The 1153433-nt window shown below is 40.5% G+C and overlaps 2 protein-coding genes and 3 pseudogenes across 3 annotated transcripts; 4 read left to right on the forward strand and 1 right to left on the reverse strand.

Moving 5' to 3' along the window:
* Positions 1-44554: 44554 nt before the first annotated feature.
* Positions 44555-548279, forward strand: KCNN2 (potassium calcium-activated channel subfamily N member 2). Its single transcript, XM_070796821.1, has 11 exons — positions 44555-44672; positions 190064-190149; positions 372494-372698; positions 373533-374821; positions 375416-375511; positions 417598-418016; positions 505873-506014; positions 529093-529203; positions 537639-537766; positions 543989-544058; positions 547678-548279. Exons 3-11 carry the CDS (start codon positions 372677-372679, stop codon positions 547963-547965), a joined length of 2565 nt encoding a protein of 854 aa, XP_070652922.1. The 5' UTR covers positions 44555-44672; positions 190064-190149; positions 372494-372676; the 3' UTR covers positions 547966-548279.
* Positions 44559-98118, forward strand: LOC139185182 (E3 ubiquitin-protein ligase RNF138 pseudogene; annotated as a pseudogene).
* Positions 548280-759994: 211715 nt separating the features above from the next.
* On the forward strand, positions 759995-760654 carry LOC109564442 (small ribosomal subunit protein uS17m pseudogene; annotated as a pseudogene).
* A 270201-nt stretch (positions 760655-1030855) lies between these two features.
* Positions 1030856-1031526, forward strand: LOC109564163 (GTP-binding nuclear protein Ran pseudogene; annotated as a pseudogene).
* A 67526-nt stretch (positions 1031527-1099052) lies between these two features.
* Positions 1099053-1142410, reverse strand: TRIM36 (tripartite motif containing 36). 2 transcript variants are annotated; one of them, XM_070796822.1, is made up of 10 exons: positions 1142103-1142410; positions 1128744-1128978; positions 1120825-1121150; positions 1117836-1117982; positions 1113678-1113773; positions 1110258-1110511; positions 1109902-1110026; positions 1106108-1106398; positions 1102718-1103015; positions 1099053-1101127 (listed from the first exon to the last, which is right to left on the reverse strand). In XM_070796822.1, exons 1-10 carry the CDS (start codon positions 1142163-1142165, stop codon positions 1100773-1100775), a joined length of 2190 nt encoding a protein of 729 aa, XP_070652923.1. In that variant the 5' UTR covers positions 1142166-1142410; the 3' UTR covers positions 1099053-1100772. The 2 variants fall into 2 exon arrangements, with proteins under 2 accessions (XP_070652923.1, XP_019823582.1); XM_019968023.2 differs by lacking the exon at positions 1142103-1142410 and adding an exon at positions 1131041-1131304.
* Between the last annotated feature and the right edge of the window lie 11023 nt (positions 1142411-1153433).

Raw genomic sequence — 1153433 nt, forward strand, 5'->3', positions numbered from 1 at the left:
GAAATTTAGGATAGAAAATTAGTATGAAAGCCCCTGAAGAATCAGGGGCTGCAGGGCAGGTCTTTATAACAAACTGTCCATAGGGAAGAATAAAATGCTGTTTCCCAATTTCATCCCAAGGAAACCTTCATAGGAAAACATCAATGTAGCCTTGTGACCAGAATGACTGGTTTGAGACTTGGGAGCAGGATATTTCATTGTCCCTTGTCACATACACAGAAGAGGATAAGTGTCGTTGCACAGGGGGGTGAAGACCTGCATCTAGTCTCAGCTTTACTTCTAATTTAACTTACAGCCTTGGGGAAAACATCTTACTGCTCTGATTTTCGTTTTCCTAAGATGAAGTTACTGGACTAGAAACTTTCTAAGTCCCTTTCAAACCTACTTTCTGAGAGGCTAGGATAGTGATGTAACTATGTGATCAAATTTCCTAGAGAGCTTCCCCAGAAAACTGGCACATTAAGAAAACAGCTTTAGAAGAAGTATACAGAATTCAGATTCTGTAATAGATGAATTTTAGCATTTTGTCATTCCCATGCCCATTTTCCTCTCTGTTCTGGTTGTGAATATAAAAGTTATTTTATATTCAGTCATTTGTTGTCTGTCCCCCCGTTATTTGTTCATACTTTCCTCTTCTCTTCATATATTGAATTTGAAGCAGCTTCAGTATTTGTAGTCAGGAGTACAGACTCCAGGACTTGAGGACTTCCAAGCAGTGAGGGAATGTTCCTACTTCTAGCAGGCATGGATAACTTCTGCCTCCCTTACATCCGGTGCATGTTGCTCTCAGAAGGTCTTGGGAAGATCCCTTACCGTTCTCTGAATCAATATGACCTATATAAATGCTAACTTCCTAGAAATGATTTTATGCCCAAATTGTGTTTCTGACTCTGGTATTTTGAGTTCAGTAAGAATAGTCCAAAACATCAATTCTGCATTAGACATGTTTTCATTTACACTCTCTGGCATGGGTCCCTGGCCAAAATGGCAGTAATGTCCTTACTCACAGCTTTGGGCTCCCTGGGACCATAGCAGGCTGCAAGCTGTTGGTGTTTCTATGCTTGTTCATCAGCCTTGTCACATGGCTAGGCATTGACAGGAATCCTCTTTTTCATAGGAAGCAGTAATTCCAGAAGGGAGAGAGAGAATTTCTACCTGCTAGCCATTTTTGGGGTTTTTAGATGACAGTTTATAGAGTAGGATGCAAGTCATGTTCTTTATGAAGCTCCTAACCACTGAGACTTCAGCTGACAAATTAACTAGGGGATTTTCTCAGTCATTAACTGCTTGACTGGTTGTCTGAGAGTACTAACTGTCTCAGACTGATTCTTGGTGACAGTCTAGTTAAGCTGCGACTCATCATGTCTCTAATGTCTTCACTCTAGTATAAAATGCTCAATAAAGTCTGTACAAATAAAATGGCTTTGGATGAAGAAATAGTATTTCAGCAGTCAACTTAAAATCTACTTTTACGTGTAACACATGGCATGATATTAAATACAAAAGAGAAGGAAATACTAATATATTAATAAAATAAAATAGATCTGTTCCCATAAGGACAAACTTAAAACTTGGAATGATAAAATCCTTAAAAGTTTGAAATCTGATATCTAATCATAGTGATGAGAAAAAGAAGACAAAATTTTGATCTCAGAGCTAGAGGATGAGAGATGTGGTAGCTTGAAGCAGGACTTTGGTCCTTGTCTTCTTTGAAGAAAGAATTCAACAAAAAGACAGAGATTGTGAAGCAGATAAATTATATGGGCATATGCTTATGCTGATATTTGGTCTGATTCAGGGAGCTCCTTGATATATATGTGCATCTTCCAGCCAAGATGGATTCCAGGACAAGTTTCTGGGAGGTTAGCAGAACATATTACGGGTGGGTGTCCCCTCCGTCTGTTGACCCCTGAGGACCTTCTCTGCTCATGAATGGGCTGGGAAATCCCCTTGAGCACAAAAATGAGGAAAGCTCTACCTTTGTTGTTTTTCAGTTGCTCAGTCATATCCCACTCTTTGCAACTCCATGGACTGCAGCACGCCAGGCTTCCCTGTCCTTCACTATCCCCCAGAGTTTGTTCAAACTCATGTCTATTGAGTTGATGGAGCCATCCAACCATCTCATCCTCTGTCGCCACCTTCTCCTCCTACCCTCAACCTTTCCCATACATAAGGGCTTTTTCAGTGAGTCAGCTCTTCTCATCAGGTGGCCAAACTATTGGAGCTCTAGTTTTAGCATCAGTCTTTCCAGTGAGTATTCAGGATTGATTTCCTTTAGAATTGACTGGTTTGATCTTCTTGCTGTCCAAGGTACTCTCAAGAGTCTTTTCTAGCACCACAGTTTGAAGGTGTCAACTCTTTAGTGCTCAGCCTTCTTTATGGTCCAACTCTCATACCCATTCTTGACTACTGGAAAAACCATAGCTTTGACTGGAAAGACCTTTGTCAGCAAAGTAACGTCTCTGCTTTTTAATAATGCTGTCTAGGTTTGTCATAGGTTTTTTTCCAAGGAGCAAGCGTCTTTTAATTTCATGGCTGCAGTCACCATCTGCAGTGATTTTGGACTCCAGGAAAATAAATTCTGTCATTGTTTCCATTGTTTCCCCATCTATTTGCCATGAAGTGACGGGACCAGATGCCATGATTGTAGTTTTTTGAATGTTGAGTTTTTAACCAGCTTTTTCACTCTCCTCTTTCACCCTCATAAAAAGGCTCTTTAGTTCCTCTTCACTTTCTTCCATAAGAGTGGTGTCATCTGCATATGTGAGGTTATTGATATTTCTCCCAGCATTCTTGATTCCAGCTTGTGCTTCATCTAGCCTGGTATTTCACATGATGTATTCTGCATAGAAGGGTGACAGTATACAACCTTGACGTACTCCTTTCCCAATTCTGAACCAGTCTATTGTTCCATGTTCGGTTCTAACTGTTGCTTCTTGACTTGCACACAGGTTTCGCAGGAGGTAGGCAAGGTGGTCTGGTATTCCCATCTCTTTATGAAGATTCCGCAGTTTATTGTGATACACACAGTCAAAGGCTTTAGCATAGTCAATGAAGCAGAAGTAGATGTTTTTCTGGAATTACCTTGCTTTTTCTATGATTCAGTGGATGTTGGCAATTTGATCTCTGGTTCCTCTGCCTTTTTAAAATTCAGCTTGAATTATTGTTTTTTTTTTAATATACCAACTTCTAGTATAACAATTATAGTTGAAGTATTGTTTTTAAATATTATCTGAAGACAATACAACCCTTAGGCTCTACATCTGAACGGCATTCTCACATCACCTCCCCTCCCCATTATGTACTTCCCTTCCTTGGTCATGGAAGAGACATAATTTTGAGAAGTCACAAAATTTAAGCATTTATTTCTTCTATAAGATGCTTCCTAATATGCTTTAAAAAAAAAAAGAGCCCAGTTCCTCAGAAAGATCAGTTGGAATTTTAAAGATTCAGAGAGATTAAATGACATTCTCAAAGTCAAATCACTTAGAAAGCAGTAGAATTTAGATTTGAAAGAAGATCTGTTTGACTCATAACTACTGTTGTGAATTTACAGAACAATGTTAATTTTCTCTGAAGTCTAATGACATATGTTAATGTTATACATTATTGAGCATTTACTTTGTACCAGTACTCGTATTAAGTATTTCATGTACATTATTCTGCATAATTCTCATGGCAACTGCCTGTAGTAATATAAAGACTTCATTTAATAGGTTAAGTGACTTTTCTAGGGTCACATGGGCAGGAAATGATAATGCTTTAGAGCAGTGCCATGGAGTCATGTACCAAAGCTGCTGAATTTTAGGCCAATTTTCTGGGATAAATTTCATGCACAAAACTAGACATTCTCGTACATGATCCTCACTACTGTCATCAAGACTAAGAAACAAAGGACAATGGCAGGTGCGTGCACGGTGTTCTTTAAAAAAATGTGTACTTCCTGTTTTAGTTGTTTTTTTAAAAAGGTCCTATGTGTGTGTGTGTGTGTGTGTGTGTGTGTGTGTGTGTGTGTGCTAGGTCATATCCAACTCTTTGTGACACCAGGAACTGTAACCTGCCAGACTCCTCTGTCCATGGGGTTCCCCAGGCAAGAATACGGGAGTGGGTTTCCATTTCCTACTCCACAGGATCTTCCCAACCCGACCCAGGGATCAAACCCACGTCTCTTGTGACTCCTGCACTAGCAGGGGGATTTTTTACCACTTGAGCCACCTGGGAGCCTGAAAGGGCCCTAGTTGTATTCAGAGTTTCAGTTTATTGAGTGACTGGATAGATCTGGCTTGCCGTGGGCTAAAAACAAGACTACAGTAGCCAAATGTGGATTCTTCCAATTTAGTCATCTGCTAATTGATATTTTCTTACCAGCCAGAATCTGGCTAGGAGTTTCCATCTATATTTAAATAATACTTGCTGATCTGATACTTTCTGTAGATCCTGCTATCTTATGATTATAAAGAAGTATTTGTACATTTTTAAATGATGAATTTCGGGTCGCAGGGCAATAATAGCTGCTTACGGGGAGCTGAATTTCATTGGTTTAAAGAAATAGATGGAGGCAGAGAAAACTGTGACAATTACAATCTAGACCTTTGTGAAATCAAATGTATATTGAACATGTTAACTGTGGGTTTCTTTGGAAAGCAATTTGCAACTAGAATTGAAATCCCAGCTGTCACATGCACTTCTTCATGTGGAAAAATGCTTTGCACTACTCTTGATCTTGCTCCAAAAGTTATTTTTTAAACTGGCAACTGAATAGTAGAAAAACTTTGGGTCCAATTGGGCTGATCTTAAATTATAGATGGACTTAACTAAGCATGGCTCATCTATATTATACTTGCTTTTAGTGAATTGCTGAACACTAGGAAGCCTACCAATGTGCTTAATCAGATAATGATCCCCACAGGAAAAGGTGCTGGAGTTCCACAGCACAGTAAAATCTCACACAGAACTGTGTAGGACTCAGCTGCACACAGCTACCACCCACACAGCTCATTCCAGCTTTCATTGCCTCACAATCCATTTATGGGCAAGCCATTCCTGTGGCTCCTGGGAGACTGGCAAACAATCACTGAATCTCACAGCTGGAGATGCTCCTGGAACCTATCTAGGTTAACATCTGGGTTTGAATCTTTGCTCTACCATTTATCAGTTCTCTGACCATGGCCAGGTAATTTACCTCTCTAACCTTATTTGTTCCCCCAATGAAAGGGGATATGAATATTTATGGGATTATTATACAGATATAGCACAGTACTACTAGCACTGTAGCTACTTGCTACAGGACAAGTAGCAATTATAGCAATAGCAATAATTGGTAGCTATTATTACTATTCATAGGTAGAATTCCTCTTTACTCTAATCCAGAGAGTTTCTATATTGTTCCAATACGAAATATCTTTTGAGATGGAAATTCCATTCATCTCCAGATAGTTCATTTCCATTTTAACTTATGTTTGCATTTGTTTTATTATGCTACATTAAAGATGTAAGGCAAATTATCATTACTTTTGAGCAAATCTCAAAGGCTAATTACTTATTATAGTAAAAATGTTAAATTCTACTCTGGAAAATTTTCTTAAGCAGTTTTTAAATGCCCGCAAACAATTATTTAAGAGTTTGACCTACAACAGCTCTGAAGATCTGGAATGGCACACGTGGCCTGTGACATGAGGAATGTTAGAAATAAACATTGTTGATGAAAGCCTGACTCTGCACCAGTCTGTGTGCTCAGTAATGTGGATATAAAAGTAAACTGAACACAGTTCTTGACTGCTGTTGGGCTAGCTGGAAGTCCCCTCTATTTCTACCTATATATCCAGGCTACCAAGGCCTAGGAGAAACTGGACTTTCCCTTTTACTCCACTCTCTTACCCCACCATCTCCCATCCCTTTTTGCATCCCAGAGAACTTGAAGGTAGGGATAGAACACATCCATGAAACTGGCTGACCAATGCTTATGGGTCTAAAATACTTCATTTAATTTCTAGTGGTGAATTTCTAAACTCTCAGATGACCAGACAAGCAACCATTATTTGACACTGATCCTAAGAAGTCCCATTCCCATATACAAGGCCCATAGATCTGGTTAGAACTGGACATTGAACAACAGACTGGTTCCAAACAGGAAAAGGAGTATGTCAAGGCTGTATATTGTCACCCTGCTTATTTAACTTATATGCAGAGTGCATCATGAGAAACACTGGGCTGGAAGAATCATGAGCTGGAATTAAGATTGCAGGGAGAAATATCAATAACCTCAGATATGCAGATGACACCACCCTTATGGCAGAAAGTGAAGAGGAACTAAAAAGCCTCTTGATGAAAGTGAAAGAGGAGAGTGAAAAAGTTGGCTTAAAGCTCAACATTCAGAAAACGAAGATCATGGTCTCTGGTCCCATCACTTCATGGGAAATAGATGGGGAAACAGTGGAAACAGTGTCAGACTTTATTTTTTGGGCTCCAAAATCACTGCAGATGGTGACTGTAGCCATGAAATTAAAAGATGATTACTCCTTGGAAGGAAAGTTATGACCAACCTAGATAGCATATTCAAAAGCAGAGACATTACTTTGCCAACGAAGGTCCGTCTAGTCAAGGCTATGATTTTTCCAGTGGTCATGTATGGATGTGAGAGTTGGAGTGTGAAGAAAGCTGAGCGCTGAAGAATTGATGCTTTTGAAGTGTGGTGTTGGAGAAGACTCTTGAGAGTCCCTTGGACTGTAAGGAGATCCAACCAGTCCATTCTAAGGGAGATCAGTCCTGGGTGTTCTTTGGAAGGACTGGTGTTAAAGCTGAAACTCTAATACTTTGGCCACCTCATGCAAAGAGTTGACTCATTGGAAAAGACCATGATGCTGGAAGGGAATGGAGGCAGGAGAAGAGTACAACAGAGGATGAGATGGCTGGATGGCATCATCGACTCGATGGACATGAGTTTGGGTAAACTCTGGGAGTTGGTGATAATCAGGGAGGCCTGGCGTGCTGTGATTCATGGGTCGCAAAGAGCCTGACACGACTGAGCGACTGAACTGCACTGAATAGATCTGGTGCCACAAAGACTGCCTGTCCCTAGGTACTAATGAAGGTCAAGATTAAGCTGAATAAAATAGACAAAGTATTTAGGACCTCTTTGTGTTGAAAGTCAATTATTAATCATCATTTTCTGAAATTGTTATGGTAATAAAGACTGACCTTTTAGTAAAAATCCTTTAAAATTGTATTATTATGATTATTTCTAGTTATAAATTCTTATGTTTCCATCATAAAGACTAAATAAAGGAGACTTCTCTTGCCAGTGCTAGACATTAAAGGACTGGGAGTCCTTTGCTTTGAGCCCAGAATAGGCTTTTAAAAATTACTGTTATTCCTTTTTGTGTATGAACTGTGGTTTTCTATTCTGTCTTAAATAGTATATGTGAGTAAAGATCTATTTGTAACAGTTAACTCAGAGTTCTCTGCCTGGACAATCAGAAACTTTCCAGTGGGCAGAGTTCCACACTCTGTAGATCCCCACAGAGATCTTGTGTTCTCAAACAAAAACAAAATGCCCCAAATCCATACAACATTTGCGCTATATTATAAAACCTTAAACTGGCAAATTGGAAAGGAGAACAGCAAGGTTTAGAAATATGCCAACTCGGTGGCCTTCAAATTTTACCTCAGTTCAGTTCAGTCCAGTCAGTCATGTCCAACTTTTTGTGACCCCATGGACTGCAGCATGCCAGGCTACAACAAGTTGTTCATCACCAATTCCCAGAACTTGCTCAAACTCATGTCCACCGAGTCGCTGATGCCATCCAATCATCTCATACCCTGTCATCCCCATCTCCTTCCGCCTTCAATCTTTCCCAGCATCAGGGTCTTTTCCAATGAGTCAGTTCTGCACATCAGGTGGCCAAAGTATTGAGCTTCAGCTTCAGCATCAGTCCTTCCAATGAATATTCAGGACTGATTTCCTTTAGGATGGACTGGTTGGATCTCCTTACAGTCCAAGGGACTCTCAAGAGTCTTCTCCAACACCACAGTTCAAAGGCATCAGTTCTTCTGCACTCAGTTTTCTTTATGGTCCAAATCTCACATCCATACATAACTACTGGAAAAACCATAGCTTTGACTAGATGGACTTTTGTTGGCAAAGTAACATCTCTGCTTTTTTAATATGCTGTCTAGGTTGGTCATAGCTTTTCTTCCATAGAAATTGTCTTTTAATTTCATGGCTGAAGTCACCATCCCCACCAGTTTTACCTCATGCTTGGGTAAAAGGTCAATTCAAATGGTAACATTTACCAAATATCCCCTAAAAGAATTTTGAAAGACATTCACCTTTTTAATTTTTAAACATTATAAGGAATTTACCATTTTGTTTTAAGCATTCCAAAAAATTTATGATCTCTGTGTTCACTGACAGTGTTCTGAGTAGTATACAGATATTGGAAGTCTAAGAAACACAATCCTCATGCCTGGCTGCCCTAAAATAGTACATATCAGAATGGTATTATTTAAATAAATCAACCTTTTGATAATATATAATGAAATGTGTCAATATGTAAAAGGTCTGGATAATTCATGAACCAGTATTTTCCCAATGAATGTAGCATAATTTTGCTAACTCATGCCTGGGTAAAAGATCAATTCAAATGGTAAAATTTACCAAAGGATTTTAATGTAACAAGTACAAAAAGCTCATTGATGTGGGTTCAGATTCCACATTGTAGCCATCTTTTAAGCAATTATCATTTGTTCAATTTTAACGTAGTATCAAAGAAGAAGATCCACAGTTGTCCGAAAAAGTATTAATTAAAATACTTCTTCCTTTCCCAACTATGTACCTGAGGGAGACCAGGTTTTCTTCATCTACTTCTATCAAAGTAGAATATTAAAATAGAATGAAGGCAGAATCACACATGGCATCTATATGTCTCCTAGGTCAGACATACATAAATTTGCAAAATTGTAAAGCAGTGCTACTCTTCCCACTAAACATTTTGGTTTGAGAAAATATAGTTTTTTTCATAAATATATGTTATTTATGCTAACATGGATTTATTGTTATTATTTTGAATGAATTAATAGGTACATTTTTTTAAATTTTAGTTTTAATAAAAATATCAATAAACAGAACTCATCTAAACAGAAGCTCTTTGGAGTCCTCAGTAATCTTTAAGAATGTGGAAAGATCTTGAGAATGACCTGGTGTTTCAGTGGGCAGTGCTTTCACTGCTGTGGGTCTGGGGTTTGATCTGTCGTCGGGGAACCTGAGCTCCTGCAAGCCACACTGCGGGGTCATTTTTTTTTTTTTTTTTAAATACGGGAAAATCTTGAAACCAAAATGTTTGAGAATACCTTTGTTATTCTCCCTTTATGCGGTGGTTCTCAATCATGGCTGCACAACTGAGTCGACTGGGGACCTTTAAACAATTCTCACCTTTAGGTCCCAGCCTCAGAAATTCTGATTAAGTGATGTGCCTTGTAGCCTGGATGAAACGATTTTAAAATCTGTTCTGGTGGATCTAATGTGTAGCCAAGTTGAAAACCACTGCCGGAGACTACATGCCGCGTGGTCACCTGAGGCGTAAACGCCAACGCGCTCACTAAAACACATTTTCCATCTCTATTCCCAGAGGATAAAGACGGAATGCAGCCCTTTGTGGTATCCCTTGGAAATTCTTGTTCTCTGTTGCTCCTGGAAAGCTGTGTTTTAGAAGTTGTCTACTTCTGTTCTCCATCAGCCGTTGTCATATTTCCTTAAACCATTCTGGTTCCCATTTGTTTGGCCTTGTTCATTCACTTCCACATGTATGTATTTAATAGACACTTTAAAATAGGCTCTTTTTTGGTCTGGGTTTTAACTGACAAAAGATAAGATAGTTACAGTGATTGGAAATAACTCGGTTATGCTAAGAAATATTAATAAATGGGGTTTCGATTTAAGCCCAGGAAGAATGATAAGTTAAGAGCGTAAGAATGAGTGACCAAGTTCTGTGCAGTGGCAGATAATTCTTTATTTACAGTTGTTATTTATCACATGGGGTTTTGCCCAGACTTTTAACAGTTGTCTAAATTTTTTTTCCCCCCTGGAATGTTCTTTGGACACACTGACTTCTGTTTATTCACAATAGCAGCAGTGTGCTGTCACTTCTGATAGTTGGCATCTAACCAGGGCAAGAGTGATGCTATTTTGTACACGAGTCTTGTTTCACTATGAACAGCAGAGTTCTCTCCTGCCTTCAAAACTCCAGGCCAAGTTCCCTGAGAATATTTCTTATGGTACAGTCCTTTGCGATGCCTTGTACTGACCACCAAGTGTCCCTCTTGCTCTTTTTGCTATTGAAAAAAAAAAAAAAGTATTTACTGACAAAAGGACATTTATTCTTTGTCCTAATCCTGATTCATAGATTCTAGTTCAAATTATGAGTGGTTGCATCTTAACCAGCTTCCTTGTTTGATGCCACTTTAGCAACTTAAGGTTGGTAGTCTGGGTCCTGCTGTTTGGGTTAATGGCATGAAGAGAAAATAACAACATCTTGCAGAAATCACTCTGACAACACTCTGTGCAGATGACCATTCAATCACTTGAAGATTCCTGTTGATAGAGGTGAAATCCTGGTTATTTATAAGAGCAGAACCATTTAATTTCAAAGGATAAAACATGATTGTAAACTCAGTTTTCTTACTTGTGTAAGGCCAGTTACCAAGCAAAATATAGAATACTCTACTAGAAAAATGAATGGAATGTGATACAGAGACAAACTTTCCTGGAGACAAACTTTCCCAGAATCTGAGTGACAAAATCCTACAGTGTGTGGCATTATCAGTTCAGTTGCTCAGTTGTGTCCAACTCTTTGTGACCCCACAGACTGCAGCACGACAGGCTTCCTTTCCTGTCCATCACCAACTCCCAGAGCTAGCACAAACCCATGTCCATTGAGTCAGTGATGCCATCCAACCATCTCATCCTCTGTCGTCCCCTTCTCCTCCTGCCCTCAATCTTTCCCAACATCAGGGTCTTTTCCAGTGAGTCAGCTCTTCACATCAAGTGGCCAAAATAATGGAGCTTCAGCTTTAGCATCAGTCTTTCCAGTGAATATTCAGGACTGATTTCCTTTAAGATGGACTGGTTTGATCTTCTTGCAGCCCAAGGGACTCTGAAGAGTCTTTTCCGACACCATGGTTCAAAAGCATCAGTTCTTCAGTGCTCAGCTTTCTTTATGGTCCAACTCTCACATCCATACGTGACTACTGGAAAAACCACAGCTTTGATTAGACAGACCTTTGTAAGCAAAGTAATGTCTCTGCTTTTTAATATGCTGTCTAGATTAATCATAGCTTTTCTTCCAAGGAGTTCAGTTCAGTCGGTCAGTCATGTCCGACTCTTTGCAACTCCATGAACCACAGCATGCCAGGCCTCCCTGTCCATCACAAACTCCCAGAGTCTACCCAAACCCATGTCCATTGAGTCGGTGATGCCATCCAACCATCTCATCTTCTGTTGTCCCCTTCTCCTCCTGCCCTCAATCTTTCGCAGCATCAGGGTCTTTTCAAATGAGTCAGCTCTTCCCATCAGGAGGCCAAAGTATTGGAGTTTCAGCTTCAACATCAGTCCTTCCAATGAATACCCAGAATTGATCTCCTTTAGGATGGACTGGTTGGATCTCCTTGCAGTCCAAGGGACTCTCAAGAGTCTTCTCCAACACCACAGTTCAAAAGCATCAATTCTTCAGCACTCAACTTCTTCACAGTCCAACTCTCACATCCATACATGACCACTGGAAAAACCATAGCCTTGACTAGATGGACCTTTGTTGGCAAAGTAATGTCTCTGCTTTTGAATATGCTATCTAGGTTGGTCATAACTTTCCTTCCAAGGAGTAAATGTCTTTTAGTTTCATGGCTGCAATCACCATCTGTGGTGATTTTGGAGCCCAAGAAAATAAAGTCTTTCACTGTTTCCATTGTTTCCCCACCTACTTGCCATGAAGTGGTAGGACCCAATGCCATGATCTTCATTTTTTGAATATCAAGTTTTAAGCCAGCTTTTTCACTCTCCTCCTTCACCTTCATCAAGAGGCTGTTCAGTTCCTCCTTGATTAATGCCATAGGGTGGTGTCATCTACATATCTGATGGTATTGATATTTCTCCCAGGAATCTTGATTCCAGCTTGTGCTTCATCCAGCCTGCATCATGTACTCTGCTAAATAAGCAAGGTGGCAGTACACAGCCATGACATACTCCTTTCCTTATTTTATACCAGTCTGTTGTTCCATGTCTGGTTCTAACTTTTGTTTCCTGACCTGCATACAGATCTTCTCAGGAGGCAGGTAAGGTGGTCTGGTATTCCCATCTTGTTAAGAATTTTCCACAGTTTGTTGTGACCCACACTGTCAAAGGCTTTAGCGTAGTCAATGAAGCAGAAGTAGATGTTTTTCGTAGAACTCCTTTTCTTTTTCTGTGATCCAATGGATGCTGGCAATTTGATCTCTGGTTCCTCTGCCTTTTCTAAATCCAGCTTGAACATCTGGAAGTTCTCGGTTCACATACTATTGAAGCCTAGATGAAACCATCTCATCCTCTATCTTCCCCTTCTCCTCCTACCTTCAATCTTTCCCAGCATCAAGGTCTTTTCCAATGTCTATTCTTCCCAGTTAGGTGGCCAAAGTATTGGAGCTTCAGCTTCAGCATCAGTCCTTCCAATGATTATTCAGGACTGATTTTGTTCTCTAAAGTTTTATCTTATAAATGTTGTAGAAGGGAGAAGCCAATAAAATAGAATGTTGTAAAACAGATTTTCACAGTTGATGTCCGTGTTGATACCAACTTGATGTCCATCTGGGCCCATAGGTGAGAATATACTTTTGATAAATATGTATACCAGTTTTTCTAGAGTGTACATCCCAAATTTCATGGTCCGTAGAAATAAAGTGACATTCTGAGCCCCTATCAATGAGTTAATACCATTTCAATTTTTCTCATTTATCGTCTGATGCTCTGAAGCTCTTTAAGCGGGGCCAAAAGTCCCAGGACTAAATGCAACCTGATTTAATATGATCCAGGGCTGTGATTGAGACATTAGTTTCTGTACTTGCTTACTGTACCCTCTGGCACCTTCAAAGTTCCTCTTTGTTGGGGCAAGCTGAGGTCAGTTGAAACAAAATGCTGGAATAAAAATGGGAAACTACACTCACTGACACCCTCTCCTCTCAAATCTTACTCAGTAGGCATTGATTTTTATTATTACATACACAGCTCTTTCATGCTACACTAAAGGGAGGACGAGCTTGACGTAAGATGCTTAGAGTATAATGTTGTTGTGATGGAAGCCATGCTGCATCATGAAATGAACATGGACTTGGAATTCCAGCAGTTCTAGGAGTTGATTGACCTCTGGGCCTGTGTTGTGTGTGTTAGTTGCTCAGTCCTATCTGACTCTGAAACCCCTTGACTGTAGCCCACCAGGCTCCTCTGTCCATGAAATTCTCCAGGCAAGAATACAGGACTGGGTTGCTGTTTCCTTTTCCAGGGGATCTTTCTGAGATGTGGATTGAACCTAGGTCTCCTGCATTGCAGGCAGATTCTTTACCATCTGAGCTACAGGTAAGTCCTGACTTCTGATCCAGGCACATATTAACTACATGATCTTAAGCAGGTATCCAAACCATGCCAAGACTTTATCTAGTTTTTAAATTAACAAAAAATGATAGCACTAATTCTCCAGAGTAATAACTTCCAGGGTTATAATTAAAAGTAGTGTGTGTATTTTTTTTAAAGGAGCATTCAATAAAATATGTAAACAAGTGGATGATAATACTCTTTTGTTGTCCTTCTGAATTTTCTGTATTATATCTCTGCCAAATAAAAAGGAAAAGGAAAAAATTTACATTGTCCTATGGTTTTCGAACAGGCAGAGGAACCAGAGATCAAATTGCCAACATCTGCTGAATCATGGAAAAAGCAAGAGAGTTCCAGAAAAACATCTATTTCTGCTTTATTGACTATGCCACAGCCTTTGACTGTGTAGATCACAATAAACTGTGGAAAATTCTGAAAGAGATGGGAGCACCAGACCACCTCACCTGCCTCTTGAGAAACCTATATGCAGGTCAGGAAGCAACAGTTAGAACTGGACATGGGACAACAGACTGGTTCCAAATAGGAAAAGGAGTCCATCAAGGCTGTATATTGTCACCCTGCTTATTTAACTTCTATGCAGAGTACATCATGAGAAACACTGGGCTGGAAGAATCACAAGCTGGAGTCAAGATCGCTGGGAGAAATATCAATAACCTCAGATATGCAGATGACACCACCCTTATGGCAGAAAGTGAAGAGGAACTAAAAAGCCTCTTGATGAAAGTGAAAGAGGAGAGTGAAAAAGTTGGCTTAAAGCTCAACATTCAGAAAATGAAGATCATGGCATCCGGTCCCATCACTTCATGGGAAATAGATGGGAAAACAGTGTAAACAGTGTCAGACTTTATTTTTTGGGGCTCCAAAATCACTGCAGATGGTGACTGCAGCCATGAAATTAAAAGACGCTTACTCCTTGGAAGGAAAGTTATGATCAACCTAGATAGCATATTGAAAAGCAGAGACATTACTTTGCCAACAAAGGTCCATCTAGTCAAGGCTATGGTTTTTCCAGTGGTCATGTATGGATATGAGATTTGGACTGTGAAGAAAGCTGAGCACTGAAGAATTGATGCTTTTGAAGTGTGGTGTTGGAGAAGACTCTTGAGAGTCCCTTGGACTGCAAGGAGATCCAACCAGTCCACCCTAAAGGAGATCAGTTCTGGGTGTTCATTGGAAGGACTGATGCTAAAGCTGAAACTCCAGTACTTTGGCCACTTCATGTGAAGAGTTGACTCACTGGAAAAGACTCTGATGCTGGGAGGGATTGGGGGCAGGAGGAGAAGGGGACAACAGAGGATGAGATGGCTGGATGGTATCACCGACTCGATTCACCTGAGTTTGAGTGAACTCCGGGAGTTTGTGATGGACAGGGAGGCCTGGCGTGCTGCAATTCATGGGTCGCAAAGAGTCGGACACAACTCAGCGACTGAACTGAACTGAACTGATGGAGTATAGAGTAGCCTTCAGAATCAGCAGGAAAGTTGCAAATGCAGTATTTGGTTGCAATCTCAAAAACCACAGACTAATTTTGGTTCATTTCCAAGCAAATCATTCAACATTACAGTAATCCAAGTCTATGTCCCAACCACTGATGCTGAGAAAGCAAAACCATCTCAAAGAAAAAGAAATGCAAGAGCAAAAAGTGGTTGTCTGAGGAGGCTTTACAAATAGCTGAGGAAAGCAGAGAAGTAAAAGGCAAAAGGAGAAAGGGGAAAATATACTCAACTGAATGCAGAGATCCAGAGAAGAGCAACGAGAGATAAGAAGCACTACTTAAATGAACAATGCAAAGAAATAGACAAAAACAATAGAATGGGAAAGACTAGAGATCACTTCAAGAAAATTGGAGATATCAGGGGTATATTTCATGCAAGGATGGGCACTACAAAGGACAGAAATGGTAAAGACCTAACAGAAACAGAAGAGATTTTTTAAAAAGGTGGCGAGAATGCACAGAGTTCTACAAGAAAGGTCTTAATGACTCAGCTAACCACAATGGTGTGGTCACTCACCTAGAGCTAGACATCCTGGAGTGTGAGGTCAAGTGGGCCTTAAGATGCATTACTGTGAACAAAGCTAGTGGAGGTGATGGAATTCAAGCTGAGCTGTTTCAAATCCTAAAAGATGATGCTGTTAAAATGTGGCATTCAATATTGTCAGCACATTCGGAAAACTCAGCAGTGGCCACAGGACTGGAAAAGGTCAATTTTCATTACATCCCAAGGAAGAGCAATGCCAAAGAATGTTCAAACTACCATACAATTGTGCTCATTTCACCTGCTAGCAAAGTTACACTAAAAATTCTTCAAGCTGGGCCTCAGTAGTACATAAACTGAGAACTTCCAGATATACAAGCTGGATTTAAAAAATGGCAGAAGAACCCAGGGAGTTCCAGAAAAAACATCTATTTCTTCCTCATTGACTAATCTAAAGCCTTTGATTGTGTGGATCACAACAAACTATGGAAAATTCTTAAAGAGATGGGAATACCAGACCACCTTACCTGCCTCCTTTTTGACCTGTGTACAGGTCAAAAAACAACAGTTAGAATTGGACATGGAACAACAGACTGGTTCAAAAGTGGAAAAGGAGCACAACAAAGCTGTTTATTGTTACCCTGATTATTTTACTTACATTCAGAGTAAATCACGTGAAATGCCAGGCTGGATGAATCACACGCTGGAATTAAGATTTATGGGAGAAATACCAACAGCCACAAATATGTAGATGATATCACTCTAATGGCAGAAAGTGAAGAGTAACTAAAGAGCCTCTTGATGAGGCTGAAAGAGGAGAGTGAAAAAGCTGCCTTAAAACTCAACATCCAAATAACCAAGATCATGACATCTGGTCCCATCACTCCATGACAAATAAAAGGGGGAAAAGTGGAAACAGTGACATATTTCCTTTTCTTAGGCTCCAAAGTCACTGTGGATAGTGACTGCAGCCATGAAATTAAAAGACTCTTGCTCCTTGGAAGGAAAGCTATGATAAGCTGAGATAAAGTATTAAAAAACAGAGACATCTCTTTTCAGAGAAAGGTTTGTATAGGCAAAGCTATGGTTTTTCCAGTAGTCATGTATGCAAGTGAGAGTTGGACCATAAAGAAGACTGAGTGCTGAAGAATTGATGGTTTTGAACTATGCTGCTGGAAAAGACTCTTGAGAGTCTCTTGGACTACAAGGAGATCAAACCCATCAACTGTAAAAGAAAACAACCCTGGATATTCATTGGACTGATGGTGAAGCTCTAATACTTTTGCCACCTGATGGGAAGCACTGACTCGTTAGAAAAGACCCTGATATGGGGAAAGATAGAGGCAAAAGTAGAAGAGGGAGGCAGAGCATGAGATGATTAGATAGCTCACCTACTCAATGGACATAAATCTGAGCAAGTTCCAGCGGACAGTGAAGGACAGGGGAGCCTGGCACGCTGCAGTCCATAAGGTCACAAAGAGTCGGACACAACTTTGGGACTGAACAACGATGAGGTAACTAAACTCTATCCGTTAGTAAAATAAAGGAAGGTGGATATCCTGAAATAGCAATTGTTAGTTGATGTGTTTGTGTCTTTTTTCTGTTGTAACAAATAACTGTTTTTAGTGACTTAAAACAGCACAGTTTTTTAGGAACTCAAACAGGATTTAATTAAAATGGCTCATGAACAGATCCTCAGAGTCACATTCCTGGATGACATTTCTCATATGTCCAAGTATTATAACCTCCTGGAATAGAGGACTAGGGGAGCAAGGATCAGGGTAACCCATAGCAAGCAGTGAAATCATAGTTACTTGGGTCCTCACTGTAGAATGGAATAGAGTGGAAAGTTAAATGTTGTCATCATAGCAATGAAGTGATTATAAAGATGATGGAATCATCAGCCTTCTTAATATGGTTCTGGTGAGCATACATAGGGAAACTTAAAGGCCACGGGCTTCCAGTGAACACACTTGGAAAACTGGAAGATCTCAATGATAGCTTTGAAAGAATGCTTTGTCTCCTAAAGTTTCAGGGTTCATCCTGTAATAGGACAATGGATAGGACTATGGATCAACCCCAGGACAGATTATAGGGTTGCAGATGGAAGTCTTGGTCAGCCTCTTACACTAAGATAAAGACACTACTAGGGAAGAAGTGGGACCCTGAGAAGTAGGATAAAGACCTTTGGACTGACCCTGGCCAGATGCAAATGTCTTGAACTTCTCCTAAATTCCCTCTGACTACTGAGGGATTTCTATAAAAGCTTTTCAGTGACTACGCTTCAGTAGCCTCCCAAACTGATGTCAGTGCTCTTCAGCTGCAGTCCCTATGACCTCTTACTATATTCAGGGCAGTTACACTTTTTAGAAGGGCTGGACGGATTCAATAGAAGGGTTCCTTAGAGTTGAGATGGTCTGTAGACCAAAAATTCATTAAGACCTCAGCAGTCCATATGAACAGGAGCCTGGGGAGCATGTGGCAGTGGATTCTAGGGTGCTGGAACAAGGGATTTGAGCAAGGGTGGGGGAGATGAGACATACAGCTCAGATGGCCAAATGCATTGCTATGGGCTTACCATCAAAGAGCTAGGATCTGAATGTGCTGGTTCAAGAAGTGGAACCCTGAGAGACTTACCCTCTGCAGGCCTACCAAATCTAAGCATAATCTCAGTAACGCCCTAGATTTTAAAAAGATGAAAAACTGAAATTTCCCTGAAACACTGGAGAGGTATGAGTCTAAAGATTTGGAGAAATTGGAATGTTGGAATGCTCTATTATTTGCAACCCGCTAAGCCAGTCTTGACTGTACTCCCTGGTAAAACCTGAAGGACATTCTCTTCAGCAGATTAATTGAATGTGTCTTTGACAATAAAAGGACATTTTTAGTTTTTAAACATAAAAGTTTATAACTGTAAAAATTCCTTCCTGAGTCCTCTTGTAAAATCTTCAAATAGTGTTTGTTAGAACATTTCTCAAAGCAAGCTGTGAAAATAATATTACAATGCATGGGAATTATTTAGAATAACAGATAAGACAAGATTTAGAATTGATGTTCATAAGTTATGATACAAGCCAGCAGCCTTATATAAAAATAAGATGTCATTATTGTAATGTTATCCTCAAAAATAGATCCTTGGTAATGTCTTTTGACAGGATAAACTTCAACAGTTCAGATTCCAAAAGCCATATATATTTAGATTTGGTCACTATAAATGAAAAGATTACTGTGAAAGCTCTGCTCTTTTCTTTTTACTTAATATAAGACTGTTGAACAGTTGTATATCAATTTGCTTTCCAAAAGTAATTTTAATATATATTATTCATATGTTATATCACACCTTTGTTTGCACATGAATAAGCATATCGTTATAATTTAATGAATATTCATAATGGAAATCCTTATGCATCCATCACTCAGGTCAAGAAATAGTACACTGCCAGCATCCTAAGGCTCCTTGTTGGCACCTAATTGATTACAGTCATAACCCTTTCCTCAAAGTTAACCACTGTCCTAAATTTACCTTCTATTATTTCAAGGTTTGCTAGTTATGAAGGCAGTTTTTTTGTTGTTCAGTCACTCATCTGTGTCTGACTCTTTGTGACCTCAGGGACTGCAGCACACCAGGCTTCCCTGTCTGCTATGTCCCTGATTATACTCAAACTCATGTCCGTTGAGCCAATGATGCCATCCAACCATCTCATCTTCTATCGCCCCCTTCTCTACCTGCCCTCAATCTTTGCCAGCATCAAGGTCTTTTCCAATGAGTCTGCTTTTCCCAGCAGGTGGCCAGAGTATTGGAGCTTCAGCTTCAAAATCAGTCCTTCCAATGAATATTCAGGGTTGATTTCCTTTAGGATTGACTGGTTTGCTCTGCTTGCTATCCAAGGGACTCTCAAGAGTCTTCTCCAGAACCACAGTTCAAAAGCATCCTTTCTAAAACTGATGCAATTTTAGGCAGTCTAATTTAATTTTGTCTGATTTTGCACTTTTTTCTCTACAATTGACATTTTAAAAATATCAGGCTAAGAAATATTGCAAGTGTAGGAACTTAATGAAAGGGATATGTCCCACAATTAAATAAATTTAAATAGGGACTTTAATTTTGTTAAGTACAATGTACATAACAAGTACTTAAATATTTTGGCTAAGCAGGAGAGTATTTTTAATTTTAGAAATGCATACTAAGATATTTGCAGGTGTAGTATCAAGATGTCATTAATTTACTATGAAATATTAGATAAAATGAGTATAAATATATACTTACAGACTTTATATCATATATATATTTATTTATCTTTTATTTTCACAAAGCACAGTAGGGGAATAAAAGGTTTTAGAGTAAATTTTTGTCATCTTTGCCAACAGCTATTTTCTGCCTAAAACAGAGCCTCTGTTTTGCTACTGCATCCTCATGGGCACTGAGGGAAGGGCTGTGGGGCATCAAATGAGTCTGTGACCTCAGACATCAGTTGTGAATTGGCATTATCTGAAGGCAATGGCATCCCAACTCCAGTACTCTTGCCTGGAAACTCCCATGGGCAGAGGAGCCTGGTGGGTTGCAGTCCATGGGGTCGCTAAGAGTCAGACACGACTGAGCAACTTCACTCTTACTTTTCACTCTCATGCATTGGAGAAGGAAATGGCAACCCACTCCAGTGTTCTTGCCTGGAGAATCCCAGGGACGGGGGAGCCTGGTGGGCTGCCGTCTATGGGGTCGCACAGAGTCGGACATGACTGAAGCAACTTAGCAGCAGCAGTAGCGATCCATTGAACCATAACATTGGACATGCACAGCACAGTCTATTATAAAGTGAAAGTTGAATAGAGGGATCAGGTCTGAGCAGATCCAGGAGACAGAAGTAAAGGGCATGATCGAGTGGCTCAGACCCCCAGGGTGCCTGTCCCTCTCACTTGGCTCCCTTGCCCTCTGTCCACACCTGTGCCTTCCTGATGGGTTCCCTCTGGCTGGTGAAAGGAAGAAGGACAAGCATGAGCCTGGTTACAGGTTTATCCTCCATATGCCAGGGCAAAACAGCCACTAGACTACTCTCTCACTGAGGGTGGGGTGCAGTGGTGGAGGGAAATTCTCCCAGTGGGTAGAATTTAGGGTGGTGCATCTGTTAGCCACTTGGCATTCAAGGAGAGATGATCTAAGGTGCAAATATACATTTACTCACAGACAGGAGCAAACACATTGGCATGTTACTCATGGATAGCAACAAACTGGCCTACTGTCAAGAAAGATTTCTGGAGAAAAGAGATACAGATGCTCTTCTCAAAGTGGTACAGGATATGAAGTTACTCATGTCAGGTAGATGTGTACCTGGTTGCCAGTGTACCTGGCAACCACTTAGGAAGAGACCCTCAATAATCAGGTGGACAAGACAGGTCTTTGTCTAGATGTCAGCCTCTTTTCTCAGCCACCTTGGAACCTACCTAATTAGATCTACATACCATGTGATCATAGCACAATTGAGGCTATGACTAAGAATTGAGGCTGTGATAGTTTTTCCCTTATCTGGTTACTGCTGTGCTGAATGTCTGGTCTTCTCAGACCAAACATTGATGCTGATCCTCTGTGGTACCATTTACCCAGAGGCAAGCTGACTACCTAGTTCAGATTAATTCTGCTCCACTACTCCCATCATGTAGAGTACAGCACTTTCTCCTTATAAGGAAGGTGCATATTTCACAAGGAATTTGTCTTCTCTACCTGTAAGTTTCTGATGGCATTACCATTTGCAGAATAACAGAATGCATGCTTTATTCATGGCCATGGTGTCCCATGCAACATCATCTTTGACCAGGGAGTACATTTTATGGTAAAGGAAGTAAGCCTGTTCTTGTGAAATGCATTGGATTTACCCTACCACCTGGTAGTACCTGGCTTAATAGAATGGTGAAGAGCCTGATAAAAATTAATTTTGGGTGCCAGCTGAAATAGAGTACCTTGGACAATTGAGGAGTTGTCCTGTAGGATGAGATTCTTGCCTTAAACTAAAAAGCCAGTATATGGTGCTTTCTCCATAGTCAGAATGCATCGAGGCAAAGGAAGAAGCGGAAGTGGCCCCTCTCACTATTACCACCTGTAATTCACTTGATTTTTTTTGGGGGGGGGTTTAATCCCCATAAATAGTGAATTTGGAGGTCCAGTGCCCAAGGGGAGGAATGCTTTCATAAGGAAACATAGTCATAGTTCTGATGAGCTGAAAAATGAGACTACCCCATGACCATATTGGGTTTTTAATGCTGATGAAACAACAGAGAAATGAGTCACTGTGTGGGTTGGGGTAACTGATTGTAGTTTCAAGGATAAACTGTACCTCTGCTACAGAGTATGGACAAAGACGATTGTGTCTGGAACCTAACAGAATGACTAGAGTGTCTCTTAATATTCCATGGCCCAGTAGTAGAAGGCAGTGGAAAATCAGGGCAGTCTGATGAATGATAGTCATTGAGTATACTTCTTTCCTTAAAAAACTGCATTCAGATGAGGTCCTAATAGAAGTTAAGTAAAGCATGGCATGGATGATTAAAAAAAATAAAAGGCAATCATAATTACCAATCTAGGTGTTGACTCCTGCCACAAAGGTAGGGGCTATAATTATTTATTTTCCCTTCCCCTCACCCTCTTGTCTTATATAAAGAACACTAGTAATACTAATATTTTAGATCTCAGATGGAAGTGTGACTAAATTAGCATCACTTTGTGATAATATGGGAACTAAATGAAATGTGTATTCCTTGTGTTAAGGAACACAGACTTTTCACCTATTTGAAGAATAAGAACTGACCAAGAGGGGTGAAGGGCTAGGCTCTGCAATCTGCTTATCATTTGCCAGTTCAGAACTGTCCTTCCCCACCCTTCTCTGTGCCACAGGAAGCTGATCTATAAGAATTACACAAACAAAAGACTGCTTAACCTCTAGCTTCCAATTGAGTTTGACCAGTGGGAAACCAGTAAGTGAACTGAGAACTTCCAGATGTTCAAGCTGGATTTAGAAAGGGCAGAGGGACCAGAGATCAAATTGCCAACATCTGTTGGATCACAGAGAAAGCAAGGGAATCCCAGAAAAATGTCTACTTTGGATTCATTGACTATGACTTTGACTGTGTGGATCACAGCAGACTGTGGAAAATTCTTAAAGATATGGGAATACCAGACCACCTTACCTGTCTCCTGAGAAACCTGCATACAGTCAATGCTAAAGTAAATCAATCTTGAATATTCATTGGAAGAACTGATGCTGAAGCCCCAATACTTTGGCCACCTGATGCAAAGAACTGACTCATTGGAAAAGACCCTGCTGCTGGGAAAGATTAAAAGCAAAAGGAGAAGGAGGAGGCAGAGGATGAGATGGTTGTTAGATAGCATCACTAATTCACTGGATATGAATCTGTAGAAACTCTGGGAGACAGTGAAGAACAGAGAAGCCTGGCATGCTGTAGTCCACAGAATCACGAATAGATGGATGTAACTTAGCGACTGAACAACAGCAAGGCAATGGAGAATCCCAGTTGGAGGTTGGAGGAGAAGAGGAAAGTAAGTTCATGATACTTATTCCTCCAGGCGTTTCCACGCAGGAGGGAGCTATCTTGTTCCCTTTACTACTTTTCTCAATAGTCAGTCTGCCCGCCTGCCTCTTTGTGAGTGCTAGTAATCTCTTTCTCTACTAGGGATCTAGACTTGGCTGCAGTGTCATTGGACACATCATGTCATAATCCAGAGTTTTCATGCTTTCCCTACACCCTGCCCTTGCCTTTGTCAATGGCCATTTTATAAATCCTCCTCACATCACCCTAGTTTAGTGCCATCAACTTCTTGCTGGCTTCTTGCAATGTGTGATATCGCAGCATGTTTGTATACTGATGAGTATGATCTGGTAGAGAAGGAAAACTTGATGATGAAGAAGAGAAAAAAGCTGCTGGCAAGAGAGAAGATTGCAGATAAGCATGGAAAAGAAGCAGCGACAAGTTTGGCCTTACTAAGGAGCAGGGAAAATTTATCCATTGTAACGGGGTAAGAGTGGGTTTCCCAGGTGGCTCAGTGGTAAGGAATCTGCCTGCCAATACAAGAGGTGCAAGAGATGGGAGTTCAATCCCTGTGTCAGGAAGATCCCCTGGAGTAGGAAATGGCAACCCACTCCAGTATTCTTGGCTGGAAAATTTCATGGACAGAGGAACCTGGTGGGCTACAGTTCATGGGGTCGCAAAGTGTTGGACATAACTGAATGACAAAGCACACACACAGAAGGATGGAGGACAACATTTGTGAGTAGAAGGGTAGGTAAGTTGATGGATTTATTGTTCGTCAGGGTACAGAAGCTGTCTTTTGGTTATTTCTAATCTCTCAGTGAATTCATAAATCTTAAGTTCATTCACAAAGACTTCTTACACAGGACAAAAAGCAAACATTAACCATAAAGGAAAAGTAATAACTTGAACATCATTAAAATTAGACTGGGAGAAAACTCTTAAATATATATATATAAACTTTAAAGGATATATATCTAGAATATATGAAATAAGAAAAAGACAAATGACTCATTGAAAAATGGACAGAATTCTTGAACTGGTACTTGACAGAAAATGATATTTAAATGGGTAAATACACATGGGAAAGTGCTCAATATTATTATTCTTCAAAGAAGTGCCAATTAAAATCACAGTGAAATACTACACTCAAATAATGATGGCTAAAATTTAAAAATGATAGTTAATAAGTGTCAGTGGAGAGTTGAGCTCAACCTGGTAGAGTTTAGCCAGTTGAGTATTACAGAAGGATAGAGACAGGTGAATTCAGGATACGGACCAGAAAATGACTGTAGCAACAGCATGGAGTCTAGGCAAGTGAGGTGGGTCGTGAGTGCACGAGGGGGGTGATGGAGCATGAACAGGTCAGCGGTGGGACTTCCTGCACCTAAAGAATGTTTGGAGTCTTAACACACTGCTTGTACTCCGTATTAAGAAATCTTCATCTCCTCATCTTGTCTCCATGAACTGCACCTCAGGGAGACGATGTCTTTAGTCCAGTGTTTCCAGGATGTGTAGGAGGAGATATCCACAAAATGTTTTCTTGCTCTTGAGGATACTTCTGTTCCTGTTGAGTAGATACCTACCTTTGTGATAGGTAGTCAGATAGTCAGTGTAAACTCAACACTAATCTTCTTGTGCAATCACATATCTATGTAAGCTAAAGATACTCACTTTGCAGGAAAGCCGGTGCACAGGAGCTTCACTTCATGATGAGAGTGTGACAAGCTAACGGGAGGTGACTCTTGGAATGGTGAAATTGCCTTCAGTACTCATTCTTTATAACATAAACATTCACCTGATGTTAAAAAGTGAATGAATAATTTATATAATAAAGAAAGAGCTACTTTAATTATTGTTCTGGTTGTTAGACAAGCTGCCAGACTAACATATTGGCTTTTAAATTATTTCACCCATTCAGCCAGGAAAATGGTTTTACGTGGCTTTTTTTTTTTTTTTTTTTTCTTGAATACAATAAAGAATGAAAGATAGCCAGCCTGGCTCATGAATACATAATGAACAGTGACTAGTAGAGATGGGTCTGGTACCACCTCAAAGAGTAAATCAGCTATAAACTATTCCAAGCTAATTTTCTGCTCAGTAAGGAGCCACGGTTGTGAGTCTGAGGCCACATAGAAAGACACTCTTTCTTTGGGAAAGTTTGTGCCCTGGCAACCCAAAGGGCAGGTGCAAATGGTGCTGTCTCATCGGGTGTCACCTGTGGGGGGCAGGTGCCCTGGGTGCAGTGTTTTGATTATTTTCTGATTTCTTGAGTTACTGTGCTCTCTCACTCTAAAAAATTGTGTGTGTGTGTGTCTGCATGTTTAGCAGTGCTGCAGAAGTTCATTTTCTGTATTTGTTTTGTTGTTTAGTTACTAAGTTGTGTCCAACTCTTTGTGACCCCACGGACTGTAGCCAGCCAGGCTCCTCTGTCTGTGGGATTCTCCAGGCAAGAACACTGGAGTGGGTTGCCATTTCCTTCTCCAGGGGATCTTCCTGACCCAGGGATGGAACCTGCATCTCCTGCATTAGCAGACAGATTGTTTACCACTGAGCCACGAGGGAAGTTCATCATCTCTTATGAATACAGTTTAAAAGAAGAAAAAAGAAAAAAATATTTTTCTCCTTGTGATAAGTACTCCTAGGATTAACTCTCAACGTCTTCCCTACATACCATATGGCAGTGTTAACTGTAGTCATCATGTTGAGTGATGACTCAACATTACCTCCCTAATAATTATTAATCTTATAACTGGAAGTTTGTACCATTTCACCACCTTCCTCTAACCTTTCTCCCCATACTCTCATTTTCTATGAGTTTTTTTTTTTTTTTTTTGCAGACTCTACATATAAGTGAGGTCATACAATATTTGTCTGTCTCTGTTGGACTTATTTCACTTAACATGATGCCTTTAAATTCCATATGTGCTGTCACAAATGGTAGGATTTCCTCATTTTTTATGGCTGAGTAATACTTCACTTTATGTATATATCACAACTTCTTCATCCATTCATCCATCCATGGACACTTAGCGGTGTTTCCATTTGTTGAATATGGTAAATAATGCTGCTAAGAATATGGGGATGTAGATATCTTTTCAAATTAGTGGGGTTTTTTTTTCCCCTTTGGATACATTCCCAGAAGTGTAAGTATTTACTAAGTCATATGATAGTTCTATTTTTACTTTTTTGAGAAATATCCATACTGTTTTCTATAGTGGATCCACCAATTTACATTCCCAATTAAAGTACACAAGGGTTCCCTTTTCTATACATCCTTCCTAGGGTTTGTTATTTCTTGTCTTTTTAATGATGGCCATTCCAACACATGGAAGGTGATATGTCATTGTGGTTTTATACATTGTAAGGTTCATGTTCTGTGCTGTGCTTAGTCGCTCAGCCATGTCTGACTCTTTGCAACCTCATGGACTGTAGCCCACCAGGCTCCTCTGTCTATGGGGATTCTTCAGGCAAGAATACTGGAGTGGGTAGCCTTTCCCTTCTCCAGGGGATCTTCCCAACCCAGGGATCGAACTCAAGTCTCCCACATTGCAGGCAGATTCCTCACCGTCTGAGTCACTCATCATATGTTATGCAGCAATACAAAATTAATACAAAGATATTTTCAACCATATATGTTTTCAGAGAGCATTCTACCCCATACCATATCTTTAAGGAAGCACTAAAGAAAGTAATCCCTTTGAGTCAAAACAGAAATCTCCAGATAGAAGAGAGTAAACAGAGGGTCAACAGGGATGAGCACCAAACCTCTCATTGCAGGTGGTGTAGATGAAGGTTAATATAGTGTTACTGAGTTAAGCTGCTCCATACAAATCTAAATGATCTCAGCAAAGTCCAGAGAATGAAAGGGGTTGGTGGTGGAGAGTCAGTCTGTCTTCTTAAAGGCTCACTTGTTCAAGAGAGTAGGGATAGGAGAGCAGAGGAAAAATCACCCAGGACTTTAGCTGAGGAGGTAGAATGAAGACACAGTTCACTCAGCCAGCAAAAGTGAGGAAAGGAGAAAAGAAGCTTTGTTGGCAAGGTAATGTCTCTGCTTTTGAATATGCTATCTAGGTTGGTCATAACTTTCCTTCCAAGGAGTAAGCGTCTTTTAATTTCATGGCTGCAGTCACCATCTTCAGTGATTTTGGAGCCCAAAAAAATAAAGTCTGACACTGTTTACCCTGTTTCCCCATCTATTTCGAATGAAGTGATGGGACCGGATGCCATGATCTTTGTTTTCTGAATGTTGAGTTTTAAGCCAACTTTTTCACTCTCCTCTTTCACTTTCATCAAGAGGCTCTTTAGTTCCTCTTCACTTTCTGCCATAAGGGTGGTGTCATCTGTATATCTGAGGTTATTGATATTTCTCCCAGCAATCTTGATTCCAGCTTGTGCTTCTTCCAGCCCAGCGTTTCTCATGATGTACTCTGCATATAAGTTAAATAAGCAGGATGACAATATACAGCCTTGACGTACTCCTTCTCCTATTTGGAACCAGTCTGTTGTTCCATGTCCAGTTCTAACTGTTGCTTCCTGACCTGCATACAGATTTCTCAAGAGGCAGGTCAGGTGGTCTGGTATACCCATCTCTTTCAGAATTCTCCACAGTTTATTTTGATCCACACAGTCAAAGGCTTTGGCATAGTCAATAAAGCAGAAATAGATGCTTTTCTGGAACTCTCTTGCTTTTTCCATGATCCAGTGGATATTGGCAATTTGATCTCTGGTTCCTCTGCCTTTTCTAAAACCATCTTGAACATCAGGAAGTTCACGGTTCACATATTGCTGAAGCCTGGCTTGGAGAATTTTGAGCATTACTGTACTAGCATGTGAGATGAGTGCAATTGTGCGGTAGTTTAGAAGGCAATGGCACCCCACTCCAGTACTCTTGCCTGGCAAATCCCATGGACGGAGGAGCCTGGTAGGCTGCAGTCCATGGGGTCGCTAAGAGTCGGACACGACTGAGCGACTTCACTTCCACTTTTCACTTTCATGCATTGGAGAAGGAAATGGCAACCCACTCCAGTGTTTTGCCTGGAGAATCCCAGGGATGGGGGAGCCTGGTGGGCTCCCATCTATGGGGTCGCGCAGAGTCGGACACGACTGAAGTGACTTAGCATATTGAGCATTCTTTGGCATTGCCTTTCTTTGGGATCGGAATGAAAACTGACCTTTTCCATTCCTGTGGCCACTGTTGAGTTTTCCAAATTTGCTGGCATATTCAGTGCAGCACTTTCACAGCATCATCTTTCAGGATTTGAATTAGCTCCACTGGAATTCCATCACCTCCACTAGCTTTGTTCATAGTGATGCTTTCAAGGCCCATTTGACTTCACATTCCAAGATGTCTGGCTCTAGGTCAGTGATCACACCATCATGATTATCTGGGACATGAAGATCTTTCTTGTACAGTTCTTCTGTGTATTCTTGCCACCTCTTCTTGATATCTTCTGCTTCTGTTAGGTCCATACCATTTCTGTCCTTTATTGAGCCCATCTTTGCATGAAATATTCCCTTGGTATCTCTAATTTTATTGACGAGATCTCTAGTCTTTCCCATTCTATTGTTTAAAGCTTACTAAATAGTAAAAATAAGATGGAGGAAAGAAATCCATGTATATATTGGCCGTTGTAATAAATGAGAAGTATTGAATCCCCCATCGAAAGACAGTCAGATTAGGTTAAAAATCCAGTACTTCTTTCATTTGTAATACATTTAAAACAAAATGATAAAGAAGTGTAAGATTAAACAAAGATATATAAAACAAATGCATACCCAAAGAAAACTGAAACAAACCTGATGTCATAAAAGAACCTTCAAACCCAAAGGCATTTAGTGAGACCAAGAGGGATGTTCAGTTCAGTTCAGTCGCTCACTCGTGTCTGACTCTTTGCCACCCCACGAATCGCAGCACGCCAGGCCTCCCTGTCCATCACCAACTCCCAGAGTTCACTCAAACTCATGTCCATCAAGTCGGCGATGCCATCCAGCCATCTCATCCTCTGTCATTCCCTTCTCCTCCTCTGTTGTTCCCTTCTCCTCCTGCCCCCAATCCCTCCCAGCATCAGGGTCTTTTCCATTGAGAGGGATGTTATGTGGTGATAAACATTACAGTCCACAAAGAATATAAAATGACCACAAACCTGAATCATCAAATAAGAACTGTTAAGTGTATAAAGCAAAAAATTCTTCAAAATACAAAGATGTGAAGATGGAAACAAAATGATATCTCTTAATATGTGTCCCTTTGAATTTAATGAATCAAAGAGGGGAAGAATTTAAATTTTACAAAAAAGATGTATATCTACATGTTCATAATTATTGAAGAGATAAGAATATAGGATAGATGCGGGACTTTGTACAGCAAAATAAAATATACTTTAATTTTCACACTCATGTTTCATGCTGACTTTTTTAGACTAATTGTGTACTTGGACAAATAAAGCTTAACAAATTTTAAAATTTAGAAATTTTACAGACTATTATTTAAACATAATTCAGTAAAACCAACCATCAGATTTTTAACTATGTGAAAAGTAAAATTCACTGTTAAAATGTCTGTATCAAAGAGGAAATCAAAGCTGAAGTCAAATATTATGTATAAATTAAAAAAAAAAATTCAACTAAGACTAGTAAAACATAACTAAAGCTACACACAGAGGAAATTTTATGGCCTTAAAACATTTATATTAACTGGAAAAGAGAGACTGAAAATAAACTAATAGATTATCTAATGATTAAACATCTTTCCACTTCTGGGATAGCACAACTTCATCATAATGTATTTTTATGTTGTTTCTTTGGTTAATTAATATTTTGTTTAGAATGCTTATCAAATCAGATCAGTTGCTCAGTCGCGTCTGACTCTGCGACCCCATGAATCGCAGCACGCCAGGCCTCCCTGTCCATCACCAATTCCCGGAGTTCACCCAGACTCACGTCCATCGAGTCAGTAGTGTAACACGCAGGACGAATTCGACAGTGGTGACTTCTCCCTTCCATACCCCAGGCATCTGCTGGTGTTTCCTGACCTTGCTTGCCCTGGGTGGATTCCTTTGAGCCTATTTTGTAGCAAAGCAGTAATATAATTTCTTACAAACACCTGAAACTAACACATGCCAGTTGTATTTCCTTGAATAATAACATAATCATGATATATCTGTGTTGATTAAACCCTAGGCCTCAGAGCAGAATTATACTTTCCCAAATTTTCTCAGGTTTCTAAGCTGATTTTCTTGGGAGTTGACATTTGGAAAAAGGTTCACATCGTCCTGGAAATGCTGCAGAATAATGCTCTGTGGACACACAGCCTTTGTGTTTACCACGCGGCACATTCTGTCCCTTCTACGGGTCTGGCCTTCCTCCTGTGATCATTATTCCTCTGTCATTGGGCTTCTTTTCTCTAGTGAGAGATTGCCCATAAGGAAACTGTTTATTCAAGCTTGTTCCTCCCCCTTCCCTCTCAAGTTTTGCCAAATAGTATTTATTTAATTTTTTTCTTGATTTTTTGGACCAAGTTTCAATATTTCTGTTTTTTTTTTTTTTTTTGAGGGGGGAGGCTTGAATTATAATGTTAATAGGTATTCCATTCCAGCTTGATGGTTACCTTTTAAAGAAATATTTATTTTTAGTTGTGCTGTGTCTTCACTGCCGCGTGGGCTTTTTCCCAGCTGTAGTGAGGGCCGGGGGGGCTCCCCTCTAGCTGCAGTGTGCAGGCTTCTCACTGCTGCGGCCCTCTCGCTGTGGAGCGCAGGCTCCAGGGCACTTGGGTTCAGCAGTTCTGGTAAGTGGGCTCAGTACTGGCTCCCGGCGTCCCGCACAGGCTCACAAGCTGTGCTGCACGGGCTCTTGAATCTGGGATCGAACCCACCTGTCCTGCACTGTCAGGACGACTCATTACCACTGAGCTACCTGGGAAATCTGATGGCTGCTTTCCTGTCATCATTTTAAAAGCCATTATTTTCTTAGGTCTTGCATTGCTTTTGCCGGGAAATCAACTCCTCTTAGTGTTGATTTCTCTGGGTGGACAGTACTTGCCCTGGCTTAGACAGAGTGGAGGTTACAGCACAGCTGTAGCTGATTAAAAGAATTACTGTTGACCTTGGGTCAGGTCCCAGAAAAATGAAAAGGATCCCATATATCTTTCAGCTTTACCTCATTGTACGGAGCAAATTGTAGGAGCCCAGAAATTTGGATTCACTATTACACAAAAAATTCAGAGAGTGTTATTATTTAAGGAAATACAACTAGCAAATGTTAGCTTCAGATGTTTATAAGAAATTATATTAGTTTTGCTATAATATAGGTACTAATTGTTGGAGAAGGCAATGGCAACCCACTCTGGTACTCTTGCCTGGAAAATCCCTACGGAGGAGCCTGGTAGGCTGCAGTCCATGTGGTCGCTAAGGGTCGGACACGACTAAGCGACTTCACTTTCACTTTTCACTTCCATGCATTGGAGAAGGAAATGGCAACCCACTCCAGTGTTCTTGCCTGGAGAATCCCAGGGACGGGGGAACCTGGTGGGCTGCCGTCTATGGGGTTGCACAGAGTCGGACACGACTGAAGCTACTTAGCAGCAGCAGCAACAGCAGGTACTAATTACATATGTTAGAGAAGGGTTTTTATTCTTTTTTATTTTAAAATTCTGTGTTCTTTACTTCTTTAGTCAGAGTACATAAAAAAAGAACTTGAATAAATTCTCTATCAAAATTAAAGAAAATATATGGCAAATTTTCTTAAATTTTCATGTAAATTTCTTGGAAAATGAAGATTCAAAGTCTACTTGTCTTAATATGATACTGTATCATAATAGATCTAGGAATGGCTCCAAAAATTGAATTCAGTTATCAAAATACAAGTTGACCAACAAGCTAATAAAACTTAACCTTGTCAAAGCAATTTCTCTAAGTATAAATTAAATATCTACTGACTAACTACTTTAATCAGTTATCAAAGACTACATTTTAGAGGAAAATTCATAGAATTATAAATTAATAACATTTCCTGTGTCAGTAGAGCATAGCTTGTGTTAGTCTTACTGTAACCATCAGATCAGATCAGATCAGTAGCTCAGTCGTGTCCGACTCTTTGCGACCCCATGAATCACAGCACGCCAGGCCTCCCTGTCCATCACCAACTCCCGGAGTTCACTGAGACTCACGTCCATCGAGTCAGCGATGCCATCCAGCCATCTGATCCTCTGTCGTACCCTTCTCCTCCTGCCCCCAGTCCCTTCCAGCATCAGAGTCTTTTCCAATGAGTCAACTCTTCCCATCAGGTGGCCAAAGTACTGGAGTTTCAGCTTTAGCATCATTCCTTCCAAAGAAATCCCAGGGCTGATCTCCTTCAGAATGGACTGGTTGGATATCCTTGCGGTCCAAGGGACTCTCAAGAGTCTTCCATTGCTGTCTAGAAAGTATACATTTTTATATGTGTTACGATTTGATATTCTGCAAAATGTCGTTTACTCTATACTACATTTTTCATGTTTACTAGGAACAAGTATTTATCTAGTTTGGAAAGGGTGAAAAATGTAGTTTTATTTCACCATCTATCCATTTTTGAAGAGAATAAATTTTGTGTGTGTGTGGTAAGTTTAGTATTTATTTGCAGGATTGGCTAAGTATCTAAAATGAAAAAATTGGTATGATGAGTGTTTTCTCTTTTTAAGATATGTATGATTTTGAGGTACAAAAGTAGCAGTAATATTACTACTTATATGACTGAGGAAACAGAATCAAGTTGTTGTCCTAAGATAATGAAATGGAGTGTAATAGCAATAATTTGTTATGGTCCAGCACACACTTACTCATTTTTTAAAATTTAATTTTATATTTTAACTTTACAATATTGTATTGGTTTTGCCATATATCAACATGAATCTGCCACAGGTATACATGTGTCCCCCATCCTGAACCCTCCTCCCTCCCCATACCATCCCTCTGGGTCATCCCAGTGAACCAGCCCCAAGCATCCAGTATCGTGCATCAAACCTGGACTGGCGACTCATTTCATATATGATATTTTACATGTTTCAATGCCATTCTCCCAAATCTTCCCACCCTCTCCCTCTCCCACAGAGTCTAAAAGACTGTTCTATACAACAGTGTCACTTTTGCTGTCTCGTATACAGGGTTGTCATTACCATCTTTCTAAATTCCATATATATGTGTTAGTATACTGTATTGGTGTTTTTCTTTCTGGCTTACTTCACTCTGTATAATAGGCTCCAGTTTCATCCACCTCATTAGAACTGATTCAAATGTATTCTTTTTAATGGCTGAGTAATACTCAATTGTGTATATGTACCACAGCTTTCTTATCCATTCATCTGCTGATGGACATCTAGGTTGCTTCCATGTCCTGGCTATTATAAACAGTGCTGCGATGAACATTGGGGTACACGTGTCTCTTTCCCTTCTGGTTTCCTCAGTGTGTATGCCCAGCAATGGGATTGCTGGGTCATAAGGCAGTTCTATTTCCAGTTTTTTAAGGAATCTCCACACTGTTCTCCATAGTGGCTGTACTAGTTTGCATTCCCACCAACAGTGTAAGAGGGTTCCCTTTTCTCCACACCCTCTCCAGCATTTATTGCTTGTAGACTTTTGGATCACAGCCGTTCTGACTGGCGTGAAATGGTACCTCATAGTGGTTTTGATTTGCATTTCTGTGATAATGAGTGATGTTGAGCATCTTTTTATGTGTTTGTTAGCCATCTGTATGTCTTCTTTGGAGAAATGTCTATTTAGGTCTTTGGCCCATTTTTTGATTGGGTCATTTATTTTTCTGGAGTTGAGCTGTAGGAGTTGCTTGTATATTTTTGAGATTAGTTGTTTGTCAGTTGCTTCATTTGCTATTATTTTCTCCCATTCTGAAGGCTGTATTTTCACCTTGCTTATAGTTTCCTTTGTTGTGCAGAAGCTTTTAAGTTTAATTAGGTCCCGTTTGTTTATTTTTGCTTTTATTTCCAGTATTCTGGGAGGTGGGTCATAGAGGATCCTGCTGTGATGTATGTCGGAGAGTGTTTTGCTTATGTTCTCCTCTAGGAGTTTTATAGTTTCTGGTCTTACGTTTAGATCTTTAATCCATTTTGAGTTTATTTTTGTGTATGGTGTTAGAAAGTATTCTAGTTTCATTCTTTTACAAGTGGTTGACCAGTTTTCCCAGCACCACTTGTTAAACAGATTATCTTTAATCTGTTGTATATTCTTGCCTCCTTTGTCAAAGATAAGGTGTCCATAGGCATGTGGATTTATCTCTGGGCTTTCTATTTTGTTTCATTGATCTATATTTCTGTCTTTGTGCCAGTACCATACTATCTTGATGACTGTGGCTTTGTAGTAGAGCCTGAAGTCAGGCAGGTTGATTCCTCCAGTTTCATTCTTCTTTCTCAAGATTGCTTTGGCTATTCGAGGTTTTTTGTATTTCCATACAAATTAAACTAGGTGTTGTGAACCCACTTTACCTGCATTAGGTACATGGGGGGACATGGCAATTAACAAGAGAACCCCTACCCTCGTGAAGTCTGTAGCTTATCAGGGAAGGTGAATAATGAACAAGTATTAACTGTTGCACTTCGTACAGGTATATCTTCTAGAGCTGGTATTAAAGTTTCCAAACAATTCAGATTCTACAGAATCATTTAATAAACCAGCATTTACTGGGATAAGCTAAGTTATGATGAGTTAACAATAACAAGAACAACAAATGTTCCTCAGTGACTTGAAACAGCAAATTTGTATTTCTCACTTAAGCTACCCACAGTTGGTTGGCAAAAGGCGTCAGTTCATTTTAGTTTGATGGAGGCAAAACCATCTTGCTGCTGCTGCTGCTAAGTCACTTCAGTCGTGTCTGACTCTGTGTGACCCCATAGATGGCAGCCCACCAGGCTCCCTCGTCCCTGGGATTCTCCGGGCAAGAACACTGGAGTGGGTTGCCATTTCCTTCTCCAATGCATGAAAGTGAAAAAAAGTGAAGTCGCTCAGTCATGTCCAACTCTTAGCGACCCCATGGACTGCAGCCTACCAGGCTCCTCTGTCCATGGGATTTTCCAGGCAAGAGTACTGGAGTGGGGCGAGGTTATTTAGGGTGCAATTTAGTAGAGTGAGAGAGAGGTAGAAATTTCTTGTCCTGGCAATTAAATGCTTCTGCCCCAAAGGGACATATTTTCACTCACATTTCACATAGCCACATAATTTCATGGGATGGACTGCATTCAGTGGACCCTTAACAAGTGAGATAATCTCAAATTCTCAATCAATCATGGCATTAAGATCAAAGTCCAGGATCTATGAATGATACAAAGTGTTCTTCCTATCAAAGGATAACGTGTAGTGGTTGTCAGATTCAGCTGTGATTACTATTGATTCTAAGAATTCTGAAATAAAAACACAAGTTACCTCACCTGGCCTCATGCAATATATATGGTGGGATGAAAAAGGATAACAGTAATAAACAACCCCATAGCCTCAACTAGATGGACCTTTGTAGGCAAAGTAATGTCTCTGCTTTTTAATATGCTGTCTGGGTTGGTCATAACTTTTCTTCCAAGGAGTAAGCATCTTTTAATTTGTGATGAGAAAAAATGAAAGATACACAATAGTGTTTCTTTGTACCTTTTCTGAAATCCACTGGCATATATGGTCAGGGCCACATACTCTAGGAGTGAGGACTGCTCATTAGTAAGGCCCTGAAAATACTTTTAGGAAGACATCCCTTGCTCATTGTTGTCTATGGCCCTTAGCTCTGTCCTAAAAGTGACATTTTCTTGAGCGTCTTTATAGGTTACCATTTGGATTGGGAAGTTGTGGTTCATGAATTAGGTTTTTTGAGGTGAAATTAAAATAATGTTTAATGAGACCAAATTTACTTGGCTGGGAATTGGCAGTACTTGAATCACTAACTAGTTTACTCAGTTAATTTGAATTTGTCCTTCCAACCAAATGTGGATATAACACTGGTATCATTCATTTGTTCAACAAACATTTACTGAGAGCTTACATTATATTGGTTGCCATTCTAAGATATATTAGTGATCAAAATAGGCAAAGATTGCTATCCTTGTACAACCTGTATCCTATGTACAAGAGAAGCATTCCTCACTCAATCTAAAGGTAACGTTTCCTCTCTCAGTTCAGTTGCTCAGTCGTATCTGACTCCTTGCAAGCCCATGGAATGCAGAACACCAGGCTTCCCTGTCCATCACCAATTTCTGGAGGTTGCTCAAACTCATGTCCATCGAAATCGGTGATGCCATCTAACCATCTCATCCTCTGTCATCCCCTTCTCCTCCTGCCTTCAAACTTTCCCAGCATCACGGTCTTTTCAAATGAGTCAGTTCTTTGCATCAGGTAGCCCAAGTATTGTGGTTTCAGCTTTAGCATCAGTCCTTCCAATGAATATTCAGGACTGATTTCCTTTAGGATGGACTCGTTGGATCTTCCTGCAGTCCAACGGGCTCTCAAGTCTTCTCCAACACCACAGTTCAAAAGCATCAATTCTTTGGTGCTCAGCTTTCTTTATAGTGCAACTCTCACATTCATACATGGCTACTGGAAAAACCATAGCCTCGATTAGATGGACCTTTGTAGGCAAAGTAATGTCTCTGCTTTTTAATATGCTGTATAGGTTGGTCATAACTTTTCTTCCAAGGAGCAAGCATCTTTTAATTTCATGGCTGCAGTCACCATCTGCAGTGATTTTGGAGTCCCCAAAAATAAAGTCTCTCATTGTTTCCATTATTTCCTCATCTATTTGCCATGAAGTGATGGGACTGGATGCCATGATCTTAGTTTTCTGAATGCTGAGTTTTAAGCCGACTTTTTCACTCTCCTCTTTCACTTTCATCAAGAGGTTCTTTAGTTCTTCTTCGCTTTCTGCCATAAGGGTGGTGTCATCTGCATATCTGAGGTTACTGATATTTCTCCTGGCAATCTTGAATCCAGCTTGTGGTTTATTCAGCCCCAGATTTTGCATGATGTATTCTGCATATAAGTTAAATAACCAGGGTGACAATATATACCCTTAATGTACTCCTTTCCTGATTTTGAACCAGTTTGTTGTTCCATGTCCAGTTCTAACTGCTGCTTCTTGACCTCCATACGGATTTCTCAGGAGGCAGGTAAGGTGGCCAAGTATCCCCATCTCTTTCAGAATTTTCCACAGTTTGTTGTGATCTACACAGTCGAAGACTTTTGCATAGTCAATAAAGCAGAAGTAGATGTTTTTCTGGAACTCTCTTGCTCTCTCAATGATCCAGTAGATGCTGGCAATTTGATCTCTGGTTCCTCTGCCTTTTGTAAATCCAGCTTGAACATCTGGAAGTTCATAGTTCACATACTGTTGAAGCCTGGTTTGGAGAATTTTGAGCATTACTTTGCTAGCATGTGAGATGAGTGCAATTGTGCGGCAGTTTGAACATTCTTTGGCATTGCCTTTCTTTGAGATTGGAATGAAAACTGACCTTTTCCAATCCTGTGGCCACTGCTGAGTTTTCCAATTTGCTGGCATATTGAGTGTAGTACTTTCACAGCATCATCTTTTAGGATTTAAATAGCTCAACTGGTATTCCGTCACCTCCACTAGCTTTGTTCATAGTGATGCTTCCTAAGGCCCACTTGACTTCACATTCCAGGATGTCTGGCTCTAGGTCAGTGATCACACCATCATGATTATCTGAGTCGTGAAGATATTTTTTGTATAGTTCTTCTGTGTATTCCTGCTACCTCTTCTTAATATCTTCTGCTTCTGTTAGGTCCATACCATTTCTGTCCTTTATCCAGCCCATCTTTGCATGAAATGTTCCCTTGGTATCTCTAACTTTCTTAAAGAGATCTCTAGTCTTTCCCAGTCTATCATTTTCCTCTATTTCTTTGCATTGATCACTGAGGAAGGCTGTCTTATCTCTCCTTGCTATTCTTTGGAACTCTGCACTCAGATGCCTATGTCTTTCCTTTTCTCCTTTGCATTTAGCTTCTCTTCTTTTCTCAGCTATTTGTAAGGCCTCCTCAGACTACCATTTTGCCTTTTTGCATTTCTTTTTCTTAGGGATGATCTTGATCACTGCCTCCTGTACAATGTCACAAACCTCCGTCCATAGTTCTTCAGGCACTCTGTCTATCAGATCTAATCCTTTGAATCTATTTGTCACTTCCACTGTTTAATTGTAAAGAACTTAGGTCATACCTGAATGGTCTAGTGGTTTTCCCTACTTTCTTCAGTTTAAGTCTGAATTTGGCAATAAGGATTACATGATCTGAGCCATAGTCAGCTCCCAGTCTTGTGTTTGCTGACTGTATACAGCTTCTCCATCTTTGGCTGCAAATAATATAATCAATCTGATTTCGGTATTGACCATCTGGTGATGACCATGTGTAGAGTCATCTCTTGAGCTGTCGGAAGAGGGTGTTTGCTATGACCAGTGCATTGTCTTGGCAAAACTCTGTTAGCCTTTGATGTGCTTCATTTTGTACTCCAAGGCCAAAATGCCTGTTACCCTAGGTATCTCTTGACTTCTTACTTTTGCCTTCCAGTCCCTTATGATGAATAGTACATCTTTTTTGGGTATTAGTTCTAGAAGGTCTTGTAAGTCTTGATAGAACCATTCAACTTCAGCTTCTTCAACATTACTGGTTGGGGCATAGATTTGGATTACCATGATATGGAATGGTTTGCTTTGGAAATAAACAGAGATCATTCTGTCATTTTTAGATTGTGCTCAAGTACTGTATTTCAGACTCTTCTGTTGACTATGATGGCTACTCCATTTCTTCTAAGGGGTTTTTGCCCACTGTAGTAGACGTAATGGTCATCTCAGTTAAATTCACCCATTCCAGTCCATTTTAGTTCACTGACTCAACTCTCATAGTTTTCCCTTTTTCTTCTTTCTGGCTATCCCAAAATTCTTGAGTAAGTTAGCTGATCAAGAGGGTAAATTAATACTTTGGCTAGTTGACCCATGTTCAAACATTGTGCCTAAATATGAATAACAACTTTTTTATAACTTAAAAACATTTAGTCCTTTTTAGATATTCACTACATATGAAGAATACCAGGGATGGCAGAGCCTGGTGGGCTGCGTATGGGGTTGCACAGAGTCGGACACGACTGAAGCGACTTAGCAACAACAACAACAACAACTTATTAATGAGTGCATGCTAAGTCACTTTAGTCATGTCTGACTCTTTGTGACCCCATGAACTGTAGCCCACCGGGTTCCTCTGTCTATGAAATTTTTCAGGCAAAAATGTTGGAGTCAGTTACCATTCACTTCTCTAGGGGATCTTCCTCGTCCAGGGATTGAACCCAGGTCTCCTGCATTGTAGGCAGACTCTTAACCATCTGAGCCACCAGGGAAGCCATGTACAGGGAGGGCTCAGGGTAGGTGTGGATAATTCATGTAAAACAGTTTGCATAGGTTTTCTGGAAAGAAAATTTCCCACCTGATAGTTCCACTTGCCTTTCTGACAAACAGTATTTCTGTCCTGGTAAGCACCGCTTTCCTCTGGGTGTCCTGTTCTCAGTTGATATCACACACGTCAGATCTGTAAGTATACTGGAAACCATATGGTCCAAATGTCTTATTCTGCAGACGTGACATTTGAGGGCTGGAAATTTAAAGAAGCTTGGTTTACATCTTCAGAGTGTCTGACTGCCTTTGTCAGATGTAAGATTACTTGTAACAGATTTTGACTGAAAAGCAGATGAAAAAAAAATAAAATCATTTCTTGACTTCCCTTCCCCCTACCTCAGTGCATGATGTTCCAACACTGAGTCTTCCAATTGATGTTTACTTGTGGTATTTCTCTCCATGGAAGATGTAGCGCTTAAACCCGTCAGAAAGGGCTTTGTTGAAAGCAATAGTAAAGACCAACACAGCAGTGACTTAAAACAGACACTGATTTCTCTCTCCTATAAAAGACATGCAGAGATAGGCTGCTCAGGGGTGGTGAGCCAGCAATCTGTATGTTTCAGGTCCTTCTTGCTCAGCTCTCCACCATCCCTGGAGCGTGGCCCTTGTCCTCCTATCCAGGTTGGCTTGTCTGTCCATCATATCTGTATTCTAGACAGCAGGATTTTGGAAAGAGAAGAAAGAGGTAAAATATGAATGTTACTGAGTCAGTGTCAGTCAGGTGTGATCAGAAAAGCAGGACTAGTAAGAGTGAAGTAGAATAAGGGATTTATTTGAGGGACTTGACCTGCCAAACTGTGGGTATGGGTTAAACTGTTTCTGTTCTGCTGTGCTGGTTTTGCGTATGGGTGCTGAGCCTGAGGAGAGCAGGGCAGGCCATCTGAAAGATGGACGTGTTCATGGTCAGTTTTATGTGTCACCTTGGTAAGGCTGCCACCCTCTGTCATTCAGCCAGGTGCTGTGTAGGGATTTTGTATTTGTGACTGGTCTATAATCAGTTTAAGTAAGGAAGATTATCCTTGGTAATCTGGGTAGGACTGATTCAATCCGTCAAAAGGCAGAACAGAGGCTGCCCAGAAGAAGAAATTCCACCTCCCAACTGCAGCTTCCCTTCATGTCTGGGAGGTCCAGCCTGCCCTTCCTGATGGCCTACCTAACAGACAGCTGGCTTTCAGTGGAAGACAGTTCCTCGTAATGACTCTCTTAATTTGTATCTCCTGCTGGTTCTGTGTCTCTGGCAAAACCCTGATGGCACAGACTTGGGGAGAGAGAAACAAGGATGCCCTGGAACCCACGCAGAGGAAGTAGAAGCTGCATTCATCTTTAACTGCCTCCAAGCCTCCAGCTGCAAGGAGGCTGGTGGAAAGCTGGCTTTGTCATGCAGCTAACCCACCTTGTCCAGGAGCTAGAGAAGCAGCAGGATCCAGCAGGGAGGGGACTGCGGCAGGCCCAGCTGCTCTGTCATGCTGACAGGACAGGACGAGCCAGCAGATCTGTGACAGGGTGCGCCAGCTGCAAGGGCCCCCGACTTTCCTGTGACCTTCCTAGTGTAGCCATGGCTGCCGCTGCACTTCTGCCTTCCTGACCTTGTGGGAATGTCTCCTGTGCCCATCCTAGTCCAGGACCAAACTAGAGGAGGGGAGCTTGGGAAACACTGCTCCAGTTGAGCTAGGCTGACACAGTACAAAACCACCACCACCAAGGTATCTCTGGGGAGGTTTTTTGGAAGCTCCCAGATGCCGATTTATTTTATAGCTCCTTGGCCTGATCGAGCAGAGCATATTTGGCTGTATGTCTCAAAATGACAGGTTCTCTTCTTTTGAAAGGGAGGACGAACTTGGGGTTGCTAACTAATCCTTTCAGTCAGAGGACTACTCTTTACAGGACGCAGTTCCTATCTTCTGAAGCCTAATTTTTAGGAGGGGAAATAACATATTGGACAAACCTGTGTGTTAAGCTTCGTAAACAGAATACTTCCCCTTCATCAGTTCAGTTCAGTCGCTCAGTCGTGTCCGACTCTTTGTGACCCCATGGACTGCACTCCAGGCTTCCCTGTCCATCACCACCTCCCGGAGATTGCTCACGTGTCCATAGGGTCGGTGATGCCATCCAACTATCTCATCCTTGGTCGTCCCCTTCTCCTTTTGCCGTCAGTCTTTCCTAGCATCAGGGTCTTTAACACTGAGTCAGTTCTTTACATCAAGTGGCCAAAGTATTGGAGCTTCAGCATCAGTCATTCCAATGAATATTCAGGACTTCTCCTTCATGGTCCCTTGGAAACCTTCATGGGGTGTTTTTATGTTAAAAAAAAAAAAGAACAAAAAACCGTTCATATATAAAGTATGATTCCCAGGACAGCAGTGAAGCACTATCAGTGGGTGATTCTGTACCCTAGGTATCAGAGGATATATTCTATAGATTAGCAGCAGCACTTCTTAAAAGCCTTGAGGGGATGCTTTCTTCTCAGGAAGAAGAAAATGCAGGGTCAGCGACCAGGGACTTCAGTAAATGGAATGCCTTTGGGGCTCTGCTTTAGTACAATGCAAAGGAAATCATGGATTTACATAGACAAAATGCCTCTTTGTGTGTACAAATTCAACCAAATCAACTCCAGTACATATATTATGTAAGACATATATTATGTCTATGGAGCTTTATCACAGGCCAGGCTCTGGTCTAAGCAAGGCACTGGTCTAAGCAATGTAAGTAGATTAGCACATGAAAACTCACTAGAACCTCAGAGTATTTACTATCACTATTATTCATATTTTACAGATAAGGAAGTGCAGCACACAAAATAAATTCAACAAGAGGTTGAACTCAAGACTGATATTCTGGAGCCCTTCTCTTACATTTCCCAGATTCACTCCTGGGTCCTGACTCATCTCAGAAATAATACATCCAGTACCCTCTCTGTTCTAAGTAAGGCAGGAAAGTGAATACAGGAAAAAGTGTTTCAGCAAAAACAAACACTTAAAGCAAGAGTTTCCCCTCAGCCTACAGGTAACTGCAAAATTAATTATATGCCCTATTTTAGGATTGTTCTGATTAAATACAGTGAAATAAATAGTAACCTCTTACTATTTGGGGATGAGTTTTAAAGGAAAAACCCTGAAAGTGAAAGGGAAGAAGAGGTGAGGCTGGATGGGCTTAGCACCTCCAGTCAGACCTGGAGGAGTGCCCTGTGATGGGGTCCACGCTCCCCCCACACCTAGTGGACCAACAGAGCCCTTCTAGTTAAGGTCTGTGAGGGCACATGTTTAATGCTCCTCTGAAGCACCTAGGAGTCCTCAGGGGAGTTGCACAGCCCCGGGGGCTCAAGAACTGTTTTGGGAAGGAGTACTGGAAAGAAGGGGCTTGGAAGGCAGCTATCAGTTTAGGGCCTTCCAGACTGGTGCACTGTGCTCCATGCTATGATAAGGTGGGACTCAGATGTTGTTTTCTCCTGGGTCAGTATCCACTGGGGCCAAGAACCCATATATGACACCGTAACTGGCCTGTTTTTTAATAGGGGGAGGGGTGTCACTGTGGGCTTTGACCCAGAAACCAGCCAGAGGTGTGTATTATGCTGACAGCCAGCTCTGAGACCCCTGGTAAGAAGGCAATCAGATAGCAAAGGATATGATTCTTCATTGTCCTTGAAGTCACTTCGAACCTGTGATGACCATGTGACTGATTAAAAACCCAGACAGGTTGAGTGTTGCAGAAAATATGAAATGAGCCTGAAGCCTGTAAATCCACGGAGGAATTTTTTTTTTTTCCTAGGCAGCTGATAACAAAAGGTCTCCAGCATGATAAACTGCCTGCCTGCAATTCAACTGTATCAAAATCCTCTTGGCTCTCTTAAAAATAAATAAAATTGGAAATGGAAACGTGTGAAGACATACTGAACAGTAGCAATCAAGATTTCGAAGGCTAGAGACATTATGCCATTCACAGAATTCAGGAAAACAGCCTGTCTGTGGAAGGCTCTCCCAGCTCCAAAGGCTGAGCGCGGCTGGGTGAGTTCCCCGCCGCCGCTGGAAGCGAGCTATAAATAGAGCGGGGCGGGAAGCGCCCTGCTCAGGGGGCGGGCGGGAGATCCCCGGCTCTCCGCTCCCCACCCTCCGCCTGCGGCGCGCGCTCCCGGCCGGGGAAGCCTGCGCGGCGGGCCTGCCGCCTTAACCCTCGCCACTCCGGGTAGCTCCGGGAAGCAGCTATTGGCGGGGAGGGCGTGATGGCGAACCGGCTGGGAAGGGAAACGGAGACACGCTTCTCACCTGGGCCTGGCAACCCTCCACCGGGGATCTCTCCACCCCCTTCTCTTTCCCTTCGAGCTTTGGTTAACCCTTGAAATCCGGCCTTGAAATACACAAGAGGGGGTTTGTTCCCCGACTTGAAGTCGAGCGGCTGAAATCCAGATCTTTTAAAACCATCCCAAATTTGGTTTGAGGAATCATGTTGGCTGTCCTATTTCAGCGTGGCGTACCCTCCCCCGTGCTGCTCTGGACAGTTCCTTTTCCTCGGGAGGGAACTGTCAAGCGAGGTGTGTGTGTGTGCGCGCGCGTGTGTTGTTTTCGGCGCATGCACACCCCTCGGTAGCCTCAAGGTCGGCAATACCCTGAGCATTCCCGGCCCCCCGCCGTCCGGGCTCGGCCCTGCCAGGCAGGGACGGAGAGAGAGGGAGTCCCCCGTCCCGGCAGGGCGTTCTGCGAGCGGTTTCAGCGTCCAGCAAGGTCGGTGCTGAAGCAGGGCCGGGCGCGGGGAAGCTGGGCTCCGGAGGGTGGACCCCAAACAGCCGCCACTGGGCGGCAGGGACCCGGCCGGGCCGCTCGGCGCGCCAGGACTCCCCCGGGGGTGCTCGGAGACCCCGGAGAGGAGGAGCGGGGAGGGGCGCGGGGCTCTCCCAGGCGGCGAGCTGTCCCGGAGTTTGAGGACCGGAGAGGCAGCTGGTTTCTGCCCAGGACTCCTGATTTCTTCTCAGATGGAAACAGTTTCTCCAGGTGAACCTGCTGGAATTCTCAATGGAGTCTCACTCGGGTTTAGCCTCCTGGTACATTTAACCGAGGCCGCATTTATCCCCGTGAGAAGAGGAAGGTGCCAAATGGAGCGGGGCTGTCGGTTGCAGAACACGGTAAGCTGGAGACCAAGGTGGCCTTGCCAGGGGCTGGGGTGGGGTGGTGGGGCACAGATTTAATGGGACCCTCCTCTCCCAGCCAAGATGGTGAAAGGAAGTTTGCCTTGGTCTTCTACTCCCGTTCACCCTCCCAGGCCTTCTCTGCTTTATCTTTTCCCTGCCTCCACTCATAAGTTAAAAAGAAACATTCCCCTGGGTGGGTGGGTGGTGGAGAGACTCCCTTATGTTCTTATTTTCGGCATGTTCAGGTTCTAGGCTAGTCGCAGATGCCACAGTGCGACCTGAAATTTCCCATCGCCCTTCCTTCTCTTCCACCTCTCCTCCCTTCTCCCTTGACTGAGTTCCCTGCTCCCCTCTCTCCTGATGCAGCCTACTTTTCTTTCTTTATCATCCTCCTTTCTAAGTTTCCTTTTCTCTCTTCAAAAATTTGAACCATAAGGCAGGGAGGGAGGCGGGAATGTTGTGACTGTAATGTACTGCTGGAGTGATAGGGTGATGGGTTGATGGTTTATGAAGCATTTATTCATCAAGCATTGTTGAGCACGCACTCTGCGCACTTCTTCCTGTATTCAATGACCAGACCATTTTCTCAAAAATAAACTGCCCCCCAGCTTTTTCCTGAGAACCTCTCTGCTTTCCTCTAGGCTGCAGGAGTGGACATCTGCAGGACATGAGGAAGAAGAGGGAGTGTCTTAGATCCAGGCTAGTTGGGTGCTTCTATGCTCTCACTCCTTGGAGGCCTGATAATCACACATTAATCATGTTAACCATTTATCAAGCACTCACTGTGTTTGTGGTATTGTTCTAAGAACTTTACAAGTATTCACTCATTTAAATCTCGTAACAACCCCATGAAATAATGACTACTATTATTTTTTACACGTGACATAGGAACGGAAGATTTAAAGAATTTGTTCATGATCACACAACTATTAAGTGGGAGAGCTGCGATTGGAACACAGAACATCAGACTCTGGATCACAACTCTTAATCTATTATATATCTGTGTCCTTAGATATTTGCCCATCTATCTGAGATGGATGAGTGAACAAGGCAACCAAAATCCTTTGGAGTCTGTATTTTAGTTAAGGGAAACAGACAATATATTCAGCAGATAGACTGGATAACTTCAGGCAGTGGTAGATGCCACAAAGGAAAGAGAACAGAATTTGTACTAGGGAGTGGCGACCTTCACGTCAAGAATAGAGAGGGACATTCTCTTTGCGGTGGGAACTTTCAGGCTGAGACCTTAAAGCACTGAGGAAAGGAAGTACAAATAGCTAGTGAATGTGTACTAGTTATTAACTTTAGTAATTACGGGAATGCAAATCAAAGTCATGGGATACTCAACCCATTTGGTTGGCCTTGAATTAAGAAGTTTGAAAATATCAAGTGATTTAAGAGGATGTAGATCCACAGGACCTTCCAACATTGCTGATGGGAATTTAAACTGGCACAATGACTTTGGGAAATGTTTGGCATTGTGCCCTAATTTGAACATTTGTACACCTGTGATCCAATTGTTCAACTCACTCCTAGATTTATATATATTAAAAACTCTTGGATTTGTTCAACAGGAGACATGTATATGAACATTCATAACAGTCTGGTTTTAATGAAAGTCTGGAGAGAACTCCGATGCCCATCACCAAGGAATAGATAAACATTGTAATATTTTCACTAAGAGGAATATTATACAGCAGTCAAAATGGATTAACTGGGTGACACATAACAATATGATTGCATACAAGCTATATAATATTAAGTGAAAATTGGCTGAAAGATTACATACAGCAAGACAATCTCATAATGTTGAAAATTAACAAAAAACCCTACCACTTAGGACTATATGTAGATGCATATACAAAAATAGGAAATTTATGAAAATACGAAAGCAAGACAATAAGACTCTGAGATTTGTACTTGTGGTTACCTTAGATGGGGAGAAGCCAGGTGACCATGTGGTTCCTTAGGGGTGAGTCAGTGGCAGGGTCTCACCTAGGTTTTGACTGGTAGGGCCAGGTCTGCTTGTTACATTGTTAAAAATAACTTGTATATAATGAAAGGTGACAGGCCACGCATGCAACTAACGAAAGTAAATGATGAATTAAACATTAAGACTAACCGTGTTCTGTGTTGGAAAGGTAGGAAAGAACAGAAGTAGACACCTCAGTCTGGCAAAGGGAGGCTGATGTTCTCAGGATGAGGAGGGTAGCCAGAGTCAGGGTTGGCCAGCAGATCAGACAGGTGGTCTGGAACCAGATCTTGCAGAGCCTTGTAGGTCAAGCTAAAGACTGAAGGGTTTTAAGGAGAGAGTGAAATAACATTGGATTTAAGGTTTTCAAAGGCTCCTCTGTGGCTGTGTGGAGAATAGACGATGGGAAGGGCACTTCAGAGGCCACTGTAGTAAGAAAGGAGAGGAGATGGCGTGGGTGCAACTGTGCTTCTGCATGTTACTTACTGCATCGGGCACTAGCCTGGAGGTCAGGTGGAGGTCAAAATCTAGTTCTTGCTCCCTCGTCAGGAAATGTCCTTGTCACAGGGCTTTGAAGGCCTGGAGGAAGAGCACCGTTTTGAGATTGGCGGTCAGGGCTCTGTGGGTCAGCAGCAGCCCAGGGGGAATCAGTGCCATGAGCATGGACTTGAAGAGAAGTCGATGGATTCGGGACACATGTTGAAGGTAGAATGGACGGGGCCTATTGATGGATTAGAGATGGGTGTTAGGGAAAGAGAGGAGTCAAAAGTGACACCTGCATTTTTTTTTTTTTTTATTTGACTGTGAGGATATTGATGCTGTTTACAGCGAATGGAAAAAATCGTATTTTAAGTATATTAATTTTGAAATTCTGTTAGACAGTCAGGTGTACATGTCAGGTAGGGAGTTGGTTTGAGTGTGAACCTTGAAGGACAATCTGCAGCAAGAGACTTAAGTGTGGAAAGTATAAGCCTGTAGATGGTATAGTCCAAATTCCTTCACTTAAGTTGTCACTGTCAGATTGTGAATTCCCTGGGGCCAGAGGAATTTTGTCTTTTTAATCCTCAGAGGAGGGTAAAGTAGAATAGGTTATCCATAAATATTGGTTGAATAGATACCAGAAGGATGCATCAACAGTGCAGAGGTGGAGAAATCGAGGGACCATGGAGGAAATGTCCTGGATGACCCTACCAGTGTCCAAAAGTTGAGGCTGTGTCCTTTCCAGTTCCTCCTGAGGCTGAAGCAAGTCTAATGGAGATGCCAACCCTTTAGGAAGATGTGACCTAGAGTCTTGGAGCCACTGTTCCATGTGGTACCCAGAGCTATTCAGAGCAGCCCCAGATGGCACAGACTAGAGAGTAAAGGAAAAGGCTGGCCGGGAGAGCCCTGAGGGTCAGGGAGGCCAATGCAGAAGCACGGAGCTGGCACAGGTACTCAGCCAGGAATGCAGCGGAGCTTGTTGGCGCAGGGACAGGTGAAATCAGAAAGAGGAGAGAGGACCCAGAGGCTGAACCAAAGGAAAGGCAAGGGAGTTGTTACCAATGGAGCCACAGATTTGGTGTCAAGTCCAGTGTATATTATAGGCATATTGATAATCACCAGCTACCTACCTTGGGGCTGGCCACAATCTTCTTCTTTGCCCCAGGTCCACAAGACCCCAAGCTGTGCTGTCCTTTGAGGCCTGCCCATCTCAGATACCCCATCCCATCGTCCTGCGGAGCCTCCTGAGCAGCACTGCCCCCCACAGTACCCTCCAAATCCAGGCTTGAGCTGACCTCCCTGACTACACTTGTGCCGACAAGGTTCTCCCATGCCACCGTTCCATCACTGCTGCCATCTAGTTCCCCAGCCACCACCCTTGCACATTGCAGTTCGTGTCTCTTTACTTATCCGTCTCCTTCCTTTTGGCGATGCCCTTGTGTCTATTCACTGGTGTATCTCTGGTCCAAGCAGAGACTGGCTTAAGGGACATTGCACAGGGATTGTCAAAAGAAGGAGGGAGGAGGAAAATTTCCCCTTTTTGTTTGGCTTTAAGATGATCAGGATGAGACCATCCCCTTCTCACTAAAGATAAACACACAAAGTCCTCTCTTTCCTTGGACAGCTGGATACAGTATTGCTTAAGAATGTAAACTTTGGAATAAAATCAACTGGAATTCATTTCAGGCTCTAACGCAAATAGCTAGGGGGGTCAGTTCTCAAAGACTCAGTTTTTTTCATCTGTCAAATGCAGAAAATAACAAAACCTCCCTTATGTTGTCATTGTGAGTTTTAAAGAAGGCAATGATGTGAAGCTTCTAAGCACAGTGCCCGGCATAAAATAGGGTCGCTGTAAAGTCTAGGTATTGGGCTTCCCTGATAGCTCCATTGGTAAAGAATCTGCCTGCAATGCTGCTGCTGCTGCTGCTGCTGCTGCTGCTAAGTCGCTTCAGTCGTGTCCGACTCTGTGCGACCCCAGAGACGGCAGCCCACCAGGCTCCGCCGTCCCTGGGATTCTCCAGGCAAGGACACTGGAGTGGGTTGCCATTTCCTTCTCCAATGCCTGAAAGTGAAAGGTGAAAGTGAAGTTGCTCAGTCGTGTCCGACCCTCAGCGACCCCATGGACTGCAGCCCACCAGGCTCCTCTGTCCATGGGATTTTCCAGGCAAGAGTACTGGAGTGGGGTGCCGTTGCCTTCTCCCATCTGCAATACTGGAGACCCCAGTTCAGTTCCTGGGTTGGAAAGATCCACTGCAGAAGAGATAGGCTACCAACTCCAGTATTCTTGGGCTTCTCTGGTGGCTCAGCTGGTAAAGAGAATTCCATGGGGTCACAAAGAATCGGATATGACTGGGTGATTTTCACAGTTTAGATATTCTTTTTTTCTAAGACGTTTAATTGTCAATGCCTTCTTTATTGACCAACTTCAAGGAAATGCTTCTAATTCTGAGAATCAAGGCTCCTTATCCAGAGGCGCCTGTGCTCTGGCAGTGAGGTAGTAGGCATTTTTGCCAAAGGAAATATTTCCTGGGCATGTAGGCATTTGCTGTCTCATTCCTCACATTATGCCATGTAGTATTCCACTGTACATAATTCTTGGCGAGCCAGGAGTCTGAATAACAGTGAGGATTCAGAATTTATTCATTCAGCATTTCATAAACTGTGATTGAATGTCTTACTATGTAAATGGAGATGCAGTGATGACTAAGACACAGCCCCTGCTTTCAAGGAAATCAGTCTAGTTAGGAAGGCAGACAAATAAACCAACAATGACAATTCACATATTCACAGGATTACTTCTGGTCCAGACCTCCACACCCCCACTTCTGCCCAGCCCTGGCAAGATTGGTGTGAACATAGTAATGTTACCGATCTGGGTCCTTGGACTCTCTAGTCAATAGAAATTGAGAAGAGGCCAGATGAGAATTTCAAGCAAGGCTTTATTGTGGTTCATGCTGCAGCACAAGGGAATGAAAACAAGTAACAGGTGCCCTTGCTGGCTCCCCAGGAGGATGGGCTGGTTCCTTAAGCGGGGTGAGGGAGGGCGGCAGGTCCATGGCTTGGGCTGGTCGGGTGACTTACGTGGCCTGCCCACACCCTTGGTGGTGCTTTGTGCAGGCATCATGCCCAGTGTGCTGTTTTTGTTCCTCCCGCCTCAGAAATAGCAGTTGGTTTGTGGCGTTTGTACCTTACTGTTTATGATTTTCTCTGACTGCACAAGCCAGTTATTTTTAGTCCCTTAGAGTTTCTTTGTATTCTGCTGCGGGAGAAGCCCTTTGTCCAGGTGCAAGCAGGTAAAGTGTCCCAGGTCCCAGGCTGTCTTAGTAATAGTCATGGTATTTGTAGATATATTTACAATGTACAAACACGTTCAGGCTTCCCTGATAACCCAGTTGGTATAGATTCCATCTGCAATGCAGGAGACCCCAGTTCAATTCCTGGGTCTGGAAGATCAACTGGAGAAGGGATAGGCTATGACTCTAGTATTCTTGGGCTTCTCTGGTGGCTCAGCTGGTAAAGAATCTGCCTGCAATGAGGGAGACCTGGGTTTGATCCCAGGGTTGAGAAGATCCCCTGGAGAAGGGAAAGGCTACCCAATCCAGTATTCTGGCCTGGAGAATTCCATGGACTGAATAGTCCCTGGGGTCACAAAGAGTCAGACACGACTGAGTGACTTTCACTTTCACAAATCAGGTTCACTTTGAATTCTCTCTTTTGATTTTCGTAACAACTCTATAAGGTAGGTAGTGATCACTACTCATTTTATGAATGCAACCTAAGACTCCAGTGAACAGTTGTGTTTACATTAAGTCAGGCTGTCTTGGGCCATAATCTGTCCTTCCAGCCTCTCCCATTGTCCCCGTGCAGAGGTCTGTCAAGTTCACCACCCTTGTGGACCGGGCTTTAGTCATGATTCTGAGTTTTTCTCCTTGGGTTTGATGGGCAGGTTTAGCTTCCCTGTTGGGACCTGTGTTCTCTACAGACTTACACTGATGACTGATCCCACTCAGTTAGCCTTGTGCCACCCTTCTGATCTCTAGGACTCCATTGTGGTACTGGCCACTGGCCAAGAGACAAAGCCCAGGGAAGGGTTGTAACAGCATTGCTGAGAAAGCGACAGGCACTGTGTTCACTGTGAACTGTGCTTTTGCAGTGGGGAAGTGGAGGAAGCGATAGAAGGATCTCTTCGTTTCCCAGTTCTACAGTGCTGTGATTCAGTCAGTTGTGTTCCTGGATGTTTCTCCTAAAAAGGGAAAGAATATAGGAGTCACTTGAACCTCTTTAAAGATGGAATGACGTATTTACACTTTCTCAGAGATGTTTCACTGCAGTGAAGTCATTTATGAAATTCATAGGAGTCTTCCGATACAGGTTACATCATTGATTGAAATCTGCTTATGGTTATTTACACAAATAATTTTATGTGTTTAAATTTACTTTGGGAAAGTAAAATCTCACAGACTGGTCCTGTGACTATAACACGGAAGAGTGAGTTTGTTGCTGAGAAAATGTGTTTTTCAAATCTATTGTGTTTTTCATCTTTGTGAAAGGTGTTATTCGGTGTTTTTGCTGCCCACAGAATGTGTGGGTGGGGCATCTCAGACACCTCCTGCCAGGCCTGCAGTGCAGCAAGAGGGTGGTTTTGCCTGTAGCAGTTCAGAAATACTGAAGGAACAATTTCCTCCCCAGATCTCTAACCAGGATAACTTGGATTAGATTATTTTGTGGGGGGAGGGGGATTGGTTAACTGCTCATTTCTTTTTTTAATTTAAATATGACGTTTGTAAAACACAATATAAATAAAAGCCATACTTTATCAAAGGTGAGTTTTCAAAAGGGATTTTAAAATTGCATTTGCTTCAGTGTATTGAGGATCAAGCTATATGTTAATTGACTGGTAAAGAAATACTACTAAAATTTTTGTTCTGTATTCAGGGAGACTGGTCTGAATTGTAAAAGGTCTGAACCGCAGTGTGAGTGCTTTATGAAATATCTTTGTTATACTTTCAGTTCATGCAGTAGTAGTACCAGCAGAGCGAATTGGATGAGAGTTTCCTCATGTACAGGTAAAATTCATAGACACTTGTTAAAATCAGTTGAATATAAACAGGTTAGTCCTTCAACAAATCTCCTTTTGTTTCAAAGTGGTTAACATTTTAGGGTGTTAATTTGCCCAGCAGAACTTGCATTGTTCCTAAATAACTTTAGTTCAAGATAATTCAACAGAACCTACTTTCTAAACTACTGAAACCTAAATGATTTTTACTGTAAATTCAAATTGAAAACCAAGCATCCAGTCCCAGATAAGGTTGGTTTTCTGCTTAACTTTAAGGGAAAGATTTTTTTTCCTTTCGGGTTGGAGAAAAAATTATCACCTGACTTGTAACCGACAGTTTTGATGTGTTCTAAAAGAGAAGAGCTTTGCCAACTTCAAACATCTGTGCTCAGCACACCCCTCATTCCAGACCCCAGCCTCTATTGTTAATATAAACAATTTTTATACAGCCCCTCAGATAAATGGCTGGCAAACACTATGTCCAAAATGTGATTATCATGTATATGTCTGAAGATACTGGCTGCCCTTGGTCAAGGCATCTCTGGCAAATTAGCATTGAATCTTTCTGGTTTGTGTTTTATAATTCTACTGAAAAATAGAAACTGATCTTCCCTCATGTGGAATGGTAGAGATAGATGGAAATAAAAGCAGGACAAGCCAGACCAGTGTTTCTCAAATTCCTGTTTTTCAAAACACAGATTTCTAGGCCCTAATCTCAGATACTGTTGGAATTTTTCAAGATCCCATTTCTAACAAGGAGAAGGCAGTGGCACCCCACTCCAGAACTCTTGCCTGGAAAATCCCATGGACGGAGGAGCCTGATAGGCTGTAGTCCATGGGGTAGAGAAGAGTCGGACATGACTGAGCGACTTCACTTTCACTTTTCACTTTCATGCATTGGAGAAGGAAATGGCAACCCACTCCAGTGTTCTTGCCTGGAGAACCCCAGGGACAACGGAGCCTGGTGGGCTGCCATCTATGGAGTTGCACGGAGTTGGACACGACTGAAGCGACTTAGCAGCAGCAGCATTTTCTAACAAGCTCTCAGATGATGCAAATGCTTGCAGGTTCATGGACCACAGTTCAGGCAGCACTGGCCTACGTCATTAATTTCAAGGAAGCATAGGTGTTAACACTGAGAATGCACTTCAGAAACAAAACTCATAAGAACATGACTCTTCTTGCAGAGGGAGGGAAGGCAATGCTAATGTGACCAGCTATCCAGCTGGGCCCCAACTGTCTTGGGTTTAAAACTGAAAGTCTTAAACTTTCAGGCCAGCTAGAAGATTGGTCATCTTCCAAGGCAGACTGGGCTGGTGTATCAAGGTAGCTTTGTGGTACTTTGAAGTGATGGGTGTTTGGCTTAAATTTTAAACCCAGGAAAAGCCAAAGCATGCTGTGAATTGACACATAATCACATGCAACTAAGAATTGCCAGTCTGCATCTTCAGCTTTTCTAAATCTTTTAAAAGTTGTAGTGGATTGGGTGTTTCTAAACTTGTGTGCACATTGGAATCACGTGGGGAACTTAAAAAAAAAAAAGAACGGGATACCCGTGTTCTACCCTCTCCTGTATTGTGAATTAATTGGTTTAAGATGTGAACTGGGTGCTTCTAGGTTTGAAAGGTCCCCAGGTGATCCAAATCCATAGGCCAGTGGGGGCATCACTGTGGTAGAGTCTCCGAGATGGCTGCCAGGGACACACCCTCCTTTCTTCTCTCTTCCTGGTTGCCAGGGGGTATGTCAGTTTTCTGTCTTTTGACTTGCTTTGAACAATGAAATTTACTGACAGTGAAATCTGGGGCTTGTAGCCTGGTGGCACTGGGTTCCTCTCTCTTGGAAGGCAGCCTCCTTGTGAGAGGTCTGACTGTCCTGAATTTGCTGTGAGGAAGCCCCAGCTTGCCTTGGGGAGAGCAAGTCACTGCGTGAAGGAGCTGGGCACACGTATGTGAGAGGAGCTTTCTTGGGCCTTCCAGTCTGGTCCAGCTAACAGCTAAATTTGGCGAAGTGAGTGACCCCAGTTGATGTCACCAGGATTTTGGAACCGTGCCGGCAAGCCCCCCTCATCTTTGCCTTAAGTCATTTCATTTTGAGTGATTGGTTTTGGAATAATATATAGCTGAAACACAAGTGTATTTCTTGTACTTATTGGTAATAATAATGCAAAGGAGGATTTTTGGAAGGTTCTGTGTGAATGAGGGATGACTTATTTGTCATCCCGATCAAAGTACGATGCAAACTGAAACCATATTGCTGAATATTTGAAGGGGAAATAAAAATTACTATGTTAATAAAATTATTCATGATAGTGACAAAGATTTCACGGTTGTTATCGTAGTAGCTTCAAGCGCGCCTTCTCTTAGGTTTTCTGAAAAGCAGAGCCCAAGGCAGTGCTTAGAGTGCTATCAGTTCTTCTGGGCTGTGCAACCCAGAGAATGAGGGTGATGAGGCACAAGAGTGTGTGATGTGATTCTGTGTAATGCTATGTATCGCCACACTGGCTGTGGTCTAAAAGCAGGGAGCTGTGCTAGGACACACTGTGTCACTCTGCGCTGGCTCAGTGTTTGGGTTCCCCTGGAAGCACTGCAGAAAGGAACAAAACCTTCGTGTAGTGCACAAAAGAGAAAAAGAGGAACTTAGCTTCCCGGGTCCTTCTAATTTCATTTCTCACTGATGAAATTTCACTCCCCAGGAAGTTAATTCTCTGTACTCCTGCCTCTCTGTGGCTGCTCAGGAATCTGGGCACCATGTCATAATCTTTTTCTGTATTTTTCGTTTGTTTGCTTGTTTTTACTAAAACATACTCTGAGGTATCTGACTTTGATACTGTTTTTGTAAATTACAAAATATAATTTGTTTTGGCAAATTATGGGCTTCTCTTGTGGCTCAGTGGTAAAGAATCTGCCTGCAATACAGGAGACCCCGGTTCAATTCCTGGGTCAGGAAGATCCACTGGAGAAGGGATAGGCTACCCTCTCCGGTATTCTTGGGCTTCCCTTGTGGCTCAGCTGGTAAAGAATCCGCCTGCAATGCAGGAGACCTGGGTTCAATCCCTGGGTTGGGAAGATCCCCTGGAGAAGGGAAAGGCTACCCACTCCAGTATTCTGGCCTAGAGAATTCCATGGACTATATAGTCCATGGGGTCGCAAAGAGTCAGACAGGACTGAGCGACTTTCACTTCACTTCACACTTGGAAATTACATTCTGAGGCTGAAATGATCCATTAATGTAGATCGTCATCCTGCTTTTCGCCATGTGCTCAGTATCAATTCCAATATAAATACCATATTAGTCTTGACTGCTCTTCCCTTTCAATAATCTTACTGAACACCACCATATCCCTGGACGTTGGCAAACGTCAACTCCAAGAAGTTTGTATTTATTTTACTGTTAGGCAGAGCCCAGTCTTTCCTCATATAGAGTGGAGTGTGTGTGCTTTCTAACCTTGAGAGAAGCAGGACGCCAATGAGCTGTCACTTCTGGACACCTGTCCTTTTTGATGAGCTGTTAACTCTTTTTCTAGTCAAGTCTTTTTTGCAACAGGAAAAGAGATGAGGAGCAAAACCATGCCATGTTTAGTTATTTCATGAGGCTAGTAGCTCCTGAACATCAAGGGCTTTATGTAACTGATAGCACTGTCTTTTGCAACCCAGTCCCACTCTAGTTGAAGGAGCCATTGTGTAGGAGAATCAAAAGCCTGTTGAACAGATTGAAGGATTTATTGTCAGTGTTGATTGGGGTGGGGGGCTTGTTTTCACTAGTTTCTCATCAGTTTGCTGCTGATTTTGTTCCTTTCAATTGTCTTTATGTATGTAAGTAGTGAAGATCATCTAACTCCAAAAAGGTAGGCAAACGAATCTTGTCTATAATTAAAGTCTGTGAAGTTAATCTGGCCATTGCCTTTCCTGTGGACAGGTAATCTCCCCTCCTATTTCCCATGACTGAGGTAACTGACTAGATCTGGTTATCAATTTTTCTTTTTTACTTGGGGCACAGAGGTGGACTTCCTCTCATTTTTATAGAAATATTTCTAAGTACTGAGCATGGGAAGACTCGTGTGCCATCAATCACGTTATAGACATTGTAGAACATCCCATGCCTTTGTTCCCTCCCCCTGTTGCAAAGTCCTGAGCCTATGGTATCATTGTTTTCCAGTGACAATTCCTAGGTTCACCTTATTCACAAGTGAAGGAGATTTGGCATGCATTTAATGTCCAGATAGCCTATGCTTCCTATAAGGATGGATTTTCCAAATGTTCCCCTCAGCAAGTGGTAGCTCTTTGGACTTAATTTTTTCTCCTGAATGGAAGGTAAACTCTATCTGTGGACACACAGAGGTGTTGTTTTACTTAAGACTCTTAAGTGAGTGAAAGCTGTCAGTTCAAACTGGCTCAAATGAAAAATAATTCCTTGGCTCACATAAGACAAAGGTTGTGGATAGGACCAACCTTATCCAGGAATTAAGCAACGGTATTATAAAGAGCTCTCCTTTTTTTGCTTTTTCTAATTTTATCACTAACTCTTGATTCTTTGTGTGGGTGTACCACGGCATGGTGGCTTCATGCCATACCAACAGATCTAAGCTTTACCTCTAAAGTTTAGTTTTATTTAACACAAATTTTAAGATTGAGTTTAAAAGGATGCTGCTGCTGCTGCTGCTGCTAAATTGCTTCAGTCGTGTCGACTCTGTGTGACCCCATAGACGGCAGCCCACCAGCCTCCCCTGTCCCTAGGATTCTCCAGGCAAGAACACTGGAGTGGGTTGCCATTTCCTTCTCCAATGCATGAAAGTGAAAAGTGAAAGTGAAGTCATGTTCAAATTTGGGAGGAATTTGAGAATGTAAGAGAAGTGATTTCCCAGGGAAATTCAAGATGCTGTACTGCAAAAAATGAAAAGTATGCCATTCTAGTAAAAAGGAAAAAAACAAAACAAAACAAAAACCACAGTCACTTCTTTAGGAACGGGACCCACTACCTCCTAGATGCGAGACTTTAGCTTTGAGAACTCATTTGCCACATTTTGTCAGTTATCTGAAAATGGACCCAAGTTTCAGGAATAGACTCATATTAACTGAGCCCAGAGAGACTGTATTCTCCTGTAAGCTTACTGAACCCTCTTGACAGTCTTTATTCTAATAGGGTATAAATGATCAGATTTCTGCTTAATAAATTGTGAACAGTTTGGTTTTGATTACCCATCATAGTGCTCAGTTTACAGTATTTTTAGATTCACTTTAATTATAAAATTTTGGTTAGAAAGTAATAATGTAGAAAATTGGGAATGAATGGAAATATATAATTCATTTAGTTAAAATCAGCTGTAATTTGACTACTTTTTCTAGGTGTGGGTGTCTATATCCTATTCCTCCCACACAGGAGTCTGAGTATATTGTATGTAACAGTTGATTCTTGCTTTATTTACTGCTGTTTAATTTGAAAGCATCTTTCCATATCATTTCTCTTCACTTTGTAATTGTTGTTCAGTCATTAGGTTGTGTCCTGACTCTTGTGACCCCATGCACTGACATGATATTAATGGCTGTTCTCAAAATTTTCATTCACTTATTTTATAGACAGAATTTTATTCTCACAGATCCTTAATTGTATATTGTGTGTAGTTTTTACAAATGTAAAAGAATGAGATGTGTTTTACTTTAAATGGATAGAATCACATTTATTTTACAAACAAAAGGTAACTTCTAGGAGGGAGATTTTTAGATACATTCTTAATTAGGAGATATTATAACCAAGTCATAGAGAACATGGTTGGATGGTTAATTGTCACAATATTGTTAAATACATTTGGCCTCCTGTTATTGAAATTGTTTATAAGTTTAATTAAAAAAACTTTTACATGAAATATTCTCATGAATGTATTTTGTATAACAAATGTACTTAGCCTCAGGGACAATCATCCTTGAAAGATAGCTATAAATTACATCTCTGAACATTACTTGCAAGATTTTATCCCTTTTAGAAGGCAGACTTGTGCAGAACCTCAACTTTAGCTTTTAAGATAGAGAGGAAATATGGATTTAACAGAAAATTTATGATCACAGAAAAATGTTATGACTACCTGTGGTCTGCAGTCATAGCCAACTCTACTGATTCACTGTTCCAGGTCAGCCTAGCCCTGCGGGCACCCTGGGCCACAGATTTGCAACCAGAACTGACCAAGCGTTTATTTACCCTGTTTCCATGGGTGAAAGCTCAGGGTGCTGTCACTTCTGCTGTTTCACATTCCAGTCCCCTCCCTCCCCCGCCCCCATAAAGGATAGACTGACAAGAGAGACTTCAGAGACTCTGCCTTGCTCTGGGATGCTGGAGGGGCTGGTGACAATCCAGAGGAGCGGAGAGGAAGTTAATATATTATGAAATGGATGTTGACCAAAGAGAGATCGGAGAGGAGGAGCCTGTGGATAAACTGCTTGCCTTTTTTAAATTTAAATAGGAAGGAAACCCAACTTTATTCTTATGTATATTAGAGTTCACAAAAAAGTAGCTAGCAAATGGCTTAACTTAGAAGCTTTTGTATTAATGTCACAAAGGAAAAGAAAAGGGGAGAAGTTTCTTTAGGATGAAGAAATTGATTTCTAAGGGAATAAACAGGAGATAGAATAGCTTGTGATAACCACTGCTTATGGTTATCATCAGTGGTATTTTCCATCTTTTTTCAAGGCTATAAAGACGCTTTCAGACCAGACAGTCCTCCTCTTACCTGCAGACCATTCTAAGGTGTCTGTCCTCACGTGGAGGTAGGTGGAGGCCTGCACAGCCTGCATGTCCATAGTGGAGCCATTGCGGGCTCCTGTACTTACTCCCTCATGTTTTCTCTCCTTTTCCTGCCTAACTCTCCCTTCCTCAGGATTACAGCCTCCACCCCCACCAGGAAAATGTGCATGCAGTCTGTTGTCTCTGATCTTTCTATGATAAATACATAAAACGTAATTTCCTTCTCGAAGTACTTTTGCAAATACTTTCTCTCCAGTTTTTAAATACTGTTGAAGATGAAAACCTTCAACTATAGATTTCCAAGACTTTTAAACCATTTAGTAGGATTCATGGTAATATTTTTTTCTTTCCTTTTTTTTGGCTCATAGGATTCTAAGGCTAGCCTTATTTTCCTTTTCTTTAAGTTCTTTTGGGTCTCCACAATGACCATTTATATCACAAGCCATAAAAATTTTCAGTTATAGGATGAAAATCTCAAAATCACTGCACATTGTTTTGGATCACAAAGCCTAATTCCCTATTCCTGCCTCTAGAGGTCGTAAATTGGCTTTTGGGTTAGCCCTGAGAGACACTGGCTTCTCAGGTACACACCATCATGGATCCAACCCATCACATTGTCACTCCCTCGTCAGTTAATCTCAGCTAAAGGTCAGAGATACAGCAGAGAGAGTGCAGGTGATCATGGATGTGCCACAAAGATATCAGTAAGAGAACGTTTTATAGAGTTATAACTAGATTTATTGAAGGTTAGGTCACTTCAGTCGTGTTCGACTCTGTGCGACCCCATAGACAGCAGCCCATCAGGCTCCCCCGTCCCCGGGATTCTCCAGGCAAGAACACTGGAGTGGGTTGCCATTTCCTTCTCCAATGGATTTATTTCAAGATTTATTGAAAGCTTGATTTATTGAGAGTATGAATGCATCCTACTTTACCCAGTTATTTATTTCTGAGTGAATTCTGGAGAGGCACCTCAAACATTTTACCCAGATACCTTTTATTTTCACTGTTGCTGATAATTTGGGGGGGACAACCATCAAACTAGGCTCCTCTTCCTTAATAGTCTGCATATTTACTTTTTATCTCTGCTCTCCTCTGATAATGTAGGCTATCATTAATCATCTCAACCTTGTTGTTGCTGTTCAGTCGCTCAGTCATGTCTGACTCTTTGCAACCCTATGGACTGCAGCACACCAGGCTTTCCTGTCCTTCACCATCTCCTGGAGCTTGTTCAGACTCATGTCCATTGAGTCAATGATGGTATCCAACCGTCTCATCCTTGTCGTCCCCTTCTTCTGCCCTCAATCTTTCCCAGCATCAGGGTCTTTTCCATTGAGTGGGCTCTTCACATTAGGTGGCCAGAGTATTGGAGCTTCATTATTAGTCCCTCCAAGGAATATTCAGGATTGATTTCCTTTAGGATTGACTGGTTTGATCTCCTTGCAGTCCAAGGGACTCTCAAGAGTCTTCTCCAACATCGCAATTCCAAAGCATCAATTTTTTGGCACTCAGCTTTCTTTATGGTTCAACTCTCACATCTATACATGACTACTGGATTCTCAACCTTAGACTCTACCTATTATCCCCTGACTAGTCTTCCTACCAATCTTACCAACTTTCCATATCTGGGCATCATGACATCATGACCTCTTTTGGAATGGAATCTGTTCATGCACTCTCTGTTTCAACCTTTCAGATGTTCCCTTGGCTTCTGTCCTAACTCACCAGCAGGGCATATGAGGCTCTCATGCGTTCGTTTCTGCTACTGTCTAGACTTCTCTTTCACTGCTCAACTAGAAAGATTTTCATGTTTCTGCTGCGCTTCATTACTTATTATTTACCCAATGAGCTCTGCTTTTACCTATACTATTCTTTCTCTCCTGTTTTCCTCTTTTCGATAATGCCCACACTTCCTTCAAGAGCTAGTCTCAGCATCTTCTCAGAGGAGTTTTTCTGGGCTTCTTAAAGGGGCCAGTTAGCACATAAGTGAGAGTTAGCTTTGTGAATTGCCATATACCAGGAACCAGCCCTTGCTTCAGCACGTCCTGAAACTGGTATTTTGCCAGTGTCTTCAGCAATGGACAGTATCCTGAGAACTGGTGCTGACTAATCAAACTCATGGAGACAAAGCTGTGAGCTCTGGTGGTGATTCGTTCGTTTTATTTGTCAGCTATAACTACAGCCGAGTGTGATGCTACACGCATGTGATCCTGAGTGAGATAGACTGGGGTTCATGGTTACTAGTGTGTGACATTGGGCAGGGCACCAGACCTCTTTAAATGTTAGTGTATTTGCATGTAGGATTGAGGAAATTATACTTTTTATTTCTGAGAAGTGTGAAGAATTAACGCCCTTTTCTAGATTCTAGTCATTCATGCAGAAGTTAATGAGATTTTCCAAGTTCAAAGACTCTGTCAAGGGTAGACCCAGGTTTGGAACTCAACTGCTGCTGCTGCTGCTGCTGCTGCTGCTAAGTTGCTTCAGTCGTGTCCGACTCTGTGCGACCCCATAAACAGCAGTCCACCAGGCTCCCCCGTCCCTGGGATTCTCCAGGCAAGAACACTGGAGTGGATTGCCATTTCCTTCTCCAATGCATGAAAGTGAAAAGTGAAAGTGAAGTTGCTCAATGGTATCTGACTCTTAGCGACCCGATGGACTGCAGCCTACCAGGCTCCTGTGTCCATGGGATTTGCCAGGCAAGAGTGCTGGAGTGGGGTGCCATTGCCTTCTCAGTGGAACTCAGTTAGTACGACTCAAATCCATGTGCATCACCACCTGTCCTAAATAGTTTTCTTAACTACTTCTTTTAACATTAACTTCGTGTAAAGTAATGATTTCTTTTTTGAAATCATCGATTTCGATTCACTAGCCAGATACATGTCTTATAGCATGTGTGTATTATACATATTATGTATGGAGAGAGTTACATGGAAACATACATTATCATATGTAAAGTAGATAGCCAATGGGACTTTGCTGTATGACTCAGGGAACTTAAACCAGGGCTCTGTAACAACCTAGAGGGGTGGGATGGGGAGAGAGGTGGGAGGGAGGTTCAAGAGGGAGGGCACATAGGTATACCTATGGCTGATTTCATGTTGATGTTTGGCAGAAACCAACACAATAGTGTAAAGCAATTATCCTTATTTAAAAATAAATAAATTTTAAAAATTGGAAAAGATAATTGGTTACAAACAATAATATCTACTCTAACTTGTTTAATCAGGAATAATTTTTATTAAAGCATGTCAGGTAGCTCCCAGTGTTTCTAAAAGGCCAGGAGAATCAGTCTGGGGGATATTAATGCAGGGTTATTGGTACTAAGAAGCACACAGACAAGAGACATACCCCAAACCACCAAGAGATACTATTTGGCAGAAGCATCATTGTTCCATTACAACTGCCCCAGAAGTATCTTCACCACCCTCAATCTTGTCAGGAAATCTGAACTCCCACTCTGAGCTGAAAAAGCAAAATAACATTGTTCATTCCCACAGTGAAATTTTATGAAGTTTGTCTGAAAAAACTTAGGTCACATGCTTGCATCACGATTGCAGGAGATTGCAAGAAACGATTGTTGGTTCTCTGACCTCTAGGAGACTGAAATAGGGGTTAAGTCAAAATGCACTGTCTGCCACAGTAAAAAAAAAGAAAAAAGAAAAAGTTCATTGATTTAGCACCTAAAATTTTTATAGACAGAGTATATGTATTGCATTTGCAAAAAAAAAAAAATGTTTCCATGGTGTTGGGTATGCAGAGCTCCGAGTAGGTGGTGATGCTGACGTCACTGCTGCTCTTCTGTTGGCGTCCCAGCCTCTTTGAGAGGCACCAGCACACCAGTGGCCCAGGTTCTCCTTAGTATATTCACACCCATAAGTGCTAGCCTGTGAGATGGGATGATGTCTTCATGAAGCACGTGGACTTTGGAGCCCAAGTGCATGGGTTCCAGCCCTGAGTCTCTCATTGCCTGGCTCCTGGAACTTGAACCGTTAACTTCTCAGTTTACTCATCTGTGTCGTGGAGGTATTGATACATTAGGTAGCAGCAAAGACAAATAAGTTGGTATTTCCAAAGTATTTAAAACAGTGCTTAAAAATCAGAGGTATATAAGCATTTTTAGATAAATTACATGCTGCTAATAATGTTTATTTTCAGATCATTAGAGCAATTTGAATCCTCTACCTGTGATCTTATATGCAGATGATGCATGGTGACCATTGCTCAGTCACAGTAATTTTTCTCTGGTCACTCATGAGAAGGAGGCAACTTTTGTTATAGTTTATATGCATTGGCCCTCCGATATACAATTTTACAAATAGGAAATCAAAATGACCTTACTGGAATATTCTCATCAGTTGTGTCCCAGAGGTTTAGTCTGAGAAGTACATCATTCTCTCTGCTGAAGACCTGATTCAACATGGATTCAAAAGAGCCTTACCATTTCCAGTCCCACAAAGCTGATAACACTCAAATCTAAAGCTTCTGCCCATCGCCACTGTCTCTCCTGTAGAAAATAGACATGTGTCAGCTGAACAGCCAGAGAAGGCAATGGCACCCTACTCCAGTACTCTTGCCTGGAAAATCCCATGGACGGAGGAGCCTGGTGGGCTGCAGTCCATGGGGTCGCGAAGAGTTGGATACAACTGAAGTGACTTAGCAGCAGCAGCAGCTGAGCAGCATGTGTAAGACTCTTCACTCCTTGTATTTGCCTTTGAGATCCCTTGAGCTCGGGTCTTTTCAGCATTGTGTTCCTATTTTCTGGCACAGTGCCTGAGGACCCACGGTAGATGTTCAATAACTTTTTATAACTAGGATCTTGATAACTAGTACCAGGATCTTTATAACTAGTATATACAGATAAAGCTATTTCAGGATAAAAGGAAAACATTATTGAGTATTCACTTCAGTGATGGAAAATAAGCTACAATTAATACTTGCCTCAGTAAACAGTCACTAAATCAGATGAATTAGTTATTCCCTTTATACAGTATAATGTAGGATTTCATTTGAACACATTCTGGTGGTAGGAGGGAATTGTTTTTCTTTCAAGTTTCTCAGGATGGCGTTTTAAGGATAATACCATCAACTTTCAGAATTTTGCCTAGATTGTATTAGGATTTCTACTTACCGTCCATATATTGTTCTTTGAGGAAAAACTATGTATTTAAAAAAATTTCTTTAGTGATTTTTCCTCAGTTTTCTGTGGGGATCTAAGGAAGGAATTTTTATTGAGCTTTAATTGGCAAAGAACATTATGTTGGTTTCAGGTGTACATCATAATGATTTGATATTTGTTTACATATAGCGAAATGGTTGCCGTGGTAAGTCTAATTAACATGGGTCACCTCATAGTGATGATTTTTTTCTTGTGATAAATAAAAACTTTCACTCTCTTATCAACTTCCAAGTATCCAGCATTACTAACTTTAGTCACCCTGCTGTACATTGTATCCCATGACTTATTTATTTTTTAACGGGAAGTTTGTGCCTCACACGCCCTTCATCTGTTTCACCCAGCACACCTCCTGCCTCTGAAGCCACCAATCTGTTCTTGCTCCTGTGAATTTGGTGTTTGTTTTTAACTTTTTTTTAGATTTTATCTAAGTGAGATCATATCCTGTTTGTCTTTCTCTGACCTACTTCACTGGGCGTAATGCCCTGAAAGTCCATTAGTGTTGTCACAAATGGCAAGATTTCTTTCTTTCTTGTGGCTGAATAATATTCCACTGTACGTTTTCCCTATCCATTCATCCATTGATGGACACTTAAGTTGTGCTTTTTTCTAACCTATTGTACACAATGCTGCAGCGAGCATGGGGCTGCCCGTATCTTTTCGCAGTAGTGTCGTCATTACCTCCTGATAAACATCCAGAAGTAGAATTGCTGTATCATATAGCAGTTATGTTTTTAACTTTTGGGGGAACATCTACACTATTTTCCATAGAGGTTGCATCAACTTAGTTTTCCACCAACAGTACACAGGATTCCCTTTTCTCCATATCCTCACCAGTATTACTGTTTGTTGTCTTTTTGATATTAGCCATTCTGGCAGGTGTGAGGTGATATGTTATTGTGATTTTGATTTGCATTTCCCTGATGATTAATGATGTTGAGCATCTTTTCATGTACCTGTTGGCTGTCTTTATGTCTTCCTTGGAAAATGTAGGAACTTTAAACTGATTAGCAAAGCTAGGTAAAACTGACGTGCTCTGGGCTTCTGAGTGATGGGACCTGTCTTGAGACCACACATTTCTTTCTGTATTATCTTAAATTTCATCAACAGAGTTAATCTCTCATGAATTTTAAAGGCTGTGGTATATGAGAGAGAGAGAAGGAAAGGGAGGATCTTTAAGGTAGCCTATTAAAAATGAAAACTTCCACAAGGAGACAAATAAGTTATACTTAAAATAGTGGCAAAAATCTCTATGGTTTAGACAGTTAAAATAGAGAGGAAAACATCAAGAAGAACATTTGAAAGTATAAATAGATCAGGGGCCAGAAGTGGACTTTGCTTGTTCTAAATTAGTTGAGAACCAGCCTTTGTGGGTTTTTAAAGAAAAATACTGGGGGCAATGACACTGGCCCATGTCCTCAGCCCCTCTCCATGCAGCTCTAGTCCTGTGCTCTAGTCCAGCAAACTTCCTTTGAAGTATTCTCGAAGTGAGAGACTGGTTCTATGTAAGATGAAATTGACTCAGAAGTTTTTTCAACTGCCCAGAGAAATTAATACCTTCAGAAGGAGCTTGAGGACACTGTCAGAATTAAAAAGAACTTGGTGACAATTTGACAATGAAAAGTCACTTTTGAAACTTCAGAAGAGCCAGACTCTATGAAGATTTAAAGTGATCCATTGGAGGTTGTTTAAAATGCAAAATTCACTTTAATTTTGAAAATGAATTGAAGTTCTTCAACTGTGTTCCTTGTAAAAGTCACTGGTTTGCATCCTACTGAACCCCAAGATACAACAAGGCCAATTTATTTCTTCTCTGCCTTCCTTCCTGTCTCTATTATATCTAAACCCTTAGCACAGTATCTAGTACATAGTTAACTGGTATGAAATATACATTAAATAAGTACTGTAACAATGCTCAGTTTAATTGCCAAACACAGATTGGAGATTGGAAAAAGTAGTATATATTACATAGTCATGTACTTCAGAGATATAAAAATTCTAAATAGCTGTGATTACTCATGAATTTCTTAAAGATGTCATTGAGGGACTTGCCTGAAGGCATGCGCTAGAGGGTTGGATTTTGGAAGGCCAAGGATAATATGAGATACAGGAGCAAGCCATCCATGAGGAATTTTGTACATTTGCATTTCCACATATAATTTTAGATGGAGTCCTAAACGTCAAGCTAGGCTGACAATTTGCAAAAAAAAAAAAAAAAAAATCTCCAAATTTCTCTTTGATCTACAGGCTCACAAATTTCATTTAACATTTTACTGTAAAATGTGCTGGTTGAGTAAAATTCAAGGGTAATTTCACTTATTTACTTGGCAATATGAATTTGGGAGTAAAAATAAGGTCACATTATATATAAAGTTGCTTAGTCATGTCCGACTCTTTGTGACCCCATGGACCCCATAGAGAGTCCATGGAATTCTCCAGGCCAGAATACTGGAGTGGGTAGCCTTTCCCTTCTCCCGGGGATCTTCCCAACCCAGGGATCGAACCCAGGTCTCCCACATTGCAGGTGGATTCTTTACCAGCTGAGCCACAAGGGAAGGCCATGGTCACATTAACAGGCACACATCTCTATTTCTCTTTATGGTAGGTTGTATGAATGGCCCCAAATCCTTTTTCACTCATACACATAGAACGTGATGTTAGCAGTCCTGTTATCAACAGGTAGAGTCCTTGTCCTTAACCCCTTCAGTCTGGGTTGGCCGTGTGACTGACTTTAGCCAGTGGGGCATTAGCACATGTGCCTCAAGAAGAGTCTTGGAACCTGCTTGCCTATCGGGCTTGTGCTTTGCGGTGCAGGGCTCTGCACGTGAAGACACCTGGACCACCCAGTGGGTGAGGACAAGACACAGAGACCACCCAGTGGGTGAAGACAGGACACAGAGCACAGCTGGCGGCAGAAGTAGAGCCGCCTAGCTCCCGATGCGTGCACGATTGGGCCCATGTGAGACACGCAGCAGGAGCATCCTGCCATGCTCGGCCTATCTCATGAGCTTGGCAAATAGCTGTTTTCAGCGACTCGGGTGGGAATGATTTGTTATGCAGCGATAGGTAACTACTACACTCTGGTCCTGCTGTGCGGGCATTCCACCCTTTCTTAAATTCCTCCTCGCACATTCTAGGGGTCCCTGGTGGATGCTGCTAATGTTCTTTGAAGTATAATACTCTTGACCACCATGCCTCATCTGTGCTCCTCCTCTCTGACTCATGGTTCCTTTGGTGCTGGTGTCTCTGGTGTGGTGGGCAGTGCCCAGAGGGGCAGCGCTTCTGCTGGTGCCACTGCTGGCATCTCCCATAGAGGTCCACACTGTAATGTGAGTCCAGCTCATTTTGGGACCTCTGGTGTTTCATAATTAGAGCAAAGGTGGAGGGATAATTGGATAAAAATCAGGGAAGATAGCATTTGAGAGCTGGCGGCACCTTAGAGATTGTTCCATCTTCTCATTTTACAAAAGAGGATCCTTGTACAGAGAGCTTTGTCACTGGCCCAAGGTCCCGTGATATGTGAGTGCCAGATCTGGGACTGGAACAGAAGTCTTCTCATTCCAGATCTGGGGATTATTTCCATTCCATTCTCATCAGGTTTGCTTTTCTCACATCATTTAAGATTTTTAAAAAGTGGAATGTAGGTCTGGAGAAATCTTAACCAAGATGATAAATAAAATATCTGGGGTATGCTGAATTATCCCTAGGAAATAATTTGATTGTAGTGTGAGACCGGTGCCCATTTTCCCTTTAAAATTTGCATTATCCTGTTTAAGTGACTGCTGCCTTTGACAAGTGCTTTGGAGATGGAGCTGCAACTTAGGCATTCCTGGTGATGTTTGGAAGCCTAAACGTCTTCCCCAGTCAGCCAGGGTGGCAGGCAGTTGGGTGGGAGTGGGCTCTGTGGGAACGTACACCTCTACGTGCGGGGTCTGCCTTAGTTTAGACGCTGATGGCACCATGGAGCACACTTGGTCCACATGGGGGACCCCAGAACTGCCCCCCGCACCCCACATTACTCAGACCTCACGTTAGGGTGAGGCTTGGTTCAGCAGGGAGAGGTCTGGGGTGCTGACAGCCACAGTTGCCGGACTTGATCCTGTGCTGTGGGGGTCCTGCTGTGCCTTAGCGGTAACAGGGTGTGTAGGATGCAAGACACTGTATGTGCGAGGGTGTTCACATCCCAGGATCAGCCCCGCTCTGGACTCCGAGGCCCCGCAGCTCTTCTCTGTTCAGGTGACAGGTGGCCCCTTTGGAGCATCCTTTTCCCGTTGATCTTCACTAAGATCACTGAGATTGGCTGTTGTGTGGAAAGCTCAGGACGGAGAAGCGGGGAGCCCTAACCGTGGAGGAGAAGCAGGGGGCCTTAACCGTGGAGGAGAAGCAGGGGGCCGTAACTGTGGAGGAGAAGCAGCGGGCCGTAACCGTGGAGGAGAAGCAGGGGGCAGTAACTGTGGAGGAGAAGTGGGGGGCTGTGACCATGGAGGAGAAGTGGGGGGCCGTAACCATGGCGGGAGGACACACGTGTGTTCTCTGGAAGGCCTCAGGCCCGCCTGGCACCGGGGCAGGCGGGCCGTCATGTCGAGGCATCATCCATAAAGCGCTGCCAGACATAAAGCAGGGGGTGTGAAATGGGGAAACTCGACTCTCCTCCAACCAGCGGGAGGCCTCCCTGTGGCTGAGGATCAGAGCGGGGCTGGCGGAGGCCTGCTGCCCTCCCCACTAGCCACTCTGTGATCAGACGTGGAGATCAGGAGAGACATCATTTGCTGAGGCAGATGTATTTGTCTTCGATGTATTTTTAAAACATTCCCGAGCCTTTCTTTCTGGGCATGTTCTTTCATCTCTGATGTTGGTTTAATAATGCTGCTTCCAGTAAGGAAAAGAAATATGAGGAAAATGATCTGTACACTTACATTGCAGATCTGGAGACCATTCATTGTGTGGCTGTAGCACAAGGAAAATGAGGGCAGTCTAGTCATAACATTTCAATTTCAAGCTTCTGGTGGGTATTAAAAAGTGATTAAAAGGAATTTTAAAAAATAATGGAAAATACCTTAAGGGTCTTGCTTTAAATTGGAAATCCAAATTGAGAATCACATCGATGATTTAAGGTAAATTAAAATATGGAACACATGGGCCCCACAAAGCAGTAAATTGAGAATGGGGGCTGACTCACCTCTGTCCTAGTGACATGTGAGCTAGGAGAGCTTTTCTTTCTTGGCTTGATATTCCTTTGCATACATGAATTAACATGTATTTGGTCTTTATTCAGTTCCTAATTGGGGTTATGATTGAGCTAGTCATTAGGAAGACAGGAGACAGGATCTTAGGGGGTTGGGCATATTTGAGGCTGGGAATAGTAAGAAAGCAGGAGAAGGCAATGGCACCCCACTCCAGTACTCTTGCCTGGAAAATCCTATGGACAGAGGAGCCTGGTAGGCTGCAGTCCATGTGGTCTCTAAGAGTCGGACATGACTGAGCGACTTCACTTTCACTTTTCACTTTCATGCATTGGAGAAGGAAATGGCAACCCAGTGTTCCTGCTTGGAGAATCCCAGGGACGGGGGAGCCTGGTGGGCTGCCATCTCTGGGGTTGCACAGAGTCGGACACGACTGAAGTGACTTAGCAGCAGCAGCAGCAGGAGTGTCTAGGAAGAAAGGACAATCCATCCGGGCTCCTTTCCCCATGCCCCTCACCCTGATAAGGACACATGATGAGCCGGGCATCAGACGATTATGCAGCTTTCTCTGACAAGCAAATAGAAAGAGATCAGTTCCCATGGGGATGAGACTTTATGAAAGAAAAGGTACTTGAGCCTCACAGGCTGCTCAAAGATGAAGATGAATATATCTTTTCTAGAAGAGTGTTTGGAGGCCTAGAGGAATCTTCAGAAAGTGGCTTGCTTTCTGTTGTAGCTGAGGCGTCGACAAGAAAATGTGGAGTCTAGCTCTATTGCCAGGGGTTTGGGACTTCAAATCAGAAATTTGGACTTGATGCCTCATTCTCTATCATCACTGTGAGCAGGGAAACTGCTCATATCACATGCAGAGGAGGTATTTGTCAGAATTATTAGCAAGAAAATATATGATTTTTTTGGCATATGTCTATCAGTCTTATGGTCTGGCATCAGAAATTTACATGAAAGTTCCCATTTGCATTGTGAGGTTTGGATTAGGACTTGATTTTTATAGCCTGAGTATAATCACACACTACAGATGGTGACTGCAGCCATAAAATTAAAAGACGCTTACTCCTTGGAAGGAAAGTTATGACCAACCTAGATAGCATATTCAAAAGCAGAGACATTACTTTGCCAACAAAGGTTCGTCTAGTCAAGGCTATGGTTTTTCCTGTGGTCATGTATGGATGTGAGAGTTGGACTGTGAAGAAGGCTGAGCGCCGAAGAATTGATGCTTTTGAACTGTGGTGTTGGAGAAGACTCTTGAGAGTCCCTTGGACTGCAAGGAGATCCAACCAGTCCATTCTGAAGGAGATCAGCCCTGGGATTTCTTTGGAAGGATGATGCTAAAGCTGAAAGTCCAGTACTTTGGCCACCTCATGCGAAGAGTTGACTCACTGGAAAAGACTCTGATGCTGGGAGGGATTGGGGGCAGGAGGAGAAGGGGACGGCAGAGGATGAGATGGCTGGATGCATCACTGACTCGATGGACGTGAGTCTGAGTGAACTCCGGGAGTTGGTGATGGACAGGGGGGCCTGGCGTGCTGCTATTCATGGGGTCGAAAAGAGTTGGACACGACTGAGCAACTGACCTGATCTGATCTGATAATCACACTTCCGTAAGTACTCCTGGCTTCAAATATAACCAAACACCTAACTGCCTGTGTAAAAAACTTTGCAGAGGCACCCACTCACTAAGTTTCTGGGTGAGGTCAAGGACTCTCTCTGGTAAGTTGCTTATTTCTACTTTATGATTAAGAGAAAAAGTGTATTTAAGAATTTTTTGCATTTCCACCCAGCAGAATTTTAAATGTATTCTCATAAAAACTTCAAATCCAAAATTAGTCATTCAGAAATGTAATGGAGATGCAGTAAATATAATATAGCACCATTAGCCATGATAAAATAAAAATCAATTATAATCAGAACCAAGTTAAGCTTTTTCTAAATTAAGCAGCATGACAGAGTGGAAATTAGCAGGAGCAGGACTAGTCACACAGTAATGTTCTGATTTTGCTACCAAAGGAGTCCAAGCCACATAAAGAGTTGAGAGATGTTGTTTTCTGTTTTCAGAAAGAATTTGTGCAATATCTTATATATATTTTGATAGAATATACTAGTGAAGCCTTTTGGGCCTGTGGGTATGTTTGTGAAAAGATTTTTATTTACACAATCAATTTCTTTAGACAGGGGACTATTTAGATCATAATTTCTTTTGAGTCTTCCATGGTATTTGTTTATTATTTTAATAAATTTGTCAGTATAAAATTATTTATAATATAATCCCTTATTGATTTTTTGTATGATTCTGTAGGAGCTCAAGTGCTGTTTTGTCTTTTATTTTTGATTATTGAGAGGATTTTTTTTGAAAATTAACTCTTTATTTGATTTTTTCATTTTTTTAATATGTTTCTCATTTCTTAATTATATCTCCTTTCTACTTACTTTGTGTTCAGTTAGCCATTTGAATTTTTGAGAGAGAAGCTTACATAATTAACTTTAGACACTTTTTTTCCTTTATTGAGTAAGGGTTTGGAGCTGTAAGTTTCTCTCTAAGCAATGCTTTAATTGAATCTCATAAGTTTTGAAATTTGTTTTTATTTTCATTTAGTTCAGATATTTTCTAATTTTCTTTATTTCCTTGTTGACCTATTTTTAAAAGTGGGTTTTAAAAATTCATAGACTATTTTAGACTAATTTTAGGTTTACAGAAAATTGAGCAGAAATTATAGATCATTCCCATATACCCCCTTTCTCTCTTGTTCACAGTTCCCCCAGTTATTAACATGAGTGTGGGATCTGTGTTATAATTGCTGAACCAATACTGATACAGTATTATTAAAGTACATAGTTTACATTACGGTTCCCTCTTTGATTTCTACAGTTCTGTGGGTTTTGATAAATGAGTAATGTCCTGTATCCATCATAACAATATCACACACAATAGTTTCACAGCCCTAAAAATCCCTTGTGATCCACCGATTCATACCTTTCTCTCCACTGCAGTCCCTGGCAACCCTTTACATTTTTGTGTCTATAGTTTTGCTTTTCCCAGAATGTTGCAATCATAGAGTCTGTAGCACTTTTTCAGACTGACTTCTTTATCTTAGTAATATGCATTTAAGATTCCTTTGTTTTTTCATGGTTTGATAATTCATGTCCTTTTATTGATGACTGATACTCCATCGTGTGGATCTACCAATCTGTCTGTCCTCTCACCTTTTGAAGGATATCGTGGCTGCTTCCTGTTTTTGACAATTGTGAATAAAGCTGCTACACACACTTCATATTCAGGCTATGTGTGCATATGTTTTCAGATCAGTTTTGTAAACAGGTTCATGACGGATGAATCAAGTAATAAGACTATGCTTCGTTTTGGGGAATACACACACACATTAAAACTGTCTTTCAAAGTGGTTCTCATTTTGCATCCTCACCAGCAATGAATGAGAATTATTTTTGCTCCACATTCTTGTTTTGTCAATTTTTCATTTTAGCCATTCTTAGAGGTATGTAGTGGCATCTCATTGTTGCTTTGATTTGCAAGAATGTGGCCTACTGGAGAAGGGAATGGCAAACCACTTCAGTATTCTTGCCTTGAGAACCCCATGAACAGTATGAAAAGGCAAAATGATAGGATACTGAAAGAGGAACTCCCAAGGTCAGTAGGTGCCCAGTATGCCTGGAGATCAGTAGAGAAATAACTCCAGAAAGAATAAAGGGATGGAGCCAAAGCAAAAACAATACCCAGTTGTGGATGTGACTGGTGCTAGAAGCAAGGTCCGATGCTGTAAAGAGCAATATTGCACAGGAACTTGGAACGTCAGGTCCATGAATCAAGGCAAATTGGAAGTGGTCAAACGAGATGGCAAGAGTGAATGTCGACATTCTAGGAATCAGCGAACTAAAATGGACTGGAATGGGTGAATTTAACTCAGATGACCATTATATGTACTACTGCGGGTAGGAATCCCTCAGAAGAAATGGAGTAGCCATCATGGTCAGCAAAAGAGTTCGAAATGAAGTACTTGGATGCAGTCTCAAAAATGACAGAATTCTCTGTTCGCTTCCAAGGCAAACCATTCAATATCACAGTAATCCAAGTCTATGCCCCAACCAGTAATGCTGAAGAAGCTGAAGTTGAATGGTACTATGAAGACCTACAAGACCTTTTAGAACTAACACCCAAAAAAGATGTCTTTTTCATTGTAGGGGAATGGAATGCAAAAGTAGGAAGTCAAGAAACACCTGGAGTAACAGGCAAATTTGGCCTTGGAATACAGAATGAAGCAGGGCAAAGACTAATAGGGTTTTGCCAAGAAAATGCACTGGTCATAGCAAACACCCTCTTCCAACAACTCAAGAGAAGACTCTACACATGGACATCACCAGATGGTCAACACCGAAATCAGATTGATTATATTCTTTGCAGTCAAAGATGTAGAAGCTCTACACAGTCAACAAAAACAAGACAAGGAGCTGACTGTGGCTCAGCTCATAAGCTCCTTATTGCCAAATTCAGACTTAAATTGAAGAAAGTAGGGAAAACCACTAGACCATTCAGGTATGACCTAAATCCAATCCCTTATGATTATACAGTGGAAGTGAGAAATAGATTTAAGGGACTAGATCTGATAGATAGAGTGCCTGATGAACTATGGAATGAGGTTCGTGACATTGTACAGGAGACAGGGATCAAGACCATCCCCATAGAAAAGAAATGAAAAAAAGCAAGATGGCTGCCTGGGGAGGCCTTACAAATAGCTGTGAAAAGAAGAGAATCGAAAAGCAAAGGAGAAAAGGAAAGATATAAGCATCTGAATGCAGAGTTCCAAAGAATAGCAAGGAGAGATAAGAAAGCCTTCCTCAGTGATCAGTGCAAAGAAATAGAGGAAAACAACGGAATGGGAAAGACTAGAGATCTCTTCAAGAAAATTAGAGATACCAAGGGAATATTTCATGCAAAGATGGGCTCAATAAAGGACAGAAATGGTATGGACCTAACAGAAGCAGACGGTATTAAGAAGAGGTGGCAAGAATACACAGAAGAACCATACAAAAAAGATCTTCACGACCCAGATAATCATGATGGTGTGATCACTGATCTAGAGCCAGACATCCTGGAATGTGAAGTCAAATGGGCCTTAGAAAGCATCACTACGAACAAAGCTAGTGGAGGTGATAGGATTCCACTATTTGAGGATATTCCAATATTTGAGCTATTTCAAATCCTGAAAGATGATGCTGTGAAAGTGCTGCACTCAATATGCCAGCAAATTTGGAAAACTCAGCAGTGGCCACAGGACTGGAAAAGGTCAGTTTTCATTCCAATCCCAAAGAAAGGCAATGCCAAAGAATGCTCAAATGACCGCACAATTGCACTCATCTCACATGCTAGTAAAGTAATGCTCAAAATTTTCCAAGCCAGGCTTCAGCAATATGTGAACTGTGAACTTCCAGATGTTCAAGTTGGTTTTAGAAAAGGCAGAGGAACCAGAGACCAAATTGCGAACATCCGCTGGATCATCAAAAAAGCAAGAGAGTTCCAGAAAAACATCTATTTCTGCTTTATTGACTATTCCCAAGCCTTTGTGTGGATCACAATAAACTGTGAAAAATTCTGAAAGAGATGGGTATACCAGACCACCTGACCTACCTCTTGAGAAATCTGTATGCAGGTCAGGAAGCAACAGTTAGAACTGGACATGGAACAGACTGGTTCCAAATAGGAGAAGGAGTACGTCAAGGCTGTATATTGTCATCCTGCTTATTTAACTTATATGCAGAGTACATCATGAGAAATGCTGGGCTGGAAGAAGCACAAGCTGGAATCAAGATTGCCAGGAGAAATATCAATATCCTCAGATATGCAGATGACACCACCCTTATGGCAGAAAGTGAAGAGGAACTAAAAAGCCTCTTGATGAATGTGAAGGAGGAGAGTGAAAGAGTTGGCTTAAAACTCAACATTCAGAAGACGAAGATCATGGCATCTGGTCCCATCACTTCATGGCAAATAGATGGGGACACAGTGTAAACAGTGTCAGACTTTATTTTTGGGGGGCTCCAAAATCACTGCAGATGGTGACTGTGGCCATGAAATTAAAAGACACTTACTCCTTGGAAGAAAAGTTATGACCAACCTAGATAGCATATTGAAAAGCAGAGACATTACTTTGCTAACAAAGGTCCGTCTAGTCAAGGATATGTTTTTTCCAGTGGTCATGTATGGATGTGAGAGTTGGACTTTGAAGAGAACTGAGAGCCAAAGAATTGATGCTTTTGAAGTGTGGTGTTGGAGAAGACTCTTGAGAGTCCCTTGGACTGCAAGGAGATCCAACCAGTCCATTCTGAAGGAGATCAGCCCTGGGATTTCTTTGGAAGGAATGATGCTAAAGCTGAAAGTCCAGTACTTTGGCCACCTCATGCGAAGAGTTGACTCATTGGAAAAGACTCTGATGCTGGGAGGGATTGGGGGCAGGAGGAGAAGGGGCCGACAGAGGATGAGACAGCTGGATGGCATCACTGACTTGATGGACGTGAGTCTGAGTGAACTCCGGGAGTTGGTGATGGACAGGGAGGCCTGGCGTGCTGTGATTCATGGGGTCGCAAAGAGTCGAACATGACTGAGCGACTGAACTGAACTGACCTAGTGACATGGCACCCCACTCCAGTACTCTTGCCTGGAAAATCCCATGGATGGAGGAGCCTGGTAGGCTGCAGTCCATGGGGTTGCTTAGAGTCGGACACAACTGAGCAACTTCATTTTCATGTATTGGAGAAGGAAATAGCAGCCCGCTCCAGTGTTCTTGCCTGGAGAATCCCACGGATGGGGAGCCTGGTGGGCCGCTGTCTATGGGGTTGCACAGAGTCAGACGTGACTGAAGTGACTTAGCAGCAGCAGCAGCAGCATCAAATTGTTCTGGCATCATTTGTTGAAAATACTATGCTTTTCTATTGAATTGCCTTTGCACATTTGTCAACCATCAGTTGACTTTGTGTGGATATATTTCTGGGCTTTCTATTCTATTCCATGATAAATGTGTCTGTTTTTCTCCAATATCACGCTGTCTTGATTAATGTAGTTTATAGTAAGTCCTAAAGTCACCTGTATCTGTTCTTCAACTTTGTTCTTTCTCTTCAGTATTGTTTTGGCTGTTATGGGTCTTTTTCCTTTTCACATAAACCTTACAATCAGTTTATTGATTTCTACCAAATAAATTGCTGAGATTTTGATTGGGATTGTGTTGAATCTATAGGTCAAGTTGGGAGGAGCTGACATGTTAACAATAACAAATCTTCAGATCCATCCATATGAAATCTCTCTCCATTTATATACATCTTTTAAAATTGCTTTTCATTGGCATTCTAAAGTTTTCTTTATAGAGATCATGCACATATTTTACTAGACTAATGTATTTCATTTTGGGGCATTCTTGTTATAAGTGGTATTATGTTTTTAATTTCAAATCCCAATTGCTTATTGCTGGGATATATAGAAAAGCAATCCACTCTTTTATATTAACCTTGTATCTTCAATTTTATTGTAATCCTAGATTTAAAAAACTGATTTCTGGTTAAATTCTGTTGTATAAGAGAATGCAGTCTATAAAATTCAATCCTTTTAAATTTCAGATATGTTTTATAACCCAGCATGTGATCAAACTTTGTAAATGTTCCAAGTGCACTTGAAAATAATTTTATTTTGCAGTTATTGAGTAGATTGTTCTATAAATGTCAAGTTAGTTGGTTGATAGTGTTTTTTTTTTTTAATCTTCTGCATCTTACTGAACTTTATCTTTAATTCCACTAGTTGCTGAAAAAGTATTGAAACCTCTCACAATAATTATTAATACTAGCTTGTGCTTACTTGGGCATAATATGTGTTAAACCACTGTCTTAGATAATTGAGTATTTGAAGAACTTGTTTGACAGAACTTCTGGAAGTTTTCAGTCCTCTACTTCCATATTTGAAGTACAAATAAGGGATATAATATGTTTCTTTAATTTTTTCTTAATGCTCTTGTTTTTTCAGTTCAGTTCAGTCACTCAGTCATGTCTGACTCTCTGTGACCCTATGAACCGCAGCATGCCAGGCCTCCCTGTCCATCACCAACTCACGGAGTCCACCCAAACTCATGTCCACTGAGTCAGTGATGCCATCCAGCCATCTCATCCTCTGTCGTCCCCTTCTCCTCCTGTCCTCAATCTTTCCCAGCATCATGGTCTTTTCAAATGAGTCAGCTCTTCGCATCAGGTGGCTAAAGTATTGGAGTTTCAGCTTCAACATCAGTCTTTCCAATGGATACCCAGGACTGATCTCCTTTAGGATGGACTGGTTGGATCATCTTGCAGTCCAAGGGACTCTCAAGAGTCTTCTCCAACACCACAGTTCAAAAGCATTAAAATCTTAATTAATTAATTAAAATCTTAAAGGTAAAGTGGTACAAAACCTGAATTTTTGGTTCTCTAAGAGGACACAGTTTTCTTAAAACATTGAACTGCTTTTGGTAACTGTTTCTTTAAGTGATCTGTATTTGCATTGATCTTTTATGATGCATTAAAATTTTTTGATATTTTTTACAAACTTCCCAAAGATCAAGTTCTAAGTAGGGTTCATCTGACCTCTAGCTAACTTTTGGGTTTGCCAGAGGGTCCCTGGAACACCTCAAATTATTTGTTTTCTCTCCATCTCAGAGGAATATTAGACTATTTGGGCTTACTGGGTGTGTTTGAATTGCATGGGCTGCTGCTGCTGCTAAGTCGCTTCAGTCGTGTCCAACTCTGTGCGACAACTATGTGCCGTCCCCATAGATGGCAGCCCACCAGGCGCCCCGTCCCTGGGATTCTCCAGGCGAGAACACTGGAGTGGGTTGCCATTTCCTTCTCCAGTGCATGAAAGTGAAAAGTGAAAGTGAAATTGCTCAGTCGTGTCCGACTCTTAGCGACCCCATGGACTGCAGCCCACCAGGCTCCTCCATCCATGGGATTTTCCAGGCAACAGTGCTGGAGTGGGGTGCCATTGCCTTCTCTGAATTGCACGGGAGGCACTGTCAAATGAGTGGTGATAAAGCATCCTTCAGTTTTATAGTTTTATATTGTTTTATAGTATTTTCTTTTTGAGATTGGAGATTGAATATTTATTCTCATGGTTGGGTCTCAGGAAAAACTGAAGGGCTTGAATCAGTATTTTGGAATGTAAACTGTGCTGACTATCCTGTCTTGTCACTTCAGGTATCTTTTCATGTATTTAGAAAAAAGGCAATTTTATAGATTTTCAATGATCTAAAATCTGAGAGGTGTGGTATATCTTGTAGTGCTATATAAATTGACAGGTAAAGATTCAGGAAAATCTTAACAGTTTTACAGTGGTTGATAAGCCTTAAGAGAGAGAGAAAAATATCAGGATACTTTGATTCTCTTAAGTTTTCTTCTAAGGCATACTCAGATATCACAACAATGAGCTAAAATTCCCAGGAAAAAAATGCATTGGTACCTGTATAACCTAAGGAGGAGAACTGGTTCTATTGTTTTGCAGAGAACCGGCATGGTTAACTATCTAAAATTGGAAGGCTGGATAAAATCTTCACAGCTTCATGTATCCTACAGGAAAGACTGCGTCTGTAACCATTACTGTACAAGTTGCCTCCTCTTATTCAATTTCTTGAGTAAAGAAAGGCTATAATTTATCATATTCTTTTTCAGCTTTCTCTCAGAAGGAATTCTTCCCTTAGTCAGACTGGAACTAGCATTGTGATACTTTAGATCTCAAATCTTATGATCAGTTGAGAACTAGCCGATAATCTTCATAGTCCAGTGCTGTGACAAAATCCAAATTAAGTCTGACAATAGTATGTCTTTACAGTTCTGAATTTTGAGGGGATACAAACAAATTTAATAAGGACATTTGAATAGAGCTTTATGGATTTCAAAAAATTTTCACATTATTTTAGTCCTCTTATTACCTACTGCGAGAAAGAGAGTGTAGAAGTTCATGATACTTATGGTGTTCTCTGCTCAGCACTTTTTCCAGTTTCCTATCTTCTAATACCAATAACCATCTTCCAGCTTCCTTAGGGAAATGCCTGCTCTGCTAACATGGTTCCAAGTAAGGCTATTAATCATAGTGCTGTCTGTAGCTGCTCCGTAGCTGCAGTGTTTGGTCAGTCAGGATTACCACTTGCACCTTCCTATTCATAGTGACTGAGAAATTGTATGTGGTTTCTAGGGCCTTATGTGAGCTCTCCCTGCACTTTGCTGCTGAAATGAATATAGAGAAAATGTCTTCTTGCTTTTTGGGCTCTTGTTACTAGATCAATATGAATTTGGAGATGCTTTGAAAATCCAAGTTGTCTAGAATAGGAGAGAATTGGAGTTAACTTTGAGATGAGAACAGATGAAATAAAAAGATAGTTACTCAATGGATTGAACCCTGGGTCCAGCCACATTTGACCATGTTTCATGAGCTAATAAATGCCTTTTTTCTTAAGGTAGTTTAAGATGATTTTCCCCTTACTTAGTTCATTCAGGCTTCTGTAACAAAGTAGGTTGCTTGTAAACAACAGAAATCTATTTCTCAGAGTTCTGGAGACTGGAAATCAGGATGTTGGCATGGTTGAGTTCTGGTGACAGCCCACTTCCAGGCTGTAGACTGTTGTCTTCTCCTGTACCCTCATACAGCAGAAATAAGCAGCAAGCACTGACAACTCTTATAAGGGCACTGATGTGACACATGAGGGATTCACCCTTAAGTCCTCCTCTAGACCAAAGGGTCACTGCCTAATGCCATCACAGTGGGGAATAGGGTTTCAACATATAAATCTGTGGGCAGGGGATACAGCCATTCAGTTCATGACAATAGATTATTTCATTTGCAACCTAAAGCATCTTCCCTATTGCAGTTACTTTTGCCGCATTTCACAGATGGAAAACAGGCTCTGTGAGGTTAAGTGACCCATATATATATATATAGTTTCTCCACTATGTATAGTGGGAAAACTTGATAAAGCTTATTCTCATTTCAGCTACTCATTCTGTCTACTGATTACCACGCTGCTTAATAATAAATATCTCGTGGTTGTTTTTTTGTTTGTGTATGTGTGCATGGCTGATCCTTCTTTTCCCTAAAGAAGGTTTGCTGATCTGACTATATAAGCTCTTCTGCTCAAGGGATGATGTCTGTGTGACCGCATGGCTCTACTGACACTCTCTGCCTGTCCTGTCCGCTCACGACCAGGTTTCTATGCTCCTGGTCTTCCTCTCAGAAGAGATTATCTAACAAACCACATATACCAGGCTTGAGTCATTTGAAATCTGATTCTGATCCGATGCATCTGTGCTGACCACTTGATCTCAGAATGGGTCTCCACTGTTGCAGAATCTTTCTGAAGGCATCCTGGAGTGGGTTGGTGAAGGTAGAAGGAAAGATCCTCCTTGTTTGTTTCAACCTGTGTCGACTGGCCTGCCTGTCCCTAAACAGTCCCCAGCCATCCCTGTGAGCCCTAATGGCAGAAAAATGGGCTGAGACTTGAGGGAAAATACTTCTACATTTTGTGAGCAATAAGAAAAGGAAAGGAACAAGTAATGTGATTCTTTAAAGGTTAGATACAGTAATACTTCCCAATTCAGCTTGCTGGAGAAAAAGCTGCTCCATAAATGAATTTTAAAGAAACACTTTAAACACCCAAAACTTTAGAGAAAACTATTTTGAACATTATAAGGTTGAAATTTTTCTAACATTTGTTGCATACATACACTCCTGCTTGGCTTTTTGAATCACATTTCTCCTAATAGGAACTATTTCCTTAGACACTTAGAGGTTTTGTTGTTTCTGGATGACCTCTCAGTGGAGTACTCATTGCTTTTTAATAATTCCATTCTGTTTTTTAAATGTATTTTCCTATATATTGTAATTTTATCTACTAATTGCTCCTTTTTATGGTTGGTAATATGTTCTTTACTGTTGCTTTGAATCTTCTTTTATATATAGTCTGCATGACACATGCCTCCTACTCTCTCTTCTGGAGTAGGGGGTGAAGGATTTGTGGCTGTTTTTTTCCCTCTCTTAACATGTAGATAACTCTTCCATTTACATCTATTGTTTTCAGGCAGGCTTGGACACAAAGCATCAGTGGGTCTCTGGGAGAGAAGGAGCAGGACTTGGCTAGAGACCTAGTTGTCACTGGCACTTTGCTGACCACTTGTGAGATATCAGCACTATGCCTTATCTAACGGAAACCTCACAACGAGGCTTAGAGCGAGATTCCTGGGCACTGTACTAAATGCTTTATACATATTATCTCCCTTAGCACTCAAAAGATCTCTATGTATCTCATAAGAGGAAGGCAACTTGGAGGTAAAACAGAGCACAAACTTCGATCTAGGTACACTGGATCCAGGGGCAGATTTGGCAACATGATAGAATTACAGATTCTCTCCTAAAAGGTTTTATTTAACATGTTCTATTTCCCTGGGTCACAAAGCATGTGGCAAAACAGATACAGTTCTGATTCTTTCCAGACGTCATGTCGTTAACTACCATCCACGTGGCCTTAATTCCTTATTTGCATCTTCTTTATTTCTCTGCTTAGTCCAGCAGACTTCCTCTAGGGCTTGGTTTGCTTAACTCCTGTCTTTTCTTCTCCGGGATTAATTCTTCTCCCTATATATTCTACTCATCTGTACACTTATGTCCCCACTATTTCCTGGGCTTGTATTTCCTTCATGGCTTTAAATTTGGGCCCTGTATTATACCTCCAGTATCTTTTCCACATAGTGCTTAAAACAGGTGATTTAAATCTGCAGTTATGTGAGTGAGTCTGTCTTTTATTAAGCACATCAACACTACATATATTTGAAAATGGGCTGTATTAGTATGTTTCTGGACTAAGGGGGCTCTCATTGCTCAGTCGTGTCCGACTCTTTGTGACCCTCTGTACTGTAGGCTGCCAGGTTCCTCTGTCCGTGGGATTTTCCCAGCAAGGACACTTGCCATTTGTGGGTTGCCATTTCCTTCTCCAGGGAATCTTCTCTACTCAGGCATCAAACCAATGTCTCCTGCATTGGCAGGCAGATTCTTTTACCACTATGCCACCTTGGAAGCCCTAGTATGTATCTGGTCTATGGGAAACCCACATGTGGACTTTCAGACCCCCTTGCCATAACTTGACAGTCTCCTGGGTCTGAGTCCACAGGTTGAGATCACTGCCTTGGAATAGCATTATTTAATGACAGAGAGCCAACTCAGCAGTCTAACAGACTGTGCAGCTCCCAAGGTTTCATGATCTTGGTCATGAATCTCAACCATCACGCAACAAGACTGCCTTTTCTTAAGCCTCATTGTCCCATTTAGATGAGGTCAGGCATTTAAAGTACTTAACACAGTATCAAGGCAGCATCCTGCTCCTGTCCATGGTCTGGATGTTAAAAGACATAAAACAGAGTGATAAACCAACTTTGACCAGGGCAAACTGGGCCCTGGGCTGATTTGGTAACACAGTCTGGAGTTACAAGTTGTGTTACACACTGAAATCAAAATAAGGGCTTGCACTGTCCAGCTGATAAAGAAGTTTGTAACCAAGTTGGCTTCCCTGGTGGTTCAGAGTGGTGAAGAATCTGCCTGCAATGCAGGAGACCTGGCTTTCATCCCTGGGTTGGAAAGATCCCCTGGAGAACGGAATGGCTACCCACTCCAGTCTTCTCACCTGGTAAATCCCATGGGCAGAGGAGCCTGGTGGGTGACAGTCCATGGGGTCACAAAGATTCGGAACCAACTGAGTGACCAACACTTTCACCCTTTCTGTTTAATGACAGCCCATACCTCACAGGGTCATCTGTGGGGTATCATTCCCCTGCCACCTCTCTGTCGCTGGATATTGCTCAGAATTCAGACTTGAGCCTTTCCCCTTTTCTCCATGTGAGCTGTACCACAGAACCTCAGGACAGCCTCTCTCTGCCTCCTGACACTGCCAGGCTCTGCCCTTTCCCATAGGCCTTCTCCGCTCCGTCCTTCCACAGCCCCTCCTGACTGGTTCTCCTGAGGGCTGAGGCTTCTGTTACAGATGCCAGGAAGCAGGGTCTTCCCTGGTGGTCAAGTGACTTAAGACACGATGCTCCCAGTGCAGGGAGCCTGGGTTTGATCCCTGGTCAGTAAACGAGAATCCCACAGGACTCAACTGAAGATCCACACGCTGCAACTAAGACCTGGCACAGCCAGATCAAGAAATATAAAGCAAAATACCAGGAAGCACTCGCAGGTATTTTCTTTTGGGACTCTGTACAAATCTATAGGAGGAGAAGGAGAATATGATGGGGGCATGTGCTCAATGCGTACGGAAACAGGGAAGAAATGGCAGGGAGGGAAATTCTCCCATAATGTATGCATAGAGGGGTTATTGAGCCTCTCTATTGGACTAACATGTATCAGCTCTAATGAAAGTTGATGGGGGCGGAATCCACAGCCCTGAAGGTTTCATTCTTCTTCAGCAGGAAGTCCCCAGAGACTCAGCCACAGAAAATCTAAGGGTCCACCAAGCTGAAGGAAAACCAGCTCAAAGACAGAACTTCATTTTTAATCCTTTAGAGGGTAACCCCAAGTAATAGCAGCTGAGCCAAGAATACTTTCTCTACCAGATCCCATGTAATCATTTCATAATCCTATTGAAGCAGGTTCTGCTGTTACTTCCATTTTATAGGTGAGGAAACTGACTCAGAGAGACCAAGTGACTGCAAATAACTGGCCCAGAATTACCCAGCTAGTAAGTAGATGAGCATCGATTTTGAAAACAGGTCTGTCTGATTCTGTGCTCTGGCTCTTAAATCTCTTGCTTCACAGGGATCCTGAATGTATTCCTTCTAAAGGGTGGTGGTGGTGGTTTAGTCACTAAGTTGTGCCCGACTCTTGCGACCCCCTGCCAGGCTCCTCTGTCCATGGGATTCTCCAGGCAAGAATACTGGAGTGGGTTGCCATTTCCTTCTCCAATTCTAAAGGGTAGATGCAGTTTAATGCTTAGACTTGGTAAGAAATTCCTTTTGCAATAAACTGTTAAGAAAACTCCCCCCCCCACCCCCAGTTGACACTGCCAGTTAAATATTGGTGTATCTTAGTTTTCACATGGCAGGAAGTAGCTGTGGTTGGGCAGGTGGTCCCCACAGAGTCCAATCAATTTCAGTGTGTTCAGATTACAAACTGACCTGTAAATGAGTTCTAGCATCTCAAGGGAAAAGCAAAGAGTGTTACATTATCTGTGAAAATTCATTAGCAATGCTGGAAAACTGTGTCCTGTAGTTGGTGAGTCGCAAGTCACTATATATCTTTAACATTCATCCAGGCCTCATAAACAAAGCAGGTAAAGTTCCCATCCATTTCAAGTATTGGAATACTAATTCTTTAATTAGAACCTCTGTTCTGCCTTAAACTCTGGGTCTGGCCACTAGCTCACCCAGATCTATCAAGTGAGTCACCTTCGTCAGTTGCCACCACCTCCCTGGGGGTGGTGGTTCAGTCACTCAGTCATATTAGACTCTTGACAACCCATGGCCTGTGATTTTATGCTAATTGGTCTCTAGTGCCCTAGGCTTCCTCCAACTTCCTATATTGGTTTCTTTTTTGCCACTGTAACACAGTACCGTAAGCTTCAGTTCAGTTCAGTTGCTCAGTCGTGTCCGACTCTGCAACCCCATGAATTGCAGCATGCCAGGCCTCCCTGTCCATCACCAACTCCCTGAGTTTACCCAAACTCTTGTCCATTGAGTCCATGATGCCATCCAGCCATCTCATCCTCTGTCGTCCCCTTCTCCTCCTGCCCCCAATCCCTCCCAGCATCAGAGTCTTTTCCAATGAGTCAACTCTTCGCATGAGGTGGCCAAAGTATTGGAGTTTCAGCTTTAACATCCGTCCTTGAACATCCAGGGCTGATCTCCTTCAGAATGGACTGGTTGGATCTCCTGGCAGTCCAAGGGACTCTCAAGAGTCTTCTCCAACACCACAGTTCAAAAGCATCAATTCTTTGGCATTCAGCTTAGGGGCTTAAAATAACACAAGTTTATTATGTTACAGTTCAGAAGTCGAAAATAAATCTTACAGAGATACAAGCAAATCAATGGCAGCCTAGCTGCCTAATTTATGTTAGGAAGCCTAACTAATGGCAGCCTGATTTCTTCTGGATGATCTAGAGAATCCATTTCCTTGCCTTTTCCAGTTTCTAGATGCTGTCTTCATTCCTTGGCTGTTCAGCTTTTCTTCCTCTGTTTCATTTCTGGGCCTTTCCTGACTTTGCTGCCTCCCTCTTTTAAGGACCCTTGTGATTTACATTGGCCCCACTTTGGATAATTTCACCATCTCAAGGTCTTTAATCATAACTTCAAGGCTCCTTTTTACCATGTAAGATAATATCCATAGGTTCCAGGGATTAGCAAGTGTCCACATAGTTTTGGAGGCCATTGCTCAGTCTCGCATACCTCCTCCTTATGGAGGGCTTCTCAAGGAAGAAGAAAGGTTCTGTGGTATCATGAACCTAACGTGAAGCATGAAGCAGGAATTTGATTCCAATCTTGAATCGGACATTACATCCATTGTTGGATCATACACAAAGCCTTTTATGTCCCAGATAACATTCTGTAATTGAAATCTTCCACCAGTTCACTAATAGCTCTCCTAGCTAGAAAATTCCACAACTAGACAAATTCATTTCTATTAAAATATAAATGACTTGAAGAAATTTTACTGTGGATTAGACTTTTCTTCAAAGGACTGAATTTACTCTAAAAATAATAGTTCATCTGTGATGACCTAGAGGGGTGAGATGGGGGTGATTGTGCAGTAAAATTGAATGTACCTATAAATTTTGAACTGAGTATTTATATGTGTAAGTTTTGTGGATACAATTGGCAGTTTTTGTAATTTATACTGGGATCTATTTTGTAAATGTCATGAAAAAGAATTGTAGAATTTTAGAATTGAAAGAATTTTAGGGAAACTTTGGTTTAATATCCATTCATCCCACAAATATATATTAAGACTTTGACATGACAGGATTACAGTGGAAACGGTGCAGGTTGCTCCCACATGTCTCTAGGTATCACCGCTCATATGACCGTTTATGGAAAGGCACCGCCTGTGGTCTGCAAAGCACAAGTGAAAACATACTTGTTTACAACACCCTGGTTCCTTGAGATAAAATAGTGAAAAAGACAAAACATTCCTAGACCTCTGAGACTTCTCAGTCTGGAGAGGACAATCCACATACGAAGAGGCAAATACACAGTCGATAAAGGCAACATGACAGGTTTCTGTGGGAGAATGTAGGAGAGTCTGGAGCATGCAGGAAGTTTCCTAGGAAAATATTTCATCTACCCTGAGCCCTGAATGAAAATGACAGGCTAAAGAAAGCAAAGGCATGGAGAAGGAAATGGCAACCCACTCCAGTACTCTTGCCTAGAAAATTCCCTGGATGGAGGAGCCTGGAGGGCTACAGTCCATGGAGTCGCAAAAAAAAAAAAAAAAAGAAAGCAAAGGCAGAGGAAGAGATGAATGAAGATTGTTCAGGCCAACTTAATTGCAAGCTCTTAAGGTGAAGACAGAAGATGATGCTTGAGGAGTAGAAATAGTTCTGCAGAAATAGTTCTGCTGCAGAAAAAAAGAAATGGCCAGAAAAACTAGAGGCTGCAAAAGGTTAAGAAACTTGTGTTTTATCACCTACCCTATCTCCTCTGGTTCATTAAGGGGCACCTTAAGTTACAATAGATTTATTCATCACAAGTACTGTTGTGTACCCTGGGAAGTGTTCTGCTGGCGGCTACACTACAGTGCAGTCTCAGATTATCATTGCTCTAGACCAGAGCTTGTTGGTTGCAGAGGACAGCAGCTGTGTCCTCGTTGTCTTTGCACACCCGTGAAATCCACTGATTGCCTGCAGTTCATCTTCAGAGATATTCTGGTTATTGAAGTCTCTGTCAATATATATAACTGAAATTTAGATAATTATTACAGAAAGATGTTTGATCTGGATATGATATCCCTGCTTATACAAAAGCTAAAGGCAAAACAGAGAAGCTAAGAGCAAAAGCATACCATTTTCTCTGACAGGGTCCTGTTTGCTTCTGTTCTGGTATGCTTCCTGTTAGCAATCGATACAAATTGTCTATAAGGCAAACAATATTGCATTGATAAAATGACATAAGTCCATCATGAGTCTTAAAAAAAATCAAGATAAATTATGTTCCCATTTATAACAATTTATAACAATGTCATACTGCTTTCATCTAATCAAATTATTTTCTAATTTTATTTTAAAATATCAAATATATTTCACATTAATTTGGCTGTCCAAATACCAGGGTAATTTGTTGCTAATGGGTTATCATCATTGCTCTCTTTTTTGTGTTATGTTTGTGAAATTTTCAGGAAATAAAGATAGTCCTGAAGGAAGTTCATGAATGTCTAAGTAAATCTCAGTTCTCAACTGGTTTTGCTTGGTAGTGTATTTTTAGTTCCTTTGCCTGAGTTGGATAAAAATTTTAAAATCTTCTTTTAGCTATGTTTTTTTTGTTGTTGTTATGGTTATTCTCAGAGATTTTATATATATATTTTAGTCAAATATAATTTTTTATTTTTCCAAAGTTGTTATTGTGCTTATGGTGTGATTGTTCAACCAGTGATTTTCTTTTGAACTTAACCTGCTGCTGAAATATATTATTAGGTCTAATCTTTTTTTCTAACACTTTAATATGAAAAGTTTCAAACATACTGAAAAATTGGAAGCATTTTTTAGTGAACATCCTTGTACCTAGTCTCTAGTTTCTAGTGCCAATAGTTTACTATGACTGCTAATCCTTTTCATTTGATTTTTTAAAAACAACTTTTTTGGATTATCTAGATAAATAATAAGTAATAATTATTACTGCAAATAAGTTATTTGCAAATAATTTCCTCCTAGTTATCAATATAATACCTCTTCTTTCTTGGCTTAATTCAATAAATGCTTTATAATTAATAGCTATTGTTGATATAGATATATATGTTGTTGATGTATATATATAACTAGCTATTGATGATATATATGTATATTAATAGCTATTTTGACTTGATCTCATGAATGAGAAGAATATGTTCAGAAATCTGTTGTTCAGTGTGATATTGCTGGTAATTTGGCTTAGATGTTCTTTTTCAAACTCCATTGATTTTTTTTGATTAATTTGTTAAGTAATTGATTGATCCATTACTTTTTGAAATATTTATCAGAATCCTGTTTTGTCCCAGGCACTGTGCTTGGCACCAAATGTACTTATAGGGATTAAAAAAAAAAAAAAAAAACTCCAAAGATCCTGGATCCTGCCTTCTTGGGGATTAAAGTCTAGTGGGGTTTGTATGATAAGCTGTGATAATAAATGTCCTACTAATAAAACACTTTGTAATTAATTGAGTAAAACCTAATTGGTCTTAGTGTTTTATTCCTTCACATATGGATAAGTTAGATTTTTTTAATTACTTTTGTTTCTGTTTGAGTTTGCCAAATTCTCATACACTGATTATATTTACTTTATAATTTGTCTTTTTCTGTGATCTGGTAATTCACATGACGGGACATGAGAATTGTTGCTAAGTCATGTCAGACTTTTTTGCAACCCCATAGACTATAGCCTGCCAGGCTCCTCTGTCCATGGGATTTCCCAGGCAAGAATACTGGAGTGGGTTGCCGTTTCCTTCTCCAGGGGATATTCCCAACTCAGGGATTGAAAGCAGGTGGGTTCTTTACCGCTGAGTCACCAGAGAAGTCCTAACGTGAGAATTATCTTTTCCTTAATGATTGGAAAGAATCTGTCCAGGCAAACTTTTATGGTAATTCTTTTTTATTCAACTTGTTTTCCCATAAATGCACCGATTTCACTTTTATTTTTGGATCCCTTCATTGGCTATTCAGGGTTTTTTGTGTTTCTGTTTTAAAAGTGGTTTTTTTTTTTTTTTTTTTACTTTTGTTTGAAAAAAGCCATTGAAATCATGTTAGGAATTGCTTTGAATCTACAGGTGGCTTTGGTAATATTACCATTTTAACCAATATTAATTCTTCCAATCCATGAATGTGAGGTACTTTTATATTTGTTTCTTTGAATTCTTTCAGTATTATCTTGAAATTTTCCAAGTAGAGATCTTACACCTCTTTAGTTAGATTTATTCTTAAAGTATTTTGTTGTTTTTCATGCTATTGTAAATGAGTTCAATTTTTGATTTTTCAGAAAATATATTTAAAAAAATTTTTCAGACTTGGATAGAAAGTGTGTTAATTTTGCATATTATTTTTGTATTCTGCAAGTCTCCTGAACTCATTGATTAGATCTAATGAATTTTGTTGTTGTTGAATCTTTAAGCTTTTTTTATATACAAAATCATGTTGTGCAAATAGAGACAATTTTACTACTTTTCCAATTTTGTTGCCTTTTATTACTTTTTCTTGCCTGATTATTCTAGCTCGGACTTCTAGTACTATATTCAACAGGAGTGGTGAGCACCTTGTCTTGTTTTTCATCTTAGAGGAAAAGCCTTCAGCTTCACCATTGAACATAACATTAGCTGTGGGTTTGTCATAGATGGCCTTTACTATGTTGAGATATATTCATTCTATTCCTAGTATAAGAGTTTTTATTAATAATGGATGTTGAATTTTGTCAAATATTTTTTCTGTGTCCATCGAGATGATCATACTGTTCTTTTCTTTCATTTTGTTAATGTGATTTATCACAGTGATTGTATTATATGTGTTGGATTTTTGGTCATAGTAAACGATGCTTTTAGTATACTGCTGAATTCAGTTTGCTAGTATTTTATTGAGAATTTCCATGTCTATATTCATCAGGGATATTTGTCTGTAGTTTTCTATTGTGTCCTTTTCTGACCTCATAAAATGTGTTTGGGAGTGTTCCCTCCTCTTTGACTTTTTTGCAAAGAGTTTGAGAAGGATTGATGTTAATTCTTTAAATGTTTGGTAAAATTCACCAGTGAAGCCATGTGGTCCTGGGCTTTTCTTTGTTGGAGGTTTTTGACTACTGATTCAGTCTCTACTAGTAATGATCTATTTGAATTTTCTATTTGTTCTTGATTCAGTCTTGGTAGGCTATATGTTTCTAAGAATTTTTCCATTTCACATTGAATTGCATAGAAAATTTTCTTAAAATACTTATTTTTAAGTCCCTTTTATTGGTTCTGTCTCCTTTTTCATTTCTAGTATTGGTAAAATTGAAGTTCTGCCTGCTTCTGTACTAGAAAAATGCTATATCTTTTGAGGGGACTGGTGATATGTTTTAAATAGTCTGCCAAAAATATACATAATATGATTCCCCTTATATAAACAAAAGTTATGTTATTTTTTTTCTGAAACTATACATGTTAAGCTGTTGACAGTGGCTGAGTTTGTAGGGAAAGAGTAGTGACTTTTAATTTTAACTTTTCAGTGCTTTTATTTATTTATTTATTTTTTTACTATATGCATTAGTTTCTAGTTTATAAAAAGTGAGTTGATTGAATAACAGGATAGATTGTTAATGATCATAGGTCATGGTACTTTATTTGTACTTTTCTGTATTTTAATAATTTAAACAAATTTTATTTTAAATTTTAACAATTTTTAAATCCAGAAGGAAAAGAGTATAATAAATTAGGACAGTGGCTAGCAGAAATATCTAAATTCATGCGTATATCCTTTGTATCCTTTTTGGGATAATATCAATCCTGTGGGTCCAGGAGAAAAGTGGATTTACAAGTATGGTTGCCAATGAATTCTTCTCCAGATCAAGAAGAAACTGTTACAGAGGTTTGCAGTCTCAAGGAATCATTTCATTACTTTTGTTGTTCTGTCTCCTAAAAATGTAGGGATGAATTCTTAGGGATGAGCAGTTTAGAACACCAGAAATCAAATGTAGACTTAATCTTCAGAATGAAAGAAAGTAATTTTTTTCTTGAGTCAACTGAAGCTTTCTCTAGAAGACAGAAAAATAACAGTCTTGGGAAAGCAATTGTATTTACTTTGTAGTAAATTATAAGCAGGCGATTAAAGGTCAAGGCACAGTTTCTCAATCTCTACAATGCTAGAAGTAAAACATGCAAATTTCTGAGGGCAGTACCATGAAACTCTTTACCAAGTACCAAGAATCATTGGTACTTGGAAACTCAGTGCCAAGAGTCATTTTTGGCTTTGTTTGCTGTGTGTGCCTGTGCCCTTCCTTCTGAAGGGTGTCCTCTGGCAAGGGAAACACGTAAATATTGTGGCAGTGCAGCTCAGTAACGTGTGGGAGATGAAGGAGTTGTGACCATCTTTTAGGACCATGGTCTGTAAACCTTAGTATGTATCAAAATACCAGAAAGCCTGTCAGAGCACATTCCTGAACCTCGTCCCCACAGGTTCCGCACAGGTTCTGACTGAGTAGCTCTGGGTGGGGCCTTGCGAGTTCTTCAGTGATGTTGCTTTTGGGGGTCTGGAGACCACACTTGAGGAATTAGGCCTTCATAAAGGGCCTAAGCCAGCAGCTGGAGACCTTGATTAATAGATTATGGTTTGGCCCTCTGGTATGTGATTACAAACCTCTAAGACTCAAAAAAGTGATTCTCAAACTTTAGTGGCAATAAGAATAAGAATCACCCGAGGATTTGTTGAGTTTTAGGTTCCTAGGGTCTGTCTCCATGGCACGGGGAGGAGTTGCATTCACAGTTAGTATCATAGATGTTTTGACGCAATGGTCCAGGGACCATGGTTTAAAAACTACATTACTGACATATTTAGAGGTTGCTGTTTCTTAACTTCTTCCTCTAAAATGATTAAGCCCTAATGTCAGTAGCACTTAGCTGAAGACCAGTGATGCTGATATATGAATCAAGAGTAGCAATTTTATTAAGAAAAGGAAGATTTGAAGTGAGTGCTCCTCTCTGCTAGCCTCACCTGGTAAAGCCGAGCTCTTTACTTTCTACATTCCTGTCCCAGAACATCACTGTACAGCTGGTAGCCTTGCTAGAATTAAAACCACAGTGTTGTAGAAAGCATCGAGTTTATGTGGCTGATCTTGCAAGACCAAATTTGTAGAGAAAATACAACTTGGAAGGTATGGACAGGTAGGAAAAAAAAAAAACGGAGAAAAATAAATCACCATTTCTTTGTATCTATGTAAACGTAGATGTAGGGAATCAACATAAAAATCAATCCATTTCCAAGGACTACAAAGACAAGGTTGAGACTTTCTTTTATTTTATCAAGTAAATATTTCAAAAGTTTGAGTTTAAAATCTTCACTTAGTTCCTTTCAGTACAGTAAACCCTTAAAACCATGATGTTTTAGGCCTTTACTTTAAAACATCTGTGGTCTGATGGTCAAGATTCAAAATTGGAGCTAAGTCATCACAAAATAACCAATGGTAAGAAAGTTACGTTGAATCAGTGATAATTTTGCCACAATATAATCATTTCTAAGCTTAATAGCATAACTGTTGAGTACAGGAGTAACCTTCTATTTGTGTCACTGAGTATTTAGTTATTCTATTCATGGAGTAACTTGCCACAAACTTCCTGAGACAAGGTAGGGATATTGGAAATTGCTTTAATGGCAGTTCTTGTTTCTGAAGTAGTTGTTTGATCATTCATCCTCCTGGAAAATACTGGGTTTCAGGTGTTGGTTCGAAAACGGAACATAAATTGTACCAAGATTCTAGGCATTTGACAGCGTATCAGTCGTATATATCTGGCTTCTGGGATGATTTATACAGTTTTCTGGTATATGTTTTAATTGAAGAAAAATATAATACTGCACAAAAGTGTTTTTATGTATGTAGAATCAGTGTCACCACCTCTCATATCAAGAAAAGGAATACTAACACCTCCATGGGCCTCCTCTTTGTTCCCTCCAGTCAGCAACCTCCATAAAAGGACTCACTATTCTAAGAACTTCTATCAATATGGATTGGTTTGTCTGTTTTAGAACTTAATATAAATGGAACGTTAGAAAATGGACTCTACTATTTTTGCCCTTTTTAGCTCAAGATTATGTCTGTGAGATTTATAGATGTTTCATGTTGCAGTGCTTTGATCTCTTTCATTGCCATGTGATATTCCATTGCTTGAATTGTTGTTTTTTTTTTTTTTTTTACAATTTATCCATTCTACAGTTCTCAGTTCAGTTCGGTCGCTCAGTCGTGTCCGACTCTTTGCGACCCCATGAACTGCAGCACGCCAGGCCTCCAGTTCTCAGTTTTTTAAATTAGAAAGAATGCTGAAATAAGGATTCTTTTACAAGTATTCTGTTGTACATGTACATTCATTGGTGTAGAGTATATCTCTGGGAATGGAATTGCTAGCACATAGGATTTACATATGTACAGTTTTGGTCTATACTGAGTTGCCAAAAAGTTTTCCCAAGTGATAATATGAATTTCAAAATTATTGTAATTTAAAATCATAACAGCAATATATGAGAGCTGTTGGTACTCCACATCTTCACAAACACTTGGTATTGTTCTGTTTTATTTTAAACTGTTTTCGCAAGTGCATAACAGATTTTATTGTTAGTTTATTTTAAATTTCCTGGATGACTAATGAAATTAAGTATCTTTATATTTGTTTATTGGTCATTTGAATATTTTTTGGGGGTGAAATTCCTGTTCTGTACTTAAACTCTTTTAAAAATGCCTGCTTTCTTTGACTGATTTATACAATATCTTTATATATTCTATAAGTCTTTATTCAGATATCTGTATTGAAAGCATCTTCTACTTTGTGGTATATCTTCTTATTCTCTTAACAGTAACTTTTTATGTACAGGTGTTTTATATTTTAATGGAATCCAACTTATCAACCTTTTTGTTTGTGCTTGATGCTACTTCTCTCTTGTTTAAGAATCTTTCACAGGTCACGAAGCAACAGTTAGAACTGGACATGGAACAACATAGGAACTGGACATAGGAAAAGGAGTACGTCAAGGCTGTATATTGTCACCCTGCTTATTTAACTTATATGCAGAGTACATCATGAGAAATGCTGGGCTGGAGGAAGCACAAGCTGGAGTTAAGATTGCCGGGAGAAATATCAATAACCTCAGATATGCAGATGACACCACCCTTATGGCAGAAAGTGAAGAAGAACTAAAGAGCCTATTGTTGAAAGTGAAAGAGGAGAGTGAAAAAGTTGGCTTAAAACTCAACATTCACAAAACTATGATCATAGCATTCAGTTCCATCACTTCATGGGAAATAGATGGGGAAACAGTGACAGACTTTATTATTTTGGGCTCCAAAATCACTGCTAATGGTGACTGTGATGAAATTAAAAGACACTGACTCCTTGGAAAGAATGTTATGACCAACCTAGACAGCATATTAAAAAGCAGAGACATTGCATTGCCAACAAAGGTCCATCTAGTCAAGGCTATGGTTTTTCCAGTAGTCATGTATGGATGTGAGAGTTGTACTGTGAAAAAAGCTGAGCACCAAAGAATTGATGCATTTGAACTGTGGTGTTGCAGAAGACTCTTGAGAGTCCCTTGGACTGCAAGGAGATCCAACCAGTCCATCCTAAAGGAGACCAGTCCTGTGTGTTCATTGAAAGGACTGATGCTGAAGCTGAAACGCCACTACTTTGGCCACGTGATGCGAAGAGCTGACTCACTGGGAAAACCCTGATGCTGGGAAAGCTTGAAGGTGGGCGAGGGAGGGGAAGACAGAGGATCAGAGGTTAGGATACCATCACAGACTCAATGGACATGAGTTTGAGTAGACTGCAGGAGGTGGTGATGGACAGGGAGGCCTGGCGTGCTGCAGTCCATGGGGTTGCAAAGAGTCAGACACTGCTGAGTGACTGAACTGAACTGATGTCCTGACAGAGCAGAGGAGTAGAGAATCCAGGCAGTTGGGGCAAAAACTCGCCACCAAGGATCTGCCAGCTTCTGCCATGACCTCTCGAGGCTCCCAGATGGCTCAGTGCTGAAGAACCTGCCTCCAAGCGGGAGACGCAACTGTGATCCCTGGGTCAGGAAGATCCCCTGGAGAAGGAAGTGACAACCCATTCAAGCATTCTTGCCTGGAAAATCCCTTGGACAGAGGAGCCTGGCATTCTATATTCCTTGGGGTGGCAAAGATTTGGATACAACTGAGTGACTAACTAGAAACTACAAAGCATATTCTGTCAAGGGGTGGGATTTCTACCAGTACTGCAGCTCTTGAACTTGGAGGGACACAAGGAAGCAGACAGTACTGGACAAGATATAAAAGACACAGATCTTAGAAATAACAATTGTCCACAAGTTGTTAGCACTAGGGCAGAAATTTCAAACAGAAGGATTAGGATAAGAGTCATAGATAGCAGGATTCATGCAGGGGGTCAGAACCCTGGTCACCCACTATTTTGGCCACTGCCCCTGTGGTTTCCTTCATCCCCATACCCCACCATGGGTGAGGAGCTCTCTGTGGCCTCATCCTATATCAAGGATGTTTTCTTCTGCCCCGTCTGTCAGGAGGTGTTCACAACTCCCATGTATACTGTGACCTGTCTGCACGTTTTCTGTAGAAAATGTTTCCTGACTGCAATGAGAGAAAGTGGAATATACTGTCCCTTCTGTCGTGGAAATGTAACTAGGAGAGAGAGAGAGTGTCCTGAATGGGCCTTAGACCTTGAAAATATCATGAGGAAATTTTCTGGTAGCTGCAGATGCTGTGCAAAACAGATTCAATTCTATTGCATGAGACATCATTACAAATCTCATAAGAAGTATTGAGATGAATATGGTGTTTCTTCTGTCATTCCAAACTTTCAGATCTCTCAAAATTCAGTATGGAACAGTAATAAGACTGAAACATCCACACCTGACAACACAGAATCTTACCAAGAGAACACAAGCTCTTCTGGGCATCCCACTTTAAAGTGTCCTTTGTGTCAAGAATCAAATATGATGAGAGAGCATTTCCTGGATCACTGTGACAGTGATCACCTTTCAGAATGCTTCCTGGGATGTGTCCTATTTGTGTATCTCTTCCTTGGGTAGATCTAGCCAGATTACTCGAAATTTTGTTAGTCATCAAAATCAAAAGACATCAGTTTGATTACGGAGAATTTGTGAATCTTCAGCTAGATGAGGAAACTAGCTATCAAAATGCTGTTGAAGAATCTTTTAAAATAAACATCTGAAGGCTGTAGATGTCTGCATCTTTGTACCTGAAAGTGCCATCTTTAGGGAGAAAACTTTATGAAGTCATTGTTTCAATAAGTTGATGTATATATTAATAAAATTGAAAGTGAAAGTGGCTCACTCGTGTTCGAGTCTTTGTGACCCCATGGACTATACAGTCCATGGAATTCTCTAGGCCACAATACTAGAGTGGGTAGCCATTCCTTTCTCCAGGGGATCTTACCAACCCAGGGATTGAACCCAGGTCTCCAGCATTGCAGGTGTATTCTTTACCAGCTGAGCCACAAGGGAAGCCCAAGAATACAGGAGTGGGCAGACTATTACTTCTCCAGCAGATCTTCCCAAACCAGGAATTGAACTGGGGTCTCCTGCATTGCAGGCAGATTCTTTACCAACTGAGCTATGAGGGAAGCCTATAGTTCAGTCTATTGTTTTAGTATTTTTAATTGAAAAATAAAGGTGGGTCATCTAAAAACAAATTCTTTTGATAAGTTAAAAGTTAAAACTTACAATATTATCTTGTAATGCTGAAAAGAGAATCCCTTTTGTTTTTATCTTACATTCAGTTCAGTTGTTCAGTCATGTATGACTCTTTGTGACCCCATGGACTGCAGCACACCAGGCCTCCCTGTCCATCACCAACTCCCGGAGTCTACCCAAACTCATGTCCATCAAATCGGTGATGCCATCCAACCATCTGATCCTCTGTCGTCCCCTTCTTCTCCTGCCTTCAATCTTTCCCAGCATCAGGGCTTTTCAAATGAGTCCACTGTTCGCATCAGGAGGCCAAAGTATTGGAGTTTCAGTTTCAGCATCAGTCAATCCAATGAACACTCAGGACTGATCACCTTTAGGATGGACTGGTTGGATCTCCTTGCAGTCCAAGGGACTCTCAAGCGTCTTCTACAACACCACAATTCAAAAGCATCAATTCTTTATAGTCCAACTCTCACCCAGAAAAAAAGCATAGCCTTGACTAGATGGATCTTTGTTGGCAAAGTAATGTCTCTGCTTTTTAATATGCTGTCTAGGTTGGTCATAACCTTCCTTCCAAGAGTAAGCATCTTTTAATTTCATGGCTGCAATCACCATCTGCAGTGAATTTGGAGCCCAAATGAACAAAGTCTGCCACTGTTTCCCCATCTATTTGTCATGAAGTGATGGGACCAGATGCTATGATCTTAGTTTTCTGAATGTTGAGCTTTAAGCCAACTTTTTCACTCTCCACTTTCACTTTCATCAAGAGGCTCTTTAGTTCTTCTTCACTTTCTGCCATAAGGGTGGTGTCATCTGCATATCTGAGGTTATTGATATTTCTCCCGGCAATCTTGATTCCAGCTTGAGCTTCATCCAGCCCAACATTCCTCATGATGTACTCTGTATATAAGTTAAATCAGCAGGGTGACAATATACAGCCTTGACATGCTCCTTTTCCTATTTGGAACCAGTCTGTTGTTCCATGTCCAGTTCTAACTTTTGCTTCCTGACCTGCATATAGGTTTCTCAGGAGGCAGGTCAGGTAGTCTGGTATTCCCATCTCTTTCAGAATTTTCCACAGTTTATTGTGATCCACACAGTCAAAGGCTTTGGCATAGTCAATAAAGCAGAAATAGATGTTTTTCTGGAACTCTCTTGCTTTTTCAATGATCCAGCAGATGTTGGCAATTTGATCTCTGGTTTCTCTGCCTTTTCTAAAACCAGTCTGAACATCTGGAAGTTCATAGGTCACGTATTGTTGAAGCCTTGCTTATAGAATTTTAAGCATTACGTTAGTAGCATGTGAGATGAGTGCAATTGTGTGGTAGTTTGAGCATTCTTTGGCATTGCCTTTCTTAAGGATTGGAATGAAAACTGACCTTTTCCAGTCCTGTGACCACTGCTAAATTTTCCAAATTTGCTGGCATATAGAGTGCAGAACTTTCACAGCATCATCTTTTAGGATTTGAAATAGCTCAAGTGGAGTTCCATCACCTCCACTAGCTTTGTTCGTAGTGATGCTTCCTAAGGCCCACTTGACTTCACATTCCAGGATGTCTGGTTCTAGGTGAGTGATCACACCATCGTGATTATCTGGGTCATGAAGATCTTTTTTGTACAGTTCTTCTGTGTATTCTTGCCACTGCTTTTGTTAGGTCCATACCATTTCTGTCCTTTTTTGAGCCTGTCGTTGCATGACATGTTCCCTTGGTATCTCTAATTTTCTTGAAGAGATCTCTAGTCTTTCCCATCCTATTGTTTTCCTCTATTTCTTAGCATTGATTGCTAAGGAAGGCTTTCTTATCTCTCCTTGCTATTCTTTGAAACTCTTTATTCAAATGGGTATATCTTTCCGTTTCTCCTTTGCTTTTTGCTTCTCTTCTATTGACAGCTATTTGTAAGACCTTCTCAGACAGCCATTTTGCTTTTTTGCATTTCTTCTTGGGGATGGTTTTTATCCCTGTCTCCTGTACAATGTCAAGAATCTCCACTCATAGTTCATCAGGCACTCTTGCCTATCATATCTAGTCCCTTAAATCTATTTCTTAATTCCACTGTATAATCATAAGGGATTTGATTTAGGTCATACCTGAGTGGTCTAGTGGTTTTCCCCATTTTCTTCAATTTAAGTCTGAATTTGGCAATAAGGATTTCATGATCTGAGCCACAGTCAGCTCCCCGTCTTGTTTTTGCTGACTGTATAGAGCTTCTCCATCTTTGGCTACAAAGAATATAATCAATATGATTTTGGTGTTGGCCATCTGGTGATGTCCATGTGTAGAGTCTTCTCTTGTGTTTTTGGAAGAGAGGATTTTCTATGACCGGTGTGTTCTCTTGGCAAAACTCTATTAGCCTTTGCCCTGCTTCACTCTACTCCAAGGCCAAATTTGCCTGTTACTCCAGGTGTTTCTTGACTTTGTACTTTTTCATTCCAGTCCCCTATAATAAAAAAGGCATCTTTTTTGGGTATTAGTTTTAAAGGGTCTTATAGGTCTTCATTGGAGAAGGCAATGGCACCCCACTCCAGTACTCTTGCCTGGAAAATCCCATGGACAGAGGAGCCTGGTAGGCTGCAGTCCACGGGGTCGCTAAGAGTCGGACACGACTGAGCGACTTCCCTTTCACTTTTCACTTTCATTCATTGGAGAAGGAAATGGCAACCCACTGCAGTGTTCTTGCCTGGAGAATCCCAGGGACAGGGGAGCCTGGTGGGCTGTCATCTCTGGGGTCGCACAGAGTCGGACATGACTGAAGCGACTTAGCAGCAACAAAGGTCTTCATAGAACCGTTCAAGTTCAGCTTCTTCAGCATTATTGGTCAGGGCATAGACTTGCATTACCGTAATACTGAATGGTTTGCCTTGGAAATGAACAAAGATCATTCTGTCATTTTTGAGATTGCATCCAAGTGCTGCATTTTGGACTCTTTTGTTGACTATGATGCTACTCCATTTCTTCTAAGGGATTCCTGCCCACGGTAGTAGATATAATGGTCATCTGAGTTAAATTCACCCATTCCAGTCCATCTTAGTTGCTGATTCCTAGAATGTCGACGTTCGCTCTTGCCATCTCCTGTTTGACCACATTCAGTTTGCGTTGATTCATGGACCTAACATTCTAGGTTCCTATGCAATATTGCTCTTTACAGCATTGGACTTTACTTCCATCACCAGTCACATCCGCATCTCGGTGTTGTTTCTGCCTTGGCTCCCTCCCTTCATTCTTTCTGGAGTGATTTCTCCACTGATCTCAAATAGCATATTGGGCACCTACAGTCCTGGGGAGTTCCTCTTTCAGTATCCTATCATTTTGCCTTTTCATACTGTTCATGGGGTTCTCAAGGCAAGAATACTGAAGTGGTTTGCCATTCCCTTCTCCAGTGGACCACATTCTGTCAATAACTTTAGTACTTTCTTTCAAAATGTAGTACTTCCAGTATGTCACGTTAAACCATTCTGAGATTTGAGAATGTCTTTAAAGGAAAATTGTAGAGGTCATTTTGATGAAATTGTGTTTTAAAGTTTGTGGATTAGTTAAATATCATTTATTGTCTTATGTGCCTTTCATGTAAGTTTTTTTTAATTTATTTATTTTGATTGGAGGCTAATTACTTTACAATATTGTATTGGTTTTGCCATACATCAACATGAATCCGCCACGGGTGTATACGTGTTCCCAATCCTGAACCCCCCTCCCACCTCCCTCCCCATATCATCCCTCTGGGTCATCCCAGTGCACCAGCCCCAAGAATCCTGTATCCTGCATCGAACCTGGACTAGTGATTTGTTTCTTATATGATATTATACATGTTACAATGCCATTATCCCAAATCATCCCACCCTCTCTCTCATGTAAGTTTTTTGTAAGGAAAATATTGACTTTCTTTGCTGTTATCTGGGAGCTCCTCAGTATGGAAATCTTTGTTTAAAACCTCCCATCCTTTGATCAGTTGTTTAGGAATAGGGATTGGCTTTACAGGTACACAGTTCAAATTAATGAGACAGTCCTTGTTTTTAATATGCAGATGGCTGAATTGGGGTAAGGGAAGAAACTGTGTTGATAATTTATACCTAAATTTCATAGTACCACTTAACAGGCCTCAGCAGTTACAATTTATGTTGTTAAACAGAGTCTTATTTCAGATGCATTGCTTTATTTTTCAATTAAGCATGGTTTTTTCCTTAAAAAAAAAATCATAGATCTTATGCCTAAATTACAAGGTCAAGACAAGCTTAGCTGAATTCTGGAGTGCCTGAGATTCCCAAGTCCTTCAATTTCCCTTGCCCTTGGACAGCATTGAGTCTAGAAACTGGAATGAAATTAAATCCACAGTTATGAGGAGAAGGAGCTTTAGAAACACCCTGATCTGTTGTCTGGTAACTCCTCTGAGGCCTCAGGGAAATTGCAAGGGAAGCAGCCTCCCTTTTAGCTTCCCTTTTTCTCTCTTTGACATACTGTCTCCAGGGCCTAAATATATTTCCCCCAGCTCCCAAGGGCTTTTCTATTTTAAGCCTTCTTTCAAATAGTGGAATAAAAGGCCTTGTGCCTTAGTCTTGGAATTTCAAATATTCTGGGAGAGGTAGAAGGGTTCCATAGGAAAGTAATATCCTGAATCTATATCTTTCTGAAATTGTATCTCCAGAGGGCTACTTATCCTTCAATAAAAGGTCACCTGTTCATCACCCACTGAAGAGTTATTTGTGGGGCATCTATTGGTGCTATGAACTGTGTTACTTCTAGAATGAGACTGAGAAAAATGCACATTATTCCCGCCTTTAAGATTGTTTAGTCTAGTGAAGCGTCAGACTTATCAGTGGACACATATCATGGACACATAGCAAACTTAGGTCTCTAATTTGGGCACAGAGCAGGAGACACATATCCTGATTATGGGTCATAGCAGAGGAATGGGCTTGGTCACAAAGATTGTTTTATGCCCTGTTGAGGATTTTATTGTTCCTAAAACATTTTCAGGATGGAAGAGACATTTTAGTTTTAGAAGATCACTTTGCCTACAGAGTCCAGAATGGACTGAAGAGGAGGCAAGTGTGAATTCAGGGAGAGCAGTAGGATGGATATTGCAGAAACAGATAACGTAGGCTGGACTAGAGTGGAGCCACTGGAAATACAGAAAACAAGTGTGAAAGATATTTTAGGACATGTAGATCAGCAGACCCTAATGCGACAGTGCTTTGTGGTTTGCACAGCAGGGTGGATGGTAGTTCTCGTCCCTGAGGCAGACATCCCTGGAGGATGCCATGCGTTTTAGCAGAGGAGGACATAGGAAAAGTTCATGAGTTAAAGTTTAAATTGGTGGATTTTGAGAGGCATTTGAAATGTCCAAAAGGAAATATCAGGTTGCAGTTGCTAGATGAGTCCAGCATTCAGAGTAAAGGCTGTAGGTCCTCTTGATAACACTTGACAATTCCTGGGCATGAATGATATCACCCAGAGATGAGCATAGAATGAGAAATACAGAGCAATAGATGAACACAATGCCACGTACATCTAAAAAAAGCTTCTGGGCCACATGGGCTTTGGCAAAAACACATTGATCTAATTTGATCTTTTTTCCCACCAATTCTTTACAGTGACTTTGGGCCTGTACCATTTCTCTGTAAATATGTAAACTGAAGAAAGCAGTTAATCTCAAAGGACTATACATTTAAATAGTATTTTTTAATATATATATTACAAACCTAGAAACTGAAAATGCAAATGAGTATGTGGATGGAGAAAGGGAAAGTATCTATATTAAAAGTTTTTCCAGAACTGAATTAAAATAATTTATGAAAAGATGAGTAATACCAGTTTTGTGCCTCAGAGTGAGGGCATATTGCTTTGCAGTGTGTACATGGTGATGGCACCTCACTCCATACTTAGTGCAGAGAAAATAATTCCTCTTATTGGATAATTTCTTTAATACCTGAAAATTTGAAAGGCAGAATTTAATTAATCAACATCTAAATTGCTTGATATTTTGATTTCAAATTCTGAGACAGGGAATGCACTCCTAAGGAAGCAGAGGGAATCAGGACTTAATGAAGTCTCAGTGAACAGGCAGGAACCTTATGGACCCATTGAAGATAGTCTCCTTGGAGGATTTTGTAAAAGTTTAAAAAAGTTTTTCTCTGCTTTGAAGGTATCTGATAGGACCATTTTATGACCATTACTTGGAATATTCTCAATATCTAATCAATTTGAAGTTCTTTCTCATGTCTAGTCCATTTCTTTCTTGCTTCCCTTTAAGGCATTTCTTCTTATTCAAAATGACCAGCAGCTGCCTAGAATCTTTCATTTAATAATTCTTCATATAAGTAAGGAGATTAATGAAGTCAGCTCTCAGTCTCATCATCTGAGTTAAAATCACCAATTGAACAAGTGGTGTGTCATTGCACACTTAATGTGGTGTGCGAGGTGGGAGTGTGCTCAGTCGTGTCTGGCTCTTTGTGACCCCATGGACTGTAGTCCACCAGGTTCCTCTGTCCATGGGATTCTCTAGTCAAGAATACTGGAATGGGTTGCCATTTCTTCTTGCAAGGGATCTTCCCGACCAACCCACAGATCAAACCCATGTCTCCTATAGTGGCAGGTGGATTCTTTACCACTCAAACCACCTGGTTTGATGAGAAAAAAGTAAAGATGCCTAGACAACCAATGTTGACACCAGGGGAAACAACTTCAGCCATCCAACCCTTTTCTCAAAAGTCCCTTTTCTAAGCCCTCAGTATATATTTTTTTGTCTTCTGGTTTTTCTATTGATTTGGAGGGATTAGAAATAGAAATGAAGAAGGATGGTTCTGTCTGTATATGAAAAGTTAAATGGATGCAGACCCTTCCTGTTATGCTTGATCACATTGGTGGAATTCATTTGCTCCCTTAACAGATGCTTATTCAGCCCCTAGATTGTGCCAGGCACTGTTAAAAGTTCTAAGGCTATAACTGAGAAAGTAAAACAAACAATTGAAATGTATTTTTCCTCATGGACCACGAATATGATGGAATGATTGTAGGGGTGAGTCTAAAAATTGGAAACTGGATTCTTCCTTGGTAATTACACCTACAGTTGACCCATCACTGTTATCGGTTTTATAATCAGTTGTTCAAACAAAATTAATTGAGTCTACTCATGCTAGGTGTAGGGTTCGCGTGGAACTTGTAATTTGCTAAGAAGAGGAAGTCCAAACATAGATCACTGCATGACAACCTAAGGCAATCAAGAGATTTTTGCAAGGCAGCACAAGATTAACAGCTGACTGCATGGCTCAGATTCTCAGGAGTATTTGCTAAATTATGTCATGAAATATTTTTTTCTTTCACAATGTTGGTTGGTGGAATAGACATAATGTAAAAATAATTTGATGTCTGCTTTCATTGCTATCAACTAATAGGATCTCTGTGGCAACATGACATGAAGTTCTAATTCTCCTTCCTTTTGGGAATCTCTTTGCTCTGAATCCATTTAGTTGTATGTCAAGCTTTCATTAAATTCACTGAACCTAGTGATTATTCCATATGGTTGTTTGTTAAATGTATGCTTCCAGCTGCAGAATTTGGATAATAATCTAGATGTTCAAGGATACTTCACACATTTGTAATTTATGCAAATAATCCTTTTCTTTGTTAACTTGTCCTTGAAACAAACCAACCATTTGTCACCTGTGTGATGCTTGTGTTATTCCTCAGACTCTGGCTGACATTGGGCAAATTATGAAGACAACAGATTAACTTTCTTTGCTGTGGGTTAGCTACTGGGAATCTTGCATGAAGACATCTGAATATATGAGGCTGATGATAAAGCCTTTGTGAAAAACATGCCTAATGACTTGGGTAACTTCCATCATCCTTTATGGAAGATGACATTGATGCTGATGTTACCTTGGAAACGTTAGATTCTCTTTATAACTGTTCTTGACAGCCAGACTTCAAAAATGTTGCCTTGTTTGAATCATGGTATGCTATCATTTGGGAATGTTGGTACATTGTGGAGAAGAAAAAAAGGCATTATTAAAAGTGAAGATAATAGTAGACAGCTTTCAGGTGGGGTGCCACCAACTGATGAACCCACCCTGTCTTTTGTGTTTGATCCTATATTTTTGAGGAATGGGCCATACAACTTTCTACTAATGTAAGCCCCTGCGCTCATGGCAATATCTCTTGGATCAAGTAGTAGAGAAACGTGTGCTCATTGCAGTCTTGGTCCTTTGGAACTGGATAGAGGCTGTAACAACAAAACGTACTATATTCTGCCATGGGAATGAGGGAATTGAGAATGTAGACCTGTGGAGAATGAGAAAAATGAAGCAGAAGGCAGAGAATAGAGGAGATAGGGGATAGGGGACAGTCTTATCCATCCCACTTCCTTCCAGTTGATGTGACTATGAAACGATCATCAGGAGCCAAGATAGGAAGTCAGTCTTCCCACAAATCAGGAAATCAGTGGCTTCATTGCTAGAGAAAGGGAGAATGAATATTAAGGCAATGAAGTGATGGATTTCCTCTATAGTCAGAGACATGAAAGGAGAATTTTTGAACAATTGGAAGTTTCCTTTAAAAATTTTTTTTTCTTGTAGGCTATTTGCTCTACAGTATTGTGCCATGCCTCAACATGAATCACTCACAGGTGTACACGTGTTCCCTTCCTCCAGAACCTCCCCTCCCACCTCCCACCCCATCCTCGTCCCACACCTCTAGGTTGTCACAGAACACTGGGTTGAGCTCCCTGTGTCACACAGCAGATTCCTCCTTGCTCTTTTACGGGTGGTAAAGTCCACGTCTCCATGCTACTGTCAGTGTATCCGCCCTCTGCCTCCCACACTGTGCCCACAAGCCTGATTTTTATGTCTGTGTCTCCATGGCTGCCCTGCAAATAGGTTTATTAGTACCAGCTTTCTTATCTGATGAAAGTGACCCACACATTATAAGAGGAATCATCGTAAAATTTTTATTTTTTAAAGAATTGTTAAATGTGAAGAATAAGGCAAATCATTATTTTCTTTATCACTGTTAATTTCATGATCATTTGACCAGGATCAGGTTGAAATTTGGTTCATATGGTGTGTGAAGAAAAGGCTCACTGAGAAATGATACCAGAAGAGAGTTGGTATTTACCTGCTTGAGTAAATACTTTAGGAGGCAGTTTAGCAATATGTTACTTCATACAAATATAACTAATACATATAAATGTGTCTTTCTGCTACATTTTGAAACTTAAAATGATATTTAGTAAATCAAACTCACTGGCATTCTCCTCCTCCCCAGCTATTTGAATTTGGTAAATTTCTACATGGACTTCATCCATTTTTCACCCTCTGGCAAGTAGTAGTGAAACTGAGTCCCTGTTAAAAACAGAGTTCCTCTGCTGAGTTTAAGGCTAACATCTCTGTCCAAAACATTCTTCCTTTTCTTGACCTATACCTATTCCCATCAAGATTGAGGAGTATCAGGGGAAAAGGGGGGTTTGAAACCTTATAGGTCTCTCCTGAGTACAAAAGCCCCACTCGACTTAAAAAGATGCCCAATGTGAGCGTTGTGGTTTAAGTTTTACTTGAGGCAAAATGAGGACTGCAGCCTGGGGCACAGCAGTTCAGATTGCTCTGAGAAACTGCTCCAAAGAGGCTAAGGGGTTTTGGTGAGTTCATGCAGTCACGCACTTATCTTACAAAAGGCTTTCTGCTAGTCACAAGGAGCTGATGTCACCATGAAGGCGTTTAGTGCTCTTCTAGATGGAGGAGGTGCAAGGATTGGGCTCATAAAATCAGTTCTTGAAAACCTCTAATTAGCTAAAGACCTGCTTTGCCAGTTTTCTTGGAGCATAAAGTGCCTCATTCTCCGCCCCCCCCCCCACCCCCGTGAACTCCTTTCAGGGCACGTTGCAGGTCAGCAGCTGCAGCAGCCCAGGCTTCATCCCCACGGAGGCAGATGGCAAATGCCCTTGGCAAGAGCCAGTTTGTCACCAACACCCCCCGTTTCTTGTTTGTAGAAATGAAAGACCTTAGTCTCCTGGGCCTTCCCTGAGTTCATGTGCTGGATACACAGTGAAGCCAAGCAAACCAGAACATCGGAGTCTTGAGTACAGAAAGATTTATTGCAAAGGGCAAGCAAGGAGAATGGGCAGCTTGTGCTCAGAAGACCCCAAATGTCCAATGGCTTTTAGATAAGGATTAAAGTCTAAATTAGTGGGGAGGGTGGAAGGGTGTGTGATGTTTCCGGACTCTCAGCCTTCGGGTTCTGACTAGTCTGGGTTCTGTGTGCTTGTGGTCAATATGTCATTCCCATCCTCCACCTGCTTGGGGGATTTTGGTTTCTGCAGAAACAACTCAAAAGTATACAGCAGATTGTTGGGTACTGTCCTTTAGAAGGAACTAGAAGCCCTGGGACTCTATCATCCTGATAATTAACTGCTTGAGTCTGCTCTTTGGACCTCTGGGAAGGCTGTGGTGGCTGAAGGTTTATTTATTTATTTATTTGCCTCCTACAAATAAGAAGCTGGGTGCACACAGGAACTTTGGTTCTGGGGAGGGCCCCACAGGGTTCTGTTTTGTTTCAGTAGGTGACTTTGGTTTTGAACAACTGTCGATTTACTTGTGCTGCTTAAAGAATTTTTCTTGGATTTTAGAGATGAGGATATGTCTTCATCTTTTGCTTTCCTGGATAGTTACTCGCCAGTTGGTTTGATTCATCATAAAATCGCCATCTGCTTTCGTGAGTATGAGGCCCTGTAAGGAGAGGGGCAGACATCTCTTGTTTAATAACAGTCTCTTATTACCTTCTCTGCTTCTAAGAGGGCTAGGAGGGCTCCGTGACCTTCACAGTGGTAGACATTCAGCCTGAGAAACAATGGGGGTATAAAGCATGAGCACATACCGCTAAGAGGGGCATTTAATTTCTGGCTTGATTTGTATAGGAGAGGTTGGGACATGACTTAGGCATGTTAGAAAAGCTTGCTTAAAAGTAGCTGTAGAGCTGCATGCCTAGGACCCAACTTTCTAACCTGGTCACTCTCTAACCTGGTCACTTTCACACCTGTACTGGCTATGACCACTCTGACAGTTTCAAGAACCGTTTGAACAAGGCTTATGTAGGGCATCCTGAATCTTAGCCCTTCTCCTACCTAACCCATTCTGACAGCTTTCGCAACCCTCTGAATGCCTCAGGCTTTCTTCTTCTTGTAGTAAATATGGTGAGTGTCCCAACCATCTGACACTTGGAAGTAGCCCGTGCCAGTGCTCACGGCACTGTTTCTTCCATAGCAGCAACATGCTCTTAGGGGACAACAACCTGTCTGTGAGATGACTGGACACCTCTGAAGCATCTGTTAGCCTGTGTGGATCCAGGCATCCAGAAAAGAGACAGCCCCTGGGGGCTGGAGGAAAGGAGTGGGAACATTGAGAGATGTCACTGTGAAGAGGAAGGGAAGCTTTCTGCATTGGAAGAACCACAGGAACCAAAACTGCAAATAGAAACATTGTCAGCATTCACTGAGGCCTCATGCTGTTGCAAGTCACTCTGCCCCATGTTTTTCACCTGTTACATCATTTCACCTCTGTAGATGGTGCTGTCACACTGCTACCATTCTCAGTGCTGAGGAAAGAAGCTAGGGGGTGGGGGAGTGAAGGGACCTGCCTGAAGTCACAAACTAGTCAGTGGCAGAGGCTGGAGCAGATCAGATATGACTGCCATGAGGAGGAGAGGCTGGCCCTGCACTGTGACACACAGAGCTGCCCAACACTCCTAGCCAAGCTGGCACAGTCGTACAGCTGTGGAGCTAGAGAGCTGTCAAAGGCAGGGCTTGCTTCGTAGAGTTTCCCCAGCCTGGTAAAAAGGCAAACCATTAACTCATGATTTCCAGGAGCCTGGACGCTGTGGGGAGATCCTTGGAGTTCATCCCCCATCCGCCATCTTCCCCAGTCATTCACAGCACATTAACATACCAACAGTAACACTCAAATAGACACGTACATTCTTAAGTTGCTGGAAATGCAGATATGTGAAGCAAAGTCATCCATCCATACCTACTGTATGACCTTGGTCTGTTAAGCGAAATCCAGACCAGCTTTTCCAGGCTCTGGATAATGGTGTCCTTCTCACTTTCCCACGGGAACATCTGGCTTCCTATCCCTCACGCCCTCTCTATTTCCACTCTGTGCCTCGGGCATTCTAATCTCCCCCCTTCCTCCTCTATGACTGGTCATGTCTCCCCTCTGCTCAGGGCTCAATTTAATATATGCATATTCTAAAAAGCTCTTGGTATGGATTGAGGTACCTTTTCCTCTCCAATTTTTCTGAACAATATACATTTGCTCCAGTTTTTGAAAATAGCAGAAATCGTCCTTGAAATCTATTATAAAGCTCCAAAAAGACTTCAACATGAAGCAAAATGATAGGTGGCCATGCTGATGGAGAGGTGGAGCTGTTTAGTATAGGGTTTGAGGACAGTTGAGCTGCTGCAGATAATTGTCATAATTTCCATTTCCATTGGAAAATGGAAAGTCCCCAAAAGCAAAAACATGTACACAGTGGCAAAGCTGTTTGTTTATTCAAGAAAGAGTATATAAGGACTCCATGCCAGTAAAGGTCAAAAGTAGCTATTTTAAAATGAACTTCATTTAGGGTAGCACTGTGGTCTTTGATCATCATTTAGTCAGGAAATTGTAGAGTTTTAAAATACCCAAATATTATGGAAATGAACCTGTGTTCTGAGGTTTCATTAAATTATGTTTAAGTTCATTTTTCATGTGGAAAACACGCTTCAGGCTTCAATATGATGAATTGTTTCCTCCCGTTGACAGTGGTGGAGGAAGGTAATTTAGTGTGCCTGCTGCAGTCCTCATGGTTTCCTCCCCTTTTATTCTGGGCTGTTGTGATTAATAGGATTACATTGGAGTGATCACAGTTGCCTGTTTGTTTATCCCATCACTGAGGTCAGTGCTGAGGCTCTTATTTCAGGGTTCTTTAGGTTGTGAGATCTAGTTTTCATGTTCATAATGTCATAAACTTTTGCTGTATCATCACCACTGTGCAATGTTGAACTGAGCTAAGTGAACTCTCAGAGTCATATCCATGTTATAGGAATTTGATCATTTATCTGGAAAGTATTGACTGAGCACTGCTGGTGAGTGATACCTTACACTGTGCTGAGGAAATCAAGGCTACTTCACAGGGTCTAGCTGAGAATGCAGTTCATGGGGTGACAAAGAGTCAGACAAGACTGAGAGACTGAACAACCACCACCACCACCTTATACTTTGGGAACCTGATTAGTGGTATAGAGTGAGTGCTGGGGTGAAGAGGTGGAGGGGAAATGGCAAGTGAGTGGCTTTGGTTTCATCAGTAGTGAAGTAAAACAGACTAAGTGATAATTATTTTCCATGTTTAGATTGTGAAACATCTTGCCATTTGGTGGAGTGTCAAGAAATACATATGAATTAAATTTAGTTTGACATCAACTAGGAGATATAAGTTACAGGTGTATGTACAGTGTCATTCTGGATGTGTGATAGTTAAAAGTATGAGTTGCTGCATCTGGGGCAATACTGTCCTTACATTTGAGCAAGTGGGGTCCTTGTCCCAGGCCCCTGTGCCCTGACTGTACTGTCCTTGAAATGTTCTGACCTCCCCTTAAATGTTTGTGCTGGGGGCTTTGAGTGCTGCCCAGCCAGAGTACCCTGAGCCTGGTTTGGCACGTCAGTGAGCCCCAGTCTCACTTTCTCTCAGATGGAGTGCTTGCAGCTCTCTACCTTATGTGATGGGTTGACCAGATATCCGGAGGCACTGTGGCACTTACACCTGTGGAATCATCTCAGGACCTTGTGGTAGCAGGGCTCATATGAATGTGCCCTGATCCGGAAGGGTAGCCTGGGGGGATGATTATTCCTGCTGGCCAGTGCAGTGTAGTATATTTTTGTTATCTCACACAAGATTGGGGTGTCTGAATGGAGCTCACATAGAGATCATTTTGAAGAGCTTTCATGCATGTTGGACATAGAACAAGTTTAGGCCTTGGGAGTACCTTCAGGCCACCTGTATCTCTTGAGCTTGAGTCATGTATCTAGACCCATGTGTTGGCTCTTGCTTGTCCATGTCATGGCTAAAGGATCACTTCCAGTCTCCAGCACCCGAGTATGCAGGTTTGGAGGCAGATATTCTTTATCCCTGACCCCTTCCTTCTGGCACCCAGAAAAGTTGTTACACCCCTCCATAGGCTCCCTACTACATAGTGGTTTGCCCTAGAGGGAAGTTGTGCCTTTATCTGCTTGGGCATTTTGAGGCTGTTGCTCTGTGGTGCCAGTGAACCCTTCCATATGGTATCCGCTCCTGTCTCTGATCAAGATGCTGATGTCATGCTCTCCCAGGTTGCTGGACAAGGGAGAGGCCTTCCTTACCCTAAGGCAGGTACTTCTGTTGTCTTCCCCACTTGTGACAGTGTGTAAAAGACAGAGGTGAGATCAGTACACTCTAGGAAAGCTCTGGTGATGTTTTAAAGCGTTCAGAGTAGAAATAGGATTGGAGGATGCATTGTTCTATATTTATATCATACAGTTATGTACAGTAAATTTAATATGTGCTGTGTTATGCTTAGTCACTCAGTTGTGTCTGACTGTTTGCAACCCCATGGACTGTAGCCCACCAGGCTCCTCTGTCCATGGGAATTCTCCAGGCAAGAATACTGGAATGGGTTGCCATGCCCTCCTCCAGGAGATCTTACCTATGCAGTGATCAAACCCAGGTCTCCTGCATTGCAGGTGGATTCTTTACCATCTGAGCCATGAGGGAAGCCCATGAATACTGGAGTGGTAGCCTATCCCTTCTCCAGGGGAACTTCCTGACCCAGGAATTGAACTGGGGTCTCCTATATTGCAGGCAGATTCTTTACCAGCTGAGCTACCTGGGAGGCCCCAGATTACATGATCAGAAAACAAATTATCATTTGCATTTCTCTGCATCTTTTATGTAAGACTTCTTTTTGTGGACACTAGAAGTGAAGCACAATAAAAATTTCTGTGAGAGTCATCAGGAGCCAGTATTCGTGGGCAGCACAATGGATGATATAGTGTCAGGAGTAATGAAGTAACCAGCATTAAATAAGTGGAAGAAAGAAACTTCAGAGGCAAGAAGCCCTGAATTTTAAAAAATATAAAAGGTTCTGAAGAGCCATGGCACTGTGAGTAATAATAGCATGCTACCTTTTTCTCCCAGTGGGTGATAAGAAATTAGCCAGGAATGATGCATGTGACAATAAAGAACATGTGTTGGTGATTCCTCCTGGTGACTCATATGGTAAAGATTCTGCTTGCAATGTGGGAGACCCGGGTTCAGTCTCTTGGTCGGGAAGATCTCCTGGAGAAGGAAATGGCAACCCATTCCAGTATTTTTGCCTGGAAAATCTCATGGATGGAGGAGCCTGGCAGGTTACAGTCCATGCGGTCTCAAAGAGTTGGACATGACTGAGTGACAGACACACACATTACTGATTCCTGGACCCAAACAGGAAAAGTTAGTACATGGGCACTAAGAAAATAAGCTAATATGCATCTCTACTCCACCCATTATCTATCTCTTCATCAAAAAAATCATTATGACTGAGCCCATAAGTTCTGTTTTACACCTTAGAAATAAATTTGCCAGTGTTAACCATTTTAGAGAAGGATACCACAAAGTTATTTGCCAAGAGCCTCTCATGCCCTAGGGATGGCCCTCTTGGGCAGGGTAATTTATTGGTGGTACACAGGAAATAAGCTCTCTGCACTGCCCATTGGAGGATTTGTGTTGAGCTTATGGGATTCCCTGGTGGCTCAGATGGTAAAGCGTCTGACTGCAGTGCAGGAGACCCGGGTTCAATCCCTGGATCAGGAAGATCCCCTGGAGAAGGAGATGGCAGCCCACTCCAGTATTCTTCCCTGGAGAATCCCATGCATGGAGGAGCCTGGCCTACAGTCCATGGGGTCTCAAAGAGTTGGACACGACAGAGCAACTTTACTTTCAGACTCAAAGCTGGAATTTACCCTCCCCAATAAAAAGAGAAATAAGAAGCATCCTACTTCTCAACAATCAACCCTGAATATTCATCGGAAGGACTGATGCTGAAGCTGAAGCTCCCCTACTTCAGCCACCTGATGTGAAGAGCCAACTCATTGGAAAAGACCCTGATGCTGGGGCAGATTGACGACAGAAGGAGAAGGGGGTGACAGAGGATGAGATGGTTGGATGGCCTCACTGACTCAATGAACATGAGTTTGAGCAAACTCTGGAAGGATAGGGAAGCCTGGCATGCTGCAGTCCACAGGGTCTCAAAAAGTCGGGCATAACTGAACGATTGAACAACAAAAACTTCTCAGCAAGGAGAGGGAAAAAAAGTCAGGGCAGTGAGGGGGCATAGAAGAGAAGCCTGATGGGCACAGATATTGAAAGAGAAGTGGAAGCAGCTATTTAAGAATGTTAGATAAAATTAAGCTCTTAAATGGAAGGTAAAATTCCTGTATTTTAAAAATACAGGTGTATATGGAAACACAGCTTTTTCTGCAACTAGTAATAAGAACTTTTGAGGAGATGTGTCCATCCATTGCAGAGTAGACTTATGGAACAGAGAACAACATGAGAGAGATGGCTTAAAATCGACAATGCAATACAAAGATAAATTTAGATTCTAAGTGAACCAGGCAGCACTCTTTTTAATTGAGGCCATGTTTTCTTTTGTTTAGAGATCTGTTATATCTCTAATTCATTGTAATTTTCCAAATAATTCTTGAAAGATTTTTTAATCACATTTGCAAGCTCTTGTTATTCTCTTGTTCATTGTTCCTCTGCGCTTGGAGGTCTGCATATACTCAAAGGAAGCAGATGCATTCTTCGCATAGCTTCACCTATACTGAGTTGCAGTACTTAAGGAGTTAAGGTCTTTTCGTCAAATCAGAATTTCCCTCATGTTGTTTTAGGCCTTGTTCTTTTTTAGTCTTTGGTTTCTGAACACTCAGGGATTCCTGCCACTCTGCTGTGTTTCTTCTAGTGTATGCACGCCTACTTCCGGTTCATGATAAATACCTGTAAAACGTTACCCTGGTTCCTTATTTTCTACTTGTTTTTACTAATCAGAATTTTTGACCACACCAGGTCTTGTCAGTCACAAAGCTGGTCGTTCAAGTCGTCAAATCCTTATCTGCATTCTTTCTTTCCCAAGTTTTTGCAATGAAAGTGTTCTTTTATACTGAAAAGTCTGTATCATGGTAGTTAAGATGTCATAAACACTTTGTGAATATTGTAGTTTGTGAACAACATGCTGTAGGTACATATTCCTTCATTTCCTGTTAGTTTGATCTGCTAAGATGCTTACTGTAAAAAAGGACAAGAGGACACATGGGTCATAGCAAACATCCTCTTCCAACAACACAAGAGAAGACTCTACATGTGGACATTACCAGAAAGTCAATACTGAAATCACATTGATTTTATTCTTTGCAGCCAAAGATGGAGAAGCTCTATACAGTCAGCAAAACAAGACTGGGAGCTGACTGTGGCTCAGATCATGAACTCCTTATTGCTAAAGTCAGACTTAAACTGAAGAAAGAAGGGGAAACCACTAGACCATTCAGGTATGACCTAAACCAGTCCATCCTAAAGGCAATCAATCCTGGGTGTTCATTGGAAGGACTGATGTTGAAGCTAAAATTCCAATACTTTGGCCATCTGATGCAAAGAGCTGACTCATTTGAAAAGACGCTGATGCTGGGAAAGATTGAGGGCAAAAAGAGAAGGGGATGACAGAGGATGAGATGGTTGGGTGACATCACCAACTCAATGGACATGAGTTTGTGTAAACTCCAGGATTGGTGATGGGCAGGGAGGCCTGGTGTGCTGCGGTTCATGGGGTTGCAAAGAGTCAGACAGGACTGAGTGACTGAACTTAACTGAACTGAAAGGCAAAGGAGAAAAGGAAAGATATACCCATTTGAATGCAGAGTTCCAAAGAATAGCAAGGAGAGATAAGAAAGTCTTCCTCAGTGATCAATGCAAAGAAATAGAAGAAAACAATAGAATGGGAAAGACTAGAGATCTCTTCAAGAAAATTAGAGATGCCAAGGGAACTTTTCATGCAAAGATGGGCTCGCTCAATAAATGACAAAAACGGTATGGCCCTAACAGAAGCAGAGGATATTAAGAAGAGGTGGCAAGAATACACTAAAGAACTATACAAAAAAGATCTTCAGGACCCAGATAACCATGATGGTGTGATCCCTAGACTAGAGCCAGACATGCTGGAGTGTGAAGTCAAGTGGGCCTTAGGAAGCATCACTATGAACAAAGCTAGTGGAGGTGATGGAATTCCAGTTGAGCTATTTCAAATCCTAAAAGATGATGTTGTGAAATTGCTGTACTCATTATGCCAATAAATTTGGAAAACTCAGCAGTGAGCCAGGACTGGAAAAGATCAGTTTTCATTCCAGTCCCAAAGAAAGGCAAAGTCAAAGAATGTTCAAACTACCACACAGTTGCACTCATCTCACACACTAGTAAAGTAATGCTCAAAATTCTACAAGCCAGGTTTCAACAATACATGATCCGTGAACTTCCAGATGTTCAAGCTGGATTTACAAAAGGCAGAGGAACCAGAGATCAAACTGCCAACATCCGCTGGATCATAGAAAAAGCAAGAGAATACCATAAAAACATCTATTTCTGCTTTATTGACTATGCCAAAGCCTTTGACTTGTATGGATCACAGCAAACTGTGGAAAATTCTGAAACTGATAGAAATACCAGGCCACCTCACCTGCCTCCTGAGAAATCAGTCTGCAGGTCAGGAAGCAACAGTTAGAACTGGGCATGGAACAACAGATTGGTTTCAGATCAGGAATACATCAAGGCTGTTGTATCTTGTCACCCTGCTTATTTAACTTATATGCAGAGTACATCATGAGGAATGCTGGGCTGGATGAAGCACAAGCTGGAATCAAGATTTCTAGGAGAACTATCAAACACCTCAGATATTCAGATGACACCACCCTTATGGAAGAAAGTAAAGAAGAACTAAAGAGCCTCTTGTTGAAAGTGAAAGAGGATAGTGAAAAAGTACACTTAAAACTCAACATCAGAAAACCAAGATCATGGCATCCGGCCCCATCACTTCATGGCAAATAGATGGAGAAACAGTGGAAACAATGACAGGCTTTATTATTTTGGGCTCCAAGATCACCGCAGATGGTGACTGCAGCCATGAAATTAAAAGATGCTTGCTCCTTGGAAGAAAAGTTATGACCCACCTAGACAGCATATTAAAAAGCAGAGACATTGCTTTGCCAACAAAGGTCCATCTAGTCAAAGCTATGGTTTTTCCAGTAGTCATGTATGGATGTGAGAGTTGGACTATAAGGAAAGTTGAATGCCAAAGAATTGATGCTTTTGAACGATGGTGTTGGAGAAGACTCTTGAGAGTCTCTTAGACTGCAAGGGTATCAAACCAGTCAATGCTAAAGGAAATCAATCCTGAATATTCATTGGACGAAATGATGCTGAGGCTGAAACTCCAATACTTTGGCCATCTGATACAAAGAACTGCCTCACTGGAAAAGATGGTGATGCTGGGAAGGATCAAAGGCAGGAGGAGAAGGGGATGACAGAGGATGATGAGATGGTTGGATGGCATCGCCAACTCAGTGGACATGAGTTTGTGTAAACTCTGAGAGTTAGTAATGCACAGGGAAGCCTGGGGTGCTGCAGGTCCAAATCCAAAGATTTGGACAAGACTGAGCAACAGAATTCACCTGAGGCAAGATGGTAAGTAAATGGAAATTACCAAAGGGATAACTTCATATAGTTGTTTGATGTTCAAATAAAAGAAAAAGATAATAACCTTCAAATGACTCTTCATAAAAGAAGTTTTGCTCCAAGATCATAAGTAATTATTGAACAGTGACAACTTTTTTTTTCAGAAACACTGGACAGAGAAACCACACAAGTTTAAATTTCTGTCAGTTTAAACCAGGTTTATAGTTTTAGCTCAACAAATATAATCTCTATCATCAGATCAGATCAGTCGCTCAGTTGTGTCCGACTCTTTGTGACCCCATGAATCTCAGCACTCCAGGCCTCCCTGTCCATCACCAACTCCCAGAGTTCATTCAGACTCACGTCCATCGAGTCAGTGATGCCATCCAGCCATCTCATCCTCTGCCGTCCCCTTCTCCTCTTGCCCCCAATCCCTCCCAGCATCAGAGTCTTTTCCAATGAGTCAACTCTTTGCATGGGGTGGCCAAAGTACTGGAATTTCAGCTTTAGCATCATTCCTTCCAAAGAAATCCCAGGGCTGATCTCCTTCAGAATGGACTGGTTGGATCTCCTTGCAGTCCAAGGGACTCTCAAGAGTCTTCTCCAACACCACCGTTCAAAAGCATCAATTCTTCGGCGCTCAGCCTTCTTCACAGTCCAACTCTCACATCCATACATGACCACAGGAAAAACCATAGCCTTGACTAGACGAACCTTTGTTGGCAAAGTAATGTCTCTGCTTTTGAATATGCTATCTAGGTTGGTCATAACTTTCCTTCCAAGGAGTAAGCGTCTTTTAATTTCATGGCTGCAGTCACCATCTGCAGTGATTTTGGAGCCCAGAAAAATAAAGTCTGACACTGTTTCCACTGTTTCCCCATTTATTTCCCATAAAGTGATGGGACCAGGTGCCATGATCTTCATTTTCTGAATGTTGAGCTTTAAGCCAACTTTTTCACTCTCCACTTTCACCTTCATCAAGAGGCTTTTTAGTTCCTCTTCACTTTCTGCCATAAGGGTGGTGTCATCTGCATATCTGAGGTTATTGATACTTCTTCTGGCAATCTTGATTCCAGCTTGTGTTTCTTCCAGTCCAGGGTTTCTCATGATGTACTCTGCATATAAGTTAAATAAACAGGGTGACAATATACAGCCTTGACGTACTCCTTTTCCTATTTGGAACCAGTCTGTTGTTCCATGTCCAGTTCTAACTTTTGCTTCCTGACCTGCATACAAATTTCTCAAGAGGCAGATCATAGTCACAATTAAAATACCTGCAATAGATACACAAAAGCTAGAGAGAAAGGAAGTTAAATGTAGCATAGTAAAGGAAACCATCCACAAAATGTCAAAACCAACTCCTAAATGGGAGAAAAGATTTGCAAATTATATGTCTGACAAGGAGTTAATATTCAAAATATATAAAGAGTTCTTGCATCTCAATATCAAAAAGGTCAGCTCAACTGCAAAATGGGCAGAACATCTGACATTTTCCAAGGAAGATATACAGATCAGAAAACGGCCACATGGAAAGAGGCTGAACATGACCAATCATCAGGGAAATGCAAAGCAGGGCCACAGTGATATATCATCTCACACCCGTCAGAATGAAATAGATGTTTTCCCGGATGTGGAGAAATGGAAACTGCAGTACACTGGTGGTGTGAATGTAAATTGGTAAAATTACCGTGGAAAACAGTGTTGGAGGTTCCTTAAAATCTTAAAAACAGAACTATCATATGATCCAGCAATTTGGAACCTGGGTTTCTGTCTGACGAAAATGAAAATATCCATTCATAAAAGTTCACACACACCAGTGTTCACTGTAGGATTATATATAATAGCAAAATATGGTAGCAATGGAAGTGTCCATAAACAAATGAATGGATAAAGGAGAAGCTTAACACAGAGAGAGAGAGAGAATGGAATACTACTCAGCCTTAAAAAAGAATGACCTTTTGCCATTTGTGACAACATGGATAGCCCTGGAGGGTATTGTCTTTAGTAAAATAAGCAAATGACAAGTACTGCATGTTTTCACTTGCATGTGGAATCTTAAAAGTAACATGAGTGAGTATAGCATAATAGAAACAAACTCATGTAAAAACCAAACCAGTGGTCTCCACTGGAGAGGTGTTGGGGGCGGGGAAACTTAGAAGAAGAGGATTAAGAGGTACAAACCACTCATATAACATAGACACAAGGATGTAATGTACAGAGCATGGAATACCGCCAGTATTTTATAATAATTTTAAGTTGATTATAACCTATGAAGAATATAAAGTCCCTGTTGTACACCTGAAACTAATACAGCCTTACAAATCAAAGCACATGTGTCTGCTCAGTTATGTCTGACTCTTTGCGACCCCATGGACTATAGCCCACCAGATTCCTCTGTCTGTGGAGGAAAGAACAGTGGAATGGGTTGGCGTTTCCTTCTCTAAATCGAACCAGAGTGTCCTGAAAGACTCCTTTATTGGCAGGCCTATTCTGTGACCACTGTGCCACTGGGAAACTGTAAATCAACTGTATGTCAGTTTGAAAAACACACACCATCATCTTCCCCCTGGAATTTACTGTGAATAGTGAAGTAAGGGACTTGATAGGTGCCATTCCTTTCTCCAGAGGATCTTCCTGACCCAGGCATTGAACCTGGATCTCCAGCATTGCAGGAAGATTCTTTAATGTCTGAGCTACCATGGAAGCCCTTGGAGTATATAGATTATTGCACACATAAACTATAAGATCCCAAATGCCACGTGGCATGGCCAAAAAAAATTTTTTTTATCTTTTATAAAAATTTTATATAAAAATTTATATCTTCAAAGAAATCCCTTGTTCCACCCACAGTTACCTCTGGGACTCATCTCCTACTGTTCTCCACCTTGCTCTCTGTGTCCCAGTCGCAGTGGCCTCCTCTCTGATCCTCAGCAAGCACTTGGGGACTCTGTAATCACCGTCTCCCATGTTCTGGATGTCTTTCTCAGAGTTTGACTCCTTACTTCCTTTCAATCTCTCCAGTGCAAAGTGGCTTTTCTTTTCTGATTGCCAAAAATGGCACACACCTCCAACACACACACACAATATCTATTTGTTTTCCTCTGCTTCATTTTTCTCTTCGGCATTACCACATGTATTATCGTATTTTACTTACATATCGTGTTTTTTTATCTTTCCCCTTCACGAGCTTTCAGCTTTGGAGGAGGAAGTTTTTTCTGTTCTGATTACAGCTGTATCCCCAGTACTGGAGTAGTGCCTGGGACATAGTGAGCCCGCAGTAGCTATTTGCTGAATGAATGAAGGAGACTGCAACTGAAAGGGCACTTGGGTACCTAGAATCTTGCTCTAATTTATTTATACTGGAGAAGTAGTGTCTTAACAGAATATGTTAACCTCAGGAATTAAAAAAAAAAATTTATTTTTTTGGCCATGCCACATGGCATTTGGGAACTTAGTTCCCCAACCAAGGATCGAAGCCCTGCTCCCTGAATTGGAAGCATGGAGTTGCCAGGGAATTCTACTTTCATCATAGATACTAGGCAGACAACAAACAGCTGTTAGCTACTCTTTAAAAGTCCTGCTAAGTGATCTGGCCTCTTTCTTGGGAGGATAGGACCTCTTTCCTCTGTGTTGTCTCTGAATCTTAGCTGCAGTTGAGATCAATACTTCCATTTCTATATCCTGTTACATTAGGATTAATGTATTTAAAAATTTGTTCTAATGAACATTGCTAGTGTAAAACTGAGTGAAACAGTGAAAATGGAATTGTAGGTGTGTTGCTTTCCAAGTATATTTTGATATAAATAGCAAAGATGTTCATTTCTCTTCCCTATATCTTCTACTCTACAGCTTCCCAGAAAGGGAAGGACTCACTTCTTTGATGGTTTCTCTGTTTCTCTGTATTTGCAGTATAGTTACCTGCAGAGTCTTGAAGTCAACCCAGACTCTGCATGGGCTCATCTTAAGAGCGGTTTGCCTTTGTGGAGCAATTACCATGTGCTCGCTCTGGTTTTAAATCCTTTGTGTGTAATGAAAAGAAATCATATATGAATCCTGTGAGTTTGGAAATGTTATCACTTCACTCTTTAAAAAGGATTCTGAGGTTCAGAGGGCTTAAATCACTTGTTGAAGTCATAGATCCATCCAGAAGAGCCAGGGCAGACTCCAAACAGCAGTGGAAAAGGTACAATATTATGAGCCAGGGTGTCTGGTTCAAATCCTACGTCTGCATCTGTGGACATGAAGAGAGATTTATAACTTCCCCAGACTTGAGAGGTGGGCTCAATTCAGTTCAGCTGCTCAGTCATGTCCAACTCTTTGCCACCCCATGGACGGCAGCATTCCAGGCCTCCCTGTCCATCAACAACTCCCGGAGCTTACTCAAACTCATGTCCATTGAGTCGGTGATGCCATCCAACCATCTCATCCTCTGTCATCCCCTTCTCCTCCTGCTTTCAATCTTTCCCAGCATCAAGGTCTTTTCAAATGAGTCAGTTCTTCACATCAGGTGGCCAAAGTATTGGAGTTTCAGCTTCAACATCAGTCCTTCCAAAGAATATTCAGGACTGATTTCCTTTAGAATGGACTGGTTGGATCTCCTTGCAGTCCAAGGGACTCTCAAGAGTCTTCTCCAACACCACAGTTCAAAGCATCAATTCTTCGGTGCTCAGCTTTCATTATAGCCCAACTCTCACATCCATACATGACTACTGGAAAAACCATAGCTTTGACTAGACAGACTTTTGTTGGCAAAATTTCTGCTTTTTGATATGTTGTCTAGATTGGTCATGACTTTCCTTCCAAAGAGTAAGCATCTTTTAATTTCATGGCTGCAATCACCATCTGCAGTGATTTTGGAGCCCCCCCAAAATGAAGTCAGCCACTGTTTCCTCATCTATTTGCCATGAAGTGGTGGGACCAGATGCCATGATCTTCGTTTTCTAAATGTTGAGCTTTAAGCCAGGTTTTTCACTCTCCTCTTTGACTTTCATCAAGAGGCTCTTTAGTTCTTCTTCACTTTCTGCCATAAGAGTGGTGTCATCTGCATATCTGAGATTATTGATATTTCTCCTGGCAATATTGATTCCAGCTTGTGCTTCATCCAGCTCAGCATTTCTCATGATGTACTCTGCATAGAAGTTAAATAAGCAGGGTGACGATATACAGCCTTGACGTACTCCTTTTCCTATTTGGAACCAGTCTGTTGTTCCATGTCCAGTTCTAACTGTTGCTTGCTGACCTGCATACAGGTTTCTCAAGAGGCAGGTGAGGTGGTCTGGTGCTCCCATCCCTTTCAGAATTTTCCACAGTTTATTGTGATCCACACAGTCAAAGGCTTTGGCATAGGCAATAAAGCAGGAATAGATGCTTTTCTGGGACTCTCTTGCTTTTTTCATGATCCAGCGGATGTTGGCAATTTGATCTCTGGTTCCTCTGCCTTTTCTAAAACCAGCTTAAACATTTGGAAGTTCAAGTAACAATTCAAGTGTATTTAAACCCAGTTAAAATTGTCTGTTGGATATGTAGACTGAGTAATTCAGATATAGTTTTGTTATTTTTCTAATTAAAATTCAGAACTTGTACTGCTAGAGCTCTCAACACAGAAAATGAAAAATGATTGTATCAGTTTCCTAGAGCTGCTGTAACAAAGTACCCAAATTGAGTGGCTTAGAGCAACAGCTTATTGTCTCTTCATTTTGCGGATAGAAGTCTAAACTCAAGGTACTGGCAGGGCCATTGTCCGTCTGACACCTTGTGATGAAATCCTTTCTTGTCTCTGCCGGCTGCTGGTGGCCCCAGGCGTTCCTTGGCTTGTACCCGCATCACTCCTGCCGTCTGTCTCCACATGACCTTTTCCCATGGGTCTCGTCACACCAGCCTCCCCTGTGTGTGTTGGTCTTGGTGTACAGATTTCTCCAAACTTTATAAGGACACCAGTCATATTTGATTAGGGCCTACTCTAATTACTTAATTTAACTTCACATCCTGAAGCACTGGGGATTACAGTTTCAACATTTCATTTGGAGAGACACAATTTAACCCATAGCAGTGATTCTATTGATTCATGTTCTCTTTGGGACTCATGTCAAGTTTAAGCCTCTGTGCTTTGTCTAAAATCTGCCTGCTTTCCCTCAAAGGGATACTTAACATTAAATCTGCCTGGATTCCTTACTAAGGTTATTTTCTGTCTAATACTTAAAAATAGAAAATCAAATGAAAAAAACCTCAAAGACAATTCTAGTAAATCTAAGTTTTATTTGAACTTTCTTATGTTAATTAATTCCCCCAAGTTTACTCCAGATACAGAGTAATACTTAATTTCCCTCCCTTGTAAAGTAATACTCCAGTTTTCTAGTTAAATAAAAAGTATCTTTGATTGTGCTGTCTTGCTGGTATTAGACAGGGTCTAAAACATCTGAAAATAGCTGGCACATTCAAAGCCAAATAATTCAAGGGGGATTTAAAGACAGGAAAACGTGCAAAGGTGTGAGTTTGGTGTCCTGGCTTAACAGTAGCAGATCAGTGCTAGTACTAGATGTGAAGGAAGGAGATGAAGGAGCCATTAATAGAAAGAGTAGCAATACCCTTTGACTGTGGGACATGGAAGGGAACAAGGAAAATGGGTGACTTGGCCTTGGTCTCCTTGTTCCTTCCTAACCTCTGCTGTGGCTCTGCATTAGCCAACCTCAGTTGGAATCCAGAGTAAAAGAGCCCTTTGAACTAGTCCATACATGTCAGGTCAGCACAGAGATTGGAGAAAGATGGAGAGCAGATAAGGATGCACTAAAAGGTGTCCAGCACATCTAGACCCTTCTGCCTGTCAGCATCCACTCTAGTGCCTTCCTCTGACCGAAACCTAACAAACGTGATGCAAGAAATCCCCTCAGTTCTCTTACTCAGGGATGATGCCAGTGGTCAGAGTCCCACCTGAAACATTAGGTGCCACTGATGCTCTTCATGGAAAATAGCAAGAAGAGAAAGGGAAAGAGGGCTAGAGATACAATTTAATAACATAAAATGTAGCTGCTAAAGTCCCTGAGCCTGGTAGCTGGTTATACAAAGTTCTTTCTTCTTAATCATAGCTGTCTTTTCCTCCCATCCATTTCATGTTTCTCCTACTCCGCTACAAACACAGCTGGATGATATCTTTATCTAATTGGTGGCCCAGTTCTTTATTCTTGTAGTATCTGAGTCTTCCATGGTCTTATTTATATTAGATGGTTCTGGTTTCTCACTGACCACTACATACTCGATAAGGAGAAACTCAGATATGAGCCAGTGAATCCCATCGTGCGGTAGTCCTCCACTGTGTGATAGTAACCCACTAGTCATGGCCAGTGTGGACACCTGCTTCTCAGACTGTTGTCTTGGTAGCATGAGGGACCCAAGATGAAGGGGACATTCTGTTTCCATTTTGTTTTATATAAGTTGGTTCCTGGTAGAATCACTGCTTCTGTGGACCCTAGGACTTCCAAATGCATCAGGTGCAAACTTGTTCAATTAGGTAAAAAGATGTAGTGGCGAGAGGAGTCATTACCACCTCCACTCTTGTTCTCAGCCCATTCATTCTGGCAGCGGGTGGTGGGGAGACAGCACTAAGTATGAGCTGTTGATTTATGCCATATACATCATACTGATAAATCACATGGGGCACCCCTCTGGCCTCCTTGTCTAGTATACCAGCTTCTGCCATCATTTAAGAATGCAAGGCTGTTGCTACTTACAATTGTTATTTTTCTGATATAAAGTTTACTAAACATGTACTTTAAATCTGTTTTACATGCTATGTTTTTTCTTTTGTTTTACAGTTATATGAGTCACTCTAATTTATGTTTGTTGTTCATGCTTAATTGGTGTAAATGTCCTCAAATCTACAGTCTCTTCAAGAATAGAGTGGTATATACTCCTTAAATTTCTTTCCTGGTTACTTAGGTGTTAGCAGAACTTAAGCAGGATGAGCAATGTGGGCTCATGCAATTGTTAAATTCACTCAGGAAACAGGACCATGGGAGGAAATGAAGGCTGTGGTTCTGCCTGTCAGAGCTCCTTGGACAGGATCCAGGTTTCTCTTCCTTGTCTACCAAAATTTAAGGCTACTGCTTGCTTCTGGTGGACTGCCATCCTCTAATTCTGATTCCTTGGCTGTGTGCACACTGTTCTGCCATCTCAGCTTTGTAGATTTGCTGCTGCTTCTGACTTGCAGAGTTGGATGTAGATTTTGTCTGTTTCTGGGCCTGTGGTCCACCTGGACCCTCTCATCTAGCTTTGCTTCCCTTCATCTCTACCCGCTATGTAAGAAAGCAATGTACTTTGCAGAATTTGTCTTTCACAGTCCAGAACTAGCACAGTCCCTGCAGGCATATTAACCAGCGTCTACTTGGTTATATAGTTATAACCAAGTATAAATGCAGAGAACCTCGATTCCCTGCATGCGAAAGACAGACACTGTGTATTCATAGAGGCACAGGTTTTCATATAAGTTCATGTACAGCAGTCATTCAGAAAAGCTCAGTGCTTTGATACAACTACTCTAGTCACCTTGAATAGATCAGAGAGTTTGACCTCAGTTTGGAAGAAGCTTCAGACTCTGGCAAGTGAGTGACTAATTTTCTAGGTCAAAAATAATACTGTGAATATCCAGAAATAAATGGAAAAACCTATATGGTTTCCCAAGCAGTATTCTTACAATGACATATTTATATTCTGCCCAATGTACTTAATTTTTCACCTTATAAAAATAAGGAACTAGGTATGGATAATATACCTCTGTAATTCTTAATGTCTAGCATCTTGATTTTTAGAGAAGCATATTATCCATTTCATTATTATTTTGAATTGTCTTATAGAGCCTGGCATTGAAATAGCAAAAAGTAAAAGTCACTCATTCCTGTCCAACTCTCTGTGACCCCATGGACTATACAGTCCATGGAATTCTCCAGGTTAGAATACTGGAGTGGGTAGCCTATCTCTTCTCCAGGGGATCTTCCCGACCCAGGAATTGAACCAGGGTCTCCTGCATTACAGGCAGATTCTTTACCAACTGAGCTAGCAGGGAAATAGCTAAAGGACCAGAAATAAAGCATAATGATTAATAGCAAAGCATCCCATGCAGCGCCATAAAAATTAGTCTTAGATAAGGTCTTGTTTAGCTTCCCTGGTGGCTCAGACGGTAAAACGTCTGCCTGCAATGCAGGAGACCCAGGTTTCAATTCCTGGGTCGGGCAATCCACTCCAGCATTCTTGCCTGGAAAATCCCATGGATGGAGAAGCCTGATAGGCTGCAGTCCATAGGGTCGCAAAGAGTTGGACACGACTGAGCGATTTCACTTTCACTTTCAAGGTCTTGTTTAATATCTTAATTTATAATTTATTAAGCAAGATAAATGGCTTGCTAGAGAAATTCGCATGAGTTGGCATATTTTGCATCACAAACTAGTCTAAGCATTGACCATAACTGTAGAAGATCATACTTGGTTCACTCGTGATCAGACTATTCTAAAAGATGCATGAGCACTGATGATCTATTGAAAGGGACCTTTTATATACCCTGATCCAAGTGAGAAAGCAAGATTCTTTTATTCATAATCCCTTGATGCTCAGTACTGATTAGGATATTTCAAAACTAAAAAACAAAACAAAACATTTCTTTGTGGTTTTACTGTCTGCCTAAATTTAAGAAGCATAGCTGATGAACTTCTATCTCATTTAGGCATTATTTGGAGTCTGATTATTATCTCAGCCTTTTATTTATAATCTAACTGATTCTAGTTATACATTTTTATTTCTGGAACAGATTTCTCTATCATGATTTTAGAGCCACTAGAGGTATAACATAACCTTGAGAATAGACCAATACAGCCCAAGGTATTTTATTTTTATGATTCTTTTTGTACCAAGTAATTTATCTGCCATTTTACTTTTCACCTATCTTCTTGAACATTATGATCACAATAGGAACAGGAATTTTACTTTGCACAGGTACTAGGTTTGATTTGCTATTTTGGTCAAAATGATAAAATTAGATGAACTGCCTTGTAATTGTTAGTGTTCCTTGTAATTACTTGTTTGTGGAATGAAACATTGGGGGAACTCAATGCCTTATGTTGTCTGGCCTACTAAAAATCCCTCTAACCCCAGAGAAGTGCAGGAAAGCAAGTGCACTGTTTGCTCACTTCTCTGTGAGCCTTTGTCACTGAGATACGAGTCTGTAGCTTCCAAAGGGGCCATGGGAGGCTTCATCCTTTTGGTAACCTCACTGGTGTCGCTTTATGATCTCTGAAATCTGCCGCTGTACTGTGCTTAGTCACTCAGTCGTGTCCGACTCTTTGCAACCCCATGGACTGTACAGGTTAGCTATAGAAATTTGGATCTTTATATGGAGAATCATATTATAAGTGAATGAGTGAAGATCTTACCAGTTATAGAAAAAACAAGCATTTAACACTATTACCATATTTCTTCAGGTTATCAATGCCTATTCCCATCATATGTGTCTTTACTCTATGAGGTACTTGTTGGTATCTTGCTGATGGTTAAAAATACATACTGATTCTATTTTTTAAATCATTTCTTAAGGAGGTAACCAATATATTTCCAGTTTGTTATTACATAGAAGCAGTTTATCTAATTTTCTCACTTTGACTCCATTTAAGAACTATATCTCCCTAACTATACAACCTTCTTGCCCCTGCCCTGTATTGGACGGACATAATCCATGAGGAGGTCTTTGCTCATATTCCATATGGCAGGGGAGCCACCTGTATGTTGCTCATGTATTGCTAAATTCCTCTTGAGATACTCTGTTACCAGCGTCTCTTCCCACACAGTACTGGGAGAGGCTTCCTCTTTTCTACTCTTTCTCCAAGCCAGTTACTCTACCCTGGGATGAAAGTTTTATACCATCTAATACAGCAGGAATTTCATATCCAATGAGTTTGCATAGGATATTAAATTTACATAAAAAGCAATGCTTGGTACTTTTAACTTTGGTCCTTAACATTTATTGGGAAATTTTTATATCTAGAGACCTATTTTTTTCTCTCTTAAGTACAAAAGATGGCTCTTATAAGGGAAAGCTTGTCTTTTCAGGTGTTTTTTTCTGAAATGGGCTTCAGGAGCCTATTTTGCAACACTTTTCCTTTGCACTCCAGCCATGGAGACCTGGGTCGGGAAGATACTCTGGAGGAGGAAATGACAACCCACTCCAGTTTTCTTGCTGGGAGAACCCCGTGGGCAGAGGAGCCTGGCGGGTTACAGTCCATGGGATCCCAAAGAGTTGGACACAACTGAGCATCTGAGCATATGGTAATCCTAATCTTCCTCAAAGCAATGTATGTCTCTTGCTGAATAGAGGGAAAGCCAAAAACAAGGAAATGTGAAAAACTAAAGTATTCATACACTTCAATATTTCACTACCCTGGAATAGTGTGGAAAGCATGAAATCTAAGGACTTTTGATTAAAGATAGGCAATGAACATATTTGAACTTCCCAAGTGGATCCATGGTAAAGAATCCACCTGCAAGTGCAGGAGACTCAGGAGACATGGGTTTGATCTTTGGGTCGGGAAGATCCTCTGGAGGAGGTCATGACAACCCACTCCAGTATTCTTGCCTGGAAAATGCCATAGACAGGAGCCTGGTTGGCTACAGTCCATGGGGTTGCAGAGTCGAGCATCAGTTAGTGGCTAAGCATGTGATGAACACATTTATCTGCCACACATGAATACACTTCCCAAATTATTTCCTAAAACCCCAGCAACAATTTACATATATATATACATGAATTTTTAAAGGTGTAAGATAGATGGAGAAGAGAGACAACAGCATCATGAATATTTTAGAAATAATACAAAGACTCAGTAGATCTGAGAGAGCCGAGTCTTGAGTTAGTCATGGAGAAACATTTAAAATACCTCAGTTTGCACAGCAAACCTCCAATGCTCACAAATTGGTAGTCCCAAATAGCTGAGAAGGTGAGGGTGAAGCTGGGGGTGAAGCTCAAGAGGATTGACTGAAAGACCCTTAAAGAAACAGTTTCCTCTTTCTGTTCAGCGCTTGCCCCTATTCCAACCCAACAGTAAACTGAAGGTTTTTCTTTGTAGATAATAAAGCATATTTTTCTCAGTAGGTAATAAGCTGAATTGGACACATGTAAGAAAAGAGAACCACATTGAAACAGGGGTATTAAATGAAAGGTTACACCTGAACATTAAGACCTTCCTACCCCTGCCCTCTTTTCCCACTGTGCTTCCAAAATGGGAGTGATTGGAAGATGAATTTGTGGGATTTCAAACAAGTCTAAGAGAAAATATTTAAAGATACTGATAATGGGATTTCTTAAATGAAAAAGACTAGCCACATTCCCCCATGGAAAGACTGTAATCAAGTAGCCCACAGAATTTACAGTCAGTGTTTTAGATATGAACGATTAGGCAACAGTGAACAATATTTGATGAAGTGTCTAACATAGAGGAGATTAAAGCAAACAAAACAGACTTATGAAAATGAAACCTTTAAAAATTAATCATTAATATTCTCAGAAATGGAGAAGGCGATGGCACCCCACTCCAGTACTCTTGCCTGGAAAATCCCATGGATAGAGGAGCCTGGTGGGCTGCAATCCATGGGGTCGCTAGGAGTCAGACACGACTGAGCAACTTCACTTTCACTTTTCACTTTCATGCATTGGAAAAGGAAATGGCAACCCACTCCAGTGTTCTTGCCTGGAGAATCCCAGGGATGGGGGAGCCTGGTGGGCTGCTGTCTATGGGGTCGCACAGAGTCGGACACGACCGAAGTGACTTAGCAGCAGCATTCTCAGAAAAATGTCTGTGAAATAAGAACAAGATGCGTTTTAAAGGAATATTCAGAGAAAGACTCTTGAAAATTAGTATATACACATGGCAAACTGAAAAAAGAAGTAAGTTTGGAAATTCAGTAGTAAAGATATAGTATCTGAATAATAAAACTTCCAGAAAGAGAGAACAGAGAACATGGAAGGAAGGAAAACATTTGAGAATTTATTTGAGAAAAATCCCTCAAATTGAAGAAATGATTTTCTAAATTGAAAGGGCCAATAGAGTTCCCAGAACAATGGATGATAATAAACTCAAACTAAGATGAAATGTTAGAAACAGAACTCTAGACAAGCAGGAGATCCTAGAAGCATCAGTAACAGTCGGGTGGTGACTGTACCATGCAAAGGATCAGAAATCAGAACATCCTCAGAGTTCCTCACAGCAGCACCAAAAGTAGCAAAGTGGCAGAGTCAAGTCTTCCAAATTTTGAGGATAAACAATATCCAATCTAAAATTGTATGCTTAGCAGAATCATCAATTATGTATGAAGGAAGCCTAAAATATCTTCAGACATGCAAAATCTCAAAAGCATAACTCCTAAAAACTCTTTCTTGGGAAGCTACAAGAGGGATAGCTTCGCTAAAATAAGAGAATGCATGAAGAAAGAGGAATTAATGGGATTCAGAAATAAGTACTCCACCTCAAGGAAGAGATTGTGAAAAGAATGCACAGGATGAGGACTGTGTGCTAGCACAAAGGGCAAGCATCTCAGGGTGAAACAAGTTGGAGAGGTCTGGGAGAAATGTCGCCAATAAAGAAAACATTTTAAAAAAATGCCTAGTATGTTTAAATACATTGAAAGATGTAGCAAATTGGAGAAGAGATTGGAAACACATTAACATTAAGCACACTGGGAACTAGAACAGTTACTAAATCTGAAGAAAACAAGTTGTGCAAGAAAAGAAATCAAATTACTACTTAGCTACAAATATGAAATAGACATAATAATGTCAATCCTGAATGCAGTATATTGTTATTAGGAGGGGATGGAAGGGGAGGGCAGAATGGAATGGATGGACATATAGAAATGATGAGAGTGCTTCAGTCTCATCTTTCATTGTGGAAAGCCAATAGATCATCTGTCCTTCTTGCCCACCCCTTGTCCCCGCCCTAATCTAGTGTACACTGTAAATAGGAATATTTAGTAATGTGGAGGTAAATACCAAAAGAAACAGCTCAAAAGACTTACAGGAAGTTAACTGTGAGGACCTGGAAATGGTAAAAAGTAGACCTGTGAAGACTAATGGTTTTCATAATAAGCCCTTTTATGTTCTTGTTAGTTGCTCAGTCATGTCCGACTCTTTGCAAGCCCATGGGCTGTAGCTTGCAGGGCTCTCTGTCCATGGAATTCTCCAGGCAAGACTACTGGAAGGGTTGCCATTTCCTTCTCCAGGGGAATCTTCCTGACCCAGGGATCAAACCCAGGTCTCCTGCATTGTAGGCAGATTCTTTACCATCTGAGCCATGAGAGAAGCCCAAATAAACTGTCTATCATCGATTAAGACAAACTTGAATAGAAACAGAAAGAAATGGTGTGAAATTAGAAGTAAAACTATTTTCCAATCACAAATCTTTCTGTCTCTATCTTGTTCTCTCTCTCTCTCTCTCTTTTTTTTTTAACTGTTTGACTTAACCCCTCAGAACCTGTCTTTTCTTCACAAGGAAAGTCATGACTGAATGAGATAATTCATATAAAGCACTTAATTATAGTAAGTGCTAGCCTTAGGTAAGCTTCAACAAATGGCAGGCCTTAACTCCTCTTTATGTGTTTCCAAGTCTCTGTAGAGAAGGGTTAGGGTTACCAAGATTCAAAAACTGTTTCAGTCACACAGCTAAAACAATAAGTCACATTTGCCTGAGAGTCTCAGCTCTGAGCCCACATTTCACCACGGCCTTGTCTGTTGATGCCACCTATCTACTGTACCAACTAGCTTTCCTTGTAGATGGAAACTGCTTTTTCATCTTTATTCCAAACAGTGCCAGATTCATAATAGACACTTAGCATTTGAATTAATGTTATTAGACTGTTACATTAACATGTCTAAATTTACATAATTGAAATAAAAATATTTTCAAAGTATACTACAATACAGTTTATTTTTAAAATCAAGTAACAGTCAACCTGATCCAAGCTTGTTAATCATTGTTTTTGTTCAGTTGCTCGGTCATGTCTGACTCTTTGCAACCCCATGGACTGCAGCACACCAGACTTCCCTGTTCTTCTCTATTTCCCAGAGGTTGCTCAAACTCATGTCCATCAAATTGGTGATGCCTTCCAACCATCTCATCCTCTGTCATCCCCTTCTTCTCCTGCCTTCAATCTTCCCCAGCATCAAGGTCTTTCTTTTCCAATGAGTCAGTTCTTCGCATCAAGTGGCCAAAGTATTGGAGCTTCAACTTCAGCATCAGTCCTTCCAATGAATATTCAAGACTGATTTCCTTTAGAATTGACTGGTTGGATCTCCTTGCAGACCAAGGGACTCTCAAAAGTCTTCTCCAATACCACAGTTCAAAAGCATCAGTTCTTCCAGGCTCAGCCTTCTTTATGGTCCAACTCTTACATCCATACATGACTATTGGAAAAACCATAGCTTTGACTATATGGACCTTTGTTGGTAAAGTAATGTCTCTGCTTTTTAATATACTGTCTAGGTTGGTTATAGCTTTTCTTCTAAGGAGAAAGCATCTTTTAATTTCATGGATGTGGTCACCATCTGCAGTGATTTTTGGAGCCCAAGAAAACAAACTCCGTCACTGTTTCCATTGTTTCCCCATTTATTTGCCATGAAGTGATGGGACTGGATGCCATAATCTTAGTTTTTTAAGTGTTGAGTTTTAAGCCAGCTTTTTTCACTCTCCTCTTTCACCTTCATCAAGCGGATCTTTGGTTCTTCTTCACTTTCTGCCATAAGGGTGGTGTCATCTGCATATCTGAGGTTATTGATATTTTCCTGGCAATCTTGATTCCAGCTTGTGCTTCATCCATTCCAGCATTTCACATGGCTTACTGTGCATATAAGTTAAATAAGCAGGGTGACAATATACAGCCTTGACATACTCCTTTCCCAATTTGGAACCAGTCTGTTGTTCCACATCCAGTTCTAACTGTTGCTTCCTGACCTGCATACAGATTGCTCAAGAGGCAGGTCAGGTGGTCTGGTGTTCCCATCTCTTTCAGAATTTCCCACAGTTTGTTGTGATTCACACAGTCAAAGGCTTTATTATAGTTAGTGAAGCAGAGTTTTTGTTAATATATGTCAGAAATATCTATTTTTAAAATTCTGTGGCAATTCTTCTTCAGGTTGAGTTCCATAATGTCCATGGCCTTATTGCCCTATTTCTTCTCTGGATACAAGGGGTCCTTCATACACACACCACAGAGAGGACTGGAGAGTAGACACTGGATACACAATTTTGTATTGATTTGAAATAAAGCCATTGCAAGATATTTTCCTGAATGAGAAAGTCATCAAAAAGGACCTAAGAGTAGATGAAATAAATCCTTTGCATAATATCATGAAGTCTAAATAAAATATGATGGTTTGGTTTGTAAATATAAATAATATAACATAGGACAAGATGGTAATAATCCTTATCTAATTCTCAGAGAAAAACAGCTTGCTAAGTACTGTTAAATTCTCATCACCTCATTAACTGTAGAAATCTAGAAGGTATCATAAAAGACAAGGATGATAAGCAGCTGGTGAATCATTTGTGAGGAAAGATTAAGATAATTAAACAAGAAAAAGTTGGATAAATAGTAATGAAGAAATGTAACAATATTGCATATCTGGAAAATGAGCGTATTAGAAAAAATTGAGAAACAGTAGGATGAACAATTATAATGACAACTCATTCAAGTTTGTTATTTTTAAGTCAATTGGTATAGTGTGTTTGTGGCAGTGTTATTTTAAATGGAACTATGTTAAATATAATCTTCCGAAGAACAGAATTCCAGGAAAATAAATCAATTTATTATTTCTGTCTTCGTCATTTGCTATAGATGGTCAAGATTTGCAATAACCCTCCTGGTTTACTTTTGTTAATTTTTTCACCTTGTTAATATTTAGCTAAATTTATTTCAAAATATTTCTTTTCTTAGGCATGTGGAAAAAATTTCAGACCAGTTATTTAAACTTTGCAGCTTATTGTTAGGAAACAGATTGACATTGAATCCAACATACATTTTGTTAAGGTTTTTTCCTTTAAAAGAAAAAGAAAGATTGTTAACATACTCTGTTTCTCCAGCGAATATTTTATATTTATTGTCTTGAGTGAGTTTTCTTACCTATGCAAATTATGACAAAGAATCTGAGTAGTGGAGGGCAGGACCTGCCTACTATAAATGAAATATATTTTTCATTATATCTTCAGTATCTAGCACAGTTCTTGGTACCTCTAGGTATTCAATAAATATTTTTGAGTAAATGAATATGTGTATGTCTATAATGGACATTCTATCTGTACATTTTTATTGAGTCAGAAAATAAAGTTTCCTTAAGGTTGTGTATATGGGTTTCCCAGGTAACACCAGTGGTAAAGTACCCGCCTGCCAATGCAGGAGACTTAAGAGTTGTAGGTTTGATCCCTGGGTTGGGAGGATCCCCTGGAGGAGGAAATGGCAACCCACTCCAGTATTCTTGCCTGGAGAATCCCATGGACAGAGCAGCTTGGTGGTCTAGGTCCATGGAGTTGCACAGAGTTGGACGTGACTGAAATGACTTGGCACTGCACAAGGTTATATATGCCTCTCTTCTAATTGGGTGGAGGTCATAGGTTTAGTAGCCAAATGTGGAGTCCAAATTTTTGTTTCCCCTTGGAGTTAGAAGTTGGGACATATATTTTTAGATGAATAGCCAATAATGCTATTATTATCTTGATCTATTCCTCCATTCTGCATCCATGTAGAGCAGTGGTTCTCTCAACCTGAAATAAGAGACTTAAGAAATACAGTGAAGAGAGTAGAGGAATTAGGCAAATGAGGCTAAAGCAGGAAGAGAAACACAGGTCAGAAGCTATCAGTTTTCAGTTTTATTTCTACATTTTCCTTTCTGAACTTTGATTTATTGGAAAGGTTTTTATTTGATTTCTGGACACACTTTGTCACAGTTTTACTACCATGAGGGAGAGTTCTCAAAGCAAAGGAAATAAATACTGTAGGTTCCATATAAGTTCTGCTTGCTCCCAAATCTATTCTGTGTGCTTAGTTCAAGTAATTGGGCTGCTGTTGAAACCTACAATATCCTATGGTAGACACAGCATATTTAATAACTGGTCCTTTTACATAGCAGTCTCCTTATTCACCACTTCATAACTTGGAATTTTCTCTTTTATCTGGCTGCAGTACATCTTAAAGTAACTTTTTGGAGGACATGTATATGGTGTTTCTTCTGCATCCTTTGCTTATCTGAGAATTTTGTGTTGTTTTCACATATTAATAAATGATTTGGTAGATAGGAAATTTTGGGTAAAACTATTTTCACTGAGGACTCTCTAAATTTTCCAGCATCTTCTGGCACTACTTGTTGCAAAGAAGTCTGAGACTTGCCTGGCTTCCTCTCCAAATCCCACTCATAAAATCTGCAAAACAGTGAAAATCACAAGCATGCAAACCCCACAGGAAAGTAAAGTGAAAGTGAAGTTGCTCAGTCATGTCCAACTCTTTGTGACCCCATGGGCTGTAGCCTACCAGGCTCCTCTGTCCATTGGATTTTCCAGGCAATAGTCCTGGAGTGGATTGCCATTTCCTTCTCCAGGAAAGTAAAACCAGGAAATTGCCATTTCCTTCTAAGGAAAGTAAAACCTACCCACAATTCATTTGTCATTCTGGGGGGACCACACACCTCGAGAGCTTATTGGTAGAGATTAAATAGGTATTATAGCAATAACATAATAAATCCTTTTAATATATACCCTAAATTAATGTATAATAAATATTATAGAGTTTAAATAGCACAGTATTTATGTTTCATGAACTTCCTTATGCTTATACAGTCATATCTACACATTACACATATATATATTTGTACATTTATTTTTTAAATCAGAAGTCATTCTACATATTGATCAACTAGTTGCTTTTTAAATCTAGTAATATGTCATTTACTTCATTTTAGATCAGTTCATTTAGCTGTTCATGTAGAATATCCAAAATTAAATGAAAACACTCCTGTCTTCCAACTATATATCTAGATGAGACCAGATTTTCTTTCACAAGCTACAATCAAAGCAACACTATTTCAACAGAATAAATAGGTAAACATGAAGAAAAATACTTGTTTTCTATTAAGCCAGACACTGAGATTTGCAAAACATATAAAACAATTCTACTTTCCTTGCTAAATAATTTTTGTTTTATGAAGCAATTATTTTACATATAAATGTTGTCATCTCATAAAATAGTTTTCTTACTGTTATTTTAAAATTAATGCATATTTAAATGATTTCTCTGTTTTAATTTCCTACACAGTATTAATGGTAGATATAACCCATCTGGAAAAGACTTTCTTGAGACCTTCAAAATTTGTTTAAATTGCAAAGAGATTCTGAGACTAAAATTTGTAGGTTTGTTGGCATATACGATGAGATTTGTTTTCAACTATCAGTTCAGTTCAGTTGCTCAGTCATGTCTGACTCTTTGTGACTCCACAGACCACAGAACATCAGGCCTCCCTGTCCATCATCAACGACCGGAGTGCACCCATTGAGTCGGTGATGCCGTCCAACCATCTCATCCACTGTCGAACCCTTCCCCTCCCGCCTCCAATCTTTCCCAGCATCAGGGTCTTTTCCAATGACTCAGCTCTTTGCATCAGGTGGCCAAAGTATTGGAGTTTCAGCTTCAGCATCAGTCTTTCCAATGAACACTCAGAACTGATCTCTTTTAGGATGGACTTTTTGGATCTCCTTGCAGTCCAAGGGACTCTCAAGAGTCTTCTCCAACACCACAGTTCAAAAGCATCAATTCTTCAGTGCTCAGCTTTCTTCACAGTCCAACTGTCATATCCATATATGACCACTGGAAAAACCATAGTCTTGACTAGACGGACCTTTGTTGGCAAAGTAATGTCTCTTTGAATATGCTGTCTAGGTTGGTCATAACTTTCCTTCCAAGGAGCAAGCGTCTTTTAATTTCATTGCTGCAGTCCCCATTTGCAGTGATATTGCAGCCCAAAAAATAAAGTCAGTCAATGTTTCCACTGTTTCCCCATCAATTTCCAATGAAGTGATGGGACCAGATGCCATGATCTTCGTTTTCTGAATGTTGAGCTGTAAGCCATCTTTTCCCATTCTCCTCTTTCACTTTGTTCAAGAGACTCTTTAGTTCTTCTTTGCTTTCTGCAATAAGGGTGGTGTCATCTACATATCTGAAGTTATTGATATTTCTCCTGGCAATCTTGATTCCAACTTGTGCTTCATCCAGCCCAGTGTTTCTCATGATGTACTCTGCATACAAGTTAAATAAGCAGGGTGACAATATACAGCCTTGATGTACTCCATTTCCTATTGGGAACCAGTCTGTTGTTCCATGTCCAGTTCTAACTGTTGCTTCCTGACCTGCATACAGGTTTCTCAAGAGGCAGGTCAGGTGGTCTGATATTCCCATCTCTTTCAGAATTTTCCACAGTTTGTTGTGATGCACACAGTCAAAGGTTTTTACATAGTCAATAAAGCAGAAATAGATGTTTTTCTGGAATTCTCTTGCTTTTTCAGTGATCCAGCGGATGTTGGCAATTTGACCTCTGGTTCCTTTGCCTTTTCTAAAACCAGCTTGAACGTCTGGAAGTTCATGGGTCATGTACTGTTGAAGCCTTGCTTGAAGAATTTTGAGCATTACTTTACTAGCTTGTGAGATGAGTGCAATTGTGTGGTAGTTTGAGCATTCTTTGGGATTGCCTTTCTTTGGGGTTGGAATGAAAACTGACTTTCTCCAGTCCTGTGGCCACTGCTGAGTTTTCCAAATTGGCTGACATATTCAGTACAGCACTTTCACAGCATCATCTTTCAGGATTTGAAATAGCTCAACTGGAATTCCATCACCTCCACTAGCTTTGTTCATAGTGATACTTCCTAAGGTCCACTTGACTTCACATTCCAGGATGTCTGGCTCTAGGTGAGTGATCACACCATTGTCATTATCTGGGTCGTGAAGATCTTTTTGTACAGTTCTTCTGTGTATTCTTGCCACCTCTTCTTAAGATCTTCTGCTTCTGTCAGGTCCATATCATTTCTGTCCTTTATCGAGCCCATCTTTGCATTAAACGTTTCCTTGGTATCTCTAACTTTCTTGATGAGATCTCTAGTCTTTCCCATTCTATTTTTTTCCTCTTTTTCTTTGCATTGATTGCTGAGGAAGGCTCTCTTATCTCTCCTTGCTATTCTTTGGAACTCTGCATTCAAATGGGTATATCTTTCCTTTTCTCTTTTGCTTTTCGCTTCTCTTCTTTTCACAGCTATTTGTAAGGCCTCCTCAGACAGACGTTTTGCTTTTTGCCTTTCTTTTTCTTGGGAATAGTCTTGATCCCTTTCTCCTGTAGCGTGTCACGAACCTCTGTCCATAGTTCATCAGGGACTCTTTTTATCGGATGTAGTCCCTTAAACCTATTTCTTAATTCCACTGTATAGTCACAAGGGATTTGATTTAGGTCATACCTGAATGGTCTAGTAGTTTTCCCCACTTTCTTCAATTTAAGTCTGAATTTGGCAATAAGAAGTTCATGATCTGGCCCCAGTCAGCTCCCGGGCTTGTTGTTGCTGACTGTATAGAGCTTCTCCTTCTCTGGCTGCAAAGAATATCATCAATCTGATTTCATTGTTGACCATCTGGTGATGTCCATGTGTAGAGTCTTCTCTTGTGTTGTTGGAAGAGGGTGTTTGCTATGATCAGTGTGTTCTCTTGGCAAAACTCTATTAGCCTTTGCCCTGCTTCATTCTGTACTCCAAGGCCAAATCTGTTATTCCAGGTGATGTAGCCACTAAATAAACCTTTGGTTGAGGCTACACCTGGAATGCCTGTGCTGATGTCATCAACCTCTAGCTGCTTGCTAAGTGATGTGTGTGCTTGCCTTACACCCTCTGTGGATCTTACTGAGTGAGGGGCTTTGATGCATTGCTTCCACACCCTATATTCAACGTGTGCTTTCTCAGCTATCTGCCTCAGAAATACTTCAGTATAAAAATAGTGTCTAGAAATGGAATGATTAACCTCTAAAAGATTCTGAGACTCAGGTATTTGTTACCATCTATATACATGTACTAGGGCCCCCCAGGTGGCACTAGTGGTAAAGAACCTGCCTGCCAGTGCAGGTTAGACATAAGAGACATGGGTTTGATCACTGGGTCGGCAAGATCCCCTGGAGTAGGAAATGGCAACACATTCCAGTATTCTTGCCTGGAGAATTCCATGGACAGAGGAACCTGGCAGGCTGCAGTCCATGGGGTTGCACAAACTTGGAGATAATTGAAGCAAGTAGCACATTTTTGGTTTTGTTTCTCAGTAGCCATTGATAAGTACATACACATATAAATGTACTTAGCATTTTACTATCTAAATTTTAGATAGAAATGTCTGCCTTACTGGTGAGCATATCTGCAGGGCAGCAGTGGAGATGCAGACATAGAGAACAGACGTGAGGACACAGTGATGGAAGGAGAGGGCGGGAGGAGCTGAGACAGTAGCATGAAGCACACACATAATCACATGTAAAACTGACCCAAGTGGGAATTTGCTGTGTGACACAGGGAGCTCAGTCTCATGCTCTGTGACAGCCTAGAGGGGTGGAAGATGGAAAGGGGGTCAGGAGGGAGGGGACAGATGTATCCCTACAGCTGATTCATACTGATGTATGGCAGATGCCAACACAACATTATAAAGCAATTATCATCCAGTTTAAAAAATTAAAAAAAATTTCTACCTTGATTAAAATGTAACTTTCTAATTTGCTAATAAGCAAATTGACTCGAGGAAGCACAGAATTATGCAGATAACTCAAATTCCCTAAACTGATGTTAGTTATGAGCATTTTAGAATTATTATTTTTTTTAATTTTTATTTTTTTTTTAATTTTATTTTTAAACTTTACATAATTGTATTAGTTTTGCCAAATATCAAAATGAATCTGCCACAGGTATACATGTGATTTTAGAATTAGAATTTAGCTTTTTGTATACACTCATGAGTGGCTATTACATTGCTGACAAAAGTCCGTATAGTCAAAACTATGGTTTTTCCAGTGGTCATGTATAGATGGAGAGTTGGACCATAAAGAAGACTGAGCCAGGAAGAACTGATGTTTTTAAACTCTGGTGTTGGAGAAGACTCTTGAGAGTCCCTTGGACTGCAAAGAGATCAAACCAGTCATAGTTTGAACAAGCTCCAGGAGTTGGTGATGGACAGGGAAGCCTGGCATGCTGCAGTCCATGGGGTTTCAAAGAGTTGGACACGACTGAGTGACTGAACAACAACAAATTGAGAAATTAAAAAAAGGCTGTTTTTTATTGATTCCTATGTATTATTCTGTTGCAAAAAGTTGCTGTCATCCTCATTATTTTTTAAAACCAAATAACAGTGAAAAATTTTACAGTATAAAATATAAGTTCTATTTGAGTTAAGAAAAAAATGACATTTTTTACTCTTTCTGGTAACAGAAATCACAAAGCTTAATGGACCGTAGAATTAATCCCACCACTCATTTTTTTTTTTTTTTAAATTTTGGACACTGAGTTAAAGGAAGATGAAATGGCAACAAGTAAGGGACAAAACTCAGGTATCATTCACTCCCCTTCTTTAATCCAATTACAATCTGCTAGGCTGGCTCCTCTTCCTCTAGCTGTATAATGAGCAGTGTCAGGAAAATCAGCTGTAGATTTAGAGTTGCTTATCTGTTCTTGCTCTCCATAGTAGTTTCAGATAAAACGAAGAACATGTGAAAGAGAGAGATGTTGGGGACAAAAACTAAAAGTCAGTTCAATGGCCAGCCCAGTCAAGTTAAGCATATGATGATATATGGGCACTGAAATAAAATGCCTAATGGTATTTTAAAATTTCTCAACTGCTGGTGAAGTTGTCCTAGAGTCACAGTGTCAGCAGCTGACACAGATGAGTTTGAGATAAGGAGGAGAGATGTTTTCCAATGCCTTATCCAGGTGTTTCACACTAGGATTGGTGGGACTGCCTAGAAAAATAAAACTCCTGCCTGGGACTACAGGGAACATACTTTCTCTTTATCATCTTTCTCAATTAAAATAGGAAATGGCAGTCCTAATGTTTGTGTTCATACTTGTCAATGCTGTACCTTCATAGATGCAAGTGAGGAAATTAAACCGTTCTTGTTCTCAGAGTGATAAGATAGTGGTAGAGAAAATGTTTATACTCATGTGGAGCTAATCCCTATCTTTCAGTGTATGCATTTCCTTTTTGAATATAAAAAAGGCATTAAAACCAGAAAAATCAAAGCTTAGAAGTTATGGATGAGAATAAATGCTTTGGAATAGTAGTGAATGTATCTCAATTGTAGTTCTGACTGCCATTTTGTTTCTGCTGTATTAATTGGGATACAAATTGCTATGGGAAAAATGTCACCTATTTTTTAAAATGATACTTTTGGATGCAAAAGGTATTAATAAGGTCATGAAAAATATTTGGATAACAAATTTTCAGTTCAATAAAATAAATATCGTGCTTAGTCAGTCATGTCGACTCTTTGGGACCCCATGGACTGTAGCTCACCAACCTCCTCTGTCCATGGGGAGCTGGAGTAGGTTGCCATGTCCTCCTCCAGGGGATCTTCCCAACCCATGGATCGAACCCAGGTCTCCTGCATTGCAGGCAGATTCTTTACCATCTGAGCTACCAGGGAAGCCCAGAAAATAAATATTTAAAAGTTACTTATTTTATCTACATTTCACACTGTTCTTGAAAATAATACTTTGGTAGTTACCCCTTAGAATAAGTGAACTGCTAATTTACAGTGAATTGTATTATGTCTTATAGGAAAGATTATGAAAATATTTAGAAAAATACCTGGGCATTATTCTTCTGAGAGATAAGCATAATCAGTCCAATTTGCAAATACAACATATTTAGGACAAATTAGTGGCCTAAGAATCAGCACTAGTCAGAAAATTTGTATTTAATGAGTGTCATTAGGACCAGGATGAAACAAAAATTAGTGTAAGGAGTCCTTGTGTGATGAGGCATTAAAAACTAATGTATCCTTTAACTGCATTAAGAATTTATTCACACCTTAGTCACAAACAGTTTAGATTTATCTTCCATTTTAACATTAAAAATGTGTGCTACAGTCATTCCCGTCAAGAAGTTATTGATAAAGTAGACTGACTGCATCCTTTCACGTGGGTGCTGATATGGACAGTCATGGCCATTGGAAACTAAACATATTTTGGGTAGTCTGTTGAGATGGCATATGAATGGAATGAGATCAAGAAGCAGCAGCCTTGGAAATTTCTTGAATTCAATTTATTCAAAGACAATATTATTGCTTCTAAGAGAAATCAAGCACAAAAAATCTTCAAGAAAGGTCAGAATGTCTACATTAAAACCTAGATTCTGTAACTGGAATTAAGTTCCTGAAATTGTAGGTACATATTTGAGTTATACATATTTAAATTTAGTGATACAAAGATTCTATAAACTACAGAATAATGTAGACTCAGGGACTTTTATTAAGCACAGACATATACAGCTGGTTTTACAACTGCAAGTAAGACATCTGATGAAACCATTATATACCAATAATTATTTCAGCCTTTTTTAATATTAATAATAGCACTTTATTGCTCACTGTATGCTATAAACTATGTTAAGTGCTTTATATAGAATAATCAGCTTAATGTTCCTAATGATCCCATGAGGGATGGCCTATTATTCCATCATACAGATGAGAAAACTGAGACATAGAAAGTTTACCATGCTTAGAATTAACAAGTTAGTGGTAAAAGTCAGAAGTACAACAAGGCTGTATATTGTCACCCTGCTTATTTAACTTATATGCAGAGTACATCATGAGAAACACTGGGCTGGATGAAGCACAAACTGGAATCAAGATTACTGAGAGAAATATCTATAACTTCAGATATGCAGATGACACCACCCTTATGGCGGAAAGTGAAGAAGAACTAAAGAGCCTCTTGATGAAAGTGAAAGAGGAGAGTGAAAAAGTTGGCTTAAAGCTCAACATTCAGAAAACTAAGATCATGGCATCTGGTCCCATCACTTCATGGCAAATAGATGGGGAAACAGTGGAAACAGTGGCTGACTTCATTTTTTGGGGCTCCAAAATCACTGCAGATGGTGATTGCAGACATGAAATTAAAAGATGCTTGCTCCTTGGAAGAAAAGTTATGACCAGTCAGCAAAGGTCCATCTAGTCAGGGCTATGGTTTTTCCAGTAATCCTGTATGGATGTGAGAGTTGGACTGTAAAGAAAGCTGAGTGCGGAAGACTTGATGCTTTTGAACTGTGGTGTTGGAGAAGACTCTCGAGAATCCCTTGGAGTGCAAGGAAACCCAACCAGTCAATCCTAAAGGAAATCAGTCCTGAACATTCATTGGAAGGACTAATGCTGAAACTCCAGTACTTTGGCCACCTGATGTGAAAAACGGACTCATTAGAAAAGACCCTGATGCTGGGAAAGATTGAAGGTTGGAGGAGAAGGGGATGACAGAGGATGAGATGGTTGGATGGCATCACTGACTCAATGGACTTGAGTTTGAGTAAACTCCGGAAGTTGGCAATGTACAGGAAGCCTGGCGTGCTGCAGTCCATGGGGTCACAAAGAGTCAGACATGACTGAATGACTGAACTGAACTGAACTGAAACCCAGGTTGTCTGGCTTTAGGCTTGTGTTTTTAATCGCTGTTCTGTACTTGCTCTGATTCTTGGCAGTGTGGTTTTTATTTTTTTTCTTATCATTTTTCTACTTGATAAGAATAAACAGTCTGTATGTTATCTTAACTGTTCCCTCAACTAAAAAAAATTGTAATATCCAGCTTAATTTTTAAAAAACTTTTTTCTTATCCAACATAATTCTATGATTCAAACACTCTTGCAGATACCCTTAATTCCCTTTTCTCTTTGTTTTTGCACCTGGCAAACCCTTATGTCTCATGATCTCAAATATCGGCACATCTTGAAGATATTGTGCATTTGGCTCCAGGCCACCTCAATAAGCAAACAATACAGTAAGACCAGTGACATGAATGTTTTGGTTTCTCAAGGCTTGTAAAATAGACTGCACTCTAAGTGTGCAATAGCATTAAGTCTAAGAAACAGTGTACATTCCTTAATTAAAAACATTGTTAAGTGTGCTAACCATCATCTGAGAACGTTCAGGGTATTGTAGTAGTGATTTATCACAAACCACCATAACAAATATAATAATGAAAAAGTATGAAACATTGGGAAAATTACCAAACTGTGACACAGAGACATAAATAAGCATACACTGTTTCAGAAACAGTGCCAAGGTGTTTGTTCAATGCAGGGTTGCCACAAACCTTCAATTTGTAGAAAGAAAAAAAAAAAGTTTTACCTGTGAAGCACAGTAAATGATGTACTCTGGTGTTTACTTTCTTGATGTTTAACCGTAGCAGCTGAAAAACCACTGGAGACAGAATAAAGCAGGTGGTTCTACAATGTACCAGACATCACCAACTTTGGGTTAGTCCTAACATGCTGCCTGGTAATATTTCTCTGACCAATTCACTCTTTCCATGGCTTTTCCAAACCACTGTATAACCCTTTCCCGCTTGCCAGTTAACTAATGATTATTATTCATTTTGTTATATTTTGAACCCATTTTCTTGAGCTGGACGCATCTCACTTTAAAAAAATAGAGGTATAATTGGAGTGTAATAAACTGTGCATACTGAAACTGTACAAGTTGACCAGTTCTAAGTTATGTGTTTACCTGAGAAACCACCACCAAAATTAAGACAGTGAACATTTAATCCCAGGCGTTTCATCATGCTCATTGTAGTCCAGCTCATACTCCACCCCAATTCCCAGGCAACCAGTGACATTCTTTATGTCACTGTGGATTGGTTGGCATGTTACAGAATCATGTTACAGAACCTTTCATAAATGGGACTGTTATACGAATAAATTTGTGTTTTCAGGTTCTCTTTTGCCTGAGTTCTTTCATTTAGCATAATGGCTTTCATTTATATTGTTGCAAATATCAGTTATTTATAAGTTCTTATTACTGAATATTATGCCATTATATAGCTATGTCCTGGCTAATGTTTACATATTCTTGGACTTTTGGGTTTCCAATTTGGGAATCTGTGTTTATTATCTAACCTGAATAGTACAGTAAAGTACACATGTAGTCACCCCATATATATGAGTCTTATTACAAGTCCTCTCTTCAGCTTGAATGGTCTGTTTCTCTTTCTATGTGCCACCATCAAGTTTTACTTTCAGTTCAATTCAGTCACTCAGTCGTATCTGACTCTTTGTGACCCCATGGACCGCAGCACACCAGGCTTCCCTGTTCATCACCAACTCTTAGAGCCTGCTCAAACTCACATCCATTGAGCCAGTGATGCCATCCAACCATCTCATCCTCTGTTGTCCCCTTCTCCTCCTGCCTTTAATCTTTCCCAGCATCAGGGTCTTTTCCAATGAGTCAGCTGTTCACTTCAGGTGGCCAAAGTATTGGAGTTTCAGCTTCAGTATCGGTCCTTCCAATGAGTATTCAGGACTGATTTCCTTTAGGATTGACTGGTTGGATTTCCTTGCAGCCCAAGGGACTCTCAAGAGTCTTCTCCAACACCACAGTTCAAAAGCATGAATTCTTTGGCACTCAGCTTTCTTGATAGTCCAACCCTCACATTCCATGCATGAGTACTGGAAAAACCATAGCTTTGCCTAGATGGACCTTTGTCGGGAAATGTCTCTGCTTTTTAATACACTGTATAGGTTGGTCATAGATTTTCTTCCAAGGAGCAAGCATCTTTTAATTTCATGGCCATAGTCCCCATCTGCAATGACTTTGAAGCCCCAAAATATAAAATCTCTCACTATTTAGATTCTTATAAGAGGACAAGCCCTCCATCCTTAATCATCTAGTTCAAAATGGTCTGGTCTGTTTTGTCTAAAAGACAATTTTTTAGTCTCTCAGAATATAAATTTCTAATTGATTTGATAGTTTCTTCTCATCACCTAGCCAGCACCATCCTTGACAAATCAAAAGCCTATTTCTCAGGCAATATTCTTCATGAAAAATTGGCATTGGTTATACCAGCTTGCTACCATAAACTTTATTGAGAGCAACCCAAAATGTTTGTTTTTCCTTCATATTTTCTTTGTGTTTTATTCAGTGGATAGGAAGGTTTTATTGTCAGAGCTCTCTTTTCTCAGCTTCAGCGGATGACACAGTGATGTTACGTCATTTGATCAGAGTGTATAACACAAAGCAGTTCCTCTTCTCACACTTGGTAAAATCATATCAAATGTTAATGATTAGGGTAAGGTTATACTAGTGCATATAATAGATGGCCAGTAGACCCAAGAATTCTGGCCTTACACCCCTACTCAGTCTCCTCAGTCACAGTAAAACTCCCAAGGGGGATAATATCCATCCATACATGCATACAAGGGACAGTGTCAAATGGGAACTTTCTCATTGGAACCCAGGTCACTTGACCAGAAAATCCAGAGGTTTTGTATGGGGAATCTTGACCTTTCTCAAACAAAATATGAGTCAAAGTGAGAAAGTAGTACAAGGTATATGAAAAATAATGCTGAATCTCTCATATGGGAAAAGATGTTCTGACTTGCAGGATGAAAGCAGAGACAAATGGGAGGAATGAGTCAACGTACTCAGAAGATTAGATTGTGGCAAGACGCTTGCTCCTTGGAAGAAAAACTATGACCAACCTAGACAGCATATTAAAAAGCAGAGACATTACTTTGCTGACAAAGCTCTGTCTAGTCAAAGCTGTGGTTTTTCTAGTAGGGATTTGAGGGTTGGACCATAAAGAAAGCCGAGTGCTGAAGAATTGATGCTTTTGAACTGTGGTATTGGAGAAGACTCTTAAGAGTCCCTTGGACTGCAAGGAGATCCAACCATTCAATTCTAAGGGAAATCAGTCCTGAATATTCATTGGAAGGACTGATGCTGAAGCTGAAGCTCCAACACTTTGGCCTCCTGATGTGAAAAGCTGACTCATTGGAAAAGACCCTGATGCTGGGAAAGATTGAAGGCGGGAGGAGAAGGGGACGACTGAGAATGAGATGGTTGGATGGCATCACCGACTCAATGGACATGAGTTTGAACAAGCTCTAGGAGTTGATGATGGACAGGGAGGCCTGACATGCTGCAGTCAATGGGGTTGCAAAAAGTTGGACACGACTGAGCGACTGAACTGAACGGTAGCTTGAGAACAAGATAGGAAGAATACCAAAGAGCTGTTATCACACGCTTCATCTCCTAGTGCACTTCAACCTCTCCTGCTTGCCATATGGCCCAGTAAGGGTCTTGGAATCTGACCAATCAGTTTCATGTTTACCTCTCCTGGTGAGAAGTGAGATCAAAAGAGATATTGAACAGGGACATAGGTGTTCTCCTTTCCTCTATTCTGGGGACACTTGGGCTAAGTTATAAGAGCTTAGTATGGATCCCAGGTTACTGATGTTCTAATAGAATCCACTACTTAATATGTCAAAGATGATAAGGACTGATGACATCTTTTCAAGTAAGTTTTGATTCATGTTAAATAGCAGTACAGTTTAAACCCCTTTCATATTAGCCTTCACCTTATTAACTTGAATTATTTTCTAGACTAGTTATAGGCACATGTTCCTGGTATTTTGGATAAAAAGGTGATTCTTCTTCTTTCCCACTGAGTATGTTATGTTGTCAGGTACCAGAAGCAACCTAAATAGAAAATTGATTATATCATTTAATAATTGTCAAAGCTTTGGCTTGAAATCAGCTATTCTAATCCCAAAGCATTATATTTTTGGCAGTTATTCTTTATCACTTAATTAACTTCCATGCAACACTCTGACAGAGCAGGTCAAGTCATTCAATTACCTGGCAATATATTTTATAACTAATCGATCTTGAAGGATTCCCAAAGAAACTACTTTGCATTAAATGAGATCCATATGGGCTTTATTGAAAATTTATTAAGTCAGTAGTAGGATAATGTTAAAAACCATATAGAAATTTTGCCATGGTCACATAATTTTGGCTGCGCTCTTTAGGGGTAGAGCAGTGAGCCTTCTTCGTTTGTGTATTGGAAAGAACAGAATTTTTCCAAAGCCCAAATTCAGCCTACCTATAGATGCCTGTGTGACACACCTCCTTATGAAATGAGAGTGGGAACATTTTTATGTCCATGTCTGGACACACTACCTGGAGTAACAGGCAAACTTGGCCTTGGAGTACAGAATGAAGCAGGGCAAAGGCTAATAGAGTTTTGCCAAGAGTACACACTGATCATAGCAAATATCCTCTTCCAACAATACAAGAGAAGACTCTACACATGGACATTACCAGGTGGTCAATACTGAAATCAGATTGATTATATTGTTTGCTGCCAAAGATGGAGAAGCTCTATACAGTCAGCAAAAACAAGACTGGGAGCTGACTGTGGCTCAGATCATGACCTCATTAGTGCCAAATTCAGACTTAAATTGAACAAAGTAGGGAAAACCACTAGACCATTCGGGTATGACTGAAATCAAATCCCTTATGACTCTACAGTGGAAGTGACAAATAGATTCAAGGGATTATATCTGATATAGTGCCTGAAGAACTATGGATGGAGGTTCATGACATTGTACAGGAGGCAGTGATCAAGACCATCTCCAAGAAAAACGCAAAAAGGCAAAATGGTTGTCTGAGGAGGCCTTAAGAATGGCTATGAAAAGAAAAGTGAAAGGCAAAGGACAAAAGGAAAGATATACCCATCTAAATGCAGAGTTCTAAAGAATAGCAAGGAGAGATTAGAAAGCCTTCCTCAGTGATCAATGCAAAGAAATAGAGGAAAACAATAAGATGGGAAAGACTAGACATCTCTTTAAGAAAATTAGAGATACCAGAGGAACTTTTCATGCAAAGATAGGCATAATAAAGGACAGACATGGTATGGACCTAACAAAAAGCAGAAGATAAGAAGAAGAGGTGTAAGGAATACACAGAAGAACTGTACAAAAAGATCTTCATGACCCAGATAATCACGATGGTGTGATCAGTCACCTAGAGCCAGACAACATGGAATGCAAAGTAAACTGGCCCTTAGGAAGCATCACTACAAACAGAGCTAGTGGACATGATGGATTCCAGTTGAGCTATTTCATATCTTAAATGATGATGCTGTGAAAATGCTGCACTCAATATGCCAGTAAATTTGGAAAACTCAGCAGTGGCCATAGGACTGGAAAAGGTCAGTTTTCATTCCAACCCCAAAGAAAGACAATGCCAAAGAATGCTCAAACTACCACACAATTGCACTCATCTCACACGCTAGTAAAGTAATGCTCAAAATTCTCCAAGCCAGGCTTCTACAGTACATGAACTGAACTTCCAGATGTTTAAGCTGGTTTTAGAAAAGGCAGAGGAACTAGAGATCAAATTGCCAACATCCACTGGATCATTGAAAAAGCAAGAGAGTTCCAGAAAAACATCTACTTCTGTTTTATTGACTATGCCAAAGCCTTTAACTGTGTGGGTCACTACAAACTGTGGAAAATTCTGAAAGAGATGGGAATACCAGACCACCTGACCTGCCTCCTGAGTAATCTGTATGTAGGTCAAGAATAACAGTTAGAACTGGACATGGAACAACAGACTGGTTCCAAATAGGAAAAGGAGTACATCAAGGCCGTATGGTGTCTTCCTGTTTATTTAACTTACATGCAGAGTATATCATGTGAAATGCCGAGGTTGATGAATCTCAAGCTGGAATCAAGATTGCCAAGGGAAATATCAATAACCTCAGATATGCAAATGACACCAACCTTATGGCAGGAAGGAAGAGGAACTGAAGAGCCTTTTGATGAAGGTGAAAGAAGGGAGTGAAAAAGTTGACTTAAAACTCAACATTCAAATAATAAAGATCATGGCATCCAGTCCTATCACTTCATGCAAAATAAATGGGAAAAATCGAAGCAGTGACTGACTTTATTTTCTTTGGCTACAAAATCACTGTAGATGGTATCTATAGCCATGAAATTAAAAGACTCTTACTTATTGGAAGAAAAGCTAAGACAACCTAGACATCATATTAAACAGCAGAAACATCACTTTGCCAACAAAGGTTCGTCTCTTCAAAGCTATGGTTTTTCCAGTAGTCATGTATGGATGTCAGTTGGACCATAAAGAAGGTTGAGTGTGGAATAATTGATGCTTTCAAACTGTGGAGTTGGAGAAGACTCTTAAGAATCCCTTGGACAGTAAGGAGATCCAACCAGTCCATACTAAAGGAAATCAGTCCTGAATTTTCGTTGGAAGGACTGATGCTGAAGCTAAAGCTCCAGTACTTTGGCCACCTGATGCAAAGAGCCGACTCATTTGAAAAGACCTTGATGCTGGGAAAGATTGATGGTGGGAAGTAAAGGGAGGACAGAGAATGGGATGGTTTGATGGCATCATAGACTCAATGGACATGAGTTTGAGCAAACCTCCAGACATAGTGAAGGACAAGGAAGCCTGGCATGCTGCAGTCCATGGGGTTGCAGAGTTGGACATGACTGAGCTAGTGAACAACAGCGCCTCTAGAATCCAGAGCCTTTCTCTTCTCTCATGCCTCTGGATGTTCATGTTCTTTGTCCCTTCTTACTGGTGCCTGCTGTCCCTTACTGGTGTCCCACCCCCTGGTGCCTAAACCTAATTATGAATCCAGTACCTTGGGGTCTGCTCACGGACTTTGCAGTCTTTGACCTATGAAAAAACATTTTATGGCTGTTTCACCATGTCTTTATGACTTTGAATCATGTAACTTGAAACTGGGGAGGGGAGAAAACATCAGTATAATTGGCTAAATTCATTGGGTTCTTAGCATTGTTACCTTTTGTGTGTCAAAGCAGTGAAGATAAAATGCATGGAATCTGTTCTGGGTCTTGGGAATTAGGAAAGTTTGTTGATCTTATGATGCCATCCCATGCCAGGCCTGACTAAGGAAACGTCATAACAAAGACTGGTGGATAGGCACTTGGTGATGACCATGATGACTGCTCCAGTGGTATTCAACTCTGCAAAACTCTGCCTTTTCATCCCATATAATGCTTCACACTTTAAAGTACCAGCACCATTCATTAATTCAGCAAATATTTATTACATGCTCATTAAGAGCAAGGCATCATACTTAATAAATTAACAAAGGAGGTAGAAAAGATATTTCTGTTTCCAAGCAGCTTATCATTTAAAAAAATTTTTAAGACATAATTTTATCTATTAAGCCACTGTCTTCAGTTATTCCAACCTTCTTACCACTCACCGACATAGTTTAATTCTGAATTCTCCCAGTAACCAATATGCATCAAAATCAGTAAATTGAATACATTTTTATAGAGCAAAGAATAGCCTTGAGCTCCCTCACCTCTTTTTTTTATCTGTCTTTGGGATATTCAGTTTTTAACACTACAAAGACTGACTCTGGTCTTCTGGAGATTAAGAGAAATATAGTGAGTGAGAAAGTTATACTTCATCACAGAAACCTTCAGCTGGGAAAAATGGCAAGAGACGACTGATACGTAGTTCCAGTTTACATTGTATGTTATACATGGTGTGTGTGTGAGTAAAAAAACACTCCACTTAATTAGTTCACTTCAGCATATATTAAGATTTTTCTCTGTTAGTACATGAAGATTTGGTTTTCATGGTTGTTTCAATGACTTTTCCAGTTTATGATATCATCTCTTTAAATATTCTCTTATTATCACTTAAGTCATTGCCAGTTTTTCACATTGTAATCCCCACTGCAATTAACAAGTTATGCATTCTCTTGCTGAACATGTGCAAGACAACTAGCGTCTATCGGTAGAATCAGAAGATTCAGGTCCTATGTATACATACTAGTGTATTTTTTATGAAGTTCAAATTTTGCACGGACTTTTCTCTGAAATTGTAGCACACTGATGTTCAGGGATTGATATTCAACATGCTACAAATCTGAAAGAGGCACTTCGAAGAATTCCGATAGAAACACTGTCTCCTTCGCAAAAGAGAGATTTTTAATTTATTTTCTTTGCATTACACTTTACCTCATATGATTGATGGATGTTCATAATGTGTAGAATATTTTTTGTATAAAATATTTTATTAAATTACTCATTTTCTGTCAGTGACCATGCCTAAAAGTACCAAATCAAAAAATGTCATGTTACTGGCAATAAGGTGGTGAATTTAGTAAGAATGTAGTTATGAAATAAGGTCTTTTTTGGTAAGTCTTCTGAAATGTCTCCATGACAGAGTATTATAAGAAAGGAGCATTTATTTTGATCAGTAGATTTCACAAACAAGTTCTAAATGGGTACATTTCCCGAAAATTGCCTTTTTAGTCAAATATTTCTTACAGTGTCAATGTGATTTCTTAATCTCATCATGGGGCTTAAATTAAGGACAGTTGAAATAGAAGTGCTAAAGAGAAAATTAATGTAGAAAACCCAAGGGCAACTGGAAAATTTTATGCCCCTAGTATAGCCCGTCAGAGAAGGTGGTGGCACCCCACTCCAGTACTCTTGCCTGGAAAATCCCATGGATGGAGGAGCCTGGTGGGCTGCAGTCCATGGTATCGCTGAGGGTCGGACATGACTGAGTGACTTCACTTTCATGCATTGGAAAAGGAAATGGCAGCCCACTCCAGTGTTCTTGCCTGGAGAATCCCAGGGACGGGGGAGCCTGGTGGGCTGCCATCTATGGGTCGCACAGAGTTGGACACGACTGAAGTGACTTAGCAGCAGCAGCAGTATAGCCTGTTGGTGACTGTCTGGGCTTCACAGGTATAGGGATTCTACTGGGAGCTTAGTCCTATCTTAGAACACAACACAGAAGATGTTTCCAAGGATTGCCTCGACGATGTCTGCTTTCTAGCCAAGCAGTGACACAAAAAGACCCGCCATGGATGTGTAATGGCTGCCTGTAGACTTTAGAATAGTCTAGGTGGGATCACTTAGAGTAGGTGATAGGAACTGACCTGTCCTTAGTCTCATTTTAACTTTGTAAAGTATATGTTTTGTAGTATTGCGTATTTTTTAACTGACCTTTGACTAAAGTGGAAGATCTGTGCCACAAGGCTGGAGGAATTTACTCTGTACTGCATGTGTTGTATATTTCAAAGATTTCAGCTACCATCAGACAACTCAGTGTCTGAGCAAGCACGGACAATGCTGTGCTTGCTCAGATGCAGTGGAAAGCCTCTGTCTGGCCTGCTCTTGTAGATGAATTCGTCTATTTCCCTTCACCATGAAACAGCATTTCATGAAATCAAATTCCTGATTAGTTCCAAAAGGCCTACTTCCTCCAGTCTTGGATTAATTTTAAATATTCCATTCTTGGGATAATTTTGGTTGCCCTGAAAACTGCCAAACATCAACCAAATGAACTGGATTTTGTGTCCAGGGCAAGGCAGCTAGTAGGAAGTTATCATGTGAGCCCTCAGTATATGAAATCAAAGCCTTCTCAATGGGCTGTATAAGTTTTGCTGTTTCTTCACTTCAGGAAATAATTAAAATTCTCAGCTTCCTCTAACATTGTTTTTCTTTTGATATCTAATACTATTTATTGCTGGGGACTTTGCATTTTTTTCTCACCATGTAGTATCAGCTTGGGCATGTTTGGAGAGAGGTAGTTTATAAGCTGTGGTTTTAGAAGTATTTTTCTAAAACAGCTAAGATGATTAATGATGCCATTTTAACAACTGTTCTCTCTTTAGGTTAGGATTATGGAAAATTGTTACTTTAATATTCTTCTGGCACATAAAGAAAATGTTATATCCTGTCCCTTATATGTATCATGACGTTTAATCTCCCTAAGGACTGGAGATCGGTTTCTGCCAGTAATTGTACTTATACAGATTTTGAGTCTCTGCCACATTATTTTGCTCGACATAGAGATTTTTGTTTCCTTTCTTGAAAATAATGTGCTTATGAATCTCTGAATATTTACATATAAAGTCAGTTGTATGCATCAGAGGTGAATAAGATCCATAATTGGGTATGATGGAATGTGCATAGCTTTTGAAAGGGTCTACAAAGCTTTTGATTTTGTTAATGTGTCCAAAGGGAAGAGGATTCTTTTTGCTGTGAAAATCCTAGTTAAAAAATATGTAGTTCTGTAAATGAAATAATTACTCAGTTCCATTAATGAATATTGAAAGGAGATATAATGTGCAGGTATATTCATGGACGTATATTTTCCAGGGGAAAAATAAATAATTTTTGTCCCAAAATACATGTGGTAAATGACCAAAGATTAAAATAAATCTATGAAATATTTTATTTTTTGAGAATTAACATAGCCCATAAACCTAATAGCCGTTTTACTTTAGTTGAATTGCTGTATGATTTATCATTTGGCCAAAGTTATTATGAGACATGAAAAGAATTTGCTATTCTTAATGTTCTACTTCCATTCTGAAATGAATCATAAGTTGTATTATCTGAAAACAGAGTTTCAAAGGTAATTGCTATACTTTTATTTCTTAGGTTAATATATTCTCATGCATAATTTTTGGAGAGAATTACATTTCATCTGTCATTGTCTTCCCCTTTGTTTTTACCTGATAATTCCTCAGCTCATTTTCCTACTGTAGACCCATGTTTCTTAAGGTTAGCACTACTAACATTCTGAGCCGGGTAATTCTTTGTTGTTGGACACGTCTGGTGCGATGTAGACTCTTTAGCATCATCCCTGGCCTCTGATCACAAGACGTCAACAGCCCCTTCCCCCTGGTTGTTGTAACCAAACATGTCGTCAGGTGTCCCCTGGATTGTCAAATTGCCTCTTAGTGAGAACTGCAGACAAGGCAATATACCATGTCTATTTATTTCAGTCCCTTAACTACTGTTTCACTTGGAAATAATTCATTTATTCATGTCAAGGAAAATTGTGAACATAAGCCTGCTATTCCCAGGGCTTGAAAATCTTTGATAAGGTTGAACAAGTAAGCTAGTTTATACAACATTTTACTCACGGCTAAAGAAGGCATCATGTGAGTGACTGAAGAGAATGGAATTTCTTATGGTGATACGTATAATAAGGCAGTGCTGTTATTATTACTTTTAGTCATTAGTCATGACTTTCATTTAAATATAAAGTTAACATTTTAAACATTTCTTTCACTTAACATGTGAATTAATGTGGGAATCAGTAAGATGTTAAACTATTCCTGGATATTCATGGACAATTTCATCAAAAAAATCTTAGACCCAGAACTGATTAATGTTGTCTGAGGAAGTAAAGAATAACTTTTGGGGATCTATTTTCCATCAAATAGAAATAACTTGCATTTTTACAAGGTAAAAGTCTACAGATTAACATAGAACTTTGCTGACTTGTGGACTTTTAATCAGATTTCTTAATAGTGTCTGAACTCATATTCAGTAGCGATATTTACCCCTTTAAAGGTCAATCCTTCCAGATCCAGAACGTCTCTCTCCCCTGTGGGCAATCTCTTCTCCATTTTTCTTCTTCCTTCAAAATTAAGGCCTTTCAAAAAATAGATTTGAGGTCTTTGTAAAGCAGCATACCCTCTGTAGGATCCTACCATTTTAGATAAGCCCCTGTCTTAAACTTAGATGCCTTTGCAGTTTTAATGCATGGCATTGTGTCTCATTCAGCCCTAAAATACAATAAACCTAACCATAAATGTCAACCCTTTTGCAGCCTTTCTATTCACTACCCATCCCCCTCCACAAAGGAAGAAAATGAAGAGAATAGTCATACCAAAATCAATCAGTAAAGTGTTCTTTACGCTTCTGTCTGGCAACCTTTAAATAAGAAATACACAGACTTCTAGATGTGTGTGTGTGTGTGTGTGTGTGTGTGTGTATTATGACTTCTACAGAGGCTCATATTTTTCCATAAGTTAAAAATTATAATAAATAGGTGGAAAGTGGTCAAATGATAATTCCATAAACTATTTTCTGTCTGACAATTGCCTTTCACTTTGGTCTGATTTGCTTCATCTAATAGTAGAATGTGTCTGTCTGAAGATAAATGAATTAACACATAGGACAAGCTATGTAATCATGTTACATTTCAGGAGAAACTGTATGTGGTCAAACATGTTGAAGACAGTTTCTATGGAAGTAAAATAAGTTTCAATGCCTTTAGAAAATTATCAGAAAGTATTGGTGAAAAATTCCAGATACAATCACTTTTTCCCTCCAAAGCCTAATCCAAAGTATATTTCCATGCAAAAAGAGACTATTAAATGCTTAAACTTTTCACTTCAATTAATTTATTGTTTTAGGAGGCTCCTCTTGGTTTTATAGAACACTATTCTTTTGAAAAATTTAAGTGCTTCCTTTTAACGATTCCAAGAAAACAACAGTTAATTTCCCATTGCATTTTATTTCACTCTAAAAGTTAGGCTAGTCATGGAGTTAGGGTTTCATTTGTCATTTTGTTAAGGTCACATCATGTGGCTGTATTAAATTTAGGTTGTACTTTGATGTTCTGTACTGATGTATTTTCAGAGTTAAGACCAGAAGTGCTTGGCAAATGAACTGTCTTTCCTGCTTGTTTCTTTTCTATGATCTTTCATCTACTCTAATTCTGGTGGTAGTTTAAGAGGGACTATGAAAGTGGATTAGCCCTTGGAGACTGAATGCAAAAACAATAGCATCTGTAGGTTTGTTGAGATTCCTCCAAGGCAATTCATCTGAAAGAACATAGATATAAGGGACTGTTTTAGTTATCCATTGCTATGTAACAAATTACCCCCCAAATTTAGCAAGTTAAACAGTAAACATTTATTATCTCAGAGTTTCCGAGGGTCAGAAATCTGGCCAGGGCTGAACCAGATGGTTCTGGCTCCAGTTCTCTCACATTTTAGGGAAACTGTTGGCTAGGGCTGCGGTTCTCATCACTCAACTGGAGCTGGCGAGCCTGTGTGCACAACCATGCCAGTGGCTGTCGGCATGCCTCAGTTCCTTGCTGCCTGTTGGCCTGAGGCTTTGGTTTCACATGTGCATTGCCACAAGGCTGGTCACAGCCTGAAACTTGGTTTTCCCAAAGAGACATGAGAGAGAGGGAGGTGGAAAAAGAGACAGTGCCCAAGACAGAGACCAGTCTTAATAAGAATTTGTCTATTTCCTCTAGTTATCCATTTCATTGGCATATAGTTGCTAATAGTAATCTCTTATAATCATGTGTATTATTTATGTTGTGTTGATTGTAACTTCTCTATTTTCACTTCTGATTTTATTCATTTGGACCCTCTGTCTTTGTTTTTCTTAATGAGTCTGACTAAAGCTTTATCTACTTTATTTATCTGAGAAGTTAAATAAAACAATGAAAATTGTTGCGTGGGACCAGATTGTGGTAGTAATGACCCAAGTGAGATGTCTGCTTCGAGGAGAGTCCAGGACTCCCCGAAGTGTCTAGCAGCAGCGTTTCTGACTGCAGAGTGAGACACAGGCATCCTCTGCCTGCCCAGGAGATCCCCCAAGTCCAGGCTGCTGTGAAGTCACTGTTTATGCCTTTGGTCTCAGTGCACATGAGCTTTTGTTGACTCCTTTTAAGAATGAACAGGGGCCTCCTCCGCTCCCCCCAACTTCCCCAAGTCCATGGAGATCCTGAAATTAAGCCTCACTGGCAGTCAAATCCAAATACTCCAGGGGCTCCTCCTGATGCCAGAGCCCTAGGCTGGGGAGCCTGGTATGGGACTCACATGCTCACTCTGCTGGGACAGTCTCTGAATTGAATTCTTCTCCAGTTTGTGCGTCACCCACTTGAAGGGTAGGGGATTTGACTAAATCACAAGAGTACCCCCATCCTACTGTCTCGTGGTTTCTTCTTTATGTCTTTAGATATACAAAATATTTTCGGTCGATCCCAGTCTTTATTGATCATTGGTTGTTCAGCAGTAGGTTCTGATTTTGGAGTGTATGACAGGAGGTAAACACAAGATTCTTCTACTCTACCATCTTGAAAGTCAGCATCTAGACTTGGCTTGTCTCTGTGATAGTGATAGGTATACTGCTTCTTTAAAAAAAAAATACCACAGGAATGAGAAGAATTTTATGAAGCAGCCTTTTTAGGTGGTTTGATGAGGTTCAGTTCAGTTCAGTCACTCAGTCGTGTCCAACTCTTTGTGACCCCATGAACTGAAGCACACCCAGCCTCCCTGTCCATCACCAACTCCCAGAGTCCGCCCAAACCCATGTCCATTGTGTCAGGGATGCCATCTAACCAACTCATCCTCTATCGTCCCCTTCTGCTCCTGCCCTCAATCTTTCCCAGCATCAGGGTCTTTTCCAATGAGTCAGCTCTTTGCATCATGTGGCCAAAGTATTGGAATTTCAGCTACAACATCAGTCCTTCCAATGAACACACAGGAGTGATCTCCTTTAGGATGGACTGGTTAGATCTCCTTGCAGTCCAAGGGACTCTCAAGAGTCTTCTCCAACACCACAGTTCAAAAGCATCAATTCTTTGGTGCTCAGCTTTCTTTATAGTCCAACTCTCACATCCATACATGACCACTGGAAAAACCATAGCCTTGACTAGATGGACCTTTGTTGGCAAAATAATGTCTCTGCTTTTGAATATGCTGTCTAGGTTGGTCATAACTTTCCTTCCAAGGAGCAAGCATCTTTTAATTTCATGGCTGCAATCATCATGTGCTGATTTGCTGTGATTTTGAAGCCCCCCAAAATAAAGTCAACCACTGTTTCCACTGTTTCCCCATCTATTTGCCATGAAGTGATGGGACTGGATGCCATGATCTTAATTTTCTGAATGTTGAGCTTTAAGCCAACTTTTTCACTCCCTTCTTTCACTTTCATCAAGAGGCTGTTTAGTTCTTCTTCATTTTCTGCCATAAGGGTGGTGTCATCTGCATATCTGAGGTTATTGATATTTCTCCCAGCAATCTTGATTCTAGCTTGTGCTTCTTCAGCCCAGCATTTCTCATGATGTACTCTGCATATAAGTTAATTAAGCAGGGTGACAATACACAGCCTTGATGTACTCCTTTTCCTATTTGGAACCAGTCTGTTGTTCCATGTCCAGTTCTAACTGTTGCTTCCTGACCTGCATACAGGCTTCTCAAGAGGCAGGTCAGGTGGTCTGGTATTCCCATCTCTTTCAGAATTGTCCACAGTTTATTGTGATCCACACAGTCAAAGGCTTTGGCATAGTCAATAAAGCAGAAATAGATGTTTTTCTGGAACCCTCTTGCTTTTTCAATGATCCAGCGGATGTTGGCAATTTGATCTCTGGTTCCTCTGCCTTTTCTAAAACCAGCTTGAACATCTGGAAGTTCATGGTTCACATATTGTTGAAGCCTTGCTTGGAGAATTGTAAGCATTACTTTACTAGCGTGTGAGATGAGTGCAATTGTGCGGTAGTTTGAGCATTCTTTGGCATTGCCTTTCTTTGGGATTGGAATTCATACTGACCTTATCCAGTAGTGTGGCTGCTGCTGAGTTTTCCAAATTTACTGATATATTGAGTGCAGCACCTTCACAGCATTGTCTTTTAGGATTTGAAATAGTTCAGCTGGAATTCCATCACCTCCACTAGCTTTGTTCGTAATGATGCTTCCTAAGACAGACTTGACTTCACATTCCAGGATGTCTGGCTCTAGGTGAGTGATCAAACCGTCATAATTGTCTGGGTTTTTTGTACAGTTCTTCTGTGTATTCTTGCCACCTCTTCTTAATATCTTCTGCTTCTGTTAGGTCCATACCATTTCTGTCCTTTATCGAGCCCATCTTTGCATGAAATGTTCCCTTGGTATCTCTAATTTTCTTGAAGAGATCTCTGGTCTTTCCCATTATATTGTTTTCATCTATTTCTTTGCATTGATCACTGAGGAGGGCTTTCTTATCTCTCCTTTAGATCTTAGACATGATCTGCTAGCTTTTAGCCTAGTGTTTCTTCCACTAGTTCACATTGTTCACTTCCTCATCTCTGCCCTTATATCTATAGCATTCTGAGTACTTAGATGTTTTAGTTTGTTCTATGGATGGTGAAATGTGAAAAGCTTGTGTTTACTGCAAAGAACTTAGGGTACAATGCCTAACTGATAAATGCTATAAATGATCAGGACTGCCCAAGAGCATTTGGAAGTGCTTTGATTGGTGAGGAATTCAAAAGGGATGACTTAACTGGTAAAACCCCAAAGCGTTACCAGCTTGGTAACAATGTTGATAAACTCCTCACAGTACTGGGCAATTAAAGCAAGTGAGCCAGATCAAAATATAAAGATATCTATAGAAATAAAAGTTTCTGAAACTGAGTTTTTGATTTCATATTCTACAATCATGAAGAAACTATATGCCATGATTTCAGAATTATTGAGAAAAGTTTATAATTTTGAGTATGAGTTACCCTTTACAATATATTTTTTTAAGATTTATTTATGGCTGCACAGGATCTTCATTGCTATGCATGGACCATCTCCAGTTGCAGCAATTGAGGGCTACTCTCTAGTCGAAGTATGTGGGTTTCTCATTGCAGTGGTTTCTCTTGCAGAGCATAGGCTCTAGATACGTGGGCTTCTGTAGTTGAGTTTGTCAGCTCAGTAGTTGCTGCTCATGGGCTCTAGAGCACTGGCTCAGTAGTTGTGGTACATGGGCTTAGTTGCACCGCAGCATGTGGAATCTTCCTGGACCAAGGATCAAACCTGTGTCTCGTGCATTGACACTTCTTTATCAGTGAGCCACAAGGGAAGCCCTCTTTAGAATAATATTATACTATGGCCCTGTGCTCTGATATTTTTATCAAATTTACCTTGGCCACAAGGATAAGAATGTATGCTTGTATTTAAGAATATGTGCTGATGTTTTGAAAATTAGTCAGAATAACTAGCTAGTGAAGCTCTAGTGATTCCGTTTTGTTTAAAGATTGAGATAAATAATGGAAAATGTTTGCCATTTTCCTGTCTCCATTACCACTCAGGTGTTAGAAATCTGATCCCTTTCTCCTTACCGTACTAACCATAATTTCTGGGGTTTCAGATTATCCTTAAAATGATTCTTTTTGGAACTGATTTTGTAATAAGAGTAATTTTATTGAATATAAGGAGTTTTTTGTTTTTATTTTTGTAATATATGTCTGTGCATTATTTAATAGTCATTTTATCTCACTCATTTATAACAGAAAATTTTAACTATAAGGAATAATAAATCTAGTCTAGTGAGACCATTTCTGGTACTTAAATGCTGCAGTATAAGCCTTTATTTCACCTTTTAGAAAGGTTGTTGGTGGATGACGAATAAGTATGGCTCTTAGTTCTCATGAGCATCTTGTACTTCTTCTAGGTGATTCAGGATGCTAGAGTTAAAAATAGTAAAAAGGAAAGAGGGGAAAACATGAAAGAGTGGAGAATGCACAGGACTAGGAGTAAGTAGAATGAAGTTCAAGGCCTGCTCTGACATTATCTGCATGTGTGTGTCCTAGTGCAAGCTTTTTAACCTTTCTTGGTCTAAATCTCCTCTTCCAAAAATGTAAAGAATACTTTTTAGATGTAAGACTCTCTCCATCCTTATATGTGAGTATTATTTTAGACCATCTGGCAATGTTATAAAATAAGACAGTGATTGATTCAGCAGGGAAATGGGACTTGCATTTTATCCATCAGCAAAAGTTGGATGATTACTCAAAATTCAAGGAATTTGGCTAATGACAAGGAGGGAGCCAAAGCCAAAGAATCATGCTAAGAGGTGCTCATCAGCTGATTTGGGTAAAATATTTGGTGTGACCTGGTTGAAGAGAGTTGTGTTGGGAGCAGGCTGAAATATAATGGTGACTACATTAAGGAGACAGTTGAATATTTCTTTGTAGTAATAGTTGAGATGAACTCTGTAGCTGAGGCCAAAGCCTTTAGAGCAGAATGAGAGCAGCTTGATTTATATTGTTCATTTCTCTATATTTTTCATGTTACTGATTATTTAATTTCTAGCACATTTAAATGTCAGTTTCCTTCCTCTTTCTTTGACTAAGGAATTGTGGAATATCTGCAATCTTAGACGCCATCTGTTAGTGGGAAATTATAATTTAGTCCTATGACCAAATACACTAAATCAGTACATGTTTATAAGTGGTTTTTTGCCTCACAACTTGGTGTCATCAGATAGTCCTGGAAACTTGGCTACAATATGGCAACCCCCAATAATCCCAGATGAAAAAGTGCTGGATTGTATTTGATAGTATTTACAAAAGTGTATTCTCAAATTAACCCATCAGAGATTAGAATAAAGACTGAGAAAAGGGTGAAAACAGCCACTGAGAGAGGAAAATGAAGTGCAGTTTTGTGATCATATGAAAGACTGAGCTGATAAAAGAAATTTCATTCATACTGGATAAAGTATAATTAATCAGTCAATAATCTAAGTTTAAAAGCAAAGAAGGGAAGATCCCAGATACAAAAATTAATGCATAGCCAGGGAGATGCTTGTGTGCTAAAGTTGAAAGTCAACAAAACATAATCAATATCAGCCTAAAGACCTACTATAAAACTTAATTTTGAAAGCATAAGTGAAAGGCATAATTTATTTAGAAATTATAAATATTCACTTGAGAAGAAATAAACTATCAAGCACTAAAGATTTGGAACCAGTTGCCTTCCCTCCTCCCCCATTAAGACACCAGGCTCAGATGGTGTTACAGGATGTATTAATAATCCTTCAAGGCTTATAATTTTTATTTAAGGGCAAATTATTTTTATTTCATACAGGCTGTCACAGAAAAAGAAGCTAAACCACCTACCCAGTTATTAAGCTCTTAAAACAGTAATAACAAACTTGATAGAAAAGGGTAATAAAATCACGAGTCTCCATATGAATGTTGATACAGAAGTTCATGTGATACACCCATCATTAAAAACTGTTTAAAATTAGATACAGTATCATTGATTGGGGTTTGTCTCAGGAAGGCAGAAATGTTTAACATTAGAAAAATCTAATATGGTGAGTTGTTAATATTCATGTTTATTAATTTGGTACTGTATGACTTTGAGAAGGCAATGGCACCCCACTCCAGTACTCTTGCCTGGAAAATCCCATGGATGGAGGAGCCTGGTAGGCTGCGGTCCATGGGGTCCCTAAGAGTCAGGCACGACTGAGCGACTTTACTTTCACTTTTCACTTTCATGCATTGGAGAAGGAAATGGCAGCCCACTCCAGTGTTCTTGCCTGGAGAATCCCACGGACGGCGGAGCCTGGTGGGTTGCCGTCTATGGGGTCGCACACAGTCAGACACGACTGACGCGACTTAGCAGCAGCAGCAGCAGTACAACTTATGAGGCATTCTCAGTGAGAGTGTGTGTGCTATTAGTCGTCTTTAGTAAACAACTACATCGCATCTCCTAACTGCTTCATTCCAAGCCTCACTTTGTTTTAACGCAATAAAAGCCAAATGGACAAATCTATAAGAGTAGTCTCACTCTAGGTGAGGGTTGGAGAAAAATGAGTTTAATTTTTTTATATACAAGAGAGAGACAGCCACCTCCTTCCCTCATGAAAGAGAAGACATACTTCTTGATTTATTTGAAATGGGATAGAAAGGATCCTGGATTCTCAGTCTAACATTTAGAAATGTATATACATCTTTCCAAGGGCCTGATAAATGGCTGCTGCCTGGGCTTTAAGAGCTAGAGATGTGTTCAAAGTCTGCATTTATATTATTTTGCAATGTCAATACCTAGGGAAGTAAGGCTTCAGTCTTCCTGGCACCTTAGGCATTTAAGCTAGAGACCTAGTCCAGCCTGTAACCATTTGGCCCTCTTGATCCTTTTAGAGCAGAGCAATTAACTAGGCAAATGGCCACAGAGCTATTTCTTGCAGCATGTTTCCACAGACAGTGAAGGTGAACACTATCTTTATACCATATATGTTCCTGTGTCTCAGAATGCTAGGGCGTTAATAATAAGCCAGTGTAAAAGTTTTATTCTAAGTCTTCATACAAAAGATAAGAATGATTAAAATATACAAAGATTAGAAAGTACAATCCTGGTGTCAACTGCAGTCTAAACAGAGTGTACACAGAGCATTCAAGGTGCCACACAAGTAAGTTTTTAATACTGATAAAAATACAGCAAGTTTATTGAATGTATATATAAAATATATTGATCTATATATAAAACATGACAGAATCCCTATTCTCTAATAGATTGAAACTGAATTCATACAATAAAATTTTATTCATTATTATAAAAAAATTGTAACTAGGAGTTAACCTTATGAAACTATAGGAGTTCATCAAGTGAAAAAATGAAATATTTAATTGGAAAAAAGAAGACGATGAAGAGGGGGTATGGATATAACCTGCTCATGAAAGTCAGACTCAGCATTGTGAAATCTCTGTTCTCCCAAATCCATGAGCTCACTTCATTTATAACTCAAATCCTCAAGGAGTTTTTGAGAAATCAGAAAACCTGATTCCAAAAGTCATATGAAAAAGTGAAGGTCTAAGGAAGTAAGGAAAATTTTGAAGAATAAAGAGAAATTTACTCTATTAAAAGAGAAATTTACTCTACAAATGTGTGTGATTTTATTCTTAAATATTTCTTAAATAACTTTATTGAGATATAATTCACATGCTATACGATTCACCCATTTAAAGTGTAAAATTTAGTGTTTTTTAGTGTATCCACAGCATTGTGCATCCTTCACACAGTATTTGAACCCCCTCTAAAAGAAGCCCATATCCATTAGCAATCATTCCACCTTCCTACCCTTTTCCCACTACTCCTGCTCGAGGCAACCACCAGTGTAGTTTCAGTCTCCATGGATTTGTCTGTTGTGGGTATTCCATCTAAATGGAATCAGACAACGTGAGACCTTTCATAACTGGCTTGTTTCATTTAGCATGTTTTCAAGTTTCATCTATGTTGTAGCTGGTGTCAGTATTGTATTCCTTTTTATGGCTGAATAATGTTTCATGATATGAATATAGCTCATTTTATTTATCCATTCATCTGTTGATGATCACGTTTTGGTTTGTGTGAATGATACTGCTATGAATATTCATGTACAAGTTTTGTATAAACATATGTTTTCATTTCTCTTGAGTTGATACCTGGGAGTGGAATGAGCATTCTGTTAACCACTTGAAGAACTGCTAAATCGTTTACCAACCTGACTGCATCATTTTACAGACGAGGATGCCAACATGTGAACTGTCTTTCCATTTATTTAGAAATTGTTCAATTTCTTTTAATAATACTTTATAGTTTTAATGTATGTTTGCAATTCTTTTGTAGAATGCACATCTGAGTATTTTTTTCTCTTTGCCATTATCAATGAAATTTTCTTTATTTTTGTGTTACTGCTGGTGTGTAAAAATTCAATGGGTTTTTGTAATTTATTTACCCTAGGGTTTGCTGAATTTCTTAGTTTTAATAATATTTCCGTTAATTCCTGAGGATTTTCTATGTATAAGATCATTTCATCTATGAATAGAGGTAGTTCATCTATCCCTTTCAGTCTACATCTTTTGTATCTTTTTTGCTGGTTATTTACTTTAATTAAAACCTCTAGTACAATGTAGAACAGAAGTGATGAAAACAAACACCCTTATCTTGTTCTTGATCTTAAGGGGAAGAAAAGATTCATTTTTTTCACCATTAAATATGATATTGTTGTCATTCAGTCGCTCAGATGTGTCCGACTCTTTGCAACCCCATGGACTGCAGCACACCAGGCTTCCCTGTCCATCACCAACTCCTGGAGCTTGCTCAAACTCATGTCCATCAATCGAGTCAGTGATGCCATCCAACCATCTCATCCTCTGTCATTCCCTTCTCCTCCTGCCTTCATTCTTGCTCCTGCCTTTAGTCTTGTCCAGCATCAGGGTCTTTTCTAATAAGTCAGTTCTTCTCATCAGGCGGTCAAAGTATTGGAGCTTCAGCTTCAGATCAGTCCTTCCAGTGAATATTCAGGACGGATTTCCTTTAGAATATACTGGTTTGATCTTGCAATCCAGGGGAATCTCCAGGGTCTTCTCCAGCACCAAATATGAAATTACCTGAAGGTTTTTTGTAGATACCTTATATCAGGTTAAGTAGATACTTAGCTACTCTTAGTTGGCTGGACACTTCTATTATAAGTAGTATTGGATTTTTCAAAGTACTTTTTATGTCTCTGTTGTGATGATTATACAATTTTCCCCGATCTTCTATTAATATGGTGAATATATTAACTGATTTTCAGATGTTAAACCAGTCTTCCTGGCATAATTCCCCCTCAGTATCTAACATTTTTTATATGTTGTGGAATTCACTTCAATTTTGTTTAGGATCTTTTTTCTGTATTCATGAGTGGCATTATTTTACAGTTTTCATTTCTTGTCATGTCTTTTGTAGCAGGGCAGTTGTTCAGTCACTAAGTGCTGTCCAACTCTTTGTGACACCATGGACTGCAGCACGCCAGGCTCCTCTGTCCTTCACTGTCTCCCAGAGTTCGCCCAAATCCATGTCCATTGAGTCAGTGATGTTATCCAGCAGGGCAGTACTAGTATCATAAAATGAGCTGGGCAACGTCCCTTCCTCTTCTACTTTTTGCATGAGTTTGTAAAGGATTGGTATTCATTCTTTTTTGAAAACTGAGTGGAATTCACCAGTGGGCCAGCTGGGGCCTGGACTTTGTGGGAAGTTTGTAAATGATTGATTCAATCTTTGTATTCATGATTTGCCTACTAAGATTTTCTGTTTATTCTTGAGTCAATTTTGGTAGTTTTGTGTCTTTCTAGGAATTTGTCAGTTTCATCTAAGTTATCTAACTTGTTGGCATACAGTTGTCACGGCACCCTCTTCTAATCCTTTCTATTGCCCCTCTTTAACCAGCAGGATATTAGTGTGTTTAACTTCCAGATATTTGTCAATTTCCCAAATTTCCCTCAGTTATTGATTTCTAATTTAATTCGTTTGTGGTCTGAAAACATACATTCTGTTATTTCAGTTGTTTTAAATGTGTTTTGATTTGTTTTGTGGCTTAGCACTTTGTCTACTCTGGAGAATGTTGTGTGTGCTTGAGAAGAAGGTATATTCTGTTCAGTGGAGTTTTTCTAGAGAGATTTGTTTTGGTTGGTTTGTAGAATTATTCAGGTCTTCTGTTTCCTGTTAATCTTCTGCCAGTTTGTTCTACATATTATTGGGCTATTAAAGTCTCCAGCTATCATTGTTGAATTGCTTATCTTCCCCTACAGTTCTGTTGGTTTTGCTTCTTTTCACCTTGCGTCTCAGTGTGGAATTTCCATCCCATGAGCGAGTGGAGGCAGAGGTGATCAGGGCCCAGTGTTCTCAGATTATAGCATTGCAGGTAAGTTTCCTGCACTGTACGTTGTAACTGGGTCAGGGAATACAGACCCAGTCCTTTTGGACTTGCCTGGAGTAGCACTTTTGCAACATGGGGCTTGCAGGAAGGGGAGATGAGAAATGCAGAAGCCTCCTTTTCCCGTAGTGAAACTATGATTTCAAAGTGGGAGTTGGAGGAAGAGAGGGCTCCTGCCTTGGCTGCACAAGCCTGGGGTAGAGTTTCCCAGGAGCTGGGGAAATGGGTGGAATGGACTGGGTTATGGGTCAGATGCCACAGACTCTCACTCTTCCTACTGAGACTTAGTAGATTTTCTTGAATGAATATTCATCCATTTGTTACATGCATTTAGGGAAATTTCCAGAGAATATGAATGATTAATAATTTTTTTTAAAAATTTGCACCTGTTAAATTGTTTTTCTTGGGAGACAGTCTTCCAGTCCTCACTCCTTCCTTCCCACAGTCCACTCCCCTCTTTTTGAAGATTCTGAAATATAATGAGACACATATATATATAGCTTCCTTATATTTCCTCCCCCACTTTTGGTTTATTTAACTAATTATTTTATAAGAATCATTTCATCATTAAGAACATGAAATTGTAGAGGGTTTATTCAATAAACTGTTTCTTATCTATGGAATCTGTATATCTGCCATTTGTTAGCTGATTCATGAACACAGATGGCTTCATTGAATTTGAATCCAGTAAAAATCACTGAATCTGTTCTGGTTCCAAGAAAACTTAGATGTGCTATAGTCAGTGAGTGAGCTTCCTCACATGGCACTGTGGGGACAGAATCTTAGAAGTTTATTCAGGCAGATCATCATGTCCTTAGGTTTGCTTGTGCAGTGACTTCTTGTTCTTTAGTCGCTCAGTCGTGCCTGACTCTTTGCAACCCCATGGTCTGTAGCCCACCAGGCTCCTCTGTCACTGACTTGTTACCTGGCATTAAATTTCAGGCCAAACCTGACATTGGTCTCTGCTTCTTACCTGGATTTAAGACTGGAGCTAAGGTATTACCCCTACTGTAAGCACAATATACAGCTTTATAATTGTAATAGCTTACTGATTATATTTCCTCCTAGTAGCCATGGCCCTTGTAGTCCTGGTATAATTCATTTTAAGGTAGAAATCATTGCATGACAAAATTGGTTTCATTGGACACAGGCTTTCTCCATATTGTGAGAGTCAAGCAACAACCTAGATAATTGAGCTTCAGAGAAAGAGTATTCTTAAATATTTTATAAGCCCCCAAATTAAAACAATTTTCTAGATCTTTCCCATCAAGTCCAATCATTTTATAATATAGTACTTTACCCATGTTCGTATAATGGCAGCAGATACGGTAGGAAGCTTAGAAACTTACCGAGTGAAAGAGCATGAGTGGAGCTCCCTTTCCTTCTTATTCTGAGAGTTGTAGCAGCTCTTGTCATTGTGCGTTCCCAGTGTTTTATGATACTCAGTTTCCATCCCCAAAATTTGAAGAATCCTTATTTTATATATCTTGTCTGATATTAAAATCATAAATATCAGATATTATGTATCAAATGAGGAAGAGATATTTATTACCTCCAACTGGGTTCAAACTCTGGAAGCATCCTTGTTTAACAGAGGAATTCCAACTTAATAGCGAAGGAAAGCCATTCTATTTTTGTCCCACCATGCAAGGATGTTTTTCTGGGTGGAAGATACTCTGGACAGTGAAGGAAGGAGAGAGGAGACTTTTAAGTTTTTTGGCCCCTTTGGATTTAATGACTACTGTGAATTTGAGTAAATTCTGGGGAATAGTGGAAGAGCCTGGCATGCTACAGTCCATGGGGTCACAACGAATTGGACACGACTTGACGACTGAACAACAGCAACAAATCTATTTTAGTACTAAGATCTCTTTTGTTTAATATTGGGAGAAAATTCTTACAATGTGATGAAACTTACTGCCTAAAGCCTTGAGCCTTCTGTGTTAGGACACGAGTTTCTAACATCCTAAAGTTCCTCTTCCCCTAAATTTCTCGTTTTGCAAGTTAAAGCCCAGAAAAATGGAATTATCTTGTCCAAATTAGACAGGTTTCTTGTCACCAAGCCTAGTAATTTTCTGTGCTCGTGGTGCTGCCTCTAATAGAGGTATCTTCTGAGGGTGTCAGGACAGTTCTTAGTGTCCAGCACTTCTTTTTCTCCCCCTGGGTTTCCTAGACAACTTTGCCAAGGGAGTAGAAGTGAGAATGAAGTCGGCAGTTCTTCACGTTCTGTCTTCCTTGTCACAGTGTACATTTTTTGAAATGTCAGTGTCATCTGATACTGGAGCCTCCAAAACCCTGAGTGGCTTCATGGAACACATTGTGGGTTTGCCAGTTTTAGACAGGAAGAAGGAGAAAGACGTATACTTTGTTGTGTTAATCCCCTGAGATTTTGAGGTCAATATGTTACCATAGCGTAACCTGCTATTTCCTTATTAGTGTAAACTCCAAAACTTTGTGGGCATCGCCTCAAGCCAGTGATATGAAACGAGTCGCCAGTTCAGGTTCGATGCATGATACTGGATGCTTGGGGCTGGTGCACTGGGACGACCCAGAGGGATAGCGTGGGGAGGGAGGAGGGAGGAGGGTTCAGGATGGGGAACACGTGTATGCCTGTGGCGGATTCATTTCGATGTATGGCAGAACCAATACAATATTGTTAAGTTTAAAGAAAAAAAAAAGACTCTGTTTGAAAGCATTGTACTGAGTTCTTTGAGAATGAGGACTGAGAAGAATATAGCCTCTGGCCAGCTGGCTGAGGAATAGTGGAACCAAGTAAGCCAAAATGAAGGCAAAAGAAGGGAAGGATTCTACAGTTTCTGTCAAAGAATTCAGTAGGCCACGCCTGTCTTTTGGTGAAACACTGTGTATAGGTAAAACTGACTGAGTTTTGGTTGTTGTGTGTGTAACACAAAGAGCCCATAGGACATGCACTTACATTTAAGGTTCTTCTCTTTTAAAAAAATATGTATGTATTTTTAAACATATTTGAGAATAGTCTGGTTAAAATCACACAATGTGGGAAATACTGGCTAAATGACTTTGCAGAGGCTCCTCATGACACTGAAGTATTTGCCAGTTACCTGATTTCTTTCTACACTGCACAGTCCTTATTATGTTACATTAACTTCATTTTGTGTTTTTTGGATCATTCCCATGCTGCTTAGAGTGCACGGGGTTGTGGCCTAATTGCCTAATTATTATGCAGTATTAAATAATCTATAAAAATGAGTAGAATGTGAATTAAAAGGAATGAGCCTTGGTCACTGTAGGTGGTATAGGAGAACAAAATGGTATTATCATCACAAATGTAAATGGAACATTAAGCATAATGTATCACTAGACTAAAGATCTTTCGGAAGATTTTTTGGGAAAGAAATCCCCCCGAAACACACTTATGGTGACTTATTTAAATCTTAATGAAATGAAGAATAAATATAATTCACTTAAGGACAGTCTCTATTTTAAAAATAGTATTTGTTTCTCAATATTTTACTTCTAATTTAAAATGTCCAGACCCAAACTGCTCTAAGAGTATATAGTATTAGAAACCACACTGATACTTATAGCTTTAAAAAAAAAAAAAATTACCTGTCAGTCCTTTCCAAAGACATCTCCTTCCTATTATAGTTAGATAGGGGAGGGTGTGAAAAAGGTAGATTTATCGTTTTATTTTTCAAAATTACAATTGTTAATGTGCTGCTTCTGCTGCTAAGTTACTTCAGTCGTGTCCGACTCTGTGCGACCCCATAGACGGCAGCCCACCAGGCTCCCCCGTCCCTGAGATTCTCCAGGCAAGAACACTGAGGTGGGTTGCCATTTCCTTCTCCAATGCATGAAAGTGAAAAGTGAAAGTGAAGTCATTCAGTCGTGTCAGACCCTCAGAGACCCCATGGACTGCAGCCCACCAGGCTCCTCCATCCATGGGATTCTCCAGGCAAGAGTACTGGAGTGGGGTGCCATTGCCTTCTCCGGGTTAATGTGCTAAATTTTCAATTTCCCACTGTGACTGTTCTTTAGTTTCATTCAAGGAAAGACCTCAAACTCAAAGTTCATAGAAATTGCTAATTAGTTGGATTTGTTTTCTCCTCCTATTGTCTTGTTTTTACTTTTACAAAGTAGACAACCCTGAAAGACTACTTAAATTCAATCTAAAACAAGAAAAAACTTGATGTATTTGCTAATCAGCCAAACCAAGATACATTTCTGTGACTTCATGTATGGGCTTCAAATCCATGCACCCCCATATCTACAGCTCTTAAGACTTTGTCCTGTCTTCTAGTATTAGTTCTAATCTCCATCCCTTCACTGAATATTTCCATTTGAATTTTTAAGATATACCTTATTTCAATGTGTCTAAAGCCAATTTTAGATTTTTTCCTTCAGAAGTAGATCTTAAATTCATCATTTCTGTCTGCAACACCAAATTTCTTCTCTAGCACAGGCCTGGATCCTTCAAATCACCTTTCTACCTCTCTTTCCTTTACTTCCTTTCCACCCCACGTTTTCTTCAAGACCACGTCGTCCTGTGAATTTCTCTCAAGTAGCTTCCTCTTTCTCTTGCATCCCTCACCGTCCTCGCCCTTCCCGACTCTCACAGCACTGCCTCGGGGGCTCCGTTGCTGGTCCCCTGCCTCCCCTCCTGAGCCCAGTCTGTTCTCCACATGAGCAGAGCAGCCCTCCCCCTCATTCTTCATCCCGGTTTCCACCAGTGCAACACTATTGTGCATCTCTTTTGCCCATAGAGTAGAGTGAGGTCACAGACTCAAGAATTTATATAGGTCTGGTGTCTGTCACCTTCTGTCATTTCTTAACCGAGAGTCTCCATTCCAGCCAAGCCAAATCTGTTGACTAGCCAGCAAAAATCTTAGTTCCTCTTTCTGATTTTGAATCGTTCGGTCCGTATTTCTCACTTAGAATGTCACACCGATGCCCATCCAGATCCAGTATGTATTTATCACGTCCCTATTTTTAGACTTTTTACTTTACTGGTCACATAGTTAGTGGACATCTACAGTGGATCCTATAGCTAGCTGTTCTTCATGGGGGCTGAGGCAAGGTACAGCTGTCTTTGTACCTTGCTGTCTTGGGACTGGTCCCTGCTTTGTCCTGTGACAGAGAAAACACTGGACTATGAGGAGACCTCTCATAACAACTGCTCTCTGAACTTACAGAGAACGTCTTGTTCTTCACTTTCTTACCACCTCAGGGTGTCAGTAGATAAAATTGCTATCCAGGGCATTTTTTGTTGGTGAATAAACTGCCTTGGACAAGGTCTTTCTTTCCTAGGACTTGGCCTCCTCATGTGTAAAAGGAAGAACTGAAAATCATGTATCACTTGATGCAATTCCATGATTCTGGCCATTGCACATGACCAGAATTTTTGGTTTTCTATGACCATGAATTGTCAGCCAACTTTCTATATCCATACCTAATTTATTGTGTTATCTTTGTGGAATGATCTATGGATTCTCAGTTGATGTATGTTACTTGATTTTCAACATCTTAAGCCTTTTAATTTAGATGGTATTTGGAAACATTATTGTCTGCCCTCCTACCCTCAACCTTTTTAAAATCATTGTAGGAGTTTTTCCTTGTCCTTGAAAGAAAGGCAAACAGGAACACTCCTAATACACTGTCTCTCTCTTAGGATGACTTTCAGAAGATTAAGTCTTCCTATATTTATCTCTTGAGGACAGTCTAGGAAAGAAAACATTAGACTCTTTCTTAAGTGATATTCATCTCTCCAGTGTTACTCAACACACTGGTTACCCAGCCCTGTTTACATGCTGAGAGTCATGTTAGAGCAAAATGAAGATGTCTTATCTCAAGGAATCAAAGTGATATCAAATTCAGTTGTTTAATTAAAAGCCCCGTCTCAGTCAGAAGTATTTTCAAGATGTATGAAACCAAGAAGGGGCAGTGCATGTCAGAACTAAATTCCATGATGGGGACTTAGGTAGTGGGCTGGGACTGGCACTGCCTTCCAGATCTGTTATACCACTTACGGAGTCTGCACAGATCAACAGTACTGACACCACATCACGCACTCAGAGGTAGAAACAAAGGTGAGAGGAATTCACATGTTGTTGACAGGATGAAACGCACACTCCTCTCCATCTGTGACAGAAAGTCAGACACAGATACAGATCATTGCTGCTACAGATTCAAAGTTTCTTACTTCATCTGGGTCCTCAAATCTTACAGAAAATATACATAGGTCAACCGTCTCCCAGTTGTTGGGATAAACAATCTCTTTCTTAAATCTTTCTGTCTGCACTCTCAGTAGAAGATTTTACCTTTAACTTCATAGAAAGTAAAGGAGATGAAATGTAATTCCTTAAAATTCCAACTTTTCATCCATTCAGTGCTAACTTCTTTCAATATACAAGGACGATGTCAAAGGTCAGATCTACTATATGGTTCCAGTGTGTATTGATCAACCTGTCCATCTTTCTAGAACAGTAGATCTCAACCCTGGCTAACCCATAGGAATGACCTGGCATCTTTTACAAAACTGATGCTCAGGTTCTGACTCTGGCCAATGAAATCTGAGTCTCTCTGAGAGTGAAACTCACTTATCAATAGTTTCTAAAAGTTCCCTGAATGAGTCCACGAGCAGCCAGGCTTACAAACAGGTCCTTAGCTTAAAACCTCTTCAATAGCAAGCATCTTTTGTGTTGAAACAGATCCATTTAACTCTATACAGAGCACGTCTCCATCTAGTAATAAGCGTGGTGTAATGTTTTTTTCACATGCATACCGTATTACTATAACTGACTTGAGTGAATTTTACTATTCATATAACCAAAGTGGGGAAAAAAAAACTGTATAATGCTACAGTAATTTTGAAATTTAAACTCTCAAGAAGGTTCTAAATACCCATCAAACAAAAATGTAGTTACTAGTGGTGAGAAGCACAGGGAATAGATAGTTTATACCTTGATGCCTAGAACTGATATGTGCACTATTTCTCAAGCACATACTTGACCTCAGGAATTTTAACCATTTCTCACTAAGAAAACTAACCTCAGTGCTTTGTTCACTGAATATAACGGCCCTTTGCTTTGAAAAAACTGTTATTTTAAGGTGTTATAGTGATTGGCCCACTGAAGGATGACTTTATTGAGAATGCTATTTCCCATATAGATAGGAAAAAAATCCATGAAATTTATTTTTTTCCTTCCCACTTGTCTATATGCCTGGACATTGAACAGGGTTGATTTCTCCTCTATATTGGTAACCATGTTTGTACTTGGTTTCATGAACTACTCAGCATTTTAATTCAATTAAGTATTGAATTTTTTATTAAAATTCTTCAAATATAAAATACTTTCTACTTGTATTAAATTTATTTTCCTACTAAATATATTCTCTACTTGTTAAGTATATATTAAACACATACCATACTTAATATGATAACTATATCAACTATAATGCTGACAGAGAAAAAAATTCAGTCAAACCATTTCTTTAAAACTTTGTCAACTCTTTTTCCATTGATATGTTAATTTTGCTTGAGTCTGCATATACAGTAGAATATTATTCAGCCATGAAAGGAAATGAAATACTGATACCTGCTGTAAAATTGCTAAATTTTGGTAACATTGTACTAAATATATGAAACCAGCTACAAAAGACTGTATAAGGCATTCAGTTCAGTTCAGTCACTCAGTTGTGTCCAACTCTTTGCGACCCCATGGACTGCAGCATGCCAGGGCTCCCTGTCCATCACCAACTCCTGCAGTTTACTCAAACTCATGTCCATTGAGTCGGTGATGCCATCCAGCCATCTCATCCTCTGTTGTCCCTTTATCCTCCCACCTTCAATCTTTTACAGCATCAGGGTCTTTTCCAAGGAGTCAGTTTTTTGCATCAAGTGGCCAAAGTACTGGAGTTTCAGCTTCAGCATCAGTCCTTCCAAAGAATATTCAGGGCTGATTTCCTTTAGGATGGACGGGTTGGGTCTCCTTGCAGTCCAAGGGACTCTCAAGAGTCTTCTCCAACACCACAGTTCAAAAGCACTAATTCTTCAGCACTCAGCTTTCTTTATCGTTCAACTCTCACATCCATACATGACTACCGGAAAAACCAAACCTTTGACTAGACAGACCTTTGTTGGCAAAGTAATATCTTTGCTTTTTAACATGCTGTCTAGGTTGGACATAACTTTCCTTCCAAGGAGTAAGCGTCTTTTAATTTCATGGCTGCGATCACCATCTGCAGTGACTTTGGAGCCCCCAAAATTAAAGTCTGTCACTGTTTCCATTGCTTCCCCATCTATTTGCCATAAAGTGATGGGACCAGATGCCATGATGTTAGTTTTCTGAATATTGTGTTTTAAGCCAACTTTTCATGGTCCTCTTTAACTTTCTGCTTTCTACCATAAGGGTGGTGTCATCTGCATATCTGAGGTTATTGATATTTCTCCAAGCAATCTTGATTCTAGCTTGTGCTTCATCCAACCCAGTGTTTTTCATGATGTACTCTGCATATAAGTTAAATAAGCAGGGTGACAATATGCAGCCTTGACGTACTTACTCCTTTCCTGATTTGGAACCAGTCTGTTGTTCCATGTCCAGATCTGTTACTTCTTGACCTGCATACAGATTTCTCAGGAGGCATGTCAGGTGGTCTGGTATTCCCATCTCTTTAAGAATTTTCCACAGTTTATTGTGAACAACCTTGGGAGTATACTAAAAACCATTGAATTGTGACTTTAAGTGGGTAAATTGCATTAAATGTGAATGATATCTCAATAAAGCTGCTATAAAAATTTACTAACAGGAAATATAAATCACCTTTCACCTTCAGACTATGTGAATTTTAAGTGTCAAGGATAAATAGACTCCTATGAACATTCAGAGTCAAGGCATATTGCCCTCATGAACTCTTTTTGCAGAATGTACTAGACAATGACCTTCAGGAGGCCAGAGTAGAAAAATATCAGTGTAAGGACAGGTGATAAGTATTAAGTATGTATTCACCTGTAGTAGTAAGACTAAATGGTTGTTACAAATAGAATGATCAGATGTCCAGTTTGCCAGTATAGACCAGTTTATACCTCTGTCTTGGCCCAATTAACTTGATCCCCTTCACTCTTAAAACTTTTTTTATAACTTTGAAAACATGTTTGTTTTATTACTTACTTATTTTATTGCATATTTGTTTGGCCATGCTAAGTCTTAGTTGTGGCATATAGGGCCTTTTAGTTGTGGCATATGAACTCCTAATTGAGGCATGTGAGATCTAGTTACCTGACCAGGGATTGAACCCAGGTCCCTGCATTGGGAACTCAGAGTCTTAGCCACTGGACTACCAGAGAAGTCCCTCAAAACCTTTTGACTTTGTAAATTACATGAATGTTCTCAAGTTATGGGATTATAGTAGCTTTTTTAAAGTCTTGTGCTCTAACAATGTAGATCATATAATTTACTAATGATGGGAGAGAAGTGGGTAAGTATGAAAAAGTAGCATAAGCCTAATAATTGCCTTTGAAGCATTCCTGAGAGTAAAGAGATATTCCTTTGAATTAGATGCTAAGGGAGAGGAAGAGGGAGAGGAAGTTATTAACAAATTTTAGACTAGGAAATAAATAGAAATAGAAACTTTGAGTGTTTGGTTCTTCTGGTTCTCAAGGCAATTAGAAATTCCCATGTCTCTTCCACCTCACCTCACTTTCCAGTATGTTTCATCCCACATCACTGTTGATAAAACTCGGGTTTTACTACTTCAGTGGTCCTTTCCCACCCATTCATATTTCTTGATGGTGGAAGATGCATTGTGGGGTTTGTTGTAGGTTTTGTCCATTCCGTTAGTTTTTGTTTCATTTATTCTATTGGATTTTTCTTTAGGGGTAATTCAGGAAAATTTAAAATCTGTTATGCAACCCCTATCTTCTTCCCAGAGTGCTCCTGAAAGCACATCGTCCTCTTTTATTGTTTCTTCTTTTTATTTTTATTTTTCTGTGTGTCATGTCCTCCAATAAATTGCCAAAAAGAACTTAGGAGAAGTTTGTTTCGGTTTTGTGCTTTAAAATTTGAATTCCTGAAATGTCTTTATCCTTGCGTTTAGATGACAGTTTGTCTAAGGAGAGAATTCTGGTGAAAAATCCGTTTCCTCCAAGATGTTGGAAGCACGTCTTCATTTCCTTTTAGCTCCCAGCATTGTTGGTGGCTCAGTGGTAAAGGCTCCCCCTGCCAAGCAGGAGACGCAGCTCCATTCCTCTGTTGGGAAGCTCCCCTGGAGGAGAAAACTGCAACCCACTCCAGTATTCTTGCCTAGGAAATCCCGTGGACACAGAAGCCTGGCATACTGTAGTCCGTGGGGTTGCAAAAGAGCTGGACAGGATTTAGTGACTAAACAACAAGATTAAACTGTTGTTGAGAAGTCTGTTATGATCTTCCATCAACCTTGGTCATCTGTCATCACTGATGGTCTTGATGTTCACTAGGAGTGTCAAGGATTTCCCTTATCTGAAATATTGTTGTGCTGTGTCTCAGCATAAGACTTTCTTCATTCATCTTGCAGGGATTTGATAGGTCTTCTACCTCATTCTGGGAAATTTCCAAGTATTATTTCCTTTGAATTTTCCTCCTCTCAATTATCTGTTTTTTCTCCTCAGACACCTAGTCAGATAATGAACCTTTCTAAATTCATCTTCTAATTCTGATTCTCCCCCTAAATTTTTCATAATTATTTTGTGTGTTTTTTTTGTCCTATAAAAGTTATCTTATTTTCCAATAACTTCTTTTGATTTTTAAATTTTTATTAAAGTATGGCTGGTATTCTTTTAATATTTAAATGTTTTTCCATCATATATTTAGTTTCTAGGAACTATTATTTTCATACCCATGTCTTTTTTTCTTAATAGCATTCTATTTTATCTTAATGGCTGTGCTAAAATTAAATATCAATACAAAATAGAGATGGGAATTGAGTATTCCCTGACCAGATGATACTATTTAAGTCATGTAAGCAAAACTAAATCTAGCTTGTTTCACCAACATAAGTGAAACTTAGGCTATTTCTTGTAAATGCCTTTGATAGTCATAAAAGAAACAAGTCACCTTCCTAAAGTTGGCATAGGATAATGACTTTTCACCAAATTCCCTGCTGTCTGGAGATACCCACTGTAATACCCAACGTCCTCATTTTCACATTATAAGTAATTCTGTGGCATCATCCCCCTGAGCTTTATATCAGTTTTTAATTTGAAAGTTCTGAGTCCATGAGCTGTTCTTACATGCACAATGAACACTTTACATGCTATTCATTGTTTTGGAGGCTTGCCTTTTGCTAATTCTGGGTCTTTGATAGGTATATTTCTTTTCTTGCCAAGGATACTAATTAAGAGTAGTTTTGGAGTCTCCTCTGGTAGCTTTGGGTTTTTTGTTTCTTTGAAATGTTGTTTCTACCATGCTTTTTAACTTTTGTCTGTCTTGGTGTTGTTGGTGTGAGACACTTTATTTCACTGTCTCTGGGCCTTTGATGTTTGTTCTTATTTGAGCACAAGGTACTAGGAATCCCACTGGAGGTTTGGTTGGTTGCTCAGCCACATAGCAGCATATCAATGTGCAATCATACCCCCTATGTTTCATGAGTCAGGACGTTTCTCTACCGAGTTCTTTGCTCTCCTCCCAGGGAACTAAGACTGCCGTCAACGTTTCTCAGAGCCAAGGAGGAAAGGAGGGTGAGACTCTTCCCAGGTACATGGACACTTGTACTTAATCCCCCTGTTTTCAGCATGACAGCCTCTCTTTGTGAACATCACTGCTGTTGCTGAGGTCAGAGTTTCTCTGGGTCAGTCGTTCCAGACTTCAGTCTTAGGACAGAACAGGAGAGGTGAAATAGTGCCCTAACTGCTTCTTGAACAAACACCATCTATCTTTGAGATCCTTTGTTCCTCCCTTTCCTCAGTCCTTTAGTGTTCTTGCAGTGTGTGGCTTGGCTTCTTTTTATCTTCCACCACTGTGAACATTTTTGGGGCTTCCCCGGTAGCTCAGTTGGTAAAGAATCTGCCTGCAATGTACGAGACCCCTGTTCGATTCCTGGGTCAGGAAGATCCCCTGGATAAGGGCGTGGCAACCCACTCCAGTATCTTTGCCTGGAGAATCCCATGGACAGAGGAGCCTGGGGACTACAGTCCATGGGGTGGTAAAAAGTGATACAGGACTGAGTGATTTCCCTTCTTCACACTGTCCACATTCAGCTTGCAGCTTTCTCTAACCAGTCCACTCTTAAGGTTCTGCTTTCTGGCTTGCTAATAGTTCTTGACATTTCTCACTTGCTTCATGTTTTCATGAACACTCTGACTTTGTAGAATCTGGGCTTTTTAATTTGCTGTCTTTTTAGTTGGACATTGGGAGATGTTGGAAAGGGATATTTGCCATGTGTACGATGACCCTCTGTGATAGATTTTATTATTTCTATGATATACATAGAATAAAAAAAGGTACAGTAACTTGCTTAATATAGTATAAATAGTAACCTGTGCTATATGGATTGAACCTAGACTTGAAAGCTCTTATTCTCTGCAGGAACTGATTCACAAAAATTAGTTCAAAGTGGTAACTTTAAATAAGACAGCAAATCCCAACAATACTAACAGTTACTGAATATTTCCATGCAGCACCTCGTTTCCTCACACTCTTGTGAGTGAGGTCTATTTCTATCCCCAATTTACAGATGGGAAAACTGAGTTATCAAAAGGCCACCAGGAAAGTAAGAGAAAACCCTAAGTGGTGTCAGTACCCTCAATCAAGAGTCTACGAACATTTCTTATAAAGGCATAGTAAATATTTTAAATTTTGTTTACCGTATGGGCTCTATTGCAATTACTCAGCTCTGCTATTGTCACAAGAAAACAGCTCTAGGAAAGTGTGTAAGGAATAAGCGTGGTTGTGTTCCAGTAAAGCTGTTTACATAAATAGGTGGTGGCCTGAATTTGGCCTGTGGGCAGGAGTTTGTTCATCCTTGCCTTATATCAGCCGTCACCATCCTTTTTGGCAGCAGGTTTCCAGTTTCATGGAAGACAATTTTTCCATGGATCTGGTAGTGGGGGGTGGTTTCGGGATGATTCAAACACATTACATGTATTGTGCACTTTATTTCTACTACTATTACATCAGCTCCACTTCAGATTATCAGGCATTAGATCCTGGAAGTTGGGGATCCCTGACTTAGATAATTTTTAAAAAGTAGAAATAATGAACACATTGTAATGAAACTAAGTTCTGCTGCAGCCAGAGAGATTATTACACTCTTGCTATTAGGCAGAGAGTCAAAAAATGCATGGTCATTTCAAAGCCTCAATTGAGTTGCTCAGATACTAGACCTTGATTAGAAGGAAATAGAGGGTGACAGAAGTAAGGGCCAAGACTAGTAGCAAAGGTGCTTGAGGAAGAGATGAGGGATTCCCCACAGGTGGTGCAGTGGTAAAGAGTCCACCAGCAGTGCAGTAACTGTGGAGACACGAGTTCAATCCCTGAGTTGGGAAGGTGCCCTGGAGAAGGAAATGGCAACCCACTCCAGTATTCTTGCCTGGAGAATTCCATGGACAGAGGAGCCTGGCGGGCTACAGTCCTTGGTGTTGCAAAGAGTCGGACATGATTGAGTGACTAAGCGACAACAGCATCCACAACCTGGGCAGGGTCTTTCAGTGCTCGTTGCTCTGTTGCCTCAGATGCTTACTTTCAAGGATGAATCATAAAAATGGACTAATGGCACCAAAATTACCAGTTGTCATTTGCATGAGGTGAAGCTCCACCTGAGAGCTTTGCAGTCCTCTGCTGCTGCTGCTAAGTCGCCCCAGTAGTGTCTGACTCTGTGCGACCCCAGAGATGGCAGCCCACCAGGTTCCCCCATCCCTGGGATTCTCCAGGCAAGAACACTGGAGTGGGTTGCCATTTCCTTCTCCAATGCATGAAAGTGAAAAGTGAAAGTGAAGTTGCTCAGTCGTGCCCGATTCTTAGCGACCCCATGGACTGCATCCTACGAGGCTCCTCCGTCCATGGGGTTTTCCAGGCAAGAGTACTGGAGTGGGGTTCCATCGCCTTCTCCTGCAGTCCTCTAACACCTCAAAAACAAACACAGAAACACACACACAAAGTTTATCTGGAAAAATTAAGAGCAACCTCAGTGGTAATCAAAAGAAAATAGTAAAATCATCAGTGACTTTTAGGCTATAGCCTTGTTATTTTGGTAACAAGAAACAGGTGGCATCATCATTTCTGAACGACTGATATCAGACATCATGGCACCTCTTTTTCATTTGAAACCAAGATCAGAGGGAAGTCTTATTTATTGCGTCCATATAATCCAGAGCCTGAGGAGGAAGAGAAATGTCCTTGTTTGGTGACAGGACAGTTTTGCTTTGCCAAGAGTGTAACTTGGATAGAGTTAATGAAATATTTCAGTTTTTCTAAAGAACTAGGTTCACAGGTTGTGTTGTATAGGAAACCAGCAAGCCAACAATCATTTAAGAGTTTATTTCTCCTGGAGTAGAGACTTGTCAGCTGTAACCAGGATCCCAGCCTCAGGATAGAAATTCTAGTCACTTTTTATCTTCTCTGCCACAATGAATAAGAATAAAATAAAACACTGGTGAAAGAAATCAAAGAGGAGACTAATAGATGGAGAAATATACCATGTTCATGGATTGGAAGAATCAATATAGTGAAAATGAGTATACTACCCAAAGCAATTTATAGATTCAATGCAATCCCTATCAAGCTACCAATGGTATTCTTCACAGAGCTAGAACAAATAATTTCACAATTTGTATGGAAATACAAAAAACCTCGAATAGCCAAAGCTATCTTGAGAAAGAAGAATGGAACTGGAGGAATCAACCTACTTGACTTCAGGCTCTACTACAAAGCCACAGTTATCAAGACAGTATGGTACTGGCACAAAGACAGAAATATAGATCAATGGAACAAAATAGAAAGCCCAGAGATAAATCCATGCACGTATGGACACCTTATCTTTGACAAAGGAGGCAAGAATATACAATGGATGTATACCTGTGGCGGATTCATTTTGATATTTGGCAAAACTAATACAATTATGTAAAGTTTAAAAATAAAATAAAAAAAAATAAAGACAATCTCTTTACCAAGTGGTGCTGGGAAATCTGGTCAACCACTTGTAAAAGAATGAAACTAGAACACTTTCTAACACCATACACAAAAATAAACTCAAAATGGATTAAAGATCTAAACATAAGACCAGAAACTATAAAACTCCTAGAGGAGAACATAGGCAAAACACTCTCCGACATACATCACAGCAGGATCCTCTATGACCCACTTCCCAGAATATTGGAAATAAAAGCAAAAATAAACAAATGGAACATGATTAAACTTAAAAGCTTCTGCACAGCAAAGGAAACTATTAGCAAGGTGAAAAGGCAGCCTTCAGAATGGGAGAAAATAATAGCAAATGAAGCAACTGACAAACAACTAATCTCAAAAATATACAAGCAACTCCTACAGCTCAACTCCAGAAAAATAAATGACCCAATCAAAAAATGGGCCAAAGAACTAAATAGACATTTCTCCAAAGAAGACATACAGATGGCTAACAAACACATGAAAAGATGCTCAACATCACTCATTATCAGAGAAATGCAAATCAAAACCACTATGAGGTACCATTTCACACCAGTCAGAATGGCTGTAATCCAAAAGTCTACAAATAATAAATGCTGGAGAGGGTGTGGAGAAAAGGGAACCCTCTTACACTGTTGGTGGGAATGCAAACTAGTACAGCCACTATGGAGAACAGTGTGGAGATTCCTTAAAAAACTGGAAATAGAACTGCCTTATGATCCAGCAATCCCACTGCTGGGCATACACACTGAGGAAACCAGAAGGGAAAGAGACACGTGTACCCCAATGTTCATTGCAGCACTGTTTATAATAGCCAGGACATGGAAGCAACCTAGATGTCCATCAGCAGATGAATCGATAAGAAAGCGGTGGTACATATACACAATGGAGCCATTAAAAAGAATACATTTGAATCGGTTCTAATGAGGTGGATGAAACTGGAGCCTATTATACAGAGTGAAGTAAGCCAGAAAGAAAAACACCAATACAGTATACTAACGCATATATATGGAATTTAGAAAGATGGTAACAATAACCCTGTGTACGAGACAGCACAAGAGACACTGATGTATAGAACAGTCTATGGACTCTGTGGGAGAGGGAGAGGGTGGGGAGATTTGGGAGAACGGCATTGAAACATGTATAATATCATGTATGAAACGAGTTGCCAGTCCAGGTTCGATGCACGATACTGGATGCTTGGGGCTAGTGCACTGGGACGGCCCAGAGGGATGGTATGGGGAGGGAGGAGGGAGGAGGGTTCAGGATGGGGAACACATGTATACCTGTGGCGGATTCATTTTGATATTTGGCAAAACTAATACAATTTGTAAAGTTTAAAAATAAAATAAAATTTTAAAAAATTTCTAATGTGTGATTTTTTAAGTGGAAAATACACTTTATATTCAGCTGTGAAAGAGAAATCGGTAGCTAGATAAAGAATAGCAAAGGAGAGTTACTTTAGTTTCTTCATTGTGAAACATATTCCTTACGTTCTGTAACACAAAACACTTTCAGCATGATTGTGGACTGAGACTAAGATGGGAAGGGATCATGCTGTCCCCAGACTTTGAAAAATAGTCAGGTGCTGTCATTACGTTCGTATCAACAAATCAGATTAGAACCCCAGACAGGAAACTGTTACGAGACCTCCTTTTACATTCCTTCCTTGAGCCATTCTCTCTGCCTATGAAAACGTCCACCTGTGTTTCTGCACAGTTAGTTCCTGGGGGTTGGGGGACACACACACCCCCTGCCCCCCACCCCCCAGCCCTACCCTGCCTCCAAGGAGAGAAAGGCGTTAAGGACGTTTTCTCATCACCAACTAAAAGTCACCCATGGCCTTCACATATTTGAAAACTAGCTCTGTAAGCAATTTTAGAAGCTTTCTTGCCCCTTTATGTTAGAAAAGGGATGCAAATTTGCCCTGAAATAATTTTGTTTGGGCTGAAAATTTTCAGGAGTTTTTAATGCCTAGAATTAGACTAAGAAATAAACAAGCTTCAGGGCTCCATCATGTAGAATTGGAAGCATGTTTATTAACTAGGCTGCTATGCAAACTATAATTGGGCAAATGTAGCTTTTGGTTCTTTTTAATTTTAATATAGAACTTAGTTATTTTATTGAAAGGAATGTTAAGTTAGGTCTAATGGATTCACTTCAACTGGGATTCTCCTTTCTGTCTGTGGTTTTCAAACATTCTTGATTTAGTGACTCGTTTGTCTCAGCCAGTAACTTCCCCTTTCTCTCTTCAGCCTACTATTGCTACACCAAGAAAAGAAAATAGTTTAAAATTTCAACAGTGTGAGAAAAAATGAAAAACAGTAACTTATTTCCTTAGTTTTGGTCAGAGAAAAGAGATTGCACCTATATATAGGGAATGCTTGACTATTAGCACATGACTCTATAATCCGTGACAGTGCTCAACTGATTAGACTCAGTTGTAATCATTTTGGGAAGATTTAATTTGGCAGATCTCAAAGTGTCCCTAAAGCCAATATGATGTATTAACTTCTTGCTACTGCTGCTAAGTCACTTCAGTCGTGTCCGACTCTGTGTGACCCCATAGATGGCAGCCCACCAGACTCCTCCACCCATGGGATTTTCCAGACAAGAGTACTGGAGTGGGGTGCCATTGCCTTCTCCGATTAACTTCTTAGGACAGGGTATCTAAGAAGAATCAGAATGACTTGAGGTTCTAATGAAAAAGATAAATTCCTTAGCATCACTCCAGATTTTTTAATTAAAATCATTAAGATGTTATCAATAGATGCAGGATGAACTTAGATAATATCCAACATCAACTCATAGTAAATTTCTTATTAAACTCAGAAAAGAGGAAAACTGCCTCAATTTAATAAAGACTATCCAGAACCACTTACAACACCTAAATTAATGAGCAAGGTTGTAGAATACAAGGTTGATATACAAAAGTAAATTGCTTTTCTGTATACCTGCAGTGAACAAGTAGAACTTGAAATTAAAAGCTAAATACCATATACCTTAGCTCCCCCCAATATTAAATACTTAGAAATAAGTATTTAGAAATTATTATATTTTATACTTTATTATATTATAATATAATACATTATATTATATGTATATAATTAGAAATAATACAATAAAATATGTGCAATATCTGTATGAGGAAAACTAAAAAACTCTGATGAAAGAAATCAAAGAATAAATTTAGAAAGAATCAATGCTTATTGATGGGAAAACTCAGTATTGTGAAGATGTCAGTTCTTCCTAACTTGATTTTTGGATTCAATGTAATTCTAATAAAAATCACAGCAAGTTATTTTGTGGATATTGACAAACTGACTCTAAAGCTTATACAGAAAGGTAAAAGACCCAGAATAATCAACACAATATTGAAGGAAAAGATCAAAGTTGGAGGACTGACATTATCTGGCTTCAAGAATTTCCTATAAGCTACAGTGATTGAGAAAGTGTGATATTGGTGAAAGAATTGACAGATAGATCAACTGAACATAATAGACAGCCCAGAAATAGCCCCCACTGTAAATTCAGTCAACTGATCTTTTACAAAAGAGCAAAGGTAATATAATGGAGAAACGACAGTCTTTCAACAAAAGGTCCTAGAACAACTGGACATCCACAGGCAAAAAATAAATCTAGACATGTCCTTACATCCCTCACAAAATTAATTCAAAATGGATCATAGACCTAAATGTAAAATGCAAAACTATAAATATCCTAGAGATAACATATGAAAATCTAGATGACTTTAAGTTTTAGATATAATATCAAAGGACAATTCATAAAGAATTAATAAGTTGGATGTCATTGAAATTAAATTTTTTTCCTGCTCTGTGAAAGACCTATGAAGAGAATGAAAAGATAAGCCACAAACGAGGAGAAAATATCTGAAAAAGACATGTCTGATAAGCAAATATTATCCAAAATATCTCAGCTCAGTCACTCAGTCATTTCTGATGCTCTGTGACCCCCTCGACTGTAGCTGCCAGGCTCCTCTGTCCATGGAATTTTCCTGGCAATAATACTGGAGTGGGCTTCCATTTCCTACTTCAAGGGGGTCTTCCCAACCCAGGTTTCAAACACACATCTCTTGGATCTCCTTCATTGGCAGGTGGATTTTTTTACCATTGTTCCACCTGGGAAGCCACCCGTAACATACAAAGTATATTAAAACTGAGCAATAAGATCCAACAATCTGATTTTTTAAAAGGCCAAAGACTTTAATAGATACCTTACCAAAGAAGGAACAGATGTCAACTAAGCATGTGAAAAAAATATTCAACATCATATGTCATCAGAGAAATGCATATTAAAACAATGAAATACATTTCACATCTGTTAAATGGTCAAAATCCAGAACCTAAAGCTGGACACCTAAATCTGAAGAGGACATAGAGCACCCAGAATTCTCATGCACTGCTGGTGGGAATGCAAAACAGTGCAGCAACTTTGGAAGACAGTTTGTTGGTTTCTTACAGAAAACTAAATATACTCTTGCCATGTGATTCAGCAATTACACTCCTTGGTATTTACCAAAGGAGTTGAAAACACATCCACACAAAATCCTGCACACAGGTGTTCAAAGCAGTTTTACAATTGCTGAAACTTTGAAGCAACCTAGAGGTCCTTCCAAAATGAATGGATAAATACATTGTGGTTCTTACAATAGAATATTATTCAGTGCTGCAAATAAATGAACTATCAAGCCATGAAAAGAAATGGAGGAACCCTAAAGGTATATTACTAAGTGAAATAAATAAGTCTGAAAAGGCTGCATAATGTAGGATTCCAGCTATATGACATTCTGGAAAAGGCAAAACTATGGAGACAGTAAAAAGATCAGTGATTTTTAGGGCAGTGAAACTACTCTGCATAATCCTGTGATGATGCATGTGTATCACTATACATTTGTCCACTACTCCAGTGAGTATATTGATATTGACAGAGACTATGCATGTGTTGCAGTGGGGAGTCTATGGAAAATATCTGTACCTTCCACTCAATTTTCCTGTGAACCTAAAATTCTAAATTGTGTCTTTTAAAAAAACAATCAGGGAACAAAATCATTGGGTTTGCATCAACTATAAACTGTTTCAGGGTCAGCAAACATTTTTTGTAAAGGGTAAAGTATGGTCTTTAGTGTACATACCTTTTTTTTTTTTTTTTTTTGACAATTCCTCAAAAATGTGAAAACAATTGCCAGCTGGTGATCCTTAAAAATGAAGTGGCAGTTTGGATTAGGCCACAGCTTGCCAATCTCTGAACTGTGTAATTAGAAACATTGGTCTTTCAGAAAAAGTTCCGAATGCTAACTTTGCAAATAGATAAAATATTTTTGAGTACCTCCTGGTCTAACAAATAATAGATTAGAAATCTGTATTCTGATTAAAATGGTGTTGTTGAGTGATGTATTATCCACCTTATTCAATCTAACAATATTGGACAAAATATTTTAAACATATACTTGAAGTATATGGAGCTTCCCTGGTGGCTCAGTTGGTAAAGATTCCACCTGCAATGCGGGAGACCTGGGTTCAACCCCTGGGATGGGAGGATCCCCTGGAGAAGGGAAAGGCTACCCGCTCTAGTATTCGGATGTAGTACTTAGATGCTCCATCACTATGACAATGAGCAAAAGGAGAGAGGAGTCTTACCCAAGAAGAGGAAAACAAAACTTCATGAAAGGTGGCTGATAAACTCAGTCAGCAGGTGAACTGTCATTCAGTGAAATACATATATTAAGGCCATCTTCCAAAACAGATTAAAAAAAAACAAGTATCTTTGAAATCTTAAAAGGGATACAGGAATTCATATGTGCTTGCATGCTAAGTCTCTTCAGTCGTGCCTGACTCTGTGCAGTCCCTTTCCATGGGATTCTCCAGGCAAGGATACTGGAGTGGGTGGCCATGCCCTTCTCCAGGAGATCTTCCAGACTCGGGGATTGAACTTGTATCTCTTATATCTCATGTGTTGGCAGACAGGTTCTTTACCACTTGTGCCAACTGGGAGGCCTGATAGAGGAATAAGTTATATTATAAAATAAGAAAAGGTAATTATGAATTACAGACAGATGTGACCAAGAATAGGGAAAGCAAAACAGAACAAATGAGAGATTCTGGAATTGAAAATTACTGTCATGTTTTAATTAATAGATGAGCATAATCAAAGAGATAATCAGTTGAAGACCAGAGCAAAACTCTGAAAGTTTGAGAAAAAAATTAAAATGAAATTAAAGACCTAAATCATAAAATAGATTGAGAAATCTAGCATATACCTAATATATGTTCCAAAAATAAGAAACGTGGCAATGAGAAAAAGGCTAGATTTTAAGAAATGAGACAGTGTCTTCTGAGTCAAAGAAAGACTTAGATCCTTAGATAGTGACCTAAGTGGTAAATATTAGAAATAAAAGTTCAGTCAGTCCTAAATACAGTATAGCAACACCGCCACCCTGTATGACACTTTTGGATGAAATAGAAAACAGTTCCTTCTGTCCATACTGTCCATTAATTTCATGATTGGATGAGGAGCCCATGGCCTAGGTTTTGCCTCTAGTTGCTTCCCTACCCATATTCCTTTGAAAAGGGCAAGAACACCCTGTTCAAAGACCCTGTTCTCCAACACCACAGTTTAAAAGCATCAATTCTTCAGCACTCAGCTTTCTTTATAGTTCAACTCTCACATCCATACGTGACTACTGGAAAAACCATAGCCTTGACTGTCAGATGGACCTTTGTTGGCAAAGTAATGTCTCTGCTTTTTAATATGCTGTCTAGATTGGTCATAGCTTTTCTTCCAAGGAGTAAGTGTCTTTTAACTTCATGGCTGCAGTCACCAACTGCAGTGATTCTGGAGCTCCCCAAAATAATTCTGTCACTGTTTCCATTGTTTCCCCATCTATTTGCCATGAAGTGATGGGACCAGATGCCATGATCTTAGTTTTCTGAATGTTGAGCTTTAAGCCAACTTTTTCACTCTCCTCTTTGACTTTCATCAAGAGGCTCTTTAGTTCTTCTTCGTTTTCTACCATAAGCGTGGTGTCATCTGCATATCTGAGGTTATTGATATTTCTCTCGGCAGCCTTGATTCCAGCTTGTGCTTCATCCAGCCCTGCATTTTGTGTGATGTATTCTGCATATGTTAAATAAGCAGGGTGACAATATGCAGCCTTGACGAACTCCTTTCCCGATTTAGAACCAGTCTGTTGTTCCATGTCCAAATCTAACTGTTGCTTCTTGACCTGCATACAGATTTCTCAGGAGCAGGTCAGGTGGTCTGGTATTCCCATCTCTTTCAGATTTTTCCACAGTTTGTTGTGATCCACACAGTCAAAGTCTTTGGTATAGTCAATAAAGCAGAAGTAGATGTTTTTCTGGAACTTTCTTGCTTTTTCTATGACCCAACAGATATTGCCAATTTGACCTCTTGTTCTTCTGCCTTTTCTAAACCCAGCTTGAACATCTGGAATTTTACAGTTCACTTACTGTTGAAGTCTGACTAGGAGGATTTTGAGCATTACTTTGCTGGCATGTGAGATGAATGCGATTGTGTGGTAGTTTTTTTTTTTTTTTCCCTTATGTGTATGATAATATGTGCTTGAAGTCAGTGGAATAAAACTCTTTAAATGCTGAGGGAAAAGGATTCACATCCTGAGGCATGGTATAGCACTAAAATTGTCATTCAGAAGTAAGGATGAAATAGTTTTAGTGTTAGTTGCTCAGTTGTGTCTGACTCTTTGTGACCCCGTGGCCTTTAGCCTGCCAGGCTCCTCTGCCCGTAAGATTTCCCTGGCAAGAATACTGGAGTGGGTTGCCATTTTCTCCTCCAGGGGATCTTCCTGACCCAGCAGTTGAACCCGGGTATCCTACATATAAAGGCTGACTCTTTACCATCTGAGCCACCATGGAAGCCCATAAATAGTGTTGGACAACATCTAATAGAATTTATCTCTTACAGATTCTTGCTGAGAGAACTACAAAAGGATGGACTCCAGCAAAAGAATAAGTGAATCTAAGGAATGGAGTGGGATATAAGCAACGACAGTGAGTAAAACATGTATATTTAGTTCTAATGTAACACAGTGATTTTATTGAGAAAAAGAAATGTTAAACTTAGCTGAGTTTACTTCAGTTATACCCTCCTCTCTGCCTGTGTTTCAACTATTTTCAGTATAGTGACTTGGTGTTTATAGACCATTATGTGTCTATTTCTCCTGCTAGCTAACTACCACTACACTAAGAAAAGGAAAACAGTTGCTATTTAAATAATATAAGAGAATGAAAGCCAGAAAGTATTTGTCTTTATAAGCCTTGGGTAGGCTCACCTAGTGCTTAGATAAGTGCCTCTCATGTAAAAGGTGATCAATTTATTTATTGAGTGAATAATATATTCTCTTTTCCAGCCCATGCTAAGATTAGTGATCAGAGGTTCATGTCCTTGGTTTGTTTTTCTCAGAAGACAGTGATAAAAATGAAGCTATAATTAAAACATGTTACAAAGTCTACATTTTCAAGAACTTTTGGCAAAGAATAATTTTGGGGGAGACAGTTTTCTGAGAGTTCTCTTTTAGGTCTTAAATAAATCTTCGGTTTAAAAAAATCTTGACTTTTATCTGAGCAACAATGAAAATCTGGTTCTTGATTGGAAAGGAGGTAGGTATTTTAAAGATAAATTCTTAAAGTATTCTTTCAGGATACGTCGCCCAGTTATTTTTCCATAAAAAAGGCAGACAAGGTCCTCACCATCATTCCAGAAGCACTTTCTGTCCAGGCTGTGCGCTGCCCTAGTATTTCTTTAGGGAAATCTCTGAAATGGCCTGGCAGCTCCAACCTGGTGGTGAGATCATTATCTTGGCAGAGTGATGGTCATTTCCTTACACTTTTGCTCCATACCCAGCTTGCCAATCAGTAGTTGGGTATATTTAAGGTACCAGCACTAACAGCCAAGGTCCCTTACTTAATTTTATGATTACCTTAGAAAGGGCTTTTGTCCATACACTCATGTTTGCCGAGAATGTGTGACATATTGTTAAAAGCCAGACTTTTCATGAGACAGGTTGGTCTAGTCCCCAAATCTGTAATATTTGGTATTTATTGGTGAGCCAGCTATGGAAAAGTCTAGGTCTTGTAAATGTTGTATTGTTTCATCATCTGGGGTTTTTGAATCTTAAAACTTGTGATGTGGCTGCCGGCTAAAACTGAGCTGCTGATCTGGCATCAGGTTATAAGCCAGGCCTCATCCAAATTGAAGTCTTTTCTGTTTTCACACCTACCATCTTTCAGACTACTAATAGCTAGTTAGTATCCATTGATTTTTCACAGAAATAAAACAGAAACCTGTTGTTGTTCAGTCGCTATGCTGTGTCTGACTTTTTACGACCCCATAGACTGCAACCTGCCAGGCTTCCCTGTCCCTCGCCATCTCGTAGAGTTTGCCCAAGTTCATATCCTTTGAACATACACCTGTTAAATATCTAATCAGTTTTTGCTCTCTTTTTGCTACCTATTTAAAAGAAAATATATAATTAGATCAAGAGTTAAAGAAATATAAAAACAATTATACTTCAATTGATAGCATCCATTTGACATTAACATTTTCCTAGTTTAGGATAGAAAAATAACTCTTATTTACTGTGATGAAAAGATTTCCAAAGACATATAGTAAAGAGTTTGATGCTTTGGGGCTTCAGAAAAACTTTAGAGAAAAATTTTATGGAAATGCTTTTGTTTACTTTTTCAAACTCATTTCTTTGAAATTATGAGAGAGAGGGGACCATGTCCATTTTCCTTTAACTATATTTTACAGTGTTTCAATTAAGTACATAATATACAGTATTTTTCACATGTAATGAAATCAGTGGTTATTTTAACAGTAAGACAGAAGGCTCACTGAGCATTTGAAAACAGCCATGGTAAGTAGGGAAGTATATTATTCCGAGTCTATTTAGGTGATTGAAGTAATTTTAAGAGGAGAATTTAATATAAAACATGGTCATCCAGGAATTGGACATCTGGCAAAAGGAACACTAAGATTTCACAGACTGTCCCTAGAGCTGAGAAAGTTAAGGGAACAGCTTAGAATTATCAAAAATTAGAATTTTGGCTGAGGGACACAGAGCTTAGGCTCAGACTTCTGAGAGGGTGGGGCCGAGCTGTGTTAGAGCCTTGGGAAAGGCACCGAGATGCTGCACAAGTGTGGGAGCGCGACCTTTATGGAGGGGGTACCAGCTGGCTGCATCTGGGGCCAGCGAGAAACCACAGTGGGGTGGGTCCTGCCAATGCTACTGGAATCAGTTATACTACTGGAATAATCAGCCAAGGGTGCCTCTTTGTTGGATGGTAATAACTTCTATACAGAGTACATCATGAGAAACGCTGGGCTGGAAAAAGCACAAGCTGGAATCAAGATTGCTGGGAGAAATATCAATAACCTCAGATATGCAGATGACACCACCCTTATGGCAGAAAGTGAAGAGGAACTAAAAAGCCTCTTGAGGAAAGTGAAAGAGGAGAGTGAAAAAGTTGGCTTAAAGCTCAACATTCAGAGAACAGAGATCATGGCATCTGTCCCATCACTTCATGGGAAATAGATGGGGAAACAGTAGAAACAGTGTCAGACTTTATTTTTCTGGGCTCCAAAATCACTGCAGATGGTGACTGCAGCCATGAAATGAAAAGACGCTTACTCCTTGGAAGAAAAGTTATGACCAACCTAGATGGCATATTCAAAAGCAGAGACATTACCTTGCCAACAAAGGTCCGTCTAGTCAAGGCTATGGTTTTTCCTGTGGTCATGTACGGATGTGAGAGTTGGACTGTGAAGAAAGCTGAGCACCAAAGCATTGATGCTTTTGAACTGTGGTGTTGGAGAAGACTCTTGAGAGTCCCTTGGACTGCAAGGAGATCCAACCAGTCCATTCTGAAGGAGATCAGCCCTGGGATTTCTTTGGAAGGAATGATGCTAAAGCTGAAACTCCAGTACTTTGGCCACCTCATGCGAAGAGTTGACTCATTGGAAAAGACTCTGATGCTGGGAGGGATTGGGGGCAGGAGAAGAAGGGGACGACAGAGGATGAGATGGCTGGATGGCATCACCGACTGGATGGACGTGAGTCTGAGTGAACTCCGGGAGTTGGTGATGGACAGGGAGGCCTGGCGTGCTGTGATTCATGGGGTCGCAAAGAGTCAGACACGACTGAGCGACTGAACTGAACTGAACTGAATGAGAGTAAAAGGAATCAAAACAGTAACAGGAAATAACCTAGAAGGACAGTGTTCATCCTTTATCCTTCTTTTATCCTGTGTACTCTTTCTCTAGTGCCCCCTATTGTCAGAACCTAACACTGATCCCACTAGCCAAAGAGAAATGGTTTGCACCACCTCCCCGCTCCTCCCAGAAGCACAAAAAGTGAAGAATACAAGAGTGGACCTGCCAGAGTAAGTCTGGTTAACATCCATCACCATATGCTTACAATTTTTTTCTTGTGATGAGAACTTTTAGGATCTGTTCTCTTAATAACTTTAAAATATACAATATAGTATTGTTAATTATTAAAAAAAAAAAAAAAAAGAGTGGACCTGAAGCTAAGAGGTAACAGTTTAATAATGAGCAGCAAGGTGAAAAGACAGCCTTCAGAATGGGAGAAAATAATAGCAAATGAAGCAACTGACAAACAACTAATCTCAAAAATATACAAGCAACTCCTACAGCTCAACCCCAGAAAAATAAATGACCCAATCAAAAAATGGGCCAAAGAACTAAATAGACATTTCTCCAAAGAAGACATACAGATGGCTAACAAACACATGAAAAGATGCTCAACATCACTCATTATCAGAGAAATGCAAATCAAAACCACTATGAGGTACCATTTCACACCAGTCAGAATGGCTGCGATCCAAAAGTCTACAAATAATAAGTGCTGGAGAGGGTGTGGAGAAAAGGGAACCCTCTTACACTGTTGGTGGGAATGCAAACTAGTACAGCCACTATGGAGAACAGTGTGGAGATTCCTTAAAAAACTGGAAATAGAACTGCCTTATGATCCAGCAATCCCACTGCTGGGCATACACACTGAGGAAACCAGAAGGGAAAGAGACACGTGTACCCCAATGTTCATCGCAGCACTGTTTATAATAGCCAGGACATGGAAGCAAGCTAGATGTCCATCAGCAGATGAATGGATAAGAAAGCAGTGGTACATATACACAATGGAGTATTACTCAGCCATTAAAAAGAATACATTTGAATCAGTTCTAATGAGGTGGATGAAACTGGAGCCTATTATACAGAGTGAAGTAAGCCAGAAGGAAAAACATAAATACAGTATACTAACGCATATATATGGAATTTAGAAAGATGGTAACAATAACCTGGTGTACGAGACAGCAAAAGAGACACTGATGTATAGAACAGTCTTATGGACTCTGTGGGAGAGGGAGAGGGTGGGAAGATTTGGGAGAGTGACATTGAAACATGTAGAATATCATGTAAGAAACGAGTTGCCAGTCCAGGTTCGATGCGCGATACTGGATGCTTGGGGCTGGTGCACTGGGACGACCCAGAGGGATGGTGTGGGGAGGGAGGAGGGAGGAGGGTTCAGGATGGGGAACACATGTATGCCTGTGGCGGATTCATTTTGATATTTGACAAAACTATTACAATTATGTAAAGTTTAAAAATAAAATAAAATAAAAAAAAAATAATGAGCATAGGAGAAAACAAAATAAAATAAAACTGACCTGTCTTTCTTATCATCTATGATTATTTCATAAAAAATAATACTTTTGACCTTTGTATTTTAGGTAAAAGTAATCATTTTTTTTCCAGAAAATATTTTTCTTGCTCAATTAATTAAGTGGAGTCTGAAAAGAAATTAGTTGGATAAAGATGGTTGGCTCAACATATGCTTGTGCTTTCCGAAATTTCTTAAAATAGCTGAAGAGGTGTTTTTAAAAATCTTAATTATGTTATAAAATAATAATAATTCATGACAGAAAGAAAGAGGGGGAAAAAAGAATTCTGATGGAAAGGCACATCCCAAAAGAAAGCTGGAGAATGTCACTGCAGATGTGGGAGTGGTTCCCAGGGAGCTGGAACCTAAAAGTCAATAAATATGAGAAGCAGATCAGGCTTCTGAATATTGGGATGAATAATAGGGTAATTTCTTTCTGAGGAGGAAAACCAATCAGCCTCCCCACCCCTTTATCTGCAAAGGGGCTAGCAGGGACAGTATCAGTTTGCTGTCAACATAAAGGGATTGGTGTAGGCTATGGGCCACAGAGGAAGTCCCTCATGTGGTTAATGACCCCTGGAAGGAGCACTGGGTCAGAGAGTAGAAGAATAGCTACAAAGTCCCCTACAAAACATGCCCTGTTCTTTTCCTACAAACACCTGAGGAAACTATACAAGAAAGGAACAGATCAAACAGTGACTCTGAAATACAAAGATGAAGAGACAATAAAGAATTGCACGAGAAGGTCTGTCACTATGAAAGGAAGTCACCAAAGTCACAAAGAAGATGACTACTCCTGAAAATTTAGTTATTTGAGTAGACTAAGAAAAATAATAAAGGAACTATAATTGTTATTGAAGAGATGATATCTATTTTTTTAAAGGCTGTTATCAGAAGAAAAACAAATGCCTTGGTAATTATAAATCATTGATAATTTTAAAATAATCTCAATTGTTTTATAAAACTGTAATTCAGGATAATGCATATGGGGGAAAAAGGAAGCAGATGAATTTAATTCATACAGAACAACATGAATCAGCAACAGTATTTATACCAATGTAAGTATTTTGGTAGAAATCTTAAGGTCTCATTAGTTATCTTCAAGGCTGAATAGACACAGCTAAAGAACGAGTTAACGTTGAGGTGCATGTATCATTACATAAAGTAGAATTTTCTTCTATTCTGAAGAAATATACCCAGGGCTGGGATTATAAGATCATACGGTAACTCTATTTTTATTTTTTTTTTACCCCTCAGTTTAAGGAACCGTCATTACTGTTCTCCATAGTGGCTGTACTAATTTACATTCCCACCAACAATGTAGGAGGGTTCCCTTTTCTCTACACCCCTCTCCAGCGTTTATCATTTATAGACTTTTGGATGATAACCATTCTGAGCACTGTTGGGTGATACCTCATGGTGGTTTCGATTTACACTTCTCTGATAATGAGCAGTGCTGAGTTACTTCTCATGTGCCTGTTTGCCATCTGTATATCTTCTTTGTAGACATGTTTATTCAGATGTTCCCATTTTTGATTGAGTTGTTTGTTTTTTTGATATTGAGTTGTGTGAGCTGTTTGTTTATTTTGGATATTGACCCCTTGTCAGTTGCATCTTTTGCAAATATTTTCTCCTGTTCCATAGGTCATCTTTCCATTTTGTTGATGGTTTCCTTTGATGTGTGAAAGCTTTTACATTTGATTAGGTCCCATTTGTTTATTTTTTATCTTGGGAGATAGAGCTAAGAAGATTTTGCTGTGATATGTCCAAAAATGTTTTGCCTATGTTCTCTTCTTGGAATTTTATGATGTCATGTCTTATATTTAGATATTTAAATCATTTAGAGTTTATTTTCATGTATGATGTGAGGGAGTTTTCCAGTTTCATTGATTTACATGTAGTTGTCCAGCTTTCCAAACACCACTTGTTGAAGAGAATGTCTTTTCTCTGTTGTACAGGTTTGCCTCCTTTATCGTAGATTAACTGAATGTAGATATGTGGGTTTATTTCTGGGCTATCTGTTCTGTTCCATTGATTTATATGTCTGCTTTTGTGTCAATACTATGCTGTTTTAATTACTGTATCTTTGTAGTGTTGTCTGAAGTCTGGAATGGTTATGCTTCCAGCTGGGTGCTTTACCAATTCTGGGTCTTTTGTGGTTTCATATACATTTTAGGATAATTTGTTCTAGTTCTATGATAAATGTCATGGGTATTTTGATAATGATTACATTAAATCTGTGTATTGCTTTGGTAGTATGGCCATTTTAACCATATTAATTCTTCTAGTCCAAGAGCATGAGATAGCATTCCATTTCTTTGAATCATCTTCAAAATTATTTATCAATGTTTAATAGTTCCTAGTATGTAAGTCTTTCACCTCTTTGGTCAGGTTTTTTTCTAGATATTTTATTTTTTGATGTGATTTTATAAGTTTTTTTTTTTTGCATTCTCTTTCTGATATTTCATTGAAATCTGTTGCATTTTATTACAGTAAAGAAATGCAGCAGATTTCTGTATGGTAAGTTTATATCCTGCTACCTTACTGAATTCATTTATCAGTTTTAGTAGTTTTGCCCAATGTTCATAGCAAGACCATTTACAGTAGCCAAGACATGAAAGCAACCTAAGTGCCCATCAGCAGCTGAATGAATAAAGAAGATGTAGTATATACACACACACATTGGCTATTACTCAGCCACAAAAAGAATGAAATAATTCATATATAGCAACATGGATGGATCTAGAGATTATAATACTAATTAAGTCAGACCGAGAAAAACAAATATCATATGATATCACTTTTATGTGGAATCAAAAAAATGTGATATAAATGAACTCATTTACAAAACAGATTTACAGACTTAGAAAACAAAATTATGGCTATGATAGGGGAAAAGGGAAGGAGGAATAAATTAGGAGTTTGGGATTAACACATACACCCTACTATATAGAAAATAGATAAACAATGAGGACCTGCTGTGTACCACAAGGAACAATATCTTACAGTAACCTATGATAGAATATAATCTGAAAAAGAACATGTATATCATATATATGACATATATATCATAAAGAATCACTTTTTTATACACCTGAAACTAATATAACATTGTAAATCAATTATACTTCAATAAAAAAAGACATAACACAGCAACATGAATCAACAATAATATCTATGCCAATATAAATTCCTTGGTAGAAATTTAAAGATTAGTTGGTTTAAAGGCAGAATAGACACAGCTAAAGAACGAGTTAAGTCAAGGTTTTTCTCCATGGAGGAAAAACAGATTAAAAATGACAGAAAGTTGTTATGTGGAAAATGGGTTCAAAATGCATAATATTTTTGTCTTCCAAACATTTCAAGCATATAAAAAAGAGAATGCAGGGACATCCTTAGTGGTCAAGTGGTTAAGATTAGGTGCTTCCAGTGCAGAGGGCATGAGTTCGTTTCCTGGTCAGGGAACTAAGATCCCACATGCCATGTGGCCAAAGAAAATAAAATTTAAAAAATAAGAGAGGTGGAATGTAAGAAACAACCAAATTATTTATAAAGCATTTTCAGTGTATACTACTATACTAATTTAAAAGGGCCCACCAAGCTACAGTGGATTAAATAATGAAAGACACATAATTTGCCTATTGTGTTCACAGTCACATCCCTAGAAGACTGAACAAGTGTTTGGCACATAATAGATACTCAAAAAAGATTTATCAAATGAATGAAGGAGTCTAAATGTAAAATGGTAAATTTTGAGAACACCAAGATTAAAGAAAAAAAAAAAAAGATTCCAAGTGTCTACAAATAAAAAATTGTGATTTAGATTTGCATTATATGTGATGAGAAATACCAAGTGGGGCAAAATTTCACATTCTGAGGGAAATTAATTTTGAAAATAAAATCTTATAGCCAGCCACATTAACATTTAAGTGTGAGTATAAAATAAGACATTTACAAGGATGCAAAGACTCAGAAACATACTAATCTGTAGATCCTCTGTAAAGTCAGCATTTAAGCTTGTGCTCTAGCAAAAGAAAAATGAATTGAAAGAGGACATAGACTGTGGAACAAATGAACCAGGAAAGCTTGTAGCAAAGTTTATGTAATTATGCTTCATTGAAAAAATAATAGCCTGGCACTAAAATTCCCAAAGATTTTAACAGAAGAGTCAGTTGGTCAGGAGCTGGGGGAAAGTTGAGTGGGGATTACCAGACAGGAGGAAGAAAAAATCTTTCCTGCTCTGTTCAGTAGGTAAATAGAGTAATGCATTAAATTTTTTTTCTTTTTTTCTTTAATTTTATTTTATTTTTAAACTTTAGATAATTGTATTAGTTTTGCCAATATAAAAATGAATCCTGTTTTAACATAATGGAAACCATAGGTTAAATGTTCTTAAAACTCAGAGTATAGAAGAATGTTTTAGAGTGTTTCATTTAAAAAAATGTTTGGTCAAATTATATTAGCATTCTTAATGTTGATTGTACAGTAGCTAAGTAGTATCTAAATCTTTGTGACCCAATGAACTACAGCAACACTGTCAAATTCTCTGTAGTAAAATTTGCCAATTTATACTGTGTCAACAGTACTTAAAAGTACTTTTTCCTGTATCTTCACAACACTTGATATAATCAAATGACTTTTTCCTCAATCTGATCATATTTTTAAGCTTAGTCTTTATTCAAGCAGTGTATCATGGTTATCCCTTGAGACCTATAAAAGAGAGCTCTAATTTGTTCTTTAGAAAGCTATGGTACATATACACAATGGAGTATTACTCAGCCATTAAAAAGAATACATTTGAATCAGTTCTAATGAGGTGGATGAAACTGGACCCTATTATACAGAGTGAAGTAAGCCAGAAGGAAAAACACCAATACAGTATACTAACGCATATATATGGAATTTAGAAAGATGATAACAATAACCCTGTGTACAAGACAGCAAAAGTGACGCTGATGTGTGGAACAGTCTTATGGACTCTGTGGGAGAGGGAGAGGGTGGGAAGATTTGGGAGAATGGCATTGAAACATGTAAAATATCATGTATGAAACGAGATGCCAGTCCAGGTTCAATGCACGATACTGGATGCTTGGGGCTAGTGCTCTGGGACGACCCAGAGGGATGGTATGGGGAGGGAGAAGGGAGGAGGGTTCAGGATGGGGAGCACATGTATACCTGTGATGGATTCATTTTGATATTTGGCAAAACTAATACAATTATGTAAAGTTTAAAAATAAAATAAAATTTAAAAAAATAGCTGTATAATGTTTCATAGTGGCTGGTACTTCTTAAGATCATGCCTGTTTTGCTCTTGTTGCTGTTGTTAATAATAAATATTCTTCATCAACTATTCTTGTGTAGGCAAAGACTGCAAGGTCAAATGTGAGAATCTAATTTTAGCAGATGCTATTAAATTTCTTTGACTTTAAACTTTTACTGACCACTCAGTCCAAAACACTTTAAATTCACTCAAAATTCTTATTACTCTGAAAAGTTTCATTCACTTATTTGTTTATCTGATATTTTACTCTGTTTACCTCGAGAATATAAGCCCTTTTAGACAGGGACATTGTCTAACTTGGCTGTATGCCCAGTGTTTATAGCAGTCAAGAAGTTACTGATGAATGAATGCAAGTGTGAGGGATAAACCCACAGTGTCTTGCTACTTCCTCACTTTTGTTCTTGCTATTCCCTCTACTGAAAATATTGTTACCTGTCAAATTATACTTGCTCTTCAAGACCTAGTTCCACTGCTTCTTGATTCATGAAGGATCCTTTGAGTACCTTCCCTTGGAAGTGACCTTGTCTTTGCTCCTGCCTCTTCAGTAGCCTGTACTACAGTCCACACTCAGTGCATCTTGCTTTGATCATAACAGCATCCTTTGTTGTTTACACAGCTGTCTTCTCAGTGGATCAGAGACTGCTGAGAACAGAGGCCATGTCCATTTATCTTTCTGTTCTCCAGCACTCTGATCATTGTACCTTGAACTTGACAGAATTCTTATTTTAATGACAGTATTATCATATGTACCTTAATACTCTGATATGCTTAGTAGAAGAATGTTCAAATTTGAAACCAAAAATAAAGAGTTCTTTCATTCTAAGTTGCATAATACTCTTTTTATTCTTTTTTAATTGGAGGAGAACTGATTTACAATGTTGTGTTAGTTTTTCTACTGTACAACAATGTGTATCAGCAATCCGTATACATATATCCCCTTCCTCTTGAGCCTCCCACCCACTCCTCACCCTCATCTAGCCCTTTACCTCATCACAGAACCCCAAGTTGACTCCCTGTCTCATACAGCAGGTTCCCACTAGCTATCTATTTTATGCATGGTAGTGTGTATATGCCAATGCTGTGCTCTCAATTCTTCCCACCTTGTCCTTACCCCACTGTGTCCAGAAGTCTCTTCTCTATAGACATAGAGACATCTCTATTCATGCTCTGCAAATACATTCATCAGTACCATTTATCTAGATCCCCTATACATGGTTAATATAAAATATTTGTTTTCATTTTATAACTATTTTACTCTATATGATAGGCTTTAGGTTCATCTACATCACTACAAATGACCCAATTTGTTCCTTCTTTATGGCTTAATAATATTCCATTGTAATATGTACCACTGCTTCTTTATCCATTCATCTGTCAGTGGACATCTAGATTATTTCCATACCCTGGCAATTGTAAATAGTGCTGCAATGAACGTTGGGGTACATGTGTATTTTTGAATTATAATTTTCTCAGGGAATATGCCAAGTAGTGGGATTGCTGGATAATATGGTAGTCCTAGTTTCTTAAGGAATCATCATATTGTTCTCCATAATGGCTGTGTCAATTTACATTCCCATCAACAGTGCAAGAGAGTTCCCTTTTCTCTATATCCTCTCCAGCATTTACTGTTTGTAGATTCTTGATGATGGCCATTCTGACTGTTGTAACGTGTACCTCATTGTAGTTTTGATTTGTATTTCTCTAATAATGAGCAATATTGAGCATACTCATATCAGATAAAATAGACTTTAAAACAAAGGCTGTGAAAAGAGACAAAGAAGGACACTACATAATGATCAAAGGATCAATCCAAGAAGAAGATATAACAATTATAAATATATATGCACCCAACATAGGAGCCGCACAATATGTAAGACAAATGCTAACAAGTATGAAAGGGGAAATTAACAATAACACAATAATACCCCACTTAAATACCCCACTCACATCTATGGATAGATCAACTAAACAAAAATTAACAAGGAAACACAAACTTTAAATGATACAATAGACCAGTTAGACCTAATTGATATCTATAAGACATTTCACCCCAAAACAATGAATTTCACCTTTTTCTCAAGCACACACAGAAACTTCTCCAGGATAGATCACATCCTGGGCCAGAAATCTACCCTTGGTAAATTCAAAAAAATTGAAATCATTCCAAGCATCTTTTCTGACCACAATGCAGTAAGATTAGATCTCAATTACAGGAGAAAAACTACTAAAAATTCCAACATATGGAGGCGGAACAACACGCTGCTGAATAACCAACAAATCACAGAAGAAATAAAAAAAGAAATCAAAATAAGCATAGAAATGAATGAAAATGAAAACACAACAACCCAAAGCCTGTGGGACACTGTAAAAGTAGTGCTAAGGGGAAAGTTCATAGCAATACAGGCATACCTCAAGAAACAAGAAAAAAGTCAAATAAATAACCTAACTCTACACCTAGAGAAACTAGAAAAGGAAGAAATGAAGAACCCTAGGGTTAGTAGAAGGAAAGAAATCTTAAAAATTAGGACAGAAATAAATGCAAAAGAAACAAAAGAGACCATAGCAAAAATCAACAAAGCCAAAAGCTGGTTCTTTAAAAGGATAAATAAAATTGACAAACCATTAGCCAAGCTTATCAAGAAACAAAGGGAGAAAAATCAAATCAATAAAATTAGAAATGAAAATGGAGAGATCACAACAGACAACACAGAAATACAAAGGATCATAAGAGACTACTATCAGCAATTACATGCCAATAAAATGGACAACGTGGAAGAAATGGACAAATTCTTAGAAAAGTATAACTTTCCAAAACTGAACCAGGAAGAAATAAAAAATCTTAACACACCCATCACAGCACGGAAATTGAAACTGTAATCAAAAATCTTCCAGCAAACAAAAGCCCAGGTCCAGACGGCTTCACAACTGAATTCTACCAAAAATTTAGAGAAGAGCTAACACTTTTCCTACTCAAACTCTTCCAGAAAAATTGCAGAGGAAGATAAACTTCCAAACTCTTTCTATGAGGCCACCATAACTGTAATACAAAAACCTGACAAAGATGCCACAAAAAAAAGAAAACTACAGGTCAATATCACTGATGAACATAGATGCAAAAATCCTTAACAAAATTCTAGCAATCAGAATCCAACAACACATTAAAAAGATCATACACCATGACCAAGTGGGCTTTATCCCAGGGATGCAAGGATTCTTCAATATTCACAAATCAATCAATGTAATACACCATTAACAAATTGAAAATAAAAGCCATATTATCTCAAGAGATGCAGAGAAAGCCTTTGACAAAATCCAACATCCACTTATGAAATTTACCTCATAAATTTACCTCAACATAATAAAAGCTATATATGACAAGCACACAGCAAACATTATCCTCAATGGTGAAAAGTTGAAAGCATTTCCCCTAAAGTCAGGAACAAGACAAGGGTGCCCACTTTCACCATTACTATTCAACATAGTTTTGAAAGTTTTGACTGCAGCAATCAGAGCAGAAAAAGAAATAAAAGGAATCCAAATTGGAAAAGAAAAAGTAAAACTCTCACTGTTTGCAGATGACATGATCCTCTACATAGAAAACCCTAAAGACTCCACCAGAAAATTACTAGAACTAATCAATGAATATAGTAAAGTTGCAGGATATAAAATCAACACACAGAAATCCCTTGCCTTCCTATATACTCATAATGAGAAAATAGAAAGAGAAATTAAGGAAGCAATTCCATTCACCATTGCAATGAAAAGAATAAAATACTTAGGAATATATCTATCTAAAGAAACTAAGACATGGAACAACAGACTGTTTCCAAATAGGAATAGGAGTTCGTCAAGGCTGTATATTGTCACCCTGTTTATTTAACTAATATGCAGAGTACATCATGAGAAATGCTGGACTGGAAGAAACACAAACTGGAATCAAGATTGCCGGGAGAAATATCAATAACCTCAGACATGCAGATGAAACCACCCTTATGGCAGAAAGTGAAGAGGAACTCAAAAGCCTCCTGATGAAAGTGAAAGTGGAGAGTGAAAAAGTTGGCTTGAAGCTCAACATTCAGAAAACGAAGATCATGGCATCTGGTCCCACCACTTCATGGGAAATAGATGGGGAAACAGTGGAAACAGTGTCAGACTTTATTTTTCTGGGCTCCAAAATCACTACAGATGGTGACTGCAGCCATGAAAAAAAAGACGCTTACTCCTTGGAAGAAAAGTTATGACCAACCTAGATAGCATATTCAAAAGCAGAGACATTACTTGGCCAACAAAGGTCCGTCTAGTCAAGGCTATGGTTTTTCCTGTGGTCATGTATGGATGTGAGTGAGAGTTGGACTGTGAAGAAGGCTGAGTGCCCAAGAATTGATGCTTTTGAACTGTGGTGTTGGAGAAGACTCTTGAGAGTCCCTTGGACTGCAAGGAGATCCAACCAGTCCATTCTGAAGGAGATCAGCCCTGGGATTTCTTTGGAAGGAATGATGCTGAAGCTGAAACTCCAGTACTTTGGCCACCTCATGCGAAGTGTTGACTCGTTGGAAAGACTCTGATGCTGGGAGGGATTGGGGGCAGGAGGAGAAGGAGACGACAGAGGATGAGATGGCTGGATGGCATCACTGACTCGATGGACATGAGTTTGAGTGAACTCCGGGAGTTGGTGATGGACAGGGAGGCCTGGTGTGCTGCGATCATGGGGTCGCAGAGTCGGACACGACTGAGCGACTGATCTGATCTGATCTGAAAGAAACTAAAGACCTATATATAGAAAACTATAAAACACTGGTGAAAGAAATCAAAGAGGACTTTAATGGAGAAATATACCATGTTCATGGATCAGAAGAATCAATATAGTGAAAATGAGTATACTACCCAAAGCAATTTATAGATTCAATGCAATGCCTATCAAGCTACCAAAGGTATTCTTCACAGAGCTAGAACAAATAATTTCACAATTTGTATGGAAATACAGCAACCTCGAATAGCCAAAGCAATCTTGAGAAAGAAGAATGGAACTGGAGGAATCAACCTGCCTGACTTCAGGCTCTACTACAAAGCCACAGTCATCAAGACAGTATGATACTGGCACAAAGACAGAAATATAGATCAATGGAACAAAATAGAAAGCCCAGAGATAAATCCACACACCTATGGACACCTCATCTTTGACAAAGGAGGCAAGAATATACAGTGGAGAAAAGACAATCTCTTTAACAAGTGGTGCTGGGAAAACTGGTCAACCACTTGTAAAAGAATGAAACTAGAACACTGTCTAACACCACACACAAAAATAAACTCAAAATGGACTAAAGATCTAAACGTAAGACCAGAAACTATAAAACTCCTAGAGGAGAACATAGGCAAAAAACTCCTGACATACATCACAGCAGGATCCTCTATGACCCACTTCCCAGAATATTGGAAGTAAAAGCAAAAATAAACAAATGGGACATGATTAAACTTAAAACCTTCTGCACAACAAAGGAAACTATAAGCAAGGTGAAAAGACAGCCTTCAGAATGGGAGAAAATAATAGCAAATGAAGCAACTGACAAACAACTAATCTCAAAAATATACAAGCAATTCCTGCAGCTCAATTCCAGAAAAATAAACGACCCAATCAAAAAATGGGCCAAAGAACTAAATAGACATTTCTCCAAAGAAGACATACAGATGGCTAACAAACACATGAAAAGATGCTCAACATCACTCATTATCAGAGAAATGCAAATCAAAACCACTATGAGGTACCATTTCACACCAGTCAGAATGGCTTCGATCCAAAAGTCTACAAGCAATAAATGCTGGAGAGGGTGTGGAGAAAAGGGAACCCTCTTACACTGTTGGTGGGAATGCAAACTAGTACAGCCACTATGGAGAACAGTGTGGAGATTCCTTAAAAAACTGGAAATAGAACTGCCTTATGATCCAGCAATCCCACTGCTGGGCATACACACTGAGGAAACCAGAAGGGAAAGAGACACGTGTACCCCAATGTTCATTGCAGCACTGTTTATAACAGCCAGGACATGGAAGCAACCTAGATGTCCATCAGCAGATGAATGGATAAGAAAGCAGTGGTACATATACACAATGGAGTATTACTCAGCCATTAAAAAGAATACATTTGAATCAGTTCTAATGAGGTGGATGAAACTGGAGCCTATTATACAGAGTGAAGTAAGCCAGAAAGAAAAACACCAATACAGTATTCTAACACATATATATGGAATTTAGAAAGATGGTAATGATAACCCTGTATGCGAGACAGCAAAAGAGACACAGATGTATAGAATAGTCTTTTGGGCTCTGTGGGAGAGGGAAAGGGTGGGATGATTTGGGAGAATGGCATTGAAACATGTATAATATCATATATGAAACGCATCATCAGTCCAGGTTCAATGCATGATACTGGTTGCTTGGGGCTGGTGCACTGGGATGACGTGTACACCCATGGTGGCTTCATGTTGATGTATGGCAAAACCAGTACAATATTGTAAATTAATTAACCTCCAATTAAAATAAATAAATTTATATTAAAAGTAATTTCATGTGTTTTTTGGCCATTTGTATATTCATTTTGAATTAACCTCCACCTACCTCTTTCCTTTTTGTAAATGAGGATTATAATTCCTAACTTGCAAGGTTACAGTGAAACCTTTTACATGTACAACAAAACATGTATGTGTGAGGTTTGCAAGCAGACATATATGAAGCATAATTCTTGGAACATAGCAGACAGGTATTTGGTGATTCATTCATTTCCTCAGTAAACACCAAGTGCTTGCTCTGTGACAGACACTTATGACAGTGATTATGATAAAAAAAAATCCCAAACCTTAGAGTTTTCATTGATAGATGTTTGTAGTTTGGGGAAGGATAAAAAACAAGGAAATACATTTTCATTTAAGTGATTAAGAGGTTTAAATCTCAGGTATACACTATACTGGAACAAGAGAATCCCAGTCTTGGGATGTTTGTTTAATGAATCTGAGATCAAATTCTACTTCATTAAAAAATTATTAAACATAGAGACTCCTCTCAATGTAAGTCCAGATAAATTGAAGAACTTATTAATTACTTTTGAATCTCTTAGGTGAAACAAACATAATCTATTTATATAAACTTTATTAGCATATGGAGTACAACCCCACTCCAGTACTCTTGCCTGGAAAATCCCATGGATGGAGGAGCCTGGTAGGCTACAGTCCATGGGGTCGCTAAGAGTCGGACAGGACTGAGCAACTTCACTTTCACTTCTCACTTTCATGCATTGGAGAAGGAAATGGCAACCGGCTCCAGTGTTCTCGCCTGGAGAGTCCCAGGGATGGGGGAGCCTGGTGGGCTGCCGTCTCTGGGGTCGCACAGAGTCGGACACGACTGATGCGACTTAGCAGCAGCAGCAGCAGGAGCAAGACTAAATTTAGTGACTGTATTTCAAATTTTTAAAATGTCAACCAAATTCATTTAAAAAGCAACCTAAAATGTATAGCCTTTAACTGTCTATCTGAGTCTTCAAAATAATATCATGGTGGTGTATTATTCTGCGTTTTAGGTGGAATAGCTTCTTTTTACAAAACATAGATCAAATAGCAGTATAATGTCTGAAATTTAAATTTTGGTAATTTACTTTGTCACTCCATTTCTGATATGTAAAATAGCTTTCTTCTCAGCTACTTACTTGACAAGTGTATTTTCATGAGTTTCCTGCTGTCTCTTCTTCATTATTTAATTTGGGACTCAGAAATTTTAAAACATTGTCAATTATATACAAGAATAAAAGTAACTTTGGGGCTTATATAATTTAAGCTTTATATTGTGGCTTTCTTTTTTCACATATAAAATCTGTCATTTTAATTTTCTCTTAACACATATCATGACTTTTTACTTTCGAAAGTAAAAGACAACAGCAGCAATAAGTCATTATAGCTTAATCATAATAAATATTTCATGATATACTGCCTAAGGCCCCTAATATTAAAAATAATTAGAATAAATTCCTGAAGATAGCAATTAAAGTAGCTCAAGGAGAAGTTAATTTGATTTCCTTAATTATTTCAATTATTACAATGATATTTAACTAGTTTCACTAAATAATAGAAAAGGTAAATCTCTAAAAATACATGGTTGCCTAGAAGTTAAAAAATAAAAAAAGATTCACTGATCCCTTTTCAGTACTTTAGATAAAGCTATTTTATTTTATATCACTCAGTGTTTGTTTTCACAATGATTCATTCAATAATGATTTCTTCTTAGAATTTTTATTCCTGGGAAATATGAACTATTAGTTTGTTTTCTTCTCCCATCTACTAAGATTTCTCCCATCACTTTTTGCATTTCCTTTTAAGCTTTTATTGGTTAGGAACTTTCTGCTGAACTTAAGTTGTATTCAAACTTAGCAATTATACTCTCACTGGTATAGTTGCCACCTCATTTTTCATGTGTTTCACATGCAAATCCATGAAACTCTTTCAAATGTTATAAATTTATAAAAGGCTTTCCCTTAAAAAATCTATTCTATTTGTGATTCTTTGACATAGTAGTTGAAGAAATGGAAGCAACAGTTAAATCTCTCTGTGTGCACATACACACACAACACACACACAGTTTGTTTTTTTTTTTAAACAAAGCAAAGATAACCTAAGTTTACTTAATGGACTGATGTTGAAACTGAAACTTCAATACTTTGGCCACCTGATGCCAAGAGCTGACTCATTTGAAAAGACCCTGATGCTGGGAAAGATTGAGGGCAGGAGGAGAAGGAGACGACAGAAGATGAGATGGTTGGATGGCATCACCAACTCAATGGACATGGGTTTGGGTGGGCTCTGGGAGTTTGTGATGGACAGGGAAGCCTGGCGTGCTGCAGTTCATGGGGTCACAAAGAGCTGGACATGACTGAGGGACTGAACTGAACAGGAAAAAAAAAAAAATTATTATTGTGGTGCCACTGAGAAAAATTAAAGCAACTGGATCTTTGAAAACATTTGGAAGTCTGGGGAAGATAAGACAGAGAAATAAGTCCCTATTTTAAAGCCAGAGACAAAGGCAAAGCATAGAGTTTGACAGAGGATTGAGTCCAGAGAATGAACTTGAACCTGCACAGAGTACATCCTCACAGATGGAGAACACCTCAAAGATTTTTTTCTTTTTGTTTGCATTGAATGCCAGGTATTTTAGATAGATATACCAAATTGCTGTAACAGACTTAAAAAAGTGAAAAATGTTTCAAACACAATAGAAGTTAAAACAGTTGTGATGTGAGAGTTGGACCATGAAGAAGGCTGAGCGCCAAAAAATTGATGCTTTCGAATTGTGATGCTGGAGAAGACTCTTGAGAGTCCCTTGGACAGCAAGGCTATCAAGCCAGTCAATCCTAAAGGAAATCAACCTTGAATATTCCATTGGAAGGACTGATGCTGAAGCTGAAACTCCAGTACTTTGACCACCTGATGCAAAGACTGACTCATTGGAAAAAAGCCTGATGCTGGGAAAGATTGAAGGTGGGAGGAGAAGGGGACGACAGAGGATGAGATGGTTGGATGGCATCATGGACTCAATGCACATGATTTTGAGGACCGGGAAGCCTGGCATGCTGCAGTCCTTGGAGTCGCAAAATAGTCAGACAGGACCAAGTAACTGAAAAACAACAGCAAGAGATTGCATTTGTTTTGAGATGAATTGGAAATTAATTTTGTCCTTTAAATGTATTTACAAGCAGAATTGTGAAAGGTAAATTTAAATACTCCATGGAGTCTCAGAGAGTTGGACATGACTGAGGGAGTGAACTGAACTGAAATTTAAACACTAAAGTAGGATTCATTTCCCAGAATTATTGACAAAAGTAGACCCAAGGAGTAGTGGTGTCTTTATTTTAAAGTTGCCTGGGGAAACTGGTTTATTCTTTGATTTTCAGTCTCATTACATGCGTGATAGTGGATGACATTATGACCAACTCTGCTAAAGTAGTGACACCCAGAGTCACATCTATTAGTTATCTGCTTCTAGTATTTTTCTAATCCAAGTGTAAACTAAGTTTGCCAGTTATGGTTTAAAACTGTGACAGTCAAATAAAGAGAAATTTTAGGTTGATTTGGTTGGTTAAATTTTGTGTAAATAGGAAAAGTGAATCCTCCAGTTTCCTGGTCATCACTGGATGACTTAATCACTTATCCTCTTTTCTAATTTTTACCTTCCCACAAAATTCCTTGGGTTTTTTGTTTGTTTGTTTAAACCTTTTACTTGTCATTAGACTGTTACTGGTACACAGATCTGTAAGATAATTGGATCTGAGATTACTAGCATCTGAATTGGCAAAAATATTTTCAAATGAATGGAATTCAATAAAAAACATAATTCTGGTCCACTAATTTCATTCTTTTTTTTCTTTTAAAGCATATACTGATAGCCTGAATTTAAGTAATGTTGCAAAAATTGTGAGAGTCCCAGTAACTTTATATTCCACTGAGAATCTGTGATTTGGCCACGCATCTTATTGTTTTGAATTAGAATAGAACATGGCACATTGGAATAAATTTTTAAGGTAAGAAGCTTCATGGAATAGAGAATTGATGGTATTGTCTGAATTGAAAGTAGAATCAGAACACATGCCATCAATCCTATTTAGTCTGCCAGGTATTACATTAAATTTAATACTAAATTAGTGTTATAAAAATTAAAGGTCCATCCTAAATCATTCAGTATTTCCTTCTCTTCCTTTATACATTATTAAAAATTTCATTAAAAAAAAAAACTAGACAGTCACTGGTAGACATCAATAATCTTTGTAGATTTGCATATTGCCTTCCAATCTGTCCCCATGTATTCCAGCCTTGTAATTTCCTGTTTATAGCAGGTCTTGTTACATATTCATGAGGATGCATTGCTATAGTCTCAATAAGGAATATATCACAATAAATCAGTCTTAACTAAAAGTTTTTCTTCACAGTTTCTTTGTTATCTTTAGATGATCTTGTTTGTTGGAATGTTTAAGAAAGAATTCCCTTTGGATTATATTCTCTAGCTTGAAAACTTCTAGTCTTTAATCCTGTCATGCCACATAGTTTTATCTTAAAGGCCAATTCTAATAAATTGATAATGAAGACTCAGAACGTGTTGAGTAGGAATCTGAGTTTTCATAAGGTCTCAGCAGGTGATTGATTGGCAGTGATGTTCATGGAGGCAGTAGGGTGCTTTTGAAGGAAAGAATATTTATTACTGATTTTCAGGAATATTATATTCTATTTAGTATTTTTACCAAATACAAAAATAATTTAGTTTCTTGCCTTTTGAAACAGATTTTTACTGTTTAAATTAGTCCTTTTTTAAGGGGATAGGCAATTTTCAATTCTCTGTTTCTGGGTTAGAGTACCTCTTCATGTACCTCAACATACATATTCCAGATGTCATGTCTGAGGACGAGTTTCTGCCTTAGCTCATGAAAAATAAGTTTCATAGATTTTTAAAAATTGGGTCACAGTCTTCTCTTATCATTATTTGCATGTTTTTTCCTCAGCTCATATTCTATGTGATGGTGAAAAGGTTTGGAGTCAGCCTAGTTTGAATACTTTTTGGGAAACCACTTCCTTTTTTCTGAATTAATCAATGCAGAATTTATTTCTTCATTCTGATAGCTTAATGAATACAAGAATTCCCTTTTTTCTTATAGTTCAGAAATTTATCAATAGGTATATTTTAATCAGTCATACTTAGAACACGAAGACACTTCAATTTGCTCAGAAAATGTTGACTGTGCTTTTCTCTGATTGCTGGTGTTCTGATTCTTCTGTTCTTTCCCTTAAGAGAACTACTTGTTTGCTGACTTTGTTCTGTTTTCCATCCTCTACATCAGTCATCTCCTTTTGCATTTAATTTTGTCCCATTCTTCTGAAATGGCCCTTGAGTTTTTAATACACTTACCTGATACACATCTTTTTAGAATTGACCCTTCCTGCTACAACACAAATTTTAAATTGTGTATAGCATTATTTTTTAGCAATTCTTCCTTATCTCATTCATTTGATGTTTTGCCTCAATATTTATAACAACCTCCTTTTATTTAATAGCAGTCATGTCTCTTAAACTTTGTTGACTATGTCAAACATCTCCTGGAAGTTTTTTTCTGATTTCTACTCAGAAGAAAACTGAGTGTCAGCAGTGTCATTTTTCAGAAGTGTCATTTATCTTATTTGACAATATTTTTCATAGGCCATGTGAAATTTGGAAAAAAATAACGTTTTTCTTGCTCTCTCCTCAAATATAACATTAGAACTTTCAGTAAACAGAAACAGAAGATTGACTTGGTTTTTCATTTCATCCACAGGTGTGATGTAGAGTTTCTCTTCTCAGATAAACAAATTGGGCTGTTGTTGTTTAGTTGCTAAGTCATGTCTGACTCTCTGTAATTCCATAAACTGTAGCACTCCAGGCTTCTGTCTTTCACTATCTCCTGGAGGTTGGTCAAACTCATGCCCATTGAGTTGATGATGCTATTCAACTATCTCATCCTGGGTTGGCCCCTTTTCCTCCTGCCCTCAATCTTTCCCAACATCAGGGTCTTTTCCAATGAGTCAGTCTTTGCATCATGTAGCCAAAGTATTGGAGCTTCAGCTTTAGCATCAGTCCTTCCAATGAATATTCAGGATTGATTTCCTTTTGGATTGACTGGTTTGATCTCCTAGCTGTCCAAAGGACACTGAAGAGTCTTCACCAGCACTACAATTGAAAAGGATCATTTCTTTGGTGCTCAGCCTTCTTTATAGTCCACCTCTTACATCCGTATGTGACTACTGGAAAAGCCATAGCTTTGACTATATGTTCCTTTGTAGGCAAAGTGATGTCTCTGCTTTTTAATGTGCTGTCTAGGTTTGTCATAACTTTTCTTCCAAGGAGCAAGTGTCTTTTAATTTTATGGCTGCAGTTAATGTCTGTGGGGATTTTGGAGCCTAAGAAAATGAAATCGGTCACTATTTTCACCTTTTCCCTTCTATTTGCCATGGAGTGATAGGAGCAGGTTCTGTGATCATAGTTTTTTTTTTTTTTTTTTTTGATCATAGTTTTTTGAATGTAGAGTTTTAAGCCAGCTTTTTCACTCTCCTCTTTCACCCTCGTGAAGAGGCTCTTTAGTTCCTCTTTGCTTTCTGCCATTTAGGGTGGTACTATCTGCATGTCTGAATTTATTGTTCTCCCAGCAATCTTGATTCCTGCTTGTGATTCATCCAGCCCAGCATTTTGCATGATGTACTCTGAGGCAGACAAAGTAGTGTCCACTTAAATTCCAAGTTTCTGTCAGATTTTGATAAAGTATACTCTGTTTTGCTCAGGTGCCTCTTTTTTCTTCCCCCCAAGGCCTTGTTATCTCTATGATGTTGAACTACTGTAGCATATCAAAAAATACAATTCCTAGAAGAATTAGAGTGTTTCTTTATTCATAGATTCTTCACCCAATAAAATATCATTTGGAGAAATACTGATCCAAAAGCACACCATGCTACTTACATTACAGTTGTCAGGGATGTGCAGTCTCAGTTGTGTGTGTGTGTGTAAGAGGGAAGTGAGGAAGAGTAGCCAAGGAAACATTCTACTTACCTGGAAAGGTGGGAGCTAGCAACTGGAGCAGGATGGCTACCAGCCTAGTGAGCAATGGGCCTTTCTGGAACTAATGAGCAAAAATGCATCAGCCTCTTCAACTTTTTTTTTTTTTAATAATAATCTTTATATCATGAAGCAAGCTCAGAACATTTCATGAGCTAAAGGCTTGAAAGGATTTTCTAAGTCTAGATTTTCACTCAATAAATGAAGCATATTTATGTCTCTCATGGGGGGCAATGAAAAAACTGCTTCAAGTTACATAATCAACTTCTATATAAATATGAATATTTCTGAACACCTTATATTCTCCTCTCCCATATGAGAGCAAAGGAGGATCCCAGGACATCATTTCAAAGTGACCATTCTTCACCTTTTCCTCCCCCAAGGAAATTGGGCTCTGTCTTCCATCAACACATGATTAACCTAACTACCATTCCAAACAAAATAGCACAGTTACTTCCTGAGCATGTTTATAAAATATGCAAATCCAACTTGTCCTTTGCTTCATTATTGCATCCATTATTTAGTTTCATTATAAAACATTTGAGGTTAAGAAAGGATAATTAACGCAATTAAGTTCCCATGGTTTAAAAATTACCTAATTTTAGTAAATGTTTTAATGGAATTCTAGCACAAAAATGAAGATGAAATTCATTACCTTCATTATAACAGCACCAAATAGAACAAAATAATCACTCTGAAACTCAAAATATGCTATAAATGGATATTTATTATTTAATAGAAAGCCACTAAACTATACCTATAGATTACCAATATATGAATATTTTTCTTTTTCTATGTTGCTGGATGAATAGTTTAAGGAAAGCGGAAGAAATGAGACTTAGCTATTTATTTTTAAAGGACTTACATCTGTTTTATCATATTATAGCATACTTAAAACATCACTGAATATGCATCTCAACAACTTTCCTTTTGGTCTACTTTGAGATTAAAATATTTAATCAACTTTTTTTTTGAAACATGTTAAATATTAGACCCTGTATTAATGATTTTTTAATTTCCTAATGCTCATGTCAGAGAGGAAGAAATTTTCCTGTATGTTTTTTCTGGCTGGTCTAAAAATTAAATTGACATGAGATAGATTAACAAGAGAAAAATCAAACAAAATTTTAATAGCATATATACATGGGAGAGACTCAGGGAAACTAAGTAAGTTGCCAAAACGGCTGAAGACCTTACCTTAAATATCATCTTTGGCTAAAGACAAAAGAAGATGTTGCAGATAGTGGTTTGGGACTTCAGAGGGGAAGAAGGCAATTCAAATAAAAATAGAAAAGTAAATAAATGTTTACTGGGCCACACAGAGACAACAGGACACAAAGTAGACTCTGATCTCTAGTCCCTGTGGAGTTTCCTCTACAATTTTAGTGCATACTCTAGGCAGATACCTCTTGTGATAGCTCTCTTCCAGAAACAGGCCTGGAATCTAAATTTTTTTAGCAGCTAAAGGAGAAGTAAAATGAAAAACTTTCTAAGTCTTCTGTTTCTTAAAAATTATCAGCTTGAATTAATCCTCATGCCAAAGAGACACAATTTGGGGTGGAAAATTTTGCTCCCTTGCACTCACAAGAACCAGTGGTGAAACGGGTATAAAAACTAGTTGATCAGCATGCTCTAGGTAACCTGCCTGGTCAGAGAGTAAAACTAGGCAGAGTGGAAGTACAGGATGCTAGTGTTTGGGATATGAAAAGAGAAGTAATCAACTAAACAGAAAATTAGCAAGGAAACACAAACTTTAAATGATACATTGGACCAGTTAGACCTAATTGATATCTATAGGACATGTCACCCTAAAACAATTTCACCTTTTTCTCAAGTGCACACGGAATCTTCTCTAGGATAAATCACATCCTGGGCCATAAATCTATCCTTGGTAAATTAAAAAAAAATGAAATCACCTCAAGCATCTTTTCTGATCACAATGCGGTAAGATTAGATGTCAACTACAGGAAAAAAGCTACTAAAAATAAAAACATATGGAGGCTAAAGAACACACTTCTGAATAACCAACAAGTCACAGAAGAAATCAAAATAAGAAATAAAAATATACATAGAAATAAATGAAAATGAAAACCAACAACCCAAAGCCTATCAAATTCAGTAAAAGCAGTGCTAAGGGGAAGGTTCATAGCAATATAAGCTTACATCAAGAAACAGGAGAGAAATCAAATAAATAACCTAACTCTACACCTAAAGCAACTAGACAAAGAAGAAATGAACCACCCCAGGATTAGTAGAAGGAAATAAATCATAAAAACTAGGGCAGAAATAAGAGCAAAAGAAACAAAGGAGACCATAGCCAAAATCAACAAAGCTAAAAGATGGTTCTTTGTGAAGGTAAATAAAATAGATAAATCATTAGCCAGACTCATCAAGAAAAAAAGGGAGAAGAATCAAATCAACAAAATTAGAAATGAAAATGGAGAAATCACAACAAACAACACAAAAATACAAAGGATCATGAGACTACTATCAGCAACTATATGCCAATAAAATGGACAACTGGAAGAAATGGACAAATTCTTAGAAAAGTACAACTTTCCAAAACTGAACCAGGAAGAAATAGAAAATCTTAACAGACCCATATCAAGCACGGAAAATGAAACTGTAATCAGAAATCTTCCAGCAAACAAAAGCCCAGGACCAGATGGCTTCACAGCTGAATGCTACCAAAAATCTAGAGAAAAGCTAAAACCTATCCTATTCAAACTCTTCCAGAAAATTGCAGAGGAATGTAAACTTCCAAACTCATTCTATGAGCCCACCATCACCCTAATACCAAAAGCAGACAAAGATGCCACAAAAAAAAAAAAAAGAAAAAGAAAAAGAAAAAGAAAAATACAGGCCAATATTACTGATGGATATAGATGCAAAAATCCTTAACAAAATTCTAGTAAACAGGATCCAACAACATATTAAAAAGATCATACATCATGACCAAGTGGGCTTTATCCCAGGGAAACAAGGATTCTTCAATATTTACAAATTAATCAATGTGATACACCACATTAACAAACTGAAAGATAAAAACCATATGATTATCTCAACAGATTCAGAGAAAGCCTTTGACAAAATCCAACATCCATTTATGATTAAAAAAAACCCTCCAGAAAGCAGGCATAGAAATAACCTACCTCAACATAATAAAAGCCATATATGATAAACCCTGGTATCTTCCCTGGTGGCTCAGATGGTAAAGTGTCTGCCTGCAATGTGGGAGACCCCGCTTCGATCCCTGGGTTGGGAAGATCCCCTGGGGAAGGTAATGGCAACCCACTCCAGTACTCTTGCCAGGAAAATTCCATGGACCGAGGAGCATGGTAGGCTACAGTCCATGGGGTCTCAAAGAGTTGGACACGACTGAGCAACTTCACTTTCACTTTCATGATAAACCCACAGCAAACATTATCCTCAATGGTGAAAAATTGAAAGCATTTCCCCTAAAGTCACAAAAAAGACAAGGATGCCCACTCTCACCACTACTGTTCAACATAGTTTTGGAAGTTTTAGCTACAGAAATCAAAGAATAAAAAGAAATAAAAGGAATCAAGATTGGAAAAGAAGAATTAAAACTCTCACTGTTTGTAGGTGGCATGATCCTCTACATAGAAAACCCTAAAGACTCCACCAGAAAATTACTAGAGCTAATCAGTGAATATAGTAAAGTTGCAGGATATAAAATTAACACACAGAAATCCCTTGCATTCCTATACACTAACAATGAGAAAACACAAATAGAAATTAAGGAAACAATTCCATTCACCATTGCAACGAAAAGAATAAAATATTTAGGAATATATCTACCTAAAGAAACAAAAGACTTATATATAGAAAACTATAAAACACTGATGAAAGAAATAAAAGATGACACAAATAGATGGAAAATATACCATGTTCATGGATCGGGAGAATCAATATAGTGAAAATGAGTATACTACCCAAAGCAATCTATAGATTCAATGCAATCCCTATCAAGCTACCAAAGGTATTCTTCAGAGAATTAGAACAAATAATTTCACAATTATTATGGAAATACAAAAAAAAAAACCTCGAATAGCCAAAGCGATCTTGAGAAAGAAGAATGGAACTGGAGGAATCAACCTGCGTGACTTCAGGCTCTACTACAAATCAACAGTCATCAAGACAGTATGATACTGGCACAAAGACAGAAACATAGATAAGTGGAACAAAATAGAAAGCCCAGAGATAAATCCACACACCTATGGACACCTTATCTTTGAAAAGGGAGGCAAGAATATACAATGGAGAAAAGACAATCTCTTTAACAAGTGGTGCTGGGAAAACTGGTCATCCACTTGTAAAAGAATGAAACTATAACACTGTCTAACACCATACACAAAAATAAACTCAAAATGGATTACAGATCTAAACATAAGACCAGAAACTATAAAACTCCTAGAGAAGAACATAGGCAAAACACTCTCTGACATAAATCACAGCAGGATCCTATATGACCCACCTCCCAGAATACTGGAAATAAAAGCAAAAATAAACAAATGGGACCTAATTAAACTTAAAAGCTTTTGCACAATGAAGGAAACTATAAGCAAGGTGAAAGACAGCCTTCAGAACGGGAGAAAATAATAGCAAATGAAGCAACTGGCAAAGAATTAATCTCAAAAATACAGAAGCAACTCCTGCAGGTCAATTCCAGAAAAATAAATGACCTAACCCAGCAATTCCACTGCTGGGCATACACACCAAGGAAACCAGAATTGAAAGAGACATGTGTACCCCAATGTTCATGACAGCACTGTTTACAATAGCCAGGACATGGAAGCAACCTAGATGTCCATCAGCAGATGAATGGATAAAAAAGCTGTGTTACATATACACAATGGAATATTACTCAGCTATTAAAAAGAATGCATTTGAATCAGTTCTAATGAGGTGGATGAAACTGGAGCCTATTATACAGAGTGAAGTAAGTCAGAAATAAAAACACCAATGCAGTATATTAATGCATATATATGGATTTTAGAAAGATGGTAATGATGACACTATATGTGAGACAGCAAAAGAGACACAGATGTAAAGATCAGACTTTTGGACTCTGTGGGAGAAGACGAGAGTGGGATGATTTGAGAGAATAGTATTGAAACATGTATATTACCATATGTGAAATAGATCGCCAGTCCAGGTTTGATGCATGAAACAGGGTGCTCAGGGCTGGTGCACTGGGATGACCCTGAGGAATGAGATGGGGAGGGAGGTGGGAGGAGGTTCCAGATGTGGAACACATATACACCCATGGCTGATTCATGTGAATATATGGCAAAAACTACCACAATATTATAAAGTAATTAGCCTCCAATTAAAAATTTTAAAAAATAAAAGTAAAAGTAAATAAAAAGAGAAGTAGAATGCATTCAAAGTCTGTTTTATGTATTCTGGTGTCACTTTATCCTTCTTTGGTGAGCATTTGTATATAGGTCAACATTCATAATTTAATGGATTTCATATATGTATGTGTGTGTGCATATATATTTTCCCCCCCTTAAGGCATGAAAGTCCATTATTACTCTTAAATTGGCTATCATTTACCATTTGTACTCTGTTAGCCAGCTAGAGGAGAAGGCGATGGCACCCCACTCCAGTACTCTTGCCTGGAAAATCCCATGGACAGAGGAGCCTGGTAGGCTGCAGTCCATGGGGTTGTAAAGAGTAGGACACGACTGAGTGACTTCCCTTTCACTTTTTACTTTCATGCATTGGAGAAGGAAATGGCAACCCACTCCAGTGTTCTTGCCTGGAGAATCCCAGGGACCGGGGAGGCTGGTGGGCTGCCATCTATGGGGTCACACAAGAGTCGGACACGACTGAAGTGACTTAGCAGCAGCAGTAGCAGCAGCCAGCTAGAATAGTTCTTTTTCTGTCTTTCCAAAAGCTACTGATATTTTCAGATAATTGCTTATTTTCCCTTCAATATTTAAACCAAGAGTAGCCAAATTTGTGTTTCTAGTAGTCATGTAGGGGTGTGAGAGTTGGATCATAAAGAAGGCTGAGTGGTGAAAAGTTGATTCTTTCAAACTACAGTGCTGGAGAAGACTCTTGAGAGTCCCTTGGACTGCAAGGAGATCCAACCAGTCTATCCTAAAGGAAACCAAGCCTGAATATTCATTGGAAGGACTGATGCTGAAGCTGAAGCTCTAATACTTTGACCACCTGATACAAAGCCTGTTCATTGGAAAAGACCCTGATGCTGGGAAAGATTGAGGACAGGAGAAGGGGGAGAAAGAGGATGAGATGGTTAGATGCCATCACCAACTCAATGGACATGAGTTTGAATAAACTCTGGGAGATAGTGAGGGACAGGGAAGCCTGGAGTTCTGCAGTCCATGGGGTCACAAAGAGTCAGACACAACTTAGCAACTGAACAACAACAAGCCAAGACTGTGTTGGGTGTGCTTATGGAGAGGTGAGGAAACAAGTTTTGCTTCTTTTTTTGTCATAAAATCCATTGGAGTATTTTTAACATTATTATTTTTTTCTTTTAGATTGAAGGCCCAGAGTTATATTAATCATTCTTGGTTCAAATCACATACTCAGTATTGGTCCACATATATCTATGGCAAGGGTCAGATGATTTGAAAGTATAGCATTGAAACATGTATATTACCATGTGTGAAATGAATCGCCAGTCCAGGTTTGATGCATGAGGCAAGGTGCTCAGGTCTGGTGCACTAGGATGACCCTGAGGGATGGGATGGGAAGGGAGGTGGGAGGGGGGTTCAGGATGGGGAACACATGTACACCCATGGCTGATTCATGTCAATGTATGGCAAAATCCACTACAGTATCGTAAAGTAATTAGCCTCCAATTAAAATAAATAAATTTAAAAATTAAGAATTAAAAAAAATCACAATGCTGAATATTCAAAAATAATAATAATGATAAGCAAATATGAACACAAACCTAAAGCCAAAGCTAACACCTTGGAAATAATGACTGGCATCTAACCACATGCTTCCCTCATAGTGCAGTTTGTAGACCCCAGTTCGATTCCTGGGTTGGGGAGATCTGCTGGAGAAGGGATAGGCTACCCACTCCAGTATTCTTGGGCTTCCCTTGTGGCTCAGGTGGTAAAGAATCCACCTGCAATGCAGGAGACCTGGGTTCGATCCCTGGGTTGGGAAGATCCCCTGGAGAACAGAAAGGCTACCCACTCCAGTATTCTGGCCTGGAGAATATCATGGACTGTATAGTCCATGGGGTTGCAAAGAATCAGACACAACTGATTTTCCCTTCATCTAACCATATAACTTTGGTTCCATTGTCTTTCTTAATCTAGGCTAAATATTATCCTTCCTTCTTATGTGTGAAATCTGTGTCTGTTACTTCCATGTATACTACACATATTCATTTACACACATTTATGCACACACTTATTGTTTAAACCTATAAAAAAGAATATCATACAATACGTAGTCTTTTGGAATTAATTTTTTAATATTAAATTGCCAAGATTCATCTATACTTTATATGCCACTACACTTTGTTCTTTTTAACTTTTGTGAAATATACCACCTCACAGTCGTGAGCTCTCCCATGGTAGATCACTATTCACAATAGGTTCTTCCAGTAGTGAACAGCGCTACTAAACTACCCTTGACTGGAAATTCTGTTGGTGCATGTGTATATGTTTCTCTTCAGCATATATTCGTGAAATTGGAATGTCTGAATCACAGAAGTTTTGTGGTTCATCCCTAGGATATAATATCAGACTCATTTTCAGTGTGCTTGCAGCATTTCCCATTTACATTTTAAATTTTTATTGGTACCTTGGATATATACAAACATTGATGCATCTTTTGATAAATATTGAACCAGTAAATATTCATTCAGCAACACCAGGTGGTTAGTGGGCAGGACTTCACCCTAGAGGCAAACCAATAGACCATCATCACAAACTCTCTTCTCAAAAATTTCTTTCTGTCTCTCTTGTGTGCACACACGCAAAGAAATAGCCCTGGTTTTGCTCTCTGAAGCTCCTAGAACATCTGTAAATTGAGGAAGTTGGGCTACATTAGCACCTTTCAAACTATGTCCTGTGACAACTTTGCTTTGTATGTCTATGAATGTGTGGATGTTGGAGATATTTTGGTAGATGAAGGTGGAGTAGAGGAAAGGAAGATGAGACAAGGCTAGAAATCTAGGAGATCTACCAATGCTACAAACAAAGAAGCTTCGCTTTCATCTCTACCTTTTTTGTATTCCATGTGATAAAGTTTTCCTGTTGATAAGTCAAATCAAAAGTTAGAAACTTGCTGGAACAGGTGATCTCTTAAGTCCCTTTCTGCCCTATTGTCCTGTGATTATACACTGTATCATTTAGGGCAATTCATGCTAGCTAATACAACTGATAAAGCCCGGAATCTCAGTGGCTTCGGAGAAGGCAATGGCACCCCACTCCAGTACTCTTGCCTGGAAAATCCCAAGGACAGAGGAGCCTGGTAGGATGCAGTCCATGGGGGTCACTACGAGTCAGACACGACTGAGCGACTTCACTGTCACTTTTCACTTTCATGCATTGGAGAAGGAAATGGCAACCCACTCCAGTGTTCTTGCCTGGAGAATCCCAGGGACGGGGGAGCCTGGTGGGCTGCCATCTCTGGGGTCGCACAGAGTCAGACATGACTGAAGCGACTTAGCTGAAGCAGCAGCTCAGTGGCTTAGCCAGCAGATATATTTTTAACTCACACAAAGCTTGCTACGATTGACAGAGGCTGTCCTCCATCAGGTAACTCAGAGATATGGCTGTCTCAGTCTTATGATGCTGTGTTCTCACCTGTGGCCTCTTAGGTTGTAGCAGCATAAGGAAGAAGAGAACGGGGTGAGCACACCCAGCTTTAACTGACTCAGCTCAGAAGTGACAGTTGAGTTCACAGCCCCATTGGCTAACCCAGCTCACCACAAGGATGGCTGGAACATGTCTGGGAACACATGGAACATTTGGTCCACAGTTGACTCTAGCTCATGTACCAAGTACAAGAAGCATAATTCAGAAGTAAGATAGCAGGTTATCAGAATCAAGGTGACATACAATTAAATAGTGGAGATTTTCTCAGAAAGATTCCTTGTGATCCTCAAGTTAATCCTTTCAAAAAATTTCCAGTGTAATCTTTTGTGTTCTGGAAAATATCCAGTGTTCCTGTTAGGATCCATACTTTTCTTGCTTTTAGGGTTGAAATGTAAAATATAAAAATTGGGTTACTGGTCTTTATTGTACTAAAATTTAATTTTAAAAAAAATCTGGGTTCTATCACATGGAGTATGTGCAGTAGTAGGTCAGACTGAGCTATCTATTTCCTTCTATGCAGATCAAAATGCAAGGCACTTCCCTCATAAAATGTGTGCCTGTTTTTTTTTTTTTTTTTATGTTGCTCTGAGATGAAGGAGAACACAGAGTACAAACGGTCTTTCTGACTATCTTCATGTGACTTAATTTTATTTTTGAGCTTGTCGATATCTCCTTTAACAGCTCATTCTGCATCTCATCTCCCAGTGGTACAGCATGCTCAATATGATTCACTTTCTAAAACAATAGATTTAACTTGGACATTGCTAGTGATCAGGAGAAGTCCAGGTATTGAGTCAGAAGCAATTAAATCATTTCGGGAAGGGACCACTGCTGAGTTAGTGTGTTCTGTAGAAGTTGATTCTGGTGACTCAAAGCAACAATAAGAGCACGGTGGAAAGAAGCCCATGCCTGATGTGGGGGTGTAGCTGGCAGGAGGGTTGGGAAGATAGTTCACTCAGGGAAGCAAAGATAAAATTATAAACAGAATGATGTAGGAAACGCCTGGCATTAGGGAACATACTTAAGCTGCCTGATAAAAAGACACTGAAAACTATGAGAAGGAAGAGGGGAAAGTTAACTAGTATGAGGAAGAGAGGCCAGAGAGGAAAGGCTTATTGAAATATTTAGAGAAATATCTTTAGGAGCTTAAACAATTAGTTCTGCAATGAAAATGACCATTTTATTTCCTGACTTTGTTTTAAAATGCTTTAAAATCTAACTGGGGCAAAGCAGGTTTGGGGACAAAGAAAATGGGCTAGAACCTTGGTTTTTTTTTGTTTTTTTTTTTTGTTTTTTTTTTCCCTATTGGTTGAAGGAACACTCAACAAAGGAGCAAATAAAGCTTCTTGTTTGGGTTCGATTATTCTACTGCTTCCAGAGGTTACTCAGATCCAAGTAGGAGAGGTGATTCTTTGCAGTGTAAGCTAATAAAGCAACTCCCCAGTGGTTTTCTGGTAGGACTTTGCTCTTCCCAACCAAGCATTTTACCACTTTTCTTGAGGAAGCTTTCTGAAATCGTCACTTAATGTCCCAGGTGTGAAAGCCTTTGAATCATCAACTGTAAACACCAAACCAGCAATGGCCATAGGAGATTTCAAAGGATAATTAGAAATCTAAACTTTTTGGAGCCTTAGACTGAGATAATTTCATAGCTGAATTCTGACTGAACATTTTTCAAATGTAATGCCTGTAATTACTTAAATAATTAAAGTGAAAAATGGAAGCTTCCTAATTCATTTTAAGAAAGCAGAAAAACTCTAAACCAAACCTTACAGAGATCTCTAAGAACTAAAGATGATTTCATTTATAAAAAATGTTGGGAATATTTATATAATATGTCAATTTATCTAATCCAGGCATATATTAAAAGAATAATAATCTGTGAGTAAGTAAAACTAACTTTTAGGTATGCAAGATAGTTCAACACAAGTAAATTAAATACAAAATGTGTTATATCAATACTTTTAAAATTAAAATTAATTATATTGTAATATACCACATTAAATATTATATATATATGTTATGTAGATATTGTGTGTTAGTCGCTCAGTCATGTCTGACTCTTTGCAACCCCACAGACTGTAGTACATCAGACTTCCCTGTCCTTCTATCTCCTGGAGTTTACTCAAACTTGTGTCCATTGAATTTATGATGCCATCCAACCATCTCATCCTATGTTGCCCCCTTCCCCTCCTTCCTTCAATCTTTCCCAGCATCTGGGTCATTTCTAAAGGGTTGGTCTTTGTATCAAGTGGCCCATGCATTACAGCTTCAACTTCAGCATCAGTCCTTCTAATGAATATTCAGGTTTGGTTTTCTTTAGGATGGACTGGTTGGATCTCCTTGCAGTGCAAGGGACTCTCAAGAGTCTTCTCCAACATCACAATTCAAAAGCATCAATTCTTCCCCACTCGGCCTTCCTAATGGTCCAACTCTCACATTCCTGCATGACTACTGGAAAAATCATAGCTTTGACCATATGGACTTTGTAGGCAAAGTGATGTTTCTGTTTTTTAATACTCTGTCTAGGTTTGTCATAACTTTTCTTCCAAAGAGCAAATGTCTTTTAATTTCATTGCTGCAGTCACTGTCCATAGTGATTTTGGAGCCCAAGAAAATAAAATCTGTCACTGTTTCCACATTTTCCCCATCTGTTTGCCATGAAGTAATGTGACTGGATGCCATGATCTTGGTTTTTAATGTTGAGTTTGAAGCCAGCTTTTTCACTCTCTTCTTTCAACCTCATCAAGAGGCTCTTTAGTTCCTCTTCACTTTCTGCCATAAGAATGGTGTCATCTGCATATCTGAGGTTATTGATATTTCTCCCAGCATTCTTGATTCCAGCTTGTAATTCATCCAGCCTGGCATTTCACATGATGTGCTCTTCATGTAAGTTAAATAATCAGGGTGACAATATACAGCCTTGATGTACTCCTTCCCCAATTTTTGACCAGTTCATTGTTCCATAAATGGTTCTAACTGTTGCTTCTTGACATACATACAGGTTTCTCAGGAGACAGGTAAGGTGATTTGGTGTTCTCATCTCCTGAAGAACTTTCTACAGTTTGTTGTGATCCACAAGGTCAAAGGCTTTAGTGTAGTCAATGAAGCAGAAATAGATGTTTTTCTGGAATTCTCTTGCTTTTTCTATGATCCAGTGATTTTGGCAATTTGACCTCTGGTTTTTCTGCCTTTTCTAAACCCAGCTTATACATCTGAAAGTTCTCAGTTCACGTACTGCTTAGCCTAGCTTGAAGGATTTTGAGCATAACCCTGCTATGATGTGAAATGAGCACAATTGTACACTAGCTTGAGCATTCTTTGGCTTAGCCCTTGTTTTGGAGTGGAATGAAAACTGACCTTTTCTAGTCATGTGTTCACTGCTGTTTTCCAAATTTGCTGACATATTGAGTGCAGCATTTCAACAGCATCGTCTTTTAGGATTTGAAATGGCCCAGGTGGAATTCTATTACCTCCACTACCTTTGTTCATAGTGATGCTTCCTAAGGGCCACTTGACTTCACACTCCAGGATGTCTGGCTCTAGTTGAGTGACCACACCATGGCAGTTATCTAGGTCATTAAGACCTTTCTTGTAGAATTCTTCTGTGTATTCTTGCCACCTCTTCTTAATCTCTTCTGCTTCTGTTAGGTCCTTTCCTTTTCTGTTCTTTATTGTGCCTATCTTCACATAAAATGCTCCCTTGGTGTCTCCCATTTTCTTGAAGAGATCTCTAGTCATTCCCATTCTGTTGTTTTCCTCTATTTCTTTGCATTGTTCACTTAAGAAGACTTTCTTATCTCTCCTTGCTATTCTCTGGAATTCTGCATCCAGTTGGGTATATCCTTCCTTTCTCCTTTGCCTTTCACTTCTTTTCTTTCCTCAGGTACATGTAAAGCCTCTTCTGGCAACCACTTTGCCTTCTTGCATTTCTTTGGGATGGTTTTGGTCACCACCTCCTGTAAATGTTACAAACCTCCATCCATAGTTCTTCAGATACTTTCCCTACCAGATCTAATCCCTTGAATCTATTTGTCACCTCCACTGTATAATCATAAGGGATTTGATTTAGGTCATACTTGCATGGCCTAGTAATTTTCCCTACTTTCTTCAATTTGAGTCTGAAGTTTGCAATAAGGAGCTGATGATCTGAGCCACAGTCAGCTCCAGGTTTTTGCTGACTGTATAGAGCTTTCTGCATCTTTGGCTGCAAATAATATTATCAGTCTGATTTCAGTACTGACCATGTGGTGATGTCCATGTGTAGAGCTTGTTGGAAGAGGGTTTTTGCTATGACCGGTGTGTTTTCTTGACAAAACTCTGCTAGCCTTTGCCCTGCTTCATTTTGTACTCCAAGGCCAAACTTCCCTGTTTGGTATCTCTTGATTTCCTACTTTTTCATTCTAATCCCCTTTGATGAAAAGGACATTTCTTTTTGTTGTTGTTGTTAGTTCTAGAAGATCTTGTAGGTCTTCATAGAACTGTTCAACTCCAGCTTCTTGGGGATTAGTGGTTGGGGCATAGACTTGGATTACTGTTATATTGAATGGTTTGCCTTGGAAATGAACAGAGATTATTCTGCCATTTTTGAGATTTCACTCAAGTACTGCATTTCAGACTCTTTTGTTGACTCTGAAGGCTGCTCTGTTTCTTCTAAGGGATTCTTGCCCACAGTCATAGATACAATGGTTTTCTGAATTAAATTCACCCATTCCTGTTGATTCCTAAAATACAGCTGTTCATTCTTGCCATCTCCTGCTTCACCACATCCAATTTACCTTGATTCATGGACCTAATATTCCAGGTTCCTATGCAATACTGTTCTTTACAGCCTCGGACTTCATTTTCACCACCACACACATCTGGAATGAAGCATTGTTTGTGCTTTGGCCTAGCCTCTTCATTCTCTCTGGAGCTATTTCTTTGCTCTTCCCCTGTAGCATACTGGACACCTACTGACCTGGGGGGCTCATCTTCTGGTGTTATTATCTTTTGTCTTTTCATACTGCTCATGGGGTTCTCAAGGCAAGAATACTGGAGTGGTTTGCTATTCCTTTCTCCAATACACATTTCTTAGAACATAGTATATTTCATCAGAGAAGGCAATGGCACCCCACTCCAGTACTGTTGCCTGGAAAATCCCATGGATGGAGGAGCCTGGTGGGCTGCCATCTATGAGGTCGCACAGAGTTGGACACGACTAAAGTGACTTAGCAGCAGCAGTATATTTCATACTGAAAAAAAAAAAAACACCTAAATCTAATTTTTTTTAAATCGTAGCTTGGACAAAAGGTATCGTAAATTCTTACAGATAACAAGAAAGGAAACAAAAAGCTACAGTGACATATAGTGTCAACCACATACCAACAATTCGGTGGCTACTTAGGTTATGTGTGTTAGTCACTCAGTTATGTCCGACTCTTTGTGACCTCATGGACTATAGCATGCCAGGTTCCTCTGTCCATATAATTCTCTAAGCAAGTATGGTGGAGTGGGTTGCTGTTCCCTTCTCCAGGGAATCTTCCTGATGTAGGATCAAACCCAGGTCTCCTGCATTATAGGCAGACTCTTTACCCTCTGAACCACCAAGGATCAAAGGAAGTTTCACTTTGGGCAGGAGATGCTGCTACTGCTGCTAAGTCACTTCAGTCGTGTCCGACTCTGTGCAACCCCATAGACGGCAGCCCACCAGGCTCCACCATCCCTGGGATTCTCCAGGCAAGAACAATGGAGTGGGTTGCCATTTCCTTCTCCATTGAATGAAAGTGAAAAGTGAAAGTGAAGTCACTCAGTCGTGTCCAACTCTGCTACCCCATGGACTGCAGCCTACCAGGCTCCTCCGTCCATGGGATTTTCCAGGCAAAAGTACTAGAGTGGGGTGCCATCACCTTCTCCGTTGGGCAGGAAATGAGCAGGCTTCTATCTAGAGTCCTTTATTAGTATAAAAGCACTCTTAAATCCCTGTCTTCAATCACTGCAGAGTGTAAGTACAGGATCCCAAAAGGAAGGACTCACCAAAAATAGATACAGGATGAATATAGTTAATGTTGAATTTCAGTGACAGCTGGCAAACCTAGCCTCAGTTGTTGGTCCAGTAATATACAAGCGTATATGAGGATGCTCCTGAGTAGTGTGGTTATGCAAGTCAAGAATGAAAAGGCAGCCTCTAAAGATGTTTCATTCATATCGACTTAGCCCTGTTCCTAAATTCCGGAACTTCCTGAAAATCTGAATGGGAAGTTAAAGAGACTGCACCATTTTTCTTTTGCAGCAAGTAGTGAACAGAATCCAGACAGAACCATCAGTAGAAAAATTGGACCTGATAGCTAGAAAGATTGTTTGCTTGTTTCTTTAAATATGCACACGCACGCATACACACACACAAAGAGAGATAGAAAAGTAAGTGTGTGGATTTTTCCAGGCACTAGCCCAGACATATTTCTTTGCTGAAGTTTGGGGCAACAGCAACAGTTTCTTGGTTTTATATTTATGTCTTTGATTAACTGTGCTACCTACAGCTTTGCTCAATGAGTCTAGTAGCACAGGTTATGGGCCCCTAAAGTCATAAATTCAAATTCATTTTCTTAGTGAGATTGCTTATCACTTGAAATGGTGCTTTCATTTTGGAACTCCTAAAACTGCTTGATTGTTCTATAACTCAATGGTAAGCATGCAGGTGAAAGCCTTAAATAAAATAAAGCCAAAAAATGTTAATGGCTGTCAAATTACTCAGCATAAAACCCAAGAATTGATGGGTTTACAATGCATTAGCTGTTTCAAAAGAATTGTCTTAAAGTGCTCAGCCAGTTGCAAACAAATTCATCAAGCAAAGCAGGTACTGATAAAATATTTAAATCCTTGAAATAATAAAGGCTGATTAAGGTGTCAAAGTTAATGAAAATAATTATCCCAATGGAAAATCTGGATCATTTTCTTCCTTAATCAAAAACTCTGAACCTGCAGTCAGAGGGTGCACTCGGTATGCAGGTGGGGGAGGTGGAGAGGAATTTGGACGTCTGGTCAGACTTAAAGTGGCCAGAATGTTAGCAGGATTATTGATGGATGTGATATCTCTGTAGACTCATAATAAAACACCTTGTATTTGTTTAGCATTTCATACTTCACCAAGTGCTTTCACCTATATTATTTCACTTAATCTTCTCGAGGCTGTTGTTACTAGCATGAAGTTCAGAGAGGAAAGATGAATTGCCTAAGTTTACATGGAAACCATACCAAAAGTTAATTTTCTAATTTCTTTCACAGCAGGCTTTCATCCACAGTGAAGCTGTCTTTTTGGTTAAGGCTGCTTGCCTGTTTGCTCTAGTGCAATTTATATGACTGTAAAATAACAATATAAGCAATTTTCTTGAGAAATTTCAATATTCTTTCTCAAGAAAATGAAAGAGACAAACACACAGAACTGCATGAGGTGATCTAGTTCAAGCCATTCGTTTTACAGATGGGGAAAGCAGGGTCCATGATGGTTAAACAACTCTGCCAAGGCCATTGAGTGAGTTGGAGACGAGTTGAAAAGCTGGGAATGAGCCAGCATGCCTCACACACGAAGCCAAGAAGTGCTTTCTTGAGCTGCCCACATCTTGTTCTTTCCCTCCCTTGCTCATGCCACCTCCACTAAAACTTATGGAGAATTTGCTCTGAAGGGCCAGTAGTTACTGTAGCCTCACAGCCCTTGGGGATTTAAGATATACAAATAGGTTTCCTAAAATAGAAATAACTTCTTGCTGCATCAGGATAGTCTTCAGGCTTCAGGGTAGCGTCATGATTTTGATTTCTGGTTTCCTCTAATCTGTTGGTTGAATTGTCCCTAATTTGAATTCCTGCCTTTATAAGTGCGAATACCTTCTCTATAAAGTTGTTTCAGTAAATTCTCAAATATTTTGAGGTAAAAAAGTGTGTCTAATACTAAAAAGACCAAGAAACACTGTCTTTTAAAATTTTGCACTCATAAAAAGCACCTACTAAATGTAATTTGGGGTGATTATATATCCTGTTTGATAAAAATTATTGTGATTGCTTCAGGCAGCAAGAGTGGTCTAAACTTTAATGTAGAGATAAATTGTGGTCTTGAGATTTTTAGAAGAGAAACAATGTCAGGGTCATTTTTCATGTCTATGAACTTCTACCTATTGTAATGATATATTTTGGCCTCTGAACTGAATTGTTTATAGAGGAGAATAAATCATTGAAAATACAGAAAGGCTGTACAGTGATCAATAATTGTGCCAAGTTAAGTCAACATTATCATCACATAAAACAAAAAACTCTAACACTGTGTTTCATATGACTGACTCTTATATTAGTTTAAGGCTGATTAAACAGGAAAGCATTTGTGATTGTCATGCGCCCAAAATAATTTCCAAAGCCAGTTGGTTTTAAACTTTCAAATGAAGAACCCAATGTTACTCTTACTTCATTTATAAGCCTCAATGAATAATGCTTTTATCAGCTAATATAATTTAATAGGAATTTCTAAAATATAAATTGATGAATTACTGGAATCCTTTTAATTGATACAGAAGAAAATAATACTTTTGTTAGAATATTCTTGCTCTAATCTGCCTCATCATTCCAAGAATGAAAATCAAACAAAACTTAGGTTACCTGGAAATGTTAAGATTACATCATTTTCTAGAGAGTAGGATCAGTGATACCAAAGGAGTGAGGAAGAGCTGGTGCCCCTGCCCTGCCTGCCAGGGACCGTGCCCTCCACCTGCCTGATTCTCTTGTGCTTCAGTTGAGTGATGAATCTCCATCACTGTCGACCCATAAAAATTCCAGTTAGACTAAAAGATCCCAACAAGGCAGTATAAAGTTTAATTATTTAGATTTAAGCATGCTTAAGATTTAGATTTAATTATTTAGATTTATTGCGTGCTTAGTTGCTCGGAGTCTTTTTGACCACATGGACTGTAGCCCACCAAGAATACTGAAGTGGGTTGCCATTTTCCACTCCAGGGATCTTCCTAACCTAGGGATCAAAGCCACATCTCCTGTATCTCCTGCATTGCAGGCGGATTCTTTACCTGCCAACCCACTGGGGAAGCCTGGCTTTTATTGACAAGTATCAAGAAGCTAGCAAAATGCTGAAAATAGGGCCCACATTTTCTTCTTGAGTAACTTCTGAACACTTTTAAATAAAAGGACCAGAATTGAAAGCAGATTTCAGATTCTCTTTCAAGTGATGGATTGAGTAATTTGATCAACAGCAGAAAGTCATTAACTCATCTGATCTTTTTCAGTATACTGAACTTGCTAAGAACGTGCTCACACAGGCCTTACCACAGTGGGATCTGGCAGACTATCTTGAGTTCTTTGAGGAGTGTGGAGGTAGTTCTTCTCCACTGTCCTCAAGCAGGAATGTCTGGAGCAATGCCTCCAGGTGTGGTGCAGGTATATAGGAAGGACAGTGACTTGATGGGCGTGGGACTAGGTGTAGACCATCTCAGGTCATGTGTGATCTGTGCCCACCCCAGATTTTGTAAGGGACTGATAACCTAAGCTTGATCAAAACACAGTGTGTTGGTTTGGAAATGAAGGACAGAAAGAAAAAGAGTGCCAGTGTAGTTTTTGTCATATAGAGATCCTCTAATTTCAGAACAAAGTGCCATAATAATACAGCAAACTGCTCAAAGAGTATTCACTATGCCCAGAAGTGCAGAACCATGGTAATGACTGTGCAAATAGGAAATGTACAAAAGGACCTTAATGATCAATGAGAAAAATTTGGATTGTCCTGTGAACTTTAAAAAAAATTGTGTCAAAACATTTAAAAATATTTTATGGTTGGATATAAAGACAGAGAAAAAAATTCTAAAATAGCAAAACTAGTGTCTGTTTTCAGTTCAATTCAGTCACTCAGTCGTGTCTGACTCTTTACAACCCCATGAATCGCAGCACACCAGGCCTCCCTGTCCATCACCAACTCCTGGAATTCACTCAAACTCATGTCCATTAAGTCGGTGATGCCATCCAGCCATCTCATCCTCTGTCGTCCCCTTCTCCTCTTGCCCACAATCCCTCCCAGCATCAGAGTCTTTTCCAATGAGTCAGCTCTTCACATGAGGTGGCCAAAGTATTGGAGTTTCAGCTTTAGCATAAGTCCTTCCAAAGAACACCCAGGACTGATCTCCCTTAGAATGGACTGGTTGGATCTCCTTGCAGTCCAAGGGACTCTCAAGAGTCTTCTCCAACACCACAGTTCAAAAGCATCAATTCTTCAGCGCTCAGCTTTCTTCACAGTCCAACTCTCATTTCCATACATAACCACTGGAAAAACCATAGCTTTGACTAGACGGACCTTTGTTCGCAAAGTAATGTCTCTGCTTTTGAATATGCTATCTAGGTTGGTCATAACTTTCCTTTCAAGGAGTAAGTGTCTTTTAATTTCATGGCTGCAATCACCATCTGCAGTGATTTTGGAGCCCCGAAAAATAAAGTCAGCCACTGTTTCCACTGTTTCCTCATCTATTTCCCATGAAGTGAAGGGAAAAGATGCTATGATCTTAGTTTTCTGAATGTTGAATTTTAGGCCAACTTTTTTACTCTCCTCTTTTACTTTCATCAAGAGGCTCTTTGGTGCTTCTTCACTTTCTGCCATAAGGGTGGTGTCATCTGCATACCTGAGGTTATTGATATTTCTCCCGGCAATCTTGATTCCAGCTTGTGTTTCTTCCAGCCCAGCATTTCTCATGATGTACGCTGCATATAAGTTAATTAAGCAGGGTGACAATATACAGCCTTGACGTACTCCTTTTCCTATTTGGAACCAGTCTGTTGTTCCATGTCCAGTTCTAACTGTTGCTTCCTGACCTGCATACAGGCTTCTCAAGAGGCAGGTCAGGTCCACCATAATGTTCATAAAATATATTGGGATTGAGGATTACCTGTTTTATTGACTATGCCAAAGCCTTTGACTGTGTGGATCACAATAAACTGTGGAAGATTCTGAAAGAGATGGGAATACCAGACCACCTGATCTGCCTCTTGAGAAATTTGTATGCAGGTCAGGAAGCAACAGTTAGAACTGGACAAGGAACAACAGACTGGTTCCAAATAGAAAAAGGAATACGTCAAGGCTGTATATTGTCACCCTGTTTATTTAATGTCTATGCAGAGTATATCATGAGAAACACTGGACTGGAAGAAACACAAGCTGGAATCAAGATTGCCGGGAGAAATATCAATAACCTCAGATACGCAGATGACACCACCCTTACGGCAGAAAATGAAGAGGAACTAAAAAGCCTCTTGATGAAGGTGAAAGAGGAGAGTGAAAAAGTTGGCTTAAAGCTCAACATTCAGAAAATGAAGATCATGGCACCCGGTCCCATCACTTCATGGGAAATAGATGGGGAAACAGTGGAAACAGTGTCAGACTTTATTTTGGGGGGCTCCAAAATCACTACAGATGGTGACTGCAGCCATGAAATTAAAAGACGCTTACTCCATGGAAGGAAAGTTATCACCAACCTAGATAGCATATTCAAAAGCAGAGACATTACTTTGCCAACAAAGGTCCATCTAGTCAAGGCTATGGTTTTTCTTGTGGTCATGTATGGATGTGAGAGTTGGACTGTGAAGAAGGCTGAGCATCGAAGAATTGATGCTTTTGAACTGTGGTGTTGGAGAAGACCCTTGAGAGTCCCTTGGACTGCAAGGAGATCCAACCAGTCCATTCTAAAGGAGATCAGCCCTGGGGTTTCTTTGGAAGGAATGATGCTGAAACTGAAACTCCAGTACTTTGGCCACCTCATTCGAAGAGTTGACTCATTGGAAAAGACTCTGATGCTGGGAGGGATTGGGGGCAAGAGGAGAAGGGGACGACAGAGGATGAGATGGCTGGATGGCATCACTGACTCAATGGACATGAATCTGAGTGAACTCCGGGAGTTGGTGATGGACAGGGAGGCCTGGTGTGCTGCGATTCATGGGGTCGCAAAGAGTTGGACACGACTGAGTGATTGATCTGATCTGATCTGATCTGTTGTAGCAAAGAATAACCCTTGAGTCAGGGAACACTTTGGGGCACACCTGCTTGAGTAGCTGACAGACCTGTCCATATCTGTGTTGCAGAAGAAATTGGGATAAATCAACTGGAGATTGTCCCAGGACAATCAAGGAAGAAAGAGAGAAGTCATGAGGAAAGTTACAGACCTTAAACATTGCTTGAGAGGGTAGTGTTTAAGCATAGCTGAGATGATCCTTGGGAATATCCTAAATTAAGTGTGTAGAGATCTGTTGTGAAGGGGGATATAAAAGAAAGATCCTGAAATGGCAATTGGGGGCAGGGGCAATTCTGGCATTGTAACCCAATTGTCCACATCTGTTGGTGTGGATTTCTTGTGTAAGAGCCAGAGAGAAAGTGTAGTCTTAAAAGAATACACTTGAGATATCTTGGAGAGTATCTTTGGAGAGCCTCTAAGGGTCTTCTGACCCCTAAAAGGGATTTTTTCAACTGGAGAAATTTTTAGTTTCTTGTTGAGGTGTCAAGAGGCTGTCTTGGGCCATAAAGAAAGAGACAATTCTAGAAAAAGTAGCAAGAATGCGTAGGAAACTTTCTGAACAGTATATGAGAGACTGTCTCTCAGCTGCTTCTGGAGAGCCATATTTCTGTTACCTCCCCAGAGGGATACAGACTAAGCAGTAACAAGTATCTTTGAACTTCACCAAGTAGTTCATGTATTGATCATCTGTGATATTCACAAACATTGCCAGTTTTATGTACACTCTTTCAGTTCCTATATGCAGCATTTACTGCAGGTCTGTATCTGTGGACACTCCTATTATACCAGTTCTGCCTTATGAATTGGACCAAAAGGGTGTATGTTGTTATTTGGTTACTTTTGTGACCCATGGACTGTAGCCGACCAGGATCCTCTGTCCATGGGATTTTCCAGGCAAGAATACTGGAGTGGTTACCATTTCCTTCCCCAGGGGATCTTCCCAATCCAGGAATCAAACCAGGGTCTCCCTGCATTGGCAGGTAGATTCTTAACCACTGGACTACCTGGGAAGCCCGAAGAGAGTGAATAGAAGTTCCTTACTATCTACAGGGTGAGGGAAGGAAGCTGGCAATTTTCTTTGTTCATGCTACATCCTTTGCCTCCTAAAAGAGAGCTTTACAACTCTGGTGAGTTTAAGCGGCTCCAAACTGCATCCCCTAGGCCTTCTATGGCAGTGAATCCCTTTATAAATCTTTATCTGAGATGGGTTTCTTCCCCTCAACCAAGAAGAGACGCTGGCTAGGTTGGACTGCTGCTGTGAGGCTCCAGTGGGCCAATGGTAACGTGCTGGGCTCTGTCACTTCCTTCTGAGGTAGCAGGGGCTGGGAAAGTCAGGGAGAGAGGAGGAGATGAAGCCAGCTGCATTTCCTGAAATCCTATGTAACATTCAAGATGTCAGGATTCAAAAGAGAACAAGATGCTGGTGCTAGGAGCCAATGTGACTTCATTCAGTGCCTCTGTGCAAGCCATTCCCAGGAAGGTTTGGGATGGAGAGTTTCACTGGGTCATTACCTAGTGACAGGAAGGCAGCTCAAGAGTGGAAAATTCCAACACAAACACGCACTCAGGCAGGTTCTCTATGGCAACATATTTTAATATTACCACCTCACCCTCCTCTCCATCTAACTCCCAGGTCAAGCTTTGGTTCTGAAGAGGAGGAAAAACTTCCTTCTACCCTGTTAGGTTCTGTAATTAGGCCTAAGAATTAAACTGATATAAGACAGATCAACAGAAAAAAGAACATACAATTTTATTTCATGTTTTTACTTGTACATGGAGGTCTTAGAGGCAAATGAAGAGCCAAAGAAACTGTTAGGACCATAAATTTATATACCTTTTTTATATGAAGAATGATAAATTATGGGGATGCAACAAGACATAGGCTAGGGGCAGTAAACTGTGGGACAGTGATTAGGAAATATACAACAGAAACCAACAGAAGATAACTTTCCCTGGTGGCCCAGTGGTAAAGAATCTGCTGCCAAGCAGATGTAGGCTCAATTCCTGGGTCTGGAAGAGCCCCTGGAGAAGGAAATAGCAACCCACTCTAGTATCCTTGCTGGAAAATCCCATGGATAGAGGAGCCAGACAGGTTATAGTCCGTGGAGTTGCAAGACAGACAGATACGACTTGGCAACTAAACAACAGCAGATATGGCTTATTTTAGAGGGTTTGTAAAGGTCCGTTTTGCCACTGACTTCCAGGCTCTGGTGATAAGAATGTGCTTTTCTTCCTTAAACAAGGAGGTCACCTTTCTCATGGGAAATTTGGTGACCTGCCTTCAGGTGGGAAGAGGGAAGTCAGAGAGTTCTTCTTGCATCTGCTCTTTCCCATGTGCTTTCAGCTCAAGAACAATCAGTTTGCCAAGGGGATATATTCTGAGGTAGCATGTTCTGAATTTCTTCAGTTCCAAATGCCACTGTGGGGCAGCCATGGTTCATCTCTCCAGTGCTGCCAAAGGGTCACTCCACCTGCCATAAACAGATCGGGTCCAGAACCTCAAACAGTGACCCTTTTCTCAGTCAGATTTGATGCTGGAACAGCTGTAAGCTTGGACACGTAGCGCTAATCTGGATACTACAGAAAGCATGACAAGTGTATTGAAGTTCAGGTGAGTCAAGAGACTGTGATCCATTGGGGAGATGTGCCCACTGAGACATTGCAATGATACCCACTTCATAGTAAATGGTAAATGATGTCTTTTACCATTTCATTTTGACATTTACCATGTCAAAATGGTAAAATGATGTCTTTTATGAATCTTTCTGAAAATATCTGGCTTCTAGCCCCACTGTAGACCTGCAAAATCAGAAGCTCATGACAAAGGCCCCACAGACTCCATTTTTAACAGAAGATGGGTGAGACTTTGGTATATTTGTCTCAGTGTGTGTTGTTTGGCCAGCACTTAGGGACCCCTTCTAGAATTTTGTTAGGCATTTGGTACCCAATCTGGCATATAAATGGTAGCTACTGATGCTACCGTTGTTGTTCTTATCATTATTCAGTTAAGTAAAGAAAAGTAATATTCTAACCCTAAGAATTATCCAAAAAATAATGGGCTCTTTGAAAGTACTGCTGTCATTGTCATGGAAATTGAGATAAAATGGTTCTATAGCTTGCTGGTTGAGAGCACAGTCTCTGGAGCCAAAGTGCATAGGTTTGAATGCTAATTTTCCTACTCACTATTTCCTTAACCTTGGACAAGCGACAGTGATAGAGTGTCCTCATTACCTCAGTCAGAGATAATAGGTAGTACCTATATGCATAATATAGTTGAAACAATGGCCATCTATCACATTTAAAATTTTTTAAAATGTATTTAAGCAATATTTTACTATCACTGAAATTAGAGTAATCTAGTCAAGGCTATGGTTTTTCCAGTGGTCATGTATGGATGTGAGAGTTGGACTGTGAAGAAAGCTGAGCGCTGAAGAATCGATGCTTTTGAACTGTGGTGTTGGAGAAGACTCTTGAGAGTCCCTTGGACTGCAAGGAGATCCAACCAGTCCATTCTAAAGGAGATCAGTCCTGGGTGTTCATTGGAAGGATTGATGCTAAAGCTGAAACTCCAATACTTTGGCCACCTCATGCGAAGAGCTGACTCATTGGAAAAGACTCTGATGCTGGGAGGGATTGTGGGCAGGAGGAGAAGGGGATGACAGAGGATGAGATGGCTGGATGGCATCACCGACTGGATGAACATGAGTTTGAGTAAACTCCGGGAGTTGGTGATGGACAGGGAGGCCTGGCGTGCTGTGATTCATGGGGTTGCAAAGAGTCGGACATGACTGAGAGACTGAACTGAACTGAAAAAGGCTGCATATTATCACCCTTCTTATTTAACTTGTATGCAGAGTACATCATGCAAAATGCCAGGCTGAATGAAGCACAGGCTGGAATCAAGATTGCCAGGAGAAATAGCAATAACCTCAGATATGCAGATGACACCACCCTTATAGCAGAAAGTGAAGAAGAACTAAAGAGCCTCTTGATGGAAGTGAAAGAGGAGAGTTAAAAAGTTGGCTTGAAACTCAACATTCAGAAAACTAAGATCATGGCATCTGGTCCCATCACTTCATGGCAAACAGATAGGGAAGCAATGGAAACTGTGAGACACTTTATTTTGGGGGCTCCAAAATCACTGCAGATGGTGACTGCAGCCATCACATTAAAAGATGCTCCTTGGAAGAAAAGCTATGACCAACCTAGACAGCATATTAAAAAACAGAGACGTTACTTTGCCGTCAAAGGTCCCTCTAGTCAAAGCTATGGTTTTTCCAGTAGTCATAGATGTGAGATTTGGACTATAACGAAGGCTGAGCACCAAAGAAATGGTGCTTTTGAACTGTGGTGTTGGAGAAGACTTGAGAGTCCCTTGGACTGCAAGGAGATCCAACCAGTCCATCCTAAAGGAAATCAATCCTGAATATTCATTGGAAGGAGTGATGCTGAAGCTGAAACTCCAATATTTTGGCCACCTGATGCAAAGACTGGCTCCTTGGGAAAGACCCTGATGTTGGGAAAGATTGAAGGCAGGAAGAGAAGGGGACGGCAGAGAATGAAATGGTTGAATGGTACATGAGTTTGAGCAAGCTCTGCGAGTTGGTGATGAACAGGGAATCCTGCCATGCTGCAGTCCACAGGGTTGCAAAGAGTCAGACACAACTGAGCGACCAAACTGAACTGATGTAATCAATGGCATGTCTTAATATCCATGGCATTAATCTTTCTTAGTGGCACACAACATAATGATTATTTTTAAAATAAATATTTTTTTGTTTTTCAGTCAATAAATCATGTCCAATTCTTTGTAACCCCATGGAATGTAGCACACTGGGCTCCTCTCTCCTCCACTGTATCCTAGATTTTGCTCAAATTTATGAGCAAAATTTACATTGAGACAGTGATGCTATCTAACCATCTCATCCTCTGTCTCCCTCCTCCTCCTTTTGACTTCAGTCTTTCGTAGCATCAGGGTCTTTTTCAATGAGTTGACTCTTCAAATCAAGTGGCCAAAGTACTGGAGCTTTAGTTTCAACATCAATCATTCAATAAATATTAAAGGTTGATTTCCTTTAGAATTTGCAGGTTTGATCTCTTTGCAGTCCAAAGGACTCTCAAGAGTCTTTCCCAGCACCACAAATCAAAGCCATCAGTTCTTCAGCACTCAGCCTTCTTTATGGTCCAACTCTCATCCATACATGATTACTGGGAAAATATAGCTTTGACTATACAGACCTCTGTCAGCAAAGTGATGTCTCAGTTTTTCAATACATTGTCTAGGTTTGTCACAGCTTTCCTTCCAAGGAGCAAGCATCATTTTTTTCATGGCTGCAGGTAAAGTCCACAGTGATTTTGGAGCCCAGGAAAATAAAATCCGTCATTGCTTCTACTTTCCCCCCATCTATTTGCTATGAAGTGATGGGACTAGATGTCATGATCTTAGCTTTTTTTTTTTTTTTAAATGTTGTTTCAAGCCAACTTTCACTCTCCTCTTTCAACCTCATCAAGAGGCTCTTTAGTTCCTCTACACTTTCTGCCATTAATTCTTGCCTGGAGAACTCAATAGACAATTAACAGTAGCTTAGATGTAATCAATTACAGTAAATTTCTTAATCCATGAAAACTGCTAGCAAGATTGTCTGGCACATAACCAGTATTCAAAAGGGTATCTATTAATGATTTAAGTGGGATTTTTCAGGAGAGGAGTTGTTTTCAGTAGGTACCTGGATTTGGTAGTATTTACTTCTTTCAAATTTAATTGGTAGCCCTGGTTTACTTCTCTCAGCATAATTATTTTCAGAATTCAATATTAATTGTCTTTATGTTTTTCCACTTGAGACTCTGGACTTCCTCTTCCCATTTGCTTTCCATCTTGATTTAGAGCAAGACTCCAGGTGCTTCATCAGTTAGATTACTGCTGTAGAAGTTTTGCCATGCTTTCTTCATTATTTGGGTTGGGTTGTAGTTGTTTTACTTGAGGCTGTTAGTCTTAGACCTTATTGTATAATAACATTCTTTGTTTTGCCCAGGTTGTTACATGGATGGAAGAGGGAAATGAATATTACAGGCTCTAAATAATTCAGATACACATGATTTCAGCTTGTGAGTGGAGTAATCCTCATAATGATATTAAAAAATTCACATCCTCAGCAGAATGCTGACCAAGGGTAGTTCACCATGAAATGGTACTCCACAGTACTTCTTCTAATTTATCTCACTTAGAACTGGCAAGGTTAATACAAGGGTTAATTATTTTTGGAATATTACACTTAATATAAATGGTTACTTGACCAATTTCCAAAAGAATACATAAGGTGGATGATGATAAAAGGTAAGGCACCTAGGGATCAAAGCGCTCAGAGTCTACCCCAAAGGAAGCAGAGGGAATAGATTTTTCTCGGCACTTTTGTGAAAAACTATACTGCTTATGCAATCCATTAGGCTTTATTTCCTGGCAGCTAAGAGCTAAAGCTGAAACTCCAGTACTTTGGCCACCTCATGTGAAGAGTTGACTCATTGGAAAAGACTCTGATGCTGGGAGGGATTGGGGGCAAGAGGAGAAGGGGACGACAGAGGATGAGATGACTGGATGGCATCACTGACTCGATGGACATGAGTCTGGGTGAACTGCAGGAGTTGGTGGTGGACAGGGAGGCCTGGTGTGCTGCGATTCATGGGGTCGCAAAGAGTCGGACACGACTGAGCGACTGATCTGATCTGAAAACAAAAAATAAGTGTACACAATTTTGTAGCCTCTTTTACCAAATGGAAAATGGTATGGAATTTATTTACAGAAAAAAAAAGCATCATCCTTGAAATTAAAGTCAAGCAAGTATTTATCAGGTTGATTTCTGATCATGCAGAGATATACTGTACACTACCAAAAGAAAATATTTTCAATAATTTTGCTGGCCCCGTGATAATGAATATATTATTAACAAATACACTTAAATTGTTCCTATTAACCTGTAAGTTACCAAGGGTACTTTGAAAAGACTCACAGCATGTTCTGCCCATTTAAATGAATAATTCAAACTGGAATACATTTGGGATTAAAAAGAATGTCTTCAATGATTACACCATGAAAACAGATGAAAACCAGGACGGTCCTGGCAAAAGCTGAAATGTTTGGTCACCTCAGTAGAGGGTTTCTATATGATCCCTTTCAGATCTCAATTGGAAGGAAATTTTTAAGAGTAGAAGACAATAGACACAAAGTTATGTAAAATAAAGCATGAATAAAAGTGGGTTGTTGTTGTTTTGTTGCTTTGTAAAATAAAGCATAGAAAAAAAAACACATCTTCTATGCTGAGTTGTATCCAACTAATTGTGACCCCATGTGCTGTAGAATGCCAGGCTCCTTAGTCCTCCATTCTCTCCTGGAGTTTACTCAAATTCATGTCTGTTGAGTCAGTGATACTACCTAACCATCTCATCCTTTGTGTCCCCATTCTCCTTTTGCCTTCAGTCTTTCCCAGCATCAGGGTCTTTTCCAATGAGTCAGCTCTTCACATCAGGTGGCCAGAGTGTTGGAGCTTTAGCTTCAGCAACAGTACTTCCAATGAATATTAAAGGTTGATTTCTTCTAGGGTTGACTGATTTGATCTCCTTGTTGCCCAAGGGAGTCTCAAGCATCTTCTCTCACACCACAGTTCAAAAGCATCAGTTCTTCAGTGTTCTGCCTTCTTCATGGTCCAACTCTCACATCCATACTTGACTACTGGAAAAACCATAGCTTTGACTATATGGATTTTTGTCACCAAAGTGCTGTCTCTGTTTTTTAATATGTTGTCTATGTTTGTCATAGCTTTTCTTCCAAGGAGCAAGCATCTTTTAATTTCATGGCTGCAGTTACTGTCTATAGTGATTATGAAAGTAAAAGTGACAGTCACTCAGTCATGTCCAACTCTTTGCAGCCCCATGGATTATAGCTCTCCAGGCTCCTCTGTCCATGGAATTCTCCAGGCAAGAATACTGGGGTGGGTAGCTGTTCCCTTCTTCAAAGGATCTTCCCAACCCAGAGATTGAACACAGGCCTCCTGCATTGCAGGCAGATTCTTTACTATCTGAGCCATCAGGGAAGCCCAAGAATACTGGAGTGGGTAGCTTATCCCTTCTCCAAGGGAACTTGCCGACCCAGGAAACAAACCAGGCTCTCCTGCATTGCAGGCAGATTCTTTACCAGCTGAGCTATCAGGGAAGCCCGTGATTTTTTAGCCCAAGAAAATAAAATCTGTCACTGTTTCTACTTTTACCCATCTATTTGCCATGAAGTGATGGGGAGTGGGGGGTACCATGAGCTCACTTTTGTTAATGTTGAGTTTCAAGCCAAATTTTTCACTCTCCTCTTTCACACTCATCAAAGGGATTTTAGTTCCTCTTTGCTTTCTGACATTAGAGTGGTATCATCTGCATACTGATATTGTTGATATTTCTCCCAACAATCTTGATTCCAGCTTGTGATTCATCCAGCCTGGCATTTTGCATGATGTATTCTGCATAGAAGTTAAATAAGCAGATTGACAATATACAGCCTTGTTGTACTCCTTTCCTAATTTTGAACCAGCCAGTTGTTCCATGTCCAGTTCTAACTGTTGCTTCTTGACCCACATACAAGTTTCTCAGGAGACAGGTAAGGTGGTCTAGTATTCCCATCTCTAAAAATTTTCCACAATTTGTTGTGATCCACACAGTCAAAGGCTATAGTATAGTCAATGAAGCAGAAGTAAATGTTTTGGGGAACTCCCTTGCTTTCTCCATGATCCAATAACTGTTCACAATTTGATCTGTGGTTCCTCTGCCTTTTCTAAACCCAGCTTGTACATCTGAAAGTTCTTGATTTACATATTGCTGAAGCCTACCTTGAAGGATTTTGAGTATAATCTCACTAGCATGTGAAATAATGCATGGTAGTTTGAACATTTTTTTTTGCATTTCCCTTCTTTGTTATTGGAATGAAAACTGACTTTTTCCAGTCCTGTGGCCACAGCTGACTTTTCCAAATTTGCTGGCATATTGAGTGCAGCACTTTCACAGCATCAACTTTTAGGATTTGAAATAGCTCAGCTGGAATTGTGTCACCTCCACCAGCTTTGTTTGTAGTGATGCTTCCTAAGGCCCACTTGACTTCACCCTGCAGGATTTTTGACTCTAGGTGAGTGGCCACGCTATCATGGTTATCTGAGTCATTAAGACCTTTCTGTAGAGTTCTTCTATGTCTTCTTGCCACCTCTTCTTAATCTCTTCTCAGTTAGGTCCATACCATTTCTATCCTTCTTCATTCCCATCCTTACATGAAATGTAGCCTTGGTATCTTTAATTTTCTTGAAAGTATATCTAATTTTCTTTCTAATTTGCCATTCTATTGTTTTCCTCTATTTCTTTGCATTATTCACTTAAGAACGCTTTCTTATCTCTCCTGCTATTCTCTGGAACTCTGTATTCAATTGTGTATATCTTTCCCTTTCTCCCTTGCCTTTCACTTCTTTTCTTTCCACAGCTATTTGTAAAGCCTCCTCACACAACCACTTTGCCTTCTTGCATTTCTTTTTCTTTGGGATGGTTTTGGTCATCACCTCCCATAAATGTTACAGACCTCCATCCGTAGTCCTTTACACACTCTACCAGATCCAATCCATTTACTGTATCTCTCACCTGCACTGTATAACCGTGAGTGATTTAATTTAGGTCATACCTGAATGGCCACATGGTTTTTCCCTACTTTCTTCAATTTGAGCCTGAATTTTGCAGTAAGGAGGTCATGATCTGAACCATAGTCAGACCCAGGTCTTGTTTTTGCGGACTGAATAGAGCTTCTCTCTCTTTAGCTGCAAAGAACATAATTGATCAGATTTTGGTATTGACTATCTGGTGATGTCCATGTGTAGAGTCGTCTCTCGTGTTGTTGGCAAAGGGTGTTTGCTGTGACCAGCATATTCTCTTGACAAAACTGTTAACCTTCTCCCTGCTTCTTTTTATATTCCAATGCCAAACTTGCCTGTTATTCTGAGTATCTTTTGACTTTCTACTTTTGCATTCCAATCCCCTATGATGAAAAGGACATCATTTTGGCATATTTTAGAAGAAAGTATAGACAATCAAATCAAATTAGCTGGGCATTTTGTGAGTCCTGCTGATAATTGCTAGTTTATGAAACCTAGTTTTTTTTGTTTTTTTTTTTTTAAGTCTGAAGCTTTAAGTGCTATGGACCACATTTGTGGAGGACACAGACAGGGTATCCTTCAAATTCTTAGTAGAGTCCTTAATGGAATTTTTCACCAACAATATTGTAATAGATTCACATTTATAGCAATCATTTGAGCTATTGAAATAAGCATAAATTGGAGTTAGATTGAATGAATAATAAGCTAAACAGGTAAGGACTTTTAAAACATTTTCTAGCTTCCACAAAAGTGAATGGGAGGCATTTTTTCTCAGCAAGAGGTATGCAAAGCTGTTTCTCTGCAAAAATGTAGTGGATCGGACTTCAGAGAGAAGAATTGCAGGTAAGATTGAAAATGCTGAATTTTTTACCCCACTTGATGTGACCCAAGAGTGGCTTAGTATCTTGGTGACTTAGGTTACATGAAGATTTTCCTTATGTGAGCTCTTCTGATAACGTGTATAGACCTGCCTAGATTCCCTGGTTCCTTGTACTTTTCATCATGCTATATACACAAAATTAAGGATGTACGTTTCTAGTAAGATCCTGATAATAGTCTAGGAGAATTGGAAGCAATCTTTTAATGACAGTGTGAATCCATATCTTCGTTTTCATTTGTCTTGTAAAGAGGTTGGAAATACCAACACTAGTGTGAGCATTTCAGGTGAACCTTTAGTTAAAGGAATAGTACATTTATATTATGAATGAGGCCCACTATTGTTTTAATAAATGCCCCTCCCCAAAGGCAGCATGGTTCTCTGTCATCTTAGCATGTTTGGATTTAGGATTGGGGAACTGGCCAGAGCCGCTTCATCACAACTTCATCACGAACCCAGTCTTGCTGGGTTTCTAAGCCCACACACATAGGGTCTCTGGAGGATGAAGTGTCTTCTTTTCTTTAGGAGCAAAGAGAGAGCTCGCTTAGTACTGCGCTCATTTTCAAAGGTTCTCTGAAACCAGAGGTTTAGAAATGAAAGCCTGCTGTGTCTGCTTTGATGTGTCCAGAACAAAATTAGAGACATTTCCGGTACTTGGATGGAAATGTCAGCTGATCATATGAAAAAGTAAAGTGCACAGGGCATACCTCAGCAAGTCTGACAAAAATGGCATCCAGGAGATGCTGGTGGTTGGATCCTGTAAACGACATAATGGAGTCTATGGCCCCTGAAGGAATGCAGGCGGAAGTTTGAAAAGAGCAAGCGGGATTTAGAGGAAGCTAGGCCACGGTCTATTCTGGGTCACACTTACAGCCATGTGGGCGTGACTGAGTTGCTCCTACTGCCTGTGTCTAGCCTGGGGCTAATTGAAAGGTGCTGAATACTTCTCTCCAGCTGTCCAGAGACCATTCCTTGCCCACCCACAGGACTGAGTATATTATAATTCTTTGACCACACACACACACTCAAAAGCAGGTTAACTCTGGCTTTAAGGGTTTAAAGACATATCCTGGCACCAGATGGTGCTGAAAATGCTACTGTTACTTGATCAGCAGGCCTCATTAGCACCAATATTTAAAAATAGAGTGATTTCAAACAAAAATATATAGACTTTTAAATTATCTGAATAATTGAAAGCTCCTGTAATACCAGTACCACATTGCATCCTGGTAATGGTCAACTAGACTCCCTGGAGAAGTACGACAGGTGACCTCTGGAGGCCTTGGTTCAATGCTGAACTGTACTGCCAGGTGCCTTTACAACTTGCCTGCTTTTCCCATTTTTATTGCTGCTGAGCTTTTTGAAATATTTGTTTTTTAGCATTGTAACCCTGATTGAGACTGATGGGAAGTCACCATGGCTTAATGGAAGGCTCAAAGGCTTAAGAATCTTTCTGTGATATTTACTGGGCTTCCCTGATGGCTCAGTCTTTCCCCTGGCTTGTTAAAAACTGTATTCATCCCCCAGATGAGAAGAATCCCTGCTTCTCTTTGGTGGGTAGCACTTGGTGAATAGTCTTTCTGTCCACCGCCAGTGGTCAGTGTAAAATCCTTGTAATTTTTGCTCAACAGTATAGGTTCCCTCTACTAGATGTTTTTCCTAATTCCCTAAATGGGGAGTGTCTGGAATTAATAATTAGAAGGGAGACAAAGCTGCCTTGCTGCTGCTGCTGCTGCTGCTAAGTTGCTTCAGTCATGTCTGACTCTGTGCGACCCCATAGATGGCAGCCCACCAGGCTCCCCCGTCCCTGGGATTCTCCAGGCAAGAACACTGGAGTGGGTTGCCATTTCCTTCTCCAGTGCATGAAAGTGAAAAGTGAAAGTGAAGTTGTGCAGTCGTGTTTGACTCTTCGCAACCCCATGGACTGCAGCCTACCAGGCTCCTCCATCCATGGGATTTTCCAGGCAAGAGTACTGGAGTGGGGTGCCATTGCCTTCTCCGATGGCTGCTTTACAGAATGTGTATCCACTGGGAGGAGCAGGGCACGTGGTAAAGCTCACAGTGACTAGAACTAGCTTCCTACCTGGGCAGAGCTGAAGCAGGGAAAAGCAGGGCCGCAGGTGCACTGAGATTTTATCTGGATTGCGCATGTGAAACTAACAGAAAAAAATACTGACAATGCAGCTTTTTTCAGTTGTGGGAAAGGTTGTTAGAAATGATACTTTAAGAAGGAAGAAGAGATCTCTATTTTCAATCTAGTCTCTTTCATTACAGATATTTCCTCTCTATCCTGTTTGTACCACGGGCTTTTACAGGTTATGAATCTTTTATAATTATTTTTCAGAAAGAGTTTCATGATTTTATTAGATTGTTGGATGCTTATTAAATCTTTATTGAGTCCTTACTATGCAATTAATCCATGAGTCTTGGCACTCCACTTTAAGGACCTTTATTTCATAAACAAAGGCATAGATCTGCACTTCATCAATTTTGTCATTGAGGAAGGCTTAGCAGGAGAAACTTGATGGCACACAGAGTTTTTGCTTAATTATAAAGTTTGCAGACCTTTTTATTCAGAGATTCACTGACTAAAAAAAAAATCCAATGAAAATATTTGTGAAAAAAATGAAACCCTGAGAATATATTACAGTATTTTGCTTTAGACTCTTCAGAAGAAACTCCCTTTTACTGAAAAGCAATAGTAAAAGATAGCAAATATAAAAATATACCCACTATTTCTTTCCATTTTTTGTGAAATAAACAAATGTATTATAAAAGACCTTTAAATGCTTCTACATGAAGGACAAAAGATCTTCCAAAGGAAAAAAGATCTTCCAAAGTGCAATGTCTGAATCCTGTGTATGCGCAGATTAGAAACATTTATTTTACTGATCTTGAGATTGTGGTGAGCAGATATCAGCATCTCTGAAATGACAAAGTCTTCATTTCTTTAAAATTGATATTTAGCCAGATATATCTAAATACACCCTAGTAGAGGTCATCTAATTTCTACAGAAGGGGCTTTCTCAACATCTCTTTGAGAGAGCAGGGTTGTTGAGCTAAAGCAGCCCCTACTCTGTAGGATGGGGCTCACAAAGAAGTTATCACAGTAAATGTTTCAAGAAAAAAATAAGCAATCATAATAGGTATTAGGTCCTATGAGCTTATTGTGTGTGTGTGTGTGTTTTCCTGTATTTTAATATAGTGCTTGGATTAAGCCTTTTCTTTTTCGTATCTGTGCTTCAAAACAATTATTTTCTGGCCTCATTTGCCAGTGTCCATCCTTATATCCCTTAATCCCCTAAAACTGTCTTAAAAAATGCCTATTTTCATGAAATATAATCATTTACTTGGAGGAAGAAAGTGATTGGCAGTGTTTTCAGTTAACTCTAGAAGATACGCAACATGTGATGTAGCTCAGATGGTAAAGAATCTGCCTGCAACACAATTGACCCTGGTTCGATCCTTAGGTTGGGAAGATTCTCTGGAGAAGAGAATGGCAAGCCATTCCAGTATCTTGCTTAGGACAAGATGCTGCCTAGGTCTTCCTATGGACAGAGGACGCTGGCAGGCTACAATCCGTGGAGTCACCAAGAGTCAGACACAACTAGCAACTAACACTACTACTCCTCAAAAATCCAAAGATAATTTTGGCGAATGTTCTGATTTTGCTACCCAGACACTATCTATAGGCTTGACTTTACCAAAAATAAATATTCAGTAATCTGATGAATGTATGAAGTTGAATTTACTCATTCTGGTAAATCAATAAGAATTCATTGATGTGTCCCTCATGTAAATGGTTTGTTTCCATAGCATTGCTTGGCAAGTTAGAGAGCTCTAAAGTAGGAAAACCATTTGCTTCACGTCTGCCTTGTCCTTTTTATTTGGTTGGGAGTGAGGTGGTGGTAGAGTTGAAGGGGAGGAGATGGGAAGGGCTGGCTGGAGAGATGCCACATGCAGTGTGGTGTTTAAAGATCTCTGTCCTCTACAGACAGGTTTTAAAAAGGAGGTAGGAACCCAGATGAACAGGGGAACTGCTAAAGTTTCCTGACAGTGACTGGAAGGTCTGATACGTGGCTCTCTAGCATATGTCATAGACCTGCACTATTCTAGGGCTGCCCTAATGGCTCAGATGGTGAAGAATCTGCTTTTAGTCCTGGAGAACCCAGTTTGATCCCTGGGTTGGGAAGATCCCCTGGAGAAGGGAATGGCTACCCACTCCAGTATTCTGGTCTGGAGACTCCTATGGGCAGAAGAACCTTGTAGGCTATGGTCCATGATGTCCCAAACAGTTGGACATGACTGAGCGACTAACACTTCACATTTCTCTTATGCTATTTTCAAGATCACTTCCATGGGTATCTGCATTCATTAAAAACCAAAACTAAATGGCCCAAATTGAGAAATATCTTTAGCAAATTCCAAACCCTGCTTTTTTTCCCCCACTCTAATTAGGTCTCACATTAGCACATCCATTGTTTCCTTAGTGTAATTCCCCAGTTGAAAAAGGAGGCTTTGATATTCAAATGAGTTATAAAATACAAAAGTACTTTAATTCACTAATCACCAATAGCAAGATCAAAGTAAATTCTGTTTTAAAATTTAAAAATCTAAATAGTTCCTTTTTCTCTCTAAAGAATACCTAGTCCTAGATTGAACCATGGCTGACCCTTGTGGGCTTACTGCTGTTTAATGAATTCATTGGTTAATTCAAACATAGAAGCTCTGGGAGTAGATGGAAAGGAGAAAGTAAAGATAAGAAATTGGATGCAAAAAAAAAAAAAAAAGAAGAAGAAATTGGATGCAGCAGAGAGAGCTCCTGAATGATGGGGTGACTTTAATGAGAAGTTTATTACAGTGAAAGTGAAGTCTTGCTCTTAGCTTCAATAAATCTGTGACAGAAGTACAGGATCGTCTCTGTGTTAATGAAGAGTTCACTAGGTATTCACAGGGTCCTGTGGCTTCTGGAAAGGCTAATGTGATTGTGGCGCCTAAGAGGAGAGCTTTGTCTAGGCTGAGGGAGGGACCAGTCTGCCTAACTCAGACACTCCTGAATCATGCCTGGGTTAGGAACCCTGACTGAGAAAGGCTGACCAGGGCTGGTAGGGGATCCCATTGTATCCATAAACAAGAACTGGATGTTTGTCTTGGCAATAAGCTGATTCAGGTATATGGAAGGCTTCCCCATCTCTTAATATTGGCTCTACTTCCAGAAGGTCTTAGGACTTCCCTGGTCACTCAGACGGTAAAGCATCTGCCTGCAATGTAGGACACACGGGTTTGATTCCCTGGGTTGGGAAGATCCACTGGAGAGGGAAATGGCAACCCACACCAATATGCTTGCCTGGAATATTCCATGGACAGAGGAGCCAAGAGTTGGATACGACTGAGCAACTTCACTTCACTTCAGTTCCAGAAGGTCTCAGCATTTCTTCACTTCTCTCTGCCTTACTATTACTCTTTACTTTCGCAAAACACAGTCTCTTTACAATAGCCCAAATGCCTTTTTAAGATAATTACATTTTTAAAATTGAGGTCTGGTCAGTTTACAATGTTGTCTTAGGTTCAAGGGTACAGTAAAGTGATTAAGTTTAGAAAGATAGGTAGATCTTTTCCAGATTCTTTTCCATTATAGGCTGTTACAAGACTTGAGCAGGCCCTTGTTGTTTACCTGTTTGATATGTAGTGGTGTGTATATGTTAATCCCAAACTCCTAGCTTTTTAAAGTATCCTTTGAAACAGGTGGTGCAGGTCATGCCACTGTCCTGATTCCAGTCCTCCAGGTGTGTTCCATGGCACTTAGGTTAGAATCCAAACACCATCCCATGCCTCCAGCATGCTCTGTGACCCGGCTTCTGCCCATTCTTCTGTATCCACCTCTGCCACTCTTTCTATGGCTTATGATCTAACCACATCACATCTCCATTCCCTGAACTCCCTGGAGCACATTCCTATCTTAGAGCCCTTGAAGTAGCTGTCCCTTCTGTGTGGAGCCAGTTGGTCCCAATTTTCTTAAGATTGGAGCCTTTAAAAAAAAAAAGTAATTTGTCAGTTTAAATGTCACTTCCTCAAAGAGCTACTCCTGAATCACCCAGTTTAAGCACCCCTGTTATCTTTATCAATTCCGCATATAAGATTTTTTTGCGACTGACCACACTTAATTTCCTTATTTATATTTTTTCACACTCTCTCTCCTCTAGATTAGAATATAATATGAAAATAGAGATCCTATCTAGTTGGTTGACTCCTTGAACCCTGGCATCTAAAAAATATATGAAAAAATTTAAAACACAAGGTGGTCCTAGGAATGGAACAACTCTACTTATTTCATAGTCAGTAAATATCATGCAAAGGCTAGATGACTACTTGATGGAAATGATGTACAGGGTTTCCATTTAATTGTTCAGTTAATATTTATGATCATCTGGTATATATGAGTCACTATGAAAGGCACACGTCTGTACAAAGAGGAGAATATCAGTGACTCCCTGTCCCTGCCCTTCAGGTGTTTACACTCCAGAGAGGAGGAAGATACAGGATGGAGACCTTATGGGTGCAAAGCAGTGTAGTGTTAGAGCCATACACAGGGGGCCATGCCAACTACAATTGGACTGAAAGAGAGAGGGTAGAGGGAAACTCTAGAAAGAGAAAGAGGCATTTCCCCAGTATATTAGGTGTTAAGAAAGTGTACTAAGTAAGATGGCAATGTACAGAGAGCATGGTGTGTTCTGAAAATGTAAAGAGCCTTGTTATTGGTGTTCAGTCACTAAGTTGTGTCAACTCTTTGCAACCCCGTGGACTGCAGCACACCAGACTCCTCTGTCCTTCACTGTCTCCTGGAGTTTGTTTAAATTCACATACATTGAGTCAGTGATCCCATCTAATCCTCTTTCACCCCCTTTGCCTTTTTCTTTCAGTCTTTCTCAGAATCAGGGTCTTTTCCATTGACCTGGTCTTCACATTGGGTGGTCAAAGTATTGGAGCTTTGGCATCAATCCTTCCAATGAATAGTCTGGGTTGATTTCTTTTAGGGTTGACTGGTTTGATCTCCCTGCTGTTCAGGGGACTGTCATGAGTCTTCTCCAGCACCAGAATTTGAAAGCATCAATTCTTTGGTGCTCAGCCTTCTTTCTGGTCCAACTGGAAAAACCATAGCTTTGACCATATGGACTTCTGTCGGCAAAATGATGTCTCTGCTTTTTAGTATGCTGACTAAGTCTGTCATAGCTTCCTTCCAAGGAGCAAGCATCTTTTAATTTCATGATGCAGTCACCATAAAGAGTCTATTGTGGCCTTTAATGAAGGATATGCAGAGGTGGAGGAAGTGAGAAACACACCGTGAGAGACATGGGAGTGAGAGGCAAGTAGGAGCCAGATGAAGAAAGGCCTTGTAAGGTTTCTGGAAAGAAATGGATTTTGTCTTGTGGACAGGGAGGAGCCGCTGTACAATGATCAGATTTTCATTCTGGAAAGGTGACTGCAGCAGTAAGGGAATAGTTGCAGAAGGCTGTGATCAGCAGCAGTTTGGAGTTCTTTTAACAGTCAGATCAGAGATGGCAGAGGCTTAAATGGAAGCATTTGGAGGCAATGGGTGTACATAGCAAACATTTAGCAGGTAGTAAATCCAGGGCTTAGGTTGACCTCCAACTCTGTGATTCAGAAGTTGTTAGGAAAATAAAATCCAGATATCATCCTTGTTTTCTCTTTTCCCCTCCAAGCCCTCATCCAATTCTTCAGCAAGTCTTTTCAGTTCTACCTCAGAAGTCACCCTAAGTCTCTCCCTTTATGCTCTGTCCACGCCCACCACCTTCCTCCAACATGCCTTCTGTCTAACCTCTAGTAGCTCCCAGTTGTCATCACCTTTCCATTCTAGTCCCCCAGTAATCCACTGTCTCCACAGCAGTGGAGGGACCCTTCTGAAAAGTACATCAGACTGTATCACTCCCCTACTAACAACCCCAACTCACATTTAGTGTTAAATCTTAAAGCCCTTCCCTGGTCTAAAATGCAGTCATTGCTTCCCACTCTACCCTAATGTTGAAATTATCCTACAAATCAGCCTCCTAAGCTTTTCCCATTTCCTTTGTCTGCATTCTTCTTTCTCCAGATCTTTCCATGATTTCGCCTCCTCTTGTCAATCAGGTCAACTCAAATCTTGCTACTCATGAGTATCTGTAATTCTGGTGTGTATAAGTTTATATGTGAAGATACTGTCATCTCTCATTGTCGTGTAAGAACTTTAAAAGCAAGAATTTTGAGTATCTTATCCAGTATTCAATACAGGGCCTGCAACACAGTAGAATGTGGATAAATATTTCTGAGAATGAGTGAATAAATGAAAGAGAAGAACTCTCTCCTGATACCTTTAGCTCCCTTTTTCCTGAGAGGTAAATCGCTCTTAGGGGAATCCCTTTCTCTTCTCTGTCTGGTTTGTCTTCCTCTCCTCTTAAAGCTGAATGTTCCAGGAGATGCAGGTAGCTTTTGTTTACAAATGGAAAACTGGCAGTCTTCCCGCATTTCTGTGTTTAGAGAGTTTGCATGGAGAAAGGCAAGCCACAAATATGCTCTAAGCCTCACCAGATGAGACTGGGGAGATGGAGGGGGAAAAGAGGGAGACTGTTTTCCCTCAAGACCATGTGGCTTAAGGCTACAACCATGAAAGCACCCTGCAATGTTGATTTTCCCAGAATGGTCTTGCTGCTGCTGCTGCTGCTGCTGCTGCTAAGTCGCTCAGTCGTGTCCCTGGGATTCTCCAGGCAAGAACACTGGAGTGGGTTGCCATTTCCTTCTCCAATGCATGCAAGTGAAAAGTGAAAGGGAAGTCGCTCAGTCGTGTCCGACTCTTAGCGACCCCATGGACTGCATCCCACCAGACTTCTCCATCCATGGGATTTTCCAGGCAAGAGTACTGGAGTGGGGTGCCATTGCCTTCTCCAATGGTCTTGCTAACTGTGATTTATTTTTAAATAATTCCAGAGGGATGGTACGGGGAGGGAGGAGGGTTCAGGATGAGGAACACGTGTATACCTGTGGCAGATTCATGTTGATATATGGCAAAACCAATACAATATTGTAAAGTTAAAAAATAAAATAAATAATAAAAAATAAAAAACAGAAAAAATTAAACAAAATTAAAAAAAATAAATAATTCAGTATAGACATGTGGCCAATGTAGTGTGTATAAATTAATAGCACAATCTCAGTGTTTTGTTAACAATGGAAGTGCTCCATTCAACGAGCCAACTCTCCAAAGACCTCTAGAAAAATGATTCCAACATCATGATTCAAACCTATATATCTGATGATTCATGGATTTGTTGTTGTTCAGTCACTCAGTCATGTCTGACTCTTTGTGACCCTATGGACTGCAGCACATCAGGCTTCCCCATCCTTCACCATCTCCCAGAGCTTGCTCAAACTCATGTCCATTGCATCAATGATGCCATCCAATCATCTCATCCTCTGTCGTCCCTTTCTCCTCCTGCCTTCAATCTTTCCCAGCATCAGGGTCTTGTCTTTTCTTTTTTTTTTTTTAATTTACTTTATTTTTTAACTTTACAATATCATATTGGTTTTGCCATAAATCAACATGAATCTGCCACAGGTATACACGTGTTCCCCATCCTGAATCCTCCTCCCTCCTCCCTCCCCGTACCATCCCTCTGGGTCGTCCCAGTGTACCAGCCCCAAGCATTCAGTATCGTGCATCAAACCTGGACTGGTGACTCGTTTCATATATGATATTGTACGTGTTTCAATGCCATTCTCCCAAATGATACCACCCTCTCCATCTCCCACAGAATCCAAAAGACTGTTTTATATACCAGTGTCTCTTTTGCTGTCTCAAGTAGAGGAAACCACTAGACCATTCAGGTATGACCTAAATCAAATCCCTTATGATTATACAGTGGAAGTGAGAAATAGATTTAAGGGCCTAGATCTGATAGATAGAGTGCCTGATGAACTATGGAATGAGGTTCATGACATTGTACAGGAGACAGGGCTCAAGACCATCCCCATGGAAAAGAAATGCAAAAAAACCCAAAATGGCTGTCTGGGGAGGCCTTACAAATAGCTGTGAAAGAAGAGAAGCAAAAGCAAAGGAGAAAAGGAAAGATATAAGCATCTGAATACAGAGTTCCAAAAATAGCAAGAAGAGATAAGAAAGCCTTCCTCAGTGATCAATGCAAAGAAATAGAGGAAAACAACAGAATGGGAAAGACTAGAGATCTCTTCAAGAAAATTAGAGATACCAAGGGGACATTTCATGCAAAGATGGGCTCGATAAAGGACAGAAATGCTTTGGACCTAACAGAAGCAGAAGATATTAAGAAGAGGTGGCAAGAATACACAGAAGAACTATACAAAAAAGATCTTCACGACCCAGATAATCATGATGGTGTGATCACTGACCTAGAGCCAGACATCCTGGAATGTGAAGTCAAGTGGGCCTTAGAAAGCATCAGTATGAACAAAGCTAGTGGAGGTGATGGAATTCCAGTTGAGCTATTTCAAATCCTGAAAGATGATGCTGTGAAAGTGCTGCACTCAATATGTCAGCAAATTTGGAAAATTCAGCAGTGACCACAGGAGTGGAAAAGGTCCGTTTTCATTCCAATCCCAAAGAAAGGCAATGCCAAAGAATGCTCAAACTACGACACAATTGCACTCATCTCACATGCTAGTAAAGTAATGCTCAAAATTCTCCAAGCCAGGCTTCAGCAATACGTGAACCGTGAAGTTCCTGATGTTCAAGCTAGTTTTAGAAAAGGCAGAGGAACCAGAGATCAAATTGCCAATATCTGCTGGATCATGGAGAAAGCAAGAGAGTTCCAGAAAAACATCTATTTCTGCTTTATTGACTATGCCAAAGCCCTTGACTGTGTGGATCACAAGAAACTGTGGAAAATTCTGAAAGAGATGGGAATACCAGACCACCTGACCTGCCTCTTGAGAAATCTGTATGCAGGTCAGGAAGCAACAGTTAGAACTGGACATGGAACAACAGACTGGTTCCAAATAGGAAAACGAGTACATTATGCTGTATATTATCACCCTGCTTATTTAACTTCTATGCAGAGTACATCATGAGAAATGCTAGACTGGAAGAAACACAAGCTGGAATCAAGATTGCCAGGAGAAATATCAATAACCTCAGATACAGATGACACCACCCTTATGGCAGAAAGTGAGAGGAACTAAAAAGCCTCTTGATGAAAGTGAAAGTGGAGAGTGAAAAAGTTGGCTTAAAGCTCAACATTCAGAAAACTAAGATCATGGCATCTGGTCCCATCACTTCATGGGAAATAGATGGGGAAACAGTGGAAACTGTCAGACTTTATTTTTTGGGGCTCCAAAATCACTGCAGATGATGACTGAAGCCATGAAATTAAAAGACACTTACTCCTTGGAAGGAAAGTTATGACCAACCTAGATAGCATATTCAAAAGCAGAGACATTACTTTGCTAACAAAGGTCCGTCTAGTCAAGGCTATGGTTTTTCCTGCGGTCATGTATGGATGTGGGACTTGGACTCTGAAGAAGGCTGAGCACCAAAGAATTGGTGCTTTTGAACTGTGGTGTTGGAGAAGACCCTTGAGAGTCCCTTGGACTGCAAGGAGATCCAACCAGTCCATTCTGAAGGAGATCAGCCCTGGGATTTCTTTGGAAGAAATGATGCTAAAGCTGAAACTCCAGTACTTTGGCCACCTCATGCAAAGAGTTGACTCATTGGAAAAGACTCTGATGCTGGGAGGGATTGGGGGCAGGAGGAGAAGGGGATGACAGAGGATGAGATGGCTGGATGGCATCACCAACTGGATGGACGTGAGTCTGAGTGAACTCCGGGAGTTGGTGATGGACAGGGAGGCCTGGCATGCTGGGATTCATAGGGTCTCAAAAATCGGACACGACTGAGCAACTGAACTGAAGTGAAATGATACAGGATTATTGTTACCATCTTTCTAAATTCCATATAAATGCGTTAGTATACTGTATTGGTGTTTTTCTTTCTGGCTTACTTCACTCTGTATAATAGGCTCCAGTTTCATCCACCTCATTAGAACTGATTCAAATATATTCTTTTTAATGGCTGAGTAATACTCCATTGTGTATATGTACCACTGCTTTCTTATCCATTCATCTGCTGATGGACATCTAGGTTGCTTCCTTGTCCTGGCTATTATAAACAGTGCTGTGATGAACATTGGGCTACACGTGTCTCTTTCGATTCTTTTTTCCTTGGTGTATATGCGCAGCAATGGGATTGCTGGGTCCTAAGCAGTTCTATTTCCAGTTTTTTAAGGAATCTCCACACTGTTCTCCATAGTGGCTGTACTAGTTTGCATTCTCACCAACAGTGTAAGAGGGTTCCCTTTTCTCCACACCCTCTCCGGCATTTATTGCTTGTAGACTTTTGGATCACAGCCATTCTGACTGGTGTGAAATGGTACCTCATAGTGGTTTTGATTTGCATTTCTCTGATAATGAGTGATGTTGAACATCTTTTCATGTGTTTGTTAGCCATCTGTATGTCTTCTTTGGAGAAATGTCTATTTAGTTCTTTGGCCCATTTTTTGATTGGGTCATTTATTTTTCTGGAATTGAGCTGCAGGAATTGCTTGTATATTTTTGAGATTAGTTGTTTGTCAGTTGCTTCATTTGCTATTATTTTCTCCCATTCTGAAGGCTGTCTTTTCACCTTGCTTATAGTTTCCTTTGTTGTGCAGAAGCTTTTAAGTTTAATTAGGTCCCATTTGTTTATTTCTTGCTTTTATATCCAATATTCTGGGAAGTGGGTCATAGAGGATCCTGCTGTGATGTATGTCCAGCACCACTTGTTAAAGAGATTGTCTTTTCGCCATTGTATATTCTTGACTCCTTTGTCAAAGATAAGGTATCCATCCATGCCTGGATTTATCTCTGGGCTTTCTGTTTTGTTCCATTGATCTATATTTCTGTCTTTGTGCCAGTAACGTACTGTCTTGATGACTGTGGCTTTGTAGTAGAGCCTGAAATCAGGCAGGTTGATTCCTCCAGTTCCATTCTTCTTTCTCAAGATTGCTTTGGCTATTCAAGGTTTTTTGTATTTCCATGCAAATTGTGAAATTATTTGTTCTAGCTCTGTGAAGAATACCATTGTTAGCTTGATAGGGATTGCATTTAATCTATAAATTGCTTTGAGTAGTATACTCGTTTTCACTATATTGATTCTTCCAATCCATGAACATGGTATATTTCTCCATCTATTAGTGTCCTCTTTGATTTCTTTCACCAGTGTTTTATAGTTTTCTATATTATATATAGGTCTTTAGTTTCTTTAGGTAGATATATTCCTAAGTATTTTTTTTTCTTTTCATTGCAATGGTGAATGGAATTGTTTCCTTAATTTCTCTTTCTATTTTCTCATTATTAGTGCATAGGAATGCAAGGGATTTCTGTGTGTTGATTTTATACAGGGTCTTTTCTAATGAGTTGGTTCTTTGCATCAGGTGGACAAAGTATTGGAGCTTCAGGATCAGTCCTTCCAGTAAATATTCAGAATTGATTCCCTTTTGGATTGACTAGTTTGATCTCCTTGCATTCCAAGGGATTCTCAAGTCTTCTCCACACCACAGTTCAAAATCATCACTTCTTCAGCACTCAGCCTTCTTTATGGTCCAACTATCACATCCATACATGACTACTGGAAAAACCATAGCTTTGACTATATGGACATTTGTTGGCGAAGTAATGTCTCTGCTCTTTAATACACTGTCTAGATTTGTCATAGCTTTTCTTCCAAGAAAAACCATCTTTTACTTTCATGGCTGCAGTCACCACGGATCACAACAGTGATAATAGAAATGCCTTTTTCTGGTAAAATGAGTAGTGTTCAGAATTTCCAGTTGGCTAGGATGACCCAGGTGTCCCTGCCTTTTCATGATGAGAGCAAAGACCTGAGACACCTGCCCTACCTGGGCGTTGCCTCCAGTGACCCCAGCAGCTCAACAGAGCGTGCCTGGCGCAGACCTCAGTGCATCCAGTCCTGCCATTCACCGTCCCTTAGTGCCTGTCCTGAGCATGTGATTCAGGGAGAAGGGCTGACTTCACAGTCATATTTTTGTGTGCTGTCCTCAGAGGGAAGCTTCCTCACATAAAGTTTTCATTACTAATGAGCCACCCAAAAAGCAGAGCCCAAATATCTCTGAACTTATGGGAGCAGGATGCGTAACGTGTTTGGACATGTTTCCCAAGAAATGTTTGTACTCTCTGGAAATCATTTCTAATGCCTTTTACTGCTGCTCATGACATTGTCGTGGGAGCAGGCAGATAACTCCACTTGTCAGAAACTGTCTACATTTACTAAAGAATCTGTTCCTTGTGAATGGTGGATTGACTTAGGTTACTTTGTAGATGTGCCTGGGTCTCTCACATCACCCAGAGGCTGGTAGTCCACAGGCCTGTATGAGCAGGTGGCTGCCATTCAGGAGAGAGCCTGAGAGAACCAGGCACATGGTGCCTACCACCTTGCGTGGTCCCTAGTGAAGTGCACATCTGCAAACCTAGCCTGGGAAAACTCGGGGAGGCTGGTTCAAAACCAGCACAGCACTGTGTACTACTCTGTTAGACATTTTAAATCCTCATAGTGACATGGCTTTTATTACAAGAAATCTCAGTATGAGGCTGTAGAAATATACACACCAAACTTAAGCAGCTTCATGTCTCAATCTGTAATTTCCTAGTGTCGGCAACTTGCTAATGCTGATCTCTGCTTTCCAGTTTGACTTCATTACTATGCCCTTCTAGTTTTCCTGAACCTGCCTTTTGTCATTGCACCTTTTTTTGTTGTTGTTGTTAAATCTGTATAGTAAAGCCACCTCCTTCTATTAATGGCTCAGCTAGTCTTCTTCATAGTTGATCCTGAAAAAGTACAAACTTTTAATATTCCCAGATTGTAGAAAGGGAGAATTAAATCTAAAGACGAGACACTTAGCAAATTCATGTTTTGGTTCATTAAAACAAATTGCAGTTAAAATACAAAAATGTCACATGATTTCTCAAGTTTATATAAGCCTTACCAACATTTTTTAAGAATCATTTTATTTTTATTTTTTTAATTTTATTTTATTTTTAAACTTTACAATATTGTATTAGTTTCGCCAAATATCAAAATGAATCCACCACAGGTATACCCGCGTTCCCCATCCTGAACCCTCCTCCCTCCTCCCTCCCCTACCCTCCCTCTGGGTCGTCCCAGTGCACCAGCCCCAAGCATCCAGTACCGTGCATCGAACCTGGACTGGCGACTCGTTTCATACATGATATTATACATGTTTCAATGCTATTCTCCCAAATCTCCCCACCCTCTCCCTCTCCCACAGAGTCCATAAGACTGATCTATACATCGGTGTCTCTTTTGCTGTCTTGTACACAGGGTTATTGTTATCATCTTTCTAAATTCCATATATATGCGTTAGTATACTGTATTGGTGTTTTTCTTTCTGACTTACTTCACTCTGTATAATAGGTTCCAGTTTCATCCATCTCATTAGAACTGATTCAAATGTATTCTTTTTAATGGCTGAGTAATACTCCATTGTGTATATGTACCACTGCTTTCTTATCCATTCATCTACTGATAGGCATCTAGGTTGCTTCCATGTCCTGGCTATTATAAACAGTGCTGCGATGAACATTGGGGTACACGTGTCTCTTTCCCTTCTGGTTTCCTCAGTGTGTATGCCCAGCAGTGGGATTGCTGGATCATAAGGCAGTTCTATTTCCAGTTTTTTAAGGAATCTCCACACTGTTCTCCATAGTGGCTGTACTAGATTGCATTCCCACCAACAGTGTAAGAGAGTTCCCTTTTCTCCACACCCTCTCCAGCATTTATTGCTTGTAGACTTTTGGATCGCAGCCATTCTGACTGGCGTGAAATGGTACCTCATAGTGGTTTTGATTTGCATTTCTCTGATAATGAGTGATGCTGAACATCTTTTCATGTGTTTGTTAGCCATCTGTATGTCTTCTTTGGAGAAATGTCTATTTAGGTCTTTGGCCCATTTTTTGATTGGGTCGTTTATTTTTCTGGAGTTGAGCTGTAGGAGTTGCTTGTATATTTTTGAGATTAGTTGTTTGTCAGTTGCTTCATTTGCTATTATTTTCTCCCATTCTGAAGGCTGTCTTTTCACCTTGCTAATAGTTTCCTTTGCTGTGCAGAAGCTTTTAAGTTTAATTAGGTCCCATTTGTTTATTTTTGCTTTTATTTCCAATATTCTGGGAGGTGGGTCATAGAGGATCCTGCTGTGATGTATGTCGGAGAGCGTTTTGCCTTTGTTCTCCTCTAGGAGTTTTATAGTTTCTGATCTTACGTTTAGATCTTTAATCCATTTTGAGTTTATTTTTGTGTATGGTGTTAGAAAGTGTTCTAGTTTCATTCTTTTACAAGTGGTTGACCAGTTTTCCCAGCACCACTTGTTAAAGAGATTGTCTTTTCGCCATTGTATATTCTTGCCTCCTTTGTCAAAGATAAGGTGTCCATATGTGTGTGGATTTATCTCTGGGCTTTCTATTTTGTTCCATTGATCTATATTTCTGTTTGTGCCAGTACCATATTGTCTAGAAGAGTGCATAAGAACATGGGTTGCTGAACCAGAATGTCTAGGAGTGAATCCTGACTCTGAAACCGACTAGCTGAATGATCTTGGGAAATTTATTTTGCTGTGCTGCAGTTTCCTTACCTCTATAATTGCAAAAATAGTTGCAACTTCTTAATGAGGTTGATTTAATTAAATTTGGTAAGGCCTGAGAAGTGCTTGCTTCAAATACTGGCCTAAACATGTGTTTTTAAAAATCAACTATTGTCTGTATTATCAGGGCCATCATTAATGATAACTTTGATAGACAGGAAGCTTATTGTAATGGGAAGGTTGAAAGGATCCTATTTGTAGCATATCTATCCCCCAGCTCGGTGACCTTGTAAAATGATTTTACCTTTCTAGGCTCAGTCCTCTTATTTATAAAGATAGGGATTTGCCCAGATAATTTCCGATTTTCCCTATATCACTAAATTTTATGATTCTACAATAATATCCTCCATCCTGGAGTTTAAAGAAAATGCTTTGAAAGAGAGTCTCAAAAAGAAGTCGTAAAAGTAATAAAAGTATAAATGGAAAGGAGAGATTGTGTTTAAATGTCTTTTTACTTGGAGTCAGAAAAATTGGGTCCAGGCCTGGCCACTTAGTTTTCTTTCTAATCCACCTTACCTCTAGCTTTTTGTTGTTCTTTTTGATCTTGTCTGGCACTTGATAAGCATGTTGGTAGAAAGATGGAAAAAAAAAAAAAGCTTTGACTGAGGATCACCAGCTTGTAGGTAGGTTTGCTGTGTGTGTGGGATGGGGTGTGTGTAGGCAGGCATGGTGTCTCAAGAAACCAGAGAATCAATGTCCAGAGAAAGTACATGAAGCCCTGCACCCCATGGGATTGGGAATGAGAAAGCTGTTATTTATTTTCTTGCTGATTTAAAAATAGGTGGCACAGTGATAGAGAATCCACCTGGCAATGCAGGAGACACGGGTTTGATCCCTGGGTCAGGAAGATTCCCTTGAGTACAACTTGGCAACCCACTCCAGTAGTCTTTGCCTGGAAAATTTCATGGACAGAGGAGCCTGGTTGGCTGCTTTCCACTGGGTTGCAGAGTCAGGCGTGACTGAGCACACATGTACGCACACACAACACATGGCAGACAAAGTTATTTCTATATAAGAAAGAACTCTCATTCACACTATGATGAATACGTGGATTGAGTTGCCAACTTCAACCGAGTTCTTGTCTTGAACCCTTTCCTGCTCAGCTCTTCCTCAGTGGCCAGCACTGTCTAAAGCCAGGCTTCTTCCTGTCCCAACAACACAACTCTAATTATTTCTCATTCTTGTAATCCAGTTAAAACATGGACAACATATCAGAACAGATGTTTTTCCAAAGAAGACACGGCCAACGGGTGCAAAAAAGATGTTCAACATCATTATTCATCAGGGAAATGCACATCAGAACCACAGGATATTACCACAGACCTGTTTGAGTGACTGGTCACTCAAAAAGACAAGAACTAGAGAATGTTGGAGAGGATGTGTACACAGGCAACACTTGTGTACTGCTGGTGGCAATGTAAATTGGTGCAACCTCTATAGAGAGTAGTACAGAGATTCCTCAAGAAAATTAAAATACAACTACCATAGATCCAGCAATTCCACTTCTGGGTATTTATCCAAAGAAAATGAAAACACTAATTTATAGAGATATCGGCACCCAGATGTTCATTGTAGTGTTATTTACAATAGCCAACACATGGAAACAATCCAAGTGTCTACTGATGCATGAACGGATAAAGAAATTGTGTGTGTGTGTGTGTATATGCAATGGAATATTATTCAACTATAAATAATAATGAAATATTGCCTTTTGTGACAACATGGCTGGACCTCGAAGGCATTATACTAAGTGAAGTAGACAAAGATAGACACTCTGTGATCTCTCTTATGAGTAGAATCTAAACAACAACAACAACAAAACAAGCTCATAGATGCAGAGAACATATTGATGGTTATAGGAGGTGGGGATGGGTGGAGGAAATGGGTGAATTATTTTTATTATTTTTAGCTTAAATAAATTTAATTTAATGTTTTACAATTTTTGCTTATAAAATACAGAATATTCCATTTTTGGAATCCTCCCTTTTCTGCAAATTGATTCTATTGGCTAAAATACTAAATGATCAAATAATAAAATGGTCAGTTTGATCAGCACCTTGCAGACTGTGCGTTTTCCCCTTTGTCTCACAGAGGAGTTGAAAACTCTGGGGAGATTCTTCTCAGGACAGGGCTTGTCCACACTGTGCATGAGGTGCCTGACCTCCAGGCGGGGGTCTCAGCCACCCCTTCACATTCATTCTGAGCTGGACCCAAAGGCAAGCAGGACTCTCTGAGCGTCTACTCTCTCAGGGTCGTGGTGAGAATATTCCCCACCCCACAGTGGTGTCGTGCAGTTTAACAAAAGTGAGACCAGGTCTGAAGATGAGTTATAGACAAAAAAAAAAAAAAAAAAAAGTCCTTCCAATTAGGTATTTCATGCTCCCAGCTCAACAGGCCTTAATGACTGACCCTACCTTTAGAGTTGGAAGCAATCCATCTTTCCCCCAAGAGTTTGAAGTTTCCCGTCTTTTCATCATTTCTATGTCTCTGTGTGTTTTCTTCTTACTTGAGACATACTTAATTTCTTATTCTGTGACCTTTTCTCTATATAAATTGGAATGCGTGCTTTTTATTAGCATCTTTCATGATCCATAATCCCTATTCTTTCCTTTTCAAAGCACTTAGTTTGTACACATATAAAACATGTGATAAATGGTAGAAATCAACTGATTTCTTTATGTAAAGCTAAATTTCATAAAATATAAATTTAAACATTGTGGTGCCTTTGTCAGAAACTGTGAACTATTGAATAACAGCAACACCTTTTTGTTGCTGTTTTAATGAGGAAGTTTATGCGAGCTTTTGGACAAGAAAACACCCCTCCAATTAGGTGATTATTTTAAGCTCCCTCCTAAATATGCCTTATTGATCAACTCTACCTTGATACTTGGAAAGAATTCATCTTTTCCCCCAAGAAAAGATATTAATGTTGAAAGAAAGCAGAGCATAAGCTTCTTCCTTATCAACAGCACAAGGGAAGCCCATCTCTTGTTGTCAATTTATCTGTGTCCATCATGGTCCCAGTCCTCTTGGAAAATATGGGGGGAAATGGCCCAGATGATTATTTTGGAATATTTACAATTTTAAGAGTGAGTTAGCCCCATAAGCAAAGAGTAAAGAGCCCTGTAGGTCTGGAATTGAGAGCTAAGCTACATGTTGCTGGTAGCATTACTTGTACATGAGTCCTCCTGCACAAATAGCACCCCTTAACAGCAGCATTCCACCCAGAGGACCCCATATGCCTCTCTGCTCCTTAGGTGGTAGACTTTGCCCCATAGACCCAGGAACTGGCCTGCAGAGGATGAAAGGGGCAAGTACCCTAAGGGATGTAAGTGTGTCCAATAGATTCCAGCTATTCCTTGGAAACCTAACTCAACACTTCAGTACTTCAATGAGAATGTATCTCCTAATTGTATTCACCGTCTGATTTTTCTCTGTACAGAGAGAAGGTGAGACTAAGCAACTTTTAACTAGAGCTTGTAGAGAGCTTTCGAGGGACCAAGAAATCTCTTAGCCATCTTTTCCTTTAGCTTTCACATTATCCCTGTGAAGGAGGTTCTGTTTTTATAATGAGATTCAGAGTAAATAACTTCTCCGTGTTCCCAAACTAGTCAGTCATCAAGCCATCTGTAAAATATATCAGAAAATAAACCTCTTACTCATTAAATTTTAAAATTGCCATACTGTGGAAGATTATATGATTAATCAGTGTTACACATATCATATTAGGGTTTTCCAGAGAAACAGAACCAATAGGCTGTGCTCGTGTATGCAATACATATACGTGTGTGTGTGTGTGTGTGTGTGTGTGTGTGTGAAGAGAGATGATTTATTATAAGGGATTGGCTTTCACCATTATGGAGGCTGAGAATTTCCAAGACATGCAGTTGACAATGGTAGAGTGCAAAGCAGACATGTCATTCTAGTTTGTGTCTGAAAGCCTGAGAATCAGGAGAGCTGATTGTAGACATCCTGTTCCAAAAGCCAGCAGGCTTGAGACACAAGAAGAGCCCATGTTTCAGTGTAAATCTGAAAACCAGAGCCCCAGCTCCAAGCAGTCAAGCAGGAGGAGTTCTGTCTTACTCAGTACTTTTATTCTGTGCATGCTTTAAATAGACTGGATGATCTCACTCACACTAGGGAGAATGACCGACTTTACTCAGCCTACCAATTCAATGTTCATTTCATCCTCAGAATGCCCAGAATAATATACGACCAAATGTCTGGACACTCCATGGCCAGTCAAGCTGACGTGTCACAGTAACCATCACATCCATGGTATATGGTTCTTTGGCAGTCAGCATTGGTGTTTGTTGACTACCTACCCTGTGCTCAGCTCCCTGCCAGGCAATGGAAAAGACTGAAGCAGAGAAAATCAGATCATGTCTGCCCTGGAGGGACTGGACCAGACAGGGCTAATCTCAACATCAATGTTCTTCAGGCCTCTAGAGCTGTGCTGTCCCTTAGAATTAGCGGGTGAGCCACAAACATGAACCACGAGTGTAATTTTAGATTTTCTAGCAGCCATACATTTAAAATATAAACTTTAAAAATATGTTTTCTTTTACCCAGGATTCTAAAATGTATTATAATTTGCAATCACATAAAAATTATTAATGAAATATTTTACACTCTATTTTTTGAATCTGGTCTCTGAACAGTGTGTACTTTGCCACTACATCACATCTCAGTTCCAGCAAGCCAGAATCTAAGTGCTCTGTAGCCACGCATGACGAGGAGCTGCTGAATAGGCAGTGAATCCAGAGTTTGCTAGTTATGCTCTATCTCGTCTGTCTTAATCACATTGTGTTATGGTCTGAGACTGAAGTAACTGAGAGTTTGGGGAAAGAACCTGTTTGGCGGATTTGATGTAACACAAGTAGAATTTCTCAGGACAAGCTGCCTGGGAAAATCAGACGTGGATTGTCTGCAGTTACTCTAAATCTACAGACTATCAGAAGTACTGTTACAAGGTTATCTACTTTTTATGAACCAGCGTAGGCTGGTTGTTGGGCAACCCTGCTCCTAGATATTACTTTCTGTTCTGCATTATTCATATCACTTCACTCCCAAGTCACATTTACTATCCCATGCCACATGAGGACCTCCTTGCATGAGAATATTCTACTATCGTAAGATTTTGCTGATTCTCATCAAATGTATATCATGTGCATCCCACTCACTCATACTTCTAACCAGCATCCCCCTTTTAAATAAAAGTTTTGTCATCTCCCCTGAGGACACGTCATCCATCCCCACACCATACCCCTAAGGTAATATGAGAATTCCATTTCTGGTCCCTCTCCTTGTCCCATTTGGGTAACTGATATTTAGATGCTACATGAGTCCTCCTCCCTCTTTCTTTCTTAATGTGGCTTTCCCAGGCAGACCTTCATGTGAAGACATCTTTGAGTCTCTTTTCCAGCCCACTCCTCCATTCTTTACAGTCTGAGTCTTCTCTCCAGCTCACAGAACTGTCCTTGGTGATGGCATTATTATGTGTCAGTTTGAGGGCAGATGATGTCACTGATATATCAAGGAAAAAAATTCATCTCAACTCTCAAGGAACAAGAACCCTCTAAAAGGAATGCCTGATCTTGAATTTTGAGACAGAATAGACTTAGAACCCAGTGCTCATTGTTCTATAGTGGTGATTTTCCTAGAATATAATATTGGTTAATACAGCATAGAATAACTTTGGTTTTTTAAATCCCCATTTGTACTTTGGCCACCTCATGCAAAGAGTTGACTCATTGGAAAAGATTCTGATGCTGGGAGGGATTGGGGGCAGGAGGAGAAGGGGACAACAGAGGATGAGATGGCTGGATGGCATCACTGACTCGATGGACGTGAGTCTGAGTGAACTCCGGGAGTTGGTGATGGGCAGGGAGGCCTGGCGTGCTGTGATTCATGGGGTCACAAAGAGTCGGACACAACTGAGCGACTGAACTGAACTGAACTGATCTGTCCTCTTAGATAAAAATTATTTCATTTTCTCTGAGAAAACAATTTTCCCCCAAGTAGTGATTAAACTGTTTTACCCTTGAAGAGGAAAAAATAATTTCATATTCTGTTAATATTTATATTAATGTCAGACTTTGTTATGTAAATTGTAGCTAATTCAGGCACTTGGGTCTGGATGCAGAGTTTGGAGTCAAGTTGCAGTGATTTTTGTCTTGATGTGGGAAACGAGTGTTTCTTTTTCTCTCTTGAGAAGCTTGTATGACCAGTGTTTCTTTGTGGGAGGATGTCAAGTCTTCTGCAGGGTCTCGCTCCCACACTGTGCTGAACACTTTAAATGCCATTTCCTATGATCCCACACTTAACACTTCCTACTCCATGTTTCCCAGATCGTCTCATGTGCTCCCTAAGCTGCACAGTGTGCATTCACAGCCATCAAACCCATAACCCTTGGCAAACCATCTAAACCAAATTAGAGGAAAATGCAGAAAACTGATGAATAGAAAACAATGTCCAGTCCAGTGAACCGATTCAGTTATCATGTATTTGCTTACCTTCACTGGGCTTCCCTTGTGGCTCAGCTGGTAAAGAATCCGCCTGCAATGCGGGAGACCTGGGTTCGATCCCTGGTTTGGGAAGATCCCCTGGAGAAGGGAAAGTCTACCCACCCCAGTATTCTGGTCTATACTTTAGACTCACATGGGTTGGCATGAAACCATCTTTGTGCAAAGACCAGCCTGACTCCTTTTACTTTTCTGCAGGAGAGGTCAGGGTTTGTGTAGGTGATACTTAAGCCAAAAGAGCAGAGGCAGTGGGTCATGATCAGAGGTGCCACCTGGGGAGCTGGGGACTTAGCAGACCAGAACCACCCTGTAGAACCTAGCCTGAGTTTTGAAGTCCCAGGTCTCAGGGGTCATTTCTCTACCAGACAGAATCAGTTGATCTGGTCCCTGAGAAGCAGTTCCTGCTGGTGGTGCTGCCAAGCTAGACTACACTGGTTTATTTTAGTTTTAGTTTTAGAGCTCCTGGTGGGAATTTCAACTCAAGAATGTGAATGCTGCACACAAGGGCAGTTCCCACTGTCTGGGCAGCAAATGCAAAGTAGGAAGGAGAGGCAAGTTGTCCTCTCTGTCTCTCAGCCATCTGTGGGGTTCTCTGTGGACCCCAAGAGACTGAAGGGACCCTACAATTGACAAGGCCTGCCCTCAAGCGATAAACCCATCTGTAAAGCCTTGAAAACTTTACAGGCTTCTCCTACAAGTTCTTTTTATAAGATACACCAGCACATACAGAATATTCTCTTCTCCTTTAGGTCTGTTCTTATCATTCAGGTTTCTCCAAGAAAGTGGAAAGTCATATTCTATAGATACCCAAACTGAATCTCAAATGCTCAGTTTTCTGTTCATCTATGTTAATTATTTTGTATTGTCTGTGACTATGCAACCTGAAGTTATGGCCTACACTTAACCACACTAGCTTCGCTAAAGGCATTTGGCATGATGTAAGTTTCAATTAATTTTCATAGGCTCCTTTCCTAACCTCCAAACCAACTCTGTCAGCTACACACATGTACTTTCCTGAGGGGACCACACACATACTGGTTTCTCTCAAGTTCTTTGCTGAGACTTTTTCACTTCCTACTTGATGGATGAAGTCAGCTTTCCCCTGCTGTTTCTTAATTTTTTTATGGGGGGTCACAGAACCACTCTAGATCTGCTGAATACTGTAGACCCACTCCTCATGTAACTGCATATGCAAACTAATTCATACTTGCAGGTTATTTTATGACTCCCTGACCTCTGCATGAACCCCAGGGCTAGGATCCAGTGACTGTGAGAAAACCTCACCTCCTAGTGAAAGTGAAAATCTGCCCATCAGATGGCAAAATATGAAGAGAGAATTTTCATGGTGGAAAATAATTTGATTGCTTCAGGTGGCAGTGAAAGTAATAATTCTTATTATTTAATCAGTCTGGATTCAGAATTCAGAGGAATATCCAAATATTAATTACCTAAAAAAATAGTAGAATTGAGGGTTAGTCTTAGACTTTTCCATAATAGCACATACAGAAGTTATTATTATTTTTTGGTTAATTTTGATTCATATTCCCCCCTGGGTAACTAACTATAAGTTGTTCATAAGAAACATGTTAATCTATCAGGAATTAAATGGCTCTTCCTTGTTCTTCATATTTTGAGAGCTTTTGCTGTATTAAAAGTGATCTAGATAGTTTTACCTTGCAACTTATTTTTTAATTCTGTTGAGACATAAAACAATTTATAGTAATTGTTGGTTATATGAAGGGTCATAATAAGCAATCGTATGAGTTCTTATTCAAATTGCAAGCTGCTTGTATTGTCTCATAACTTCAAACAAATCAGCCTGTGCAGAGCCATTTGCTCTAGCTATATAATATGTTGAAAATATGAATAATAACCCTTACATTTACATCAAATTTTGGCCTTTGAGACAAGAATATAATAACATATTATAAAATAGATTTAGCTGGCATCTTATCATAATTCTCGGGTCTTATTAATACATTTGAAACCACTAATACAAAAACTGCTTATGTGTTTGACGCTGAAGCATAGTGGGAGTCATTAAGTTACATTCACAAATGTTGTATATGTGTCATGTTTTACTCCCATTATTTAAGGTTGACAATTTATGTTTGCTAGATCTGATAAGCCTGTACTCAGAGCACTTTGTAACAGGTTTACTATTAAATAAATTTCATAGACAGTATAAAAACTTAAAATGCAGAAAAATACAAAGTAGGAAATTAAAAGTACCAATATTCCTATCCCCAGGGTCTCTGTATAATGAGAGGGATTTCTCTCCATAGGGAAGTTTAACCTCTATCATGATAGCAGGAGTTTTTAGTTTTCAGTTATCTATCATGTCTTATGCTTTCTCCTTTTCATTTCAATATGACCATCCTTTCTAATTCCTAATTTTTAATAAATGCTGGAGAGGGTGTGGAGAAAAGGGAACCCTCTTAGACTGTTGGTGGGAATGCAAACTAGCACAGCCACTGTGGAGAACAGTGTGGAGATTCCTTAAAAAACTGGAAATAGAACTGCCATACGACCCAGCAATCCCACTGCTGGGCATACACACTGAGGAAACCAGAACTGAAAGAGACACATGTACCCCAATGTTCATCGCAGCACTGTTTACAATAGCCAGGACATGGAAGCAACCTAGATGTCCATCAGCAGATGAATGGATAAGAAAGCAGTGGTACATATACACAATGGAGTATTACTCAGCCATTAAAAAGAATACATTTGAATCAGTTCTAATGAAGTGGATGAAACTACAGAGTAAAGTAAGCCAGAAAGAAAAACACCAATACAGTATACTAACGCATATATATGGAATTTAGAAAGATGGTAACAATAACCCTGTATACGAGACAACAAAAGAGACACTGATGTATAGAACAGTCTTGTGGACTCTGTGGGAGAGGGAGAGGGTGGGATGATTTGGGAGAATGGCATTGAAACATGTATAATATCATATATGAAACAAGTCGCCAGTCCAGGTTCGATGCACGATACTGGATGCTTGGGGCTGGTGCACTGGGATGACCCAGAGGGATGGTACAGGGAGGGAGGAGGGAGGAGGGTTCAGGATGGGGAACACATGTATACCTGTGGTGTATTCATGTTGATCTATGGCAAAACCAATACAATGTTGTAAAGTTTAAAAATAAAATAAAACTAAAAAAAAGAAAAATTAAAAAAAAATAAAAATAAAAAATATGGACTACTTTCTGTAAGGTATATATGATGTGTAAAACCATTTTTATTTAAACTCAAATGTAGAATATTGGATAGGAGTTTGGACTTTGAGTCACCACTTTTTCCAGAATTGGCCATGTCACTTTCATTCTGTGTGAAGTTGTGTATCTCCCTTTTTTTCATCTTTATCTCCTATAAAATGGGGAAAATTGTCATACCACTGTCATAAGAAAGAACAGTTATCTAAATGGGGAATGTATGAATAAATATATGTGAAGTTCTTAGTGCAATATCTGGTATTTAATAAATAACTATTATGCCAGCTCTTACTGGGAATGCTGGTGGTGCTTTTGAATAAAAACCATTTCTTTTTTCTGATCGTAAGTTTTTTTATAATGCTTATTCATAAACAGTATTTACATGTGCTAATTAGGAAGAGAAAATACCTTCTCTTAAATAGTAGTTTCCTCCTATTCTTTCAGTAAGTTCAGTCACTCAGTCATGTCCAACTCTTTGTGACCCCACGGACTGCAGCACACCAGGCTTCCCTGTCCATCATCAACTCCTGGAGCTTGCTCAAACTCATGTCCGTTACGTTGGTGATGCCATCCAACCATCTCATTCTCTGTCATCCCCTTCTCCTCCTGCCTTCAATCTTTCCCAGGATCGCTGTCTTTTCCAATGAGTCAGTTCTTCGCATCAGGTGGCCAAAATATTGGAGCTTTAGCTTCAGTATCAGTCCTTCCAAAGAATACTCAGGACTGATTTCCTTTAGGATTGACTGGTTTGATCTCCTTGCAATCCAAGAGACTCTCAAGAGTCTTCTCCAAAACCATAGTTAAAAAGCATCAATTCTTCAGTGCTTAGCTTTCTTTATAGTCCAATTCTCACATGCATACATGATTACTGGAAAAACCATGTCAGTAAAGTCACATCTCTGCTTTTTGCTATACTGTTTAGGTTGGTCATAGCTTTTCTTCAAAGGAGCAAGCGTCTTTTAATTTCATGGCTGCAGTCACCATCTGCAATGGAGCAGAGAAAATTGGAGCTCTGCTCTTGGAGCCCAAGAAAATAAAAGTCTCTCATCTAAAGTTTCCCCATCTATTTGCCATAAAGTGATGGGACCAGATGCCATGATCTTGGTTTATTCAGTGTTGAGCTTTAAGCCAACTTTTTCACTCTTCTCTTGCACTTTCATTAAGAGGCTCTTTAGTTCTTTACTTTCTGTCAAAAGGGTGGTATCATCTGCGTATCTGAGGTTATTGATATTTCTCCCAGCAGTCTTGATTCCAGCTTGTGCTTCATCTAGCCTGGCATTTTGTGTGATGTACTCTGCATATAAGTTAAATAAGCAGGATTACAATACACAGCCTTGACATACCCCTTTCCCATTCTTTATCTACCATCAATAGTTGACAGTGTTAAACTTTTCTATAGTTATAAATATATAGAGAGAGATACATGTGAAAGTGAAATTCACTGAGTTGTGTCTGACTCTTTGTGACCCCATGGACTATACTGTCCATGGAATTCTCCAGGCCAGAATACTAAAGTGGATAGCCTTTCCCTTCTCCAGGGGATCTTCCTGACCCAGGGGTCAAACCCAGGTCTTTTGCATTGCAGGCAGAATTTTTTACCAGCTGAGCTGTCAGGGAAGCCCAAGAATACTGGAGTGGGTAGCCTATCTCTTCTTCAGCAGGTCTTCCCACTCCAGGAATCAAACTGGGATTTACTGCATTGCAGGCAGATTTTTTTACCAACTGAGCTATCAGAGAATTTGTATATATGCAAATCCAGAAAATTTGTATAGATAATTTTAAAGAAATTATACTAAATGTTATGTTTTATAGAATCATGGATTTTTCACTTGATAAATGCCAGAAACATTTCTATGTCAATGTGAGTAAACATTCTCTTTATAAAGGTTTTATACATTTTTTCCTATAATTTAAAAATTCATTTGTATCCTAAAGTTTTATTCCTGCTATGAAGGAAAGCTATTAATTTTTGTATTTTTATCTTATAACAGGTTCCCTTACTGAATTTTCCTGTTTGTTTTCTTAGTTTTATTCAGTTTATTCTTTAGAATTTCTAGGTAGACATCAAATCAAGAGCAAAAAATTTAATTGTGTCTTATTCTAATACTTTTCATCCCTTTTTCTTTACTGCATTGGCCAAAATTGCCATTATATGTTGAATAACTATAAATGGTATCTTCCTTATTTAACTCTTGCCTTTGCTAGGAATGCTCTTTTCATTTAAATGAAAAATTTGTTTGCTGAAACCTTAGAATCATTCTTGGATAATTTGCATTCAATCTGTTAACAAATTCAGTTGGAAATACCCTCAAAATATATGCTCCAGTTCCTTTTATGTATATCCACTACTACTTCGTAGGTCAAGTCACCATGATGTTTTACCTGGCACTGCAGTACTTGCTAAGAGTTCTGTATGTATCCACCTTTTCTTCTTTGTAATCTGTTTGTTCCTAAACAGAATGATCTTTTTCAAATGTAAAGCTAGTCTTGTCAATGCCATGGTTAAGTTTCCAGGCATTGTAATCATATTTAGAATAAATTCCAAATTTTTGCAAAATTTCCACACGACTTATCCTTGACAACCTCTCCAGGCTTATTTCCTAAAACTCTTAGTTGTTCCCATTCTGTTCTCAATCTTGCTAAACTGGTCTTCCTGTTGTTCCTCAAACACATCAACAAGGCTTCTGCCTCCAATCCCTTGAATTTCCCTCTTTCTGGAATATTCTATACCGTGATATTCCTGTACCTCATTCCTCACTTTGTATATATAGACCCATGCTCCTTCAGTTCAGTTCAGCCACTCAGTCATGTCCTACTCTTTGTGACCCCATGGACTGCAGCCCGCCAGGCCTCCCTGTCTGTCACCAACTCCCAGTGTTTACTCAAAATCACATCCATCATGTCGGTGATGTCATCCAACCATCTCATCCTCTGTCATCCCCTTCTCCTTCCGCCTTCAATCTTTCCCAGCATCAGGGTCTTCCACGGAGTCAGTTCTTTGCATCAGGTGGCCAAAGTATTGGAGTTTCAGCTTCAACATCAGTCCTTCCAATGATTATTCAGGACTGATTTCCTTTAGGATGGATTGGTTGCACCTGCTTGTAGTCCAAGGGACTCTCAAGAGTCTTCTCCAACACCACAGTTCAAGAGCATCAATTCTTTGGCACTAAGCTTTCTTTATAGTCAAGTTCTCACATCCATACATGACTACTGGAAAAACCATAGCTTTGACTAGATGGACTATTGTTGGTAAAGTAATGTCTCTGCTTTTTAATATGCTGTCTAGATTGGTCATAGCTTTTCTTCCAAGGAGTAAGCATCTTTCAATTTCATGGCTTCAGTTATCATCTGCAGTGATTTTGGAGCCCCCAAAAATAAAGTCTCTCACTGTTTCCTTTGTTTCTCCATCTATTTGCCATGAAGTGATGGGACCAGATGCCATGATCTTAGTTTTCTGAATGTTGAGCTTTAAGCCAACTTTTTCACTCTCCTCTTTCACTTTCATCAAGACACTCTTTAGTTCTTCTTCACTTTCTGCCATAAGGGTAGTGTCATCTGCATATCTGAGGTTATTGATATTTCTCCCAGCAATCTTGATTCCAGCTTATGCTTCCTCCAGCCCAGCGTTTCTCATGATGTACTCTGCATATGAGTTAAATAAGCAGGGTGACAATATACAGCCTTGACGTACTCCTTTCCCGATTTGGACCTAGTCTGTTGTTCCATGTCTAGTTCTAACTGTTGTTTCTTGACCTACATACAGATTTCTCAAGAGGCAGGTCAGGTGGTCTGGTATTCCCATCTCTTTCAGAATTTTCCACAGATTGTTGTGATCGCCACAGCCCATGCTCCTTAGAGCAATATTTTCTAGCCACCTTACCTGGAGGTTCATCTCATTCACTATAGTCTTTGTCCTTTTGCTCAGGTTTTGTCTTCCTAACAATTAAAAACCCTTGACATTATATTATACAGTAATTTGTTTGTTTATTATTGTTTCTTTGTTAGGATATAAACTCTTTGGAAGTCTGTCTTCATGTTGTTTATTGCTTTGTCTTCCCTGGTTATGACAGTGCCTAGGGCATAGTAGGAACTCCATGCACGCTATTTTTAGGATGAATCAATCAATGGGTACAGTACTTTTCAAGTGCAGTCATGGAAAGTCACATTTACCTTGGCATTTTAAAGACTCTTAGAAGTCTGGCAATTCTGTTTAACCTTGTTTAAGGCCTTCCTGTTTCACATAATTGTTTAAACGTGATAAACTTTTTCCCCAATATATCACTAGTAAAAGCTTATACAATATTGCTCTGTTGAACCTGAATTGGGAACCCGGCTTTGTTGTTCTCACTCTTTCTCTGTTTTTTATGCTATCCTTATCAGATTTTGAGGTAAGAGTCCTTCCAGCTTTAAAATTAAGTGGAAATTTTAAGCTTATCCGTATGATCTGAAACAGTTTTAAAGTTAAAATAAGGTCATTAATTATTTCCTTGAAATCTTGAGAGAAACTTAAAATATCTAGATCTAGTGTCAATGGTCAAAGTTATAATTTGACAGTCTTCTGTGTTTTTCTAAGATCCGGAAGATTTTATACCTTTTCATAAATTATTAAATTTAATTTTTTCTGGGAATTAAATCACTTAATATGGTTTATGTATGGTATAATATTTATATAATATTCTCATATTTTAAAGTCTTTGTGTATATGCTTTTATGGTTCTTTTATCATTCCTAATGTTTATGTGTCTGTGTTTTTCATTATTTGGTTACATTTTGGTCTCTTGGTAAATATGCCAGAGTTTATATGTTATATCTGTCTCTATTACTTGGTTTTATTTATTAATACAGCTATTTGGTGGTAGGGAGACTTGGTTCTAATACGTTTTTAACTCCTTTCATGTGGTTTAATAAATTCCTCCATGAGGGAAATTTGTTTTCACTTTAGTTGAATTATAGCAAAAAAAAAAAAGTCTCTAGGAGTCTACACTTCAGAATATATTGAGATTCTCACATAATAGAGCAAGCTCATTTTTGGTAAATTTTCATTTTATGAATGTTTTGGAACATGTATAGGACACAGGTTTTATTTATATTTATAGTCAAGCCAGATAACTGCATTATCAACGTTCTCTTTAATTTTTGATGGTACTTTAAATTATTAAAACAATCATATTGATTGTCCTTTATTTCTACTAATTTTTGATTTACACATTCTTGTGCTGTATTAACTGAAGTATGAAACTTTATGGCCATTAAATCAACTTTGTGAGATATTTGCTTCTATGGTCATGACTAAAGCTGGCCTGGACTTGTGTCCTTTTTCTACTACTTTTGTTGAGTTTTAAAGTTATGTTAGTCTCATAAAAGAAGGAGCCCAGAAGAGATGTATCTTCTTTTTCCTATTCTCTAGAAGACTTTGTGTAAGATATCTTTTCAATATCTTTGATAGAACTTGCTGGAAAATCCATCTAAACCCATAGTTTTTTTGTGGGAAAGTTTTACTGGACTTTATAAATGAATTCAGTTCAACTTCTAATTATGTTTTGTTAAAGAAATATTTATGCTTACTTCATACTTCCAACATTGTTATTGAGAGGTCAAAATCAGTCTGTGTTGTTCCTACCTATTTAGTCTTTGCATTTAAGATTTTCTTGATGTCTTTGTTTTCTGCAGCTTCACTCTGATGTACATAGGTCTGGATTTGCTTTTACTTATCCTATGAATTTTTCTTAAGGCTTATTGAATAAGAATTGTTTTCTTTCATCAATCTGAATTAAAATATCCGTTCATTTTAAACACTGCTTCTTTCCTATTCTTCTGGAAATCAAATTAATGTATGTTACACTATGTCTTTTAATGTCTCTTACCTTGTCCAATGTATGTTTCATGTTTTTATCTCCCCACATTTCATTCCAGCTGTTTTCTTTTAATCTATCTTCTAGTTTTTTAATTTTCTCTTTAGTAGTGTTAAACTCACCTATCAAGTCCTTAATTGTATTATTGCATTGTTCATTTCTACAACTTCCAGTTAATTTTCAAGTCTTTAGTGTCAGATTTTACTTTTTTCCAATTGCTTATTATAATACTTAAATTCAGCTTCTATCTCATTGATCATAGTAACTACATTACTTTATATGTAAAGTATATTACATAATTCATAAACACAGATTTTATTTCGGTTGTCTATGGTTTGTGTTGATTTTAACTATTGTTGCCTTTTTTCTGTATTATATAGTCTTTTATTATTTGCTAAAAATTTTATTTGAAAATTTATTTTTGAGGAATAATTTGAGACTTATATATCTTCTAACAGAGAAGAATATGCTTTTTTAGTGACCGGTACTTAAGAGTGAAAGTGGTCTTAGATCAAGGCTTAGGGATTTTCTAAGTTACCTAGTTGGCCTGTCAGAACGTCCTAACGTAAGAGTGCAGCCCCCAAGTTTCCCCACCACCAATAGAGTATATGCTGCGTTAAGTTTCTACCTTTAGTGAGTGAAAGTCGCTCAGTCGTGTCCGACTCTTTGCAACCCCATGGACTGTATAGTCCATGGAATTCTCCAGGTCAGAATACTGGAGTGGGTAGCCTTTCCTTTCTCCAGGGGATCTTCCCAACCCAGGGACCAAACCTAGGTCTTCCACATTGCAGGCAGATTCTTTATCAGCTGAGCCTCAAGGGAAACCCAAGACTACTGGAGTGGGAGCCTATTCCTTCTCCTGTGGATCTTTCTGACCCAAGAATCGAACCAATGGTTCCTGCATTGCAGGCAGATTCCTTACCAACTGGTCTATGCGGGAAGCAAATAAATTTTCTACCTTTGGTGGGCACTAAATTCAGATTCATTCTTCCAGCTCCTGAAATTTACATAAAATATCTACTTGCCTTTCAGTGCTTACCCCCCGCAAATAGACAAATTAGTATAAAAGCATCAGCCAGGGAAGAGGGAATACTCTTCAGGGTATTGAATCCTGGTGTCTTCAGCACCTAAATCTTGCCGCTTCTCAATTTCAGGAACTCCCCCTCTCAGGTGCTTCTCCTACATAGGCAGTGTGCCTGAAAAGAAGGTCCCTAATGGATCTCTTTTTATTTTATCTTCTCAACAAGAAATTCCATGATGCCTTGTTGGGTGTTTGATGTTATTGCTGCTACTGCTAAGTCACTTCAGTAGAGCCTGACTCTGTGCGACCCCGTAGACGGCAGCCCACCAGGCTCCCGTCCCTGGGATTCTCCAGGCAAGAACACTGGAGTGGGTTGCCATTTCCTTCTCCAATGCATGAAAGTTAAAAGTGAAAGTGAAGTTGCTCAGTCGTGTCCGACTCTTCGAAACCCCATGGATTGCAGCGCACCAGGCTCCTCCATCCATGGGATTTTCCAGGCAAGAGTACTGGAGTGGGTTTCCATTGCCTTCTCTGGTTTGATGTTATTGGGTTGGCCCAAAAGTCTGTTTGGGTTTCCTGTAAGATGTTACAGAAAAAAACCCAAACTGAAATTAAGATATTTTCTGGCTTTTTCACCAAATATTTTGGTGGTCTTCATGGGGTGATGCCAGTGGCCTAGTCTGTCATAAGCACAAGTGGAAACCTCTGTGTATGTTTATGTGTATGAGTTTGTGTGACTGTCATAATTAGCTTTCTTTTTTTTTTGTTTTACTATTTTTTATTATACTTTATGCCAGCAGGTTGAACAATACGCTGAACACGGAATTTTTATTTTTTTTAATTTTATTTTTATTATAATTTTTTTTTTTTACTTTACAATATTGTATTGGTTTTGCCATACATCAACATGCATCTGCCACAGGTGTACACGTGTTCCCCATCCTGAACTCCCTCCCACCTCCCTCCCCATACCATCCCTCTGGGTCATCCCAGTGCACCAGCCCCAAGCTTCCTGTATCCTGCATCGAACCTGGACTGGCGATTCATTTCTTATGATATTATACATGTTTTAATGCCATTCTCCCAAATCACCCCCCCTCACAGAGTCCAAAAGACTGTTCTATACACCTGTGTCTCTTTTGCTGTCTCACATACAGGGTTGTCATTACCATCTTTCTAAATTCCATATATATGTGTTGGTATACTGTATTGGTGTTTTTCTTTCTTTTAAAAACTCATTTCTAGTACCAGTCTATTTCAGTTCAAGCTCTTTCTTCTGGTGGCAACTTGTTATTCTCCTTTTAAATGATGAGTTTCTGTCATGTTTAATGATTTTTCGTTGACTGCTCATGTTGAAAGCAGATCTAGACAGTTGAGTATTAGTGACTGATAAAGTCTCCATTTGCAGTCCTGTTGCCTTCATCACTTGAAATATGCTCAGGTATATTGGATGAAAATAGACAGTTAGGCATGCCCCGTCATAAGCGAGTGATCCACTCTCTTATGGATCCACTACATGGATTTATAGATGAACTTCACCACCACACTTTGGGCAGTTAATGCCAGCAAAAGGCAAAGAAGTGGACATTTTCCATGTTCAGTACAAACTAGGCATTATAAAAAGAGATAGTCTGGTATTCCCCTCTATATCACTTTCAAACTTATAATTTCCACAGGCCTTTGAAGACAGTTAACAGCATGGGCTGGAGAAGGCAGTGGCACCCCACTCCAGTACTCTTGCCTGGAGAATCCCATGGACAGAGGAGCCTGGTAGGCTGCAGTCCATGGGGTCGCGAAGAGTCGGACACGACTGAGCGACTTCACTTTCACTTTTCACTTTCATGCACTGGAGAAGGAAATGGCAACCCACTCCAGTGTTCTTGCCTGGAGAATCCCAGGGATGGCAGAGCCTGGTGGGCTGCTCTCTACGGGGTCGCACAGAGTGGGACACGACTGAAGTGACTTAGCAGGAGCAGCAGCAGCAGCATGGGCACTGAAGCCACATAACCTGAGCTCTCACTTATTAGTTGTGTAATTTGGGTCAAGTAATATAGTCCCTCTATACTTCATGTTTCTAATCTCAAGATAATAATAGTACCTTCTTGGATTACTAAAGGAAGTACAATTAGAGCGATGCATGGCATTTAAGTAGTAAATGCTCAATAAATGTTGACTGTCCTCATGTCCCATGTGAGCTTTAAACACATAGGTTTAAAATTCCTTTTCTTTTTTTTTCCCATTGCTAGATATCATGATTTATGTGAGATTGTTCTGAATATTTAATACAAAATTTTCCCATGCAACTATTTTGCTGATAGTTATTTAAAATCCTTTTATTTTATCAATGTTTGATAAAAGAACAAAATATTGAACTTCCTCAGGCTATTAGAATAACCTGAGCACCACAATTCTACATCTTTCTAGATAACAGAAAATTTTCTGGTTTTAATTTATAATTTTATGTCAAATTATTATACCCTAAATTATTTTCTTCAAATTTCTTTATCGTTGGCTTTTGTTAATCAGGTTACATTTAGTCAGTTAGATAATTGGCACTTGGAAGTTTTGCTGTTCAAAAGAAATGATCTCCTTTTGGCATCTAAAACAAAGGATATAATTTGTAGTAAGCAGGCTATCCTTGTCTTCTGGTGGTGGAGTCTGCTCAACTTTAAATGACTTATTCAGTTAGAAGCTAATTAATGTGTTAAAAACTCTAGTTGAAAAGGTTGGCAACATCTATAATCAGATGAGTAATTTACTAGAGATAGAAATTATAAGACATGATCTGATGGAAATGCTAGAAATTACGTGCGGGCATAATCAAGGTTAAATGAGATCCTAATGGTAGGGAGTCTGATCCAATAGGATGAGTATCTTTATAAGACACCAGAAGGTGGTGTCTTCTGTCCACGCACGTGCACAGTGAAGGCCCAGGAGAGGACATGGTGAGGAGGCAGCTGTCTGCAGGCTAGGCAGAGAGCCCTCACCAGGACCTGAGGTGGTAGCATCTTCATCTAGGACTTTTAGCCTCCAGAATTGTGAGACAATAAATTTCTGTTGTTTAAGGTATCCAAGATATATTATTGTTGTTGTTGTTATGGAAGCCTGAGCAGACTCAAATAGTTGGGTAGAATTTATAGAGAATTCCAATTAGAGAAAATCTGAGCAAATACATGGAAGAAAGAATAAGGTTTATCAGGGTATGTGCAAGTGAATTAGTAGTGCTGGAACATTAAAACAAGACTGTGATGAGTGAAGAAGAATGGCAATAATGAGTAAATAATGATAAATAAATTGAGTCATTTCATGGAAGCCCTTAAATTCCATACTGAGGAACTTGGATTTTGTCCTAAAAAAGCAGATGAGAATTAAGTAATAAATTCACAAGATGACATTTATGGGTTTTTTTTTTTATATGTGTTATTACTTTATTTCACAGAAAGTAGCAACTTTCTGTGAATGAGAAGGATTATTTTTATTTTCACATTATAGACAACAAAATTATCATTTTTAATCAACAATTGTAGGCCATGTGAATGATGAATTTTTGTGGACATAAACTGAGGGAGAGGAGATCATTAGGAAGCTATTCTAGTCTTCAAGATAACAGACAACAAAGGCTTAAACCACTATACTGGAGGTAAAGATGGAAAGAGCTGACATGGATCTAAATACCCCTGTAGGTAAAAATAACATCTCATTGTTGTCTTTGAGGTAAAAATTAAGAGAACAAGAGATGTAAGGGATTCTTTGCAGGCAGAAACAAATCCCAATTTTTAAATACATGATGCATACACAATTTGGGAGATTATTTTAATGGAAAATAATACATAATTATAAAATACCTGCCCCCCTGGTTTGGCTCCATGATAAATTCACCTCCACAGGTAGATTTATGCTTAAATGTCTGGATAGATCTTGTGCCGTCAGTTCTGCTCACATTCATATGGAAAGGGCACAGATGGGGAAGGGGGGGCAGTGAATGGGTTTGGTTTTGGTCATCCCCATATAGGCATCAGAGAAGCAGTTAGAAATGTTTGAAAGGATGCTGGACATAATAGTCTGAAGTTTTTGAAATCTGAATTTGCAGAATAAGTATATTAATTTAGGAGTCATCAGAGATTAAGCAGAAGTCAAAACTAAGTAAAACAATTGGATCATCCAAAGAAGGCATTCAAGTATGAAATTTTGAGGAACACTTTAACAGATGCAGAGACTCAATGAGAGAACAATAACATTTTAGTTCAGTGGTCTAGGTATTAAATAACAGCAGTGCTGAAGGGAATTGAAGTGTGTTATTTCAGAAATTTTAGTTGGCCAGGAAGACTAGAACAATTTGACAACAGAGGGATGAATGAAAAGCACGAACGAGGATGATAATGAGTTATAGTGCTCGGGCCAGTTGAGTAGATGAAATTGGCATACTGATGTGGGAAGTCAGAACAGTTTTTGAAAAAATGGCTAATTTGAAGTGACTTCAGAATATCATAATAGAAATGTCTATTAGCAGTTGGAAATGCATCCAGCAATTGCTGACTTTGAGCTCGATATTATCTTTGTCTTTATTTTCCAATGTAAAGGGGAAAGTTCCAAAATGTAATATCACTTGTCTAGTGCCTGGTACTCCTATAGAAGGTGAGTTCAGAATCATCAGCCAGTCAGTGGTATTCTAAGCTCTAGGAGTGGAGAAAATTACTGCAAGAATATTCAAAGGATGCCCACAGACAGAATCCTAGAGAATACCAAGAGCCAAGAGAACAGAGGATAAAAGCCAACCAAAAAGCTTTTGCTCTCTATTTCTCTCTTCCCTCACTCCCTGGCAAGCACCAAGTTGCTTTCTTCCTCTGTGGATTTATATATTCTGGATATTTTATGCAAATTATATAATATGTGACCTTTTGTGTTTGGCTTCTTTTACTTGGCATAACATTTTTGAAGTTTAGCCAAGTTTGTACCTTGTATCAGTATTTCATTTTTGTGGCTGAATAATATTCTGTTCTGTGTCTGTGCCACAATTTATTTATGTATTCACCCACTGATGAACATATGGGTTGTTTCCACCTTTTAGCTATTAAAATAGGACAACTGTGAACATGCATTAATTTGAATACCTGTTTTTGATTATTTTGCGTATATACCTAGAATTGTTGGTGCAAGTAAAATTCTTTAACTTTCTGAAGATTCCTGAACTGTTTTCCACAGGGAGTTAACCATTTTATATTTCTACCAGTAATGTGTAAATTTTCTAATTTCTTCATATCCTTGCCAACACTTATATCTATTTGCTTGTTTATTTGATAACCGCTCTTGTGAGTATGGGCTTCCCTCGTGGCTCAGACGGTGAAGAATCAGCCTGCGATGAGGGATACCTGGGTTTGATCCTTGGGTTGGGAAAATCCCCTGGAGGAGGGCATGGAACCCACTCCAGTATTCTTACCTGGAGAATCCCATGGACAGAGGAGTCTGGCGGGCTGCGGTCCATGGCGTCGCAGAGTCAGACATGACTGAATGATTAACACTTTCACTTGTGGGTTAAGGCAGTACCTCATGATTCTGATTTGCATTTCTGTGATGATTAATGATGTTGAACATCTTTTTGTGTGCTTGTCAGACATTTGTATATCTCCTTTGGAGAAACTTCATTCAGTTCAAGTCTCTGGTCATTTTTTAATTGGCTTGTTTTTATTTTGTTATTGAATTGTACATGTATTTTTGTGTTTTAAAGAATAAATCCTTGTCAGATATGTGATTTGCAAGTATTTTCACCCCAATCTGTAGGTTGTTTTTCACTCTTTTGGTACTGTTCTTTGCATGAAAAATTAGATTGATGTAGTCCAATTTATTTACTTTTTTTTCTTTTGTTGTTTGAGCATTCGGTGTCAATTTAAGAATCCTTTGCTAAACCAAGGTCATAAAGACTTACTCCTAGGGACTTCCCTGGAAGTTCAGTGGTTAAGATTCCCTGCTTCCAATGCAAGGGGTGTGAGTTCAGTCCCTGTCAGGGAGCTAAGATTCCATAGCAAAGCCAAAAATAATTTTTTCTACAACTTTAGTTCTTAATTTAGATCACTGATCCATTTTTAGTTAATTTGTATATATAATATGGGGTAAGGGTCCAACTTCTTTCTTTTATATGTGGGTATACAGTTAGTACCCTCATACCATTTGTTCAAAAGACTGTCTCTATCCCATTTAAGTGATCTTGGTACCCTTGTTGAAAATCACCTGGTCATAGAGTTAAAAATCTTTTTCTGGGCCCAATTCTGTTTCATTGCTGTGTATATATTTATCCTTTCTCCAGCACCACGCTGTTGGTATTACTTTAGTTTTGTAATTAGTTTTGAAATCTGGAGTGAATCCTCCAAATTTGTTCTTTTTCAAGATTATTTTGACAGTTTAACCAGTTTCAAGATTGTTTAACTTGAAATTTCATATGAATTTAAGAATTTGCTTTTCTATTTCTGTGAAAAAGGCTAATAGAGTTTTGATAGGATTGCTTTGAATTTGTAGATCATTTCGCCATTTTAACAATATTAAGTCTTCAAATTCATGAACTTAGGTTATCTTTCCATTTCCTTAGATTTAAAAAAAATTATTTTCGTCAGCTATTACAGTTTTCAGCATAAAAGTCTTTCATGTCTTTGGCCAAGTTTATTCATAGGTATTTTATTCTTTTGGATACTACTGTAAATAGAATTATTTTCTTAATATCCTTTTTCATTCATTGCTGGTATGTAAAAGACAACTAATATTGTGCATGATCTTGTATCCTGCAACCTTTTGAATTTACTTATTATTCATAAAGAATATTGGCTTATCATTTTCCTATCTTGTGATATATTTTTCTGGCTTTGGTTTCATGGTAATACAGGCCTCATAGAATGAATTATGATGTTTTCCTTCCTGCTGTATTATTTTGGAATAGTTTGAAAAAGATTGATATTAATTCTTCTCTATATGTTTGGTAGAAATCACCAGTGAAGCTTGATACTGGACTTTACTCTATTGGAAGGTTGATTACTGATTAAAAAAAAAAAAAAAAAAAACCTCTTGTTCTAGGTATATGCAGATTTATTGTTCTTCCCAATTCAGTTTTGGTAATTTATGTATTTCTAGTTTTTATTTCTCTAAGTAATCTAACTTTTGTGTATAGTTGTTTATGATATTCTTTTATAATCCTATTTATTTATTTTTTAATTTTAAATTTATTTTTTAATTGAAGGGTAATTGCTTTACAGAATTGTGCTGGTTTCTGCCAAACATCAGGTCAGTAGTAATATCCCCACTTTCATTTCTGATTTTCTTTTTGTGAATCTCTCTTCTCTTCTCTTAGTAAGTCTAGCTAATAGTTTATCAATTGTTTATGTTTTTGAAGAATCAACTTTTGGTTTCATTGATTCTATTATTTTGTTATTCTTTATTTCATTTATCTCTACTCTTATCATTTACTTACTTCTGCTAGCTTTGCCTTTAGCTTGCCCTTGTTTTTCTAGTTCTTTAAGATATAAAATTTGATTATTGATTTGGGAATGTTTATTTTTGTTAATGTAAACATCTACAGCTATAAACTTGCTTGTGAGCATTGCTTTTGCAGTGTTCCATAAATTTTGCTAATGTCGTTTTTGTTTTCCTTTGTTTCTGATTTCTCTTGTGATTAGTTCTTTGAGCTGTTGATTATTTGAGTGTGATTTTTAGTTTTACATACTTATGAATTTTCCAGTTTCCTTCCTGTTATTGACGTCATTCCATTTCCATTGGAAAAGATAATTTTGATAATTGCAATCTTTTAAATTTATTGAGATCTGTTTTATGGCCTAACATATGCTCTATCCTTGTGAATGTTTCATGTACACTTGAGAAGAATGTGCATTATGCTATGACTATGATTTTGTGCATCAAGTACGATATATTGGATTATAATGAAAAACACTGTTCAGTTATTAAAATATATGGGCTTCCCTCATAGCTCAGTTGGTAAAGAATCTGCTTGCAATGCATGAGACCTGGATTTGATCTCTGGGTTGGGAAGATCCCCTGGAGAAGGGAAAGGCTACCCACTCCAGTATGAAAAACACTGTACAGTTATTAAAACATCTTCAAATGTTATGATATAATAATAAATGAGACTTTAATTAAAACCTTGAATAAGGTACCATACTCGATGAACATGAGTTTGAGTGAACTCCGGGAGTTGGTGATGGACAGGGAGGCCTGGCATGCTGTGATTCATGGGGTCGCAAAGAGTCGGACACGACTCAGCAACTAAACTGAACTGAACTGAATCTCAAAATTGTAATACATATGAACAGTATTTTAAGATACCTATATAATCTAATATGATATAAAAATATGTATCATTTCTTTTGGTGACAAAGTCATAGGTACTTAGTATTAATGGAATTAGTAATTAAAGGAAATAATACATTTCAGTTAAAGGTTAGTGAAAATAAAGATGCCACATTTTTCTGAAACTCATAGACATACTGAATTCTATCCCCACACCCTCTGTAGGCCTAAAAACCCTAAGTGAAGAACTTCATCTAATGGGTTTTTCTTTAATTTCAAAACACTGCTCTAAGCCATTGGTAAGTACTTTTTGGAGGTTAAAGGAAGGAGAATGGGCAACTCTACCTAGCCCTACCACAAGTCATCTCCATCCTAGAGAAGAGACTTACTTTTCCCTTCTGGTGACATCTCAGTCCCAAAGTAGAATCAAATCTCAGTGTCCTGATGGAAGGAAGAGGCTGAAGCTCTTGCTTCAGCTACCAGCATCATTGCCTACCCTCATAAAGTAGCTTTGGGGACAAATTCTTAGGCATTTACTATGATTAGAAAAAAGTCTCATTTCTGAGGCTTAATTAGTATTAGCAGCACCAAAAAGTCTCTGTAGAAATGGCCTTGGGTAAGAGCAAATTAGTGTTTTTAATTATTATCATTAAAAATGAATATTTACAGGAAATTGGGCTGAAGGCCATCTGGCCCAAGCACATTCCTAAGGGAGGCCATGAATCACTAAAGGGGTGAAAGGGAGAGCATGGTACAGAGGGGATGGAACTATTTATAGCTTCTCAAGGCTTCAGTTGAAGTCACCAGATAGAAAGGGCATTTAAAAGTTAAAGCAAGCATCAGAGACTCAGTATGAAGAATGTGAGTATTTTTTAAAGAAACATGTCCACACCTTAATATTAAAATGTGGTTATATATATATATTTCTTTCTTCACTCCCATGTATTTAATCTTTATTATTTCTTTTAATTGAGAGATGTAAAGTAAGCCCTTTAGACTTTATTTACATTGGCCTTGGCAGGTCATTTTATTTCAGTGGCTCTCTGTGAATAATATGCCATCCTTAGTTATTTCCTTGGTGTTATGTGAATGAAAGAGTTGGTACTGATGAAGTTGTGCAATATTTGGATTCTTTTTAAGCATAAATAATTAATTATTTCAATAATATAAAATCATATCTTAAATATAGGATTGAGTTGTAAGGTGTTAACTTTAGGTCATTTCTTTTATCTGCCTTTCTTGTGCTGTGCTAAGTCACTTCAGTTGTGTCTGACTCTCTGCAACCCTATGGACTGGAGCCCACCAGGCTTTTCTGTCTATGGGATTCTCCAGGCAGGAATGCGGAGTGGATTGCCATTTCCTATTCCAATCTTTGTTTCTTAATTACTATAAAATATTATTTGCTTATAAAAAACAAGTCAGAGAAAGAATGATTAGATTTTATTCTTTGCTATTCTTAACGCTTTGACAAAATAATACTGTAAGATCTAATGATAGCGAGATTTTGGGAAAGAGGACTCTCTCCTCTTTTGCCCCTGGGGAAATAAATTACTGCAACACTTTTGGGAAGTAAGTTGCAATTTATCTCAAGAAAATTAAAATAGTAATATCATTAGACTTAATAATTCCACATCTAAGAATTTATCCTGGGGAAAAATCATAAATACAAAAAAATCTTTCTGTGAAGATATATTCATCACAGCTTTATTTATAAAATTAAAAATTAAGACATTCTAAATATGACATAATTGAGGTTGGGTTATATAAGGGATATAATATTTGGCCATTAAAAATAGTATACATTAAGTGTTTGTAACAGCATGGAAAATGTTCAAGCATTTGTGCGGTATATACCAAGTGAGGTGTGTTAGTGCAGTGATAAAAGCACAAGCCCAGGCTTTATAATTGTGCAGCTTATTCCTACAATTATATATTAAGTAAATAAAGCAAAAAGAAAAATTATGATATAGAATATCATCATAAATATGCTATTAGAAATCATCCTGAATAGAAACCAAGGATCAGATTAAAGAAACCAAAATGTATCCAGAAGTTGATCTTGAAAAATCTTTCTGTGCGAATATATTCACCACAGCACTATTTATGAAATTAAAAATTAAGACAGTCTAAATATGACATAATAGATAGTGGGTTATATAAGGGATTATATAAAATCTTGGGTAAATTATTTTGTTCTCCTTCAAATTTTCTGTTTTCTAAAATTTTATAATTAGAAGGTAAATTAATATATCAGCTAAAAAAATACTTATAATCTAAAATTAACATGTAAGCTAAAAGGAATGATAGTAATACAGCTTTCTTGTAACATGTGTGATACCTCTATTTTGCAGACCCACTTCAGATGTACAGTGTTTTTCATGGGGAATTTCTGTGCTGGCTGGTTCAGTTCAGTTCAGTTCAGTCACTCAGTCGTGTCCCACTCTTCACGACCCCGTGAATCACAGCACGCCAGGCCTCCCTGTCCATCACCAACTCCTGGAGTTCACTCAGACTCACGTCCATTGAGTCAGTGATGCCATCCAGCCATCTCATCCTTTGTCGTCCCCTTCTCCTCCTGCCCCCAATCCCTCCCAGCATCAGAGTCTTTTCCAATGAGTCAACTCTTCGCATGAGGTGGCCAAAGTACTGGAGTTTCAGCTTTAGCATCATTCCTTCCAAAGAAATCCCAGGGCTGATCTCCTTTAGAATGGACTGTTTGGATCTCCTTGCAGTCCAAGGGACTCTCAAGAGTCTTCTCCAACACCACAGTTCAAAAGCATCAATTCTTAGGCACTCAGCTTTCTTCACAGTCCAACTTTCACATCCATACATGACCACTGGAAAAACCATAGCCTTGACTGGCTGGACCTTTGTTGGCAAAGTAATGTCTCTGCTTTTGAATATGCTATCTAGATTGGTCATAACTTTTCTTCCAAGGAGTAAGCGTCTTTTAATTTAATGGCTGCAGTCACCATCTGCAGTGATTTTGGAGCCCAAAAAAATATATAGCAAATCCACATTTGATCAATATCAGTATAAATTACAGTGGTTTCAGTTGAAAGTATCATAAACATCCAATCGAACCTGAACAACCAGAGGGAATTTATTAGGAATTAATCCAAAAGGTGAAGGTTAATTTCATGACTTAACAATGTCACCAAGAAGTTCCTCCCTCCCATTCTTTTTTGTCTTGTTTTCTTACTCTTTCATCCTCTGTATGAGGATGGTTTTATCCTCAGACTGCCTCCTCTATGTTTGCCAGCAGCAACAAAGGCTGTTGCTCTCCTCATTGACACAAATGTCCTGATTGGACCAACTTAGATCATGTGGTCATTCCTGAACCAGTCTCTTGGGCTGGAAGCATGTAATATACTCATTAGCACAGTATTGAGTTACATGCTTATTCCTGAATCACTACGGAGCCAAAGGAGACAGATTTATCCTGATTGTTTCAGAATGCAATCAAAATTTATTGAATAAGTCCCCATTTTCCAATGTTTAAATTTTTTTTTTAGAAAAGGTGAAAAACTTAAACACAGACTTTGTATCTCCAGGCCTACTCAGTCATCTACTGCCCCTTAGTCATTACTGTATACACAGGGACATGTTGGAAAGTCACCTCTACCATGAGGCTTTCCCCTTCTTGGGTTACACTCTAGAAAGCCTGGAGGTCATTGATCCAAATGTGGGATATTGTTGTCCACACCATACCCTTTACCTGGCCCTCTTACTCTCTTCATACTCAACATTTCATCCCTTCTTACAGCACCACTAGCTCTTTCTAAAAGTTTCTATGGGATAAATTTTATGACCACTTTCTTGGGCTTTGGCCCTTGGTTTCCAAGTGAAGTTTTGAAAATTCTCCAACTTTTTCACTCTCTTGAATTTAAAAGTGACTTTTAGGCCTGTTGTCTCTACTACAGGTATTTGAAAGTCTAATTTGGATTTCAAAAGACTGGAAATCAACTCTTTGTTCTCAATGAGTTCTTTTCTGTTTTTTCTTCCCTTGGAGCCATAGCTTTCAGTCTCCAAGTCTATTTTTAATTGCAGAAGGGCTTTAAGGTAAAATACAGGTTTAAAGCAGTTACATTAAGGAATATTTCTAAACATTGTCTTGCTGACATAATAAATGCCAAGAATCATGCAGACATTAAACACTATAGGGATTCAAAGGAAAGAGAAAATTAAGTTCTAGCAAGGGAAATCAGATATCATGAAAGCAGTAAGACTTGAGCTAATTCTTGAAGAATGAGTAGAAGTTTGATAAGAAATAAGAAATGAAGTTCTTTTTGGTGGCTTACCTTTGCTCTACTGGATTATATGATCAAGAGTGTCTATAAGGAGCTTCTCCTTTAGCAAAGATCAGGTAGGAATTGATCTATGTATTTGTAGGGATAATTATCAATTACATTTGTCATTTCCCTCAAGAGGGTACTTGTTTTGGTCTATTTAGGCTGCCGTAAAAAAAATACACTGGGTAACTTATAAACAGCAGAATGTTCTCCCAGTTCTGGAGGTTAGGAAGTCCAGGATCGAGGTGCCAGCATATTTGCTGTCTGGTGAGGGGTTGCCTCCTAGTTTGTAGAAGGTGTCTTCTTATTGTGTCCTCACATGGCAGAAAGTGTGAGAGAGCTCTCTGGGGTCTCTTTTATAGGGGCACTAATCCCAATCTTGAGGGCTTGACTTTCAGATTCTCATAACCCAGTCACCTCCCAAAGACCCCCACATCCAAATGGTATCACACTGAGGGTTAGATTTCAACATACCAATTTTGAAGGGACACAAACTTTCAATCTATAGCAGCACTTCACATCATTATCATCACCTTCAGAAAGCATAAAGCACATATTTGCCTTTCTAACTCTCTTAAATTGTTTGCCTCCTTTTGTTATCCAGTACTGTTTGTGTGACCGAACTGGGATACACCAGTGCCTCTCAAAGTGAGGTCACAAGTGTCAACTAAAAACACATTGTTCAGTCGCTAAGTCATGTCTGACTCTTTGCAACCCCATGGATTACAGTATGCCAGGCGTAGAGGGCTGCTAATAAGAATTGATGATTTTGAACTGTGGTGTTGGAGAAGACTCTTGAGAGTCCCTTGGACTGCAATGAGATCCAACCAGTCAATCCTAAAGAAAATCAGTCCTGAATATTCATTGGAAGCACTGATGCTGAAGCTGAAACTCCAATACTTTGGCCACCTCATGCAAAGAGCTGACTCATTTGAAAAGACCCTGATGCTGGGGAAGATTGAAGGCTGGAGGAGAAGGGGATGACAGAGGATGAGGTGATTGGATGGCATCACCAACGATGGACATGAGTTTGAGTAAGCTCCGGGAGTTGGTGATGGACAGGGAGGCCTGGAGTGCTGCAGTCCATGGGGTCACAAAGAATAGGACATGACTGAGCGACTGAACTGAATAAGAAAAGGGCTTATTTTGGGCCTTATGAATTACGATTCTGGAGATAAAGATTTCAGGTAAAACCAAAAGAGTGTTCCAGGGATGAGAAAGAGGGGTTTATAAAGGCAGAAGACATGCAGATGTACTCTGACACAAGAAAGGAAATATTTGTCTTTAGGGGATGGCTGTCATGAGTTGTTATAAAGGTCTGATAAGCATTTTGAATTTCTGGGTCACGGGGCGTATGTTCTGGATGCCTATGTTAATACAATAAGCCATCAAGAGTTAGAGTCCACCTAGCATACATCTCACTTCCTCCATGGCCTCTGACCTCATTTTAGAGGGTGTTCTTAGCTATACTCACTCCATTTCAATTCTTTTTTAATTTTTCCTTTAGATGATAATGTTAAAATAACTGAAAGCTACTTTTTCTCTCTTTAGTGATGAGTCACAATGGAAAAACCTTTAAAAAAGTAAAATTTTAGTTTCTCAGACTAGTGTTTGGGTCTGTTTTTATTAATTTACTCTATTTCCAAACTGGGATGTATGGACTGCTTTGGAGAATTCCCGCATTACTAGGAAATCAGTTTTTCCCTGAGGACCTTCTACCTAGAACTGTACTAATTCCTAGAGTTGAAACAGTAGCTTTTCTGCAATTATTAGCCCTATAAGCTTGGACATTTAACCTCTCTCTGTTTCCTCTTCTGTAAAATGGGAATGATAAACCTTATCTTACTGTTTTCTGAGAGGATTAAATGAGAAAATTATGTCAAACCTGGTAGCTACTTTCACTATGATTAGAATTATTAGATAACATAAGCAAAAAGTCCTTATTGTCATTTCCCTCATCCTCTGTCTGCTGAGGGCGTGTTTGGGGGCCCTTTTCTCCATTTAAAAAGAGCTCTTTTGTAACCTATTTCTGTTCTACCACTAGTGCCATGAAAGACCCTCTGGCATACATAGGCTTGCCCTTCTCCTAATCTTCTTCATGGTCTCCCGTTCTGAGAGCTCTTTCCGGCTCCTGACTCATGCTTTCCTCATAGCCTCCTCCTAAGGCCTCTGCAGGGAGATCCAAGGGGAAGGCCAGTGCAGGAGCCGCGCTGACACAACTTGACCTTGGCTGCAGTCAGCACTGCCCAGCCTGACGGGACTCTTGAGTCCTCTTTAGCTTCTTGACTGAGAAGTTGTTCTGTAGAATCCTACAGAAGAGGGTAAAACTGATCTACTTCATGGGGGACAGATTCCAGCCCACAGGGTAAGGGTAAGGCAGTTCTTATGCTGAGGTGAAACCAAATGTATTTGACCAAGGCAGTTTCACAGAGAAGGCTTGTTATGTAATTAGTAAGTGTAAAACAGTTTGCACATATTATCTAGAATATTCCCTTCAGAAGATTCTCATGAGGCATGTATTACTATTTGAGATCTGAAAATACTGATACTCAGTGTTAGGTAGCAACTGCCTCCCCCCTACCCCCACCCCAAATTAAAGTCTACATCTGTAAAGTTTCATAGCTTTCCCCTTCCTAAGAATTGGAGAGCATTGATTGAAAGTGCTCTTAGCTGGGAGACGGTGTCTCTCACCGTCATTCCTTTATGTGCTATTGAACTTGTTATCATGCTTGAACTTGCATAGTCAGTAACAGTTCATTTGTAAGCAACACGTCTCCCGCTTAAAGGTAAATTCCTTATGGATTGAGATTTTGTCTATATTTCTTTACATACATAGACAGTGAACATTTAATTTCACAAATGTTTATTTCAAACCTACTACATTTAAATCACCATATTAGATATGTAAGGATATATAGATCATGTCCCTATATAGACAGCAAACATTTGCTTATTTCAAAAATATTTATTTAGAATCTACTACATTCAAAATACCATGTTAGGAGATGCTACTGTAGACACAATATAAAAACATGAAGTCCCTAATCACAAGGAGATTTTTCATCTAACAGTAGAGGAACTAACACAATTGGAATAATAGCTGCAGTGGAAGAAACAGAAGAAGATAATAGGTCTTAACTGCTGGAAGTAATTAGAAAAATGAGAACAGGTAGTTGGCAAAGGAAAGGAAGACAAAGCACATGGCAGGATGCAAATAGAATTTTATTGTATTTCATTTGTTTGATATGACATTGTTCTGAGAGAAAAGGCAGTCAGAAGAGTTTTCTAGGTCTGTGATTTTACCTTGGATCTGAGAGTTCTGAGACCAGTAGACTGGAAGCAGAGCAGTTTGGAGGGTTTGATACGTCCTGGTATAAAAACATTACAGACATTATACAACCAAGCCTGGGTTTGAAACACAGTATGTCTGAGGCAGCTCAAAAATACAACTGCCGTAAGATGGTTAAATGAGCTACTGAAGCTCATGTCACTCTGCTTTTCAGGGGCTACATTACTCAGACTCAGAAGGTGAGTGATGACACAAACAAGCCACTACAGACTTTCAAATGGAATAGAGAAGACTTGTGAATGGAAGGGACCAGAAGAGGCCCCATAGACTGTGACATCAGGCAGATAGAGCAAGCTTAGCAAAGCACAGAGGCAGTAAAATCGGATATGTGCCAATGTGCTTGCCAAAAAGTCAATTCACTTTGGCATACTGGTCATTGGGCAAGTTGATTTTTGGCAAATTGACTTGCTTCTGGAAATCCTGGAACATATATAACAAGGAAAAGAGATGAATAAAACAGTATCTATTGCTCTCATACTAGATGTTAGACACTGTGCTCAGTGCTTTGCATATTTCACCCTTAGAGCAAGGTGTATATTAATTATGCTAATTTTTCAGAACAAAAAACTGAACATCATACAACGTAGAGGGTAAAATTTCCCCTCAGGATCTCCCAGTCATTTAGTTTAAGTGCTTATTCACTTTGTCATGTCCAACTCTTTGTGATCCCCTGCCAGGCTCCTCTATCCATGTAATTTTCCAGGCAATAATTCTGGATGAAGTTGCCACTTCCTACTCCAGGGACTAGCTGAAGAGTGCTTTTTGAACACAGATTTTTTTGGTTTTAACATCATGTAGTTTCTGCTTCAACACACAACCCAAGTTAGTGTTAAAGTGTTTATGAAGGGAAATTGGTGGAAATAGCTCTATAGTCAGAGGCCAGAGCTCAACTATTAAACCTGAGATCTGGAACCATGGATTCATTGGAAGAAAGAGAGTGACAGTACCTTATTTGTGCTTGAAGAAAATTGATCTTATAATCAATGTATGCGGAGAAGGCAATGGCACCCCACTCCAGTACTCTTGCCTGGAAAGTGCTATGGACGGAGGAGCCTGGTAGGCTGCAGTCATGGGGTCGCACAGAGTCGGACACGACTGAAGCCACTTAGCAGCAGCAGCAGCAGCAATCAATGTATGCAGTGTCAGAGAGACACTTAAAAGCCTGTGGCAGTAGATCCTATAAGAAATAAGAACCTAACTAGGATAACAATGAAAATTGGTAAAATAAAACAGATTTGAGAGAGGTGGAATGGCAAGTCAGTAAAAATTAGGGATTTAGAGTAGGACACTAGAAAAAGAGAAGATTGTGACAAAAATATTGTTATTGAGTGAAGTTTGGAAGCCATTTTAAAGAGGAAACTCAGGAGGAAGGGTGATGTATTATATTTTTGATATTGAGAATTTGAGGTATCGGTTGTGTACAAAGGCAGAGAGTTCCTTCTGATAGATAGAAATTTGTAAAATCTGGAAATCTGTGACTTCCCCTTAGAAAAAGTTTTGGCTGAGATATGATTTATTTATTTATTTATTTTTTTTTTTTTAAATTTTATTTTATTTTTAAACTTTACATAATTGTATTAGTTTTGACAAATATCAAAATGAATCCACCACAGGTATACATGTGTTCCCCATTAAAAGCCATTTATGTTAAAAAGAAAGTAATGAGAAACAGTACCAAATATTGTTATAGATTTTATTTGAATCAAATTACTTAGAAAGCAAGGTATAGTTAGAAGAGTCAGGCTGAGGATGAAGCCTCTAAGTACATTCAGTCAATGAGGAAGAAACCCAGAGGGAGTCATGAAGGAGGAGAAGCAAAGGAGAACACTGGTGTTCAGAGGACAATGGCAACAGAGAAGGAAGGGGTCTATCAGTAGAGCCAATAGTTCAGAGGGCTCAAGAAAACTAAGACCGAACACCATTTAATATTTCAATAACGGAAAAGTCACTGGTGGCATTTAAAAAATAATATGATGTAGAATGATGGGCAGGAACACTATAATCAGATGTTAGAGAGTGCGTAGATGATTGGCTGAGGGGAAGGAGGGTCAACCAGAGGAGACAAGAAGGTGAAAATAAGAGAGAATAGAACTCTCGAGTCAAAGAGTTTATCTACAGACCAGAATCATATGGAAAGGAAAAACTGAAGATAAAAGGCAGAGAAAGGAGGCTTGATGGTGCAAGTTCCTGAAGGGTGTGGAAGGTGATAGGGTTGATGGTACAAATGGGAAACGTGATCTTGTACATGAGACAAAAGTCTGCCATTTGAGAAAATAATAATTGTACGATGGATTGCAGTATTAAGAAAGCTTTTGAGATGGGAAATAAGGGCACCTAATGTCTTGGACAGTTTGACCATAAACAGAGCCATGGACAAAGGCTGTGTTCAGGTATATTATTTGAAATATGATGCCAGGAATAAAGATTGAGAGGAAATAAGATAGGAAGGAGAGGAAGCAGATACAAAGATAATTAAGTTGGCCACCATTGCTCAATCCTGTGGGACCTTCAGAGGAGATTTGTGCAGTGATCAAAGAAATATGCCCATTGGTAAATATACATATTTAATCTTAGAGCCTAATCTTGGCTTCTCTCATGATTGAAACCCAATCAGTACACATGAGCAGGAGCAGTAGCTAATGTGAGAATAGGTTGGTGAGCAGTAGCTTGGTGAGATGGAATGGCCTAGGGGTAGCCACCATCCTTTCTCTCGTGGCTGTTTCATTCATGAGTCCATTGAAACGTTGCTGAAAACATGCTGGTTGGCATATACAAGGAGTGGTCTCTGGCAGACATTAAAATAGAAGGCAAAAATCCATTCTTCTCCCATAGATCCATCCATGTACTCGTTCTCCAAAATGTTTTATTTCCAATTCTCCAATAGTATCTATTCCAGGCCCCTGAGCGACCAGCCAAGCCATTCACCATTGCCCAGGAGGCCATGCATATCCACACTTAAGCTACATTTTTCACAAACGAAATGAAAACCACATGAACTAATCAAAGCTCTGCCTGCCGAAATGAATTTCCCTTCATGACTATCCTTTAGCGCTACCCCCAAAGAGGATCTAGACAACAGCAGTCTGTTTTCAGCTACTGCTAGTGTATTGAGCCAACCCATCTGTGAAGAAGGCTTGGGACTTTCCTCTTCCATCAGTTAGTTGGAAGGAACTTCTCATGGGGCCATAGGTGTGAGTTGCTGGGGAGAAGTTGATGTGAAAGAGCAGGTGCCGTCTGGGCCATCTCATCATGTAACATGCCATTTTGAAGGCCTTCTGGACCTGTTGGCTCTAACCTTGAATATACCATTTCTACCAGTTTTTCCAGGAGTCATGTACGAATGTGAGAGCTGGACTATAAAGAAAGCTGAGCACAGAAGAATGGATGTTTTTGAACTGTGGTGTTGGATAAGATTCTTGAGGGTCCCTTGGACTGCAAGGAGATCCAACCAGTCCATCCTAAAGGAAATCAGTCTTGAATATTCATTGGAAGGACTGATGATAAAGCTGAAACTCCAATACTTTGGCCACCTTATGCAAAGAACTGACTCATTTGAAAATTTCCCTGATGCTGGGAAAGATTGAAGGCAGGAGGAGAAGGGGATGACAGAGAATGAGATGGCTGGATGGCATTACAGATGCAATGGATGTGAGTTTGAGTACACTCCAGGGGTTGGTGATGAACAGGGAAGCCTGGCATGCTGAAGTCCATAGGGTCACAAAGAGTCAGACATGACTGAGCGACTGAACTGACCATACAGTAGATTGTTACTGAGCATGCCCACACTTAGGATTTTGGTAGATTTTATAAAACCACCTTCTGATGGGAACTTTGGTCAACATGGTCAGTCCGTGGCTCATAATCAAATATTTCATCTCAACCAGGGATAAAGATCTATGGTACCTTCAAAATCCAATGAGACCAACCAAGTCGTAGGCCTGTTTTTCAGTATGAGGGTTTTGTCTTTTACCTTAGAGACGATGTCTTAGCATGTCAAAGACCATTTGACTCTTGAAGCGTCAAAGAAGCAGATCTGAGTTTTTGTGAGATTGTATCTGTCAGGGTGTAATCATAAGCTAGAAACACAAAGTTTGATATCAAGAAACTAATTTACCATAGTACCAACGGAGAGGATCCCCTCCCCATGGCTGAAGTTCAGATTATGGAACACATGTGGTTGCAAACCACCAGATAACAGAAAATTCTCTGGTTTTCCTGGGCAGATAAGAAATACCTCCACGGGACGCTGGCAGATTAACAGCAGTGGCATCACCTACAGGTGATGAGCCTGTATCACCACAGGAAGAAGCATCAAAACAGCACACCTGGACCAAAATGGCGGGAAGAAGCACAAGCTGGAATCAAGACTGTCGGGAGAAATGCCAATAACCTCAGATATGCAGATGACACCACCCTTAGGGCAGAAAGTGAAGAAGAACTAAAGAGCCTCTTGATGAAAATGAAAGAGGAGAGTGAAAAAGTTGGCTTAAAGCTCAACATTCAGAAAACGAAGATCATGGCATCAGGTCCCATCACTTCATGGGAAATAGATGAGGAAACAGTGGAAACAGTAAGAGACTTTATTTTCTTGAGCTCCAAAATCAATGCAGATGGTGATTGCAGCCATGAAATTAAAAGACGCTTACTTCTTGGAAGGAAAATTGTGACCAACCTAGACAGCACATTAAAAAGCAGAGACATTACTTTGCCATCTAGGTCAACTGAACTGAACCAAAATGAGAAGCCCCTTTCTCTACAGAGTCTCTCCAGTGTCCTCTATTGACAAAGATTAATATTAAACTCGCTGAAAAGGGAGAGATACATCAGTTCAGTTCAGTTGCTCAGTCACACCCAACTCTTTGTGACCCCATGAATTGCAGCACGCCAGGCCTCCCTGTCTATCACCAACTCCTGGAGTTCACTCAAACTCGTGTCCATCGAGTCGGTGATGCCATCCAGCCATCTCATCCTCTGTCATCCCTTTTCCCTCCTGCCCCCAATCCCTCCCAGCATCAGAGTCTTTTCCATTGAGTCAACTCTTCACATGAGGTAGCCAAAGTACTGGAGTTTCAGCTTTAGCATCATTCCCTCCAAAGAACACCCAGGGCTGATCTCCTTTAGAATGGACTGGTTGGATCTTCTTGCAGTCCAAGAGACTCTCAAGAGTCTTCTCCAACACCACAGTTCAAAAGCATCAATTCTTAGGCACTCAGCTTTCTTCACAGTCCAACTCTCACATCCATACATGACCCCTGGAAAAACCATAGCCTTGACTAAACAGACCTTTGTTGACAAAGTAATGTCTCTGCTTTTGAATATGCTATCTAGATTGGTCATAACTTTTCTTCCAAGGAGTAAGGGTCTTTTAATTTCATGGCTGCAGTCACCATCTGCAGTGATTTTGGAGCCCCCAAAAATAAAGTCTAATACTGTTTCCACACTTTCCCCATCTATTTGCCATGAAGTGATGGGACCAGATGCCATGATCTTAGTTTTCTGTATGTTGATCTTTAAGCCAACTTTTTCACTCTCATCTTTCACTTTCATCAAGAGGCTTTTTAGTTCCTCTTCACTTTCTGCCATAAGGGTGGTATCATCTGCATATCTGAAGTTATTGATATTTCTCCCGGCAATCTTGATTCCAGCTTGTGCTTCTTCCAGCCCAGTGTTTCTCATGATGTACTCTGCATAGAAGTTAAATAAACAGGGTGACAATATACAGCCTTGACGTACTCCTTTTCCTATTTGGAACCAGTCTGTTGTTCCATGTTCAGTTCTAACCTTTGCTTCCTGACCTGCATATAGGTTTCTCAAGAGGCAGGTCAGGTGGTCTGGTATTCCCATCTCTTTCAGAATTTTCCACAGTTTATTGTGATACACACAGTTAAAGGCTTTGGCATAGTCCATAAAGCAGAAATAGATGTTTTTCTGGAACTCTCTTGCTTTTTCCATGATCCAGTGGATGTTGGCAATTTGATCTCTGGTTCCTCTGCCTTTTCTAAAACCAGCTTGAACATCAGGAAGTTCATGGTTCATGTATTGCTGAAGCCTAGCTTGGAGAATTTTGAGCATTACTTTACTAGCATGTGAGATGAGTGCAATTGTGCAGTAGTTTGAGCATTCTTTGGCATTGCCTTTCTTTGGGATTGGAATGAAAACGGACCTTTTCCAGTCCTGTGGCCACTACTGAATTTTCCAAATTTGCTGGTATTGAATGCAGCACTTTCACAGCATCATCTTTGAGGATTTGAAATAGCTCAACTGGAATTCCATCACCTCCACTAGCTTTGTTCATACTGATGCTTTCTAAGGCCCACTTGACTTCACATTCCAGGATGTCTGGCTCTAGGTCAGTGATCATACCATCGTGATTATCTTGGTCAGGAAGATATTTTTTGTACAGTTCTTCTGTGTATTCTTGCCACCTCTTCTTAATATCTTCTGCTTCTGTTAGGTCCATATAATTTCTGTCCTTTATCGAGCCCATCTTTGCATGAAATATTCCCTTGGTATCTAATTTTCTTGAAGAGATCTCTAGTCTTCCCCATTCTGTTGTTTTCCTCTATTTATTTGCATTGATCGCTGAGGAAGGCTTTCTTATCTCTTCTTGCTATTCTTTGGGACTCTGCATCAGTGTTCCTAAATTCCCAAGTATTTCCACAGAAGATGTTCATGCATTTGGATCTGAGGTAATCAATTTGTAACTGTCAGAGGGATTCACTCCCCACCCCACACCCCACCCAGGATGTGGCATGCATGTTTCTATAGGATAACTGTTGTTTCCTGGTCAGGTCTAATGACGATTTGTCATCAGTATGGTGAAACAGCATGATCTTCTGTGATACACAGCTTGTATTGTGTCAAAGAATTGTCAAAGCCCTGGAGGTAGACCATGAATGTGAACTGGTATCTTTGCTACATAAAAGCAAACTGCTTCTGGTGTCCTTCCTGATGGGGTTAAGAAAGGATGTGTTAACTATGTATTCTTTACCTATGAAGACTATGTGGCTGCATGCCCAGTGCCAGAGTCTGCATTGATCCTCCCAGTAAGATACCGCATTCAGCACAGCAGCTGTGATGAGGGCTACAGTTCATTTGACTGTATGAGTGCCCACTGTCATGCCTCATACTCTTTACTGGTTTTGCAGAAGACAAGCAGATAAATTGAGTAGGAATGTATGGAGATCATTTTTACCCTTTAATTTTTTCACACTTATCTCTGCAATTCCTCCTGGAATATAGTATTGTTTCTAATTTACTATTATTATGAAGTGTAGCTTTTGAGGCTTATATTTGACTGTTTCTACAGAAATGATTCATATTTCACTGGTTAGAGAACCATTACGGGAATTCTCCTAGCTACTAATCATTGGTAGCTCAATTTATATATTTAGGGCCCAGGAAAATAACCACAGAGTTGGTCTGAGAGCCTAGTGAAGGTTACTTGGGGGCAAAAATACATTTATCACCTGCCTTCTGCTTTAATAAAGCTGCAAGTCCCCACTTTAATAAAGGAACTGTGATGATGTTTTGGTTACCCTAGTGTCAGGGGTAGACTGTGCCCAGTGATCCTGGAAAAGTCTAGATACTATCTTTTCTTCAGCACAGTTACCAGTAAATGGCTGTAGATCCATTAGGAGAAGATAGTGGGAATATTTGTTGTACGAGTTCCTGGTGGCCTTACAGGATTATCTCATCAGTCACTGGGTTGTGGGTCTCCTAACTGACTTAGGTCTGGAGACTAAAGAAGGAATCACAGTTTGTTCCACTGCAGCTACTGACATCAGCGTTCTGCTTGCTGATTTCTGATTTTAAAAAAGGAAGTAGCATTAATCACTATTATGTACATATTGCTCCCAGCTGCTCTAGGTCCTATGAGTCTGATAAGCACTCTGGTCTTATTGCCCATTTTGACAATTACATCAACTTTGCCTCTGATGTTTAATGCAACCTACCTTGTTTCTACCCTTCTAGACCCCTGTCATCCTCACTGATATTATGGAACCCAGTCCTGTGGTAGAATCTCTTATTGTAAACTCTGATCTATAGGGGACGGCCATCACTGTGGGTTTTGAAGATCTCAGTGTTTCCTCACTAGCGCATTTTTTTTTTTTTTAATTGCCTTAATGAAAGTACTGTTTTCTGCGCTCTTCTGGAGAAATAGTCAAGGGATGAGTTCTCTAATTCTATATAATCCATTCTAACATTCCTACCTCCTCAAGCATCTAACTTTCATACTCTACCAAGATGGTTTCAACATCTCCACATAGTTCACTGGAGGCATCATTGAGGCCCGTCTTCAAGGACTGATCCCAGTAGCATATTAGGAGCGGACCCCTGAGGTCTGCAAGCATATCAGCCGTCAGCATTATTCCTCCTCACACCCCCTATTCAGCTTTATTCCTCCTCCATACCATAGTCCAAAGTCCTCATGCCCCATCCCTGCTCATCCTTGCTCATCCTTGCTCATCCCTCCTGGGACATATTGGCTAATTCCTTTATTTCCTCCTGGAGAAGGAACTGTGTTTCCTACATTAGACTCAGTTAAGCATTTCTCCTTTGTGTGTGTGTGTGTGTGTGTGTTAGTTGCTCAATCATTTCCGACTTTTTGTGATCCCATGAAATTGTAGTCCGCCAGGCTCTGTCCATGGGATTTCCCAAGCAAGAATACTGGAGTGGGTTGCTATTTCCTTCTTTAGGCCTTTCTCCTACTCCATCCTAATCTGTAACATCTGAGAATAATTCTGATGCCACTGTATACTAGGTATCACTGTGACCCTGCATACAGGTCCTTACTGCTGTTTGGCTGTTAAGGGATCAAATTCCAAAATCTCATAACATTTTTCTCCAGCCAGTCCTGGTACCAACCATTTTATCTTTGTCCCCCTGAGAGTTCAGCTAAAGATGAAGGACTGAATACAGGTAGGTTATTTGCAAGTGGTCCTAGAATTAGGGCCTTGGGAAGGGAGGCAGAGAGGGAGAGAAAGAACATACAATATCACATTATCAAGTTGGCCACATTGCAGACGACTGATCCTTGAACCTGAATTGGTCAGGAATAACCTCATGTCCAGAGATGGCAGTGGCACCCCACTCCAGCACTCTTGCCTGGAAAATCCCATGGACGGAGGAGCCTAGTAGGCTACAGTCCATGGGGTCACACAGAGTCGGACACGACTGAGCAACTTCACTTTCACTTTTCACTTTCATGCATTGGAGAAGGAAATAGCAACCCACTCTAGTTTTCTTGCCTGGAGAATCCTAGGGATGGGGGAGCCTGGTGGGCTGCCTCTCTGGGGTCGCATAGAGTCGGACACGACTGAAGTGACTTAGCAGCAGCAGCAGCAGCAGCAGCAACCTCACGTCCATGAACTCTGCCCCAAATGACAGGTTACATATATGTAACAGGTGTATTCCCACAAACATCCTACAAACCAATACCAGAGACCTCCCAAAATAGGAAGTGAGACCACTCTGTTTGGACTGAAGCATTGTCATGGCATGCATGAAGGTGGTCAAAGCCAACATGGATCAGGTGGCAATGCTGATGGCTCTAGTAAGAGCTGCGGCTGAAAGGGTGTGAAATAATGCATGAGTTACTCAAATCATCAAGGGAGAACACTTTGTAATCACTCACACCAGGATGGATGGGTGAATTATTGTTATGGATGGAGGGACTAAGTAAAATATAAAAAAACCTCTATTTCTCTGCTTAACCTCTTGACATTCAGAACCAAAAATTAATGCTACATTATCTCTTTAGGAATTTTCCACAGTTTATTGTGATCCACACAGTCAAAGGCCTTGGCATAGTCAATAAAGCAGAAATAGATGTTTTTTTGGAACTCTCTTGCTTTTTCAATGATCCAGCAGATGTTGGCAATTTGATCTCTGGTTCCTCTGCCTTTCCTAAAACCAGCTTGAACATCTGGAAGTTCACGGTTCATGTACTGCTGAAGCCTGGCTTGGAGAATTTTGAGCATTACTTTACTAGCATGTGAGATGAGTGCAATTGTGCAGTAGTTTGAGCATTCTTTGGCATTGCCTTTCTTTGGGATTGGATTGAAAACTGACCTTCCAGTCCTGTGGCTGCTGCTGAGTTTTCCAAATTTGCTGGCATATTGAGTGCAACACTTTCACAGCATCATCTTTCAGGATTTGAAATAGCTCAACTGGATTTCCATCACCTCCACTAGCTTTGTTCCTAGTGATGCTTCCTAAGGCCCACTTAACTTCACATTCCAGGATGTCTGGTTCTAGGTGAGTGATCACACCATCGTGATTATCACAATAAACTGTGGAAAATTCTGAAAGAGATGGGAATACCAGACCACCTGACCTACCTCTTGAGAAATCTGTATGCAGGTCAGGAAGCAACAGTTAGAACTGGACATGGAACAACAGACTGGTTTCAAATAGGAAAAGGAGTATGTCAAGGCTGTATATTGTCACCCTGCTTATTTAACTTATATGCAGAGTATATCATGAGAAATGCTGGGCTGGAGGAAGCACAAGCTGGAATCAAGATTGCCAGGAGAAATATCAATAACCTCAGATATGCAGATGATACCACCCTTATGGCAGAAAGTGAAGAAGAACTAAAGAGCCTCTTGATGAAAGTGAAAGAGGAGAGTGAAAAAGTTGGCTAAAGCTCAACGTTCAGAAAACTAAGATCATGGTATCTGGTCCCATCACTTCATGGCATATAGATGGGGAAACAGTGGAAACAGTGTCAGACTTTATTTTTGGGGGCTCCAAAATCACTGTAGATGGTGACTGCAGCCATGATATTAAAAGACACTTACTCTTTGGAAGAAAAGTTGTGACCAACCTAGACAGCATATTGAAAAGCAGAGACATTACTTTGCCAACAAAGGTCCATCTAGTCAATGCTATGTTTTTTCCAGTGGCCATATATGGATGTGAGAGTTGGACTATAAAGGAAGCTGAGTGCCGAAGAATTGATGCTTTTGAACTGTGGTGTTGGAGAAGACTCTTGAGAGTCCCTTGGACTGCAAGGAGATCCAACCAGTCCATTCTAAAGGAGATCATCCCTGGGATTTCTTTGGAAGGAATGATGCTGAAGCTGAAACTCCAGTACTTTGGCCACCTCATGCGAAGAGTTGACTCATTGGAAAAGACTCTGATGCTGGGAGGGATTGGGGGCAGGAGGAAAGGGGATGACAGAGGATGAGATGACTGGATGGCATCACCAAGTCGATGGACATGAGTTTGAGTGAACTTTGGGAGATGGTGATGGACAGGGAGGCCTGGCATGGTGTGATTCATGGGGTCACAAAGAGTCGGACATGACTGAGTGACTGAACTGAACTGAACTTAACTGAGAGTTAGCCCTGAAGCAACTGAAAATTAATCTTTTTGTTTGATTTATTTTCTTACTGTTAGTAAACAGTCACAAATATATTTAACTTAGGCCATGTCAGTAGTTCTACTCGTTCACTTGTGTCCATTTAAGAAGCTGCATTTTACCTTTAAAATGTTTTATGTGGGCCAACAGTGTTTCCTGAGGCAGACAAAATTAGGGCAGTGTGTTTCAGAGGAAAATAGCAATTCACAGTTAAAATTAGGGTCCATAATATAACATAACCAGATATAACCAAGTCCCACTTTCGGCCCAGGAATTCGTAGGAAGCTGTGTAATAACACAGCATCAGGTTTTTAGATTGGCTTTCCTCCTGAGTTACATGCAATCTTATAAGAGACAAACATGCAGACTGCAGCCTTGTGCTGTAAGTCCAGTCTTCATCGTGTATAAGTTGAAGCTTCTTTATGTACTTCCCCCCAATATCAGGAAAGGGAGAGAAGCAATTTCTTGGACTGCCCCCCTTTGTTGAAGGACATGGCATGTAACTCCACAGGCCAGTGGATGTAACGAAGAGGAAGGTAAATTAGTTCATTCAAGTTTTTGTCACAGAGACTCCCTGGGGATTTGTGATACAAACCAGGCTACATGCCGAAAGGGACAAAGGGAGGCTGGGAAGAACTAGCCGTCAAGTACAGCCAAGCACTAACTTCACAGATGAGTGTAGACAGGGAAGAACTACAAGAGGAGTGCGGAGGGACTGCTGGTCCAAGGAATGCAAAGAGGCATGAACAGATTCCGGTGTGGCCTCGGGAGTGGCTTCACAAATAGGCTAGAGTCCAAAGGAGGGATAACTTGGGTTTGGAAAGGTGACTGTGGAGGTGGAATGGCAAGCCGTGTGGAGAGAACCACTCTGCTATTCTTCAGGCATCAACCCAAATAAAGCTTCTTTCATGAAGCTTTTCTTCTCTTAAGGTGCAGAACCACCTCATCATCAGGCTTTTTATATCTCTCCTCTAGCCTTGATAGCACACCGTTGTAGATTACTGAGATCATTTTGCTGCATGCATGCCACAGTTCCCTTACCAGAGAGGGGACATCTCACAGCTGGAGTCATGTCTGACTCTTTCATGGAAGCCCAGTATCCAGGACTCCAGAAAGAGTCAGTTTGCAAGAAAATCGGGGCGTGAATGAGAGAGGCAGTGAGGAGCACGGCTCGTAGATTTTGTTCTGGTCTTATTTTGAATTTCTATTCTAACTACCAGGTAAGATTTCCCTCACCAGGCAAGTCCTCTTTTCTGCCCTTTGGCCACATGCTGTCCTGTGCTTATGTACTAACACAAGATTGGAAGAGAAGCGGGAGGACCATCACACACAGACCACAGCGCTCCAGCGACAGCACTCCACATGATAAACAGAAGGACCCCTACAGCCCAAGGCCACCCTTCTCAAAGGTCTTTACAGAAGAGCAGTTCAGCAGTGCAGAAGTGATAGGGTTAATTTTCTTTTTTCTATTAGAAACACGTTTTAAAACCTATTAAATGAGGGCCAGAAAAAACATGAAATGTTACTTTACTAATAAACATAAAAAATTAGGAGTTTGGGATTAAAATAAACACACTACTGTAGGTGGTGCTAGTGGTAAAGAACCCACCTGCCAATACAGGAGACGTAAAGAGACCTGGGTTTGATCCCTGGGTCACGAAGATCCCCTGGGGGAGGGCATGGCAACCCACTCCAGCATTCTTGCCAGGAGAATCCCATGGACAGAGGAGCCTGCTGGGCTACGGTCTGTAGGGTTGCAAAGAGTCAGACACAATGGAAATGACTTGGCACACACTTATATAAAATAATCAATAAGGACCTACTGTGTAGCATAAGGAACTATATTCTGTATCTCGTAAGAACCTATAATGGAAAATAATCTAAAAATGAGTTTATATATCACTGTTTTCCACTTCAAACTAACACAACATTGTAAGTCAACTATATTTCAATAATTAAAAAAAAAACTAAACCTAGTTCAGCTCAATATTTTTAGGATACGTCATTTCCTTAGATACTCCATTTCCAGGGGGACTATACAGAATCTGCACTAAAATATTTTAAAGGTTAAATTTTTTGAATGAATGTTTACTAAATATATTCAGAGAAAACTGCAAAATTATGAACAGAGAGCTAGAACATAGCAACTGTGACCGTATTAGACATGGACATTTCATAAATTGTAAGTTCCTAAAGGGTTGGCACTACATCTGAAAGTAGGCAGATAAAACTGCGGCTCCTGTTGAATAAGCACCATTGGAAGTGGAGGGCTTAAGGACATATGTGAAGCCAGATTCTGTTTCATCAGCTATGACCCATGTCTAATTAATGCTCTGTTTTTAGAGCAAAACTCATTTTCCTTTCCCTGAAGGCAAATATGTGCCAGAAAATTAGATGCAGCGCTATCTGAGGTCCAATACACTGTAATATTTGAGCTGCCCATCAGTCACAGTGTCTTCCTTTGAAACCACTTGACAGTTTCCTGTCTCATACCAGCCTGGAAACAGGGAAGCTTTCTGGATGGAGAATCTGCTTTTCTGTACATCTGAGCAATGACCAGTTGCACGGCCCTCATATTAACATTAAGCCTAACATTAAGCCTAAGTGGACTTTATATTTAAAGTGACACTGTGTCTCTGCATGGCATGCTTTTTTTTTTTTTTTTTAGGTATTGGTAAATTTCCTCCTCAAAAGATAACAGCACTGACTAGAAATGACTTAGCCTAGATATATTTGTGGTTATTGAAATAAGAGGTAAAAATATAAATAAAATGGCCTTTGGTTTACCATCTCATTTGTGGTTGATGAAGATACTCTTTAGATTCCGGAAATTAAAGTGACTCTATTTGCAGCAACTGATTTATAAAATCAGAATCTTGACAGTTTAATAGCCGTGACCATGAATGTGGAATCTCTCCAGTTAGAAGCTGCTTTTGGCCAGCACCCCTTGGCAGAGTCTTCTTCATTTAGAGTTGAATGAAAATTAAAATTTTCCTTTCAAAAATTTTCACCAATTTTGGCAGGCTCCCTCTCTCCTGGAAAATCATTCTCAGGTCATCTCTGTCCACATTGTGCCTTGCATCAGTGAGTACGTTTTTCTCTTACTTTGTTTTGTTTTAGAATGATTTAAAGAGTCAGACATGCCGAATACCTAGCACAGGACCAGATATTTACTCGGTGCTCAGTTTCTTACTGCTATAACTAAGGAAGTCTTCCTGCGTGGATTAGGAATGGACCTTTGGTTCCATTTTCAATGAAATACACTTGACTTGAGCTTCCAAATTCTTGCTGTGCCACTTATTATGTTGATACATTGAACCAGTCAGTTACAGTTTCCTTCAGCCTCAGTTCCTCAGCTCTAAGTGGGCAAACGCACATTGTTTCACAGGGTGCTGTTAGGTTTGCATATGTGCTCAATGGCTAAGTCTTGTCTGACTCTTTGTGACCCCATGGAGTGCAGCCTGCAGGCTCCTCTGTCCATAGGATTTCCTAGGCAAGAATACTAGATGGAGTAGGTTGCCATTTCCTCTAGGGGATCTTCCAGACCCAGGGATCAAACCAGGGTCTCCTGCATTGACAGTCAGATACTTTAATGCTGAGCCATCTGGGAAGCTGTGAGGTTTAACAAGATGCTAAATGCAATAAAGATAACGCTTTGGATTCTGTGAAGTACAGTACACGCTATAGCTATTAGCATTGAAAAGAAGAGAAATCCAGATCTCATGATGAATTCTTTCCCTTTGTTATCTACTCCCATTTTATCAGTAAATAATGGCCCCCCTTCCTAGAGACTGATAGCATGAATGAAAAGAAAGATCTTAGGAGCCAACCCACTGTGGAAATGGCGTCCCTTGCTTTCTCAGACCCCTGAGAAGTAGCACCACTGACATGCTGATCCTCAGGAGGGGGGCTCCCCAGTCCTCTCCTGCTTCTTGGCCCAAGTTTCTGGCACCATCCCTCCTCTTCCTGCTGCTGGCTCTTTGAACAGGCTGTCCAGGCATTTTAAGTTTGGCAACCAGTGCAATGAATTGCTTCTTCTTAAAATAACTCAAATCACTTGATTTGGCTTGCCACTAAGCCTTTTTCCCCTGGATTCATTCTGTAGAAACAGAAGGGGAAAATGTAAATGTCCACATAGACCAGGCCCACTTCCATCTTCTGTTCTGTACAAACCCCCATATAGTCAGGAACCCAAGTGTTGACCTTTTCTAGAACAGCTGACCCTGACCCAAATTCTTAGCTTAGTGCCTAAGACCTTCTAAGGATTGAATGGAACCCCTGGAAAATTTATATTTGCTGAGGTATGTAAGCTATCCTCATGTAAATTCCTGTAGGGGTTAAGCCCTAATGATTGAGGAAGGTATAAAATGGAAAAATTAGATATAACTGGAGAGGATTGCACTTGACATAATTCCCTAGCAACCTCCCAGTTTTCAAGGCAATGTTTATTTTATACGTAGTACATTTCAAAGTAATGCTTTTAATGTTATTGCTATGTAACAGGCTAATTTTCTCAGTAGCATATGTAGCTCAAAGAAGATCTGTAAGACTGAAAAACACAAGTTATTGCAAAGTGCAAGGTTAATTGTATTTTGAGCTAGAAATGTTTACTTTTTCTGATTTGTTCTACTGCTATCATATTTATGAGCCACCCTACCTCTCTGAAACCTTGTTTTGATCTCTATAGAAAAGAAGATATTAGCCTGAGTTGTTTTTATATGTTCCTTTTGTTTTTATCCATATGGCTTCCATCTACATTGCTCCTGTATAGTTGGCTTCATTATTCAAACATTTATTCTGAAATACAGTAGGATTTTCACTTTCCTTCTGCTGGGGCACTGAATGTTCTCAAGTCCTTCAAATTAAAGCAGACCTCCTCATTCAAAAGGGACCTTCCCAAGGCCTTTGAGAATCCTCAGTGGATTCATTTCAAGGAACATTTCATTTCTTCTCTCCACCTAACAGTCATCTAGCACTGAAAACTTTAACTGAACTCTTCAGACCCTTAACATTTCTAGATACGTGAGCTTAAGTCATTTGTAGGTATATAGCTTTAAAGACGAAAATAAGTCCAAACCTTTATTACGTTATAATCATTTGCTAGTAAACTAAATCAGCAAAACTGCCTCAGTGATGATAAAATTTGCAGACACGTGGCCATGGCTGAAGAGGAAGATGAAATGTGTTACGCAGAGTGGAAGGTGGCCAGCAGCTCTGGACGGTGACCCTGAGTACTGGGGGGATTTGCTAGGTATCAAAGAAGAGAGTCTGCCCTCGGACTCCTTAGATTCCAAGATCACTTCTTCCCTGGATGTGCACAGTGGCAAAGGCATCTTCCTTTATTATATGTCCATTTCCTTTCTTCCACTCTGAAGACATGTTTTTGTAGCTAAGCGGATCTCTCCTACTAAATTCACAGCATAAAACACTTCTGAAAACTCTTACTAAATTTTACCTGTGAAAAAGGTCAGCCCAGTAGTCTTACTGGTTGCTTCATAGAAATACTTGTACAAAGGCTTTTGGCTTATTTCAATGTTCCTGTTCAGTTAAAAGTTTGTTTTTCTTTTTAAATGTAACCAGATAATGACTTATACCATTTTAGTAAACACTTTATATCTCATTTACACCAAGTGTAGCTCTAGCTGAAATGGTTCCATGGACCACTTTTTTTGTTTCTACAGTATTTATATAGTTGTTCCTGTTCTGTATCTGAGCTACCTTCTGATACTTTTTTTTTTTTTTTTAGGGCAATGTTACATTGATAGATAAACTGAGCAGAAAGTAAAGAGTTCTTACGTGCTTCCCCTTGCCTGCACACAATTCTCCTTTGAACATCTTGCATTTGTGTAGTATGTTTATTATAACTGATGAACTGTTATTAATAAAGTATCAACTGAAGTCCATAGTTTATACTAGGGTTTATGTTTTGTGTAGTTCAGTCCTATGGCTTTTGACAAGTGTGCAGTATCATACATGCAACACTATGATATCAGTAACAGTATCATACGGAATATCTTCTCTGTTCTCAAAATGCCCTGTACACCTATTTGTCCCTTTCTTTCACCTCTCCCTCACCCACAGTGATTCCTGGCAACCTCTCGTCATTTTGCCGTCTTTATAGTGTTGCCTTTGCTAATACTGTTCACTGTTCAAAACTGTTATGTTTTCTGGCTAAGAACCATGCCTTGGACTTATATTACTCTTTTCATTTTCATCACTGAACTAATGGAAGATTTTCTTTTTAAGAAGGATATAGATTTACACCAAAAGTTATTGCCAAGATAGCAAACACATAGAATAAAACAACCAGCCTGAGTTATTGGTTTTAGAGACCACCTTTTGGAGACCACCTATGATGTCGAAAACTCAGCTTCTCTGTATACCATTGCCAAATCGAATCTCAGAGACAGAGTTTTGGGTGAGGTGAAAAAAAGGACTGTTTTATTACTTTGCCAGGCAAAAGGGGGCACAGTAAGCTAGTGCCCTCAAAACTGTATACTAACTTGGTGAAGATAGAGGTTTTTACAGTAATGGTTCAAAGAGGACATGATCGGCTCATGGACATTCCTCTGATGTGTTGGTGGTGAGGTAAGGAGTCTGCAATCATCAACCTTCAGGTCCAGCTGGTCTGGGGTCTGCATGCTCGTGGGCAGCAGACCACTGTTAATCATTACCTTCTTCCACCTGGAGGGAGTTTCAGTATCTGCAGAATGGCTCAAAGATATTGTTGAGTATATCTGTTGATGGGGATCCAAGAGCCTGCCCCAAGGCTGCTCTTGACTGTTTCTCCTTGGTCTCACATTTCCTCCCTTCCCTGATTAAGAACTGTTTGAATCTGCCCATTGGAACTCAGGGAAGGTCCTGGAGGCTGAATGAAGGCTGTTTCCTGTGGTCAAAGAAGTGGGCAATGCAAAAAGGTTTTGTGTGATACCAGGACAAAGGAGCTGCCTGGTATCATCGAGGCCTAGTAAGCTTGCTCAGGGCCTCTCTTGCATATTAGCGCTGGAAGCTGAAGAGTCAAATGTATCCCTTAACAACATGATAAATTGCTGCGCACATGGGCTCTTGGGAGGCCTCATGATCCTGAGGGTAAATCCACATGCACCAAAGGTAAACTGAAGCCCCAGGCTAGACCGAGTCCCGGAGGCTGCTTTCCCTAGCAAGATCACACAAGTCTCAATGCTGTTCTGCACCCCCAAGGCTAAGCTTGATTCCTAAATCAGTTAATTAAAAGTGTCAGTGACTCCAACTAGACCTCTTACAACAGGAACAGGTAGAGATTAGAATCCTCTCAACAAAGTTTCATTGCCCTCAACTCAACTCTCTTTGCCTCCAGAAGATACAAACACCTGCTTTTCTGTCTCCTTGAATGTTGTGTGGTGGTTTACATTTCTCATAAATGACTGTACCTGGTGAGTCCCGCTAATTCAAGCCACACTCTCACCAGTCACAGGACCCTAATAATTCAAGTTCTTTAGGTATCTGATAGAATACAGTGCCAGCATTTATTTTACAGAGCTATCAAAAGACAAGATTAATGCATTTCATGGTACACAGCGAAAATAAACAGCTTTATACAAAGCCACCCATAAAAAGCAGAAACATTTTTTTTTACATATTTCTCACTTCTATGTCTTAAAAAAATGGAACTGTTTTCATTATTTGTCATTCATCTTCATATCTTATTGCTCCTTTTGGCCTTAAAAATGAAGTTTTTTTGCTAGATTTTCACCTTTTATGAAATAAGAAACACTGATTTAACACAGATTCCAATAGTTGTCAGCTCCCATTACTGTGAATTCACAGATCCATTCGCATTTATTTATCTTATTGGGTTCTTGCTCCTTTTGGCCTTAAAAATGAAGTTTTTTGCTAGATTTTCACCTTTTATGAAATAAGAAACACTGATTTAACACAGATTCCAATAGTTGTCAGCTCTCATTTCTGTGAATTCACAGATCCATTCACATTTATTTATCTTATTGGGTTTGTGCTAATCAAATACTTTAATTGTTGGAATAATGTGATTCTTGAAATAAACTAACCTTGTTAAGACATTTAATAAGGTGATATCTAGAAAGATATAATAGAAATATATGAAGAACTCTTACAAGTTCTCTGGATACTTGATAATAGAAATATATGAAGAACTCTTACAAGTTCTTTGGATACTTGATAGAAGGGCTTTCTTCTGGAGTAATTTTATGGGAACATTCCAATCCTAGAAGTGAGGGTTAAGACTCACAGATACATAGAGAAGAGAAGTTGACAGGAGCTAGGTGATATTCTGAGAGTGGGATTTGGAGGAAGATAAGAGAAGCATTCAGCCTTGGCCTTATGTTTACCAAGGACCTCAGATTGAGAGGCTGTCACCACGTAAGTTGATGCAGATGGGAGCAAGGAACACTGACATCACTGAAATGTGTTCATCACGTCCCTTACAGCTCATCCTCTTTGGAACTGTTTTCAGCTTTTCTTTATCAGGAGCCCCCAAAATGGAAGTGGCTTAGATCTTCTAACTCAGAGGAAGTGTGATATGGTGGGCTTCCCTGGTGGGTCAGACAGCAAAGAATCCACCTGCAGTGCAGAAGACCTGGCTTCAATCCTGGGTCGGGAAGATCCCCAGGAGGAAGGCATGGCAACCCACTCCAGTATTCTTTCCTGGAGAATCCCATGGACAGAGGAGCCTGGCAGACTGCAGTCCATGGGGTCGCAAAGAGTCAGACACAACCGAGCAACTAAGCACAGCACAGTTATATGGTGCCTTACAGAATTTATAGGTCTGGATTATGATAAATTCCTCTTTAGCACTAAACTTTTTTCCCCATGTACAGAGTCCCAATCATGTAAGACAGAAGCAAAACTGCTGTCTTAAAAATCAGAAGTCACTTGAGGCTCCTCCTGGCCCTTAAGGTGGCACCGAAGATACTCTCGAGGAAACTTAAAACTTCAGAAAACAAGACTCGGAAACTACTAGATTGGCCTAACCGCCCTGACATACAGATGTCAAAATCTAGGCTCAGAGAGATGAGGTATCCTGTTGAAGATTGCCCATCTGGAGGGAATAGGTCTCCAGATTCACAATGAAACATGTTTTCCTCAGTAGGAATTGCTGAAGAGTAGTTTCCTTTTGCAGAGAAGGCAATGGCACCCCACTCCAGTACTCTTGCCTGGAAAACCCCATGGATGGAGGAGCCTGGTGGGCTGCAGTCCATGGGGTCGCTAAGAGTCAGACACGACTGATTGACTTCACTTTCACTTTTCACTTTCATGCATTGGGGAAGGCAATGGCAACCCACTCCAGGGTTCTTGCATGGAGAGTCCCAGGGACGGGGAAGCCTGGTGGGCTGCCGTCTATGGGGTCGCACAGAGTTGGACATGACTGAAGTGACTTAGCATAGCATAGTTTCCTTTTGATCCTATGTTATTCTGAGTTAAGAAGGCCAGGATTCTCAGGAATGATGGTGCATGGTAAGCTATTAACCTGGCCCCAGAGATGAATCCTTGTAGGAGGCATACACAACCAGTCATATTAAAACACTTGTGTAGAAATATTTAATACATAGTACTGTGTAGCTCAACCATTTAAGACATGCTCCGGTGAAGTCATTATAACATTAAGAGTGCTATATGGAATTTATAAATATGCTTATAGTCACACAGGTCTTTAGTAATCACACCTAAGTTCATATACATACATGCACAAAAAGAAGGCAGGGAAGAGAGTAGTACAGTGTGCCCTCTGAATCATTGCATTCACTTAGTAAATATTTACGCAATAAATTCCAGATTCAGCACTCACGCAAGAGCACGTGGAGACCAGCGAATGCCCTTCAGAACGGCCTTTTCAGAAGAGTGGCCTCCTTGCAGCTTCTTCCCAGATCCATTTTTTCCCCTCCCCCACTTGCTGTGTTCTCTCATCTCTCTTCCTTGTGGACCTCTATCGACCCTTTGCTGCTACCATAACTTTCTGCTTTTGAGACAGAGCCCCTTGAGATTTTGTAGAAATAAAAAAGAAAATAGAGGCTTGTCTGGACTGCAGAAATTTAGAATTATTGATCTCGCTTTTTTTTTTTTTTTTCAACAGCCAGCTTTGTATTGTCTCAACTCCAGCTTAAAGAAATACACTTTTCACAAAGCTGATATCACCTGACCTTCAGGCTCTTATGAGAGGATCATTTCTCAATTCACTCTCAACTAAACAGTCCCCTCTGAAGGTAATTTGAACTTTAAAAACCCCAACCCCTTAATCAAAAGATCCCAGTTGGTTCATACCAGTTTTATTAATCATTGTTAAAAGCTTGCAATATTAGCAAAAATCATCTCTTCTCCATAGACTGGAATTGTTAGGCTCAACCCTATGCCTTGAAATTAACCTTTTTCTGACGTTGATTCCTGTTGGGTTTTACTTTCATATCTGATACCCATCCTCCTCTCCTGGTTTTGGGTTTAGCTATTCTATGGTGGTGTTGACCATCATCCTGAGGAGTCCTGCCCTTCTGTGAGGTGTGAGCAAGTTTTCGAGGGAGGAAGAATTTGAAAGATTATCTAATTGCTAATGCCATTTTTCAAGTGAGAATTAGGGGCTTGGAGAAATAAAGTGCCTTATACAGTCAGGAGGTTGGTGGTGGTATCAGTAAAGTGGTATTGAAATAATGAGAGAGGCAACAAGAAGCAGATCTACTAGCAGACAGCTGAGGTGAAGATGTGAGAGTTGGACCGTAAAGAGAGCTGAGTGCTGAAGAATTGATACTTTTGAACTGTGGTGTTGGAGAAGACTCTTGAGAGTCCCTTGGACTGCAAGGAGATCCAACTAGTCCATCCTAAAGGAAATCAGTGCTGAATATTCATTGCAAGCACTGACGCTGAAGCTCCAATACTTTGGGCACCTGATGCAAAGAACTGACTCACTGGAAAAAACCCTGATGCTGGGAAAGATTGAAAGGCTGGAGGAGAAGGGGACAACAGAGGATGAGACGGTTTGCATGGTACCACCGACTCGATGCACATGAGTTTGAGCAAGCTCCGGGAGTTGGTGATGGACAGGGAAGCCTGGCGAGCTGCAGTCCATGGGGTCATAAAGAGTTGGACACAACTGAGCAACTGAACTGAACTGAGGTGACAATTCAAAACAAAGGAGAAATACCCGTAGAAATGCAAGTGACTTACACATTAGCCATTATACTCAATTTCACAATAATCATATGTTGAGCAAAACGGACATGACGTGTTGCCAGGGAACTGCCCATCTCGGGCAGCGTGCCTGCCGATCTTCACAGCAGCGTGAGTGTGACCATGAAACAGGTTGTAAGACACTGAGGAAAACAGAAAAGGGACCAAATAGGGCCAGATCTAACAGGCAGGCCAAAGCCACAGACCACAAGAAACCTGGTTATTTGTTCCCTGTATCAGAACTAGGAAAAATTGGAAAAGCTTGAAGGCAAAACGAGGAAGGGGCAGCAGAGGATGGGAAGGTTAGATAGCATCACTGACTCAATGGACTTGAATTTGAGCAAATTCCGAGAGATAGTGGAGGCCAGAGGAGCCTAGCGTGCCATATCCAAGGGGTTGACTTAGTGACTGAACAACAATGAATCGGAACAAGAAATCGATGTTACCTCCTAAGCTTTTATTTCCATTTCTGCACTGATGCATCAGCACTGCAGTGGTTGCTGCTCCGCACCTGACAGAATCCTGCTCCTCACCTGCTTGCTCTTCAATTGCATTGACTACATTTCTACTCTTTGGAAATGCTTCTTAGTTTAGATTCCTTTTTGCTTAGGCAAGATAAGGCTGTGTTTTGAGGAAAATGCAATACGGTTTTAAGACAGGTTCTCTAAATGTCCTATCTGCAGAGGTTGCCTAGAATTCATTTTAGAATATTGAAGTCAGGGGCTTCCCTGGCGACTCGGACGGTACAGAATATTTGAAGTCCATTGCCAGGTTCTTGTCATCACTCATTTTTTGTTTGATGTCCTCAGGTAACATCTTTGCTTTCCTAGTATTAAATAAAATCTGAAGGATGGCCCCTTATGTAGCTATCTGTAAAGGATGTATTTTGTTTAATGAGTATAATCCTAGATCTGAAAGAGTCGAGCCTTGAAACAATACATAAACTGTAGCAGTAGTTCATGATATTATCATACAATGTATATAATTATATACTTATAATAATAATTGTAATTTAATTACTATATTATATAAGAATCTATGATTATATGTGATAATTATTTTTATTGAAGTACACTTGATTTGAAATGTTAACTTCTGTACAGTAAAATGATTCAGTTTTATATATATATATATATATATATATATATATATATATATATAAAATACACTTTTTACATTCTTTTTCATTACAGTTTGTCATTAAGCATGGAATATAGTTCCCTGTGCTGTACAATGGAACCTTGTTGTTCATTCCTTCTATATCCTGTAGATTACCCCTACTAACCCCAGCTTCCCACTCCACCCCTCCCTCAAACCCCTTCCCTTGGCAACCACAGGTCTATTCTCTATGTTTATGAGACCGTTTCTCTTTTGTAGATAGGTTTATTTGCTATGTTATCATATGTTAGATTCCATGTATCAGTGATAGCATATGGTATTTGTCTTTCTGACTTACTTCACTTAGTATGATAATCTCTAGTTGCATCCATGTTGCTAAAAATAAATAGTTATTTTTAATGGCTGAGTAATATTCCTCTGTATATGGACCACAGCTTCTTTATCCATTCATCTGTCAGTACACATTTAGGCTCTTCCCGTGTTTTACCTGTTGTGAATAGTGTTGCTATGAACACTGGGGTGCATGTATCTTTTTAAATTATAGTTTTGCCTGGATGTACACCCAGGAATAGGATTGCTGGATCATATGGTAATTCTATTTTTAGTTTTCTGAAGAACCTCCATACTGTTTTCCATAGTGGCTACACCAACTTAAATTTCTACCAACAGAATAGGAGGGCTCCCTTTTTTTCACACTCTCTCCATTATTTGCTATTTGTAGACTGTTTAATGATGGTCATCCTGGCCAGTGTGAGGTGGTTCCTTATTGTAGTTCTCATTTGCATTTCTGTAATAATTAGCAACATTGAGCATTTTTTCATGTGCTTAGTAATAGGCCTTCTTTATGTCTCCTTTGGAGAAATGTCTACTTTCGTCTTCTGCACATTTTTGGATTGGGTTGTTTGTGTTTTTGTTATTGACTTGTATAAGCTGTTTGTATATTTTGGAAATTAAGCCTTTATTGGTCACATCATTTGCAAATATTTTCACCCAGTCCATAGGCTGTCTTTTCATTTTGTCTATTGTTTCCTATGCTGGGCAAAAGCTTGTAAGTTTGATTAGGTCCCATTTTTTTATTTTTGTTTTCATTTCTATTGCCTTGGGGACTGAGTTAAGAAAACACTGGTGCAATTTATGTCAGAGAATGTTTTGCCTGTTATCTCTTCCAGGAAGTTTATGATGTCAGATGATAATTCTTATAACTATATGTACATTGGGTATACTATATTACTAGTCACTATTGATAGCAAAGACAAGCACAGTAAAGGACAGAAATGGTATGGACCTAACAAAAGCAGAAGATATTAAGGAGAGGTGGCAAGAATATACAGAACTATTTAAAAAAAAGACCTTTATGACCCAGATAACCACGATGGTGTGATCACTCACCTAGAGCCAGACATCCTGAAATGTGAATTCAAGTGGGCCTTAGGAAGCATCACTACGAACAAAGCTAGTGGAGGTGATGGAATTCCATTTGAGCTATCTCAAATCCTGAAAGATGATGCTGTGAAAGTGCTGCATTCAATATGCCAGCAAATTTGGAAAACTCAGCAGTGGCCACAGGACTGGAAAAGGTCAGTTTTCAATCCAGTCCCAAAGAAAGGCAATGCTAAAGAATGTTCAAACTACTTCACAATTGCACTCATCTCACATGCTAGTAAAGTAATCCTCAAAATTCTCCAAGCCAGGCTTCAACAGTACGTGAACCTTGAATTTTCAGACATTCAAGCTGGATTTAAAAAAAGCACAAATTGCCAACATCCCTGGATCATCAAAAAAGCAAGAGAATTCCAGAAAAACATTTATTTCTGCTTTATTGACTATGCCAAGGCCTTTGACTGTGTGGATCACAACAAACTGTGGAAAATTCTTCAAGAGATGGGTATACAAGACCACTAACCTGCCTCCTGAGAAATCAGTATGCAGGTCAGGAAGCAACAGTTAGAACTGGACATGAAACAACAGACTGGTTCCAAATCGGAAAAGGAGTACGTCAAGGCTATATATTATCACCCTGCTTATTTAACTTAAATGCAGAGTACATCATGAGGAACGCTGGGCTGGAGGAAGCACAAGCTGGAATCAAGATTGCCAGGAGAAATATCAATAACCTCAGATATGCAGATGACACCACCTTTATGGCAGAAACTGAAGAAGAACTAAAGAGCCTCTTGAGGAAAGTGAAAGAGGAGAGTGAAAAAGTTGGCTTAAAACTCAACATTCAGAAAACTAAGATCATGGTATCCGGTCCCATCCCTTCATGGCAAATAGATGGGGAAACAATGGAAACAGTTGAGAGACTATTTTGGGGGGCTCCAAAATCACTGCAGATGGTGACTGCAACCATGAAATTAAAAGACGCTTGCTCCTTGGAAGGAAAGTTATGACCAACCTAGATAGCATATTAAAAAGCAGAGACATTACTTTACCAACAAAGGTCCATCTAGTCAAAGCTATGGTTTTTCCAGTAGTCATGTATGAAATGTGTGAGTTGGACCGCAAAAAGAGCTGAACACCAAAGCACTGATGCTTTTAAACTGTGGTGTTGGAGAAGACTCTTGAGAGTCCCTTAAACTGCAAGGAGATCCAACCAGTCAATCTTAAAGGAAATCAGTCCTGAATATTCATTGGAAGGACTGATGCTGAAACTGAAATTCCAATACTTTGGCCACCTGATACGAAGAGCTGACTCATTGGAAAAGACCCTGATGCTGGAAAAGATTGAGGGCAGGAGGAGAAGGGCGTGACAGAGGATGAGATGGTTGGATGGCATCACCAATGCAATGCACATGAGTTTGAGTAGGCTCTGGGAGCTGATGATAGACAGGGAAGCCTGGAGTGCTACAGTCCATGGGGTCACAAACAGTCGGACGTGACTGAGTGAACGAACTGAACTGAGCTGAGAGTTACATTATTTATGTAACATAATTTTATTCAATGTTCTCTGGTTAAATTTAGACACTGTGGTTAAATCATAGTTACACTTTTAAATACTCTTCTTCCATAAATCCTTTCCCATATCCTCTCCACTGTGGTCCTTTTGTATTGCCTATATAAGCCTGTGATGTTTCAGTATTTTAGTTGTGTAATGTTTAACCATTCTTGTTGAACAATTTAAGTATTAGAACTGAAAGAGACATGGAGAAGCAGGATTTAAATGTGGGTAAGCTGAGGTGCAAAGATATTGTGTCAGTCACACTATCCTACATTTTTATCATTCTAGTCTTCATTCCTTTGTACCCTACCATGTGCAAACCTTGAGAATGTATTCGTAAATCCCAACTCCTCTCATGGTTGACTTGCCAAAAATAGTGAATACAAGATTCCCACTTTATGCCTTGTCTTAGAAGAGTGGGGAAGGAGACATATCAAGGGTGGAGAGGAACAGACCAGGCCCCCTACTTCCAGTCCTGGCTGTTAGTCACTAACTGGGCCAGATCTACTGGGGATAGAGAAACTTGGAATTGGATGAATTCTTTCTCACTGTCTATTTAAATTTGACTCATTTTTTTTAACCCTAACATTCAGTAGTACTCAGAAAATATATGGGATCTAACTCAGAGAACCTCCAGATTTAAGAAAGGACAGGGGTGATTTTAAAGGAGTGGTAAGATAATAAAGCTCTTACCTGATTTCACCCTATGAAGTTAACCCATTAAATACATCAGTTACATGATTCCCCTTAAATCATTTCTCCTTTGGGGATTACTTATTCCCGTCTGGGGGCCTAGGGGAAACGGGGATCTGTGTCTCTATTTGTGTTAAAACCTTCATCCAAGAAGACAGTGGAGTTTCACTGTTGGCCATTTTCTCCGTAATCCCAGTGACCTTCAAGGAGCTAAACAGGCTGATAAGAAAATGCGAGATCTTTAAACTCTGTGTCAAGGGAAACGTTGGATTCTTTCCTTTGACTAATGACCAGGAAAAAGATGGAAGGTTTCTCTAAGCTTATTATATGTATCACAGTTATCACACAGAAACATTAGAGAGTGAGATAGAAGATGGGGTGGTGCAAAGGGTCTTTGGTTTGAATTTATTTTTGAAAAAGTGGAAAAATGATGGCATTTTGGTATGATACTGGAACATTGAGTAAGGCATTATGAAGCACATAGGATTTGATTTAGGAGCAAGAAATTACTCTGTTATACTACATTTTGTTTAACCTCAGTGCAACTTATATCAAACTTTTTCCTGACTGTATAAATAATTTATTTACCATTAACAAGAAATATAATAACCATAGCAGAGTAGATATTTTTCCTATGAAACAATGACTTTCTACTCAGCAGCTCATCTCAGCTTTAAATATATTTATAGGTCCAAAAAGATACCTCTTTATCTCTCTGAAATTCAGGCTATATTCTAAATGTCTGTATGTGAGGGAGTTCATCCCAACTGTGAATTTCCACTGTGTTGAGGCAAGTAGCCAAATGGTGGTAGAGGGGCAACAAAGACTGGATCTGAACTGCATGGAAATCCACCTGCACAGGATCTTCTTACTCACCCTCAGGGCTCTCAGGGAAATACCTTGTCCCTCTTAGGAAGGCTCCCTGCCGAGGAGTTCAGGGTGCAGACAGCAGTGGAGAAGGCCCAGGGCCCCATCCCACTGAGGAGCACATGGGAGGAGCCTGAGTGGACGAGGCCAGTGGATTTCTCTGCCTTCCCACCCAGAATGTAATCTTGCTGGTGAAGGTCACCCTTCACGTACTGTAGTTTCCCCATTTTTGTGAAAGTAATGGAGAAGAATGTCCTTCTGTCTTTGTTTCCTTAGCTGAAGGCTTCTTCTCGCACTTCCTTTAGGTGTCAAATATCCTCTATTGTGGGAAGCATCGCATGAGTTCCCTGCAGCTCAGACAGTAAAGAATCTGCCTGCAATGCAGGAGACCTGGATTCGATCCCCAGGTTGGGAAGATCCCCTGGAGAAGGGAATGGCAATCCACTCCAGTATTCTTGCCTGGAGAATCCCATGAACAGAGAAGCCTGGTGGGCTGCAGTCCATGGGGTCACAAAGAGTCAGACCTGACTGAGGAACTAACACTACTGCTATGGCAAGCATTGAAATGCAGTGTTTTCATAGGTTCACTGGAGGGGACACCCACTTCATAGGGTCACCCATATTGCACAAGTCCCTAATGGGGTGGCATAGTCTCCAGCTGAACCTTTAAGAATCCTCTCCCAGCCCCTGCCCCAGTTGCTGCATCTCTGTTTCTCCATGTCTTTGCACAGAGCATTCCTTTCAATGCACCTTGAGCCTAGCAACCGTCTTTGTATTGAGCTGCTTGCTGGGAAACTCTTGCTTTTCCAAACCATGGAACTGCGGTTTGCCCTCATCGATGCCCTGTTTCCTTATTTTATATTGAGGGGTGTTTCAAGCTTTTTCTCACCTTCATCTACTCCAGATGAGGAGTCTTGTGTTCATATGTGTTCCCTAACTGCAAGACCCCTGAGCTCTGCCAAGATCTCTGTTATGCTACTCTTCTCTCATGGCAGCGTGGGCAGGCCTATCTGTTTCTACAGGAACTTTGGTACAAGTTGGGGGATGAATGAAATAAAAGTGTCTTCTTCTGGAAAACAGCTACTCTGAGTAGCTCTCTTGGCAACCCCTCACTTGATTTGGTGGCAGGGAATTAAAAGCACAGGGCAGGAAGGGTAAATGCCACAATGTTCTCACCTGTGAAAGATTCTTCCTGAGGTTTCCTTTCTACAATAGATCTCTTGCCTTCTGTTATATAAGCTCTTATGTGTGATTGTCACTGGAAATTTTATAGAGATTTGTAGAGATGTATCTAACTTCTCTCTTCAGAATGTGGTAGAATTTATTGCCCCTGTTTCCATTTAAAGCTAGATGCTTTAAATGAAATTCTAGACAACTGAAGTCCCATTTGATATCCTGTTACAATAAAACCCACAATTAAGCTGAAAATACATAAAGACCTAACAGTTTGAATTTCCAATCTCTTGGCTGTATTTCACATTTTTTTGTGTGCAGAACCCACTGTAGTATGAGTTACTTACCCAGAGAATGATAGAATGTTGGTGCTTGAAGGAACTTTGACATTTTCTTAGTTCATTCGCTCCACTTAGCAGTTCACATAACTGAAAAAGAGAGATGTTAACTAGGTTAATTAAAGACCAAGGAGTATGTTTAATATGTTAAAAAGACTTTTACAACTCTTAGAATTTTTAAAATCACCGTTCAGCTGAACACTAAGACTTTGCTTAGTAGAGTCTCCAAGCTCCACTTGGAGGCTGCATTTTCAGAACTTGCTGGAGACTTACATCTCATGTAGTCATATCTGTTTATTTTGCGAGTCAGGATGCTAAATAGTTACAGTTCAAGAGTTATAAACCAGGTCTGTCTAGGGACAGTCGTCTTGTCATTGAACTTGGGATTTCATGTGTGCCTCTGTCCGTGTGCGTGCATGCTCACACACACACACACACACACACTCAAATTTGGTTCTAGGACAGCAGAGTAGCAGAATGTTTTGTGGATGCTTGAGGCCACAATTAAACAGATGAGAGTCTGTGAGAGTGAGGGAAACAGGTTTGAGGAGCATCTTGATGATTTCGTGCAATCTTGCCTCTGTTACTTCCTTAAGAGATTGAGTATGCTTGACATTTTGATGGTAATGTGTTTAAATCCAATTTTAAAAAATAAAATTACTATTCTGTTAAGTGAGTCCTTGCTCAGACTGGACTGGACAATGAGGAGCCCAGCTTACATTAAAATTACCTAATTATTAAGCCTTAAGCCACCATCAACAATAAATCTAATCTCATTAGGAAGCTACAAAGTGTAGTGGTTAAGAGCATAGACTCTAAACTCACATTTTCTAAGTTTAAACCTGGATTTGCTACTAACCAGCTATAAAATTTTTGCAGAGTTGTTGATGTCTGTGTGCCACTGTTTCCTTACGTACCACCTAGAGTTGATAGGAGTACTGTTCTCATTTTGGTGCTATCATAAGCACCAAATGCTGCATATTCCTTGAGTTGACATTAAAGTCCAACCACTTAAGCTTGTCATTAAAGACAGTAAAACGTAAAGTTAACTTGGTAAGCAAAATATTTACTTTGTCATTGACAGTATAAATTGCATTGACTTAATTAAGTTAATGTCACACTCTGTATACTTTTGATTTGTTTTCTGTCTGGATAACATGAGAGAAAACATGTTGAACACGGGGAGTAAATGCATGATATTAACATAGTGAGGGTTTCATCAGTTAATCCGTGAGATCGAAAGCATGTTTCATTCTATAAAGCTGTATAAAATATAAACAACCATTATTGTTATAAACTGTTAATTAACAGGTGTTCAATGAGTATGAACTAAAAGGCAGGGCCCGAAGATGACTGCTGTTTGATCATCTTTTGTCAACTTCATTAAAGAATAGTTTCGTTATGAAAAATTTTTCACATGCTGTACCGAGGCCTGTGAAATCTGAAGTAAGCATTGAGTAGTTGGCAAAATATAATGGCTCCCTAAAGATGTTCCTGTCCTAATTCTTATGAAAGTAAAAAAGGGTCTTTGCAGATGTGATTAAAGTTAAGCACCTTACAATATAGAGGTTGATCTGGATTATCAGGTAGGCCTAACCTAAGCACATGAGTACTTACAAGGAGAAATCTTCTTTGCCTGTGGTTAGAGTCAGATGCAGATGTCAGTATGGAGGAAGGCTCAGGAAGATGCAATACTGCTGGCTTTGAAGATGGAGAAAGAGGGCCAAAGCCAAGGGAGACAGTGGCCTCCATGGCCTCTGGGAGCTGGAAAAGGAAAAGTACAGATCTGCCTCTAAAGCTGTCACAAAAGGACACAGCCCACGATTTTATGTCAGACTGCTCACCTATCCAAATGTACAGTAAGATAATAGACTTTTTAAAGCCACTAAGCACATGATAGTTTGTTGCAGCAGCAATAGAAACTGATACAGATGTTGATACCTGGAAGCAGGAGGTGCTGTATCAGATACGTGAAATGTGGAGGTGGCTTGGAATTGGGCTTTGGGAAAAGGCTGGAAGGGTTTAGAAGAGCATGATTGGAAGAGCCTGGATTGTCTTGAATAGGCTGTTGGTGGGAATTTGGATGTTGATGACTCAGTGAGGACTCAGAAGTGAGGATAATGGTAAAGGATACATAAACTGCCTTAAAGAACACTTAACTGTTGTGAAAATACTGTCTCTGGAAGGGAAGGTAACTATTGGTGAGAGCTCAGAACGAAATGAACTTTTCTTAGGAACTGAAACATAGGACATCCTTGATATATGGTGGCAGAGACCTTAGTAGAATTGGGTCCTGTAGGTATGTGGAAAGCAGTTTTTGTAAATGATGAACTTGGCTATTTACCTGAGGAAGTTTTCAAATAAAATTTTGAAGGTGTAGCCTTTTTTTTTTCTTGCTACTTACAGTAAAATGAAAGAAGAGAGATAAATTGAGGGGATTATAGAACCAAGGTGTGATGATCTACCTATACAGTTTTCAAAAGTACTAAAAATAAGAGATTTAATGTCAGGAAAGCATACTCTGAAGGAGTAGTGAAAGGTAGTGCTATACAACCTTTGCTAATGCCTGAGAAAATACTGAGATTAAGAGATACACTCCAGGAGCCTCTAGAAAGCTTAAGGCACCGACCCCAGCCATCTCAGCAAGAGCCAAGAACATACATGGATTACCTAGGAAAGACCTGCAGACAAGCCTCACTGCAGAGTGGAACACTGACATACAGGTTCCTTGGGCTGGACTCCACAGTGCCCCGAAGGAGGGGGATGGAAGGGCCCCTGTGGGTGTGGGTCTGGGTCTGGGTGTTTCTCCCCCTGGACTTGCCAGCCCAGCTGGTTCTTCGTATCCAAAAAAAGGGAGATTTTTCCAGGAGCGCTTCTGGTTCTTGGAATCCACATGAGACTTCGGGCAGTACTACATACACTAAACATGATCTGATACTTTCAGTGAGGTCTGTCATGGCAGCCTGAGGTCAAGCATGTGTTTTATTTTGTCTTTATTTATAAGAGAGGGTACAGAAAATGCATGCATTCTCATAACAGTGAAATCAATCAAGGTTATAAGTTAATTCGATTCCAGTGTTGCTACCAAGTGAATTATAGAGAAAAAAAAAAACAAAACACCTTTCAGCTTTCAAAATTGGTGAGATTTTGGCATTGCAAAGCAAGAGAGAGCAACTGTGTGTGTGTGTGTGTGTGTGTGTGTGTAAGAAAGAGTGCTAGAGTGGGAGAAGAATACAGAGAGATAGAAAAACGCAGAAATAGATATTCAGCCATACTGAGAAATCAAAGGGAGTGTTTTGGGATGAAGTATTAATTCTGTCTAGGAGAGTCTGAACGGGACCCAAAATAGTGGCTAGAGTTTTACAGAGAGGCCATGGGAGGTAAGGAACCATTCTTGGTTCTTAAATTCTAAAAAATTCTAAAAAAGCCAACATGGGCAAGGTAGGCAAAGACGAACTGAGAGATGCATCCTGAGGGCAGCGAGAAGGATGCTTGACTGGACCTTATGCACTTAGCAGACAGTGGCAGAGACGGAGCTCCTATTGGACTGGGAAGGCAAGAGTGTGGGCTTTATTCTGTACCAGCATAATCTTCCAGAAGCTTCCAGAAAGGGAGTACCATGGCCAGTTCTTCCTTCAGCCCTATGTTAAAGGGTGGGTGCCTCGAGAAAACTGTGCTCCTCCACAATTTTTCTGAAAGCCAAGGAGAAACCAAACCTTGCTACACCGTGCCTGGAATTCCCCGATGCCCTCTGGCCCCAGTTTGGCTCTCTTCCTACATCTGATTGCCTTCACAGCCATCTGGCCACACTAGGCATCCCGATAAAGAAATTTTGAGGATGAGATTTCATTTTTAAATAAATTACATTTTTTAATGCATGGTGTCCTCCGAGTCGTTGAGCCTGTTCTTGCCTTCCTGTTTGGCAAGTTTCCTCCTGACTGTTGCAGTCATTTCTTCCCAGGACACACCAGATTCTGTTTCGTTAGCAACAGTGGACTCTGACTTGCAACAGAGAGAAGATGCTGTATACAAGCTGAGGGAACATACTGCAGAAGTGGAATATTCTCCCTCCTCCCACCCAATACTGAGGAATTACTGAGGAATTAAAGAGGACAAAATACTGAGGAATTAAAGAGGGCAAGAGCAAGTTACACACACACACAAATATAAGTGAGAGGCGAGGTGGGATGTAAGCAGGAAAGAAATGCAAACATTGTGTTCTGCTAGCAATGAAATGTCATGTTTGCCCTGAGATCAAATGAAAACAATTCTTGATTTTGATACTCTGAAAGGATGCTCTGAAAGATATTAACGAGCCCAGCCTTCACCCTACAATCACTGAAACACAGTCTTGGTGGGTATTAAAGCGTCACTGGTTTTAATTCTCTCATCTGCCTCCCTTGAAATAGATGTTTGAAAGTTGGCCTTATTTCAGCTTGTCGTATGCAGGAGCAGAGTCCCACAGCTCCCAGATCCAAGTTGTCCCTCTGAATGTCCTTCACTTTACGGTAGGATTCAAGCAAGCGTTTCTGGCGCAGTGCTTTTGATCTATTAACACAGCTACCATAATTACATCACTTCAAAGCACAGGCAAAAGTCACAAATCTATCTTGAAAAGAATAATTATCTTAAATTGATTTTAACTATGGTGTAAGAGCTGAGGATTATCTGTCCAACACAAATAAATGAAATTGTGTAGGGCGCAGATGCTTGGAATTAGAAAAATTACTAAAATTTACATCAAGATAAATTTGTAGAATCAAAGGAGTGATTTTCTTGTATTGGCAGTGAGTCGGTCATCATTGTCATTTACAGTGTCTCCATCCATGCTTTTCTTTCTGTGCTGTGACTTCTCTTGGGCCAAAGGTGAGGCTGAACCTGGGCAAAGATGTCTTCATTATTCACTTTCCTTTTTTCTTTCTTTTTAATTTTATTTTTAAACTTTACATAATTGTATTAGTTTTGCCAAATATCAAAATGAATCCGCCACAGGTATACATGTGTTCCAAAGGAGAGTTCAGCTGGTTTAATTTCATAAATCTAAGTGGTATATGAAAATATAATAAGGGCATCACAAGCAGTTGGTTCTCTTGCAATTTTAATTACCTTCTAGAAATACTGTCGGAGAAGGCAATGGCAACCCACTCCAGTACTCTTGCCTGGAAAATCCCATGGACGGAGGAGCCTGGTAGGCTGCAGTCCATGGGGTCGCTAGGAGTTGGACACGACTGAGTGACTTCACTTTCACTTTTCACTTTCATGCATTGGAGAAGGAAATGGCAGCCCACTCCAGTGTTCTTGCCTGGAGAATCCCAGGGACAGGGAAGCCTGGTGGGCTGCCATCTATGGGGTCGCACAGAGTCAGACACGACTGAAGTGACTTAGCAGCAGCAGCAGAAATACTGTAACCCGAATCAGCCAATCTCTTTGCTTGCCATCTGACTCTACTTTCAGCAGGAAATCGATGCATTTTACTTACTAAAGAGGCACGTGGCCTTCTATAAAGATGTGGATCCTTAAGCCTTTGAGCATTTAATTATTATTGTGTGTTTCATTGAGCTTCATCCTGATTACTTTGGGAGCTCTTGGAACCTTTTATTCTATATTGCTGTCAATGTATTAGTCAATTTGTGGTTGGCTTTTATTTATTTGTTGGTGAGTCTCCAGTCTAACCACAATTTTAGTTGTGTTATACGCTCTTACTAAAATGCATAGCTCCATGATGTGCCAACTGTGGTTGCATCATTCTACCCTAGGTAATGTTGGGTTGATCCTTTAATGGGTCAGTCATACTTAGTATGACAAGTTAGTTGTCATACTTCAGGGTCTGAGACAAATTCTCTAGCAACACAGTATCATGGGTTAAGGAACCACCCTTACTGAGAGCAGGAGAAACTCATGAAGCCATGAAGCAGCAAGAAAAGGGAAGGTAACCCAGCCCCACCACCCTGCCGCCTTCCCACCATCTCAGGATGCCTTCTGGGGACACTTTATGTCCCTGTTCTTGCCCATCTCCCATTCTCTTTTGCAGTTCAAGTATGAATGCAGCTTTGTTACTAGGGGCTACACAGAGGTCTCAATGCCATGTCTGAGGGACAGTTGTTTACAAGGGTGGTGCTCTAGGGAACTGGCTATTCAGTGCCTGGTCACCATGGGACACGCCTTGTAGCCCCCTTCTTCAAGAAAGAAGTCAGTGTTACTGTGGGAAATTGAGCTTTGGAGCCAACCCTCCTATAGGAAGAACCCTAACCACCCCCCGCCCCCAGCTCATTTAGCTAGATCTTTGTCAACAGTGCCAGGTAGACACCAGGGATCACTTTTGGGTGCTTCAGACCATTGCACCTCACACTGCCAGCCCTAGGATAGCACTTGCCACAAGACATTGTCCTTTCAGCTGGCCAAAAGAGATATATGTCTGTCTCATAAATTCCTTAATTGTATTCCTACAACCCTATCCTCAGTGCATGCCTGCCCTCATCATTCCATTAGAATGTTCCAATAGCCTCATAGCCAACTTTTGTATTTGTATTATCTTTCCTGTATTCCCAGCCAACAGTTCTTTCTTTCTATAGCCTAAATAGGCCTTCTGACTTTCCTCTCCGTGTATAGTAGTAGGGTCCATCCATCCCTGAATGTCCTTTATTGACTGTGCCAAAGCCTTTGACTGTGTGGACCACAACAAACTGTGGACAATTCTTCAAGAGATGGGAATACCAGACCACCTGACCTGCCTCCTGAAAAATCTGTATGCAGGTCAAGAAGCAACACTTAGAACTGGACACAGAACAACATACTGGTTCCAAACCTGGAAAGGAGTACATCAAGCTGTAAATTGTCACCCTGTTTATTCAGCTTATATGCAGAGTACATCATGTGAAATGCCAGGCCGGATGAAGCACAAGCTGGAATCAAGATTGCCAGGAGAAATATCAATAACCTCAGATATGCAGATGACACCCCCTTATGGCAGAAAGCAAAGAACTAAATAGCCTCTTGATGGAAGTGAAAGGAGAGAGTGAAAACACTGGCTTAAAATTCAACATTCAGAAAACTAAGATCATGGTATCTGGTCCCATCACTTCATGGTAAATAGATGGGGAAACAATGGAAACAGTGATAGACTTTATTTTCTCTGGGCTCCAAAATCACTGCAGGTGGTGACTGCAGCCATGAAATAAAAGATGCTTGCTCCTTAGAAGAAATGACAGCATACTATAAAGCAGAGACATTGCCAACAAAGATCTGTCTAGTCAAAGCTATAGTTTTTCCAGTAGTCATGTGTAAAATGTGAGAGTTGGACTATAAAGAAAGCTGAGCACTGAAGAATTGATGCTTTTGAATTGTGGTGTTGGAGAAGACTCTTGAGAGTCCCTTGGACTGCAAGGAGATCCATCCAGTCCATCCCAAAGGAAATCAGTCCTGAATATTCATTGGAAGGACTGATGCTGAAGCTGAAGCTCCAACACTTTGGCCACCTGATGCAAAGAATTGACTCCTTGGAAAAGACCCTGATGCTGGGAAAGATTGAAGGCGGGAGGATAAGGAGACGATGGAGGATGAGATGATTGGATGGCCTCACTGACTTGATGGACATGAGTTTGAGTGTGCTCCTGGAGTTGGTGATGGCATGCTGCAGTCCATAGGGTCACAAAGTTGAACATGACTGAGTGACTGAACTGAATGAACTGATGCAAGATGCCCAGTCCCCTGTGAAGTCTAGCTCACTCAAAAATCTGAAATTCCCAGAAACTTCTCTGTGAAGCATGGTGGGCGCTGCTGCTGCTCTGTCCTCCTCACTGTCTCTGCAGAGAGCAGCCCTGAAGCTGCTGTGAGAACCACCTTCTGCAGGGGTTTGCAGCAGTGAAGGGAAAACAGACTCTATTCTGTGGCCCCTGCTCTCCTGGATGGAGCCCAAGGCTCCACTGTGTTAGGGGAACATGTTGAAATAGGCTGTGTGGGTACTAGGTACAGCTCATTCTCCTATTAGAAACTTGACCTTTATCTAGTTGCCTGCAATCAAAGTGAATTCTAGTGTGGGTTTCAAAGCTGATGCTCTCTTCAGATTCTTCCATCTTCTCAACTAAGGGGTGGCCTTGCTTATTGTGCCTTGATCAGGCACTTCATGGGGCCCCAAGTGGAACAAGCCACTCCTTATCAACACTCTTCACCCACCGAGGGCCCCAGTCATTCTCTCTCCCCCCACCCCACCCCTCCCCAATGACGTACTCCACATTTCCCACTTATGCCCTCTGGCCATTTGTGAATTCCCAGCAAGATCCATGTGCATCTTAGGTATTCGTTACATTCTGAATGTACAACATGGCAGTGCTCTTAGAATGGCCCCTGTCATGCCACACACAGTTCTTTTTACCTCATTTTCTGCTACCTGTGAGCACCTCGACCTCCTATAACAGTCTGATGTCTGCCTTTCTCAGCATATATGACTCTTACACCTCCAAGGCTCTAAAGGATGTGTCCTTTCTTGGAGCAACCTGCCCTTAATCTGTCTACTTGATAAATGCCCACTCAGTCACTCAGACAAGTTCAAAAGTCAGTTCTTTGTGAAGCTTTCCCTGATGGCTGTAGCTACTCATTCCTCTGGGCCCCATGGGCACTTGCTCACGCTAGAGAACTTGCTTCCTGTGTGGTAATTACCCATGAGCAGAATCTTTCTCTCACATTAAACCATACTTCCCTGCTAAACAGGATGATCTTGACTTACTCAGTTTTACATCTCAACTGAGTGCACAGCAAATTAGCAGCTGCTGGAGAAGGCAATGGCACCCCACTCCAGTACTTTTGCCTAGAAAATCCCATGGACAGAGGAGCCTGGTAGGCTGCAGTCCATGGGGTCGTTAGAGTCGGACATGACTGAGCGACTTCACTTTCACTTTTCACTTTCATGCATTGGAGAAGGAAATGGCAACCCACTCCAGTGTTCTTGCCTGGAGAATCCCAGGGACGGCAGAGCCTGGTGGGCTGCTGTCTATGGGGTCACAGAGAGTCGGACATGACTGAGGCAACTTAGCAGCAGCAATGTTAATTAAATGATGGCAAAATATGAAGAGAACAGCTCGAATGATTATACACACATCTTGGTTTACAAAACACAGCTACCTTATCATCATGGATGGAGTGCCCGCCAAATTTTCCACTTCCCTAGGGGTTGTCTATTCTGTTTCTGTCACTGGTTGAAGTGCCGCAGAGCCGATAGATTGCCTGATGGCTTTGCTACGACAGTTGAAGAGGTAGTCCAGTTCTGGGTGTACGAAGATAATAGAGATGACAGAATTCTGAGGCATGGACAAAAAGCGAAATGATAGTTTAGAAGGAAAAGAGTGGAAATGAATGAAGGAAAGTTTGGAAGAAAAGAAATCTAGAAGACCTCACAGTTTGGATATACACAGAGAGTAGTCGATGATGTAGAAGTGGAAGAGTTGGGGACCACAGGGCAGGGGTGCTGAGTGATGGAGGCTGAGCTTCTCTGCAAAGGTTCTGTTCTCCCCTCCCAGTCTGCAGAAGGCAGTGTGATGTGGGGTAAGGCTCATTCATCAATGCTTCAACCACACAAAGGCCAAGAAGACATGTTGGTATTTTATAGTATTAACAAAATATCAGGAAACAAAGAAGTCTCATTGATTTGAACTCTGTGAAAACAAAATTTGTGGTATTTGAAGGGAATGTGATAAAATGTAGCTTTATGCTCTATGCAGAATTTACTGTGCAAATTATAAATATTTAATCTACTTAAGAAAATAAACTGCTTTCAAGTACTTTTAAGTACTTTAGAAGCACTGATTACATAGAAACAGTGATTAATTTTCTTCTTCAACAAAGGACCTAGTATGTTCTCTATAAACATCTGTCAGACTACAGTTGGTATAATGTATTTTAAATGATAAATACTTGTCTGTAAGTACCAGGACTGCATTTCTTGAAAGGTGTTCCAATTTTTTTCCCATGCAAACTCATTCTCTTCTCAGAGAACACTCATTTTGGAGGGTTAGCACCTTCTTTGTTGTAATCTATTGTATGTTGAACCTTCACTCAATTCCAGGACTTGTGCTTTCCAGCTAGGGCTGCAGCAGAAAAGATCAAATCTATTTGCAGGTTGCTAAGAGTTTAGTTGGGAGTCTTATGTATGCAAAAATGTCTACCATACAAAAGCTAAAAACTTAAAAGTTCCATGGTGGGAAGAGCTATGTGTGAGCTCTTTGGCAGTTCAGAGGAGGCAAAGATTTGATTAGTTCATTCATTTCATGTTTATCCTGTCTAGGATTTTGCATTTCAGGGGTCATGCAGATTAAAAGTAGAAGATATTCTCTACCTTCAAGGAGTTTAAAGTCTCGAGCAGGGTTGAGTAGAAGAGACAGAGCAAATGACAGAGACAAGCTGGTAATTAATTAGTTCAAAAAGTGGATGCTCTCTTACTGCCTGAGCTGAGGTGTGCTGGTCTTCTTAGCAGCTAGTCTGTCTTGAGGGACAGATAAGAGATTAGTAGACAGTGGAGAATGTCTCCTTCACTTGTCCCACCCACTGCGAGGAGCAATAACCCAGTGAAAAGAAGTAGCATAGAAGATTCCATAAATATTTAGTAGTTGGAAGAGGCTAAATGATGGGGACATGAGTAGTGGTTTGATAAGCAAAGCTGGAAAAGGATTATGAAACGGCTCAATTGTCATAATAGGAATATGTCATTTCTTTGGGCTTATTTAACTAGGTCCAGGGGAAATAAGATCTGAAGTGGTCTTATTCCCCCAAAGTGACAGAACTGTCAGTACCCAGCAAGCCATGATCTCAGTTCATTGAGCACCACTCTTGCTGAAGAAAGTCAGGGGTAGAAGTAAACACTCCTACACCTGCTGTTGGCTCAGGGGTTGAACCCATGGAGGAGCACCTCATAGTAGGTTCAACTGCCTTAGTGAATTGAATTGCGCTTTCACAGAGCCCAAAGCACCGAGCCCAAAGCACCATGCTTTCCTACATTTCTCTTCACTCCATCAGATGCCACTCCTGTTTTCATTGGCCACAACCGCAAATGTGGATTTGGGACAATTCTCTCACTGCCAGTCACCTAACTCCCCTTGGGGAGACACACTTTTCCCACCTGTGCTGATATATCACCTGGCCTCACCTCACAATAACACAGGCCTTGCTCACCTTGATGAGTACTTTTTCTACCCATAAAAGTCATATTTATTGGACAACATATGGTGATTCATACCCTTTAAAAGTTTACAGTCTGAAAGAAGAAATGCTGATATGAGTGAGAATAAAGAGCACCAAAGGAGGAAGTGGCATGGTGTTTTTCAGTTTTAAACAGAGTAGGGCGAAGGGGAAGGGCACATGGGATTAAGCATGGAGGGGGCATGAGGCAGACTCACCACAAGTGAAAACTGGAACAGGGGTTGTTATTGTTGTTCATTCTCTAAGTCATGTCCGAATCTTTGCAACCCCGTGGACTGCAGCATGCCAGACTTGGCTGGAGTTTGTGCAAACTCATGTCTATTGAGTCAGTGATGTCATCCAACTGTCTCATCCTCTGTCACCCTCTTTTCCTTCTGCCTTCAATCTTTCCTAGCATCAGGGTCTTTTCCAATGAGTCGCCTTTTTGCGACATGTGGCCCAAATATTGGAGCTTCAGCTTCAGCGTCAGTCCTTCTAATGAATATTCACAGTTGCTTTCCTTTACGATTGACTGGTTGGATCTCCTTGCTGTCCAAGGGACTCTCAAGAGTCTTCTCCAGCACCGCAATTAAAAAGCATCAGTTCTTTGGTGTTCAGCCTTCTTTATGGTCCAGTTCCCACATCCATATGTGACTACTGGAAGAACCATAGCTTTGACTAGATGGAATTAGGGATGGAACAAGTGAAAAAGTTAAAAGAGAAATATAGATTTACCTGGGGATTGCAAATGAGGTTTATTCATCTTTTTGCTTATTTTTGCCTTAATTATAGTCTGAATTTTATTCCTACATATTCTGTCTTGATATGTTTATATTGAAGGTTGTCATCAACCATTATTTCCTCTCCAAAATAATGTTTCTTATAAAAGTTTACAACACAGAATCCTTTCCCTTTTAGAAGTGGTTTATTCTGAAGGAATAAAGTATATTTGATTTGTGCTGTGGGTCCCAGGTTCTGGTGTCATAATTGTTGAGTGTCATAGGTGCTGAGTTCTGATATTTTCCATGCAGGTGATTTTATAAACAACTAGCAACTGATATAGTTCTGTATTTCTGTAGATTACATTTATTTTTGTTGTTGGAATATGTTAGTAAAGGGAAATATTTGGAGAGATTCTTGGCTGCTTTCTGAACACTTGCATTTTACCCATGTATTACAGGTTCCTGGATTGCAGAATTACTTGCATAGTTTTAGATATTTTATTACAGTGTTTCAGATACTTTATTGCTGTAATCCTTCAATGCCCACCAGGTGTTGGGTAATGTAGATAAATACAAAGGCACAGGCCTTCCTTTATACACTGTCCTGAAACATGGGAGCATGGAGTCTAGGGCATTTCTTGTGACATTCTAATTTATGAGCTTGTTTGTTATTTACTAAGCCTAGAAAGAATAAGATATGGAGCTAGTTAAGTTAGAGGCACAAACCGGTAGGATCATTTATTAATACTAAGCTATTCAGTTGTGTTTTGTTCCTTCTGCTGTAATAATGGTGAGTTACTTTTCTCTTTACCATCCCAAGAAGCTTACATTTCTCATTCTCATGCCTGGTCTCCAGACAGTCATGTGACTGTAAATGCATCTATCTTATTGGACTGTCACCAACGTGATATTGCATCACTTAGCCTCAGTTGCAAATATGCAGTGAGATGGTGGTTTCTACAGTGGTCCCTTGGTATCTGAAGGGGACTGGTTCCAGGCCCCCCACAGATGCCCATATCTCTTATATGAGATGGCATAATACAGTGAATATAGTCAGCCCTAGGTGTTTGTGGTTTCGCCATCCACAGGTACTGAGGGCTGACTGTTTGTTTAATGAACCCACCCAGCACTGCTGCTTCTCAAGGGTCGGGGGAGCAGAATCACTCCTACAAACATGGGGGCAGTTTTACCTGTTGGCCCCCTCTAGCAGAAGCCTTCTTTAATTTTCCTGTACTCTCCAGACAGTCTGTAAGAGGGGCAATAAACTGGGTGTTTTGCAGCTTCTGTTTTTGGCTCTGTAACTGAAACCACTACTACCTTAGACTTTGGAACCTAGATTCAGAACATGAAGCTTCTTAGAATCACGAAAGATGAAACATCTCTTCTTCATTCTGTAGTAGAAATAACAAAATATAAACATCTCAGTAGAGTTGTTGTTATTTATTTGCTAAGTTGTGTCTGACTCTTTTGCAAGCTCATGGACTGTAGCCCTCCAGACTCCTCTGTCCATGGGATTTCCCAGACAGGAATACTGGAGTGGGTTGCCGATTCCCTCTCCAGGGGATCTTCTCAACTCTCAGATCAAACCCACATCTCCTGCCTTGGCAGGAGAATTCTTTACCACTGAGCCACTAGGGAAGCCCCATCTCAGTACAGGATCCTGACACAAAAAGGGAGGGAAAGGTACAGCACAGGGATAATAGCTGTAAATGGAAGTGTATCTTCAAAAATTATGAATTGCTATGTTGTACACATGAAATTTATATAATATTGTAAACAACTACATCTCGATTTTTTTAAAAGCTAAAAAATATGGGGAAGATAATACAAAAGGAAAAGAAAGATACCATGTAAACACTGCAACTACATAAACACTGAACAATGAATATTAATAAACTACATCTCCATGCAATTACACTGAGGAATCTTATGACTATAGTAAATATTTTGTTAAAGTGTATAAAATATGCATTGACTGAAATGGCCCAGCATCATACTAGGTACCATGAAATATTTTTAATAATACCGGTAAGAACCCCTCCAGGAGTTGGTGATGGACAGGGAGGCTTGGCGTGCTGCAATTCATGGGGTCGCAAAGGGTCAGACACGACTGAGCGACTGAACTGAACTGAACTGAACGGAAGAACCCTGAAGCTGAACTCTGTCTGCACTCTGTGGAAACAAGGCTGACAAATATAACATTAGCAGACAATATGTAATAGCATATCTGGAGCATGGAGTACATTCCATACTGGGTCAGAGTTTTGTGGGAAAGTCTCCAGGAGGTGAGCCTCTTCCGTTCATTCACAAAAGGAAATGGTAATTAACCTGTCATGTGTTGGTGAGAAGACTGGACCAGAATTAGCAGATTATTTCCTAATTAGGGTTTGAGATACTAAGAGCTTTAAGCATGACAAAAGCTTTGCAAATGGAAAGAAAGGAGTCAGTGTATTCAACATTTCATCAAAAATTGCCTGTACTCATTGACAGGCAATTTTGGGTCATTAACCACCCAAAATGACTGGGATAAAATTTGGGATCATTGAAAGAAACTGGGAAGGGAAGCCAGCCTGCAGAGAAAAATGAAAGGTTCAGTGCTGACTGTGTATAGCTGGTGCAGTTGTAAGTGGGAGACTGAAGTTAAGCTGGTTACAATGACAGTTTTATGTGCAAGGGGAACTTTTGTGCACAGAAAAAAAAGTATTTAAAGTTACTTGAATTTGAAATTAGGGGCTTCCTGGTCACTTGGGAAATCTGCCTGCATTGCAGGAGACCCATGAGAATCTGCCCCCCAGGTTTAATCCCTGAGTTGGGAAGATGGCTTAGAGAAGAGAATGGCAACCCACTGTAGTATTCTTGTCTCCATGGACAGAGTAGCCTGCTGGGCTACAGTCCATGGGGTCACAAAGAGACATGACTGAGTGAATTTGAAATTAATACTGAATTTATTAAAATCTAAAATTTGCAATATAATTTTCTTTAACCCCATAAATTAAAATTACAAATATTTTTATTGATAATTCTCAATCATAAGAAATAAGAAAAGTTATTTTCAAGGGATCCTTTGATAATTTTTGATTAATTCAGATTTACCAGATCTATGTGTGAACCCCATTAAACAATGTGCCCTATTTTTACAATGCATGTAAAAATGTGCTACAATTAATTTAATGTTTAAACACCTCACTTGTCTGATTTGGTGGATTTAGAACCCTAACAGGAAAACCATTCCAAATATGAATATTCAATTTCTTATAAATCTAATAAAGTTTATATATTTGTAAGTACATTTATAATGTCAAACTTTGATGCATATTAATAGTTTTAATATAATTAATAAAATTTAACTTTCAATTTAAAAAATCACAGTCTAAAATTTCAAAGTTAATCTGTTGGATTTTCTAATATTGCTAATTTTTCTCACACATTACAAGCATTAAGAAAAATCAAACATGGATATTATCTTGACCTTTATACTAAAGTATTTGTACTATGCATTTAATTTATTTCATTTGTTTAATTCTAATCTTTCACAAGGATAAGAACTATGTACTCATAAAGAAAATAATTCGACCCATGTGAGTGGTGTGTGGTTTATTATTAACCAGTGATGTTTAAACAGAACAGAGGTCTCAAAAGTCATGTTTTCAGAGTGATTCTGCTTGTGTCACAGATGGGCACATTGTACTTCTGTGGTCAATATAACTACTGGAGAAATCAGACTCCTTCCTTTTCAGTGATGTCTGGTTTCTCCTTCATTCAAATTCCCCTTGCATACATCTGCATTCCCCCAAAGGTTGCAGAAAGCATCCTTTACTACTAGATCGGATTCTGCCTGTCTTAATTTTCAGGACACTTTAAGGCCACTTCATATTTCTTTTTTGTAGAAGGAATCCTTCATTCCTTACGCAGTGACAGTTAACTGTCTTACAAACCTCTTCAATGCCTTCTGAATTTTTCTTGGTTTCCCACATCTTTTCTATTGGGTTAGGCCCCACCTCTAAATATTTTATTATCTTCCATTGAGTTGTATATACCTCACTACCATCCTCTTAACTCAGCAGTCACTTTCAGTCACTCCACTGAAAAATTTAGGTTTGGAATGGTCTTTAAAAACATGGGTGAAGTCTATTTTCATAGAAATGTGTTTGTGGAGATATTGCTGGTAGGAATGTAAATTGGTACTGGTCAATTTATGAAGGTTCCTCAAAGAAATAAAAATAGAGGTACCATATGAATCAGCAATTCCCCTGCTATGTGTATATCTGAAGGAACGAAATCACTATTCTGAAGAGACAGCTGCACCTCTATGTTCCTAAGAGCACTAGTTACCGCAGCCAAGACATAGAAACGAACTAAGTGTCCACTGGTAGGTGGATGGATAAAGAAAATGTGGCATATGTATAGAGTGGAATGCTATTTTGACATGAAAAAGGAGGGAATCCTGCCAACTGCAATAATGTGGATGGACTTTGAGGGCATAATGCTAAGTGAAATAAGTCAGACTGAGCAAGACAACTACTGTCTTCTTTAGGATGGGCTTCCCTGGTGGCTCAGATGGTGAAGCGTCTTTCTACAATGCGGGAGACCTGGGTTCGATCCCTGGCTTGGGAAGATCCGCTGGAGAAGGAAGTGGCAATCCACTCCAGTACTATTGCCTGGAAAATCCCATGGACAGAGGAGCCTGGTAGGCTATAGTCCATGGGGTCGCAAAGAGTCGGACACACATATACATGGGTCTAAAAAAACTGAACCCATAGAAATATAGTTCAGATTTGTAATTGTTGGAGGTGGGGATAGTGGGGTGGGACAATTACATAAAGGTGGTCAAAAGGTATAACTTTCCAGTTATCAGATAAACAAGTTCTGGGGATGAAATGCACACCATGGTGACTATAGTTAATCACACTATGTGTGTGTCTGTGAGTTGCTAAGAGAATAGATCTCAAAAATTCTCATCACAAGGAGAAAAGTTTTTAATTATTTGAGGTGATGAATGTTGCCAAGCTTATTGTGGTAAACATTTTGTAATAGACATGTACAAACATATGTCAAATTGTACAAACTTGTAAGTTATGTGTTATTTATATTTCCATGTATAATAACATGTAGGGGGAAAATGAAAGAAATGAGTGCAGGTGGAAATGAACAGAGCAAATGATAGAGCCTTAAGTGTTGCCAAAGTCTAAGAGTTAAGGGAAGGAAAGGTCAAAAGAAACAGAAAGAGTGGTTAGAGATATGGGAGAAGATCCAGGATTCACACGAAAACCCAAGATGGAAAGAGCTTCCAGAAATGGAGGCGGGTGAATAGTTTCAAAGAACCAAGTCATGTGAGATTAGGAATGAGAATAAGTTTTAAGATTAGAAAGAACCTAGTTGAGAATGGGCCTTTATTTAAGTTATGATCCTGATATTATTTCCAAGTTACTCTCAAAAACTAAATAATGGAGATGATTGAAAGCTGACTTCTTGAAGGCATTGCAGAGTAATTGATTGCCATTGTGCAAGGCTGAAGGGTAGTCACAATTGCCTTTAAGCATATGAATAAAAATGAACATTTATTCTTATACTGCAAAGTGTTTCATGAAAGCAAATATGTTTAAAGCACTCACATAAAAGAAACAGCCATTAAACATGAAGAAGAATATCTTAGAAGTTGTGGAGTATTTGGCCTTGCTGCTGCTGCTGCTGCTAAGTCACTTCAGTCATGTCCAACTCTGTGCGACCCCATAGATGGCAGCCCACCAGGCTCCGCCGCCCCTGGAATTCTCCAGGCAAGAACACTGGAGTGGGTTGCCATTTCCTTCTCCAATGCATGAAAGTGAAAAGTGAAAGTGAAGCTGCTCAGTCATGTCCAACTCTTCGCGACCCCATGGACTGCAGCCTACCAGCCTCCTCCATCCATGGGATTTTCCAGGCAAGAGTACTGGAGTGGGTTGCCATTGTCTTCTCTGGTATATGGCCTTAAATGTCTTGAAAAGTGCTTAGAAAATAATTGTAAGTATATGTGTACATGGGTAGCTCAGATGATAAAGAATCCACCTGCAATGCTGGAGACATGGGTTCTCTCTCCAAGGTTGGAAAGATCCCCTGGAGAAGGGAAAGGCTACCTGCTCCAATATTCTGGCCTGGAGAATCCCACAGACTGTATAGTCCATGGGGTCGCAAAGAGTCAGACACAACTGAACAATTTTCACTACGTGTATGTATTGAGTTGGCCAAGAAGTTCACTCAGCTTTTTCCATAACTAAGTTAGTTCGGGTTTTTCCATAAAACCATAGTTATGGAAAAACCAGAACAAAAACTTTCTGGCCAACCCAATATGTATTAATATGATCATTTCAGAAAAGCAGGAAAGTGAAATGATATCAAATTCTTTAAAAAGCCTTATTATTGATGCTTACTTGTAAAGGAATTGAATAATGTGTCTGAAATGCCAACCAGAATTCGCAGACATAAAGAGTACTCAAGTAATAGTCATCATTCTGTCACCAGCTCTAGATACAGCTTCATTCATTTCAAAATTGATGTACATCCACTGTCCCAGGTACTAGCAATGAATCTTACCAACACTCCTTACTATTCTAGTGAGGGAAACAGATTGAAAGAGTAAACAAATATATGACTAAAATAATTGCAGTTTGTTAGTAGTTATGAAGAAACCAGATAAGGGACAGACGTGCAGAACCCTTGAAAGGACAGTGAAGATGGCTCCTTAAGAAACATCTTTGAGTGATATGATCTGATATGTGAGCAGAGCACATACTCTTGCTAAACTGCCATAGACAACAAATATACAAAGTTTGTAGCCAGATCTCTCCTTATTTTCTGTTGTCCTTTCAAGTTGCTCTTAGTGAATGACTATAGTCAGTAGTGTTTTCATCTAGGAAAAAAAAAATCTACTCTTGGCTTGTGTTGAATTTTAACACTCAGAACCCAGCATGAATTTGTAACTCCGGTCCATTAGATTTTTTTTTTTTTTTCTGGTACAAATAACCTCACATATTAAAAGTTTTATTTACATTTGGCTTGCCTTTAGATAGAAAAATTAACTGAGGCCCCAAGTCTGAATTCTACCTTCTATAAACGTAGTGACTAGGAATAAAAGATGAGATGTCTTGATTTATACCAGCTGGAGAGGCTGTCTATGTTTTCATTTTTCTCAAGGCTTTCAAGTCATTTCCTTGAACAAAATCAACCAGCTATGCACTTTGAGTACCTTTTGCAATACTTTTTATGAGCAATTTTTAAGGTCCATTAAGCCAACATTGTACTTTTACATCTGTATTTTAACTTTTGCTTTCCTTCTTATTTTTCATACATAGTTTGGGAGGTGAACACAAATTATTCAAGTGCTATTTCCATCTGAAATCCTACTAAAGAAAACTGGTTGGAGCTAAAAGGACTTCCATGAATTAGTAATCACCAGGGAGGTGATGATAAAATAGATCTAAGATGCCACTAATGGTTTCTAAATATGTGTACGTATCTAGGAAAAAGGAAACAATATTCTTGTTGTACATGTAAGAGAGTTTGAATATTTCATGTCACATCTAACGTGTTTTAATGGTCCTTTTGGTACATTCGTGTGTGTGTGTGTGTGTGTTAGTCACTCAATTGTGTCCAACTCTTTGTGACCCCATGGACTGTAGCCCACCATGCTCTTCTGTCCATGGAATTCTCCAGGCAAGAATACTGGAGTGGGTTGCCATTTCCTTCTCAGAGGGTCTTCCCAACTCAGGCTTTGAACCTGAGTCTCCCACATTGCAGGCAGATTCTTTACCATCTGAACCACGAGGGAAGCCCTTTGGTACATTTAGTAATTATCAATATGAGTTACTCTCATGCTATTCCAGAAAGGTAAGTGCTATCCTCACTTTACAGATTAAAATGTTGAAATTTAATCTGACTAGAAAATGAATGGAGCAGCATTGAAATCTAGTCTTCCTTCCCTGATAGCTTTTTTGGTGATTCTACATGACTATGGGCTTCCCATGTGGCTCAGTGGCAAAGAACCTACCTGCCAATGCAGGAAATGTGGGTTTGATCCCTGGGTTGGGAAGACCCCCTGGAGAAGGAAATGGCAGCACACTCCAGTATTCTTGCCAGGGAAATCCCATGGACAGAGGAGTCTGCTGGGCTACAGTCCACGGGGTTGAAAAGAGTTGGACACAACTTAGGGACTGAACACACACACATGCATATCGCTATGAAGTGAGGCTGGATACCAGCCCCAGCCAGTAGAATTGGATACAATCCATAAGGGAATGAACAATGATGCTAGTTACAGCTTCTGAAAACCTAGCATTATTTCTGGGCTGGGAATTTCCTTGAGGGAGTGGGAACTGGAATTTTCTCTGTCCCCAGAGAATTTCTGTTGTGACCCCAGCAGCCTAAGACAGCGTCTCCACTGGGGTTGAAGGTAAAGCAAACGAAGGGCGGACTCGTGGAGCAGGCAGAAAAACCTGATGCTTTCCAGTGCATCCTGTCTTAGAAGTTCCTGAAGAAGATGCAGATTAAGGGAGAAAACCCAGAAGAGGAACATATGAGTTCCAGGAAATAAAAAGGGTTTCCTTGGCCTTGAGCCACAGAACTCTGGGGCTTTCGGTTCTGTCATTGGTGCCACTGTCTGCTGCCGCTTTGCCCTTGGCCTGTTCAGAGCAGGGCAACTCCACTGGCGGTTCTCTTCTTCCCTTCCCTGCCCACTCCAGGTAAGGGGGATCGTCACTAAGGTTCCCCAAGCAACAATACGTGGTGTGATTTCTTGCGGTGACCTAGATAGCCAGCTCTCACTGGGATCTTGCTGCCCCAGCTAGAGTATTTGAGAAGGCTGGAGTCTTGGCCACTAAGAACATCTAGAACTCAGGTCCCCTTTGCTCCATCCCCACCTCTGTACCTTGTCAGATCATGCTTTTCAGTCCATGGTCCTGGCCCCAAGTTGCAAACTAGTGGTATTAGACTAGCTCTGAGCAGAAAACATTCCCCCATCTACTGCTTTGTGTTTAAAAACAGTTTAAAGCCACACATATTTAAAGATTAGGAGAGCTAATGTAAAATGTTGGATTTCATACTTCTTTAAAAAATGCAAGAACTGGCACTATCAAGTCCTCAGACTTCAAGGGGAACAGCTTGATCTAGCTTAGTTGGGCGGCTTCCTTTAAGTGGGGCATATATTTCTCAGTTTTTGTAGTTCCTACCTCTCCCCTGTGTTATACCCTAATAGCTCTACTCACTTGTTTCAGGCCAGGATCCTGGACGTATTTGAGCTTGCAGTGTCTTCCTAGACATTCAAATCACAAAGTCCAGTTTACTTGCCAGGATATTGCCTAGATATTGAGTCCCTTTTTGAGATACAAATGCCTATCTTCCTCTTGAGAAGTGTAAGAGAGGAGGGAAATAAAACACTCATTACATTTTTACTCATCCTAACCACATACAATGGGAGAGACTTGCTTAGAAAAGATGAAACACTTCTGTTATGGATACATAACTTAAGAGTGTTAGTCTCTCAGTCATGTCTGACTCTTTGTGACCCCATGGACTGTAACCCACCAAGCTCCTCTGTCCTTGAAATTCTCTAGGCAAAAATACTGGAGTGGCTTATCTTCCCAACCCAGGGATTGAACCTGGGGGTGGGAGTGGGGGCAGATTATTTACCATTTGAGCCACCAGGGAAGCCCAACAGAACTTAAGTCAGGGTTTAAATTCAGGACTTTCGGCCTCCAGAGTCCAGATGTTTTCCATTACATGAAAAGAATGCATTGTAAAGTAAAAGCTAATGTTTTCTACCCCAAAAGGAGATTTTTAGTGATTCCATCTGCAAATATTTAACTTCACCTATGAAAAGACAAATTCAAATGATCATTTGCCAAAAGACTGAGCAGACTGTCAATCCTTGTGTTCTTTTTTTGTCCCAGCCTCCCACTTGACAACCAAATTACAATGGAGTACAATACATATATTTTCATTATTTATATGCAACTGCTTATATTCCAAATGACTATGATCTGAAGATTGCTGTATGTCTGTGTGATGTCAAGCACACAAAGACATATATAAACGTCTTTCCCCTGGTTGGTGTTACTTTTCCAAACAGGTATCTTCCATTAAAATAAACTATAGTCAGAGTATAGTGTAAATTTCTATAAAAATACATCGTTAGATTTTACTCATACAATAATAATGATGCAAGTTTACAGACTTTTCTATTCATAATTTTAGTTTTATGGCTGAAATATAGAAGTTTCTTTAATGCTCCCCTTTTTTTAAATTAGAGTATATTTCAGTTCAGTTCACTCAGTTTCACTCAGTCGTGTCCAACTGTGTGACCCCATGAACTGCAGCACACCAGGCTTCTCTGTTCATCACCAGCTCCCAGAATTTGCTCAAACTCATGTCCCTCAAGTCAGTGATGCCATCCGACTGTCTCATCCTCTGTTGTTCCCTTCTCCTCCTGCCTTCAATCTTTCCCATCATCAGGGTCTTTTCTAATGAGTCAGCTCTTCGTATCAGGTGGCCAGAGTTTCAGTTTTAGCATCAGTCCTTCCAATGAATATTCAGGACTAATTTCTTTTAGGATTGACTGGTTTTATCTCCTTGTAGTCCAAGGGACTCTCAAGAATCTTGTCCAATGCCATAGTTCAAAAGCATCCATTCTTCAGGGCTCAGCTTTCTTTATATATAAAGAATATAAATGCAAATATATAAAGAATATACATGTAAACAGTGTAGTTGCTTTACAGTATTGTGTTTGTGCCATACAGCAAAGTGAATCAGCTATATATTTACATATACCCCCTCTTTTTTGGATTTCCTTCCAATTTAGGTCACCACAGAGCACTGAGTAGGTCCCTGAGCTAGACAGTAGGTCCTCATTTGCTATCTGTTTTGTACATATCAATTGTATTTATATATATGTGTGTGTGTGTGTGTGTGTGTACGCGTGTGTGTGAATTCCAATATCCCAGTTCATTCCACAGCTTCTTTCCCCCTCGGTGTCCATACATTTGTTCTCTACATTTGTGTCTTAATGAAACAGAAGTTTTAAGAATTTTTAATCTTTTCAATTTTGCTTGATAATGAAACAAACCTGCTATTGACTAAAATAAAAGCAAAACTAAAATTTTTTCATAATATTTTAAAACATTCCCCCAAGAAAGATTTCCTAATTGTCAGTCAGTCCTAATTAATAGTGTTTCACCAAATATCTTGCAAATTGACATACAAAATGAATCATTGCAGGTGGCAATCCTAAGTAATCAATAAGACTTTAAATTATGTATACCATAGTCTTTTAATAAAACAGGGAAGTATATAAGTAATTTTAGAAAGAATTAGCTCCAAAATCATTAACTTTGTCTTAGAATTTTATTTTCTACAAATAATTCTAGCTTTCCAAGAATTCACTGTAGCTGAAGTTGTTAAGACTTTACTGGGACACTTACTTTCAGGTCACATGTGTTGGTGTTGAGTGTTAACAATGAAGAAATATTTCTGGAGGGAACTTTCATCTACATTCCACAAATAATTATCATGCCACCCTCCCAAACCCCCTCCCCACATACACCGCATGGCTTGTATGAGACTAGACAGCTGCAATTCTTGATATTCTGTGCATCTGCGTCAACTTACTAATGCCTTTAGAAACAATGCTCTAAGAGACAAAGAGTCCATGGGAATCCCCATAAGGCTATTGGTTGATTTTTCTGCAGAAACTTTGCAGCCCAGAAAGTAGTCTATGATGTTTTCAAAGTCCTTCAAGGAAAAAGCCTGCAACCTAGGATATTCTACCGAGCAATATTATTATTCAGAATAGAAGGAGAAAGAAAGTATTTCTCAGGCAAGCAAAAACTAAAAGAATTCAGAAATACTAAACCTACCCTAAAATAAATATTGAAAGTTCTTCTCTAAATAGAGAAAAGAAGCAAGAACCTATAGTAAAGGGGAACTCACAATAGGAAAGGCAAACCTATAAATAATTGAAGCTCACTTAAATAGGCCAGTACATAGATTAAAAAACAACCAAAAAACTTTGTAAACATTATTATGCCTACAATTAACAACAAAAGGGTAAACATGAAGATGTAAAATAGGACATCAACATAAAAAAATGTGGGGGAAGGAAGTATAAAAATGTAGTTCTTTTAGATTTTGTTTGAACTTATGTGACTACCAGTTTAAAGCAGGTAGATATAGTTATGGGTGAACATACTTGAAAACCAGGGTAACAAATCTCAAGCACACAGTAGATTCACAAACACCAAAAAGAAAGGAACTCAAGCATACTACAAAATATAAAAAAAAAGAAAATCAAACCACAAAAGGAGACACAAAAAGAAGAAATTAAAAAAGAAATACAATATCAACTAGAAAATAATGTTTAAATTGGCAGTGAGTAGAAACCTATCGATAATTATCTTTTTTAAAAAATTTATTGGAATACAGTTGATTTACAATTTTGTGTTTGTTTCCAGTATGCAGCAAAGTAAATCAGATATATATCTATCTCCATGCTTTTTTTAAGATTCTGCTCTCATTAGGCCATTACAGAGCAGTGAGCAGAGGTCCCTGTACTAAATAGCAGCCCCTTACTACTTACCTGTTGTACTTACCGTAGTGCGTGTATGTCAGTCCTAACCTCAGTCTGTCAGTTTATCCCCACCTTCCCTTATCCTCTGGTAGCCATGGTCTGTTTTCTACACCTGTGACTCTACTTCAGTTTTGTAAATAAGTTCATTTGTAACTTTAATTTATATTCTACATATAAGCAGTATCATATGATACTCATCTTTCTGTGTCTAGCTTACTTCACTCAGTATGACAGTCTCTAGGTCCATCCTGTTGCTGTAAATGGCAATTTTTTTCTTTTTTTATGGCTGAGTAATATTCCACTGTTTATATATATACCACATCTTCTTTATTTGCTCCTGTGTTAATGACATTTATGTTGCTTCAGTGTCCTGGCTATTGTAAGTAGTGCTGCATTGAACATTGGGGTACATATATCTTTTTGAATTATGGTTTTCTCCAGGTATATTCCCAGGAGTTGGATTTCTGGGTCATATAGTAGTTCTGTTTCTACTTTTTTAAGGAACCTCTGCACTGTTCTCCATACACTGTACCACCACCAATTTACATTCCCACCAACAGTGTTGGAGTGTTCCCTTTTCTCTACACCCTCTCCAGTGTTTATTTTTGTAGATTTTTTGCTGAGAGCCACTCTGACCAGTGTGAGGTAATACCTCGTAATTTTGATTTGCATTTCTCTAGTAATTAGTTATGTTGAGCATCTTTTCATGTGCTTTTGGGCCAGCTATGTATGTTCTTCAGAGAAATGTCTGTTTAGATCTTCTGCCCAGTTTTTTATTGGGTTATTTAATATTCTTGATATTAAGCTACATGAACTGTTTGTATATTTTGGAGATTAATCTATTGTCAGCTGCTTCATTTGCAAATATTTTCTCCCATTCTGAGGGTTCTCTTTTTGCTTGTTTGTGGTTTCCTTTGCTGTGCAAAAAACAATTACTTAAATGCCAATGGCCTAAATGCTCTTATTAAAAGGCATAGGATGGCAGATGGAATTAAAAAAAATATTTAACCTACAATATGCTTCCTATAAGAGACTCACTTCAGGGCAAAAGACATACAGGTTGAAAAAGAAGAGATAGAAAAATACAGTCGTGTAAATGGAAATGACAAGAAAGTTGGGGTAGCAATACTCATAACAGAAAAAAGTAGATTTTAAAACAAAGGCCATACAGAAAGACAAAGTAGGGCATTGCTGCTGCTGCTGCTACTGCTGCTAAGTCGCTTCAGTCGTGTCCGACTTTGTGCAACCCCATAGATGGCAGCCCCCCAGGCCCCGCTGTCCCTGGGATTCTCCAGGCAAGAACACTGGAGTGGGTTGCCATTTCCTCCTCCAATGCATGAAAGTGAAAAGTGAAAGTGAAGTCGCTCAGTCGTGTCCAACTCTTAGCGACCCCGTGGACTGCAGCCTACCAGGCTCCTCTGTCCGTGGGATTTTCCAGGCAAGAGTACTGGAGTGGGGATGATAAAGAGATCAGTACAAGAAGAGGAAATTATATTCATTAACATATATTTATCCAATATGTGCTTGCATACATGCTGTCACTTCAGTCGTGTCCAACTCTTTGCGACCCCATGGACTGTAGCCCACCAGGCTCCTTTGTCCATGGGATTCTCCAGGCAAGAATACTGGAGTGGGTTGCCATGCCCTCGTCCAGGGGATCTTCCCAACCCAGGGATCAAATCCGAGTCTCTTATAGCTCCTGCATTGACAGGCGGGTTCTTTATCACTAGTACCATCTGGGAAGCCCAACAGAACAAATAATAGAAGACATAAAGGGAGAAATTAACAGCAATAATGTTGTGGGAGACTTTAACACACCACTGACATCAATTGACAGATTGCCCAAACAAGAAGTCAGTAAGGCACAAATGTCCTAAATGACACAATGGACTAGTTTGACTTAATTGATATTTACAGGATCTTACATCTAAAGAAAAAACCCTCAGATTACACATTCTCTTTAATATTGCATCATATATTCTCTAGGATAGACCACAACTTAGTCACAAAAAAAGTTCAAATGAATTTATAAAAATAGAAATAATTTGAAACATCTTTCTGACCACAAGGTATGAAACTAGAAATCAACAAGAGAAAGAAGAATGTAATCAAAAACAAACACAAGGAGGCTAAACCACACGAGACTGAAAAACAAATTTGTCACTGGGGAAATAGAAAAAGAAATAAGAAGGACTTCAAGACAAATGACAATGAAAATACAACTATACTGAATCTATGAGATGCAGCAAAAGCGTTTCTAAGAGGGAAGTTCAAAGCAGTACAGGCTTTCCTCGAGAAACAAGAAAAATCTCAAATAAACATCAAAAGAACTAGAAATGAAACAACTAGAAATTCAAAGAACTAGAAATGAAAAACAAACAAAACTCACAGTCAGCAGAAGGTATAATAAAGATAAGAGATGAAATAAATATCATAGAGATTTAAAAAACAGAAAATATCAATAAAACCAAGAGTTGATGTTTTGAAAAGATAAACAAAACTGACAAACCTCTAGCCGGATATACTAAGAAAAGAGAGAAAACCCAAATAAGCAAAATAGGAAATCAAAGAGAAGAAATAAGTGATACCATAGAAATATAAAAATTCATAAGAAAATACTATGAACATATGCTAACAAATTGGGCAACCTAGAAGAAATGGACAAGTTTCTAGAAACATACAGCCTGCCAGAACTGAGTCAAGAAGAAACAGAGGATTTGGAACGAACTGATCTCTAAAAGTGAAATGGAATCTGTTAAAAAAAAAAAAAATCCCTGCAAACAAAAGTCCAGGACCAGATGGCTTTACTGGAGAAGTCCACCAAACACACAAAAAACGTACACCAATCCTTTTCAAGCTACTTCAAAAGACTGGGGAGCAGGGAACGTTCCCAGAGTCATTTTGTGAAGCTACCATCACCCTGTGACCAAAACCAAACAGAGACTACAAAAAAGAACATTACAAGCCAATATTTTTGAATATATGGGCGCCCTGATAACTCAGCTGGTAAAGAATCTACCTGCAATGCAGGAGATCCCAGTTTGATTTCTGGGTTGGGAGGATCCCCTGGAGAAGGGATAGGCTACCCCAACTCCAGTATTCTTGGGCTTCCCTGGTGGCTCAGTTGGTGAAGAATAACCTGCAATGCGGGAGACCTGGGTTCGTTCCCTGGGTTGGGAAGATCCCTTGGAGGAGGGCATGGCACCCCACTCTAGTATTCTTGCCTGGAGAATCCCCATGGACAGAGGAGCCTGGCAGGCTGTAGCCCATAGAGTCTCAAAGAGTTGGGCATGACTGAGTGACTAAGTACACAGCACATCTTTGAATATAGACGTAAAAATCTTCAACAAAATATTTGCAAATTGAATTCAGTAATCCATAAAAATATCAGATATTATTGGAAATATTATATTTGCAATGATTGCAATGTTTTAAGAGGTTATTTATTAATATTATTTGCATGTGGCCTTACTATTTTCAGCTCCCTGAACTATCAGTTTTACCCTTTATATTTTATTTTCTCGAAGACTTTCTTGATTCAAATTTGATATCTTTAATTTCTTGAAAAGCTAACTGATTGTGTTTTTTTTTTGCCCATAATTCTCATTTAGCATGGATTATAGAAAAAAAAAATGATTCTTTGTACTTGCTATTTGGATAAAACAAAGGCTGAAGATTTGTAACTCTATAGAGAACCTCTGTTGTCACATGGCTGTGACCACCTCCATCTTCCCCTCAATCAGTGCTAGATGAAATAGTTCCAGAGAGTTCAGTGGAATTAACTTTTTATAGCAAAGTTTAGGAAATTGTTATTTTACTTTCTCTAAAGTCCCCAAAGACCAGTTAACCCATAAGGTAAATACTCAGCTACTTCAGTGGTAAAACTGAGCCCGATCTGTGGGCCATCTCTAGTTATGTTCTTACCTGCATAAAAATCTGCTAGTTAGAATCTGATTCTGACCCAGTTCTTGCCCTGATGGTTACAACCGTTTCCATTTTGGAAATAGAGAGAAACTTCAACAGAGGCCTAATTAACTCTGGGATGGTAACTTACCATCTTCAGTTCATGGACAACCAACACCAAGCATTTAGCAACCTTGATTAAAGACCATAGTGAAGTTTTCTTTCCATGAAGCAAAACAAAGCAAAGCAAAAATTAAGTTTACATCTAAAAATTCAGTAATTCACTAATACATCAGTAAATAAATAAGACTTCAATTCTCGGATGTTTGTGTAGCCTCTAGGTTTTACTTTTTTCCACTAGGCAGCAACTTTATGAGTTTAACTAAATATTAATTCAACAAACACTGGACACCTCGCACGAATCGGATGCTAATTTAAACAAAGGGAATCGTTTGTTGCAATATGGGGAAATAGGTCTGCATATACGAGACTAGAAAAGGATAGGTTCACATGCTTGAGCTTTATGGACTTATTTTCCTTTCTTTTTACTGTATTTTTTTTTATTTTATTTTTAAACTTTACATAATTGTATTAGTTTTGCCAAATATCAAAATGAATCCGCCACAAGTATACATGTGTTCCCCATCCTGAACCCTCCTCCCTCCTCCCTCCCCATACCATCCCTCTGGGTCGTCCCAGTGCACTAGCCCCAAGCATCCAGTATCGTGCATCGAACCTGGACTGGCAACTCGTTTCTTACATGATATTTTACATGTTTCAATGTCATTCTCCCAAATCTTCCCACCCTCTCCCTCTCCCACAGAGCCCATAAGACTGTTCTATACATCAGTGTCTCTTTTGCTGTCTCGTACACAGGGTTATTGTTACCATCTTTCTAAATTCCATATATATGCATTAGTATACTGTATTGGTGTTTTTCCTTCTGGCTTACTTCACTCTGTATAATAGGCTCCAGTTTCATCCACCTCATTAGAACTGATTCAAATGTATTCTTTTTAATGGCTGAGTAATACTCCATTGTGTATATGTACCACCACTTTCTTATCCATTCATCTGCTGATGGGCATCTAGGTTGCTTCCATGTCCTGGCTATTATAAACAGTGCTGCGATGAACATTGGGGTACACGTGTCTCTTTCCCTTCTGGTTTCCTCAGTGTGTATGCCCAGCAGTGGGATTGCTGGATCATAAGGCAGTTCTATTTCCAGTTTTTTAAGGAATCTCCACACTGTTCTCCATAGTGGCTGTACTAGTTTGCATTCCCACCAACAGTGTAAGAGGGTTCCCTTTTCTCCACACCCTCTCCAGCATTTATTGCTTGTAGACTTTTGGATCGCAGCCATTCTGACTGGTGTGAAATGGTACCTCATTGTGGTTTTGATTTGCATTTCTCTGATAATGAGTGATGTTGAGCATCTTTTCATGTGTTTGTTAGCCATCTGTATGTCTTCTTTGGAGAAATGTCTATTTAGTTCTTTGGCCCATTTTTTGATTGGGTCATTTATTTTTCTGGAGTTGAGCTGTAGGAGTTGCTTGTATATTTTTGAGATTAGTTGTTTGTCAGTTGCTTCATTTGCTATTATTTTCTCCCATTCTGAAGGCTGTCTTTTCACCTTGCCAATAGTTTCCTTTGCTGTGCAGAAGCTTTTAAGGTTAATTAGGTCCCATTTGTTTATTTTTGCTTTTATTTCCGATATTCTGGGAGGTGGGTCATAGAGGATCCTGCTGTGATGTATGTCAGAGAGTGTTTTGCCTATGTTCTCCACTAGGAGTTTTATAGTTTCTGGTCTTACGTTTAGATCTTTAATCCATTTTGAGTTTATTTTTGTGTATGGTGTTAGAAAGTGTTCTAGTTTCATTCTTTTACAAGTGGTTGACCAGTTTTCCCAGCACCACTTGTTAAAGAGATTGTCTTTAATCCATTGTATATTCTTGCCTCCTTTGTCAAAGATAAGGTGTCCATATGTGCATGGATTTATCTCTGGGCTTTCTGTTTTGTTCCATTGATCTATATTTCTGTCTTTGTGCCAGTACCATACTGTCTTGATAACTGTGGCTTTGTAGTAGAGCCTGAAGTCAGGTAGGTTGATTCCTCCAGTTCCATTCTTCTTTCTCAAGATCGCTTTGGCTATTTGAGGTTTTTTATATTTCCATACAAATTGTGAAATTATTTGTTCTAGCTCTGTGAAGAATACTGTTGGTAGCTTGATAGGGATTGCATTGAATCTATAAATTGCTTTGGGTAGTATACTCATTTTCACTATATTGATTCTTTCAACCCATGAACATGGTATATTTCTCCATCTATTAGTGTCGTCTTTGATTTCTTTCACCAGTGTTTTATAGTTTTCTATATATAGGTCTTTAGTTTCTTTAGGTAGATATATTCCTAAGTATTTTATTCTTTCCGTTGCAATGGTGAATGGAATTGTTTCCTTAATTTCTCTTTCTGTTTTCTCATTATTAGTGTATAGGAATGCAAGGGATTTCTGTGTGTTGATTTTATATCCTGCCACTTTACTATAGTCACTGATTAGTTCTAGTAATTTTCTGGTGGAGTCTTTAGTGTTTTCTATGTAGAGGATCATGTCATGTGCAAATAGTGAGAGTTTTACTTCTTCTTTTCCAATTTGGATTCCTTTTATTTCTTTTTCTGCTCTGATTGCTGTGGCCAAAACTATGTTGAATAGTAATGGTGAAAGTGGGCACCCTTGTCTTGTTCCTGACTTTAAAGGAAATGCTTTCAATTTTTCACCATTGAGGATAATGTTTGCTGTGGGTTTGTCATATATAGCTTTTATTATGTTGAGGTATGTTCCTTCTATTCCTGCTTTCTGGAGAGTTCTTATCATAAATGGGTGTTGAATTTTGTCAAAGGCTTTCTCTGCATCTATTGAGATAATCATATGGTTCTTATTTTTCAATTTGTTAATGTGGTGTATTACATTGATTTGCGGATATTGAAGAATCCTTGCATTCCTGGGATAAAGCCCACTTGGTCATGGTGTATGATCTTTTTAATGTGTTGTTGATTCTGATTGCTAGAATTTTGTTAAGGATTTTTGCATCTATGTTCATCAGTGATATTGGCCTGTAGTTTTCTTTTTTTGTGGGATCTTTGTCAGGTTTTGGTATTAGGGTGATGGTGGCCTCATAGAATGAGTTTGGAAATTTACCTTCCTCTGCAATTTTCTGGAAGAGTTTGAGCAGGATAGGTGTTAGCTCTTCTCTAAATTTTTGGTAGAATTCAGCTGTGAAGCCGTCTGGACCGGGGCTTTTGTTTGCTGGAAGATTTTTGATTACAGTTTCAATTTCTGTGCTTGTGATGGGTCTGTTAAGATTTTCTATTTCTTCCTGGTCGAGTTTTGGAAAGTTGTACTTTTCTAAGAATTTGTCCATTTCTTCCACGTTGTCCATTTTATTGGCATATAATTGTTGATAGTAGTCTCTTATGATCCTTTGTATTTCTGTGTTGTCTGTTGTGATCTCTCCATTTTCGTTTCTAATTTTATTGATTTGATTTTTCTCCCTTTGTTTCTTGATGAGTCTGGCTAATGGTTTGTTAATTTTATTTATCCTTTCAAAGAACCAGCTTTTGGTTTTGTTGATTTTTGCTATGGTCTCTTTTGTTTCTTTTGCATTTATTTCTGCTCTAATTTTTAAGATTTCTTTCCTTCTACTAACCCTGGGGTTCTTCATTTCTTCCTTTTCTAGTTGCTTTAGGTGTAGAGTTAGGTTATTTATTTGACTTTTTTCTTGTTTCTTGAGGTGTGCCTGTATTGCTATGAACTTTCCCCTTAGGACTGCTTTTACAATGTCCCACAGGTTTTGGGTTGTTGTGTTTTCATTTTCATTCGTTTCTATGCAAATTTTGATTTCTTTTTTGATTTCTTCTGTGATTTGTTGGTTATTCAGTAGCGTGTTGTTCAGCCTCCATATGTTGGAATTTTTAATAGTTTTTCTCCTGTAATTGAGATCTAATCTTACTGCATTGTGGTCAGAAAAGATGCTTGGAATGATTTCTATTTTTTTGAATTTACCAAGGCTAGCTTTATGGCCCAGGATGTGATCTATCCTGGAGAAGTTTCCATGTACGCTTGAGAAGAAGGTGAAATTCATTGTTTTGGGATGAAATGTCCTATAGATATCAATTAGGTCTAACTGGTCTATTGTATCATTTAAAGTTTGTGTTTCCTTGTTAATTTTCTGTTTAGTTGATCTATCCATAGGTGTGAGTGGGGTATTAAAGTTTCCCACTATTATTGTGTTATTGTTAATTTCTCCTTTCATACTTGTTAGCATTTGTCTTACATACTGCGGTGCTCCCATGTTGGGTGCATATATATTTATAATTGTTATATCTTCTTCTTGGATTGATCCTTTGATCATTATGTAGTGACCTTCTTTGTCTCTTTTCACAGCCTTTGTTTTAAAGTCTAGTTTATCTGATATGAGTATTGCTACTCCTGCTTTTTTTGGTCCCTATTTGCATGGAAAATCTTTTTCCAACCCTTCACTTTCGGTCTGTATGTGTCCCCTGTTTTGAGGTGGGTCTCTTATAGACAACATATGTAGGGGTATTGTTTTTGTATCCATTCAGCCAGTCTTTGTCTTTTGGTTGGGGCATTCAACCCATTTACGTTTAAGGTAATTACTGATAAGTATGATCCCGTTGCCATTTACTTTATTGTTTTGGGTTCGAGTTTATACACCGTTTTTGTGTTTCCTGTCTAGAGAATATCCTTTAGTATTTGTTGGAGAGCTGGTTTGGTGGTGCAGAATTCTCTCAGCTTTTGCTTGTCTGAAAAGCTTTTGATTTCTCCTTCATACTTGAATGAGATCCTTGCTGGGTACAATAATCTGGGCTGTAGGTTATTTTCTTTCCTCATTTTAAGTATGTCTTGCCATTCCCTCCTGGCTTGAAGAGTTTCTATTGAAAGATCAGCTGTTATCCTTATGGGAATTCCCTTGTGTGTTATTGTTTTTCCCTTGCTGCTTTTAATATTTGTTCTTTGTGTTTGATCTTTGTTAATTTGATTAATATGTGTCTTGGGGTGTTTTGCCTTGGGTTTATCCTGTTTGGGACTCTCTGGGTTTCTTGGACTTGGGTGATTATTTCCTTCCCCATTTTAGGGAAGTTTCCCACTATTATCTCCTCAAGTATTTTCTCATGGTCTTTCTTTTTGTCTTCTTCTTCTGGAACCCCTATGATTCGAATGTTGTAGCGTTTAATATTGTCCTGGAGGTCTCTGAGATTGTCCTCATTTCTTTTAATTCGTTTTTCTTTTATCCTCTCTGATTCATTTATTTCTACCATTCTATCTTCTAATTCACTAATCCTATCTTCTGCCTCTGTTATTCTACTATTTGTTGCCTCCAGAGTGTTTTTAATTTCATTTATTGCATTATTCATTATATATTGACTCTTTTTTATTTCTTCTAGGTCCTTGTTAAACCTTTCTTGCATCTTCTCAATCCTTGTCTCCAGGCTATTTATCTGTGATTCCATTTTAGTTTCAAGATTTTGGATCAATTTCACTATCATTGTTCGGAATTCTTTATCAGGTAGATTCCCTATCTCTTCCTCTTTTGTTTGGTTTGGTGGGCATTTATCCTGTTCCTTTATCTGCTGGGTATTCCTCTGTCTCTTCATCTTGTTTAAATTGCTGAGTTTGGGGTGTCCTTTCTGTATTCTGGCAGTTTGTGGAGTTCTCTTTATTGTGGCTTTTCCTTGCTGTGTGTAGGTTTGTACAGGTGGCTTGTCAAGGTTTCCTGGTTAGGGAAGCTTGTGTTGGTGTTCTGGTGGGTGGAGCTGTATTTCTTCTCTCTGGAGTGCAATGAAATGTTCAATAATGAGTTATGAGATGTCTATGGTTTTGGGGTGACTTTGGGCAGCCTGTATCTTGAAGCTCAGGGCTGTGTTCCTTTGTTGCTGGAGAATTTGCTTGTTATGTCTTGCTCTGGAACTTGTTGGCCCTTGTGTGGTGCTTGGTTTCAGTGTCAGTATGGAAGCATTTGATGAGCTCCTGTCAATTAATGTTCCTTGGAGTCAGGAGTTCCCTGGAGTCAGGGTTTGGACTTAAGCCTCCTGCTTCCAGTTATCAGTCTTATTTTTACATTAGTTTCAAAACTTCTCCTTCTATACAGCACCATTGATAAAACATCTACATTAAAGATGAAAAGTTTCTCTACTGTGAGGATCACTCAGAGAGGTTCACAGGGTTACATGGAGAAGAGAAGAGGGAGGAGGGAGTTAGAGGTGACCCAAATGAGATGAGGTGAATCAATAGTGGAGAGAGTGGGCTAGCCAGTAGTCACTTCCTTATGTGCACTCCACAACTGGACCACTCAGAGATGTTCACGGAGTTATACAGAGAAGAGAAGAAGGAGGAAGGTGACAGAGGTGGCTAGAAGGATAAAAGGGGGGAATGAAAAGGAGGGAGACAGATCCAGCCAGTAATCAGTTCCCTAAGTGTTCTCCACCGTCTGGAACACACAGAAATTCACAGAGTTGGGTAGAGTAGAGAGGGGTTAGGGAGGAGACACAGGAGACCTGGTGGAGAAAAAGGAGAGTCCAAAGGGAGAGAGAGCAGTCAAGCCAGTACTCTCGCTCCCTAGTGAAAAATGGGTCCTGAAGATTGGGTTCTTAAAGGTACAAAATTGGTAACAAATACATAAAAGCAAAAATTAAAAATCTAGAGTAGAGTTTGGAATTTCAAAAATATGACGTTAAAGAAAAGAAGAAGGAAAAGAAAGAGAGAAAAAACGAACAAACAAGGTCACGAACATTGTAAAGAAAATACAGGTACAAAATTGATAACTAATACCAAAAAGCAAAAATTAAAAATCTAGATTAGAGTTTGGAATTTCAAAAATACAATGTTAAAAAAAAAGAAGAAAAATAAAGAGAGAAAACAAACAAAAACAAACAATGTTGCAAAAATTATAAAGAAAATACAGGAACAAAATTGATATCAAATACCAGAAAGCATCAATTAAAAATCTAGAGTAGAGTTTGGAATTTCAGATATACAATGTTATATAAAAGAAGAAGAGAAAGAAACAGAGGGGAAAAAAAAGTCACAGAAATTATAGAAAAAAACTATAGGTACAAAATTGATAACATATACCAAATAGCTAAAATTAAAAATCTAGAGTAGAGTTTGGAATTTCAAAAATACAATGTTAAAGAAAAGAAGAAGAAAAAAAAAAAACAAGGTCAAAAAATTATAAAATATATATATATATGAAGTTTGCTGAAGAAGAAAAAAATAGTCTTTTTTTTTGGCAAAGTAATAGGTTATAAAAGTGAAAATTAAAGGAACAATAGAGGACTTAAATTTTTTTTAAAAAAATTAAAAAAAAAAAGAAAGAATGATCGTAAAAATATATCTAGGACTTTCTTTGGTTTTGTTGTGAGTATTGTGGGTTCAGTTCATTTTTGGCTAGTTCCTTGGTCCGACTTATATTTCTCAAGATCTATAGGCCCCTTCCTATGTAGTCCATAGTAACCACAGGGTTTTAATCTCCGAGGCGTTTCCCTCTGTTATAACTTCTTCTGTTTGCTGGTCTCTTCAGTGTCTGGTTTCTGCCCTGACACAAAGGGGACGGTGGAGGACACTTTTTTTTTTTTTTTTTAGGCTCACTTGTTCAGTCCCGCTGTGGGGAGGGAGGGAGGGATGCTGCAAACAAATAACACTGGCGTGCGCTCGCAGTGCCTCAGCCACACTGGGTCTGCCTCAGCTCACGGCGTGTGTAGCCTCCCTGCCCATGGCTTGTGTAGCCTCCCAGCCCACACTGCTCGGGCTCTAGGTTGTTCTGCCGGGAACAATCCGAGGCCAGCCCTGGGCTGCATGTACCTCCCAGGTCCAAGCCGCTCAGGTTCAGGCACTCGGGTAGTCCTCAGAGGTGCAGACTCAGTTGGGCCTGCGTTTTGTGCTCTTCCCAGGTCCGAGCAGCTCAGGTGATGAGGTGTTTGGCGAGCGCCAATGCTGCGACTTATCACCTCCCCGCCACTCGGTTATCTGGGTGTAAAACCGGCGCACCTTCTCAGGCAGTTGTTGACCGTCCAGACCCCCAATAAGTTTTAGTTAGCAAAGAAGCCTGCTTACAGTTTTATAGATAATGTCTTTCTGGGGCTGTGATTGTCCCCTTCCGGCTCTGGCTGCCTGTCACCAGAGGGGGATGGTCTGTACCCGGCTATCTCTGTTCAGTCCTTTGTTCCGTGCTCGGGCCTTGCAGTGTCTTAGGTTAGGGCTGGCTTTTCGTGTGGTAGATATCCCACAGTCTGGTTTGCTAGCCCAATTTATTTCGCTCAGATAGCGCTCAGGGTATTCAGGCCAGATTCTTACTCTCAGCGATGCATCCACGCCGCGCCTCCCTGCCCAGCCCCCGCTTGCTAATGGCAAATGCAGGCCTCTGCGCCGCTTCTCCGCTGGGGGAGTTACCGTAGGGCTTGCAATCTGCGAGTTTTAATTGTTTATTTATGTATTTTTTCTCCCTGTTATGTTGCCCTCTGTGCTTCCAAAGCTCGGCACAGATTCGGCAGTGAGAAGGTTTCCTGGTGTTCGGAAACTTCTCTCTTTTTAAGACTCCCTTCCCGGGACGGAACTCTGTCCCTCCCTCTTTTGTCTCTTTTTTTGTCTTTTATATTTTTTCCTACCTCCTTTCGAAGAGTTAGGTTGCTTTTCTGGGTGCCTGATGTCCTCTGCTGGCATTCAGAAGTTGTTTTGTGGAATTTACTCGACGTTTAAATGCTCTTTTGATGAATTTGTGGGGGAGAAAGTGTTCTCCCCGTCCTATTCCTCCGCCATCTTGGCTCCTCCCTCTTTTTACTGTATTTTAAATAATATATTTATTGTATAAGATTCACCTGGGAAGCAACACCTAAGAGCTGCCCTTCATCGCCACAGCCACATCTACACCTCAGCACTTACCACTACAGTCTGGATGGTGTCTGTCCTGTGAACCTCTATGCGTCTAATGTGTGCGTGTGTGCACACATGCTCGGTTGTGTCCAAGTCTTTGTAACCCCATGGACTGTGGCCCACCAGGCTCTTCTGTCCATGGAATTTTTCAGGAAATAATACTGGAGTGGGTTGCCATTTCCTCCTCCAGGGGATCTTCCCGACCCGGGTTGAGCTTGAGTCTCTTGGGTCCCCTGCACGAGCAGGAGGATTCTTTTACCACTGTGTCACCTGAGAAACCCCAGGTAGAAGCATGGAAGTTTTATATATGGAATCACACTGTATGAATTGTTCTGTCATTTGGTTTTATTTAATGATAAGAGTATGGGTGATAATTCTATAGGTCTTATTCATCCTCTACACATAGGACTTATTCATCATTTTAAGAAAAACTATTATAAGATGCCTTTCATGGGTATTTATTTTATTCTGTTTTGTTTTCCAATAATGTATATCATTGTAAATGTATCTTTGTGCACATTTGCAAATATTTCTAAAGAAGAGATTTTTATTAATGGACTTCTTAAGTGAAAAATATTCATTTAATGTTTGATGGATTCTTGTCAAATTGGCTTCCAATAGGATTTACCAATGTATACTCATATCTATGGTATATGAAAAAACTGGTGTCTTGCATCCTCACCAGTGCATTATGCAGTATTAGTCAGTCTAATGGAAATAAACATCATTTCAATTTGTATTTCCTTGATTTTTCAGAGGTCTTTTTTTTTTGCTTTCTTGGACCATTAAAATTTCATCTTCTTTGAATTACTTGCTCATGTCCTTTGTATTAGTTTTCTACTCAGTTCTTTACTTTTTTCTCATATCAAATTCTTAAACCTTTTAAAAAACATATTTCTTGATATTAAAATCTTCTGTCTGTTAAATATGACCCTCATCTTTTTTTTGGTTTTGGTTCCTATGGATGTCTTGTAATGCTATAAGATCAAATCAGTTGTCTTTTCCTTTATGGCTGTTTAGTTTAGTCAGTTTTAGGAAAACCTTTTTCGTGTTATGATCATAAACTATATTTCCTTTATTTTCTTCTATACTTCTGTAGTTTTGCTTCTTAAATTGAGTGAACTGTGTTTTTAAAGATTAGTTACATCAACTACATAAAGAAGGCTTGGGGCTGGTGCACTGGGACGACCCAGAGGGATGGTATGGGGAGGGAGGAGGGAGGAGGGTTCAGGATGGGGAGCACATGTATACCTGTGATGGATTCATTTTGATATTTGGCAAAACTAATACAATTATGTAAAGTTTAAAAATAAAATTTTTTAAAAAAGAAAGCTTTTCTAAACATTTGAGGCAAGTGTCTGTTTTTAAAAATAAAATAAGAAACTGAGTCCCCTGTCCTTTACCTTCCTAAAGACATACTCTGTGTCACATCCCTTACTACATTCAAATGCGAACTCGTGTTCCCTCTTGTTTATTTCTTCTTCCAGTCTTCTGGGAATCGAGGCTTCTCTAGTTAGTCACCTGAAAACTTCATCCTTCTCACATTTTCTGACCTGCCCTGAAGACTGTGAAACCATGATCCTCCTTAAACCTGCTATAATGAAGGCTGCTTCCTAGGAAAACTCAAACAGTCCCTTGAGGAAAAAAATGAGAAAAACAAACAGATCATAAGGGCCTCCTAGGAAAAGGAGTACGTCAAGGCTGTATATTGTCACCCTGTTTATTTAACTTATATGCAGAGTACATCATGAGAAACGCTGGGCTGGAAGAAGCACAAGCTGGAATCAAGATTGCCTGGAGAAATATCAATAACCTCAGATATGCAGATGACACCACCCTTATGGCAGAAAGTGAAGAGGAACTGAAAAGTCTCTTGATGAAAGTGAAGGTGGAGAGTGAAAAAGTTGGCTTAAAGCTCAACATTCAGAAAACGAAGATCATGGCATCCGGTCCTACCACTTCATGGGAAATAGATGGGGAAACAGTGGAATCAGTGTCAGACTTTATTTTGGGGGGCTCCAAAATCACTGCAGATGGTGACTGCAGCCATGAAATTAAAAGACGCTTACTCCTTGGAAGGAAAGTTATGAGCAACCTAGATAGCATATTCAAAAGCAGAGACATTACTTTGCCAACAAAGGTCCAGCCAGTCAAGGCTACGGTTTTTCCAGTGGTCATGTATGGATGTGAGTGTTGGACTGTGAAGAAGGCTGAGCGCCAAAGAATTGATGCTTTTGAACTGTGGTGTTGGAGAAGACTCTTGAGAGTCCCTTGGACTGCAAGGAGATCCAACCAGTCCATTCTGAAGGAGATCAGCCCTGGGATTTCTTTGGAAGGAATGATGCTAAAGCTGAAACTCCAGTACTTTGGCCACCTCATGTGAAGAGTTGACTCATTGGAAAAGACTCTGATGCTGGGAAGAATTGGGGGCAGGAGGAGAAGGGGACAACAGAGGATGAGATGGCTGGATGGCATCACTGACTCGATGGACGTGAGTCTGAGTGAATTCTGGGAGTTGGTAATGGACAGGGAGGCCTGGCGTGCTGTGATTCATGGGGTCGCAAAGAGTTGGACACGACTGAGTGACTGAACTGAACTGAACTGAAGGACTATAAGTCTAAGACATACAAACATAAGATATTTTCTTTGCTACTTGTTAAAGAAAGGCACAAAAGTGAAGCAAAAAGCCCTTCCTTGCCATATCTTGGTAAATCCAACCAGAACTGACTTCTCTACCCTTTCCCCTGAGTGGAGATCTAATAAAAAAAGGTCAACACTCTGGCCTGCTAAGGTAGCAAGTGGCACCCCTTCAATTATGTCAGAATTTACTACTTGTGGGTAAAATTCAGTTTTAAAATTGTTGTTCTTTTCTTTGCTGTTCTCCACAGTCCTGATCTTGGGATAAGCAAAATGCTAACATATATAACAGGAAATATAAAAGTACTTTATCTTGGAACTCTGCTTAATAACCTAGAAAAATCTTTTTGAGTAATCTTATTTCAATAGCTTAGTACACTTCATATTATATTTATCCTCAAGAACAAAGTGTTCTGTTCCCTAAATCTTTTTTTTTTTCATTATCTATGAGACCACTAAAAGAAAAGTATTAAAAAACTGTTTTAGTGAAGTATTTAATAAACTTAAACAAAAACATGACCCTTAGCTCAGCTAGAGATAAAAACAAAAAATTCCATGAACAAATTAGTTCTTAATGTAAGAATGGGAAATGGGAATTTTGCATTCCCCTGATTTAATACCCAGTTCCGAGCCCCCCTAGACAACCATTCATGTGACAGCTTTGAACATTGGTTTGGCTTTCATTAAGAGGGCCTCTAACTCTCCTGATCTCTTTTGAAGTGAGCACTGAAGTAAGTCTGATCCTGGTGTTACAGTCACTTGTCAGTATCAAATGAGACCTCTGCCACCTCCACAGTGCCTCCTCTGTGCTATGCTCTCTTGACTGCTGAGTCCTCTAAGATGTTTGCTTCAAACAGCCGGACCACGTGCTGTTGGTTGGGTGCAGAGTGCACTTTTGCTGCCAACCCTCTAGACTGAGAGTGTATAACTCCCCAGATTGCCACAGCAAATCTCTTTAAAAAGACTTTAGTCTCACCATACTGTATTTGCACTACTTAAGGGGGATAGAGTTGACACATCACAGAGAACTTAATCAGTGGTCACAAGTGACCATTATGACTTATCTTCAAAGGATACTTTAGTCTTAGTTCCTTTTCATTGTCTGTTAGAATCATATGATAATGGTGATTTTTAACTGTAGAATTCAGTATAAAATATGACTGAGTTTTACTTATATGTAAGAGAAATTTACATTCCACAATCAAAATAAAAATTCCTCAGCTCATTTTTTTATTGAAATTCTTCTTGGATATTTATTGAATCATGATACTGTTAGGATTTAAAAGCCATTTAGATAGAGTCTCAAAGAAGAAAGTCTGGAATCCTCAAATTCCTTAAAATGCATGGGTAATATTCTTGCCTGGGAAATCCCATGGACAGAGCCTGGGGTCACAAGAGTCAGAGACAACTTAGTGACTAAAACACCACAATAGTAACTCATGCTACTTAGAAAAACTTGTTCCTGCTCCACTCTAATTTTATCTACTACTGCCTCAGCACTGCCCATTTTAAACTGATACTTTCATTTTAGCATTCAGTTATGTTTGGGAATTTCTCTCATCAGTTGTTAACAACTTTCTTGATATATAATTCACATAATATATATATCACCCATTCCAAGTGTACACATTAATGATTTTTAGTGCATTCACAGTTATGTGACTATTACCATGCTATGCTATGCTATGCCAAGTCTCTTCAGTTGTGTCCGACTCCGTAAACCTATGGACTGTAGCCCACTAGGCTCCTCCATGGGAGGAGGAGAGAGGCTGGAGCTTCAGCTTCTATGGGAGGAGGAGAATCCTTCCATGGGATTCTCCAGACAAGAGTACTAGAGTGGGTTGCCATTCCCTTCTCCAGGGGGACTCCCCGACTCAGGATCAAATCTGAGTCTCTTACATCTCCTGCATTGATTGGCAGGCACATTTCTTATCACTAGTGCCACCTTAAAATATTTTTATCACATCAGTAAGTAATACTTTACTCATTAATGAATCCCCATTTCTACTGCCTCCTCACCCCCAGCAAAGGACAACCATAATGTAACTTTTTGTTTATAGATTTGCTTATACTGGACATGTCCTATGGATAGAATCATACATGTTGTCTTTTGTGACTGACTTTCCTTCACCTTCTTCAAGGTTCCTCCTTGTTGCAGAATTTATCATATTTCATTGCTTTTCACTGATGAGTAATATTCCATTTTAAAAATATACCATGTTTTATTTATACACTTACCAGTTGATAGACATTTGAATTCTTTCCAGTTTTTAGCTATTTAAATAATGCTTCTGTAAACATTCATGTGCAAGTTTTTGTGCAGATGTATATTTTCATTTCTCTAGTCTATGTGCCTAGGAGTAGAATTTCTGGATAATACGCTGGTTTTAGAATTAGTATTTTAAGGCACTTCTAAATGTTTTCCAAAGCTGCCTGTACCCCTTTACAGTCCCACCAGCAATGTATGAGTGTTCAAATTTCACCATGTACTCTCCAACACTTGTTATTGCTTGTCTTTCTGATTAAAGACATGTTAGGGGTTATGAAGTGGTATTATAGTTTTGATTGACATTTTCCTAGTGGCTAATGATGTTGTGCGTTTATTTTCATGTGCTTATTTGTCAGTATTATACCTTCTTTTAGAAATGTCTACTCAAAGACTTTGTCTTTGGGTTATTTATTCTTTTCATTATCAAGTTTAAAAGTTCTTTATATTTGGGGTGCAAGTCCTTTTTCACATCTGTGACTTGCAAATATTTTCTCCCAATGTCAGAAAATGAAGAGGAACTAGAGTTTCTTGATGAGTGTGAAGGAGAAAAGTAAAAGAGCCAGCTTAAAACTAAATATTAAAAAAAAAAAAAAAAAAAAAAAACTAAGACCATGGGCACCCGGCCCCAATACTTCATGGCAAATAGAAGGTGAAAAGGTGAAAGAAGTGGCAGTTTTCTCCTTATTGGGCTCTCAAATCACTGTGGATTGTGACTACAGCCTTGAAATAAAAAGACGATTGCTTCTTGTCAGGAAAGCTATGCCAAACCTAGGCAGTGTATTGAAAAGCAGAGACATTACTCTGCTGACAAAGGTCCATATAGTCAAGGCCATGGTTTTCTCAGTGGTCACGTATGGTTGTAAGAACTGGACCATAAAGAAGGCAGAATGATGAAGAATTGATGCCTTCCAACTGTGGTCTGGAGAAGACTCCTGAAAGTCCATTGGACAGCAAGGAGATCAAACCAGTCAAACTTCAGGGAAATCAACCCTGTATACTCATTAGAAGGACTGATGCTGAAGCTGAAGCTCCAGTATTTTGGTCATCTGATGCAAAGAACTGACTCATTGGAAAAAGTCTCTAATGTTGGGAAAGATTGAGGGCAGAAGGAGAAGAGGGCATCAGAGGATGATATGGCTGGATGGTATTACCGATGCAATAGACATGAATTTGGGCAAACTTGGGGAGATCATGAGGGACAGGAAGGCCTGGCGTGCTGCCATCCATGGGGTTGCAAAGAGTCGGACATGAGTGAGCAACTGAACTGAACTGATATTCAATATGATTGGATTTTGTTGAGAATTTTGCATCTGTGTTCATAAATAATATGAGTCTTTAGATTTCTTTTCTTGGGATGTCCCTAAGTTCAATAATCTTTTTTTTTTTTTTTTTCTTGTCAGCTCAAATCTGTTGAGCCCCTCTTGTGAATTCTTCATTTTGGTTATTGTACTCTTCAACTCCAGAATTTCCATTTTATTTTTTTAAATAATTTATATCTCTTTAGTGGCATTTGCTGTTTGATGAGTCATTCCCATCATACCTCCCTTTAGCCGTTCTTTAATTATGATACAGCACTGGGCTTGTGAACCATGCTTGTTCACTACATTTGTCAACAGAGTTTTTTGAACTATTGAGACAGGAATGATCACTTCCCTCTAAATAACATGGCTGTGTATATGAAACCTAGAACTGCTACAGCCATTTTACCTACCATAAGGTAAATTAGTTTGACCAATATATATGGAAGAGAACAATGACATGAAAACACCTGAGGAAAGTTGCTGGAACCCTGATGAAGTCTTAAGCTCTGAAACAAACAGAACTGGCATATTCCGTAATTATGATATTTTCAGTTATTAGAACCAAGAAATACCCAGAAGAACTGACAGCCAGTCCTGCTAGATCCCTGCAGGACTGCAGACAAGTTCCTCTAGGCCACAGGGCAAGGAGCTTGAGCCTCTTTCCTCTCCCTTATTATGTAAAAAGACAAAATGGACTCTGTTAATGAGAATAAGTAGTCTTAATTGGCCTTCAGTTTTTACTGTGAATGTTGCCAAAAATGAGAAATGCCAAGGGTGCCAGCAAAGTCAGCAGAATACTGTATCTGAAGAGACTAGGACCTGTATTTTTTAATATTTTTTAATTGGGCACCTTGGACCTGCATACATACAGCACTGCGGTTTTATCCAGTCTTGTATTTGAGCCTCATGAATTATTCTGTTGATCAAATGAAGTTAACAAAATGACAGTAGTTGAGAATCTCAGAATCCCGATCAAGCCAGGGAGGACATGTCCATGAGGTCATTCAAAGACAGGCATGGTAATAACCAGCTACTACTCTCTGTTCCTTGACTTTTAGTGGGGTGCCAGCCAGTATGAGCAGATAGAGTCAACAGGTTATCCTTCTACTCTGCAGGAAAGGCTACAAGGGTGTTAAACTGACTCACCACACAGATTGAGAAGACTGTACTTGAGGGTTACCTTTTTCTTGCTACTCAGTAACTGCACGACCTGGGGTAGCCCAGGCACCACATTTCAGGATTATCCTTACCTGTAAAGCAGAAGTGATCATAAAAACTGCCTTGCCTTGGGGTAAGGGTGCTTGAGAGATGAAAATAAAATAACACATGAGAAACTGCTTTATAAACTAGAATGTGCTATTCAATAAGTCTTTTTTATGACTTGGTAGCTCAAATATGTGTTTCTACTTGCCCAGGTATATCTGTATAATCTATAGACTATTTTTAAAGGACTTATCACAGTCAATAATTTCAACCTGTTCACCTATTTAATTATGTAACATCATTCAATTATACTAGCAAAACTAGTATAGCTTCTTTTTGTTTTTTGCTGCACAGCTGAGACTTTTATAGATATGGTGATTAGCTGAGACATGGTAGGAAGCAAGGATGAGGGTAAAACAAATCTGGAAATGTTAAGATATTAATGAATAAGTCCTAAGAGTATAATTAATCCCTGAATAATAGTGGTATTACTAAAAATTAACAAGACTATCACCAATAAGCTCATTCAGGTCTTGATACTTTCTAATAATAATGTGGGACCATAAAGAATATAATACATAAAGATATTTTACTGTTTTCTTCAAATGTACATTTCTTATGAATTGAGAACAGTATGTGGTTCAAAAATAAGTGTTTTTTAATGAAATGTGTCAGTAAACAAAGAATTGTTGTGCTGAGAGAACAACTCTGATATTTTCCCAAGTCCCCATTTGCATCAAATGCTAAGCAAGCTAAGTTGAAAGAGGCTGTGGCTTGTTACAACTTTTGTGGTTGGCACCGTCAAATAACTTACTCACCCAGGCAAAGACAAAGAAAAATCTCAGAAAAACACTTACTTTGTAGGTCGAAGAATCTCTCAGAGCACTCAATGTGGCAAACAGATGCCCTGGTGCCTGCATCAGCTGTTCTGACAGCCTTTTCAAATAGACCAGAAACATCGAAATTCAAGAGTCCTGCTTTTTATAAGAAACAGAGATAGCATAGACTAGTAATTCCTGTGAAAAAGAGAATTAAAAAAAAAAAACTGTTGGCATAATATAAATCTGCATAAAGTAAAGGATTAAGTGCAAATGACCTGAAGCTTTTTCCCAAGCCCCAGTGGTCTGGGAAAATCATCCTTCTAAGACCGTTACTAAGTGTTTGTGGAGTGCTTTGGGAGTGTTATATGTATGTGTCTGTTCACCAGCTTGGAATACAACAAATAAGAAAAAGCAATCTTTCTAACCCATCAAGGTTAAAAAAAAAAAAGGTAATTTTTATAAGAACATGACACTAGAAAATAAAGGGCATTAAAATGATAGGATTTGAAATGTATTTTGTGGATGAGTATGACCTCTGGTGTTAAACTAGAGAAATTTCCAGCACTTATGCATCTTAATGACAGAAAGAGAAGCAAATGCAACTTTCCAAGAGCTTATTATTGGAGGTTGCAAGCCCTTGTATTGTGACCTTGCTTTCAACCTCTTTTTATTTCCTCCCTCTCTCTTTCCCTCCTCACTCTCACAAATAAAAATGAGTATTTACTATGTGTGAAGTACTGTCCATGGAAAGAATATTATCTTTGTTGTTCTAACTACTTAACTTTACATGGTACATCTATAATCTCATATAGGGAGAAAAATAGCAAAATGATGGTAAACTATATGAAAAGTTTACATACAAGCTTGAAATCGGTTTGTTAATTTTACAACGAAAAGAGGCTAATGAAAAGAACTCCTTAAATGTGCCCCTGTCATAACCCAATAGTGTAAAATGTCCTAAACAATAATGTTATGAGGATTCAGACTAAAACAGAAACTTACTGTGAGATCTTGTCATTTTTCATCATCATACTGATAGTGGATGATCATACTCTCCAATGCAGATGTTTATTACCAAGAAGATTTTTTGATTGTGTGTGATAGATGATTCCTTGAAACAGAAAGATGATAAATATCTGACTGACTCTTACTTTCATTTCTCTCCAATCACAGTGGGTTTCATATTATTTCATGAGCTTCTGCAAGGTGCTGGCTAAGTGGAAGCACTGATCATTTGAGCTTTGTTATTCTTACGGTTCCTTATGTTATGTGCCAAATCTCCATTTCTTTCTTACCTTGTGCATCCTTTCCTCCCAACCCTCCTTAAATCTCAACAGTCTTTGTTTCTACATGATTAAAGGGACTGCACCTAATCTTGTACTAGACAAAGTATACAACATTTATTTCCCTGTTATTTTGTTTGTAGAACTTATTTGAAGCTTTGAGTTTGCTATATGAGAAAGTCAGTTTGACCACAAAAGATGCAGATATTGCTTTTTTTTTTTTTTTGGCAGTCATTTTTAAAACAACATTTTAATAACTCTAAACCTTATATCTAAATCTTTAACAGTTTAGTGTGGTAGCAATTATTATATTTGGAGAGGGTATTGATGTAGTCTTTCAGTTAAATTTACAAAAGGCTAATGAGAGTATTAATTTACCATGATAAATATATTTGATGTATTTAGATTTGGAAGGATGAATCAAACTTTTTCACTTAATCAGCTGTGTGTAACAACTAGAAGAAGGTCATATAATTCATTACAAAGTGAAAATAAATGTATTATGAATTTTGTGCTTGAGTTGAATTTTACTTCACACCAGAAGGTGAAAAAATTTTAATTTGGAAGCTTTTGTTGTAATTTCAAATTACTTGTTAGAATTGTTTTTAAAAGTCATGCTCACCACACAATTCATGCATATCTACTCAGCTACCCCAAAGATTCTATGAGCTTAATAATTCTAAATGTGTTATTGAATTGCAAAAAATCATAATAGAATATAAAAATAAAATGCTGTCTCCAGCTTTTAGCCATTCAAATTCTATTCTTGACCAAGACTACTGAGAAATGCACGTTCTCTGGGACTAAAAGCAACTCTTTACTTTTTTTTTTTTTTCTCCTGGATTTGTTTGCTTGGATGCACAAAAAAATTTTTAAATTGTTTTAACTCATGTCCAAAGGATATCCTAAAATGAATTATTCACTCCATAGCATTGAAACACATACACTCTCTTAGGAGCAGGTACCTTGTAAGCAACTTTAGGGCAGCTGCCGAGTAGAATATCAAGAAACTGGATCCAGCTGAGAATTCCAATTACCTAATGAAGGTGATCCGCTTTCACTTTAATTTCTTGGTCAGTCTAACTCTTTATAACGTCTCTCATAAAAATCATGCTTTAAAATCACAATTTAAAAAGTAAATATTCAACTGGCCAGTGTATTTCATTCCATTTTCTGGAAATGGGGATCTCGATTTACAAAGAAATACAAACGACAAAGACGTAAGATGGAGCAGTAACAAAGAACCCTTGAAAGGTTCCCTTGCCGCTTTGTTAGTGCAATGTATCGCCTAAAAGGAAAACACATCACAGGAAATTTGTGAGACACAAAACGTAATTTTTATTGGTTTATTAGCAAATAAATATTATACCTAACTAGAGCAAAACTCCAGTACTGTCCTCAAGCAACTATTATTCAGCCCGAGTTCTCATTGTTAATAATTTCCCAGCCAGCGTGTGACTGACGGTGTGAATCAGCCCGCGCCAGCCCCTCTCCATCCTCCGCTGCAGTCAGGCACAGAAGATGCTCGGTGTCGCGCATCAGTGATCCGCCTTTGCTTTGTCTGTGCTGCAGGTGGAGAGGAGGAAGAGGAACAGAAGACGAGCTGGTGGTGGCTGGCGGTCGCTGAGCATCCCCCAAGACCCTCAAGCAAGCGTCTTCTCCAAGGCAGGAAAAGCCCACGGACCTATCCACTGGGGTGGCCAGAGGGCCTGAGCGCGTAACCCAGGACCCGGCGGCCGGGGGCGCCAGCCCCTCATGTTCCGCAGAAGGCGCAAATGTGAGCGGCGGTAGCTGGGAAAGCCCTCCACCCCCGCCAGGGGGACCCGGGAAGCCCAATCCAGCTCCTCGCGAGGACGGAGGGGATCCCCTCCTCCGGCCCCGCCCCCATCCTCCCCTGCCCAGGCGCCGAGGCGGTTAACCCTTGCTGCGCCGCAGCGCACTAGGGCGAGAGCGCCGCGCAGCCTATCCCGACTACCAGGCGCCGAAGCCCAGGGGCGGGGGAAGATTAGGGCTCGAGGGCCGCTTGGATCTCGCCGCGGCCAACCTGGGGCTCAGGCTCCGGGGTTCTCACCAAGCCCTGCTGCACTGGCTCAGCTAGCCATCAAACCTTTTCTCTCCATAGTGGGTGTCCCCACAGTTATTTGGCGGGTGGTTGGCATCCCACTCTCAGTAGGACAATCAGGGAGACGTAGGCGTGGGGCGAGGGGGCTGTTGCTCCGCAGCTCTTAAGAGGCGTGCATGCCGGTGAAGGAGTGGCCCCGGGTTCCGCACCGTTCCCTCGCCTGACGCCCTGGCTGGGGTGGCCCAACGTGCTGCAGTGCCCGGGCAAGTGATCGAGACTGCACGTCCGGCAACAGTTAGGGGGGCTGTGGCGCGGGAAGGAGGGACGCCCCTACCTTTTCCCCCTCTCACTGCAAACCCGCTGCACTCCCCAGCCCTCGGGGCTCAAGGGTAGTCCCCGATCATCAGCAAGTGGAACCCTCGCCCTCCCCCTGTCCTAGCCTGAGGACCCTAGGGTTTTCATCCTGCAGATTCCCCCCTCCCCATCTCTCTCTCACACACACATGCTCCCCTAAACCTCGCGCCGCAAACTCAGTCTTGGTCCCCGCAGGTGATGTCATGCCCATTGTTTTGGTGCGCCCGACCAATCGGACTCGCCGCCTGGATTCTACCGGAGCCGGCATGGGCCCTTCCTCGCACCAGCAGCAGGAGTCTCCGCTCCCGACCATAACGCATTGCGCAGGGTGCACCACCGCCTGGTCTCCCTGCAGCTTTAACAGCCCTGACATGGAAACCCCATTGCAGTTCCAGCGCGGCTTCTTCTCGGAGCAGCCGCCGCCGCCGCGCTCCTCGCACCTGCATTGCCAGCAACAGCAGCAGAGCCAGGACAAGCCGTGCGCGCCCTTCGCGTCCCTCCCGCACCCTCACCACCACCCGCATCTCGCGCACCAGCAGCCGGGCAGCGGCGGCAGCAGCCCATGCCTCCGGTGCAACAGCTGCGCCTCCTCCGGTGCCCCGGGGGCGGGGGCGGGGGATAACCTGTCCCTGCTGCTCCGTACCTCCTCGCCCGGCGGCGGCGCCTTCCGGACCCGCACTTCCTCGCCGCTGTCGGGCTCGTCGTGCTGCTGCTGCTGCTCGTCGCGCCGGGGCAGCCAGCTCAATGTGAGCGAGCTGACGCCGTCCAGCCATGCCAGTGCGCTCCGGCAGCAGTACGCGCAACAGCCAGCGTCCGCCTCCCAGCACCACCAGTGCCACAGCCTGCAGCCCGCCGCCAGCCCCACGGGCAGCCTCGGCAGCCTGGGCTCCGGGCCCCCGCTCTCGCACTACCACCACCACCCGCACCCGGCGCACCACCAGCACCACCAGCCCCAGGCGCGCCGCGAGAGCAACCCCTTCACCGAAATAGCCATGAGCAGCTGTAGGTACAACGGGGGCGTCATGCGGCCGCTCAGCAACTTGAGCGCGTCCCGCCGGAACCTGCACGAGATGGACTCCGAGGCGCAGCCCCTACAGCCCCCGATGTCTGTCGGAGGAGGTGGCGGCGCGTCCTCCCCGTCTGCTGCCGCGGCCGCCGCCGCTTCGTCCTCAGCCCCGGAGATCGTGGTATCCAAGCCGGAGCACAACAACTCCAATAACCTGGCGCTCTACGGAGCCGGCGGCGGCGGCGGCAGCACTGGAGGAGGCGGTGGTGGTGGCGGCGGCGGCGGCAGCGGGCATGGCAGCAGCAGTGGCACCAAGTCCAGCAAAAAGAAGAACCAGAACATCGGCTACAAGCTGGGCCACCGGCGCGCCCTGTTCGAGAAGCGCAAGCGGCTCAGCGACTATGCGCTCATCTTTGGCATGTTCGGCATCGTGGTTATGGTCATCGAGACCGAGCTGTCGTGGGGCGCCTACGACAAGGTAGGTGCTCGAGCCCTTTGCCCACAGTTCCCGGGCCGCAAAGCTGGACGCCTCGTGGTTGGGGCGGTCGCTGGCGGGAACTCTCTGCCTGCGGGTCCCTAGCTTTCCCCTGACGATCGGAGATGTCCGCCGCGAGGACGAGTGCCACTCCGACTCGCACCCTTAACCCTAGTCTGGAGAGGAAGCTTTTCCGCGCGCAGCCAAAGTTCTGGAGGGAGTGAATGCCCCGTCAGTTTGGGTATTTTAAAGAAGTGATTTCAGAACTCCTTGGGGGAAAGCATGCTTTATTTCTCTCCTGAGGCTCACGATTTAGGAGGTCTCTTTCAAACCCGAAGGCTTAAACTCAAAGCTAATTTCCTCATGGATTTCATTTCGAGAGCCACAAGCTGCACTAGGGTCCGTGTAGTTGCGGCCCCCGCTGCTGCTTGGCCTTCCCTGATCTCCTCACTTTCCTGACGGATCACAGAGCCAAAACAGGTGCCCCTACCTCCATCCTCCCCCTGGGAGCTCAGATCCAATTGCTGGGGATTGGCCGACCCCTCCCAGGGCTTAAAAAGTGCTTCTTTTAAAAAAGTGCTTCTGTCTTTGTTGCAGGCGTCACTGTATTCCTTAGCTCTGAAATGCCTTATCAGTCTCTCCACGATCATCCTGCTTGGTCTGATCATCGTTTACCACGCCAGGGAAATACAGGTAACTTACTGCTCTACTGTTTATGAATGACCCCAACGTGGGGAAGTGCAAGGCAGCAGATGCTTTTCCAAGCTCTCCTGTCCTTGCCTGAGGTTACAGAAGACACATGCTGTGTTCTTACCTTAGCACCTGACCTGTTCTTTCAAGAAGTTGAAAGCAAAACAGTGCAGCATATAAATACACAGTAGTTTCCAGGATGTATTTGTTAAACCTCAGATTCCTCCCCCCCTCCTTCTTCTTTAGGTAGGTCCACTTCTCCATGACTGTCATTGCATATGCTTTCCTTAAGGCCAGTTAAGCACTAGCCTTAATCTGTAGGGTAGATGAGTATTCTCCTTTAATACACATTTAACAAGATGGATGGGTCATTAGGGAAGATTGTGCCTGTCTGTATCACCTTCCATACCAACTGTAGCTTAAAAAAGAAAAGAGTCCTGGGATATTCCTCGCTAATGTGCATTAATAAGGCAAGAGGAGAATTCTAACCTTTTCTATATCTTACCCTAACATTAGAGAAAGAAGAATCTGTTGTGAATTTAGAATACAAATTCTGTATATCTGGTAGTTTGGTAGATTTTTAGGTACATTTATTATTTAAAATGTCACTTAAGAGCAAAGGCCACTGCCCTTGTGAGTGGACTTCTTAGGAAAATGTTTGTCTAAATGCAGCCAGGAACTCTGTTGTTAGATATGACCAATAACTGGCAATTTCAGAATATTTGATCTAAAATTCATGGGTCACCTTTAGGATTTTTACTTTGCTGTAGCTTTCGGTCAACAGCATACTAAAGTTAGTGAATAAAATAACTAGAGTTTTCAAAAATTTAGAAAGATTGGGATTTTCCAGTTTACGATTTACACTAATATATACTTTCTGGTTTTTTTTATTAGCTGTTATTTATTTGGCCAAACTATTAAACTCTTGAATTTAGGGTGCTTTCCATTAGGAGTTGCCATTAAATTTAAATTATATTTAATTAATTATAAGTTAAATTAATTTTAAGTTAGTAATTCACAAAGACAGTAGAAGAAACCCATTTTAACTACTACCCAGGCAAAATAAAGATACACTTGATCCCACATGAGGATGGAAAAATTACATAAGCATGCTTTCAAATTTGCAAAGACTTTGAAAATTGTGAAATTGAAGGATTAAGGATAGAGAAGGAGAATTAGAAGGAGTAAGAATATCTAGAGGTAAGTAATAAGACTGCACTAGCCAAAGAAGGCAAGCACATTTGAACTCTAAAATTTGAATAATTTACACAGGTCCATCTTTAATTCAACACTAGTGATCATGGGCTTTTGAGATTCTTTGAATATTTTAAAGTAATACTAAAATGTAACTTACACATAAGAGTATCTTTTCATTTTGACTAGAAGGAAAATGCTTGAGGCTGGGGAACGAACTAGGTCTAATGGCCGTTTGACTTGGTTTACCAGATGAGAAGCCTGTGATCAGAAGAGGTGACCTGCCTGCCAGATGCCACAGCTAGACAGTACAGAGCCTGACTGCCCTGTTCCGCTAGCCCCCACCCATCATGCTTCCCGCTGCGCTCTGCTACTGCGTGTCAGGAGCCCGGAAACATGACATGTCTGTCTGTGTTTCCTCTCTAAATCCAAAAGTTTGATATTTGAATTGGGATAAACTTACAAGATTTTTCCAAAATCTTCATAGGTATTTATGAAAGTCAAGTAGCTTAATTTTTTTTTTTTTTTTTTTTAAGACTAGTGCAGTTTTACTTAATCTATGTTGGAAAGAGACCTAGCTGGTTTTTTTTTTTTTTTTTTTTTGGTGTTTGGGTTTTTTTACTTAGACATCAGCTTTCAGATTATTCCTATTCCTTCTGAAAAACACACAGCTGAACAGACACTCATGGTGAAGAACATCTGGTGGTGTTAATATCAAGAACAAACTGTCTTCCTGAAAGCACTCATTTTTTATTGGGAAATTATTTTGAAATAACTTATAAGAGTTTGAGAGCTCCAAACACTGGCCGGATGTTAATTATGTGTTGTAAAAAAATTTTGATCATATTTGATAACACTGTTGAAACTTAAAGTAATACAAATAAAATAAACCATATTTTTAAAAATCACTTTACACTTGAAAGAATTCCACTCCTGGCTAATTTTGAGGATAATTTCTGTTATACAAATGCATAGATATATTGATTAGAGTATGTATATAGCACAGGTGTTAAAAATGAAGACATGAATGCTGCACCTAAGGATTATAAGCACAGTGAACCTCTTTACTGCTGTGGCAGCATAAATATCACAAAAAGTTAGATTTTTTAAAAATTGGTGATGCATGGTTTCTACCAAACCAACCACACTTAAGATCAAATTAGATGCTCGGGTGATATCATTTAGTTGTTTGGATATAGCTATTACTGTTTAATCTTGAGAGATTTTTTTCCTCCAGCTAAAGTTACAAATTTTATCTGAGCTGCATTTTTTAAAAAAAATATATAAAATGGAAAAGGACAAAATAAATATGGAGACCCTGAGCTAGAAATCAAGAACCACAAAAGTGTGTTCTAATTCAACCAGAGAGTAGAGTCAGTGATTGCTTCTGAAATACTTCACTCTGAAACACAGTGAAGTCAAGTGCACAGGCTAATGTATCCATGTGTGGAAAGTGGTGAAGTGTGCCCTTTTTAACTTACTGATGTCATTGGTATAGATGTACTTCTTTCATAAGTTTTAAGCAAATATGTACTTCTCAGTTTATTATTAAGAATCCCAAGTATATTGATTAGCTTTGAGTTAAAGAACTCACTGTAGGGGTCATGCCACCATTCAAAGCATGTTCCTGGACATAGCATTCAGTCTTACGTGACACTTAATCTTTTTCTTGTTAGCACAGCAGTATGTTGGTTGGGTAGTGAGAGCTAGCTAGTATGGGTTTTTGGTGCATGGTAGGATTTCTCACTGCACTCAGAAAAAGTCAGTGTTAAAGCCTGTCCACTAGAACTTCTTTTGCAAAGCTTGGGGAGGCCCTGACATTTCCATGAAGAACCTTGGAAAGCAAGTCAGTGTGACCTTTTATAAAATGTTTATAAACAGTCTGTCAAAATTAGATGGTTCAGGTGAGTCATGGATGGAAGTGGTTGAATTAAAATAGTGTGATAGGGAGGCTTTGTAAGGACTTAGCTCAGTACATTGCAGCTTTGCTGTCATTTTTCAGTACCACAGACAGCTCAGTGCACCAGCTCAATGCATAGTCTGCTCATTTCACTAATTACTTTTACACCCCTGCCCACAAACAAAAATGAAGTCACTCTTTGGGGGTGGGTGGGTCAGAATGCTTATGTAAAATCAGGTTTAGCGGGGCACATTATCAGCCAAGTAGATGTTGCTGCTGCTGCTAAGTCACTTCAGTCATGTCCGACTCTGTGCGACCCCATAGACGGCAGCCCACTCGGCTCCCCCGTCCCTGGGATTCTCCAGGCAAGAACACTGGAGTGGGTTGCCGTTTCCTTCTCCAATAAGTAGATGTTAGGTTTTCTCAAATAGATATTTGACTTTCCTATATTCAGCAGCAAAATTTAAAAATTATGAATTGATATGTAAAATAAATTTTAGCAAATGCCTTTTGTTGCAATCTTCTGACAAAGAAAAAGTACTATGGGGATTGTTTTATACACTTTGGAAAGGTCACCTAATACTAAATAAGTAGCTTCCTCATCTCAAGTACAAGATCAAATAATAGGGAAAACAGAGGCATGATTTCCTGTGACTTTTCTTTTTCTTGCCCTTCTTCTTTGATGGAATAAGAACAAAACAATGCTCAAATGCTCTTTAAGATCTTTAATATCAAATAAGTTGAATGTAGATTTCACTTTATCTTTTCAACTTTAGTGTAGTTGAGTTTCTCTTGTGAAAGGAATTTTAGTTGAAAGAACGATTTAGTATTTTTGAGACAGGCAAATACAAGATTGGGAAGAAAGCATCTTGGACGATCTTTCTGGTTCTTACAAGATGTGGCAAAATGGAGTGTACTATACTTAAAAGTTGAAAACACTTTTGTTTCCTTGATTTTGTTTTGGTAATATAGTTATATAATAAAGAGGACTAGAGAAAACACTGATTTTTCTTTGGTATCTTTTGCAGTAGAGTAACTGCATTCTTCTTCAAATTAGCTTTTCAGAGATGGATGCTATAGATCTAAAACTGGAAAGGCAAAAATTAAAATTTCTTTATACTCGTGCATGTAGGCCACACAAAGGAGAAAGGAGTGACTGAGAACAGGAACTTTAACAAACTCTGAAGGCTCCTGGACTGGTTGGGGAGGGATGGTTAAGTGTCCACTGAGTAGATTGTGGCTCCCCTGTGGAGGGGGCGGGGGAAGGATGCTTGCTTTTGTATTCCTGCAGAGAGCAACTAGATACTTCCAGACTATACAGAAAATGCTGCATATAGTTGCTATTCTTGTGAGTAAAATAATAGTAAATAAATATACATAGTAAAAATAACTGGTACAGAAGAGCTTAAAATAAATATGATAGTCACATTCTCAGTCCTGTTTTTCATAAACAACCACTTTTAAATTTCTCATGCATTTCTCCAGAATCTTAAATAATGAATATTTACTTGTGTTGAGAGACACGCACAGGGCTTCCCTTCGTGACTCAGCAGAAAAGAACCCACCTGCCAATACAGGAGACTCAGGTTTGATCCCTGGGTCAGAAGGATCCCCGGGAAAAGGAAATGGCAGTCCACTCCAGTATTCTTGCCTGGACAGAGGAGCCTGGCTACAAGTCCATGGGATTGCCAAAAAGTTGGACACCACTTAGCAACTCAACACCAACAGAGACACACGTGCTCTGCTTTCATTGCTGATATATTTTAGTTTTCTTCATCAGCACGTGGAGGCCTGTCTCAGCCTTTTTCCGCTGTTTATTACCCCATTGTATGGATACACTGTGCCTTACTGACAGGCCTTTGGCGTTTTCTAGGCTTTTGCTATTATAAGCCATAATAAAACATACATGCTTATTTTAATCTGCTAATTAGAGAATGCACATATGATAAATGTCCAGCAGACAGATTGTTAAGTAGAAGGGAGTTTGTATTGTAAATGGAAAGGTACTGCTCCCCAATCCTTTAGAAAGATCTTCAGAGTTTTCATTCTCTGCTTCCCCACACATTATTTCCCCACAACATTGTTTACATTGAATGTTATGAAAAGGAATTTTAAATAACTTTGGATTTGCAAAGTTTACTATGTTCTTGAAAAATATTTTTTGTGAAAAATTCCTTAAGGACAAAGCTCACGGTCTCATAGGGTTATTTGCAACATTTTGCAGTGTCTAGTGGTACGTTATTGAATCCTCTGACAAACTGGCCAATCCTTGTAAAGTTACCATCAGAAGCAAATATTTGCCAAATTTGTTTTTTTTTTTTTTTTAACTTAAACTTTGGAGATAAAAGAAGGTGAAAGAGTAGAAGGAATGGTCTTCAAGTTGTCCTTCGATCTCTCCCATATCTATAAGGTGGAGAAACATTAACTCATTTTAATACTGAAAGGCTGTGAGGTGGGTGCCTTGCTTATATCGCTTTGTGGTGTGGTGGGCAGCTCCGTGACCTCTGTCTGTACTGCCATCAGCTTCTGCCTCAGCTGTAATGAGACTCTGAGTCCCTCTGACTTCACGTATACCCTGTAGTAACGAAATCACTCAGGACTAATTTCCTCCACCTGCCCGTGTAAAGATCTCTGCATTATTAATGGGTGTGACACTAAATAAAGCAATCCTGCTGTGTTTACAGAGCAGCATCACAAATGAATGAAGACTGGAACTTTAGGTTTACTGCAAGTGGGTTCGCTTGCTCTGCCAAGACGTTTCTGGGCCGTGTTTTTTTTCTGCTTGGTAAGAGGGCCACTGTGGGCTGTCATCGTCCCAAACCACATCTGGCAGGGTGGACAGAGGAAGCCGGCACTGATTTAACTTCAGGGAGTTACTTTTGGTCAGGGTATAAAGTGGTTTCATGAGGCTATTTTAGAGAGAATTTCTGCTCATTAGAAAATAATATGATGTTTGCTACTTGGGGAGTATATTTTTAACCTGAAACTCCTTTAGAATTCTCTTTTTAGAACTGGAAAGACCTGAAGTGTTATCTGGCCCAGGATCCCAGCCGGCATGCCATCTCAGATAAAAGTAGCCACCCCGTATCTGCCCGAACCCTCTCACCATGATGGTCAGTTTGTCAGTACAGGCTGGCCCATTGGCAGACAGCTCTTACTTTTAGGAAGGTTTTCCTTATGTTGGGGTGAAGTCTTCCCATATTCAACATTTAATAGTTTTTGAGCTCTGCTAATACAATGAGAAATAAGACAATCAGGTTCCTTCTCTCCTGGAACTGACATTCCATGCAGGCGGGCTAAGGAGAGAGACAAAAATTAAGGAAGAACATCCTTAGAAGTTGTGATAAGTTGTGTCATAAACCCCCATAAAAGGGACTGTGGTAGAAAATCATTAGGGGCCAACGGTTGTCATCAGATGGGGTGATTATGGGAGTATTCTCCAAGGAAATGACTTTTAAACCAAGATAGAAAGTAAAGGAAGTTATCAGTTACTGGCAGAGTCTGGAGGAAAAACCTTTTCCAAGTCCTAGTGACTGAAAAGGATTTCTTGCACTTACACAACTGAGAGCAAATCAGTGTAGTCCAGGCAAGGGGACAGTGGTACTGGGTGGTGTGAGGGTTGTTATACTGAAGGGTCCTGAGCCCATACTTTGTGATACCTTCTTCAAAGTGCATGAGACCATCATTGAAGCAAAGACAAGTCACAATCCAGCTTCCTGTTTAAACATATGTTTTGTTTGGTGGGTGCGGCGGGGAGGCTCTGAGGAGATTGGTCTGGAGACCATTAGACTCTTAATCAACTCACATTGTAGAGATGATGCTCAGTTGGCTTGGTTAACAGCAGTGGAAATGAGGGGAAATGGTCTGGTTTGAGACCCAAGTTGGAGGAAGAATGGACGTTTTAGTGATTGGCTATGACAGGTGAGGGCAAGGGATGATGCAAAGATGATCCCCAGGGTTCTGGTTGGAGCATCTGAGTGTGTGATGCTGAAGGCGGAGGACTCACACCAAAGGGTAGGATGTGGAGTCAGGGTTGCTTCTGATGGAAGTGCTTCTGATTATACAAGAGAATCTTGAATTCAGAGGAAATGTATGGACTAGAAATTTAAGTTAGCAAGTAATCAGCATAGAGGCTATTTAAACCCATAGGAATAGATAAAATCACTGAGAGAAAATAGATGAGAGAAGAAGGTGGAGAGTGGATCAACCTCTGACATCTAGAGGTTTTGTGAAGGAGGAACTAAAGAAAAGAAATAAGAATGACTTGTCCTTGAGGTGGAGATGGGAGTGTTGGAAGGTGGGCACAACGCTGTGTACTGAACACTGTGAAGTCTGTTAATGTCGGGTAAAGAGGTGCCTTTTGGATTCAATGAGTTGAAGTCATCCCTGACTTTGATGAACAATTTCAGCAGAACAGTAGAAACAGAAACCAGACTGCAGTTTCCAGTATAACAGGCTAAGTCAATCCTCCCTGCAAAGAATTGCAGAACAAACATTTCAACGTTGGTTGCTGCTGCTAAGTCGCTTCAGTTGTGTCCGACTCTGTGAGACCCCATAGACGGCAGCCCACTAGGCTTCCCCGTCCCTGGGATTCTCCAGGCAAGAACACTGGTGTGGGTTGCCGTTTCGTTCTCCAATGCATGAAAGTGAAAAGTGAAAGTGAAGTCGCTCAGTCATGTCCGACTCTTAGCGATCCCATGGACTGCAGCCCACCAGGCTCCTCCGCCCATGGGATTTTCCAGGCAAGAGTACTGGAGTGGGGTGCCATTGCCTTAGGTCTCTTTAAATGCCTCCTATTTAAACAGTATCAATTCCTTTGAATATTCCTGATCACACTTAGGATGTCCCTGATCCTATCCTTCTGGACTTCGACTCTGTTTTGTTGAATTCCCTCTTTGAATAAGAAGGTCAGAAATGTATTCAGTATTTTCAGGTAGCATCTGCCGGTGAACTTGTTACCTCCCTTTGTCAAAAATGCTTCATTGTACCAACTGTTATTTCCTCTAAAATGGTCTTTGCTTCACACAAACTGTTGCCAAGTACACTTGTAGAATTGTTACTGAATTGAACGTATGGCTTTACATTTATTGACTCTGTTAAATAGCATCTTGGTTTCAGATGAGTGTTTCAGCCTGTCAGAATTCTTTGAACTGTAATTGTGATGTTTATTTGACACACACTTTATTTAGGTATGGAAAATGCTGTGTATGGATTGGTTATGGCATTGGCAAAACTCAAATCAGTGCTCAATTCTGTTCCAGAAACATGGTCAGTATTAGTGGCTGTCACCCCGCTTGCCCACACTCACCTCTGCCCCTAGCTTCTCACTAGTCGTGACTTTGAAAAGCGTACCTGAGAAACGCATGCCCAAGGCATGAGTGAGCCACAGTCAGAGCTGAGAAGCAGGACCTTCTCTGCAGTTCGCCATCTGCTCAGCCATGGTATTTGGTTCGGCCTTTCATGTCATAACAACTCTGTGGGCCCTGACTATAGGGCAGCCTACGTTTCTCAACAAGAATGTCATGAGGACTGTCAGATTCTGTGCTGAAATCCATGTATTCTGTGCTGATGATCAGCCAGTCTATTCATGATATCCAAGAAGGAAACAAGACTCATGGGCTTGTCATTTTAAGAATGAAAATATATTAGGCTTTATGACCAAATGCCTTTTCTCTTAAAAATTTTGATTTTCTCTCCAGATGATAAAATTAATAAATATTTATGTTAGAAAATCTATAAAACATAGATAATGTGAAAAGAATGCTAGTTTAATCTCACCACCCAGAGACAAGTATTATGATGATAGAATGTGTTTATATGAAGTACATGGACCTGATATTTGCTATATATTAGTATAAAGAAATTTATTATTCTTTTCATGTAATTTTCTATTCATGTCCCCATGCCATTGGCTATTCCAGTTTTTTTGCATCATATGGTATATTCAGTTTAATTCTTTCCCTTATTTTTGGACACTTAAAAAAATTAGAAAGAAAAATTAAAAAGAACCTATTATAAATATTTATATAATAAATACTTTGCAAATGAATTTATATAAGGATGTCTAATGATTTCCTAAGGATAAATTTCCAAGGCAGTAATTACTTAAAGGATATTATTTAAGACAATTGAGAATTTGTCAAATTATCCTCCCAAAAGTTTATATCAGTTCGTTGATTTTGAAAGTACTTACAAACCGCTTTGTTAAATATCTGATATAATTGTTTTCTGGAGTGTCTATGTTCACCTTACTGGGTTCATGTTTTGAGTACTGTCCTACTTTGTGAATCTAGAAATGTGCCTCCCTGGAGCCTCTTATAGCTTCTTATTTCTCCTTGATTTTGGTTTCTGAATCTTGGCTAACCAGGTTTGTCGAAGGGTAGTTGTGCTTGATAGAGTTTGTATAGAAATGATGCAAAAGCAGTATTGGAAGATAACTTTGTCCACAGATGTTCCCAATCTTTGTTATTCTAGGAAGCTGTGAAAACCATAATTTCCGAAATTGTTCTCTGCAAACTTCCCTGCTGAGCAAAGCATCAGACTCTCTTTTGAATTGTTTACTGTGTTTTGCAGCATCGTCCTGTGGCTTTGTGCACTGACTCTAAAGCCATCCGCCTGGGCTCACACCCAGCTCTGCCGCTGACTAGCAGTGTGACCTTGGGCATGCTATGTGGTCTCAGTGTGACCTTGGGCATGCTGCGTGGTCTCTCTGCACTTCGCTGTCCTTGTCTGTGAAATGGGGACTATAGAGTACTTCTCTCATCGGGTTGTTGTGAGAGTTGAGTGTGCCTGTATGTGTAACTGTACACATATATATGTGTCACTTAGAACGCTGCCTGCTGTGTGCTGAAGGCTGTTTAGGTGTCACTGCTGGTCACTGTTAGCTGCTTTGGGGGTTGTCGGGGTGAAAGGGGAGGAATTGGAGCACAGCCTCCATGGGCTTTGGGAAACAGTGGTGATATTTTTTTCTTCTTTTTCAAGTCTTACAGGAGGGAACAGAAAGAAAAAGGTGTGCATTCAAAACAGGGTTCAGTAGTTTATTAACATTTAAACTCAAATAGCTGTTGTGTGTGTTCTTTTTTTAACAAAAGCTTTGCTCTCCATTAAGGATAGCCAATTTTTTTTTTAAACTGAGTTAGTTCAGATTCTCCCTGTGGGCAGGTTGGCCATCTGAGGAAGTAAGTGTACATTTTGGTTGTCAGGTTTCAGATCAGTAAACTAGTGTTAGAGTACTATGATGTCAGGCTCACCATTTTTACAAAAATAGCTGTTTTGCCTGTAAACCTACCATAGGTTTGGCTTCTCGCTGGAAGCAAGGTTCTGTGTGAGCTACATTAACTCCTTCAGGAACCCAGGTCACAGCTTGATGGCATCTCCATCTAATTAGGACCCTGGTGACTTAAAGAGTTAAGTACAGCACCCTGAAAAGTAAGCAAAGGGAATAATTTGTAATGGAAAATTCTGATAGGAAATCCCTGCTGAAAGGTTAAGAGGTAATAAACAACCAAAGGCATATGTAGAAAGGATTGTAATTGACAGCATTTCTGTCTGTATTCATTTGAAGGTTTATGATATATTTAAATCTTTTTTCTGGATTAGGTTTATCTCTGTTAAATTTTGTTTAGCATGCCACCACCCTCAACCATCGTGCTTGGAGTACATTGGTTGGAAAGAATTGAGAAGAATTTTGTGTGTCAATATGACAAGTAATATCTCAAAATACTTGTTGTTCAGTGATTGGGTTTACTTTTATCAGATGGCTTATATCTCCCCTTCTGTTTCATTTCCAATGACCATTACTTGCATCTGTATTATGCCTATCTCTCTTTGTGAACAATGAGTTAGTAATGTGTGTAGTATAGTGTTGGGTGAGTTTTCTTCTTCGCTTTTTGAGTTTGTGAAACACATGGGAATTTAGACATTATATACCTTAAACTGAACTGTGTCAAGGAATTGTAATAGCCAGTGTTTTACATCTGTAACTTGCCATGTGCTTGCTTGACTGTCTGAGCATTGTTACCTGGTTATGTATTTACCCATCGTGGTTATCCAGAAGGTATTAAGATGAGGTTTTTACAAAATAATCTGACTGTAGAAACCCTTACTGGTTTTATCCACTGAGGTGGTCTTCTATCAGAACATTTTGGTCTTCCAAGGAAATCGTGTGTAATATTTATGTATTGGTTTTGACTCTAACATACTGAATTTGGGGAGGAGGCATTAAGCAGTGTAGTATGGTTGTCATGGTCTCGAGCAGTGCTTTTCTGAGGATAGTGTCTGCTGTCAAGAGGGTTAAAAATACACAGTGCTAATCCTTAAACTGCTTAAAGTTTTCATGAGTGGTCAAGGGAAATTGTATCCTAGTACTGGGTTTATTTTTAAGGTCACAGATTACTTAAAATATTGAAAAACAATAATTGGACTGAATATTTATTGAAATTGGATGCATATAAAATGATACAAAAGTGATGGCTGTGAGATTTATAATAGTTACCTCATGCGTTTTCACAGACATATCTAGTGCTTCTAGTCATATATTCAAGCAAAATTGTTGACTGAACACTTAATTTCATTTATTTGGATTTAATTATGAAATTCAAGATGAAAGTCTTGGCTTCTAGGAACTTGCCTTAGGTCAGTTTTCATATTGGTAAATCCCCCCCACATTTGGAAAAAGTTGTTATATCAAAGAGCATGAATTGCTATCTGTCCTTTGAAGCAAAAATAGCTTAAGATATGTTTATTTAGTTAAATGTGTGATTCATTTAAAGCTTCAGCTTACTGCTTAAACTTGTGGGTAATGTAAATTTTGATGCTATTGTTGAAAATTATTTTGCAAAGAATTTTACTTCTTTTCCACTAGTATCTTAGTCAAGAATCCTCACTCTTTGTTCTCATTTGTCTGTGTCAAAGAGGATACTTAATGAAAATGCATTGGGCAGACTCAAAAATTAAGCAATAGTGATATGAAGAGAAATCTCTAATTTGCTTGGGGCGGGGAGAGGCAACAGTACCATATTAAGGCTGAAAACTACTTTTCAAAATATCCTTGATTTGCAATTCACTAGCTCTTGTAGGTTTTTTTTAATATCATTTTTTTAAGCTTAATCTTCTGTATTCTTGTTTTTTTCTTTCAGTGTATCTGCTTGACACAGTCGTTTTTTATCCTTTTTGACAACGTACCTACTTTTCAGTTACTACGTTTGGGCCGTGTTCTGCCTCCCGCCTCAGAGTGGGTCCCTTGGGTGCTCTGTACATTGGGGATGCAGATCCAGCCCCCTCGCTTCACGTTCACTCCCTCACTTAGTCTGAGACTGTGTACACAGGTTGCTTCTGTGGCAGCTATTCTGAAATCGTGAATCCATCAAGTGTGTCTTATTGCAGTTTTATACAACTGGCCACAGAGGAGAGCAGATGTGTGTTTAGGACTTTGTCGCTCACGCCCGTGTCAAAACATCTCGGGCAAAGACCATGGCGCACATTCAGTAGCAAGCATTTTCTCTGCAGCGTTTGCCTAGAAACAAGAGGCCTTCTCTGCACTGTTGTACATGAGCACATGTCATCACAGTGAGATGACTGATGTGGTGGAGGGTGGGATGAAGGCTCGTCTTCAGGATCTGAACTGTGGCGTATTGCCATAGGGAAACCAGATTCAACAAAGATGAACAGGATCAGGCCGGGTGGCTGGTGGGGTGGAGGTGACGAGCTCAGCCGCCCCTGTACGGTATGTCCTACCTGCTCTCCCAGGCTGAAGATGAACTGTTGTTAATTGGCTTTCTTTTCCTCTCTCCTCTGGTGGTATGCTGATGACCTGTACAGTTATAATGGGATCAAAAAACATTGATGACTTTCACCCTTTTTTCTTAAACACAGTGGGGAAAATGACAAAAATGCTACAAATCTGGTCCACTTTACCAAGAAGACTAGAACAGGGGAATTTCCAAATCATCTCATTGACTTTGCTTTAAATTTGCCCGTTGAATCCTTCCTTTGAGGAGCAGCCCTGCCTACCCAGCAGTCTCTGAGGTCCCTGCTGGGTGTGTTTACATAAGCACCCCTCTCAGCTCCTCCAGCCTTGTTTGCACTGGGGAATATTCCGGGGGAGCACATGCTGTGTTCTGAAATTTCCAGCCTCATCGGGATTCCCTAGCTGACTCTGAACCTGTGGGCTGAGTTGAGGAGCTCTCCGCACCCTTGGGTGCCACTGTTGTTGGAGGGAGGAGATGGAGACATAGATAGAATATTTTCCAGTCGTGGAAAATGCATGCATCACATCGGACACTTGCGCTTGTGTTTATGCTAAGTGTTAAAGCTTTGTGTAGTGTAGACAAGCCAGTGCCTAGACATGACCCAGCTGTCTGGCAGGGCCAGCCGCTGTCCAGCAGAGGCTGGGGGCAACAGAAGGCATGCCCTTCCGCCCAGAGGACAGTGGAGGTTAGGAGGGGCTGTGTCGGCCCCGTTTATCTGGACAGCCACGGGGGCCTCTGAGAAGCAGCCCCTGGGTGGTGGTCACCCCTGGCTTTGGATCTGGACAGATTGCAGTCAGAACTCAGATTGGAGTCAGAACTCAGCCTCACCCTGGGTGACCATGAGAAGGAAATGTGACCCCTGGGAGACTCATTTCTTTATTTGTAAAATGGAGATGAGAATTACGTCTGTCTCACTAGACTGTTTTGATGATTCAATGAGACAGTGTTTATGAAAAACCTAGTATAATATGACACATTCAGTAAATGTTAACCCTTTCTCTACTACTCTTCCATCGTTGCTATTATTAAGCAAGTATCATAGACCGAGCAGGGAAGCAGAACCTAGAGTCTTGGAGGTTCTCAAAGTGGGAAGGGGATTGGATAATAATGGATAATATTTCAAGGAAGTTAAACAAGTTCCGATAACAGGGCGATTGGGCAGAGAAGACAGATACTTGATTAGTTAGGGCAGGGGTTGGCAAACTAGAGCCCATGGGCCAAATCTGGCCTCGTGGGTAAATCCAGCTTGCCTGTTTGTATAAAAAAAGTTGTATTGGCACACATTTGTTTGCATGCCATATACAGCTGCTTCTGCACTACAGCTTGTGCTACCAGCAGAGCTGAGTACAAGGAGACCATTTGGCTGCAAAGCCAAAAATATTTACTTTACAGAAGAAAGTTTGCTGACCATTGAGTTAGAGCCCAGGCTGGTCAACAGAGGCAGAGAGAAACATACACAGGTGTGTTTCTCTCTGCCTCTGCCTCATAGCTTACTTTATTCTTTGCTCCAATTTTAGCCTTCTTTTTAAAAATTGTTTATTTGTAATTTCTGTTGGAATATAGTTGCTTTAGTTGTGTTAGTTTCTACTGTACAGCGAAGCGAATCACCTGTACATATTGTACATCTCCTGCTTTCTGGATTTCCTTCACATTTAGGTCACCACAGAGCACTGAGTAGATTTTCCTGTGCTATACAGTAGGCTCTAGTCAATGATCTGTTTTATATATGCTGCTGCTGCTGCTAAGTTGCTTCAGTCGTGTCCGACTCTGTGCGACCCCGTGGACTGCAGCCTACCAGGCTTCTTCGTCCATGGGATTCTCCAGGCAAGAGCACTAGAGTGAGTTGCCATTTCCTTCTCCAAGTTTTATATATAATAGTGTATATGTGCCATCCTCAATCTCCCAGTTCACCCCACTTGCCCTTTTCTCCATCCATGTCCACACACTTGTTCTCTATGTTTCTGTCTCTATTTCTGCTTTGCCAATAGGCCCATCAGCACCATTTTTTCTAGATTCCACATATATGGATTAATATGCAATATTTTTGTCTTTCTGACTCAGTGTGATAGTGTCTAGATGAGCAGAGGTTCAGGTAGCACAGCTCGCACCTGGGAAATGCAGATTTCTGCTGGAGTGAGGTCCCCGCTGTGATCCAAGCCCTTGGGCTGCCTGTAGGATCTGCACTCTGGGATGGAGGGGAATGGCCTGGGGGAATTAGAGTTCTGTCATCTTCGCTGAATAGAATAGTTGTGGGAGGAACTACTTTCACGGGGAGTCTGAGCTTTGCAACTCAGAGTCCTTTCTGGTGACCAGTGATGAGACACTGGGCATGCCTGACCCTTAGAGTGAAGTTTCTCAGTCGTGTCCGACTCTTTGTGACCCCCACGGACTGTGTAGCCTGCCAGGTTCCCCCATCCATGGGATTTTTCCAGGCAAGAATACTGAAGTGGGTTGCCATTTCCTTCTCCAGGGGAATCTTCCCAACCCAGGGATCGAACCCAGGTCTCCCACATTCCTGGCAGACCTCAGTGCCCTGTAAATTAGTCTCTGCAAAGCTAGGTGGGGGATGGTTTACATTTTCATGATCTTGTTGGTGGGGCTGGTCTCCACCAAGAAGAGAGGCTCATTTGTTTCAAATTTTTAAAAAAGGGTTTTAACTCTACATTCTATCATGCACACACACACACGTCATTATTAACATGGGAAGCAACACAGAATCTTGCCTTTTTTCTTTAGGTCTGGAATTCTGGCTACATGTATAATGTACTAAGTATGTGTATTCCTGTTCCCTAGTGATTCAAGTTATATTTCCTGTCCATCATCTCCATTCTCAGCTGCCTGCTGGACAGCTCCCCTTGGAAGCCCCTGTGGCCCTTACCATTCCCAGGCCTCTGCCTTGCCCTCTCCTGCCCGCTGTCCTCACAATGGTGGTCCACCTAGGGCCCCACTGAGGACCCTTGCTCTTTCCTCCACACAACTCTCCTCCCTAACCCTTGTCCCCAGTAGAGTCAACAGGTCCTACAGGTATTTTCCACCTCAGTGTCTTTTACATTACTTCTCCTTCCTAGTCACATTCTCAAGGACTTTAGTTCTGTGTTTCCCAAACTTTTCATGAAATATATTTATATACTGTATAGCAGTTATATATAATTTTATTTTTCATATTTTAATATTTACATACTTTTATTTTTATTCTGTATTTATATTTTTCTTTAAATCAGCTCTCTTCTTTTAGCCTAATCTTAATAATATCTATGAAATTGTAGTGTAATTGCATATGAGACTTTCCTGGTCTACCTACAATACAGGAAACACAGGAGATGTGGATTCGGTCCCTGGGTCGGGAAGATCCCCTAGAGAAGGAAATGGCAACCCACTCCAGTATTCTTGCCTGGAGAAGTTCATGGACAGAGGAGCCTGGTAGGCTACAGTCCATGTGTCTACAGACACAAGTGAAGCAATTGAGCACACACACACACACACACACACACACACACACACACACACCCATCATAATTGCATATGTTTTCTAACACGTAGCGAATTAAAACTATAAATAAACGACTCAGCCTAGAGTCATCTCAGAGGAACACATCAAGCTCTTTGTGGAAATTTCTGCTTTGGGCGTCACCCTTGTTTTTAGTGTGTGTGAATGTGGTCTCCCTGCTCCCAGTGTGACCTTTCTCCTCCCCTCTCCCACCTCTTTCAGATGGTCCATCTCCCAAGTGCTGCATGCGTCTCTGTCCCAAACATAAACCTGATCCTGTTGCAACAATTCTAAAATGTTCCCATGGCTCTCTGTTGTTTTCAGGATGACTTTCTTTAATGCAGAAACCCACAACAGGGTTCTCATGATCTGGCCCCCGTCTGCCTGTCAGCCCCATTCAGCCCTGTTCTTATCCCCTGTATATCCTGCCTCTCCTCCAGCAAGACTGAATCACTTGTTCCTGAAAGATATCACACTGTTCCATGCCTCTGTGCATGCAGTGCCTTTCCCCTTTATTTGCCTGAATCCTGCTGGTACATGAAAATTCAACTGAGGGATCATCTCTGCCAAGGAAGTCTTCCCTGCCCAACCCCTTACTCCCTCTGACTTCCCCCACCTTATTTTCCTGGCTACCCTCAAGTTTTATACAGTGATGAAGAATTGATGCTTTTGAACTGTGGTGTTGGAGAAGACTGTTGAGAGTCCCTTGGACTGCAAGGAGATCCAACAAGTCCATCCTAAAGGAGATCAGTCCTGGGTATTCATTGGAAGGACTGATGCTGAAACTGAAATTCCAATACTTTGGCCTCCTGTTGCGAATAAGTGACTCATTTGAAAAGACCCTGATGCTGGGAAAGATTGAGGGCAGGAAGAGAAGGGGACAGCAGAGGATGAGGTAGTTGGATGGCATCACCGACTTGATGCACATGGGTTTGGGTGGACTCTGGGAGTTGGTGATGGACAGGGAGGCCTGGCGTGCTGTGGTTCATGGGGTCACAAAGAGTTGGACATGGCTGAGCGACTGAACTGAACTGAAGAGCCCGGATGAGAAATGAAACTTGATTCAAACCAAGTTTTTCCAACTTCTTACCGATGATTTCTGACAACCTGTTAACTGCGCTTCAGTTTCTTATCTGTAAAATGGGGATAATAGAGCCTCTCGCATGAGATTACCCTGAGGATTTTACTGAGATTTTGTGCTTTGCCCAGTGCTGGGCACACAGTAACCACGCAGACTTTGGCATTCTTATTGTTTTTGTTGTGCTTCCCATCCTTAACCAGGACCTCTGTGATCCTCACTTTCTCTTGGGTCTTTGGGGATAAGGCATCACAGAGTTTGGGGAGGCAGTCAGGCTGGGAGAGAACATGAAGTGCCAGGTACAGCGTGTGGCCTTGGGGGTCCATTACTGGGGGTCTCTATTACAATGGCATCCATCAGTCATGGGTCATGTCTGATTCTGCTTCCCAGGGCTGAGCAGCCCAGTGAACAGCCCTGTAGAGGGTGTATCTAGCGATCATACATCTTGCTGTGATCTCTATGATGGTGAGTGAGCCAGTCATCTCCTCTGTCCCTGTATCACCATCTGGGAAAGCGGGACAGCCATCACTTGACCATGTGTATGAGATGACCTGTCCTAGAGGTGGTGTGGCAGTGTAATACTAACAATAGTTGCATTCACGTGCCTTATCTTAGCATCAGTTCTTTCTACTCTGTTGTATTTTCCTACTATCATTTCTATATCCCAAAAGAAATTTAGCTATTTGTAATTCAGTTTGACTTTAAATCATTAAAACGAAGTATTAAAACACGCAGAAGTGTAGTTAAACATCATTGGTTGAGGTTGTAACAGTGCATTTGTTTCTCTTCCTCATAACTCTATCAAAAGAGATGGATTTTGTACATTTGGCCAAAAGACATGTGAAAGTGAACCTATCCAGATATAGCCATGCTGTGATTAGGAAGCCCTGGTCCTTTTAGGAGGGGCTTGTGAACCACGGGACTCTAAGAGGAGACAGGTCAGCTTCCAGCACTTCTGTCTGATGGCAGAACCCTCCTCTTCGGGTCTCCGCTTCATCTCCTGCAAGATGTTTGTGGTGGCTCCCACTGTGCTTGTCCTTTTACATCTCGATCCTTAAAAAATACTCTCGGACTTCTTCAGTTCATCACAAACATCACCTTCTCTTTGAAGCCTTGTCTAAGTATTTCAGGCAATTTTTTTCTTTTTCTGTTTGTATTGATTGTCATTCTGTATAATCGAGTATTTACGCCTCCTTGAGTTGTTTTCTGTGGATATGCTTTACCTTTCCATGGGCAGTTACACAACTGTTTTAGCTTCCCTGGTGGCTCAGTGGTAAAGAATCCACCTGCCAATGCAGGAGACGGGATTGGATTCCTGAGCTGAGCAGATCCCCTGGATAGAAAATGGCAACCCACAACCCACTCCAGGATTCTTCCCTGGGAAAGCCAAAGGACAGAGGAGCCTGGTGGGCCACAGTCCATGGGATCGCACAAGAGTGGGGCACGACTTAAAAACTAAAACAGCACAACTGTTTGCCCCCAAGCTGCATCATTGCGTGCTGCCATTCAGAACACTGATGGAGCTAAACCAGAGGAGGGGCAAGGCAGGAGCTGGTTCATCTCTGCTGTCCATGTTTTCTTCTGACAGTACCAGATAGTGCTGGGCAGTGATGGGGGCAGGGCATGGTACCTATCCTTTGGTTATGCAGATTTCTCTGTAATCTGATAGAGTATGATCCTCTTCTTGGATCTAGAGACTTGTACTCACAAGAGAATGACAGATTACCATCCTGTTGACAAATGAACCATGAGGTCAGTATTTTCTCATGTATATAACTTTGCCCACATTTTAATCACAGTTCACAAATAGGCTTCAAAAATGGTTGCCCAGTGGGAAGCAACTTAGAAGGCCATGACATATGTTTCCTTTTTGTTATCCTTTAGCAATAATCTGCAGCTCAAAACTTGCCTTCCATGACTATTTAACATGCATTTTCCAACTTTTCAGTTAGTCCTAATAGGTGACCATTTCTGAGATCTATAATATCTCCATGTCCGCTTCTGTGATGTACGATCATTTGGGAGCTTTAGCAGATTAAGTAAATTGTCTGTTGTGGATATTTGCCAGCCTGAACTCAAGTTATAATTGTCCAATGTATAGGTATCTACATACAATTATTGCTGCCTCTGGGAAAAACAGTAAATCTATCATCTTCTGTCTATTCACGTGCCAGCATTTGTGTTCTCTATTTCCATATGGTTACATTAGGAAACTGCTTTGAGGTATTTGCCTTGATACCTCTTCCTCTGTATGTTAGAGGAAAACAGAGAAAGTTGGTGGAGAAAAGCCATCTTGGGGAGAGTTTCTCTCCCTGACTCAAGAGTCAGTAGCACCCTTGTCTTGGATGAGGTGATGCTCCCCTGGCCCTAAGGGATAGGTGGTGTCTGCTCCCACCTTGCTGGTCATATGTCTGACCCTGGGAATCAGCCACTCCTGGGATTATCAGCTCCTGTGTGAAACCCCTGTAAGTGAACCTGCTCATGTGCAGAACTTTTCTCTGAGCTGTTTGTGTTTAATATTATGTTCCCTGGCTTTAAAATGGTTGGAATAACCATTTCATGAATGTGTGAACCTTCTTGAGTGTAGCCATTGGGGTTCATGGGAACAAATGAGTATCTCAGAAAAGAATTTTCCAAATTGCCCAGGTGGCAAGCTATAATAACCAATATGACCTTTAGTGGAAGAACCATTCAGTTGGGTTGGTGCAGTCACTGGAAGGGTGTTTTTGTTTTTTTTTCTAGGCCAGGTTTCCTGTTTCTGAATCTGAGCCTCAGGCTACAATGAGGTCTGTGTATGTTTTGACCCTGTATTTTCTTATTGCTCTTGGTATTTGATGATTATATCAAAAATTAAATGTGATGACTAAGGTAATGGTGAGATGAAAGTGATATTTCTTAAGGAATATGCAAAAAGATTGACTACCTGAAGATAAATATGGTCTTAGAAAGATGAGAGAGACAAAGGGGAGATACTGGAAGACTTAATAAGCACTGAATGCTTTGAGTGGATATGGGGTAGGAACAGAAGATCCCCTACACTAATGTGGAAATTGTTGAGCCATATGAAATAGAAGTCAGGATTTGTTAGCTACATGCTTAATGGCTATTCCTTGGAGAGGTGAAATAACTAATAGACATCAGAATAATCAATGTGCCAGTTATATACCTACTGTGAACAGGCACTGTGCTGAGTACATTTATAAATGTTGACTCATTTTATCTAGATTGTAATTCTTATTCAGCTAGTGAGTAGCAAAGTTGAGAATGAAATTGAGATCCAGGACTTCAAAAGTTCTTTCCTCCTGCAAAATGACCCTTACTTTTAGCTGTGATTTTATCTGAAATATATAAGTAAAATGCTACTTTCTGTATCAGCTATAATGATAAAATAGCATAACCATTTCTTGAAAATGGACAATGTTCAAGCCTTTGGCTCACTTTAACGTAGATGAGGGAGATTTTTCCTCTGAATTTTACAATGTGCTTTTCACTTCACCACCGTTGATACAAGGAGACTGTGGAAGAGCAATCTTTATCCATAACTAATCATTCTATAAAATATGTCATATTCACACCAGTCAGAATGGCTGCGATCCAAAAGTCTACAAATAATAAATGCTGGAGAGGGTGTGGAGAAAAGGGAACTCTCTTACACTGTTGGTGGGAATGCAAACTAGTACAGCCACTATGGAGAACAGTGTGGAGATTCCTTAAAAAACTGGAAATAGAACTGCCTTATGATCCAGCAATCCCACTGCTGGGCATACACACTGAGGAAACCAGAAGGGAAAGAGACACGTGTACCCCAATGTTCATCGCAGCACTGTTTGTAATAGCCAAGACGTGGAAGCAACCTAGATGTCCATCAGCAGATGAATGGATAAGAAAGCTTTGGTACATATACACAATGGAGTATTACTCAGCCATTAAAAAGAATACATTTGAATCAGTTCTAATGAGGTGGATGAAACTGGAGCCTATTATACAGAGTGAAGTAAGCCAGAAGGAAAAACATAAATACAGTATACTAACGCATATATATGGAATTTAGAAAGATGGTAACAATAACCCGGTGTACGAGACAGCAAAAGAGACACTGATGTATAGAACAGTCTTATGGACTCTGTGGGAGAGGGAGAGGGTGGGAAGATGTGGGAGAATGGCAGTGAAACATGTAAAATATCATGTAGGAAACGAGTTGCCAGTCCAGGTTCGATGCATGATGCTGGATGCTTGGGGCTGGTGCACTGGGACGGCCCAGAGGGATGGTATGGGGAGGGAGGAGGGAGGAGGGTTCGGGATGGGGAACACATGTATACCTGTGGCGGATTCATTTTGATATTTGGCAAAACTAATATAATTATGTAAAGTTTAAAAATAAAATAAAATTGGAAGAATAAAAAAAAAAAAAAAAAATAAAAAAAAAAAAAAAAAAAAAAAATATGTCATATTTAGTCTTTTTCATCTGTCTCTAGGGGTTGTTCAGAAAGAGCCACAGTGTTGGGATAGAAGCCAGTGTTCAATTAGCCATGAAAGTGAAGGAGAGGATGGGAAGGAACACTGATGACTGTAATAAAATCTGGATGCTATATGTGAGTCTGTGCTATATCCATGCTCCACTCTGGGATTCCCATCTTAACCCCCTAATTCAGGTCTTTGACATATTTCCTGAGCGTAGCCTTGTGTTCAACCGAAACAAGTGACATCTTGGGAAACATTTCTTGGGAAGGAGATGTGCATTCTAGTTGCCTGTGGCCAATAGGTTTCCTCTCACCATCAACTCCTGTTGGTTGGTTGTCCATGTAGCACAGCTTTGAGACGGATTCTGGAGGCCACTTTCACTGTCTTAGGAAGCTGATCTTCATAAATGTGGAGTGCATTTAGTGTGGTGGAATGCTCTACCTCATAACATTCATGGTGTGCAGACATGTTGCACCATTTGCTGCTGCAGAAGTCAGGGTCTGAAGACGTAATCGCTGGTCGGGCCTTTGGTCTTCCCCTCCAGCCTGTGTGCCCGTGTTGGCTTTTTTCATTTCTGTCCTCCTCTTCCTTTTTCTTTGCCTCTTTCTTTCCCACCCTTTAACAAAATCCTCTCTCCCTTTCTCTGCAACACTGAACAGAAGTTAAACCAAAGTTAAAAATTAAAACGTTAATTTTTTTCTTGTATTGTTTCCAATTTGAAATGTACAAGTGCATATTCATCTTGTTGTGTATAACTGGTATCAACCATGAGAATCACCTTCAATGCCAATAGTGAATACTGTGCAAGGAAAGCCAGGATCCTCCTCGTGGCCTGTAAGTTTCTTTGTGATCTGATCTTTCCCACTCCTTCAGCCGCGTTCATTAACAGTGCCTCCCCCGCTACACACACACATCGTTGGAACTATCCCAGGCTATTTGGAGAGCCAAAACTGTGCTCTTCTTTCAGCTTCTTGTGCCTCTGTGTGTTATGTGCTGCACCTTTGGCCTGGCATGTACTACTTTTGTCCACCTGCCTTTGGACCTGGCTCAGGTTTCCCTCTGTGGCAAGCTTTTCCTGACCCCATCAACTGACCTAGTTGCGTTTTTGTGTTAGCACTGTGTCATGATCTAGTGTGGTATGCTGCGATCATAAACCACACCGATGAGGCAAGTGGGTAATATGCGTTCAGCCTTTTCTGTGTGTCGGGGAATATGCTAACAGCCATATTTGGATTATCTTACAGTCGTGTGATAACTTAGTGAGCTAGGTGTTATTATTTTATTGAGAAAAGTGAAGTGCAGGGAGTAAAGAGACTTACCCAAGATCAATCACAATGCTTGAGTGTGGTGGAGCTTTTTCAACAGAAGTGTAGTTGTTGGTTTACACTGATTGTTCTCCCCTGCATTGTGAGGACATTTCCTTGACATCAGGGGCTGTTGCTGATTTCTTTATCTCCACAGTGGCTCAGCTGCAATGCGGGAGATCTGGGTTGGATCCCTGGGTTGGGAAGATCCCCTGGAGAAGGGAAAGGCTACCCAATCCATATTCTGGCCTGGGAAATTAGACCATGGACTGTAGTCTCTCCAGTAGTGGCTGGCATGTTGTACAGGCTCAGAGTGATTGTTCCATTAAATGTGATTGAAATCTCATTCATAATGGACTTTCTGGTCTTTCATGGCTGTGAATTTGGGAGTGTAGAAACATATAATAAACTAGTTTTCTGTTTTGGTGGTTCCTCAGACTTTTGTGTATTCCCTGCACATTCAAAAATCATGTATCCTCAATTTCATTTATTGGCAGTAGCCCTAGTTTTGAATTTAATACATTCAGAAGAGTTTGGAACTTTAAAATTCCTGCCATCTGAAGGATTGAGTGGCATTGTTTTTCTCTCATTCTTAATTTCTTTGTCTCTACTGTAAACACCTACTAAAGAATATAAGAAGGTATGGCTGATACTGTTTATAAGACAAAAAACCAGTTGGCTTAATTAACCTCTCAGATTGATTTTGACAGGAATTGGTTCCCCTCTCTATTTACCACCTCTGATTTATCCACAAGCTTGGTGGTTCTGCTTTTTGGTAGAGAACGTTCCTTAAGAAGTAGGTAGATTTTTACTTTTACCTTATTTTCTACAGCCTGCCTTTAGGATGCAGTGTTTTTAGGACTCACTGTCATTCCCAAGAGCATTAGAACAAAATAGACCAAAAGGAGATTCTAGAGAATACAAACTTCATTGTGGCCCCTCTGATTATCTCTTTATTGGAGCACCAAGCAAGTATATTTGCTGGTTTGAATCCAAAGAATACAAATTTGTCATCTTTATTAAACATCAGCTGCTCCAGCCGTGCCTGTCTGGTTTTGCCACGTGGAGGTTCAGAGCTAGTCCCCATGATTCAGACTTAATTACAGGCATGGCTAATTGTAACACATGTGCCACTTTCACTTTTCACTTTCATGCATTGGAGAAGGAAATGGCAACCCACTTCAGTGTTCTTGCCTGGAGAATCCCAGGGACAGGGGAGCCTGGTGGGCTGCCGTCTATGGGGTCGCACAGAGTTGGACACGACTGAAGCGACTTAGCAGCAGCAGCAGCAGCAGCAGCCACTTATTGACTACCTTGTTGTGTTTTCAAATCAGCAAAGTAACAGTTAACATAACAACACACAACCATTGTGAACAAGTAAAGGAGAATGTTTTAAAAAGGAAGTTTTGAGCATTCAACACTAAGCTACAATTCAGTTCATTTTTCGCTTAACCTTGACTGTCATCGGACTGGGTTGACTGTGTTTCATAAAGCTCCATGCTAACTAACTTAGAAGGCTGAACTTAGAAAAATAAAAATAAACAACTAAAAAAGATTCTTCCTTGTGGTTTATACACAGACTTGGGGCTCTTGTTTCATACACTGCTGGGATGTGTTCCCAGTTGCCGAGACTCTGAGCAGCTGAGCTTAAAGAACCATGCTGGTGACTTTCTTCTTTCACAGCTTCTCCACTGGGTTCAGCTTCAACAGAGCCTTTTTGTTGTACATGAGAAAGGAAAGAAGAAAGACTGCCCGGCCCAGTGCTGGGAGGGAGGCTCTGAGCCTGTATTGCAGAGGGGTTTCTTCCCAGAGGTACTCTAGGTTTTGTCTGTCAGCAGAGATTTTATTTATCATAGGTGAAACAGAACATTACAGCCAGAATTGAAATATTCTTCATTTTTCTTCAAGTCTCATTTTATCGCTTCCTTCTGTAGTGACGAGGGCCATTCAGAAATATGTGTGCACTTTTCCAGTCCGTGTTTTGATATGTGCACTAAATATACCTGTATTTATGAATGATCTGTAGTATTTGGAATTCTTTACATTTCACAAAGATGCTATGCTGTGTCTGTCATTGTACAACTTGCTTTCTTTTTTTTTCACTCAACACTGTATTTTGAATGTCTAGTCTAGTTCAGTTACATTAGTTATAGCAACTATGCTTTTTGTAACAATTTCTGACATTTACTTTGAGTTAATACTTTTTCATGACTTCTTTCTCCTTTCTTTCCTTATGTTGGGTGATGTGAGGATTTTTTAAATTTATTTTTTCTTTATTTTATATCAAATATGTATATTTTACAGTATCTAAAGTTAATCAGAATTTTTCTCCTTTGTTCATACTGAATCACAACCCCTGGAGGCCTTCATTTAATCCCATACCTCCATCTGTGTTATTGATATCCAGTATTTATAGCTTGCTTTTCTAACCTCATCCAAATTAATCTTTATGATGATGCTGATAACTATAATTATTTGCAATTTTAAATTTAGGCTTACTAGTGTGCTTACTGGTTCCTTCCCTCTTCCAATTCTATTCTGGGTCCTCTTCCCTTCAGTCCGAGCTTGTAGTATGTTCATTAGCAGCCAGTCTGCTCTTTATCTTCATCATCTTTTTCACCTTTTTTTCCTCTGAAAGAGATTTTACCTATATATAGAGGTATACAGGCTGACCCTTATTTTCTTTAGAACTTTGAAGATTTTAGTCAATTATTCTGTATCAATTTTTATTTTATCAGTCTAGATAGAAGCATTTCTAAAATTTAGAGAGAGGTATCATAACTCTGCATACTCCTGCCTTCCAAGAGAGGATCAGTCAAAACTCACAGTTATCGTTCAAGGCAGAGCTGTTACTGGAATGTGAGACTGTGTGTGTCGTAATGCAGTGATGGCCTTTGGGTGACTGAGTTGTACAAGATTGTTTGGTCTTTCGTTAAATGAGTCAAGACTGTAGGCTCTTTTGAGACCTTGTGTCTGCTTTTTGTGTGATGTGTATGTTTACTGTGTGTTGTGTATATCTTTCCTCTCTGCCAGGACTTCCTGCTACAACTCATTGACTAAATGTAATAACTCTCTTCCTTTAATCTGCAGGTTCCTTCCTTATTGTATATCTTTTGTTTCTCCTTAGCTGAATGCTAGTGCCCTACATAACCAGACTTGTCAATAATACATGGGTTTGTTTGATTTTGTTGTTAGTGTGGTCTGTATTTTCTTCCTAAAATTGTTTTACAACTGGCTGAGTATGCGATGAGCAGCCATAGATTTGTTTCGGATGCAAATCTGAAGCTGGAGTGCCTAGGTTCATATCCCAGACCCATACCTCAGCACCATATAAACTTGATTCACCCTCTAACCCCTCAGTTCCCTCATTCCTAAGAGAAAGATGGAAACTGTGTCTACTCTTTTAAGGTAAGTATTTAATACGGATTCATACATGTACACATACACATGAGGGACAGGGAGGCCTGGTGTGCTGCAGTCCATGGGGTCTCAAAGAGCTGGACAGACTTGGAGACTGAGCAACAACAAACACATACAGGTTAGAGCAGTCCCAGGCGCTAATAACCTGCGGTGACTTACGCACACTTCCAAACGGCTTTTAAGTTTCATCTCAAGTACCGTGGTTTGAGGTTCTATTCAGGTGAAGAGGTTCTTTGAGGTTCTATTCAGCTGAAGTTTTTACCAAATATTCAGGATGAAGAACATCTAACTTGGAGAAAAGCTAAACCAGGAAGAGGTTTATACCCCAGGGCATTGAATGTAATGTGTAATTTTATTTAAGTATTTGCTTCTGCCAGTGAAGCAGGAGGTCTGAGGGGCTACTGTCATCTAAATCATCAGGGAATAGAGGTGACATTTTAGAATTCCTAATGTAAATTTAAGCATTTATTTGCTTTTTAAATGTTTGATTTGCATCTAACTTTTCTGTTCAGCCTGCTGCCCCCGTCAAATGATGTGAATTCTGGATGACCTGAACTTTTACTCTAGGCTTTTCAGTAACTCACCATTTGACCATGGCCACATTCTTTCAATTGCCCGTGCTTTAATTGGACTGTTATAAGGACAAATGAGCTAAAACATGTGCACAGGCTTTTAGCTAGTTTTCTGAAATGCTTCAAATAACTAAGGTGATGATACTACATTTTAGCTATGTGGCAATAATTGCTGTAATGCTTCTAATAAAAAATGTACAGTTTTCACTTCAGATTAAATGTTTAGAATCAACAGATTCATTCATATTCAGCTGTTTCCTGGCTTTAAGACTTACCATGTTTATTTTATTTTACTTGTTCTTGTTATTGTTCAGTTACTAAGTCATGTACAGTTTTTTGAAACCCCATGGACTGCAGCACACCAGGCTTCCCTGTCCTTCATTATCTCCTGGAGTTTGCTCAAACTCATATCATTTGAGTTGATGATGCCATCCAACCATCTCATCCTCTGTCACCCCCTTCTCCTCCCACCTTCAATCTTTCCCAGCATCAGGGTCTTTTCCAATGAGTCAGTTCTTCACATCAGGTGGCCAAAGTATTGGAGCTTCAGCTTCAGCATCAGTCCTTCCAGTGAATATTCAGGGTTGATTTTCTTTAGGATCGGCTTGTGGTTTATTCCCTATCAACTCCCAAAATGATGTCAGGACACTTACAAAAATTTATAGACACTTAGACCAGCATGTCAATGAAACATTAGTGAAAAATTGACCATAGAGGGATTTTATTACAGTTTTTTGTTTGCTCTAATATTGATTTTCATCCTTTCCAATCCTGTTAATATCATCAGTGATATCAATGTCTGCGTCCATCTCCTCTTAGTCTCCTTTCAGTTCGGTAAGAGTGCCTTCATCTGAGGCTACCTGTTGACCCACTACAGATATGAATTATTGGAAAGAAACTATTATTTGTTTACCACTGTCTTCGTCCGTCAGTCCTGTGAGAGAGTAGACCTTCTGAACGGATGATGAAATTGAGGCTTAGAAAGTTTAAGTGGTTTTGCTGAGGTCAGGTATAGTCAGTGGTGGAAGGTCAGAGTGAAGACTAGATCTGCCTAAGTCCAGGAGATTCTAGAGCACAGCCTCCCAAGCCGTACACCTTCCTGCCTTCTGTCATATCACTTCTGTTGAGAGAAGCGAAAGGGGAAAAATAATTATTCTATCTTTATGGAAGTTAAAATGAAATTTTTAGATACAGTTTGCATGAATTCCAAGACACTGTGACCATAATTACCCAATAATACATTAGCACATGTAAAATGCCTGAATGGGCCCACAGAAGGTATGGACCTATGAGAGAAGCCATGTAAAAGGGGGTTAAGATTTTAAATAAGTTTTAAGAGCAGCAGGGCATGGATTTTTGATAACCTTAAATTACTGGACCAAATTGGACTAGTATAAGATTTTGGTCTGTAGACATAGCTCTTGTCTAAGTCAGAAAAGGAAAATTCAGAAACATTTGAAGTTTCTATACCTCCTCTCGCTGGACTGGAAGAAACACAAACTGGAATCAAGATTGCCAGGAGAAATATCAATAACCTCAGATATGCAGATGACACCAACCTTATGGCAGAAAGTGAACAGGAACTCAAAAGCCTCTTGATGAAAGTGAAAGTGGAGAGTGAAAAAGTTGGCTTAAAGCTCAACATTCAGAAAACAAAGATCATGGCACCCCATCCCACCACTTCATGGGAAATAGATGGGGAAAGAGTGGAAACAGTGTCAGACTTTATCTTTCTGGGCTCCAAAATCACTACAGATGGTGACTGCAGCCATGAAACTAAAAGACGCTTACTCCTTGGAAGGAAAGTTATGACCAACCTAGATAGCATATTCAAAAGCAGAGACATTACTTTGCCAACAAAGGTCAAGGCTATGGTTTTTCCTGTGGTCATGTATGGATGTGAGAGTTGGACTGTGAAGAAGGCTGAGTGCCCAAGAATTGATGCTTTTGAACTGTGGTGTTGGAGAAGACTCTTGAGAGTCCCTTGGACTGCAAGGAGATCCAACCAGTCCATTCTGAAGGAGATCAGCCCTGGGATTTCTTTGGAAGGAATGATGCTAAAGCTGAAACTCCAGTACTTTGGCCACCTCATGTGAAGAGTTGACTCATTGGAAAAGACTCTGATGCTGGGAGGGATTGGGGGCAGGAGGAGAAGGGGACGACAGAAGATGAGATGGCTGGATGGCATCACTGACTCGATGGACGTGAGTCTGAATGAACTCCAGGAGTTGGTGATGGACAGGGAGGCCTGGCGTGCTGCAATTCATGGGGTCGAAAAGAGTCGGACACGACTGAGTGACTGATCTGATCTGATACCTCCTCTCAATAATGACCTTGATCTATTTTTCCTTTTGCATTTCCCTTCGTCCTTTTCCATGACTGACTTTCTCATTTTTATAAGTTAGTACTTAATTTATATTCTTGCCCCACTTGAAGATTCTGTGGAATATTATTACTTATACATGGGGTCATTTTTACCGGGGTCTGCAGAGTGTGTTATTGCCTCATGATAATCATGCAAGATTGACTTTATCTTAAATTTTTGTATATGAGCAACTTGAGATTTAGAGAGATTATTTATCTTGCCCCAAGCCACTAGCTAGTAAGTGGTCAAGTCAAAAATTAAATCCAAGCTTCACTGGCTGCAAGACATCTGTGTGTATTTCCTATGAGTCATACAATGATATCAGAGTCTTTTCAAATGAGTCAGCTCTTCGCATCAGGTGGCCAAAGTATTGGAGTTTCAGCTTCAACATCAGTCCTTCCAATGAACATTCAGGACTGATTTCCATTAGGATGGACTGGTTGAATCTCCTTGAAGACCAAGGGACTCTCAAGAGTCTTCTCCAACACCACAGTTCAAACATCAATTCTTTGGCACTCAGCTTTCTTTATCAGTCCAACTCCTATAACCATACATGACTACTGGAAAAACCATAGCTTTGACAAGACAGACCTTTGTTGGAAAAGTAATGTCTCTGCTTTTTAATATGCTGTCTAGGCTGGTCATAACTTTTCTTCCAAGGAGCAAGCATTTTTTAATTGATTTTGGAGCCCAAGAAAATAAAGTCTCTCACTGTTTCTACTGTTTCCCCATCCATTTGCCATGAAGTGATGGGACCAGATGCTGTGATCTTAGTTTTCTGAATGTTGAGCTTTAAGCCAACTTTTTCACTCTCCTCTTTCACTTTCATCAAGAGGCTCTTCAGTTCTTCACTTTCTGCCTTAAGGGTGGTGTCATCTGCATATCTGAGGTTATTGATATTTCTCCCGGCAATCTTGATTCCAGCTTGTGCTTCCTCCAGCCCAGCGTTTCTCATGGTGCACCCTGCATATAAGTTAAATAAGCAGGATGACAATATACGGCCTTGGCGTACTCCTTTCGTGATTTGGAACCAGTCTGTTGTTCCATGTCCAGTTCTAACTGTTGCTTCCTGACCTGCATACAGATTTCTGAGAAAGATCGAAGGCAGGAGGAGAAGGGGACAATAGAGGATGAGATGGTTGGATGGCATCACCGACTCAATGGACATGAGTTTGAGTAAACTCTGAGAGTTGGTGATGGACAGGGAGGCCTGGTATGCTGAAGTGCATGGGGTCGCAGAGTTGGACATGACTGAGTGACTGAACTGAACTGATACAATTTGATATTCTGAGCAGCTGGTTGATATTTAAAAGGCATGAACAAAAGCCTCCCAAGAAGTAACTCTGCCACTCAACAGTTACCATATATACTTTAAATTCTAATATTTGATATACATCCCTTTTGAAATATGGGCTGCTCTCTCCATTACATGTTTTGTTGTTCAGTCACTCAGTTGTGTCCAAATCTCTGCCACCCCATGGACTGCAGCATGCCCAGCTCCCCTGTCCTTCACTGTCTCCTGGAGTTTGCTCAAATTCATCTCCATCAAGTCAGTGGTACTGTCTAACCATCCTATCCTCTATCATCCCCTTCTCTTCCTGCCCTTAATCTCACCCAGCATCAGGGTCTTTTCCAATGAGTTAGCTCTTCACATCAGGTGGCCAAAGTATTGGAGCTTCAGCATCAACATCAGTCCTTCCAATGAGTATTTAAGGCTGATTTCCTTTAGGATTGACTGGTTGTATCTCTTTGCAGTCCAAGGGACTCTTGAGAGTGTTTAAGTTGATGATTATTCCTTATTTTTATGGTGGTGGTTTAGTTGCTAAGTTATGTCTGACTCTTGCGACCCCATGGACTATAACCTGCCAGGCTCCTCTGTCCATGGGATTCTCCACTGGAGTGGGTGGTCATTTCCTTCTCCAGGGGATCTTCCTGACCCAGGGATCGAACCCAGGTCTCCTGCATTGCAGGCAGATTCTTTACCAAATGAGCTACAAGGGAAGACCTATTTTTATAGACATGTACATAGCATGTATGTGCTCAGTTGCTCAGTTGTGTTTGACTCTTTGTGACCCCAAAGAGTCTTTGGACTGTAGCCAGCCAGGCTCCTCTGTCCATGGGATTTTCCAGACAAGAATACATACTGGAAAGGTGGCCATTTCCTACTTCAGGGGATCCGACCCATAAACCGAACCTGCGTCTCCTGCATTGACAGGCAGATTCTTTACCATTGAGCAACCTAGGAAGCCTACATAGCAGTTGAAGGTATATTAAATTAAATGTAGACATACTTTTAGCTGCTTAACAAAAAACTCAACTAATAGTGGGTTAAGCATATGGAGTCAGTGGTTGCTGACTCAGTGGCTCCAGATGTCAGGGATGGCACGACTGTGATTCTTTTCACCTTTTTCTTATGATCATAAGATAACTTCTGCAGACCTCAACATCACCTCTTTTTAGGGTCAGAGGAAGGGAATGAAGCATCCTGTGCCAGTAAGATATCATTTTTATCCAAAAAAGCAAAGACATTCTAGCGAGTGCCCCTGCTTATGATGTCTGGTCATGACTATATCACATGGCTACATGTACCTGCAAAAGAGTCTGGGAAAGTGGACATTTCTGTGATGGAAATGGAAAAGAGAAAAGAGGGAAGGAAGTGGCACAGTGTTGGCCCTAATGTATGCTGACTGTTTATTTCATCATTACAGCTACTTTCAGAGACAGCAAATAGCATTATCTCCATTTTACAGATGACAGAAGAAATAGGTCCATGAAGTTCACATGACTTCCTAAGGTCCTGTAACAAGTTAGACCATCTGGAAGCTGAGCCTGGCTTTCCTACATTCCAGTCCAGTTCTTTACGCTCTTTCCCCAGGGAAGAGTTGGCAATTCATTGATTAATATTTTAGTGCAGCAGTTTGGAAATCCTCTTTCCTGGATGCAGAAAGCTCTCAGGACAGCATGAGTGCACGGGAGTGCCGGGGTGGGCAAGAGGCTCCAAAAACAAGAAAGGCTCCAGAGTGGGTGATAAGGAAATCTTCCCAGTTTTGCTCAGCAATGAACCCAGAATATGAATTCTAAACATAGCTTTTCTGGTTTTGCTCCAGTCCTGGACTGAGGGTCTTGGCAGGAATCTCAGTGACACCACTGACATCTTCTCCCTTCACCTGTTTGTTCTTTGACCTAGTCTGTGGCAGGGAGTTGTGGTCTGAATTCTTCGTTGATTTTGTCTTGTACTGTGCTGTGCTTAGTTGCTTCGTTGTGTCCAACTCTTTGCAACCCCATTGACTACAGCCTGTCAGGCTCGTCTGTCCTCGGGGATTCTTTAGGCAAGAATACTGGAGTGGGTTGCCATGGCCTCCTCCAGGGGATCTTCCCAACCTAGGGATCGAACCCAGATCTCTCACATTGCAGGCGGATTCTATATTGTCTGAGCCACCAGGGAAGCCCATGAATACTGGAGTGGGTAGCCTATCCCTTCTCCAGGGGATCTTCCCGACCCAGCAATCGAACCAGGGTCTCCTGCGTTGCAGGTGGATTCTATACCAGGGAAGCCTGATGCCTTAATAAGGAGATCCTCATTATTGTCTTACCTCTTTAGTGACTTTTCACTTTATTTTATCCAAAAGTTGTTTTCTGACTAAGGACTCTCTTTTTTGCATGAACACATTTTGTGCATTTTCCTTTGGGCCACTATCCCCTTGATATCCAAGAACTCAGCTTGGAAGTTCTTAGTCCTGAGTTATATGAAGAGTCCAGGCAATGGAAGGGAAAGAAGGGGGAGGTACCAGGTACTAGTTTATGTTGGAGCCTCCTCTTTATTTTTCTCTGTGTCTTCTTCATGCCTCTCTTTTGGAAATTTTCACCAGCACAGTAATTATTCATTTATATTTCACTTCCTTATTGAACACCAAGAGGCTTTTGAATCTTTGTATCCATAGACCCTTACAAGCAGAAGCATTCAGTATCTGAGTGAACAGCAGAACTTGGTCTTATTGAATATTTGGTTTAAAGGTTAACCAAAGAGTCTTATTTATTTTTTGTTCATGTTGTTGAAAACAGTTATGTAATGTAATGGTTCAAGGTTTTGCCTTGGTAAGCAGAACAGTTTCAGTGTAAATTGTGTTCAGTGCGTTTCATGTCTGTAGATTATCATTTGAATGTCAGTTACTGCTTTCTAGTTTATCGGGTTTGTACATATAAACTATTTGTTAGGGTTGCAATTGAAAGTCTAATGAACTCAGTCATTCTCATTTCCCCTTCCTCTCTTCTTCAGTCATTTCCTTATTTTTGTTATTAACTTGCATTTTTTCATTCACATGATTCCACAATAAGAGTATTTTTTAAAATGTGTAATTGAAAGTCTCCCTTCCATTTCTCATCCCTAGCCACTCAGTTTACCTCCACTAAGCAACATTTATCAGTAAATTCTAGAATATTCTTTCAGATATTTCTTGCACATACAAATATGAATATGTGTTCTCCTATTTACAAAGCTACACAAAGAGCATATAGAATGCTTTTATTGTTGTTGTTCAACTGAGTGACTTAATAGACCATTTCCTTGAATAATATATAACAATTTTATCATCTTTTCTAAACAGCCTACTGATCCATTTTGTGGAAATCTCTAATTTGTTTAACCCTTTTCCCTTTTAGTGGATATTGAGATTATTTCTAGTCTTTTGCTAATATACAATCTATGCTATAAAAATATCCATACATGTTTATTCTCACATATGTAAATATGTCAGTAGGACAGACTTCATCTAAGAAAATGAAATTGCACTGTCAAAGAACATGTACATTTATAACCTGATAAATTGCCCTCCCTGGAGTTGTACTGATTTACACTTCCACCCACAGTGTATAAGCATTCCTATTTCTCCACACCTTCATTAGTATAGTGAGTTATAAAACTTTTAGATATTGTGCAGTATGACAGGTCCAAAATATGGTATCATATTTTCCCCTTATGATTGAAGTTAAGCTTTTTTTTTTATAGGTTTAAGAACTATTTCTATTTCCTTTTCCATGACTTTCTCTTTTTATCATTTGTTTATTTTTCTGTTAGTCTGCTCATCTCTTTCATAAGGCATTAAAGGAAATTTTACACAATTAGGGAAATTAGGTTTTTTTTTTGTGGTAATAGTTATGAAGAGTTTCCCCATGTTTTGGTGTTTGTCTTTTTTATTCTCTTTATTACAGTTTTGGCCAGGTGCAGAAAGCAAAAAGATTAGTGTAGTCAATTTAAAAATGTATCAATATTTTCTTTTAAGACTCTGGTGTTTTTGTCACAGTTAAAAGGCTTTCCTTACCATAATAAAGAACAGTATGAAAAAGAAAATACATATACATGTATAACCGGATCACTTTTCTTATACCTAAAACTAACACAATATTGTAATTCAATACATCTATAAAAAGTGAATAAATAATTTAAAAGGCCTTCCTTTTAGTGAGCTTGCAAAATAATTCTTACATGATTTCTTCTATTATGTTAGTAGTTTAGTTTCGTTTTTATATCTAAATCTTTCATCCACCTGGAATTTTTCTTGATATATTTGGTGTGAAGCATCCATTCAACTTTATGTTTCTCTAGTCGGCTATTTAGTTGTCCCCAAATCATTTTTTAATAAACTGTGTTTTCCTCACTGACTTGATGGTCTGCCTTATAATACTGTGAATTTCCTGGTATGTTGGGTCTATTTGGTCTAGTCTTCTGTACTGTCCCATTGGCCTATCAGTGAGTTTGGGTCCCAGTACCACATGGTTTCAATCATTAACTTGTTTAATAATCTATCAGAACTGCTTCTCCATCTTACTCTTCCTTTTCAGAGGTTTTTTGTTTGTTTGTTTGGTTATTCTACCTATACTTACTTTTTTAACAAATACATGCCTAAACTTATTTTATTCAGAATGATTTTCATGCACCACTTCTGTGCTGAACACTGCTGTGAATTCTCTACTGGAAAGGAAACTTGATATATAAGACACTGTCCCGAGATCAGACCAGAGAGCTTTCACCTCACTGAAGAGAAAGAGCACGTGTTGAAGGCAGCTCCCCTTCCCCCTCTGTGTGCACAAGTCTGTTCTCTGTATCTGCATCTCTGTTCCTGCCCTGCACACAGGCTCATCTGTACCATCTTTCTAGATTTCATACACACGTGTTAATACGTAATATTTGTTTTTCTGAAGAATTGAGAGAGTAGGATTGACATATATACAGTGCCATGTGCAAATAGATAACTTGTGGGAAGCTATGTGGCACAGGGAGCTCAGTTCAGTGCTCTCTGACAACCTAGAGGGATGGGTTGGAGGGGTGGGGGAGGTTCAAGGGGAGGGGGGGATATATATATAGCTCATTAAGTTCATTGCACAGCAGAAACTAACACGACATTGTAAGCAGTTATTCTCCAATTAGAAGGTGGCTGAGGCATTGCCACTCAGTCCCTCACTCTCCTCAGCTGGCTAAGCTGAGGGCCTTGTGCCAGCACGTGACCTGATCATGTAACGGGCCTGTGCCACTCTCTTTTTGCTGCTGACTCTTGCTACCAGGTCATCTTGGAAGTGAGCTTGAAGTAGATTGTGTGTTGGATATCTGAGCAAATGGAAAGCTTGTGATGGGATATATTTGGAGAGCATGTCCTGTTATGCCTTCAAGTTACTTTACTCTGGCAAAGACCATTAACCACAGCTCCAGAATTAAAGCAGATGAAATCGTCATGCTTTAGGCCCTAGAATCTTTCTTCTTTGATCAACATCAAAATGAAAAATGAATATAGAGATGGTTTAATAGCTGTCATTTTGACTACTCTAACTCCCCCACAAGTTAGCTTAAAAGAGATCGTCTATGTATTATATGGGTCATATTGAATGTAATGGGAATATTTTTACAGTTGGATTTTCATTCTTGACCTGGAGTCACTTGATGAAAATTTAGAGTGTTTTCTTATTCTGGGTAGAATATTGGGTGCCTTATCATAGCTCTGAACCTGGTAAATATTATTTGACAGTTTCTAATTGACAGCCCTCACCCTTGACTCTAAAAATACTTTCTTTTCTTCCTGCTTCATAGACAGGCTTGGCTTTCCGGCTGCCCTCCACATTTGGGGTTCCTCAGGACTTGGCCCTGTGTCCTGTCCTCTTCATTTCCTCTAATTTTTCTTTTGATCTCATAAAACTACCTAAATACTGATGCCTTCCAAATTTATTTCAATAGTCCAGAGTTCGCCTCTGAGTGACTTGCAATCCTGCTGCCTACTTGGCATCTATACTCAAATGGCAGCGGCCAAAACGGAACCTCCCCTGCTCCCCGTGTCCAGCCCACTGTACTCAGGACGTGGCACCAACATCAACTGTGTTTGTCAGAGTAGAAGCTCGGTCGTCTCTGATTCTCTTTTTTTGAATGACTCCCACATTCAGCCCATCAGCAAGTTCTAGCTAGATCTCCAAAATATTTCTCTAGTGCACCCACTGTATTCATTTCCATGGCAACCCTCACTGATCCTGGTCCAGGTCAGGGGGATACTACCTACCATCAGATGCAATAGAACTTCCTAACCAGTGTCCTCCCTTGTAAACTCTGGTTTAACCTGTAAATCACATCGTGTCGTTCCTTGCGTAACACTCTCCAGCAGATTCAGTGCCCTTGGACTGAAATCCGATCTTGACACTATGGTCGTCAAGGTCCCACATGTCTTTCCACCCTTGTCTCTTCAAACTCATCTCCTGTCTCTCTGCCCCTTGACCTGCCACTCTGGTTTTCTTACATTTCCTTAGGCATGCTAAGCTTTTGTAGCCTATGGCCTTTACATGTGCTATCTCCTCTGCTGGAATGTTCTTCTTCTGGCAGTTTATATGACTGGCTCTTCTCTTCTTGCAGATGTTGCCTTAAGTGCTACTTCTCAAGATGACTTCCCTGATGACCACGCGTGCGGTCACCTCCAATTTATCGTTCTCTATTCATCTCTTGTTTGTTTCCTTCATGGCGATATACACAGACATAATTACTTTAGTAAATTGCTTTATGTCTGCTTCTTTGATTTTGTTTTTCTTTCTTGGTGAAAGTTAGTTCCATGGGGCAGACTCTGTCTGCTACAAATCCTACCTTGTGGCTAATACGTGGCAGAATGCCTGGCACATACTGAGTATTCAGTACACTGAATATTTAGTGAATAAATGAAAAAAACAAAGGAACAAGCAGCTATTACGGATGGGGGGTAAGTGAAGAGTAGAAGGAAATATTTCTTTCTTTAGCACTGAAGTATGTACTATGATAAAACCAAGAATTAAAATAATTTCAGGTGTTGATTAAACCCCTGATGGTAAAAAGCAACTACACTATAGAAAATTTCTCTGGGGACATTATTGAACATGCTGTCAAATTGCAGAATTATGCTGCTGCAATGACTTAGCATTTAATAGGGTGTGTTCTCTACAAATTTGGAAAATATCAGATTTATTTCACTTGTGTTCAGTATTAGTATTCTCATCTCCCTTGAGCATGCTCAGTTAGCATTAGGACCTGTCTAGTGATTAGAGTAATCAATATTAACTGAGAAACAGCAAGGCAGTTCATTTTCCAAGTGTTTATAATTCTTTACCAGATAGATATGGAGCCTCGCAGACGAGTAGAGTGACAGTCTGACAAAGAAATCCTTATTGTCCTCTGTGGTGGCAGCTATAAGGGGCGCACAAAGAGATCACGATGGAACAAAAGGGGGAGACTTGCAGATTTGTCTCAGCCTGGACGGTGTACTAAGGAAGGTGAGACTATGGAGTTTGGTCTCAAAGGAATAAGAATTTGCTCGGTGGAAAGACTTTCCATAAGACAGAATGGACAAAGAAATGGTAGTATGTTCTGAAATCTGCAACCAGAGGGAAATGTAAGAGGAGAAATAGGCAATGAGTTTGAAGAGATAGGCAAAACCAGATTGCTGAATTGACAGGAGGAAGGTGGCTTGGAATGGTTTTAATCTTGATAGCAATAGGATTATATAATTTCCATTTTCAGGAGGTCACTGGAGGATGGATGATGGCTTCCAGTAGGAGATATCTGGTTGTAGAGGTAAAAGGCATGGAAGAGGTCCTCCTGGAAAGTACAGAAAGAAGAGTCAGAGATGAAGCTTACTAGAGAAGGGGCTCGTGAATGGTTGTAAGGGGAAAGGGCTTTTTTTTTTTTTTTTTTTTCCAGGAAAATGAGATATATTCTTCAGAATGGCAGCAATTTTTTTAAAAAAGCAATGTCACACAAGCCAAGAGAAGAGATCTTTTTTAGAAAGGAAGAAATGATTAATATCAGATCAAGTGAGATAAAGATTAAGTTGGAAGAACTAGAGTTCATAATGAAGGTGTTTTGACTGACCCTTAGGCAGAGCTGTATTGGTGGAGTGATGGGTGATGAGGATGAAAGCCCCAGGGAGGTGTTGGGGCTGAAACAAAAGTGAGAAAATGAAGACTGCTTAGGGCAGACACAGAGCCAGCGGGGGACTCTGTGTTGAAGTGAAGTGAAGCCATTCAGTCGTGTCCGACTCTTTGTGACCCCGTGGACTGTAGCCTACAAGGCTCCTCTGTCCATGGAATTTTCCAGGCAACTGGAGTGGGTTGCCATTTCCTTCTCCAGGGGAATCTTCCCGACCTAGGGATCGAACCCGGGTCTCTCGCATTGCTTTACCGTCTGAGCCACCAGGGAAGCCGTTGTTTGTGTTGCTCTGATTTTAATGAACGGCGGGGATTTGAACATGCTTGTATCGTCTGCTGAGAGGGAGAAAGCACAGGAACTGGAGGGGAACTGGATTTCGGTGGAACACTGCTGTAAATAGGTAGAACAGAAGAGAGTGCAAATAAGGAGAAAAGGAGGAGATGTAGGTGAGCTTGTGGCTGAAGTATAAAATGGAGGTATTTCTGATACTGAGGGCAACTGTACTGACTGGAACAAAGTTGGCTCTGCAGGGAAAAGACTCCTGTCTGGAGCAGAAGCTGTAGGGGTCGGGGGATGATGGCAGAGACGCTGAGGGTGCAGCTGGCACTGAAGGCATGTGCCTGTGGTGGGCCCAGCCCACCTGCACGACCCGATGGAAAGTTACCTGGGCAGGCCCACCGGAACAGGAGGGAAAAGGCTGCTGAGGACTCCGGCGGCACGGTGGCTGCAGTGCTGGGAAGGAAGGAGTGAACCAGCTTCCTTAGGGAAGTGAGCAGGGAGGGCGATGGGAAGGCCTGGAAAGAGGGGGTAGCCTGCGTGAGGTCAGGGGACCAAGTGCTCTGGGAGTGATGGGGGAGGATCGGGAGAAATAGGAGCCGGGAAGTAACGTCAGCATTATACACTTTACGGCTCACCTCAGAAGGCACTCATTCTGCACTGATGCTGCTATTGCCCAGAAGGGAGTGGGGAAAGCCTTCTTGGAATCGTGCTGAGAATCTGTAGCACAGCGTCTGTCTATCCGGTGTCTTGGTGCTTATGACTCCTTTTGCGGGTGGATTTGATTTGTTTCCAAGTCGTTCAGAACCATGTTTGGTGAAGAAAGGAGACAAACTGGGTAATATCATTTTCAGTAGAAATGGAAACGTAGATTTAAATAACAGTATTGTTTTTCTTACGGGACTTACACTGGCCCTTGATAGCACTTTACCAAGAGTAGTGATAGCGTCTCTAAATGTATAGAGCCTCTCAAAGGAGCTAGTTGGAGGAAGACATCCTTTTGGGCATAAGCATCTTAAGAGATTTTGGGTTCTGAAGAGTTAGAGAGTATCCTGTAAATACTCACTGATAAACAGTTTAGAAGGCTTCTACCATTATATCTATACAATCTTTTGTATATCTTTATTATTGAAATCTTTTATGCCAGTGTGGTATTGAAAGTGGTGAACTGCATAAGAATATTTCTGTCGCCAACTTAATGGCTTTATTTATGATCTGTTTCTTTCTTGGAAACTGGAAAGTCTAATTTTAACTTTTTAGCATTTCTAATTTTTAGCATTTATTTATCAAACCCTCTGAGTTCCCTAGGTAGAAAGTTAATGATAAAGGCATACAGAAAACCATATGTTGCCATAATTTGTTGAAAATTTGATAAGAGATCCTGCTTATTCTCCAACTTTTTTGAAGTACCAGAAAGAAGTGATCATTTGGTCCTCAAATTCCTGTCCTTGCAAGTAGCACTGATGGCAGTGTTTGAACAACAGAATGGGCAGTAGCTGTGACCTGCAGGACAATTAACTTAGAATGGGAATTTGTTACCATCTAAGTGCTGGGTGGAGGAGGAGAACTTGGCAACCCATTCCAGTATTCTTGCCTGGAGAATTCTATGGACAGAGGGGCCTGGTGGGCTACAGTTCATAGGATTGCAAAGAGTCGGACTCGACTGAAGCAACTTAGCGTGCAAGTGGTGCGGAGATGACTATTTTGACTCCAGAGGAGCAGAGGTCATAGAATCCAATCACCGTGAAGATCTGCTCAGCCAACTTCCTTTGCAACTCACTTACCTGAGAACGCACTGTTCTCACTTGGGTTGCTTTCATCTCATGCTTTCTACAGAAATTGGCTACCTACCAAAAGGCAAAGAATATGTCATCTCTCTCAGTGGGAGAGCACTGTTGGCATTCTGGGCAGACAGGTCTGTTTTGTGCGTGGGACTCTCAGAACTACAGCGAGCTTGGCACCGCTGGCTTCCTGGCTGTAAATGCCAGTAGCCTTCACAAGTCACTGTGACAGTCAGAAATGATGCCTCTGGCTGTTTGTGATCTAGAGCCTGGGGGACTTGTTTACTGAACAGCCAGGGAAGACAGGAAACATTCTTTTCTGTTCCTTTTATTGTCTATCTTCTTTTTCTTTCTTTTCTTTGTTTTCGTTCATTGTGGAGTGAGGAATGACAGAAGTAGGGGAAAGGAACCTTTATTATAGAAAGAAAGATGGAAAACAAATTAATAATCCAAGGGAAGGCTTCGGGAGAGCAGAGAGAACGAGGTAAAATATAGAGCAGTAGCAAGGAAGCTGGGAGAAACGTTTTTGCCACATTTGTCTGTGGTCCCTTGTGATTTTCTTTCAGAAGCCAAAAATAAGATTATCTGTAAGAATGCTCCTGTATTATTGCATTAGAGGGTATACCCAATTGCCCAGGCACTGTAAATAAATTTCACTGAGAATATGGCTAGAATTGCGCAAGGTTTCAATCCAGATCCTCAAGGAGAAGAACAGCTTGTTACAAGTCTTTCTGACTTCATCTAAGGTGGGGGGCGGTGGGGGGGGGTACATTACTGATAGGCCCCAGTCCCTTATTTTTAAATGATATCACTGACATGATTATACAGAAGCACAGACTCCAAAATAGCTTCAGCTCCTGTATAGTGAGTTTGTAATCTTAATTTTTACAAAATAAAGTTCTTCTGTGCCAATGCCATTTTCTTAAAATAGTGTACCTGGCTACTAGCATTTAGAAGTTAAGACCTAGCGCTCGCCATGATTGCTTAAAGTCATCTGTGATGTATTTTAAAAATCTGCACTAACGCTTGTGGACCATTCATGCCATACTGAAGCTGATTTTCTACTTTATTTTTTCAGTTGTTCATGGTGGACAATGGAGCAGATGACTGGAGAATAGCCATGACTTATGAGCGTATTTTCTTCATCTGCTTGGAAATACTGGTGTGTGCTATTCATCCCATACCTGGGAATTATACGTTCACATGGACGGCCCGGCTTGCCTTCTCCTATGCCCCATCCACCACCACCGCTGATGTGGATATTATTTTATCTATACCAATGTTCTTAAGACTCTATCTGATTGCCAGAGTCATGCTTTTACATAGCAAACTTTTCACTGATGCCTCCTCTAGAAGCATTGGAGCACTTAATAAGATAAACTTCAATACGCGTTTTGTTATGAAGACTTTAATGACTATATGCCCAGGAACTGTACTCTTGGTTTTTAGTATCTCATTATGGATAATTGCCGCATGGACTGTCCGAGCTTGTGAAAGGTAAGTTTGTTTCTTTTCCTGAGAACATAATTTGCCTTATAGTGTCCTTAAAAGTGGGAGAAAGAACACATTTTAGACCAGAAACATGCAGAGACTTACGCTTGAAAATGTGGGGTTCTATCATGAGCTTATTTTAAATGAATGAGAAAGAACTTTTCTTAAGATATTTTGCATACAGCGATGTCTTGATGATTATGTATTTTTCTTTCTAATCTGACCAGTTTTCAGTAGAGGGCTGCCTTTTGCTGCCTTTATAATCAAAACTTGGAGACCTTCCCATTGTGTAGGAGACTCCTATCAGAAATGCTTGTCTAATGGTAATACTGAGTCCTTTGGTGCCTCTTTGGTTATAGTGTTGATTATTGCTGAGACAAGTGGGGATACCTCAAAGTGCTTTGCTGATTCAGTGCCTACTTTTAACAGTGTTCACGTGATTATAGATAAAGGGCCTATAGGTGTATACTGGGTTTTATTGAACTCTCAGCAGTTAGTGAGAAGGGTCCATGTGTATTTGATATATTGTCTGAAGAGCTCTGGTAGTGCAGAGCTAGATGCAGTCTCAGAACTGCTTGGCGAGTCTGGGTTCATCAGTTAGAGCATCTGCAATATTAACCTTGCCATTTAACAAACAAGCAAAAATAGACTTGTTACGTAAATGGGAGGAACTGGAGAGGGAATCTATTGTGACCTTGGTGAAGAAAATTCCAGTTGAAATTAGCAATAGACATATAGCAAGGACTTAGAAGTTTATAGAACTATTAAATATTGGGATGTTGGTGTTTGTAGTAACTAGGTATTTTTAAATTTAGCTTTTGAAAGAAACTAAAATGTACATACACATATGTACAAATAGTTTAACAAAGAAAAATATCTGTATGAAAACTGTTGCGAAAATAACAAGCCCAGAACACTCCTCCCCCATTTCTTCTTTCCAGAAGCAATCACTTTAAATTCATTTAGCCATTTCTTTGTTAACTACTTTCCAAAGTTCCAAATGATATTGCTTATACTGCTGCTGCTGCTGCTAAGTCGCTTCAGTTGTGTCCAACTCCGTGCGACCCCATAGATGGCAGCCCACCCGGCTCCCCCGTCCCTGGGATTCTCCAGGCAAGAACACTGGAGTGGGGTGCCATTTCCTTCTCCAATGCATGAAAGTGAAAAGTGAAAGTGAAGTCGCTCAGTCGTGTCCGACTCTAGCGACCCCATAGACTGCAGCCCACCAGACTCCTGTGTCCAAGGGATTTTCCAAGCAAGAGTACTGGAGTGGGTGCCGTTGCCTTCTCTGGCTTATACTGCTGCCTCTAGATTTTTCATCTAGATCTTTCGGGAAGTTGGGAAGTTGGGGTTTTAGTTGTCTTTCACTTTCATGTACACATTGCTTTCCTGACTCTTGCCCCACAAAAAGTAATTTTTCTTCCTAGTAAGTTACATAAGCGTCAATCATCTATATTCCATAGTTATATCATTATTATTATTACTGTGTGAACTGCACTTGTAGTTGAACTATATGGTATATTATAATCATTTTGCCTTTTCTGCACATCCTTTTATTTTCTTTGAAATTAATAATCACCCCTTTTTATTTACTTAGTTTTTTATTTAGTTTTCTTTGTTTTTGCTAATTTTCTATATACTTACCACTAAGTCATATCTAAACCCTTCTACATTATGTAAATATAATTTTACTAGATTTATATATTTATTAGGGAAAACCTATCAATTTTGCTTCAAACTTGAATGTCTGGGGACTTTCTAAACTGCTTGTCAGTCAAAGTGGAGATTTCCTTTGCTTTATTTGTATGTTTCATATCTTTCTTCTTGAACCTCATTTTTCCCTCTTTCTTCACTTATTCCCTCATTTTAACAAAATTCATCTTCCAGTAGCTTCTGAGGAAAGGTGGTGGGTGAGAGATATTTTTTTGAGACCTTGCAGGTATGGCAACTTCATTAGTCTCCCTTGCTGGATGGAAAGCTCTAGTTTGAAAAGCATTTCTCTTGAAACATTGGGGACTTCATTTCCTTCTGACATCCAGGGTGCGGCAGTCTGATGCTGTTCTCATTTTTTAATCTTTTTTTTTTGACGGAAACTTTTAGGATCAGTGATCTAAAATTTCAGCAGGGTATGCATGCTCAGTCACTCAGTCATGTCCAGCTCTTTGTGACCTTGTGTACGGTAGCCCGCCAGGCTCCTCTGTCCATGGTATTCTCCAGGCAAGAATACTGGAGTGGACTGCCATTTCCTTCTCCAGCACCAGGGTATATCATGGTGTAATTATTCTATTTAATGCATTGAGCCTGTCCAATCTTGGAATTAATCTCCTTCAGTTCTTGGAAATTTTCTTGAATTATTTAATAATTTTTGTTCCTGTTTTTTGTTGTGTAGATATTGATCCTTCTCTATGAGTTCTATAATTTTCTTATTTCCCTCTGTGTTGTTTTCCATCTGTTTTTGTTTCATATATAGAAGATAATCTCAATTTTTCTTTCAAGGTCTTTCTTTTGGAATTTTATTACTTCTTTACTATATATTAATTTCCATTGTCTCATATTTGCTCTTCAAATGCCCATTTTTTAAACTAGCATCACACTTTTTTATTCATAAATGTACTGTTTAATTTCTTTAGAGATGTTAATGATAATCTTTAATATTTTTTTCTCTTTGTGTATTTTCCGTTTCCCCAGAGATGTACTTTTCTGGGTTTTTGTTTGTTTTTGTTTTGGCTTCAGTCTCTTTTAGAAGCTTTCCTTCAGTATTTAGGTAACTTTAGCAGTCCCCTTATACTTAAGATCGAGGAACTAAAGACCTGATTAGAAGCTTTCTGTACAGATCTAGAATTTGTCAACCGTGGACTTCACTACATGGTGATTAGGGTGGGAGCGTAGAACATCAATTTCAGTATCTTTACATAGTTTTATTTTTCTCTGAATAATCCAACTGACTCATGGGAAATCTGTTTTGAAAGTGAAAAGTGAAAGTGTTAATCACTCAATCCTGTCTGACTCTCTGCAACCCCATGGACTATAGCCCACCAGGCTCCTCTGTCCATGGAATTCTCCAGGCAAGAATACTGCAGTGGGTTGCCATTCCCTTTTCCAAGGGTTCTTCAAAACTCAGGGATCAAACACAGGTCTCCTGCAATGCAGACGGATTCTTTACCATCTGAGCCACCAGGGTACTGTCCTGCAATGAAGGTAGATGCCTGGGTGACAGTATTGTGGAAATTGAAAGATGGGACAGAAAGAAGAGGTTTCATTTAGTATGTGAATATAATAGTTATTTATCTTCCTAGTTGCAGTGGAGTTAGGCTGGCTCTCTCCAGTGCGTAATGCCCTGTAGTCAGCCAACAGACCTTGGGTTTTACCTCTCCAGACAAGAAACTTGCAGACTTCTGCCAGGTTGGCGAAAGGCATTACCAGCAACACAGAGTAGAAGCAGGAATCAGGGTGTCTAACTGCTTTTGTACAATATTTCAACCTGTCCTTTCACTGAAAGCTCCATCATTGTCTGCTGTCACTGAGGTACTGGTGCCGAGAATTCCTAATTCTTTGGTGTGTGTATGGAGGGAAGGGCGAGGTTGCTGGTTCTCAGTGCAGATATGGCGGCTTTCTGACCAATCTGGGTCTAGAATTCTCATTTCTCAAGTCAGGTAAGCCACTTACCACTTGCCAGTTGGCTTTCTAGCTACTTTATTTCCGTCTTGTCACTCATAACCCATGCAGGAGTTGTGCTTTTTTATTTGCTGTCTAGCCATTTTAAGAAGGTTTAGGGAGGGAGCTGAGGCCTGTGTGTTTGTTGAGTCCACCTGCTTTTATGAGAAATTCCCTAGTGACTAGGTTTTATTACTAAGTATCTGAATCTTTTTTAAAACTTCTCTACATAAATACAATATTTGAGGGATTAAAGATTTTCCTTTTAAAGAAAGGTAGACTCCTTATGGTGTGCTTTGTTTCCTAGCAATCATGGTACTTAGAGGCTTATGATATTTTCTGGAGCAGCTGTACCTGTAACACTTGGAGAATCAATATGGTAAACTTTAGTTGATATACCTGTGTGGTCTATGAAGATGACTCTTACTTTAAAGTTGTGCATAGTGTTAAAGCGTTAGTTGCTCAGTCATGTCTGACTCTTTGCGAACCCATGTGCTGTAGCCCGCCAAGCTCCTCTGTCCATGGAATTCTCCAGGCAAGAATACTGGAGTGGGTAGCCATTCCCTTCCCCAGCAGACCTTCTCAACCTGGGGATCAACCCAGGTCTCCCGCATCACAGGCAGATTCTTTACTGTCTGAGCCACCAGGGAAGCCCCAAAATGGTGCATAACAATGTAACATTGGAGGTAAAAGCATAATCGAACAATATGTACGTTTAGTGCATCTGGTCCCTACTGCATCTGCTTCCTAAGGGCCAATTACATAACATAGCTTCAGTATCCTGCACGTGTCATTCATTTCCTTTTCAAAATGGTTCATCTTAACTTTTTGATCCATTGTCCCCAAATACAGAAAGCCCGAGGCAAGCTGTGTCAAATCTTTTCACATCCCAAAGTATGTGTGGTTTTTTAACACACTGAGGTTATTAGATGACAGACCTTCCCTGTTTTCATATAAAGAGGCACAAGAAAGCGAAAATTGTTGTTTCATATCAGGAATGAGTCTGTAGCCAAGAGTTACCTAACTAGACCAAATCCATGGGTTGGGGAAGGGAGCAAGCCCGGACTCGTGACTCGGACACTGGGGCTTAGTGTCAGCAATTTAGAGGCTGAACAACCTTGGGCCAACCAATTTGCTTCTTTCTGCCTTGGATTCCTCATTGAAAACTACATGGATTTATAAACTTTTCTCTTCCAAAGATAACATTTTATAATTATACAAGTGTAGAGAAGAAAATCATTAACCAGTGTTGTGATAGTAGGAGATTTTCCCCATTCTGTTTTTCATTAAATTTCCCATTTTGTTGCACAGATCTCTAGACTATAACTTGTAAGATACAAAGATATTTTAAAAATTTGCTTTGTTTTCGCAAGTTAATTTTGAATGTGATGTAGCCTGCATATTTCTCTTCCTTAGCTGCTTGCTTTCTGGCCTGCCTTCCTTTCTTTTGTGAAATTTGCAATACTGAAATATAATACACAAATCTCCTGTTATTTGGTTTGGAATTTGGATTTATATGAGCTCTACCAGGCCCATCTTTGAGCCCTCCAAACATTCTTTCCATATAAAAGGTATTCACACCCGACAGAACTTCTCTTCTTAATTAGAATAACTCTAAAAATATTTTTTTTAAGGAGAGAGCTTTGGAGAGAGAGAGAGACAGGCAGATGGCTTTCTGAAGCAGTTTGTTTTGCAAACCTATCTGTCCCCTTCTACCAAGTACAGCACACATAGACGTTTCTGGAAAATGTTCTCCACTGATGAGGAGGCCTCCCATAGGAGGCATCTATTCCTGACATTACTTTCCATGTACCTCTGATTTGCCTGTATTCAAGAACTTTTCCTTTTTTCCCTTTCTTTCTCCCCTCCTGCCCTCCTTCCCTCCCTCCTGCCGCTCTCTCTCTTTCTTTCTTTCTTTGATAAGAGGAAGCAGAGTGGCAAATATCTGGCATCATTTCTGTGGCCTCCATTTGTCAGGAGGAGGCTGCCCGAGACCAGATCACAGCATCCCTCTCTCTGATTCTGGTCTGGCCTTGTGTTGTGGACATCAGACCTGCAAAGAACACTCCTTTTTGAAGCACCCTGGGAAGTGTGGCCTCAGGCTGTTTCAGAGAAACTTCAGGAGCATTTGTATTAAAAGAAGTCTGTCTTCCAGAGATCATGGTCCTGAAAATCGGGATTATCGCATCCTGACTTACACTTTTTCAGACTTTACTGGCTCTGTGAAGATGGCATAGGTTAGTGTTCATCCCAAAGTGTGTTTCACTGAACGCTGTTTCAAAGGAAGGTGAGGAGCTGTTTTGAAAGTGGTGGGGGCTGGATCCTGTGGGCCAGCTCTGTGCTACATAAAGAAGGGTGCGTTGTAACTTTCTACACAGTTTGAGAATTTTTAAAAATATTTCTTTGTTCAATATATTCTTTTGCTTTTGGCTGCAAGTTTTATAATGTGGGTGAGGGGTAAACTTTGGGGTGGAGCTGAAGAAGGGGGAAAGAAAGGTGGCAATGTTACCAAGCTGAAAAGCAACCATTGTGGAAGTCTGTAATAAACTAGAGATGCTAGGAACTGTTTCTGTCACTGGAAAAGATTCCTTTAGTTAAGACATTGTAGCCAGAAACACTGTTTTTATTCAGCTCATTGTTTTATCTCTAAGAGCATTTAAGTATGCATTAACTAATAGGCACTAGTAGAGAGAAATTTTTCTAAAAATGACTTAAGAATACTTTGCTTTTTTTTTTCAAAGTGGGAAAATTGGAGAAGCAAACAATAAAATTTATTTTAAATAGCTTCTTATCATCTAAACTGCATTTTAGGTGGATTAAGAATAAATTCTTTCCATTACTAAAAACAGATGAAAATAAATTTGTTACTTACTTTTTAAATTATCCTAGACAACCTGAGGAATGGAGTTTCAATTGCGTTTAGAATCTACCATTCAGTGTCTTAAAAGCACGTTTCATTTCTTCCATTAATCAATTTGGACTTTTTTTTTTTTTTTTTTTTGATGTTCAAGCTGGTTTTATTTTTATTTATTTTTTTATTTATTTTAAATTTTTAAAAGAAAATCCATCCTGAACCCTCCTCCCTCCTCCCTCCCCATACCATCCCTCTGGGTCGTCCCAGTGCACCAGTCCCAAGCATCCAGCATCGTGCATTGAACCTGGACTGGCATCTCGTTTCATACATGACATTTCACATGTTTCAATGCCATTCTCCCAAATCTTACCACCCTCTCCCTCTCCCACAGAGTCCATAATTTGGACTTTTTAAATTCTGGAGACAAGATCCAAGAATAAAGTAGATGATAATGCCTAAAAAAAAAAAAAAAAAAAAAACTCTGTCACTTATAGTTCATTTCTGTTAATTGCTTGAAGGTGATTTCTGAAATGCAGTTGAAACTTACTTTATTATACTGTGGGATATTGTGGAATATCACCATCAAATCATGTCCATAATGAAACCTTGTACAACATACAATTCAGCCTGCCCAGCCTGCTGGGTTTTGTTTTGTTTTTTAATTTAATTTTATTTTTTAACTTTACAATATTGTATTGGTTTTGCCATATATCAACATGAATCCGCCACAGGTATACACGTGTTCCCCATCCTGAACCCTCCTCCCTCCTCCCTCCCCATACCATCCCTCTGGGTCGTCCCAGTGCACCAGCCCCAAGCATCCAGTATCGTGCATCGAACCTGGACTGGCGACTCATTTCATATATGATATTATACATGTTTCAATGCCATTCTCCCAAATCATCCCACCCTCTCCCTCTCCCACAGAGTCCACAAGACTATTCTATACATCAGCCTGCTGTTTTTAACACAAGGATTGGTTATGTATTCAGGCATCAGTATTATGAAGGGGGACTTGCTAAGGAAAATCCTGGTAGAATTAGAATATCTTATTTTGTAACTAAACAGATTTTTATCCTTTTAGCGCCTATTCATAAAGGACATCTGATTTGGGCCTCTACTTTCTATTGAATATGAACCCTGAGTATCAATCATCTAAATTTTATCCATACTAAGATAAAATGAATACCCTTATTCCTGAAAACCAAAATAACCAAATTTAGAATGGTAGTTGTTTGTGTTCTCAGTCGCTCAGTCATGTCCAGCCCTTTGCAACCCCTTGGACTGTAGCCCACCAGGCTACTCTGTCTATGGAATTTTCCAGGCAAGAATACTGAGCAGGTTGTCATTTCCTCCTCCAGGGGATCTTCCCAACCCAGGGACTAAACCTGTTTACATCTAGGAAATTAATTAACCATTGTGAACGTTACCTTTTTATAACTAGAGGTGAACCTGTCACTCTAAAATCATATACATTTACAACTTCCTCTATATAGAGGACAATTTAACATAAAACTGAACCTGAAGTTTCAATAAGTAATAAGGTATTTAAATGGTTAAGTGATCTGTGTTCTAATTTTCCAATTTCTCATTTCAAAAAAGTTTTCATTTGCTTTAGTTTTTCAGTATGATATAAACCAGTTTCTCAGAGAAGGCAATGCCACCCCACTCCAGTACTCTTGCCTGGAAAATCCCATGGGTGGAGGAGCCTGGTGGGCTGCAGTCCATGGGATTGCTAAGAATCGGACATGACTGAGCGACTTCACTTTCACTTTTCACTTTCATGCATTGGAGAAGGAAATGGCAACCCACTCCAGTGTTCTTGCCTGGAGAATCCCAGGGATGGGGGAGCCTGATGGGCTGCTGTCTATGGGGTCGCACAGAGTCGGACACGACTGAAGCGACTTAGCAGCAGCAGCAGCAAACCAGTTTCTCAAGAACAGAGGTAGATGGGATCTGAAAGTCTCATTTGTTCTATTTATTTATTTTTATTATTTAAATAAGATCACACGTAGGGGAGTGCAAAGTGAGAAGCTACATAGAACACAAGCTTGTTTTCCTGATCTTCCACATGTGATTTAGTTTTTACCTCTTTAGGAAATCACCCGGAGACCTATCCTTTTTCAAGCCCTGATCCCCAGAGATGCCTCAATTCCTGTTGATTTACTTAAATTTGAAACATGGTACCTGTGATCAATTTTCTTTGATAGTTGTAGAAGTAGTTATAAACTAGGCATCACAGTGCTTAGGAAGCATCCTGCCAGCACCTTGATTTATTGCCATATCCTGGATAATTAGATTATTTTTCACCACTTAAGTTTCAGCTGTTGCTAAGTAAACTAAGCATTTCATCAATGGGTTTGTAATCTGTGGTTGATGGTAATGTAATACTTCGTAAACTTATACTTCCAGGGTCTGATTCATACATACGGATATAGCATTTTCAGGCTCATAAGTGAGTCACAACTCTAAAATGGGCCCTTTCAAGTTATAAAAGTCGGCAGTTTGAAAGCATTCATCGTGCATCTGTGCCTCACAAAGCATCAATGCTCAGTATAATGTTTGCCAAATAGATTGGTTGTTAAAGTCTTACAGAAAGAAAGCCAGAACTCTCTCCAACTCGATTTTATCTTTATTCCTATGTAGATAGGATTTGTCTTTAGGTCTGTCTCCTGAGATAACAATGAGGATTAATATTTGTTTGCAAGGTCCTTTGAGATCCTGGTCTGATTGAGTACAGTTTGAAAATACCAGCAGTGGTTATGTTCAAGCAGAGACAAATGAGAAGCCGAGCAGCTCAGCAATCCAACCTCGCAATGCAGTCACCTCGTCTCAGTCCTCGTATCCTGACATTCTTGCCAATGTCCAGATTCTATTCACTATGCGCTCTGAGTGTCTTCCCATTTTGGAAAACCCTTTGGTCATCTGTGTATAGTACATTATGCAGAGTGTATGTACGCGCTTCTGGGCAACGTCCTTCTTCTCTCCAGCTTCAGAACCACCATGCCAGATAAAAAGAAAGATTGTAAAGTCTAAATGTAGATGTCCTGACAGTCAAGCTGTTGTGTCTTTAAGAAAATTAGTGTATTTCTTAGACATCCAGTGGGGCTTGTTTGGCAAAAGCACAAGTTTTCCCTTCTTGCCTATAGGATTGTCTATGTTCTGTTTCCTTTCAAGCTTCATATCCTGTATTTATCTTTTAATTGTAGCTTTTTAAAACTTCATTTTATTTTATATTAGAGTACAGCTGATTTACAATATTGTATTTGTTTCAGGTGTACAGCAAAATGATTAAGTTATATATATATATATATATGTATGTGTGTATATATATTCTTTATCAGATTCTTTTCCCATATAGGTTATTATAGACTGTTGAGTAGAGTTCTTTGTGCTATACAAGTCCTTGTTATCTGTCTTATATATAATAATGTATATATATTGATCCCAAACTCTGAATTTATCCCTCCCCCATCTTTTTCTTTGATAAGTGTAAGTTTGTTTTCAAAGCCTGAGTCTCTTTTTGTTTTGTAAATAGGTTCATTTGTATAATTTTTTAGATTCCACTTATAAGTGATATCATGTATTTGTTTTTCTCTAATTTCACTTAGTATGATAATCTCTAGGTCTATGCACACTGATGCAAATGGCATTATTTCATCCTTTTTTATGACTAATATTCTATTGTATACATGTACCGCATCTTCTGTATCCATATGTTAGTCATTCAGTTGTGCCCAACTCTTTGTGACCAGACACATTAAAAAAATATTAAAAAAGCTAAGATCATGCCATCTGGCCCCATTACTTCATGGCAAATAGAAGGAGAAAAGGTGGAAAGGCCTCCCTGTCCATCACCAACTCCCAGAGTTTACTGAAACTCATGTCCATCATGGCAGTGATGCCATCCAACCATCTCATCCTCTGTCATCCCCTTCTCCTCCTGCCCCCAATCCCTCCCAGCATCAGGGTCTTTTCCAATGAGTCAGTTCTTTGCATCAAGTGGCCAAAGTATTGGAGTTTCAGCTTATTTTTGTTACCTAATCATATAATCTTTCTAGTGAGTTTCAAGTGGTTTCAAGTGGTCTTGTTTTAATTTACAGTTCTCTAATGGTTAGTGATGATGAACATCTTTTCATGTGATCACCAGCCATTTGTGTATCTTTTTTGGTAAAATATCTGTTTAGTCTTAACATTTTTAGAACTGGGTCATTTATCTTATTAAATTGTAAGAGGTCTTTATATATTCTAGCTTCTGGTTCTTTATCAGCTATATGACTGGCAAATATTTTCTGAGGCTTCTCTTTTCATTTTCTTTCCTGTTTTTTTGAACACACTGAAACCTTGTCCATTTGCCTTTCTCTAAATCAGCCTTGCCTCCCAAAGCCTTACAAGATGAAAGCCACCTACACATACCCAGTGGACTGTGGACTCTTTGAAGAGACTTGAATCTCTTGTTAAGTTTCCTGTTTCATGTGATTCTCCTTCCTACCCTTTTCCTACCCTGAAGTCTTGCTTTTCTAGTAACCACTATTTTCTAGTAACAGAGATGGAAGCAAAGGAGATTGTTTTTTCAGCTCAACTGAAATACTTTTCTAGTTCTTGTATTGCTTTGATAATTGTAGTAGCTATGAAAGATGAAGTCCGAATGCTATCTGTCATTTTTGCACTTAAGGTGAAGATGTTCCTCACTTGATACTCCCCTTCCTAAGTTGAGGTAACAATTTGATTTAATTAATCCACAGCTCTCTTCATGACCAAAGGCAAGCATCTGTAACATGCCTGAGCCTGTTTTAAGGAGGTAGGTAAAGATTGTTAAAAACCAGTCTCCCCCTCTTCTTTGTATGAGCTTGCTAGATTTTATGACAGTCCATAGTCATGACTTTGAAACAGTGATGCTCGGGCTATGGGCTACCTGACCAGATGACTCTTGTTTGATCGTTCTTCAGAGTGTTAATCACAGGGACATGGCAATTGACATTCCACACTTGGAGCTTCACAGTGGCTCAGGGGCAAAATATTTTTGAGTGACTAGTACCCAGTGCTTTTACATTGAGGTTTCTTCTTAGAGATCTCACGTTCTAAGAGTTCGTCTGTGTTACGGAAAATGTACTCTATTGAAGCCGTATCTCCCATGTCTCCTGCATCGGCAAGTGAATTCTTTACCACTGGCACCACTTGGGAAGCCCTAACAGAAGATGCAATTTAAAAATAAGTTTTAGCAGACTTTGTGATATCTACTGGAGAAGGCAACGGCACCCCACTCCAGTACTCTTGCCTGGAAAATCCCATGGATGGAGAAGCCTGGTAGGCTGCAGTCCATGGGGTCGACTGTTATAGCTTTAGAACCTCTCACGAAACTCATGTAACTAGCTCATGTAAGAATGATAGCCTGCAAGTACGAAAGCCACAGTGAAAGGCACAGTGTATTTAAATTGAGTTGCATTCACAGAAAATATCTTTGCCAGTGTTCACAGTGGAAACTTAAATTCAGAAACTTTCTTGCTTTAAAGAAATAGTACCAAATATTTCATGTGGTTGGGCGTATTAGAGATCATATGCAGTCTGTTTTTGAATAAAACTGGAGAGAGGCTCTGAATCAATGGAGAATTATCCTGAATTTTATTACTTTGAGGTGGTTTTATGTTTTTATCTCAGAAAGCCTTACTAAATGAAGCATCAAGTACAGAAAGATCAGCTTTGATCAGTAGTTTTAATCTGGTTTAGTGGTGGCCAGCCCTTAGAATTTCTGGCTTGTTCTATGTCTGAAAAGGGATGAATTTCTTAGAGTTACTTCGCTACTGTTATTATGGTCATCTGCTTTCTAGTAGTTAGTCAGGCGTTTTTGTTTAGTAAGTTCTAAGAAGCTCAGAGGTGTCGCTATGAATTAAGAGGCCACTCTGTCAAGTTCTGTATTCCTGTTTAAGGAATCTTCATTTCTGAAATACTGATATTTTGTGTTCCTCTTCTCATCCACCATCCATGTGTGTATCATCAGGATCCCTGTTCTTTTAACCCTCCTGAGGTCATTGGCGTTTCTCATGATGGAGCAGGTATTTGGGTAGAGGTGTGATAGTGGGTGGCTGGATGGCAAAGGGACTCAAGGTGCCTTGTTAGACAGGTTTGATGTGGTCTTGAGGAAGAACTAAAAAGGGATTGTAGTTATTTGTCTTTGGTATAATATGAGCAAAAATTTGACCTGGTCCTGCTTGGGTGAGGGGATGAGTTTTCTCCCAGTATTCTTTGAGCACCTGTGGTACTCTGTATCTGTGCGAATGGGGGTAGTTATAAATGCCCCAGCTGAGCTCAACTTCTCGAGAATAAAAACCAGATCTAGTACCACCTTGAGCCCAGAGTCCAGAGCCCTGTAATATCTGGGTCAGAGGAGACCTTACAAGTCATCTAATTCTGTCAGGTCAAGATTGATACCACTACCATCTCCCCATGAAGACCTATAAATGATTCCACACAAATGTTTACCCATGAGTCAGGACAACAGAAGGCTAGTTTGGAACACTGCATGAGTGACTTCATGTATTAAAGCTGAACCCTAGAAGAGTCAGTTTGAAAAATACTACTAATGGGAATGTCTGTTCAATGTCGAAAAGAATTTGTATGTCTTTATTTTATCATCTTCTAAAAATGAGTTCAATGGCAAGAGCTTTACTGTTTAGTAAGTTAAAAGGGGTTAATGAGGAACTCCGTTAATTTGACATTTCTTTCAAGCAGGGGCAAAACTAGCACTTGGTGAGCTTTTGAAGCGGGCAGGGACATCGGTCTTGGAAATCTGAATCCTCCCTTGTGTGCTGGACAGGCAGGCAGACAGCCGCACAGAATCATGACAGGCCTGGCACAGTGCTGCTAGCAACGCCTCTCTGTGTTCAGCCCAGAAGGATCTTCACTGACCCTGCTGGAGTCACAGACTTCTGATAGAGTTTCTCGGTCGTTGATCTTGGGTGTTGCTTTAGAGGCTCTCAGCATCTGTGTGGCTCCGAGCACTGGCTGGGGTTTGCCAAGGGAAGGCAGAGGGAAGCCACCCAAGGTGACATTAGAGAGAGAACTCCACGGTGCAGAGAAACCCTGGCACAGAAATGCGTGTGCCTTCTACAGCATTCCATCTTTCCTTTCACGAGGACCACTGCTGTTCTCCCTGCCACTCCACTGCAGGCCCACAGCACGCTCCATGTCACGGGCACTCCCGAAAGCCTCCTGAACATGTATCCATACATGTTCCATACATGAAAGTATCCATACATGACTAATATAAACACCCTAGTCCCACTCCTGTGAGGAATGCCTACAGCAAGTGCTGCTCCCCCTGGTCTGTGGAACTTCCCAGAATCCTGACCACAGCCTTCCAGAAAGAAGTCTCATGAGTTTTGAAACACCAGGATTTGGTTCCTTGTAATGATTTTATTTTCAGTAAGAACAATACAGAAGTCTAAGTAAGCCCTTTGAAAGATAACATGACCCTTTGTCATAGCCCTTTATCTAGTTTGAGTTGTTATTGGAGGTCTGATCTGGATTGTGACAATCGCTCAGTCCTGTCTGACTCTTTGCAACCCCATGGACTAGTTTTCCAAGCCAGAATACTGGAGTGGGTAGCTTTTTCCCTTCTCCAGTGAATTTTCCCAATCCAGGAATCAAACCAGGGTCTCCTGCATTGAGGGCACATTCTTTACCAACTGAGCTATCACTGAAGTCATGAAATTAAAAGACACATGCTCCTTGGAAGAAAAGTTATGACCAATCTAGACAGCATATTAAAAAGCAGAGACATTACTTTGCCTACAAAGGTCCACCTAGTCAAAGGTATGGTTTTTCCAGTAGTCATGTATGGATGTGAGAATTGGACTATAAAGAAAGTGGGAAAACTGGTCAACCACCTGTAAAAGAATGAAACTAGAACACTTTCTAACACCATACACAAAAATAAACTCAAAATGGATTAAAGATCTAAACGTAAGACCAGGAACTATAAAACTCCTAGAGGAGAACATAGGCAAAACACTCTCCGACATAAATCACAGCAGGATCCTCTGTGACCCACCTCCCAGAATATTGGAAATAAAAGCAAAAATAAACAAATGGGACCTAACTAAAATTAAAAGCTTCTGCACCACAAAGGAAACTATAAGCAAGGTGAAAAGACAGCCTTCAAAATGGGAGAAAATAATAGCAAATGAAGCAACTGACAAACAACTAATCTCTAAAATATACAAGCAACTCCTGCAGCTCAATTCCAGAAAAATAAATGACCCAATCAAAAAATGGGCCAAAGAACTAAATAGACATTTCTCCAAAGAAGACATACAGATGGCTAACAAACACATGAAAAGATGCTCAACATCACTCATTATCACAGAAATGCAAATCAAAACCACTATGAGGTACCATTTCACAGCAGTCAGAATGGCTGTGATCCAAAAGTCTACAAGCAATAAATGCTGGAGAGGTTGTGGAGAAAAGGGAACCCTCTTACACTGTTGGTGGGAATGCAAACTAGTACAGCCACTATGGAGAACAGTGTGGATATTCCTTAAAAAACTGGAAATAGAACTGCCTTATGACCCAGCAATCCCACTACTGGGCATACACACCGAGGAAACCAGAATTGAAAGAGACACATGTACCCCAATGTTCATCGCAGCACTGTTTATAATAGCCAGGACATGGAAGCAACCTAGATGTCTATCAGCAGATGAATGGATAAGAAAGCAGTGGTACATATACACAATGGAGTATTACTCAGCCATTAAAAAGAATACATTTAATCAGTTCTAATGAGGTGGATGAAACTGGAGCCTATTATACAGAGTGAAGTAAGCCAGAAAGAAAAACACCAATACAGTATCAGTTCAGTTCAGTTCAGTCGCTCAGTCGTGTCCGACTCTTTGTGACCCCATGAATCGCAGCACGCCAGGCCTCCCTGTCCATCACCAACTCTCAGAGTTCATTCAGACTCACGTCCATCGAGTCAGCGATGCCATCCAGCCATTTCATCCTCTGTCCTCCCCTTCTCCTCCTGCCCCCAATCCCTCCCAGCATCAGAGTCTTTTCCAATGAGTCAACTCTTCACATGAGGTGGCCAAAGTACTGGAGTTTCAGCTTTAGCATCATTCCTTCCAAAGAAATCCCAGGGCTGATCTCCTTCAGAATGGACTGGTTGGATCTCCTTGCAGTCCAAGGGACTCTCAAGAGTCTTCTCCAACACCACACTTCAAAAGCATCAATTCTTTGGCGCTCAGCTTTCTTCACAGTCCAACTCTCACATCCATACATGACCACTGGAAAAACCGTAGCCTTGACTAGACAGACCTTTGTTGGCAAAGTAATGTCTCTGCTTTTAAATATGCTATCTAGGTTGATCATAACTTTCCTTCCAAGGAGTAAGCGTCTTTTAATTTCATGGCTGCAGTCACCATCTGCAGTGATTTTGGAGCCCAAAAAAATAAAGTCTGACACTGTTTCCACTGTTTCCCCATCTATTTCCCATGAAGTGATGGGACCAGATGCCATGATCTTCATTTTCTGAATGTTGAGTTTAAGCCAACTTTTTCACTCTCCTCTTTCACCTTCATCAAGAGGCTTTTGAGTTCCTCTTCACTTTCTGCCATAAGGGTGGTGTCATCTGCATATCTGAGCTTATTGATATTTCTCCTGGCAGTCTGGATTCCAGCTTGTGCTTCTTCCAGCCCAGCATTTCTCATGATGTACTCTGCATAGAAGTTAAATAAGCAGGGTGACAATATACAGCCTTGACGTACTCCTTTCCCTATTTGGAACCAGTCTGTTGTTCCATGTCCAGTTCTAACTGTTGCTTCCTGACCTGCATACAAATTTCTCAAGAGGCAGATCAGGTGGTCTGGTATTCCCATCTCTTTCAGAATTTTCCACAGTTTATTGTGATCCACACAGTCAAAGGCTTTGGCATAGTCAATAAAGCAGAAAATAGATGTTTTTCTGGAACTCTCTTGCCTTTTCGATGATCCAGAGGATGTTGGCAATTTGGTCTCTGGTTCTTCTGCATTTTCTAACAGTATTCTAACGCATATATATGGAATTTAGAAAGATGGTAATGATAACCCTGTATGTGAGACAGCAAAAGAAACACAGATGTATAGAACAGTCTTTTGGACTCTGTGGGAGAGGGAGAGGGTGGGATGATTTGGGAGAATGGCATTGAAACATGTATAATATCATATATGAAACGAATCTCCCGTCCAGGTTTGATGCATGATACAGGATGCTTGGGGCTGGTGAACTGGGATGACTGAGAGGGATGGTACATGGAGAGAGGTGGGAGGGGGGTTCAGGATGGGGAACATGTGTACACCCATGGCAGATTCATGTTGATGTATGGCAAAACCAATACAATATTGTAAAATAATTAACCTCTAATTAAAATACATAAATTTATATTAAAAAAAAAAGAAAGCTGAGTGGCGAAGAAGTGATGCTTTCAAACTGTGGTGTTGGAGAAGACTCTTGAGAGTCCTTTGGACTGCAAAGAGATCCAACCAGTCCATCCTAAAGGAAATCCATCCTTAATATTCATTGGAAGGATGCTGAAGCTGAAACTCCAATACTTTAGCCACCTGATGCGAAGAACTGACTCACTGGAGAAGACTCTGATGCTGGGGAAGATTGAAGGCAGGAGGAGAAGGGGACGACAGAGGATGAGATGTTTGGAAGGCTTCACTGACTTAATGGACATGAGTTTGAGTAATCTCCAGGAGTTGGTCATGGACAGGGCAGCCTGGCGTCCTGCAGTCCGTGGCATCACAAAGAGTCTGACATGACTGAGGGACTGAACTGGTCTGGATTGGTCTTTGTCTTAATCGCTGCTTCTTCTTGATCATTTTGTATAGGGTCATATATTAGGATGAGTTGAGGAAATGGACATATTCTCAGGGTGCTGAGATATTGCAAGCAAGGTTTTGTAAACTATGGTCCATGAGTCAGATTTGACCCACTGCTTGTTTTCAAACAAACCACAATAAGAACAGTTTTTACCTTTTTAAATCACTGACTTGGGAGTATTGTATGACAGAGACCATATGTGGTTTGCAAAGCTTATAACAGTTACTGTCTAGCATTTTATAAAACAAGTATACTGCCTACCAACCCCCTTTTTTAAAAATTTGTTGTTGTTTAGTCACTCAGTCATGTTCAACTCTTTGTGACTCCATGGATTGCAGCATGCCAGGCTTCCCTGTCTTTCACTATCTCCTGGTGTTTGCTCAAACTCATGTTATTGCATCGATGATGCCATCCAACCATCTCATCCTCTGTTGCCACCTTTTCCTCCTGCCCTCAATGTTTCCCAGCATCATGGTCTTTTTCAATGAGTTAGCTCTTCCCATCAGGTGGCCAAAATTTTGGCGCTTCAGCTTCAGCATCAGTCCTTCCAATGAATTTTCAGGGTTAATTTCCTTTAGGATTGACTGTTTTGATCTCTTTGCTGTCCAAGGGACTCTCAAGAGTCTTCTCCAGCACCACAGTTCAGAAGCATAAGTTCTCTGACCTTCAGCCTTCTTTATGGTCTAACTCTCATATCCATACATGACTACTACAAAAACCGTAGCTTTGGTTTTTTTAATTAATTTGTTTTTAATTGGAGAATAATTGCCTTGCAGTGTTGTGTTGGTTTCTGCCATAAAACAACGTGAATCAGTCATGGTACATGTATGTCCCCTCCCTTTTCATTCTCCCCTCCATTCTGGTGCCTCCCACCCCTCTAGGTTGTCACAGAGTACTGCTGACTCCCAGTCTTAAAGAAAACATCATTTTTGTCAAGTTTGTTTCAAGCACAGTGTGATATTATCAATTTAAAAGGATTTTTCTAGTTTTACTTTGAGGTTCAGGCAATGAATTTATATTTGACACAGTTTAAATCAGGAGAGTTTTTTCCAGATAATCTTTATACTGTATTTAGGACTAGCTATAAACTATTTTTGGTGACAAAGGATCAAACGTTGGTATTGGGTCAAGTACTAGGTACAAATGTCATCCAAATGTTAGTCAGTGATCTAAGCTATACTGACTAGTACTAGCTAGATGCCAGCATAGGTCTTTTTTATATATGTTTTAAAGAAAAAATAAACCCATCTCTGGTGTCCACCTTAAGATAATTCAACAAGATGTGAAAGAAATCCTTTGATTTGTCATGGAGTCTGCTCTCCTGGGTTTTGACTTTACTGACCTTGGGTAACATCAGGTGGGTAACTCAGTAGAAACACTGAGTCATTAAAAAATCTGATCTGGATGTTGTGGAGGAACAGATCATGAGATGGATTGAGAGTTGAAGCTGTTAAAATGTAGTCACTGGCAGAATGACTTTCCTTTGCCTAAGAAAATCATCTACAGTCTCCTTGCAGCCCTGTTCTTCAGTGTGTAGACTGGGCTGTGGGTGCAACAGGCTTCCATGCTGCTCACTATTGGCCCCTGTAAGGGCCATCTGGTCTTCATTGCTGTTATGCAATGAAGTAGCATCATAACATACTATGCCTTTGCCCTATCTCCGCTTCCATATGCAGGACTATTTCTATCAAGTCAGCTGATGTTACTTAACATGGGCCTTCCCATTTGATTTTCTTATGAATTAAGACCTTTCGTGAAGTTTGCTTGCTATTTCTCTTAAACATGACTGCTTTTTCCCTAAACATCATGTGCATTCCTCAGAAGAATGTAAAGGAAGAAGCTATTATTTAGCAAAGATACCAGCTTCCCCAGTGGCTCAGCAGTAAAAAATCTGGCTGCAGTGTAGGAGCCACAGGAGATGTAGGTTCGATCCCTGGGTCAGGAAGATCTCCCCTGGAGGAGGGCATGGCAACCCACTCCAGTATTCTTGCCTGGAGAATCCCATGGACAGAGGAGCCTGGAGGGCTACAGTCCACAAAGTCAGACACCACTGAAGTGACTGAGTATGCACCAGCTTTCTCAGACAGTACCATGGTTCTGATAACATTTTTATATTAAATTAAGAAAATATTCACAAAACGTGCTTTATAGGAGATCCAAAACTTTAGTGGTGTTTTAGCCTGATAAGAATTTCACATTAGTGTCACATCACAGCTTCACCCTTCCCACCTCCTCATTCATGTGATCCTTCAGAGTGGCTCTAGATATGTCTCATTTTGGCTGGGCCTGATCTGGCCCCAGAGGACTATCTTTTCATAGCAGTTTTCAACCTAGGTAAAAATAATGTTCCGTTTCCTTACCCAGTGTTTTTGATGGGCACATTTTTTCGTACTGAAGACACATAGGTGGGATGTAACTAAAAATTGAAACATGGTTCTTTCTCCAAACAAATTTATTTTTTGAATGCTGCAGATTTTTGTACCTTTCCAATAGAGCCATAATTTGTCTTAAGCATTTTCCAATCTATTTTGCACATAGCCTTGGATGTTCTTGATTTAAGCATACATTACATAGCCTTTTTATAGACTTCTTTGTTGGAAAGGAAGAAATCCTGAGTTATGGTTACTTACTAGTGAACCAGCCTATTTAGGTGAAATTGTCAAAAAGAAAAGAAAAAAAAGCCAACATGTGGGTTAAGTCTTGTTAAGGTAGAATACATTTTAAAAGAAGTACCTGTAATTTGCCCACTTCTATTCAAATTGAAATGAACTTTCTTGGTATGCTTTGAAAGGAAGTACAGTGTCTGAGCGGCCTTTCCGCTCCCCAGGTTTTCATTATCAGTGCGTAGTCACTGGTAGTCTACTAAAACTGCCCCATTCTTCCAATGAGGCTTTTCTAAGATCACCATGAGGCACAAAGTGGCAGGTGACTCAGTCAGATGGCGAGCTCATGCTGCTGCCGGCGGCATCTCCATATTAAGGATTGTTCAGATGTGTCTTAGTCTTCCATAAAGCAGAGAAATAGGCTGTGTGCTGGTCTCTTAAGGACCAGAAATGCCTGGACACTCCCAAAATAATACTGATGGTATTACATTATTATATCAAATTATATACATTGATCGTTTGGGTGCAATCTTTTCAGTACCTTACCGATCAGCTCCAGTCCTTCTCACCATCGTGGCGCCTGTGGTGACGAGGCCAGGTCACTGAGTCTGACCCCATCCTCCCCTTTGGGCACAGGCTTTGGCTCCTCTCTCTGAGCAGTCGTGAGCCTCATGGGGTGGGCTGTCATCAGAGACCTGTAGATGACTGCCACAGGGCTGATTGGAATCGTCCAGAAAGCAAGTTCTGCTAAGGCCATTGGCATCTTGCCAGACAAATGATTAGCACTTGGATAATTGATAGCGTCCTTAATTCTCCGAGCCCATTATTTTATAATCATGGGGCTCATTATTGTTGACTGGCCAGAGCCTGTCTCAGGATAATGCCCTGTGGCAAACACAGTTGAAAGAGATAAGTGCACACCTCCCCAATACCTAGCACAAGAAGCTGGGGTCCAGTAAGTCTAGTAACTGTCAGCTGCAAGTCACCTGAGGCAGGGCAGCGAGGCTCATGCTCCTGTTTGCATGGAGTGTGGTGTGAATGATCCCAGCTTGGCTCCACCAGGGCAGCATGGTGGCTTTGATTTTCCGTGTGCCTGGTACCTGGAGGCATGCCAGCCATCAGTCAGTAGTTGTTGCATAAAAGGATAAGTGGTTAATTCTAATATTTAAGTTTTGTTCTTCATGTCCTATGACTTAATTAGATTGGAACACAGCTCCCCACCTACTCATTCCCCACCAAAAATCCCCCAAAATTCACAGGCCAAAAAAGACAAAATCATACATGTTAAATGAGGAGACTAATAGAAATCTATTCTCCTCAGGGACTTAGGAAGTGCTTCATAAGTTGTTTTCTACTCAGTAAGCTCGAGTTGCTCTAATTTATGTTAAGATTTATTTCTAAAGTTATTTATTAAGATAAAAAAAATGCTACCTGTGGCTTCTGGAGCAGACAATGAGATAAGATCAAAAATTCCTACTCATTTCATTTGCATATATATATATATATATACACACATACATACATATTTACTTTTATATATTGTCATTCTCAATATCTGTACTAGGGGCAGAAATATATATTTTAAAAGAAAGGCATCGTCTTTGCCCTCTAGGAATTTACAGTATAGTAGGGTAACTGTGTGAACACACTCTAACAAGAGAGAGAATAAAATAAGCACCATAGCCAAAGGACAAGCAGATGGATCATAAATCAGAATTTAAATGCTTGGGGAAGACTCCTCAGAGAAGAAAAGATCTGAGTCAGGACTTCAAAATAAATAGAATTTCAAGAGGTCCAAAAGTGAGGAAGACTAGTACAGACAGAAAGAACAGCATAAATACGGGTATGGACCAGGGCAACAGCAGGTGTGGTCACAGAGCAGAGACTTTATAAAGAAGGGCTGTGGTTGGAGATTTAGTTAGACTGGGGCTGATGCACGGGAAAATGAGTCTGGATTTTCATTTATAGCTCTGTTCTCTTAGACTTCCTTTGCAATGCTTGTGTTATTAACACCTGTGTTTTTTTTTTTTTTTTTTTTTGAGAACCTTTACTAAATTGGCTTTTTTTTCTTGAATACCTTTACTTTAAAAGGAAATGTACTATCACTATGGTCAATAGTAAACCCATATTACTTGCTCTAAATAAATCCAGAAAACCCAACAGAGTTATTAAATTCTCCTTTGACAATCTTCCTTCACTTCTGCTCTGAGCTGAACCTATAGGCTTGTTAAAAAGAGACTGGCAGATGTCTAAGGCCTGATCTTGACCTGCTGACTCTAACTGATACTTTTTCTTAAACACATCAAAAAGTTCACAAGAAGATTCAAATGACAATAAATGATTAAAATGGTATTTTTTAATCCCGAGTCTCTGTGCTAGTGTAATTCATTGTCAAATGCCTCCTGAATCTTTGGCCTGTGTCACTGCCTACGTCTTGCACTTTGAGAAACTCTGCTAGAGAACTGGAGAGGGCACGACAGGCTTTAGGTTATCTGAGTAATACACATGCTCTCTGTGCTTCAGAAGGAAAACCTTGGCAGCCTATTGTAACGGGCTCTAGGGACAGGAAAACCATCCAAGAGCCTATCATAGGATCTGATCTAGGCCAGAAGGGAGGGGCCCAGACTAAGAGGCTGTCTCCTTTCCTGTGCCAAGTCCTGAGAAAGTGGTACCCAGTGATGTGTGGGGGTCAGGGAGAAGGCTTGGAGAGTAATCTGAGATTCTAACTTGTGTGAAGTGGTGAGTGTTGTGGGAATTTAAAGATACACTGAATATGGAAGAAGAGACTTGAATATGGGGCAATGAAGGGATTTCTTTTGGAGGTACCAAAAAGATACTGAAAGAAGAGAATAGGGTGGTTAAGACCAGCTTGGTCTTCATCTAAAGAGATGGGAGGAAGGTAACGGAGGAAAGTAGTTAAGGCTCAAAGAAAGTAAAATTAAGGGAATTTTCATCAGATAACCTCTGGTTTCTGTGAAATGGAAGTTAAAACCATATATGGAAAGCAGATTTGGTGCAGAAAGGACAATAATCTAAATTCAGTAAATGAAAGATAACTTAATCTGTTCTCCACAAGGCCCAGGTATGAATAAGAAGCTTAACTGTCGTATTACAAACACTGTATGTATCTCAAAATATTACAATCTCAGATTCACATGATAATCCTTTAGGACATTCAGTTCGGAACTCATATGCCCTGTTTCTTATGGGTGTCTGAAGGGTCCTGCCTTCTTAGTTCTGAGTGACTTCTACCAACAATCCCCAAATGCACACATCTGTCAGAGTCACAGAATTTTGAAACTTTAGGGGTGAGAGGGACTTTCAAAGTTACCTTGCCAGCTATCAACTTAATTCTTGAATCCTGTCAACCAAAGGGTCATCAAGCTATCCTTGAGACATCAGAGGATGCCCTGGCCAACTCTGAAAAAGAAAAGCCTTTCATTGGACCAACTTATTCTTTTTGTAAATATATCAAAATGTGATGAAACAGTCTTAGCACCTTTACTGGCTAGCTAAACCTGGGTTTCCTGATGACATCTTTCCCCACCCTCTACTGAATCCTGCTGCTGCTGCTAAGTCGCTTCAGTCATGTCCGACTCTGTGGGACCCCATAGACGGCAGCCCACCAGGCTCCCCCGTCCCTGGGATTCTCCAGGCAAGATCACTGGAGTGGGTTGCCATTTCCTTCTCCAATGCATGAAAGTGAAAAGTGAATCCTACTAGAGCAAAAAGAAAGACTCGTGCTGACATCTTGGTTCATAGCAACAGAATTTACTTGATACAGATAGAGGGTTATTTCTTTTTGATGATGGTTAGAGTATTTTAATTAAACAGTTATAGTGAAATACCATTTAGATACAGATTTTAAGATGCATTGTGTTTTCTCTTCAAAGCCTCTAGAACATTTTCGTCTCTAACCTTCTCAAGCATCACTCCTCACTTTCTACCTGGGGTGATACTACTCTGGCTCTTGGGGTTGGACTGCCAGCTCGCTCGGGCAGTCATTCTCTTTCACGCATTGCTTCAGTTGTCTGCCCGTCAGCCACATATGCCAGCCGGTGGCACGCCAGCCTCTCTTCCAGCACCAGATTGAGGACAGTGACACGTTCCTTACAATCTATTGACTCCTCTCTGAGTGAAACACTGGCCTAACCCAGTGCTGGGCACGTTGAGACTGCTCCACAAATAGCTGACAAATCAGGAGACTGTGTCGGAGAACAGTTTGAAGGATGAGAAGCTCTTTTGTTTCTGAGTAAGAAGGGGAGGCAGATGTCACACCCCTAGCTCCTCTCCCAGTCCTCACAGAATTTAAGGTTATGACACACACTGAGAGAAAGTTAAACAAAGCCGGGGCCGGGTACCTAGCCTTAGGGACGAGAGCCTGCCCCGGAGATGAGATGGTGGGGCAGGAAGCAAGGAGAAGGAGCCGGTGTGGAAACCCTCTCCTTTGCGGCCCTTTCAGATTCGGCCTCGTTTCTGGCTGCTGCGCACGCGATGTCTGCTTGAGGTCGCCTCGACTTGCAGCTGAGACGGCAGAGAAGAAAAGCGGGTGGTAAAACACTTATTTTCAAGAGTATTGGAAGGGACAGCTGAACTGGGGCACAAGTGTGGCCTGGTGCAGGGTTGACCCTCCCCTTCGGAGCCGTGAGAGGGGGGAAGCTGGTCCCCCGGTGTCCCTGGGCCACCTGGCCCGGCCAAGCCTTTCTCATCCTCCTCCTACCCCTGCTGCTCGCACACCATCAGCAGCTCCAAGAGACAAATTCCAGGGCTGGGGGTGTTTTCCCTTTAACGGGCATGTGCGGGGGCGCAGTTCTGTCTACTGCTCCTCGGGGCAGAGTTGTGCTTTGCTTCACGTAGGGAGGGAAGGACTCGCTGTGCTCTGAGGGTGAGTCTTCAGTTTGCTCATTCTGTAAAAATTAGCTAATAATGTTTTTGTTTTCCCCTAAAAATAACTGGGAAACAAGGATTTTCTTATTATCCCCAGTCAAGAAAAACTAACCCTGAACTTTGATTTACAGGACAAATAATAAAGGGCCAGGTCCCTTTAGGTATGCCCATGAAATGACTACATGGCTATATGTAAGCTGTCGTCTCTTTAAAAGCGATTCTGTGATTTGATTCCATAGCTTCACTGAAAAATTCAGATAGTAGAAGAAATAGAAAAATGAATAAAGCTTGTTTCATAGCCACTTCTAAATTGTATAACATTTTTGCATGAAATAACATAAAGGAGGGTTTTTTTTAATTATCTCGACTTATATTAAGGCACAGTTGAATAGTATATTTTGCTTTTCCTTTCTGAAAGTTTCACAAATTCAAAAGGATGTATTCATTTTCATAAGGATTTTAGCCGGAATACAGCTTATCAATACCTAAATATGCTTCTAGCTCCATTGAGGGCCTCCTTCAATGGAGAACTGAGGTTAAAAAAAAAACACATCCACATTGAAAAGAGATCTGATTTGCTCATGGGCACATTAACCAGTTCAGTCCCTCCCAGCCCCAATTCTGTGCTTTGTGCTCTGTGGCAGTTTGGAGGCTGTTGGTAGGGCTTTAGAGATGGGTCCACAGGACGGTGATGAACTTTTTTTGCACCATTTACATTATTTAGTCCAGTCTAGCAACGCGTGGTACAGGGTTGCATTATGATAAAGAATAAACAGTTCCCTTGTTCTCAGGGAAATGTGCACATACACAGATTAACCACTAAGACATCAGCGCCATAGAAGAAAGATCTCAACTGTGCCTGGAGCTCAGTCATGCTCATGAACTCTTTATTGAACAGCACTGGAAAGTAGATATCATTATCCCATACACCCTCAAGAAGGGTGATGGCATCTTCAAGAGGGGCAAGCATCGGTTCTTGGGGGGATGAATAAATTTTGCTCTATATGTATAAAATTTAAATATATATGAAGTACAAAATCGGATCTATAGTAGCCTGTGGTATCACAATATCATGTGGGTGTTTAGGTTAATAAAGGCTTCTTGGTGTATTGGCAGGGAGTGGGGGAGTGATAGGAAAAACAAGGTTGAGAGATGCAGTTTATCCTTAGGATGTAGCTGCACAGTCTGTAACTCAGGAAACTGAGGTGCTCTGTCTTTGGTTGAACCCCTCTGACTGATCCCGAAGACCACGGTGCTTTGGGAATGTGAGCTGGCTGGGGGCGGGGGCGGGGGGGGGAGGCGGGTCAACAGTGCGGCCTTTATTTAAGAACTTGGGCTTATTCTTTTAGATTCATGAAGTTTAACCAAATGTTGATGGAGGCAGCAGAGTGGGCGGCCGGGAACCAGGGAAAAGAAGCTCCCAGTGTTTGTCAGCGGGTTGTTACCATGCACAGATAAGCGTCTTACAACGGTGCAACTGCTAAATTCATGTTACATATTTCTATGATAGCCAAGATGGATTTTTGAAAGGCATTTCAGGGTTTTTAAAAGATGCTGCTGCTGCTGCTGCTAAGTCGCTTCAGTCATGTCCGACTCTGTGCGACCCAATGGACGGCAGCCCACCAGTCTGCCCCATCCCTGGGATTCCCCAGGCAAGAACACTGGAGTGGGGTGCCATTGCTTTCTCCTTAAAAGATGCTAGACTGTAAGTTTAAGGCCCTTCTGTACACTTTTTCAGCCTATGTCATTGGCATAAGTTAAAGCTACTAGGCAGATCATTGCACATATTTGCTTTCTTTTGCTCATTCATTGGTTCTCAGCCTTTGAGACACTTAAAGCCCCCAAACATAGGAGATACTCAGTTCTTTCTTTTAAATTGAAGTATAGTTGAATCACAATGTTGTGTACCACAAAGTGATTCACTTTTTTCTTTTTTATATTCTTTTCCACAGTAGATTTTCCAGGATATTGAATATAGCTCCCTGTGCTGTCCAGTACTGTGCTGTTTACTTTATAGATAGTAGTGCATTCTTATCATTGAATTCATGTGACAACTGCCTCCTCTTGTTGTCACTAGCTAATGACACAAGAGGAGGCAGAGGTGATTTGTAACAAAGGCACTGCAGTTTCGGGTCCCCTGTGTGTGTAGCCAGACCTCTGGGTTGTGTTTACTGAGAGTGAGACCCAAGAGCAGCACATCTCCTTGGTGACACGTGCTTGTCCTCCCAGCCTCCCCACCGGGGTAATCTCCGCTCAAGTCACATAAGGACACTTGGTCACAACACCTTCAATGTCCCTGGCTTCTCATGCCCCAAGTTAAGAGCGGATTTGCAGGGCAATCATAGTTAGGGCATTTTGGACTGAATAATGAATGTAATGATTCAGCAGGGGAAACTTCGAGGATGTGCAAGGGAAAAAGGGCGAGAAGGGGGGGGGGGCCCTGAAATGGAATGGATTTAAAATTTCAGAGCCTAGCAGGCTGGTCTTAGGAGAGCTGCCAAGGGGAGATGTGCTTGCATTGTAGCAGCAGTGTTTCAGGTTAAGTGGGAGAAGAGGACCGTGGCAGTCAGAGGCATCTGACATTGGAGTCAGTTATCAGCGGAAATAATGCATGGCCTCCCAAAGGCTCTTTAAATATAGGATTGATTTCTTATCTGTCTGGAAGGAACTTAGGATAAGTCTGCCTTGAAAATAAACATAATTTGCTGAAGGTTTCTTATATCCAGTGAGTCTGTAATTTTTTTTTTTTTTTTCCCAAAGAAATTTTCCTATATTGAGTTGAAGAGAAGCAACACAGAGATGACAGCGCAGAGCCTGGAGCTCCATGGCCTGGATCGGAACCCCAGCTCTGCTGTCTGTCAACTGTGAGAGCTTGTGGGATGTACCCAAACCCCTGGGTCTCAATTTACGCATCTGTAAAGAGGGGTAGAATGGTCCCCACTTACTAACTACTTACTGTTATGAGGATTCAAAAAGTTAATATTTTTAAATGTTACGTAACGGTCTATTATTAATAAAATAAAATCTTTTAAAGACTTACTATGTGCAGAGTTTAGATCTCTTCATTTCGGAACTTAAAAAGACTTTTATCAGTGCTTTTGAAGTTGTGTGCATATGTTACTATCTCCTATCCAGAAGCAAATTATTTAAATAAACTTCGGCATGTTTTTGAAGCATCTCATGCTTAGAGGTGCAGATATTTCAAGGTGTGTTTGCATTGTCAGGAGAACCCAAAGAAACAAAACCTGCCCCACTTTGATGCTTCTGGCGCTTTGACAGCTGCGGGTCAGATGCTGTGTTAGTGTCATTTGGTAACCTAAGCGGCTGCCTCTGAGGACCCTGCTCTTCTTGTAGCTCTCTCAGGTAGCTTTCACTCACAACCTCAATTATCTTCTCAGCGGAGGAGCTGCTGGGGTCCTTGTCCTGGTTTCTGCTCTCAGACCAGTGTTTCCCTCTCCTTGCTTCTCAGAAGACTTCTTAGAAGACCCTGCTTCGTAGAAGCACCTGCTTTTTTTCTTTTTTCAACTTTTTCTTTTGTTTTGGTGTATAGCCAATTAACAATGTTGTGTTAGTTTCAAATGAACAGTGGAGGGACTCAGCTGTACACATACGTGTATCCATTCTCCCCCAAACTCCCCTCCCATCCAGGCTGCCACATAACATTGAGCAGAGTTCCATGCAGTAGGTCCTTGTTGGTTATCCACTTTAAATATAACAGTGTATACCGTAAGTTCTTTCTCTAAGTCTTTGAGTCTGTTTTGTAAGATGATACAAATGTATCATTTCTTTTTAAGTTCCTTATAAAAGGAATGTCGTATGATCTTTCTCCTTCTCTGACTTTCTTCACTCAGTATGACAATCTCTAGGTCCATCCATGTTGCTGCAAATGGCATTATTTCATTCTTTTTACTGACTAATAGTTCATTGCACAAACGTACCACATCGTCTTTATTCATTCCTCTGTCGATGATTTAGGTTGTTTCCATGTCTTAGCTATTGTAAATAGTGTTGTAGTATCTGCTTTAGAAGCCCCTTCTGGTTGCAGCTCTTTCCTTTCCTCTTGGCCACTGCCCTGAGCACACTGAAGATTTGCTGACTTTCTCTCCGCTACATGGTAGTCGTCATTCCCTAAGCTGTCAATACCTACATAGACAGCACATCCCTCACCCTGGACGCCTGGATCCTTGAGCTTGCTGTCTTTGTCCTCTGTCCCACCCCATCTACCCACTCCCACGGCACTGCCTAGACTAGTGCTTCTCAAGCTTTACTATTTGGAGAAGTTGCCTGGGGATCTTGTTAAAACACAAGTTAGATTCAATATGGTACGGGGAGGGAGGAGGGAGGAGGGAGGAGGGTTCAGGATGGGGAACACGTGTATACCTGTGGCGGACTCATGTTGATATATGGCAAAACCAATACAATATTGTAAAGTTAAAAAATAAAATTAAATTAAAAAAAAAATAGGTCTGAGCTGGGGCCTGAGATTCTGTGTTTCTTGCAGGCTTCCGGGTGATACTGATGCTGTTCGTCCAAGGACCACAATTTGAGTAATAAGGCTTGCAACTGTCCAAAGCATCTCACCTGCAAATCTTGTTGGCTCTACCTTCAAAATATCATCCAGCATTAATTCACTTTCCAGTATCTACCAGCTATTGCTGTGGTCCAAGTCACCCCTATTTCTCATTATTAAAGGGGAAATAGGTTGTAAAGAATGAGTCACACCAAATCACTTTATTGTACGCTTAAAACTAACATAATATTATTAATCAACTATACTTCAATTAAAAATTAAATAAGAAAAAGATTGACTCGCATCATCGCCTCCTGTCTGGGCTCCCTCTGGCCACACTGCACCTACGGCAGGTCCCCACCCGGCACCCAGAGATCCTTTAAAATGCAGATCCGATCATATAAACCCTCCAGGAACTTTCCATTATACTTTGTTTTTTTTCTTTATTAAATTTTATTTTATTTAACTTTACAATATTGTATTGGTTTTGCCATATATCAAAATGAATCTGCCACAGGTATACACGTGTTCCCTATCCTGAACCCTCCTCCCTCCTCCCTCCCCATACCATCCCTCTGGGTCGTCCCAGTGCACCAGCCCCAAGCATCCAGTATCGTGCATTGAACCTGGACTGGCGACTCGTTTCGTATATGATATTATACATATTTCAATGCCATTCTCCCAAATCATCCCACCCTCTCCCTTTCCCACAGAGTCCAAAAGACTGTTCTATACATCAGTGTCTCTTTTGCTGTCTTGTATACAGGGTTATTGTTACCATCTTTCTAAATTCCATATATATGCATTAGTATACTGTATTGGTGTTTTTCTTTCTGGCTTACTTCACTCTGTATAATAGGCTCCAGTTTCATCCACCTCATTAGAACTGATTCAAATGTATTCTTTTTAATGGCTGAGTAGTACTCCATTGTGTATATGTACCACAGCTTTCTTATCCATTCATCTGCTGATGGACATCTACTTTGAATACATCCAAAGGCCTTTCCTTCTGGCTGTTTCTCCACACTGGCTTCCTCCTCCTCTTCCTCACACTCCTCACATCTGCCCCTGCCTCAAGGCCTGTGCACTTCCCTCTGCCCTGAACACCCTCCTCACTTTTGCACACACTCTTCCTCACCACACTCAGCCCCAGGATCAGTCATCCCCTCTTCAGGGAAGTGGGTTCTGACAACACATTGACAGCTGTCCCCACTCCCTCCCCAGACCCGGCACTATCTGCCCCTTACTCTGCTGTTTGCCTCTTGTTCCCTGACATTCTTCTGTCATGAAAGTCATAGTGGTTTCTGCATGCCAGGCAGTGTTCTAAGTGCTTTGCAGGTATTAATTCTTTGAACTTCTTAATATCCTGTAGGGTAACAATATTATCATTCCCCCAGTTTGCAAATGAGGGAACTGAGACACCAAGAGGCTCAGTCACTTTCAGAGATCAGATAGCTGTTAAGGAGCCAGTGTTTGAGCTTGGCTGTCTGACTTCAGAATCCATGCTCCAAACCATTCTGCCTTCCACTGTTAAACGTTCGATATAAATATATTTTTAGAAATATAAGTATTTGTTATTACCTATCTCTCTGACTGGAATGTAAGGTCCATGCAGACCAAGACTTAATTCCTTCCAGTTTCTACTGTGTCTCCAGTGCTTAGAACCCTAGTAGGCACTCCAGAATGAAGGAATTCTGCTAGCTTTACTCTCTGTATTTAAAAGCATCATTTAGTTGTTTAAAGAAATTAATGTAAAGATTAGTATTTTCACTCAAGTCTGGGGCCTTTTTTACATAAGAGTATATGTTACTTAGGTTGTAAATTTTTGATAAATCTACTTAACATTATATATTTAAAACCTAGTCTCCCTTAAGAATTTAAGCTCAACTTATAAATCTCAATGTACTACTGATAAATATAGTTAAATTAAAAATAGCTTTACTGATACTTTCATTAATGGTTGATTGATTCAAGTTGATACGACTGTATTCTTAAACAGTTGTTCTCATTTACAGACTTGGTTAATTAAATTGCTTTCACTGTTTTAAGTTCTATTATAATTTAATGTATTCATTTTTCTTTTTAAGTCTTTGAAATGCCTGACAAGAAACGTTTACAATGCCAACAAGCCAAACTTCTCAAACCCTTCAGCGACTCTTATTTATCTAATAAACTAAACTTACAGCAGATCAAACTCACTTAAACACCCTAACACTGTTTTACAAATTTAATCAAATGATTTAACATCTCTTAGCATGAAATCACAACTCTGATTAAAAAATAATAGATTAATCCTAAACTTTACTTGTACAACAACTAGTAGAAAAGGATTGTTATATGGCATTATTTCTGTAAACTTTTGAGCCTAGTTAGTATTCATACATGCAGCCTGCTTGGCGAGGGTTCTCTGCTCCAAGGCAGTCTGAAGCAGCCACCCAGCTGTTCACTGAGTCACACACAGGGCGGAAAGCCTGTGTTCATCTCATCACTAGATCTACCCGCACTGCAGAGGGACATGCCAGGCCTTTTCTTCTAGTTGTTCTGATAACGAGATTTGGAGGCCACCTTCTTTAGATTCAGTTAATTCTCACCTCTATGTCTCTATTTCGTGTGCTTTCCTTGCCTGCTTCTTTTGCAATTTTTTATTCAGTTTTTGGGCTTTGATTACAGCCACCTCCCTGATTGTGACTGAATTCTTCATTCTTTCCCACTGGTCCACTTCATCCCCTTGAATCATGCTGACAGTGAACATTTGTCAAACTGTGTGTATTTCAGTTCACTGATCTTTTGTTTAACTAATAACTTCATTGAGTAGTAACTCACATGTATCAATACTTCATTCCTTTAATGGCTCAGTAATATTCCATTGTATGAAGAGACCACATTTTTCTAACCCATTTCTCAGTTGATAGACATTTGGGTTGTCCCCATCTTTTGGCTTCCCTGGTAGCTCAGCCAAGATCCCCTGGAGACGGAATAGGCTGCCCACTCAAGTATTCATGCACTTCCCTGGTGGCTCAGTTGGTAAAGAATCCACCTGCAATGCAGGAGACCTGGGTTCCATCCCTGGGTTGGGAAGATCCCTGGAGGAGGGCATGGCAACCCACTCCAGTATTCTTGCCTGGAGAATCCATGGACAGAGGAGCCTGGCGGGCTACAATCCATGGGGTCTCAAAGAGTTGGAAACGACTGAGCGACTAAGTGTGCGTGTGCACACACACATTTTTGGCTATTAGGAATAAAGCTGCTGTGAAGATTCATGTACAAGTTTTTACATGTACGTATTTTTTAGTTCTTTTGAGTTTATTTCTAGGAGTAGAATTGCTAGATCCTGTGATAACTCCGTTTAATCATTTGAGTAGATGCCAAAGTGTCCTCACCACTTTACATTTACAGGAGTGTGTAAGTATTCCAATTTCTTTTATATTCTCATCAGCACTTTTCTGACTTTTTGATTCTAGGTAATTCTACTAGGTGTGAAGTGGTGTCTCATTGTGGATTTTATTTGTGTTTCCCTAATGGCCAGTGATAATGTACATTTTTTCATGTGCTCATTGGCAATTTGTGTACTTTGGAAAAAATGTCTATTCATATCTTTATCCCATATTGTAGTTGTGTTGTTTTTTTATTATTAAACTGGAAAAGTTCTTAATATATTCTAGATATAAGTCTCTTATTAAAAACTCAATTTGCAAATATTTTCATTCATTTGTTGGTTTTCTTTTCACTTCATTGATGGTGTACTTGGAAACACAGTTTTTAATCAAGTCCAGTTTATATGTTGTTGCTTATGTGTTTGATTCATATCTAAGAATCTATTAACAAATTTAAGTTCATACAGATTTACCGCTAAGTTTTCTTCTAAGTGAGGCTTCTCAGGTGGTACAATGGTAAAGAATCTGCCTGCTGATGCAGGAGACATTGGAGACAGGTTCGATCTCTGTGTCTGGAAGATCTCCTGGAGGAAGAAATGGCAACCCACTCCAGTATTTTTGCCTGGAAAATCCCAGGGATAGAGGAGCCTGGTGGGCTACAGTCCACAGGGTCACAGAGTTGGACATGGCTGAGCGACTAACACTTTCTTCTAAGTTACATAGTTTTAGTTCTTACATTTAGATTCTTCATCTATCTTGAAGTAATTTTTATGCCATGGTATAAGATATCTCATTCTTATGCATGTGGTTCTGCAGTTGTCCCAGCACCATTTCTTGAAAGATTGTTATTTCCTCCACTGTATGCTTTTGGTGCCCTTGTTGAAAAATCAGTGGGCCATATGGGTTTATTTCTGAGCCCTCTACTTCTGTTCCGTTGATCTCTCTGTCTATCCTTACTTCAGTACCATTTTGTCTTGATTATCCTTGCTTGGTGGTAAGTTTTCAAATTGCAAAGTTTTAGTCCACAGCTTTGTTCCTCTTTTTCAAGATCGTTTCACCCTTGAAAAGAAAAGAAGGAAAGTGAAGTTGCTCCGTCATGTCTGACTCTTTGCAACCCCATGGGCTGTAGTCCACTAGGCTCCTCTATCCATGGAATTTTCCAGGCAAGAGTACTGGAGTGGGTTGCCATTTCCTTCTCCAAGGAGTCCCTTGAAATCCCGTGGATTATAGGGTCAGTTTTGTCAGTATCTACAAAGAACCTAACTGGAATTTCTGATAGATATTGCATTGAAGATCACTTTGGGGAGTTGTTTCCTATCTTAAGACGATAAAGTCTTCTGATCCATGAACATTATATGTACATATTTAATTTCTTTCAGCCATGTTTTGTACTTTTCAGAGTATATGTTTTGCACTTCTTTTCTTAAGTTTATTCCTAAATATTTTATTCTCTTTGATGCTAATTTAAATGACATTATGTTTTTAACTTCATTTTCAGATTGTTCATTACAAGGGTACAATTGATGTGTGTATATTGATCTTGGATCCTGTCACCTTGCTGAGTTTGTTTATTAGGTCTAATATTTTTTAGAGGGTTCCTTAGGATTGTCTGTATATGAGATCATGTCATCTGCAAATAGAGATAGTTTCACTTCTTCCCAGTATGAATGCCTTTTACTTCAGTTTTTGTCTGATTGCTGTTCTAGAATGTCTAGTACAATGTTGAATAGAAACGGTAAGAGTGGACATTCTTGACTTGTTCCTGATCTTAAAGGGGGTGTATCCAGTCTTTTACCACTAAGCGTAATGTTAGCTGAGAGTTTTTCATAGATTAGAAGGCCTTTTTCAGATTGAGGGAAGGTCCCTTACATTCTTAGTTTTGTGAGTGTTTTTGTCATGAATGGGTGTTAGAGTTTTGTCATATACTTTGTCTATGTCTAATGAAATAATCATGTTATTTTGTGTTTTATTCTGTCAATATGGTATATTACATTAATTGATTTTTTAATGTTAAACCAACCTTGTGTTCCTAGGATAAAGCCCACTTGGTCATGTTGTCTAATTCTTTTTATATATTGCTAGGTTTGGTTTGCCAGAATTGGGGTGCAGGGTCAGAATTCTTGCATCCATATTCATAATAGATATCAGTCTATAGTATTTTCTCTCGTGATGTCTGATTTTAATGTCAAGTAAATACTAGCTAATGGAATGAGTTAGGAAATATCCCCCTCCTCTTTTCTTTTTCAGAAGTGTTTATGGAGAATTGGTATTAATTCTTCTTTAAACATTTGAAAGAATTAATTGATGTCTTTTTGGGCTTCTCCTCTGACTTTCTGTCCCATCTAGCTTATTTTTTAAAATTTCTGCCAAATATGAATATCTGGAATATCAGTGACTATTTGAACTAAATTTTTTAAATGTTGTAGCATTTTATATTGCTGTTACAGGATGAAAAATAACACCCAAATAAGAACTTTACTAGACTTGTGTATTAAATGGTTTCACATCACGAAGGGAGGAGAATCACCAGGAATGTTTCAAATCATGTCCAGGAGCTGCTTTCTAAAGGTTATAGTTTTACCTTTCCAATCTTTTCCCTCAGTTTGTAGGCAGATTTTTCTAATGCAAGTGCATAAATCTAAGTTCTAAATCTTTCCATGGGTTGAAGCACTGTAAGAAAGGAAAGGACAGTCTCACATTTCATAGACTACAAGGAATATATTATTGATTTCTTTTAATAAGCCAAGTGGGCCGTACCTATTGCCTATGACCTTAAAGATGCTGACGTCATCTCTGGACCATCACTGTGCACGCCTGTTTTCTTTCTGTTCCCTTTCACCCTGTGCCTTTCCCTAGAGCACCCTTGGGCCTGGAACTCCTCTGTCTTTTGGTTCAACAAGGTCTCTCCTTTCTGCTCACCAGGTACTTTGGAAATCTTGCCATTTTTTGGAAAGATTTTCCATAAATATAAAAAAAATCTGACATGTGGGTGCAGTAGGAGTGCTTGAATGCAGGGGAGAAAGAAGAGAAGAAGAGACACTGAATAGGGCTGGTGGAGGAGGAGGGGTTTCCCCTATGCGAGGATTTTCCAGTAGGTGGGGATGGGGGATTCCAAAGCAGGACAACAGCTCAAGTGGCTCTGTGGGTATTTCTCTGGCTTATAAATTCCCATCAAACCTGTCCCAGGCTTGTTTATTAAAACCTGAATAATATTAATGTTGGTCTCAGAGTTTATAGATTCAATTCTCTGAAACTGCTTTCCTCCAGTTGGTGATACAAGCGCTGTATATAGAATATTCCTCTTGTGTGCTGATTTCTCCTGGAGTATTCCCCCATAGTTTTCATTAAAGAGGTCTTCTCCAGATAAAGAAAGGCTTTTTCTTCAAAAAGTTTTGAAGATTGGTCTGGATGCAGAGAGAAAGCCTATTAATAAGATGGGGAATAAGCTAAAAGACCTATAGGCCTTTGAACACTTAAATGTTTCATTCTGTTCCATCTTTTTTTATCGTTAGGATTATTTAATTTCTTTTTAAAAATTTTAGTGGGTAATTGCTTTACAATGTTGTGTTGCTTTCTGCCATACATCAACATGAATCAGCCATGATAGCTGAGTTGGTAAAGAATCTGCCTGCAATGCAGAAGACCCTGGTTTGATCCCTGGGTCAGAAAGATCCCCTGGAGAAGGGATAGGCTACCCACTCCAGTATTCCTGGGCTTCCCTTATGGCTCAGCTGGTAAAGAATCCGCCTGCAATGCGGGAGACCTGCTTTCGATACCTAGGTTGGGAAGATCTACTGGAGAAGGAAAAGGCTACCCACTCCAGTATTCTGGCCTGGAGAATTCCAGGGACTATATAGTCCATGGACTGTATAGTCCATGGGTCGCAAAGAGCCGGACACGACTGAGCTATTTTCACTTTCATGCATATGTCCCCTCCCTCTTGAATCTCCCTCCCACCTCCCATACCATCCCACTCCTCTAGGTTGTCACAGAGCACCAGGTTTGATGATGCCTTTTGCCATATTTAGCATTGCTTCGTAGCGGAGTGAATCCGTCACAGACATGTATAAATAAATTAGTAGCATTAATTTAAAATTGCTATTTCAGACCGAAATTGTATAAGCCTTTGTCTCTTGTGAGAATGCATCGTCTAATGGCCATTTGGCTTTTATGAAAGGGCCATATATGCATGAGAAGATAAGGAGGAGTGGAATGTAATGCCTCAGGCCTACCTGTGTCACGAGTTAGGAGTAATAAACCGTATTTATTTCAGTGCATTTAAGGGCTGCTCAATGATTATGGCCTCTTCCTCTGTTTCTTTATATCTTTCATATTTATTCAAGATGATAGCTCTTTTATCTGTATTAATTCTTGGTTTTAGAAAGTAATTTTGTTAGACTGTGGATTTTCATTTCATTCTCTCTGTTTTATGGGGATTTTCTCATTAGAATAATGAAAGAATATTTTAATAACAAATACAAAAAGTAATAAATGCTTTAAAGGAACAAGCATTAAATGAATCCACTACACCCTTTAAGGGCAATATTAGTTCTTGCAGACACATTTACAATATGTTATTATACTATGGAATAGTTGATATCTCCTAAAGCATAATTGTAATTCTGTTCCTTGAACCTACAAAAATGCTAGTTTTGAACACTTTAGAAAAGTGTCTTTTCAGTATAACCTACTTTTCTTTCTATAGAAGTATTTGTTTTAAAAGTATTTTTAAAACACAGGTACATTTTTTATAAGACCACCAAAGAGAATTTCATCCAGATGTAATCAATGTTAAGTAACTCTTTCCTAGTGGTTTTAAATTTTCTATTCATTGGCTTTTCACTTCTCAAGACTCTGTAACTAGGATGGAATCCAAAGCCCCTGGTGGAGTCTCTTTTTTAATTTTAATTTATATTTATTTATTTTAATTGGAGGCTAATTACTTTACAATATTGTATTGGTTCTGCCACATATCAACATGAATCCGCCATGGGCGTACACGTGTTCCCCATCCTCTTGAGGACACGCTAGTCTGGCCTGTGCTTTGCTCTTAACTGTATTTTAGCCACGTCTTCCTCCCCTTCTCGTTGCTCCAGATACCACATAACTCTTGCGTTTGGGCTCCTCAGAAAGCCAGAACTTTTCTGTCTTGGTGCTTTGGAATATGATGTTTCCTCTACCAGCAAATTCCCTTTCCAGTGTCATCTTTTCTTTTTTTGTCCTTCAGCCGCAAAATTGAGTTTGTCATACTCTGCAGTTCATTCCATCTTTTTTAGTTTTATTATTTTTTTCTCTTCAGATCCCATGCTTTCTCTCCCTTTTCCCTTTCCCACAAAAGTAGCCGTTTTGTTAAGTATGTGTTTAGAGATATGCCCATCTCTGATATATTGTGCTTTCTGTGAGTGTATGTTTTTAAGTTTCATTAATGGTATTGCATAATAAATCTCATTCCACTTCTTGTCCCTTCCCAACATTGTTTTGGGGACCATTTCTGTTGCTGTTTTGCCAGCCTAGCTTATCCATTCTAGTACGGGGTAGCACTCCATTGCACGTGCTTACCACAGTTATCTTTCTCCAGTGACGGGCACCAACACCATGCTGGGGACAATATCCTCACATGTATTCTTTCATCCATCTCTTCACAGGGTTAGTCCCTGCTCCTCTTTTAGGTCCAGTCTTAATGTCACTTCCTCAAAGTCACATCGCCTGGCCTTTAGTACCATGCTACTCCCATTTCCTGTCTAAATTCGGCTCCCTTGTGGGCTCCTGGGACATTTCTTGAAAATGGTTGTTAGAGTTTGCAACCATATATTTATTTTGATGATTTTGGCATTTTGTTTTGATGATTGTCTTTCTCACCAGACTTTGAGCGCTTTGGCTGTAGGGACCGTAATCTATTCTGTTCATCACTCTTTCCTACTGCTTAATACAGTGCCTTTCACTCAGTTGAGGTCATGCTATACATAATATTGTACGTTTTTAACATTATACTATGACAGTTGTGATATAGAAGCATGTTTTAATATTTAAGAGGCTTCATTTTTTAGAGTAGTTTTAGATGCACAGCACAGTTGAGCAGAAAGAATTCCCATATACCCACTCACCTCCTCACACGTAGCCTTCCCCTCCATCAACATCCAGCGTCAATATGGTGTCTTTGTTACAGGCGATGAACCTTCGTTGACCCATCATTATCAAGCCAAGTTCACAATTTACGAAAAAGCTCATCTTGGTGTTATGCATTCTCTGAGTGTGGCAATATGTGGAATGACAAGTATCTACCTTTACGGTATTTACAGTATCATACAGAGTAGTTTGACTGCCCTAAAAATTCCCCATGCTCCACCTGTTTATCCCTCCCTTCCTATGCCAAACCCTACACCAACCATTAATTTTTTTTTTTTTACTGTATTCACAGTTTTGTCTATTGTTTTCTTGAATGTTATATAGTTGGAATCATACAATATGTGGCCTTTTAAGATTGGCTTTTTTCATTTAGCAGTATGCATTTGAGGCTCCTCCATGTCTTTTAATGACTTTATAGTTCTTTTATTTTTTTAACATTGAATAATGCTCCATTGTCTAGACATACCAAAATTTATCTACCCATTTATTAAGGGCATGTTGGTTGCTTCTGAGTTTTAGCAATTCTTAGTAAAGCTTTTATAAATATTTATGGGCTTTCCATTTATGGCTCAATGGTAAAGAATTTGCCTGCCAAGTCAGAGATATGGGTTTGATCCCTGGGTTGGGAAGATCTTCTGGAGAAGGAAATGGAAACCCACTCCAGTATTCTTGCCTGGAAAATCCCATGGAGAGAATAGCCTGGCACGCTGTAGTCCATGGGGGTCACAAAAGAGTTAGAAATGGCATAGTGACTAAACAAGGGTGAGGGCTTAGATAGTTTTTTAATATCTTTATTCTTTGCTAATATAAGCATTCAGTGCTGTAAATTTCCTTCTAAACACTACTTTCACTTCATCCTACAGATTTCTATTAGTGTTTTCATTTGCATTTAGTTCAGTATTTTTTAATTTCTCCTGAGACTTGTCCTAGGACCTTTGTGAAGTTTTGAATGTTGTTTAATCTCCAAGTATTAAAACTTTCCAGCTATCTTTCTGATATTGGTTTCTGGTTTAATTTTCTGTGTTCTATAAGCATACATAGTATGATTTCTATTTTTTTATATTTTTAAGGTCTGTTTAATGGTCCAGAATGTGGTCTATCTTAGTGACCATGTGATCTTGAGAAGAATATGTATTCTGCTGTTAATGAGCGAAGTATTCTATAAATGTCAATTAAATCCAGCCAGTTGATTATACTGTTCAGTTCAACTATATCCTTAGTAATTACTGCCTATTGGAACTTACAGTTACTAGTAGCAAAATGTCAGTCTCCACCTATAATAGTGAGTTTATCTATTTATCTTTCCATTTTTACCAGATTATTGATTCAAAATTGACCCCTTTATCATTATATAATAATCCTGTTTTTATTCCTGCTAATTTTCCTTGCTCTGAAATCTACTCTGTTTGAAATTAATACAGATACTCCAGGTTTCTTTTGATTAGTATTGCCATGATATATCTTTCACCATCTTCTTACTTCAATTCACATGTGTCTTTATTTTTAAAGTGGATTTTTTTGTGAACAGCATATAGTTTAGTATTGGTTTTTGATTCACTCGAATGATTCTAATTCATTCATTTCATTCATTATGACTTATTCATTCATTTAGTTAATAATATGTGAACTAAATGCAAATGAAAACACTACTCTGTCAGAGAACACGATGGCACCCCACTCTAGTACTCTTGCCTGGAAAATCCCATGGACGGAGGAGCCTGGTAGGCTGCAGTCCATGGGGTCACTAAGAGTCGGACACGACTGAGCGACTTCACTTTCACTTTTCACTTTCATGCATTGGAGAAGGAAATGGTAACGCACTCCAGTGTTCTTGCCTGGAGAATCCCAGGGACGGGGGAGCCTGGTGGGCTGCCGTCTATGGGGCTGCACAGAGTCGGACACGACTGAAGCGACTTAGCAGCAGCAGTGTTTTAATTGGTCTATTAGACCGTTGACATTTAGAGTGGTTACTAATATAGTCAGATTAATATCTACCATATTTGTTGTTTTCTGCTCATTGCTCTTATTCTTTCTCGTTTTTGTCTTTTGCCCCTTTCACCTTTTTTGTTTTTATTTGAGCATTTTATGTAATTTTGCTTTCTTTCCTTTCTTAGCATATCAATTATACTTCTTTTTTTCCTGGTGGTTGTCCTAGAGTTTGTAGTGGACATTTGCAACTAATCCAGGTCCACCTTCACATAACACCACAGGCATGCCTTGTTTTATTCTGCTTTGCTTTAGTGGATGTCACTTGTACTGCATGTTTTACAAAGTGAAGATTTGTGACAATCCTGTGTCAAGCAAGTCTATTGGTGCCATTTTTCGAACAGCATTTGCTCACTTTATGTCTATGTCTCACATTTTTATAATTCTCACAATATTTCAAGCTTTATTACTGTTATATTTGTTATGGTGGTCTGTGATCAGTGATCTTTTATGTTACTACTATGAAGCACTAAAGTCTCAGATGATGGTTAGCATGTTTTAACAATGAAGTATTTTTAAATTAAGGTATATATGTTGTTTTATAAACACAATGCTATTGCATACTAAACAGGTTACAGTGTAGAGAGAGCATAACTTTTCTATGGGAAATGAAAAACTTTTGTGACTTGCTTTTCTGTGATACTTATTTTATTGCAGTGATCTGGAACTAAACCCACAATACCTCTCAGACTTGCCTCTGTATGGCTTCACTGGGTGGTACAAGTTTCTTATAACAAAGTATTGTAATTCTTTCCTCTTGTCTTATATCATTGCTGTTGTTATTTCAATTATCCATAATCTACAATCACCAAATACATTGTTGCCATTATTAATGTAATCAAACTGTTATCTGTTATATCAATTAAGAATAAGAAAAAGAACCCAGTATTAAAATTTTACCTTCACGTATTCCTTCTCTAGTGCTTTTTATGTTCTTTATGGACATTCAAGTTTCTGACCTGTATCATTTTCCTTCTCTCTAAAGAAATTCTAACATTTTTGCAAGATCTACTGACAACAGATTCCTTTGGTGTTTGGTGGTCTGAGAAAGTCTTTATTTCTCCTTCTGAAGGATGATTTCTCTGGTTACAGAATTATAGCTTTTTTTTTTTTTTTTTCTTTCAAGACTTTAAATATTTTGGTCTTGTCTCTTCTTGATTGCATGATTTTTGAGAAATCTGATATACTTCTGATCATTTCCCCTCTATAGGTAAGTTGTTTTCCCTATGTCTTTTTTCAAGACTTTTCTTTGATTTTCTGTAGTTGGAATATGATATCCCCAGGTGTTGACGTTTTGGCACTTACTTGCTGAATGTTCTCTGAGCTTCCTGAGCCATTGATTAGTGTCTAACATTAATTTGGGGAAATTCTCAATCACAGTTGCTTCAGATGTTTCTTCTTTTCCTTTCCCTCTTCTCCTCTGGTATTCCCAATACATGTATGTTACATTTATGTTAACATGTAGTTCTCCTATAGTTCTTACATATTCTGTTTTATTTTTTTCAGTGTTTATTCTTATCTATTTTCTGTTTTGGAAGTTTCTATTGACATTACTTTAAGCTTCAACCTTTTCCAGTCTTACAGTGTTTGGTTTGTTTTCAACCTCTAGTGTTTCTGTTTGGTTCTTTCTTACAGATTTCATCTCTCTCCTTATATTATTAATCTTATAATATATTAAGATTAAGATGTTGATATTAATAATATTATATTGTATTAATAATATTATACATCATATGATATAATAAATTAATATTAATCATTAATATATCAACTAATTAATAATATAGTATATTATATAATATATTATAATGATAATAATATATTAATAATATACTGATATATTAATCACTCCTTATGCTATTACTCTCCTACTGCTATTGCATATTGTCTTTTTTTATCAGAATAAAATTAGTATTTTATTTTATTTTTATTTTTAAAAATTTATTTATTTTAATTGGAGGCTAATTACTATACAATACTGTAGTGGTTTTTGCCATACATTGACATGAATCAGCCATGGGTGTACATGTGTCCCCATCCTGAACCCCCCTCCCACCTCCCTCCCCATCCCATCCCCCAGGGTCATCCCAGTGCACCAGCCCTGAGCACCTTGTCTCAGGCATCGAACCTGGACTGGCGATCTGTTTCACATATGATAATATACATGTTTCAATGCTATTCTCTCAGATCATCCCACCCTCGCCTTCTCCCACAGAGTCCAAAAGGCTGTTCTATACGTCTTTGTCTCTTTTGCTGTCTCACATATAGGGTTAACATTACCATCTTTCTAAGTTCCATATATATACATTAGTATACTGTATTGGTGGTTTTCTTTCTGGCTTACTTCACTCTGTATAATAGGCTCCAGTTTCATCCACCTCATTAGAACTGATTCAAATGTATTCTTTTTAATGGCTGAGTAGTATTCCATTGTGTATATGTACCACAGCTTTCTTATCCATTCATCTGCCGATGGACATCTAGATTGCTTCCATGTCCTGGCTATTATAAACAGTGCTGATAGTGAAAATGAGTATACTACCCAAAGCAATCTATAGATTCAATGCAATCCCTATCAAGCTACCAATGGTATTTTTCACAGAGCTAGAACAAATAATTTCACAATTTGTATGGAAATACAAAAAACCTCGAATAGCCAAAGCAATCTTGAGAAAGAAGAATGGAACTGGAGGAATCAACCTGCCTGACTTCAGGCTATACTGCAAAGCTACAGTCATCAAGACAGTATGGTACTGGCACAAAGATAGAAATATAGATCAATGGAACAAAATAGAAAGCCCAGAGATAAATTCACACATCTATGGACACCTTATCTTTGACAAAGGAGACAAGAATATACAATGGAGAAAAGACAATCTCTTTAACAAGTGGTGCTGGGAAAACTGGTCAACCACTTATAAAAGAATGAAACTAGAACACTTTCTAACACCATACACAAAAATAAACTCAAAATGAATTAAAGATCTAAACATAAGACCAGAAACTATAAAACTCCTAGAGGAGAACATAGGCAAAACACTCTCCGACATACATCACAGCAGGATCCTCTATGACCCACCTCCCAGAATATTGGAAATAAAAGCAAAAATAAACAAATGGGACCTAATTAAAATTAGAAGCTTCTGCACAACAAAAGAAAGTATAAGCAAGGTGAAAAGACAGCCTTCAGAATGGGAGAAAATAATAGCAAATGAAGCAACTGACAAACAACTAATCTCAAAAATATACAAGCAACTCCTGCAGCTTAATTCCAGAAAAATGAATGACCCAAACAAAAATGGACCAAAGAATTACACAGACATTTCTCCAAAGAAGACATAGAGATGGCTGACAAACACATGAAAAGATGCTCAGCATCACTCATATCACAGAAATGCAAATCAAAACCACAATGAGGTACCATTTCACGCCAGTCAGAAGGGCTGCGATCCAAAAGTCTACAAGCAATAAATGCTGGAGAGGGTGTGGAGAAAAAGGAACCCTCTTACACTGTTGGTGGGAATGCAAACTAGTACAGCCACTATGTAGAACAGTGTGGAGATTCCTTAAAAAACTGGAAATAGAACTGCCTTAGGACCCAGCAATCCCACTGCTGGGCGTACACACTGAGGAAACCAGAAGGGAAAGAGACACGTGTACTCCTTAGTATTTTAATCACCGTTATTTTAGATCCTGGTGTAAGAACGCCACCATCTCTGCTGTATGTCAGTCTGGTTGATGCTTGATGATTGCTGCATCTCCTCACTTTTTTTTTTACCTTTAGCATTTTTTGGGAAAGTCAGACATGAGATATTGGATAAAAGGAACTTAGGTAAATAGGTCCATTGCAATCCCCGTTATTATACAGAGGCTTTATTGATGTGGTGGTGATGTGGGGGGAGGGGAAGCACTCTGTGTGCTGTGGTTAAGTCTGAGTCTTTCAGTGAACCCAAGCCCCTGGGCTATATTCATCACAAGTGCTTCTTAGGTGTTTTCCTCCTCCTTTAGGTGATAAAAGAAGGCTTGGAGGGGTTGGAGTTAGGTAATTCCCTTCCTTCAAGTCAGACTTTGGGAAGAATTGGGTATTACCCTTTCCCCATTTGATTAGATGCTGGTAAAAACTAGTAAAGAGAGCAGGCTTTTGCTAAGGAAAACAAATTGCTGTGGACTTATTATAAATGGTTATTTATCCCTTCTTTCTGGAAGCACGATGGAATTTTTCTGTCATCTTTCCCCTAAGGTCTTAGAGATAAAACTCATCGAAGCCTTTTGCCTCTCGTACCCCATGCTCAAGCCTCCAGGAGTTGTGTTTCTCTCTCAAGCTAGTTCATGCTCAGTCTCCAGAAATTAGCCAATTAACCTTGAAGTATCCTTACCTGATACTGACTTCAGAGGGGTTGCTGACCAGTTTCTATGCCAGCTAAGCTTTGGTTTTCTGTATCTGCTTAGGGCTCTAATATTCAGGGTGTTATTTGTCCTATAACCTCAAGTCTCTCCTAGATCTAAGAAGAGTTATTGATTTTCAGTCTTTCACCTCTTAATTGTTGTGAGGATTAAAGTGAAAGTTTTCAAGCTCTTAACTGTCACACTAGAGCTCCAAAGTCTAGAAGCATTGTTTTTCATTAATGAATAGCAATTCATCCTCTGGGTGTATGTCTAATTCTTGAAAACCTTTTGAAAGAAGAAAAGATCTTTTAGTTCAATCAAAAACCCAAGTGTCACAGAATTTTCTACTTTTTTACTCTGAGGACTCATTTTATTTTACATTTTTTTTTTAAACTTTACATAATTGTATTAGTTTTGCCAAATATCAAAATGAATCCGCCACAGGTATACATGTGTTCCCCATCCTGAACCCTCCTCCCTCCTCCCTCCCCATACCATCCCTCTGGGTCGTCCCAGTGCACTAGCCCCAAGCATCCAGTATCGTGTATCAAACCTGGACTGGCAACTCGTTTCTTACATGATATTTTACATGTTTCAATGTCATTCTCCCAAATCTTCCCACCCTCTCCCTCTCCCACAGAGTCCATAAGACTGTTCTATACAGCAGTGTCTCTTTTGCTGTCTCGTACACCGTGTTATTGTTACCATCTTTCTAAATTCCATATATATGCATTAGTATACTGTATTTATGTTTTTCCTTCTGGCTTACTTCACTCTGTATAATAGGCTCCAGTTTCATCCACCTCATTAGAACTGATTCAAATGTATTCTTTTTAATGGCTGAGTAATATTCCATTGTGTATATGTACCATTGCTTTCTTATCCATTCATCTGCTGATGTGCATCTAGGTTGCTTCCATGTCCTGGCTATTATAAACAGTGCTGCGATGAACATTGGGGTACACGTGTCTCTTTCCCTTCTGGTTTCCTCAGTGTGTATGCCCAGCAGTGGGATTGCTGGATCATAAGGCAGTTCTATTTCCAGTTTTTAAAGGAATCTCCACACTGTTCTCCATAGTGGCTGTACTAGATTGCATTCCCACCAACAGTGTAAGAGGGTTCCCTTTTCTCCACACCCTCTCCAGCATTTATTATTTGTAGACTTTTGGATCACAGCCATTCTGATTGGTGTGAAATGGTACCTCATAGTGGTTTTGATTTGCATTTCTCTGATAATGAGTGATGTTGAGCATCTTTTCATGTGTTTGTTAGCCATCTGTATGTCTTCTTTGGAGAAATGTCTATTTAGTTCTTTGGCCCATTTTTTGATTGGGTCGTTTATTTTTCTGGAGTTGAGCTGTAGGAGTTGCTTGTATATTTTTGAGATTAGTTGTTTGTCAGTTGCTTCATTTGCTATTATTTTCTCCCATTCTGAAGGCTGTCTTTTCACCTTGCTAATAGTTTCCTTTGATGTGCAGAAGCTTTTAAGTTTAATTAGGTCCCATTTGTTTATTTTTGCTTTTATTTCCATTATTCTGGGAGGTGGGTCATAGAGGATCCTGCTGTGATGTATGTCAGAGAGTGTTTTGCCTATGTTCTCCTCTAGGAGTTTTATAGTTCCTGGTCTTACGTTTAGATCTTTAATCCATTTTGAGTTTATTTTGGTGTATGGTGTTAGAAAGTGGTCTAGTTTCATTCTTTTACAAGTGGTTGACCAGATTTCCCAGCACCACTTGTTAAAGAGATTGTCTTTAATCCATTGTATATTCTTGCCTCCTTTGTCAAAGATAAGATATCCATATGTGCATGGATTTATCTCTGGGCTTTCTATTTTATTCCATTGGTCTATATTTCTGTCTTTGTGCCAGTACGATACTGTCTTGATAACTGTGGCTTTGTAGTAGAGCCTGAAGTCAGGTAGGTTGATTCCTCCAGTTCCATTTTTCTTTCTCAAGATCGCTTTGGCTATTCGAGGTTTTTTGTATTTCCATACAAATTGTGAAATTATTTGTTCTAGCTCTGTGAAGAATACTGTTGGTAGCTTGATAGGGATTGTGTTGAATCTATAAATTGCTTTGGGTAGTATACTCATTTTCACTCTATTGATTCTTCCAATCCATGAACATGGTATATTTCTCCATCTATTATGTCCTCTTTGATTTCTTTCACCAGTGTTTTATAGTTTTCTATATATAGGTCTTTAGTTTCTTTAGGTAGATATATTCCTAAGTATTTTATTCTTTCCGTTGCAATGGTGAATGGAATTGTTCCCTTAATTTCTCTTTCTGTTTTCTCATTATTAGTGTATAGGAATGCAAGGGATTTCTGTGTGTTGATTTTAATCCTGCAACTTTACTATAGTCATTGATTATTTCTAGTAATTTTCTGGTGGAATCTTTAGGGTTTTCTATGTAGAGGATCATGTCATCTGCAAATAGTGAGAGTTTTACTTCGTCTTTTCCAATTTGGATTCCTTTTATTTCTTTTTCTGCTCTGATTGCTGTGGCCAAAACTTCCAAAACTATGTTGAATAGTAATGGTGAAAGTGGGCACCCTTGTCTTGTTCCTGACTTTAGAGGAAATGCTTTCAATTTTTCACCATTGAGGATAATGTTTGTTGTGGGTTTGTCATATATAGCTTTAATTACATTGAGGTATGTTCCTTCTATTCCTGCTTTCTGGAGAGTTTTTATCATAAATGGATGTTGAATTTTGTCAAAGGCTTTCTCTGCATCTATTGAGATAATCATATGGTTTTTATTTTTCAATTTGTTAATGTGGTGTATTACATTGATTGATTTGCGGATATTGAAGAATCCTTGCATCCCTGGGATAAAGCCCACTTGATCATGGTGTATGATCTTTTTAATGTGTTGTTGGATTCTGATTGCTAGAATTTTGTTAAGGATTTTTGCATCTATGTTCATCAGTGATATTGGCCTGTAGTTTTCTTTTTTTGTGGGATCTTTGTCAGGTTTTGGTATTAGGGTGATGGTGGCCTCATAGAATGAGTTTGGAAGTTTACCTTCCTCTGCAATTTTTTGGAAGAGTTTGAGCAGGATAGGTGTTAGCTCTTCTCTAAATTTTTGGTGGAATTCAGCTGTGAAGCCGTCTGGACCAGGGCTTTTGTTTGCTGGAAGATTTTTGATTATAGTTTCAATTTCCGTGCTTGTGATGGGTCTGTTAAGATTTTCTATTTCTTCCTGGTCGAGTTTTGGAAAGTTGTACTTTTCTAAGAATTTGTCCATTTCTTCCACGTTGTCCATTTTACTGGCATATAATTGTTGATAGTAGTCTCTTATGATCCTTTGTATTTCTGTGTTGTCTGTTGTTGTCTCTCCATTTTCGTTTCTAATTTTGTTGATTTGATTTTTCTCCCTTTGTTTCTTGATGAGTCTGGCTAATGGTTTGTCAATTTTATTTATCCTTTCAAAGAACCAGCTTTTTGTTTTGTTGATTTTTGCTATGGTCTCTTTTGTTTCTTTTGCATTTATTTCTGCTCTAATTTTTAAGATCTTTCCTTCTACTAACCCTGGGGTTCTTCATTTCTTCCTTTTCTAGTTGCTTTAGGTGTAGAGTTAGGTTATTTATTTGACTTTTTTCTTGTTTCTTGAGGTGTGCCTGTATTGCTATGAACTTTCCCCTTAGGACTGCTTTTACTGTGTCCCACAGGTTTTGGGTTGTTGTGTTTTCATTTTCATTCGTTTCTATGCAAATTTTGATTTCTTTTTTGATTTCTTCTGTAATTTGTTGGTTATTCAGCAGTGTGTTGTTCAGCCTCCATATGTTGGAATTTTTAATAGTTTTTCTCCTGTAATTGAGATCTAATCTTACTGCATTGTGGTCAGAAAAGATGCTTGGAATGATTTCTATTTTTTTGAATTTACCAAGGCTAGCTTTATGGCCCAGGATGTGATCTATCCTGGAGAAGGTTCCATGTACGCTTGAGAAAAAGGTGAAATTCATTGTTTTGGGATGAAATGTCCTATAGATATCAATTAGGTCTAACTGGTCTATTGTATCGTTTAAAGTTTGTGTTTCCTTGTTAATTTTCTGTTTAGTTGATCTATCCATAGGTGTGAGTGGGGTATTAAAGTTTCCCACTATTATTGTGTTATTGTTAATTTCTCCTTTCATACTTGTTAGCATTTGTCTTATGTACTGTGGTGCTCCCATGTTGGGTGCATATATATTTATAATTGTTATATCTTCTTCTTGGATTGATCCTTTGATCATTATGTAGTGACCTTCTTTGTCTCTTTTCACAGCCTTTGTTTTAAAGTCTATTTTATCTGATATGAGTATTGCTACTCCTGCTTTCTTTTGGTTCCTATTTGCATGGAAAATCTTTTTCCAGCCCTTCACTTTCGGTCTGTATGTGTCTCCTGTTTTGAGGTGGGTCTCTTGTAGACAACATATGTAGGGGTCTTGTTTTTGTATCCATTCAGCCAGTCTTTGTCTTTTGGTTGGGGCATTCAACCCATTTACGTTTAAGGTAATTACTGAGAAGTATGATCCCGTTGCCATTTACTTTATTGTTTTGGGTTCGAGTTTATACACTGTTTTTGTATTTCCTGTCTAGAGAATATCCTTTAGTATTTGTTGGAGAGCTGGTTTGGTGGTGCAGAATTCTCTCAGCTTTTGCTTGTCTGAAAAGCTTTTGATTTCTCCTTCATACTTGAATGAGATCCTTGCTGGGTACAATAATCTGGGCTGTAGGTTATTTTGTTTCATCATTTTAAGTATGTCCTGCCATTCCCTCCTGGCTTGAAGTGTTTCTATTGAAAGATCAGCTGTTATCCTTATGGGAATTCCCTTGTGTGTTATTTGTTGTTTTTCCCTTGCTGCTTTTAATATTTGTTCTTTGTGTTTGATCTTTGTTAATTTGATTAATATGTGTCTTGGGGTGTTTCTCCTTGGGTTTATCCTGTTTGGGACTCTCTGGGTTTCTTGGACTTGGGTGATTATTTCCTTCCCCATTTTAGGGAAGCTTTCCACTATTATCTCCTCAAGTATTTTCTCATGGTCTTTCTTTTTGTCTTCTTCTTCTGGAACCCCTATGATTCGAATGTTGTAGCGTTTAATATTGTCCTGGAGGTCTCTGAGATTGTCCTCATTTCTTTTAATTTGTTTTTCTTTTATCCTCTCTGATTCATTTATTTCTACCCTTCTATCTTCTAATTCACTAATCCTATCTTCTGCCTCTGTTATTCTACTATTTGTTGCCTCCAGAGTGTTTTTAATTTCATTTATTGCATTATTCATTATATATTGACTCTTTTTTATTTCTTCTAGGTCCTTGTTAAACCTTTCTTGCATCTTCTCAATCCTTGTCTCCAGGCTATTTATCTGTGATTCCATTTTAGTTTCAAGATTTTGGATCAATTTCACTATCATTATTCGGAATTCTTTATCAGGTAGATTCCCTATCTCTTCCTCTTTTGTTTGGTTTGGTGGGCATTTATCCTGTTCCTTTATCTGCTGAGTATTCCTCTGTCTCTTCATCTTGTTTAAATTGCTAAGTTTGGGGTGTCCTTTCTGTATTCTGGCAGTTTGTGGAGTTCTCTTTATTGTGGCGTTTCCTCACTGTGTGTGGGTTTGTACAGGTGGCTTGTCAAGGTTTCCTGGTTAGGGAAGCTTGTGTCGGTGTTCTGGTGGGTGGAGCTGTATTTCTTCTCTCTCCTTTCGAAGAGTTGGGTTGCTTTTCTGGGTGCCTGATGTCCTCTGCCGGCATTCAGAAGTTGTTTTGTGGATTTTACTCGACACTTAAATGCTGTTTTGATGAATTTGTGGGGGAGAAAGTGTTCTCCCCGTCCTACTCCTCTGCCATCTTGGCTCCTCCCCTACATGTTTGTAATTTTATTTATTAACTTAGGCTTTTTAGATTCTTCTTAAAGCCTTCCCATCCATACCTTCAGAAGTAAATATGGAATATTAGATGTAATATTAGTAATCATTTTGGAGACTTTTAATTTTAAATCTTCACATAAGTCTAAAAGCAAAAACTAGTCATTTTTATACAAAGAAATTGTCTTTATTTTGAGTTATCTTCAAGAAGACCCAGAGGGATGGTATGGGGAGGGAGGAGGGAGGAGGGTTCAGGATGGGGAACACATGTATACCTGTGGCGGATTCATTTTGATATTTGGCAAAACTAATACAATTATGTAAAGTTTAAAAATAAAATTAAATTAAAAAAAATACATGGAACTTAAAAAAAATGAAGAAGAAAAAAAAAGAAGGCACATTTCATTAACTAGATAAATTAATGAGCATTTGAAATGAACTTTTTTATTTTAGTTATTATTAAGCTTCTTAGTAAATATCTTATGTTCTGCTAATCCCCCAGGGGTGGGTCCTTATCACTGAACACCTGGAGCTGGGTAGCAGGGTAGACTGTTTGCTTTAATCTGATGACACTGCAGCTCATGATTCCCTGTCTTAAAATTTTAAGAAAAGGCTCTATCTACTGGCTGTAGTTTATAAATATAAAAGTAGTTAGAATAGTTTTGTATGGTCAGACCATTCAAGATGGCTGTTCTCTTGCTCTCTGTACATCCCCAACTCAACCAGTCCCTGCTTTATTCATGTGACTAACCAGTTCTTTTAGTTATAGGGTTTCATTAGTCCCTGGTAACTGATGAGCCCACATGACACCAAATCCCCCGAGAATGGTAGCCTCCTTCCCTCCCAAACCTCAGAGGCTGCTGCTGCATCCCCACCACCATCTCCTGCCACTAGGGTGTTGTTCCAGGAACCTTTATGTAAGATTCTCCCGTCCAGTAAGCCTCTGATACCTCTGTTGCTGTAGCCAGGCTCTTTCTTCAGTTTCAAGGGTGGCCCAATAAAAGTTTTATAAACCTGCAAGGTGTAGCACAGCTCTTTATATTGGTTTCTGTAGTATTTTTTTGGATGTTTCATCAGTGTGATAGATTTCATTCAGTTCAGTCACACAGTTGTGTGCGGCTCTTTGTGACCCTATGGACTGCAGTAGGCCATGCTTCCCTGTCCATCACCAACTCCCAGAACTTGCTTAAATTCATGTCCATCTAGTCAGTCATGTCATCCAACCATCTCACCCTCTGTCATCCCCTTCTCCTCCTGCCTTCAATGTTTCCCAGCATCAGGGTCTTTTCCAGTGAGTCAGTTCTTTGCATCAGGTGGCCAAAGTATTGGAGCTTCAGCTTCAGCATCAGTCCTTCCAGTAAATATTCAGGACTAATTTCCTTTAGGATGGACTGGTTGGATCTCCTTACACTCTAAGGGACCCTCAAGAGTCTTCTCCTATACCACAGTTCAAAAGCATCAATTCTTCGGCTCTGCTTTCTTCATGGTCCACCTCTCACATCCATACATGACTACTGAAAAAACCATAGCTTTGACTAGATGGACCTTTGTTGGCAAAGTAATGTCTCTGCTTTTTAACATGCTGACTAAATTTGTCATACCACATTTTAATTTCATGGCTGCAGTCACCATCTGCAGTGATTTTGGAGCCCAAAATAATAAAGTCTGTCACTGTTTCCATTGTTTCCCTATTTGCCATGAAGTGATGGGACCAGTCATGATCATAGTTTTTTTAATGTAAACTTTTAAACCAGCTTTTTCACTCTCCTCTTTCCCTTTCATCAAGAGGCCCTTTAGTTCTTCTTTGCTTTCTGCCATAATGATGGTGTCATCCACATATCTGAGGTTATTGATATTTCTCCTAGCAACTTTGATTCCAGTTTGTGCTTCATCCAGCCTGGCATTTCACATGATGTACTCTGCATATATGTTAATTAAGCAGGGTGACAATATACATCTTTGATGTACTCCTTTCCCAATTTTGAACCAGTTCACTGTTCCATGTCCAGTTCTAACTATTGCTTCTTGACCGGCACACAGATTTCTCAGGAGTCAGGTCAGGTGGTCTAGTATTCCCATCTCTTTAAGAATGGTCAAAGTTTGTTGTGATCCACACAGTCAAAGGCTTTGGCATAGTCAATGAAACAGAAGTAGATGTTTTTCTGGAGCTCTCTTGCTTTTTCTGTCATCCATGGATGTTGGCAATTCCATCTCTCATGCCTTTGCCTTTCTAAATCCAGCTCGAGCATCTGGAAGTTCTTGTTTTACATATTGTTGAATCTTGACTTGGAGAATTTTGAGCATTATTTTGCTAACATGTGAAATGAGTGCAATTGTATGGTTGTATGAACATTCTTTGGCATTGCCCTTCTTTGGATTCGAAAAGAAAACTGACCTTTTCCAGTCCTGTGGCCACTGCTGAGTTTTCCAAATTTGATGGCCTATTGAGTACAGCACTTTCACAGCATGATCTTTTAGGATTTGAAATTGCTTAACTAGAATTCCATCACCTCCACTAGCTTTGTTCATAGTGATGCTTCCTAAGGCCCACTTGAGTTCACATTCCAGGATGCCTGGCTCTAGGTGAGTGATCACACCATCATCATTATCTGGGTCATGAAGATCTTTTTTCTACAGTTCTTCTGTGTATTCTTGCCACCTCTTCTTAATATCTTCTGCTTCTGTTAGGTCCATACCATTTCTGTCCTTTATTGTGACCGTCTTTGCATGAAATGTTCCCTTGGTATCTCTAATTTTCTGAAAGAGATCTGTAGTTGTCCCCATTCTATTGTTTTCCTCTATATCTTTGCTTTGATCGTTTTGGAAGGCTCTCTTATCTCTCCCTGCTAGTCTTCGGAACTCTGCATTCAGATGGATATATGCTTTCATTTTCTCCTGTGCCTTTTGCTTCTCTTCTTTTCTCAGCTATTTGTAACGCCTCCTCAGACAACCATTTTGCTTTTTTATATTTCTTTTTTCTTAGGGATGATTTTTATCCCTGCCTCCTGTACAATGTCATGAACCTCCATCCATAGTTCTACAGCCACTCTGTCTATCACATCTAATCCCTTGAATCTATTTGTCACTTCTAACTGCATAATCATAAGGGATTTGATTTCTAGTGGTTTTCCCTACTTTGTTGAATTTAAGTCTGAATTTTGCAATAAGGAATTCATGATCTAAACCACAGTTAGCTCCCAATCGTTTTTGCTGACTATATAGAGCTTCTCCATCTTCAGCTGCAAAGAATATAATCAGTCTGATTTTGTTATTGACCATCTGGTGATGTCCATGTATAGAGTCTTCTCTTGTGTTGTTGGAAGAGGGTATTTGCTATGACTAGTGCGTTCTCTTGGCAAAACTCTATTAGCCTTTGCCCTGCTTCATTTTGTACTACAAGGCTAAACTTGCCTGTTACTCCAGGTATCTCTTGACTTCCTACTTTTGCATTCCAGTCCCCTGTGATGAAAAGGACATCTTTTTGGGGTGTTAGTTCTAGAAGATCTTGTAGGTCTTCTTAGAAACTTCAGCTTCTTTGGCCTTAGTAGCTGGGGTGTAGACTTGGATTACTGTGCTATTGAATTGTTTGCCTTGGAAATGAACAGAGGTCATTCTCTCAGTTTTGAGATTGCATCGAAGTACTGCATTTTGGACTCTTTTGTTAACTATTAGGTCTACTACATTTCTTCTAAGGGATTCTTGCCCACATTAATAGATATAATGGTCATATGAATTAAATTTGCCCATTCCAGTCCATTTTAGTTTGCTGATTCCTAGAATGTCCACGTTCACTCTTGCCATATCCTGTTTGACCACTTCCAATTTGCCTTGATTCATGGACCTAACATTCCAGATTCCTATATTGCTCTTTACAGCATCAGACTTTACTTCCATCACCACAACTGGGCATTGTTTTTGCTTTGGCTCAGCCTCTTCATTCTTTCTGGAGCTATTTCTACAATCTTCCTCAGTAGCATATTGGGCACCTACGTACCTGAAGAGTTCATCTTTCAGTGTCATATCTTTTTGTCTTTTCATAGTGTTCATAGGGTTCTGAAGGGAAGAATACTGAAGTGGTTTGCAATTCCCTTCTCCAGTGGACCACGTTTCATCAGAACTCTCCACCATGACCTCTCCATCTTGGCTGACCCAGTGTATTTAGGAATTGTTTTCTATCAACCTTGAGATACTTTATAACACACTATGCTGGACCCCTTACTGTTCATGGGGTTCTCTAGGCAAGAACGCTGAAGTGGTTTTCCATTCCCTTCTCCAGTGGACCACATTTTGTCAGAACTCTCCACCATGGCTCATAGTTTCATTGAGTTAGATAAAGCTGTGATACATGTGATCATTTTGGTTAGTTTTCTGTGATTGTGGTTTTTCATCCTTTTTGCCCTCTGATGGATGAGGATAAGAGGCTTGTGGAAGTTTCCTGATGAGAGTGACTGACTGTCTGGACAACTGGGTCTCGCTTTGGTGGGGAAGGCTGTGCTCAGTATATCTTTAATCCAATTTTCTGCTGATGGGTAGGGCTGTGTTCCTTCCCTGTAGTTTGGCCTGAGGCCGAACTGTGAGAGGGGTAAAGGCAGTAATGGTGACCTCCTTCAGAAGGACTGACACCAGTGTGCCACAGCTCCCAGGATGTGGTAGTCACTGCCCCAGTGCTGTGGCAGGTCAACCCACACCCCCGCTGGAGACTCGTGGACACTCACAGGTGAGCCCGGCTCAGCCTCTTGTGGGGTCACTGCGCCTTTTTCTCTGGGTCCTGGTGTTTACAAGGTTTTGCTGCGTCCTCCCTGATGCTGGGAAGGATTGAAGGCAGGAGGAGAAGCGGATGACAGAGGGCGAGATGGTTGGATGGCATCACTTACTCAGTGAACAGGAGTTGGAGCAAGCTCCTGGAGATGGTGAAAGACAGGGAAGCCTGGCATGCCGCCAGGGGTCACCATCATGGGGTCGCAAAGAGTTGGACACAACTGAGTGATTGAACAACAGCAACCTGGGTGTATGCATTTAATAATAAATAGGTCACATGTTCTCTTCTTTCCCCTATGGAACCATTCAGCTATTAGGAGGGCAGAGAATGCCTTAATATCAATCTTAATTTTGGTTGAAAGAATGTGATTAGGTGGATAAGGCCTTTAGAAAGTTTACCCCTGTGAATTCAGCATTGAAAGTCCTGACTTTTGACCTCAATGTTTATTTCTGAAACTCACTTGGACTGGGATTGGTTTAATTTTTATCCTCATAATACTTTATTTCCCTGTCTTTTGGACTGTATCTTCATTGACATTTAGTAAAAGACACCCGTGTAGATTTTTCATTTGGTTAAAGGAAGCAATGTGAAAACATGAAAAAAATAGTGAATCTTGTATTTCAGTTTTCCCATGTTATTTGCCAATGCTGTATATATATATATATATATATGTAGATATTTTAAAATAATGCTGTCGAATAGAACTTTATGCAGTGAAGACATTGTTCTTTCGCACTATTCCATATGTAGCCACTTATTAAAGTACAGATTTTAAAATTGTATTTAATTTTAGTTGCATTTAAATAGGCACTTTTGGCTAGTGGCTACCATATGGACTAGTACAGATTTAGACTTTTGTTTGTTGATCGGTTGGTTTTTTTTAATGTCTATAAAATTAAGTGTGTGTGTCTGTGTGCATGTGTTGTCAGAAAAGTTTAAGGACAAGTCTTTCATCCAAAGAAAGCTATCCAAAAGAAAAATTGGCACAAAAACTATAGAATTGGTTATATATAGAATCTGAAAGAATTGTCCAAGAGATAATTTAAAGCATAATAAGTTTGGTACACAGATTAAATGGACTTCTTCCCAGAAAAATGAAGAGCACTCTAGGAATTGAAAACAGTGTCTGCTAGAAAGAGGGAGAAAGAAAGGGAGTCAGTGGGGGGGAGAAAGAAGAAGGGAAGATATGGATGAAGGTAGGAATTACTTGTTGAAATTTTAGAACTTCTAAAGGAGGTATAATTACTACACTGGCTTTCTAATACAGTAGGGGGGAAAACTAATCTGCTTTCTACAATGAAAACTCATGAAATTACAGTTAAATCAACAGCAAAATCTGCTTTTTCCTCCATAACAATTAATTTTCAAATTAATGATGGAAAGAGCTAAAAGTAGAAATAGAAAGGGTTAAAAGTAGAAATCAGTTCAGTTCAGTCACTCAGTCATGTGCGACTCTTTGCCACCACATGGACTGCAGCACACCAGGCTTCTCTGTCCATCACCAACTCCCAGAGATTACTCAGCCTCATGTCCATCGAGTCAGTGATGCCATCCAACCATCTCATCCTCTGTCATCCCCTTCTCCTCCTGCCTTCAATCTTTCCCAGCATCAGGGTCTTTTCCCAATGAGTCAGTTCTTTTCACCATGTGGCCAAAGTATTGGAGTTTCAGCTTCAGCATCAGTCCTTCCAGTGGATATTCAGGACTGATTTCCTTTAAGATAGACTGGCTGGATCTCCTTGCTGTCCAAGGGATGCTCAAGAGTCTTCTCAATTTCTACTCAAGTAGAAATAAAAAGAGTTAAATTTATTGGAAGTGTTACATAATTCAAATCCTTTATGATGACCTCAAGAGTTTTTCCAATTTGAAATTAAAGAACTAACATTCCTGTAGGATAATCCTGTGTAAGGGGATCTCCACTCTCCTGGGAAAGTGGCAAATTACGATTCTGGGGGTGAGAAGGTCAGGCAGCAGTTGCCTGAGTGATGTGTAAGGAGTAAGACTTCATCTGTCCTGATGGGCAGCTTTTTTCCTCCAAAGCCTATTTCTTGCTTCCTTTTTTTTTGTTGTTGTTAAAATTTTCTTTTTCTCTAGTTAATTTCTCTTGCTTTTTTATCTGTCTCAAAGGATTATCCAGTTTTATGGGCATAGTAACATATTTAAATGTTTTGACCGGTTAAACCAAAACAAAACAGATCGCAAATCCCCACCTTACCTCAATCTGTTAATATATTTTGTTTCACCTTTATCTCCTTCTTAGCATTTCTAAAGCAACTGTGCAGCTGTTTACTTCCGTGGAGAGAGAAAACAGATTGCCCACAATCTGCCAAATTTCTGTGTTGTTGTCTGGGTGTGACAGTTCTGTACATAATGATTCCAGGAGAACATTCTTAACTATATTTACAGTTTAAAATGTCGGAGCACCACTGTAGTAACACAGAAGGAGCTGAAAGTTTTAGATAATGAAATGCTTAGCCTGGTTTGGACAGACTGCACTGTAAACCAATTCCTATCACTCCATGTGGGTGGATGGAATTTTGGCCAGGTCAGTGGCATTTGAGAGGATTAAGATAGGAGAAAGTGTTGAATTCCAGAGATGGGACATGGCAGTATTAGAAAAATATTTCTGTTGCATCTTTTGATGTGTTGGGGACAGAATAGTAAAGGGGCTTAACAGCTAGAATCCCTAATCTCATGCCTCACTTAAAAAAAAATACTGTCCCAAAGAGCCTTGGGAAGGCGCTTAAATGTTCCCAGTGGTGGAGCTTAGCCATGCCAACAGCAGCAACAGCAAGCACAGCGAACATGATGCTGCCTCCTCTCAGTTTATGGGGAAGTGGTAATGTTTCTACACTTCAGCCACGCCCTTCACTTTGCCCACCTGTCATCTTACTTTTAGCTCTTTGTCAGTAAGAAATTCTGCCCTGGTTCTTCCTTTTGAGTTCTGGCTATTCTCTCTTATTTCCCTGTCTGAAAACTACTGTTGCTGTAATGCACTGGGGAACGAAAACTTCAAAGCCCTGATCTTAAAGAATCTCTTCCTGCAGATCTAGGTATGACACGCATGGTGCTAGAGTGAGTTGGAAAGGCACACTTAGTCACTTTCTGTGATATCTTTGTAGAATATATTAATACCCAGAGAGTATAATTACAGCATATTTTAGATGTAGAATTAACTTAGGCATTATAGTGTGTTTTTGAATACACCTCAAACAAAGCAGAAGTATATAAAGAAATCTGAAAGTCCATATTCAGCAATATGGCAGAGAAGATTTGATATCCTGATAACTTTTTACCAAACACCTAGAGGAACTGGATGAGATGGAAATGTACAGCTAGATGTCTGAGAAAGTTAGGAAAATCTCCACATGCCCCCTCAAAAAAACTGCAGTAGGAGTCAGGTAAGAAACTGGCTCTTATGCTTCAGCAAGTCTGAAGACAGCTTCTAATTTTGGTAACCAAGAGGCTTACTGTTTCTAGCTTCTGTTTCCCACCCCCCCCCCCCAAGGGGAAACCACAGTAAAGAATAGAATTTATATTAGAACACACAGCACTGAGCAGCAGCTCTTGTAGCAATGTGTGGAGTTCTTACTAAGGATCAATGCTAATATACTTTTTGTTCTATTGTATTCCATTGCATTTTATTTATAAAATGCTGATCATGATGGTGGTTCTCAATCTTGGCCGTTCGTTCAGGTCACCTGGGAGCTATACAAATACACATTGCTGGCTCCCACCCTCTGTGATTCTGATTTAATTGATTCTTGGGTTGTGGCCGGGCGGTCAGGGTTTTAAAAGCTCCCTGGGTGATTCTAATGCACAGCCAAGGTTGAGAACCATAGCACTAAATTGATTTCGCTGTCTACTAATGGGACTTGACAGCAGTTTGAAAAACACTACTCTATGGGGATATACCTTTAATGAAAGAGTAGACTAAATATAAAATCTCCTACCACAGAAGGAAATGAAACAAACAGAAAATGTACCTGTCTCCCAGCCTAGGCAGTATGTTGGGGTAAAAAGTAGGCTCCCCCAATGCATATATAACCACTGGCTTATCATACATGTGGCATGTGACACCGTGAGTCACCTGGCAGAGCAGACCCAAAAGTCTCCAAAGGGATATACCTCAACACAGGCCAGTGGGAGGCCTTTCCTAACCTGAGACGTACACCTCCCCTCATCCTGTTCTCAATCATCCAAGGCTCCAAAAAAAGCATGAGGCTACAAACCACCAGGAGAGAATGCAGTAACAACAACAGAACACTTGAACACCAGGCCCCGCAGAACTTCAGATATGCACAATAAGAAATAGATATTTCTGAGTTGATTGAAGAAAGATAAATGAAAAGCATAAAGCAGAATGCACTACCAAAAAGACTGGGGGAAACTTTAAAAGTACCAAATGAGAATCTCAGTGGTTAAGTAGCAGATTAGACAGAGCTATCTAAGAGAGAATTTGTAAACCAGAAGACAGAGCTAAATAAATGTTTCTCCTGTGGTACAGATTCTTTATGTCTAGAAGTAGATGGGAAATATTTAAGAAATGAAGGGACATATGGGCACAGTAAGAAGGTATAAGTACTTCAATTTAGACTTCCAGAAGAAGATAATAATGAAAATGGGAATGTGGCTTCAAATTTTTAAAAACCAATGAGATATGAATCCTCAGATTCAGGAAGCCAAATATATCACAGGAAGGTAAAGAAAAAGAAATACATATGTAGACATATTGTAGTAAATTACTTAAGTGAAGTGAAAGATCTTAAAAGGAATCAGAAAAAGGAAAGAAACTTGTCACTGATTGCTATTCCTATTTAAGTAGACATCTCAACTTCAAAAATCAGAAGGCAGAATACATATCAGCAGAATGTTGCAAAAAAGTAGCTGACAATCTAGACTTATATAACTATCTCAAGTTCATTTTAAAACAAGGTCAATGTAAAGACATCATTAGATAATCAAATAGTGTATTTACCCCTGATAGATCCTCCCTAAAAGAACTTCTAAAGGATCTCCTTCAGAAAGAAGGATTAATTTCAGTTCTATGGGCCATGTAGCACTGAGGGGAGGAGGGTTACTGAACTTAAAGTCTAAAGTTCTGCTTGAAAGTTCTAAGGACAACCAGTAAAATAAAACTAGAATGTGTAACAGCCAAGCAAATAGAGGACAGAAAAATATGTGGTATGAAAAATGTGTACAACAAATAGGGCAAATAAAAATTCATAATACTATGATAGAGACAAACCCATGGATACAGGTAAGCACAGCAAGTGACATTATTAATTTTCTTTGATGAAAGATATATCTAAAGTACATGAACAGGTTGAAAATGAAAGGGGAAAATATACATTAGGCAAATATTTAATACTAATCGGAAGAAGATAGGCATGGCTTTGTCTATCAAATAAAAATAGTCTTTAAAGCAAAACTTTATTGAGTTAAAAAGATGATTACATAACATATACACTTCACTAGAAAGATTTAAGAATTCTGAACTCATCTGTGTAAGTCTAATTATGTAACTTCAAAAACACATAAGAAAATGAACAAATTCTAAGAAGAAATTTCCACAAGTACCATCACAGGGGGCACGGTAGATGCATCACAGATGTACCACCACAGGCGCATCACTAATGTACCTCAGCATTTAATGGGTCATGCAGACCAAAAGTTAGGAACAATGCAAATGATGTATATATAATTTGAATGACAATAAACTTGATCTTATATTCAGCCCTGTAGCCAGCAATTAGTGACTATACATCCTTTCTAATTTTCACAGACTTTTTCAGTAATTGACCAAATGTGATCTGTGAAATATATCTTAGTATATTTCCTAGAGTTAGAATCAATGTATGGTCTGTGTTTTTGGATAATAGTACAGAGAAGTTAGAAATCAAAACTCTGATGTTCAGCTGGTTTTAGAAAAGGCAGAGGAACCAGAAATCAAATTGCCAACATCTGCTGGATCATGGAAAAAGCAAGAGAGTTCCAGAAAAACATGTATTTCTGCTGTATTGACTATGCCAAAGCCTTTGACTGTGTAGATCACAATAAACTGTGGACAATTCTTCAAGAGATGGAAATACCAGACCACCTGATCTGCCTTTTGAGAAATCTATAGGCAGATCAGGAAGCAACAGTTAGAACTGGACATGGAACAACAGACTGGTTCCAAATTGGAAAAGGAGTATGTCAAGACTGTATATTGTCACCCTGCTTATTTTAACTTCTATGCAAAGTACATCATGAGAAACACTGGACTAGAAAAAACACAAGCTGGAGTCAAGATTGCCAGGAGAAATATCAATAACCTCAGATATGCATATGACACCACCCTTATGGCAGAAAGTGAAGAGGAACTAAAAAGCCTCTTGATAAAGGTGAAGGTGGAGAGTGAAAAAGTTGGCTTAAAGCTCAACATTCAGAAAACGAAGATCATGGCATCTGGTCCCATCACTTCATGGGAAATAGATGGGGAAACAGTAGAAACAGTGTCAGACTTTATTTTTTTGGGCTCCAAAATCACTGCAGATGGTGACTGCAGCCATGAAATTAAAAGACGCTTACTCCTTGAAAGGAAAGTTATGACCAACCTAGATAGCATATTGAAAAGCAGAGACATTACTTTGCCAACAAAGGTCCATCTAGTCAAGGCTATGGTTTTTCCAGTGGTCATGTATGGATGTGAGAGTTGGACTGTGAAGAAGGCTGAGCACCAAAGAATTGATGCTTTTGAACTGTGGTGTTGGAGAACACTCTTGAGAGTCCCTTGGACTGCAAGGAGATGCAACCAGTCCATTCTGAAGGAGATCAGCCCTGGGATTTCTTTGGAAGGAATGATTCTAAAGCTGAAACTCCAGTACTTTGGCCACCTCATGTGAAGAGTTGACTCATTGGAAAAGACTCTGATGCTGGGAGGGATTGAGGGCAGGAGGAGAAGAGGACAACAGAGGATGAGATGGCTGGATGTCATCACTGACTCGATGGACGTGAGTCTGGGTGAACTCCGGGAGTTGGTGATAGACAGAGAGGCCTAGCGTGCTGTGTTTCATGCGGTCACAAAGACTCGGACACGACTGAGCGACTGAACTGAACTGAACTGAACAATAATTAAATTTAAACTAAAAACGTGTCATGTTAGCCTTCCTGCACCCTAGCAATAATGGCTGTTTCTGTAGAAAAAGCTTCATGATGATAAATGTTTGTATTCTTCCAAACTGTATATTAATACAGACTTTATAATGGATTATTCTTTTGATACAACATCCTGTATGTCTTTTAATTCAGCAGGCCATCACAGAGAGGCTTCCATGAAAGTACCTGAGGGGTCCTTCTGTAATAGATTACTAATGTAACTTTCTATCTAAAACAAGAGCTCTTTTATAGACGCATATGACCTTGGGTAGACTCTCTTTGCTCCCAGTGATCTATTATCTAAGAGCCTGTCCTTCCAGAATTCAACTGAGGGGACAAAAGCTAGACAAAAATATATAGGCTTAAAGTGGAAAGGTACTTTATTCATAGAAAAAATAATTGACAGTCTCAGTGAGAGATTCATGCCTTTTTTCATTAGACATGTTTTCGTGCAGCTTGGAATCCCATTTCTCCAATAGCTACAAAAGAGACAAGGAAGGACCTGACTGAAGCGGATTACAGCGTTAGCGACAGCCTGTCTGCATGGGAGTACGACGCACGAAGCGATGAGGAAGTCACCACACTAGACACCACAGTCTAGTGCTTTCTCATTTGGAGACAAACGTCACTCCTCAGTGCAGTGTCACTGTCTCAGGAGAACAAATACCTAGAGTCAACTAAAGAGAGACAAGTTTTTGTCATGAGTCAAAATGGAATTGCTGTTCTTTATAGTCGAGTGAGTCAGGAGGACAAGTACATTTAAGTAGTGACTTGTAGGGAAAAAATTATGTAAGCAGCCAAAATGATTTGATGCAGAAAGTTAGCTGGTTGTTTGGGGATCAGTGATCAGAAATTCCCTCGTGGGGGCTCAACTTCGGCAAGAGCCTTTGGCAACCTGGACTTCTGCTTTCTCGGGCTCAGCAGCTGCTTCTGTGCTCCTCAGCTGGGGTAGATGCACCTCCTTCCTGCTCTCACTCAGCGGACCCTCCTCTAGTGCCTTCTGTAACAGGCCTTGCCAGATGCTGTCACGGCTGATGAATGCAATTCAAGAAGGACCAAGGACCCACCTTGAGGGCTCACCGGTTAGGAGGAGAGCAGGACAATGGGCTCCATCACCGGCTATCCAAATTGGAAAGAAACACACGCCCAAGAGAGGGACAGAAAACTCGATGATAGTGTGAAAGAAGTGTCATTTGAGCAGGACCTGAAGAATATTCAACAGTTGTGAACCAAGGGATAAGTGTGGAACAGATGGAAGAGAAGACATACAAGTTAGTTTTTCTGTTGGACAACACAGTGTGTAGAGGCAGAATCAGAAAGGCAAAAAAGAGCCTCATTTACCAGACTCCAAACGCCAGCATAAGAGACTTGTAAAGTGTTTTCTACAAGAGAATAACTGATGATTTAAATACCTGAGGACAGGGGTCTTTAATATAGTACTAACAGTTGATTTAAAATGTTTCTGCTTCAGTGGAAGTCTTGTAGGTTATTTGCAGCATTTGGTCACATAATGTTCATTGTTCTTGCGGAGAAAGAACTTTAAAATCATTAGGAACTGCCTCATGGAGATTATGTAAGGAATGTCTTGCTTCTCGAGTCTACATCAGATTGAAGAGTTAAAAAAGAATAAGAACACAAGGATCTCAAATTATCCATTGCATAAAATATTTAATTTCTTATGAATAAGTGGATTTAACTAAAATTATTTTTCTGCCCTCAAGGGCTCTCAGGAAAGCAGTTTAATGAAGGGTACTGATTTTAGAAGCTTTTAAAATTTTTATCATAGAAATAATCTATAAAGGCCCTTGAAATAAGTCCGTGGGTAGCAAATCTTGAACCCTAGATGCCAAATAGCAGAGCTCAGATTCAATAAGGAGGGAAAGGCTGAGTGTGTGATTGGAAGTAAGAACACCTGGGTTCTAGCTTCTGTCTGCTGATCATTACTTCTTTCACCTTAGACAGACAGTTCACATTTCTAGGCCTGTTTCTTTAGCTGTTAATGAGAAACTTGAACTGGAAGGCTTCTAGGATCCATTTATCAGTTCATAAGTATAGGAAAGTAAGACAATGAACAAGTAGAGAAAAAAACTTCAGAGACAAGTTCAAATTTTAGTCATTCAGTTCAGTTCAGTTCAGTCACTCAGTCGTGTCTGACTCTTTGCGACCCCATGAATCGCAGCACCCCGGGCCTCCCTGTCCATCACCAACTCCCAGAGTTCACTGAGACTTATGTCCATCGAGTCAGCGATGCCATCCAGCCATCTCATTTTCTGTTGTCCCCTTCTCCTCCTGCCCCCAATCCCTCCCAGCATCAGGGTCTTTTCCAATGAGTCAACTCTTCACATGAGGTGGCCAAAGTATTGGAGTTTCAGCTTCAGCATCAGTCCTTCCAAAGAAATCCCAGGGCTGATCTCCTTCAGAATGGACTGGCTGGATCTCCTTGCAGTCCAAGGGACTCTCAAGAGTCTTCTCCAACAACACAGTTCAAAAGCATCAATTCTTAGGCACTCAGCTTTCTTCACAGTCCAACTCTCACATCCATACATGACCACTGGAAAACCATAGCCTTGACTAGACAGACCTTTGTTGGCAAAGTAATGTCTCTGCTTTTGAATATGCTGTCTAGGTTGGTCATAATTTTCCTTCCAAGGAGTAAGCGTCTTTTAATTTCATGGCTGCAGTCACCATCTGCAGTGATTTTGGAGCCCCCCAAAATAAAATCAGCCACTGTTTCCCCATCTATTTCCCATGAAGTGATGGGACCAGATGCCATGATCTTCATTTTCTGAATGTTGAGCTTTAAGCCAACTTTTTCACTCTCCTCTTTCACTTTCATCAAGAGGCTTTTGAGTTCCTCTTCACTTTCTGCCTTAAGAGTAGTGTCATCTGTATATCTGAGGTTATTGATATTTCTCCCGGCAATCTTGACTATTTAGTCATTAGTATATTCCAATCTTCTCTAAAGTGAAACTGGCAGGGGATTATCTTTTAATTTAACTTAATTTTTAAAAACTGTATTGAAATATAGTTGGTTTACAGTGTTGTGTTAATTTCAGATGTATATTCTTTTATATATTTCCTTTCATTATAGGTTATTACAAGATATTAAATATCGTTCTGTGTGCTATACAGTAGGTCCTTATTGGTTATCTATTTTATATACGTGTGTGTGTGTGTATGTATAGATAGAGATTCTCCTTGAGGGCACACACCAAGCAGCACAGGGGATCTTAATTCTCTTGACTAGGGATTGAACATATACCCCTGCATTGGAAGCGTGGAGTCTTAAATAGTGGACCACCAGGGAAATCCATAGTGTGTATATTTCAATCCCAAAGTCCTGGGTCCAAGTTATTTCTCCATTGTATGGGTATACCTTGTTTTATTCAATAAGTTTTTTTTTGATTGCTGTTTAAACTCAGGTGACTGTGTTACTTCCAGACTTATCAACTTCACTTTCTCAGAGGTCTTTGTTAGTTTTTGCCCTGTGGATTTTATAATCATCAGACCCTTTGGAACTAAGGTGTATTTCTATTTATCTGTGACACACATACGTGGTAATAACTTGGGGTATTTAATACAGCAATAACAGTTGTTTTGCAATTGTTTTTTGTTGCAGTGCATAGTCTTATAGGCTATTTCCAGCATTTTGTGGCTTAATATTCATTGTTCACATATGGAAAGAATTTTAGGATCATTAGGTCCTGCTTCATTGGAATTATGTAAGAAATATCTTTCTTCCAAAGAAAAATCAAACTGAAGAGTTAAAAAAAGAACAACATAAGGGTCACAAATTAGTAAATGCCTAAAATATATAGTATCCTACACATTTGTGGAATGTGTGGAATTAGAGGAATTTGTGTCTTTTTATCTTGGGAAAAGTAATTAGTAATAATTTTAATTAATTTTACAGGTTCAGCATTGTTGAACCAAAACTAATAAAAATCCAGATTTTCTTTGCATACACTAAATTTGTTAATGTTGAGACTGACAAGCAACCAGCAAATTGCAACATATTACAACACAAAACAATACAAACTACAAGTGAGAATGTGGGCATTAGTATTCTAAGTAACGTATTTCTCTTACTACTTGGCTACATGACAAAAATCGTTGTTATTGTTTTAGTCACTACTGCTGCTGCTGCTGCTAAGTCGCTTCAGTCGTGTCTGACTCTGTGTGACCCTATAGACGGCAGCCCACCAGGCTCCCCCGTCCCTGGGATTCTCCAGGCAAGAACACTGGAGTGGGTTTCCATTTCCTTCTCCAATGCATGAAAGTGAAAAGTGAAAAGGAAGTCACTCAGTCGTGTCCGACTCTTAGCAACCCCATGGACTACAGCCTACCAGGCTCCTCCATCCATGGAATTTTCCAGGCAAGAGTACTGGAGTGGGGTGCCATTGCCTTCTCCTTTAGTCACTAAGTCATGTCCAACTCTTCTGCAACCACATGGCCTATAGCCCGCTGGGCTCCTTGTCCATGGGATTTCCCAAGAATGAATCTGAAGTTGTTTGCCATTTCCTTATCCAAGGTATCGTCCCAATGTAGGGATTGAATGTAATCTCCCACGTTGGCAGGCAGATTCTTTACCACTGAGCCACTAGGAAATCCCTACATAACAAAAATACACCTGTATTGATTTATCCTGCCTTTGTGTTCCTATCTAAAGCAAATCACTTCCAAAATTGAAATTTCTTTAGTGATTAAGCATGTAAGATTTAAACTTCTTGTAATTTAGGTTTCAAACATTTATTGGGCTCCTATTGGAACCAAATATTCAGCTAGCCAATGGGATTTAAAAGACATTCCCCTTTTGGGTTCTTAATAACTAGTGGAAGAAACAAATAATAAAATGATAGCTTTAACACAAATGATGTGACATCCCTAAGGACTTGTGCCTCAGAAAACTAGAAAATACTTCTCAGATGGAATGGGTGTTGAAGATGGAGAAATAAGGTTAAGGACAATTAGAAGCCAAGGAATAAGTACAGTAGAGTTTGGTATTTAGCTGATGATGGGGAGAAATGGCAAGAATGGTGGATTGGACCACCAACAGTGGGTTGGACCACAAGGTAAATGGCCTTGGATATTATGCTAAAGAGATGGCACTTTTCCATCCAAGATTATGAGGCAAAGTAACGTTGTTAGATTTATGTTTTAGAAAAACATAACTCAGGAAACAGAGAGGAAGAAGATGCAGAAAGAGATGCCAGAGACAAGGAGGCTGGGATTGTGTCTGTTGCAATTGACTAAGGCTTCATCATCTCATCCCTAGAATTTGACCGTGAGAATGGGAAATCTTTCACTTGTTCATTCACTAAAAAAATCTCTTCTTTACCTACCATGCACCAGTGACAGTACTAACTAGCACTGGGCATGTAGCTTTGAGCCAGAAATAGTGTGTGTCCCTGTGGACAAGTGGTGGTAGACTGCAGAGTGGGGGCCGTGAGACAGGGCTGCCTGACCCCTTCTCAGGAGGAAGAGGGGAGCAGGTGTTAAGACATGACTTTTAGATTGGATTCCAAGGACCAGAAGTCAGGCTAAAATGGGGATTGCTGCTGTTGTTCAGTCCCTAAATTGTGTCCAACTCTTTGCAACCCCATGGACTGCAGCACACCAGGCTTCCCTGTCCTTCACTCTCTCTCAGAGTTTAAGAAGAAAGGACGGCGTGTGCAGAGGCCTGGAGGGGTGAAGAAAATGTATACCCCGTGAACTGTGAAAGTTCTTCAGCTGGAGTTTAGAATCCAGGTGTGAGACAAGCAAAAACTAAGCCAGAGAGGCCAGGCCCAAAAGAAATGGCTAGGTTGAGGAACAATAGCAGGTGGATGCCTCAGAACATCACAGCTCCTTGATCATAGGGAACAGGCATCCATGTGACCCCAGGTTGTCTGACTTAGGGCAGTTTGGTGTCTGAAGATACCCTAGACAGAGGAGAGGGTCGTGGAGGGGGACAGCAGCGTGCTGCAGAAAGGGCGCAGACTGGAAGCCACAATGTATGTCTCAGTGCTGACTGGCCCGAGCCTCCCCAGAGGCCACTGTGCACTCCGACCACTGCCGTGATGAGCGCTGTACCTCTTGTCTCGTTGTGGAGCCAGGGGGTTAGGACACAGACCTGCAGGAAGCCTGCCACTCCTCTTAGCCCCAGAATAGCTCCTAAAAGGGTCTTCTGTCTTGCACCCACACTGCACCAAGCACAGTGTGTGTGTTTGTTAGTTATTCATTGTGTTCTGTTCCTGAGCCATCATATGTCTATGCTGGTAATTCTCAGAAAATGAGGTTCAGTGGCTCCTGAGCTGAATATGATGGAGCTCATAATTCTAAATACAGCAGAAACATGATAGATGGATAGGTGGATGGATGGATAGATAGATAGGATTGTAGGTTTGAAAGCCATGCCCTGAACAGTATATGAAGTGACCCCTGCCAAGTGATTGCAGGATAAGTACCCCTTATATTAATAATGCATATATATAAACTGAGAATCATATAAATCCTTAATGTAGAAACAAAAATGCCCCACAGTAGACCTTCTCTCCATGGACTGACTCAGAAAAAAAAAAAAAAATGTGGCAGTTATTCCTGAAGTCCCTCTTTAATTTTAGAGGTCAACACTTGTATAAAGTGTTCAGCTGACTTTACATCAGTGAGAGACTTTATGGGAATGTTATTTTTAAGTAAAATATACAAGTTCAGAAACAAACATTAATTAAATCAAGTGGAGCAAAAGAAAGCTATTGTGGGCTACATGACTCTTCATACTGCTTCAAAATAGTTTCTTTGCAAGCTAAGTAAATAAAATATTCACACTGTGGAAACATCTACTTTGAAATAATGTTGATATATATCAAAAGATGCAGAATGATAGGTCATCTGTGCACCCATTCCCGTGATTTTTTTCTATACTTTGCTATCAGTATATATACCACTAAACATTAAGCAGAATTAGCTTGGAAATATATGAATGGAGACTGCTTCTGTCATTTTTTTTCAATAGGATGCCACATGAGCAGAATCTGAATACTGACAATGAGAGAAGTGCTCTAGTGTTTAGGTTGTCTGATTTAGAAAGCGGTCAACCCAAAAGACAGCTGCCCTGCTATGATCTTTTCTGTGGACTCCTCCTGGGGCACCAGCTGTGTCCCATGGTGTGGCAGGATCATGGAAAATGACTGAAGTAGGTCTGATAGGAAGACTGGGGGTGCTTTGCCAGCCTCTGGAGACTAAGATAGTTCTCCACTCACTGTGGATTTCAGAATGTTGAGCAGCGTACTTTGCACTGCTGGCCCCAGCTTCTGGTATAGTCTCCATGAACTAGGGGAGCATTGCCTGCCCGATTGAACTATTATACACTAGGAAATCAAAAGTCAATTTGTTTCTATCAAATACTCCTTTTCTTTAGCCAAGAAGCCAAATAAGTAACCAAATAACAATGGAGCACAGAACATCATGTAAATGTATATGTAGGGTAAGGTTTTGGAAGTCCAAGAATGTATCATACTTCTTTATCCCATTTCACTTTAATGGGGAGAAAGTTTAGTGTAAACGTTTTGAAGCTGAACTGAAAAGTTAAACTGTCCGACTCTTTGTGACCCCGTGAACTATACAGTCCATGGAATTCTCTAGGCCAGAATACTGGAGTGGGTAGCCTTTCCCTTCTCCAGGGGATCTTCCCAACCCAGGGATCAAACCCAGGTCTCCCGCATTGCAGCTGGGTTTTCTTCACCAGCTGAGCCACAAGGGAAGCCCAAGAATACTGGAGGAGGTAGCCTATCCCTTCTCCAGGGGATCTTCCCGACCCAGGAATGGAACCGGGGTCTCCTGCATTGCAGGTGGAATATTTACCAACTGAGCTATCAGGGAAGCCTGGCTGAATTAAAACAGCTGTGTTAATACAGCCTGATGAGGTGTAGTCTGTGGTTCTCCTGCCATAATGTGGCCCATTTGTCCTCACTGTCCAATATGGCAGCCAGACAACCCACATGGCCATTTAATTTTAAATTGTTTAAAATGAGAATGAAAAACTTAGTTCCTCATTTGCACATTTCAAATATTTGGGGGATACCTTTAGTTAGTGGCCACTGAATAGGACAACAAAGATTACAACTAATTACAACAATTAGTAAACAGTTTCACAGTTTTTTGCATAAAGTTCTATTAAGCAGTCCTATAATGTAGTTCATACTTCCTGTTCTAATTTGCATGTTTTCAGGTTCAGTTCAATTCAGTCGCTCAGTCGTGTCCAATTTTTGCAACCCCATGCACTGCTGCACGCCAGGCCTCCCTGTCCAACACCAACTCCCAGAGCTTATTCAAACTCATGCCCATTGAGTTGGTGATGCGATCCAGTCATCTCATCCTCTGTCATCCCCTTCTCCTCGCACCTTCAGTCTTTCCCAGCATCAGGGTCTTTTCAAATGAGTCAGCTCTTCACATCAGCTGGCCAAAGTATTGGAGTTTCAGCTTCAGCATCAGTCCTTCCAATGAATATTCAGGACTGATTTCCTTTAGGATGGACTGGTTGGATCTCCTTGCACTCCAAGGGACTCTCAAGAGTCTTCTCCAACACCACAGTTCAAAAGCATCAGTTCTTTGGCACTCAGCTTTCTTTATAGTCCAACTTTCACATCCATACATGACTACTGGAAAAACCATATCTTTGACTAGACAGAAAAACAGTAGCTTTGCTTTCTATTTCCTATAAGATGCCTCACAGCTCATGTAGAACCCATGCAAATACTTTATCCCCTGGGGCACTCTATGGTTCCCAAGCTATGCACAAAGTGATTTTTAACCAGGTTTCATGGGATGGAGGAGAAACCCAGTGTTGAGCTGTTGACTTATACCTGCATAGCTAGCCCTTCGTCATCTACGTTCATCACACAGAGAACTCTGCTTTTATATCCAGCTGTCACACTTGGCTTCTATAAGCCCCATTGTGCCATGTTAGCAGAAGGAAATGTTGCTGGCTTAGGAGATTCATATTCAGTTAGTGCGATTTAAGAGGAATAGAGTTGAAAGAGATCATTTCATTACCGGTGCTTGTACTGAAGAGATGAAGAGGTGACTGACAAGCATGACACAGCTAAGCTTAAGTTCATGAGTTAGGTGATTGTTGTAATCCTGACCCCTGATGGCTTTTGGTTACCTGCTTGTAGCCCAAATGCAGAGGTCATTTTCCAACCAGGTTTCCATTTGCAGTATTCCTTTGTATTCTTGAATTCTCTGTATTAAAAAAAAAAAAAAAGTGACTCTCACCTATTTGGGAAGCAAAAATTGTGTTTCTTTGGGGAAGAGGTGCCGTATCTGGCACCAATCTGTTTGTTGAGCCGAGTGTGTCGCCCACTTTGCTGAGTGTACGCTCTCCCACATTGCTTCTGCAGGTAATACACATTCAGCCAGCAGATTTTTTAAAATATTTATTGATTATTTGTATGTGCCAGGTCTATTTTAGTGGGATCTTTCAGTTGCAGCACCTGGAATCTCTAGTTGCAGCATGTGGGATCTAGTTTCCTGTCCAAGGATAGAACTTGGACCCCCGGTATTGGGAGCGCAGAGTCTAAGCCGTCTCAGCCAGCAGTGGTTTTGATTACCATTTTAAATGCTGAAAATACTAAAAACTGAAGGATGATATAAGACTTTTGAGTTGGTTCTGTTTTTCTTGTTTTTTCTTTTTCTGGAGTAGTTGGAAACAGTAGTAGGAACTAGCAGAGGCTGTGGCTATATTTGTGCATGATGGTAGAAAATGAGCCTGATTTTTAATTGCTTTAAGTCAATCAAGTTTCCGAGTTTTGTGGCTCATGCAGTGATTTTTCTCCAGTCATTTATTCACATTTTCCAGAGTTTCACTTGCAGTAATTTCCACTCTTTCTTTACTCACGTTCTCATTTTCAGCCTCTTTTTTCCACATTACTCTCCTCTTCTCATCATGTCTTTGCTCTTTTATTTCGCTTGTATAAAGATATGTTTCCTAGGCTTAAGGAGACATATAGTTTCTTTTTTTTTAACTTTTTCTTTTGTATTGGGGTATAGCTGACACACATATGCGCACCCCAAGGACTCCCCTCCCATCCAGGCTGCCACATAACTTTGAGCAGCATTCCATGTACTATACAGTCGGTCCCTGTTGGTTACCATTTTAAATATAGCAGTGTGTCCAAAGACACGGTGTTTCTATTGCAGACCTCTGAGACCTTTACATAGTGGAGGGCTGACAGCATTGGTGACAGTGAGTCGGGCTTGAGGATGGTCTTTTTCCACACAGAAGTCCCCCTTCCAGGAGCCTAGACCTGGGTTTTAATTCAGTTCATGATGCTTTGGCATTGCAGTCTACATTTAAGCCGCTCATGCTCAAGCAAGCAAAGTACAATTAGCAGGCCTTTGAGGATGAATTTTTAAAATTGAAGTGGGAAAATTTAACTGGCGAGCCTTGCGATGGCCTTCTCAGAAAGTGTGCGGTCCTGCTCCTCAGCCTCGCTGGAGTCACCATGAGCTTAGTGTTCTTGAGAGCTGTCCCTGCTCTCTTCTCGGTGTGGTGGCATGGTTTTCTGACTCCACTCCTTGTCGGCTCTCTCTCTCTCTCATAAAACGACATTCAGGAATGTTTTCTAGAAACATAGCTTGGAACTATGAAGTGCTGGAGGCTAAACGGCTTGTCAGCATTGGTTCTAAGTAGGAATTTCCATTTGCTGTATTTTGAAAACTAAAGCTTTAGAATCTATTCATGATAATTGTCTACTGTTGATGTGGCAACTTAGAGCTGGGCTGATTGGGGTCACTGGGATATATTCTTTTTCAGTCGAATTGGAGCCTTAAACAGACATCAGAAATTTCTCAGGAATGTGTAATAGATGATAGGATGCTGAAATGTACTTTCCCATCGCTTCCCCCACCCCAGGATGGAAGTACTAGTGTGGGAGGGAGGGAGGGAGACTGGGGAGTCAGAGAACAGAGTGTCATAGAAAGGTTGCGAGGTGTTTTCTTTTTCTTTTGTCTCATTCAGACTTCTTACTGAGCATCCCTCTTCTTCTTACTCTCCTTGTCTTACAGACTGATCTCCTCTCACCCCAGCTCCTTTGGCTCTGCCAAGATAGTGCCTGCCTTACTGCTGCTTCCCCCTTCTTCCTTCCCCAAGTCCTCTTTCTGCCCTTTACCACTCAGTGGTATTAGCCCCTGTGCTCATGACAGTGGCAACAGAAGGGAGCAAAATTAAAAGCTGCCTGTGCTCAGAAAAGCCCTGTTTGCCACCTTGCCTGTGTGCAAGAAGGCACACTTGCAAAAGCAGTGACTTTTCTGTCTGCTTTTACACAAACGGAGAGGGATTTGGTCAAGTAGAAAGAAGCACAGTCGTTATGTACTCATCAAGTAGTGTGGGGTTTGCGCTCCGTGATCTCAGTGCTGGCAGCCATCCAGGAGGTTCTCGTGACAGTGGGAAGGGGGCTCAGGCGTGAAGAACCACGGCTCTGAGGAAAGGACTGGGGCAGGGGCAGTACCTCTGGATACGGAGCAGCGCTTCCTGGACTTGCTCTCAGGATGAGTCAACAAGACCCTGACATCTGTGTCTGCAAATGCTGCTTCAGCTCCAACATGGTTAGAAAAATGCACAGGGATTTTTGTTTCTTACACATTTACAAGGTACAGTGTGGCATTTGATCTGGAGAATCTCAGAGGGGTGAAACGTGAAGATATGCAGCTACCTTAGATTGGATCTAGAATGGAATGTGTACCCAGGCACACACATACACACACACTCAGACACACCCAGACACACACACCACACACACACACACCCCCAGATACACACACACCCCACACACACCCAGACACACCCAGACACACACACCACACACACACACACCCAGACACACACACACTCAGACAGACACACACACCCCACATACACCCCACACACACACAGACACCCACACATACCCACACACACTCATACCCACCCATCTCACACCCACCCACACCCACACACCCACGCACTCACCCACACCGACACCACACACACTCACACCCACCCACACCCCCACACTCACCCACACCCACACACCCACACACACCCCCCTCAGATGACACCCCTAACTTGCTCCGTCACACCTGAGGCTGCTGGTATAGGAGTGGCCCCGGCTTGTGTATATCAGTTGTAGCTGCTATTTCTTAAACGGAACAATCTGTGCTTCCAGGATGATGCCCACGACAGGGGCTTTTGCCTGAAGGCAATCCCAGGGAAGTCCCCTCATAAGCTGATTGCACTGGTTGGGCCAGGCAGTTCAGTTCAGTTGCTCAGTTGTGTCCGACTCTTTGCAACCCCATGGACTGCAGCACGCCAGGCTTCCCTGTCCATCACCAACTCCCGGAGCTTGCTCAAACTCGTGACCATAAAGTCGGTGATGCCATCCAACCATCTCATCCTCTGTCGTCCCCTTCTCCTCCACCTTCAATCTTTCTCAGCATCAGGGTCTTTTCCAATGAGTCAGTTCTTCGCATCAGGTGCCCAAAGTACTGGAGTTGCAGCTTCACCACCAGTCCTGCCATGGAATATTCAGGACTGCTCTCCTTCAGGATGGACTGGTTGGATCAGCGGGGGCAGCCGTGGGGATAAACTGGTGTGGCACTGCCACCTAGTGACTGCCCGCCCGCTGCTCTTCCCAGAAGAGAAGTGAGTCTCTGTGGGCTGTCAGCCTGGTAGAAAACTGCGGTGGGGCGGGGGCTACGGGGTCTTCTAAAACTGCAGCCCTCCGCCCAGGCCCTTGTAGACGTGCTCTCTCTGCATCAGCAGAGCCTGGGGTATGTCAGACAGGAACTGTATTCCGTGGTTTTGGTAAGGAAAGGTTTGATCTGGGGCTAAGAAGTCTTGGGCCTGACCAAGTGTGGTTCCATGGCCGTCTGCAGGCGCCCACCTACCCCTTAGAGGAGCTCACAGTGTGTGGAGGATGCTGGGCACATCGCAGGCACAGAAGGAATGGAGGTCGCCCAGAAAAATGAAAAGAACTACTGGTTGGTCGGGAAGTTTGTAAACAAGAAGGGAAGAGAACCTTGATGGAAACGCAAGCCACGATTATAACATTGCTCTGGAACTTGGTATTTTTATGATTGCCTGGGAAGTAGCTGGGGCTTAAGAGTATAATTTGTGCCAAATTCCATGGTTGTCAGGTTTCAATGCTCTCCAGATGTGTGGAAATTAAGCTAGCTCCAGATTTTCTGATGGCTATCGCAGAGACCCAGCTAACCTCCCTGGAACTCTGGACCAGTGGTTCTCACTGCGGGTGGTTCTGCTCCCCAGGGCCATTTTGGAGAAGGGTTTATTTTTTCTGTTACTGAGTGGGACCACAGATACTCTGTATTGGGTTTGTATGGGACATTCCTACCCAACAAAAAATTGTTCTGTATCCCATTTGACATTAGACTGACTTGTTGGACATTCTACGTACTAAAAGCCTATTTATAATTTTCTTAGATTAGACCTATATCCATTTAAAATGTAACATAATTTTTGTGCTCATTTGTAACATATACTTATTTTTTAAATAATGTTATTAGTGTGTGAATTGAGAGAAAATTGTCATTTGTTTTATTTGGAATTTGACCAAAAGTTTTTCACATTTTAGAAAATCACATTAGGTATGATCATGCTCTGTGGCATTTAAATTGCCAGAACTACACGCTTTCATAAGCCTGAACTGTATTCAAGTCTTATATTAATACATATAGGTGCAAGCAACTGACTGCTTCTTAAGTCTTCTAGGTTAGCCTTGCCTGAGTATTTCCCTTCAGGGAAATCTCTCATGATGGACACTTGTGCCCTGGGGTCTTTCTGCACATTCATTTTTAGGAACCTTTAATTTCTTAATTTCTATGACTCTCTAACCTGGAAGTTCTTTCCTAGGGCTGGGCATATTTCATGAGCCCTTTTTATCAAAAACAGCCTGAATGCTGATAAGTCTTTTCAGGTCTGTTTAGGGTATGTTGAGGTAATATTGTATTCCTGTAAGTTTTTAACATAGATAATTGTCAAATAGTTATATATGTATAAGAACTAAGATTGTTAGCTTATTGACAAATGAGTCATTTCTGAACTCACTTATTCAAACAAATGAAAATACCTACATGAATAATAGAGAGTAAGACAATAAAACATTTTATCATCTTTTCAGGGAAATGTAAGGAATGTAATTCTTCAAATTTGAAAATCGATGGATGTTCTATTAGCCCCTCTTTTCCTTCAGGGCCTTTGACCTTTATCTCAGAGGAAGCTCGTGCTCTTAGGCCGACATACCCAGTGAGGCTCTGTACTCAAAGACCAGTCTTCTGTGGTCTGTATCGCGAATGAAATTCTTTCTTTCTTTCCCTTACACACACACATAGACACAGACACACAGAGACACAGAGGAAAGGGAAAGGGAGGGGAAGAGTAGGGGAAAGGAGAGACGAAGAGAGAAATGTTTAGCTCTTTGACTTTTCTCAATTAACAGAAGAGAGGAAAAAATTCCAAATGTACAAGGTTAAAGTGTGGGTCGCTCAATCGTGTCTGACTCTTCGCGACCCTATGGACTATAGCCCACCAGGCTCCTCTGTCCATGGGATTCTCCAGGCAAGAATACACGAGTGGGGTGCCATTTAGGAGCAAAATAAATTCAAAGTAGAAAACTGATTTTGATGTTTTAAAGAACTACACAGTTAATGAAGATTGAATCTGCCTTATGCCCAGATGAAAGTTAAGCTTAACAGGTAACATTGTATGGCCTGTATCTACTGCGTGGCTCTGGATACTTATTGTATTGAAGGAGGTCTATCCTGGGATCCCCAAGGTCCTAAAATCATGTCTGTTTTCATGACTCAGTGATAGGGAAGAAAGTAGGAGTATGAGGAAGGGGTGAGGAGCAGGTCACATCCATTGGGCCAGTTCAAATTCTCTGACCTGGGGGGATTTCTGTAAGTCGAGTAGTTTTATACATATAACTAAAGTGTTTTCACTTTAGAGCACCCTTACTCAGAAAGGATTTTAGTCAAGGGTTTGGACCTTTAAAATCTGAGTCTTCAACTGGCAGGCATCACAATATTAGCTTCATTGTGGGCATGAAGTAGATCTGGACACCACTGTTTGACCCATATCCCAGTGGGCTGCCCAGTGTTCCGACAACTCAGCACTGAGTTAGATGGAGTCATAGGTGCACATCTATATTCTGAAGGGGATCACCCCTGGCCCAGGAAGCTTATCGCATAGAGAATTAAATATGTCTCCTCCATGGGCAGGCAGAGTAGAGAGAACTAAATGAACTAAACACTCCTGTTTAGTTCATTCTCCCAGATTCTCCATCCTTCCCCTCTGGGAAGATAGACTGCTTCCCTCCCCGCAACACCCCCCACCACACACACATGTTAATACAATTAAATAATGTTAGAGGGAGAAGGCAATGGCAACCCACTCCAGTACTCTTGCCTGGAAAATCCCATGGACGGAGGAGCCTGGTAGGCTGCAGTCCATGAGGTCGATAAGAGTCGGACATGACTGAGCGACTTCACTTTCACTTTTCGCTTTCATGCATTGGAGAAGGAAATGGCAACCCACTCCAGTGTTCTTACCTGGAGAATCCCAGGGACGGGGAGCCTGGTGGGCTGCTGTCTCTGGGGTCGCACAGAGTTGGACACGACTGAAGCGACTTAGCAGCAGCAGCAGCAGCAGAGGTAACCATTTATATATTTTTAAATTTTATTGAAATACAGTTTATTTGTTGTGTTTCTGCTGTACAGCAGAGTGACTCAGTTATACATATTTATATACTTCATATTTTCCACTTTGGAGGCTCCTCTGTCCATGTGATTCTCCAGGCAAGAATACTGACGTGGTTGCCATTCCCTTCTCCAGGGGATCTTCCCAACCCAGGGATCGAACCTGGGTCTCCCACATTGCAGCTGAGCTCTTTACCATCTGAGCCACCAGGGAATCCCTGCCATATCCTTTTTTTTCACATCCTTTTCCATTTTGGTTTATTACAGGATGTTGAATATCATTCCCTGTGCTATACATGGACCACATCTTGTTTATCCATTCATCTGTCAAAAGACATTTAGGTTGTTTCTATGTCTTAGCTATTGTAAATAAAGCTGCTATGACCATAAGGGTACATGTACCTTTTTAAATTATAGCTTTGTGTGGGTATATGTCCAGGAGTTGGATTGCTGGCTTATATGGCAACTATATTTTTACTTCTTTTGAAGAACCTCCATACTGTTTTCCATAATGGCTGTACCAATTTACATTCCCACCAGTATGATAGGAGGGTTCCCATTTCTGCACAGCCTGTCCAGCATTTGTGATTTGTAGACTTTAATGATGGCCATTATAACCAGTGTGAGGTGGTATATCATTTTAGTTTTGATTTGCATTTCTCTAATAGTTAGTGATGGTGAGCATCTTTCCATGTGCCTACTAGCCATCTGTATGTCTTCTTTGGAGAAATGTCTATTTAGGTCTTCTGCACATTTTTGGATTAGGTTGTTTGATTTTTTTTTTTTTTTTTTTTTTTGGGCTGTTGAGTCATATAAGTTGTTTGTGTATTTTGGAAATTAAGCCCTTATTGGTCATGTCATTTGTACATACTTTCTCCTAGTCTGTAAGTTGTCTTTTTGTTTTGTTTATGGTTTCCCTTGTTATACAGAAGCTTATAAGTTTGATTAGGTCCCCTTTGTTTACTTATTTATTTATTTTAATTTCGAGTGCCTTGGGAGACTGACCTAAGAAAACATGGGTATGATTTATGTCAGAGAACGTTTCGCCTCTGTTCTCTCCCAGGAGTTGAATGGCGTCATGTCTTTAAGTCATTCTGAGTTTGTTTTTGTGTCTAGGGTGAGGGTGTGTTCTAACTTCAATGATTTACATGCGGCTGTCCAACTTGTCTAGAGATTTGAAGAGACTATTTTTTCTCCATTGTGTATTCTTGCCTCCTCTATTAAAGGTTAATTGTCCATAGGTGTGTGGGTTTATTTTTGGGCTCTCAGTGCTGTCCCATTGATCCACATGTTGGTGTTTGTGAGGCAACCATTTTTAAGGTTAGCTGTGATCTGTTTTTCCCCTCTGTAACTTTCAAAGTTCTCTCTATTCCTCGTATTAAAAATCTAGGATGATCCCTCTCTGCATAAGTCTTTTGTTATTCTCTAGGAGTCCCTTAGACTGCAAGGAGATCCAACCAGTCCATTCTAAAGAAGATCAGTCCTGGGTGTTCATTGGAAGGACTGATGCTGAAGCTGAAACTTTGGCCACCTCATGCGAAGAGTTGACTCATTGGAAAAGACCTTGATGCTGGGAGGGATTGGGGGCAGGAGGAGAAGGGGACAACAGAGGATGAGATGGCTGGATGGCATTGCCGACTCAATGGACATGAGTTTGAGTGAACTCTGGGAGTTGGTGGTGGACAGGGAGGCCTGGCGTGCTGCGATTCATGGGGTCGCAAAGACTTGGACATGACTGAGCAACTAAACTGATCTAAACTGACTGACTGGTGCAGATACTAAGTAGACCTTTTCTTTAGAGATGCCTGCCTTCCAGTTTTCATGGAAAATCAAAGAAATTTTTTTAAATTCCCTTATCTTTCCTTCCACTTCTCTATTCTCCTTCTGAAAAGTTAGTTATTAGACCCTCTGTGTTCTCTGAAAATACATCTTTTTTGTTCTCTTTTTTTCCCTTCCCTTCTCTTTTTGTCCTACTGCCTGGAAGATTTCTACCAGTTTATATTCTAATTGTATTATGATTATTTTTTATTATAATTTTAAGGTTTTTAAAAAGTTCCTCTTTTTTTTATTCTTTAGTTGCACTCCTTTGTAGCATCCTGTTTCTTTTTATAGATTGCATATTTGCCTTTAGCTCTTTCATGATGTAGCATAGAAAGTGCAGGAACCCCACATCCTGTCACTCTACGTTATCTCTAGATTCTTCTTATTTCTTCCTTTTCCCTTATTTCCTTCCTTTTCCCCTCCCATTTTTTTGGCTGTATATTTTTATAGAAAGTATACTTCAAATGTGTACTGATCATTTGTTATTCTTTCATGTTCCAGACTGGAAATTGGAAGCTTTGCATGAGGAGGGAGCTGGTGAAATTCTCTGTGGGATATATAAGTGAAAAGCTGCATTTTTTATTAGAAAACCCTTCCTGTGATGAAAGTCTTTTTACTGAAACAGTTCTGTTTCTCCAGAGAGAAACATCCTTTCTCTGTATTAGTGAGTTCTAATATAGGGTCATAAGCGGGGAGTGAAGAAAGGAAGTTAGGAATGTTGTTCAGCTTCAAAACTTGAATTTAACTACCATGTTTTCAGATCCAAACATCTTTCCTAACCTTAGCTGCGCCCTGGCTCAGAATCTCCAGTCTTTCCTCAGAGAACAAAACTCTGTCTCCTGTTAGCTGTCTGGCAGTACCATGCAGGGGCAGGCACCTGGGCATCTATTATTCCATATACTCAGACATCATAATTTCTCCTGTTTTCAACTTTGGACCTTACCCACTCATTGCATGATTTCTCCAAGTTGTAAACTTTCCATGGATTGTATAATAAGCTATGCCTTTAAATTGTGAGTATTTAGGCCATTTATATTTAATGTGGTTACAGATATGCTTGGGTAAATATGTACTCTGGCTACTTGTTTTCTATTTGTCCCATCTGTTCTTTGCTCCTTTTTTCCATTTCTGCCTCATTTTGGATTGCTTTTTTTCATTCTATCTTATATCTTTTACTAGGTTATAACTCATTACTCTTTGATATATTATTTTTGATTATTCTTTTAGGATTTATAGCATACCTATACACTTAGGTATACTATAACTAAATTACCACAGTCTTATCTTCACCTGATATTCTGTCGCTTACTACAGTCTACCTTCAAGTGATACTGTACCACCTTACATACAGTATTTTCACTTCTCGAACCTTACAGTTTTATCTGCACATACTGATCAGTAAGTAGTTGGCTGAATAATCAAGGAGACCTCTCTACAGTTCTCTGGATCTGTCTCTGTGCAAATGTTTCCTCTCTGGTTCTTGGCCCTGTAAACTCATGGTCTCTGTGTATTCCCAGTTCTGTCCTCAATTTGGGAAGACCTCTGGGCTCTGCTGATCTCCATCCCTGAGTGACATTCTGAAGCCTTTCCTGAGGCATGAAGCTGGGGCCCTTTTACAACTCACTTCAGTTGTTTACCACCTCACAGGAGTCACTGTTCTTTGTTACTAGATTATGTTGTGGTAACTATTGTTTCAAATATTTTTTCTGGTTTTGTAGTTGTTTTAGGAAGCAGTGTAAATTCAGTCCTTTGTTGTTCAATCTTAGCTGGAAGCAGAATTCCCCATGTACTTTTGTTTGTGTAAAAATATGATAATTTGTATTCTCTGATTTCTCTCTTCCTTTTGTTCTTATGGGTTTATATCTTTTTCAATTGCCCTACTATCATTTTAGTGTTATTTCAGGAGAGAATGGTGGATTCAGGAGAAAGAATTGATGGCAGGTTGATCACATGAATGTAAATCTCCATAATACTTCTCACCATTTAACTGAGGCTGACATTTGAGGTCAGAGCTGACAATTAAGGTATTTTTGCATTCCACAGTATTAATAGTATGTTTAATAGAAAAGGGTTAATGAACACAGTTTATAAGCTGTAAATCTCCATTGTTGAATTATTTTTTACATGTGTAAAACTAACTTATAAGTTGCATACAGATCTTGAAACATAACTGATAAGTCCGATTCATACTGATTGAAGGGAAAGACTCATTTCTATCCCCTTTTCGTATCTCTATATATGTGATCCTGAAGGCCTAACATGTGGCTAAGGACAAGTCAGTTTGAGAAAAAATGTTTCATATTTGTCATATTTGTTAATTCAGTAAATACCAATTTCTCGCTATATTCTTTTAAGTGAAGATAAAACAATGAGTAAAGCATAATCTTTGTCCTCAAATTCTTTATAATTTAGATTCTTGGGGCCTGTTTATTAAGCTGAGCATATGTTATATGCCTTCTGGGCCACGTTAACATTAATGGCATGAGAGATACCTGTAAGAGGCTCCTGGTATACAGAGAACGGACACGGTACTCTGTGGTCCAACCCAGAGTACCGTGCTAAAATTACTATGTGGAACCTGGAATAGAGGAATTATGACCAGATTCTCAAAGTACAAATCAGGGCTAGGAAGGTGGGGGAGGGTTTTGTTAAGCAGAAGAAAATGTACCTGTAGAGAAAGAGCTGGGGAGGGGATGGCATAACTGCCCGCCCTTACTATAGCCAGAGCTCCTGTTGCTTATGGAAAGGTGCTGTGGGCGGGGCAGGAGTTCTGGGTAGAGACCATCTCATTCAGAGGGAAAAATTCAGTAATGCCCTTGGAAAGATCACCCTGGTGAACTATAGCAAATCTAATGGAAAACTGTCATATTTGTGATTTCAAAAATAGTGATAGATCCACAGCCAAGAGTGAATGAAGAAATGAATGGAAACTAAGAAAATAAACATTTTCTTCTTTTAAAACCTTAAAGCTGATCTCACAAGCTTTAAGTCTTTGCAGCATGCAGTTCTGTAAAACAGTTCACGAAGTCCTTTCCCTAAACCCTAGAGCCCTTATTGTAAAAGTTTGAGATCATCATAAATTCCTTACACTAATTTTAATCTTCTTTAATATGTCTTAATTAAACAAGCATTCATATTGATTAGAATTTGAAATTTGCCCCATGAATTATTTTTTCAGGTCTTTCCCAGAATAGTTCTCCTTGTGGAGAAGGTTGGAATTATCTAAGTAAGTTATTGAAGTGAAAAACTGTAGGAAATATTTTGAAAATGTTTAACTATTTAAATTGTGTATATTAATCATTCACAATGGTGTCACTCTGCATTTATTCAAAACCTGGAAGTGTTCTAGGCAATGTCATCCTGTTGATAAGTCTTAATATTTGTTTCTGAGTTTCCAAGAAAGAAACTTTGATTGTTCTAATAGTAGCTAATGTGGTCCCTAATTACCTTCCTCTTGTTGACTAGTCATAAGTATGTCTGAAATGTCACTTAAACATTAGTATGAAATATTATTTTTCCATTCTAAGTTATCTTTAAGGCTTGTTAATTAGTTAATAAGAAAAAAAAAGGTAATTTACCCTTGAACCCCAAGCCATTTAAATGCCAACTCCTAGAAAGTTGTCTGTTTCTAATTAGACCCTTCATATAGCAATACAGTGTCTGACCCAATAGACTTGCATAGCATATAACTGCTGCTGCTGCTAAGTCGCTTCAGTCATGTCCAACTCTGTGCAACCCCATAGACGGCAGCCCACCAGGCTCCCCTGTCCCTGGGATTCTCCAGGCAAGAACACCAGAGTGGGTTGCCATTTCCTTCTCCAATGCATGAAAGTGAAAAGTGAAAGTGAAGTCGCTCAGTCGTGTCCGACTCTTTGCGACCACATGGGCTGCAGCCCGGCATATAACTAATACTGATTAAATGATATAATGGCTTAATACTTAAGGATGGTGAAGAATTGAATAAGGATGGGAGAAATTTGTATATTTTAGACGTGTGTATTTATTAAATGTAGGCAACTAACTTTCATTGTAACTTTCAAAGTCATTAAGTGCTCTATACTTTGAAAACCAAATCAAAGCGCTTCAGGAAGAACAGATGACAAAGATTTTCACACCTTTGCCCAAGCTGAGGAGACTGACCTGTGCACCCCAGCAGTGAAGGCCCCTTAAAGACCTTTGTTTATAGTACAAAATCTCAAACTTCCTCTTTGTAGTCACTCTACCAGAGGAACAGCATGTGCCTGGCAAGTAGGCAGGTATGTGCTAGTCACTCATGATGTAGCAAAAACTTGAGGATATCACTCAGACGTGGTCACGTTTTCTTCGTGGCTAGCGACTGAGAACACTTTGTTGATTATGGGTAAAGACCATAGCTGTCTCAGCCAAAGATTGTAAATAGAGAAAATGCAAGTTCAGTGCTGAACACATAGTGAGGCCTCAGCAAATATTTCATCTGCATCAAGGAGTCAGGGCCATCAGCTCCTAAATGTATCGGATCTTTATGTAAATCGTGCTTTGTTAGGAAGGAACTTTGTGTCACAGCTGAAAATTGAATAGGATGTGAAGCTTTTGCCTCCCCTCTCCTGTGTAACCCACACTCATGCCGAGGTAATGTATTCTCTGTTTCAGGCAATTGCTTGATGAGGACTGTTCATAGAGAGCCTCAATATTGTGAGTGGATTATAATCCAAAGCGTGCTTCTGAGGGTCCTTTTTGAAATAGAAACTACATTCTCCCATGGCACCCCCATCACACAGGCATCGCAGCCTCCCCAAGCAGCCCACAGAGCCTGGTAGCCCACGCGTAGCTGAGCTCTCACACGTGTCACATCATTCTGCTTTTATGTGCGTGTTATTTATCAGAGGTTCTCAGAGGAAGCGCACTCATCTATCTTCCTTGAAAGTTAGGAATACATCTTTAAAAAAAAAAAATTGAAGTATAGTTGACTTACAGTGTTGTATTATTTCAAGTGTATACCAAAGTGATTCAGTTATACATATCTATGTTTTTTTTCCAGATTCTTTCCCGTTATAGATTATTATAGTTCCCTACTATGTATGTTCTTTATCAATGCTATTTATGGTAGGCCTTATTATTTATCAGTTTTATTTATGGTAGTATGTATCTGTTAATCCCAAACTCCTAAATTACCCCTCCCCTCCCCTCCTCTTTCATAACCATGAGTTTGTTTTTTGTGTCTGTTTCTGTTTTGTAAATAAGTGCATTTGTTTCAATTTTTTTTTTTCGATTCCACCTATAAGCAATATCATATGATATTTGTCTTTCTCTGTCAGACTTACTTTACTTAGTTTGACAATCTCTAGGCCCACCCAGGTCACTACAAATGGCATTATTTCATTTGTTTTTTTGATTGAGTAATATAAGGAGTAAGGCTTCCTGGTGGCTCAAAAGGTAAAGAATCTGCCTGCAGTGCAGGAGATGCAGGAGACATGGGTCCGATCCCTGGTTGGGGAAGATCCGCTAGAAAAGGAAATGGCAACCCACTCCAGTATTCTTGCCTGAGAAATCCCGTGGACAGAGGAGTCTGGTGGACTGCAGTCCATAAGGTCGCAAAGTGTCAAGCGTGACTGAGCATGTGTACCTGTCTATCTATCTGTCTAATATGAGGACTACATCTTGACCTCCCTTTTGGCAGAGACAGCCTCTCCACTCAGCCATCCTGGGAAGAGGGGACTCTGCCTCTGAGTCACGATGGCCGTTTCCTGGAGCTGAGCGGTGAGGCTGCTGTTCTCCTGCCACCAGAGACTCGCAGCATGCTGCTCAGCAGGGCTGGCTGCTGCATACCTGCCCTTCCCTTTTCTTTCAGAAGATACGGCGATACCATCATGCCTCCTTGCTCTGGGTTTCTACTCACTCCAGCCAGGGCTTTCTCTTTCCTAGCCAGTGTAACAGGAAATACCATTTCTTAGCTTCTCTCTTGTTTGGAAGCAAACAAAAGAGTGTAAAAGTGATAAGCATAGGCCATTCTGTGTCTGAAGACAGAGATAAGACCCACTGTCTCCACTGTCAAAGGGACAGCACTACAGGGGAAAGCTTATACTCTCTAACCTTTCTGCACTTTGGGTTATGGCAGAAGCCTTGGCATGAGATAAAGAACAGAAAAAAGAAATCTCAGAGGATGTAATGGCGCAATGTAGGTTGTGTATGGTATCAATCCTGGGGCTCAGGTCATGGGGAGGCTTCTTGTCTCCACAGCTCTGATGACACAGATGGTTGAGCTAAAAGGCAGAACTGAGTGAATGCCAGCTTGGGGGTTATCAGCATGCTTCAGAGACCAAGAAACAAGGAAGGGGAAGCTGTTCCTAGTGGGCTCTGGGAGCTGGGAAGAAAGGGTGGTCCTTAACACAAGTAGAGTGAAGAGTACGGAATGCCCGTGACTGCAACCCTGCGTGAGGGCCACCCTGCCCACGACTGTGCAGAGCACACATCCAGGGCAAGTTCCTCCCGGGTGACAACTGGCATGGCCTCACGCTTGTATGCGTGAAGGATGGTAGTGCCCCACAAGGGGCCCGGGTTACTGTTTAACACCGGTAATTCAAGAAGAACATTGTAGGATATCTCTTTCTGATATAAAAACCTTCCTCCTCGCTAGAAAAACTTGACACCTTCTAGGATAACCAGGATAAACTACATATCTCTCCTTTTGAATACAAACTCTGTGTGTGTAACTCATGAGGCAATGACTTACATTAAGCTTTAGTTCTGGGTGTGGACTGTGCAATCAAAGATATTTTTCCCATCTTCAAGGAGGACGACCAGTACAGGACAATTACAGTCTAGTCCTGTGGGAGGGAGCCCCCAGGAGGGGCTGGGAGAAAAACAGAAGAGGCTCCTGACTGAACTGATTTTGAAGGGTCACCATTGGCCCACCAGGGAATCAGATAGCAAAGGGGACACCACAGCTTCTCCTGATACAGAGGCGAGGAAGGAGATTGGGCACCCGCACATCGTCCTACACACTGGGCACATCAGTGAACATCAAGGAAGGAGGGCATTTTTGTGAGCAAAGAACAGGACTCAGAGATAAATGTGCATTAGTCAACTAACACCAGTGATAAAAGCTATTTTCATATTTTACAGCTTCCCTTTCAAATTATTTTTAAAGTTGAAGAAATCCTGATGTCTTTCATATTGCTTAGGTAGAACCCCAATTTTACTTATAATAGTGAGCTGTGAAAACCTCTAAATAGAGCATTTTGTAGAAGCTACTTAGTAAATTCACTGGATCGAGTCAAACTGCCCTTGGCGGCCCTCCTCTAGACTAATTATAAAGGACTGGCTTTGTTTGCTATTTTTCAGGTACCATGATCAACAGGATGTGACTAGCAACTTCCTTGGAGCAATGTGGCTGATATCAATAACTTTTCTCTCCATCGGTTATGGTGACATGGTGCCTAACACATATTGTGGGAAGGGAGTCTGTTTGCTCACTGGGATTATGGTAAGTGTCTTTTCACTGTCCGTCTCTTTTATGAATACTCACGAAGGCACTTAGTCCATTCCATCTATGTGTAAAGTCATGGTAAAATATTTGATTTCCCAGCAGCAGAAAGGCAGCATATATAAGTCAATTTACTACTGGAAGAGAACATCAACAGTTTTCATCCTTTTTTAATTTAAATGAAATATAGTTGTTTTGCAGTGTTGTTAATTACTGCTGTATAGCAAAGTGATTCAGTTATACATGTGTGTGTGTATATATATATTCTTTTTTAATATTCTTTTCCATTATGGTTTATCATAGGATATTGAATATAGTTCCCTGTGCTGTACAGTGGGACCTTGTTGTTTATCCACTCTCTATAAGCTCATGTCTTCTAACCCCAGCCTCCCTCTCCACCCCTCTTCCAAACCCTTCCCCCTTGGCCACCACAAGCCTGTTCTCTATGTCCATGCTTCTGTTTCATAGATAGGTTCATTTGTGTCTTATTTTAGATTTCACATATAAGTGATACCCTATGGTATTTCTCTTTCTCACTTAATATGGTAATCTCTAGTTTCATCCATGTTGCTGCAAACAGCATTATTTCCTTCTTTTTAATGGCTGAGTGGTATTTCATCAGGTATATATACCACATCTTCTTGGTCCATTCATCTGTCAGTGGACATTTAGGTTGTTTTCATGTCTTAGCTATTGTGAATAGTGCTCATATGAACAAAGGGTGCGTGTTTCTTTCTGAGTTATAGTTTCATCTGGATATATGCCCAAGAGTGGGATTGCCGGATCATATGGTAATTCTAGTTTTAGTTTTTTGAGGAGTCTCTGTATTGTTTTCCACAGTGGCTGCACCAATTTACGCTCCCACCAATAGTGTAGGAGGGCTCCCTTTTCCTCACACACTCTCCAGCACTTGTCATTTGTAGACTTTTCAGTGATGGGGTCGTTCTGAATGGTGTGAGGCGATTACCTCATTGTGGTTTTGATTTGCATTTCTCTAACAATTAGTAATGTTGAGCATCTTTTAATGTATCCAATGGCCATCTGTATGTCTTTGGAGAAATGTCTATTTAGCTCTTGTGCCCATTTTTGAATTGTTTTTTATTGTTGTTGAGTTGTACAAGCTGTTTGTATACTTTGGGAAATTAACCCCTTGTTGGTGGCATTGTTTGCAAATATTTTCTTCCATGCTGTAGGTTATCTTTTCATTCTGTCTATGGTTTTGTTTGTTCTGCAAAAGCTTATAAGTTTGACTAGGTCCCATTTGTTTTTGTTTTTATTTCTACTGCCTTGAGAGACTGCCCTAAGAAAACTGGTATGATTTATGTCAGAGAACATTTGCCTATGTCCTCTTCTAGGAGCTTTATGGTGTCGTGTCTTCTATTTAGGTCTTTAAACGATTCTGTGTTGATTTTTGTGTATGGTATAAGCGTATGTTCTAATTTAATTGATTTACACGGGGCTGTCCATCTTTCCCAACACCACTTGCTGAAGACACGTTTTCCCAGTGTATATCCTTACCTCCTTTGTCAAAGGTTAATTGACGGTAGGTACGTGGGTTCACAGTTTTCATCTTAATTTGCATCATGAAGCTCCATTGAGGAGAGAGTGCTGCTGGATTTGCTTTTTGGGATGAGCAAATTTGATCTTAGAGCTTCAGCTTCAAGGTCAAGAATTTCTTTACATCTGGATTCTGGCATTTCCAATTTGCCAGGTGAACTTAAATGAAATCCTCTTCTCTGAAATGTACTTTCCTCATCTATAAAATGCGGGCCATGAAAACTATCTTGAAATGTATCAAACAGTTGAAGAATAACACTTTTTCAATTAAATAGTGTTTATCATTTTAGTGAATATTTCTTTTTTATTATCTCAATTACAGTGCTCACCTAGTAACTAGAAATAGAGCAAAAAAAAGGACAAACTGTCTCTGTTTGGTGACCACTTTTTTTTTTTTAATAATTAACACCTTTTTTAATAATTAACAAATGATTGTTAATTACGTTTTTGACAAGTATGTGAGGGACTAAGACTTCTGATCAGATTTGGGCACTAAGGGAGAGGAATGGGATCTATTCAGAGAAAGAAATCCCTGGAAATTTGACTTTGAAACTGAGATGGGAAAGGGTGGTAGCCAGGCAAAGTGTCAGAGAGGAAGGGCATTCCAGGGAGAGGAAGAGGTTTGTATGAAGAAAGTGAGGCCAGGGAGGGACTTGGTATGTGGACACAAGGCCGCTGGGTCAGGAGTGTCCAGAGTGAATTGGGAAAGAGACACAGGGCTGGGAGTGGGAGGCCAGATCTTATGGAGCTTTAGAGTGAGGTTTGCTGCCTGTCGTGGCATGCCACTCTGCTGGGACACTGAGCAGGCTCAGACATGTTCCTTGTCCCTTACTCACCTGGCCAGGACCGGTGTGTACCATTTACTTTAGATGTAAGAAAATGGAAGGCTATCAAATTGTCTAAAATTTACTGCCATGTGATGTGAACTTTGAAATGTCTGCCCCAGATGCTCCAGTTTTAGTGACTTGGGTTCTCCTCATTCCTTATCTGCTTCTTCAGCTGGGTTACAGCAAAGAGCATCATCCTGGTGCTGGTTTGGTTTCTGCCTACAGAAGGATGTGAGCTAGCACTGGGAGCCCCATAGGCAGGAAATGCCCAGAATGCCTCAAGCCAGGCATCTCTGCCCAACGCCTCCACTGTGTCCACCCCAGGTTGGCACGAGAGAAGCAGGCTCTCAAAGTGAGGACCTTTGAAGCATGGCCAGGGCAGTGTGTACCCTTGTAGCAGCTGCTTAAGAAGATTGTTCAAAGAGCGAGAACTAGCTGGAAGGACTGAGTGTCCATGACATATACAGAGTAGGAACATTCTTCTCCCACTTGGCAGTACTGAACAGCTAGCTGTGAAAATAAAATCTGGGGGCTCATTTTAGGGTTACCAGTTGTAACAAGATGACCATTTGTGGAAAATATAATTTAGCATTCTTTGCTTGTAAAAGAAAATACAGTTTTATGAATTTTAGTAATTTTTATTACAATTGATATGGTCCTTTATGATTACTCTTGGATCCCTTTCTTTTTCCTCAAAAGATGGCATTTTATTATATAGTATAATGCTTTGGGAAATAAAATGTGCATGGGTGTATTTTTGGAGGGCCCATAACAAGCCCACAAGGGACATGAATGACGCTATTTATACACACAGAACTGGTGATTGCAGAGTTTTTCCCCTTATGCTTCTTAGAAACAACTTCTTTGGCATTGGTTTTTGGCAAGACATCCACTCTTTTATTCTTGAATCAGGTATGACTCAGGGTTTGTACAAACCGCTTCATTTGCCATGGATCAGAGCCAAGTTTGAGGTTAACCTTGCCTGGCTCTTGTAATACTTTTATCTTTCCTTGATTTTTTTCTCCGTCCCTAACATCTCAAGAGCAGCTCCTGCAAAGTCTCATCTGAAAGCACAAATCTTTTATTTCATGCCTTAAACTACTTCCTTGCTTAAGTTTCACTTGTAATCTTACTTTGTTTTTAGAGAATATGTTCTAAGCCACTTGATATATATGGACACAAAAGTATTCCATGCAGGGAAATTCACACTATCTTCCCTGCTGCTCTCTGAGCTCCTGCTGTAAACTTCAGTCCCTCTGTCCTTAATCTAAGGAGCTCCATTCCATTTCCCTCTTAAGAACAGTTTCTTAATTAACTTGATGAGAAGTTGTTTACTTCATATAGAAAAATTGAGTGCTATTTGACTAATCTATTTGCAAAACTGTATACAGTGGCATAGTCTTTATCCACTGGCCAAGCAAATTCACACAGACTCAGGCCACAAAGCAGTGGTCTGGGGGTGCTTCTGGGTAGTTGGTTATAGCCCATGTAAATTTCCTGGGGATCAGGAGCCTAAGCATTGAGGTTACCTAGAAACTGTACAGAGAGTGGCTGATAAATTTAGTTTCCTAAAAGAGGTTTTCTCAGAGTTTGTATAAAAGGTGAGTTTCATTTAGATGAACTGTGTTTTATTTTTGTCAGACATCTTTTCTTTTTTTTTTTTGCCTTTGATCACATGAAATTTAAATACCAGTTCTTTGCATTGGAATTGCCTAAGTCAGATATGACTTGCTTTTAATTTCAGGCTCTTTTATTCTTTTTTTTTTTTCTTTCTTCTTCCAGCCTATTCGCCCCTGCACTTTTGCAATGCATGTTTAGATAAAATGTACATTGTCACGTTTCTCATGAGTCATTGCTCCATGTTTCTCTGGTCTTTGATAAACTGTGAAAAAGAAGGACAAGTCACAGCAGCCCTGGGAGAGCACAGGGTCAGCCCTGAACCGTCTTGCACATCATCTCTGAAGCACTGAGATTCCTTGTGTTCTTTTGTATTTCAATTTTCTTGTTCTTGTGTTTATGAAATTTTGATAGAATTTATACCCTATGTGATTATTTCACTTTGAAGCATGTAATATACAGTTGATCTGAATGCTAACGCCTGCAAAGCTTTCCCATTTCAAAAGTGTAGACGTAAAGAAATTAGCAGTGCATGTTTTCTTCGTAAAGCTAATGAAAGTAATGAATTATTTCATAGAATCTTCTTAAATATTCACATTTCATTGGTTAAAAACTCAAAATGAAATTGTCATTTAAAAATTTTAAATAACAATTTATATCATGAATTACTTTGGGGAGCCAAGGACATTAAGAAAAGCTCATTTCTGCCATGCTTCTTGGCAGAAATGTATTGTTAAACCATGAGGGAAGAGAGTTTCCATAATATTTCTAAGAAAGAAACAAATGGTCTTATCAAAAAATAACTTCTCCTTGGCTGAAATGTAAGTTGTAAATCCAAGACAATCATGGAAAGATTTTAAAATAAATTTTAGGTTGTGTTTACAATGCTATGTAAAGATGATTATCAAAATATTAAAACAAGGGGTTTTATATGTTAAAATGCCTGAACAAGAATTCCGTTGTGATAGATCAAATGAGTCAAGACCTAACTAATATTAGAGCTGACAAAACAAAGATCTCTTCCCTTTCCATGGGTCTTATTTTAAAAACACAAGATTATAGAGCTGCCTAATAGACAAAGTCCTCATTACCCTTCAAGAGAAAACCACTGAGGTTGTCATTATTTGTCTTTTTCCTTATTCTTCTATCCTTCCTCTTTTTAAAAGAATTTTACTCAAGTGTAGTTGTTTTACAATGTTGTGTTAATTTCTTCCGTACAACAAGGTGACTCAGTGATGCATGCACACATATTATATTGTCTTGTTATAATTTGTCACAGGATATTGAATATCGTATAGTTCCCTGTGCTATGCAGTAGGACCTTATTGCTTATCCATCCTGTGTGCAATAGTTTGCCTCTGCTAATCCCAAACTCCTAATCCTTCCTCCCCTATCCCACCCTCTTTGACACCCACAAGTGTATTCTGTATGTCTGTGAGTCTGTTTTTCTTTTGTAGATATGTTGATTTCAGTCGTATTTCAGATTTCACATATAAGCGGTATTATATGGCACTTGTCTTTCTCTTTCTGACTTACTTCAGTATGATAATCTCTAGGCCCATCCTTGTTGCTGCAAATGGCATTATTTCATTCTCTTTATGGCTGAGTAGTACTCCATTGTTTATATATACCACATCTTCTTTATCCTTTCATCTGCTGATGGACATTTAGGTTGTTTCCATGTCTAAGCTATTGTAGATAGTGCTGTTCTGTACATAAGGATACATGTATCTTTTCAAATTGTAGTTTTGAAAATATATATGCCCAGGAGTGGGACTGCTAGATCATATGGCAATTCTACTCCATAGTGGCTGAACCAACTTACACTCCCAGCAATAGTGTATGAGAGTTCCTTTTCCCTACACCCTCTCCAGCATTTGCTATTTGTAGACTTCTTAATGATGGCCATTCTGACTGGTGTGAAGTGGTACCTACTTGTAGTTTTAGTTTGAATTTCTCTAATAATTAGCAATGTTGAGCATCTTTTCATGTGCCTAATGGCCATCTGTATGTCTTCTTTGGAGAAATGTCTGTTTAGCTCTTGTGCCCATTTTTGGATTGGGTTGTGGTTTTTTTTATTAAGTCGTATTAGTTGTTTGTATGTTTTGGAGCCAAAGACCTTGTCAGTTGTGTCATTTGCAAATATTTTCTCTGATTCTGTAGGCTGTTTTGTTTATAGTTTCCTCTGCTATAGGCTTTCCTTGTGGCTCAGCCGGTAAAGAATCCACCTGCAATGTGGAAGACCTGGGTTCAATCCCTGGTTTGGGAAGATTCCCTGGAGAAGGAAAAGGCTACCCACTCCAGTATTCTGGCCTGGAGAATTCCATGGACTGTATAGTCCATGGAGTCGCCAAGAGTCAGACACGACTGAGTGACTTTCACTTCACTTCATTTCCTTTGCTGTTCAAAAGCTTGTAAGTTTGATTAGCTCCCTTTGGTTTGTTTTTGCTTTTATTTCCATTGCCTTGGGGCACTGGCTTAAGAAAACATTGGTACAATTTATGTCAGAGAATGTTTTGCCTATATTCTCTTCTAGGAATTTTATGGTGTCTTGTCTTATATTTAGGTTTTTAAGCCATTTTGAGTTGATTTTTGTGTAGGGTGGGAGAGTGTGTTCTGACTTCACTGATTTACGTGCGACTGTTAAACTTTGCCAGCACCACTTGCTAAAGAGAATGTCTTTTCCTCGTTGTATGTTCGTGCCTCCTTGTTGAAGATTAATTGCCCATAGGTGTGTGGGTCTATTTCTTGGCTCTGTATTCTGTTCCATTATCTGTATGTCAGTTTCTGTGCCAATAAATAGCATGCTATTTTGACTACTGTAGCCTTTTAGTATTGTCTGGAGTCTGGGAGGGTTATGCCTCCAGCTTTGTTCTTTTTCCTAAGGATTGCTCTGGCAATTCTGGGTCTTTTGTGGTTCCATATAAATTTTAGTATTATTTGTTCTATTTCTGTGAAAAAATATCATGGGTAATTTAATAGGGATCACATTGAATCAGTAATATGACCACTTAAAAAATATTAATTCTTCCCACCCAAGAGCACGGGATATCTTTTCATTTCTTTGAATCATGTTTCATTTTCTGTTATTAATGTTTTGAATTTTGAGCATGTAAGTCTTTCACCTCTTTGGTGAGATTTATTCCTAAGTTTTAGTGGGTTTTTTTTGGTGTGATTTTAAAAGAGATTGCTTACATTCCCTTTTTGGTATTTCATTGTTAGTGTAAAGAAATGCAACCATTTTCCTTATGTCAATCTTTTATCCTGCTGTGTTGCTGAATTAGTATATCAGTTCTAGTAATTTTTGAGTAGAGTCTTCAGGGTTTTCTTTGTATATATTTTACCATGTCATCTGCATATAATGACAATTTTACCTCTTCTCTATGAATTTGAACACATTTTTTTTTTTTTTTTTTTGTCTGATTGCTGTGCTTAAAGACTGCCAATAGTTTTTGAAGAGAAGTGGTGAAAGCGGCATCCTTGTCTTGTTCTAGATTTTGGTAAGAAGGCTTTCGGCTTTGAGTATTATATTGGCTATGGATTTGCCATAAACAGCTTTTACTATGATGAGATATATTCACTCTATACACATTTTCATAAGAATTTTTATCATAAATGAATATTGAATTTTATCAAATGCTTTTTCTGCATCTATTGAGATGATCATATGGGTTTTGTCCTTTTGTTGGTGTAGAGTATCACATTGATTAATTTGCATGTGTTGAACCATCCTTGTGAACCTGGGATGAATCCAACTTGGTTGTGGTTTATGGCCTTTTTTATGTGCTTTCAGATTCAGTTTGCTAATATTTTATTGAAAATGTTTCTGTCTATATTCACCGAAGATATTAGCTTGTAGTTTTCTTTTGTGGTAATGTCTTTGGTGACAGTGGTGTTACAGAATGTCTTCAGGAGTGTTTCTTCCACTTCAGTCTTTTCGAAGAGTTTGAGAAGTATTGGCATAAGTTCTTTGTATGTTTGGTAGAATTCTCCATTGAAGCCTTCTGATCATGGGTTTTTGCACTTAGTGATTTTTTTTTTTTTTTTATTACTGACTTGATTCCATTTCTAGTGACTGGTCCGTTCAAGTTATCTATTTCTTCTTGATTCAGTTTCAGTGGGCTATATGTTTCTCAAAGGTTGTTCATTTCTTTGAGATTGTCCAATCTTTAAGATTGTCAGCTTATAATTTTTCATAACATTCTCTTGGTTTGTTTTTTCTTGCTCTGCAGTATCTTGTTATTTCTCCTCTTTCATTTCTTATTTCATTTGGGTCATCTGTCTTCCCTATAAGCCTGGCCAGAGGTTTGTAAATTCTGTTTACCCTTTCAAAGAACAAACTCTTGGTTTTATTGATTTTTTTTTTTGTATTTTTTTAAATGTCTATTTTATTTATCTCCTCTCTGATCTTTGTTATCTCCTTCCTTCTGCTAAATGTAGGTTTTGTTTGTTCTTTTTCTAATTCTTTTAGGTGGTGCATTAGGTTGTTTTTTGATATTTTTCTTAAAGAAGGCCTGTGAACTTTCCTCTAAGAATAGCTTTTGCTGCATGCCATAGGTTTTGAATGGCTGTATTTTTGTTGTTATTTTCCTCAAAATATTTTTAAATTTCTTCTTTGATTTCATCATTGATCCATTTGTTTGTTTGTTTTTGTTTTGCTAGCATGTTGTTTAGTCACCAAGTAATTGTTTCTGTTTTTTTCTCATTTCTTTTTCTATGGCTGATATCTAGTTTCATGCCATTGCGGTCAGAAAAGATGATTGAAATAATTTCTGTTTAGGCTTGTTTTGTGCCCAAGAATGTGGTCAGTCCTAGAGCATGTTCCAAGTGCACTTGAAAAGAATGCATATTCTCCTTCTTTTAGCTACAGTGTCCTTAATAAGTCTAGGTGTTCTGTTGTATCATTTAGGGTCTCTGTTGCCTTATTGATTTTTGTCCCAAATATCTGCTCATTGATATGTGTCCTATTTTTCCTTGAAATTTGCCATTTTTATTATGTCTTGGTGTAGGTCTGTCTGTGCTTCCTATATCTGGATATCTATTTCCTGCTTTAGGTTTCAGAAGTTTCCAGCTATAATATCTTTAAATACATTTGCAATACTTTCTTCTCTTTCTTTTCTCTCTGAGATCCCTATTAGGCATAGATTGGCATTCTTTATATTATCCCATAGGTTGCTTATGTTGCTTTCATATTTTTTTTTAATTTGTGTTTCTGTCTGCTCTCTTGATTGGGTGATTTCAATTATTCTATCATCTATATCACTTATTCATTCTTCTGCATTATTAAATCTGCTTTTCATAGTCTTTGGTTCAGCTCTTGTTTCTTCACATGAATTCTTTAATTTCTCTTGCCTCTTCCTTATGGTTTCTAATTCCTTTTTATAGTAATCTGCATTTCTGTTGATAGCCTTTCTTAATTCCTTCAATATTCTCATTGTCTCCTTGTTGAATTCAGTGACTATTAGACCAAATAGATCTCTTTCATTGTTTGTTCTTTCAGGAGAATTCTCTCAGTTTTTTAATTGGAAGTGGTTTTTCAGTTTCTTCATTTTACTTATATTTCTTTGCTGGCAACCCACTCCAGTATTCTTGCCTGGAAAATGGTATGGACAGAGGAGCCTGGTGGGCTATCGTCCATGGGGTCGGTCACAAAGGGTTGGATACAACTGAGCAAGCAGGCACGAGTCTAGGAGAAACAGTTATCTATTGTGGTCCTTGAGGGCTATTTTTCTGTGGGAATGCTCCTGTGTAGCTTGCATGGGTTTAATATTTTTGCTGTGAGGGCCATTTGCAGTATGCATACCTGTCACCTTTTTCCTCAGTGTATGCTGGCCATCATCCCCTTGATAGGAGGTGTGACTGATGCTATGTGATTGGATCCTGCACTGGGTATTGAGTGGGCCTCCTCTTTGCTCTTTGGTTATCACTGCCCTGTCCAGCAGAGAAGGCGATGGCACCCCACTCCAGTACTCTTGCCTGGAAAATCCCATGGATGGAGGAGCCTGGAAGGCTGCAGTCCGTGGGGTCGCAAAGAGTCGGACACGGCTGAGCGACTTGCCTTTCACTTTTCACTTTCATGCATTGGAGAAGGAAATGGCAACCTGCTCCAGTGTTCTTGCCTGGAGGAGAATCCCAGGGACAGAGGAGCCTGATGAGCTGCTGTCTATGGAGTTGCACAGAGTCGGACAAGACTGAAGCAACTTAGCAGCAGCAGCAGCAGCAGCCCTATCCAGGACAGGGTCTGCTCCCTAATTATTGGAGTGGAAGCCCCCAGCTCCATTTTGAGCTGTGTTTGTTATGCACTGTGAGGTTAGCGGGATTGGCATGGTCCCACTGGGAGAGAAGTCACTGAGTATTCTTCTGCTGGGCCTGTTCACCTATGACTATACTCTGTTGTGTCACTTTTTACCCACTGTGTGGGCTAATAAAGTACGTTGTAGTTGGTGCTGCTTTTGGCCCCAACATAGGGATGCTGGCAATCAGCCCCGGTGCCTTTGACATTTCGTTTTTCATAAGACCACCAGCACACATCCACTGGAGTAAGACCCCAGAACTGTAGTGAGTGCTATTGAGGCAGCTCACATCCTGGCCTGACCCAGCCCCTGTTGTACACACCTACAAAACCTACAACTGCTGTGTGCAGATGCGACCCAGCCACGGGAGCACAAGTTGTTTGTTAAAGTGTTCCACGGATGCTGAATTTACAAAGCTGACAGTGGAGTTGTAAATCTGCAGTTTGTGCAGCCACAAGGAAAGATTTCAGCTCTGCTTCCTAAGTTGCACAACCCCTGGATCTCAGCTGTGATTTCAGTCTCACCTCTGTGCTTGGACAACCACTGGCATCTGCTCCCAGAACCACCAAGGTGGTGGCTGGAGCACCAGAGCCTGCCCAAATGGGAGGGGACTGGGGCAAGGGCCAGGCTGTGCAGGCCTGCCTGTGTGGGAGCCTGTCATAGAGTCCATGGGGGCAATAGCCAGAGGTGGGGAAAAGGCTAGAATGGAAGCCACACTCCGCCTTTGTGTGCCATTTGACAATGGCACTACACTTTTATGGCAGCCCAGGGTTCTTCCCTGAAGACTCCTAGTTGCCACTTCCCACAGTCCAGCCCACTCAGGCTGTCTCCATTCCACCAACAGCAGCCCTCTCCATAGCTCTATCTTCTAAACCTGGTGTTCCAGCACGCAGTCCCTAGCTGTACCAGCATATGTGTGTCTCAAGTTGGGGTGCACAGGGCAGTCGCACAGACTATGTGTATAGGTCTCCCTGTGTCCTGCCACGAACCAGTTGTTGGAACCTCTGAAGTTTCTCTTCTGTCCCAGCTAATCTCCCTGCCAGTGAAGTGACAGAGAAGGAAATGGCAACCCACTCCAGTATTCTTGCCTGGAGAATCCCTTGGACAGAGGAGCCTGGTGGGCTGCTGTCCATGGGGTGGCACAGAGTCGGAGACGACTGAAGCGACTTAGCATGCATGCATGCATTGGAGAAGGACATGGCAACCCACTCCAGTATTCGTGCCTGGAGAATCCCAGGGACAGAGGAGCCTGGTGGGCCGCTGTCCATGGGGTCACACAGAGTCAGACACGACTGAAGCGACTTAACAGCAGCAGCAGTGAAGTGAGGGGACTTCCCAGGATGTGGGAACCTCTATTTACCATCAGAACTGCCTTCCAGAGGGACAGAACCTGTTCCACTTCCTTTTTCTTTTTTTCTACTTGATTATTGTAGAGGTCTTTCTTGTCCTTTCAGATGTTTGAGGTCTGCTAGTGTTCGGTAGGTGTATTCTTGATGTATCTGTGGTAAAATACGTGTTCCATATCCCACTTCATCATCTTGATTCCAATCCCCTAACCCTCTCCTTTTTGAGGAGGCACTAAAGACTTGAGGATTTATTGTTGTGGATGTTATGATAAAGTTTGGGATGAAGTTTAAATGGCTTTATTCTTTTGATTAGAGGTAGGCAAATAATGTTGTTAAATCATAGAATTTCCCTTTTTGTTAATACCAACTAGTTTCTCAGTCTCTCCAACTTTATTATAAACCAGTTGATTTGCTTAGCATTTAAAAATTTACCCTATCTACCATTTTATATCTGTACATAAAGATGCAACACGAGCTGAAAGCTGTCATTTTTCCTTACCTGTGAGTATATATGATTGTTTCAAGAGTAGAATACAGCCTCATTCATAAGAGTATCTCTTGTCTTATATTAAAATGAAAGTCATTCATTTTTAATGTTTGCTTCTCTAATTCCCTAAAATTATGACAACTTTGTTGGCCCTTTAACTATTTAGAGTGGATTACTGCATTTTTGGCATAAATTATTTTAAAATATGGAGCAGTATCTTCACATTCCTTCAAATAGTGGTTATTATCTAATAATAGGTCCTCTATTGATAGTGAACATTAGATTTCAACAGAGTCCACTATGGATTCCTCAACAAAAGTGAGGTCACTTCAAATTTGAGTGATTTAAGCTTCTTCCATCGTATTGGTAATTCCGTATTTAAAAAAGCAATGCATAAAAGTTTTCTAGTTCATAATCATTTAAAAATCATACTAGTTAATTTTTAAAATTTTATTCCGGGAGCAAAGTATTTAATCATTTTTTACACCACAGTAGGTAAAGAACACTTCATAATTCTGTCATCATCAAATTTACCAGATATCAAAAACTCTTAACAAGGTCACATAGCATCTTAGTTGTCAGAGTTCAGTAGTTTTCATCCTGAAGGGTAGGAACACTACCCTTGGGTATGTTAGGGTATGTTAGTGTATGTCTAAATGTTCCTTTAGACGTTTGTAAAAGGACCATAACTTAGCCAGAGCTTATATGAAGAGAATGAATGATATTAAAGAAAGCTAAGCCTAAAGTATATTCCTGCTACTTCCTGTCTGCATTTAAACATTACTTTTCCCCTGCCAGTAGAAGTAGGAGTCTTGAAAAACGAGACTAAAGCCATTCCTTGGTGTTGCATATGTGAGTAAGGAAAAAGAAAATCTTTTATCTGTCTTATACAAGGTGACATGAGGTGTTTAATTCCAAGTGATAATTTTGAAGAGGTTTTTACTTTTCTTTTTGCCCTTTGGCTCTTTCTGATGTTGTTGTTCAGGCTATAAGTCATGTCCAACTCTTTGTTACCCCATGAACTGCAGCACACTGGACTTCCCTGTCTCTCACCATCTCTGGGAATTTGCTCAAACTCGTGTCCATTGAGTCGGTGATGCCATCCAACCATTTCATCGTCTGTCGCCCCCTTCTCCTGCCTTCAGTCTTTCCCAGGACCAGGGTCTTTCCAATGAGTCAGCTTTTCACATCAGGTGGCCAAAGTATTGGAGCTTCAGCTTCAGCAACAATTCTTCCAATGAATTTAGGATTGATTTCCTTTAGGATTGACTGGTTTGATCTCCTTGCTGTCCAAGACACTCTCAAGAGTCTTCTCCAACATCACAGTTCAAAAGCATCAATTCCTCGGTGCTCAACCTTTTTTATGGTCCAACTCTCACATCCATACATGACTACTAGAAAACCATAGCTTTGACTATATGGACTTTTGTTGGCAAAGTGATGTTTCTGCTTTTTAATATGCTATCTAGGTTGGTTATAGCTTTTCTTCCAAGGAGAAAACATCTTTTAATTCATGGCTGCAGTCACCATCCACAGTGATTTTGGAGTCCAAGAAAATAAAGTCTGTCACTGTTTCCATTTTTCCCCATCTATTTGCCGTGAAGTGATAGAACTGGATGCCATGATCTTCATTTTCTGAATGTTGAGTTTTAAGCCAGCATTTTTACTCTCCTCTTTCACCTTCATCAAGAGGCTCTTTAATTCCTCTTCACTTTCTGCCATAAGGGTGGTGTCATCTGCATATCTGAGGTTATTGATATTTGTCCCAGAAATCTTGATTCCAGCTTCTGCTTCATCCAGCCTGGCATTTAACCTGATGTATTCTGCATATAAGTTAAAAAAGCAAAGTGATAGTATATAGCCTTGATATATTCCTTTCCCAATTTGGAACCAGTCCATTGTTCCATGTCTGGTTCTGTTGATTCCTGTATACAGGTTTCTCAGGGGACAGGTAAGGTGGTTTGGTATTCCCATCTCTTTCAGAATTTTCCACAGTTTGTTGTGATCCACAAGTCAAAGGCTTTAGCATAGTCAGTGAAGCAGAAATAGATGTTTTTCTGTAATTATCTTGCTTTTTCTATTATCCAATGGATGTTAGCAGTTTGCTCTCTGGTTCCTCTAACTTTTCTAAGTTCTTGGTTCACATAATATTGAAGCCTAGCTTGAAGGATTTTGACCATTATCTTGCTAGCATGTCAAATGAGTGCAATTGTGCAGTAGTTTGAACATTCTTTGGCATTGCCCTTTTTTGGGATTGAATGAGAATTGTCCTTTTCCAGTCCTGTGGCCACTGCTGAGTTTTCCTAATTTGCTGGGATACTGAGTGCAGCACTTAACAGCATCATCTTTTAGGATTTGAAATAGCTCAACTGGAATTCCATCACCTCCACTAGCTTTATTAGAAGCAGTGTTTCCTAAGGTCCACTTGACTTCACACTCCTGGATGTCTGGCTCTACATAAGTGACCACACCATTGTGCTTATCTGGGTCATTAGACCTTTTATGTATGGTTCTTCTGTATATTCTTGTCACCTCTTCTTAAACTCTTCTGCTTCTGTTAGGTCCATACCGTTTCTGTCCTTCATTGTCTTTCCCATTCTGGAAAGGTGTGTTCATTGAATCTCATCAAATAAAGGCCCATTGAAAAGATTGTATCCTTAAATTCTTACTATAGTTTCTATTTTGTGCCCAACAGTTAGAAGAGATGAGAGGCCTTTTCAGCCCTGAGGCTGAATTCTCCACCATTGCCCTCAGCAGACCTTCACTTCTCCCCAAGAAAATTTCTTAAGAAATAAGGCAGCTGCTTTTAACTGAAAGTTGTGGCCCTCTCATATTCAACTCATTGTCTCTACAATGCCACCTAAATTTTCTAAACTATCAGCCCTTTGAGTTGGCAGAGCTGCCCTTCCTGTCTCTGAAATACGTGTGCTCACACTGGCACCATTGCTAAGAAGGAGATTTAAACTCAGAGATGACTCATTGTTGATGACCAGGTCTATGCACCACTTCCTTCTTTCCAGCCACTGAAGCACAGGGAGGAGCTAAGCAAGCAAATCAATCTGAAGGAGAGTTGGGGTTCCTAAACCCAGGTTTTACCACTGAACTCAAAAAGCACACACATACCTTCTCCCTGCTTCCTTAGGACAAGGACATTTTAACTGACCTCTACCCTCCTATCAACAATACAGTTCATTCTCGAACAACATGGATTTGAACTGCATGGGTCCACTTACATGCAGATATTTTTCAGTAGTAAATACTACGTACTACACAATCTGTGGTTGATTGGATTTGCGAGTAGAGGGCACACTATAAGTTATACTATAAGTTATTCTCGATTTTCAACTGCAAGGAGGGTTTGTGTCCCCAGCCCCCTCTTTGTTCAAGGGCCAACTGTGTTTGAAGATACTCAGAGGCAGGGACATTTTAATAGAGGGAATTTGTCTTCAAAGTTACTTTGAATATTGTTTATTCTCATGACCTAAAGAGATCTTGTAAAACTCCAGTGGGATATAATACTAAAGCTGAATGCTTGTTTTATGCATTTTTATGAAAAAATAATTGTGTCAGAAAAGTGCATTGAAAATATATTTATTGTTGTAGGGTATTGAGTCAATCAACTCCAGGGACAGAGAAATGGGCAAAGTTTTCAATTTCCCTTTAAAGGAAAAGTTAATATTTAAAATGAAAGTAATCTTTCAGCTATTTCATTAATTTAGGTGTATTTTTGGTAGAAAATATGATTTTTTCAAAATAACTGTATGTTAACAAATTTTTATTAGTGATAGTCCATCAGTCAGCTATAAAACTGAAGCTTGACCTTTTAGGAGTTATTGTAAGACAGAAGGATAATTTAACAGTGGAATCATTTGAACGTTAGCAAATTTTTGCAGTCATTCTCTGTGGTGATGAGTATTCTGGAACTACCCTCCACATTATAAATTTCATTATTATTATGTTGAATATTTGGCAGATGCCTTTTTCAATAAGGAAAGAATCAAAACCTTTTCCCAGTGTGCTGTTAAAGGAATTTCCATTTCCATAGGCTTATATATTAAGTTATTAAAGCTTGATCCCAAAGTGGTGCTTCAACATGATTTTTAGAAGTATATTTGTAGGATGAGCATCACTAGTGATCTCATGTAAAAATATGTCATATCTCTGAATTTTTTGAACTATGTGATAAATGATCTTGGGGAAAATGAGCTACTTGAACTTCTTACATTCTAGGGATTGGCGTGGCTTCCCATGTATGTGCTATATTAGAGAAGAATACAGCAGAGAAAGGCACTACATTTTACTTATTGCTGTATCTATAACATGAATGATCTACAACATTGTATTAATTTCTGTTGTACAGCAAAATGACTCAGCTACATTTATACATGTGTATATTCTTTCTTACACTCTTTTCCATTATGGTTTATCCCAGGAGATTGCATACAGCGCCCTGTGCTATACCGTAGGACCTTGTTGTTTATCCATGGTATATATAATAGTTTGCATATACTAACCCCAAATTCCCAGTCCATCCTTCTCCCTTCCCACCCCTCCCTTGGCAACCACAAGTCTGTTCTCTTTGTCTGTGAGTCTCTCTCTGTTTTCTAGAGGGTTTCATTTGTGCCATGTTTTAGATTCCACATGTAAATAATATCATATGGTATTTGTCTTTCTCTTTCTAAGTTCCCTTATTATAATAACCTCTAGGTCCGTCCATGTTGCTGCAAATGCATTCCTTCATTCTTTTTATAGCTGAGTAGTTTTCCATTGTATGTATATACCACATTTTCTTTATCCATTCATCTGTTGATGGACATTTAGGTTGCCTTCATGGCCTAGCTGTTGTGAATAGTACTGCTATGAAAATAGGGCTGCATATGTCTTTTCAAATTATGGTTTTACCTGGATACATACTCAGGAGCGGAATTGCTGGATCGTGTGGTAGCTCTATTTTTAATTTTCTGAGAAACCTCCATACTATTTTCCATAATGGCTGTACCAAATTACATTCCCACCATCAGCACAGGAGGGTTCTCTTTTCTCCACACTCTCTCCAGCATTTATTGTTTGTAGACTTTTTGATGATGACCATGTTGACTGGTGTGAGGTGATAGCTTGTAATTTTGAGTTGTATTTCTCTAATAATTAGCGACGCTGAGCATCTTTTCATGTGCCAATTAGCTATCTATGTCTTCTTTAGAGAAATGGCTATTTAGGTCTTCTGCCCATTTTCCAATTGGCTTTTTTGTTATTGAGTTCTATGAGCTCTTTGTATATTTAGGAGTTTAAGCCCTTTTTGGTTGTGTCATTTACAAGTATCTTCTCCTATTCTTTGGGTTATCTTTTTTTGTCATTTCCTTTCCTGTGCGGAGACTTCATTTCAATTTGTCAGCATCTAAGACTCTCCAGGTGTTGGGATTCAACTATAGCTTATGTTTTCTGATTGTCTTTTGTCTGCTCACTTTAGCATAATGAGCATTAATACTTATACACACACACACACACACACACACACATTAGTTTTCTGAGTATCTTGAAGTGGCAGGTTAGTTACTTGCTTAGTTTTTTTTAATAGCACAAATGAAATGAAAGAAAAGTAACCAGGATACATTTTCTGACTTTGGTGAAAGAACTATGACTCATCTCGTTAAAGGCATGCAGGGATTTTAATTTCAGAGAGTAACATATGTTAGCCCCAACTGTTTCTATATCCATTGTGATCATGGCAAGATTTGGAGAGAATGTTGTAAAAGCATATTTACATTCATTCTTATTCACTTTATGAAACAGAATGGCTCAGGAAGTAGATACTGAGTGGACAGTAATATCACATCATTTCTTAAATTACTATAATCATTAATGTGTTAGCAGGAACTTACTTTGAACCTAGAAAACTTTCAGGGATGAGCCAGCTTCAGTTTGCATAACTATAAAAGTTACTTTTTTGAAATCTGATTCTATACATATCAAAACATCTTGTGATTTATTAAGAACTTGGAAGGTATAAGACTTACATATAAGGAGCTAAGGACTTTGGAAAAAAAGGTTTCTAAGTGGCTTTTGGGGTATAATTAAAAGGGTGCAAGTGTGATCATGGAGTGAGGGATATAAAGAATAGTTTCACTAATTACTTAACTGTCAGATTCCCTTGCTTCTGCACTTTGCAACAGACATACTAATTGTAATACACAAAATTTTTGGTGAGCTAGAGAACGCTCAGCAAGAAATGGGCCAGCAGCAGGAAAAAGCAGAGCACAAGAATAAACACAAATAAAAATCAACTTCCAAATGTTCTTGATACCAGTGATTTTCCACTCCTGTTGGGATTTTGATTTCTTTCCAGAAGAATCGGACCAATGGCCTCCTGCCACCGGAGAACAATATTCAGCATATAGTGCCAACTGCCATTTATAGCTATCTCTCTAGTGGTCGAAGCCCCTCCTTTTTTTATATTCGCTGTTTATTAAAAAGCCACTGCTGTTCTTGACTTTCTCATTGCTCATGATTGATGAGTGCCGGGGAGCAGACATGCAACAGGTGACCCTGTACTTGTCAAGAGCATGTTCTCATGCCATCGGTGGGTACCAATGACTAGCCTGAGTGGTTACTTCTTCCTTCCATTGATTCAGGCTAACCTCTTTTACTATAACTTACTTAGATTTTGTGGCAATAAAATAGGTTTAGATACTTCAAAAGGCCATTTTTTTCCTTCATTAGTACACAGCCCTAAAATCACTTTATTTCATTGTCTACACATGGCCCCTGTGAGCTGAGGAGAGGGTCAATACTGAGAGAGTTAAAGCTTAGGGCCCTTTAAGGCTTCTGCCTGCAATGTGGGAGACCTGGATTTGATCCCTGGGTGGGGAAGATTCCCTGGAGAAGGAAATGGCAACCCTCTCCAGTATTCTTGCCTGGAAAATTCCATGGACAGAGGAGTGTGGTGGGCTACAGTCCACGGTGTCAAGAAGAGTCGGACATGACTGAGCAACTTCAGTTTCACTCATGGCCCAAAATATCAGCATAGCTAACAACACAACTCAGACATCGCTGACCCTGTGCTTTCTACCCTCTGCCTTTATGGTCCTTGTTTATCATTTCCTGAAAGTCTTCATAAGTAAGTGAAATGACTCAAGTAAAAATCTTTATCTTGTGTTTAAAATAGAGAGCAGTTGATGTAGCTTGCCATTTTCTCTCCGTATCCTCCTTCACTCAAAGCAGTGACTCTATGTTGGAATCAGACAGAGCCCTTTAAAAGATTCTAGTCACAAGATAATTTGACTTAAAAGTTGTACCACTCAAACAATAAGAATAATGTTTTGCCTTATGTTGATAACTAACCGTAGTGCTCAATTTTTAAACATTCATACTTTAAGAGTTGATAATAAGCTGAAGTTTTGCTTAGAAATACAGTGCTCTATATTGTGTCATGGAAATGATCACAAATAGGAATATATGTGATCTTACATATGGATAAAGGTATGAATATGTAATCTTACATATGGATAAAGGGGTAAAGGGTGGAAAATATACCAATGGTAGTCAGAGTCCATAATTGAATAATTACTTACTCTGCCTTAATTGCCTCATCTCTAAAATCAGAAGGTTAAACCAGGTAGGTCTAAAAACCTCTGGCCTCTTTCTCTGATGATGTGATCAGTATCACTTCATTTCTGAGGATATTGATTTCTCCACAGAGCTTGGTGGATGGAGATATTTAAACCCTCTGGAAATACTGTATTTAAATAGCATTACCCTATTAGTAAGACCATCTCTGTATATTTGTAATTATCAGATTGTGGCAATACAAAACAGTGTATTTTCTTTTCCTCTCCTCAATCTTGTCCCTCTTTGTAACAACTCATTCAGTAAGATAAACAATTCCTTCTTTGGTTAATAGTTGAATGGCTAAATTACACTTTTTAATTCAAATAAAGTGATTCTATAATTACATAATAAAACATAAGTATGAATTATGAAGAAAGATCATTTTCCTAGGTTGAATTTTTTAAGGTTAATAAAGATAGGTAAAGGTTAGGTTAAATGTTTTCTTAAACTACAAACTTTGTCACTTTAAATGTGAGCATTTGTTTGTATAAGTAATATGTATTCAATATAAATAATGTGGACTGTTAAGGAAAGCACAAAGAATAAATTAACTTACTGGTATTCCAGCCATTGAGAGAGAAATTCTGTTCATGGTTGGGCTTCTTTGCTTTCCAAATATGAATTCCTTTTAAAAAAATAAAATTAGAAGCAAGTTACATATACAAGTTTTTAACTTACTTGTCTAAATTTTATAGTCTTTAGATATTATAGGAATAAAATTTTATTATTTTTATAATATGAAAATGCTGTAAGTAATAACCAATCCCTTATACTTAAATATTTAAGATGTAGACCACAGTTTTAAGAGGCTGCAGAGTTGCTATTAAAACTAGTGATTTTTAGACCTATTGGGAATGAGGAAAACCAGGTTTCCTTGTGGGGATCTGAGATTCTCTTGGAGGGCTATTCAGTGAGCATCCTATCATCTTAGCTAACATAAAGGGGATGCTATTTAAAAGTAGTTTATTTTTCTGGAGTTGAGCTGTAGGAGTTGCTTGTATATTTTTGAGATTAGTTGTTTGTCGGTTGCTTCATTTGCTATTATTTTCTCCCATTCTGAAGGCTGTCTTTTCACCTTGCTAATAGTTTCCTTTGATGTGCAGAAGCTTTTAAGGTTAATTAGGTCCCATTTGTTTATTTTTGCTTTTATTTCCAATATTCTGGGAGGTGGGTCATAGAGGATCCTGCTGTGATGTATGTCGGAGAGTGTTTTGCCTATGTTCTCCTCTAGGAGTTTTATAGTTTCTGGTCTTACGTTTAGATCTTTAATCCATTTTGAGTTTATTTTTGTGAAAAATGGGCCAAAGAACTAAATAGACATTTCTCCAAAAAAGACATACAGATGGCTAACAAACACATGAAAAGATGCTCAACATCACTCATTATCAGAGAAATGCAAATCAAAACCACTATGAGGTACCATTTCACACCAGTCAGAATGGCTGCGATCCAAAAGTCTACAAATAATAAATGCTGGAGAGGGTGTGGAGAAAAGGGAACCCTCTTACACTGTTGGTGGGAATGCAAACTAGTACAGCCACTATGGAGAACAGTGTGGAGATTCCTTAAAAAACTGGAAATAGAACTGCCTTATGATCCAGCAACCCCACTGCTGGGCATACACACTGAGGAAACCAGAAGGGAAAGAGACACGTGTACCCCAATGTTCATCGCAGCACTGTTTATAATAGCCAAGACATGGAAGCAACCTAGATGTCCATCAGCAGATGAATGGATAAGAAAGCTGTGGTACATATACACAATGGAGTATTACTCAGCCATTAAAAAGAATACATCTGAATCAGTTCTAATGAGGTGGATGAAACTGGAGCCTATTATACAGAGTGAAGTAAGCCAGAAGGAAAAACATAAATACAGTATTCTAACGCATATATATGGAATTTAGAAAGATGGTAACAATAACCCTGTGTATGAGACAGCAAAAGAGACACTGATGTATAGAACAGTCTTATGGACTCTGTGGGAGAGGGAGAGGGTGGGAAGATTTGGGAGAATGACATTGTAACATGTAAAATATCATGTAAGAAACGAGTTGCCAGTCCAGGTTCGATGCACGATACTGGATGCTTGGGGCTGGTGCACTGGGACGACCCAGAGGGATGGTATGGGGAGGGAGGAGGGAGGAGGGTTCAGGATGGGGAACACATGTATACCTGTGGTGGATTCATTTTGATGTTTGGCAAAACTAATACAATTATGTAAAGTTTAAAAATAAAATAAAATTAAAACCAAAAAAAAAAAAAAAATAAATAAATTAAAAGTTGCTCACAAAAAAAAAAAAAAAAAGTAGTTTAAAAGGATTCCAGTCTGTTGCAAAATCCCCAAGTACCATAACGTGTTTGTGCCCCTCTTCTGTGGTTCATTGTTGTCTCTACCTAGACAGCTAGGTAGTCTCAGCTCTCTGTGGTTCTCCCCAGGTTGAGGCTCTGTCTGGAGCAGGACCTCCTAGCCTGGGCCCTCCCATACGTGCCCCAGCTTTGCCTCCTGACCCCAAATGTAATCACTGGTCTTTGAATCACGAAGACCTCATGCCTCACAACTTGGAATGCATGCATCTTGACTCCAGAGCCGCAGGGCTTTCATCTCTGCGGCATGGCAGTATCACACTTCTCCTAAGAGGTCAGTACGATAGCCTATAACTTAGAGAAGGGACCAGTGTTGAGTTTTTCAAAATCAAGGTAGCACGTGCCTCTCTTCATACTGGTGAACATCTGGAGCAGTAAGGTGGTTATCCCTGACCTTTAGCATTTCCTGTATGTGTGTTGTCCAGGTTCAGATCTTTCTGCGATCCTTTCTGTTCTGTGCGTGGACCAGTTGGAAGCTGTGCATACAATGCATCTCTTTCCATTCCTGACCTTTCACGGTTGACCATCCTGAAGACCTGCTGGTTTTTTCTTGACAGATTATAGAATTTTACTTTTTAGAGAATAATTCTTATTTCCTTTCTGTGAATGTATGCTAAGACACTGACTTATATTTCTGTTTTGCTCTGTCTTTAAGTATAACTGATTTGCTCTGTTTTTAAGTCTGAAAATTCAGCAAGTTGCTGTTTTACCATTCATTTCATATAATTAAAATATGTTCAATACAAACATCATGCTTTAGTTCTTAGTTCACCTATTTTACATTTTTTAACATCAGTCTAAAGGCATGTTACTTATGTTTATTGGCCGTGTAGTTTCTGTCATATTGATGGAAGACAGCGATTACTACAATTTACTTTTTATCTCTAGGTAGTCATGTACATAGTACAAAACATTATTTAATGAGGCTGAGACCAAAAAATAGTAACTCTAGGGGTTTTCTCTTCTCTCCTGCTTTTCAGGGTGCTGGTTGCACAGCCCTGGTGGTAGCTGTGGTAGCAAGGAAGCTAGAACTTACCAAAGCAGAAAAGCACGTGCACAACTTCATGATGGACACTCAGCTGACAAAAAGAGTAAGTTACCACCCCTGTATCTCCAAAGGGAAGAGTCATGTTTTTTCTTTCTTTGTTTTAAATCATTTTATATTGGGATATAGTTGATTTGCAATGTCATTATAGTTTCAGGTATATAGCAAAGTGATTTAGTTATACATGCTCTGGGGTCTCCTCCTGATGCCAATCCCCTAGTCTGGGGAACCCTACGTGGGTTCAGACCTTCACTCCTGTGGGAGAACAGAGGGAGAGAATCCTGTGATATAATTATTCTTCAATGTGAGGGTTGCCTACCTGTGGGGTATGGGACTGGACTGAATCACCAACGAGCCCCTCCTGCCATTCCGTTGTGGCTTCTTCCTTTGGAAGGAGCATGTCTTTTTTGGTAGATTCTAGTCCTTTTTTGCTGATGGTTGTTCAGCAGTTAGTTGTGATTTTGGTGTTTTTGTGAGAGGAAGTAAGCGCTGATCCTTCTACTCTGAGTCTTGTCCGGAGCTCTTGTTTGCTATCACTGTTGGGCAATAATAGTTTTACTTTGACATCGGAAGCTGAAATGACATGGTTTAAAGTGAAAGCATTCTTGAAGTCAGTTCTATTTTTTCACATGGAGTCTAAACTTTTCCTAACTTTAGGTCAGTCAGGAAATAATTGGGAAACCTTGGTATTTACTGAAGTATAAAAAGGGACCACATAAGTCTAATATTGTTGGGGTTCTGAAGGACTGAGCGACTTCACTTTCACTTTTCACTTTCCTGCATTGGAGAAGGAAATGGCAACCCACTCCAGTGTTCTTGCCTGGAGAATCCCAGGGAAGAGGGAGCCTGGTGAGCTGCCGTCTATGGGGTCGCACAGAGTCGGACACGATTGAATCACTTAGCAGCAGCAGCAGCAGCTGTATTCCAGGGATCAGAGAATTTTAAACTTTCATAATGCTCTTCCTTCAGCAAATCAGATGAAAGTTGTGTCTCTTCCTGCTTGGCAAAAAAAAAAAAAAAAAGACTTGTATTCTCACTAATGTTGCACTTGGGTCTCCTTTAAGGATCTAGATCTGAGAGCTAAGTGGCCTTCCTTTAGTTTTAATGACTAGGACTGATTTCCCCAAACTGATCAAGTTTTCTGACGTTACTGCTTTTCTGTTGTAAGTTCTTATATATATTTGATAAATTCCCTATCGATAGTGTTGAATTATGGAGAAAGAAATGGCAACCCATTCCAGTATTCTCGCCTGGGAAATCCCATGGACATAGGAGCCTGGTAGACTCTAGTCCGTGGGGTCACAAAAGAGTCAGACACAACTTAGAGACCAAACTACAACAATGTTGAATTCAGAGTCATATTGTTTGTAGAAAGCTTTTTCAGTAAGAAGTACTGTTCTACTTTCAAAATTCACATTCTGTATCATGGTTATTGGGCTTCCCTGATGGCTCAGACAGTAAAGAATCTGCCCAGAATGCAGGAGACCTGAGTTTGATCCCTGGGTTGGGAAGTGCTCTGGAAAAGGGCATGGTAACCCACTCCAGTGTTCTTGCCTGGAGAATCCCCAAAGGCAGATGAGCCTGGCGGGCTACAGTCCATGGGTCTCAAGGAGTCAGACACAAATGAGTAGCTAAGCACACACACACATCATGATTATGATGCTTTAATTCTATTATCTCACTATTTCTTAAAATTGAAGCTACTTTGCAATATTTCTTGTGACCAGAGTCTTTAATAGGTCTGAAAAAGACACTCAAGCAGGCTTGCTGACAGATCTATTTTTATAGGCAAAATGTCACTACGCACAAGAGCAAATGTTAAGATGGCATTAGAATCAAACATAAATTTCCAGTTTATGAGATCCATTCCATTACTATACTCAATACAATATATGAAAACAATAGCCTTTTTTGTGGTTCTCTCTGCATTATTTTATACAGTTATCAATGAATGTCATTTGTCATAGTTATCAATGAATGGAATTGATTCCTTTCCATTTAGTTATTTATGGAATTTTTAAGTGCCCATTTATAATTTTTAATAAAGAAGGGCCTAAAAGCCATACATAGTTACTAACATGACAGATTCAAAAGACAAATTCAAGGGTGCTCCTTATTGCTAGAGAAAACTACAACCATTCCCTGAAGCACTCCTGATGGTCAACAGGAGTAATAATGGTCACAACATTTTGAAATCTTAATATGACCCTAAAGAAAAAGCAATATGAATGTTAAAAGATAGATTACTCTTGCAGGAAAAAATGTAACCTTCCAAGTCTTCCATTGTGTATCTTAACAATTTCCATGAAAAATTATTCCCCATGCACAAAGTTTGAGGAACAATTTTATATAGAAATCTTATCTCTGTGGGATGACATTCATCACACAAAATGCAATGTTTGAAAGTAGAACACACAGTTCACTGGGTACTAACATTCAGAGGACTGTCCTGTGTAGTTACAACCGTTTACACGACACACTGCAATTCAAAAATGGCCGGTGGCCCATGTAACCAGAATATTCTAAGAATTTCAAAAAGAAAGCATAATAGCGATAACTTATCACTAGGCTTAGTGAGACAGGACCAGCTATTTAACAGATATCTAGCAAATCACCTTACAGAGACAGTCTGTTTACTGTGCTAAAGCTTTGGGAAATATATCACTATTACTGTACATTCAGGTCTGAACCAAGAGGAAATCTTGGCGTTTGGCCCTCTGGTTACTTACGTTTTGGAAAGAAACTTGAAAACAAGCAATTCTGAGAGCCCAGACATAATTTTTCAAGTCGCTAGATGTACCATGAAGGATAATTATACATATTAATGTCCACAGTGGGTGTTTCCAATCCTGTTAAGAATTCTCAATCAGATCCATAATAAGAACACTATTATGCAGTTATATAATTTTGTCTCTTGCAGCAGGTCTCTCAACAAGTGAACAGAAATTCGAGAGGATTTACTTTGTATAGCTTTTATGTCATGCTTGGCTACATATCCTAGTGGGTCAAAATACAAATGCATGGAGCCCTTGCCCTGCTCCATTCACCCTGGCCCAGGTACCTGGTCTAAAGAAGGACCAGGCTGGTGAGAAAGGTTGGGGCCCTAAGCACATCCATCTCTGCTGCTGCAGGGGCACAAAGCACACGTCCTGCTAAGCTGCACAGATTTAGTGACCTTTGTTTCTCTGTGGGCATCCTGGAGGTATCACCCATAGTATATGGAGCAACAGTTTACCGTAAATATCAGAAGGAGAGTTAAGAAGCCCTTCTGCTTCTTAAAGCAGATTATGTTCCTTCCCCTTGAATTTTGGAAGACACTCATAAAAGCCCCTAAAGGAAGAAGCAAGAGGAAGAAAAAGAGAAAAAGACAGAAATATATTTATATATATAACTTATATACAAGTTGAAAAAGAAAGTAGTAAAAATCAAAGGAAATCTATAAGCAAAGTAGTCTGTTATATAATGCTCTATGTATCTTGTAGGATTGAACAAAGCAGATATTCAGTTAAAAGCCAATCAGCTACAAGAGGTTTTGTGGTTTATAAAGTATTGTTTCACTTAAAAATATATTTTACCTTAGTAACTATGACTTTAATATGTTGCTGATTCATCAGTAATTAAAAAGTAATATGTCATGTCCTTTATACCTGTGAAGTGGGTTGGAGTCATCTGGAGACTGTTACTATTGGGTTGGCCAAAAAGTTCCTTTGGGTTTTTCCATAACATCTTACAGAAAAACCTGAACTAACTTTTTGGGCACCCCAATACTTTTAGTAGTATAAATTTCTTTGTTGTTGTTGTTCAGCCACTGAGTTGTGCCTGACTCTTTGCAACCCCATGGACTGCAGCATGCCAGGCTTCCCTGTCCTTCACTGTCTCTGTCCACTGAGTCCATGATGCCATCCAACCATCTCATCCTCTGTCACCCTCTTCTCCTGCCATCAATCTTTCCTAGAATCAGCGTCTTTTCCAGTAAGTTTGCTCTTCATATCAGGTGGCCAAAGTATTGGAGCTTCAGCATCAGTCCTTCCAATGAGTATTCAGGGTTGATTTCCTTTAGAATTGACTGGTTTGATCTCCTTGCTGTCCAAGCGACTCTCAAGAGTCTTCTACAACACCACAAGTTTGAAAGCATCAGTTGTTTGGCATTCAGCCTTCTTCATGGTCCAGCTCTCACATCTGTACATGACTACTGGGAAAACCATAGCTTTGACTATACAGACCTTTGTCAGCAAAGTGGTGTCTCTGATTTTTAATATGCTATCTAGGTTGGTCATAGCTTTCCTTCCAAGGAGCAAGTGTTCTGTCAGAACTCTCACCTATAACTCGTCCCTACTCCCCTCCAGTCATTCCTCTACCATCTCAAAAAACCTTTTAAAATACATTAAGGACGAGCATTGGATCATTTTTGAAAATTTTATGGACTTAACCAATTTGACATTTGCTCTTTGTAGATGAGAATCCAAACCAAAATTGGTTGCTATGTTCTGTTCCAAACACTCCTGTGTTCAACATGTTTTTTCTCGGTACTGCTTACCCAGTTTTCTCGCTGCCTCGCCAGTCTGTGTTCATCTTGAGCTGATAAAACCAGGAAGGGAGGATGTATCAGATCCCTTACCAGTCTTCCAGGCAGTACAGCTGCTCAGAGAGCTGAGACCTCCAGTAAACAGCCCTTCTCCTTGCTAAGTGGAGAAGGGCCTGTCCCAACCCCAGGCAGTGCTGGTCAGTCACTTCCCTCTCCACTCTTTAAAAACAAGGTCCTCCTTCAAAGCTGAAGTCATCAAAACAGAAGTATAGATCAATGGAACAGGATGGAAGGCCCAGAAATAAACCCACACCCCTCTGGTGTGCTGACAAAGGTCTTAATCTATGACAAAGGAAGCAAGACTATACAATGGAGAAAAGACAGTCTCTTCAGTAAGTGGTGCCAGGAAGCTGGACAGCTCCATGTGAAAGAATGAAATGATAATATTCTTAAAATTTACAAACAGCTCATGTGTCTCTATATCAAAAACAATCAAACCAAAAAAATGAGCAAAAGACCTAAATAGATATTTCTCCATGGAAGACATACAGATGGCCAAGATATACATGAAAAGATGCTCGACATCACTAAGTATTAGAGAAATGCAAATCAAAACTACAATGAGGTATCATCTCATACCAGTCAGAATGGCCATCATCAAAGAGTCTCCAAACAATAAACACTAGACAGAGTGTGCAGAAAAGGAAACCCTCCTACCCTGTTGATGGGAATGTAAATTGGTACAACCATTATGGAGAGCAGTATGGAAGTTCCTTTCAAAACTAAAAACAGAGCTACATACGATCAAGCAATTCTACTCCTGGTTTTATATCCAGAGAAAACCATGATTCGAAAGGATACGTGCACCCAGCGTTCATTGTTTACAATAGCCAAGATGTGGAACCAACCTCAATGTGGTACATATATACAATGGGATATTCAGTTCAGTTCAGTCACTCAGTCATGTCCGACTCTTTGCGACCCCATGAACTGAAGCACGCCAGGCCTCCCTGTCCATCACCAACTCCTGGAGTTCATTCAAACTCACGTCCATCGAGTACGTGATGCCATCCAGCCCTTCTCCTTCTCCTCCAGTCCCCAATCCCTCCCAGCATCCAAGTTTATCCAGTGAGTCAACTCTTTGCATGAGGTGGCCAAAGTACTGGAGTTTCAGCTTTAGCATCATTCCTTCCAAAGAACACCCGGGACTGATCTCCCTTAGAATGGACTGGTTGGATCTCCTTGCAGTCCAAGGGACTCTCAATAGTCTTCTCCAACACCACATTTCAAAAGCATCAATTCTTCAGTGCTCAGCTTTCTTCACAGTCCAACTCTCACATCCATACATGACCACTGGAAAAAGCATAGCCTTGACTAGACGGTCCTTTGTTGGCAAAGTAATGTCTCTGCTTTTTAATATGCTGTCTAGGTTGGTCATAACTTTCCTTCCAAGGAATAAGACTACTCAGCCATAAAAGGAATGAAATAGTGCCATTTGCAGCACCATGGATGGACCTGGAGATTATCATACTAAGCAAAGTAAATCAGACAAATATCATATGATATTGCTTATATGCAGAATCTAAAAACATGATACAAATGAACTTATTTACAGAACAGGAACACACAGAATGAACTTATGGTGATCAGGGAGAAAGGGTGGATGAGGAGGGATAGACTGGGGATTTAGGATTGTCATGTACACACAGCTGTGTTTCCAATAAATAACCAACCAGGGCCTACTCTATAGCTCGGGAAATTCCGTTCAATATTCTGTAACAAAACAAATGGGAAAATAATTTGAAAAATAATGGACACTTGTATGGGTATAACTGAATCGCTTTGCTGTACACCTGTAACTAACACATTATTGTTAATCAACTATACTCCAAATAAAAATTAAACAAAAGCCGGGTCCTCCAACCTGAGCAACTTACACTATATTCAATTTCTTACCTTTACAAAGGATGTCAGTGTCAGATGGAAGAGCCTTCTGAACAGAATCCTACCTCTTTGAGGAAGAGAAATGTGTTTGCATAAGAGTGAAGATCCAAGCGTTAACTGGAGCACCTTTTCACTTCACTGTGGGTGGTGGTGATGTCACTTACATGCACTGCAGGTGTTCGGCATCCCATGTTTCCGTCATTTTTCTGTTGGTTGGAGAATGTTCCCTATGCAGAGTCTAATGAATATCCAAAGGCAGTCACAACTAAAAGCAGTCTTAAGATACCAGCCGTTTTCTTAAAGTGGGTTCTAGCAGTACAGTTTCATTCAAAAAGAAAGCGTTTCAGCACTAAGAAAAAGGATTCACCATCAGCCACCAAGGCCAATGCTTTTTCTGCTAAAGTGGAAAAATACACATGCCTACTTGGGCCATAGTTTTGGTAAATTATAATACTCTCTCTTATTGTAATTCTAAGTGCTGAAAAGGACTGACTATAATTCTCTTTAACCTTCTCATGTTAGAAAAAACTCAGGTTCTACAAGGTTAGCTAACCTCCTTGACCTGACTTGGTTGGTCCAAAGTCAGGGACTTAAAATCTGTTTCTGAAGCCCAGTTCATTGTTCTGTCTTTCCCCAGGACACTGCCTTTAAAAAAAAAAAAAAAAAAAAAACTTTTTGTTTCATATTGCAGTATAGCCAGTTAACAATGTTATGATAATTTCAGGTGGACTGCAAAGGGATTCAACTATACATATACATTGTATGTGTATCCCTATACATGTATCCATTCTCCCACAAACTCCCCTCCATTTCAGGCTGTCACATGACACTGAGCAGAGTTCCCCGTGCTATACAGTTGGCCCTTGTTGGTTATCCACTTTAAATGTCTAGTGTGTACATGTCCATCCCAAGCTCCCTAACTATTCATTCCCCTGATCTTTCCTCCTGGCAACCATAAGTGTGTTCTCTGTCTTTGAGTCTGTTCTATAAATAAGTTCATTTGTATCATGTGTTTTTAGTTCAGGTATAAGGGATGCCATACAATGCTTCTGCTTCTCTGTCTGATTTATTTCACTCAGAATGACAATCTCTAGGCCCACCCATGGTGCTGCAAATGATATTATTTCATCTTTAAAAAGTTGTCTTCCTCCACCCAGTCCCCCTTTAGCCTGCAGTTCTCCTTGTGAGAACTTAACTTTATCTACCATTCAAAAGAATTAAATGGATCGACCTCAGAATAAGTAGCTTATAACAAGCACAATGGAAAGTTCCGGGTCATCAGTTCTTGTCTTATGAACAAGAAGGAGGACTTGTAGGGATTTTTAAAGACGAATCAAGAAAGCAAGTGATTGAAGCCTCACTAGGAAGTATTCACACTTTCCATCAGCTGCAATAGGTTTTGGCAGTGTCACTAACATCCTTTACGTTTGTCCTGACCATGTGAAACACAGTGTATTTAAATTACCAACAAAATCTTGACAACATAGACTCTCTGTCAGTTGATTAAAGTGTGCTAACAAGCATGCCATTTGCTGAGTCACGCTGGGAGGCTGGATGACTGGGTCTCCTTGTACATTCAGCAGTGGGAACATGCCCTTCCTGTACAGCACAGCCAGAAATGCTGAACAAGCTGCAAAGGACAAGGTTAACCTTGGCCTTCTGGCATCTTGCCTTTCTCCAGGGAAATGAAGAACATGGAGAGAACAATTGCAGTACAAGGTGAAGAAAACAGTAGATTCTTCTTTTTTTTTTCTTTAAGTGGTGAATGAAAGGTTCCTCAAGGAAGAGGTTAGCCCAAAAAAGAGATCAGTAGCCCCTCATATTTCAAGGTAAGTGTTCCCAACAGGTGTAGGTACTTTTCAAAATGCACAGATTCAAGAAAATAATTTGAGTTACTAAGCAGAGCTAGAGCTTACCATGATCATCAGGCTGAAGAGTAGACCCCCAACCAAGTTGCAAAGGATTCTGCTCTGGAACTTATCACCAGCTGTGTTTGTTTGTTTTTCTAACAGGTGAAAAATGCAGCTGCCAATGTACTCAGGGAAACATGGCTAATTTACAAAAATACAAAGCTAGTAAAAAAGATAGATCATGCAAAAGTCAGAAAACATCAACGGAAATTCTTGCAAGCTATTCATCAGTAAGTACCATTCTTCACTTTCATTCTGCATTGGTATCTCTGGTTTTTAATTCTTGCACCTACTTATTCTTCTTTCATGCAAGAGTGAAAAAGAGAACATTATCATGTTTGTTCCCAGAAGACATTTTTTGGCATTTTAATAATTCCATAAATTTTCTTAGAATTTCATTTGTCAGTTCATTTTATGATGAAAAATCATTTATTATTGGGCGAATAGCCACATAATATATTAATTAAAGTGTCTATTCAGTTTCTCTTTTTAAATAGAAGGAATAATTTCAGTTAAAATCTTATTTTTACATTTATTTATTCATACAGTTTGCTCTAAGATGTTTAGTTTGTATCTAGTACAAAACCTTGAAAGAAATTTAACATTTTATGATCTACTTGGATTTTTTTAACATACTGCCAACATCTTTATATGAAGGTAGTACATGCAATTGATTTAATACTTGAATTTTTAAATTAGTTTTTAATTAGGATTTGGGGGATTTTCTATATGCTATGTGTTCATTATTGATTTTAGAGTTCCTATAGGCCTTGCGCTCTTCTGTCATTATTCAGACTTTATCCAAGCCACGGTTACTCAATTTGTCTAAGTCATTCATACCATTTTATTGTTATACCATCATAGGCTTTAAAGTACACATCTCTATCTAGTAAGTTTCCATGATAATTTGAAAGCACCAGGTCTTTCTCCCCCAGGCTGGCAGCATCGTTACCGTAAGTACATTATGTGGGTGTCAGCTGTGATGTCATGCAGCCTTGATCTTAATGCCATTTCCATATGGAGAAGGGCAGATGCATCACATTGGTGGGTCAGAAAACTGGCTTTTCTCAGGCAGCCTACCAGGGTAATCATGGAAAGGTAGGTAAATACTAGGTATCCAGATTAGAGAGTGAGATGTATTTTCTCAGAGCTAATTAGCACAGAGACAGGAAGTTTTGAGGTTGAAGTTTTCATTTTACTTATTTAGCTAATTCATATGTATATTACACTTACATTCTGTGGGAAATCACCAAGCATTCATCTCTACCTTTCCACCGGCCCATCCACTGCCCTTTTTAAGGAGGTAACACTGAAAATGTGGAATGTGTCTATGTCTATAGACATACATGAATTTCTACAGAAATTGCTCCCTTCCCTAATGAAAATAAAATCCAAGAACCCAAGCTCTAAAATAGGAGGTTCTGCACACGCGGCGGAGTAGCTGGTCTTCACTGCCGTCTTAGCAATCCACACGGGTCCTTTCCCTCACTGCCACCAGCCCCAGAGTGACCTTATTTCTGCTTCAGCTCTGTAACTTGACTGGACACACACAACTATGCATTTTCCACATTACAAAGAAAAGAATGTTAAGGTAGTACTCTTTCCAAGTCTGGGCGAAGAAGAAAAGTGAAAGAGAGGAACATTGTATGAGACCCAGCTCCCAAGCAGGAACTTGCTTCCTCGAGTCATAGCTACCTTTAAAGCTAGGCACCACACCTGGACTGCTCACCGACACATCTTGATTTCTTGAGGCTTAGACTTAAGAGAGTGGGTCCCCTGAGCGATGCTAAGCTTTCACCTCCCCCTCAAGAGTCACCTGGTAAACTTTCCTGGTAGAGTGATCGTTCCTACATGCCCCCCCAAACCATACAACACAGTAACCTCAGCGTTCATACAAGAGGTACACATGGCATACTGCGGAGAGTTCTTTCTTTGTACTTGAATGTTTCGATACTAACCTATTTTGTTCGGATCTATTAAAAAGAAAACTTACCTTTGTGGTTGTGAGAAGTTGTAGTATCCTGGGATGAAAGGATGAGAGGTGACGTGGAATTGAGCCAGTGGGTCAGTCTCTGGGTTCAGCAATCACACATCCCATTTCCTCTGGGATTGTGTTAGTGTCCCTTCCTGCTAGTGTACCATGTCTCCAGTATATAATGAAATGTGACACTTGCCTTTGATGGCATTGATAAACTTTCATAGAACTGAAACAAATAAATGCTTTGACAATTTTCCTCATAATTATGTAGCCATATATAAATGGTGGTTATTCATATATTTATAAAAGTTTGTCATAGACCTCTTAAGCTCAGAATACATTCACACTCAAAACGTTGGGGGACAACTTAGGGATATCCATTGTAAAATTTTTTTCAACTTTGCTATAGGTTTGAAAATTCCTATAATAAAAAGGCAAAAAAATATTTGGGGAAACTAAGTATAAAAGCTGTTCCTAAGCGATTGGTATACTGCCACAAGGCGTATTGACCTGATGTGAAGGGTTTCATGGTGTAGGTGTCATGTGTCTTTCAGCACGCTGCCTTTGGGCAGAGGAAGCCACAGGTGATTCTTCTGCTTCTTTCAGACATTTCTCATTGTTTCTTCTGTAGCTGTGTGTACTTCTAAAGCAGATGAGCTTCAAGCAACTCAAAGATAAATTGTTTTGTAAATTAGTCTTGGGACTATGGGGTTTCCTTTGATGTGGGAGGGTCCTTACAACTTTGTGAAAAGTAGACGGGCTGGGTGGGGCTAGATTATTCTAATTATGCATAATTACCTTTCATTTGAACTTAGTGAAGTCATAAAGGAAAGCACACAGGGCTCGATTCCTACGGGCATGGCCTTTACTGCCTTCACTGCCCAGCCTTGTCCATCAGCAGCGGGGGCAATATGACCTTGCCAGTTGAGGGAAAATGTACCCATTCATTCACTAGAGCTCTCCTGGCCTCTGCTCTCCTCTGATTTGTCCTGAGAGCTTTGCAGTAGCTCTGTCCCCTCTACCAGCCTCCTCTGTCTCAGCTCTCCTTCTCTTTCCCAAGCCTCATGGCCTCTCTCCCGGACGCAGGACTTTCTAGTCTCTGATGGATGCCTAACTCTGCAGGCCTGTGTCCTCTTTTTAGGACCCTGTCTGTCTTTGGGGATCATCACTTAGTGCCATGAAGCATTCTGTTTCTGTAACTTTTACCACTTTCTCTGGTATCAACTTTACAGCTTCTCATTCTTACGTCTCAGCTAGAGACTCATCAATTAACATGCACTTGTCTCAAAGCCAAAAAGCCAATAATTTCTATAACAGAGAGAGTTAGATTACCCACCTTTCAGAAAACCAGGCTTCCCAATAGCCCCGACTTGGAAAAGATGTATCCCCTCCAAAAAAAGTGTAATCCTATTGTTTAGAGTAGTATCCATTTAACTATATCCTATTCACACTAGGCAAAAACATCTCCTATTTTACTTGAATGTCACTTTTCAAAGAGGCCAAGACAACTTGATCCAAGTTCTTCCTTCCGAACTCTAGTTCTGGAGGAAGCTATGTGCTTTCAGGTGGGGGAGTACAGTAGCAGTGCAGAAGGGTGGTGACGTAATGGAATAGTGTTTCTCTTTGATCAATATGCCCAAATCCTGCAGAATCTTGACAGGACCTTCCAGCTAGCGAATCGAGCCCCCTGTGCACACTGAACTCCACTCTGTGTTGTTTTGTTCCAGAATATTTTACAGTTTCTTTTCTTTTGTTTTGTCTTTTTATTTCAACAAAATGAAACATAGAGCGCGGAAGTAAGTTGTGTGAGCCGCTCCTTTCAGCATTTGCAGAATTTCCTGCCGGCTGCATGCATCCAAGCGGATCCTCTATTGTGAATTTTAGTAGTCTGATTGCTGCTGTGGAAATGTGTTCCGAAATCATGATATTTTCCTGTGATAAGTGAAGTTCACAAGGAAGAAATCAACATATGTTTCTTATTCTTCTTTTGGGGTGGGGGGAGAAGTAAAATACACGTCTGCATGTTACCTTTTATTCTGGCAGCTGCAGCTTACGCAGGCTTTTCGTACCAATTCTACTTTTCAGGCAGTCTAAGCGGCAACACGGCAAGATGATTTAAGTTCAAGGCTACTCTACATCAGCTTTCCAGATTAGCAGAAAATAAAATGGGCAAAATTCTACTGTCAGAGGCACAATAGAGTTAGCCAAGAGAAGTATGTTGTGTGGAAGGGGAAGCACCCGCCTCAGCCAGGGGCCCAGCACTGGCCCTGCTAGCAGGCTTGCAGAGCTCAGAACTGTGCTGTCCTGACCCAATGCTGGAGACTTCCTATCTGGTGGTCCCAAACTTCGAGTCATTCATGTGCCAACTCTGCTATGACTTCCCTAAATTTGAAAAAAAAAAAAAAAGCTTGATATAAATCCCTGTCATAAATGGATTTAAAAATATGTCACTCCCAGCAAGGAGAGAGAGGTAATGGTAAACTGGTTGACAACTGAGCCACTGGTATTGAACTCAAGCCACAAGCTGTTGCCTGCAGAGAGCTCTGAGCTGAGATTCTGCTCCCTCTTTTAAAAAAAAAAAAAAGGAGGGGGAAGAGCAGGTGTTAGGAGATAAAAACAGGATAGGACTAGCCTGGGAGATTTTTCTTATAATAATTCAAGAATTGGAAGAGAATTAAAGGGAATAACTCTCTCTCCATCTGGTTTAGTGTTCTTTAATGTCTTGCTTGAGTATCACTTAGTCATCTAGAACACCTCCATTGGTATAAATCCAGCTCTTCAGAAAGAAAATCCCAATCTAACACTCTTCTTTTCACACACAAAGAAACTGAATGTCAGGTTAGGGCCAAGGAGCACAGGGTCTGTGTCTGATACTCATACATTTCTCTAGAATGACCCACACCTGTTTGAAGTTGGTTTGCTTGTGTTTGGGTTTTTTTTTTTTTTTTTTTTTACTCTTTTTAAAAGGCACACATCAAGAACTGCAACCCTTTTAAGTACTTAGAGAGAAACATTTCTCAACAACATATTAGATTTAAATATGTGTTTGTAGATTTCTTTTAGACTAAAACATATTCCATTACTATAATAGCATAAAAAGGAGCCAGTTAAATTAGTTCCAAGTCTTCTAATAAAGAAACACATAGTCACAATCACAAGATCTGACCTTAACCTGTTTGAGATTGGTAAAGACCGTGTCGGAAGCAGGTGTCACTTAAATGCTCACTGGCAGGAGGAGCTATCTTTTCACTCTGGACAGATTTGGTGGCATATTGAAGATCCATATTTCAGAACAAAAATCACTGAGCATCGTGAACATGTGTTACAGAAATCTCCCTGGCAGTAAAATCTTGCCCTGTGAATTTTTGTATCCCTTCTAGCCAATTACCTTTCATTTAAATTGGGAAATAATCAAGAATACATGCTCCAGCATTAACACTATACTTTGTAAAATGACTTGTCACCAGAGTAATAAGGTTAGCATGGGTTTTCACAAAGTACATCAGAGACCTGCTTCTCTTGGAGCATGGCTTTGAATTGTTGACTTAAAGAGCAATAGACTGCTTTTCTCTGGTTGGAAAATCTTAATTTCTTGCTAGGTAATGAGCACTGAATAAATATTTGTTGAAATATTACTGTCACTCAGTTACAGTATAGTAAGTACTCATTCAGAATTTTAAAAAAAAGGTTTTATGACTGTCAATCAGATATACTCAATGTTATTTAAAAGTTTCTAAAAGTAACTTTACAAGTAGAAGAGATACCATCTGTCAGACATTCGAATTGTCCTGTGACTTTTATCTACAATAAAAAAAATGAAGGGAAATTCTCCCAAGGAAATGGTCTGGCTTCCCTTCAAATTCAGTGGCAGTGTAAAAGTCAAGTGAAATAAATACAATGAAGAATAAGAGAATTATGTATTTTGAGTTATCTTGCTGCTGGTTGAATAAAAGTTTTCTTGTTGCTAATGAGAATCTCACTTATCACTGTGTTTCATCAGGTTCAAATACCTAACCCAATCCATTTCAGACTAAACAGGGCTAACACCTGTATCTAGTCACGTAGACATAGGAAGGTGCTCATGCGCCAACACTGATAAAATTCCTGTTGCTTTGCATATTTCTTCCTATGTCTATTTGTCACGATACTGGGGCTTTAAGGAATGTTTTGGCTTTTCTCATATGGTTAAATCCTTATGAGCCTTTCTCAATTCAACTTTGACTCCCTGGTAAATAGTTGTCCTAAGGACACCTTATCTGTTTCTCTCTCCCTTCCTTTTTGCGGTGTTGGGGAAGCATGCTTCTCATTGTACCAGATACATAACCAATTGGGACTTTACCCTCAAATATTCAAGGCATTATCCATGCAGTTATTTGCTCTTGTCAATTTTGTGCATGCTCTTTGGAAGGCTTATGATAGTCGCAGAAAAGAAAAAAAAAAAAAAAACTTTCTGACTTCAGATTCTGTCTTTTAGATTGAGGAGTGTAAAAATGGAGCAGAGGAAGCTGAACGACCAGGCGAACACCTTGGTGGACCTGGCGAAGGTGAGCTTGGGGTCTCAGCCCCCATATTCACACCTGTTGGAGCTAACCCCTGCAGAGAAAACAGTACCACTTCAGGAGGTGGCCCCTCCAAAGACATTTAACCAATCAAACCGGCAGAACTTACCAACGTGACGGCCCTGCTTAGAAGAATTCTTCTAAGACTCTTGCTTAGTGTGCACTTTCCCTCTACACATTCTAAAAGCTTCGCTGCTTACAGGAATTTGAAGTTCAGTTAGAAATATAAATAAGCTATGAGACAATACCTTTGGGATGCTTATATATAGCTTAGTCTCATCCCTATGAGAGCAGAGCCAGATCTTGGGTTTTACTATGAGGTTCAAGGCTAAATGGGCTTCCCTTCTGGCTCAGCTGGTAAAGAATCTGCCTGCAGTGTGGGAGACCTGGGTTCAGTCCCTGGTTGGGACAATCCCCTGGAGAAGGGAAAGGCTGCCCACTCCAGTATTCTGGCCTGGAGAATTCCGTGGACTGGGTAGTCCATGGGGTTGCAAAGAGTCAGACATGACTGAGCGACTTTCACTTTCAAGGCTAAATATAACTCATTAATAAATCTTTTTTTACCTATTTTAAACAACTGGCTTTCTGTCCTGTTCCATTGATCTATATGTCTTCACACTACTTTTTAAAAGTACATTAATAGTCCCCAATTCTTATATTACATTTAGATGTTTTATCTGGTTTATTTTGGTTGTTCCTTTCAAGTGAACTGTACTTCAAAATATGAATATTTTTCAACAATGACGACATTCCTTTCAATGTTCTAAATTTTAAAGGAGGCATTAGAACAGCATTTATGTATGTGTTGAGCCTGTTAACATGAATGCTTTGAAAGAGGCAGTTCTCAGTCAGACCTGTGTTCTGCTCTTTGTTTGCTGTAACAACTATGTCCTTTACAAGGGCCCCATCATATTCTTCAAAAATTATACCTATTTGTCCTAGAGTCATTAATTAAATTCATTTTAGTGTATATCAGTTCAGTTCATTTGCTCAGTTGTGTCTGACTCTTTGCAACCCCATGAACTGCAGCACACCAGGCCTCCCTGTCCATCAGTAATACATACTGTATAAATATGTTAGAGTGGAATATTTGATATCTTACAAATAGAAGTGAAGTATTTAGTGACTTACCCCTAGGAGTAAGATTTACATCTATTCATGGCAAATAGATGGGGAAACAGTGTCAGACTTTATTTTGGGGGGCTCTAAAATCACTGCAGATGCTGACTGTAGCCATGAAATTAAAAGACGCTTATTCCTTGACAGGAAAGTTATGACCAATCTAGACAGCATATTCAAAAGCAGAGACATTACTTTGCCAACAAAGGTCCGTCTAATCAAGGCTATGGTTTTTCCAGTGGTCATGTATGGTTTTGAGAGTTGAACTATAAAGAAAGCTGAGTGCCAAAGAATTGATGCTTTTGAACTGTGGTGTTGGAGAAGACTCTTGAGAGTCCCTTGGACTGCAGGGAGATCCAACCAGTCCATCCTAAAGGAAATCAGTCCTGGCTGTTCACTGGAAGGACTGATGCTAAAGCTGAAACTCCATTACTTTGGCTACCTGATGCAAAGAACTGACTCATTTGAAAAATCAAAAACTGATTCCTAGCATCTCTCCTGATGCTAGGAAAGATTGAAGGCAGGAGGAGAAGGGGATGACAGAGGATGAGATGGTTGGATGGCATCACCGACTCAGTGGGGTAAACTCCGGGAGTTGGTGGTGGACAGGGAGGCCTGGCATGCTGCGGTCCATGGGGTCACAAAGAGTCGGACACGACTGAGCGACTGAACTGAAGTGAACCCCTAGGAGATCATGTATTGTTCATTTAAGCTGGGCAGCACATATATATGAGGCCTGAAGATGTGCTCAACTAATATTTACACCCGTGGTTCTCAGTGGGACACATTGTGAACAAAGAAGGAGCAGGTTCTTATTATCGCTCCTAGATCGAATGATAAAAGAAATTGGGTATATTTATGAAAAAATAAAAGAGGTCACTTGAAAATAATATATATAATATATATCGTTTCACTATAATATATACTATTATACATAATAAATATACTCTTGAAGTAAAATTATATATCTGTGAGGCAAGATGCTGTGTCTTTCAGTTACTTCTTTAGTGCCATGCTTATTATTATTGCAGACTGTCCATGACATAAAGAGATTAGTATTTGCTGAATGAATAGTCTCACGTAGTCTCAAGACTGTATAGTAAACATAGAGTTAATGAACTGTCTTCCTGGCCAAACCCAGGAAGGTTTGCCTGTGTTCTGAACAGTAACTTCCTTATTCAGTAAGTTCATTTATCATCACTAAGGGGTTGTTAAACAGGATAAAAACACGTATTATAGAGGGAAATATGATAGGAGAGCAGGCTTAGCCATACAGGTCTGAGGCTTGGGAAAGGCTGCAGTGGGTTAAGGTTAATGTCGCCAGCCTTCCTTTCTTGATCACCTTCTTCCCTCTCTGGTTCTGAGCTGGTCAGCACTGAAGTCTTCTTTCCCTGTCTCTTGTCTCCCTATTTCCAGAACTATAACTGGGAGTCAGTTATGAATACCCTCTGATCAGGACAACCAGTTGCAAAGTTCACTAGGACACTGAAAACATTTTCATATTTCAAACCACTTAGTTCTAATTAAGCCATAGCTAACAAGGTGGATTGGTAACTTTAGTATCTCCTCTAACATTTATTTTCTCGCTGCTGCTGCTGCTAAGTCACTTCAGTCGTGTCCGACTCTGTGCGACCCCATAGACAGCAGCCCACTAGGCTCCCCCGGTCCCTGGGATTCTCCAGGCAAGAACACTGGAGTGGGTTGCCAGTTCCTTCTCCAATGCATGAAAGTGAAAAGTGAAAGTGAAGTCGCTCAGTCGTTTCCAACTCGTAGCGACCCCATGCACTGTAGCCCACCAGGCTCCTCCATCCTTGGGATTTTCCAGGCAAGAGTACCAGAGTGGGGTGCCATTGCTAGTTATCTGTAAAAATTCTATTTGACCCAAAGGAGAGCCTATAATTTGGAACATAAGGCAGCAAAAAGATATTTAGGCATTTTTAATTGCTTTAAGTTACTAAATTACTCGATCAAATCAGTTTGTCCTAAGCTTCATTCATATTCCAGTCAAAATGTCTGCTATATCCCAATACCATCTGCAATATTATATGTTGTTCTTTAAAATCAGCTTGTTTTTAACAATCAGACTTACCCTAATTAGTATTACATGTTACATAATGAATTTGACATGCTAACTTTTCTAACAACCCTTAAAATATATACATAAATATAAAATCAAAACATGTTTGTCTCTCCACACACCACTTAAAATCCTTGGACATACCACCAGCAATACCTGCACACCATTTTCTGCAACTGAATCAAATTAATTCCTACGATCTTACTTTTCTAAGCCCTGGCATTGAACAAACACACCAAATTTGTTTGGCCAGGTCACGTGTTCAGTTAGCTGACACCCCTGTTGCACTGCAAGTTGCCAAAAGGAGACCAGCCCTCAAGCTCTGATAGCTGGCTAGTCTGCTTCCAGGGCAAGTGTAATTAAACCTTCATTCTTTGTCTCTCTGTTCTTCTCACTCCTGTTTTCTAGACTCAGAACATCATGTATGACATGATTTCCGACTTAAATGAAAGAAGTGAAGACTTTGAGAAGAGGATCGTTACCCTGGAAACGAAGTTAGAGACTTTGATTGGTAGCATCCATGCCCTGCCTGGGCTCATAAGCCAAACCATCAGGCAGCAGCAGAGAGACTTCCTCGAGGCTCAGATGGACAACTACGCCAAGCACGTCCCCTACGACGCTGAGCGGTCCCGGTCCTCGTCCAGGAGGCGGCGGTCCTCCTCTACAGCGCCACCAACTTCATCAGAGAGTAGCTAGAAGAGAATCAGTTAACCACAAAATAAGACTTTTTGCCATCATATGGTCAATATTTTAGCTTTTATTGTAAAGCCCCTATGGTTCTAATCAGCGTTATCCGGGTTCTGATGTCAGAATCCTGGGAACCTGAACACTAAGTTTTAGGCCAAAATGAGTGAAAACTCTTTTTTTTTCTTTCAGATGCACAGGGAATGCACCTATTATTGCTATATAGATTGTTCCTCCTGTAATTTCACTAACTTTTTATTCATGCACTTCAAACAGACTTTACTACTACATTATATGATATATAATAAAAAAAGTTAATTTCTGCACACATTTGGTCACTCGACATTTCTAAAGGCTTACTTTTCACATTATTTTCAAGGTAAAATGATTGATTATCATCTAACGCACTTTGATCATTTTTATTTCCGAAAGTTTGGCCAGGCAGAAGTCTTTCAATTATTCCATACCTCGTCACTAAGATTTTCTCTCATTATGAAATATTATAGTCAAAACTGTTTGACCCAGCCAGTTTACCATTCTTTGAGTTCACATGTCATGTCTATTTAATTTTGTTTCCAAGTTATGTGGAAAGTGAGACTGTTACATCAAAACCTATAATATGAACTAGGACACCGATGCTTTCAAGAATTATTTTATTCCTAGTTTATCAGAAAATTTGCTTGAAGAAAGTATCAAGGTACACCACTGTATACCAACTAATGATGCAGAATTTTAGATGTAAACTACTTATTTCATCTTTCCCCATGGATTTATTATGAGAGGCCCATGGTTCACTCTGTTTGCATTATATACATACATGTTCATATACATTTGTGGTTGCATAGCTTCTAATAGCATAATCAACATAAATGAGCATAACTCTAGCAAATGGTCGGTCTGTACTCTTGGTCTGTGGTTACATGTTTGGTACCGGGAAGTGAATGCCACCTGCTAAATTTCAAAAGTTTTAGCACGCTTGTTTCACAGCTGTTAAGATCAGTTTCTGTGAAAAGGAACTCAATATTTATTGGTGCAAATACATCTCTTTCCAGAATTACTCTAAAAATCCACTGGGTTTGGGAAAACCACCTTTGAGGTAATAGTAGTTTGGATTTCCTTAACCTGGTAGTCTCTAGAGCCTAGGAAGAGCTGGCAGGGGTAACATGATAAAAATCAGGCTTCACTTGGACAACTCTGAAACCAGCCCTCTCAGGCTGGCTTACACCCAAAAAAGACTCCTTCATTTTCAGAGAAGTCTGCCTTTACCCTCCCCCCCTTGATTCTACACAGCACCCTTTGGTGTCTGCCCTATGAGATAGCCTCCAAGTGTTTTTCTTTACACAACACTAGAGCTACATATTCATCAGCTTGCATAGTTCAATGAATAAAATCACTTTCATAACTATTTTCCGTAATTGATGCAAAAATTAAAACGTTTCCATTCAAGATCAAGGACGTAAAAGTATGATTCCTTCAGACTGCGTGAGAATCACTTACCATTTATTACTCAAGCAGAGTGACTGAAAATAAAGCTCTTTCACACACCTTATATATTTCAGTGTAGAATGAAGACAAGGCTTGCAAATAAGTAAAAGTATTAGAGTACTGCTTATAGGAACAAACTGCTGAGTTAAATGAACTTAAGATTCCTACTCCAGTAGGATTTCTACTTCATGGATGAGATAAAAGTTTATTTTGGGTAGCATACAAAAATACATCAAGTATTTGGTATAAACACTGGATATAAGGAAGAGAGAAATTGTGAAAAAATGATTAATTCTTGTGATTCTTGCAGTTAGTTCTTATCTAGTCTACCTCTGTGACTAAAAACCATAATAGCAGATAATTAAGCTTAATTATCACTTTACTGATCAATTAGCACCACCTTCCCAGAATACTAGAAGGCAAGGGCAAAAATAATATACTGTTCCTCTTTTTGAAGAAGAGAGCAGAGAAATGAGTTTTAATTTAGATTTCATTGCCTGGTGTTTGTTCACCGGCTCCATTAATTGTCCCTCAAGGAGGATGTCATTTAATTCATCTTTTCCTGTTTATGCAAAGTATATACAGACCAGACATCATTAAACAAAAGTGTATGGTCTTTTGTTTCTGTATTTTAAATAATACCAAACATCCACAATTTGGAAGAGGAGGCAAGAACCCATCTGTTGCATAGAATTCGTGGTCAGTGATCTGTTGAATGAACATAACTCTACCTGATGGTACCAAGCCTTCCCCCACATGGCATTGAACATGAAACAAGATCCTCTGAGGAGACCTTAGATTAGTCTTTAGTGAGCTCTATAACTTGCTCTAGATTACATTCTTGTTTTCACAAATTTCTAATGATAACTGAATGTGTTACACTTCGACCTACCATGCCCTAGCCTCTCTTCTCTACAGCCAATGGCAGAACATACAACCACCACTGATCATTGTGAACTACAACAGCACCACCTTCCTCAATACTTTTATTCATTTCCCCTACTTATACACAGTGTCATGAGTTAGCCACTAGAAAGAAGATTCCATGCTCTTAAAAAATCATCAACCAAAGTCATAACAGGTAGTAGATCTAGAAAATTTTATATGCTTTCTCCCTAATGTCACCTCCACTGGCAACTGTTTTGCCAGAGACTCTCCATCAAAGCATCTGCAATAATCAAATAATTCTATTCCAAAACAATATGGAAATTGGGATAAAAATCTGTTGGTTGGGTTGCAGTCAAATCTTGAAAGATGGATTGAAGTTTTACAGCCCTGTTATTCAACTTTGCCCAGTCTTGAGAAGTAGAATGAAAAAATGGAAAGAGGAGGTTAAAAGTCAGAACTGGGTTTAGAACTGAATTCTTGCTAGTTCTGTGTACTTAAGCACCCTTAATCCTTCTGAGCCTCCTTTTCTCCTTTTTCTCATCTACAAAATGAGTATAAGAAGATACAGATATCAGTGGAGCTCTGTAAATCCTAGCATCTATCTTAACAAATGATGGTAGGTATTTTTAAATGTTATTTACAATATAACGCAACAAATATCAAACATCCCATTGCCTATCTTTTAAACTTTTAATACCTCATAGTAAAGGTTATGAATACTTCCACTCACCTAATTAATTCTTACAACAAGTTCCTGGACTATGAATTCATTTATTGATTTCCTGGTCCTGTAACTCTTTTTTTTTAAGTGATCCTAAAATGTGTGTCTGTGTGTGTGTGCTTGCTGAGTTGCGTCTGACTCTGCGACCCCATGGACTGTACCAGGCTCCTCTGCCTATGGAATTTTCTAGGCAAGAAATACTGGAGTAGATTGCCATTTCCTACTCCAGGAAATCTTCCCAACCCAGGGAATGAACCCATGTCTCTTGTGTCTCCTGCCTTGGCAGGCGGATATAAATAGCATATATATGCTTTTTGTGGTTCTGTCCTGTTCTTTCTTCTTGCCTTCCCACAGAATCTCTTCATAAATATGATCCAGAAATGTAGATAATGCTTGTGCCTTGTGCTTAGGATTTGGAAACTTGATTAGGGGTGTGCTGGTGGGCTCCACCAAGACTTAGACCAAAACCATGCCTTTAGTTCAGGAGCCTTAACATAGTTCTCCCTGTCTGTGTAACCCTCCCTGAAACAGTGTGTGCATTCTAGCAAAACTGTCAAGTCAATCTATTCAGAGAAAATTAGCAAACTGGTTGTTTAACAGATAGTGTCCTGGAAGACGTGCGGCTTGGAGCATCAAAAGGCATGACACGAGCAACGCCTCTCCTCGCTGTCACTATTGCAAGAGGCCCTGATGGACGTGCTGCATTTCAGTTTTCTAGGCCAGGGGACAAACAGACAAAAGCCCTGGCAGTGATGCTTTCTAAAACTTACTGTATTCAATATGTTACAAGTCAGTGAACCTAGAAATAGAAAACGTATCACAGGTATTGCTTATTTTGAGTTGTTAGAAATACTTCGAATTTTTTCCCCCCAGACCTGTCCTTTTCTCCACTTACAGGTTTTCCTCTGACCCAACGTTCTTGGCATTCCCACATGGTATTGGGGGTGGGGAGCAGCTACAAGAGGAATCAGAAACTGTGGGACTGCTCATCCTGGTAGTGTTAGAACCTCTGGATTGGAGCTCGCTCAGCTTCAGATCCAGATAAAGGCTGAGTGTGAGGGAGGCAGTGGTCTGCAGACTCCAGCCAAGCGCAAAGAGGAGGTTTCCTCCTCTCCCAGCTCCCACTTTCTTAGTAACTTGCCTCCTCTACTCCTTGTTAGGGAAGCAGCTCTGGTCTCTCACCAGAGCCCAATTATTCAGTTGTCAACTTCCCTGAGGTCACCTACCCTGGCAAAAAATGTATATATATATATGTATATATATATATATATATATATGTATATATATATTGGGGGGCAGTGAAACTTAGTACCCTCAGCCAAGGTAAAGGAATGGAAATATTTGAGGACTTACACTCAAGTGAAAAATGCACATGTGCTGTGGGACATTTTGTGGCTCTGAGTGACAAGGGATTCACAGGTCATAGAACAACCTGGGCAGTCACCCATGTCCTGAGGCAAAGGTGCCTCCCACCTCTGCTGAAACCTGGCAGTTCCTGAGCCCTTAGTCACACAGGCCAGCACTGTACACGCCTGTGACCATTAGCCCTCCTCAGATGGAAGGTGAGAGATGGGATATGACACTAAAATGAAGGTACCATCAGTATCTTCTGCCAACCTGCAAAGAAATCAACCCTGAATATTCATAGGAAGGACTGATGCTGAAGCTGAAGCTCCAATACTTTGGCCACCTGATGCAAATAGCCGGCTCATCAGACCCTGATGCTGGGAAAGACTGAGGGCAGGAGGAGAAGGGGATGACAGAGGATGAGACGGATGGATTACATCACTGACTCAATGGACATGAGTCTGAGCAAACTCTGAGAGACAGTGAAGGACAAGGAAGCCTGGCGTGCTGCAGTCCTTGGGGTCACAGAGTCAGACATGACTGAGACTGAACAGCAACAACAACAACAGTATCTTCACTGTAAAGGAAGAATTGAAAATGCTTTAGGAAGAAGACGTTTGGTACAACGCCCAACAAAAATCTAACAACCTGTGGTCATAACATTCCAGTAGTAGTAGTGTTAGTTGTTCAGTCATGTCCAACTCTTTGTGACCCCATGGACTGTAGCCCACTAGTCTCCTCTGTCCGTGGGATTTTCCAAGCAAGAATACTGGAGTGGGTTGCCATTTCCTCCTCCAGGGGATCTTCCCAACCCAGCGAACAAACCCACGTCTCTTATATCTCCTGCATTGGCAGGCAGGTTCTTCACCAAACCTACATTATTCTGGGATTTCCCTGATGGTCAAGTGACTAAGACTCTGCGCTCCAAATGCAGGGGGTCAGGGTCCAACCCCTGGTCAGGGAACTAGATCCCACAGGCTACAGTGAAGAGCTCATGCACTGCAACTCAAGATCCCACATGTCACAACAAAGATCAAAGATCCCACATGCCACAACTAAAACCTGGTTTTGCCAAATTAATGAATATTTAAAAAATAAGTTTTCTGTCTCAAAGCCCACCATTTTCACCGTGCCAACAACCATCCCTTTAAGGAGACTAGAGTAGATGCAGCCTGTCTCTTCAGTTTTTACACGTATCATGTGATCACGTGTCACCTATTGCCCCTCTTTCTCATGCATTCTCACTTTCATTCAGTTACTGTTAATAAATGCAACTCTTAGGTCAAACATTCATAGTTTCATGGCCTTAGGGAATATAAGCTCAAAATTAGCCTTTCTGTTGAATAAAATCACTGTGTCCCAGAGAGAAAAATGACAATCCCTAGATAAAACACTTTCAGTTCAGTTCAGTTGCTCAGTCGTGTCCGACTCTTTGCGACCCCGTGAATTGCAGCACGCCAGGCCTCCCTGTCCATCACCAACTCCCGGAGTTCACTCAGATTCACGTCCATTGAGTCAGTGATGCCATCCATCTCATCCTCTGTCGTCCCTTTCTCCTCCTGCCCTTAATCCCTCCCAGCACCAGTCTTTTCCAATGAGTCAACTCTTCGCATGAGGTGGCCAAAGTACTGGAGTTTCAGCATCAGCATCATTCCTTCCAAAGAAATCCCAGGGCTGATCTCCTTCAGAATGGACTGGTTGGATCTCCTTGCAGTCCAAGGGACTCTCAAGAGTCTTCTCCAACACCACAGTTCAAAAGCATCAATTCTTCGGCACTCAGCCTTCTTCACAGTCCAACTCTCACATCCATACATGACCATTGGAAAAACTAGATGGACTAGATGGACCTTTGTTGACAAAGTAACGTCTCTGTTTTTCAGTATGCTATCTAGGTTGGTCATAACTTTCCTTCCAAGGAGTAAGCGTCTTTTAATTTCATGGCTGCAGTCACCATCTGCAGTGATTTTGGAGTCCAAAAAAATAAAGTCTGACACTGTTTCCCCATCTATTTCCCATGAAGTGATGGGACCAGATGCCATAACCTTTGTTTTCTGAATGACTTTAAGTGAGTCACTATTTTTATTTTTGAGTTTGTAGGGAAAATAATATCCATTGTGGGGAAAGGTTGAAATTCCTTAAATATGACTGCAATGGGCCACTTTTCATTTTCTTTCTTTTTTTAAAAGCTTGATGTTAATACTATTTGTATATGTTCTAAAATAAGTCCAGGGAGTTTGAGGATTATAATTCACTTAACAGAGAACACTGATGACAAAGGTGTTATTGCTCTTAAATCAGGTTGCAGTGGGCAAAAAAAAGGTAAAAAAATATAATTTCTAGTAATTGGTCTATAGCTGCTGTGTGTCATCCTTTATATCTTTATGAGATTCCTGTTCCTCCTTTTTTTCTAGAAATAGTCACATTAATAGGATATCTTTTTGGTATGAATAATAAAGAGAATCTAAAAATTGGTTAAAAAGCAGTATTTTTTTAATTTGAAGATTAAATATTTAGAGGAAAAACTTTGTAAAAATATTTAATGAAAACTTGTTTATAAAAAGGAGAAAAAATTATAACATGGGTCTTCATTCTTGACCTTGATGATCAGAAAACTATACATTAAAATGATTTTGAAAGAAACAAACAACAAAAAACCAGCAAGAAAGCACTAAAAGGAGAAAGCATAAAGCAAGGAGACCAAAGTAAAGAATATTATGAAGCCTGAAAAGTAACAGTCGTTTAATTTACACTCCTCAAGGATAGATACTCTAAGATTGAGTTCAACATGAAATGCATCTATGTGCTTTTTAGAAAGGACATAAAATTATAGAAAAAAAAAAACAAACATTAAAACCCAAATTACAGGGGATAATTTAGTTTAGTGCAAACAACCAGAAACAGCGATGGCAACATCCATTTCAGACTAATGGAACTGAAGAGAAACAATACGAAGTCACAAAAGGATGGTCATGTTAAATTGATCTTGAAGAGAAAGCTGACATGAATTGCATGCACGAAAGAGTAAGGCATATAAAGCAAACCTACCAGAAATAAAAGGAAAAACAATTGTTGTGGTAGATTTTAAGATCCCTTTCATCCTGGAGAGATCAAATGAACCAAAAATCAATAGTCATGGTGTCAAGAAAAACAAAATTATTATTAGAATTGGCCAAGAACTAACTGAAACATGGAAGATGTACTTTTTGATAAATGACGTGGAGGAACTAGACAGACATTTAAAAAAAAAAAGATAATACTCTTTACAAACTTCACATCATACAAAAGACTAAATTCCAAATGAATCAGAGAGCTCAGTGTGAAAACCAAAACAGCTTAAGTATTAGCACACAATGTGCGTGAATTTCTCTAAAACCTAAGATAATGAAATATTTTCTAGACTCCAAAGGCAACAGAAGACTGATTAATTTGATTACATAAAAATAAAAGAGCTACTGCATAGCATGGAAGAAAAGATGATGACAAAGTCAAAAGAAGCTGATAAACTGGAAGAAATATTTGCAACGTTTATTACAAAGGACCAAAATCTCTAATATAAAGAAAGAATCCCAAAAATTGGGATAAAAAATTCTAAAACCCTGATAGAAAATAGAAAATTAGGCAAAAGATAGATGATTTACCAAAGAATGATATAAAATTATCCTTAAACATATCAAAAGATGTTCTTTTCATTCATAGTAAGAGAAATGCAGATTAAAACTACAACTGAGTGAGTGATATACCACTTCTCACCTATTAAACCGGCAAAAATTGAAAGTTTGACCGGATAATTTTTTGGAAATAGGTATATAAGCATGTTAATACTTTGCAGGTGGGAATGCCAAAGGGTTCAAGCCACAGGAAGAAAATCTGACAGTATCTAAAAAACCACATTGGATTTCTTTTTGACCCAGAAACCCTTCTTTTAGGTTTTTATTTTGTTTATGAAGATTTAATGTCAACGTAATGAAAGTATATACAAAGTCATAAATTATAGTATTATTTGTAATTGCAAAATAAATACAATATACATACTGAGATTTAAAATTTTTTCTTCAAAATTGAAATACTTTGCAGCTGCATAAAAGACCAAGGATGATCTCCTGAACAAATAGAAAATGACTTCCAGGATTAACTGATAAATGTCAAGAAGGCAAAGTGTAACAGTATATATGTGCATGTGTGCTCAGGTGTGTTGGCTTTTCATGACCCTATAGACAGCAGCCCACCAGGCTCCTCTGTCCATAGGCTTCTCCAGGCAAGAATACTGGAGTGGGTTGCCATTTCCTTCTCCAGGGGATCAGCCCAATCCAGGGATCAAACCAGTGTCTCCTTGCACTGGCTGGCGAATTCTTTACCACTGAGCCACCTGGGAAGTCTAACAGTATAAATGTATGAAGAAGAAATAAGAAAAATACATCTATTTTTGCAAACAGAAATACTGGAGGGGTGAGCCAGAACCAGTAATGAAACTGTACACATACAGGGCAAAGCTTGGAATAGAGTGGAAAGGATGGGGAAGAGTAGCTGACACTTTGGTTCAGTCGCTCAGTCGTGTCCGACATTTTGTGACCCCATGAACTGCAGCAGCTCACCAGGCTTCCCAGTCTTTCACTATCTTCAGAGCTTGCTCAAACTCATGTCCATTGAGTCAGTGATGTCATCGAACCATCTCATCCTCTGTCACTCCCTTCTCCTCCTGCCCTCAATCTTTCCCAGTGTCAGGGTCTTTTCCAATGAGTCAGTTCTTGGCATCAAGTGGCCAAAGTATTGGAGTTTCAGCTTGAGCATCAGTCCTTCCAATGAATATTCAGGACTGATTTCCTTTAGGATGGACCGGTTGGATCTCCTTGCAGTCCAAGGGACTAGCTGCACTTATTACATATTTACTTTTTGAATCCTGTTAATATTTGGGGTTCAAAAAATTGTAGCAATGACAATATGAGAAAAACCTTAAAACAAAATGCAACCGTATAAAAGTGCATGTGTTGGGAGGGGAAATAATCTTAGTAGTATAACTTTTTATTTTGCACTAATCATAGACTTACAAAATATTTGCAAAAGCACTACTTCCTTACATCCTTTACTCCACTTCCCTTAATGTTAACATCTTACATAATAACCATGGTGTAATTATAAAAACAAATTAACACGGGTACAACATTAACTACAGACCTTATTTTAAAAGAAAAATGAACATGTCTAAAGAAATGTATCCGGCTTGTTTTACACAGTAGTGTGGGTTAGCATTTCTGAAACTACTTTCTCTACATTGGAAGGTTGAGAAAATGAGTAAATCTACTGAGGGCAATGGGACCAGGTTTCTCACTGTTGGAGACGGGAGTTATCAGTGAGGAATGACGTTAGACTGGGAACAACCCTGTGCCATTGGAATTGAACTGAAGTTTCAGTATGGACTCATGGATACAGGCATAGAGATATATGTTTAAGTACACATATGTTTGTGTGTTGATTTCCTAATTTGGCTTACTGTAAGCACCTAGAGACAGAAAAACAAAAATCCAAACCTGGTGCTCACATCTTGCATTCTTAAAACCAATCTCCACTAAACATTCAACAGCATTCTCCTTGAAGAAATGCAGATTCCAGGAGTAAGGCAGGGAAGTTTCAAATAAGCCTGGGCATCTTATGCCAACAGTAAGAAACATTCAAATGACAGCATGAGGACCCCAAGGGCACAAAGGGCACTCTGAGTGTACACAAATCATAAAGTCATAAATCTGGATAATTTGAGCACCAAAAATACTGATATTATAACAGTTTATAATCCATTAAATTAAAAGAGAATGTTTGTGTCCATGCTTAATAAATGGACTTCCCTTATGGCTCAGCTGGTAAAGAATCCACCTGCAATGCAGGAGACCCCGGTTTGATTCCTGGGTTGGGAAGATCCAATGGGGATAGGCTACCCACTCCAGTCTTCTTGGGCTTCCCTCATGGCTCAAATGGTAAAGAATCTGTCTGCAATTCAGGAGACCTGGGTTTGATCCATGGGTTGGGAAGATCCCCTGGAGGAGAGGGCATGGCGACCCACTCCAGTATTCTGGCCTGGAGAATTCCATAGACTATTCCATGGGGTCACAAAGAGTAATGACTGAGCGACTTTCACACACCTAATAAATAAGAAAGCAAAACTCTTCCTTATGGGGTGTGCAAGTTTGTGGAGAACAGGATGGATATTTACAAAGTGTCAAAATATCTCCCAATACATTATCCTACAAATTACAAAGGGTTAATTGACATTACTTTGCCAACAAAGGTCCATCTAGTCAAGGCTATGGTTTTTCCAGTAGTCATGTATTGATGTATTCTAAAGGAGATCAGCCCTGGGATTTCTTTGGAAGGAATGATGCTAAAGCTGAAACTCCAGTACTTTGGCCACCTCATGCGAAGAGTTGACTCATTGGAAAAGACTCTGATGCGGGGAGGGATTGGGGGCAAGAGGAGAAAGGGACGACAGAGGATGAGATGGCTGGATGGCATCACTGACTCGATGGACATGAGTCTGAGTGAACTCTGGGAGTTGGTGATGGACAGGGAGGCCTGGCGTGCTGTGATTCATGGAGTGGCAAAGAGTCGGACACGACTGAGCGATTGATCTGATCTGATCTGATCTGATGTATTGATGTGAGAGTTGGACTGTGAAGAAAGCTGAGTACAGAAGAATTGATGCTTTTGAACTGTGGTGTTGGAGAAGACTCTTGAGAGTCCCTTGGATTGCAAGGAGATCCAACCAGTCCATTCTAAAGGAGATCAGTCCTGGGTGTTCTTTGGAAGGAATGATGCTAAAGCTGAAACTTCAGTACTTTGGCCACCTCATGTGAAGAGTTGACTCATTGGAAAAGACTCTGATGCTGGGAGGGATTGGAGGCAGGAGGAGAAGGGGACGACAGAGGATGAGATGGCTGGATGGCATCACCAACTCGATGGATGTGAGTATGAGTGAACTCCAGGTGTTGGTGATGGACAGGGAGGCCTGGTGTGCTGCAATTCATGGGGTCACGACCAAGTCATGACATGACTGAGCAACTGAACTGAACTGAACTGAACTAATTGTAATTTTACTGTTGAAAAAAAAAAAACTAAACAAAAACCTAGTGAGCAATTCTTCAATCAAGGAAACAAAGAAGCATCACCAGTGATGGTGCAAACCAATGTCATATGGCTCCTCATATGATGCAATATTGAAGGTGGAGGAGAAGGGGATGACAGAGGATGAGATGGTTGGATGGCATCACCAACTTGATGGACATGAATTTGGGCAAGCTCCTGGAATTGGTGATGGGCAGGGAAGCCTGGCATTCTGCAGTCCATGGGGGTGCAAAGATTCAGACACAAGTGAGTGACTGAACTGAACTGAACTGATGACGCAATAAGAAGGACCCATTATGCATGGGATATTCCTGCTAAAAATGCATGATCTGAATCTAGTAATGAGGAACTAGCAGAAAGTTCAAAGACAAAAATCCCCAAAATGCAAATTGATTTAAAAAAAAAAAAAACTAGCCAATACTTTTCAAAACTGTCAATTTTAGAAAAGACAAAGAAAGCCTGAGGAAATATTCTAGATAAACAGAAACTGAATATATATAAAAACTAAATGCTAGTCAATTTCCTGCATTAGATCCTGGACTAGCAGAAAAAACAAATTATGAAGAACATTTTCAGGGAAAACTCACAAAACGTGAGCATGGACTATCAATTAGGTCATGATTTGTACCAATCTTAAATTTTCTTATTTTGCTAACGTTTTTGTGATTATATAAGTCAAAGCTTTGTTCTTAAAAAATGCACATTTAAAATTTATCATAAAAGAGCATGATGTCTTCAACTTACTCCCAAATGGTCCAGAAAAATGTCACCTGTCATGAGACAAGAAACAGGGAGGGGGTGGGGGCTGAAGGGAGACTAATAAAACGCTATGAAAAAAATGTTAACAATTAGTGAATTTAGTTTAAAAGTATACCAAAGACCTTTGCATTATTTCTACAACTTTTCTGTAAGTTTGACATTATATCAGAATTATATCCAAAGAAAAGTACAATCAACAGGGGGAAGATATAATAAGAAGAGTTCTTTACAGGAAATAAAAAGAATGGGATAGGTCTATATACAGTCATGGAAAGCTCTCCAAGGTACAGTATTATAGTTTTCTTCCTAAACTTGGAAAATAAATGAATTCCTACTCCACTTACATAACACACAAAACCATATGTGTCTCTGCATTCATACACATATGTGCAAAGGCTATTCGAATCCCACCTCTCCTCTGGGGCTCAGTTCAAATACTACTTTCTCCGTAGTCTTCCTTGCTCATCCCAGTTGAAAATAAATGGACCCTCCTCTGGCCTCTCATTTTCCTCATGTGCTTAACACGCCCTGCTTCCTGCTGCACCTGAGAAATACAAGACCTCTAACCCATGAACAGAGAACAGACAGGTGTTTATCTGGGCAGCCCTCAAGAAATCAAAGCAGTGAATTGTAGATGCTATGTGCCCATGAATGTTTGTTTACTGAACAGAAATACATTGGCTTTGCCATTTCCTTTTCCATGGCAAGGCCAACATATTTCTGTTCAATTAACAAACATTCATGGGCACATAGCATGTACAAGTGGTGCCTAGTGGTAAAGAATCCATCTGCAGGAGATGCAAGAAAAACAGGCTCGATCCCTAGGCTGGGAAGATCCCCTGGAGTAGGAAAATTGCACCCCATTCCAGTATTCTTGCCTGGAAAATTCCATGGACGGAGAAGCGTGGTGAGCTACAGTCTGTGGCACCACGAAGAGTCAGACACAACTGAGCAGAGCACACATGTTGGCCTTGCAGGCAATATCCTAGCAAGGATCCTCCATCCTGATTAAAGAAAAATATTTCTCATCTCCTCCCAGCATGTTTGGAATGCTGAGTGTTCTCAAGATATTATCTTGTGCAGTCAGTTGATCTTCACCTAGAGCTTGCTCTCGAGTTCCTGCTTCTTGGAGCCTAAGAGCAGGCTAAATATGGCTGAACCACACCACAACCAGGCTCCAGGGATATTTGCTTTCAAACACTTAACATTTGCTTTGTGTTACCCTTTTATTAGGAAGATTAAAATTGAAAGGGAAGCAAGTGAGGCAGGGCTTTCTTCTTCTGTCTCTGCAAGAACAGCTTGTTTCCATGACATTTATACAGGGAGCTTTTTCTAAATGACAAGCAGATTGTTAGAAGATGTTATTTTCTGTCTCTTTGCTTTGGATCTTCACTTAGTGGGTGTAATGTAAGAGAGATAGCCTCACTAGGAGGCTGACTGTCAGGTATATGGATTTGGGAGAGGATTGGTTGGGGGTTTGTTGAATTCTTTCTGTGGGGGTTGCTATAGCAGCAGCCCAACAGATTTGGCTAAAAGTTGTAAGATGTATTCATGTTGTTATTTTTTACATGGAGTAACATTTCTGCAGATATAAGTGTCTGCTCTTTTTAGCCCTTTCTCTTAGTGAAGAAATCAAAGGCTCACAGAAGAAGCCATCCATGGGGGCAGCAAGAAGTATGAGCACCCAGGCCCAGGTGAAATAGCTAAGTTTAACTGAGGTTGAGGCCTGTCTTCTGTACCAAAGAGGTCAGCCTTGAGGCCGTGACAATGGATGAAGAAAATGCCAGGCTCTGCAACCCTGAGCCTGGCCATATTCCATGCATGTAAGGGGTTACCATCACCTCCCATGCACACCACTTTGTGATGGTTATGAACTGCTTTCACTCACATCACCCTTTTGAAAGAGCTTACAGAAGACTGGTTCATTTTCCATCACAAATCTCTCTCTCCTTTTACTTAACCCCTCACATTCTCACCGTTACTGCCTTGGTTCAGGCCTCATCACTAATACCATGGGTTTGGCCAGTGCAACTCCAAGATCTTGGCATCCTCTGCAGGTGTGTGGGGCGGGGTGGGGAGTGGGGTGGGAGGAGAAGGGAAGATAAATGACCCTACAAGACTTATTATGTCGCTCCTCCTCATGGAAGAACACAGCTGGCTCCGTACTGTCCACTAGATCAGCTCCAACCTCCTCAGGCCCTTCACACCTAGTTCTGAATCTCCTTTGCCTTGCACTTTGCCCTGCCCTTGCTGGCAGCCGCTGCCCCAAGCACCCTACAGTGTGTTTCTCACACATATTATGCATGGAATTACCACTCTCTGCCCACAGATTTTTGTTAGTTTGGTCAGTAGAGCTTTTAGAAAAACATTTTGAGCTTGAATAACTTTAAACAGGCATACACTCTTCAGTGTTCCAAAGGCTCCCTTGGAATCCCTGCCTACCCCTACTCCACTTTGTATCTTTATATCCCTTGCTTGGCCCCTGAAAGCATCGGAATTTCTGCCTCTTGATTGAGAGCTGCGTTTACTTCCTTATAATTAAATCCTCACCATCAGGATCTAGAGCAAACATCACCTACCAATTTAAAACATGGCACGGCTTGCCCAGGAAGGTGGGCTGCTGCATCTGCTGGGCTCCCTCCCACTCTTCGCATTCCTCTACCACAGCACTGATGTGACTATTATAATTAGCATAGAATTATGTTTATGTCCTTCTACTCAAATCATATCGTCAGTTTCCTCAGAAGAAATCAGGCTGAAAATTGTCTATACACACACTGACAGGCAGAGTGCTGGACTCTGTGAACACTTGCTGGATAAATGAACAAGATGACCAACCAAGTCTCAAGTCAGTTTAGCATACTCAATGGCACAGGCCTTGCAATGCACAATGCCTCAAGTTGAGTCCTGGTTTTCTAACCAAGAACAGGCTTTTCATAGGTCCCCATACTACCAGAGCCCCAAAAGCAAAAGGGCAATGATTCCTTCGTTCTAGTTAACTGGCTCCACTGCGTATAGCTGGTCCTCACATCAGTTCAGCTCAGTTCAGCTCAGTTCAATTCAGTCGCTCAGTCATGTCCAACTCTTTGCAACCCCACGGACTACAGCATGCCAGGCCTCCCTGTCCATCACCAACTCCTGGAGTTTACTCAAACCCACATCAGGTCCTCACATCAGGGAGTTCTCAAAGCCAGAACACTGATTAAGTCCATGTGATGTTTGTAGAGACACCAGCAATAAAACATGAGTGTTGCCAAGCATTCTCCTTGCCTCACCTTCTGGAGAGGAGTTTGGTTGTGGGTCTACAGAGGTATCTTCAAGGTCAATGGAATGAAGCAGAAATGAAGAAACAAACCTAAAGAATGAGATAGATAGTCCTAAAAGAGCAACTGGAGGAACATGGGGTAGAAGGCTAAAGAGTGAAGAAATGAAAAGATAGGGAGGGAAATAAGGGAAGCTACTGGGTCCTGTAAGACTTGGTAAACAATTGCTCAAGAGAAGTTTTAGGAAATTTTGCTGCAAATGGAGTTATTTTCTGCTTCACCATTCCCCTGAAGAAGGCCTTCTTGAACAGGTCTCTGTGACCTCTCCTCCAAGCCCTGGGAGTCATATTTGTATTTGTCTGGGATATGTCACAGGGCTGTGTTATGCAAAGCAACAGCTTCAATGCTCAGAACCATTTGGTAACATATTTACTTATTGTTTCATATTCAAACTTACAAACAAAGTAGAGAGAAGGTGGAATGTGAGGCAAATACTATCAAGGATGGATTAATGTAGTCTTCTTGAGGAACTGACCTTTTATCTTCATGAAATGGCCCCAGTTATTTCTAGTAACTCCTTATCTGGAAGCCTTCTTTGTTTGAAATCATTAGAGCTAACCTATCCTTTTATGATTAGTGTTTGCATGGGTATCTTTTTCCATATTTTAACTTTCAGTTTGTCTGTGTATTTGCTTTTAAAGTGAGTCCCTTATAAACAACAAATAATTGAGTCTTCCTGTTCATTTCTAATCCAGTCTAACAACCTTTAACTAAAATTTTTGGTCTATTTACATTTAATGTACTCACTGATATGGTTGAGGAGTGTAAGTCTACACCTTCCCGTTTGTTTCTTTTTTATGTGTTCTATTTGGTTTTGTTCCTTCTTTTCTATCTCCTTTTCAAGTAATTGAATAAATTTTAGTATTCGATTTTTTTGAACTTAGGAGTCATCTGATAGATATTAAACAGAAGTCCAGAGAGACCACCTGATTCGTTAAGTTTCTTCCAAAGTCAGAAGAGATATTACAAAAAAAAAATTCTTTCAGCTGTTAAGAAAGAGCTCTCTGAAGATAATATGGAAGAGCCAAGATCTTCCAGGATGCTAATAAATAAATTGCAAGCAAGGAGAATTACAGAAAAAAAAATCTTTGAAAAGCCAAACTTTTCAACCTTGAAAAATGTTGCTCTTTGGTTTGATGGGATTTGTAAACCATTTTCATCATCCCCTACCTCTCTGCTTCTCTATCTAAAGTAGGAACAAATGAAGTAATGTCTGAAATTCCTGTGTAGGCAAGAAAACTCTTCACTAGTACACACAGAAATATTACTATTTGTTTCACCAGCTTTCTCCAGTTCATTTCATTGTTTAATCAGCTTAAGATCATAGCAGAGATATTCTGATCCCATGTTTCTTGAAGCCTTTCACTTGATAACTGTGTCCTGCCTCCTTTAGGTGTCACACAGCACAGCTACATAAAGAAAAACACTTTTACATTATAACTGAAATTATGTCTCAGATTTGGCTCAAAGAGGTGCGGAGAAATACTCAGAAAGGCAGGAGTTGACAGATCATTCAAATCAGACAATAGCCAGCTTAGGGCATGTATGGAATATGCACATTTAAGGATGTTTGGTTAAATAAATCAGCAATATACTGATTGTCTAGTATGCTTGACTTCCTCTATCCCTGCCATCAACTGACTGTTCAACCGCCCAGAGAATTCAAGCTTTCTGGTTCTTTAACTTTTCATATACTTTATGCTCATACATCAGAGTACTTAATATTGTGTTACAGCATTAATTCTCCCTGAATTGATTTATAGATTCAAGCACTGTCATTAAAACCTCAGCAAGTATTTCTATAAAAATTGACAAGCTGATTTAAAAAATGGAAATGCAAATGACCTAATACAGCCAAAACAGCACTGAAAAAGAAGAAAAGATCTGGAGGAGTCAAACATTTACTTGAAATCACTGTGATGCTGGCATTATGGTATACTATTTAATATATGTATCAAGGGAGCAGAAGAAAGACCATAAAGTTACAAATAAACTTATACATATTTAGAGACATATATGTAATGTATATGTCAGTGTGTGTATACACATGCACCAAGATAATTAACAAGGAAAGGATAATTTTCAGCAAGGGACCTGAACAATTGGATATCCATATTTTAAAAAAGTAAAACTGACACTTATGTCACAGCACATATAAAAATTGGGAACTAAGGCAATGGTTTTAGTTTTCCAGAATGCCATGAGGTTTGGTAATCCAAAGACAAATGATCTCTCCAGAAGCCTTGGCATGATTTCTAGTGGATCTCCCGACAATTCCGTTCAGAGTAAATGAACACTACCATGAGTCCAGTGCCCTTCCTAGAGAAACTGATTTCTATGAGAGCATCAGTGGAGATTCTATTTTTTATGCTACATACATTTTACCCTTAGGATAAAGAAAACTGTCATTGTTATTGAGAGAAAATGCATTGCAATTTCATGGACTCTGATTATTAAACCCACATTTGCTATATATTCCATCATCATAGTCTATAGAAACAGTGAAAAGCTTTAGAAGTGTTCGGGTTTTAATGTTAGTTTTGTTACCTTCATAAAACTAGTAATTTAGGATAGTTTGGCACCCAAACAAGCTGACAGCTACTGACATTGTAGATTTAAAAAAATGTTCCACTTAGTGCAGTTAAAACTCATCCCAGCATGTTAATTTTGCTGAATGACCATTCTGGTGTGCTTAACTATGCAAGTCATTAGCTTCTCTATTGCCATAGTCCATCTAGAGAAAAATAATTTTTTTCAATTACCTTTAAGAAAAAACAGACTGATTTGCTAACTTAATGCAAGGCAGTAAGATATACTCACGGATCAATACTTTAAGAAAACACTGACAACTGTTAACAACCATTTGTTAGGACATTCCTGTGTTTTTGATACTGTTGTGAATATGAAATCTAAAAATGAGTAAACATATTCTTTTAGGTAGGAATCTGGACGTGTGTCTGCAGAGTTTTGTACCTGATTTGAATAGATTAATTCTGTAATTGCTTCAGTTTTCTATTCAGGCTCTAACAATGCGATCTTGATCTGACACACAAAGAAGTGAACTGGGAATCAGATCATCTAATAAGGAGTTTGTATGACTTTCTTGTCACATCACATTACCTGCACCCTGACTAGAATGTGGGGCCATTTACTGAGAAAATAACATCACTTATCTCTGAGCCATTAACAAAGTATCTGTCCCTGGGTAGGTACTAAACTAACACTACTGAATGAATGAATACTACACTGTAACTGCAGCTGTCTAAGAAGTTATAGTTGTGGTTATTAATCTTTTCTGATTCATGAACTCCTTTGAGAACTAGGGGCAAGAAAAAAAAAAAATACATTTTTACCAGAGACAAATGCATGAATAATACAACGTTATGTAGGTTATTCAAGGAGTACCCTGAAGCTCATTTCTGGTGTACATATTAATAATTGTACACAGAATTTTAAAAATTACTAATGTCTTTCTATTAACTTAAAGTGAAGGTGAAACTGTTAGTCACTCAGTCATGTCCATCCATCTCTTTGTGACCCCATTGACTGTAGCCCACCAGGCTCCTCTGTCCATGGGATTCTTCAGGCAAGAATACTGGAGTGGGTTGCCATTTCCTTCTCCAAGGGATCTTCCCAACCCAGGCCTCCCACACTGCAGGCGGACTCTACTGACTGAGCCACCAATTAAGTTCAGTTCAGTCACTCAGTCATGTCTGACTCTACGACCCCATGAATTGCAGCATGCCAGGCCTCCCTGTCCATCACCAACTCCCGGAGTTCACTCAAACTCACGTCCATCAAGTTGGTGATGACATCCAGCCATCTCATCCTCTGTCGTCCCCTTCTCCTCCTGCCCTCAATCCCTCCCAGCATCAGAGTCTTTTCCAATGAGGCAACTCTTTGCATGAGGTGGCCAAAGTACTGGAGTTTCAGCTTTAGCATCATTCCTTCCAAAGAAATCCCAGGGCTGATCTCCTTCGGAATGGACTGGTTGGATCTCCTTGCAGTCCAAGGGACTCTCAAGAGTTTTCTCCAACACCACAGTTCAAAAGCATCAATCCTTCGGCACTCAGCTTTCTTCACAGTCCAACTCTCACATCCATATATGACCACTGGAAAAACCATAGCCTTGACTAGATGGACCTTTGTTGGCAAACAAATGTCTCTGCTTTTCAATATGCTATCTAGGTTGGTCATAACTTTCCTTCCAAGGAGTAAGCGTCTTTTAATTTCATGGCTGCAATCACCATCTGCAGTGATTTTGGAGCCCCGAAAAATAAAGCCTGACACTGTGTCCACTGTTTCCCCATCTATTTCCCATGAAGTGATGGAACTGGATGCCATGATCTTCATTTTCTGAATGGTGAGCTTTAAGCCAACTTTTTCACTCTCCTCTTTCATCAAGAGGCTTTTTAGTTCCTCTTCACTTTCTGCCATAAGGGTGGTGTCATCTGCAAATCTGAGGTTATTGATATTTCTCCCAGCAATCTTGATTCCAGCTTGTGCTTCTTCCAGCCCAGCGTTTCTCATGATGTACTTTGCATAGAAGTTAAACAAGCAGGGTGACAGTACACAGCCTTGACGTACTCCTTTTCCTATTTGGAACCAGTCTGTTGTTCCATGTCCAGTTCTAACTGTTGCTTCCTGACCTGCATACACATTTCTCAAGAGGCAGATCAGGTGGTCTGGTATTCGCATCTCTTTCAGAATTTTCCACAGTTTATTGTGAGCCACCAGAGAAAACTTCTATTAGCTAATAATCTGCTATTTAACCTTCTGATTTACATATTCATAGTTGCATTTAGCCTGTTAGAGATCTTAAAATCTTTTTTAGAATAAGAAGTGTTCTAGAAGGATACTGTCCAAATTATACTGTTTATATTTCCATCTGTCTCATTAACCAGTTGTGTGGCTTTGGATAAATTCCATAAACAATCTATAAATGAAGGAGGTTGAACTAGATGATTTCTAAAGTTCTGTATGACTCTGAAATTCTCAGCTCCAAAGCACTGGAATTTCCCTGATGAAGGAAGAGATGTGTGCAATGTAAATACGCTTCAATGGGGAAGCACTGAATATCATAAATATTCAATGATTTTTTTAAAATATTTTTATAGCAAACTCTTTGCAGATACCTGCAGGAGTCCAAAGATCAGATCGATAGCTTAGACATGTATCAATTTTCAGGACTCTTCAGATTTCCATTGCGTAAGGGAGTGAATATTCTCTCTCCCCAGTGGCTATTTGACTTTTAACATAATCTATGGTCGCAAAGGGTCACACACGACTGAGCATGCATGCATATACTGGGAACACCTTGTCAAAATTACTTCTGAATCCCAAGTCTAACATAAGGCATGTCCTGTAGAAAATAAGATTTGAGCAAGAACAATCACAAGAGCTGATGATAGTATTCAAAATATAGCATACTTCCTGTGAGACTTATCTTTTCATGGCATCAGATACAATATTTTGTGACATCAGTTCATGCAGTACTATATGCTGTTAAATTCATTTTTCTAAAATGCCACTTACATTATTTTTCTCCTCAACTCCAAAATGCTAAGTGTCTTACCACTCTCACATGGGGTGAAGTCTTAAGTTTTATCTGTGCACATGAAATCCACCCACCATCTGGCCCAAGTAAACATTAGCTCTCCCTGTTCTCCCTAAACAGCATTCTATTTTAGACAAGTTAATCAGCCACATCCTGCCAGTATCTTCAAACCTGACTCCCTCCATGCCATGCTCAGGCTATGATACTTTCTTGCAGTCAAAGTCTGTTAAGCATAGAGCTCTGTTTTCACTAGTGGTAAACAAGGAAATTTGACCCTCTTACCAAAACTATAACTAGAAAAAATTATTTAAAAAATTCATTTGAGTTCTCATGCAGCTAATAAATAAATAAAAGTGAAGAATTGTAAGTCAATACCTGCAAGATAAAGGAAAGGTGGATAATTGAGTAGAATATTGGGGGCTATTCATGCCCATATTATCTGCTGATTCTGTAACTGCACACTGAGAAGTTGAGCAGAGCTTTGGACAATCACAGTGACAAAGTAACATGGGTTAGACTTTGGGCTATACAAAGGAAGACAGGAAGATCGACGTCTTAGCAATAGAAAAGTGGACTAAGAAATGGATCATATTTCAGAACTTAAACCTCAGATTGGTATCATTTCTGGTTTTAACAGTATTAAGGTGATTCAGATGGCTAGTGCCACTTCTTTCTGTAAGGAAAAAAAAAATGTCTCTCTTCTGCAAAGATGATAAAACAGACACACACTTTAGACTCCACATTATCTCTAAATCATTTCATATATTATATCCTGAAAAAAGCATGAAAGTGTTAGCTGCTCAGTCAAGTCCATCTCTTTGCAACCCCATGGACTGTAGCCCACCAGACTCCTTTGTCCATGGAATTCTCCAGGCAAGAATCCTTGGATGGGTAGCCATTCCTTTATTCCAGGAGATTTTCCCAGCCCAGGGGTCAAACCTGAGTCTTCCACATTGTAGGCAGATTCTTTATCGTCTGAGCCACCAGGGAACCCCTACTATATCCTGAACCCAACTATAAAAATCACTAGCTACAAATAGAGTGAGCAACATTTTACAAAGTCAAGAAAAACAATAAATTATAGAAATAAACCCTTAAGAGACCTTCATAATGGAGTTATCAGACACAGACTTTAACTTCACACAGTAGATCCTTGAACAATGCAAAGATTAGGGGCACTGACCCCCCGTGCAGTTGAAAATTCACACTTAAACGTTTAACTCCTCAAAAACGTAACTACTACTACTACAAAAAACAAACAAACAAATAAACAAAACCAACCTTAACTATTAACAGTCTGCTGTTGACGAGAAGCCTTACCAGTAACAAACAGTTGATTAACACATATTTTGTATGTTATATATACTATATACTGTATCCTTACAGAAGAGTAAGATAGAGAAAAGTTTAAGAATAACATAAGAGGAAATATATTTATATAGTATATAAATTTATTGAAAAAATATTCATTTATAAGGGGACCTATACAGTTCAAACCTGTGTTGTTCAAGGGTAAATTGTACGTTCAACAAAACAGAAGACTGAATTTTTTTCATAGAAAATAAAAAAGAATCAACTGAAAATCCTAAAACTGGAAAAGAAAATAATTGATATTAAGAATTAAAAAGATAAAATTGAAAGCAAATAAGACTTTATGAAAGGAAAGATTTGTGAAGTGTAAGAAATGTCAGAGAAAATATCCTTGATACAGGGTCAAAAAAAATTTCTAAGATAAAAACACAAAAAAGTGTAAGACCCAAAATTAATGAGACAAAGAAATGTAATAAGAATTCAGTAGGAAAATCTCATACACATGTAGTTAGAACCCCAGATAAATAGAGTTAATGCAAAATGGAATAGAAATAATATTTTTAAATATAATGGCTAAGAATTCTTCAAAATTGAGAAAACATATCAAGTCACAAATTAATGAACCCCAGGCATGATGGACACAAATTCCTTAAATCTCTAAAATACATTACAGTGAGCTGTAAAAAAATTTTTTTAATTTAAAGTAGAGGAATAAAATATATCATTTCCAAAGAAATACAAATATTGGTAGTTAACTTTGACAGAAGCAAAGAAATGATAACTACCAGACTAATGTTTCATAACCAGCAAGTATTTTCTCTGAAAAATAAATATAAAGGCAAACATTTTTCTTGAAAAATAAAAAGAGAAGCATTTTAATCAAAGAATACTATGAAGATTTCCTAGGCATAAAAAAGTTTATGCTAGAGAGATGCTCAAAGATATAAGAAATACAGAGTAATATAAAGGATTACTGAATGGGAAATTAATTTTTTTTCAGTGTTTTGTAGTTTTTATTTTTTTTAATTTAATTTTATTTTTTTTTAATTAATTTTATTCTATTCTCAAACTTTACATAATTGTATTAGTTCTGCCAAACATCAAAATGAATCCACCACAGGTATACATGTGTTCCCCATCCTGCTGAGGTTAGGGCTTGCAGGCTTTTATTAAAGAAACTGGATAAAGAACTGAGCTCCGGGAGAACATTTCTACTACTTCCAGGGATCTGTGCATGGAACCTAGCTGTCCATCAGCAGATGAATGGATAAGAAAGCAGTGGTACATATACACAATGGAATATCACTCAGCTATTAAAAAGAGTGCGTTTTTTTTTTTTTTACTCACTTTTTTTTTTTTTTTTTTTTTTAAATTTCAGGTATACACGTGCTCCCCATCCTGAACCCTCCTCCCTCCCCACTCCCCATACCATCCCCCTGGGCCGTCCCAGCGCACCAGCCCCAAGCATCCAGCATCGTGCACTGAACCTGGACTGGCATCTCGTTTCATACATGACATTTCACATGTTTCAATGCCATTCTCCCAAATCTTCCCACCCTCTCCCTCTCCCACAGAGTCCATAAGACTGTTCTATACATCAGTGTCTCTTTTGCTGTCTCGTATACAGGGTTATCGTTACCATCTTTCTAAATTCCATATATATGCGTTAGTATACTGTATTTATGTTTTTCCTTCTGGCTTACTTCACTCTGTATAATAGGCTCCAGTTTCATCCACCTCATTAGAACTGATTCAAATGTATTCTTTTTAATGGCTGAGTAATACTCCATTGTGTATATGTACCACAGCTTTCTTATCCATTCATCTGCATAAGCACTAACAGTAGAAAATATTAACAAAATGAGTTATAACAAAAAAACAAAAATAATGAAACATTTATATTTAATTGACATACACACCAAAACAATAGTGTTTAAGTAAGAAGGGGAATAAATAATATTAAAGAATTTTAAGGGCCTTACATTCTCAGGAAAGGGATAAAATACGAAATTTAAAATAAGTATTTAGAAGTGAAGGGCACATACTGTCACTAGGATAATTATTAAAAGTAAAATAAGAGATGTACAAATGACAAGTTAATAGAAGATAAAAGGGTATAATACAAAAATTAATCCTGAAGACGGCAAGGAAAGAGAAAAAGTTAAACATCTTTAAATACAAAGAATGCTGAAGTGTCAGTCGCTCAGTCATGTCTGACTCTGTGCAACCCCATGGACTATAGCCCACCAGGCTCCTCTGTCCATGGAATTCTCCAGGCAAGAATACTGGAGTGGACTGCCATTTCCTTCTCCAAAAGAATGCTAAAGTTGATTTAAAACCATGTATATCAGTAATTATACTAAATTTAAATGTACTAAATATCCAAATTTTTTAATCATCAAAATATTTAAAAACACTGAACCCAACTATATGCTACATCTAGAAACAACTCAAAAATATAAGAATACAAACATTTAAAGCTAAAGGGATGAAAAAGAATACCATAAAGAATACTGAACCAAAAAAGCCCACATAATTTTGTTAATCAAAGAAAGTAGAGTTGTTTTTTTTTTAACTTCTCTCAGTTGTTACTAAGGTCAATCAGACTAAAAGAAACAAAATTCAATATGACTATGAAAGATTTGACCAACACAGCAGCAAGCCACACACCAATGAATGTTTGGTAAACTGCTAAAAAACACATTATTGGCAAGGACACACAGAACACTTATTTATAAAAATTGATCTTATACTGTCCCCAAAGATAGTTTCCAAAATTGTCAAAGGACTGAAGTCAGAGTATGCTCTCTAACCACACTGGAATTAAACTAGAAATTGCTCTTTGAAAATGTAACTAAAAATCTCCACATCTTTGGAGGTTAATCAAAACACTGCTGAACAAACAATGAATCACAGAAGAAATCACAAGGGAAATAAAACGCTTGTGAAATGAATGATTTTTAAAGGGGCAAAATCTATAGGATGTAGGTCAAGAGAATTGCACCTTATCATTTATATAAGCTTTACATTTTTTTCCATATATTAAGTTCTTAATAGAAAATAAAGATGCTGAAAAATAAACACTACAGTCTTCTGTCTTAAAAAATTAGAAAAAGAAATGCTAATCAAATTTTAAAATAATAGAAGACAGAAAGAAATAAAGAGCAGAAAGAAATAAAGAATCAAAACTACAGTGAAGACAATCAGTTAAAAGATGTTTTTTGAAGAGATTAATCAAATCAATAAAACCCTAGTGAAAGTAATTTAAGAAATACAAAGGGTAAATAAGCAATATAGAGAATGAAAAAAGGAGGTTACAGGTCATATACTATAAACATTTATGCTAATACATATCAAAATTCAGATGAAATAAAAACTCTTAGAAAAATATTTTACCAAAACTGACATGAGAAGACACAGAAAAAATTCTTTACCCTAATATAACTATCAGGGAACTGAATCTATAATTTAAAACATATTCACAAAGAAAAATCCAAACCAAAATGGTTTTACCAATGAATTGACTGAGTACTTAAAGAAAAATTACCACCAATTGTACTTAAACTTTTCCAGAGAATAGAAAAAGAGAACTTTTCAGATCATTTTATGAGGTTTTATGAACCTCATTTCAGATCATTTTATGAACTTTTCAGATCATTTTTATGAAGTTAGCATAATCTTGATGTCAAAACCTGTCACACATATTAAAAAGAAGAAAAAGTATAGGCTGATTTTAAAACAATAGGTGAAAAAACGTTTTAAAATTGTCAAATTCAGCAACATATAACAAGGATGATCTATCATGAAGAGGCTGAGCTTATTCTGGAAATGAAAAGAAGGTTCTACATTTGAAAGCCATCCATGTAATTCACCTCATTAACAGAATAAAGGAAGAAAAATATACTATTATCACACTTGATTCAGAAAAAGCATTTGATAAAATCCAACTTCCATTCATAGTAAATTAAACTATAATTATTAGCAAACCAGGAACAGAATTTCTCGAGTTAAAATGTTAGAAAATTTTCTTTATAAGATCAGAAATTACACAGGAATGCAGATGAACACTGTCACTATATTAAACATTGCACTGGGTGTCTGATAAGTGTTATAAAGCAAGAAAAGAAAAGAAAAAAAAAAAAGACTCAGAATAGAGGAAATAATACTGCTATTTTTAAATGACAATCGCACATATAAAGATTCAAAAGAAAATACGGACGAATCATCAAGGCAATAAATGTACTCAATAGAACTACTGGTTACAAGGGCAATGTCTAAATATTACATTCTTTATACTAGTAGCAAATAAATAGAAAATGAAATTTTAAAATAGATATAATTTGCAATAATACCAAAAATATGAAATATCTAAAATAAATATAAAAACATACGTAAGAACTAAAAATAAAGTCAAAAGCATTCTAAGAGTAATTTTTAAAGGACTTACATACGTATATAAGATTTAATATATGTGCACATATAAATCATTCAAGTAGATTTTTAAATGCATAAAATAAAGACTAACAGTGTTCATCTCAGTAGTGAGACTACAAAACATGGCTCTTCTCATACATTTTAGTATTTTCTGAAAGTTTTAGGATAAGATGGTCATGTTCATGAATTAGATAACTCTCTACCATGAGGATCATTATCAGTAATTTCTTCTTAAAATGGTCTGTTTTCAATGCAGCATCAATAAAAAATCAAGCTGTTATTGGGGGGATTGACAAGCTTATGTTAAAGTTTATATGAAAACTAAAATGGCAAAGAATATTCAAGACATTCTTGAGTAAAAGTAAGAAATTATTTATCAGATCAAGTTGTAATATTTTTAAAGAAAACAATGGAGCACATGGAAGATTGTCCTGGGAAACAATTTCATAATTTGAATTACAAAAAAATCATAAACAGAATAAAAGCGCTATCCATAAAAGAAAAGACTGCCAAATTAAACTGTATTAAAATTAACAAAATCTTTTTTTTTTTTAAATATCTTTAGAATAGTGAAAAAGCAAGTCATAGATGGGGAGATAAGACTCGCTGTACTTAAAACCAGCTAGTGTTTCACTTTTTGAATTTATAAAGACTTCCTAACAGTAAAAAAGATGACTCACATTCCAATAGAAAAATAAAGAAAACATGAATAGGCACTTCACAAAAGAGGATATTCAAATAGACAATACGTATTTTAAAAGATCCTAAACCTTAGATTTAAAGGTGAACTGTGGTGTTGGAGAAGACTCTTGAGAGTCCCTTGGACTGCAAGGAGATCCAACCAGTCCATTCTGAAGGAGATCAGCCCTGGGATTTCTTTGGAAGGAATGATGATAAAGCTGAAACTCCAGTACTTTGGCCACCTCATGCGAAGAGTTGACTCATTGAAAAAAACTCTGATGCTGGGAGGGATTGGGGGCAGGAGGAGAAGGGGACGACAGAGGATGAGATGGCTGGATGGCATCACTGACTTGATGGACGTGAGTCTGAGTGAACTCTGGGAGTTGGTGATGGACAGGGAGGCCTGGCGTGCTACGATTCATGGGGTCGCAAAGAGTCGGACACGACTGAGTGACTGAACTGAACTGAACTGAAAATTAAAAATGCAATAATATTACAACTATACACATACAAGACTGGCCAAAAAATTGATAATACAAAAAATATCATATGCTATCACTTACACGTGGAATCTTTTAAAATACTACAAATGAACTTATTTATGAAACAGAAATAGACTCACAGACTTAGAAAACAAACCTATAGTTTGTAACCAAAGGGAATGTGGTAGGGGATAAAAGAGGAGTTTTGGATTAACATATTCAGACTACTTTACATAAAATAAAAAACTGGACCTATTGTACACCACAGGGAACTATATTGTCAGGAAGATCTCCTGGAGAAGGAAATGGCAACCCACTCCAGTACTCTTGCCAAGAAAATTCCATGGATGGAGGAGCCTGGTGGGCTACAGTCCATGGGGTCGCAAAGAGTCGGACACAATTGAGTGACTTCACTCACTCACTCACTCATTCAATATCCTACAATGGAAAAGAATTTGAAGAAGTATATGTATAAATTGGTATAGACACTGTGGAAAATATTTTGTCAGTTTTTCCTTAAAAATAACCTTGCCCTAGGACCAAGCAATTCCATACTTAGGCATATATTCAACAGAAATACATGCTTATGTGTAACAAAAAGGTTTTGCAAGAAAATAAAGAAGACATTAGAGAAGGAAATGGCAACCCATTCCAGTATTCTTGCCTGGAGAATCCCACAGACAGAGGAGCCTGGCGGGCTATAGTCCAAGGGGTTGCAAGAGTAGGATACGGCTTAGTGACTAAACCACCACCACCACCAAAGATGTGGTACATACATATAGTGGAGTATTATACAGTCATAAAAAAGAATGAAATAATGTCATTTGCAGCAACATGGTCATACAAGAGTGTCATACTGAGTGAAGTAAGTCAGACAGAGAAGGAGAAATATCATATGACATCCTTTATATGAACAATCTATGGTGGGGTCAATGGTGACCTCCTCCCAGAGGGCTTATGCCATACCCAGGTCTACTGCACCCAGAGCCCCTGCCCCTGCAGCAGTCCACTACTGACCCATACCACTGCAGGAGACACAGTTCTGGCTCAGTTTCTGTGGGGTCTCTGGGTCCTGGTGCAGACAAGGTTTGTTTGAGCCCTTCGAGCATCTCTGGCCAGGATGGGGTATAATTCTAAATGCAATTTTGCCCCTCCTACAGTCTTTCTGGGGCTTCTCTTTTGCTGTTGAACGTGGGGTATCTTTTTTTGGTGGTTTCCAACGTTATCCTATCAATGGCCATTCAGCAATGAGTTGTTTCCCCCAGCATTAACTCCATCACAGGCCTGCTGCCAGAACTTACACAGGACTGGGGACGCAGACTCTTGGAGGGCACAAACAAAAGTTTATGCACACCAGGACCCAGGAGAAAGGAGCAGTGACCCCACAAGAGACTGACCCGGACTTGTCCTTGAGTGTCCAGGAGTCTCCAGCAGAGGTGTGGGTCAGGTGTGGCCTGTTGTAGAGTTGGGGGCACTGAGTGCAGCATTGCCTGCATGGAAACTTTTGAAGAAGGTCACCATTATCTTCATTACCTCAACCATAGTTTGACCTCAGGTCAAACAACCAGGAGGGAACCCAGCCCCACCCATCAACAGAAAATTGGATTAAATATTTACTAAGCATGGCCCCGCCCATCAGAACAAGATTAAGTTTCCTCCTCAGTCAGTCTCTGCCATCAAGAAGCTTCCATGAGCCTCTTATCCTTCTCCATCAGAGAGCAGACAGAATGAAAACAAAAATCACAGAAAACTAACCAATCTGATCACATGGACCACAGTCTTGTCTAACTCAATGAAACTATAAGTTACGCCATGTAGGGCCACCCAAGACAGATGGGTCAGAGTAGAGAGTTCTGAAAAAAGTGGTCCACTGGAGAAGGGAATGGCAAAGCATTTCAGTATTCTTGCTTTGAGAACCCCATGAACAGTATGAAAAGGCAAAAAGATAGGACACTGAAAGATGAACTCCCCAGGTCAGTAAGTACCCAATATGCTAATGGAGATCAGTGAAGAAATAACTCCAAAAAGAATGAAGAGATGGAGCCAAAGCAAAAACAATACCCAGTTGTGGATGTGACTAGTGATGGAAGTAAAATCTGATGCTGTAAGACCAATATTGCAAAGGAACCTGGAATGTTAGGTCCATGAATCAAGGCAAATTGGAAGCAGTCAAACAGAAGATGGCAAGAGTGAACACTGACATTTTAAGAATCAGTGAATTAAAATGGACTGGAATGGGTGAATTTAACTCAGATGACCATTATATCTACTCCTGTGGGCGAGAATCGATTAGAAGAAATGGAGTAGCCATCATGGTCAACAAAAGAGTCTGAAATGCAGTACTTGGATGCAATTTCAAAAAAAAAAGAGAATGATCTCTGTTCGTTTCCATTCAATATCACAGTTATCCAAGTCTATGCCCCAACCAGTAATACTGAAGAAGCTGAAGTTGAATGGTTCTATGAAGACCTACAAGACGTTCTAGAACTAACCTCCCAAAAATGATGTCCTTTTCATTATAGGGGACTGGAATGGAAAAGTAGGAAGTCAAGAGATACCTGGAGTAACAGGTAAATTTGGCCTTGGTGTACAAAACAAAGCAAGCCAAAGGTTAACAGAGTTTTGCCAAGAGAACGCACTGGTCAGAGCAAACACCCTCTTCGAACAACACAAGAGAAGACTACACATGGACATCACCGAATTCAGATTGATTATATTCTCTGCAGCCAAAGATGAAGAAGCTCTATAAAGTCAGCAAAAACAAGACCGGGAGCTGACTGTGGCTCAGATCATGAACTCCTTATTGCAAAATTCAGACTTAAATGGAAGAAAGTAGGGAAAACCACTAGACCATTCAGGTGTGACCCAAATCAAATCCCTTATGACTATACAGTAGAAGTGACAAATAGATTCAAGGGATCCGATCTGATAGAGTGCCTGAAGAACTATGGATGGAGGTTTGTGACATTGTACAGGAGGCAGTAATCAAGACCACCCCCAAGGGAAAAAAATGCAAAAAGGCGAAATGGCTGTCTGAGGAAGGCTTACAAATAGCTGTGAAAAGAAGAGAAGCAAAAGAAAAATGAGAAAAGAAAAGATGTAAGAGTTGGATTATAAAGAAAGCTGAGTGCCGAAGAATTGATGCTTTTTAACTATGGAGTTGGAGAAGACTCTTGAGAGTTCGTTGGACTGTAAGGAGATCCAACCAGTCCATCCTAAAGGAAATCAGTCCTGAATATTCATTGGAAGGACTGATGCTGAAGCTGAAACTCTGATACTTTGTCCACCTGATGCAGAGAACTGACTCATTGGAAAAGACTCTGATGCTGGGAAAGATTGAAGGCGGGAGGAGAAAGGGATGACAGAGAATGAGATGGTTGGATGGCACCACTGACATGAGTTTGTGTGAACTCTGGGAATTGGTGATGGACAGGGAAACCTGGTGTGCTGCAGTCCATAGGGTCGCAAAGAGTCAGACATGTCTGAGCGACTGAACTGAACTGAACTGATATGCAGAATCTAAAAAGAAGTGATACAAATGAACTTACTTACAAAACAGTAACAGACTCACAGACTTCAAGTAGCAGCTTGCCAGGGGGAAGGATGGATAGAAAGTATACTTAGGGAGTTCGGGATGGGCATATACACACTGCTTTATTTTAAATGGATAACCAACAAGTACCTACTATATAGCACTTGGAACTCTGCTCAATGTTATGCAGTAGGCTGGATGAGAGGGGAATTTGGGGGAGAGGGGATACATGCATTTGTATGACTGAGCCCTTTCACTATTTACCTGAAGCTATCACAATATTGTGTGTTAATCGGGTATACCTCAATACAAAATTTTTTAAAAAGGAAAAACAGAATATGCATTGTAGCATTTATTCTAGTTATAAATTAGAAATAATTCAAACATCAATCAAACAGAAGAATCAATAAATTATGGCATATCCATACAATGAGATAGTATCAAAATGGAAAGATACAGCTAGACCCAATAACATTAATGAATTTGATGTTGAGCAAAACGCAAGTCACAAAAATGTAAGTAGTGAATTATTCTTTCATATAATCTTTGAGAATAACCAGTGAGAGTAGAATTCATGATAGTAATTACCAGGAAGAGTATATTATTAAGAAGAAAGAAGTATGAGGAAGTCCTCCGGGGACTAATAACATTTTATTTCTTCTAACATCAACACTGAACATAGAAGAGGCTCTCAGGGCCTGCCACATATTGGATACTGATACAGGAATGTTCTTTACCCTACTGTGCATGGCAGTCAGGACTGCTCATTGTATAACCTATAACATAAGGACAAAAGAGTGAGGCTACATGTCTTGCAAGGCATTTAAGTTCAAGGTCCCAGGTTTGGTTGCCTCCTATCCTGACACGATCTAGTCAGTCAGTCTTTGTTAAACCTGTGGTCAAGATGTAGCACTGTGTGGTGGCTTGGGTCATCAGAACATGCATCAGAAGGGGCTTCCCATGTGGCTCAGACAGTAAAGAATCCGTCTGCCAATGTAGGAGACTCGGATTTGATCCCTGGGTTGGGAAAATCCCCTGGAAAAGGAAATGGTAACTTCAGTATTCTTGCCTGGGAAATCCCATGGACAGAGGAGCCTGGAGGGCTATAGTCCAGTTCAGTTCAGTTGTTCAGTCGTGTCTGACTCTGTGACCCTGTGAACCGCAGCATGTCGGCCTTCTCTGTCCATCACCAACTCCCAGAATTTACTCAAACTTATGTCCATCGAGTCAGTGATGCCATCCAACCACCTCATCCTCTGTCATCCCCTTATCCTGCTTTCAACCTTTCCTAGCATCAGGGTCTTTTCCAGTGAGTCAGTTCTTGGCATCAGGTGGACAAAGTATTGGAGTTTCAGCTTCAGCATCAGTCCTTCCAATGAATATTCAGAACTGATTTCCTTTAGGATGGACTGGTTGGATCTCCTTGCAGTCCAAAGAACTCTCAAGAGTCTTCTCCAACACCACAGTTCAAAAGCATCAATTCTTCAGCGCTCAGCTTTCTTTGTAGTCCAACTCTCACATCCATACATGACTACTGGAAAAACCATAGCCTTGACTAGATGGACCTTTGTTGGCAAAGTAATGTCTCTGCTTTTTAATATGCTGTCTAGGTTGGTCATAGTTTTTCTTCCAAGGAGCAAGTGTCTTTTCATTTCATGGCTGCAGTCATCATCTGCAGTGATTTTGGAGCCCAAAAAGTAAAGTCTCTCACTGTTTCCATTCTTTCCCCATTTATTTGCCATGAAATGATGGGAGCAGATGCCATGATCTTAGTTTTCTGAATGTTGAGTTTTAAGCCAAACTATTCACTCTCCTCTTTCACTTTCGTCAAGAGGCTCTTTAGTTCTTCTTCGCTTTCTGCCATAAGGGTGGTGTCATCTGCATATCTGAGGTTATTGATATTTCTCCAGGCAATCTTGATTCCAGCTTGTGCTTCATCTAGCCTGGTATTTTGCAAGATGTACTCTGCATATAAGTTTAATAAGCAGGGTGACAATATACATCCTTGATGGACTCGTTTCCTGATTTGGAACCAATCTGTTGTTCCATGTCCGGTTCTAAGTGTTGCTTCTTGACCTGCATACAGATTTCTCAGGAGGCAGGTCAGGTGGTCTGGCATTTCCATCTCTTGAAGAATTTTCCACAGTTTGTTGTGATCCACACAAAGGCTTTGGCATAGTCAACAAAGCAGAAGTAGATGTTTTTCTGGAACTCTCTTGCTTTTTCGATGATCCAATGGATATTGGCAATTTGATCTCTGGTTCCTTTGCCATTTCTAAATCTAGCTTGAACATCTGGAATTTCATGGTTAACATACTGTTGAAGACTGTCTTGGAGAATTTTACTGAAATTTTAATGAAAGAACATTACTTTCCTAGCATGTGAGATCAGTGCAATTGTGTGGTAGTTTGAGCATTCTTTGGCATTGCCTTTCTTTGGGACTGGAATGAAAACAGACCTTTTCCAGTCATGTGGGCACTGCTGAGTTTTCCAAATTTTCTGGCATATTGAGTGCAGCACTTCACAGCATCATCTTTTAGGATTTGAAATAGCTCAACCTGGGCTATAGTCCATGGGGTCATAAAAGTCAGACACGACTTAGCAACAAAACAACTACATGCATCTGAGTATCTGCGTTCTCTGCAATGAAGCTGCAGTTACCCCTCATCTGGATCCTTTAATCTAGGTAAGTCATTAATTTGGACACCTTTCTGTTTATCTTTTTACTTGATTTTAATGTAAAAAAGTTTAAGAAACCAAAACCACCTGTAAGCCCTAGCTTTAAATATGTTTATAATTTCTAGCTTTATTCCTAATTTAATTTCTCAGGGGAGTTTTATGTTTCCTGTGTCCATACCCACAATACAAGTTAGCTATATTTTCAGCCCTTCATTACAGCTTTTGTCACTTGGGTGGTCACAGTTTTCCACAAGGAAGCATTTTCCATAACTCGCAGGACTTATAAGAAATTTTTTAAAAAATCAAGAGGTGCAGAGTTGAGTAGGAGATACAAGCCTATTGGGTAAACTCACTCACTAAGTACTCATTCTTCCAATACCGGCCTAAAGGTACAAGTGATTCAAAACCACACCCCCGCAGAATTTCATATTTCTACATGCTGTGGACTTGGTTGTCTGAACAAGCCCTGACACTGATTGTAAAATCCCCAAACACCAATTGCCTATATGATCATAATAATTTTTCCATTTCTTATCATTCATGATGAAGTGTAGGCCACTTGAAATCAGTTTGGTTCCCAGCAAATGTTGAAAAAATTTAACAACATAAGTAAAATGAATTAAAATAGAGACTGTTTATTTTTAACTTATTTAATTCTGACACATCAAGGATTCTCCCTGGGTAAACACAGGGAGGCCTGGAGTGCTGCAGCTCATGGGGTCGCAAAGAGTCAGACACAACTGAGCAACTGAACTGAACTGAACTGAAATAAAAGCTTAGAGCGCATTATGTCTAGGGTGGTATACATCTTGGTTCTCCTAAGACAGCGCCAGTTTACACGTGCTGTCCCACATACTTATTAATGTTATCTATTTCACTTTTATATTTTTTTTTTTGTTTAAAGCTTTATTTTACTTTTTAATTAATTTATTTTAATTGGAGGATAATTACTTTACAATATTGTAGTGGCTTTTGCCATACATCGACATGAATCAGCCATGGGTGTACGTGTGTTCCCCATCCTGAATCCTCCCTCCCACCTCCCACCCCATCCCATCCCTCTGGGTTATCCCAGTGCAGCAGCTTTGAGTGCCGTATTTCATGCATTGAACTTGGACTGGTTGTCTATTTCAGATATGGCCATATACATGTTTCAATGCTACTCTCTCAAATCATCCCACCCTAGCCTTCTCCCACAGAGTCCAGAAGTCTTTTCTTTATATCTGTGTCTCTTTTGCTGTCTCGCATATAGGGTCACCATTACCATCTCTCTAAATTCCATATATATGCTTTAATGCACTGTATTGGTGTTTTTCTTTCTGACTTACTTCATGCTGAATAATAGGCTCCAGTTTCATCCACCTCATTAGAATTGATTCAAATGTATTCTTTTTAATAGCTGAGTAATATTCCATTGTGTATATGTACCACAGCTTTCTTATCCATTCGTCTCCTAATGGACATCTAGCTTGCTTCTGCCGGGAGCCAGCATATTGCATACTAAGTGCATATTGCATATTGAGTGCAGCACTTTCCACAGCATCATCTTTCAGGATCTGGAATAGCTCAACTGGAATTCTATCACTGCTGGGAGCCAGCGTGAGGAGTTCCACCCATGACAAAGGTCATGAGGAAGGAGGCTCGGCATACGCAAAGGCGCGATTGAGCCTCAGGAGTCCCCCTGGAAATTCTCGAGCATCTACCCCCAAAACCAGAGTCTGCCTACTTTCTATTTTGTGCTCTCACCTACACCTCTGACTTTATGGGGGGCTGTCCCCCACTACCTCTCTCTGAAAAGAGAGTTAGCTTACAGCTCCAGTTAATAATTCCTGGATGTGACAGTGTTTCAACCTACAAACTCCTTTGGAAGTCCTCTAGCCTGCCTGAATAGGTTTTCCGGCCACATGTGATTGCTCAGAGCCTCGCAACTGTGAGAGGCATGAGATGTTCTAAACTGTCTAAATACAGATTCCCTTGAGCAGTTAAAAGATTGATTAGAAATTGTATTGGTGAAGGGATTTTCACTTGTTGGGCCAATGTCTGCTGCTAAGTTTCCATATCCCTTACCTGCTGTGTCCCTGGCAGTGTATTGATTAATATAATTGGTGTAAGTAGTAGCTTTAATGTTTGTAACCTGGGCCCCTTGAGTTAATTCTTTTTCTTGTTATAGCCCACCACACCTTTGCTCTGTAGGAATGCAACTTTATCCAATGCTTTTGGAGGGTGGCTCCTGACCAATCACCTTTAGAGAAAAATAAGTTTTCTGAAGAAAGGGTCTTAAAATGTTAACAGGCCTCCGGGCCAGAAGATGATGCAAATCACCTAAGCTTTTGCATATGATAAGTTTGCAGGAAGAAAGCCTGGCTTGCTGCATGACTCTACCCCTTCCCCCATTATCCTCTATGCATAACTTAAGGTATAAAAACTACTTTGGAAAATAAAGTGCGGGCTTTGTTCACTGAAACTTGGTCTCCCCATGTCGTTCTTTCTCTCACCTTCTGGCGGAATTATTCAGCCTCTTTTCTCCACTGAATTTCCTCACTGAGCTATCCTTATTCTATTACTCTTTATATCCTTAATTAATGTTTAATTAAGCAGTTGTTTCCTGATCCTCGCCGATGCCGTCCCCGCTTCAAATTCCCTGGATCCACCGGGGCTGGACCCCGGCATGCTTCCATGTCTTGGCTATTGTAAACAGTGCTGTGATGAACATTGGGGTACACATGTCTCTCTCAATTCTGGTTTCCTCGGTGTGTATGCCCAGCAGTGGGATTGCTGGGTCTTAAGGCAGTTCTGTTTCCAGTTTTTTAAGGAATCTCCACACTGTTCTCCATAGTGGCTGTACTAGCTTGTATTCCCACCAAAAGTGTAAGAGGGTTCCTTTTTGTCCACACCCTTTACAGCATTTACTGTTTGTAGACTTTTGGATCACAGCCATTCTGACTGGCTTGAAATGGTACCTCATAGTGGTTTTGATTTGCATTTCTCTGATAATGAGTGATGTTGAGCATCTTTTCATGTGTTTGTTAACCATCTGTAGGTCTTCTTTGGAGAAATGTCTGTTTAGTTCTTTGGCCCATTTTTTGATTGGGTCGTTTATTTTTCCAGTATTGAGCTGTATGAGCTGCTTATATATTTTTGAGATTCTTTGTCAGTTGCCTCGTTTGCTATTATTTCTCCCATTCTGAAGGCTGTCTTTTCACCTTGCTTATAGTTTCCTTCGTTGTGCAAAATATTTTAAGTTTAATTAGGTCCCATTTTTTTTTATTTTTTGCTTCTATTTCCATTACTCTGGCAGGTGGGTCAGAGAGAATCCTGCTGTGATTTATGTCAGAGAGTGTTTTGCCTAAGTTTTCCTCTGGGAGTTTTATAGTTTCTGGTCTTACATTTAGATCTTTAATCCATTTTGAGTTTGTTTTTGTGTATGGTGTTAGAAAGTGTTCTAGTTTCATTCTTTTACAGGTGGTTGACCAGTTTCCCAGTACCACTTGTTAAAGAGATTGTCTTTTCTCTATTGTATATTCTTGCCTCCTTTGTCAAAGATAAGGTGTCCACGGGTGTGTGGATTTATCTCTGGGCTTTCTATTTTGTTCCATTGATGTATACTTCTATCTTTGTGCCAGTACCATACTGTCTTGATGACTGTAGCTTTGTAGTATAGTCTGAAGTCTGGCAGGTTGATTCCTCCAGTTCCATTCTTCTTTCTCAAGATTGCTTTGGCTGTTTGAGGTTTTTTTGTATTTCCATACAAATTTTGAAATTATTTCTTCTACTTCTCTGAAAAATACTATTGATAGCTTGATAAGAATTGCATTGAATCTATAGAGTGCTTTGGGTAGTATACTTATTTTCATATATTGATTCTTCCAATCCATGAACATGGTATATTTCTGCATCTATTTGTGTCATTTTTTATTTCTTTCATCAGTGTTTTATAGTTCTCTACATATAAGTGTTTTGTTTCTTTAGGTAGGTTTATTTCTAAGTATTTTATTCTTTTTGTTGCAATGGTGAATGAAATTGTTTCCTTAATTTCTCTTTCTGTTTTCTCATTGTTGATGTATAGGAATGCAAGGGATTTCTGTGTATTAATTTTACATCCTGCAACTTTACTATATTCATTGATTAACTCTAGTAATTTTCTAATGGTGTCTTTAGGGCTTTCTATGTAGAGGATCATGTCATCTGTAAACAGTGAGAGTTTTACTTCTTCTTTTCCAATCTGGATTCCTTTTATTTCTTTGTTTCTCTGATTGCTGTGGCTAAAACTTCCAAAGCTATGTTGAATAGTAGTGGTGAGAGTGGGCACCCTTGTCTTGTTCCTGACTTTAGGGGAAATGCTTTCAGTTTTTCACCATTGAGGATAATGTTTGCTGTGGGTTTGTCATTATTTGGCTTTTATTATGTTGAGGTATGTTCCTTCTATTCCTGCTTTCTGAAGGGTTTTTTTTTTTTTATCATAAATGGATGTTGAATTTTGTTAAAGGCTTTCTTTTTATCTATTGAGATAATAATATGGTTTTTATCTTTCAATTTGATAATGTGGTGTATCACACTGATTGATTTGTGAATATTGAAGAATGCTTGCATCCCTGGGATAAAGCCCACTTGGTCATGATGTATAATATTTTTAATATTGTTGGATTCTGTTTGCTAGAATTTTGTTAAGGATTTTTGCCTCTATGTTCATCAGTGATATTGGCCTGTAGTTTTCTTTTTTTGTGGCATCTTTGTCTGGTTTTATTATTAGGGTAATGGTGACCACATAGAATGAGTTCAGCAGTTTACCTTCCTCTGCAATTTTCTGGAAGAGTTTGACTAGGATAGGTGTTAGCTCTTCTCTAAATTTTTGGTAGAATTCAGCTGTGAAGCCTGGGCTTTTGTTTGTTGGAAGATTTTCTATTACATTTTAGATTTCTGTGCTTGTGATGAGTCTGTTAAGATTTTCTAGTTCTTCCTTGTTCAGTTTTGGAAGGTTATACTTTTCCAAGAATTCATCCATTTCTTCCAAATTGTCCATTTTATTGTCATATAGTTGCTGATAGTAGTCATATATGATCCTTTGTATTTCTGTGTTGTCTGTTGTGATTTCTCCATTTTCGTCTCTAATTTTGTTGATTTGATTCTTACTTTTTTCTTGATGAGTCTGGCTAATGGTTTTTCTATTTTATTTATCTTCTCAAAGAACCAGCTTTTAGTTTTGTTGATTTTTGCTATGGTCTCCTTTGTTTTGTTTTGTTTTTTTCTGCCCAAATTTTTATGATTTCTTTCCTTCTACTAACCCTGGGGTTCTTCATTTCTTCTTTTTTTAGTTGCTTTAGGTGTAAAGTTAGGTTATTTATTTTATTTTTTCTCTTGTTTCTTGAGGTAAGCTTGCATTGCTATGAACCTTTCCCTTCTTTTTTTTTAAATACAAATTTATTTATTTTAATTGGAGGTTAATTACTTTACAATATTGTATTGGTTTTGCCATACATCAACATGAATCCGCCACAGGTATACACGTGTTTCCGCATCCTGAACCCCTCTCCCTCCTCCCTCCCCGACCATCCCTCTGGGTCATCCCAGTGCACCAGCCCCAAGCATCCAGGATCATTCATTGAACCTGGACTGGCGATTTGTTTCATATATGATATTATACATGCTTCAATGCCATTCTCCCAAATCATGCCACCCTCTCCCTCTCCCACAGATTCCAAAAGACTGTTCTATACATCTGTGTCTCTTTTGCTGTCTCGCATACAGGGTTATCGTTACCATCTTTCTAAATTCCATATATATACTTTAGTATACTGTATTGTTGTTTTTCTTTCTGGCTTACTTCATTCTGTATAATAGGCTCCAGTTTCATCCACCTCATTAGAACTGATTCAAAAGCATTATTTTTAATGGCTGCATAATACTCCATTGTGTATACGTACCACAGCTTTCTTATCCATTCATCTGCTGGTGTGCATCTAGGTTGCTTCCATGTCCTGGCTATTATAAACAGTGCTGCGATGAACATTGGGGTATACGTGTCTCTTTCAATTCTGGTTTCCTCGGTGTGTATGCCCAGCAGTGGGATTGCTGGGTCATAAGGCAGTTCTATTTCTAGTTTTTTAAGGAATCTCCACACTGTTCTCCATAGTGGCTGTACTAGTTTGCATTCCCACCAACAGTGTAAGAGGGTTCCCTTTTCTCCACATCCTCTCCAGCATTTACTGTTTCTAGACTGTTGTATAGCAGCTATTCTGACTGGCGTGAAATGCTATCTCATTGTGGTTTTGATTTGCATTTCTCTGATAATGAGTGATGTTGAGCATCTTTTCATGTGCTTGTTAGCCATCTGTCTTCTTTGGAGAAATGTCTATTTAGTTCTTTGGCCCATTTTTTGATTGGGTCGTTTATTTTTCTGGAATTGAGCTGCAGGAGTTGCTTGTATATTTTAGAGATTAGTTGTTTGTCAGTTGCTTCATTTGCTATAATTTTCTCCCATTCTGAAGGCTGTCTTTTCACCTTGCTTACAGTTTCCTTTGTGGTGCAGAAGCTTTTAAGTTTAACTAGGTCCCATTTGTTTATTTTTGCTTTTATTTCCAGTATTCTGGGAAGTGGGTCATAGAGGATCCTGCTGTGATGTATGTTGGAGAGTGTTTTGCCTATGTTCTCCTCTAGGAGTTTTATAGTTTCTGGTCTTATGTTTAGATCTTTAATTCATTTTGAGTTTAATTTTGTGTATGGTGTTAGAAAGTGTTCTAGTTTCATTCTTTTACAAGTGGTTGACCAGTTTTCCCAGCACCACTTGTTAAAGAGACTGTCTTTAATCTATTGTATATTTTTGCCTCCTTTGTCAAAGATAAGGTGTCCATAGGTGCATGGGTTTATCTCTGGGCTTTCTATTTTGTTCCATTGATCTATATTTCTGTCTTTGTGCCAATACCATACTGTCTTGATGTCTGTGTCTTTGGAGTAGAGCCTGAAGTCAGGCAGGTTGATTCCTCCAGTTCCATCCTTCTTTCTCAAGATTATTTTGGCTATTCGAGGTTTTTTGTATTTCCATATAAACTGTGAAATTATTTGTTCTAGCTCTGTGAAAAATACCATTGGTAGCTTGATAGGGATTGCATTGAATCTATAAATTGCTTTGGGACTGAATCCCATAGGTTGTCATGTCTTCATTTCATTTGTTCTATGAACATTTTGATTTCTTCTGTGATTTGTTGGTTATTCAGAAGCATGTGTTTAATCTCATTATGTTTGTATTTTTAATAGTTTTTTTCCTGTAGTTGACATCTAATATTACTGCATTGTGATCATAAAAGTTGCTTGAAATGATTTGAATTTTTTTTTTTAAATTTTCCAAGGCTAGATTTATGGCCCAGGGTGTGATCTATTCTGGTGAATGTTCCATGTGCACTTGAGAAAAAGGTGAAATTCATTGTTTTGGGGTGAAATGTCCTATAGATATCAATTAGGTCTAACTGGTCCATTGTATCATTTAAAGTTTGTGTTTCTTTGCTAATTTTCTGTTTGGTTGATCTAGCCATAGGTTTGAATGGGGTATTAAAGTCTCCCACTATTATTGTGTTACTGTTAATTTCCCCTTTCATACTTGTTAGCATTTGCCTTACATATTACAGTGCTCCCATGTTGGATGCATATATATTTATAATTGTTATATTTTATTCTTGGATTGATCCTCTGATCATTTTCTAGTGTCCTTCTTTGTCTTTTTCATGGCCTTTATTTCAAAGTCTATTTTATCTAATATGAGTATTGCTACTCCTGCTTTCTTTTGGTCTCTATTTGCATGAAATAGAGAAAAAATTCTTTTTCCAGCCCTTCACTTTCAGTCTGTATGTGTCCCTTGGTTTGAGGCGGTGCAGTATATATAGGGGTCTTGTTTTTGTATCCATTCAGTCTTGTTTTTGTATCCATTCAGCCAGTCTTTGTCTTTTGATTGGGGCATTCAACCCATTTACACTTAAGGTAATTGTTGAGAAGTATAATCCCGTTTCCATTTACTTTGTTGTTTTGGGTTCAAGTTTATAAATCTTTTCTGTGTTTCCTGTCTAGAGAAGACTCTTCAGAATTTGTTGAAGAGCTGGTTTGGTGGTGCTGAATTCTCTCAGCTTTGGCTTGTCTGTAAAGCTTCTGATTTCTCCTTCATATTTGAATGAGATCCTTGCTGGGTACAGTAATCTGGGTTGTAGGTTTTTCTCTCTCATCACTTTAAGTATGTCCTGCCATTCCCTGCTGGCCTGAAGAGTTTCTATTGAAAGATCAGCTGTCATCCCTAAGGAGATCCCCTTGTGTGTTATTTATTGCTTTTCCCTTGCTGCTTTTAATATTTGCTCTTTGTGTTTGTTCTTCATTAATTTAATTAATATGTGTCTTGGGGTTTTGCCTTGGGTTTATCCTGTTTGGGACTCTCTGGGTTTCTTGGACCTGGGTGGCTATTTCCTTCCCCATTTTGGGGAAGTTTTCAACTATTATCATCTCAAGTATTTTCTCATGTCCTTTCTTTTTGTCTTCTTCTTCTGGGACTCCTATTACTCGATGTTGGGGTGTTTAACATTGTCCCAGCAGTCTCTGAAGTTGTCCTCATTTCATTTCATTCTTTTTTCTATTTTCCTTTCTTCTTCATTTATTTCCACCATTCTATCTTCCACCTCACTTATCCTATCTTCTGCCTCAGTTATTCTACTGTTGGTCCCTCCAGAGTGCCTTTGATCTCAGTTATTGCATTATTCATTATTGATTGACTCTTTTTTTATTTCTTCTAGGTCGTTGTTTAAACATTTGTTGTATCTTCTCAATCCTTGTCTTTATTTATCTGTAACTCCATTTTGTTTTCAAGATTTTGGATCATCTTTACTATCATTATTCTGAATTCTTTCTCAGGTAGACTCTGTATCTCCTCCTCTTTTGTTTGGTTTGGTTGGCATTTATCATGTTGCTTTTCCTGCTGAATATTTCACTGCCTTTTCTTTTTTTTTTTTTTAGATTGCTGTGTTTGGGGTGGGCTTTCTGTAGGCTGGAAGTTTGTGATTCCTCTTTATTGTGGAGCTTGCTCCCTGTGGGTGGGGTTGAACTGGTGCTATTTCACTTTTCAAAAGCTAAGTTTGAACAGAAGTCTCCCTCTCCTTTTCAGACCCAGTGGCTAATATTGGCATCTTCTTATGGTGAAGGCAGAGAGCACAATCACATGCATAATACTTCCATAGCTTTGGATCATGCTATGATCAATAACATTCTCTTGAATACAGCAAGCCACATAAGAATTCCAAGCTAAGGGGCTGAAAAACATACCCCTTCTCTTGTGGAAGGAGCTGAAAAATCATATGGCAAAGAACCTGAACATGGCGAGAATGTAATCTATTACAGCCTTCCATAATTGCAAATAATTACCATCATCCTTGAGAAACCCATGAATGAGACTTCTTACACTGCAAGCTGGTCACCTTACATATTTTCATGTTACACTCTAATGTCTTTCAGAGAACCATGTGTGAGGAACTGTATCACATCCTTAAGTTCTCCAGTTTTTATAAAGCCTTTAAGCTTATGAGATAGCAGTGACAGTGGCAGATGTTTAATGTTTTCCTCTGGGAACCCTGTCCCTAATTCTGTACACCAATTGCACATGAGTGGGAATGATAAGTCCTTGAATTATGTGCAAGCCCAACTTTACTTCTCATGTCTATTCCAGAACACTCACTTTCGCCTCAGCTGTTCTGACAAGCAACAGAATCAGAGCCAGAAGTCACTAGGCACAGCCTGAGGGACAGAAAGTAACACTTTTCCTTTAAAACTGAACAGAATTGGACAAGGTTGATAAATTTCCCTGAAGCTGTATAAACCATGTACCACTGATAACTGGGGAAATTTTCATGTTCAGTTCACAGAAATGTACCAGAGACCAGCAACATTTCAGCAGAATACTGTAGTCTCCACCCCAGTGTAAGGAGCTGAATTTACCTATGTCCCCAGGCCCACCTGCTGTATGATTCTTATTTGGTCCTTGAAATGGGAGACTCTCCAACAGGGCAGGGCTTCTCTAGCAAGAGCTACCATTTTTAACTCCTCTTGCTATTTCCTACCCATGGGGAAGATAAAAGAATGTGTGTACATCTAAGATGTCAATTTTGAAGGCTCTGAAAAATGAGGTGAGTACATAGTGGCCCTCATAGCTGATCAGTATAGTTCAACAGACAGAAACAATGACCAAAACCTATCACACAAGCTTCTTAACCTCATCCATCAAAAGGCAGACAGAAAACCACAATCACAGAAAACTAACCAAATTGATCATATGGACCACAACTTTGCCTAACTCAGTGAAACCATGAGCCATGCCATGTAGGGCCACCCAAAATAGATGGGTCAGAGTGGAGAGTTCTGACAAAACGTGCTCCACTGCAGAAGTGAATGGCAAACCACTTCAGCATTCTTGCCTTGAGAACCCCATGAACAGTATGAAAAGGCAAAAAGGTATGACACTCAAAGATGAATCCTTCCAGGTGTCCAATATGCTACTGGAGAAGAGTGGAGAAATAGCTTCAGAAAAACTGAAGATGACTGAGCCAAAGTGGAAACAGCACCCAGTTGTGGTTAAAGTAAAGTTGATGCTGTAAAGAACAATATTATATAGGAAGCTGGAACGTTAGGTCCATGAATGAAGGTAAATTGGAAGTAATCAAACAGGAGATGTCAAAAGTGAACATAGACATTTTAGGAATCAGTGAACAAGACATTTAGGAATCAGTGAATAGGACTTCAGTGAACAAGAGTGAACACTGACATTTTAGGAATCAGTGAACTAAAATGGGTGAATTTAATTCAATGACCATTATATCTACTACTGTGGGCAAGAATCCCTTAGAAGAAACGGAGTAGCCCTCATAGTCAACAAAAGAGTCAGAATTGCAGTACTTGGTGCAATCTCAAAAACAACAGAATGATCTCAGTTTGTTTCCCAGGCAAACCATTCAATATCACAGTAATCCAAGTCTATGCCCCAAACACTGATGCCAAAGAAGCTGAAGTTGAATGGTTCTATGGAGACCTACAAGACCGTCTGGAACTAACACCAAATAAAGATGTCCTTTTCATCATAGGGGACTGGAATGCAAAAGTAAGAGGTCAAGAGACATGTGCCATAAGAGTCAAGTTTGGCTTCGGAGTACAAAATGAAGCAGAGCAAAAGTAAATAGAGTTTTACTAAGAGAACTTGCTGCTCATAGCAAACTTCATCTTCAAATAACACAAGAGACAGCTCTACATATGGACATCACCAGGTGGTCAGTACCAAAATCAGATTGATTATATTCTTTGCAGCTGAAGATGGAGATGCTTTATACAGTCAGCAAAAATAAGACTGAGAGCTGACTGGGGCTCATATCATGAACTCCTTATTGCCAAATTCAGACTTAAATTGAAGAAAGTAGGGAAAACCACTAAGCCATTCAGTTCAGTTCAGTTCAGTCGCTCAGTCGTGTTCAACTCTTTGCGACCCCATGAACGGCCTGCACACCAGGCCTCCCTGTCCATCACCAAATCCCAGAGTCCACCCAAACCCATGTGACCTAAATCAAATCCCTTATGATTATGCACTGGAAGTGACAAACAGATTCAAGGAATTAGATCTGATAGACAGAGGCTATGGATGGAGGTTTGTACCATACTTATACAGTATAAGAAGCAGGGATCAAAATCATCCCCAAGAAAAAGAAATGCAAAAGACAAAATGGTCATCTGAGGAGGTCTTACAAATAACTAAGAAAGAAGAGAAGCAAAAGGCAAAGGAGAAAAGGAAAGCTATACCCATCTGAATGCAGATTTCCAGAGAATAGAAAGGAGAGATGAGAAAGCCTTTTTAAAGTAAACAATGTAGAGAAATAGAGGAAAACAATAGAATGGGAAAGACTCAAGATCTCTTCAAGAAAAGTAGAGATACCAAGAGAACATTTAATAAAGATAGACACAATAGATGACAGATATGGTATGGACCTAACAGAAGCCGAAGATATTAAGAGGTGGCAAGAATACAGAGAACTATACAAAAGAGATCTTAATAACCTGGATAACCAAGATGATGTGATCACCAGAGTCAGACATCTTGGAGTGTAAAGTCAAGTGGGCCTTAGGAAGCATCACTACAAACAAAGCTAGTGGAAGTAATGGAATTACCACTGAACTATTTCAAATCCTAAAAGATGACACTGTGAAAGTGCTGCACTCAATATGCCAGCAAATTTGGAAAACTCAGCAGTGGCCACAGGACTGGAAAAGGTCAGTTTTCATTCCAATTATAAAGAAGGATAATGTCAAAGAATGTTCAAACTATTGCACAATTGCACTCATTTTACCATGCTGGCAAAACACTGCTCAAAAACCTTCAAGTTAGGCTTCAATAGTATGTGAACAGAGAACTTTCAGATGCACAGGCTGGATTTAGAAAAGACAGAGGAACCAAATTGATTCCAGAGATCAAATTGCCAACATCCATTAGATCACAGAAAAAGCTAAACAATTCCAGAAAAACATCTACTTCTGCTTCACAGACTACATTAAAGCCTTTGACTGTGTAGATCACAACTGGAAAATTCTTAAAGAGATGTGAATACCAGACCACCTGACCTGCCTCCTGAGAAATCTGTATGGAGGTCAAGAAGCAACAGTTAGAACTGAACATGGAACAACAGACTGGTTCCAAATTGGGAAAGGAATACATCAGGGCTGCATATTGTCACCCTGCTTATTTAACTTATATGCAGTACACATCATGAGAAATGCTAGGCTGGATGAAGCACAAGCTGGAATCAAGATTGCCAGGAGAAGTATCAATAACCTAAGATATGCAGATGACACCACCCTTATGACAGAAAGCAAAGAGGAAATAAAGAGTCTCTTGATGAAGGTGAAAGAGGAGAATGAAAAAGTTGGCTTAAAACTCTACATTCAAAAAACTAAGATGATGACATCTGGTCCCATCACTTCATGGCAAATAGATGGGGAAACAGTGGAAACAGTGTCAGACTTTATTTTTCTGGGCTCCAAAATCACTGCAGATGGTGACTTCAGCCATTTAATTAAAAGACACTTGCTCCTTGGAAGAAAAGCAATGGCAAACCTAGACACCGTATTAAAAAACAGAGACATTACTTTGCTGGCAAGGGTCCATACCGTCAAAGTTATGGTTTTTCCAGTAATCATGGACAAATGTGAGAGCTGGACAATAAAAAAAAGGCTGAGCACTGAATAACTGATGCCTTCAAAATACTGGAGAAGACTCTTGAGAGTCTCTTGGACTACAAGGAGATCCAACCAGTCAATCCTAAAGGAAATCAGTCTTAAATACTCATTGGAAGGATTGATGCTGAAGCTGAAGCTCCAGTACTTTGGCCACCTGACGCGAAGAGCTGACTCACTGGAAAAGATCTGATGTTGGGATAGTTTTAAGGCAGGAGGAGAAGGGGAGGACAGAGGGTGAGATGGTTGGATGGCATCACCAACTCAATGGACATTAATGAGCAAACTCTGGGAGATGGTAATATACAGGGAAGCCTGGCGTGCTGCAGTCCATAGGGTCACAAAGAGTCAGAAACAACTGAACAATGAACAACAATCAGGTCAAATTAGATGGGATGGTCGGAGCACAGCACTGTAATTGACAGGTTAGTAATTTAGGTTCTACCATTAAGTTGATGTGAGACATCAAGTCAGCATGCCTACATTTCCTTATCTGTATCAGTTTGTACCGAGCAGTTTTCATGATTCCTTTGAGCCATCTCTGAGTTTTTGGAGTCAATGATATACTCAACATTGTGTGTGTACCCAGTCATATCTGATTCTTTGCTACCCCATGGACTATAGCCTACTATGCTTCTCTGTCCATAGAATTCTCCAGGCAAGAATACTGGTTTGGGTTGCCATTTCTTACACCAGGGGATCTTTCTCAACCAGGGATCGAACCCATGTCTCCTATGTCTCCTGCATTGGCAGCCAGATTCTATACCACTGAGCCACCTGAGAAGCCTTGATATACTCATCACACAGTGCCAAATATAGTTGCCCTGATTTCATTGGGAAATACATACCCAGTCATTAGGATATTCTGGACAAGAGTAGGGGCACTAACATTTCTTAGAAGGAAAATTTTCTTCCTTCTCACCCTGTTTCCATTATTTAACTTTCTAAACAAATCCCACAACTCTCCAATAAGGAATTTGTTGTTTCCTGTTATTAAAATCAAAATCCCAGCCCATCTTCACCTACACAATTCCTTTGGGAGGATGGAAAACGTAAAACAATGAATGGATAAATGAACACTGACAGAAACAAGAGTGGAATGCCAAAATCCTCTGCTACTTCAACATTATTCGCTCATTCATCCAAAGATTTATGCAACTAGGCAGTAAATGAAGGCTGAGAATGCAAAGATGAATAAAGAAAAAGAAAAAAAGCAACTCTTTCAGAGAGTGCAGAATCCATCAGATCAGATCAGATCAGTCGCTCAGTTGTGTCTGACTCTTTGCGACCCCATGAATCGCAGCACGCCAGGCCTCCCTGTCCATCACCAACTCCCAGAGTTCACTCAAACTCACATCCATCGAGTCAGTGATGTCATCCAGCCATCTCATCCTCTGTCGTCCCCTTCTCCTCCTGCCCCCAATCCCTCCCAGCATCAGAGTCTTTTCCAATGAGTCAACTCTTCACATGAAGTGGCCAAAGTACTGGAGTTTCAGCTTTAGCATCATTCCTTCCAAAGAAATCCTAGGGCTGATCTCCTTCAGAATGGACTGGTTGGATCTCCTTGCAGTCCAAGGGACTCTCAAGAGTCTTCTGCAACACCACAGTTCAAAAGCATCAATTCTTCAGCGCTCAGCATTCTTCACAGTCCAACTCACATCCATACATGACCACAGGAAAAACCATAGCCTTGATTAGATGAACCTTTGTTGGCAAAGTAATGTCTCTGCTTTTGAATATGCTATCTAGGTTGGTCATAGCTTTCCTTCCAAGGAGTAAATGTATTTTAATTTCATGGCTGCAGTCACCATCTGTAGTGATTTTGGAGCCCAGAAAGATAAAGTCTGACACTGTTTCCACTGTTTCCCCATCTATTTCCCATGAAGTAGTGGGACCGGATGCCATGATCTTCGTTTTCTGAATGTTGTGCTTTAAGCCAACTTTTTCACTCTCCACTTTCACTTTCCTCAAGAGGCTTTGTAGTTCCTCTTCACTTTCTGCCATAAGGGTGGTGTCATCTGCAAATCTGAGGTTATTGATATTTCTCCTGGCAATCTTGACTCCAGCTTGTGTTTCTTCCAGTCCAGCGTTTCTCATGATGTACTCTGCATATAAGTTAAATAAACAGGGTGACAATATAGAGCCTTGATGTACTCCTTTCCCTATTTGGAACCAGTCTGTTGTTCCATGTCCAGTTCTAACTGTTGCTTCCTGACCTGCATACAAGTTTCTCAAGAGGCAGGTCAGGTGGTCTGGTATTCCCATCTCTTTCAGAATTTTCCACAGTTTATTGTGATCCACACAGCCAAAGGCTTTGGCATAGTCAATAGAGCAGAAATAGATGTTTTTCTGGAACTCTCTTGCTTTTTCTATGATCCAGCGGATGTTGGCAATTTGATCTCTGGTTCCTCTGCCTTTAGGCAGATAAATTCACAAAGAATGACCAGTGAGCTATAGCTGTGTCAAAAAATGTAGTTATGAAGATTCATAAAAAGGTCAGGAAGGTTCAAAGAATGGAAGACCTAACTGTAAGTAATTTTTCAAGCTGTGATTAACACCCTGACTTATGCTTCACAAAGTCTTTGACACCAATTGTTTTATTCCCCAATATCCTATGATGGAGACGCCATGCTTTTATTGCAAGTCTCTGATCTTACTTTTGCATAAGAAGAAACCAAGACCAAGAGAGATTAATATCTTATTTTGTATTGGAATTATACAGACCTACTCATACAAAGATTATAAAGATATTCCTGAGCTTTAATCTAGTAATCTCACACCTAAGAATTTAGCTGCTTTGAACCTCCCCTAAAATCAAAAAAGTACATTATAAATATTAAGATTTCCCAGTAAAGATAAACAAAAGATTACCTGTCATTAGTAAATTATTATTGTGCTAATAAAAATGCATTAACCTAAAATCTGTACTCCACAAGCAGCCTGTTTATTCACATATTATATTCGATCTAGAACAGAAAATAAAAATATTTTAGATAAAACTGTTTTCCAACCTGCATGAATATTTTTATCAACTTTTAATGTATATTTTTCAGATCCCTAGAAACTTGTCTTCTTGACACTGTGCATGGCGAGCAATCAAATCAATTTATTGTCTCATATGAAATACACTTAACTCCTCCTAGTATATATACCTGACCCCCCTACTCAAGATTTTAATAACAGCTAGAAAAATTTTTGACAGAAAAATCACATCATCTTAAGAGAAAGAAGCAAAACTTTGTGTATCTAACATAAATGGTACTATGCTAAGAAAAACTTCAAGAAACATATTAAATATATTCATGTTTGATACCACAGCTTTAACCATAATCCAGAGTCACAAGTTGGAATCAAGATTGCAGGGAGAAATAGCAACAACCTCAGATATGCAAATGATACCACTTTTGTGGCAGATAGTGAAGAGAAACTAATGAGCTTCTTGATGAAGGTGAAAGAGGAGAATGAAAAAGCTGGCTTAAAACTCAGCATTCAAAAAATGAAGACCATGGCATCCAGTCCTATCACTTCATGGCAAATAGATGGGGAAAATATGGAAACAGTGTCAGATTTTATTTGGTCTCCAAAATCAGTGCAGACAGTGACTGCAGCCACAAAATCAAAAGATGCTTGTTCCTTGAAAGAATAGCTGTAACAAACCTAGACAGTGTTTTAAAAAGCAGAGACATCACTTTACTGACAAAGGTCCATATAGTCAAAGCTATGGTTTTTCCAGTAGTCACATATGGATGTGAGAGCTGGACCACAAAGAAGGCTGAGTCCTGAAGAATTGATGTCTTCAAACTGTAGTGTTGGAGAAGACTCTTGAGAGTCCTTTGGACTGCAAGGAGATCCAGCCAGGCAACCCTAAAGGAAATCAGTCCTGAATATTCATTGGAAGGACTGATGCTGAAGCTGAAACTCTAATACTTTGGCCACCTGATGTGAAGAGCTGACTCATTGGAAAAGACCCTGATGCTGGGAAAGATTGAAGGCGGGAGGAGAAGGGGACAACAGAGTATGAGATGGTTGGAGGCCTTCACTGACTCACGGACATGAGTTTTAGAAAACTCTGGAGATAGTGAAGGACGGGGAAGTTTGGCGTGCTGCAGTCTGCGGGGTCGTAGAGAGATGAGACTTTGCAACTGAACAACAACAAATATTTTGTCATTTCCACCACACTGCACAACTCTTGTTTGAATGCATGTATATGTGTTTATTTGTGTTTTTCCTTTAGTTCTCTCATCACAGACTATAATTTTAGACTTGTATCATTAATATCAGTTACGTCTTTAATTCTGAAGATTCACAGGGCAAGGGTATTCCGCCTCAGTTCAGTTCAGTTCAGTTCAGTAGCTCAGTCGTGTCTGACTCTTTGCGACCCCGTGAATAACAGCACGCCAGGCCTCCCTGTCCATCACCAACTCCCGGAGTTCACTCAGACTCAAGTCCATCAAGTCAGTGATGCCATCCAGCCATCTCATCCTCTGTCATCCGCTTCTCCTCCTGCCCCCAATCCCTCCCAGCATCAGAGTTTTTTCCAATTAGTCAACTCTTCGCATGAGGTGGCCAAAGTACTGGAGTTTCTGCTTTAGCATCATTCCTTCCAAAGAAATCCTAGGGCTGATCTCCTTCAGAATGGACTGGTTGGATCTCCTTGCAGTCCAAGGGACTCTCAAGAATCTTCTGCAACACCACAGTTCAAAAGCATCAATTCTTTGGCACTAAGCTTTCTTCGCAGTCCAACTCTCACATCTATACATGACCACAGAAAAACCATAGCCTTGACTAGACAGACTTTTGTTGGGAAGTAATGTCTCTGCTTTTGAATATGCTATCTAGGTTGGTCATAGCTTTCCTTCCAAGGAGTAAATGTATTTTAATTTCATGGCTGCAGTCATCATCTGCAGTGATTTTGGAGCCCAGAAAAATAAAGTCTGACACTGTTTCCCCATCTATTTCCCATGAAGTGATGGGACCAGATGCCATGATCTTCATTTTCTGAATGTTGAGTATTCCTCTTACCATCCATCAATCCTCTACCACCTAGAAGGTTGCACGGCACATGGTAAGTACTCAGAAAATACTCTTTAATGGCTGGTCCTTAAGATTCAGGTCAGTGTTCTATGAACTGTGTCATGATATTGTTATTGAAACACTACTAAGCATTCAAGATCTTACAGCAATGCTACCTTTACTCTCAAAAGAACTCAGAGAAGGCAACAATATTGAAAATAAATCACCACCACCATGGATTAGTGAGGAAATTTTATCAGTTTCAGAAGAACCACCCTGAGAAAACACAATTCCAATACTTTCTTCAGTTTTAAGAAATAAAGTATCGACTTCTCAGTGAGCAAATTATTTCCAAATTTCCACTGGGGAATCACATTCACCAAAAGGTATTAAAAGCCTGAAAAATCAGAGTTTAAAAGTTCAAAGTGTCAGTTTCCTTGATTCATGTTCCCCTTTGGCATAACACAGCATTACCTCCATGCTTTACTCTTTTCCAGTCTGACTAGAAGGAAAAATGAACCTTTATTTAGCCATTAAATATAATGCCCACTATCAGGGTGAGGTCAGTCACAAAGGATGCATGACTGAATGCCAGCGGCCCACATAACTGCCTCTTTCTAGGTGCTTAATGTGGCCTCAGCTCCTTTAGACTGGAACCACTTTGACAGTGATGGGTTTTTAAACAAGACTTAATAATAACATCCTCAACTTTTGATAGTCCACCTATTCAAAAAAAAGGATATATTCGCTTACTGGCCCTAACATAATGGACAGAACTTTGTAACCTCTCAGGTAATAAATTCTGACAAAAAAGGAGAAATATCTTAAAGAAACTGAATTACATTCTCCTTACAGAGATACTAGGTGTCCTGGGTTATAATTCTAATTGAAACCTATTTTTATTAATATACAATCATACATATAGAGAACATTTTCACCATATTCTGAGTTATAGTGACATAAATTACTTATTTTGGAAATAGACTCAGAGGTAAGGAAAATGGCCTATTTTATTGACTATTCTGAGATATTACCATACTATGTGCTGCGTATGCTGTGCTCTTTGTGATCCCAGGAACTGTAGATGGCCAGACTCCTCTGTCCATGGTATTCTCCAGGAAAGGATACTGGAGTGGATTGCCATGCCCTCCTCTAGGGCACCTTCCTGACCCAGGGACCGAACCCACATCTCTTGCATCTCCTGCATTGCAGGCAGATTCTTTACCACTGTGTCAATATCCTTGTAGGTGATCAATATTATCCCATTTTACACATGAGGAAACAGAATCAGAAAAATGAAGAAAATTTTCCAGTGTGGTAATGTCTTAAGAAGTAGAGCCCAGGGGCGGTCCTAAGATGGCGGAGGAATAGGACAGGGAGACCACTTTCTCCTCCACAAATTCATCAAAAGAACATTTAAACGCTGAGTAAATTCCACAAAACAACTTCTGAATGCTGGCAGAGGACATCAGGCACCCAGAAAAGCAGCCCATTGTCTTCAAAAGGAGGTAGGAAAAAATATAAAAGAAAAAAGAAGAGACAAAAAAGGTAGGGACAGAGCTCTGTCCCGGAAAGGGAGTCTTAAAAAGAGAGAAGTTTCCAAACACCTGGAAACACTCTCACTGCCGAGTCTGTGGTGAGCCTTGGAAGCACAGAGGGCAACATAACAGGGAGGAAAAATAAATAAATAATTAAAACCCACAGATTACGAGCCCAGCGGTGACTCCCCCATTGGAGAAGCAGCACAGACACCTGCACCCACCACTAGCGAGCGGGGACTGGGCAGGGAGGCATGGGCTGCATTGCTTAGATTAAGGATCTGGCCTGAATGCCCTGAGCACAATCTGAGTGAACTAACTTGGGCTAGCAAACCAGACTGTGGGATATCTACCACGTGAAAAGCCAGCCCTAACCTAAGACACTGCCCGCCAGGCATGTGCACAGAACAAAGGACTGAACAGAGATAGCCGGCTGCAGACCATCTCCCTCTGGTGACAGGCAGCCAGAGCCGGAAGGGAGCAATCGCAGCCCCAGAGAGACATTATCTACAGAACTGTAAGCAGGCTTCTTTGCTGGCTAAGACTTCTTGGAGTTCTGGACGGTCAACATCCACCTGAGAAGGTGCGCCGGTTTTACACCCAGAAAACCGAGCGGCAGGGATGGGGGAGGCAATGAGTCGCAGCGACCGTGCTCACCAAACACCTTATCACCTGAGCTGCTCAGACCTGGGAAGGGCACAAAACGCAGGCCCAACTGACTCTGCGCCTCTGAGGACTACCCAAGTGCCTGAATCTGAGCAGCTTAGACCTGGGAGGTGCATGCAGCCCAGGGCTGGCCTCAGACTGTTCCCGGTGGAGCAACCTAGAGCCTGAGCTGTGTGGGCAGGGAGGGCACATGTGCCGTGAGTGGGGGGCAGGCCCAGTGTGGCTAAGGCACTGCGAGCACACGCCAGTGTTATTTGTTTGCAACGTCCCTCCCTCCCCTCAGTGCGACTGAACAAGTGAGCCTAAAAGAAAGTGTCCACCACCGCTCCCTTTGTGTCAGGGCAGAAATCAGACACTGAAGAGACCTCTGTTTTAGAAGAGGCTAAAACAGAGGGAACTGTTTTGGAAGTGACAGGTGCAATAGATTAAAACCCTGTCATTAGTACTGACTACATAGGAAGGGGCCTATAGATATTGAGAAATATAAGCCGGACCAAGTGTTCTTGCCTGGAGAATCCCAGGGACGGGGGAACCTGGTGGGCTGCCGTCTATGGGGTCGCACAGAGTCAGACATGAAGCGACTTAGCAGCAAGGAACTATCTGAAAATGAACTGACCCCACAATACCTACAACAACACCAAAGAAAGTCCTAGATATATTTTTACTCTTTTTATGATCATTCTTTTTTTTTTAATTTTTTTAAATTATTAAGTCCTCTATTACTCCTTTAATTTTCACTTTTATAACCTACTATTACTTTGCAAAAAAAAAAAAGACCCTATTTTTTAGAAGCAAACGTCATATATATATATATATATATATTATAATTTTTGCGAATTTTTTTTCTTCTCTTTTTTTCTTCTTTTCTTTAATATTATATTTTTTAAATTCCAAACTCTATTCTAGATTTTTAATCTTTGCTTTTTGGTATTTGTTATCAATTTTGTACCATTAAGAACCCAATCTTCAGTACCCATTTTTACTTGGGAGTGAGATTACTGGCTTGACTGCTCTCTCCCCCTTTGGACACTCCTTTTTCTCCACCAGGTCGCCTGTGTCTCCTCCCTACCCCCTCTCTTCTCTACCCAACTCTGTGAATTTCTGTGTTCCAGATGGTGGAGAACACTTAGGGAACTGATTACTGGCTGGATCTGTCTCTCTCCTTTTGATTCCCCCTCTTTTATCCTCCTGCCACCTCTGTCTCCTTCCTCCCTCTTCTCTTCTCTGTATAACTCCGTGAACATCTCTGAGTGGTCCAGTTGTGGAGTGCACATAAGGAAGTTATTACTGACTAGCTTGCTCTCTCCTCTATTGATTCCACCTCATCTCATTCGGGTCACCTCTAACTCCCTTCTCTCTCTTCTCTTCTCCATGTAACTCTGTGAACCTCTCTGGGTATCCCTCACTGTGGAGAAACTTTTCATCTTTAAACTAGATGTTTTATCAACAGTGCTGTATAGAAGGAGAAGTCTTGAGACTACTGTAAAAATAAGACTGAAAACCAGAAGAAGGAGGCTTAAGTCTAAACCCTGAGAACACCAGAGAACTCCTGACTCCAGGGAACATTAATTGACAGGAGCTCATCAAATGCCTCCATACCTACACTGAAACCAAGCACCCCCCAAGGGTGAACAAGTTCCAGAGCAAGACATACCACGCAAATTTTCCAGCAACACAGGAACACAGTCCTGAGCTCCAATATACAGGCTGCCCAAAGTTACTCCAAAATCATTGACATCTCATAACTCATTACTGGATACTTCATTGCACTCCAGAGAGAAGAAATCCAGCTCCACCCACCAGAACACCACACAAGCTTCCCTAACCAAGAAACCTTGACAAGCCACCTGTACAAACCCACCCACAGAGAGGAAACTCCACAATAAAGAGAATGCCACAAACTGCCAGAATACAGAAAGGACACCCCAAACTCAGCAATATAAACAAGATGAAGAGACAGAGGAATACCCAGCAGGTAAAGGAACAGGATAAATGCCTACCAAACCAAACAAAAGAGGAAGAGATAGGGAATCTATCTGATAAAGAATTCCAAATAATGATAGTAAAAATGGTCCAAAATCTTGAAATCAAAATGGAATCACAGATAAATAGCCTGGAGACAAGGATTGAGAAGATGCAAGAAAGGTTTAAGAAGGACCTAGAAGAAATAAAAAAGAGTCAATAAGGAATAATGCAATAAGTGAGATGAAAAACACTCTGGAGGCAACAAATAGTAGAATAACAGAGGCAGAAGATAGGATTAGTGAATTAGAAGATAGAATCGTAGAAATAAATGAATCAGAGAGGAAAAAAGAAAAACGAATTAAAAGAAATGAAGACAATCTCAGAGACCTCCAGGACAGTGTTAAACGCCACAACATTCGAATCATAGGAGTCCCAGAAGAAGAAGACAAAAAGAAAGACCATGAGAAAATACTTGAGGAGATAATAGTTGAAAACTTTCCTAAAATGGGGAAGGAAATAATCACCCTAGTCCAAGAAACCCAGAGAGTCCCAAACAGGATAAACCCAAGGCAAAACACCCCAAGACACATATTAATCAAATTAACAAAGATCAAACACAAAGAACAAATATTAAAAGCAGCAAGGAAAAAACAACAAATAACACGCAAGGGGATTCCCATAGGGATAACAGCTGATATTTCAATAGAAACTCTTCAAGCCAGGAGGTAACGGCAAGACATACTTAAAGTGATGAAAGAAAATAACCTACAGCCCAGATTACTGTACCCAGCAGGGATATCATTCAAATATGAAGGAGAAAACAAAAGCTTCACAGACAAGCAAAAGCTGAGAGAATTCAGCACCACCAAACCAGCTCTCCAACAAATGCTAAAGGATATTATCTAGACAGGAAACACAAAAAGGGTGTATAAACTCGAACCCAAATCAATAAAGTAAAGGGCAACAGGATCATACTTATCAATAATTACCTTAAACATAAATGGGTTGAATGCCCCAACCAAAAGACAAAGACTGGCTGAATGGATACAAAAACAAGACCCCTATATATGTTGTCTACAAGAGACCCACCTCAAAACAGGGGACACACACAGACTGAGAGTGAAGGGCTGGAAAAAGATTTCCATGCAAATAGAGACCAAAAGAAAGCAGGAGTAGCAATACTCATATCAGATAAAATAGACTTTAAAACAAAGGCTGTGAAAAGAGACAAAGAAGGACATTATATAATGATCAAAGGATCAATCCAAGAAGAAGATATAACAATTATAAATATATATGCACCCAAAATAAGGGCACCGCAGTATGTAAGACAAATGCTAACAAGTATGAAAGGGGAAATTAACAATAACACAATAATAGTGGGAGACTTTAATACCCCACTCACACCTATGGATAGATCAACAAAACAGAAAATTAACAAGGAAACACAAACTTTAAATGATACAATAGATCAGTTAGACCTAATTGATATCTATAGGACATTTCACCCAAAAACAATGAATTTCACATTTTTCTCAAGCGCACACGGAACCTTCTCCAGGATAGATCACATCCTGGGCCATAAATCTAGCCTTGGTAAATTAAAAAAAAAAATTTAAATCATTCCAAGCATCTTTTCTGACCACAATGCAGTAAGATTAGATCTCAATTACAGGAGAAAAACTATTAAAAAGTCCAACATATGGAGGCTGAACATCACACTGCTGAATAACCAACAAATCACAGAAGAAATCAAAATATGCATAGAAATGAATGAAAATGAAATCACAACAACCCAAAACCTGTGGGACACTATAAAAGCAGTGCTAAGGGGAAAGTTCATAGCAATACAGGCATACCTCAAGAAACAAGTCAAATAAATAACCTATCTCTACACCTAAAGCAACTAGAAAAGGAAGAAATGAAGAACCCCAGGGTTAGTAGAAGGAAAGAAATCTTAAAAATTAGGGCCGAAATAAATGCAAAAGAAACAAAAGAGACCATAGCAAAAATCAACAAAGCCAAAAGCCAGTTCTTTGAAAAGATAAATAAAATTGACAAACCATTATCCAGGCTCATCGAGAAACAAAGGGAGAAAAATCAAATCAATAAAATTAGAAATGAAAATGGAGACATCACAACAGACAACACAGAAATACAAAGGATCATAAGAGACTACTATCAGCAATTATATGCCAATAAAATGGACAACGTGGAAGAAATGGACAAAGTCTTAGAAAAGTACAACTTTCTAAAACTGGACCAGGAAGAAATAGAAAATCTTAACAGACCCATCACAAGCACGGAAATGGAAACTGTAATCAGAAATCTTCCAGCAAACAAAAGCCCAGGTCCAGACGGCTTCACAGCTGAATTCTACCAAAAATTTAGAGAAGAGCTAACACCTATCCTACTCAAACTCTTCCAGAAAATTGCAGAGGAAGGTAAACTTCCAAACTCATTCTATGAGGCCACCATCACCCTAATACCAAAACCTGACAAAGATGCCACAAAAAAAAAAAAAAAAAAAAACTACAGGCCAATATCACTGATGAACATAGATGTGAAAATCCTTAACAAAATTCTAGCAGTCAGATTCCAACAACACATTAAAAAGATCATACACCATGACCAAGTGGGCTTTATCCCAGGGATGCAAGGATTCTTCAATATTCACAAATCAATCAATGTAATACACCACCTTAACAAATTGAAAAATAAAAGCCATATGATTATCTCAATAGATGCAGAGAAAGTCTTTGACAAAATTCAACATCCATTTATGATAAAAACTCTCCAGAAAGCAAGTTAGAAAGAACATACCTCAACATAATAAAAGCTATATATGACAAACCCACAGCAAACATTATCCTCAATGGTGAAAAATTGAAAGCATTTCCCCTAAAGTCAGGAACAAGACAAGGGTGCCCACTCTCACCATTACTATTCAACACAGTTTTGGAAGTTTTGGCCACAGCAATCAGAGCAGAAAAAGAAATAAAAGGAATTCAAACTGGAATAGAAGAAGTAAAACTCTCACTGTTTGCAGATGACATGATCCTCCACATGGAAAACCCTAAAGACTCCACCAGAAAATTACTAAAACTAATCAATGAATATAGTAAAGTTGTAGGATATAAAATCAACACACAGAAATCCCTTGCATTCCTATACACTAATAATGAGAAAATAGAAAGAGAAATTAAGGAAACAATTCCATTCACCATTGCAATGAAAAGAATAAAATACTTAGGAATATATCTACCTAAATAAACTAAAGACCTATATACAGAAAACTATAAAACACTGGTGAAAGAAATCAAAGAGGACACTAATAGATGGAGAAATATAGCATGTTCGTGGATCGGAAGAATCAATATAGTGAAAATGAGTATACTACCCAAAGCAATCTACAGATTCAATGCAATCCCTATCAAGCTACCAACCGTATTTTTCACAGAGCTAGAACAAATCACTTCACAATTTGTATGGAAATACAAAAACCTCGAATAGCCAAAGCAATCTTGAGAAAGAAGAATGGAACTGGAGGAATCAACCTGCCTGACTTCAGGCTCTACTCCAAAGACACAGACATCAAGACAGTATGGTACTGGCACAAAGACAGAAATATAGATCAAGGAACACAATAGAAAGCTCAGAGATAAATCCTCGCACCTGTGGACACCTTATCTTTGACAAAGGAGGCAAGAATATACAATGGAGAAAAGACAGTCTCTTTAACAAGTGGTGCTGGGAAAACTGGTCAACCACTTGTAAAAGAATGAAACTAGAACACTTTCTAACACCATACACAAAAATAAACTCAAAATGGATTAAAGATTTAAATGTAAGACCAGAAACTATAAAACTCCTAGAGGAGAACATAGGCAAAACACTCTCCAACATACATTATAGCAGGATCCTCTATGACCCACCTCCCAGAATATTGAAAATAAAAGCAAAAATAAACAAATGGGACGTAGTTAAACTTAAAAGCTTATGCACAACAAAGGAAACTATAAGCAAAGTGAAAAGACAGCCTTCAGAATGGGAGAAAATAATAGCAAATGAAGCAACTGACAAACAACAAATCTCTAAAATATACAAGCAACTCCTGCAGCTCAATTCCAGAAAAATAAACGACCCAATCAAAAAATGGGCCAAAGAACTAAATAGACATTTCTCCAAAGAAGACATACAGATGGCTAATAAACACATGAAAGGATGCTCAGCATCACTCATTATCAGAGAAATGCAAATCAAAACTACAATGAGGTACCATTTCATGCCAGTCAGAATGACTGTGATCCAGAAGTCTACAAACAATAAATGCTGGAGAGGGTGTAGAGAAAAGAGAACCCTCTTACACTGTTGGTAGGAATGCAAACTAGTACAGCCACTATGGAGAACAGTGTGGAGATTCCTTAAAAAACTGGAAATAGAACTGCCTTATGACCCAGCAATCCCACTGCTGGGCATACACACCAAGGAAACCAGAATTGAAAGAGACACGTGTACCCCAATGTTCATCGCAGCACTATTTATAATAGCCAAGACATGGAAACAACCTAGATGTCCATCAGCAGACGAATGGATAAGAAAGCAGTGGTACATATACACAATGGAGTATTACTCAGCCACTAAAAAGAATACATTTGAATCAGTTCTAAAGGTGGATGAAACTGGAGCCTATTATAAATAATGAAGTAAGTCAGAAAGAAAAACACCAATACAGTATACTAACGCATATATATGGAATTTAGAAAGATGGTAATGACAACCCTGTATGCGAGACAACAAAAGAGACACAGATATATAGAACAGTCTTTTGGACTCTGTGGGAGAGGGCAAGGGTGGGATGACTTGGGAGAACAGCATTGAAACATGTATAATATCATATATGAAACGAATCTCCAGTCCAGGTTCAATGCATGATACTGGATGCTTGGGGCTGGTGCACTGAGATGACCCAGAGGGATGGTATGGGGAGGGAGGAGGGAGAAGGGTTCAGGATGGGGAACGTGTATACCTGTGGCAGATTCATGTTGATGTATGGCAAAACCAATACAATATTGTAAAGTAATTAACCTCCAATTAAAATAAATAAATTTATATTAATAAAAAAGAAGCAGAGCCCATATTCAGTCTACAAGACCTGGTTCTTTGCATAACTCCATCTACTTTTTTCTTCTGGCCTAGATTTGCAAACCATACTATATTCCCATCTCACACTGCCCTTTGCTGTAGTGACTGTTATATAAGAAGTTCTGTTTCCTCAGTATCCACTCTGCCAGGACAGAAAAGTATAGACTTATCTGTAAGGGCACTTGGCAGGGCTTTTCCCCATTAAAAAAATATATATATATTTATAGGGGTGTATGAAGTTTAACAGTCATGCTTACTATGCGCTATAGACCTAGCTATTCAAATTGTGATGCTGTGGGAAACTCAAACAGGAAGAACTGAAACACGAAATAGAGAACAGAATTATGATTAATGAGGGTCATGGCAGCATTGTTCATGGTCGTAAAAAAAAAAAAAAAAGACAGAACTAATCACATGTCTCCTGACAATAGATTGAACAATAAACTGCAGTACATTCATTCAATAGAATATAATACAGGAATGAAGATGAACCAAATTCAGCCTTCCACATTAAGCAAAATGAGACTTGGTGCAAAATATTAAATAGTTTCAAAGGTGAGGGAGAAGTGGATGATGACAAGGCAGCCATGAGATGTTGTGAATGTAGCAGAAAGGCAGAAGCCATGAGACCTTCAACAGACATTCATTCATTCAACAAATACTGACTGCCTGCTAACTATAAGGCTCTACTAATCCCAGAAAGGCACTAGTGAATAAGAACAAACTGGAACTTGCTTTCCAAGTTTTGAGACAAGATGGTCAGTTTGGTTTGAGACAGGTCTAGTTTAATTTAAAGTGAATCATAGTATGCAGGTGAAGGTGTCTATATACACTAGAGGCTGGAGTCTAAGAGAAAGATAAAGAACAGAAACTGAGATTTGGGAGTCACAAAGAAATGAAAGTTGAAATCATAAGAGAGATTCTTCTCTCTTATGATTCTGTGACAGGAAAATAGATTAGAACTGAGAACTAACATTAGAGAAGTTCTATAAGTTAGGGAAAGCAAGAATAGAAGGCATCAAGGATAAAGGGGAAAATCAACCAGAGACACAGAAAACCAGGTTGGACAAGCTGGCAGAGAAGGCAAAAGAGGAAAAACTTTCAAAGGTCAGAGGATGAGGAGGGAAATTTTCCAAAAGACAGGTAAGGACTGGAGTAGGAACAACGAGTTGGATGCCACGGGATCTCTGAGGGGTCGTGTAGTCCTTTGCCATGTTCTGTCTCCTGGGAAAGCCAACATGCACCAGTTATGCTCAGAAATTCCAGAGTGGAAGGAGGTCATGTGGCAGTTCCTTGCAGTTTCAGGGTCTGCATGATGTGCTGAAATAGAGGTGGATCAAGAGAGATGGGGTCTGAGAGCAAAGCACAGAGATCACCAAGCCTCAGTAGAAGGTATTCTTTTGACAAGATGCTGAGAAGTGACAAGTTCAAAGTGACAGGATGCAGTATGGAGAGTGGGGTGAAGGGGTAACAGTGACCCCAAACACTGATGTTAATGTCCAATGTCATCATGAAATAGTGGAGAAGGAGAACCAGGTACTCACCATTCCCTCATGTCCTGACTTTATGTAGGACTTCATGAAACTTGAAATCTAGAGGAGAAGGTGGTGAAGAGCTCTAATTTGACTGAGAAAATAGGAATTAGATGATTTTGCCATAAATTAACTTTGGTTAAGTTTCCATGATTTGGAAGAATTTGGCTCAAAACAGAAATGAAGAAAAGAATCAATACCACATAGAAGATGAGAGCCCAGAACCTAAAGACAGGCTGTTTGAGTACAAATCTTAGTCCCATCACTTATTAGCTGGGTGACCTTCTTTATGCATCAGTGTCTTCACTTATAAATAAAATTAATAATAGATTTACCCTATAAAGTTTTTATGAAGATTGAACTGATATTTGTATACTACATGGAATAGTTCTTGATGTGTAGTATGTGCTTTTTTTAAAAAATACTTTTATTACAGAAACATGGGTATTTTGTATATTTCCTACATAACTAATTACAGGAAAAGTAGTCAATAAACAAGTGATGAGAGAAATGCACTGGATTTAATGATGAGAACAATCTACAAGGACTTGGAATGTCAGGTTACTGAGCATCGAGGTGGGAAAGTTTGAGGAGTACAGAAGATGACAAGGGTGAGGCACTGCAGAGATTTGTCATTTGACATATCTGCCTATGGAAGGAAGAGAGAATGGTTCAAGCCATCTTGGTATTAGATTTTGTGCTTATCATAAACATTTCCATAGCATCCTGGGCCACAGGATAATATGCCTTACACTATTTCCTATAGACATAACCCAAAGGGTGCCTTTATAATTATTCCAGACTGGGGAGTTAGAGACAGACTATAGACGGTGACTGCAGCCATGAAATTAAAAGACACTTACTCCTTGGAAGGAAAGTTATGACCAACCTAGATAGCATATTCAAAAGCAGAGACATTACTTTGCCAACAAAGGTTCGTCTAGTCAAGGCTATGGTTTTTCCTGTGGTCATGTATGGATGTGAAAGTTGGACTGTGAAGAAAGCTGAGCACCAAAAAATTGATGCTTTTGAACCGTGGTGTTGGAGAAGACTCTTGAAAGTCCCTTGGACTGCAAGGAGATCCAACCAGTCCATTCTGGAGATCAGTCCTGGGTGTTCTTTGGAAGGCTTAATGCTAAAGCTGAAACTCCAATATCTTGGCCACCTCATGCAAAGAGTTGACTCATTGGGAAAGACTCTGATGCTGGGAGGGATTAGGGGCAGGAGGAGAAGCGGACGCCAGAGGATGAGATGGCTGGATGGCATCACTGACTCGATGGACGTGAATTTGAGTGAACTCCGGGAGTTGGTGATGGACAGGGAGGCCTGGCGTGCTGCAATTCAGGGGGTCACAAAGAGTCGGACATGACTGAGTGACTGAAATGAACTGAACTGATAGTGACCACCTTACCATTAAGGAATCCACAGTGGCAGAGACTGCTGGCAGCTCCCTTTTATTCTCTCATGGTCAGAGCTGGCCTATTCACTGCAGTATTTCTTGATGTCAGGTGGACCTCCTGAGTGAGTTCTTGTATGAGAGTAAGAGTTCTGTGTCAGATTCAGGCCTAGATGACGGAATCTACCATGTTCTTTTCCTCTCCAAGTGCCAGGAATGAAGACAACTCCCAGGCTGGCTTGAAGCTCTATGGGAAAATGGCAGAGCCCCTACCATCTACCACTTGAAAGACCACGTGGAGGAGGGTGGCATGCCTACCTCTTCACTGCTCATTTCTATTACAACAGTGAGAAATAAATTTCTACTGCATTTGGAAAAAGTACAATTTGTAGACTATCATATTGGTTATTATACTCTAACTGGTTAGTGAAATCTCAAATAGAGAGGGTACTTACTACCTACGTAGCACTCTCATATATCAAGGTTTATACAAATTAGATTTATGCAGTCCAGCTGAAAATGAAGTTATAGCTATGTATGTTTTCACAGGTTTTCCCAAACTTCAGTAGTTTTTACATCAATTTTATAACCTTTGCAGGGTTGAAGTTATCATTTTTATCCCCAGTGCTTGGAACATCTGGCTCATGATAAGTACTCAATAGTTATTTGTTAAATGAAACTATGTGTGTGTGGGCGGGGGCAGTGTTTCCCAGATGGCTCAGTGGGTAAAGAATCCATCTGCAATGCAGGAGATCCAGGAGACATGGTTTCGATCCCTGGGTCAGGAAGATCCCCTGGAGGAGGGCATGGCAACCCACTCCAGTGTTTTTGCTTGGAGAATCCATAGAGTTGCAAACAACAGGACATGACTGAAGTGACTGAGCATGCACACACACGTGTGTGTGTGTGTGTGTGTGTGTGTGTGTGTGTGTGTGTGTGTGTATAGATATACACACATACATATCACCGGTACTTAATATTTTTCTTTCAATAGGTTCACCTGTTGAACTTAAATACCCACATTAATATTGTATTAAGCAAAATGCATACTTTTATATATACCCATGTGAGAATAAGTAGATACACACATGGAGGTATATATAAACATAAATATATATGAAATTATGAGTTTGCTATTTTGTTGTTTCTTTCAGTTAATATTTAAATAACTAAAATTCTAATACAATCACCTGAATGGGAAGGAAGTCCAAAAGGGAAGGGCTGATTCATTTGGCTGTACAGTAGAAACTCACACAACATAGTAAAACAACTATCAGATCAGATCAGTCACTCAGTCATGTCCGACTCTTTTCGACCCCATGAATTGCAGCACGCCAGGCCTCCCTGTCCATCACCAACTCCCGGAGTTCACTCAGACTCATGTCCATCGAGTCAGTGATGCCATCCAGCCATCTCATCCTCTGTCATCCCCTTCTCCTCCTGCCCCCAATCCCTCACAACATCAGAGTCTTCTCCAATGAGTCAACTCTTCGCATGAAGTGGCCAAAGTACTGGAGTTTCAGCTTTAGCATCATTCCTTCCAAAGAAATCCCAGGGCTGATCTCCTTCAGAATGGACTGGTTGGATCTCCTTGCAGTCCAAGGGACTCTCAAGAGTCTTCTCCAACACCACAGTTCAAAAGCATCAATTCAAATTAAATTACCAATCTGTTCTTACAACCCAATCAATTTGTATACTACCAGAGATGGAGGTATTACACTTTCAGAAACACCAATTCAATGCAATTAATTTGCTTATTATGCAGTCTCCCAAAGCATTCTCCTCTTTCATGTCATGGAGTAGACCCACCCCTGAGAGGTAATAGTGTTCACTTCCAGAGAGAATGTAACCATCACAGGGAAGCCCAGTGAATTCCTGAGTATGATACCATCTACTTGATTATAATAAATATGGATGTGATGTACAATAATGCCTTGCAATCAAATACAGCATTCAGTATCTAATTTACTGGATTTTATGAATCCTGAACCTTATTTTTTCCCATGTTTCTAGGTAAAATGAAGTATCCTAACTCGTGATTATAGAACTTACTTTTCTACATTTCTAGACATCTCAGTTGCTTAATAAAATATATATATATATAAATATAACTTTAAGAGAACAATATCATGGAAGTTAGGTTTATATTTTGTGTTACTTTGATAAACAACTTTTTAAAATGGTGATCTCTTCAAGTAACCTAGACTTATCTGAAGAATTTAAGAAAATAATTAGTTTGAAAACTGACTGCAACTATAACATTTCAGCAAAGTATTTAAAGTTTTGTAATTATTTCAGAATATTAAAAATTTTTAATATTTTTAAAATGAAAAAAAATTTAAATGTACATTTTTGATCCAGACATTCCCTTTAGAATTTCTTAGAGGAAAAATAAGTACCAATATATATATACAAAGGATATTTATTGAATCATTGTTCATAATGGGAAACAATCTGAATATCCAATACTAAGAAAACAGTTGCATGAATTATGTGACATCCATCCTATAGATCAGTCTTATGGACTCTGTGGGAGAGGGAGAGGGTGGGGAGATTTGGGAGAATGGCATTGAAAAATGTATAATATCATGTATGAAATGAGTTGCCAGTCCAGGTGCGATGCACGATACTGGATGCTTGGGGCTGGTGCACTGGGATGACCCAGAGGGAGGGTACGGGGAGGGAGGAGGGAGGAGGGTTCAGGATGGGGAGCACGGGTATACCTGTGGCGGATTCATTTCGATGTTTGGCAAAACTAATACAATATTGTAAAGTTTAAAAATAAAATAAAATTTAAAAAAAGAAGAAAAAAAAAAAACATACAAGGTAAGCATGGGGGAAAAAAAATAGCTTAGATCTCTATCTACTCTCCTGAGGGTCTATGTCATACGTGGATAAATGAAAAATGCAAACAGTAGAAAAACATGAACAGTGGGCTCTCATTTTTATAAACAGTTTTGTACCTGGATTTATGTTTGAATGAGTAAGAATAATGGTAAAGATAAAGGTATATATCATGTTATCTTAGGGAAGGCAAAGGAGAGAAAATTATTTAATTCTTTATACATTTTTATATCATTTTAGTTATATAATAACCATATTTTTCTAATTAAAAAATCTGACATTAAAAATAATTTTTCCCAGTAGCAAGGAAAACTCTAGTCATTTTTATGGTTTGCCTTTTACCTTTTTTCCTGGCAATTAAAAATTTTTTATGTAATTAGAAAAGTTTGTTTTCTAGTAATTGTGTATGCATGCCTGTTTTAATATTTACTATGTAGTTTTTATATGTGGGGTTTTTTAATTAAATGCCACAAATTTACAGATTTACCATAAAGGGTGGCAAAACTATTGAACAAATCTGGATTTATATTTACTAAGTTCATAACACGGTTTGGAAAAACAGCCAAAATATTTGACTTCAGTGCTTCACCAAAACTGCTCTTGTTAACTTTTAATCAATCTTGTTGACTAAAGCTAATTAAAATAGCACCAGCTTTAATGAGTCTAAGGGGAACTTAATTGATGTTCTCCTAACAAACAAGCATTTTAAGAGAGAAACCCAAGTCGAAACTGGATTCATTTTAACAATGCCAGAAGGCAGTTCAATCCAGGGTGTTTTGTTATGGATGGGTGATTGGCCTGGGAATGTGATAATTGAACACTGTGAAAAAGAGCCAAAGTTTGCAAAGATATGACTTCATTCAGGCACACTCAGAAGTGCAGGAAATTATAAATGTATATGTACACATATAGCTGGACTTCCCTGGTGGTTCAGTGATAAAGAATCTGTCTGCCAAACAGGAGATGCTGGTTCAATCCCTGGGTCGGGAAGATCCCTTGGAGAATGAAATGGCTACCCACTCCAGTTTTCTTGCCTGGAGAATCCCATGAACAGAGGAGCCTGGAGAGCTACAGTCCATGCATTCACAAAAGAGTTGGACACGATTTAGCACTTAGCAACTAAACACCACCACCACCACCCACAGCTATTGAGAAAAAGTATTTGGAAAGAAACCACAGATTTGGAATGCAACAAAAAAGTGGACAACAAAAAAGTGGATACTTTAATTTGGTTTGAAAAGTTCTTATCGAGAGCATGATACATTCATTCACCTGCTTGTCTCAAACATTTTATTTTATTTATTTATTTATTTTTTAAATTTTATTTTGTTTAACTTTACAATATTGTATTGGTTTGGCCATATATCGAAATGAATCTGCCACAAGTATACATGTGTTTCCCATCCTGAACCCTCCCCCCTCCTCCCTCCCCATACCATCCCTCTGGGTCGTCCCAGTGCACCAGCCCCAAGCATCCAGTATCGTGCATTGAACCTGGACTGGTGACTCATTTCATATATGATATTATACATAGTTCAATGCCATTCTCCCGAATCATCCCACCCTCTCCCTCTCCCACAGAGTCCAAAAGACTGTTTATACATCAGTGTCTCTTTTGCTGTCTCGTATACAGGGTTATTGTTACCATCTTTCTAAATTCAAACATTTTATTTAAATTTTATATTACCTGTCCAGTTCTGTACTGTAAGAATAAAACAGTGAAAAAGATGAGCCTTGTCACAAGTCCAAATGATGCCATTTTAAGAAATACAAGTGCCACCTCTTCTCCAGATTCTTCACTGCTATCCACCTGAAAGCTGTGATAAGAAATACATAGATCTGAGTTGACTACAAATATTAATGTCTACCCTGGAGTTGTACCTGAAGTATAATTGAGGGTACAGAGATACATAAGAGAACAGATACACCATAAGACCATTTCAATATAGCAGTGGGCATCAAACTCAAGAGATGTACACCCCATGGATTAGGAGGATCCAGTCTCAAAGTCTGGGAAATGCTTTCTTGAAAAAAATAATAGCTTTTACCTATGAAAAAATGAAGGGTTACTGGTAGATGTGGGCCAGAGCAGGAAAGGATCCAGGAAGAGGCCCCTTACATAGAAATGTGGGTTCACATGTCAGAAAGTTGACATCCTGTAACAAAAAAAAAGTGATTTTCTTCAATATAAAGAAGAAAATTTATACTCTTCCTCTCTTTCTATTCTATAAGAAGTGTCAACTTTTGGTGAGAACTGAAGATCCCCTTTATCTACACTACTAATATTATCCTCTTTGGGAATGACTGGGCAGCTGTAAGGAGCGAAGTGGAAGGCAGGAGTTCACAAAATAAGAATTTTGTGCCTCTGTAGAGAAGAACCTGTAACCATGCCTCAATGTAATACAATGACCTCTACTCTTAAGAATTAGCTGAGAACAAGGAAATCCAGTGTTCTTACAGAGATACACTGTGAAAGCAAGAAGGGAATCAGCAAGAGTGTTATTTAAAAAGTACAAAAGAATTTTTCCCTAGAAATTTCCAAATTAAATATTTTTAGAACATCAAGCCTCTGTCCACAGCTCGGAAATTGAAGACTAAAAGTTGTGGCGGTTTTTCCCCCTCCTTTTTCTCATGCTGTTCTACCTTGGACCATTTTAAAAAATATGTCTCCAATCTTGACATAAAATCATTTATTTATCTTATTCAGTTCAGTTCAGTCATGTCCAGCTCTTTGCAACCCCATGGACTATAGCATGCCAGGCCTCCCTGTCCATCACCAACTCCTGGAGTTCACTCAAAATCATGTCCATTGAGTCTTTGATGCCATCCAACCATCTCATCCTGTGTCGTCCCCTTCTCCTCCTGCCTTCAATCTTTCCCAGCATCAGGATCTTTTCCAAGGAGTCAGTTCTTGGCATCCGGTGGACAAAGTAATGGAGTTTCAGCTTCAGCATCAGTCCTTCCAATGAACATTCAGGACTGATTTCCTTTAGGATGGACTGGTTGGGTCTCCTTGCAGTCCAAGGGACTCTCAAGAGTCTTTTCCAACACCATGTTTCAAAAGCATCAATTCTTTGGCACTCAGCTTTCTTTATAGTCCAACTCTCACATCCATACATGACTACTGGAAAAACCATAGCCTCAACTAGACAGACCATTTTTGACAAAGTAATGTCTCTGCTTTTTAATATGAGGTCTAGGTTGGTCATAGCTTTTCTTCCAAGGAGTAAGTGTCTTTTAATTTCATGGCTGCAGTCACCATCTGCAGAGATTTTGGAACCCCCAAAAGTAAAATCTGCCAGTGTTTCCATTGTTTTCCCATCTATTTGCCATGAAGTGATAGGACTGGATGTCATGATCTTAGTTTTCTAAATGCTGAGTTTTAAGCCAACTTTTTCACTCTCCTCTTTCACTTTTATCATCTTGATTCCAGCTTGTGCTTCATCTAGCCCAGCATTTCTCATAATTTACTCTGCATATAAGTTAAAAAAAAAAAAGGTGAAAATATACAGCCTTGACATACTCCTTTCCAGATTTGGAACCAGTCTGTTGTTCCATGTCCAGTTCTAAATGTTGCTTCCTGACCTGCATACAGATTTCTCAAGAGGCAGGTCAGGTGGTCTGGTATTCCCATCTCTCTCAGAATTTTCCACATTTTATTGTGATCCACACAGCCAAAGGCTTTGGCATAGTCAATAAAGCAGAAATAGATGTTTTTCTGGAACTCTCTTGCTTTTTCAATGATCCAGCGGATGTTGGTAATTTGATCTTTGGTTCCACTGCCTTTTCTAAAACCAGCTTGAACATCTGGAAGTTCAGAGTTCAAGTATTATTGAAGCCTGGCTTGGAGAGTTTTGAGCATTACTTTGCTAGTGTGTGAAATGAGTGCAATTGTGCGGTAGTTTGAGCATTCTTTGGCATTGCCTTTCTTTGGGACTAGAATGAAAACTGACTTTTTCCAGTCCCATGGCCACTGCTGAGCTTTCCAAATTTGCTGGCCAATTGAGTGAAGCATTTTCACAGCATCATCTTTTAGGATTTGAAATAGCTCAACTGGAATTCCATCACCTCCACTAGCTTTATTCATAGTGATGCTTTCTAAGGCCCACTTGACTTCACATTCCAGGATGTCTGGCTCTAGGTCAGTGATCGTACCATCGTGACTATCTTGGTCGTGAAGATCTTTTTTGTACAGTTCTTCTGTGTATTCTTGCCACCTCTTCTTAATATCTTTTGCTTCTGTTAGGTCCATATCATTTCTGTCCTTTATTGTGCCCATCTTGGCATGAAATGTTCCCTTGGTATCTCTAGTTTTCGTGAAGAAATCTCTAGTCTTTCCCTTTCTATTGTTTTCCTCTATTTCTTTGCACTGATCACTGAGGAAGGCTTTCTTAATCTCTCCTTGCTATTCTTTGGAACTCTGCATTCAATTTCATTCAGCAGTTTACATATCACCAAGACAAAAGGAGAGCACTTGCCTTGGGTGCTGGACTCAGCCATACATATGATTATCAATGGCAAATTCCCTTGAGCAGAACATGTATGGGTGCTGCCTTGGATTTCAGTCACTGTGGTTGAGAATCTTACAAGGAACTAAGAAAAAAGATACTGAGGGTTGGGGAAGGAGATAGGCCTATGTTTCTATATTATTATGCTTCAAGGTACTCCTAGTGTTGGATATAAGATGGGGACTTAACTGGTGATCCAGTGGCTAAGATTCCATGCTCCCTGTGCAGAGGGTCCAGGTTCAATCGTTGGTCAGGGAACTAGATCCCACGTGCAACAACTAAAGTTTCCTCATGAAGCAACTAAGGCCCACCACAGCAAAATAAATAAATAAATAGGATGATTTGTTGCGATCTGAAACAGAATTATTTGTATGTTGCAGAGGTACTGGAAATAAAATACTAAAAGAACCTAGTATTTTCACAGAATGAGACACTAATATGAATGTGTCTTCTTCCTCACATAATCTCACCTCCCTTTGTCTGTTCACTGGGTAATATTATACTATTTTACATTTTTAAAAATACTTTTACTAAATTATTGACAATTCTTACTATTTTTATAAGAGTTTTAAATAGCAGTGCAAGATTGACTTGCTAGGAAAATGTGAGTTAAAGTATAACTTAGTAGTTATATTTTATAACTAGTAAGCATTTGGCCACCTTTACCTTTTGTGAACTAAACACATTCATATGTTTTTATAAGCACCATTCATTCCATTGGTGATCATCAGCAATTATATATGTCATAATAGTACAAAGACAACTTATTGAGGACACTGTAGTCTTAAGATTTTCTGAGTGCAATTTTCTGATAAACAGATTTTGGTCATAATTTTACCAGTTGCAAAATTATGTGCTGTGTCAGGAACTAGGCAACAAAACTCTTACGAGAGCAGCAGTAATGAATGGTAACCATTGTGGACGTGTGTTCTTCACTCTTCATGTACAGGTGCAGAAAAAAGTGCTCACTGGAGAAGCAAATACAGCCAAGATCGCAACTATGATTGAATAAAAAGTGTGCCTATAACAAAGCAAATTCCTATTTACAGCTTAAGGTTTTTAGAGAAAGTGAAAGTGACTCAGTTGTGTCTGACTCTTTGAGACCTCATGGACTATGCAGTCCATGGAATTCTCTAGGCCAGAATACTGGAGTGGGTAGCCTTTCCCTTCTCCAGGGGATCTTCCCAACCCAGGGATCAAACCCAGGTCTCTCGCATTGCAGCTGAGCCATACGGGAAGCCCAAGAATATTGAAGTGGGTAACCTATCTCTTCTCCAGCAGATCTTTCTGACCCAGGAATCAAACTTGGGTCTCCTGCATTGCAGGTGGAATCTTTACCAACTGAGATAACAGGGAAGCCCTTAAAGTTGTCTATAAATTTCTCATTTTGAGTCATCCAAGAGTGCTCCAATCTAGAGCTATTGTGAAAAGGATGCTCCCTTCCCAGTCTGTCTATAATCTGTAAAGCCCTGGTGGCCAGAATCTTCCCAAGCTTGATGTAATCTCCTTTATACCAGAAGAAACAATACATCAAGGACTCTAAATCCTTTTCAGGGTATCTCAACACTGGAGTGGATCCAATCTTTGGTGACAGTCTGTCTGTCTGAATATACCAGGAATACACCTCAGGCTAAATAGAGTAGCAGGTAAAACAGGTCTGAGAAGAGCAGCAAGTTCATTTCATTTCAACTGGGGTAAAAGAGATCACTCCAGAAGAATTCTAACTTCAATTATAAGTTATATATTAAAAAGTTACATATAAAAAAATGAGAATAGTACTGTTATTCACTCAGTCGTATCGGCTCTTTGTGACCCCCATGGACTGCAGCTCACCAGGCTCCTCTGTCCATGGAATTCTCCAGGCAAGAATACTGGCGTGGGTAGCCATTTCCTTGTCCAGGGACTCTTCCTGACCCAGGGATTGGACCCAGATCTTCTGCATTGCAGGCAGATTCTTTACCATCTGAGCCACCAGGGAAGTCCACATATTAAAAAATTATATCTGAAAAATTTTCCTGGCTTGCATGTGATCAACCAAAAGAGAAAAACAAGGCATTCACAAAATAGGTTTCCATAATCTCATCTTGAATTGTTACTCTCCCATGTCATAGCATCAAATTACAGCCAGAAGAGGGACATGGGTTTTTTTCCTTTTTCAAAGGTGCAGATTCCAGCCTTGAAAACACCAGGGAAATAAAAAGCCCATCACTGAATGTAGGGTTTTGAGAAACTGTTTCAAACTTAAAAATTTAATTAATTGGTTCACATCAGGCTACCAATAGATTAATGCTTTTGTTCTTGGCACCACCGCCTTTATAAAGAATACATGGATGAAAAATGTGAATAAATAAATAAGAATGATGAATGTACTCACATTTAAAGATGGATAAAGAGAAGAAGACCTTTTCAAATACCACCTGGGAGAAGAACTTAGAATTTCCCATTCAAAGGTACTCATCATATATCCTGCCGAACTTATCAATTGTGTTTACTATTTTAGTTTTCATTAAGTCTTAACACAAAGCTACTTGGGATAAATATACAAACAAGGTTTTGGGTGATTTGCTGCAACCCCAGTAATTGCTTTTTCCATAACATACTTTTTTGGAAACATACATAACAATATAACCCCATGCTACATATTGAAGGTTTCTAAAAACAGATGTTATTTTTTAAACATCACTTTGAGGTTCAAAGCAAAATTATATAATGACATATCCACAATAATGTCATGAGTTCCACTGCCATAAAAATCCTGTGTTCCGCTTATACATCATTTTCCTCCCCCATTCAGGTCAACATTGATTTTTTTTTTATAGTCTCCATAATTTTGCTTTTTACCCAATGTTGTACAGTTGGACTTATATGGTATGTACTCTTTTCAGATTGGCTTCTTTCTCTTACTAAGATGCATTTAAGGTTCCTCCATATCTTTTCATAGCTTGACAGCTCATTTCTTTTTAGCACTGAATAATATCCCATCGTCCACATGTATCACAGTTTATTTATCCATTCACTAACTGAAGGATATCTAGGTTGCTTCCAACTTTTGGCAATTATGAATAAAGCTGTTACAAATATCCGTTTGCAGATTTTTGTGTGGACGTAAGTTTTCAACTTCATTGGGTAAATATCAAGGAGTGTTTATACTGCTGTATCCCATAGTAAGAGTATGTTTAACTTTTCAAGCAGCAGCCACACGGTCTTCTAAAGTGGCTGTACCATTTGCATTCCAGCCAGCAATCTAGGAGTGGTCCTATTACTGCACATTCTCACCAGCATTTGGTGTTGCCAGTGTTTTTGAATTTTGACCCTAAATAGATAAGTAGGGGTATTTCATTGTTAATTTGCAATTACCTAAATTCATAAGATGTTGAACATATTTTTACATGCCTATTTGTCAATTATATATCTTCTTTGTGAGGTGTTTGTTCAGGACTTTGCCCATTTTTTTTAGTTGGGTTTATTATCTTATTGCTGAATTTGTATATTTGTATTTGTAGAATTATTTGTATATTTTGTATAAGCCTTTACAAGACACACATTTTGCAAATATTTCCTTCCAATCTATGGGAGGAACTCCTCTTGAGTTTCATTTCTCATAGAAAAAGGTACTTATTTGGGAGAATAGGATATTTCTTTGGCTGTCTGTCCCTTCAAGTAAACTTCAGATATCCAACTGATAATTCTACAAGTAGTATTTTCTGACACCTCCCACATTCAGAAATGCAAATTTTATCCAATCTATATTAATAGTTATCTTGTTCACAAATTAATTATAATAGATTTTTATCCCTCAAACTCTGTTCCTCAAACATTTCATTTTCTCTTTTCCTTTGTTACTGTTGTTTAGTCACTAAGTTGTGTCTGAATCTTTGTGACCCCATGGACTGTAGCTCGCCAAGCACCTTTATCCATGGGGTTCTCCAGGCAAGAATACTGGAGTGGGTTGCTGTTTCCTATTCCAGGGAATCTTCCCGACACAGGGACTGAACACGTCTCCTGCATTGGCAGGCAGATTCTTTACTGCTGAGCCACCAAGGACCCATTTTAAAAACTGTCAGACTTTAGTATGCAGCCCACCCTTGCCAAAGATTAGCAGTAAATTGATCTTTGCCTGTGAGGACTAGGAGAGGAGAACTAAGTTAGAGAATTTCTGTCTACACTTTAAGATGGGATACCTATCACCTCAAGTTGCCCAGCTATATTTGACTTAATAGCAAGATAATTTCTTAGGGTTTATTACTGGGACAGAGAAGCCTGGTGTGTTACAGACCACAGGGTTGCAAAGATTTGGACACGACTTGGTGACTGAACAGCAACTTTACTGGGACAGCCACAAAGAAATATCACTTTAAGCTTTAAAGCTATGGATTCTAGAGAAAAAAGCATACATCTCTGATGGGGAAAAGAACTGAGAGTAATTCTTCATTTACGATGCCTCATTATACCATTAGAGAAGGCTTGACAGAGAACAATGGCAATAACCACAGAAAGGAGTACAATTAATTAAAAAAAAAAGATTAACTCACAGGAATTCCATAGCCTGGGCAAGGTAGAAGATAATCTCATATTAGTTTGCCTAGAAGGAAAATCACCTGCTTGCCTTTACTGAACACTCACAAGTTTTCAGGGCAAGCTGCTACATTTTACAGTTAGGTAAGCAAAACACAATGCTTATCATTCCCTAGAATAAGTGGATAAAGTTCAAAAAACATCTCAAAATTTTCCACATTTTATTGTGATCCACACAGCCAAAGGCTTTGGCATAGTCAATAGAGCAGAAATAGATGCTTTTTCTGGAACTCTCTTACTTTTTCCATGATCTGGCAGATGTTGGCAATTTGATCTCTGATTCCTCTGCCTTTTCTAAAACAAGCTTGAACATCTGGAAGTTCACAGTTCACGTATTGCTGAAGCCTGGCTTGGAGAATTTTGAGCATTACTTTACTAGCATGTGAGATGACTGCAACTGTGCAGTAGTTTGAGCATTCTTTGACATTGCCTTTCTTTGGGATTGGAATGAAAACTGATCTTTTCCAGTCCTGTGGCCACTGCTGAGTTTCCCAAATTTGCTGGCATATTGAGTACAGCACTTTCACGGCATCATCTTTCAGGATTTGAAAGAGCTCAACTGGAATCCCATCACCTCCACTAGCTTTGTTTGTAGTGATGCTTTCTAAGGCCCACTTGGCTTCACATTCCAGGATGTCTGGCTCTAGGTCAGTGATCGTACCATCGTGACTATCTTGGTCGTGAAGATCTTTTTTGTACAGTTCTTCGTTGTATTCTTGCCACCTCTTCTTAATATCTTCTGCTTCTTTTAGGTCCATACCATTTCTGTCCTTTATCGAGCCCATCTTTGCACGAAATGTTCTCTTGGTATCTCTCATTTTCTTGAAGCGATCTCTAGTCTTTCCCATTCTGTTGTTTTCCTCTATTTCTTTGCATTGATTGCTGAGGAAGGCTTTCTTATCTCTTCTTGCTATTCTTTGGAACTCTGCATTCAGATGCTTACATCTTTCCTTTTCTCCTTTGCTTTTCACTTTTCTTCTTTTCACAGCTATTTGTAAGGCCTCCCCAGACAGCCATTTTGCTTTTTTGCATTTCTTTTCCATGGGGATGGTCTTGATCCCTGTCTCCTGTACAATGTCACAAACCTCAATCCATAGTTCATCAGGCACTCTATGTATCAGGTCTAGTCCCTTAAATCTATTTCTCACTTCCACTGTATAATCATAAGGAATTTGATTTAGGTCATACCTGAATGGTCTAGTGGTTTTCCCTACTTTCTTCAATTTAAGTCTGCATTTGGCAATAAGGAATTCATGATCTGAGCCACAGTCAGCTCCCAGTCTTGTTTTTGCTGACTGTGAGCTTCTCCATCTTTGGCTGCAAAGAATATAATCAATCTGATTTCGGTGTTGACCATCTGGTGATGTCCATGTGTAGAGTCTTCTCTTGTGTTGTTGCAAGAAGGTGTTTGCTATGACCAGTTTTTCTCTTGGCAAAACTCTATTAGCCTTTGCCCTGCTTCATTCCGTATTCCAAGGCCAAATTTGCCTGTTACTCCAGGTGTTTCTTGACTCCCTACTTTTGCATTCCAGTCCCCTATAATGAAAAGGACACTTTTTTTTTGGTGTTAGTTCTAAAAGTTCTTGTAGGTATTCATAGAACTATTCAACTTCAACTTCTTCATCATTACTGGTTGGGGCATAGATTTGGATTACCATGATATTGAATGGTTTGCCTTGGAAACGAACAGAGATCATTGTGTCATTTTTGAGATTGCATCCAAGTACTGCATTTTGGACTCTTTTGTTGACCATGATGCCTACTCCATTTCTTCTAAGGGATTCCTGCCCACAGTAGTAGATACAATGGTCATCTGAGTTAAATTCACCCATTCCAGTCCATTTTAGTTTGCTGATTCCTAGAATGTCGACATTCACTCTTGCCATCTCTTGTTTGACCACTTCCAATTTGCCTTGATTCATGGACCTAACATTGCAGGTTCCTATGCAATATTGCTCTTTATAGCATTGGGCCTTGCTTCTATCACCAGTCACATCCACAACTGGGTATTGTTTTTGTTTTGGCTCCATCCCTTCATTCTTTCTGGAGTTATTTCTCCACTGATCTCCAGTAGCATATGGGGCCCCTACTGACCTGGGGAGTTCCTCTTTCAGCATCCTATCATTTTGCCTTTTCATACTGTTCATGGGGTTCTCAAGGCAAGAATACTTAAGTGGTTTGCCATTCCCTTCCCCAGTGGACCACATTCTGTTACTCTAAGATTGTTAAAAAATAAAATGCAATATGGAAAAAAATTAACATCTTATAGATATTGCTGTACTGGTTAAGTTATTTATAAATTGTAGTGAGAAAATGTTATAATCCAGAATACGCTAAAATAGGGATTATGTTTGCTCATTTGGTTCAACGTTTGGCTACAAATGGGCTCACTAATTATTATGAGAATGTGTTTTTGCCTTAGAATCACATGTACCCTTCTGAGAATGGCATTTGACTCAGGCCTTATTCCTTCAGGTAATCTGTACTAACTAAACAGAGGTCTTTACTGTGTGTATCATGATTTGGAACAACTTCTTTGCAAATAATGGACTCTCCTCCACCTTTCCACATAAATGAAACCTTTGAAATGCAAAATCTTATCCCTACCCTTTTGCCATAAGCAAAAACATTAAAATATACAGAAAAGGCTGTTAGTGACAATCAGCTATGAAGATAAGAAGCTAAATAGAGCTTTCAACTTATTTTATAGGCAGATATCATGTGCTTAGGAGCAAACAGAGGAAGATGCACATGGAAAAAAAAAATTAACTTTCTAGAGGAAGCAGGCTCTCCAGGAAACTCATGAATGAAGGAAGAGATAAGGTTTGGTCAGCAAGATGTACTGGAGTTCTAAGTCCGGGCCACAGCAGAGATGTCTCTAGAAGAGAGATAAGTTGAGCAAATCAAGATGGGGGTTAATAACTTAGGCTAGAAATAACATACAAGCTAACCTGGTGACTGTTGTTGTGTAGTTGCTAAGTCATGTCTGACTCTTTTGTGACCCCATGGAAAATAGCCTTCCAGGCTCCTCTGTCCATGGGATTTCTCAGGCAAAAATACTGGAGTGGGTTGATATTTCCTTCTCCAGGGGATCTTCCCAGCATAGGGAACAAACCCATGCTCTTACAACTCCTGAATTGGCAAGCAGGTTCTTAACCACTGACCCACCAGGGAAGCCCAAGCTGGTGACTAAAGCGGTAAAAAACAAAAAAACAAAACTTCAATAAAGGGAACAAGGTAGCCATAAGCAGTCACCACAGATCACAGACAAAAGAAAAGAGTTAGAATCTGAGAGTCATCAGAAATGACTGATTAGAATGGACAATTTGGACTGAAGCCCAGATTGCTGACTATAAGCAATAAAAGGCCAAACTGTCCAGCAAAGAGTAGATTTAGTCAACGAATGGTAAGAAAAGAACTTACTAAGTGCCAGGAACCACTGCAGCTCACTTGTGTTTTCCAAAGGTCAGCGTTTGGTTAGATATTTTCTCACCAGTATATGTAGATATCTGCATCCTTGAGGAAGACTGCTGCTTTGTAGTTACTGAAATTACCACAGGACTCATTACCAATGCCATGCATTTATCCTACTCAGTTGGTGTAGTTTGAATTCCAGAATGAATGTATCACACTTTACTAAATTTCTTAAGCTAAACCCTGAATACTTCTCTCAGGCCAAGCCTTCTTTAAGTGTCATAAGAATAGACTAAATTACTCTAAGCACTCTCAAAGCAGTATCAGAGATTTCTCAGACCAAAAGAAACAAAAAATATTTCTTATGCAAAAATATATGTTCCAAGCTTCATCCCCCTTCTTTGTTCTGCCTAGGTTTTTTTTACAGCTGCATCATCAACCTGTAGCATAATCCTTAATTCAGTGTGTGCTGGTAAATGCAAATACATTTCTGAAAAATGTTATTATTTTCAAAGCATATATGCTCAGTAAATTCAGTGTGGAATGAAGCAAGTATGCCCTAGGAACTTCTGATTAAAACACATACATAAACACATGTATTTGGAGGGGGGGCAGGAAGGAAGGATTGTGCCTCTTCTGACTAGCTACTGTGAGCTTAGTGAAATAAACCATAAAAAAGAAACTTTCAAAACTCATACTTAAGACTTCAGGTTTCTGGTTCTAGATCTTAGAAGCTTGGAAATCACCACTCTGTCATAACAACAAATAGAAAGCTGAACAAACTGAAAAATCAACAACTCAAATACCTAAGAATGGAGAGAGCACAGGGCAAACCATTGGTCCCAAGACTGGAAAGATAGATAGGAAAATAGAGTCACGGCTTATCAAACCTGAACTATAATTGATTAATTGCTGGAGGCTCAGTGAGGACAACTCTGAGAATTAAAAACTTCAGGAGAACTTGGTGATGGAGGGGGAGAGGCACACAGTATTTTGTGATTTACCTTCAGGAGCTTGACCAGGTTCTCATGTAAATATCAAAGAAAAAGACCTCAGGCTTCAGGTAGGGGGAGGAGAAAAGGAATCATTTTGAAATATGTCAGAATGGAGAAGGAAATGGGCAATCCACTCCAGTATTCTTGCCTGGAGAATCCCATGGACAGAGGATCCTGGTGGGCTATGGTTCATGGAATTGCAGTAGTTGGACACGACATAGAGCTCTCATTATGGCATAAACTAACACAGTATTGTAAAGCAATTATCCTCCAATTAAAAGTAAAAGAAAAAAATTTTTTCTAAAAAAAGGAAAAAGAAATATGCCAGAGCACTCACCTTCTTAACAAGGCCTGACCTCCAGGGAAACTATTTAACCACAGCCTAACTTGCTGAGGTATTAACAGAGCCTAATGACCTGCAAAGGAAATACTCAAATTCCATTCCTCTAGCCACCCTGTTTTCCATGAGGGAGGAGGAAAAAAAATGAGAAACACTTTTGAAGTTCACTGAGAGACAGACAATGATAGGACTTTAGACCGTTTCCTCACTCCCACTCCTGACCACCACATTACTAAAAGCCTGTTACAGAATTTCTTTTACCTGTTACATCCTGTCTAGCTATCAAAAAGAAAAAAAAAAAAATTACAAGAGATACCAAAAGGCAAAAAACACCATTTGAAGAGACAAAGCAAGCATCAGAACCGGACACAACAGTGACATTGGAACTAACAGACCAGGAATTTAAAATAGCAGTGTAAGGATGCTAATGAATAAAGGAGACAGCATGTTAGAAGAGATGAGCAATATAAGCAGAGAGATAGAAATCCTAAGGATGAATCAAAAAGAAATTCTAGAGATCAATAACACTGTAAAAATGAAGACGAACTTTAACAGGTTTATTAGTAGATTGGACATGACTGAGGAAGGAATCTCTGTGCTAGCGGATATATCAGTAGGCTCCTCAAGGACTGAAACCCACCCCCCCAAAAAGAACACAGAACATAACAGCCAAGGATTGTGGGACAACTGCAAAAGGGAATACCAGTAGAAGAAAGAAAGGAATAGAGAAATATTTTAAACAATAATGACTGAGAATTTCCCCAAACTAATGTGAAACTCCAAACCCAAGATCTGGGAACCTCAGAGAACATAAAGCAGAGTAAATGCCCCCAAAATAATGATGCTGAGATATATCATTTTCAAACTACAGAAAATCAAAGATAAAGAAAAATTCCTGAAAGAAACACCTGCCTTATTCATAGTGAAACAAAGGTAAGAATTACATTTAGTTTTTCTGAAATCATGCATGAGAGAAGAGAGTGGAGTGAAATAATTGTTTAAAGAAAAACAAAAAAACAAAAAACCTAGAATTCTGTACCCTGTGAAATTATCCTTCAAAAGTGAGGGAGAGATAAAGACTTGCTCAAACAAATAAAAACTTGAATTTGCTGCCAATAATCCTGCCTTGCAATAAATGTTAAAAGAAGTTCTTTAGAGAAAAGGAAAATTATATAGATTGGAATTATATAAAGAAAGGAAGAACACTGAAGATGGAATAAGTAGAGGTAAAACAAAATCCACACTTGGACCTTGAGTAAGATGAGAAGTACGAGTATAGGAAACACCCTAAGATACTGATAAGCAAGTTTGTCTACGTGGGTATGATTTAGATGTTAAAAGTAACCTTCATTTCCTGAGCTGCAGCAACAATGTAGAAGGATGAGTGTAAGCAAAGGAAAAGAGATGAGGAAGGAAGATATTTCCGCAAAAAAATGTCTACCCTTTCTGCAGTAATAGAAATTCTAAATGATCTTCCTGTTGCTACCTTTCTCCCAGTTCTACTTCGCATACATTACTCATGCCTGCTTAATCCAGATTTTATATGCTTATAAAAAGGGAGGAAATGTGTAACTTGGGAAGGGCAGACAGGAAACCTTTATTCTAATCTATGCTCCACTTCTAACTTGGTCATTTACAAGAGACACAAGTTACTTTGCTTCTTTGGGCCTCAGTTTATTCATCTATGAAGTGGGAGCAGTTAGTTAACCTAGACAATAACCTCAGAAGACCCCTGTAACTCCAAAATTCTTTGTTCTAATTAGGAGAAATCCAATGCAAGAGACCCATGTTCAATCCCTGGGTTGGGAAGATCCCCTGGAGAAAAGAATGGCAAGCCCTTCCAGTATTCTTGCCTGGAGAATCCCATGGATAGAGGAGCCTGGCTGGCTTCAGTCCATGGGGTCACAAAGATTTGGACATGGCTGAGTAACACACACACACACACATGAGGCTTATTTTTTTTTTTTTTTAATTTTAAATGCTTCTCTTCTAGAATTCTGGAATTGACTTCACAGATGCCATGCAAATATCTATGGGAGACAAGAGGGTAGTAAAACAAATTTTCATTCATTTACAGTCATTGCAATCAAGATGGTTTGGTCTGATTAAGAGGATAAAAAGTCCAAAATCCCCTTATGAATTCAGACAGGAAGAGGAGAATGAATTATCTCAGACTGTCAGCATACTAAATTTCAGCCCCTTCTATATTTCTCATTTAAATCAATTTTTTACCTCACAATAAAAATTCTAGTCTTCTAAGCAAAGATATGAAGACTTGCCTGATTTTTTTCCACCAGAGGAGACCTCTCCATCCTCTCAATTCCTGCCTGCCCTCACATCACTCTCATGGCCTGTTATCACTTTCTACATGGCATTATAATCATATGAATACAAAAGTGATCTTTCTTAGTAGACTAGGGACATCTTTGGTTTCTGCCCAGTGTCTTGCAAATAGAAAAAAATCATTTTGAATGATTGAATGAATGAATAAATGAGTAAGAAGGAAAGAAGGAAAAGAGGAAGGGAAGGTGTGGGAGGGAGGGAAGAAGGGGAAAAGAAGTGTAGAAAGAAAGGAAGGAAATAATATACAAATATTTAGAAATGAATCAGATGACCTCTCATTCTCCAAAAGAACTAATGACTCACAACTACAGAAACAGTGTACACGGTGAGGAAAACTGTACCCAACAGGATGCACAGCTGACTAAGAAGGTAGGGCTTGAATTACCTCCCTGGAGAATAAATGATGAGGCACACAATGAGCCTGCTCTGGCTTGTTTAAGGCGCTAGAATGCCTTGAGACACCTGGCACCATGACAATCCCTCATCTCAGGGATAGGGATTCTTGTATTTAACAATATTCAGTACGCATCTCAACCCTCCCTCTCCTTTCAAACTCCAGACCTGAATATCGCACCTCAAGAGTTTTTACTCTTTCCTTTCAACTCACCATCAGTTCCTATCATTCTTCCTTAAAGACAATTTTAAGCAGAACAGAATAAGATTCAGACTTGATACAAGTTGAACGCTCCCTACCACCATACCCCTTGGTATTAGAATCAGCAAAAGTAAAGCCTATTTAAACTAAAAACAAAGCAAAAGCACCATAAAATTATAGTTTATATTTTATCCAAACAAGTTTTAGCCTAACTTAAATGAGTTGTGCATAGAGAAACAAGCAAAAAAAAATTAATATTTAATTGTCAAAGGCAATCCAATATGCCATGTATGGTTACAAACAAAATGTCCATGGGGTCACAAAGAGTTGGACATGACTGAGTGACTAATACTATCACTTCACTTATTGTGGGAAATGGAAGAAATATTAAAACGCAGCACTTCCTTGCCCACCTGTGTCCTTGCCTGAATATCGCACCTCAAGGAATGAAACGGAGACACTACTAATAATAAATGGCAAAGGTTACCTCACAACAAAATCAAATCACTAAGCTCTGCTTTTACCCAATAACGTGTGGTAATATGTTCAATTACAAGCTATTAAATGGTTCTTTTCTGGAAGAAAATTACTATTCTAGACTACAAATAATCTAAAGCGGCAACGTCTCAGAGGACAGAACCACTATTTTTGTACCCCAACTTCCCCTTGAGTCCTCCACACAGTCATTTTGTTCATCAAGCTGTCACAACAGTGGGCAAGCCGGTATTCAACACAGAGGACTCTAGACAAGGAAATTGAGCCTCCAGGGGAAATTCAAAGTACCTCTTGAAACGTAATGAACATCTTATCCATTCGAACAAATGAAAGCTTAAATTAGGTTGCTCCAGGATCTCAATGTTAAGTATGTGTACAATTCAATTACTCATCCCAACGCTGTCCCCATAACTTTTTTTTTTTCACTCTACTGCTTCTTAAAAAAAAAACAAGCCCTAGGCAAATGAGGTAATGATGGAATGTTATGAGAGTTTTTAGCTGGAGCATTCAGTCAGGACATCAGAGGGAAAGATCAGAAGCAAGACCTCTGCTTTCTGAATGCAGCAGCTGCTTAGAAGGGCTGGCTGGGACCTCTCTGAAACATGAGCCAGTCATTCTGAAACAGAAAAGCCCAGCCCCAAGAGTTATGTCTGGAGCTCAGGGAATCACACTGCTGGGCCCTGCTTCCTTTGCCATGTTGCAGTCCCACCTGGCTCATGTCATTGGACAACTTTGTTCTGATCATTTTAGAAAGATCTCAGTGAGGGATCTTCCAGGCAGATTCCAGCACACCACTGGATCCAGGACTACCCTAAGGTATGGTACTCGAGATGAAAACAAAACCTTGGGTCTCCAAAATAAAAAAAAAAAACATGGAAGGCAAGTGCATTTCTTTGGCTTGAATTATTTGGACAGTTGATTGGATTTGCTAGTCAGTTACTAATAGGCACCAAATAAAAGCAAATCCAGAAACCTTCTTGGACCCTAAGGTATCTACTAAGCCTTTGCTCAGAGTGAGTCAGCCATCACTTTTCAAAAATTCCTAGGTCTTTGAGTGGGGTCAAATACATGTATACTAAATACTTGAGGAGGCATAGAGACTGACAGTGGCCGTCAGCAAGGATATAAGAAGGCCCAGAATCTAGATGACAGAACAAGTGTACCCTTACTGACTGAAAGGAGGAGTAAGCACAGAATGACAATATGTAAAAGTGTGAATGAAACCAAGTGAGCACAACAGTGGAGAATGAGGAAGACACCTGGGTTCTGATCCCAGACTTGCTACTGTGATGAGACTGTGAACAAGTCATTAATCTCTTTGAGCTCCAGTTTTGAATGTGTAAAAATAAAGACATTGAACTATTAGTATTGATGGCATTATGTTTTATGCCTTGCCAGTTTCAGAACTGAAGTCAACAGAAGTTAGACTGGAGGATTGTTAAATTTACTTTTACCCCTTATATGATTTTAATGTTTTTAAAAAATCAAATTGAGAAAAAACAGTTCTTGAGACAAGACTTCTCAAGCATATGCCACCATAGCAAAGTGTCTTAGGATATCAGTTAGGATGAGTTTGGCCTCAAGAAATCCTCAATATAATTTACTAAATAGGAAGAAAATGCTTTCTTTCTCATTGGAAGATTTTCAGAAGTCGTGCTACTAAAAAAAGTCCTCTAAGACTCGATTTCTTGACACTCTGCCATGCTGCCGCCTGCGGCAGTGGGCCTCCCCTCCCCCTAGCTCTTCCCTGCTTACCGGTTGCTGCAGCAGCTCTAGAATCACGTCCTGACTAGCAGCTGCAGGAGGAGAACGCAAGCCATGCTGGGCCAGTTCTGTGTGTTTTGTATCAGCAAGGAAGACAATACTCAGAAGTTCCCAGCAGATCTCCATGCAAGTCTCAGAATTTTTACATGTGCCTGTGTCCATATGAAAGTTTAAAAAAAAAAAAAAAAGGACTACCAGGGTTGACCTAGTGTAATCATAGCTTCATGCCTTGGCCTTAGACATGTGGCTAGATGTCCCTGAAGGAGCCAGCTGTGGGGAAATGGGGCTATTGTCAAAGAAATGGGGCAATGGCTTTGGAGAGGAAACCAAAATTGCTACACAGGGAAGGGCTCCAAACCATAAGGATAATGCCATAATTTAAAGGAATTAGCGAGATCAGTGATCCTACTCAAGTTAGCCACTTATCTAACAATGGTGTGCATCACAAATTAAGTATAATCAGAAGAAGGATTGCTGCCTCTTAGCAGTCTCTGATGGATCAATAGAAAAAAAAATTTAAATATCATAATAGATGTGAACTTGATCTTTATAACATAACTCTCCCGTGTGTTATTGGAGAGCCGTGAAGAGAGTAGAAGAGAGGAGATTAAATAACACTGACTAGAGTCAGAGGAGTTCTGAATCAAGGTCAGCAGAGAGAAAATAATACAGAGGATGGGAGTTCAAGACAGGGACAGGAGGAGGGGCTCAGGGGAGGAGTAGTTAAGGAGTTTGGGACTGACACATACACGCTGCTATATTTAAAATGGATATTCAACAAAGACCTACTGTATAGCACAAGGAACTTGCTCTATATTATGCAACAACCTAAATGGAAAAAGAATTTGGAAAAGAATAGATGCATGTTTGTGTATGACTGAATCACTTTGTTGTACACCTAAAACTAACACAACATTGTTAATCAATTATATTCCAATGTAAAATTTTTATTTTATATAATAAAAATAAGTAAATAAAAATAAACATTTAGCAAATAAAAAAATAAGCTCAGCTGATTAGCAACTGAAAAAAAAGACATGGGCAGCAGGCAGAATTGGCAGCTCTTAGGGACAGACTGGATGTGATGGTCCAGGAGGAAAGGGTCTTTAAGGTGATGGAGAAAGAGAAAGAAAAACAAGACAAAAAGAAGAACAACATTTCCAGGAGAGGAATGAAAGCAGATAATAAATCCAAGTTCAAGTTTGTGGGCTGTTAAGTTTGAGGCTGTCTGAGTCTATGTGTAAAGCTCAGATTAGATGTATCCTTCGACCAAGCATCTTTTTGTAAGAACAGAGTAAGAGACAAGAATGGTGGGACAGAACTCTGAGGAAGACCAGCAATGAAGCAGTGAACAAAACAAGAGAACTGTTCAGAGAGAGAGATGGAAACTAGAAAAGAAGTATGCCATGAAAGTGAGGTAAATATCTGAAGAACAAGAGTACTATTATTGAAGTAAAACATGGCTCCAAAGTCATCAGTTGATTTTAGCCATAAATCAGTCAGCATAATTTAAACCCATAGTCTAAAGAGACCTGGCATTACACATGTGGAAGTAAGACTGCAGTGGCTTCAGGACTGAATAATACAAGGAAATGAGACCTAGATATGGAGTGGCCAGAGGGAGTAAGAATTAAAGGAGGATATTTTGTTTTAAGGACAGACAGACCCAAGCATTTATACAGGCTGAAACAAGGAGCCTCAGAGAGAAAGAGGTTCAAAGACCCCAGGAGAGGAGGTAAGGATCACATTTCACACTATAGCAGACTTCTTAAAATGTCACTTCTAACAGACTTATTAATTCATGTAACGAATTCTGTTTGAATCACTATTATCCCAACAGTGGGGATACAGCAGGGAGTAAGCGATAAACAGTAATTTTCTACTAACAGATCACAGCAACTCAAATTCATTCAAATAAGAAGCTGACAATATGTTATCTTTTATTAACAGTTCTAAAACTGGTGAAGCTTGCTAGGAAAATGTGGAAAACCATAAGCATTGTCTCACTGGAGAAGCCCCCAGAATGAAAATATATTCACATAGCTGTTTTGATACCTGTTCACCACACAGTTCCTGAGGGCAGTGGAATGCTGGGTCCTCCTAGGCCAACCTGCAGGGGCTTCCGTAAGACTAGGCAGACTGAGACTAGGCAGTCCTATCCAGAAAGGCAGAGCAGGGACTTCACAGCAGTGGTTACAGAGCCAGTGAGGACAGCTAAGCATGGTGGTCAGACACCCGACAACAAGCTCAGACTAAGAAATCTTAGGGAACCTTGCAATGACTGATGTCACCGGGCTCTCACTATTGTCTTCCTAGGCGCATCCTAAAGGTAGCACCATGAGTCCCTCTAAGGAACTACATTCCTTATTCTAAGCCCCTGCTCTTCTCACCACGCTTGCCTCCGGTCTCTGTGACTTGACAGTCTCAGCATCTTTTCTCCTGAATCCTCACACCCCAATTTTTAAAACAAAATTTATTATATTTTATTGTTTATTCATTTGGCCACACCGGGTCTTAGTTCCATCACAAGGGATCTTTAGTTGCGGCCTGAGAACGCTTAATTGTGGTATGTGGGATCTAGTTCCCTGATCAGGGATCAAACCTGGACCCCTTGCACTGAGAGCTTGGAGTCTTAGCCATTGGACCACCAGGGACGTCTCTTCACACTCCAATTTGTCACTTCTCTAAACCCAGGGTTATTCACTCTTCAGTTCCCACCCCAGGCATCTGCCCTCACCATCGCCTGTGCTCAGGACACTCTACCCTGAGAAAGCCCCAGGGCTCACTCCTCACTTCATTCAAGTCTGCTCTAATATCTTCTCATCAGAAAGGAATTTCCTGATCTCTCGGTAAAAAATAGCACCACAGTCAGTCTCCATCACCTGCCAGATTATTTTCTTCATAGCATCACCAGCATCAGAATACAAATTCCACAAAAGCAGGGATTCTGTCGGTGGTGGCGTTCACCCCTGTATCACTGGATGCTGCTGCCACACCCCAGGACGTCACTAACACTCCCACTGGGCTCATTCTTCCTCTTCTTCAGCATCATTCCTCCCAGGATGACTTGTCTGCCCTTTTCCCCTCTTACCTCACTTCAAACCCAGGTTCAGCCCATTGCCTCTCCATCCAGAACAACTAGCCATTGTGTAAAGAAACAGATCACAAGTTTTAAAATGTCCTGTGACTCACAGAGCTGTACCAAAACAGAACCGTAGGACAAGCTAAGCTGAAAGCCTTTTAACATCAGCTTGTTCACTTCCATATAAGACCCTAGACTAACTGACTTTAAAGTCCAAAAGAAACACTAGTGAACTGGAGATCCACTCAAACTTTGCTCCTCCACAAAACAAGGAGAATACTGGCAAAAATGACCACAGTCTACTTCTTTAGAGCTCTGGAAATAAACCAAAGACCTACAAAAACTCCAAGGAGTATTTACTAAAGAGAAATGGCTGAATCTCAGGAAGAACAAGTCTTGCGGCCCCCTACTCCTCTCCTCAGCCCTGTGTTAGTTTGAAAATAAATAGCCTCATAGCTGCACAAGCTCGGAAAGCCATCAGCCTAACATGCTGGCCAATCACCCACACCAGGTGAATTCTAGAAGGAAACACCATTGGTGGTCCAGCAACTCACCTAGTTTGAAAATTTTGAACAATCTCTACCAGATCTCACTTGCTAACTGCTGCCTTAAATCCAGCTCATGACAAGTCCAAGTCCTCACATTCCTCTCCCACTAACACCATTTCAGTACTAATATCACTCTACTGCTGCTGCTGCTGCTAAGTCGCTTCAGTAGTGTCCGACTCTGTGCAACCCCATAGACAGCAGCCCACCAGGCCCCACCATCCCTGGGATTCTCTAGGCAAGAACACTGGAGTGGGTTGCCATTTCCTCCTCCAATGCATGAAAGTGAAAAGTGAAAGTGAAGTCGCTCAGTCATGTCTGACTCTTCGTGACCCCATGGACTGCAGCCTACCAGGCTCCTCCATCCATGGGATTTTCCAGGCAAGAGTACCAGAGTGGGGTGTCATTGCCTTCTCCGAATATCATTCTAAAAACTTCCCCTTTTTGTAGACATCATTGAGAATCAGTCAAGGTAGTACCTTCCTAGATCATCGAGTCCAGTGAACCGAGCTTTGCATGACCAATGGGTTTCCCTGCTGCTCTTTGGCAGAGCCTTGGACTTTTCCCACTGGCCATTATCTTCTTGTCTTTCATTCTCACTAGCCTGTCAGTCAAGGGGTATTTTTTTCTCTTCATCACGAAGTGGAGCACAAATCCTGGAATGTAGTAGACACTAAGGAAATGCTTACTAAATGACTGAGTTTATTTAAGATGAAAGTTGGGAGATTTGAAATATAGCATCTGGAGTTTAGTTTGCATTTTGTTTCGACAAGAAATTAAATACCTTAGCCCACATGTCTTTGCCTCCTCAGTGAAAGAATAGAAGCAAAGGCAAAGAATTCAAGAACAGAACAAAATGCCGAGAATGCTGGAGAGGGTGTGGAGAAAAGGGAACACTCTTACACTGCTGGTGGGAATGCAAACTAGTACAGCCACTATGGAGAACAGTGTGGAGATTCCTTAAAAAACTGGAAATAGAACTGCCTTATGACCCAGCAATCCCACTGCTGGGCATACACACTGAGGAAACCAGAATTGAAAGAGACACGTGTACCCCAATGTTCATCACAGCACTGCTTATAATAGCCAGGACTTGGAAGTAATCTAGATGTCCATCAGCAGACGAATGGATAAGAAAGCTGTGGTACATATACACAATGGAGTATTACTCAGCCATTAAAAAGAATACATTTGAAACAGTTCTAATGAGGTGGATGTAACTGGAGCCTATTATACAGCGTGAAGTAAGCCAGAAAGAAAAACACCAATACAGTATACTAACACATATATATGGAATTTAGAAAGATGGTAATGATAACCCTGTAAGCGAGATAGCAAAAGAGACACAGATGTATAGAAGTCTTTTGGACTCTGTGGGAGAAGGAGAGGGAGGGATGATTTGGGAGAATGGCATTGAAACATGCATAATATCATATAAGAAACGAATCACCACCAGTCCAGGTTCAATGCAGGATACAGGATGCTTGGGGCTCGTGCACTGGGATGACCCGGAAGGATGGTACAGGGAGGGAAGTGGGAGGGGGTTCAGGATGGGGAACGTGTGTACACCCATGGTGGATTCATGTTGATGTATGGCAAAACCAATACAATATTGTAAAGTAATTAGCCTCCAATTAAAATAAATAAATTTATATAAAAACATGCCGAGAATGTTCACTTGAAAGAGCACAGAGCAGCATGCCCACAGGCAGGCCTGAGCCCTGCTGCACCACGTCAGGCAGAGGTCACATCGAATCCTCTCGCAGGCATCGGGTCACAGGGCTCACCTCGCCAACGCGACACTGCACGCATCAGACATGTGCTGAATGTGCCACACTTACGGCGCCGGCTTCTTGGGAGGAGAACATTAGAGATGTGACCAAGGTAATAGAAGAGAGAGCAAATGCAATACCCTATGTCACCACGCCTTCTTTTTTAATGCAGACTTTATGGTCTTTCACTTTCACCCCTTTTAGAGACATGGGTAAGAAATGCATTTCTCTATCCAACACAGACAACAATGTTGTGATGAACAGAAGCTGACACTAAGTGTGGGGTTTGGGAGTCAGCAGGCAGTGACAGAGACATCACAAACCCTGACATGCCACTTCTAATGACAGGCAGCTACCATCCAGATCTGGTGCCACCATCCTTCTTCAGTTCTTAGGAGAATCTAAACAACATGCCAAACAGAAATAAACCCACAGATAAAGGAAACAAACATGGTAACCAAAGAAAGGGGTGAGGCATAAATCAAGAGTTTGGGATTGAAATATACACACTACTATACATAACATATACACACTACTATATCAGATCAGATCAGATCAGACCAGTCGCTCAGTCATGTCTGACTGAGCAACCCCATGAACTGCAGCACGCCAGGCCTCCCTGTCCATCACCAACTCCCGGAGTTCACTCAGACTCATGTCCATCGAGTCAGTGATGCCATCCAGCCATCTCATCCTCTGTCGTCCACTTCCCCTCCTGCCCCCAATCCCTCCCAGCATCAGAGTCTTTTCCAATGAGTCAGCTCTTCGCATGAGGTGGCCAAAATACTGGACTTTCAGCTTTAGCATCATTCCTTCCAAAGAAATCCCAGGGCTGATCTCCTTCAGAATGGACTGGTTGGATCTCCTTGCAGTCCAAGGGACTCTCAAGAGTCTTCTCCAACACCACAGTTCAAAAGCATCAGTTCTTCGGCACTCAGCCTTCTTCACAGTCCAACTCTCACATCCATACATGACCACAGGAAAAACCATAGCCTTGACTAGACGAACCTTTGTTGGCAAAGTAATATCTCTGTTTTGAATATGCTATCTAGGTTGGTCATAACTTTCCTTCCAAGGAGTAAGTGTCTTTTAATTTCATGGCTGCAGTCACCATCTGCAGTGATTTTGGAGCCCCCCAAAAATAAAGCCTGACACTGTTTCCACTGTTTCCTCATCTATTTCCCATGAAGTGGTAGGACCAGATGCCATGATCTTTGTTTTCTGAATGTTGAGCTTTAAGCCAACTTTTTCACTCTCCACTTTCACCTTCATCAAGAGGCTTTTGAGTTCCTCTTCACTTTCTGCCATAAGGGTGGTGTCATCTGCATATCTGAGGTTATTGATATTTCTCCCGGCAATCTTGATTCCAGCTTGTGTTTCTTCCAGTCCAGCGTCTCTCATGATGTACTCTGCATATAAGTTAAATTAACAGAGTGACAATATACAGCCTTGACGAACTCCTTTCCCTATTTGGAACCAGTCTGTTATTCCATATCCAGTTCTAACTGTTGCTTCCTGACCTGCATACAGGTTTCTCAAGAGGCAGATCAGGTGGTCTGGTATTCCCATCTCTTTCAGAATTTTCCATAGTTTCTTGTGATTCACACAGTCAAAGGCTTTGGCATAGTCAATAAAGCAGAAATAGATGTTTTTCTGAAACTCTCTTGCTTTTTCCATGATCCAGCGGATGTTGGCAATTTGATCTCTGGTTCCTCTGCCTTTTCTAAAACCAGCTTGGACATCTGGAAGTTCACGGTTCACATATTGCTGAAGCCTGGCTTGGAGAATTATGAGCATTACTTTACTAGCGTGTGAGATGAGTGCAATTGTGCGGTAGTTTGAGCATTCTTTGGCATTGGCTTTCTTTGGGATTGGAATGAAAACTGACCTTTTCCAGTCCTGTGGCCAAGTTTTCCAAATTTGCTAGCATATCGAGTGCAGCACTTTCACAGCATCATCTTTCAGGATTTGGAATAGTTCAACTGGAATTCCATCACCTCCACTAGCTTTGTTCGTAGTGATGCTTTCTAAGGCCCACTTGGCTTCACATTCCAGGATGTCTGGCTCTAGGTCAGTGATCACACCATCGTGATTATCTGGGTCATGAAGATCTTTTTTGTACAGTTCTTCTGTGTATTCTTGCCATGTCTTCTTAATATCTTCTGCTTCTGTTAGGTCCATACCATTTCTGTCCTTTATTGAGCTCATCTTTGCATGAAATGTTCCTTTGGTATCTCTGATTTTCTTGAAGAGATCCCTAGTCTTTCCCATTCTGTTGTTTTCCTCTATTTCTTTGCACTGATCGCTGAGAAGGCTTTCTTATCTCTTCTTGCTATTCTTTGGAACTCTGCATTCAGAAAATAGAAAACCAGCAAGGACCTACTATATAAGACAGTGAACTACACTCAATATTTTGTAATAACCCATAAGGGCAAAGAATACAGAAAGATAGAAGGATAGATATATAGATAAATAACTGAATCACTTTGCTGTATACCTGAAACTAATACAATGATTGTAAATAAACTGCCCTTCAATTAAGGATTTAACAACAAACAAATAAACAACAAGGATATATTGTATAGCACAGAGCAATATAGTTATATTGTAATAGCTTAAACTGGAGTAATAATTATTATTGATTTAATACTTCACACATCTGAAACCAATATTGTAAATCAACTAGATTTCAATAAATTAAAATAAAAAACATATTGCTATATGGGCTTTCCTAATGTTCAGATTTTGTTTTAAATTTCATGGAAGAGGAGGATAAAAAAATTAAGGGGTAGAGAAGACTAAGGGAAGAAAGAAGCATCATGAAAGCCAAATGAAGTGGATAAAATGTGTCTGTAGACCACCGGATCCCACCCTTGCTCTAGTTCATCTACTCTTACAGATGTGGAAATTCACACCAAGAGAAGAAATATGACTGGTCAGTATCAGGAACAAGAACCCAGGTTGCTTTCCTCCTAGGCTTCTCCTTTAATACATCTTCCTAGTCTTGCTTTCATATAACCACAATCTTAATCACACAAGCATTCTGACGTTTGCTACCTGTCTCCTGGAAAGGCAGTATACCCACAGAGTAATATCACTCTTTGATACTTAAGGAAAGAAGAGCAGAAGTGGGGCATAAAATTCTCTCCACATGAAAGTACTCAATGAACTTCAGCTCCTAAAAGGTCTCCTTCCCGAATATTTTGCAATCTGACCCAAGGGGTTAGAAAGCGCTCCAAGTAAACAGTTGTCATTACCCTATCTTACCAACAAATCAGCCCAGTAGAGTTTCTTTCTTCTGAGCCTCTCACAGCATCTTTGAAATTTGCATCTCATGCACTCACTAAGGAAACTTGCACAGGAAAATATTAGTTATGCTGATGAAGGTGCGGTGCGGATAATAGAAAGCTTTAGACCAGGTAGACGGAATGAAAGCTCAGAGGGAAAAAAGCAAAAAACAGGAACAAACCCAATGCATCTGTCTTCCTCTCCTTTTTTTTTTTTTTTTTTCTGCAAAAGCTTATTCATAAAGCTGCTTCTGAATATCTGTCTCCCAAGCTGTCTTTAAACAGGGATTATTTCAGCAGGGAGTTTAACTTCACAAACTCTTCCTGAAAGTATATAGCCTCTTAATATCATAGTTCTTTCTGACTTGATCTAATAACTTCTTTTTCAGTTATCTTTTTCAGTAGCTGTGGCCCTTTTTGATCCCAAATTAAGTTTAAAAGGGGCTTCCCTGGTGGCTCAGATGGTAAAGAATCTGCCTGCAATGCAGGAGATCCAGCTTCAGTCCCTGGGTAGGGAAGATCCTCTGGAGAACGGAATGGCTAGCCACTCCAGTATTCTTGTCAGGAGAATTTCATGGACAGAGGAGCCTGGTGGGCTATAGTCCATGGGACTGCAGAGTTACACATGATTGAGAGACTAAGTTAAAAGAATTTAGGAGGGGTTGTAATTTTATGTCTGACAGGAAACTCTATGGACAGAGGAGTCTGGTGGGCTATAATCCATGGGATTGCATGGGATCCATGGGATTGCATAGGGTTAGACACGACAGAGTGACTAAGTTAGAAGAATTCAGGAGGGGTTGTAACAGGAAAACAGGCTAATTAATACATGGGATGTACCAAGCTAAAGCCAAAATATTCCGACAGGACTTTTATAAATAGAAACATGAACCTCTCTTCCCAATACATTTTTAAAATTTCTCTCTTGGTAGATCAGACAACCATCATTGGATTATGACTATTAAATATTTCTCAATATCAGTTAGAGTCATTTGGGGGAGAGTTAAGAATACAGTTCTGTAGGTCCTGCCCCAGGCCCCATGGACGAGTATTCTCAAAGAGTAGACTTTGTAATACTCCATCACTTTTGACTGAAATCATGGTTCAAGAGGTGGCTGCCCCTATAGAACTAAACTATAGCTTTTCTATATAACTTGGAACAATTCAGTAAACCTCTTCACACATGTATAGAGGGCTGTGAAGTAGGTACAACCTCTACTCAGAGCATGGTGTAACACTACATGACTAGCTATCACATGTTACATATGTGTCAATGTGCACAACTGTAACTTCACATGTCACTGAAAACATCTTTCTATGATTGCTATTTGAGCAATACGCTTCGAGAATTAACCACATGATTATCAGAAGAGGCAGAATTTAATGTTCTGGAACATTTGTAATCATACAGGTTTCAGAGTAAGAAATGAAAAAGTGGTGACTGAGGACAAGTAAATGAAAGGACAAGTAAATTTAAACCAAAAAGCTGCTGCTTTTGGTTTAAAAAATCAAATTACTTTAATTTGCAAATCAGATTTAATTTAAAAAGTAGACTTAGCCTGAAAGAAGTATGAGCAGAAAACAAATTGTCCTTACTCTACCTTCAAGGTTCTATTTGACCTTATCTAGCCTCTCTCCAGTGTAGCAGTTTCACACTGTTGTCACAGATTGGTCATCTGAACCAGTTCTTGTTGGCTAGTCCTCAATATATTGTAGCGTCATGGGTATCCTAGTAGAGCCTTCCTCTGTATTACAAAGTCACTGTCCTGGGAGATTATCTTAATTACTACTGCTTTCTAAAAATGGAAGTAGATTGGCTTCCCTGATGGCTCAGACAGTAAAGAATCCACCTACAATGCAGGAGACCTGGGTTCAATCCCTGGGTCAGGAAGATCTGCTGGAGAAGGGAATGGCTACTCACTCCAGGATTCTTGCCTGAAGAATTCCAGGGACAGAGAAGCCCGGTGGGCTATAATCCATAGGGTCACAGAGACATGACTGACTAATACTTTCACTTTTTTTCACATAGTTGATTTACAGTGTTGTGTTAGCTTATGGTATACAGCAAAGTGATTCAGATACATACATATACAGATATACCTATGGTTCTTTTCCATTCTAGGTTCCTATAAGGTAGTAAATGTAGTTCCCTGTGCTATACAGTAGGACCCTGGTGTGTGCTGATTCTTGATAATACATTTGGTAAATTTATTTCAATCATTTCAGACAGACTATCATGAAAAGATAGACTGATACCTTTGAAGTGTTTGATGTGACATCCATGGATATCAACTATCAGTTCAATCATTTAGTAACACATCTGTACTGATTACACGTTATGTGTCAGTCATTACCTTGACAATGGAAACACAGTCAAGAGCATGGATACCAAGTTCCCTGCTCTCATAGGCCTCTCATTTTAGTGGACATGGATGATACACTAACAAAATGAATAACAAAGGGTCCTATGTAGATAATTACAATAGAATAAGAGAGAGAGAATGGGTGAATAGGGAAGATCTTTCTGAGGAAGTAATATGGAAGCCAAGATTTAAGGGGATGGAGGCAAATCTAGGACACTGGAGAAAAGAAAACCACAGGTAGAAGGACCAGCCAGGGCCAAGCCTCGAAGGCCGAAATGAGGCTTGCACAGTTCAGAAATAAAAGAAAGCTGGTGTGGCAGAGCGATGGGTTGGAGAAGGGAGAAGCTTCTCAAAACAGAATAAATTTTGGGGGTACAAAGAGCAATTGTGCGACAGTTCATGAAATCTGAGGAAGTGTTGTTGATAACACTACTGTAATAACGGTAATGTTTCAGTTGTGATCACTGGACTATGGTCATATGAGAGTCTTTATTTTTAGAAAATAAACTCTGTGTTTAGGAGTACAGGAATATTGCTTGCAATTTACTCTTGAGTGGTGTGTGTGTGTGTGTATGTATGTGTGTATGTGTTTGTGTGTGTGCTTAGTTGCTCAGTCGTGTCCAACTCTTTGTGACCTCATGGATTGTAGCCCACTAGGCTCCTCTGTTCATGGGATATTCCAGGGAAGAATACTGGAGTGGGGTGCCACTCTCTCCTCTCCAGGGATTGGACCTGGGTCTCCTGCATTGCAGGCAGATTCTTTACTATCTGAGCCACCAGGGAAGCTCATATATAGATATAGATATAGATATAGATATATACATACATATTTAACATTTAAGGAATCTGGCTGAAGGAAATATTGCAATTCTTTTCATTCATTTTTTAATTTTTTGAAAAGTCTAAAATTGGCCCCAAATCAAAAGCTGAAAAATACTCAAAGAAAAAAGTAGCAGTGGGACACATATCCATTAGACTGACTAAAACTTAAAGACTGAAAATAGCAAATGTGGACAAGAGATATGATAATTAGAACTTCTTTTTGGAAATCTCTTTGGTGGTATCTATGAAAGCTGAGTATATACGCCTGTCCTGTGACCTAACAATTCTTCCAAGTATGTACACAACAAGTCATAACTGTTCATTCAAATATGTGAATAAGAATAATCAAAGCGGTGCTATTCATATAAGTCCCAAACTGGAAACAACCCAAGTATCTCTCTATGCAAAAATAGGTAAGTCGATCAAAATACATTCATATAATAGTCATACAATAAATAACTTAGAACTACACATAACACTGTAGGTGGATCTCACAAACATAATATTGAATGAAAGAAATTAGAAACAAAATAACACACACAACATGACTTTGTTAATAGGACGTTCAAAAAGCAGGAAAAATGCCCCATCAGTAGAGCAGGAAGAGACACACGGATCTTTTAATAGTGTACTTCTTGGACTGGATGCTGGTTACATGCATTTGCTCAGTTTGTGAAAATTCATTAAGCTGAACCCTTATGCACACTTATACTCCTGAAGTATAAAAAGCTAACAAGAGCACCTCCCTGTTGGTCCAGTGGTTAAGAATCTGCCTGCCAATACAGGGGACACAGATTCAATACCTGTTTTGGGAAGATTCCACATGCTGTGGGGCAACTAAGTCTGTGCACCACAACTACAGGAGCCCAGGTGCCCTGGAGCCCCTGCCTGCAACCAGAGAAGCCACTGCGATGAGAAGCCCGAGCATCGTAACTAGAGAGCAGCCTCCGCTACTGCGATGAGAAGCCCGAGCACCGCAACTAGAGCACAGCCCCTGCTCACGGCAGCTGCAGAAAGCCACCCGCAGCGACAGAGACCCAGGGCAGCCATAAATGAATAATTCTAAAAAGGTAACAAGAAGATACTGCAAGGAAAAATATAAATACATTGACAACAAAATTTTACTTTCTATAAAAATTAACTCAAAATGATTAACACACTTAAATATAAAACTAAAAACTTATACAAAGAAACAGAAGAAATTCTTCAGGACTTGGGGACTAGAAAAATATTCTTAGACTTGACACCCAAAGCATGATGTGTAAAAGGAAAAACTGCTAATTCGGAGCTCAACAAAATTTAAAACCTGCTCTGCAAAGAGAATGAAAAGACTGTAAGAAAATATTTGCAAAGCACATATCCAAAAAAAGACTTGTATCTAGAATATATTAAGGACACTTTATATATTGTGTTGAGTTACAGAACTCAACACTGAAAATCCATTAATCAAATTAAAAAAGGTCAAACTCATGGGCATTTTATTGAAGAGGCCATATAGATGACATCATATGCCATTAGAGAAATGCAAATTAAACCCTAAATGAAATATCACTATATATATAATAGAATAACTGAAATAATTTGTTAAAAAATAAAATTTAGTAATAACACCAAATGCTAGGAAGGATGCGAAGAAATTGAATTATTCATACATTGCTGGTGAGAACATAAAATGACACAGCTACTCTTAAAAAGAACATAGCAGTTTCTTATAAAACAAAATATGCCTTAGCCATAAACCTAGTTATTTCACTTTGGGAATTTATATCAGAGAGACAATAGCATATAATCACAGAATATCCTGTACACAATTGTTCCCAGAAGATTTATTCATTATAGCCAGAAACTGAAAAACACTCAAGTGTCCTTCAACAGGTGAATGGTTGAATAAACTGTGGTATGTACATATCATAGAACACTGATCAATAAAAAATAAACTACTGATATACACAATAACTTGGATGAATTGCTAGGGAATAATGAAGAGTGAGAGAAAAAAGCCAATCTCAAAAAGTTACATATTGTATGATTCCATTTATGTAACACTCTTAAAATAACAAAATAATAGATATGGAGGACAGATTAATGGTTACAAGCAAACCCAAAAGCTTCTGTGTAAGTTTAGTCGCTCAGTCATGCCCAACTCTTTGCCACTCCATGGACTGTGGCTCCTCTATCCTTAGGATTCTCCAGGCCAGAATACTGGAGTGGGTTGCCATTTCCTTCTCCAGGGGATCTTCCTGACCCAGGGATTGAACCCAGATTTCCCACATTGCAGGTGGATTCTTTTCCGTCTGAGCCTCCAGAGAAGCCCAAAAGCTTCTAGGGTAGGAGAAAATTCTCTTTTAAAAAAGAATTCTGGAATTGATTAATAAAATTTCTATCAGTTATACCAGAAGAATGTATCTAGTTTTGAAAGAAAATGATTTTGAGCCTAGAATTTCAGGTCAGTTAAAATAAAAAATTCAGCTTTGAGGACAAAATTAAGGTTTCCACATATACAAAGAAGAAAAGAAAAAATTAGTAGCAAAGAATCTCTCAAAGTTCTTAGAATGTGAAATTTACATTTTGTGTACGTAAGATTTTACCTGCACAACTGGTTGATACTGTTGTTATTGTCTAGCCACTAGTCCTACAACCAGAATACAAACAAGTAATGAATTTAAAAGATCAATTTAGTTGAAAAAAGCTATAGTTATTATTGTTTAATCTACAAAGTTCATTTGTAAGTAAGAACAACCATATTCTGAAGCAAAACTTTTGAAGTTTATTAACATGGTAGATTAACTGGAGGTGACAGGATGGGATTAAAAGGAAGTTGGGAATCTTACAGAATGCTCAAATCTTCACTTAATTGGAAGAAAATATATTCTAGATGTTGATATAAAATATAGGTTTATTTACCTGTGTTTTTATAATACTCAATTGTACATTTTATCAGAGTACAATCCCATCTCTATTTGCTACGAGATATCATGCCCAGATTAGTACCTGGCATTTAAGATTGGTGAAGAGAACTTTGCTGGTGGTCCAGTGATTAATAAAAAGCCTGCCAGTGCAGGGGACATGGGTTGGATGCATGGTCCAGGAAGATCTCACGTGCCACTGAGCAAAGTCCTTGCACCACAACTACTGAAGCCTAGAGTCCATGCTCTGCAACTAGAGATTCCACTGCAATGAGAGCCCACACATCATACAGAGGAGCCCCATTCACTGCTACTAGAGAGAGCCTGCGCACAGCAGCAGAGACTCGGGGCAGACATAAATAAATTAATTAATTTTAAAAAAGATTGGGTGAACAAATGATGACTGAATATATCATCCTAACTCCCTAACCCTAACCCTATATTGTGTTGGCCAAAAAGTTCATTTGGGTTTTTGTACCATGGCAGGGAAAACCAAACTTTTTGGCCAACCCAACATAAATGAATACATTTATTTCAGGGGAACCCTTCATAGGTTGAAATGATTTCACACATTAGTAATAGTAGTAGTGTTAGTAGTAGTGTAGTAGTAGTGTTAGACTCTCAGTTCAGTTCAGTCGCTCAGCCGTGTCCAACTCTTTGAGACCCCATGAACCACAGCATGCCAGTCCTCACTGTCCACCACCAACTCCTGGAATTTACCAAAACCCATGTCCATTGAGTTCGTAATGCCATCCAATCATCTCAACCTCTGTCGTCCCCTTCACCTCCTGCCTCCAATCTTTCCCAGCATCAGGGTCTTTTTAAATGAATCAGCTTTTCCCATCAGGTGGCCAAAGTATTGGAGTTTCAGCTTCAGCATCAAATCCTTCCAATGAACACCCAGGACTGGTCTCCTTTAGGATGGACTGGTTGGATCTCCTTGCAGTCCAAGGGACTCTCAAGAGTCTTCTCCAACACCACAGTTCAAAAGCATCAATTCTTCGGTGCTCAGCTTTGTTTATAGTCCAACCCTCACATCCATACATGACCAATGGAAAAACCATAGCCTTGACTAGATGGAACTTTGTTGACAAAGTAATGTCTCTGCTTTTGAATATGCTGTCTAGGTTGGTCATGACTTTCCTTCCAAGGAGTAAGCGTCTTCTAATTCCATGGGTGATAGCAGCCATGAATCACTGCAGATTTTAGAGCTGTAAAAAATAACGTCAGCCACTGTTTCCCCATCTATTTGCCATGAAATGATGGGACTGGATGCCATGATCTTAGTTTTCTGAATGTTGAGTTTTAAGCCAACTTTTTCACTCTCCACTTTCACTTTCATCAAGAGGCTCTTTAGTTCATCTTCACTTTCTGCTATAAGGGTGGTGTCATCTGCATATCTGAGGTTATTGATATTTCTCCCGGCAATCTTGATTCCAGCTTGTGCTTCATCCAGCTTGGCATTTCTCATGATGTACTCTGCATATAAGTTAAATAACAAGGATGACAATATACAGTCTTGATGTACTCCTTTTCCTATTTAGAACCAGTCTGTAGTTGCATGTCCAGTTTTAACTGTTGCTTCCTGACATGCATACAGATTTCTAAAGAGGCAGGTCAGGTATTCCCATCTCTTTCAGAATTTTCCAGTTTCTTGTGATCCACATAGTCAAAGGCTTTGGTGTAGTCAATAAAGCAGAAATAGATGTTTTTCTGCAACTCTCTTGCTTTTTCCATGATTCAATGGATGTTGACAATTTGATCTCTGGTTCCTCTGCCTTTTCTAAATCCAGCTTGAACATCTCGAAGTTCATGTTTCACGTATTGCTGAATCCTGGCTTGGAGAATTTTGAACATTCCTTTACTAGCATGTAAGATGAGGGCTATTGTGAGGTAGTTTGAGCATTCTTTGGCATTGCCTTTCTTTGGGATTGGAATAAAAACTGACCTTTTCCAGTCCTATGTCCACTTCTGAGTTTTCCAAATTTAATGACATATTGAGTGCAGCACTTTCACAGCATCATCTTTTAGGATTTGTAATAGCTCAACTGGAATTCCATCACCTCCACTAGCTTTGTTCATAGTGATGCTTCCTAAGGCCCACTTAACTTCACATTCCAGGATGTCTGGCCCTAGGTGAGTAATCATACCATCGTGGTTATCTGGGTCATGGAGGTCTTTTTTGTACAGTTCTTCTGTGTATTCTTGCCACCTCTTCTTAATATCTTCTGCTTGTTTTAGGTCCATACCATTTTTGTCCTTTATTGAGTCCATCTTTGCCTGAAATATTCCCTTGGTATCTCTAATTTTCTTGAAGAGATCTCTAGTCTTTCCCATTCGATTATTTTCCTCCATTTCTTTGCACTGATCATTGAGGAAGGCTTTCTTATCTCTCTTTGCTATTCTTTGGAATTCTGCATTCAAATGGGTATGTCTTTCCTTTTCTCCTTTGCTTTTCACTTCTATTCCTTTCACAACTATTTGTAAGGCCTTCTCAGACAGACATATTGCTTTTTTGCATTTCTTTTTCTTGGGGATGGACTTGATCCCTGTTTTCTGTACAATGTCATGAACCTCTGTCCATAGTTCATCAGGCACTCTGTCTATCAAATCTAGTCCCTTAAATCTATTTCTTATTTCCACTGTATAATCATAAGGGATTTGATTTAGGTCATACCTAAATGGTCTAGTGGTTTTCCCCACTTTCTTCCATTTAAATTTTAATTTTGCAATAAGGAATTCATGATCTGAGCCACAGTCAGCTCCCGGTTAGACGTTCAGTCATGTCCAGCTCTTTGCAGTCCCATGGACTGTAGCCTGCCAGGCTCCTCTGTCCATAGGATTTTCCAGACAAAAATACTGGAGTGCATTGCCATTTCCTCCTCCAGGGGATCTTCCGACATGGAGATCAAACCCACTTCTCTACATCTTCTGCATTGGCAGACAGGTTCTTTACCACTAGCGCCACCTGGGAATCACCTGGCAAATGACTTCACACATCAGTAATCAAAATAAAATAACTGACTGTATGGATCACAACAGAGAGGGAGGGAGGCATGATTTGGGAGAATGGCATTGAAACATGTATAATATCATATATGAAATGAATCGCCAGTCCAGGTTCGATGCAGGATACAGGAAGCTTGGGGCTGGTGCACTGGGATGACCCAGAGGGATGGTATGGGGAGGGAGGTGAGAGGAGGGGTTCAGGATTGGGAACACGTGTACACCCGTGGCAGATTCATGTTGATGTATGGCAAAACAAATACAATATTGTAAAGTAATTAGCCTCTAATTAAAATAAATACATTTTTTAAAAAAGAGAGATGGGAATACCAGACCACCTGACCTGCCTCCTGAGAAATCTGTACACAGGTGAAGAATCAACAGTTAGAACTGGACATGGATGAACAGACTGGTTCCAAATCGGAAAAGGAATATGTCAAGGCTGGATATTGTCACCCTTCTTATTTAACTTATATGCAGAGTACATCATGAGAAATGCCGGGCTGGATGAAGCACAAGCTGGAATCAAGATTGCCGGGAGAAATATCTATAACCTCAAAAATGCAGATGACACCACCCTTACGGCAAGTGAAGAACTAAAGAGCTTCTTGATGAAAACGAAAGAGAAGAGTGAAAAAGTTGGCTTAAAACTCAACATTCAGAAAACTAAGATCATGGTATCTGGTCCCATTACTTCATGGGAAATAGATGGGGTAACAGTGGAAACAGTGACCGACTTTATTTAAGGGGTTCCAAAATCACTGCAGATGGTGACTGCAGCCATGAAATTAAAAATAAAAAAAAAAATGCTTACTCCTTGGAAGAAAAGCTATGACCAACCTAGACAGCATATTAACAAGCCGAGACATTACTTTGCCAACAAAGTTCTATCTAGTCAAGGCTATGGTTTTTCCATTGGTCATGTATGGATGTGAGAGTTGGACTATAAAGAAAGCTGAGCACCAAAGAATTGATACTTTTGAATTGTGGTGTTGGAGAAGACTCTTGAGAGTCCCTTAGACTGCAAGGAGATCCAATCAGTCCATTTTAAAGGAGATCCGTACCAAATATTCATTGTAAGGCCTGATGTTGAAGCTGAAACTCCAATACTTTGGCCACCTGATGCAAAGAACTGACTCATTTAAAAAGACCCTGATACTGGGAAAGATTGAAAGCAGGAAGAGAAGGGGACAACAGAGGATGAGATGGTTGGATGACATCACCAACTCAATAGACATGAGTTTGAGTAAACTTCAGGATTTGGTGATGGACAGGGAGGCCTGGTGTGCTGCAGTCCATGGGACTCAAAGAGTCAGACACAATTGAGCGACTGAACTGAACTGAACTCTGTATTAGTACTTTACACATGATGAAACTAAAGATGAATAAAATAAGTAAATTGCACAAGTCTTATAGCTATCAAGAGTGAAAACACACATCTGCAAAATCTAAAATCAGAGCACATCTTCTATAAAAAGATGTTTTCATCATTGAGATGGAGGTAAAATATTAAAAGACAATAACAATCATAAATCTTTCTATTCTAAACAACAGATATGTAATAGAAGAAAACTAGGCAAAGAATACCAAAGAACGTTACACGTTAAAAGATCCTGCTTAGAAATCCCTATCAAGAAAAAATCAGTAAAATAGATTTCAATAAGAGAATTTGCCTCAGACAGTAAAAGCATCTGGCTGCAGTGCAGAAGACCCAGGTTCAATCTTTGTGTCATGAAAATCCCCTGGAGAAGGAAATGGCAACCCACACCAGTACTCTTTTCTGGAGAATCCCATGGACAGAGGAGCCTGGTAGGCTACAGTCCATGGAGTCACAAAGAGTTGGACACGACTGAGTGTCTTCACTTTCTTGTTCTTTTCAAGAGAATTTACAAGCCTGGTGTTTTAAAAACTTAGTAGGATATTCCTGAAACTCTCTGAACCTGATACATCTTTAGAGGGGTAGAAATTTGACTATCTTTTTCATTTATTTTTGGGTTATCAGTGTGTGGTTTACAGAAGGTAACATTCAGTGGTCCACTGGTGTTAATCAAAGGAGTCAGCACGTAGTTGGACTCACAGCTAAGGCTTATCATAAAATGATATTCACAAGGAAAGGAGACTTGGGTGGTGTCTAGAGGCATTCTTTCCTTCTTGGGAGGATGTCCCTATAAGTCAACATGTTCCTTTTCCCAGCAACGAAAAATGTAGTCAAAAGTGCAATGTTTCTGTCTCATGAGGCCAGTGGAGACCCAGTGCCCAAGGTTTTCATGGAGGGGCTGGTCACACTTTCTCTTCCAAAGAGCTCTTTCCAACATTCCAGGTTCCCAGAAGGAAAGCAGGTATTTAGCATAAGTCAGAGTGATTACACAGTCCAGAGCACAGTGAACCATCTTTAACAGTGGGGAGAATGGGTCAAGTGCCAAGATCTCAGATGCCAGCCAAGAGCCAATCTGCAAGGAGGTCTTTCTGAAGAGAGCGGTTTCAAGCCTGCTGTGTTAACACTTTTCTGCATATTAGTCTGTTTAGTTTTCTATTGTTGAGCTTGTTTTTATAGTTTATACTTACCTGGAAAATAATCTGCTTGGGCTTTCACATTAACTGTTATATTGTTGTCCATCAAATTGCATTTTTGTTCCTCGTATTGTATGTGTCTCATTCTTAACAATTGCTCCAGTGTAAAGCTTACTTGTTAGTCTTTCTAAAGAACAAGTTCTTAGTTTTATTCATTGACTTAACTTTTTGCTTTTCTTTATTTAACCTGTACTTTGTCTTTATCAATTCCTTTGTGTTTTATTTTGCTAGTTTTATCTCTTCTACAGTTGAAAACTAATTTGAAATACATACAAAACTGTTAAACTCATTAACAACTTTTACAGCAAAACTAAGTAATAAAATATTTCAGGGAATCCCCAAAAACAGGTGGGTAAGGACCAACTACCAGTGGCCATAAAAGCCTGCATGGGACCAGCAACTGTGTAGGAGGAAATAAAGTGAAAGATAGAGATCACTGGCAAAGCCTACAGTGACTAGAATGCATGTACGCTTCCATGCTCAGTCGTGTCTGACTCTTTGTGACCCCATGGACTATAGCCCACCAGGCTTCTCTGTCCATGGGATTCTCCAGGCAAGAATACTGCAGTGGGTTGCCATTTCCTCCTCCAGGGGATCTCCTTGACCCAGGGATCGAATCCATATCTCTTACATCTCTTGTGTTGGCAGACGGATTCTTTACCACTGAACCACGCAACACAGTCATATTAAACATCCCTAAGACAGAGACAGTAGTCCTGAAATTGTACTTACAATCACAAGAAGCCAGGACTTCTTAGAGAATGGCTGATTCTCAGTCTAGAGCAGGAAATGGAGAAGAGGTTCCTGTGACAAGAGGAAAATCTTGTCATAGCATGTAGAAAAGAAGCTCTCAAAGACTTTATGGTCACATCAAAAGATTCAGGGCCCATCTTTAACAGGCTTCTACTGGCCCAATATGGAAAATCTGAGCTTCGATGAGGATAACTGTGTAACCAAGCTGGACCTTAAGGGGCTTCCTAGGACAGGCCCTTCCCCTGTATCCTCTACTTCATCTTCTCTCAGAAGTACCTAGATAATATCTGATGCACACTTCCTGAATTGCTTTACCGATATGAACCTCCCTGATGACCATGAGCTCATAGGCCAGGCCTCCTGGATCCTCAGCAATGATAATGTTAACTCCTGTGATACTGCCCTGTTACCTCACCATCAGCCAATCGGAGAGTTGTGCAAGGACTGATCACATACCCTGTGACTCTCCTCTCTCACCTGGCTTTTAAAAATGCTTTCCTGAAACCCTTGCGAATCTCAGGGCTTTTTAGGGCATGAGCCACCCATCTCCTTGCAGAGCCCTGCAATAAGTCTCCCTCTGCTCCCGGTTCCCCTGTACTGGTTTGTTCTGCCTCACTGTGCCTCAGGCACAGCAACTTACTTGAATAATTGTGACAGATTAAAACCCATCAAATATGTTTATATTCATGAGTCCTAATGATACCAAAATAAACTAAATGGTTAACTTCAGAGAATGATGGGGAACCAATTCATTATCTCTAGAAAATTGATAAAGGGAAAAATGAAATAGCAGTATTAGATTCGTTCTTCAGCACTGCCTACCCTAGTAATTATCTCATCTACTGTGTTCTTCAACTATTCTGTTTTTTACACCTAATATTTCCAATTGTTTTAAAATAAATTCATTGCCTTTTCATTGCTATAACTTTTTCATTTGCTATCTCTTTAATATATTTATTATACTTATTTTAAGCTGTCCCAATAACTCTCCTTCAGGTTGGATACGCTTTTCAGTTTATTTTCTTTCTCATAGAGCTGAGGTCAGCATACTGATTTTCAGTAAAAGGCTGCTGCTGCTGCTAAGTCGCTTCAGTCGTGTCCGACCCTGTGTGACCCCATAGATGGCCGCTCACCAAGCTCCCCCATCCCTGGGATTCTCCAGGCAAGAACACTGGAGTGGGTTGCCATTTCCTTCTCCAATGCATGAAAGTGAAAAGTGGAAGTGACGTCACTCAGTCGTGTCTGACTCTTCACGACCCCATGGACTGCAGCCCACCAGGCTCTTCCGTCCATGGGATTTTCCAGGCAAGAGTACTGGAGTGGGGTGCCTTCGCCTTCTCTGAGTAAAAGGCTAGATAGTATTTTTGGTTTCGTGAGCCAGATGGTCTCTGTCGCAACTACTCAGCTCTGCCATTGCAGTGTGAAGCAGCCACAGACAACACGTAAATGAGTATGTGGCTGTATTCCAATAAAACTTTATTTATGGGCATTGAAATTTGAATTTTGTATAATTTCAGATGGATGAGATGGGGCACGTTTGGGGGGGATGGCCGTAGACTGAATTTTATATAATTTTAATGTGTCACAAAATAGTTTCCTTCTACTTTGTTTTCAACCATTTAAAATATACAGATCATTCTCAGCTGAGGGACCATATATAAACAACAGAGAGTAGATTTTGCCCATGGGCTGCTGGCTGACCATGATGTTGAGGGCTTGCCCTTCTCAGGCACCTGGCTATTTTCACCTGTGAGCTCAGGTTTCCCTCATAGCTGAGCTACCTAAATCCTTATACTTCCTCTTTAATGATGACAAATTTTTAAATAAGGACTTACTTGGCTAGGAATTAATAATAGGTTTCTATGTTACTTCTATTTGTAAATCTTAGGGTCTGACTTTCTCTTAATCTCACTGAAGATCCTAAAGAGCAGAAGCACTGACATGGTGGTGATTTCCCCATTGTCCTTCAGACTATTATAGCAGATCCCAAGGACCTGGTATTTTCAGTTGAATCTAAGACAGGCTGGGATCTGGGTCCCTTTATTGCACTGCTTGTACCTGGACGAGCTTCCCTGGTGGTTCAGATGGTGAAGAATCCACCTACAGTGTGGGAGACCTGTGTTCAATCCCTGGGTCAGGAAGATTCCCTGGAGGAAGGCATGGCAACCCACTCCAGTATTTTTACATGGAGAATCCCCATGGACACAGGAGCCTGATGGGCTACAGTCCATGGGGTCGCAAAGAGTCTGACATGACTGAGAAACTCAGCACATTTGTACCTGGACAATTGTCTCCTTAAGCAACAGAATACAAAGAAATGATAAGGGACAAAAAAAATAACTGCATGCATGTGTACTCGGGGCAAGTTATGAACTATAAGATGATAAAGGCCAAAAACCAAACTTTGCGAGGTGCCAGGAGCAAAGCAGGATATCAGGCGTGATCTCCACATACAGCACCACTAAGGGTATGGGAAAACCACCTAAGCCACACCTCTGGCCCAACCATGAATCTGCCCCAACCTCACCCCATTAAGGCCCAGTCCCCACCGCTCTCCGGGAAGGTACAAGGGAGCCTGTTACTTGTTTTCCCCTCCCTTGTGCTGCATCATGAGCCCCAATAAAACCTTGCCTTAATTTCTTGTCTGGTCTCTTATCAGTTTCTATTGATTAAAGAATCTGAGGACCTGGGTTGATAACAAACACTTATCTTTAAGAATTTCACTCATAGTGAGTATTAAGAAGACAACTTCTCTGCTTTTTTTTTTTTTTTTTAAACTGGAGAAATTTTAAATGTGGGACAAGATTAACCAAGGATCTCCATTTATCTTTTTTTTTTTTTTTTTTTGGTTGCGGGAGGAATCAAGAAGAAATTTGAAGTTATCAGCTTAACACCCTGCTGACCTACAGGACACCTGGAGCAACTAGACACTTTTCAAGTTCTGAGCTACATGACTGTTGTCCTCAGCTGAAGCTGTCTTTCCCTGAGCCTGCTGAAACCAGAGATGCACCAACAACACTCGAGACACCGAGACTGGGAAAGACAGACCTATAAAGTCACAACCTTTGGAAGCTCAGCAGTTAAGAGGCTAACTTTCTTTGTATAAAATTATAATAATCATTGCTTTGACTCCTTGTCCTGTTCTGCATCAAACACCCACTTTGGTCTGCCCTAACTGTCCTAGGTTTTAACAGGTAAGAATAGCGATCTAAGAAGCATGCCGCACAGTCACCTCCAGGCCAAGACAGGAGAGTGAGCTCCCAACATTTCCCAGTGCCAAGTTCCTCCCAAGGAAGTGGGGATGGTGAGTAGAGAAAAGTGTAAATATGTAGAGAGAGTGTAAATATGCTCCTAAATGATGTCTCATCTGCAGGAGAGACAAAAGGCATACATCCCACACAGCAAGTTTTCACTTAACTATCACTTCATAGCAGAGAAGGCAATGGCAACCCACTCCAGTACTCTTCCCTGTCTTCCCAGGGTCCAGCCTAGAACTTCCACCAAGCTGGAAGCTCCGGCTCTAACTGTACTTCACTTACATGGGACTTTTCTCATTATGTCATTGTCATGAGAAGAGAGATCTATTTCATGGGCCATTGAGCATGGTTCAGCTTTAGTTGGTCCAACTTCAACTGCATTGGCTCACCTTGTTTTCATCTTTGTGAGGATACACAACTCTCCACCTTATCTTTCCTATTAGCTTGGCCAATAGAGAGTGGATTACATACTTTTTGACCAACCCACTATTTCCCCAGATGGCTTTGGTAGCCTCTGCTGGCTTTTTCCAAAATGTCCGATTTCATACATCTTACTTTAGCTTTGTCTTCTGATCCATACTTTTCATTATAATGATAGCTTTTATCACTTGCTTCTGTGCTGTGTATTATATATTTACACTAAATATTAAAAATATTATTTTCTAGATAGTACTCAGAACCTCTTCTCATATGCTCCTCAAGTGCGTACACACAATCACTCCTGAATAGTCTCTCTCACTCATGACATCACCTGCTGCAATTTAAAAATTCCCATCATACACCATGGTTTCATCACATAACCAGGTCACTCAATTTAAATTAGATGAATAACTTAAATCTAAATCGTAAGATACCCTTGGAAAGTAAGTTATTTCTTTCTCTACACATTTGATACTCAAAAGCAGTTCATAATTATATTTGAAAGCATTTATGGTAAATTAATTTTCTGAAATGGAATTTGACGTGTTAGTTTCCACCCTTCTGCTGCTAAGTCGCTTCAGTCGTGTCCGACTCTGTGCAGCCCCATAGACGGCAGCCCACCAGGCTCCCCCGTCCCTGGGATTCTCCAGGCAAGAACACTGGAGTGGGCTGCCATTTCCTTCTCCAATGCATGAAAGTGAAAAGTGAAAGTGAAGTCACTCAGTCGTGTCCAACTCTTAGCAACTTCATGGACTGCAACCTACCAGGCTCCTCCATCCATGGGATTTTCCACCCTTCAGATACCACCAAAACCCAAGTTTAAGACATTGTCAATAGCCATGCTAATCTGGTTTGGACTGGATATATTCTAAGTCTTCTTATTCCAAAATCAAATTCCAATTTCTCCAGAAAGTTTTTCCTAGGACTTCAGCCTATACTCACTGTGTCTTCTCTAAATTCTCAAGGTCTTAATGTCTGAAGCATTTGTTTGGCTGAATGTAAGGACTTAACTTTCTCTATTACTAAGTTATCTTTTCAGGTATGGGCCCATCTGTACACATTAGCTGATAAGCTCTTTAAGAAAAGTGCCCTTGCTTCTAAGAAATAGAGATCTGACATATTTGAGTTCCTAAAAGAAATGGTTATACATGGAAACAAGAATAAGATCTATACAAACAGACTTTATGGAAATTTAGAACCAGCCAATAAAATATGTCTTAAAAGTAAAGGAAGAACAGTGTCTCAAACAGGCATCCCAGAATTACTTTAAGTATTTCTATTACTGTTCTCTTACAACCTGTCTGACAGTGGTCAGAGTGATCTTTTTTTTAAAGCACATAGAGATCAGATTTCTAATTTAAAACACCCTCTAGAGTTTCTACTAGATTGAAAGAGGACAGGGCACAAATCATATTGGAATTTTGGTGGCCACAACAGGGAGGATCTCTTACACTGGATCTCTGCTCCAACTCTTACACTGATTCCCCTTTGTCTCCAGAACCCCCAGTAGGAGAATTACACACAGGTACCAATGGCCCTGTTGTATAAAGTAAGAAAGTTCCATTTGTACTTGAGACTTAGGTCACCATTCTAGGAATATTTACATGGAGACTATATTCATTTCCTGTGGCTGCTGTAAAGTTGACAAAAACTTGGTAGCTTAAACAATAGAAATTTCTTCTCTCCCAGTTCTAGAGACCAGAAGTCTGAAATCAGTACCACTGAGCTAAAATCAGTGTGTAGCTATGTCTGAATTCTCTCTGCAGGCTCTAGAGAAAAACCCATTCCTTATCTCTTGTATTTAGCTTCTGTTGGCTGCAGGCATTCCTTAACTTGTGACTCTATCACTCCAGCCTTCAAAACCAGCATCTTCAACTCTCTCTCTGCTATGACTTCTCAGCACCATTCCTCTATGCATACAAAATCCCTCTTGTCTCTCACTCACCTGTAACAGCATTTATGGCCCATCTAGACAATCCACTGGAGAAGGCAATGGCAACCCACTCCAGTACTCTTGCCTGGAAAATCCCATGGACAGAGGATCCTTGTGGGCTGCAGTCCATGGGGTCGCTAAGAGTCGGGTATGACTGAGTGACTTCACTTTCACTTTTCACTCTCACTCATTGGAGAAGGAAATGGCAACCCACTCCAATGTTCTTGCCTGGAGAATCCCAGGGACGGGGGAGCTTGGTGAGCTGCTGTCTATGGGGTCTCACAGAGTCGGACACAATTGAAGCGACTTAGCAGCAGCAGCAGCAGATAATCCAGGATTGTCTATCCATTTTAAAATCCTTTACTTACTCACATCTGCAAAGACCTTTACTCCAAATAAGGTCCCACTTACAAGTTCTGGAGAGTAGGACTGGATATCTTTGGGGTGCCAATTTTTAGGCAATGATATGGACCATCTACAGGTTTCCAGTTAAGGTAATATAGACACACAACAAGCCTGTCCAGTTCTTGAACCAAACTCTGCATCAGCAAGGCAAAACTCACATATGAGGGGGAAAAGCAAAGCACCCAGGTATCCTGGAGGAATGTGTGCCTCCAGCTTCTAGCATGCTGAAATGCCCATTTCCCTGAGTCCTTCTGACAGATTCTCATTGCCCTTAGAATAAGTTTCAAAACCCATGACCTACAAATCCAACATGATCTGACTGCTCTTTGCTTCCCTGACCTCTTGTCATACGACACTCCCCTGTATTGAGCAGCTCTTTCAAAAAATGAGAACGTAGAAAGAACTTATGAGGGGCCTCTGTACTTGCTATCTCCTTTGTCCAGAATTCTTTTGTTCATTGATTTGATTGCTTATTTATCATGAGTCATATCATCGTAACAAAAGTTCCCTGAAGTGAGAATCTTTCTTGTCTTTCTTCCCTCCTCTATCCTCAACATCTGGCACAGAATCCATTCTCTCAAGAAGTTATAAAAGTGAGACACATAAGACTGAGAAACAATATAAGATCGCAGGCATTCAGTCAATGTTTGATTAATAAATCAACACAGGTGGACAGGGCAGGAGTCAGATGTCAGCACCGCGAAAACCTCACAAAAACATTTCTAGGCAAAACCCTGGAAAGGGAACACCTTTCATGGAAAAGCATACAGATGCCTTAGACTATGTCAAGATTAGGTGGGATTGCACGACAGGAAAAGAAAGCTAAGAATGAAAAGATTTTCCTAGTTTATAGCTAGGATATCAACACTATAGCTACATTTCAACCTTGCTAAATTTTACAAATATCTTCAGTGTAGATAAGAGCTTATGCTCTTAAGAGAGAAATATTAATGCATTCTGAAGCTTAACGTAATTACCTGTTCCAAGACTGTATTTGATTTAGGATAGAATAATATGATAACAGTATTGTTCTTGTTTTATTGTTTTAAATGTTATCTATATAAAAGGAAACGCCTTCAAAATTACTTTCTAGAAAGACCCTTTAAGAGGTACTTCGCATAAAAGCAGGGATAAATGCTACTTTTGGACATGTAATCACAAAATCATGATGCTGCAGGTAATAGTCCACTGGATAAAACTCCTTTAAAACAAAATTACTAGCTATTAAATAGCTCTTGTTGTTTGGTAGGTGATACTATAATCAACTGGCAAAATGCTATTTCAGAGCAGCCTTGCCTCACTCCAGTCCTGTATTGTTATTTAAATTAACAGCAAAGGGCCTTCTTGTTCTAAATCGATTTCAGATTCCAGGTAAAAGTAGTACCAAATAATACAGATTTAATATATGGGACAAAATGGCCAAAACAATTTATAAAGATATTATCCAAGTCACCAACTCTACCATTAACTATTGCCTGACCTAGGCAAGTCACTTTCCCTCCCTGAGGATCTTCTCAAAGAGGTATGTGCCACAAATTATCTCTAGGATATCTTCAGCACTTGGATTTGGTGGAGATTTACTTATATCCAAGACCAGGCTTGGTGGTAAAGAACCTGCCTGCCAAAGCAAGAGACATAAGAGATGCAGGTTCAGTCCCTGGGTTTGGAAGATCCCCTGGAGGAGGGCATAGCAATCCACTCCAGTATTCTTGCCTGGAGAATCCCATGGACAGAGGAGCCTGATGGGCTCCAGTCCATAGGGTAGCAAGCAGTCGGACACGACTGAACCAACTTAGCACACACACGTACGACCTGGCTGTGATAAATAATGAGGCACTCAAGCAGAAACTGTGAGACACGATTTCATGCTAAGACGTGATCTAAGAAAGGCTCACCCACTGACAGGAATAGATTTGGGTGAGACAGGATTGCAAGGAAGCACTGGCCTTTTTCCCATGTAAAGACTTGGGAAAGAAAATCAAGAAAGAGTTATCACTTGGTCCTACCTGCCTTATTCTTACTTCCTTATACTGGGCAAGAAAGAAAAAAAAAAGTGAAAGTGTTAGTCACTCAGTTGTGTCCAACTCTTTGCAATCCCATAGACTATGGCATGCCAGGCTCCTCTGTCCATGGGATTCTTCAGGCAAGAATACTAGAGTGGGTTACCATTTCCTACTCCAGAGGATCTTCCCCACTCGGGAATCAAACCTGGTTCTCCTGTATTACAGGCAGATTCTTTACCATCTGAACCACCAGGGAAGCCCAATACTGGGTATAGGCACTCCAGTTTCAACACAGATCAATGACAAACAAATTATAGTATAAATTATAGTGCATGTACAACCAAAACTCATGCCAACGCCATGCCATGCTTTTGCACAACTCTTGACAAGCAGGGGCCAGGAAACTGACTTGACTGTTCACAGGAGCACCTGAATGGACTACAGCCCATATGGACAGAATTATTTATTGTGTCTCCAGGGAGCCCTCAAATAGCCATTGATGTGAATAAATGGTAACACAATCCTTTTATCTCAAACACCTGTGCTTGTGATTACAGAAGTCTTCATGGACCCACTTTTCCCATATACACGTCATGAAACTAAAAATTTCCTGTTTCTTTAAAACTCTTTCCATTTGAGAAGAGGCTTGGTCTTATTTCTTAGAAGGGCTCTATACAATGTCTGTGACTGTATCTTTAAGTACCAGCCTCTTCTCCTTTTTCAAAGAAATGTTTCCACTGAGGGTAATGCAACCTTTATGAATTTTTTAACTGACATTCTTTGTACCTTTTTCCCTTACTAAAATGGAAAATGTGCTTCTCAGGATTCTTTTCTGAGCCTTAAACATTTTTAAAGAGTATGTTTCCTTTTACTGTGTCTAAGTTTAGTACCACAAAAATGAATCTAATAGTCTCATGCTCTAATCACTACAAGATGGCACATTTCTGAAAACCACTAGGAAAACACTGGTTGCCCTTTGCAGACTTCCTAAAAGAAATGTTACCTTTTAGTGGCCCATAACTACTCAAGGATAATGATATAAAAGGATCTTGCATAGGACTGCTTTTCTCAGGAGAGCCTCTGGGCCTTCCTAACACCACATTTTTTTCCATATCTCCAGACGCTGAGGGACTTGATCCTATCACCATATATTCCAAATTCCAAACAACTCTCCCCTCTTTGAGCCCAAATCCATGATGCTCAGTTCTCAGAGAGCTCTGAAGAGTACCAACCCAGGAAATGAATTTCCAGTGAAACGCAGTATTGACGATGGCCCCCAGGCCTACTTTTTGTGGAGGGTGGGGAGGGGAGTGCTGGGGTCCTTAGAGTTTTCCTAAGCAGAGAACAGAGAGGTTAGCGCCCAGGAGGGTTTCCTTCCTAGAGCACTGCAGGCCCCATAGGTAGACCTATGTTCACCAGTGGTCAGGAGTATATGTGTATAAATAAAAAGAAAATACTGATTGAATAAAGGTCTGAATATAATTTGGGATAAGGTGGGAGTTTGTTTATAACTTGCAGTACATGAAATATCCTGGACAAAAAGAACAGCATATAATAGGATTCTCCCCATCCAAGTTTCTCTCTGGTACTCTTCCTCCTCACCTCCTTCATGTCATTAGAGAGAAGAATGCATCTCAAATGAAACTAGGCCAACTTGCTCTCTCCTTAAGGGTCATCCTAGTACAAAAACACTTTCAAAAGAAAAATAAATTGCACTTGCTTAACCCTAAAAGATAAAGATGTCTTTATTGAAGGTTTCTTGAGAAGGCAGCATTCAGGGAGTTCACAAAAGAAGATTTTCTAACACTTTTATTTAACCCCTTAATTTCTGCCTGATGTCTCATTTCTTAATATTCTTTCTTCCTTTCTGTCCTCCTGCCCCAGTTTTCCTTGACTCCCTATTTTTTTCTCTCTTCTCATCTGAAATAATTTGCCCTTCTCTAAATTTCAATTTTCCTTTTCATTTTGACCTTTTATCAGCATGAGAAAGACCACACTTCTTCTTTTACTTCTCTCTCACATGAGATAGGGGAGTCCTGGGGTTCAAGGGAAGCTGAGTCTGGAAGACAGAAAGGTTAATGGATAAGAGGCAGAAGGAAAGCTTTAATTACTAACACAGAGGATACATGGATGCATGCTAAGTCACTTCAGTCATGTCCTACTCTGGGACTCTATGGACAGGAAACCGCCAGGCTCCTCTGTCCATGGGATTCTCCAGGCAAGAATACTGGAGTGGGTTGCCATGCGCTTCTCCAGGGGATCTTCCTGACCCAGGCATCAAACCTGCCTCTCTTACATCTCCTGCGTTGGCAGGTAGGTTCTTTACCACTAGCACCACCTGGTAGAGGCCACATGAAATGGAACACAAAGGTTCCCAGGTCCAACAGATGTGTTCAGCTCTGAGTCAGGCAGGAAGCAGTACTGTGGGGTGCTTGAGGGAGGAGCACTTTTCACTTGGCCAGAGAGAACAAATGTGGCACTCACATGAAAAGTGAGCTGATCCACGGTTGAAGAGAGGAGGTGATGGAAAGACACTGAATCTTGTCTCCAGGGAAAAGGGATGACACAAATCAGAGATCTTGATTTAAAAAGGCAGTTTACTGGAGGGCTACACAGAAATAAAGAAAAGCCCTCACCAGAAGCAGGAATAAGACCAGCTCCATGAAAGCACAGCACAGCACAGCAACAAATGGACCAGTTCCACAGAACCATTAGATAACACCTAACGGGCTCTTGAGAGTCCCTTGGACTGCAAGGAGATCCAACCAGTCCATTCTAAAGGAGATCAGCCCTGGGTGTTCTTTGGAAGGAATGATGCTAAAGCTGAAACTCCAGTACTTTGGCCACCCATGTGAAGAGTTGACTCATTAGAAAAGACTCTGATGCTGGGAGGGATTGGGGGCAGGAGGAGAAGGGGACGACAGAGGATGAGATGGCTGGATGGTATCACCGACTTGATGGATGTGAGTTTGAATGAACTCCGGGAATTGGTGATGGACAGGGAGGCCTGGCGTGCTGCGATTCATGGGGTTGCAAAGAGTCGGACACGACTGAGCGACTGAACTGACTGACTGACTGACTGACAGGCAGTGTCTGGAGAGTGCCGCCATCAGAATGAATTAATCCCAATAATTTGTCTTCTTTCATTTCACTTCACTCACATGAGAATAAGGGCTGATGTGCTAGAGAAGTCAGTCCTGAGGAGAAGAGAGAGGTCTAGAGAACACTGTGACATGTAGGCTTCAGGGCCACCAGGGCGCAGTCCCAGGACACGGGCTAGAACTCCTGGCAGGAGGCTTCAGTTACAGCGCCTGCAATGAGTGGCTGAGGAACAGAACCAAGCGTGGGCTCACAGGAGGAGCCCAGAGGAACACACTCTAACCTCCCTTATCCTCTACCCAGGGGAACTGCAACAGCTGCTTCCAGAGCTGCCTGCACTGTTCTGAGTGCTGGGTGGAAACATAGCCCTGCCTCTCTTCTTTATGATAAACAGGATTATAATGTAAGAGCCTGAAGATGAACGTGTGGTCATGATTCCCAGGAGGATGGTGAAACTCGTAAATAGTCACCTGATTTGATGAGAATCAGAGTTTTTCAGGTGGCCATTCCCTTCTCCAGGGGATCTTCCCAACCCAGGGAGTGAACCCAGGTGTCCCACATTGCAGGCAGATTCTTTACCAGCTGAGCCACAAGGGAAGCTCAAGAATACCGGAGTGGGTAGCCTATCCCTTCTCCAGCGGATTTTCCCAACCCAGGAATCAAACCCAGGTCTCCTGCATTGCAGGTGGATTCTTTACTAACTGAGCTATCAGGGAAGGAATTAGAGTTTTTCTTTCCTTCCCAGTTCACAGTGATACAGGGATTAAGGTACAGGAATTGTAATAGCGTAAATACTGTCAGACACACCAGAATCACATGTGACCAGCCATAGCATGGACTGGTGCTAGGCAGAAGTTTTAAAATGTGCCCTCATCATTTCCTCTTGTTTTGTTTGCCTTTTTAACCCAGTAAAGTAATGCTTTCTAGTTTCCTTTGATTCTACCATTAGAAGTAAATGGTAACTCCATAAAATCCATACTATGGTTCAATAATTTGCCTCTTCCCAGGGGCATTTGCACTTAAAATATGCAAATATGCTGCTGCTGCTGCTAAGTCACTTCAGTCGAGTCCGACTCTGTGCGACCTCATAGACGGCAGCCCACCAGGCTCCCCGTCCCTGGGATTCTCCAGGCAAGAACACTGGAGTGGGTTGCCATTTCCTTCTCCAATGCATGAAAATGAAAAGTGAAAGTGAAGTCGCTCAGTCGTGTCCGACTCTTATCGACCCCATGGACTGCAGCCTTCCAGGCTCCTCCGTCCATGGGATTTTCCAGGCAAGAGTACTGGAGTGGGGTGCCATTGCCTTCTCTGCAAATATGCTAGACTTGAGAAATGAAAGAGGAGCTATGCAGAAATGCAAGCTCTGCTAATGTCCCTCAAAACAGACAAAAAATGTCTTCTTACTCCTCTAGATAGTGAAAAGTAAAAATGTTTATCATTCAGTCATGTCTGACTCTTTGCAACCCACGGAATGTTGTCTGTCAGGCTCCTCTGTCCATGGAATTCCCCAGGCAAGAATACTGGAGTGGGTAGCCATTCCCTTCTCCAGGGAATCTTCCCAACCCAGGGATTTAATCTGATCTCCTGCACTGTAGGCAGATTCTTTACTGTCTGAGTCACCAGTGAATCTGATCTTGTTTGTACATTTTATTTCCAACATATTTGGGAGGTATGGTAAGCTCCTATAACCAGTTTCCAACTGCAGTATTCCTACCAGAGGGAACTCAAAACCTTTGCAATGATTTACCAAACTAAAACAAATGTTTTTTTTTTTTCTCATGTGGGAACTGAGACCGTGTACTAGATCATGAGCTGGCCCACAATATGTTATTTTGAAGTTATTATCAAGAAGAACACATATAATTCCAATAATAGCCCTGATGGCAGAACCCAAACTGTCAAATATTCAGTTTCAGTTCTCTATCTGAGAACACACACTGCATTTGTGTTCACTTTCTGGGTGGCACAACTGAAGGACAAATGACCTTAGAGTAAGCAATACAAAAGAGAAGTCAAGTCCATTCTAAAAGAAAAACAAGTAGTCAAGAAATTGACTCCTCATCAGACAAACAAACACATGCAGAACTTGACAGCAACTCACCTCTGACAGTCAATATGTCCCACTGCTAGAGGGACATATTCCATGGGTCTCATTTCTGCCCCAACAACTTGCCACAATTCATTACCATAAAATACAGTGATACAGATACAATGTAAAATATTCAGTAAATGGTATCTGGGGGAATGAATTCTACCATTGGCTATCACTTCAAAATAATACATCATAGCTAAAGATATTTATATTTAGAAGAAAAATAGCAAAGATACACTGTACTCAAAATAATGAAAAGCCCATGTATGCTAAGTAGCTTCAGGAGTGTCCGACTCATTGCGACCCGATGGACTGTAGCCCTCTGTGCATGGGATTCTCTAGGCAATAATACTGGAATAGGTTGCCATGCCCTCCTCCAGAGGATCTTCCTAACCTAGGAATCGAACCTGTGTCTCTTCTGTCTCCTGCATTGACAGGCAGGTTCTTTACCACTAGCGCCACCTAGGTAGCTCAATGAAAGGCCCATTTGACTACAAATAAAGCATGAGACTGGAAAATACATTCTTTGACTATTACTCACAACATCGACAACTTTGCCTTAAACAATATTATCTATAGCGTTGTTAATATTATTCACCTGAATTTTACAGGTTTGGGAGTTGTTTTTAAATGTTACTTTTTATTCAGTTTTATAATTGTAAAACCCTGTAAGGCCAGAGTTCATTTCTGGTTTTACGTTTATACATGTCTAAGTAACAGTATTCTAAAAATAATTCATCTACCTTGGGAATTTAGGAGAATTCTTTTTTCTTTTGAAAGAGTCCATGAGGGCTTCCTGGTGGCTCACTGGTAAGGAATCCAACCCACCTGCCAATGCAGGAGACATGGGTCTGACCCCTGATCTGGGAAGATCCCACATGCTGTGGAGCAACTAAGCCCATGGCCCACAACTATTGAGCCTGAGCTTTAGAGCCAGGGAACTGCAACTACTGAGCCCACGTGCCAGAACTACTGGATCCCAGGTGCCCTGCAGCTTGTGTTCCGTGACAAGAGAAGCCACTGCAATGAGAAGCCAGCACACTGTAACGAAGAGCAGCCCCTGCTCACTACAACACGAGAAACCCGAAATTTCAAGCACAGCAATGAAACCCAGCACAGCCTAAAACACATAAATAAGTCAGTTAATTAATTAATTTTCCAAAAAGGTCCCTGAATAACTTTAGGTGGAAAGACATTACATTTTGCCAGAATTAGAAGCAATGAACTGGGTAAGGTCTAGGTCATGATTAAATTTCTGGCTCGATTACTTTCTAGCTGTGTCATCTTCAAGCAAATGTCTTTATTTTCTTTAGCTTCAAGAGTGTATAATTATAGTAGTTCCCTCGTAGTTTATATAAAATTAGGTAAAGTGAAAGTGAAGTCGCTCAGTCGTGTCCGACTCTTTTCAACCCCATGGGCTGTAGCCTACCAGGCTCCTCTGTCCATGGGATTTTCCAGGCAATAGTCCTGGAGTGGATTGCCATTTCCTTCTCCAGGGGATCTTCCCAACCCAGGGATCAAACCCAGGTCTCCCGCATTGTAGACAGACACTTTACCATCTGAGCCACCAGGGAGGTTAAAATTTGGTAAAATACATATAAAATAACAAAAAGTGCCTTGTCGTAGTAAATGGTCAAAAAATATTAGCAATTAAAAGCAATAATTTCAGATCTGACATTTCAAAATGAACAGATGTCAAGAAAGTGCATACATGCCCAAGGGTTTCTGAAACTGGCTCTTCACCATGAACCCTGGACAGACGAGGCTTTCTAGGAGGACTTCGACAAATGCCAAAACACAGGAAAGTGGTATTTGGTCAATGAACCACTGGATTATAAGCAATAGATGGATCCTATTGCCTATAAATAATATAGAAGATTACTCAAGAGTAAGAGCATAAAAGAACTGTGTTTAGCAGCATTCAAGTCCCATCATATCTCCGGTGTAATACAAGGCCGTTTTAGATCAACTCCAACTTCCAAAATGAGGTGAGAAAGTTAGGTGACTTGGTTAATTTCAAGATTAGCCATATACTTTTCATTACTTTGCTGACAAAAGTCTGTCTAATGAAGGTTATGGTATTTCCAGGAGTCATGTATGGATGTGAGAATTGGACTATGAAGAAAGCTGAGCACCTAAGAATTGATGCTTATGTTATAGAAGACTCTTGAGAGCCTCTTGGACTGCAAGGAAATCCAACCAGTCCATCCTGAAGGAACTCAGTCCTGAAATTCTGCTTTTTGGTATGCTGTCTAGGTTGGTCATAGCTTTTCTTCCAAGGAGCAAGTGTCTTTTCATTTCATGGCTTTCAGTCACCATCTGCAGTGATTTTGGAGCCCAAAAAATAAAGACTCTCAGTGTTTCCATTGTATCCTCATCTATTTACCATGAAGTGATAACACCAGATGCCTTGATCTTAGTTTTCTGAATGTTGAGTTTCAAGCCAGTTTTTTCACTCTCCTCTTTCACTCTCATTAAGAGGCTCTTCAGTTCCTCTTCATTTTCTGCCATAGGGTGGTGTTATCTGCCTATCTGAGGTTATTGATATTTCTCCCAGCAATCTTGATTCCAGCTGGTGTTTCATCCAGCCTAGCATATTGTGTGATGTACTCTACATATAAGTTAAATAAGCAGGGTGACAATATACAGCCTTGATGTACTCCTTTCCCTATTTGGAACCAGTCTGTTGTTCCATGTCCAGTTCTAACTGTTGCTTCCTGACCTGCATACAGATTTCTCAGGAGGCAAGTAAGGTGGTCTGGTATTCCAGTATCTTGAAGAATTTTCCAGTTTGTTGCAATCCACACAGTCAAAGGCTTTGGTGTAGTCAATAAAGCAGAAAGAGATGTTTTTCTGGAACTATTTTGCTTTTTTGATGATCCAATGGATGTTGCCAATTTGATCTCTGGTTCCTCTGCCTTTTCTAAACCCACCTTGAACATCTGGAAGTTCTTGGTTCACATACTATTGAAGCCTCACTTGGAGAACACTTGGAGAATTTTGAGCATTACTTTATTAGCGTATAAGATGAGTGCAATTGTGCAGTAGTTTAAGGATTCTTTAGCATTGCCTTTCTTTGGGATTGGAATGAAAACTGACCTTTTCCAGTCCTGTGGCCACTGCTGAGTTTTCCAAATTTGCTGGCATATTGAGTGCAGCACTTTCACAGCATCATCTTTTAGCACTTGAATAGCTCAGCCTATTAGCCTCAGGACACAGCCCTAACCCCACCCACCAGGGGGCACTGGGACACTTCACAGCAGGCAACTCGCCAGGTGAGAAGACAGCCCTGCCATGAGCAGGCAGACTGCCTAAAGATTCTGTGAGCCCATAGCAACCCCTAGTCATGGCTCTGTCCAGCAAAAAGTCCTCATCTTTTAGGACTTGAACTAGCTCAGCTGTGTTTCTAGCAAACCAGCCCCAGCCCTGGGACTGGCCTCAAAGAGCAGTGAGCAGGCACCAGTCCCAGAACAGACTGGGTCCCAGCCTGCCCACCAGCATGAGGACACTTGCTGCAGGACCACTGCAGACCCATAGCATGCCATGCAGGATGTAGCTCACCCAGCAGCAAGCTGACACCAGCCCTGAGAAACATTAGGTGCCCCAGGCTCCAGCACCGCCCCATAGCAGGCTGACACCAGATTCAGGAGCCTGAGAGCCCTGCAAGCACAAACCCCAGGAATGGCTTCACCCACCAGTGAGTGAGTACAAAACCTGGGACCTCCTAGGCTCAGGCCCACCCACCAGCAGGACAATATTAGCTCTGACATACTTTGGATCCTTCAACCAGCCACCTTGGGATCCAGCCCCAATCTCCAGCAGGCCAGCACTAGCCATAGGATACTTCAAAACTATAGCCAGACACGTAATGAAATAGTCCAACACCCCAGCAGGCCAACATTAGATCTAGAAACCCTGACCCCCAATTCACCCAGCCACAACCCAGTTCTGTCCAGTATGAGCCAGCATTGCTCTTGGGACCTCCCCCCTCCCCACTGCTGAGATTTCAAACAAACGGCCTTGTGAGCTAGCCTGCCAACAAGTCACTGGCAACCTCCAAACAAAGCAGGGCCTGGAAACCAGCCAGACTAGAGGCCAGTGACCGTCCCAGATTGTTCTTCGTAGTCACCCTGCCACAACAGAAGGAAACACACAGCTCACAGAGGGGGCAACCCTTGAGAATATAACTTTCATGACCATCAGTTCAGTTCAGTCTCTCAGTCGTGTCTGACTTTTATTGGGAAGTGTAATTCTGAGATGCGTAGGACATTGCTTACAAAAGACTACTTCTCCAAGTTTGGGAGATATAACATACCAGATATACAGAAATAAAAACAGCAAATCAGACAAAACATAGCAATAAGGGAACTCATTCCAACAGAAAGAACAAGAGAAAACCTCAAAAAACTAAGTGAAGTGGCGATAGGAAATCGACCCAAGAAAGCGTTCAAAGTGATTATTATAGAGAAAACCAAAGACCTTGGGAGAATAATGAATGAACAGAGAGAGAAGTAATAAGTTTTTAACAGAAATATAAAGAAGAACCAGAGATTAAGAATACAGTAACTGAGATAAAAAGAAGCTAGATGGAATCAGTAGTAGAGTAAATCTTACAGATGAACAGATAAGCAAACTAGAAGATAGTGCAGTAGAAATCACACAAGCTGAACAGAAAAAAGAAAAATCAACAAAAAGAACTGAGGACAGTATTAGTGACCACTGCCACAGCACCAAGCATGTATGAAGTGGCCAATGGATACAAAGTAAGGGAATGGAAAAGGTGAGGAGATGAAAAAAGATATAGCATGCAAATGGAAAGCAAAAGAAAGTGAGATAGGAATATTTATATCAGACAAAGTACTCTTAAAACAAAGATTGTAAAAGAGATAAAGAACAATAGCAATCAGAGCAGAAAAAGAAATAAAAGGAATCCAAATTGGAAAAGAAGAAGTAAAACTCACTGTTTGCAGATGACATGATCCTCTACATAGAAAACCCTAATGAGTCCACCAGAAAATTACTAGAACTAATCAATGATTATAGTAAAGTTGCAGGATATAAAATTAACACACAGAAATCCCTTGCATTCCTATACACTAATAATGAGAAAACTGAAAGAGAAATTAAGGAAACAATTCCATTCACCATTGCAACAGAAAGAATAAAATACTTAGGAATATATCTACCTAAAGAAACTAAAGACCTATATTTAGAAAACTATAAAACACTGGTGAAAGAAATCAAAGAGGACACTAATAGATGGAGAAATATACCATGTTAATGGATTGGAAGAATCAATATAGTGAAAATGAGTATACTACCCAAAGCAATTTATAGATTCAATGCAATCCCTATCAAGCTACCAAAGGTATTCTTCACAGAGCTAGAACAAATAATTTCACAATTTGTATGGAAATACAAAAAACCTTGAATACCCAAAGCTATCTTGAGAAAGAAGAATGGAACTGGAGGAATCAACCTACCTGACTTCAGGCTCTATTACAAAGCCACAGTTATCAAGACAGTATGGTACTGGCACAAAGACAGAAATATCAATCAATAGAACAAAATAGAAAGCCCAGAGATAAATCCACGCACATATGGACACCTTATCTTTGACAAAGGAGGCAAGAATATACAATAGATTAAAGACAGTCTCTTTAACAAGTGGTGCTGGGAAAACTGGTCAACCACTTGTAAAAGAATGAAACTAGAACACTTTCTAACACCATACACAAAAATAAACTCAAAATGGATTACAGATCTCAACGTAAGACCAGGAACTATAAAACTCCTAGAGGAGAACATAGGCAAAACACTCTCTGACATACATCACAGCAGGATCCTCTATGACCCACCTCCCAGAATATTGGAAATAAAAGCAAAAATAAACAAATGGGACTTAATTAAACTTAAAAGCTTCTGCACAACAAAGGAAACTATTAGCAAGGTGAAAAGGCAGCCTTCAGAATGGGAGAAAATAATAGCAAATGAAGCAACTGACAACTAATCTCAAAAATATACAAGCAACTCCTACAGCTCAACTCCAGAAAAATAAATGACCCAATCAAAAAATGGGCCAAAGAACTAAATAGACCTTTCTCCAAAGAAGACATACAGATGGCTAATAAACACATGAAAAGATGCTCAACATCACTCATTATCAGAGAAATGCAAATCAAAACCACAATGAGGTATCATTTCATGCCAGTCAGAATGGCTGCCATCCAAAAGTCTACAAGCAATAAATGCTGGAGACGGTGTGGAGAAAAGGGAACCCTCTTACACTGTTGGTGGGAATGCAAACTAGTACAGCCACTATGGAGAACAGTGTGGAGATTCCTTAAAAAACTGGAGATAGAACTGCCTTATGATCCAGCAATCCCACTGCTGGGCATACACACTGAGAAAACCAGAAGGGAAAGAGACACGTGCACCCCAATGTTCATCGCAGCACTGTTTATAATAGACAGGACATGGAAGCAACCTAGATGCCCATCAGCAGATGAATGGATAAGAAAGCAGTGGTACATATACACAATGGAGTATTACTCAGCCATTAAAAAGAATACATTTGAATCAGTTCTAATGAGGTGGATGAAACTGGAGCCTATTATATAGAGTGAAGTAAGCCAGAAAGAAAAACACCAATACAGTATACTAACGCATATATATGGAATTTAGAAAGATGGTAACAATAACCCTGTGTACGAGACAGCAAAAGAGACACTGATGTATAGATTAGTCTTATGGACTCTGTGGGAGAGGGAGAGGGTGGGGAGATTTGGGAGAATGGCATTGAAACGTGTAATATCATGTATGAGACGAGTCGCCAGTCCAGGTGCCATGCACGATGCTGGATGCTTGGGGCTGGTGCACTGGGATGGCCCAGAGGGAGGGTATGGGGATGGAGGAGGGAGGAGAGTTCAGGATGGGGAGCGTGGGTATACCTATGGCGGATTCATTTTGATGTTAGGCAAAACTAATACAATATTGTAAAGTTTAAAAATAAAATAAAATTTTTTAAAAAAGGCATTGAAAGTTAAAAAAAAAAGAAATTAATTACAAGGGGAAAAAAGATAGGGAAAGATAATTACAGCTTTAAAGAGACATCAACCAAATGCAACAAATGGGCTGTGATTGGACTCTGGTTGAAACAAACTGTAAGAAGTATATATTGTATGAGAAGATCTGGGAAAATTGGAAACTGTGATGTGATTATATTAAAGATGTCTTATAAATTATCTTAGAAAAATTAAAAAAAAGAACAACACTACATAATGATCAAGTAATCAATACAAGAAGATATAATAATTCTAAATGTATATGCACCCAACATAAGGCAAATATTAACAGATGTAAAGAGAGAAATCGACAATAACACAGCAATACTAATTTAACACCCTGATTACAGCAACAGACAGAATATCCAAACAGAAAATATTTAAGAAAACACTATATTTAAATGTGACATTAAGTCTAAAGGATTTAATAATACATGTAGAGTATTCCATCCAAATGCAGCAAAATACACATTCTTTTCTAGTGCACACAGAACACTATCTAGGATAGATTACATGTTAGGCCACAAAACATATCTCAGTTAGTTTAAGAAAACTGAAATTATATCAAGCATTTTTCCAAACCCCAGCTCTGTGAGACTAGAAATCAACTACAAGAAAATAAACTGCAAAAAACACAAACACATGGAAAGCTAAACAACATGATACTAAGCAAGCAATGGATCACTGAAGAAATCAGAGGAAATAAAAAGTTACCTGGAGAAAAGTGAAAATAAAATACAATGACCTAAAATCTATGGGACATACTGTAGCAAAAGTAGTCCCAAGAGGGCAGTTTATATCTCTACAATCCTACCTCAAGCCAGTGGTTATCAACTTAAGTGATTAAGAGATACAAACTGCTGTGTATAAGATAAATAAGCTACAAGGGTATACTACACAGCACAGGGAACATAGTCAACACTTTATGATAGCTTTAAATGGGCTATAAGCTTTAAAATTTTGAATCACTATGTTGAACATATGAAACTAATAAAATGTTGTAAATCAACTTTACCTTGGTTAAAAAAAAAAAACTGCCTTTTAAAAGATCTTTGGGGAATTTTATAGAGCTCCTTGAGGTGCCAATCAATACAACAAAATTCCTTGTATAAAAAAGAAGAATATGGTAAAGCAGTCAGACTAAGATTAGAAATTGGGTCTGCTAGTTCCTGTCTGTGTACTCTAACAATACAGGATAAATCCTACAGTATGATGTAGATTTTACAATATAAGCTAAAATTTTGTAAAGTCCAGAGTCAGCTTAAAATTAAGCAAAATACATTGTCTGAAAGGACTCTAAATAAATCTAGTTGCAGAGAACTAGTCTAGGTGAAACATGATTCATTCAGATACTTGGCTTATAAAATAAGGTGAAGAATGGAAGTCTAGAAGAGAGTATATGAAAAATACACTGCCATTGTAAAGATTTCTATCTTAAAGTCAGTCTATTGAATAGGAATTCTTAAGCATCATGTGATCACTTTATCTAAAGATCAAAATCACTATCAAGATACCATCTTTTTCTTAGGTGTTGTACATACTGTATACAACATAAAATTCTGTTACTGGTTACCTTTTCTACAAAGAGTATGCTTGGTTAGTCAGTCTGCAGTTATAAACTAATTATACCAGCTATTATACATTCTAACTGTAGTACCAGCTACTACAGTTAGAATAAGCATACATATACCTTGTTAATCAATGTTTCTCCAATCCCCTCACACATCACCATTTCTTCTTTTACCCTACTCCAAGCTGCCCAACACTCCATCTTATGGACACTTCCTACTCCAAGTATTTCTATCCATAGAAAACCCTGACTTCACATTTTATACCATCTGAGGACTCTCAAAGATTGACACAGAAGTCCCTATGATCTCACTCCAAAATGTTGTAATTAAAACATGGAATAAGATGTGGACTTTAAATATATATATTATTTTTTTCTTGCTATGTAAGAAGTACCACAAACTTGAAAGTTTAAAAGAGTACCATTTATTATCTAACAGATCCTGTAGGTCACAAGTTCAAATATGGGTTAGCTCATCTGCTCAGAGTGTCATCAGGCTGAAATCAAAATGTTCAGTGTAACTCTAAGTCCTTGTGCGATGTGCAGTCTTCTCCAAGTTTATTCAGATTGTTGACAGAATTCAGATTTTTATTGGAGATTGGAGCTCTTCTGGGTACCCACAGTTCTTTGCTCTGTGCCCCTCGTAGACAGTTCACAATATAGCTGTCTGCTTTCTCCCCTTGCAGCTGAAAAATTCTTCTCATGCCTGCATCTCTTCCTTCAAAAATTCTTAGTCCTTTTAAGGGCTATCTTGATTAGGCTATGGACCCTCCCCTCCCTTATTCCATAATCTCTTTTTTCAATTTACTAAAGCTGTTTTGAGACCTTTAATTACATCTGCAAAATCCCTTCACTGTTGTCATACAATGCAACCTAATTACAGAGTGAAATGTGTTATAGTCACAGTCCTTCCCATATTCAATGGACCAAATTATGCTAAGTATGTACATCAGCAGGTGGGGATCTTGGAAACCATCTTATAATTCTGCTTACCACAGACACCTTACTTTGCTACTATTCTAGATTTCCATTCTATAGAATCTCAGAAGTTTTGGACCTAAGGTTTTTAAGGGCACCTTTAACTGAACCAAGAAGCATCATAGGCTGGGAAAATGAATAGGACCCCTCTGCTTTGTAGGATGTACTGTTTTATTTTTTTTTAACTTTACATAATTGTATTAGTTTTGCCAAACATCAAAATGAATCCGTTTGAAAGAAGACAGGAGAGAAAAATTATCATTTATCTGTTGCCTTTAGATTATGTCATGATAAATTCTCCATTTAAAATATGTATAAGAGTGTAAAAAACTTTTTTAACTATTTGCATAGACTGCATATAGTATAACACAATCATGGATTTCACCAGATTACTATTAGAGTGAATGTCTCTTAAAATGAAAAGATATTTATAAATGGCTTATAGAGACAATTTTCAGTTTCAAAGAATATAACTGACAGAATTGAAAACTAAATTCAATGATCAAGGTGTAAGTTTTTCATACTGTCCTTAAAAACCTTTCCCAAAAGTTCATTGTATCTGAACTGGTTTTAGGATGCACAAAATAAAAAGCACAATGAATATCTGGCTCTTTCAGGGTTCACTGTGTATAATAATTTATGGCAAACAATTCATACACAGTTCAGAAGTGCATGCACTTGTTTCGCTCCAAGAATATCCCTGTACCAAAAATACACAGAAATAAATTGTCATTGGAATGTACAACATCCTCATCATTTGGGATTTTCTTTCCACAGCTTATCAACAAGATTCTAGAATTAAATTTTATTGAACAGAAAACAAGAAACAACCCTCCTATAGTTAATGGAAACTGATAAATAAATATGAAGCAACAAATTAAAATGTATATAAATAATAAATGTAATTTTAAGTGGATATTTAACTCAGTTAATTTACAATAACTTGGTTTGCTAATTTCTTCACTGAGAAACATATTCTGTGGGAGATCAACTGAAAAATAGAAGACTGGAGGCTAGGAGTACATGAGAGTATATTTGTGCCTGGACACAAACAAATGGGGCCATGAATCTTCCTTTTGAATTTGGAGACAGTGAGATCTCAGCACAATTGTAAATCATTCTACTCCACATTCTTTTAGTCTTAAGCATTTCATTTTAACCTAATGAAACAAATGAACCCTCATTCTCTACCAAAATCATGTTTCTGACCAGCTGGGAAAGATGAAAGCCATGGTTAAGATTTTTGAAGAAATTGTCTAAAAAAAATCATTGTGCACTTCATTGGCTTCTAATCATTCCCCAGATCAAAGATAAAATTATTTATAGAGGACTGATTAAAAACTTTTTTGTTATCTTTTTCTTCCCTTTCAAACGTATTTTGGTATTTCTATACAGTAAGTTTCAAGGTGCATTTCCCAATGGGACCAGTCACATTAAGTTTCATTAATTAGCAATGCAGCTTTGGAACTAAGCTCTTTTACTAAGCTCCACTTAGTAAAATACAGAATGCAATATCTGAACTTATAAAACAATTATGTCACCAAGCATATAAAAAAAAAATTCTTCCAATCTACTATATTACTTATATATAAATATTTAATAGAAACACTGGGTGGGGCCATAAAGAGAGAAATTAAAGCTAGTGTATTAGAAGTCACCGTCAATGGAAAAGCAAGCAGATAAAATGCATTAAGAAATGATAATGTAGAGTAAGAAAAGAAGATTCAATATACAGTGTCCAATTTACATCTACATTTTTTATAGTAATAATAAAAATTTCTTTCACTAGAGCTCTTCTATAATTAATCAAAAAAAAGTATCTAAACTGCAATTAACTTAGTAACTTTAACATCTTCTAGCATTAAGATTGATATATCTCAGAAATATATAAAACTGGTAATCATTTGCTTTCTTTGAGATTTCTGATCATTCCTAAAACTAACATCATGCCTGGAGCATTTAACACATATTTCACTGGGAAAATGGATTATTATCTCTGTTGTCCACCTTCCACTACTAGACCCCCTAATTATTTGCTTTTGAAAGGAACACATACATCCTTGTCTCCTCCCACTTCGCCAAAGCAAATCCTTCTATTCAAATATTATATTATACCCCATCTTGCCTCTTACTGGATCGCACTCTGTTAATTTCCCCCACCTGCCTCCACCTTTGTAAGTGGAACTATATTCTGAAACGGCTATCCAGGAAAAAAAGCAGATGGAGTTTTACAAAGCACTTTTCTTTAAGTACTATCCCATTTGCAATATTTTAGAAAGTGAAAGGGAAAGTCACTCAGTCATGTCTGACTCTTCGCAACCCCATGGCATTCTCCAGGCCAGAATACTGGAGTGGGTAGCGTTTTCCTTCTCCAGAGAATCTTCCCAACCCAGGGATCGAGCCCAGGTCTCCCATATTGCAGGTGGATTCATTCCCAGCTGAGCCACAAGGGATGCCCAAGAACACTGGAGTGGGTAGCCTATCCCTTCTCCAGTGCATCTTCCCGACCCAGGGATTGAACCAGGGTCTCCTGCAACACAGGCAGACTCTTTACCAACTGAGCTATCCGGGAAGCCCAAATTTTAGCAATTTTTTAGATATCCAAGCAAAAACAAACAACACCAAAATACAAAAAAAAAAAAAAAAAAAAAAAAGTGGATAAACCATATAAAGATGGAACCTGGAATGTTAGGTCTATGAGTCAAAGGAAATTGGAAATGGTCAAATAGGAGACAGCAAGACCAATGTCAACATTTTAGTAATCAGTGAACTAAAATAGACTGGAATGGGTGAATTTAACTCATATGACCATTATATCTATTGTGTGCAAGAATCCATTAGAAGAAATAGAGTAGCCATCATAGTCAACAAAAAGTAAGAAATGCAGTACTTGGATGCAATCTCAAAAATGAGAGAATGATCTCTGTTCGTCTCCAAGGCAAACCATTCAATATCATAGTAATCCAAGTCCATTTATTCCCCAACTAGTAATGCTGAAGAAGCTGAAGTTGAACGGTTCTATGAAGACCTACAAGACCTTTTAAAACTAACACCCAAAAAAGATGTCCTTTATATTATAGGAGACTGGAATGCAAAAGTAGGAAGTCAAGAAACACCTGGAGTAACAGGCAAATTTGGCTTTGGAGTACAGAATGAAGCAGGGCAAAGTCTAATAGAGTTTTGCCAAAAGAATGCACTGGTCATAGCAAACACTCTCTTCCAACAATACAAGAGGAGACTCTACACATGGACATCACCAGGTGGTCAATACTGAAATCAGTTTGATTATATTCTTTTGCAGTCAAAGATGGAGAAACTCTATACAGTCAGCAGAAACAAGACTGGGAGCTTACCATGGCTCAGATCATGAACTCCTTATTGCCAAATTCAGACTTAAATGGAAGAAAGTAGGGAAAACCACTAGACCATTCAGGTATGACCTAAGTCAAATCCCTTACGATTATACAGTAGAAGTGAAAAATAGATTCAAGGGATTAGATCTGATAGACATAGTGCCAGAAGAACTATGGACAGAGGTTTGGGACATTGTACAGGAGACAAGGATCAAGATCATCCCCAAGAAAAAGAAATGCAAAAAGGCAAAATGGTTGTCTGAGGAAGGCCTTACAAATATCTGTGAAAAGAAGAGAAGTGAAAAACAAAGGAGAAAAGGAAAGATATCCCCATTTGAATGCAGAGTGTCAAAGAACAGCAAGGAGAGAGAAGATAGCCTTCCTCAGCAATCAATGCAAAGAAACAGAGGACAACAACAGAATGGGAAAGACTAGAGATCCCTTCAAGACTTCACTTTCACTTTTCACTTTCATGCATTGGAGAAGGAAATGGCAACCCACTCCAGTGTTCTTGCCTGGAGAATCCCAGGGACAGCGGAGCCTGGTGGGCTGCCATCTACGGGGTCACACAGAGTCGGACACGACTGAAGCGACTTAGCAGTAGCAAGGGAACATTTCATGCAAAGATGGGCCCAATAAAGGACAGAAAAAGTATGTACCTAACAGAAGCAGACGATAATAAGAAGAGGTGGCAAGAATACACAGAAGAACTATACAAAAAAGATCTTCACGACCCAGAATAATCACGATGGTATGATCACTCACCTAGAGCCAGACATCCTGGAATGTGAAGTCAAGTGGGCCTTAGAAAGCATCACTACAAACAAAGCTAGTGGAGGTGATGGAATTCCAGTTGAGCTATTTCAAATGCTGAGAGATGATGCTGTGAAAGTGCTGCACTCAATATGTCAGCAAATGTGGAAAACTCAGCAGTGGCCACAGGACTGGAAAAGTTGTTTTCATTCTAATCACAAAGAAAGGCAGTTCAAAAGAATGTCCACACTACTGCACAACTGCACTTATCTCACACACTAACAAAGTAATGCTCAAAATTCTCCAAGTCAGGCTTCGACAGTATGTGTACCAAGAACTTCAGGTGTTCAAGCTGGATTTTAAAAAAGGCACAGGAACCAGAGATCAAATTGCCAACACCCATTGGATCATCGAAAATGCAAGAAAGTTCCAGAAAAACATCTATTTCTGCTTTACTGACTACACCAAACCCTTTGACTGTGTGAATCACAACAAACTGTGGAAAATTCTTAAAGAAATGGGAATACCAGGCCACCTAACCCACCTCCTGAGAAATCTCTATGCAGGTCAAGAAGCAACAGTTAGAACTGGACATGAAACAACGGATTCATTCCAAATAGGGAAAGGAGTACATCAAGGCTGTATATTGTCATCATGCTTATTTAATTTATATGCAGAGTACATCATGCAAAATGCTGGCTGGATGAAGTACAAGCTGGAATCAAGATTGCCGGGAGAAATATCAATAACCTCAGATATGCAGATGACACCACACTTAAGGCAGAAATCAAGGAAGAACTAAAGAGCCTCTTGATAAAAGTGAAAGAGGAGAGTGAAAAAAGTTGGATTAAAACTCAACATTCAGAAAACTAAGATCATTGCATCTGGTCCCATCACTCCATGGCAAATAGAAAGGGAAACAATGGAAACAGTGAGAGATTTTGTTTTGGGGCTCGAAAATCACTGCACATGGTGACTGCAGCCATGAAATTAAAAGATGCTTACTCCTTGGAAGAAAAGTTATGACCAACCTAGACATCATATTCAAAAGCAGAGACATTACTTTGTCAACAAAGGTCCATCTAGTCAAGGCTATGATTTTTCCAGTAGTCATGTATGGATGTGAGAGTTGGACTGTAATGAAAGCTGAGCACCAAAGAATCGATGCTTTTGAACTGTGGTGTTGGAGAAGACTCTTGAGAGTCCCTTGGACTGCAAGGAGATCCAACGAGTCCATCCTAAAGGAAATCAGGCCTGAATATTCATTGGAAGGACTGATACTGAAGCTGAAACTCCAATTCTTTGGCCACCTGATATAAAAAACTGACCCATTTGAAAAGGCCCTGATGCTGGGAAAGATTGAAGACAGGAGGAGAAGGGGATGACAGAGGATGAGATGGTTGGATGGCATCACTGACTCAATGGACATGAGTTTGAGTAAACTCCAGGAGTTGGTGATGGACAGGGAGGCCTGGAGTGCTGCAGTCCATGGGGTTGCAAAGAGTTGGACGTGACTGAGCGACTGAACTGAACTAAACTGAATTCTGAAGCCTGTCAGATAGGAATGGAGACTCTAAAAGACAGCCACTATGGAGAACAGTGTGGAGATTCCTTAAAAAACTGGAAATAGAACTGCCTTATGATCCAGCAATCCCACTGCTGGGCATACACACTGAGAAAACCAGAGGGGAAAGAGACACGTGTACCCCAATGTTCATCGCAGCACTGTTTATAATAGCCAGGACATGGAAGCAACCTAGATGTCCATCAGCAGATGAATGGATAAGAAAGCAGTGGTACATATACACAATGGAGTATTACTCAGCCATTAAAAAGAATACATTTGAATCAGTTCTAATGAGGTGGATGAAACTGGAGCCTATTATACAGAGTGAAGTAAGCCAGAAGGAAAAACACCAATACAGTATACTAGCACATATATATGGAATTTAGAAAGATGGTAACAATAACCCTGTGAACGAGACAGCAAAAGAGACAGTGATGTATAGAACAGTCTTATGGAGTCTGTGGGAGAGGGAGAGGGTGGGAAGATTTGGGAGAATGGCATTGCAACATGTAAAATATCATGTATGAAATGAGATGCCAGTCCAGGTTCGATGCACGATACTGGACACCTGGGGCTAGTGCAATGGGACGACCCAGAGGGATGGTATGGGGAGGGAGGAGGGAGGAGGGTTCAGGATGGGGAACACATGTATACCTGTGGTGGATTCATTTTGATATTTGGCAAAACTAATACAATTATGTAAAGTTTAAAAATTAAATAAAATTTAAAAAAAATAAAAATAAATAAAAGACACAGTAATGTAGTCCCAGCATTCTCTTGCCTTATGCAGAGCCTGGACAATGGGTCTTCCTTTTCCACATTTTAAACTCTCTTTCTAGCAACCTCAGAGGCACTGAGAGTCAGAATATACAAAGGAAATGCATTCAAGCAGATGTTAATAACTTGCTGGGTCCAATATTTAAAGCCTTTTCCCATTTGTCCACTGGGTTGGTGTCTATTGACAAAATAGTTTAGCCTGAACAAATCAATGAGGGTGGGGTCAAATCTCTTCTCCAGTGGAAAGAATTGGTCTATTTTATATTCCAAAAAAAGGTAAATTTTTATAATGAAGATCAGAGCTTAACTTGCTGGGTTCAAACAAGCAAGCCATTGAGAATAGTGAAGTATGAATCTCAGAGTAAATGACTCCCCGGTAGGCCCATTCTGAAATGGCTTTTCCTCCTGGGTATTTCAGATGAGTACTTCACCCTGCCAAAGGACATGTTAGAAATGTGTCACACCACTTTCGTGTTGCAAGTTAATGTCAAGCCAGTGACATTACAAGCAAAGGCATTAATCCTTGCTCATCTACCCAGAAGAGTCCATCTCAACCCTAGCAAAAACTAACACCAGCAGGCAAATTAATTTTTTAAATTAAAATGTGTAGCTACAACCTTTTTTATCTTTAATGAGGCAAGAAGTTGATACCTTAGATAACGTAAAGAGTTTTCATGGTTATTCCAAACACACCTCTTTCCTTAAGTCATTCACCTCCTGAAGGTCTCAGTTGGCCACTATTCACATTGATCATGATGCATATAATGCTTTGAACACAAAGGGGCCCTGAATATTCTCACCAAATCATCCTGCACTCCTTTTTTCTTTGTCCACCACATACAAAGACCATTACCTTTCAGTCTCCTGAATGTATGAAGCTCATGTTTACCTATGTCCTTCTTTCATGCTATTTTGTCCTGAAACATTCTTGCCTTTCTCAGACTAACTTGTCATACCTTTCAATTACTGGGCAATCCTCTTGTTCCAAACTGGACAGAGGAGCCTGCTTCATGCCTGCAAAGTCTCATATGTTCTTTTTAAATCTCATAAAAAATTGGAATTAAATATAAAAAAATCTGTGTAATTTTTTATTCCTAGTACACTGGAAACTTCATGGACTCCATGATTATAATGATCTTGTTTACCATTCTATTCCCAGTATGAAAAGATTGATTATTGCCAAAAACTGCTTGAGCAGGCAGTCTAAGCAAATATCTTATTTGGAGAAAAAATTTAGCTCTATTGAGGAGCTCATTAATTCATTGATGGCTCAGCTTCTTTTGGCCACAGTAGACCCAGCCTTCACTATAGTAGCCAGTTCATTTCTCATTTTAAGCTGTCATTGCTCAGCAACTCACCCTTACCAAAATCAATGACATCTATGGACTTGGAAAGAATATTTACTGGCTAGCAATTTGGTGTGGGTAATTCTCAGAAGTGTACAGCCCCTTGTCAAAACTATGGCATTCTTTTCTGCTGGAAGATTAATTGATGTAATTAGCAACAACTCTTGGGTTACTCTAAGGACTTTCACACTGGTAGCTTTGTCATGGATCTTACTGACCAGCCTCTGAAAGAAATACCATGAAAAGAAATGCCAGTAAAAGGCTGATAGTGGAAACTGTCAGGGATTTGTATTACTTTTAAACCATCAAAGCAGAAACTCAAAGATGCTTAAGCCAATCAAAAAGCCAGTGCATTTAGAAAAATAAAGGATAGATGCTTCATTTTTAGTATTGCAAAGGAACTGTTGGCAGAACTTTTCTGCCGCAAAAGATTACCTCTGAAAGCGCTATGGTTTCACTGCCACTTGGTCCACAAACTAGTGCAGTCTGTATGCCTATTACCAGCCGAAGAGAGAACCTCTCATGATAGACATTCTGAAATCCAGAAGGGCCTATTGAAAAAATGTGCTCATGACCTCTGTATACTCTAAAAATCCTTTATTTCATATACATGCACATATAAACACACAACCACAAGAGGGTGTTAGACTGTGTTAGGAAAGGAAGAGTTAAAAGTATAGAAGAACACATGTCAAAATTCAGTACGAGTGTTCATGAGACAAAAAGAGTCTCTTTATCTGAGTCAGGACTGGCACTCAGGAATAACCAGAGGGGTCAAATATTGATACAATCAGCTAAGGCAGAGAGAAGCAGCAGTCATCACAAGCCATAGGCAAGGGATGTCCGAAGCCCAGAAGACCACAGAGCAAACAGAAGCGCCTAACCTGAGCAGAAACAGAAAATCCTCTGCCTCAGAGGAGTTTTCTGCTCTCTGCTGCTTTATCCTTAGTTGTGGATATTCACAGACCTGGGCCCTTGTCACCTGTCAGTCATGGCTAGAAAGAACACACAAGTCTGCCCTCCTGAAAATATCCAATTGTAGAAAATGTTTATAAGTTAATATTAGAATATCTTTGGTTGATTGCTTTGGTTGACTGACTTAATGATACGGTCAAAAATGTTCTATGTCTGGTTGTCTTATGATGGACGAACACTGGTTCTAAAACAAAACCTTCCATGACTACTCCTCACTCTCATCAAGCTAATTTAGGGAGCCTCTGTTCTGATTTCATAACACATCACACATCCCTCTGTCACAGCATTTACTCCATTGGATTGAAATTATCTGTTTACCAGCCAGTCTGTTTCATAAAACAGGAGCTATTCCAATATGGGAGCATAGGTTTCCTCTTAGTCTCACCAGTGTCATTACTCATAAACCATTCAAATTTTTATTTTTTTATTTTATTTTTATTTTTTTAATTAAATTTATTTATTTTAATTAGAGGCTAATTACTTTACAATATTGTATTGGTTTTGCCATACATCAACATGAATCCGCCATGGGTGTACACGTGTTCCCAATCCTGAACCCCTCTCCCACCTTCCTCCCCATACCATCCCTCTGGGTCATCCCAGTGCACCAGCCCCAAGATTCCTGTATCCTGCATCAAACCTGGACTGGCGATTCATTTCTTATATGATATTATACATGTTTCAATGCCATTTTCCCAAATCATCCTCCGCCTTCCCTCTCCCACAGAGTCCAAAAGACTGTTCTATACATCTGTGTCTCTTTTGCTGTCTCCCATACAGGGTTATCGTTTCCATCTTTCTAAATTCCATGTATATGCATTAGTATACTGTATTGGTATTTTTCTTTCTGGCTTACTTCACTCTGTATAATCAAACTGGGTATGATTTTCTAAAAGTACATGCCTTTTAAAATTGCTATTAATCTCCTACTTTCTATACATTCTGAGAAACCTGCCAAAATCAGTAGGTTTGTGAGGTGGTTTCAGGTAGAACAGAACATTTTATCTGCTTTGTCATTCACACTAGGTCCCTGTATGAGTGCAATTTCACTTTTAAGAGTAGGAAGCTATGTGTGATTTATGTCCAGGGTGGCAGATTTGACTGGTGGTGAAGAAGGAAGAATATGACATCTTTCAAGTTAAATTATACATAAAATTTTTTGGTGATAAGCACACAGAGGCCTGAGTGGAAGCCATATCTAAGCAAAGGACTTTAATAAGAACAGCAACTATTTTGTGTTACTTAGACCTAATATTAGCACTAATAACTATGCCAATACAGGAAAATAGGTGACTAGAAGTTTTAGCCCAAGAGGAATCTGCATTTTACATTTAGATCTAAAATCTTTACTGAGTTAATTTTTATGAAAGATATAAGGTCTGTATCTGGATTCTCTTTTTTGGCATGTGGATGCTGCTGCTGCTACTGCTGCTAAGTTGCTTCAGTCATGTCCAACTCTTAGCGACCCCATGGACTGCAACCTACTAGGCTCCTCCATCCATGGGATTTTCCAGGCAAGAGTACTGGAGTGGGGTGCCATTGCCTTCTCCGATGTGGCTGCTAAGTTGTTCCACACCCATTTGTTGAAAAGACTCTCTTTGCTCCATCATATTGCCTTTGCTCTATTGTCAAAGATCTGTTGACTACATTTATGTAGATAATTTTACAGGCTCTCTGAAACCTAGATGACCTGGGATATGATGATGAATTTTAGATACAATGCCAAAGGTATAAGTCATGAAAGAAGAATCTGGACTTCATTTAAATTAAAAATCTGTGCTGTATAAAAGACAATGTCAAGAAAATTAGAAGACAAGCCACAGACTAGGAGAAAATATTTGCAAAAGTCACATCTGATAAACAACTATCTGTTGTCCAAATATATAAAGATCTAATAAGACTCAAGACAATGAACATTTTGATTTAAAAAATCAGCCAGCAGGTATTTCAATAAAAGAGTCACACAGAGGGCAAATAAGCTAGAAAGATGCATGATATCAAATGTCATCAGAAAAATGCAACTTAAAACAACAATGAGATGTCACTGCACACCTTTTAGAATGCCCAAATTTCAGAACACTGAAAACATAAAAACAAGGATGTGGAGCAAGAGAAACTCATTCAATGCTGGTAGGAATGCAAAGTAATATACTACTTTGGAAGATAATTTGGTAATTTCCTATAAAACTAAACATGTTCCTAAACATGATCTGGTAGTCATGCTTCGTGGTATTTACTAATACTTAGAGGCAATCTGGAGAAGGCAATGGCACCCCACTCCAGTACTCTTGCCTGGAAAATCCAATTAATGGAGGAGCCTGGTAGGCTGTAGTCCATGGAGTCATGAAGAGCTGGACACTTACTGAGAGACTTCACTTTCACTTTCATGCATTGGAGAAGAAAATGGTAACCCACTCCAGTGTTCTTGCCTGGAGAATCCCAGGGACAGCGGAGCCTGGTGGGCTGCCATCTGTGGGGTCGCACAGAGTCGGACACGACTGAAGCGACTTAGCAGCAGCAGCAGCAGCAGCAGCAGAGACAACCTAGAAGCGACTTAGCAGCAGCAGCAGCAGATGTCCTTTAGTAGGTGAATAGATAAATAAACTGTGGTACCTTCAGACAATGGAATATTATCCAGTGCTGCAAAGAAGTGAGTTGTCAGACCAGGGAAAGACATGAAGAAAACTTAAATACATATTACTTAGAGAAAGAAGCCAATCTGAAGGGCTACATATTACATGATTCTGGCTATACAGCATTATATATATAATAAGGAAAACTATGGCAAGTAAAAAGATCAGTGGTTATCAGGGTTTGGGGTGGGTGGCAGCAGTGGAAAGGGTGACTAGGTGGAGAATAAAGGATTTGTACAGAGAAAATACTCTATGACACCATAATTATATATACATATCATCATCCTTGGTCCAAATCCTTAAAATGTACAACATCAAGAATGACCCCAAAGACACACCACAGAGTTTGGGTGATTGTGATGTGACAATGTAGGTTCATCAGTTTGTAACAAATATACCACTCTGGTGGGGGAATGCTAATAAAGGGGGAGATTATGCATGTCAGAGGCAATGGGTATTAAAGAACTCCCTGTACTTCCTGTCTCTCTTTTCTGTGAACCTAAAACTGCTCTAAAACTATAAAGTCTTTTTTAGAAAAATTAAAGGTTGGATAATAAAAGAAAAATAAGTCTATTTTAAAAAGAAAGAAACATGCATTTGGTAGTTTGGCTCAAGTGATGCTACGATCCATCAATAATGTCCATCCAGCAAAATCTTCTGCTCAGATGCCACAAAAAATACCCAGGCCTCTATGCTAGTGCTTCTTCAATAATGGACACAGTTGTGTCTATTTTGTCTAAAATGTGCTTAACTCACTAAAGCATTAACAACAGTAACTGACAAGATAGAACATCTCCCTTAAGTTTTAAATTTTCACTGGCATTAGAAAAACAGCATAGACTTTCAGGCCCTAGAGAGGCACTTGCATATATTGTCTCAAATAATTTACAGCAATATTGTGAGATAGTCAGTAGTTTCCCTTTATACAAATAAGAAAATCAAGGATCAGAGAAGTTAATTAACATGTCCAAGATTACAGAGATCACACCAGTCAATCCTAAAGGAAATCAGCCCTGAATATTCATTGGAAGGACTGATGCTGAAGTTGAAGCTCCATTACTTTGGCCACCTGATGCACTGGAAAAGACCCTGATGCTGGGAAAGATTGGGGGCAGAAGGAGAAGGGGATGACAGAGGATGAGATGGTTGGGTGGCATCACCTACTCAATGGGCATGAGTTTGAGCAAGCTCTGGGAAATGGTGAAGGACAGGGAGGTCTGGTGTGCTGCAGTCCATGGGGTCGCAAAGAGTCAGAAGACTGACTGAACTGACGATGATGAAGATAACGGAGCCAAGAAATGATGGAGTTGAGGTTTGAACCCAGGTCTACAGACAGAGGATCCTGGCAAGCTAGAGTCCATGCGGTCTCAAAGAGTCGGACATGACTTAGTGACTAAACAACAACTGTATGATCTTGGGGCTTCTCAGGTGGTGGCTAGTGGTAAAGAATCTGTCTGCCCATGCAGGAGACATAAGAGATGTAGATTTGATCCTTGGGTCAGGAAGATCCCCTGGAGGAGGGCATGGCAACTCACTCCAGTATTCCTGCCTGGGAATCCCCACGGACAGAGGAGCCTGGGGGCTATAGTCCAGGGGGTTGCAAAGACCCCAACTGAAGTGACTTAGAACACACATACTGTATGATTCCAAATTCTATACGTTTCCTGTGTCCTCAAGCTGGTCATCATTCAGAGGCTCGTATTTGTTCTGGAGGTTATTGAAGTTCAGTGAAAAGAGACTGAGTAGCTGAAAGGGAAGTGAAAGTCTTTCAGTTATGTCTGACTCTTTGTGACCCCCTGAACTATACCATGGAACTATAACCATGGAATTCTCCAGGCCAGAGTACTGGAGTGGGTTGCCTTTCCCTTCTCCAGGGGATCTTCCCAACCCAGGGATCAAACCTCGGTGTCCCTCATTGCAGGCAGACTCTTTACCAGCTGAGCTATCAGGGAAGCCCAAGTAGCTGAAACGGGGGTCAAAGAAAAACAGTCTAAAGAGACTAAAGACTGAGTGTCACAGAAAGGAGTGTGCATTTGGTGGCTAATACACCAGCTGGAGAAAGTTGGAATCTCAAGATTTTAAGATTTTGTCATTGGAAAGACAATTTGGAAATATATTTCAAAAGTCATCAAAAGTTTATATTCTTTAACTCAGGTATTACAGTTCTGGAAATCTATCCTAAGGATGTATTCCAAAACACAGAAGAGCTATATGCATAACCATGTTCATCCTACTGGTTTTTGTAAGAGAGAGTAGAAGGGAGAAAGGGGGAGAGAAGAAAAGGGAGAGAGAGAGAGAGGGAAAGAACAGCATTTGTTTATACTGAGTCTGTCTTATTCCACCAGGGAAGTGAAATTCATTTCTGAGAGTGTATCAAGGTAACTGGGTGCAAAATCAAACAAGACCACAAAAATAACTAATATACAAATTTATAAAATATGTAAAAATAATTAATCTTATTGAATATTTGGAATTATTAAAGTTAATATAATAAAATATATTACAACTCTACCAAAAGATATAAAATATTTAGAATTTGAGGAACCAAGGACATGCAAGACTGTTATAAAGAAGACTGCAAAATATTAGAAAAGCATGTAAAACAAAATCCCCATAAATGATAGGATTTAATATCTTTGAAATGCCACTGCTTTCCAAATTATTCATAAATTCAGTGCAAGTTCAACCTAAATCCCAGGGTGCTTTTTCCAGATTATTTTTCAGAAAAAAAATTATTTCAAGTTTTTATATGATGTTCATTGCGATCATGTTCATAGCAGTAAAAACTGATAGATTATAAGAAGTGAAATAAAGATATTCTGATCACTAGGGTTAGCACTAAAACAATAATAAAAGTATAGCTTGTAAGCTAACTAGAAGAATAGGAAAATAAAAGCAATGAAAATGTTTAGTTGAATAAAAGAGAAATAATGATGATTGATATGAAAATATTTAATAGTGGTTACAAAAATACTCTAGGTATTTGCATTAATATTAAACAAACCAAATACTTGAATTAAAAGGTAAAAAATGCCAAATGAATAAAAAGCCAAGAACACCTACATGTTGCTTCCAAGAGACAGATCTTAAAAGAACAACCAAAAAGAAAAAAAGTTTGAACATATAAAAAGAATGGAAAGCTACTTAATGAAAACACTAACAGAAAGAAGGCCAATGAATTGATATAAAAATCAGATAAAGTAGACTTAAAGTTTTACTTGAGGTTGAAAGGGGTATTTTAGAATTATGAAATTTATCAAACATAAATGAAAACATAACAATTCTAATTATAGTTAGAGATTTTCACATCTATCATCACATTTTAAAAATAGATAAAAACACTAGATAAGTAGATTTTTTAAAATTTGTCCCCAAACTAGTTTTTATTTTATTTCTATTTTTTAATTGAGGTATAGTTGACATACAAGACTTTTTTTAAACATAATTAGCAAATTTAACCTTATATAGAGAGATAAATCATTTGTTTAACTTCTGTATTTCTTCAGCAGTTAATTTCTGTAAATTCTAATTTCTGCTGTATTGATCTAAAGATTGTCAATATTTCTTCAAAGAACATCTATAATATTTAATAAAATAGACCATAAACTGGGCCATAAAGCAGTTTCAGCAAATTCAAAGCACTGAAATTATCTTGAACATGTCCTCTGACAATTAAGCTAGAAATCAGTAACAGTAAGGAAGATAATTATAAGACTCCAAAATGTTTATAGTTATCCATTACACTCCTAAATAACCAATGGATCAACATAATGGCAACAAAAATTACAAAATACTATGAACTGAATAATCATGAAAATTTATGGGATTTAACTAAAGATCTGCTTAGAGGAAAAGATACAGAGAAGAAGGATTGAAAATCAATTATCTCAAGAAGCTAGGAAATAAATGGCAGTGAGAAAAGAGAACTGTCCTACACTACGGGAATATAAATTGTTTTTACACAGACAATGGAATATTACTCAGCCACAGAAAAGAGTAAAATAATGCCATTTGAAGCAACATAGATGGACCTAAAGACTGTCATACTCTGGTGAAGTAAGTCAGAGAAACACAAATGTCATATGAAATATCACTAAATATCACAAGTATCAAATATCATTTTTTATATGTGGAAATATAAAAAGCAGATACCAATGAACTTATCTACAAAACAGAAATAGAGTTAAAGACGTAGAAAACAAACTTATGATCACCAGGGTATAAGGTGGGAAGGGATAAACTGGGAGGTTGGGATTGACATATACAAACCATTATATATAAAATAGATAACTAATAAGGACCTACTCTATAACACAGGAGAATTCTACTAAATATTCTGTAATGGCCTTTAAGGAAAAAAGCTTAAAAAGAGTGAATATATGTGTAACTAATTTACTTTGCTGTACAACTAATACAACATTGTAAATCAACTGCATTCCAATTAAAACTTTTTAAAAAGGAAAATGAATAGCAAATTACACCCAGACAAAATAAAACGGAGGAAATAATAAAGAGCAGAAATTAATTCAAAACTTACAGTAGAGAAATTTGACACCATTAAAAGTTTGTTTTTTGCAAAGGCTGAGAAAATGATAAACCCCTAGCAAGACTAGTCAAAAGAAGTGAGTGAGTGATAGTCGCTCAGTCGTGTCTGACTCTCTGCGACCTCATGGACTGTAACCCGTCAAGCTCCTCTGTCCATGAAATTCTCTAGGTAAGAATACTAGAGTGGGTTGCCATTTCCTTCTCCAGGGGGTCAAGGAAACAGGAAAAAAAAAAAAAAAATCACTACGGAGCCTACATAGATGTTGTTAAGTTCATAGAATATAGTGAACAACTTTATACCAAAAACAGAAAATTTAAATAAAAGAGACAAAGCCTATTAAAATACTTATCAAAACTGAGACCAAAAAAAAAAAATCTGAATATTTTAACTGTATATTTGAACTCAAAATAAAGACTTTCCCCACAGAGAAACTCTTGGCCAAGAGTGTCTGATTCCAAGTGTGAATTTCTCAAAATATTTATTGTACTAGGTTGAAATGTATCCCTCCAAACTTTTTGTCCTCCCAGAACTCCAGAATGTGATCTTATTTGGAAATAGGTTCACTGTAGATTTAATTAGTTAAGATCAGGTTACACAGCATTAGGGTAGGCCCTAAATTAAATATAACTGGTATTTTCAAAAGAAGAAGAGAAGAGGCCCTGACATACAGAGACTGCCATGTGAAAATGGAGATGCTGGGGTGAGGTTTCCTTAAGGCAAGGAATGCCAACTATTACCCAGGAGGTAGGAAGAGGCAGGGAAGAATCCTCTCCTATAGCCTTCAGAGATAGCATGGCCTTGCCAACCTTAATTTGTGTCTTGCCTCCAGAACTATGAGAGAGTAATTTATGTTGCTTCAAGCCTCCCATTTTGTAATCATTTTTTAAGGCAGCCCATGGAAGGAAAGTTATGACCAACCTACATAGCATATTCAAAAGCAGAGACATTACTTTGCCAACAAACGTTCATCTAGTCAAGGCTATGGTTTTTCCAGTGGTCATGTATGGATGTGAGAGTTGGACTGTGAAGAAAGCTGAGCACCGAAGAATTGATGATTTGAACTGTGGTGTTGGAGAAGACTCTTGAGAGTCCCTTGGACTGCAAGGAGATCCAACCAGTCCATTCTGAAGGGGATCAGCCCTGGGATTTCTTTGGAAGGAATGATGCTAAAGCTGAAACTCCAGTACTTTGGCCACCTCATGTGAAGAGTTGACTCATGGGAAAAGACTCTGATGCTGGGAGGGATTGGGGGCAGGAGGAGAAGGGGACGACAGAGGATGAGATGGCTGGATGGCATCACTGACTCTATGGACGTGAGTCTGAGTGAACTCTGGGAGTTGGTGATGGACAGGGAGGCCTGGCATACTGCGATTCATGGGGTCGCAAAGAGTCGGACATGACTGATCGACTGAACTGAACTTAACTGAATAGAAAACTAACAGTTTTATAGAATAGTTGCAATCTAATTAGAACTCTCGGAGTATAGAAAAAGGGAACCCTCTCAAATTTGGTCTACCGGGATATGATAAATATGATACCAAAACTAATAAAGATATTACAAGAAAGTAAAGTTGAAAATCAGTATCACTTACAAACAAAGACAAAAATTCTTAACAAAGTATTAGAAAATGGAAATCTAGAGCAATAATCAATATTAATGAACGTTACCACAATAACAAACCAAAGGAAAAGAAAATATGATCTTTTCAGGGAATGCAGAGAAGACATTTGATAAAATTCTAAAAACATTCATGGAAAAAGCTTTACTAAGCTAAAAACAGAAAATAATTTTTTTTAACTTAATAGGTGAAGTAGAAAGAAGAAAGAGGACCTTTTAGCAAGCCTTACCCTTCAAGTTGAAATACTGAAAGCTTTTTCTATGAAATCACAAATGAGACAATGACATCTGCTTTGACAACTTCTAATGGACACTATAGTGAAGTATTTTGACCAGTGCAATAAAGCAAAAAAATGTTTAAGGATGTAAATAAATGAAAAAGTTCTTATTTGCAAATAATGTATGATTATAATTGAAAATTGAATTCAATTATAATTGAAAATTATAATTGAAAAAATAATGATTGTATTCACAGAAAAATCCAAAGAACCTATTAGACTACTGGAATTTTTAAATTAATAATTAAATTTAGAAAACATTGCTAAATTCAAGATTAAAATTTTAAAATCACTGTATTTCTATGAACTAGCAACAATTAAAAAATAAAATTTATAAAATAATAATATTTATATAAAAGGGGAAAATTATAAAACACTGTGATGGTTCATTTTATGTACCAACTTGATTGTCCATGGGATGCCCAGATTTCTAGGTGTGTCTGTGAGGGTGTTTCTGAATGAGATTATTATTTGAATTGGTGGACTTAGTAAGAAGACTGCTCTCCAAAATGTGGGTGCACATCATGCAATTCATTTTGGGCCTGAATATAACAAAAGGTTGGGGGACAGAGGAATTTGCCCCTACTTTTAGAGCTTCCCTGATAAGCTCAGTTGGTAAAGAATCCTCCTGCAATGTGGGAGACAGGATTCAATCCCTGGGTTGGCAAGATCCCCTGGAGGAGGAAAGGCTACCCACTCCAGTATTCTGGCCTGGAGAATTCCATGGATTGTATAGTCCATGGGGTCGCAAAGAGTCAGACAACACGGAGACTTTCCTTCTGTTTTTCTTACTCATTGCTTGAGCTGAAACGTGTCTTCTTCTGCCCTCAGAGTGGGATTTACACCATCACCTTCGCTGGTTCTCAGACACTGGGTTTGAAATTCTTTACTTTGAATTTAAATTACACCACTGGCTTTCTTCCATTTGATCCGAAGAGCCAATTAATTGGAAAAGACTGGTGCTGGGAAAGATTGAAAGTGAAAGAAGGGGGCAGCAGATGATGAGATGGCTAGAGAGTATCACTGACTCAATGTACATGAATTTGAGCAAACTCTGGGAGATAGTGGAGGACAGAAGAGCCTTGCATGCTGCAGCCCTTGGGATCACAAAGAGTCAAACCTGACTTGGTGACTGAACAACAACAGCAACTGGCTTTCTTGGGTCTCCAGTTTGCAGATGGCAGAGCATAGAACTTATCAGTCTCCGTAACTGTGAGAGCCAATTCCTCATAATATCCAGACTAACATTACTATTCTAGGAATAAACTGAATGAAACTGAACTACAAAACATTACTGGAGCTTTCATTCTACTTAGGATGCAGACAGTAACTAGAGAAATTCACTTGCATCTTGGAGTTTCCTGTGGTGTTTCTCTCGCTTCAGGAGTTATACAATAGGTCTGGGTTGCTAGAATGATCTGGTTTTTATCAAGACAGAGACTTTAAAATAAATATGAATATCTTATAGAATTTAGTGTGAAGTATGGCAGATAGCATATTGAAAAGCAGAGATATTACTTTGCCAACAAAGTCTAGTCAAGGCTATGGTTTTTCCAGTGGTCATGTATGGATGTGAGAGTTGGACTGTGAAGAAAGCTGAGTGCTGAAGAATTGATGCTTTTGAAATGTGGTGTTGGAGAAGACTCTTGAGAGTCCCTTGGATTGCAAGGAGATCCAACCAGTCCATTCTTAAGGAGATCAGTCCTGAGTGTTCACTGGAAGGACTGATGTTGAAGCTGAAACTCCAGTACTTAGGCCACCTCATGCAAAGAGTTGACTCATGGGAAAAGACTCTGATGCTGGGAGGGATTGGGGGCAGGAGGAGAAGGGGACAACAGAGGATGAGATGGCTGGATGGCATCACTGACTCAATGGACATGAGTCTGAGTGAACTCTGGGAATTGGTGATGGACAGGGAGGCCTGGCATGCTGCGATTCATGGGGTCGCAAAGAGTCGGACACGACTGAGCGACTGAACTGAACTGAACCGAACTGATGGATGACATGCATGAACAGATAGATAATTTCAACAGACACATGAAACTATATGAAGGGGCCTTCTTCAAAATGGGAATTCTAAGATGAAGAATTATTTTTATGGGCTTAGATGCAGAGTGGATATAGCACAGAGAAAAATCAATGAAATTGAAGGATACAGCTAAAGTAGTAAAGGAAATTTTAACTTAAAGGCTGCGATAAATGATCTATGCTTATTCTTTAAGGGGATATAGAAGAGTAAATTGGACCTACAAGTAAAAGAGAAAAAAATATCAAAATGACAACAGATCAATAAAATAGAAAACAATAAATAGTGAAAATGACTAATGTCAGACTATTTCTATTTTGAAAAAAAAATAAAACTGAAAATTTTCTAGCAAGATTGAATGAAAAAAAGAAACTACAAATTCTAAATATCAAGAATTAATGAGAAAACATCACCACATAAACTAAAAAACATACCAAGGCCATTAAAAGGAAAAATTATGAACAATTTTATGCCATATACATTAAGTGCATTAATTCCTTGGAAAAACTTACAAAAACTGGAAAAAGAACAATGTAAGTATATCTATATTCATTAAAGAAATTAAAATATAATTAAAAATTTCTCCACAAAGAAAATATCACTCCAAGATGGTTTCACTGGTGAATACTATCAAGCATTTAAGAAAGAAATATCAATTTCAGACAACTCTTTTAAAAAATGGAGGAGTATACAAAATTTGCCAACTCATTCTATGAGGCTTACATAATGCTGACATCGAGATCACAAAATCATATTGGAGACCATATTCGTTATGAGCACAGACTCAGTAATAATGATATTAGCAAATAGAATGTAAACATAAATAAAAAGGATAATATGTCACAAATGAATGGGATTAATTTCAGGAATCCAATATTGACTTAATTTTGAGACTCAAAGAACACAAGTCATCAGAGTAACATACTAAAGGAGAATAATTATATAATCACTATAATAGATATAGAACAAAATTTGACACAGTGTTACTACCCATTTATGGTAAAAGTACTCACAAACTTGGAAGCAAATTTCTTAACTTAATAGAGCATCTAAGGAAGACCCAGATAATAAGATACCTAACTTTGAAATACTGAATAATTTCTACTTAATATTAGGGTAACACAAAGATGCCAATTCTTATTACTTCTACTCAAAATTATACTGGACAGCCTAGCCATTGCAATTAGGTGAGAGGAAAAAATAAATCATAAAAATTGAACATAAAATTTAAGCTTCCTTTGTTGGCGCAAAGGAAGACATACAGACATACAGAGCAATTGAGCTAAACATAATATCTAAAAACATGTCCTAATTTATGACAAAGTTGTCACTGTAACACAATGGGGAAAGGTTTATCTCTTCAATAAATTATGCTAAAGCAATTGGCTAACATATGGGGAGAAAAGCTTTGACTCCTTCCTTACATCATACACAAAATTTAACCTCATGTGGATTCTAGATATAAATATTAAAAGAATAAGGATTTTACAATAAATGTTGGCAAGAATGTGAAAAAAAGGAATCCTCCTACACAGCTGTTGGAATGTAAACTGCTGTAGCCACTATAGAAAACAGTATGGAGATTCCTCAAAAAACTAAAAATAGAGTTAGCGTATGATCCAGCAATCCCACACCTGGGATTTTGTCCAGGGAAAATCATAATTCAAAAAGATAGATGCACCCCAATGTTCACTGCAGCACAATTTACAATAATCAAAACATGGAAGTAACTAAATGCCCATCAACAGATGAATGAATAAAGAAACTGTGGTATATTTATACAATGGAATATTAGGTATAAAAAAATGAAACTGCCATTTGCAATATCATGGATGGACCTAGAGATTATGCTAAGTGACGTAAATCAGAGAAAATTATGTGAATCTAAAACACAAATGAACTTATTTACAAAACAGAAACAGACTCACAGACATAAAAAACTACTGGTTACTGAAATGGAAAATGGTGGGGAAGAGATAAATCAGGAGTTGGGGATTCACAGACACAAACTACTTATATATAATGAAGGTAAACAACACGGTCCTACTACATAGCACAGTAAACAATATTCAGTGTCTTGTAATAACCTATAACAAAGAAGAAAATGAAAAAGGATATGCATATTAAAACAACATTCAAAAGACTTAAGATCAGGGTATCTGGTCCCATCACTTCATGGTAAATAGATGGGGAAACAATGGAAACAGTGACAGACTTTATATTCTTGGGCTCCAAATCACTGAGGACAGTGACTGCAGCCATGAAATTAAAAAACACTTTCTCTTTGGAAGAAAAGTAATTTCAAACCTAGACAAGGTCCCTTTAGTCAAAGCTATGGTTTTTCCAGTAGTCATGTGTGGATGTGAGAGTTGGACTATAAAGAAAGCTGAGCACTGAAGAATTGATGCTTTTGAACTGTGGTGTTGGAGAAGACTCTTGAGAGTCCCTTGGACTGCAAGGAGATCCAACGAGTCCATCCTAAAGGAAATCAGTCCTGAATATTCACTGGAAGGACTGATGCTGAAGCTGAAGCTCCAATACTTTGGCCACCTGATGCGAAGAGCCGATGCACTGGAAAAGAACCCTGTTGCTGGGAAAAATTGAGGGCAGGTGGAGAAGGGGGATGACAGAGGATGAGATGGTTGGATGGTATCACTGACTCAATGGACATAAGTTTGAGAAAATTCTGGGAGATAGTGAAGGACAGAAAAGCCTGGCGTGCTGCTGTCTATGGGGTCGCAAAGAGTTGGACATGACTGAGCGACTGAGCATCAACGTAACTGAATTCCTCTGGCTGTACACCTAAAACTAACACAGCATTGTAAATCAACTCTACTTCACCATAGTGATCCAGTGGTTAGAATTCCACCTTCCAATGCAGAGGAGGTGAGTTGAATCCCTGTTGGGGCTACTAAGATCCCAAATACCTTGGGGTAATTAAGCCCACACACAAGTACTCTCCCGCTGGCGCTGGAGCCCATCCCCCACAACTAGAGAAGCCAGCACACCACAGAGAAGATCCTGCATGCTGCAACTGAGACCAAATGCAGCCAGATAATTTATTTTTTAAAAAGAAAAGTAAAAGTTTTAGAAGATAACAGAGTATCGTCATGAATTTCAGTTAACAGTCTTATGGACTCTGTGGGAGAGGGAGGGGGTGGGAAGATTTGGGAGAATGGCATTGAAACATGTAAAATATCATGTATGAAACGAGATGCCAGTCCAGGTTCAATGCACGATACTGGATGCTTGGGGCTAGTGCACTGGGACGACCCAGAGGGATGGTATGGGGAGGGAGGAGGGAGGAGGGTTCAGGAGGGGGAGCACATGTATACCTGTGATGGATTCATTTTGATATTTGGCAAAACTAATACAATTATGTAAAGTTTAAAAAGAAAATAAAATTAAAAAAAAAAAAGAAATTTCCTAAATGGGAGGAAAAGACACTAACTGTAAATAAAAGATTGATAAATTGAAATTAAAAATATAAAATTCCTGTTTATCAAAATAAGCCATTAAGGAATGAAAAGTCAAGCGAGAAAGAGAAAGAAGCCTTTATATGCATATACATATACAGACAAATGCATATACAGCCAAAGAATCTACAATAAATAAATTCCTACAAGTGAACAAGAAAAAAAGAAAAACAGGTAACTAAATTAATAATAAGGAAAAAGACTTAGGTACCTCAAAAAGCATATTTAAATGACCAATGGACAACAACAAAAACCCCTTAGCAGTATCAACTGCTGCAAAGATGTGGAGCATCTAGAACTCTACACTGTTAAATGTAAAATTAGTTTAATCACTCTGGGAAATTGTTTGGCAGTACCTTTTTTTTTTTTTTTAACTGTTTATTTTGTATTGGGGTATAGCCCATTAACAATGTTGTGATGGTTTCAGGCGAACAGCAAAGGAACTTAGCCATACATATACATGTATCCATGCCCCTCCAAACTCCCCTCGCTTCCAGGCTGCCACAAAACATTTGAGTTTCATGTGCTATACAGTAGGTCCTTGTTGGTTATCCATTTTAAATACAACAGTGTGTACATGGCCGTCCCAAACTTCCTAACTATCCCTTCCCCAGTCCTTTCTCCTGGCAACCATAAGTTCATTTTTTAAGTCTCTTTCTGTTTTGTAAGTATGTTCATTTGTGTCATTTCTTTTTAGAGTCCACATATAGGGGATGTCATACAATATTTCTCCTTCACTGTCTGACTGACTTCACTCAGTGTGACACTTTCTAGGTCCATCCATGTTGCTGCAAATTGCTCATCATGGATCCTGTGATCTATCGGTTCCATTCCTAGGTATATCCTATAGGCAAAGTCACAGGTGAAGGTGTTCTTGGCCAGTACCAGGAGTAGGGGGAAGTAAGGGAAGATGCCTAGTGCTCAAAATTTGAGGAGGTGCTCACTCCCAGGGTCATAAAAGTGCCAGAGTGATCTTGATCAGTGAGTGCTTCCTTAAATTTTGCACCCCAAACACCTTTCTTGCCTCACCTACTGTCATCTCTGGTCTTGGCATCAGTGTTCATAAGAGTCAAAACACCCAAATATCCATCAACTGTAGAATAGGTTAAGTAAACTCTTATTTGTAAAATTCACCATGCAGCAGTGAAAAGAATGAACTGGTAATATGCAGCAACACATACTAATTTCACAAACAATATGGAGCCTAAGAAGTCTCCCACAAAATAGTACATGGCAAAAACCAGTACAATATTGTAAAGTTAAAAAATAAAATAAATTTTAAAAAAAGAAATGGTAAAAAAAAAAAAAAGTTCAAAAAAAAAAAAGGCAAAGTTAATCAATGATCATAGGGGTTAGGATAGTAACTAGTTTCAGAGGAGAGAATAATTATGAGGGTACCCAAGAGAGGTTTCTAGAGTCCTGGTAAAAGTCTGTACCTCGATTGGGGTAGCAACTACATAGGCAAACATCAGCTGAGATGGACATAATCATTATATGCATATTATCTATCCTTATGTGTCACTTATGATTTGCTCACTTCTCTGTGTGTTATTTGGTTAAAATGTTAACTAAAAAATTTAAAACACAATGCAAATGAATGTCTATATTTGTATACCTATATTTTGATGAAAAGGAGGATGGGGACCGTAAAGGGGAGACAGGTAACAGGGGGCTTCCCCTGTATCTATCATGCTGCACTTATTTTAAATATACTGAGGGAGGACCCAAGATGGCGGAGGAGTAGGATGGGGAGAACACTTTCTCCCCCACAAATTCATCAAAAGAGCATTTAAACGTTGAGTAAATTCCACAAAACAACTTCTGAATGCCGGCAGAGGACATCAGGCACCCAGAAAAGCAATCCAACTCTTCGAAAGGAGGTAGGAAAAAATATAAAAGACAAAAAAAGAGACAAAAGAGGGAGGGACGGAGTTCCGTCCCGGGAAGGGAGTCTTAAAAAGAGAGAAGTTTCCAAACACCAGGAAACCTTCTCACTGCCGAATCTGTGCCGAGCTTTGGAAGCACAGAGGGCAACATAACAGGAAGAAAAAATAAATAAACAATTAAAACTTGAAGATTGCGAGTCCTACGCTAACTCCCCCAGCGGAGAAGCAGCGCAGATGCCTGCATCCACCATTAGCAAGCCGGGGCTGGGCAGGGAGGCGCAGCGCGGGCTGCATCGCTTAGAGTAAGAATCTGGCCTGAATACCCTGAGCACTATCTGAGCGAAATAATTTGGGCTAGCAAACCAAACTGTGGGATATCTACCACGCGAAAAGCCAGCCCCAACCTAAGACACCGCCAGGCCCGCGCACGGAACAAAGAATTGAACAGAGATAGCCAGCTGCAGACCTTCCCCCTCCGGTGACAGGCAGCCAGAGCCGGAAGGGGGCAATCGCAGCCCCAGAGAGACATTATCTATAAAACTGTAAGCAGGCTTCTTTGCTAACTAAAACTTCTTGGGGGTCTGGACGGTTAACATCTGCCTGAGAAGGTGCGCCGGTTTTACACCCAGATAACCGAGTGGCGGGGAGGCGATAAGTCGCAGCATTGGCGCTCGCCAAACACCTCATCACTTGAGCTGCTCAGACCTGGGATGAGCACAAAACTCAGGCCCAACTGAGTCTGCGCCTCTGAGGACTACCCGAGTGCCTGAACCTGAGCGGCTTGGACCTGGGAGGTACATGCAACCCAGGGCCAGCCTCGGATTGTTCCCGGCGGAACAACCTAGAGCCCGAGCAGTGTGGGCAGGGAGGCTACACGCGCCATGAGTGGGGGCAGACCCAGTGTGGCTGAGGCACTGCGAGCGCACGCCAGTGTTATTGGTTTGCAGCATCCCTCCCTCCCTCCCCACAGCGCGACTGAACAAAGAGAAGAAATACAGCTCCACCCATCAGAACACCGACACAAGCTTCCCTAACCAGGAAACCTTGACAAGCCACCTGTACAAACCCACACACAGCGAGGAAAAGCCACAATAAAGAGAACTCCACAAACTGCCAGAATACAGAAAGGACACCCCAAACTCAGTAATTTAAACAAGATGAAGAGACAGAGGAATAGCCAGCAGATAAAGGAACAGGATAAATGCCCACCAAACCAAACAAAAGAGGAAGAGATAGGGAATCTACCTGATAAAGAATTCCGAACAATGATAGTGAAATTGATCCAAAATCTTGAAATTAAAATGGAATCACAGATAAATAGCTTGGAGACAAGGATTGAGAAAATTCAAGAAAGGTTTAACAAGGACCTAGAAGAAATAAAAAAGAGTCAATATATAATGAATAATGCAATAAATGAAATTAAAAACACTCTGGAGGTAAATATACTGAAACAAATATGGCCAAGTGATAGAATATGATAGAGGTGAGCAATGGGTACACAGTTCATTGCATTACTCTTAACTTTTCTTTTTCAAATGTTTTATACTTAAAACAAATAAATCAGCAATGTGGATTACCTGAAGCTGGGATCTGATCCACTGAGAGGATGGTTCAAACTACATCATTATCAACACCTCTTACAAAATACTATACCTCTTTGCCTTTTCCAGTAGACATCTCATTCCACTCCCTGCCAAGGCAAAATATGCTGTTTGCAACAAGCCCTTCAATCCCATTCAAGAAAATTTTGCAAAGTGAGGAGAGCTTGTTTTTAGCTTTACTTCATTATGATAGGTTTTTAAATTGAAGCTTGAAAAAGAATATCTTGCCTTTATTGTGTCTCCAGCAAAGTCTGATGCTCCTGAAAAAAAAATTACAAGTGGTTCTGTTCACCTCTCACTGATCCCAAATCATAGAAAAGATACTAAATAAGATTAACTTTACACCCACAAGGCCTTCTGTGTGACCGACTTTAAACTGCAGATACAAAGCTGAAAGAGTTGATTCTTCACTCTTCCTTTCTGCCTGTTAAGCTCAGCTTTCTAAAAAAGTATCAGAAGTGCTAGGACTTTCACTGTGCTTCAGTTAGCTATGGCTTATCTCCACTTAAGAAATTGCTTCCTCTCTTATATTAGAGAGAGACTGGCAGGAAATACTCCTCATGTCCTGGCTGAGAGTGGAAGATCCTAAGACAGGCTGGGTGAGAAAGCTCTCTGTAGACTTGTTCCTGATTTCCATTGATTGCAATCCTCTCCTAGCTCTAGGTCAGTTTTTTAAATGAGTGGGGTGGGTGGGTAGGAGTGGAGGAGGACCTCAAAGACAGATCCAAGGAGACATGGTAGTAAATTGACTATATGGAAAGACCAAGGTAGGTATGATACAGTGAAAAGAACAATGGGTTTAAATTCTGACATACTGGGCTGAGCAACCATAAACAAGTCGTTTTAACCTGAGTCCTATCCCTCTCTGCAAAATGACCAAGGTAATACCTCTCTCTCTCAGGAGTTTTGTGTGGTTTCCATGCTGTGAAATGTTGAAAATATTACATGGGTAGTAAAAGAAAATGCCTATCTTTGGCTCACCTGCTAGTCCAACCCTTGAAGCACTAATTGATCTTTAAGTCAGGTTTCATTATTTTTCCTGTATGCTCAGTCATTACACATACATTTCATTTCTTCCACTTCCTTTTACATCTCCTCAACAGGCTGTTTAATATCTTCATAACACACTATGAAGGATCAAGGCATTTGAGCTTTTGTGCTTCTGAGCTTTTCAGTTTTTATATGTCTACATTCTATCTTTTAGTTGAATATGTGCCATTCACAAGCAGATCACCAGATGATAAACACCTCTCAAAAGACACATTAAAAAAGCAAACAAACAAAAAAACAAAAACAAAAAAACACCACAATTAGTAGAAGGAAAGAAATCAGAAAAATCTGAGCAGAAATAAGTGGGGAAAAAATGAAAAAAAAAATAGTAAAGATTAATAAAACTAAAAGCTTGTTATTTGAGAAGATAAACAAAATTGACAAACCTTTAGCCAGATTCACCAAGAAAAAAAAGAGAGAAGAATCAAATCAACAAAATTAGAAATGAAAAAGTAGAGGTTACAAAAGACAATGCAGAAATACAAAGGATTATAAGAAACTATTATGAACAACTATATGGCAATAAAATGGATAACCTGGAAGAAATGGACAGATTCTTAGAAAAGTTCAATCTTCCAAGACTGAACCAGGAAGAAATAGAAATTATAAACAACCCAATGACAAACACTGAAATTGAAGCTGTGATCAAGCATCTCCCAAAAAACAAACTCCCAGGACCAGGTGGCTTCACAGGAGAATTCTATCAAACATTTAGAGAAGAGATAATGCCTATCCTTCTAAAACTCTTTCAAAAAATTGCAGAGGAAGGAACACTTCCAAACTCATTCTATGAGGCCACAATCATTGATACCAAAACCAGACAAAGACAACACAAAAAAAGAAAACTACAGGCCAATATCACTGATGAACATAGATGCAAAAATCCTCAACGAAATCTGAGCAAACAGAATTCAGAACATATCAAAAAGCTCACACACTATGATCAAGTTGGGTTTATTCCAAGGATGTAAGTATTCTTCAGTATATGCAAATCAATCAATGTGATACACCATATCAACAAATTGAAAGATAAGAGCCATATGATCGTCTCAATAGATGCAGAAAAAACATTTGACAAAATTCAGCACCCATTTAGGATTAAAACTCTTCAAAAAATTGGCACAGAAGGAACCTACCTCAACAAAGTAAAGGCCGTATATGATAAGCCTACAGCAAACATTATTCTCAATGGTGAAAAACTGAAAGCATTCCCCCTAAGATCAGGAACAAGACATGGGTATCCCCTTTCACCACTGTTATTCAACATAGTTCTGAAAGTCCTAGCTATAGCAATCAGAGAAGAAAAAAAGTAAAATGAATCCAGATCAGAAAAGAAGTAAAGCTTTCACTGTTTGCAGATGACATGATACTGTACATCGAAAACTCTAAAGATACTATCAGAAAAATTACTAGAGCTAATCAGTGAATTTAGCAAAGTTGCAGGATACAAAATCAGTACACAGAAATCACTTGCATTTCTATATACTAACAATGAAAAAGCAGAAAGAGAAATTAAGGAATCAATCCCATTCACCATTGCAACAAAAAGAATTAAATATCTAGGAATAAGCTTACCTAAGGAGACAAAAGAACTGTACACAGAAAATTATAAGACACGGATGAAAGAAATCAAAGGCAACATAAACATATGGAGAGAGATTCCATGTTCCTGGGCAGGAAGAATCAATATTGTGAAAATGACTCTACTACCAAATGTCATCTACAGATTCAGTGTGATCCCTATCAAATTGCCAATGGCATTTTTTTTACAGAACTAGAACAAAAAACTTCACAATTCATATGGAAACACAAAAGACCCTGACTAGCCAAAGCAGTTTTGAGAAAGAAGAATGGAACTGGAGGAATCAACCTTCCTGACTCCAGATTATACTATAAAGCTACAGTCATTAAGACAGTATGGTACTGGCACAAAAACAGAAATACAGACCAATGGAACAAGATAGAAAGCCCAGAAATAAACCCATACACCTATCGGTATCTTATTTTTGACAAAGGAGGCAAGAATATACAATGGGGCAAAGACAGCCTCTTCAATAAATGGTGCTGGGAAAATTGGACAGCTACATGTAAAAGAATGAAATTAGAACACTTCCTAACACCATATACAAAGATAAACTCAAAATGGATTAAAGATCTAAATGTAAGACCAAAAACTAAAACTCTTAGAGGAAAACATAGGCAGAAAACTCAATGACATAAATCAAAGCAAGATCCTCTATGACCCACCTCCTAGAGTAACAGAAATAAAAACAAAAGTAAACAAGTGGGACCTGATTAAACTGAGAAGCTTTTGCACAGCAAATAAAATTATAAGCAAGGTGAAAAGACAACACTCAGAATGGGAGAAAATAATAGCAAATGAAACAACTAACAAAGGATTAATTTCCAAATATACAAGCAGCTCATACAACTCAATGCCAGAAAAACAAACAACCCAATCAAAAAGGGGGAAAAAGACACAAACAGACATTTCTCCAAAGACGTACAGACAGCTAACAAACCCATGAAAATATGCTCAACATTGCTTATTATTAAAGAAATGCAAATCAAAACCACAATGAAATATCACCTCACACCAGTCAGAATCGCCATCATTAAAAAGTCTACAAAGAATAAATGCTGGAGAAGGTGTGGAGAAAAGGGAATGCTCTTGCATTGTTGGTGGGAATAGAAATTGATACAGCCACTATGGAAATTCCTTAAATAAAACTAGGAATAAAACTGCCATTATGACCCAGCAATCCCACTCCTAGGTATATACCCTGAGGAAACCAAAATTGAAAAAGACACATGTATCCCACTGTTCATTGCAGCACTATTTACAAAAGCTAGAACATGGAAGCAACCTGATGTCCATCAACAGATGAATGGATAAAGAAGTTGTGGAACATATGCACAATGGAATATTACTTAGCCATAAAAAGGAATGCATTTGAGTCAGTTCTGATGAGGTGGATGAACCTAGAATCTATTATACAGAGTGAGGTGAGTCAGAAAGAGAAAGGTAAATATCATATTCTAACACACATATATGGAATCTAGAAAAATGGTACTGAAGAATTTATTTACAGGGCAGCAATGGAGAAACAGACAGAGAGAACAGATTTATGGACGTGGGGAGGGGTGGAGGAGAGGGTGGGATATATGGAAAGAGTAACATGTAAACTTACATTACCATATGTAAAATAGATAGCCAAACAGGGGCTCTGTATCAACCTAGAGGGGTGGGCTGGAGAGGGAGATGGGAGGGAGGTTCAAGAGGGAGGGGACATATGTATACCTATGTCTGATTTATGTTGAGGTTTGACAGAAAACAACAAAATTCTGTAAAGCAATTATCCTTTAATAAAAAATAAAATGAAAAAAAAAATTTTTTTTAAGACACATTAGCCAGACTTTACTGAGTCACGCAGTCATACCATTCATCCAGATGGTGTCAGGAAGGGTCAAGTTTTTGAACGGAAGTAATTATGAATCATCAGTAATCAAATATTTCCTAACCCTAAGGCTATGTCACAGCCTATGTCAGACTGAAAGCTTTGGAACATCATTACAGCAAAAATGACAAATTTTATTAGCTTCTTTTTACAGAATAACACAGCATTTACAATTGGCAGATTGATGTTTCCTGTTTCACCTAATTTGGAGGGCTTTGCATTTTTTTAAGAAAATGTGTTTGTTTTGAAAAAAGAGATATTCTCTTTCATATCATATTTCTACTGACTTTCAGCTCAAGCTCCCTCTCCCCACAAGGTAGGAATATTGGGGTATCCATTCCTTTCTTCTCGTTGCACTCTTTTACTCAATCCTTACCAAGGAAGAAAAGTCACTGATCTAATTTTTTAGAGCATCCCACTTCACTTATTGGCATGATTGCCACTTTGGCCATTTTATCCCTTTCTGTCTTCCTTTATCTTCAAGTAGATGCATAGTCCTAATCAATGAAGTGGGATGAATGACTCATTTCAGACCATCATTGCAGGCTGGATTGTTATCGACTCAGCAGAGAAGTAAAGGCAGTTATTTGAATTCAGCCCTCTGCCTTGCCTTCAGTCCAGTTTCACCAGCCATCCTTGCATTCAGAGTTACAGGGTACTTGTGTTCCATTAATCTAGAGACACTTTACATGTTCTCATCCTAAGGATATCTAAAAGGGCATCTATTTCACCCCGATGAAGGTCATGAGTATGTGCCTTGTAACTGTGAGGAACAAATGTAGGCTCAAGCAGTCTATACCACTGGGTCAATCCCATCTTGCATTGGGCAATGTTCTTGGATAATGCAGCAATAGGATTTCATTAAGTTTAGCTGTCCTCCAGAAGCATCTCTTGAAGAAAAGCTTAATTCCGCCTTTTGGTTAGCATAGCTGAATGTGATCAGGCCTCCCTACCAGTCTACAAAATCCCATTCTGAGGAAATATGAGGAATAGAATAGCATTGCTACCACTTAGGTCAGAACCCATAATCACCATAAGACAGAATTCAACCTCAGGTTATAGTTGAGGGTCAGAAATCAGGCCATAGCCATGATTAGCCAGCTACGGGATAACCTCTGACCCACCACCACAGGTCATAAGGGCTTGTCATTGTCGAACTTTCAAGATGATAGGAGCAATCGCTCAACGAGCACAGAGCTAGAGAGTCAGCTAGGGAAGCAGAGTCTGAAGTTTCTCTGCTTTTCACCATGGGAAGAAGTCTGAAAGGAGAATCCTGAGCCTAAGGTCAGGATGACTATCACTGTCAGTTCAGTTCAGTTCAGTTCAGTTGCTCAGTCGTGTCCGACTCTTCGTGACCCCATGAATCGCAGCACACCAGGCCTCCCTGTCCATCACCAACTCCCAGAGTTCACTGAGACTCATGTCCATCGAGTCAGTGATGCCATCCAGCCATCTCATCCTCTGTCATCCCTTTCTCCTCCTGCCCCCAATCCCTCCCAGCATCAGACTGTCAAGTGACACCCAAACATTCTAGGTGACAAGACAGACTGTGAAAACATTTTCTTGACATTTTCCTATAGAGCAGGATATTCGAAAAAGAGAATGAGAAATAAGCATGTGTTTCAGCATCCTTTGCTCTCCCCTCTCCATATGGAAAAAGAACTGATTTCCATAAAAGGTGTACATCTGATATTCTGGCAGGACATCAATTCCACTGTTCTCTTGGTGCAAGAGATAATTGATCATAACATCTGCATTCCTTCATGCAAATTTGTGACTGAGTTTCCAACAGTTTTCAACAATCTCCTGTTACAAATGGATAGTGCCCAAAGAATATTCTACGAAATATTCTTCCCTAGAGATGCTCTTTTCTTTGAGATGAAGGGATAACTTGCGATGGTAATAGGTAAAGAAAGCAAAGTAACAAATGCTCCCAGAGATTCACAAAGCTTGTTAATATATCAAAGGCTCTGAAAAATCCAGCAAAAGACAAACCAACCAACCAACCTCTGATTAGCATTTTCTTCCTAAACCTGAGTTCCCATAAATCTTCCTTTTCCACGTAACAGAACTGACATTCAGAAGGACATATATCGGAAAACTCTGTCCTGTCTGGAAGTATATGCAGGAGGCTTGACTCTCATTTCCCGTCTCCAGTGCTGCTGAGGAGAGAAGAGAAGGGAAAAAAGAAGGGAAATGAAGGACTCTCCTACAGGCACATTTGAGTGGCTCACTGTATTGCTAACATATAGGAAGAACTATGCTTATGGTTGAGAAGCCAAACATACCAGAAGGCTACAGCACAATATCTAGATGAAGCAGACTTCATTTATTTATAATGGAACAGCTCGCAGTCTGAACCCCACACATGCAAGTGGATGAATCCTTTTTCACATCCCTCAGGCCCATTGGAAAGACCTGCCTATGCCCTGCTTGATGGCACAAGCAAGGCATGCTTTTCTGGAGGATCACTAGCCCATGAATACCTTCTCAGCTGGACATTTCTAGCCCAGGGATGTGAAGGACCTGTGATTCAGCCTAGGCAAGTCCCAGAGGTGAAGTGCAAGAGAAGAAGTGAAAACTGCAGGGAATCGGGACAATCAACCCCTGACTTAGATACTACTGTGCTACGTTAAAAGGCATCCCGGCACTTGGAGGTAAAGCAATAATTTCCTATTGCTCATAATTCTGTGCGTTGTGAGTTGGCTGGTCCCAGCCCACAAGTCTTCTGTTCCATGTTGTGTAGCTGAGGCTATTCATGTGGCTGCATTTGACTGGGGGCTCACCTTGGGGGTCTGTAAGGTACCCCCAATCCTTCAGGGTCTCACACTATTCCATAGTCTTACCTCCGATCCTTCAGGGTCTCTCACACTATTCCATAGTCTAGTCTGAACTCTCTCACAGCAAGGCAACTGGGCTCCAAGAGAAGGAGAGCTCCTGGTTCTCTTAGGGTTCTCAACTCCAAAATCCCAGAACATCATTTGTGAAACGTTCTATTGGTCAAGGGAAATTCCAAGGTCAGCCCAGATTCGACAGTCCAGACTTGATATGAGAAAAGCATTCACAGAGGGAGACAGGAGGCTGTAGATGGTTATCTTTGGAGACTATCTACCATAACACCTAACATTTCATGTTTCACAATTTCAGTGGTTAAACAGGCAAAAATACTGAAAGGGTTGCCATTTCCTTCTCCGGGGGATCTTCCTGACCAGAGGATCGAACACATATCCTCTGCATTAGCAGGTGGGTTCTTTACCACTGAGCCACCAGGGAAGCCCAAACAGGAAAAATGCCACCATCATTTTTGACAAAGCAGCAAATTCAAAATGCAGTATTTTTTATCCAGACCTTTAAAAAGATTGGGGAAACCATTACAGACCCCAACAGTTGTCTCCAATTAGAGCAAACTAAACGAGCCCCTAACTCATTCCAGCCTATCATTTTCGAAGGGTAAATCTTTCTAGGAGGTGACTAGAATAATCCTGGACTAACATGAAGTCCCTTTATGGAGATATTATAACCCCTGGCTACTCAGTGACTTAAAAATAATTAAACTTCTAATTGTGTTCATGTTTTCATTCCTCACTCACAATCCTTCCTGAGAAGTAAGCAAGGATCCTTCTTATCAGCAACCCAACTGATCTCTGAGCTGGGATTTAGCCATATCCAGGAAAGAAAAGCTAAATATTTATTTAACAGTATTATCACCCTCCCTTAAAAGCACCAGCTTTTCCTTTTGCCTCATTCACCACTTGAAACATGTGGGAAAGCTGAGTGGGCTGGGCAGCTGCCGATGTAGTACATTCTGAGGGACACTCAAAGGGAACCCTGTCCAAAAATAATCCTCACAGCTGCCATGACACGATGCCTGAAATTCCATCGATATTCATTTCATTCACTTATGGTGTTGGTTCTGCTGGGATTCAAGGACAGAATGCAAAGATCCCAGGATATGGGAACACATGGGGTCATCATCACAATTAGCTTCCCAACCTGGGGTAATGACTTAACATAGGTCTTTGGACCAGTGAGGGAAGACCAAGCAGGGTCCGTGAGGGCCAGAAAAGTGGAGGTGTCTCCTGGAGACAGGTTGTATGTTCCTGGAGGTCTGGGCGCCCCAAGAGTAGAGAAAGGTAAAGAAACAGGGCTGCTGCTGCTGCTGCTAAGTCACTTCAGTCATGTCCGCCTCTGTGTGACCCCATAGACGGCAATCCACCAGGCTCCCCCGTCCCTGGGATTCTCCAGGCAAGAACACTGGAGTGGGTTGCCATTTCCTTCTCCAATGCCTGAAAGTGAAAAGTGAAAGTGAAGTCATTCAGTCGTGTCTGACTCTTAGCGACCCCATGGACTGCAGCTAACCAGGCTCCTCGGTCCATGGGATTTTCCAGGCAAGAGTACTGGAGTGGGGTGCCATTGCCTTCTCCGAAGAAACAGGGCACACCACTCCAATTCACAATGTTCTGAAGGTTGTTTGTTGGAGGGAAAAAAAAAAGGCACAGGAGAGAAAGGAGTGAGACAGGGCAACAGGACGTATTCTGAATATATTCTCCCAAAGTTCCATTTCAAGAATCTTCAAGCTAACACTTTTCATCATGATTATCAATACCAGGACAAAAAGACATCCATGTTCATAGCAAAGAGAGTTAAAAGAGAAGCCTGCGAATTAAGCTTTCCCCAAGATTATAAACCAAAAATAGCTGATACTTGTAGTGTACTGTGTATAAGTCAGATGATGTTCGGAGAACTTGACATATTTTGGTTTCTTTGCTCATCACAGAAGTCCTGGGATGTAGGTGCTTTCATGATCCCTATTTTAGAGAAGGGGAAACTGAGGCCAGAAAGGTAGATTAACTAATCAATGCTGAAGTCAGAATTTGAAGCCAGGCAGTCTGACGACCAGAACTAAGGCCTCCAGCATTTACCACCACACTGTGACGCTCTCTAGGGACCCTTCCACACCCAGGGCTCACATATGCAGAGAACGTGCCATAAGGTTAAAATTCTATTTCCAGCACTGGCAAAGAAAACTTCTGAATCTGGAGGCAGTTATTTCTTATTGCCTTTACCTTTGGTGTTAGAACTCTGATACCATGGCCTTCACATTTATAAAATAAAACACAGTATTTAAATATTATGTTTCCTTCAAAAGTAATTTATGGAAACTAGTGTTTATTCAAAGTGACCCAAAAGTTATGGTCAGGCAGGCAGGAGTGGAAAAAGTGCTAGAAAAACAAGTCTCCATGTCTGGGAAGCACTGTTTCTTCTCTTATTTTCTTAAACCAATGGCTGTGTCACAAAGTTGGACTGCCTGATCCCCAGGCATACTTATGACACCCCCGTGCACCTCAGGAGGTGGGATTCTGAGCAGGCTGACCTGCCCAGTGGCTCACGTGGCCTCTGCAAGAGCCAGAGCAATAAAGCACTGCCCAAAATGAAGACCAGTTCTGAAAACACACCTTTCTCTGTTCCTTGTTGGTTAGATATTTAGTCAACTATAAATTCCAGCTGCTGCTACTGCTGCTGCTGCTAAGTCACTTCAGTCGTGTCCGACTCTGTGCAACCCCATAGATGGCAGCCCACCAGGCTCCCCTGTCCCTGGGATTCTCCAGGCAAGAACACTGGAGTGGGTTGCCATTTCCCTCTCCAATGCATGAAAGTGAAAAGTGAAAGGGAAGTCATTCAGTCGTGTCTGAATCTTAGCGACCCCATGGACTGCAGCCCACCAGGCTCCTCCATCCATGGGATTTTCCAGAGATGATATTCAATTCTCCTCCGCCCGTGTTCTCTACTACTCCTCTTGCTTTCTTCCCTTATCTAATTGTTGTTGCTGTTCACTTGCTCAGTTCTTTGCGACTCCATAGACTGCAGCACACCAGGCCTCCCTGCCCCTTACTATCTCCCGGAGTTTGCCTTAACAGTATAAACACACAAAAATTCTCCTTCTCAAATGGTTGAAGGGATTGAAGAAGGAGTCATTTTGCTGAGGTGAGAGAGGAGCTCAAAGCTGCAAGTGAAATTGCTTTCATAGACTACCATTAAGTGATCTAGACACTTAGACTCATTTAACAGAAATTGAAGTTAGGTTACAACCAGAAAAGACAAGAGCATGGTAAATCTACCATCATGAACTTCTAACAGGAAATTCTGAATACTTGAAAACACTAAGTCCATTTAGGAGGCTTGCTTACTGAGAAGCAACTGTAGTATTCAGTGTTGAAGAATCTAGTGAGACAATTCCCTGCCCTGTACTCTGGCTTTGAGATAATCAAAGTGAATCATACATTAGGAATGAGAAATGGAGTTTCCAAAAGGACCCACTAAAAATGCAATTCATCCAGAGGCGGCAAAGTCATCTCCACCTCCTGTACCATGTCCCCCTAGCAGTGGTCAGCCCAGCTGAGTACCACGCTCCTCCCACTACCAGGCAATTGGAAATACTTGAAATTTCATTAGTAGTCACAATGATTGAGAGGCACTGCTGGCATTTATGAATGGCAGGCAGTGATGCTAAACGTCCTGCAGTGTGCCCCAGAAGGTGCTGCACAGTGCAGAATTTCCTAACTGAAATAGCACACAGCATCCATCCTGATACCCCTACATCAGACAGCTGCCACACCATCTCTTGGAGCCTCCAATTTCCAATTTCCAACCTGTCTACTTGTCTGGAATTAACAAATTAGCTCTTTGTGTTTAGAAGGCATTGTCTCTCCTAATTTTTTAATTAAGAGGAAAGGCTATAATTCACCCCTACCCTGTCCTGTTGAAAGGGATTAAAGAAATTACTTAAGTGATATGTACATCTAGTGGCCAGATAATAATAGGAGAAAATCCCCCTTTAAGTACAAGTAAGATCTGTGGAACTCTGTGACACAGGAGGACATCAATTGGTTGCGTTTGGGAAAGGGCTAGTGGTTTTGATGAAAAACAAAGATGTGAGCCAAAGTAGACCATAGTATGTCTTTCCTTCCCAACTTCCCTTTCTCCTCAAATAGTCTCTGAGTGACCGCTATCTGTAGGTGTTGTATGATGTGCTGTGAAACAACGGTGAGCAGGAAGTGACATAGTCCTTCAGGGAGACTAACCTTAATAAAATAACCACACAAATAAGCCAGCGAACGAGGACTCAAGTGATCATCAAGGATTGCGAGTTGCATTGCCTCTAGACACAAAGAGCACCAAACGAGTATGACCTGTGTCATATAGTTTCTGGGTTCTGTTATCAGCAAGTTGGTTGGACCAGTCACCAAACTTTGATAGACTCAGTTTCTCCTCGATATACAAATGCACATTGCATTGGACAACAATGTGAGTTCTAGTGGCTGAGAGAGAACCGTGTCCAGTTTTGAGGTTTTAAGCATGACTCATTCCAGTTCAGGATGGTGACCCTGCTTCCTGATACAGTCTTAATGACCTCCTCCCACAGACAGGCCATAGTGCTATTGGCAACATGAGCAGTCTTGAGATTCCTCGTGGGGCTTTCAAGAACAGTCAGCATCATCAAACTTATTCCACTAATGCTTATAGAATGCCAACTCTGAGCCTTGTTCTGCACGAAAGCCAAGTACATAAAGATGAATAAGCAACAGTCCTTGCCCTTGAGGAGCTCCAGCTGAAGAGGAAGACATAATCATAGATTGTGATGTATCACATGAATGCTATGGCCAAGCGTCACTGGATCACAGAGAAAGGAAGAGACTGTTCACTCCTGTGTTGTGTTCTGAGGTAACTCAAAGCAGAATGACTGGAGAGGGAGCACTTGACTCTCAGCCCTTCCTGATAGAGACATTTGCTGTTTGCTTTGGATAAACTATCCCACAGCCAAAAGGTCTCACTTTTTTTTTTATTGGGTCTGGATTCTCTACAAAGTTTCTTGTTCAAACCTGAGTGTAAAGTGCTACTTTTTAGGACAATTTAACTCAGATTCATTGAATGAGGAGTTGGGAGATTTTCCTGCATATACACGGTGGTGATTATGACTTTCTTTTCACAAATTTTATGAACACTGCCTGCCTCCACTTCCAGAACCCTCCACTCCAGCTGACACAAACTCATCGGTGTAGCTGCTGCTACAGAGAACAAGGAGTTTGGGGATGGCAGAGAACACAAGGCTGCCTTTCCAGGGATGATGAATTAACAGTGACCCCTCCTCATCTGCAGGTCCCCAAGACACTGAGAGCCTCATCCTAGAGTCACTAGCTTCTAAACACCTCTCCAGTCCACCCTCTCTTTTCCCCCTCCATCACCCTGCCACCAGCTCCTGCCCCCCTACTCCTGACTTCTCCAGGACAGGAATGAGAGTCCACCACGTCACCGTGCCCAATCTGTGAACTCTCTCTCTCTCTCTCTTTTTTTTCGAGGTCAAATTATGGAAAGTTTTGCTACCTCCCAAAGCTGGAGAAGCTGCTTGGTTGACTTTTCAAAATTGGTCTCCATCTGGAAGCAGCAGGAAGTCAAAGCAAAGGCCTCATTTAGATCTGGGGAAATCTGAACAACTGAAGTGCCCATAGTAGCAAGAGCAGAAAGAATTCCACAGTGGAAGCTTCTCCCAGGAAGCTAACATCCAGGTAATGAAAATAAGAAAGAATAAGAGACTCTACTTTTCCCTAGGGTTTCCTGGGCTTTTTTTCCCCCTAACTGCCTCTACCTTCAGTTCATTCACTTAGTATCTGGCAGTTCCTATGTAGCGAGACAAACTCTGGTTCCACAAGGAAAAAGTGGCCCACAAGGAAGCAGTCAGCATCATCTAGATATAAGGCAGGGGACATTTCTCTCTGCCACGCCAAACTGAATCAGCTAATACGCTTGTGTCAAAATTTCCTACAATTTTTTTGAAGTTACAAATGCCTCTTAGTTTCAGCCCGTTTCTTCCAGCTCTCATGAAAGGTGTCAAAACTGGAAGCTAAAATAATACCAGTTCTTTCTTCAAAAAAAAGTACAGTAGATTATGTCAAAAGATGTAGTATTATTTACATACAATATGGTTAAGATATTTATATGTAAAGAATACCCCCATCTGAAACATCTGAAGAGAGCATGGGGCAAATTTTAATAAAAGGCATATGTACAATAAGGGCTTCCCAGGTGGCGCTAGTGGTAAAGAATCCACCTGTCAATGCAGGAGACAAAAGAGACTCGGGTCTGCCCCCTGGCTCAGGAAGATCTCCTGGAAGCAACCCACTCCAGTATCTTTGAGTTGAGAATCTCACAGAGTGGCGGGCTACTGTCCACAGGGCTGCAAAGAGCAACTTAGCATGCACAGAATAAGGAGGTTGAAATGGGAAATCAGAAGCTGGTGATAGCATTTTGAAAGTTGGGTTGGTGGCAGGCATTATCAACTACATGTCAGAGATCAAGAATGCAGCACTCAGACATGGAGTGACTCCCACTCCACCACGCTTGTCTCCCGGGCAGCCTTTCTTGGTGATTCTTATCTCCCACCCACAGACCCATGGCTGGTCAAAGCCCCAGTAGCTCTCCTGGAGCTGCACAGAATGACTGTCCAAGCTGAAATGAGAATATGAGGCAACTTCTCCAAACTCTGGATGTACAATATTACAGTTTTGATGCTGATATTTTTAGAGGTCATAGAACCATAGATCAACTCAAAAAAATATCTGATTATTGTGCAGGCATGAGAGACTAGTTTTATCAATACATATTGTTATTTAGAGGAATAATCTTTGATAAAGATGTGTGATACATTCAGAGGATGAAGCATAACTTTTTTGTAGGGTTATTTGTGCTAATATTATGACTTATGGTCTCAAGAAAGATACACTCCAAGAGCTCACTTCTAACACTCTGGTGAAGCAAAAGATTCCATGGTCAGAGAACTAAAGCAATAAAACAGAAATTCACAATGCTGCCATCTCAGGGAATATAATTTTAGAATGGTCTCTCCTCATCCCAAGAATCTCATCCCAGAGCTGCCGTATCTAAATCCTTCCCCCATTCACCTGTTCCTTTCCATTCCCCATGGCCACTCAGTTACTCACGAAGTAGGCTATTCTGAGAACCGCTCCCCTTTGACCTTTTCAATCTTACTTCAACATAACCACCAATTATCTTTGACAAAATCAAATCCAATCATGTATTCTACTGCTATAAATTATTTAATGACTTTCTATCATTAGAAAGAATGACTTTCTAGCCAGAAGTAATAAAATCTGAACTCCTTAGTTTGACAGCAAGGACTTTAACAGCCCACAGTGTGTCTTCTCTTCTATATCCCCATGCTACAGAATCACAGCCCTTTCCCCCACCTCAGCTCACTTCATGCTACAAGCACCCTAACCACTTCCCCTTCCTCAGACAAGCTCTGTGCTTTTCTATATGCCACCTCCTTCACCAAAATGCTGTTTCCCACCATCTGCACCTCAATGAAAAGTCAATTCATCTGCTATCTATGGGCAGAGTTAGGTGATAGGTAACCTAACTCTGTGCACTGTCCTCCTTACACAGTGAAAAAGTAATTGTTAATGTGCACTGTGTGCTGAAAATATAGAAGTGAATAGAAAAAGAAGAAACCCAGATCCTGCCACCATAGTGCTTACCTGAGAGTGCAAAGGTCACAATGTAAAAACTGCTCAAGGCAGTCCAGGGGAGTGGCATGTGAGCTTTCAGAATACATCATACATATAAGTGACTTAGGGAGATCAGGGAAGGCTTCCTTAAATTGGACACATTTCGGTTGAAATCTGATGAGCACACCAGGCAAAGGGGGACAGAGTTCTGCGCACATGAGGGGCATTTAACCCATTCCTGTCCTTGAACGTCTTGTTACCATGCTGCAGGGACATCTGTACAGTAATTGAGGGTAAGCATTTAGAAATTTTTGGAGCAATATGACGGAGTCATTTTATACCTCTTGAATCTAATAAAAACTGAGGCTTGGATTTTGTGTGTCTTTTATTCATTTTACTTTTGTAGTGTTTCCTTTTTATTGTCCTCATAAAATATCAGTCTGTGATGGATTAGATAATTTAAAAAAAACTCCCAGAAAGTTTGAGAAGGGTTGCCCTACTCAGAACGAATGTGTGTGAAAAGAACTCACACTAAGACAAACAATGGCTCTGGAAGAAGGCCAGATGTCACCCCTGAGTGGGGTGCGCACTAGGAAACGAAAAGAGGCTGGTGATGTGGACTCGGAGAGTCAAGCACACACGTGATGGCTATAGTGATGATTACCAGCGTAACCAACAAGAGAGAGAGGATGGAATCTGAGCAGAAGGGAGGAAGATCCAGGATGCAGCCCTCAGGAGCCTATGAGGGAGACAGAGGAGGAGAAGCCAGCGAGGCTGAGTGACAGCATGTGTGGGGGCCTGCAAAGCCAGGAGATGAGACGCTTTCAAGCAGGTGGAGTGGTCAGCAGTGTCAAATCAGCCGAGAGGACAAGTTGACTGAAAAATATCTCCTGGGCAGAGTGACATAGGAGTCACTGCTGTCTTCAGCAGAGACAATCTGATGGAGAGGTGGGGCAATCTGCAACTAGTTAAGCAACAAGAAAGTCGAGGAAAAACAGAGCAAATTGCAGAGTAGTAAAAAGGGAAAAGATCTGCTAGCTAGACATAGATGTGGGTGCCAAGCATTTGTTTTTTGTTTGTTAGGGGTGTTTGCTGTTTTTTTTCCTTGGGGTCATTATTTTTTGTTTGTTTGTTTTAATAAGAGAAATTTGAGCATTTTAATAAATGACTGGCTCCTGTTGAGAGGGAGAGGTTGAATGTGGAAGATGAAGAAAATATAAAGCATAGTTTACATTTTCTGGGAGAATGGATGAGATTAGTATCCAAAGCACAAATAAAGAAAGCAAGCTTAATCCCCCAAAAGACAGGATTCTTAGAAGATTGGCCTGTGAAATCTAAGAAGACTGAAGAAGAATGAAGAAAGGAGAGAGAAATAGGAAGAAAGAAGATATATCAACAGACTGAATAAAAGTGTTTGTGGATCCAGAGAACAGTCATTGTGGGGAGGAGAGAATAAGTCAGCCAGAAAGCAAGAACATCATAATCAGAGAGAACATTTGACTTAGTGATTTTTAAACAGAAAGGCCCATAGCTTTCCTGAGTTATTGCTCTTTCTTTGATGTTTTACATTTCTTCTTCAAGTTTGTTGTCTTTCATTTCTTTGAAACTGGAGAAATGCACCTGCCTGACTTCTCTTTTTCTAGGAGGAGCCAATGTAAAGTCGGATGTTCCTCTTTGCGTCTATTCCTTTATGTATGGTAGGCATGGATTCCTGCTGGTTCATTGGCCCACGTTTGCTGTGTCTTCTGGTGATTCATTATCTCTGCAGTAATTCCATCTAGGCCAATGATTGCCAAAGCACAGGAGGGGAAGGGTGAGAAAAGCAGCAACCTGAAGCACTTCCAGTTTTGATTTGGGTTTATTTCCAACACGCAACCAGATTGAGTGTGTCTTCCTCCACGAGCCACATCTTCCCACGGCGCTCACACTCTGAAGAGTCAGGGAAGCTCACAGTGTAGTCCTGAGAGTCCCAGAAACTGTTGATCAATGTTGCAACTTCCCCTCACCCTCCTTATGTAAGGAACTGCCCTGCCTGAAAGCCTAGTCATAGAGCAATCTACTTCCCCACCTGGTTATAATGTGGAATCAAACATCTCAGAGGATGCTTCTTTTCCACTCCTAGATCTTGTCTGTCTAATCAAAGAATGATTAGATGGGTTGCTGAGGATTATGCCCCTTAGTTTTTGAACAGGGATCACAGAATGGCAGCCTACAGATGGGATCCAGCTGGCAGATAATTTGGTTTGGCTCACACAGTGTTTGAAAGACAGGAACATTTCACATAAAAATCCATTTTCCAGCGACTTTTTGAAAAACAGATCATCTGGTAGTCCTCAAGGGCAAATTTTCCTCAGTGACAAAACTGGCTAGAACTGAGCTATGGTGGTCTTTTCTGTATGGGTGTGCCATTCACTTCCACCCTCCTTATTCCCTGCTGCCTTCAGTTCAGCCCTCTTCAGAGTGTTCTGGCCCCTGGTTTTAGAAGAGCGCTGTTGTATTGCTCACTCTGCCAAGAGAATGCACTCAGTTCAGTTCAGTTGCTCAGTCATGTCTGACTCTTTGCAGCCCCACAGACTGCAGTGTGCCAGGCCTCCCTGTCCATCACCAACACCCAGAGTTTACTCAAACTCATGTCCATTGAGTCAGTGATGCCAACCAACCATCTCATCCTCTGTTGTCCACTTCTCCTCCCGCCTTCAATCTTTCCCAGCATCAGGGTCCTTTTCAATGAGTCAGTTCTTTGCATCAGGTGGCCAAAGTATTGAAGTTTCAGCTTCAGTCCTCCCAATGAATATTCAGGACTGATTTCCTTTAGGATGGACTGGTTGGATCTCCTTGCATTCCAAGGAACTCTCAAGAGTCTTCTCCAACACCACAGTTCAAAAGCATCAATTCTTTGGTGCTCAGCTTTCTTTACAGTCCAACTCTCACATCCATACATGACTACTGGAAAAAAAACATAGCTCTGACTAGACAGACTTTTGTTGGCAAAGTAACATCTCTGCTTCTTAAAACACTGTCTAAGTTGGTCATAACTTTTCTTCCAAGGAGCAGATGTCTTAATTTCATGGCTGCAGTCACCATCTGTAGTGATTTTGGAGCCCCCCAAAATAAAATCTCTCACTGTTTCCATTTTTCCCCATCTATTTGTCATGAAGTGATGGGATCGGATGCCATGATCTTAGTTTATTGAATGTCAAGTTTTAAGCCAACTTTTTCACTCTCCTCTTTCACTTTCATCAAGAGGCTCTTTAGTTCTTCCTTGATTTCTGCCATAAGGGTGGTGTCATCTGCATATCTGAGGTTATTGATATTTCTCCCGCAATCTTGATTCCAGCTTGTGCTTCATCTAGCCCAGCATTTCTCATGATGTATTCTGCATACAAGTTAAATAATCAGGGTGACAGTATAAAGTCTTGATGTCCTCCTTTCCCTATTTGGAACCAGTCTGTTGTTCCATGTCCAGTTCTAACTGTTGCTTCCTGACCTGCATACAGATTTCTCAAGAGGCAGGTCAGGTGGTCTGGTATTCCCATCTCTTTCAGAATTTTTTCCACAGTTTATTGTGATCCACACAGTCAAAGGTTTTGGTTTAGTCAATAAAGCAGAAGTAGATGTTTTTTTCTGGAATTCTCTTCCTTTTTCGATAATCCAATGGATGTTGGCAGTTTGATCTTTGGTTCCCCTGCCTTTTCTAATTCCAGCTTGAACATCTGGAAGTTCAGGTACTGTATAAGCCTGGCTTGGAGAATTTTGAGCATTCCTTTGCTAGCATGTGAGATGAGTGCAACTGTGCAGTAGTTTGAAAGTTCCTTGGCATTGCCTTTCTTTGGGATTGGAATGAAAACTGACATTTTCCAGTCCTATGGCCACTGCTGAGTTTTCAACTAGTCACAGAAAATATCCTTTTTCAACAACACAAGAGATGACTTTACACGTGGACCTCAGCAAATGGTCAATACCGAAATCAAATTGATTACATTCTTTGTAGCTGAAGATGGAGAAGTTGTGTACAGTCAGCAAAAACAAGACCTGGGGTTGACTGTGGCTCAGATCATCAGCTTCTCATAGCAAAATTCAGGCTTAAACTAAAGAAAACCAGGAGAAACACTAGGCCAGCCAGGTATGTCTTATATCAAATCCCCTATGAATTCACAGTAGAGGTAAAGAATAGATTCAAGGGCTTAGTATCTAGTTAACAGTGTGCCTGAAGAACTATGGACAGAGGTCTGTAATATTGTACAGGAGGTAGCAAAAACCATCCCAAAGAGAAGCAAGAAGGCAAAGTGGTTATCTGAGGATACTTTACAAATAGCGGAAGAATAAAGTGAAAAGCAAGGAGAGAAGGAAAAATACATCGAATTAAACCTAGTTTCAAAGAATTGCTAGAAGAGACAAGAAGGCCTTTTTCAATGAATAGTGCATAATAATAGAAGAAAACAGCAAAAGCACAAAGACTAGAGATCCCTTCAGGAAAACTGGAAACATCAAGGGAACATTCCACCCAAAGATGGTCACAATAGAGGATAAAAGACCTCATAGATGCTGAAGAGATCAAAATGAAACCGAAAGAATACATGGAAGAACTGAATATAAAAAGATCTTAATGAACTGGATTACTACAATGGTGTGGATAGTCACCCAGAGCCAGGCATTCTGGAGTGTGAAGTCAAGTGAGCCTTAAGAAGCACAGCTGTTAATAAAGCTAGTGAATGCGATGAAGTTCCAATAAAACTATTCAAATCCCTAAAGGATAATGCCATCAAGGTTTTACATTCATTATGTCAGCAAATCTGGAAGACTAAGCAGTGGCCACAGGACTGGAAAAGGTCAATCTTCATCCCAATTCCCAAGAAGGGTAGTACCAAAGAATATGCTAACCACAGGACAATTGCACTCATCTCCCATGCTAGTAAGGTCATGCTTAAAATCTTGCATGCTAGGCTTCAGCATTTTGTGAACCAAGAGCTTCCAGATGTCCAAGCTGGGTTTAGAAAAAGAAAAGGAACTAGAGATCAAATTGCCAACATTCTCTGGATTATAGAGAAAGCAAGGGAATTTTGGAAAAATATCTATCTCTGTTCATTAACTATACTAAAGCCTTCGACTGTGTGAATCATGACAATCTGTGGAAATCTCTTAGAGAGATGGGAATACCAGACCATCTTACCAGTCTCCTGAGAAATCTGTGTGTGGATCAAGAAGCAATAGTTAGAACCCTGTATGGAAAAACTAATTGGTTCAAGATCAAGAAAGGAGTACAACAGGGCTGTCTGCTATCATCTATTTGTTTCACCTATACACTGAGCACTTCATGAGACATGTCAGGCTGGATGAGTTACAAGTTGAAATCAAGATAGATGAGAAAAGCATCAACAACCTCAGACGCATGGATGATGCCACTGTAATGGCAGAAAGTGAAGAGGAACTAACGATCCTCTTGATGAGGGTGAAGGAAGAGAGTGCAAGAGCCAGCTTAAGATTAAGTATTAAAAAAACTAAGATCATGGCATCCCACCCCTATTGCTGCATGGAAAATAGAAGGGGGAGATGTGGAAGAAGTGACAGATTTCCTTTTATTGGGCTCCAAAATCACTGCAGATGGTTACTGTAGCCATGAAATTAGAAGACAATTGCTTCTGGCATGAAAATGTTGACAAACCTAGACAATATGTTGAAAAGCAGAAACATGACTCTGCCGACAAAGGTCCATATAGTCAAGGCTATTGTCTTCCCAGTGTCATGTACAGTTGTGAGAGCTGGACCGTAAAGAAGACAGGAGGACAAAGAATTGATACCTTCAAACTGTGGTGTTGGAGAAGACTGCCAAAAATCCCTTGGACAGCAAGGAGATAAAACCAGTCAGTCTTGATCGAGATCAACCCTGAATATTCACTGGAAGGTCTGATGCTGAAGCTGAAGCTCCTGTATTTTGGTCTTCTGACTTTTCATTGGAAAAGCCCCTGATGCTGGAAAAGCTGAGGGAAGAAGGGGAAGAGGGCATCAGAGGATGCGCTGAAATGGCTGGACGGCATCACCAACACAATGAACATGAACTTGGGCAAACTCTAGGAGATAGTGAAGGACAGGGAGGCCTGGCATGCTGCAGTCCAAGGGGTCGTGAAGAGTTGGACATGACTGAGAGAATGAACAACAACAGCAGCATTGCTCCAATATTCCTTCCCCAAGTCCATATTGCATTCTGTTGGCAGGTCATTTTTCTACCTTAGTTTTGGGGTTGTGACTGGGGATATTTTCCCCTGTCTTTCAAGGTGGATTTTCTTCTTTAGTTTTTGTTATTTGAATTTTTGTAGTCACTTTTTTGTGATTTTTTTATTACTTTATGTATTTAAACAGAGGAGAATATAGTAAAATTGCTTTCATATCATAAAAATCTGAAGTCTTCCTTACCTGACCTTTAATATCTTCTATATATAAAATGAGCAGTTACCAAAATATACTGCAAAATATTTAAACATCAGAAATAGTGAAATTGTTGATGAAGGGCTTCAAGCTCTGAAAATGAAGTTACTGAAGTAACACATACAAAAAATCAGTAGCAGTCTATAGATTACCAGAAAAATCAAGCAACATAACAGTAAGGACTTTTAACAAACTTTTTATATTTCTTTTTTCTTTCATTTTTGTGATAATATGGATATGCAAAAAAGTGTATATAGCTTCTTTCTCTTCGAAAACATTCAAAACATAGTATAAGAGGTGAAGGAAACAGAGTGAGTATCCATCCCTCTCTGGAGGCAATTCATAGATTGTCTTCAAGATATACAATAATCCCCTGAGAATGCATAAGACTAGACAAGTGGATTTCAGTATTTTTCTTAGTTGAGAATCTGCATCCTCAGAGATAAAGGGACACTGAGCAAAGTTCAATGATGTCACTTGCCCCTGGGATAATGATGCTAGCCTTCTCAGTCATCTCCCTGCCTCCATCAGTCCCTCTGTGATCCTTCTCCCATGGAGCAGACAGGGGGTTCTTTATAAAACACCACCACTTGTTCAACCCTTTCCAATGGTTTCTCACATGCTTAGAGTGAAATCCCTCACATGGCTTTCAAGGCCTACAGAATCAGCCATGGCCACACTCCCACCTCTGCATCTCCCTTTTTGTCCCCTTCCTCACAGTACGCCATGCTCACTGACCTCCTTTCTGTTCCTGAACCAACCACATGTGCTCTGGCTGTAGGGCTGTCTCCCTGGCTGCTCCATACATCTCTCCTTCAGCTCTTTCACAGATTGGCTCCTCCTTGTCATCTGGGTCTCAGTTCAAATGACACCGTGCCACAGAAGTCTTCCTTGAACGCTTGATCTGAAAATACCCTTCAGCCACTACCTGATACGTTCTCTGTGATTTTCACGGCACTCATCACCATCTGAAATCATTTTGCTCATTTACCTGGCTGTCTCTTTCTCAAGCAATACTGTCTCCTTGAGAATAGGGACCATGTCATCCTCCCCTGTGATATCCTCAGCTCATTGGGTAAATGACTTAGTTTTGTAGGTGACAAACTTGGAGAGGGAAAATGGCTTAGACAAAATGCCATAGCTCATGAAAAGCAGAGATCACCATGCAATTCACACCTCTTGAAATCAATTCAGAACCTTCTTTATAAACCCTAGTTCAGTAAAAGGGAAATTCCACTGTAAGTGGTTAGAAGTTTATGAAGGTAAAGCTGAATACTGCCCACTGATTTCATTAAATTTAATAAGAATTATTTGGCAGCAGTCTAATTAACAGTCATTCCATTTTAGTACATTTACCATTATAACTGAATGCTCTGTTCATTGGCTGTTTGTATTAATAATATTCATTTTCAAAGACTGGCCTCCAATGCTATCATTTATCATTCCACATGTTCTTTAGCCACTTACAGTACCAAGAAACATAATATCAATAACAATGCTATTACAGTTCAGTTCAGTTCAGTCGCTCAGTTGTGTCCAACTCTTTGCGACTCCATGAATCGCAGCACGCCAGGCCTCCCTGTCCATCACCAACTCCCAGAGTTCACTCAGACTCACATATATCAAGTCAGTGATGCCATCCAGCCATCTCATCCTCTGTTGTCCCCTTCTCCTCCTGCCCCCAATCCCTCCCAGCATCAGGGTCTTTTCCAATGAGTCAATTCTTCATATGAGGTGGGCAAAGTATTGGAGTTTCAGCCTCAGCATCAGTCCTTCCAATGAACACCCAGGACTGGTCTCCTTTAGGATGGACTGGTTGGATCTCCTTGCAGTCCAAGGGACTCTCAAGAGTCTTCTCCAACACCACAGTTCAAAAGCATCAATTCTTCGGCACTCAGCTTTCTTTACAGTCCAACTCTCACATCCATACATGACCACTGGAAAAACCATAGCCTTGACTAGATGGACCTTTGTTGGCAAATAATGTCTCTGCTTTTGAATATACTATCCAGGTTGGTCATAACTTTCCTTCCAAGGAGTAAGCAGTTTTAATTTCATGGCTGCAGTCACTATCAGCAGTGATTTTGGAGCCCCCCAAAATAAAGTCTGACACTGTTTTCACTGTTTCCCCATCTATTTCGCATGAAGTGATGGGACTGCATGCCATGATCTTAGTTTTCTGAATGTTGAGTTTTAAGCCAACTTTTTCACTCTCTTCTTTCACCTTCATCAAGAGACTCTTTAATTCTTCTTCACTTTCTGCCATAAGCGTGGTGGTGTCTTCTGCATATCTGAGGTTATTGATATTTCTCCCAGCAATCTTGATTCCAGCTTGTGCTTCTTCCAGCCCAGCATTTTTCATGATGTACTCTGCATATAAGTTAAATAAGCAGGGTATTTCAGTTAAATGTATATAATTTTGTTGTCTTCCTATGAAGTCAAATTGCTAATGAGTTTAAATTTTCTTTCTCAGACTCCACCAAACAAACAATTAACTGTCAGTGTTGCTAATTGGCTAAATCACTCCTGAATAACTCCAGGATCAAATGAATCCCTAAAAGCTGGTGGTATAAATCTTGCCTTTGACAAAAATTCAGAGCTGTATTCAAATCTGAGAACTATGTCATGGTAGTTCACTACTGTATCATTTTAAAAAACCAAATAAAGTAAAAAAAAAATGAGCTGTATCAGTGAAGCAAGCATGGAGGTTTCCTCTTACAAGAGCCACAAAACATTCTGTTACAGATGAAAGTGTTCATCTTTCCAGGGACATCCACCTTTAAAAAACGGGCATTGCATCCAAGTTTGGGCAATTCAATCCCAGAACAAAGGAGCAGCCTGATTAAAGACTCGCAGGGCTGGAAAGGCTTGGTCACCTCAGGCTCAGGTGGAGACTGTCTCACTATTTGGAGAAGTCCCTGGGAACAGAACTGTCCACCTCTTTTCTGCCTCTCATACTCCCAACACAGCAGGAGTTCGAAAGGGAGACTGGCTGACTAACCAAAACCTCCACAGTACAGAAGTGCTCTCTCATCTCAGTGAAATTTCAACAGTGTCGCGCTAAACCTAAAACTGCATATTCTGCTTCCTGTCCAGTTGGAAAAAATGGGGAAGGGTGTGTAGACTGAGGGAGGACAGTGTCCACTCAAACACTCAGGGTGAGATGTTCCTCTTGAAGACTTGACTCTCAGTGAAGCTTCTCCAAGGAGAGGGAACACCACAGAGGCAGGAGCTATGAAGTCAAGGAGAAACTAGAAAAATAAATATTCGGGAACACTTCTATATGTACCTGGATTGCCATCAGGGGACAATACAAGCTTTAGCACTTGAAACCATCTTCTCTTTTTGGACTATAAACCAATTAAGTCAATGAGGCTGTTCGCCTGAGCAATCAGCCTTAATATTTCTAAGTATTTTATTTTTAAAAAAAAGGGACAGTCCTTTCCCCCCTGCTCCAGACATAGCGTAAACCAAGCATCCTGAACTGAGCCTGTTAACCACTCTATGCCATGTTCTTTCTCAATAAACTAAACCTACTTCATGTTCTGTGATAACACCCTGTGGACATGGAGAGAAATACCCTGGCTGAACTGGAATGAATTTGAAAGTGTGTGAGAGAAAGGAAGAGTTTTGGTAAGGGATTGCATAAACCCAGGGACATCCTGGCTCTTCCAACGTACTAAGCAGCAGCAGAGGCCAGATTATCTGCTATGCAAACACTGTCACCAGAACATCAGTAGAATTCCTTGATTGCGTGTACAGCAAGACTTCCCATCATTTGATTAAGCTATTTTTCTGTTCCAAAACCTTCAATGAGACCTCCATCCTACCAGAGTCAAATCCGTCTTTTGAGAGTCAAATCCATCACCCTCTGCTCCTGAAGACATGCCTTCCACTCCAGAGTGGCTGTGTGCATTTGTCCTACAATCTCCTCAAATTGTTTCCTCATCCCATACTTTTTTTTCATATAAAACATCCTCTTTCCAAATCCAGATAAGCATTTTGCTTGATAATCCCGGACTTTACTGATTCTTTTGTAACGGGATTCCTTTCTGATTAGGCACCACGCTATTTGGTCTACAACTTCACGTTCTTCTCTGTAACTAAAATACAAATTCCATGAACATAGGATTCAACATCCCCTATTTTCATAAAGAAAAGTATCTTGGCATAACCTAGTGAGTTGTTAATAAATTTTGGTTATTTGTTGTCCTAATTTCTGACTGTTACATATGCCAAATCCCATGATAACAAGTATAAATTCATTAAAAATATTTTGGCAAACCTTTCAAAGCTCAATGATTCATGTAATTATAATATTAAAGCAACAAGATCAAAACTATGCTAACTTATGAACTGTATTTTTAACAACTATCATTCTAGTAATGATGAATCTGGTATTCCTTCCCTCCCATGGCATTTGAATTTAAATCCTCTACTTGCCACCATGTAAGTTAACTGTCATAAATACATGAAAACCTGGGAAACCTGTAAGAAAAGTCTAAAAGAAATCTCTTCCCCTGTAAGTCAGCCAGTAGGATTCCCACCCCAGAGGAAAAGAAAGGAAGTATATTTTTTATCTCTCTCAGAACCTGAGTCTCAGTTCCCTTTCTTCTTTTACTCTCTAGTTTCAGAATTCATCATTTGAAAGCAGTTGGGTAACAGAGAATCCAGAAGGACTGTCTGCAGCTTCCTTACCTCTCTCTCCAGTGCTATGTGGAAAGGGATGAAATGAGAATTCCTTTATTTTTGAAGAGTAGCCTTTCAGAGCTCTTGATAGGAACATGAACTGTGGCTGGTATCTGCTGCAGGCTGGTCACTTTGCCCGCAACAGGAGAGGGGGCAGAGATGAGGATACCTGATCAGATAGCTTTCCGCTGACTTGTGGAGTGTCTGCCCTAGGAAGGCAGAGGCTCAGGGTCACCCCATCCTAGCCACACAGGAAAAGAAGAGGGCTGACTTCACAGCTTTATTATAGAGTAGAGAGATAGTGTTACCTAAGGACACAAAGTCCCTCAGAAGCATAGTTAACTTCAGGGTCCAATCCAACTACCTTGCTTCAGGTTAGCCTTAACAAGTAGAAAATACACGTTCAATCTGCCTCATGTGAGCCAAGTTCTTACTGGAAGAGTTGTGGAAGGCCTGCTTGCCCAGCCAACACAGCATTTTTCAGTGGTCCCCAACCAGTTTGGCACCAGGGACTGCTTTCGTGGAATAGTTTTCCACAGACCAGGGCTGAATGGATGTGGTTTGGAAATAGTTCAAAGGCATTGCATTTACTGTGCAATTTATCTCTATTATTATTACATTAGCTTTGCCTTAGATCATCAGGCATTAAATCCTGGAGGTTGGGGACCCCTGCAATAACCTGAAATTCTCAACTTTATACTTATTCTTTTGCTTCGCATATTACTTCCAGGAAACCATGTTTCAAATACAATTGCAATTCAGATGATACATGAGAATCCTCCCCATCCCAACTCTCCTTAAACCTGGATGGAATTAGCTGTAATGTAGTCATAAAAAAGGTAATGTTCTTCTGAAAATTTCTATTAATACTCAAAGAGCTTCACCCCTTCTGGCCTTATTTGCCTCATGGCCTCTAGCTAAGCCTCCCCTCCACCTCCAACATCCATATTCATATGATTTTAATGATTTATGAACAAACCCATACACAACCCATTCACCAAGCATTTTGAAATTCAGTCAACTTTCACTTGAAGACTTGAGTGACATCACAGAGCATAGTCTTCTATTATTAATATCTGCTCTCCAGACCCACTCTTCCTTCCCACCACCTCCATTTCTTTCTCTCTTAACTCTTCTCCCTCTCTTCCTCTGGAACAAAACAAATAGCTCCTCTTTTCTGGGTCATAGCCATTTTCTGAGTACTTAATGTTGCTTGAGCATGCTCTACTGGCTATACCATTTCCAAGCAAAATATCAAAGTATTTCTTTCAAAGTCAAGTCTTCCTCTAGCAGGAATTCTGGTCAGTATTTTGTTCATATCGTCACTGTCACAGCCTAGTGTGATAAAGTAAACCACTGATACTGACATCTTGGTTGATAAAATCAGTAAGAAGAGGAGTTGAAGGGGATGAGAGTCTGAGCTTTGGTAGAAGAGACAGCCAAGTAACTCCCTCCCCCACCCCCACCCCCCACCCCCCCAAAAAAAACTTGTAGTCTGAGGAAGCTGTGACAGGGTCCTGTGAACCTTAATAGCAAGCCACCCAAAGCCAAATTCAATGTGCTTCTCAGCTTGACCATTGGATGGTCCTAATAAAGATCCTTAACTCTCTTAAACATCAGTCATTTTTGTGCCTTGACTTTTTTAGAAGGGAGAAGTCTGCCACTCAATAGAAAGCCAATTCATCTAACAAAATCCTCAGCATCTAAGTGAAATAAGAGAAATACTTTTCCTAATTACTTTTGTTTGTTTGTTGAGAGATTTGAATGTTCAAAGTCATTTCCAATCCAGCCTTTACCTACCCAACTTTCAGTCACAAAAGCTATAGTGCTTCATGACCCAGGCACCCTGCACTAACATTGATTCCTCCAACACTGCCTGCTGTCTTCTGACTGCCTGCCCTCACAGTGCTGACCCGCTACCTGTTAGGGAGGTAGAATAGGAAAAAGGAGTCCAAAATGACGGTGTCTAAAAGACAAGGAAGGGAAAAGCCCATGAAAATAGAACAAAAGAAGGTCCGAGGACCGGAGTGAGGACCTCAGGTAAAACAAACAACACTCCTGGCTGGCCCAATTTACATAGGACAGGCCCAGGGAGAGATAAACATATAAATAGAAGAGCCAAAGCTAACTCTCTCTCTCTCTCTTGCCCACGCACTGGGGCGCTCTTCTCCTCGTATCTTTGGATCGACGCGCCCTCATGCCTCGAAGATGGATTATCCTGCTATCTTCCAAATAAAATAGAGCTGTAACACTGAGCTGTAACACTGATTTGTCTAAGAGCTATAACATGGTCCATTTGAGACCTGAGAGCTATAACACAGACTATCCAAGACCTGAGAGCTGTGACACGCTGAGGGGGCTTTAATATCCGTCACTCCAAATCTTTGTCGTGACGAGACAAAGAGCTGAGGAACATACACTCGCATGACATACCTAAACTATCCTTTCTTTCTTTCTAGCTTCCAAAAGTGAAATTATGTGTCTCTTTTCCTGAGAAGGCTTCCCCTGATTCAACACCCCTCTGGAGTTTTTGGCTCCTCTACTACCTGTGTGTGTGTGTGTGTGTGTGTGTGTGTGTGTGTGTGTGTGCATACATATATATAATTATAATCCTAGCATTGTGCCTTTCCCATGCAATTATAATAATTTGTTTACATGTCCTTCTCCTCTGCTAAAGGTGATTCTTTTGAAAGCATGGCTAGCATCTTACTCATCTCTAAAACCCCAATGCCTAATGCTGCCTCTTATATAGAAAGCATCTGATAAATCTTAACTGCATTGATCTCTCCCATTTTCATAAGCTTTTTGAAAAAGAACAGCATTTAATCTTTTGTAGCTCCCAACCCACCCAATAATGACACTTGTAAATCAGTTTTAAATTATTACACTGTCATATAAGGTATCAGAGAGTAAAGGCAACTCTCCAAGGACACTAATCACAAATGCCCATTTCAGCAGAGGATGGCTTAATTTAATCTGAGAGGCCATATTCCAGAGGTAGCTTTCCATCCCTATCTCAGTCAACACCAGAGATTTTTTTCATTAGTAGAAACTATTTCTATATTACATTTATGTTGGCAAAAAGAATGATATTAAGCCTTGTTGGGCAATGCCATCAAAATGGCAGGTAGGAGTGTTCACCACCTTTCCCCCAAAGAACATCAATTTTGACAATCTTCCATGGATGAGTGCGCCTTTGTGGAAGCCTGTGAGTCAATGGAGAAGTTCCAGACATCAATGGAATAACAATAATAAATTATCCAAGACTCTCTGCACTGAAGAATAAGAAGAATGGCTTCACTTTACTCTTGTCATTTCTCCCCTAAGGCAGCACAGTTCAAGAGCCAAGAGAAGCCTGCTCAGCCCACGATGGATCCCTCTGGGGAAGTGGGATCATGTGAGCGAGTTCTCAGCTCTTCTCGCTGTGCCATATCCTGCCAGAGAGGCCCATTTCCTTCTCGTTCTATTCAGAATACTGAAGTATGCTGTATCACTGGGTGAGTCTGCAGAGAGTGGCTGGGAGACAGTAACCGGGGCTCTTGGAGGGCATTCAAAGGGACAGAGACCCTAAAAACCATTTCATAGACTCCAGGAAGAAGCCCATTCATGAACCACTGGGGGCTGCCCTGACTACAGGTCTGACCCACAGGCTTTCTCAGTACTCCATATTATTCACCCATACACACCCCTCCCTGTAGCCAGCTTCCTGTGCATGCTCTCAATAGCAGTGAGAGCTAGTGAACACATGCAGTAAGCTGACCTGATTCTGTAGGTTTGGGAGAAAGCACATAAACTTGTATTCAGTACCATCCACAGGAAAGCAAACAGAAGGTTGTCAGTAGCTGGCCTGGCTTTACAGGATCAAAGGAAAACAGACATTCTTAAGTATTTCCCACCAAAGGAAACAAGAAATACAAGTCAGTAGTAAACACAAAAAAAGATCTGAGAAAGCCTCAGAATCCCTAACAGAGCTGAAAGAGGTATTTCTCTCTTGAAACCTACCAATAAAGACTAGAGGTGATTGCTTCTTCAAACACAAAGACAGCAAAACAAGACTTCAAGGAACATGAAAAATCATGGAAACATGATACCAGTGAAGGAACACAATTTTGCTATAATCGACTCCAAAGTAAAGGAGATCTGTGATTTGCCTGATACAGAATTCAGAATAGTTATTTTAAGGGAAGTCAGTGAGCTACAAGAAAATAATTTTTTAAAAAAATCAACAAAATCAGGAAAACGATATATGAACAAAATAAGATTTAACAGAAAAAAAAATTTAAGAACCAAACAAATCCTTTAGTTGAACAAAACAATAAAGAATAAAAAATGCAATAGAGAGCATCAACATCAGACTGGATCAAGCAGAATAAAGAATCTGTGAAGTAGAAGACAGTTCACTTGAAATTATCTAGCCAGAGGATAGCAAAGAAAAATTAAAATAATAAAAAAGAATGAAAGAAATAAAGAATACTATGAACTATAGAATACCATTAAGAAAAACAACCCATGCATGATCGAATCCCAGAAGAAAAGAAAGGGAAAAGGAGTGGGCAAAAGATTATTAAAGAAGTAATGGCTAAAAGTTCTAAAATCTTGGGAGAGATTTGAATATCCATGTTCACAAAGCTCCTAAGTCCCCCTAAAATTTCAACTCAAAAACTCTTTTCCAAGGCACATTATGATCGAACCAACTAAAACTAAAAACAGATAATTTTTAAAGCAACAAAATAAAGAAAAATCTTCACATAAAAGGAAAACCCCATAAGGCAGAAACTTTTTAGGCCAGGAGAGAGTGTGATGATATATTCATACTGTTAAAAGAAAAGAAACTGCCAACAAAGAATACTTTATCTAGTAAAGCTGCCCTTCAGAAATGAAGGATAGACTCTCCCAAGCAAACAAAAGTTGAGGGAATTTGGCACTAGTAGACCTGATTTACAAGATATGGAGAAGAAAGTTCTTTGAAGTACAATGAAAAGATGTTAATTAGCAAAAGGAATTTTTCCTGGCAAAAGTAAGCATGTAGTCAAACTCAGAAAATATTAATACCACAATATGGTCATGTGTTAACCACTTAATTCTGGTATAAAGGTTAAAGGATAAGAGTATTAAAAATAACTACTAAAGCTACAGTAATTTGTTAATGGATACCCAACATCAGTTCTGTTCAGTCACTCAGTCATGTCCGACTCTTTGCGACCCCAGGAACCACTGCACGCCAGGCCTCCCTGTCCATCACCAACTGCCAGAGTCTACACAAACCCATGTCCATCGAGTCCATGATGCCATCCAACCATCTAATCCTCTGTTATCCCCTTCTCCTCCTGCCCTCAATCTTTCCCAGCATCAGGGTCTTTTCCAATGAGTCAGCTCTTCGCATCAGGTGGTCAAAGTATTGGAGTTTTAGCTTCACCATCAGTCCTTCCAATGAACACCCAGGACTGATCTGCTATAGGATGGACTGGTTGGATCGCCTTGCAGTCAAGAGTCTTCTCCAACACCACAGTTCAAAAGCATCAACTCTTCAGAGCTCAGGTTTCTTCATAGTCCAACTCTCACATCCATACATGACTACTGGAAAAACCATAGCCTTGACGAGACAGACCTTTGTGGACAAAGTAAAGTCTCTGCTTTTTAATATGCTGTCTAGGTTGGTCATAACTTTCCTTCCAAGGAGTAAGCATCTTTTAATTTCATGGCTGCAGTTACTATCTGCAATGATTTTAGAGCCCCAAAAAATAAAGTCAGCCACTGTTTCCCCATCTACTTGCCATGAAGTGATGGGACCAGATGCTATGATCTTAGTTTTCTGAATGTTGAGTTTTAAGCCAACTTTTTTACTCTCCTCTTTCAGTTCCTTGAAGAGGCTCTTCAGTTCTTAACTGTCTGCCATAAGGGTGGTGTCATCTGCATATCTGAGGTTATTGATATTTCTCCCAGCAATCTTGATTCCAGCTTGTGCTTCTTCCAGTCCAGCATTTCTCATGATGTACTCTGCATACAAGTTAAATAAGCAGGGTGACAATATACAGCCTTGACGTACTCCTTTCCCTATTTGGAACCAATCTGTTGTTCCATGTCCAGTTCTAACTGTTGCTTCCTGACCTGCATATAGGTTTCTCAAGAGGCAGGTCAGGTGGTCTGGTATTCCCATCTCCTTCAGAATTTTCCACAGTTTATTGTGAGCCACACAGTCAAAGGCTTTGGCATCGTCAATAAAGCAGAAATAGATGTTTTTCTGAAACTCTCTTGCTTTTTCGATGATCCAGCAGATGCTGGCAATTTGATCTCTGGTTCCTCTGCTGGATACCCAATAGAAAGAGAAGTAAATTTTTACATTTTCTTGATTAATTGCCTGATTAGAATCTCTAGTAAATTGTGCTCTTCTCTTGACATTTTAAATTGTGTATTGATAGTCTATCTCCATATCAAACTATTTCCATTTCAATCTACATGTTGGCACCCCACTCTAGTGTTCTTGCCTGGCAAATCCCATGGATTGAGGATCCTGGCAGGCTGCAGTTCATGGAGTATCGAAGAGTCGGACACGACTGAGCGACTTCACTTTCGCTTTTCACTTTCATGCATTGGAGAAGCAAATGGCAACCCAATCCAGTGTTCTTGCCTGGAGAATCCCAGAGACGGTGGAGCCTGGTGGGCTGCCATCTATGGGGTTGCACAGAGTCAGACACGACTGAAGCGACTTAGCAGCAACCAAACTGATACTTGGAAATCATGAAATCAGCTAACTCTTAAAAGGTATGAATCAGTGACTAGGGAATAAAGTTAGAATATATTGTTCTACATCTGTACTGTCCTTCTGATTCTAGATTCTTAATCTCCTCTTCTGTATAGTTAGGGAATCAAACAAAATAGTATTTAATATGGTGAATGAGTGAGTGACTTTGGCTTCAGTCTCACTTGGTAGGAAACCCTGCAGTGTGCCCTCCATACACCAGCTAGTAGGGCAGACTTTGGGAACAGACTGCTCCAGCGTTCCAATTCGTTAAGGTTACTGGTATGGCCTTGTCTGTGTTCACTCAGTAGTGCTCAGCAGTCTTAACATATTTAATAAATTTTAACACTCATAACAATTCTCTCATGTATGACACCTAGGGAAGGATTAAGATCAAGGATATTAGAATGTCACTGCAGGAATGCATTGATTTTAATCATTATGCAAGGATACAATTGTCTCATAATCCCCTTACACTCCTATGGAACAGAAAAGACTTGGACTCTTGGACTCATTTGAATACTTTGGCCACTTGATGTGAAGAGCCAATACATTGGAAAAGACCCTGATGCTGGAAAGGATTGACAGCAAAAGGATACAAGGGTGGCAGAGGATGAGATGGTTAGATAGCACCACCAACTCAATGGACAAGAATGTGAGCAAACTGTAGGAGATAGTGGAGGATAGAAGAGCCTGACATGCTGCAGTCCATGAGGTAGCAGAGTCAGATATGACTTAGTAACTGAACAACAACAATAACAACTAATTTGAAAATCCCTGCTGTGACTTGTTAAAACCAGGGTACTTTTGATTAATAAGAGAGCAATGTTATCTAGTGACTTTTCAAGTTAAACCCTATGTTCAGTTCAAATCAGTTCAGTCACTCAGCCATGTCCAATTCTTTGTGACCCCATGGACTGCAGGACACCAGGCTTCCCTGTCCATCACCAACTCCAAGAGCTTGCTCAAACTCATGTCCATCTAGCTGGTGATACCATCCAACCATCTCATCCTCTGTCATCCCCTTCTCCTCCTGCCTACAATCTTTCCCACCATCTGCTTTCCCATGGTAACTGAAAGTAAATCAAAGATTCAGAATACCATTCTTGAACAGATTCATATGAACATGACTTAGAGAAATAAAAATTCATAGGGCATTTACAATGACATTCTGTTAATCTTTAGATACCAATATTCACTATAGAATGCATTCTCAAATTTAAAACCCAGAATTGAACTATATGTGACTTTCTACCTACCCCAATCATTATCAGTTCAGTTCAGTTTCTCAGTCCTGTCCAACTTTTTGCAACCCCATGGACTGCAACATGCCAGGCTTCCCTGTCCATCACCAACTCCCAAAGCTTGTTCAAACTCATGTCCATCTAGTCAGTAATGCCATCCAACATCTAATCCTCTGTCATCCCCTTCTCCTCCTGCCTTCAATTTTTCCTAGCATCAGGGTCTCTTCCAATGAGTCAGTTCTTCACATCAGGTGGCCAAAGTATCGGAATTTCAGCTTCAGTATCAGTCCTTCCAATGAATAATCAGGACTGATCTCCTTTAGGATGGACTGGTTGAATCTCCTTGCAATCCAAAGAACTCTCAAAAGTCTCCAACACCACAGTTCAAAAGCAGAGCTCAACTTTCATTATAGTCCAACTCTCACATCCATACATGACTACTGGAAAAACCATAGCTTTGACTAGATAGACCTTTGTTGCTAAGGTAACGTCTCTGCTTTTTAATTTGCTGTCTAGGTTGGCCATAGCTTTTCTTCCAAGAAGCAAGCGTCATTTAATTTCATGGCTGCAGTCACCACCTTCAGTGATTTTGGAGCCCCAAAAAAAAATAGTCTCTCATTGTTTCCATTCTTTCCCCATCTATTTGCCATGAAATGATGGGACCAGATGCTATGGTCTTAGTTTTCTGAATGTTGAGTTTTAAGCCAACTTTTTCACTCTCTTCTTTCACTTTCCTCAAGAGGCTCTTTAGTTTTTCTTGACTTTCTGCCATAAGGGTGGTGTCATCTACATATCTGAGGTTATTGATATTTCTCCCGGCAATCTTGATTCCAGCTTCTGCTTCATCCAGTCCAGCATTTCTCATTATATACTCTGCATATAAGTTAATTAAGCAGGGTGACAATATACAGCCTTGATGTACTCCTTTCCCTATTTGGAACCAGTCTGTTGTTCCATGTCCAGTTCTAAATGTTGCTTCCTGACCTGCATACAGATTTCTCAGGAGACAGGTCAGGCGGTCTGGTATTCCCATCTCTTGAAGAATTTTCCACAGTTTCTTGTGATCCACACAGTCAAAAACTTAGGCATAGTCAATAAAACAGAAGTAGAATGTTTTTCTGGAACTCTCTTGCTTTTTCTAGGTAAGATGTTGGCAATTTGATTTCTGGTTCCTGTGTCTTTCCTAAATTCAGCTTGAACATCTGGAAGTTCATGTACCGTTGAAGCCTGGCTTGGAGAATTTTGAGCATTACTTTGCTAGTATGTGAGATGAGTTCAATTGTGCAGTAGTTTGAGCATTCTTTGGCATTGCCTTTCTTTGGGATTGGAATGAAAATTGACCTTTTCCATTCCTGTGGCCACTGCTGAGTTTTCCACATTTGCTAGCATATTGAGTGCAGCACTTTCACAGCATCATCTTTCAGGATTTGAAAGAGCTCAACTGGAATTCCATCACTTCCACTAGCATTGTTCATAGTGATGCTTCCTAAGGCCCACTTGACTTCGCATTCCAGGATGTCTGGCTCTAGGTGAGTGATCACACCATCATGATTATCTGGGTCGTGAAGATCTTTTTTGTAAACCATTTACTTCTAATCTGCTTGTTCTTAATGTACAGATGGGTAGTATTTGAATAAAGCCAGTGTTTTAAATGTAAAAAAAAAAGAACTGTAGTTCTTCTGTTCTTCTGTGTATTCTTGCCACCTCTTCTTAATATCCTCTGCTTTAGTTCCATACCATTTCTGTCCTTTATAGAGCCCATCTTTGCATGAAATGTTCCCTTGGTATCTCTCATTTTCTTGAAGAGATCCCTAGTCTTTCTTATTCTATTGTTTTCCTCTATCTCTTTGCATTGTATCACTAGGGAAGGCTTTCTTATCTCTTCTTGCTATTCTTGGAACTCTGCATTCAGATGCTTGTATCTTTCCTTTTCTCCTCTGCTTTGCTTCTCTTCTTTTCTCAGCTATTTGTAAGGCCTCCTCAGACAACCATTTTGCCTTTTTGCATTTCTTTTTCTTGGGGATGGTCTTGAACACTGCCTCCTGTACAATGTCACAAAACTCTGTCCATAATTCTTTAGGCATTCTGTCTATCAGATCTAATCCCTCGAATCTATTTCTTACTCCCACTGTATAATCGTTAAGGGATTTGACTTTGGTCATACCTGAATGATCTAGTGGTTTTCCCTACTTTCTTCAATTTAAGTCTGAATTTGGCAATAAGGAGTTCATGATCTGAGCCACAGTCAGTTCCCAGTCTTGTTTTTGCTGACTGTATAGTTTCTCCATCTTTGACTGCAAAGAATATAATCAAATTGATTTTGGTATTGACCATCTGGTGATGTCCATGTGAAGAGTTTTCTCTTGTGTTGATGGAAGAGGGTATTTGCTATGACCAGTGCGTTCTCTTGGCAAAACTCTGTTAGCCTTTGCCTTTCTTCATTTTGTACTCTGAAGCCAAATTTGCCTGTTACTCCAGGTATCTCTTGACTTCCTCCTTTTGCATTCATTATACTTTTCCAACCAGTATACTTTTGGTTAAATATCTTTCACAAGATATATCTCCAGGGTTCATCTATGGCTTTAATTCTGTAATTTAGGCCTATAGAAAGCTTATATCAAATATAGGCACCTTTCTTACCTGCCGACTGCTTGTTTCAATTATCTATTGACTTTCTTGAAATGTCATTTCCTTAGCTACCGATAGGCATAGCCTTTTATATTTGGCCTTTCTTGTTTTTTGTAAAATTCTACCATGTTTTTTGTACCCTCCTTGCATCTGGATTTTCACCATTTCTTCACCTATAAGCAATACATCTGTGTATCTCATCTGAATTTTTGCTAACACATATCTCATAATTACTATTTTCTTACTAGTAATTTCCTAGTTGGTTTTTTCTAAATTTTTCAAGAGTTCTTTTTACCTTTATCTGTAAGGTACTTCATTTCCTCATTACACTGATCAGTTTGTGGTTTACATCAATTTATAACACAGTCTTTTTTCACCACATTTTACTATTAAGATAGAAATAAATACTAAATCACTTTTCTATTAAGAAGCTCAATATTAAAAATAACTATAAGCTTTACTACAATATAACTTTTTGAAAATACATTTAACCAAATTATAACAAGGTTTTAAGAAAAATTAGAAGTGGGGAGTGGCCAAGATGGCAGAATAGCAAAACCCTAAGCTCACCATGGACACATCAAAACACATTTACAGAGTAACTATTAATGAGAAAGAGTGGAAGATAGCAGACAAGATCTCCTTCTGCAGCTAAAAAAGAAAAAGAAATAATCACAGTGAGATGGGTAGGAGGAGTAGAGACACAGTATAGTCAAGATATCTAACTCAGGTGGTCAGTCCACAAATGGGAGGATAATTGCAACTGCAGAGGTAATCCCCAAGGAGTAAGGGAATCCAAGTTCCACTACCCCAAATCTGTGTTCATCAAAACAATATGGTACATGCACAAAAACAATCACATAGTTCAATGGAACAGGATCAGTTCAGTTCAGTCACTCAGTCGTGTCTGACTCTTTGCGACCCCATGGTCTGTAGCACACCAGGCCTCCCTCCCCATCACCAGTTTCTGGAGCTTACCCAAACTCCCAAACTCGTGTCCATCGAGTCGGTTGGATGACATCACCAATTCCATCGCTGACTCAATGGAAAAGGATAGACAGCCCAGAAATAAACCCAATGGGCAATTTATTTATGACAAAGGAGGGAACAATATACAATGCAGAAAAGACAGCCTCTTCAACAAATGGTGTTAGGAAAACTGGACAGCTACATGCAAAAGAATCAGACTTAACTACACTCTCACACCTTGCATAAAAATAAATTCAAAATAGACTAAAGACAAATATAAGATCTGAAATCATACAACTTTTATTAGAAAACAGGCACTATGCTCTTTGATGTCAGTCTTCTTAGATTTTTTTTGATGTCTCTTTGGGCAAGGAAAAGAAAAGCAAAAATAAACAAATGTGGCTACATCAAATCAAAAACTTTGTATGATGAAGCTATCAACAGAAGGAAAAGGATACCAACAAAACTGGAGGAGATATTCGCAAACAATTTATCTGATAAGAGGTTAATATTTAAAATGCACAAAGAACTCATTCAACTCAATATCAAAAAAAAGAAAAAGATTGAAAAATAGGCAAAGGTTCTGAATTGACATTTTTCCAAAGAAGATATAAAATAGTCATATGCACATGAAAAAAAATGCTCAACATCACTCATCAACAGGGAAATGCAAATTGAAACCACAATAGAGGTGTCGTTTCATACCTGTCAGAATGGCTATTATCAAAAACAAACAGCCAGTGTTAGTGAGGACACAGAGAAAAGGGACCCCTGTGCACTGTTGGTGAAAATGTAAATTGATGCAACAACTATGGAAAAGTGTATGGAGATTCCTCAAAAAATTAAAACTAGACCTACTATATAAACCAACAATACCACTCCTGGTTCTTCTGAAGAAAGCAAAACCACTAATTTGAAAAGATGTATGCACCCTTATTGGAGAAGGAAATGGCAACCCATTCCAGTATTCTTGCCTAAAGAATCCCAGGGACAGAGGAGCCTGGTGAGCTGCCATCTATGGGGTTGCACAGAGTCAGACACGACTGAAGAGACTAAGCAGTAGCATGCACCCCTATGTACATAGAAGCATTATTTATAATAGCCAAGATATGGAAGCAACATGAGTGCTCATCAATAAATGAAAGGATAATGAAGCTGGTGTGTGTGTGTGTGTGTGTGTGTGTGTACATACACATACAATGGAACGTTACTCAGCCATAAAAAATTAAATCTTGCCTTCGCAACAGCATGGGTGAACCTAGAGGGCATTATGCTAAGTGAAATAAGTCAGAGTAAGACAAACATTATGATTTCACTTCTTTGTGAAATCTAAAAAGCAAAAGAGATGAACAACAAACATAACAAAACAAACAGAGATAAAGATACAGAGAACAAAGAGGTGTTTGCCAGAGGGGAGAGGGTAGGGGAGGAAAGAAAGAAGTGAGGAAGGTTAAGAAGTACAAAGATCTAGTTGCAAAATAAATGAATCATGGGTATGAAACATAGAGTGTAGGGAATATGGTAATATGTAGTATCTTTTTGTATGGTGATATACTAAAACTAGATTGTGGTGGTCATTTTAAAATGTGTAGAAATATGCAATTACTATGTTGTATGATAGGAGCTAAAATAGCATTGTAGGTAAATGATATTCAAAAACAAACTCAGAAAAAGAAATCAGATTTGTAGTTACCAGAGGCAGGGATGGGGAAGGGGGTGTATAGAGGGAGTTGGATAAGAACAGTCAAAATGCCAAATTTAAGATATATAAGTACTGGGGATGTGATGTACAATATAATAGATGTAATTAACGCTGCTCTGTGTTATACATGGCTTCCCTGATAGCTCAGTTGGTAAAGAATCTGTCTGCAATGCAGGAGACCCCAGTTCGATCCGCTGGAGAAGGGATAAGCTACCCACTCCAGTGTTCTTAAGCTTCCCTTGTGGCTCAGCTGGTAAAGAATATGCCTGCAATGCAGGAGACCTGGGTTCAATCCCTGGGTTGAGAAGATCCCCTGGAGAAGGGAAAGGCTACCCACTCCAGTATTCTGGCTTGGAGAAGTCCATGGACTATATAAGTACTGGAGATATGATGTACAACACAATAGATGTAATTAATACTGCTCTGTGTTATACATGAAATTGTCAAGAAAGTAAATCTAAGAGGTCTAGTTACAAGTAAAAAACTTTTTCCATATCCTTAATGTTGTATCTATATGAGATGGTGGATGATGACTAAGCCTACTGAAGTCAGTTTTCATGATGTAGGTAGATCAAATTGTTATGCTGTACACCTTAAACTTGTACAGTGCTATGTGTCAATTATATCTAAAAAAAAATTGAGAGAGAAAAATAGAAGTGTTATGGGAATCATTTTCTTAACTGAGGGAACACTGCACCCTTCAACAAACTAGGAATTAAATACACTGGCTTGGGGTTAGAGAAGCAATGACTCGGTGGTCACAAGTTCACCAGAAACAACATCTAAAAAACATTCAAGCCTGACTTTAAAGAATAAATACAAGTAAATAACATCTTAATAGACCAAGAAGATAACAATAAAATATCTGAAACACGTAAGAGAAAAAGAAGTTTTATATCCCTGATACAAAAAGAAGTCTTAAAAGTTCAAAAGAAAAATTTATGAAAAACAGGGAAAGGATAATAGGAAAAGAGATACAAGTGGTTAATACTTATAAAAATATGTCTTCAATCTTATAAGTAATAGAAGGAAGACATATTTAAATAACAGGCTTCTATTCTCAAATAGAAATAACGTGTTTCTGAGACACGCTAAGAAAAATTGAAAGTCATATGTTGAAGTTTCTTTCAGTTTTTATTGCTGCAAAATAAATTGCTCCAACATTTGGCAACTTAAAAACCACCATCTAATTCTGTTTACAGATTCTGTGGGTCAGAAGTTCAGAAAAGGCACAATGGGCAGTTTGTTTCTTCTCTATGATATCTGAGGCCTCAACTGGCAAAACTCAGGAACTGGAGGTGATGGGACCGTGGGAGGCAGGAATCACTTGGAGGTGTCTTCACTCCTATGGCATCAGCTGGCTGTCACCTGGGAACTCACCTGGGCTGTGGGCCACACCCTTGCATCCTCCCCATGTGGCCTGGCATAGAGGTGTTGTTTTTATTACATAGTGGTGCCCCAGATCCCCAAAGACAAGGGTCCCCAGGGAAGCAGATGGAAGCTTATCACCTTGTGAGCCAGCCTCCAGAGTCACATAGTATCAAATCCACTGAAGTAACCTGCCAAGTTCTATAGGAATAAACAAACCCCATCTCTCAATATGAGGAGTATCAAAGTCATATTGTATAAAGACCATGTGAGAGGGGAGATTCTGCTGTGATCATCCTTAGAAAACAGTCTGCCACAGAAAACCTGTCGGAAAATGCATCCTCTCATAGAAGGCCAAATGTGAACTGATATCTTTCTGAAGGCTAAAGCAGCATCAACCAGAGGTGTTTTGTTTTTCAGTCACCAAGTCATGTCTGATTCTTCATGACTTCATGGACTGCAGCATGCCAGGCTTCCCTGTCCCTCACCAGCTCCTGGAGTTTGCCCAAGTTCATGTCCATTGAATAGGTGAAGCCATCCAACCATCTTATGATAAATGCTCTAATCCTTACATGCAAAAATAACTTTTTCCCCCTAAGTCAAAGCATATTCTAAGTGGGGGAATGGATAGACCATTCACTCCTCAAATATATCAATTAATAATCTTATAAATATAAATAATTAAACTTCTATAGCACCTCCCTTACCCACTCCAGTATTCTTGTCTGGAGAATCCCAGAGACAGGGGAGCCTGGTGGGCTGCCGTCTATGGGGTCGCACAGAGTCGGACACGACTGAAGCGACTTAGCAGCTGCAGCAGCAGCAGCACCTCCTTTAATGCAGATATTCTCCTGGAGCATGTTTCACAGAGTGAATTCAACACAAGAGTCACATATTCATTCAACAAATAATTGCTGAGTTCCTACTAAATGCCACGAGCTCTGCTAGGTGCTGATTAACATGAACACCATTCTTGCTCTCATGGATCTAAAATCTACTAGAGAGGTGTATATGAAATAATCAAACAATTGTAGAAGTGCTTTTAAAATAATGTATAAGAAACTGTGAAAGGACATTCATATAGAATTATAGTAGGGATGAAGAATTTGAGATTTAAACAGAGACTTGAAGAATTACTGGAAATTTATTCTTTAGACGAGTGGAAAGATTTCCAATCGCGCAACTGCACTCATCTCACATGCTAGTAAAGTAATGCTCAAAATTCTCCAAGCCAGGCTTCAGCAATATGTGAACCGTGAACTTCCTGATGTTCAAGCTGGTTTTAGAAAAGGCAGAGGAACCAGAGATCAAATTGCCAACATCTGCTGGATCATCAAAAAAGCAAGAGAGTTTCAGAAAAACATCTGTTTCTGCTTTATTGACTACACCAAAGCCTTTGACTCTGTGGATCACAATAAACTGTGGAAAATTCTGAAGGAGATGGGAATACCAGACCACATGACCTGTCTATTGAGAAACCTATATGCAGGTCAGGAAGCAACAGTTAGAACTGGACATGGAACAACAGACTGGTTCCAAATAGGAAAAGGAGTACGTCAAGGCTGTATATTGTCTCCCTGCTTATTTAACTTATATGCAGAGTACATCATGAGAAACGCTGGGCTTGAAGAAGCACAAGCTGGAATCAAGATTGCCGGGAGAAATATCAATAACCTCAGATATGCAGAAGACACCACCACCCTTACGGCAGAAAGTGAAGAGGAACTAAAAAGCCTCTTGATGAAAGTAAAAGAGGAGAGTGAAAAAGTTGGCTTAAAACTCAACATTCAGAAAACGAAGATCATGGCATCTGGTCCCATCATTTCATGGCAAATAGATGGGGAAACAGTGGAAACAGTGTCAGACTTTATTTTGGGGGCTCCAAAATCACTGCAGATGGTGATTGCAGCCATGAAATTAAAAGACACTTACTCCTTGGAATGAAAGTTATGACCAACCTAGATAGCATATTCAAAAGCAGAGACATTACTTTGCCAACAAAGGTCCTTCTAGTCAAGGCTATGGTTTTTCCAGTAGTCATGTATGGATGTGAAAGTTGGACTGTGAAGAAAGCTGAGCACCGAAGAATTGATGCTTTTGAACTGTGGTGTTGGAGAAGACTCTTGAGAGTCCCTTGGACTGCAAGGAGATCCAACCAGTCCATTCTAAAGGAGATCAGCCCTGGGATTTCTTTGGAAGGAATGATGCTAAAGCTGAAACTCCAGTACTTTGGCCACCTCATGTGAAGAGTTGACTCACTGGAAAAGACTCTGATGCTGGGAGGGATTGGGGGCAGGAGGAGAAGGGGACGACAGAGGATGAGATGGCTGGATGACATCACCGACTCGATGGACATGAGTTTGAGTGAACTCCGGGAGTTGGTGATAGACAGGGAAGCCTGGAGTGCTGCAATTCATGGGGTTGCAAAGAGTCGGACACAACTGAGTGACTTAACTGAACTGAACTGAACTTAAAGATTTCCAGGCAGTAGGGAAGTGAAGTGAAGTTGCTTAATCGTGTCTGACTCTTTTGTTACCCCATGGACTGTAGCCTCCTAGGCTCCTCCATCCATGGGATTTTACAGGAAAGAGTACTGGCAGTAGTTGTCATTTCCTTCTCCAAGGCAATGGAAAGAATTCATATAAAAGCCATGAAGCAGGAAACAGGTTAGCGTATTGGACAAACATAAAGAAGTCCAATGCTTTCCCAATATACTTACCGAGTGAGGGCGATGAGGCATAGCAGGAGACAAGAGAGGCAAACAGGACCCAAAACCACGGCCTTATGTCCACATCAAAGATCTTATACTTTACTCTCTGTACACTCTTTTTATGTGATTCTTTTTTTTTTTTTTTTTGTTGCAGGCTAATTACTTAAAATATTGTAGTGGTTTTTGCCATACATTGACACGAATCAGCCACGGGTGTACATATGTTCCCCAACCTGACCCTGCCTCCCACCTCCCTCCCCATCCCATTCCTCAGGGTCATCCCAGTGCACTAGCCTTGAGCACCCTGCCTCACGCATTGAACCTGGACTGGCAATCTATTTCACATATGATAATATACATGTTTCAATGCTATTCTCTCAAATCATCCCACCCTCGCCTTCTCCCACAGAGTCCAAAATTCTGCTCTTTATATCTGTGTCTCTTTTGCTGTCTCGCATATAGGGTCATCATTACCATCTTTCTAAATTCCATATATATGCGTTAATATACTGTATTGATGTTTTTCTTTCTGACTTACTTCGCTCTGTATAACAGGCTCCAGTTGCATCCACCTCATTAGAACTGATTCAAACGCACTCTTTTTAATAGCTGAGTGATATTCCATTGTGTATATGTACCACTGCTTTCTTATCCATTCATCTGCTGATGGACAGCTAGGTTGCTTCCATGCCCTATGTATTGTAAACAGTGCTGCAATGAACATTGGGGTACATGTGTCTCTTTCAATTCTGGTTTCCTCAGTGTGTATGCCCAGCAGTGGGATTGTTGGGTCATAAGGCAGTTCTATTTCCAGTTTTTAAGGAATCTCCACACTGTTATCCATAGTGGCTGTACTAGTTTGCATTCCCACCAACAGTGTAAAAGGGTTCCCTTTTCTCCACACCCTCTCCAGCATTTATTGTTTGTAGACTTTTGGATAGCAGCCATTCTGACCAGTATGAGATGGTACCTCACTGTGGTTTTGATTTGCATTTCTCTGATAATGAGTGATGTTGAGCATCTTTTCATGTGTTTGTTAGCCATCTGTATGTCTTCTTTGGAGAAATGTCTGTTTAGTTCTTTGGCCCATTTTTTGATTGGGTTGCTTATTTTTCTGGAATTCAGCAGCAGGAGTTGCTTGCATATTTTTGAGATTAATTCTTTGTCAGTTGCTTCATTTGCTATTATTTTCTCCCATTCTGAAGGCTGTCTTTTCACCTTGCTTATAGTTTCCTTCATTGTATAAAAGCTTTTAAGGTTTTTTTTTCTTTTATTTTTTCCTTTTTTTTAAATTTAAATTTATTTATTTTAATTGGAGGCTAATTACTTTACAATATTGTATTGGTTTTGCCATACATCAACATGAATCTGCCACAGGTGTACACTGCTCCCCATCCTGATCCCCCCTCCCACCTCCATCCCCATACCATCCCTCTGGGTCATCCCAGTGCACCAGCCCCAAGCATCCTGTATCCTGCATCAAATGTGGACTGGCGATTCATTTCTTATATGATATTATACATGTTTCAATGCCATTCTCCCAAATCATCCCACCCTCTCCCTCTCCCACAGAGTCCAAAAGACTGTTCTGTACATCTGTGTCCCTTTTGCTGTCTTGCATACAGGGTTATCATTACCATCTTTCTAAATTCCATATATATGTGTTAGTATGCTGTATTGGTGTTTTTCTTTCTGGCTTACTTCACTCTGTATAATAGGCTTCAGTTTTATCCACCTCATTAGAACTGATTCAAATGTATTCTTTTAATGGCTGAGTAATACTCCATTGTGTATATGTACCACAGCTTTCTTATCCATTCATCTGCTAATGGACATCTGTAGAACTGCCTTATGACCCAGCAATCCCACTGCTGGGCATACACACCAAGGAAACCAGAATTGAAAGAGACACATGTACCCCAATGTTCATCACAGCACTGTTTATAATAGCCAGGACATGGAAGCTTTTAAGTTTAATTAGGTCCCATTTGTTTATTTTTGCTTTTACTTCCATTACTCTGGGAGGTGGGTCATAGAGGATCCTGCTATGGTTTACGTCAGAGAGTGTTTGGTTGTGTTTTCTTCTAGGAGTTTTATAGTTTCTGGTCTTACATTTAGATCTTTAATCCATTTTGAGTTTATTTTTGTGTATGGTGTTAGAAAGTGTTCTAGTTTCATTCTTTTACAAGTGGTTGACCAGTTTTCTCAGCACTACTTTTTAAAGAGCTTGTCTTTTCTCCATTGTATATTCTTGCCTCCCTTGTCAAAGATAAGGTGTCCAAAGGTGCATGGATTTATCTTTGGGCTTTCTATTTTGTTCCATTGATCTATGTTTCTGTCTTCAATATGGTATGCCAGTACCATACTGTCTTGATGACTGTTGCTTTGTAGTATAGTCTGAAGTCAGGCAGGTTGATTCCTCCAATTCCATTCTTCTTTCTCAAGATTTCTTTGGCTATTCAAGGTTTTTGTATTTCCATACAAACTGTGAAATTATTTGTTCTAGTCTTCTGAAAAATACCATTGGCAGCTTGATAGGGATTGCATTGAATCTATAGATTGCTTTGGGTAATATACTCATTTTCACTATATTGATTCTTATAATCCATGAACATGGTATATTTCTCCATCTATTTGTGTCATCTTTGATTTCTTTCATCAGTGCTTTATAGTTTTCTATATATAGGTCTTTTGTTTCTTTAGGTTAGATTTATTCCTAAGTATTTTATTCTTTTTGTTGCAATGGTGAATGGAATTGTTTCCTTAATTTCTCTTTCTGTTTTCTCATTGTTAGTGTATAGGAATGCAAGGGATTTCTGTGTGTTAATTTTATAACCAGCAACTTTACTATATTCATTGATTAGCTTTAGTAATTTTCTGGTGGAGTCTTTAGGGGTTTCTATGTAGAGGATCATGTCATCTGCAAACAGTGAGAGTTTTACTTCTTTTCCAATCTGGATTCCTTTTATTTCTTTTTCTGCTCTGATTTCTGTGCCTAAACTTCCAAAACTATGTTGAACAGTAGTGGTGAAAGTGGGCATCCCTGTCTTGTTCCTGACTTTAGGGGAAATGCTTTCAATTTTTCACCATTGAGGATAATGTTTGCTGTGAGTTTATCATTTATGGCTTTTATTATGTTGAGGTATGTTCCTTCTATACCTGCTTTCTGGGTGGGGGGGGGCGGTTTATCATAAATGGATGCTGGATTTTGTCAAAGGCTTTCTCTGCATCTATTGAAATAATCATATGGTTTTTATCTTTCAATTTGTTAATGTGGTGTATCACATTGATTAACTCTCTGTATACTCTTAAGAGGTTTTATAGCAGAAACACAACATAGCCCCTCTCTCTCTCTCTCTCTCTCTCTCTCTCTCTCTCTATATATATATATATATATATATATATATATATATATATGTATATATTTTCTTTTAAAACATTGTTCTGACTTTTCACTAAAGGATGGAGATTGTGGGACCAGAGGAGGAGACTAGTTACAAGGTCCCTACAGTGATAGAGGTGAGAGGTGTGTGTGAGTGAGTGTGCTGGCAATGACGATGAGCTCACTTGGCAGGGAAATGAAGTAAGTTGGGTGTTCAAAATCCAAAACTAGAAATTTATATACGCTTCATGGCCGTATAATTGGATACAATCTTTCTAGAATACAATTCGACATTTTGAAAGCCTAAAATGCCTAACATTTCCTTTAAGACAAGAATCCTACTTCTAGGTATTTATCATAAAGAATAATCACAGATATGTGCGAAGAGTTAGATCAAGGGATATTTAGAGCAACAATGGTATAAACTAAGACTGAAAATCATCAAAAGACTGTTGTTCAGATCCTGGTTTTCTATTAAAAGGAATTAGGGATCCTTAAAGAAAAGACTGATTTTGGGTACAGGGCAGGGAAAATACAAGATGAATATGGAGCAAACAGTAAGAAAAGATAGGGGATTATCAAAACACAAATGGAGGGTTTCCCTGGTGGCTCATTGGTAAAGAGTCCACTTGTCAATGCAGGAGACCTGGGTTCGATCTCTGGGTCAGGAAGATCCCTTGGAGAAAGAAATGGCAACCCATTCCAGTATTCTTACCTGGGAAATCCCATGGATAGAGGAGGCTGGCAGGCTACAGTCCATGGGGTCTCAAAAGAGTCATACATGACGGAGCATACACACATAAAATGAGAAAATTTCTTACGAATTAAGAAATTTGGGGGACTTTCCCGGTGGTCCAGTGGCTAATACTACATGCTAACAATGAAGGGGGCCTGGGTTGGACCCCTGGTCAGGGAACTAGATCCCACATGTTGCAACTAGGAATTTGCATGTGCAACAAGAAAGATCCTTCATGCCTTAATGAAGACTGAAGATCCCGCATGCCACAACTAAGACCTGGCACAAATAAACACATAAATATTTTTTTCATTTTAAAAAAAGAAATATTAGTAACAAAAAAGTAGGAGAGAGAATTGTCATTATTAGTGGGAAAGCAAAGCAACAGGGGTTTGGTGAGAGGGCCAAGGAGGAAGGCAGAAGTCCCAGGAGCTATGTGAGACCATCTCAGTTACTGACTCTATTTGATTACCCACTCCAACTTTCCTACACACTTCAGAAGGTGGTAACTGCCAGCCTTCATGTTGTATCTTGTGCTAGATCAGGGTCTCCATGCTTTTTAATTTAAGTTTTAAAATATAAAACAAACCTCAGAAACTTGAAGTATTTTCTCATCTTCTAGGATATTTTTAGTTAGTTTTTTAAAGCCATCTCAAGAGAAATTCTTTCATGTATGAAACTATACCAAGAAGGAGAACAGAAAGAGAATTCAAGGCACATATATGAGAAGCAATTATCAGAAACCCAAGTGACAATATGCTCCTACAAGCTATTCAACAACCACTGACTCCACGTTTTGTTTCTCACTGTTGCTCCTTATGCTTGAGGCATCATCTATGGTAACTAGATTCTCACCGTGACAAATCCATAAGTCTCTGCTTGCTCCTCAGCATATTCTGATATAACACTGTCTACCTCGACCCCTAATTCTAACTCTGGATGTATAAACTGACCCTTAAGGTCTCCTTTCTCTGAAGGGTTATCTCCTTCACAAGAGAACTGGTAACATTTCAGGTTAACATGGGGATGGTACTTAAACATGTATGAGCTTTGACACCAATGATCAGATGCTACTATCATCATGCCTGATACTTGACCCATTTACTTACACAACAGAAGTAAAATTTCATTAGAACATAGATTCAGCTTTTAATACTGCCCAAATACCAATAGAAAGACCAAATTCCTGAGTGTATTTATTCCTAGATGTTAACATACAATCTATGGAAACAGTGTGATCATTTGTTAATTACAGCTGTGTGTTCACTGAGAATACATTTTGCCCATTTGGCAGAAATCCAAAATATTAAAACTACCGAGCTGGGTTCCAAATATATTGAGACTGCTCTATCCTTTGGTTCTAAGATAGTTCACAATGCTGAAAATTTGGACTTTGAATTTTTTGCAATCCCCCAGAAAAGAAAGTAGTCCCAGAGGTAATAAATTGTTAGGAAAGATGAGTGCCTGCAGGTACAATGTTGGCCAACTTTGAGAGAAATGACTGATTGTCTCAAATAATCCCCAACTAACTCTAATCATGGCTTGTGCCCCTTTGCATCTCCTGGGTCTGAGATCCTCCACTTAGAATTACTTCTCTGAGTTAGGTCTCAAGGAGCCACACACACAACAAAATGACATAGCATAGTATTTTAGAAATTGTGGATATGATATACAGCATCTAAGCCACTGTTTATTTTGTCAGATACAGAAGTTGAAGTCAAGAGAGGCAGTGTGACCTGTACAAGGTCACCCAGACAGGCAATGGTAAAGACAGCCCTAAAGCTCTGAGACAAGGCTTCTAAGTAACAGTGTCCTTGTTGTATGTATAAAGACGTAACAGAGATCCTGCCATGAAGTTCCTGTCCAGGACTCCAACCAACACAGATTGTTTCTATTGCTATCACTATGCAACACATTCTTAAAGTGTTATCTCTGGACCAGCAGGATCAGCATCAGCTGGGAACATTTTTAAAATTATTTTTTTTAATTTATTTTTGGCTGTGCTGGGTCTTCATTGCTGCATGGGCTTTTTTCTAGTTGCAGCAAATGCAAGCTACTCTTTGTTGCAGTGCAGGGGTGTCTCACTGCAGTGGCTTCTCTTGTGGAGCACGGGCTCTATAGCGCAAGCTCAGTAGCTGTGGTGCACAGGCTTATTTGCTCTGAGGCATATAGGATCTTCCCGAATCAGGGTTCAAACCTGTGACTCCTGCATTGGCAGGCAGATTCTTTAACACTGAGCCACCAGGGAAACCCTGGGGACTTTTTATTAATGAAAATTCTCAGGGGGCCTCTAGACCTAAATCAGAAACTGAGGGTGGATCCCAGTAACTCACGTTTCAATAATGAAGCTTTTCACACGTTTACCCATGTCAGGATCCTTATTTTCTATTTTCACCAGAAACCTGACACAACATAGCACTTATTTTCACGGAAACTTGGTATGGAATAGATCAATTTCTCTCAAATATTAATGTGAGAAATCACTACCTGGGGCTTCTGGTTAAAAAGCAGATTCTGATTCAGTAAGTTTGGGTTAGGGCTTGAGGTTGTTCAGTTCTAATAAGTTCCCAGGTGAGGTCAATGCCTCGAGTCAGTGAACCACACTCTTAGAAGCAAAGGAGTATAGTTAACAAGCATCAATATCAAATTTTCAGCCTAATTATCTTGGACTAAGGAGAGGTGAAAACTGGGATATGCCACCATTCACGTGTCCTTTCATAGCATCAGCACCAGTGGCCTCTTGTGGTCCTCCGAAAAAGACATAGATCAGTAGACTTCTCTCCCTAACACTCCACAGTTCTTGCTAGTCAGTTGTACAGTTTCAGTGGTGCTTTTGGGACAAAGCATAGGACTAAGGAGGATTGAGGGAGGGCTGTGCTGCAGTAAAAAGAGCAGCCAAGGGAGCAAGACTCTGAGGGGCCCTGCAGTGGGAGGGCTCTGGGTGCCCATGAGAGAGACCAGGAAGACAGACATAGGGCCAAACAAGAAAGCTGGGAGGCACCGATGACAGGCATGACTGACTTCCCAGTTTTGAGAAAGTCAATCCAGGGCAGAGGTGCGAGGAATGTCAGTGAAATCCATACAATTTAGTTTGAGGATGGGGCCTGTCATGTCTGATGGAATGCCTTCACCCTCAGTAAGTGTTTGGGCATTTATCATTAAACCATCCCTCTGTCTTTACATATAGTACTCTTAGATCTGCCTTTTTAAAAATCTTCCTTCTTATTTATATTGGGAACTTTCATCAGAAAAAGGATAACCCAGAGGGATGGTATGGGGAGGGAGGTGGGAGGGGGGTTTAGGATGGGGAACACATGTATACCCATGGCGGATGCATGTTGATGTATGGCAAAACCAATATAATATTGTAAAGTAAAAATAATAATAATAATTTAAAAAAAGAACATTAAAAAAAGAAAGAACAGAAAATATTTTCTCCACAATTGCCATTAAAGAAACCCTATGCCAAATAATAAAAAGAAAATGCTGTCGGGCTGTACTCAAGGCAACATATGACTGCCGTGAATTATTCTGATTGATGACCCAGTGATGGGTGGGTGTGCACTGTGGTCTGGATGCTCAGCATCAGCATGGCAATATGGCAAGAAAATTTTCTGCTGCGTATGGGCTGTTGGCATAGGGATTTTTCTTCTCTGATTTACAGTCCTGTATTCTAACATCAGTTTTCATACTCTTCAACCTGGACAGTTTCTGGCAGTTGCACAGTCAAAGGTCAAATGGACAAGGTGACTAAAACCACATTCACGAGGGAGAAAGGCAGGAAAGATCCTTGAGTCATATTCATGGTACAAATGGACGGCCAAATACTCTGTGGTTCCCTTAGAGGAGATTTGGTGTCACTAGCCCAAATAACACTGCTGCCCTGGCTGACCCTCTATAATGGATCTTAATATAATGAGATCCCTGGGTGTATTAAAGAGTACAGCCCCCACCTCCAAGAGAATAAGACTTGTAGTGCAAGGTCATTTTTAATATAGGTCAGGAAGGAAGGAAAAGAAAAAGTCACCTGTCTTATCCTCCAAGTGACTTTGATAAATAATTTGTTGGCACATTAAATTTAGTTGAACTATACCATTCCTACTGCTATAAAACAAAGAGATGAGACTATCATGACCAAAATATTCCCCTTCTTGGTGATTCCTTATTAAAGTTGGCTGGTAACTTGAAACTTACTTCTAACAAGCCTTGAACCCTGAAGTCATTCTCCCCAGCAATGGTTCAGCAGCTGACATTTTATATCTACACTACATCTCAAGCCAAAAGAGCCTCTTTGCCTTTCCAAATATCCTGCCAACCTCCACCAGGGAATTCTGGATGGTGTGGAAGATTCAGGAAGTGAATTGAGGCTGCCAGGAATCTTCATCCAGGTTAATCAGCTCTGTAGACACTCGGAGAAAAGAAGCAAGCTGGCTGGCTGAGTGGTGCAGATAAGCAGATGGCTTGGGCACAAGTTAAATGAACTGCATACTGGCTTCCAAATTCTCCTGCATCTAAAGCCATCAAAACAACGTGATATTACTGCAGATTTCATTATCAACTTGATGAACATTTACCATAATGGGAGAGAGGGGACGATAAATTCAACACTTTGTTACCTTTAAATGTGAACTTCCCTTTTACAGTACACATCAAAAAGAGTTACGGGAATGAAATGTTAAAGACATCTAAATATTTTATTTTTAAGATAATTCCAAATTCATATATTTATGGTGATTATAAGGAGTCCAATTTAAAAATTGAATAATTACTCAAGGCGAAAAGACTGCAATTTTTGTGTGAAATATTTTATGACACATTTACTAATAAGAAAAGAAGATTGTATTCAGTTGCTTAAAGATTTCATTAATTTAGGAAACAAAGAATGTTATACTTTTCTGCCACTGATAACTGTTGCTTTCTTCCTAGGGAGTCCTATGATTTTAAATGATCTGAATGAACCCACACATGAAGAATGAATTTAGAGTCATAATTCCTTACTATTAATAGATAAACTTAGGTCAAGTCTGAAGCAGTAGGTATCAGGGAGTCTTAATTCTCAGTCTACACTAACTCATATATATAATACAAAATCAGAAAATGATGATTAAAAACTATGTGGCCTTTCATTTTCCCAGGAAAAAAAAGATAAATATCTATTTGCTGGAATAAAAAAGCATCACTTGGTGAATAAATTCGAAAATAAAAGTTTGTTTGGCTCACTCTCTCTGTTTATCAGCTCTCATGTTGAAGCACAGAATAGTGGTGGGTACCAGAACCAACATGAAAGGATCCAGCACTTGAACATATGCTGAGATTTGTAGGTCCTGATGACTCACTATTTTTAGTACTAAAGAAATTATTTATGTCATTATAAAGGTTTAACTTTGAGAATTCACCATTACTTTAGATAATTCATGAAGGCTAGAGCAAAGTGTTTTTTTTTTTTTAATTAAAATGCAGCAATTTTAAGTAAAATGTTTTGAGGATCAGATAACCCAAAGAGCAAATAAAATCTTTGTGATTTTATGGAGTATGATGTATCTAATGGAATCTACAAACCTAATAATGCATTGAATGAAAGTTATTAGCCTTCCTTGATTCCATTTGTTCTTCTACAACATTTTGTTATATCCAATATACTTTTTTGGGTGCTAGAGATACAAATGTATAGTAGACATCCATTTTGCCTACAAAGCACATATCTTTCATTTTATGAATAACAGCACCTCCCTGTTTCTATGGGGAAGTGCTTCACTTCTACTTGATCATTTGAATGACAGAAACTATTACTGCTCTCCCCACTCATGAATACAGAGCAGGACACTTGACCCCAAGTAGGCCAACCAAAGCACCCACTTCCCCTGGGAACAGTAATTGATCCGGAGATGAGCACATCTCAGAGGGACCAATCAGAGCCTGATTTTAGAAAGACACAGCTTCTTGAAGGACCAATCAGAGCCTGATATTAGAAAGACACAGCTTCTGGTGTGACTCATAGCCATGGCCACCATCACATGGAAGTATTTGAGAGAATAAAGCTGTCAACTACAGGCAAAAAGAAAAGAGAGTGTTGAAGACACTCAAGTACAACTGAAGTGCTTGAAATTCCTAGAGCAGCTGAACATTCTATAACTTGTCCTTCAGCCCTGTGAGCTACCCCCATAACCTTTCAAACAATTCATCCTTGTGTCACACATTAAGTCAACCCTTTACCAATGCAAGTTGAACCGCACCTGTCCACTAACAAGCAGATTTTTTCAGGATTTTTGACTGCATGGAGGGTCAGCACTGCCTAACCCTCATTTTGTTCAAGGGCCAACTGTAGTTTGAGTTGAACTTCTATCTCTTAAAACCAGGTAAGTTCTATCTTCCTATATTGGGTGGCCAAACCCACCCAGTTGGTCCTCTGACATTACAGTCTAGTGAGAGAGAATATCAGTCAAATGATAAGTACATCTGTGGTTTCAAGATGTGTCAATACTACGAAGGGACACTGACACAGACTTTCAACCCTTCACATAGCATGTTCACCAGAAACCCCGAAAACAAACCTTCCATCACTGGCTGAGCAATCTCCAAACTCCTTCAGTTTTGCAATCTGACTTGGAGCATAATTCTGAGCATAATTTCAGAAAGCTTTTATGAAAGGTTTCTGAGGGCTAGATTTAATCTACTAAACTCAGAAATCCACACTATGCACTAATCAAGTGTTCACTGGCCAGGTCTACAGACAAAGGGAGATTGATTACTTTGGCTAATGGCCAGTTGTGGGTTCCACAGGGAAATAGCAGCAAATGGACCTGGGGCTAAAGGAGCAAATATTTTCAATTAAAAAATTAAACATGTATTCCACATTTCCTAGAAGAAATTATATGTTAGGGTAACCAAGAGAAAAGTTATTCTTTACTGAATAATTTAAGATAATTGATATGAAAGGAAAAATAGAACTAGAAAAGCACCCTTGGGGGCGGAGCGACCTGCGTACGACGTGACGCCATCACGCTCCGGTAAGCCCTCTGCCGGGCGTACGCCGAAACTGTGGAGTTCTGAGGTGGGTTGTTTGCCAGTCCCGGAGCGCGCAGCGTGGGAGCCCTCAAGGCGAGGTGACCAAAGCCACATCATGTCCGTAGTTCGTTCATCTGTCCATGCCAAATGGATCGTGGGTAAGGTGATTGGGACAGCAATACAAAAAACTGCTAAAGTGAGAGTGACCAGACTTGTTCTGGATCCCTATTTATTAAAGTATTTTAATAAGCAAAAAACCTACTTTGCCCACGATGCTCTCCAGCAGTGCACCGTTGGGGATATTGTGCTTCTCAAGGCGCTCCCTGTCCCAAGAACAAAGCATGTGAAGCACGAACTGGCTGAGATCGTTTTCAAAGTTGGACAAGTCGTAGATCCAGTGACTGGAAAGCGCTGTGCAGGAACCACTTACCTGGAGAGCCCAGTTGATCTGGAGACCACCCCGCTAGCCAAAAACCTGGAAGAACTCAGTCTCTCCACAACACAGTGAAGGAGGATCGGAAAACAGAGCCAAAAGGGAATTTATAAGTTTACTCTATGGAAAAATTTTTCTCAGTTTCCTCACAAACCGTCCAGTTTCTTGTCTGGTATTTATGAAATCGCTAAAAGTAAAGTCTTTGTTATAATTTTTCATAAAAAAAAAAGCACCCTTGTGCAACCCCTTGCAACAGTCACCAGTGGACAGAGACATTAAATAGAAGGATGGGGAGAATTACAATGGAGGGACCAATGTTACCACCTGAACCAGTGATCAATCTTAGCATCCTTAGAAGTGAGAAAACCAGACACTGTGTGTCTTTCATGGTGGGACACAACACAAAGCACATAGCCCTGCCTATGAAGTATTTTTAGGAAACAAGTGAACCAGAATAAAATCAAGCCTATAGACATCTCTCATTTACTGGCAAGAGAGGAATAGAAAATCAAGTTAAATAGCACCACAAGGAAGCCAACAGACAAACCCAAGAAAGAAAACATTCTAAGGAATGACTAACTCAGTTTCTGCAACACATCACCTGCAGAAAATAAAAAGGCAGGAGGAATAAGACTACACCAAATTGAAAGAAATTTAAGAAAAAGAGATCAACTAAATTAATATGTGAACCTTGTTTGGGTCCTGACTCAACCAGACCAACTGTAAGATGACCTTCAATGAGAACTGGAGACATTTGATAGTAGAGTAGTTATCAGAAGTTATCAAGAAGTTATGATAACTATGGTAAGATTGTGGTCTATATTTTTCAGGGAAGGATACTTACGTATGCAGAAGTGAAACAACACAGTGTGTGACATTTGTTTTTAAAAACTTCAGCAAAGGAAAACAAAAGGCAAATGGGGCAGAATCTTGATAAATGATGAAACTGAGTGACAGGCAAAAAGATAGTCATTGTTCTTTTGTATTTCATGTATATTTGAAAATTTCCAGATGAGCTTTTCAAAATTTGGCTCTTTGCAAAGAAAAATTATCTCTTTTTTTTCAGGGACCATACTATTGAGAATCACTGTGAGACAAAACACATATTGCAATTAAGCAACTTAAAAGTCAGTCAAAAGAAAACAAGAGAAGCCAGCTTTCAAAAATATCTCATTCAATAACAAAATGTGTTTAAGAGCAGAATATCAAAACAAGACACTGCATTGGCTGATGGTTATAAGTTTTCAAAATTTAGCCAAGAAGAAAGAAGTTCTTCAGTAACAAATTAAATTATTTAGAACATTAAGAGATAGTTCATTTCCTAATTTTTTTAAAAAATTTAATGAAAATAATTTTAAACTTTATAAATTGGTCTCTATGTACAGTCTTATTCACCACTTCTCCAGTCAATCCAAGTTTATATACTTATTTACAAATATATTTAAAATATTTTAAAGACTGGATTTAAGAGAAACAAATTATCAATTCATAGGAATATGTACCACTTAAAATCTTGAAAAAAAATTTTAAATACCCATGGTATATTGATGAAAGGAGTGGATATGAACAAAAATGACTATTACTAGAGGTAAACATAGAATTTAATGAAGAAAGAAACTGCTATCTTTCCATACAAAACACATCACATTTAAAATATATGATGTGAGGATTACATCAGAATCCAAGCTAAACATTGTCAACAATATCGTCGTTACAAAGGGCCAATACAGGAGATTCTGTCCACCATTTTTCTTGAAGTAAAATTTGAAAATTACAAGGAGTTATTTCGCCAAAAGGAAAAAAATTTGTCCACAACTGTATGTAACACTGAAATTTACAATTAAAAAACAACACTGCTCTGTTCCTCAAAGAAAATGTAGATGACTTTCTCCTCCATGACTTCTAGACTGCCTGCCTGGAGAGTGACTGGGAACTTTCTAGGTGTCCCCTGCTCCTGTCTTTCTGTAACCTCCTCCTTGGAACGTCTGGCATCATATACACAACTGTCCAGCTCTCAAAGAAATCAAAAGTCTTCTTAAAATACCCTCATCTTTGAGGTAGAAAATACTCAAAAAGGGTTCAAGCAATTTCTTAATAGAGGACATCATATCTGACTAACAATAAGTTTGGCCTGAATCTCATTGCTATTTAAAAAATAAGAAAAAATGTTTTTAAGGCAGACATCAAAGAAAATGCAAATGATTCTGCTGTGTTCTTTTCTTACAAGGGGAGGGTTATGTCATCCAACTGCTAATGAATAATAATGAAAATGACAAATTATCACACAAGCTTAAAGTATGAGTATGTTTGTTCCACTAAATATTGTTTCTTTTCAGGAAAAAAAAAAAAACCTGCTTTTCTTCAAAATTTTTAAAATTTAAAATATTTACTAAAATTTAAATTTACTAAATAATAAAATATTTAGTAAAAAATTTACTAAAAAATAAAAATTAAATTTACTAAAATTTAAAACATTTACATTAAAATAATAACCTCTGTCATGTTTTTCTTTGCTGTAACTACACTATTAAAAAGGGACTAGCTATCTGCAGGAAGTTAAAAATACTGGATTTCACTGCAGATAGGGTTTAATCATGTAAGTTGAAATTTTGTATAGTCTCCAGGAGTGAGTAGACTTAGAAAACCTTTCAAACATTCTCCTCTTCTCATTTGTTTCATCCCATGAGATAAAAGGACACTAATCCAGTTTAAGAGATTGTTGCTGATATGACACATCCTTCTTTCACTCAAATCCTTCCATCCTTCATTCTTCATCACTTCATCTTCCATCACTTCATCCTTCCATCCTTCATTCACTCAAAGCTCAATAGCTTGATTATCTCTCACACTTTGGTCAGTGAACCGTCTTCCCAGGCTGCACTCTCCTGGCTCTTGTCCTGCCTCACTAGCATCTCTGCTCAGGCCCCGGTACTGTGTCCTGCTCCCTCACTCCACTTCTAAATACTAAAATTCCTATTAAGAACAAGGCGTGAAGAAAGCAGAATTCATGAGAAATTACTTTCTTCCCACTTAATCAGTGGGCTTTCCCTGTGGCTCAGTTAGTGAAGAATCTGCCTGAAATGTGGGAGACCTGGGTTTGATCCCTGGGTTGGGAAGAGCCCCTGAAGAAGGGAAAGGCTACCCACTCCAGTATTCTGGCCTGGAGAATTCCATGGACTATGTAAGTACTGGGGATATGATGTACAAAGTAATAGGTGTAATTAACGCTGTTCTGTGTTAGCCTAGAGAATTCCATGGACTGTATAGTCCACGGTGTGGCAAAGAGTTGGACATGATTGAGTGACTTTCACTTTCACTGTCATTCAATCAGCATGTCTTATTTATGTCTCTCTCTTTCCATTAACCTTGCTTTGTGAGACCTAAAACAGTTTTAGAATTTGTTTCACTATTTCATTGAGTTTTAGCTCATTGAGGTCACCTGTGGTCTGTAGATTAGAGTATACAATATAGGTGATAGCACCATACCTTGACAATTTCTAAATTTGAGGCAGAAAAATACCGCTTTGAAATTATTATAATTAAGAATGATGAAGAAAATAAAATAATCTGTATCATGGGGAATACTATTTCTATGAATTATTATCAGAGACTCAGAGAAAATGGGACTGTTTAAAAATCCAGAAGAAATGGATAAATTTCTAGGAACATGCAACCTATCAAGGATGCATCATAAAGAAACAGAAAATCAATAATGAGACTCTTTTCTCATTGGATCACTACACCAAAACCTCCCCATTAAGAAAAGTTCAGGACCAGATAGTTTCACTAATGATTTCTACCAAACATTTAAAGAAGAATGAACCCCAATCCTTCTCAAACTCTTCCAATAAAACTGAAGAGGAGAGAACACTTGGCCAGCATTACCCTGACACAAGAGTCAAAAAAGAACACTACAAAAGAAAGTTCCATTACAATATTGATCATGAACTGAGAAACAAAAATTCTTAACAAAATACTAGCAAACCCAATTCAACAGAATATTAAAAGAATCATATACCATGATCAAGTGCAATGCAGCCCTTGGATGCTAGGGTGGTTCGACATACACAAATCAGTAATCATGCGTGTGTGCTTAGTTGCTCAGTCGTGTTCGACTCTGTGATCCTATGGACTGTAACCCACCAGGCTCCTCTGTCCATGGGATTTCCCAGGCAAGAGTACTGGAGTGGGTTTCTATGCCCTCCTCCAGGGGATCTTCCCGACCTAGGGAGCGAACCCATGTCTCCTGTGTCTCCTGCATTAGTAGACAGAATCTTTACCACTGAGCCACCTGGGAAGTCTTGCTACATCACAGTAACAAAAAGAAGGATAAAAATTGTACAATTATCTCAATAGTTTCAGAGACAGTACTCAACAAAATTTGACAGTTCATGACAAAAACTCTCAACCAAAGGGATCTAGAAGGGATATACCTCAACATAATAAAAGTCACCTATGTCAAGATCACAGAGAACATCATACTCAATAGTGAAAAGGTAAATACTTTCCCTCTAAGATCAGGAAAAAGACCAGGATGCCCACTTTTGCCACTTCTTTTCAACATAGTACTGGAAGTCCTATCCAAACCAATCAGGAAAGGAAAAGTCAGGCATCCAAGTCAAAAATTTCCTCTGTCTGCAGATGACATGCATACATATATGTGTGTGTGTGTGTGTGTGCATAAGAACACATATGTATATATAAGAATATATATATATTTATATATAAACTAAATTCTCTACCAAAAAGTGTTAGAGCTAATAAATGAACTCAGTAAAGTTGCAGGAACAAAGTCAACATGCAAAAATCAGTTGCATTTCTATATACTAACAACCAACTCTCTGAAAAAGAAATTATGGAAAAAACATATATAATATCATCAAAAAGGAAAATACTTAGCAATAACCAAGGAAGTAAAAGATTTCTACACTATTTGAAACCTATAAAACCTCTTATGAAAGAAATTGAAGGAAACACAAAGAGATGCTATTTTGTGTTCATGGACTGGAATAATCAATATTCCATAATACCCAAAGTTATCTACTGGTTCAATGCAATCTTTATCAAATTTTCAATGGCACTTTTCACATAGAGGAAATAATCCTAAAATTCTTATGAACCACAAAAGAAACTGAATAGCTTAATAAATCTTGAGCAAGCAGTATAAATTTGGGGGCACCAAGCTTCCTGATTTCAACTATTTATGAAGTTATGGTAATTAAATCAATATGGTATTGGAATAAAAGAAGCCACATAGATCGCTGAAACAGAAAAGAGAACCAGAAGATAAACCCATGCATATATAGTCAATTAATTTATAACAAAGGTGTCAATAATATACAGGAGGAAAGAAGACTCTCTTCAACAGATGGTACTGAGAAAACTAGACAGCCACATGCAAAAAGGTGAAATTGGACCCTTATCTCACACCATACACAAAAATCTACTCACAATAGATTGAGGAATAAAACACAAGACCTTAAACCATTAAACTCTAGAAAAACACACAGGAGGTAATCCCTTGACGGTGGCTTTGGCAATGATTTTTTGGATTTGTCACCAAAAGCACAAGCAACAAAAGCAAAAATAAGTGGGACTGTATCCAACTAAAAAGCTTCTGCACAGCAAAGGAAACAATTAACAACATTAAAAGGCAACCTACAGATGGAATAAACTATTGCAAATGAAGGTGAAAGTCACTCAGTCGTGTTCAACTCTTTACAAACCCATGGACTGTAGCCTGCCAATCCCCTCTGTCCATGGAATTCTTCAGGCAAGAATACTGGAGTGAGTATCCATTCACTTCTCCAGGAGATCTTTCCAACCCAGGGATTGAACCCAGGTTTCCTACATTGCTGGTGGATTCTTTAACATCTGAGCCAAAACTATATATTTGGTAAAGGGTTAGAAATCAAGTATATATAGAATTTGAACAGTTCAATAGTATAAATCAAAAGCCAAAAAATACCCCACAAATAACCCAACTTGAAAATGTACAAAATATTTGAGTAGAAATTTTTTCCAGAGAAGATTCACAGATGACTAACAGATATATGAAAATATGTTCAACCTCACTAATCATCAGTTCAGTCGCTCAGTCGTGTCCTACTCTTTGCGACCCCATGAATTGCAGCACGCCACCCCTCCCTGTCCAACACCAACTCCCGGAGTTCACTCAGACTCACGTCCATCGAGTCAGTGATGCCATCCAGCCATCTCATCCTCTGTCGTCCCCTTCTCCTCCTGCCCCCAATCCCTCCCAGCATCAGAGTCTTTTCCAATGAGTCAACTCTTCGCATGAGGTGGCCAAAGTACTGGAGTTTCAGCTTTAGCATCATTCCTTCCAAAGAAATCCCAGGGCTGATCTCCTTCAGAATGGACTGGTTGGATCTCCTTGCAGTCCAAGGGAACCTCAAGACTCTTCTCCAACACCACAGTTCAAAAGCATCAATTCTTTGGCGCTCAGCTTCTTCACAGTCCAACTCTCACATGCATACATGAGCACTGGAAAAACCATAGCCTTCACTAGACAGATCTTTGTTGGCAAAGTAATGTCTCTGCTTTTAAATATGCTATCAGGTTGGTCATAACTTTTCTTCCAAGGAGTAAGCGTCTTTTAATTTCATGGCTACAGTCACCATCTGCAGTGATTTTGGAGGCCAAAAAAATAAAGTCTGACTCTGTTTCCACTGTTTCCCCATCTATTTCCCATGAAGTGATGGGACCAGATGCCCTGATCTCCATTTTCTGAATGTTGAGCTTTAAGCCAACTTTTTCACTCTCCACTTTCACTTTCATCAAGAGGCTTTTTAGTTCCTCTTCACTTTCTGCCAAAAGGGTGATGTCATCTGCATATCTGAGGTTATTGATATTGCTCCCGGCAATCTTGATTCCAGCTTCTGCTTCTTCCAGCCCAGGTTTCCCATGATGTACACTGCATATAAGTTAAATAAGCAGGGTGACAATATACAGCCTTGACGTACTCCTTTTCCTATTTGGAACCAGTCTGTTGTTCCATGTCCAGTTCTAACTGTTGCTTCCTGACCTGCATATAGGTTTCTCAAGAGGCAGGTCAGGTGCTCTGGTATTCCCATCTCCTTCAGAATTTTCCACAGTTTATTGTGATCCACACAGTCAAAGGCTTTGGCATAGTCAATAAAGCAGACATAGATGTTTTTCTGGAACTCTCTTGCTTTTTCTATGATCCAGTGGATGTTGGCAATTTGATCTCTGGTTCCTCTGCCTTTTCTGAAACCAGCTTGAACATCTGGAATTTCACAGTTCGTGTATTGCTGAAGCCTGGCTTGGAAAATTATGAGCATTACTTTACTAGAATGTGAGATGAGTGCAATTGTGGAGTAGTTTGAGCATTCTTTGGCATTTCCTTTCTTTGGGATTGGGATGAAAACTGACCTTTTCCATTCCTGTGGCAACTGCTGAGTTTTCCACATTTGCTGGCATATTGATTGCAGCACTTTCACAGCATCATCTTTCAGGATTTGAAATAGCTCAACTGGAATTCCTCACCTCCACTAGCTTTGTTCATAGTGATGCTTCCTAAGGCCCACTTGACTTCACATTCCAGGATGTCTGGCTCTAGGTGAGTGATCACACCATCGTGATTATTTTGGTTGTGAAGATCTTTTTTGTATGATTCTTCTGTGTATTCCTGCCAACTCGTCTTAATATCTTCTGCTTCTGTTAGGTCCATACCATTTCTGTCCTTTATTGAGCCCATCTTTGCATGAAATGTTCCCTTGGTATCTCTAATTTTCTTGAAGAGATTTCTAGTATTTCCCATTCTGTTGTTTTCCTCTACTTCTTTGCATTGATCGCTGAAGAAGGCTTTCTTATCTCTTCTTGCTATTCTTTGGAACTCTGCATTCAGATGCTTATATCTTTCCTTTTCTCCTTTGCTTTTCACTTCTCTTCTTTTCACAGCTATTTGTAAGGCCTTCCCAGATAGCCATTTTGCTTTTTTGCATTTCTTTTCCATGGGGATCGTCTTTATCCCTATCTCCTGTACAGTGTCACGAACCTCCGTCCATAGTTCATCAGGCACTCTATCTATCAGATCTAGCCCCTTAAATCTATTTCTCACTTCCACTGTATAATCATAAGGGATTTGATTTATGTCATACCTGAATGGTCTAGTGGTTTTCCCTACTTTCTTCAATTTAAGTCTGAATTTGGCAATAAGCAGTTCATGATCTGAGCCACAGTCAGCTCCTGGTCTTGTTTTTGTTGACAGTATAGAGCTTCTCCATCTTTGGCTGCAAAGAATATAATCAATCTGATTTCGGTGTTGACCATCTGGTGATGTCCATGTGTAGATTCTTCTCTTGTGTTTGGAAGAGGGTGTTTGCTATGACTAGTGCATTTTCTTACAAAATTCAACACCCATTTATGATAAAAACTCTCCAGAAAGCAGGAATAGAAGGAACATACCTCAACATAATAAAAGCTATATATGACAAACCCACAGCAAACATTATCCTCAATGGTGAAAAATTGAAAGCATTTCCTCTAAAGTCAGGAACAAGACAAGGGTGCCCACTTTCACCATTACTATTCAACATAGTTTTGGAAGTTTTGGCCACAGCAATCAGAGCGGAAAAAGAAATAAAAGGAATCCAAATTGGAAAAGAAGAAGTAAAACTCTCACTATTTGCAGATGACATGATCCTCTACATAGAAACCCCTAAAGACTCCACCAGAAAATTACTAGAACTAATCAATGACTATAGTAAAGTTGCAGGATATAAAATCAACACACAGAAATCCCTTGCATTCCTATACACTAATAATGAGAAAACAGAAAGAGAAATTAAGGAAACAATTCCATTCACCATTGCAACGAAAAGAATAAAATACTTAGGAATATATCTACCTAAAGAAACTAAAGACCTATATATAGAAAACTATAAAACACTGGTGAAAGAAATCAAAGAGGACACTAATAGATGGAGAAATATACCATGTTCATGGATTGGAAGAATCAATATAGTGAAAATGAGTATACTACCCAAAGCAATTTATAGATTCAATGCAATCCCTATCAAGCTACCAACAGTATTCTTTACAGAGCTAGAACAAATAATTTCACAATTGTATGGAAATACAAAAAACCTCGAATAGCCAAAGCGATCTTGAGAAAGAAAAATGGAACTGGAGGAATCAACCTACCTGACTTCAGGCTCTACTACAAAGCCACAGTTATCAAGACAGTATGGTACTGGCACAAAGACAGAAATATAGATCAATGGAACAAAATAGAAAGCCCAGAGATAAATCCATGCACATATGGACACCTTGTCTTTGACAAAGGAGACAAGAATATACAATGGATTAAAGACAATCTCTTTAACAAGTGGTGCTGGGAAATCTGGTCAACCACTTGTAAAAGAATGAAACTAGAACACTTTCTAACACCATATACAAAAATAAACTCAAGATGGATTAAAGATCTCAATGTAAGACCAGAAACTATAAAACTCCTAGAGGAGAACATAGGCAAAACACTCTCTGACATACATCACAGCAGGATCCTCTATGACCCACCTCCCAGAATATTGGAAATAAAAGCAAAAATAAACAAATGGGATCTAATTAAACTTAAAAGCTTCTGCACATCAAAGGAAACTATTAGCAATGTGAAAAGACAGCCTTCAGAATGGGAGAAAATAATAGCAAATGAAGCAACCGACAAACAACTAATCTCAAAAATATACAAGCAACTCCTACAGCTCAACTCCAGAAAAATAAACGACCCAATCAAAAAATGGGCCAAAGATCTAAATAGACATTTCTCCAAAGAAGACATACAGATGGCTAACAAACACATGAAAAGATGCTCAACATCACTCATTATCAGAGAAATGCAAATCAAAACCACTATGAGGTACCATTTCACACCAGTCAGAATGGCTGCGATCCAAAAGTCTACAAATAATAAATGCTGGAGAGGGTGTGGAGAAAAGGGAACCCTCTTACCCTGTTGGTGGGAATGCAGACTACTACAGCCACTATGGAGAACAGTGTGGAGATTCCTTAAAAAACTGGAAATAGAACTGCCTTATGACCCAGCAATCCCACTGCTGGGCATACACACTGAGGAAACCAGAAGGGAAAGAGACACGTGTACCCCAATGTTCATCGCAGCACTGTTTATAATAGCCAGGACATGGAAGCAACCTAGATGTCCATCAGCAGATGAATGGATAAGAAAGCAGTGGTACATATACACAATGGAGTATTACTCAGCCATTAAAAAGAATACATTTGAATCAGTTCTAATGAGGTGGATGAAACTGGAGCCTATTATACAGAGTGAAGTAAGCCAGAAGTGAAATGTGAAATGTGAAATGTCATGTATGAAACGAGATGCCAGTCCAGGTTCAATGCACGATGCTGGATGCTTGGGGCTGGTGCACTGGGACGACCCAGAGGGATGGTATGGGGAGGGAGGAGGGAGGAGGGTTCAGGATGGGGAACACATGAGAAATAAAGGAATAAAAAATTTAAAAAAAAAAAAAAAACAACTCTATTAGTTTTTGCCCTGCTTCATTCCATATTCCAAGGCCAAATTTGCCTGTTACTCCAGGTGTTTCCTGACTTCCTACTTTTGCATTCCAGTCCCATTAATGAAAAGGACATCTTTTTTGGGTGTTAGTTCTAAAAGGTCTTGTAGGTCTTCATAGAACCATTCAACTTCAGCTTCTTCAGCTTCTTCAGCATTACTGGTTGGGGCATAGACTTGGATTACTGCATGGTTTGCCTTGGAAATGAACAGAGATCATTCTGTCGTTTTTGAGATTGCATCCACGTACTGCATTTCGGACTCTTTTGTTGACCATGATGGCTAGTCCATTTCTTCTAAGGGATTCCTGCCCCCAGTAGTAAATATAATGGTCATCTGAGTTAAATTCACCCATTCCAGTCCATTTTAGTTCGCTGATTTCTAGAATGCCAACGCTCACTCTTGCCATCTCCTGTTTGACCACTTCCAATTTGCCTTGATTCATGGCAGGTTCCTATGCAATATTGCTCTTTACAGCATTGGACCTTGCTTCTATCACCAGTCACATCCACAGCTGGGTATTGTTTTTGCTTTGGCTCCATCCCTTCATTCTTTCTGGAGTTATTTCTCCACTGATCTCCAGTACCATATTGGGCACCTACTGACCTGGGGGGTTCCTCTTTCAGTATCCTATCATTTTACCTTTTCATACTGTTTATGGGGTTCTCAAGGCAATAATACTGAAGTGGTTTGCCATTCCCTTCTCCAATGGACCACATTCTGTCAGCCCTCTCCGCCATGACCCGCCCGTCTTGGGTGGCCCCACGGGCATGGCTTAGTTTCATTGAGTTGGACAAGACTGTGGTCCTAGTGTGATTAGATTGACTAGTTTTCTGTGATTATGGTTTCAGTGTGTCTGCCCTCTGATGCCCTCTTGCAACATCTACCATCTTACTTGGGTTTCTCTTACCTTGGACGTGGGGTATCTCTTTACGGCTGCTCCAGCAAAGCACAGCCGCTGCTCCTTACCTTGGACGAGGGGTATCTCCTCACCACCACCTCTCCTGACCTTCAACATGGAGTAGCTCCCTAGGCCCTCCTGCGCCCGCGCAGCCACCGCTGCTTGGACGTGGGGTTGGTCCTGCTGGCTGCCGCCCTGGCCTCAGGCGTGGGGTAACTCCTCTTGGCCGCTGCCCCTCGAGCATGGGGTCCTCCTGGCTTCTGCCCCTGACTTCAGACCACTAATCATCAAGGAAATGCAAATCAAAACTTATACCACTGAAGACATTAAAAAGACAGAGGCTGATAGGGTAAATGGAGAAAATGGAACCCTAGTATGCTGTTGATAGGAATATAAATCGGTATAACCACTGGGGAAAACAATACGGAGGTTCCTCAAAATATTAAAACTAACTACTATAGGATTTAGAAATCCCACTTCTGCATATATACCCAAAGGAAAAGAAATAACTATCTAGAAGAAATAACTCCCATATACTCCCATTTTAATGCAGCATTATTCATAAATAGCCAAGATATGGTAACAACCTAAATATCTATCAATAGAGAAGAGATAAAGAAATTGTAGGATTTGTATACAGCAAAATATTATTTGGCCTTAAAAAATAAAGAAATTTTGCCATTTGCAACAGCATGGATAAAACTGGAGCACATAAGACTAACTTAAATAAACCAGACAGAAAGAGAAATACTGCCTAATATCTCTCATATGTAGAATCCTAAAAAAAAAAAGCAAACTCATAAAAACAGTAGCATGGTGGTCACAAGAGGCTGGGGATGGGAGAAATGGGGAGAGTTTGGCAAAGTGATACTAAATATTTAATTATAAGATGAAAAAATTCTGAGGCCCTTATGTATAGTATAGTGGCTATAGAATACTGTATAATATACTTGAAATTTGCTTGTGATCTTAAGTGATTTCACTAAAGGAATAAAAAGGTAACTTTGAGTTGATGGATGTGTTAATTAATTTTGATTGTGGGAATTCTTTCTCAGTGCACCTGTGGCTATTATCACATTGAACACTTTAAATATGTTACAGTTTTGTCAATTTTGCCTCCATAAATCTGGGAAAAGACTTGTTCATGAACATTCATGCCTTATTTATAATAACAAAAAACAGTAAGCAATGTCAATGTCCATCAACAAGTGAACAGATAAGCAAACTATGGTATAATCATACAATGAAAAACATTTTAGCAACAGAAAAGAACAAACATCACACCCAACAGCCAGGATGAACCTCAAAATAATCATGCAGGGTATGGGTAGAAGCACTCAGAGAAAATAATAATACATGCAGTATGACTTCACTCATAAAACACAATGTGCAAGCCAATCTTAAAAAAGCAGATCAAGTTTTCTCAGGGATTGGAATAGGTATTGAGGTTAAAAGTGTATGTGACAACTTTTGGGGGATATGAATATTTTCATTATCTTGATTACAGTGATAGTTTTATGGGTGTACATATCAGTCAAAATTTATCAAATTGGAAACTTAAAATACAATCAATTTAGTATATATAAAGAAACATAATAAAGCCCCATAAAAAATATATACCGAGTTAGGCTTTAAAGGAAAGATGTTGCATGTGACATAGTAAAGGGAAGTGTCTTTGAAAAAAGTGAAAGTTAAATTGTTAGTTGCTCAGTCATGTCTGACTCCTTGCAACCCCATGGACTGTAGCCCACCATTCTCCTCCATCCATGGGATTCTCCAGGCAAGAATACTGGAGTAGGTTTCCAGCCCCTTCTCCAGACCTTCCCAACCTAGGCATTGAACTCTCATCTCTTTCATCTCCTGCACTGGCAGGTAGATTCTTTTTTATTATTATTAAACTAATTCATTTTAATTGGAAGCTAATTACAATATTGTAGTGGTTTTGCCATATATTCACATGAATCAGCCATGGGTGTACATGTGTCCCCCGTCCTGAAGCCCCCTCCCACCTCCCTCCCCATCCCATCCCTCAGGGTCACCCCAGTGCACCAGCCCTGAGCACCCTGTCTCAGGCATCAGACCTGGACTGGCGATCCATTTCACATATGGTAATATACACGTTTCAATGCTATTCTCTCAGATCATCCCACCCTTGCCTTCTCCCACAGAGTCCAAAAGACTGTTGTTTACATCTGTGTCTCTTTTGCTCTCTTGCATATAGGGTCATCATTACCATCTTTCTAAATTCCATATATATGTGTTATTATACTGTATTGGTGTTTTTCTTTCTGACTTACTTCACTCTGTATAATAGGCTCCAGTTTCATCCACCTCATTAGAACTGATTCAAATGCATTCTTGTTAATGGCTGGGTAATATTCCATTGTGTATATGTACCACAGCTTTCTTATCCGTTCATCTGCCAATGGACATCTCGGTTGCTTCCATGTCCTGGCTATCGTGAACAGTGGGCAGGCAGATTCTTTACTGTCTGAGCCACCAGGGAAGCCACTTCGTGTCTTTGCCCAGAGTTAATGTTAGGTTTGGTATGAAAAAAGCATCCTGGTGTTCTCAGCCAAGTATAAATTAGAATTTGAACGAAGGATCATTTTTACAAATCCAAAACTCAACAGGAAGCTGAATTAGTGGCCACAGCATATCCAAGGATAACAAATGCCACTCTGCACAGATGGGAGAACAACTCCTTCATGACATCCTTCATGACTGGACTAGATACAATCGTTTGACCTCCATCTTGGTGGCCAAGAATGCCTTAACATGTCCTTCAACTTCACTAAGCATCAGTCCACCTGGATTCAGATTGGGGATAAGTTACAACTATCTTTGATTTACTTTTCTCACCTGAGACATAGAGAAAATGATTTTTAAAAAATAATACCTACTTCACAGAGATGTGTTAATACATGTAACATAGATTAATACACATAAGCTGTGAAGACCATCTATTATTTTTTCATTATCATTCTCATTTTAAAGATGAGAAACTAAATTTCAAAAAGGTAAACTAACTCATAAGTAGATCCAAGAACTGATGGTAAGATTCAGGTCCTCACTACTAGGTCAGTGTTCTTTCCCATTCAACACACAGATTCCCTGCAGGCAAAATATGTTTGCAGTCTGCAGGAGTTCACACCGCTGATCAAATAAAAGAGGGCAAAACTACTTACCACTTAACAGTTTGGCAAACTAAAACCTAGGAAATTTAATCTCTGTGCTCATTGGGAAGATCCTGTACCCAGCTGACTGAGACCTTGTTTTAAAATGATTGGAAACCCTAACTAGATTGAAAGAAAGAGAGGGAAAAACAAGATTGGTAATTACAGACTACTGAAGTGAGCCCTAAGCGAGGCAAAACTGGTCCTTGACAGCTGATAAAGAGGAAGGGAGAGGTCACACGTTAATTTAAGTGTATTGTCTTTCTTGGAAAGCAAAAGAGCCTGCCTTTCAATTTAGCCCCTGTTTTTGGTGATAAAACTCGCAAGCTGGTTCTTTTCCCACTGAGCCTTCCCAGGATGCTGTCACCTGAGCCTGTGATATGACCTGATACAGTCATCACTGGAGAAACACATGAAAACCCATCTCTTTTTACCCCTCGACTTTATTTTGCCTCCGGATATTCAAGAACTTGGAATTAAAATAATCTCAGCCCCTGACTTGAATTTTAACTTCCTATGTGTCTATTAGCGTTTCCAAAGGAGCTCAACCTGCTGTCTGGAGTTCTAATGCGCTTCCGGGTGCCAGAGAAGAGACTGCAGATGAATAAATCATGTAACTCAGTTCCCTTCATTGCATTTTCTTTGAGAAGATTAGAGGCCTCACATCACCTTATTTGGCTTTCATGGACCCAATTCTACACACAAAAAAGCAAGAGCCCTGAGATATTTAGCACTGGAAGAAATTCCTTCTAGTTTCCCCACACTATAAAGCCCCAAATCACCTTCTTTCTGATTCTTGCCCATGGTGATCGGTGTGTGCTTCCCCTACTCCATTTCTCACTGGGCACTCAGCGAGCCCTCCTCTCCCCTTCTCCCCACTCAGGGCTCCCAGTCTCCGACTCATTCATTTGTCTCTATCAGCCATTACCAAGGTTGCTCTGGACCCACCTCTCACCACACACTCCCACAATAATGCTGATTAAAGGACTCCCACACGTAAGACCAAGGCAAGGAGAGAGTACTTCCAAAAATTCCTTTGTGGAAGACCCTTGAAATGCAGCATTTATTCTGTGGACAAAGAACAAAGTTGCCTGCCATTTCAGTAAACAAAAATGTTGCCTGCAATTCTGGTAAACAATGTATTATGCCCACCAGCAGGCCATCAGCCACTGCAGCTGCCCCCAAAATGGAGCCACCTGAGGGGAATTCAGAATGGAGAAAAACAGGATCCTGGCCCTAGGTAGCTATGATACATATCAAAGGCAGCATTTCAAGGAGCCCAGTCTCTTGCATCTTCCCAGACATAGAAAAGCACTAAACTCATTAACTTGAGATATCTTGTTTTTGTGATTAGCAGTAACCTTCTGATGTTCAACTACAAGTTGTTTTCAGCAAAAATTCCTACAAATCTTGACTCCTATCTTACCTCTTTGGAGCAGTTCCTCAGAACTTTCTGAAAGGCTGCTTTCCTAGTCAACTTCAATAATATCCCCAAATAAAGCATCATTCTCAACTTTTAGGGGGGTGGCTTGGTTGATTTTTTTTCAGTCAACAATTTCATTGGCTAAGAGCTTGTATCTAATTTGATTAAGCATATTAGTTTATGGGAAATATTCAAACTGAACATATATGCTCAGTTTAATATAATCACCAATGTTCTTTTTCTTCCAGATGTTGGGGCAGTTTTCGAATCAAAGTGATGGTGTTGTAGGCATGCGTTTTGGGAAACAAACTCACTCAGAAGGACAATGCAGATAGTGAAGTCCAATTTATTACACCAGCGGGCCCAAGGCAGAGTCTCCTCTTAGCCAAGGACACCAACTAGTTTTTGTGAAAACCTTTGTGGCTCAGAGGTTAAATCGTCTGCCTGGAATGCGGGAGACCTGGGTTCAGTCCCTGGGTCGGGAAGATCCCCTGGAGAAGGAAATGGCAACCCATTCCAGTACTCTTGCCTGGAGAATCCCATGGAAGGAGGAGCCTGGTAGGCTACAGTCTATGGGGTCGCAAAGAGTCGGACATGATTGAGCGACTTCAATTCACTTTACTTCTATATACCCTAAGTGTACGTGCCCAAACCTACCTCCCCAAATTCCTTGAAACTAGTCTGAACAAAGGAAGAGAAAGACAGTCAAAGTTAACCCGTGATTCATATGCCTTAAGCCCAGGTAGTTAACAGTGGACAATTATCAATAGGCCTGTGGTCATACCCCAATAAGCATAATAGAATTTATGATTCTATTTGGTTACACAGATAATTAGGGTATTCTTTTAGGCAATGGAGAGTCTAGGTATGAGCCCTGGGGTTCTTCCATCCGGGGGGCCTGGTTTTTCCAGTTGGTATGTCATTTTCATTGATACTAGGCATATATCTCAAAGTCCACAGTCAGGCCCAAGATGGAGTCCTGCTTTCAAGATGGAGCCTGTTCTATCTGTTTCCTCCTTCAATGGTAAGTTCAGAACATCCGTTTTCCACTTTTATTAGCCAAATCCAGTTTGCCAATATGATTAAAAAAAAAAACACACACACACACACAAAAGAATCAGAAATTAAATGTACAGAAACAAAAGAGAATTAAAGAAAATCTATCAGATGTGGTTCCCATGAAAAAAAGGAGTCAATTCTTTTTGACAAAGTAGAGAATCTAACAGAATGAATTAGTGAATAACAATACTTGCCAGGTCTTTTTATTTCTTTGAAGCACTTTTAGCAATCAATACTTCATTTTTTTCCTCATAAAGAAGGTAGAACAGCACTGTTAACTCATTTGTCAGATGAAAACACAGCACCAGAGAGGTTCATTAACTTGCTCAAGTTCATACAAAAACAGAACTGGTACCCAGGGTCTCTTAGCTCACAGGAAAATAACCTAAAGGAAGAGATCCTTTCCTCTTCAAGTAAATTCTCTTTAGATACTACAGGCCAACAGACTGGAACTCTGTCAGTCTTGGACTTGAATTTCATCTCGACAGGAGCTTCAAGCCTGTGGACTTCCTGAGAGACTCCAGCACCTGTTCATCCTTCCCAGAAGCTTGTCCATCCTTCCCAGAACATGATTGTTCCATGTTCTGAGGCTCAGCATCCACGGTCCTTTCTGGAAGAAGAGGGAGGACTTGGGAGGGAGAATCTTCATTCAGAATTCTTCCCAAAGCTTCCACTCTTTTGAATTATACAATTGATGAATTCAAAAGCATATTAATGGGCCAGGAGTAGGTGGTCTCTCTTCTTCCTTTCTGAACTAGTTAGGACAAGTATTTTACTTTCTCAAATAAACTAAGGCAGAACCCAACTTTCCTCTTCCCATCAGCTGATTTTATTAGAAAAATAAGAATTTAAGATATATATACCAAGTTTAGAGGCTTTATCATCAACCCTGATGAAACCAAGAGTATCCATTCAAGATGCTAATTAGTGATTTGGTTCAGAAAAGAGAATGAAAACAATGATCTTAAAGAAATCCAAATAAGGGAATAGGAGTTTTAAATCAATACCTTTATTTCTGTTACCTTCCAAAAATAACTTAATATTACAAAATACATTTGCTTTTCAGTTGTTCAGTTACGTCTGACTCTACAACCCCATGGACTGCAGCGCTCCAAGCTTCCATGTCCTTTACTCCCACAGTTTGCTCAAGCTCATGTCCACTGAGTCGATGATGCCATCCAACCATCCCATCCTCTGTCACCCCTTCACCTCTTGCCCTCAATATTTCCCAGCATCATGGTCTTTTCCAATAATACATATAATAAATAATCATAAACCAAAATAATTGTTGGAAGATGCAGTCAAGAGCTGAAACTACTGGACAGTTTAAAACAGAAACTGCCATTTGCCATGCCAATGAACACCATTGCTCTTTAAAAAAGAAAAAGAAAGAAAAGGTACTAGAGTAGAGTTGGGACTAAATTCAGCTTTTAAAAAATTCCCCATTTTATTATAAATAAAAGAGATTCAAAAAGTGAGGAAAGAACCAAGTTTCTCCTTTCTGTCTTTTATGCATTTCTGCTTCAAAACCTTAAGGAATTTTTCTTTCCCTCAACTGTCAGATTTTTTACTTTTCCAAATAATGTCCATCCTAAAGGAAATCAGTCCTGAATATTCATTGAAAGGACTGATGCTAAAGCTGAAGCTCCTATACTTTGGCCAGCTGATGCAAAGAACTGACTCATTGGAAAAGACCCTGATGCTGGGAAAGATTGAAGGCAGGAGAAGAAGGGGATGACAGAGAATGAGATGATTGGATGGCATCACTGACTTGATAGGCATGAATCTGAGCAAGCTCTGGGAGTTGGTGATGGACAGGGAGGCCTGGCATGCTGCAGTCCATGGGGTTGCAAAGAGTCAGACACAACTGAGCAATTGAACTTTTACTGAAATATTCAAGGCAATTTTTTGTTGTCTTTCCCAAAAGGGCTTTTCCTGATACAAGTGTGGGGAAATGGAAGGGTGCGGACTAGGACACAGGAGAACTGGGGTTTAGGCCCAGAACGAGTCCTTAAACTCATATTTGATCTCAAGTCACTTTACCTGCCTGGTTTCAATTTCTTCCTTTGTAAAATAAAGAAGCAGATGAACTATCAGATCTTTTCCAACACCAGCATTCTGTGTTTACTAAAGCAAACTTCTGCCATTGCTCTTTCCTGGAAAGTCACGTTAAGTCTGTGCTCAGTGTAGTCATGATCTCCAGCACCTTCTGATTATGTCCTATATGGTTTACGTATATGGATTCACAGTAGGTATCAGCATTTATTTCTTTTAACCACATCGAAGTTTTTTATATACCATTTTTTTTTTTACTTAGTATGTCATTGAGTCCATTTCTGATCCCTGAAGCTAATTTTCACATCCATTATTCTAACAATAAACTAAAATTCTACCTCTAATGAACCTATTTCTACAAAATAAAAAAATTAAACAATTGCTTGGAACCACTGTGTATTGAAGAGTTTTGTGGATTTTGGGTAGTTATCCCAAAATGATACGTGGTATGTGTGTCATGGGACCAAATCCTGAGTACGGTGCCTGCTGCCTCCATACATCTTCTGAGGGTTTCACATGGTCCTGGTTCAATGCACAGACTTGTGTCCTGGTGTCATGGCCCAAAATAGATGAACCCAGTCACTGGTGAACTAGTAACTTCCTGATACCATGAATGCCCTGTCAACATAAAGGAAATTTGAGATTTCTTGATTTAAAAAGGCAGAGAAGAGGAATTTTGCTTTCTTTCCTTCATCCACTTATTCAAATATTCATAGAAGCCTGAGACGTGCAAAGTAGAGCAGCACAGGTAATATTAAACAGCTGCTTGCAATACATCCAGAGGAACTCCAAGGGAGAGAACCTATGTGAATCAGCAGAGTGAGAAAAAAGACATGGAAAATTTGCACCTAACAGAATGGCAGACCCTTTCTTTAGAGATGCAGGACTTCTCTGATATAAAATAAGGAGTGACCCAGCTACTGCTCTAAACAGCTTGAGTCAGACAAAAGCATTTCTCATCCCTACTGCCCTCATCAGTGCTTCCTTTACTGTACCTACTTGATGAACACCGGACTGAATGAACGTCCAATGAATGTAATACCTCTTTTGCTTGTGGAAGGAGTAGGCAGAACCCTACATCTTGAGGAAGAGCTTGGTGATGGGAAGATGCAGAAGTAGAGAGCTGGGAAAGCACTGCTTTCTAGGAGGTCACATGTGTTGGAAATGAGACAGGAGATAGCGGGGCCCCAGGCTGAGCTGCCGGAACCTGTCTCCTGTTTCTTTAAGATACAGATAATGACAGAAGCAGAGCTCTGCTTGAGTACAAGTTAAGGAAGCCATATTTGTCTTGGGATCAAGGAGACCTCTCAGACCACACATGCGCAGAAAAGACCCTCAGGGTCCAGGGAAGGGAGGGGGTGCTAGCCCATAATATATCCTGCCAGCTTCCCCGTAACCCTCACGCTGGAATCCATCTTGGCTAAAAGATACGTGCGCACATCAGGAAGGGCCCTGAGTCAGACTAGATATGGACAATAAGCAAGAAAATTCTCTGGGCAGAGAAATTTCTCTGGGCAGAGAAAATCTGGAAAAAGTGCCCCCACGGAAGCAATTTAAGCCACCCCAAAAGTGTGGCTTACTCTGAACCCATCTGTGTCCTTCACATGGGCTTAGCTTCTAATAAACACATTACAAACTTCACTAGCTTTTGTCTGCTGGCTGAATTCTTTCCTCACAGAAGACAGAGACTGAGGTCCTGTTTCAAGCTCACTGGCCCTTGTGATCTAGTGGTTAAGATTCGACCCTCTCACCACCACAGCCCAGGTTCAATTCCATCAGGAAACTAAAATCCCAATTCAAGCTACCACACCCCATGTCCTCCTCCCTGTGCCTAGCAATCATCCATGACCAAGAGAAAAGGCTCAAGTATGTTCTCTTATGAATAGTCTAATAGCAGGAGATATGCAGAATACATGAAGAAGAAAAGATCCCTTCTCAGTCTAGCAGAATCACCCCAGGAAAAGGGCCAGGGATTTGTCATGGAGCTATGAACATCCCCTGGGGAAAGAAATAGCTACCCGCTCCAGTATTCTTGTCCGGAGAATTCCATGGACAGAGGACCCTTGAGAGCTACAGTCCATGGATTAGCAGAAAATTAGGATATGATTGAGGACTAACACTTTCACTTTTTTCTTTTATGAACAGAAGTCTTTCCATCAGGTTAACACTTTAGTGGGGCTGTTAATTCATAGATTAAAAGGCAGAAAGGATAAGGTAAAACAAATCATTTGGTCTGTTAAATATTTGCATCCACATATAGGCAGGGATAGGATAGGAAAAAGGATTTCAGAAACAGTCAATCTGGGGTTACATAGAGATTCTACAATATAAATGAGGACACAACAGTTGATAAAGAGAAGAAAAACTTTGTCCCGGAAATATATTCTAGGCAAGATGATACAAGAAAAGTAGAGAACTTAACATTACAGAAAGCTAACTAGAACCAAGATAGAGGCAGAAATGAAAAGGAAGTTGGATAGGATGAAGAACGACTATAAAATTTAAATGCAACATGAGAATTAAGATCAGCAGGGGAAGAAATAAAAAGTGTATTTTACATTACTGAAAATAAAATCAGTTATGCGGAAGAGAAACTTCAAACCTCTCAGAATGCAAACACAGAGACAACTGAAATTATGAGAAAAAAACAAATGAAGAGAGAATCAAGAGTCAGCGTAGATATTACTGGTATTTTTTAAATATATCTGCAAAGCATTACATGCCACATATTCCCTTTGTTAATCATCTTATTTTGACCTCTGTTTTTTTAATGTTTTTAGTTCCTCAGATATGTCCTTTTTTCTAAAGCTATTGCATTTAGCACTTATTCTAAAGCCATGTGTTCTTCTAACTACTATTAAACATGGTATCTGCATGATAAGAAAATATATCTTATTTTTTGCTGCAACAGAAAAAATAAATTACTCCATATCATAAACTCTCTTTGCAAAAATAGTCTTATGAAACACCTAGAATTCAGATACAATTGCCATCAAAGAGAGAGCAACTACTTTAAACCTCTGAAATGTCTACAATTATGATTAACCTTATTGTTTACCAGTGACCATGCCTAGATAATATTAATAGTAAAATCTCTACTACCTCAAATGTAAACTGCAAATATGTTATGCAAAAGGTAAGATGAAATACATCAACTCCAGTAGAGTTCTCAATGTTTTTTAGAGTTTTGTTGCTATTTCTGTTAACAGATAACATCTAGGGGGAAAAAATTAAAGTAATAGTCAAAGTGCAAGAACACTTGCTTGAGCTAAAAAGGACAAACAACAGTTTGGAAGAGTTCTATCAGAACCATGCAATATTGTTTATTAAAATTAACCAGGATATAAGCATGCCTACATACAATATCCGTATGTCAAGCACCAAGAAAAAGAAGTAGCAAAGCATGAAAGAACACATTTTTGATGGAAGAAGTTTCTCCAAAAATTGCATTTTCTTATATACTACGAAGGACAGAGACAATAAAGAAATATTTATCTAAAAGCAATTCTTATCCTAATAATTCCTAATAATTCTGTGTAGGTAAGCTACTCAAGGGAAGAAAGCAATAAAGCAATAATAAATCTTTCTCATCCTTACACACACACACACAAGGATACTCAATTAAATGGTATGAGAGTAAAAATTTTAAATAAAAACCTTAAGAAGTATTGTTTTAAATGCCGCTTTATAACAGCATTGAATACAATTATTTCTTTATGGTTAGATTAGCAAAGAATATATGGAAAATAATTAAAAGATGTCTACAGAAAGATGGGTTGAAAACAATATTTTAAGTCTAAAAGTACAGATGATAATAAGATAAATGGACTTAGATAAAAATGCAAAAATTGCTTCAACCTATAACATGGTGGAAAATATTTTCATAGCTTTAATGGTTATTATTTCATTGTCAATAGCAACAAAGGGAGACATTATAGTGTATTTTTTGAAACCAGAATTTGTATTTTAGAGTAGAGTCATAGCTTTCAAATAACTAAAAATTAGAACAATGAGTTTAAACCAAATTTGTAAATGTTCTCATGGAAAAAGACCGAATATTAGTTTTGACAGTAAGTGTAATAGTGTAAATTAGTATCTTCTTACTCTTCTCCACTCCTTTCTGCAAGGAAAGAGGCCCATTTCTATCAATTTCTGTCAATGACACTAGTATTTTTTATATGCAATTACATTAGAAACTTTAGGATGATTTCTGATCCACCCATAAATCTGATAAGGTACGGAAGCATGTGAATTTTTCCTTAGAAAGAGCTCTTGAATTTGTCTTTCCCATTCTTACTCCTCCAACTATGATTAAAGTTACTAAATTCTTCATCCTGTTTGATTCTAAGCTTCCTCTGTTCATCCTTCATATTAGATAACTTTAAAATTCTACTTCAATCAGACTATAATCCTCCTGAAGAATTATGTCAAAAACCTTCTATTCAAAAAGAACTGGCTGTCTTACTGTCCCTAAATGTCACTTTCTTTATAATTTCCACCCATCAGTAGATGGCATTTTGCCAAAAATGCCTTCCCGCTATCCATTCCAATGATCCAAGTTTTATCGTTTTGCCAAGACTTATTCAGATACCACCTCCTCCATGAATTCTCCACTTAATCCAGTACAAGTCTTTGAATTCATCTAGGATTTGTACCATCCATACTGCTTATTGACATCTTTAACATAATGGCATGTGTGTGTGAGTGCTCAGTCGTGTCTGACTCTGTGATCCTATGGACGATAGCATGCAGGATCCTCTGTCCATAGAACTGTCCAGGCAAGAATACTGGAGTTGCCATTTTCTTCTCCAGGGGATCTTTCTATCCCACATCTCTTGTATCTCCTGCATTGGCAGGCGGATTCTTTATCACTGTGCCACCTGGGAAGCCCAATAATATGTGTGGGTTTTATTTCTTAAAGCACATATATCCCTATTCACTTGCTAGTAGGTATTATAAAGTCCTTGTGAACTACTGAAGCACACCACTGTTTTCCAGCACTTTTGACAGTAGTTTCTCAGCAAATCATGTTGAACTGATAAAAAATGATGAAAGCATACCCTCTGTTTATTGCCTTGTGCTGCTCTTCTCAAGGCATTGGATTGGTTCTCGACATAGTGTGAACTCCCTTCTCTTGGAAATGTAGTTTGAGATTTAATTCTAGATCATGTGGTGGTTCTCAACTATGTTAATTTTCTCATTTAAAGTCCATGTCATACCTACATGAAAAAAAAATTTTAATTCATGCAAGAAATGGTAAACCCAATCAACTATGGCCTAGGTAAGTAAGATGAACTATTATGCAAAACGTCCAGAATTTGGCTGCCATAATGACTCCTTGACTCCACTAGGGACTCAGGCTTCTTCTGTACCTGTTCCTTCACCTTCAGCCTGTGACTTTCCTCCTTGTGGAGACAAGGGGACTGCTTCCTCCCTGGAGGAAAGGATGGAAGGGCAAAAGGCCTGAAGGTATTGTCAGCCAAACCTGTCATTTTCTGAAATTTTTCCCAGGAGCCCTGCCCTTGCAAGTTTATGTTAGGGGACAGAATTGGGCTACAAAGTATTTAACCTCAGATCTCCCTGAAAAGTAATTTGGAAGAAAGGGGAACTAGGCATTGAGTAGACAGCTAGAGATATCTGTTCTGGGTCCTAATAAAGAAAAGAGGCATTAGTAACCTCATTCTACACAGTTTAAAATATTTTATTTTGACAGAAGTTCAGACTTTGACAAAATTTACAAGACTAGTAAAAAGAATTCCTAGATACCTTCACCCAGATTCCCTACTATAGTTGTTTCTCTCACATGTTACTGGAAATCCAGCTAGAGCATCCCAATTCAGGAGGGTGTGAGCCTAATTATATATATATATCATTTTTTAAATTTGAATCTGTACCCCCCAAGAAAGCATCGATCAATTCCTATTTGCTTGAGTGCATTTTATCAGGAATACCTTTTCAAATTTGCTGAAAGCTTTTTCAGTATCAGTGGTAACAAAACTTTGATTGTTTTTCCCTTAGATGTATCACTTAGATATATGAGTTAGTTATATATTAACAGGCTTCCAAACATTAAGCTAACCTCACATTCCTAAAATAAGCTCAAGTCATTGTATATTGCTTTCTTACAGTAGCACTGGATTCTGTTCACATTTTATTTTGAACTCTTGCACCAATATTCATTGATGATAATGGCTCATAAAAGTTTTTACTATCTTTATCAAATTTATATGTCAATGTTATACTTGCTTCATAAAAATATTAGCAAGTTTTCCTTCATTTTCAATGCTCTGTAATAATACATAAAGCATTGGGACCATCTGCTGTTTGACATTTACTAGAATTCCCCTGTGAATTCTCACCTGAACATGGTACTTTCTAGGGGTATCCTGATAACTTTTTCAGTTTCTTGTAGAGAAATTTGTTTGAGCAAACAAGTTATCTTTAATTGGGTTAATCTGGTAAATTTTTATGGCCCTAGGAAATCAACTATTTCATCTCCATTTTCAAATTTATTGCTTAGAGGTTTGCAAAATAGGCTGATGATATTTTAAAATTTTGTCCAACTCACTCTGGCCATTTCTTATTTTATATATTTGTGATTTGTTACTTTTTTTCTTAATCATGGTATCCATCTGCTTAAGTTGCTCAGTCATGCCCAACTCTTTGCAACTCCATAGACTATAGCCACCAGGCTCTTCTGTCCATGGGGATTCTCCAGGCAAGAATACTGGAGTTGGTTGCCATGCCCTCCTCCAGGGGATCTTCCTGACCCAGGGATTGAACCCAGGTCTTCCACATTGCAGGTGGATTCTTTCCCATCTGAGCCACCAGGAAAGTTCAATGGTATCCATAGGTTTGTCTATTTTGTTAATGTTTTCAAATTACCACAAATTTATTAGATCTAGTTTTCTATCACTCTCTTTAATCTCTCCTTTCATCAGTAGTATGTCTTTCCTTGTGTTCTCTTTTGGTTTACACTGGGCTATCTACTAACTTTTGTCTTTGCAATTTTTCTATTCTTTCACTTTTATGATAAAGATGCTACAAATTTTGTTCTACTATTTCCCTATTATCACTGATTTAGACATATATCACTATTTGAATGTTTTCATTTTTTAAAAAACATAGTTTTTTTAACATTTCTTTTTTAATTTATTTTAATTACTAATTACTTTACAATATTGTGGTGGTTTTTACCATACATTGACATGAATCAGCCATAGGTGCACATGTGTTCCCCCATCCTGAACTCCCCTCCCACATTCCTAGCCACCCCATTCCTCTGGTTGGCCAAGAACACCATCTTTGAGTGCCCTGCTTCATGAATCAAACTTGTATTGGTCATCTATTTTACATATGGTAACATAAATGTAATGTAATATATAATTTTATTGACCACCCCCAAGAAAAAGAAATGCAAAAAGGCAAAATGGTTGTCTGAGGAGACCTTACAAATAGCTGAGAAAAGAAGAGAAGCTAAAAACAAAGGAGATAAGGAAAGGTATACCCATTTGAATGCAGAATTCCAAAGAATAGCAAGGAGAGATAAGAAAGCTTTCCTCAGTGATCAATGCAAAGAAATAGAGGAAAACAATAGAATGGGAAAGACTAGAGATCTCTTCAAGAAAATTAGAGATACCAAGGAAACATTTCATGCAAAGATGGGCTCAGTAAAGAAAAGAAATGTATGGACCTAACAGAAGCAGAAGATATTAAGAGGTGGCAAGAATACACAGAAAAACTGTACAAAAAAGATCTTTATGACCCAGATAATCATGATGGTGTGATCACTCACTGAGAGCCAGACATCCTGGAACGCAAAGTCAAATGGGCCTTAGGAAGCATCACTACGAACAAAGCTAGTGGAGGTGATGGAATTCCAGTTGAGTTATTTCAAATCCTCAAAGATGATGCTGTGAAAGTGCTTCACTCAATATGCCAACAAATTTAGAAAACTCAGCAGTGGCCACAGGACTGGAAAATGTCAGTTTTCATTCCAATCCCAAAGAAAGGCAATGCCAAAGAATGCTCAAACTACCACACAATTACACTCATCTCACATGCTAGCAAAATAATGCTCAAAAATTCTCCAAGTGAGACTTAAACAGTATGTGAACAGTACGTGAAATTCCAGATTTTCAAGCTGAAAAGGCAGAGGAACCAGAGATCAAATTGCCAACATCCTCTGGATCATCAAAAAAGCAAGAGAGTTTCAGAAAAATATCTGCCTCGGCATTATTGACTATGACAAAGCTTTTGACTGTGTGGATCACGACACACTGTGGAAAATTCTGAAAGAGATGGGAATACCAGACCACCTGACCTGCCTCCTGAGAAAACTGTATGCAGGTCAGGAAGCAACAGTCAGAACTGGACATGGAACAACAGACTGGTTCAAAATCCGGAAAAGAGTACGTCAAGGCTGTATATTGTCACCCTGCTTATTTAACTTCTATGCAGAGTACATCATGAGAAACTCTAGGCTGGAAGAAGCACAAGCTGGAATCAAGATTGCTGGGAGAAATATCAATAACCTCAGATATGCAGATGACACCACCCTTATGGCAGAAAGCAAAGAAGAACTAAAGAGTCTCTTGAGGAAAGTGAAAGAGGAAAGTGAAAAAGTTGGCTTAAAACTCAACATTCAGAAAACAAAGATCATGGCATCTGGTCCCATCACTTCATGGCAAATAGATGGGGAAACAGTGGAAACAGTATCAGACTTTATTTTGGGGGGCTCCAAAATCACTGAAGGTGGTGACTGCAGCCATGAAATTAAAAGACACTTGCTCTTTGGAAGAAAAGCTATGACCAACCTAGACAGCATATTAAAAAGCAGAGACATTACTTTGCCAACAAAGTCCATCTAGTCAAGGTTATGATTTTTCCAGTAGTCACGTATGGATGTAAGAGTTGGACTATGAAGAAAGCTGAGCACCAAAGAATTGATGTTTTTGAACTGCGGTGTTGGAGAAGACTCTTGAGAGTCCCTTGGACTGCAAGGAGATCCAACCAGTCAGTCCTAAAGGAAATCAGTCCTGAATATACATTAGAAGGACTGATGCTGAAGCTGAAACTCCAATACTTTGTCCACCTGATGTGCAGAACTGACTCATTGGAAAAGACCCTGATGCTGAGAAAGATTGAAGATGGGAGAAGGGGATGACAGGGGATAAGATGGTTGAATGGCATCGTTGTTGTGATGGACATGAGTTTGAGCAAGCTCTGGGAGTTGGTAATGGACAGTGAAGCCTGGCATGCTGCAGTCCATGGGATCACAAAGAGTTGGACACTGATCGAATGAACTGAATACAGATGTAGAAACTACAAAATTTTATAATCATACAATAATTGGAAGGCATAAAATTTTATATTGCATTTTTCTTTCAAGTGTTGTATAATAAAAAGTCAAATATCCACATGTAAGAACTTTGGATTTTTTTTAAATAATAATTTCTAGTTTTAGTCCATTGTAATCCAATAGTGCTATTTGTAATCTAATAGCATTATTTGTAATATTTAATATTTTGACTGCTGTTTTCTTTGTTATCTAATATGATTTTTTTGTTTCACCTCTCCTTGAGAAACATGTATCATCTATATCAAGGTATGAAGTTCAGTATATCATAAAATTTATCTTTTGGTTATGATGATTAAGTATATTTTTCATCCTAACTCATTAAATGATGTCCATCACTTCTTTTACTAAAGTTTCCCTGGTAATCTCTGGGTTAAATGGAGTTCTAGTTTCTTCAAAGAAACCTCAAGGATACATAATTTCTTGAGCTCTTCTGGTTTGAAAATTGTTTTTCTATGCCTTGATACTTGAAGGACAGCTTGGCTGGAGGGAAAACTTTCTGTTTCACACATTCTTTTCTGGAAACTGATGCTCTACTGTTGCCTTGCTTTATCTGCTGTATTTGAGGAGTCTCATGTCAGTCTAGTTATCTTTTCTTGTAACTTAATCTTTTCCCCTGCTGGTGCTAAGGACTCTCTATCTTTGTTTAGTAGCTTTATTAAAGTATGACTTTGAGTCGATTAGTTTACAATAGTGCCAGTGAGCACTTTCAAAAAGTCCTTTACACACACAAAGTTTTTCTTTTTTTCCTTTTAATAGTGGTAAATATTAGTTCTGTTCAACTTTTTGTTTTTGTTCCTTAGGACTTCAACCATTTAAATGTTATTCCTTCTGTGGTTGTCTTTCAAACCAACCACTATCTCCCTGTGTCTTTTTACTTCTACATTTATCACATTTTCTTGGAGGCTTTCTACTTTTTTTTCTATGTTCTTTAGGTTTTTTTGTCTCTTATTCTTTTGGCTAACTTATATGCTAGTCTACATTTCCAATATGATTTTAACTTTTTCTTCTATTTCTTTCTTTAATGAAGTTGTTTCTTTTGCATTTTAGTCCATTTTGTTCTCAGATTTTGGGCTTACAATTCAAAGCATTCTCTAGAAACCACAACATCTTGTTTGGGGATATTAAATCCAGTCTGAATTGTTGCATTTCATTTTCTTTCTGTTTGGCCATTTGTTCTGGTGAAGATGAGTCTTTAATCACCTGAATGTCTGGATTATTCTCATTCTGTTTTATTTTTGTAACAGTCTTAAAAAGAAGATGGAAACATTCTTCTGCATTTTTGTGGACAGAGCCAGAAGTTTGGGGTGTTTGTGAGAAAGAACAAATAGCTTCTTATAGCAGTGTAACAAGGAGTGATTTGTTTTTTTTTTTTTACTCAAGTATTATATTTTGGAGGTTGGGGCAATGAGGAAGGGGCGTGGTGTGTCATTTCCTATTTTGATTCTCTCTGTCCAAACTTCCCTGTCTTGTTTCCTTTCTCCTCCACCAGCTACTTTCCAAGGATGGCTCTCTATTACCTTAACCTTCCTCTTTGCCTGCAGTGTTAATTCTCAGTTATTATATATTTACTTATGTCCTACAAATACTTTTGAGTTCGTCCCCTACAGTTAGAGGTCTGACCTAACACCACTATGCTTTTTCTATATTTTCTACCTTTTTCTTTCTGCGGATGGTTTCTATTGCACTGCTATCTCCCCATTTACTTCTATGTAGTCTTTTGCTACCAGTACTCTTGCCTGGAAAATGCTATGGATGGAGGAGCCTGGTAGGCTGTAGTCCATGGGGTTGCTAAGAGTCAAAAACTACTGAGCGACTTCACTTTCACTTTTCACTTTCATGCATTGGAGAAGGAAATGGCAACCCACTCCAGTGTTCTTGCCTGGAGAATTCCATGGATGGAGGAGCCTGGTGGGCTTCTGTCTATGGGGTCGCACAGAGTTGGCCACGACTGAAGCGACTTAGCAGCAGCAGTCTTTTGCTAAAGTGCCCATACAAGCCACAAAGGCTTGCAGCAGGGAATATGAGAGACAGTATGCTGGGATTTCATGTTTATTCTTCCTGTTAGTGGTAACTTGAGGTTTGGTAACTAGAAGTCGGACTCCTAGTTATGGTGATGGAAAAGGGTTTGTGCAGTTGTGTTGTTTTTATTGTTTGTTTGATGTTTTTTTTTGTTTGTTTTTTGTTTTTTTGAGAAGTTGGGAGAATTGAATCTATACATCCACCCTTGGCTCAGCTTTTTTTTTGAGATACTGACACATAAAAAATTGAGAAACAGGAATGACAATAAACATCACCATTCAAAATAGCTGACTAGCACGCACTGTTAAATTTAAAATGGATAATTAACAAGGACCTACTATATATTAACAGCACAGGGGAACTCTGCTCAATGTTATATGGCAGCCTGGATGGGATGAGAGTTTCAGGGAGAATGGATATATGTATACATATGGCTGAGTCTCTTTACTGTTCACCTTAAGCTAGCTGCTGCTGCTAAGTCACTTCAGTAGTGTCTGACTCTGTGCGACCCCATAGACGGCAGCCCACCAGGCTCCCCCGTCCCTGGGATTCTCCAGGCAAGAACACTGGAGTGGGTTGCCATTTCCTTCTCCAATGCATGAAAGTGAAAAGTGAAAGGGAAGTTGCTCAGTCGTGTCCGACTCTTCACGACCCCATGGACTGCAGCCTACCAGGCTCCTCCATCCATGGGATTTTCCAGGCAAGAGTATTGGAGTGGGGTGCCATTGCCTTCTCCTATACTCCAGTATGAAATAAAGTTTTAAATAACCCCAGCTAACTAGAGAACTCAGGCTTTAGGTAGAAAAATGTATCAAGAAGAGATCTTTTAGGAAACTGAACCTCTAAGAGATTTACTACACTCATTTTTGGCAACTTTCCCATGACTTCTAGGACATAGGAAGTGGGCAGTCTGAGATAGTATTAAAGGATATAATGGCAAATTTAGGGAGATAGTAGTCTTAACAGACACCACTAATAATATTATCAGATATTTAAAGAAACTACTCGAGTATGGCACCCGTAGTACTGTTTCAGTACAATATGAATACAAACAATTGTAGATAGAGGGGTATTTAGGACCTTCGGAACAGTTTCCACTGCAGATAGAAACACTGAGATTATTAGCACACATCACAAACAGACACCAACTGCCACATCCAAGATAGATGGCTTATTTTACTTTCATGGCATATTATGCCGCTGCATCACGTTATGTTACAACAGAATCTCCTGCACCACCTCTTCAGTGTGAAAAATTGAACATCTGCTCATATGAGACACTGTTTAATGATGTGTGCCAAACTTAATGTAACTTCCACCTGACACTTCATCGCTTATGCTTAGAGGCCCATCTTACACCGCCAGCATTCCTTAGTATTCCAGCATTGTTTTCAAGTCAACTGAACACCATAAAAATTAATTTACTCATTAAATGTTATAATATGTTTTCCATTCTGTGATATACGTGGAACTGTAAATTAGAAACGCTTCCTTTCCATTTTCTGTGTCAGTCAAGATAACAGGGTTTCTTTCTCATATAATTGCCACTGCTTTAATCTTTGCCTTCAGAGATAAAATATTACTGAAAAAAAAAAAGAAAAGTTCTCTCTCGCTCGCTTGTTTTATGATAACTGAGCTTCTTCCTTTCCTGTATCCTGGAGTAAATGGGTGGAAAACTGGCAAAATTCTTTAAAAACAGCAAGAGTTTTCTGGAAAAAGATGGGAAAATAGGCCCTTTTCCCTTTTTCCTCAAGGATTTTTAGCAAAACCACATAAAAAGGAGGCATTCTTTCTTCTGCTTATGTGAAACTCATGACGTTTGTAATTATTTGCTTATTAGTCTTTCCTTCTATTTTTTGACTCATAGACACGGAGCTCACCTTTTGGAGAATTTTTTTTCTTTTAAATTGTATTTTCACTTTCATGCTTTTTGCTTTGTTAAAAGCAAGACAGTTATGCCTGCACACATCACCAAACCAATACTTAACACTTATTTACAATTTCACCATCTCTTAAGAATGGAATCTTAAACCATTCACTCTGGAATTACCTGGTCAGCACTTTTGAGGTCATCTGTCCAATAAACCTTACCCTTTCCTATAGGAAGGTGACCTTACCACAATGAATTCACATTTTGCTAGTTCAGCTTCCTTTTCCAGCTCTCTTTGCCTGTGAAAGGCTTTCATCTTATAAAGCTCCTTGGAGCATCCTTCTGTCTGCTAGATGGGATGCTGCCTGATTCAAGAATGGTTGAAATAAAGCCAAAAACTTTTAAATTTACTCAGTTGAATTTTATTATATAACAGCTCTATTCAAATAAGCTGCCTTATGAGCCAAGGTTCATGATTTTAATTTTTAGAAATTCATCCATTTTTTCTAGACTCTCAAGTTTAGTAATATAATGTTATACATCTTTTATATAAAATTTCCTAGCATCTTTAACTCTACCCCATTTTTAACTCTTGAAAAGGTTTAGGTTTTTTGTTGTTTTTCTATTTAGATTTCTCCAAGAATCTTCTAGATTCTAGTTAAAGGGGGGAAAAAACTTATACCTTAACTGACTATCTCTGCTTTTTTTTTAATTAACATGATTTTATCTTTATACATCTCTTCTTAAAAATATTTATTTTTACATTAAGTTTCTAGCTGTCCAATAAATGTCCTTAAATGTATAAATTTATCAGAATTCTTTCACTCCAATTTAATTCATTGATGATTTTTCAATTTAGTTTTGATTTTCTTTTAATCCCAGTTCTGTGAATATAACTTGTATATCTGAGAAGACTGTACTCCGTACTTTATAAACTTATATATAGATGATCATATTTGGTCAAATCTGTAGATTGTATCACCCCATATTCTAATTCATTTTATCTATTTGATCAATTTCTGAGTGAAGTTTTTGAATTTTTTTTTTAAGTCTTCCACTTTGATTGTGAATTTGTTCTTCTTATGCTGTTTCAATGTTTTGCTTTATACATCATAAATCTATGTTACTAGGTTAATGAAGGTTTGTCCTTCATGTTTCTTAACTGATTTATGTAGTTAAACTGTCATTTAGTGCCTCCTGCCTTGAATGCCATTTTTGCTTGGTGTTTTGTATTATTTGCTTTCTTTTGAAAGGCAAATGTTAGGATCTCTTTCCTGATTTGATTTCTGAACTTCTGGCTTCCTTTTGTTTTACAAGTTTCCTGAAATATCTTGGAGCTTAATTTTTTTAACCCAATCTCAGAATTTCTACCCCAAATTGGGGAATTCAATCAGTTCCCATTTATTAGAATTACCAGTATATTTAAATTTTTGTTAGCCACCTTATTTTTTTATTTAACATATTTTCTTATTTCCTTTCCTCTCTGGTATTTAGTTGGAGTGAAAAATTTAGATTTTTTTTTTCTCCTTTGTGATCTGGAATTCAAACATCCTATTTGTATATTAATATTTATTTTTATTTTCCTACCACATATATTTAGTTACATCTATCTCATTGAGCGAGGAAGGCAGGTTAGCTCATACTTCTTATATTTTTTAATTCCACATTAAAGTATACAAATTTTTGTCTAGAAATGAACAATTATTCAGACTTAACAGCAGCATTATTTTCTCAGATTCTTCCTCACCATGATTTCTTGTAATACATTTTTTTTGGGGGGGGGGGACGGTTACATATATTGCTCTTTTTGCTAGAATACACCTGGTTATTCTTTAACTGGGGGTTGTGTGGAATTTATCTTCTTTAAATCTAAAAGATACATATATTTTCTCTTACAGATAAATGAGAATTTGACTAAACATTTATTAATAAATCAGGGTTCAAATCTTTTGCGTTCCTCTATCTAATGTTCCCATTGAGAAACATGATGGCAATCCAACTCTTTTTCCATGTGTGTGTCTTTTTGGATTTCTTTCTTCAGAAGTGTCTGCTTACACTTGGTGTTCTGAGAATTCCTTCCTAGTAAATTGAGAAAGATATGTCATCATCTTCCTTCCGCCAGGCCTCAGTGTGCCCATTCAAAATCAGGTACCCATTCAACCTCTAAGTTGTGGGAAAATTATCTTCTAATATTTCTTTAAGTATATTCTCTCTTCTATTTCCTTCTTTGGGTGCTCCTATTGATAAACTTTGAAATTTCTAGGTTTTTTTCCTTTCAGCTATTTTTTTTTTAAGCTTTTTTGCTTCCATGCCTTTTTGTGGTGATTCTGGGATAATCTTCTGCTCATTGTTGCTGTTCAGTCAGTTGGCTGTGTCTGATTCTTTGCAACCCCATGGACTGCAGCACTCCAGGCTTCCCTGTCTTCACTACCTCCCAGAGTTTGCTCAAATTCGTGTCCATTGAGTAGGTGATGCTATCTAACTATCTCATCCTCCGTTGCCCCCTTCTCCTTTTGACTTCAATCTTTCCCAGCATCAGGGCCTTTTCCAATGAGTCAGCTCTTCGCATCAGGTGGCCAGAACACTGGAGCTTCAGCATCAGTCCTTCCAATCAATACTCTGGGTTGATTTCCTATAGGATTGACAGGTTTGATCTCCTTGCAGCCCAAAGGATCCATGAAGGGGCTCTGCTCAGTATCTTGGGTCAATATTTTGGTGCATAAATTGTGTTTCTTTTTTTATTCAGGTTAACAGAACATTTGGTTTTCAATCTGGGTCATCTTATTTCCTATTCCTAAAACCTCTAAGGATTTTGCTATACCATATAATTGAATGTTCTTGCTTTGTAAACATGACATCCTATCATCTCATGGAAGCCAACAGATAAACTTTTATTTTTAAAGTTTATTTTTTAATTGGAGGATAATTCCTTTACAACATTCTTCTGGTTTCTGCCATACAACAATGAGAATTACATTATATAATATATATAATTATACTGATATTATAATATCAATATAATTATAACATAATAATATATAATATTATATATATATATATATATATATATATATATATATATATATACACATCCCCTTCCTCTTGAGCATCCCTCCCCCCTCCCATCCCCATCACAAAATACCAGGCTGGGCTCCCTGTGTTACATAGCAGCTTCCCACTAGTTATTTATTTCACACATTGTAATGTATGAATATACGTGTATGTCAGTGTTAATACAGTGTTAATACATACTGATAATGTATGTCAGTGCTACTTTCTCAATTCATCCTACCCTCTACTCCCCTGCTGTGTCCATAAGTCCAGTCTCTACATCTGCATCTCCATTCCTTCCCTGCAAATAGGTTCATCAGTATTATTTTTCTATATTCCATATATATGCATTAATATATAGTGCTTGTTTATCTCTTTTTGATTTCATGCTATTTAATTGTTAAACTCCATTGTAACCTGAGACATCAGGTCCTCTGTTGAGTTGGTGGTGCTTGTTCTACAAACATTTGGAGATTGGAGTTGCTGGCTTGTTTTTCTGCTTGATTCACCATTAGCTTGTTTGTGGGTATTATTTTTACAACAGCCTTTCTCCAGTTAGTAGGGTGAAGGTCATGATCCACAAGTAAATAATTTTCTAGGTGAAAGAACCTTTCACTCTTCCCACTGGCCAGTGTGGTAGGTGGAGGCGGGTCCACTTTCTGATCCATAAACCAGTTTTCTGACGATACTCTTGGAACCACTTTCTGCACTTGATACCCAAACCTGATTTTAGAGACTCCCTATATTTATCTCACAGTCTGCAGCCATCTTCTCCTCTACCTGTTTTGAGCTTAGTTTCCCCACCAATCTGCCATCTGTCCTTCAAGTACTCTTCAAATTCTAGTTCACTGATGGCTCCTCTCCCTATATCTTAGCACTGCTGCATTTTTATTCATTATATTTTGTATCTGTGGTTTACAACCATGAATCCAATAAGATGAAGTAACCTTCTACCCAGAATAACACGTATATACTGACACTTCAGGGCCCCCTGACACTGACCAACCTGCCGGGGAGAGTGGACACAAGAAAATGTCACTGACTCACTGGCCTTCATTCACTCCAGCTTTTCCAAGAAAATATATCTGAATCCCCACTTCACAGCTTTCCCCTGACCTTCCATCCACTTTTCAAGGTCTCCTAGACTTTCTGTCAGTGGCTCATCCCTTACCTGGTTAAACTGCCAAGACCACTACAGGAGTATGTCAGATGCTAACACAGATGTATCAATACCTTGGCTTTGCATTGCTTTTATAGCCACAGGTCTAAACTGAAAAAGATGAAAATGTCTTCAAGAAAGATCCAAAAGAAAGCAAGGCAGACACGATACTGCCAGGCAACAAAGCAGCTGGGTGGGAGAGGACCCTCAGGCCAACAGCCTCAGCTGCAAACAATCACGGGGAGTGATGAATGGTCTTGCAAAGGGTCATCATTACCCTCAGGGATGGGGACAGCCTAAGATGATAATGAATATGTTTGAGGAGAATAATATAACCTCATCTGGTATGGATGGGTGGCATCAGCATCTAGGCTGCTGGATAGGAGAACATGTTGACATTATTTATAGCTACAATGCAGAGCAATGACAGAGATCCATTGTAAACAATGCCTTCCAAGGCAGCTGCTTTCCATTAAAACCTTGTAACAGAAAAGAGTGTACAAAGGGTGTCTTAGGATGGTGACGTTAAAGAGGGCTGTCATCTATGCTAAATCTGGGACTCATTTGCGTTCCTATTTTTATTTCCATTTACATTTTTTTTAATATCTGAGCAAACTTTCTAATTTTTTTAAACAGTATTTTTTTTTTCTTAAGCATGCTTCTATTTAGAGCTCTCATTACTTGAAAATGGGCCAAACTACACTTTTTTTTTTTTCAAAAAGTAAGGAGATTTGGTATATGATGCTCTCCCCAAGTCCCCAGAAAAAATATTTTTCTCTAAAGAGATCTTTAATTCATAAGTCTATTAAGGAATTGCCATTCCCAAAAGAGGAGTTTTACTTTACCTGAATATAGGTTAAAAGGTCATTATCAGTTTTTTTAAAAATCTGATTATAAGTAAAAAGAAGCTCTTAAAATCCTGAGGGTAGAATATATTAATCATGAAACATGACCTAGATAAGTCCCTGTGTACCTAATGCCAATCGCTAGTTGTAAAACTACAGGGTCTCGACATCAGAGGAAACGAGAGCCCCTAAAGTGAGTAATATTGCAAAATTCTGGTAGACAAAGAGGTTCGGGACTATGATTCTACTTCAAAATGACTTGCTCAAGTTTGACTTTGGAAGCCAAAGAAAAGTTTTACAACAGAATAGGTGCAAATCTATTGTAAGCTCTCCTTTCCTGGTGGCCCCCTCCTGTCTGCTGGGAGATGCCAGTCCTGTTGCTTTGAGTTCAACATATGGGCTTGTGCCAGCCTCCCCTGTAGGGAATTCTCTGTCTCCTTTGATCTCGTCAAGATGTTTCCAGGAAGCCATAGACTTTTCTATTTCTGCAGCACTTGGCTGAACATCTAGTCCTTTCACAACTCTCCTACCTCTCCCCTTGCTTTTTCTCCTTGTCTGGGTTTTTTAATCATTCTCCCCATCACCAACACAGTCTACACGCACAGTTTATCTTGTTGTGCTCTTTGATACAGGGCACTGGGGAGATGATCCCCCCAGAATCAGTTCTGTGGTGTACAAATCCAACAGACCATCTTTAAACATGGATTCAGGTTGGAGTGTTAGAATAGAACCAAGTGCAGATCTTGGAGTTAGGCTTCCATCAGTCAATGCTGGGCTTTGTCACCCATTGAGCATGTCACTTACACAAGTCACTAAGCCTCTTTGACTTGCAGTTTATTTGCCTATGAAAGGGAGAAAATAATGTTGCCTACTTTACAGGGTTATTGTAAGATAAATGAGTTCATCCATATGGTGACTTTATACAATACATTCTCAGCAATTGTTAGCATATTACTCTTCCTAAATGACTTTATACTTAATGGCAGAAATCAAAGCACAAAGAAAAAGAGGCAAGACATTTATAACCATGAGACAAGACTCAACAAAAGCCAGTTGAGGGATTTTTATTCAACTCTTCACAGAGGCTTTTGATTTTCCTTGTTGAGCTATTAGTTAAGTATGGCCATTAACATTACTCATATGTTGTTAAATACTGGGGAAGCCAGGTCCGTCTTAGAGCTCATCACATAGGAACAGGTCTTGATTTTGTCTCCCAGTCTTATCCTCAGCTCTCCAAAGAGTTCTCAACAGGATAGGCTGATATTGCTTAATGATGTGTCATCATACCCTCTTGCAAAAAGTCAAGATTTGTCTTTGTGATACTTCAAACTAACTAGTTATTTCCTCAAAACCTTAAAATCATTATGTGTGTGTGTGTGTGTGTGTGTGTGTGTGTGTGAGTTGCTTAGTCACATCTGACACTTTGTGACCCCATGGACTGTAGCCCTCCAGGCTCTTCAGTCCATGGGAGTGGACTGGCAAGAATACTGGAGTAGGTTACCATTCCCTTCTCCATGTTTTGTATGTATCTATGGCCAATTATGGTAAAAAATAAATAAATAAATAAAAGTTTTAGGTAAAACGCAATCATTTAAAGTATTGCTCACCTCAATTTCCCCCTCAAAGTAGACCAAGCCTGCTTTATGAGAAATCTAGTTTCTCATCCAGCAGGTGAGTTCTTCAATTTTGGGAGCGGCAGGAATTCCTGCCTCAGACAAAGTATCGATATATTGAGAACAATTATTATAAGGTACTTCAGACGAGTAAGACAATGAAAAGAATCAAATTAAGTGAGATTAAAAGCATGTCTTATGGGCTTCCTGGGTGACTTAGTGGTAAAGAATCTGCCTGCCAATGCAGGAGACGCAGGTTTGATCCCTGGGTCGGCAAGATTCTCAGGAGAAGGAAATGGCAACCAACTCCAGAATTCTTCCCTGGAAAATCCCCTCAACATAAGAGCCTGGTGGGCTATAGTCCATGAGGTCACAAAGAGTTGGGCATGACTTAGCAACTAAAACAACAAGAGCATATCTTATGTCCCAGGGTGTTGAAGGTAGGATTTTGGTTGGGAAGGTACTGCAAAGAGTTCAAATTTAGAGGAGAGAATTAGAGCACAAAGAGGGCAGAGACAAGTAAGCAGATGGAGTCACAGTGACTGCTGTGGTCCAATGAATTTAAGTATCACCTTTATCATAGCACATGGGTGAATCTGGCTGTTTCATAAATCCCAAAGCTAGGTATAACCATTATGGCTCCAAACATCTCAGCTGCTTATTTCAAAATTCACCTCCACTGATCATTCAACCTGAAATTCTCACTATATCATCATTCTGATTAAAAGGTCAATCCATTCATTTAGCCAACACTCCAGAGCACTCTATATAAACCAAGACCAACATAAAAGTGAGTCTCTGCTATCAAGTCTGTTCTTTAATAAATTAGATAAGAAAACAAATTATTATGAGGTGATCAGTGAACATACTATGAGCCAACCCTACAGGGGGATGTCTGGAACATTTCACAGAGGAGACAGCATTTAGGATGTTTTGCAAAGAATTAGGAATTCAGTTGTACAAGTTTTAGGGAAGTTGAACTTCAAGCAGTAGAGCAATTAACAAAAGCAAATGTGTGAAATTCATTTGAGTCATGAGAGAAAGTGTTCAGAGAATAAAATAGTTCAGCCTAACTGACCCTGGGGTGTCTGTTTCAGGGTCAGGGCCACAGTAATGCTGTGGAAGTTAAGCTGGAGAGAAAAAAGTAGAGAAAGCAAACTGTGAAGAACCTTGCCAAACTCCATAAAGAGTTTGAAAGAACTTCATCTGGATTTAATGATTGAAACTCAAGACTGCAAGCAAGGAAAACCAAAGCTATTCCAATAATTATGTATGAAATTACAAGAATAAGGCAGAGGTTGCAGATAGAGATAGGGAAATACTTGAGTCTTCACATATCTAAATACATACTGGACATTTCACTTTTGGTATCTTGTCGACTTTGCAAACATGACATATACAGAGTGAAATTCATTACATTTCCAACCAAATATATTCCTTCTGTTTTCCTATCTTGCTTAGTGGTTCTGCATCCATCCAGTCTGCCAGCCTAGAAACAAATGAAAACTCTAACATTCTTCTCCCCTCCTGCCCCTCCTCTCCAATTGGTCACCAAACACTATTGATTTTAATGGGATAGAGAGGTAAATTGGGAAATAAAAGGGAAAATTGCTCAAGATCAACATGAAATCACAAGCACTATCTGATCTTTTAGGTCTGAGGTGTGACTAGTTAGGAAGAATTCACTCTCCACTAAAGCCGGAAAGCATATAGTCACAAGAACAATGGTGACTCTTGAAGGCCACCCTCTTTCCCCTGCTGAGAGCTTGCATCACTTCCAAACTCTCCACTGAGCTGCAATGAGGTTGATGATCTTACCTACTCTTCTGTTACCTTTTTAATCTAAAAAAAACAAAGCTATTTTAAAGATCATGGATCCTTGACGAGAACAAAGTCAATATTTTGCAAAGACTTGGGTAAAAGTGAGCTAATAAAAGCCACTTAGTAATATTTCTCAGATAGGTACAACCTCGAGGTTAAATCTAAAGGTAAAATTGGTTTCAGAAGCGGAGAGAGAAATACAAACCACTAACAAACCTCATTTAGAAGCATGGGGAAGGAGGGAGGTGAAGAGCAAAGAAAAATATATAAACACAAATATGAGATAGAGAAAATTAAAATACTAATTGTAAGAGAATGCTTACAAAGTTTCAAAGTCTATGCAAATAAAATCCAAAAATGAGAAAGACAATATACATTACTAAATAGCTCGGTTGGTAAAGAATCTGCTTGCAACGCAGGAAACCCTGGTTCAATCCCTGGGTTGGGAAGATCACCTGGAGACGGGAAAGGCTACTCACTCCATTATTCTGGACTGGAGAATTCCGTGGACTGTATAGTCCATGGGGTCACAAAAAGTTGGACACGACTGAGCTACTTTCACTTTCAAAACTGACACTAAAACTAAGAAGTAGGAAAAAACCACAATGTTATCCAAAACTTTCCTCACAAAAAGCACCTATACAAATAATGTCACAGGTGAGTTCTAAAAAACCTTCAAAGAACAATTTCAATTGTTTAAAATTTTCCAACACAGATGGAGAGAACACAAATTGCTGATTTTTTTCAAAAGCCTACATGATAGTGAAACAGAAATCTGATAAATATAGCAGGAAAAAAAAACACTATAGTCTAATCCAATTCATGAATATTAATAAAAAAATTCTATATAAAGAGATAAGCAGATAGAAGCCAGAATTACCCTAAAAGAATGATGTATCATTAACCATGCCAAGGATGATTCAATATTAAGGCACATACTAATATAATTCACTCTCTCAACAAGTTAAAAGGAAAAAAGCATGTATATTATCAGCTATACAGATGCTGAAATTGCATTTCATCTTTATAACATGGTATGGAAGAAGAATTTTAATTTTTAATAAATGATAAATATATAGAAACTCCATTGCCTGATAAAATATATATATATCTCATGTCAAATGCCAACCATTCTGCATGCTAAATACATATCAAATACTTAGGAGAGTTTTTTGGGAGATATTTAGTACCATATATGTGTTAACTACTACTACTTATAATTATCATAGCCATTACTGGAAACATTTCCCAAAAAAGTAATAAAAACACATTATTGTCACTATTTAACACTGTTTTGAAAGTATTCAATTAAATTAGCTAAGAGAAATAAAAGACAAATCTTAGAACAAAGTTGAACACTCAACATTTTAGAATATACAATTTCATACCTGTAAACCCCCAGCAATTCAAGTGAAAGAATAGAAATGGTAATAGAATCCAGTGATGTATGTGGTTATTATATGAATATATCAGAATCAATAGATTTTTTATATGACAACAATAACCAATTACAAAATGTAAGAGAAAAACTCATTTACAACATAAACAAAAGGATAAAATATGTGGATGTGAAATTTGCAAGAGATGACCTCATTATAGATAAAGAAATGTTTGAAACACTGAAGATGAATACACAGGATGGTGGATAAATAGGAAGATTTGCCTTATTCTTGGGTTCCAAGATTCAAGTTGTAAAGATAAATTTTCTCATTAATTTTGAAGTTGAATAAGTTGATTCTTAAGATCATATATAATCAAAATTTTCCATTAAAACAAAAGAGTCATGGGGACTAGCCTAACCAGATAATAAAACATTACAAACATATCACAAATGGAATGGTACCAATGTCTGCAAAAACAGCAGAGTATAGCATTCAGAAACAGGCCTAAATACAGAAGAAACTTGTAGAATAAATTTGGCATTCCAAACCAATTCATGATATTGAGATAACTACCCGCTGTTCTGGAAAAACTTTTTTTTCTTATAAGATCATATTATACTGTCAGGAAGCATTTAACAGGAGGCTTCTTGTGTGCTGTTTTGGATCTGTCACGAATCCTCTGTTCCTTATTAATTCCTGAATATTCAGGAATTAAGAGGAGTGGCAAACCACTCCTGGGGCTGAGGAATGCATGCATTTCCTCCGTCAGCTTTTCCATACTGTGAGAAGTATCTATTTACAACCCTCTTCCTTTTTATGGGCCATACGGTAAAAGTGATTATTTACAACCCTCTCTCTTTGATATGGATCGTCTTGTTTCCTTTTGTAAGTCTGGACTTTTGATCTTTATCTTTGCTGAAAAAAGCTACCTTGTAAAACAGTATATATACCCACACTATGTTGAATAAAACACCCTTGTTCCATCAGAGCTTGGGTCCCCATGTCTTTCTTTCTTTCTCTCTTTCTCTTACTCTCTCTCTCTCTCTCTCAGGCTAATTCTTTGGCACACAGAAGCCCGCCGCACTCACTTCCTTGCCCAGGCTTGCAAGACCCCTCGAGAGGGTGCCCTGTGCCTACGTGAAGCAGTCCGAGCCCTGTGTCAAGGGCTTTTTATCAGTTTTCTGCGTAAACCAGTGAATATCAGCCTCTTTCTCTCTCTCTTTTACTTTCTTATCATCGACTCCAGACCACCAGGTTTCAGTCCATTAAAGGACCCCAACATTATACTAGATAATTTCTATACTAGTGTAAATTCCAAAATGATTAAATATTTAAATCTTTGTTTTTGTAGTAAACCTATAGTAAAACTACAAAGTAATAGGCCCATTGTGCTGTGTGATACCAGAAATGTGTCTCCTTTGCAAGAGGGAATGTCAAGGTCTCGGCTGGTGCTAAGAAAAACCTCCCTGTAACTGCTGCTGTAGGCACGGATTTGCAATGGTCCCAAATCTGCTTCCTCCACTACTCAGAACCATGGGTTCCAACGGCATTTTCTTTTATTTTCTTCCAAGTTACAGTTCACTCAAAATAGGTAATAAAATAAGCACTAGAATAACTTTCCTAAAGATAGAGACCATGATTTTCCTAGTTCTTGGAACACAATGGATATTCCTCATTTTCAGGTCTGAACCCCAAGCCCACCCTCATGGACAGCAATCTGATGCTTCAGGACACTCTCTAGACCTTTGCCCACCCTTCCTTCCATACTTCCTTCCCACGCACCGTCCTTATCTTCTTATCTCTATCTGGAAAAGTTGACTTCACCGTTTCAGATCCCTGTTTTCTATGCTTCAAATACTCCCCAGAAGCACCTCTTGAACTGACAGTGTGTTCTGTGCAATGTGTTCTTTCTTCAAATGAATTTCAGGGCACTAAATATTCTGAAACTGTTTGAACTACACCAAGAAATATGCAACCCTAAAACATCAGTCTGAAAAAGAAAACATCAGGAATTGACAATCGGTTGTGTTTAGGGCCAGTTATAAAATGCCAAAATGTGATTGATCAACATATCAAAAACTACGTGCACACATAAGGACTAAAACTAGAAGGAAAATGAACACAGCGACACAGTTATGCTAGCACAGCAGAAGGTTGGTTAAGTTTCTTCCTTTTAACTTTTTTAGTATTTTGCAACATAAATAGAAATATAAGTTTTTCCATTTTTAAAATATCTCCATAAACAAATAAAACAAACCAAAAGGTTTCACTATTATATTTCCTGTCTGTTCTTAACCACTTTACTCACATACACACTTTATAAAACAATGTTCTGTAAACTGCTTTGCTAATTTAGCTTTAGATATTAAGCATTCCATATCACTTAAAATCTTTAAGAATATTTTACTAGTTACATAATAATCCAAAGAAAGACTGTATCATAATTTTGCTTACTTATTCCACTGTGATAGGTGATGATGACTTTGGCTTTCCAGATGCCTCAGTGGTAACGAACCTGCCTGCTGACGCAAGTTCAATCCCTGGGTCGGGGAGATCCCCTGGAATAGGAAGCGCCAATCATTTCTGGTATTCTTGCCTGGAAAATTCCATGGACAGAGGAGACTGGTGGGCTACAGGTCAGGGGGTCACAAAGAGTCAGAGTCGACACAACTGAGAGACAGAGCATGCATGCACATTCCGCTGTAGTTGGACATTTGGAGGTTATAATAGCAAAAGATTTTAGACAAATGCTGTAATAGCAATAATAGCATGTCTGACAATTTATTTAGATAATTCCATGTGTAAAAATCTGCTAGCTCAAATTAAGATTTTCTATCTGGATATTTATATTAAAAAGTTGGTTTCAATGATTTTATTGATTAACATTAGCCATGCACTATCAAACACAATTCTCATCTTTGGTATTCCTTCTTCACGCATATGACAGGGTAGGCCATCTTAGCCAAGTCTTCAAAAACTGATAAATAAGGATTTCAAGAGACCAGTTCACTGGCTTATTCCTAAAAACTTGGATTCTCACATCTTCTAACTCATTCTATGGGACCTTAGGTGAAAACCTAAACAAAAATACCTACACTTGAGAAGAGCATATAAAAATCCCCCAGAAGGCCCTCAGTTCTCCTGAAGTGAAGGATGTAGCAAAGTCATTCTAAACTTACTGTAGATCAGAATCACCTGGGTGGGGAGTGGGGTCTTGTTAAACACAGACAGCTGGGCCCCACCTCCAGCCTTTCAGTAGGTGGGAGGATCCCTACAGTTCCTGTGACTACCACCTCCCTGTGGCTGATCTGGGAACCACTTAGAGAATCATTGCACTGAATTGTTATGTTAAGTGCCTGCCATGTCCCGAGTACGACCCAGGTGCACAGAGACAGCTGTAAACAGGCAAGTTTAATGTTCTCACAAAGCTTATCACCTAATAAACAGACATTAGGCAAAAAGCAAGTATGAAAATGAGCAGAATTTTCTGACAATGCCATGTTAAATCTTCTTAGAGACTCTCCAGGGCAAGAATCGACACCTCCAAAAGCAAAGTCCTGGTACCTATTGCCATCTGTGTCCTTTCTCTCTGGCTGCTATAGAGTCTAAGTCAGCAGAACCGATCAAACTACTGTTTATGTTTTAGCAAATTCCTACTCAAACTAGGCAAAAAGACAAAAAGACCACCCCTAGGCAAAAAAAAAAACAAACAACCCTTCAACACTGTTGAAGAACAAAGGCAAGAATCCATCTTCTGTTCACAGTTCTGGAAAGCACTTTTGTATCAAAAAACTGAATTCTCACTGCCACTCCTACTCAAGGCCTAATTATACATAAAGAGACTATATCGAGGTATAAAACGAAGTTACACATGCAAGTTATATATACAAACCACCTGACTTAGCAGAATCAATGGAAATGCTACCAGCAACTCTTGCGCTAAAACTGCTTCCAACAAAATGGAAATGAAATACTTAAGTGAATTAAATATCATGCTATCTACTTGACATTTACAAAATGCGTTCTTTTCAAACTCATTTGTAGTTAGGGATTAAAAGACCTTAGACAACAGAGATCATCCCACCCCACCTATCGTGCCCCCATGGATCACTACAGGATTGTCTTAAAGATCTCTAAATGCCCTGTTCCCTTTTACATCTACAAACAGCATTAAAAGAAGACTTAATAAATGGACTTTGGTATAAATAACTGGTATAAATAACTAAATGAGCTTCTTAGCACATTTACTTGCCTTTTGCCATTGCTTTAGAGCCGAAGAGCTCATTTCACAGTTTCATAGCTTCAGAGTTGGCTTTTAAACATGCTGTAAACATGATTCAGAATAAAATACACATTTTTACAGTTAACCAGTATACCCAAATAGGTACATATCTCAAACAAAATTTTACAAAATAATATTCACTCCCACCACACATGAAACATCATGGTATTTTCATTCCATTTCCTTTGTTTTCAATGCCAGTGGAACCCACTAAATTTATTTTACAACCTAATGGGTCACAGCCCATAGTTCAAACGATATCTGTTCTAGGATATATATAAAATCCATGCAAAACATCTTAAAAGAAATAGCCCAGGTTATTCTTCCCTCAAGTTTTTAGAGACAGAAGGGGATGAGAAAAACTATTTGCACCATTTTCTTTTTTTGTTTTGTTTTAATTGGAGGCTAATTACTTTACGATATTGTGGTGGTTTTTGCGTACACTGACATGAATCAGCCATGGGTGTACATATGTCCCTCATCCTGAATCCCCCTCCCACCTCCCTCCCCATCCCATCCCTCTGGGTCATCCCAGTGCACCAGCCTTGAGCACCCTGCCTCATGCATTGAACCTGGACTGGTGATCTATTTCACATATGATAGTATACATGTTTCAACATTTTCATGCAGCTCAGGCTCCAAGAACCACCCCTTCCTCCCCACACAGGACGTGTGTTTTAGTACCTAATCTGTGTCAGGTGTATAATCTCCACCTGTGTCTTTCTTTAGTGAAACAGCAAACTTTAAGCCACTGTCATGATCCAGATCAAGTCTGACCAATAGGACCTTCAGTGAGGGTGGAAATGTCCCATATCTGTGCTGTCCAGGACAGTACCATTAGCCTCAAGTGACTATTGATCACTCAAAAGGTGCCAAGTGTGACTGAGAAGCTAGATTTCTATTTTGCCTAATTTATTTTTAAGTAGACACTTGAGTCTAGGGGCTCCCACAGCAGACAGAGCAGACATAGATTGTCCATAAGTATTCACCACATCTCTACAGTGAAGATTTTTGCCAGACAAATTAATATTGAACTTTCTGCCCTCCTAGAAACCTAGCAACCAAAAATGTTTCTTTAGGATTCAAAATCATTTCACTTAGGGATTATAGAGATTTCTTCCACCATCAAAGGACGTGCCTTTTCTACCAATTTGTTCTACACAGTGAGCAGATTTAGCTAAATCATGGGAAATATGCCCCGTTTGGCATGTGTCCTGCCCATGGAGGTTTGCCTGCTCTGCTTGATTCTCACACTAGTTGAGTGCCCTGGGGGCATTTGAATTATCCCCACCTGTGATCCTGCCAGGAGAGACCAAAGCCCTGCCATGAGAGCTGATCCACAAGCATTACCATTCACCTTGTTTGCTCCTTTCAGCAGCTTGTACAGTACACATCTGCTACAGAATGGTAATGTTCAACAAAGACTTGTCCTCCCTGGAATTTCTACAAGGGAAATTTCCCTTTGATCTCTTAATAGTGGCATGTGTTCTGATGTCGGCTTTTATAAATGGCTTCGACAACTGGAGCTCTGATTTCAAGGTGGCCAGGTGTGTCTGCACCATGACTTCACTCTCTGCTAGCTGGCACAGCATTGAAAGTTCAGTGGTTTTTGCATTTCACAGCAAGTGCAGGAACCATGCCTTACAACTGAGTGCCCCAACCTCCTCTACTCCCTAGATGTTCACTGGGACCCATGATCTAAGAGGACTACCTCTAGAGCAAGCCATGCATGTTGATCAAAGCTGGTTTAAGGCAAAGTTGCAAGCAAGCGAAACTCATCTACATTTATCTCCTCTAGTGTCACCCTCAGTCCCATTAAAAGTTGTTCTCCAAGTCCCCAGTCCCTTCCTACCACCCAGGTTCTCTTCTGAGATGCAACAGCCCAGATGTAACACTCTACTTTCAGTGGGCAGATCACCATCAAGAACCTCCCCCCAATCTCTTGTTCTTAAAACTTACTTACTCCAGGTGCAATATTTAGGACCTTACTAGATAAAGTACTCTAATAAAGTAACATACCCAAGCTATGAATCTAACAAAAATAAACTTGTACCTAGGTACAATGGCCTCATAGAAATAATGCCTTAAGTAATTTTATTGTTAAATATTTTGTGCCTTATAGAAGATATGTTTTGACTTGCAAATATTTGGGAACTCTTTGGTCATGTAAAAAGAGACTTTCTATAGCTACAGAGATATCATTAATACATCAAACTTCACTGCCTCAAAAATCCAAATAATTGATACATATCTGCTGTGGAGTAAATAGTAATTCTGCTGGGTAATGTTGCATGAAGTCTTCTGGGTTTCCTAAGTGCAGGAACCATGCTTTCCAACTGAGTGCCCCAACCTCCTCTACTCCCTAGATGTTCACTGGGACCCATGATCTAAGAGGACTACCTCTAGAGCAAGCCATGCATGTTGACCAAGGCTGGTTTAAGGCAAAGTCTTCTGGGTTTCCTAAACTTAACTGATTCAAGTTAGAAACATGTTTTAGGCAAGACATTTCTAAAACTTAGCCTTGTTCTGTCTTATACCCCTTTACCATTAATCCAGCCAGATTCAGTGGCTTCAAATTACTATACAAAGTATAGCACCAAATCATTCAGTTCATCTATTGAGTAGATGACAATCTATTTAAATGTAGAAAGGAGGGTAAACAGTAGAGCCAGTTCTATCAGATGTCCTAATCCACAGACCATCTCAACCTGAGCAACATGCATAATAGACTATGACTCAACTTGGGATTTCAAACGATGAAAATCAAGGATATTCTCTAAAATACATTAACTGGTTTCAATCTTCAGAAGGGTTACTGGTACCATAGTGAAAGGAGACCAAAGATTATCCACATTATAATACTAATAATTCTTTTGCTAGATCTATGAGTCTCAGACATCTCTTCTCAAAAGCATGTTTCTGGAAGTATACCCCACTCACAACTCTGCTAAGGACTTCTCCACAAAGGCCTTCCCCACCATGGATCCATCAAAACAAGAACTTGTGAACAACATCAGTTCAGTCAGTCAGTTCAGTCGTTCAGTCGTGGATTAAGGCTGACTCTTTGCGACCCCATGGACTATAGTATGCCAGGCCTCCCTGTCCATCACCAACTCCCAGAGTTTACTCAAACCCATGCCTGTTGAGTCGGTGATGCCATCCAACCATCTCATCCTTTGTTGTCCCCTTCTCCTCCCACCTTCAATCTTTCCCAGCATCAGGGTCTTTTCCAATGAGTCAGTTCTTCACATCAGGTGGCCAAAGTATTGGAGTTTCAGCTTCAACATCAGTCCTTCCAATGAATATTCAAGACTGAATATCTCCTTTAGGATGGACTGGTTGGATCTCCTTGCTGTCCAAGGGACTCTCAAGAGTCTTCTCCAACACCATAGTTCAAAAGTATCAATTCTTATGCACTCAGCTTTCTTTATAGTCCAACTCTCACATCCTCACATGACTACTGAAAAAAACCATAGCTTCGACTAGACGGACCTTTGTTGGCAAAGTAATGCCTCTTCTTTTTAATATGCTGTCTCTGTTGGTCATAACTTTTCTTCCTAGGAGTAAGCATCTTTTTATTTCATGGCCACAGTCAGCATCTGCAGTGAATTTGGAGCCCCCAAAAATTAAATCTGCCACTGTTTCCACTGTTTCCCCATGTGATGATGGAACGAGATGCCATGATCTTAGTTTTCTGAATGTTGAGCTTTAAGCCAACTTTTTAACTTACCTCTTTCACTTTCATCAAGAGACTCTTTAGTTCTTCTTCACTTTCTGCCATAAGGGTGGTGTCATCTGCATATCTGAGGTTATTGATTTTCTCCCAGCAATCTTGATTCCAGCTTGTGCTTCATCCAGCCCAGCATTTCTCATGATGTATTCTGCATATAAGTTAAATAAGCAAGGTGACAGTATACAGTGACATGAAATTGCAAGAATTTGCTTTGTCTGTCACATCTAAGAATTTTCAACACATTCTTTTCTTCAACTTGATTCAATTCAGAGTACTCTCCAGTCTCTACAAGTCTTGGGCGCATATGAGCACACATCAACACTCAGATGTCTAATAGGCTCCCAAATTAACAGTTCAAGTCTGAGCCCTGATCCTACACTCCACAAACCTATTCTTCCCAGGCTTCCCCCACTGCAGACTATGGCAAGGTCACTCTCTCAAAGGCTCAAAACAAAGACACAGAATTCATCCTAAACTCCCCTCTTCAGCTCATACCCCACATCTAATCCAGCAGCAAAATATGAAGTCTCTACCTTCAAATTACACAATCACCACCTCCACCACTACCAGCTTGGGCCAGTCCACCATCATCTCTCACCTGATTATTACATAGACTGTATAACCCCCTGCTTCCTCTCTGGATCCCCTACTTTCAATGCAAGAGACAGATTCTGTAACAGTGTAGATCAGATGATGAACTCTTAAGGTCTTGCATTAACTTCCATCCCTCAGAACAAAAGAAAAGATTCTTATGGCCATCAATATAACCTTATCTGTCTCCTCCTCCTGCTTCTCACCTCCTCCCCTGCAATCCTGCCTCGGCCCTCCCCTGCCTCCTTGCCATTCCTCAAGGGTTTACACTTGCTGCCTTCTCTACCTCTCATCCTGTTCTTTCAGAGCTGAGGTTCTTTTCTCACCTCCCTCACCTGGGAAAGTTTGCAAATTTCACATTTTTAGTGAGATCTTCCCTGGACTTCTAATTGAAAATTGAAGCCACCTCCCTACACACACACACACACACACACACACACATTCACTTCCTTTCCCCTATTCTTGCTTTATCTTTATCTGGAGCACATAGACATATATTGTATTTCATTCCTCTACCTCTTTACCAGATTTCTTCCCTATGTGCATATAAGGTCTGTGAAGACAGGAATATTTTTGTGCTCTGTTCCATTGTTGAATCCTCAGCTTCTAAAACAATACCGAGGCATAACAGGTGCTCAGTAAATATTTGGTGGACTGGAAAAACACAGATAAGTATGCAGCTTTTGTGAATTTGTGGCCCCCACTTGCACTCTTCTTTCAGGAGCTCACCTTTCCTCGCCATCTATCCAAGTGGTCCCAGCAAGGAGCTGACATGTGGACATCCTTGCTACAGCTGCACATCACCTCTGTCTTGCTCCAGAGTCTCCCTCATCACATGAGGGCCACTTGTGCCACCTGTGTCACGGCCGCCACCTCCATGCCCCTCACTGCATCAGCCCTCCAGGCCTGTGCCTCTGCTGCAGTGCCCCCTCTGGCATGAAGGCCCTGCCCTCCCCTTAATGATTCTGGACCCAACATGACCACAGGCCTTTACCTCAATTCCTTGGGACAACTTCTTCACTTCCTAGTGCAGTTCTGAGCAAATGATAGAATTTCTCCACTCCTCAGTATTCTTATCTCTAAATGCAAATACTACGTGTCTTGTTGCTCAGCCAGAAAACGTGAGCTCGTATGGTCAATGCGTTGAGCACCACTGTCTGCTGGAGAAGTGCCTGATAAATATTAGCTATTATCATGATGATGATGATCTTGACTGGCCCAGTTGGGGCAATCACTATTTTTATTGTTCTTTAGAACAGCTCTTCCAGGAACCCACAGGCCCTGACCCATGGTCCCAGACTCCTCTTAGGACCAAAGTCCTGATGACCTTCTGGGCTTCCCTGGGTGGCAGTCCCATCCTTTCCTATGCAGGAGCAGCCTGAGTTTTATCCCAGCATGGATGAATCCAAGCCCAAAAGAGCAACCCATGGAAAGGAGGAACATCCCTTCCTCAGGATCCAAGTTTGGCCTTCCTTCCAGACACTGACATCTCCCCAGATGAGCACTGGGTAAACAGTCATGCTTTTTAAGGGCAGCCTGTGCCCATCAGGTTTGATCCCTGATGGCTCAGACCATAAAGAACTGCCTGCAATGCAGACCTGCTTCTGATCCCTGGGTTGGGAAAATCCTCTGGAGAAAGGAATAACTACTCACTGCAGTATTCTTGCCTGGAGACTCCCATGGACAAAGGAGCCTGGTGGGCTACAGTCCATGGGGCCACAGAGTCCAACACGACTGAATGACTAACACTTTCACTTTCACTTTTCTGTGCCGAAACCACAACAGTGTTATCTGTCTAATCACAACACACTAAGAACCAGCAGTGCACGCATGCTCCGTCACTAAGTCGTGTCCCACTCTTTGCAGCGCCATGGACTGTAGCTCACCAGGCTCCTCTGTCCGTGGGATTTCCCAGGCAAGAACACTGGAAGGGTTGCCATTTCCTTCTCTGGGGGATCTTCCCGACCCAGGACCAAACCCACGTCTCCTGCTTGGCAGGAGGATTCTTTACCACTGAGCCACCAGGGAAGCCCCACACCAGTAGCAGAGATCCATGTCTCTCAGCTACTCTTTCCTTTAAAAAAAAAAGCATCAGCTCTGTGACCCTGGACAAATTGCTTAAATTCTGGGTACCTATTTTCTCAACTATAAAAGTAGATACAACTGTATCTGCCTTACAAGGTTGTTGTGTGGCTTAAATGAGTTAATACATATCAAGAGCGTAGAACAGTGCCTGGCACATGGTGAAAACTTTAAAGGACGTGCTGTGCTTAGTTGCTCAGTCGTGTCCGACTCTTTGTGACCCTATGAACTGTAGCCCGCCAGGCTCCTCTGTCCATGGGGATTCTCCAGGCAAGAATACTGGAGTGGGTTGCCATGCCCTCCTCCAGGGGATCTCACCAACCCAGGGATCAAACTCAGTCAGATCTCCCACATTGCAGGCAGATTCTTTACCAACTGAGCCACCAGGGAAGCCCTAAAAGATGAGCTAGCACAATTCTCCACAGCAATAGTATAAAGACAGCAAGACAGTCTTCTCTTCAAGAATTCAGTCCCTTATAAGCATTGCCTAGTTTCTCTCTTCAGTACCTCTCCAAAACTGGAAATCCTGAGGGCTAGAACTAATTTGTCTCCACATATCTATTTTCAGTGCATAGTAGAGGGGCTAACACCAAGTAGACTTCTAATATAGGGGGGGTTTTTTTTAGTAAATAAATGAATGGATAAGTGCCATTCATGAATGAATGGCTTCCTTATTCAGGGTCAAAGTAAAGCCTGGGTTATTGAAGAAAGATAATCCTTGCAAGCAAGAAACAGTCAAGAAAATAAGGAGAGGAAAAAAAAAAAAGGCTCTCAAAGAATCAGGCTTTTCCTTCAGGAGGTGGCAGAGTATTCTGACTAATGATGGATGGGGGCCCCTGGGAGGCATCCATCACTTCTAATCCTGGACTCTGCTGGAGGAAATGAACCCCGCATGCATAAATTAGTTAAAGGCATAATAGTGATTCGTGTTCCTTTTGCAATTTCCTCTCTGCACAGCCGCTTATGTAGATTGAACAAGATGTCACTGTTACATCAGGAACTAAGTGAGATGCGGAAGTTGATAAAAATAAAGCCTTATCTTGGATTTGGTCAGCTGCTAACTAAAGTCTTCCCTCAAGGAAAAGACTTCATGAAAAACAGGAATTGTTCTTTTAATTGTGAGATTGCAAAAGCCATCCTGAAGTTGTTGTGGGAAAGCAAAATTATATATATAGATATGATTAACCAGGGGGAAGCAGAGTAGAGAGAGAATCTGACTAAGTAGAATTCCTACAATTTAAATTAATAATCTGAGCAGTGATGTAAGAATTCAGGAAATCCAACTCCTTTGGGTAGAAACTTTTTATTTCTCTTGTGAGAAAGTATTGAGTTAAGCAATGAGCACTTTAGGTTACTTGACGATCAGTAGCAAAGATCACTAAGAAACTGAGCCCAATGTAGCTCAACAAATACTAACAAGCAGTTTCACACAGGTGATAACTCCAACGAATCCAACAACTAAACCCAATGTTGTTAAGTTGCTAGGTCGTGTCTGACTCTTTGCAACCCCATGGACTGCAACACACCAGGTTCCTCTGTCTTCCACCACCTCCTGGAGTTTGTCAAATTCATGTCCGTTGAGTCGGCGATGCTGTCTAACCATCTCATCCTCTGCTGCCCCCTTCTTCTTTTGCCTTCAATCTTTCCCAGCATCAGGGTCTTTTCACAATACGGGAGTTAAAATGATTCGCATAGATACAACTGAGAGAGACACAGTAACTTTCTCAAGATCAGACCATCAATAGACAGTGGGGGTTGGCCTTGGCCCTCAGGCCCTCTTCCTTAAGGCTTCAGTCTCTCTTCCTTGTCACGCGTCCTGGGTATTTAAACCATGTTTAAAGTGACAGAAACTCATGTATGAAATGTACTTGAATCTTCAATCAGTAAACAAAAAAGAAAGAAAAGACAGAATTAAAGGTAACATGGGATATAACACTGGAGACATCTGCTGGAACCAGGAATCACACAAAACTCCTTAGTTATTACTGTTTCCTGAAAGGACAGAGAACGCTATCTCGCAAATTTGGAGACTATAATTCCACCCCTTGACTGCCATGAACTGAAGCAAAACTAAGTCAGGCAGCAATGAGAATAAGATTGTAGAACAAAAACTACATGCAACGTCCTTGAAAGCCTGGGTCATGATCAGTATATCAACACAAATATCTAATTTGTATCTAATACCAATATCTAATACAGGGAAAGCGGTGAAAATAATCATTCCAGATTGACGAAAACCACGTATTCAAGAAACTGAACACGTATTTATGTAAATTTAAGAGGTTTAAGTAGATTGTTGAAATTAAAAGACTCCAGTAGAATATGAATATGTATTATCATATTCAAAGAATTTAACGTTCTGTAAAACATTTCACAATAGTGCTTAGGCTATTCTTTAAACCTTTCCCCAGACTGGCTCCTGTTTCCTATTGTTGTCTGTGAAAACCAGTGTTTACACTAGGTTAAAAAACAGATTTAGGAATTTGTTTTTTCTGAGCTGGCTCAAACTTGAGAAGAAAAAATGGAAAAGCAAACAAAAAATCTTTAGAAGTCTGACACAGAAGGCCTCAGCTCAGACAACCAGAGTGGAAATCCACTTCTGCTCTGCCTGGAATTCCAGTTCTACCAGCCTCATACAATGAGGGGCCAGGTGGACACAAATTGTTCACCCCTTTGTTTACTTCCTGAACTGGACCGCCCAGGAAATGCTGCGCATTTTTTTCTCTGTTGAGAGAATATCATGTTCTTCAGAGGATGATTTAGAAAAGCCAAGCTGGGATGCACGCAGAGCAGGAACAAGAAGGTATAAGCCCAGAGCATCCTTTCCAGCCCTCTGTGCCCTTTTGCAACAAGATGGTCCCTGTACTTCTTTCTAACTTTTCAGTCACTTTCCCTTCCTTTGCATTTTCCGTAGCTGGACTCTCCATTGTACCTCTGTGAGACAGGTGCTATTATCACATCCCTTTTAAAGTTAAATAAATAGAGGCTTGGAGAGTTTGAGAAACTTGACCAAACTCAGAAAACTAGTGAATTATATAACTGAGATTTGAACCCAGAAGCTTGAGTCCAGAGTGTCGGGGTCCATGCGCAGGTTGGAAAAGAATTTCCAGACATGAGACAGAATGAGAGGAAAATAAAGTTTTTAGAGTGGGGGACGCTGTTAGAACAGTGGGCTGGCCTAAGGGAAAACAGACATTGAACAGGTCCTTGGTCCATTTTTATAGCCAGGGCACAAGGAGCAGAATAGGGGTCTTGTGGGTCATTTGCTGATAGGAGGAGGCACATATGGGGGTGGAGGAGAGTAAGGCAAATACCTTCTCCCTATGGGGTAGGAGGGGAGACAGGTCATACTGCTCAGGAGGACCTGAAATTCATTCATAGTTACAACATGGTGGGGGACAGACAATAAGGGTCTGGTGTTTCTGTTCCTGCATTCCGAGACCCTCCTTGGTTTTATCTGCTCTTTCGTCCCGGGGTCACCACACAGGTTGCTGTGTTCTCCATGTCTTAACTGCATTTTATGACAAATGTCCTTGCACTGAGAGAAAAGGGGCAAGGGGCTGAACTTGGCATCGCCTAAATGTTCAGAATTTTTCTGTTTTTGTTAAATTAAAGGCAACGCTCCTGAAAGCTCTTAGTTCTAGAAACAAACTATTCTTATAATCAACCCTGAGGTTTCCTTTCCTAGAATTCATCCCAGTAAGAAAATCATTTAAAAGCCAACTTACCGATTTGTCAGTTCTTAAGTATCTCCCCCATTCAGAATTCCCCAGGATCCTGGTTAGATTAACAGCAAATTGCTCATGAATATGGTAGCTCCTGGCTAGCTGCAGGAAGGGGTGCCCCAAACCTGTAATTACATGGGGTGATATGACTCCCCCAATTGCTAGATGTTTGGGGGGAAATGAATCATCCTAGTAGGCACCCACATATTTTCACAGCATGTTACACATTCAGTACAGAAAGAAGGCATTTGCAGACATAAAAGAACCGTGTTCACTAGCCAAGGGAAGGAGTGTAACTCTAGGTTTAAAGGGGGGTGAAGGGCTGTCTTTCTCTGGCTTCATAACATCATCATTCAGCCTTTCAGCCATGCACTGTCACGCTTGATCTTTTTCCTTTTAATTTATTATTTGTGCTGCTGCCACTGGGAAGCTTTGATGTCAGGGACCCGAGGGAGCCAAGTCATCCTGGTGGAGCAAAGGTGTCGCTTCAGCACCATGAGCTCTCTCTTTCACCTGGTTGCCCTCCAGCTTACCCAAATTGTATCACACAACAGCTGTAAGGAGCGCAAATCTCAGGTCAGGGGCGTGCAAGGCCCTGGGGCAGAGGTGAGACTGCGGCAACAATTCCCTATCAGAGCTTAGGTCTGTCTGCAGAGGTGCTCATTCACTCTCCTAGTGCATCTCTCTCTCACCACTCAACCAGCCAGGGTTTCCTGAGCACCAAACAACTCCAGGGACTGTAGGAGACACTGTATGTGACAGATCCTGCTGACTGCCAACGCAACAGCCTTGCCTTCCAACTTCCTAGCTAAGAGAATATTCATTTTGTTTTAGCACCCAGCCCGTGACAATGGGAGTCCTGTCTCTACTCCAGGTGATTCGTATCAAGGGTGAGCACACAACGGCTTTTGTGAGTCAAATCCAGTGCATGGGCTGTTTCTATATGTAAAAAGATACACTGCCATGTCATCATTTATGTCTCTGAATGCTTTCATGCTACAATAACAGAACTGCATATGGCCTACAGAACTATCATTTTTGCCATCTGACCCTCTACAGAAAAAATTTGCTGAATGCTCGTCTGATCCAGTTAGCAATACCTTTCCCTTTGCCCGAGTTTGGTTTAGTTTAGAGGTGCCCAAGGGTTGACATGGTGCTGATAAATGACCCTTGAGGAAAAGTCAGCTGAGAGCAATTGGGGAGAAAAGAGGTTTCTTTTCATCCACTTCCTGTGACTTCTAGAATGATGGTGGCCATCTTTCATTTATGAGGGAGGAGAGCCTAAGGACCAAGCTGATGTTCTAGGGATAGCAGAGCCAAAACACAGAAATAACCTGACTTTTTGATGTCTTTGAGCTGTTGAACTAGCCAACCCTGGAAGCAGATATCGCAGCATTCCTATCGCATGAGATCACATGTCCTCATTGTTTAAGCCAGAGAAGTTAGGATATCCCCTTGATGAGTCAACCTCTAAGTTTAAGAAATCACCTTCTATCATCCTAGTAAAAATCTTTGCACAAATATCTACTCTGTCCTATATTAATATAGCCACTCCAGCTCTCTTTTGATTAGTGTTAGCACAGAAATCTTTTTCTATTCTTTAAACTATTTGTGTCCATATACTATAATGTGTTTCTCTCCGGCAGGATAAGCTTCCATGCTTTTTTATCCAATATGACAATATTTTCCTATTCGTTATTTAGATCATTTACACCTAATGTGATCACTGATGTGATTAAGTTTAAATCTACTATCTGGCTACTTCCTTTTCATTTGTTTCATCTGTGCTGTGTTTTCTTTTTGTCATTTTCTGATTCTTTTTAATTAATTAGTTTATAATTCTAAAACAGCTCCTGCGCTAATTATAGTAGTTGCTTTAGGGTTTTTAGAATATACCTTCCAGTGATTTTATACCACGTCATATATGGTATATAAATCTTTTAACGATATACTTTTCCTCCGGGCCTCTGTGGCACATGTGTACAAACCATCACTATTCAACTAAATACCAGAGAAGGCGATGGCAACCCAATCCAGTTCTTTTGCCTGGAAAATCCCATGGACTGAGGAGCCTGGTAGGCTGCAGTCCATGTGGTTTCGAAGAGTCGGACACGACTGAGCAACTTCACGTTCACTTTTCACTTTCATGCACCGGAGAAGGAAATGGCAACCCACTCCAGTGGTCTTGCCTAGAGAATCCCAGGGATGGCAGAGCCTGGTGGGCTGTCTTCTATGGCGTAGCACAGAATCGGACATGACTGAAGCAACTCGGCAGCAGCAGCAGCAACTAAATACACTTTGTTATCTTTTCTTCCTCAGTTCAGTTCAGTCGCTCAGTCATGTCTGACTCTTTGCGACACTATGGACTGCAGCACGCCAGGCTTCCCTGTCCATCACCAACTCCCAGAGCCTACTCAAACTCATGTCCATTTCATCAGTGATGCCATCCAACCATCTCATCCTCTGTCATCCCCTTCTCCTCCCGCCTTCAATCTTTCCCAGCATCAGGGTCTTTTCAAATGAGTTGGTTCTTCACATCAGGTGGCCAAAGTATTGGAGTATCAGCTTCAACATCAGTCCTTCCAATGAACACTCAGGACTGATTTTGTTTAGGAAGGACTGGTTGAATCTCCTTGCAGTCCAAAGAACTCTCAAGAGTCTTCTCCAACACCACAGTTCAAAAGCATCAGGTGCTTAGCTTTCTTCATAGTCCAACTCTCACATTCATACATGACTACTGGAAAAACCATAGCCTTGACTAGACAGACCTTTGTTGGTAAAGTAATGTCTCTGCTTTTTAATATGCTATCTAGTTTGGTTATAGCTTTTCTTCCAAGGAGCAAGTGTCTTTTAATTTCATGGCTGCAGTCACCATCTGCAGTGATTTTGGAGCCCAGAAAAATAAAGTCAGCCACCGTTTCCACTGTTTCCCCATCTATTTGCCATGAAGTGATGGGACTGGATGCCATGATCTTAGTTTTCTGAATGTTGAGCTTTAAGCCAACTTTTTCACTTTCCTCTTTCATTTTCATCAAAAGGCTCTTTAGTTCTTCTTCACTTTCTGCCATAAGAGTGGTATCATCTGCATATCTGAGGTTATTGATATTTCTCCCAGCAATCTTGATTCCAGCTTGTGCTTCATCCAGCCCAGCATTTCTCATGATGTACTCTGCATATAAGTTAAATAATCAGGGTGACAATATACAGCCTTGACGTACTCCTTCCTGATTTGGAACCAGTCTGTTGTTCCATGTCCAGTTCTAATCATTGCTTCTTGACTTGTTGTTTCCTCCTCAGATCTCATCAGTCCCATAGCCTATACAAAATCCCTAAAACTACACCCAAACCTTTTCAGGCCAGATCTCTCTCCCAAGTTGAAGTCTGGTGTTTTCCAGTGAATTCTATCTGAATTGACCACCAACACTTGAAATATATCCCAAACAAAACTTATTATCTTTTCCTTCCTCTAGCAGCTCTTTCTTCTTTTATAACCCAAGGGCTCCCATTAACCCATTTAATGGTTATCATTATCATTTCAAGTAGACCCCAACCCCACAGCGACCTTTGACGTGAACTCTTTTCTTACACTCCAAATGTCTCACATGTATTTCCTCTATTTTCTATTCTGAGAAAACGTCTGTTCTCTGCCACCACTGCAATTTGACCTTCTATATGGACTTTCTGACATTATTGTTCTGCAAATTTTTAAAGAATAATGTCCTAAAAGCTTTATTTTAATTATGTTATTGCCTTCTTTCAAAACTTCAGTGATTCTCAATTGCCTGCTGGAAAAATATAAAAATTCCAAATTTGGGACTCAGGCCGTCTACAATCTAGCACCCTTCCCATTCATTTTCCCTACCACTTTGCTTCACAGTATCTGTGCTTCAGCCAAACTTCCTAAACACTTTTTGTCAATCCATGTCTCATATCACTTCTGTGCCTAAAATGTCTTACTTCTCCACCACTGCTATCAAAATTATATACCCATCCTTAATGGAAGTGTGATTGGTACAAACTGTCAGACGAGTGTATGCTCCTCGGTTCTGTCTCATCACAACAAAGATTTGGAGCAACGGACATTAAAGCCCTCAGCGCGTCACAGCTCTCTGGTCTTGGACAAACTGTGTTATAGCTCTTAGACAAATCAGTGTTATAGCTCTATTTTATTTAGAAGATAGCAGAAGAATCCATCCTCAAAGCGTGAGGGCATGCCAACCCAAAGATGCAAAGAGAAGAGAGTGGAGGAGCATGACAGCATGCGGGGGACAGAGAGAGAGAGCCCTTTGGCTCCTCTTTTTATGGTTTTTCCCTCCCCCTGGGCCTGCCCTATGCAAATTGGGCTAGCCAGGAGTGCTGTTTGTTCTACCTGAAGTCCTCACTCTGGTCCTCGGACCTCCCTTTGACCTTCCTTTGTTCTATTTTCCCAGGCTTTTCCCTTCCTTGTCTTTTAGCCACTGCCATTTTGGGCTCCTGTTTCCTATTCTAACTACCTAACATTCCCCCCTCAAGAGACGGGAGGCCCAATTCTTTGGGAATAGAGGTGTCAACGTCTTTCTGGCTACTTCCTGCTGAATTGGGATGGCGAGGGGTATTGGGCCTCTCCTCTTGCTAGTCTCAGGCCTCAGAGTCCTCATAGCATCGGCTGTAGTTTTGTATCTTGGTTGAACTGGCACTGCATGTTGTAGCTTGTTGACCTGAGCAGAGACAAAACAGGTTAGACAATTGATAATGCATGGAACAATCATAAGCAGCCTCAGTATGACGTAACAAGGACTAGTAGGGGCATTAGCCAATTCTAAATTCCCATGAGCAGGATGGCTCAAGTCCCTCCTTGTTCAAGGATCAGAAGATTTATCTCCTTCCTGCTTTGGAGTACAGTCCCTACCAAGCTGTGTTGGCTCTTTAGAGCTGTCCTGAAAAATCTTATCCCCAGAAACCAGATTTTGGGGGTGTTCATTAGAATGGCACTCATTGGTAGTCCTGAATAGGTATCTGAGATCTCCCAGGGCTCACATGTGTATTGAGTGTTCTCTTCTGTTTTCTTCCATGGCTTGACTCATGAGTAGTGAATCCAAAAGTCATGTCCTGGTACCTTGACTCCTGTGGGGGTAGAAAATATTACAGGGTAGGGGCCCTTCCATATGGGCTGGAGTTGAGTCTTTGGGGATTCATCTTTACAGACTTTAATTAGGACTTCTGTCCCTGGAGCATGTAGTGGTGACTCCTTAGAGTCTTTTGGGTCTTGGTTCATATCCTACAAGCATATATCCTGTTGGAATTGTCCAATGGCCATGGTATAAGACTGGAGGGTCTGAACCTCTGGATCTAGGAAGAGGTCATTGACATAAACAAAAGGTCTCCCATATAGCATCTCATAAGGACTAAGACCAACCTGTTCTTTACAGGCAATACAGGTGTGGATGAGGGCTATTGGTAAAGCCTCCTTCCATCCCAGGGAGGTCTCCTGGGTTATCTTTTTTATTGCTGATTTTAAGAACTCGTTGGCTCTTTCTACTTTTCTTGAAGACTGAGGCCTCCAGGCACAACTGAGATAATAAGTAATGCCCAATGCTTACAATAAACTGTGGAAAATTCTGAAAGAGATGGAATACCAGACCACCTTACCTGCCTCTTGAGAAACCTATATGCAGGTCAGGAAGCAACAGTTAGAACTGGACGTGGAACAGACTGGTTCCAAATAGGAAAAGGAGTACATTAAGGCTGTATATTGTCACCCTGCTTATTTAACTTATATGCAGAGTACATCATGAGAAATGCTGGGCTGGAAGAAGCACAAGCTGGAATCAAGATTGCCAGGAGAAATATCAATAACCTCAGATATGCAGTTGACACTACCCTTATGGCAGAAAGTGAAGAGGAACTACAAAGCCTCTTGTGAAAAGTGAAAGAGGAGAGTGAAAAAGTTGGCTTAAAGCTCAACATTCAGAAAACTAAGATCATGGCATACGGTCCCATCACTTCATGGGAAATAGATGGGCAAACAGTGGCTGACTTTATTTTCTTGGGCCCCAAAATCACTGCAGATGGTGACTGCAGCCATGAAATTAAAAGACACTTGCTCCTTGGAAGGAAAATTATGACCAAACTATATAGTATATTGAAAAGCAGAAATATTACTTTGAGTCTAGTCAAGGCTATGGTTTTTCCAGTAGTCATGTATGGATGTGACAGTTGGACTGTGAAGAAACCTGAGCACTAAAGAATTGATGCTTTTGAACTGTGGTGTTGGAGAAGACTCTTGAGAGTCCCTTGGACTGCAAAGAGGTCCAACGAGTCCATCCTAAAGAAAATCAGTCCTGGGTGTTCATTGGAAGGACTGATGCTAAAGCTGAAACTCCAATACCTTGGCCACCTTATGCGAAGAGTTGACTCATTGGAAAAGTCCCTGATGCTGGGAGGGATTGGGGGCAGGAGGAGAAGGGGATGACAGAGGATGAGACGGCTGGATGGCATCACTGACTCAATGGACATGAGTTTGAGTGAACTCTGGGAGTTGGTGATGGACAGGGAGGCCTGGCATGCAGTGATTCATAGGGTCGCAAAGAGTCGGACACTACTGAACGACTAAACTGAACTGAACTGGGTGACCTTAGAAGTAAATGATGTTCCATTGTCACTTTGTAATGACCTGGGCAGACCTAATCTTAGAATGATTTCATGGAGCAGTTTTTTTACTACCTCTTCAGCCTTCTCAGTCTGGGTGGGAAAGCCTTCGATCCATCCTGTGAATGTATTTATCATGACTAATAGGTATTTATACCCTTGAGAAACTGGCATCTGGGTGAAGTCCATCTGCCAGTCCTCTCCTGGATAGGTCCCATGTCGTTGGGTGGGCTGGGCCAGCTGGGGTCTTCGAGTTCCTTGTGGGTTGTTTAATTGGCAAGTGGGACAAGAGGAGACTACTTGCCTTATAGTTGTTTGGAGGCCTGTTCCTCTGAAGGACCTTTCTAGTAATTTTTGGAGGGCCTTTTCCCCTAAATGAGTGGTGGCATGTAAGAAGTTAACCAACTTCCATTGGAGGTTCCCAGGGACTCCAAAATGAGTCCCTCCTTTTGGAACCATCACATATGATCTTCTTGAAAGCCCTCACTCTTAGCTTTAAGAGTCTCACCTTCAGTATATGAAGGAGTTTCTGGAAAATTAGTCTGTGGAACTAGGGTGGCAACCCCCATTAGGTCATGCTTCTGTAATGCTGCTATCTTAGCTGCCTGATCAGCTGCTTGGTTCCCTTGTGCCACTTCCATGCTCCCTTTTTGGTGTCCTTTACAGTGGGAGACTGAAACGTCAGTAGGCAGATGGACTGTCTCCAAGAGTCTAAGAATTTGATCATCATATTTGATTGGGGACCCTCGAGTGGCCAAATGGCCCCTTTGTCTCCAAATAGTCACATGTGCATGTAGCACCAGAACTGCATACTTGGAGTCAGTGTAAATGGCTATTCTTTTTCCTTCTCCCAGCTCTAAAGCTCGAGTCAGGGTTATGAGCTCAGCTAATTGGGCTCAAGTACCTGGTGGCAGAGGCTTTGCCTCTCTGGTCTCAAAATTGGAGACTACTGCATACCCAGCTCTTCTTTTTCCATCTAAGACAAAGCTGCTTCCATCAGTGTTTCAGATTTCCACAGGATTGGTCAGAGGATCATCTGACAATCCCTCTCGGGGTTTTGTCCAGTGGTTCAAGGTTTCTAGACAAGAGTGAAAGGGGAGAGGCCCTCGGGGGTAGGCAGGAGGGTAGCTGGGTTAAGAACCTCACAAGAGGATATAGTGAGGCCTGGATTTTCTGTCAGCATTACTTGATATCTGAGGATTCTTTGATCAGATCAGATCAGATCAGTCGCTCAGTAGAGTCCGACTCTTTGTGACCCCATGAATCGCAGCATGCCAGGCCTCCCTGTCCATCACGAATTCCCGGAGTTCACTCAGACTCACGTCCATCGAGTCAGTGATGCCATCCAGCCATCTCATCCTCTGTCGTCCCCTTCTCCTCCTGCCCCCAATCCCTCCCAGCATCAGAGTCTTTTCCAATGAGTCAACTCTTTGCATGAGGTGGCCAAAGTACTGGAGTTTCAGCTTTAGCATCAGTCCTTCCAAAGAACACCCAGGGCTGATCTCCTTCAGAATGGACTGGTTGGATCTCCTTGCAGTCCAAGGGACTCTCAAGAGTCTTCTCCAACACCACAGTTCAAAAGCATCAATTCTTCGGCACTCAGCCTTCTTCACAGTCCAACTCTCACATCCATACATGACCACAGGAAAAATCATAGCCTTGATTAGATGGACCTTTGTTGGCAAAGTAATGTCTCTGCTTTTCAATATGCTATCTAGGTTGGTCATAACTTTCCTTCCAAGGAGTAAGCGTCTTTTAATTTCATGGCTGCAGTCACCATCTGTAGTGATTTTGGAGCCCAGAAAAATAAAGTCTGACACTCTTTCCACTGTTTCCCCATCTATTTCCCATGAAGTGGTGGGACCAGCTGCCATGATCTTCGTTTTCTGAATGTTGAGCTTTAAGCCAACTTTTTCACTCTCCACTTTCACTTTCATCAAGAGGCTTTTGAGTTCCTCTTCATTTTCTGCCATAAGGGTAGTGTCATCTGCATATCTGAGGTTATTGATATTTCTCCCGGCAATCTTGATTCCAGCTTGTGTTTCTTCCAGCCCAGCGTTTCTCATGATGTACTCTGCATATAAGTTAAATAAACAGAGTGACAATATACAGCCTTGACGAACTCCTTTTCCTATTTGGAACCAGTCTGTTGTTCCATCCATAAATGGCCTTTCCCATTTAGGAGTTGTTTTACTTGGTGGCTGGTAAAAATAATTAGTTTGCCCCCAAAGGAGAGTTTTAAAGCATCTTCTATCATGATTGCAATAGCTGCAAGATTTCGAAGGCAGGGGGGCCAGTCTCAGGCGATTTATCCCGATCTAGCCTCTTGGATAAATAAGCTACAGGCTGGGGCTCAGATCCCAACCTTTGAGTTAACACTCCCAAGGCCATTCCCTTTCTTTCATGGACATAAAGTTGGAATGCTTTTTCTGGGTCTGGCAACCTCAAGGCAGGTGCCTGAGTTAAGGCCTGTTTTAGTGTAGCCTCTGCCTTCTTTTGAGGAGTCCCCCACATCAGTGGGATTGACTCATTCTGTCCCTTTAAGCTTTCATATACTGCTACTGCTACTGCTAAGTCACTTTAGTCATGTCCGACTCTGTGCGACCCCATAGACGGCAGCCCAACAGGCCCCCCTGTCCCTGGGATTCTCCAGGCAAGAACACTGGAGTGGGTTGCCATTTCCTTCTCCAATGCATGAAAGTGAAACAGGAAAGTGAAGTCCCTCAGTCATGTCTGACTTTTAGCCACCCCATGGACTGCAGCCTACCAGGCTCCTCCGCCCATGGGATTTTCCAGGCAAAAGTACTGGAGTGGGGTGCCATTGCCTTCTCTGAGCCTTCACATAAGGGCTGGGCAATTAGACCATAGTTGGGTATCCAGATTCTACAATATCCAGTTAGTCCCAGGAAAGCTCGCAATTGTTTTTGAGTCGTGGGGGAGGGCAACTGGAGGATTCCTTGTATCCGATCAGAGGGCAGCCTTCTGGACTCCTGTGTAATCTGAACTCCCGGATAAGTGACCTTTGTCTCAACAATCTGTGCCTTAGCACGGGAGACTTTATATCCCCTTTCTGCCAAAAAGTTTAGAACCTGAATTGCATGTTGTTGGGTGTTTTTCTCATTTGAAGAGCAGATTAGTAGGTCATCTACATATTGTAATATTTTCCCATTAGTTCCCAGGTCCAGATCTAGGAGATCCCGGCTAAAGGCCTGTCCAAACAGGTGAGGGTTATCTCTGAACCCCTGAGGTAATACTGTCCAAGTCATCTGTTGGTGTTTTTCTCCTGGGGCCTCCTACTCAAAGGCAAAACGATATTTGGATTCTTTGGCCAGTGGTATGCAAGCTGGTTTTAGAAAAGGCAGAGGAACCAGAGATCAAATTGCCAACATCCACTGGATCATGGAAAAAGCAAGAGAGTTCCAGAAAAACATCTATTTCTGCTTTTTTGACTATACCAAAGCTTTTGACTGTGTGGATCACAATAAACTGTGGAAAATTCTGAAAGAGATGGGAATACCAGACCACCTGATCTGCCTCTTGAGAAATCTGTATGCAGGTCAGGAAGCAACAGTTAGAACTGGACATGGAACAACAGACTGGTTCCAAATAGGAAAAGGAGTACGTCAAGGCTGTATATTGTCACCCTGCTTATTTAACTTATATGCAGAGTACATCATGAGAACCCTGGACTGGAAGAAACACAAGCTGGAATCAAGATTGCTGGGAGAAATATCAGTAACCTCAGATATGCAGATGACACCACCCTTATGGCAGAAAGTGAAGAGGAACTAAAAAGCCTCTTGATGAAAGTGAAAGTGGAGAGTGAAAAAGTTGGCTTAAAACTCAAAATTCAGAAAACAAAGATCATGGCATCCGGTCCCACCACTTCATGGAAAATAAATGGGGAAACAGTGGAAACAGTGTCAGACTTTATTTTTGGGGGGTTCAAAAATCACTGCAGATGGTGACTGCAGCCATGAAATTAAAAGGCGCTTACTCCTTGGAAGGAAAGTTATGACCAACCTGGATAGCATATTGAAAAGCAGAGACATTACTTTGCCAACAGAGGTCCATCTAATCAAGGCTATGGTTTTTCCTGTGGTCATGTATGGATGTGAGAGTTGGACTGTGAAGAAGGCTGAGCACCGAAGAATTGATGCTTTTGAACTGTGGTGTTGGAGAAGACTCTTGAGAGTCCCTTGGACTGCAAGGAGATCCAACCAGTCCATTCTGAAGGAGATCAGCCCTGAGTGTTCTTTGGAAGGACTGATGCTAAAGCTGAAACTCCAGTACTTTGGCCACCTCATGCAAAGAGTTGACTCATTGGAAAAGACTCTGATGCTGGGAGGGATTGGGGGGACAGGAGGGGAAGGGGACGACAGAGGATGAGATGGCTGGATGGCATCACTGACTCGATGGATGTGATTCTGAGTGAACTCCAGGAGTTGGTGATGGACAGAAAGGCCTGGCATGCTGCGATTCATGGGGTCGCAAAGAGTCAGACACGACTGAGCGACTGAACTGATGTCAAAAAAAAAAAAAAAAATGCATCTTTGAGATCCAAGACTGTAAACCACTTTGCACTGGGTGGGATTTCTCCCAAGATTACATAGGGATTGGGTACTGTCAGATGGAGGGGGACTACAGCTTCATTTATGATCCAGAGATCTTGAACCATTCACCAGGTCCCATCCTTTTTCTTTACTGAGAGGATTGGGGCATTACATGGCGAACTGGTGGGGACCAATAGCCCACAAGCAAGGAATTTATTTATTAAAGGCTGTAGTCCCTCCAGAGCCTCTCTTCTGAGGGGATATTGTTTCCGGTTAGGAAACCGAGTGGGATCTCAGAGGACAATCATGACCGGTTCAGCTTGGTGGGCTCGTCCAGGAATTCCCTGGTCCCACACCTAGGGGTTATTTTGTCTTCTCATAGTTTTTGGTCCCTCTCTATTGGAGAGGGTGCAATGGGTTCTTCAGTAGTAACCAGGAACTGTAGGGCTCTAGGGGCTGAAAAGCTTCCCATCACAAGGGTGGTCCCCAGTTTAGTGAGTATATCTCTTCCCAATAAGGGAGTATGACACTCAGGGACCACCAGAAACTGGTGGGAAAATATTTGTCCATCCCAGCAACAAAGAAGTGCTCGGGTGAATCTTTTAGTAATTGCTTTTCCTGTAGCACCCAAAATGGTACAGGTTTGGGAGGAGAAGGCTCCAAAGTAGGAGATCAAGACAGAATAGGTAGCCCCTGTGTCAACCAAGGGGTTCTCAGACCTACCTGCCACATCTAGTTGCACCCTTGGCTCCAGCCCCGTGATGGTTATCTGTGACATGCAGGCTGGCTGGAGCGGGCCACTTCAGTCCTGTTGAACCATCGTGAGAGAAGGGTTGGTGCTTGACTTTGAGGCTCTTGGGTCCCGAGGGCAGAGTGCCACCCAATGTCCCAGTTGATGGCATTTGTAGCAAGCCATTTTAGGAGACTTGTCACAGTTTGGACACTCTTTGGCCCAATTCCCTGCCTGTCTACAGATTAGGCATTTTCTTTGTCCTTCAAGGACTAAGGGTTTGCCATAGGGCTTTCCTGGAGGGCAGCCAGCATCTGGACATGCCTTGTCTCTTTCCTTCTCTCCCTCTCCTGGGCCTTGGCCTCCTTCTCCTGTTCTCTGTTATAAAAGGTATTGGTGGCTGTCTGGATCATCTCATCTAAAGAGGCAGCAGGGTCCTGCTGCTGTAGCTGTTGTAACTTAATTCTGATATCTGATGCACATTGAGACAGGAATTTGTCCTTTAAAATCACTTGTCCCTCATAAGAGTCTAAATCCAGATTGGTAAACTTTTGGAGGGCCTCTTTTAGCCTTTCCAGAAAGGCAATGGGGTTCTCGTTGGGCTCCAGAGTTATTGCTAAGACACGGGCATAGCTGATTACTTTTTGTTGGGCTGCTTTCAGTCCTGCCTTCACACAGATTAGGAAAAGATCCCTTTCCCAGATGTGCTCAGGGTCATTATAATTCCAATTAGGATCAGAGGAGGGGACTGCACTTTCCTCTACTGGGTATCAATCACTGGACATGTGAAGCCCCATTGCATACCTTCGGGCTTCCTTTAAGACCCTAGTATGTTCAGGGTCCTATATCATTTGACTAAATATGACCATGATGTCCTTCCACTTCAAGTCAAAGACCAAGGTAATATGTTGAAATGTATCTATATATCTGCCTGGGTCATCTGTATAGCTTCCCAGGTCTTGTTTGATCGGTCTTAGTTCTAAGAGGGAGAAGGGCTTATGGACCCGGGTTGGTCCAAATTCTCCTCCAGTTTCAACTAAGGGACATACTTGAGTTGGCTTTTGTGGAGGGGCTGCTCCCAGATATGGGGGCATGTTTGGATACAAGGAAGAAGCACCAAACAACTCAGGAGCTGTGGAAATGAGCCTTCACGGGGGGGTTCCTTCTCTTGGTTGCCTGTGCCTAACACCATTTGCCTAATAAGCTCACTTTTAGGGCATACAACAATCCCATACTTAAGACAGAGTTCCTTCATATCTGTTAGTTGGAAGAAAATTTGGACATAGGGGATCTCTGTCCATTTTCCTTGTCTTTTGCAGAATAATTCTAGCTGCAGGATGGTATTGTAATTTAAACTCCCATCCTCAGGCCAGTGTTCCTCATCCCCCAGTGGATACTGTGGCCACGCAGTGGCACAAAAGAATTTTAAGCAACTCCTCCTCAGAGTTAGAGGATCGAACAGCTTCCAGTTACCAAGGATGCATCTCAAAGGCATCTGCCGGGAAGTGGATTGGTTATTTCCCATCTGAAAGACAGTCGTGACAGGGAGGAAAAGAAAAAGAAGAAAACTAATAGGTCTCCTTCAATTTTCATGGGTGGACTTCCTTTGGGGTGAGTCTTTCTGAAGCTTATCTACCCAGTACTGTTGCAAGCTGAGAGCCAGGCATCCCCGGGTCAGGGTACAGATCCCCAGGCAGGCTGAGGCATGACAGCCTCCTAGATCAAATCCCCAGGCAGATCAAGGTGTGACAGCCTCCTGAGAATTGGGTCCCTGGGCAGGTCGAAGCATGACAACCTCCTGGGACCCCTGGACTGATGGATCCCCAAGCAGGTTGAGGCGTGACAACCTTTCGAGGACCAGATCCCTAGGCAGGTCAAGGCAGGTTGACCTCCTGGGACCCCTGGACTGGAGTTGGGCGTCCCTAAGATCTCCAACATGACCAGTGCTGGGTAGAACTAAGGGGTTGGATATTACACAGTATTTCCCTCCCAAGGCCAGCTATTTTCTGGTTGTCCCTCCAGAAGATTGTAGAGGCAACATTGTGGACCCAGATGGGGCTGAGGAAAGGAGCATGAAACAGGAGGGAAGGAGGCAGAGCACAACCTTTGAAAGAATGACATAGCAAAGGGCATTCAGTTCAGTTCAGTTCAATTCAGTCACTCAGTCGTGTCCAACTCTTTGCGACCCCATGAATCGCAGCACGCCAGACCTCCCTGTCCATCACCAAATCCTGGAGTTTACCCAAACTCATGTCCATCGAGTCAGTGATGCCATCCAGTCATCTCATCCTCTGTCATCCCCTTCTCCTCCTGCTCTCAATCCCTCCCAGGGTCTTTTCCAATGAGTCAATTCTTCGCATGAGGTGGCCAAAGTATTGGAGTTTCAGCTTCAGCATCAGTCCTTCCAATGAACACCCAGGACTGATCTCCTTTACAATGGACTGGTTGGATCTTCTTGCAATCCAAGGGACTCTCAAGAGTCTTCTCCAACACCACAGTTCAAAAGCATCAATTCTTCAGCCCTCAGGTTTCTTCACAGTCCAACTGTCACATCCATACATGACCACAGGAAAAACCATAGCCTTGACTAGACAGACCTTTGCTGGCAAAGTCATATCTCTGCTTTTTAATATGCTATCTAGGTTGGTCATAACTTTCCTTCCAAGGAGTAAGCGTCTTTTAATTTCATGGCTGCAATCACCATCTGCAGTGATTTTGGAGCCCAAAAAAATAAAGTCTGACAGTTTCCACTGTTTCCCCATCTATTTGCCATGAAGTAATGGGACCAGCTGCCATGATATTCATTTTCTGAATGTTGAGCTTTAAGCCAACTTTTTCACTCTCCTCTTTCACTTTCCTCAAGAGGCTTTTTAGTTCCTCTTCACTTTCTACCATAAGGGTGGTGTTATCTGCATATCTGAGGTTATTGATATTTCTCCCAGCAACCTTGATTCCAGCTTGTGCTTCCTCCAGCCCAGTGTTTCTCATGATGTACTCTGCATAGAAGTTAAATAAGCAGGGTGACAATATACAGCCTTGACGTACTCCTTTTTCTATTTGGAACCAGTCTTTCACACAAAGGCATACGTAAACCAATTAAAATCAATTGGGTCCAAGATGACAAGTCAAATTCAAGTAAACCTTAATCCCCAATCTATAAGCCAACAGACACCCCCAGAGGTGGCAGGACAGCTCTAAGGCACTGTCAAAAGACAGAGGAGTGGGTGGTTCCCCAATGGTTGGGATGATCCTCCCACTCATTAGCATATGAATTCACCCCACTGGCAAAACCTAGCCAGGCCACATTTCTTGCCCTCAGCAATGGTCCACACCCTGAAGAGTGGTTTCTCTCTGAATCCTAACAAATCCACCTCTTATTTATCGCTTTGTCTCTCAATGAATTTTTGCAATGAGACATCAGAGCCTGAGATTCATTAGGTCCTGAAGCCAGGCATCCTGGGTTTTGGCCGGGCTCAAGTCCCGGGAGAGAGCTGAAGGACAGGAGAAAAAAGCAGTGGGAAAACGTGCCAAGGAATCCCCTTCATAGCCTGCAGGAAAATCTGCTAAATTCCTGACCTGTGCTCACAGTTTTCATTGGCCTGATTCTTGGCACAGAGAAAAGTAAGGACAGAAGAACTCCCACCGGCTTGGGTAACAGCTACTGGGGCCCAGCAGATAGTGCCTTTGGGACATACCAAAGAGCAGCCTCTCCAGAGTCCCTTAATTGCACCCACTGCCGCCCACCTGTTTGCAGGGGGGGCGGGATGCGGCTCTAGGAAACAAGAAATGAGAGATTGTAAAGGAATTAAGATTTTGTTAGGCATGTCCCTCCAGCCATAGGAGCGAGGACCTCCTACCTTAACCGGAGGTCTCCTGGAATCTGAGGCTGAGCCACATGAGCTTTCTGCTGAGTTTGTTTTTTCGCTGTCCTGATCGCCAGCATGATGGGCCTCTTGTCAGTTCCCTTGCACTGGGTTTTCTTCATGTTCTGCTTCTACCGCAGGAGCTTTTGCTGAGTTGGGCTCCCGCTATGCTTGGCCTCCTCCTTGAGGGGGCCACGCCGAGGTTTTTCAGCCAGGTTAAACCCGAGTCATGAGACCATAGATGTCAGGCGAGTGTATGCTTCTCTGTTCTGTCTTGTCACAACAAAGATTTGGAGAGACAGACATTAAAGCCCTCCACGCATCACAGCTCTCAGGTCTTGGACAAACCGTGTTATAGCTCTTAAGACAAATCAGTGTTATAGCTCTATTTTATTTAGAAGATAGCAGGAAAATCCGCCCTCAAAGCATGAGGACGTGCCAACCCAAAGACGCAAAGAGAAGAGAGTGGAGGAGCAAGCCAGCGCGGGGGACAGAGAAAGACAGAGAGCCCTTTGGCTCCTCTTTTTATGGTTTTCCCTCCCCCTGGGCCTGCCCTATGCAAATTGGGCTAGCCAGGAGTGCTGTTTGTTCTACCTGAAGTCCTCACTCAGGTCCCTGGACCTCCCTTTGACCTTCCTTTGTTCTATTTTCCCAGGCTTTTCCCTTCCTTGTCTTTTAGACACCACCATTTTGGACTCCTGTTTCCTATTCTAACTACCTAACAAAACTGTCTGAAAAGCAACTGTCAACAAGCTCTAAACTTTTACATACACATTTTTTCAGAATTTCACATTTAGGACTTTATCCTAAGGAAATGATGTGCCATGCTGTGCTAAGTCGCTTCAGTCATATCCAACTCTTTGCAACCCCATGAACTGTAGCCTGCCAGGCTCCTCTGTCCAAGGGATTCTCCAGGCAAGAATACTAGAGTGGGTTACCACGCCCTCCTCCAGGGTTCTTCCTGATGTAAGGATCCAACTCTCATCTTTTAGGTCTCCTGAACTGACAGGCAGATTCTTTACCACTAGCACCCCCTGGGAATGGATGTGCACAAAAGTTGGCTAAAAGAATGTTCATATTACCAGTATTAAGTTCAGTTTAGTTCAGTTCAGTCACTCAGTCGTGTCTGACTCTTTTCAACCCATTAACCACAGCACACCAGGCCTCCCTGTCCATCACCAACTCCCAGAGTCCACCCAAATCCGTGTCCATTGAGTCGGCGATGCCATCCAACCATCTCATCCTCTGTCGTCCCCTTCTCCTCCTGCCCTCAATCTTTCCCAGCATCAGGGTCTTTTCCAATGAGTCAGCTCTTCCCATCAGGTGGCCAAAGTACTGGAGTTTCAGCTTCAACATCAGTCCTACAAATGAACACCCAGGACTGATCTCCCTTAGAATGGACTGGGTGGATCTCCTTGCAGTCCAAGGGACTCTCAAGAGTCTTCTCCAACACCACAGTTCAAAAGCATCAATTCTTCGGCCCTCTGCTTTCTTTATAGTCCAACTCTCACATCCATACATGACTACTGGAAAAACCATAGCCTTAACTAGACAGACCTTTGTTGGCAAAGTAATGTCTCTGCTTTTTAATGTGCTGTCTAGGTTGGTCATAACTTTCCTTCCAAGGAGTAAGCGTCTTTTAATTTCATGGCTGCAGTCACCATCTGCAGTGATTTTGGAGCCCAAAAAAATAAAGTCAGCCACTGTTTCCATTGTTTCCCCATCTATTTCCCATGAAGTGATGGGACCAGATGCCATCATCTTCGTTTTCTGAATGTTGAGCTTTATGCCAACTTTTTCACTCTCCTCCTTCACTTTCATCAAGAGGCTCTTTAGTTCCTCTTCACTTTCTGCCATAAGGGTGGTGTCATCTGTATATCTGAGGTTATTGATATTTCTCCTGGCAATCTTGATTCCAGCTTGTGCTTCATCCAGCCCAGAGTTTCTCATGATGTACTCTGCATATAAGTTAAATAAGCAGGGTGACAATACGCAGCCTTGATGTACTCCTTTTCCTATTTGGAACCAGTCTGTTATTCCATGTCCAGTTTTAACTGTTGCTTCCTGATCTGCATACAGGTTTCTCAAGAGGCAGTATTTATAATGGGAAATATTGGAAACAACCTAAATGTTCAATAGGATATTTAATAGTAAGATGCCTGTCATTTTTATATGTTACAGAGAGGTGTTTGTTGATATAGAAATATGCTTTTTCTGCAGACATAGAGAACAGGCTGTGGACACAGTAGGGGAAGGAGAGGGAGGGAGGGATGAATTGAAAGAGTAACATGGAAACATATACATTACCATATGTAAATTAGAATACCAGGGAGAATTTCCTTTATGAAGCAGGGAATGCAAACCCAGTGCTCTGTGACAACCTAGAGAGGTGGGATGGGGTGGGAGGTGTGAGGGAGTTTCAAGAGGGAGGGGCATATGGCTGCTTCATATGCGTGGCAGAAACTAACACAATTTTGTAAAACAATTATCCTCCAATTAAAATTTTTTTAAAGAAATATGCTCTCTCTATATTAAGAAGAAATGACAGAATGTATATAATGTAATTCCAACTTTAATTTTAAAATGTAATGAGTAGATTTTGACAACATCAAGATAACTAAGCAGAATAAAGAACAAGAGAGAACCCACATCTCTTTTGTCTTCTGCATTGGCAGGCAGGTTCTTTACCAGTAGCACCACCTGGGAATCCCAAGAGACTATACACTTTACTGTTAATTGGTTAGGCTTCCCTGGTGGCTCACTCAGCTGGTAAAGAATCTGCCTGCAATTCGGGAGAGCTGGGTTCAATCCCTGAGTTGAGAAGATCCCCTGGAGAAAGGAACAGCTACTCACTCCAGTATTCTGGCCTGGAGAATTCCATGGACTGTATAGTTCATGGGGTCACAAAGTTAATTGGTTATTTCTATGTGGTCAAACAACAGGTTTTCTTCTTCCATGTTCTTATTTGTATCGGTTTGGTTTTCTGTAATATGTATTATTTTCACAACTTGCAGAACTCTTAGCTATTATTTGAGGGCCTGCCTTCAGGTAATCTTCTTTTTGGATATCCAAGCACTCGTTTATCATTTATGTCCCCTAGGACATAAATGTCACAGACATCTCTGTCTATGTCTATATTTTTTCTATAAGAGTCTCAGCCACTTCACATCAGAGTATGTCCTAAAGAGCTATGAACTTTCCAGCATCACAAGGCTGGGTGCTCACTAACATGATCCCTAACAGAGTGAATATTTGGCATCAGTAAAAGGCACAAAGGCTGCAGATAAAAAAAGATGAAGCCAATGGCTGATGCAAGTGTTACATTTAGTTTACTTTTCGGTTTTCAATTCTACTTCTTTAGTTCTCCCACTACCTCTAGGAGAACTTTTTCTATCTATTCTATCTTTTAAATTTAATTTATTCTAGCTCTTTAAACCTTTTATATTATCCCTACCATAGGAAAATATCATGGCCAATATTTCAGTTCTCCTTTTCCAAAGGGGAAAAAATAACGGAATATTTAAGAATCATTTGATATAGCCAGTCTGCTCTGCCCATAAGATTCTCCAGGCAAGAATACTGGAGTGGGTTGCCATGCCCTCCTCCAGGGAATCTTCCCAACCCAGGGATTGAACCTGCATTTCTTATGTCTCCTGCATTGGAAGGTGGGTTGTTTACCACTAGTACCACCTGGGAAGCCCATATTAAAACCTTGCTGACCTACAACATTGACAACATATTTTGTAGCTGATATCACCATAAACTCTCACAGGAAGGTGGTTTCCACTCCAAAAACACACTTAGGGCCCAACTGGCTGGCAGATTTAAAGGACATGAAGAGCTGAGTCAGCCTGGTAGACTTGTCCTGGGAGAATAAGTACTAACTGATAGGCAACCTGCAGGAAAAACAACTGGCATGGAAACTATTATTTTGCATGGGACCTAATCTCAGGAGAAAGAGTTAAGCATGGTGATATAGAGTTCTATTCCTAATGGGACCCAGGGCTAATACCTGCCAAGACACATACAAACTCAAATCAAAATCTGAGGATAAAACTGCCCATCGTGGAGCCTTCTTCCTAAAGGAACTGTGGTCCAGAATTATTTCTTTCCAAAATACTTGAAAATGTGACTCAGTCTTCCCTACTTTTCTTCACCCCATTCCATGATATATCTCAGAAAAGAGAAGTGGAACCTTTACTTTCCACCTCAGATGGACAGTTTACTTCTAACAAGACTCTTTACAATGATCAAAGGTGTTCCTCCCTATGCATGACCAGTGAAGTCTTCAGTGAGGTTCTCAAATTTTAGTGAAGATGAGATTTACCTGGGCACCTACATTTGTTATTTAATGCTGTGAAACAAATCATCTCAAAACTCAGTAGATTTAGGGACAAGAATTCAGAGGAAGCTTGGCTGGCAATTCTGACTCAGAGCCCCTCAAAGGTTTCAGGCAGATGTCCACTGGGGCTGCTGTCATTGGAAAGCCCAACTGGGGACAGAGGCACTACTTCCAAGGTGGTTTACTCACAAGACTGGCAAGTCAGTGCTGTTAGAAAGCCTCAGTTCCTGTCCACGTGGTCTAGCCCCATGGCTGTTGAGTGACCTCAAAGCATGGAGGCTTGCTTCCTCCAGACAAAGCAGCAAGAGACCAAGCAGAAGCTGCAATGCCTTTTACAACCTGCCCTTAGAAGTCACATGCTGTCCATTTTGTGGTATTCCTTCCAGCATGTGGGTCAGCCTGACCCAGTGCAGGTGATCCCATGATGCCAGATGACATGAGGCTCATGGGGACAGATGATCTCTAGCCCTTAATCCTGAGGCAGAGGCTATGATGGGATGAGGCTTGCCGGGTTGGGGGGCTGCTGTCTTGGGGGAAGAGAAGAGCATACTCTGCACATAGAGGAATATGAATTGTGGCCATCGAGTGGCCTGAACAGAGCAGATGGCCACATCTATATATTTATCCCACCCCACAGACTCTTCTTACAAAGTGACAGATCTCCCCTCACTAGGAGGTGGGATCTATGTTTTATTCCCTTGAATTGAGGGAAGAGAAAAGGGAGGAGTTCACTGCCCCAATCAGTGGGGACATGGATTTGGTCAAAGTAATACTATCTAAATTTCTGAGGCTAAGACACATCAAGAATATAGCTTCTACTGTCTTTCCTTCCACTTCTCTGAGGATAATTGTCCTTGAGACACACAAACTTTATTGTGAAGAAGTCCAGGCCACACAGAGAGGTCATGTGTGGGTGTTCTGGCTGACAGTCCCACCTAGGTGTTCAGCTGACAACCAGCATCAACTACCTGTGAGTGAACAGCAGCTTCAGACACTTCCTGGTCCAACCTGAGTCTTCCATCTGAGTCCCCACACACCAAAGAAGAGATTAGCCACCTGCACTATGTCCAGAGTGAGCAACTGAACCACACAATCCATAAGAGGTAATACCTGAGGATGATCGTTTTAAGCCAGGCAGTTGTGAGGGAACTGGGGGTAATGCATAACTAATGCAATAACTTTAAATATACTTGTTATAGCTACAAATCTCCAGCTCCCACTCCAGACTCACTCAATGAGACTTCCTAAGCCAGAAGAAGCCTGGGAAACTGTTGATTTATGAAAAACCTCAGAAAACTCTTATCATCAGAGAGAGTGAATTCTGATGGAGTATCTTCCATCACAAGTCTCAATGGAATAACCTACCTGGTTTTTATCTTTGATTGTCTATGCATTTCATCTACTTTGTGAAAACCACAACTAGAAGTTGAATCTAAATATGGTTACAGATGAATTGCTCTTGAATTGCTAACACTCAAATTTTACATTAAATCTTCAGAAGATAGAGCTTGGAGAAGAAATATGGAAAAAATACAAAAGTTTTATAGATTTCCAGGTAAACTATAAAATCCTCTTTTTTAATCTTTAACTACAGCTATTAAACTACTGGGAAAGCAGAGGACCGAAGGCAAAATATGTCATTTTTCTATGGCAACTCTAAATGTACCAATAGGGTATGGAATCTCCAAATTATATTAAGTGGGGAAAAAATAAAATGCATAACAATATATGTATATTTAGGTGGTAAATGCATAAAACTGCCTCTGTAAAGATATACACAAAACTGGTAACAATGGTTGCTTTTGGAAATAACTGGATAGCTGGGCTAAGTGCATAAGAAAGACATTTTTCACTGAATAGTTTTTGTATACTTTGAATTGTATACTGGGATCATGTAATACTTTATAAAAATAGATAAATAAAATGTATTTAACATACCTTTTCTCTTTGAGGACCCTCTTGGAAGTTACTCCAGAACATGAAAGTGTGACCACATTACTTACAGATTTTTTTTTTTTTTCAGTTTCATAGTGAAAGGAAACTCAAGATCCATCAGGACCCAGGGTCCTAATAGATTGAAATCTAGCCACATTATAGGGTTGATAGTTCTATCCCCATATCTTATTGGGTCTCTCAGGTATCACTGCCTAACCTCTATTTCTGACACCGCACAGCCCTTAAACTTTGTGCAAGTAGACACTTGTGCTGGGCCTTGCCCCGAAAACCCTGCTCTGGTCCTGCCCTGGCTTCACACATCCCATTCACTAAAGAGCTGTGGCCAAGGGAACGTGTCCACCAGGGCCCACATTTTATGTATTTAAGAAAATCTAACATTTGTTTCTGTGAAAGAATATGCTAGGAAATTTTTCTATTTTAAAAATAAACAACAAACTGCTAATTATTAGAGAAACACAAATCAAAACTATAATGAGAGATCACCTCCCACTAGTCAGAATGACCATCATCAAAAAAATCTATAAACAATAAACACTGCAGAGGGTGTGGAGAAAAGGGAACCCTCCTATACTGTTGGTGGGAATGTAAATGGATACAGCCACTACGCAGAACAGTATGAAATTCCTTAAAAAAAAAAAAAAAAGCTAGGAATAAATCTACTATATGATCCAGCAACTCACTACTGGGCATATATCCTGAGAAAACCATAGTTGAAAAAGACACATGTACTCCACTATTCATAGCAGTACTATTTACAACACTCCGGACATAGAAGCAACCTAGATGTCCATTGACAGATCAATGAATAAAGAATATATGGTACGTATATACCATGGAATATTCAGTTCAGTTCAGTTCAGTCGCTCAGTCGTGTCCGACTCTTTGCGACCATATGGACAGCAGCACACCAGGCTTCCAACATGGAATATTATTCAGCCATAAATAGAATACTTGAGTCAGTTTTAGTGATGTAGATGAACCTAGAGCTTATTAAATGGAGTGAAATAAATCAGAAAGAGAAAAAAAATATACAGTATATTAACCTAAAATAGGTCAAATATAGTATTTGACCCAAATCAAATCCCTTACAATTATACAGTGGAAGTGAGAAATAGATTCAAGGGATTAGATCTGATAGAGAGAGTGCCTGAAGAACTATGGATAGAGGTTCGTGACATGTACAGGAGGCAGTGATCAAGACCATCCCCAAGAAAAAGAAATGCAAAAAGGCAAAATGGTGGTCTGAGGAGGCCTTACAAATAGTTGTGAAAGGAAGAGAAGTGAAAGGCAAAGGAGAAAAGGAAAGATATACTCATGTGAATGCAGAGTTCTAAAGAATAGCAAAGAGAGATAAGAAAGCCTTCCTCAGGGATCAGTGCAAAGAAATAGAAAAAACAATAGAATGGGAAAGACTAGAGATTTCATCAAGAAAATTAGAGATACCAAGAGAACATTTCATGCAAAGATGGGCACAATAAAGGACAGAAATGGTATGGACCTAACAGAAGCAGAAGATATTAAGAAGAGGTGGCAAGAATACACAGAAGAACTATACAAAAAAGATCTTCAAAACCCAGATAATCAAGATGGTGTGATCACTCACCTAGAGCCAGACATTCTGGAATGTGAAATCAAGTGGGCCTTAGGAAGCATCACTATGAACAAAGCTAGTGGAAATGATGGAATTCCAGTTGAGCTATTTCAAATCCTAAAAGATGATGTTGTAAAAGTACCAGCAAATTTGGCAAACTTAGCAGTGGCCACAGGACTGGAAAAGGTCAGTTTTCATTCTAGTCCCAAAGAAAGGCAATGCCAAAGAATTTTCAAACTACCGGACAAATACACTCATCTCATACACTAATAAAGTAATGCCCAAAATCTCCAAGCCAGGCTTCAACAGTACATGAACTGTGAACTTCCAGATGTTCAAGCTGGATTTAGAAAAGGCAGAGTAACCAGAGATAAAATTGCCAACATTCGTTGGATCATCGAAAAAGCAAAAGAGTTCCAGTAAAACATTTATTTCTGCTTTATTGACTATGCCAAAGCCTTTGACTGTGTGGATCACAACAAACTGGAAAATTCTTGAAGAGATAGAAATACAGACTACCTGACCTATCTCTTGAGAAATCCGTATGCAGGTCAGGAACAACAGTTAGAACTGGACATGGAACAACAGACTGGTTCCAAATAGGAAAAGGAGTATGTCAAGGCTGTATATTGTCATCTTGCTTATTTAACTTATGCGCAGAGTATATCATGAGAAATGCTGGGCTGGATGAAAAGCTGGAATCAAGATTACAGAGAGAAATATCAATAACCTCAGATACGTAGATGATACCACCCTCATGGAAGAAAGCAAAGAACTAAAGAGCCTCTTGATGAAAGTGAAAGAGGAGAGTGAAAAAGTTGGCTTAAAGCTCAACAAAGAAAACGAAGATCATGGCATCTGGTCTCATCACTTCATGGCAAATAGACGGAGAAACAGTGGAAACAGTGGCTGACTTTATTTTTCTGGGCTCCAACATCACTACAGATGGTGATTGCAGCCATGAAATTAAAAGACGCTTGCTCCTTGGAAGAAAAGCTATGGCCAACCTAGACAGCATATTAAAAAGCAGAGACATTACTTTGCCAACAAAGGTCCGTCTAGTCAAGGCTATGGTTTTTCCAGTAGTCATGTATGGATGTGGGAGTTGGACTATGAAGAAAGCTGAACGCCAAAGAATTGATGCTTTTGAACTGTGGTGTTGGAGAAGACTCTTGAGAGTCCCTTGGACTGCAAGGAGATCCAACCAGTCCATCCTAAAGGAAATCAGTCCTGGGTGTTCACTGGAAGGACTGATACTGAAGCTGAAACTCCAACACTTTGGCCAGGGAGTCCAGTCTGGTGCTCTGTGATGACACAGAGGGATATGAGGAGAAGAGGAGAGAGGGGAAGAAGGGAGGGGATGTATGTATAATTATGGCTGATTCATGTTGTTCTATGGCAGAAACCAACACAACATTGTAAAATTTTTTTTAACAAAAAATAAAAATAAATGATGGCCATCTTGTCCTCAGAAATAATAGCGAATTCTGTACTGTTCTCCTGTACATTCTACTTATTGAAACATGTTACTAGTCTTAACTCTAGAAAAAAAAAATCAGTAATGTACATTAATAAGGATTTTCATGTCTTTTTCAAAATGATATGAATATATTAAAAACAAATAAATTTTAAAAATTTTTTTCAGAAGCAGATTTATCAGTGAGAGTTACTCTGAATGTCTCTTATGTTCAAAGATCATTCACATTAAAGGCCAGATATACTGTTGCTTCTGATGATTATTGGGAAGATATCTAATCGAAGGAAAATTAGAACCAAGATGTCGAAAGAAAAAAGAAGCTAAAATTTGTTATGTGTCAGCATGCTGCTTTCTAAACTTTGTATGAAGAATCTGAGTTTAAAACACTGAAGAATAAACAGCCAATCAAAGAGAAATGCATCATAGCTATGGGTTTTCCAGTAGTCATGTGTGGATGTGAGAGTTGGACCATAAAGAAGGCTGAGCACCGAAAAATTGATGCTTTTGAACTGTGGTATTGGAGAAGACTCTTGAGAGTCCCTTGGACTGCAAGGAGATCCAACCAGTCCATCCTAAAAGAAATCAGTCCTGAATATTCATTGGAAGGACTGATGCTGAAGCTGAAGCTCCAATACTTTGGCCACCTGATGCGAAGAACTCACTCATTTGAAAAGACCCTGATTCTGGGAAAGATTGAAAGCAGGAGGAGAAGGGGGTGATAGAGGATGAGATGGTTGGATGGCATCACTGACTCAATAGACATGAGTTTGAGCAAGCTCTGGGAGATGGTGAAGGACAGGGAAGCCTGGCATGCTGCAGTCCATTGGGTCTATGGGGTCGCAAACAGTCGAACACAATTAAATGACAACAACAGGAACAAAATGAAGATTAAAAGGAAGTTATTTATTAAAACTATCTGCAGTTTACACTTTTAAGCATGTTCATTTATACAGTAGATTAAAAAGCTTTTTCTACTAGGAAAAAAGTCCATAAGGATCCATGAACTCATTGGAATTTCTCAGTGTTTTTCATTGCAGCTGAGCTTGTGAATCACTAGAGATCTCATGTAAGTGGAGAACAGGGACGGATTCTGAATAGACTGCAAATGGGAGGCGGAGGAGGCCTAGTTTGACTACAGAGAAATTTGGAAAGGCTGACATTTGGCAGTGGCACTTAAAACCCAAGGAGTATTAGATAAAATGTGCTGGAGGATATAAAGAAGTAATGTGTGGAATGCCAACCTCCTTCATCCCCTGCAAGGAAATAAGGAATCTAGAAGGAGCTGGAACTGTTATAGTGAACCTGGTGCCACTTGTGATTAAATCTCTGGGAACTCCAGAATGTAAAATAATTTGTGTCTGGAGTCTACTCGTGATTGGAGAAGGCAATGGCACCCCACTCCAGTACTCTTGCCTGGAAAATCCCATGGACAAAGGAGCCCGGTAGGCTGCAGTCCGTGGGGTCATGAAGAGTCGGACACGACTGAGTGACTTCACTTTCACTTTTCATTTTCATGCATTGGAGAAGGAAATGGCAACCCACTCCAGTGTTCTTGCCTGGAGAATCCCAGGAACGGGGGAGCCTGGTGGGCTGCCGTCTATGGGGTCGCACAGAGTCAGACATGACTGAAGTGACTTAGCAGCTACTCATGATGCTAGAATTTGGGTATTGTGATCTCTGGCAGGAAGATGCTCATGGGGTTGCAAGATCCCTGCAGACACTGATTCACCGCAGACCACTCACCAGAACAGGCCCCTCTCAACAGCAGAGACACAAAGTGTTAGCCTGTCCCAACCACAGACAGTGATCACTCAATGCCTCTCTCCCCTGGGTTTTGTCTTATGAGGTCCCTGATAAACTGATACAGAATTCTGTCAAAGAAATTTTTATTATTTTAGGGTTTATAAAATGTCTTGCTCCAGCGTAACTTGGTGAACAAATGAAATACCTAAGAAGTTGGGACTTACTCCTCCTCCTAACTGGCACCCACGCTGGCACAGGGTAGCTGAGAGGAGACTCCAGCTGTGGGTTCCTCTCCACTTCAACCCAGCCACCAGACCCAGGGCCTTTCCTTCACCTTGCACACACACTCATATGTGCTCATCAAGGCTGTCAGGTGAGTTGCAGACATTATTGAAAGTTGAGAAAACGGAGGGGGATGACAGCATAAGAAAAACAAGTTAAAATTAAATATGTGACTCCGCAGCATCCAGCATCCCCTGGGCCCTGTTGAGCAAGACAGCATTCAGCTCCCTGATGTGGTTTAAGTCTTGTTCCGGTCCTGCTCCCTCAGTCCCAGCACGTCTTTCCTCTCTCCTACCACCCCCAAATTTATGTCCATTGATGTAAAATAGTGCAATTCTTTGTCCTATTTTTAAAAAGCATACCCTTAGGCCCTTATCTTCTGTCCCTAAGCACTTAACAAAGCATTTAATACATACATACAATTCCTTTTGTAAAAGAAACCCATGCCCTTTAGTAAAATGATCAGATTTGTTATTCTTCAACATGAAGCACTTTGCAAAGCATCAGGCAAATGGAAGTCACCATTACTGGTCCCTGCTGTTACTCTTTGCACCTCCAAAAGGAGCTCTTTCTGTGTTCAGAGCCCCCTGGATCCTGCAGGGGACCTGAGTGCCTGTACACCTGCCCCACCAACCAGGCCTGACACCACCCTTCACCCTCCCTGTGGTCTGAGACTCTGGCCAGAAGTAGTGGGAATTCACTCCCTGTCATCTCATAGAATGTCAGGCCCTTGGCCTTGAGTTCCTGATAGGCCAAGTCTTCTTCTTCCTAGTCTCTCTGAAGCCCACTGTCTCCACCACCACAAGTACTTCGTGCAGACTCTGACTCTTGCCTCTGTGCTCCTGAAGGTGAACCATTTCCCAAATTTCCCCCTTCCCTAAATATCCAAATAGTTTTGTTCCTACTGGGGTCCAGACCCAGAAATCCCCATGCTTAGAGCTCATGGTAATTCAATGTTGGGGACCAGTTAACTCCAGGGATCATACCCTTGCAAAACTGCAAAATACATAGATCCCACTTTCCTAGGGGTGATCGGAGGCGGTGCTGAACTCACCTCTTACTTCCACATTCTGCCTTCCTTCCAAATACATGAACACTTGAGTTAGTGGGTTTCCTTTAGGCCCAGGGAAGTTTTTCCCACTATATACTGAGAGACCAGACTGCTTGCTGGTTGAAGATGCATAGCAGTTCAGGGCTAAGATTTCCAGAGCAGTCTTCAAACTACAGTCCAGACTCTTCACTCACTAGACATCACAATAATAATACCTGACATTGAAGGAATGCTTCCCATAAGCAAGGCATAATGCTTTGCCTTGCCTCATACATATTATCTCATTGAATCATCCTTAAAGCCCAACGACACAAGTAGTTTTATTATGCCCATTTTATAGATGATGAAACTGAGGTTCAGTCAGATTAAACAACTTGCCCAAGATCATGGAATTAAAGTATCAAAGACATGTCTGAATGTTCTTATCCACCAGGCTATACTACCACTTCCCTTATAGCTCAGTCATAAAGAATCTGCCTGAAATGCAGGAGACCCAGTTTCAATTCCTGGGTCAGGAAGATCTCCTAGAGAAGGAAATGGCAATCCACTCCAGTATTCTTGCCTGGAAAATCCCATGGACAGAGGAGCCTGGCAGGCTACAGTCCATGGGGTCATAAGCGTTGGACACGACTTAGCAACTAAACCACCAACCACCATACTATCACTGAAATCATTTCATTAGTAATCCCTGTGAAACCAGCTCTAATGTGTTCCCTCTTACACATAGCAGAGCTGTGCACTTACAAGCTAGTCTCAGATGAAGCACAGGGGTCCAGTCAAGAGAACTGGTTGAGAACTGTGAAGCACAGCTGGAAGCTCCCCTTAACAACAGCTCCCAGGGAACGTTTTATGAGGCCCTAGGAGATGCTGACAAAGGTCTGTCTAGTCAAAGCTATGGTTTTTCCAGTAGTCATGTATGCGTGTGAGAGTTGGACTATAAAGAAAGCTAAGTGCCGAAGAATTGATGCTTTTTAACTGTGGTGTTGGACAAGACTCTTGAGAGTCCCTTGGACTGCAAGGAGATCAAACCAGTCCATCCTAAAGGAAATCAGTCCTGAATATTCATTGGAAGGACTGATGCTGAAGCTGAAACTCCAATTCTTTGGCCAGCTGAAGCAAAGAACTGACTCATTGGAAAAGACCCTGATGCTGGGAAAGATTGAAGGTGGGAGGAGAAGGGAAGGACAGAGGATAAGATGGTTGGATGGCATCAATGACTCAATGGACATGAGTTTGAATAAGCTCCAGGAGTTGGTGATGGACAGGGGAGCCTGGCATGCTGCAGTCCATGGGGTTGCAAAGAGTAGGACATGACTGAGTGACTGAAATGAGGAGATGCTCTGTAACTCAGAGTCGACACAGATTGCTCAAAGTCATCCCTGAAGAGTCAAGGTCAACCCTTGGAATTACTGCCTATTAATTATTGTCATCATCCCTATGTCCCCCTGAGAAGCCCTCAAACTCTCAAAATAACCAGACTTGGCTTCTGACCAGCTCAAGAAATTAACTAAGACCCCAGAGTCTTCTCTGGTATTACTTGATGATGCAGTAAGACTCCTCCAGTTCACCAGGCTGATTTATAAATCTCCAGTCAGAGTAACCAAGGCAATAGATACTTCTGACCTAACACTGTAATATATTGACCAGCCTTGACAGGTGGGGGGTGGGGATGAGAGCCCCCACAGGACCATTTTCAAATTCTCAGGTATGTTACAGCTACAGTGCCTACTCTTAGTATCAGCCCCCAAACCACACCCTTCAAACCCCGAGCTCCACCTCAGATTTAGAGTACTCCCAGGAACTCCCAACATCTAAGTCCTCCTATTGAAGTTCTTTCAAATGTCCTCTCCGTCATATATTGTATCTTATACACTTGGTTCAAAAGAAGCCATTCCTGGACACTGCTTCATGGTGAAACCATTGGTATCCACCTCGCATGTGCAGTCCTGACTTCTATTTTAGCCTATGACATAGGTGCCCAAAACACTGGGATAGCCTTCGCTCTCGTTTATTTTCCATGAGGCATTGACAGGGCACTCTGGTATAAAACACGAACTAAGAAGCATGGGTAGTAGTCCCAGGTGTCTCACTAACTAGCCAACCAACTCATTGACCTTTGCTGTATTCCAGTCTCCCCTCTGGGATGAGCATTCTGAATAATTACTAAGCTTCCTGCAGCTTTAACTTTTCAAGCTTTCCCTCTAATGTTTAACTACCATTTGAAGTTAGTAACAGCTTGTTCACTTACTATCTCCTGATCTTACTCTTAAAGGCTGGCATGTCCACTTTCTTCTCTAATGTCTTCATCTTAGAGATAGTCTTGATTTTTTTTTTTTTTTTGGCCTACAAAACTAGCATACCCAACACCAATATTGCTGAATGATAGTGCTCAAATGTATTCTTCAATCTTTGTTTCAGCCCCCATCCATGTCATTTTTATTTGTGCATAAACTTTTCCAGTGTAAACTTCTCCATTCTTACTAATATAGTCTCCTTTCTCTTTTTTCCTTCTGCATCCTCTATATATAATGTTACAGAAACAATCAACTCTTTCATGTATTATCTGATATTTTTACTTCTTATGAGATGCTCCCAACTGCCTCCTGTATTGATTTTATACTCTTCAAACTAGTCCCCAAGCATACACATCTCCATTTACCTCCAGGCTTGTGTCATTTTAAGCTTGTCGAGAGAAAACAATAATAGTAAGCAACCTTTGGAGTAATGGCTGCTGTTTCTTTCACATGCCTAAACTTAGAAAAGGTCATAGAAAGGTATTTGCCTCTTATTAACATCTAATAGCTGTGTTATTCCCATAGGCAGAAACAAACCAAAAAAGTAGCAATTGCAATTTGACAGTGACATAAACACCTGTCTGGCTAATGAATTCCTTGCCAAGTGCACGTTCCAAAAGAGAAAGCAATGTCACCTTTAACATAAGGGACTTTTTGGGAATGCTGAACCTACACCGAGGGAAAGTAAGATCTATAAATAACATAAATGAAAAAATATTGGAGTTATGTCTCTGGGAACATTAAAATGGAAACTATCTTGTCATTTGGGTTCACCCTATTGTATTTTTATCTTTCTTATGAACAAACCTGGTGCTGACTCCTATTAAAACTTCATAAGAACCCTCAGCTCCACTAACTCAGGTATGTCACTTGATGCCCAATAAAGTGCCCTCTTTTCTAATCCTAGGAGCAAACTACCCGGATAATACAACAGTGCTTCTTTAAGACTAAAATCACAGGCTATCAAAGTTGCTAAATATAATCACTAAGAAAACTGGCTTCCTGAAAGCTGATCTATGCCAAGTATCTTGTAGGTTGAGACTCTTCCATGATACATCACACATGGGGAAAGGAAACAGATATAGGAAGTTAATGACATTTTCCATCAGAGCCTTGACTGAATCTGGATACCCCTTTGCCATGCAAAATCAGCCTCCATTAATAAGTCCACCTCCAAAGGAAATGCTATAGATGATCTGTAACAGCAGAGACAAAAATCAGATATCCCTTCTGAAAATGAAATCTCCACCAATGAAGCCAAGATGGTAACATCACTCTAGCCTCATATTTGGCTTTCTGTGCTGTTGCTCAGTCATGTCTGACTCTTTGAAACCCTATGGACTCCTCTGTCTATGGGATTCTCCAAGCAAAAATACTAGAAGGGATTGACATTTCCTTCTCCAAGGGATCTTCCCGACTCAGGGATCAAACCCACATCTGCATCTCCTGCATTGCAGGTGGATTCTCTACACTGAAACACCTGGGAAGGCCTACTTAACCCTCTAGAAGTTTCTATTGGAGCAAGACTTCAAAAATTCGAGACATCTGACCTAATTTAGTAGCTGTATTTGGAAGAGCTATTTTCCCAAACATCTTTCAAGGTAGATAGACCAGCCATTGAAATTTTGCCACACATTGATACAGACATTATTGATGGTAATTTCTGGAGAAGATTTAAATTTATTTTCACTTTGCAAAACTGTTCTGAACCAATGCTAAACGTTCTTCTGCTCAGCAAGCAGCAGTCACCTTCAGACTCCCTGTGAGCACATTACTCAAGGGGAAGAACAGAGTCACTACAAGATTTCTCTAATCACACAGCCTAATTACAAGGAGGAGTAAATCACTAAACTTTGTACCTTAAATATAATAAAAGAGTAATTTAGCAAGCCAACAGGAAGCTGAACCCTTAGCAAGATAATGTATCGGTTTAGGCCCAAGAAATACACTTCAGTTCTTACTATCATCATCCTGATCACCATTATTTATTATTTATAGGTCATGTTAAGCACTTTCAGAGAGTTCCCTGGACACATTATTGAGTTGCCTGTGCAAGTCTTACATTCAGGTACTACTGTCCAAAGAATCGCAGGACTGAAGAAAAATGTCTGTCACAGTCTGTTGAGCCAGATACATTTGTCATTCTCAAAAGATAGGATGCTGCTCAGAACCCAAAAGCCCTGTCAAACAGGACTGACTTGTCCCTTTTGGAAATTCAAGGGTAAAGTTCTTGTTACTTCAGATTCCGTGTTACTTTCAAGTGAAGTCCTACTATTTACACAAGGCTGATGGACAGCTCAACCTGCGCTGAGCCCAGCTCCCCTCCTGAGCCTTCCTTTCTCCGGTTATGAGATACCATGCACACTGTTCCTGCCCGCTCAAGGCAGCAGCAGTTGTCAAAACTACCTCCAACCAAATGGAGAGTTTAGCTCAACTGAGGAAAGCCTGAGGTCACGAGGCCAAGGCAAAAGGTCCTTCACTATATGTCACGCTGGCTGACTGCTTTTGACTCCAGCCATCTGTCCACCAAATCCATAACAATGATCATGGGTGGGGTAGGGAGAATGGGTGAGGTGCCCTTGGAGCCAACTGGGATTCCATTTTCATCTAAGGTAATATGAAAAGGATAAAGGATGGTCATCTCCAAAGGGAGAACTTCCTGTGTTTTGTAATTTGGTACCAAACTGAGTCCATGCAAATGATATCTAAGAGAGCCATACAATCCCTCCCCAGAGTTCAGCCTCTATCTTCTCTAAGTCCTGTACCAGCATCTCTTCAAGTATCCATGCTTCAGATTCAGGCAGCCTCCATCCCCAACCCCATCACCACATAGTTGGCCAGCCAAGAGGGGTTTGAACTGGGACGAGAAACCCCATCAAGACAGCTGGGCTTTTGTTTGGCCTGCCAAGTAGACCTCCAGCCCAGGCAGACAGGGCCGAGTCCCTCAGCCAGCTCTGTTAGGCCAGCTCTGTTATGCTGACCACAGGCACTGTTGCCTCCTTCGTACAGCCTGCTGCCCTGTCTCATGCCTAAGCCAGGCACACAGTCCATTTGGTTGGGTCTGTATACTCTGCTTCTATACTGTCTTCTGGAACCTGCTCGTAGGCTGAAGGCAGGGTGATCCTGGTGCCTAGGAACAGCAACCACAGTCTGCCTGATCCTTTGGTTTGCCCTCATCCCGACCCCTCCTCTGCTGTGCCCGTTTGCCACTGGGGACCTGGGCCTAACAGCTTCCGGACTCTGCGACTGAACCCACCTTTCCCCTCCTCCACCTACCCCTACACCCTGGGGTGCCAAGGACCCAGCAGGCTCCCACCTGGGCCAATACTACCAACTTTACTTTGCCAAGCTGCAGAATTGGAGAGCAGCTGAATAAGCACATGTTTTAAAATGGTAATGAGGGGATGTTTGAAACAAAAGTATATGGGAACAGTTGGCAGAATATTCCTTTCCATGAGGGTAAACTGTTGTCATCCTGATGCCTGATTTTACTTTCTAATCCACCCCACTTTTCTGTACTGTGTGTTCTGGGGCCTAATGATTTCTTTTCAAGTTATCTTAAAGCAAATGGCACTGTGAGCCATTTAATTTAGAGATGATAAAACACAGACCCATGAGAAATCTTTCTCCAAGGATACGGGGTGAAAGCAGTCCTGACAGCTCTTGTGTCTGCTCAGTGGAGACCACAATCAATGAGATGATGCTCTTCCACCAGTGCCAGGCTCATGCCATGGCCCAGGGCCGGCTGGGCCTCTTCTCTGGCCACTGGCTCTCTGTGGCCTTCCTGACACTACTCCAGCCTGGACTACTTTCTCTCTGAGACCACAAGGCAGGGCAGCAAAGTCTCCATCACCCATTTCCCATTCTGGATGGAGGCAAGAAGCACCACCAAACACCTCTCTGTGTCACAGTCCTTCTTCAGTAAGCCCTGAGTTTGCTTAATTCCTACCACTTACGGAGGCTTATGAAGGACTCTGTTTATTTCCAAAGACCAGACTTTGGTCTTCTGATGCTTTGTTTATGGCAGGCCCTGAGTTAGTCCAGACTACTTTAAGGGAAAGATCAAGAGATAATTAATAAAGACAATTTTTCACAGGCAAAGGAAGAATGGCTTTATTCATTCCCAAATGATACCACTCCACTTTTACATAGCATTTCATCACCACGAAAGCATGGGTGCAGGTATTGTTGGGTCATTCTGTTTTCAGTGGCCTCAACCTCGTAACTAGGTCAGTCAACGTGGCACAGTCTACTCAGAAGATGAGGACACTGAGACCCAGGAGAGTCAAGTGGTTCGTCCATGTTCACACAACCAACAAGAGACGCAGTCAGATCTACTAACACGTCTCTTACGCCACGAGAGAGGAAAGCCTCAGAAACAAACTGTAAGATACACATCAAAGGTCAAGGGTGACAATCACACAAGTATTTAAGGTTACTCCTAAGCAGGGCTATTCAGAGATCTAGTGATGCCTGGGCTACAACCATATCTGCCTTTTAATGATTTGGTTGACTATATGCATATATGTGCATACATACACACATATATGCATATATACATGTGCACACACACATATACATAAACATGCAGATATAGAAGACATGCATATACACATATCATACATATATACATGCATGTGTATTATACACATATACATACATGTACACATATATACAGTGCATGTAGACATATACATACATATACACCCAAACATATATATAGATACATGTATACATACATATACATGCACATGTATATTAAACATACATATATATAATTTTAATACTCTCGCACAAAATACAACTGAACATTGGGGCTTATTTGGCTATAAATCTGAGGTGTACATGAAACCGACACAGAAGAGGTCCTCTCCTCACCCCATCGCCACTCCCCGCACCTCTTGATCAGCCCTGACCTTGCGATTTTCCTACTGTCATTCTCATTAAGAACTAAACAGTTCTCTGTTCACCCCCCACTTTTAGAAGGTGGCCATCAGGGAAGGAGGGAAGGAGTTGCTTCATTTCAGCCATTTATTTTACCGTGCAAGGAACACAAAACCAAGAAAGGGGCCTGTGTGGGATCCACGGGGCCTGGCGTGGCCTCTGCAGCTCCAGCGGGGATCGTCCCTCACGGAGCGGCCTGGCCAGGATGCAGCCGCACTGGGCCACGTGATGCGGACACAGCTGGGCCCTTGCAGCCAGCCAGGCTCCACTAGGCCCCCTGCAGGCACCTGGCCGGCCCTCGCAACTGTCTCATTTACCGTTCAGGACAATTCTCCACAGGGCGCAGGAAAGTGCATGCTGCTGCCACACTCTGCGCGGCTTCCCCTTCCAAGCCCTAATGAGGTGAGATAATGGATGCAGGAAAGTGTGCAAATGCAAATCAATACGGAACATATGCTCCGCTCCCTGTATTCCCTCCAAGCCAGCCTAGGGGAGCAGAGGAAACGCTTTAGAAATAGTTCTAGACCCAGACTCCTTACTTTCCACCCAAGAGGACAAAATCCATAAGGTTCCACACAGCTTCCCGACCCCGTGCAGTCCCGGCCCGGGGAGCAAACTGCCAGTTCTGATTGCTTCTCAGGAACACATTTACCACTCACTTGGCTTGATCCCACCCCACAAAATAAAACCAGCAGGATGGAATGGATGGAATGAAAAGGAGAAAGCTGGCACCAGTCCCTCTATTGTGCAAATGCCCCACGCATCCCTTTGGGTCCAGGGAGGCAGACCCTGGACTGAAGAGAGAAGACGGCAGCACGCCCCAGCCAGGCCTCCTGGCTCCTGCCCTCTTTGGCTTAAGCAGCCCCGGCAAAGGGCCAGGCAGCGCCGGGCCTTCTGCCCGAGCCATTGCGTCAGCGGGCTCAGCAGGCCACACTGCTGGCCATGGAGGTCTCCGCTTTCCGGAGTCCAGGGGACGGGTAAGCTGGCATGACACTCTCCCTGCTAGCCAGATTCCCAGTATAGGGAGCTTTCTCTGGGCTTTTGCTGGGCTCCTGTGAGGCTCTAAATGAAGAAAGAGAAGGAAACCAGCACAACCCTGGGCTGCCTGCTCTCTGCCCTGCCCTCCCCTGCACCCTGCAGCCAGTTTCACCACCCCCACCGCCTGAGGAGGAAACAGTGAGACTCCAAGCAGGCCAAGTAACCAAGGGAGGTGGAACGCAAATCCGCGTCTGCCAGCCTTCAAAACCAGGGCCCTTCCAGTGTGCGTGCGTGTGCTCAGTCATGGCCAACTGGAGCCCACCAGACTCCTCTGTCCCTGGGATTTCCCAGGCAAGAATACCAGGGTGGGTGGCCGTTTCCTTCTGCAGGGGATCTTCCCAACCCAGGGATCGAACTCACTTTTCCTGCATTGTCAGGCAGGTTCTTTACCACAGCGCCACTACTGTACAGGGGTCAACTGAGCACTCAGTCACCAAGGTCTCCAAAGTCATGAGAATAGCAAGGGCTAGCAATTCGCTGCAGTGCGCCTCCTTCCTCCCTGCAGATCTCCAGTGTTATGCAAAGGGCCTCCTCCAGACCATCTGTAGACCTTTATCCTACACTAGTTAGGAAGAATGGAAATGACACAATGGCTTGACATCGACAGTGGTCGGTTGTTCAGTATGTGACAAACTGCTGTGGATCCAGGATGCTCAGAAAAGGGGTGGGGGAGCTCCAGAGTCCAGCCAATTTAGTAGACAGGGCTCAAGCCCCAGTACCTCTCACCAGCTCTGCAACCTTTCCAGGGAAGCTGGAGAAACTGGAGAGCTCAGTTTCAGGTTCTCCGTGACATGGGATAACAGTGTGTGCCTGTACTGAGTCAAATATATGATTAATAGAACTGGACCCCAGAGGCAGGCTGCCCCAGGGCACGCCCCCAATCCTCCACATACTAGTTTACAACCTTGGGTCCTTTACCTAACGGCTCTACGCCTCGGTTTCCTCAACTGTACAATGAAATTAACATTGTGCTTACCATACAAGGCTATTAATATTAATGAAGTAATAGTTTAAAGCTTAGATCAGTGAGGGCTCAGAGTCGTGTTATGCAAATTTAAATTAAAACAAGTCAACAATGACGATGAAGTGCTTAGTGGTATGGAGGGAGCTCTCCACAGTGGCAACTATATTTGTGACTGACTTGCAAAGATTTCAAACGTCCTATCTTTAACTCCCCACAGTAGCCACAGTTCGGATTGTTAATTGAGCCATCTGCCGTGAGGATGGTGAGTCAACAGGCATTTCTCCAATGTATGGCGTGCACCCAGACGGTGTCATGATTGAGGAGCTCTGGTTCTGTGCATCACTCCTCTGGGTCCGATAGTCTCTGAACTAGCAGACTTAGCTTTCCCACCAGCTGCAGATACCATGGTGACCCTGCCCTGGGGCAGCTATCTCTCCGGACTGACGTGTGGGAGGATTCCAGCAACAACACAAACACACACATATTCCCCCAAGGATGACCACCATGTGCCTGCCAGCTCAGAACACGGGCACTGACCCAGCTGACTGCCACTCAGGGAGAGGCTTAGTGAACTCACGATAACTTTAATGACTTGAACAATTCTCTGATATAATGCCTAGACACAAACATGTTTATTTTGCTAAGAACTCATAATGTGTGTTGAAGTTTCTGGATAAGAAATGATCAAAGATAGAGACCATGGCTCACCAGGAACATGCCAGTACTAAAGGTCCACCAGCAAATCTGCAAACACGGTTTTGAAGAAAAATGGCCCCTAACATTTATGGGTTCTCAGATAAGAGTACAAATGGAGCCCTACTGTTAAAAAATAGGTTCTGTCTGTCTACCCTGACAACAATGAGGTGATGAAGTAGAGAAGGTCCGACCTAAACCCAGCAGGAATAACGTCATGTGAGGAGAGCCACCCAGGACTCTGACTCCAGCGGCACCACAAGGAAGCTCACGTGTTTGAGCATGGACACCACAGACCACACGTCCAAGCTCCATCCACCTGCCCTTCAGATAGACAACTCCCAGCTCCCCTCAGACTTAGGGTCACACACTGGTGGCTGGCCCACCCACAGGAGGACAGACAGCCTGGAAACAGGATGGGGTTGTTTATGCAGTGAAGTCCGGGAGCCTTGAACTCAGGCTCCTCCTGAGCCCAGAAAGTGGCCAACGAGTGAACAGCATGGGATGAGTGAGTGGAAGTCCCCTGGGCCCTGCAGACTTGGGTCCCATGTGTGGGGCCCTCCATGGTTACAGCTGGCTAACTTGGGGGCCTCTAATACATAGGGTTCCCCTTACCCAGATCTATATTCTGAGAGCTTGATCTCTGGCATTTAAAGCTACTCATGCCTCCGGGTCTGAATCATTCTCTTCTCGCCACCTCCTCAGACCCAGAACCCTGCTGTTTCTATTACTCAGTGATGTGAAAGTCACTCAGCCATGCCTGACTCTTTGCGAAGCCATGGGCTGTAGCCTGTCAGGCTCCTCTGTCCATGGAATTCTCCAGACAAGAATACTGGAGTAGGTTGCCATTCCCTTCTCCAGGAGATCTTCCTGACCCAGGGATCGAACGCAGGTCTCCTGCATTGCAGACAAATTCTTTACCATCAGAGCCACCAGGGAAGCCCTCAGTAGCCCCTGACAATTCTCCGTGACTTCAAGTTCACTACCCCCGGTCCTTGAACATTTTTGATCCTCTGAGCCTTCCTGTGTCTCTGACAGGGACATGGCCTGCAGGAACTGCGTTTTAAAGCACCCTGTGCTCCTCAGTCACATGTGTCTCAACAGTACACAGCTGCTGATGGACTCGTTTATAGTCACCTGAGCTGACGACTGCAACCTCGGACTTCTGGCCCCGGGGCAGCCGCTAACCAGCTCTAATTGCCACCAGTAAGCCATTCTCTATGGCTGCTACTCCTTCTTTGTTGCTACTATTTTCTTTTGTAGTTTTCCAAAAAGACAAGGGACTGAGATGCACACTGAAGGTTTTTAAATTTAGAATAATAAACCAAATTGTCTGTTTCTGGTAAGTTGCACCATGTCATACATTATTCAAGCTTAGGATCTCCAGTGATCACAACTGCACTGCCAAGTCATAAAAATACTCAACCAAAACACTTCTACCAGAGAATTGTTTGTGTGTGTGTTTTCTATCTGAAAGCAGTTTCTTCTGCAAAAGGAGTGAAAGTGAAAGTTGCTCAGTTCTGTCCGATTCTTTTCGACTATATATATACAATCCATGGAATTCTCCAGGCCAGAATACTGGAGTGGGTAGCCGTCTCCTTCTCCAGGGGATCTTCCCAACCCAGGGATTGACCCTAGGTCTCCATTGCAGGCACATTCTTTGCCAGCTATATTTTGACAGCTTATTCTATTGATGTTTAATGCACCATCTTTTATCTAGTTCTTGCTTCTGTTTCCCCATTAGAACAATAAGGTGATGGGCTAGAGCAGTGGTCCTCAGACCTTTTTAGTCTCACGATCCCTCTTTACTTACAAGCATTGTTGCAGGTCCCCAAAATCTTTCATTTAGGTAGACCACATCCATCAATATTTAACATATTAGGAATTAAAATTAAAAAGTGTTTTAATAATAGTAAATCCATTATATGTTAACCTACAAAACAAATTTTTTGAAAAATAACTATTTTCCAAAACAAAAAAAAATGAGAAGAGTAGGACTGTTTTACAATCTTATAAATCTATTCAATATCTGGCTTGAGAAGAGATACTGGATTCTCAAATATGATTCTGCATTCAGTCTATTATGATATGTGGTTTAGGTTGAAGTATCAGGTTGGTCAAAAAGTTCATTCAAGTTTTTCTGTAAGTTGTTCAGAAAAACTCGAACAAGCTTTTAGGCCAACCCAATAGGTGAAGTAGGTCCAGCCTGACACAAATACACAGTAGGAAAAAAGGAGGGGTATTTTAACAGCCTTTCCAGATAATTGTCATTAGTCATCCATGATTTAATACCAAACTTCGTAAGTTGCAGTCTCTTAAAGATCAGTTGCAAATGGAAGGCATATCAAAAACTTCTTATATTCTGTTACATCCATGGTCCATCTTGCACTTTCAGTGTTATCTTAACTGACACATGATTTTCTGAAAGCCTGCATTGGTCCTGTGGTTTACTGCCTTATTTCAGATCTTACAAATACAGACACATTACTTTGTATAACATTTAAAAGTCATATTCATTAACATTACCACCTATCTCATAGGAAAATCTTTAATTACTGGGAAAGTATTAAATATGTAGTAGATATATGTTTTTCAAAATTCTAGTTTTTTGCTTAAAAGCTAAAATTTCCATCACCAACAAATACTTTCAGATGTTTTTCTTGAGATAGCAGGTTTTTATCTTCAAGAAAATGCCCACCATCTGCCCAGGTCCGAACAAGCATAGTCTGTTCTTCCGAATAAAAATAGTATACCATGAAAAAGAGACTAGTTAGACTTGCAACTCAAACAATCACCCAAGAGCTTTTCTGAAAGGCAGTCACCATACTTCCATATGCAGCAGAAATGCCTTATGCATGCTTCCTGCTTTGTCATACCGAAGAGTACAAAGTTATGTACTTGGGGGTCAACATTTCATAAAATTAACTTCTGTTTTATCAAGAACATTCTTAAGCAAAACTGGCTTTTTTAAAAACTATTTTTAAAAACTATTTTTACTGTGAGTTTGCAGTGGTGAAGAGTACAGTTTAGTGTCACTGCCTTGACCCATGCTATCAACCGTTTCACCCACCATTACCTTTGTGCCCTTGACATAAATGTCAACATGATGAAAAAGGCAAATCATGTATAATATTCTAGTGAAAATAGTTTTGATCTTGAAGACTACCTGAAAGGCCTTGTGGACTTCAAGTGGTCCATGGACCATACTTTGAAAATCACTGGACTAGATCAGGGCTTGCATCCTGCCAGGTCTAACATTTCATGATATGTTTATTTGTGCTTTTAATGATGCTGTGGGTCTGTCTTCTATATGTTCTTTCTCTTCAAACCTAATTTGCCAGAAGCTGTCTAGAGGTATTTTTCAGCTCAGTATTTTAGGAAGATGAGAAAAGGAGTCCCTAAGAATTACTGACCCCACAACTGGTAACAGTAGTTCTCAGGCCCATGACACTAGCATTACATGCTGTGCTCTGTTTAAATGCCCTATACCCCTCGACCCAACCAGGCCATTCGGAAGGAGATCAGCCCTGGGATTTCTTTGGAAGGAATGACGCTAAAGCTGAAACTCCAGTACTTTGGCCACCTCACACAAAGACTTGACTCATTGGAGAAGACTCTGATGCTGGGAGGGATTGGGGGCAGGAGGAGAAGGGGACGACAGAGGATGAGATGGCTGGATGGCATCACTGACTCGATGGACGTGAGTCTGAGTGAACTCCGGGAGTTGGTGATGGACAGGGAGGCCTGGCGTGCTGTGATTCATGGGGTTGCAAAGAGTCAGACACGACTGAGCAACTGAACTGAACTCAACTGAACCCCTCCCAATGATTCAGATTGAATTGTCCTGGATCAAGATCAGTCTTTTTTGAGTCTCCATCATGTTTGTAATATGCAGCCAGGGTTGAGAACCACCATTCTAGAATGAGATTCCCTTTAAAAAAATTTTGTGTTAAGGAAATGCCAGCTGATGTTACAAACAAACCCAAAATCTCCATAACAAAATAGAAGTTACTCCCAGACAGCCAGGAACTATCCTCCAAGTGGTGATTCAGGGAGGCAGGCTCTTTGCATCTTGTGGCTCCAGCATCATTAATGCGTGGCTTCCACTTTACTAGGGAAGAGAACATGGAGAGGGCAATGGGAAGTCTTTATGAGCTGAGAGGTAGTGGGACCTACCCTTATACCCACATTCCCTTGACCCAAACTCAAGTCATCTGGTCACATTTAACTGAAGAAAAAGGGCAGGAAAACTAGTTTAGCTGTGTGCTTAGAAGGAGAAGGAAGCAGGATTCACGAATGTGTAGCCAGACTCTGCCACCAAGATTCTTACATTCGAACAACTTATATTTAAGAATATAGTTGTCTCCCACAAATTGATTGCAAGGAATAAACAAAAGAAGACAGTAAAGTGTTCCTGTAAATTTTAAAGGATTGATAGATACATATGCCAATCACAATGGTACACCTTATTCAGATTCTGGTTTAAACAAAAAAATATAGCAATTACGAGACAGAAGTTTGAATACTGATTATATATTTGATACATGTATATTAAAATGTTTAAAGATAAATTAATGCACTGTCTGGGTTATGCTTCAAAAATAATACAAGGGCGCTTCCCTGGTGGCTCAGTGGTAAAGAAGAAACATGTGTTTGATCCCTGATCTGGGAAGATCCTACGTGCTGAGGAGCAACTAAGCCTATGGACCACAATTACTGAGCCTGTGCTTCTAGAGCCAGGGAGCCGCAACTACCACCCACACGCCACAGCTACGGAACCTGCACAGCCTAGAGCCCCTGCTCTGCAACAAGAGAAGCCACCACCATAAGAAGCCACACATCGTCAGCTAGAGAGCAGCTCCTGCTCGCCACAACTAGAGGAAAGCCTGTGCAGGGCCGAAGACCCAGCACGGCCAAGACGAGACAAATACAATTCAAAATAATAATAATATGAGAACAAAGAGAAGACAATTGAAACAAAATTGGCCATGAGTTGATCATTGTTGAAGTTAAGAGCATACCAGTCTGTTTTTACAGAGGATCGAAACTCTCCATAATATATATGCATGAAAGAACACAGCTGTAATTCTAGGCACAGTGCTCAGCCCCTCCTCCCTGGGGAACTATTACCAGGCCTGCCCTTCACCTAAGGAAAAGTTCTGTGCCATACTCTCTGAAAAGTTCAATTTCTCCAGGGAAACTCCTTATTGTTTCAAAAACTGTAACTAAATCTTGGTCTTTGATTATATTTGCTCAGCATACAGCAGCGTCACTGATTTCTGCTGGAGGCTTTGTTTCCTCACCGCTGTGCCAGGTGCCGGCCATGCTGGGGATGCTGTAGCTCCCTGCCTCTCTCCTCTGGGCCCTTGCTGTGAGCATAGATAGGCGAGCATCCCCCAGTGAAGGATGTTTACTGAAAGTCCCTTCTGGTAAGAAGAATCATTTCCTGATGGGAAAAGAGCAATAAGGAGCTGAACTCATACAGTATTTTCTTTCTGTGTTATGTGTAAACACATATCAAGAAGTGCAACTTAAAGAAGTGACTCTGCATCACTTTATAGGTAATGTTGGCAAGTAGAGAGTAGGCTTTAAATGTGCAGTGATAAAACTGAAGGACCATTTATCCTTATTCACCATTCTAATTTCTGTCTTACTGAAAAATCACACCAGTAGTTAGTACATTCTCCTGGACCAGGTCCCCTAAGTTCTCCTGATTCCAGGATGCACTGTTAACAACTCTTCCAAAGAGATTTTTTCCCCAAAAAATCTCCCACTGCCAAGGGACATTTGTTTCTACTTACTCTCCATCTCCTCTCAATTTACACAAAGACTCAAAACTAGAAGCCCAGGTTAGTTCTTCACATCCATTTCCTCTGCATAACCAGATTCTCCCCAAATCCCAGCTTTCTTCTCCATCCCCAAGACACTCCCTTCTTCCTCATCTTCACAGCCACATTTATTGGGTCCCAGCCATTTCTTGTCTTTCTTGCAAGAAGCTTTCATGTAGCCTCCTATTTTCTTCTTGCCCTTTCTTTAACTCTTTCATGTTTAGGGCTTGAAATGAATTTGCTATACTGCCTTTTAATTCCCATATGCCCCACACTTCGAACGTGATTTCTCTGGATCCCTTCAACTTAACCAGGTCTCCCCATACACTCCCCAGACGGACACGTGCTACTACCTCAGTTTCTCTAATTTAGCACCTCCCAGGTTCTAGAGCCCTTTGTCCAGTTGCAGCAACTGGACGAAAACCAGGGTAGACTGACTCTGCGGGCTGCAGACACTTTTAGTTATTCCTCTACCTTTCATTGAAGATTTTTAAATACGATCTTCAGCCTCACCTCCACCATTCTCAGTTCAGTTCAGTCGCTCCGCCGGGTGGGACTCTTTGCGACCACATGGACTGCAGCACGCCAGGCTTCCCTGTCCATCTCCAATTCCTGGAGCTTGCTCAAACTCATGTCCATCGAGTCAGGGATGCCATCCAACCATCTCATCCTCTGTCCTCCCCTTCTCCTCCTGCCTTCAATCTGTAGTATAAGGAAAGGGAAAGTATGGTGTGAACTTGCTCACAAGTGTTAACGAGGAAACAGTGCCACCTAGAGGGAGTGGTAGAAATAATTAATTGAAGACCTCTAGGAGGAACTTCCGACATAAAAGAATTTCTCCCAGTCCCTCTGCAAACTTAATTGCTAATTTCAGAGAATCTGTGATAATTTTGAAGTGAATGACCATCTACAGTTGTTACTTTTTCTCTATACTTCTCAAACAGAATTATCAGGAAAGGAGCATCCTTTGGAGGCAGATGGAGGTGGCACAGCATACATAAGAAAGAGAGAAGCACAGGTGATTTAGGAATTGAGAATTCTATTTCAGTGCTGTCTCCGCTACCAACAGGTTGTGTGAAGTCACCTAACCCTCTTAAATGGTTTCCTGAAAAAAAGATGAGCTCTGAGCTCCCTTACAATGCCCAGATTCCATAGTTTTAGATGCCTGTGTGAGTGATTGTGTGTCTTTGTGTTTGTCATATGGATACACACAGCCATCCACACATACAAACAACCACACAGCAAAAAAAAAAAAAAAAAAAACAGGATACCTTCCTAATTTGCTTCCCGTCTGTCTCTGGGAAATAGCTTAAGATCATCCATCAGTATCAGACCCTGGAAAAATAGAGATGAACATGCATTTAAAGGCCAAGAGGCAAAGAACTGGAGTGTTCATCTCTTAAGTCTGTGGATCCTCACTGGCAGTGGCCATAAAAAGAAAGCACACAGGAGATACTCAGTGTCCCCAAGCAGAGCAGAAGCCATGCAGCAGGTTCAGTCTTCCGGGTGTGTCACCAGCGACAAATATCTCCTCTGAGCTATTCAGACCCCAGAAAGCTGAGTTATCACGAAAGCTCACCATGACTGCGTGTCCCGCCACCGCACCTAAGTCTCAAAATAAAAAGCGGCCTGTTTAAAAACAAACAAGATGAAAACCCACCTCTCCTGGAGAACAGGAATCACCACAGAAGAGAAGGACAGTAATAATAACTTATTTCATACAGAGTAATTAATAGTCGCAAAGCATTATACACATGGCAAAATGCCCGTCTCAAAGGGAGAGGAACATATGGTATCACTAAACACATTCATAACAAAGAAGCAAAGAATAGTTAAACAGAAGGTTTCGGTTCCTGAAGCCGGCGTATTTGGACTGTCCCTCATGGTAGCCTAATTTTAAATCAGGACAGGTTTTATAAGATGGGCCCATATTTGAGCAAGGTCAAACACTGCCAATGACTATTGTTAGAACACGAGCTCTCCCTTCTTCCCCAGGCCCCTTCTTTTTCTTCCTCTCTCCCTCTACCTATTCTGCCCATGTCTAGAATATTTCCGGTAAACTCAGTAAATTAAACTAATATTCACTTAACCAGTATTTACCAATACATAGTATCAGTTTTTAATGATAGATCCAAATGGCACATAAATGTATTACAAAATGCATCACCATCCTGGTTATGAAAGATATGAAAATGTAAAAATAATAGGCACCATTTATTCCTACTAAGACCACCAAGAAAACTTAAATAATAACACCAAATTCCAGCACAATCATGGTGAAACATAGTAGTTGCATGTTGGAATAGATCTGACAAACTGTTTCAAGAGCTAAAAACAATGACACCCTTCAAGCAAATAATCTCACTCTTGGGAATGTCTTCTGATTAAACAGAAGAACAACTGGAAAAGCATCATGTACATAAGAAAAAATTTTTAATTATTCAGCTTTGAGGAATGGATTTTGTCATAGCCATTAAAATTTGAAAATCTTTTTATATAACTATCATAAGAAAGAAGACAAAATAATGAACTGCCAAAAGAATATCTAGTTGTTTAAGAACCATTTATGTTCAAGTATCATAAAGACTTCCCTGGTGGCTCAGACGGTAAAGCATCTGTCTACAATGCAGGAGGCCCGGGTTCAATCCCTGGGTCAGGAAGATCCCCTGGAGAAGGAAATGGCAATCCACTCCAGGACTATTGCCTGGAAAATCCCATGAACAGAGGAACCTGGTAGGCTACAGGCCATGGGGTTGCAAAGAGTCGGACATGACTGAGCGACTTCATTTTCACTTTCTTTCATCATAAAGTCAGGACACTTAACCATAATTGTAGGGCTTAGGATTAAGGCAATAAGGGAAGAATCTGTCAGAAGCAGAGAAAATACTCTTTTCAACAAGAGTAGCAACTATAGTTCTCTGATACGAGAGAACTGTATTAAGGACTCTTAGGGCATTTGAGTAACAAGCTTTTACATGGTGACACCAGCCCTTATTTTTGGTTTTCTTCTGGGAAAGGGCATTGCAAAAAAATTACCAAAATTAGGTGGAGAGCAAACATTTGCATGAAAAAACAATTTAAATAAAATAAGTTTCAAAGACAGCCTCAAATACCTCCCAAAATAGCAGACTATAAAAGAAGAAGCATGAAGCATTCATTTTCCAATTTTTTCCTTTTGGGGTGAGAAAAGCACAACTAGAAACTGAGTGATGTAATTCAAGCAAGCAGAGCAAGCCTCTGGGCGGGCCTGGGTGCAAGACAGCCGGTGGGGGGTTCACAGCCCAACTCAAGTTTCTACAGGTTTCTCCACTTCCCCAGTTCAAAGAACCACGTCATTTTCTGCAGGAAAATCAGATCTTTTCAGTCCTCAAAGAAGTGTGCTCTTTTATGGTAAATTCCACAAGTAAATATCCTAAGATTTACCAAATTGTTTATCAAATTTAATCATAAAAGCTGTCAAGAGTCCTTTTTATGCCGTTTCATTCTATGGTTGGTTGATGGTTGAAGTCGCTCAGTAGTGTCCGACTCTTTGCGACCCCATGGCCTGTAGGATCCTCTGCCCATGGGATTTTCCAGGCAATAGTCCTGGAGTGGATTGCCATTTCCTTCTCCAGGGGATCTTCCCAACCCAGGGATCCAACCCAGGTCTCCCGCATTGTAGACAGACGCTTTACCATCTGAGCCAAAAAGTACATGCTTCAAATTCTTTTTCTGTTCTCCTGAATACCTTCCTCCTCTCTAAGTTTTCAGTGAAAGCAATAAATCACAAGTCAGCATGGACAATTATCTCTGGAGGTGTAGGGAAAACAACATACCGCCTCCTTCCCCTCCACGGTTTTTACGCTGTAAATGTTTGGTGGTGCTCCTGCAAATTAAAGCAAGGCGAAGCTGCAGTTTAAAAGGCGATTTCCTCACTTCAGCCTTTAATTCTTTTGATCAGTTAGTCATTCTTTCACGGTATGTTTCTTAGTTTTGCTGCCAAGATTATCTCACACCTTCTCATCAGTGAACGGCCACTGAAAAGGGGAACCCATCCATGTAAATAGAGTCCTGCCTGTGACTTTTTGTCTTCCTTACTCTAAGGAAAAGGAAGGCCAGAGAGACTGGGGCCATCAGTAAGAAGCCAAGTTTACAGATGAATCTAGTATGCAGACATGGGGGTCTACAGAAAGAACAGAAATGCCGTAGACACTCAAAGTGGGATAAAAACCAGTAGCATCCACTGGGTAGAACAATGATGCTATTGTTCAAGTGTTACGCCGTTGTGTAATTGTCATATTTCAGAAGACAGGATTTCACCCATCATAAAACCAGATTTATACATCATAACAAATTGTAGAACCTACAATTGTTTACAAGGGAAAAGAAAATAAATTGGCAACAGATGGACAAACTGGGAGACCTCCTTAGTACTTTCTTCATAAATTACATTTTGCTGAAAACTAAAAACCCTTTTTTAAAAAGCACAGCCACGTTCAAATATTCAGATTTGTCATGTCCTGAGCCCGCCGGCACACACAGGCCCGGCTGGCTTTAGCAAAGTGCATGAATGCAGCAGGGCTCCTGGGAAGCGGCCAGCGTCTGGTCTTACTGCCTGAGCATCACCCAGAGACCAAGGAGAAATGGGAATTCTCAGCCCGAACCCAGACCTCCTGAGTCAGAATCTCTGTGATCAGGGCCAAGGTATCTTGAGTATTTCCAGGCCCTCTGGATTCACATGTGAGCTAGTTTGAGGACCAACAGCAACAAAGTATTATTCACAAACAAACTTCTACTCACCAAGGACTGGAATTACGTTCAGTTTTGCAAAACATCTTGTAACTCTGCTCAGGCACCTGAGGTTCCTCCTTATAGTGGATGCAGCTACAGCTTAAAGGGTCATTCTAGCTCTGCACCTAGGGGATAGTCACATTTTCCCAGATTGTGGAAACAAGTTCCTAGGCACCAGAAGAGCAGAAGAGAGAGAGAGAGAAAGCCAGGTCTCCATCACTTACCACCCTGCCTTCCTTAGAGGCACCAGTCAGGCCAGCATAACTAATCACGCAGAGGTGACTTCTGACATGTGGGCTGTCCAGGAGAGCAGAGGGGAGGCTGTTTGAGCTGGAACATTGGAGCCTTGATGGGGTGAGAAAAGGAGGAGGAGGAAAGGAAAAAGAGGGGAAGGGGCAGAGGAAGTGGGCAAGGGAGGGGAAGAGAGAGGGAGGGAGGGGAAGAGAGAAGGAGGGAGGGGAAGAGAGAAGGAGGGGAAGAGAGAGAGGTAGGGGAAGAGAGAGAGGGAGGGGAAGAAAGAGAGGGAGGGAGGGGAAAAGAAAGAGGGGAAGAGAGAGGGGAAGAGAGAGAGAGGGAAGAGAGAGAGGGAGAGGAAGAGGGGGGGGGGGAAGAGAGAGAGAGGGGGAAGAGGGGGGGGGAGAGAGAGAGGGAGGGGAAGAGAAAGGGAGGGGAAGGGAGAGGGGGGGAGAGAGAGGGAGGGGAAGAGAGAGGGAGAGAGGGGAAGAGAGAAGGAGGGAGGGGAAGAGAGAAGGAGGGGAAGAGAGAGAGGTAGGGGAAGAGAGAGAGGGAAGGGAAGAAAGAGAGGGAGGGAGGGGAAAAGAAAGAGGGGAAGAGAGAGAGAGGGGAAGAGAGAGAGAGGGAAGAGAGAGAGGGAAAGGAAGAGAGAGAGGGAAGAGAGAGAGGGAAAGGAAGAGAGGGGGGGAAGAGAGAGAGAGGGGGGAAGAGAGAGAGGGAGGGGAAGAGAGAGGGAGGGAGGGGAAGAGAGGGAAGGGAAGAGAGACAGTGGGGGGAAGAGAGAGAGGGAGGGGAAGAGAGAGAGGGAGGGGAAGAGAGAGAGGGAGGGGAAGAGAGGGAGGGAGGGGAAGAGGGGTGGAGGGGGAAAGAGAGCAAGGCAAGAGTTGGGGAGAGGGTAGGAAGAAGGAGGAAAGGGATACAGGCTTCATAGTTTTAACCAATGGGCCTTAAGTTCAACCCGTCTTTTCCAAACCTTGTTTGTATCACTTAGAAAATAAGCAAGTTGAGCTCCATAACCTCCAATACCCCTTCCACATCTCACATCCTGTCACTGACTGAGCCTTGGCCAAGTCACTTTTTGGATCTTATGTTCTCCCCCCATAAAAAAAGAGCAGCTGACATTCTAGGGTGGTGAGAGTAGCCATCCATACCAGCTCATCCCTATACCACCTATGAGCTGTGACCCCTTGGAAAACATCATTTCTCTGAGCATTGAAAACTGATCTACATGTAAGAGTAAAGTGTGTACCTCCCTCCTAGGGCTCCTGGGCAGATAAAGTGAAACCATCTTTGTTATCTTCCCAGATCAGGTCTGGTGGCTGATGGCTAAAGAATAAATATTTGTGTCAGTCCCTTCTCCCTTTTTGTGATGTAAAAATCACAGCAGATGTACACAAAGCATTGTGCAAACGCGGTGTGAAGGCTCTGCAACAGGACAACAAGCTAAGTGATCTCTGAGGGTTCCTCCATCCTCTAATTCCACCATCATGGACACACAACGGTTTTTTGACATGATGATCTAATCGCAACCTGTGTTAGCACTTGATTTTACATCTGCATGCATTGTAATTAAATAGATTACAATTAGAAGCTCGCTAAATTACCTTTGCATGGTGTAAAAGAAAAAATAAAACTGAGAAACTGATTGATCTCTGTAAGCTGCCAGGTTGGTCCTAATTCCCAGGTGGTATTACCTAAAATAATATTGTTAATTTTTGATGTAACGACAAAAGAACAGAAAATCCCCTTTGGGGTTGGAACTTTTCTGAGCAAAAGGTGTGGAAATGTTGAAGAATCCTCCTATACTTTCAATAGTCTGTTAGGAGGAAGAGAGTTCAGGTTTGTCCTTAAGAGGCCAAGGTCTGCATAAGGTCTGGATAGACATTCAGTAAATACTTGCTGAGGTTGCTGAGGTCTTAGCACTTTCCATCACCTCTGATTGATGCCCCAGGTGAGAAGGGCTGCCCCTTTTGGGTGATGCGCCAAGTACAGTGGTTCTCTTTGGATATGGAAAAAAATGAAGAAATTGGGATTTATTTATTTATGCTAAATTATATATATATATATAAAGCAGCAGTCCTAAACTGAGTGTAATCTACATACACTGCTGAGGTTCAAAGATGGCTAAGTGCCCAGGCCTCTGAGGGACTCCACGGAAAGGGATGTGGGCTAAGGGAGTCGTGAGGATGATCAGCCTTCTCAGATCAATGGGGACTTCCCTGGTCTTAGCAGGGTGGGGTCTCTGCCTGAGAAACTCCATCCCAGGAGATCAGGAAAGCTGGTCATCCATGGAGCACAGCGTGCTTGGCCCAAGAACAAAGCCTCAGCCTGGATCTGAGCATGTGGAGGTGTTCCTCAGCTTTGCCATGCTGGCTCAGCCTTTCTACTTCCTTCCCAACAGACAGAGTTGGATCCCTATTGGGAACTAGAAACACTAAGGAAAAACCCAGAGTCCTGTCTCGCTGTGCAGACACCCACGGCCTCATTTAGGACCTTCTGCAGGTGTGTGTGTAGTGCTGCAAAGGAGTCTGCCCTTGGTCAGTAAGCAGGGCCAGGGTGGCATTGGGACCATAGCCGGACTCAGCAACAGCCATCTAAGAGAGAGGGATGCCTGCCAGAAAGGGGTGCCTGCGAAGGTGCCGGTGTCGGTGATAGAGCAGGAAAAGGATGATACTTGGGACTCCTAGGCGGCTGCCTGGCAGAGCTCTGTCTCTGGAAGCCTGCCTTAGTAGGACAGGTAAGAGCCGGGAAAGTGTCTATCCACTTTTTAATTATTGTAATTGACTTATAAATACAATGCAGTTCTATATAGAACCAGAAGGGGGGTGCTTCCCTGGTGGCTCAGTGGTAAAGAATCCTCCTGCCAATGCAGGAGATGCAGGTTCAATCCCTGATCCAGGAAGATCCCATGTGCTGGGGAGCAACTAAGCCCGTGTGCCACAGCTATTGACCCTGTGCTCCAGAGCCGGGAGCCACAACTATTGAACCCACATGCTGCAACCAGCCTTTCCGGAAGCAGAGTCTTTATTATCACTGACATTGTTGTGTTAGTCACTCAGTCGTGTCCGACTCTTCGCAAGCCCATGGACTACAGAGCGCCAGGTTCCTCTGTCCATGGCATTTTCCAGGTAAGAATACTGGAGTGGGGTGCCATTTCCTTCTCCAGTTATTGACAACTGGATACTCAACAAATGCTTATTTTATAAGTAACTCAGGCCCGAAGAGGTTCGTGTCATCTCATGCTCAACACCACCCGGCTCGCATTTGGAGCAGAACCTAGAATGTGGGTTTGGGTGGTGGTCACAATGGCTGTTTCCCACTGCCTTCCCCAATGAAATTCTGTTTATTAAACAGCTAGCCTCACTCTCACCCCTGTTTCTGAGACAAGCAACATTCCCAGGACCCACTCAGGCTGCTTCTTTCCCATCTGCCAGCAGGAGGAGCCTCGGCAGAGCCCTCGCGGCCCATCCCCCTCAGACTCTGTCCTTGTCGTGTTCGGAGATAAAAATACAAGCTGATTGCCTATAACCTATCTTTTGTTTCTGAAGGCTTCTTCCTATCTATAAGAAGAATCACAAGGACAGAACAAGAGAGAAATTATGGACATGTAAGGAGATCCAACCAGTCCATCCTAAAGGAAATCAGTCCTGAATATTCATTGGAAGGACTGATGCTGAAGCTAAAACTCCAATACTTTGGCCACCTGATGCAAAGAACTGACTCATTGGAAAAGACCATGATGCTAGGAAAGATTGAAGGTGGGAGGAGAAGGGGACGAGAGAGGATGAGATGGTTGGGTGGCACCACTGACTCAATGGACATGGGTTTGAGTAAGCTCCAGGAGTTGGTGATGGACAGGGAGGCCTGGTGTGCTGCAGTCCATGGGGTCACAAAGAGTCAGACACGACTCAGCAACTGAACTGAACTGAACTGTAGTAGAAAGAGAGGCCCAACCCTAAAGATGCATTTAGGTTCTTAGTCACTAACTGTGCAGCCTTAAGAAAATCACTTAACCCTTCTGATTCTCCTTTTCCCTGCTGTGAAATAATGGACCCTAAGAAACAGAGAAACAAAGGTGGAGATGGGTGCTTGCAAAAAATGAAAAGGAAGGGGAATGGGGACAGGGGAGCTGAAAATTCAGAAGTCCAGGTAAATCCATTTCAACTGGTACAGAGAATAGTAGGCCTTGAGGAAAGGGGAGAAAGTACAGAGTTCCCAGAAATCTCAAGCTCTCGTGCTGCAGGTCGAAACGCCCAGGCCCAAGGCGGAATGACTGTCCCAGCTTCGCACAGCGGCTCTCCACGGAAGGAGAGCCAACTGGGTATCGCCTGCCTGCTGCCTCCCAGTCTGTGTGCCCTCTACCACTCGGCTCCTCTTTCTTTCCTCCAGAAACTTGGCATCGGAACTGATTTCAAGCAATATCCAACCCAAATCACACCTCAAAACCTGGTCCTCCTACTAAGTGAGAAGATCACAACTAGGGAGTTTGTTGCCACAACAAATTTTCACCTATAAGACGTAAACTTTCTTTTATTGGAGGATAATTGCTTTACCCTGTTGTGTTAGTTTCTGCCATACCACAAGGTGACTCAGCCGTAAGTATATGTATGTCCCTTCCCTCTTCAGCTTCCCTCCTCACCCTCCCCATCTCACCCCTCTAGGACATGACAGAGCACCAAGCTGAGCTCCTCATACTATAGAGCAGCTTGCCACTAGCTATCTGTTCTACATGTGTGCGTGTGTATTCAGTCACTCAGTCATGTCTGACCAGACTTCACGGACTGTAGCCTGCCAGGCTCCCCTGTGCATGGAATTCTCCAGGCCAGAATACTGGAGTGGGTGGCCATTCCCCTCTCCAGGGGATCTTCCTGACCCAGGGATGGAACATGCATCTCTTGTGTCTCCTGCACTGGCAGGTGGATTCGTTACCACTATGAGTGTATATATGTCAATCCTACTCCAGAAAAGACAGTTAGTATATTACAGAGCCCCAGTTTGAGTTCCTTGAGTCCTACAGCAAATTCCCATCGGCTATTTATTTACATATATTAGTGTATATGCACCCATGCTGCCGCTGCTGCTGCTGCTGCTGCTGTCACTTCAGTCGTGTCCGACTCTGTGCGACCCCACACACGGCAGCCCACCAGGCTCCTCCATCCCTGGGATTCTCCATGCAAGAACACTGGAGTGGGTTGCCATTTCCTTCTCCAAGGCATGAAAGTGAAAAGGGAAAGTGAAGTCGCTCAGTCGTGCCTGACTCCTAGCGACCCCGTGGACTGCAGCCCACCAGGCTCCTTCATCCATAGGATTTTCCAGGCAAGAGTACTGGAGTGGGGGTGCCATTGCCTTCCCCGATGCATCCATTCTACTCCCTCCATTTATCTCAGGGAGGGAGATTCAAGAGGTAGGGGACATATGTACACCTATGGTTAATTTATGTTCATGTATGCCAGAAATCAAACCAATATTGTAAACCAATCATCAATCAATTAAAAAAAAAAAATATATATATATATATATATATTTTTAAGGGCTTCACTTGTGGTTTAGCTGGTAAAGAATCCACCTCCAATGCAGGAGACCTAGGTTCGATTCCTGTGTTGGGAAGATCCCCTGGAGAAGGGAATGGCCACCCACTCCAGTATTCTGGCCTGGAGAATTCCATGGACTGTATAGTCCACGGGGTTGCAAAGAGTCAGACATGACTGAGCCACTTTCACATTAAAAATAAAAAAAAATCAGTGATCCTCCCCACTAACAAAACAGAAAAGGGAAGGAGGGAACGGTAGGAGGCAGGGAAGGAAGGAGGAGAGCTGAGAGTTAATACCTAAGTAACTTCATCCAGCACCTTTACAGTTACAGAGAATGAGCAAGAGGGCAAGCGTTTGCAGGATCTAGATATACACTTAGAAAATGCAGATGCTGACTGCCTCTAGTAATTAAGGAGTCTCACTTCCTCTCAGGGGCAAAAGGAGAGATGAACAAGACCAGAGCCAAATACCAGAGTCTGAAGATTCTTAGGTCGATGGAAAACCCCGCCCTTCAAGGTAAAAAAGAGATGAACGTTGTGACTTGGACCATTGTGCCTGGGATTACCTTGAGGCAAAGACAATCTTCCAGTAGCCCAGTGGCATAATAGATGGAGATGGCATATACCCACTACAAGTAAAACGCTGCCAGGGAACACTAGGCAAAACCTATGTATGCAGCAAAGTTATTTGTCTTGGGCTTTTAGAATGATCCCTTGCTGCTGCTGCTGCTGCTAAGTCACTTCAGTCGTGTCCAACTCTGTGCGACCCCATAGACGGCAGCCCACTAGGCTCTTCTGTCTCTGGGATTCTCCAGGCAAGAACACTGGAGTGGGTTGCCATTTCCTTCTCCAATGCATGAAAGTGAAAAGTGAAAGTGAAGTCGCTCAGTCGTGTCTGACTCCTAGCGACCTCATGGACTGCAGCCCACCAGGCTCCTCCGTCCATGGGATTTTCCAGGCAAGAGTACTGGAGTGGGGTGCCATTGCCTTCTCCAATGATCCCTTAGGGTCTTCTATTTCTCCTAGGACTATTTCCTGCAGTGCTCACTATTGTAAAATACATTCATTGAGTATTCACTGACATTTGCACAGAACTGGTATAATTTCTCATGAGCCTACATAATTTTTTCTCATTCCTATGTAATTCTTTCTTTATAATTTTACCCTCATTCTTCCTTTGAAAGATAGGGTTTTTCCTGAAATAATCCCACCTTAGTTAGTAGAAGCCATTCTGTGCACAAACATTTACTCCTCAAAGTTACAGGAAGATCAGCAGTCTATCTAATATTAAAAAACGCTTTCCCTCAGCCTAACAGTACATTTCTGTTGTCACGAAAAGCAGTTTCATCAAGCTAAAGCAAATATATAAGAAAACAAATCCTAGATTTCCAGAATGAATTGCTTGCATTTTATCTGGAATCAGCATACATAATAAATACAAGTGTTGACTTCTTTATAAAGTTAATATTCACCCTGAGCAGCAGAGGAAAGAAAAGGTCTGGAAAGGCATTCACTGTGCATTCATATCTAGGAAGTATGTCCAAGTTTAGCAATGACTTGTGTCATAGAAAGAACGTGCCAAATCATCATCTCAAAACATTTCTTTTTTGTTTTGTAGAGAACCAGAGGTTGTACCTGAAAGTTGCTAATGCACTTTGCCTCTATATGGTTTCTGCTCTGTCTTCCCTTTACCGTTGTCTCCAGTCCTGTAAGAGGACACGAAAAAGGAACCCCACCTAGACCGACAGTACTGTACAAAGTAGTTGAAAGTGATTGCTTCATACAGTTTCAAAGACAGAAGTAGAAGCTTTTCATTTCTCATTATACTGATGTACTTCTATCAGCTGCAACCTTTGCCATTTTCTTCCCCAACCCAGCTAAAATAAGGTCTCTCCCCATCTCTCTGGCCCTGAAGGCCTGTTAGATACAGTCTCAAGTTGAGCTGCTGCCCAAGGAGTCCTTAGTTAATTGCCTGTAATTATGCTGCACCCTACTTTCAAATGCTAGAACTGTTTCTCTTGTATCCTTGTAACTCAATATGACAGAGTGCTCGGACTATGGCTGAGGCTCTGTGAGTGGCCCCCTCCTGTCTGAGGATTTCATAATCCCACAGCACTGTGTCCTGGTGATCTTTAAACATAATGCAAGATGCCAACTAAATTAGTAATAGCACCTGCTGACAGTGCTCCCTGGGGGCCTGGGCAGCTCTGCCAAGGGGCTGCATTGCACAGCCAATGACACGTCTCATCCAGACATTAAAGATAAATGATCAGGTCAGTTAACTGGCAGCCATCATGTTCATCCTATCTGGAAGGAAAGCTTTCATTGTAACGCAAACATCGGAAAAAAAACAAAAGTCAGCTGGGGCCACAGACTATTTTTTTCTAATTTCTTGCATAGTGTTGTAATGCTTTTAGAGTGTTCTCTTGTTTTAAGAGGTATAGTGCTTTCTAACAGGTTGAAAAGCCTTTTCAGTTAATTCAAACCTTATAATGCTGGTAATAGAATCCTTGAGCACATCTTGATACTTACTGGTGCTCATCATTCTGAGCAAAGCAATCTCTAGATACTTTGAAGGATTTTTTATTTCTATCTCTATTTTGGGCTGAGAAGCAAAGGGAAATCTATTTATCTTTGAGCACTTTGATTTTTTTAACCTAAGCACAAAATGTATCATCCTAAGTCATTCTAGTAAATGGATTGTAGAATCCTGAAGTCAGTTACACCATACTCATCACAGCAAGTCAACAGTGTGTGACTGAGACATTATTACCCCTTTGGAGGTCAGGATTCCAACCCTATCCTTGAGAAGACATTTAATTTCTCCTGGCAACACCGTGTTAGCCTGCAATTAGAGGACACCACCAGTAGGTGGTGGTGTTATTGTTGTTGTTGTTAAGTTGCTAAGTTGTATTGATGCTTTTGTGACCCGTGGACTATAACCTGCCAGGCTCCTCTGTCCATGGGATTTCCCAGGCAAGAATACTGGAATGGGTTGCTGTTTCCTTCTCCAGGGGATCTTTCCCCCCCAGGGATCAAACTTGAATCTCTGATGTCGCCTGCACTGGCAGCTAGCACTCGTGCATGCATGCCGTGGTTGGTGGGAAGTCCAAATTAGACTTTGTGGATAAAGTGTCTAGTTTTGTGACTGTTGCACAATTAATGATCACTTTATTAGTTCTATTCTTTACCACTAGAGCCACCTGGGAAACCTCTGTGGCATGAGGAAGATGCCATTATGACTCCCATTTGAGAGATGAGGAGACTGAAGAGTGAAAAATGGAGTCATCTATTTAATATCACACAGCTAGAAGTGGAAGAGCTCTAACTGCTTGCTACAATCCCTGCAAAGACGAGAAGAAATAGCATGCCTCCTTCCTTCACCCAAATGGAACCTCGCACACTCACACAGAGGGCCAGCCAGGAAACTTGCCAGGCCTATAATGGTCTGTAAGACAAGGAAAGCTCACTTTCTGATCTTTCTTTTCTCCTGAAGGCTCTGTAGTTCTTTTCTCTCCTTTTCTTCACAATACATCTTCACCATTTTCTCAGAAGATAAAGATAGTGACCATTAAGAGACACAATAGTCAGATAAGTAAATTAAAAGATACTATGGCATTATTTTAATTAGTTTCCTTTGAGTTTATGGGCAGAATCTTGACCTGGGAATAATCCTATATAATTAAAATACCCTAGCCTGTATTTTGTTTTTTTTTTTCCTTTTCTTTGTATCAAAGACTGTAGATGATGATCTTTTTCAACAAAAGACAGGCACTTAGAAGGAGCCAGCTGTGTGTCTGTCAGCAGCCTGATGGAAGTGCAGATACCCTGTTAAAGACGGTCAGTGTAGTGAGCAGTGAAAAGAACGTCCTGCCTCTTTGATGTGCGGCCACAGGCAGAGGAGTTCCACAGGGAAGAGGCAGGAGCCAGGCTTGCCTTGGATAGGCAATAACATCCCGCTAATAGCAGGAGGTGCCTAACCCTGGCAAAGGACGTACCAAAAAGAGGCCGCATACGACATGGAAGACTGCCTCTTTCAGCAGACAAGCTTGTGTCACTGGCCACTGCCAAAGGGAAAATGATGCTTAAAGCACGAAACAAATATCCACTCTTGGCTCTGAGATTCACTCAGGAAAGACACTGGGATCTTCTTTCCACACGTGTGGAGAAGGAAGGGAAACACAGAGATGGTAGGAGGCTTGTTCCCGGCCACACAGCAGTCAGAGTCAGGGAAACAATAAAAACACAGCTGCCTAAGTGCCAGAATACTGGAATGTTTGGAAGATAACTATAGGGAGAGTTTGCCACCTATTTCATGAGTTTAAAATCGAGCACTTCTCATCTGAAACATTCTGAATTAACTATACTTCAATAAAAATTTTTAAAAATTTAAAAATGGCTTTCCCAAAGGGAAAAAAAATCCAAATTGTGACATGAACTCCATCCCCAAACTTCCTAAACATTGTCCTGCTAAGTTCCTCTCCCTTCTACAACTCTGTTGTATTCCAGGGGAAGGCTCCTGGTTTACAGAATTACCTTCATAATTCTTTGTTTTATCACTTCACCCTTTACAATGCAACTTTACTTACAAATTCTTACCTGTGCTTCCTAACTCATCTATAACAGGAAGACAGAGGGGAGGGTCACTCTTTTTAAATCTGCTACATGCTAGGTTATTGCAAGAGCTTATTTGTGTAACACTCCATGTATCTTCTTTCATCCTCATGAGAGACCTGTGCGGTAGATATTACTACAGGTGGTTAAATCTAAGGCACTAGGGTTAAGAAACATGCTAAAGTCTTAGAGTTAGAAGGGTGTGGCCCCAGAACTCAAACCCAGGAAGACTGATTCACTATATTCTAACTCCTTTACATGATACCACTGCTGATGAGAGTAAATGGAAAACCAGGTACAATAGGATTTTATAGACCTAGCAATTATATCAAACCAAACTTCACAGAAAATAAAACAGAAAAAATAAAAAGTGACCTTAAATTCTGGTAGTGATTAAAAAATGAGGCTGATGAAGATCTCATCCAAGATGCAGGAGGGTTCACTCTGCCTGTCTCTTGCTGTTTCCATGCGCCTGCACAGTTAATGTTGTCACAGTCCATGGCTTATTTGCAGGAATATTTTTAAGTCATATGTCTATTTTGTGGGGGTTAATTTAAACATAAATCCATATAGCCACATGCATATACACCTCCATATGCTACAAAACATTGAAAGCAAGAAAACAAACGAGAACACCATTGTCAACAACCCTCCCCCGATGTAGTGCAGCGACTCTTGTCCTTTGCAGTACCGCATGATTGTATGACATCTGGCCATCTTTCATGTGGATCTGGTAATCAATCCAGCATTAAGATGGATACTAAATGGGGGAGGGGGGGATGAGGGAACTAATTCCTTTCTACTTTATTTAGTATATGAAGATATGCTGCTGCTGCTGCTGCTGCTGCTAAGTCACTTCAGTCGTGTCCGACTCTGTGCAACCCCACAGACGGCAGCCCACCAGGCTCCCCCATCCCTGGGATTCTCCAGGCAAGAACGCTGGAGTGGGTTGCCATTTCCTTCTCCAATGCATGGAAGTGGAAAGTGAAAGTGAAGTCACTCAGTCGTGTCCGACTCTTTGCGATCCCATGGACTGCAGCCCACCAGGCTCCTCCGTCCATGGGATTTTCCAGGCAAGAGTACTGGAGTGGGGTGCCATCGCCTTCTCGTCTGCTAGATAGCATAAAAAAAGTAAAATCCCTTCCAACACTAAAATAAAATACCAAAGAAATACTGACTAAGATGCAACTGCCCCCCACTGAAATGCAGATCTTAGCTTGAAGGGAAAAAAACAATCAGGAGAGATCAGGAGCAAAAGGGAAGAAGATGCTGGAAACTAGGCGATAAGTAGCCACAACAGTCAATGTGTCTATCTTTGCCCATCTTGATAATAAAGAGCCTCACTTCTGACCACCACACGGGAGCCAGGAAGAGAAAGTGAAAGTTGGAACTGAGACCCTCAAGTAAAGTCCGGGTTGCATCAGGACTATACAGTCAGGGGAGGAATGGAATACTGAAGTTGGCTTGCTGACAAAGATGATAAGAAAATTTGTCTGTCTTAGTCTGTACTCAGGAGGCGGAAAATCTCTCCAAGTACATGTGATCCCATGCTTGCCCTCACAAGGGTTTAAGATTTCAACTTGTACCACCAAAGTAGTTTAGGGAAGAAAAATGGCAGAATGTTAACTTAACAAAGATTGGTAGCTTCCTCCAGTTAGAAGCAAACTCAGATCAACTGTGGAGAGAAATGTCATCAACTCAAGCTCAAAAGATTCCCAAAGACAAAGCCCCCAGAACATGGATTCAAACTCCAAAGCTACATAATTACTTAAACTGTCATGAATGAGAATCAGCAGAGACAATTGTCAGCAGAATTAGAGTCCTAGGAATTATCAGATACATAACACAAAATAGAGTATATAAATAAACTAAAAATGGAGTAAAACATTAACGAGAAAAAATAACTATCCACAAATAAATTTGCAGATTCAACACAATCCCAATGGGCATTTTTGTTGACATTGACAAGATGACCTTAAAACTCATATGAAAATGCAAAGGATTTACCAGAAGAAGAGCAACTTTGAGAAACAACAAATATGAAGACTTTCACTACCTTACTTCTAAACTTATGAAACAACAGACATCAAGAAAGTATAGTATTGGTGCCAAGATAGACAAATAGATCAATGGAACATTATAGAGTTTCCAGAAATAGAACCACACGAATATGGTCAATTGGTTTTAGACAAAGATGCAAAGGTAATTCAACGGGGAAAGAATAATCATTTCAACAAATGGTGCTTGAATGATTTCATATCCATATTAAAAAAACTAAACTTTGACACATACTTGCACCATATATAAAAATTACCTGAAAATATATTATAGACCTAAATACAAATAAGACAATAAAACTTCTAGAGGGAAACACATGAGGAAATCAGAAATTCCTTAGAAACAACACCAAAAGCACATTCCATTAAAAAAATAAAAAGGTAAACTGGATTGCATCAAATCAAGAACATCTGCTCTTTGAAAGACACAGAGTACCAAAAAGATAAGCCACAGACTGGGAGAGAATACTGAGAATCATGTATCTGCTAAAGTCCTTGCATCCAGAATAGATTAAGTATCCACCTAAATGCAATTATAAGAAAGCAAATAACCCACTTTTTATTTTAATGGGTAAAAAGGATTTGAACATGCATACCATCCAAGAAGATGACAAATAGTCACTTGAAAAAAATGCTCATCATCATTGGCAATTAGGAAAAGTTCAAGTTAAAACCATAATTTGGTGCCTATTCACACATTAGGATTTCTAAAATTAAAAAGATTTGACCATACCAAGTGCTGGAGAGGATGTGCAGAAACTGGAGCCCTCAAACTCAACTACTGGGAGTGGTAAGTGACTAAACCACTTTCAAAAACAGCTTAGCAGTTTCTTAAAACTGTTTTCTTTTTTAAATTAAACATAAAACTATCCTTCAATTCCATTTCTAGGTATTTACCAAGGAGAAATAAATGTATATGTCTTTACAAAGACATATCCTCTCCAAAGATGCTCAGAGGGCTTAAACAAAGCTTGTGTGCACCAGGACCCAGAAACCCTGCATAAACTGAGCCAGAACTGTGCTTGAGTGTCTCCTCTGAAGGTACGAGTCTGCAGTCGCCTGCCGTGGGGGCAGGGGCTCTGAGTGCAATGGACCTCGCTATGGCATAAGCCCTCTTTGAGGAGGTCACCATTAACCCAACATAGAGCTGCAAGAACTTAGACGGGACTGAGGAAATAGTCTTGGAGGGCACAAACAGAATCTTGTGTGCACCAGGACCCAGGAGAAAGGAGCCGTGACGCCACAAGAGATTGGACTGGACTCGCCCATGAGTGTCCAAGAGTTTCCAGGGGAGGCGTGGGTTGGTGGTGGGCTGTTGCAGGGTTGGGGGCACTCAGTGCAAGTGCCTACATGGATCTTTTGAAGGAGATCACCATTATCTTCATTCAGTTCAGTTCAGTCTCTCAGTCCTGTTCGACTCTTTGCAATCCCATGGTCTGCAGCATGCCAGGCTTCCCTGTCCATCACCAAACCCCAGAGCTCACACAAACTGATGTCCATTGAGTCAGTGAGGCCATCCAACCCTCTCATCCTCTGCCGTCCCCTTCTCTTCTGCCTTCAATCTTTCCCAGCATCAGGGTCTTTTCAAATGAGTCAGCTCTTCACATCAGGTGGCCAAGTATTGGAATTTCAGCTTCAGCATCAGTCCTTCCAATCAATATTCAGAACTGATCTCCTTTAGGATGAACTGGTTCAGTCTCCTCACAGTCCAAGGGACTCTCAAGAATCTTTTCCAACACCACAGTTCAAATCATCAATTCTTCGGCACTCAGCGTTCTTTATAGTCCAAATCTCACATCCATACATGACCACAAGAAAAACCACAGCTTTGACTAGATGAACCTTTGTTGGCAAAGTAATGTCTCTACTTTTTAATATGCTGTCTAGGTTGGTCATAGCTTTTCTTCCAAGGAGCAAGTGTCTTTTAACTTCATGGCTGCAGTCACCATCTGCAGTGATTTTGGAGCCCCCCAAAATAAAGTCTCTCACGATTTTCACTGTTTCCCCATCTATTTGCCATGAAGTGATGGGACCAGATGCCATGATCTTCGTTTTCTGAATATTGAGCTTTAAGCCAACTTTTTCACTCTCCTCTTTCACTTTCATCGAGAGGCTCTTTAGTTCTTCTTTGCTTTCTGCCATAAGGGTGGTGTCATTTGCATATCTAAGGTTATTGATATTTCTCCCGGCAATCTTGATTCCAGCTTGTGCTTCATCCAGCCCAGCATTTCTCATGATGTACTTTACATACAAGTTAAATAAGCAGGGTGACAATATACAGCCTTGACATACTCCTTTCCCGATTTGGAACCAGTCTGTTGCTCCATGTCCAGCTCTAACTGTTGTTTCTTGACCTCCATACAGATTTTCTCAGGAGGCAGGTCAGGTGGTCTGATATTCCCATCTCTTTAAGAATGTTCCACGGTTTGTTGTGATCCACACAGTCAAAGGCTTTGGCATAGTCAATAAAGCAGAAGTAGATGTTTTCTGGAACTCTCTTGCTTTTTCAATGATTCAACGGATGTTGGCAATTTGATCTCTGGTTCCTCTGCCTTTTCTAAATTCAGCTTAAACATCTGGAAGTTCACAGTTCACATACCACTGAAGCCTGGCTTGGAGAATTTTGAGCATCACTTTGATACAGTGTGAGATGAGTACAATTGTGTGGTAGTTTGAGCATTCTTTGGCATTGCCTTCCTTTGGGATTGAAATGAAAACAGACATTTTCCAGTCCTGTGGCCATTGCTGAGTTTTCCAAATTTGCTGGCATATTGAGTGCAACACTTTGACTTCATCATCTTTCAGAACTTGAAACAGCTCACTGGAATTCTATCACCTTAGCTTTGTTTGTAGTGATGCTTCCTAAGGCCCACGTGACTTCACATTCCAGCATGTCTGGCTCTGAGTGATCACACCATTGTGCTTATCTGAGTCATGAAGATGTTTTTTGTATAGTTCTTCTGTGTGTTTTTGCCACCTCTTCTTAATATCTTCTACTTCTGTTAGGTCCATACTTTTTCTGTCCTTCATTGGGCCCATCTTTGGATGAAATATTCCCTTGGTATCTCTAATTTTCTTGAAGAGATCTCTAGTCTTTCCTGTTATATTATTTTCCTCTATTTCTTTGCACTGATCACTAAGGAACGTTTTCTTATCTCTTTGGAACTCTCTTTGCTATTTGCTATCTCTTTGCTATTCTTTGGAACTCTGCATTCAGATGCTTACATCTTTCCTTTTCTCCTTTGCCCTAGACTTTTCTTCTTTTCTCAGCTATTTGTAAGGCCTCCTTAGACAACCATTTTCCTTTTTTCATTTCTTTTTCTTGGAAATGGTCTTGACCACTGCCTCCTGTACAATGTCATGAACCTCTGCCCATAGTTCTTCAGGCACTCTATCAGATCTAATCTGTTGAAACTATTTGTCACTTCCACTGTATAATCATAAGGGATTTGGTTTAGGTCATACCTGAATGGTCTAGTGGTTTTCTCTACTTTCTTCAATTTAAGTCTGAATTTGGCAACAAGCAGTTCATGATCTGAGCCACAGTCAGCTCCCGGTCTTGTTTTTGCTGATTGTATAGAGCTTCTCCATCTTTGGCTGCAAAGAATATAATCAATCTGATTTCAGTATTGACCATCTGGTGATGTCCATGTGTAGAGCCTTCCCTTGTGTTGTTGGAAGACAGTGTTTGCTATGACCAGTGTGTTCTCTTGGCAAAACTCTATTAGCCTTTTCCCTGCTTCATTCTGTACTCCAAGGCCAAATTTGCCTGTTACTCCAGGTATGTCTTAACTTCCTACTTTTGCATTCCAGTCCCCTATAATGAAAAGAACATCTTTTTTGGATGTTAGTTCTAAAAAGTCTTATAGGTCTTAATACAACTGTTCAACTTCAGCTTCTTCAGCATTGCTGGTCAGGGCATAGACTTGGATTACTCTAATATTGAATGGTTTGCCTTGGAAATGAACAGAGATCATTCTGTCATTTTTGAGACTCCACCCAAGTACTGTTTTTGGACTCTTTTGTTGACTATGATGGCTACTCCATTTCTTCTAAGGGATTCCCACCTACAGTAGTAGATATAACGGTCATCTGAATTAAATTCACCCATTCCAGTCCATTTTAGTTAGCTGATTCCTAGAATGTCGACGTTCACTCTTGCCATCCTCTATCTGACCACTTCCAATTTGCCTTGATTCATGGACCTAACATTCCAGGTTCCTATGCAATATTGGTCTTTACAGCATTGGACTTTACTTCTATCACCAGTCACATCCACAACTGGGTGTTGTTTTTGCTTTGGTTCCATCTCTTCATTCTTTCTGGAGTTAGATCTCCACTGATCTCCAGTAGCGTATTGGGTACCTACCAACCTGGGGGTTTCATCTTTCAGTGTCTTATCTTTTTGCTTTTTCATGCTGTTCATGGGGTTCGTAAGGCAAGAATACTGGTTTGCCATCCCTTTCTCCAGTGGACCACGTTTTGTAAGAACTCTCCACCATGACCTGTCCATCTTTTGTGGCCCTACATGACATGGTTCAGAGTTTCATTGAGTTAGACAAGGCTTTGATCCATCAAACTGGTTAGTTTTCTGTGATTGTGGTTTTCATTCTGTTTGCCCTTTGATGGACAAGGATAAGAGGCTTATGGAAGCTTCTGATGGGAGAGACTGATTGAGAGGGAAACTCCCAGTTTTATTCTTAAAAATTTTATCCTTATTCTGATGGGTGGGGCCATGCTCAGAAAATCTTTAATCCAATTTACTGTTGATGGGCAGGGTTGTGTTCCCTCCCTGTTGTTTGACCTGTGGCCAAACTATGGTGGAGGTAATAAAGATGGTAATGAAGATCACTCACCTAGAGCCAGGCATCCTGGAATGTGAAGTCACATTCCAGGGCCTTAGGAAACATCACTACAAACAAAGCTAGTGGAGGTGATGGAATTCCAGTGAGCTGCTCAAATCTTCAAAGATGATGCTGTCAAAGTGTTGCACTCAATATCCCAGCAAATTTGGAAAACTCAGCAATGGCCACAGGACTGGAAAATGTCTGTTTTCATTTCAATCCCAAAGGAAGGCAATGCCAAAAAATGCTCAAACTACCACACAATTGTACTCATCTCACACTGTATCAAAGTGATGCTCAAAATTCTCCAAGCCGGGCTTCAATGGTATGTGAACCATGAACTTCCAGATATTCAAGCTGAATTTAGAAAAGGCAGAGGAACCAGAGATCAAATTGTCTACATCCGTTGAATCACAGAGAGTTCCAGAAAAACATCTACTTCTGCTTTATTGACTATGCCAAAGCCTTTGACTGTGTGGATCACAACAAACCGTGGAACATTCTTAAAGAGATGGGAATATCAGACCACCTGACCTGCCTCCTGAGAAAATCTGTGTGGAGGTCAAGAAGCAACGAAGCAACAGTTAGAGCTGGACATGGAAAAACAGACTGGTTCCAAATCGGGAAAGGAGTATGTCAAGGCTGTATATTGTCACCCTGCTTATTTAACTTATATGTAGAGTTCAGTTCAGTTCACTCACTCCTGTCCGATTCTTTGCAACCCCATGAATCACAGCACGCCAGGCCTCCCTGTCCATCACCAACTCCCGGAGTTCACTGAGACACACGTCCATCAAGTCAGTAATGCCATCCAGCCATCTCATCCTCTGTCGTCCCCTTCTCCTCCTGCCCCCAATCCCTCCCAGCATCAGAGTCTTTTCCAATGAGTCAACTCTTCACATGAGGTGGCCAAAGTACTGGAGTTTCAGCTTTAGCATCATTCCTTCCAAAGAAATCCCAGGGCTGATCTCTTTCAGAATGGACTGGTTGGATCTCCTTGCAGTCCAAGGGACTCTCAAGAGTCTTCTCCAACACCACAGTTCAAAAGCATCAGTTCTTCGACACTCAGCCTTCTTCACAGTCCAACTCTCACATCCATACATGACCACAGGAAAAACCATAGCCTTGACTAGATGAAACTTTGTTGACAAAGTAATGTCTCTGCTTTTGAATATGCTATCTAGGTTGGTCATAACTTTTCTTCCGAGGAGTAAGCGTCTTTTAATTTTATGGCTGCAGTCACCATCTGCAGTGATTTTGGAGCACAAAAAAATAAAGTCAGCCACTGTTTCCACTATTTCCCCATCTATTTCCCATGAGATGATGGGACTGGATGCCATGATCTTCATTTTCTGAATGTTGAGCTTTAAGCCAACTTTTTCACTCTCCACTTTCACTTTCATCAAGAGGCTCTTTAATTCCTCTTCACTTTCTGCCATAAGGGTGGTGTCATCTGCATATCTGAGGTTATTAATATTTCTCCCGGCAATCTTGATTCCAGCTTGTGCTTCTTCAAGCCCAGCGTTTCTCATGATGTATTCTGCATATAAGTTAAATAAGCAAGGGGACAATACACAGTCTTAATGTACACCTGTTGCTATTTGGAACCAGTCTGTTGTTTCATGTCCAGTTCTAACTGTTGCTTCCTGACCTGCATACAGATCTCTCAAGAGGCAGGTCAAGTGGTCTGGTATTCCCATCTCCTTCAGAATTTTCCACAGTTTGTTGTGATCCACACAGTCAAAGGCTTTGGCATAGTCAATAAAGCAGAAATAGATGTTTTTCTGGAATTCTCTTGCTTTTTCCATGATCCAGCAGATATTGGCAATTTGATCTCTGGTTCCTCTGCCTTTTCTAAAACCAGCTTGAACATCTGGAACTTCACGGTTCACGTATTGCTGAAGCCTGGCTTGGAGAATTTTGAGCATTACTTTACTAGCATGTGAGATGAGTGCAATTGTACGGTAGTTTGAGCATTCTTTGGCATTGCCTTCCTTTGGGATTGGAATGAAAACTCACCTTTTCCAGTCCTGTGGCCACTGCTGAGTTTTCCAAATTTGCTGGTATATTGAGTGCAGCACTTTCACAGCATCATCTTTCAGGATTTGAAATAGCTCAACTGAAATTCCATCACCTCCACTAGCTTTGTTCGTAGTGATGCTTTCTAAGGCCCACTTGACTTCACATTCCAGGATGTCTGGCTTTAGGTCAGTGATCACACCATCGTGATTATCTGGGTCATGAAGATCTTTCTTGTGTAGTTCTTCTGTGTATTCTTGCCACCTCTTCTTAATATCTTCTGTTTCTGTCCTTTATTGAGCCCATCTTTGCATGAAATGTTTCCTTGGTATCTCTAATTTTCTTGAAGAGATCTCTAGTCTTTCCCATTCTGTTGTTTTCCTCTATTTCTTTGCATTGATCACTGAGGAAGGCTTTCTTATCTCTTCTTGCTATTCTTTGGAACTCTGCATTCAGATGCTTACATCCTTCCTTTTCTGCTTTGCTTTTCACTTCTCTTCTTTTCACAGCTATTTGTAAGGCCTCCTCAGACATCCATTTTGCTTTTTTGCATTTCTTTTCCATGGGGATGGCCTTGATCCCTGTCTCCTGCACAATGTCATGAACCTCATTCCATAGTTCATCAGGCACTCTATCAGATCTAGGCCCTTAAATTTATTTCTCACTTCCACTGTATAATCATAAGGGATTTGATTTAGGTCATACCTGAATGGTCTAATGGTTTTCCCTACTTTCTTCAATTTAAGTCTGAATTTGGCAATAAGGAGTTCATGATCTGAGCCACAGTCAGCTCCTGGTCTTTTTTTTTGTCAACTGTATCGAGCTTCTCCATCTTTGGCTGCAAAGATTATAATCAATCTGATTTCGGTGTTGACCATCTGGTGATGTCCATGTGTAGAGTCTTCTCTTGTGTTGTTGGAAGAGGGTGTTTGCTATGACCAGTGCATTTTCTTGGCAAAACTCTATTAGTCTTTGCCCTGCTTCATTCCATATTCCAAGCCAAATTTGCCTGTTACTCCAGGTGTTTCTTGATTTCCTACTTTTGCATTCCAGTCCCCATAATGAAAAGGACGTCTTTTTTGGGTGTTAGTTTTAAAAGGTCTTGTAGGTCTTCATAGAACCGTTCAACTTCAGCTTCTTCAGCATTACCAGTTGCAGCATAGACTTGGATTACTGTGATATTGAATGGTTTGCCTTGGAAACGAACAGAGATCATTCTGTCATTTTTGTATTTCAGACTCTTTTGTTGACCATGATGGCTACTCCATTTCTTCTGAGGGATTCCTGCCCTCAGTAGTAGATATGATGGTCATCTGAGTTAAATTCACCCATTCCAGTACATCATGAGAAATGCTGGGCTGGATAAAGCACAAGCTGGAATCAAGATTGCCTGGAGAAATATTAATAACCTTAGATATGCAGATGACATGACCCTTATGGCAGAAAGCGAAGAAGAACTAAAGAGCCTCTTGACGAAAGTGAAAGAGGAGAGTGGAAAAGTTGGCTTAAAGCTCAATATTCAGAAAACTAAGATCATGGCATCCGGTCCCATCACTTCATGGCAAATAGATGTGGAAACAGTGGAAACCGTGAGAGACTTTATTTTGGGGGCCTCCAAAATCACTGCAGATGGTGACTGCAGCCATGAAGTTAAAAGACACTTGCTCCTTGGAAGAAAAGCTATGACCAACCTAGACAGCATATTAAAAAGCAAAGACATTACTTTGCCAACAAAGGTCCATCTAGTCAAAGCTGTGGTTTTTCCAGTAGTCATGTATGGATGTGAGAGTTGGACCATAAAAAGAGCTGAGTGCCAAAGAACTGATGCTTTTGAACTGTGGTGTTGGAGAAGACCTTTGAGAGTCCCTTGGGCTGCAAGGAGACCCAACCAGTCCATCCTAAAGGAAATCTGTTCTGAATATTGATTGGAAGGACTGATGCTGAAGCTGAAATTCCAATATTTGGCCACCTGACATGAAGAACTGACTCTTTGGAAAAGACCCTAATGCTGGGAAAGATTGAAGGCAGATGGAGAAGGGGATGACAGAGGGTGAGATGGTTGATGGCATCACCGACTCAATGTATATGAGTTTGTGTAAGCTCTGGGAGTTAGTGATGGACAGGGAAGCCTGGCATGCTGCAGTCCATGGGGTCACAAAGAGTCGTACACGACTTAGTGACTCAAATGAACTGATAGAAAGACATGCACGTAAATGTTTATAGCACTTTTTTTTGTAACAGCCAATACCCAGAAACAACCCACAAGTCCACTAAAAGGTAAATGAACGATGATCTGATATAACCAGTTCATTCTGGTAAGTGAGCTGATATAACCATACAAGGGAATGACACTCAGCTCTGAAAAGGAATAGGTTTATTGGTGCAGGCAACACCATGCCTGACTCTCAAAATAATGATGCTGATGAAAGCAGACAGAGGAAAAGAATTCAGACTATTAGATTCCATTTACATAAAAGTCTACAAAATGCAAACTAAATCTACATTACAGAAAGCAGACCAGCAGTAGCTTTGAAGGGAGAGAAGTTGGAGGGAGGAGTCACAGATAACATCTCTGTAAAAGGATTTTTTAAATCATGACAATAAGACCCCAGATCCCTTGGCTTTGATCCTTACTTAACTCCTTTCCTTCCCCTCCTCTTCACTTTTATTTGCTACTCCTCTCTTCCCCCAAACACTGACTGATCAATAAAGCACAAGGATTTCAAAAACAACTCTGAAGACAACTGTTCTGACAGTTATCTGGATTAGATTGCACTATATTGAGCAAGAAGCACCAAAAAAGAGAAAAAGAAAGGCAGATAATTTCCAGTGATGCCAGATGTGAGATTCACAACAGTTAAAAGCAGATGTCTATTTGAGCCACAGCACAAGGACATGTATCCCTGCCTTCTGCTCACCCCATCATCCCCAGCCCTGCTTACAGCGGGACTTACCAGGTCTCCAGAGGCTCCCTGAGGCATACATCAGCTGAGCCTTTAACATTTATTTCAGCCACTTAAACATCACAAATCTTGATTGTAGTGAGTTTGTATACATATGTAAAAGTGAAGTGGAAAAGTGTTAGCCGCTCAACTGTGTCAGTCTCTTTGTGACCCCATGGACCCCATGTAGCCCACTAGGCCCCTCTGTCCATGGAATTCTCCATGCAGGAATACTGGGAATGGTTGTCATTTTTTCTCCAGGGCATCCTCCCAATCCAGGGATTGAACCTGGGTCTCCTGCATTGCAGGCAGATTTCTCTCCCATCTGAGCCACCAGGGAAGCCCTATGTGAAACACATGAAATGACAGAGCTTAAATATGTGTAATTTACAATATGTTAATTACACTTCAATAAAGCTGGGGTTTTTTAAGCCTTGCTTTACAAAGGGAAATCAGGCAGAAACATTCAAATCTGAGAGTAGAAACAGAGAAGCACTGGAAGCTACCAGAATATTCCACAAGCCCTTTCCTGTGTCCTATTCTGTGAGTGATCTTTCCTCCAGACCCAGCCCCACACCAGGAACTTTTCCATTCCCTCTTGGGCCATGTTTACCCAGTGAAAACCCATGTACACAGATAACATGCAAACACAATTTTCTCCCTTTTTGGCTTCATTAACTTGTATTCAGTCAGCTTTGTTTGTTTAGTCCCCTCAAGGTCTCTTAGAATTGGCATTTCATCACTACACTGAAAAAACAAGACTATATTCTGATTTCCCTTTAGATCACAGAAACCTTTTACCCTCTACTTTAAAAAAAAAAAAAAAGCTACTCTCAGAATTTCTATGTGAAATCACGTTTAGTATTTTTCAAAGAACAAATGTATCATGGACCTAGAAAAGTAAACTGTGCCAAGGCATGGGCGTATACTCCTTATCCTCACCGTCTCTTGATGGTTTGAGCTATGGTTTCTAATTCCACAAAACAAACACCAAGTACACTGTTCTGCCTTTGGATAAAAACAAACAAATCTCCAGCCTTCTGCAATTCATGAGGTCTTTACGACACTGGTAGAAGAGAAAAAAAGAAAAGAAAAGAAAAAGGCAGGGGTGAGTTCTGCCTGCTTTGTCCTGACTCAATGCTTTTTTGTACTTTTCCGACCATAAGCAGAGTGACGTGTATGCAGCCAGCCAAGAAACCAATAGTACACGATAATCCTATTTCCTGTGGGAGGGATGAAGGCTCTAGTGATGCTGTTACAGGACACCTTGTTGAATTAATAGGAAAAGATGAGCGGGAGAGCTTTGTTTTATGGTTTTCTTGGGGGAAAGGAGCTGATTGGCCATCTGACTTTTCCCAATCTCATGGCTTACATAGAGAAATAAGTGAGTAGAAGCTAAAGCAAGAAATTACCATTTAAACGTGGTGCCCACAGAAGGCACCAAACATGCTCCTAGAATGACTCAGGTCTTGACACCTACCTGAGCAATCCAACCAACCTGTCCCTAGGATGCATTTGGCATATCCTGGTCATAGGAGAATGATTTAGAGTATTACTCTGTGGAAACTGCATTTACAGTAAGACTGAATGAAGTGCCCAGGTTTCCATGACGCAAAAACCAGGCTGTCCTTTTATCCTCTACAAGGTCCTCTGGTTACTTCCATCCTTGAACTATGAGCCGTAAGTCTTCCCAGAAAAAGAATGATAAAATCAAACGTAACCACACATTGATTTCACTGGTTCTTAAATAAGCCACTGGTTCCATATAATGTGGAGGGCAAATGCTAATTGCAATACAAGCTACCTGATAGCTCTTGGAAGCAACATCAGGCAAATGTTAAGTATGATTGGTCCCTGTGTCCTTTCGCCTGTGGTGGGGTTTGGCCATTGACTGTGACCGGAGGGAAGTTCTTCTCTGGAGGTCTAGCACACATGAGCACGCTGAAGTTAGTTCCCTTGTGGGAAACACAATCTCTCAAACACACTAGTTCATCTTCACACCTCTTAATTTGGATATGTGAAGTTAAATCTTAATTTGCATTTGAGATGTTAATGAAATATTCTTTACAACTGCTGAAAATAATTTTTTCATGCTTTAAGCCCTTTCTGGTTTCAGAAAGGAATCCAAATACTAAAGTCTTGTTTCTGCTGTTCCTGTATTCTTTAACATCTCTTTACCCTCCTTTAGTAATCTCCATTACTAGGCAAAAATTCTTATTAAATTTTCCCTATTCAAAATATTTGTATAGTTTGTGTCTCCTGTTAGAGCACTGGATATTCTTAAGGACAGATGAATGATACTTCCTAGAGCTGTGCAATATACAACTTGCTCAACTATACACACACAGCACAGCAACCCACACATTTTATTGTAGTTGTTGTTGTTTAGTCACTAAATTGCGTCTGACTCTTGCAACTCCATGAACTGGAGCCCACTGGGCTCTTCTGTCAATGGAATTCCCCAGGAAAGAATACTGGCGTGAGTTGCAGTTTCCATCTCCAGGGGATCTTCGTGACCCGGGGATGGAACCTGTTGGCAGGTGGGTTCTTCACCACTGAACGACCTGGGAAGCAGTGCTCCGCACTTTATGTGTCAGCCACCTTCACGGAGGGCTTCCCAGGTGGCGCTAGAGGTAAATAACCTGCCTGCCAATGCAGGAAGATATAAAAGATGTGGGTTCGATCCGTGGGTTGAGAAGATTCCCTGGAGGAGGGCATGGCAACCCACTCTAGTATTTTCGCCTGGAGAATCTCATCGACATGGACAGAGGAGTCTGGCAAAGAGTCGCAAAGAGTCAGACACCACTGAAGTGATTGTGCATGCAGGCTTGCATGCACGTTTACTGAACAGCAGGCTACACTATGGCAGGGACTAAGGAAGGTAGTAGAGCTGGCTGTTAAGGGCAGGGCTCCGTAACCAAATTGCTGGATTCATATTGTGGTCCCAATGCTTAAAGGCAATGATCTGAAAATGCAGGAAATTGAACTTTTCTCCTAAAGCTGGCTGCAAGGGTTAGCACAGAAAAAAAAAAAAAAAGACACAAACAATTAAGCACTGTGATGCTGAAGGTGAAGCGCCAATCCTTTGGCCATCTGATGCAAAGAGTTGATTCATTTGAAAAGACCCTGATGCTGGGAAATACTGAAGGCAGGAGGAGAAGGAAACAACAGAAGATGAGATGGTTATATGGCATCAATGGACATAAGTTTGAGCAAACTCCGGGAGATGGTGAAGGAGAGGGAGGCCTTCTGTGCTGCAGTCCATGGGGTCACAAAGAGTCAGACATGACCGAGCAACTGAACAACAACAATGGAAGAGAGTGCTACTGTGCTCAGTCACTCAGTCGTGTCGACTCTCTGCAGCCCCACGGACTGTAGCCCACCAGGCTCCTCTGTTCATGGGATTTTCCAGGCAAGAGTACCAGAATGGGTAGCCATTTCCTACTCCAGGGGATCTTCCCGACCAACGGACCAAACCCACGTCTCTTGTGTCTCCTGCACTGGCAGTCAGATTCTTTACCACTAAAGTAGCTGCTTCCACTACCTTATTCAAATGTGTATTCCAGCATTTTAACCATGGCTGGAACCTAATAGATGCTATGACTATTTAATGAGAATTCATGTCTTTTAATAAGCAAACAAGCTTTGCCTCTAAAATAAAAGAAAAAAAATTGCTGTAGAAAGGTGCTTTATTTCTCAATTGTCAGAAAATCAGTTGTTCAGGAAATCATTTTACTATGTCCCACATATATTTAATGAAGGTTAGAGAAGATGGGAGAAGAAAAAAGGCTAGAAAATGAAAACAAAGTACATAGGAAAGGACATGAGACAGTGGGCTATTCACAGACAGGACATGAGCCAAATATGGGAAGTGAAAACTGAACTAAGAAATTTTTATTTTTTTTAATGTGAGGAGAAACTGAAGATGGCACAAATGAAAATTAGAGGGAGAAAAAAGGAATTCAGCTCTATGTAAGCCATCCTGGGACTTTGTCATAATCCATAAGAATACTCAGTTGCTCACTCTTTGCATCATTTGAGCCTGCAGCTGGTTTGGACTTCATTTGTGGCTTTCTCCTATTTTTTTCCCCCTCTTTATCCTGCTATCTTTGTAGGAGGACTGGGAATTCAACTCTGCAAGAACCACTCCAGCAAAGGATCATCATCCTCGAGACCTCTGTTCTTTTCACTCAGCCACTGGTCCCCGCAGCACACTGAGAATTTCATTTCTGCTCACCTATTTTCATGGGCTTCATTTCAAATGACCAGTTCTAAGGTCTGCGTGCTTTGCTTTGTTTGTTAGAAAAATAGGGAGGGGGAGGGGGAAATCTCGGCATTGTGAGAAGCCTATACTAGAAGGGGTTACTTCCACTGGGGAATTTCCCTGTCTCAAAATGAAACTGGGTTAATTGGGAAGGGCATGGAGAAATACTGGAGCCCAATTAGCAAAATCAAAAGTCTCCAAATTAATAAGATAATTGTTAAATGGCTTTGGGGCAGCACTTAGGAGCTTTAAAAAAAGAAACCACTTATTCCTGGCTTAGATCCTTCCCAGCTCGTAAAAGGTTCCTAAAAGTACAGAAAGAGATTTCAAGAAGTTTAGATAGATTATGAGTGGGAAGCCCTAAATGGATGCCATGCATCCTGAGGAGCCAAAGCAGAAGCATTTCTGGCTTTTTGGACTTTATTCCAACGACATCACCGGTGTCAAAACCTCCGCCCAAGAGTGGGCCTTGCAACAGACTGCTCTTAGCCACCCCTCCTGGATTTCTGTCCTCTGGCTTTGATCCTTGTCTGTACTCCAATTAATATCCCTTTATTAATAGGCTGTTCCCTTTGGCTCGCTACAGTTCTGACAGCATTTGGTACTCCTCTGATGAGTTTTAAATCAAGATACAATCTGCATGAAACACCAAAAAGGACAGAGTGGGAGAGAGAAGGCTTCCCGGGGCTGATCTCCTGTAGGAGGGAGGCCGGGAGCTCAGCCTCTGCGTAGGAATGTTGCTGCTCCATGAGATCAAGAAGCTCTGTGAATAAAAAAATAAAAATAAAAATAAAACCACAACAGCTGAGAAGAACGACACGGTCCCTGGGAGCCTCACCACCTCCGACACGAAGAAGACACTGCTCCAGAGGAGAGCTGAGTCCTTGCCATGTCAGAGCCAGCCGCTAGCCGCCTCCTCGCAGTCCCCGCACAGCCTGCGCCCTTCCAGGGAGCAGGCGGAGCGGGGCGCCCACGGTTCCCGCCAGGCCATGATGGCGGGCGACGAGGTCTACGGCCTGGGTGCAGAGAGCCCGCGGCCTCGGTGCAGAGGGCCCGCGGCCTGGTGCAGAGGCCTGCGGCCTGGGTGCAGAGCACCCGTGGCCGCCCTGGTCCACAGCCCGCTGCGTGCGCCTCCACCCACACCTGCACTGGGCCCGCAGGCGCTCCTCCGGAGAGGGCCTCACTGGCAGCCACAGGGTCTCTCTTTCTGACACGATGTGGTGTCACTCTTGAAACAGATCTCTGGTTTTACCTTGAAAAATAAGTTGTTTTTTTTTTAATGAAGTATGCTAATTTGCCAGAAGGGCAGTGAAAAAAAAAAGCTGTGGGTGTGGGGGCTTTCCACCAGCAGCACTGGGAGCTACCCCTGGCAGGGAGCATCTTCCACGGCCTGAATTCAAAATACCACCGTGACGTTTGAAGTCAGCCATTGGAGTACATGCTGAGTTCAACATAGAGTTGAGAGTTGATTGGGCATGAAACCCAGCCTGTTGGTATCCTCATCCCTTTGAATTACTGGGAAAGCTTTTGGAATTCCAAGGATAATTTCTGCTATTGGGGTTGAAAAGCCTTTAACCAAACACAAACTGTCTATTGTGAATTGTGCTTTTTTTCTTTTTAAACTCTGCTATATGTTTTCTGACACCCTGCAATAAGAAAACTAAGATTTCTTCTCTCAAAGGAATGTGCTGGTTGGTGATTAGACAATATCATCAACTCGCCCCAGTTCAGTTCAGTTCAGTTCAGTCACTCAGTCGTGTCCGACTCTGCGACCCCATGAATCACAGCACACCAGGCCTCCCTGTCCATCACCAACTCCCGGAGTTCACTCAGACTCATGTCCATCGAGTCAGTGATGCCACCCAGCCATCTCATCCTCTGTCGCCCCCTTCTCCTCCTGCCCCCAATCCCTCCCAGCATCAGAGTCTTTTCCAATGAGTCAACTCTTCGCATGAGGTGGCCAAAGTACTGGAGTTTCAGCTTTAGCATCATTCCTTCCAAAGAACACCCAGGACTGATCTCCTTCCGAATGGACTGGTTGGATCTCCTTGCAGTCCAAGGGACTCTCAGGAGTCTTCTCCAACACCACAGTTCAAAAGCATCAATTCTTCAGCGCTCAGCCTTCTTTACAGTCCAAGTCTCACATCCATACATGACCACAGGAAAACACCATAGCTTTGACTAGACGGACCTTTGTTGGCAAAGTAATGTCTCTGCTTTTGAATATGCTATCTAGGTTGGTCATAACTTTTCTTCCAAGGAGTAAGCGTCTGCCCCAACCTCTGACAAATAGCCTAACATTTCCACTTGGGTCTGTTTGATGTTTGTTGTATACATGTGTGTATGTATATATATATCTGTGTGTGTGTGTGTGTGTGTGTGTGTGTGTTCTCTTCCCCAATGTTTTACTGCTACAAGACTGGGAATTATAAACAGTCATTGAGTATTCATATATTTGCTTTTAAATCTAAAGAGTAGTACTCTATCAAGTTCCCATACAGTATAGAAAAAGCTCAGAAGCCGAAAATCATCAAAATACCAATGGTTAATTTGCTTTACCACGGTGGCTCGGTGATAAAGAACCTGCCTGCCAATGCAGGAGACACAGGTGTGATCCCTGGGTGGGAAAGATCCCCTGAAGAAGGAAATGGCAACCCACTCCAGTATTCTTGCCTGGGAAATCCCATGGACAGAGGCTGCTAGCAGGCTGTAGTCTACGGGGTCGCAAAAGAGTCTGACAAAACTTAGTGACTCAATAACAATTTGCTCTAAAAATCATGCCTCCTCAGAAGATGACAGCCTGGTATTTTCTATAGAAACCTATCCAAACACTTCAGTCTGTCTTATAGGGAGGAAATTTTCTACAGATGAATCTAGAGCCAAAAGTCTCATTGTGATCCTTCACTGGATTTGAATTGGTGGCTTTTCCCCAAGGAGTATAAAAGAAACTTGACCCAAGCTTTGGTCTTCCCATCTTGTCTGTATCAACGACAGCTGCATCAAACCGCCGCTCAGCTGCTCAAGTGCAGTGACTGGCATGGCTGCTGGAAAGTAATAGGAGAAGTGTCAGGGAAGACAGTACGTAGCAGAGGCGATAATGAGATCAAGTGTGATCCCCAGTCCCCACCAAGATTAAATGTGCAAGTGTCTTTCTTCTCTAATTAGACATTTATATCATTCACTTTCCAACCTTAAGAAACATCCAAGGAGAGTACTGAGCGTGCCAGTTTTTCTACTGAACTTTCACAGCTTTCCCAAGCAAAAGACCCCTCTTGGAGTGGGGAAAGGAGGGGGCGTACAGATTCAGCGCCCCCTCCCAAGGCAAGCACAGTCAGCCAGTCCTTTCTGAGGGCCCCCTGTCACAGGCAGAGACTCGGGGAGGGAAGGGTAGTCTGTTGAATGTTTGCATCTTAAATGCAAAGAATTTATCCCATATGCTACAGGCAGCCTCAGATCACGGAAGCCTCTCTCGGTGGTTTCTGAATGGAACAGCTTGTCTCTTCCTGCTGCTTTACAAGCATAAAAAAGAGGGAATAAATACTCAAGTTTGGGGGTAAGTTATAGACACATGCTTGGTGCTTCACATCCTGTGACTGTAAACATTCATGCTTCCTCCTCTCCTCTTCTCTCTAGCTTTTGGGAGATTCAGAGCATTTGTGAGGACACAGTGATCTTTAACAGTGTGTCTAGTTTACTCAAGCTATGTCTAATCCTTGCTCTGCAAAAGATACCAGATGCTGTATTGTGATGTAACAGTAGTAAAGAGTGAGTGTGATACTGTGGAAGGGGCAGAGGTCAGACAGAGCAGAGACCTTTATTCCAGGGCTGGTTCCTCTACTCGGTAGCTCCTTGGCCTCAAATAGAGCACTTCACCTCTATGGGCCTGTTTGTCTAGTATCCAAATGACATGGAGTGTTGGGAGGATGGGCCATCTCAGCTAGCATCATGGCAAAACTAGGCTTCTGTCAATTACTGGCATGATTTATTCATGCCCTCCAGCCATTTATATATACCCCCAAAGTGAAGTCGCACAGTCGTGTCCGACTCTTTGCAACCCCATGGACTGTAGCCTACCAGGCTCCTCTGTCCATGGGATTTTCCAGGCAATAGTACTGGATTGGATTGCCATTTCCTTCTCCAGGGGATCTTCCCAACCCAGGGATCGAACCCGGACTTCCCGCATTGTAGACAGGCACTTTACCGTCTGAGCCACCAGGGAAGTCCCAAACACACATGTAAACACATGCACACAAATATATTTTTAAGAAATTTTTAAATTAAAATGGTTTTAAAATGAATGCAGAGGATGTTAGAATTAACAGAACTCTCAAGGGCACCTTAAGATGATATACAGTTGACTCAAACAAGGCAGGACTTAGGGGGCACCAACCCTCCTCCCAGTCAAAAATCTTCATTAACTTATAGTTGGTCCCCTATATCTGCAGTTCCTACCATCCCAGATAGTATATTACTAAAGTGTTCACTATCAAAATAAATCAACATGTAAGCAGAACTGTGCCATTCAAACCCTGTCATTCAAGGAGCAACTGTAATTCTTTCCTCCAAAATTGCTGTCTAATTTTTCCCCAAAACCTGCTCTTCCCACAGACTTCCTCCATCTCAATAAATAGCAATCCTATTCTTTTGATTGGAGTAGGAAATGGCAACCCAATGGCAATGGCACTCCAGTACTCTTGCCTGGAAAATTCCATGGACAAGAGGAGCCTGGTGGGCTAGTCAATGGGGTTGCAAACAAGTTGAACACAACTGAGCACACATGCATGCCTTCTGATTGCTCCTGCCAAAACCTTCAAACCGACTTGGACTCTTTTCTCTCCCATCCCACACTCCATCTATCAACAAGTCCCATCTGCTTCACCATGAAATGGACCTTGACTCAGAACATCCCTGCCTTGGTCTCCTCAGTATCTCCCTGTCTTCACCATCCACCGAGTCTATCCTCAGCACCATGACCAGTGTGTTTTTCAGAACATAAGACAAATCATATGCACTTCCAGTCCTGTGCCTCTGAAGGTTTCCTTCCCACTCGGAGTGAAGCCCATGCCCTTGCATGTTTCATGACCTAACAGTCTATGAGCTCTGACTTGGTCTTCCACTCCCCCCGCCCCCGACTCCTCCTGCTTCCCTCTGTTCTCCCTGTTGCAGCTACACCAACCTTTCTGCTATTCCTCCAAATCCACCAGTCACACACCCACCTCGAGGCCTTTGCCCAGAACATTCTTTCATCACCATCCCCAGCCTTCACCAATTGCATTCTCATTCTCTGCAAGTCTCCCATCAAATGAGAGAATTCCCTGATCTCCATCCTTACCTGAGACTCCAAACCTCATTACTCTGTCTTATCTTACCCTGCAGCTCTTGCTACCACCTGACATGTATTTAATTGTTAATTTATTTATACTTGTGATTTCTCCCCCAAACCAGCCCCCATTGAATACAAGCTTCAGGAAGTCAGGGGCTTTGTCTATTTTGTTCCCTGATAATCCTCGTGGTTAAACCACCAACCACCACCATAAGTACTCTAAGTGGGCTTCCCTTGTAGCTCAGTTGGTAAAGAATCTGCCTACCTGCAATGCAGGAGACCCGGGTTTGATTCCTGGGTCAGGAAGATCCCATGGAAAAGAAAATGGCAACCCACTCCAGTATTCTTGCCTGGAGAATCCCATGAACAGAGGAGCCTGGCAGGCTACAGTCCATGAGGTTGCAAGAGTCATGAGTTTGCTAAGACACGACTTAGCAACTAAACCACCACCAATCCTCATGACTAAAGTAGTACCTACCATGTGGTAGAAACTTAATAAACATCATGAAATGAATAAAAGCATTCAACATTTCAGTAACAAACATCAACCCTGAGAGTCTAGTGGCTGAAATAGATACAGTAGTGAAGGGGCCAGCCTGGGCCCTGGCTGATGGAGCTGGCATTTTAGTGGGAGAAAACCTACTAAATGCTCACTTGCTTAATTGATTGTTCAACTGGTTTATCTATTTGTTTACTGATGTTAAATAACCTAAGAGAATGATAAATAATCATGGAATAAAGAAGGTCTAAAGGTAGGAGTGAAGGAAAGACCTCACAGGGTAAACAAGATGAGCTGAGAAGGAGGAGGCAGCCAGGGGTAGAAAAGCATTCCAGGCAGATGAGACAGCAATGCAAAGGCCCTGAGTCAGGAAGAAAGCTTGGTGCTTTGCAAGATCAAGCAGAACATCTATGTGGCAGGAGCAGGGAATGCCAGCACAAGAATGGAAAGAGGTGAGAACCAAGAGATAAACAGAGGTTAGACTACAGAAAGCCATAACAAACCACTCATATGTCATTTTAAATCTAACAACAAGCTATTGGAGGGATTTAAGCAGGAAAGTGATAGTCGACCATTTTTTTTTTAATTACTCTGACTTTTCTGTGGAGAACGAACTTCCTATGAAGGAAGAGTAGAAGCAGCTGGGAGGCCATCTTGCAGCTGTCCAAGGGTAGATGACTATGGCTTGAACCAAGATATAGCAGCAGAAAAAGTGGTCAACTGTCAGGAAGCTAAAATGGTTATTATGGTCCCTGTTCATAAAATAAGAAACAGAATCCTACGGAAGTTCAGATGTTCTCAAGAGAGCACTGCAAATGAGCGGTAGAGTAAGGACCAGAACCTAGTCCTCTCAATTCCCAGCCTGATCGTAGGAGGCTAATAAGAATCCATCTATTTAGTTAATCAGTCCCAGTAACTAAAGCAGGGGCTTCTCTGGTGGCTTAGTGGGAAAGCATCTGCTTGCCAATGCAGGAGACATGGGTTCCATCCCTGGTCCAGGAAGATGCCCTGGAGAAGGAAATGGCTACCCACTCAGGTAATCTTGCCTGGGAAATCTCACGGGCGGAAGAGACTTGCAGGCTACGGTCCATGGAGTCACAAAGAGTCAACCACGACCGAGTGACCAAACAACAGTAACTACAGCAAGGAACTCCTCTCCAGTACAATGTCTCCCATGAAATCATGCCACACCTCCTCTCCCCAGGAGCTACAATGCTTCTCTTCTCAGGGAGCTCTGAATGTGGACAGACCTGAAGGTGACCACTCACACAGAGGCCACGTGCACATGTCCGCTCCCTGCTGGTCATGCATGCGGTTGGGAGCTGAGCAGTGTGGGATGGCGAGTTCACCAGCCACTGCTGCTAGAAAAGGAATAAATAGCAGCTGGAATTTAACAAGACCCTGTAATATGGGCTCCCCAGATGGAAGGGTGGCTGCCCGAAGACGAGGCCAAGGAATCCCCAATAGAGTGAGAGGCCGAGGGAGACACAGGCACAGCGAGCATCTGGTCAGTGACACTGTCTGCTGTCAGGATCTTGACTGTGACGGATGAGGTTGGGAGCTTCTTAAGGAGGAACGCTGCCAGGAATTTGGAAAGAGCCTCCACTCCTTCAAGTCGGGAGACCCAGATCCTGGTCCAGGCTCTGTTATTTGCTGGGTCTCTGATGGGTGGGGCAGTGGAGGGTGGGTGTGGAGGGCAGGTCAGATGAGTGGTTCCATCCCTGGGATTCCTTGGGAGGATTCTGTAATGGTAACATTACTCTCTTCTCTAGTTTCAGAAGATAAGTAGAAGCCATGTATGTATCCACCCCTATATAAGGCTGAAATGGTAAGCTTATGTATTAAATACAATGGAAGTATTATAAGGTTTTAGTTAAAGAGTAGAAAAGAAATTAAGTCATAATAAAGCAATTCAGAAGAAATCTTTTTTAAAAGAATCATGGGGTAGAGGTGAAGGGCAGTAACAGAAGAGATCCATGATGGTAATTTGGTTGGAAACACAGGGCTCGCTGACCCCCAATTCCCTACCAGCTTTAACGGTGTGGAGACCAGACTAGTGAGACAAATTCCGGGAGGCTTTCACATGAGGCTCCTCGCATGTGTATCCAGGATGGGCCCCAACTATTGCTATCATCCCATCACAGGGCTGTTTTCCGGGGTAAAATCACTTTCCAAGTAGGTTAGCATAGATAAGAGCATGGGATGAGGAGTCAGGAAGCCTAGATTCTTGGTCTGGGATACATTCAAATAACTGAACCGTTTGAGCCTCTGCTTCCTGACCCATAAAATGGGCAGGATTAGATGAGGTGATCTTTAAGGCCCCTGCTAACTGAAATTCTATAGTTCTGGGAATTTCAGGAAGGTGATCCGGCTTTAACCTGGGTTCCCTAGGAAACAGGGGCCAAGGCAAAAGATACTGTGCTGATGTTTCGGTCCAAAGGTACCCTCTTGTGGGTAACAGGAAGGAAAGGGAATGAAGTAGAGAATAGGGGACAGTGCAGACAAGGGGGCCTCACCAAGCCGGTTACACCTTTGCAACCAATGCAGCGCTCCCTGCTTGATCTCAGGATCAAGCAGAACCAGCGTTGCAGAACCAGCATCAGGGGAAAGAAAGGAGAGAATGTATTGGTTGGTGCCTTTCCATCTCCCATCATCCATCAAAACCCTCTCTGCAGATGTTAACTCCCCTGTGTCACTCACCCCCACCAGGCATCCCCCGGGACAGCCAGGACCAGTAGTGGGTGTGGGAACACCACCCAGCTCCCTTCTATATCCCCCAGTCAGGACCTACTGGCCAGCTGCTGGATCATGACCATCTCACAGCTCTCAGCTGAGGCCATCCGTGGAGACCACAGTCAGACAGAGAACACGCCCCCTCAGCCAAGGTAACATCCCCTGCCAAGGGCAGCCTGCATCCCGTGACCAGCTGATAAGGCAACACAATGTCTCAGACCCATTGCTACAGTTTGAGACAACTCTGATGGACGGTCCTAACAGTAGGCCTCCCCATGCATCTCGGAGGCCTTTGTTGCAAGAGCATCATACTTCATCCCCTCCCTCTGTCCAGCCTCACTCTGCTGGACAGAAGCATCCTGACCCTAAATCTCAGGGACATATGACAGTAATTTTAAGTAAGTTAGAGGGAAAAATCCAAAGATGTATTGTTGTTCTGTTCCCTACCACAGTTATGGCAAGAAACCAAGTGCTTTGTGTCATTCTACTTTAAATTCAGAATCACTCTTGACAAAGAGAAACATTTGTTATTGCCAGAGAAGTTCCCGCCCAAGGAATGACTAGTTATGAATATGCATATCAAGTCGATAAGTTAAACTTCTGAGTATTTACATGGAATAGCAATAATAACCATGCCTTGTTTTTTCTGTTTTTAATTCCTAATGCTCCTGAGTTACCCTGCTTCCTTCTCAGAATTCTCTGATTCTCCCAGAATGAAGAAGGCCAAAGAGCCCATAAACAAGTGTCTTGTCTGCATTTAAGAAGAATCCCAGGAGAGCCTTTTGTTTCTACTGTTTTTCCGAACTGCCAACACACTCCCCAAGCACACGATAATGACTCTGAGTCTCCTCCTAGATACAAGACCAACCCCGAGCACATGCTGTCCAAAGAAATCCTTGCTTTTCTCTGCCATCTCAGGCACTTTTCCCTTCTTGCTTTTCAGCAGAATCGAGAGCCATTCAGTAGGAAAGATTCACTTAGGAACCTGGGTGATCTCTATTCACTGTTGACACTTATCAAACAAACTGCTATGTAATTGTTCCTTTTTCTTTTTTCTTCCTGCTTTAGGTGGCACCAGAGTATAGTGACCACAGCAGAGGCAGTAAACATCTCCTTCCTCCTTGCAGTCTGGATCAGGCCATATTGAAGTGGTAAAGGGCTGGAGACAGCCAGTAATGGTTTAGTTGCTATGTCTGATACTTGGGACCCCATGGACTGTGGCCCTCCAGGCTCCTCTGCCCATGGGATTTCCCAAGCGAGAATACAGGAGTGGGTAGCCATTTCCTTCTCCTGGGGATCTTCGCGACCCAGGGATCAAACCTGGATGTCCTGCATTGCAGGTGGATTCTTTACCAACTGAGCCACCAGGGAAGTCTGGAGACTAGTAGGTGAACCAAAAGAAAACATGATAATGTGGAGACTTGAAATACATGTTCTACAGAGAATCATGGAAAGCACAGGGAAACTGGATCTGGAGGAGCAAGTCGGCACTGTCTTTACATGGAGGGTTGACTAGAGTCAAGACAGCAGGTGTATTCTTTGTAGTCTTTATCTGTTCATATTGTTGGTGGCAAGAAGTAGAAACTAACCAGTTAATTTTTTAAAAGGTGAGGAAGAAGAAAAGGAGGAGAAAGAAGGGTGGGGGTGGGAGGGAACTGAAGTAGAACTAGAAGAAAAACCATCATTTATTGAAAATACATGAGGTAGTTCAAAGAACAGAAGGAAAACCTGAGTTCTAGACTCAGAAGCAGTGGCAACCAGGACAGGCCCAGGGAACTAGGCAGGAGTTGTGGTCAACAGTGTGTTAGAGCTCCTACTTCTCCTCTTCATTCACATTCTCAAGAACCAGCATCCCTTTGGCCCACCTTGTGTCACATGCCCACACTCAGCTGGTGGATGGCTTGTCTGCCACTCCCAACCAGTCTGCCTACATAGGAGACAAGTTAGTCCCCAAAGGAAAAACCAAGTGCTGTTCCCAAAGGAAGGGAGAAGGAATCTTGGATAGTCTGAATCAGCTGTTCAAAGGTCATCAACAGACCAGCAGCAGCACCTGGGAGCTTGTTAGAAATGCAGATTCTCTGGCAGAACCTCAGACCTACTGAGTCAGAATATCTGGGGATGGACCCCAGGAAAGTGTACTGTAACAATTTCTTAAGTATGCCCAAGTAGAGAAGCACTGGTCTAAACAATCAGATGCTAATCCAGGCTCCAGACTGTATAAATAGGACAAATAGAATGAAAGTTAAAAGAATAGATTTAAGGCAGAAATAAGGGGGACAATATCTATGTGTGTTTTTTTAACAAGTTCAGTCACAGGTAACCCAAAGAATCAGGAAGCTCCCTACTGGAGAAACCAATTACAATGCTGGAGAGGGAAATTCAACATCAGATGACCTTGAAAGTCTCTTCTATCCCTGAAGATTTTAACCATGACTCACTTTAAATATCTGTTGCTCTCTGATATAAAATATAATCCTTCTAGAGAGACTAATTCTCTTTGAATTATCTATGAATAGAGTAACTCTCCCCATCCCAAAGAGAACACAGTAGAGCTCCTAATCCCATATCCCAGGAGCAGAGAGGACTTTTCTGTCCTGATATTTACAACTGCCTTGGCCACAGTGCTGACTTCCCTGGTGGCTCAGATGGTAAAGCATCTGCCCGCAATGTGGGAGACCCGGGTTCGATTCCTGGGTTGGGAAGATCCCCCGGAGAAGGAAATGGCAATCCACTCCAGCACTCTTGCCTGGAAAATCCCATGGATGGAGGATCCTGACAGGCTACAGTCCATGGGGTCGCAAAGAGTCGGACACAACTGAGTGACTTCACTTTCTTTGGCCACAGTTAGACGTCCCTGAGGAGAGGGTGAGCACTGTTTGTGCAAGCTTAGCAGAAGCCCAGACACAGGATTTTCCAAGGGGGCGCAGGGAATATTGGGGCTTCCCAGGTGGCACTAGTGGTAAAGAACCCACCTGCCAATGCAAGAGATGTAAGAGACATGTGTTCGATCCCTGGATTGGGAAGATCCCTTTCGGGGAGAGAATCCAATTCCAGTATTCCAGTATTCCTGCCTGAGAATCCTGTGGACAGAGGAGCCCGGGTGACTACAGTCCATAAGGTCACAAAAAGTCAGACACAACCAAAGTGACTTAGCACAGGGCATATCGGCTGCTAATCCTAATAAAAGCCATCTTTCATGGCCCAGTGTCCAGTGATTTGTCCCAATTGTGAGCTGGATCATAAAACCGAAAAACCAAAACAAAACAATAAATATTTACTGGACAAATAAAGAAAAAAAGAAAAGAAAAATGTTCACGTACAAACATCAGTATGAGTTGTTTTTCAGGCTGGATTAGCATTTTTCCCAGGCAAAAATTATTCTGGAAAAAGTAGAAAGGAAATAAACATTTCTCTTTGATCTCTACACGTGGTTATGAGGATGTTGTTTAGTCACTCAGTCATATCCGACTCTTTGCAACCCCAAGGACTGCAGCATGCCAGGCTTCTCTGTCCTTCATAATCTCCCAGAGTTTGCTCAAACTCATGTGTTTTGAATCAGTGATGTTGACTTGTAGGATATTTTTCAGCTACTCAGTTAGGAAACCCTTTTTCACAGAAATAACACATGTCTAGCATGACCTTTCATAAAAAGTGAGATGAATTCTGATGTTTTTCATTCTCTCAAAATGATTGGCATTGCTTCCAAGCACTAAAATGATTTGTTTCTCCTTGCTTCTACTTAAAGCCAATGATACAGAAAAGAGGTAAAATGCTGCTGACAAAACAGCTGTACAACTCTGAGTTCTTACAGAAGGGCAATTCTCACTCATAGTTTTATTTTACTTATATCCATAAACATACACATTGACTGTTAGGGGATGAGTGTGAATCTCCCTAGTTTGTTCATGAATCTTCTGAATGAAAAAGTGTGAAGAATAAGTGACGGGATATACAAGGCCTTCGCAGAAACTTGTCTGCTTCAACTTTTTCACTCTCGACAGACATGTTCTGTTGTAAACACCTAAGTGCTGGCTTAATTTCTCAAAACAATTTCTGCGTCTCTACAAGTTTAAAATCTGTTTGATCAGCATATAATCATTCAATTTTATAAGGCACGGGTCTAATTAAAAACTATGTGGCATGTTCAAATGAAAATAAAAACCTAATTATATAAAGAAAAATAATTTGAAGGAAATAAATCACTTCAGTTGATGTGTTTTTTTAAGGTTGGAATTAATCTTTATGTATTTTTTGCTGTGATTATTTTATAGTCAGTCAGCTTTTTCCCCCCCATAAAAGGGGGGTGGCTGTATTATTTTTAGGTAGCAATAAAGGATTTTATACATTCACCATCTGAGAAAGTAAACAGGGTAACTGAGTCAATGCAGTATCAACAGATGCAGGAAATTCTCCTCACTGATTCCAGAATTAGGTCTCTAAACAATAATTGGATTAGGGCATTCCCACTGTCACCATCCCATTAAGTCCATGAGAAAATTCAAACACAGCTGTGTCACATTTAAGGGCTTACTTTACCAAATGTCCTTATTCAGTTTTCTCATTTCCCCCTTTGTCATTCTCCTTCTCTGTACACACAGTTTACACTCCAATCACTTTAACCATCCTCAGTTCCCAGATATGTGTGTCATCTCTATAGCTTCCTGCCCTGGTTCACACCACTCACTCTGCCTGGCTTGCACTTTTCCCTGCAGAACTTGTTCATATTTTATCTCTAGAGTGAAGCCTGATAAGTATTCTTTCTTGGTTCTCATATTTGATACCACAGTACAGAGGTTTCTTCACAAATTGGTCTCCCTTACCAAACTATTGGCTCTAAGGATAGAGCCAATCATTATTCTTTATTTTTCTTTGTGATTTCAATATCACCTGCCATGTAAAAGTCTCAAAAAATGTGTGTTGAATGGATGAGTGATTAGGTAAATCAATGAATCAGATATGAGTGCATTTCTGGAGGCCCAAAGAATACATAAACACAGTAGACCAGCCTAGAAACTAGACTACTTAAGAGTAAATCTCTCTTAATGAAACAGAAATACTTAGAAATCAGCCTACCAATAAGTATTTCTTATAATGACCACAGTATTAATGGCAAATGTCAAACTTTCCAAATAATGAATATCCATTGCTATGATAAACACAAAAGAATTAAACAACATGATCTCTGTCCTTCAAATCTCTTCAGAACACTATCTTACAAAGTTTACACTCTGAAAATAAATCTTTCAAAACTGTACCAAATATCCACTTCCTGCCCTTAAGTTTTCCCTTGCAAATTGTTAAAACTCATGTCTTCCTGATACTCTGCAGAAAGCAACAGGAAGTAGAAAAGAGCCTGAGCCAGAAGTGAGTACCCGTCAACTTCCTATTTTTTCCATTCCTACAGAAATAAATGTTCATCTCAGACCTGAAGGATGAAATGAAGTTAGAGGAAGAATTAAGGCTGAAGCATATCAAGGAGCAGGAACAGCAGAATGTAGACCTTAAGGTTAGAAAGGAGCTTGGTGTGCTTGAGACCCAGAGGGAAGGCAGCATTAATGTAACAGAGTAATAAAGGATCCAAAGGCCTGAGATAATTAATGCCAGACACCAAACCATAGATCCAGGAAGCTCAGAGACCACTGAACAGGATAAATTCCAAGAAAAATACATCTAGGCAAATCATATTCAAATGTCAGAATATCACATTTTTTTTAATATATTGAAAGTACCTTTACCTAGACAGGAGCAAAGATAAGAATTACATCTAATTTCTCATTGGAATCATGCAAGCAAGAAGAGAGTAGAGTGAAATATTCAAGTTTTTGAGATTTTTTTAAAACCCACTAATCTAGACTTCTGTAAGCAGAGAATTTATCCTTGAAAAGTTAAGGAGGTATAAAGATTTTTTCTGACCAAAAAAAAAACAAATTTGATATAGCAGCACCAACTGACTAAGACAAGAGATTAACATCCAGATGTCTAAAAACCACAACTCAACAACAACAAAAGAAACAAAAATGGGCAAAGGACTTGAACAAACATTTCTCCAAAGATTTCTAAATGGTCAATTAAGCACATAAAAATATGCCCAGCATCACTAACCATTAGGGTTATGAAAATCCAGACCACAATGAGATACTACCTCATATTCATTCAGTTCAGTTCAGTTGCTCAGTCGTGTCCAACTCTTTGCGACCCCATGAATCACAGCATGCCAGGCCTCCCTGTCCACCTGACTATTATCAAAAGGAAAAAAGGAAAAACAAAGTGTTGGTCAGGATGTGAAGAAATTGAACACATGTGCACTGTTGTTGGTGCACCAAAAAATGGTGCTGCCACTATGGAAAACAGTATGGCGATTCTTCAAAAATCAAACATATAAATCCACTTTTGTACATATGCCCAAAGAATCCTTTGATTCCAATTTTATGTAAGTGCCAAAAGTAGTAAAATCAGCGATTAGGAGACAGATTTTTACACCCATATTCACAACTGCTAAAAAGTGAAAGCAACCCAAGTGTCCATCAGCAGATAAATAAATCAGAAATGTGGTATGCACGTACAATGGACTATGATTCAGTCTCAACAAGGGAAAAACTGTGACACATGCCACAACGTGGGATGACCATTAACAATATTATGCTAAGTGAATAAAATAAAAATACTCATGACTCCATTTATATGAAGTTCCTAGAACAGTCAAGTTCATACAGATGGTAAGCAGAATGGTGGCAGCCTGGGGCTGAGGGAAGAGGGGAAGGGGAGTTTTTGTTTAATAGGTATAGAGTTTCAGTTTTACAAGATGAAAAGGGTTCTATGGATGGATGGTGGTAATAGGATCACAACAATATAAATGTTCATAATGCCACTGCGGAGTACACGTAAAAATGGCCTGTTTTATATTACGCATACTTTACCACAATACAAAATACTCAAAAGTGTGTAATGATAAAAATGTATAAAGATTAAAATTTTATATACAATGATTTAAATCATGTAGATTAAAAAAGTTTAAATCTTAGGGGAAAATGCACAAAATATTAACAGCCAATCTCCTTAAGGCATAGAGATTTGGTTACTTTCTAAATATCCCATTTGTGTATTTTCTAAACGGTTTCTTTTAAGTGCTTATTACTTTTATAGTAAAACAGACTTGGAAAATTATCCAACTGAGGGAATATATACTTAGCAGAAACATATATTCAATTTAAGGCAGAAACTGAGGAATCAGTAATACTCACAGAGGGCTAAAGGTCAGAGAGAAAAACAGTGCAGACATTAATCTGAAACTGATGAGGTAACTAAATATTAGTATATGTGGTTAAGGTACTTATATACAAACATAAATATCATTCTGGTTTTAATAAGACTCTCAGACCTACTAAAATCAGGAGCAGAGGGAATAAACCAAGGTTACCAACATCACTGGATTGTTATAGATAAGAAAACTCAAGATAGATTGCCTAAAAAGGGGAACTTCTTTTTCCTTTCTTTTACTTTAAAGAACACCTGACCTTGACCATCATAGTGTTTCTAAGAAGTCATTAAAGTTGGTAGGAGTGAGACCATACACAGCAGCCTAGGCCACCGAGCAGTGAGTCAGCAAATTCATTACTTATGAAATGCAAGCGAATCAACAAGAGGAAAATGATTCCAGTCCTGACCAATCAGGAGATTTGTAAGGCCCACAGACAATCCTCTCAAGGTATGTAAGGAATACACCATTTGAAATTGGGCTCAAAAACAAAGCAAGTTACTTTTTTAATATCTGGGAAGCAACAGATATAACAGATTGAGTAATAACAAAATCAGTATTCCTTTCTCTATTTATAAATTCAAGCTCTTACACCAAGCAGGAGAACTGGCTGACTGACTCTCCTTAATATAGTAGTTTATCCTCTGACATCCTGGCTTAGAGCAGAGCTCTGGCAAACTATGGTGGATAACTTCCTTTGTGTTATTGTTGTTATTCAGTTGCTCAGTTGTGTCCGACTCCTTGCGACTCCATGGACTGCAGCACACCAGGCTTCCTTGTCCTTCGCCATCTTCCAAAGCTTGCTCAAATTCATGTCAATTGAGTCAGTGATGATATCCAACCATCTCATACTCTGTCGTCTCCTTCTCCTGCCTTAACACTTCCCCAGCATCAGGGTCTTTTCTAACAAGTCAGCTCTTCACATCAGGTGGCCAAAGTATTGGCACTTAAGTTTCAGCATCCGTACCTTCCAGTGAATATTCAGGATTGATTTCCTTTAGGGCTGACTGGTTTGATCTCTTTGAAGTCTAATGGACTCTCAAGAGTCTTCTCCAATGCCACAGTTCAAAAGTATCAATTCTTTGGCGCTCAGCCTTCTTTATAGTCCAACTCTCACATCCATCCATGACTACTGGAAAAACCATAGCTTTGACTATATGGACCTTTGTTGGCAAAGTAATGCCTCTGCTCTTTAATACACTGTCTAGGTTTGTCATAGCTTTCCTTCCAAGGAGTAAGCATCTTTTAATTTCATGGCTGCAGTCACCATCTACAGTGATTTTGAAGCCCAAGAAAATAAACTCTGTCACTGTTTCAATTGTTTCCCTATCTATTTTCCATGAAGTGGTCATTTCTGGAGGGGAGGAAAGAGGCCAAGAAGTACTTTCAAATCTCTGATATTCTCTCCTTAGCATCTCTGAAAATTTTAAATATGCTTAGCCTTTGACCAAGCAACTCTACTTCTAAGACTACACCCTAAAGAAATTCTTGTACAAGTATCCCAAAGTAAGTGGACAAGTGATGTCCATGGCAGGACTTTTAGTAAAGGCAAAAATTTGAAATCAACCTAAATGCCCATCAGTTTGAGAATGGTTAAATAAATCATGAACAGTTCAAACTAGGAATACTATAAAGTCATTAAACAAAATGTATTATATTTATATAGTCTGACATGAAAGGATGTCCATGGTACATTACTCAAAAAAAAAGAAAACCAAAATTTTAATATATAATGTTTAATGTATACATTATATAGTGAGTAAGCTATACATATACATTATAACATATATAGCACAGATGGTAAAGTGTCTGCCTGTAACGTAAAAGACCCAGGTTCGATCCCTGGGTTGGGAAGATTTCCTGGAGAAGGAAATGGCAACCCACTCCAGTACTCTTGCCTGGAGAATCCCACGGATGGAGGAGCCTGATAGGCTACAGTCTACAGGGTCGCAGAGTCGGACACGACTGAGAGACTTCACTTTCACATTCACTTTCAATGTAACCTTATGTGCTTAAAAGCATATTTGTGAGTGTATTTGAACATGTGTATGCTTGTGTGTATATATGCATGTGTATATATGACTACATAGGAAAAAGTAATAAAAATAACAGCAAACACTCATAATCCCAGCAATAGCAAATTATACATAAGGGAGTAAGTTTGGATAAGAAAGGATGGGGAAAGACTGGCCATTTTAAATTTATAACCCTATATATTGATAAAAAAAAAAACTTTTTCTAAGTCTGAATATTAATTAAGTTAAAAACATTTAAACTTATTTTAAATTTGGCTCTTCTAAAATTTTCTAACAATGTTCAGAAGTTAAACTTAAGCCAATTTTATTACAAAATTAAGACTTCATCAAGAACCATAATATTCTAATGTATCTAATATATGAGAACCTGTCAGGCTTTTTAGTCACCATGAAAAAAAAAGTCTCTGGACAACTATGGTTATTGGTTTGGTCAAGCCTCCCAAGATCTTTAAAAAGAGGTAGAACCTTTACCCAAAATGTGAGCATAAGTGAGGTAGCATTTCATGTTTCTGTAGCAGAGCCATCCTATAAAGCAGGCGCTGGCCTGAACTTGCTCACTATTGCTTTGAAAGAAGGAAAACTTACACACATTTTCCTGGTGCTGACAATAGCCTCCATAAGCCCCATACAATCTGTGAAGTATGCCGCAATTACAGGTGCTGGCCCTATAACACGATTTGTTGTTGCTGTTTAGTCCTTAAGTCATATCTGATTCTTTTGTGACCTCATGGACTGTGGCCCACCAGGCTCCTCTGTCCATAGGTATTTCCCAGGCAAGAATACTGGAGCAAGTTGCCATTTCCTTCTCCAGGGGATCTTCCTGACCTAGAAATCAAACTTGCATCTCTTGCATTACAGATGGATTCTTTACCACCGAGCCACCAGGGAAGCCCATACCATGATTAGCCCTCAAATATTTACTGAATTGGAGAAGTGAATGAATAAATAGATAATGCCAATCATCTCAGAGGCTCCTGGCCTCCCTCATAGTCAACCTCATCTTGGTTAAGTTTGATTTGTTTGTCATATATGACCCAATCATCAATAGAAAGATTGGTTTTATTTAAAAACTATAGTGTGTAAAATAAAATTAAAATTAAAAAAAATAAATAAAATAAAATAAAAATAAAAAGTATAGTGTGTCTAGTTCATTACAGCTTATGCAGGAAAGAAGACAGTTTCTCAGCCTCCTCCATCAGCTTTTCTAGTTCATCAGGCATTCAAATCCAAGAGTCTGAAGTTAAAAGCAAAATCAGGAAATTTACTTGTAGAAGAAAAGATGCATGATACACAAGACCATTTGGTCAAAGTGGGAAAGGTCAATGGTGGTCATTGTCTAGTAGTTACCATGGAAGTCCAGACCCATTAGACAGATTTGGCTGTATTTCAACACCAGGATATCTAATCATTTGAAGGTATTAGATATGAGCTTAACATGATGGGCTGGAATATGTTCCTACAAGGAGATGTCCCTCATTAGTCATAGCCCCTAACACTGCCAGGAAAGCAGAAAGATGACAAAGACTAACTTGATTTGCAATTACACAGGAGATTTTATTGCCCCTCTAAAACCAACAGGCAACTCAATGAATTAAACCATTTGAAAAAGAAAACTTACAAATTATGTATCATTTTTAAAAACCTTTTCTGTCATCAATGTATTACATTCTATTCCAATTTCAACTCCTTTAAGCACCATAACAACTTGCATCTCATGGAAAGCAGAAAGCTATTATTAGCAGAGAGAAGAGAATCCCAAATTCAGATACTTCTGCTTTCTTTTGAAAGCTCCTGTACTTATACCAATCATGGAAAGCTTTAGAACCGGGGGGGGGGGGGGGGGGGGGGGGGGGGGGACTCCAAAGGAAATGCTCTGGAAATAAAACTAAACAAATAAAACTAAAAACTAAAACAAAACAAATAAAACTAAAATGTATTTTAAAGCAATAAATACACCAGTAAATTCATATGCTAGATAAAATAAATCAATAACACAAGGAAAAAAATACTTCTAAATACAAAAACAGATGCACCTCTTAAATGCAATCAATATTTATTGAACACCTACAAACGTACTAAGTAGTACACTTGACTGAAAAACAGAGCAAAACATACTCGCCACAAAGATGGCAAATCAATTAAAAAAACAAGACTTCTATAGATACATGGGCAAAGGGTGCAGACAATTCCCAAAAGAGGGCATAGCCTGAAAAAATCGATATATGAAAAACCTGATCAAGTAGTGATCAGAGATGTAAAATCAGGAGGTTGTTTTGATTATCAAATTAAGAAAGATTATGAGTGGAGAACATCATATCAATTTTACTATAATAATAGCTTTGTATATTGGTATTTCGTCTATATAATTTGCTAAAATCCACATATCTTAAATTTAGTTATTGATTATTATTGCTAGTTATTTCTTGGTCTTACTGAGCCCTATTTAATTTTCTCACAAAGTTCTGAATTTACTTAATCTGATATGTCTTACTTTCCAAACCAAATAATCTTTTTGCTGTGTTGTTTTTAATATACTGCAGCTGCTTTTTTCCAAAATGTTCAAGTACATCCCACTCTTTGACTCTTTAGATAAACATCTCTCAAAGGATTTTAAACAGCAATGTGCCTTCCTTGAGCTACAGCTAACTAAATATCCATAGATAAATAACTCAGAACTCTTCCCACCCTGAATTATCCCCATTATAGATCAAATTAAGCCTTTTAACCTAAACATATAAATTAAAGCATATCCATATTCAAACAAGCATAGCCCATGAGAATATTCTTGGGTACTGCTTATAGATCTAGAAATAAAGTCTGAGGGGCTACATTTTTATTAATGCAATGGAATTACACTCAGAATGGGAGTGCCAGACGCTGGGTGGGAGGCTGGAGAGAAGGCGATCAGATCAGAACGCATCTGTCTTTCAGGCCTTGAGCAGCTTGATAAGGAGGAGCACACTCCAGATAAATCCATTTTAAGTTTCGGAAGTTCCTGATTTGGCAAAATAGATCATGTCATGAATTTTCTAAATTCTTTATCTCAATCCAGAACAGTAATTCTCCAGGTGCAAGTGGGCGAGACACTCCTAAGGGTGGTGGTATATGCTGCAAGGATGGGGCGAGGAGAACACGTAGCTTGAAAAAGCATAAGATACACCTCCCTGGGTAGAAAAGATGGGGGCAGGTCTGTAGGGAATGACTCTTAATGAGAGGTACACTTTGTCTAAGGAGCAGCCAGTGTGCAGAGGAGCAAAAAACATTTAGGACCACTGTTCTTGATGGCTAAGATTGATCAATATGTTTACATAGGTAGAGATTGGAAATATGCCATCCTCAAGCATCTCCATGCCATCTCCTTTTTCTGAGTTATCAGATCCATGGGATGATCCAGGCCACAGGTGACTCTGGGCACAGTTGTAAAGTATGGCTTTTGAACAATCCCATAATGCTTCCCAGGTGGCACAGTGGTAAAGAATCTGCCTGCCCATGCAGGAGATACTGGAGACGCAGGTTCAATCCCTGGGTCAGGAAGATCCCCTGGAGGAGAAAATGACAACCCACTCCAGTATTCTTGCCTGGGAAATCCCATGGACAGAGGAGCCTGGAGGGCTACAGTCTGTGGGGTCGACCCGAAAAGAGTTGGACACAACTGAGCACTCACACACCCATCTCTTCTAACAGGGGTCATTTCAGTCCACTGGGGCCCTTGTCTTCCTGCACTGATGTATGGTTCAGCTTAAGACAGAAGATGTTCTAAGATAAAACTGATTTGAAATATGATAGTTAACAAAGATGAATACCTAGGTAAGTGAATTCTTGGGCAGATGAGTGTTGACATGGGATATAAAATTGTAAGATGCAATCATAGTGATAATATTTATGGGAACAAAAGCATATAGGATACTGGAAAAAGATACAAAGAAATTTCTTCAGAAAGAGAAGCAGAGGTGATCGTTTACTGCAGAATTAAACCACATATTCTGTAGCCCAAATGAGACCAACACTGATTTCCAGAATATTCCTATCAACAGTCATCCCAATTAGTCATTCCTGGCAGCACCAATTCCCCTAACAGTTCATGAAGCAGTGTGGTATAATGGTCGTCATCTCAAACTTTCTGACTCATTCCTTATTAGTTGCATATCCTTCGGCAATTTTTCATCATCATTCTGCCATAGTTTCCTCATCTATAAAAATGAGTTGACCATAACATCTACCAAAAATATTTTTCATAATGGCTTAGTGCATTAGCAAAGGCAAAAAACTAAGTGCTATATCTAGCATGAAGTAAGCTCTCAATAACTGAAAATCACTATCATTGCCAACAAAGGAAGTTATCTTTAATTTTTATATCTTTACAACTCTGAGCTTTCTCACTTTATTACTGTCAATTTGCATTTCTTTATAATTGAATTGTTTCATATGTATTATCCATTTATTATTTTTCTATTTGGAACTATTCATTTCCATTGTCCATTTTCCTCACTTGCTGTGTTTTTTTAACTACTGATTTGCATGTATTTTCCTAAGCTTGACTTTTAAGATTTTTTAAAATTATTTTTTAAAGTATCATCTCATGAAAAAGAATTTTAAAAATACTTTTTTTTTCAATCATGAAAGCTACTTGAAGCTATTTTAAGACTCTGAGATCTTTAGGTCCATTTATTTTTTTTTTCTTTTTTTTTTTTCATTGAAGTATAGTTGATTCACAATATTTTGCCAACCTCTGATGTACAGCAATGTTACTCAACTTTACACAAATATATTCTTTTTAAAATATTCTTTCCATTATGGTTCACCGCAGGAGATAAGATATAGTTCCCTGTGCTACAAAGTAAGATCTTGCTGTTGTCCATCCTGATGTCATAGTTCCCATCTATCAACCACAAATCCCCAGGCCCTCCCTTTCCCTCTTGTCTTTCCCCTTGGCAACCGCAAGCCTGAGTCCTACGTCTGTGGGTTGGTTTCTGTTCCATAGATGGGTTCCTTTGTGCCATATTTTAGATTCCACATATGGTATCTGTCTTTCTCATTCTGACTTACTTCTTAAAGTGTTAGTCACTCAGTCATGTCCAAGTCTTTGCAACCCACTTGGACACTTCTTAAGGTCATTTTAAACATAATGAAACTTTAGGCTAAGTTTATGACTATAAAATAAAATCTAAAAAAAAATACATATATAATGGAAATTTTGTTAGAAAATGCCTCCAAGCCCTTTTTATAGAACTCCTATCAACAAGGGTTTAGAAACATGCATTTCACAATTACGGGATGTTGCAGGATGTATGATATCACACTGTCCTTTCATACCCCACTCAGTGCAACTGGATCTTCTTCAGCAAGACCCCTCTCCACCTGAAATGCCACAAGGCTTTCTATTTCAAAGCAAATCCACATCCTCCAAAGTGCCTAGAACACAGACAGCATCAAAACAGGCCATTACAGACTCCTTCTGGTAGTCCACAGAGCAAGAGCATCCAGAAATTTGCATGCTCTATATAAATCAGAACAGAGGCATCTCTCCTTCATAGGGGCTGTTTCCTTATTTTTTAATTAAAAAAAGAAAGAACCTCAATTTAAACAATTATAGATAAGACTATCTTAAATCAACAAATATCAATTAAACTAATGTATTCATCAAGCTAAGTCTCAAATAAGGTTTTGAAGCTTCTAGTTAATTGTCCATAAAAGCCCTATCGTTACTTTTAACTGTTCCTCAATAAGACATAAAGTGTTTTTACATCACACACACAACAATCTAAGGTCAGAAAGGATCAATTATTTCCAGCCTCTAGATTTATCAGCATAAAGATACTTAGATGTCCTCCATACTTCTTTATAACTTCATTCAATAAAAGTCATTACTTTGAATCGATATTTAATGATTGCCTACTGTATGCTGAGACTGGAAATACACAATAGATATGGTAGTTCTTATCTAAATATATCATTCATGGAATGTAGAGACTAGCAGGGAAGACTGGCAATGACAGCATAGTAAGAGAAGACAAGTTTCCAAACTGCTCCCTGGAGACGGAACCTCCAAGTTGAAACCTTAGGAATATGAAGAAAACTAAGCAAAGGGATGGGAATACCAGACCACCTGACCTGCCTCTTGAGAAACCTATATGCAGGTCAGGAAGCAATAGTTAGAACTGGACATGGAACAACAGACTGGTTCCAAATAGGAAAAGGAGTACGTCAAGGCACTATATTGTCACCCTGCTTATTTAACTTATATGCAGAGTACATCATGAGAAACGCTGGGCTGGAAGAAGCACAAGCTGGAATCAAGATTGTCAGGGTAAATATCAATCACCTCAGATATACAGATGACATCACCCTTATGGCAGAAAGTGAAGAGGAACTAAAAAGCCTCTTGATGAAAGTGAAAGTGGAGAGTGAAAAAGTTGGCTTAAAGCTCAACATTCAGAAAACGAAGATCATGGTATCTGGTCCCATCACTTCATGGGAAATAGATGGGGAAACATTGGAAACAGTGTCAGACTTTATTTTGGGGGGCTCCAAAATCACTGCAGATGGTGACTGCAGCCATGAAATTAAAAGAGACTTACTCCTTAGAAGGAAAGTTATGACCAACCTAGACAGCATATTCAAAAGCAGAGATATTACTTTGCCAACAAAGATCCATCTAGTCAAGGCTATGGTTTTTCCAGTGGTCATGTATGGATGTGAGGGTTGGACTGTAAAGAAGGCTGAGCGCTGAAGAATTGATGCTTTTGAACTGTGGTGTTGGAGAAGACTCTTGAGAGTCCCTTGGACTGCAAGGAGATCCAACCAGTCCATCCTAAAGGAAATCAGTCCTGGGTATTTGGCCACCTCATACGAAGAGTTGACTCATTGGAAAAGACCCTGATGCTGGGAGGGATTGAGGGCAGGAGGAGAAGGGGACGACAGAGGATGAGATGGCTGGATGGCATCACTGACTCGATGGGTGTAAGTCTGTGTGAACTCTGGGAGTTGGTGACGGACAGGGAGGCCTGGCGTGCTGTGATTCATGGGGTCGCAAAGAGTCGGACACGACTAAGTGACTGAACGGAACTGAACTGAACTGAAGCAAAGGGAGAAATAAATTCCAAGTATAGGGAAATGCAACTGCAGAAGTGAGGAAAATAAAAAACTAAAGTTTTTTCAATAGTATCTCAATAAAACGAGATGAAAAAAAAAAGTCACTTTCCTTACCCCGAGGAGCTTATAGTCCCACTGGAAAAACAAAATGAGCAATCCAGTTATATCAATCAGTAATTCACTCACAGGTCATCATCTATGTAACACTCTCAAAGAAAAGGAAGGTTTTTTATGAATGCATATATTCCAATGCTTTTCAAATTCAGCTAATAATAATTGATTTTTGATAAAGGGAAACCACAACCTTGGAATTGGACCACATGAGTTAAAACTCCTGTTTCATGTACTTATGGTCCAGCATGCTTAGCTCCTTTCATAGGTATATAAAAGGCCTCAACAGGCCCCACTGGGGGTGCTCCTGCAATAATACACTGAACAGGACATACTTCCCAGGCTTCAGATATTTTACAGTTTTGTAATAAAGACTAATAATAAAGCCAAGCATTTTTTATTTGTTTAGTTACTCACTATTCATGGATCCTGCTAAAGAAAAAATAATGAATAATAAAAGGAAAAACATAAAAATAATGCAAAACACAGGGACAAAAATGCTGATAGGCCTGGTGAGTGGCAAGGGATAAGTAAGAAATTAAATCAAAGGACCCAAGAAGAGATCTGAGCTTGGATGTTCATTGAAGCTTCAGGATAGATTGAGATTTATCCTTCCAAAAAAAATGAATATAGTAAAAAGAGACGAGGGTCAAGGAGAGTATCCAAGAAGTGCAGACTAAGCAATGGACAAAGGAAATGACACTGACAGAGAAGCCCGAAAAGGAAAAGAGGGTGGGAGGAAGGGAGGGAATGAGTCAGAGAGAGACCTGGAAGAGTACGGTGTCAGAGAATCCAAGAAAAGATGGCGACCTCTTGTTCAATGCGTCCAGAGCTTCTGTGAGTAGTGAGGAGAAAATTTGGAAAAAGACAGTGGTGATGGTTTAATAGCATTGCAAACGTACTTAATGTCATGGGATTATACTCTTGAAAATAGTTTAAATGGAAATTTTTCTGTTTAACATATTTTCCTACAATCAAAAAAAAACAAAACATCTGAGGAAAAGTGTTTCAAGAAGGAGACTGGTCAAGTGTTATTACTACACTGATGTATGGATCAGTCTTATGGACTCTGTGGGAGAGGGAGAGGGTGGGGACATTTGGGAGAATGGCATTGAAACATGTATAGTATCATGTATGAAACAAGTCGCCAGTCCAGGTTCGATGCATGATACTGGATGCTTGGGGCTGGTGCACTGGGACGACCCTGAGGGATGGTATGGGGAGGGAGGAGGGAGGAGGGTTCAGGATGGGGAGCACGGGTATACCTGTGGCAGATTCATTTTGATGTTTGGCAAAACTAATACAATATTGTAAAGTTTAAAAATAAAATAAAATTTAAAAAAAAAAGAAAAGAAAATTAAAAAAAAAAAGTTTTAGCAAGAGAAGGAATAAAAGTACACCTTAGAGCACACCAACGAGAGTGCATTCGTAGTGTTGAGGGGGGAGGAAGGGAGACAAGACATCAGGATGCAGCGATAGAAGAATAAATGGGGAAGTGAGGTCAACAAATACAGACACGTCTTTAAAGAACTTTGCCTGGAAAGAGAAGACAGGATGGCAGCTCAAAGGGACCCGGCGATGGAAAGACTTTCATTTTCTTTGTAAGGTAGCTGAGCCTGTCCTTCACTGTAACGTATTCTCAGATAAAACTCTCGCCTCTATGAGTAGATCTGAGCAGAAAAGGCGGGGAAAAAAGATTCCTCAGAAGACCCATTCAGAAAGCACAAAGGAGTGAAGAGTGAGACTAGTTTATCAACAGCATTTACTCCAGATAAACGGTTGTCTCTTTCATTCCTAAAGGATCTCCACGGAAGATTCATCAGGCCTCCCCATTAATCTGTGCTGTGGTATAGTCACCCATGAAGACGAGAAGACCCTCCTTCATCAAACACAATTCTGTGTGTGCAGTCTCTCCCTACAGTGTCGGCCTCGGGCTCGCATCGTAGCATATTAAGGGCATTTGTTAAACGACACCTCAGTCATTGATTCCTCAGATTAAATAAGTCCAGCATTTCAGCTCTTTCTCCCAGACTCTGCCTCTAAGCTATTTTTCAATTCTCCAATTTCTCAGCCTTGGTCTCTTTGATCATTATCTTTTTTTTAATTTATTTATTTTTAATTGGAGGATAATTACTTCACAATATCTTGTCTTTTTATTTCTGTTTTCATTCCTCTTCCCTCTGAAACATCTGTCAAATTCAATGTTTGATTATGTTTTAATCAGTCTTTAAAGAGTTACCATGAGAAGCTTTTCAACCAGGTCTTTGCCTGTGTAACCTGTTCTTGAGAGAAATTTTAAACTTGGTTTTCTCTGCATTTCTCTTCTTGGTAAATCCTGAAGCTTATATCTCTTTCTCATGTTCCAGTCTAACAACCCTTTATGAATCCATTTACTTTTTTCAGAAAATATTTAGGGAGGTCATTCTATGTGCCAGAAACCATGACAGGCACATGGTTTTACAAGATAAAGCAAAATAGACACAGATGGTGCCCCACAGTTTAATGAAGGAGTCAAATGTTTAACCAAATTATCACATAATTGTGATATGTAAAATTGTAACTTTGCTAAGTGGAATGAAGTAGAGTTGAAGCAGTTGTTGTTTAGTCTCTAAGTCATGTCTGACTCTTGACTGTAGCCTGCCAGGCTCTTCTGTCCACGGAATTTCTCAGGCAAGAATACTGGAGTGGGTTGCCATTCCTTCTCCAAGGGATCTTCTCGACCCAGAAATCAAACCCACGTCTTCTGCACTGGCAGATGGACTCTTTACCACTGAAACTCCAATACTTTGGCCACCTGATGCGAAGAGCTGACTCACTTGAAAAGACCCTGCTGCTGGGAAAGATTGAGGGCAGGAGGAGAAGAGGACGACAGAGGATAAGATGGCTGGATGGCATCACCGACTCAATGGACATGGGTTTGGGTGGACTCCAGGAGTTGGTGATGGACAGGGAGGCCTGGCATGCTGTGGTTCACGGGGTCGCAAAGAGTTGGACATGACTGAGCGACTGAACTGAACTGAACTGATCAACCAGGAGGACTGAAAATAAGTGAATTTGACCTAGTAACTAAAGTCAAAAGAAGTTTCCCTGAGGAGGTAGTGATTGAGCTGAAACCTGAAAGAGGAATAGGAAGAAACTGGGCTAAAGAATATTAAAAGAGAGAAAGGTTTTGAAGGGAGGGGAGTCCGTATGTGAAAACACCCCATAACCAGAGTGTAAGGCACAAAAGAGGTTGAGAGAGGCCAGTAGTTGTGAAAGAGGCTGCTAAGGAACGCCATGTGAAATTAGGCTAGAGAGTCTTATTAAGAAGTTTGTTCTTTGAAATGAGCAATCTGTTGCAGTGTTTGGGGCCGAGTGCAGGGTGACTGAAGCATCATGCAACACCAGTCAGGAGGCATTGTAGCAGCCTAGGACTGAGACAATGTGTTTCAGACCAGGATGGATCCAAGAGGCAAATTTTTAGGAGGTAAAATTAACAAGACTTGATGATGGATTACATATAGTGAATTGGTGGGGAAAACAGAAGTAAGGTGGATAGTGGGGGCTCAGGCAGGGGTAGAATGATTCCTGGGTTTCCTGCTCAAGCAACTGGATAGAGGGCAGTCCTTTCCACTAAAAGATGCTGGAAGAGTTTGATAAGGATGATTAGAATTTGTGCAGCCTGACTTTGAACCTGAGTTTGAGGTGCCTTTTCAGCAACTAGGAGATAATGGTGAGCAAATGGAGAAGTCTGGTGTGCATGCCACATAAGGTCACTTTAGACCATACATAATTTTATTTCTATTGTTGAATGTTTAATCTAATGTGTTGCAACACTATTTTAGAACTTTTAAGTAGAATTTTATGGCTTCATTTAAAATCAATTTTTAATTAAATATTTTTAAAATATTTTTAAAATTTAATTCAATATTAAATTGGGGAAATCTTATATGGTACCTAAATATGATACAAATGAAGCTTGAAGAACTATGGCTAGGTGAAAATCAGCCCTCAATTTAATTAGCAACTTTAGAGAAACAGCAATAATCCATCTGACTGAAGGTTTAGACATGTTTTCAAACCATGTGTACACACACTTACAGATAATGAAAGAAAGTATTTCAGGACATTAGAAAAGAAGTGAAAGTGTGAAAGTCATGTCTGACTTTTTGCAACCCCGTGGACTATACAGTCCATGGAATTCTCCAGGCCAGAATACTGGAGTGGGTAGCCTTTCCCTTCTCCAGGAGAAAGGGAAAGAAAGGCTTATATATCCTTCACACATTTCCAAAACTTTTCTATTCTCATGGAATTTCAGCAAAACTGCTCCAACATCTATCACTGCGATTTGAAAGTAATTATTTTCATCTTATAAAAACGGCTGAGTAAGTCAATGGCATTTCAGTGAAATGAAGGTGAAGAGGATCGCCTTGGCCAGACCTTACAAAATGGTGCCCTTTAGAAGATGGAGCACAGACATGAAGTCTGTGTGTTTAGTTCCAGTTCTTTTACTGTAGCTGAATGGAGAATTGTGTACTTGGCCTTCACAAAGGCTACAGTGGCACAGGCAACCAAAGTAAAGACAACCAAGTGGAACTGTGTCAGACGTTAAAGCTCCTACATATCCCAGAAGACAACCAACAGTTAAAAGGCAACTTAGGAAGTGTGAGAAAATATTTGTAAGCCATATATCTAATATAGGGTTAATATCCAGCATACTTAAAGACTCCTACAATTCAACAACAAAAAGAAAAAAATAATCTAATTAAAACTATAGGCAAAGGATTTGAATGGACATTTCTTAAAATAAAGAAAGAAATACAAGTCGCCAACAAACATTTGAAAAAGATGCTAAGCAATACTAATCATTGTGCAACTGCTCAGTCGTATCTGACTCTTTGTGACCCCAAGGGCTGGAGCCTGCCTGGCTCCTCTATTCTGGAATTTTCCAGGCAAAATTACTGGAGTGGGTTGCCATTTCCTCCTCCAGTGGATCTTCCCAACCCAGGGATCAAACCTTCATCCCCTGCACTGGCAGGCAGATTCTTTACTACTGTGCCACCCAGGAAGCTCCAATACTATTCATTAGAGAAACTCAAATTAAAATTATAAGACATTACCTTTCACCTATTAAATGGTCACTATTAAAAAAAAAAAAAAAAAGGAAGAAAGAGAACAAAGGTCAGTATTATGGTGACATAGGCTGTCCCTCTTTTTGCTCACCCCTACAATGACAAAATTTGAGATTTATCCATTAATAAAAGTGTCTGTGTGGGAACTGTGGCCCCATACACCAAGGAACCCTGGAGGAGTCTTACCCACTTGTATATCAAATAACAGGCAGAGAGACCTCCATGGCTGGGGTCCCTGCAGTGGCCTGTGAGCTGGTTCCAGCCCCTCTTGGCCACTGTATGGGAAGCAGAGAACATTGACTTGGACAGTCATCCAAAAACCAGAGAGACTTTGTTCAAGTCTAGATTTTCAGAGAAGTTCCAGGGCTCCACTGGAGGAACGAAATACCGAGTTTAGAGCAGATAAGAGAAACAGCTTGACTGTGCATGTATCACCCCTCCCCCAAGGCAGGATGGCTTAGTACTAAGCGAAACCTTCTTGCTCTGTAATTTCTCCTGCAAGGAAGGAAAGGAGAGCAGGTGAGTGAGCACTTGGCTTCCCCAGCTGTGCCAAGTGCTGGCACAAAGACAGCTTTCTCCTGCAGCTCAGATTCTCTATAATTGGGGAGAGGAACAAGATTGGGAGAGTGGCAGATAAAACTCTTGTAGAGCATTAGAGAGACATCCTTCCTGCCACTTGCACTGTGGACTCATCAGGAAGCCAGTCTACAAGCCACTGGGAAACCATCACCTATGGATGCTATCTAGAAGGTGATGGTTGGGCAGCCTAAAGGGAATACTCATCCCAACCCTACATAAAGTCATACTCCATTACGTTACTTCTTGTTTTATCTGAAATGCTTTTACCAATATCAGGAAACATCTTATATGTTTAGTTTCCTGAGGCTAAATATAAACTCAATGAAAGCAGATATTGTAACTCATCTGGTTTGCAGGAAAATAATTCGCAGAGTATTTTATTAACTCCTCTGTTGTTCTTTCTTATATAAAACTCACCTCTGTTACTTCTGAGACCAATGATACTTGAGGAATCATTAGAATTGATATAGTAGAAATGCAATCAAATTAAAAAATGTTCGGATTTTTTCCCCTAAAACAAACTTCTGAGGTCAACATAACACAAAGAGTTGAAAAGCCAGACTTTAGCTCCTGTAAAAAAATTTTTTTATAATTTTCAGAAGTGTCATTTTACATACCAAGAACAAAACTTAGAGATATAACAGAATTTACCACAAGCCATAGAGAGAGTTCAGGATATGACACAAAGGCAGCTCTCAATTGTTCATGGAAGAAATACTCTTCCTGTTGAAGGAAGGAGCCAGGATGGACCTAGGGTAGAAATGATGCTTGGATTCTCTAACTTTAGTGGGTCAAGAAGATAGAACTCTTAGGCTGAAAGAGAAGTCAAATCAGTAAGAGTCTCAGCCCCAGTTTCCACTGGGAATTGTGGGAAGGCAGCACGGCAGAGTAGAAAGGAAAATGGTGCCCCCAGTCTTCCCTGGCTTCCATGTTATGTACTAAACAGAAGAAGAGATGGAAAAGGGTAAGGAAGAAGGCTGAGGGTAGAAACCGAGAGCTTGTTGAGGTGAAGGTTGAAATGTCCACATCCCAAGGGGCGCAGGAGTAATAATCTAGAGGAGTCAAGGTTTGGAGGAGGAGTCATATTTAGACCTTAGAGGTTACATGTTCCTAGCAAGAGCTGCATGCATGCTAAGTTGCTTCAGTCATGTCTGACTCTGCAATACTATGAACCATAGCCTGCCAGGCTCCTCTGTCCATGGGATTCTCCAGGCAGGAATACTGGAGGGGGTAGCTACACCCTCCTCCAGGGGATCTTCCTGACCCAGGGACTGAACCCACATCTCTTACGACTCCTGCATTGGCAGGCAGGTTCTTTACCACTAGTGCCTCCTGGGAAGTAAGAGCTGAGGTAGTGCCTATACAGCAGAGTGAAATACTCAAGCTGCTAAGCCATGATCATTTCATATACCCTGTGCCAAGATCAAATACTACCTACAGTATACAGAGCAGATGAAGGGATGACAGAAGTCAGTTCCCAGGAACTGGTGAGACAAGCTGAGGTCAGTAGGTGCCAACAGAGAAGGATGCCCCTAGGATCAAACTCACTTAGCCACCCTCCATCCCCGCCCCAACTCCAGTAGGTTAAATCAATTCCACCTGTTTCCAGATGCGTCACAATAAGAAAGAAAAAGAGAGAGGAAGAAAGCTCCGAAAGGCCAACCAGGTGCCCCAAAGAAACTGAGTGTACCCACAAGAGACTGTTCCGAACCCAAAGACACAGCAACCTTGAAATGGCACGTCTACTCCCACCCTCCACCCCTGTTGGTAGAGAACAGGGTGTTTAGAGCAAGGTTCATGTTAGAATTTAAAGGACTTTCTTTCTCGTTTGTTTGCTTGCTTGCATGTCTGGGTTGGTCCTGCTCCGTTTGCTCTTGTTTACTGATATTTCCCCAGCAACTGGTCAAATGCCAGGTGTTTAGTAGGTGCTGAGGAGATATTTGATGAATGGATGAATAAAACGCGCTTTTGTCGCTTTTCATCCGACCTCCACTTCCTGCGTCACCCCCTTGAGAAAGCCATCATGACTCCTGTATGCTCTCCTGGCTGGAGAAAGTCCCCCGCTGCATGCCCATGGCATCCTGTGCAGAACTGTTGTCCTGCTCCTCTAGACTGTGACCTTCTGGTCTCATTTTTCTTTGTGTCTTCTAGATGTCAGAAAAATATATCTTTGCTAACTCATTAAATTATGATTGAAATTCTTGTACTTGAAGCAACAAGCTCAGAAGCTGAACAAGCGTGGCCAAAATAAGCCAAACAAACGGGGCTTTTCCTTTTCTGGTTCCATGATGCCAGGCTAACCATAGCCTTATTTTAGCCCATCTTCAGAGCATCCTGGAGACCTCTGGCAAGTCCTGGGGCAAGAGGAGCTTGGCAGGATCCCACCTTGGATACTTGCCCTGTACTACACAATACTCAGACGAGTCCAGGGGCAGTCACAGAACTCAGGAAACTAAAGCACCCAAGGCAACTAAATGATTCCTACCCATGCGCACACATACAAAGGGGCAAGGTGAACTCACAAAGTAATTATCATTCTCTAGCTACCTCTCTCCTGGCAGGCTGCCTTTGGTGAGGGTGGAGCAAACAGACACTGCTCTGAAAGGAAAGAGGTTGTGTCAAAAGGCTGCCTTCTCTTCTACATTTCTTGCATTTCACTCATTATTTAAAATTCTGACATTTATTATTAATCAGCTTCATCCAGTTTGAGATCCACATGACTAAGCTCTTATTCAAGCCAACTTGAATTCATTTGGCAAGTATAACTTCACCAAGCATGTGCTGAACAAAATCTAAATATATCAGCCAAGAAGATAAGCAGCCATAGCTCTTTAGCTGTTAAGACATGTGACTGTGGTTTCGTTTGGGGGTGGGGAGACTCTCAATAAAGCCATATCCAAGTTTCTACTGCTACTTGAAGATTGATGTATTTTGGATTGTCACTTTTTTCTAAAGACTGACATTGTCATATTGTTCAAGATGACCAATTCTCAAAAGGTGCTTCTTTCTCATAAAGGTTTGTTTTACCCCAAGCTGCTGCCTTCCTAAGCTTCCTGCCACTGCATCCACTCTGTGACTTCTTGAAAACAACATGTATGATTTACATAATAACCATGCAGTGTTCTGGACAAAGTGTGTGGTCAGACATTTTCCTTAAGATTTCCTTAACTCTCCCTCAGTTGTTCTCGGTTTGCACCAGATTTTAGAAGTCTCGTGGCATTTGCCCTGTGGAGATGGTGAGACTGTACATATTTGCTATGGAAAGCTCCTCCCACAGATGTCCCCTGAGAATCCACTAAATAGGAGTTTGTGTTCTCTCAGAAAACCATCTCAGATGCCAGGGAGTTACTGTGAAATATTTGTCACTGCCTCCCGAGTTCTTCCTGTTCAAGGAAGAAATTCATGCATGCACAATACTTTGCATTTGCTGGGGTGTCACAAAAGCTGGAGAACAGAAGGCAATCTCTGAAACCACATATTCCCTTTGGATCGTTTGCTGTGAAGGGAAACACTTGAGACAAAAACAACGGCCCTTCATGTTTCACACACTACTCTGTGCAGACTGATCTTATAAATCTTTGGATTCTCCCTGCTGTTGCTTTGGCTCTTACCAAACCCAACACCCTTGCTTATGGAGGCATCTTTAATGACTCTTCAGCACTACAAGCATCCTCTCGATTTCTTTATACTCCAGCACCTTGGAAACTCACAAAAAGTTTCTCAACCCTGTAGTTTTATCCTGCAAAGAGTTTTGACAAATGGAAGGTCAAATCTTTCCTGCAGAACCTTATATACCAGCAATTAATTCTACTCTAAAAGTAGTCCCTAAGCCTATAATCAATCAGCAGAACTCACAAGCACTGTGAGAAATACAAAAGGAACATATAGCTTCATCTTCTAAGAATTTATAGTTTATCTGAAGAGGTAAATAAGAAATAATAAAATATGTCATTTAGTATTTAGTGATGTGAGCTAGGATTACAACTGCTGATGAAAAAGTGCAGAATCCTGGGCCTATGGGAATGCTGGACCAGAACTGCCTTCATAGTAACAAGTCTTTTTTAGGCCTTGAAGAGACATGGGAAGGGACTGAACAAAGAAGATAGGAAGAACATCTGAGACTATGAGAACCGAAACTCAGAAGCAGGGCATCATCCTGGGAGAACTAAGAGATCAGCTGAACTAAGTACTGTAACATTTGTGACCATAGAGTCAAAGCTATGATTTTTCCATTAGTCATATACGGATGTGAGAGTTGGATCATAAAGATGGCTGAGCACCCAATAATAGACGCTTTCAAATTGTGGCACTGGAGAAGACTCTTGAGAGTCCCTTGGACAGCAAGATCAAGCCAGTCAGTCCTAAAGGAAATCAATCCTGAATATTCATTGGAAGGATAGGTGCTGAAGCTGAAGCTCCAATATTTTTGCCACCTGATATGAAAAGCTGATTCATTGGAAAAGACCCTGATGCTGGGAAAGATCAAAGGCAAAAGGAAAAAGGAGTGGCAGAGGATGAGATGGTTAGATGGCATCACTGACTCAATGGGCAAGAATTTGAGCAAACTCTAGGAGTGGAAGACAGAGTAGCCTGGTGTGCTGCAGTCCATGGAGTCACAGAGTCAGACACAACTTAGCAATTGAACAACATTTGTATACATCCGTCTGGTCTTCATTAGTGGGCATTTTCCTTCGTTTATAAACTCACGCCTTTGTGTGCATTTTTGCCTTTTAGAGAGATTCTAACTTCTGGGCTTTAAAGTCAGAAAAACCCTGGACTCAGATTCCAGCTCCATTACTTACTAGCTATGTGACCTTGGTCAAGTTGATTTAATCAATGTCTCAATTTTCCTGACAGTTAAATGGAGATAATCATGGCAAATTTTTCAAAAGGTCATTGTGCAAATTAAATTCTATGCTTATAAATAACAACACAGAGCCTAACACACAGTGAGGACTCAAAAATGTTGAGTGTTTTACTAATGAATTAATTTTTGCCAGTGTTTGCTGCTGATTTTCAGATTAAGAGCCCAGTTCTTAATTTTAGTTCATCCAGTCTTACTGGATAAAAATATCTTCTCTCCTCTGTGACATTTTCATTGGTCTCTGAGCAAAAAAAAACAGCTTCTCTTTTCTGAATTTTCATAGCATATTTGTTATACCTTTGTTATTATGATGATCAGATTTGGGGTTACTGGTGTCAAGGTTATATCTTTGCTATCTTCTAGCCTCCAAGTGCATTGACTGCATGATTGAAAAACAAAATCCTCTTGGCTTTTCCAGCACCACTTAATCCAGCATCTTCCTGTTTACAGTGGGCACTCAATGTGGGACTCAATAAACTTTGAGACTTGAATTTAATAGTGAATATTGTTAAATCAGAAGATTGTCTTTACAGGAATTCCCAAGAGCAGAAAATGGTTCTTCCCCTTTTCCTTTCAAATAAGGAAATTTGCTGGCTCTGATGTTGCCAGACAGCTAGAGAAGGATGAGGGTAGAGTTCCCTGGGAAACTTGATACCTGTTGCCTGGATTTGAGGAGTGGGTGGTACAGTGGAGACTGGTGCCTGGCTATGCTCATGAAAGACTGCTGAAAAGCCTGATTGTGTTGCTAACGTCATTGCCTTAGACTAAGTAGAATGTAACTGGGCTTGAGTCATCTTAAGAGGAGATCACTCAGGAGGACCACATGCTGGAAAGTGTTCCCAGAAGAAGAAAGACTAGAAGTAGGGATGATATTTTAAATACCTACTACTAGTAAGACACTGTAGACTATCAGGCTCCTCTTTCCATGGGATTTCCCAGGCAAGAATATTGGAGTGGGTTGTTATTTCCTTCTCCAGGGAATCTCCCCACCCCAAGCATAGAACCTGGGTCTCCGGCATTGCAGGCAGATTATTTACCAACTGAGCTATGAGGGAATCACATAAGACACCAGCACCAAACAATGAGGATAGACTCCAGCAGATGATAATCCGGTACAGATCTATACTGGCTGAACATCAATATGCCAGAAGTATTCTCCAGGGAGCAAGAGCTGTCAACTACTAAAGAGAGGCTACTAACATAGGAGTCCACAGTAGGAAGGTGTCAAAATAGTCAACTAAAGCGCCCACAGGGAGAACCAGCATTTGGACAAGACAATGAAGGCTGCATTCTCCCCCTATTCTACTTTCCCTTTACAGCTGCCAACCACAAACACAAGAAAAGTAGAGTCAAGAGAGAAAATGGACACACTTTAGGTGCTCTTTTTCTTGGGCTGGTTGGGAAAAGCCTGGGTCGAGGGTCCATGCTGGACAGAGGGAAGGAGCTTTTGATCAGGTGACATTCTGATGTTCATTTCCTATGAGACAATTTAAAAGCGGCTATATTGCAATATAAGTGTCGAGGAGTGGGGGGTACATACTGCTGGATGTAAAATAAGCTCAAGGATGTATTATATGACATGGAAATGTAACCAATAGTTTTCAATAACTAAGTAGAAAGTAACCTTTAAAACTGTATAAAAATAAATTTATTTTAAAATTCAAAACTCTGGAAGGCACCCAAAATACTGTTTAGGAACAGAAGGAAGATAGGCTTAAAGGCAGGAATCAGAGAGAAAAAGTAAGTGATTTCCTAAGTGCATTCTTTTGTGTCCAATCTTTTCAAAAAAACTGATTATAGAGCATCAAGACTTTCAGGAGTTGTCATGCAAGAATTCTGGCATTAAAAGGATCAACTGTCTTTTACCTCTTTGTTGATACACTAGCCGGTCAAACAGCAGTCTCAGAGTGTGTCTCTGACATGGGCCATTTCCTACAGGACAGATGAGAGGAGTACATTTTCCAGCATCGTAGAGACCAGGTTATAATGTGCATGAAGCGGGAAGAATAATTATGCTCTTCACAGTTGGCTGAGCCAGAGACGAATATTAACATCAGTTCTTGGGCACAATTAATTACCCTCTCTGATATCTAATTTCCACTGTGTGGAGAATGCTCTTTGTGAGTGCTGAGGTGGAAGTAAAAGGGCAAAAACCAAACAGTTTTTCAGAGTTTTATTACAAAAAAACTGGCTTCCCCATGGCAGCCATCCCTGATTCTCTGAGGGTGGAAGGAATTTATGTGATGTAGAAGGAAATGGGGAAAGAGAAAAATGACAAGGTGATTTCCATTCACCTCAATTTACTCATGCCTTTTGGCATGACCACAGTCAAAAGACTCAAACATTTTAGGTAAAATTTGAACCAGAGACAATGTCAGCAAAATCACTGATATTGCCATTTTTATTTTGAAAGATCAGTTGATATTCAAAGTAAGCACTTCAAGACTTTTCCCTCCCAAGAGGAATGAGACACTGGACACTCAGGAGTCCAGAGTTAGAAAAGTAGATTAAATCTATGTCCTCATAATGGATTTCCCCTTTCCCTGCTGCAATCTATACACATAAAAACTAATTCCAAATACTATTAGATGACAAATATCAATATTATGGGACACAATAAAATTAAATATAAGTCACATATTCTGTGGCTCAAGTAGATCAAAATTTCTAGAACAATCTTTAAAATATATGTATGGAATTTGACTGGGAGAAGTGAATTCTCCATAAAATTTTTAAAAATGAACCACTTCTAGGACCACAGTATCCTTATTCAATATTCCTTACAGATTAATCCTATTGGCACACTGAAATAACTTCTGGTAGATCTAAAAGGGAAATTATCTCATTATTATAAAACAAAAGAAATTGTGATAGGCATATCAATGGCCTACCCTTAATAATAACTCCAAAAAATATCCACATCTTAATTCCTGGAACCCTTGAAGGTGTTATGTTACTGATACATGACAGGGGAATTAAGTTTGCAGAAGCAAGTAAGGTTGCTAATCAGCTGACCCTGAGAGGGGAAGATTATCCTGAATTATTCAGGCAGGCCCAATCTAATCACACAGCCCTTGCAAGTGGAGCACCTTCCCTGGCTGTGATGAGAGTGAGATGTGAGGATGAAAGAAGGGTCAGAAAGATGCAGTGTTGCAGCTTTGAAGATAGAAGAAGGGGCCACAAGCCAAGGAATGTGAAGTGAAAGTTGCCCAGTCATGTCCGACTCTTTGCAACCCCATGGACTGTACAGTACATGGAATTCTCCAGGCTAGAATACTGGAGGGGGTAGCCTTTCCCTTCTCCAGGGAATCTTCCCAGCCCAGGGATCAAACCCAGGTCTCCCATGTTACAGGAGGATTCTTTACCCTCTGAGCCACAAGGGAAGCCCAAAAATACTGGAGGGGGGAGCCTATCCCTTCTCCAGTGGTTTTTCCTTTGATTTTCAACCCAGAAATCGAACCAGGGTCTTCTGCATTGCAGGTAGATTCTGCAGTGTAGGGGAATGTGCAAAGGAATGTGAGCGGCCCCTAAAAGCTGGGATAGGCAAAAGAAGAGATTTTTCCTTACAGACTCCAGAAAAAAATGCAGACCTGCTAACACCTTGACTTTAGTTCAGGTACCAAGATGTTAGCCTAAAAGGCCTGTACTGGACTTCTGACCTTCAGAAGTATAAGATGGTATAATCAGTTTGTATTAAGTTGTTAAGGTAGCAACAGAAAATAGAGGTATAAGATACAGGTTTTAGCCCTTAACCAGAAAACACCCAGGTAACACTAGAGATCAGAATATAAACTAAAAGTCACATAAACCCAAATCTAGTAAATAAAATGGATAATAATCAATTCAGTTGACACTATAAAAACTTGATTTTGGTCAAATTTAGGTCTTTAAGTCAAACAGAAATAAAGAAATAGGTCAAAAAGAAAGTGAAAATCAAAGGAAAAACACACATGTATGCCTGTGGCGGATTCATTTTGATATTTGGCAAAACTAATACAATTATGTAAAGTTTAAAAATAAAATAAAATTTAAAAAAAAAACAAAACAAAAAAAAAGATTTCATGATGTATAAACATGTGGTACATATATACAATGGAATATTACTCAGCCATGAAAAGAAATGAAATTGTGTCATTTGCAGAGATGTGGATGGGCTTAGAGACTATCATACACAGTAAGTTAGAAAGACAAAAACAAGTATTGCATATGAACGCATATATGTGGAATCTAGAAAAATGGTACAGATGAACTTACCTGAAGAGCAGAAATAGAGATACAGATGTAGAGAACAAACATATGCATATCAAGGGGGAAGGAAGGGTGGATGAATTGGGAATTCGGGATTGACATATACACACTGCTATGTATAAAATAGATAACTAATGAGAACCTACTGTATAACACAGGGAACTTCACTTGGAATTCTATGGTGACCACAATGGGAAGGAAATCCAAAAGGGAGATATATGTATACGTATAGCTATTCATTTTGCTGTACAGTTTAAACTGATGCAGCAAGTGTAACTGTAACCCAACTGAAAGATAAAAATGGAAAAAAATAAAGTTCTATGATAATGAGTATTTGGTGCTAAATATAATTTATTACTTTTTCTCTCACTTTTCCATTCGCTAGCTGTCTCTGCTTCCTGCCTTTATCTATATTACATTCTATCCATCCTCTTTTACTTAACTAATCTCTTTTATTTAACTAACCTCTTTTACTTAACTAATATGTAGTGGTTAATTAAAATACATTTGTGCTACATGTTGCGTTTATCAGATCTACCCTGTGTTTCCTCTTCTTAATTATTCACATGGACGATTGAACTTACATTTCTCCCTGTGAATGGCGCCCTCAATTTGTGAAAACAAGCGGATGCTCCTCCTAAGTGAGATCAAACCCAAGGGCAAGCAGTGCCAATCAAAGTGACCAGAAGCTGGTCCTGCACAAAACTGTTTAAATGTTTCCTTATTTGTATTTTCAATGGTGACAAATTCATTCAGTAATTGATTGGTCTGGATCCCTTTCAACTAAATGCTCTCAAAGGGAAGATATTCTGAGTGAAATAGGAGACACAAACTCTTCCCTTCCCACCACCAATCCCCCCATGAGCTCAGTCAGTTACCCATGAACTGTGTTCCCAGGTCTCAGCTGCACTGCCATCATTTCAGATCAGCCCCATCAATATACCAGATGGACCACCGGATGCATGCTCATTAGTCATATGCTTTAACACGAGCCCAGCTCTCACACCCACCCGATGGTGGCAACGGAAGCGATTACTCTGGGCACCATGACTGTGTGACTGTGAAAGCAACTGTTTGGTGTTAAGTGATTTGCATAATGGTGGAGAACTCCCGGAGTCCTGTTTGGGGAAGTCTCTCCTGTTTCTGCAGCTCCACATGGACTGCTAGTTTCTATGGGACGGGGAGCCAGAGAGTGAAGCCCTGTCACCCCGCCTGTGTAAGGAAGCAGTGCCTCCTGTCACCCTAAACCACCTCAGTTTAGTCACAAGAGCCCTTACAAGCAGAAAAACTTGCTGCCCTGGAAGTTTCCATGCTGTGGGTAATATATTCAGACCCCAGGACAAGATCCGAGTGCCCACTTAAATCTAAGAGGCAGATGAGAATAATATGATTTTTTAAATGACCCTATATTCTGGGTGAAACACCCTGGCCACAGCGGCCAGGGATTGCAGAGTGCCAGATGAGCAAAGGGAGGCCAGTCAGGTGGCTGATGGACTCTTCCAGAAGAGGCACAATGAGGACCTGAAAAGAGCCATTGGTTTGAGAAGAGAAGAGATACAGCTGACCACATAGTGGCGGGATGGTAGGCAGAGTAAAGGCAGAAAGATGTCTTTGTTCTAATCCCCAAACCTCTGAACATCATGTTGTATGGCAAAAGGGACTTTACGAATATGATTCAGTTGAAGATGTTGATATGGGGACATTATTCTGGGTTGTCCATGTGAGCCCAATCTAAGCACAAAGGTCCTCATGTGAGGAAGCAGAAGTATCAGTCAGAAAGAGGTTGGAGTGGTGAAGGGGCTATGAGCCAAGGGATGGGGGCAGCCTGGAGAAGCCAGAAAAGGCAAGGAACTGATTCTCTCTGGGAACTGCAAAGACACAGAATCTAGTACTATTTAATAGAGAAAACTAAAATAAATATTACATTGTGTGTGTGTCTTAGTCGCTTAGTTGTATCCAACTCCTTGTGACCCCATGGACTGCAGCCCTCCAGGCTCCTTTGTCCAGGGGATTCTCCAGGCAAGAATACTAGAATGGATTGCCATTTTTTATACCCAAATACAGAAGGAAATGCAGTTCTGCCCACACTTTGATTTTGACCCATTTCAGACTTCTGACCAGAACCGTAAGATAGTAAACTTGTGCTGTTTAAAACAAAAGTGGAAGTGTTAGTCACTCAGTCATATCCAACTCTTTGTGGCCCCATGGACTATGGCCCACCAGGCTCCTCCGTCCATGGGATTCTCCAGGCAAGGATACTGGAGTGGGCTGCCATTCCCAAAGAAAAGAGAAATGTCCTTATAGCCTCAAAATGAAAAATAAAATTCAGTCTTTCTCCCTTCCTGCTACACTATGGGCAAATAGTGTTGTTTGTTTGTTTGTTTTTAATCTCCCAGACCTGCCTCTTGGAAAGAATAGAACTATTTGTTGCAAAAGTCTTTGCACAGGAGAACAAACAGTTAAAATGCCATTTCCTTCAACCTCAGGGCACAGAGGATTTTGTGAAGATAAGGACAGAAAGTAAAGCAGATTCCTCCAGAAGCAGAAATCAGTGCCCTGATCCCACCATATGTCCCAGGAGACACTAAGACCCTGATATAAATGTGGATTCCCAGGGACCGGACCTGGAGACACAGCCCAGTAGTCCATGGTCAAACCTCATGGGCAAAACTGGAGTGAAACAAACAGACCCTTTTAAGCAGAATAATTGCCTGACTTCGAGGGAAACACAATTCGGACAATAAGCAGTTTACCAGCACCAACCACAACATGGAGCCCAGAAGGGCCTCCCCAGCTTTCTGCACAGTGTAAGAAACCTCCCATGCTTATATAACCCCGGAGAGCAGAAAGGAACCACCGAACATGCCAAACATTTCATTTCTTATCAAACAGGCAAAGACTCAGAGCCCAGTATGATTTAACAGGGAAAAATAAATTACACTTCTTGAACCAAAATATAGTGAAGTACATTCCTGCCCCTTTAGAAAATGATCAGGATGAATCTTGTCATGATTTAAATCATCGTACAAGCCTCCCTGGTTACTTTTGCTGAAACCCTTACACCCACACTACTCTGTCCCATCTGAACCAATCTCTATTTGATCCCTTTTCTCCTAATGCCCTTCACTCATGTCCATGATCAGCAAACAATCCTACATACCCAACTTCTTGGAATACTTCCTCCACCTCTTCATTTAATTGAAATCTGGTCATCTCCTGAAAACAAAGCATTCCTGGGAGACTTCCCTATACAAGCTATTTTTGTATTCAGTCTCATGTAGCAGTGAGTGGGTCATCTTCCCCTTCTCACTGGCATGCCCATTCCATTGCACCCTCACACTCTTACAAATCCACCAGGTGTGAGGCTTGCCATCTGGCTATATCACCGTGTACCTGGCTTATAACTTTCCCTTGTACCCCAATTCCTTTTATCATTTTTAATAATACCAACATACATATAGAAGACCTCACTGACAACCCAGAACTCAAGTTCTTGACCTCATTATTCTGTGATGTAATTTTACTTTACTCTGTATTCTCAAGGGCAAAACAAGATTGGATCTTATCATTACCAAAAACTATATAACTTCGGCATCTTGAATGCAAACATTTCACTCTCTGAACAGTCTCCTCCCCTGCAAGCCCACTTGCTTAAGTACCAACATTTTAAAACACTTCTACTCCATCAGGACCTTCCAGTTCATTGGCCCAATAATTTTTCTCTCCATCCAAAGCCTGGTCTTCCATTTATTTCCCTGCTTGTTCAGCTCAGATGACATGCTCCATCATGATAATCACGCCATAACTGGTGTTGGCAAACATCATCCATTTCCTTGTCCCCTCTCTCCCCCCATCATACTCAGCTGAAAAAAATCCCACGTTGGATACAAAGCAACCATTTGCCTTTCTATGGCTTCACCCAGAGCAGCTTAATATGGCTAGAGAAATTCAAGGAAACAACCAGGAAGAACAGTTTCACTTTCAGTTCATGTTTGTGCATGGCAAATAGAACCTCAACCACCTAGCAATTCTACTTCCTTCTATAGTAAATTTGACTTTCGGTCCTCTACGATTGTTCTTTCACATGTTCATTTGTCTCCCTAAATTTCCCACTCCCTCTCAGTCTCAGATGTTGACCTTGCCTCAGACTTGACAATGCTTACTTATCATTACATCACCAGACCTACAACTTGGCCATGTGCGTAAATGGGCTACAAATTCCTCTGCTTCAATTAAGGAAGTGCCCTAGTCTTCCCTAAGTGTTATGTTAGTTGCTCGGTTGTGTGCAACTGTTTTGGGACCCCATTGACTGTAGCCCTCCCAGCTCCTCTGTCCATGGAATTCTCTAGGCAAGACTACTGGAGTGATTAGCCATTTCCTTCTCCGGGGGATCTTCCCAACCCAGGGATTGAACCTGTGTCTCCTGGGTGTCCTGTATTGTAGGTGGATTCCTTACTGTCTGAGCCACCAGGGAAGCCATTCTTCCTTACGATTATCCTAATGTTTTCACAGGGCCTTTGGTCACCACCACTGTCCAGCAATATCAATCTTTCTCCCTCCACTGATAATTTCCAATAGTATACCAAAATGCTCTAACATTTCTCCTCAAGAACAACGAAGAGGAGGAGGAAGAAGAAAGCTACGCTCTTTCACATAGCCTGCCAGCCATTGCTTCTCTTCGTATACAAAATTCTCAAAAAACTTGACTGCACACATAGTCTCTATAACCTGCTTCCATTCCCTCCTCAATTCCCTTCAACCTGGCATTTTATACCATCTGCCTTCTATGTTCTAATTGTTTACTGATCCACAGGAAAGCTGTGGACTTTTATACCTTCATTTTTATTTACTCTCTTAGAAATACAATTCATATGTCACCAGATTCTGTTTCCATTTTCAAGTAGATCAGCATGACATCTGCATATATATGTGATTTTTCTTCTAACATCAATGCATATTATGCATTTGCTCTCTATATTGAATTCATTAAGATTCCTAGTACAAAGTAGAATGGCAGCAAAGAAAGCAATGAGAGCAAGCACCACCAACTTATTTCTGACTAGGAAGAAAATGATTCTTGTGTGAACTTTATGTTTATTTTGAAATAATTTCAGATTTTTTAAGTTACAAAAAATACATATGTGGAGATATATATATATATAGTAAGACACATCATATGCAGAGTACATCATGTCAAATGCCAGGCCGGATGAAGCACAACCTGGAATCAAGATTGCCAGGAGAAATATCAATAACCTCAGATGTGCAGATGACACCACTCTAATGGTTGAAAGTGAAGAGGAACTAAAGAGCCTCTTGATGAACGTGAAAGAGGAAAGTGCAAAAGCTTGCTTAAAACATTCTAAAAACTAAGATCATGGCATCCGGTCCCATGACTTCATGGCAAATAGATGGGGAAACAATGGAAACAGAGACAGACTTTACTTTTAGGGGCTCCAAAATCACTGCAGATGGTGACTGCAGCCATGACATTAAAAGATTCTTGCTCCTTGGAAGAAAAGCTATGATAAACCTACAGAGCATGTTAAAAAGCAGAGACATTACTTTACCAATGAAGGTCCACATAGTCAAAGCTATGGTTTTTCCAATAGTCACATATGGATATGAGATTTGGCCATAAGGAAGGCTGAGTGCCAAAGAACTGATGCTTTTGAACTGTGGTATTGGATAAGACTCTTGAGAGTCACTTGGACTGCAAGGAGATTAAACCAGTCAATCCTAAAGGAAAATCAACCTTAAATATTCATTGGAAGGACTTGATGCTAAAGCTCCAATACTTTATCCACCTGATGTGAAGAGCCAACTCATTGGAAGAGACCCTGATGCTGGGAAAGATTGAAGGCAGGAGGAGAAGGGGACACAACAGAGGATGAGATGGTTGGATGGCATCACTAATTCAATGGACATGAGTTTGGGCAAGCTCCAGGAGATGGTGAAGGACAGGAGTGGGAAGCCTGACATGCTGCAGTCCATGGGATCGCCAGGAGTCAGACACGACTGAGCGGCTGAACAACAACAATAAACATTAACACGATTCTAAAAGTCAGAAATAGAGCAAGAGGTATACTCAGAGAAGGTCACTCTCTCCATCCCTTCCACCCCATTCCCATCCACCATACTATTCCGTTTCACCAGTTCTTCCTAAGTTGTTTTTCTATTTGGAGAGCTGAGGGGGTTGCACAAATGAGCAACATTGTCTTATTTCCTCTTCTTTCTTACATGAAAGATAGCATGTTGCAGATACTCTCCTGCATTTTATATTTTTCACTTAACAACATACTCCCAGAAATCATTCATACTTTTTTTATTCATAGAGATTCTTTCCATTAACCCTCAATTAGGTGGTGTTTTTGGGTTTATTCAATCACCCTCCTATACATGGGTATTTGTTTCCTTAAGCTCTATTTTGAAAAATTTTTAAAGCTTCTATAATTAGCCATGGGCATATATGTATTTTGAGATTTGGGAAGGTATATCTTCAGGTGAATTCTGGAAGTGGGTTGCTGAGTCAAAATGTAACTGCATATATAATTTTGTTAGATTTTGCCAGATTCCATTCCAAATGGGATGTACTGGTTTGCATTTTCACCAATGTTATATGAAAATGGCTGTTTTCCCAGCCTCATCAACAGCATTTTTAGTCATCCGGTTTTTAATTTTCACCAATAGGATAGGTGAGAAATGGTATCACAGTACAATTTTAATTTGCATTTCTGTAATTATGAGTAAGGTTGAAGAGCTTTTCATTAATTTAAAGGTGATTTTCATCTTTTTAAAAATCAGTTTATATCATTGGCTCACTTTCCTGTCAAGTTTTTGGATGTTTATTTTCTCAATTTTTAAGAAAACTATATTTAATAGAGATATTATCCTTTGTGATATATGCTGAAATATTTTCTTTCAGTTTGTCATTTGTCTTTTAACTCTGTTTATAGTGTTTTTGACATGAAATTTTTATTTTTCTCTAGTGAAATTTGTCCATTTTTGTCTTTATAGCCTCTTGATTTTGAGACAGTTTAAAAACCTTCCCTTGTATCCAGGTTATAGAGGAATTCACTCAATTTTTTTCTACTATTTTATGTTTAAAATCTGCATGCATTGGGAATTTATTTCTGTGTGTGGTGTGAGTGAATGATGCAATTTTATTTTTTTCCAAAGGAGTAAACAAATTTTTAAGCACTATTAAAAACTGGATCTTTGACTTGGTGGTTTGAGATACAACTTTATCATATGCTTAATTTCCTTACATACTTGAGTTTTTTCTCAACTTTTTACGTTATTTCACTACTCTGTTCACTCATGTACCAGTATCATATTGCCTTAATTATAGAGGCTTCATGTTATGTTTTAATGTCTGATAAGATTAGTCTTTCTTGTGGTTTTCTTTTTTTTTTTTTGCTGCTTTCCTGGGTGTTCACACATGTTTGTTTTTCCAAATGATATTTAGAAACAACCTGTCTAGCTAAAAAAAAAAAAAAAAAAACTTACTGATATTTTTATAAGGATTGTATTAAACTCACACATGAATTTAGCAAATCACCCCATCCAAGAGAAGGGTGTGTCTTTCCATTTGTTCAAGTAAACTTTTATGCTTTCCAAAAGTATGTTACAGTTCCCTCAAATAAGGTTTGCACATTTCTTAAGTTTATTTCTGCACATTTAGTCTTCATTTTTCCTATTGCATGTTGGGTGTTCTCTAACTTTGTAATCTGTAACTCATTTTTCTGTATGTGTGGATATGAAAACTATTTCTGTATATTAATTTTATAATCTGGTACTTTACTTTTTATTGTTTGAGTTAATTTTATCATTGACTCTTTAGGGTTTTCTGGGTATGGGAAAATATCATTTGCAAACCGAAGTAGTTTTACTTCTTTATCAATTCTTATTCCCTAGCTGATTTGCTAGTCTAATTGAATTGGTCAATACCTCCAGTATAATGTTGAATAGTAGTGGAAATAATGACTTCCACTTCCATAAGTTACTCTATGTTTAAAGTGATTTACTGTGATATGTTCGGTACTTGAAGGAGAGCTTGACTCGAAATAAACTTTTAGTTCACACTTTCACTTTGTTGAAAATGCAGCTCCATATGATGTTTTTGAGAAATCTGAGAGCCATCTGACTCCCTGGCTTTTGTTATTTGATGCTTACACCCGGAGGCCTTGAGAATTTTTTATCTTTTAAGTCTAATTATTTTTCTCAGATATGTCTTAAAGTTAATTTTTCTGGGTTAATTTCTGCATGCATCCACTGAGCTTTTTAAATACATAAATCTAGATCCTTTATATTTCTAAAAAGTTTTCTTGAATTAAAGTTTTAAATGATGCTTTTATTATTTTGTTTCTTCAAGGGCTTTAATCAAACATGTATTTCTTCTTTTTCTTCCATTTCAACCACTTCCTCCCTGACTCTTTTTACTTCTCTCTTCATCCTATTTTTATTCTCTTGGGTATTTTCTGTCTTTCTCAAAGGCTCCTCATTAAATTTCCTTTTGAGTCTCTTCTCCCTTTGGCAACTTGTAATTTAGCCTTCATTTGTGAGATGATTTGATCTCTTTTCTATTTCTTTCATGAGTCTAATCAACTCTCTTCATTTCTTTCTTTGACTCTATTTCTGTTCTTAATTTTTGTATTTGTGACTCAAGACAGGCTATCATATCCCCAAATGCTGCTGAAGTACATTTCATCAGTTTGGAGAGATGCCTGACCGTTTTCCAGTACTTCTTGGTTGCTTTGTTTGTTTGAACAGGGAAACAGTCATCAGCTGAGTTAGACTACTTCTCATTTTCTAATACAGTAATTTTATATAGATTTATCCGACTTTTTTTCTATTCATTTTGCAAATCTGAGTGGTTTCTAGATTCTTAGCTCAAAGGCACCATCTCTATCAGTGAGCAAAGTGCAGTTTCTTTAGTGGATGAGGTCAATGTTTTTGTTTGCATGTTTGTTTCTACATTCTTTTTGGTGATGTTGTCCAGTTGCTGACTCTTTGTGATCCCATGGACTATAGCATGTCACGCTTCCTTGTCCTCCACTATCTCCCAAAGTTTGCTCAAGTTCATGTCCATTGATTCGGTGATGCTGTCTAACCATTTCATCTTCTGCTGCCCTCTTCTGCTTTTGCCTTCAATCTTTCCCAGCATTAGGGTCTTTTCCAGTGAGGCAGCTCTTCGCATCAGGTGGCTGGAGTATTAGTGGCCGGAGTATTGGAGCTTCAGCTTTAGCATCAGTCCTTTCAGTGAATATTTGGGATTTTTTTAAATTAGAATAATAATAAGAAAACATTCTTTTTATTTTGGAATAATTTTAGATTTATAGAAAAGTTGTAAAAAGTATAGAGAACATGTGTATACCCATCAGCCAATTTCAGTTTACCCTAGAGTTCACTAGAAAAAAGTAACTTTGCCATATTATTATTATTAACTGTACTCAACTTTATTTGGATTTCACCAGTTTTTTGGCTAATATGTTTTTCTGTCCCAAGACCCAATCCAACTTAACACATGGTATCTAGGTGCCATTTTTCCTCTGCTCTATGAAATCTTTCCAGTCTTCCTTAATTTTTCATGACATTGACAGCTTTTAGAAGTACTGGTCAGATACCTTATAGACTGTCCCTCAGGTTCAGCTTGGACGACTTACAGGGCTTGGAAAGAATACCACAGAGGTGAGGTGACTTTCTCACCACAAAGCAGCACAGCACAGGATACAGGATATTCTCATGTCTTCACTAGTGATGTTAAATTTGATTTCTTGGTAAAAGGTGTTTGCCAGTTTTCTCCACTGTAAAGTTTCTATTTTTTCTTTTCCACACTCTAGTTTTTGGAAGCAAGTTATAGAATCCAGCCTGGAATCAAAAGAAGAAAAGCTAGGCTTTACCTCCTGGAGAGGGGAATATCAACATATATATTATTTAGAATTCTTCTATAGAAATAGTAGTCTATTCCTCCCCATTTATGTGTTGATTTGATCATTTGTTTATAACAGTATGGACTTGTCTATATTTATTTAATACTTTGGTTTATAATTCAATATTTTGTTCCTCAAAATATTCCAACTTTGGCCACTGGTAATTATTTCAGTTTGGGTCCGGTGTCCCTTTGACATGCCTCCATCCTTTTACTTTTTGAGAAACCTCTCACTTCCTAGTACTGTGTTTGTTTGCTTTAGGGGGAGGGTTTTGTTTTTTTGTTTTTGTTTTTGTTTTTTTTTGGAGAAGCAATTATGGTCCTCTGGGGTTTTTTTTTCTTTCTTTGTCTCAAAGGATTCTAAAATCTGCCCTTAACTCCCCTTTATCAGCCTTTTTTGCCTTCTTCACCCAGAGGGTATGCTTTTGAAAGACGACCACTACATATCATGCATAATTTTAAGACCCTCTCTATGGCCAGTGCTCTAATCTAACAGGACACTTTGTTACCACTTTTTTTTATTTCAAATGAACTTTCTCTTTCAGAGGTTGCTTTGAAGCAGTTTCAAGTGTACCTGTAGCTCTCTACTTCTCTCTTCCACTCCGTTTTTCTGCCCTTACTGTGGCTGCCCTAACTTGCCCCAAACTTGTATCAGAAGCATAAGCAATCACGCACTGAGATTTGGTAACTTTTCATTTTTTATTAACAATTAATTTGAAATTCGGTACCTTTTGCCCTTTACTTATACTGAAAGCATGATATGACGTGCTCTGGTTGTTCTATACTGGGTTTTGGAAGGTATCAGGACACAGATGTAAGCACTTGCCAGAGCCCTAGTTTACCCTCAAGAATGATGTGGGATGCTGATGCCTGCATCAGTGTAAAGAAGTTTCATTTATTCCTAGTTTCTTAGGGCTTTTCTTTAAAGTCAGTATTTATTCTTACCAAATGCTTTTCCACATTCAGTGAGATGATAAGTAAGATAATCAATTGACATGTCTTCATAAGTTCTTTAAAATAGTGATTATATCAATGGATTTTTTTTTTAAGTAGATCCTTCTTCCATTACAGTAATATGTTGATCATATTATATCCCCTGCTAAATTACATTTGCAAAGAATTTATTTTTTGGACCCATGCAAAACAAAATATTAACTTCCTCAAATAAGTTGAGTATTTCCATGCTGTATTTTCCTCTGTTCTAGAACATGAGGACTAGCTCACCCTTGAAATTTTGAAAGACTTTACTCATTAAGTTTCCTTAGCCTTAAGAAGATATTATACAGTTTAGCTGTTTTCTATGGTTTTAGACCTTAAGTTTCCTGCTTAAACTCTAACTTTTCTACATTTTATCCAATTTTAATATTTTATATTTTTGATGTTAATGTATTTAATGTTCAAATATGTTAGTAATATTTATACATATTTATGTTGTTTTAATTTTTGTTATATCTATAAGGATGTCCCCTTCACATTCTTATTGTTGTTATATTAATGTCTTCTGTTTTCTAGATTTAAAAAAAAAAAACTAATGAAAGAAACTGTTGTTATTGATCTATTCTCATGAGTTTGTTTTTGCATTTGTTTTCTATTTTGTCTTTGTCTTCTATTTGTGTCCTTATCTTTGTTAGTCTTTATAGTTTTCTCTAACTTGTCCTTTTTCTAACTTCTTACACTGAACACTCAGTTCCATTCATTTCTATTTTTCTCATTTGCTAATATATGCATCTAAAGCTACACATTTTTCTACCATTTTGACCGTATATCAAAGCACAAATTTTTATAAGTACTGCTTTTAGTGTTGTTCATTTTAAACTACTTTATCATTTTATTCTTATAATCTCAATAAGCCAAAATTATTTGAAAAGGTTTTTGTACATATTTTTTGAGGTAGAAACTAATTTTTGTTGAGAATATCTACTTGAATTGTGTTATAAACAGTGAATACAGACTGTGTGATTCTTTCCCCCTTTTTACATCAGTCTAGGTTTCTTTCATGGCCTAACACTTGATCTGTTTGGTAACGTTTTACACGAGGATATATATACACATGCTGGTCACCAAAACTGCTTCCTTTTCTTTCTATACATATTACATTTCCCAGGCTCCCATCCTGGCAGATATGGCCGAAGACTGAGGGAAGAAGTAAACTGTCCACTTCCAAGTCTTTTCCACTTTTGATCCATGGGCTTCTTTTTTCTTAAGACTTCAGCTGGTAAACACAATGACCTTACAAGTCAAAAGGGACCAAACCACAAGAAAGGGGTCACACCTACATCACATCTTAGAGGAGAGCCATCAGTTCATCATAAACATTCGGTTTAAATGTTACATGAGAATAAATAAAATTCTGTTATGTGAAACCATTGAGAGTTTGGGGTTCATCTGTTATGGCAGCTAATGTTACCCATACATTGACTAAAAAGGCCTCTTTATTATTTCTAAGGATTGAGGTTGGAGTTGGCTAGAGCATTATCAGTTTGATCGAATCTCCCAATTTCTTCCCCCCGTGAGTCTTTGTATTTACAATCTATTAGTTTCCTCCTTGTCATCTGATGTGTACTATTGCTTGTCAGTCTCTTCTGCTGCATTGTGCCTAACACTTGGTCCTCAGGAATTCATCCCCTAAAGGTGAAGGATATTCTATGTTTTATACTACTCTATATCCAATATCCAGTTCACTGCCTCATACCTGCTGCTGCTGCTGCTAAGTCACTTCAGTCGTGTCCGACTCTGTGCGACCCCATAGACAGCAGCCCACTAGACTCCTCTGTCCCTGGGATCCTCCAGGCAAGAATACTGGAGTGGGGTGCCATTGCCTTCTCCAAGTAGATGTTAAACATTTCCTTAATGGATGGATAAAGGGAGAATGACTGCTAGACAAAGTCCTTTATGAAAGAAATCTGTGTTACTTCTCTGGGGGCTCCTAGGAAGCCCAACTGATACATTTGTCTTTAAGAGTATGCAAGAATAATCAACTCTTAGAGGCTTAGGGGATGTCTATAGTGGGAAAAGAAAGAATCCCAAGCAGATTGTTAAAATGGTCATTTAAATGCACAGTGAATTTTCACCACTTGGAATATCTGCCTTTGCCACATTTCTTCCCCACAGAAAAGGCTGGAGACATAGACAAGAGAGCCATCTTTGCCAAACCTTAATTTTCAAAAATAGAACAGAGACTAAGCACCAGAGACCATGTGCAAACATATCACCTATCCCCCAAAATTAAGTGAAGCAAGACTAGCTTTCAAGTACTTAAGCAACCAATCCAGAGATACCAAGGGCCTCTGCCATATGGTCTTTCCACCGTCTCCCTTCTACTCTAATGACAACCGCAGGCAAATCTACACTTCACTATCCTGTCTTTCCATCTTCATGCCTTGCTCCTGCTTTTCCCTCAGTCTGAAATGTCCCCCCATCCCCATCCCATTCTACTTCTGCCTTCTGATTTCCCATCTGTCCTTCAAGATGAAGGATGCTACCTCCTCTAGAATTCCTTCTCCAATTCTCCCAGCTGGAAATGCACCTCTCTCTTTTCCACCTTCTGAGATCAGTTACTTTATTACTTGGTTCTGATACGGGGTTGTCTATGCAAAGAGATCAGTATTTAATATGTGACAGTGTGGATGATATTAAAATTGGAGTCCTGTATTACATAGTTCATAGGTTCAAAAAATTATATTGAAGTTTTGCACCTCAATATATATATTTATAAATGCGTATGATGGTCATAAACATGTTACACAGAAACAAAAATTGAAACCTCATCTAATTTAGAAAAAAATTCTAACCACACGTTTGGAGAAAATTTTTGAAAACTTGGTACAGGATAGAAAAAGATAACAAACAGCTAATGATCAAATGAGAAGCACGTGAAAGGGGGATCAGCAGTAGCCTTTAAGGGAGATTTCCAAGCTTAGGGTGGAAAAATAAGCAGATAACAATATAGTTGAAAGAAGGTCTAAATTAAAAGCAGAGAACCATGTAAGGAAAGAGTGAGAGATGGGAGCTGTCAGCAGTACTACAGAGAAGTATGAATTCTTGGTATTAAGCCCGGGTGTAAGGAGCTGAGAGGAGTTAACTCTTGACTTCTTCCAGAATTGGAGTTGCATTTGGAGATGCTATACAACTGGATCTTTTAGATACACTTAGATCAAAACTGACATATACACCCTGAAGTGAAAGTCACTCAGTTGTGTCTGACTCTTTGCAACTCCTGGACTATACAGTCCATGGAATTCTCTAGGCCAGAATACTGGAGTGGGTAGCCTTTCCCTTCTCCAGGGGATCTTCCCAACCCAGGGATCAAACCCAGGTCTCCCACATTGCAGATGGGTTCCTTACCAGCTGAGCCAGAAGGGAAGCCCAAAAATACTGTATTGGGTAGCCTATCCCTTCTCCAGCAGATCTTCCCAACCCAGGAATTGAAGCAGGGTCTCCTGCATTGCAGGTGGATTCTTTACTTACTGAGCTACCAAAGTACATAAAATGGATAACTTTTTGTAAAAAAAAAAAAAAAAAAAAAAGGATAAGGACCTACTGTATAGCACAGAGAACTCTACTCAATACTCTATAATGACCTTTATGGGAAAAGAATCTATAAAAAAGTGGATATATGTATCTATGACTGATTTACATTGTTATAGATCAGAAACCAACTCAACATTGTAAATCAACTCTACTCCAATAAAAACTGGAATAAATAAAAAGACAGAAAATAGATCAGTCAATAAAAATTTCTTCTACTGTATTAAAAATCAAGATCATAAAGGTTTACCTCTCAAACACTAGAAAGAAGGGACAGGGGAAAATAATGTTGTTCTTTAAAAGAAAAAAAAAACAACTTTTTCTTTTGTGTTGGGGTATAGCCAAGCAACTGTGGAAAATTCTGAAAGAGATGGGAATACGAGACCACCTGACCTGCCTCTTGAGAAACCTGTATGCAGATCAGGAAGCAACAGTTAGAACTGGACATGGAACAACAGACTGGTTCCAAATAGGAAAAGGAGTACATCAAGGCTGTATACTGTCATCCTGCTTATTTAACTTATATGCAGAGTACATCATGAGAAATGCTGGGCTGCAGGAAGCACAAGCTGGAATCAAGATTGTCGGGAGAAATATCAGTAACCTCAGATATGCAGATTACACCATGCTGATGGCAGAAAGTGAAGAAGAACTAAAAGAGCTTCTTGATGAAAGTGAAAGAGGGGAGTGAAAATGTCAGCTTAAAATTCAACATTCAAAAAACTAAGATGATGGCACCTGGTCCCATCACTTCATGGCAAATAGATGGGGAAACAATGGAAACAGTGACAGACTTTATTTTTGTGGGCTCCAAAATCACTGCAGATGGTGACTGCAGCCACAAAATTAGATGCTTGCTCTTTGGAAGGAAAGTTATGACCAACCTAGATAGCATATTGAAAATCAGAGACATTACTTTGCCAACAAAGGTCCGTCTAGTCAAGGCTATGGTTTTTCCAGTAGCCACGTATGGATGTGAGAGTTGGACTATAAAGAAAGCTGAGCACCGAAGAATTGATGCTTTTGAACTGTGGTGTTGGAGAAGACTCTTCAAAGTCCCTTGGACTTCAAGGAGATCCAACCAGTAAGGAGGCCTGGCATGCTGCAGTCCATGGGGTTGCCAAGAGTCAGACACAACTGAGCGACTGAACTGAGCTGAACTGATAGCCAATTAACAATGCTGTGATAGTTTCACATGAACAGCAAGTGACTCTGCCATACATAAACATGTATCCATTCTCCCCCAAACTCCCCTCCCATCCAGGCTACCACATAACTACATAGAACAGAGTTCTATGTTCCATGCATTGGTTATCCATTTTAAATATAATAGTGTGTACATGTCCATCCCAAATTTCTAAACTCTCCTTCCCCCAGCAACCATAAGTTCATTCTCTAAATCTGTGAGTCTCTTTCTGTTTTGTAAATAAATTTGTTTGTATCATTTCTTTTTAGACTCCACATATAAGGGATGACATAAAATATTTCTCCTTCTCTGATTTACTTCACTCAGTGTGAAAAATCTTTAGGTCCATTTTTTGCTGCAAATGGCACGATTTCAATTCTTTTTTAAAGTGTGAACAAAGGACTCCTGAGACACATAACTACCTCTTTTCTTACATTATCCGCAAGGCCACAGTTGAGTAGTCTTACCTAACCATCTGGGCAAAATCAGTCTAACTTGAATCAGGATGATAAAACTATCTTAATTAGAGTTGTTTGTGTGTCTGCTTTTCTTTCTTTGAGAAACTGTCTTTTCCATTGCTCTATCCATCACAGTACATACATAGCTATGTCACTCAATGCATAGTCAGTTAATGTTGTTCTTTGAGTCTTCAGATATTTCCCACATGACTTCTGCAATCACCTTAGGAACTCCTGAAAGACTTAAATTACAGAGATATTAAATTTTAACACTAGAAGTAACAGTAGACATGTTCAAGGTCTGGGAAGGCAAAAAGTGATTTTGTCATTATTTCCAAGTGTGATTAACTGCTCCTGATGGCTTGGAGTCCTGCTTTGAGCAGAACTCTCAGGTCATTTCCTGGGAGAAAAGTGCTACAATTCTTTAGGGATGCCTGGTAGGGAAATGTTAGCTTGCAAGCTATTTGCCATCACTGTATCTAGAATAACTGGGGAGGCCTTACAAATAGCTGTGAAAGGAAGAGAAGCAAAAAGCAAAGGAGAAAAGGAAAGATATAAGCATCCGAATGCAGAGTTCCAAAGAATAGCAAGAAGAGATACGAAAGCCTTCCTCAGTGATCAATGCAAATAAATACAGGAAAACAACAGAATGGGAAAGACTAGGGATCTCTTCAAGAAAATTAGAGATACCAAGGGAACATTTCATGCAAAGATGAGCTCAATAAAGGACAGAAATGGTATGGACCTAACAGAAGCAGAAGATATTAAGAAGAGGTGGCAAGAATACACAGAAGAACTGTACAAAAAAGATCTTCACGACCCAGATAATCACGATTGTGTGATCACTCACCTAGAGCCAGACATCCTGGAATGTGAAGTCAAGTGGGCCTTAGAAAGCATCACTATGAACAAAGCTAGTGGAGGTGATGGAATTCCAGTTGAGCTATTTCAAATCCTGAAAGATGATGCTGTGAAAGTGCTGCGCTCAATATGCCAGCAAATTAGGAAAACCCAGCAGTGGCCACAGGACTGGAAAAGGTCAGTTTTCATTCCAATCCCAAAGAAAGGCAATGCCAAAGAATGCTCAAACTACTGCACAACTGCACTCATCTCACATGCTAGTAAAGTAATGCTCAAAATTCTCCAAGCCAGGCTTCAGCGATATGTGAACCGTGAACTTCCTGATGTTCAAGCTGGCTTTAGAAAAGGCAGAGGAACCAGAGATCAAATTGCCAACATCTGCTGGATCATCAATAAAGCAAGAGAGTTCCAGAAAAACATCTATGTCTGCTTTATTGACTATGCCAAAGCCTTTGACTCTGTGGATCACAATAAACTGTGGAAAATTCTGAAAGAGATGGGAATACCAGAGCACCTGACCTGCCTCTTGAGAAACCTATATGCAGGTCAGGAAGCAACAGTAAGAACTGGACATGGAACAACAGACTGGTTCCAAGTAGGAAAAGGAGTACGTCAAGGCTGTATATTGTCACCCTGCTTATTTAACTTATATGCAGAGTACATCATGAGAAACACTGGGCTGGAAAAAGCACAAGCTGGAATCAAGGTTGCTGGGAGAAATATCAATAACATCAGACATGCAGATGACACCACCCTTATGGCAGAAAGTGAAGAGGAACTCACAAACCTCTTGATGAAAGTGAAAGTGGAGAGTGAAAAAGTTGGCTTAAAGCTCAACATTCAGAAAACAAAGATCATGGCATCTGGTCCCATCATCTCATGGGAAATAGATGGGGAAACAGTGTCAGACTTTATTTTTGGGGGCTCCAAAATCACTGCAGATGGTGATTGCAGCCATGAAATTAAAAGACGCTTACTCCTTAGAAGAAAAGTTATGACCAACCTAGATAGCATATTCAAAAGCAGAGACATTACTTTGCCAACTAAGGTCTGTCTAGTCAAGGCTATGGTTTTTCCAGTGGTCATATATGGATGTGAGAGTTGAACTGTGAAGAAGGCTGAGCACCGAAGAATTGATGCTTTTCAACTGTGGTGTTGGGGAAGACTCTTGCTAGTCCCTTGGACTGCAAGGAGATCCAACCAGTCCATTCTGAAGGAGATCAGCCCTGGGATTTCTTTGGAAGGAATGATGCTAAAGCTGAAACTCCAGTACTTTGGCCACCTCATGCGAAGAGTTGACTCACTGGAAAAGACTCTGATGCTGGGAGGAATTGGGGGCAGGAGGAGAAGGGGACGACAGAGGATGAGATGGCTGGATGGCATCACTGACTCGATGGACGTGAGTCTGAGTGAACTCTGGGAGTTGGTGAAGCACAGGGAGGCCTGGTATGCTGCGATTCATGGGGTTGCAAAGAGTTGGACACAAATGAGTGACTGAACTGAACCCAACTACAAATACAAGAACTGAGTTTTAGAAAATAAGCAATTTGCTCAAAGTCCAGGAGCTACTTATTGTCAAAGCCATGACAAGTTCTCCCATATCAGTACGGAACTTATTTCATTACAATACTGGGGCTAAGTTTTTTGGTTGGAGGTTTTCCCCCCACTATGGACAATTTGATTTTCCGGTAGCACTTACTGCTGCTGCTGCTGCTGCTAAGTCGCTTCAGTCGTGTCCAACTCTGTGAGACCCAACAGACAGCAGCCCACCAGGCTCCCCTGTCCCTGGGATTCTCCAGGCAAGAACACTGGAGTGGGTTGCCATTTCCTTCTCCAATGCATGAAAGTGAAAAGTGAAAGGGAAGTCTCTCAGTCTGTCCGACTCTTCGCGACCCCATGGACTGCAGCCCACTAGGCTCCTCAGTCCATGGGATTTTCCAGGCAAGAGTACTGGAGTGGGGTGCGATTGCCTTCTCCAGTAGCACTTACTAAACTCCATTTAACTTTCAAAAAAGGTAGCTGAAGAGACAGTAACAATAAAACCTTCAAAAACCTGACTTAAATAATGATTTGGGCATATTTTTATGCCCACATCCCTTAAAACAAGGCAACTTATTTTAAAAGGCAATTGTAAAAGATGTTTACCTAGAAAGTGGTGTCTTTCCTCTTCCCTGTCCTTGAAAAAAAACAATATTTATTAGTTATCCATGGCTGTGTAACTATTTAACCCAAAACACGGTGAATTAAAACCATTATTTATTAACCTTCATGTTTCCATGGGTCAAAAATGTCATAGTGGCTTGTCTTGGCAGTTCAGTTCATTCTTAAGTGAGGTTGCAATCAAATAGTGGTTGAAACTGGGGTCAGCTCAAAGTTGGGGCTATCTGCGCAGAGATGTGAACAGCTGGAGACTGAACACCTTTACTCCTCAGGCATCTTCCCTGCCTCTGTGTGGTCTCTCCATGTGATTTCTGCAGCCCGGTGGCTTTAGGTTAGCCAAAACTCTTATGTATCAGCTCAGAGATCAGAGAGCTTACTGGAAGTTATTCTACCTTTAATAATTCAAGCTTAGGAATCAAATAGTATTACTTCCAGCCCACTCGATTGGTCAGGGCAGTTACAAAGTCCACCCAGACCCCACCTCTTAAAAGAGGAGTGTCAGTGTCACATTGTCAGAAGACAGTGTGGGCTGGGATATATAGTGTAAATCTGCCATGAATGGTTAGTAAGCAAAGGCATTGCAGGGCAGAACTCAAAGGCAACCATACCATCATATTCTGGGAATCAAGATATTATCAATTATCCCAGATTAGAGTTGCCACAGGGCATCTAGTTAAATTTAAACTTCAGAAAAACAATGAGTAATTTTTAGTGTCAACCATGCCCCATGCAATATTCAGGACATACTTAATCCCCAATTAATTAACATTGTGGTAGATATTCTGCATTTTTATTTGCTAAGTATGGCAACCCTCTCCCAGAGTAACTCAGATGGTCAAGGAATTGATATTTTTATGTGCTGTTCGGCTTGAGAGTGAGACAGTCTTAGCATCACTGTCATCAGTACTTTCTCAGCTTGCCCAGGTGTGGTGACCAAAGCACCGTCTGTGAAGCTGCTTTCATCTCCAGAATAGAGCACTGCCTTCCACGTTTCAAGACTAGTGTGAATTTGGGATCACTGTCTTTTTAGCTCTCTGATCTCCCAGAGTTTTCTTTTTCAATATTTCAGCTGTGCAGAAGCTGATCTCCTGGCACTGGTTTTGTTTCCTGACAGGCAACATTAATTCATTTTCACATTCACACTGAAATCACTTCTCTCTCTGTCTAACAACAACAATAATGGTGAAAGCCCATTTGGAAAACAGCTTGATGGAACAGCTGCTTCAGACTCATTATGAGTCTACCACTTTCTCTAATCTGGGGGACGGGATGCCCACAACAGCAAGTACATTGTGGTTCAGGTATCCAGTAAACACCACACTTCTTTTTCTGATTTACTTTTCCACTCGTGCAATTAATAGAAATACGGTTCAACTGTTATACTACCTTCAGTGACTTGCGGAAATTTCCTCCACTAATATCCAGGCCTATCCAACCGGGGTGTCTTGCAATGTCTCCCCCACTATTCCATAAATTCCAAAGCTGTCTCACATTTCCAGTGTCATTCAAAGACAGGCTTAAATGTTCCCCCTTAGAAAAGTATTATTAGCTCTTGTGCAATCCATTCTGGATCCCCAGATTAAGATCTGAGACTTAAGATATTCATTAACTAACAACAAATCTGGCATTATGTTCTTCCTCTGCTATATACAAGTTACGATGACTCACATGAGTTTCATGTTGCCATGGGAACTATCAGAGTGATGTACCAAGGAAAAGGGCCTTGGTAGCAAGGTAACATTAAGCTCCTCCTTTAAATTCATAAGTAAATACAACTCTCCTCTTTCACGGCTACAACAAAGTTTGTAGTAGACACTGCTGATGTCAAATCTAACATTCATTGCCTTCTTTTTCCTTAATAACAGAACCTCAGTTTTATACAACTATCCACTCCTTCCCACCATGTCCCTTAAGGGAGAGTTGGGGGACTCAAAGATACAACACTGAGACCAATAGTGATATACCCTCAGGTACACTAAATTCAGCGTCTGATTAATCTAAGTCAAAAATAGAACAGTATTTCCCTGACCACTGTTAAATGATCCAGAGGTGGGCAGCTGGACATGGAAAGGCAAGTAGTTAGTCCAGTAATACAGAAGACCACTCTGAGGTCATGTCAGGATGAGTCTTGGATTAAGTCAACAATATAACTGTGGTGTTGGAAAAGACTCTTGAGAGTCCCTTGGACTGCAAGGAAATCCAACCAGTCCATCCTAAAGGAAATCAGTCCTGAATATTCATTGAAAGGACTGATGCTGAAGCTGAAACTCCAATACTTTGGCCACCTGATGCGAAGAATCAACTCATTGGAAAAGATCCTAATGCTGGGAAAGATTGAAGGTGGGAGAAGAAGGGGACAACAGAGGATGAGATGGTTGGATGGCACCACTGATGCGATGGACATGAGTTTGAGTAAATTCTGGGAGTTGGTGATGGACAGGGAGGCCTGGCATGCTGCAGTCCATGGGGTCACAAAGAGTTGGACATGACTGAGCAACTGAACTGACTGACTGACTGATAACCAGCAAAATGGAGAGACAGAAGAACCTGGGATATTAGTGGCATTATAGAGCCTCTGATTTGTATTATACCTGAAGCAAATATATGAGATAATACATTTTCTTATTGATTAATCATTTTGAGCCAAGATTTTCTGATTCTAGCAGTCAAAGGCTTCTCACTCATAGTAGATAGAGAATGCAGGATCCAGCCAAAAAGAAAACAGTGTTTTCAATCTTTCTCCCAAGCCCAGTTCTCTAATTCTCTTTTTCAACAGGGACCTAATCCACGGCAGCCTAGAATGCTGTAGTCAAGTTCAGTTGTGGTTTACTATTGTAGAGGAAATTCTGAGGCATAAATAGCAAACAATATGTTAATAACGCCCCATCATGTCATGTGACACAACAAAATGTCATCCAGTAAATTATCTCACTCTCTGGGCTTACATTTACTTGTATCACTGGTCTCTACTTGGCACCACCATCTTTTCAGGATTCTGCCATTGCAAGTGTCAGAAATTCAAAGTAAAAACATGAAACATATTGGCTAACAAAACTGAGAAATACAGGGATTAGATCTTAACTTCGGTTACAGCTAAATTCAAAGTTTCTAATGATGTTGTCAGGATTTTGTCCATCTTTTCATTTCTTTCCATTCAATTTTCCATTCAGTTGAATACATTCAGTCAGGCCTTACTCACATAGTAACAACAATGACCACTTCCCCCAGCAGATCTAATTTTATGTATTTCTTATGTCTGATGCAGAGACCACTCTTTCTCCATCAATATCTATACAAATCTCTTTTTTAAAAAAAGGATCTGATTGTTTCTTTGGTCAAATTCTTGCCCCAAGTAACAGAGGTCCTATGAACTATACTGTGAACCCCAAAATTCATATGTTAAAGTCCAAACCTGCAATGTGATTATATTTGGAGATAGGTTCTAACAGAAGGTGATCAAAGTTAAATGAGGCCATTTAGTGGTGGAACCCCAATCTTAGAGGGCCAGTACCTGTCAAAGATGAGGAAGAAAAACCAGGATGCCTCTCTCTCCATTCACAAACCAAAGAAAGGACATATGAACAGATGGTAATCACCTATAAGCCAAGAAAAGAGGTATCACGATAAAACCTACCTTATTGGCACCCTGATCTTGGACATCCCAGCCTCCAGAACTAATAGAAATAAATGTTTGTTTAAGCCACCCAGCCTGTTATATTTTTATGACAGCTCAAGATTCTATTACAAGTAGTGAGAAAATGAAGCAATTTTAAGAAAAAAGAGTTACATTTAAGTAAGAATTGATATGCTATACAGACTTTTTCTAAAAATAGAGAGACTGCATTTCCTAGAGACCATGTTAAATAGCCTGGAGTCTATTTAGCTCTTTTTTCTTTCACCAGAACTTCAGAAGTCACATATTTGGATGTCATAGCTGCAAGGTGGAAGCAGACTGCTTCCCTGATGTCCTCTCTGTAGTAGTTTCCCAGTCCACATGAGCCTGGGCTGTAAGCAAGAAAACACCTTTAAACAACAGGCATTTCAGGATTTATTTATCACACAGCTGAGCCTAGCCTAACTAACACATCAAGATGGAACTAAACTACTAGACAAGGGTAATGTATAAGGAGGGAAGTTAATTCTAAAGCCTGTGCTTTGTTTGGGAAAACAGTAGCTATATTGACTAATTATGCATATTTAAGACAAATACGATATGAATGTAATTTCAAAGAATTACAGGGAAAATGGAAAATAAAGAGAACTCAATCAGTTACACTTAAATATTTAAGGTGAAATAGCATGATATCTGTGATTTCATTTAAAATTCTAAAACAAAAAAGAGAGAGAAGGGTTAAATAAATTATATGTGGCAAAACTGATCATTTCCACATGTGTATGAGAATATATAGGAATTTATCATACTATTTTCCTACTTTTATATATACTAGACTTTTTTTTGGAGAAGGAAATGGCAACCCATCCAGTATTCTTGCCTGGAGAATCCCAGGGACAGAAGAGCCTAGTGGGCTGCCGTCTATGGTGTCGCACAGAGTCGGACACGACTGAAGCGACTTAGCAGCAGTAGCAGACTTTTTTTAGATAACAAGTCTTTCCTTAAAGGCCAGAAAAGTGTTGGAGCTGGCCTGGGAACAGAACACATTGAGGATAACAGAACAAGAAAAGAAGGGAATCAGGTAAGTTGATGAAATCATCAAGCTGTTAATTCAACAAATAAACAGCCTTAATGTGTTCAAATATGTCCTTGAAAAGGAGATACCAAACAGGATTAAATGTGCAAAGATTTTATTAAGGAAAAGGGAGGAGGTGGGAAAGGCCGGAAGAGCCATCCAATTGCAATACAAGTCTGACTCCTGAGAGAAGAAGGTTTGGATGGAAGTGTGCAAGGCGGTCTGGGGGTCCACAAGCCAAAGCCAGCTATGAGAGGAGTCCAGTGTCTCCCAGAATCGGGTTGCCTAAGCCTCAATGCCACACTCAGTCATTGGTGGGGAGCAGCCTGTGGGAAGCATGGCTTCCTTGAACATGAAGCAATGGTTCTCAGAGACCAGCAGCTAAGTTTCTTTTTCTTTTTTTGTTGGAGAACTCAGGTTTATTACTCTGGTAGGCCCAGAGGAGTTAACCCTCCAAGCTCTGAGCCCCGAACAAAGGGGTTACAGAGTTTTTATAGACAGACTGTAGTGTCACACTCTCTGTAGTTAGAAGTCTGCAAGGTACACTATTATGGCTATCATTCCTTATTCCTCTACCCCTCTTTTCTGGGGACTTTTTTCTACATAAAGTAGTAGTAGATTCTTAACTATCTAAGCCAAAGGCATCCTGATTTACTACAAAGAAAGTATTCATAGCCACCATATAATGATAAAACGAGTAGGTCACAAGAAGATTATCATAATTTTAAACTTGCATTTGCCTAACAGCATACATCTAAATATACAAAGGAATTGCTGCCAGATGTAGGTGACATTAATGAATTCACATTGAGAGTTCAATGTTTTAACATCTCTTTCAGTGATTTATAGTTTAATTAAACATACTATTAGTAAAAATATAGGAGAATTAAACATCATAATTAGCAAACTCAAAGCAATAAAAAAGATTCATTTATTTTATGTGCACAGAAAAGACAAAAAATAAGGGTTTAGCAGCAAGAATCAATGAATAGCAAACAATCAATGTGCACTTTGGGTACAAGTATTTAGTGCAATATGTACGGGAAAGACTACTCTTTCACTCTATTTATGAAGTGTAATTTATTCAGTCTTTTCTTTTTTTTAATTATTATTTTTTTATATTTTTTTAATGTTAAATGGAGGCTAATTACTTCACAATATTGTGGTGGTTTTTGCCATACATTCACATGAATCAGCCCTGGGTGTACATGTATTCCCCATCCTGAACCCCCCTCCCACCTCCCTCCCCATCCCATCCCTCCGGGTCATCCCAGTGCACCGGCCCTGAGCACCGTGTCTCATGCATCAAACCTGGGCTGGCGATCTGTTTCACATATGATAATATACATGTTTCAATGCTGTTCTCTCAAATCATCCTACCCTCGCCTTCTCCCACAGAGTCCAAAGTTTGTTCTTTACATCTGTGTCTCTTTTGCTGTCTCGCATATAGGGTCATCGTTACCATTTTTCTAAATTCCATATATATGTGTTAATATACTATATTGGTGTTTTTCTTTCTGACTTACTTCACTCTGTATAATAGGCTCCAGTTTCATTCGCCTCATTAGAACTGATTCAAACACATTCTTTTTGTTAGTTGAGTAATATTCCATTGTGTATATGTATCACTGCTTTCTTATCCATTCATCTGCTGATGGACATCTAGGTTGCTTCCATGTCCTGGCTATTGTAAACAGTGCTAATATGAACACTGGGTACAAGTGTCTCTTTCTATTCTGGTTTCTTTGGTGTGTATGCCCAGCAGTGGGTTTGTTAGGTCGTATGGCAGTTCTATTTCCAGTTTTTTAAGGAATCTCCACACTGTTCTCCATAGTGGCTGTACTAGTTTGCATTCCCACCAACACTGTAAGAGGGTTCCTTTTTCTCCGCACCCTCTCCAGCATTTATTGTTTGTAGACTTTTTGACAGCAGCCATTCTGACCGGCATGACATGGTACCTCGTGATTTTGATTTGCATTACTCTGATAATGAGTGATGTTGAGCATCTTTTCATGTGCTGTTAGCCATCTGTACGTCTTTTTTGGAGAAATGTCTGTTTAGTTCTTTGGCCCACTTTTTGATTGGGTCACTTATTTTTCTGGAATTGAGCAGCAGGAGTTGCTTGTATATTTTTGAGATTAATTCTTTGTCAGTTGCTTCGTTTGCAATTATTTTCTCCCATTCCAAGGGCTGTCTTTTTGCCTTGCTTATAGTTTCCTTTGTTGTGCAAAAGCTTTTAAGTTTAATTTGGTCCTATTTGTTTACTTTGCTTTTATTTCCATTATTCTGGGGGGGGGGGTGGTCATAGAGGATCCTGCTGTGATTTACATCAGAGAGTGTTTTGCCTATGTTTCCCTCTAGGAGTTTTATAGTTTCTGGTCTTAAATTTAGATCTTTAATCCATTTTGAGTTTATTTTTGTGTATGGTGTTAGAAAGTGTTCCAGTTTCATTCTTTTATAAGTAGTTGACCAGTTTTCCCAGCACCACTTGTTAAAGAGATTGTCTTTTCTCCATTGTATATTCTTGCCTCCTTTGTCAAAGATAAGGTGTCCATTGGTGCATGAATTTATCTCTGGGCTTTCTATTTTGTTACATTGATCTATGTTTCTGTCTTTGTACCAGTACCATACTGTCTTAATGACTGTTGCTTTGTAGTATAGCCTGAAGTCAGGCAGGTTGATTCCTCCACTTCCAGTCTTCTTTCTCAAGATTGCTTTGGCTACTAGAGGTTTTTTGTATTTCCATACAAATTGTGAAATTATTTGTTCTAGTTCTCTGAAAATTACTGTTGGTAGCTTGATAGGGCAGAGAAGGCAACGGCACCCCACTCCAGTACTCTTGCCTGGAAAATCCCATGGACGGAGGAGCCTAGTGGGCTACAGTCCATGGGGTCACTAAGAGTCAGACACGACTGAGCGACTTCACTTTCACTTTTCACTTTCATGCATTGGAGAAGGAAATGGCAACCCACTCCAGTGTTCTTGCCTGGAGAATCCCAGCGACAGGGGAGCCTGGTGGGCCGCCATCTATGGGGTTGCACAGAGTCGGACACGACTGAAGCGACTTAGCAGCAGCAATAGCAGCTTGATAGGGATTGCAATGAATCTATAGATTGCTTTGGGTAGTATACTCGTTTTCACTATATTGATTCCTCCAATCCATGAACATGGTATATTTCTCCATCTATTTGTGTCATCTTTGATTTCTTTCATCAGTGTTTTATAGTTTTCTATATATAGGTCTTTTTTTTCTTTAGGTAGATTTATTCCTAAGTATTTTATTCTTTTTGTTGCAATGGTGAGTGGAATTGTTTCTTTAATGTCTCTTTTTGTTTTCTCATTGTGAGTGTATAGGAATGCAAGGGATTTCTGTGTGTTAATTTTATATCCTGCAACTTTACTATATTCGTTGATTAACTTTAGTAATTTTCTGGTGGAGTCTTTAGGGTTTTCTATGTAGAAGATCATGTCATCTGCAAACAGTGAGTTTTACTTCTTCTTTTCCAATCTGGATTCCTTTTATTTCTTTTTCTTCTCTGATTGCTGTGGCTAAAACTTCCAAAACTATGTTGAATAGTAGTGGTGAGAGTGGGCATCCTTGTCTTGTTCCTGACTCTAGGGGAAATGCTTTCAATTTTTCATCATTGAGGATAATGTTTGCTATGGGTTTATCATATATGGCTTCTATTATATTGAGGTATGTTCCTCTATGAAGGTATGTTCCTTGCTTTTGAACTGTGGTGTTGGAGAAGACTCTTGAGAGTCTTGGACTTGCAGTCTCCTTGGACTGCAAGGAGATCCAACCAGTCCATCCTAAAGGAGATCAATCCTGGATGTTCTTTGGAAAGAATGATGCTACAGCTGAAACTACAGTACTTTGGCCACCTCATACTAAGAGTTGATTCATTGGAAAAGACTCTGATGCTGGGAGGGATTGAGGGCAGGAGGAGAAGGGGACGACAGAGGATGAGATGGCTGGATGGCATCACCGACTTGATGGATGTGAGTTTGAGTGAACTCCGGGAGTTGGTGATGGACAGGGAGACCTGACGTGCTGCAATACCTGGGGTCACAAAGAGTCGGGCATGACTGAGTGACTGAACTGAACTGATGTTCCTTCTATGCCTCTTTGTGGAGGGTTTTCTTCATAAATGGATGTTGAATTTTATCAAAGGCTTTCTCTGCATCTGTTGAGATAATCATATGGGTTTTATCTTTCAATTTGTTAATGTGGTGTATCACGTTGATTGATTTGTGGATATTGAAGAATCCTTGCATCAATGAGATAAAGCCCACTTGGTCATGATGTATGATATTTTTAATATATTGTTGGATTCTGTTTGCTAGGATTTTGTTAAGGTTTTGCATCTATGTTCATCAGTGATATTGGCCTGTAGTTTTCTTTTTTGTGTGTGGCATCTTTGTCTCGTTTTGATATTAGGGTGATGGTGGCCTCATAAAATGAGTTTGGAAATTTTGAGTAGGATAGGTGTTAGCTCTTCTCTAAATTTTTGGTAGAATTCAGCTGTGAAGCCGTCTGGTCCTGGGCTTTTGTTTGTTGGAAGATTTCTGATTTCAGTTTCGATTTCTGTGCTTGTGATGGGTCTATTAAGATTTTCTATTTATTCCTGATTCAGTTTTGGAAAGTTATACTTTTCTAAGAATTTTTCCATTTCTTCCAAGTTGTCCACTTTATGGGTATATAGTTGCTGATAGTAGTCTCTTACGATCCTTTGTATTTCTGTGTTGTCTGCTGTGATTTCTCCATTTTCATTTCTAATTTTGCTGATTTGAATCTTCTCCCTTTTTTTCTTGATAAGTTTGGCTAATGGTTTGTCTATTTTATTTATCTTCTCAAAGAACAAGGTTTAACTTTGTTCATTTTTGCTCTGCTCTGCTTTGTTTCTTTTTCATTTATTTTTGCCCTAATTTTTATGATTTCTTTCCTTCTACTAACCCTGGGGTACTTCATTTCTTCTTTTTCTAGTTGCTTTAGGTGTAAAGTTAGGTTATTTGATTTTTCTCCTGTTTCTTGAGGTAGGCTTGTATTGCTATGAACCTTCCCCTTAGCACTGCTTTTACTGAATCCCATAGGTTTTGGGTTGTTGTGTTTTCATTTTCATTATTTTCTATCTATATTTTAATTTCTTTTACAATTTCTTCTGTGATTTGTTGGATATTCAGAAGTTTATTATTTAGCCCTCATAGATTTTTGAATTTTTAATAGTTTTTTTTCCAGTTCAGTTCAGTTCAGTTGCTCAGTCGTGTCCGACTCTTTGCGACCCCTTGAATTGCAGCATGCCAGGCCTCCCTCTCCATCACCAGCTCCCGGAGTTTACTCAAGCTCATGTCCATGGAGTCGATGATGCCATCCAGTCATCTCATCCTCTGTTGTCCCCTTCTCCTCCTACCCACAATCCATTCCAGAATCAGGGTCTTTTCCAATGAGTCAACTCTTCGCATCAGTATTGGAGTTTCAGCTGTAGCATCAGTCTTTGAGAACCGGATGAACAGTATGAAAAGGCAAAACAATAGGATACTGAAAGAAGACCTCCCCAGGTCGGTAAGTACCCAATATGCTACTGGAGATCAGTGGAGAAATAACTCCAGAAAGAATGAAGGGATGGAGCCAAAGCAAAAACAATTCCCAGTTGTGGATGTGAATGGTGATAGAAGCAAGGTCCGATGCTGTAAAGAGCAATATTGCATAGGAACCTGGAATGTTAGGTCCATGAATCAAGGCAAATTGGATGCGGTCAAACAGGAGATGGCAAGAGTGAACATCAACATTCTAGGAATCAGTGAACTAAAATGGACTTGAATGGGTGAATTTTACTCAGATGACCATTATGTCTACTACTGTGGGCAGGAATCCCTTAGAAGAAATGGAGTAGCCATCATGGTCAACAAGAGTCTGAAATGCAGTACTTGGATGCAATCTCAGAAATGACAGAATGATCTCTGTTCATTTCCAAGGCAAACCATTCAATATCACGGTAATCCAAGCCTATGCCTCAACCAGTAATGCTGAAAAAACTGAAGTTGAATGGTTCTATGAAGACCTACAAGACCGTTTACAACTAACACCCAAAAAAAAGATGTCCTTTTCATTATAGGGGACTGGAATGCAAAAGTAGGAAGTCAAGAAACACCTGGAGTAACAGGCAAATTTGGCCTTGGAATACGGAATGAAGCAGGGCAAAGACTAATAGAGTTTTGCCAAGAGAATGTACTAGTCATAGCAAACACACTTTTCCAACAACACAAGAGAATACTCTACACATGGACATCACCAGATGATCAACACCAAATCAGACTGATTATATTCTTTGCAGCCAAAGATGGAGAAGCTCTATACAGTCAGCAAAAACAAGACCAGGAGATGACTGTAGCTTAGATCATGAACTTCTTATTGCCAAATTTAGAATTAAATTGAAGAAAGTATGGAAAACCACTAGACCATTCAGGTATGACCTAAATCAAATCCCTTATGATTATACAGTGGAAGTGAGAAATAGATTTAAGGGACTATATCTGATAGACAGAGTTCCTGATGAACTATGGAAGAAGGCTCATGACTGCACAGGAGACAGGGATAAAGATTATCCCCAAGAAAAAGAAATGCAAAAAAGCAAAATGGCTGTCTGAGGAGGCCTTACAAATAGCTGTGAAAAGAAGAGAAGTGAAAAGCAAAGGAGAAAAGGAAAGATATAAGCATCTGAATGCAGAGTTCCAAAGAATAGCAAGGAAAGGTAAGAAAGCCCTCCTCAGTGGTCAATGCAAAGAAATAGAGGAAAACAACAGAATGGGAAAGACTAGAGATCTCTTCAAGAAAATTAGAGATACCAAGGAAATATTTCATGCAAAGATGGGCTTGATAAAGGACAGAAACGGTATGGACCTAACAGAAGCAGAAGATATTAAGAAGAGATGGCAAGAATACACAGAAGAACTGTACAAAAAAGATCTTCATGACCCAGATAATCATGATTATGTAATCATTCACCTAGAGCCAGACATCCTGGAATGTGAAGTCAAGTGGGCCTTAGAAAGCATAACTACAAACAATGCTAGTGGAGGTGATGGAATTCCAGTTAAGCTCTTTCAAATCCTGAAAGATGATGCTGTGAAAGTGCTGCACTCAGTATGCCAGCAAATTAGGAAAACCCAGCAGTGGCCACAGAACTGGAAAAGGTCAGTTTTCATTCCAATCCCAAAGAAAGGCATTGCCAGAGAATGCTCAAACTACTGCACAATTGCACTCATCTCACACTCTAGTGAAGTAATGCTCAAAATTCTCCAAGCCAGGCTTCAGCAATATGTGAACCATGAATTTCCAGATGTTCAAGCTGGTTTTAGAAAAGGCAGAGGAACCAGAGATCAAATTGCCAACATCTGCTGGATCATATAAAAAGTAAGAGGGTTCCAGAAAAACATCTATTTCTGCTTTATTGACTATGCCAAAGCCTTTGACTCTGTGGATCACAATAAATTGTGGAAAATTCTTCAAGAGATGGGAATACCAGACCACCTGACCGGCCTCTTGAGAAATCTATATGCAGCTTAGGAAGCAACAGTTAGAACTGGACATGGAACAACAGACTGGTTTCAAATAGGAAAAGGAGTACGTCAAGGCTGTATATTGTCACCCTGTTTATTAACTTATATGCAGAGTACATCATGAGATACGCTGGGCTGGAAGAATCACAAGCTGGAATCAAGATTGCCAGGAGAAATATCAATAACCTCAGATACGCAGATGACACTACCCTTATGGCAGAAAGTGAAGAGGAACTAAAAAGCCTCTTGGTGAAAGTGAAAGAGGAGAGTGAAAAAGTTTGCCTAAAACTGAACATTCAGAAAACTAAGATCATGGCATCTGGTCCCATCACTTCATGGGAAATGATGGAGAAACAGCAGAAACAGTGATACCCCTCATCCAATGTAAGGAGCAGCGGCTGCACTTTGCTGGAGCAGCCGTGAAGAAATACCCCAAGACCAAGGTAAGAGAAACCCAAGTAAGATGGTAGGTGTTGCGAGACGGCATCAGAGGGCAGACACACTGAAATCATAATCACAGAAAACTAGCCAATCTGATCACATGGACCACAGCCTTGTTTAACTCAATGAAACTAAGCCATGCAGTGTGGGGCCACCCAAGATGTAGAAGTCATGGTGGAGAGGTCTGACAGAATGTGGTCCACTGGGGAAGGGAATGGCAAATCATTTCAGTATTCTCGCCTTGAGAACCCCATGAACGCCTGTAGTTGACATCTAATCCTACTGCATTGTGATCAGAAAAGATGCTTGAGATAATTTCAATTTTTTTTTTAATTTACCAAGGTTAGATTTGATATGGCCCAGGATGTGATCTATCCTGGAGAAGGTTCCATGTGCACTTGAGAAAAAGGTGAAATTCATTGTTTTAGGGTGAAATGTCCTATAGATACCAATTAGGTCTAACTAGTCCATTGTATCATTTAAAGTTTGTGTTTCCTTGTTAATTTTCTGTTTAGTTGATCTATCCGTAGGTGTGAGTGGGGTATTAAAGTCTCCCACTATTATTGTGTTACTGTTCATTTCCCCTTTCATACTTGTTGGCATTTGCCTTACATATTGTGGTGCTCCTATGTTGAGTGCATATATATTTATAATTGTTATATCTTCTTGAGTTGATCCTTTGATCATTATGTAGTGTCCTTCTTTGTCTCTTTTCATGGCCTTTATTTCAAAGGCTATTTTATCTGATATGAGTATTACTACTCCTGCTTTCTTTTGGTCTCCATTTGTGTGAAATATCTTTTTCCAGCCCTTCACTTTCAGTCTGTATGTGTCCCTAGGTTTGAGGTGGGTCTCTTGTAGACAGTATATATAGGGGTCTTGTTTTGGTATCCATTCAGTCAGTCTTTGTCTTTTGGTTGAGGCATTCAACCCATTTACATTTAAGGTAATTATTGATAAGTATGATCCCATTACCCTTTACTTTGTTGTTTGGGGTTTGAGTTTATAAATCTTTTCTGTGTTTCCTGTCTAGAGAAGATCCTTTAGCATTTGTTGAAGAGCTGGTTTGGTGAGGCTGAATTCCCTGAAAGAGATGGGAATATCAGACCACCTGTACTGCCTCTTAACAAACCTATATGGTCAGGAAGCAACAGTTAGAACTGGACATGGAACAACAGACTGATTCCAAATAGGAAAAGGAGTATGCCAAGGCTGTATATTGTCATCCTGCTTATTTAACTTATATGCAGAGTACATCATGAGAAATGCTGGGCTGGAGGAAGCACAGGCTGGAATCAAGATTGCCAGGAGAAATATCAATAACCTCAGATATGCAGATGACACCACCCTTATGGCAGAAGATGAAGAAGTACTAAAGAGCCTCTTGATGAAAGTGAAAGAGGAGAGTGAAAAAGTTGGCTTAAAGGTTGACATTCAGAAAACGAAGATCATGGCATCTGGTCCCATCCCTTCATGGCAAGTAGATGGGGAAATAGTGGAAACAATGGCTGACTTTATTTTTCTGGGCTCCAAAATCACTGCAGATGGTGACTGCAGCCATGAAATTAAAAGAGGCTTACTCCTTGGAAGGAAAGTTATGACCAACCTAGACAGCATATTGAAAAGCAGAGACATTACTTTGTCAACAAAGGTCCGTCTAGTCAAGGCTATGGTTTTTCCAGTGGTCATGTATGGATGTGAGAGTTGGACTATAAAGAAAGCTGAGCACTGAAGAATTGATGCTTTTGAACTGTGGTGTTGGAGAAGACTCGTGAGAGTCCGTTGGACTGCAAGGAGATCCACCAGTCCATCCTAAGGAAATCAGCCCTGAATATTCATTGAAAGGACTGATGCTGAAGCTGAAACTCCAATACTTTGGCCAGCTGATGCAAAGAGGTGACTCATTTGATAAGATCCTGATGCTGGGAAAGATTGTGGGCAGGAGGAGAAGGGGGCGACAGAGGATGAGATTGTTGGATGGCATCACCAACTCAATGGACATGGATTTGGGGGAACTCTGGGAGTTGGTGATGTACAGGGAGTCCTGGCATGCTGTGGTTCATGGGGTCACAAAGAGTTGGACATGACTGAGCATCTGAACTGAACTGAACTGAATTCTCTCAGCTTTTGCTTGTCTGTAAAGTTTCTGATTTCTCCTTCATATTTGAATGAGATCCTTGCTGGGTCCAGTAATCTGGGTTGTAGGTTTTTCTCTTTCATCACTTTAAGTATGTCTTGCCATTCCCTTCTAGCTTGAAGAGTTTCTATCGAAAGATCAGCTATTATCCCTATGGGAATCCCCTTGTGAGTTATTTGTTGTTTTTCCCTTGCTGCTTTTAATATTTGTTCTTAGTGTTTGATCTTTGTTAATTTGATTAATATGTGTCTTGGGGTGTTTCACGCTGAGTTTATCCTGTTTAGGACTCTCTGGTTTTCTTGGACTTGGGTAACTATTTCCTTCCCCATTTTAGGGAAGTTTCCAACTATAATCTCCTCAAGTATTTTCTCATGGCCTCTCTTTTTGTCTTCTTCTTCTGGGACTCCTACGATTCAAATTTTGGGGCATTTAACATTGTCCCAGAGGTCTCTGAGATTGTCCTCATTTCTTTTAAATCTTTTTTTCTTTTTTCCTCTCTGCTTCATTTATTTCCACTATTCTATCTTCCACCTCACTTATCCTATCTGCTACCTCAGTTACTCTACTGTTGGTTTCCTCCAGAGTGCTTTTGATCTCAGTTATTACATTATTCATTATTGATTTACTCTTTTTTATTTCATCTAGGTCCTTGTTAAGCTTTTCTTGCATCTTCTCAGTCCTTGTCTCCAGACTATTTATCTGTAAATCCATTTTGTTTTCAAGATTTTGGATAATTTTTACTATCATTATTCTGAGTTCTTTTTCAGGTAGACATCCTATCTCCCCCTCTTTTGTTTGGTTTGGTGGGCTTTTATCAAGTTCCTTTACCTGCTGTATATTTCTCTGCCTTTTCATCTTGTTTAGGTTGCTGTTTGGGGTGGCCCTTCTGTATGCTGGAAGTTTGTGGTTCCTCTTTATTGTGGAGGTTCCTCCCTGTCGGTGGGGTTGGACGAGTGGCTTGTCAAGGTTTCCTAGTTAGGGAAGCTTGCATAGGTGTTCTGGTGTGTGGAGATGGACCTCTTCTCTCTGGAGTGCAATGAATTGTCCAGTAGTGAGTTTTGAGGTGTCTATGGGTTTGGTCGGAAAAGGCAATGGCACCCCACTCCAGTACTCTTGCCTGGAAAATCCCATGGATGGAGGAGCCTGGCAGGCTACAGTCCATGGGGTCGCTAAGAGTCAGACAGGACTGAGCGACTTCACTTTCACTTTTCACTTTCATGCATTGGCGAAGGAAATGGCAACCCACTCCAGTGTTCTTGCCTGGAGAATCCCAGGGACTGGGGAGCCTTGTGGGCTGCTGTCTATGGGGTCGCACAGAGACGGACACGACTGAAGTGACTTAGCAGCATGGGTCTGGTGTGACTTTTGGCCACCTGTATTTTTGCGCTCAGGTTTATGTTCCTGCATTGTTGCAGAATTAGCTTGGTATGTCTTTCCCTGAAACTTGTTGGCTCTTGGATGGAGCTTGGTATCAGTGTATGTATGGAGGCTTTTGGATAAGCTATTGTCAATTAATGTTCCCTGGAGTCAGGGGTTCACTGGTATTCTCAGGTTTTGGACTTAAGCCTCCTGTCTCTGGCTTTCAGTCTTATTCTTACAGTAGCCTCAACACTTGTCTATCCATACAGCACCAATGATAAAACATCTAGGTTAATGGTGAAAAGATTCTCCACAGTGAGGGACACCCAGAGAGGTTCACAGAGTTACATGGAGAAGAGAAGAGGGAGGATGGAGATAGACTTGACCAGGAGGAGAAGAGGGGGAATCAAAAGGAGAGAGAGAATCTAGCCAGTAATCAATTCCCTATTTGCTCTCCACAATCTGGAACACTCAGAGAGGTTCATGGAGTTCCACAGAGAAGAGAATAGGGAGGACAGAGATAGAGGTGACCAGGAGGAGGAGAGGAAGTCAAAAGGAAAGAGACCAATCTAGCCAGTGATCAGTTCCCTAAGTGTTCTCCACAGCCTGGAATACCCAAAGAGATTCACAGGGTTAAGTAGAAAAGAGAAGGGGGAGGGAGGAGATAGAGCTGACCTGGGGGAGAAAAGAGAGAGTCAAAAGGGGAAAGAGCAATCAAGCCGGTAATCACACTCCTAAGTAAAAATGGGTTCTGAAGATTGGATTCTTAAAGGTACAAAATTGATAACAAATACCAAAAAACAAAGGTTAAAAATCTAGAGTAGATGTTAGACTCTCAAAAATACAATGAACTGAACTGAACTGAAAAAAAAAAAAGCAAAATTTATTTTAAAATATATATAAATTTGCTTTAAAAATAGGGTTTTTGCAAGGTGATAGTAGATTTTAAGATGAAAAGTAAAGGAGTAATAAAGAACTTAAAAATTAAAAAAAAAATAAAAAATGATAATAGTAAAATATATCTAGGAATTTCTCTGGAGCTGTTGAGGGCAATGTGGGGTCATTTCAGTTTCAGATAGTTCCTTGTTCAAGCTTATACTTCTTCTCAAGGTCTATAGGTCCCTTCCAATGTAGTCAATGCTGACTACAGGGTTTTAATATGTGGTACCTATCACTTCCAAAGCAGTTCCCTCTTCTTTATTTATTTTGGCTTCCTCTGTTTTCAAGTCTCCAGTATCTAACTTCCACCCTGACACAAGCGGGCAAAGCTGGTCATTTATTTAGGCTCACTTGTTCAACAGTGCTGCAGGGAGGGAGCAACACTGCAAACAAATATCACTGGTGTGAGTGAGGAGTGCTCGCAGTGTCTGGGCCACACTGGGTTTGCCCCTGCTCACGAAGTCTGTGCTTTCATGGGCTACACTTCTCATGCTCCAGGCTGCTTTGCAGGGGAACTGTCTAAAGTGGGCCCTGGGTTGCATGCACTTCCCAGGTCTAAGCCACTCAGGTTCAGGTTCTCGGGTACCCCACAAAGGCACAGACTCAGTTGGGCCTGCGCTTTGTGCCCTTCCCAGGTCCCAGCAGCTCAGGTGATCAGGTGCTTGGCAAGCACACTCTCCCTGGGTGGGGCGGTGCGTCTTATCACCTCTCTGGTCCCGGATGCTTGGTTTCCTGGGTGCTCAGCGGGAGCACCGTCTCAGGTGTGCCATGTGTCTCTTCTGGGGCGCTGATCTCTGGCTGTGACCCTCCTGGTGGATATCAACTGTCCAGGATCTCAGGAAGACTTGGTTAGCAACTGGGAGCCTGCTGGCAGTTTGGTAGAGGATGCCGTCGGGCCGAGTTTGCCCTTTGCCTTCTGGCTCTGGCTGTCGCCTGCCTGCCTCCCTGCCTCCAGTGGGGGATGGGCTGGTCCACAACCGGCTAGCTCTCCTCCGGCATTTGCTCAGTTCTTTGTTCTGTGAGCGGGCAGGCAGTGCCTAAGGTTAGAGTTTTTCCCGGGAAAGTTCTCTCTCTCTCTCTTTTTCTCTCTCTCTCTCTCTGGCTATCCCACAATTTGGATTGCTATCTCACATCAGTTCCCTCAGATTGCCCTCAGGGCATTCAGGCCTGGTCCTTACCCTAAGCAATGCAGCCCGTGCCTCCCTGTTCAGCCCCTGCTTGCTGGAGGTGGAGGCAAGCGTCTGGACTACTTCTTCGCTGGGAGTTACGGTTAGGTGCCTAATCTGTGGGTTTTACTTATTTTTTCCTCCCAGTTATGTTGCCCTCTGAAATTCCAAAACTCCCTACAGACCCGCCAGTGAGAGGGTTTCCTGGTGTTTGGAAACTTCTCTTTTACGACTCCCTCCCCAGGATGGGTCTCCGTCCCTAACTCTTTTGTCTCTCTTTTTATTTTTTATATATTGTCCTACCTCCTTTTGAAGACAATGGGCTGCCTTTCTGGGTTCCTGGTGTCCTCCACCAGCGTTCAGAAGTTGTTTTATGATATTTGCTCAGCATTCAAATGATCTTTTGATGGATTTTGTGGGAGAGAAAGTGGTCTCCCCATCCTATACCTCTGCCATCTTAGGACCACCCCTGTTCAGTCTTTTCAAAGGGTATATTGGCAAATACCAATCAAAATATACACTACATATACTTTTTGTCAAAGGAACACATGCATATGGAAGTCTACAAAATCATTTGGCAGTATTTGTGCTGAAAAGCCAAAATCCCACCATCCTAATCCCAACTTTATCCACATCCCATCCTGACCTAAGCAAGCTCTTAATTGTTGCTGTTTTTAGTTCCATTACCCATATAATTTTTATTTCCATGACTCTAGACAATAAGCTATCCCACTCTTCTTGATTTATCAACATTATTAAACTGTCTATTGGCTTTCCTGATGTTCAGTTGGTAAAGAATCCACCTGCAATGCAGGAGATCCCAGTTCCATTCCTAGGTCAGGAAGATCGGCTGGAGAAGGGATAAGCTACCCATTCCAGTGTACTTGGGCTTCTCTTTTGGCTCAGCTGGTAAAGAATCTGCCTGCAATGTGGGAGACCTGGGTTCTATCCCTGGGTTGGGAAGATCCCCTAGAGAAGGGAAAGGCCACTCCATTATTCTGGCCTGGAGAATTCCATGGACTGTATAGTCCATGGGGCCGCATAGAGTTAGACACGACTGAGTGACTTTCACTTTCATTAGCTATACAATTTAGAAAATGAAATTTTTCTCATTTATTATTTTTCCTACTTTTAAAAATAGCCTGCAAGGATATACAGATATAGATACAGGTAGAGACAGAGATAGAAAGATAGATAGATAGATATAGAGATACAGAGATTGATAAATTAGTAGATAGGTAGATAGAGTCTATCACACATCTTACTTAAACCTTATTATTCCATTAACTTTAGACATTAGCCTTTGAGCTTCACTTTGAGCCTTCTTACCCATTTCCCACTTTTTCTTACCCTCGGTATACCCCAGCCTCCATAGCTGCACTTGTACTTTAATATCATCAAAATGTTTAACTCTTACATTTTTTGAAATATAATAAAAAGCCAAGGCTTTAATGCTTTCACCATAGAGATGCTCCAAAAATTAGCTTCTAAAAGATAGGAAGCTGCCTGCAGAATTAGGGAAGATGAGAACATAAGAGGAAAAGCACTGGCATCACAGGACCTGGCTTCTAAAACCACCTCTATCTCTAACTAACCATTGCTCATAGTCCTGGAGAAGTCACTTCTGCAGTCTCATTTCTTCATCTGCAAAATGAAGGATCTGGCCTAGGCTGCTAGTCTAGAATCTTTCAGCAATGCAAGGAAAAATGAAAATAGAATAGTATTGCTTGATTCAGGTGCCAAAGAGGAAAAGTACACCCATAACTTAGAAAATAAGTTGAGGCTAAAGTAAGGAGCATATCAACAGGACTTTTATTCATATCACTGGGGTTTGATGCGTTTCAGCTCCAGTGGTATGCAGAGATGGCATATTTATTCAACTCTTTCAGTTAGAAAAATTAAAATGCAAATATATGGAAATTATGGACATTATAAATGAGAACAAGAAAGAAAAATAAAATCCTGATTACGGGTTGGATGAAAGGACACTATCAGAATCCTGAAATGAAACCCAAAAATCCATGCTTAGAGAACCACAGCCAATATAAATCCCCGTTCTCGCCCCTGCATTTCTAAGTCGCCACCTGGAGTCTCTACCATCAGTTAGTGCTCAGTGCTCCTGGCTGCATTATCTCATGTATGTAGGAGGCACAGAATCTCAATCCACAAAACTCAACTATGCCAAAAGGCAACTTTATTTTCTATATATGACCTGACTTTCTTTCTCAAATTTTCCATTCCCACTTTTGGCAGAAACTTGAATTTGACACTTCTGGGTAAAAATCAATCAAGTCAGGGTTTTCGTAACTCTTATCCTCAGGGTTGCAGTTAAGTTCCAAGCACAAAGAAAGGGCAAAGACTGTGTGGTACTTAGCATCAGAGCCTGGGAAATGACCGTCATCATCGTCTCATCAGTCTGCACGGACATCTACTGAAGCGTCCTGGATCACTCTGGTCACTGATCGGCGCCTGCCTCCCACTGCCGTGTGCAGAGCCCCACACAGCCTGCATGGTCCCTGGCCAGCCACGCTCTCCAACGCCATCGCCACATCAGCCAGGCTGCACTCTGCTCATTCCAATGAGAGGCTCCCTCACATCCTGGGGCCTCCTTCAGTCCTTCCTCTGGCCCTGTCAGCAAGTATGTGGGAAAGGTCTAGAAGTTCTCCTCTGCCAATTCAGACTGTAAGAAGCCTGATAGCTCTGTCAGACCCTGCCTGTCTGGATTCAGCTGTCAGCATTTCAATTCTCCTGCTCTTGCCACACAATGAGGGGTGCTGGGTACTCTTTGACTTGTTGTCTTTCCTGGTCCCTCAGTATGAAGGACAGGTCCTCCCAGACCTTGGATCACACATTCTCTCACACCTCTGCCCTTCACCAGGGAAGGCGCCCAATGCCACATCCAGCCCTCTTTACTCCCTTCTGCTTTGCCAACATCTTCAATGTACAGGTGAAATAAACAAGGCCCAGAGAGGTTAGCACACAGGCCTTGACCACACAGCTTATCATCTCCTTTGATTCCAGTTTCCTCACTTACTTATTTCTATTTGTTAAATAAACTTTTGCTGAGTTCCATAATTGCCATTCACCAAGAATAAAATGATAACACTACCTTTGAACAACTCACAGTCTAGTGAAGGAGGTAACTGTTGTAAACAGATAATGATGATACACTTAAAAAATTGGCCAAATATATGAACAAGTGACATGACAGCTACAGTGGGAGCTCTCTGGTTAGTTCCCTACCAGAAATCCCACCCATCCTGACACTCTTTCTTCTGATAGGAAACAAAGATGATTAACAGATTGATCACTAGCTGTTATTCTCTAAGCAGTCAGTAAAATCACAACAACTTTTCCCAGAAAATGGACCACATATATTCAACAAGTGGAGGAAATAGTATTGCCTAAATATTGCTTACTTGTCATTTTTCTCTGTCTCTGAATTCCTAAAAGAAATTCATTTCTTCTTCTAAAATTTTTGTATAGAACTCTTACATTTCTATAGAAGAATAAATAGAAACCTGTCCTACAATATCCAAAAACATTCAAGTGCAAAGTGACAGAAGATAGCCCTGGATCCACATTTCTGCCATGAGGAAAAGAATGAAAAAGTCAGGACCCCACTCCGTCCTCAGTGTGAAAGAACAGCCCAGTTAGCTCTGCAGACATTTCAGCATTCAGCATTGCAAACTCTCTCTCCAGCAGTCCTGGGGCCCAGAATAGTTCAGACAGTGGGCAGAGGCAGAGCCGTGAGTACTTTGACATCACTTGGTACAGGTCCCAGTTGCTTGGAATTTCTGACTCACTAAAATCAGAATATTTAAATTATAGTCTATCCCAGAGAAGGAAGACAGCCAGGCAAACAGTGGTCCAGAAGAAGAAGAAAGCTGCTCTCATCAGATAAAGGGTGAGCCAGTGAGCAGACCAGTAGGCTGGAAGTGAAATAGTAGTGGAGGGAGCATTGTCAGAGGAGAAGCAGGCAGCTTAGTTTCACCAGCTCTGAAAAGCAGCTCTGGATGCGGAAGGCAGTGGGTGGCTGTTGTGAACAGAAGTCATGGGGCAGTCAAAGGAGAAAAATAAAGCTTCTGGCAGGAAAGCTAAGAAACTATGCCAGGCAGAGTCCCAAACCAAGCCCGGATTACAGCTAAGAAGCAGGTACACCCTGAGACACGCTCAAGAGGGAAGAAAGAAAGAATAAATCAAATAACTGCAACTGGTTATGGGCACTTCTATGGCCCCAAAAGATATAGGGACACTTCCCAGTTAGTTACTGAAAGAGTGGCTGTTAATTGTGCTTCAGTAAAGGAGATGTAGGGCTTCCCTGGTGGCTCAGTGGTAAAGAATCCTCCTGCCAATGCAGGAGACATGGGTTTGATCCCTGATCCAGGAAGATCCCACATGCCATGGAGCAACTAAACTCGTGAACCACAACTACTGAGCCTGTGCTCCAGAGCCCAGGAGCTGCAACTACTGAAACCCATTGTGCTCTAGTGCCCATGCTCCGCAATAAGATAAGCCACTGCAATGAGAACCCTACGTACGGCAACTAGAGAGTAATGCCTGTGCCCCACAGCTAAAGAAAAGCCCACGCAGCAGGGAAGACTCAGAGCAGACAAAAATAAAATAAATAAATAATTTAAAAAGAGAAAGGAGACATGGGTATAAATAAAGACTAGATTTGGACAGTTGGGGAAAAGGCCAAGAAAAACAGAGAAAATGATCGCAGTGAACAAGAGGTACAGAACCAAAGAGAGAAGCTATGTGCTATAGAGGGAAGGACTTGCGTAGGAACTGCTTCAGAGAAGTGGCCGCGTGTGAAAGGCATCAAGGTGGAAAGGATGACAACAGAGAGTGGTGGAAAAACCAAGAAAAGGAAAAAGCACAGAAAATAAACTTCATGTGTTCCTATGACTACAGAAGGGACCCAAAGGAAATAGCCTAGAACCAAGGGAAAAATTGGAAGGTAGGGAAAGGAAAGGTGTCCCGGATGAAATGAACAGAGGCACCTACAGGAAGCCCCAAAAGTCATAACTAGAGAAATAGCTAAAACTGGAATGTGCTTACAGATTTGAAATCTGAGAAGACAGGAAGAGTGTTAAACACCTAGTATTTTAGCTTTTATTTATCATCTCGGTGACAGTCAAATCAGATCACAGGTGTAAACAAGCCACCAAAGGTATACACGTGGGTTTACAGTTTTAAGTTACTGTTTTGTAATATTATTAACAATATGAATAAAGCATATCCATTATCCAGAATGCTACCAAAACATAGCTTACGCAGGTAAACTCAAGAGCAGCCTTTGTTGTGCTTCTAGCACTTAGCACTAACGCAAAGAAACCATTAGGATGAGCCAGACATGAGCTCATTCAGGAAGTCAGAAATTAAATGGCCCAGGGGATGGAGGGCCCACCCATGGGTTAATAGCAGAAATTCAACTCTCATTCCCCAGGGGTATTTCATGCTCTCTATGCTTCTTTTTCAATACCTCATCCAATTGCCCAAGGTAATCATAACACTGAGTGCCAGACATGGCCAGCTGTCTCCCCAAAATATGCTTTCTCTTTTGTCCTTTACTCAATATTTCTCCCCAAATTTTAGCTTAATAAATGGCTGACCAGCTCAAGTGTACATTTCTCAGCTTCTCTTGCAGCTATCTATGCCAAGTGATTATGCTCTGATCGATGGGATGAGCAAGAAAGTGATACTTGCAACTTACAGGCTGTGTGTTCCACATTATTCCCCTTTCCACTGGTCAGAATGTGGTTATAATGATGAGAACCACAGTATCCATCTTGGACTGTAATTTGGAAAAAGTGCACTGAGGATGGCAGAGCAATAGGACAGGGGGAGACTGGATCCCCAAAAGTGTGAAGCCACCCTATCAGGCCTGTGCTGCTTATATTCAGATGGCTTCATGAGAGAAGGTGAATTTATATCTTCTTTAAGCTACTATTATTCGGGCCTTTGTTAGCAGCCGTACCAATATCATAAGTAAAATATCATCCTTTATGTAATAAGCCTGAATTTTTCAATCCACTTACTCAAATGTGCAAGAAATGTGAGTTAATTAGTCATTATGGCAACTTAACCTCTATTTCAAGCTCAATCTAATTTGATAATGAAAAAGAGTCATTTCAATCAAATTAGAATTTTCTCAGCCAATCAAGGTTTTCTCCAGTAATTTAGGGTTTTCTTCACTCCTGGTCCTCTGAGAGTCTTTATATATGAAGAGGGACTTGTGAACTTGGCCACAAGAAAGACATGCTGGCATTTTTCAAATTGTAAGTTGGCTAGATATTGAGATTTCTCTAGTCCTGAAGTTCATGGGACATCTATTTACAGGTTCACATACATGTAAGGCTCTGCCACATATACTGGCCTTTTCTCAGCTATGTGCAGATTACTGGCACCCATGTGGGAAAAGGACATCTTACTGTTCCCACACCCCATCCAGGGTGCCTCATCCAGTGTTGTCCTTCAGGGCCCTCTGCCTCGGCAGTCTATGTGGATGCCTGATCCCTGCTCTTGCATGCTATAATAGCAATGAAAAAGGAAGCTGGGCATAGCCCCTTCTATTCTTAAATTCATAAACTTTCTTAATCTTTTTCTTACCACCTTCTCCAACAATTTTTAATATTTCAAATTTTAAAAAAAAATTTTGATAACTGCTGTGACAATCCACCCTAGAGGAATTGAGCCCTAATATTATTACTGCATTTTTGGCAAAACAATATCCTATTCAGATTTTCAACTTTTACAATTCACCAACCACAGTTCAGCGGGCTTAACAATATATTCATGCTTAGTTAAGCCTTTCCTCTGACATCTTATATTCAGTATAATTCAATTATGTGTGACCAAATCTCTGCATAATATTTTTTGGCTCCCCTGAATACCAAGTTAATATCCTTATATCCATGAATGTCAGGCTTGGTTATGTGTATTTGTTAGGGGTTTAAAAGGTAGGAACTTTACATTTCCATGAATTCATCTCAAGTTTCATCTGTTTTTCCACATGGGCCAGGATCATAAGCATGATGTATTAAGTGATACTAAAGAGAAAATGACTACAGATAGTCAGCTGTTTGACCACCTCCACGTTGGCGACCTTTCCCTCTGCTCTATCTGGGCTCCTGTCATGGTTATGCCCTGAATTATGTCATCACTGGCATCTGCCCTTCCCCCCTAATCCCAGTTTCAAACCTGCCACTCTCTAACCATGACCCTTACTGGTCCAGAAGATTTTCTCAAGAACTCCTTCTGATTTCTTAATGACCTCAAAACCACTTTTTCACTGTCCATTAGCTAATTACCCATTAGCTTCCCTTTTGTTCTAATCCACCCTTGATTCTAGGGCCCATCATAATAATCCCTTCCTTGCTAACACCCTCAACGCCCTGGCTGCTCTCTGTCTGTCATCCTTGCCTGGGAAAACCCTAGTCCTCTATAAGTTACCTTTTATCTTTTCAGTGTCTTTAGCTGAGGAACTGTATAGTGCCAGCTTAAGTTAATAACTGAGTTCATTCACTCATTCATTCATTTACTAAATATTTCTCTAGCATCTACTATTTACCAGGCTGTTCAGACAACATGGAGACAGACAAGGCACTTGCTTTCTGGAGCCTATATTCTTTTTTGTTTTTAATTTATTTATTTTAATTGGAGGCTAATTACTTTACAATATTGTATTGGTTTTGCCATACATCAGCATGAATCTGCCACAGGTATACACGTGTTCCCCATCCTGAACCCTCCTCCCACCTCCCTCCCTGTACCATCCCTCTGGGTCGTCCCAGTGCACCAGCCCCAAGCATTCTGTATCCTGCATCGAACCTGGACTGGCAATTCGTTTCTTGTATGATATTATACATGTTTCAATGCCATTCTCCCAAATCATCCCACCCTCTCCCTCTCCCACCGAGTCCAAAAGACTGTTCTATACATCTGTGTCTCTTTTGCTGTCTTGCATACAGGGTTATCATTACCATCTTTCTAAATTCCATATATATGCATTAGTATACTGCATTGGTGTTTTTCTTTCTGGCTTACTTCACTCTGTATAATCGTGGAGCCTATATTCTAATCGACATGACTTGCTTGAAGTTTATGAGCTCAAATGCGCTCTTATGAAAGGTCAGCAACTTTATGATTACTTTTTTGTATGCCTGCTTTCCCACTGTGTGATTTGATCATTTTATACCTCTGCTTTCTTTCAAACCACCCATTCTCCCTGTTCTATCCATATCCTCACCTTATGAACTTGTCATTCTTCACTGACAAAAAATAGGCAAATTAACAGCCACAGGCCTCATCATATACTGAAGTCTCTCTTCCTTTCTGTTAACAAAGGAGGTTTTCCTCCTCCTCTCAAAACCAATCCCTACCCCTATGCTCTGGATCAAGGGCTTTTTCTTCCCTTATTAACTCTCTGGAGGAATAGTCCCATGACACTTAAACATGCCCTCTTGAAATCCAACTTTTAAAAGTCCTCCTTTTTCCATGACCTCATCAAAACTTAATTATCCAAAGAGATGTCTATACATACAATGTCAGTTTACTCATTCCCATGCACTTTTCAATCCATTCTAACATAATTCCAACATCGCACCACCCAATTCAACCCCACCATTCTGCTGGATGGCTCTTATCACAGTCACCAACTCCTTCTCCATGTTGCCCAACAAAACCCTCTTCATCCTGCTGGACCTCATGTCAGCATTCAGCTCCATTGATAATTCTCTCCTCCTTGAAACACTCTTTCATCTCCTGGTTTCTATGGTTGCCAGGATTTCCTTTGCCGTGTTAATCACTCCTTTTCAATCTCCTTTGCAGCTCTTTACCTGAGCTCTAAAGCATTGGTTCTCTCCAGGCTCTTCTCTTCCCACACATTTCCTAGGTGATCTTCTCCTTAATGTAGCTTGAAAGAAAATGAAAGTGTTAGTTGCTGCCGTCTTGTCCAACTCTTTGCAATCCCATGGACTGTAGACCACCAGGCTTCTCTGTGTATGGAATTCTCCAGGCAAGAACACTGGAGGGGGTTGCCATTCCCTTCTTACAACACTATTATATTTATATTTATATTTATATTTATATTTATATTTATATTTATATTTATATATATATATGTCAGAAACTCTCAAATTTTTACCTCCAACCTCTCCTTTGCTCTCCAGACTCACATATCCAACTGCCCAATGGACGTTTAATCCCTCCACAAGTCGTATCTATTCCAATGCATAGATGGAGACACAGATTGTTTGACTCAATTCCTCTTTCTCCATCTCCACTGCCGTCACACCAAGGCTAAGAGGAAACCACAACTATAGTCTCCTGTCTCCATTCTATATTCTTTTTTTTTAATATTTACTTTTTAAATTTTTCATTGTACCAGGTCTTAGTTATGCCATGTGGGATCTAGTTTCCTGACCAGGGCCCTTGAATTGGGAGCACAGAGTCTTCCCGCTGGATCACTAGGGAAGTCCCATCCAGGCTGCTATTCTTGACCCTCCCTTTCCCCCACTTTCTTCACTCAGATGCCAGAGCAGTCCTAAAATATAAGTGATGTATTTTTTCTCCTGCCCAAACAAATCCTTTAATGGCTTCCCTTTTGTGGGATACAAATTTAAACTCTTTAACATTGCCTGTAGGCCCCTGCATGGCCTGGCCTGACCCATTTTGAACTTCATCACTTGTCTTTGTATATGCTGTTCCCTCCAGCTGAAATGCCCTTCCCCTCTATTCTTTACGTGCCTAGTTCCTTCTACTCTTTCTCAAGTATAAAGCAGTTTCCCCCCACTCTATTGCCATGACTTCCAGTTGGTTTCCTTCATAGTACTTATTATAATTTACAGTTATTTTTAATAATGCACCTGTTTTCTTCAGTCAGCAGCTTAGTCGCTCAGTCATTTCTGACTCTTTAGGACCCCATGGACTGCAGCACACCAGGCTTCCATGTCCATCACCAACTCCCAGAGCTTGCTCAAACTCAGGTCCATCGAGTTAGTGGTGCCATCCAACCATCTCATCCTCTGTGGTCCCCTTCTCCTCCTGCTCTCAATCTTTCCCAGCATCAGGGTCTTTTCAAATGAGTCACCTCTTTGCACCAGGTGGCCAAAGTATTGGGGTTTCAGCTTCAGCATCAGTCCTTCTAATGAATATTCAGAGCTGATCTCCTTTAAGATGGACTGGTTGGATCTCTTTGCATTCCAAGGGACTCTCAAGAGTCTTCTCCAACACCACAGTTCAAAAGCATTAAGTCTTTGGTGCTCAGCTTTTTTTATAGTCCAACTTTCACATCCATACATGATGACTGGAAAAACCATAGCTTTGACTAGACGGACTCTTGTTGGCAAAGTAATGTCTCTGCTTTTGAATATGCTGTCTAGGCTGGTCATAACTTTTCTTCCAAGGAGTAAGCATCTTTTAATTTCATGGCTGCAGTTACCATCTGCAGTGATTTTGGAGCCCCCAAAATACAGTCTCTCAGTTTCCATTGTTTCCCCATCTATTTGCCATGAAGTGACAGGACCGGATGCCATGATCTTAGTTTTTTGAATGTTGAGTTTTAAGCCAACTTTTTAACTTACCTCTTTCACTTTCATCAAGAGGCTCTCTAGTTCATCTTCGCTTTCTGCCATCAGGGTGGTGTCATCTGTGTATCTGAGGTTATTGATATTTCTCAGTGTTTGCCTATATTTCCCATTCAAATGCTAACTCCATGAAAGTAGGCATACTTTTGCCTTGTTCATCATGGTATTTCTAGCATCTGAACCAATGCTTGACACCAACTCAAAATTAAATTAGACATTTGCAGGATGAATTAATAAAAGAATGAGTGAATGAAGTAAGGAAGTTGTAAGGGTGGATGTACCATTTCCATAACTATTAAAGTCATCATGTGGCAGGAGCCCAATAACTTACAAATCCTAGCTGTTGCTCTCTGTTCTTTTATAAGAAGAGTTTTTCACCCAACCTTTGAGATGTGTGGCTAAGTTTTCAATTTGTTTTTATTGTACATGGAGCATCACTTATGAAAACCCCAGTTAGTATTTTGTTACATGTAAGCAAGCATTAGAGCATTCAGAATCCACTCTCAAGTCTCCAAGTTGTGAAATTTTCTGGGAGTGTGAGACTAACATGCTGAGGAAATCAGGGCACTGCAACCCAGACACAAAAAGCACAACCTCCTCGCTCATACACCAAAAGCAACCATTTCCCAAACTCTTACTCTGTGCCAGGCACCAGACTAAGCCCTTCACAAGCTCTCACAGCAACCCAAGGACAGGGACCAAGAGTTCTCCATTCATATATGAGGGAACCAAGACTTCAGCACTTGGCCAACACATCCAAGTCCACAAAGGGCGTGAATAGTAGAATCACACTCTTCATCTCTCTGCTAGTCTTCCTCAGGCCTGCAAAGATGCAGGTGACACAAAGATGGGGAGAGACCCTAGGGCTCCCTTCAGTGCCAATGACAGGAGACAGTGCACAAAGAATGCAAAAGGCCCCCAGACTTCAGCCTTAAACCCCGAGCTGATGCTGTCTACTCACAAAAATGGACCTTCTGTGGTGACATGACTGTAGTTTTTTCCAATTTACCTCTGTCACTGGTATATAAACCTTATGTCTCACACTGCACAAATCCTGAGGGATGCTCTAGTATGTGTATCTTTAGAACTTTATTTAGAATTATTCTTCCCTTTTCCAGAGGGATTGAAAATGATAGGCTGAGGACAGCTGAATTCCTGTAGCCAGGAAATGTGTGCACTGGGACACTTTTCCAAATAACCCCCTGTGGAGAACACATGGGAGCCATGAGCCAGGGAGGGAGAGGAGCTCCAAAGAGACAGCAGGTCCCAGGCCCAAACTGCAGAAGGACAAAGCCTGGCAATTGATGGGCACTAATGAGGCTAGAAACATAATTCCTTTGAAGCAGATTTCCTTTGGCCAAATTTCACTCTCTAGAAATCCATTTATCATCTTCCAGTGCTCCTTCATCATTTCATTCTGTTCATGTCAGAGCTGGCAGGCAATGAGTTAAGTCAAACAATCAGAAATGACACAGACTTTTCTCCAGACAGAAAAGGAACATGCAGGGAGAGAGAAGCTATCGTTACATGTGATAAACTGAGTATAGGTATGTGGAGCAGTGGTAGATTTAATACTTGACGTCCTGCTTTGCTGACCTGTTTTATTACAAGTATTAATAGTGATAGCTGGTAGTTCAGACAGTAAAGAATCTGCCCACAATGTAGGAGACCTGTATTCGATCCCTGGGTTGGGAAGATCCCCTGGAGGAGGATATGGTAACCCACTCCAGTATTCTTGCCTGGAGAATCCCATGGACAAAGGAGCCTGGTGGGCTACAGTCCATGGGGTCACAAAGAGCCATTCATGATTAAGTGATGAACACAATTAACATTCATCGGGTGCATTTATTGAGGGTATTCTCTTAAGTCTTTCCACATAATAATTCTTTGAATCCTCACAGCAACCCTATAAAGTACTATTACTATCCCCATTTTACTGATGTGGAAATTGAGACTCAAAAAGCTAAAACAGTTTGCCCAATGTCACATAGCCAGATGCTGGTTCTGCAAGAATTAAAACCCCAGAGCCTGAACTCTTAACCCCTATACTCACCTACCTCTCACAGATATATAATCAATTATCTGTAAATATCAACCTGTGTGTTTATTAGTCATGTCTGACTCTTTCAACCCCACGGACTGTAGCTCACCAGGCTCCTCTGTCCATGGGCTGGGCAAGAACACTGGAGTGGGCTGCCATGCCCTCCTCCAGGGGATCGTCCTGATCCAGGGATCGAACCCAGGTCTCCTGCATTGCAGGCAGATTCTTTACCATCTGAGCTATATGGAAGTCCCTAAAATCAACTAGATGCCCTCAATTCTAGTCACTGAGTAATTTTGAAAGGGCATGCTGAGCTTAGTTATGAAATCACAAGTTCTTAGACTTAGAAAAGGCAAATGGAAGAAAGGGTAGGCTGATCATATGTACTTCATAAAAGAAATAAAGATTAGCAAATAGCTGTGATAGGAATGTAGTTTTTACTGAAAGGAGGATTATCCTAACAATGTCACAGGTTTGTTTCGTGGGCCAGGCCTGGAGGTGGTCCCCATCACATTCTGCTCTCATTCTCAGCCCCGGTATGAGGGCTTGGTCACATGACCAGTGGGTTATGCAGCACAGAGCACCTGCTATGGAAAAGGGGAAGGCAGGGTTTGGTGCACAGGTATTTTCCTTTCAGCTCCACAAGTAAGGAGGTTTCCCCTTACTTGTGGCTATTTTCAAAGGTCACTGAGAGTACAACAAACATTTTTTTTTTTTGCTTGCTTTCTTCAGATTTACTACAGTACCACAAGTTACTGATGACCGTATTGACTAAGAAAGAGCTGAGATTTCTCAGGGAAGAGAATCTGAAAATAAAGCAGGCTTTTCTAAATGCTGTGAGGAGGGGCATGGTAACTGCTGGGACACCAGACAAATGTTTCAGAGAATCTAAAAGAGAAAAGCAGCATGTTATTATAGACATAATCCCTTAAAGAAAACAGAACCAACTCCCATACTCATTACTTCAAGCCCCAAAGCCCCTAATCCTTCCTCTACATCCCAAGTTGTGCTTACATTTGTGCTTTTTCTGAGTTCTTCACCCAAAATAGAGAAGACAGTAGGCTTAAAACCCATTTCAGCTGCTTGCCAGTGAAAAATGGCATCACGCAGCCAATGGTTATTTTTGGAAAATCCACTCTCCTCTAGAGATGAAAACCAAATCAGATGATTTTTCCACTTGATCAGTTTTAAAGCATTGAAGTTGGGGGAGGTGAGTCTTCGGTAATATTCTCTAAGTAGAACTCCATCAAAAATTTACCATTTAATAAGAAATCGGGTTTGTTTCACCAAGATGTGTACATGCTTTATCCAAATACTCCATCTAAGCACTTTGTTTCTCCCCTAAGACCAAAACCCTGACATGCAAGGGCTTTCTCTCTACTTATTTCCATTTCTCAGTGTTCTCTCTTCCTGTCAGAACTATTGGAAGTAGCCTTAAAAAAAAAAACATAAATAGAATGAACAGGAGTGCTCCATTTTCCAGGATGCTCTGCAAGAATAAGGATAAGGACCAAGGATAAGGACCTGATTTTTCCTTCCCTGTACAGAGAACAGTTGTACTAATGGCTTAACAGCATCTGACTGATAATAATATCTTCTTTGGGGAGAGAGACTTGAGTTGGGAGAAAAAGCATAAGTTGGGCAATTGGCCAGCTATAGATAAAACTATGCTTCTTCTGTAAAATGGAAAATTATTTGGCCATTTTAAAAATCATATTTCCAAAGAATTATTGTGAAGTGTTGGTCGCTCAGGCATGTCCAACTCTCTGCAACCCCATGGACTGCAGCCCCCCAGGCTCCTCTGTCCATGGAATTCTCCAGGCAAGAAAACTGGAGTGGATAGCCATGCCCTCCTCCAGAGGATCTTCCCAACCCAGGGATTGAACCTGGGTCTCCTGCCCTGCAGGCAGGTTCTTTACTGTTTGAGCCACCAGGGAAGCCTACTCACTGGAACTTTTAAAAATTTCTAGTCATAAGTATATTGAATTTTTGTCTTATAATTTAAGCTTGAAAACAATAGGTTTGCCATTCCTCAATGACTCATGCAGAAACCTTGTAAAGATTCTTGAAACATATCATGCCTTCTGTTGTCCTTGAAAAGTGCATTCATGATGAATAGCTTCCTAGAATTTAATAATTATTTGCTTTGTGAAGATAGATATCTACTATACCCCCGCTCATTATTTTGTGAATAAAATTGTAAGCGTAAGAAAAAAAAAAATCCAACTACTATACAGTGCTTGGAGAAGGAAATGACACCCCACTCCAGTATTTTTGCCTGGAAAATCCCACGGATGGAGAAGCTTGGTGGGCTACAGTTGATGGGGTCGCAAAGAGTCGGACACGACTGAGCGACTCCACTTCCCTCTACAGTGCTATCCCAGTAAACCACCAGTTTTCTGTGGATGCTTCTACCTAGTTTTATCAATAGCATTTCCACTCTATCCTTCCATTTGCCTATTTTATGACATGATCAAGTTCTAGCTATAATTTTTGCTCAAGTGAGAATTTGAGCAAAATTGAAGCAAGGATTCAAACAATATTGGCAATAATAATAATAACAGTATTCATATTACTTTAATATGTCCATTAACTATGCCCACAGCTTCATATATCCTACCACACTTGATTCACATACCAGCCCCTATTTTAGAGATGAGAAAACTGAGTCATAGGTTTAGATATATTCCTCAAGGTCTTACACTTAGTAAACAAGTACTCTGGGGTTTAAACTGAGGAAACTCTGGCCTCAGCATGCACACTGCTAATTCTATAGTACACTGCCTAATAATTTTAGTAAGAAAGAGAGGAGAGAGGGTGTTGGGAAAAACAAATGTTTGATCTTCTTACAAATCCACCCACCCAAGAACATATGAGAAATTAGCCAGGAAGTAAATCTAATCTTCACTCTGTAATTCTAGGTCACCATCCTCAGTGGCCATTTGAAATCTATTCATTGACGGACAAACACTGGTTTACCTTTAGAAATAATATCTCCAAAATTAAACAAAAACATAAACCCCTGAGAGCTAACCAGTAAAAGCTTCTTCCAGCTTAGCACACAAAATATATTCAAAAGAATAATATAGTATCAAAAGTTTCCATCGCATGAACATGACCACCTCCTCTGGTCTTATCTTTCTTGTAAAGCAGGCAATGAAGAAAACTAAATAGAAAATGATGGCCATAATTTCTAGCTGATTTGAATTAAAATTGCTCTTGAAAAAAATAAGTGCTAAAATAGGCCACAAGCTCAAATTAGAGATAGCAAGTCTTGGAAAGCATTCACATCGTCAATGGAGAGACAAATTAATCATAAAATAAATATTAGCCCAATGGTTCCAATTCATGAAGAGATGAAAATGGGCCAAAGACCAATCAGCTATCAGCACATGTAATCAAGACTCTTAACAAATGGTAGAAAGAGGCTGAAGAGCTCCAGGGCCTCAGGCCCTGTCATGGTCCAACACACAGAGGGAGATAACACACACAACAATGAAAGCAGACAGGGCCAGAATCAAAGGAAAGGATGATAGTCAGGTACAATTGGCCTATTGCCACAACCTCACTGGATACGCTCAGAAAACACTGAAACAATACTGAACTCAGTCTGAAGGTTCATAGAGGTGAATGTACTCAGAAGAGGCGAAGTCCACACTTAGCCACGGGGTAGGAAGAATTAGGACAGGGGCATACTATAGCATACAATAGCCAGAGCGTTGGGTAGAGAGAAGAATCCATCTGATATTCAGAGATCCAATGGGCAAGGAAGTCAGGGTGGGTAGAAGGTTCGTGCTAGATTCCAAGCTTGGTTCTGCATCATAAGCCTGGGAGGATGAAAATCTTTCCAACACAGTACAAGCAGCCACTAGATATCCTGTCCTCCTCACCCAGGCCAGGAGTCCTTTTAGAAAAGAGAAGACAGGGGACTTCCCTGGTGCTCCAGTGGCTAAGGCTCCAGGCTTCCAAGGCTGGGGTCATGGGTTCAATCCCTAATGGGGAAACTAAGATCCCACATGTTGCATGTGTGGCCAAAAAATAAAATAGACAAGATGATAACTAGGCAAAAAAAAAAAAAAAAAAAGGCAGTGGGGGGCGGGTAGGGGGGCGGTTGTTGAAAAGAAAAGAGAGCATTTTTAGCATCAGGTGAAGGACAGGCCAGTTTCAGCTGTTTGCTTGCTTTAGCCCTTAGGAAATAAATGGAACTGGGTTTTTCTTTTCCACTGGATTCTGAAAAGATGAAAACAGCAGCAATTCTAGAACTTCAAAGTGTTGTCCTCAGGCCTCTTCCTTAGTCATATTCATTCCAGCATTAATTTCTGCCACAGACCTGTTTGGAATGCCTACCCTGGAACAGGTTCAACACCAGAGACACGGAGACATCAAACAGCCACCTCTGGTCCTGAAGGAACTTACATGTGCTGGAAGTGTTGAGTCATCATCCAAACACATGCCCTATAGCTCCAGGTGCAATGTGCCAAATGCTGATGAAAAAATAGAAAGAATCCCGGCTTGCCAAGGAGGAGAGGCAGTCAGTGGGGGAGGAGAACCTGAGCCAGTTACTGAAAGGGAGAGACTTCTGAGTCATATCTTCAAGGAGGACTACAATTCCTGCAAACAAAGACAGCATCAAAGAGCATCCTGAAAAGAAACAGGGCCTGAACAAAGACTCAAGATGAGAAAAACTGAGGAGTGATTAGAGGGGGGAGTAATTTGCTCTAACCGTAGCTGCTAAGTCAAGTCAGTCATGTCCAACTCTGTGCGACCCCATAGACGGCAGCCCACCAGGCTCCCATCCCTGGGATTCTCCAGGCAACAATACTTGAGTGGGTTGCCATTTTCTTCTCCAGTGCATGAAAGTGAAAAGTGAAAGTGATATCACTCAGTCAAGTCCGACTCTTCTCGACCCCATGGACTGTAGCCTACCAGGCTCCTCCGTCCATGGGATTTCCCAGGTATGAGTACTGGAGTGGGTTGCCATGCCTTCTCCTCTAACCGTAGGGGAACCCAGATAACAGGTAAAATGGAGCTAAAAGATGAAGCTCTCAGAAAATCAACCCCAGAGAATTTGGTGGCTAGGCACTAAGCGTTCTTAATCGTGGACCTGATGGGACCGGGGTTCAGCCATTAAGAGAGAAGTGCGTGGTGGTTTTGAGAGCTAGAGAAGGCAAGTAAGGAGAACTGTCACACATCCATTTCAAGTGAGATGTGGAACCGAAGAACAGGCAACAGGAATCCAGGGAGATGACATGGAGAGGCAGAAAGGAGGTAGAACCTACTGGACTTGAGGCCAACGGGCCCAGTTCTTCACTCCTCCCTGTAACCACATGAAAAACCATAATTTGCCGTCAGTCCCACTAAAAAGGTGGGGTCATCTTACCTTTTGAATCTGGACTTGTGCAATGGCAGGAGGCAGAGGGGTGAAGGTTTGTTTTATCCCAGGCTCCTAGAAGTCATGCAGGTTTCTACGAATGCTCTGTACCTTTGCCTTTGTCCTGAAAACATAGTCAGCTGGACCTGAGCCACCTGGCCCCTCAGTCAGCACAGCCCCAGGCTGCTAAATGAGTCCAACCAAGATTGGTAGAGCCATCTCTAGGCTGTCCCACCTAACCCTCGACTTAAGAGCAAGGAACTAAAGACTGCGTGCTACCAAGTTTTTGTGGTTCTATATTGTGGATATACAATCTGATCACATGGACCAAAGCCTTGTCTAACTCCGTGAAACTAAGCCATGCCATGCGGGGCCACCCAAGACGGACAGGTCATGGTGGAGAGGTCTGACAAAATGTGGTTCACTAGAGAAGGGAATGGCAAACTGCTTCAGTATTCTTGCCTTGAGAATCCCATGAACAGTATGAAAAGGCAAAATGCTAGGATACTGAAAGGGGAACTCCCCAGGTGGGTAAGTACACAATATGCTACTGGAGATCAGTGGAGAAATAACTCCAGAAAGAATGAAGGGATGGAGCCAAAGCAAAAACAATACCCAGCTGTGGATGTGACTGGTGATAGAAGCAAGGTCCGATGCTGAAAAGAGCAATATTGCATAGGAACCTGGAATGTCAGGTCCATGAATCAAGGCAAATTGGAAGTGGTCAAACAAGAGATGGCTAGAGTGAACGTCGACATTCTAGGAATCAGCGAACTAAAATGGACTGGAATGGGTGAATTTAACTCAGATGACCATTATATCTACTACTGGGGGCAGGAATCCCTTAGAAGAAATGGAATAGCCATCATGGACAACAAAAGAGTCCAAAATGCAGTACTTGGATGCAAACTCAAAAAAGACAGAATGATCTCTGTTCGTTTCCAAGGCAAACCATTCAATATCATGGTAATCCAAGCCTATGCCCCAACCAGTAACACTGAATAAGCTGAAGTTGAATGGTTCTATGAAGACCGACAAGACCTTTTAGAACTAACACCCAAAAAAGATGTCCTTTTCATTATAGGGGACTGGAATGCAAAAGTAGGAAGTCAAGAAACACCTGGAGTAACAGGCAAATTTGGCCTTGGAATACGGAATGAAGCAGGGCAAAGGCTAATAGAGTCTTGCCAAGAGAACGCACTGGTCATAGCAAACACACTCTTCCAACAACACAAGAGAAGACTCTACACATGGACATCACCAGATGGTCAACACTGAAATCAGACTGATTATATTCTTTGCAGCCAAAGATGGAGAAGCTCTATACAGTCAGCAAAAACAAGACCAGGAGCTGACTGTGGCTCAGATCATGAACTCCTTATTGACAAATTCAGACTTAAATTGAAGAAAGTAGGGAACACAACTAGACCATTCAGGTATGACCTAAATCAAATCCCTTATGATTATACAGTGGAAGTGAGAAATAGATTTAAGGGACTATATCTGATAGACACAGTTCCTGATCAACTATGGATGGAGGTTCATGACATCATACAGAAGACAGTGATCAAGAGCATCCCCATGGAAAAGAAATGCAAAAAAGCAAAATGGCTGTCTAAGGAGGCCCTACAAATAGCTGTGAAGAGAAGTAAAAAGCAAAGGAGAAAAGGAAAGATATAAGCATCTGAATGCAGAGTTCCAAAGAATAGCAAGAAGAGATAAGAAAGCCTTCCTCAGTGATCAGTGCAAAGAAATAGAGGAAAACAGCAGAATGGGAAAGACTAGAGATCTCTTCAAGAAAATTAGAGATACCAAGGGGACATTTCATGCAAAGATGGACTCGATAAAGGACAGAAATGGTATGGACCTAACAGAAGCAGAAGATATTAAGAAGAGGTGGCAAGAATACACAGAAGAACTGTACCAAAGAGATCTTCATGACCCAGATAATCATGATAGTGTAATCACTCACCTAGAGCCAGACATCCTGGAATATGAAGTCAAGTGGGCCTTAGAAAGCATCACTACGAACAAAGCTAGTGGAGGTGATGGAATTCCAGTTGAGCTATTTCAAATCCTGAGAGATGATGCTGTGAAAGTGCTGCATTCAATATGCCAGCAAATTTGCAAAACTCAGCAGTGGCCACAGGACTGGAAAAGATCAGTTTTCATTCCAATCCCAAAGAAAGGAATGCCAAAGAATGTTCAAACTACTGCACAACTGCTCTCATCTCACACGCTAGTAAAGGAATGCTCAAAATTCTCCAAGCCAGGCTTCAGTAATACGTGAACCATGGACTTCCTGATGTTCAAACTGGTTTTAGAAAAGGCAGAGGAACCAGAGACCAAATTGCCAACATCTGCTGGATCATCAAAAAAGCAAGAGAGTTCCAGAAAAACATCCATTTCTGCTTTACTGACTATGCCAAAGCCTGTGACTGTGTGGATCACAATAAACTGTGGAAAATTCTGAAAGAGATGGGAATACCAGACCACCTGACCTGACTCCTGAGAAACCTGTATGCAGGTCAGGAAGCAACAGTTAGAACTGGACATGGAACAACAGACTGGTTCCAAATAGGGAAAGGAGTACGTCAAGGCTGTACATTGTCACCCTGCTTATTTAACTTATATGCAGAGTACATCATGTGAAATGCTGGGCTGGAAGAAGCACAAGCTGGAATCAAGATTGCTGGGAGAAATATCAATAACCTCAGATATGCAGATGACACCACCTTTATGGCAGAAAGTGAAGAGGAACTAAAAAGCCTCTTGATGAAAGGGAAAGAGGAGAGTGAAAAAGTTGGCTTAAAGCTAAATATTCAGAAAACAAAGATCATGGCATACAGTCCCATCACTGCATGGAAAATAGATGGGGAAACAGTGGAAACAGTGTCAGATTTTATTTTGGGGGGCTCCAAAATCACTGCAGATGGTGACTGCAGCCATGAAATTAAAAGACGCTTACTCCTTGGAAGGAAAGTTATGACCAACCTAGATAGCATATTCAAAAGCAGAGACATTACTTTGCCAACAAAGGTCCATCTAGTCAAGCTATGGTTTTTCCAGTAGTCATGTATGGATGTGAGAGTTGGACTGTGAAGAAAGCTGAGTGCCCAAGAATTGATGCTTTGAACTGTGGTGTTGGAGAAAACTCTCGAGAGTCCCTTGGCCTGCAAGGAGATCCAACCAGTCCATCCTAAAGGAGATCAGTCCTGGGTGTTCATTGGAAGGACTGATGCTAAAGATGAAACTCCAGTACTTTGGCCACCTCATGCAAAGAGCTGACTCATTGGAAAAGACCCTGATGCTGGGAGGGATTGGGGGCAGGAGGAGAAGGGGACGACAGAGGATGAGATGGCTGGATGGCATCACCGACTCGATGGACATGAGTTTAGGTAAACTCTGGGAGTTGGTGATGGACAGGGAGGCCTGGTGTGCTGCAATTCATGGGTTCCAAAGAGTCAGACATGACTGAGCTGAACTGAACTGATTGTGGATATGGGTTTCCCCAATGGTTCAAGGGTAAAGAAGCTGCTGCCAATGCAGTAGACACGGCTTTGATCCCTGGGTCAGGAGGATACCCTGGAAAAGGAAATGGCAACCCACTCCAATATTTTTTCTGGAAAAATTCCATGGACAGAGGATCCTGGCTGGCTACAGTCCATGAAGTCGCAAAGAGTCGAACAGGACTTTAGTCAGATAGACTAAAGAACAACAAACATGCTGTGGGTAACTGACATAGTGACAGCTAAGAGAAAAAGACGCAGGACAACGTGGCTTGGAGTGGTTGCCAGATAAAGATGCTGACACTAGAATGCATGTGTAAAGTCAGAAAGGTTTGTGTCTAGGACAGTCATTGTAATGAACAGGGGTGTCGGACCCTGAATTCCACCCTTGGACAGCATCCTTTTAGACTGTTGACAAATAGGCTCAAGAAGGGGATTCATGGTGCTCTGTGACTCAAGAGGGGATGTATGTATACTTGTGGCTGATTCACTTTTTTGCACAGCAGAAACCAATTTACAATACCACATTGTAAAGCAATTATCATCCAATTAAAAATAAATTTTAAATGCCATTTGCAGCAACATGGATGGGCAGGAAGATTGTCATACTGAGTGAAGTGAGCCAGACAGAGAAGGAAAGATATCCTGTGAGATTCCTTATAAGTGGAATCTAAAGGAAATGATACAAATGAACTTACTTACAAAGCAGAAACAGACTCACAAACTTCAAGAATGAGCTTATGCTTGCTGGGGGAGAAGGAGGAGGGGGAGGGATAGTTAGGGAGTTTGGGAGGGACAGGTACACTCTGCTATATATGGGTAACCAACAAGGACCTGGTGCATGTCACATGGAACTCTGCTCAATGTTATGTGGCAGCCTGGATGGGGGACGGGAGCTTGGGGAAGAATGGATACATGTACATGTATGGCTGAGTCCCTTCACTGTTCATCTGAAACTATCACAACATTGATAATCGGCTGTATCCCAATACAAAATTAAAAGTTTTTTTAATTAAATGTCTGAAGTGTGTTCATATATACAAACTAACGGGTGGCAAACTATACCCTGTGAGCCAAATATTACCCGTTGCATCTTCCTATAAATAAAGTTTTATTGAAAAATAGCCATGCTCTTTTGCTCACATTGTCTATGCACACTTTAGCACCACAACAACAGAGTTGAGTAGTTACGACAGACACAGAGTGCTCCACGGGCCTTAAACTATTTAGTATCTTGCCCTATACTTTGACATAAGGGGCCAAATAACGGATTTTTTTTAACACAATATTTTCCTAAATGTACATCAGAAAATATTTCCTATAAGAAGAGAGATCACACCTTCAACGTGGGCTCGCTTTGAACTGTGCCCTTTCTTTGTTTACTATCTTTACAGTGTCATGATAACCTCACGGTATAAACAACTTGGTGTGTTTCAAGGAAAGAAATACCTGAAATGATGAAAACTGGTGAGGAATATACCCCACAGAGTGACGCTTCTGAGCATCTTCCCCGCTGCTCCTTATCACTAGTTTGGGGGCAGTGTGGATTAGATTAGCATTGAAGGGATCCAATCTCACATCAAGTTTGGATAAGTTCATAGAGTTTGCTCTATTTAAAAAATTAAAAAGGCAACATAAAAATTTGATTCACTGATTATATAGTGAGAGAGAAAATGTATAATAATAAACGTATTCTTTGAAATAACAGCAAGTATCATTAGTATAGGTCACATTTTATTCCATTATTAAATGACTCGTGATATCTTTATACCTTCCAGAATCCATTTGGATTCTTTTTTTTTTTTAAACTTTACAATATTGTATTAGTTTTGCCAAATATCGAAATGAATCCGCCACAGGTATACCTGTGTTCCCCATCCTGAACCCTCCTCCCTCCTCCCTCCCCATACCCTCCCTCTGGGTCGTCCCAGTGCACCAGCCCCAAGCATCCAGTATCGTGCATCGAACCTGGACTTTCTTTAGTTATGAAAAGAGTATGTTCCAGATTGGAGACTGGGATGGGGAGCCCTCCCAGTACAACACGGGTCTCTGCATCCAGGTGGTTCAGGGGCATTCACAAGAATGGTTAGAAAGCAAAGCCACTTGGGAGTTTAAGACAGGCTGAGGGCCCTCCACTTGTAAAGAACACCTTGGCATCATGGAAAGTGTGGAAGAGTCAAACTTCAGCTCTGCCCCGAGCCACTGCGTGAGCCCTAAGCACCTCAGTGTCCCCATCTGAAGAAATATTGGAGTGACAGCATCTTTGCCCAAATTATCTCATAGAATATTACCAAGAATCAACATAGAATAGCATCTCAAACATACATAAGAAATAAAGTGCTGTTCAAACGTTAAGGTATCTTTAAAGACATTTATCAATGTGTGAGAAAATTATATTAGGAATTAACTATGCAGAGGAAAAACCTAAACACTAGAAGACACTTAAGACATGACCTTTTAATAAACACACATCTTCTTTCAGCACATTCCAACAAAAGAAAAAATGTATGAAATAATCTCAACCCTTGATAAGCCGGATTTCTAAAGCTGGTGACTCATTTATATGCAAATCACTGAAAACATCTGCCAGTGGTTTCAACCAAGTTTATGTTGATCACATTTCTAATTGCGGTTTCTTGGTGAGCTGGTTGACTCATCAAGCACATCAATAAACTGACCTATATAGGAAGTAATTTGGAAATTATTTGGGAACGTTCTGTGATTGATGTTCCCAAAGGTTTCTAATTAGCCTTTAGAAATCGCCTGAGGTATTGATTGCTTTGTAATGTCATCTAACTGACTGTTGGTTCATTCAAGAGCACCTAGTTGGGACTATGAGTAGAAATGATGTTCTTGGGCAGATTTTTTTAGTTCTTTGGTAAAAGTGATTATGAAGTGATCCCTGGAATGAGTTTATATAAATACACATATAGAACAACCCAGGCTCCTAAGGAGGCAGCCTTACGAAAAATGCTGGAAATCAGGACATCCCTGTGCAGCCACTAAGCAGCCATGTGACTTTGGCCTCTGTTTTCTCATTTATCAACTGGGGTATCTGGATCCAGTTCCATCCTCAGACCTGAGCAAGAAGGGCCTTGCTCTGGGCCTGACTGTGGATCTCATTGGCCACACCGTCTGTTCTCCTGCCTTCAGTGGGGTGGGGAGACCACAGGGTCAAAAAAATCTGCCTGCCTGAAGCCTAAATTCTGCACTAGCTAGTCATACTCTGGACCCCTGGAATCCCTGAATTCCTGTCCAGGGACCGTAACTCTGGGTAGACTTCTTCCCTGGGCCTACCCTCTCAAAAAGGAACACACCCCATTGCGTACATCTTCGACCTGAGGTGGGGCCAAGGGACAGCTGCGGGCAGGCAGCATGGACGGGGTTTGTACATGTGGATTGGTGAATCCACAGATGTCCATGCAAGGCCCCTAAGGAAGGGGGAAGAGGAGGAGCAGCAGTGCTGTGGGGATGTCTCCTGTGCTGCCTCATTCCGCTATTAGACTCTGAGCATGTGAACTCCAGACTCAAAATTGGTCTTCCGGGTTGTTGTGAAGGTGGTCTTATCAAGGTGGGAGGACAGAACATCTTACAGTGTTTCAGCCTGATTTATTGCTTTTAAACATTTAAACAATCGGTATATGTGGATCTCCCTTTGTATTCTTGTTGTAAGCCCCACATATGTTAAAGGTATACCAGTCCAGATCATTCCTAAGGTCCCTTCCAGCTCTAACTTATTTCAGAGAAAATAAATGAACACTGGAACTAGAAGTTTCTCTGTTTCAATCTTCAATTTGTTCAAATGAGCAAAGTACTTAAATTTTCTAAGTATCAGTTTCTTTGTGTATTTTTTTAAAAAAAGTTTTCATAGGAGTAATGAGGCTAAAGTCATATGATTTATTAAAAATTCTGACACTGAGTAGGTGCTCAAAACATGCCAGCTCTCTATGATAGAAGAAGATACAACACATAAAGGGATAAATCAAATTGGAATCTACATTCCTTGGGATTTACTCAAAGAAGTTGAAAAATCTTATGTCCATATAAACAATGCACAGAAATGTTTATAGCAACTTTATTCATAATTGCCAGAATTTAAAAAGCAACCAAGATGTTCTTTAGTAAATGAATGGATAAATATAAGCTACCAAGTCACAAAAGAAACAAATGCATCTCAGTGAAAGAAGTCAATTTGGAAAGTCTACACACCGCATGATTCTGAAAGTGAAAGTCACTCAGTCATGTCCGACTCTTTGCAACCCCATGGACTATACGGTCCATGGAATTTTCCAGGCCAGAATACTGGAGTGGGTAACTTTCTTTTCCCTTCTCCAGAGGATCTTCCCAACCCAGAGATTGAACCCAGGTCTCCTATAATGCACGCGGATTCTTTACCAACTGAGCTATGAGGGATTCTAACTACGTGATATTCTGGAAAAAGCAAAACTAGGGAGACAGTAAAAAGACCAGGAGTTAAGGGGAAAGGAGGGATGGATAGGTGGAACACTGAGGATTTTTAGGACAGGGAAAATAACTTGAATGCCACTATGATGGTAGATACATATGTTGTTGTTGTTTTAGTTGCTAGAGTCATATTCAGCTCTTTTGCCACCCCATGGACTGTAGCCTGTCAGGCTCCCCTGTCCACGGGATTTCCCAAGCAAGAATACTGAAGTAGGTTGTCAATTCCTTCTCCAGGGGATCTTCCCGACCCAGTAATTGAACCCATGTCTCCTGCATTGGCAGGCGGATTCCTTACCACCGAGCCACCAGGGAAGCTTCAGAAACATGTCATTGTATATTTGTTCAAACCCATACAACATACAACGCTGAGAGCAAACCATAATGTAAAGTATGGACTTTGGGTGATGGTGATGTAGGTTTATCAATTATAACAAATAGCTACTCTGATAGGGGACGCTGAGAGTGGAGGAGGACATGCATGTGTGGAGAAAGGGCTATATGAGAAATCTCTCTACTTTCCCCTCAATTTTGCTGTGAACTTAAAACTATAAGAAATCAAGTCTATCTTTTTTAAAAAGGGATAAAGAAATTAAATCCTATCGTAATGCATATACACTGTCCCTTGCTTCTCCTTCAACAACAATGAAATTTTGCTAAGAGAGGAATTATTCCAAAGATCAATAACCACGCTTTTTATCTAAAATGAGGAGCTTTAGCTCATCAAAAAAAGAAAGTCATTTAAATTATGAAGCAGATGTTCTTTCCCAGCTGTTTGCAGATAATCTCACCAGCAGTGTCAGACATGGAGTTCCAGAAATACAAAGATGCTAAAACAGCAGTAACGCAGAGCAGAGATTAAAGCAAGAAAATTAACCATTAGTGGACACGGAGGGCTATACCACCGCTGGATATAGGAGGTGCAAAATCAGTTTTAAACTTCAGCTAACAGGGTGAATATTTTTTTCCTAATAAATCTAGTGACCAGTGCTTACATCTGCTTCGATTAACATATGGTTTTATTTTAAGTCACCAATATAGAGACTGCACTGATTAGTCAGGGCCAATGAAATTATATCCATGTTCAATTCTTAGCACCCTGTAGGAACTGAACTGACTAATGTTCCATGGAGAACACGCTGAGTATACAGGGAGCAGCATTAACCCAGCCGTTTCAAAACTCTCTTCTGAGCAAAGGGTGCTACAGAGTGTTCCAGTGTCCTGGCTGTCCAGGAGCCCCCTCTTCAAGGAAAACCCCAGGTTTCCCCAGATCCATTAATCAGGCTAGTCAACAATGAAATAATCTACTGCTCTGCAACACAGCACTGCAAATCAACTATACATCAATAAAAAATTTAGGGGCTTCCCTGGCAGCTTAGTGGGAAAGAATCCACCTGTCAGTGCAGGAGACACGGGTTCAATCCCTGATCCGGGAAGATCCCACATGCCTCAGAGCAGCTACGCCCTTGTGCCACAACTACTAAGCCTGTGCACTAGAGTCTGGGAGCCACAACTACTGAAGCCTAGGCCCTAATGCCCATCCTACGCAAGAGAAGCCACCACAGTGAGAAACTCAGGCACCATAACCAGAGAGCAGCCCCACTCTCCACACTAGAGAAAAGCCATGCAGCAGTGAAGACCCAGCACAGCCATAATACATTCATTTTTAATTTACAAATAAACATAGGCATGTTATGCTCTGCAAAGCCCCCAGTAGCCTGCGTGTCACTGAGACCATGGGGATGCCCTGTGAGTCCTGGACAAGCAAAACGCATAAAGGAGGTCATACCCTTTTCTCTTTTTTGACTTAATCAAAACAAAAACAGGATACACAGGAGCTAAAACAAATAAACAAAAACACACCTAAGTAGTTCAGATGTACATAAAAGTTCAGTTAGAGCAATGTAATACTGCAAGGACGACCTAGAAAAGCAACCCAAAATAAGGTGCTCACTTGCATTGGAAAAACCTCTCAGTCTTCCTATAAGATACAGTCATTGCTTCAAAGCTGAGTTATTGAGCTGATCCACCATGGGTGTTTTAAGACGCTGAAGACAGAATGAAAACCACAATCACAGAAAACTAATCAATTTAATCACATGGACCTAACTCAATGAAACAGAAAACTAATCAGTTTAATCACATGGACCTAACTCAATGAAATCACATAGTCTAACTCAATGAAACTACAAGCCATGCCATGTAGGCAACCCAAGATAGACGAATCATGGTGGAGAGTTTGGACAAAACGTGGTCCACTGGAGGAGGGAATAGCAAACCACTTCAGTATTGTTGCCTTGAGAACCCCATGAATAGTGTGAAAAGGCAAAAAGATAGGATACTGAAAGATGAACTCCCCAGGTCGGTAGGTGCCCAGTATGCTACTGGAGATCAGTGGAGAAATAACTCCAGAAAGAATGAAAGAGACAGAGCCAAAGCACAAACAATGCCCAGTTGTGGTTGTGACTGATGATGGAAGTAAAGTCTGATGCTAGAAAGAGCAATATTGCATAGGAACCTGGAATGTTAGCTTCATGAATCAGGTAAATTGAAGTGATCAAACAGGAGATGGCAAGAGTGAACATCAACATTTTAGGAATCAGCGAACTAAAATGGACTGAAATGGGTGAGTTTAACTCAGATGACCATTTCTACTGTGAGCAAGAATCCCTTAGAAGAAATGGAGTAGCCATCATGGTAAACAAAAGAGTCTGAAATGCAGTACTTGGATGCAATCTCAAAATTGACAGAACGATCTCTGTTCATTTCCAAGGCAACCATTCAATATCAGAGTAATCCAAGTCTATGCCCCAACCAGCAGTGCTGAAGAAGCTGAAGCTGAACAGTTCTATGAAGACCTACCAGACCTTCTAGAACTAATACCCAAAAAAGATGTCCTTTTCATTGTACGGAATTGGAATGCAAAAGTAGGAAATCAAGAGATACCTGGAATAATAGGTAAATTTGGTCTTGGAGTACAAAACAAAGCAGGTCAAAGGCTAACAGAGTTTTGCCAAGAGAATGCACTGGTCATAGCAAACACCCTCTTCCAACAACACAAGAGACGACTCAACACATGGACATCACCAGATGGTCAACACTGAAATCACACTGATCATCTTCTTTGCAGCCAAAGATGGAGAAGCTCTATACAGTCAGCAAAAACAAGACTGGGAGCTGACTATGCCTCAGATCATGAACTCCTTATTGCCAAATTCAGACTTAAATAGAAGAAAGTACGGAAAACCACTAGACCATTCAGGAATGACCTAAATCAAATCCCTTATGATTATACAGTGGAAGTGACAAATAGATTCAAGGGATTAGATGTGATAGCATGCCTGAAGAACTATGGACAGAGGTTTGTGACATTGTACAGGAGACAGAGATCAAAACCATCCCCAAGAAAAAGAAATGCAAAAAGGCAAAATGGTTGTCTGAGGAGGCCTTACAAATAGTTGAGAAAAGAAGAGAAGTGAAAGGCAAAGGAGAAAAAGGAAAATATAAGCATCTGAATTCAGAGTTTCAAAGAACAGCAAGAAGAGATACGAAAGCCTTCCTCAGTGATCAGTGCAAAGAAATAGAGGAAAACAACAGAATGGGAAAGACTAGAGATCTCTCCAAGAAAATTAGAGCTGCCAAGGGAACATTTCATGCAAAGATGGGCTCGAGAAAGGACAGAAACAGTATGGACCTAACAGAAGCAAAAGATAATAAGAAGAGGTGGCAAGAATACACAGAAGAATCATACAAAAAAGATCTTCATGACCCAGATAATCATGATGGTGTGATCCCTCACTTAGAGCCAGACATCCTGGAATGTGCAGTCAAGTGGGCCTTAGGAAGCATCACTATGAACAACGCTAGTGGAAGTGATGGAATTCCAGTTGAGCTATTTCAAATTCTGAGAGATGATGCTGTGAAAGTGCTGCACTCAATATGCCAGCAAATTGGAAAACTCAGCAGTGGCCACAGGACTGGAAAAGGTCAGTTTTCATTTCAATCCCAAAGAAAGGCAATGTCAAAGAATGTTCAAACTACCGCACAATTGCTCTCATCTCACATGCTAGTAAAGTAATGCTCAAAATTCTCTAAGCCAGGCTTCAGCAATACATGAACCATGAACTTCCAGATGTTCAAGCTTATTTTAGAAAAGGCAGAGGAATCAGAGATCAAATTGCCAACATCCACTGGATCATCGAAAAAGGAAGAGAGTTCCAGAAAAACATCTACTTCTGCTTTATTGACTATGCCAAAGCCTTTGACTGTGTGGATCACAACAAACTGGAAAATTCTGAAAGAGATGGGAATACCAGACCACCTGACCTGACTCCTGAGAAACCTGTATGCAGGTCAGGAAGCAACAATTAGAACTGGACATGGAACAACAGACTGGTTCCAAATAGGGAAAGGAGTATGTCAAGGCTGTATATTTTCACCCTGCTTATTTAACTTATATGCAGAGTACATCATGTGAAATGCTGGGCTGGATGAAGCACAAGCTGGAATCAAGAATGCTGGGAAACGTATCAATGGCTTCAGATATGCAGACGACACCACCCTTATGGCAAAAAGTGAAGAAGAACTAAAGAGCCTCTTGATGAAAGTGAAAGAGAGAGTAAAATAGTTGGCTTAAAACTCAACATTCAGAAAACTAAAATCATGGCATCCGGTCCCATAACTTCATGGCAAATAGATGGGGAAACAATGGAAACAGTGAGAGACTGTATTTTGGGGGGCTCCAAAATCACTGCAGATGGTGACTGCAGCCATGAAATTAAAAGATGCTTACTCCTTGGAAGAAAAGCTATGACCAACCTAGATAGCATACTAAAAAACAGAGACATTACTTTGCCTACAAAGTTTCATCTTGTCAAATCTTATCGTTTTTCCAGTGGTCATGTATGGATGTGAAAGTTGGACTATAAAGAAAGCTGAGCACCAAAGACTTAATGCTTTTGAACTGTCATGTTGGAGAAGACTCTAGAGAGTCCCTTAGACAACAAGGAGATCCAACCAGTCCATCCTAAAGGAAATCAGTCCTGAATATTCTTTGGAAGAACTGATGCTGAAGCTGAAACTCTAATACTTTGGCCACCTGATGCGAAGAGGTGACTCATTTGAAAAGACCCTGATGCTGGAAAAGATCAAAGGCAGGAGGAGAAGGGGACCACAGAGGATGAGATGGTTGGATGTCACCACCGACGTGATGGACATGAGTTTGAGCAAGCTCCGGGAGCTGGTGATAGACAGGGAAGCCTGGCGTGCTGCAGTCTATGGGGTGGCAAAGAGTTGGATATGACTGAGCGACTGAACTGAATTGAGGAAGTAACAAAAAATTGTGTATGCTTGGAACTGGTTATTCCTCACTGGAGATAGGCTCTGGCTGATAGCAGAGGATCTATAATTAGTCATGTAAGAAACATGGATCAGCCTCCCTTCCCACTCAGCACTGGTCAAGCTTTTACTAAATGCCCAGTTTTGGGCTCAGCAACTAAAGTGTGATACTGAAAATCTGAAAGGGATTCAGGAAAGAACAGTGAAATGATTAGGAAACATTCACCCATGAGGAAAATATAAAGAAATGGCACTTATTTAACCTAGAAAAGAAAAGGCTCAAGGGAAACTTAGTAATTTCCTTTAAATAGACAAAGGCTAATATAAGAGTGACATGAACATGATTATTTTTACTGATAATCATTTAAGAGGTGATACTGCAGCAGAAAAAATACTAAGTTAATATTAGGAAAACTTAGTAAGGTCTGTGATTTATTGAAAACTATGGAGCCCTGGAAGTAATTCTTTTTACAGACATTTAAGAAAGCAATCCTCTGGTGATACCTTGCTTCTTAGGGAAAAATGGATGAAATGAGTTTCTAAAAGTTCACCCTCTGAAAAGTGAAAAATTTTTAGGACAAATAAACAGTACATCTCACAGGTACCCTCAATATCAAAGTCTATTCATAAGGATTCCAAGGGTTAAAAATGGTATATACCTTGCATTAATAATGCAAATTAGAATCAAGTAAATAAACAACACAAGTTTAGGCAAAGCAAATAAAACAAAACATACTCTGTGTTGGCTTTTTAATAGCAAGCTAAAAATGACACTCATACATAATATAACAAAGTGTGGAGAGACCTACATGGTAAAAATCTGTTGCCTCCAGGCAACAGCAATGTAAGTGAGCCATCTTGAAAGTGAGTCCTCTCACCCCAGTCAACAGGCTCCTAAGCCAACAGAGAACCTAAGCCAGATTTACCAGCAAAGCCACTCCTAGACTCCTGACCCTCAGAAACCATGTTAGACAATAAATGTGTCTATGATTTGAAACCACTAAATTGGGCTAATTGGTTATGCAGCAGAAGATTAAAGACACAAGGATGCTACAGGAAGGCAGGAGTGATAAATTATGTCAAATGTTGCAAAGAGTTGCATATGAAACAGAAAGGTGGAAGCCAGGTTAGAAATGGGTCAGTGTGCCAAGAGAGATGAAAATGCAGAGAAAGTAGACATTTCTCGTGAGAAGTCCAGCTCGGGAGGAAGGGAGGAGAGAAATGGTGCAGCAACCCGGCAGTGGACCACGAGGACAACCCAAGCAGCAAAACCCTTGAAGATGAAGCAAAACCGGGATGTAGGGCAAAAGTCCATGGCTGACTTGTGACAGGAGGAGAGCAAAGAAGACAGGTGCAAAGGCAGGTAACATTTTACAACTTGTTAACACTGCTGCTGCTGCTTGGTCGCTTCAGTCGTGTCGGATTCTACCTGACCTTATGGACTGTGGCCTGCCAGACTCCTCTGTCCATGGGATTCTCCAAACAAGAGTACTAAAGTGGGTTGCCATGCCCTCCCTCCAAGGGGATCTTCCCCACCCAGGGATTGAACCCAGCTCTCCTGCATTGCAGGCAGATTCTTTACGACTGGGCCACCAGGGAAGCCCTTGTTAGCACTATTTTCTTCATAATAATAAGGTAGGGTAAATCCTTGTCCGCAGTCTCTCACAAGTAGGCCCCTTGTGTCTACTTGGGGACACCCACCCCTCTACTCACAGTCTCCAGGGGCGTGGTCTGCTGCCCTGTTGCTAGGAAGGGAATGCCTTCCCAGGAGGCTACTCATGTAACGAGACTGCATAAATCTTCACTCTGACATTAGAGAAAAACCTGACTCCTTACATTCATTCAGGGAATTACAGCTTTTCAAAGATGCCAAACAAAAGAATATACTTTTTTTAAGTGGAATGTGTATAAACTGATTCACTTTGCTGTATGCCTGAAACTGACAACAATGTAAATCAAATATACTCCAATAAAAAAAATTTTTAACAGATACATTACTTCCCTAGATATAGTATTTGGGATCAGGAGGGGCTGTGTGTACGTGTCTGTGTTCGTCACTCAGTCATGTCCAATTCTTTGGAACCCCATAGGCTGTTGCCAGCCAGGCTCCTCTGTCCATGGGATTCTCCAGGCAAGAATACTGGAGTGGGTTGCCATTTCCTTCTCCAAGGAGGGCCTGAGGACTTCATTTTTATTTTTCACATATTAGAATATACATTTTACTTTTTTAATTAAAAAATTATTCAAGACCCTTTAAAACAGAGGTCTCCAACGTCCAAGATCTAATGCCTGATGTTCTGGGGTGGATCTGATCTAATAATAATAGAAATAGAAATAGAATGCACAAAAAGTGTAATGTACTTGAATCATCCCAAAACCATCCCTTCTACTCCAGTCCCTGGGAAAATTATCTTCCATGAAACCAGTCCCCAGTCCAAAAAGGTTGGAGACAACTGCTTTAAAACATCTCTAATTATATTTAAAATATCACTTGTTTGCTTTAGATAACATTTCAATATAAAGAGTTAGTAATCAATTTACTAGATCTACAGTTTTGTCGGTTCTCTTTGGTTTTGTAAGTCAATTCCCTTCCCAATCCCACTTTAGCCACAACAATTTCCAAGTTGCAGGTCTTCGGTCATCACATAACACGACTCTGGTAGATATTTGGCCGTTTTGGCCCTTTGATCACTACAAACCATTACACGTAAGCTTAAGCAGTCCCATCCTGTTGTCTGCCATTACCAAGTTAGCTTGATCAAACCTCACATTCACACGCAATGCTCCCTCAGCGGGTTGCAGCTGGGGGACCTAAAGCCAGAAGCAGCCCATTCCTGGAAGTCAAGTCCACATGCTTTGGACATTGTTTTTCCTCAGTTTTCAGAGATTACTTTTTTGCAGGTTTCGCACATTCTTTGGAAGGGCTTTGCTTCCACGTATTACTGATAAGCCCACATAAATACAGACTCTAGTTTTTACTCAAGACTAGCAGGGAATATAACCTTGTGTTGGTGCCTTTTTCTGGGAGACTCTCAGAAATACTGCCAAGAATTCCTCCAGTTGTTCAAGATTTTATAGCAGGGTCCCAGACATGGTCTTTATCCATGAACGCTCACACAGATGATGTAAAACTTTAGGATCTTTTGAACTTGAAGACAACATCAACATACATTCCTGGAATGGGTCAATTCTTAAATTTAGTGAAACATCATAAACCACTCTGAACTTGTCTCTGTGACAGAGATCTGCGTATCAGATCACTGAGTCTCATAGTCGGATGCCCAGAACAGCAGCAGCATCTGGAAACTAGTTAGAAAGGCAGACTCTCTGGCCCCACCCCAGACCCACTGCATTCCACTTTAAGGAGGTAGAACCAGCCATCTCTTTTAACACACCCCATTTGCACCGGACTTTGATGCTCACTAAAACTTGAGAGCAACAGACTTCTATTTTGCTAAGTGGCTCGTCTTATCACAGAACTAAATGCTATGAATTTGACTTGGGGGTGTTTAGAAAACTCCTCTCAGAGAACAATTCTATAACCAGGGATAGAATGCCTATTGTTAACCTGTGTGTTGAGACAGCTGGGCGACTTCCCAGTGGAGATTTTGGACATGAGAAAAGATAATGTAGGATTCTGGTAAGGAGGTAAACAGTCACTGTGATGGTAGGCATCTCACAGACCTCCGTTCCTGGGGAAGAATGAGTAATGGCTCTGCTTTTGGAAAGGGGAGGGTTTAAAAAACAATGACTGTTGATACTGTTGGTGTGAAATATAAAGGGTGAAAAGGAAAGACTTCAGAAACAGCAGAGACTGCTAATTTTGCTTTGTCTGTCCCCTTCTGAAGGGACATTGAGAACACTTGTGTTTTTTGGCTCTAAGTTGACAGGAGCTGTGTCAAGGGGCAACATGGGGCCATAAAGGACAGAAATAAAGTATTTCTCGGGGTCTTCTGCATCACATCTGCACCGCACAAGTTGAATCCTGCAAGTACACAAGCTGAATCCTCACAGCTCCGAAAGAGGCCCCGCTGCCATTCCAACCCTAACTGGCACAAGAACCAGGCCCTGACGCACAAAATCTGATCCACTCCCTTACTTTTAGAACTCACAGGTATTTCTCTCTACTAAGTAAGATTACTTCCAGAAAAAAAAAAAAAAATTTAAGGTATAATGAAGACAATAAATAATAAGTACATGCAGCGTAAAATACAGAATTGCTTCTGTCAAACAGCAAAATTGTCACCTGAATTAATATACTTCAGCTCCTAACAAAGAATCACTGACTAGACAGAAAAAGAGAATTAACCTGAGAACGTATTAACTGCTTAGATCTCTTATCCTCTGTTTGTTGTTGTTAGTCGCTCAGTCGTGTCTGACTCTTTGCGACCCTCTAAACTGTATTTTTTGGGGCTCCAAAATCACTACAGATGGTGATTGCAGCCATGAAATTAAAAGACGCTTACTCCTTGGAAGGAAAGTTAGGACCAACCTAGATAGCATATTCAAAAGCAGAGACATTACTTTGTCAACAAAGGTCCATCTAGTCAAGGCTATGGTTTTTCCAGTGGTCATATATGGATGTGAGAGTTGGACTGTGAAGAAAGCTGAGCACCAAAGAATTGATGCTTTTGAACTGTGGTGTTGGAGAAGACTCTTGAGAGTCCCTTGGACTGCAAGGAGATCCAACCAGTCCATTCTAAAGGAGATCAGCCCTGGGATTTCTTTGGAAGGAATGATGCTAAAGCTGAAACTGCAGTACTTTGGCCACCTCATGCGAAGAGTTGACTCATTGGAAAAGACTCTGATGCTGGGAGGGATTGGGGGCAGGAGGAGAAGGGGAAAACAGAGGATGAGATGGCTGGATGGCATCACCGACTCAATGGACGTGAGTTTGAGTGAACTCTGGGAGATGTTGATGAACAGGGAGGCCTGGCGTGCTGCAATTCATGGGGTCGTAAAGAGTCGGACATGACTGAGTGACTGCACTGAACCGAAACTGTAGCCCATCAGGCACTTCAGTCCATAGGATTCTCCAGACCAGAATGCTGGAGTGGGTTGCCATTTCCTTCTCCAGGCAATCCTTCCCCAGGCAATCCTTCCCAACCCAGGGATCAAACCCAGGTCTCCCGCATTGCAGGGGGATTCTTTACCACCTGAGCCACCAAGGAAAGGTGGCACAAAACTCTTCTCCTTACTTCTAGCCTCAGATACCTTTTTGTCACCAGCCTCATTTCTTACCCCAATTTTATCTCTGCTTCTTCATCCAGCTTCAATGCTTTCCCTTAAATGCAGTCCAAAATGATCTCATCCCTGAACCTGAAGTAACTGCTGTCTGCATAATTCACTTGACACTTGGCCGTGTACTTGTCTTATCACATCTCCTTTCTCAATGATTTCCCTATATTCTCGGGCAACATTTAGACACAACCTTCAAGAACTCCAAATTGTTTATTATATAATTTGTGCCTCTCTATGTTTGGACTTCACTAAAGAATTTTTATGTTGTGCCTATGTGTATAAATCCCAAATATTATGACTGGAAGAATTATTCATTTCATTCTAACTTAGCAGTTTAATCTTCTGTTGTTCATCAAACTATCTGGATTAACTTTTTGCTTCAGTCCCATTTAACACTGGGCTAGGCACTGAGTATAAAACAGCATCTGCTGGTAAGACAAAGACAAACCAATACCCGCACACAAGCATTGTCCACCGAATAAGTTTGCCTGAAGCCAGCTCTGCTACAAAAGTCAGAAGCAATTTACGAAGTCAGAGGAGATGAATACATATTAGTACCTGAAGTTTTCCATAGAAAGTATTGGGTTGAGAGGAGAGAAAAAAGGAAAGAGCAAAAAGAAACCAAATAAAGTAGAGGGTCCCTGAAGGAGGTAGAAGAGGACCAGTGATGACAGGTTGACGCCAGTTCCTCCCAGAACGTGGTGCAGTCAGAAGCTGAGCACCATCCACGGTACTGACGTCAGAAACAGCTACCCTTCCCTCTGGAACACTGGCCCCAGGCTCTAGGGAACTCACGCTTGAATTATTGCTTTAGTCCCTCAACAGCTCCTCCTCTGCTCTCTGTTTCTAACTTATAACTAGCTCAAGATGCAGCTGCAATGCTAAGTCCTAGCCCATCTCCAGAGCTGCTCGTGTGACGTTCATTTTCTCGTAAGCATTACTCCCTTTTACTTGATGAAATAAGCTTCAGATATTAATTTTTATATCCCGAGTTCTTCAATAATTGCCCTGAAATTATTTAAATGGCTCTATACGCTGGATCATGTAAAAAGCAAGAGAGTTCCAGAAAAACATCTATTTCTGCTTTATTGACTATGCCAAAGCCTGTGACTGTGTGGATCACAATAAACTGTGGAAAATTCTGAAAGAGATGGGAATACCAGTCCACCTGATCTGCTTCTTGAGAAATTTGTATGCAGGTCAGGAAGCAACAGTTAGAACTGGACATGGAACAACAGACTGGTTCCAAATACGAAAAGGAGTACGTCAAGGCTGTATATTGTCACCCTGCTTATTTAACCTATATGAAGAGTACATCATGAGAAACACTGGACTGGAAGAAGCACAAGCTGCAATCAAAATTGCCGGGAGACATATCAATAATCTCAGAGATGCAGATGACACCACCCTTATGGCAGAAAGTGAAGAGGAACTCAAAAGCCTCTTGATGAAAGTGAAAGTGGAGAGTGAAAAAGTTGGCTTAAAGCTCAACATTCAGAAAATGAAGATCATGGCATCCAGTCCCATCACCTCATGGGAAATAGATGGGGAAACAGTAGAAACAGTGTCCGACTTTATTTTTCTGGGCTCCATAATCACTGCAGATGGTGACTGCAGCCATGAAATTAAAAGACACTTACTCCTTGGAAGGAAAGTTAGGACCAACCTAGACAGCATATTGAAAAGCAGAGACATTACTTTGCCAACAAAGGTCCGTCTAGTCAAGGCTATGGTTTTTCCAGTGGTTATGTATGAATGTGAGAGTTGGACTATGAAGAAAGCTAAGCACCTGATGCTTTTGTACTGTGGTGTTGGAGAAGACTCTTGAGAGTCTCTTGGACTGCAAGGAGATCCAACCAGTCCATTCTAAAGGAGATCAGCCCTGGGATTTCTTTGGAAGGAGTGATGCTAAAGCTGAAACTCCAGTATTTTGGCCACCTCATGCGAAGAGTTGACTCATTGGAAAAGACTCTGATGCTTGGAGGGATTGGGGGCAGGAGGAGAAGGGGACGACAGAGGATGAGATGGCTGGATGGCATCACTGACTCGATGGACATGAGTCTGGGTGAACTCCGGGGGTTGTTGATGAAGAGGGAGGCCTGGCGTGCTGCGATTCATGGGGTCGCAAAGAGTCAGACACGACTGAGCAACTAAACTGAACTGAACTGATACTTGGTCTACGGCCAAACCCAGAGGTAAGACAAATGTTAAGGACCCAAACTAAAGCCCTGGCCTAGAAGAACTAGAGGAGGGGGTGTTTGTGAGCGAGGAACCAGAGCTGATAGAACCTGGAGACAGGTTGATGTGAAGAGAAAGAAAAGAAAAGAAGGGAATAGTAACTCCCAGGTTTCTGGTACATGCAGCGAGGGACTCCTGGGGCCCAGGCATATTTTAGAAAGACAATGAGTTCAAGCTTGGATGTGTTAAATCATCAGGCATCAATGACATAGTCAACTGTAGGAGACCAGCAGGCATCAGGCTCACTTGACTGAAGCTCAAAACCCCAAGAGAGAATATACAGACGTGAAACTCATCATCACACAGGCGGTGAGTGAGGCACGTAGCGGGCGCAATAGCTCAGCGAAGATACACAGAAGATAAGAGAACAATGGCCTGGGAAACATCCGTATGTAAGAGATGTGCAGAGGAGACTACCAAAGATCCTGTGAAAGAACTTTGAGAAAGAAATGAACAGGAAAATTTTTTCTCCATTAAATGCAAATAACGTATATATCCTACAGGTTTGTTTTGTGAATTGGACAATGTGTGTATATAAAACAAACATAATGTCCCTGACAGACCAGATACATAATAGGTACCCAATAAATGGTAAATTTCATTATTAATGTTACTATTTATAATAAAAATAATGGTTGAGTTCTCCTTAGGTCTTTGGGTGGTTGTCTGCTTTTTAGAACATGTGTGTGCTAAGTCGCTTTGGTTGTATCTGGCTCTTTCTGACCTGTGGACCGTAGCCCGCCAGGCTCCTCTGTCCATGGGATTCCCAGGCAAGAATACGGAAATGAGTTACTGTGCCCTCCCTCCAGGGGATCTTCCTGACCCAGGGATCAAACCCACATTTCTTACGTCTCCTGCATTGGCAAGCGGATTCTTTACCACTAACCACTGGGAAGCCCATTTTTTTATAATACCTCTTAACAAAGTTAGATCAACTCTAAAAAGTTGGAATATAGTTTAGTCTGGGATGAAAGCCTTTAAGTGAAAAATGCAGATGGCATACCTGAAACAAACAAATGAAAATATAAAACTCTGAGGTAAAAAATATGTAATTTAATAACTATATTTACTATTCTGTCTCTTCTGTTACTGTATGTGGTCAGTTTATGGGAGCAGTGAAGTGATCATACTAAGGAATGGCTAGAAGTAGCAAAGGCCTTGTCTGTAAAGATGTGGCTGAGAGGTTTTGGAAGCACCTCCTTTTATTTAAGGTATAAGGCATGAGCACACACTTAATAAATATTTGCCAAATGAATGAGTGAATGTGAGAGCTGGGCACACATGGCTTACTTGGATTTCTTCACCTGGCCTTCCCAGAGGCACTTCACATTTAATCTATACAGTGGACCTTACTATCTTCCCCCCCAAGTCTGCCCCCCTGCTCCCTTCCCTAAGGAGGTTAATGCCATTATCCCTCACCCAGGTGAAGGTTCTGGGATCTGCTCCCTCCCTTACCCCCAGATCACCCAAAAGCACTCCATTCTCCAGTCGAAGTCACAGCAGGCCCTCTAATGCCTAAACATTCCCCACATCTCTGCCCTGTTTAATGCCTCCAGTGGCTCCACACTGCTGCAGGAAAAATTTCAAACTCTTTGATGGAATAATAGTTCAGCCCCAGCTTGTCCCCATTAAGTCCATCCATTCCCCAGTCATCCCGAAGCCCCTGAGGCTCTCTGGAGCCTCGTGCCATTTCACATAGCCCTGCCTTTGTGAAGGGGTTTCCTTCCCACTTCATCTTCCAGGATGCTCCCTTAGACACACCACTTCTTCAAGGCCTTCCTGACAACCATCGTTTCACACTGCCATAGGTAGAAAGAACTCCTCTCTGTTGTTCCTTCACTCTGCCCTGCACATCATAACACCTACAGTATTTTATTGCAATTATGTGTATAAATGCGCCTGCCCCTGAGAGTATTAGCTCTTGGAAAGTAAAGCCACTTTTAGTCCCCTTTGTATCCTGTTTAATGCCTCAGTGGCCTGGCCCATAGTCGGTGCCCAGCGAATGTTTGTTTGCATTTATATTTTATTATTCATGTATTAGCACTTGTTATTTATTAGAGTAGGTTTTAAATCTCATGCTGTAGTTTATTCAGTAGTCTTTGTGAATGGGGTCTGAGTAAAGCAGTTTCAGAGACCTGACACCTTTTTGTACATTGATAAAATAAATGATTCCAGACTTCAAAAAGATGCAGAAATTCCTAGACTGCTGTCTCAAAATACAATAACCACATCAAGATAAATATATCCAGTGAGAACCAGCTGGTCTCTATAGACACCTTCTCTACTTCTGCCTGAATTACAACAACCTACATTGTGTTTACGTGTAAAGGAGTTCTTTGGGACTAAGTATAAAAATATAATGGGGTTTTAAGAAGAAAATTATGAAACGCTACCGAGGAATATAAGACTTAAACTACCTAAAAGCAAAATGGGCAAAGGATATAAACGAGTAATTCACAGAAGAAATAGCACTGCTCATGAGGAGTGCAATCTGACAAAAATTAAAAAGACTGATCATGGCTGGCATAGATTAGGTAGGAAAACAGGCACTGTCAGCAGGAATGTTAAGTCAGACAGCATCTTTAGAGGGAAACTGACAATATCCCAAAAGATAAATGTTTATATCCTTTAACCTATCACATTTCTGGGGATTAGTCCTATAGATATACCTGTGGGAATGCAAAACACATGTTTACAGGAACACTAAGACAGCAAAATATTGGGCATAACCATATGGCCATTGTGTATGTTTCCAGTTCAGTGACTTTTGGCCCATCTGTGAATAGAATTCTATACACCCACTAAAACAACCAAAATGAAAATGTTCTGAGATAGAAACATGCCCAGTATAGTTATTTAAATGAAAATTATGGAATAATATTAAATGATTATTATAAAAGAGTAATACCATAAAATGATTTCACTTAAAATAATAATTATTTGTAACATTTTTTTAACTTCTGGGTAGTATCAGGGTCAGTTCAGTTCAGTTCAGTCGCTCAGTTGTGTCCGACTCTTTGCGACCCCATGAATCACAGCAGGCCAGGCCTCCCTGTCCATCACCATCTCCCAGAGTTCACTCAGACTCACGTCCATCGAGTCCGTGATGCCATCCAGCCATCTCATCCTCTGTCGTCCCCTTTTCCTCCTGCCCCCAATCCCTCCCAGCATCAGAGTCTTTTCCAATGAGTATTAGGGCAGTACCTTCAAAATTGTTGCCATGTTCTATACCACTTACTCTATTATCTGTTTCTTAAAAATCAACCATTTTTAATATAAATGAATGTATTAGAAAAGTGATAACATCCATAAAACCTTGAGTTCAGTGTTTTCTGATACACCTGGAACACAAATGCAGAATATTAAAATATGTTCTTTCTTGTACCTCCTAAAGTCATCTCTTGTGTGTCCCACTCATGTTTCGTATTCCACACTTTGGGAGCCAGTGTGAAGATCGGCAGAGAAGACCAACCAAACGTGGGGACACCTTCACCCAGCTGGTGACAACTAAAGAGCTTTCATTTTCTCCATTACGGATGTCCGGCATATGGCGGACTTTCTAACGTGCTCATAACACTTTTGTACTCAGAAATTAGTAAGTATTTATTTCAAGGTTTCTCTGTCTTGGAAACAAGTATCACTAAGGAGACCTAAGAGAACGTGAACTAACAAGAAATGGATCACCTTTTCAGCGAGGCCCCCACGGGGTGCTAGCTGTAAGGCGACGGCCCCCATCGAAGTGTCAGAAGCAGACGTGCTGCGTGAGAAAATGAAGCCCCGTCACAAACGAGAAGGAGGTGCTGCCAGCACTGCGCTCCTGTTTGCCGGGGGAAAAGGCATTTACCGCTGCCCAGGAAGATGGTCCTCTCCAGCCCTCAAGAAAGGAAAACCAGAGTCTGTTCCGGTGTAGAGTCGGGAGGAAGGGTCAGTGGAGCTAGAGGAGTGGAAGCGGTGGGCTGAGTCTGTGTAGCCTCCTGAGCCCTTAGAAAGGCAAGACTCCTCCCCTCTGCACGCTGACAGCTCTGCTCCGTTCTCTGCGCATCTAACCCGAGAAACGGTGTGTGTTAAACAGCAAGGATGATAGCGAGGGAGGGGGAATGGGTCAATTCCTCTCACCCTACCTACCTGCTGCCCTAAAACACCTAGTCTGTGGGTGCATCCCAAAGCTTTATCATGTAAAGTCAAGCATCCTGATAATATTGCACGTGAGTGCTGCTGAGAAACGAATGACATGAATCTCTTCCCATCTCAAGTAAACTCTTCTTTATGAAATGTGGCTAGAAACCCATAGGAATTGATGTGTAAGGTATTAGCAAGTGACCAAAGGATATATGATAATGCCAAATGTCTGGACATTTCCATGGTCAAGACAGAGATGCCAATAGTATGAATTTTAATAATGGCTAGCTAAATAACATACTGTGTAGTGAAATTACATCTGTGTGGTAATCTTAATGGGCTTCCCTCGTGTATGGATGTGAGAGTTGGACTGTGAAGAAAGCTGAGCGCCGAAGAATTGATGCTTTTGAACTGTGGTGTTGGAGAAGACTCTTGAGAGTCCCTTGGACTGCAAGGAGATCCAACCAGTCCATTCTGAAGGAGATCAGTCCTGGGTGTTCTTTGGAAGGAATGATGCTAAAGCTGAAACTCCAGTACTTTGGCCACCTCATGCAAAGAGTTGACTCATTGGAAAAGACTGATGCTGGGAGGGATTGAGGGCAGGAGGAGAAGGGGATGACAGAGGATGAGATGGCTGGATGGCATCACCAACTTAATGGACGTGGGTTTGGGTGAACTCCGGAGTTGTTGATGGACAGGGAGGCCTGGCGTGCTGCAATTCATGGGGTTGCAAAAAGTCAGATGTGACTGAGTGACTGAACTGAACTGAATTGAACTCATGGCTCAAACAGTAAAGAATCTGCCTGCAATGCAGGAGACCCAAAAGTTCCGTCCCTGGGTCAGGAAGATCCTCTGGAGAAGTAATTTTAAAGTATATAAGTTCTGAAAAATGTTACAAGGATCTGGTGGTTTTTTTAACTACAATTTCCACAATATAAATAAATAAGAAAGCATAAGTAGAATAAGAGAAAAAGTTGTATATATATTATTGTCATCATACAAAACTACTATATCAACTGAATCAACCTGACACTGTCATCCTTAAGCACAAAGTCAAGACAAACGCAATTCTTTCTCAAACATAAAGTAAATCATAACTACTCTCATTTACCAGGACACAAGAAAAACAGCCTCCAAATTCCAGCTTCCCCCGATTCTCAGCTTAACTGCTTCTGGATGGGAAGGCAAATCCTAAGAGGTGATCACATTTGTGCTCTGGGTTGCAAAAAATATTATCTGGCTTTAAAAAATCTTTAAATGAGATTATCCTCAAATGACAAAAAATGAAGTGCTTTTATTGTCTGAAAGTGTTCTCCCATCCATAGAAAATTAAATGAGACACTGCCATCTTATTAGGGAGGCAAGCTATGGGGGATTCAGTTCAGTTCAGTCACTCAGTTGTGTCCGATTCATTGCGACCCCATGAACCGCAGCACACCAGGCCTTCCTGTCCATCACCAACTCCCAGAGTCCACCCAAACCCATGTCCATTGAGTCGGTGATGCCATCCAACCATCTCTTCCTCTGTTGTCCCCTTCTCCTCCTGCTCTCAATCTTTCCCAGCATCAGGGTCTTTTCCAATGAGTCAGCTCTTCACATCAGGTGGCCAAAGTATTGGAATTTCAGCTTCAACATCAGTCCTTCCAATGAACACCCAGGACTGACCTCCTTTAGGATGGACTGGTTGGATCTCCTTGCAGCCCAAGAGACTCTAAAGAGTCTTCTCCAACACCACAGTTCAAAAGCATCAATTCTTCCATGCTCAACTTTCCTTGTAGTCCAACTCTCACATCCATACATGACTACTGGAAAAACCATAGCCTTGACTAGACAGATCTTTGTTGCCAAAGTAATATCTCTGCTTTTGAATATGCTATCTAGGTTGGTCATACTTTCTGTCCAAGGAGTAAGCGTCTTTTAATTTCATGGCTGCTGTCACCATCTGCAGTGATTTTGGAACCCAGAAAAATAAAGTCAACCACTGTTTCCACTGTTTCCCCATCTATTTGCCATGAAGTGATGCCACCAGATGCCATGATCTTCGTTTTCTGAATGTTGAGCTTTAAGACAACTTTTTCACTCTCCTCTTTTACTTTCATCAAGAGGCTCTTTAGTTCTTCTTCACTTTTTGCCATAAGGGTGGTGTCATCTGCATATCTGAGGTTATTGATATTTCTCCTGGCAATCTTGATTCCAGCCTGTGCTTCCTCCAGCCCAGCGTTTCTCATGATGTACTCTGCATATAAGTTAAATAAGTAGGGTGACAATATACAGCTTTGATGTACTCCTTTTCCTATTTGGAACCAGTCTGCTATTCCATGTCCAGTTCTAACTGTTGCTTCCTGACCTGTATACAGATTTCTCAAGAGGCAGGTCAGGTGGTCTGGTATGGGGGGTTACTAACCTTAAAAAAAAGTTAAAATACCGCCTCAACAAAATATGACAATATATGTGTAGTCAATTACCTTCAAATATTTTTGCTCTTATTTTAAAAACCAGTTTTATAATATGAGCTACATCTTGACCACCACTCATCTCTTCAAACATTTATGAAACATCCTACTATGGGCAGGACTAAGAGCTGGGGATTCTGAACGAATGATATCAAAGCATATTGAGTCTAATACAAGGGACAGGTGAGCACAATTATGATGCACCTAAATAAGTGATATTAAAATATATGTGATTAATTTATAGTGATTGAGCACTTAAGATATATTTACTAAACACTGTGCTGACATCTTTATAACATTATCTTAATTCTCTAATCTCTTTTTTACTAAATGCCATTCCTGAACTTATAGATGAAGTAACTGATGTAAATTGAGGTTAAATTACTGAACCAGGATTACTCAGCTTTCAAGGGGTTGAGTCAGAACTGGATCTGAAGTCTGTTTGGTTCCAGTGCTGGAATTGCCGGCTGGACTGGGAAGGAGCTGCAGGAAGTGGGGTGGGGACAGGTAAGACAGATCCTCAGATGCCATGTTCAGTGTTCTCCTTATCATCTAAGCAGGTGGGAGCTACTGAAGAACCACGCTCATGAAAGGCAGGCTTGTTTTTCAGAACATTTTGCAAAACTTTTAACTACTGTGCAGTATGAAAGTACAACTGGGTAATAATTTTAAAGTATTTACATCTTGAAATATGTGATAAGGATCTGGTAGATTTTTAAGCACAGCTTCCATGAAAATAAAAAATAAATAAGAAAACAAAAGAGTATAGCTAATTGTAGAGAAAGATATTTGGGTCAGGTTGACTTCTAAGCTGTCATGATAAAGTTAAGAAGGAAAGAAAAATAGGCTTAGCAGAATTTAGTGACTATCCAGTGTGAAGTGAGACTCCAAATGTGGTGACTTCAGCACCTAGATGGACCATAAGTAATCAGTTGATATAGGGGAACAGCAGGAAGAGCTTTGGAGTGAGGGGCAGGGGTACAGTGGGAAAGAATGAGTTCATTTGGGCAAGGTGTTTGTTGACCTTAACCTATGCAGAATAGAGTACAGACATCCAGTGGGCAACTAGAAATATTACTCCAGAGCTCCGCACCAAGACTTGTTTAAAGATGAGTTTAGAAACCATCAGCTAAAAGCTGATTAAACCCACGAGAGGATATAGAAGAGGTTTCTTCCATCTTTCATCACCTAATTTCTTTTCCTTCTAAATTTCCTCCCCTGCCTCAATCTTCAACTGTTACAACTTATCAAAGAAATATGGTAGGCCAAATAATGCCCCCCAAATAAGCCCACACCCTAATCTTCAGACCTATGAAAAGGTACCTTATATGACAAAAAGGACTTTGCAGAAGTGATTAAATTAAGGATTGAGATGGGGATATTATTCCACATTATCTGAGTGAGTCGAATCTAACCACATCTATTATGTTTATAGTAGAAGTTTATTTCTAGATTTTTTTAGGAATGTGCAAACCAGCTGACTTCTTTTTTCCAGCTTTTCAGGTGCTGTAAGCACACAGTTAAGCATATCTCAGCCTGGCCCTCCAGAAAAAAAGGTTGGGGTTCTCAGGCAGCCTCCACCAATTCCACTCAGTGCCAGAGGGATACCTCCAGCACAAGTAATGTGAGTGTTAGATAGTCCTCTCCTGGTGGCAAGATTGAAGATTTGGTGTCAGCTTCAGGAGATAAAAAGCTCACTAGCTTTGGAAACGGAGAAGGCAATGGCACCCCGCTCCAGCACTCTTGCCTGGAAAATCCCATGGGCAGAGGAGCCTGGTAGGCCGCAGTCCATGGGGTCGCGAAGAGTCAGACACGACTGAGCGACTTCACTTTCACTTTTCACTTTCATGCATTGGAGAAGCAAATGGCAACCGACTCCAGTGTTCTTGCCTGGAGAATCCCAGGGATGGCGGGGCCTGGCGGGCTGCCATCTATGGGGTCGCACAGAGTCGGACACAACTGAAACGACTTAGTAACAGCAGCTTTGGAAAGAGGAACTCCAGGTGGTCCTGCTCAGCTTCCCAGAAGTAGGGACTTGTGTCCAAAACTATGGCAAACAATAAGATAATTCTCTGCCTCCTAGTTGTAGGTCACTGTCTCCTGTGTATTATATACATTTTTCTCAAAAATTAAATAGGGAGCACCAGCCGATTATAAACATTCTTGAATCCCATTGCATGGTTCCAGTTCCTTCATCACTTCCAAGAAGCGAGTAGTAAACCTGATGCTCTCTACATCTAGCAAAAGTACAATATAATATGGGACACAATTCATGCAAAAGAGCTTTGACTCTTTTGGAAGAAATCCATATACGTAAACCCCAGGCATCCTTCTGATGACCTATACTGAAAAGCACTGTTTTCGCAATGTCAAAGGTGGAGACCTGGTGACTTCTACACATTTTGCTCTTCACAGTAAGAATAAGCAGTGATGCATTCCTTCTTCCTACAAAAGCGCTTTATCATAGTGCTATTTAGAATAGTACCCAGAGGACACGTACTTCTCTGTGCTGCTCCGTTAAGCCAGAAACAGCCGCAATGCTTACTATGGACAGAGTCAAAACCACCTTTTGAAAGCCACTGAAAACATTCATATGCAGCTGTTCCACTGAGTGGCTTCCTAAAAGAGGGCTCTCTGCGCACCTAGCCACTGCCATGCCCACAATGACGCCTCACAAGAAGAAGCTGGCCACAGGAGTGTGGCCACCTTGCTGCAGGCACTTCTCACATTCTGAGGCCTTTTTGTCTCTCTCGGAGGGGACACTGGCTCTGAAACAGAAGAGATAACTGATGGACTTTATAAGAATTGGCTGCCAGCCCCAGCGGCTATTAGGTTTCTCCACTGCTTTAGCTGAGAGATTCTGCAGAAAGATTCTTTCAAGATGTTCATTGCCCTCAGAGGTTACATAATAACCGAATAAGCGATTACTTGAATTTCCTGCAAAACCATCAAAGCCCAATTCCTGGGCTGGGAGAGAGGAGGGGTTGGGAGGATTTGAAATTTCTGTCTTTGGCAGCTGACAGCTGATTATTAAGAAAGACAAGGTGTCAGAAGCTTGACACTTTTCCTTATCCCTTTCACTGACTTCGTAGGTGAGCAAATGCCCTTGGCAGCCTTTTGGATGAGCACCGGGACACCAACCTGAGAGGAGAAACCAGTTCAGGAAAGGGATTTATACTTCAAGCTCGCATGAACCTGAGCTCATTTCAGAGGGGACACCAGCGGGCTGGAAAGGACATGCCTCTGAAATGAGCTCAGACTGACTGCAGGCAAGGGGAAAGTTCTCACATTACAGTGTGTTTGGGGATGTAAACAGAAGGGGACCCTTGCAAGGGCAGAATGGCTGGAATCTGTCCAAGCCGGGTGCTGCATGGTTGGAGGAGGGAGTAGGGTAAGGAGGAAGGCCCAAAGTTCTCTGACAAGTTCACAGTCAGCTAAATACAGAGCTGCTCCTTCCAGCGGTCTTAGAGGTAGGCACTGCCATTTCTGGGCTGCCCTGGTGCGCTCAGGGGTAAAGAATATGCGTGCCATCGCGAGACACAGGTTTGATCTCTGTCTTAGGAAGGTCCCCTGGAGTAGGAAATGGCAACCCACTCTAGTATTGTTGCCTGGAGAATTCCATGGACAGAGGAGCCTGGCAGTCTACAGTCCATGAGGTCACAAAGAATCAGACAGGATTTAGCGACTAAACCACTGCCATCTCTGCAGGTGCCTATTCATCTGGAGACATTTCCACCAGGCATCAGTGACCCCTGTCTCCATAGGTGGACTTGCACGCATGGACTTGCAAGGCCATCCATAGGCTGGCTCTCTTACAGATTTCCTCATCAGTCAGAAAGTTGACCAGTCCCAATCCTTTCCCTGGAGTCACAGCCTAAGGGAAAAAAAGGTTTTCAGGAATCTTATTTACACACAAACAGAATTTGTGGAGACAAAAAAAAAAAAAAAAAAAAAAACCTGAAGGGCTTAATTGTCTTCAGGATCCCTGTGTGATAAACATGTGATGAGTTACTCCATCTCTCAGTCAGTCTCGGAGTGCATGCCCGTGTCCAGAAGTACAGTGGGAGAGACGTGGGAGGCGGTGTCCCCACTGTCCTGGCACCGTCTTCTCAGGGCCTCATTTTAAAAAGAGTCACTCTATCAGCTGGGCTGCCTCCCATTGCTGGTAACTGAAAACTCCAGACGAAACCACCACAGATGACACTGAAATGTGTTACCTTTAAATACAAGAAGTTTGGAAATCTGGCCATCCGATTCCTGTGACTCACTTGGCTTCATTCTTCTCCATGTGCTGGCTTCATCCTCCAGATGGCTAGGAGAGCTCTGAGCTTCACATCCAGATGCAGGGAAGGCAGAATGGTGGGTGTCATTTCTCCCAGCAGCTTCTGCCGAGGAAGGAGGAAGCCTCGCCCAGAAGACCTATCCTCAGAATTCTCCCCTTGCGTCTCCCCTTACGTCTCTTACCAGACCCAGGTCACTAGCCTTCCCTTGAAGCGGCAGTGCACAGAAAGACGGGGGTTCCCAGTATTGTCGGGGATCAACTAGTATCCACCTCTAGATCTGGAAGTAGAGACAGCTTCTCCTGGAGCACAACATGTGAAAGAAGGATGGATGCCTTAATAAAGGAGAAAGGAGGAAAGGCCTATCCGGTGGGCCCCCAGTGGTGCCTGCTGTAGGCAGTCGTCAAGCATCCTATTAATACATACAAGAGAGGGGGATAGTAATATGTTCAAAATCCCTTCTTGAATTCAGAGTCCACTTCTAAAGGAAGGTTTACAAATGAAAAGTCTTTGAAAGTTAAGGGTCCCTTCATCAGACTCCTGACCAGATTATCATAGAGCAGAGAGACCTTCGGACCATGTAAAGTATATGCAGCCTCTGCCACCAGCAGGACCCCCAGGGGCAGGGTCTCCTGGGAAGCATGCAGGAGCTTCTGCAGATGCCTCCAGCAGCAGCCTGTGGAGGCTCCTGCAGAGGAACTCACACAAAAGCAATGGCGAGGACTTCCCTGGTGGCCCAGGGGTTAAGAATCCACCCGCCAACTCAGGGGACATGGGTTCAGTCTCTGGTCCAGGAAGATTTCACATGCCACGGGGGAACTGAGCCTATGTACCGCACAACTACTGAGTCCGTGCCCGAGAGCCCATGCTCCGCAACAAGAGGAGCCACCACAGTTAGAAACCCACACACCACAACCAGAGAGCAGCCTCAGCACAGTGACAAAGACCCAGCACAGCCAAATATGACAAATTACTTTTTAAAAAGCAATGGAGAGACAAGCCTTGTGGAGCGCAATGAAAGAAGATAAGGGAACACAGCTGCTACCCTCTAGACTCCAAAATGCTAGCTTGTTCTGTGGATTTCTGGAGTTAAAAACTGGGTACTCAGAGCAGAAGTTTCAGGAAAACTTCTTTTTAGCTCAATATAAAATAGAGGTTATCAACAACCAGAACTGCCGAACAATAGTGGAGATGCCCATCAAAAGCAGAGAGAAATTTTCTCTCAAGGAGCACAAAGTAGAGATCGTGCCAAGGAAACCTTTCCCAAGGTAAAACACCATCAAGGCATTACGACCCATTTTAATACCAGCATCATGCTGGTAACTTACAATGCTCACTGAGTACTTGATCATCGTGTATAACAAGTAGGTGCTTGAAGCTTCTTAAACCTGGACTCAGTGGATAAGAGTCTGCCTGCCAATGCAGGGGACACAGGTTCAATCCCTAGTCCGGGAAGATCCCACATGCCAAGGAACAACTAAGCCCATGTGCCAAAACTACTGAGCCCAAGTGCTGCAACTACTGAATCCCGCATGCCTAGAGCCTGTGCTCTGCAGTGAGAGGAGTCACCGCAATGAGAAGCGCCACAGCTAGAGAGTAATGCCCACTCACTGCAGCTAGAGAAAGCCCTCGCACCGCAGTGAAGAGCTGGCACGGTCAAAAGTGATACAAATTAATTAATTAAAAATTTTACAAATAAAGTTTCATAAACCTAAAACAGACTTTCCACTAAAATTTATAACCAGGAAGCTCCAGGACATTGATGAAGTTAGGACATGGGTTCATTTCCACTGTGTGAGTGAAGTGAAGTGAAGTGAAAGTGAAAATCACTCAGTCGTGTCCGACTCTTTGCAACCCCATGGGCTTGTGGAATTCTCCAGGCCAGAATACTGGAGTGGGTAGCCTTTCCCTTCTCCAGGGGATCTTCCCAACCCAGGAATCGAACCAGGATCTCCTGCACTGCATGTGGATTCTTTACCAAGCTATCAGGGAGGCCACTTGTGTGAGTGGGTAAGATACAAAGAATGGCCAAAACTGAACTCATCTTCCCCAAAGTCAGCTCTGACTCTCGACTTCCAGCCGCATCATCATTCTCCTGGTCACCCAGGAGTGAGTCCCTGGAGTCAGAGCTCCTTTCCTCTCCTCCCCGCCCCACCTGCAAGCCAGCAAACCCTTTGAATGTGGCCTCCAACATGCCTCTCACAGTCACCACCTCCCCCTTTCTGACTGATCTCTTGGTTTGGAGGATGATTATCTAAATCTATCCCTTGAATTTATGCAATAGCTTCCTAACTTCTGTCTCTGACCCAAATGCACTCCCTAAAGTGCAGCTTTAATGACATCACTCATCTGCTCAAAAATTTCCTGACTCCTTATAACCTCATGGATGGAGCATGCCAGGCCTCCCTGTCCTTCACTATGTCCCAGAGTTTGCTCAAAGTCATGTCCATGTCCACTGATGCCATCCAACCATCTCATCCTCTGGGCCCCCTTCTCCTCCCGCCTTCAGTCTTTCCCAGCATCTGGGTATTTTCCAATGAGTCAGCTCTTCGCATCAGGTGGCCAAAGTGTTGGAGCTTCAGCTTCAGCATCAGACCTTCTAATGAATACACAGGGTTGATTTCCTTTAGGACTGACTGGTTTGATTTCCTTGCTGCTCAAGGGACTCAAGAGTTTTCTAGCACCAGTTTTAAAGCATCAGTTCTTCAGTGCTCAGCCTTCTTTATGGTCCAATGCTCACATCTGTACATGACTACTACCCTTGTATATAATTCTTTAATAATTATAAATTTTTGTCCCCTACCCTCATATATAATTGTGGAGCCATTTTTTTTTTTTTTACTCCCGTTTGGAAGGGGGAAGAATGGCAGACCCACAACAGTGACTGGTTTACAGGATTCTGAAATCCCACTGGGCAGACATTGTGAAGGCCCCTTAATTCTGGAAGGGTGGACTGTACCTTAATTAGACCTGGCTATTCTTGGATAATGTGTGTCTCTGGAGGTTTAGCTGTCCTTACCAGGAGACTGAACAACAAGTGGGCAAAACTCTTATCTCTTTAGTTTATAGGACCAAGGAGGAGTCTACTGAATTAAAAGAAACTATTGAAATTCACTTGGAGATCCTAAACTCAGAGCTGGGTGAAGGTAACTGGTAAAACATACAGATGTTTTACCTTAATTACCAAAAATTGCCATTCTTGACCAAAATTAGTTTCACCAATCTTGAAGCTTTTTCTTCTGTTCAGTTCAGTCACTCAGTCGTGTACCCTCATTGTGACCCCCTGAATCGCAGCACACCAGGCCTCCCTGTCCATCACCATCTCCCAGAGTTCACTCAGACTCACATCCATTGAGTCAGTGATGCCATCCAGCCATCTCATCCTCTGTCATCCCCTTCTCCTCCTGCCCCCAATCCCTCCCAGCATCAGAGTCTTTTCCAATGAGTCAATTCTTCGCATGAGGTGGCCAAAGTACTGCAGTTTCAGCTTTAGCATCATTCCTTCCAAAGAAATCCCAGGGCTGATCTCCTTCAGAATGGACTGGTTGGATCTCCTTGCAGTCCAAGGGACTCTCAAGAGTCTTCTCCAACACCACAGTTCAAAAGCATCAATTCTTTGGCACTCAGCCTTCTTCGCAGCCCAACTCTCACATCCATACATGACCACAGGAAAAACCATAGCCTTGACTACATGGACCTTTGTTGGCAAAGTAATGGCTCTGCTTTTGAATATGCTATCTAGGTTGGTCATAACTTTCCTTCCAAGGAGTAAGCGTCTTTTAATTTCATGACTGCAGTCACCATCTGCAGTGATTTTGGAGCCCCAAAAAATAAAGTCTGACACTGTTTCCACTGTTTTCCCATCTATTTCCCATGAAGTGATGGGACCAGATGCCATGATCTTCATTTTCTGAATGTTGAGCTTTAAGCCAACTTTTTCACTCTCCTCTTTCACCTTCATCAAGAGGCTTTTTAGTTTCTCTTCACTTTCTGCCATAAGGGTGGTGTCATCTGCATATCTGAGGTTATTGATATTCCTCCCAGCAATCTTGATTCCAGCTTGTGTTTCTTCCAGCCCAGCGTTTCTCATGATGTACTCTGCATAGAAGTAAAATAAGCAGGGTGACAATATACAGCCTTGACGTACTCCTTTTCCTATTTGGAACCAGTCTGTTGTTCCATGTCCAGTTCTAACTGTTGCTTCCTGACCTGCGTATAAGTTTCTCAAGAGGCAGGTCAGGTAATGTGGTATTCCCATCTCTTTCAGAATTTTCCACAGTTTATTGTGATCCACACAGTCAAAGGCTTTGGCACAGTCAATAAAGCAGGAATAGATGTTTTTCTGGAACTCTCTTGCTTTTTTTATGATCCAGCGGATGTTGGCAATTTGGTCTCTGGTTCCTCTGCCTTTTCTAAAACCAGCTTGAACAACTGGAAGTTCACGGTTCATGTATTGCTGAAGCCTGGCTTGGAGAATTTTGAGCATTACTTTACTAGCGTGTGAGATGAGTGCAATTGTGTGGTAGTTTGAGCATTCTTTGGCATTGCCTTTCTTTGGGATTGGAATGAAAACTGACCTTTTCCAGTCCTGTGGCCACTGCTGAGTTTTCCAAATTTGCTGGCATGTTGAGTGCAGCACTTTCACAGCATCATGTTTCAGGATTTGAAGCTTTTTCTTACTTCACCAAAAAAAGCAGGGAATACATTTTTCCTTAAATAACTGAGGAAGTTTTTACCGAAAATTTAAAGAAAAAACTCTCAAGCTGCTAAATATATATATATATTCTTTTAAAGTTTGGACTCCCTCGAGAGAAGGTGACTATAATCCACTGTGTAAAGATCATTGGCAAAGCAGACTGAGCAGAGACAATTCCATGTTTTGACAAACTCACAGTTCGTATCCCTTTTCCTGAGCACACAGGGAGGCCAGTTTTTCTAGCCTCCCTTGCAGTTTGTGGGTCAATAGGACCGGGTTCTCGTGAACAGGATGTTTGCAATGGTCAGGTAGGACACTTGCAAGCCTGGCTCTTAAAAGCTTCCTGCAGGATTCTCCGCGCCCCTCCACTGTTCACAGCAACCTAAGACTGTTCAGTCAGTTGAGCTCCGAGACAGTGGAGCCGCAGTCGCTCCAAGCCTCAGAGCAACTGCCAGGCACAGGGCCCCTCCCCTATATACCCCAGTTGGTACACTCTGTGCTCGAGAAAAATTCCTTTTAGCATTTGTCATTTCAGGGTCAGCAGAGTAGGTGCTGAGTAGTCCCTACACAATCCCCAACCAGATGTTTCATAAACTGTACTTTTGGTAAAAAAAAAAAAAAAAAAATCCAAAAGAGGGACCTCCCTGGTAGTCTAGAGCTAAGACTCCATGCTCCCAAAGCAGGGGGCGCAGGTTCCATCCTTGGTCAGGGAACTGTAGCCCACAGTCCACAACTAAGACCCAGGACAGTCAGATAAATAAATAAATGTTTTTAAAAATCCAGAAGAAACAGCGTGGTTGAAATTAACCAAATTCATACACCCTTCAGAAGAGTTCTCCCAGGGTGTCAGGGTTCTCTTACTAATAGAAGTTAGCACGTGTTCTTTCATCTGCAATGTTTTACCTGAATCACCAAAAATTGCCATTCTTTACCCAAAATTAATTTCTCCAAGCTTGGAGCTTTTCCTCACTTCACCAAAAGAAAACAACAGGGAATACCTTTTCCCTTAAATATCTCCAGAAATTTTTACTAAAAAATATTAAAGTTAAAAAGTAGCTTGAGCTGTTAAAAAAGTTTTTTTAAGCAGCTCAACTATAAAACTCACAAGCAGAAGCCCAAAAAGAGAGGACTAGTCCACATGTTAGGTTGTCTTTAATTTTTGATTTAAAGTGATGTTTTTCAACATTTGTAAAACATACATCTGATTATGAGAGGTAGGAAAACTTACTAATCTAAAAGATGAATGCAACCTGAAAAACAGCATTGATTTGTTCTCAAAGAGCAATGTTAGGTGTGTTTAAATACTAAAATCAAACCAAAAGCTAGTTACTTGAATCACTGAGGTAGCAATTTTTGGATCAAAGTGTCAGGCAACAGTCGCAATTTACAATAGCAGAGACTCCCTTCTCTGCTGGTATGTGGTTTCATGACGTCTCTTTGGATTGCCCTTTGGAGTCTTAACACCCATGTTACTTGAATTACACTTTAACTTCAGTGTGAAAGTGTAAGTCACTCAATGGTGTCCTACTCTTTGCAACCCCATGGACTATACAGTCCATAGAATTCTCCAGGCTAGAATACTGGAGTGGGTAGCCTTTGCCCTCTCCAGGCGATCTTCCCAACCCAGGGTTTGAACCCAGGTCTCCCACATTTCAGGTGGATTCTTTACCAGCTGAGCCACCAGGGAAGTCCCTTGACTTCAATAATCATTACAAACTTTCAAACAGACTTCATTCACATAGACAGAGACTGACCAAAGCAAGTCAACATATGAAGCAAAAAGAGACAAGAATTAAACCACAAGAATAGAGGAAAAGGAAGAAACTGGGTAAGACCAAAACGAGGGAAGGTGAATAAACAAAGAATTGCATTGTCATTATCCTGGTGCCTGAAGGGGCCAGGAAGAGAGGAGGACAGGAAACAACTGAGAATGCCCACGTGGAATCGGCTGGGCAGAAACACTCCCTGAGTCTGATGCCCTATGGAAAATTTACATCTCAGGCTTTTGTTTGGTAGGACCACAGAATCTGTGAGTAGGAAGGTCCCAAACACTATACCTGCCCCTATCTGATGCAGAAATGTCCCTGAGATGTTTTCCACTGAAACTGAAGATTAGGTATCCAAGCATCACTAAACTGATGAAATTCCATACGATCCAGAGTAAGATTGAAAATGCCAGACAGGTGTCTGCTTCTCTTCCTTTCTTTCTTTCTTCCTTTCCTTCCTTCTTTCTTCTTTTTCTCTTTTTTCTGACTCCCAAGATGTGGGAGTGGTATGTGACACACTTTCTTTCATCCAAGGAGTTTCTCAGCAGTTACGGACTCCCACATTTGAAGTAGAAGTTGAACATGGTCAAAGAAAGGAAGACTGACAGAGAAATGAAAAGCTTAGCAACAAATGCTCTAGAAACTGAAAATAAAAGAGTGTTTTCTTGGGAAACCAGGTTTAGGGCAAGAGCTGGCCCCATCCTGGATTAAAGCCTTTAAAGCTTTAGCTGTTATAAATGATCCCTCAGGTAACCTCTGAGACCTGTCCTCAGCTCCCTTCTCTTTTCACCCTACACACTCTCTGCTGACTTTTACCTCCTACCCTCGCTCCACTGGGAAGGTTTAACCTTTCTGAGGGGCAGCAATCGGTAATGACAACTGCCACTGACCCGAATCGCTTCACAAAAGCTACCATGTCAGGAGAAAGAATTCTACACCCTACCAATCTGGGGCTTTCATTCCAAGCAACAATGATCACTAGGAAGAAAAAAATGGTAACACAGATACGTAAAAACATTCTTATTTTCATGACACCAAGCCAACAAGAGACAGGACAGGTTGTAGCACAGAGGAAGTTCCAAGTGTGAAAACTCCATTCTGTCCTTTGTTTACAACTCCAAGACTGCCACCCCTATGACATGCTAACCATCCTGTGACCCTTGCAAATTCCTTTCCAGATCCTTCTCCAGGATGGGGCCAGATTGATCAAAGACCATCCATTTATCATTACTGTTTGATTTATTTGCATTTGACTTGTCTCATTATAATATCATTTTCAAGAAGAGACCTCTAATGCCAATAACCAGGGGCCCAGCAGGTACCATCTACAGTCTATTAAGACCTCTGTCCTCTCTGGTTGCACTTTGAGCGTGTTCCTTGTTTAAGACACAAGAGTACAAGAATTACAAGATATTATGAGATAGAGTTACAGTAATTCAGATATTCTTTAGCCCCCTCTTCATTATCTTGGTGAACTGAGTATTTCAATCTAACTTTAAAAACCTCAAATACTAAGGTCTCCAAGATCACCTCCCTCCTTTTCACAAGGCCTTTTACCCAATACCAAACAGCAATATTTATAGAGCCATATATTACTATTACTTCCAATCTATTAAAGCAGATGTCCTCCTTTTCTTTGTCAGAATCTATCACAATCCTAGCAAACTCATCCAAGCATGGTTTCACTATTGTCCTTAGATGGATGATGTCCAAGTCTGTATCTGCAGCACAGATATTTCTTCTAAATGCCAGCCTCTATTTCAGCTATTTATCTGACATGTCCCTGAGTCATCTTGCTTAGCTTGGCTTCCCTGGGCAGCAGAATCTGAGGTGGAGATCTCCACGTGGTGGTTCACTGGGGGTGCCCTTAGGAACACCACCTGGGAAGGAGTGATGTCTGCAGGGCTGCACAAGGAGAAGTTGAACTGTGGTGCAGCCCCAACGAAGACTCAGTCAGTCCCATGGGAACCTGACGACCCTTCAAATCTGTTCCAAATTGGGCCAAGGAGGCTCAGACTTCATATTCCAAGATCTACCCGCCCTTGGTTGTAGGTCACCCCCAGGGAAGGGGCATAATCTTGAGTGAAAGCAAGTCCCTTTATGGCAATTCCCACGTTGGAATTCAGCCATGAACCATGGCAGCCAATTTCCCAGACCGCTGGGAAAATGCATATCCAGCAGGTTTATCTCCCCCTGATGACTAGAGGTTATTGCTCCTGCCAACACCGTGACTTCTTCCCTTGCCTCATGCTATCCTGGCATGAGGAGCCTGAAGTAACCAATGGCTGTCATGGCTTGAAGTTTCATAGAGACTCTTCTTGTGTTTCCCAATAGAAACATGTCCTTCTGGGAACCACGACTTCTAAACCTATGGAGAACAGAGTTGCGGGGATGAGAAACAGAAATTCCCTAAGTGGTTCACTGAAGTGATGCCAAGATCACTTCTACTTCTACCCTCAAGTATTCTGCCTTCTCTGGTCACAGCACCATGTACTAGCTGTTGATATAGAACGCCTATTGCATCCCGGAGGATGACCCCATCCTTGCATGCTATCATCTCAAAGTTGGTGCCACAGCTATGCCTTTGAAAGGCCATTCTCTTGCTCTCTTTGGCTGCAGCTTCTGGGTGGCATGGTACATTAGGGCTGGAGGTACAATATGTGGTGGGAACAGTGGAGCCTACGATCAGGGGTGTATTGCTTCACTTCCTTTGCTGTAAAGTAGGTGCAGGTGGCACATCGCAGAATGAACCATCTTCATCTGTATCACCTGCATAGCCCTGGCACAAAATTTCATTATCCCAGAATATATTCAAAGCATCCTCCTGGAGCAGAAATTCCTCTCCAAGATCAGTCATTTTTAATGGCATTACTATATAGAATAACAATATGTTATACAGTAGAACAACAAAAAAAAAAATCAGATGACTTTTCAAAAAAAAAAAAAGCAGACAACTTCAAATAAATGTGATGTTTTAGCAGATTGATCTGGCTGGACTGGATACCCAGAGTCCCGGGGATGTGTGCGCACTGTCCTTTATCCTTAAAAATTATGTAAGGGAAGGAAGCACTGATGTGGGAATGAGTGCTGGAGTAGTAAATCAGGAGATCTGAGACCTCGAAACTGGATTTTCAATTGATGATGATGTAATTTAGTTAGGACATTGAGCAACTTAATGCTTCCTGCAATAGCAATCTCTGTTTCCTCATCTATGACCCTACCTATGAATATCTTTTCCATGTCTTTTCTTGGACGTCTCAAAAGAACCTCAAACTCAACATGTCCAAAACCCATGTCATGATTATTCCCCCACAATCCAGTGTTGTTGTTTTTTTTTAACATTTTCAATCCCTGAAAATGACACCACCACCCACTCAGTCACTCAGGTCAAAAATCTAATTCCCTTTGACATCTATTTCTTCTTCAATCCCACTATTAAGTCCATAACCAAGCCCGGCTGATTTTACCTCCTAAAATCAGGCTAGGTGGCTCTAGGAATTTCACTGGCTCCAGTCCATCTCTTCCACTACCACCAACACCCCCCACCCACCCCAGTCCTGGCCACTTCTTATCTGGACCAATGTGTGATCCTCGCAACTGCTCTACCTGCGTTTACTCTGCCCGCCTCCCATTCTCCTAAGATTCTGGGCATTTAAGCTAAATACCTCACAGATGAGTGCACACACACACACACACACACACACATACACACACCTGTCCCTAATACAACCAGAGTAACCTTTTGAACAGCAAATCCCATCCTGCCACCACTGCCTTCTTGTCAAACATGACCTAAGAGGCAGGACACAGCTGGGCCCCTGCCTCCCTCTCCAGTCTAGTCTGAAATCAAGCTCCCACTCACTACCCATCGGAAATGCTCCTCTGTTATGGGCTGAACTGTGCTCCCCCTCCTCCTGAACTACTGAAAATTTAAGTGTTAAAAGTCCTGATCCCCCAGTAGCTCAGAACGTTGCTGTATTTGGAGATCAAGCCTTAAAAAAATAATTAAGATAAGTAAAGTCATGTGGGTCGACTCTAATCCAACCTGACCAGTACCGTTATAATAAAGGGAAACTGGTACACAGTCACACACAGAAGAAAGACTGAGCAAAGACAGAGAGAGAAGATGGCCATCTATAAGCAATGAGAAGAAACCAACCCTGCTGACACCCTGACCTCTGACTTCCAACCTCCAGAACTGTGAGACAGAAATTACTGTTGTGTGAGCCACCCAGTCTAGGATATTTCAGTACAGTGGCCCAGCAAACATCTTACCTAAACAAAATTCCTAAGTCACATCCAAAAATAACAGCTATCAGTTTCAGAGCACATGCCCCGGGCCAGGGTCTGCCCTTGACCCTCTGTTACATTCTCTCCTTTTACTCTAAGGAGAACCACTGCTCCCTGATGAGGAGGAACCTCAGCAGCTCCTGGATCTGCAAGGAGCACCTGGACTCAGAGCCTCTGCTCAGACACTCATGCCACAGCTTCCTGAGAAAAACTTGTCCAGTGTTTCTGGAATTCTTGGGGATAATCTGGATCATTGCTTAAAGTGTGAGTGTTATAAAAAGCTGAGTCTCCCTTCCACGTGGGAGCTGAAGAATGGCTCTCAGCCCAGCTGGCGGAACCCACCTCAAGGGTTCACCATGGCGGCCATGGAAGGAGGAGGCAGGCGGTAGGGATGGGGGGAGTCTTTCCATGGGAAAGCTGTGTGATCTGTGTCCCCACCGTGCTCCCTCCATCCTGCCCTCTTCCTCTCTATCCGAAGGCAGCCCTCAACAAATGGAGAGCAAGGTGGCCCTGTCAAACCGTCAGAGGACTTAAAATACTGTATTAACACTGCACCTCAGGAGGAGTACTTACATCCATCCATGTCCTTCTGAATTTGCCTGGGAGCGTAATGATGGCTTTAAGGTATTGCTTGAAAGTTTGGAGTTACGGTCCTGTCAGCCTAAGCCTGAAAGTTACTTCTATCTGTGAGAATTTGGGCAAGCCATTTGAATTCTTTAAAGTCAGTTTTGCTCAGTCAGACAGGTGCGGAGATGATTCTGGAAGCAACATCGCGATGGCTGCCCAAGGAGAACCCCAAGTTCAGTTCAAACTGGTATTGGTGATGGTGGTACTGGAAAAACTATGTCCGTGAAACGTCATCTGACTGGTGAATTTGAGAAGTATGTAGCTACCTGGGGTGTTGAGGTCCATCCTCTTGTGTCCCATACCAACAGAGGACGTATTACGTTCAAAGTATGGGATACAGCTGGTCAGGAGAAATCGGGTGGACTGAGAGAGGGCTATCATATACAAACTCAGTGTGCCATTACAATGTTTGATGTAACATCGAGAGTTACTTACAAGAAAGTGCCTAACTGGCATAGAGATCTGGCATGAGTGTGTGAGAACATCCCGATGGTGTTATGTGGCAACAAAGTGGACGTTAAGGACAGAAAGGCTGAGGCAAAGTCATCTGCCTTCCACCAAAAGAAGACTCTTCAGTACAATGACATTTCTGCCAAAAGTAACTACAGCTTTGAAGAGCCCTTCCTCTGGCTTGCTAGAAAACTGATCGGAGACCCTAACGTGGAGCTTGTCGCCATGCCTGCTCTTGCCCCGCCAGGGGCGGTCAGGGACCCAGCCTTGGCAGTGCGGGACAAGCAGGGCTTAGAGGTTGCAGAGATGAAGATGCTGGCCTGTGGGAAGGTGAGGCTGGGGCCCAGCGTCGGAAGTCTAGTTTTATAGGCAAGTGTCCCGTGATGTCAGCGGTGCAGCGTGTTCGCCACTTTATTACATAGCTAAGCAGAACATGTGCTTAATGTTTGGGTGCTGAAGGAGGTGGATGGGCTTTGGAGTGAATGTGGCAGTTAAAAAAAAAAAAAACTTTCATTTTTGGACCTGCATATTTAGGTGATTTGGAACACAATTGTTCCTCCTTGAGTTTCAAGTATAAAACTGCTATAGTCACATGACATGGAGAAAGAAATGGCAACCCACTCCAGTGTTCTTGCCTAGAGACTCCTGTGAACAGGGGAGCCTGGTGGGCTGCTGTCCATGGGGTCGCACAGAGTCGGACACGACTGAAGCGACTCAGCAGCAGCAGCATAGTCACGTGACATTATTGCGAGGTGAAATCTTGTTTGTTACTGTCATTCCCATTCCTTTTCGTTTAGAAGCAGAATAAAGTTTTATTTCAAATATCTAAAAAGGAAGTCAGTTTCCTCACCCCTACAATAAGAAGAGTAATTATAGTAACATTATTATAGGAATATCATAGTAATTAGAGATAATATATGTAAAGCACTTACACAATATTTGACATATGCCTGTGTGCGAAGTCACTTTAGTCATGTCTGACTCTTGGCACCTCTATGGACCATAGCCCTCCAGTCTCCTCTGTCCATGGGATTCTCTCGGCAAGAATACTGGAGTGGGTTGCCATGCCCTCCTCCAGGGGATCTTCCTGACCCAGGACAAACCCGTGTTTCTTGTGTCTACTGCATTGGCAGGCACCACTAGCCCCACTGGGGAAGCCCATAGAGTCAGCTTAAATAAACAGTATGTTATTAGAACTAATGAGAGAGCATGTGAACATACTTTCATGTGAGATCTGTTTACTGCATTGTTGCGTAATTTCTTATCTCTCCCGGACATTGTCAGTGCTCCCTACACGTCCTCGGTCTCGCTTCTCTTTTCTGACTGCTCTTCTCCTGGCCACTGTGTTCTTTGGCCTCTGACAGCCTGCTCCTGGACCTCTCTTAGGCGACACCTCAGGCTACTGGAGTCTGGAGAATGCCAGGTACAGTACGAAAGTCCAGCTCTCTTGCCTTGTGTGAGGACAAACTCTGAGTTCCCTGGTGGGATCAAGCTGAAATGCCATCCTTGCTTTTCTCTTTCACCCTCCCCATCTTGCCTCTCCACCCCCTTAGTGGTTTTTCCTGGGATCATTTCCTCAATAAATCTCCTGCACGTGGACCTTGGTCTCAGAATCTGCTTCTGGGAAGCATAGGCCATCCTGCTGGTACTAGAAAGAAGACTCGCAGCCTTTTCAAGGATGCAACTCTAAACCCTGCAGAAGAGGCAGGAGGCAACTCTTGAGGAGATGGAGCCCAGGCGTTCAGCCTCTCTAGGTTCAGAATGCTGGTCCTTCACCAACACAACTAGACAGTAAAAATGACGTGGGTCAGAATACTCCATTCAAATCATCACATTTGAAATTGGAAATCTGAGAAGCAGATGTTCTTCTCCTTTCAACTTTTTCCTGAGCCTTAGCGCTTCTGTCTGTGAAATGTTTATACTAAAGAAGTTTCACAGGGAGTTTATGGGGATGCATGTACTTGTATCTTAAACAAAATATTTTTCAGTTACTGTATTGTCTTTGTGTATCATCACCTTCTCCCCTTTAGTCCACTGTCTTGAAAGATGCTGCAACAAGTCCCAATCAGCACATGGTCAGCTAGAGCGTGGAAGCAGTCAAGCCATGGAAAATACACAGGGTCTCCACCATCAGAGGGACCACACCACCAAGGTCTACACCATCACAGACACTGAGACCACCAAGGAGCCATTCTTTCTTCCCATTGGTCCATCCAGACTCATGCTTACTGAACACTCTCTGTGCACCAAGCACCCTGCCCTCTGCAGCAGTCAGCACAACTGACCATCTTTGACCTCGTGGTTAAAGACAAAAAGCTGATAACCCAACAAAGAAACACTAACTACTCTAGATGCCAAGAAGGAAAAGGCCCAGGGTGCCAGAAAGCACATCACAGGGGATCTGACCTATGGGAGTGGAGCGAAGGAAGGCGACCCTGAGAGAGCTGGAGAGGGGTGGGAGGAAGGTAGGCAGACAAGTGTTGAAGGAACCACGTGCCAAGGTCCCGAGGCAACAGAGGGCTGCACATTAGAGAGAGTAAAAGACAGCTGAGGGGGTTAGAGCACAATGTCAAATGAACACGGTGGGAATCAGTGCTGGAGAGGTCACATGAAGCCCAGGGGCATAGGACCAGAGGCCACCAAGCACCTTCCTGCCTCACGGTACCCCCCACCCCTGGGATGCATGACCTGCCCTCCCTAACAGGTCTGCCTGGTCTCTGAAATATAGTTCTTTCCCAGGCCCTTCCTGGTTTCACCCACATCCAATTTTCTGATATTACCTAAGCCTGTATTATACTGTGAGTTGATACAAAGAATGTGGGGCTCTGATGGTGGAGGGGAGCTCCTAACAGCGAGGGCACAGAATTTCAGCACAGCACACTGTAGTCAAACCATCGTTGAGGACCTGTGAATTAGGCCCCCTCCTTTCCTAGAGTGGCTTCCCTGGTGGCTCAGACCATAAAGAATCTGCCTGCAATGCAGGAGATGCAGGAGACACAGGTTCGATCCTTGGGATGGTAAAATCTCCTAGAGGAAGGCATGGCAACCCACTCCTGTAATCTTGCCTGAAGAATCTCGTGGACGGCGGAGCCTGGCCAGCTACAGTGCATGGGGTCGCAAAGAGTCAGACACGACTTAGTGACTAACATTCTCACTTTCACTTTGTCCCAGAGTAAACAACATAAACTCCACTGCAAGATTCCTCTGGTTTGCTGATAAATTCAGATCAGAATGCTTATCAAGAGAACTCCAAGCACCAATATTTTTTTTTAATATCACGAGTGGCATTCAGCATAAATGTTAAAAAAAAATGTAACTTTGCCAACAATAACCAACATAAATGTGAAGGACTCTCTCTTGACAGTAGATAATGTCTGTGATGATGAAGAAGGTTCAAGGGAAAGCAGAGATGAAAAGTCAGGAGAGGAGCAGACCTTGAGTTTCAGCACCCACAAAAGACTCACTCCAGTCAGTTTAAACTCCTCACGTTATGTTTCAGGGACAGGGACATTAATAAAGCCAGTGAAGCAAGCCACAAAACCCCCAATGGGACCGAGGCAGTCCCCTATCCATGTCCAACGGTTGCCCTGTCCCTAGCCAGGGCTGCATCAGGCTGACCTCTTCTACCTGAGCCCCACCACTGCACATGGCTGGACCCAGGCCACTGGAGGCAAGGTCAAGATCACTGCAGGCTTCTGTTTCATAAATAACTGTGCTGCTCAAGAGACGAAGGAAAGGAGAAAAAATGGTAACTGTAAAAAGATACCACTTTGTCAGATTCATTAGAAATTTTATAAAAGAAAAAGACGAAAGAAGGACAGAGGTTTTTTCAGTCCCTAAAGACAAGCAAAAGAGATTCACCTGCTCATGGCACTGAACTTTCATTTTGAACCAAAGCTTCTCTTTTCCACTCTCAGTTTAAAAAGCAGCTCATAAAGATAAGCCTCAAATATTTCTAATTCATAGTGTGTTTCACGAGGCTTGCCCGTGATGAGACACACACACTGCAGCTCACCCTGTCTTCAATGATGGGATTATCCAGCAGGGGATTCTCCAGGCCCCTTGGCAACTCTGTGCTCAGTCATGTCGCTTCTTCTCCTCACTCCCCACAGCAAGGGCCAGCCACGGCCAGCCAGAGTGAGCCCAGGAGGGCCCCCTGGCTCTTCTGGGAAAGCCAGTGCTTTCATCCACACTGAAGCTTTCCCTGCCACTCGCGCCCACAACCCAGAATCACATGACAGAGGGATTCTGAAGGGGTCAGCCCCCAAAGTAAGCATGGTACCACATGCCAGGCATTTCAGAAAAACCAAGTACAGCACAGGGGACTCTACTCACTGCTCTGCGGTGACCGAAAAACAGAGCAAAATCAGGCAATGGGTCAAAAAAATGCTTATTATATATGGAATCTAGAAAAATGGTACTGATAAACCTATTTGAGGACAGGAAAGAGATGCAGACATAAAGAATGGACTTGTGGACACGTGAGAGGAGAGCATGGGATGAATTGAGAGAGGAGCATTGAAACATATACATCACCATTTGTAAAATAGCTAGCTAGTAGGAAATTGCCATATAACACAAGGAGCTCAACCCAGTGATCTGTGACAACACGGAGAAGTGGGATGGGATGGGGGAATGGAGGCGGGGGGAGTGGGGGGGAATGGGAGGGAGGTTCAAGAGTGAGGGCACACATGTTATACCTATGGCTGATTCATGTTGCGGTATGGCATTATAAAGCAATTATTCTCCAATTAAAAATTAGAAAAAATAGTAAAAACAATTGAGTATGGGGAAACAGTGTCAGACTTTATTTTGGGGGCTCCAAAATCACTGCAGATGGTGACAGCAGCCATGAAATTAAAAGACGCTTACTCCTTGGAAGGAAAGTTATGACCAACCTAGATAGCATATTCAAAAGCAGAGACATGACTTTGCCAACAAAGGTCCGTCTAATCAAGGCTATGGTTTTTCCAGTGGTCATGTATGGATGTGAGAGTTGGACTGTGAAGAAGGCTGAGCGCCAAAGAATTGATGCTTTTGAACTGTGGTATTGGAGAAGACTCTTGAGAGTCCCTTGGACTGCAAGGAGATCCAACCAGTCCATTCTGAAGGAGATCAGCCCTGGGATTTCTTTGGAAGGAATGATGCAAAAGCTGAAACTCCAGTACTTTGTCCACCTCATGTGAAGAGCTGACTTACTGGAAAAGACTCTGATGCTGGGAGGGATTGGGGGCAGGAGGAGAAGGGGACGACAGAGGATGAGATGGCTGGATGGCATCACTGACTCGATGGACGTGAGTCTGAGTGAACTCTGGGATTTGGTGATGGACAGGGAGGCCTGGCATGCTGGGATTCATGGGGTCGCAAAAAGTCCGACATGACTGAGCAACTGAACTGAACTGAACTGAACTGAATGCTTCTCCAAACTCTCTGAGCTTGACTGGGGCTCTGTACCCCCAGAGGAAGTAAATTTAGGAGAAATCATATGCTTTCTTGACCTGAGGATGGGAAACAGAAAGAAGAAGATGACAAACAGGGGTCAGAGAGCAGCAGCTGCTGAAGGACATCAGTGCAAGCTGTGGGTGGAATCAATGGTTTAAAGTAAAGCTTGAAAAACAGGAAAAGTAGCCAGAGCTGAATAAGGCTCTGAGCGCCAGCTTGATCTTGTTGAGTTCACACAAGGGGCAGCCTCTAGAGCAGGGGTCCCCAACCTCTGGGATCTAATGCCTGATGATCTGAGGTGGAACCGATATGATAATAATAGAAATAGAGTGCACAATAAATGTAATGCATTTGAATCATCCCCAAACCATCCCCAGGGTCCGTGGAAAAACTGTCTTCCACAAAATTGATCCCTGGTGCCCAAAATGCTAGGGACCACTGCTCTAGAGCACCATGGGTTCGTGCGTGCTCAGGTGCTCCAGGGGTGTCTGACTCTTGGCCACCCTTTGGACTGTAGCCTACCAGGCTCCTCTACCCATGGGATTCTCCAGGCACCAATACTGGAGTGGGCTGACATATGGCAGAAACCAACACAACATTGTAAAGCAATTTTTCTCCAATTAAAAATTGCCATGCCCTCCTCCAGATCTTCCCCACCCAGGAATCAGACACACATCTCCTGTGGCTCCTGCATTGCAGTGGATTCTTTACCAGCTGAGCCACCAGAGAAGCCCCAGAGTACTAGAGTGGGTACCCTATCCCTTCTCCAGCACATCTTCCCGACCCAGGAATTGAACCAGGGTCTCCTGAATTGCAAGCGGCTTCTTTACCAGCTGAGCTACCAGGGAAGCCCCTAGAGCACCATATGGATGCTATAGTCCGCTGGTATGCCGAGCACTATTTAAAATGCTTTATCTGCATGTGGCCATTTATTTCTCACCATAACCCCACAAGATTGGTACTTTCATTACCCCTAGATCACAAATGAGGAATCTGAGGCTCAGAAGGGTCAAATAAATTGCTCCAGGTCACACAGCGAGAGAGCACAGACCATCAGACCCTGGACTGCCGGCCCCCAGCAAAGCAGCATCTTGTCCATCTCTGCAGCCTGGCTGCCACAGCAGAAGGTCAGCAAACTACCTGGAACCAAAACGCCGCAGCCCCACCTGCCGCCGGCTCACAGCGCTAGAGCCCCAGGGGAGCTGACCACGCGCCCTGCTGGTCGGAAGAGTGAGTGGGGGAGGGGGACAAGGAGTGAGACAAGACCCCTTTGTTCCAGGAGTGAGTAGACCGAGGCCAAGGGGCTCTCAGGCCCTTTGATGAAGTGGAAGGCCTGACTCCCAGGAGGGACCAGCTCCCAGCCGTCACACCCGCAGAGCAGAGCATGGCACTCCCTAAGGCCAGGCGGAAGCCGTGACTCTGGTGAAGGGACAACCGAGAGTCCCTCTGTGAGGAGTCTTCCCCTCCACCGCAGGCTGGGTGCTAAGGAAGCTGACAGGGCCAGGCCACAGGAGGCCACCGCTCCGGCCCCAACTTCTCACAGCCCGGGCTCTGGGTAGAGGCAGCCTCGGGGAGCAGACAGAGGCCTGAAAGGCCGAGGAGACCCATTGCTGGCCGCAGAGACTCCAGCCTCGGAGATGCTCCACAGATGCTCCGTGAAGAAATGAACAAAGTAGGGGATTCAGAAGTGCAGATGACTACATGCAAAACGAGCTGCAAGGAGGCAGCATGCGGAACAGAGCCAATATTTTATAAAATAATAATATTTTACAAACGACCTATAGCCTTTAAAATTGTGAATCACTGTGCCATATACCTGAAAGTTACATAATATTGTATGTACATCAACTAGACCTCAATCCAAAACATCCATTCTGTAAAAAAAGAATTGAACAACTTGCAAACAAGACCTCAGACCCCAATGTGTTTGCCTCAAAACATCACATGAAATATTTGAATTACTGAATCTAGAAAAATAGTACAGATGAACCTCTTTGCAGGGCAGGAAACAGAGACGCAGAGAACAGACGTGGACAGGGGGCGAGGGAGGGAAGGTGGATAAACTGGGAGACTAGAGTGGACGTGGATCCACTATAACGTCTGAAACTGACCGTGGGAGCTGGGGAAGAAGCAGCGGGGCAGGGAGGAGCCAGAGGCAGGTAGACATGTATACATACGGCTGATTCACTTCATTGTACACCAGGAGCGGACACAACATTCTAAAGCAACTATACCCTAATAAATTTTTTTAAACTTTAATAGTAAATTTTAAAAAGTTAAACTGGCCTCACCCGAGCTCACACAGGTCTGTGACAGAAACAAGGTCAGAAGCCCAAGCTCCAGGTATCCCTCCAATAGCCTCCTCTCCCCGACAGGGTTCCCACACTTGCCTGAGCAGGGGTCACCTGGGCACTTGTTTTAAACATACAAATTCTTTTTTTTTTTTTTTGAGCTTTTTTATTTATTTTTTAATTTAATTTTATTTTTAAACTTTACATAATTGTATTAGTTTTGCCAAATATCAAAATGAATCCGTCACAGGTATACATGTGTTCCCCATCCTGAACCCTCCTCCCTCCTCCCTCACCATACCATCCCTCTTGGTCGTCCCAGTGCACTAGCCCCAAGCATCCAGTATCGTGCATCGAACCTGGACTGGCAACTCGTTTCATACATGATATTTTACATGTTTCAATGCCATTCTCCCAAACATACAAATTCTTGAGCCTCACTGGATATTTACTGAACCTGAGTCTCTAAGGGTCCAAGGCATAGGTGTTTTATTTCATAAGGAGTACAGGTCCTTGTAAGAGCAGACATGTCTGTGAAACACAGCAATAGTCTAGAATCTTCTTCCAACAGCCTTTCTGACAGGAGAGCCTCAACCAGTGTAACAATTTTGAAAGCTATTTCCTAGTTCAAAAGAACGTTGAGTGGTTTCAGGTTTTAAAAAACTTAAAATACAATACAATGGGAAAGTCATCTTTGAGAGAAGGATGGAATTAAATGAAAATGGAACACTTAGCAATTATTTTCAAAAGCCAGATGATTTTCAAAAAAAACACCCAGCACAGCAGACCCTGAGGGCATCCATTGTGCTAATAAATTTGCTAATAAAGAAGACTTATTTGGAATTCAAAGAAAAGTCAAACAATAAGCTGACTTGAGACCTGGCTGTATTTTTAGAGATTCTGCTTTCTTAGGAATTTTAGACCTAAAATTAGGAAAAGTCAGTGAATCCCCTGAGTAACTGTTCAGTCACTCAGTCGTATCTGACTCTTTGCAACCCCGTGAACTGCAGCACGTCAGGCTTCCCTGTCCTTCGCCATCTCTCAGAGCTTGTTCAAACTCGTTTCCAGTAAGTCAGTGATGCCATCCATTCATCTCATCCTCTGGTGTCCCCTTCTCCTCCTGCCTTCAGTCTTTCCCAGAATTAGGGTCTTTTATAATGAGTCAGCTCTTCGCATCAGGTGGCCAAAGTACTGGAGCTTCAGCTTCAACATCAGTCCTTCCAATGAATATTCAGGACTCATTTCCTCTAGGATGGACTGGTTTGATCTCCTTGCAGTACAAGTGACTCTCAAGAGTCTTCTCTAGCACCACATTTCAAAAGCATCATTCTTAGGCTTTCAGCCTTCTTTATGGTCCAACTCTCATTACTGGAAAAAACATAGCTTTGACTATACAGACTTTTGTCGACCAAATAATGTCTCTGTTTTTTAATATATTGTCTAGGTTGGTCATAGCTTTTCTGCCAAGGAACAAGCGTCTTTTAATTTCATATCTGCAGTCACCATCTGCAGTGATTTTGGAGCCCAAGAAAATAAAATCTCTCACTGTTTCCATTGTTTCCCCATCTATTTGCCATGAAGTGATGGGAACAGATGTCATGGTCCTCATTTTTTGAATGTTGAGATTTAAGCCAGCCTTTTCACTCTCCTCTTTCACATTCATCAAGAGGCTCTTTAATTCTTTGCTTTCTGCCGTAAAGGTGGTGTCATCTGCATATCTGAAGTTATTTATATTTCTCCCAGCAATCTTGATTCCAGCTTGTGCTTCCTCCAGCCCAGAGTTTCTCATGATGTACCCTGCATATAAGTTAAATAAGCAGGGGGACAATATACAGCCCTGACGTACTCCTTTCCCAATTTGGAATCAATCTGTTGTTCCATGTCCAGTCCTAACTGTTACTTCTTGACCTGCATACAGGTTTTTCAGGAGGCAGGTAAGGTGTTCTGGTATTCCCATCTCTTTAAGAGTTTTCCACAGTTTATTGTGATCCACACCATGAAAGGCTTTAGCGTAGTGAATGAAGCAGATGCTTTTCTAGAACTCTCTTGCTTTTTCCGTGATCCAATGGATGTTGGCAATTTGATCTCTGGTTCCCCTGCCTTTTCTAAATTCAGCTTGAACATCTGGAAGTTCTCAGTTCACGTACTGTTGAAGCCTGATTCTGACAAAGTAACTGAGAAAGGTCTTGATCCCAGCCTACCTAATGAAAGGCTCCATCATTCAGGCCCTATGAGATAGTAGATACAAGACTCTTTCTGTCTCCTCGTTGGCCTGCAAGAGGCTGGGTGAGGGAGTTCTTGAGAAAAACAGGCAGAATTAGAGGGTTTCTTTTTGGTCTCCATAACTATGTGTCCTTGGGCAAGTAATTTAAACTCTGAGTCTTGACTTCATTGCTTATATATTAGTGTAATAATGAACGCTCATTCTCAGGGTTGTTTTAAGTATGAAATGAAGGAAGGTAGCACAGTGTCTGCACATAGTCAAAGCTCCACAAGTATTATGTTAGCCAGTTTCATTACTATGTTTGTTGTGACGCCGCAGTGTTACTCACCTTCTTAATTAGCACTGGCTTCATGTGGTCAGTCGCCTGCTGCTAAAAATATTTTCTATTCCTGGCTTCCAAATTTGCTTGTATACCTGGCATTTGAATTTTTACCCAGATCTAGTAGCATCATCCCCAAGAGCATCACAGCTTTTTTAAAACTGTCTCTCGAGGAGGAGCCAAGATGGCGGAGGAGTAGGACGGGGAGAACACTTTCTCCCCCACAAATTCATCAAAAGAGCATTTAAACGTCGAGTAAATTCCACAAAACAACTTCTGAATGCCGGCAGAGGACATCAGGCACCCAGAAAAGCAACCCAACTCTTCGAAAGGAGGTAGGAAAAAATATTAAAAACAAAAAAAAAGAGACAAAAGAGGGAGGGACGGAGTTCCGTCCTGGGAAGGGAATCTTAAAAAGAGAGAAGTTTCCAAACATCAGGAAACCTTCTCACTGCCGAATCTGCGCCGAGCTTTGGAAGCACAGAGGGCAATATAACAGGGAGAAAAAAATAAATAAACAATTTAAAACTCGCAGATTGCGAGCCCTACGGTAACTCCCCCAGCAGAGAAGCAGCGCAGACGCCTGCATCCGCCATTAGCAAGCCGGGGCTGGGCAGGGAGGCGCGGCGCGGGCTGCATCGCTGAGAGTAAGAATCTGGCCTGAATACCCTGAGCGCTATCTGAGCGAAATAATTTGGGCTAGCAAACCAGACTGTGGGATACCTACCACGCGAAAAGCCAGCCCTAACCTAAGACCGCCAGGCCCGCGCACGGAACAAAGGACTGAACAGAGATAGCCGGCTGCAGACCTTGCCCCTCCGGTGACAGGCAGCCAGAGCCGGAAGGGGGCAATCGCAGCCCCAGAGAGACATTATCTATAAAACTGTAAGCAGGCTTCTTTGCTAACTAAAACTTCTTGGGGGTCTGGACGGTCAACATCTGCCTGAGAAGGTGCGCCGGTTTTACATCCAGATATCCGAGTGGCGGGGAGGCGATAAGTCGCAGCATTGGCGCTCGCCTGGGAAGAGCAAATTGGCGCTCAGACCTGGGAAGAGCACAAAACGCAGGCCCAACTGAGTCTGCGCCTCTGAGGACTACCCGAGTGCCTGAACCTGAGCGGCTTGGACCTGGGAGGTGCATGCAGCCCAGGGCCAGCCTCGGATTGTTCCCGGCGGAACAACCTAGAGTCCGAGCAGTGTGGACAGGGAGGCTACACGCGCTGTGAGCGGGGGCAGACCCAGGGTGGCTGAGGCACTGCGAGCCCACGCCAGTGTTATTTGTTTGCAGCATCCCTCCCTCCCTCCCCACAGCGCGACTGAACAAGTAAGCCTAAAAAAAAAAAAAAAAGTGTCCTCCACCGTGCCTTTTGAGTCAGGGCGGAAACCAGATACTGAAGAGACTAGCAAACAGAAGAAGATATAACAGAGGGAAACGCCTTGGAAGCTACAGGCAATAGATCAAAACCCTGTGGTTACTACGGACTACATAGGAAGGGGCCTATAGATCTTGAGAAATATAAATCTGACCAAGGAACTAGCCAAAAATGAACTGAACCCACAACACCCACAAAAAAAAAAAACCCAAAAAAGCCCTAGATATATTTTTATTATTTTTACGATCATTCTTTCTTTTTTTTTTTTTAATAAAAAAAAAAAAATTTTAAGTCCTCTATTGTTCCTTTAATTTTCACTTTTAAAACCTATTACTTTGCAAAAAAAAAAAAAAAAGACCCTATTTTTTTCTTCTTCAGCAAACTTCATATATATATATTTTATAATTTTTTGACCTTGTTTTTTTTTGTTTGTTTGTTTTTTTCTTCTTTTCTTTAACACTGTATTTTTGAAATTCCAAACTCTACTCTAGATTTTTAATTTTCGCTTTTTGGTATATGTTATCAATTTTGTACCTATAGTTTTTTTTTATATAATTTCTGTGACTTTTTTTTTTTTTTTTTTTCTTCTTCTCTGTTTCTTTCTCTTCTTCTTTTATATAACATTGTATATCTGAAATTCCAAACTTTACTCTAGATTTTTAATTTATGCTTTTGGTATTTGATATCAATTTTGTACCTGTATTTTCTTTATAATTTTTGTGACATTGTTCGTATTTGTTTGTTTGTTTTCTCTCTTTATTTTTCTTCTTCTTTTTTTTTTTTTTTTTTTTTTAACATTGTATTTTTGAAATTCCAAACTCTACTCTAGATTTTTAATTTTTGCTTTCTGGTATTAGTTATCAATTTTGTACCTGTACTTTCTTTATAATTTTCACGACCTTGTTTGTTTTTGTTTGTTCGTTCTTTCTCCCTTTCTTTTCCTTCTTCTTTTCTTTAACATCGTATTTTTGAAATTCCAAACTCTACTCTAGATTTTTAATTTTTGCTTTTATGTATTTGTTACCAATTTTGTACCTTTAAGGACCCAATCTTCAGGACCCATTTTTCACTAGGGAGTGAGATTACTGGCTTGACTGCTCTCTCTCCCTTTGGACCCTCCTTTTTCTCCACCAGGTCGCCTGTGTCTCCTCCCTAACCCCTCTCTACTCTACCCAACTCTGTGAATTTCTGTGTGTTCCAGACGGTGGAGAACACTTAGGGAACTGATTACTGGCTGGATCTGTCTCCCTCCTTTTCATTCCCCCCTTTTATCCTTCTGGCCACCTCTGTTACCTTCCTCCTTCTTCTCTTCTCTGTATAACCCCGTGAACATCTCTGAGTGGTCCAGTTGTGGAGTGCACATAAGGAAGTGACTACTGGCTAGCCCACTCTCTCCACTATTGATTCACCTCATCTCATTTGGGTCACCTCTAACTCCCTCCTCCCTCTTCTCTTCTCCATGTAACCCTGTGAACCTCTCTGAGTGACCCTCACGGTAGAGAAACTTATCATCTTTAATGTAGATGTTTTATCAGTGGTGCTGTATAGAAGGAGAAGTTTTGAAACTACTGTAAAAATAAGACCGATAATCGGAAGCAGGAGACTTAAGTCCAAACCCTGACTCCAGGGAACTCCTGACTCCAAGGAACATTCATTGACAGGAGCTCATCAATTGCCTCCATACCGACACTGAAACCAAGCACCACACAAGGGCCAATAAGTTCCAGGGCAAGACATACCAAGCAAATTCTCCAGCAACAAAGGAACACAGCCCTGAGCTTCAAGATACAGGCTGCCCAAAGTCACCCCAAAACTATAGACATCTCATAACTCATTACTGGACATTTCATTGCACTCCAGAGAGAAGAAATACAGCTCCACCCACCAGAACACCGACACAAGCTTCCCTAACCAGGAAACCTTGACAAGCCACCTGTACAAACCCACACACAGTGAGGAAACGCCATAATAAAGAGAACTCCACAAACTGCCAGAATACAGAAAGGACACCCCAAACTCAGCAATTTAAACAAGATGAAGAGACAGAGGAATACTCAGCAGATAAAGGAACAGGATAAATGCCCACCAAACCAAACAAAAGAGGAAGAGATAGGGAATCTACCTGATAAAGAATTCCGAATAATGATAGTGAAATTGATCCAAAATCTTGAAACTAAAATGGAATCACAGATAAATAGCCTGGAGACAAGGATTGAGAAGATGCAAGAAAGGTTTAACAAGGACCTAGAAGAAATAAAAAAGAGTCAATATATAATGAATAATGCAATAAGTGAAATTAAAAACACTCTGGAGGCAACAAATAGTAGAATAACAGAGGCAGAAGACAGGATTAGTGAATTAGAAGATAGAATGGTAGAAATAAATGAATCAGAGAGGATAAAAGAAAAACGAATTAAAAGAAATGAGGACAATCTCAGAGACCTCCAGGACAATATTAAACGCTACAACATTCGAATCATAGGGGTTCCAGAAGAAGAAGACAAAAAGAAAGACCATGAGAAAATACTTGAGGAGATAATAGTGGAAAACTTCCCTAAAATGGGGAAGGAAATAATCACCCAAGTCCAAGAAACCCAGAGAGTACCAAACAGGATAAACCCAAGGAGAAACACCCCAAGACACATATTAATCAAATTAACAAAGATCAAACACAAAGAACAAATATTAAAAGCAGCAAGGGAAAAACAACAAATAACACACAAGGGAATTCCCATAAGGATAACAGCTGATCTTTCAATAGAAACTCTTCAAGCCAGGAGGGAATGGCAAGACATACTCAAAATGATGAAAGAAAATAACCTACAGCCCAGATTATTGTACCCAGCAAGGATCTCATTCAAGTATGAAGGAGAAATCAAAAGCTTTTCAGACAAGCAAAGGCTGAGAGAATTCTGCACCACCAAACCAGCTCTCCAACAAATACTAAAGGATATTCTCTAGACAGGAAACACAAAAACGGTGTATAAACTCGAACCCAAAACAATAAAGTAAATGGCAACGGGAACATACTTATCAGTAATTACCTTAAATGTAAATGGGTTGAATGCCCCAACCAAAAGACAAAGACTGGCTGAATGGATACAAAAACAAGACCCCTACATATGTTGTCTACAAGAGACCCACCTCAAAACAGGGGACACATACAGACTAAAAGTGAAGGGCTGGAAAAAGATTTTCCATGCAAATAGGGACCAAAAGAAAGCAGGAGTAGCAATACTCATATCAGATAAAATAGACTTTAAAACAAAGGCTGTGAAAAGAGACAAAGAAGGTCACTACATAATGATCAAAGGATCAATCCAAGAAGAAGATATAACAATTATAAATATATATGCACCCAACACGGGAGCACCACAGTACGTAAGACAAATGCTAACAAGTATGAAAGGAGAAATTAACAATAACACAATAATAGTGGGAGACTTTAATACCCCACTTACACCTATGGATAGATCAACTAAACAGAAAATTAACAAGGAAACACAAACTTTAAACGATACAATAGACCAGTTAGACCTAATTGATATCTATAGGTCATTTCATCCCAAAACAATGAATTTCACCTTTTTCTCAAGCGCACATGGAACCTTCTCCAGGATAGATCACATCCTGGGCCATAAAGCTAGCCTTGGTAAATTCAAAAAAATAGAAATCATTCCAAGCATTTTTTCTGACCACAATGCAGTAAGATTAGATCTCAATTACAGGAGAAAAACTATTAAAAATGCCAACATATGGAGGCTGAACAACACGCTGCTGAATAACCAACAAATCACAGAAGAAATCAAAAAAGAAATCAAAATTTGCATAGAAACGAATGAAAATGAAAACACAACAACCCAAAACCTGTGGGACACGGTAAAAGCAGTCCTAAGGGGAAAGTTCATAGCAATACAGGCATACCTCAAGAAACAAGAAAAAAGTCAAATAAATAACCTAACTCTACACCTAAAGCAACTAGAAAAGGAAGAAATGAAGAACCCCAGGGTTAGTAGAAGGAAAGAAATCTTAAAAATTAGGGCAGAAATAAATGCAAAAGAAACAAAAGAGACCATAGCAAAAATCAACAAAACCAAAAGCTGGTTCTTTGAAAGGATAAATAAAATTGACAAACCATTAGCCAGACTCATCAAGAAACAAAGGGAGAAAAATCAAATCAACAAAATTAGAAACGAAAATGGAGAGATCACAACAGACAACACAGAAATACAAAGGATCATAAGAGACTACTATCAACAATTATATGCCAATAAAATGGACAACGTGGAAGAAATGGACAAATTCTTAGAAAAGTACAACTTTCCAAAACTGGACCAGGAAGAAATAGAAAATCTTAACAGACCCATCACAAGCATGGAAATTGAAACTGTAATCAAAAATCTTCCAGCAAACAAAAGCCCCGGTCCAGACGGCTTCACAGCTGAATTCTACCAAAAATTTAGAGAAGAGCTAACACCTATCCTGCTCAAACTCTTCCAGAAAATTGCAGAGGAAGGTAAACTTCCAAACTCATTCTATGAGGCCACCATCACCCTAATACCAAAACCTGACAAAGATCCCACAAAAAAAGAAAACTACAGGCCAATATCACTGATGAACATAGATGCAAAAATCCTTAACAAAATTCTAGCAATCAGAATCCAACAACACATTAAAAAGATCATACACCATGATCAAGTGGGCTTTATCCCAGGGATGCAAGGATTCTTCAATATCCGCAAATCAATCAATGTAATACACCACATTAACAAATTGAAAAATAAAAACCATATGATTATCTCAATAGATGCAGAGAAAGCCTTTGACAAAATTCAACATCCATTTATGATAAAAACTCTCCAGAAAGCAGGAATAGAAGGAACATACCTCAACATAATAAAAGCTATATATGACAAACCCACAGCAAACATTATTCTCAATGGTGAAAAGTTGAAAGCATTTCCTCTAAAGTCAGGAACAAGACAAGGGTGCCCACTTTCACCATTACTATTCAACATAGTTTTGGAAGTTTTGGCCACAGCAATCAGAGCAGAAAAAGAAATAAAAGGAATCCAAATTGGAAAAGAAGAAGTAAAACTCTCACTATTTGCAGATGACATGATCCTCTACATAGAAAACCCTAAAGAGTCCACCAGAAAATTACTAGAAATAATCAATGACTACAGTAAAGTTGCAGGATATAAAATCAACACACAGAAATCCCTTGCATTCCTATACACTAATAATGAGAAAACAGAAAGAGAAATTAAGGAAACAATTCCATTCACCATTGCAACGGAAAGAATAAAATACTTAGGAATATATCTACCTAAAGAAACTAAAGACCTATATATAGAAAACTATAAAACACTGGTGAAAGAAATCAAAGAGGACACTAATAGATGGAGAAATATACCATGTTCATGGATTGGAAGAATCAATATAGTGAAAATGAGTATACTACCCAAAGCAATTTATAGATTCAACGCAATCCCTATCAAGCTACCAACAGTATTCTTCACAGAGCTAGAACAAATAATTTCACAATTTGTATGGAAATACAAAAAACCTCGAATAGCCAAAGCGATCTTGAGAAAGAAGAATGGAACTGGAGGAATCAACCTACCTGACTTCAGGCTCTACTACAAAGCCACAGTTATCAAGACAGTATGGTACTGGCACAAAGACAGAAATATTGATCAATGGAATAAAATAGAAAGCCCAGAGATAAATCCACGCACATATGGACACCTTATCTTCGACAAAGGAGGCAAGAATATACAATGGATTAAAGACAACCTCTTTAACAAGTGGTGCTGGGAAATCTGGTCAACCACTTGTAAAAGAATGAAACTGGACCACTTTCTAACACCATACACAAAAATAAACTCAAAATGGATTAAAGATCTCAACATAAGACCAGAAACTATAAAACTCCTAGAGGAGAACATAGGCAAAACACTCTCCGACATACATCACAGCAGGATCCTCTATGACCCACCTCCCAGAATATTGGAAATAAAAGCAAAAATAAACAAATGGGACCTAATTAACCTTAAAAGCTTCTGCACATCAAAGGAAACTATTAGCAAGGTGAAAAGACAGCCTTCAGAATGGGAGAAAATAATAGCAAATGAAGCAACCGACAAACAACTAATCTCAAAAATATACAAGCAACTCCTACAGCTCAACTCCAGAAAAATAAACGACCCAATCAAAAAATGGGCCAAAGAACTAAATAGACATTTCTCCAAAAAAGACATACAGATGGCTAACAAACACATGAAAAGATGCTCAACATCACTCATTATCAGAGAAATGCAAATCAAAACCACTATGAGGTACCATTTCACACCAGTCAGAATGGCTGCGATCCAAAAGTCTACAAATAATAAATGCTGGAGAGGGTGTGGAGAAAAGGGAACCCTCTTACACTGTTGGTGGGAATGCAAACTAGTACAGCCACTATGGAGAACAGTGTGGAGATTCCTTAAAAAACTGGAAATAGAACTGCCTTATAATCCAGCAATCCCACTGCTGGGCATACACACTGAGGAAACCAGAAGGGAAAGAGACACGTGTACCCCAATGTTCATCGCAGCACTGTTTATAATAGCCAAGACATGGAAGCAACCTAGATGTCCATCAGCGGATGAATGGATAGGAAAGCTGTGGTACATATACACAATGGAGTATTACTCAGCCATTAAAAAGAATACATTTGAATCAGTTCTAATGAGGTGGATGAAACTGGAGCCTATTGTACAGAGTGAAGTAAGCCAGAAGGAAAAACATAAATACAGTATACTAACGCATATATATGGAATTTAGAAAGATGGTAACAATAACCTGGTGTACGAGACAGCTAAAGAGACACTGATGTATAGAACAGTCTTATGGACTCTGTGGGAGAGGGAGAGGGTGGGAAGATTTGGGAGAATGGCAATGAAACATATAAAATATCATGTAGGAAACGAGTTGCCAGTCCAGGTTCGATGCATGATGCTGGATGCTTGGGGCTGGTGCACTGGGACGGCCCAGAGGGATGGTATGGGGAGGGAGGAGGGAGGAGGGTTTGGGATGGGGAGCGCATATATACCTGTGGCGGATTCATTTTGATATTTGGCAAAACTAATACAATTATGTAAAGTTTAAAAATAAAATAAAATTGGAAGAAAAAAAAAAAAAAGAGAGAAAAAAAAAAAAAAAAAATAAAACTGTCTCTCCAACCAATACATTGCTCTGCATTGCCCCATGATAAATAAGTGCTGAAGGGGAATGGACTGGATTTTCCCACATTTAACTATGCTAAAAAGTCAGATCTTAACAGATAATAGGTACATTTCTAGTGGTGGGATTCCCTCATTGACCATCCAGCCAAGTCCTACTTTCCCTTTAAAACCTTTTATGTGAGGTCTTTCTTCCCAACAGATGTGATAGGATGACACTTCACTGATGACCCAAATTCACATTCATTTACTCACTCACTCAAAGATTTACCAAATACTTACTATCTGCAACAATGCCTTCATCTGTAGCTTTCATGTGGAACTCTCTTGTTGTCAGTAACTACTATTACATTATTTCTGCTGCTAAGTCGCTTCAGTCGTGTCCGACTCCTAGTGACCCCAGAGACGTCAGTCCACTAGGCTCCTCCATCCATGGGATTTTCCACACTAAATTGTAACTGTGGAGAGCTTACCATTAGAGACCATGCTGAATTCCTCCCTAAATCCCTAGAGCCCAGCAAGTGCTTTCCATTCAGCAGACTTCCAGGAAAACGTTTCTCACTGACCATGATGCAGATCCGTATCCATGGGGGACAGTTTCCCTCGAGATAAAGAAGAGTCAGTGCTCAACCAGCCAGCTTGGGCTTGCTTAGCAAGTGTGTGACCTTAAGATAAGTCACTGTGTCTCTGAGATCTGCCTCAAGACTTGATGCAGCTTAGGTCCATGTACTTCTAAAGCTTAGTTATTTCATCCTGGGCCTCAGAATTTCCACTAAGAATTCTCCTCTCTGGATATCTCAACATAAAGGAAAGACAAGGTACAAAGAGACCAATATCCTCAGAGAATGGTTTCTGCATTTTCCCAGTGAGGTCCCATATTCTATTTTATTTTATTAAAAACTTAAAAACATTCTGCTGATAATCTTATCCACCTCCCATCTCACTCTTTATCCTTTCCTTTCCCCTCCGCAGAAAAAGACAAAAACATGTTAAGACCAAGTAGACTCCAGTGAGCACCACTTTCAGCATTCCCTAAGAACAATGAACTTAGTAGTTGGCCAGCTACCAAAGATAAGAAAATTACAAAAGTCGAAAGACCAATATCTGTCATGAAGCAGATCCTGTCGTGTCCCTGCCTGTCTGATTTGTTCCACTTTTTACCCAGATTTGACATCATGGAGACATATTTTTACTCTGCTTATGTTTTCTGACTTCAAAAGCAACTCATAAAAAATAAAATAGAAATTTTAAAAAGCGTAAGCTTTGGGTGATGGGAGTTTCATTAAGGCATATTTGTTACTTAGACTTGATATCATAATCTGTAGTTGAGTTTGATATTTGCCTTCTTTCATCAACTTTCCTAGGCCCCTAAAATGTAGAAATTCACCCATTATTTCTCTCTTCACTCATAGATATTTTCCAGTGATATCTTAAGGTGGTGAATAGATTACCGCGGAAGTTGTCTGAATTGCATAGCCTCATTGGAGACCAAGGCGAGTCTCTTTGGAGCCACTGGTCTTAACACTGCTCTGGGAAGGCACCTTCTACCCTGTGCCCTGCTCACAGCCCTGTCCTTGGGAACTGTCGGTCCTGAGGCAGACAGAACAGGCTGTAAGTGGATTTCTACAAAGTCAACACCTTGGCTAGAGAAGCAAAGCACAGGTTGTGCCCAAGGTGGGTGAAAAGCATCTTTGGACTTCAAGTACAGCACACTTCACTTTCATCAAGTATTACTGTACTGTTCTCAGATAACCAGTGATGCATTTGATTCCCACTCAAGCTGCCCAAAAAGTCAGTGATGAGAAAGTTTGGCCATTAGCTTGGGTACTGCAAATGCAAGAAAATCACAGGAAGTTCGTAGATCCTCAACCTACTGGATGTTTTATGCTCAAAGAACATGAGCTTCTATTTCTATGTCTATTCAAACAAATTAAGCTATAGACTCCAGTTCCTGCAGCTGGAGCTATCTTATGGCTTTGTAACTTCTTTTTGCTTCTCTTGGTTTAAAGTCTTGTTGTGAGGGTGGATTGGACCAAAGGACCTTCTACTCCCCTCAGAAACACCTCGCCAAGAATAGAGAAAGACTTCTCTATCATTTTCCTAAAAACTAAATGAGCACTTGATGCTGAGACTAGAAACATTATTTTTACTGTTCTATCCCAATTAATATACTCTTGTCTTGCCTGGTAGTGAAATCTGTAATGTGATTTTAAAGCCATGAACTGGACACAAGGTCCCAAAATTTAATAACTGAGCTCCACAGATAAAAATGATAGGGGAAAATAACAAAAATCAATTTAAAAAAAAGCATTGTCTCCAGCTGGAATCTGATCTTTTCACCAGTTCTCTCTAGTTGGGGACAATGCTGGGGAGACTGGCTTTTGGGGTATCATTTGGCAAATTCATTCTGCCAGAACCAGACAGCCCCTGAACCAAAAATGAAGCTCATTCATTTAGTAAAAAGGGAGCATGCAGATCTTAAAAGCTCAAAGTCATTAGAAACTCTTTCATTCCCCATTTAAGTAATAAGTCCAGATGGCTCAGGAAGTGAAGACATGCTGGGTTATAAGAAACAACATTCATTTCCTTATCGCACTCCAGTAAATCCTCCTCTCCCACTTCTTTTTCCTCCCATCATTTCCCCCCTGAAACTTCAGTTTTCCATTTTCAAGAATGGATCCAGAGTCCCTGAAAACAGACTGAATGTTCCTGAAGGAGGAGTAAACGGCTATGGGAAAGCAGACAGCAGCAACTCAGTTCCCTAGGCAGCAAGGTCACCTAACTACATTCTTTACCTTGCAAACACAGACAGGTGACACAAGAAGAATGGAGCTGAAAGTAAGAAGACATTTTCATTTAAATCAGAGAAACTATGACTACCCTAGGGTTCAGAAATCCTTTTCAAAGGGAGTGAGATTTTTATCGATCCTCTCTGAGAGAAAATAGTCAGTTATACTTTTCCAGTGAGGAAGTATTAATGTTAAACATATCCATGCTTAACAAAAAACATCTACAATTTTTAATATTTTAATATTTATAAACATTTTAAAATATAAATATATTTTAATATTTTATGTACAAATTATATTTAAATGTAATATAATTATATTTTAATGCCATATTTAGGTATATATTATATACTACATAAATATTTAATACTTTATAAATATATGTGTATGTGTAAGCTCAATTGTGTATGACTCTGCAACCCATGAACTGTAACGCACCAGGATCCAGTGTCCATGGGATTTTCCAGCAAGAATACTGGAGTGGGTTGCCATTTCTTCCTCCAGGGGATCTTCCCAACCCAGGGATCAAACCTGTGTCTCTTGCATCTCCTATATTGGCAGGTGGATTCTTTACCACTAGAGCCCCTAGGGAAGCCCTTATAAATATACAGATAGATACAAAAATAAAGATAGATATGGATAGATAGATCTAGATAGATAGACCTAGATACATAGAGATAGACTGATAGATCAACAGAGAGGTTGGTGATCGATATTTAGATTGAACCCAGGTCTTCCACATTGCAGGCAGATTCTTTACCAGCTGAGCCACAAGGGAAGCCCAAGAACACTGGAGTGGGTAGCCTATCCCTCCTCCAGTGGATCTTCCCAACCCAGGAATCGAACGAGGATCTCCTGTATTGCAGGCGGATTCTTTACCAACTGAGATATCAGGGAAGCCCAGATACACAGATAGAAAGACCAATTGCTCACCATTCCTAGGACATCAGTACAGAACTGAAAAACAGTACTGCAGGTTTCTACACAAATGGGGGAACATATGGAGCCAAACCTAAATAACACTAAGCTGCTTCCCAAAGGTTTTCAAGAGGAAATATTTTTCTTCTCAAATATCATCAGGTGAAGAACACAAAGCCAAACCAAATAACAGAGCTGCATCCCAGAGGTTTTCATGGAAAAATATTTTTCTTCACAGATATTGTCAGATGGAAAATCCAACAGCCACAAAATGAAGATCACAGTCAGTTACATGATGGTAACCCATGTTACCATCAAAGGCTTGTGGTCTTCACTGCACTGTTTTGGCAGATCATGCTGTAATATTTCAGGATCCAAGACAAAGGCCACCTCTCACAGTTGGTGCTTGCCCTCCTTTTTCTCTCTGGAAAGAAAGAAACTCAAAAGCAAACCAGCTTCCCCATCATAACCTGAGAGTTCTCAGGTTCCATTTATACAGGAGCAAGAGAAGCATGTCCTCCATAGTCTGAGAAAACTTGAGTCCCACTTCTTCCTCTTCCTACTAGTAGAATGGAAGCGTCTGTGCCCTCATTAGGCAATTTAAGTTGTTATCTGCTTCATTGTATTATTATGGATTTAAGATTAATGTATGTAAAGGACCTGGCCCATGATACACAGCAAATACTCTACAATACTAGCAGTAGCTATTCTTTTTATTAAGTAATTGATTACAATACTTACAGTAAAGATTCTATAAATCTTGATACTGTCATGAAAATCAAGAGGTTGAGTAAAAAGATCATGTGTCTTGCACCCCTATGTTCATATGAGCACTATTTACAATACCCAAGACAAGGAAACTGCCTAAATGTCCGTCACAGATGACGGGATAAAGATGATGTGGACAAAGATAGATATGTGATGGAATACTACTCAGCCATAAGAAAGAATGAAATAATACCATTTGCAGCAACATGGGTGGACCTAGAGATTATCATACTAAGCGAACTAAGTCAGAAAGAAAAAAGCAAATGTTATATAAAATCACTTATATGTGGAATCTAAATTACAACACAAATAAACCTATCTATGAAACAGAAATAGATCACAGAGACAGAGAACAAACTTGTGGTTGAAAAGGGGGTATGCACTGAGAGCTTGGAATTAGCAGAAATAAACTAGAGTACATAGGATGAATAAATGACAAGGTCCTACTATATAGCACAGACAACTACATTTAATAGCCTGCGACAAACCATAATGGGAAAGAATATGAGAAAGAATATATGTATAAATGTATCAGTTCAGTTCAGTCGCTCAGTCATGTCCAACTCTTTGCAACCCCATGAATCACAGCACGCCAGGCCTCCCTGTCAATCACCAACTCCCGGAGTTCACTCAGACTCAAGTCCATCGAGTCAGTGATGCCATCCAGCCATCTCATCCTCTGTTGTCCCCTTCTCCTCCTGCCCCCAATTCCTCCCAGCATCAGAGTCTTTTCCAATGAGTCAACTCTTCACATGAGGTGGCCAAAATACTGGAGTTTCAGCTTCAGCATCATTCCTTCCAAAGAAATCCCAAGGCTCATCTCCTTCAGAATGGACTGGTTGGATCTCCTTGCAGTCCAAGGAACTCTTAAAGAGTCTTCTCCAACACCACAGTTCAAAAGCATCAATTCTTTGGCACTCAGCCTTCTTCACAGTCCAACTCTCACATCCATACATGACCACAGGAAAAACCATAGCCTTGACTAGACAGACCTTTGTTAGCAAAGTAATGGCTCTGCTTTTGAATATGCTATCTAGGTTGGTCATAACTTTCCTTCCAAGGAGTAAGCGTCTTTTAATTTCACGGCTACAGTCACCATTTGCAGTGATTTTGGAGCCCCAAAAAATAAAGTCTGACACTGTTTCCACTGTTTCCCCATCTATTTCCCATGAAGTCATGGGACCGGATGCCATGATCTTCATTTTCTGAATGTTGAGTTTTAAGCCAACTTTTTCACTCTCCACTTTCACTTTCATCAAGAGGCTTTTTAGCTCCTCTTCACTTTCTGCCATAAGGGTGGTGTCATCTGCATATCTGAGGTTATTGATATTCCTCCCAGCAATCTTGATTCCAGCTTGTGTTGCTACCAGTCCAGCGTTTCTCATGATGTACTCTGCATATAAGTTAAATAAGCAGGGTGACAATATACAGCCTTGACGTACTCCTTTTCCTATTTGGAACCAGTCTGTTGTTCCATGTCCAGTTCTAACTGTTGCTTCCTGACCTGCATACCGATTTCTCAAGAGGCAGGTCAGGTGGTCTGTATTTCCATCTCTTTCAGAATTTTCCACAGTTTATTGTGATCCACACAGTCAAAGACTTTGGCATAGTCAATAAAGCAGGAATAGATATTTTTCTGGAACTCTCTTCCTTTTTCCATGATCCAGCGGATGTTGGCAATTTGATCTCTGGTTCCTCTGCCTTTTCTAAAACCAGCTTGAAAATCTGGAAGTTCACAGTTCACGTATTGCTGAAGCCTGGCTTGGAGAATTTTGAGCATTACCTTACTAGCATGTGAGATGAGTGCAATTGTGTGGTAGTTTGAACATTCTTTGGCATTGCCTTTCTTTGGGATTGGAATGAAAACTGACCTTTTCCAGTTCTGTGGCCACTGATGAGTTTTCCAATTTGCTGGCATATTGAATACAGCACTTTCACAGCATCATCTTTCAGGATTTGAAATAGCTCAGCTGGAATTCCATCACCTCCACTAGCTTTGTTCGTAGTGATGCTTTCTAAGGCCCACTTGACTTCACCTTCCAGGATGTCTGGCTCTAGGTCAGTGATCACACCATCATGATTATCTGGGTCGTGAAGATCTCTTTTGTACAGTTCTTCTGTGTATTCTTGCCACCTCTCCTTAATATCTTCTGCTTCTGTTAGGTCCATACCATTTCTGTCCTTTATCGAGCCCATCTTTGCATGAAATGTTCCCTTGGTATCTCTAATTTTCTTGAAGAGATCTCTAGTCTTTCCCATTCTGATGTTTTCCTCTATTTCTTTGCATTGATCGCTGAGGAAGGCTTTCTTATCTCTTCTTGCTATTCTTTGGAACTCTGCATTCAGATGCTTATATCTTTCCTTACATATGTAACAGTCTGTCTTGTACAGAAGAAATTAACACAGCATTGTAAGTCAACTTTACTTCAATAAAATTAATTTTTAAAAAGATCATGTATCTTAGAATTTCCAGGACAATTTCAGTTTCAAATATCTCATCCTATGGTCATATGTCCAAAGTATTATTGTCTTAGTAAATAATTAGGGTACTCACTGGTAGATATCGTAGGTTATTTGCAATGAAAGAAAGAAGAAAGAAAGGAGAAATTAAGAGAATACAGGATCTATTGAATATGGTGATTTCCAAACTGGGGTTCCTGAGCCTCATAGAGATTAATGAGAGGAATCTGTGTGTGTTCCTAAGTTGGTGCTAGTGGTAAAGAACCTGCCTGCTACTGCAGGAGATATAAGAGATGTGGGTTCAATTCCTGGGTCAGGAAGATCCCCTAGAGGAGGGCATGGCAACCCACTCCAGTATTCTTGCCTGGAAAATCCCATGGCCAGAGGAGCCTGGTGGGCTACAGTTCATAGGGTTGTAAAGAGTCAGACATTTCTCAAGTGACTTAGCATGCATGCAGAGTCATAATAGACATCTTACTTACAGCCACGAAGATGCTAAAATATAACCAGCACATTAGACCAGTACACTGAATGCTTTAATGGAAAAGGAACCGAGAAATGCTTTCATAAGTCCAGCTTACTATTGAGGTGCTGGTGGAAAAAAATTATTGATAGTAATAAAAAGGATGTTTAATGATAGAAACTTAGAACCAACTTCAGATCAACTGGTGATCCAGTCCAGAGGAGTGGGCTCCAAAGCTTGGCAGGCAGTTACCTAGGAATGTTTCAATCTATAGGTTACTTGCTGTTGAGTTTTTGATCCAAAGAACAAAGGAAATGACACATTCATGAGTCTTCCCCAGCTCCTCTTAGAGCAAATAGGTGATTGCCTTCTTTTTAAACCATAACTACATGTGAAGTGGTATTTTCACAGAACTGGTTCAATAAAATCACACTGTAACAATGACTAGGAAATGTAAAAATATGTATGTTAAGTGAGGGTGCTGGCCTCTGTTTAATGGATAATAAGTTGATGTGTGTTGAATGGGATGGTGGTTCTAACAGTGACTTTTCAGTGAGGCCTGGGTTCTTCTCCTGGGCTTTTATCCTGATGCTTCCCTCAAACCACATAGCTCTGTTAACTGGATTCAGGAAGATCCTGTGGCTGTGGAGTAGAGTTAACCTCTAAGGAGCAGAACTGGCTAGCAATAGGGTGGAAGGGTTAGTCATGTATGGATGTGAGAGTTGGACCATACAGAAAGCTGAGCACTGAAGAATTGATGCTTTTGAACTATGGTGCTGGAGAAGACTCTTGAGAGTCCCTTGGACTACAAGGAGATCCAACCAGTCCATCCTAAAGGAAATCAGTCCTGAATATTCATTGGAAGGACTGATGCTGAAGCTGAAACTCCAATACTTTGGCCACCTGATGCGAAGAACTGACTCACTGGAAAAGATCCTGATGCTGGGAAAGATTGAAGGCAGGAGGAGAAGGGGACGACAGAGGATGAGATGGTTGGATGGCATCACTGACTCAAAGGACGTGAGTTTGAGTAAGCTCCAGGAGTTGGTGATGGACAGGGAGGCCTGGCAAGCTACAGTCCATGAGTTGCAAAGAGTTGGACGTGACTGAGCAACTGAACTGGACTGAACTGAGGGTGGAAGGCTCCCTCTCCATCCCCTTCGTGCCTACCAGGTGTCACCAGAGGAGTTTCAACACAGCACTTGGAGAAGAAGACCTTTTCCAAGGTCTTCCCTCGTGTGTGTGTGTGTGTGTGTGTGTGTGTGTGTGTTAGTCGGTCAGTTGTATCTGACTCTGTGACCCCCTGGACTGTAGCCTGCCAGGCTCCTCTGTCCATGGGATTCTCCAGGCCAGAGTACTGGAGTGTGTTGCCTGCCTTTCCCTTCTCCAGGGGATCTTCCCCACCCAGGGACTGAACCTGGGTCTCCTGTATTGCAGGAGGATTCTTTACCTTTTGACAATCATGATCAGCTCTAACTGAGGAGCAGCAATAGGCTGGAGCACAATAAAATTAGAGGTGGGAAAGATAAAATCTAGAATGTCTTTATTTCAAGTAGGTGATTTAAGAGCTGCCACACTCAACACACTTGAACACACAAGAAACTCTACCCCTGAGACAGCGAAACCTCCCCACAGCCTAGGCTGGTGTGTGGGTCTGAGGGGTGATGTTGTTCACCCCAGAAGTGGAAAACTGGGTAGGAAGCCAGGAAAGAAAAGAGGAGTCACGTGCCTCTGCTTTGTGTCTGCCCTCCATTATGCGGCTTCCTTATTTTATTTAAAAGTATATGTGGGGGACTTCCCTGGTGACCCAGAGATTAAGACTTTGCCTTCCAATCAGGGTGTGCCAGTTCCATCCCTGATCGGGGGTCTAAGATCCCACATTCCTGGTGGCCAAACAGACAACAGAAGCACTGTTGTAATAAATTCAATAAAGACTTAAGGGAAAAGGGGGCCCACATCAAAAGAACTCTACAAATAATCATCAGCCAAAAAAAGCATATCTGTGAATGCTCTGAACATACTTCTGTATCTTCTTCCTAAATGAAGCTAAACATGTCTGGACTAGAAAATACTGTTATCATTACTACCTGAATAAAAAGACAGAAATTAGGGATGTGCCTCCGGACAAGCTCAACAGTGGTTTTTCTGCCACCTTCAAGGTACTCTTTGCAATGTGCTCAGAATTTTCTCACCCATCACAAAGAAAGGTACACTGCTCTCTTGAGGAAAACATGAAGAGGGGAAAAACCCTCTCAGGGTAGGAAAGTTGCTTAGTGCTGTTTTCTCATATTTATCTCCCTTGGTGACCAAAGAGTGTATTTATGAGATGCCTCTTTTTAATTTTTCATCATGCTTTAATCCACAAATAAGCATAATCAAAGATACTATTTATAAAGCCCCTATTCCTTTCCAGAATTAGTAATAAAACTTTTCACTTAACTTTGACAGCCTCGAGCTGAATATTACCATCACATCTGGACAGTGAGGTGTCAGAGGTGCAGAGAAGGCAGACAACGCACCACACCTCACAGTCCTAGGAGTTGCCAGAGCTGCAATTCCAACCCACATCTCTTTGTCTCTAAAACCAAAGCTCTTCACCACCACACTAGACACGTTGCCAAGAGGCAGCCCGGCATACCCAGAGTTAACAGGATTACAGGAGCTGGTGCCAGGGACACCCCCAGACATGTGTTTCTGCCTAGCTGTGCCAGCTGGTGAGTCCACGCTGCCGTAGTCCCCTCTGGCGCCTCTGCCCTGCTTGGCTACTGCCTTACCCTCCAGGATCCTGGCTTTGACTTGCTGCACTGACTCTCATCTCTTTGTTTGTGACTTCGGTGTCTAGTTTCTGGTCTCATTTACCCCAAATCCTCACCTCTAATCAACCCTTCCAGAGCGGTTTTGTCCGTCGGTCTGGAAGCCCATCTCCTGAACTGGAAGCCATCAGCACGTGAGCTAAGAAAGTCTTCCTATCAAAAACTTATGTGTGTTAGACACAGATACACTTTATTTAAAAAATAATAATAATCTAATACTAAGATGACCTGCCAGCTAGCCTGATGATAGACCTCCAGGAATCCTTTTGCTTCCTTCAGAGAATTCCTCACGCCCCACATGTCTGCAGAAAACAGCCTTGCCAGATCAAACTGAATCCACAAAACCATCAGGTTCTTGCTATTTTTCCCCAGGCCTAGCTTGCCACCTACTGGCAAGAAGCAGGAGCAAGAATCTAGGAGCTAGGACACAGGACAAGAAAGACAGGAGTTAATCAGACAGCTGCCCTCTGCCAAATACTCATGTCCTTAGATCTTCCAAGGCCCAGATCTTCCAGATGGCCACAGAAAGGCTGGGGCAAGGCAAATTCTCACTCCCAAGCTGCTGGTGACGTCTGTGTCCCGCTAAAGAAACCCTCTGAACACGTGAGTGGCCTTTGCGCCCTTCTTTGGCAGAAAATTTTCTTCCATTTAAGAAAAAGCATCAGACAGAAGGGGCAAGCGTGAACATCCCAGAGAATTTTCCAGAAGACAAGCCAGGAGGCGTTTCATGCTTCTTAGTGTGCCAGCTGACAGCATGAAGAGTGCACAAGCCTGCAGCTGAGGGGCCAGTGGGCAAAGGGCTGAGAAAGAAGTTCACTGCTCTTTCCAGGAGCTTGAACTGGTGAGCCCCAACCTGAAGGAATGCCAGTAACATGCTACAGACCAAACTAAACCCTAATGTTAATTCTCTTACTGACCTTCAATGGAAAGATTCTCTGAAAAATAATAATATCCTTGCCAAGCTCACATAAAAATAGAAATTTCTACATTAAACATATCAAAAATATATCATGCAAATTTGATTTCAAGGTCTTCTTTTTCCAGACCCCTACCCTTGCAACATCCCGAATATCTCAGTAACAGAGCATCCTTCCAAAAATAACTTTCTTTTTCAAGATTTGATCTTGTTCCCTAATCTTCTCCACATCCTGAGAAAAGGTGAGAATAAGGGAGAAAGATGGGCCCATCACTGCCCTCTGCTCTCTCTTATTAGAAACTCCTCTAATGGGCTGTAAGTAAATTAAATGTTGGGTCTTCTCTCCATTTAATGTACATATGAATTTCAGGTTAATCACGACAAATTGACCGCACGTGTTCTCTTCCTTTCCCTCACAACATTCGACTAAAACCACAATGACAAAATTAAAAAGACATCACCCCCCAGGACAAAGAGAATTCAAGAGGAGGAAATGGCAAACAAAGATCCTAGCACAAGTGTGGAGCCCTGAGCACTGATGGACCTCAGTCCATACATCCAGGCACATGTATGGAGTGGTATTTCCGTGTAACTGCCCATGTGAATCAGTGCTGCAGAGAAGCACAGGAATTGAGTCTGCAGGGTCACTGAGGAGATCCGTGTGTGTGCAGGCTGGAATCCAGTCTAGAGAGAGAGAAGTTAGAAGGAGTTCCCGCCACTGCCCCCACCAACCCCATTCCCACAGAACCAGGTGACCGGCCTGGTTCTCACCCACCACCGGGCTCCCCTCCCTGCCCGCTCTGGAGACAGAGGTTTATTCTCCAAGGGAAGCAAGTGCGAGAGGCTCAGAATTCTGGGAAGCCAAGCACAGCAAAGGACTCAATGTGGCACCAGGCAAAAAATTTAAAAAATAAAAAGGCTTAAATAAAAGAATTCAGAGTGAACTTAGCCCATCCCTCCTCCACTTGAGCCTTGAATACCAGCATCCAGGTTTACACACCACTGTGGACTCAGACGGTGTAAACACTAATTATTCATTTAATCAAAGTTATGTCACAGTCATTAATGATTTAACCAAAAATTTGGGGATAACTGTAGGGAAGATTCAGAGAGTGTAGGTGGCAGAGAGGAAGGAAGAGGGCTTGAGCCTTAACTGCTATCACAGAAGTCTAGAAATAATGTGAAATTGATATATTTGAAAATAGATGTTAAAAATTAATCCTTGTAAATATGCAGATAAACATCAAAAGAAACCGTTCAAAGAGTAGAAAGTAATTGTTTCTCAGATGAAAAGAGAGGGGAATTGATCTTTTTTATAAGACTTCTTGTATTAAAATTATTTTTAAATTAGGTGCATGTGTTACTGTGATAAATATTTTTTAAATGAAAATCACATAGGAGTTTCATTTTGAAGATTAAAAATTCAGAAGATGCGTGGTGGTAATGGTCACACAACAATGGTACTGCACTTAACACCACTTAAAAACCATTTAAAAGGTAAATTTTAATGTATCTATTTTTACTACCATAAAAAAGGTTAATTAAAATAGCATTTGGTGATTAAATCAGGGATAATGGAACAGCCGACCATTTGTTGCCATCCACATTATGTGGCAAGACTAAGTGATTTTTCTTATATCCATAAACTTACAGGCTTAAGCTGCTTGGTCCCAGGCAGTCATTAATTTTTACTCAGTATGTGAATGCTTAGTCACTCAGTCATGTCCGATTTTTTGCAACCCCATGGACTACAGCCCGCCAGAATTCTCTGTCCACAGAATTTTCAAGGCAAGAATACTGGAGTAGGTTGCCATTTCCTACTTCAGGGGATCTTCCCAACCCAGGAATAGATCCCGAGGCTCCTGCATCTCCTGCATGGCAGGCAGATTCTTTACTACTACATCGTAAATTCACTCAAAAGTTATCAGGCAGGGGGCGGTCCTACAATGGCAGAGGAATAGGAAGGGGAGACCACTTTCTCCCCCCCAAATTCATCAAAAGAACATTTGAATGCTGAGTAAATTCCACAAAACAACTTCTGAATGCTGACAGAGGACATCAGGCACCCAGAAAAGCAGCCCATTGTCTTCAAAAGGAGGTAGGAAAAAATATAAAAGACAAAAAGAGAGACAAAAGAGGTAGGGATGGAGATCCGTCCTGGGAAGGGAGTCTTAAAAAAGAAAGAAGTTTCCAAACACCAGGAAACACTCTCACTGCCGAGTCTGTGGTGAGCCTTGGAACCACAGAGGGCAACATAATCGGGAGGAAAAATAAATAAATAATTAAAACCCACAGATTACATGTCCAACGGTAACTCTCCCAGCAGAGAAGCAGCACAGATGCCTGCACCCGCCACTAAAAAGCGGGGGCTGGGCAGGGAGGCGTGGGCTGCATTGCTTAGAGTAAGGACCGGGCCTGAATCTCCCCAGGGCAATCTGAGGGAACTAACTTGGGATAGCAAACCAGACTGTGGGATAACTACCACGCAAAAACTCCTAACCTAAGACACCGCCAGGCCCGCTCACAGAACAAAGAACTGAGCAGAGCTACGTGAAAAGCCCTAACCTAAGACACCGTCAGGCCCACTCACAGAACAAAGGATTGAGCAAAGCTAGCTGGCTGCAGACCACCCCCCTCCAGTAACAGGCAGGCAAGGGCAGCCAGAGCCGGAAGGGGGCAATTACTGCCCCAGAGAGGCATTATCTATCAAACTCCAAGCAGGCTTCATTGCTAACCAAGACTTCTTGGGATTCTGGATGGTCAACATCCGCCTGAGAAGGTGCGCCGGTTGTACACCCAGAAAACCAAGCGGCAGGGACGGCGGAGGCAATAAGTCACAGTGACTGCACTCGCCAAACACCTCATCACCTGAGCTGCTCAGACCTGAGAAGGGCACAAAACGCAGGCCCAAACGAGTCTACGCCTCTGAGGGCTACCCGAGTGCCTGAACCTGAGCGGCTTAGACCTGGGAAGTGCATACAACCCAGGGCCAGCCTCAGACAGTTCCCGGCAGAGCAACCTAGAGCCTAAGCAGTGTAGACAGGGAAAGCACACACACCGTGAGTGGGAGCAAACCCACTGTGGCTGAGACACTGCAAGCACTCCCCAGTGTTGTTTGCAGCGTCCCTCCCTCCCCACAGCACGACTGAACAAGTGAGCCTAAAAAGTGTTCACCACCACCCCCTTGTGTCAGGGCAGAAATTAGACACTGAAGAGACCAGCAGACAGAAGAAGCTGAAGTGACAGGTGCAATAGATTAAAACCCTGTAATTAGTATCGACTACATAGGAAGGGGCCTATAGATCTTGAGAAACATAAGCCGGATCAAGGAACTATCTGAAAATGAACTGACCCCACACTGCCCACAACAACACCAGAGAAAGTTCTAGATATATTTTTACTATTTTTACTATCATTCTTTAATTTTTTTTAAGTCCTCTATTACTCCTTTAATTTTCATTTTTATAACCTACTATTACTTTGCAAAAAAAAAAGAGACCCTATTTTTTAAAGTAAACTTCATATATATATATATATATATATATATATATATATATATTATAATTTTTGTGACTTTTTTTCATTAATATTGTATTTTTGAAAATCAAACTTCTCTGGATTTTTAATCTTTGCTTTTTGGTATTTGTTATCAATTTTTTACCTTTAAGAACCCAATCTTCATTACCCATTTTTACTTGGGAGCAAGATCACTGGCCTGATTGCTCTCTCCCTCTTTGGACTCTTTTTTTCTCCACCAGGTCGCCTCTATCTCCTCCCTCCCCCTTCTCTTCTCTACCCAACTCTGTGAATCTCTGTGTGTTCCGGACAGTGGAGAACACTTAGGGAACTGATTACTGGCTGGATCTGTCTCTCTCCTGTTGTTTCCCCCCTTTATCCTCTTGGCCACCTCTGTCTCCTTCCTCCCTCTTCTCTTCTCTGTATAACTCCATGAACATCTCTGAGCGGTCCAGACTGTGGACTACACATAAGGAAGTGATTACTGGCTACCTTGCTCTCTCCTCTTTTGAGTCCACCTCATCTCAACCTGGTCACCTCTATCTCCCTCCTCCCTCTTCTCTTCTCCATGTAACTCTGTGAACCTCTCTGGGTGTCCCTCACCGTGGAGAAACTTTTCATCTTTAACCTAGATGTTTTATCAATGGTGCTGTGTAGATGGAAAAGTCTTGAGGCTACTGTAAAAATAAGACTGAAAACCAGAAGCAGGAGGCTTAAGTCCAAATCCTGAGAACATCACAGAACTCCTGACTCCAGAGAACGTTAATTGACAGGAGCTCATAAAATGCCTCCATACCTACTGAAACCAAGCACCATCCAAGGGCCACAAGTTCCAGAGCAAGACATACTACACAAATTCTCCAGCAACACAGGAACACAGCCCTGAGCTTCAATATACAGGCTGCCCAACATCACTCCAAACCCATTGACATCTCATAACTCATTACTGGACACTTCATTGCACTCCAGAGAGAAGAAACCCAGCTCCACCCACCAGAACACCAACACAAGCTTCCCTTACCAGGAAACTTTGACAAGCCACCCGTCCAACCCCACCCACAGTGAGGAAACTCCACAATAAAGAGAACTCCACAAACTGCCAGAATACAGAAAGGCCACCCCAAACACAGCAATATAAATAAGATGAAGACACAGAGGAAAACCCAGCAGGCAAAGGAACAGGATAAATCCCCACCAAACCAAACAAAAGAGGAAGAGATAGGGAATCTACCTGATAAAGAATTCTGAATAATGATAGTGAAAATGACCCAAAATCTTGAACTCAAAATGGAATCACAGATAAATAGCCTGGAGACAAGGATTGAAAAGATGCAAGAAAGGTTTAACAAGGACCTAGAAGAAATTTTTAAAAGTCAATATATAATGAATAATGAAATAAATGAGATCAAAAACACTGTGGAGGGAACAAACAGTAGAACAACAGAGGCAGAAGACAGGATTAGTGAAGTAGAAGATAGAGTGGTAGAAATAAATGAATCAGAGAGGATAAAAGAAAAACGAATTAAAAGAAATGAGGACAACCTCAGAGACCTCTGGGACAATGTTAAATGCCCCAACATTCGAATCATAGGAGTCCCAGAAGAAGAAGACAAAAAGAAAGACCATGAGAAAATACTTGAGGAGATAATAGTTGAAAACTTCCCTAAAATGGGGAAGGAAATAATCACCCAAGTCCAAGAAACCCAGAGAGTCCCAAATAAGATAAACCCAAGGCAAAACACCCCAAGACACATATTAATCAAATTAACAAAGATCAAACACAAAGAACAAATATTAAAAGCAGCAAGGGAAAAACAACAAATAACACACAAGGGGATTCCCATAAGGATAAGAGCTGATCTTTCAATAGAAACTCTTCAGGACAGGAGGAAATGGCAGAACATACTCAAAGTGATGAAAGAAAATAACCTACAGCCCAGATTACTGTACCCAGCAAGGATCTCATTCAAATATGAAGGAGAAATCAAAAGCTTTACAGACAAGCAAAAACTGAGAGAATTCAGCACCACCAAACCAGCTCTCCAACAAATGCTAAAGGATCTTCTCTCGACAGGAAACACAAAAAGGGTGTATAAACTCAAACCCAAAACAATAAAATGGCAACGGGATCATACTTATCAATAATTACCTTAAACGTAAATGGGTTGAATGCCCCAACCAAAAGACAAAGACTGGCTGAATGGATACAAAAACAAGACCCCTATAAATGTTGTCTACAAGAGACCAACCTCAAAACAGGGGACACATACAGACTGAAAGTGAAGGGCTGGAAAAAGATATTCCATGCAAATAGAAACCAAAAGAAAGCAGAAGTAACAATACTCATATCAGATAAAATAGACTTTAAAACAAAGGCTGTGAAAAGAGACAAAGAAGGACATTACATAATGATCAAAGGATCAATCCAAGAAGAAGATATAACAATTATAAATATATATGCACCCAACATAGGAGCACCGCAATATGTAAGACAAATGCTAACAAGTATGAAAGGGGAAATTAACAATAACACAATAATAGTGGGAGACTTTAATACCCCACTCATACCTATGGATAGATCAACTAAACAGAAAATTAACAAGGAAACACAAACTTTAAATGATACAATAGACCAGTTAGACCTAATTGATATATATAGGACATTTCACCCAAAAACAATGAATTTCCTTTTTCTCAAGCACACACAGAACCTTCTCCAGGATAGATCACACCCTGGCCATAAATCTAGCCTTGGTAAATTCAAAAAAAAAAAATTGAAATCATTCCAAGCATCTTTTCTGACCACAATGCAGTAAGACTGGATCTCAATTACAGGAGAAAAACTATTAAAAAGTCCAACATATGGAGGCTGAACAACACGCTGCTGAATAACCAACAAATCACAGAAGAAATCAAAATATGCATAGAAACGAATGAAAATGAAAACACAACAACCCAAAACCTATGGGACACTGTAAAAGCAGTGCAAGGGGAAGGTTCATAGCAATACAGGCATAACTCAAGAAACAAGAAAAAAGTCAAATAAATAACCTAACTCTACCTAAAGCAACTAGAAAAGGAAAAAATGAAGAACCCCAGGGTTAGTAGAAGGAAACAAATCTTTAAAATTAGGGCAGAAATAAATGCAAAAGAAACAAAAGAGACCATAGCGAAAATCAACAAAGCAAAAAGCTGGTTCTTTGAGAGGATAAATAAAACTGACAAACCATTAGCCAGACTCATCAAGAAACAAAGGGAGAAAAATCAAATCAATAAAATTAGAAATGAAAATGGAGAGATCACAACAGACAACTCAGAAATACAAAGGATCATAAGAGACTACTATCAGCAATTATATGCCAATAAAATGGACAACTTGAAAGAAATGGACAAATTCTCCAAAACTGAACCAGGAAGAAATAGAAAATCTTAACAGACCCATCACAGGCATGGAAATTGAAACTGTAATCAGAAATCTTCGAGCAAACAAAAGCCCAGGTCCAGACAGCTTCACAGCTGAATTCTACCAAAACTTTAGAGAAGAGGTAACACTTATCCTACTCAAACTCTTTCAGAAAATTGCAGAGGAAGGTAAACTTCCAAACTCATTCTATGAGACCACCATCACCCTAATACCAAAACCTGACAAAGATGCCACAAAAAAAACTACAGGCCAATATCACTGATGAACATAGATGCAAAAATACTTTACAAAAGTCCACAATCAGAGTCCAACAACACATTAAAAAGACCATACATCATGACCAAATGGGTTTTATCCCAGGGATGCAAGGATTCTTCAATATCCGCAAATCAATCAATGTAATACACAACAGTAAGAGATTGAAAAATAAAAGCCATATGATTATCTCAATAGATTCAGAGAAAGACTTTGACAAAATTCAACATCCATTTAAGAAAAAAAAAAAAAAAAAAAACTCCCCAGAAAGCAGGAATAGAAGGAACATCAGATCAGATCAGATCAGTCGCTCAGTCGCGTCTGACTCTTTGTGACCCCATAAATTGCAGCACGCCAGGCCTCCCTGTCCATCACCAACTCCCGGAGTTCACTCAGACTCACATCCATCAAGTCAGTGATGCCATCCAACCATCTCATCCTCTGTCGTCCCCTTCTCCTCCTGCCCCCAATCCCTCCCAGCATCAGAGTCTCTTCCAATGAGTCAATTCTTTGCATGAGGTGGCTAAAGTACTGGAGTTTCAGCTTTAGCATCATTCCTTCCAAAGAAATCCCAGGGCTGATCTCCTTCAGAATGGACTGGTTGGATCTCCTTGCAGTCCAAGGGACTCCCAAGAGTCTTCTCCAACACCGCAGTTCAAAAGCATCAATTCTTCGGCGCTCAGCCTTCTTCACAGTCCAACTCTCACATCCATACATGACCACAGGAAAAACCATAGCCTTGACTAGAAAAACTTTTGTTGGCAAAGTAATGTCTCTGCTTTTGAATATGCTATCTAGGTTGGTCATAACTTTCCTTCCAAGGAGTAAGCATCTTTTAATTTCATGGCTGCAGTCACCATCTGTAGTGATTTTGGAGCCCAGAAAAATAAAGTCTGACACTGTTTCCACTGTTTCCCCATCTAATTCCCATGAAGTGATGGGACCAGATGCCATAATCTTCGTTTTCTGAATGTTGAGCTTTAAGCCAACTTTTTCACTCTCCACTTTCACTTTTATCAAGAGGCTTTGTAGTTCCTCTTCACTTTATGCCATAAGGGTGGTGTCATCTGCATATCTGAGGTTATTGATATTTCTCCCAGCAATCTTGATTCCAGCTTGTGTTTCTTCCAGTCCAGCGTTTCTCATGATGTACTATGCATATAAGTTAAATAAACAGGGTGACAATATACAGCCTTGACGAACTCCTTTTCCTATTTGGAACCAGTCTGTTATTCCATGTCCAGTTCTAACTGTCGCTTCCTGAACTGTATACAAATTTCTCAAGAGGCAGATCAGGTGGTCTGGTATTCTCATCTCTTTCAGAATTTTCCACAGTTTATTGTGATCCACACAGTTAAAGGCTTTGGTATAGTCAATAAAGCAGAAATATATGCTTTTCTGGAACTCTCTTGCTTTTTCGATGATCCAGCGGATGTTGGCAATTTGATCTCTGGTTCCTCTGCCTTTTCTAAAACCAGCTTGAACGTCGGGAAGTTCACGGTTCACATATTGCTGAAGCCTGGCTTGGAGAATTTTGAGCATTACTTTTCATTATAGGGGACTGGAATGCAAAAGAAGGAACATACCTCAACATAATAAAAGCTACATATGACAAACCCACAGAAAACATTATCCTCAATGGTGAAAAACTGAAAGCATTTCCCCTAACGTCAGGAACAAGACAAGGATGCCCACATTCACTACTATTCAACATAGTTTTGGAAGTTTTAGCCACAGCAATCAGAGCAAAAAAAGAAATAAGAGGAATCCAACCTGGAAAAGAAGAAGTAAAATTCTCACTGTTTGCAGATGACATGATCCTCTACATAGAAAACCCTAAAGATTCCACCAGAAAATTACTACAGCTAATCAATGAATATAGTAAAGTTGCAGGATGTAAACTCAACACACAGAAATCCCTTGCATTCCTATACACTAATAATGAAAAAATAGAAAGAGAAATTAAGAAAACAATTCCATTCACCATTGCAACAAAAAGAATAAAATACTTAGGAATATATCTACCTAAAGAAACTAAAGACCTATATACAGAAAACTATAAAACACTAGGGAAAGAAATCAAAGAGGATACTAATAGATGGAGAAATATACAGTGTTCATGGATTGGAAGAATCAATATAGTGAAAATGAGTATACTACCCAAAGCAATCTATAGATTCAATGCAATCCCTATCAAGCTACCAACGGTATTTTTCACAGAGCTAGAATAAATAATTTCACAACTTGTATTGAAATACAAAAAACCTAGAATAGCCAAAGCAATCTTGAGAAAGAAGAAAGGAACTGGAGGAATCAACCTGCCTGACTTCAGGCTCTACTACAAAGCCACAGTCATCAAGACAGTATGGTACTGGCACAAAGACAGAAATATAGATCAATGGAACAAAATAGAAAGCCCAGAGATAAACCCATGCTATGGACAGCTTATCTTTGACAAAGGAGGCAAGAATATACAATGGAGAAAAGACAATCTCTTTAACAAGTGGTGCTGGGAAAACTGGTTAACCACTTGTAAAAGAATGAAACTAGAACACTTTCTAACACCATACACAAAAAAACTCAAAATGGATTAAAGATCTAAATGTAAGACCAGAAACTATAAAACTCCTAGAGGAGAACATAGGCAAAACACCCTCTGACATAAATCACAGCAGGATCCTCTATGACCCACCTCCCAGAATACTGGAAATAAAAGCAAAAATAAACAAATGGGGCCTAATTAAAATTAAAAGCTTCTGCACAACAAAGGAAACTATAAGCAAGGTGAAAAGACAGCCTTCAGGATGGGAGAAAATAATAGCAAATGAAGTCACTGACTGACAAAGAATTAACCTCAAAAATATACAAGCAACTCCTGCTGCTCAATTCCAGAAGAATAAACAACCCAATCAAAAAATGGGCCAAGACCTAAACAGACATTTCTCCAAAGAAGACATACAGATGGCTAACAAACACATGAAAAGATGCTTAACATCTGAAGCCTGGCTTCAGATAACTTAAAGATAACTTAAAGATAACTTAAAGATAACTCATTATCAGAGAAATGCAAATCAAAACCACAATGAGGTACCATTTCACTGTACAACAGTCTACAAGCAATAAATGCTGGAGAGGATGTGGAGAAAAGGGAACCCTCTTACACTGCATATATATGAAATTTAGAAAGATGGTGACTGCAGCCATGAAATTTAAAGACGCTTACTCCTTGGAAGGAAAGTTAGGACCAACCTAGAAAGCATATTCAAAAGCAGAGACATTACTTTGCCAACAAAGGTCCATCTAGTCAAGGCTATGGTTTTTCCTGTGGTCATGTATGGATGTGAGAGTTGGACTGTGAAGAAGGCTGAGCGCCGAAGAATTGATGCTTTTGAACTGTGGTGTTGGAGACTCTTGAGAGTCCCTTGGACTGCAAGGAGATCCAACCAGTCCATTCTAAAGGAGATCAGCCCTGGGATTTCTTTGGAAGGACTGATGCTAAAGCTGAAACTCCAGTACTTTGGCCACCTCATGCAAAGAGTTGACTCATTGGAAAAGACTCTGATGCTGGGAGGGATTGGGGGCAGGAGGAGAAGGGGACGACAGAGGATGAGATGGCTGGCTGGCATCACTGACTCGATGGACGTGAGTCTGAGTGAACTCCGGGAGTTGGTGATGGACAGGGAGGCCCGGCGTGCTGCGCAATTCATGGGGTCACAAAGAGTTGGATACGACTGAGCGACTGAACTGAACTGAACGATAACCCTGTATGAGAGACAGCAAAAGAGACACAGATGTATAGAACAGTCTTTTGGACTCTGTGGGAGAGGGCGAGAGTGGGATGATTTGGGAGAATAGCATTGAAACATGTATAATATCATATGTGAAATGAATCGCCAGTCCAGGTTCGATGCATGACACAGGATGCTTGGGGCTGGTGCACTGGAATGACCCAGAGGGATGGTATGGGGGAGGGGGGTGTTCAGGATGGGGAACACATGTACACTCGTTGCGGATTCATGTTGATGTATGGCAAAACCAATACAATTTGTAAAGTAATTAGCCTCCAATTAAAATAAATAAATTTATATTTTTAAAAAAGTTATCAGTTATCATTCTCTACCATCTGAGCCACCAGGGAAGCCCAATACAATAAGCGCTTGACTAAAAATGATAAGAACAATGAAAGACACATTTTGATCTCAAACAGTTTAAAGCTGAACAAAGAGAGAAGAGTTATCAATAATGTATATCTAAGAATCTAAGAGGTAGTCTGTGAAAATACCTAGATGATACCTCATAGCAACCACTCCATGAGTGCTTGTCAATGCTGAACAGAAACTGGAAACAATTGCTGTACAGTCGGTGTGTAGTAACAAAGTTTTACAATAATTTATCCAATAATTCTACCCAAAATACGAGGGAATACTTTCAGAGGAGATGCCTTTTGAAGAGAGCATTCCCAGGAAAGCCAGTGGCCTCTCCCAGAGGTCCAGGCTGTCCAAATACAACAGAAATACTGGACCTGGAGAGGCTGATGTTTAAAGCTTCAACAGCCACAGGGCCTCTGAAATAAAGTCAACAAGAAATGGTGTTACAGGGCAAAAGAAGGCTTTCTCTGACAATCTGTCACCCTGAACAGAGAGACAGACAGTCTGAGGCTGGGCAGGGAGACACGGGCTTGGACAGGGCAGGGCAGGGAAGGTGGAGAGAGAGAAGTTGATCTGTGGTCTAGTTATTTGCTAATTAATTCTCTTGGTTCTACTATTCAGAGTCAATTATCCTTCAACTTCACTCACCTTCCCCTAGCTTAAACAAACCAAAAACTTCACCTGAGGAAACTGCCCCATTTTTCAAACCACCCAACAGAAGCAAACAGGACAATTCATACAGAGACTCAGTAGCTTAGAGAAGAGGTGTGTGCGTGGCATCCCCCTCCTTCTCTGTTGGTCTCAGAGTTCATCTTTAACTTATGATTTGGATTTCCCTGGTGGCTCAAACAAGTTAAAAAAAAAACAAAATCTGCCTGCAATGCAGGACACCCAAGTCTGATCCCTGGGTCGGGAAGATCCTCTAGAGAAGGGAACAGCGACCCATCCAATATCCTGGAGAATTCCATAGAGAGAGGAGTCTGGTGGGCTACAGTCCATGGGGTCACAAAGAGTCAGACACAACTGAGTGACTAACACTTTCACTTTCTTTCACTATTTAGAGGCAAATCTTCTATTTTTATTTTGTTGTGCCTCCATGTCCTCCTACACAGGCTTCCCTGGTGGCTCAGAGGGTAAAGAATCTACCTGCAATGTAGGAGACCCAGGTTATATCCCTGGGTCAGGAAGATCCCCTGGAGAAGGAAATGACAAACCATTCTATTTTCTTGCCTGGAGAATCCCATGGACAGAGGAGCCTGGCAGGCTATAGTTTATGGTGTTGCAAAGAGTCAGACAGGACTGACTAACACTTTCACTTTTCACTATGTCACCCTTAAGAGAGGCAAGCCTTTCTTAAGTCATGTCCAACACAAGGAGTTGGACATACTGAGCGACTAAGCACACCCTTAAGACCAAACAAACAAATTGTCTGATGGAGCTCATTCCTATGGAATTTTACATGCTTATGGAAACACTTATCTCCAAATCATCTAATTAATGCTACCAACTGACTTCTTCCGGTCCTGACCTGAATAATATCTCTTTTCAGGTATTCTTGGGAACGTTGAGAATCTGGTTTAGCTTCTCCATGATGGAGGATCCCACATACACTTTAATTCTCTTACATTTCCACTGTAACATTACCTGTATCCTCTTTAGTTCCCCATCGAACTATGAACCCCTCTGAGGAAAGACTGTGTTGTATTCATTGTGAAAGCAATAAGAGTTGATAGAATAGAGACACACAAAGCCAGTGCTATGGTGCCCTGTGTTAACGAGCTCAGCCCACCCTGGAAGGGGTTGTGCGTGTTCATGTCCAACTCTTTGCAACCCCATGGTCTGTAGACTGTCAGACTCTTCTGTCCATGGGATTTTTCAGGCGAAAATACTGGAGTGGGTTGCCATGCTCTCCTCCAGGGGAGCTTCCTGACCCAGGGACTGAACTCACATCTCCTGTGTCTCCTGCATTGCTGGTATATTCTTTATCCACTGAGCACTTGTAGGTGGTTCTTATTCCCACTGCTGGTTTCAGGCATCTCTAGTCCCCAAAGTTTCCATCAGGCCATGGGAGTCTGTCAACATACCTGTATAAGACCAAGGGCGAGGATGTAATGCCTGATGGTGGGGGAAGATTGGTGGGTAAATGTCCTGGTTTCCTAATGCTCAGTGGAACAGTTCAGAGCTGTGTTCCAGACAAATTTCTCTTGTGGTCTCCAGCACAATGAAGATCCATTTGTCCATGGTTGTCCACGGCTCATTAATGGCTTTCCTTGTCTTGTTCCCACAATCCCTCATAGAAATTTCTGCAACCACCTCTCAAATAAACTTCCCATATGGAGTCTTTGCTGCTAAGTTGCTTCAGTCGTGTCTGACTCTGTGCGATCCCATAGATGGCAGCCCATCAGGCTCCACCGCCCCTGGGATTCTCCAGGCAAGAACACTGGAGCGGGTTGCCATTTCCTTCTCCAATGCATGAAAGTGAAAAGTGAAAGGGAAGTCACTCAGTCGTGTCCAACTCTTAGCGACCCCATGGACTGCAGCCCACCAGGCTCCTCCATCCATGGGATTTTCCAGGCAAGAGTACTGGAGTGGGGTGCCATTGCCTTCTCCGATGGAGTCTTTGGGAGAGCCCAAATGGAAGAATCGCAGCAAAACAAATAGCTGTTCACCATTTGGAAAGCAGCTATAACATGTTGCTAGAGGCTGCATGGCTAATTATATTAAAAAAATAATAATCAAGAGACCACATGATGAGAGCTGCCATTCAGGAGCTGGGTGTGGTCAGATCCATGAAGGTCTAAGGTCAGGCAGGCACAACATCAGTGGCTGGCACAAGAGAAGGGTTACATTTGGACTGAGCCCAAACAGGTTTAAGACACAACAAAGTTGCACAAAAAGGCATTCTAGACCCCAAGTTGCCAACCTTTGGTAGCTCAGACAGTAAAGAATCTGCCTGCAATGCAGGACACTTGGGTTCAATCCCTGGGTTGGGAAGTTCCCCTGGAGTAGAAAATGGCTAACCACTCTAGTATTGTTGCCTGGAGAATTCCATGGACAGAGGAGCCTGGTGGGCTATGGGGTCACAAAGAGTTGGACATGGCTGAGCAACATTCAGTATTTAGCACCAGGTAGTGCTAATGGCAATGGCACCCCACTCCAGTACTCTTGCCTGGAAAATCCCATGGATGGAGGAGCCTAGTAGGAGAAGGCAATGGCACCCCACTCTAGTACTCTTGCCTGGAAAATCCCATGGATGGAGGAGCCTAGTAGGCTGCAGTCCATGGGGTTGCTAAGAGTTGGACACGACTAAATGACTTCCCTTTCACTTTTCACTTTCATGCATTGGAGAAGGCAATGGCAACCCATTCCAGTGTTTTTGCCTGGAGAATCCCAGGGATGGGGGAGCCTGATGGGCTGCCGTCTATGGGGTCGCACAGAGTCAGACACGACTGAAGCGACTTAGCAGCAGCAGCAGCAGCAGCAGCAGCACTAATGGCAAAGAATTCACTTGCCAATGCAGGAGATGTAAGAGATGTGAGTTTAATCCCCATGTCAGGAAGATCCCCTGGAGGAGGGCACGGCAACCCACTGCAGTATTCTTCCTGGAGAATCCCATGGACAGAGGAAGCCTGCAGGATACAGTCTATAGGGTCACAAAGAGTTGGACAAGACTGAAGCAACTTAGCACATATGTCCCTCCCTTAGTTCTCATCTATGATCTTATGAAAGGGTCCCAAGTACCAGTTGATGATAAAAGGAAAAAAAAAAAGAACAGCAGCAAGCCTGGTTCATGAATGGGTCATAAAATGTGCTATTACCACCATAAAAGGTACCCTGAAAAAATCCTCCAAGTAGCACACATAGTCATTAATTCTGTGTAGAGGGAGAAGCGATCAGAAGTCAGGATATTCAAGAACTCCTGGGAAGTGGCAACTGACTCGGTAGGTTGGTCAGAGGCCTAAAAGGAGCAAGAGAGCAACATTCAGAAATAGTCACAAAGGAGATCCGCAGTACAGTACAAGTACAGTGCAGACTTCCACTGAATCTAGCTACCAACGCCACCTGATCACTTGGGGCTCCTCTGTAGGAGTTCACACACTACTGTGCTGTGCTTAGTCACTTAGTTGTGTCCAACTCTTTGTGACCCCATGGACTGTAGCCCACCAGACTCCTCTGTCCATGGGGACTCTCCAGGCAATACTGGAGTGGGTTGCCATGCCGTCCTCCAGGGGATCTTCCCAACCTAGACATTGAACCCAGGTCTCCTGCATTGCAGGTGGATTCTTTACTATCTGAGCCACCAGGGAAGCCCAAGAACACTGGAGTGGGTAGTCTATCCCCTCGCCAGGGGAACTTCCCAACCCAGGAATCAAACCAGGATCTCCTGCATAGCAGGTGAATTCTTTAGCAGCTGAGCTACCAGGAAAGCCCCATATATACTAGGGGTAACTAAATGTGATTATAAAGAGAAGGTGGGTGCCACATAATGGGAGCAGGAAGCAATATGCCTAAGAATGTGGGTGATTCACTGGGGTGCCTCTTAATGCTTCCACAGCTTTACAAGGGCAAGATAACCAGGGATTCTCAGCAGGGTAGAAGGTCCGGGTCATTGCATCAGGCTAGCAATCGACAGTGAAAATGATAACCAAAAGCGAGGAGAATCCAGATTGAGTTATCTGGGAGGAAAAGGATGAATATCACTATAGCCTGCAGAACACCACAGCTGTGCCCCACCAACTCTCCTGCTGTTACATCCCTATATTAGAGATAGGACTGAAAACCATCCTGAAAGAGAGTCAGGGCCAGAGTGACTTACTGTGGGGCATGGCAATGAGCAGTTCAAGGAATGCACCAGGGAAGATGCATCCAAGTCCTGCCCTTGTCCCCTTGACACCCCTGGAGTTCATGTGAAGATAGTCATCCCCAGTGGTCCAGTGGCTTCCTGCATCTCTCTGCCGGAGAGCATTCTCTACCCAGAAAGAGTGCTTGGCTGTCCATTGTGGGGAAAGGTGGAAGGGCCAGGAAGTTCACACCCCCCGAGTGAATCTCAAACAATGAAAGACATTGATTCTGGAGTTGATAATGACCCCAGGTTTCTCACCTTTGGGTGGCGCAACTCTGAGTTGTGTTTCCCACTGTTTCTTAGAGGGATCCCAACAAGACTGAGTCCCAGTTACCCCCACACAAAACCCTTGTTTAATGCCACCTAAATGGCTTCTTCCTTTTCCTGTCTCACTTTTCCATTCCTTCTGAGTATTTCCTGGGATCACCTCCCAGATGAACTTCTTACACTCAAATCCTTGACTCTGTCTACTTCAGGGGAAGCTCAGGCTAAGACCAGAAAGTGAGGGGAATTTTGACATGTGTGTGCTTAGTTGCTTCAGTCATGTCTGACTCTCTGCGACCCCATGGACCACGGCCTGCAGGCTCCTCTGTCCATCGGATTCTCTAAGCAAGAATGCAGGAGTGGGTTGCCATTTCCTTCTCTAAAAATTTTGGTATATCCAATTAATAGAACATTATGTGATCACTAAAAATGATATATACATAGGAATACGAAAAGGGACCTGTGTTATAATGTCAACTGAAAGATGATTGTTTTGTTTATTGTGTTTACAACCACAAGCATGTGAAAGCATATGCTTGAAAAGGAAATAGAGAGACTGACCACTGCTTTTTTGGAGCTGAAGGAAGAAAGTCCTTCCAAGAGGGAGAATGAGAGCGTCACACTGCCGAGGGTTTTGTGCATAGCACTGCTCTCAGAGTTCTCAGCAGACTCACAAACCACAGCCAGGGGTAAGGCCGCCACCACCCTGGGTCCCGCCAGTGCTTTTCCCCGAAGATGCTCATGTGCTCCCAGAGAGCAGGCTGGGGAGGCTCAGCTGACTGCTAGGGTTTCAAGAAGGCCTAGATGGGAGAAGCCAGACTACCTATGTGCAACCACTGGAAACCAACTCCAGCATGGGAGAAAAGCCCAACCTCCATGTTGGGAAACAAGGAGCAAGATTCACCAGCCCGCAGGATCAAGCCATTCTGACCCACCTTCTGAGTCCAGTGGAGCAGAAAGCACCTAGGCCACCAAATGATGACCTCATGTGGCTTCTGTCACTGAAATTTCCCTTTTCATTGAGAGAAAATAAATTAGCACATGTCACAGGCTAGACCAACAGTAACATTTTCAAATTACCATATAAAATACAAGATTTGCGGGACAAAACACACCATAAAAAGAAAGTCAAAAGCTAAACAATAAACTGGAAAAAAATACTTGTAATATATACTATGACAAAGGGTTAATACCTCTAATAAATAAAAACAACAGATAGATGGTGAACAATCTTTATTCATAAGCTTTACCAACATATTTGCCTTGAAAGAGAATGTCAGCTCTCAGCAGATTATTTGGAATTCTATGCTGACTTAAGAGAAAACTTTAAATGCTTCACTGGTAAAAAGAAGTCAGCTTTTATCAATGGCAGTGAAATTGCTAGATTTTGTGAAGGAATCTGGGAAAAGCATTGGCTCATTTCCATGGCTTTACACCGAGCAAAATAAGGAAAGGGAAGTGTTATGTTAGGGCTGAAGTCATACATTTAAACTGTTAAACAGCATTTAACCCTGTGACCGAGGGCTTTCTAAAAGTTAACAAAGTGCAGGCAAGCTATTGGGAAAATGAATAATAAGGGGATCATTCAATAATAGCTCTGTTTTTAATAAGCCAATGTTTCGACAATTCTATAGGTTGGTTGGTTGGTTGGTTGGTTTTGGCAAGCTTGGAAATAATCACAAAATAAAAATGTGAGATAATGACTTTGGTAAAAATGAAAGCAACATCAAAGCCCGAGATTTCACAGAGCACAGAGGAAAGCACCACCTTGCAGTCCTCAGAGACTGCTGACCACACAGAGGCAGACGACAGTGCTGTAATGGGGGGGCCCTAGAAGCTGCTGGTGGACAGCGTGTCTCTGTGTCCGCCCGTGAAATTCAGTCCAACGAGCTCACAAAGGACTTTGGTTTCTTACTCAAGTGGCAACAAGGCTATCCAAGGAAAGTCATTTCCAACTGTCACCTTTTGGGGAAGATGTTTCTCAAAGTAGAGTCAGGCTCTGAGGGAAGGGAAGTGGGGAGGAGAGACTGAGGTGAGAACTTTAAAATGGGAAGATCTGGGAGGGGGAAAATACACACATTGAACCATCCCAATGATGCCAGCTGGCCTGCCCCGGGGCATGCACACTCACAGGCATGCCTGGAAGGTGTGTGGCTCGGAAGAAAACACCTCTAGATTCCAGAGGAAGTTGACTGCTCTAGTGCGATTGCTGGCTCAGATAAGGCCCCCCTGACCAGCCTGGGAGGTCGTCACTCCTGGCACTAACCCTCAGTCTTTGGGGCCTCCTCAGAAATCCACACACCCACCCTCTTCACGAGGGTGAACTTTCCAACTTCACCACAGCCACTGTGTGCCCTTCTCTCTATTTGCACACTTCGCTGGGTTTTAACAGGGAAAACAATTGGTCACAGATGAGTTAGCGCCTCAAGAAAGGCAAGAGAGGTTTTCTGAAAAAAAAGGTGGCAAAACCTCCAGATGCTGAACACCTCAGAAGAACTGCTTTGCACTGGGCATTCTAAGCAAGCTCGAATCCTCCTCATTCTAAACCAGCGATGGTCAGGCCATTCTCATCACCTTCTGAGGAAATCACTCCTATTCAGAAACCAAGAGCATTACATTTGAAAGAAAACTACTATTCTCTAGAACCTCCCTACCTATGTCAGGCACTGTAAAAGGTGAGTTGTGTGTGTTCAGTCACGTCCAGTTCTTTGCAACCCCATGGACTGTAGCCCGCCAGGCTCCTCTGTCCATGGGATTCTCCAGGCAAGAACACCAGAGTGGGTTGCCGTTTCCTCCTCCAGAGGATCTTCCCAACTCAGGGATCTAAGTCTCTTATGTCTCCTGCATTGGCAGGTGGATTCTTTACCACTGCACCAACCTGGGAAGCCCCCAAAAGGTGACTCAAATGCAATTACCCCTCACTGTACCCCTGTTGTGGGTGTGGGTGTAACTGCCCCTATCTCACCAAAGAAGGATCCAGTGCTTGTTGGGCTCAAACTCCTTCCCACAGTCAGCAACTGGAGCAAAGAAAAATACAAGGCGACTGACACTAAACCTGGGGCCTCTTCCACTTCATCACCCGGCTCTTAGGTGTGAGGATATGAAATAAAATGCACCTAAACTGGGCTAAGGTCCACAGAAGTCAATCTATTAATAATAGGGGACTGCATAAACTCACAAGATTCTTACTGCAGAAAAAATACAGGAAGATGAGAAGTGGTTCCCGCACCAGTCCAATACCATCGGTTCGTTCATTCATTCAACAAGCCTTTATTGAGCATCTAATGTACTAGAGAATGTTCTAGGTACTAGAGATAGCCTGGATGGGGGCAGAAAAAAAATCCCTAGCCTTGTAGAGCTTATAGTAAGGGAGAGAGATGATAAACACGAAGCCATGACGGGTGGCGACAAGGGCAATGAAAAAAAATATGCAAGGGTGAGCAAAGGGGAAAGGGCGAGTGACGTTGGAAGGGCGGCCAGGACCAGCCCTCTGAGGAGATGGCTCTTGAGCACAGCCCCGTCTGAAGCGGGAGTGAGTCACCCGCCAGCTGGAGACAAGGGTGCGGACTAGGCAAGCACGAGAGCCGCAGCTGGGAGGACTGCATACCTCATGTTCCGGCACAGGAGCGGGAGCAGCGAGGGGCTGGGCTCAGGAGGGCAGAGGAGCGGCCACCCACCGGCCAGCCCACGCAGACGCACGGAGCCCGCTCAGAACCACCCGGAGCACAGCTGGGAGCACAGCTGGGAGCACAGACTGCGGGCCACCCTCAGGGTTACTGCTTCAATAGGTGGGGCCTCTGATTGTGCGTTTCTACCAAGTTCCCAGGTGAGGTTGATGCTGCTGGCCTGGAGACCACACTGAAAATCACCACTGTGGAGCCTTGCAGATCATGGAAGACCTCCAATTATGTTCTAAATGTGTCAGGAAGCCACTGGGGGATTTCAAGCAGGGGATGAAGGAAATCTATATGGGGTAAAGCTCCCCGCTGGGGAGCAACAACACTAGCTCAGGGAGTGATGGTGATGGTCTTGAACTAGCTGGCTGGAGTAGAGGGGGTGAAAATGGTGAGATTCAGAATCTATTTTGAAAGTAGGACAGACAGCACTTGCCAATGGACTAATGCGTATGAGAGAAAGAGAGAAATCAAGTGACTCCTTGGTTTTAGACTGACCTGCTGAGTCATAATGGAGGCATTTGCTAAAATGGGGAAGACAGGTTTGGGATTGCAGGTCATTTTGAACATACTGATTTCTCTGAGATGCTCGTTTGAATCCAAGCGGGATCGTGAGTAGGTAAATATGTCTCAGGCTCTGGGAGAAGTCCAGGCCAGAAGTGTAAATTTGGGAGGCATCATTTTCTAACCAGTACATGCAATGATGTGGCTGGAAGTGATCACTAAAGAGTGAATATAAATCAGCAGCAGCCCATACTGAGCCTCATGACACACAAAAGAGACAGAGAAGGAAGTGCCTATAAAAAAGGAAAAACCCAGGAAAAGTCATGGAAACCGAGAGAAAAAGTGTTTTCCTGAGAAGGAAGCTTTCCCCGAGAAGTTCATTGATGCTTATATGCTGAGTACATCATGTGAAATGCCGGGCTGGATGAAGCACAGGCTAGAATCAAGATTGCTGGGAGAAATATCAATAACTTCAGATATGCAGACGACACCGCCCTTATGGCAGAAAGGGAAGAGGAACTAAAGAGCCTCTTGAATGAAAGTGAAAAAGGAGAGTGAGAAAGTTGGCTTAAAGCTCAACCTTCAAAAAACAAAGATCATGGCATCCGGTCTCATCACTTCATGGCAAATAGATGGGGTGATGGAAACCGTGACAGACTTTATTTTCTTGGGCTCCAAAATCACTGCAGATGGTGACTGCAGCCATGAAATTAAAAGACACTTGCTCCTTGGAAGAAAAGCTATGACAAACCTAGACACTGTATTAAAAAACAGGGACATTACTTTGCCAACAAAGGTCCATCTTGTCAAATCTATGGTTTTTCCAGTGGTCACGTATGGATGTGAGAGTTGGACTATAAAGAAAGCTGAGCACCAAAGAATTGATGCTTTTGAACTGTGGTGTTGGAGAAGACTCTTGAGAGTCCCTTGGACTGCAAGGAGATCAAACCAGTCAATCCTAAAGGAAATCAGTCCCGAATATTCATTGGAAAGACTGATGCTGAAGCTCCAATACTTTGGCCACCTGATGTGAAGAACGGACTCATTTGAAAAGACCCTGATGCTGGGAAAGATTGAAGGCAGGAGGAGGAGGGGATGACAGAGGATGAGATGGCTGGATGGTATCAACCGACTCAATGGACATGAGTTTGAGCAAGCTCTGGGAGTTGGTGATGGACACGGAAGCCTGGCATGCTGCATTCCATGGGGTCACAAAGAGTCGGACATGACTGAGTTGACTGGACTGAACTGAGAAGGGAGTGAACCGGTCCTGGTGACACAGGAGGGATGCTGAGGGGCTTCTGGGCTTGGCAGCCTGCACGTGGAGTAGTTGGGTGGTGGGAGGGAAGAGGCTCGAGGTATACAGGGCGAGAAACGAGCCTGTGCCAAGTCCCCAGTTATAAGCAGGGTGTTCATTCTCATCACCCACACACTGTCAACATGGAAATTCTCTACCAAGAATACACTTGATATTGCTGTGAAGGCAATTATTAAATATGCTATTTCCTTTTCTTTGTGAATCACATAAGAAGACTTTGTCAGAGTTCCTGTGTTTGTTGGGTATAAACCTGTAGCAATGATATGTGATATGCCAAGTTGTATGTTTTATGTAGCCCAAGGACCAATTAAAAAAAACACGAATGTTGGGCCTTCCCTGGTAGTCCATTGGCCAAGACTCTGAGCTCCCAATGCTGGGGCCCTGGGTTTAATATCTGATCAGGGAGCTAGATCCCACTTGCTACAACTAAGATTTTGCATGCCCCAGATAAGACCCAATGCAGCCAAATAAATAAATGAAAAGAAGTATTTTTAAAAGTGTGGTCAGTTATGCTAGAGGAAAGACTAAATTATCTTTATAATCCCTCTGTAGAAAATTATATTACAGAATTTTGTCATATGAGGAGACAAAGAACATGCAGAACCAATAAAGGTAAGGGACAAGTTATATACAGGTACATCAGATACTTATTTAAAAATTTGTTTTTATTTTGTAATGCTTGTGATCTCTACCATCCTTTTTAAAAAATATCTTAATTTGTAGTGATTTATTTTTCACTCCACACATTTATTTTCATGCCTAGTTTTGTATTCATAATTAGATCCTTTCTTACAGGGGCTTCCCTACCCAGAAAATTGTAGAAGCTTCAGGTCCACAAACCACCATCCATCCCTGAATTGGAGATGAAAGCCAGAATGGAGCATGATGACGAGAAACAGTAGGGATGGGAAAAGGACAGACAGTATGAAAGCTCTCCAGGGACTCCGAGGAGTATGGCAGGCGGTAGCGGGGAGGGAGGAGCATGGAGGAGGGGCAATGCAGAAGAAAAGGTAAACCGTGGGAGGCGTGCCCAGGAAATGATACCGGCTGTCTCACGTCAGTTATCTGGAGAGCCTCGGTTATCGCATCTTCTGAGTTTTCAGGATGGATAACAAGGGACTTGCGAGCTCGGAAGAGAGACCGCACACATCTGAGCATCACAGAAGTGCCTGTGCCTCCAGAGTCTCTCCCTCCATCAGACTCTCACTCTTTGTGGGCGCCAGAGAGAAGGGGAGGTTTGGCGGGAGTTGGATTTTAAATGACCTGAGATACACAGCTTCACTGGGCTTTTAGCCATGGTAAAAGGGAATTTGTTTTTTAAGTAAAAGAGCCTCTTCGATCACCATCTCATAGGCAGACCCGATATATATCAGAAATTAAAACACAGAGGCCAAGGAGCTGCCAGTCTTGGAGTCTGATGAGGGTCCACTTCCTGGTTCATAACCGTGTCGTCTTGCTGGTGGAAATGGGTGTGCTCAGGGGCCTCTTTGGTGAGGGTATTACTCTCATTCATGAAGGTTTTGTCCTCCTTACTAGCCAATTCCCTGTTACTCCAACCCCCAGTAAATGTTAATATTTACACTTTAACATTTCCTTTTCATATTACCGTGTGGTCTTTGTCTCCTGTTTGGACCCTGACCGACACAGGTGCTCAGAGGGAGGAGCCATTCTCACACACTTGCTCTACCTGATGACAAAACCCAGATAAGACTTTGGCCCGGCCAGTTTTCCAAATGAAAAAACTGAATCCAATATCCTGACATTGTTCACAGAATCTGACACCAGTGATAGCTAATATCAAGGCACATAAAAGGCACGTGAAGATTTTCTTTCATGAAGGACAGTAAATTCCATATCCTAGTGTCCAGATTCATGCCCCAAAGCACCCAGACACTTACCACAAATGTGGAAGATTTTCTTTCATGAAGGACAGTAAATTCCATATCCTAGTGGCCAGATTCATGCCCCAAAGCACCCAGACACTTACCACAAACGTGGAAGACCTCGTGAGCTGAAATTCATTCCTGAAATGAGCTGCTTGCTTGCATAGCTCCCGCCATCTCTCATACATGAGAGCCCTGTCCCTGAAAATAGCCGTGCTCGCGTTCCAACCAGCACCCAAAGCGGCAATAGTAACTGTTACACATTTCTCTCACACTGTGTGATTACCATTAGTTCTTTTGAGCACCCACAATCAAATCAAAATCAGGGTGATAGGGTCTAGGGGCAAACATGAAAACCTCAAAAGTGTGCAGCTGCGGTTTGGGGAAGGGGGTGCTCCTTGTTGGGCTATCTTTCGGCACTAGGGGGCAGCAGCCTCATTCAGAATCTGATCCGCACTTGCACACACCTAACACACCTTTGTTGTGGCTTTATTCCTCCATATTAGGGTATCTGTCCCATTAAAGCGAATAATCCAGAGAGTAAAATAAAAAAATGCCATTCAGAGTTTGCTTAGGGACTGTGAAAGACTTGCTCTCCAACTATTGTGAAAACTCCCAAGAGTGGCCCCTGAATTGTCATTTTTACTTGGGCAGTTAGAACTTGTGATTTCCAGTGTGAATGACTTCTGTTCTTATGCGCCAAGAGTAGGACCCCAGCCTCATCACATCAGGCCCCGCTGACCTCAAAGCATCCCTGTCTTTCACCCAGCAGGTACATGGACCACAGTTTCCAATGCAACTCCCATTGTGAAATGAGGGAACAGAACCTTAGTTCCTATTCATAGCTTCCAGATCCAGCTCTGAGACCAGAGCCTGGGGAACCCCAAAACACTGCTCTTTTCAGTGAAGTTGTGTTTACAAACATCCTAACAGAATTGACAGAAAACGATTCCTCCAGGGGGTGTAAAATAAAACTTCTCCAACAGAAGAACTGAGACTCCATTTCCACCACGGTTAATTCAGCTGATTCCTTGTACAAGCTCGTTTGGAGTGGATAGCAATTTGCATCTGTATCATGGCAGGTACATGAAACATTTACTCTACGCCAAATGCCAAGGCGGCTGCAGAGAGTTCTGCAGTTTACTTACTGCACAGTAGGACTCGGCTCAGGGGCCCAAACTCAGCACTGCCTCTTCCTCTAACGGATACAATGGTACCATCTGCTCACCAAGCTGTATACCCCCAAGGCAGTGTCTGTGAGGGGGAAGGTGCTCTTCTAATTCATGCAAAGCACCCCGTGGACTAGCAGAGACCCTGCCAGTGAAGATGCCTTCGTGGTTTATCCTGTTTAATCCTCAGTTAATGACTACACCCCTATGAGGTGGCTCCTATTGTGCCCACTTCACAGCTGAAGAGCCTGCCTCATTCCCCACATGACACAGCCAGTGGGGGTTAATTTGGAATTGAACCCAAGTTCCCAGTGTCTAAGCATCTCCTAAGATGTCCTGGTGCAGACAGTGAAAAGCTGTATGGTCGCCATTGTCAATCCAGCCCCCAACGTGCACGTGCCGTCCCAGGGAGAAGAGCTGTCCCCACCCTCCTCTCACCTACACTCCAAAATAAGTATGTGAAAATGAAACCAGATAAACTGCAAGGCTGCTGCATTAGCTATTTCACTGTGAAACATCATATATAAGAAAGTATATAAAACAAACACATAAAGTGAACACTCCTATAATCACAGAAGTCAAGAAATTACCAGCACTTAAGACACCTTTCCATTAGTCCCTGCCTAGTCATAACCACTGCCCTTATCCCTAGAGGTAACCTTATCCTGACTTTAATGTTAAAGGTTTATACTTTGATATCCACATCCAAATCCCTGAACAATATGGCTCAATTCATTCAATATTCATTGAGCATCTATCTTATGTGGGCCAGGCTCTCTGTTTGGGGCATGTGAAATAGTAAGATCCTTCCCCTCACCGAGCCTAGATTCTAGCAAATTTGTGAACTTGATATAAATATCATGCAGACATAAAGCACCATATTTCTTCTGTACAACATTGTGATATTCACTTCATTATGTGTTAGCTATAGATAACTTTCATTGGGCTACACGGTATCCCACATACAAATATTTCATATTTCTTCATTCCATTATGGATGGACATCTGGTTTACATCCACTTTGAGACTCTTTTCTCCTGTATGTATCCAGATGGACAGGAGATTGAAATCTCTAGGACATACATCTATGAGCAGACTTGCTAGGCAATTAAGATAGGCAAACCCTCAAAATGACTAGAAAATAAAACTACTATTCAAAAAGGCTTCCACCTATCTACCATCTCACCAGCCATGTCTGAGTTCCTGTAAAATCCACAATTTTACAAGTACTTGCCAGACAATCAGAGGTGTTAGTGACGTCTCGATGTCATCTTGTCTTGCATCTCTAAACATGCGTTGGTCTTTTGGATTTCCTCTTTTCCGAAGTGTCTAGTCTGCTCACTGACAGTGAAATACACGAGCAAACCTGATCTTGAGCATATGTCTGATACTGCAAGTCTACAGGTTGTCATCATAATTTAGATGTTATTGGTCTTTTTTTAACTGCTTATTTTTTGGTCATGTCACAAGACATACATAATCTTAGTTCCCCAATCAGAGATTAAACCTGCATCCCATGCATTGGAAGTGTGGAGGCTTGACCACTGGACCGCCAGGGAGGTCCCTAGGTGTTATTGTTGAGACAATGACAGTTGTACCACCAGCTAATCAGGTCTAGAATTTGCTTAGCACCTACTATTACTTGGCCAACAAAGTCCGTCTAGTCAAGGCTATGGTTTTTCCAGTGGGCATGTATGGATGTGAGAGTTGGACTATAAAGAAAGCTGAACACCGGAGAATTGATGCTTTTGAAGTGTGGTGTTGGAGAAGACTCTTGAGAGTCCCTTGGACTGCAAGGAGATCCAACCAGTCCATTCTAAAGGAGATCAGTTCTGGGTGTTCTTTGGAAGGAATGATGCTAAAGCTGAAACTCCAGTATTTTGGCCACCTCATGCAAAGAGTTGACTCATTGGAAAAGACTCTGATGCTGGGAGGGATTGGGGGCAGGAGGAGAAGGGGACGACAGAGGATGAGATGGCTGGATGGCATCACGGACTTGATGGACATGAGTTTGAGTGAACTCCGGGAGTTGGTGAAGGACAGGGAGGCCTGGCGTGCTGCAATTCATGGGGTCACAAGGAGTCGGACATGACTGAGCGACTGGACAACTGAACTGAATAGGCCAGATACTACGTCAAGAAAGCTACAGCAGGAAGTCACCTCAAAAGGTGATTTCAAGGTAATTGTTAATAGAAGCAAAAGAACAATCTAAAAACAACACTTTATCATCTGATTCAAGATATTGGTTTAGCTTAAAATATAAAATTGTTAAATTACCAGGAAAAAAACTGTTTTTCTTTGAACATACTCTTTTAATAGGACACTTTACAGAACAACAACAAAAAAATGGAAAACAGAAGAAAGAATTTTACTTCCTCAATCTACCAAGAGAGATGCTCATGTTATTGAAGGAAGCCAACAAGTATATTTTACTGTGTGGGAGAATTAGAAACAGGGAGCTTGTGACCTTTGCTCTCAGTTTGTGAAAGCAGGAGGGAATTCATATTCATTGAGTGTTTCTACACCAGGCATACTTACTTCATCTAATACTCAACAAATTCTATGATGTGGGTGTTTTTCATTTTATAACTACTGTTATAGTAGTTTTGAAAGGTTGTGAAACTGTGCAAAGGCTATTCCATAAAAAGTAGTGGACCTAAGATTTGAACTTGTCTACCTTGCTCCAAGGGCTTCCCTCGTAGCTCAGTGGTAAAGAATCCACCTGCCAGTACAGGAGACGTGGGTTCAATCCCTGGGTTGGGAAGACCTTCTGGAGAAGGAAATGGCAGCCCACTCCAGTATCCTTGCCTGGAGAATTCCATGGACAGAAGGACCTCGCAGGCTATAGTCCATGGGGTCGCAAAAGAGGCAGACATGACTGAGTGATTAAACAACACACAACCTCACCCTCAAATTCTTTACATGGCACCACAACCCCTAGACAGTGGATCCAGTAAGCATGCCAAATGGGGATGCTGTTGCTAAAGAACAGGAAAGCAATTGGGCCAGAACTTTCATCACACTGACAGGAGTTGGGGAGGTGAGGAGAATTTACCACAGAAGCCATTATTCTTCACCATCTAGTAGGCTTTCAGAGGAGGGACGGCGAACTGCTGACGTGATTTTCTGGTGCACTTCGTGAGCAGTTGAAGATCCCCAAAGGACCCTCTATCTAAGTTATCTCTCTGACTCACTATTCTATCTTTAAAAAAAAAAAAAAAAAACAACTTAGTAGCTCTCCTTTTAAAATGAATTGCCTGGTTGGGGAGAGCAAGGATCAACAGCCCTGGGAAACTGCAGCTTAGTTTTAGTTCTGAGGGACTCTTGAGATACCTGACTTGTCCATGGCAAGTAGGCGGTTATATAAATGGTCTGGGAAATACAGGAGAGATACAGGCTGGAGGTAATAAACTATGGAACCATGACTGAAGCCAGGTGCAAAGATGAGAGCACCTAAGGGATTAAGATGATGTGTGAGTCAGGGCCCCACTCTGCTTCCAGTGTTAATCAATTCAGAGTTTGGAATTACAAAGTCCTAAACACCCAGAGCAAACACAGATGGTCCAAAATGACTCAAGATTCTCTCCCAGAATGTCAGCAACAGAAAAACGCCATGATCCAGATTCTCTGTTTTTCCTCCAAAGACTTGTTTGTAAGAGATCTAATCTCTTCAAATTAACTTATTTGCAATCCATCCTTTTAGGACAGGAGCCCAGGAGAGGCAGCCTAACTTCAGTTCACAGTACCTGTAGGAACCTATCCTTCAGTCTGCATTTCTGTGGCGTGCTGCTGTCTTCTATTAATACAAGGACAGATTTCTCAGATGTCTAGATTCCCATCTACAGTCACCTAACTGCAAAGGCTGGCTAATGTCCCTGTTCACAGGGAGTCTGGATGGGAAAGACTTGGAAATATCCTTAGGAAATTGATCAATTGGGGAGAAAAATTCAAACTCATGGGTCAACATAATTCAAGACTATTAAAAGCCGTAAGTTAAGTGCAGGTGAGTCAATTACATTACAAGATTAGGAACCGACACAACTGATTCAAATAATTGTAACATTTATCTCCACCATCAAAATATTTTTTACTATCTTCAATGTGATTTTTTTGTTTTAATCAATGCCTTTTTCACTTCAGTTGTCCCTAAATTAAACTGTACATCAGTGGAATGCTAACATATAGAGAGAATAAAGTTAATACAGACTGGAAGCTTTTCTAGTTTCACAAATGCCCCTTTGAAGTATAAAGTAATTTTACTAACTACATACATACATAGTAATTTACTATCTAAATGGACTGCGGACAGGTGAAAAACTGTAGAGAAGTGGTTGTGGCAGATGGTTGAATTAAAACTGAGGAAACAAAAAGATCTTTGGAGGAGTTAGGGAAATTATCTCAAAGAACTCAACCAAGACTACACACAGATTCAATTCTTTTCTGAAACCACTTCTATTTGAGGGTAAAGGGAAAAGGCATTGGATATTGTAGACAAAGCAAATAATTAATAAACTGTCACCAAAGTACACACATCTCTACACTTTGCAGATAATGAGCTTTTCCTTAGCTGGAATCTAGTAACTCCAACCATTTTAGAACCGATAAACTGAAAATTGCCTATGAACATGATTTCTTATCAGCAGAATTATCAAACCATTTGTGTTAACACCAACTTAGGCATGGTTTCTTTCAAAAACACATAAAAGCTGAGTCTACTAAAGATACTGAAAAGATTATTTCTCATCTTCCAAGATGACAACAACATCTCTTCAAAATTTTATATGAGCCTTGAAAAACTCAAAGGCTTTCAGAGGCAGGGAAAGTTACAAAGGTTAGATGTGACCCTAAAATGCAAAGTATATGCCCTGCCCCAAAGCAGAAAAACGTTCAAGTTTTGTTTCTTTACAAGATAGGCATTTTTCCCATTACAGATGAGGAAAATATATACAGGTATATTCCTCATGGAGTCATCACTTTGAAACCCCTCTACCAAGGACATTCTTCAAAGCAACATGAACAAGAGCAAAGACTAGAAAATCTAACGATCCAACAATTAAATGCTATAGAGTCATTTAACGGAGAAGGCAATGGCACCCCACTCCAGTACTCTTGCCTGGAAAATCCCATGGACGGAGGAGCCTGGTGCGCTGCAGTCCATGGGGTCGCTAGAGTTGGACACGACTGAGCGACTGCACTTTCACTTTTCACTTTCATGCACTGGAGAAGGAAATAGCAACCCACTCCAGTGTTCTTGCCTGGAGAATCCCAGGGACGTGGAAGTCTCATGGGCTGCCGTCTATGGGGTCCCACAGAGTCGGACACGACTGAAGTGACTTAGCAGCAGCAGAGTCATTTAAAACTTTTCTAAGAGTTGATGGCAGAATTTATTTTTTTCAGTTATTGTCATCATTTTATTTACAAACATTCCTCAATATTTAAGTGAGTTTAACAAGAAAGTTAGATAACAGTTCAATATTTAGATTTTGTAGTAAGGTTTGAGTTCAAATCCCCCTCTGCCACCAACTAGCATTGAGACATTAGGGAGGTTACTTGTAAAATAGGTAAAACTGTCAGGAAGCATTTAACAGGAGGCTGCATGTGTGCTGTTTTGGATCTGTCAGGAATTCTCTGTACCTTATTAATTCCTGAGCATTCAGGAATTAAGAGGAGAGGCAAGCCTCTCCCGGGGGTTGAGGAATCCAGGCATTTCCTTCATTAGTTTTTCTCTACAGTGATAAGTACCCTCTTCCTTCTTGTGAGCCACATGGTAAAAGTGATTGTTTACAACTCTGTCTTTAATATGGATCGCCTATGTTTTGTAAGTCTGGAATTTTTATCTTTGCTGAGAATAATTACCTTGTAAGACAGTATATATACCCACACCATGTTTTAATCAAACACCTTTGTTCCATCAGAGCTCTGGTCCCCATGTCTTTTTTTCTCTCTCACCCCCTCTCTCTCTTTTTCAGGCTGATCCCCTGGAGTGCAGAGGCTGAGTTCACTTTCCTGCCCAGGCTTCTAAGACCCTCGCGAGAAGGCACTCTGCACCTTCACCCCATCGAGAGGGCGCCTGAGGCCTTCGTGAACAGAGCAAGCCCCATGCAGGGGCTTTATTGGCTTTCTGTGTAAACCAAGGAATATCAGCCTCTTTCTCTCTCCTTTACTTTCTTATCGGTTGGCTCCGGACCACCAAGTTCCAGTCCATTAAAGGACCTCAACTGGTTGGATCTCCTTGCAGTCCAAGGGACTCTCAAGAGTCTTCTCCAACACCACAGTTCAAAAGCATCAGTCCTTCGGCACTCAGCTTTTATAGTCCAACTCTCACATCCATACGTGACTATGGAAAAACCACAGCTTTGACTAGACGGACCTTTTTGGCAAAGTAATGTCTCTGCTTTTTAATATGCTGTCTAGGTTGGTCATAACTTTCAGTCCAAGGAGTAAGCGTCTTTTAATTTCATGGCTGCAATCACCATCCACAGTGATTTTGGAGCCCAGAAAAATAAAGTCAGCCACTGTTTCCACTGTTTCCCATTTATTTGCCATGAAGTGATGGGACTGGGTGCCATGATCTTAGTTTAGGATCAAGCAATTTTACATAAGATACATTCTCGAAGACGCGTGTTGAGTTCAGCTGGTTTGTTTTAAATGGATGGGTTCTCGAACCCATGGACTTAATCTGGGAAGCCCAAACTCAGTCTTAATACTGTAAAACTCAGTAGCTTGGAAATTTCAATTGAATATTTGCCCAAGTGTGGAGTCGATTCAAAGCTTCTTTAACACATAACGACTTACCTGTAAACCTCATGAAGCTGAACTCAGATGATACTTCCCAGTCCAGCTGCGCTGAGACTGCTAAACTTTCACTGCAAACTGTTTTATAATTTCTTCTACCCCGGGGCTCCCCAGCTGTACTCACAGAGAGGAGCCATCCTGCTTGGTGGGCTGGGCTGGGCTCTGCTTAGTCGCTTAGTTGTGTCGTGCTCTCAACATCCGGCTATTTACACTGCGGTCTGTAGAAGCTGGCTTCACCTGGAGCCAGCTAGCAATGCAGACTCTTAAGCTCCCTCTCAGCCTTCCCAAGTCAAAATCTGCATTTTAATGAGGCCCCCAGGTGACCCACAGGCACCTTAACATGGAGAAGCACTGCCCCGAAGTACATGTGTGCTGTACCGTGCTAAGTCGCTTTAGTTGTGTCCAACTCTTTGTGACCCCATGGACTGCAGCCCACAGGCTCCTCTCTACAAGGGATTCTCCAGGCAAGAGTCCTGGAGCGGGTTGCCATGCCCTCCTCCAGGGGATCTTCCCCACCCAGGGATCAAACCCACAGTTCTTACACCGGCAGATGAGTTCTTTACCACTAGCGCCACTTGGGAAGCCCTGTGCATGCTGCATTTTAATTAACATGATCCTCACAAGGTTCCAGGAGCGACTGAAAGATGTAGGGTGAACTGAGTTTATCTGAGACCCTGTAGAGGCGACACAGGCCACGAGTCCTTTCCCTTTGTGTTTTACGTTCTCTCGCCTGTTAAGTAACAAGCAAAGAAACACATGGACCATATTATCTTGATCTCATAGAAAACTGAATTATCTTACTGGCTGAATTAATTCCTCAAGTTAATTATTCATATACAATAGTCCCCCCGTCAGCCACAGTTTTGCTTTTTCAGTTACCCACGGCTAACCAGAGTTCAAAAATATTAAATGGAAAATTCCAGACAGAAACAATTCATGAGTTTTAAACTGTGCTGCTTTGAGTAACAGGGATGTACTCACGCTGTCTGGCTGCCCCCTGCCCAGAACTCTCAACCACCAACAGGGTCCACACCAGACATCCAGAATCAGGAGATCAGCAGCAGCCTAGCGAGATTCACAGTGCCTCCATCACTGACATTACTTCATCTCATCATGTAGGCATTTTAACATCTCACAAGAAGGATGAGTACAGGAAAATAAGGTACTGTGAGAGACCACATTCAGGTAACTTTTATTACAGGACAGTGTTACAAAGGGGCTTCCCTGGTGGCTTAGACAGTGAAGAATCCACCTGCGGTTCAGGAGACCTGGGTTCAATCCCTGGGTTGGGAAGATCTCCTGGAGAAGGGCGTGGCTACCCACCCAAGCATTCTGTGCCTGGAGAATCCCGAGGAGCCTGGCAGGACTCCGTCCAGGAGGGTCACAAAGAGTTTGGACACAACTGAGCAACCAAGTACACACAGTGTTGCAAATGTTGTATTTTATTGTTGTTGTTAACCTCTTCCTGTGACTGATTTATCAATTAAACTTTACAGTAGGTATGTAGGTACAGGAAAAAATATATATAGAGAGAGAGTTCAACACTATTTGCAGCTTCAGGCATCCAGAGGGGCTTGGAACACATTCCATGTGGATAAGGGGGGGCCACTGTACCTCTCCAGTTTGGTTTTAAACTTTATAAGCAAATAATAGCAGCTGAAAACTCTAAGACTTCCCTAGTATAATTCTGTATTCAAATATATTTCTATCATTTGTAAAAGATATCTTATAAAGTTAAATACTATTTTCAGAAGCACTATTTAAAAGCAGAATGTGTATGTGAAGCCGCCATATATAAGTACTTACTGTATACAAGACCCTGTGTTAAGTACTTCGTGTACATTATCGAGCCTCAGTACATGGCACTAGAACTATCTTACAGATAAGATAAAGCTTACAGGTGATGAACTTGTCTAAGATCATACAGTTATTAAATGACAAATCTCAGATATAAGTCCAAGCCAAAAATTCACAATAACCACTGCTACTGTGTCCATGTGATCCACAGAATTCTCTGTGAGACTGAGCCAAATCAGCAGGCAGTAAACGCTGTGAAAATTCCTGCAGTCAAAAACACATCAAGTATCTAATTTAAATTTATGGAGTAACAGCCAAACTTATTTGCTCATGGAGTCCTCCCCTTTCCTCCATACCTTTAAACTGCTCTTAGACATATTACCCTTTAGATACCATGATGTACTAACCTTTACAACATTTTTAAATGTTCTCTGTCACTCAACAGTTTTAGGCTGTATTAAGTGAAAATGAAAGTTGCTCAGTTACTAGGACTCTCCAAGAAGGAATTCAAATGCTTACATGTCAAAGTTATGGGCAGAATTGGTAACCCAAGAAATCTTACCAGCAAAATAACTTCTGGAATACAAATATTTCCACTTAAGTCAGATGTGCTTAAAAATGGAGGGAGCATTTAGGTACAAAGATTTCAAATGAGTAAAACAAATTAAGGTGTCATATAGCATCTTAAAATGCCCCAATTTTATCAAATACTGAATCTACTCACCAGATACAAGTTCTTTGAAAAACAGGAGAATTATTTCTAATGGTTAAGTGGGAAGTTAGAGTAAAGAAACTTTAGAATGCAAGATTTCCAAAAATTCTACCTCCCCTGAACCATCTCTCAAGATACTTACTTATACTTACTTATAAAATGAGGGCATAAATAAATTACAAGAAAAACATGGGATCCAGGAAATGGGGTTCAACTTAGAAGGATGGGTTATTCCTAGCATAAAGGCAAAGGGAAGCCCCAAGAGAGCTATGTATTCGTTAACAGGCCCAGGAACCAAGCAGTCCACATTGGAGCAGGAGGACAGAGCTCTAGCAGATTCCCCAGGAAAAATAAAAACATAGAAATATGTTTGACCTCTGGAATTGCCATATTAGAGGCATTTTACAAACCTTTGAAAGAGGTAGGACAAGTTAGCTAGACAGACAGCAAAAGAAAATTAAGTCAACAAAACAGGCAATTTTTAATTCCAAAAGAAAAACAAAAGTTGTACAAGAAAGGCAGACATAACAGACCTACTTAGCTGAATATGGAACGACGTTTACTTAGAGAGTTAAAACCTTCATTTAATATTACAGGATGTTGGTAAGTAATCTCTTATATTAGGAGAAAATGAACATTACTATAAATACAGAAGAAACAAATAAGAGTCAATGTCACTGACTCTAGGGAGCTAGAAGGGGTACAGGTGGGGGTTTGGGAGGTCTCTGGGTTTTGTTAAACATTTTTTACTATTATTTAACTTTATAAACCCTGCACTTGTTATTTTGGAGACATATAGATATTACTTAAGAGAGAGAAAACATTTCTACAGCAGCTAAGAGTACTCACCACTCTACTAAGAAAATAAAATCAATGTTGCTCCAACAGTTTTAGTATCACATGACAGGTACACTATTCCAAAGGACATTACCTCTGCACTTAAAAGATTTATAGTCTTTTAATGAGACCAAGACTTGGAAGAAAAGCAAGCAGATCTTCGGAAGCAGTCATATATAATCTGGCCAGTGAGCAGCGATTCAAACTCAACTGAACCACATCCCAACATAAACAAAGCCAAGGAACCTTTTTAGGTCTTCTAAAAATATGCAATATAGCATTTGAAAACCTAATAAACCATTGTGTTCAGATAAGATAAATAAATGCACCTTAAAAAAAAGGGAAATAATTTTATTAAAAATATTTTTAGTATCCACGGGTAGGCTATAGTCTAAAATTCACTTACGGCACACTTCAATTTTATTTTGACAGTATGTTACAAACTTACTTGCATGCATCAGTCTAGCCCAGAACTTCAAGGAAACGTTTTTTTCTTAACCATGACACTTAATTATTCTTCCCTATTCAAAGGTATTTCAGACAAGAGACAGCAAACTCGGGAAAAAAAGCAACATCATTAGACTCAGATCTCAGTAAAGAACAGGCAGCAAAGAAGAGAAGTACCAGGAAGCTAAGAGGGGAAAGTGTGTTAGCTGTCTAAGTCTTTAGGGATCAAAATGCCTCCTTTTGTTTACATTTCAGATTATAAATGCCCTCACTGAAGGAGCCAGCACAGTGGCCTACAGCCTCCCCTCTTCTCCCCCAAAGACAACAACCTCCTTCCGGCTCTGCCCATTCCTCTCCCCCTACACCACCCCCTCCACAACCACCACAGACCGGGTCACCCCACTTCTGCCCCAGGAAGACTCCCGCGGTGAGCATCTCCAGAGGGCACCAGCAGCGGCCAGTCAGGCCTGGTCAGTAGGCAGCCCAGCAGATCCAGAGGATGGTATGTCTTCCTCCCCTCCCCGCCTGGCACCCACCCGTGCTGACAGCTGCCTCCGTGGCAACCCTCCCTTCCCAGTCTCCCTCTCCCTGGGATCTAGGAACACTATTTCCCCTTGTCCTCCTTGCTCTAGATGTGGTAATGGCTTTAAGCTGTGGCTAGCCCGTGCCAGCCATCTCACGACTTTAAGGCTGCCCGTATCTCTAAGCAACTCTTCCATTAACTTCTTTTCAATTGAACCAGCTAGGGCAATTCTATTACCAGCCAGAACTCTATTATCTCAAAGCCTTTTTGCAGTTCACGTTCACTATACCTAACATGCTCAGCACTCAGCCCTTGGTACACCGACCAGCTCCTGGAGATCAAGTGTCAGACTCCTATCACCCTCCTCAGAGGGGCTTCCCTGACCACAAATCAAGTGTTAGCTCCCACCTCCAGCACCCCCTTGGTCCCTTTCATTTTTATCATCTCTCCTTCCTAGAAAGTAGGCTCCTAAAGGCAGGAACCTAACCAGACTGTCTCGTTCACTTTTTACCCATTACACAGCACAGCGTCTAATAAGAGCAGGAGTCCAAGACTTCTGTGAAATGACGTAGTTCCAAGTCAAACTTGGAAAAAAAGTCCTTCAAGTTTAATTCAAGTCCCAAGACACCCTCCAATTCTTATGCGATGTTATTCCCATAAGCAGGTAAAACTCATTTAAAATGAATGCAAATCTGTCTGGTGGAACATCATTTCTTAAGAGTGTTCCTACCCACAACACTAGTTCACGACTGCTTCCTGTAGCAATCCAAAGACTGATTCTATTTCCACACAGTGTGCATTCTCAGGGGCTATCAGATGACGGGGGCTATTAGAAGAGTAACAGGTTCAGATGGTGTTCAATCCCCCAGAAATAGTCTGATTTCTACTACTTTCAAGAAAGCAGTTGTGAATATGAGAATGAAGTTATTACACACTATTATAGGGTTATTTGTGAATATACTCTTATTTATTTTAAAATTAAGACCCATCAACCATGAGTAACAATTCACTGCGATTCAGACTTAACTATACCAGAGCCTCATAACCGAAGAGTATAAATGTGACGGAGGGGCTGCTCATCTGAAAAATACCTGACCTAGTATAGATCAAAGAAGAAATATAATGGGACTTCTCTGGTGGTTCAGTGGTTAAGAAAGTGCCTTCCAGTGCCGGGGACTTGGGTTTGCTTCCAGGTCAGGGAACAGACCCCACACGCCAGGGACCTTAAGCCCACGTGGCACGGCTGTGGAAGCCTGTGTGCTCCAGGGCCTGTGAGCCACGTCAGGAGAAATGCCCACGTGCCACCCCGAAGAACCAGAGCAGTCAGAAACAATAGATAACTTTTAAAATAGAAATATTAGACCAACTGATCAGTTTAGACAGTTCATCCTTCAACAACACAGGTTTAAACGGCATGGGTCCACTTACAATGGATTTTTTTTCAGTGAACACATTCCATGGTACTATACAATCCCCGGTCGGTTGGGTTCTTAGACGTAGAACCGAGGATGCAAAAGGTCGATCATAAAGTTATACTGGGATTTTCAACTGCATACAGAGTGGACTCCCCCCTAATTCTGCATTATTCAAGAGTCCCTGTTGATGTTAAGCTTTTCTAATGATCACTTCCACAAGAATTAAAGCTAGCAAAAGCCCAAAATAATTTTAAATAGAACTTTACCTCTAGGTTAATATATTCAGTCAAACATTTTTTCATACACTGCTTCTATTCTCCATGTAAACACACTGAGAACTCCTGGAATGCAAACTTCAATAATGACATTTGACTTACTTTTAATTTTTATTAAAAATGAAAGAAGTTCAAGAGAACAATTATATGCAACTATACAATGTTTTATATCCCTTTATAAATCCAGCTTTCTTATCCCTATTAAAGCTTTATATTTAAAATGTCTACATGCTACGCACGGCACAGGCTGGAGACTATCAGACATTACCGTACATGTGACGTTAGCGGCTTTATTGCACAGCGACCCGCATAACACCGCGTATTTGTTCAGTTCAGCCTACGTCATAGATTGCCATTCATAGGTGGGAAAGGAACAAAGCTTCCTAAACACTGAAACTCTCCATGATATTTCCTTCTTGGGTCTGGGGGAAAAGGTACTAATTTAGTGTTACCAACCTGAATAACAGATTTCCATTAATATATGTATATAACAACAACGAAAAAGCCAGAGCTAAGAGTTTTGGTTAGTCAATTAAAATGTATGAAAAGAATTCCGAAATGATTAACGCTAAATATACTTAACGGTCTTAGTTTCTGAATACGCTAACTTTAAAAAAACTAACCAGTTTAAATAAAACCACCCAAGAAAGAGTATCTTTCAAAAATGAGGATAAAATTTAGATAAAATGTAATTCTTCAAAGAACTTTCGACTTTTAAGAAGGGTATACACAGTCATTATGATTTCAGTTATTATTTCTAAACAAATCTATACTTTTATTTCCTTATATAATAAATACCTATTACCAATGAGCCATAGAAAATGCCATACAACTGACCAGATAGTTACTTCACGTTTTATAACATATTTAATGACACTGAAAATATATTGTGAACTTTTCAAATATGTAAACATAAACCAGGACAATCTGATATGTAATATTTGTGTCCCAAAATGAAAATTACAAAACACAAAAAACAAAAGAATGGCATCATTATTGTCACTAGTATTTATGAAAAATAAATATTGATATAAGCTCAAATATGCTCACAGAGTAACTAAAAAAAAAAAAAAAAATTGAAGAAAAAAGTTTCCCAAAAAATCATATGAAGTGAAAAGCTTCATGTGTTAGCCAAGAATTCTGTGTTTCCTGCAATAAATCATGTTTCTTACACATGCAAGTACAGGCATTACCAGCCAAGAAAACTCTAAGATGTCCTTACAGTTTGTGGTCTCAGAAGAAAACAAACAGTAGTATTCATTTTCTAGGCAATATATTCTTAAATACATAATTTTCCATTTAAATATACTACTATTTCTATGGCCTTTTTCGTTTTATCTATCTATACCTTTGTTTTCCTATTAAAAACAAATGCACAACACCATGCTTAGTACTACTTTCTATCCATAAGGCATTTAAAAAATATCTTCTGTGAGGACATAAACATGATACAAAAATGAAAACCAAACACAAAAGAAGAGTAATAAATACTTTGGGATCCCTTCCCCCCAGCCCAAAACAAGGAATGTCTAAGTATCAGCAACACAAGCTGATACAAATAAATTAGATTTCCTGTGCATAAAAAAGAAAAGTCCAGTTACCCATCTCAGTGTTAACTAGGAAAGAACGTCTCTCCCCGGCATTTGTGAAAGGCAGAAAGGCTGCTTAGGTTTTCTGTGTTTGAAGAAGAAACAGACACAAAAAATAAGTGTGGTGACACAACGCTCAGATGATATATAATTAGTTACGGAGGCTAACCCCGAGGCACTACTCTGCTCACAGTTTTCATACTAAATCACATCAGATGTGTGACTACATGTTCTCTTGGTACTCTAGGTACTTCGCTGTGATGGATTCTTCGAGCTGGATTCCTCCACTGCCCATCAGGGCAAACGCTGGATACATCGTATGCGAGCAGTCCACCTGGCGCTCATAGAGGCATTTCATGTGATCCATGTCATAGAAAGCCACTTTGCCTTTATCATAGTCGAGGAAAACTCCTATACTTGTTGGCATGGGAAGAACTCTATTTTCAGGTTCATTAGAAGAAGTAGGTGACTTGGGAATAAAGACTTTCTTCATACCTATAGTAACCAACGTAAAGGGCTGCGAAGAATCGACACAGGCGTCCTCACTGCCGCTGTCGTGCCCGCTGTCCTGCTCGTACCTAAAACACAGCACAGACAGAGCAGGATCTCACCTGCATCATCATCCGAAGGCCTGCAAGTCGCTTCAGAACATTTTCACCAGATGATATACATTGAGTTCAATTAAAATCAATTGTAACTGCTTTTACATCAAAACCTTTCTGCTAAACCATAATCAGTTAGAAACGTAAGGACTACACAGTGTCACTTAGAATTACACCACAGACTCAGACCCAAATTCTGTCATAAAGTATCACCCATTTTTACCTATATATATATAAACAAACAGATGAGAAGTTAGAAATAATTAGTAATTTTGGCCTATCAAAAATAAAGCAGGGGAGGATGAAATGGAAGGGGCTTGACAAATATTGAATATTTATAGCATAAAATCATATATAAGAAAACAGAAACCAACACAGATCTCCTAATCCAAAAACTTTATCAGACTATGTAAAATAAATGGGCACTACAAAATAAAGCAGGAGAAAAAAGCATGTTTCATTCTGCTGCTAAGAACTGTTATTTCCTGGTTGGGATTTTCTACATGGCTCTATGATGCAAGCAAGCATCATGAAGAGTTTTAGTCTCCTTTGATTATAAAACAGTGAAACCTTAAAGAAAATTTTGATACAAAGTTCCTTCCACTTTTCCCCGTGCAAGGTGCTTCTTATGTTAGTACACTTGTGAGCACAGGACATCAACCATTTCCATCAGGTCTTTTCACTTCTAGTATTTCTCATGTTGTAAACTTTTTTAACATTGTTAATAATTTACCAAGTAGACACGCCACTGTGTTTAAGAAACTATTTCCGTATTGCAATTTTCACTATTGTTTCAATTTCTCATCTTAGGGCAACAAGTTTTTCCTGTCACTCAGATTGTTACTCTGGGATTTCTGTAGAGGTAAGTGATCAAAAACTGTCTGTCTGGACTAGTTCACACTACATCATGTAACACAACTAAACTGTACAGAACATTAAATAGTCACTCTCAAGTAACTGAAATTCTTTGCCATGGGAGCATGTTTACCGTGACCAAATTTTTAAAGTACTTATAGGACTGTTTAAAGAAACTGTATCCATTTAGCACCAATTGTGAAATATGGCATTTAGAGGCAAAGGGAATGGCAACCAACTCCAGTACTCTTGCCTGGAGAACCCCATGGAACAAAGAGGCTGGAGGGCTACAGTCCATGGGGTCGCAAAGAGTCGGACACGACTGAGCAACTAAAATAAATAAAAAACATTTATGCAATTTTATTTATAATTAAGAGAACTGATATGAAAGCCTTTGAATATTCTAAATTGCGAAGCTATACCATAATCAAGAGGTGTACCCAAAAAAGACTTGTTTCCTCACAGCATTAGAATTTAACTGCTAAAGCTCATTAGTCACTGTGATACAAGACGACGTGACATCTTTTCTTAGCCAGCCACATAAGCACAGCCAAAACCTCTGAATCTGAGAAAGGCATCCTCTACATACTAAATACTCTAAATGCAGGAAGTAAATCCAAGTCCACTTTCAGGCTTGCCGTGCTAAACCAGGATGTTTACATTTTACAGAATTAAAGAATTATCAAGCTCTAGAGCAATAAAAGACTCTACCTTGGACTAACTGCGTCCCGGGGAGACCGGAGCCATTCTTGCAGTTTGTCACTGGAAGCGACGCCCGCTTTCACCAGGTATGAGTACGGCTCCACACGGAAGGCCCAGAAATGCTTCCCTTTAGTAATCCCAACATCTCCGATAATGTAGTCTAAGCTGGTGTAATAACCCACTTGGATCCGCTCCGCAGCAAGCAGAAGGTTAAAGCCAGCTCTGCTCTCCACACGGTCTCTCTTCAAGTTCAGCAGGAGGTGTTCATTATTATAGCCGCATTTTTCATCAAAGAGGAAACTGAAAACTGCAAACAGAGCTTAAAATTAGCCTGCAAATTATTTATTAGCATTTCTACACTCTATGGTTAAATTTAACAGGCTTTCAAACAGAAATTACTAAAAAGAGATAGGAGGAAGAATATTATCCTACCCTATTCACAAACCAAAACCCCAACTCAGAAACGATTTCCAGCAAATTCTCTGTACCTGAAAATTTTCAGTAATTTCAAAGTGGAAGAAACATTTTCAATGTAGGAGAAATTTATGAATGTAGTTCCTTGGAATAGATACAGCAAACCTAAACACCTTATACTACTGAATCTGTTCTTTTTTTATCCCTAAAATAAGGGGTTGTATATTTTCAAAAATATCTGCATGTTTTCTTAAAATTTATTCCAAATTTTATCTTTAAGTTAGTCACAGTCATGTCCGACTCTTTGCAATTCCATGGACTGCAGCCTTTCCTGCTCCTCTGTCTATGGAATTTTCCAGGCAAGAATACCAGAGTGGGTTGCCATTTCCTTCTTCAGGGGATCTTCCTGACCCGGGGATTAAACCCAGGTCTCCTGCATTGGAGGCAGATTCTTTCCCAACCAAGACACTAGGGAAGCCCAAATTTTACAAATACAGAAAATATTAGCAATTTTAATAAGGTCTTCTCCTTACCAATCAAGATAGCAGACACAAGAAAGTGTTTTGCTTTAAAAAAAAAAAAGCATAAGCTTTGGGTTCAGAGACACCTGGGTTTGAATTCCTAGCTCAAACATTTAACTGGAGCTTAACCTAAACTTTAATTTCCTCAACTGCAGAATGGAGACAACACTTACTCCTAAGCCTATCAACTTAAACCCATTAAGCCTAACATTCATTGGCGGCTAGCCCGGAAAGTGGAAACATCCCAAAGGCCCGTCAACAGATGAACGCACAAAGAAAATGTGGTGTCAACTTCAAGTTGGCACTTGCCACTGGCACTTGCCGTCTATCTCTGCAAGGATTAAATCATGTGCTGCTGCAGCTGCCGGTTTTCAACACCCCTGAAATGAGTTCAGGGTGGAGAGCAGAAATGAGGCCCTCGGTGCAGGGGGCGGGCGGGGAGGGCAGACTGGCAGGACTGCTCTATTTTCAGGAGCCTAGTTTATGAGCCCAGTTCTTGTTATCGCCTCCTATCTAAAAAAGCACTAAAATCCTTCATGGTGACGACTGCTCCTTGTAACTAGCAGAAACCTTCTGAAAAATAAAAAAATATGTGCTTGATTGCACGGATTCTCCCTTCACCAAAATCATACATGTGTTGACCTTCCCCTCTGCCTCTTTGGAGCAGTTTCTCAGAGCTGTCTGAGTGGCTGCTTTCCCAGACTGCAGTCCTCATTTTGCCCCCAATAACACTCTCACATTGGGCTTTTTTTTTTTTTTTAAGTTGACAGTGGGATATACATGCAATGGAATACCATTCAACCTAAAAAAGTTAGGAAATTCTGATAGGTGCCACAACATGAAGGAAGCTTGAAAATAAAAGCCAGTCACAAAAGGATTATGCAAATCCATTCACACACGAGGTACTTAGAAGAGGCAGATTCATAGAGGCAGAGGCAGAAGGAAGGGTGGATGGAGGGGTTACCATGTAATAGATGCAGTATTGATTTGGAAAAATGAAAAAGTTCCAGAGACTATAATGATGGGTGCACAGAATGTACTTAATGCCACTGATGCATCCAGTTAAAAATAGCTAAAATGGCAAATTTTAACATTCAGTCATGTCTGACTCTTTGCGACCCCATGGACTGTAGCCCGTCAGGCTCCTCTGTCCATGGGGCTTCTCCAGGCGAGGAAAGTGGAGTGGGCTGCCATGTTGCTAACAAGCTAAAACCATTTTCCGTGAATGAGATCTGACCAGTCTTCCCAGTTTGTCCTGGCATGACAACTCACGCTTGCTTTCAATCTCAAATGTCTCCCAGTTTGCAAAATAAATTTAGATGGTCAGCCTATTCATATGGCTTCTCCCAGAGAAAAGGAAGACAGCTTTTAATGTTCCCCCTCCTCCACCCCCCTCCACTTCGTCACTGAAAACAGCAGCTGCTTTCAGGTTTCTTTTTCCTTCCGCTTTCAGTCAGACTAGAAAATAAAGTGGAAACTGCATAAACCATAAAATATTTACTTAATACTTGTACATGCACCCTAAAACTCTCTTATGGATATTATTAAAATTCAAGAAAAATAATTTTAGCCAACCTTATGCATTTGGTTGTTGTTTTTTCTTAATTAGCTACAATATACATGAAAAACAAAGAGTGAATAGCACACCCTGGACAAAACGGCAAGGAAGGGCAGAGTGCACAAAATATGGGTACATAAGCCACTAAAATGGGCAGGCGCGATGGGGTCTAAAAGCCAAGTGAAGGAACATCTAAGGGCAAAATGATTTCCTGGTCACCAGGATGAACATAACTTTGCTTCTCCGTGGAAACACTGTAGTGAACATCAACTAACCTGTAAGTCATTCTCATTCTATAAAAATGTACAGGCCTTGTTTAAGTAGTATCTGTGGTTACCAGGTTGGAAAGGAGAGGCAGTGCTGGGTAGAAGGAGCTCTCAGTGTGGGGGGAAGGGGAAGGAGGGCTATCTATGTGGCTTTATTATGCGCCTTCCATCCCCATGGGCTGGTAATCACTGGGTTAGAAAAGCCAGACAAGTCAGAATTAGGTTAACTAAAATTATACTTCATGTTATTATACCAATAAATTTCTAAAATATCTACCCAGATCCTATGCTAATAGAGATCTCTATAAACTGATCAAAAAATAGAATTATACTATATAAAACTTGTAAGGTGGCATTTACATTATTTTAATTCCAAATTAATAACCCTACACATTCAAATGTCATGTTATTCTGTATCTGTTATCAGTTAGAAGTCTAATCCTATTCTCAGCCTGCATGGTAAAATTCAAGTATTCATTCTATTTCTAAATCCTAGCTGGATATAGAATCTACTTTTCTACAATCTTTTACAAATGAGAGGTGGCTTTAATGTAGGTCTGCACAGACACATCAGCAGGTTTGTTTTTTATCATGGTCTCTTCCAACTGTACGCTTTTCTTATCCCCAGTATTCACACTACCTGGAGCTGGAGGAGTATGAAGAATCAGTTCTCTGCTGCAAGGACTGCAGATGGAACCCTTGTAGGCTCTTACTCTGAAAGCATAGTTACAATTACTCTCCAGATCGGAAATAACTTTACTTGTGCCAGACACTTCTATCTCATTCCAAGACAACATTTCTTCATCTCGATTAATCTTGCGATATTCAAGGACATAGCTATCAGCTTTATCCTTTTCTGGATGGTGCCAATTTATCAAAGCATTGTTATAAACTTTGCTCTGTTCCTCATTGATCTCTGGCACATCTACACCTGAAAGAATTATAAAACAGAAAACAATATTAAACTATTATTTCAGAACCTTTATTTTTTTCCTCAGTAAAAATGATTTATTGACAAAAACTAAAGGATTTCTCTGTTGTCCAAGAACTTTCTGTATTTATAATAAGGTGTATAAGTAAAAGAATAATTCCTACAAATACAACAACACAGATGGACTCCGAGGACAGGCTCAATGAAGCGAACAGGACACAGAAAGACCAATGCTCATGTCATGATCCCACTTATGTGAGGTATCTACAAGGGCCAAATTCATGAAATCAAAGACTGGAATGGTGGTTACCAGGAGCTGGGGGGCAGGGAGAAATGTGTGCTTATTAATAGACAGGCATAAAGTTTCAGTTAAGCAAGATGAATAAGCTCTAGAGATCTGCTGACAACAAAACCACATTCTGTATCAAAAATTTAAGAGGGTGGATCTCAGGATAAGTTTTGTTACAATAAAATTTTAAAAGAAAAGTAATAAAATAGAGATTTTCAAAGTGTATATTTATGTTTAAAACTGAAAGGGGAAAGAAGAATGAAAAATAAGACAAAATTAGTAAAACAATTTTAGCTTTCCATATTAATTCTGCTGCTGCTGCTAAGTTGCTTCAGTCATATCCAACTCTATGCGACCCCATAGACAGCAGCCCACCAGGCTCCCCCATCCCTGGGATTCTCCAGGCAAGAACACTGGAGTGGGGTGCCATTTAATGTCATAAATCAAAATTTTTAACCATATACCTTTCAATGCCCATTTACTGAAATAACAACCCTGGATGTGAAATTTCTAATTTCTGTCCTCTTTTAAGTTATTTTAGTAACTTAGTTACTACCTTTAGTAAAAAATCTAAGTTTGGTTAGTATAATAATGTCAAAATGTTATATAATTTCCTTTCATATTATCTTTCTCAGAATTGCAAAGCAATTTAAAATGACTTTTTCTTGGCATTAACAAGATACACATTTTTGTAAGAAAATCAGAAACTACATAAAACACACACACAAATTAAGTAATTCAAAGATTATCACGACAATAATTTTGTATAGCTCCTGCCAGTATTTTTCTCCCAGTGGTATCCCACTATAGCAACACTTAACTATTTTCAGAAACATGTTTCTAATTTTTCACTAAAAATACAATGATAAAAATTTCACAGCTAAATATTTGTGTGTATTCATCATCTTTTCCATAGAATAAATTCCAAACAGCTTAACTGCTTTGGTCATATGGTAAAAATAAGCTGTAAGGGTTACACATGCACACGCACACAGAAACAGACACACGTTTGTATCAAATCACAGAGAAACACGTGAAATGAACAGCAGAAGCTTCCTTTATCCTCCAGCTGCGTACAAGCAATGGACAGCGTAAGTGTGTCTGTGCATGTCTCTGTGCAGTCAAGGGATCTAACAAGTCATCCAAACTACATTTTAAAGTTAAAAAAAAAACAACCATCATGACTGGTATGCCTCACCCTATACCTCTGTTCTTTTCTTTTTTTTTAAACCACAGCTTACTAAAAAAATGTTATGCAGGGAACAGTGAGGAGAGCACCCAGCAGGCGGAAGACGGGTGACCACTTTACATCCTGACCCACAGGTTTTACTGGTTCTGCGTTATGCACTGGCATAGCCTGAGATTACCCAACCTCAATCTCCTCTTTCGAAAGACAATTCCGGGACCCCCTGCCCCAGAGGAGGAAGGACCTTGTACTCCTAAGTAAACAAACAATAACATATATATAAAAAACAATTCAAGTATACATTTTGGAAAAAGAGAATAGATAAGAAAAGTATATAGTCAAAAGGAGATTCAGGCACTGACTGGAAGAGAAAGATGGTCATAGTAATAATCCTTCAGTATTTAACTTTTTAACAAGACATATTTCCTTTGACTAAATACAAATCTACACATCTGTATCTACACAATAATTAAGCTTATACTTTTCCAAGGGTTTCCCTTGTAGCTCAGCTGGTAGAGAATCCTCCTGCAATGCAGGCGATTACTGGGTCAGGAAGGTCCCCTGGAAAAGGGATACCCACTCCAGTATTCTTGGGCTTCCCTGGTGGCTCAGATGGTAAAGAATCCGCCTGCAATGCAGGAGACCTGGGTTGGGAAGTCCCCTGGAGGACGGCATGGCAACCCACACCAGTATTCTTGCCTGGACAATCCCCTGGACAGAGGAGCCTGGCGGGCTACAGTCCACGGGGTTGCAGAGTCGGACACAGCTGAGCAACTAAGGACACACACAGATCCTTTTCCAAAGAGTGTAACTGTTCACCATGGAGAGAAGTCTGAAGGAGATGAACAAGACGAGAAGAAAAAGGAACAGACTACCCCCCTACTGGTGAGCTGCAGAACACAAACACAAGCAATCATTAGGGACTGAACCATGCGCCCTAAAATCCACATGGTAAGGTTCTGGCCCCTGGTACTAATACCTCAGAATGTGCCTTTATTTGGAGAGAGGGCTTTTAAACAAGTACCACAGTTAAAATCAGGTCAGTGAGGTGGACCTAGTACAAAATGACTAGTATGACTGGAGTCCTTCTAAGATGAAATCTGGATGCAGATGCGTACAGAGGGAAGACTGTGTGAGAACACAAGGAGAAGACGGCCACCTGCGCTTCAAGGAGAAACCGACCCTGCCAATAGCTTCATCTCAGCCCTCTAGGCTCCCGAATCAGAGAAAACACATTTCTGGTGTTTAAACCACCCAATCAGTGGTGTTTCGTGTCAGCAGCCCTAGCAAACTCATACAGCACTGTAAACGCTTAAACATCTTAGAGTCACCTTTAACCTGGATATACCATTTCCAGGCTTCTGCCCTAGGGAGACTCATACACAGGCACAGAGAAACACTGACTAAGATGTTTGATAGAGCTGTTTACAACAGATAAAAAACAGGAACAGAATGTCGCTCAGTAGGAAAGTTATTTATATAATGGAACAGTAAAGCTAAAATACAGTTGTAAACCAGAACTTCATATATTAACAAATATTTATCCTAAACTTAATTTTTCAAAAAAGCAATTTACCAAAAAAGACACATACAGTGTGATGCCCATTCACACAATGTTTAAAAACATACAAACCAATAGAACCTAGCTTTGGGGCATAAAAACATGGTTATAAAAACATAAATGGCATACAATTTTAGGATAGGAAGGTCTGGGCAACTGAGTTGCTGCTTTATAGTGTCAAGCTGAAGAGAATTTGTGTGTATTCTGCCAAGTCGAGTCCAACTAGTTGTAACCCCCAGAACTGTAGCTCGCCAGGCTCCTTTGTCCACGGGATTTCCCAGGCAAGGATACTGGAGTAGGTTGCCATTTCCTTCTCCAGGAGATCTTCCCGACCCAGAGATCCAACCTGCATCTCCTATACTGGCAGGCGGATTCTTTAGCGCTGAGCCACCAGGAAAGCCCATGTGTCGTCTACACAGTATGATTTCCAACCAAAAAAGCGAAGGTATGCGGATATTAAAACTTACCACTTGAGAAAAAAGATAATTCTCCAAGAAGTTCTGTTTGTTTAGATGTGTTAACAACATAGTCTTCAAAAGAAGTTTGAGCCGCAGGTCTAAAGCTCTTCAAAGACTCTGTAGCTTTCTGTATTCTATAGACAGATATAAAATGTTTTATATAAAAATGATTCTTTAAAAAGGCAAATCAGACTAAACATCTGCAATGAGATTAACTAAAGAAAACTTCACTCAGCACTCGGTTAAGAGTGAAGCAAGAGGTCCTGCACACGGCACAGCATTCCGAAGCCATCAGAGCTACAGCGGAAACTCGGAGCAGTGTTTAATGACGCGGCTAGAGAGACTGTCAGTTCAAATCAAAATACCTGACGTGGAGCTGCTTTGCCGTCTGGACAAAGCAAGACTGATCCGTCTCCTTCAGCACTTCCTGAGCGTACCCCACGAGCCCATTGTTCTCCAGCAGCCCCTGGTACTCTTCCATTTGAGTCTGAAATTTGTCTAATCTTAGTTTCTTAGAAGCATCAATTGCCTTCAAAACAGATGATTTCCTGTCTTCTAGGATTTCAAAGAGCTTTTCAAAATGTATAATTGCATCTTCTTTAGCCCGCTCTCCATTACACTATTGTAAAAGAAGCAAAGCATTAGCTTATCTGCTAAATCCAAATGCCTTTTCATAAGGAGTCAAAATTCAGCACAACAAACCCAAATCCTGGAAGGAAGAAGATTTTGTCTGACACCTTGAAGCTGTCAGAACAATAACTTGACATCAAATACACTTAATGAGGGATGATGAGCAACTTTTAGACACAGTTTGTGATTTTATAATAACTGTATTTCCTTAAGCTTTCAATCTCCAAAGTCCAGCAATAAACAATGTATTCAATGAAATAAAAAGCAACGTTCAATCTGTATATGAAGGAACATAGGCAGAAATTATCTGATTTAACTAAGGACACGGGAAAAAAAAAATCTGCAGTTATTTATTCATTTCTAATTCAAGAAATTTTATTCTTTCTACCATATTCCAATTTTTTAAAAAGGTAACCCACAGATATAAAACTGAAAAAAATTACATTACTAAGATATAAAATTGTAACTTTTCTCTTCAAATTAGTATTAGTGATATATTGGGTTGCCCAACAAGTTCATTTGGGTTTTTCTGTAACATCTTATGCAAAAATCCAAATGAACTTTTCAGACAACCCAGTAACTATAAATAAATTGTAATTTAATTAATACTGATTTAATAACATGTTATGCAAATTAACTTCTTTATTCTTATTTTTCTGTTCTGAAAACTAGGGATAAGAGAGACCATGTAGGCTTTTCTGAAGATTGAGAAAGATTATTCATTAATACATAAATGCATACCTCAATGTCACATATTTTCACCATATACACAGCTGTTCCACTACTTTGCCAAAAAATGATCCTCTCTATAAGATGCTTATTGAACATTTTGGATGTCCACAAAATCAGAGATTGACTTGACTTTGGAAATAAGACTGCAAAGCACTTACAAGCACTCATAATTCACTCATAACAGCAGCCAACAGTACAGTCTTCGAGAACATTCTTAAAAGCTGACAATATATGGCACAAGTGCACTGTACATTTTTCAGTGGCTTCTGGCCAACATTTATAATGAAAGGAAAGTTTTTCCAGATTTCCTTCTCTTGTTTTCTAACCCCAACAGCCAATCTTTTAAAGGGGGGATGGGAAGACAGAAAGAAAGTGATGACATTCTGGTAGTTTTTCAGTGACATAGCACATTAAATTCAGAAATATCATTATACACAGGTAAAGAGGAGGCTGTTTCCAGCAAAGTATAATTATAGATAAAAGACAGTGTCGCAATCTTCACCGAGAACGGAGACAAATTTTCTAGTACAGAAGACTCTTACTGATAACCCTACAAATACAGCTTAGGTCAAAGGTACAAAAAATGTTAAATGATGTCTCCAGGATCTCAAGGAGTCAGTGCCTACACGAATACTTAATGCCTGAATTGCTCAGTTTTCAAGCTACTGAATGACAAACTCAAAAATAAGCACTGGATTTCCTTATCTCAGAAGTAAAGGCAGGACTTCCCTGGCGGTACAGTAGATAAGAGTCCTCCTGGCAATGCAGGGGACGCGGTTTGCTCCCTGGTCTAGGAAGAGTCCATATGCCGTGGGGGCACTAAGCGCGTGCGCCACAAGTACTGAAGCCTGCACGCCCTCGAGCCTGTGCTCACAACGAGAGGAGCCGCTGCGATGAGAGGCCCCTGCGCTGCACCCAAGAGGAGCCCCCACTCGCCGCAGCGCGACAAAGTCTGCACAGCAGTGGAGACCCAGCACAGCCAAAAATACATTTTAAAGAATAAAGGCAGATGACTGAGAAAACTATGAGGACAAACTTAAAATGACGACAGATACAATCTCTGGGTGGTATGTGCCACCTGCCTGGGTGATAATGTGCCACGTGTTAGGGATTAGAGTAAACTGTGAAGAGTTTGTCAGTCAGACACAAATATGAAAAACAAAACCCTACCTTTTAAATTACACATAAAACCAACTTACTTAGGATGGTGAAAGCAATCAGCAAAATATTAAAAACTAAAGCAATACTGGTAATGTGCTAATTCACCCAATTTTTCAATAATTTAACCCACTTTTATAAAGTATTTGTTTTAAGACGTAAGTCTCATGCTAGTCAGAATATTTTTATATTTAATTAAAACTTTTAAAGGGATCAAGAGTAAATGACCTTCAATTTATTTCAAATAAAGAAAAGAAAACAGGGATCAAAGTCAGTGAAGAATATTTATAATTTTAAAATAACCTAATTCTATCCTCTTTTGCTATATTTTTAAAATGCTATCAATTTTTCCTATTTTTTACTGAAATATAATATGCAAAGAGAAAAATGTACACGTAAGTGTAAGGATCACAGTCTTTGTGAACACACCCATGTGACCAGCATTCAGATTAAGTAATACTACCAGTATCCCAGAAGCTACCCCATGTAGCCTTTCCAGACACTGGCCCTCCGCCTCTTCAGCAGCTCCTCTCCTGAGCAGCACAGCCTAGTTTCGCCTCTCAGCCTCACACAGCGAGTCCTCCTTTGTGTCTGGCATCTTCCTTCATATTAGTGTGGGATTTATCTACATCGTTGCCCACAGTTGTAGATATTCACTCATCATTGCTATTTACATTCCACTATTGATGGGCTTTTGAGTGCTTTCCATTTTGTGGCTATTACAAATAACACAGCTACAAAAACCTTTTTCTTATTTTTTTTTTTTGCAGCTATGAACATTCTAATACATGTCTTTTGGTGAACATATGACAGGTATATATTTAAGAATATCTGGGAAATTTAAATAAACCTAGTCCTATTAACATACATCTTTCAAATGCAATTTGTTAGTTTTGTAAAAAAAAAAAATAGATAATTTTGAAAGCTATTATTTTCCTTATGTTGCTACTTTTGAGACATGTCTCAAAAAAAAAAAAAAAAAGATAGGTCTCAAAAGTAGCAACATAAGGAAAATAATGTTTTCATCTGTGTTTCAGTATCATTTAATCACTACCTCTATCAGCACTGATCACACAGCATTCCATTCCTTACCTTTGTTTTCCTAGTCCCAGAAAAGCAGGGGTGGAAATCTAATACAACTCTACTCCCAGCTCATAATATACCCTTAGGATTTTATGAATGAATAAATGAATGTCTAGATGAATGAATTAAAAATATGCAAACCTCACCTCTGAAATACAAAAGAAAAGAAAAATATCACTTACCTCTGTTTCTTTCATCAACAAGTTTAGCTCAGAAATTTGACTCTTCACCTGGCTCTCCTTGCCAATAAGGTAATCAATATCCTTTGAAAGCTTCTCCTGTTAGAACGTATCAGAAACACAAATAAGTAGAAAGAGAAGTGGAACAAAGGGCTTGCAGAATTTTCTTAACAGCATCCTCCTCTCTCAACTCTAATGATTACTGTTATTAACCCCGGGTAAACAGTCACTGGCTTTAAGCACACAGGCCCAAAGATACGAGCAATCAGAAGTAGGTTACCTAAAAACACACCAACAAAAAGAGCAGGGTAAAGCACTCAAAAATTCTGAGTCTACAAACTACGTTTTGTTGTCTCCCATCATTACTCCCAGAATGATGCCTCACAAAGCTTCAAAGTAAATAGAAGAGTAGCAATCCAAATAGTGTTTTCTTCCATTAGATTTTACAACACACTCATGAACACTGACACAGCACACACACAACAGAAAAAAAAACAAAGAGCCTTTCAAAATAGTCTGCATGGTCCACCCAGCCTAGATGGTCATTCAACAGCCATACCACATGCAGTGACGAAAACACAGACGTGTAATAGGTAACTTGCAGAGCTTACTGCATAGCTTGTTTATGAAGCAGTCATTCGGCACTGGCACAGTTTACCACAGAGACAGTCACAGGTTTCGATGAGATTACTAGCACAGTCCACAGAACACACAGTATGCCCAAAATGGATTGTAAAGCCAACAACCATACCCTGAAGTAAGACGGGCTAAAAAATTACGACAGACAACGTATTCTGAGTCTAAGCAAGACTAAGAAAATCCAGAAAACACCTCGCAAGCTGTAGCCCTGACAGAAGATCTGGACATTCCTGGTCACAACTGGTGACCAAGGGTTGAAAAGGGTTATTAAGAAGCAGGGCAGAGAATTAAAGCTTTAGGAATGAATCTCCTTCCTATATCATCTTTTTTTTTTTCCCCTACTTAGACCATGTTACAGGGTAAGAGAAAGTGTACACAAATCAAAGTAACAGGTCTCTCTGGCAGGACCCACCTTTACAACTCTTTGGGACACCCAGGATCAGACCCAGTGAGTTTCCCTCACGACTCAATAGAGGGACAGAGGAAAGGCCTGTTAGGTGGAGGAATAAGATTTCTGAGGAATCAGGGCAGGACGGGACCAAGAAGGAAACTGCAGGATGTTAAGGATCAGAAGAGACATTAAAATCTTGTGTCTTAATACAGCATTTTACAGACGAAGAAACCAAAGCGGAACACAAACATGACACAGTAAGAGGCTGAACTGGAAACTTCCTCATGCACACTAACCACGCTGCCACAGGCAGAGGCCCTGCCTCCGCACCAGGCCGTGAGGAAGACGCCAGTTCCTCCAGGACCCCACCCCTGTCTGGCCCAGGTTAGGACCAAACCCACTGAGTGTGAGTGCTGGCACTCTTTTTAGCTACAGCAGCAAAGAAAGGAATTTGGACAATTAAACTGAATTGGACTTAGTTCTAAGTCAACAGATGATGTTAGCAGGGCTAAACAGGCTAGAGGAGCAGAGGGGACAGAATTCAGAAACACGGTCCAAGGTCTGAGCGGTTCCAGTGAGCTGTGATGCTGAGAGCAAGTCCACATCCCACAGCAGCCTTTACCTGAGACAGCTCCAGTCTTCCGAGTCCCCTTAAACCTGGGCAGTCTGTGTTAAGACGAGATCTGTTTTAACCAAGAATCAGTGGCCCGTTTATTCATAAGCCTCCAAAAAGTATATGCAGCAGACACAGATACTAGACACTCTACCTGGGAAGCTCATCTCATCTGGGGAGCAGGTTTAAACCCCTTGGTTCTACTAAGACCCCAGCTCTCCAGGAATGATGAGAAGCTAAATTCTCAAGGAACCCAAAGCTGCTCAAAGCTAGCTTGGTTCTCAGATGTTGGTAAGTACCAATCTCCTGAGAGCCCATGAGAACACAGACGCCCAAGCTCTTTGAAGGAGGTCAGCACTGGCCTCTGTAACTTTACCAAGTGTCCCAGGAGACTCTAAGGCCCATCAGAGTGTGTAATCACCCCCTGCAACACTCCAGTGAGCAAAACTGAAATATCATAAACCTGTCACCTAGATCATGAAGCCCTCTGACATAAAACCTAAAACCAAGTAAGAAGGATGATCTTGGGAGATCTTCTTGTTATTTTTAGCCAACCCAAATTATTTTATCCTTACTAAAAAGTGAATAAACTGAAAACTCCATAGGGAGTCTATTTTTTCTAAAGTCTGAAACATAAATGAGAGAAATTAACAACAGAATACAAAGGCTAATTTAGGTGTATATTATTGCCAAAGATTAATTCCAGGTAACAGAAAAAAAATTTTTTTGGACAACTTGTGTAATATTCAACCAGTAAGAAACAAACAAAAAAGAAGCCAAAGTTAAAATTAGCAAACAGTGGTATATTGCCAGTGTGAGGCACAAGAGAAAAACTAAGACAGGATTTACTCCCTCACTTGAAACAACTAACAGAACAAATGGAACAGCTCTCAAGACACTGGACATCAAGAAACAAAAAGCAGTGACCTTGAGGGATGGGAAACAAGATGAGCCTATGGTGAAAGCGTTAGTCGCTCAGTCATGTCCGAGACTTTACGACCCCATGGACTGTAGCCCACCAGGCTCCTCTGTCCATAGGATTCTCCAGGCAAGAACGCTGGAGTGGGTTGCCATTTCCTTCTCCAGGGGATCTTCCTGACCCAGGGATGGAACCTGGGTCTCCTGCACAGCAAGAGGATTCTTTACCATCAGAGCCACAAGGGAATATGGTGGCCCCGGCTTATTTTCTGGAGAAGACTTCCCAGACCTGATGCAGAGAGTTCAAACTAAGCTCAGGATCTCCTGTGAGAAGAGGAAATGGAGCTGAGAGTCTGGGAAAGCCAGAGTTTATAGACTGTGACACCTAAGAACAGATAGCCACAAAAAAAAAGAACTCCAGAGATTTACCAAGGGCCTCTCTTCTTTATTCACAAGAGCTTTGGTCAATTCGTGTGTGTAAGGAAATTGCCACAGGCTGGGGAAAATAACACCCACAAGAATTGAAACGAACAATTTCAGAGCTCACACAAGTTGAGAATAGTGCCTATTCCCCACCAGTCAGACTAAAAAAGAAAACATTAAAACCCTCAAAATTCACAGGGCATTGGGAAGAGTAAACAAACAACTTTAATAGTCAGATAAAATTAGTCCCAGACCGAAATGCTGTTCTGTCCTGCCTAAGAAAGCTTAACACTAAGACCCAAAAGGAGCAAACTGCTCCCAAGTAAATTAATCATACACTAGAAGAAAACCCCCAAAGAACTGTAGGAATACAAAAATATCCAGGGCTCAACAAGGTAAGCTTTGCAATACCTGGCAGCCAATCAAAAGTTGCCAGGCTTGCAAGGCAGGAGGGGAATCCAACTCAAAATGATGAGGAAAATCAGTCAAAATTGACCTACAAATGACAGAGGTTGACAGAATTAGGTAAACAAAGGTGGACAATAAACAAAACCTGTAACCCACGTGTTCAAGAGGTCAGGCTGAGCATGACAGACCCACAAAACACGAAACATGAAACTGTAGGTAGATATGCCAAAAACACATACATATATTGTTAAAGGAGACAACAATTTAAATGGGTGGTAGATTTCTAAATGAATGAATTCCTTTTAAAAAAGGAAAAAAGAATGAAACAAAAAAAAATTTTTTTAAGTATTAAGAGGGCCATGTATAATGTTAACAGACAGCAAGTAACTCAGGTTTAGCTAGTATCCACAGAATAGACAAAAAAAGTTTATACTTATTCTACTGGCAAGCAACAAGAATCAAGCGTTTTCAAAAAGCTACTAACCACACTCAAGGTCATGGCGCTGGGCTCACACAGGGATGGATCATAAGGAAGAGTCCTTTGTCCCTCTCAGCACTCAGACTTTAGAACTAGCACATTACAAGGACGAAGAGCTGCCTGGTCACATATACTAACAACCTAATATTAGCAGATCATTAAGCAATGCTTCAGACTGTTAACTCATTTCAGTAAAACAGATCACACAATCTGCCATGATTTTATACAGAAAAAAAAGTTAAGGGTCTAAAGTTATAAAGAATCAAAATTTAGTTCTAAAACAAGCTCTACCTTTAAGGTTTTGTAGGCACTGCTCATGGTGGTTACGCGGTGATTGGAATGATTCCCACCCAACTTACAGAGATGACACACTGGCCTCCTGCATAGTTCACAGTACATGTTTATCCTCTCTGTTTCATGCTCTGGGCACATCAAAATCTATTGAACAAAGGATAAAAGTGGGATTAAGGGTCCTCATAGATTACATACACTCAAAAGATGTCAAGTAATTGGATAAAGTACCAAAACACAAGGATTTGCATTATAAAATCACTAACTAAAGCCATCTAAAGTAATAAAAGAAATAAAAAAGTAAAAAGAAATAAAAGCATTTGGCCCATTGTATGAAAATTGTCTACATTAGAATTATTGTTTTTTAATTTAAGGGTTCAAATGGTCAAGTAATTATGTAAACGTTATTTCCCCTAAACTTAGTGCTAAGGAGTTGAAAATTTCTTTCCTATCAGACTTAAGTAAAACGCTTAAACAAGCTAGAAAGGTCCTCTGACCACAATGACTAGGCAATTATTCATGATTATGATCAATGTTTATAAAGTATTAAAACAAACAACCATGAGAACCTATTGCTTCATTATCCTCACAAGAAATCTGTCACTAAGGAACTTGGAACACTTCATCATACAAGGTTCCAAATGCTTGGTTTTACATATTGTTTACCCACACAATGAACAAATTTAGGACTGTGCTTTCCTGATTTTCGTTTCTACCTTTTTATTTATTCCATAAACTATCATCATAGTTAAACTGAATTTTATATAATATAGCTGTTTTCATTTGGAAGAAAAGGATTGTTTTAATCAAAAAGCTGTTAATTATTCCACAAGATAATATTTTAAGCAGCTACAACTGGTCTGATAGCTTAGAAATTTTTTTTTTTAATTCTAATACAAAAAGTCCTAATACTAATATGTAGCTCCAGGAAAAATAATGGAAAAGATTTCAAATTTTTAGGCACATCCAGGTTCCTACATTCTCAAAGCCATTACAATTAGAATATAAAACTTCGCTTCATGCAAAGAATGCAAGAACTCAAAATTACAAGTAAATATTCTATAGGATAAGAGACACCTTTTTAGAATTTTACTACAGTGAATAACACTTGGAGGGAAAAAACTTCTCCTCAATATAACTTCTTCACATTTCATTCTCTTATCAATCTTACATTTGTAAACAGAACAAGACTATAATTTATACTCAAAAATGGTCAACTTTATGAAATTAACTCCTAAAAACTAAAGCCCAACATACTTAATAATTATAGGTTCCTTCATGATAGAATAGTACTAATCAATTTAATTAATATTTTAAAAGACACATCAAACACTAGGTTGAAGTCATAAATTTTTAAAAATCTATGACCTTAAGCATTTAAGCTGAGCTAAGGAATATAATAGCGAATTTTAAAGTATTTAATAAGTCTATTGCTGCTGCCGCTGCTAAGTCGCTTCAGTCGTGTCCGACTCTGCGTGACCCCATAGACGGCCTCCTACCAGGCTCCCCCATCCCTGGGATTCTCCAGGCAAGAACACTGGAGTGGGTTGCCATTTCCTTCTCCAATGCATGAAAGTGAAAGTGAAAGTGAAGTCACTCAGTCGTGCCGACTCTTCACGACCCCATGGACTGCAGCCCACCAGGCTCCTCCGTCCATGGGATTTTCCAGGCAAGAGTACTGGAGTGGGGTGCCATTGCCTTCTCCGAAGTCTATTGCTACACTGGCACAGTTTGAGAAAGAAGTCATTCCAAAAAGCACAGGCGCAGGCTGCTCTTGTTTTAATCCACCACACCTACCCCATTTAATAAGAAATGAGAAGTATTCAGCTCACAGTTTCAAGATAACTTTGAAGACTGTTTTTTTTTTCCATTTTTCTATGGAAATGTCTTATGCTTAGTGTCTTACGTTTAACAACATAAATAGAATTCATATTCACACAAGTTACTAGGTTTAGGGGAATGAGAACAGCAATCAAAAGAATCAATTACATGTTTTAAATCTATATAAAATCAGAAAGCAGTATTAAGTGAAGATGTCAAAAACACATTCTGCTTTTGAATCACATAGTAGGGCAAACCACAATGCATAGAATCCTTTTTCAAAAAACAGAGTAATGTTTATTTATTTATTTACCTGGAAGAATAATAAAATAAATCACAATGTATCCTTTATCTAGCTTCAATAAATATCCATTCAGAGACAACTATAACCTCATTCATCAAGTTCCTTTGTACATTATTACAGAAACTACCCAAATACTTAAAAATGCAAATTCCACTTCAGATACTATATAACCATTATATCATAAGCTTCAAACTATTCGGCTGTAATTACTCTTATTTATTCATGGTACAATTTAGGTAACTAAAAATGTCAGGATGTTGCCCAACCACACCTTTTAGACAATGACAGGCTTGTCATATTAAAGGACAAAAGCTTTTTAACTTTAACTATCTCAGTCTTGAGTATAGAGAGTATATCTGACAGAACTTTTCCTCTATTTCTCAGTAATCATTACAAATACTCAGGTATTGTACATCATTGTGTTTTAATAAGAGTGAACCATACTACTGCCTTCTAAGCTCTGGGGACATTTAGCAACACACTAACTCTTGCCTGGAAAATCCCATGGACGGAGGAGCCTGGTAGGCTGCAGTCCATGGGGTCACTAAGAGTCGGACACAACTGAGCGACTTCACTTTCACTTTTCACTTTCATGCATTGGGGAAGGAGATGGCAACCCACTCCAGCATTCTTGCCTGGAGAATCCCAGGGACGGGGGAGCCTGGTGGGCTGCCATTTATGGGGTCGCACAGAGTCGGACACAACTGAAGCGACTTAGCAGCAGCAGCAGCAACTCCAACTATAAGGCCTTAATTTCTCCTGTCAGCTTTTAAAATTATTTTCCCTCTGTCAGGTTCTGGACTTGGTATAATTCATCTCATCATATTAAGTTTAATACACTAACTTCATAGAAACGTCACTCACCTTGGGTCTAAAGTTCGTGGTTGGACCCACATACTCATGCTGCGCTTTTACAGTGCCCCACGGATGGTAAATTTTGAAGCATTCGTTGCAGTAGCTTGCGCTGCAGTCCATGCAGCTCTTTGTGGATTCCTGAGGTGGTGGCTTACAAAGGTCACACATAATGGCTGTGGCCGCCCTGGCTGCCTGCCGATATCTTTCAACAATAGTTTCCAAAGTGAAATTTCGAAAAAGACCATTGATACCCCGCTCTCCAAGATCCACATCATGCTCACAGCCAGGACAAGGAAAAGTGGTTGTCCTAGGGGTCAGTGAATTGCGCTTCCAGCCTGTGTAATTAATAAGTTCTTGTTTAGTTACATAGGTAGGAAAATGAATAGAATGAAAAAAAAAAGGAGTCATGTTTTGCAAAGGTATGTATCTACATATATATTCCAAGAACGTAATACTCAAAGTGGCTGCATATGAATCAGTTCGTGTACTGAAAATTCTTTTTTTTTTTTAATGGTTTTTCCTTGGTATACAAAAGCCCAAGCTACTAAGTTATCAAATCAAAGATGAAAGAAATTATTCTAGAGTAAATCCCATATAAATCCCATATTAAATCAGGTATGTGGACGAAGCATACAATACTACACAGGGTCAAGATTTTTTGAAAGTAAACAATTATATAAACATGGTTATTTTTATACATCATACCCAAAGGAATGTGGCTTGCATTTAAATGAAAATATCCTTGGCTGATTGATAGTAACTGACTTTATACACAAAAGGGCAGGAGCCCTTAACCCAGGCAGGGTCCATGGATTGATTACAGGAAGATTCAAATAGTTTAGTAAACTATTTGAAATTGCATGCAAAATTTTGTATCTATGTATCCATACATACTTTCTGGTTAAACAATCCATAGCACAAAAAAATAAAAAGAAATTAAAAAATTAAAAAAAACAATCAAATCCATAGCTCAGATTCTCTGAAAAATACGTGACAACAAAATTATTAAGAAGCAATAAAGGGTATCCCACTGTAGTATTGTTTTATCTAGAAAATTCAGTTGGCAAAATCATTAGTTAATTCAATGCAATCTATAAGAGAGTGAAAAGCTTATTCATAGACCTAGAATGTAGTGACTTTAAGAGGAACCAACCATTTATTATCTTCTTATGACCTGAAAAAAAGAATCATTAAGATTGTTTAATTCAGTAAGCCAAAAGATATACCAAAAATACTACAAGTAACTTTACAACACACCTTTCCTCAGTAGTATCCTGATTTTAACAAATCAAGAAACCAAGGCCTGACAGTCCTTGCCCACAGGTTCGCAGGAGTCTGGGGTGGTCTGTTTAACACAGGGGCATGCCTATCCTGCTTCCTCCTCTCCTGCATAAATCTAGTCCAAGCAGGTAGTCTTGGTTGCCCACAAAACAACTCCCTAAGTACAAACACAAACTGTTTTGGCTATAGCCTTCTTTCATACTACTATCCAATACCAAAAGTGAGTGGTTAAATCTAGTAAATCACATTTAGAAAATGTCTTTAAACAGCTGTATTAATATCGCCTAGGCAACATTACTATCATTACTGAAGACTATCTTAAAAGATGTCTGACATATCACTACATAGGTAAAATTTAGTGATCAGTCCATGGTATGAGACATTTGAAGTGACTTTACAACATGCAAAACAGCATTAGGCCCCCAAAGCTACTTATGCCACAAGCATGCAACTGCATTATTTTACATTTTAAATATCTTCAAAAAACTTAGACACTTTTAAACTTTACATTTAAAAATATACCCAAGAAAGCAGTCACATAAAAATGTGAAAATCCTATGTAAAATATATCCTTGTAATAATTCCAAAAACATGCAATATAGTATGAGATATTTCACACCACAGCAGGCACATAATAAAATAAGCAGCAGAACTAGTTTTAAAACACATGCCAATGAAAATTTCATTTAGTGAAAAAACAAGCCAAATAATTCTGGAAGTGATACAGTGCAGTGGTCAAGTTTAAACAAATGGAAATTCATATTTAGTTACATGCTTCCACACATGAACTAGGTGATAAAAATTAAAATGGATAACTAATCTTAACAGTCAATGTTTTAAAAAAAGGAATTATTGGTTTTATGAATTGAAGGTTGTGCTCAATTAGGTAATGGGGAAAAAACAAAAATAAATTATGCCAGTAAAATCATGCTTTAACATGTACACTGGTGACACCCAGATTTTGACCCTCATGTTCAGAAATTTCAAAAACAAGTTTTATCCCTTTTCTGTAAGCCTCTTTTGTTTTTACAATAAAAAGTAAGGTGTAAGGCATCACACTGAACTACTTAAACCAGACAAACTATTAAATCAATATATCTTGGCTATTTTTCTAAACAGATCTTAAAAGCTCTCAAAATTTTTTTATGAATCTAAAGAACTTTTATTTTGTCTGTCTTATCTTCTACCATCGTTTTCATAAAAATAAACAATAAAATATACTTCAGGGCAATAAAGAAAACAAGACAAATCTAAAGATATTCTGAGAAGTAAGCCAGATGGAAAAAAAAAATCAAGTCAATAGAACTAAGAATAAAACATAACAGAATCAATATTTCTCTATAACTCTGCTAATCCAGTAACTATTAGCCAAGTGCGGCTATTTAAATTTACTTAAAATTTAATATAAAAAGTCAATTCCTTGGTAGTACCCACATTTAAAATTGTCAAAAGCCATTTTTGGTTACCCTCTTGTATGGCACAGGGTCAAGCGTTTCCATGATCACACAAAGGTCTGTGGACCGTCCTACCCAAAAGCACGGTATAATAGGACGGGAGTAATGACCACTTAGAAAGGTAAAGCGGCAAAACAGGCCAAGCGAGACAATTTTCCAAGTCAAATTCCATTCACTGGGTTAATGATATTTGCTAATTATCTGAACACTCTCATTTTGCAGAATCAACACTTTCCCCCTATACCTTTAACTTCAAAGACAGATTAAACCAGTTAAGCATAAAAATGAAGACTCCAAAATTATTTCAAACTGGTTTATAGCAAATCCTCCCTCAAAAGTCATCTTTCCATCACAATTTCCCACTTAAATGATAAAAAATAGTAATAAAGCATTTCAAAATCGAGTATTTCAAAACAAAAATTCATCACCAATCCCAGACCTATTCCAACTGCATTATCTTCTGCCATATTCTGGCTGCAAACTACTCCCCACTGTTACTACCTGGCCACACAGTAGACAGTATCTCCTCAGTTGACATCATGCTGGCTCCCTGGTGCTGTGCAAAGGCTGCTGCCTTACGCACCACCTTAATGCAGCCACATTCTGACCATCTGATGCCTATGAGTTACATTATCCCTTTGAGTATTAGATTTTCAAACTGCAAAAACTTTGACTACCCTTTGAATCAAAAGTGGGTAATGAGCAATTATTTTTTAAGCAAACTGTTCCTACCTCTCCTCCTAATTACTAAGTTTCAACACTTCAAATTCTCAGGGTCTCACTAAAACCTATAAGAGAATGGATTATGTGTGGCTTCTAGAAGTGGCTTAAGATTTTTAAATTGAGGCATGTAGAAGAAGGTGAGGAAAACAGAAAAGGGTAATATTTCAGGTGTTTATTTTCTCCACCAAAATTTAAGGTATCACCAGCATTTTCCCTCAAAAAAAAAGTAGCCAATTTTACTTTAAAGGTCAACTGGAATAAAAAAAGAAATTATTTTAATATGATGAGTTGGCCCACCTTTCACACAAAAGCAATGTACATTATTTATTCACAATGAGAAAGACCCAAATGTTAAAACTCAGATCCCAAATAATTTAAAATATTAACAAAAAATACACCATGTGCATAAACAAGCAAAGATTTATGGTATTAACTACCAAAATTATCAATAAAGTGAAACAAAGTGAAGTCGCTCGGTCATGCCCGACTCCTTGCGACCCCATGGACGTAGTCTAGCAGGCTCCTCTGTCCTTGGGATTTTCCAGGCAAGCGTACTAGAGTGGGTTGCCATTTCCTTCTCCAGGGGATCTTCCTGACCCAGGGATCGAACCCAGGTCTCCCACGTTGTAGGCAGATGTTTTACCATCTGAGCCACCAGGGAAATTATCAATACATTTAGGCAAATTAAGGTACTGGCTTATTTAACCTCCCCAAGGCAGCAATATGGCTGTTAATTTAAGCTTTGCTCCATTAAGTAAATGTAAAGCATTTTAAGGTAACATTTAAAAAAATAGTAACAAGGGGATGTCTTTTTCTTTACACATATCCCATCATGGATACATACACGTGTGTGTGCATATATGACAAAATGCAAGCACTAATAATCAGAACTCCCTTTAAAAACATCAGAACTTGCTTGAAAATTTAGTCCTGTTGACCTTTAAGTCATGTCAGCCCAATTTGTTCACTTTCTACATGATTTTGAAGACTTGACCACTGATGATGATTTTAATTTATCTCTATAAAGTTATTTAATTTAAATCCAACACTATACTGCCTGCGGCCACACAAGCAATAAAGCATTTTCTACCTCTCCACCCCAAAGATCTCCGTTGTGATGCTGTGAACAATGAACAGAAAGCTGGATTTAGAATTTAATTTCAAAGAGAAGATTCACAACATGTTAACAAAAGATAAAGCAGTAACTGTGTCCTACACATAACACAATTATTGAATTGACAGTAAAAAATGTGTTCCTCCTGGTACACATGGTATTTATATAAAGCCACCGATGTAAAGCATTCATCGAGGTTATTTTATCACAGTTCAGAATTAAACACTGTTGGTGCAGCAATTAAGAGCCTATACTTCATCCTGTGGATCTGTGTTTTTAAACAATCACATATTTGTGTTTTTAAACAATTACTTATGGTAACTGTTGAAAATACAAAGTCAAAGTAAAGTATCTTTGCTTGTTTTAAGTGACCGAAATCAGCACAATAAATAAATATTACTAACACTGATTGTATCTTAATGACAACAGACAAATGGGACATGACGACAAAATGGGAGAAAAATCTTGTGTGTATATATATATACACACACATACGACCAAAAACGAACAGTTATACAGCTCTTTTAGATTTTACAACTTAATATGCTAATGTTATAGATACACATCTTGCTCTCCTTTCAAGGCATCCTTTTATTTTAAAATGTGTCAAATGAAACATGCAATGCAATTTGAAAGAAATGCATGTGAAAGTGTAAGCCACACATCATTTTACATTTTCCAATGTGTGTGCACTCAGGCATGTCCGACTCTCTGCGACCCCACGGGCTGTATCCAGCCAGGCTCCTCTGTCCATGGGATTTTCCAGGCAAGGATACTGGAGTGGGTTGCCATTTCCTCCTCCATTTTCCAATAGCCATATCAAAAAAGTAAAAATAAAGAAGTGAAGCTAATTTTAGAAATACATATTTAGTAATATAATATATTCAAAAACTATCATTTCAAAATGTAATATAAAATTATTAGAGATATTCATGTTCATTTTTTCCTTCTAAGAGCTCCACATGTATCCCTCCATTCAGACTACCGTGTTTCACGTGCTCAACAGCCATATGTGGCCAGTATACTGGACAGATCTGGAACGTCTGCTGTGAACATACCTAGAGCACTACTACTCTCCCATGAGACAGCCATCATATTCTGCAGTCACACCCTTCTCCCAGCTAACATTCTTATTTCCTTTAATCACTCTCCGCAGAGCAGCTTTCTAACTTGTCCCCTGTCAGGACACAGTTCAGATTAAAAGGGCTCTTCCTAAAGAAGAGGGAAGAACATATCTAGTAAATCTACTTTTGATCTCTTGTCCTGGAAAACAATGCCATTATCAATGAAGATAAGCCATTATGGCATGCTCTATACAAATCTCATAGCAGACGTTTGCCATTCAACATCCATGCGACAAATATTTATTGAATGGCTACCAACTGCTGGGCTAGGTAAGTTCCTGGAATCAGAAACAGTTAACTATTTTTTATTCATGTTTTATACTGATTCTACAAAAACTAACCAAGTCTTAAGATTAAAAGCCTAAACATAATAAAGAATTTCATGAAATACACATGTGAGCTCAATCTAAAGATCAGTAAAAATACTAGTATTTAACTAGAATCTCATTTAATGGACTGGGCTGAACATTAGTATACAAAAAGTGGATCTTGTTCATCAATTAAGCCAGGGTCCCTAATTATTCTCTAAGAATCTACTAATAGAAGATGAACTTTTATCTGGTAGAATGGTTTCAAGCTATCACCGTCTTTCCTACCCTCCTCAGTACACCAGTCTCCTCTCAGGAGGAAAACATGAAAGTGATAACTTCACAAAGAGCAAAGCCCTCTCCACCCTCATGCACCCTGCACCTCCCAGTTACCCAATGCTCCCTTTTATGTATACACATACAACTTTTATGTGCGTAAAATACCCTCCAAGCAACTAGTGATTACCATTTAAAGAAAAATTCATGGATTTAAAATACCATAGTACCACTCTTAGCACAAATCTCCTCTTATCCACTCTCTAATGGAACACACAGACACAAATACTGCCCAAGGAGATTCCGTATCATAGCACAACCAGAGGTGATGGCATTCTCTAGCACGCAAATGAGAAAAAGATCTTTTTCTGATTTAAAAAAAAAAGTTTCGTTTTTGGGTTGTTTTTTTTTTTTTTTTTTTTTACAATATTAAAAAGTTACTCCTAAACGAAAGAGAAATAGAGTGGACAAAGGATGAAACTGGAAACTTCAAAGCCCAAACTAGGCAGAGCTGAAGCCCTGAGATCTGGTGCTCATGGCCACTAGAGGACTCTCCTCAACAGGAAGGAAGTGCTGAAGGTAAGGCTGTGACATTTCTATCCAAACCTTTGCCTCCCCTTGATTCTCACTGCTCATTCTGGCCCTTAATTTTCCAATGGCCTTGTTCCCAGTGATTTCAAATTCATTTTGATCTACATTAATCCTGCAATAGATGTTCAGAAGAAAAAAATACCATCCCAGTAGTGTTGGAGAAGACTTGAGAGTCCCGTGGACTGCAAGGAGATCAAACCAGTCCATCCTAAAGAAAATTAGTCCTGAATATTCATTGGAAGGACTGATGCTGAAACTGAAACTCCAATATTTCAGCCACCTGATGCAAAGAACTGACCCCTTGGAAAAGATCCTGATGCTAGGAAAGATTGAAGGTAGAAGGAAAAGGGAATGACAGATGATGAGATGGTTGGATGGCATCACCGACTCAATGGACATGAGCTTGAGTAAACTCCCGGAGTTGGTGATGGACAGGGAAGCCTGGCATGCTGCAGTCCATGGTGTCGAAAAGAGTCGGAAACGACTGAGCAACTCAACTGAACTGAGATCTACTTCTATAAACTATTACAGAATTCCACTGTTTAGCTGATGTTCAAAATTGTTATTTTAAAATCTGGATCAAAAAAAAATGGCTGAAGAATAAAATGTATTAGAATGATACCAAATAACATTACTCTGAAAGGCTTCTGGGACTAGGCATTACATAGTCTCACCCTTTAATTTTGCATATTTATTTACCTATTACCAAACATAGAAGAGTCCCTAGTAAGTACTTCAGTAGTCCATTATTTGAACCCTCCTATAAAGGACATCACAGGGTTATAGAACATGCCCTAAAATACAGACACAGTTAACAATGGGTTTAACACAAAGCTGGTGTTCAACATCCAATATCCACTTTAAATGAATATCAAAAGACAATTAAAAGTTCATTCTGACATTTTAAAAGTTCATTTTAAGAGAGAGAGAGATTCTTGTATAAGTACAGTTTTAATTTATTCACCTGGAAAGATTAACCCCCAAAATGATGAAATTTCCCTTCTACAATTATCTCTGAACATATAAACAAGCTTCCTCAGCCGGTTCTACCACATACCTGGTCTGCTAATTCTGTCAATTTTATCCACACTAGGGGAGGGAAGCCGAAGTCGAGGACTGCTCTGATTGGAGTTGTCAGACCCCACGTCATTGAATGAATCATCAAGCATCAGTAAGAGCTCCTTCACGCATTTATGACAGATGCTATGCTGACAAGGGAGAATCAACGGGTGGGTGAACAGCTCCTTGCATGCCGGGCAAATGAGCTCTCTTTCGATATTCTTAATGGTAACCTTAATGAGAAGCAGAAATCAGAACAAAAGGCTTTTAGTGTGTAAATACATTAACTTGCTTATACCCCGTGTATAAATACATATATAATTACTACCGAAAAGAATTAAAGATTTTTTTAAATCTGAAGTTTCTTTTTGGGCTATGAAAGTCTACACCATTATTTTATCCACCCCCTCATCATCGCTTGGCCTAGAAGTGAACGAACGGACATGAGATTTTACGTGAGATGGTAAAAGTATATATATATATATATATATATATATTTGAAATATGAGAAAAATTAGCATAAAATATTTGGCATCCATAATATTTCGCCTTCAGTGAAATTCTGAAAGTAGATTACTTTAATAAAAATTAAGAATATAGCACCAAAAAAAAAAAAAGAATGCAGCACTAAGAACAGGATTATTCCTATTTAGCACATTAGCTCTGTAACTGACAAGTAACAGGAGCTGGTAAAAACTAGACTAGTCATTATGTTCCTGGACCCTATTTGAAATCTACTTACAAGCTGAATGATCAGCAATTTTCTACATTAAACGTGATCATTTTCCACATGCAGAAACTGTAATGTATGTAAAATACTTGAGGTTCTCAGGCTGAATACCAAAGCAGTTATGTTGAAAGCACTTTATGAATACTAAAAGGGTAGGGAGGATTACAAAGAACCAGTATAAGTGCTCTCAATGCTACAAGCTTGCACTATTTTCAATGAGAAACACTTAAGACTCATCACAACTATAAAGGTCTAATGACCTCATACCAGCTTTCCCATCCTTTGCCTGTGCAGTTTTCCCTCCATGGATCCCAAGCTTCGGGTGCTATGAATCTATATTTAGCATCCTTGCAATTGTAATAATGGTACAACGTTAGTCAACCATTTCAACTACACACAGAAAATTAAAACTGAATCAGTTCACTTCTTTTAGTTAAATAAAAATGTATGCGAGTCTATTCCCCTTAAAATAACACCAAGTGAGTTAATAATCCCTGACGACAGTACTTCAGCCAACGGGCTTTATCACTGTCCGTGGGTCGTGCAATGCAGCGGTTCTTGCTGCATCACTCAATAAATTGTTTTGTAAAGCCCGCATCACGTCAGTTTTAGAAAATCTGGAAGATATCCACACTTCACAATTCACATCAAAGAATACAGAATCTTCACATCCTATCTCATTTCATAAAGAATTTGACACCTAATTCAAAGGGAAATATTGTCTTTCAAAATCCAAAACAGATTCTCACGCCCTATTTTATGGGAGGTTTACCTCTCATTGGAAGATCTAAAATCATTTCCACTTTTCTTGTACACAGAGCAGTGTATAAGCTTTCTAATCACGATGGATATAAAGCAATTCTTACGCAAAAGAAAAACGAGTGTTCATTTTACATACATTGAAGGGAAGCAATCTGATTACTAATAATGTGGTGTGGTGGCTCCCCCAATTAAGCCATTTCAAAATAAATGAGGTTCGACGGAAAACCAACAAGTTGAGAAGAACTGCACTGCACACCCGACTCCCTGAAACAAAAGCACTTGAACCCCGACAGCTGCCGGAGCAAGTCCGCCCCGCGCGGGCAGGCAAAGCCGGGGAAGAGCCAGCGCTCGCGGCGACCGCGGGCCGGGCTCGCGGGGGTCCGAGGAGGACTCGAGCGCCAGCCCCGCCGTGCTCCGGGACAAAGGGCGGCGGTCCCGGCGCCCGGGGCCGCGGCGGGCCCCCGACTCCTTAAGGCGAATTCGGCAGTCTGAAGGCCACTGGAGAGCCCCTCCCCAACTCCCCGAGGCTCTCAGGTGGGCCATCGCCGCGCCCGAGGGGCGCCCCCTTCCGGGCCCGGGTGACCTCGAATCCGACCCTCCCCTCCCAGGGGCAGACAGGGGGCGCCCGGGGTTACAGAACCGGCCCGGGGCGAGGAAGGCGAAGAGGAAGCGGGGCCACCGCACGCCCGCCCCCGCTCCTCGGGAAGAGAGGCTCGCTCCCGGCTCAGGGCAGCGGAGACCGAGCGCGCGGGGCTCCGGCGCGCCGCCCTCGGGGCTGAGGCAGCCGCCGCGCCCCTACCCACCAGCGAGTCTGAGCCGTCCCCCTCCATCGCAGTCTCGGTGTCATCAACGGCAGGGCCCCAGCAGGCAGACGCGCGGCCCCGGGGAGGCTCTGGCGGGCGGGTTCCCGCGGCGGCCGCCGAGCCTCGGTTCGGACCCGGAGGGCAAGCTGGTCAGCCGGCCCCGGCCAGCGGACCGACGCGGGCAGGAGGCGGCCAGGGCGGACTACAGCACAGGCGCGGAGAGCCGAGCTCTGCTCCTGCGACGGCCCCGGGAATCGCGGCCCGCGACCGGCTGCGGCGGCGGCTCCTGCGGACTGCGGCGGGGCGGGCGGCCGCGCGGAGACCCAGGCGCGGGCCGCGGAGGGCGGGGCGGGGCGGGGCGGCGGCGTCGCCCGGGCGACAGCGCCCACCGCACAAAGGGGGCGGGGAGGCCCGCGGCCGCGCGGCGGGCGGGTGTGGCCTGCGCCGGGATCCCCGCGCTCCGCCGCCGCCGCCTCGGCCCGCTCCCTGCCGCCCGGGGCGCCCGCCCGAGCCGCGGCCGAAGCCCCCTGACGGGGTCGGGAGCCTCGGAGGGGCGGAAGCGAAGGCGGGGAAGGGGCGGCGGCGGCGGAGGGCCGAGCCGGGGCGGGGCCGAGGTGGAGCGGTCCCGCGGCGCCGCAGCCGCCTGCATCCTGGGCCGCTTCTCCGCGCCATCCCTCGGCTCTGCCTCCGGACGTCCGCGCCTTCGGTAAAGCGCGCCTTGAGCATCACAGACAAGCACCACTTCCTGACCCTAGACGGGGCGGTGAGGCGAGGTCGAGCCCAGACCTCCTTCCCCATGTTGTCGCACCGGTGCCGCGCGCGGCAGAGAGGCGACCAGGGAAAGAGCCGGCTCACACCGCCCTACCCGGGCCGGGGGTTTCCCCGAGCGGGTCCCTGCCCCAGCCCCGCACCCCTCCTCTTCGGCCCGATGCGCAAGGCGAGCTGCACGTTCCCTAAAGGCTGCTCGCCAGGCACTCATGCTCTGCTTCTGCTTTTACACACCAAGGCGCGGCGCCGTCACGCACGGCACGTTCTTGCCAAGTGGCGCTTGGACACGCCGCAGGGTTGGGGTCCCTCTCCCTGGGTACTGGCCAGGAATTGCAGCGTTCCTACCCGACTTAGGGTGTGCGTCCCGTCCATGCCGCCGCTGCTCTGCGGGTCCCTGCCACCCAGCCCCGGCATGGAGGGTGCGGGGAAATGGGAACAGGTGGTCCTGAACTGCTCCCGCACCCACGCACCCGCTGGTGGGCGCGCCCAGCCAGTGGTCAGGCCCAGCTTCTCCAGCTCGAAGACTGCTGCTGCTAAGTCACTTCAGTCGTGTCCGACTCTGTGCGACCCCATAGACAGCAGCCCACCAGGCTTCCCTGTCCCTGGGATTCTCCAGGCAAGAACACTGGAATGGGTTGCCATTTCCTTCTCCAATGCATGAAAAATGAAAAGTGAAAGTGAAGTCGCTCAGTCGTGTCCGACTCTGTGCGACCCCATGGACTGCCGCCTACCAGGCTCCTCCGTCCATGGGATTTTCCAGGCAAGAATACTGGAGTGGGGTGCCATTGCCTTCTCCGAGCTCGAAGACTAGCTGCGAAAAATTCACCTGCTGAAGTCCAAGCGCGTTTCCTCCAGATTTCAAGACAATTCGAAAACAAATGAACCTGGGTTTGTTGAAAGCCGTCTTGTTAGATCACGCCCCTGCCCTTCCAGCGGGCTAAATAATTCCATTCTCTTATGTGTAGACTGAGAAAACAGGCGCTCTAAACAAACAGCTGGGCGAGGGAACCGCAGAGCTGTAGCGCGGAATCCCGAGTAGGTTTTGACCCGCTTCCCACTTTTATTTCCTTTTGGGACAAGTCTCTCGCTGTGACCAGTTCCGCCGTCTTTCCACAGCACTGTCAGCAGAGGTAGCCTCTTCTCCAGACGACAATTAAATGACAGTGTGGCAGGGTACAATTGAGAACAGCAATGGACCATAGCAAAGGTCTTTAATGGAATGCCCTCAGTTTACAGATAAGGTGCAGAGAGGACGAACACCTCACCGAGTAATGCCTAGTTGCGTGGCTTTACAGGCTGGAGTTGAGGCTGCTTCCTCCCCACGGGGTCTGAATCGTTCTAATCCGGGGGAACTGAGGAAAATAAATGCCTGCGAAATTTAGTAGCCTGTACGATGTCCGACACAATGTTCTCGTATAGATTTTAAAAGGCTCAACCATTAATAAGCATCATAAACCAATTTTTGTTTTTAATTATGGTCTTTTGGTTCAATAATTACCCTGTCGCTCTAATCTTACACCACCCCACTTGAATAGTGCGTTAGTCCAAAACGAATCAGTTGAAGTACAGACTAAAAGAGATTAGGTTTCGTTAACATGAACTAAAAAAAAAAACTGTAGAGACAACATTTGGCTGCAAGTAAACTTGAAAGTCCTTCCATTATGCAAATCAAATGCCAGTAAGTTGCCATTTTCCATCTTATTCTCAAAGTTCAAAAGTTACCTCAATACACTTGGTTGAGAATGGGGGAAACAGGCACCTTCAAACTTTTTTGTAATAGTGCAGATTGGTTTGGTTTATTTGAAGGGAAATTTTGCAAATTCTATCAAAAAAATTTCAGTGCTTCTACTTTTAAGCAATTCCACTTCTAATAATTTTCCCACTGAAAGACGTGTGTGTGTGTGTGTGTGTATGCACAAAAATATGTACACAGATCTCTGAGGGACTTTATTTGTAGAAATTAAATATCTACCATTCATAATGCACATTCACACCATGGAATACTATTTAGCAGTTAAAATGAATGCACTGATGAGAAAGGACTTCTAAAATAGTGTAAAAACAAACCAAAAAAAAAACCCATATGGATTCTGTATGTTGCCATTTTGGCAAAAATAAAAAAGATGAGACAAGCAGGCATATTGTTTATGTGCACAAATAAGCAAATAAAAACGTCTGCAATAGAGCACAAGAAATGCTAACAGTGTTGTGAAGAAGTAAGGGGATGAAGCAGGTGTGGAAGACACTTTCCTTCCACATTGTATTGTTTGCACTTTATAGTATGTACCTGTTTTAGTTCTAGAAACTTTTTAATGTAATTTAACCCATAACCGTTTTTATACTTATGTAAACTCATCCATATACTTTTAAAAGCAAAACAGGGGAGGGTGAATATTGGTAAGAAGAAAGCAAATTTGAAAACCACCAGTCTAAACTGCCACTCTCCCACCTACCTAGTCATTGCTCTTCCCATGGCTGCCATGCTTGGGGTCATCTTATCACTTTCTCCCAACACCCATCCATCTATCAAAGAGAACCAATACCTTTCTCAGTTGCTCAACTGAAAGTCCTATGGGTTTGGAGATTTTAAAAAATCCTTCTCTCTCCTTTCCCCATCCCTCTCTCTGACAGCCTTCAAATGCTCTTGCAGAAACACAAGAGTCCAGTATTGTATGTGGGGCCTAGAACTACCATGCTTCTTCTTAGTAGGTACTGGGAAGCTTTTGAAGATGTTTAAGTAGGAATGACACAGAAGATGTGTTTTGTTTTATAAATCCCTATTCTCCCAATTTGTCCTGCATACACTATCCCTTGGTGCCTCCTCCCCCTCAGTTTGGAGTATCCTAGAACCTTCTTTTCCAAGTTTCTTTTAAAACATGGGTCAAAATTCAACACAAGGAAGCCTATTCCACATCTGTCACCCACTCAGTCGCTTGACCTTTATACTCTTGCCTACATTATGATATCTTATGCTTGTTGGCATTGTGTAATTGCTCTTCTATCACAGGGCCGTGAACTGTTTCGAATCTATCTGTTTCATGAAGTCCAAAAGGACAATTTCTCCTCCTTCACCTGCTAACAACCACCACTCCCAAAACACACACACACACACACTCACACACACACATTATTCAGGTCTGGTAAAATAGAGGCCCAAAAAATGTTCATGAGCTCACACTTAAAATATAAGCCTGATACCCTTTAGGCTATACAGTATTCATTAAATTAACCAGCTCTCTTTCCACACTGATTCCTAATACCACACAAGAGATTAAATTCCAGGCTGAGTCATGTCCTAATGGCCATGGTGCGTATCTCAGTCAGTGCCATGAGGCACCACTGGCTCTTCATCTGTTCAGTCTGAGGTCAAACAGCCAGAGTACCATTCTGTGAGTATATCCTGAGCAAGAATGAGCAACCAGGTGACATGGCCAGCATACTCCTAAACCTTGCCCCCTGTTTGGAAACAATCTGGGTTTTCAATTAAGAGAGCCCTGGACTTAGGTGGTGAGGAAGGTGGCAATGAAGTCAAACCACAGGGCATTCCAGTAGATTGGCACATGCACTGTCTGTGCTGCTGGGTACCAGGAAGTTACAGGTAAAGGGACAATAAATGACACTTACCAGTTACTGACCTAAGTCTCTGGCAGGCCCAGCTCACCTGTCATAAAGAGTTTCTATGGGAACAACCTCAGAGGAGAGGAGTCCAGCCAGCCAGGAAGTTCAGATTTCCCTTGGTGGGCCAACTTCTGCTCACCTTTCAAGCTGCAGATCTAGTCTCCATCCTCATGAGTCTAGTTCTCACTGATCAGTTCCCCTTACTCTGAGCTGCTCGAGTACTCCCCTTACTGCTCAGTTTAACACAATTACATGCTCTTATTCCATACACTCATGTCTGACGTTTTATAAACTTTATCTCCCCAACCATTTCAAGCTTTTGTTTGTTTAAAAGAAAATCCAGGAGGCATTCATCGGCTAACTGGTAGCACCAGACCAACAATTTCAGAGTTGGTAGGAGGTACACAGCGCTGCCCTGGTAGACATGTTTCCATTAATGACAGGAGTGTATTGGCTGCGTAACTGGTAGACAAAGGGGTCCTTTAGCCAACTTAGGATGAACATCAATAATACTTAGGGGCTGTTAGCAGGTCCCTATAACTGCGTCTCACTATTCCTATACTTAGGGTTTCCAGTTTTAGCAAATAAAAACATAGGACACCCTGATAAATCTGAATTTCACATACATAATGAACTTTTTTTTAGTATATCTCAAATATTGAATGGGATATACTTAGATTAAAAATTGGTTGTTTACCTGAAATTCAAATTTAACTCTACATCTGGCATTTTATCTGGCACCTCTACCTTCCATTGTTAAATAATCATAATTTGCATATAAGGTGTCTCAAGACCAAAACCTATCGTCAAAGTAAGTAGATGTAATAGCTTTACTTATTGAAGGCCTACTAGGTGCTAATAACAGTGTTAGGAACTTTGCACAAAATATTCATCTAATCCTTGCAATAACCCTGTGAAATAGGTATACTTCCCTTCAGAGGGGACATTAACAATGACAACTTCTCTCCAGCTTTATCCAGAGATTAAGTAATACCATCAAGGACACATGCCTACACACCAAGAGCTAAGATTCAAACCTGAGACTCACTCTAGCCTCCCTACTTTAGCACTGCCCACAAGTAAGCATCTAACATGTAATTTACAATTTCATAGAAAATGTGATTAAACATTATTTGACAAAGTCATTTCACAGAAAGTTTTTCCCTCCCAAATTATCTTTGAGCAATATAGTAAAAACATCAGAAGAAAATTCTAATATTTACAAAATTAGCCATTTTCAAGTGATATTGCTAACACCTAAATCTCTTTGTGTTCCCTCCTCCCAACACACACACTTTGCCCAATCCCAAGATATAAAAAAATATTTTAAAGAACACTTTGCAGTGGATACAACCTTAGTATTATCACCCAGTTTAGATCCAGTTGTGAAAGCAACTATCTATTGAGTCTTCAGAAACAGATCATTTGGTGGTATTTTTATTTTAGTCCCAGGAGATGTTTAAGACTTCACACTAGATTTGAGGGTTTTCCAAACGTACTTCTTTCAGTGCATAAGCATCTTGTTTGAAAGCAAATTTTGTGTTTATAAAAGTTCTTCAATTCTTTGTGTGACAAAGATATTCAAAGTTAAAAGTAATAATTCACCAAGTAATGGAATCATCACTGTTTCTCTATTAAAATTAAATGTAAGCTTTCCAAAGCCTCTTTGGATGTGCCCTAACAGTAACTATTGAACTGTAGGAAATAAGTGCTTTCTGGCTATGAATACATAAATATAAATATGTTTAAACTCTAAATAAAGACGTACACTAAATATAAATTCTTCTAGGTTTCCTGTCATCAAGTTTTCATTATATGATTCCAGAAAAGTATGCAATGGTGTAGAGAAAATAAATGTGTGAAGATGATAACAAATTAATAAGGTACATCTTTCTAGAGACCAAAACAGTTTGAAAACACTGCATTGTGTAATGCTAGATTTTGATCACAGATTTGGAAAGCTCTCTTTTAGTCCAAAGAGATGAGTTACAGAAGAAAAACAAAACAAAACCACAGATTGGGAGAAGATATTTGCAAATGATCTGATCAACAAGGGATTAGTCTCCAAAATTTACAAATAGCTCATGACACTTAACAGCATCAAAACAAACAACCCAATCAACAAATGGGCAGAAGACCAAACAGCCATTTCTCCAAAGAAGACATACATGTGGTCAAGAAGCACAGGAAAAGGTGTTCAACATTGCTAATTATTAGAGAAATGCAAATAAAAACTACAATGAGATATCACTTCATATAACCATGTGGTTATTATAAAAAAATCCACAAACGATAAGATTGGAGAGTGTGTGGAGAGAAGGGAACTCACTTACACTGTTGGTGGCAATGTAAATTGGTACAGCCACAATGGAAAACACTATGGAGGTTCCTTAAAAAACTAAAAATAGACCTACCATATGACCCGCTCCTGGGCATACATCCAGAGAAAAACATGATCTGAAAGGATAATGCACCCCGATGTTCATTGCAGCACTGTGTACAATAGCCAAGACATGGAAGCAACCTGAATGTTCACAGGTTGACAGAGGAATGGACAAGAAAGGTGTGGTACATGTATCAATGGAATATTACCCAGTCATTTGCAGCAACATGAATGGACCTAGAGACTGTCATACTGAGTGAAGTAAGTCAGACAGAGAAGCAGAAACATCATATAACATCCCTTATTTGTGGAATCTAAAAAGATACGATACGAGTGAACTTACAAAACAGAAAGAGGCTCACAGACTCAGAGAAGGAACTTGTGATTTCTGGGTGAGACAGGCCAGCGGGCTGAACAGGGGAAGGATGGGGGGAAGGGATAGTTAAGGAGTTTGGGATGGACACCCACACACTGCTGCTGCTGCTGCTCCTGCTAAGTCGCTTCAGTCGTGTCTGACTCTGTGCGACCCCATAGACGGCAGCCCACCAGGCTCCCCCGCCCCTGGGATTCTCCAGGCAAGAACACTGGAGTAGGTTGCCAGTTCCTTCTCCAACGCATGAAAGTGAAGTCACTCAGTCCTGTCTGACTCCTAGTGACCCCATGGACTGCAGCCTACCAGGCTCCTCTGTCCATGGGATTTTCCAGGCAAGAGTACTGGAGTGGGCTGCCATTGCCTTCTCTGCATCTACACACTGCTATATTTAAAATGGATGACCAACAAAGTCCTACTGTATAGCACATGGAGCTCTGCTCAATGTTATGTGGCAGCCTGGAAGGGAAGGGAGTTTGGGGGAGAATAGATACATGTGTATGTATGACTGAGTCCCTGTGCTGTTCACCTGAAACTGTCACAACATTGTTAATCGGCTAGGCCCCAGTACAAAATATGAAGTTTTTTTGGGGAAAAAAAAACCTCAAACTTCAGAAAGTGGCTTCCAGAAATGGTACAAATTTCTGTGATAGTGAAATATAAGGAGTCCATTTACATTGATTTTTAAACCTCTTGAGAATAAATCATAGGTATCACCCATACTCATAGAGTATTGTTGGGTGAACAGAAAGACCACAGTGGGAGAGATCACTGTGTACTTTAAATATTAAAGTAATCATCACAGTAGAGTCAATAAGCTGATCAAGTTCATCATGTGGGTTTTATGTTACCCTGAGATGAAAGGCTCACCTCCCACATTCAGAGAACACAACGGCAGGCTAATTTAATTTGAAGTAGACACAAAGAAAACTGCTGCCCCTGGGAAACGCAGTGGATTGGAGGTGGGAGTGAAGTTCCACCTTTGACTTTGTAAAGTTTTCGATAAAATTTGAATATTTTGCAAGCTAAGTCGCTTCAGTCGTGTCCGACTCTGTGCAACCCCATAGACGGCAGCCCACCAGGCTCCGCCGTCCCTGGGATTCTCCAGGCAAGAATACTGGAGTGGGTTGCCATTTCCTTCTCCAATGCATAAAAGAGAAAAATGAAAGTGAAGTCGCTCAGTCGTGTGCGATTCTTCCCGACCCCATGGACTGCAGCCTACCAGGCTCCTCCATCCATGGATTTTACAGGCAAGAGTACTGGAGTGGGGTGCCATTGCCTTCTCCGATATTTTGCAATGACCATATATTAAATGTTTTAAAATTTTAAAGCCATCAGAGAAAAGTGAAAGAAATTATGATGATGGTCAACCCACTGGTCCCAACTTTGAAGGAAGGGGAGGAAAGGGGAGGGGGCAAGAAGACAAGAGCCTCAACTCTTTTGTTTTAAACTTCACAAACCTGGTGTAATTAGATCCATTTCATATTATTCTTTACATTACCAACTTGAGCTACAAAGTGGAACCTAACTTCTCAGAGGAAAAGAAAGCAAGTCAAACCTCAGAGGTCTGTTAGTCCATGGCTAATGCTCAGTAAGGTATTCAGTGTTCAAATCCTATATAATCACGTATATGAGGAGGGTTTAAGCAGAACCAGGAGGAGCAGAGTTATAAGGAAAGAGGGCAGAGAAGAAGCTTGAGTTGTAATGGTTAAGAGGCTACTCCTGACCCCTCACTCCACCAGATAAAAGGCAGAGACCCTACTGTGAGAGTCCACTTTCCCACCCCAGAGATTTCACAGGCACACCTGCCCCTCTGACTCTGGAAGTCAGCTGAGCTCACGCCTCCACATCGGCTACAGGCCCTTTTCTGAAGAGGGTCCACCTAGTGGAGAGTGAGGCAGAGAAATTCAGGGGATAAAGCCAGGAGGTTCTGAGTCGTCTTTTTTCACTACAGTGAGCGTACTGTGAAACACAATGCTAATTGCAAGAGGTTCGTTTCCTTCACCTGACTTTATTATAAGACGTTTTAAGGGTTCATGAATGATTCCGCCCTCCTTGCCCATTTAGTGTTCATGAGAAGTTCACCTGCCTGCTTCATAATCACCTGGGATGTCAACTTGCAGATCCCTGGATCCTACCTCAAAACTATTCTCTCCTAATATCAAGTGTTGCCTGCTTACTGAAGGACAGTATTAGCCAAGGAATACAATTCCAGCTAACTCTGAAGAATGCCTGAGCACCAGGGGCCTAAACTGACCTCTCAGCCATTCTGCTCCTGATCCCATCTAGGGTGGGCCATTGATTTTGTAACCAACAAAAGTCATCCTCCTCCCCCGTCTGGTTCCTGGGCAACCAGGGTCCTGCTGTGTGCTTTAGACAGGCCAGGATTGCCCCCTGGAAGCCAGCCTCCTCGCTCAGCACTTTCTTCTGAACTTCTCTCCCCAGGGTCGATCCTCCAGAGGGTGGAGAGGGTTGTGGTACGCACTCCAGACCGGGGGTGGCGAAGGGAGGTGCTTGTGGCCAAGGGGAAGCTGTTTGGGGCGACAAAGAGCTTGGAGATGCTGGCCAGAATGTCCCTACGCGTGTGCTGGAGGCCCCTCGAAGTGTAGGATGGAGCCTCGGGACATGAAAGAAAGTCGAACCGGTGTCCTCCGTTTCTGCTTCTGGTCCAGGGTGTAAATGTCAGGGATGGCCTGAAACACTGACTCTACTAAAGAAAAGTGAATAAGCATTCTGTTTTGGGTGCGTGTATTCCTTGTTTGCACAACAAGAGAGGGAATTCAGGAGGCCCACAGTTAGCCCGGGACCCTTTGGTCAGGGAGGACGTTAACCTGCTCCCCAGCCGTGGCACTGTCTGGCCTGAAGCATCCACGTTGCCGGGATTGGTGAGATACGAGACTCATGTTCCAGGGGCTCACAGCATAGCTGCAGATCATCCTTCTTTTCATGATGACCTTGCGCAGGGCATCTTTTTCTCGTCTGTGCCATAACCTTTTCTCGAAACTCCAGCTGCAGAGGACAAATGCAGACGCCGTTTCTCGCTTTCTAAGCACAGACGAATCCTGGCGGACCGCGGGACCTTCACATTTCCCAGTTCTTCCCGCCTGTAAACCACATAGGAGCCTCTCCAGGCACTTTCTCAGATGTAGCTCCGAAGGCAGACTCCGGCAAGGCTTTCCGCTTCAGCAAGGCGCCACTCCGCCCGGCAGAGGGCGGGGTCACCAGGCGTCACCGACAGCGCCAGCCTGGGTTTCCAAGGACTCCGAAAGGAACAGGTGCCTGGCTGAAACCCGGTGCCTTTGCATCTCCCTCTGCCCTCCAAAGGAAGGACGCCTGAAATGTTCCGGGCCTAGGACAACGGCCGAGGACCTGAAAACACCAGGGCTGGGAGAACCGGGGTTCTGCCCCTACTTATCCGCCGTAAGGTCGGACTGCGTGAACCCGATCCCACCCTCATAGTCTATCCACCGTCTGGTCCAGCCTTCCCTCCGCACTCTGCGCCTGGACAGACCAGGTCAACCACACGATGTCAACCACGCTTAGGAGCCCTGGGCGCGTCGAGGAGCGCCCCCTGGCCAACGCCCGGCCCTCCTGCCCATCTTCGCAGGCTAAGCCCTTGCCCCTTTCGGTCCCCAGAGCCCCCGCCGTCACCCAGCTGGCCAAGTCCTTTTTGGCTCATTTCAGAGATGCCGCGCTATTAATGGGGGTGGAGAGGGTGGGAGGTCAGACGTCTGGTTTGCTTTCAGCAGCGGCTGGGCGTCCTGGCTGAGGACACGGACCTGGGACTCCAGTCCCGCCCTCCCCGGGGGCTGCCAGGGCCCGGGACATCTGCAGCCACAGGCCAAGTAGTGCCCGGAGCTGGGGGCGGGGGGTGGGGTTGGGGGCGGAACCCAGGCCGCAGCTCCGCGCGCCCCGGCACTTACCTTGCCTCTGGCTAACAATTCCATGATGTAGCCAAATTCACTAACCTCCCCCGACTCAGACATGGTTAAGATCCTTCGCAAACTCTGGAGGAAGGAGGCAGGTGCACCGAATTTGTCCTTTTCCTCTCTTTTCTCTGTTTTTAGCCTGAGTTTTGCCAAGCGCCCTGCCAGGATGCTGTTAACGAGGAAAAACGAGAAAGCGAGGGGGAAAAGCAAAATGCAGAGTTGGGTGGAAGGAAGGCCATGGAGGGCTCCTGGGTAGCCACGACTGGCGTTCTTAGCTCAGGACAGGGCGATGTAACGGAACAAACGAGGGCGGCGGCGGCGACCGTGAAATCCACACCAGGCGGAGCCCGGCTCGGAGGCCCCGCCTCCTTGGGGGTCGCGGCCCGCGCCTCCTGCCCGGGGGTCGGACGGCCGCCGAGACAAACACCGACACAAAAGCCTGTCTGCTCCCGGCGTGGCGCCGACCCAGCCCCGACACCCACTGGCTGGTTAAAGCTGCCCTTTATCTGATGCCTGAGACGGTGGCCGTCCGGAGCTCTTCCTGCAAGGCCCGGGAAAAATCCCCATCCCACTGTCTGGAGGTGTGAGGGCAGAGAGAATGAATGCAGAGCAGGCACAACAAAGGATCTGGCTGACAGCGCCGGAAAAAAAAGAATAAGTGAGGGCCCAGGAAATGGCAACGCCGCATCTCAAGTCAGCCTTCCTGAAATCCGATAGGTAACAAAAACCAAGCCCGCGCTCCTGAGATGAGAACAAACACCAGGGATTGTATTTTAAGCACACCAAGTGTGTAAGGTCGATTATATCTCTGTATCCTCTTGATACTCAACTTTCCTTTAATTAAAAAAAAAAAAAAAAGACGATTCTGGCCATCAAGGTGTGCTTCCTGAATAAACAGTCTCACCCTTTAGCTACTACTAACTCACTTTCCAATTATTTTCATTTCATGGAGTTAGACATTAAGTGCCGCTTTTCTCGTATTTTATACTTCTCTTTTAAAATAGCAGCTCCCCTAGCAGGCTGCAGCTGAAACTGGCCCCTTAGGCTTTTCTCTGCTTCACTCAAACCTGACAATCTTTGCTTCTCTTGAGAAGAAAACTTGGCGGAACAAAGTCAGGTCTACTCTATTCCTGCACTATATGCAGACTCTTTATCTTTCTTGAAAAGGAGAAAAGTGATAAGGGCATGGACTTTTCTCTTTAAAAAAAGAAGCAAAAAAACCCCTTTCTTCTCTGGCCCAGAAATCCTAAAGTATATAATAATTTCTCTTTTCCCTTCATACTTCTCCATAAAGCTCTAACAACGTGTGCTTTTCTTCCACCAGAACTTTGCTCCTTCTTCAGTGAGTTACTTCCCTCTCCGCCTTTTTGTTGGTGGTGTTACTGTCCTCTCTGAGTTGCTGCTGATCCCCTCCTACAGCAAGCAGCAAAAATTAATGTGCTGGGGGTTCACAGTGAGGGCTCAGGAGAAACTAAGAAACAAGCATATGTCTTGCTGATAAGCTTCTTGTCCTTCTCAGGTTCTGTAGAACCTTGGTATGTCCTTTGCTTCCATAAGAAAAGCTAGGTACAGAATTCAAGTAAGATCTGTAGCATTCACGGAGAAGGCAATGGCACCCCACTCCAGTACTCTTGCCTGGAAAATCCCATGGACAGAGGAGCCTGGTAGGCTGCAGTCCATGGGGTGTTGAAGAGTCGGACATGACTAAGCAACTCCACTTTCACTTTTCATTTTCATGCACTGGAGAAGGAAATGGCAACCCACTCCAGTGTTCTTGCCTGGAGAATCCCACGGATGGGGAGCTTGGTGGTCTGCCGTCTCTGGGGCCGCACAGAGTCGGACACGACTGAAGCGACTTAGCAACAGCAGCAGCAGCTGTAGCATTCATGAACAGATTCCTCCAATACTTGATGCTAAGTTGCTTCAGTCGTGTTGGACTCTTTGCGACCCCATGGATGGTAGCCTGCCAGGCTCCTCTGTCCATGGGATTTTCCAAACAAGAATACTGGAGTGGGTTGCCATGTCCTTCTCCACCAATATTTGATAGATTGCAAGAGGTATTGCTTTAAAAGAGAAAGTTTTTTTCACACCCAGAAATAATAAAAATCACAATGTTAAAGCCAAACAACTAGTCTTGTGTCTGCGTGACACACAGGAAGGAGGAAGGAAGAGACAAAAAGAAGTCTGACGCCTCCCTTTAGAAAGCTTTCTCCAAAACCCCATCCAATGACCTCCGAGTACATCTCCCTTGTGAGGACTGGGACATATATCTTTATCCCTAGCTACAAGGAAGGCTGAGAAGGTGATTCTTTTACTCTGGGAACATTGCCACTCTAAACAAAATCCAGGGTTCATTAGTGAGGAAGAAGAAACAGATACTGAGTAGGAAACTGTCAGTTTTGGCTACCCCTGGGGTAAATCCACTCAGTTTCCCGAGTTTCAGTTTTTTCTTTTGTAAAATGACTGATGTTGAACTAAACTGTCTCTAACCTCTTCATGGTCTTAGTGCTAATAATATCTCCCATTTAAGGATCCCTTTGCCACCTGACAGCACTAGCTGCTCCTCTTTTCCCCCAAAAAAACTTCTATTATAAAAGATCTGTCCACCCAATCACTTGCTACTAGGAAATACTTCAGGCACAATATGCTTAACAGTTGCCTGAGTTCCGCCCCCAAGGCTGGGGGCAAGGGTCTTAGAATCCCTGCTGTAGAGGCAGGGAGTGAAACTGCCCCTGAGGTCTAGATAGGTGTCCACAAGTTGAACCCTGAGCATTTATGTATTCAGATGCCTGGTGGTATTTACAGCTCTTCATTTAGTCAGCGTGTGAACAGCACTATGGAGCATTAAGAACTTTTCAAAGATGTGCTGTGTGCTTACTTGCTCAGTCGTGTCTGACTCTGAGTGACCCCATGGACTGCTGCCCACTAGGCTCCTCTGTCCTTGGGGATTCTCCAGGCAAGAATACTGGAGTGGGTTGCCCTGCCCTCCTCCAGGGGATCTTCCCAACCCAGGGATTGAACCCAGGTCTCCTGCATTGCAGGCAGATTCGTTACCATCTGAGCCACCAGGGAAGCCCTTTCAAAGATGAGGGGCATACAAAATGAAAACAGCATTAACACTTCCCCTGACGTTCTCTGTATGGACTTCTAAGACACAGGCTCTGGCACCCAACAAAACTTGCTTTATTATTTCTCTTACTTCTGAGAAGACAGTAAGATTAGTATACAAAGTAATACCTAACTTCATTCCCCAGAGAAACCAAAATTAAGAAAAAAGTGAATTCACATTTCTCGAAAATAATAAAGGTAACAAGGCAGGTGCTGCTTCACAGGAAACTTACCCACCTAAAAGGAAGATATTTAATAGAGGGATTATATGATGTGTGAATTTTCCTCACTGAGAAGTCTAGCAATATTGAAGAATCCCTCACTGAGGGAAATCTAATTGCTAGTTTCCATCTAATGGACATAACTTTTCACTATAACGGCTTGACTGCTAAGTGGATTATTGAAATAATTGTAACCTATAGAGGGCCATGGGCTTCCCAGGCGGCACTAGTGGTAAAGAACCTGCCTGCCAATTCAGGAGACATAAGAGACATGGGTTTGGTCCTTGGGTCGGGAGGATCCCCTGGAGGTGGGCATGGTAACCCACTCCAGTATTCTTGCCTGGAGAATCCTGAAGCAACGTGGCACATGTAGAGAGCCACAACTTTTAGCTTCGTTTTCACCCAAGACACCCTATTTTCTCTTCCTTGTCGTACACAACATAATACAATAGTTTCAACAAATAACACAAAAAATACACATTCCAATTTTTTTATGGCTGTGGACACAAATAAATAATTGTACAAGTTTAGAAGCTGAAATCTATGATGATGAACGTTTAGCAGTTTAAGACTTAGAGACTGGAATTAGGAATATAAAAATATCTTAACTTGCATATTTACTTCAGCAGTCTTTGAGTACAAACATATTAATAAAATAGAGCTTTCTGGCACAAATGCATCCAGCACCTATACCCAGAAAGGTCATTTAAAAAACAATTTTTAACAGCTTTATTGAGGTATAATTTACCTACCATAAACCCCACCAATCATAAGGGTATAATTTAGTAATTTTTATTAGATTATGGAGTTATTCAGGTATCTCATAATCTATTTCTAAAACATAGGAATATCTCTCCATTTATTGAGATTTTCTCTAATTTCTCCAGCTGTGCTCTAGCTATAGCTTTTAGTGTTCAGATATATTGCACTGCTTTTGTTAAATGCACTGCAAAGTATCTTATTATTGTGAAAGAAATTGATTTCTTAATTTCATTTGGGGTTATTGTTTGTACATAGAAATGCAACTAATAATTGCATGGTAGACTGTATTTTACAATGTTGTAAAATTCATTAATTCGTAATTAGAGAAAGTTTTACTTTTTCCTTTCCAGTTTTTATACTTTGATTTTTCTTGTCTTATCGCTCTAGTTAGAACCTCCATTATAATACTGAATAAATGTGGCAAGAGTTGACATCCCTGCCTATTCCTAATGGTAGGGGAAACACACTCCATCTTAACCGTAAATATTGGTTTAGCTACATTCCATACATTTTGGTACACTGTGGGTTTGTTTTACTCATTTAGAAACAATCTTGGCTTTCCCTGGTGGTCAGTGGTTAAGAATTCGCTTGCCAAGGCAGGGGACATGGGTTCGATCCCTGGTCTGGAAGATCCCACATGCCGTGGGGCACTAAGCCTGTGTGCTACAACCACTGAAGCCCCCTCGCCCTAGAGCCCTGCTCCCCAAGAAGAGGGAGCACCCCAGTGCGAGGCCCGGGCATTGCAGCAAAGGGTCACCCGTCACCAAGACTAGAGAAAGCCTGTGCACGGCAATGGACACCCAGCACGGGCACAAGTCAAAATACATACATGTTTTAGAGAAATGTTTTTTAATTTCCCCTTTTCACAGGCTATTTAGAAATATATTGCTTAATTTCCAAATTATTCCAAATTTCTAAATAATTTAGATTTCTATTTCTTCCTGTTGATTTCTCATCTAATTTGAACAAAAATCATTTTAAAAAATGATTTCAGTGTTTTTTAAATATATTAAGGCTGTGGAGAAATTGGAAGCCTAGTACACAGCTGGTGGAAGTAGAAAATGATGCAGTGAGAAACAGTTCAGTGGGTCCCTTGAAAAGTTAAACATAAAATTACCAGCAATTCCACCCCTCAGAAGAACTGAAATCAGGACTCAGGAGATACTTGCTTGCACACAAAGTATTCACTGGTGCATTTCTCACAGTAACCAAATGGTATAAACAACCCAAGTGCTGATCAACATATGACTGGATAAACAAAATGTAGTATAACAGATACATACAATGCAATATTATTTGTCTATAATATGGAAGGAACTTCTGATATATGTTTACAATATGGACAGACCTTAAAGACATTAGGCTAAGTGAAATAAGCTTGACACAGAAGGACAAATACTGTGTAATTTCACTTATGTAAATGTCTACAATAAATAAATTCAAAATGGAGAATTATCATTTAATCGGTCCAGAGACTATGCTGTGGATGATGAAAATTGGGGTCTAGATAATGGTGATGGTTGTACAACATTATGAATGCAAATAATGCCAATGAATTACACACTTAAAATAGTTTTGGAAAATTAGGTGCCTGGCCCTTGGGTAGTAGTTTACTATTTCCTAAAATATTATGTTTTGGGTAATATTCCATGTATGCTTAAAATGTAGTGCATTCTGCTATTGGGTAGAGAATTCCATTTCTCAGATCTTTGTTCTTCCTCTGTTCTTCCTTTACTGTATTCTTTTGTGTTTAATATTTTTTAATGAACATACTTTCATTCTTCTGTTGATTTTTAACAACTCCTATTTCTTAATAGTTACTTTAAGAGTTATGATATAAATATTACCTGTCACAATCTACTTTAGGTTAATAGTGACTTAATACCAGTAAATTATAGCAGCTTAAGAAGGTAGTTCCAATTCTCCCCCCTCAATTGCCATATATATTATGTATGTATAACACCTATGTATGTTATCAACCCAAGAATACATTCTTATAATTAGCACTTTACACAGTCTAACATTGCAGTCTAAGATTGCAAAAGAAATTGAGTTTAAAAACATATGTACACAATTTATTTACTCATGATTTATCATTTCTGGTACTCATCATTTTCTGCTATCTGTAGTCATTTCCTTTCATTCTGAAAACCTCCTTTAGTATATTTGCAAGACAGTGTGTTAGCAACAAATTTCTGCAATCTTTTAATTAATCTGTAAATCCAAAATAATCACAATAAAAGTACTCTCAGGATTTTCCAGGAATTTGCCAAGTTAATTATAAAATTAATTCAAAAGAGAAATACACAAGATTTTAGTCAAAACAATTTATAAAAGAACAACGCTCTAGCAAATACAAAAATGAAGCCATAATAATTAGAACAATTGGTATAAGAATAGTAAGTAGATCAATAAGACAGAATAGAAAATCTAGATTAAAACTTGTGATTAGATTTTACATGATTTATATTTATTTTCTAAGTAATACAGGTGATACTTCAAATCAGTGATGAAAGGGTGGAGAGCAAGGTGATGGAATAGGAGGATGCAGAACTCACCTGCCCCTGTGGACACATCAAAAATACAATTACACGTGGGACAATTCACACTGAAACTAACTGGTGACTGGCAAGAAGACTGTCATACAACCAAGGCGGTACGAAAGATACATGCAGCAGAATCAGGTGGGAAGGGAAGGGGAACAGTCAGGTTGGGACCTGTGGTCCTGGGAGAGTGTCAGAGGCAAACAGGGATTACACGGGTGGAGATTCGCCCTGGCAGTGAGTCATTCAGGCACAAACCGGCACCCTAGCCCTGAGGTCCAACACGGGGAGGACAAGCCCCCGTGACTGGCTGGAGGGCTGGTGGGGCTAACAGGAGGCCTGCAGAAAGCGGGACTCCACTCGTGAGGAGGACACGGCCACCAGCCTGCTCCCGAAGCAAGGCAGAGACGGTGGATTGAGACGGCACACTGCTCCCGAGCCTGCCCCAGCCTGAGACAGCGGCTTGCGTCACAACCAGCTCTACACTGGGCTGGGGGCTGCCAAGGCTCAGGGAGAGGGCTCAGCAGAGAGACCACATGTGACTCAGGCCTGATGTGACGTCCGAGCAGGGCAGGGCCAGCCGTCACTGGTTCTTCCATAGGCGGCAGGTCAGAATGCAGCCTGGGTCTCTGACCCCAGCCAGACTGCTACAGGCCATGCCCCAACTCACACCAAAGGCCCACACCAGCCCTCCTTGTCCAGCACTGCTTCCCCATAGGGTGAAGGGACGGGTGCTGGGATGGGCGGGAGAACTCACTAACAGGGAATGGAAACAGCTCAGACCCAATCCTCAAGGCTTCCGCTCCAGTAACCTGGGACCCAAGCCGGCCCCTGACTGGGTGATGATGGTCAAGGGAAAGACAGGAAGACCTAGCTCACACCTGGCTCCAGCCCAAGCCCCTCCAACTCAAGCGCACCTCCTACCAAGCCAGTAGCTGCCAGCACACCCTGGGGGAGATGTGACTCAGGACCACAGCAGATTCAGCTCTCTTGCCAAAGCCACTGGGCACTCACTGAATGAGTATGCGCCCACATAAGGAGCATACTCCTTCAAGACCACAATGGGTAACTGTCTCACAGAATTTCAGAGAGACAAAGTCAGAAAGAATGAGAAGACAGAGGAATCTGTCCCAATTGAAAGAGAAAAAGAAAACTCCTTGGGAAAAAAATGAAATAAACCATTTCATTCTTTACCAGGCAAAGAATTCAAAGAATTAGTAATATCAATGTTAACTGAGGTACATTTTTTGTGAAAGAAAAATATGTCTTTAGTAGAAGCCACTAATCTCATTCTAGAGGGCTCCATTCTTATGACCTAATCACCTCCCAAGGAGATCAGTCCTGGGTGTTCACTGGAGGGACTGATGTTGAAGCTGAAACTCCAATACTTTGGCCACCTGATGAGAAGAGCTGACTTATCTGAAAAGACCCTGATGCTGGGAAAGATTGAGGGAGGGAGGAGAAGGGGACGACAGAGGATGAGATGGTTGGATGGCATCACTGACTCAATGGACATGAGTTTGGGTGGACTCCAGGAGTTGGTGATGGACAGGGAGGCCTGGCATGCTGTAGTCCATGGGGTTGCAAAGAGTCGGACACGACTGAGCAACTGAACTGAACTGAATCACCTCCCAAAGCTCCTACCTTCTAATACCATCACAATAGGGGTTGGGATTTCCACACAAGTGCTCTGGAGGGAACACACACATCCATCTAAGGCTGAAGGCTGTCTGTCTTGTTTCTGGTCGCACTGTTGAGCTCCGTTATTATTTCTAATAGTTTGCTAGTTAAGTCTCCTGGAATAATAAAAAAAAAAGAACACACATTATATTATCTGAATAGACATAGCTCACTTTTCCTATTCTTTGCCAATATTTAGAGAATTTTTTGCCCATTTTGTTACACTTTTCATTATAATGTTGGCTAGCAGAAATGATAAGTCATTCTGGACTTATTTCTGATTTTAATGGAAACCTTCCAAATAGTTCATCTTTGTAGTTGAGGATTTGGGGGGTTAAGGATTTTGGGTTAATAATATCTTTTATTGGGGTAAGAAAGTTTTTTCTATTCCTACTATGCTAAAAAGAATTTTTTATTAGATATACATGTTGAAATTAATTGAATTCTTTCATGAGGCATCTGTTTACATGACTGTAGGATTTCCATTTTTAATGTAATAATAGAGTGAATTATGTTAAGTTTTTTCCAGTGTTGAATCTCTTCTGGGATAAGTCCTGCTTGGTTATGATATATAAGTCTATTAATACATTACTGATGTACCAACATGTTCTTCAGCATTTTTGCTTCAATGTCCATATTTGTCTCATTTGATCACTTTCTGGGGGCCTAGGATTCTTCCTGTTCCTTGTATGTGCCCTGAGTCAGTAGCACATTTGAAGTCATTTCCATTTTTAGCTTAGTAGCTTTTCTCTGTTAACATTATTCCATCTGCTTTGCATATATTTCAGGATTCCTTATAATAATTTCTGGCCTGCCCAATGTATCACTTCCTGTTTCCTAGTACTGCTATGAATTTTTTAAAAAAGCATAAAAGATCTGTCATTTCCAGGAGCCTGACATGGAAGGAACAGAGGTCTTTGCATGGCTCTATTTCCTTCTTCCTCAAACTCCAAGGTTGATGCCATTTTAGACTCTTGCTGCTGCTGCTAAGTCACCTCAGTCGTGTCCGCCTCCGTGCGACCCCACAGACGGCAGCCCACCAGGCTCCTCCATCCCTGGGATTCTCCAGGCAAGAACACTGGAGTGGGTTGCCATTTCCTTCTCCAACACATGAAAGTGAAAAGTGAAAGTGAAGTCGCTCAGTCGTGCCCGACTCCTAGCGACCCCATGGACTGGAGCCCACCAGGCTCCTCCGTCCATGGGATCTTCCAGGCAAGAGTACTGGAGTGGGGTGCCATTGTCTTGCTGGAACCTGATAATTTCTAGTATTCTCTGATCAGTTTAACTATCACCAGAAGCTAAACACATCTACCTAGTAACATTTTCTTCTCTTTCTAATGTGGTTTTTTGGTTAAATTCCATAAAATGTAGCTGTTAGGAATAAAGGTAGCCAAAGTTGTCTGTTACAGAGATAAGTCACAATTTGCCTTCCCTAAATGACTTTTCAACACTCAATTGGGACAAATTCTTAGACTTTCTTAGAATGAACCAGCTTGATCAGCTACCAATCTTTTTTTCCCCTCTGCATCAGAATAAGGATTTTTTTCCCCCCAAATGAAATGTTAGTTACCTCAGCAACATTAAGAAGAACTTTCCTTTTAAGTTCCCTTTCCCTTGAAGTGAAAAGGATATTGTGTTTTCTACCAGCTTCTTTTCTTCAGAAGTTTATCACAGACAATCTTTGGCCCAAAGAGGGTGGCAAACTGCTTTAGGGCGGTTTGTTGAAGGACAGAGGATCAATTCTTGTCTCAGAGTTTCCCAGACTACAAAGTTGGAACTGGGTGCACATATCCTAAATTCATCCATGGTCTCAGAGGACACTTGTTTCTCAAGCAAGTAAGACTGGGCCCAGAAGGAAGCCTGGAATGGCCAGTTCCAGCTATCTTAGGAGCCTGCGGTCCCATCAGCCAAGCTGCTGAGCACAGAGACTTGAATGCCTGCATTCCATGTCCATTCACTGAGTCCCGATAAGTATACCAACAACATTCATTCATTCATTCATCAAATATGACTGACCACCTACTGTGCGACCAGCAATGTTCTGGCAGTGCAGATTCAGCAGTGAGCAAAATAAGCAAGACTCTTAAAATATAAGTGCCCTTTCAATACCATGCTGTGCTTTCAAAACCTCAATTTTGTATTAGACTTTTTGATGCTGAAGGTAATATGATCTGGCAGGGAGGGCAGAACTTTTTTTTCCTGCAAGGTACACTGTGAAATGATACACCATTTCTTTCCTAGGAAATGGGATATGCAAAGAGATCACTGGTTTGTCTGTCACTAGATATGGTAGAACTATATTAGATAACCAGGCTTCTTGTAACTAAGGTCCTGAAAAGTAACCCCACACCTTGTCCCCAACCCGTTCACATTGGGACATAATTCTTTGGAGGATGGATGACATCCACACCCTCTATAAGTACGGGGAAGGTAGGGTTAAGAGAGGAACCTGCCTCGGATCAATACAGCTGTGGCATGATCATAAATAATTTAACCACATACTCCGTTTTTAGTTTCTTTGATCTCCTTCTCTCATCACGCTTGCTTGTGTTACTGCCACATAAGTTTGCTCTTTGCAAGGCTGAAGAATCTTCCCGCAGGACCTCAGTCATTCTCTGGGGGCAAAGGTTCACTTTGTATTATTTCTTCTGCCTCACAGGTTAGTCTCAGTGTTTTTTAACCATCCTGGAGAATCTTGAGTCCATTGCTGCTTTGAGATGTTACAAGCCAGGGATGAAAGAAGTTACTTAGTGCTGTAATAAATGGGCTGGCTCTAGACCATTCTCCTCTAATTCCTTGTTTATTGTAGAGGGTTGTTTCTTTTGTGAGAATTGTGGGAGGGAAGACATGGGAGGAAGGAGAAGGGGTCATTTTCAGGATTCAGATCTGGTATGGTTTTGGCAGCAGTGAGTGAGGAGATGGGGTTGCATTTAAAGGAAGAAATTAGTGTAAGATTATCACATAGCAGAGTTCATTGGCTTTGGTAAAAGTGATAACGTGCATCTATTGTT

The sequence above is a fragment of the Bos indicus genome, chromosome 10, assembly GCF_029378745.1.
Source record: "Bos indicus isolate NIAB-ARS_2022 breed Sahiwal x Tharparkar chromosome 10, NIAB-ARS_B.indTharparkar_mat_pri_1.0, whole genome shotgun sequence".
NCBI classification, from domain to species: Eukaryota; Metazoa; Chordata; class Mammalia; order Artiodactyla; family Bovidae; genus Bos; species Bos indicus.

Excerpts from the sequence above, each read along its gene's own strand:
- KCNN2 (XM_070796821.1), top strand. The coding sequence starts at position 372,677 with ATGTTCCGCAGAAGGCGCAAAT. Across the intron at positions 375,512-417,597 it reads ACCACGCCAGGGAAATACAG|TTGTTCATGGTGGACAATGG; the intron begins GTAACTTACTGC and ends TTATTTTTTCAG. Across the intron at positions 418,017-505,872 it reads ACTGTCCGAGCTTGTGAAAG|GTACCATGATCAACAGGATG; the intron begins GTAAGTTTGTTT and ends GCTATTTTTCAG.
- TRIM36 (XM_070796822.1), bottom strand. The coding sequence starts at position 1,142,165 with ATGTCTGAGTCGGGGGAGGTTAGTGAATTTGGCTACATCATGGAATTG. Across the intron at positions 1,121,151-1,128,743 it reads TGACAGAATTAGCAGACCAG|GCTGGAAGCGCAATTCACTG; the intron begins GTATGTGGTAGA and ends TTAATTACACAG. Across the intron at positions 1,117,983-1,120,824 it reads CCACGAACTTTAGACCCAAG|ATTTTGATGTGCCCAGAGCA; the intron begins GTGAGTGACGTT and ends TTTGTTCAATAG.